The sequence below is a fragment of the Chiloscyllium punctatum genome, chromosome 52 (genome assembly GCF_047496795.1).
Source record: "Chiloscyllium punctatum isolate Juve2018m chromosome 52, sChiPun1.3, whole genome shotgun sequence".
Lineage (NCBI taxonomy): Eukaryota > Metazoa > Chordata > Chondrichthyes > Orectolobiformes > Hemiscylliidae > Chiloscyllium > Chiloscyllium punctatum.
The window spans coordinates 14498908-15652340 of NC_092790.1; the positions used below are offsets into that span (position 1 = coordinate 14498908).

Genomic DNA, 1153433 nt, shown 5'->3' on the forward strand with positions numbered 1-1153433 from the left:
CTACCAGACCAGTACTTGAACGCAAGCTGTCAATGTGACTGTACATTGGAAGCCTACTATAGAATCAATGGAGCTAACCAACCCCTGCATGGCCAGTGGCAAAAACATTGGGTGGCACAGTGGCTCAGTGGTTACCATTGCTGCCTCACAGCGCTTGGGACCCAGGAACAATTCCAGCCCTGGGTGACTGTTTATTGGGAGTTTGCACATTCTCCCCTTCTCTGCATGGGTTTTCTCCAGGTTCTCCGGTTTCCTCCCACAGTCCAAAGATGTGCAGTTTAGATGGATTGGCCTTACTAAGTTGCCCATAGTTTGAGAGTTATGCACGCTAAGAGGTATAGTCATGGGAAATGCAGGGTTACAGGGATTGGAGAGGTGGGGTGGGTCTGGGTCGGATGCTATTCAGAGGGTCAGTATATGGTCCTGTCAGGCAAAAGGCCTGCTTCCATGCTGTAGGATTCTATGATGTGCAGATAAGAGGGATTGGCGATGGTTAATGCAGGGTTACAGGGTAGGGTAGGGGTCTGGGTGGGATCCTCTTCACTGGCTTGGGACAGACTGGATAGGCTGAATGGTCCCTTTGCACACTGTATGGATTCTGTTGACATCAATGTTTAGCTCAGTGGTGTGGGGCAACTTGTTCTGGTCTCAATTTTGATGAGATTCACTTTCAGTTTCTGAAATAATAGGGAAGCAATTCAGCTCCCCAGGGTAGGCCCTGCAGATGTGAATTTGAATCTTGCTTTGGCAGGTGGTGGATTTGGAATGCGATTTTAAACAAAAAAAGATCTGGAGTTAAGACTCTAATGATGACTGTTGTCAGGAACAACCAACCATCTGGTTCAAAATTGAAGACTGGGGTGCAGAGGAGTTTCTTCTTTCAGAGGGTTGAGAGTCGTTGGAACTCCTTGTCACAGAGAGCTGTGTGTGGAGACAGGAGCAGGAGATTCTTGATCAATCAGGGTATTGAGGGTTACATGTTAAATTCAGAAAAGTGAACATGAGGAATGGTGCATTAGCCACAATGCTATTGAATGGCTGAGCAGGCTCGAGGGGCCGAATGGCCTTCTCCTGTTCCTGTCTGCGATGGTCCTTAAGGGAGTGAAATCTGACCTCCTTATCCGCTCTGCTCAGCACATGATTCCTAACCCTTTGCAAACTCTTCACTGCCTTCTGGCTGAGCAAGTTGATTGGTTCAAGGACATTTCGGAATTGCATCCACTTCCCACCTTGGCAGAGATGGCCACATCCTGTTCAGAGTACAGAGAAATAACATTTGTCAGGATCAGTTTTTGATTTGTTCCAATCATATGTTTTGCCAAGAGAAATTGGTCTGTATAATGACCCCACATAGTCACAGCTCCTCCTGTACATTCAGGCAAAGTTTGTTATTCTCATCCATTTTCATATGGAGTCATGCAGCACGGAAAAAGGCCCTTCAGCCCAACTCACCCATGCTGACAAGGTTGTCCAAACTCAACTAGCCCCTTTTATCTGCATTTGACGCATACTTCTCTGAACCTTTCTTATCCATGTACCTTAACAAATGTCTCTTCCATGTAATTGTACCTGCCTCTACCACTTCCTGATATACTCACTGCCCTCTGTGTGATAAATTTGTCTCTCAGGTCCCTTTTTAACCTTTCCACTCTCACCTTAAACCTATGCCCACTAGTTTGGGACACCCCTACATTGGGGAAAAGACAATACCTATTTACCTTTTCTGTGCCCCTCGTGATTTTATAACCTCTATAAAGGTCACCCCTCAGCCTCCAACGCTCCAGGGGAGAAAAGCTCCCAGCTTATGAAGCTTCTGCTTATAACTCAAACCCTGCAACCTTGGTAACATCTTTGTAAATCTTTTTTATAACCTTTCGAGCTTAACGACATCCTTTCTACAGCAGGTTGACCAGGACTGTAAACAGTATTTTAAAAGTGGCCTCACCAACATCCTGTACAGCTGTAACATGTTGCCCCAACCTCTGTCGTCAGTGCTCTGACCAGTGAAGGCAAGCATGCCAAACGCTTACTTCACCACAGTGTCAAGCTGCAATGTCACATTGAAGGAACTGTCTTCCTGCACCCCCTCGGTCTGTTTGTTTGGAAACACTCCCCAGACGATAGCATCAATAAAGATGTATCTAGACAGATGCATGAATATTCTGTAAGTTTCAATCAGGTTCTCTCTCATCTTTCTAAACTCCATCAAGTTAGGAACCAGACTCCTCAACCTCTCCTCATATGAGAAGTGTTCCATCCCTGGGATTTTTCTTGTAAACGCCCTCTGGACCCCCTGCAAGTTCAGCACATCCTTCCTGAGATAGGGGACACAAAACTGCTCACAATGATCCAAATGTGGTCTGACCAGAGCCTTATCCAGCCTCAGCAGTACATCTCTGCTCTTGTATTCTAACCCTCCCGAAATGAATGCTAACATTACATTTACCTTCCTAACTGCCAACTGAACCTGCCTGTTAACCTGAAGAGAATCCTGAACTCGGACTCCCAAGTCCCTCTGTGCTTCAGATTTCCGAAACCTTTCCCCATTTTAGGAAACAGTCTCGGTCTCTATTCTTCTAATCCCATTGCATACCCTCCCACACTGTCATCCATCTACCAACCGAACCTTAATAGGATCCTGAACTCGGACTCACCCCCGAGGACCTTGTTTGTGCTTCAGGTCTGGCAGCATCTGTCCAGAGACAGACAGAGAGAAAACGGAGTCAACGTTTCGAGTCCGGGGGCAGCCGTCCTTCGGGAGAGTGGCCTTTGGTCTTGATGTGCCGCCGCACAGTTTCTTGTTCACTCCCACCTCTGTCTGTGTGTGTATTTGTCATTATTATTGAGTTTGGTGAGTCCCGGAGCCGGCCCTGTTGTTTCTCTCTCCTGAAAGGGTTGTCCCTTTAAAGAGTCTTTCCCCTGAAGCAGCTGCTAACGGTCACTTGGGGCACGAGGCGGCCGTTAACCGCCATCTCGCGCGGGGCTTGAGGGGGCGGGGCCTGAAGCTAAAATGGCGCCGGGGCCACGCGGGAAGGAAAAGCGCCGAGGGAGAGCGGACTGTGTCAACATGTCCCGTTCCCGAGGGTCAGGATGGTGGTTATTGGGGGGTGGAGGGGGACAGGAGAGATCCCCCCTCCCAGTGAGGTATTTTGTACAAACCGCGAGGGTTCTATCTCTCTCTCCGTTGGACTGTCTGTGACTTGCTTTAACTCTATGTCGATTAATCTCGATGACGCTGTGATCTTGTGCTTCTTTCTGACTCTGACTATGTTTCTATGGAACTGTATATGCCTCTGTGTGTCTATATCTCTGTTTCTCCCTGACTGTCTGTGACCCACTGATTCTCTCTGACTCTAATTCTCTCTGACTGTGTGGTGGGAGTACTGTTTGTTGTTGAAAACAACAAATCCCGCCTTAGAAAAGTGTCTAACAGTTTGCTTTAATCACAGACATCCCTGTGTCAGTCCTAGAGCTGAGTGCCCACCTGGAAATGAGGTAGTGGAGGGAGACAGCACCTTGTTAAATTACCCTGTTTGACCCCAGTTGAATATATTTTCTGTAAGGATGGTGAGAAGATTTACTGGGAATACTCCAACCACTGCAGAACCGTACACACAATCATCAACATCAGCAAACGTCAAGAGGGCAATTAGCATTGTGCTGTTTCTAAACAGCAGGCAGAGTCTCTCCTGAGTAGCAAATATATCGCCATTTCAGTGAGTTTTTAAGCAACTCTATACATATCGACATCATCAGAGCAATGTGATAGCATTGGGGGAGCATGCAGTGGGTGATTTACCAGGATGTTGCCTTCGGGGCTGGAGAGTTTCAGTGATGGAGAGAGATTGGACAGACTGGGGTTGTTTTCCTTAGAGCAGATTGAGAGTGTGGGGACGTGATTGAGATGTATAAAATAATGAGGGGCATAGATAGGGTAGACAGGAAGAAACCTCCCCCGCCCCCTTGAAGGAGGGATCAATGACTGGGGGAGGGGCATAGATTTAAGGTAGGGGGGAAGAAGGTTTCAAGGGGGATGTGAGGGAAAACATTTTCACCCAAAGGGTGATGGAGTTCTGGAACTCACTGCCTAGAAGGGTGTGAGAGGCAGAAATCCTCATCATATTGAAGGATGATTTAGATGTGCACTTGCAATCCAAGGCTAGACTCACATTAAGTGGTCTTTGATGTTTCATATGTATATTGTTGCAGAAATAGGGGCTTGGATAAGGTGAATAGTCAAGGTCTTTTCTCCAGGACAGGGAGTCCAAAACTAGAGGACATTGGTTTAAGGTGAGAGGGGAAAGATTTTAAAGCAACCTGAGGGATAACTTTATCACACGGAGGCTGGTTTGTTTTTTGGAATGAGCTGCCAGAGGAAGTGGTAGAAGTGGGTACAATAACAACCTTTAAGAGACATTTGGAAAGATGCATGGATAGGAAAGGTTTTGACGGCTATGGGCCAAACACAAGCAAATGCAGCTAGTTCTGTTTGGAGACTTCGTTAGCATGGACAAGTTGGGCCAAAGGGCTTGTTTCAATTCTGTGACCTTACAAATGGGAGTCTGGTATTTGACTGGCATGGAAGATGTTCAAATTGGGGTGCGGGATGGGGACAGTGACAGTAACCCCAGGATGTTGACAGGAGGTAGGTGTGGGGACAGTGACAGTCCCCCCCGACTGTGAATAACCCCCAGGATTGACAATGGGGTGGGGGTTGGGACAGTGATGGTAACTCCCAGAATGTTGAATGTGGTTTGGGGGTGGGGACAGTGACAGTAACTCCCGAAATGTTGATACTGTGGGAGGGGGTGGGGTTAGTGATGGTAACCCCCAGGATTTGATACAGCAGGGGTTGGGGATAGTGATGGTCATACCATTAAACATCAAGAGGGCAATGGTTGGATTTGACCATCCATAGTTAACACAAATCTTTTGAAGTGTAGATTTTATAACAGATGGAAACTTTGCAACGATGTGAAATCTCAGTTGTTTTATTTCTCCTTTCTGTCAGTTATTATCCTGTCATAGAAGATAACATCTGCAAAAAGAAAGACAATTTCAACACCTGATCTTTTATTTCCTCTTTGTCTTATTTTGTTCGAGTTCCTTTTGCTGACGTTTTCCTCACACCCAGAGTCAATAAAATGGAAGTTCCGATTGGGAATCGTCTTGTTCGAGAGTGTGTATTGTGTCGAGGTACAGGACCGTACTTTCAATGGTACCTTCAAAGGTAAGCCTTAAACAATGCCAGCAGGAATTACAACTTCAGCTCAGACAGGAGAGCGCTGGCCATTGAATCCTTCCAGTCCCAGCACCAAGGCAGATACCTTGTTGTGATCACCAGGGATTGGAACAATATTTAATGTGACCACGAATTCCATCAACCTCACAGAGCTAGGTAATTCATTCTTCACCTTTGATCTGTGCTTGTTCTTCACTGGGGTCCAGCTGAAGTCTTGACAGGAACACTCTAAGAAGTTACTTCAGAAATTCAGCAGGTCAGCAGCATCTGTGGGGGGAAGGGAGAGAGAGAGTGAGAGAGAGTAATATCCTTTCTTAGATAAGGGAGGCTTTCATAGTGAGAGGATTCAAGTCCAAGTGCAGGGATGTCTCTTTACAATTGGACACTGAGACCACACCCTGGAGAACTGTGTGAGAAGTTTGAGGTTTCCTTATTTGAGGAAGGATACTGTGCCTATGGAGGGAGTGCAGTGAAGGTTTCCCAGAATGATTCCTGGGATGGCAGGACTGACAGATGGAGAGAGACAGGAATGGTTAGGATGATATTCACTGGAGTTTAGAAGAATTAAGGGGGAAATCTCACCTATAAATTTGAAGCATGAAACAGAGTAAACGCAGGGAGGGTGTTCTCGGTGACTGGGCGGAGAGTCCAGAACAAGATGGTCATGGTCAAAAGGAAATTGAGTGGGACTGAGATGGGGAGAAATGTCTTCACCCAGAGAGTGGGAGCCTGTGGAATTCTCTGTCACAGAAAGCAGTCAGGGCCAGAATACTGAATGTTGTTCAGGACGGAGTTGGATTGAGTTCTTAGGGGTAAAGGGAGAGTGCGGGGAGACAGGGGACTGTGTTGGGTGATCAGCCATGATCCCTTTGAATGGGCGGAGCAGACTAGAGGGGCCGAATGGCCCCTCCTGATGATATTTTCGATGTTTCTCTGTAAATGGCCAAGTTGCCGCTGACAGGTGGAGGACAAGAGAAGTTTTGCCTCGATATATGCAGGCGGTGAAAATGAAGGACAGTAATTTCTAGTTGACAATTTAGAGAGAGTGGGTGCAGAGCGATCTCTTGAGTTTAGCATGGAATAATTTGGGTTGGATTGGTGGGATATTGTTAATGAGAGAGGTTGCACAGAAACAATGATAATGCAATGGTGAGGGTTTGGAGAGAATTTTACAGACACGAGTATTGGCAGGGGGTCAGGGCAACAGGGAACAGGAAACACTGGGGTTGGTGTTTGCTGAAGCAATGATGTTATTGACAGGAAATCCCTCTCTGAATCCAGCACAGGCACACAGCACTGAGATGGCAGTACTCATTGTTCCACTGTTTCTGATCCTTTCTGTCCTCACATTTGAACATAGAACATAGAACAATACAGCACAGAACAGGCCCTTCGGCCCACGGTGTTGTGCCGAACTTCTATCCTAGATTAAGCAGCCATCCGTGTACCTATCCAAATGCCGCTTAAAAGTCGCCAATGATTCTGACTCGACCACTCCCATGGGCAGCGCATTCCGTGCCTCCACCACTCTCTGGGTAAAGAACCCACCCCTGACATCTCCCCTCTACCTTCCACCCTTCACCTTAAATTTATGTCCCCTTGTAACACTCTGTTGTACCTGGGGAAAAAGGTTCTGACTGTCTACTCTATCTATTCCTCTGATCATCTTATAAACCTCTATTAAGTCACCCCTCATCCTTCGCCGTTCCAACGAGAAAAGGCCAAGAACTCTCAACCTATCCTCGTATGACCTATTCTCCATTCCAGGCAACATCCTGGTAAATCTCCTCTGCACCCTCTCCAAAGCTTCCACATCTTTCCTAAAGTGCGGCGACCAGAACTGCACACAGTACTCCAAATGTGGCCTTACCAAGATCCTGTAAAGCTGCAACATCACTTCACGACTCTTGAATTCAATCCCTCTGCTAATGAACGATAATACACCATAGGCCTTCTTACAAACTCTATCCACCTGAGTGGCAACTTTCAAAGATCTATGTACATAGACCCCAAGATCCCTCTGTTCCTCCACCTGAGTAAGAACCCTACCATTAACCCTGTATTCCGCATTCTTATTTGTTCTTCCAAAATGGACAACCTCACAATTGGCAGGGTTGAACTCAATCTGCCACTCCTCAGCCCAGCTCTGCATCATATCTAAGTCCCTTTGCAAACGACAAATGCCCTCCTCACTGTCCACAACTCCACCTATCTTCGTATTATCTCTAAATTTACTGACCCACCCTTCGACTCCCTCATCCAAGTCATTAATAAAAATTACAAACAGCAGAGGACCCAGAACTGATCCCTGCGGAACTCCACTTGTAACTGGGCTCCAGGCTGAATACTTACCATCTACCACTACTCTCTGACTTCGACCGGTTAGCCAGTTTTCTATCCAATTGGCCAAATTTCCCTCTATCCCATGCCTCCTGACTTTCCGCATAAGCCTACCATGGGGAATCTTATCAAATGCCTTACTAAAATCCATGTACACTACATCCACTGCTCTACCCTCATCCACATGCTTGGTCACCTCCTCGAAGAATTCAATAAGACTTGTAAGGCAAGACCTACCCTTCACAAATCCGTGCTGGCTGTCCCTAATCAAGCAGTGTCTTTCCAGATACTCATAAATCCTATCCCTCAGTACCCTTTCCATTACTTTGCCTACCACAGAAGTAAGACTAACTGGCCTGTAATTCTCGGGGTTATCCCTATTCCCTTCTTTGAACAGGGGCACAACATTCGCTACTCTCCAGTCCCCTGGTACCATGCCCATTGACAGTGAAGACGAGAAGATCATTGCCAACGGTACTGCAATTTCCTCTCTTCCTTCCCACATAAGGAACTTGTGTCAGGCCCGGGGGACTTGTCTATCCTCAAGTTGTTCAAAATGTCCAACACATCATCCTTCCTAACAAGTATCTCTTCTAGCTTACCAGTCTGTTTCACCCTCTCCTCTTCAACAATACGGTCCCTCTCGTTCGTAAATACTGAAGAGAAGTACTTGTTCAAGACCTCTCCTATCTCTTCCGACTCAATGCACGATCTCCCACTACTGTCCTTGATCGGACCTACCCTCGTTCTCATCATTCTCAGGTTTCTCACATACGCATAAAATGCCTTGGGGTTATCCTTGATCCTATCCACCAAGGATTTTTCATGCCCTCTCTTAGCTCTCCTAATCCCTTTCTTCAGGTCCCTTCTGGCTATCCTGTATCCTTCCACTGCTCTGTCTGAACCCGGTTTCCTCAACCTTATGTAAGCCTCCTCCTTCCTCTTTACTAGACATTCAACCTCCCTTGTCAACCAAGGCTCCCTCACACGACTATTTCTTTCCTGCCTGATAGGTACATACATATCAAGGACACGTCGTATCTGCTCCTTGAAAAAGTTCCACATTTCCACCACATCCTTCCCTGACAGCCTATGCTCCCAACTTATGCTCCTCAAATCCTGTCTTACAGCGATGTAATTTCCCTTCCCCCAATTGTAAAATCTACCTTGTTGTGCGCACCTATCTCTCTCCATAACCAAGGTGAAAGTCACAGAATTGTGGTCACCATCACCAAAATGTTCACCCACTAACAAGCCCATCACTTGTCCTGGTTCATTACCCAGTACCAAATCCAATATGGCCTCCCCTCTGGTTGGACAATCTACATACTGAGTTAGAAAAGCTTCCTGGACACACTGCACAAACACCGCCCCATCCAATCTACTTGATCTAAAGAGCTTCCAATCAATATTTGGGAAGTTGAAGTCGCCCATGACTACGACCCTGTGGCTTCTGCACCTTTCCAAAATCTGTTTCCCAATCTGTTTCTCCACATCTCTGCTGCTATTGGGGGGCCTATAGTAAACACCCAACAAGGTGACTGCACCTTTCCTATTTCTGACTTCAGCCCATACTACCTCCAAAGGCAGATCCCCCTCAAACTTCCTTTCTGCAGCCGTTATACCATTTCTAATTAGCAATGCCACCCCCCCCCCTCCTTTTTTACCACCCTCCCTAATCTTACTGAAACATCTGTAACCAGGAACCTCCAACAGCCATTCCTGTCCCTCATCTATCCACGTTTCCATGATGGCCACAACATCGTAGTCCCAGGTACCAATCCACGCCTTAAGTTCACCCACCTTATTTCTGATACTCCTTGCGTTGAAGTATACGCACTTGAGCCCATTTCTGTATCCGCAAGTATTCCCTGTCAGTGCTACCTTCTCCACAGCTTCCCTACAGTCTTGGACATCCTGACACACAGCTAGCTTACTTGCTGGACTACAAGTCCGGATCCCATCCCCCTGCCAAATTAGTTTAAACCCACCTGAAGAGTGCTAGCAAACCTACCCCCCAGGATATTGGTGCCCTTCTGGTTCAGGTGCAACCCGTCCTGTTTGTACAGGTCTCACCTTCCCCAGAATGCAGTCCATTGCTTCCCATTAAACTCCGGGATTGGAAACAAGGTGGGTGAGACATTCCAGCAGGTAACCCCGGCAATCATTCTCCAGTCTGCACTCGATGTAGATTTCAAACTGATGTTGCTCACATAGTGTATGAGGGTGTGCGTGTGTAGTGCGTTTGAGTGAGAGTATGAATGTGTACATCTGTGTGTGTGAGAGAGAGACACACACACACGCACATTCTCATTGACACTTACTCACTCACTCACTTCTGCAGTGCACCTTGTAGACCACACTTGAGAAGCCAAACACCATCCAGGGACAATGCAGCCCCTGCTTAATTGACATCACATCCATTCCCTTCACCACCCGTGTTCAGTAGCAGCTATGAGATGCCCTTCAAAAATTCACCAAACATCCTCAGGCAGCACCTTCCAAACCCACAACCACGTCTATCTCCAAGGACAAGCACAGGAGATACATGAGAATACCACCTCCTGCAAGTTTCCCTCTGATCCACTCACTATCCCAACTTGGAAATATATCAGCATTTGTTTAGTGTCGCTGGGTCAAAATCCTGTAGTTCCCTCTCTAATGGTATTGTGTGTCTACCTACAACACAGGGATTGCAGTGGTTCAAGAAGGCAGCTCATTACCTCCTTCTCAAGGGGCCAACTAAAGATGGATATTAATTTCTAGGCCAAGCCAGTGATTTTCACATCCCACCAGTGAAATAAAAAAGAAATAAAGCACTATTTGGGAACGTGCTTTGTAAGGATGTGGGCAGATTGAACAAGTGGCAGATGAAATTACTTGGGGAGACATACAAAGAAATGTGCTGTGTTCAGAAGAATGGTCCGCACAGGTATAAACTAAAGCTTAAAATTGGAATAATGTTTGCTTGCTCATCAGTCAAAGAATCCAGATTCATTTAATAGCAGGAGAAGCTGAATATTTACAGTAAAACTTTCCTATGTTCTTTCTCTCTTATTTTCTCCGGCTGATTTTTTTCCTGACATATTCCCGGCAACACAGGTAAGTTAGTGAGGTGGTTAGCAACTTCGAACAACATTCAAACACTGTCCAGATGGGCTGAAAATCATTCTGGGGTGCAAACCCAGCAATTTTACATTAGTTAGACAAATTGGAGCAAATGAACCGTTGTCTGACTCGTTTGCAAATCTAAAGCACAACAGTTCAAATCGAGGACACACTCTCAATTTCCGTTAGACTGTGAACTGAGCGTTGGTCAGTCCCAATAGTGGTGAGGTTATTCATTGCAGTTGGAAGAATTGAAAAAGGCAACTTATCATCTGAATAGGAGAGAAAGTTCAAAATGTCAGTGCAAAGGCTACAGCAGGTCACAAGGAAGACATTTATTATGAACGGAATGGAGTATGGAAGTAGGTAATTGTTACTGCAACTGTACAAGGGATTGTGGTTTCCACATCCGGAATACTGCAGACAGTTTTGGTCCCATTCCTTGAGTAGGGATGTAGTTGTTAGTTAATTGCAAAACTGCTAGGAGGGAGAAAATGAAGTTTTATTTAACAAAATAGATTTTAATTCATGAACATTCAAAAATAAAGACAAACATGATTCAACACAAATTTGGTGAAGGGCGTTGGTTGAAAGAAATGGAAAGACAATACATTTAGGGGGGTGAAAAAAACTAGAGCAGGATTGGAGCAGAGGGAGCTGGGGGTATATGTCCACAGATCAGTGAAGGCGGCATAACAGGGAGACAGCAGTTAATAAAACACATAGCATTCTTTGTTTTATTAATAAGGGCATAGAGTCTGCGAACAAAGAGGTGATGTTGAAGTTATAAAAGACACTGGTGAACCTCAGCTGGTGTGTCAGAGAGGGAGAGAGTGATAACTGGTAGGTGGTGGTTTAATCTGAGGGTTACCATGCCTTACACAAGGGGAGAGATGGAGAAGGATAGTTCTTCATGGTAACCTCAGTCAGTGAGAGATTCAAACCCACGCGGTCGATGTTACTCCATATTTCAAACCAGCCATCCAGCCAACTGAGCTAACCCAACACAAACCAGAGGGCAGAAAAGAAATTAATTCCAGTGACAGCAAATATTGAATGGAGAATATTAGATCATGTTGGAGATGCACCTTTGATCTGTTGGATATTTCTTTGTGTGTAACACCTTACCTTCACAGGCAACAGAAGCTGAATTTAGAAATACATTTGACAAAGGGAGTTGACCTTCTATTACCCAGGCTGATTTTGTTCTGTTCTGGACACCTTACTAAAGGAAGGATGTTCAAACCCTGAACACAATGTGAGGGAGATTACAAGAATGATACCAATGATGAGGGATTTTAGATGCAGGGAAAAGTTCAGGAGATTGAGCTTATTCTCCTTCGAGCAGAGAAGATGAAGTGGTGACCTTATTGAGGTGTTGAAAGTTTGAACAATTCTGACGGGAGAGTAAGTTCTTGTTTTTCACTCATTGGTCTATTAGTAACTGGCTGGTAGAATTTTAAGATTGTCAGTGAGAGAGTGAGGTGAGGAGAAACTTATTTGGATTGTTGGGTTTTGAATGTGCTGCTTTAGGGTGTGGTGGAGGCAGATTTCATAGGAGGTTCGAAAAGAGAGCTGGATATAAATTTGGAAGGGATGATGTTAGAGGGCAACGGAGATAGGGCTGGAGAGTGGGACTGGCTGGGTAGCTCATTCAGGAGCTGGTACAGACACAAATGGCCTCCTTCCGTACAGCAAAACTTTATGATTCTATGAACGTAGAAGTTCTCAGCCACATTCTGGACAATTCTAGGAGGTCATTCCTTGGGACCTTGGCTCAGTGACCTTGTTGCCAGGAGTTTTCATACACGCACAGCAGCAAATTGTTGTCACGATTGGGAGTGGAACTCGGTTGGGTGATGATCTGGAAATAGTTCGTTCTAGGGGAGGTGATGGGAAATCGAGCTGAGGTCCCGAGTGAGGACAGACCTGCAAGAAATTTCAAACACGCAGAGATCTGGTCAAGTCAATTGAATGGTGAGTATGAATCTGTGAGCTGCTGATCCTACACCGTCACGTATTGGTCAGTGTTCATGCTGGTATTCGTCTGATTGGAAAGATCCACAAAAAACAAATCTCTTCCTGGAAGTGTTGGGGAGGGAAGTTTGGGTTGTTTTCTTTACAACAGAGAAGGTTGATGGATGAGGGGGACTTGATATCAGAGTGTAAGATTGGGAGTGTTGTAGAGCAGAGCCCAAGGGTTTCAGGTGCATAATTCTTTGAAGTTGTGTCATGTGTAGACAGGGTGTTTGAGAAGGTGTTTAGAACATTTGCCTTCATAATTTTTAAACTGAAGGGTAAGAGGTTTAGAGATGGGTTTGAGGATTGTTTCACCCAGAGGATGGTGGGGATCTGGAATGTGTGAAAATAAAGTATTTGGACTTTCAGTTTCCATTTGAAATCACTAATTGCTGCAGTGTGTGGAAATGCCACTTTGTAACTGCAGGGGGTTCCATGATATATTAATGTGGAATATTCATGTAAAGGAGCAGGAGGAGACCATTCAACCCATTCAGCTTGCTCCACCATTCAATGGCTGATGTGTGACCTGACTCCATAGACCTTCCTTTGACCCCTATTCCCCTTAATAACTTTGCTGAACAAAAATATTATCTCAGATTTAAAACTAACAACTGATCCAGCAATGCCTGCTGTTTGTGGAAGAGAATTCCAAACCTCTCCCAGCCTTTGTGCATAGGAGTACTTCCTAACATCTCTCCTGAACAGTCTGACCCTAATTCTCTAGCTATCCCCTCCCTAATTCTAGGATCCCCGACCAGTGGAAACACTTCCAATTTCCAGACCCTGTCTTTTCCTGTTAATATCTTTGATCAGATCATCCATGAACCGTGTAAATTCTGGACAGAACATGCTTAATTTGTGTAACCTCTCCTCATAACATAACCCCTGAAGTCAAGGTACCAATCTTGTAAACTCATGCTGTGCTCCCTCCCAGGCCACTCTATCCTTCCTCAGGTGTGGTGCCCAGATCTGCTCCAAGTGGTGTCAAACCAGGGTTTTGTATAACTGAGGGAGGCTGTGTGCGATGGGTATGACTCAGTTTGGAATTTGTAGCATAGACCCTGGGATCCATCTGAGGAAGACAGAACAATATCGATTTGTCGTGATTTCATTCCTTTTTACCTTGGAGGGATATATATGGTTAGAATCTTCCCTGATAGAGCCATTCCAACTATCTCAGTGTCCAGTCAGGAGTGTGATGGAATGCTCCCCCCTTGCCTGAATAGTTGCAACTCCAACAGCACTCGAGAAGCTAGACATCATTGAGGGACAAAGCAGCTCCACTTGGTTGGAACCGCATCCACTTCCTCTACTACCCATGCTCAGTAGCAGCAGTGTGTACCATCTACAAGATGTACTGCAGAAGTACACCAAAGATCCTCAGGCAGCACCTTCAAAACTCACAACCACTTCCATCTAGAAGGACAAGTACAGCAGATCCGTGGGAACACGTACCCTCTACAAGTTCCCCTTCCGGCCACTCAGTATCCTGACATGGAAATATAACACTGTTCCTTCAGTGTCATTGTGTCAAAATCCTGGAATTCCCTCCCTCAGGGCAATGTGTGTCTATCTACAGAACATGGACTGCAGCAGTTCAAGAGAGCAGCTCGTGCCTACCTTCTCAAGGGAGCAACTAGAGATGAGTTGGGCAATAAATGCTAGGTGTTCAAAGTTTGTAGAGAAGATTTGAAGCTCGGCTGCTCGTTGTTGTGGTTCTGTTCACCAAGCTGGGAATTTGTGTTGCAGACGTTTCGTCCCCTGTCTAGGTGACATCCTCAGTGCTTGGGAGCCTACTGTGAAGCGCTTCTGTGATCTTTCCTCCGGCATTTGTATTGATTTGTATCTGCCGCTTCGGTTGTCAGTTCCAGCTGTCCGCTGCAGTGGCCGGTATATTGGGTCCAGGTCAATGTGGTAAAAACAATGACTGCAGATGCTGGAAAATAAGATTCTGGATTAGTGGTGCTGGAAGAGCACAGCAGTTCAGGCAGCATCCAAGTAGCTTCGAAATCGACGTTTTGGGCAATGTGCTTGTTGATAGAATCTGTGGATGAGTGCCATGCCTCTCGGAATTCCCTGGCTGTTCTCTGTTTGGCTTGTCCTATAATAGTAGTGTTGTCCCAGTCAAACTCATGTTGCCTGTCATCCGCGTATGTGGCTACTAAGGATAGCTGGTCGTCATTTCATGGCTAGTTGGTGTTCATGGATACGGATCGTTAGCTGTTTTCCTGTTTGTCCTGTGTAGTGTTTTGTGCAGTCCTTGCATGGGATTTTGTACACTACGTTGGTTTTGCTCATGCTGGGTATCGGGTCCTTTGTCCTGGTGAGTTGTTGTCCGAGAGTGGCTGAAATTGCGGGGGTGTTCTTCTTCCTCTTTTTACAGTTCTGGTGTGCTGTAGTGTGTTGTGGCCCTTTTGAACAGTGTCTTGATGCAACTCTTTTGTGTGTATTGGGGTGGTTGCTTTCGTAGTTCAGGACTTGGTCTGTGTGTGTGGCTTTCCTGTATACCTTTGTGGTGAATTCTCCATTCGGTGTTCTCTGTACCATCACGTCTAGGAATGGGAGTTGGTTGTCCTTTTCTTCCTCTCCAGTGAATCTGATTTCTGTGAATGTGGCGTTGATGATCCGGTGTGTGTTCTCTATTTCTGTGTTTTTAATGATTACAAAGGTGTCATCTAAATATCTGACCCAGAGTTTGGGTTGCATTTGTGGTAAGACTGTTTGTTCTAATCTTTGCATTACAGCTTCTGCGATGAGTCCAGAGATGCGTGAGCCCATGGGTGTGCCATTGATTTGTTCATATATTTGGTTGTTGAATGTGAAGTGTGTTGTGAGGCACAGGTCCAGTGGTTTGAGTATGCAGTCTTTGTTGATAGGTTCAAGGTCTTGTTGTCCTGTATGTCCAGCAGGTTGGCTATTGTTTCTCTGGCTAGGGTTTTGTCGCTACAGGTGTACAGTGCCATTACATCGAATGAGACCATAATTTGTTTCTTGTCTAAATGTATATTTCTGATGTCCAAGAAATCCTATGTTGACTGTATGATGTCTGGATCAGCTGATTAGGTGTTTCTGTTGTAGTTCTTTAGCCAGTTTGGCATTGCAGCAAGACACTGTGGTGAAGGTGGCATTTGGCATGCTTCTCTTCACCGGTCAGAGCATTGACGACAGGAGTTGAGATCAGAATAAATTGCCCAACACCACTGAGCTAAACATTGATGTCCCCAGATTCCATAGTGTGTAAAGAGACCATTCAGTCTGTCCCAAACCAGTAAAGAGGATCCCACCCAGACCCCAACCCTACCCCTATAACCCTGCATTAACCATGACCAATCCCCCGAACCTGCACATCATAGAATCCTACAGCATGGAAGCAGGCCTTTCAGTCCATCAGTTCAATATACTGACCCTTTGAATAGCATCCAAACCCAGCCCAACACCCTCTCTAATCCCTGTAACCCTGCATTTCCCATGGCTAATCCTCCTAGCCTGCATAACTCTCACAATATGGGCAATTTAGTATAACCAATCCATCTAAACTCCACATCTTTGGACTGTGGGGGCGGGGGGGGGGGGGGGCAACTGGAGCACCCGGAGAAGACCCACGCAGAGAAGGGGAGAATGTGCAAACTCCTAATACTTACCAGAGGCTGGAATTATTCCTGGGTCCTTGGAGCTGTGAGGCAGCAATGCTAACAACTGAGCTACCGTGCCACTCAATGTTTTTGTCACTGGCCATGTAGGGGTTGGTTAGCTCAGTTGATTCTGTAGTTGGCTTACAATGTATAGTCACGCTGACAGCATGCGGTTCACTTGCTGCTCTGGTTGAGATTGCTATGAATGATCATTCCCTGTGCCTGAGATGTGGTGTCCCTCAGGTTAAACCATAAAACAGTTGTTGCTTTTTCTCGCTTTTTCTCCCCCTCTCTCTAATGAGACAATGGTGAACTTACATGAACCGTCTGCTAAAAACATAACTTTGCTGATTAAAAAATAACTGCCCTCTTTTTCACTGCAAAATAACTTGTGTGTTTCCTTCCTGCTGCACCATGAGTGACCTGTAAATGAAAGAAAAGACATTTTAGCAACGGTACGTGTAGAACATAGAAAAGTACAGCACAGAACAGGCCCTTTGGCCCATGATCTTGTGTCGAGATTTAAACCTAATGTAAAATATAGTAACTTACAAGAGTAAATTATAGTAAATATACGCATCCCTGAACTCACTGCTATCCATGTGCATGTCCAGCAGTCAATTAAATGTCCCTAATGATTCTGCTTCCACCACCACAGCTGGCAACGCATTCCATGCATTCACAACTCTCTGCGTAAAGAACCTACCTCTGACGTCTCCTTTATACCTTCCTCCTAATATCTTCAAATTATGACTTCTCATACCAGTCAATCCTGCCCTGGGGAAAAATCTCTGGCTATTGACTCAATCTATTCCTCTCAATATTTTGTACACCTCGATAAGGCCTCCTCTCTTCCTCCTCCTCTCCAGAGAGAAAATTCCAAGCTTATTCAACCTTTCTTCATAAGGCAAGCGGTCCAGTCCAGGCAGCATCCTGGTAAGCCTTCTTTGCACCCTCTCCAAAGACTCTGTATCTTTCCGAGAGTAGGGTGACCAGAACTGGACACAATATTTCAAGTGTGATCTCACCAGGGACTTGTGGAGCTGCAGCAAAACCTCACATCTCTTAAACTCGATCCCTCTGTTAATGAAAGCCAAAACACCATATGCTTTCTTGACAACCCTATCCATTGGGTGACAACTTTGAGGGATCTATGCACTTGCACACCCAGATCCCTCTGTTCCTCCACACTGCCAAGAATCCTGTCGTTAATCCTATATTCAGCATTCAAGTTTGACCTTCCAAAATGCATCACTTTGCATTTATCCAGGTTGAACTCCATTTGCCATTTCTCAGTCCAGCTCTGCATTCCTGTCTATGGCGCGGTGCAGCCTGCAGTAGTCCTCTATACTATTGACGACACCTCCAGCCTTTGTGTCATCTGCAAATTTACTAACCCATCCCTCAACCTCCTCATCCAAGTCATTTATAAAAACTAAAAGAGCAGAGGCCCAAGAACCAAGCCCTGCGGGACCCCACTCAGCACTGACCTCCAGGCAGATTACTTTCCATCCACAATCACTCTCCGCCTTCTGTCACCCAGCCAATTCTGAATCCAGATAGCCAAATCTCTCTGAATCCGATACTTCCTGACTTTATGAATGAGCTGACCATGGGGAACCCTATCAAATACCTTGCTGAAGTCCACTTACACCACATCCACTGCTCGACTGTCATCGACTTGTCTTGACACCTCCTCAAAGAACTCAATAAGATTTGAGGCATGACCTGCCCCTCACAAAGCCATACTGACTGCCTTTAATCACACTATGCTTTGCCAAATAGTCATAAATCCTATCCCTCAGAATTCTTTCCAAAGCTTTGCTGACCACAGACGTAAGACTGACTGGTCTGTAATTGCCAGCGATTTCCCTATTACCCTTCTTGAAAACAGGAACAACATTTGCCTCCTTCCAATCCTCCAGTACGACTTCCGTGGAGAGTGAGGAGGCAAATATCCTCACCAGCAGCTTAGCAACCCCCTTTTTCGCATCCCAGAGCAGCCTAGGGTAAATCTGGTCTGGCCCTGGGGACTCATCAATCTTAATGTTTTCCAAACTTTCTAGCATATCAATTTCATCAATCTTGATCGGGTCAAGACTGTGTCCCAGCTCCTAAGTTTTCATTTACAACAAGTTCCCTTTCCTTGGTGAAAACCGCGGCAAAAAACTCATTTAGGGCTTCCCCTATCTGCACAAGTTCCCTCCGCTATCCCTGATTGGCCCTACCTTCTCCCTGATCATTCTCTTATTCATCACGTGTGAGTAAAATGCCTTTGGGTTATCTCTAATCCTTCTTGCCAAATGTTTTTCGTGCCCCCTCCTGGCTCTCCTCAGTCCATTTCTGAGCTCCTTTCTCGCAAGCCTATAATCCTCTAAAGCTGTGCTAGATCCTTGCTTCCTCCACCTTATTTAAGCTGTCTTCTTCCTTTTGACAAGAAGTTCCTCTGTTCTCATCATCCAAGGTTTGTCAATCATATCCCTTCTTAACTGTCTCAGAGGAACAAATTTGTGCATCAATCGCAACAACTGCTCCTTCAATAGTATCCACATGTCTGCTGTGCCCTTTCTGTGGAAAAATTGCTCCCAGTCTGTACTTCCCAACTCCTGTCTGATAGCGTCATCATTTCCTTTTCCCTCGATAACTACTCCTTTCAGTCTCCAAGGCTATGCTAAATATGAGGCAGTTGTGATCACTTTCACCAAAGTGCTCTCCCACTGTGAGATGTGACACCTGCCCTGGCTCATTGCTGAGCACCAAATCCAAAATGGCCTCTCCCCTCGTCTGTCTGTCCACATACTGAGTAAGGAAATCTTCCTGACTACCGCTGATAAAAATGGCTCCATCCAAACCATCTGCACATAGGAGGTTCCAGTCGATATTGGGAAAGTTGAAATCACCAATCGCATTTCCAACACCCCTCCCCCAAGTCACACCTCCCTACCTTTTATCTTAGCCTGCTGGACACACTTTCCTCATTCCTGAAGAAGGGCTGATGCCCGAAACGTCAATTCTCCTGTTCCTTGGATGCTGCCTGACCTGCTGCGCTTTTCCAGAAACACATTTTCAGCATAACAACAACCCGGCTACTTTTGCATTTTTCCAGAATCTGCCCACCTATGAGATCTTCAATCTCTCTACTGCTATTAGGTGGTCTGTAGAAAACCCCCCAATGCAGTGGCTGTTCCCTTGCTGTTCCTAACTTCCCCCCCATACTGACTCAGTAGACAATCCTTCCTCAACAACCTTCGGTTCTGTAGCTGTGATGCACTCTCTGATTAGCAATGCTACACCCCCTCCTCTTTTTCCACCCTCCCTGTTCTTTTTAAATGTTCTAAACCCTGGAACATCAAGCAATCATTCCTGCCTCTGTGAAACCCATATCCCCATTATGGCCACAACATCATAGTCCCCAAGTACTGATCCATGCTCTAAGTTCATCACTCTTATTTCAGATGCTCCTTGCATAAAGAAGACACAGTTTAACCGATCCATTAGTTTCAGCACGTAAGAAACTTCCCGATAGATTCAATATATCCTGTCACTGTACTGTCTGCAACTGACCCCCTCTCAGACACGTGGCTCTGATTCCCACCCCATTGCCAAACTAGTTTAAACCCTCCCAAATCACACGAGCAAATCTCCCACCCAGGACATTTGTCCCCCTCCAGTTCAGGTGCAACCCGTCCTTCATGTACAGGTCCCGCCTTCTCCCCAGAAGGTATCCCAATGGTCTAGGTATCTGAAGCCCTCCCTCCTGCACCAGCCTCTCAGCCATGTGTTAAGCTGCATTCGCTGACTGTAGCTCATCTCACTATGTCATGGAATCTAAATTAAATGTGAGGATGCTCAGGGAGATTTACTAGCATATTGCCTTGGGGGCAGGAGAGTTTCAGTGATTGAGAGAGTTTAGACAGACTGGGGTTGTTGTCTTTACAGCAGAGTGGATTGAAAGAGAGGGATGTATAAAATGATGAGGGGTGAAGATAGGGGAGGCAGCAAGAAACTTTCCCCCCTTGATGGAGGTGGGAGAGAGGTATAGATTGACGGTAAGGGCCATTTCGAGGGGATGTGAGGAAAATCTTTTCACCCAGAGGGTGGTGGGGAATCTGGAAGTCACTGCCTGTAAGGGTGGGAGAGGCAGAAACCGTCATCAAGTGGATTTAGATGTGCACTCATGATGCCAAGGCTATGGGACTAAGCACTGAGGAAAAGGGATTAGAGAATAGTGAGGTGGTTGTTTCTCACAGACCAGCACAGACTCGATCGGCCTTTTTCTGGGCTGCAGACCTCTCAGAAACTATGACTAACTCACTTTGAGATGTGTATTCTATATCCAAGATAGCATCTAAAGTGATTTTGTACACTTCATGTTCAGAGGTGAGGGGTTTGTCTTCAAAAGAGAGATTGAGCAGTTAAGGCCAATATGCTCTGAAATTTACTGGAATGAGGGGAGTTCCAACTGAGGGACATATGGTCCTAAAGGGGGTGGAATTGACAAAGGAGACAGAAGAAGATGTTTCCTCACATGTGACAATTTAGGACGAGAGAGTCATTGTTTCACGAGAAGGAGGTGGGACAGACTGAAAAGTGAGATGTTGAGAAATGGCTTCTCTCTAAGGGACGGGGGTGTTTGTGTGTGTGTATTTTATATATATATGGAGGGGGGGACACGTCGGGACACTGAATAAATTGAAGGAAGGGACAGAGATTGTCAATCAGTGAAGGGTTAAAGGGAGTGGGAGCAGGAAATTGGAGTTGACGCTGGGATGAGATCAGTCACAGCCATAAAGGACGAGGGAAGCTGGCTCCCGAGTTCTCTGAGCCCGTATGTTCCATTGGTCATCCAGCTGCCTGCATGCTTTTTAGTGTGGGTGCCTCATAGCACATGCTCAGAAAGCTCTGAATCTGAGGGCCTAAACTGTGTGATGCATCACAGACCATTAGTCACTAAGTAGCCAAGACCACAAGATAGAGCAGCCATTCGGCCCATTAAGTCTGCTCCACCGTTCTGTCATGGCTGAGATGTTTGTTCGACCATAAGACATAGGAGTGGAAGTAAGGCCATTCGGCCCATCGAGTCCACTCTGACATTTAATCATGCCTGATGGGCATTTCAACTGCACTTACCCGCATTCTCCCCGTAGCCCTTAATTCCTTGTGACATCAAGAATTTATCAATCCCTGCCTTGAAGCCAATTAGCGTCCCGGCCTCCACTGCACTCCACGGCAATGAATTCCACAGGCCCACCACTCTCTGCTGAAGAAATGTCTCCGCATTTCTGTTCTGAATTTACCCCTCTAATTCTAAGGCTATGCCCACGGTTCCTAGTCTCCTCGTCTAACGGAAACAATTTCTTGACGTCCACCCTGTGTAAGCCATGTATTATCGTGCAAGTTTCTATTAGATCTCTCCTTAACCTTCTAAACTCCAATGAATACAATCCCAGGATCCTCAGCCGTTCCTCGTATGTTAGTCCTGCCATTCTAGGGATCATCCAGGTGAATCTCCGCTGGACACGCTCCAGTGCCAGTATGGTGCCCAAAACTGGACACAGTACACCAAATGGGCTCTAACCAGAGCTTTATAAAGGCTCAGTAGCACATCACTGCTTTTATATTCCAACCCTCTGGAGATAAATGACAACATTGCATTCGCTTTCTTAGTCAAGGATTCAACCTGCATGTTTACCTTTAGAGAATCCTCGACTAGCACTCCCCAATCCCTTTGTACTTTGGCTTTATGAATTTTCTCACCGTTTAGAAAGTAGTCCATGCTTGTATTCTTTTTTCCAAAGTGCAAGACCTCGCATTTGCTCACATTGAATTCCATCAGCCATTTCCTGGACCACTCTCCCAAACTGTCTAGATCCTTCTGCAGCCTCCCCACTTCCTCAGTACTACCTGCCTGTCCACTTAACTTCGTATCATCGGCAAACTTCACCAGAATGCCCCCAGTCCCTTCATCCAGATCATTAATATATAATGTGAACAGCTGCGGTCCCAACACTGAACCCTGTGGGACACCACTTGTCACCGGCTGCCATTCCGAAAAAGAACCTTTTATCCCAACTCTGCCTTCTGTCAGACAGCCAATCCTCAATCCATACTAGTAGTTCACCTCGAACACCTTACTCAGCAGCCTCCCGTGTGGCACCTTATCAAAGGCCTACTGAAAGTCTAGATAGACCACATCCACAGGGTTTCTCTGGTCTAACCTACTTGTCACCTCTTCAAAGAATTCTAACAGGTTTGTCATGCACGACCTCCCCTTACTAAATCCACGTTAACTTGTTCTAATCTGACCCTGCTCTTGCAAGAATTTCGAAACCTCATCCTTAACGATAGATTCTAGAATTTTACCAACAACTGAGGTTAGGCTAATTCGCCTACAATTTTCCATCTTTTGTCTTGATCCTTTCTTGAACAAGGGGGTTACAACAGCAATCCTCCAATCATCTGGGACTTTCCCTGACTCCAGTGACTTTTGAAAGATCTCAACCAACGCCTCTGCTATTTCCTTAGCCACCTGCCTCAGAACTCTAGGATGTAGCCCATCGGGGCCAGGAGATTTGTCAGTTTTAAGACCTTTTAGCACAATCTCTTTTGTAATGGCAACCAGACTCAACTCAGCCCCCTGACTCCCTTTAATTGTTGGGATATTACTCATGACTTCTACTGTGAAGACTGACGCAAAGTACTTATTAAATTCTCCAGCCATTTCCTTATCTCCCATCACTAGCCTTCCAGCATCAGTTTGAAGTGGCCCAATGTCTATTTTTGCCTGTCGTTTGTTTCTTATGTATTGAAAGAAACTTTTACTATCATTTCTAATATTACTGGCTAGCCTACCTTCATATTTGATCATCTCCTTCCTTATTTTTCTCTTTGTTATCCTCTGTTTGTTTTTGTAGTCTTCCCAATCTTCTGATTTCCCAGTGCTCTTGGCCACTTTATAGGATCTCTCTTTTTCTCTGATACATTTCCTGACTTCCTTTGTCAGCCATGGCTGTCTAATCCCTCGTAGGATATGTGGAACAGTCCATCTTCCACAGCTACACTGCACCACCCCCACCTTTTCTCCACTACATCGACGACTGTATTGGCGCTGCCTCATGCTCCCACGAGGAGGTTGAACAGTTCATCCACTTTACCAATACCTTCCACCCCGACCACAAATTCACCTGGACCGTCTCAGACTCCTCCCTCCCCTTCCTAGACCTTTCCATTTCTATCTCAGGCGACCAAATCAACACGGACATTTACTATAAACCGACCGACTTCCACAGCTACCTAGACTACACCTCCTCCCACCCAGCCCCCTGTAAAAACACTATCCTATATTCCCAATTCCTTCGTCTTCACCGCATCTGCTCCCAGGAGGACCAGTTCCAATACCGTACAACCCAGATGGCCTCCTTCTTCAAAGACCGCAATTTCCCCCCAGACGTGATCGACGATGCCCTCCACCGCATCTCCTCCACTTCCCGCTCCTCCTCTGCCGTTGAGCCCCACCCCTCCAATCGCCACCAGGACAGAACTCAACTGGTCCTCACCTACCACCCCATCAACCTCCATATACAGCGTATCATCCGTCTTCATTTCCGCCATCTCCAAACGGACCCCACCACCAGGGATATATTTCCCTCTCCTCCCCTATCAGCGTTCCGAAAAGACCACTCCCTCCGTGACTCCCTCGTCAGGTCCACACCCCCCCACCAACCCAACTTCCACTCCCGGCACCTTCCCCTGCAACTGCAAGAAATGCAAAACTTGCGCCCACACCTCCCCCCTTACTTCCCTCCAAGGCCCCAAGGGATACTTCCATATCTGCCACAAATTCACCTGCACCTCCACACACTTCATTTATTGCATCCGCTGCACCCGATGTGGCCTCCTCTATATTGGAGAGACAGGCCGCCTACTTGCGGAACGTTTCAGAGAACATCTCTGGGACACCTGGACCAACCAACCCAACCACCCTGTGGCTCAACACTTCAACTCCCCCACCCACTCCACCAAGGATATGCAGGTCCTTGGACTCCTCCATCGCTAGACCATTGCTACACGACGGTTGGAGGAAGAGTGCCTCATCTTCCGCCTAGGAACCCTCCAACCACAAGGGATGAACTCAGATTTCTCCAGTTTCCTCATTTCCCCTCCCCCCACCTTGTCTCAGTCAAATCCCTCAAACTCAGCACCGCCTTCCTAACCTTCAATCTTCTTTCTGACCTCTCCGCCTCCGCCCCCACCCCCACTCTGACCTATCACCCTCACCTTGACCTCCTTCCACCTATTGCATTTCCAACATCCCTCCCCCAAGTCCCTCCTCCCTCCCTTTTATCTTAGCCTGCTGGACACACTTTCCTCATTCCTGAAGAAGGGCTCATGCCTGAAACATCGATTCTCCTGTTCCTTGAATGCTGCCTGACCTGCTGTGCTTTTCCAGCAACACATTTTCAGCTCTGATCTCCAGCATCTGCAGTCCTCACTTTCTCCTGTCTAATCCATCCCCAGATAATCTTTCTTTCCTTGGGGATAAACCTCTGTACAGTGTCCTCAATTATACCTATAAACTCCTGCCATTTTTGTTCTACTGTCTTCCCCGCTAGGTGCTGCTTCCAGTCGATTTTCGTCAGTTCCTCTCACTTGCCCTCGTAATTACCTTTATTTAACTGTTACACCATTACATCCGATTTTCTCTTCTCTCTGTCAAACTGCAGACTGAACTCTACCATATTATGATCACTGCTTCCTAAGTGTTCCCTTACTTTAAGATCTTTTATAAAATCTGGTTCATTACATAGCACTAGGTCCAGAATAGCCTGCTCCCTTGTGGGCTCCATGTCAAGCTGTTCCAAAAAGCCATCCTGTAAGCATTCCATGAATTCCTTTTCTTTGGATCCACTGGCTACGTTATTTACCCAGTCCACCTGCATATTGAAGTCCCCCATAATCACCGTGACCTTGCCTTTCTGACATGCCTTTTCTATTTCCCAGTACATGTTGCGCCCCTGGTCCTGACCACTGTTAGGAGGTCTGTACATAACTCCCATTATGTTTTTTTTTGCCTTTGTGGTTCCTCAATTCCACCCACACAGACTCCACATCATCTGACCCTATGTCGTTTAGTGCCATAGATTTAGTTTTGTTCTTAACTAACAAGGCCACCCCGCCCCCTCTGCCCACTTCCCTGTCTTTTCGATAAGTTGTAAATCCTTGGATGTTTAACAGCCAGTCCTGAACCCTCTGCAGCCATGTGTCTGTGATGCCGACAACATCATAATCATTCACAATGATCTGTGCCGTTAGTTCATCTACTTTGTTACAAATGCTACGAGCATTCAGGTAAAGTTCCTTAATGCTAACTTTCTTATCATTACAGATATTGGAAGTCATAAGATGTCCGAAGTTATCCTTCTTTTTTGCTGTATTCCCAGTCTGCCTCAAGTTTAAATCCACCTGCATACATGTTATCCTTCTGCTTCTCTTTTCATTTAACTCCATACTCTGTCGCTTTTACTTTCCCTTCCCCCCCCACCCCGCCCAACTCAGAAGTTTAAACTCCTACTGACCACCCTATTTAATCCTCTTCACTAGAAGATTTGTACCTGATCGGTTCAGGTGGAGACCGTGCCAATGGTACAGATCCCCCTGGTTCCAAAACTGATGCTAATGCCCCATGAAGTGGAATACCTCTTTCCCACACCAATCCCTTAGCCACGTGTTTACTTCCCTAATTTTCTTATCCCTATGCCAATTGGCACGCAGCTCGGGCAGTAATCCGGAGATTATGACCCTTGAGGACCTGTACTTCAATTTCCTTCCTTGTGCTTGATAGTCCCCAAAATAGGTCCTCCACCCTACCTTTGCCTATGTTGTTAGTCCCAACGTGGACCACAACAACTGGGTTCATATCCAAGAATGTGTGGCTGGGGAACTGGTGCAGGAAGCAAGGATTTAAATTCTTGGATCACTGGGGTATGTTTAGCAGTAAGGATAAATTATACAAGAGGGACGGGTTGCACCTTAATAGGTGGGGGACTAGCATTCTGGCAGGTAGGTTTGCGACTGCAACACAGCTGCATTTAAACTAGATAGGGGGGGAGGGGACAAACTGGAAGTTTAAGGAGGAAGTTAAGGGAAAGTTAGAACAAGAGAAGTCAAGAAAGACAACGGAATCAATGGAGCAGAAAACTCAAAAAAGGATCATGCCGTAAGGTCAAGTGAAATAGGGATTGATAGGAAGGGTGAGGGGCGCAACAAATTAAAAATATTATATATCATTGCAAGAAGCATTAGACATAAGGTGGATGAGCTTGAGGCTCATAGAAAAGAAGATAAATCCTAAGTGGAGGCAGGGGTGGCCGTGGCTGATGAGGGAAGTTAAGGACCATGTAATGACAAAAGGGAAAAAGTATAACATAGCAAAGATGAGTGGGAAATTGGAGGATTGGGAAGCTTTTAAAGAACAACAGAGGATAACTAAAAAGATAATACGAGGATAGTAAAGGCTTTTTTAGGTATGTGAAAAGAAAACAAATGGTTAAGACTAGAATTGGGCCCATGAACACAGAAACTGGTGAATTTATTACAGGGAACAAAGAAATGGCAGAAGAGTTGAATTGGTACTTTAGATCTGTCTTCACGGGGGAAGACACGAGCAATCTCCCAGATGGAATAGTGGCTGAAGGACCTGAACTGAAGGGAATTTATATTAGGCAGGAAATGGTGTCAGAGAGACTGTTAGGTCTGAAGGCTAATAAGTCCCGGGACCTGATTGTTTGCATCCCAGAATACTGAAGGAGGTGGCTCTGGAAATCGTAGAGACATTGGTGATCATTTTCCAATGTTCTATTGATTCAGGATCAGTTCCTGCGGATTGGAGGGTGGCTAATGTTGTCCCACTTTTTAAGAAAGGAGGGGGAGAGAAAACAGAGAATTATAGACCAGTTAGTCTGACCTCAGTGGTGGGAAAAATGCTGGAGTCAATTATAAAAGATGAAATTACAACACATCTGGCTAGCAGTAACAGGAGAGGTCAGAGTCAGCAAGGATTTATGAAGGGGAAATCTTGCTTGACCACTATAAATGCCAGAGGAAACAATGCAGAAGCGCCAGGCACTGAGTAAATCACCTAAACAGGGGACAAAACGTCCGCAACACACATTTCCAGCTCGGCGAACAGAACCACAACAACGAGCACCCGAGCTACAAATCTTCTCACAAACTTTGATCTTACATGACTAATCTTCTCGAAATTTTTAAGGATGTAACTCTAAAGATGGATAAGAGAGATCCAGTGGATGTAGTAAACCTGGACTTTCAGAAAGCCTTTGAAGTCCCACACAGGAGGTTATGAGCAAAATTAGGGCACATGGTATTCGGGACTAAATACTGACATGGATTGAAAATTGGTTGGCTGACAGGAAACCAAGAGTAGTGATAAACAGCTCCCTTTTGGCAGGCAGTGACCAGTGGTGTGCCGCAGGGATCAGTGCTGGGACCGCAGCTTTTTAAGATGTACATTAATGATAGCGATGAAGGTATTAAAAGTAATACGAGCAAATTTGCTGATGACACAAAGCTGGGTGGCCGGGTGAAATGTGAAGAGGATGTTAGGAGAGTACAGGGTGGCCTGGACAGGCTAGGCGAGTGGACAGATGCATGGCAGATGCAGTTTAATGTGGATAAATGTGTGGTTATTCACTTTGGTGGCAAGAACAGAAAGGCAGATTACTACCTAAATGGAGTCAAGTTAGATAAAGGGGCAGTACAACGAGCTGTATGTGTTCTTGTACATCAGTCAATGAAAGCTAGCATGCAGGTTCACAGGTAGTGAAGAAAGCAAATAGCATGCTGGCCTTCATAACAAGAAGAATTGAGTTTAGAAGCAGAGGTCCGTCTGCAGCTGTACAGGGCCCTGGTGAGATCGCACCTGGAATATTGTCCGTAGCTTTGTTCTCCAAATTTAAGGAAAGACATTCTGGCTATTGAGGGAGTGTAGCATAGGTTCACAAGGTCAATTCCTGGAATGACGGGACTATCTTACGCTGAAAGATTGGAGCAACTGGGCTTGTATATACTTGAATTTAGAAGGCTGAGAGGGGATCTGATTGAGACGTATAAGATTATTAAAGAATTGGACACTGTGGAGGCAGGAAGCATGTTTCCACTGATGTGCGAGTCCCAAACCACAGGACACTGTTTAAAAATAAAGGGTAGGCCACTTAGAACAGAGTTGAGGATAAACTTCTTCACCCATAGAGTGGTGGGTGTGTGGAATGCACTGCCCCAGAAGGCTGTGGAGGCCAAGTCTCTGGATACTTTCAAGAAAGAGTTGGATGGAGCTCTTAAGGATAGTGGAATCAAGGGTTATGGGGATAAGGCAGGAACAGGATACTGATTGAGGATGATCAGCCATGATCATAATGAATGGTGGTGCTGGCCCGAAAGGCAGAATGGCCCACTCCTGCTCCTATTGTCTGTTGAAAGGAAGTTCTTCGCTCTGACAGCAGTAACATACCTGCTGTTTGTTTGAAGCAGCTGGTCACACTTGGCTCTGTACCGAGGGAATACAACATTATCTTGGTCCTTTGAGAACTTGCGTGGAGAAAAACAGAAGCGATACCTCCTGTAAATCAACATCAGTTGTGATTGGCAACATCAATGTAACATTCAGTTAATCATCACTAGGATTTTATTTTGTTGAAAGCCAGCAATTTAAACAGAACCACGGGTCTGATTCCACTCCTGCTGAGCTGCTCCTTGTCCATTTTATCTTAAAATTCTAATAACAGTTGAGTGAGATTCAGAAACGAAACAACAACCATACAGCTCCATGAATGGGGCCACCTGATGCAAGTGGGTATGTGGATATGTGAGTTTAGTTATTGATCTATGCCTGTCAGTTCCTGTTTGGTGAATATGTGGGTGTAGTTATCAAACTGTAACTTTCGGTATATGGTAAATATATTTACATATTCACACAGCATTGACTGGTCTGGTCTAATTGATAGCTGGAGAATCATAAAAATAATACAGCTTTGGGGTGGGGGGGTGGGGCATTCAGCCCATCTTGTCCATGCCTACATGCCCTTTCTCATCCCACCATCCTGGCACTGCCTGTAACTTTGCAGTTTACAACACTTGAGGCTCAGTTCCAGGGAATTTATGTTTAAAAATATGTAAGGTCTCTGCCTGCACTACCAAATCAGGCAACAAATTCCTGATACCCACCACTCTCTGCATAAAAAAACATTTTTTCTCATAAATTCTAATCCTACAGCCACTTAACTTGAATCCGTGATCCCTGGTTTTTGAACTCTCTGCTAAAGGAAATAGGTTCCTCCTGTCTAATGTCTCCCACTCTCTACTTAGTTAAAAATCACACAACACCAGATTATAGTTCAACAGGTTTATATGGAAGTGCACGCTTTCAGAGTGCTGCTCCTTCATCAGGTAGCTCACTATTTAGTACTGTAGACCCCATTACCCATGGGGTATATGTTCCAGGACCTACAGCGGAAACGCAAAACCGCAGATAGGTGCAAAACTATTAATTTAAATGGGAAATATACCTTCCGGCATTCTCCTGGTCCCTGGTTCTGGAATATTGCCTTTTATATGCTCAGACCACTGTAAACCACGGGTAACTGAAACCGCGATAACTGGACCCGCGGATATGAGTGTCGCCCTGTATTCCTTAATCATGGCACCACTGTTTCAAGGAATACAACCCCAAACTCTCCAATCTCTCCTGATAGTAAATCTCCACTGCACTGCAGGAAATCTGCTCTGCACTCTCTCCATAGCAATGACGTCCTTCGGGTAATGTGATGACCTGACTGCACACAATATTCCTGTTGTAGCCACCAATGCCTCACACAGTTTCATTGTTATTTCCTTATTTTTGTATTCAATCCTCTGCCAATGAAGGAGAGAATTCCATGTGCCTTCTTTACAGCCCTTTCTATCTTTAGGGACCTGAGCATTTGCACATAAGATCTCTCATCTAACCTGTCCCCCTCAGTATATTCCCATTTATTGTCAATTCCCATTACCCATCTGACTTCCCAAAATACATTCCCTAACACTTATCAGAGCTGAACTTCATATGCCATGTTCTTGCCCACTCTACCAAATCATCTGTCTAGTTTTGGAGCTTACAGCTATCCTCCACACTATCCACTACACGGCCATTTTTTGTGTCATCTGCAAATTTCACAAATTTGCCCAATCAACACATCTCCAAATCATTAATGGATAAAACAAACGGCAGAGGTCCCAACACTTAGTCATGCATAGCACCACTTGTAACAGCTTTCCATTCACAAGGGCCACCATTGACCATTATCCTTTCTTTCCTGTGACTGAGCCAACTTTGAATCCAATTCAATACCTTACCCTGTATCCCTCGGGGCATTACTTTTTGGAGCACTCTGCTGTGATGCTGCTGCTCCTTTAACAAAGCTTGTAAAAGACACAGGTTCCGAAAAGTCGGAGTTGATGGGTTTTAGGGCCATTTTCATTACAGCTAACAGGTAATGCCTCAGTCAAAAGGCTTCCACATTTTTAAGAAGAACACTTGTACAATGAAAGGGGAGTGGCCCAGTTTTCCCAGCTCAGCTTTTCTCTGGTTTGATTTGGTTTTTGGCTGTCTGGCTATTGACTGAAAGCAGTCAGGGAGTTGAAAAGGTTGCTGAACCCAAAGAAGCCAGTCTATGATGGTACTTTCTCTTTGACATCTCTCCTGAAAGATCCTGTGTTTGACTTTACCTTTTGTGCCCAGGGGTATTTATGGGGATTGTTGTAAATGTTGGGTACATCAGCATTAAGTTGGTATAGTCTGATGGGTTTTTGAATTTTTAGGTTATTGAGTATTCTGTTCTCTTTTGTTTGTGAATCATTCGGTAAATGTGTAAATCAAACTACTGATTTGACCAGCTGCATCCCTCCTAGAATATCTTCGTTACACCCACTTAAAACAATTAGCAAAGTTAGGGTGTGGGTTACTTTCTTGAAATGTTTGGAGAGTGTCTGGCCTTTTCCATAACAGATTGGGGACGTTTGCAGAATTTATTCTCTAGTTCTGATTTGGGATTTGATATGTTGGACTGGAAGGTAGCAAGTGGTAAGTCTTAGCGTCTTTTGTTCCAGGTGTTGAATTCAATTGGTTTAAACAGCGCTTGGAGAAAGTGACGACTGCGGATGCTGGAGATCAGAGACGAGTGTGTGTTACTGGAAAACCAAGCAGATCAGGCAGCATCTGAGGAGTAGGAGAATCAATGTTTTGGGCATCAGCCCTTCATCAGGAAACAGTGTTTGGGATAGCAATGGCTCTTTGAGTCATCAAGAGTTTTCTGGGATGGAAGAGGTGGCGTCAGTGTTTTTGCAAAAAGTGATTAATACCAAGCTGCTGGAATTAGCAGACAAGCTGGAGGTCAACTGCCTCCTTCCATGAGGAAAAGGGGGATAATTACAGTCATAGCTCACCATTTAAATTTGCTGAAAATGCCATCAGAATCTTTAGAGATGGCTAACATTCAATTGATAATGAAACAACTCGAATTAGAGGCAAAAGTCAAGGAAAGGGCAACAGAAACAAAACAGTTTGAATTACAATTAAAAGCAGAAGAGAGAGAAAAGGAGAGAGAGGAATGGAAGAAAGAAAGAGGGAGTTTGAACTTTGGTAATTGGCATTTAGACAGGAGTTCAAAAATTCCCTTCCTGATGTAATGACAACTCACATATAAGAGCAGACTGTTACAACAGTAAGACTGGCATCAGAAATGGTTGATAATTGAGTTGATCAATAAATTAAAATCAGTTTTAATCCATGAGGGGTAATAATTGTGGATAAGAGAAATTCTCACATGGAAAGTAAAAATTAGATCTCTGTGAAGATCATAAGGATAATTTACCACAGGGTAAAAAGGAAACCCTTGAATGGGAAAGACATGTGAAAAAGCTCTGGTGTTTTCAATAAAGTAGGCCACATGGAATCAGGATTAGCGGGTTCGGAAAAGCACTGAGAAGCCAGAAGAAGGAAAACAGGATAAGCCAGTGAATTTTGTTGGAGTGGTAACAGAGAGCACTGTGGAGACTAGAAAGCTGCACCCCAATGTACAAGCTGGTTGGAGGTTGTTCATGGAGGAAGTGCCAGATCTTCTTAAACCATTACCGTGAAGGTAAAGTTTACTTGCATAGGCCAGGAGCAGCAGGTAAAGAGGTAGCAATATTCAGAGATATAAGTATCCTCTCAATCTGTGATGCTAAAAGATGAAGATACATGTACCGCTAAAGGACTATTGCCAGAAAAGGTATGAGTAACTGGAATTCACATTGAAATAAGGAATGCTCATTTGTAAGAAGTGAGGTTAGAGTGTCGAGTGAAGAGGGGAGAAGTCATAGTAGGTGTACTGGACAAACTTTCAGCTCTGGGTATACCATTTGTCCTTGTTAATGATGTTGCTGATTCACTGGTGGGAGTCCTGATTTTGGCTGAAAAGCCAATGGAAATTCAGGCAACTGGACTACTGCAGGACACACATCCTGGGATATTTCCTGACTGTGTGGTAACAAGGTCACAAAGTCACCAGTTGAAACAGGAAAGTCAAAGAGTACAGATAAGAAAGTTGAAGGGAAATTAGCAGAGACCCTGTTTGATCAGATAGTTGAGACAAACCAGGAACAGAGATGACAAAGCAGACATCTTTAGCTCAGGTAAATTAACTGAGTTACAGCAAAAAGATGAAAATTTAAAGCAATTGTATCAAAAGGCATACACAAAATGAACCCAAATGTATCCCTGACTGTTATTATCTTAAAAATGATGTCTTCATGAGGAAATGGAGAACCTCACATTCAGGCAGATGAGAAATGGGCAGAAGTTTATCAAGTTGTATTGTTAGTGGGTTATAGAAAGGACATGTTGAGAGTATAGCACATGAGCTACCTGTATAGATTGTCTGTTTGAAATTCATGTTATTTAATTGTCATCTCGGTATGTGACAAGTATTCAGTAAAGGATTAATTCTGTCCTTTTCAGTCACACAAACTCCATGTAAATATGCTTCATCCCGGTTGGAGAATTTGAGCTGTGTGCAGAGGCTGAACAGGCTGGAACTGTTTTCCCTGGAGAGTGACCTTATAGAAGTTTATAAAATCATAAGGCGCATGGAGAAGTGGTGGAGCCTGGTACAATTATAACATTTAAATGGCATCTGAGTGAGTATAATTAGAAAGCCTTAAAACTTGCCCTTAAATACTTAGACTAAATGTAACGTTGAATTATAGAACACAAGAAACTAAACAGGGCAGACAGGGAGGCATCAAGCCACAAAAGGGGGAACCTAGGACGTGCAGAAGATAAAAAAAAATCTGTTCTCACCAAGTGATAATAGGATGCTCTAAAGCAATTAAGAATATTTGCCTTAACATCAATGGATCAATGTAAAAAAAAGACCCCGATTGATAACATTCACAGTTGTTAACTTATGAATTTAATGACATTGTTTGATTGTGATCTTGGAAACTTTTATATCATCTCAGAAGCATGTCAAAAGCCTTGTATTAGATGGCCAGGTCCTATGAATTATAATGGATTCTTATTGTGTGTGAGTGAGAGTGAGAGATGAATGTTTGGAATTTATTTGCATTTTGGGACTTCATGATGATTTTGAGTAGCCATTACTGATTATGAAATACAAACACTAAAATGTAATATTGAGAAGCACTTGTTGTGCCAAAGGGCCTGTTTCCACGCTGTAAATCATATAATCTAATCTTGAACTTGGTGTTCGTACACACCACGACTGACCCACTGTCAATTCTAACTCATCAGATTTGTGGGTGGCACGGTGGCACAGTGGTTGGTTCTGCTGCCTCACAGTGCCAGAGACCCGGGTTCAATTCCCACCTCAGGCAACTGTCTTTGTGGAGTTTGCATATTCTCCCGTGTCTGCGTGGGTTTCCTCTGGGTGCTCCAGTTTCCTCCCACAGTCCAAAAATGCGCAGGTCAGGTGAATTGGCCATGCTAAATTGCCCGTAGTGTTAGTTAAGGGATAAATGTACGGGTATGGGTGGGGTGCGCTTCGGCGGGTCGGTATGGACTTGTTGGGCCAAAGGGACTTTTTCCACACCGTAAGTAATCTAATCTAATCTTCTGTCATCTTTGAATTTGAAACACAACCCTGAAAAGAAAGCATGTTTAATTTGAGACTAATGAATCATTTAAAATTTCACCTTTCAGCCTCAGTCACAGAATGATTTTGTGCTTAAGATAAAAAGCAGGAGTCTGCTCCTAGCTTAAAAACTATTCTAAACCTAACATTGAAGAGATTCTGACACAATCTGTCAGGAAACCATTTTATCGTCAGTTTGCCCTCCTCGCTAAGATGCTATTTTGTAAAACAATGGTCTCTGACATGCAAGCTGTGCAAGGTTGCCTTATGACCTCTCCCACTTAGTTTAGACTGATACCTCTTTATGACAGGGACTTACCTCACCAAGAGGCAGTGGCTCGGCTGGATCTGTTTTTCCCACCTGACGGATGGCTAAGGGCCTACAGGAGTGATCAGTTAAGCGCGCACAGACCTGTTAATTAACTTCTCTTCCTTACGAATTGTTGCCTTTCCATTGTCTATCTAATTAAGAACATGCAGTGTTTTTTGTAAAGTTTAGTAAAAAGGAAGCCTGTTTGAGAAAGAAGAGTGGAGTAGTCTGCGAGGGCTCTTAAAGGAAGAGCTGGTACCCTACTTTTCTAAGGTTATAGAACCTCAGCTAGCCTGATTTATAGGTGTCAATGTTATGTTGTAACACTGATATTATTGGTAATTAAATGGGATGGCTAAAGTTAAACTAAACTGTTTGTAAGAAGTTTTTATTCCAGACTACCAAAGTGTATGATCTCCAGGACGAACCAAGAGAGGCTTATAGATCTGAGCCCCCAAGGGATTCCCTGGGCTGTCTCAAATCTGTACTTTAACAATATGAATAGGAAGGGTTGAGAGAGAGATGGGCTAATTGCTGCCAAATGGGACCAGATTAGGTTAGGATATCTGGTCGGCATGGACAAGTTAGACTGAAGGGTCTGTTTACATACTATACATTTCTATGACTCGACGACTCTCCGGTAACTCTTGCCCTTTCAGTGAGCACAGTTTCCCTCCATCTCTGGACTTAACCCCTCCTTCATGGATGGTTGTTGAAACAATGCAACAATGTGGCCTATTTGTCTATCTTCATTGTAACTGAAAATGCTCTTAATAATTGCAGATTTTAATGTTGTTCCTGAATGTCTATTTTGGATGAGGATTCAGTTTATCTATCTCCAACATTGGTGTGGAAACGTCAATGGGCTACATACCTTCAGTTTGTTACAGGCAGCTGGTCACTCTTTGCTTTGAACTGAGGAAGTATTAGAGTGTCTTAGTCCCTCAGGTGTTTTTCTGGAGGAAGACACAGGAACACCACCTGTAAATCAACATGAGGCTAGTCTGGCAATATTGAACCGATCATTGTCACATTCATTGCATCTTCATTAGGATGTGTGTTTTGTATTTTTTTAAATCCAACAACTTAACCAGAACCACGGATCTGATTCCAATGTTGCCTGAGCTGCTTTCTGTCTGGGGATTGTTTGTTTTTCATATGATTCGATACCAGTTGATTTGGAGATGTTGGTGTTGGACTGGAGTGCACAATGTTACACATCAAGTGCTTCCAAAAAAATTGTTGGACGAGAACCTGGTGTTGTGTGATTTTTAACTTGATATCACTTGATCCAGAAACTGAGCAACAATTGCGCAGCACCATGAATGGGAATACTCAACCACCAGGATGCTGACACAGTTCAATATCCAACTCCCCAACTATCTGTTAGAAATAGGAAAAACGGCGCTATTGCTCATGTTTTTCCCAAGACCCCAGTGTATGTCCTTTTACAAGAGTATCCCATTCCTACAGTTGGTCCACACTACCTCAAGAAAGAGCGGGAAACAGATTGAAAGTAGAACAGGGTTGAGAGGATTGTAAACAACAAGACCAACCCACAGCAGCTTCTTCCCGCTCTGTCTCCCTCAGCAGGCCCACACACAGCCCGAGAAAGGCCTCTCTCTTCCCCCCAGCCCGCTCACTCCAAGTTCCGGGACCAGTTCCTGCTCCGCTCGGCCTCTTACAAACAGCCCCCGGTTCTCCCTGAACTCACCCCCGAATCAATCCCGGTCTCGGAGCCCCCTCTGTGTCCCAGGCTCCCATCCCGATGTGCTGCTGGAAGGAGCCTGCTGTTCCCTCCCTTCCCTGGGCGCTGATCTCTCCATTGCGGTCTGTTTCAAACAAACCTCTTGCACTCACTGAGTAAATGCTCCTCAATGGCAGCGCTGGGGGAGGGCCTCACGCATGCGCTCCTCTGCTCAGGAAGAGTCAGCTTTGGGGAGAAAAGTGAAAAATCACACAACACCAGGTTATAGTCCAACAGGTTGAATTGGAAGCACACTAGCTTCCGGAGCGACGCTCCTTCATCAGATGGTAGTGGAGGGCTCAATCCTAACATAGACTTTATAGCAAAAACTTACAGTGTGATGTAACTGAAATTTTACAGTGAAAAATTAATTGTCTGTTATGCCTTTCATCCGTTAGAATATGATGATAGTTTCACTTCTTTCATGTGTAAATCACAAACCTTTTTTTAAAAAGTTGTATTCTCAGGTTAGCTGTTAACAATGGTGATAGCTACACAATATGTTGAAGGTGTTAGCCCCATATTCTCTGTCTATGCCATGACGTTTAGATTGATTCTAATCTAAAAAGTGAGATAACGGAGTTTTACAGGAATTCATGCAGTTTTTCAGCTCAGAATTCTACATGAATGCATGCAGTTTTTGAATAAAGTACAATTTAACCCTGAAAGTACAAATTCACCCCACAAAATATGTGTGTGCATGTTGGTCTTTGTCTGTGTGTGTGTGTCAGTCTGCGTTGGGGGTTGTGAGAGTGAGAAAGTGTATGTGTGTAGTGAGTGCAGAGTGTCTTAAGTCTGTGAGGGGGTGCATGTGTGAGTGTGGGAATGTATATGTCTGCAAGGGTGTGTGTGGGTGTCTGTGTGCACGTCTGTGTTTATGCGTGTCTGTGTGTATGTCTGTATAGGAGTGCCTGTGTGTGTGTGTGAGAGTGTGTGTGTGTGTGTGTAGGAGTATCTGTGTGTGCGTATAATACAATAGTGGTCACCTGTAATGTGACATGAACCCAGGGTCCTGGTTGAGGCCCTCCCTATGAAGGGGAAAGACAAGTGAAAAAGCTCTGGTGTTTTCAATAAAGTAGGCCACATGGAATCAGTATTAGTGGGTTCGGAAAAGCACTGAGACACCAGATGTAGGAAAGCAGGATAAGCCAGTGAATTTTGTTGCAGTGGTAACAGAGAGCACTGTAGAGACTAGAAAGCTGCACCAGAATGTACAATCTGGTTGGAGGTTGTTTATGGAGGAAGTGCCAGATCTTCTTAAACCATTACTGTGAAGGTAAAGTTTACTCGCATAGGCCAGGAGCAGCAGGTAAAGAGGTAGCAATATTCAGAGATATAAGTATCGTCTCAATCTGTGATGCTAAAAGATGAAGATATATGTAGCGCTCAAGGACTATTGCCAGAAAAGGTATGAGTAACTGGAATTCACATTGAAATAAGGAATGCTCATTTGTAAGAAGTGAGGTTAGAGTGTCAAGTGAAGAGGGGAGAGGGGAGAGGGGAGAAATCATAGTAGGTGTACTGGACAAACTTTCAGCTCTGGGAATACAGCTTGTCCTTTTTAATGATGTTGCTGATTCACTGGTGGAAGTGCTGATTTTGGTTGAAAAGGCAATGGAAATTCAGGCAACTGGACTACTGCAGGACACACATCCTGGGATGTTTCCTGACTGTGTGGTAACGAGGTCATAAAGTCACCAGTTGAAACAGGAAAGTCAAAGAGTACAGATAAGAAAGTTGAAGGGAAATTAGCAGAGACCCTGTTTGATCAGACAGTTGAGACAAACCAGGAACAGAGATGACAAAGCAGACATCTTTAGCTCAGGTCAATTAACTGAGTTACAGCAAAAAGATGAAAATTTAAAGCAATTGTATCAAAAGGCATACACAAAATGAACCCAAATGTATCCCTGACTGTTATTATCTTAAAAATGATGTCTTAATGAGGAAATGGAGAACCTCACATTCAGGCAGATGAGAAATGGGCAGACATTTATCAAGTTGTATTGTTAGTGGGTTATAGAAAGGACGTGTTGCGAGTATAGCACACGAACTACCTGTATAGATTGTATGTTTGAAATTCATGTTATTTAATTGTCATCTCGGTATGTGACAAGTATTCACTAAAGGATTAATTCTGTCCTTTTCAGTCACAGAAACTCCATGTAAATATGCTTCATCCTGGTTGGAGAATTTGAGCTGTGTGCAGAGGCTGAACAGGCTGGAACTGTTTTCCCTGGAGAGTGACTTTATAGAAGTTTATAAAATCATAAGGCGCATGGACAAGTGGTGGAACCTGATACAATTATAACATTTAAATGGCATCTGAGTGAGTATAATGAGAAAGCCTTAAAACTTGCCCTTAAATACTTAGACTAAATGTAATGTTGAATTATAGAACACAAGAAAATAAACAGGGCAGACAGGGAGGCATCAAGCCACAAAATGGGGAACCTAGGATGTGCAGAAGATAAAAAAAATCTGTTCTCACCAAGTGATAACAGGATGCTGTAAAGCAATTAAGAATATTTGCCTTAACATCAATGAATCTAAGTAAAAAAAAGACACCGAGTGATAACATTCACAGTTGTTAACTTATGAATTTAATGACATTGTTCAATTGTGATCTCGGAAACTTTGTGTCATGTCAGAAGCATGTCAAAAGCCTTGTAATAAATGGTCAGGTACTATCAATTATAATGGATTCTTTATGAATGATGATTTTGAGTAGCCATTACTGATTATGAAATACAAACTCTAAAATGTAATATTGAGAAGCACTTGTTGGGCCAAAGGGCCTGTTTCCATGCTGTAAATAATCTAATCTAATCTTGAATTTACTTGGTGTTCCTACACACCACGACTGACCCACTGTCAATTCTAACTCATCAGATTTGTGCGGCATGGTGGCACAGTGGTTAGCACTGCTGCCTCACTGTGCCAGAGACCCGGGTTCAGTTCCCACCTCAGGCGACTGTCTGTGTGGAGTTTGCACATTCTCCCCGTGTCTGCATGGGTTTCCTCTGGGTGCTCCAGTTTCCTCCCACAGTCCAAAAATGTGCAGGTCAGGTGAATTGGCCATGCGAAATTGCCCGTAGCTAAGGGGTAAATGTAGGGGTATGGTTGGGTTGCGCTTTGGCAGGTCAGTGTGGACTTGTTGGGCCGAAGGGCCCGTTTCCACACTGTAAGTAATCTAATCTTATCTTCTGTCATCTTTGAATTTGAAACACAACTGTGAAAAGAAAGCATGTTTAATTTGAGACTAATGAATCATTTAAAATTTCACCTTTCAGCCTCAGTCACAGAATGATTTTGTGCTTAAGATAAAAAGCAGGAGTCTGCTCCTAGCTTAAAAACTATTCTGAATCTAACATTGAAGAGATTCTGACACAATCTGTCAGGAAACCATTTTATCGTCAGTTTGCCCTCCTTGCTAAGATGCCATTTTGTAAAACAATGATCTCTGATATGCGAGCTGTGCAAGGTTGCCTTATGACCTCTCCCACTTAGTTTAGACTGATACCTCTTTATGACAGGGACTTACTGCCAGAGGCAGTGACTTCGCTGGATTTGTTTTTCCCACCTGATGGATGGCTCAGGGCCTACAGGAGTGATCAGTTAAGCGCGCACAGACCTGTTAATTAACTTCTCTTCCTTACGAATTGTTGCCTTTCCATTGTCTATCTAACTAAGAACATGCAGTGCTTTTTGTAAAGTTTTGTAAAAAGGAAGCCTGTTTGAGAAAGAAGAGTGGAGTAGTCTGCGAGGGCTCTTAAAGGAAGAGCTGGTACCCTACTTTTCTAAGGTTATAGAACCTCAGCTAGCCGGATTTATAGGTGTCAATGTTATGTTGTAACACTGATACTACTGGTAAATAAAGGAGAAGGCTAAAGTTAAACCAAACTGTTTGTAAGAGGTTTTTATTCCAGACTACCAAAGTGTATGATCTCCAGGACGAACCAAGAGAGGATTATAGATCTGAGTCCCCAAGGGATTCCCTGGACTGTCTCAAATCCGTACTTTAACAATATGAACACAAAGGGTTTAGAGAGAGATGGGCTAAGTGCTGCCAAATGGGACCAGATTAGGTTAGGATATCTGGTCGGCATGGACAAGTTGGACCGAAGGGTCTGTTTACATACTGTACATCTCTATGACTCGACGATTCTCCGGTAACTCTTGCCCTGTCAGTGAGCACAGTTTCCCTCCATCTCTGTCCTTCAACCTTTCTTCACGGATGGTTGTTGAAACAATGCAACAATGTGGCCTATTTGTCTATCTTCATTGTAACTTTGAAGATGCTCTTAATAATTGCAGATTTTAATGTAGTTCCTGAATGTCTATTTTGGATGAGGATTCAGTTTATCTATCTCCAACATTGGTGTGTAAACGTCAATGGGCTACATACCTTCTGTTTGTTAGAGGCAGCTGGTCACTCTTTGCTTTGAACTGAGGAAGTATTACAGTGTCTTCGTCCCTCAGGTGTTTTTCTGGAGGAAGACACAGGAACACCACCTGTAAATCAACATGAGGCTAGTCTGGCAATATTGAACTGATCATTGTCACATTCATTGCTGCTCTCTGTCTGGGGATTTTTTGTTTTTCATGTGATTCGATACCAGTTGATTTGGAGATGTTGGTGTTGGACTGGAGTGCACAACGTTACACATCAAGTGCTTCCAAACAAATTGTTGGACGAGAACCTGGTGTTGGGTGATTTTTATTTTGACATCAGTTGAGTGAAATCCAGAAACTGAGCAACAAATGCACAGCACCATGAATGGGAGTACTCAACCACCAGGATGCTTACACAGTTTAACATCCGACTCCCCAATTACCTGTTAGATATAGGAAAAACGGCGCTATAGCTAATGTTTTTACCAAGACCCCAGTGTATGTCCTTTTACAAGAGTATCCCATTCCTACAGTTGGTCCACACTACCGCAAGAAAGAGCGGGAAACAGATTGAAAGTAAAACAGTGTTGAGAGGATTGTAAACCACAAGACCAACCCACAGCAGCTTCTTCCCGCTCTCCCTCCCTCAGCAGGCCCACACACAGCCCGAGAAAGGCCTCTCTCTTCCCCCCCAGCCCGCTCACTCCAAGTTCCGGGACCAGTTCCTGCTCCGCTCGGCCTCTTACAAACAGCCCCCGATTCTCCCTGAACTCACCCCCGAATCAATCCCGGTCTCGGAGTCCCCTCTGTGTCCCAGGCTCCCATCCCGATGTGCTGCTGGAAGGAGCCTGCTGTTCCCTCCCTTCCCTGGGCGCTGATCTCTCCATTGCGGTCTGTTTCAAACAAACCTCTTGTACTCACTGAGTAAATGCTCCTCAATGGCAGCGCTGGGGGAGGGCCTTACGCATGCGCTCCTCTAGTCAGGAAGAGTCAGCTTTGGGGAGAAAAGTTAAAAATCACACAACACCAGGTTATAGTCCAACAGGTTGAATTGGAAGCACACTAGCTTCCGGAGCGACGCTCCTTCATCAGATGGTAGTGGAGGGCTCAATCCTAACACAGACTTTATAGCAAAAATTTACAGTGTGATGGAGCTGACATGATACAGTGAAAAATTAATTGTCTGTTATGCCTTTCATCTGTTAGAATATGATGATAGTTGCACTTCTTTCATGTGTAAATCACAAACCTTTTTTTAAAAAGTTGTATTCTCCGGTTAGCTGTTAACAATGGTGATAGCTACACAATATGTTGAAGGTGTTAGCCCCGTATTCTCTGTCTATGCCATGATATTTAGATTGATTCTAATCTAAAAAGTGAGATAACGGAGTTTTACAGGAATTCATGCAGTTTTAGAGCTCAGAATTCTACATGACTGCATGCAGTTTTTGAGTAAGGTACAATTTAACCCTGAAAGTACAAATTTACCCCACAAAATATGTGTGTGCATGTGGGTCTTTTTCTATGTGTGTGTCTGTCTGGGTTGGGGGTTGTGAGAGTGAGAAAGTGTATGTGTGTAGTGAGTGCAGAGTGTCTTAAATCTGTGAGGGGGTGCATGTGTGAGTGTGGGAGTGTATATGTCTGTCAGGGTGTGTGTCAGTGTCTGTGTGCACGTCTGTGTATATGTGTGTCTGTGTGTATGTCTGTATAGGAGTGCCTATGTGTGTGTGTGTGTGTGTAGGAGTATCTGTGTGCGTGTATAATAAAATGGTGGTCACCTGTAATGTGACATGAACCCAGGGTCGCAGTTGAGGCCCTCCCTATGGGTAGCGAACCTAGCTACCAGCCTCTGCTTAACCACGTTTCACTGCTGCCTGTCCCCAAGTTCACCTTGGAGGATGGTCACCCGAAGGTCCAAGGACGAATGTCCTTGGCCACTGAAGTGTTCTCCAACTGGGAGGGAACCCTCCTGTCTGTTGATTGTTGTGCGGTGCCCATTCACCCATTGTCGTAGCCTTTGCTCGGTTTCCCCAATGTACCACGCCTCCGGGCATCCTTGCCTGCAACGTATAAGATAGACTAATGTTGGCTGAGTCACATGAGTACCTGCCACTAACAAGGTGGGAGGTGTCCCCACGCGTAATGGTGGTATCTATGTCCACACTCTGACAGGTTTTGCAGCGTCTACCATGACACGGTTGTATGGACTTGTCCTGAGAGCCGGGCCACTTGTTACAAACAACAATCTGTTTAAGGTTTGGCGGTTGTTTAAAGGCACGTAGTGGAGGTGTGGTGAATGTCTTGGTGAGGTGCTCATCCTCATTGATAATTTGTTGCAGGTCACGCAGAACATGGCATAGTTTTTCAGTTCCTGGGAAATACTGAACAACGAAGGGTACCCTGTCGGTTGCAGCACGTGTCTGTCTCCTGAGGAGGTCATTACGGTTCCTTGCTCTGGCATGTCGAAACTGGCGGTTGATGAGTTGGGAATCGTACCCCGTTCTTGTGAGGGCATCCCTGAGTACTTCCAGGTGTCTGTCACGTTCCTCCTCATCTGAGCAGATTCAATGTACGCATAGGGCTTGTCCATACGGGATGGCTGTTTTAATATGTTTTGGGTGGAAGCTGGAGAAGTGTAGCATTGTGAGGTTGTCTGTGGGTTTGCGGTAGAGTGTGGTGCTGAGGTGTCCATCCTTGATGGAGATGCATGTGTCTAAGAATGAGACTGATAGCCGAGAGTAGTCCACGGTGAGTTTGATGGTGGGGATGAAACTTGTTGATATCACTGTGTAGTTTTATCAGTGATTCCTCGCCATGGGTCCAGAGGAAGAAAATGTTGTCAATGTACCTGGTGTACAATTTTGGTTGGAGATCCTGCATAGAGAAGAAGTCTTGTTCGAACCTGTGCATAAAAATGTTGTCATATTGGGGTACAAATTTGATCCCAATGGCTGTTCCATGTGTCTGGGTGAAGAATTGCTTGTCAAAGGTGAAGATGTTGTGATTGAGCATAAAGCGGATGAGTTGTAGGATGGTGTTTGGAGATTGGCAGTTGTTGGTGCTGAGTACTAAAGCTGTTGCCGCAATGCCATCATTGCGGGGGATGCTGGTGTAGAGTGCGGAAACGTCCATTGTTCCACTGGTCCATGGGTGCTGAGTTTCTGTAAGAAATCTGTAGTGTCATGACAGAAGCTGGAAATCCCATGTACAATAGGTTTCAAGATGCCTTCCACACAACTAGAGAGATTCTCACATAGAGTCCCATTGCCCGACACAATGGGACGTTCTGGTGTGTTGGCTTTGTGTACCTTTGGAAGTCGCCTACACGAGAAGTACGTGGGATGAGGGCGTGTAGGGAACTCTGAAGGATTGGATCCAAAGTTCTGATCAGTGTGTTTAATTCACGGGTGTGTTCTTTGGTCGGATCAGCTGGTAGTTGCCTGTAGTTTTCCTGGTTATTCAGTTGTCGGTACACTTCCTTGCAGTGATCTGTTCTATTCTGAAGGACAATGGCGCCTTCTTTATCCACTGGTTTGATGACAATGTTGTGATTGTTTTTGAGAGTCTGGATGACATTGTGTTGTGAAGCGGTGATGTTTTGCTCTACCTTGTGGGTACAGCTGATGAATCTGGCATTTATATATTTCCTGACGGTTTGAGCATACAAGCCCAGGACAAGCGGCCCTCTGGTTGGGTCCAAGTTGACACCTTCTTTGGTCGCTCCTCTCCAGATCCCTGTGATGACAGTTCGAGGTCATCAGTGGGCTCATTGATGATCACTGCTGGCACCTTGAAGGAATTCCCGGAGTCTCATTCGTCTGATGAACTCCTCTGGGTCTGCTGCCAGAACCAACGGGTCCATTTTGGCGGTGGGGCAGAATTTGAGACCCCGACTTAGGACTTCAATCTCTTCGGGTCTAAGGGTGTGGTCCGATTAGTTAATAATAGACTTCCCCGCAGTGATTATGTTGTCTACTGTGGTTCCAGAGTGGGCTTTGCTCTTCCTGGTGAGAATCCAGTTTTTTGCTCTTGGCGTGCATGTACGTCGTGTTATTTTGTCGCCTTGTCTGACAATGTTGGGGAGAAGAAGTTCAGTCCCAGATACAGTTGGGGCGGGACTGAGCTGGAGGCGGAGCTGGATTTCAAAGCCATTTCCCTGCTCTGTCTGTCACTCAGTTTCCTCTCCGGACCCGCCTCTCACTCTCTGTCAGCTTTTTCTCAGTCAGGTCGGGCCGGGCTGTATAAAAAAGGAAGTGGCGGCAGCTCGGCTCTTATTCGGCAGCGGTTGGAGTGAAGAAGCGTGATGTCTGGAAGAGGTAAAGGAGGCAAAGGCCTGGGAAAAGGCGGAGCGAAACGGCACCGCAAAGTGCTCCGTGATAACATCCAGGGCATCACCAAACCAGCCATCCGGCGCCTGGCTCGCCGTGGCGGGGTCAAGCGCATCTCGGGTTTGATCTACGAGGAGATCCGCGGGGTGCTGAAGGTTTTCCTGGAGAATGTGATCAGGGATGCGGTCACCTACACTGAGCACGCCAAGCGCAAGACGGTCACCGCCATGGATGTGGTGTACGCTCTGAAACGCCAGGGCCGCACTCTCTATGGATTCGGCGGCTGAGCATAAAGCGACCCTTTTCCAGCGAACCCAAAGGCTCTTTTCAGAGCCACCCAAACCCTCCGAGAGAGAGCGGAGACCTGAGGACGGTGAAGGCAGCGCACACGGAGAACTTAGTGTTATGTTGCTGGTTATTTCATATATTATGTAATTTTAAAATTACTTCATTTCCGAAAATTTACTAATACCGTGTTCTGCGGTACAGTAGAGAGCATTCGGAGTGGACGGTTCACTTTGTTGCTGTTTACCGTGGCGAATGATTTTAAAATTGCAAGTATTCCTACAGTGTAGATAAGAGGCTCTTCGGCCAGTCGAGACTCTACTGTTGTGCAATCTGGTTATTCCATGGAAAGAATCACATCGTAACTTGTAATTGTAAGATGTAGCAGCAGCATTAGGCCATTCCGCCCCTCCAGCTTGTTCTGCCATTCGATCATGGCTGATATTTCTCAAATTTCCCGTAACCTTCGATGCTCTTATTTTGGTGAATACCTGCCCATCTCAGTAATGATATCTGTGGTTCTTAGCTGTCCATGCCACGAATGATAATTTGTTTCTATTTATTGTGGAACCCAGACGTTCATGTTAGATATTACAGAATTTATATTTCCCAGGCATAACACTCAGCTCAGTTTTGTAACTGGGAGCCTGCAGATGTGTTATGTGGCGAGTTCTTTCCACCTGCCCGCTCACGCAGCGATTACAAATTGTCTTTGGGCAAGTAATAATTTGGATGATAAAGTGTGGTTCTGTAATTTTACCGGTGTACACTGTTTTAGCTTTTAAGATTGATTCACGGCCGATACAAGTTCGGTTGCTCATCCAGGGAGCGCAAGGAGCGATAGGTGACATTAGGACAAATTTCTCTTGGAATTCAGTTAAAAACAAAAGGCAGCGGCAGTGAATTTGCAACTAATGAGATCTTCATTCAGAGATAGCAGAAATACTGTAATTAGATGAGTGATGTCCACATCAAATTTTGGTATTGGGTTAGATATTTCAGGAAAAACCCCATCTCCTCATTGACCCCCTTTGCGTTAACATGGCTTGGTGAGGTGGAGGCAGGAGAGAAAAGGGGATAAATGGCGCCAAGAGACCAATTTGAAAATGCCCGCCATCACGTAGAAAAGAGCAGGAGGATGCACGACTACATACACGTTGATTGGTTTTTCGATGACGAAACTAAACTTCACACATTCTCACTTTACCACATTCCCTCCTTTTACAGCTGAAAACTGACTGACTGCTGTGGAACGCGCTCTCGGCAGAGGCTGGGGGGAAAAAAGAAGTGGATATGAACCGAGCAGAGAATAAATTGCAGAGGGATATGCTGCAGAGACAGTGGGAGGATTCAATTCTTACTGATACAGTTAAAGGAAATGTGAAGCCAAACCCGATCGGGAACACCCGTGACACTATTCTAGCCTCATAGAACATTGATCAAACAGAAAGGTCACTCAGGCAGTGACCGTGCAATGAGAAATAATGTATTTCCAGACACACTTACAATCGTATTCTATGATATAATCTTCCTCTGCTGCCACAGGAAGTAACAATATCCAATAGAAAGGAGACAGAAATGTCGCGATGTTAAGTATAACGGCCAGGGCCCGACAGTTTAAAAAGAAAATGTAATTCATTCAGACACAGAGGATTCAGCTCCTTTCATAGATGCTGTGAGTGGCTCTTAAAAGAGCCTTTGGGTTGTCAGATTCAAGAATATTCTCTTCACTTTTTAGCGGATCCAGCAGCGGCGGTTTTCTTGGGCAGCAGCACGGCCTGGATATTAGGCAGCACCCCGCCCTGAGCGATGGTCACCCCTCCCAGCAGCTTGTTGAGCTCCTCGTCGTTGCGCACGGCCAGCTGTAGGTGCCTGGGGATGATGCGGGTCTTCTTGTTGTCCCGGGCCGCGTTGCCGGCCAGCTCCAGGATTTCAGCCGTCAGATACTCCAGCACCGCAGCCAGATAGACCGGCGCTCCGGCACCCACACGCTCAGCATAGTTGCCCTTTCTCAGGAGCCTGTGAACACGGCCCACCGGGAACTGCAGGCCAGCCCGGGACGACCGAGACTTCGCCTTGGCGCGACCTTTCCCACCGCCCTTTCCTCTTCCAGACATCGCCACAATCTCACAAACACTTTCACAGAGAATGCTGCACTCCGCCCACATTGCGGCCTCTTATACCTTCGGGGAGAATGGTGGGGCGGCCGTTTCTGATTGGTCAACATCTCCTAATATTGTTTCACTTCTCAATCAGGATTCTGCTTCATTTCCCAATCGGGAGAGGGCAAACGATGGGCGCCAATTCATCAACAGCTTTCTTTCAAAATTGAAAAGCCCGCCAATTTCCAAACGAAGGAGTGTGTTTTACCTGAATAATGAAGTATAAAAAACTATGGAAATTCAAAAAACATTAACACTCATGTTAATTTACTTTTAGTTTCCAAACGTATAATTCACACGGTCTTACTCTCCCTCATTGGCCGATCTGTATCTGATCTTGAGAGTGGGTTATTTTCTTAACCTTGAGAAGAAGCTGAAACAAAACAGGCCAAACATTGCAGTCTGCAACCTGTCTTTTTTCACATTTCAGTACCACCCCGATATGCTGATAAAGCAGCACACAGCATTCTTCCGGCTCAGCATCGAGGGCGAACACGTTTTTTAAGACGATATTTTAAAGCTGTCCTCCCTTATCGCTCTCGATCAGATTCAGCAAAAGCTCCACGCTCCAGCCCGGTAGGTGTGTTCTCTCGGTTCGGTTAGAAAGTCTCTCACCGACAGCAGGAAGCTTTATTTTGCATTGCGAAAAATCGGATCAAACCCGTGCACTCGGAATGTAAAGCAAATCAGAAGGTAAACTGCATCAATCGTGGGAGTGAAAGACGTGGGCATTTGTCTGCCAGGGGTGAACAAGCAAGATGAAAAATGACTCACTGGCGCTTGATCTGCTCTCTCCAACCCCACTCGCGAATAATTTGCAAACCACATATCAACACAAAAACATATTATACTAGAAGTTGAAACGACTTATCAAAAATCACATGGAAACTAAAATAAAGAACTCTTAAAGAAATGGTTCAGCTGTCTCAGGGAAGTTGTGGGTGGCTCTTAAAAGAGCCTTTGGGCAGTGGATGTGTGTTTCAGTGCAGTGCGGTCCTTCACTTGGAGCTGGTGTACTTGGTCACCGCCTTTGTACCCTCCGACACGGCGTGCTTGGCCAGCTCCCCGGGCAGCAGCAGCCGCACGGCGGTCTGGATCTCCCGGGAGCTGATGGTGCTGCGCTTGTTGTAATGGGCCAGGCGGGAAGCCTCCCCCGCGATGCGCTCGAAAATATCGTTGACGAACGAGTTCATGATGCTCATGGCCTTGGAGGAGATGCCGGTGTCGGGGTGAACCTGCTTCATCACTTTGTAGATATAGATGGCGTAACTTTCTTTCCTAGTCCTTTTCCTCCTCTTGCCGCCCTTCGATGGCGCCTTCTTGATGATTTTCTTCGCGCCCTTCTTGGAGGTTTGCTGAGCTTTCTTCTCATCAGCCATAGCGCCACTCACTTTCAGTCACAGAATAAGGGAAAGCGGGCTCGGAGTTCCCTCTTTATAGACTGACGGCGTCATCAATGCTAATGAAGGATGGAGGATACCCTGGCCCCTGATTGGGTAGCTTCTCAGAGTCATGCCCAAACATTGAGTCTCTCCAATTGGTTAATGAGAGATCCCATGTGGATCCGTCAGGATCTGCAACGAAATGTGAAGTGAATGGTGATTCTGTTCCTGTCAGTCTGACTGAGGGAGATTTGTTTTGTGTCTGTGATACAGAAAGTGACTGGTATTAGCTCGGTTTCCTTTTGCTTGTTGTTGTGATGATATGTTTCTAGCTCCGCATGTCTGTTTCTGTTCCTCTGTATAGGCTGGAATTAACATAGAACTTGTCACTGTGTGAAAAAAACACTCTCATCCATTCGAAATTGCGATTACATTTGTTGTCAAGTTACACGTACCACTGGAACCTGACTGTGAATGTTTTCTACACTTGGGGTTAATCCATCTCGTTGTCAATTGCACGGAGTTGAAGAGAAATGATAAGAAAAAGTTTCTATGTAATACTTTTCTTGAGTCACGAGTTGAGTCACGTCTTGACTGTGGGATAAATATATTTCTGAGACCTTGACTGATAAATGTGGGCCCAGACACGTATCGATAACTGTGTGCTTTGAAAGTACGTGCAGTGTAACTGAACCACGTTGCGGTACTTTTCAATTAGGCGTCTTGCAGTTTCATGCTGGGATTTATAACATTTCTCAGTCTTACGCGAATGCCTGTTAACCAGCAACTGTCAGCACGCTATATATATGCGTCACTTTAACCTTTGTTTTTTTCTTCTTTTTGCACGTGCACACACACACACTGATCCAGGTCTCAAAAGGGAAAACACCCAAGTGGACAGTGACAAGCAGTGCCCTTAACATTGCTGTTTTTTAAATATATTTACCCTCACACTACCGCCTAACTGCGGTAGTGCTTATTACTTTAACTTTATATCTGTCATGTCCTAATTTACACATTTTGCATTAACTCAACATCTGTCCAATGAGGCTCTGGTCCTCCATCTAATAGTCAGTGTTATTTCAAGACAGGTTTTATTCTGTCACCATCAAACACTGATGTGAGCGGTAAAACGTTACACTATTTGCCAGCCACTTGGAAATATTCCTCCAATCTGTGCCCCCAGGAGAAAGTGAGAACTGCAGATGCTGGGGGTCAGAGGCTTATGCCCAAAACGTCGAGACGAAGGGCTTATGCTTCAAACAACCATTCTCCTGCTCCTCGGATGCTTCCTGACCTGCTGTGCTTTTCCAGCACCACACTCTCGACTCCAATCTGTGCCCGTGTTTCTGGGATGTATTTTTCTAAACTCTATTTCACAGTCTTAACATGTCAGTATGTCACTGGACTGTAACTTAATCCTTCTGAAGTGTATCTTGTTGCTTTACTCCGTCAGTGTCAATTTTGAAAGTACCAGGTACCATTTTGGACAGACTCAGGTAGGACTCACTAACCTCCACTCCCAAACCCTATGAATATTAGCTTGTGCAAAGTTAAGTAGGGATTGTATTTATAACTGCTGCATTTTGATAAAGGATAATACTTTGTACATTGTTGCTGACAATAGCTGCAATGTCACTGTGGATGTGATATTGTTTATGCCAGTTTCTAGCTAATGTATTATATCCTAACAATTTATTACTTTGCAACTGACTCAGTATTTCATTCTGTAAATGCCAATTTATTGTTTCTAATCTTGTATTTACTCAGTTTCAGTCAATCACTGGCATGACAGAGAGCAAATATCTCAACATCTCAAAGTTTCTGATGAAATGGGTAGTTAATCCCTTTTTTTCACTCCATCCTTGACACATCAGAGTAACTTATAACTGAATCGATCAGTATGCGATCTGTGAGCACACACATATCAGTAAAGTGTATGGTGAATGATGCTGCAGATACAGTGTATATGCTGTAGTTATTAATTTCTTTCAATCTTTTATCACTTTAAATATCTCAAAGCAGAAGACCATAAGAAGCATGAGAATTCTGTGACATTTCTATCTGCCTGTGTGTACCCTGTCATGAGAACAGATCACAAAGGCTTTAGTTATGGTCTTCAGCTCATTTTGATGTTTAGTGCCCATAACCAAGACTTCCTTGTGGATCAAAAAAGATATATGGCTACATTAGCATAAATTAAGCTGATAACTCCACCCTAACTGCTCTCTGTGGAACTGAACAAGGGGAGAATGTTCTGCATTGCTTTCTTAGATATAGGGCTTCCTGTTCAAAACTGTGTCCCTTACTCTGGATTCTCTATGAGCAGTGACATACTCCCAGCATCAACTCTGTCAACTGCATTCAGATTTTTTTTGCTCTAAAGGTCATACATTGTTCTTCAAAACTCCAATGAGAATATACCCAACCATTTTATACGTACAATGAGAGCTTATGTATCAATCTGCAGCTCTAAGCTTCTGTTATGTGAATATGTGAGTACAGGTATCACCCTCTCCCAGTAAGATTCTGCTATGTGCATACTTGAATGAAGTTCTCACCCTATACTTGTTGGTTTCTACTGTGTGAATATGACAGTGTCTAGTCTGGAAATGGGATAGTTTAATCAATCGTCTCTGTCAGTTTCTGTATTGTTAAAATGTGAACGTAGTTATCAATGACAACCTGCCATCTTCTATGAAGTGAACATGTGGGGGCCCATATTGAAATGTACCTGTTGCTTTCAGCGACAGGAATACATGAGTTTAGTTATCATTCTTTTCCTGTGAGTTTCTTCAATGTGAATGTTTTGGTGTAGTTATCCATCTGTACTGATGAAGGTTTTTAAACAAAACGTCAATTCTCCCGGCCCTTGGGTGCGTCCTGACCTGCTGTGCTTTTCCAGCACCACACCCAATGCTAATCTCCAGCATCTGCAGCCCTCACCTTTGCCTGTCAATTTGTACCTGTCAGTTTCTGATCTGCGAATATGGAAGTGTAGTTATAGATTTGTGCGTCAGTTTCTGTAATTTGAATATGACTGTCTAGTTATCTATCTCTCCCTGTCAGTTTCTGTGATGTGAAGATGACAGTCCAATTATCGATCTGCCCCTGTCAGATTCTGCTGTGTGAATATGAGAATGTCATTACCAGTCTCTACCTGTCAGCTTTTACTATGTCAATGTGATTTTGGTTATCAATCTACCTCATTAGGTTCTACATGAATGTAAGAACATAGTTATCAATATATACCTGTCAGACTTTCCTCTGGGATTATGTGAGTGTATTATCAAAATGTACCTGTCTGTTTCTGCAATGTGAATGTGTTTGTGCAATCATCAGTCTATCCCTGACAGCTTCAACTATATGAATGCATCTGTACCTGAAAGTATCTGCACCTGTCAGTTTGTGCTGTATGAATAAGTGAGTGTACTTATATATTTGTCTCTGTTTAACATGACACTTGCAGAAACTGTAGGAGCTCTTTTTACTTCAAATCTCTGTTGCTCAATATGAATAAGATTTCATCAATTGCCATCCATATCAGGATGGCATGGTGGCACAGTGGTACCAGGGACACAGATTCAATTCCAGACTTGGTTCATTACGTGTGTGCAGTTTGCATGTTCTGCCCGTGTCTCCATGAGTTTCCTCTGGGTGCTCTTGTTTTTCTGCATGGTCCAAACATGTGCAGGTTTGCTGGATTAGCCATGGTAAATTGTCCTGTAGTCTTCAAGGATGTGCAGTGTCAGTTGGTTAACTATGGTAAACGCGGAGTGATGAGGATAGGGTGGGGTCTACATCTAGGTGGGATTCGACTTGGAGAGTTGTTGTAGAGGGATGGGCCAAATGACCTCTATCTGCACTGGAGAAATTCTATGTACTGTAAATGAAAGTGAGACTTTTTAATACCATTGTCAGTCTTTGACAGTGTACAGCAGATTGGACAATTTCCACAACTTCTATTCTATGGTATGGTTTATGATTGTAAGTTATATTCTGAATGTGCATTTTGAATTTATTGTTCACATGTTTATAACAAGAACTTTTTATGAGAGCTTTTTCATTGTGTCCAATAATCTGGGGATCTGTGTGAATGCGTACTTTTTCAGGTCAATATTTCATTTCCCTTTGGGCCACTTGAAAACAAAGTATTTATTCAGTCATTTTGTAAGAGAGGTGTTCTGTTTTCACTTTGTGGAAACAAATTAAATTGCGACGTTTGTTTCAATCTGACATTTGGCCTGCTATCTAATTCCTCCAGTCTGGACAAACAGAACTGATACATGAATTACATACAGTCATAGAGTCAGACAGCAAGTTTAAACCATGGTGAGATAATTGGATGAATACTTAATCTGAATGTTTATTTACTCCTTTCCCTCCATAACTGGAATACATTGTGACCATGCAATGGGGGGCTCAGTATTTCTGAATAAATGAGTGGAGTTTACTTTTTGACCAATGCATTTAAATTTGATTAGAAGTTCACTTGTACTCTTACCCTGTCCTGTTTAACTTCATTAATAAAATGCTCGGTCTCCCAACCATGTGATCCTTGCAGGCATGATTTTTCTATTTTTGCCTGTGGACCTACTAACCTGACAATATTTATGTGCTTTGCAAGTTATTCTATACCCACTGTGTATTGGCACTATCTCATTCTTTGTTGCGTTCAGAAATCAGTTTCCTTCACACCCTTCATTACATGAATAAGGACAATAACTGGCGCAGTCAGCAACTATTTGCTCTGCTCTTCCATTCACTTGTACGGCTTGTGTACTTGGGAATTACTATCTACCTGTCAGTCTGTGCTATTCAATGGGACTGGTCCTTCAAAACTCTGCTCAGATGTGACAGGCCGCCACAGAGTAGAGCCACGTTGTCTAGTGAAGAACTTAGACACTAAACTTTAATGTTGACTACTCAGGCTGTTCTCCGTTGTGTGTATACACAGATTTTATATATAAAAAAAAGAGTTTTGAAAGGAATAGTTATGACACAGGGAGGATGCCCATACTCACTTGACCCTTCTTCAGTCTTCCTGCGTTGTGTTACTGAGCAGTTTAAATGTTTGCTGTAAAGTGGACAGCCAGTTAGTAGAGTGGGACAGGAGAGAGTTCTCAGTTCATGTTTCCTGAAGTGAATGGGAAAGATCTTATTTTCAGTAATTGTTTGTATCTGTAGGATTTATAGACAAGTAAAGCTGTAACACATTGTCACAGAAACGAGTCTGTGCTGTTCTTAAAAGTCAAGTAGGAAAAGCAATGGACTTTTCCAATTCTGATAATGTGGAATCTAACTGGGGGTAGTGATATCAAGGTCTGGCCTTCAGAGTGTCATACAGTTGTACAGCACAGAAACAGGTCCTTTTGTCAAGTTGTTAGTGCTGGCCAGAGATCCTAATCTGACCAAATCCCATTTGCCAGCATTTGGTCTGCCTCCCTCTCAACCCTTCCTATTCGTGTACCAATCCAGGTGCTTACATAGGGTTGTAATTGTACCCACCACCTCCACTTCCTCTGGTAGCTCATTCCATACAAGCACCACCCTCTGCGATGATAAAGTAACTCCACACATGCTTTTTAAATAGTTTCCCTCTCACCTTAAACCTATGCCCTCTATTTTTGGTCTTCCCAACAATAGAAAAAAAGACCTTGCTTATTCACCCTCTCAATGTCACTCATGATTTTCTTAACCTCAGTAAGTTCATACCTCAGCCTCAGACAGTCCAGGGGGAAAGAACAACTGCGTATTCGGCCTCTCTCCATAACTCAAATCCTCCAGTCCTGGCAACGAGATATAGTTGATGTCATTTACATGGACTACAGTAAGGCCTCTGTAGGAGCATAATCCCTGACCAGAGATGAAAGACTCAGGAGGCAGGCAGGATTCAGGCAAGTGGTAGGTGTTTATTCAAGAAGAAACTGGTTAATGCAAGGAGAGGGCCAAAGGATCTTCCCCTGAGACTGGCCTCAGAAGAGAGATCCATGGCACACTCTGCTTTTACAATAAGGAAAGCAGTATTTATTGTACACATTCTGTGAACAATGACAAACAGCGTGATTAATATGTTCCTCCCTCTTTCTTTGCATACCCTATCCTATGAGACACCTAATCAATGATGGGCATCCATTGGACAGCTCCAGGTTCACATGATCTCAAGGTGATTAGCAGATACCGTAATCCCTCTGCCTTGGGATATTTCTACGTATTCTATTTGTTCACATTCCAGAGTTACTTGCTATACTCCTTCGGGTTTCTGTCAGTCTAACTTATCTTGAGGGACATCTTGAATGCTGTTATTCATTGTATTTAATTTTAATCAAATTCTATTGTACCTCTTACATGCCCCAAAGTCCTTGTTATACATGGAAAAAAACCCAGTTAATTTTGCACTATTTGCTAAAAATTTGCAATTTTATTTTCGGTTATAAAGTTTGTTTCATAACTGTGTGACTTTACACATTTGAATTGAGTAGTATAAGATAACTTTAGCTGTTGCCCCCTCAGTTGTTATAGGGGTTTAATGGGCTGTATTGTACAGCTGGTGCCTGTTCATTTACTGGCATAACTCCCTTTCATTTAATGTGGCTGGAGTTACTTGTTTATCAGACCTTCGGTCTGCTGGTCAGGACTGTTTTGAATGGGAATAGGCTGGGTCCTTTTTACTGTCCTCTGAGTGGCTTGTTCAATGGTATCATTATGTCTTACTGTGTGAGAACAGGCTGATGTGCTTAGTTTCTGCCATTGTCTCGCATGTCCTACTGTTTAATTCTACTTTCCACTTATCGGCCAGTTTGTGTTAACAGATATGGGCCACTCTATTCTGGCAGGTACAGGCCACCCCGATAGCATTTGACAAAGTCCCATATAAAAGACTGGTCTAAGATTGGCTCTTGGAGTCTGAAGCAAACTGGATCTGAAATTAGCTTGCAGACAGGATGCAAAGTGTGATGGTGATGGGTTGTGTTTGTGATTGGAAGCCTGTGACCAGCGGTGTCCCACAGGGATCCTTGTTGTTTGTTCTGTACATTAACAACTTGGATGTGAATGCAGAAGGTACAATTACTATGTTTGTAGATGAGATTTTAGTGTGGAAGTGCAAAACGTGTTGGTGCAGGCTTGGAGGGCAAAGGGCATGTGACTGTGCTGTACTGTTCGCTCTTCTTCGACATGAAAATTGGCAGCACTTGTTGACAGTGAGGGGGATGGTCTCAGGCTACAGTACGAGTACAGCCGGCAGAACAATGGCTCTGATATTCCTGGTAAGTGTGAGATAATGTATTTTAGGAGGTCTAATAAGCGAAAGAATTACACAATGAAGGGTAAGTCCTGAGGGAGTACTGAGGAACAAAGGGACCTTGGTATACAAGTCTATAGATCCCAGAAGGAAACAGCACAGGTGGACAGGCTGCTGAAGAAGGCATACACAATGCTGGCCTTTATGACCTGAGCTGTACAATTTAAAAGCAAGGCATGCTTACGACAACTTTATAGAACATTGATTAGGCCACAGATGGAATACTGTGTGCAGGTCTGACTGCCACCCTATCAGAAGGATGTGAATGTACTGGAGAGGGTGCAGTGGGTTGGAAAGTCAACGTTATGAGGCAAGATTGGATAAGCTGAGTTTTGTTTTCTTGGAGCAGAGAAGACTCAGGGAGGATCTGACTGAAGAATACCAGATTATCAGAAATGTAGGCAGAGTAGATTGAGAGAATCTTTCTCCCCGTGACCGAAGTGTCTAAGTCCAGAGGGCACAAGTTGATGTTGAGGAGAAAACAGCTTAGAGGAAATGTGAGAAAAATATTTTGACCCAGAGGGTGGGTAAAGTTTGGAACGTTCTGCCTGAGAGGGTGGTTGGGTACTCGCACAGCATTTAAGCAGCATCTGGACGTGCCTTTAATAGGCCAGGGTATAGTCAGTTAGTGGCCAAGTGCAAGTAAATGGGACGAATGCAGTTTGGTGTTTGTTGAACATCATGGACATGGTGGGCCAAAGGGTTTGTTTCTTTGCTGTATGACTCTATATTTCTATAACATGCTTGTAAATCTTTACTGTACCACCTCAAGTTTAACAACATCCTTCCTGTAGCAGGTTGATGAGAATTATACACAATCTCCTAAAAATGGATTCACCAATATCCAGCACAGCTACCAGATGACCTCCCAACTCCGACAGTCAGTGTTCTGAACAATGAAGGCAAGCACGCCAAATGCCTTCTTCACCACCCTGTCTATCTGCAACTAATTTCATGGACTTGGAGGTACCAGTATTGGACTCAGGTAGACAAAGTGAAAAATGAGACAACACCAGGTTTTTGTCCAACAGGTTTATTTGGAAACACTATCTTTTGAAGCACTGCACCTTCATCAGGCGGTTGATGAAGGAAAAGTGCTTTGAAAGCTAGTGCTTCCAAATAAACCTGTTGGAGTACATTCAAGGAAATATTCACTGGCACACTGAGGTTTCTTCGTTCAGCAACACTCCCCAGTGCCCTACTATTAAGTGTGGAATTAGTGTCTTGGTTTGCCTTCTCAAAATGTATGTAAACTGAATGACAACTGCCACTCCTCAGCCCACTGACCCACCTGACAAGAGGTAGAGTTAGTAAGTATGCAGATGACACCAAAATTGGAGTGTAATGGACAGCAAAAAAGATTAGCACAGATTACAACAGGATCTTGATCAGATGGACCAGTGGGCTGAGAAGTGGCGGATGGAGTTTAATTTAGATAAATGTGAGGTGCTGCATTTTGGGAAAGCAAATCTTAGCAAGACTTATACACTTAATGATAAGGTCCTAGGGAGTGTTGCTGAACAAAGAGACCTTGGAGTGCAGGTTCATAGCTCCTTGAAAGTGGAGTTGCAGGTTGATAGGATAGTGAAGGCGGCGTTTGGTATGCTTTCCTTTATTGGTCAGTGAATTGATTACAAGAGTTGGGAGATCATGCTGCGGCTGTACAGGATATTGGTTAGGCCACTGTTGGAATATTGCATGCAATTGTAGTCTCCAACCTATCGGAAAGATATTGTGAAACTTGAAGCGGTTCAGAAAGAATTTACAAGGATGTTGCCAAGGTTGGAGTATTTGAGGTACCGGGAGATGTTGAATAGGCTTAAGGTTGTTTTTGGAGGGGTAACCTAATAGAGGTTTATAAAATCATGAGAGCTATGGATAGGATAAATACACAACATTTATTCCCTGGGGCAGGGGAGTCCAGAGTGAGAGGGCATAGACTTAGGGTTAGAGGGGAAGATTTAAAAGGGATCTGGAGGGCAATTTTTTCAATGTGACGTAGTGTGTGTTTAGAATGAGCTGCCAGAGAAATTGGTGGAGACTGGTACAATGACACCATTTAAAAGGCACTTGGATGGATACAATAATAAGAAGGTTTTAGAGGGATATGGGCCACATGCTGGCAAATGAGACTGGATTGGTTCAGGATTTTTTTTTTTACAGATTACTTAGTGTGGAAACAGGCCCTTCAGCCCAACAAGTCCACACCAACCCGCCGAAGCCCAACCCACCCAGACCCATTCCCCTATATTTACCTCTTCACCTAACACTACGGGCAACTTAGCATGGCCAAATGACCTAACCTGCACATTTTTGGACCGTGGGAGGAAACCGGAGCACCCGGAGGAAATCCACGCAGACACGGGGAGAGTGTGCAAACTCCACACAGTCAGTCGCCTGAGGCAGGAATTGAACCCGGGTCTCTGGCGCTGTGAGACCGCAGTGCTAACCACTGTGCCACCCACTATCTGGTTGGCATGGATGAGTACAGCTGAAGTGTCTGTTTCTGTACTGTATAAATCAATGACTATATGACTGTGAATAATAACATTTATTGGAAATGGGGTGACGTGCATGGAGAATGGAGAGAGATTTTTAAAAATTGCAATTCCTTGGTGGTATTTGACTCTGTTTCAAATTGAGCTGACTGTGCATTGAATTCAAACTGCTCTGTGACTGTGGAAAGGACATTCTTTAGTCTGACAACGGTAACATACCTGCTGTTTGTTAGAAGGAACTGATCACACTTGGCTTTGCCCCAAGGGAATATGTCTTGGTCCTTCAAGTATTTGTCTGGAGGAAGCAGAAGAGACATCTCCTGTAAATCAACATTAAGTTTGGCAGTATCAAACCTTCGAATGTAACAATCATTTAATAATCATAAGACTGTTTTTCTTTCAAACCGGCAAGTCCAACAGAACTACAGGCCTGATTCTATCCTTGGCCTGAGCTGCTCTTTGTCTGGTGATTGTAATAAAAATATCTATACCATTTCACCGAGAACCAGATACGAACCCACACCTCCACAGCTCCACAATAGGGCTACCCAACACAAGTGCATATCAGGATCTGAGAGTTTCCTTATTAATCCATATCTGTCAGTTCCTGCAAGCTGAATGTGGGAGTTCAACTGTCAACCTGTCCCTATCAGTATAAGCTGTGCAAATGTGTGCGTGAATGTAGTTATCAATCTGTCCCTGTCACAATCTGGTAAATATATTTACATTTTGGCATTGCAGACACTGACAGGGACAGATTAATAACTACACTCACACATTCACATAGTATTAACTGACAGGTATAGATTGATAACTACTCATATATCCAAGCAGAATAAACTTGCATGGACTGGTTGTTAAATATATTTTAAATAAATAAAATCAGTCCCTATGTGTTTCACTGATTGGGATGTGAGGGTTTAGTCATCAATATGTACCTCTCACTTTCAGCTATGAGAACGCGAGTGTCATTATCAGTATCTACCTGTCAGTTTTTGCTGTATAAATATTATATGCAGTCATCAAATTGTACCCATCAGTTTCTTCTGTGTGAATGTAGATATTGATCTCTATTTGTCTACTTTAGCTATACCAATGTGTGAATGCAGTTATCAAACAGTACCTGTCAGGTTTTGCTATTTGACACTAGAGTGTCTTTGTCAATCTGTTTCTACCACGTCAATTTGAGAGAGTCGATACCAACCTGTTCCTGTCAGTTTCTTCCCTGTCAATATGTGAATTCAGTTCTTGATCAGTAATCATCAGCTTCTGCTGTGAATATTGGTGTATTAATCAAACTGGAGTGGTCAGTTTCAGCGATGTGAATGTGGGAGTACAGTTATCTTCATTGTCAAAGTGAGTGTAACTCAATCTGTACCTTTCAGACTCTGCTGCGTGAATACATAAATATAGTTATCAATCTGCAGCTGTCAATTTCTGCTTGGTGAATACGTTTAAGTAATTGTCAATCTATCCCTACTATGTGAATGTGTGAGCTGAGTTTTCATCTGTTGCTATCAGCTTCTGATTAGTGATCAATAGAGTTTAGTGATCAATCTTTCCCCATCAGGCTCTGTAATTCCAGTGTTTTGAGTGTATTGATTCATCTTTTTCCTGTAAGTTTGTGTGACTGTAGTTATCAGCCTGTACCCTCAGATTCTGCTATATGAACATAAGACTGCAGTTATTCATTTAATTTGATCATTGTTCTCACATGTCCTGAGATAATTTGAAAAGTATTGTTTTGTGCACCTTACATGTAGATCATCTCATCCAAGGTCCATCAACGGAATAGAACAGAATCCAGAATACAGTGTTAAAGCTGCAGAGAAGGTGCAGACAGAGATTAGCATCAAAATTTAGAGGTCCATTCAAAAGTCTAACATTAGCGGAGAAGCTGTTCTTGAATCTGTTCGATGGTGTATTCAAACTTCTGTATTTTCTACCTGGCAGACCAGGGTGGAGGAGCGTATAACTGGGGTCGGATGGGTCTTTCATGTTGTTGGTTGCTTTCCCGAAACAGGGGGAAGTGGAAATGAAGCCTTTGAATGAAAGGCTGCTGTCAGTGATGGACTGGGCTGAGTCACAACTCTCTGTAGTTTCTTGTGGTCTTGGGCAGAACAGAAGCCATACGACACTGTGACACATCCAAACAGGATGCTTTTTGTGATGCATCTATAAAAATTTGCAAGTGTCTTTATGGACATGCTGAATTCCCTTAGCCATCTGAGGAAATCTGCTTGGTGAATGTCATAGAGTCATAATGATAGAGACGTACAGCACGGAAACAGACCCTTCAGTCCACCTTTTCCATGCCAGCTCGATATCACAACCCAATCTAGTCCCACCTGGCAGCACCCGGTCCATATCCCTCCAAATATTTCCTATTCATATACGCGCCTGGATGCCTTTTAAATGCTGCAATTGTACTAGCCTCCACCACTTCCTCCTGGCAGGTCATTCCATACAAGTACCACCCTCTGCATGAAAACATGCCCCTTAGGTTTCTTTTATATCTTTCCCCGCTCACCCTAAACCTATGCCCTCTAGTTCTGGACTCCCCCACCCCAGGGAAAAGACTTTGTTTATTTATCCTTTTCACACCCCTCATGATTTTATAAACCTCTATAATGTCACCCCTCAGCCTCTGATGCTCCAGGGAAATAGCCCTAGCCTATTCAACCTCTCCTGATAGCTTAAATCCTCCAAACCTGGCAACATCCTTGTAAATTGTTTCTGAACCCTTTCAAGATTCACAATATCATTCTTATCGGAAGGAGACCAGAATTGCATGCAATATTCCAAAAGTGGCCTAACCAATGTCCTGTACAGCTGCAAGGTGACCTCCCAACAACTGTACTCAATACTGAATGTGTTTGGGTAATTGTCAATCTAAGTCTGCCAGGCTCTGCTATGTGAATATGAGAATTTACTTTTTAACAGTCCCTGTCAGTTTTTGCTTCATGAATGTTTTGTTTAGTTAAGAACCCTTCCCGGTCAGGCTCTGTAATGTAAATCTGAGTGCATTTATCAATGTTTGCATGACAGATTTTCTTTTGTGAACATGTGAATGTGCTTATCAATTTTCCCTAGTAATTTCTGCTCTGTGAATATGAAAATGTAGTTATTAATCTCTAAATGAAAACCAAAAGAACTGCAGATGCTGGAAATCAGAAACTAAAACAAATTGCAAGAAAAGCTCAGCAGGTCTGACAGAGTCTGTGGACAGAAATCAGAGTTAAAATTTCCAGTCCAGTAACCCTTCCTGTGAAGAGATGGTAGCCAGGAAAATATTAGATTTTCTGCAGAAGATAGGGTGTGTTGGAGGGTTAGGGAGTAAATGGTGGGTGGATATAGAATCCAAAGAGAGGGAAGAACAGTTGAACAGATAAACTAGTGGATCACAGTCAGACGAGGACGGTAGTAGGTATTAAGAGAGATTGTTAGTGAGTTTTGGTGTACAATAGAAGAGCCTGTGATAACACTGCGTGGTGAGAGGGGTTTTGGGTAATGGTACGGGAAGAGCTCTAGCTCTAAAGATGTAGAATTCAATATTGAGTCCAGAAGGCTGTCGAGTTCCCAAGCAGAAAATGAAGTGCTGTTCTTCCAGCTTGCAATGAACTTTGCTGGAGCACTGCAGCAAGCCTGAGACAGAAATGTTGGCCAGGGAACTGGGTGGTATGTTGAAGCGGCACGCTACTAGAAGCTCAGGGACATTTTCTTTCTGGATTGAATGTAGATGTTCTGCACAGTGGACACCCAATCTACACTCAGTTTCTCCAGCATAGAGAAGACCAAATGGTAGCTAGGAATATATACACAATCAGTTCTGAGGAGGGGTCACTAGACCTCAAATGTTAAGTCTGATTTCCCTCTACAAATGCTGCCAAACCTGTGGATTTTCCAGCAATTTTTGTTATTAATTTCTACCTGTCAGTTTCTGTGCTGTAAACATGAGTGTCATTATCAAACTGTACATGTCAATTTATGCAATTTGAAACAGGGAGTGTTATTAATCTGTTCCAATGAGTTTTGATGATGAGGATGTAGTTATCAGTCTTCCTCTGAAATGTCATGCAGTGTGCACATGTGTATGATTGACCAATCTGTCCCTGTTATATTCTGCTCTGGGTATCTCAGGATGGAGTTATGAATCTGTATCTGTCAGCATCTTATTTATAAACGTGCAAATGCATTAAGCAGACTGTAGCTGCCAGTGTTTGCTGTGTGTGTGTGTGTATTTATGTATCATTCTCACCTTTTCAGTTTCTGCAGAATGAATCAGTGATAGCAGCTGTCAATCTCCACTGGTCAGTTTCTCTTCTGCCCATACGAGAGTTTTGGAATTGATCTATACTTGCCAGTTTCTGCTGTGTGACTGAGAGTCAAGTACTCAATCAGTACCAACTACTTTCAGCTCTTATGTATGAAAGTTGCTTAATTCTCTGGCAGCCAATAATATTCTAAGAGTCCAATCATCACCAGGAATCTATGGCTGATTGTCAGGAAAACCCATCTAGTTCACTAATGTCCTGTAAGGAAACTGCTATCCTTGTGTCTCCAGACTCGCAGCAATGTGGTTGACTCATAACTACCCCCTCAGCAGTTAGGGATGGGCAATAAATACTGGCCTAGCCAGTGATGCCCTCATCCCACAAATGAATTTAGGAAAAAGAATCCTCTGTGACTGAGATTCATACCGTGATAGTAGTTTTTAAGGGTGTTGTAGTTGGGCCTTAAACTCTTCTGCAATTTGTGATTTATGACAGAATCACAGAATTGATACAGCCATTCAGCCCATTGTGTCTGCACTGGGACAGTCTGTTGTTCATCTGTTCTCCATACTAATTTCCACTAATTGTTGGGTGTCTGAACTTCATCCACTCACTGCCAGTATCTCAAGGTAAATGCTAATGTGAGATTAGTTCTGCAGTAATCTACCATTGAATAACTATAGTGTCAGTTTGGTTTTGTATGCAACAGCATCAGGTGGAGTGTGTGAATCTCATTCTCTTTACATGTTGAGTTGTATTTGTTTGGTCTGAGTGTTGGATAAACTCGATCAATATTCACAAACAGTGTGTGTGAGAGATTAATGTTGGTTCAATGTTTACCTTTGCCATGAATCTGAATGTTATTGTTTTCAGACTTTTTTTTTAGGTTTTGCGTCTGCAAGAGTCTTTATCAGTTGCTGCTGGACACTGTAAAATGTAACATCTAACACTATCTGAAGTGATTAATGGTTTGGTGAGTCAATTTATAACTGTCCATACTTGGAAACACCTGGATGGAAATTTCATTCTTTTTACCCTTTCGCCATTAACTGGCTGAGTGTGAGTGTGCTGTGCTGCCAACCTGTATCACTTTGAAGGAGCAGTATTAGTCTATACCACACTGACATTTTCTGTCTGTCTATTGTTAATCAGTCAGTAGCTCTGTGGGAGATAGAATGGTGTGTGCGTGCACAAGCACACATATGGGGGTGGGATGCAGATGGTGGTTGCAGGTGTGTACAAACACGATGAGCACTCTCTCGACACGAGGCTTTGGCCCAGAGGTTCATTTGGAATTTACATAGTTTAATTGTTGTGTCTTTTCCAGGACAATGATTTGTCTATGTTTCTAGTTCTGCATGTCATGATCTGATACACGGAGGTAGGTTTAATGCCTTATAAATCAGTGTTTCATCCATTAAAATGTATGGAAATGCTTCTGCATTACTCAGGCCCTCAACCAGAATGGGAGTGTGGATAAAGTGTGTTTGCATCAGCACCAGGCTGAGAGTGAGAACTGAATTCAATCAATCAGTCGCTGATCCTTGATACCAATATGGTCCTTATTCTTGGTTATTGTATTTCACAATGGTTCAGTGTCATTTAAATTGAAACATGTCACTTTTAGTAACTGCAAGCACAATTAATTCTTTAAATTTCTGCTACCTGACATGAATGAGGTTTTATCCATTGCCAATGGAGTCAGTTCCCATTAGTGAAAATTGATGTGTTTCTATATCTGCTAATATTTGTCCTCGTACATAGAGTCATAGAGATATACAGCATGGAAACAGACCCTTCGGTCCAACCTGTCCACGCCGACCAGATAGCCCAACCCAATCTAGTCCCACCTGCCAGCACCCAGCCCATATCCCTCCAAACCCTTCCTATTCATATACCCATCCAAATGCCTCTTAGATGTTGCAATTGTACCAGCCTCTACCACTTCCTCTGCCTGCTCATTCCATACGTAGTTGGATAATGTCCAGAGCTTATGTGCTTTAGTTTTAGAGTCCATAGGATCCATGGACAGGTGAACATGCAACACATTACAGCAGAAAATCATCTGTAATTTTCTTCAGAATCAAGGGGAGAAAAGCAATAGACTTTTGTAATTCCTATAGTGCAGAGTCTAACCAGGAACAGTGGGGATATCAAGGTCTGGTTTTCAGGATGCTATCACTTTTTGCATTGTGACATACTTTAACCAATGAATTAATGATTGGTATTAACCGAATCAATTTGCAACTAAGTGAACACTTCAACTGCATTGCAGTGGACTGAAGACAGTGCTCCTTGTGCAGAAAAGAGAATTGGTCAATTCTATTTTCTTTACCAATCTGAACAGGACATGGTGCAAGCCATTAGCTTGTGTTGCAACACTTGTGTTGCTCTCTGGTAGGGCAGGGGAAAACAAAAGGTCTTTATTTTCAATTCGCAGTGAAGAATATTTAAACAGTCAAATTCAACTTATTGAACAATCAACTCTGGTGGTTAAAATAAAGGAACAGCTTGACAAACTTATCAATTTTAGCTTTCTCTTTCTTTCTGCACTAGTGTAAATAGTAATGATCTGATTCTATCGACTTCTTGGCAAAACTATATCCTGATTCCTTGTTTTTTTTTTGTAGGTTAATAAAGAGATAGTCAAGATGAATGCAGGATTCTTCATAGATTTCTTGAAACAAATTTTGAAAGACACACAGAAGAAGAAAAGCTCTCCTTCTGGACTGAAAAAACCTACAAAATGATGAAATGGAGAATGGTGTTATGACACAGATAGGGATGACAACTTCTCTGCTGCCATGAAAAATCTATGGAAATGGAATACTCATTGAATTAACAATTCTAATCCCTTTCAATCAGCTGTGTTATTATAGACTGTTTTCGATCATTACAGACTAAATTTGAACATATGTATTCTGTGCTGTGGATCTCTTTGATTAGAGATAGAGTAGAAATCGGTTTGATAAAATGTTTTGCGCTAGTTGTGGTGTATATGGATCTTCATCACTGTTAGATGTTGTAAAGTGTATTTCAGGTTGGTGTACAAATTTGCAACTATTGTTAAATCAGTCAGTAGCACTGTGGGTGATAGAATGGTGTGTGCGCACGCAAGCACACATGTGGCAGTGGGATGGAGATGGTGGGCGTGGGCGTGTACACACACGATGAGCACTCTCGCCACATCAGGCTTTGGCCCAGAGGTTCATTTGGAATTTACATAGTTTAATTGTTGTGTCTTTTCCAGGACAATGATTTACCAAAAATGTAATTTTGACTTTCTCAGTTACTGAAAATACCAAAGTTACTTCCTGCATCTGCACTCAATATCCTCTTCATATAGCCTTGTTGTAACAATGTAACAGCACGACTTGTTTGTTCACCTTGATTGTAACTTTAAAATTGCCTTTACTACATGTGGATTAATGTAATTCCTGAATGTATATTTCATGAGGTTACAGTCTATCCCTCTTCTGATGTTGCAAATGATAACTGGCTATGCATAATGGAATTTATTGGAACGGACATGTTGTGCATTAAGTATAAAGAGAATTTTTAAAAAATATTTCATTAGTTGTGTCTGACTCTTGGATTGAATGCATACTTCTGGAAATTGAGCTCAATATGTATCTGACTCAATCCACTCTGACTGTGGAAAGGAGGTTCTCCAATCTGACAACTGTAACATACCTGCTGGTTTGTAGAAGCAGATGGTCATACTTGGCTTTGTACTGAGGAAATATTACATTAACTTGGTCCATCAAATATTTGCCTGGAGGAAGAAGAGAGATATCATCATTTCTGAGTAGAAAGACATCAACCGATCAACACTACATTCAGGTCATGATCATGATAGTTCTGTATTTAAAAAGAGCAAGGTCTGGTTCCAAAGCAACATTGATCTGCTGCCAGTCCTTTTCTGTTTGCGAAATTCTGAAACAGTTTACTCAGATGGAAGAAAACTAACCAACACATGCACAGCTCCAAAAATAGATGATGATTACACAGTTCAATGTTCAGCTCCCAAAAAAGCCCTAAATGTTGAAGGAAGAACAGCTGGCACTACTATCACATTTAGATACACTGCCCTTTATTCCCCAACAATTCAACGTCTATTCGCAACAAACAGCCGGAAACAGAAGCCAAACCATGAATTTCCATCAGAGTTTAGGGGATTAAAAACCACAAGAATGTCCCACAGCAGCTTCTTCCCGCTCTGTCTCCCTCAGCAGGCCCACACACAGCCCGAGAAAGGCCTCTCTCTTCCCCCCAGCCCGCTCACTCCAAGTTCCGGGACCAGTTCCTGCTCCGCTCGGCCTCTTACAAACAGCCCCCGGTTCTCCCTGAACTCACCCCGAATCAATCCCGGTCTCGGAGCCCCCTCTGTGTCCCAGGCTCCGAACCCGATGTGCTGCTGGAAGGAGCCTGCTGTTCCCTCCCTTCCCTGGGCGCTGATCTCTCCATTGCGGTCTGTTTCAAACAAACCTCTTGTACTCACTGAGTAAATGCTCCTCAATGGCAGCGCTGAGGGAGGGCCTCACGCATGCGCTCCTCTACTCAGGAACAATCATCACGCATGCGCTGCTTTTCCCCATGCTTCCCAGAAACATCAATTGGTCATTTCCCCAATTCCCTTTTCTCTCAGTTGGAGCAAAGCAATTGGGGCAGTGAGAGAAAGGGTAGAGAAGGTTTCAAGCTGGGAATTATCCCTTTATAAAGCTCCAATGGAGCTCTTCCCCGGGTCATGTTAATAACTCCTCCCTCCGGCTCTCTCACAATCTGATCAGGGGGCGGAGGATCTGGCGGCCACTCAGCCCATCCCCTGTGCTCACCCATTCGATAACATCACGTCTGATAAGAAAAGAAACATCACGTCTGATCGAATGTTAACTGTGTTGTTCAATCCTACTGACCTTCATCCACAAATATTCATTCCTTGCCCAAAGTAACATACAGAGAGATGGAATAAATGGAACATTCTTACGCAGGCAGAAGATAACATTATCGACTTGAAGTTTGGTAAAGTCTTTTAAAAGATCCTGCGTGGTAGAGTAAATAGCAAGGTTCGATTACGTGGGATTCAGGTTGAGTGTGCCAATTGAATATAAAATTGGCATAACAACAGGAGATGGAGAGGAGATGGAAAGTTGCTAATTAGACTGGATGCAAGTTACCAATGATGTTCCACCCCAATCGGTACTGGGTCCACTTTTGTTTGTTTTTTTATGTAAATGATTTAGATGAAAATACAGAAGGCATGGTTAGTAATTTTGCAGATGTCATCAAAATCGGTGGGATAGTGGACAGTGAAGGCTCTCTCAGATTAGAAACAAATCTTGATTAAATCAGTCAATGGTGTGAGGAATGGCAGATGGAGTTACTGAGGCATTGCATATTTATAAAACAAACACGGGTAGGACTTATACAAGTAGGGCCTTGGGTAGTGCTGTTGAACAGAGAGACCTAGTTGGCTAGCTGCATATTTTTGAAGTTTGCTTTCCATGTAGACAATGTGTTGAAGAAATCATCTAGCATGCTTGCCTTCATTGCTCAGACCTTTGAGTACAGGAGTTGGAGGGTTGTATTGAGGTTGCATAGGATGGTGATGAGTCCTCTTCTGGATTACTGTATCAAGTTCTGGTCACCCTGTTATCCACCCTGAGCTGGAAAGGGTTCAGAAAAGATTTACTAGGATGCTGATGGGAATGGAAGATTCCATTGCAACAATAGGCTGGGACTTCTGTTCTCTGGAGCCTAAGATCTTGATGGGTGATAGAGTTTTGACAATCATGAGGTCTAAAGGTAAGGGGAATGGTAGGTATCTTTTTCTGTGGTAAGAGACTGCAAGACGATGAGGTACATTTTTAAGGTAAAAGGAAAAAGATTTTAAAACCGTGTGGATTATGTGAAATTAACTTCGAAAGGGGGTGATGCATATGGACACAGTCACAATGTTGAGAAGACATTTGGATAAGTATATCATTGTTAAGATTTTGGAGGGTTATGGGCCAAGAACAGACAGGTGAGACTTGTCTAGCTTGAGATTCTATTGGGTATGGACTGGTTGAACAGTAGGATCTGTTTCTGTGCTATTTGACTGACCGTTGCAGTGAGGCAACTGTTCTGGTTTGATCTTAGTTCATTTTGAAAGCTTCTAAACGACAGCAGAAAGTCTCATTCAGAGCATTGTGCAATCAAACAACAGCCTCGGTGTATGGAAATTTAACTGTAAAATGAATCGGTGGAATTCAAAGGTAGGGCACTTCTGTTTGTCAGAGGTGGGTATTGCAGATGCTGGAGATTAGAGGGGTGCTTGAAAAGTACAGCAGTTCAGGCAGCATCCGAGAAGCAGGAAAATCGATGTTTCAGGCAAAAGCCTTTCCTGCTGCGCTTTTCCAGCACCACTCTAATGTTGACTCACTTTTCTTCTGTTTGCCAGAGATCAAAATCAGGGTCATACCCCACAGGGGCGGCTAGCTCCCGAACTGGCCCAGTATTAAACAGCAACTTGACCAACTCGAAGCAGCTGAAAAATGACTGTTGCATCCATTATGCTCCCTGTCCATGGCCAGGGAAAGGACCCTAAACAGGAACTCATCCGAGAATAAAACACCGAAGGTCAGCGGCACTGGAGCAATTCAGCTCTTCCTAAATGCAGTTCAAGATATCGTGAAACTACCTGTGAGCGAGGAGTACAGGGACTAAGTGATTCATTGATACGACGATAATTAAAGACACAGGACCACAGACATCTACAAGGAATAAAAATAATGTACTCCGAGCACTGTTAAGATTGCGTTGTATCAAAATTACAAGATAAACTTTTTACGCTCCTTGAGCTACGGCTCAAACGGTGAACGGCCATGAGGAAAGGTTTCATTTCAGATCACACACACAGTGACAGTACAGTATCGAACAGGGACTGAAACCGATATCAGTAAAGGAAGGTAATTCAATCCGACAGACAGGAGTGTTCAGCTCCTTTCACAGATGCTGTGAGTGGCTCTTAAAAGAGCCTTTGGGTTGTCAGATTCAAGAATGGTCTCTTCACTTTTTAGCGGCGCCCCCAGCGGCGGTTTTCTTGGGCAGCAGCACGGCCTGGATGTTAGGCAGCACCCCGCCCTGAGCGATGGTCACCCCTCCCAGCAGCTTGTTGAGCTCCTCGTCGTTGCGCACGGCCAGCTGTAGGTGCCTGGGGATGATGCGGGTCTTCTTGTTGTCCCGGGCCGCGTTGCCGGCCAGCTCCAGGATTTCAGCCGTCAGATACTCCAGCACCGCAGCCAGATAGACCGGCGCTCCGGCACCCACACGCTCAGCATAGTTACCCTTTCTCAGGAGCCTGTGAACACGGCAGCATCCGATGAGCAGTAAAATCGACATTTCGGGAATACAGGCAGAGAGAGCCTGAAGGGTGGAGAGATAAGCTAGAGCAGGGTGGGGGTGGGGAGAGAGTAGCATAAAGTACAATAGGAGAGTGGGGGAGGGGATAAAGGTGATTGGTCAGGGCTGGGGGAGGGTGGAGGGAAAGGTAGAAAAGAAGATAGGCAGGTAGGACAAGTCATGGAGACAGTGCTGAGCTGGAAGTTTGGAGCTAGGGTGAGGTGGGGAAGGGGAAATTAGGAAAGAGTTGAAGTCCACATTGATGCCCTGGGGTTGAAGTGTTCCGAGGCGGAAGATGAGGTGTTCTTCCTCCAGGCGTCTGGTGGTGAGGGAGCAGCGGTGAAGGAGGCCCAGGACCTCCATGTCCTCGGCAGAGTGGGAGGGGGGGTTGAAATGTTAGGCCACGGTGTGGTGTGGTTGATTGGTGCGGGTGTCTTGGAGATGTTCCCTAAAGCGCTCTGCTAGGAGTCGTCCAGTCTACCCAATGTAGAGGAGACAGCATCGGGAGCAACGGATACAATAAATGATATTAGTGGATGTGCAGGTAAAACTTGGTAGGGTGGAAGGTGAGCACCAGGGGTGTTCTGTCCTTGTTACGGTTGGAGGGGTGGGGTCTGAGGGCAGAGGTGCGGGATGTGGATGAGATGCATCAAAGTTGTGACGGCACCTTGGCAATGAGGTTCTGTCATCCTGTCATGTATGTAATTTGCAAATTGAATGGCTGCAATAATAAGCTTCATCTAAACAGTCTGTAATTTTTGTTCTTAAATTTCTCCAAAAACAATAAATGCAAGGGCTCCTTCTCAAACATGAAATACTTCTGTTGATGAGTCTTCAGGTTTCCATAAAGATACTAAATAGGCCTCAAACTGTTTGTCTAGTGGCTCGGTGTCTCTGCCTTAAAATTGCTCTTCAAGAACAAAAGGACAAAATAAACCTCTTCAAGCCACAATATCATCACACAGTGTTGATCTCTCACTTCCTGCATTGCGAATATGAAAATTCATTTATCGACCTGTACCTGTCCATTCTTGCCAAATAAACATGTAAATGTTGTCATTAATTGTCCTTGTCAGTTATTGCAATTCAAGCGTTTGACTGTCATTATAAATCTACCCCCTCAGTTTCTGCTGTGTGAATCAACCTGTAGTTATCAACCTGTATCTGTCAGTTTCTGCAAGGTGTAAAAGTGTGAGTGTCAATATATGGCTGACAGACTTTGTTCTGTGAATAATTATCAAAATGTGCCTGTCAGTTCATGTTCTGTGAAATGGCAGTATTATCAAAGGAAGGACAGAAAGGGAGGCAAGAGAGGAGGGGGAGTGGCATTTTTGAGAAGTTAGACCAGGGAATCCCAGTGGATGTGGTCTATCTAGACTTCCAAAAGGCCTTTGATAAGGTGCCACACGGGAGGCTGCTGAGCAAGGTGAGGGCCCATGGTGTTCGAGGTGAGCTACTGGTATGGATTGAGGATTGGCTGTCTGACAGAAGGCAGAGAGTTGGGATAAAAGGTTCTTTTTCAGAATGGCAGTCTGTGACAAGCGGTGTCCCGCAGAGCTCAGTGTTGGGGCCGCAATTGTTCATGTTAAATATGATCTGGATGAAGGGACTGCAGGCATTCTAGCGAAGTTTGCCGATGATACAAAGTTAGGTGGACAGGCAGGTAGTACTGAGGAAGTGGGGAGGCTGCAGAAGGATCTAGACAGTTTGCGAGAGTGGTCCAGGAAATGGCTGATGGAATTCAATGTGAGCAAATGCGAGGTCTTGCACTTTGGAAAAAAGAATACAAGCATGGACTACTTTCTAAACGGTGAGAAAATTCATAAAGCCAAAGTACAAAGGGATTGGGGAGTGCTAGTCGAGGATTCTCTAAAGGTAAACATGCAGGTTGAGTCTGTGATTAAGAAAGCGAATGCAATCTTGTCATTTATCTCCAGAGGGTTGGAATATAAAAGCAGCAATGTGCTACTGAGACTTTATAAAGCTCTGGTTAGGCCCCATTTGGAGTACTGTGTCCAGTTTTGGTTCCCACACCTCAGGAAGGACTTACTGGCACATGAGTGTGTCCAGCGGAGATTCACATGGATGATCCCTGGAATGGGAGGTCTAACATAACAGTTGAGGATCCTGAGATTGTATTCATTGGAGTTTAGAAGATTAAGGGGAGATCTAATAGAAACTTACAAGGTAATACATGGCTTGGAAAGAGTGGATGCTAGGAAATTATTTCCATTAGGTGAGGAGACTAGGACCCATGGACACAGCCATAGAATTAGAGGGGGTAAATTCAGAACAGAAATGCGGAGACATTTCTTCAGCCAGAGAGTGGTGGGTCTGTGGAATTCATTGCCGCAGAGTAAAGTGGAGGCTGGGACGCTAAATATCTTCAAGGCAGAGATTGATAAATTCTTGATGTCACAAGGAATTAAGGACTATGGGGAGAATGCGGGTAAGTGGAGTTGAAATGCCCATCAGCCATGATTGAATGGCAGAGTGGACTCGATGGGCCGAATGGCCTTACTTCCACTCCTCTGTCTTATGGTCTTATGGGATAGCATTCCAGCAGTGCTGAGGGAGGATATTTCTGGAACTACATCCAGGGAAGTTATTTGGCTGGAACTGAGAAATAAGAAAGTGATGATCACCTTATTGGGGTTGTTTTATACACCATCTAAGAGTCAGAGGGAAATTCAGCAACAAACTTGTAAGGAGATCTCAGCTATCTGTAAGAATATTAGGGTGGTTATGGTAGGGGATTTTAACATTCCAAACATAGACTGGGAATGCCACAGTGTTAAGGGTTTAGATGGAGAGGAACTTGTGAAGTGTGTACAAGAAAATTTTCTGATTCAGTACGTGGATGTACCTACTACAGAAGGTGCAAAGCTTGACCTACTCTTGGGAAATAAGGCAGGGCAGGTGACTGAGGTGTCACTGAGAGAGCACTTTGGAGCCAGTGATCATAATTCCACTAGATTTAAAATAGTGATGGAAAAGGATAGACCAGATCTAAAAGTTGAAGTTCTAAATTGGAGAAAGGCAAGAACTTTCAAAAGCTGATTGGGCGCAGATGTTTGCAGGTAAAGGGAGAGCTGGAAAATGAGAAGCCTTCAGAAATGAGATAACGAGACTCCAGAGAAAGTATATTCCTGTTAGGGTGAAAGGATAGGCTGGTAGGTATAGGGGATGCTGGATGACAAAAGAAATTGAGGGTTTGGTTAAGAAAAAGGAGGAAGCATATGTCAGGTAACACAAGATAGATCAAGTGAATCCTTAGAAGAGTATAAAGGTAGTAGGAGTACACTTACGAGGGAAATCAGGAGGGCAAAAAGGGGACATGAGATAGCTTTAGGAAATATGAGTAAGGAGAATCCAAAGGGTTTTTACAAATATATTAAGGACAAAATGGTAATGAGGGAGAGAATAAGGTCCCTCAAAGATCTGCAAAGCAGCTTTTGTGTGGAGCTGCAGAAAATGGGGGAGGATACTAAATGAGTATTTTGCATCAGTATTTACTGTGGAAAAGGACATGGAAGATATAGAATGTAGGAAAATAGATGGTGACATCTTAAAAAATGTCCACATTACAGAAGAGCAAGTGCTGGATATCTTGAAATACATAAAGGTGGATTAATACCCAGGACCTGATCAGGTGTACCCTAGAACTTTGTGGGAAGCTAGAGAAGTGATTGCTGGGCCTCTTTGCTGAGATATTTGTATCATCAATAGTCACGGGTATGGTGCCAGAAGTCTGAAGGTTGGCAAACATGGTGCCACTGTTTAAGAAGGGTGGTAAGGACAAGCCAGGGAACTATAGACCAGTGAGCCTGATGTCAGTGGTGGGCAAGTTGTTGAAGGGAATCCTGAGGGACAGAGGTACATGTTTTTGGAGAGACAAGGACTGATTAGGGATAGTCAACATGGCTTTGTGTGTGGGAAATGATGTCTCACAAACTTGATTGAGTTTTTTGAAGTAACAAACAGGATTGATGAGGGCAGAGCAGTAGATGTGATCGATATGGACTTCAGTAAGGCGTTTGACAAGGTTCCCCATGGGAGATTGGTTAGCAAGGTTAGATCTCATGGAATACAGGGAAAACTAGCTGTGTGGATACAGAACTGCTCAAAGGTAGAAAACAGAGGGTGTTGGTGGAGAGTTGTTTTTCAGACTGGAGGCCTGTGACCAATGGAGTGCCACAAGGATCGGTGCTGGGTCCACTACTTTTTGTCATTTACATAAATGATTTGGATGTTAGCATAAGAGGTACAGTTAGTAAGTTTGCAGATGACACCAAAGTTGAAGGTGTAAGGGACAGTGAAGAATGTTACCTCAAATTACAACAGGATCTTGACCAGATGGGCTAATGGGCTGAGACGTTACAGGTGGCATTTAATTCATAATGGTAAGTTCCAAGGGAGTGTTGCTGAACCAAGAGACCTTGGATTGCAGGTTTACAGCTCCTTGATAGTGGAGTCGCAGGTAGATAGGATAGTGAAGGAGTTTGGTATGCTCTCTTTTATTTGTCAGAGTATTGAATACAGGAGTTGGGAGGTCATGTTGCAGCTGCACAGGACATTGGTTCGGCCATTGCTAGAATATTGTGTGCAATTGTGGTCTCCTTTCTATCGGAAAGATGTGAATCTTGGAAGTGTTCAGAAAAGATTTACAAGGATGTTGCCAGGGTTGGAGAATTTGAGCTATAGAGAGAGGCTAAACAGGCTGGGGCTGTTTTCCCTGGAGCATCATAGGTTGAGGGGTTTAGAGGTTTACAAAATCATGAGGGGCATGGATATGATATATAGACAAAGTTTTTTTTTTCCCTAGAGCCGGGAGTGCTGAACTAGAGGGCATAGATTAAGGGTGAGAGGGGAAAGATATAAAGACCTAAGGGGCGACTTTTTCACACAGAGGGTGGTATGTGTATGGAATGAGCAGCCAGAGGAAGTGATGGAGGCTGATACAATTGCAACATTTAAAAGGCATTTGGATGGGTATATCAGTAGGAAGAGTTTGGAGGGATATTGGCCGGTGCTGGCAGGTGGGTTGGGATATCTGGTCGGCATGGACGGGTTCTGACAGAAGGGTCTGTTTCCATGCTGTACATCTCTGTGACTCTACTTTGCTCCTGTCAGGTTCTGCATTGTGAACATGAGAGTGCACTTGTTAATCTTTCTGGGACAGTTCCTATTGTGTAAAAGTGAATGTGTGTTTACCAATCTGTCCGTGTCAATTTCTGACATCTGAATGTAATTTTAGTTATCATTATGTATCTGTCAGATTTTCTTTTATCTCTGCGAATGTAAGTGTCACCTTCGGTCTCTACCTGACAGTAGTTGAGTTTGATTATTGATCTGAAATATCGGTTTCTAACTGGATGAAAATTTGAGCACATTTATTCATCAGTGTCTGATACTTTTTGATATTTGAATATGGAAGTGTAGTTGTCAAACCATTCCTATTGGTATGTGCAATGAAAAGTGTCACTTTCTGTCACATGAATATCTGAGTGTCATGAATCTATCCATGACAGTGCCTGCTAGGTGGAGGGGATGTGTGTGTTTTTGTGTGTGTAGGTAACTGCCCTGTCAATTGTGTGTTGTCATCAATGTCATTTTGCCTGTCTCTGCAATGCTAACGGGTGAACAAACGTATCAATGTTTGCTTGTCAGTTTCTGTTTGTCAAAGGGACGCAACTCTCTGGCAGCTACTAATATTCTCTGTGAGGATGTGATTCGTTCTGAGATACTTGTTATGAGGGTGATTTTGAGAAAGTCCATAGCCTTCAAACTTGACTTTAAACATTTAGACTAAAATGTAATGCCGAATTATAGAATACATTTACTGCACTCGAAAATAGACAGGCAGGAAGGCTCAGAAAAAGGTGGGAACTTAAAGATAGGGAGACCTGAGCTCACCAAGTAATAAGACAATTAAGAACATTTGTCTTAGCATTAGTGAATCTGTGTGAACAGGACACCAAGTGATAACATTCACAGCCGATCCCTTGAAAAATTAATGACAGTGTTTGATTTGTTTTTAGATTACTTACAGTGTGGAAACAGGCCCTTTGGCCCAATAAGTCCACACCGTCCCGCGACCCACCCAGACCCATTCCCCTACACCTAACACTACGAGTAATTTAGCATAGTCAATTCACCTAACCTGCACATGTTTGGACTGTGGGAGGAAACCGGAGCACCCAGGGGAAACCTACGCAGACACAGGGAGAATGTACAAACTCCACAGTCAGTCGCCTGAGGTGGAAATTGAACCGGGGTCTCTGGCGCTGTGAAGCAGCAGTGCTAACCACTGTGCTGCCCATGATTCTGACCCTGAAACGAAACTCTGTACGATCAAAACTTTGTAATTAACAATTAGATGCTGCCAACTTTAATGGATTCTTCTTACCTCTTGCAAGCGGGGCAGACACAAAGAAAAAAAAAGCTTTGCTGACTTGAGAGTTCAAAATGACACTACAAAGAGAGACGATTTTAGTGCTGAGGCTGTTGGTGTCAGTAGAAAATTAACTCTTAGTGCTTATCTGCTATGGATTGATTTTAATTGCACTTTGGAACTTTAACATGGTATTGAATAGCCAATACCAGTTATTAAATACAAACTCTGTAAAAGGTAATATTGATGGAGCCCTAACTTACTTGCTGTTCTTGCAGACCACTCTACAGACCTTACAGACTGCCCCACTGTCAATTCTAACTAGTCAGATCTTATGTCTTATTTGAATTTGAATCACAATCTTGAAAAGAAGGCATGTTTAACTTGAGATTAATTAATCATTTTAGATACAACCTTGCAGTACCATTTCAGCCTCAGGTACAGAATGATTCTGTGTTCAAGATAAAAAGCAGGAATCTGCTCCCAGCTTAAAATTATTCTAAACCTAACATTGAAGAGACTCTGACAAAATCTGTCAGGAAGCCATTTTATGATCAATGGTTTGCCCTCCTTGTTAAGAAGCCATTTCGTAAAACAATTGTATCAGACATGTGAGCTGTGCAAGGTTACCTTCCGGACTCTCCAATTACTCGAAGTGGTATATTTTTATGATAGGAGCTTATCTCGCTAGCAGGCTGGGTATGTTTTTCCCACCTGATGAATGGCTTTGGGCCTATAAGAGTGATTAGTCAAGCGTACACAGACCTGTCAATTAACTTTTCGTCCTTACAAATTATTGTCTTTCACTGTTATCTGGATTAGTGGTGCTGGAAGAGCACAGCAGTTCAGGCAGCATCCGAGGAGAAGTAAAATCGACGTTTTGGGCAAAAGCCCTTCATCAGAAATACAGGCAGAGAGCCTGAAGTGTGGATACGTAAGTGAGAGGAGGGTGGGGTGGGGAGAAAGTAGCATCGAGTACAATAGGTGAGTGGGGGAGGGGAATGAAGGCGATAGGTCGGGGGGGGAGGGGGAAGGGTGGAGAGGATAGGTGGAAAAGATGATAGACAAGTCAGGACAAGTCTAGGGTCAGTGCTGAGCTGGGGGAAGGGGAAATGAGAAATGAGGAAACTGTTGAAGTCCACGTTGATTCCCTGGGGTTGAAGTGTTTTGAGGCAGAAGATGAGACATTCTTCCTCCAGGCATCGGGTGGTGAGGGAGCGGTGGTGAAGGAGGCCCAGAACCTCCATGTTCTCAGCGGAGTGGGAGGGGGAGTTGAAAATGTTGGGCCACAGGGCGGTGTGGTTGATTGGTGTGGGTGTCCCAGAGATGTTCCCTAAAGCGCTCTGCTAGAAGGCGTCCACTTGGGTGGCCATTTTAAGGGATCTATGTACCTGCACACCAACATCCCTCTGTTCCTCCACACTGCCAAGAATCCTATCCTTAATCCTGTACACAACTTTCAATTTCGACCTTCCAAAATGCATCACCTCGCATTTATCCAGGTTGAACTCCATCTGCCAGCACTCAGCCCATCTCTGCATCCTGTCAATGTCCCGCTGCATCCTACAACAGCCCTCTATACTGTGAATGACACCTCCAACCTTTGTGTTGTCTGCAAACTTGCTGGCCCATCCTTCAATCCCCTCATCCAAGTCATTAATAAAATGTGTGAAAAAGTTAACTCTCAAGTCACTTTTAAATCTTTCCCCTCTCACCCTAAACCACTGCCCTCTAGATTTGGACTCCCTGCCCTGGGGAAAAAAAGACCTTGGCTACTCACCTTATCCAAACCCCTATTTCTGCAACAATATACATATGAAACATCAAGGACCACTTAATCTGACTCTAGCCTTGGATTGGAAGTGCACATCTAAATCGTTCTTCAATGTGATGAGGGTTTCTGCCTCTCCCACCCTTACAGGCAGTAGGTTCCAAATTCTCTACCACCCTTTGAGTGAAAATGTTTTCCCTCACATCTCCCTCTGAACCTCCTGTCCCTTACCTTCAATCTATGCCCCTCCCCCAGTCATTGATCCCTCCTTCAAAGGGGTGGGGGCGGTTTCTTCCTGTCTACGCTCCTCATCATTTTATACATCTCAATCATGTCTCCACACTCTCAATCTGCTCTGTTCTAAGGAAAACAACCCCAGTCTATCCAATCTCTCTCCATCACTGAAACTCCCCAGCCTCCCAAAGCAACATCCTGGTAAGTCTCCCTCTGCATGCTTCCCTAGTGCCATCACATTGCTCTGATCATGTCAATTTGTGGAGAGATGCTTCAAAACTCACTGAAATGGCGATATATTTGCTGTTCAGGAGAGACTCTGCCTGCTGGTTAGAAACAGCACAATGCTAATTGCCCTCTTGACTTTTGCTGATGTTGATTGTGTGTACGGTTCTGCAGTGGTTGGAGTATTCCCACTAAATCTCTTCATCCTTACAGAAAATATATTCAACTGGGGTCAAACAGAGTAGTTTAACAAGGTGCTGTCTCCCTCCACTACCTTATTTCCAGGTGGGCACTCAGCTCTAGGCCTGACACAGGGATGTCTGTGATTAAAACAAACTGTTAGGCACTTTTCTAAGGCAGGAGTTGTTGTGTTCAGCAACAAACAGTACTCTCACCATACAGTCAGAGAGAGTCACAGAGTCACCGAGAGTCAGAGAGAGACAGAGGGTCACAGAGAGGCAGGGAGAAACAGAGAGAGACATAGACACACACAGGGACATAGAGTTTTAAAGAAACACAGTCAAACAGAGTCAGAAAGAGGCACAAAATCACAGTGTCATCGAGATTAATCGACAGAGTTAAAGCAAGTCATAGACAGTCAAACAGAGAGAGATAGAGACACATAAAGAAAGAGACCTCGCGGTTTGTACAAGAACAATCGACATAATCAGAGAATTAAAGCAAGCCATAAATAATCAAACAGTTACAGAGAGAGATAGATGTATAGAGAAGGGGAGAGACTTCGCGGTTTGTACAAGATACCTCACTGGGAGGGTGAATCTCTACTGTCCTCCTCCAACCCCCAATAACCACCATCCTGACCCTCGGGAACGGGACATGTTGACACAGTCCGCTCTCCCTCGGCGCTTTTCCTTCCCGCGTGGCCCCGGCGCCATTTTAGCTTCAGGCCCCGCCCCCTCAGGCCCCGCGCGAGATGGCGGTTAACGGCCGCCTCGTGCCCCAAGTGACCGTTAGCAGCTGCTTCAGGGGAAAGACTCTTTAAAGGGACAACCCTTTCAGGAGAGAGAAACAACAGGGCCGGCTCCGGGACTCACCAAACTCAATAATAATGACAAATACACACACAGACAGAGAGGTGGGAGTGAACAAGAAACTGTGCGGCGGCACATCAAGACCAAAGGCCACTCTCCCGAAGGACGGCTGCCCCCGGACTCGAAACATTGACTCCGCTTTCTCTCTGTCTGTCTCTGGACAGATGCTGCCAGACCTGAAGCACAAACAAGGTCCTCGGGGGTGAGTCCGAGTTCAGGATCCTATTAAGGTTCGGTTGGTAGATGGATGACAGTGTGGGAGGGTATACAATGGGATTAGAAGAATAGAGACAGAGACTGTTTCCTAAATGGGGAAAGGTTTCGGAAATCTGAAGCACAGAGGGACTTGGGAGTCCGAGTTCAGGATTCTCTTCAGGTTAACAGGCAGGTTCAGTTGGCGGTTAGGAAGATAAATGTAATAAAGAACAAAGAACGTTTACAGCCCAGGAACAGGCCCTTTGGCCCTCCAAGCATGAGCTGATCCAAATCCACTGTCTAAACCTGTCAGTCAATTCCACAGCATCTGTATCCCTCTGCTCCCCACCTACTCAGACATCTGTCCAGAGGCATCTTCAATGAAGCTACCTGCCTGCCTCTGCTGGCAGTGCGTTTTAGGCACCTACTACCCTCTGTGTTGAATAATTGTCGCGTATATCCACCTTAAACTTTTCATCTCTCACCTTGAACACATCACCCTGGGAAAAACGTATCTCAATCTTCCCTGTCTATACCCTTCATGATTTTGTAGACCTCAATCAGCCCCCCCCTCAATCTCCTTATGAAAACCCCCCTCAATCTTCTAATGAAAACGATCCTAACCTACTCAGCTTCCCTTCATAGCTAGCACCTTCCATATCAGGCAACATCCTCGTAAACTTTTTCTGCCCCCTATCCAATGCGTCCACATCCTTTTGGTAATGTGGTGACCAGAACTGGACACAGTATTCTAAATGTGGCCGAACCAATGTCTTGTAGATTTTTCACATGACCTGCCAGCTCTTATACTCAATACCCCATCCAATGAAGGCAAACATACCATATGCTGTCTTGACCACTCTACCCACCTGTGCAGCAACCTTCAGGGTACAATGAACCTGAACTCCCAGACCTCTCTGCTCATCAACTTTTCCCAAGACTCTTCCATTTACTGTATAATTCGCTCTAGAATTAGACTTCCCAAAATGCATCACCTCACATTTACCTGGATTGAACTCCATCTGCCACTTTGCCACCCAACTGTCCAGTTGATCTATATTCTCCTGTATTCTTTGACAGTCCCCTATGCTTTCAACTACTCCACCAATCTTTGTCGTCTGCAAGCTTGCTGATTAGTGGCTTCGGCACTGATACCTGTGGAACACCACTGGTCACCTTTCTCCTTTTCAAGAAACTCCCTTCCAGTACTACTCTGTCTTCTGCTCAAACAGTTCTTTTACCACCTGGCTAGAACACCCTGCACACCATGTGACTTCACTTTCTCCATTAATTTACCTTGGAACCTTATCAAACGCCTTACTAAAGTCCATGTGTATGACATGTACAGCTTTTCCTTCATCTAACAACTTGGTCACTTCCTCAAAGAACTCTATTAAGTTGGTAAGGCACGAACTCCCCTGCACAAAATCATGTTGCCTATCACTGATCAGCCCATTCTTTTCCAAATATAAATAGATTTTATCCTTCAGTACCTTCTTCAGCAACTTTCCCACCACTGACATCAGGCTCACTGGTGTGTAGTTACTCAAAATATCCCTACTACCCTTCTTGTACAGGGGGACAACATGAGCAACCCTGCAGTCCTCTGGCACCTCACCTGTGTTTAATTTTCCCAATATTGACTGGGATACACTTAGTACCAGAGGTCTGGATGGGACAGAATTTGTAAGAAGCATCCAGGACAGTTTTCTACAGCAGTATGTCAATAGTCCAATGAGGTAAGGGGCCATATTGAACCTGGTGATGGGGAATGAGCCAGACTAAGGAAGGAAGGCCGTGTATCAAAACTGAAAAAATGGGGGAAGATTCTGAATCATAACTTTGTAACAGTGTTCACTGAGGACAGGAACATGATGACTATTGAGATTAGAGGTAGAAGCTTGATTACTCTGGATCATGTTGAAATCAGTAGGAAGATATGTTGGGTAGACTACAGGTTATTAAGGTGGACAAATCCCCAGGACCGGATGGGATTTATCCCAGGTTGCTAGGGGAGGCAAGAGAGGAAAGAGCTGGGGCCCTGACAGATACCTCTGCACCGGGTGTTATTCCTCCAGGCTTTGGGTGGTTATGTTAATGTACAGATTTGAGACAGCCTAGGGAATCCCTTGTGGACTCAGACCTGTAAAGCCTGTCTCTTGGTTCATCCTGGAGATCGTACTCTTTGGAAGTCTGGAATAAAAACCTCTTATGTACAGTTTAGTTTAATTTTAGTCATCCCCTTTATTCACTAATAGCATCACTGTTACAACATAACACTGATACCTATAAGCTAAACTAATGAGTTCTAATAACCTAGGAGAGTGGGGTACCATCTCCAAGTGCCCCAGCAGGCTATTCCAATGTACTGTCACAAAGTCTGCTTTTATACAAAAGTTGACAAAAACATTGCATGTTCTTAATTAGACAGATAACAGTGAAAGACAATAATTCGTAAGAAAGTAAAATTAATTAACAGATCTGTGTGTGCTTGACTGATCACTCCTACAGGCCTTCAACTATCCATCAGATAGGAAAAACATATCTAGCTGAGTTAAACATCTGCTCGCGAAATAAGTTCCTATAAAGAAGTACCAGTCTAAATTAAGTAGGAGATGTCATAAGGTAACCTTGCACAGCTCGCATGTCTGATATCATTGTTTTACGAAATGGCTTCTTAGCAAAGAAGGCAAATTTTTGTCCATAAAATGGCTTTGTGACAGATTGTGTCAGAATCTCTTCAATGTTAGGTTTAGAATAATTTTAAGCTAGGAGCAGATTCCTGCTTTATATCTTAAGCACAGAATCATTCTGTACCTGAGGCTGAAATGTTACTGCAAGGTTGTATTTAAAATGAATAATTAGTCTCGAATTAAACACTGTTTGCAAGATTGTGATTCAAATTCAAATAAGACATAAGATCTGACTAGTTAAAATTGATATTTGTGGCAGTCTGTAAGGTCTGTAGAGTGGTCTGCAAGAACAGCAAGTTAGTTAAAGCTTCATTAATATTACCACTTGCAGAGTTTGTATTTAATAACTGGTAATGGCTACTCAATAGCATCATAGAGACCCAAAATGCAGTTAAATTCAATCCATAGCAGATAAGCACTAAGTGTTAATTTTCTACAGGCTCCAATAGCCTCAGCACTAAAATGGCCTCTCCCTCTAGTGTCCTTTTGAACTCTCAAGTCAGCAAAGATTTTTTTCTCTCTGTCTGCCCCGCTTGCAAGGGTTAATAAGAATCCATTCGAATTGGCAGCACCTGCCATTAATTACAAATCTTTTGATAGTACCGAGTTCCGTTTCAGGGTCAGAATCAAACACTCTCACTAATTTCACAAGGGAACGGCTGTGAATGTTATCACTTGGTGTCCTGTTCACACAGATTCACCGATGCTAAGGTAAATGTTCTTAATTGCCTTACAGCATCCTGTTATCATTTGGTGAGCCAAGATGTTGCTATCTTCTGCATTCCCTGAGACCCCCCCCCCACCTTTTTCTGAGCCTTCCTGCCTGTCTATTTTCTCGTGCAATAAATGTGTTCTATAATTCAGCATTATATTTTAGTCTAAATGTTTAAAGACAGGTATTAAGGCTATAGACTTTCTCATTCCCTTGTTTTGTTATTTCATGACAACTACTTGGCTTATACCAGTATACTTAGTCCATTCAGTCAATTTGTATTCTTAATAAGTCAAGTGCCTCCTCTGGCGAGTCATCGTATGGAGGAGCAGAGCTGAAAAATACTGGATTTCAGCATGGAAGTTTGGACATGGAGGTAGAGGGGGAGACATGGGTCGATTAATCAGATTCCTCTTTGGCTTAATTGAAAAGCAATGTACGGTCCATTTCATGCATAAGTGGACGATCATGTATATTCCTAGGATGAGATGAAGGATTATCAGTACATCCCACACGATATCCATCCGTACAGCAACCATAGCCAGCAAGTAAAACTCCATCCACGTAAATTGGATGACTGGGGGGCAGGTACCTTCCCTGCGTCTTGACCCGTTTTGTTGATAATATTTTGTATCATCCAAAATATTACACTGGGCCTCATCCTAAACCGCGCCTCATTCTACATTGGGTGTCAATCTAAATTGTGCCTCACTGGAGACTGGGCCCATCCTAAATTGGGACTCCCGAAAACCTTGCCACAACTTAACCTGGGCCTCATCCAAAAGTGGGTCTCATCACAAACCAAGCCTCATACTAAACTGGTCCTCACCCTAAACTGGACCTCATCACAAATTGGGCCTCACACTAAACTAAGCCACATCTCAAACTAGGTCTCACCCTCAGCTTAGCCACATGATAAACTATGCCTCAAACTAAATTGAGCTTCATCCCAAATTGGGTATGACACTACCGTAGGCCACATCACAAAGTGGGCCTCACCCGAAACTGGACTACATCCCAAACTGAGTCTCACCCTAAAATGTACCATATACAAAACTGGGCTTCAACCAAAACTGGACCAAATCCCAAACTAGGCCTTACCCTAAACTGGGCCACATCCAAATTGCACCTCTATAAACTGGGCCTCATCCTGAACTGGGACTCAGCCTAAAATGGGCCACATCCCAAACTAGGCTTCACCCTAAAATGGGTGAAATTGAGGACTTCAGATGCTGAAGATTAGAGTCTAGATTAGTGTTGCTGGAAAAACAGCAGGTCAGGCAGCATCCGAGGAGCGGGAAAATCGATGGTTGGGTAAAAGGCCTTCATCAGGAATGATGATGAAGGGCTTTCATCATCATGCCCCTCAGATGCTGTTTGACCTGTGCTTTTCCAGCATCACTCTAATCTAGACTCACCCTAAACTGGGCCATATACCAAATGAGGTCTTATCTTAAACTGGGCCACATTCAATCTGGGCCTCACCCTAAACTGGGCCATATCACAAACTGAGCTTCATTATAGACTGGGACACATTCTATGCTGGGCCTCACACGAAACTGAGCCTCATCCCAAACTGGGTCTCACCCGAGACTAGGTCTCACGCTAAACTAGGCCACATCCCAAATTCAGCATCGGCCTAAGCTAAGTCACATCCCAAACTGTATCTCACTCTTAACTGAGCCACATTCCAAACAGGGCCTCATCCTAAACTGGGCCATATACGAAACTGGGCCACATCCCAAACTGGGTCTCAAGCGAGACTAGGTCTCACACTAAACTAGGCCACATCCCAAATTCAGCATCGGCCTAAGCTAGGTCACATCCCAAACTGTATCTCACTCTAAACTGAGCCACATCCCAGACTGGGCCACATCAGAGACTGGGCCACACACTAAACTAGTCCACATCCCAAAGTTGGCCTCACCCTAAACTGGGTCACATCTCATACTGGATTCTCACTCTAAACTGAGCCACATTCCAAATGGGGCCGCACTCTAAACTGGGCTGCATTCCAAACTGGGGGTCAACCTAAACTGGGCCACAGCTCAAACTGGATCTCACCTTGAACTGGACCAGATACCAAACTGGGCTTCACCCTGAACTAGGCTAGATCCTAAATTGGGCATCAAAATAAATTGAGCCACATCCCAACCTGGGCCTGACTGTAAGGTGAGCCTCACAGAAATTTTTTGTTTCAGATTGTAATTTTGTCCCAAATGTAAAGTGCACCCATTCGTAAACTTGACCTCATCCTACATTGTGCCTAATTCTAAACAGGGCCAGATGTCACACTTGGCCTCATCCTAAATTGGGCCAGATATTACACTGGGCCTCATCCTAAATTGCACCTCATACGAAGCTGGGTATCATCCAAAATTGAGCCTCATCGGAGACTGGGCCCATCCTAAATTGGGACTCACTATAAACCATGCCACAACTTAAAGTGGGCCTCATGCAAGAGTGTGTCTCATCCCAAACCAGGCCTCATACTAAACTGGACCTCATCCTGAACTGGGACTCAGCCTAAACTGGGTCACATCCCAAATTGAGCCTCACTCTAAATTGGGCCACATCCAAAACTGGTCCTCAGCGTAAACTGAGTCACCTCACAAACTGGTCCTCACCCTAAACAGAGGCACATCACAAACTGTGCTTCAACCTATACTGGGCAACTTCCCAAATTGGGCTGCACACTAACAATTGGCCACATCCCAAACTGGGCCTCACCCTAAACTGTAAAACATCTAAAATTGGGCCTCAATCTAAACTGGGCCACATCCCAATTTGGGCCGCACCCTAACCTAGGCCACATTCCAAACAGGGCCTCATCCTAAACTGGGCCACATCCCAAATTGCGCCTCACCCTGAAGTCAGCAACATTCCAAACTGGGCCTCACCCTAAACTGGGCTACATCCCAAATTGGGCCACACACTTACAATTGGCCACATCCCAAAGTGGGTCTCATTCTAAACTGGGCCATATCCCAAACTGGGGCTCATCCTAAACTGTAACACATCTAAAATTGGGCCTCAATCTAAACTGGGCCACAGCCCCAACTGGACAGCACCCTAAACTGTGCCACGTCCCAAAGTGGGCTTCAGCCTAAGCTGGGCCACATCCTCAACTAGGCCTCACCCGACACTCGGCCACATCACAAATTGCATTAATTATAGATTGGACACATCCCATATTTAGATTCACTCGAAACTGGGCCACATTCCAAAGTGGGCGTCAACCTAAACTGAGTCACATCTGAGACTGGGCCTCATACTAAACTAGATCACATCGCAACGTGGGCCTCACGCTAAACTGGGCCAAATTCCAAACTGGGCCTCACCCTAAACTCAGCCACATCCCTAAGTGAGCCTCACTCTAAGCTGGGCCACATCCCAAACTAGGCAACACCCTAAACTGGGCCTCACTAAGGGGAACCTCCCACACATTTTGTTCAGATTGTAAACTTAGCCCAAATGTAAAGTGGGCCGCTTTGTAAATTTGGCCTCACCTAAACTGGACTTCATCCTTAGTTGGGCCTCATCCTAAACTAGGTTAGATGTCACACTGGGCCACATCCTAAATTGGGCCTGATATAGAACATAGAACAATATAGCGCAGAACAGGCCCTTCAGCTCTCAATGTTGCGCTGACCTGTGAACTATTCTCAGCTCATCCCCCTACACTATCATCTTACATGTGCTTATCCAAGGATTATTGAAATCTCCCTAATGTGGCTTAGTTACATTGACTGAGTTGACTACATCAGCAGGTAGGGCATTCCACACCCTTACCACTCTCTGAGTAAAGAACCTGCCTCTGATATCGGTCTTAAATTTATCGCCCTTATAGTTATGCCCCCTCGTACAAGCTGACATCATCATCCTCGTAAAAAGAATTTCACTGTCTATCTTATCTAATCCTCTGATCATTTGGTGTGTCTCTATCAATGCCCCTCTTAGCTTTCTTCTTGCCAACAAGAACAGACCCAAGCCTCTCAGCTGTTCCTCATAAGACCTTCCCTCCAGACCAGGCAGCATCCTGGTAAATCTCCTCAGCTCCTTTCCCAATGCTTCCACATCCTTCCCGAAATATGGCGACCAGAACTGTACACAATATTCCAAGTATGGTCGCATTAGCATTTTGTATGGTTGCAGCATGATATTGCGGCTCTGGAACTCAATCCCTCTACCAATGAAGTCTAAAATGCTGTATGTCTTCTTAACAGCACTATCAACCTGGGTGGCAACTTTCAGGAATCTATGTACATGGACTCCAAGATCCCTCTGTACATCCACACTACTGCGAATATTTCTATTGACCCAGTACTCTGCCTTCCTGTTATTCTTCCCAAAGTAAATCACCTCACATTTAGTTGCACTGAAATCCATTTGCCACCTCTCAGCCCAATTCTACAGTTTATGCAAGTGCACCTGCAATCTGTAACATTCTTCCAACTGTCCACTAATCTACCAACTTTAGTGCCATCTGCAAATTTACTAATCCATCCACCTATGCCTGCGTCTAAGTCATTTGTAAAAAATCACAAATGGCAGTGGTCCCAAAACAGATCCTTGTGGCACACCACTAGTAACCGGACTCCAGGCTGAATATTTTCCATCGACTTCCACTCACTGCCTTCTTTCAGAAAGCCAGTTTCTAATCCAAACTGCTAAATTGCCCTCAATCCCGTGTCTCTGCACTTTCTCCATCAGCGTACCATGTGGAACCTTATCAAAGGTTTTACTGAAGTCCATGAATATCACATCAACTGCCCCACCCTCATCTACATGCTTGGTCACCTTCTCAAAAAAAATCAATGAGGTTTGTGAGTCACAATCTGCCCTTGACGAAACCATGTTGACTATCTGAAATCAAATTGTTGCTTGATAGATGATTATAAATCCTATCTCTTATAATCCTATCCAAAACCTTTCTGACAACAGATACAAGGCTCATTGGTCTATAATTACCTGGGTCACCTCTACTGCCCTTCTTGAACAAGGGCACAACCTTTGCAATCCTCCAGTTCTCTGGTACTAAACCTGTAGACAATGATGACTCAAATATCAAAGCCAAAGGCTCTGCTATCTCCTCCCTAGCTTCCCAGAGAATCCTTTGATAAATCCCATCTATGCCAGGGGGCTTATCTACTTTCACTCCTTCTAGAATTGCTAACATCTGTTCGTAACTAACCTTGATCCTTTCTAGTCTAATATCTCGTACCTCATTCTTGACCTCTACAATAGTCTCGTTTTCCTGAGTGAACACCAATGAAAAATGTTCATTTAGCATCTCTCTGATCTTCACTCTATTTCACACTCAACTTCCCACTTCTGCCTTTGACTGGCCTTATTCCTACGCTAGTCATCCTTTTGTTCCTCATGTACCTGTAGAAAGCTTTAGGGTTCTCCTTTATTCTTTTTGCTAAAGACTGCTGATGTCCTTTCTTTGCTCTTCTTAACTCTCTCTTTAAATCCTTCCTAGTGGATCTGTAACTCCCCGTCACCTCATCTGAACTATCTTGCCTCATCAACACATCAGCATCCTTCTTCTGCTTAACAAGAAATGCAATTTCTGTAGTAAACCACAGTTCCCTTACCTTATCACTTCTTCCCTGCCTGACAGGGACATACCTATCAAGGACACGCAATATCTGTTCCTTAAGCCAGCTCCACATTTCCATTGTCTGCATCCCCTGCATTTTGCTACCCCATTCTATGCATCCTAATTCTTGCCTACTCGCATTATAATTGCCTATACCCCATCAATAACTCAGGACCTGTGGCATGTACCTATCCCTTTCCCTTTCCATCGCTAAACTAAACGTAACTGAATTATGGTCACTCTCTCCAAAACGTTCACCTACAACTAAACCAAACACCTGGCCTGGCTCATTACCAAGCCCCAGATCCAGTGTGGCCTACCCTCTTGTCGGCCCTTCGACATACTGTGTCAGGAAACCCTTCTGTACACATTGGATAAAAACTGATCCATCCGAATTACTCGAGTTATAGCATTTCCAGTCAACATTGGGGAACAATGATCCCAGAGATGAAGTACTTGTCAAATTAGGTGCAGTTGAGGATTCTGGGTCTGTACTTGATGAAGTTTAGAAGGATGTGGGGTGATCAATTAACTTACAGAATACTGAGAGGCCTGGATAGCGTGCACATGGAGATGTTTCCACGAGTCGGAGCGACAAGGACCTAACGGCACAGTCTGAATTGAACGGACGACCCTTTAGAACAGAAATGAGGAGGAATTTCTTTAGCCAGAAGGTGGTCAGTCTATGAAACCCACTGCAACAGAGGACTGTGGAGATCAAGTCATGAAGTGTCTTTAAGACAGAGATGAATAAGTTCTGATTAACAAGGGCATCAATGGTTATGGGTAGAAGGCAGGAAGATTGGATTGAGAAAGATATTATCCATGATCGAATGGCAGAGGAGACCTGATGGGCCTAATTCTGCTCCTTAATCTTATGATCGGGTCTCACCTGCTGAATTTAAACACCAGCTTTTCGTAATTCACGGATGAGGACTGTCAAATCCCTCAGACCCATAGCTTTCTGCAGTCTTTCTCTCTTTAAATAATCTTCAACTCCTCTGTTCTTCCTGCATCACCTTATATTTCTGCATGTTTTATTCAACTTTTTTTTGCCCATTCACTTAACTCCATTTTCATGGCATACTCACCACTTGCAATCCCATCTATTTTTGCATCACCCGCAAACCAAGCAATCACCTTACCAACATGATGTGGAAGTGCCAGTATTGGACTGGGATGGACAAAGTTAAAAATCTCATAATATCAGTGTATAATCCAACAGGTTTATTTGAAAGTAACATCTTTCAGAGTGCTGCTCCTTCATCAAGTGTCCCAAAGATTTTTTTAACTTTGTCTTACTAACAGTGAGCGTGAAAATGTGATATCATAAATTTAAAAAAAAACCATCTGGTTCACTGGTGTCCTTCAGAGAGAAAAATCCCCTTCCCTACCTAGTCTGGCCCTACATGTGACTCCAGAACCTCAACAATGTGGTTGACATTGAACTTTCCTCGGAAACAATTAGGGATGCGAGCAGTAAATGATGGGTCCAGTCCGTTGTTGTTTTACTGCACATAGACGCAGAATCTGGTCATTGGTCTGCAGTGCTGTTCAAAGTGATATGAGATTCCTTACCGAACTTCATAATTCCCTTAATCTGTGATGCATTCTTTCAGTGAGATAACATAGTCCAACACATCTCCACCTAACACCAAGGCTTTGTCAAGCATACCTGTACTCCCCAGGGATATCTGGAATTGAATGTATCATTCAGATAGTGTGGGTATGTTGGGACTGACTGAAACCAACTTCTTTCTTCACAGCTTGACATCAATGCAGCCCCTTGTGCCTTTCTTCCCAGACCCTTGTGCAGCCCATTTCTGTCCAACTCCCCTTCCCCATTGAACCTACCTCCAACACATATCCAGGCAGTGCACTCTACACCCAAACTACTCGCTGGGTGAAAAGTTTTATTCTTCATGTTTCGTCCCCAAATTGCTTTGTTTCTATAAATCTGAGTCCCCTACCCACTCACTCTCAGTTTTGTTCCTTTTGTCAACAGGAACAGCTTCTCCCTATAGACTCTGTCCAACCCCTGCTCGCGATTTTGAACACATCCCTCTCTCTCTGCTTCTCCAAGGGAGCATAGTCCAGGACATCTTTCAGTACCGTCATCGTTGGAGTTGATCGTCCCTGGTACCTGGTTCTTGTAAGTCTATCACACAAGCTAACTTTCCATCCACTGACTCCACCTACATTTCCCACTGCCTCAGGAAAGCAGTCAACATAATCATAGACTCCTCCCAACCTGGCTACACTCTATTACTTCTGAAGAAATTTGAATATAGATAACAACAGAAAAAGAATACAACCCCAACCTCTCCTGATAGCTGCAATTCACCAGCCCTGGCAACATTCTAGTAAATCTCCTCTACACTCTCCCCAGAGCAATGACAGTACTCTTATTGTAGCCACCAGTGCCTCATATAGTTTTATTAATATTTCCCTATTTTCGGATTTACCCCTCTGCCAATGAGGGACAGCATTACATGCAGTTACCTACTAAGACCTCTCACTTCACCTGTCCTCTAAGTATATTCCCATTTACTGTCTATTCCCATTTAGTGTCTGACTTCCTAAAATGCATTCCCTCATACTAATCAGAGCTAAACCCCGTCTGCCACTTTCCTGCCCACTACACCAACCAACCATCTGTATAGGTTAGGAGCTTACAGCTATTGTCCACACTATCCACTACATGGCCAATTTTTGTGTCGTCTGCAAATTTCACAAATTTGCCCAACATACGCAACTCCAAATCATTAATGTATGAAACAAACAGCAGAGGTCCCATCACCGAGTCATGCAGAGCACTGCTTGTAACAGCTTTCCATTCACAAGGGCCACCATTGACCATTATCCTTTCTTTCCTATTACTGAACCAACTTTGGATCCAATTCAACACATTACCCTGTATCCCTCAGGCTATTACTTCTTGGAGCAGTCTGCTGTGATGCTGTTGCTCCTTTAACAAGCCTGTAAAAGACACAGGCTCTGAAAAGTCTGTGATGATGTGTTTTAGGGCCATTTGGATTATAGCTAACAGGTAATGCCTCAGGCAAAAGGCTTCCCCATTTTTAAAAAGAACACTTGTACAGTGAAAGGGCAGTGGCCCAGTTTTCCCAGCTCAGCTTTTCTCTGGTTTGATTTGGTTTTTGGCTATCTGGCTATTGACTGAAAGCAGTCAGGCAGTTGAAAAAGCTGATGACCCCAAACAAGCCGGTCCATAATGGTACTCTCTCTCCTGTAAGACCCTGTGTTTGATTTTACCTCTTGTGCCCATGGGTATTTATAAGGATTGCTGTAAATGTTGGGAACACCATCAATAAGTTGGTCTAATCAGTTGCTTTTTTTGATTTTTAAGTTGTTTAGTATTCTGTTCTCTTTTGTTTGTGTATCATTCAGTAAGTTTGTAAGTTAAACTGTTTGGTTTAAAACTACATGGTTTGACCAACTGCATCCCTCCTGGAATATCTTTGTTACACCTGCTTAAAAAAAATTAGCAAAGTTAGGGTCCAAGTTATTTTCTTCAAATGTTTGGGGGTGGTCAGGCCTTTTCCATAACAGATTGGGGCTGTTTGCAGAATTTATTCTGTAGTTCTGATTTGGGATTTGGTTTGTTGGACTCAAAGGCAGCAAGTGGTAAGTCTTAGCGTCTTTTGTTCCGGGTGTTGAATTTAATTCGTTTAAACAGTGCTTGGAAAAAGTGAGGACTGCACATGCTGGAGATCAGAGATTAGAGTGTGGTGCTGGAAAAGCACTGCAGGTCAGGCAGCATCTGAGGAGGAGGAGAATCGATGTTTTGAGCATCAGCCCTTAATCAGGAAAGAATGCTTGGGATAGCAATGGGTCTTTGAGGTAGAAGTGACTTCTGGGGGTGGACTTCAGATTTTTGCAAAAAGTGATTAAGGCCAAGCTGCCGGAATTAGCAGACAAGCTGGAGCTCAACCTGCCTCCATCCAGGAGAAAAGGGGGATAATGAGAGTAATAGCTCAACGCTTAAATTTGCTGGAAACGCCATCAGAATCTTTAGGGATGGCTAACATTCAATTGAAAATGAAACAACTCAAGTTAGAGGCAAAAGTCAAGGAAAGGGCAACGGAAACAAAATAGTTTGAATGACGAAGAGAGGGAGAAGAGAGAGAAAAGGAAAGAGACGAAAAGAAGAAAGAGGGAGCTTGAACTTTGGAAATTCACTTCCTGAAGTAATGAGAACTCATGTGGAAGAGCAGAGAGTTAAACCAGCAAGACTGGCATCAGAAATGGCTGATGATTGAGTTGATCAATAAATCAAATTTGGGCTGCCAAAATCAATTTCAATCCATGACAGATAATAATTGTGGATAAGAGAAATTCTCACATGGAAAGGGAAAAGTAGATCTCTATAAAGATCATAAGGATGATTTACTACAGGGTAAAAAGGAAAACCTTGAAGGGGAAAGACAAGTGAAACATCTCTGGTGTTTTCAATAAAGTAGGCCACATGAAATCAGTGTTGATGGGTGAGGAAAAGCACCAAGAAGCCAGAAGTCAGGATAAGCCAGTGAATTTTGTTGGAGTGTTAACAGAGAGCACTGCGGAGATGAGAAAGCTGCACCAGAATGTACAAGTTGGTCGGAGGTTGTTTATGGAGGAAGTGCATAAGCCTGAAAAAGGGCTTATGCCCAAAATGTCGATTCTCCTGTTCCTTGGATGCTGCCTGACGTGCTGCACTTTTCCAGCAACACATTTTCAGCTCTGATCTCCAGCATCTGCAGTCCTCACTTTCTCCTCACTGGTGCCGACTGTGGTTGAAAAGCCAATGGAAATTCAGACAACTGGACTACTGCAGGACACACATCCTGGGATGTTGCCTGACTGTGTGGTAACGAGGTTACAAAGTCACCAGTTGAAGCAGGAAAGATCAAAGAGTACAGATAAGAAAGTTGAAGGGAAATTAGCAGAGAACCTGTTTGATCAGATAGTTGAGACAAACCAGAAACAGATGACAAAGCGGACACTTTAGCTCAGGGAAATTAACCGAGTTACAGCAGAAAGTTGAAAATTTGAAGCAATTGTATCAAAAGGCAAACACAAAACAAATCCAAATGTATCCCTGATTGTTATTATCTTAAAAATGATGTCTTCATGAGGAAATGGAGAACCTCACATTCAGACAGATGAGAAATGGGCAGACATTTATCAAGTTGTATTGCCAGTGGGTTATAGAAAGGACGTGTTGCAAGTAGTGCATGAGCTATCTGCACAGATGGCCTGTTTGAAATTCACATTATTTAAGTGTCATCTCTATATGTGACAACTATTCTGTAAAGGATTAATTCTGTCCTTATCAGTCACAGATAAACTCCATGTAAATATGCTTCATCCCGTTTGGAGAATTTGAGCTGTGTGCAGAGGCTGAACAGGCTGGAACTGTTTTCCCTGGAGAGTGACCTTATAGAAGTTTATAAGATCATAAGGCGCATGGAGAAGTAGTGGAACCTGGGAAAATTACAACATTTAAAAAGCATCTGAGTGGGTATAATGAGAAAGCCTTAAAACGTGTCATTTAATACTTAGACTAAATGTAATGTTGAATTATAGAACACAAGAAAATAAACAGGGCAGGCATGGATCTATCAGACCACAAAAGGTGGAACCTAGGATGTGCAGAAGATAAATAAACATCTGTTCTCACCAAGTGATAACAGGATGCTCTAAAGCAATTAAGAATATTTGCCTTAACATCAATGAATCTGTGTAAAAAGGATACAGTAATAACATGCACAGTTGTTAACTTATGAAATAAACGACAGTGTTTCATTGTGATATCAGAAACTTTGTGTCATCCCAGAAGCACGTCAAAAGCTTTTTAATACACGGTCAGTTCCTATCAATTATAATGGACTCTTATTACGTGTGTGTGTGTGTATATATAGAGGGAGAGAGAGATGAATGTTTTGAATTTATTTGCATTTTGGGACTTTATAATGATTTCGAGTAGCCATTGCCAATTATGAAATGCAAACTCTAAAATGTAATATTGATGAAGTTTTAACTTACTTGGTGTTCCTTCATGCCAGGACTGCCCCACTGTCAATTCAAACTCATCAGATAGTCTGTCTTCTTTGAATTTGAAACACAACCGTGAAAAGAAAGCATGTTTAATTTGAGACTAATGAATCATTTAAAATGTCACCATTCAGCCTCAGGTAGAATGATTTTGTATTTAAGATAAAAAGCAGGAGTCTGCTCCTAGCTTAAAAATTATTCTAAACCGATCATTGAAGAGATTCTGACACAATCCGTCAGAAAGCCATTTTATCGTCAGTTTGCCCTCCTCGCTAAGATGCCATTTTGTAAAACAATGATATCTGACATGCGAGCTATGCAAGGTTACCTTATGACCTTTTCCACTTAGTTTAGACTGGTACCTCTTTATGATAGGGATTTACCTCACCAACAGGCACTGACTCGGCTGGATCTGTTTTTCCCACCTGATGGATGGTTGAGGGCCTACAGGAATGATCAGTTAAGTGCATACAGACCTGTTAATTAACTCCTCTTCCTTACGAATTGTTGCCTTTCCACTGTCTGTCTAATTAAGAACATGCAGTGATTTTTGTTAACGTTTGGAAAAAGGAAGCCTGTTTCAGACAGAATTGTGGAGTCACCTGCAAGGGCTCTTAAAGGAAGAGCTGGTATCCTACTTTTCTAAGGTTTTAGAACCTCAGCTAGCCTGCCTTATAGGTGTTAATGTTGCATTTAGATTAGATTTTACATTACAGTGTGGAAACAGGCCCTTCGGCCCAACAAGTCCACACCGACCCGCCAAAGCGCAACCCACCCATACCCCTACATTTACTCCTTACCTAACACTAGGGCAATTCAGCATGGCCAATTCACCTGACCTGCACATATTTGGACTGGGGGAGGAAACCGGAGCACCCGGAGGAAACCCACACAGACACGGGGAGAATGTGCAATCTCCACACAGTCAGTCACCTGAGGTGGGAATTGAACCCAGGTCTCCGGCGCTGTGAGGCAGCAGTGCTAACCACTGTGCCGCCCAAGATTTGAACTCTCGACCCCTGGTTGACAAGACCAGTGCTCTAACCCCTGAGCTATGGAGTTGGCACGTTGTAACAGTGATGCTATTGGTAAATAAAGGGGAAGGCTAAAATTAAACTAAACTGTTTGTAAGAAGTTTTTATTCCAGACTACCAAAGAATATGAGCTCCAGGACGAACCAAGTGATGCTCATAGGTCTGAGTCCGTAAGGGATTCCCTGGGCTATCTCAAATCTGTACTTTAACAATATGAATAGGAAGGGTTTAGAGATAGATGGGCTAAGTGCTGCCAAAAGGGACTAGATTAGGTTAGGATATCTCGTTGGCATGGACAAGTTGGACCAAAGGGTCTGTTTCCATGTTATATGTCTCTATGACTCGACGACTCTTCGGTAACTCTTGCCCGGTCGGTGAACACAGTTTCCCTCCATCTCTGTACTTAACCCCTCCTTCACAGGTAGTTGTTGAAATGATGCAACAATGTGGCCTAATTGTCTATCTTCATTGTAACTTTGAAAATGCTCTTAATAATTGCAGATTTTAATGCTGTTCCTGAATGTCTATTTTGGATGAGGATTCAGTTTATCTATCTCCAACATTGGTGTGTAAACGTCAATGGGCTACATACCTTCTGTTTGTTAGAGGCAGCTGGTCACTCCTTGCTTTGAACTGAGGAAGTATTACAGTGTCTTAGTCCCTCAGGTGTTTTTCTAGAGAAAGACACAGGGACACCACCTGTAAATCAACATGAGGCTAGTCTGGCAAGATTGAAATGATCATTGTCACATTCATTGCACCTTCATTAGGATGTGTGTTGTTTTTTTTTCTTTAAACTTAGTCAGAACCGTAGATCTGATTCCATTATTCCCCTGAGCTCCTCCTTGTCTGGGGATTGTGTTTGTTTTTCATGTGATTCAATACCAATTGATTTAGAGATGCTGGTGTTGGACTGGGGTGTACAATGTTAAAATCACACAACATGAGGTGCTTCCAAATAAACCTGTTGCACTATAACCTGGTGCTGTGCGACTTTTAACTTGATACGAATTGAGTGGGATCCAGAAACTGAGCAACAACTGCCCAGCACCATGAATGGGAAGACTTAATGACCAGGATGCTTACACAGTTCAATATCCAACTACCTGTGGGAAAGAGGAAAAACAGCGCTATTTCTAATGTTTTTACCAAGACCCCAGTATATGTCTTTTTACTAGAGTATCACAGTTGGTCCACACAACCTCAAGGAACAGCGGGAAACAGAATTAAATTAAAACAGGGTTGAGAGGATTGCAAATCACAAGAATATCCCACAGCAGCTTCTTCCCGCTCTGCCTCCCTCAGCGGGCCCACACACAGCCCGAGAAAGGCCTCTCTCTTCCCCCAGCCCGCTCACTCCAAGTTCCGGGACCAGTTCCTGCTCCGCTCGGCCTCTTACAAACAGCCCCCGGTTCTCCCTGAACTCACCCCGAATCAATCCCGGTCTCGGAGCCCCCTCTGTGTCCCAGGCTCCGAACCCGATGTGCTGCTGGAAGAAGCCTGCTGTTCCCTCCCTTCCCTGGGCGCTGATCTCTCCATTGCGGTCTGTTTCAAACAAACCTCTTGTACTCACTGAGTAAATGCTCCTCAATGGCAGCGCTGGGGGAGGGCTCACGCATGCGCTTCTCTGCTCAGGAACAAGTCAGGTTTGGGGAGAAAAGGTTCATTCCCAGATACAGTTGGGGCTGGAGTGAGCTTTTCCAGCATCACTCTAATCCAGAAGTACGCTCTGAAACGTCAGGGCCGCACTCTCTGTGGATTCGGCGGCTGATCATAAAGCAACCCTTTTCCAGCGAACCCAAAGGCTCTTTTCAGAGTCACCCAAACTCCCCGACAGAGAGCGGAGACCTTACGACGGGGAAGGCTGCGCATAGGGAGAGCACTGATGTTGCCAGTTATTTCACATATATCGCGATTTTCAAATTATTTCGATTCCAAAAATGTACTAATACCGTGTTTTGCGGTACGGCAGCGAAGGTTCAGAGTGGTCGGTTCACTTTGTTGCTGTTTACCGTGGCTAATGATTTTACCGTACCAAGTATTCCTACAGTATAGATAAGCTATTCGGCCAATCGAGAATCTACTGTTCTGCAACCCGGTAAGTCCATGTAAAGAAGCGCGTCGTCATTTGTAATTGTAAGACATAGCAGCAGCATACGGCCATTCTGCCCATCTAGTTTGTTCTGCCATTCGATCATGGCTGATATTTCTCAAACTTACACTTGTGACTGCTCATCGTAAACTTCGTTCCTCTTTCTGGTGAAGACCTGTCTAGCTCAGTAATAACATCAATGCGTACTTGGCTGTCCATGCCATGAATAGTAATTTGTAAAAACTTATTTTGGAACCCATTGCAGTATTCATATTTCCGAGGCATGATCTTCGGCTCAGTTTTGTTTTTGGGAGGCTGAGGACATGTTATCTTGCTCGTTCATTCCATCTGCCCGTTCAGACAGCGTTTACAAATTGTCTTCGGCAAGTAATTCGGGATGAAATAGGAATGTACTGATAAAGTGTGGTTCTGTAATTTTATCCGTGTACACTTTATTAACTTTTAAGGTGTTTCAATCGGCGGGATTTCGATTGATTCATGGGGGATACGAGTTCGGTTGCTCAACCAGAGCAGGAAGCGAAAGGGGACATTCGTATTTATCAGAAGTTAGCATTTCTACTGGCACTGACTTTGCAACTAATGAATCTTCATTCAGGAATTGCGGAATGTATGAAAATGTAGTAATAAGAAATGTGATTTTAAACACCCAATCTTAGTATTGGGTTAGATATTTCTGGCAAATCCCCATCTCTTCATTGACTCCGTCTGCGTTAACATGGTTTGTGGTGAGGTGGAGGCAGGAGAGAAAGGGAAAAAGTGGCTCCAAGAGATCAACGGCTTATTTTCAAATTTGAAAATGCCCGCCTTCACGTATAAAAGAGCAGAACGTTTCAGAGGAGAATGCATGAGCACGCACACGTTGATTACGAAATTAAAGTTCAGACAATCTCATTTTACCCCATTCCCGCCTTTACAGCTGAAAAATGCCTCACTGGTGTTCAATCTGCTCGCTCTCTCTCTCTCCAGAGGCAGGGGACAAAAGACCGAATATGAAGCGAGCAGAGAATTAAGCGCAGAGGTGAGGGACCATTCCTTACTAGATACTATTAGTGCAGTACTGACTTGTTACTGCACTGAAAGGCAATATGAATGTAATGCGAAGTCAAACCCGATCGGGGATATTCGTGCCACCATTCTAAACTCAGGACATCCAAATAAATGGAGCATGGAATTCAGTGATGTGCGGTACAAAGGCGAGGGCTCTCCCCATTAAGACAAAAATAATCAATCTGACAGTGAGTTTAGCCCGTTTCACAGATGCTGTGAGTGGCTCTTAAAAGAGCCTTTGGGTTGTCAGATTCAAGAATACTCTACTTTTTAGCAGATCCAGCAGCGGAAGTTTTCTTAGGCAGCAGCACGGCCTGGATATTAGGCAGCACCCCGCCCTGAGCGATGGTCACCCCTCCCAGCAGCTTATTGAGCTCCTCGTCGTTGCGCACGGCCAGCTGTAGGTGCCTGGGGATGATGCGGGTCTTCTTGTTGTCCCGGGCCGCGTTGCCGGCCAGCTCCAGGATTTCAGCCGTCAGATACTCCAGCACCGCAGCCAGATAGACCGGCGCTCCGGCACCCACACGCTCAGCATAGTTACCCTTTCTCAGGAGCCTGTGAACACGGCCGACCGGGAACTGTAGGCCAGCCCGGGAAGACCGAGACTTCGCCTTGGCGCGACCTTTCCCACCGCCCTTTCCTCTTCCAGACATAACTACAATCTCATAAACACTTCCAGAAAGAATGCTACACTCCGCCCACATCGCGGCCTCTTATACCTTCGGGAGGGATGGTGGGGCGGACATATCTGATTGGGAATTGAAACAACATTAGGAGGGGCTGAACAATGGGACCAATCAGATATCTGCCTCATTCCCCAATCCGGAGAGGGCACGGGGAGGAGGGCGGAAAGTACCGGCGCCAAATCATCAACCGCCTTCTTTCCAATTTGAAAAGCCCGCCAATTTACAAACAAAGGTGTGTGTTCTATATTGAATAATGAAGTACAAAAAACTGAGTAAGTTTAAAAAAACATTAATACTCATGTTAATTTACTTTTAGTTTACAACTGTGTACTTCACACGGTCTTACTCTCGCAAATTTGCCCACCTGTATCTGTCCATTTTTGATCTTGAGAGTGGGTTGTTTTTTAAACCTTCAAAAGAGACTGAAACAAAACGGGCCGAACATTACAGTCTGCAACCTGTCTTTTCACTACACATTTTAATAACACCCCGGTCTGCTGATAAAGCAGCACACAGCATTCTTCCGGCTCAGTATCAATGTTTAGACGATGTTTTAAAGTCGTCCTCCTTTATCGGTCTCTGTCAGATTCAGCAAAAATCTCCAGATTTCACATTTCAGACCGGCAGCTTTTGTTTTGGTGTTCTCTCGGTTCACTTTGAAAGCCTCTCACCGATAGCAGAAAGTGCTTTGCCTTCTGTCTTCTGAAAAAAATCGGATTGAATCCGCGCATTGTCAATGTTTTAAAAAATAGGGTAAAATGTATCAATTCGTGGGACTGTAAGCTGGGGCCACTTCCGTTTGGTTAACCAGGGTTAAAAGAAGTGTTATCATTCCACCAAGGCCTTTCGCAGCTTGAACAATTAAGGTGAAAAATGACTCCATATTGTTTCATCTGCTCTCTCTCCAGAGTTTGACGTCCTCCCGCCCCCCAATCGTCAATTTGCACTCACTTATAAAAATGACTCACCGATGCTTAATCTGCTCTCTCTCTACTGACAGGGGAAGGGGCTGTTTATGATGTATTTACATCTCCACACCCCCTCATTCCTGTCTCTCAAAATTGGAAAGCAATTATAAAAGCGAATGCAGTACGAAAAGTTAAAATACCTTATCAATAATCATGCAAACTAAAACAAACAGTTCTTTAAAAAAATGGTTCAGCTGTCTCGCGGAAGTTGTAGGTGGCTCTTATAAGAGCCTTTGGGTTGTGGATGTGTGTATGCTTCAGAGCAGTGCGGTCCTTCACTTGGAGCTGGTGTACTTGGTCACCGCCTTTGTACCCTCCGACACGGCGTGCTTGGCCAGCTCCCCGGGCAGTAGCAGCCGCACGGCGGTCTGGATCTCCCGGGAGCTGATGGTGCTGCGCTTGTTGTAATGGGCCAGGCGGGAAGCCTCCCCCGCGATGCGCTCGAAAATATCGTTGACGAACGAGTTCATGATGCTCATGGCCTTGGAGGAGATGCCGGTGTCGGGGTGAACCTGCTTCATCACTTTGTAGATATAGATGCCATAACTTTCTTTCCTAGTCCTTTTCCTCTTCTTGCCGCCCTTCGATGGCGCCTTTTTGATGATTTTCTTCGCGCCCTTCTTGGAGGTTTGCTGTGATTTCTTCTCATCAGCCATAGCACCGCTCACTTTCAGACACAGAATAAAAGAAAGCAGCCTCGGAGCTCCCTCTTTATAGACTGACGGCGTCATCAATGCAAATGAAGGATGGGGTAAAACTTGATTCCCGATTGGGTAGTTCACACTGACATATTTAACTAAATCACAGTCTCTCTGATTGGTTTGTGTGGGACCTAATGTGGATCAGTCAGGATCTGCAACGAAATGTGAAGTGGATGCTGATCCTGTTCCTGTCAGTCTGACTGAGGGAGATTTGTTTTGTGTCTGTGACACAGCAAGTGACTGTGGTATTGGCTCGGTTTCCTTTTGCTCGTTGTTGTGATGATGTGGGAGTTGAAAGGTGTATTTACAGCTCCGCATGTCTGTTTGTGTTCCTCTGTATCGGCTTGAATTAACGCAGAACTTGTCACTTTGTGAAAAAAAACTTCAATCCATTTGAAATAATGATTACATTTGTTGTCAAGTTACACGATCAACTGGAACCTGACCGTGAGTGTTTTCTACCCTTGGGGTTGATGTAACTCGTTCTCAATTGCACGGAGTTGAAGAGAAATGAAAAGAAAAAGTTTCGATGTAATACTTTTCTTGAGTCACGTGTTGACTGTGGGATGAATATATTTCTGAGACCTTGACTGATACTGTGTGCTTTGCAAATACCTGCAGTGTAACTGAACCACGTCGCTGCACTTTTCATTTAGGCGTTTTGCAGTCTCATGTAGGGATTTATAGAATTTCTCAGTCTTACGCGAATACCTGTTAACCAGCAACTGTTAGCATGCTATATATGTGTCCCTTTAACTTTGTATCTGTCATATCCTCATTTACACATTTGATATTAACTCAACACCTGTCCACTGAGGCTCTGGTCCTCTGTGTAATAGTCAATTAGTGTTACTTCAAGAGAGGTTTTATTCAGTAACCATCAAACCCTGATGTAAGCTGTAAAACATTACACGATTTGCCAGACACTTAGAAATATTCCTCCAATTTGTGTCCCTAGGGGAAAGTGAGGATTGCAGATGCTGGGATCAGAGGCTTATGCCCAAAACGTCGAGATAAAAGACTCGAAACATCGATTCTCCTGGTCCTCAGATGCAGCCTGACCTGCTGTGCTTTTCCAGCACTACACTCTCGACACCAATCTGTGCCCGTCTATTTCTGGGATGTATTTTTGTAAACTCTATTTCACAGTCTTTCCATGTCAGTATGTTACTGGACTGTAACTCAAACCTTCTTAAGTGTAACTTGTTTTACCCTGTAGGTGTCATCCATTGACATAAATATGTGTTTCATGTCGTACCTACAATTTTGAATGTACCAGATACCACTTTCGACAGACTCAGGTAGGACTCACTACCCTCCACTCCCATACCCTATGAAAATCAAATTCTGCAAATTGAAGCTGAGTTTGTAATTCTAATTCCAGAATTTCAATAAGGATTAACTCTTTGTACATTGTTACTGACAATATCTGCAACGTCACTGCTGATGTGACATTGTTTGTGCCAGTTTCGAGCTAATCAATAGTTGCATTATATCCTAACAATTTATTATTTTGCAAGTGACTCAGTATTTCATTCTGTAACTGCCAGTTTGTTGTTTCTAATCTTATTTACTCAGTTTCAGTCAATCACAGGCATGTCAGAGAGCAAATATCTCAACATCTCAAAGTTTCTGATGAAATGGATGGTTAATCTTTTTTCACTCCATCCTTGGTATGTCTCGGTAACTTAAAACTGAATCGATTAGTATGTGATCTGTGACTACACATATCAGTAAGTTACAGATAAAGTGCATGGTGAATGATGCCTTCCAATTCCTGTCATGCAGATAGTGTCTTTGCTGTAGTTATTAATTTCTTTCAGGCTTGTGTCACTTTAAATATCTCAGAGCTGAAGACCATTAGAAGCATGAGAAGTCTGTGGCATTTTCATCTGTCTGTGTGTACTCTGTCATGAGAACAGATCACAAAGGCTTTAGTTATGATCTTCATCTCATTTTGATGTTTAGTGCCCATAACCAAAGACTGTTATGTATCAAAAAAAAATATGGCTACATTAGCATAAATTAAGCTAATAACCCAACCCTAACTGCTCTCTGTGGAACGGAACAAAAAGAGAATGTTCTACATTTCTTTTTGAGACAGAAAGCTTCCTGCTCAAAACTGTGTCCCTTGCTCTGGATTCTCTCATGTGCAGTGACAATCCCCCAGCATCAACTCTGTCAACTCCCTTCAGATCATTTTCTTTTGCCCTAAAAGTCATAAACTGTTCTTCAAATCACCAGTGAGAATATGCCCAACCATTTTATACTAACAATGAGAGCCTATATATCAATCTACGGCTCTAAGTTTCTGCAATGTGAATATGAGAGTGCAGGTATCACTCTGTCCCAGTAAGATTCTGCTATGCGCATACTTGAGTGGAGTTATCACCCTATACCTGTTGGTTTCTACTGTGTGAATATGTCAGTTTTTGCTCTGTGAATGTGATAGTTTAATTATCAATCTGTCCATGTCAGTTTCTGCATTGTTGAAATGTGAACATAGTTATCAATGTCTACCTGACATCTTCTGCTAAGTGAACATTTGGGGGTCCGTACTGAAATATACTTGTCGCTTTCAGTGACATGAATGCATGTGTGTCATTATCCATCTTTCCCTGTCAGTTTCTGCTTTGTGAATGTTTTGATGTAGTTATACATCTATACTAATGAAGGAGCTTTTAACCAAAACGTCAATTCTCCTGCTCCTTGAAAGTGTGATGCTGGAAAAGCACAGCAGGTCTGGGAGCATCCAAGTCTAATCTCCATCATCTACAGTCCTGACTTTTGCCCATCCATCTATACCTGTCAGTTTCTGATCTGTGAATATGGAAATGTCGTTATTGATCTGTCCATCAGTTTCTCCAATGTGAATATGACAACCTATTTATCTATTTCTCCCAGTGAGTTTCTGTGATGTGAAGATGACAGTCCAATTATCTATCTGCCCCTGTCAAATTCTGCTGTGAGAATATGAGCGTGTTATTACCAGTCTCTACCTGTCAGCTTTTGCTGTCAATGTGATTTTAGTTATCAACCTGCCTCATGAGGTTCTAGGTGAATATAAGAATGTAGTTATTGTATACCTGTGAGATTCTGCTCTGGGAATATGAGCGTATTATCAAAATGTACTTGTCAGTTTCTGCAATGTGAATGTATTTGTGCAATCATCAGTCTACCCCTGACAGCTTCAACTATATGAACGGATGAGTACATCTGTACCTGAAAGTATCTGTATCTGTCAGTTTGTGTTCTGTGAATAAGTGAGTGTACTTATATATTTGTCTCGGTTTAGCATGACACTTGCAGAAACTGAAGGAGCTCTTTTTTTCTTCAAATCTCTGTTGCTCAACATGAATAAGATTTCATCTATTGCCATCACCAGGGTGGCACAGTGGTACCAGGGATGCAGATTCAATTCCAGCCTTGGTTTATTAAGTGTGTGCAGTTTGCATGTTGTTCCCGTGTCCCCATGAGTTTCCTCTGAGTGCTCCAGTTTCTTTGCATGGTCCAAACATGTGCAGGTTTGCTGGATTAGCCATGGTAAATTGTCCAGTAGTATTCAAGGATGTGCAGTGTCAGTGGGTTAACTACAGCAAACGTGGAGTTATGGGGAATAGGGTGGGGTCTACATCTGCTGGGATCCACTTTGGTGAGTTGTTGCTGGGGGATGGGCCAAATGAACTCTATCTGCATTGGAGAAATTCTCTGTACTGTAATTGAAAGTAAGACTTTTTAAATACCATTTTCAGTCTCTGACAGCGTAAAGCAGTTTGGATAATTTCCACAACTTTTATTCTATGGTACAGGTTATGATTGTAAGTTATTCTGAATGTGCATTTTGAACTTATTGTTCACATTTATAACAAGACCACTTTATGAGGGCTTTTGCATTCTGTATACAATAATCTTTGGGGATCTGTCTAAATGTGTACCTTTTCATATTAATATTTAATTTTCCTTTGGACCACTTGAAACAAAGTATTCATTCAGTCAGAACAGATGTGTTCTGTTTTCACTTTGTGGAAACAAATTAAATTGCAATATTTGTTTCAATCTGATACTTGGCATGCTATCTAATTCCTCCAGTTTAGACAAACTGAATTGATACATGAATTACGTACAGTCAGAGTCAGACAGCAAGTTTAAACCATATGAGATAATTGGAGGAATAATTAGCCTGAATACTTATTTACTACTTTCCCTATTTAAGTGGAATACATTGTTAGCATGCAATAGGTTCAGTATTTCCAAATAAACAAGTGGAGTTTACTTTTTGATCAACGTTATACTATGCATTAAAATTCTTATAGGAAGTTCTCTTATACACTGGGACTGGCGTACTTCACTCTTACCTTTCCTGTTTAATTTAAGGAAACGGTAGCACTCCCAACCATGTGATCCTAAGAGGCTTGATTTTTCTATTTTTGCCTATGGATTATTAACCCGACAGTATTTCTGTACTTTGCAAATTATTCTGTACCCACTGTGTAAGGCACCATCTCACTCTTTGTTGCGTCCAGAAACCATCAGTTTCCTTTAAGTCCTTCATTACGTAAATAAGGTCAATAACAGGTGCAGTCTGCAACTGTTTGTTCTTCTCTGTGAATGCAGAACTAATCTAGTTTCTTCCATTCACTTGTACGGTTCACAGACTGTTGTCTCGTGATAAACTTGGAAACTAAAATTTAATGCTGACTACTCGGGCTGTTGTGTACATGCATTGATTTTATGTATAAAAATGATCTTTGAAAGAAACACTTGTTATGATACAGGAAGAATGCCCACACTCGATTGATCGTGCTTCATTCTTCCTGCATTGTGCTGCTGAGCAGTTTAAATGTTTACTGTTAAATGGACAGCCATTTAGCAAAGGAGAGAGTTTTCAGTTCATGTTTCCTGAAGTGAATGGGAAAAATCTTATTTTCTTTGACTGTATCTGTAGGATTCACAGACAAGTGAAACCACAGCAAGTTGTCACAGAACGGATCTGTGCTGTTCTTCAGAGTCAGGAAGGTAAAAGCAATGGACCTTTGCACCTCTGATAGTGCAGAGTCTAACTGGGAGTAGTGATACCAAGGTCTGGCCTTCAGAGAGTCACACAGTTATACAGCACAGAAACAGATCCTTTGGTCCAAGCTGTTCATGCTGACCACAGATCCTAATCTGACCCCGTCCCATTTAAATTAAAAATCTCAACACCAGGTTATAGTACAACAGGTTTACGTGGAAGCACTAGCTTTCAGAGTGATGAAGGAGCAGTGCAATGAAAGCTAGGGCTTCCAAATTAACCTGGTGTACGACAAATTGGAGTTGTGATTCTTAACTTTGTCCACCCCAATCCAACACTAGCACCTCCACATCATGGCTAGTCCCACTTACCAGCATTTGGCAAATATCCATCAAAACTGTTCCTATTCTTGTATATATTCAGGTGCCTATAAAAGGTTGTAATTGTACCCACCACCTCCACTTCCTCTTGTAACACATTCCATACAAGCACCACCCTCTATGTGATAAAGTAACCTCACAGGCCCTTTTAAAATCTATTTTCCACAATTCAAACCTGTGCCGTCTATTTTTGCAATCATCCACATTCGAAAAAAGACCTTGGCTATCACCATATCATGCCCCTCGTGATTTTCTCAACCTGTACAAAGGTCACACCTCATTCTCCAACAGTTCAGGGAACAAAGCAACAGCCTGTTCAGCTTCTCCCTATAACTCAAAACCTCCAGTCCTGGCAATGGAACGTCCTGATGAGAGCAGTGCAGTTGACGTGGTTTACATGGACTGCTGTAAGGCCTTTGTTGAAGCATAACCCCTGACCGGGGAGGAAAGACTCAGCAGGCAGGCAGGCAGCATTCAGGCAAGTGGTCGGTGCTTATTCAAGCAGAAACGGGTTAGTGCAGGGAGAGGGCCAAATGATCTTCCCCTGAGACTGGCCTCAGAAGAGAGGTCCATGACACTTTTTTTTTCACAATAAAAAGCAATATTGTTTATAAACATTCCTGATAACCATCACATACAACTTGATTATGAAGTTCCTCCCTCTTACTTTGCATACCCTATTCAATGAGACACCGAATCAATGATGGGCATTTTTATGGAGAACCTCAGGATCCCATGACCTCTGAGTTTAGAGGACACTGTAATCTCTAGGCCTTGCGATCTTTCTATGCATCCTATTCATTCACATTCCAAAGTTATTTTCCATACAGCCTTGGGTTTCTCTCAGTCTAGCTTATCTCTCTCAGGGCAGCTTGAATGTGGTTATTCATAGTATTCCATTTTATCAAGATCAATTGCTCCTCTGATATATTCCCCACTGTCCGAATTATATGAAGAAAAACAAAAGGACAGTTTGTTTTGACTTACTTGCCACAGACTTGTAATTTTAATTTCTGTTATAAAAACTCAGTTACAAAATGTAAAGTAATTTAGCTATCCCAACTATTAGCACTTTGTGATTAATGGGCTGTGAGCAATCTATTGTGTTCTGGGTGCAAGAGAAGTCATTATCTAAAGCCAACTAATCTTCACTTCCAGGTTTAAATGCTCCTTTCTCCTTTATGCTTTAGTATTATGCATCTATTTTTTATGCTGCAAACTACAGTCATGATGTTACGTCTCTTTACGAGAACCTAATTCTTAATATTCTAACTTATTTCAAGAAACTGAGTACTATAAGATAACTTCAGCTGTTGCACCCTCAGCTGCTTTAGGGGATTAATGGGCTGTAACTAGCACCTGGTATCTGTCCATTAACTGGGACAATTATCCTTTCATTTAATGTGGCTGGAGTTACTCATTTATTGGATCTTCGGTCTGTTTGTCAGAACTGTTTCGAATGGGAACAGGCTGGATTCTTTTTACTGTCCTCGGAGTGGCTTGTTCAATGGTATCATTCTGCTTTACTGTGCGAGTAGGCTGCTTGGTGTAGTTTCTGCCTGCCATTGCACTTCACATCCTGCTGTTTAATTCTTAAAGGCCAGTTTGTGTTAACAGACATGGGCCACTCTATTCTGGCCAGGTACAGACCACCCCTACAGCCTTTGACAAAGTCCCATATAAAAGATTGGTCCAAACTCAGCTCTTGGAGTCTCAAGCAAATTGGATCAGAAATGAGCTTGCAGCCATGGTACAATCTATAATGGTGGAGGGTTGTGTTTGTGATTGGTAGCCCGTGACCAGTGGTGTACCACAGGGATCAGTGCTGGGACCCTTGCTGCTTGTTACGAACATATTAACAATTGGATATGAATGTCGAACAGATTAATTTTTCATGCAGAAATATTATTTGTGTCAGTGCAGCCTTGGAATGCAATGGGCCTGTTACTGTGCTATATTGTTCTTTGCTCCATGACATGAAAGTTGGTGGTGGTGGTGTTGACAGTGAGGGGGAGGGTCTCAGGCTACAGCATGAGAACATTGGGCACTGCAATGACAGATGGAATTTAATCCTGATAAATGAGAGGTAATGCATTTTGGAAGGTCTAATAAGGCAAAGAATTACACAATGAAGGATTGGTCCCTCGACAGTAATGAGGAACAAAAGGGGCCTTGGTATACAAGTCTATAGATCACAGTAGGTGGAATGGGACGACTTGGCACCGCCCTTTTGGCACCGATCATTTGGCCCCGCCATTTTGGCTCTAAACTGTTTTGGCGCTGAGCTGATTTGGCATCAATTCAGAATTTAAAAAAAAGAATTGTAGAGCCCGTAAGAAATTTGTTTTTATTGCATTGTAAGAAAGAAATCTAATCCTTTTTTATTCATTATTTTAACCTATTCATTATAAAAAGGAATTTCTACATTTTGCTACATTTATCAAACCATTGTGTGAAAATTTTGGTTTGTCTTTTTTGCTTTGAATGTTTTCAGCCATTTCTGGTGTGGGGTCTACAAGAAAATTGTATTACAGCTTTCCAATGTGAAGACCAAAGGGCTTAAGTACCATCAAGGCAGTAGATGACTATTAACAATTGTTAAATGAGAAAATGTTTCCAAAACGAGATTTGAATCTACAGTGGGTCATTACAGCTTTGACTATCAACTCTTGCTAGTTGAGAAAATTACATTGGGTCGCTAGTCATCCCCTCTTCTTTCACCAAACAAGACTTTTATTTTTATTCTGAATTGGCGCCAAAACAGCTTAGCGCCAAAGTAATGAGCATCAAAATAGTTTCGAGCCAAAACGGCAGGGCCAAATGTTCGGCGCCAAAACGTACCTGACCCCACAGAAGGTGTCAGTGCAGGCAGACAGGCTGCTGAAGAAGGCATACAGAATGCTTTCTTTCAGTACCTGAGCTGTTGAATGTCAGAGCAAGGAAGTCTTATTTCACCTTTTATAAAACAGATCAAATACTGTGTGGAGTTCTGATTACCACACAATTAGAAGAATGGGATTGGCTGGAGAGGATGGAAAGTCTCTGTCAAAAGGGGAGACTGTATGAGCTGGGTTTGGTTTCCTCTGAGTAGAGGTGTTGAGGAAGGATCTGACTGAGATATATTAAATTGTGAAAGGTGCAGTCTGAGTAGATTGTGAGAATCTTTCTCCCCATGGCAGATGTGTCTGAGACCAGAGAATACAAGTTGAAGGTGTGGAGAAAGCAGTTTAGGGGATATCTGAGAAAAATATTTTGATCTAGAGGGTGGGTAAAGTTTGGATCGTGCTGCCTGTGTGTGTGGTGGAATACTCTCACAGCATAGAAAGAAGCATCTGGATATGCCCTTTTAAGAAACCAGGACATAGTCAGCTATGGGCCAAGTGCAGGTAAATGGGATGAATGCAGTTTGCTGTTTGTTGGACATCATGGGCTGAAGGATCTGTTTCTATGCTGTATGACTCCATATCTCTATAACATGCTTTTAAATCTTTTCTGCACCATCTCAAGTTTAACACCATCCTTCCTGGAGAAGGGAGATGAGCATTGCACACAATCTCCTAAAAGTGGCATCACTAATGTCCTGTACAGCCCAAGTCCTACACTCAATGTTCTGACCAATGAAGGCAAGCATGCCAAATGCTTTCTTCACCGCCCTGTCTACCTGTGACTTTACATTCAAGGAAACATGCAGCTGCACCCAGAGGTCTGTTTGTTCAGCAACACTCGCCAAGGCCCCGCCATTAAGTGTATAAGTCCTGCCCTGGTTTGTCTTACCAAAATCTAACACCTCACATGTGTCCAAAAGAAACTGAATCTGTCACTTCTTGGCTCACTGACCCACCTGATCAAGGTCAGAATTTGTTTATTTTTTCAGTGCACAGTGATATAATGATTTGGAGACTGTCGAAGTAAAGTTGAAGTAGTGGCACAGTGGCTCAGTTGTTACCACTGCTGCCTCATAGAACCAGGGTTCCAGCTTCGGGTAACTGTGTGTGGAGTTTGTATATTCTCCCTGTATCTGCGTGCATTTCCTCCGGGTGCTCCAGTTTCCTCCCACAGTCTAAAGGTCCAGTGAATTGGCCATGCTCGATTGCCCAAAGTGTAGGGTGCATTAGTCAGAGGGAACTGATTCTGGGTGGTTCCTCTTCGGAGGGTCAGTATGGACTGTTTGGGCTGAAGGGCCAGTTTCCAAACCGTAGGGAATCTAATCTAATCAAAAGGTAGGTATTAATTACCCTCCAATGTATTGTAATGGTGCTCACCATCATTCAGACACTTGTGTAGCTCTATGTTTCCACACTGTAAGTAATCTAATCTAATCTAATCTAATCTAATGGAGGGGAGGAGGAAGGCAGAAGAAATTTGATTTTCTCTCATGCAGTGGTGGAAATTGGAACAGCCAAATTACATTTTTTTTGAAGAATGTAACACTACATTAGATTACATTACATTACAGTGTGGAAACAGGCCCTTCGGCCCAACAAGTCCACACCGACTCGCCGAAGCACAACCCACCCATTACCCTACATTACCTAACACTAGGTTAATTTAGCATGGCCAATTCACCTGACCTGCACGTCTTTGGACTGTGGGAGGAAGCCGGAGTACGCGGACGAGACCCACGCAGACACAGGGAGAACGTGCAAACTCCACACAGTCAGTCGCCTGAGGCGGGAATTGAACCCGGGTCTCTGGCGCTGTGAGGCAACAGTGCTAACCACTGTGCCAAAATTAAACAGGCACTTTTGCACAAGTCATGAAGCGCGGGCTCATCCATAATGTTTGAACTCTTCTTGTAAAAAGATAAATCAGCAGCTTGAGGAATCTACGTTCTCTTGTGAGGCGTTACTGAGAGATTGTAACCCATTGGCCTGACGTGTGACTATCAGGGGACTGAAAGAGAACTAGCAGACACTGCAGGGATCCACTGTGGCTGTTCCCCTTAATAACAAATATACCATTTTGGATACCGCTGGGGGGCGGGGGGGGTTGAGTGGGGGAAACATGCCAGTGGTAAGCCACAGGGTCTCTGGCACAGAGTCTGTCGCTGTTGCTCAGAAGGGAGGGGGGGGGGGGGGGGGGGGAAGGGCGGGGTGGGGGGGGAGAAGAGGAAGAGTGCATGCATCATTGGGTTCTCCATTGTTAAAGGGACGTATAGGAGGTTATGTGGGAGCAACACAGACTCATGGTTGGTGTGTTCCCTCCTAGATGCCAGGGTTCATGATGTCTCACATAGTGTTTTCAGGATCCTTGAAAGAGGAGGGGGAGCTGCCCCAAGTCATGATCCACATACGCACTAACAACATAGGTAGGAAAAGAGATGGGGATTTAAGGCAGAAAGTCAGGGAGCTAGGGTGGAAGCTTGGAGCTAGAACAAACACAGAGTTGTTATCTCTGATTTGTTGCCCATGCCGCATGATAGCGAGAGGAGAGAGAGGAGTTGAACACGTGGCTAAAGGGATGGTGTGGGAGGGAGAGTTTTGGATACCTCGATAATTGGGGTAGGTGGGACTTCGACAAAAATTATGGTCTACACCTGAAGCAATGATACTAACATCCTGGGGGATGTTTGCTAATGCTCTTTGGGAGGGTTTAAACACATTCAGTAGGGGGATGGGAATCTAAATTGTAGTTCCTGTGTCCAGAGGTTGAGCGTAGTGAGGTCAGAAATATGGTTTCAATGTCACAAGTGTGCGCCGGCAAGCAGGAAGGTGGTTTGAAGTGTGTCTACCTCAACGCCAGGAGCATCCAGAATAAGTGTGTAAACTTGCAGCGTGGGTTGGTACCTCGGATCTTGCTATTGCAGTCATTTTGGAGACATGGATCGAGCAGGGACAGGGATGGCTGTCATAGATTCCAGGATTTCGATGTTTCAGTAAGAACAGAGAAGATGGTACAAAAAGAGGGGGAGGTGTGGCATTGTTAGTCAAGGACAGTATTATCATGGCCAAAAGGATGTTGAGGACTTTTCTAATGAGGTTGCATGGATTGAGGTTAGGAACCGGAAAGGAGAGGTCGCGCTGTTGGGAGTTTTCTATAGGCCTCAGAATAGTTCCAGAGATGTAGAGGAAAGGATTGTAAACATGATTCTGGATAGGAGCAGTGTAACAGGGTAGTTGTTACGGGGGACTTTAACTTTCAAAGTATTGATTGGAAATACTATATGTTGAGAACTTCAGATGGGTCAGTTTTTGTCCAATGTGTGTAGAAGGGTTTCCTGAAACAGTATGTAGACAGACCAACCAGGGTCGGGGCTATTAAGGATTTGGTACTGGGTAATGAACCCGGTCAGGTGTTAGATTTGGAGGTAGGTGAGTACTTTGGTGAGAGTGACCACAATTCGGTTATGTTTACTTTATGAAGGAAAGGGGGATCTGTTTATACTGCAGGGCAGGATTTATAACTGGGGGAAAAAGGCAATTATGATGCAATTGGACAAGATTTATGATGCATAGGATAGGGAAGGAAACTGCAGGGGATAGGCACAATTGAAATGTGGAGCTTATTCAAGGAACAGCTACTGTGTGTCCTTGATTGGCATATACCTGTCAGGCAGGGAGGAAGGGGGTGATTGAGGGAGCCATGGTTTACTAAGAAAGTTGATCTCTTGTCAAGAGGAAGGCGGAGGCTTCTGTTAGGATGAGACATGAAGGCACAGTTAGGGTGCTTGAGAACTACAAGCTAGCCAGGAAAGGCCTGAAGAGAGAATTAAAAGGAGCCAAGGAGGGTACAAGAGAAGTGTCCAGCAGAAAGGATCAAGGAAAACCATAAAACTTGAAAAAGACACTGTTGTCAAGGATAGTACTGAGATACAGGCTACTAGACTAGATGGGAGGAGGAGTTAGCATTTCTGGAAAATGTAAATATAGATAATCTCCCGGGCTAGATGTGACTTATCCTAGGATTCTCTGGGAAGCCAGGGAGGAGATTGCAGAGACTTTGTCTTTGATCATTAGGTCATCATTGTTTACAAGAATAGTGCCAGAAGATTGGAAGGTAACAAATGTTGTCCCCTTGTTCAAGAGGGAAGTAGAGATCACCCTGGTAATTATAGACCAGTGAGCCTTACTTTGGCTGTGGGTAACGTGATGGAAAGGCGAGAAGAGACTGGATTTATAATCATCTTGATAGGAATAAGGTGGTTAGGAACAGTCAATATGGCTTTGTGAAGGGTAGGTCGTGCCTCACAAATCTTATTGAGTTCTTTGAGAAGGTGACCAAACAGGTGAATGAGGGGAAAGCAGTTGATGCAGTGTATATGGATTTCAGTAAAGTATTAGATAAGGTGTTTTCAGTAATTTTTTCAATGGTAGGCTGCTGCACAAAATATGGAGGCATGGGATTGAGGGTGATTTAGCGGTTTGGTTCAGAAATTGGCGAGCTGAAAGCATGTTGCTGGAAAAGTGCAGCAGGTCAGACAGCATCCAAGGAGCAGGAGAATTGACGTTTTGGGCATGAGCCCTTCTTCAGGATGGTGATTGATGGGAAATATTCATCGTGGAGTTCAGTTACTAGTGGTGTACTGCAAGGATCTATTTTGGGTCCACTGCTGTTTATCAGTTTTATAAGTGACCTGGATGAGGGTGTAGAAGGACGGGTTAGTAAATGTGCAGATGACACAAAGGTTGGTAGAGTTGTGGACAGTGCCGAAGGATATTGCAATGCTAATCCTTATCAAAAATGACGCTTCCCTTCCTCTCTTGCATTCCTTTCTGTCCTGTAGCATTTACATCCTGGAACATTAAGCTGCCAATCCTGTCCATCCCTGAGCCATGTTTCTGTAATTGCTATGATATCACAGTCCTATGTTTTAACCATGTCCTGAATTCATCTGCCTTCCCTGTTAGGCCTTTTGCATTGAAAATAATGCAGTTTAATTTATCAGTCCTGCCTTGTTCTCCGTTTTTGTCCCTGCCTGCCTTAACTGTTTGACTGGCCTTTGTTCTCAACTGTACCAGTTTCAGACTGATCTCTTTCCTCACCAACTCCCTGGGTCCCACCCCCACCTTACTAGTTTAAATCCTCCCAAGCAGTTCTAGCAAATCTCCCTGCCAGTATATTAGCCCCCTTCCAACTTAGATGCAATCCATCCTTCTTGCACAGCTCTTTTATTTATTCAGAGTAATTGAGGCGTGGAATATTCTGCCTGCAACTGTAGTAGACTTGCCAACTTTAAGGGCTTTTAAATGGTCATTGGATAAACATATGGATGAAAATGCAATAGTGTACTGCGCTGTCATGTTCTAAGTTCTATTATCTCACTAAATCTTTTGTACTCTTGTTTCAAATTACGATTATGTGATCGCATTGAGTATTTGAGAAAACTGTATCGAGTTTTCTTGCATTTTTTTTCAGCTTTCATAGGAATGCAGGGCTATTTGGAGAAGATGAAAGCTAATTTGAAACAATGGCGCACAAGAAGCCTTTTTTAATGAAGATAAGAGTCATTAAAAAAAATCTGTTCCTGAAAGTTGGAGAAATGGAGAATGATGTTGTGCTAAAGGTGGGGGTGGCAGCTCCTCTGCCACCGTGATACATTTATGGAAATGGAATGCTGTCTGAATGGGAGTAGAATTGTTAGCTGGATGTTTCTGACTGCTGCAGACCACAATGACTTCATGAGAGAGTGATATTCATTTCGATTTTCTGTTGCCTACAGTGTATATGGAACTCCATAACTGTTAATCCTGCTCTGCAGTTATGATGTTTGTATTTTGAACTAATGCTCAATAGTCAGTTGCTGTGTCTGTGTCTGCATGTGTGTGCCGACAGTAATTATTCTCTATTGTCAGGAATAAAAACAGAAATTCCTGGAGAAACTCAGTTCTAAATAAGTTACTGGCCCCAAAACATTAACTCTGTTTTCTCTCCACACATGCTGCCAGACATGCTGAGTTTTTTTTTCCAGCACTTTCTCCTTTTGTTTGCAGCCTCTAGCATCTGCAGTTTTATTTGTCAGGCTTTGGCACAGAATGGGTGTTTCGAATTCACATTATTTAATTGTCATGTGACTATATGTGACAACTATTCATTAAAGGGTTAACTCTGTCCTGCCCAAACACTGAAACTTAATAACACTGTTTCATCCTGTAAATTGGTGACTTTTGTCTGGTTTCCTTCTATCTCTGTATTTAACACCTGTGTTCTATATGGTTTTTGAAATGATGTTAGTCTGATTTTCTTTTACATCTTGATTTTAACTTTAAAGATATCATATTAAATGTAGATTTAATGCCTTTGCTGGGCATCCATTTCAGGTAAGAATTCTGAAAAATGGTGTAAATATCAATGGACTTGACAATATTAGGAAGAACTTTCAAACTGTGATTGGCAGCAGATGCTCGCAGGTAAAGGAACACTGGAAAATGGGAAACTTTTAAAAATGAAATAACAAGAGTCCAGAGACAGTCTATTCCTGTTAGGGTGAACAGCAATCTGGAAAGTGTAGAGAATGCTGGATGACGGTGAAATTGAGGTTTTGGTCCAGAGAAAGGAGTAAACATATGTCAAGTACAGACAGCAGAGATCAAGTGAATCCTTAGAAGAGGAAAAGGCAGGAGGAGTATAATTAAAAGGGAAATCAGGAGGGCAAAAAGGGGACATGAGAACTTTGGCAAACAGGGTTAAGGAAAATGCCAAGGGATTTTATGAATACATTAAGGACAAAAGGGTAACTAGGGAGAGAATCAGGCCCCTCAAAGATCAGAAGGCGGCCTTTGTGTGTAGCCACAGAAGATGGGGGAGATACTAAAAGAGTATTTTGCATCACTGTTTACTGTGGAGAAGGACATGGAAGATATAGAATCTGGGGAAATAGATGGTGACATCTTGAAAGATGTCCATATTACAGAGGAAGAAGTACTGGATGTCTTGAAATGCATAAAGGTGGATAAATCCCCAGGATCTGACCAGGCATATCCTAGAACTCTGTGGGAAGTTACCAAAGTGATTGCTGTGTCCCTTGCCGGGATATTTTTATCAGGATAGTCACAGATGAGGCGTCGGTAGACTAGAGGTTGGCTAACGTGGTGATACTATTTAAGGAAGGTGGTAAGGAAAAGCCAGGGAACTTTAGGCTGGTAAGCCTGCCATTGGTGTTGAGCAAGATGTTGGAGGGAATCCTGAGGGACAGAATTTATACGTATGTTGAAAGGCAAGGACTGATTCGGGACAGTGAACATGGCTTTGTGTGTGGGAAACCATGATTCACGAACTAAAGTGAGTTTTCTGAAGAGGTAACGAAGAGGATTTCCCCATGGGAGACTGGTTAGCAAGTTTAGATCTCACTGAATACAGGGAGAACTCGCCTTTTGGATACAGAACAGGCTCAAAAGGTAGAAGACAGAGGGTGGTTGTGGAAGGTTGTTTTTCAAACTGGAAACCCATGACTAGTGGAGTGCTATAACGATCGGTGCTGTATCTACTACTTTTCGTTGTTATATAAATGATTTGGATGTGAGCATAGGAGGTACAGTTAGTAAGTTTGCAGGTGACACCAAACTTGGAAGTGTAGTGGACAGCGAAAAAGGTTACCTCAGATTACAATGGAATCTTGATCAGATGGGCCAATGGGCTGTGAAGTAGCAGATGGAGTTTAATTCAGATAAATGCGAAGTGCTGCATTCTGGGTAAACAGATCTTAGCAGGACTTATACACTTAATGGTAAGGGCCTAGGGAGTGTTGCTGAACAAAGAGACCCTGGAGTGCAGGTGCATAGTTCCTTGAAAGTGGAGTTGCAGGTAGATAGGACAGTGAAGGCGGCGTTTTGTATGCTTTCCTTTATTGGTCAGAGTATGGAGTACATTTTGCAGCTCTACAGGACATTGGTTCAGCCACTTTTGGGATATTGCATGCAATTCTGGTCTCCTTCCTATCAGAAGGATGCTGTTCAGAAAGGATTTACAAGGATATTGCCAGGGTTGGAGGATTTGAGCTAGAAGAAGTTGAATAGGCTGGGGCAGTTTTCCCTGGAGCATCAGAGGCTGACGAGTGACCTTATAGAGGTTTATAAAACCATGAGGGTCATGGATAGGAGAAATAGACAAGGTATGTTCCCTGGGATGGGGGAGTCCAGAACAAGAGGGCACAGGTTTAGGGCGAGATGGAAATGATATAAAAGAGACCTAAGTGGCAAGGTTTTCATGCAGAGGGTGGTAGGTGCATGGAATGAAATGCATGAGGAAGTGGCGGGGGCTAGTACAATTGCAAATTTTTTAAAAGTATCTTAATTTATATACAAATAGGAAAGCTATGGACTGGATGCTGGCAGGTGGACTAGATTGGGTTGGAATAGCTGGTCGGCATGGACAAGTTGGACCGAAGGGTCTGTTTCCGTGCTGTACGTCTCTTTGACTCGAAGATTGATGAGAGTAGAGCGATGGACGTGATCTATGTGGGCTTCAGTAAGACGTTTAACAAGTTTCCACATTGTAGACTGGTTAGCAAGGTCAGATCACATGAAAATCAGGGAGAACTAGCAATTTGGACACAGAATTGGCTTGAACGTGGAAGACAGAGGGTGGTGGTGGAGGGTTACCTTTCAGACTGGAGACCTGTGATCAGTGGTGTGCCTCAAGGATTGGTGCTGGGTTCACTGCTTTTCATCACTAACATGAATGATTTGAATGTGAACATAAAAGGTTTGCAGATGGCACGAAAATTGGTATAGTAGTGGACAGCAAAGAAGGTTCCCTCAGAGTACAACAGGATCATGATCTGATAAGCCTCTGGGCTGAGCAGTGGCAGATGAAGTTTCATTCAGATAAATTTGAGGTGCTTCATTTTGGAAAGGCAAATCAAGGCAGGAGTTATACACTTAATGGTAAGGTCCTGGGGAGTATTGCTGAACAAAAAGACCATGGAGTGCAGGTTCACAGTTCCTTGAAAGCAGAATCTCTGGTCGATAGGATAATGCAGAAGGCATTTAGTATGCTCTTCTTTATTGGTCCGAACATAGAATATAGGTGTTCTGGATTAGTGGTGCTGGAAGAGCACAGCAGTTCATGCAGCATCCATGGAGCAGTAAAATCGATGTTTCGGGCAAAAGCCCTTCATCGTTCCTGATGTCCATGAATCTATTGTTGATTGCCAGAAAAACTCATCTGGTTCAGTAATGCCCTTGAATGAAGGAAACTGCTTTCCTTCCCTTGTCTGGCCTGCATGTGACTCCAGACCCACATCAATGTGGCTGCATAGATAGTTAGGGATGGGCAATAAATGCTGGCCAAGTCAGTGATGCCCCCATCCCATGAATTAACTAGAAAAATATTCTGTGACTGTGATAATCGTGTATAGGGTGTTGAGATTGGGCCTGAATCTCTTATGCATTTTGTGATTAATGACTAAATTACAGAATTGGTACAGCCATTCAGCCTGTTGTGTCTGCACTGGGACATTCTATTCTTATTCTGTTCTCCATAAGAGTTTCCACTAATTGTTGGGATTCTAATCGTCTTTCACTCACTGCCAGTGTCTCAGTGTAAATGCCAATTTGAAATTAGTTCTGCAGTTATTGGCCTTTGAATACCTATAGTGCCAGTTTTGCTCGGTGTGCAGTGACAAGTCGAGTATATGGATGCCATTCTCTTTCTATGTTCAGTTGTGGTTTTCCAGCAGGGTGTAGGATAAACCAGTTCAACATTTGATAAATCTGTGTGATTGAGGGATTAATGTTGGTTCAATACTTATCTTTGCCAAGAATCTGAATTTTACTGTATTCAATCTCAGTTTTCTTTTTATATTTTGTGTGTGCAGTAGTCTTTGGCAGTTGCTGTTGGGCACTGCAATAATGTAACATCTAATACTAACATATTCTGAAGCGATTAATTATTTGGTCAGTCAATTTATGACTGCCCATATCTGGAAGTAATTGTGGGTCTAAATTGTACTTTTTTCCCTTTTTACCATTAACTGGCTGAGTGAGAGTGAGGTTTCTGTTGTGCTGCCAATCTGTATTACTTTGAAGAGTGGTACTGGTCTATATAACACCAACATTGTCTGTATGTCTCTGTGATTCCAGTTCGACATCTCATAACTTGATACTCTTTATAAGGTGAGTTTAATATCTTATCAATCAGTGTTTCATACATTTAAAAAGTCTGGAAATGCTTCTGCATTACTCAGGCCATCAACCAGAATGGGAGCATGCATAAAGTGTGTTTTCATCAACACCAGGCTGAGTGAGAACGAAAGAGTCAGAGACAGATGTGTATATACGTATGTGAATGAGCATTAAGCGTCCTCTCTAGAAGCATCCTCTGTAGATAAGGCTTGGCCAAGAGGTTCATTTGAAATTTACATTGTTTGATTGTCTTTATACAAGACAAATATTTATCAAAAGAATAAATTTGTTCTGCTCAGTTACTCATAAATGTCCAACTTTGCTTCTACATCTGAACTCAATATCTACTTCATATATATTATATATTTGTTATAACAATGTAACAGCATGATCAATTTGTTCATATTGACATAATTTAAAAATACCAAATCTATGTATGGATTTAATGCAGGTCATTAAGTGTATATTTATTATAAGCGTACAGTCTAAACTGCTTATAATCTTATGAATGATAATTGGCTTTGAATAATGGAATTTGCCATCACTGAGGTGGTATGCACTGAGAAGAGGGCAAAATAATATAGATTTATATATCGTCAGTTGTGTTTAACTCTTGGATTGAATGTGTACTTCTGGGAATGGAGCTCAATGCGTGTCTGACTCAATCCACTCAGACAGAGGAAAGGACATTCTCCTCTCTGACAGTGGTAACATACCTGCTGGGTGTGAGAAGCAGCTGGTCAAATTTGGATTGGTCCATCAAATATTTGGAGAAAAACAAAAGAGAGAGCTCCTGCATATCACTAGCAGCTGAGTAGGAAGATATCAAATAATCAATGCAATATTCAGGTCATGATCATTATAATTCTATGTTTTTGAACAGGGTGAGGTGAACAGAGCTGATCCTGGTTCCACTCGAGCCCGGAGGTCCTTCCAGTCATTTTCTGTTTCCCAAATTCTAAAATATTTTACTGAGATAAAAATAAACTAACCAACAAATGCACAGCTCCACAAACGTAATGATTCCCCAGTTCAATGTCCAATACACTAACTGTTGAAAAACAAAAACTGGGCACGACTTCACATACTTGGAGACATTTATCCGGTGTCTGCTACATTTATGCTTCACAGGATTATCACATTTGATTCTACTGTCCTTTATCTCAATGTCTATTCGCAACAAACAGCGTGAAACAGAAGCCAAACAATGAATTCCCATCCGTGTTTAGGGAATTAAAAACCACAAGAATATCCCAGCGCAGCTTCTTCCCGCTCTGTCTCCCTCAGCAGGCCCACACACAGCCCGAGAAACGCCTCTCTCTTCCCCCCAGCCCGCTCACTCCAAGTTCCGGGACCAGTTCCTGCTCCGCTCGGCCTCTTACAAACAGCCCCCGGTTCCCCCTGAACTCACCCCGAATCAGTCCCGGTCTCGGAGCCCCCTCTGTGTCCCAGGCTCCCATCCCGATGTGCTGCTGGAAGGAGCCCGCTGATCTCTCCATTGCGGTCTGTTTCAAACAAACCTCTTGTACTCACTGAGTAAATGCTCCTCAATGGCAGCGCTGGGGGAGGGCCTCACGCACGCGCTCCTCAACTCAGGAACAATCATCGCGCACGCGCTGCTTTCCCAATGCTTCCCAGAAACAAACATCAATTGGTCATTTCCCCAATTCCCTTTTCTCTCAGTTGGAGCAAAGCAATTGGGGCAGTGAGGGGAAAGGGTAGAGAAGGTTTCAAGCTAGGAATTATCCCTTTATAAAGCTCCAATGGAGCTCATCCCCGGGTCATGTTAATAACTCCTCCCTCCGGCTCTCTCACAATCTGATCAGGGGGCGGAGGATCTGGCGGCCACTCAGCCCATCCCCTGTGCTCCCCCATTCGAAAACATCACGTCTGATCGAATGTTAACTGTGTTGTTCAATCCTACTGACCTTCATCCACAAATATTCCTTTCTTGCCCAAAGTAACATACAGAGAGATGGAATAAGTGGAACATTCTTATGAAGGCAGAAAATAAGTGATGGAGGGAGTCTTGCATCACAGTGTCAGAGCTTAATGTTCCAGAATCAAACGATGGGGGGAGGCGGGCAACAAGAGAAAATGGGGAGTGACGTGTTTGGTAAGAGATAAGATTACAGATATACTTAGGGAGGATTTTCCTGGGAATTATTTGAGTGGAACTGAGAAATAAGAAAGGGTTTGATCACCTTATTGGGATTGGACTGTAGACACCCCAACAGTCATCAGGAAATGAGAAACAAATTTGTAAGGAGATCTTAGATCTGCAGGAATACTGGTGTGGTTATGGTGAGGGATTTTAACATTCCAAACATAGATTGGGACTGCCATTTTGTTAATGGTTTCAACAGAGAGGAATTCCTTAAATGTGCCCAAGAACATTTTCTGATTCAGTATGTGAATGTACCTTTCAGCCAAGGTGCAAAACTTGACCTACACTTGGGATATAATGATGTGGCAGTGGGGGAGCATTTTGGGGCCAGTGACCATAATTTAAAACTGTTATTGAAAAGGATAAACCAGATCTCAAAGTTAATTTTCTAATTTGGACAAGGCCAATTTTGAGAGTATTATGCAAGAACCTTCAAACATTGACTGAGGGCAGATGTTCACAGGCAAAGGGATGGCTGGAAAATGGTTTCAAAAATGTGAGAACGAGGGTCTAGGGACAGTATGTTCCTGTTTGAGTGAAAGGCATGACTGGTAAGTGTAGGAAATGCTCGTTGAGAAAAGAAGTTGAGGTTTTGGCCTGAATGAGAAGGAAACATATATTAGTTAAATACAGTAGAGGTTGACAGCAATAGGGAAAACTTGAGATGGAAATCAGGAGGGCAAAAAAGGGATATAGGATACCTTTGGCAAATATTGTTAAGGAGAATTTAAACAGATTTTATAAATACATGAAGGACAAGAGGGCTCAGTAAATATTAGCAGGGCAGCCTATGTGTGGAACCACAGGAAATGTGGAGATACTAAGCAAATTCTTACTGAGGAGAAGGAAATGGAAGATGTAGAATGTGGGAAATAGATGGTGACATTTTGAAAAATGTTCATAATACAGAGGAGGTGCTGCTGGATGTTTTTAAACATAAAAGGTGGATAACGCATGAGCACCTGATCAGGTGTACCCTGGAACATGGTGATAAGCGAGGGAAGTGATTGTTGGACCCCTTGCTGAGATATCTGTATCATCGATAGTCACAGTTGAGGTGCAAAAAGACTGGAGGTTGGCTAATGTAGTACCGCTGTTTAAGAAAGGTGATAAGGCAAAGCCAGGGAAATATTGAACAGTGAGCGTAACATCGACAGTAGGCACACAATTGAGGGGATTGTGAGAGACAGGGTTTACATATTTTTAAAAGGCCACTGGGACGTCATGTATCACTAACTCAACTGAGTTTTTTTTTTGAATTGGTAAGGAAGAGGACTGATGGGGGCAAAGTGGTGGATGTGATCTATATGGCCTTCAGTAAGACATTTGACAAGATTCCCCATGGGAAATTGATTAACAAGATTGGATCACATGGAATACAGGGAGAACTCGCCATTTGAAGACAGAACTTGTACGAAGGTAGAAGACAGAGGGTGGTGGAGGGATACTTTTCAGACTGGAGGCTTGTGACAAGTGATGTGCTACAAGAATCACTGCTGGGTCCACTGCTTTTCATCATTTATATAAATGATTTTAGTTAAAAACATGACAACACCAGGTTATAGTCCAACAGGTTTATTTGGAAGTACAAGCTTTCAGAGTGCTGCTCCTCTGTCAGGTGTCAATGCTCTGAAAGGGTGTACTTCCAAATAAATCTGTTGGAGTATAACCTGGCCTTGTGTCATTTTTAACTTTGCATACCTTGGTTCAACACCAGCCCCTCCACATTATTATGAATGATTTTGGATGTGAAGGTGCACCAATTTTAATAAGTTTGCAGATTACACAAAAATTGGAGTTGTAGTGGCCTGCAAAGAAGGCTACCTCAGAATACAGCAGGATCTTGATCGGATGGGCCACTGGACCCAGGAGTGACATAGTGAGTTCAATTTAAATCAATATGAGGTGCAGCAATTTGGAAAGACAAATCGGGGCAGGACTTACACACTTAATATTAAGGTTCTGTGGAATGTTGCTCTCCTATGGAAAGGATGTTGTGAAACTTGAAATGGCTATTCAATGTAGTTTTTAGTCCAAAGAAAAGGCCTAAAATTTGGGAAGATATATATTGAAAGATGTGAAGTCTGCAAACAGATCTAAATTCAGCCAATGGCAGGGAAAAGCGATTTGACTAACAAAGAGCAAATAAAGAAAACAGTAATGTTGTGGAGGCCATTAAAGAAAAACAAAACTGTTGAAGCACTAATAAATGTGTAAAGGGGGAAATAGGTTGGTAAAGAGGACCATATGTCACTGACAACATAAAAAAGGGGAGTTTAAAATGGGGAACAAAAACATCTCAAAAATCTCTAACATAATGTTGTTCTCTGTTCACAAATGTTCACACAACGAACACAGTTGGGGAGTTTACTGAGAGGGGAAAACTGAGCCAAATCAGTATTATTTGGGGAATGATGTTGGGACAGTGGGTAGGATTGAAGTTTGGGTATTGATCATCTACGTCACAGAGTATTTAATGTAGTGGGCTGAGTAGTACTGGATGCAGTGGTGATTCCTGATGAAGGGCTTTTGTCTGAAACATCGATTTTCCTGCTTCTCGGATGCTGCCTGACCTGCTCCAGCACCACTCTGACCTAAACTCTGGTTTGCAGCATCTGCAGTCCTCACTTTTGCCTGGATGCAGTGGTGGTCATGTTCCAAGATTCTATAAGCTCTGCAATAATTTACACAGATGGGGGGCTAGCTAGTGTAAGCAATCCAATGGAAAAGGGAGGTAGGTATAAAAATAGGGAACTCTCGACCAGTCAGCCTCAGGGAAAAATCAAAATGAAAGCTTCAATTGCGAAGGATTGACAAAACAGTATTGAGGATCCGATAGAGTCAGCATGAACATGAAGGGCCTGTTCCAGTGCATACTGTTCTGTATTCTAAGCTTGACAAACGGACTGGCCATCTTTGAGGATGTGAACAGTGGAGCTGATGAGAGTGTAACTGTTACTGAGGAGAAAAACTACAACTAACTCCCTGGACCCCGCAGCAAAAGCTGAAAGGAGGAGATATTCATTCCTTCCACACTTACATTTGGTGATATTTCTGGCATGTGACTGTGTGAATGTGAATACTGTGTCAGAGAGACTGTAGGAAAAGGGCGGACGGTTAGTCGAACGTAACTGTGTTTGTGTGTCCGCGAAAATTATGATATTTCTGGGTCTCTCTTGTGAAAATAAAAAACATTTTCAAGTCAACTTATTCCCCGGCTCTCCCACTAGATGTCAAAGGTAGAATCTAAGACAATATATTTGTTGATTTCAAAATTTCAATCGAACAGTAGCGACAATGTCACCGTTCAGCTGAAAGAGCACGATCTTTGCAGCAACAAAATGCGCTTAATTCGACAACGGAGCCGTCTATTCCAGTGAAAACTTTTCAGTCGCAAACCTTACCGTGTCAGGGTGAGGAGCAATCGAGCCTGGCTGTCTGGAGATGCGGAATTTCAGAGGAATCGGAGAGTTTAGGCTGTTAGAGAAACACAGAGAGGCAGCAGGAACAGGGAGCTGACAGCAGGTTGTCCCTGCGCCGTCCGCTCGCTGCCTTGAAGTTGCTCAGTGCCGCCACCAGCAGCTTCATTGCTGACCCAGTTCGGACTGACCCAGAGAGAAATTGAGCGCAGAGTTCTCAACATGAGCGACAGTGCAGCCGCCGAAACGGCTCCTCCAGCCTCCGCTCCCACTAAAGCCAAGGCTCCCAAGAAGAAGACGACGGCTCCCAGGAAAAAAACACCCGGTCCCGGATTGGGAGAGCTGATTCTGAAGGTTGTTGGGGATATCAAGGATCGCAAAGGGGTGTCTCTGTCCGCTGTAAAGAAGGGGCTGGAGAGAAGCGGGATCGATGTGGGAAAGCGAAATGCACAGATCAAGATGAGTATCAGGAGGTGCCTGGCGAATGGCTCCCTTGTTCTGGTCAAGGGTCAGGGCGTCTCCGGCTCCTTCAAACTCCCAAAGAATCCAGTCAAGGCAAAAGCGGGAAAGAAGGCGGGAACATCAGCGGCCGCCAAGAAACCGGCCGTGAAGAAATCACCGGCCAAGAAGGTGACAGCAAAGAAATCCCAGGCCAAGAAAGCGACAGTCAAGAAATCCCAGGCCAAGAAAGCGACAGTCAAGAAATCCCCAGCCAAGAAAGCGACAGTCAAGAAATCCCCAGCCAAGAAAGCGAGCGGCAAGAAGACGGCACCGCCAAAGAAAGCGGTGAGCAAAGCAGCGCCAAAGAAACGGACTCCCATGAAGAAGTTGAAAAAGACCAAGGGCCCTAAAGCCCCCAAACCCCTCAGCAAACCGGCTAAAGGCAAGGCCAAGCCCAAAGCGAAAGTGACCAAGACAGCAGCAAAGAAATGAACCAGTCAGTGTAACGTTTAACCATCTGAACCCAAAGGCTCTTTTCAGAGCCACCCACATCTCTCAGGAAATAGCTGAGCCCGGATCCAATGTTCCCCGTCCCTACCTTAGATATTACTTGATCTGAATCACTCAAATACACACTCGTGCCATGGTTTACGAGAGCGGAGACCTGTGAATCGGGAAGGTATCCTATAGGGGAGGTTTACTGATCTCCATCTGGTTATTTCACTTCGCGACTGATAACTCTACCGAGTCACGAATGTGACACATTGTAGTATTTGTATTTTATTGACCAGTTCAGGAATGTTACTTTGTTCAGTTTTGATTCTGAGACCCTGCGGATGTTTTCATGGCGTGTTCCTTCCATCTGCCTGTTACAGACAGTTCAGGCAGCAATTCCACATTGTCTTCGGGCTAATTACAATCTGGGGGTAATAAAAAATAACAGATAAAGTGAGATTCTGCCCTTTTATCGGTGTACACTGTATTAGCTTTTAAGATGTTTAAATTGGCGGGGTTGTTTAGATTGATTCACGGTGGGTAAACGATCGGTTGTTCAGTTTGTCTGGGCTGTTTTAAACCCCGCCTTTCCTCCTCCCTGTTACAGAGAGATCGGGCAATGATCCCGCCTCCTGTCCCCGCTGACAGCTAACTAGGTTTTAAAGAATTACTATAAAATATTAAATTTTATCTTAGTTGCAGACGGATGGTGTTTTGCGTTTTAATGGTTAATTTAATCACAAGGTTTGTGAGGGTGAATTCAGCGGGCATTTTGAAATTTACCAACTGTCATTTCACGTTACCCAATCAGCCTCCAACAATTCTTTTCCTGCCTTTTCTGTCCCTTCCGGAGCTGTTTCTCTGTGGGTTGAGGGACAGGGCTGTATCCAATCCCAGATCTAGGGCGGGCTCTCCATTCCCTTAAATAGGCAGCACCGCAGCAGCCTCAGCATTGACAGCAGCAGCCTGTGTGTGTGTTACAGAGAGTTGGAGAGAATGGCCCGAACCAAGCAGACAGCGCGCAAATCCACCGGAGGGAAAGCTCCCCGCAAGCAGCTGGCGACCAAAGCGGCCCGCAAGAGCGCTCCGGCCACGGGCGGAGTGAAGAAGCCTCATCGCTACAGGCCCGGCACGGTGGCTCTGCGGGAGATCCGCCGCTACCAGAAATCCACCGAGCTGCTGATCCGCAAACTGCCCTTCCAGCGGCTGGTGCGAGAGATCGCTCAGGACTTCAAGACCGACCTGCGCTTCCAGAGCTCGGCGGTGATGGCCCTGCAGGAGGCCAGCGAGGCTTACCTGGTGGGACTGTTTGAGGACACCAACCTGTGCGCCATCCACGCCAAGCGGGTCACCATCATGCCCAAAGACATCCAGCTGGCCCGCCGGATCCGCGGGGAGCGCGCCTAAACGGAGCCTGGCCGGCCCTGCACATTCACCCCGAGAGAGAGAGAGAAACACAACGGCTCTTTACAGAGCCACTAAACCATCCAGAGAGAGCGGGAAACGATCGCAGTCGTTGGAGCATCGCTGTGAACAATATTAAACAGTAATATATTTCAGGGGAGTTAGTTGAAGACACAGATCGCATAAGCGGCAGTGATTAGAATATACGTTGCTGTGAATGTTATGTAACTTTCACATGCTTCATTATAGCAGTTTAATGTTAAATCCGTACTAAATCCACTCTGTCCTCACTGTCTCCCTTAGTGTTCCCACCAGCTGTAACTATATGATCATTGCTGAGGAAGCTGGCGGGAAAACATGGCGCCAAATCATCAACCGTTTTCTTTCAAATTTGAAAATCCTGCCGAAATGTAGATCAGAGAAGGGAAAACAATGCATTCTGTATTTAGTCATTAATTTGCAATTTTTCATTCGGGTAATGAGTCTAGAATGTATTTGAAGGGTTCGAGATTGTCTTCGGAGGGAATGAAGACCCTCATTCAGTACTTCGGCGTGAGCGTGTATTAACGAACGCCGCCTTTAGGTATTATTTTAATACCGTGCTCCCTTATTGCAAAAGCTCCACATTTACAATTCCGATTGTTCTGATTTGATCTCTGTTCGTTTTGAAAGCTTCTAACCGACAGCAGAAAGCCTCATTTACACTATTCTGCAACACAACAGAACCCGCGCGGAGTTCTGTGTCATGTATGTACCTGTGGGCCTGTAAGAAAAGGAACTTTTCTTTTGTTTCCGAGAAGTGACACTCAGGGCTCACACCCCAACCGGTGCTTGTCGTTCCCGGAATAGTCAAATATTACAGAGTGACTCGAGCAAATAGCAGCAAACAGAAAGAAAAAAGATTCACTGGTGTTTAATATGCTCCCTAGAGGCAGGGAGGAGAGAGGGCACATTCTCTACTCTTGATGCCAGCGCCAAATTCTCAACTCTAGATGCCAACGCCAAATCAACAACACCTTTCCTTCCAATTTGAAAAGCCCGCCATTTCACAAATAAGGGAGTATGTTTTACATAGAAAAATGATGTATAAAAAAGGAGAAAGTTGTTCAGAGAGGAATTCACCAAAACTTGTTATTTAGGTTATAAATATATAATTCAGACGATCTCTCTCGCTCATTCATTTGCCTAACTGCATCTATTTCTTTCTACTTCTTTTTCTTTTCTGGACCTATAGAACTGGCAGAAACAAAAACAAGCGCCAAGAACTGAAATTAATCTTTTAATTTCACATTTCGAAAACACTCCGATATGTTGATTAAACATTACAGAACGTTCTTCCGGCTGAGCTCATTAATCGTCTTTAGACAATATTTTAATGTCGCCCAGCCTTTTTGCACTAGTTCTGATATCAGCAAAACTTCCATATTTGCCATCCCAGTCCTGCAGCTGCTCTGGTTTGATCTCGGTTCATTTTGACAATCTCTCACCGACAGCAGGAAGCCTCATTTACTGTAATCTGAAATCGGAGAAAACAGTGCCAGAGACCCAGGTTCGAAAAATCGAGGCATAGAACTAAAGGCATGGACCGCCAATCGTAAGATGTATTTGCTCCTAGTACTCAAAGACACGTTTCTTTTTGGTTTACCTGGGCAGATATTCACCGTTCATATCCCACCGTGAATGGTGGCTCCGGAACTGACATTTGAAGTGCTCATCCAAATACTTTTTAAAGGTTAAGGTTTCTGGCTTTCACTATCCTCGCATGTAGTGTCTTCCAGATTTCCACCACTTGCTGAGTGAGAAGGTTTTTCTGAAATTCCCTCAATATCTTTCCATCTAACCCTTCACTATAGCGACAATCCTTACGCTCACCATATCATTACCTCAGCACCACTTGTGATTGCTCGCTCAACCAGGGGAAACAGCTTCTCTCTATTCACCCTGTCCCACACGCCTCATAAATCGCTTATACTTCAATCATGTGTTCCCACCGCAGTCATCTCTGCTCTAGAGAAAACATTCCTTTTTTTGGAAGTAATATTTGTGCTTTAATCCCAATCCCTAATATTGCGTTGGATTTATCACCGATGCTGTCACAGTTTGATGTGAATAATTTAATCCTGCCTCTTTAGGCGCATGCGCGATGCTGCCCTTCCTCCAAAACAGAAATGTTCCTGAGCAGAGGAGCGCATGCGTGAGGCCCTCTCCGAGCGCTGCCATTGAGGAGCATTTACTCAGTGAGTACAAGAGGTTTGTTTGAAACAGACCGCAATGGAGAGATCAGCGCCCAGGGAAGGGAGGGAACAGCAGGCTCCTTCCAGCAGCACATCGGGATGGGAGCCTGGGACACAGAGGGGGCTCCGAGACCGGGATTGATTCGGGGTGAGTTCAGGGAGAACCGGGGGCTGTTTGTAAGAGGCCGAGCGGAGCAGGAACTGGTCCCGGAACTTGGAGTGAGCGGGCTGGGGGGAAGAGAGAGGCCTTTCTGTGTGGGCCCGCTGAGGGAGACAGTGGGAAGAAGTATACATTCAAGCCAACACTCAAACACAACTGATGCAATATATTTTTAAATTTCTCCCTATACTCAATGCACAACAGCTCAGTTCCAATAAATGCCATGATGCTTAGTCAATTGTCATTTGCAACATCAGAAGAGGGATAGATTGTACCCTCTTGTGAAATATACATTCAGGAACTGTATTAACTCCACATATAATGAAGGCAATTTTAAAGTTACAGTCACGATGAACAAACAGATCATTCTGTTACATTGTTACAACAAGGATTTCTGAAGATATAGAAAGAACTTTGGCATTATCAGTAACTGAGAAGGACAAAATTAATCTTTTGATAAATAGAAGTCCTATGTGAAAGGCACAACTAAACAGTGTAAATTCCGAATGAACCTCTGAGCCATAGCCTGACATACACACAACCATCATCTCCAACCCACCCTCTTCTGTGTGCTTGCATACATATGCACGCACACCATTCTCTCACACACAGCTACTGACTGATTTACAATTCTTGCCAATTTGTAAGCCATCCTGAAATACTCATTCCAACATCTAAAAGTAATGAAAATCCATATACACCGCAACTAGCAGAAAACATTTCATCAAACTAATTTCTACTCTCAGATCTCAAGTCAAAGACATTTACAGCACAGTCTCTTCAAATTATTAAGTCTGACTGATCAAAGATAGTCTATAACAACAGAACAGTTGACTGAGCTAACAATTCTAATTCCTTTTAACCAGCATTCCATTTTCATAAAACTATCATGGCAGCAGAGAAGCTGTCATCTCCATCTGTATCGTAACCTCATTCTCCACTTCGTAGTTATTTTATTTTTCTGTCCAGCAAGAAAGTTTTTTTTTATGATTCTATAAGTATCTCAAAATTCGTTTTGATTTTCTATGAAGAGCCTTGCATTCCTCTTGACCCTCCCATCATTATAGTACAAAAAAAAGCAAGGAATCAGGATATAGTTTTCTGAAGAAGTCATTGGAATCGGATCATTACTATTTACATAGAACATTACAGTGCAATACATGCCCTTCGGCCCTTGATGTTGCACTGCGCTGTCGTACTAATCTGAAGCCCATCCCACCTACACTATTCCAGGTACGTCCATTTGCCTGTCCAATGATGACTTAAATGCACTTAAACTTGGCAAATCTACTACAGTTGCAGGCAAAGCATTCCATACCTTACTCCTCTCTGAGTAAAGAAACTACCTCTGACACCTGTCTTATACCTATCTCCCCTCACTTTAAAGTTGTGTCCCCTCGTGTTTGCCGTCCCCATACTTGGAAAAAGGTTCTCCCTGTCCACCCTATCTAACCCTCTGATTATCTTGTATGTCTCTATTAAGTCACCTCTCAACCTTCTTCTCTCTAACGAGAACAGCCTCAAGGCACTCAGCCTTTCCATACCAGGCAACATTCTAGTAAATCTCCTCTGCACCCTTTCCAAAGCTTCCACATCCTGCTTATAATGTGGTGACCAGAACTGTACACAATACTCCAAGTGTGGCCATACCAGAGCTTTGTACAGCTGCAGCATAACCTCCTGATTCTAGAACTCAATCAGCTATTACTAAAGGCCAAACCACTGTATGCCTTCTTAACAACCCTGTCAATCTGGGTGGCAACTTTCAGGGATCTGTGTACATGGACACCGAGATCTCTCTGCTCATCTGCACTCCCAAGAATCTTACCATTAGCCCAGTACTTTGCATTCTGATTACTCTGGCCAAAGTGTATCATCTCACACTTGTCCACATTAAACTCAATTTGCTACCTCTCAGCCCAGCTCTGCATCCTATCTATGTCTCTCTGCAACCTACTACATCCTTCGTCACTATCCACAACTCCACTGATCTTAGTGTCATCCACAAATTTACTAACCCACCCTTCTAAGCCCTCATCCAGGTCATTTATAAAAATGATGAACAGCAGTGGACCCAACACCTACCCTTGCGGTATGCCGCTAGTAACTGGACACCAAGATGAACATGTTCCATCAACTACAACCCTCTGTTTTCTTTCAGCAAGCCAATTACTGATCCAAACTACTATGTCTCCCACAATCCCATTCCTCTGCATTTTGTATAATAGCCTACTGTGGGGAACCTTATCGAATGCCTTGCTGAAATCCATATACACCACATCAACCGGTTTACTCTCATCGACCTGTTTGGTCACTTTGTCAAAAAAGTCAATAAGATTCGTTAGGCACAACCTACCCTTCACAAAACCGTGCTGACTGTCCCTGATGAAATTATTCTTTCCTGGATGGTTAGAAATCCTATCTCTTCTAACCTTTTCCAACACTTTACCAACAACTGAAGTGAGACTCACTGGTCTGTAATTACCAGGGTTGTCTCGACTACCTTTTTTGAACAAGGGAACCACATTTGCTATCCTCCAGTCCTCAGGCACTATTCCTGTAGACAATGATGATTTGAAGATCAATGCCAAAGTCTCGGCAATCTTTTCCCTTGCTTCCCAGAGGATCCTAGGATAGATCCCATCTGGTCCAGGGGACTTGTCTATTTTCACACTCTGCAGTATTTCTAATACCTCTTCCTTGTGAAACTCAATCTCTTCTAGTCTAGATGCAAGTATCTCTGTATCTCCCTCGCCAAAATTTTCATTTTCTATCGTGAACACTGTCGAAAAATATTTATTTTGTGCTTCCCCTATCTCCTCGGACTCCGCTCACAACTTCCCACTATTATCCTTGATTGGCCCTAATTTAACTCTCATCATTCTTTTATTCTTTCCATAGGTATTATGGAAAGCCTTCGGATTAACCCTGATCATATCCACCAACAACTTCTCATGATCCCTCCTGGCTCTTCTGAGCTCTCTTTTTAGGTCTTTCCTGACTTCCGTGTCACCCTCAAGCACCCTAACTGAGTTTTCACATTTTGTCCTAACATAAGCCCCCTTCTTCTTGACCAGGGATTCCACTTCCTTAGTAAACCATGGCTCACGCGTTCTATATCTTCCTCCCTGCCTCTCAGGTACATACTTTTCTGCGACACACAGGAGCATTTCCTTGAATAAGCTCCACATTTTTAATGTGCTCATCCCCTGCAGTTTCCTTCCCCATTCTACGCAACCTAAATCTTTCCTAATTGCATCGTAATTTCCCTTCCCCCAGCTGTAACTCTTGCTCGGTGGAGTACACCTATCCCTTTCCATCACTAAAGTAAACCTGACAGAATTGTGATCGCTATCTCCAAAGTGCTCACCGACTTCCAAATCTAACACCTGGCCAGGCTCATTACCCAGTGCTAAATCTAAAGTGGCTTCGCCCCTTATAGGTCTGCCTACATACTGTGTCAGGAAGCCCTCCTGCACACACTGGACAAAAACTGACCCATCTATAGTACTTGTACTGTAGTGATCCCAGTCAATATTTGGATAGTTGAAGTCCCCTATGACAACTACACTGCCTCTCTCACTCCTATCACGAATCATCTTTGCTATCCTTTCGTCTACCTCTCTGGGACTATTCAGAGGCCTATAGAAAACTCCCAGCATGGTGACTTCTTTCCTATTTCTAACCTCAGCCCATACTACCTCAGTTAACGAGTTCCCAAACATTCTTCCTACAACTGTAATATTGTCCCTGATCAACGATGCCACACTTCCCCCTCTTTTACCATCTTCTCTGTTCTTACTGAAATATCTGAATCCCGGAACCTGCAACAGCCATTCCTGTCCCTGCTCTATCCATGTCTCCGTAATGGCCACAACATCGAAGTCCCAGGTACCAATCCATGCTGCCACTTTATTTCGGATGCTCCTCGCATTGAAGTACACACACTTCAAACCAGGTTCTCGCTTGCCAGTGTCAGATACTTGATTTGGGAACTCCCTACTCTCATCCTCTTCTGGACCTGTCCTACAATTTTGGTTCCCATCCCCCTGCTGTATTAGTTTAAATCCACCTTAATAGCTTTAGCGAATTTCCCACCCGGGATATTAGTACCCCTTTGGTTTAGATTAAGACCATCCTGCTTGTAGAGGTCCCACCTACACCAGAGAGAGGTCCAATTATCCAAAAACCCGAAACCCTTCCTCCTGCACCATCCCTGTAGCCACATGTTCAACTCCTTTCTCTCCCTTTTCCTCACCTCACTAGCACGTGGCATGTGCAGCAAACCAGAGAAAACAACTCTGTTTGTCCCAGCTCTAAGCTTCCATCCTAGCTCCCTGAATTTCTGCCTCAAGTCCCCATCTCTCCTCCGACCTATGTCGTTGGTGCCAATGTGGACCACGATTTGGGGGCTGCTCTCCCTGCCCCCGAAGGGCCCCAAAAACACAATCAGAGACATCACGGACCCTGGCACCCAGGAGGCAACACACCAACTGTGAGCCCCTCTTGTCCCCACAGAACCTCCTATCTGTCCCACTAACTATCAAGTCCCCAATGACGACTGCTCTGCTCCTCTTCTCCCTTCCCTTCTGAGCAGCAGTGCCCCACTGCTTTCCCCTGGTAAGTCATTCCCCCCAACTGTATCCAAAACGGTATACTTATTGTTAAGAGGAATGGCCACAGGGGATCCCTGCACTGCCTGCTGGTTCCCTTTCTGTCCCCTAACAATCACCCATCTGTCTTTTTCTTTTAGCTTGGGAGTGACTATCTCTCTGTAAGTCCTGTAAATAACCCCCTCTGCCTCCCGAATGATCCGAAGTTCATCCAACTCCAGCTCCAGTTCCCTAATGCGGTTTTCGAGGAGCTGGTGTTGGGTGCACTTCCCACAGATGTAGTCAGCAGGGACACTAGTGGTGACCCTTACTTCCCAGATTCTGCAGGAGGAACATTCCACTGCCCTACACTCCATTTCCACTGTTCGAACTCTCGAAGTGACTACTAAAAAAAAGAAATAAACTATTTACCTTACCTTGTCAATCTGGCTCCCACAACTTTTTTTTTAGTTAGAGGAGGAGGATGGGTGGGAGACACTACCCGAGTAGTGTCTCGGGTAATGCAACCACGCAAATATAACCTGATCTACTTATCCTTCTACTTAGTTTGCTCGCTCCTCCCTCGCTAACTCAAAGGTAAGAAGTTTAAATATACTTACCAGCCTTCCCCACAATCACCTCACACCAACGTCACCTCCTCCTGGCTCTCGCTGCTCCGAAGCCTTGCAGAATGAAAGAGAAAGCCAAAATTGCTCGGTTTGTCAAGCTGCTCATTTTTTTTTTCCCAACAGGAGTTGATATTTAAATTGTTAAATTCAATTTATTGAACTATTCTTCACAGAATGGTGGAAAATAAAAATCCTTTTCATTTCCCCTTCCCTACCATAGAGCAACACAAGAGTCTGCTCATGGCTTGCACCAGATCCTGTCCACATGGGTAAATAAAATAGAATTGGCCAATTCTCTTTCCTTTACAAGGAAAACTTTGGTCAGTCAGCTGCAATGCAGTTGAAGTGTTCACTTCGTTGGGGTACAATTTTGGTTGGAGATCCTGCATTGAGAAGAAGTCTTGTTCGAAACTGTGCATAAAAATGTTGTCATATTGGGGGTACATTTGGTCCCCATGGCTATTCCATGTGTCTGGATGAAGAATTGCTTGTCAAAGGTGAAGACATTGTGGTCAAGGATAAAGCGGATGAGGTGTAGGATGGTGTTTCGAGATTGGCAGTTGTTGGTGTTGAGTACTGAGGCTGTTGCTGCAATGCCATCATTGCGGGGAATGATGGTGTCAAGTGTGGAAACGTCCATTGTTCAACTGGTCCATGGGTGCTGAGTTTCTGTAAGAAATCTGTAGTGTCGTAACAGAAGCTGGAGATCCCCTGTACAATAGGTTTCAAGATGCCTTCCACGTAGCCGGACAGATTCTCACAGAGGGTCCCATTGCCCGACACAATGGGACGTCCTGGTATGTTGGCTTTGTGTACCTTTGCAAGGCAGTAGAAGTCACCTACACGAGAAGTACGTGGGATGAGGGCACATAGGGAACTCTGAAGGACTGGATCCAAAGTTCTGATCAGTGTGTTTAATTCACGGGTGTGTTCTTTGGTCGGATCAGCTGGTAGTTGCCTGTACTGTTCCTGGTTATTCAGTTGTCGGTACACTTCCTTGCAGTGATCTGTTCTATTCTGAATGACAATGGCGCCTCCTTTATCCACTGGTTTGATGACAATGTTGTGATTGGTTTTGAGAGTCTGGATGGCATGGCGTTGTGAAGCGGTGATGTTTTGATCTACCTTGTGGGAACAGCTGATGAATCTGGCATTTATATATTTCCTGACGGTTTGAGCATACATGTCAAGCCCAGGGCAAGCGGCCCTCTGGTGGGGTCCAAGTTGACACCTTCTTTGGTCGCTCCTCTACAGATCCCTGTGATGACAGTTCGAGTTCATCAGTGGGCTCATTGGGATCACTGCTGGCACCTTGAAGGAACTCCCAGAGTCTCATTCGTCTGATGAACTCCTCCGGGTCTGCTGCCAGAACCAACGGGTCCATTTTGGCGGTGGGGCAGAAGTTGAGATCCCTACTCAGGACTTCAATCTCTTCCGGTCTAAGGGTGTGGTCCGATTAGTTGATAATAGAGTTCCCCGCGGTGATTATGTTGTCTACTGTGGTTCCAGAGTGGGCTTTGCTCTTCCTGGTGAGAATCCAGTTATTTGCTCTTGGCGTTCATGTACGTCGTGTTGTTTTGTCGCCTTGTCTGACAATGTTGGGGAGAAGAGGTTCAGTCCCAGATACAGTTGGGGCCGGAGTGAGCTGGAGGCGGAGCTGGATGATCAAAGCCATTTCCCTGCTCTGTCAGTCACTCAGTTTCCTCTCCGGACCCGCCTCTCACTCTCTGTCAGCTCTTTCTCAGTCAGGTCGGGCCGGGCTCTATAAAAAAGGAAGGGGAGGCAGCTCGGCTCTCATTCAGCAGCGGTTGGAGTGAAGAAGCGTGATGTCTGGAAGAGGTAAAGGAGGCAAAGGCCTTGGAAAAGGCGGAGCGAAGCGGCACCGCAAAGTGCTCCGTGATAACATCCAGGGCATCACGAAACCAGCCATCCGGCGCCTGGCTCGCCGTGGCGGGGTGAAGCGCATCTCGGGCTTGATCTACGAGGAGACCCGCGGGGTGCTGAAGGTTTTCCTGGAGAATGTGATCAGGGATGCGGTCACCTACACTGAGCACGCCAAGCGCAAGACGGTCACCGCCATGGATGTGGTGTACGCTCTGAAACGTCAGGGCCGCACTCTCTATGGATTCGGCGGCTGAGCATAAAGCGACCCTTTTCCAGCGAACCCAAAGGCTCTTTTCAGAGCCACCCAAACCCTCCGAGAGAGAGCGGAGACCTGAGGACGGGGAAGGCAGCACATACTGAGGGGAATGTGACTCTCGCCGGTTATTTCGCGTTATTTACGTTCCGAAAATTTACTAATACCGTGTTCTGCGGTACAGTAGAGAGCATTCGCATTGGACGGTTCACTTTGTGGCTGTTTACCATGGCGAATGATTTTAAAATTGCAAGTATTCCTACAGAGTAGATAAGAGGCGATTCGGCCAATCAAGACCCGACTGTTGTACAACCTGGTTATTCCATGTAAAGAATCGCATCGTAACTTGTAATTGTAAGATGTAGCATTAGACCATTCTTCCCATCCAGTTTGTTCTGCCATTGGCTGATATTTCTCAAACTTACTCTTGTGCCTGCTCCCCGTAACCTTCGATCCTCTTTCTCGTGAATACCTGTTCCACCTCAGTAATGGTATCTGTGTGTATTTGGCTGTCCATGCCATGAATGATAATTTGTTTTTATTTATTGTGGAACCCAGACGTTAATGTTAGATATTACAGTATTTATATTTCCCAAGCATAACACTCAGCTCAGTTTTGTTACTGGGAGCCTGCAGCTGTGTTATGTGGCGCGTTCTTTCCACCTGCCCGCTCAGGCAGCGATTACAAATTGTCTTCGGGCAAGTAATAATTTGGATGAAATAAAAATTACTGATAAAGTGTGGTTCTGGAATTTTAGTACACTGTTTTAGTTTTACGATGTTTAAATCGGCGGTTTTTCGATTGATTCACGGCGGATAAAAGTTCATTTGCTCATCCAGGGAGCGCAGGAAGCGATAGGGGACATTAGGACTTGGAATTTAGTTAAAAACAAAAACGGAAGGTAGCGGCAGTGAATTTGCAACTAATGAGATCTTCATTCAGGGATTGCGAAAATATAGTAATTAGATGAGTGATGTTTACATCAAATTTTGGTATTGGGTTAGATATTTCAGGAAAAACCCAATCTCCTCATTGACTACCTTTGCGTTAACATGGCTTGGTGAGGTGGGGACAGGAGAGAAAATGGTGCCAAGAGACCAACGGCTTATTTTCAAATTTGAAAATGCCCACCATCACGTATAAAAGAGCAGGAGGTTATAGAGGAGAATTCACGACCACGTACACGTTGATTGTGTGAGGTTTAGTTTCGTAATTGAAAAACCAATCTCACTTTACCACATTCCCTCCTTTTACAGCTGAAAAATGACTGACTGCTGTAGAACGCGCTCTCGGCAGAGGCTGGGGGGGAAAATGAAGTGGATATAAACCGAGCAGAGAGTAAATTGCAGAGGTATATGCTGCAGAGACAGTGGGAGGATTCAATTCTTACTGATACAGTTCAAGGAAATGTGAAGCCAAACCCGATCGGGAACACCCGTGACACTATTCTAGACTCATAGAACATTGATCAAACATAAAGATCACTCAGGCAGTGAATGTGCAGTGAGAAATCATGTAGTTCCAGACACCCTTACAATCGTATTCTATGATATAATCTTCCTCTGCTGCCACAGGCAGTAACAGTATCCAATAAAAAGGAGACAGAAATGTAGCGATGTTAAGTATATCGGCCAGGGCCCTAAACTTTAAAAGGAAAGTAATTCAATCCGACAGAGTTCAGCTCCTTTCACAGGTGCTGTGAGTGGCTCTTAAAAGAGCGTTTGTGTTGTCAGATTCAAGAATATTCTCTTCACATTTTAGCGGATCCAGCAGCGGCGGTTTTCTTGGGCAGCAGCACGGCCTGAATATTAGGCAGCACCCCGCCCTGAGCGATGGTCACCCCTCCCAGCAGCTTGTTGAGCTCCTCGTCGTTGCGCATGGTCAGCTGTAGGTGCCTGGGGATGATGCGGGTCTTCTTGTTGTCCCGGGCCGCGTTGCCGGCCAGCTCCAGGATTTCAGCCGTCAGATACTCCAGCACCGCAGCCAGATAGACCGGCGCTCCGGCACCCACACGCTCAGCATAGTTGCCCTTTCTCAGGAGCCTGTGAACACGGCCAACCGGGAACTGCAGGCCAGCCCGGGAAGACCGAGACTTCGCCTTCGAGCGAGATTTGCCACCTTTTTTTTATTTCAAAAATATACTTTATTCATAAAATGATTTGATGGTCTGTACATTTGATCATGCCATACATTTGTCCACATTTACAAACACAGATTCGAATTTATCCTTGTCATATACAGGTCTGCGCATTTTTCAATCTTATACATATATTTGGCTGAGGCATCAGCAGAGCCCAAGTTTGCCACCACTCTTCCGTACATGGTCACAAGCACTTTCAGAAACTGCTGTAATCCCCCACATTGCGGCCTCTTGTACCTTCGGGAGGAATGGTGGGGCGGCCGTTTCTGATTGGTCCCATTGTTCAGCATCTCCTCATGTTGTTTCAATTCCCAATCAGGATTCTGCTTCATTTCCCAATCCGGAGAGGGCACGCGGAGGAGGACGGAAACGACGGGCGCCAATTCATCAACCGCTTTCTTTCAAAATTGAAAAGCCCCCCAATTTCCAAACAAAGGAGTATGTTTTACCTGAATAATGAAGTACAAAAAAGCTGTGGAAGTTCAAAAAACATTTATACTCATGTTAATTTACTTTTAGTTTACAAATGTATAATTCACACGGTCTTATTCTCATGCATTTGCCGATCTGTGTCCGATCTTGAAAGTGGGTCATTTTCTAAACCTTGAGAAGAAGCTGAAATCAAAACAAGCCAAACATTGCAGTCTGCAACCTATCTTTTCACATTTCAGTACCACCCCGATATGCTGATAAAGCAGCACACAGCATTCTTCAGACTCAGCATCGAGGGCGAACACGTTTTTTAAGACGATATTTTAAAGCTATCCTCCCTTATCGCTCTCGATCAGATTCAGCAAAAGCTCCACGCTCCAGCCCGGTAGGTGTGGTGGAGTTCGCTCGATTGTTTGAAAGTCTCTCACCGACAGCAGGAAGATTTATTTTGCATTGCGAAAAATTGGATTAAATCCGTGCACTGGAAATGAAAAGTAAATCAGAAGGTAAAATGCATCAATCGTGGGAGTGAAAGACGTGGGCATTTGTCTGCCAGGGGTGAACAAGCATGATGAAAAATGACTCACTGGCGATGGATCTGCACTCTCCAACCCCACTCGCGAATACTTTGCAAAGCATTCACTAACACAAAAACATAGCACTAGAAGCAAAAACGCCTTATCAAAAAGCACATGGAAACTAAAAATAAAGAACTCATTAAAAAATGGTTCCGCTGTCTCAGGGAAGTTGTGGGTGGCTCTTATAAGAGCCTTTGGGTTGTGGATGTGTGTATGCTTCAGAGCAGTGCGGTCCTTCACTTGGAGCTGGTGTACTTGGTCACCGCCTTTGTACCCTCCGACACGGCGTGCTTGGCCAGCTCCCCGGGCAGCAGCAGCCGCACGGCGGTCTGGATCTCCCGGGAGCTGATGGTGCTGCGCTTGTTGTAATGGGCCAGGCGGGAAGCCTCCCCCGCGATACGCTCGAAAATATCGTTGACGAACGAGTTCATGATGCTCATGGCCTTGGAGGAGATGCCGGTGTCGGGGTGAACCTGCTTCATCACTTTGTAGATATAGATGGAGTAACTTTCTTTCCTAGTCCTTTTCCTTCTCTTGCCGCCCTTCGCTGGCCCCTTCTTGATGATTTTCTTCGCGCCTTTCTTGGAGGTTTGCTGAGCTTTCTTCTCATCAGCCATATCGCCGCTCACGTCAGTCACAGAATAAAGGATAGCGGGCTCGGAGCTCCCTTTTTATAGACTGACGACGTCAGCAATGCTAATGAGGGATGGGGAAAAGCCTGGTTTCTAATTGGGTAGTTTACACAGTCATTCCCAAACATTGCGTCTCTCTGATTGGTTAGTGTCAGATCCAATGTGCATCTGCAACGTAATGTGAAGTGGATGGTGATTCTGTTCCTGTCAGTCTGACTGAGCGAGATTTGTTTTGTGTCTGTGATACAGAAAGTGACTGTGGTATTGGCTCGGTTTCCTTTTGCTTGTTGTTGTGATGATATGTTTCTAGCTCCGCATGTCTGTTTCTGTTCCTCTGTATAGGCTGGAATTAACACAGAACTTGTAACTGTGTGAAAACAAAAGCTCTCATCCATTCGAAATTGCGATTATATTTATTGTCAAGTTACACGTACCACTGGAACCTGACTGTGAATGTTTTCTACACTTGGGGTTGATGCATCTCGTTCTCAATTGCACGGAGTTGAAGAGAAATGATAAGAAAAAGTTTCTATGTAATACTTTCCTTGAGTCACGAGTTGAGTCACGTCTTGACTGTGGGATGAATATATTTCTGAGACCTTGACTGATAAATGTGGGCCCAGACACGTATCGATAACTGTGAGCTTTGAAAGTACGTGCAGTGTAACTGAACCACGTTGCTGCACTTTTCAATTAGGCGTCTTGCAGTTTCATGCAGGGATTTATAACACTTCTCAGTTTTACACGAATGCCTGTTCACCAGCAACTGTTAGCATGCCATACATATGTATCACTTTAACTTTATATCTGTCGTTTCCTAATTTACATTTTTTACATTAACTCAACATCTGTCCAATGAGGCTCTGGTCCTCCATCTAATAGTCAGAGTTATCTCAAGACAGGTTTAATTCCGTAACCATCAAACACTGATGTGAGCGGTAAAACGTTACACTATTTGCCAGTCACTTGGAAGTATTCCTCCAATCTGTACCCCCAGGAGAAAATGAGAACTGCAGATGCTGGGGATCAGAGACTTATGCCCAAAACGTCGAAGGGCTAATGCTTGAAACATCGATTCTCCTGCTCCTCGGATGCTGCCTGACCTGCTGTGCTTTTCCAGCACCACAGTCTCGACTTAATCTGTGCCCGTCTGTTTCTGGGATGTATTTTTTGTAAACTCTATTTCACAGTCTTAACATATTACTGGACTGTAACTCAAACCTTCTGAAGTGTACCTTGTTGTTTTACTCTGTCGGTGTTAATTTTGAAAGTACCAGGTACCATTTTGGACAGACTCAGGTAGGACTCACTATCCTCCACTCCCAAACCCTATGAATATCAGCTTCTGCAATTTGAAGTTGGGTTTGTATTTATAACTGCAGCATTTTGATAAAGGATAATACTTTGGACGTTGTTACTGACAATATCTGCAATGTCACTGCAGATGTTACATTGTTTGTGTCAATTCCTAGCTAATCAATAGTTGTATTATATCCTAACAATGTATTACTTTGCAAGTGACTCAGTATTTCATTCTGTAACTGCCAGTATTTCATTCTGTAACAGCCAGTTTATTGTTTCTAATCTTGTATTTACTCAGTTTCAGTCAATCACTGGCATGACAGAAAGCAAATAGCTCAACATCTCAAAGTTTCTGATGAAATGGATGGTTAATCTTTTGTTTTCACTCCATCCTTGACACATCAGGGTAACTTATAACTGAATCAATCAGTAAGTTAAAGATAAAGTGTATAGTGAATGATGCTGCAGTGTATATACTGTAGTTATTAATTTCTTTCAATCTTGTGTCACTTGAAATATCTCAAAGCAGAAGAACATAAGAAGCATGAGAATTCTGTGACATTTCTATCTGCCTGTGTGTACCCTGTCATGAGAACAGATCACAAAGGCTTTAGTTATGGTCTTCAGCTCATTTTGATGTTTAGTGCCCATAACCAAGACTTCCTTGTGGATCAAAAAAGATATATGGCTACATTAGCATAAATTAAGCTGATAACTCAACCCTAACTGCTCTCTGTGGAACAGAACAAAGGGAGAATGTTCTGCATTGCTTTCTTAGACAGAAGGCTTCCTGTTCAAAACTGTGTCCCTTACTTGGGATTCTCTCATGAACAGTGACATACTCCCAGCATCAACTCTGTCAACTCCCTTCAGATTTGTTTTTGCTCTAAAGGTCATACATTGTTCTTCAAAACTCAATGAGAATATACCCAACCATTTTATACATACAATGAGAGGCTATGTATCAATCTGCAGTTCTAAGCTTCTGCTATGTGAATATGTGAGTACAGGTATCACCCTCTCCAGTAAGATTCTGCTCTATGCATACTTGAGTCTACTGTGTGAATATGACAGCTTCTCGTCTGTAAATGGGATCGCTTAATCAATTGTCCATGTCAGTTTCTGCATTATTAAAATGTGAACGTAGTTATCAATGTCAACCTGCCATTTTCTGCGAAGTGAACATGTGGGGGTCCATATTGAAATGTACCTGTTGTCCACAGCGACAGGAATACATGAGTTTAGTTATCATTCTTTCCCTGTCAGTTTCTTCAATGTGAATGTATTGGTGTAGTTATCCATCTGTAATGATGAAGCGCTTTTAAACAAAACATCGATTCTCCTGCTCCTTGGATGCTTCCTGACCTGCTGTGCTTTTCCAGCACCACACTCCCAACTCTAATCTCCAACATCTGCAGTCCTCACCATTGCCTATCCATCTGTACCTGTAAGTTTCTGATCTGTGAATATGAAAGTATAGTTATTGATCTGTCCATTAGTTTCTGTAATTTGAGTATGACTGTCTAGTTTTGTAGCTCTCCCTGTCAGTTTCTGTGATGTAAAAATGATAGTTCAATTATCTATCTGCCCCTGCCAGATTCTGCTGTGTGAAATGAGTGTGTAATTTTCAGTCTTTACCTGTCAGCTTTTGCTGTGTCAATGCAATTTTAGTTATCAATCTGCCCCATTAGATTCTAGGTGAATGTAAAAATGTACTTATCAACATATACCTGAGAGATTCTGCTCTGGGAATGTGGGTGTGTTTTCAAAATGTACCTGTCTGTTTCTGCAATGTGAATGTGTTTGTGCAATCATCAGCCTATTCCTGACAGCTTCAAATATATGAATGGATGAGTACATCTGTACCTGAAAGTATCTGTACCTGTCAGTTTGTGTTCTGTTAATAAGTGAGTGTACTTGTCTCTGTTTATCATGACACTTGCAGAAACTGCAGGAGCTCTATTTACTTCAAATCTCTGTTGTTCAACATGAATAAGGTTTTATCGATTGCCATCCATGTCAGGGTGGCTTGGTGGCACAGATTCAATTCCAGCCTTGGTTCATTATCTGTGTGCAGTCTGTATGGGTTTCCTCTGAGTGCTGTAGTTTCTTTGCATTGTCAAACATGTGCAGGTTTGCTGGATTAGCCATGGTAAATTGTCCTGTAGTCTTCAAGGATGTGCAGTGTCAGTGGGTTAACTATGGTAAACGTGGAGTTATGGGGACTGGGTGGGGTCTACATCTGGGTGGGATCCACTTTGGAGAGTTGTTGCAGGGGGGATGGGCCAAATGACCTCTGTCTGCACTGGAGAAATTCGATGTACTGTAAATGAAAGGGAGACCTTTTCTATCATTGTCAGTCTCAACAGTGTAAAGCAGTTTGGATAATTTCCACAACTTTTATTCAATGGTATAGTTTTTGATTGTAAGTTATAATCTGCATCTGTATTTTCAATTTATTATTCACATGTTTATAAACACACCACTTTATGAGAGCTTTCGCACTGTGTCCAATAACATCTGGGTATCTGTCTGAATGTGTACCTCTTTATGTCAATATTTAATTTCCCTTTGGATAGGTATGGTGTTTTGGAAAGTGTAGGGAGGTGATGGCTGTTCATGCTACATTCCCCTGAGAATCCAAGTTTCTGGTACTGAGACTGGCTCTAATGCAACAAGGGGTACATCAGCTTCCAAGAGATCAATTGTGTGAGGGCATTCTGTAGTCTGAGGTACAGACAGACGTTTCTGTGGCCAGCAGCGATAAAGCAGAATGGTGTGTTGGTTCTCTGGTGCCAGGATCAAGGATGTCTCAGAGAGGGTGCAGAATGTTCTTACGGGGGAAGAGGGGACAGCAAGAGGTCATTGTCCACATTGGAACCAATGACATAGGAAGGGAAAAGCTTGAGATTCTGAAGGGAGATTACAGAGAGTTAGGCAGAAATTTAAAAAAGGTTACTCCCAGCGCTACAAGCTAGTGAAGGCAGGAATAGGAGGATAGAGCAGATTAATGCATGGCTGAGGAGCTGGTGTATGGGGAAAGATTCACATTTTTGGATCATTGGAATCTCTTTTGGGTCGAAGTGACCTGTACAAGAAGGACCGATTGTACCTAAATTGGAAGGGGACTAATATACTGGCAGGGAAATTTCCTAGATCTGCTCAGGAGGATTTAAACTAGTAAGGTGGGGTGATTGGGGGGGGCAGAAATGAGGGGTTGGGAACCATGGAATTAGGGAGGAAAGACATCAGTCTGCAACTGGTACAGTTGATGACAGAAGCGAGTCAAACAGTCGTGGCAAGCAGGGACAAAGTAGGAGTAATAAATTAAACTGCATTTACTTCAAAGCAAGGGGTCTAACAGGGAAAGCAGATGAACTCAGGGCATGGATAGGAATGTGGGACTGGGATATCATTGTAATTACAGAAACATGGCTCAGGGATGGGCAGGACTGGCAGCTTAATGTTCCAGGATACAAATGCTACAGGAAGGACAGAAAGGGAGGCAGGGAGAAGAGGGGTAGTGGCATTTATGATAAGGGATAGCATTACAGCTGTGCTGAGGGAGGATATTCCTGGAAATACATGCAGGGAAGTTATTTGCGGGAACTGAGAAATATGAAAAGGATAATCATCTTATTGGGATTCCATTATAGACCCCTGAATAGTCAAAGAGAAATTGAGAAACAAACTTGGAAGGAGATCTCAGCTATCTGTTAGAATAATAGGGTGGTTATGGTAGGGGATTTTAACTTTACTGGGACTGCCATAGTGTCAATGGTTTAGATGGAGAGCAATTTGTTGAGTGCATACAAGACAATTTTCTGATTCATTATGTGGATGTACCTACTAGAGAAGGTGCAAAACTTGACCTACTCTTGGGAAATAAGGCAGGGCAGGTGACTGAGGTGTCAGTGGGGGAGCACTTTGGGGCCAACGACCATAATTCTATTAGATTTAAAACAGTGATGGAAAAGGATAGACCAGATCTAAAAGTTGAAGTTCTAAATTGGAGAAAAGCCAATTTTGATGGTATTAGGCAAGAACTTTTGAAAGCTGATTGGAGGCAGATGTTCGCAGGTAAAGGGACGGCTGGAAAATGGGAAGCCTTCAGAAGTGAGATAACGAGAATCCAGAAAAAGTATATTCCTGTCAGGGTGAAAAGAAAGGTTGGTAGGCATAGGGAATGCTGGATGACTAAAGAAATTAAGGGTTTGGTTAAGAAAAAGAAGGAAGCATATGTCAGGTATAGACAGGATAGATCGAGTGAATCCTTAGAAGAGTATAAAGGAAGTAGGAGTATACTTAAGAGGGAAAGATTTAAAAGAGACCTAAGGAACAACTTTTTCACACAGAGTGTAGTGCGGGTATGGAATGAGCTGCCAGAGGAAATGGTGGAGGCTGGTACAATTGCAACATTTAAGAGACATTTGGATGGGTATATGAATAGGAATGGTTTGGAGGGACATGGGCCGCGTGCTGGCGGGTGGGACTGGATTGGGTTGGGATAGCTGGTTGGCGTGGACAGGTTGGAGGAAAGGGTTTGTTTCCATGCTGTATATCTCTATGACTCTATGAGAAGACATAAGGGGCAGTTTTATTCTTAAACAAAGAGTGGTAGCAGTGGAACGCACTGCCAGGGGTGGAGATGGAGGAAGATACAATAAGGGTATTGAAAGGACTTTTAGGTAAGCAAATGAATATGTAAGAAATGGAGGGTTATGGACCTCGGCCAGGCAGAAGGGATTAATTGTATTTTGGCAGCATGTTAGGCACAACATCGTGGGTTGAAGGACCCTTTCCTGTCCTGTACTATTCGATGTTCAGATTTTAATGCAGTGTATATTTTGGATGAGGATTAATTCAAGTTGATTGAAACTGGGTAGGATGCATTTAGAATATAGATTAAAAAATATAAACTTCCGTTTCCTCGGTGGTGTTTGACTCTTGTTTTGAACATATCTCTCTGGGAATGGAGCTCAATGTGAACCTGACTCAATCCACTCTGTGACTGTGGAAAGGATGTTCTTCGCTCTGACAGCAGTAACATACCTGCAATTTGTGCGAAGCAGCTGGTCACACTTGGCTCTGTACCGAGGGAATATTACATTATCTTGGTCCTTTGAGTACTTGCCTGGAGGAAGACAGAAGAGATACCTCCTGTAAATCAACATCAGCTGTGATTGGCAACATCAATGTAACATTCAGTTCCTTGTCTTTATGGATTTTTTTATTTAAAGCCAGCAATTTAAACAGAACCACGGGTCTGATTCCACTCCTGCCCTGAGCTGTTCCTTGTCCATTTTTTCTTATAGACAATAGACAATAGACGCAGGAGTAGGCCATTCAGCCCTTCGAGCCTGCACCGTCATTCACTATGATCATGGCTGAAAATTCCTAATCAGTATCCTCTACCTGCCTTATCTCCATAACCCTTGATTCCACTATCTTTGAGAGCTCTCTCCAACTCTTCCTTAAATGAATCCAGAGACTGGGCCTCCACTGCCCTCTGGGGCAGAGCATTCCACACAGCCACCACTCTCAGGGTGAAGAAGTTTCTCCTCATCTCTGTCCTAAATGGTCTACCCTGTATTTTTAAGCTGTGTCGTCTGGTTCGGCACTCACCCATCAGCGGAAACATGTTTCCTGCTGCCAGAGTGTCCAATTCTTTCATAATCTTATATATCTCAATCAGATCCCCTCTCAGTCTTCTAAACTCAAGGGTATACAAGCCCAGTCACTTCAGTCTTTCAGTGTAAGCCATTCTAGGAATTGACCGCTGAACTCCCTCAATCGCCAGAATGTCTTTCCTCAAATTTGGAGACCAGAACTGCACACAATATTCCAGGTGCAGTCTCACCAGGGCCCTGTACAGCTGAAGAAGCACCTCTTTGCTTCTATACTCAATCCCTTTTGTTATGAAGGCCAGCATGCTATTAGCCTTCTTCACTACCTGCTGTACCTGCATGCTTGCCTTCATTGACTGGTGTACAAGAACACCCAGATCTCTCTGTACTGCCCCTTTACCTAAATTGATTCCATTGAGGTAGTAATCTGTCTTCTTGTTCTTGCCACCAAAGTGGATAACCATACATTTATCCACATTAAACTGCATCTGCCATGCAACTACCCACTCACCTAACTTATCCAGGTCACCCTATAATCTCCTAACATCCTCCTCACATTTCACCCTGCCATTCAGCTTTGTATCATCAGCAAATTTGCTAATGTTATTGCTGATACCGTCTTCTATATCATTAACATATATTGTAAAAAGCTGCGGTTCCAGCACGGATCCCTGCAGTACCTCACTGATCACTGCCTGCCATTCCGAAATGGAGCCGTTTCTCACTATCCTTTGTTTCCTATCAGCCAACCAATTTTCAATCCAATCTAGTACTTTGCCCCCAATACCATGCACCATAATCTATTCACTAATCTCCTGTGTGGGACTTTATCAAAAGCTTTCTGAAAGTCCAGGTACACTACATCTACTGGATCGCCCTCGTCCATCTTCAGAGTTACATCCTCAAAAAATTTAAGAAGATTAGTCAAGCATGATTTTCCCTTCATAAATCCATGCTGACTCTGACCTATCCTGTTACTACCATCCAGATGTGCCGTAATTTCATCCTTTATAATTGACTCCAGCATCTTTCCCACCACTGAGGTCAGACTAACTGGTCTATAATTTCCTGCTTTCTCTCTCCCATCTTTCTTAAAAAGTGGTATAACATTAGCCACCCTCCAATCCTCAGGAACCGACCCCGAATCTATTGAACTCTGGAAAATAATCACCAAAGCATTCCATGATTTCCTGAGCCACCTCCTTCAGTACCCTGGGATGTAGACCATCAGGCCCCGGAGACTTATCAACCTTCAGACCTAACCGTCTCTCCAACACCAAATCCTGGCAACTATATCTTCCCTTAAGTTCAGGTCCTTCAGCCACTGTTACCTCAGGGAGATTGCTGGTGTCTTCCCCAGTGAACACAGATCTGAAGTACCCATTTAATTCCTCTGCCATTTCTTTGTTCCCCGTGATATATTCCCCTGTTTCTGTCTTCAAGGGCCCAATTTTAGTCCTAACCACTTTTTTGCCTTGCACATTCCTAAAAAAGCTTTTACTATCCTCCTTTATATTATTGCCCAGTTTACCTTCGTACCTAATTTTTCCTCTGCGTATTTCCTTCTTAGTAATCCTCTGTTGCTCTTTAAAAGATTCCCAGTCCTCAGTTTTCCCACTTATCTTTGCTATGTTATACTTTTTCTCTTTTAACTTTATATGTTTCTTAACTTCCCTCATCAGCCACGGCCGCCCATGCCTCCTCCTGGGATCTTTCTTCCTTTTAGGAATGAACTGATCCTGCATCTTCTGCATTATACACAGAAATATCCGCCATTGTTCCTCCACAGTCATCCCTGCACCATTGAACTTTGGCCAGCTCCTCCCTCACAGCTCCATAGTTCCCTTTATTCAACAGAAGTACTGTCACTTCCGACTGTAGCCTCCCCCTCTCAAATTGCAGATTGAAGCTTATTGTATTATGGTCACTACTTCCCAATGGCTCCTTCACTTCGAAGTCCCTGATCAATTCTGATTCATTGCAGAACACCAGATCCAGAATTGCCTTCTCCCTGGTCGGCTCCAGCACCATCTGCTCTAAGAATCCATCTCTGAGGCACTCCACAAAGTCTCTTTCTTGAGGTCCAATACCATCCTGATTCTCCCAGTCTAACTGCATGTTAAAATCCTCCATAACAACTGTAGTAACATCTTTGCGACAGGCCAATTTCAGCTCCTGATTTAACTTACATCCGACATCCAGACTACTGTTTGGGGGCCTGTAGATGACTCCCAAGAGGGTCTTTTTCCCTTAGTATTTTGCAGCTTTATCCATACTGACTCTACATCCCCTGACTCTCGGTCCCCCCACACAAGGGACTGAATATCCTCCCAAACCGACAAGGCCAGCCCACCCCCTCTGCCCATCAGTCTGTCCTTACGATAGCACATGTAGCCTTGAATATTCATTTCCCAGGCCCTGTCCACTTGAAGCCACGCCTGTTATCCCCACAATATCGTATCTGCCAATTTCCAAAAGAGCCTCAAGCTCATCCATCTTATTTCTAATGCTTCGTGCATTCATGTATTTTTAATTTGTTACTGCTCTCACCCTTCCCATCAACCCTTATTTCACTCAACCTTACAGCATGATCTCTTTCTGAGTTTCCTGCCTCATTGATACAGTTGTCTTTCTTGACTTCTCTTGTTCTAACTTTCCCTTCAATTTCCTTCTTAAACATCCAGTTTGTCCCCTCCCCCCCGCTACTTAGTTTAAATGTAGCGGTGTTGCATTAGAAAACCTGCCTGCCAGAATGCTGGTCCCTAACCTATTAAGGTGCAAACCGTCTCTCTTGTAGAATTTATGCTTACCACAAAATATACCCAATGATCCAAGAAATTAAATCCTTGCTTCCTGCACCAGTTCCCCAACCACACGTTCAAGTCCATTATCTCCCTGTTTCTGGCCACACCAGCCTGAGGAACTGGAAGCAAACCAGTGACAACCACCTTGGACATCCTGCTTTTCAGCCTTCTTCCTAGTTCTCCGAAGTCCCGCTGTAGTATGTTCCTCCTCTTCTTCCTGACATCATTTGTGCTGACATGTACCACCACCTCTGGCTCTTCACCCTCGTCCTTGAGGATTTCCTGCACTCTGTCCGCCATGTCTTTCACCCTGGCACCAGGAAGGCAACACACCATCCTTAAATCCCGCCTGCTGCCACAAAAACCCCGGTCAGTTCCTCTCACGATGGAGTCCCCTATTACCACGGCTCTGTGCAATGTCTGACTCTTCCGCTCTGCCTCTACGCCAACTTTTGATTGACAGACCTGGCCACCTTGCGAACTGGCAGTGTCATCATTCTCTACTGTTTCCAAAAGCTTCAACTTGTTCCTGACCGGTACTTCTCCCGGGGTCTCTTGCACCTGTCTTCTCTCTGCCTTCCTCATCGTCTGCTCTCTTCTGGCATGATTGGTGTAATAACCTCGCTGAAGGTCTTGTCCAGAAAGATCTCGTTCTCTCAGATGAGCCTTAGGTCCTCGAGTTCTTTCATCAGTGCTGCAATATGCTCTGTCAGTAGCTGAATGTGCACACACTTTCCACACATATACGAGCCAGACACACCAGAGTCATTGACCTCACACATCAAGCACGTAGCGCACTGAACCAGCAGGGCAGTCATGTCTTCACCCTCTTCAACTGTGGCGTAATCACTTCACTCAACCTCCTTGTCAAAGACTCCTAATAGCAATCACTTACCTTCCCGACCGGCTTTACGCTCCGCCTGAACTTCCACCCAGCTCCCGCCACTCTCTGGGCTTAAAATTCTAAGCCCAAAGGAATGAGATCCAGAAACGAAACAACACCCATACAGCTCGATAAATGGGGCCTACCTGATGCAAGTGGGTATGTGGATATGTGAGTTTAGTTATTGATCTATACCTGTCAGTTCCCGCTTGGAGAATGTGTGAGTGTAGTTATCAAACTGAAACATTCATTATATGGTCAATATATTTACATATTCATACTGCATAGATGGCAGGGTCCAATTGATAACGATTGAATCATAAAAGTAATACAACACAGAAGGGGCTATTCAGCCCATCTTATCCATGCCAACCCAAAGACCCCCAGAGGTCCTTCCTCATCTTCTTGCCGCAGCCTGTAGCCTTGCAGTTAACGGAACTTGAGGTGCAGTCCCAGAGATTTTTGTTTAAAAGAGTGTAGGGTCTCTGCCTGCACCACCAAATCAGGCAGTGAATTCCAGATACCCACTACTCTATGCATAAAATACATTTTCCTCACATATCATGTAATCCTACATCACTTTGTTTGAATCAATGATCCCTGGTGTTTGAACTCTCTGCCAAAGGAAACAGTTTCCTCCTGTGTACTCTAATCCCTCCCTCTCACTATTTTGTGAAAAATCACACAACACCAGGTTATAGTTCAACAGGTTTATTTGGAAGCACGAGCTTTCGGAGTTCTACTCATTCATTAGTAGCTCACTGTTTAGTATTCGCTATTTAATATTCCTTAATCATGGCACGTCTGTTACAAAGAATAAAACCCAACCTCTCCAATCCCTCCCGATAGCTACAATTCACCAGCCCTGGCAACATTCTCATAAATCTCCTCTGCACCTTCTCCAGAACAATGACGTCCTTCCTGTGATGTTGGTGACCCGACTGCACACAATACTCCAGTTGTAGCCTCACCAGTGCCTTATACGGTTTCATTGTTATATCCCTACTTTTGTATTCCATCCCTCTGCTCAAGGAGAGCATTCCATGTGCCTTCTTTACATCCCCATCTACCTTTAGGGACCCATGCACTTGCACACCAAGATCTCTCACTTACCCTGCCCCCTCAGTATATTCCCATTTATTGTCTATTCCCATTTATTGTCTGATTTCCCAAAATGTATTCCCTCACACTTGTCAGAGCTGAACTCCATCTGTCACTTTCCTGCCCACTCCACCAAACCATCTATAATACTTTTGGAGCTTACAGCTATCCACCACACTATCCACTAAATGGTCAATTTTTGTGTCATCTGCAAATTTCACAAATCTGCCCACCACATTCAAGTCCAAATCCTTAATGTATAAAACAAACAGCAGAGGTCCCAACACTGAGCCATGCAGAGCACCACTTGAAACAACTTTCCATTCACAAGAGCAGCCATCAACCATTACCATTTGTTTCCTGTTACTAAGCCAACTTTGCATCCAATTCACCACATTGCCCTGTATCCCACAGCTTTTACTTTTTGAACCAGTCTGCTGTGGTGATGTTGCTCCTTTAACAAGCTTGTAAAAGACACAGGCTCCGAAAAGTCTGACTTGTTGGGTTTTAGGGACATTTTGATTATAGCTAACAGATTATGCCTCAGGCAAAAGGCTTCCACATTTTTAAAAAGAATGCTTGTACAATGAAAGGGGAGTGGCCCAGTTTTCCCAGCTCAGCTTTTCTCTGGTTTGATTTGGTTTTTGACTGTCTGGCTATTGACTGAAAGCAGTCAGGCAGTTGAAAAAGCTGCTGAACCCAAAGAAGCAGGTCCATGATGGTACTCTCTCTCTCTGACATGTCCCCTGTAAGACCCTGTGTTTGATTTCAAGGGTGTTTGTGGGAATTGTTGCAAGTATTGGGAACAGCATCATTAAGTTGGTATAATTTGTAGGGTTTTCGGAGAGGTTAAGTTATTTAGTATTCTGTTCTCTTTTAAGGAATAGGAGCATTTGTTTTGTGTTTCATTTGATAGTCTTGTAAATCTATTCTGTTTTGTTTAAAACAACATGGTTTGACCAGCAACATCACTTCTGGAATATTCGTGTTACACCTGCTTAAAACAACTAGCAAAGTTAGGGTCCGGGCTACTTAAAACGTTTTGAGGGGGTCTGGCCTGGTCCAGTCCAGTTAGGGGGCTCTTTGCAGGATTTGTTCTGTAGTTCTGATTTGGGATTAGGGTTGTTGGAGTCGAAGGCAGCAAGTGGTAGGTGTTAGTATCTTTTGTTCCGGGTTTTGAATTCAGTTGGTTTAAACTATGCTTAGGAGAGCAATGACTCTTTCAGTCATCGAGAGTTTTCTGTGTGGGTGGAAGAAGTGATTTTGGGGCTTTTAAAAAAGGTGATTAAGGGTAAGCTGCTGGAAATAGCAGACAAGCTGGGATTGAGGCTGTGTCCTTCCATGAGGAAAGGAGAGATAATTACAGCAGTAGCTCAGCATTTACATTTGTTGGAAACACCATCAGAATCTTTAGAAATGGCTAACATTCAATGGAAAATGCAGCAACTTGAGTTAGAGGCAAAAGACAAGGAAAGGGCAACAGAAATGAAATGTTTTGAATTATGATTAAACACAGAAGAGAGAGGAGAGAGAGAGAAAAGGAGAGAAAGAAAAGGAAGAAAGAGAGGGAGTTTGAACTTTGGAAAATGGCACTTAGACAGGAGTTCAAAAATTCACTTCCTGAAGTAGTGAAAACCCATGTGAGTTCAAATGACAAGATTGGCAGCTGAAACAGCTGATGGTTATGAGTTGATCCATAAATCAAAGTTTGGCTTCGAAAACCAATTTCAATCCATGAGAGATAGAAGTTGAGGATAAGAGAAATCCTCACATGGAAAGGAAATGATAGATCTCAGTGAAGGTCGTAAGAATGACTTATCACAGGGTAAAAAAGGAAACCCCTGAAGGGGAAAGAGAAGTTAAAAAGCTCTGGTGTTTTCGCTACAATAAAGTAGGTTACATGAAATCACAGTGTTAGTGGGATAGGAAAGGCACTGGGAAGCCAGATTTAGGAAACAGAATAAGCCAGTGAATTTTGTTGGAATGGTAACAGAAAGCACAATGGAGGCTCGAAAGCTGCACCAGAATGTACAAGCTGGTTGAAGGTGCCAGATCTTCTTAAACCATCCACCTCTGAAGGTAACGTTTACTCGAATAGGCCAGGAGGAGCAGGTAAAGTGGTTACAATATTAAGAGATACAAAGATCCTCTAAATCGGTGATGCTGAAAGATGAGGTGACATGTACCTCTGAAGGACGATTGCTAGAAAAGGTACTAGTAACGGGAATTCATGTTGAGACAAGAAACACTGAATTGTGAGAAGTGTGTCCAGTGAAGAGTGGAGAAGTTGTGGTAGGAGTAGAGGACAAACTCTCAGCTCCAGGAATACAATGATATTGCTAATGATATTGCTGATTCACCAGTAGGAGTGCTGCCTACTGTAGTTGAAAAGCCAATGGAAAATCAGGCAACTGAATTATTGATGGACACATATCCTGGGATTTTTCCTGACTGTGTGGTGACAATGTCACAGTCACCAGTTGAAACAGGAGAGATCAAAGAGTACAGATAAAGTTGAAGTGAAATTAGCAGAGACCCTGTTTGATGAGATGGTTGAGACAAACTGGGAAGAGATAGCGGAGATAAATTAACCAAGTTACTGCAAAAAGATGAAAATCTACAGCAATTCTACCAAATGGCCAACACAGAAAAAGAATCTGAATATATCCCTGCATATTATTATCTTAAAAAATGAGGAACGAGGAAATTTCCTCCATTAATGAGGAAATGGAGACCAACACATATTCAGGCTAATGAGAAATGGGCAGAAATGTGTGAAGTTGTATTGTCAGTTGGTTATAGAGGGAGATGTTGTGAGTAGCGCATGAGCTACCACTAGGAGGTCATTTAGGAGTGAGAAAAACTCAGACTTTTGCAGACATTGTTTGGAAATCACATTATTTAATTGTTTTCTGTCTGGAATGATTATTCAGTAAAAGATTAATGCTGTCCTTCTCAGTCACAGATAAACTCCATGTAAATGTGCTTCATCTGGGTTGGAGGATTTGAGTTAGTGGTAGAAGCTGAATAGGCTGGAGCTGTTTCCCCTGGAGAGGGACCTTTATAGAGGTTCATAAAATCATGAACAGCATGGATAAGTGGTGGAGGCTGGTACAACTACAACATTTAAAAAGGCACCTGAATGGGTATGTGAATAGGAAGGGTTTAGAGGGACATGGGCCATGTGCTGGGAAATGGGACTAGATTGGGTTGGGATATCTGATCGGCATGGACGAATTGGACCGAAGGGTCTGTTTCCGTGCTGTACATCTCTATGACGTGATGGCTGTGAATAATAACACTGATTGGAAATGGGGTGATGTGCACTGAGAATGGAGAGAGAGAAAAACTGTTGATGAGCACAGTTTCCCTCCATCTCTGTAGTTAGCAGCTACCTCACAGATGGTTGTTGAAACTATGTAACAGTGTGATCTCTATTTGTTTATCTTCAATATAGAAAATGTTCTTATTAAATGCAGATTTTAATGCTGTTCCTGAGTGTCTATTTTGGATGAGAATTCAGTTTATCTACCTTCAAAACTGGCGTAAATGTCAATGGGCTACATACCTGCTGTTTGTTCGAGGCAGCTGGTCACACTTCGCTTTGAACTGAGGAAGTATTACAGTGTCTTAGTCCCTCAGGTATTTGTCTGGAGGGAGACAGAGACACCACCCGTTAATCAACGTGAAGCGAGTCTGGCAATATTGATCAATGTCACATTCATTGCATATTCGTTAGGATAAGCCAGCAACTTAACCAGAACCGCGGATCTGATTCCTTTGTTGCACTGAGCTGCTCTTTGTCTGCAGATTGTGTTTGTTTCTCATATGATTCGATACCAACTGAGTGAGATGGAGAAACTGAGCAACAACTACACAGCTCTATGAATGGGACTACTCACCACCGGAATGCTAACACAGTTCAATATCCAACTCCCAAAACACCACCTGTTGGGGAGAGAAAAAAATGGCGCTATATTTATTTTTTCCACCCAAGACCGACTCCTTTTACAGGAGTATCCCATTCCTACGTTCGGTCGTGATTCTGCTATTGACTGCACAAACTCAACAAACAGTGAGAAACAATAAAATCTCAACAGAGTTCAGAGGATGGTAAACCACAAGAATGATCCACAGCAGCTTCTTCCCGCTCTGCCTCCCTCAGCAGGCCCACACACAGCCCGAGAAAGGCCGCCCTCTTCCCCCAACCTGCTCACTCCAAGTTCCGGGACCAGTTCCTGCTCCGCTCGGCCTCTTACAAACAGCCCCCGGTTCTCCCTGAACTCACCCCGAATCAATCCCGGTCTCGGAGCCCCCTCTGTGTCCCAGGCTCCCATCCCGATGTACTGCTGGAAGGAGCCTGCTGTTCCCTCGCTTCCCTGGGCGCTGATCTCTCCATTGCGGTCTGTTTCAAACAAACCTCTTGTACTCCCTGAATAAGTGCTCCTCAATGGCAGCACTGGGGGAGGGCCTCATGCATGCGCTCCTCTACTCAGGAACAGTCAGCTTTGGGGAGAAAAGGAAGACCAGTTCCACCACAGAACACACTAGATGGCCTCCTTCTTTAGAGACCGCAATTTCCCTTCCCACGTGGTTAAAGATGCCCTCCAATGCATCTCGTCCACATCGCGCACCTCCGCCCTCAGACCCCACCCCTCCAACCGTAACAAGGACAGAACGCCCCTGGTGATCACCTTCCACCCTATCAACCTTCGCATAAACCAAATCATCCGTCGACATTTCCGCCACCTCCAAACAGACCCCACTACCAGGGATGTATTTCCCTCCCCACCCCTTTCCGCCTTCCGCAAAGACCGTTCCCTCCGTGACTACCTGGTCAGGTCCACACCCCCATATGACCCACCCTCCCATTCTGGCACCTTCCCCTGCCACCGCAGGAACTGTAAAACCTGCACCCACACCTCCTCCCTCATCTCTATCCAAGGCCCTAAAGGAGCCTTCCACATCTATCAAAGTTTTACCTACACATCCACTAATATCATTTATTGTATCCGTTGCTCCCGATGCGGTCTCCTCTACATTGGGGAGACTGGGCACCTCCTAGCAGAGTGCTTTAGGGATCACCTCCGGGACACCTGCACCAATCAACCACACTGCCCCATGGCCCAACATTTCAACTCCCCCTCCCACTCTGCCAAGGGCATGGAGGTCCTGGGCCTCCTTCACTGCCGCTCCCTCACCACCAGACACCTGGAGGAAGAACGCCTCATCTTCCGCCTCGGAACACTTCAACCCCAGAGCATCAACGTGGACTTCAACTGTTTCCTCATTTCCCCTTCCCCCACCTCACCCTAGTTCCAAACTTCTAGCTCAGCGCTGTCCCCATGACTTGTCCGGACTTGTCCTACCTGCCTATCTCCTTTTCCACCTATCCACTCCACCCTCCTTCCTGACCTATTACCTTCATCCCCTCCCTCACTCACCTATTGTACGCGATGCTACTTTCTCCCCACCCCCACCCTCCTCTAGCTTATCTCTCCATGCTTCAGGCTCTCTGCCTTTATTCCTGATGAAGGGCTTTTGCCCGAAACGTCGATTTCGCTGCTCCTTGGATGCTGCCTGAACTGCTGTGCTCTTCCAGCACCACTAATCCAGAAATAGGGTTACAGCATCTGCATTCATTGTTTTTATCTTTGGGGAGAAAAGGTTCAGTCCCAGATACAGTTGGGGCTGGAGTGAGCTGGAAGCGGAGCAGGATGATCAAAGACATTGCCCTGCTCTGTCTGTCACTCAGTTTCCTCTGAATTCTGAATTAATACAGAACTTACCACTGTGTGAAAAAAAACTGATCCATCTAAAATTGACTTTACATTTGTTGTCAAGCTACATGATCCGCTGGAACCTGACCGAGAGTGTTTTCTACGCTTGGGGTCAATGCAACTCATTCTCAATTGCACGGAGTTAAAGAGAAATGGAAAGAAAAGATTTCTATGTCATACTTTTCCTGAGTCAAGAGTTGAGTCACGTCGAGTGTGGGATTAATATATTTCTGAGAATTTGATTGATAACTGTGGGCCCAGAGACCTATCGATATCTGCTTAAGCATTGTGCAGCTTCATTTAGGGATTATAGCATTTCTCAGTATTATGCGAATGCCTGTTAATCAGCAACTGTTAGCATGATATGTATGTGTCACTTTAACTTTGTATCTGTCGCGTCCTTATTACACATTTTGCATTAACTCAACTGCTGTCCATTCTGATTCTGCTCTTCTCTGTAATAGTCAACTGTGTTACTTCAAGAGAGGTTTTATTCTGTATCCATCAAACACTGATGTAAGCAGTAAAATGTTATGCTATTTGCCAGCCACTTAAATATTCCTGCAATCTGTGCCCCTAGGAGAGGCGAGTTCTGCAGATGCTGAGAATCAGAGGGCTTATGCTTGAAACATCGAGATGAAGGGCTTATGCCCGATACATGGATTTTCCTGCTTCTCGGATGCAGCCTGACCTGCTGTACTTTTCCAGCACCACACTCTCAACATCAATCTGTGCCCGTCTGTTTCTGGGACGTAAACCATTTTTGTAAACCCTATTTCACAGTCTTTACATGCCAGTACGTTACTGGACTATAACTCAAACCTTCTGAAGTGTAACTTGTTTTACCCTGTAGGTGTCATCCATTGACCTAAGAATGTGTTTCATGTCGTACCTACAATTTTGAAAGTACCAGACACCACTTTGGACAGACTCACTACCCTCCACTCCCATACCCTATGAATATCAGCTTCTGCACACAGACAGTCACCCAAGGCTGGAATCGAAGCTGGGACCCTGTTGCTGTGAGGCAGCAGTGCTTACCACTGAGCCACCGTGCCACCCCAAGAGCAGGGGATGGGATCTCCAGGGAGAATATGCTCAACCATTTTATACTTACAATGAGAGCCTTTATATCAATCTGCAACTCGCAAATTCTGCCACGTGAATATGCGAGTACATTTGTCACTGTCTCCCTGTCAGTTCTGCGATGTGCATACTTGAGTGAAGTTATCTGCCTGTACCTGTGGGTTTACACTCACTGAATATACGAGTAGAGGTATTCCTCTCTCCCAATAAGATTCTCGTATATACATACTTGAGTGAAGTTATCACCCCATACCTGTTGGTTCCTGCTATGTGAATATGACAGTTTTTGCTCTGTGAATGTGATTGTTTAATGATCAATCTGTCTATGTCAGTTTCAGCATTGTTAAAATTTGAACATTGTTATCAATATCTTGGGTGGGGTCTACACCTGGGCGAGATCCGCTTTGGAGAGTTGTTGCAGGGGGTTGGGTCAAATGACCTCTCTCTGCACTGGAGAAATTCGATGTACTGTAAAAGAAAGTGAGACTTTTTATACCATTGTCAGTCTCTGACAGTACAGACCAGTTTGGACAATTACCACAACTTCTATTATATGGTACAGTTTATGGTTGTAAGCTATATTCTGAATGCGCATTTTGAATTTATTGTTCACAACACCACTGTCTGACAGCTTTTTCATTCTGTGTCCAATAATACCTGGGGATCTGTCTGAATGTGTACGTTTTCATGTCAATATTTCATTTCCCTTTGGACCACTTGAAAAGTGATATTCATAGGGTATGGGAGTGGAGGGTAGTCAGTCGTTTTGTAAGAGATGTATTCTGTTTTCACTTTGTGGAAACAAATTAAATTGCGATGTTTGTTTCAATCTGACATTTGGCCTGCTATCTAATTCCTCCAGTCTGGACAAACAGAATTGGTACATGAGTTACATACAGTCATAGAGTCAGACAGCAAGTTTAAAGCATGGTGAGATAATTGGATGAATACTTAATCTGAATGTTTATTTACTTCTTTCCCTACATAACTGGAATACATTGTGACCATGCAATGGGGGGCTCAGTATTTCTGAATAAACGAGTGGAGTTTGCTTTTTGACCAATGTGATATCATGTATTTAAATTTGATTAGACGTTCACTTGTACACTGGGACTGGCATATTTCACTCTTACCCTGTCCTGTTTAACTTCATTAATGAAATGCTAGCTCTCCCAACCATGTGATCCTTGTGGGCATGATTTTTCTATTTTTGACTATCACCTGATGAAGGAGCGTCGCTCCGAAAGCTCGTGCTTCCAATTAAACCTGTAGGACTATAAACTGGTGTTGTGTGATTTTTAACTTTGTACACCCCAGTCCAACACCAGCATCTTCAAATCATCAGAAATTTAGGTAGATTGAGATAATCTTTTTCCCCATGACCGATGCGTCTAAGTCCAGAAGGCACAAATTGAAGTTGAGGAGAAAACAGCTTAGAGGAAATGTGAGAAAAATATTTTGACTTAGAGGGTGGGTAAAGTTTGGAACGTTCTGCCTGAGAGGGTGATTGAGTACTCTCACAGCATTTAAGCAGCATCGGGATGTGCTTTTAAAAAGCAAAGATATAGTCAGCTATGGGCCAAGTGCAGGTAAATGGGACAAATGCAGTTTGAGGTTTGTTGAACATCATGGACATGGTGGGCCAAAAGGTCTGTTTCTATGCTGTATGACTCTATATCTCTATAACATCCTTGTAAATCTTTACTGTACCACCTCAAGTTTAACAACGTCCTTCCTGCAGCAGGTTGATGAGAATTGTACACAATCTCCTGAAAGCGGATTCACCAATATCCTGCACAGCCACCAGATGACCTCCCAACTCCTACACAATATCCTGAACAACGAAGGCAAGCATGCCAAATGCCTTTTTCACCGCCCAGTCTATCTGTGGCTACTTTCATAGATTTGGAGGTGCCAGTGTTGGACTCGGGTGGACAAAGTGAAAAATAACAATACCAGGCTTTCGTCCAACAGGTTTATTTGGAAACACTAGCTTTTGAAGCACTGCACCTTCATCAGGTGGTTGAAGGAACTGTGCTTTGACAGCTATTGCTTCCAAATAACCTGTTGGAGAACATTCAAGGAAATCTTCTGAGGTTTCTTCGTTCAGCAACACTCCCTAATGCCCTACCATTAAGTGTGGAATTAGTGTCTTGGTTTGCCTTCTCAAAATGTATGTAAACTAAACTACAACTGCCACTCCTCAGCCCACTGACCCACCTGACAAGAGGTAGAGTTAGTAAGTATGCAGAAGACACCAAATTGGAAGTGTAATGGACAGCAAAGAAGATTACCACAGATTACAACAGGATCTTGATCAGATGGGCCAATGGGCTGAGAAGTGGCAGATGGAGTTTAATTTAGATAAATGTGAGGTGCTGCATTTTGGGAAAGCAAATCTTAGCAGGACTTATACACTTAATGATAAGGTCCTAGGGAGTGTTGCTGAACAAAGAGACCTTGGGGTGCAGGTTCATAGCTCCTTGAAAGTGGAGTTGCAGGTTGATAGGATAGTGAAGGCGGTGTTTGGGATGCTTTCCTTTATTGGTCAGTGAATTGATTACAGGAGTTGGGAGGTAATGTTGTGGCTGTACAGGAAATTGGTTAGGCCACTGTTGGAATATTGCATGCAATTCTGGTCTATCAGAAAGAGATTGTGAAACCTGAAGGTGTTCAGGAAGGATTTACAAGGATGTTGCCAGGGTTGGAGTATTTGAGGTACTGGGAGATGCTGAATAGGCTAAAGGTTGTTTTTGGATGGGTAACCTAATAGAGGTTTATAATATCATGAGTGCGATGGATAGGATAAATACACAACATTGATTCCCTGGGGTAGGGGAGTCCAGAGCAAGAGGGCATAGGCTTAGGGTTAGAGGGGAAGATTAAAAAGGGATCTGGAGGGCAGTTTTTTCAATGTGACATAGTGTGTGTATAGAAGGAGCTGCCAGAGAAATTGGTGGAGACTGGTACAATTACACCATTTAAAAGGAACTTGGATGGATACATGAACAGGAAGGGTTTAGAGGGATATGGGCCATGTGCTGGCAAATGAGACTGGATTAGTTCAGGATATCTGGTTGGCATGGATGAGTCCAGCTGAAGTGTCTGTTTCTGTGCTGTATAAATCTGACTATATGGCTGTGAATAATAACATTTATTGGAAATGGGGCAACGTGCATGGAGAATGGAGAGAGATAAAAACATTGTAATTCCTTGGTGGTATTTGACTCTTTGTTTGAAATTGAGCTGACTGTGCATCGAATTCAAACTGCTCTGTGACTGTGGAAAGGACATTCTTTAGTCTGACAACGGTAACATACCTGCTGTTTGTTAGAAGGAACTGATCACACTTGGCTTTGCCCCAAGGGAATATGTCTTGGTCCTTCAAGTATTTGTCTGGAGGAAGACAGAAGAGACATCTCCTGTAAATCAACATTAAGTTTGGCAGTATCAAACCTTCGAATGTAACATTCATTTAATAATCATAAGACTGTTCTTCTTTCAAACCGGTAAGTCCAACAGAACTACAGATCTGATTCTATCCTTGGCCTGAGCTGCTCTTTGTCTGGTGATTGTAATAAAAATATCTATACCAATTCACTGAGAACCAGATACTAACCCACACCTCCACAGCTCCACAATAGGGCTACCCAACACAAGTGCATATCAGGATCTGAGAGTTTCCTTATTAATCCATATCTGTCAGTTCCTGTGAGGTGAATGTGGGAGTACAGCTGTCAACCTGTACCTGTCAATATAAGCTGTGCAAATGTGTGAGTGAATGTAGTTATCAATCTGTCCCTGTCACACTCTGGTAAATATAGTTACATTTTGGCATTGTAGAGACTGACAGGGACAGATTAATAACTACGCTCACACATTCACATAGCATAAACTGACAGGTATAATTTGATAACTAAATTCATATATCCACACAGAATAAACTTGCAGGGACTGGTTGTTAAATACATTTTATATAAATAAAATATGTTTCACTGATGCGGATGTGAGAATTTAATGATCAATATGTACCTGTCAGTTTCTGCCCTGTCAATGTGTGAGTTTACATATCAATCTGTCCTGAACAGTTTCTACTGTGTGTAGACTGTAGTTATCAACCTGAACCTGTCAGTTTCAGCTATGAGAACGCAAGTGTCATTAGCAGTATCTCCCGGTCAGTTTCTGCTGTATGAATATTAAATGCAGTCAAATTGGACCCATCAGTTTCTTCTGAGTGAATGTAGATATTGATCTCTATTTGTCTGCTTTAGCTATACCAATGTGTGAATGCAGTTATCAAACAGTACTGGTCAGGTTTTGCTAATTGACACCAGAGTGTCTTTGTCAATCTGTTTCTACTACGTCAATTTGAGAGAGTCAACACCAATCTGTCCCTGTCAGTTTATTTCCTGTCAATATGTGAATACAGTTATTGATCAGTACCCATCAGATTCTGCTGTGAATATTGGTGTATTAATCAAACTGTAATGGTCAGTTTCAGCGATGTGAATGTGGGAGTACAGTTATCATTCTCTACCTGTCAATTTCTTCTTTGTCAAAGTGAGTAACTCAATCTGTACCTTTCAGACTCTGCTGCGTGAATACATAAATATAGTTAACAATCTGCAGTTGTCAATTTCTGCTTGGTGAATATGTTTATGTAATTGTCAATCTATCCCTGCTATGTGAATGTGTGAGCTGAGTTTTCATCTGTGGCTATCAGCTTCTGCTTTGTGAATGTGAGAGTTTAGTGATCAATATTACCCTGTCAGGCTCTGTAATTCCAATGTTTTGAGTGTATTTATTCATCTTTTCCTGTCAGTTTGTGTGACTGTAGTTATCAGCCTGTATCCCTCAGATTCTGCGATATGAACATAAGACTGCAGTTATTCATTTAACTATATCATTGTTCTCACATGTCCTGAGATAAAGTATTGTTTTGTGCACCTTACAGCTAGATCATCTCATCCAAAGCCCATCAAGGTGATAGAACAGAATCCAGTGTTAAAGCTGCAGAGAAGGTGCAGACAGAGATTAGCATCACAATTTAGAGGTCCATTCAAAAGTCTAATAATAGCGGAGAAGCAGTTGTTCAACCTGTTGGATAATGTGTTCAAACTTCTGTATTTTCTACCTGGCAGACCAGGGGGGAGGAGCGTATAACTGGGGTCAGATGGGTCTTTCATGTTGTTGGTTGCTTTCCTGAGACAGGGGGAAGTGGAAGTGAAGCCTTTGGATGGAAGGCTGCTTTCAGTGATGGACTGGGCTGAGTCACAACTCTCTGTAGTTTCTTGTGGTCTTGGGCAGAACAGAAGCCATACTACGCTGTGACACATCCAAATAGGATGCTTTCTGTGGTGCATCTATAAAAATTTGCAAGAGTCTTTATGGACATGCTGAATTCCCTTAGCCATCTGAGGAAATCTGCTTGGTGAATGTCATAGAGATATACAGCACAAAAACAGACGCTTCGGTCCAACTTGTCCATGCCAACTAGATGTCCCAACCCAATCCAGTCCCACCTGCCAGCACCCAGCCCATATCCCTCCAAATACTTCCTATTCATATACTCAGCTGCATGTCTTTTAAATGCTGCAATTGTACCAGCCTCCACCACTTTCTCCTGGCAGGTCATTCCATACAAGTACCACCCTCTTCATGAAAATGTACCCTTTAGGTCTCTCTTCTATATCTTTTCCCTCTCACCCTAAACCTATGCCCTCTAGTTCTGGACTCACTCCACCCCAGGGAAAAGACTTTGTCTATTTATCCTATCCATGCCCCTCATGATTTTATAAACCTCTGTCATGTCACCCCTCAGCCTCTGATGCTCCAGGGAAAACAGCCCTAGCCTATTCAACCTCTCCCGAGAGCTCAAGTCCTCCAAACATGGCAACATCCTTGTAAATCCTTTCTGAAACCTTTTAAGATTCACAATATCATTCCTACAGGAAGGAGACCAGAATTGCATGCAATATTCGAACAGTGGCCTAACCAATGTCCTGTACAGCTGCAAGGTGACCTCCCAACAACTGTACTCAATACCGAATGTGTTTGGGTAATTGTCAATCTAAGTCTGCCAGGCTCTGCTATGTGAATATGAGAATTTACTTTTTAACAATCCCTGTCAGTTTTTGCTTCATGAATGTTTTGTTTCGTTAAGAACCCTTCCCGGTCAGGCTCTGTAATGTAAATGTGAGTGCATTTATCAATGTTTGCATGACAGAACTTCTTTTGTGAACATGGTTATCAATTTTCCCTAGTAATTTCTGCTCTGTGAATATGAAAATGTAGTTATTAATCTCTAATTGAAAACCAAAGAACTGCAGATACTGGAAATCAGAAGCTAAAACAAATTGCTAGAAAAGCTCAGCAGGTCTGACAGAGTCTGTGGACAGAAATCAGAGTTAAAATTTCCAGTCCAGTAACCCATCCTGTGAAGAGATGGTAGCCAGGAAAATATTAGATTTTCTGCAGAAGATAGGGTGTGTTGAAGGGTTAGGGAGTAAATGGTGGATGGATATAGAATCCAAAGAGAGGGAAGAACAGTTGGACAGATAAACTAGTGGATCACAGTCAGACAAGGATGGTAATAGCTGTTAATAGAGACTGTTAGTGAGTTGTGGTGTACAATAGAAGACTCTATGATAACACTGCGTGGTGTGAGGGGCTTTGGGTAATGATATGGGAAGCTCTAGCTCTAAAGATGTAGAATTTAATATTGACTCCAGAAGGCTGTCGAGTTCCCAAGCAGAAAATGAAGTGCTGTTCTTCCAGCTTGCACTGAATTTTGCTGGAGCACTGCAGCAAGCCTGAGACAGAGATGTTGGCCAGGGAACTGGGTGGTGTGTTGAAGTGGCACGCTACTAGAAGCTCAGGGACATTTTGTCTGGACAGAATGTAAGTGTTCTGCACAGTGGACACCCAATCTACACTCAGTTTCCCCAGCATAGAGAAGACCAAATGGTAGCTAGGAAAATGCACACAATCAGTTCTGAGGAGGGGTCACTAGACCTCAAATGTTAAGTCTGATTTCCCTCCACCAATGCTGTCAAACCTGTGGTTTTTCCAGCAATTTTTGTTATTAATTTCTACCTGTCATTTTCTGTGCTGTAAACATGATTGTTATTATCAAACTGTACATGTCATTGTATGCGATTTGAAACAGGGGGTGTTATTAATCTGTTCCAATAAGTTTTGATGATGAGAATGTGGCTATCTGTCTTCCTCTGAAATGTCTTGCCATGTGCACATGTGTACGATTGACCAATCTGTCCCTGTTATATTCGGCTCTGGGTATCTCAGGATGGAGTTACGAATCTGTATCTGTCAGCATCTTATTTATAAATGGGCAAGTGCATTAAGCAGACTGTAGCTGCCAGTGTTTGCTAAGTGAATGTGTTAGTTTAGTTGTCTGTGTGTGCGCGCGCGCGCGCGCGCACACGTGTATATTTATGTATCATTCTCTCCCTTGATACCAATGTGCTCCTTATTCTTGGTTATTGTATTTCACAGTGGTTCAGTGTTGTCTAAATTAAAACATGTCATTTTTAGTAAGTGCAAACACAATTAATTGTTTCAACTTCTGCTACTTGACATGAATGAGATTTTATTCATTGCCACTGGAGTCAGCTCCCGTCAGTGAAAGTGGATGTGTTTCTATATCTGCTAATATTTGGCCTCGTACATGTAGTTGGATAATGTCCACAGCCTATGTTCTTTAGTTTGAGAGCCGATAGGATCCATGGACAGGTGAACATGCAACACATTACAGCAGAAAAGCATCTGTAATTTTCTTCAGAATCAAGGGGAGAAAAGTAATAGACTTTTGTAATTCCTATAGTGCAGAGTCTAACCAGGAACAGTGGGGATATCAAGGTCTGGTTTTCAGAATGCTATCAATTTTGACAATGTGACACACTTTACCAATGAATTAATGATCAGTATTAACCAAATCAATTTGCAACTAAGTGAACATTTCAACTGCATTGCAGCTGACTGAAGACAATGCTCCTTGTGCAGAAAAGAGAATTGGCCAATTCTATTTTATTTACCCATCTGGACAAGATTAGCAGTATTCTTGTGTTGCTCTCTGGTAGGGTGGGGAAAAACAAAAGGTCTTTATTTTCCACTATCGGTGAAGAATATTTAAACAGTCAAATTCAATTTAATGAACAATCAACTCTTGTTGGTTAAAATAAAAGGAGAAGCTTTTTCTTTCTTTCTGCACTACTGTAAATAGTAATGATCTGATTCTATTGACTCCTTGGCAAAACGATATCCTGATACCTTGATTTATTTTTATAGTTTAATGAAGAGATAGTCAAGATGAACGCAGGGTTCTTCATAGATTTCTTGAAACAAATTTTGAAAGACACACAGAAGAATAAAAACGTTCTTCCTGGACTGAAAAAAAGAAACTCCTACAAAATGATGAAATGGAGAATGGCGTTATGATTCAGATGGGGATGACAACTTCTCTGCTGCCATGAAAAATCTATGGAAATGGAATACTCATTGAGTTAACAATTCTAATCCCTTTCAATCAACTGAGTTGTTATAGACTGTTCTTGATCAGTGCAGACTTAATAATTTGAATAGATGTATTCTGTGCTGTTGATCTCTTAGACTTGAGATCAGAGAGTAGAAGTCAGCTTGATGAAATGTTTTCTGCTAGGTGCGGTGTATATGGATCTTCATCACTGATAGATGTTGTAATGTGTATTTCAGGATGGTGTGTGAATTTGCAACTATTGTAAGTCAGTCAGTAGCTCTGTATGAGATAGAATGGTGTGTGTGCTTGCACGCGCAAGCACACATATGGGGGTGGGATGGAGATGGTGGTTGTGGGTGTGTACACACGCGATGAGCACTCCCTCCACACCAGGCTTTGGCCCAGAGATTCATTTGGAATTTACATAGCTTAATTGTTGTGTCTTTTCCAGGACAATGATTTATTAAAAATGTAATATTGACTTTCTCAGTTACTGAAAATATCAAAGTTTCCTTCTGCATATGCACTCAATATCTTCTTCATATATCCTCGTTGTAACAATGTAACAGCATGACTTGTTTGTTCACCTTGATTGTAACTTTAAAATTGCCTTTACTACATGTGGGTTAATGTAATTCCTGAATGTATGTTTCATGAGGATACAGTCTATCCCTCTTCAGATATTGCAAATGATAATTAGCTATGCAAAATGAAATTTATTAGAACTGAGCTTTTGAGCATTGAGTATTCATACAGTCATAGAGATGTACAGCTTGGAGACAGACTCTTCGGTCCAACCCATCCATGCCGACCAGATATGAGTTTAAAGAGAATTTTTTAAAAATATATTTCATCAGTTGTGTCCGACTCTTGGATTGAATGCATTCTTCTGGAAATTGAGCTCAATGTGTATCTGACTCAATCCACTCTGATAGAGGAAAGGATGTTCTCCAATCTGACAATTGTAACATACCTGTTAGTTGTTAGAAGCAGATGGTCATACTTGGCTTGTACTGAGGAAATATTACATTATCCTGGTCCATCAAACATTTGCCTGGGAGTAAGAAAAGAGAGATATCATCATTTCTGAGTAGGAAAAAAAAATCAACTGATCAACACAATATTCAGGTCATGATCATGATACTTCTGTTTTTAAAAAGAACAAGGTCTGGCTACAAAAGAACACTGAGCCCCTCCCAGTCTTTTTCTGTTTGCGAAATTCTGAAACAATTTACTCAGATGAAAAAACTAACCAACACATGCACAGCTCCAAAAATAGAATAATTACACAGTTCAATATTCAGCCCACCCCCCCCACCCCCCAAAAAATAACACTAACTGCTGAAGGAAGAACTGGCACTTTTATCACATTTAGATACACTGCCCTTTATTTCCCAACAATTCAACGTCTATTCGCAACAAACAGCGTGAAACAGAAGCCAAACAATCAATTCCCATCAGAGTTTAGGGAATTAAAAACCATAAGAATGTCCCACAGCAGCTTCTTCCCGCTCTGCCTCCCTCAGCAGGCCCACACACAGCCCGAGAAAGGCCTCTCTCTTCCCCACAGTCCGCTCACTCCAAGTTCCGGGACCAGTTCCTGCTCCGCTCGGCCTCTTACAAACAGCCCCCGGTTCTCCCTGAACTCACCCCGAATCAATCCCGGTCTCGGAGCCCCCTCTGTGTCCCAGGCTCCCATCCCGATGTGCTGCTGGAAGGAGCCTGCTGTTCCCTCCCTTCCCTGGGCGCTGATCTCTCCATTACGGTCTGTTTCAAACAAACCTCTTGTACTCACTGAGTAAATGCTCCTCAATGGCAGCGCTGGGGGAGGGCCTCACGCATGCGCTCCTCTACTCAGGAACAGCAGCACTGGAGGAGGGACGGCATCACGCACGCGCTGCTGTTCCCAATGCCTCCCAGAGACAAACATCAATTGGTCATTTCCCCCAGTTTGACCAAAGGAACTGGAACTGTGAGGGAAAGGGCAGAGAAGGTTTCAAGCTGGGACATTGTCCCTTTATAAAGCTCCAATGGAGCTCATCCCCGGGTCATGTTAATAACTCCTCCCTCCGGCTCTGTCACAATCTGATCAGGGGGCGGAGAAACTGGCGGCCACTCGGCCCATCCCTTGTGCTCCCCCATTTAATAATATCTCGAAAAGTGTGGTAATCCTGCTGACCCTCATCCACAAATATTAATTCCTTTAAGAAAGTAACATAAGTGAAAAATAGTAACACAAATGAAATAAGTGGAACACTCTTAATAAGGCAGAATGTAACTTGGAGAGAGTGTTAGTCCCTGTTTCTGGTTCAGGAGGCGTGTGTGCAATAACGTCTCTGGGCCTCGAATTAGTGTATCGCGGACAACAGAGGTTCGTGTCAGGTATGCTGCAGACAGAAACCTTGTGGTGTATTGTATGCCACAATGTTTATTCACTCTGGGGACGTGGACGTCGCCTTTATTCCCCTTTGAGCAGGCGGTGGTGAGCAACCTTCTGGAACAGGTGTTGTCCATGTGCTGCCAACAATGCCATGAACAGGGAATTCCAGAGTCTTGATCAAGCGACAGTGAAGGAAAGGGATGTATTTCCAAGTGATTATGGTGTGTGGCTTAGAGAGAAACTTGCCCTCTATTAAGCTGACGTTTCCCTACATCAACTGCATTTGACTTTTCTGATAGAGGTTGCCCTGAATTTGGAAAGTGTTACAATTTACAAGTTATTACTTCTGTAAATTTAACAAAACTTTAGGGTTCTGTGAGATAACATTTGATACCAAGAATAGGCATACAAATTGGGAAAAAAATAAACAGACAAACATAAAGCCTGGGAACAATTTAGAATTCAGTGCAGAGGAGATGACCTGAGGGTTGCAATGAGAGAGAAACTCATTGAGATCTTTGTAGAGAGAGGAGGAGAACTTCTTCAAGGTAGCATCCTTACAAGAGGATTCACAGTAGGCTTAGAATCAACTTCGTGGACTTCACCAGTTGCCACATTTCCCCTCCCCCCACCTTACACCAGTTCCAACCTGCCAGCTCAGCAGCATCGTCATGACCTGCCCTACCTGCCAATCTTCCTTCACATCTATCCGCTCCACCCTCCTCTCTGACTTATCACCTTCATCCCCACCTCCATCCACCTATTACACTCTTAGCTACCTTCTCCCCAGCGCCACCATGCTCCCATTTATCTCTCCACCCTGGAGTCTCCCAGCCTCATTCCTGATGAAAGGATTTTGCCCGAAATGTCTATTTCCTGCTCTCCAGATGCTGCCTGACCTTCTGTGTTTTTCCAGCACCACTCTAATGTTGACTCTGATCTCTACCATCTGCAGTCCTCACTTTCGCCATAATTTAGAATTCAGCAAGTGATGAGATAAAGGGCATTGATCAAGAAAGAGAGAATGAGGACTGGAGTAAGCTTGCAGATGTTTCGAAAAAGTAACTAACTGGTAAAGTATTGATAAATGTGTAAAGGGAAAATGGAAGAAAACATGGGTTGGTTAACACAAAGATCAAAAAGAGGCAGTCCATATTAGGGGAGCAAAAACGGCTATCCATCCAAATATCTAACTGTTGTTCTCTGATTACAAAGGACAACACAAATGATGCACCAGGAATGTTGGGGAACACAGAGTTCAGTGAGAGGGAAAAACTGAAACAAATCAGTATTGTTTGGAAAATTGTGTTGGGACAATGGATAAGATTGAAGCTGGGAAACAGCAGGGCCTGGTCATCCACATCCAGAGTAGTTAACATAGTGGTCACAGAAATAGAGAATGGTCATGTTCCAAGATTCCATAGACATTGTAATATTTTCCACAGATTATGAGTTAGCTAATGTAACCAATCTATTTGAAAAGCAAGTTAGAGATAATCTGGGAATTATAGGCCACTCAGCCTGCAGGGAAAAAAAATACTTGCAGAGTATCTGCGGAAAAAGAGAGATTGGGACCAAATAAAGTCAGCATGGATTCGAAATGCCTGTTCCTGTGTCATAATGTTCTATGTTCTCAGCTTAGCAAATCTGCTGGGATAGAGGTGATAAGCAGATGGCATCATTCAGATGTTTCTTTTGACAAAATCTCACATAAAACAAAACAAAAAACATGGTGCTGAGATGGATTTTAAAAACTGGTTGGCTGAAAGAAAACACATAGAGGGAATAAATGGATCATTTTTTCAATGGCAGGCAGTGACTAGGAGTCAATGCAAGAAATATGATTAGAATCCTACTCTTCACAATATAGTCACAATGATTTTGAAAAGGACATTAAATGTAATATTTCCAGATTGACAGATGACATAAAACTAGGTCGGATGGTGAGCTGTGAAAGAAAATGTATTGTGACTGTGTTGAGGAGAAGTCAATGGGCAAAAGCAAAGTCATATGGATAAATGTAAGGTTTTTAGTAAGGACAGTCAGAGTTGATAAAAATAAAATTGGAAAAGCACAGCATCAAAGGAGCAGCAAAGTCAATGTTTTATTTGCAAATACAAATGAATCGTATATTAGACATAGACAACTAGGGTGAAAAGCATCTCTTGAACATTATGCAAATAGTAAGGGCATTCTTGAGAGGGAGATTAGGAAATCAAAGAGGGGGATACCAAAGAGGGCGTGGCACGGTGGCAAGCACTGCTCCCATCACAGCGCCAAAGACTTGGGTTCAATTCCTACCTCAGGCGACTCTGTGTGGAGTTTGCACATTCATTTGTGTCTGCGTGGGTTTCCTCCCACACTCCAAAAATGTGCAGGTGAGGTGAATTGGCCATGCAAAATTGCCCGTAGTGTTAGGTCAAGGGGTAAACGTGGGGGAATGGGTCTGACTGGCTTGCGCTTCGGCAGATTGGCGTGGACTTGTTGGGCCAAAGGGCCTGTTTCCACAATGTGGGTAATCTAATCCAAAGGTAGTCTTGGCAGATAAGGTTAAGCATAATTCAATGAGATTCTACAAGATCATTCAAAGCAAGTTAACAATGAGGGAGAGAAAGAGAGTAGGGCACCTTAAAGATCAAGGAGGTAATTGCTGTTGTCAGAGCCATTTCTCCCAAAACAGAATGCAAACTCAGCAGGCAGGCAGAACTCAGGCAGTTGGAGGTTTATTCATGCAAAACCCAGTTAAAGCAGGGACAAAAGATCCTCCCCAGAGACCAGCCCTGAAAGGGAGATCATGATACACTCTGAATTTATAACATAAAGCAGTATTTTTATAAATTTGCTGATAACAATTGCAAAAGCCCTTCATCAGGAATAAAGGCAGTGAGCCTGAAGCATGGAGAAATAAGTTAGAGGAGGGTAGGGTGGGGAGAAAGTAGCATAGAGTACAATGGGTGAGTGGGGGAGGGGGGTATGAAGGTGATAGGTCAAGGAGGAGAGGGTGGAGTGGATAAGTGGAAAAGGAAATAGGCAGGTAGGACAAGTCCAGACAAGTCATGGGGACAGTTTCTCAGCTGGAAGTTTAGAACTAGGGTGAGGTGGGGGAAGGGGAAATGAGGAAACTGTTGAAGTCCACATTGATGCCCTGGGATTGAAGTGTTCCGAGGCAGAAGATGAGGCTTTCTTCCTCCAGGCATCTGGTGGTGAGGGAGTGGCGGTGAAGGAGGCCCAGGACCTCCATGTCCTCGGCAGAGTGGGAGGGGGAGTTGAAACGTTGGGCCACGGGGCGGTGTGGTTGATTGGTGCGGGTGTCCCGGAGATGTTCCCGAAAGCGCTCTGCTAGGATGCACCCAGTCTCCCTAATGTAGAGGAGACCGCATCGGGAGCAACGGATACAATAAATGATATTAGTGGATGTGCAAGTAAAACTTTGATGGATGTGGAAGGCTCCTTTAGGGCCTTGGATGGAGGTAAGGGAGGAGGTGTGGGCGCAGGTTTTACAGTTCCTGCGGTGGCAGGGGAAAGTGCCAGTATGGGAGGGTGGGTTGTAGGGGGGCGTGGACCTGACCAGGTAGTTGCGGAGGGAACGGTCTTTGCGGAAGGCGGAAAGGGGTGGGGAGGGAAATATATCCCTGGTAGTGGGGCCTCCAAACAGATATTTGTATCATCTGTAACTATGATGAGGTGTTGGATGATCGGATATTGGATAATAATTTGCCATTATTTTAAGAAGGGATGTAAGGAGAAGCCTGGGAAGTATAGACCTGTGAGTCTGACTTGTGCAATGGGTACATTGTTGGAGGGGATTCTGAAAGATAGGATTCAAATGTACGGTTTGGGAAGGAGTGGTAGGAGATGGCAAGGAATAATTAGGAATTGTCAGGATTGTTTTGTAGAAGAAAATTATTTTTCCCAAAATTGATTGAGATTGTTGAGTGACTATCCAAGAAGATTGAGGGCACTGTGGTAAACATTATTGACTTGAAGTTTGGTAAAGTCTTTTACAAGTTTATGCATGGTAGATTAAATAGCAAGGTTAGATTACATGGGATTTAGGTTGAGTGTGCCAATTGAATATAAAATTGGCATAACAGCAGGAGATGGAGAGGAGGTGGACAGTTGCTTATTAGACTGGATGCAAGATACCAATGATGTTCCATCCCAATCAGTGCTGGGTCTGCTTTTGTTTGTTTTTTTGTGTGTAAATGATTTAGATGAGAATACAGAAGATATGGTTAGTAATTTTCCAGATGTCATCAAAATCGGTGGGATAGTGAACAGTGAAGGCTATCACAGATTAGAAACAAATCTTGATTAAATCAGTCAATGGTGTGAGGAATGGCAGATGGAGTTATTGAGGCATTGCATATTTACAAAACAAGCAAGAGTAGGACTTATACAATTACAAATAGGGCCTTGGATAGTGCTGTTGAACAGAGAGACCTAGTTGGCCAGCTGCATATTTTTGAAGTTTGCTTCACAAGTATACAATTTGGTGAAGAAAACATCTAGTGTGCTTGCCTTCATTGCTCAGACCTTGGAGTACAGCTGTTGGAAGGTTGTATTGAGGTTGCATAGGATGTTGATGAGTCCTCTTCTGGATTACAGTATCAAGTTCTGGTCACCCTGTTATCAAAAGTATACTATTGAGCTGGAAAGAGTTCAGAAAAGATTTGCTAGGATGTTGATGGGAATGGAAAATTCCATTGCAAGAATAGGCTGGGACTTCTGTTCTCTGGAGCCTAAGATCTTGATGGGTGATAGAGTTTTGACAATTATGAGGGCTAAAGGTAAAGGGAATGGTAGGTATCTTTTTCAATGGTAAGAGACTGCAAGACTATGAGACACATTTTTAAGGTAAAAGGAAAAAGATTTTAAAAGTTAAGTTTTTTTTAACAGTATAGATTGTGTGGAATTAACTTAGAAAGGGGGTGATGCATATGGATACAGTCACAATGTTGAAAAGACATTTGGATAAGTATATCATTGTTAAGATATTGGAGGGTTATGGGCCAAGAACAAGCAGGTGAGACTTGTCTAGATGGAGATTATATTGGGTATGGACTGGTTGGACAGAAGGATCTATTTTTGAGCTATTTGACTGACCCTTGCAGTGAGGCAACTGTTCTGGTTTGATCTCAGTTCATTTTGAAAGCTTCTAAACGACAGCAGAAAGTCCCATTCAGAGCACTGTGCAATCAAGCAACAGCCTCGGTGTATGGAAATTTAACTGTAAAATGAATCGGTGGAATTCAAAGGTAGGGCACTTCTGTTCGGCAGAGGTGGGTATTGCAAATGCTGGAAATTAAGAGTGGTGCTTGAAAAGTACAGCAGTTCAGGCAGCATCTGAGAAGCAGGAAAATCGATGTTTCAGGCAAAAGCTTTTCCTGATGAACTTTAATCAGACAGACAGGAGTGTTTAACTCCTTTCACAGACGCTGTGAGTGGCTCTTAAAAGAGCCTTTGGGTAGTCACATTCAAGAATGCTCTCTTCACTTTTTAGCGGATCCAGCAGCAGCGGTTTTCTTGGGCAGCAGCACGGCCTGGATATTAGGCAGCACCCCGCCCTGAGCGATGGTCACCCCTCCCAGCAGCTTATTGAGCTCCTCGTCGTTGCGCACGGCCAGCTGTAGGTGCCTGGGGATGATGCGGGTCTTCTTGTTGTCCCGGGCCGCGTTGCCGGCCAGCTCCAGGATTTCAGCCGTCAGATACTCCAGCACCGCAGCCAGATAGACCGGCGCTCCGGCACCCACACGCTCAGCATAGTTACCCTTTCTCAGGAGCCTGTGAACACGGCCCACCGGGAACTGCAGGCCAGCCCGGGACGACCGAGACTTCGCCTTGGCGCGTCCTTTCCCACCGCCCTTTCCTCTTCCAGACATCATCACAATCTCACAAACACTTCCAAAGAGAATGCTGGACTCCGCCCACATTGCGGCCTCTTATACCTTCGGGAGGGATGGTGGGGCGGCCGTTTCTGATTGGTCCCATTGTCCAGCCCCTCCTAATGTTGTTTCAATTCCCAATCAGATATCTGCCTCATTCCCCAATCCGGAGAGGGCACGGGGAGGGGGGCGGAAAGTACCGGCGCCAAATCATCAACCGCCTTCTTTCCAGTTTGAAAAGCCCGCCAATTTCCAAACAAAGGAGTAGGTTTAACATGAAAATGAAGTACAAAAAAGTGAGTAAGTTTAAAAAACATTAATACTCATGATAATTTACTTTTAGTTTACAAATGTATACTTCACACCGTGTTACTCTCCCTCATTTGACGACCTCTATCTGTCCATTTCTGATTTTGAAAGTGGGTTATTTTCTAAACCTTGAGAAGAAGCTGAAACAAAACGGGCCAAACACTGCAGTCTGTAACCTGTCTTTTCACTTCACATTTCTTTAGCACACCCAACATGCTGAGAAAGCAGCACACAACATTCTTCCGGCTCAGGATCGATGGAGAACACGGTTTAGATTAGATTAGATTAGATTACTTACAGTGTGGAAACAGGCCCTTCGGCCCAACAAATCCACACCGCCCCGCCGAAGCGTAACCCACCCATACCCCTACATCTACATTTACCCCTTACCTAACACTATGGGCAATTTAGCATGGCCAATTCACCTGACCTGCACATCTTTGGACTGTGGGAGGAAACCGGAGCACCCGGAGGAAACCCACGCAGACACGGGGAGAATGTGCAAACTCCACACAGTCAGTCGCCTGAGGCGGGAATTGAACCCGGGTTATTAGACGATCTTTTACAGTCGTCCATCAATTGTTGCTCTCGATCAGATTCAGCAAAAGCTCCACATTTCAGTCCGGTAGCAGTGTTGGTGTTCTCTCGGTTCACTTTGAAAGTCTCTCTCCGACAATAGGAGGTGGGACTGAAAGACGTGGTCACTTTTTTGTCTGCCACGGGTGAATATACAAGATGAAAAATGACTCACTGGCGCTTAATCCGCTTTCTCCAACCCAACCCCCATTAATCGCAAAAAAACTTGTAAAATCAATTGCATATCGCACTAAAATTAAAAATACTACGTCAAGAATAAAAAAACAAAACAAAACAATCAAACCGTAAAGAATTGGTCCAGCTGTCTCAGGGATGTTGCAGGTGGCTCTTATAAGAGCCTTTGGGTTGTGGGTGTGTATGCTTCAGTGCAGTGCGGTCCTTCCCTTGGAGCTGGTGTACTTGGTCACCGCCTTTGTACCCTCCGACACGGCGTGCTTGGCCAGCTCCCCAGGCAGCAGCAGCCGCACGGCGGTCTGGATCTCCCGGGAGCTGATGGTGCTGCGCTTGTTGTAATGGGCCAGGCGGGAAGCCTCCCCCGCGATACGCTCGAAAATATCGTTGACGAACGAGTTCATGATGCTCATGGCCTTGGAGGAGATGCCGGTGTCGGGGTGAACCTGCTTCATCACTTTGTAGATATAGATGGAGTAACTTTCTTTCCTAGTCCTTTTCCTCCTCTTGCCGCCCTTCGCTGGCGCCTTCTTGATGATTTTCTTCGCGCCCTTCTTGGAGGCTTGCTGAGCTTTCTTCTCATCAGCCATAGCGCCGCTCACTGTTAGTAACAGAATAAGGGAAAGTGGGCTCGGAGCTCCCTTTTTATAGACGGACGGCGTCAGCCACGGTAATTTAGAAATTGGGACGTTGGGGGGGAGGTTGGGTCCTGATTGGCTACGTTGTAGGCATGGTAACTTTGCTCTGATTGGTTAGTGTGGGACTCAATGTGGATCTGTCTGGATCTGCAATACCATCGGAAACACAAACCGAAATTTTGTGAAGGGATCAAATTCCGAGCTCACTCTAAAATGTGAGATTCTAATTGTAATCCATTCTGCGTCTTTTGATAATGGTTTTCTTTTCTCTTCCATTTTAAAATGGCATCACATTTGTTGTCAAGTGAGAAAATGCACTACAATCTGACAGGGAGTGTGTTTTACTCCTGCAAATGATGGAACTACTTGACAAATGCATCGCGTTGGAGGAAAATGGGAGTTAAGGAATGTTCTCTTTTGCTTGTGTTTCTTGCTCTACACTCTCTAATGATAAAGGACATTATATCATCATCTACTCTGTAAACTCCCTTCAGTTATCTTTTCCCCTATTCTTCTTCAAATCTCCAGAGTATCAGCCAAAGTATTCACAAATTACTCAGGATAGCTACCAGCGTGTGTATCATTGTCAGTTCTACTCTGATTACCTCAATGATTAAAGGGAACTGACGTACTGTGACTGGTGTCCAGAAATGCACAGCAGTTCAGGCAGCATCTGAGGAGCAGTAAAATCGACGTTTTGGTACCTTTTGCTTTCTGCTGACAACATGAATTTTACTCCCTGACTGTTCAGCTCCTCAATCAGTGTCAGCAGCCTCCTGCCAATATTTCAGTTCCTGAAATCTTACTTTACACTACATTAGAATACATATTATTTGGTGCATTTCAGTTTCTAGCAGAAGTTTTTTTTTGCATTATGAACTTTGCGATATGGATTTTCTCTGAACTTTATTTGATCACAAGTCATTTGTACTCACTCTGAACTGGTCACTGTTATTTAAGGATTATTTTGAATATGATATCTGTGCGAATGTTAATTGTGATAATAGACGATAGATAATAGACAATAGATGCAGGAGTAGGCCATTCAGCCCTTCGAGCCTGCACCGCCATTCAATATGATCATGGCTGATCATTCCCAATCAGTATCCTGTTCCAGCCTTATCTCCATAACCCTTGACTCCACTATCTTTAAGAGCTCTATCCAATTCTTTCTTAAATGAATCCAGAGACTGGGCCTCCACTGCCCTCTGGGGCAGAGCATTCCACACAGCCACCACTCTCTGGGTGAAGTAGTTTCTCCTCATCTCTGTCCTAAATGGTCTACCCCGTATTTTTAAGTAGTGTCCTCTGGTTCGGCACTCCCCCATCAGCGGAAATATGTTTCCTCCTGCCAAAGTGTCCAATCCTTTCATAATCCTATACGTTTCAATCAGATCCCCTCTCAGTCTTCTAAACTCAAGGGTATACAAGCCCAGTCGCTTCAGTCTTTCCGTGTAAGGCAATCCTGCCATTCCAGGAATTGACCTCGTGAACCTATGCTGCACTCCCTCAATAGCCAGAATGTCTTTCCTCAAATTTGGAGACCAGAACTGTACACAGTACTCCAGGTGTGGTCTCACCAGGGCCCTGTACAGCTGCAGAAGCACCTCTTTGCTTCTATACACAATTCCTCTTGTTATGAAGGCCAGCATGCTATTAGCCTTCTTCACGACCTGCTGTACCTGCATGCTTGCCTTCATTGAATGGTGGACAAGAACACCCAGATCTCTCTGAACAGCCCCTTTACCTAATTTGATACCATTGAGGTAGTAATCTGCCTTCCTGTTCTTGCCACCAAAGTGGATACCCAGACATTTATCCACATTAAACTGCATCTGCCATGCATCTGCCCACTCACCTAACTTGTCCAGGTCACCCTGTAATCTCCTAACATCCTCATCACATTTCACCCTTCCACTCAGCTTTGTATCATCAGCAAATTTGCTAATGTTATTGCTGATACCATCTTCTATATCATTTACATATATTGTAAAAAGCTGCGGTCCCAGCACGGATCCCTGCGGTACCCCACTGGTCACTGCCTGCCATTCCGAAATGGAGCCGTTAATCACTACCCTTTGTTTCCTATTAGCCAACCAATTCTCTATCCAATCTAGTACTTTGCTCCCAATACCGTGCACCCTAATTTTACTCACTAACCTCTTGTGTGGGACTTTATCAAAAGCTTTCTGAAAGTCCAGGTACACTACATCGACTGGATCTCCCTTGTCCATCTTCCGAGTTAAATCCTCAAAATAATCTTGTGTTATTTGTTTTATCACTGTGATTCCCTGCTTACGCTGTGAAATAGTATTGTTCAGAATTTGAGTTTGGTTAAGGGTTAGTTTACCTCTCGTTATTGGCTGTGTAAAACTGAAGTAAAACGGGAGGTGAATGATTATTACTCTTTCACAATCTGTCCCTGTCAGTTTCTGCCATCTGAATGTGAGTGTAGTCATCAGTCTGTACCTGACCGTTCTTCCACAGTGATTACGTTAGTGTAATTATCACAATCCCAGAATGTCTCTGATGTGAGAATGTGTAAGGGTATTTATCATTGCAGTCTTTGCTATGAGACTGTTTGACTGGCCTTATCAATCTGTACCCGTTTCTTTCTGCTCAATGAATTTGTCTGTGTAATTTTCAGTCTCCCAATATCAGTTCAGCTATGTGGATGTGGGAGTGCTTTTATCAGAATTACCTTGTCCATTTCTCTGAATATGTTAATGTGGTTATCAACATTACCTGTCAGCTTCTGTTTTTTGTGAGTATCTCAATTTAGTTAAACTTTTCTACACAGGTTGTGATGTGTGAATATGGTGGTCTAGTCATCAATCTGTACCTGTCTGTTCTTCCACAGTCATTATGTTTGTGTAATTATCAGTCTACTCTTAAGGTCTCTGCTGTGAGAATGTGTAATTGTAGTTATCAATCTGTCCCTGTCAGTGTTTCCTCTGTGCATGTGAGAGTGTATTTACTAATTGGTCCCTGACAGTTTTTGCTATGTAAATGGGGGTTTTGCTATCCATGTCTTTATGTTCATTTCTGTTACGTGAATGTTTGACTAGCTTTATCAATCTGTACCTGTCAGTTTTTGCTCAGTGACTATGGCTGTGTAATAAAAAGTCTATCCCAATCAATCTCTGCTACATGTCTGTGTGAATGCTTTTATCAGTCTCACCTTGTCAGTTTCTGTGTTGTAAACATGGTCATCAATCTTTACCTGACATTTTCTGGTTTGTGAATATGGAGGTTAGTTATCAATCTGTACCTGTCAGCTTCTGCTTTATAAATATCTACATTTGGCTTAATCTGTTCCTGAATGTTTCTCTGGTGTACATATGGCAGTGTAGTTATCTATCTGTACCAGTCTGTTTCTGTTATGTGAGTACGAGGGCAGTTATCAGTTAGAATGATTGTGCAGCTTTAAAAGGTGCATTTTGTCCTGTGCACAGTAGTTAACATACAACGCAATAAAGAAGAAATTGGAATAACTTAACTCTACTGGAATACTTAACAGAATAATGGATACAGTATCACTTCCTAATTAACTGTTCCAATACAGTAATATCCCATAAACATCCTTGGCAAAAGACAAATTCAATAAAATATATAGTCTCACATCCAACTCCAGTAGCAGAAAGAGAATCTGCAGCTTCTGACTGTAACTGAGAGGAAAAAAACTAGCTTTGCTGTCTTCAAGATGATGACAGTTTTGCTGAAAGCCAAAACTAAAAATGTCATTCTGTGAGAGCTTGACCACACCCATTCAGGCTGCTTCTGTTGTTCCAACTTTAAAAGGAGCCTCAAACTGTTTACTCTAGTGCAGACTTCTTGACACTTCTGCCATAAAACCTCTCTTCAACAAGAAAGAAAGGACAAAATAAATATCTTCAAGCCATAATATCATCAAACCTTCCACCCTTCTTAAAAAGAACCGATCAATATACAGAAATGGCCTAATTTTTAAAAACTCCTTAGCCTTACATTGTTAGTAAACAATATGTACACATTTCCTTGACTCTAAGCATGCAAACACTCACTACGACAGTTCACTTTTTCCTGCTATGTAACGCTTCCATCTTTTATCATCAAAATCACAGCAACACCTTGGCAATTAGGTTCTCTCACCCTGCCATGTATATAGTTTGCAAATTGAATGGCTGCGATAGTAAACTTCATCTAAACAGTCTGTAATTTTTGTTCTTAAATTTCTCCAAAAATAATAAACTCAAGGTGTCCTTCTCAAACATGAAGTATTTCTGTTGATGAGTCTTCAGCTTTCTGTAAAGATGCCCAATAGGCCTTAAACTGTTTGCTCTCGTGGCTCGGTGTCTCTGCCTTAAATTTGCTCTTCAAGAACTAAAAGACAAAAACCTGTTAAAGCCACAGTCTCAATCTCTCATTTGCTGCATTGTGGATATGAAAAGTCATTTATCGACCTGTACCTGTCCATTCTTGTCACATGAACATGTAAATGTTGTCATTAATGGTCCCTGTCAGTTATTGCAATTCAAGTGCGTGACTATTGTTATAAATTTACCCTCTCAGTTTCTGCTGTGTGAATGTGAGTTTAGTTATCAAACTGTACCTGTCAGTTCATGTTCTGTGAAATGGGAGTGGTATCAACTTATTCCTGTCAGTTTCTGCATTGTGAATATGGGAGTGTACTTATTAATCTTTCTAGGACAGTTACTGTTGTGCAAAAGTGTGAGTGTGCTTACCTATCTGTCCGTGTCAATTTCCGACATCTGAATGTAATTATAGCTATCCTAACGTACCTGTCAGTTTGTCTTTTATCTCTGGGAATGAGAGTTTCACCCTCAGTCTCTGCCTGACAGCAGTTGAGTTTGGTTGTTGATCTATAATGCCACTTTCTGATAGGTGAACATTTGAGCAGTTATTCATCTGTACGTGATACTTTCTGATATCTTAAATGAAAATGTAGTTGTCAACCCATTCCTGTTGGTATGTGCAATGAAAATAAGAGTGTGTGTCACTTTGTCATGCGAACATCTGAGTGGTATGAATCTATCCATGACAGTGCCTGCAAAAGATTGTGTGTGTGTGTGTGTGTGTGTAAGTAACTGCCCTGTTAATACGTGTGTCGTCATCAATGCGTTTTTGCTTGTTTCTGCAAAGTGAAAAGAGTGAACAAAGGTATCAATGCATGCTTGTCAGTTTCTATTTGGTAAAGGGACGTATCTCTCTGGCAGCCACTAATATTCTCTGTGAGGGTGTGATTCGTTATGTGATACCTGTTATGAGGATGATTGTAGACAGATCTGTTTCAGTTCATGAGTGCATATTTTGGACAAGAATTCAGACATTCCAGTTTCAAATTGTGCAAATATCAATGAGCTGTGAATCGTGAATTTGTTCAAACTGGACACATGTGCATTGGGAACTGTGAGAAAGAAACAAACTGATAATTTTCTCAATTGTTTGAACACCTCTCTCAAACTGAGCTCAATGTGTAGCTGACTGAATTCACTCTGACAGTGGAAAGGATGTTCTTCGCTCTGAGTGGACTAACATACTTGCTGTTTGGTAGAAGCAGCTGGTCACACTTGGCTTCATGGCGAAGGAATCTTACATTATCTTAATCCTTCAAGTATTTGCCTGGAGGAAGACAGAAGTGAAATCCCCTGCAAATCACCATCAGCCAAGTTTGACAATCTTTAACTGATCAATGCAACATTCTGTTAATAAACATGAGGATATTGTTTTTAAAGACAGGAATTCAAACAGAACAACATGTCTGATTCTACTCTTCCTCCATGTCTGGTGATTTTTCTTTCTGTTAATTCAATACCAATTCAGTGAGGTCCAGAAACTAACCAAGAACTGTACAGCTCCATGAATGGGACTATCCAATGCAAGTGGGGCTGTGAATATGAGTTTAGTTATTAAACTATTCATGTCAATTCATACTTTGTGAATAACAACCACACTCTCACATTCTGTCCTTCTAAGCCTTGCTTAAATTAATTATGTATTCAAATAGCAGTGACTCACAGTGACAGATTGATATTGATCCATTGAAATGACATTGCACATAAGAGGGCCATTTGGCCTATCTTGTCCATTCCAACCCAAAGACACCAGATGGCCATTTAATTCCATCTTCCTGCTAACAGCCCATAACCTTGCAGCTGAGAGCACTGCCTATTTCTACAATCTGAATTTATTTTTCAATTTGTTCCTGCCAGTCTCTGATTCATGGATATGTCAATATAACTATCAATTTGGACCAGTCAATTTTTCCTGTATGAATATTTGAATGGAGTAATCCATCTCTACTTGTAAATGTCAAAATACAGTTATAAATACATATTTGTCAGTCTCTACAATGTGAATGTGTGAGTTTATTGAGCAGCCTATCCCTATCAGTTTCTGCTCTGTTAATCTGAGAGTGTCAGTAATAACCTGTAACTATCAGTTTCTGGTTTGCTAATAGATAAATGTAGTTATCAACATATACCTGCCAGTTTCAGTTAGTATGCATGTGGAAGTGCTGTTATCAATCTGTACCTGTCAGATTTTGCTGTGTGAATGTGACTGTCATTTTTAGTCTCTATCAATTCTGTCATGTGAACAAGAGATTGTAATCAATGTGTTGCTATCAGATGCTGCAATGAGAATGTGTGACTGTAGTTACCCATCTGTCCATGTCACTTACTGCTATATGCATACAGGCGTGTAGTTATCAATTTGTACCGAACAGTTTCTGCTGTCTCTGTGGGTGTATTTATCAATCTATTGCTGTCAGTGTTTGCAATGTGAAAGTAAATTGATCAATCTTTCCTCATTAGTTTCTGTTCTCTGAATCAGGGTGTTTAATTATCAATCAGTAACTGTCAGTTTTTGGCTTTGTGAATGTGTCAATGCATTTATCATTCTGTACCTATCAAAATCTGCTTTGAGTTTTTCTGAGAGCTTAGTTTAATCTGTCCCTGTCAGAATCTGTAAATGTTGTAACCAATCCATACCTGTCAGTTTTTCTGGCTGAATAATGTGTGTGAAATTGTCAGTCTATCCCCAACCAATTACACTGTGTGAATGAGAAATTTGGAAGCAATGCTTCCTGTCAGTCTCTGCAATGTGAATATGTGGGTGTATTTATCAATGTTTCCCTGACAGTTTCTGCTCGGTGAGACAGTGCTATGATCAATACATTCTGCCCTATGAATATGAGTGTCTTTATCAAATTATACTTGTCAGAAAATTTTCTCTGCATATACAGAAGTTTAGTCGTCAGTTTCATCAATGTGAATATGTGAGCACAGGTTTGAATCTATGCCTATCTGTCAATATGAGAGAGCAATTTTCAATCTCTACCTGTCAGATTCTGTGTGAAATTGAGTGTACTTATCAAACTGTATCTGAGAGTTTATGTTAAGTGAAAGTGGAAGTGTTGTTATCAAATTGTACCTGTGATTTTCTGTTATGTGACTAGAAGAGTATAATTTCCAATCTGTCCCTGTCAGTGTCTCCTCCATATATCTGAGGCAGTAATTAAATTATACCTGCCAGTTTTTGCTGTGTGAATGAGAGTGTACATCTCAACCAACATCTGGCAGTAATAGTTTATGAGAATGAGTGTTGCTATCGGTCTGTACCTTTCAGTTTCTGTTATTTCAACATGCGAGTTTAGTTATCAATCTGTACCAGTCAGTTTCTGCTTGGTGAATATGTGAGTGCATGTATCAATCAGTCCTTGTCAGTACCTGTGTTGTGAATATGTGAATGAGGTTATCAATTTGTAAATCTGTCAGTTTCAGACATGTACATATGGAAATATACCTGTCAGATTCTGCTCTGTGAATATGGTGCAATTATCAATCTGTCTTTGCTTTGTAAACATCCAAATATAGTCATTAATATGGACATATAATATTTACTGTATCCGTTGCACCCGATGTGGTCTCCTCTACATTGGGGAGACAGGTCGCCTACTTGCGGAACGTTTCAGGGAACACTTCTGGGACACCCGCACCAACCAACTCAACCGCCCCGTGGTTGAACACTTTAACTCCCCCTCCCACTCTGCCAAGGACATGCAGGGCCTTGGCCTCTTCCATCGCCAGATCCTGACCACACGACACCTGGAGGAAGAGCACTTCATCTTCCACCTAGGAACCCTCCAACCACACGGGATGAATGTAGATTTCTCCAGCTTCCTCATTTCCCCTCCCCCCATCTTATCTCAGTCCCAACCCCCGGATTCAGCACAACCCTCTTGACCTGTAATCTCCTTCCCGACCTCTCCGCCCCGACCCCCTCCCCGGCCTATCACCCTCACCCTCACCTCCTTCCACCGATCGTATTCCCAGCACCCCTCCCCCAAATACCCTCCCCCCTCCCCTTTATCTCAGCCCACTTGGCACACGAGCCTCATTCCTGAAGAAGAGCTGATGCCCGAAATGTCGATTCTCCTGCTCCTCGGATGCTGCCTGGCCTGCTGTGTTTTCCAGCATCACATTTTTCAACTCTGGTCTCCAGCATTTGCAGTCCTACTTTCTCCTAATTAATATGGACATGTCAGTTTCCATTATGTGAATATGTATATGCATTTCCTAACCTACCCCTGTGAGTTTCTGTGCACAGTCTATGAGAGTGTTGACATGAACATGTAGCTGTAAGTTTTTGTTTGGTAACGTTTGAATCAAAATGTATGTCAGTTTCTGTAATGTTAATGTGTCAGTCCAGTTATCAATTTATGACTGTAACTTTCTGTCCTGTGAATATGTAAATGGTGGTTATTATCTGTACCTGTTAGTTTCTGCTTCACAAATGAATGAGGGTAGTTGCCCACCTGTTCCTGTCAGTTTGTGCTGTGAATGTGTCGGTGTAGTTATCAGTCTGCATCTGTCAATTTCTGCGAGGTGAATGAGAGAGTGTAGTTCCTAATATGTACCTGTGAGAATCTGATCTGTTATGTTTGAGTATCGTTATCAAACTGTACATCACAGTGTGTTTATTCCTCTGTCAACTTGGAAGTGTAGTAATACATTTTTACCTGTTCGGTTATGCTATGGGAAAGTTCTTGTCAGTTTCCTCCAAGTGAGTTTAGTTATCCATCTGTGCTGGTCAGTTTCTGCTATTTAAATGTATGAGTGCAAGTATCAATCTGTGGGTCTCAGTTTCTGCTACGTCAATAAGCGAGTTAAATTTTTGATCTGTACCTGTCAGTTTCAGATATGTGAATGCATGAATGCAGTTATTAATATATCCCTCAATGTTTCTGCTTGTAAATATGCAAATATATTCATTAAATCATCCATCCCTGCCATTTTCTGCAAAGTGAATATGAAAATGTCATTACCAATCTGTAACTGTCAGTTTCTATTCTGTGAACATACAAGTGTTGTCATCAATTTGTACGAGTAAGTTTCTGCAGTATGAATATTCTTGTATAATGCAGCACATTATATGGCACAGTGGTTCAGTGGTTGGCTCTGTTGCCTCACAGCACCAGGGACTTGGATTCAATTCCAGTCTCGGGCAACTGTCTGCATGGAGTTTGCACATACTCCCCGTGTCTGTGTGGGTTTCTTCTGGGTGCCCTGGTTTCCTCCCACAGTCCAAAGAACAGATTAGGTGAATTGTCCATGCTCAATTGCCCATAGTGTTTAGGGATGTGTGGGTTGGTGCATTAGTCAGGGGTAGATGTAGAGTGATAAGGGAATGGCTCTGGTTGAGATAATCTTCAAAGGGTCGGTATGGACTTGCCAGGCTGAACGTCCTGCTTTAAACCTGTATGGATACTAATTCTAACTAAAAGACTATACCTGAAAGTTTCAGCGAGATGAATTATTAAATATAAATTGATTAGTTATTAATCTCTCCCCATCAGTTTCTGATTTGATAATGTATGAATGCATTTATCAATGTGAATCTGCTATTTTTTGTAATTATGATATGGGAATACAGTTACTGTTCTATGCCAGGAGACATAGGAACAGAGGCTAGGAAACTTGGGGAAATATATATTGATATCTTGAAAAATATTTGATATCAGTCCACATGCCAAAAGTGGTGTTAGAGATATTAAAAAATATATAAAGATGTATCAAACTCTCAGACCTGATCAAGTGTATCCCTTGATGTTGTGGGAAGCTGTATTGGTAATTTGAGTAAATGATATTGTTTTCTTACTTTTTTAAGAACATCTCATAGGTAGGGTCAATCTATCCCTGTCAGTTATTGCAATATGAATGTGTGACTGTGGTTATAAATCTGTACCTGTCAGTTTCTACGTGAATATGTGGGTGCAGTTACCCATCTCAGTATCTGCAATGTGAACGGGAGTATAATTATCAGTCTCTAGCTGTCAGCTTCTCCAACATCTATATGTGATGTTAGTTATGGAGCTGAACCTCTGTTAGTTTCTGTCATATGAATGTGAGTGTCATCATCAACCTGTCCCATATCAACAGCGTGAAACAGAAGCCAAACAATGAATTCCATCAGTGTTTAGGGGATTAAAAACCACTAGAATATCCCACAGCAGGCCCACACACAGCCCGAGAAAGGCCTCTCTCTTCCCCCCAGCCCGCTCACTCCAAGTTCCGGGACCAGTTCCTGCTCCGCTCGGCCTCTTACAAACAGCCCCCGGTTCTCCCTGAACTCACCCCGAATCAGTCCCGGTCTCGGAGCCCCCTCTGTGTCCCAGGCTCCCATCCCGATGTGCTGCTGGAAGGAGCCTGCTGTTCCCTCCCTTCCCTGGGCGCTGATCTCTCCATTGCGGTCTGTTTCAAACAAACCCCTTGCACTCACTGAGTAAATGCTCCTCAATGGCAGCGCTGGGGGAGGGCCTCACGCATGCGCTTCTCTCGTCAGGAACAGTCAGCTTTGGGGAAGGCGCAGCACCGCGCATGCGCTGCTTCAGGCTGCAAGAATACATCATTCACAATAAGCCGACAGTGACAGCAGCAGTGTTAAACCCAGACCCAGTATGGGGGATTAGGATCAAAACACAAATATTACTTCCAAATAAAGGAGAGATTAAATGAGCTTGGATTGTTGTTTTTCTAGAGCAGAGATGTCTGACGTGGTGGCACATGATTGTGGTGTTAAAAATTATGAGGAGTATGGAGAGGGTGAATGTAGAGAAGCTGTTTCCCTTGTTTAAGCGATCAGTCACAAGTAATGATTGATGTAGGGTAAGGGGTAAATATATTGAGAGAAAATCTCTTTCACTCAGCAAGTCATGGAAATCTGAAAGATACTGCCGGGAAGGCAGTGGAGCCCAGAAACCTTAACCTTGAAAAAGTATTTGGATGAACACTTGAAATGTCATACCATTTAAGGATATGGGACAAGTGCAGGGAATTAGCAAACCTTCAGTGGTAGTTATTGTGGGTGCAGACACGATGCCTGAAGGCCTTTTCTGTGCTGTATGAGTATATGCACGTCAGCTTTTGCTCAGGGTGCAGTTATTAATTTGTACCTGTCAGTCTTTGGTTTCTGTCTATGTAATTGCATTTATCATATGTCACCTGTCAAGTTTTTGCTGTGTATATATGAGAGTCTAGTTATCAACTTGTAACTTTCAGGTTGTAGAGACATACAGCCTTTGATCCAACGAGTGCACACTGACCAGATACCCTAAACTAATCAAATCTCATTTCCTAGCATGGAGTCATAGAGATATATAGCATAGAAACAGACCCTTCAGTCCAACCTGTCCATGCCGACCAGATATCCCAATCCAATCTAGTCCCACCTGCGAGCACGCAGCCCATATCCCTCCAAAACCTTCCTATTCATAAGTCCATCCAAATGCCTTTTAAGTGTTGCAATTGTACCAGCCTCCACCACTTCCTCTGACAGCTTATTACATAACTACACCACCCTCTGTGTGAAAACGTTGCCCTTTAGTTCTCTTTTATATCTTTCCCCTGTCGCCCTAAACTATGCCCTCTAGTTCTGGACACCCCAACACCAGGGAAAAGACTTTGCCTGTTTACCCTATCCATGCCCCTCATAATTTTGTAAACCTCTATCAGGTCACCGCTCCGCCTCTGATGCTCCAGGGAAAACAGCCCAAGCCTGTTCAGCCTCTCCCTGTAGCTCAAATCCTCCAACCCTGGCAACATCTTTGTAGATCTTTTCTGAACCCTTTCAAGTTTCACAACATCTTTCAGATAGGAAGGAGACCAGAATTGCATGCAATATTCCAACACTGGCCTAACCAATGTCTTGTGCAGCCACAACATGACCTCCCAACTCCTGTACTCAATACTCTGAACAATAAAAGAAAGCATACCAAATGCCTTCTTCACTATTCTATCTACCTGTGACTCCACTTTCAAGGAGCTATGAACCTACGCTCCAAGGTCTCTTTGTTCAGCAACACTCCCTAGGACCTCACCGTTAAGTGTATAAGTCCTGCTAAGATTTGCTTTCCCAAAATGCATCACGTTGTATTTATGTGAATTAAACTCCATCTGCCACTTCTCAGCCCATTGGCCCATCTGGTCCAGATCCTGTTGTAATCTGAGGTAAACCTCTTTGCTGTCCACTATACCTCCAATTTTGATGTCATCTGCAAACTTACTAACTGTACCTATTAAGCTCGCATCCAAATCATTTATGTAAATGACAAAAAGTAGAGGACCCAGCACCGATCCTTGTGGCACTCCACTGGTCACAGGTCTCCAGTCTGAAAAACAACCCTCCACCATCACGCTCAGTCCTTCACCTTTGAGCCAGTTCTGTATCCAACTGGCTTGTCCTCCCTGTATTCCATGAGATCTAACCTTGCTAATCAGTCTCCCATGGGGAACCTTGTCAAACGCCTTCCTGAAGTCCATATAGATCACACCTACCACTCTGCCCTCATCAATCCTCTTTGTTATTTCTTCAAAAAATTCAATCAAGTTTGTGAGACATGTTTTACCATGCACAAAGCCATGTTGACTATCCCTGATGAGTCCTTGCCTTTCCAACTACATGTACATACTATCCCTCAGGATTCCCTCCAATAACTTGCTCACCACCGGCATCAGGCTCACCAGTCTATAGTTCCCTGGCTTGTCCTTTCCACCCTTTTTAAACAGTGGCACCATGTTTGCCAACCTCCAGTCTTCCGGCACCTCACCTGTGACTATCGATGATACAAATATCTCAGCAAGTGACCCAGCAATAACTTCTCTAGATTCCCACAGAGTTCACGGGTACACCTGATCAGGCCCTGGGGATTTATCCACCTTTAAGTTTCAAGACATCCAGCACTTCCTCCTCCAAATGTAATATGGACATTTTGCAAGATGTCACCATCTATTTCCCTACAGTCTATATCTTCCATATCCTTTTCCACAGTAAATACTAATGCAAAATACTCATCCAGTATCTCCCACATTTTATGCGCCTCCACACTAAGGCCACCTTGCTGATCTTTGAGGTCTCCTATTCTCTCCGTAGTTACCCTTTTGTCCTAAATGTATTTGTAATAACCCTTTGGATTCTCCTTAATTCTATTTGCCAAAGCTATCTCACGTCCCCTTTTTGACCTCCTGATTTCCCTCTTAAGTATACTCCTACTTCCTTTATACTCTTCGAAGGATTCACTCAATTTATCCTGTCTATACCTGACATATGCTTTCTTCTTTTTCTTAACCAAACCCTCAATTTCTTTAGTGATCCAGCATTCCCTATACCTACCAGCCTTCCTTTCACCCTGACAGGAACATACCTTCTCTGGATTCTAAATTTGGCACATATCCCTTTAAATCCTTCCTGTTCATTTACCTATTCGGGCTCCTTTTAAATGTTGTAATTGTTCCCACCTTCATCACATCCTCTGGAAGCTCATTCCATATGCACATAACGCTCTGCATGAAAAGGTCGTTCCTCACGTTATTTTTTAAATCTTTACCCTCTCACCTTAAACCTATGCCCTCTCTGCTCCCTCACCCAAGGAAAAAGACCTTGGCTTTTCATCCTATCGATGCCTCTCATGATTTTATAAGCAGCTATATAAATCACCCCTCAGCTTCCGATACTCCAGGGAAAAAAGCTCCAGCCTATTCAGCCTCTCCCAATAATTTAAACCCTCTAATCCTGGTAACATCACTGTCAATTTTTTTGCACTCTCTTAAAATTAACAACATCCTTCCCATAGCAGCGTGACCCGAATTGTACACAGTCCTCTAAAAGTGCCCGAACCAATGTCCTATGCAGCCTGAACATAATGTCCCAGCTTCTAAACTCAGTGCACTTACCAAAGGAGACAAGCATGCCAAACACCTTTTCTACTACCTTTTCTAACCACCACTCCACTTTCAAGCAGCTGTTCATATGCACCTGGTGGTCTTATACAGTTAATGGTAGGACTATGGGGAGTGTTGCCAAACAATATGTCCTGCCCTGTTTTGAGCTATGAGAATGTATATGTAACTAGATTGTCTCTCTGTCAGCTTCTGCAATGTGAATATGTGGGAGCAGCTTAGTCAGTTTCTGCTGTGTGACTGTGAGAGTGAAGTTCTCAATCTGTACTAATCAGTTTCTACTCTTGCGTACCAATTTGGCTTAATTCCCTGGCAGCCACTAATATTTTCCGTGACTGTGATTTATTCCATTGGAGAAGTTATGAGGATGTTGAAATGGGGTCTTTATCTTTACCTCTAAGCATTTTGTGAATACTAAGTTTTTGCTTAGTCTGCGGGGTAAAGAAGAGCAGGGCAGATGGGTATATAGTTCAGAATCCCAACAATTACTGAAAACTTGTATACAGAACAGGAAAAGAATAGAATGGGATAAATGCCTGCGTCTGTGCTGTACCAATTCTGTGATTCAGATGAATAAAAGCCAATCCCATCACTTCTCGGCCATTTGGCTAAGATCAAGTGTCTGTTCTTATTAGGATAGGTTTCGAAATGCGAGTCATCAGAGCTACTGGACAATAGACAATAGGTGCAGGAGGAGGCCATTCTGCCCTTCGAGCCTGCACCACCATTCATTATGATCATGGCTGATCATCCTCAATCAGTATCCTGTTCCTGCCTTATCTCCATAACCTTTGATTCCACTATCCTTGAGAGCTCTATCCAACTCTTTCTTAAACGAATCCAGAGACTGAGCCTCCACTGCCTTCTGAGGCAGAGCATTCCATACACCCACCACTCTCAGGGTGAAGATGTTTCTCCTCATCTCTGTCCTCAATGGCCTACCCCTTATTTTTAAGCTGTGTCCTCTGGTTCGGGACTCACCCATCACCGGAAACATGTTTCCTGCCTCCAGAGTGTCCAATCCTTTAATAATCTTATATATCTCAATCAGATCCCCTTTCAGTCTTCTAAACTCAAGGGTATACAAGCCCAGTCGCTCCAATCTTTCAACATAAGATAGTCCCACCATTCCAGGAATTGACCTTGTCAACCTACACTGCACTCCCTCAGTAGCCAGAATGTCTTTCCTCAAATTTGAAGACCAGAACTGCACACAATATTCCAGGTGCGGTCTCACCAGGGCCCTGTACAGCTGCAGAAGAACCTCTTTGCTTCTATACTCAATCCCTCTTGTTATGAAGGCCAGCATGGTGTTAGCTTCCTTCACTACCTGCTGTACCTGCATGCTTGCCTTCATTGACTGGTGTACAAGAACACCCAGATCTCTTAGTACTGCCCCTTTACCTAACTTGACTCCATTTAAGTAGTAATCTGCCTTCCTGTTCTTGCCACCAAAGTGGATAACCATACATTTATCCACATTAAACTGCATCTGCCATGCATCTGTCCACTCACCTAACCTGTCCAGGTCACCCTGTAATCTCTAACATCTCCTCACATTTCACTCTGCCACCCAGCTTTGTATCATCAGCAAATGTGCTCATGTTTCTATTAATACCATCTTCTGTATCATTAATATATATTGCAAAAAAGCTGATCCCTGCGGTACTCCACTGGTCACCGTCTGCCATTCCGAAAGGGAGTCATTTATCACTACTCTTTGTTTCCTGTCAGCCAACCAATTTTCAATCCAAGTCAGTACTTTGCACCCAATACCATGTACCCTAATTTTGCTCACTAACCTCCTATGTGGGACATTATCAAAGGCTTTGTAAAAGTCCAGGTACACTACATCCACTGGATCTCCCTTGTCCATCTTCAGAGTTACATCCTCAAAAAATTACAAAAGATTAGTCAAGCATGATTTCCCCTTCATAAATCCATGCTGACTCTGACCTATTCTGTTACTACCATCCAGATGTGGTCGTAATTTTATCCTTTATAATCGACTCCAGCATCTTTCCCACCACTGAGGTCAGACTAACTGGTCTATAATTTCCTGCCTTCTGTCTCCCACCTTTCTTAAAAAGTGGTACAACATTAGCCACCCTCCAAGCTGCAGGAACTGACCCTGAATCTATCGAACTCTGGAAAATAATCACCAATGCATCCACAATTTCTAGAGCCACCTCCTTGAGTACCCTGGGATGTAGACCATCAGGGCCCGGGGACTTATCAACCTTCAGACCTAACAGTCTCTCCAACACCAATTCCTGGTAAATATAAATTCCCTTAAGTTCAGGTCCTTCAGCCACTGTTACCTCTGGGAGATTGCTTGTGTCTTCCCCAGTGAACACAGATCTGAAGTACCAATTCAACTCTTCTGCCATTTCTTTGTTCCCCGCAATATATTCCCCTGTTTCTGTCTTCAAGGGCCCAATTTTAGTCTTAACCATTTTTTCCCTTTCACATTCCTAAAAAAAACTTTTTACTATCCTCCTTTATATTTTTGGCCAGTTTACCTTTGTACCTCATTTTTTCTCTGCTCATTTCCTTCTTAGTAATCCTCTGTTGTTCTTCAAAAGCTTCCCAGGCCTCCGTTTTCCCACTCATCTTTGCTATGTTATACTTTTTCTCTTTTGACTTTATATGTTTCTTAACTTCCCTCATCAGCCACAGCCACCCCTGTCTCCTCATAGGATCTTTCTTCCTTTTTGGAATGAATTGATCCTGCATCTTCTGCATTATACCCAGAAATATCTGCCATTGTTCCTTCATTGTCATCCCTGCTAAGGTATTGCACCATTGAACTTTGGCTAGCACCTCCCTCATATCACCATAGTTCCCTTTATTCAACTGAAATATTGTCACTACTGATTGTACCCTCTCCCTTTCAAATTGCAGATTGAAGCTTATTGTATTATGGTCACTCCCTCCTAATGGCTCATTCACTTCAAGATCCCTAATCAATTCTGGTTCATTGCACAATACCAGATCCAGAATTGCCTTCTCCCTGGTAGGCTCCAGCACCAGCTGTTCTAACAATCCATCTTGGAGGCACTCCACAAAGTCTCTTTCTTGAGGTACAATACCATCCTGATTCTCGCAGTCTACCTGCATGTTGAAATCCCCCATAACAACTGTAGTAACATCTTTGCGACAGGCCAATTTCAGCTCCTTATTCAACTTACACCCTACATCCATACTACTGTTTGTGGGTCTGTAGATAACACCCAAGAGGGTCTTTCTACTCTTAGAATTTCTCACCTCTATCAATACTGACTCTACACCCCCTCTTTCTAGGTCCCCCTGCGCAAGGAGATTATCACTAGATCGTGATAGGACGTTGGAGGATAGTTTGGATGTTTTGACCTGCTCTTTGTGGATCTTCATGCTGGCTTTGGCCTAACGCCAAATCAGGGACCAACCGACCTCAGAGCTATGGTCTCAGCAGCTGCCCACACCCCAGGCCAGGGCATTCGTAACACAGTCAGGGTGACTGTCAAGAAGATGGAGGAGATCAGACAGTGTTCATCAATAAGCTTTTGCTCAAGTGCTGTGGGTTCACCACAGCGGACGTGTACTGGGATTAAAAATTGCCAGCATCAATGTGTGTAGCAACAAATCAGCTATGCGATGTGTTTCTATGATGGCCTTCCTGGCCAACGTTAAAGCCGATGTCCTGTTTCTGCAGGAGTGTGGGATACCGCACCTCAGCAGCTACAGGAGATGGTCGAGTTTGTGGGCACATGGGCCGTCAGTTTGGTCGGGGGAAAACGATAGCCGCGCCTCCGGCCTGGGTATCCTGTTGCGAGGAGGCAACTTCACCACGTCCGAGGTTAAGGAGGTGGTGGGCGGGCGCCTCCTCGTCACTGATGTCATGTACAGGAATGTTCCCCTGAGACTGATTAATGTGTACACCCCAGTGGGTAAAAGTGAACAGTTGGCCGTCCTGCAGCAGCTTCCACTGTTGCTGGCTACGTCCAGGTCGGTCATTCTGGCCGGAGACTTCAACTGTATCATTGATGCAGATGGACGATCCGGCGGGGGGCATGCGCCAAGAACTGGGAGGAGCGGATCAGGAAAATGAAGCAGAAACTAGGCAGATGGGAGCAATGTTCACTCTCCATTCCTGGGAAAAACCTGGTCATCAGGTGTGAGGGTCTGTCAGTATTGTTATATGTGGCACAGGTCGAGCCTATCCCCAGAATCTATGCAGTCACCTGGGCCATCTTCCACTTCATGTGAAGATCAAAGATGGACTGGGTCCGAAGGGACACAACACACAAAGACCTGGGCAATGGGGGATAAAACATGCCCAATGCCACCCTCACCTTGATGGCCTTTGTGTGTGGCTGCATCAAGCTGTGCGTGCATCCCTGGTACGTGAACGCCAAGTGTCAGTACGTACTGAGATCCTACCTGACCTGGTGTCAGCGAAGGATGGGCCTGCCCTTGCTGCTGCCGAACACTCCGAGTAATTGGTCCATTCCGTATCACCTTCCTTCATGGAGAAATTTATGAAGAAAAACACCTTTGACCACAAGTCCATCAGGAAGTGGTCAGCACATAGTGTCCTTGAGACCCTTCGGGAAAAGGAGAGGGTGGATCCTTTCGAGCGATTCCCTGAGCAGACTGTCAAAGCCATTTGGCAAAATGCCTCATCACCAGAACTTTCGAACAAGTACCAAGACATGGCTTGGCTGGTGGTGGTAAGGGCTCTGCCTGTGAGATCCGTTATGCATGCCTTGACATTCTGCCGCACGGCACGCTGCCCTCGAAGCAGCTGTAGAGGGGACAAGACTGTCACACACCTCTTTCTGGAATGTGCCTATGCAGAAGCAGTCTGGAGAGGAATGCAGTGATGTTTGTCGAGGTTCGGCCCGAGCAGCGCCGTGATGCGGGGCTCCGTGCTCTAAAGCCTGTTCCCCGGGATGCTGACCGAGATGAACATCAACTGTGCATGGAGGATCATCAACTTGCTGAAGAATGCTCTTTGGACAGTCCGAAACCTATTGATCTTCCAGCTGAAGGAGTTGACCCTGAGTGAGTGTTGCAGACTGGCACATTCCAAGGTCCAGGACTACGTGTTAAGGGACGCGCTGAAGCTTGGGGCAGCTGCCGCCAAGGTGCGGTGGGGAAAGACCACCGTGTAACATCTGCCTGCCTAAGTAGAACAGAGGGCCCATCCAATCATCTGGAGTCCGCTGACACTTCAGCAGAAGAGCTGGATAGTAAATGTACATACTTGGAGATCAGAAAAATAAATTTCGAAGTCTGTATGTAAAGCAATGTAATGTGTGCACAAGCATGGCATTGTAGAGATCCAAATAATTTTATGAATAAAGTATATTTTTGAAATAAAAAAGGCAATCACATCCTATTGTGCAGAGTATCAGTATAAAACTATCATGTAGCAATGGACAGATCAGCTTATTTAAAAAAAAAACAACTGATCCTGTCAATGTTTCCTTGTAAGGAAACCAATGTCGGATGTTTCCTTGCTTAGGGTTCTGTGGTACCACTGAGACATTTGGTTTCGACTTGAACGAAGACATTGTTGAAGTTTCATTTGTATGAAAATGAGATTTATTCTGCATTTGTCTAGTCATCTTGCATTCTTTTTATTGTTGCACATTATTTAGTTATTGTGTTTTCAGTCCCGTTTCCCCTTGCTGTGGAGCATATGAACCCTCGTGAGTCATTTTTCAGCTGTTTCTATTTCTTGGAGTTACACTTTAACACTTGATCAGTTCCGGAGCCATCATTCACGGTGGGATATGAACAGTGAATATTACCCCAGGCATATGAAAAAGAAACGTGCCCCCGTCTTTGAGTACGAGGAGTAGGTGCATCTCACGATTGGCGGTCCACGTCTTTCGTTCTATGCCTGGTTGACTCGAACCTGGGTCTCTGTCGCTGTTTTGTCTGATCTCAGATTGCAATAAATGAGACTTTCTGCTGTCGGTGAGAGATTTTCAAAATGAAGCGAGATCAAACCAGAGCAGCTGCAGGACTGGGATAGCAAATGGGGAGCTTTTGCTGATGTCAGAACTAGTGCACAAAAGGCTGGGGCGACAGTAAAATATTGTCTAAAGACGATTAATATGCTCACCCGGAAGAACGTTCTGTAATGTTTAATCAACATACCGGATTGTTTTTGAAATGTGAAATGAAGAGATTAATTGCATATTGCAGTTCTTGGCGCTTCTTTTGTGTTTCTGCCAGTTCTTCAGGTCCAGAAAAGAAACAAAAATGTAGAAAGAGATAAATGCGGTTAGACAAATGGATGAGCGAGAGAGATTGTCTGAAGAATGATTTGGAGATGCCGGTGTTGGACTGGGGTGTACAAAGTTAAAAATCACACAACAACACCAGGTTATAGTCCAACAGCTTTAATTGGAAGCACTCGCTTTCAGAGACATCCACCTGATGAAGGAGCGGCGCTCCGAAAGCTAGTGCTTCCAATTAAACCTGTTGGACTATAACCTGGTGTTGTGTGATTTTGAACTTTGTCTGAAGTATATATTTGTAACCGAATTAACAAGTATTGATGGATTCTCCTCTGAACAACGTCCTCTTTTTCAATGTAAAACATACGCCGTTGTTTGTAAATCGGCGGGCTTTTCAAATTGGAAAGAAAGTTGTTGATGATTTGGCGCTGACTTCAAGAGAAGGGAACGTGTCCTCTCTACTCCCTGCCTCTTGGGAACATATTAAACACCAGTGAATCTTTTTTTTCGTGTTTGCTGCTATTTGCTCAAGTTACTCTCTGACACTTGGTTATTCCAGGAGTGACAACGCCGGTTGGGATGTGAGCCCTGATTGTCAACCCCGGGAAACAGATCCACGGGTAGATACATTACACACTGATTTTTCAATTTCCAAAACTCCGCGCGGGTTCTGTTGGGTGATAATGATGATTGAATGATGGAAATGAGGTTTTCTGCTGTCAGCTAGAAACTTTCAAAATGAACGAGATCAAACCAGAACCAGAACAGTTGCCGGACTGGAATAGTTAAATTGGAACTTTTGCAATAAAGGAACACGATATTAAAATAATATCTAAGAGCGGTGTTCGTTATTAATGCGCTCATGGCGAAGAACGTTCATGAAATCCCGACAGGGCTTAATGAGGGCATTCGGCCCATCGAGTCTGAACCTTCCCTTCGAAGAGAATCTCGAATCCTTTAAATAGTTACTGGACTCAATACCCTAAAGAAAGATTGTGTGAATTGGACTTTTATAATCGAAAGGCAAATTAATGACTCAGTACGAATGCGTTGTTTTCTGAAAAACAGCCTTCTCTGATCTACATCGCGGCGGGATTTTCAAATGTGAAAGAAAACGATTGATGATTTGGCGCCATGTTTTCCCGCCTGCTTTCTCAGCAATGATCATAGAGTTACAGGGGGTAGGTACACCAAGGGAGACAGTGAGGGGAGAGGAGATTTCATCCGGAATAAACATTCCCCGACCTAATATATTGTGTGAAAATTACATAACATTTTTGTCAATGTCCTAATCACTGCTGCTGAAAGCCGTGTGTCTTCCAACTAACCCCCAACTAACCAACGCAAAACATCATCCCTCTGTAACTAAGATAAATTTTAACATTTTATAGTAATTATTTAAAACCTAGTTAGCTGTCAGAGCGGACAGGAGACAGGATCATTGCCCGATCTGTCTGTAACAGACAGGAGGAAAGGCTGGGTTTAAAACAGCCCAGATAAACTGAACAACCGAACTTGTACCGGCCGTGAATCAATCTAAACAACCCCGCCAATTTAAACATCTTAAAAGCTAATGCAGTGTACACCGATAAAAGGACAGAATCTCAGTTTATCTGTTATTTTTTATTACCCCCAGATTGTAATTAGGCCGAAGACAATGTGGAATTGCTGCCTGAACTCTCTGTAACAGGCAGATGGAAGGAACACGCCATGAAAACATCCGCAGGGTCTCAGAATTAAAACTGAACAAAGTAACAACCCTGAACTGGTCAGTGAAATACAAACACTACAATATGTCACATTCGTGACTCGGTAGTCGCGAAGTGAAATAACCAGATGGTGGATCAATAAACCCTCCTTATATGATACCTTCCCGATTCACAGGTCTCCGCTCTCGTAAACCATGGCATGAGTGTATTTTTGAGTGATTCAGATCAATATATATCTAAGGTTGGTCTGCGCTCGGCGCTGGACAGGGAACATTGGATCCGGGCTCAGCTCTTTCCTGAGAGATGTGGGTGGCTCTGATAAGAGCCTTTGGGTTCAGATGTTTATATATTACACCGACTGGTTCATTTCTTTGCTGCTGTCTTGGTCCCTTTCGCTTTGGGCTTGGCCTTGCCTTTAGCCGGTTTGCTGAGGGGTTTGGGGGCTTTAGGGCCCTTGGTCTTTTTCACCTTCTTCACGAGAGTCCGTTTCTTTGGCGCTGCTTTGCTCACCGCTTTCTTTGGCGATGCCGTCTTCTTGCCGCTCGCTTTCTTGGCTGGGGATTTCTTGACTGTCGCTTTCTTGGCTGGGGATTTCTTTGCTGTCACCTTCGTGGCCGGTGATTTCTTCACGGCCGGTTTCTTGGCGACCGCTGATGTTCCCGTCTTCTTTCCCGCTTTTGCCTTGACTGGATTCTTTGGGAGTTTGAAGGAGCCGGAGACGCCCTGGCCCTTGACCAGAACAAGGGAGCCGTTCGCCAGGCACCTCCTGATACTCATCTTGATCTGTGCATTTCGCTTTCCCACATCGATCCCGCTTCTCTCCAGCCCCTTCTTTACAGCGGACAGAGACGCCCCTTTGCGATCCTTGATGTCCCCAATAACATTCAGAATCAGCTCTCCCAACTCGGGATCGGATGTTTTTTGCCTCGGAGCCGTCGCCTTCTTTTTGGGAGCCTTGGCTTTAGTGGGAGCGGAGGCTGGAGGAGCCGTTTCGGCGGCTGCACTGTCGCTCATGTTGAGAACTCTGCGCTGAATCTCTCTCTGAGTCAGTCTGAACTGGGTCAGCAATGAAGCTGTTGGCGGCGGCACTGAGCAACTTCAAGGCAGCGAGCGGACGGCGCAGGGACAACCTGCCGTCAGCTCCCTGTTCCTGCTGCCTCTCTGTGTTTCTCTAACAGCCTAAACTCTCCGATTCCTCTGAAATTCCGCATCTCCAGAGAGCCAGGCTCGATTGCTCCTCACCCTGACACGGTAAGGTTTGCGACTGAAAAGCTTTCACTCGAATAGACGGCTCCGTTGTCGAGTTAAACGCATTTTGCTGCTGCACTGATGGCGCTGTCTGAGCTGAACGGTGACATTGTCGCTACTTTTGGACCGAAATCTTGAAAACAACAAATTAATTGCCTTGAATTCTACTTTTGAGGTTAGAAGGGGAGCAAGGGGATAACCTGAATTGAAAATATTTTTGAGTTTCGTAACAGAGACTTGGAAATATTATAATATTAGCGGACACACAAACACAGTTATGTTAGACTAACCGTCCGCCCTTTTCCTACAGTCTCTCTGACACAATAGTCACATTCACACAGTCACACGCCAGAAATATCACCCCAAATGTAAGTGTGGAAGGATAGAATTTCTCCACCTTTCAGCCTTTGCTGCGGGGTCCAGGGAGTTAGTTGTAGTTTTTCTCCTCAGTAACAGTTACACTCTCATCAGCTCCACTGTTTACATCCTCAAAGACGGCCAGTCGGTTTGTCAAGCTCAGAAGACAGAACAGTATGCACTGGAACAGGCCCTTCATGTTCATACTGACTCTATCGGAGCCTGAATACTGTTTTGTCAAATACTTCGCAATTGAAGCTTTCATTTTGATTTTTCCCTGAGGCTGACGGGTCTATAGTTCCCAATCTTATACCTATTTCCCTTTTCTATTGGATTGCTTACACTAGCTCGCCCCCAATCAGTGTAAGTTATTGCAGAGCCTATAGAATCTTGGAACATGAACACCACTGCATCCACTGTTACTCAATCCACTACATTAAATAGTCTGGGAGCTAGATGATCAAGGCCTGGTGTTTCACAACATTCAATCCTATCCATTGTCCCAACATCATTTCCCAAAGGAAGGCATTGGAAGTTTCAGTTTTGGTTTGGTTCAGTTTCTAACACTCACTAAACTTCCCATCATTACTACTGTGTTAGTCGTGTGATGTTCGCGAGTTTGGAGATTTTCGTCCTCCATTTTGAATCCCCATCTTTCATGATGTAAGTGACATGAGGTCCTTTTTACCAACCTATTCATGTTCATTTTTCTCTTTACACATTTATTGGTGTTTTAGCAGTTTTTAAAAATGGCTTCCACAACATTACTCTTTTCTTCATTTGTTCTTTATTAATCAAATTGCTTTTTGCTGTCATTTGGTGAATTTGGATCTGTTTGCAGCCTTCTCGTCTCTTGTTATATTTCTTCCCAAATAGTAGGCCTTTTCTTTGCACCAAAAAGTATCTTGAATAGCCGTTTCAAGATTCACAGCATCCTTTCTATAGGAGAGAGACCAGAATTGCACATAATATTCCAAAAGTGGCATAACCAATGTTCTGTACACCCACAACATGTTCTTCTAAGTCACATTTTCAAAACTCTGACCAGTAAAGGAAAACATATCAAATGCCTTCTTTGCTATTCTATCTAACTATAACTCCACTTTCAAGCAACAATGAACCTGCATCCCAACGTCATTTTGTTCAGCAATACTCCACGGGACATTAATATTAAGTGTGTAAGTCCTGCCTTGATTTGCCTTTTGAAACTGCTGCACCTCATATTGATATAAATTGAACTCAGTATGCCACTCCTGGGTCCAATGGCCCATCTAATCGAGATCCTGCTGTATTCTGAGGTAGCCTTCTTTGCTTTGTATTACACCTCCAATTTTTGTCTAATCTGCAAACTGACTAACAATACCTGCAACCTCACATCCAAATCATTCATAATAATGTAGACGTGCTGGTGCTGGACTGGGGTGTGCAAAGTTAAAAATGACACACACCAGGTTATAGTCCAACAAGTTTTCTAAATACAGACACCTGATGGAGGAGCAGCACTCTGAAAGCTTGTACTTCCAAATAAACCTGTTGGAATATAACCTGGAGTTGTGTAATTTTTTAATTAAAATCATTTATATAAATGATGAAAAGCAGTGGACTCAGCAGTGATCCTTGTAGCACATCACTTGTCACAGGCCTCCAGTCTGAAAAGCATCCTCCATCATCACCTTCTACCTTCGAACAAGTTCTACATCCAAATGGTTGGTTCTCCCTGTATTCCATGTGATCCAATCTTGCTAACCAACTTCCCATGGGAAACCTTGTGAAATGCCTTATTGAAGGCCATATAGATCACATCCACCACTTTTCCCTCATCAGTCCTCTTCCTTATCAATTCAAAAAAACTCAGTTGAGTTAGTGATACATGATTTCCCACGCAGAAAGATATGTTGACTACCCCTAATCAATCCAGGCCTTTCAAAAAGATGTAAATCCTGTTTCTCACAATCCCCTCAACTGTTTGCCTACTGCTGATGGTACGCTCATTGCTCAATAGTTCCCTGTCTTTTCCTTACCACCTTTCTTCAATCGTGGCACCATGTTAGCCAGCCTTCAGTCTTTTTGCACTTCACCTGTGACTATTGATGATACAAATATCTCAGCAAGGGGCCCAACAATCACTTCCCTAGTTTATCACTGTGTTCCAGGGTTCACCTGATCATGTGCTTGTGCTTTATCCACCTTTTCTATTTAAAAACATCCAGCAGCACCTCCTCTGTATTATGGACATTTTTCAAGATGTCACCATTTGTTTCCCCACATTCTATATATTCCATTTCCTTCCCCTCCATAAGCACTCACTTAGTATCTCCCACATTTCCTGTTGTTCCACACTTAGGCTGCCTTGTTAATCTTTGCTGGGCACTATTCTTTCCCTGGTTACCCTTTTGATCATCATGTGTTTATAAAGTCTATTTGAATTCGCCTTAACACTATTTGCCTAAGCTATGTTATGTCTCTTTTTTGCCCTCGTCATTTCCTTCTTAAGTATATCCCCACGCCTTTATACTCTTCGGAGGATTCACTCAAACTCTGCTGCATTTAACTAACATATGCTTCCTTCTTATTTGGACCAAAACCTCAAAATCGTTTCTCATGCAGCATTTCCCACACCTACCAGTCATGCTTTTCTTCCTAACCTGAAAGAAATTAATAACTACATCATATACACAGTATCTGCATGACAGGAATGGGAAGCATAATTCACCATACACTTTATCTTTAACTTACTGATATGTGTGTGCTCATAGATCACATACTGATCAGTTCAGTTATAAGTTACCGAGACATACCAAGGATGGCGTGAAAAAGGATTAGCCATCCATTTATTCAGAAACTTTGAAATGTTGAGATATTTGCTCTGTGACATGCCAGTGATTGATTGAAACTGAGTAAACACAAGATTAGAAACAACAAACTGGCAGTTACAGCATGAAATACTGAGTCACTTGCAAAGTAATAAATTGTTAGGATATAATATAACTTGATAAGCTTGAAACTGGCATAAATAATGTAACATCAGCAGTGACATTGCCGATATTGTCAGTAACAGTGTACAAAGAATTATTCCTTATCAAAATGCTGGAGTTATAATTACAAACCCAACTTCAATTTGCAAAAGTTGATTTTCATAGGGTATAGAAGTGGAGGGTGGTGAGTCCTACCTGAGTCTGTCCAAAGTCAATGGATGACACCTACCGAGTAAAACAACAATTTACATTTAAGAAGGTTTGAATTACAGTCTAGTAACATACTGACATGTAAAGACTGTGGAATAGAGTTTACAAAAATGCATCCCAGAACCAGACAGGCACAGATCGGAGACGAGAGTGTGGTGCTGGAAAAGCACAGTGGGTCAGGCAGCATCTGAGGAGCAGGAGAATCGATGTTTCGAGTCTTTCATCTCAACGTTTTGGGCATAAACCCTCTGACCCCCAACAGTTGCAATCCTCACTTTCGCCTAGGGGTACAGATTGGAGGAATATTTCTACATCAGTGTTTGATGGTTAGAGAATAAAACCTGTCTTGAAGTAACACTAATTGACTATTACACAGAGGACCAGAGCCTGAGTGGACAGGTGTTGAGTTAATGTCAAATGCGTAAATGAGGACACGACAGATACAAGGTTAAAGTGACACATATATAGCATGCTAACAGTTGCTGGTTAACAGGTATTCGCGCAAGACTGAGAAATGCTATAAATCTCTACATGAAACTGCAAAACGCCTAAATGAAAAGTGCAGCAACGTGGTTCAGTTACACTGCAGGTACTTGCAAAGCACACAGTTATCGATAGGTCTCTGGGCCCACAGTTATTAGTCAAGTGCTCAGAAATATATTCATCCCACAGTCAAGACGTCACTCAACTCGTGACTCAAGAGAAGTATTACATAGAAAAGTTTTCTTTTCATTTATCTTCAACTCCGTGCAACTGAGAACGATTTGCATCAACTCCAAGTGTAGAAAACACTCACGGTCATGTTCCAATGGATTGTGTAACTTGACAACAAATGCAATTTCAAACGGATGAGAGTTTTTTTTCACACAGTGATAAGTTCTGTGTTAGTTCCAACCCATACAGAGGAACAGAAACAGACATGCGGAGCTAGAAACACACCCTTCCACTCTCACGTCATCACAACAATGAGCAAAAGGAAACCGAGCCAATACCACAGTCGCTTTCTGTGTGACAGGGACAAAATAAATCTCCCTCAGTCAGACTGACAGGAACAGAATCACCATCCACTTCACATTTCATTGCAGATTATGACAGAATCACCTTGCAAATCATAGTAACCAATCGGAAACTGAGATTTTGTGAAAACCGTCAGTGTAAACTACCCAGTCAGGAACCAGGTGTTCACCCACCCTTCATTAGCATTGATGACGCCATCAGTCTATAAAGAGGGAGCTCCTAGGCCGCTTTCCTTTATTCTGTGTCTGACAGTGAGCGGTGCTATGGCTAATGAAAAGACGTGGCTTGGCTGGTGGTGAGAAGGGCTCTGCCTGTGAGATCCTTTATGCACGCCCGGACTCTCTGCCGCACCGCACGCTGCCCTCGAAGTGGCTGCGGGGGGGGACGAGACTGTCACACACCTCCTTCTGGAATGTGCCTATGCAGAGGAAGTCTGGAGAGGAATGCAGTGGTGCTTGTCGAGGTTCGTCCCGAGCAGCGCCGTGACGCGGGACTCCGTGCTCTACGGCCTGTTCCCCGGGACTCACACCGAGACGAACATTAACTGCGCCTGGAGGATCATCAACTCGGTGAAGGACGCTCTCTGGGCGGTCCGAAACCTGTTGATCTTCCAGCTGAAGGAGTTGACCCCGACCGAGTGTTGCAGACTGGCACATTCCAAGGTCCAAGACTACGTGTTGAGGGACGCGCTGAAGCTTGGGGCAGCTGCCGCCAAGGCGCGGTGGGGAAAGACCACCGTGTAAGATCGGCCTGCCGAAAGAAGAACAGGGGGCCCATACAGACGTTTTTTTTGGGCTCTGCTGATGCCTCAGCCAAATATATGTATATATACAAGATTGAAAAAATGCACAGGATTGTAAAGGACAAGAATAAAGTCGAATCTGTGTTTGTAAATATGGACATATGTATGGCATGATCCAATGTACAGACCATCAAATCATTTATGAATAAAGTATATTTTTTGAAATAAAAAAAAATAATGAAAAGAAATCCCAGCAAGCCTCTAAGAAGGGCGCGAAGAAAATCATTAAGAAGGCGCCAGCGAAGGGCGGTAAGAGGAGGAAAAGGACTAGGAAAGAAAGTTACTCCATCTACATCTACAAAGTGATGAAGCAGGTTCACCCCGACACCGGCATCTCCTCCAAGGCCATGAGCATCATGAACTCGTTCGTCAACGATATTTTCGAGCGTATCGCGGGGGAGGCTTCCCGCCTGGCCCATTACAACAAGCGCAGCACTATCAGCTCCCGGGAGATCCAGACCGCCGTGCGGCTGCTGCTGCCCGGGGAGCTGGCCAAGCACGCCGTGTCGGAGGGTACAAAGGCGGTGACCAAGTACACCAGCTCCAAGTGAAGGACCGCACTGCACTGAAACACACACAAATCCACAACCCAAAGGCTCTTATAAGAGCCACCCACAACTTCCCTGAGACAGCTGAATCAATTCTTTACGATTTGATTGTTTGCATATAATTTTTGAGGTATTTTTAATTTTAGTGCGATATGCAATTGCTTTTACAAGTTGTTGTGATTCTGTTCGCTGAGCTGGGAAGTTGTGTTGCAGATGTTTCGTCCCCTGTCTAGGTGATATTCTCAGTGGTTGGGCGCATCCTTTGAAGCGCTTCTGTGATCTTTCAAACCACGACAAATGCTAGAGGAATCTGCCGCTTCGGGTTGTCAGTTCCAGCTGTCCGCTGCAGCAGAACAACAACTCACCAGAACGAAGGACCCGATACCCAGCATGAGCAAAACCGATGTAGTTTACAAAATCCCTTGCAAGGACTGCACAAAACACTACACAGGACAAACAGGAAGACAGCTAACGATCCGTATCCATGAACACCAACTAGCCACGAAACGACACGACCATCTATCCTTAGTAGCCACACACGCAGATGACAAGCAACATGAGTTCGACTGGGACAACACGACTATTATAGGACAAGCCAAACACAGAAAATCCAGGGAATTCCTAGAGGCATGGCACTCATCCATAGATTCAATCAATAAGCACATCGACCTGGACCCAATAGACCGGCCACCGCAAAGGAACTGACAACCGGAAGCGGCAGGGACAAACCACGAAAAAAGCCGGAGGAAAGATCACAGAAGCGCTTCAAAGGAGGCTCCCAAACACTGAGGATGTCACCGAGACAGGGGACGAAACGTCTGCAACACAAATTCCCAGAAAATTACCCACTTTCAAAATCCGAAATGGACAGATAGAAGTCGGCAAATGAAGGAGAGTAACACGATGTGAAGTATACACTTGTAAACTAAAAGTAAATTAACAATTATATTAATGTTTTTGGAACTTCCTCTTTTTTTTGTTTGTAAATTGGCGGGCTTTTCAAATTGGAAAGAAAGCGGTTGATGATTTGGCGCCGGTACTTTCCGCCCCCCTTCCCGTGCCCTCTCCGGATTGGGGAATGAGGCAGATATCTGATTGGGAATTGGAACAACATTAGGAGGGGCTGAACAATGGGACCAATCAGAAGCGGCCGCCTCACCATCCCTCCCGAAGGTATAAGGGGCCGCAATGTGGAGACCGCAGAGTGCACCATTCTCCGTGAAAGTGACCATGTCACTTTTACCATGTCTGGAAGAGGAGGGAAAAGCAGTGGGAAATCTCGCTCCAAGGCGAAGTCTCGGTCGTCCCGGGCTGGCCTGCAGTTCCCGGTGGGCCGTGTTCACAGGCTCCTGAGAAAGGGTAACTATGCTGAGCGTGTGGGTGCCGGAGCGCCGGTCTATCTGGCTGCGGTGCTGGAGTATCTGACGGCTGAAATCCTGGAGCTGGCCGGCAACGCGGCCCGGGACAACAAGAAGACCCGCATCATCCCCAGGCACCTACAGCTGGCCGTGCGCAACGACGAGGAGCTCAACAAGCTGCTGGGAGGGGTGACCATCGCTCAAGGCGGGGTGCTGCCTAATATCCAGGCCGTGCTGCTGCCCAAGAAAACCGCCGCTAAAAAGTGAAGTGATCATTCTTGAATCTGAGCAGCCAAAGGCTCTTTTAAGAGCCACTCACAGCATCTGTGAAAGATGCTAAACTTCCTGTTGATTGATTATTATCCTTTTAATGTGGAGAGCGCTCACCTTTGTACTGGACATCGAATTAAATCCATTTAGTTGGATACTGTTACTGCCTATGGGAAAACAAGGACTACAGATGCTGGAAACCAGAGTCTAAATGAGTGTACTGCTGGAAAAGTACAGCAGTTCAGGCAGCATCCGAGAAGCAGGAAAATGGACGTTTCGGGCTAAATCCCTTCATCAGACTGTCTATGGGATCAGAGAAAGAATATATCATAAAATGCTATTGTAAGAGTGTCCTGGACTACAGGATTTCTTATTGAACGGTCACTGTCTGAGTGATCTGTCTTTAGTTGTAATATCCTATGAGTTTCGACTGTCCCCTATCGCGTTTGTCCTCACATTAGATTCCCATTTCCTTTAAGTACAGAGCTTTATTCTCTGCTCGGTTCCTATCCAGTCTTTTATCCCCTACCTCTGGAGAGAGAGAGCAAATTGAATAGCGGCGAGGCATTTTTCAGCTGTAAAGGCGGGAATGGGGTAAAGTGAAATTGTCTGAACTTGAATTTCGTAATCGAAAAAGAAATCCAACATGGACATACTCATGTGTTCTCCTGTGAAACTTGCTGCTCTTTTTCTACGTGATTTTCAAATTTGAAATTGAGCCGTTGGTCTTTTGGCGCCATTTTATCCCCTTTTCTCTCCTGCCTCCACCTCACCACAAGCCCATGTTATCGCAAAGGGAGTCAATGAGGAGATGGGGGATTTTCCACAAAGATCTAACCCAATACCAAAATTTTGATGTTAAGATCACATTCTTATTCCTATATTTTTTCATAAATTCCACAATCCCTGAATGAAGATCTCGTTAGTTGCAAGTTTCACCGCCGCTGCCTGCGGTTTTTGGTTTTTAACTAACTTTCGATAGAAATACTAATGACTCCTATCGCTTCCTGCTCTCTCTCTGGCTGAGCATACGAACTGTATCCGCCGTGAATCAATCGAAAGCCCACCCATTGAAACACCTTAAAAGCTAATACAGTGTACACCGATAAAATTAAAGAACCACACTTTATCAATACATTTTCATTTCATCATTATTACTTGCCCGAAGACAATTTGTAATCGCTGCCTGAACGGGCAGATGGAAGGTCGCGCCATTAAGGTATCCATAGGCTCCTACAAACAAAACTGAGCCGAATATTATGCTTCGGAAATAGGAATAGTGTAATTTGTAACATTAACGTCTGGGTTCCACCATAAATAAAACAATTCATGGCATGGACAGCCAAGTACACATTGACGTTATTACTGAGACAGACAGGTACTCACCAGAAAGAGGAACGAAGGTTACGGGGAGCAGGCACAAGAATACATTGGAGAAATATCAGCCATGATCGAATGGTAGAACAAACTGGATGGGCAGAATGGCCTAATACTGCTACTACATCTTCCAATTACAATTCACGATGCGATTGGTGACATGGAATAATCAGGTGGCAGAACAGTTGGCTCGATTCGCCGAATAGCCACTTACTTACACTGTAGGAATACTTATAATTAGAAAGGCATTGGGCATTTTAAACAGCACAAAACGTGAACTGTCCACTCTGAATGGTCTCTGACGCACCGCAGAACACGGTATTAGTACATTTTCGGAATGGAAATAATTTTAAAAGTACGGCATGTATGAAATAACCGGCAATACTAAACTCCGTTCTCCGTATGCGCTTCCTTCCCTGTCCTCAGGTCTCCGCTCTCTATCGGATGGTTTAGGTGGCTCTGAAAAGAGCCTTTGGGTTCGCTGGAAAAGGGTCGCTTTATGCTCAGCCGCCGAATCCATAGAGAGTGCGGCCCTGACGTTTCAGAGCGTACACCACATCCATGGCAGTGACCGTCTTGCGCTTGGCGTGCTCAGTGTAGGTGACCGCATCCCTGATCACATTCTCCAGGAAAACCTTCAGCACCCCGCGGGTCTCCTCGTAGATCAAGCCCGAGATGCGCTTGACCCCGCCACGGCGAGCCAGGCGCCGGATGGCTGGTTTGGTGATGCCCTGGATGTTATCACGGAGCACTTTGCGGTGCCGCTTCGCTCCGCCTTTTCCCAGGCCTTTGCCTCCTTTACCTCTTCCAGACATCACGATTCTTCACTCCAACCGCTACCGAATGAGAGTAGAGCGGCCTCCCCTTCCTTTTTTATACAACCCGGCCCGACCTGACTGAGAAAGAGCTGACAGAGAGTGAGAGGCGGGTCCAGAGAGGAAACTGAGTGACTGACAGAGCAGGGAAATGGCTTTGATCATCCAGCTCGGCCTCCAGCTCACTCCCGCCCCAACTGTATCTGGGACTGAACCTTTTCTCCCCAAAACTGACTGTTCCTGAGTAGAGAAGCGCATGCGTGAGGCCCTCCCCCAGCGCTGCCATTGAGGAGCATTTACTCAGTGAGTACAAGAGGTTTGTTTGAAACAGACCGTAATGGAGAGATCAGCGCCCAGGGAAGGGAGGGAACAGCAGGCTCCTTCCAGCAGCACATCGGGATGGGAGCCTGGGACACAGAGGGGGCTCCGAGACCGGGATTGATTCGGGGTGAGTTCAGGGAGAACCGGGGGCTGTTTGTAAGAGGCCGAGCGGAGCAGGAACTGGTCCCGGAACTTGGAGTGAGCGGGTTGGGGGGAAGAGAGAGGCCTTTCTCGGGCTGTGTGTGGGCCTGCTGAGGGAGACAGAGCGGGAAGAAGCTGCTGTGGGACATTCTTGTGGTTTACAATCCTCTGAACCCGGCTTTAATTTCAATCTGTTTCCCGCTGTTTCTTGAGGTTTGTGGACTAACTGTAGGAATGGGTTATTCTTGTAAAACGACATACACTGGGGTCTTCGTAAAAACATTAGAAATAGCACCGTTTTTCCTCTTTCCAACAGGTAGCTGGGGAGTTGGATGTTGAACTGTGTAAGCATCCTGGTGGTTGAGTATTCCCATTCATGGTGCTGGGAAGTTGTTGATCAGTTTCTGGGTCTCACTCAATTGGTATCAAGTTAAAAATCGCACAACACCAGGCTATAGTCCAACAGATTTTTTTTGGAAGAACCTGATGTGTGATTTTTAACATTGTACACCCCGGTCCAACACCAGCATCTCCGAATCAATTGGTATCGAATCACATGAGAAACAAACACAATCCCCAGACCGAGAGCAGCTCAGGGCATCAATGGAATCAGATCAGTGGTTCTGATTAAGTTGTTGGCTTTAAAGAAAATAAAGTATACATCCTAATGAAGATGCAATGAATGTGACAATGATCAGTTCAATATTGCCAGACTAGCCTCATGTTGATTTCCAGGTGGTGTCTTTCTCTGTCTTCCTCCAGAAAAACACCTGAGGGACTAAGATGCTGTAATACTTCCTCAGTTCAAAGCAAAGAGTGACCAGCTGCCTCTAACAAACACAAGGTATAGAGCCCATTGAAGTTTACACAGCAGTTTTGAAGATAGATAAACTGAATCCTCATCCAAAATAGACATTCAGGAACTGCATTAAAATTTGCAGTTTAAAAAGGACAGTTTCAAAGTTACAATGAAGATAGACAAATAGGCCACATTGTTGTATTGTTTCAACAACCATCAGTGAAGTCGGGGTTAAGTTCAGAGATGGAGGGAAACTGTGCTCACCGACAGGGCAAGAGTTACCAAAGAGTCGTCGAGTCTTTGAGATGTACAGTGTGGAAATAGACCCTTCGGTCCAACTTGTCCATGCTGACCAGATATCCTAATCTAATCTAGTCCCATTTGCCAGCACTTAGCCCATCTCTCTCTAAATCCTTCCTATTCAAATTGTTAAAGTAGAGATTTGAGACGGCCAGGAGAATTCCTTGTGGACTCAGACCTATAAGCCTCCCTTGGTTCATCATGGAGATCGTACTCCTTGGTAGTCTGGAATGAAAACCTCTTACAAACAGTTTAGTTTAATTTTAGCCTTCCCCTTAATTTACCAATAGCATCACTGTTACAATGTAACATTGACACCTAAGGGCCGGGCGAGCTAAGGTTCTAAACCTTTAGAAGAGGAGGATACCAGCTCTTCCTTTAATAGCCCTCACAGGCTACTCCACTCTTCTGTCTCAAACAGGCTTCCTTTTTACAAAATTTCACAAAAAAACACTGCATGTTCTTAATTAGATAGATAGTGGAAAGGCAATAATTCGTAAGAAAGGGAAGTAAATTAACAGGTCTGTGTGTGGTTAACTGATCACTCCTGTCGGCCCTTAGCCATCCATCAGATGAGAAAAACAGATCCAGCCGAGTCAGGTGCCTGTTGGTGAGGTAAGTCCCTATCACAAAGAGGTACCAGTCTAAACTAAGTGTAAGAGGTCATAAGGTAACCTTGCACAGCTCGCATGTCAGATATCATTGTTTTACAAAATGGCTTTTTAGCGAGCAGGGCAAACTGTGACCATAAAATGGCTTCCTAACAGATTGTGTCAGAATCTCTTCAATGTTAGGTTTAGAATAATTTTTAAACTGGGAGCAGACTCCTGCTTTTTATCTTAAACACAGCATCATTCTGTACCTGGGGCTGAAATGTTACCACAAGGTTGAATTTTAAATGATTCATTAGTCTTAAATTAAACATGCTTTCTTTTCATGGTTGTGATTCAAATTCAAAGAAGACAGAAGATCTGATGAGTTGGAACTGACAGTGGGGCAGTCATGGTCTGTAATACCACTAAGTTAACGCTTCATCAATATTATATTTTACAGAGTTTGCATTTCATAATCAGCGTTGGCTACTCAGAATTATCATAATGTTCAAAATGCAAATAAATTCAAAACATGCATCTCTCTCTCTCTCTCTCTCTCTCTCTCTCTCTGTTTATTACAAGGCTTTTGACCTGCTACTAAGATGATACAAAGTTTCTGAGATCACAGTCAAACACTGTCATTAATTTCACAATTTAACAACTGTGAATGTTATCACTCTGTGTCCTTTTTTACACAGATTCATTGATGTTAGGGCAAATGTTCTTAATTGCTTCAGAGCAACCTCTTATCACTTGGTGAGAACAGGTGTTTTGATCTTCTGCACAACTTGGGTTCCCCCTTTTTGTGACCTGATGCCTCCCTGTTACCCTGTTTATTTTCTCCTCTGCAGCAAGTGTGTTCTATAATTCAACAGTACATTTAGACTAAATGTTTCAGGACAAGTTTTAAGGCTTTCTCATTATACCCACCCAGATGCATTTTGACTGTTGTAATTGTACGAGCCTCCACCACTTCACCGTGCACCTTATGATTGTATAAACGTCTATAACGTCACTCTCCAGGGAAAACAGTTCCAGCCTACTCAGCCTCTGCTTATCGCTCAAATCGTCCAACCCAGATGAAGCATATTTATATGGAGTTTGTGAGTAACTGAGAAGGACAGAATTAATCCTTTGCTGAATAGTTGTCACATACAGAGATGACAACTAAATAATGTGAATTTCAAACAGACAATCATGCGCTACTCGCAAGATGTCCTTTCTATAACCCACTGGCACTACAACTTAATAAACTTCTGCCCATTTCTGATCTGCCTGAATTTGTGATGGTCTTCACTTCCTCATTAAGACATCATTTTTAAGATAATAACATTCAGGGATACATTCGGATTCATGATGTGAATGCCTTTTGATACAATTGCTTTAAATTTTCATCTTTCTGCTGTAATTCAGTTAATATACCTGAGCTAAACAAGTCTGCTTTGTCATCTGTTTGTCTCAGCCATCTGATCAAAGAGGATCTCTGCTAATTTCCCATCAACTTTTTTATAGAGTCATAGAGATGTACAGCATGGAAACAGACCCTTCTGTCCAACCTGTCCATGACGACGAGATATCCCAACCCAATCTAGTCCCACCTGCCAGCACCCGGCTCTTATCCCTCCAAACCCTTCCTATTCATATACCCATCCAAATACCTCTTAAACGTTGCAACTGTACCAGCCTCCACCACTTCCTCTGGCAGCTCATTCCATACACGTACTTCCTCTGCATGAACAAATTGCCACTTAGGTCTCTTTTTTATCTTTCCCCTCCCACCCTAAACCTATGCCCTCTAGTTCTGTACTCACCAACACCAGGGAAAAGACTTTGCCTATTTGTCCTATCCATGCCCCTCATAATTTTGTAAATCTCTATAAGGTCACTCCTCAGCCTCCGACGTTCCAGAGAAAACAGTCCCAGCCTGTTCAGCCGCTCCCTATAGCTCGGATCCTCCAACCTTGGCAACCCTGGCAAAATCTTTTCTGAACCGTTTCAAGTTTTACAACATCTTTCCGATATGAAGGAGACCAGAATTGCACGCAGCATTCCAACAGTGGCCGAACCAATGTCCTGTACAGCCGCAACATGACCTCCCAACTCCTGTACTCATTACTCTGTCCAATAATGAAAAGCATACCAAACACCTTCACGACCCTAAATACCTGCGACTCCACTTTCAAGGAGCTATGAACCTGCATTCCAAGGTCTCTTTGTTCAGCAACACTCCCTAGGACCTTACCATTTAGTGTGTAAGTCCTGCTAAGATTTGCTTTCACAAAATGCAGCACCTCGCGTTTATCTGAATTAAACTCCAGCCTATTGGCCCATCTGGTCCAGATCCTGTTGTAATCTGAGATAACTTTCTTTGCTGTCCACTACACCTCCAATTTTGGTGTCATCTGCAAACTTACTAACTGTACCTCTTACACTCGCACCCAAACCATTTATGTAAATGGCAAAAAGTAGAGGACCCAGCACCAATCCTTGTTGCACTCCATTGGTCACAGACCTTCAGTCTGAAAAACAACCCTCCACCACCACCCTCTGTCTTCTACCTTTGAGCCAGTTCGGTATCCAAATGGCTAGTTCTCCCTGTGTTCCATGAGATCTAACCTTGCTAATCAGTCTCCCATGGGGAACCTTGTCGAACGCCTTACTGAAGTCCATATGAATCACATCTACTGCTCTGCCCTCATCAATCCTCTTTGTTACTTCTTCAAAAAACTCAGTCAAGTTTCTGAGACATGATTTCCCACGCACAAAGCCATGTTCACTACCCCTAATCAGTCCTTGCCTTTCCAAATACATATACATCCTGTCCCTCAGGATTCCCTCCAACAACTTGCCCACCACCGAGGTCAGGCTCTCCGGTCTATAATTCCCTGGCTTGTCTTTACCGCCCTTCTTAAAGAATGGCACCATGTTTGCCAACCTCCAGTCTTCCGGCACCTCACCTTTGACTATCGATGATAAAAATATCTCAGCATGAGGCCCAGCAATCACTTCTCTGGCTTCCCACAGAGTTCTCGGGTACACCTGATCAGGTCCTGGGGATTTATTCACCTTTACGTTTCAAGACATCCAGCACTTCCTCCTCTGTAATCTGCATATTTTGCAAGATGTCACAATCTATTTCCCTACAGTCCATACCTTCCATATCCTTTTCCACATTAAGTACTGACGTAAAATATTCATTTAGTATCTCCCCCATTTTCTGTGGCTCCACACAAAGGCCACCTTGCTGATCTGTGAGGGGTCCTATTCTCTCCCTAGTTACCCTTTTGTCCTTAATATATTTGTAAAAACCCTTTGGATTCTCCTTAATTCTATTTGCCAAAACTATCTCATGTCCCCCTTTTGCCCTCCTGATTTCCCTCTTAAGTATACTCCTACTTCCTTTATACTCCTCTCAGGATTCACTCGATCTACCCTGTCTATACCTGAAATATGCTTCCTTCTTTTTCTTAACCAAAGCCTCAATTTCTTTATTCATCCAGCATTCTCTATACCTACCAGCCTTTCCTTTCACCCTGACAGGAATATACTTTCTCTGGATTCTTGTTATCTCATTTCTGAAGGCTTTGCATTTTCCAGTATTCCCTTTACCTGCGAACATCTGCCTCCAATCAGCTTTCGAAAGTTCTTGCCTAATACCGTCAAATTTGGCCTTTCTCCAATTGAGAACTTTCAGCTTTTAGATCTGGTCTATCCTTTTCCATCAAGATCTGAAAACAAATAGAATTATGGTCGCTGGCCCCAAAGTGCTCCCCCGCCCCGACACCTCAGTCACCTGCCCTTCCTTATTTCCCAAGCTTAGGTCAAAGTTTGCACCTTCTCTAGTAGGTACATCCACATACTGAATCAGAAAATTGTCTTGTATGCACGTAAGAAATTCCTCTCCATCTCAACCCTTAATACTATGGCAGTCCCGTTGATGTTTGGAAAGTTAAAATCCCGACTATAACTATCCTATTATTCTTACTGATAGCTGAGATCTCCCTACAAGTTTGTTTCTCAATTTCCCTCTGTCTGTTAAGGGGTCTATAATACAATCCCAATAAGGTGATCATCCCTTTCCTATTTCTCAGTTCCACCCAAATAACTTCCCTGGATGTATTTCTGGGAATATCCTCGCTCAGCACAGCTGTAATGCTATCCCTTATCAAAAATGCCACTCCCCCTCCTCTCTTGTCTCCCTTTCTATCCTTCTTGTAGCATTTGTATCCTGGAACATTAAGCTGCCAATCCTACCCATCCCTGAGCCATATTTCTGTAATTGCTATGCTATCCCAGTCCCATGTTCCGAACCATGCCCTGAGTTTATCTTCCTTCCTTGTTAGGCCCCTTGTATTGAAATAAATGCAGTTTAATTTATTAGTCCTACCTTGTCCCTGCCTGCCCTGACACACTTCTGTTCTCAAGTGTACCAGTCTCAGATTGATCTCATTCCTCACTATCTCCTTGGGTCTCCGCCTCCTCCCCCCCCCCCCCCCCCCCCCCCCCCCCCCCCAACCCCACTGGTCCAAGATTTAAAAGCCCATGGGATACAGGGTAATGTGTTGAATTGGTTTCCAATTTGGCTCAGTCACAGGAAAGAAAGGATAATGGTCGATGATGGCCCTTGTGAATGGAAAGCTGTTACAAGTGGTGCTCTGCATGACTCAGTGTTGGGACCTCTGCTGGTCGTTTTGTACATTAATGATTTGGAGTTGAATACGATGGGCAAATTTGTGAAATTTACAAACAGCACAAAAAATGGCCGTGTAGTGGATAGTGTGGAGGATAGCTGTAAGTTCCTAAACTATATAGATGGTTTGGTGGAGTGGGTAGGAAAATGGCAGATGGATTTCAGCTCTGAGAAGTGTGAGGGAATGATTTTGGGAGGTCAGACGGTAAATGGGAATAGACAATAAATGGGCATATACTGAAAGGGGCAGGTGAAGTGAGAGATCTTAGTGTGTAAATGAACAGGTCCCTAAAGATAGATGGGGTTGTAAAGACGGCACATGGAATACTCTCCCTCATAGGGAAATAACAATGAAATGATTTGAGGCAGTGGTTGCTACAATAGGAGTATTGTGTGCAGTCGGGTCACCACGTTACATGAAGGACGTCATTGCAGTGGAGAGAGTGCAGAGGAGATTTACTAGAATGTTGCCAGAATTGTAGCTATCAGGAGAGATTGGAGTTGTATTCCTTGGAACAAAGGTGCCACGACTAAGGAATAAAGGGCAACTCCGTATTTGCGAGTCCAGTTATAGCTGCTTACCGTGGTACGAGTATATCAAAGGGAATGTTCCAGGACCACGGAACAGGAGGTTGCAGGGAAGGCATATTTCCCATTTAAATTAATGGTTTTGCATCTATCTGCAGTTTTGCGTTTCCGCTGTAGGTCCTGGAATATATCCCCACTGGTACGGGGGTCTACAGTACTAAATAGTGAGCTAGCTGATGAAGGAGGAGCACTCCGAAAGTGTGCACTTCCATATAAACCTGTTGAATCATCACCTGATGTTGCGTGATTTTTAACTAACTTGTGAGACGGAGACATTAGGCAGGAGGAACATGTTTACGTTGGCAGAGAGTTCAAAAACCAGGGATCACTGGTTCAAGCTCAGTGGTTGTAGGATTAGATGCTATGGGGAAAAATGTTTTTTTTTAATGTAGACTGCGGTGGGTTTCTGTAATTCACTGCCTGGTTTGGTGGTGAGTGGACGGATGGACTGAATGTTTAAAAACAGAATGGTGTCTTCCAGGGAGGTGGCACTAAAGTTATATCCGACCGTGTGAGGCGGCTCAAGACATCCACAGCAGCCAGTTGGCTCCTGGAGGGTTCTGCAACTTGTAATCTGAGGCACTGAGAATAAGGACCCACAGGTGAGTTCGACCAGAAGCTAATGGGTGACACAGCTTTGTCTTCTTTACCTCGCACATCAGAAGTATGTGGTCCATTGCTATGCCAAGTCCAAGTCCATAACAATATTGTTGGAAATTTATTACCCCAAAGATGACAGCCAAACCTTCTCGATCTCAGCATATTTGCATGTAGCATCAGCCAAAGCCCAGGTAGCGATCGCTGTTGGGCGATCATCTCCATTGGGACACCTGCAGAATCCCACACCATCATGCTCACTCCTCCACACACTCCCACACTGTCACACTCAAACACCCACACATTCCTCACCTTCATGCTCACTTTCACACACACTTGCCCACCATCATGCTCACTCTCCCACAAACCCGCCCGCTGTCACATTCACACTCCCGCACACTTCCACACCGTGACACTTACTTGCCCACACATTCACACTCCATCACACTCACACTCCCATACACTCCCCCACCATCATGCTCACACCCCAGCACACTGTTCCATCGTCATCCTTACTCATCCATACGCTCCCACACCATCACACTCACTGTTCCTCATACACCCCAAACTCACCTTCACTCCCGTGCACGTTGCCCCACTCTCACCTTCACCCTCATGCACTCCTCCACTGTCACTCTCACTCCCCCCCACACACTCCACCAGCATTATGCTCTCTTCCCCACACAGTCCCCCACAGTCATGCTGACATCCCTGCACACTCACCCACCATCGTTCTCACTTACCCGCACACTTATCCAAAGTCAGGCTTACTTCCCCATACATGCCTACCCATCAAACATCGCTCTCCTCACTCTCGCCAACTGTCACATTCACTATGAGTTTAGAGAGAACAAAGGCGTTAAGATTAATTCTGCTGAGGGCAGGTCCGACTGGATGGAGCAGGTTTGAAAACAAGGGCAGAGTGACTTAAAAGGAAATCCTGAGCTCCATCCCAAAACCCTCCACTTCCCTGAGAACCAGAACTTAGATCTGTGTCTAGATTAGATTACCTACAGTGTAGAAACAGGCCTTTGGCCCAATATAGAACATTAAAGTAAATTACAGACCTTCGGCCCTCAATGTCACGGTGACCCGTGTAACCACTCTGAAGCTAATCCTACCTAAACTATTCCATTTTCATAAATGTATTTATCCAAACTCTACTTAAATGCCCTTAAATGTTGACGAGATCTCTGCTGACACAGACAGCGCATTGCACTATCCTTCTACCGTCTTGGTCTGCCTCTCTTCAGCTCAGATTCTTCAACACGAAGACAAACACCAATGTATTTAATTTTTGATTGACATTTTTATTGTTCACAAATTCAAGTGATAGATACATTCTTTGGGATGGTATCTTCTCTCACTGTGCCTTGTGTTGAGAGAAACATTAAAATCTGTCCCTGTTACGCCCTGTGGGATATTGTTGGACAAACCAGCAAAACTGTTTCTCCCTCTCTCACCACAGCCACTGCTGCTTCATTGCTGAAATGAGAAAAACATGGATGGATTGGTTAATGAGTGAATTTGATTGCTTGATTAATTTTGGTAAAGGGATGTGTCAGCACATGCTTCAGCTGCTCTCTGAACTTTGTCTGGGTCACGGCATATATCGTGGTGTTTGTGCAGCAACTGAGGAGCTGCAGCGTGAATCCCAATTTCCGCATAAAAGGATAGAGATACAGAGACTGATAGCCAATCCACTTCATCTCTATCCATATGGAATACACCATTAACGTTGACCATAACAGTATGAAATTGGCCGAGATCGCAAACAGTAAAATGATTGACATTCTTCGATTTCTCATTTCTGTGTCACACTGAGCACCCCCGTTGGTGTGAGCCCGGAGTCTCCTGCGTGCTCTGCTGGTCACTAAAATGTGTCTGACGGTGAAAACATTGAGCAGCAGAATCAGGAGAAATGGGAGGGCTGGGTTTAGAATGTGGTGGAGGAACCGGATTGCGGCCCAGGCACGAGATTCAAGAACACCAATTCTTCCCTCACAAAACCAGGGGGAGTTCCACCACCGATACAGACCTGAGACCATAAAGTACCAGAAAATATTCTTTAAACAGCTCAGCACAGTCAGTGTTCCCAGAACTACAGTCACCGTTCTCTCACTACAATATTTCATTTTCAGCTTCTGGCAACCAATGGCCACAAATCTATCAAAGGTGAAAGCGACGGTGAACCAGACAGAACAGTCAGCGGCTGCATAAAGCAGAACAGCGTGAATATTACACACGGGGATGGACTCCAGGAAATAAAACTGTTCCTTATAAACAATGGGAATGTGTCTCAAAATCAGGTCAAGGATAATGACCAACAGATCCGCCACTGCCATGGCCACCAGGTAACATCTAACACATGGAGACAATCCACAATCTTTATAAAGCAGGATGTAGATCGTCATTACGTTAGCTGTGAGGAAGGAAAATAAACAAATTATACATCAGCCTGGAGTCAAAATTCTCAATTTGATAAAGGGCAGGGATAGATTTTCAAACAGGTCACCGCATTCAGAGATGTGCTGAAATAATTTGAGCTGAAATTATAAGTGAGATTTTCTGTATTACCTAGGAAAATGTGATGTAGGACAAAATATACCTTCCTTCCCCAAGCACAGACAAACATGCATGAGAATAGATAGTTCCTAGAAAGTTCCCACACCCGCAATCACTCGAGCGCAGACACAGGCCACTCATTTACAGTTCCTAAGATGGAGATTGAAAACATAGCTACCCTTAAAGACTCGCTCTCAGCTCCTTGAAGACAAGTGCAATTTGGAAATTCCTTTTTTTAGTCTAAATTGTACTTGACCCTCTGACACGAAGATAGTTAAATGCAGGTAAAATGTATTCACCCCTTTAACTGCCTGAGTTGGCACGCCACGCTCGTTTCAAAACTACCCAACGGCATAATATTCTTGTTACAAAAAAGACCAGCATTGTGACATGCTCCACCTTAAAAAAATGAATCACCAATATTCAACTGGGCTTTCATTATAAAAATAAAATCCTCCCCCCCCCGCCCCCAAACAGAATTGGGTATGACGCTAAAACACATACATAATCACTGACTCGAAACATGTAAATATGCACAACTACATTGGGATTCAGTCTGTGGTTCTCCAACCACCGAACACCTCTGTTTCTCAGTCGAGCCTCGACAAAGCATTGGCACACACGTTTCCTCGACCTGCCACATGCATCGTTTTCAAACTGAATGGCTGGAACAACAGGCTCCATCTAAATGGTCAAGCATTTTTGTCCTTTTCTCTACAAATGCAATGGGTTATGATCAGCATCTCCGATTGTCTCAGATGCCATATTGTTAATATAAGCACTGAAACGATGTCGTACCAACACCAGCCCAAAGTCGCTTTCTCAACTGCCAAATATTCCTGTTGATGAATTTTCAACTTGCTGGAGAAATATCCGATAGATCTTCTATCCAGCTGGTCGTCTTCATGCAGCAGCACAGCATTGACAACCACATCACTCGCATCGATAGCCACTTTGAAATGCTTTGCATAGTCATGTGTGGCTAAAAACAGGGCAGTGGATAGCACTATTTTCAGGCTGTCAAACGCCTTTTGACACTTTGCTGTCCACTGAAACTTCTTGTCTTTCTTTAGCAATTCGGTGAGTCGAGTAGGCACACTGCTAAAATTTAGCACAAACATTCGATAAAATCCACCCAATCACAGGAAACGTTTTTGTCGATGGTATGAGATATTTCCTAATTATTTTCGCCTTCACATCCCATGGGGCCATCTGCCCGTGTCTAATAGCATGTCCCAGGAAGGTGATTTGGGCTTTGGCCACGTTTTTGCAGGTTTATCACTAGGCCTGCCTTCTGAATTCGATCGAACAAGTCCGATCAACGGTGAAAATATTCCTTCCATGAGTGACTAAAAATCACCAGTTCATCGATGTGCACATCGCAGTTGGGAATCCAGCAATGGCCGTATTGGGTAGTCTCTGAAATGTGGCCGGCCAGTTTTGCATACCAAATAGCATGACTTAAACTGATACAGTACATCTAGCGTTACAAAAGCCGAAATTGCCTTTATTCTTTCTGACAAAGGTATGTGCCTGTAGCCTCTGAGCATGTCCAACTCAGAAATGTAAGTTGCTTGTCCCACCTGTTGAACACAGTCTACCAACCACAGAATTGATTATGCATCAGTCTTCATAAATGCATTGACTTCCCAATAGTCTACGTATAACCATTGGACATCATCTGCCTTTTGTAGCATTACTATGGGCGAGTTATAGTCACTATAACGCACTCGATAATGTAATCTTGGATGATGTGTAAACTCTCCATCTGAAAATGTGCAAACTTTAGAGGGTCATGCCTATACGATATTGTTTAATCAGAATGACATCGACTATATCCGCACCTTGCACAATTAGCTTATTACTTCCCAGTTTAATGCTGTGTATCTCCCGTGTGACATGAATAACTGTTTCAGGTCGTTTCGATTGTTCACCAGGAGATAACTCAATAATTTATTCAAATTATTGATGACCTCCTCATTGTCGAATTTAATTTGAGGAACGTCCAATTCAGAATCCTTTGAAATTGGTTCTTCCTTCTGTATTGCAATCATTAATACATTCTCCGCTTGCTTTCCTTCCCTTTTGAGAAGATTCATGAGACCTCTTTCTGTCTGGAGTCCCTATCAAGTAGTTCACCTCATTAAATTTCCTTTCGGTTTGATAAGGTCGCCAAAACCTTGTTTTCAAATGTTCACCTATTGCTGTAAATAACACTAATATCTTCTCCACGATAGCAAAACTGTGAATTTTTGGTTTCTTTCCACTTCCTGTTTCATTGCTTGCTTTGATACTATTGAATGCTGTCTCGCCAACTCCCTCATCGATGCAATCACTCTCTAAAATTTGACATACAGTCTAAATGCGTAGTCCTTGAATTTTGACATACTAAGTTCTCCTTAATCAAATTTAATGGTCCTCTCACTTCATGCCCACAAACTAATTCAAATGGATTGAATTTGCTTGATTCATTTGTTACATCTCGGATCGCAAGAAGCACAGGTGAAGTCCCTTATGCCAATCATTTTCATTGCCCTGACTTTTAGCCCTCAACATGGTCTTTGGTATTTGATGCCATCTTTCCAGCGCTTCCTGCGATTCTGAATGGTACGCAGTAGATCTGATTTGTTTTATTCCTGAGCTGCCCAATAACTTCCTTGAATAGTTTGGATGTGAAGTTTTGACATTAATTTGACTGTATCCATATCGATAGTCTATATCTAGTAAAAAATAGAATAATCCCTGCACAATCCTTTTAGCTGTGATATTGTCAAATGGGATGCTCTCAGGAAACCTAGTAGACACATCCATTATTATTAACACATACTGATTCCCAATTTCTGAGATAGGGGACCCACACAATCAATTAAGACTCTTGTAAAATGTTCCCCATATGCTGGAATATGTATTAAAGGTGCATGCCTATTACTCGTTCCTGCAGTTTTCTGATACGTGTCATACAATGTATGAGGTGTATGGCAAAATTCATCAACATCCTTGAGAAATACAAAATGTATTTTTATATTAAACTGCGCTTTCCTCACTTCTAAACGACCTCCAAGTGGTAGTTCATGCGCCACTCTCAAAACATCCCTTTATACCCCACTGGTAAAACGATTTGATAGATTTCTACACATTTTTCAACTGTTAGAATATGTGATGGTCTCCATTTCCTAATAACACTGAGGGATACATTCAGAATGCGTTTTGGTGTTTGCCTTCTGATGGAACTGATTTCAACTTTCATCGTTCTCCAGTATTGCAGAGCTGAACAATTTCTGATCCAAACCGCTAGCCAATTTCAGCTTGGTAACTTCTGATCCAAACCGCTAAGTCACCCTCAATGCCATGTTTCCATATTTTGTGCAATGACCTACCGTGTAGAATCTTATCAAAAGCCTTATTGAAATTCATATACACCACATCAACAGCTTTACTTTCATCCACCTGTTTGGTCACCTTCTTAAAGAACTCAATAAGATTTCTGAGGCACGACTTATCCTTCACAAAACCGTGTTCACTATCCCCAAACCAACTTATTTCTTTCTCGATGATTATATATCCTATCTCTCATCACTGTTTCCAACCCTTTATCCACAACTGAAGTAAGTCTCACTGGTCTATAATTACCAGTGTTGCCTCTTCTCACTGTCTTGCACATTTGCTATCCTCCATCAACTAGCACTATTTATGTAGACAATGATGATATAAAGATCAAAGCCAAAGGCTCTACAATATCCTCGCTGGCTTCCCAAAGAATCCTAGGATAATAGCAATCCGGCCCAGGGGGCCTACTTATTTTTATACTTTTCAAAATTGCTAACACTTCCTTCTTGTGAACCTCAATTTCATTTGTGCTAGTATACTCCTCGACGCATTGTCTTTTTCTAGTGTGAATAGTGACGGAAAATATTCATTTGATGTTTCCCCTATGTCCTCTGACTCCATGTGCGACTTCCCACTATTAATCTTAATTGGCACTATATATACTTTAGTCATTCTTTTATTCATGATATACGATAAAAAAACCTGATGGTTTTCCTTGATCCTATGCGCTAAAGGCTGGGATTTATGAGGACGTTGCCTAGTATGGAGGAAAGGAGTTATGAGGAAAGGCTGAGAGACTTTAGGCTGTTTTCTTTCGAGAGAAAAAGGTTGAGAGGTGACCTAAGTGAGACATAAAACATAATCGGAGGGTTAGAGACTGTGGACAGTAAAAGCTTTTTCCTTGAATGATAATCTTTAGCAGGAGGGGACATATCTTTAAATTGAGGGGAAATAAATATAAGGCAGATTTCAGAAGTAGATTTTTTTAAAAATCAGACAATAGTCGGGGATTGGACCGACCTGCCTGCAACAGTAGTAGGAGAAAGTGAGGACTGCAGATGCTGGAGATCAGAGCAGAAGAAGGGCTTATGCCCGAAACGTCAATTCTCCTGCTCCTTGGATGCTGCCTGACCTGCAACAGTAGTAGAATTGTCAAGTTTAACGGCATTTAAATGGTCATTGAATAGACATTTGGATGAAAATTGAATAGTATAGATCGGATGGCTTTGGATTGGTTTCACAGGTTGGCGCAATATCGAGGGATGAAGGGCCTGTAAGGTTTTGTGATATGATATGTTCTCTGTTCTCTGTTCTAAATGTGTGTTCTAAATCTCTTCACGTTTCAAATCAAATTGGCTTCATATTTTCCATTTGGCATGAGTCCAGGGAGAGACAAGAATAAGTTCACTATTAATGTATATGTGACTCGAAGTGTGGCGAGAAGAGAACTGCAGCCGGATAGGTGTAAATAATGGTTTATTCAGAAACACCTTTGAGGCAGTAGTGAAGATTGGGGATATTGTGGAGGTGCTTGTGAGCAGGTTTATTGTATGAGGGGCTATTGAGATATAAATCAGCCAAAATTGGCCACGTTGGTTGTGGAAACGTTTGCCCCTCTTTTAATGATTCTAAGTTAAAGGTAAGAAATTCATCGAATAGCAATGGAGTTTTTGATTGGAAGTTGATAAAATAGTTTACATCTTCGTCAAATGTAGACGACAGAATTAGGTATGGCTTTCCGTTTGGTTTGCAGAATTATGAAATGGACAGTGATACACTTAGCAGGGGAACAATAATTAGCGAGAATGGGATCGTATCCTTCCTGTATAATCATCAGTACAAATACATTTCGCAATGTTAACAATCTTCAATCCTTACATAGACATTGAAGACCGCAGGATAAACTCCTGTCTATTTTTGTAACATTCCAGTGTATTTTTGTCAGATTCTGATCCGATGTTTGAACATTCCAGTCTAACGTTCTAAGATTCTAATCTTAACCTCCCTCTGGAGCTGCTGATCCCAATCATGTTGAGGATGATGCTGTCGTCGATCCAGTGATAACACATGAATGAAGCCCCTTAATAGAAAGGGAAACCATCCAGTGGCACAGTTCGATCTATGGAGACTGACATCAATCAAAGTAACTGAACAAACAGCTCCAGTAACCCCCTTTCACTACAGCACTCCAAATGCAACAACAATACCTTGTCTGGGTGGAATGTTGACATCGCCTGTTATTGGTCTTGTCGCCCATTTCCAATGAGAATAACAATGTTGCAAGTAAAGGAGAAAGATTATGGTTTCTCTTCACAAGCTCGATTATTCTGCTGTGTTATCTCCATGCAGTGATTTAAGTGACCACGTTTAGGAGCTAATCGAGAGATTGTTACTGCACTGAAATCTCCTCCCACCACAGCAACCAATATAAAAACTGTTTCTGGACACAACTGCTTGAACACACACAGGAAGTGAATATTTTTCTGAACTCCCTTCTTACTGCTTTAATAAGGCAAAATTGTATCTTGAACACAATACACGTCAATAATTGCTAAAGCTGCAAACATCTTTATTGCACGCATACATGCCTTTGCTTTTTCAGCTTTTCTGGCCTGGGCCCAAAAGTAACGGTGGAATTAACAATTGTCTGCTTTATTGAGATTAAAGACTCAGAGCCAGTATGTATCTGCCATTGGTTACAAACAGAAAAGAATCGGAAACAGTGCCTGTCGAGTCTGGTCTGGATTAAAGAGATATCCCCAGTCATCAATATCCTCTTGATAGACAGAATAAAGTAAAATATCGAGAAAGAAACGGAAATGCTTGAAATAAGGATTGGCGAGTGACGATGTCAACAAAACCGTAATTTCAAATGGAATGGAGGAAAATCATTTAATACACACTGTTTAATCAGTGTGTGTGAAGATAGATGGAATTGTGAATATGTGCACAAGGCCTTCAGAATGAGCAATGGAGACACAGTTACTAAAATATGATGCAAATAATGTACAAAATGTAGAAAATATTACAACATTATTTTATTCTCAGCTGTGCTCTTTAGTCCCCATTTTCTCGATGTTCTCCCAACCCTCACCCCCTCCGCTCGCAGGGATTCCCTGCTGCCGCCTGCCATTCTTATCAGGATGTGAGTTACAAATTCCTGAAGCTAGTGTCGCACTTTATTTCAATTAATCCACTTCCTACCGGGAAATCAATGTATTGGCCTGCTGGGTTCTGTCAACAACTAGTGCATGGTATTTTATTGGTGATAAAGTTTCTGTCATCAGGCCCAGCTGTTGAACATATTGCCCTGCGGTATACACTGTACGAAGTGTAACAGCACATGGGAATTGCCAAAACAAATAGGGAGTACATGTACTTCTATTGACAATCTAGGTTTTGCTTCTTTATGAGATTTTCTCATCATCTATATTCTCTCTCTCTTTCTTTCTTTGCATCTATTTAATAAATCTCTAATCATTCTCCGTGCCCCATCTCTGAAAACTTCCTCTTTCAGTTATAGCTAATGCTAACTTTTGGACGAGACACGATTAAAATTGAGTAATGTAAATATATGGACAGGAGGGAGCTGCTGAGCTGTCTGGAGTCAATTGGAAGGGGAGAAATTGAAGATTGCAAATGCTGGGCGTCAGAGTCGAAAAGCATGGCGCTGGAAAAGCACAGCATCTCAGGCAGCATCTGAGCAGCAGGGGAATTAACGTTTCGGCCATAAGCCTTTCATCAGGATTGTGGGGTTGCAAAGGAAGGGGGCTGAGAAATAAATAGAAATATGTGGGGCTGGAGCAAAGGTAACTGGGAAAGCGAAAGGTCGATTCAAGTGGGGAAAATGGTGATAGATCAGAGAGGAGGATGGCGCATGAAGGAAGATTGACAGGTAGGACAGATCAAGAGGGCAGTGCTGAGTTGGAAGGTTACATCTGGGTTGTGACGGGTGTAGGGGAGGTAAGGAAAATGGTGAAATCGACATGGGCGCTGTGTTGTTGTAAGGTCGCAAAGAAGAAGATGAGGCATCCTTGCTGCAGGTAAGGTGGTTGAACAGTTCATCAACATCGACAAACATCTTCCACCCTAATCCCAAGTTCCTCTGGACCATCTCAGACCCCTCTCTCCCTTTCTGGAACTTCCTGTCTTCATTTTCAGTGACCGATTCAACAAAAGCTATCTACTGCAAATGCACAGAGTTCCACGGATAACTGGATTACACCTCTTCCCAAACCAATTCTTCCCACCTCCAATCCTGTACAAAAACGCTATCCATTACTCCCAATTCCTCTGCCTCAGCCTCATCTCCTCCCAGGAGGAATAATTCCACTCCAGAGTGTTGCAGATGGCCTCTATTTCAAAGGCCACAATTTCACAACGCAGGTATTCAACAATGCCCTCCAGTGCATCTCCTCCACTTCCCACATCTCTGCCCTTGAACACCATCGCTCCAACTGCAACAAGTTAGAATCTACCTGGTTCTCACCTTCTACCCCGCTAATCTCCGAGCACAATGCATCATCCTCTGTCATTTCTGCTACCTAAAATTTGACCCCACCACCAGAGATACATTTTCTTCCCCACTCCCTTCAGCATTCCGGACATACCATTCCCTCCACCAATCCCTCCATCTGTCCACACTCCCCACCCCCTACTCCCAAAACCATCCCTTGCCACCGCAAGAGGTGTAAACCCTGCGCCTACACCTCCCCTCTCACCACCATCCACGGTCCCAAATGATTGTTTGACATCCGGCAGACATTTTCCTTCACATCCAAACACCTCATTGATTGTGTCCATTGCCGTCAATGTAGTCTCCTCTACATCGTAGAGACTGAATGACAAATTGCAGAACGTTTGAGGGAACATCACAACACACAACTCCATTGCCCTGTGGCCGACCACTTTAAATCCTCCTCCACTGCGCCAAGGATATTCAAGCCCTGCTCCGCCAGCACCGCCAAATTCAAGCCTGGAGGAAGAAAACCTCATCTTGCGCCTTGAGACCCTCGAACCACATGGCATCAGCATTAATTTCACCCATTTTCTCATCTCTCCTCCCGCCACTTTATCCCAAATCCAACCTTTCAACTTGGCACTGCCCTCTTCAACTGTGCTGCCTGTCCATCTTCCTTTCCTCCTATCCGCTCCACCCTCTGATCCAACCTACCACCATCACTGCCCATCTATCTACCGATTGCCTTCCAAGCTACCTTCACCCCGTCTCCACCCGCCATCTATTTGCCTCTCAGCTCCATCCCGAACTACTCCCTTAACATTCCTGATGATGGGTTTCTGCCTCATATGGTAATGGAAGGGAGGTTTGGCAGGGTAGACAATGAAGGATCAATTGCAGGAGTTTCTGGGGTTAATTCAGAAGCATAGTTGACATTCATCCCAAAGAAGAAGAAACATACTCAGGAGAGGACAAGGTAACAATGGTTGAAAAGTGAAGTAAGGGACAATATCAAAACAAAAGAGAAATCATACAATGTGGTGAACGTTATTGGGAATCCGCAGGATTAGGAAGGCTTCAACTATCAGTGGAAGAACACTAAGAGAAAAAAATAAGGAGAAGATGATAAACTTGTTAATACGATTAGATCATCCACAGTGTGGTAACAGGCCCTTCGGACCAACAAGTCCACACCGACCCACCAAAGAGAAACCCACCCAGACCTATTTCCCTCTGTCTAAAGCACCTAAAACGGTGGGCGATTTAGAATGGACAATGCAGCTGACCTGCACATGTTTGGACGGGGGGGAGGAAGCAGGAGCACCCAGAGGAAACCCACGCAGACACAGGGAGAATGTGTAAACTCCACACAGACAGTCACCCAAGCTTGGAATCGAACCTGGGTCCCTGGTGCTGTGAGGCAGCAATGCTAACCACTGAGCCACCGTGCAGCCCCATAAAATAATTGAAAACTGCATGAGGATTTTAGATACATAAAAGAGAGGTTAGGGAAGCAGGAGAAAATGTTAGACTGCTGGGAAATGTAGCTGGAGTACTAATAGGAAACAAATAAATATCAGTCGAGCTGAAGAGTTACTTTGCATCAATCTTTACGGTGGAAGACACCGGCAGCCTCTCAGAACTTCAAAAATGCCAGGGGACACAGGGGGGTATAGTGACCACCACGAATGAGAAGGTGCTGGGGGAGCTGAAAGTTCTGAAGGTACACAAGCCGCCCAAAACCAGATGGACTACACCCCATTTTTATAAGATGGTAACTGAGGAGATTGTGGAGGCCTTTATAGTGGTCTTTCAGGAATCATGGGAATCAGGGAGGGTCCAAGTGGGTTGCCAAATATAACATCCTCAGTTTAAGATGAGACGGATACAGACAACAGGAAGTTACAATGATCAGGCAAGTTGAAACTGTTGTTAAAAAGTCCTAATGGTTCGTTAAGTTTATATAAAGAGGTATAGTGTATAAAAGCTAGGCAGTTGTGGATTAGGCTGAAAATTGTGTGTTTAAGCGATAGCATAATAAGTATTAAATTTAAAGATGTTATTGCAAGGAGCAGACTGGCAGGTGCTGTTTAAACAAAGGAAACTGTTTCGAGCAGAAAGGTGCATATACAACAAATTGCAGCTTAGCCCTGTGTTTTAGGGTGTGGGGAAACAGCTTGTGAGTAAATAGACGAAAAGAACTCAATAACGCACGATTAACGCCAGGTATTTGACTCGTTTCCTTTATTGCTTCGCAACCCAAAACCCACTTTCGGGTTGAAGCAGCATTTCACTTGTACTCTTTCAATCCAATCTCCTTTCATTACGGCTCACACTGCCGTCTTCTTTACATTGATGAGAGCAAACAGAGACTGTTTTGAGAAACATTTCCACTCTATCCGTCGCGTTATTCTTTCCTTCTCAGTCCTGCCCATTCCAATAACCTGCCATGCTATCATGCTAACGTTGTTATCCTCGACTGCTGCAATGTTCAAACGAAGCATAACCAAAGTACAAATAACACTTTACAATTTGTTACAGCCTGTTGGGCAAAATATTCAATTCCACAATTTCACAGCCTGCCCGATTAAAATGACTGCTCTCCATGTTTATCATACGTTCTCCCACCGAACTCCAAATGACATCGTTTTGTTTGCATCTTCTTTCTCTTGCACTCAGTAGTGGCCATTCACATTTCCCCAAGTCCATTTTCCCCATTCACACCTGAATTTACATACATTTTACATCTGTTTCTCTTTCACCACAATTAAAGCCCATTTGTCTTTTGCACTGGGCCACAACACCCTCTGTTCCCATCACCTGCCCTTCACTTCGATGATGGGATTAAAGAGTCTATTTTCCAATTCTGATAAGTTCTGACGAAGTGTCACGTTGGATTTGAAATGTTAAGTCTGTTTCTTGCCTCCAAAGATGCTGCCAAACCTGCTGAGTTTCTCCAGAAATGGACAGGGAAGGAAATATTTTCAGTAAAGCAAAGTACTGTGGAGATTGGAAATCTGTAACGAAAACAAAAAGTTGCTGGAGAAACTGGGAGCTTTGAAAAAGGGTCACAGGTCTGGAAAAATTAACTCTACTTTCACTTAGCTGATGCTGTTTGACCTCTTAATTTCGCCAATTGCTTCTGTTTTGAAGAAGTTTTAATGGCACTTCCTGTGCCAAAGCTGCACCTATTCCATCGTCAACATGGAGCGCTCTACATGGGAAGTGAGCGATAATGTAAGGTGCACAAATTAACTGGTTCTGAAACAGCATGATGCTGACATCACTGACACTACAGAGCTCTTAAAAATGGTCAGGGTGAGAAAGAGAGAGAAACACATTCACTTTAAATGCAAGATGGCATCACTGAAGGGAAAAGATTGAAGTGAATATTTTAAAAAGTTTTGAGGAATGTGTTAAATTAGAAGATTGACAACATGGAGATAACACCCAGCAGATTGAAAATGTTAAAATGGAAGTTTTATGCCTCAGAAAACAGAGCAGGTCACGGAGTACAGGGCTGATGGGTGAATGGGTCTAGGTGCGAATTGGGGGACAGGCAGCAGAATTGTATTGCAGAAGTTCTACCTCAAAACTGAGCATTCACGTGGTGCTGTAGACCACAGCAGCAACGGAAACAACCACATTCAACCACAATCTTCAATTTTTCGCCCAGGATAATCCCTTACTCTATCATTATCGACAATCTGATCTAAGTTTCAGTGACGATTGTGGGTGAACATGCCAGGGTCAGAACCATGTGTACCTAAACCTGATATTAAACCATTAAAACTACCACAATCGACTGCTTCCATCCCAAACAGCAGGAATAATATCTGATACAGAGGACAAAATGTTCCACTTGTCAACAGATCAGATCGAAGTTCTGCAGTCCTGCCAAATGCAGTCATAAATGATGATGGACTATTAAGCAACACACTGGAGGAGAGGGCTCCACAAATTGACCAGCCTAATAAGTAGTTCTGAAGCTACATATGACTGGCATCACTGGTACTACACAGTTCTTAATTGTGGTCGGGGAGAGAAACAGAGGGAAACACAAACACTTTACACACAGAAGCTGGCGCAACTGTGTCAAAGACAAGGATGTAGTATCTGAAAAATCCTCAACCCGAAGTGTTGGGTGGATGATCCATCTCAATCTCATCATGATGCCTACAGAATCACAGATGGCTGTTTTTCAACCAATTCGATTCGCTGTGTGTGACATCAAGAAACAGCTGAACATAGCTGATACGACAAAGACAATGATCTGCCCCCTGCAATAGGACTCAGGACTAGTCCTGCACAACAAGCCATGTCCCTGCGGAAGCTGCTTCATTCCAGCTCCAACTCTGAAATCTAACTGGCCTGCTGAAAATTACACAACGATTTCCAGTCCCCTCAGAGGGGAATAATTACAATCTGACCGATAACACATTCTCAGTCAACAATAATCAAATTGGTGGAAGTTGTTTTATTGATAACAGCTGACGAGCAGCACAGAAATAACTCTGTTTCTGATAGGTCTCATGCGTAGCTGCTGCTGTTGTGGAAATGCCACTGGATTACTAATCCAGATCAGGCTAATGTTCTGGCAAGTGGTGGAAATTAAAAACAACTAATCAAATCTCGAGATCGAAAATCTTGTGTTAGTAATAGTGACCTTGAAGCCAATGTCGATTGTAAACACAAATTTGCTTCTCCAAAATATCTTCAGGAAGCAAATCTTCTCTGCGTTCCTGGTCTGGCCTAAAAGTGACTCCAGGAACAGAGAAATGTGATAAACACTTCAATGGTCTCTGAAATAGCCAAGCAAGACAGTCAATTGCATCAAACTGCTCCAAGGTCTTAAAGTATAAACCAGACAGTACATGCAGCACCAGCCTCGGTATCGGAAAAGGGAACCGGAAACACAGCCCTGTTGACCCTGCAGAGGCCATCTTCCTAACATATGAGAGCCTGTGGCAACACTTACAGAGCTTTCCCACAGACTACACAGAAACATCTGGTAAGGCGTAGGCCGTTCAACGCACTGAGCATTCCCCATTCGAGTTCATGGCCTAACATCTCCCAAATGTACTTTTCCCACAAATGTACACATTCCTTAATGTGATCAATAAACGGGGAAAAAAGGAACTGCTGTACTCTCTTCAGTTCATCATTTTTCTCTCCTTTCATTATAATGATGCCTGTCCTTCTTTCACCACTCCATAGTCCTGCTCTACCCCTATCCGCTCACTGTCTAAAAATCCTTATTTATATTCAGTGCCTTGGATTCCACAGACATATGTGGGAGAAAGTTCCCCAGGTTAACCAGTCTCTGAGAGCAGACATTCACTCTCATCTCAATGCAGAGTGGGATGTCTGTATTTAGTACTGTGGGCCATTGTTTTAGACGTCTTAGCCGGTGGATTTTCATCCCTGTTTCCAATATGTCTCACCCTCTGACAGGGTGTGACACATTGGAAGCAGGGATGAAAATATTTATGTATTTCACTGAGATTCCCATTCATATTCCTGAACCACATGTAATACAGGCCCAGTCGACCAATCTCTACTCTCACAACAAACCTGTCATTCCAGAGATCAGTCCATTCATCTTTCGCCACATTTCCTCAGTGTCAGGTTAGTTTTTCATTAAGTAAAGAGACCAAAACTGCATGCAATGCCTCACAATATTTGAGATAGTACAGCTACAGTAAGACTTCCTGACTCCTGTATTCAAATCCCCTCGAAATAAAGGTCAACATGCAATCTGTCTTCCTAACTGCTTTCTGCTCCTGCAATATTGCTTTCACTGTCTAGTGTCCCAGGAGATCCAGATCTTTTCAGTGTTACAGCTACCCACTTGGTAGGACTATGTACACTGGTCAGCGTGCTATTGCCATTCCCGGTATTGACTCCTGTCTTCAGAACTCACTGCCTGCGTGTACCTTGGAGGTCAGGTTTAAATTCTATCTGTCATTGATCTGCCCACCTGACTTTTCGAATTCTATAGAACATAGGACAAGAACAGTACGGAGGAGTATCGGCCCTCAGCACTTAATATTCTGCCGTCCCTTTATCCTCCTCTAAGATCAAACTAAGCGACATTGCCTTCATTTTACTTTCATCCATGTGCAGATCTAAGAGTTGCTTAAATATCCCTAACGTATCCGACTCGACTACGTATGCTGGCAATGCATTACAGGCACATATCACACCCCTCTGACATCTCCCCAGACCTTCCAACAATCATCTTAAAATTATGTCCCCTCGTGTTAGCCATTTTTACCCTGGGAAGATTTTTCTGGCTATTCGTTCTATCTGTTCCTCTTATCACCTTGCACACCTCCATCTACTCACCTCTCATCCTTGTTCACTCCAACAAGAAAATACCTAGCCTTCTTAACCACCTATTCAACTTGAGTGACAACTTTGAGGGATTTATACACGTTGACCCCAAGAACCCTCTACTCCTCCACACTGTCAGGAGTCCTGCCTTTAACCCCAAGAACCCTCCACACCATACACAACTCTCTCAAACTTTGTGTCATCGGCAAACTTTCTAAACCACCCTTCACATTCCTTATCTAAATAATTTATAACGATCAAAACGAACAGATGTCCCAGAGCAGGTCCTTGCAGAGCTGGTCACCGATCTCCAGGCTGATTACGTTCCACCGACTACCACGCTCTGTCTTCTATGGACCAACTAATGCTGTATTTAGTCATCTAAATGTCCCTGTGGCCATGCCTTCTTACTTTCTGAAAGACTCTACCATGTGGATTCTAATAAAATGCCTTGCTAAAATCCGTACACATAACTTTGTGTAACATTAGATCTTTGTCCTCACTGCCAGCCACTCAAACAATCTTTGTGTGAAACACAAGCTTACTTATCACACTCCCACTGCACCCCTCCTCCCCTTTCCACACTCACATTTACGTCATTTATGAATAGAACAAACAATATGGAAAACTGGACAGATCCAGCTGGTACACTGCCGAACACTCGCCTCCAGTCACACAAACAGTCTTCTACCACCACACTCTGTCTTCTGCAACAAAGTCAATTTTGGGTGTAACTTGTTAAGTTACCATTGATACCATCCGATTCTATTTTATTTATCAGCTTCGGTTCTGGGGCTTTGTCAACTGCCTTGTTGAAAATGTATATAAAAAAGCCTCCTCGTTAGGCATGATTTAAATGGGGATGAATTTTCGTTTTCCGTATTTACTCCAATAGTTTCCATAACACTAACCTGATGCTTTCTGGTTTACATTTTCCTGTTAAATGGCTCCACGTTAGCTGTTCTCCAATCCTCTCACATCTCATTTGTGGACAGAATCTACTGAAATGTTTGAGTCAGTGCCTTTACTCCTTTGTGTCAAAGAGTAGCATGAGATACAACTCATTCGGACCTGGTGATTGATCCAATTTTGGACCAGAAAAAGCCTCCAATCCCTGCTCTAATTATCCATCAATGTGTCCAAGAGCTTCAATGTCCAATTTCTCGAATTCTATACCTGCAATCTCCTTCTCCCAAATAAAACAGATGTGAAGCACTCATGTAACTATATGTCAATGTTCTCCAGATACACACGTCGATGCCCCCTTGATTTCCAGTCGGCCCTAATTGTTCCCAAGGTATCTGTTCTGCTTGATGCATTTTTAGAGTATCCTGGCATTCTCTCTTACCTTCCCTGCTTGTAATTCCACATGCCTTGTGTTAGTCAATCCCATCTGTGTGAATTTTCTAAGATTCTCAGAGATCACCTTGCATTTTCTGAATCACGAGTGTACAAAGACAGAGTTTCCACATCAAACAATCTTTCTTCTATGAAGATAGACATGAAAGTAACTGCTTAGTTGTTCTGTAATTTCTCAGTTCTCTGGAATAAATTATCCTGTCCGGATATTCACCACTCCACCGTTGAACTTGCCTTCACTTTTCTTTCCTTATGTTTCTTCTAAGTTTGCATTCTTATTCTTTTTGATTTCCATGTCAGTTTATTGGTGCACCGTTGCTGGGTCCTAAATGACGTTAAATCCATGGCCTCTGACTATATCAGGCATTTTTCTGAACCATTTCCTTAGATCCAGTTCAATCGCTAACTCATGTTGTTAACCATCATTGAGTCACCTTATCTTTCTGCTCTTCTCACTGTTGTGGGAATATGTACATTACATATCATGCGGTGTTTAATCAAACAACAGCTATTGCCTGTCTTCCATTAAATCTTTTTGTTTAATGTCCTTTTCTAATTCACTGAAGTAAACTTGGTCCTTATCATAGCTTGGACGCATCAGACGTCTTACCGTTATAAAAAACAGTTTTGCATTCAGAAGTCATACAAAATTTTTATCACTACTATTCCCAACAGTTCCTTTGCAACAAGGTTTAAATTAGCTCTTCTGATCACATGGCATCATTTCCAAACTTGCCCAATATCTACCTTGGTGCTCAAAATAATGTTAAAGCTAACCATCTCTTACATGCGAATAAATCCAATTTTCCCAGCAATAGCATTCAGTTGGGTTAAGATGGTTTAGATATAAGTTGAAGCTGTCCATTACAACTGCAATACGCACAAACCTGTATATCTAATTTCCTGTTTTACAGCATGCCCATTTTTGTTGCAGATTTCACTTTGACATCAATGTTGCTTCTCCTGGCTGCTTCTAACCTCTGCCTTAGAAGATTCTGTATAATATGAGCGACATGGCCACTGGACAGATTAATGACAGATACAGACGAGGTACTTGGTGAGGTCTGTCGAGACATTGAGATCATCTTATCATATCTTAATCATTCTTCTCATGTGTCATTGTGACATTTTCACCAGAAATTCAGTTATGCCTGTAGATTAGAGAAGGACATGCCCTTTCAACGATGCTGTGCATTCCCCCAGAGAAATGAGACCGTTCTAACCTAAATGGGAATCTCACAGCGGGCTGGCAAAGTGTTGCCCCGGCTATATATGGTCTTGGTGAGATCACATCTGCAGTATTGTGTTCAGAATTAGTTTCCTCAGTTCCAAAATTGTTGTTCTGGAACTAGCTCAGATATGGTTCCCTCAGTTGACCTCTGTAATGACAATGTTAACTTATACGGACAGGATAGTCACGTTGATCCAATATCCATTGGAGCTACAATAATGAAAGATGGTCTTATTTTTACAAAGAACACCAGAAGGAGTCAGCAACAGAAGGCTGACTCACACACAGTAAATGGAAGAATCCATTTCACTTCTCCAGCCTGGTTGGCAACTTTTGGGGTGCCACAGTGTTCAGACAACAGGCCCTTACTTTTTTCAATTATTGTATCATTTAAATGAGAGGATAGAAAACACTACAGCCAAACAGTTAGATGATACGAAAATTGGTAAAAATGTAGGTTTATGCAGTAAATATGTGAAAAGAAACCCAAAATGACTTGAAGAGTTTCGATGAATGAGCCAGGTTTTGGCAGACAAAATTTAACGCGAATAACTATGGGTCTGTCCTTTTTGATCAGAGTAACAGAATTGCAACGTATTATCTGAATGGAGAGAAACTTCAGCGTGCTTACATGGAGTAGCGTCTGGGTATCCTCATCCATATCACATAAAACTCACATGCAGGTACTGCAGGTCATGAGGAAGGCAAGTGGAATTTCAGTGTTTTTTGCAAAAGAATAGGCTATAAAACAAGGGAATAATGGCTGCAAATCTGCAAGGTATTAGTGAAACTGGAATTGGAATACTTTGTACAGTTTTGCTGCCCTGACAGCAGATGGAATGCAGTTGCATTAGAGGCAACTCAGAAGAGACTCACTAGATTGATTCCAGAGATGACAAGTTTATCTCGTGAAGAGAGATTGAGTCGCTCTGTCCTATATTCTCTGGAGTTTAGAAGAATGAGAGATCTCATTGAGGTCCGGAAGATACTGCAGGTGATTGACAATGTAGAAATGGAGTGGACGTTTTTTCATGTGGGGCGATCTAGAACAAGAGACGATAGTTTTAGGATAAGAGTGAGAAGGTTTAAAACAGAGATGAGGAGAACATTACTTCTCTCAATGGTTTGTGACTCTGCAATTTACTGCTACAGCATGCAGAGGATGCCAGGGCATTGAGTAATTGTAGGATTATGGAGAGCGAGCAGGAAAGTGGAACTGAGGCCGACATGGCATCAGCCTTAATCGTATTAAATGGTGGAGCAGGTTCGAGTGGCTGAATTGCCGACTGATGCTCCTACCTCTTATTGAGCCCATCGAACGTGCTACACAGGAATGGGGAAGAACTGGTTATCAAACATAAAGTAGGTATCAGGATAAATCAGAGTTAATCAGTTTGACAGAACGTAACCAGTGGAGTCACACAGTGACCAGTGCTCAGTCCTCAACAATTTATAATCCATATCAATGATCTTGAGGATTGTAACCATTGTATTCGAACTAAGTTTGGTGATGGCACGAAGCTGAGAAGAAAATTAAATGATCAAGAGAAGGTGGAGAATCCGCAAATAGATAGAGATAGGAAAAGTCAATGTATAAGATTTTGACAGGTGGACAAAACGTGAAATATTACCTGTCTTTTTTCAGGATGAATGGAAGGCAGTATGTTACTGAAATGGAGATAAGTTACAGAACTTAGTGATACAGTGTGTACTGTTGGCTTCAATCTGACATATTCAGACATCAGAAGTGTTGCTCCATCTTCCTGATGGTCTGCTCCTTGATGTTCCCAGTGACCCAAGTGTTCTCAGTACAAACGGGATATTTTGATGTGGTTGTTCAGTTGGGATGTGTATTGAAGGGGAGGTTTGGACATTATCAAATATACCAACCTTTCTTCCTACGTGTAGCTTCGAAGATGATGGGAATGCCTGTCTGTTTCTGAATGAAGAGACTGAGGCTGCTGCCAGGACAATATGTATTCACCAACATAATATAATGTACATGGTTCTACTGCAACATTAACGGTAAGAGAGTTCCTTCAGTTTCTCTATTCTCCCTATTGACAGTGGGATTCCGCAGAGCCATTTACAACACCGGGAATCCCGCTATTCTGGCAAAATAAGGATGTACCCGGCATGTCCCTGCTGAGGGAAAAAAACATTGTATTGACCTCATCCACCATCATATATCTACGGTCACCGAATGGAAACGGAGTGTGGAGAGCCCAGTATGGAGAGCTATATAGATCATGCTAGTACTGTATATTGTTCCATAAACTGGGCTCTCGGTCCAGCATAGGGAGCATTGCAAACATTTGTCAGAATATTAGTACTATGTTTATATAAGATAACAACATACCATGGGAAAATTCACAGCTCAAACTATGAGTGACAGCAAGTGGGGTCTCCAGTAATTTATGCTCTTCTATCTCCAGTTCACCACAATTAGGCACGGAAGTGTGTGTGTCTGTGTGCGGTTTTAGGTGGAAAAATCATTCTTTGAGATAGAACACTGATGCAGGAAATATGTTTCAAAATGAATAACTAACAAGGGGTTTGTGTAATTGACAGACAGACTGAGGGACATTTCATGGACAGATATGATGACGTCCTTGACAATATTAAAACAAAGGTGTTGCAGACCCAATAGCAATATCGATGGGAATAAAGATCAAACAACACCAGGTTGTAGTCCAACACGTTTATTTGAAGACTGCAAGCTTTCGGAGTTGAGCTCAATCCTCAGGGTTCGAGGAAGTATAAGGACTTCAAAAGCTCGAAATCAGGAATAAATCTGTTGGACCGTATCCTAGTACAGTTTGATTTTTAACCTTGTCTACATCAGTCAAACTCCAGCGTTTCTATAATACAGATCAGGGTGCACAGTGTGACAGATGGATGAGATTTAGGTTTTAGTTCAGATACGAGCCGTGGAGTATCGACTCAGATTTGCTTCTGCAGGTTTGAAGCTGGGAGAGTCAAAAACAGATTAGTGGTATCATTGAGGCTGTAGTTCATAGCTCAAGGTTCAAATAGCAAATGGGATGAGCCAGTGAAGCATATTCTGGAGGGGATGGTAGTTACAATTAGGAATGGTCAGGGGATTTTGTCAGGGATCAGCTCAAGGTCAAAGAAATCACCACAGTTGTGATTCGTCTGTCTCAGATATCGGCCAGGAATATTATGGAGTCAGAGCAAGGAAATGGAGATTGTAACCAGAATAGAAGGCAGTGATCCTGCTAACGATATTTAAATTACAAGGGCAGTGGTACAATGAATCATTGTATACAGCTAAAGCTGTGTAGGTCAGCAGAGAGACCCACGCAGGACACTGTCAGAAGCAGAGGGACAGAGCGAATGAATATATTCACTGTTGCAGTTTGTAGCAGTTTGTGAACTGAATATCTAGATTCAGAGTCCCTGCAGAAACAATGGTGGCAAAGGAAGTAAAAGGTAAGAACAGTAATATCGTGATACTTTTTTATACAAATACTTACTGGACATTAAGACTTTCCAGCAACACCAAGGATAGCCAGGATACATTTGTAAAACTATTAATCAATCAAAGATAGAAAATAGATCAACAATAATAATGACACCTAACAATATGCAGAAACTGCTCAAATATAATTGGATTAACCCCACCCATTGTTGTAACATTCCAGTCTAATGTTCTTAGATTCTGATATCTCCTCTCTATCTCTTTGGAGCTGTTGATCCCTGTTCGTGCTGTTGGTGATGCTCCCACACATATTATGGAATAACTCATTGAACGGAGCCAATTTATCATTAAAAGATGGAAACCCTCCACTGGCGTTAAAAAAAATCCACAGGGATTGATATCAATGATAGTCGCTGAAGAGGTTCAGTTAACCCCTTCCTTGCATCACTTATCATGTCAAAATGAAAGGTAACGTTTACTCTGTCTGGATGGAATGTGTAAGGCTTGCTGAGAGATGAAGCATAATTATTCCATTCCTTTTAACCTTTCCTCCTTCGGTGTTCCCGAGTAGATCCAGAACACTGTAGGAGTTCGTATTCCACTCTGTTTGTAAAAGGAGACAGGGATAAAATAACAGACAGCTGCATGCAACATCTTGACGAGACATTTCTGAAGACCATAAATAAGGGTAAAAATACGTACTGCTTTATCAGGAATTCCTGATGAAAGACTTATGCCCGCAACGTCGAATTTCCTGCTCCCCAGATGATGTCTGACCTGTTGTGCGTTTCCAGTGGCACACGTTTCTAATTCTCAGAAAAAAATAACTCGATCAAGTTAGTGAGATACGATTTTGCAAATACAACTCCATGTTCGGTGTCGCTTATCAGTTCCTTGACTTTACAAATACATGTAAATCCTGTGCCTCATAATCCCCTCCAATAACTTGCCCACCACAGACGTCAGGTTCACCAGGATATAATACCCATAATTTTCCTTACCACTTTCATAAATTCTTTAAATAACGGTTGCACGTTATCGAAACTCCTGTCTTCTGAGATCTCACCTGTGAGTATCGATCATACAATTATCTCAGCAAGGGTCTCAACAATCACTTCTCTAGCTTCCCACAGAGCTCTAGGATGCACACGATAGTTCACCGGGGATTTACCCAACATTATACATTTTAAGATCTCCAGCATCTCCTCTTCTCGAATACAGGCACTTTTCAGGATTTCATTATTTATTTATCAAGTTCTCAAGCTTCCATATTCTCCTGCACAGTAAACATGAATGCAAAACCCTTGCTAAGTATTTCCCCATGTCCTGTAGATTTGCACATCGGCCACGTTGCTGATCATGAAGGGAGGCTATTCTCTCCTGAGTTATTATTTTGTCTTTAATGTGTATGCAGAATTCCTTAGGTTTTTCCATAACCCTATTTGCCAAAGCTACTCATGTTCCATTTTGGAGTCCCGAGTTTCCTCATAAGTGCACTCCAAATGTCTTTAGATTCTTCTACGGTTTCACTTTCAATCAGGAATTAAGAGTCCAATGATGAGCATGATTCCATTTTCGAATTCAGAAAACCCATCTGTGAGGAAGCAAGCTGCCATCCTTCCCAGGACTGGCCTAGATGTGACTCCGGATCCAAAGCAATCCGACTCACCCTTAACTGGGCTGCTGGGGATGGGCAATGGGAAGGCTGGTCAAGCCAGCGCCACCTTCATCCCGTGAATGGATATTGATAAAAAAACTCGACTCTTACTCTCTCCCTGGATTAGTGGTGATGGAAGAGCACAGCAGTTCACTGACATATGCTTATTGGTGACTTGGACTTAAATATATCTAATCATCCAGCATTCCTTACACCAATCAGCATTACCTTTCAACCTAACAGGAACGTGCTGTCTCTTGGCACTTGACATCTTATTTTTTGAAGGCTTCGCACTTCTTATTTGGCCCCTTACTTGTGAATATTTGTCCCCATTGATTTGTGAAAGTTTTTGACCAATATCATCAAAATTAACCCTCATCCAATTTAGAACATTAACTTTTACATCTGGTTCATCTTTTTACATTTCTTTGCAAAACTAATGGAATTATGATTACTTTCCATAACATCGCTATGGAGAAGGAGAGGATTAGGCAAAATGAGAGGGCATTTAATTGGGGAAGAGGAAGCTATGATGCTATTAGACATGAGTTAGGAAGCATGGATTGGGAGCAATTGTTCCATGGTAAAGGCACTATAGACATGTGGAGACTGTTTAAGGAACGGTTGTTACAAGTGATGAATAAATATGTTCCTCTGAGACAGGCAAGAAGGGGTAAGAACCTTGGATGACGAAAGCGGTGGAGCTTCTTTTCAAAAGGAAAAAGGTAGCTTACATAAGGAAGGTAGGGTCAAGCTCAGCTCTAGAGGATTACAGGCAGGCGAGGATGGAGCTCAAAAATGGTCTGAGGAGAGCCAGAACGGGGCACGAGAAAAGTTTGGCAGAACGGATTAGCGACAACACAAAGGCATTTTACACTTATGTGAGGAATAAGAGAATGGTCAAAGAAAGAGTAGGGCCGATCAGGGATGGCATAGGGAATCTGTGTGTGGAGTCTGAGGAGGTAGGGGAAGCCCTAAATGAGTTTTTTGCTTCTGTCTTTACGAAAGAAACGAACTTTGTAGTGAATGAAACCTTTGAAGAGCAGATGTGCATGCTGAAATGGATAGAGATAGACGAAGCTGATGTGCTGAAAATGTTGTCAAACATTAAGATTGACAAGTCTCCAGGCCCGGACCAGATTTGTCCTCGGCTGCTTTGGGAAACTAGAAATGCAATTGCTTCGCCACTTGCGAAGATCTTTGCATACTCCCTCTCCACTGGATTCGTACCTGAGGACTGGAGAGAGTCAAATGTAATTCCTCTCTTCAAGAAAGGAAATAGGGAAATCCCCAGCATTTTACAGACCTGTAAGCCACACGTATGTCGTCTGCAAGGTGTTAGAAAGGATTCTGACAGACAGGATTTATGACCATCTGGAAGTGCATGGCTTGAATAAATGCAGTCAACACGTCCTTGTGATGGGCAGCTCATGCCTCACAAACCTTAGCGATTTCTTTGAGGATGTGACTAGAAAAGTTGATGAGGGTCGAGGTGTGGATGTGGTGTATGTGGACTTCAGCAAGGCATGGTAGGCTCATTCAGAAGGTCAGGATGAATGGGATACAGGGAAACTTAGCTGTCTGGATACAGAGTTGGCTGGCCAACAGAAGACAACGAGTGGTAGTAGAAGGAAAATATTCCGCCTGGAGGTCTGTGGTGAGTTGTGTTCCACAGGGCTCTGTCCTTGGGCCTCTACTGTTTGTAATTTTTATTAATGACTTGGATGAAGGGACTGAAGGATGAGTCAGCAAGTTTGCAGACAGCACAAAGGTTGGAGGTGTCGTTGACAGTTTTGAGGGCTGTTGTAGGCTGAAGCGGGACATTGACAAGATGCAGAGTTGGGCTCAGAGGTGGCAGATGGAGTTCAACCTGGATAAATGCGAGGTGATGGATTTTGGAAGGTCGAATTTGAAAGCTGAGTGCAGGATTAAGGATAGGATTCTTGGCAGTGTGGAGGAAGAGAGGGTTCTTGGTGTGAAGGCACATAGATCCCTTAAAATGGCCACCCAAGTGGGCAGGGTTGTTAAAAAAGCATATGGTGTTTTGGCTTTCATTAACAGGGGTATTGAGTTTAAGAATCATGAGATCTTGTTGCAGCTCTATAAAACTTTGGTTAGACCGCACTTGGAATACTGCGTCCAGTTCCGGTCGGCCTATTATAGGAAAGATGTGGATGCTTTGGAGAGGGTTCAGAGGAGGTTTACCAGGATGCTGCCTGGACTGGAGGGCTTATCTTATGAAGAGAGGTTGACTGAGCTCGGACTTTTTTCATTAGAGAAAAGAAGGAGGAGAGGGGACCTAATTGAGGTAGTCAAGATAATGAGAGGCATAGATAGAGTCGATAGCCAGAGACTATTTCCCACGGCAGAAATGACTAACACGAGGTGTCATAGTTTTAAGCTGGTTGGAGGAAAGTATAGAGGCGATGTTAGAGGCAGGTTCTTTACACAGAGAGTTGTGAGAGCATGGAATGCCAGCAGCAGTTGTGGAAGCAAGGCCATTGGGGAAACTTAAGAGACTACTGGACATGCATATGGTCACAGAAATGTGAGGGTGCATACATGAGGATTAGTGGTCGGCACAACATCGTGGGCTGAAGGGCCTGTTCTGTGCTGTACTGTTCTATGTTCTATGTTCTATTACGTGCTCCACTGCTGACAGCTCAGTCACCTATCCTGCCTTACTTCCCAAGTGTTGGTCAAGTTTAGCTCGTTCTCTGTAATGGAGAGTATTGACAAGCAGATGCAGCTTTGTCACTGGGAGTGGTTTCAACACAGTCTTGGATTCGTTGGGCTAAATCTAACAATAATTTGTCTCATTGTCATTTTCACTGAGTGTGGCAGAGAGATCATCTGCTTGAAGAAGAGCTAGTTTCCTAGTGTTACTTTATCGAAACCACCTCATTAACTACCTACCCCACCCCATGGAGTCCATCTCATTTAATGCCAGCTCGAACCTCCCAATAATCATTGCTGATTGTACTCGACACCTCCCAGACTCCTCTGCAGGTGCCATCAGTAAAAGGCCAATGGGCACGTAGTTAAGCTTTCTCTGTTCAGAGCTTCCCTGCACAGATTACCCCGAATATGGCAGATAAGCAACTATTGCATCACGATTTGTCGACAGGGTGACAGACGTCCAGGTGGATGCGCTAGTACAGAGGAGGACCATTCTGTTCCCAGAGGATGCCGCAACACCAAACCGACCAAGCATACTCTGAGCTCACCATCGAGTTCAGTGCAGGATGCGAGCATAAGAGGTACAGTTAGTAAGTTTGCAGATGACAGCAAAGTTTGAGGTGTAGTGGACAGCGAAGAGGGTTACCTCAGATTACAACAGGATCTGGACCAGATGGGCCAATGGACTGAGAAGAGACAGATGGGGAATTTAATTCAAATAAATGCGAGGTCCTGCATTATTGGGAAAGCAAATCTTAGCAGGACTTATACAGTTAATGGTAAGGTTTCTAGGGAGTGTTGCTGAACAAAGAGATCTTGGAATGCAGGTTCTCATCTCCTTGGAAGTGGAGTTGCAGGTAGATAGGATAGTGAAGAAGGCATTTGGTATGCCCACTAACTTGTCCACCACCGATGTCAGGATCACCAGGCTATTGTCCCCTGGTTTTTCCTTCTCAGTTTGTTTAATAACGGCCCAATGTTCATAAACCTAATGTCTTCTAGCACCTCAAATATGGTTATCGTTTGGTCAAAACATCTCAGGAAGGAACCCAGCAATCTGTTCCACAGCTTTCCACAGAGTTCTAGCCTATACCGATCAGTCTCCAAAGGCACATTTCTTTTTTTAACATAGCATGTGGTTCGTATATGGGATGAAATTCCTGAAGATGTGAAGGATGTGGGTAAAGTTACAATGTTTAAAAGACATTTGTTTAAGTACAAGAATAAGAGAAAGTTTGGATAAACATGGGCCAAATGTAGGCAGGTGTGTCTGGTTTAGAATCTAGATTAATGACTCAGAATAGGGTTTTGAATTGGAGCTCAATTTGCTCATACGCTAGAAAAGTATTTCAATACGATGTCAAGTTGTGACAAAAGCGCCTGCAATGGCCTGCAGACAGGGGAGTTTCGTGAGAAAACTTTCAGCAAAAAAAAATACAAACGTGGGTTGTTGGAAGTTTGTGTTTTGTCAAAAAAATAAAATGACAGTAAATTATATAACTGGAGAGAGATTGGGGAACTTGGTGGTAGAGAAGGTTTTGTGTGTCCTGGTACATGAATCACATCAAGTTAGTCTGAAGGAGGAGCAAGTGATTTGGAAAGTAAATGGAATGATGTTGTTTCTTGCAAAGGGTATCAGGTATGACCTTCGGGATGATTTTCTGTAACCATCCAGGGCGTTTCTGAGACCAAATCTGATGTATTGTATTTGGTTGTAATTTCATGAAGTGAAAATAAAACTTGCTTTTGAAACTTTTCAAAGATATTTATGTTTACTCATTTGTGGGTTGAAGACATTGTGCTCTGAAGGATTCACAGTTTAGCCCTGAGAATGAGAGACCATAAAAGATTTTGTGGAGATTATAACTGTTGACTACCTGATAGATATTTTTCTTCTACTGGAGAATAAAATTGGGGAAGTCATTCAAGAATGAGACACAATCGTTAAAAACAGATACTGTGAATATGTAAAACCTTTTTAATTTTAAAATTGCACAGGTACATATAAATGGACCTTTGAATCAAGTGGGGCCATTAGTTATGAAAGAAACAGCTCCGGTTCTGACAGCAGCAATGATGTAATTACATGGAGCAGGGGATGTGATAGAATAATACAAGTTGGACAATGTCCATGGAGACCTTACACGGAGCAGTTTGGCTTTGGATAACATTGAGTGATTCGACAGGGGAGGGAGACAATGTAATCCTCCCGAAAATGAACGGCCTATCGTTCCCTTTCTGTTTCCTTGTTCCTCCTCGCAGCAATATGTGTGAAATGAAAACTTCTCAGTCAGTTTTACCACTCATAGAGGGTTCCTGACGAGGATTTATTGGAATCTCCCCACTGCCTAAAGCAGAGCGAATTCAGGGGAATCCAACTGTTTCAGGAAGAAATCCCATCGCCAGCGGCTTGTAATAAAAGAATAACTAGATAAGCTGAATAGTGTTTGGGGCAATCTCTCATTTTTCCTTTGTCATGCTCTCAATTAATATTTGGTCACACTTTTAAAAATCAATGCTCTGCAGAGACTTTATTTTTCACTATACCATCAAACGTGTGCATGAGTCAGTATTTTTAGAAAGGGTAGCATTGGCGTACATATTTCCAATATCCAAACTGTTTGTCATTCTTCTTTCCACCACAGTTTGAGTAACTTTGTTTTGGTCATAACTTTGTTAATTTTAGCAGATTAAATAAACCTGCCTGACTTGCTCTTAACATTGACCGTGACCAGTCTGAGATCTATGTTATGGGCTCTATCACCAAACTGGTTCAATTAAACATTTGCTATGACCAGTGAAGGAGTGCAACGAGGAAAGAAAATTATGACGATAGACTGGTGATTCTGAGGAAAGTATTGGGTAAGTTGTTGGAGAGGATTTGATAGGATTAGTTTACACGTATGTACAAGGCAAAGACTGATTAGGCATCATCAGCACGACTTTGTACATGAGAAATCATGACTCAATATCTTGATTGTGCTTTTTTAAGAGGTGACAAAATAGTTTGATGAAGGCAGTGTGGCAGACTTTGTCCAAATAGACTTCAGCATGGCGTTCAACAAGGTTCCGGACAGCAAGCAAGTTAGTCAGGTTAGATCATAAATGTATCCAAGCTGAGCTAGCCAATTGACCACAAAATTGGATTGAAGCTAAGAGTCAGATTGTGAGGCTAGAGGATTGTGTTTCAGACTGAAGGCCTGTCAACAGCGGTGTGCTGCAAGTATTAGTGCTAAGGAATACTGCTTTTCATCATACATATGAATCCTTTGGATGCAAATATGTACTTGCAGGTTTGCAGATGTCATCAACATTCGTTGTGTAGAGCGGAAAATTATCTCAAAATACGACGGGACCTTCATCAGATGGGCCAATGGGCCGAGGAGTGGCAGATGAAACTTAGTTTTGATAAAAATGTAGTATTGCATTTTGATAAGGTAAAGCAGCGCAGAACTTATACTATGAATGGGGAGGGCAGGCTTGGGAATGCTGTTGATCAAAGGGGTGCAGGGCCGTCGTTCCTTGAAAGTGAAGTCGCAGGTGGACAGGACAGTGAAGAAGGCACTTGATATGCTTGCCTTTATTGGGCAGTGCATTGAGAATGGGAACAAGGAGGTCATGGTATGACTGCACGGGACGTTAGTGAGGATGCATTTAAAATACTGCGTTCAGCTCGGATCACTCTGCCACAGGAAGGGCGTTGTTAAATATTCGAGGGTGCAGAAAAGATTTGCAAGCATTTTGCCAGGACTGGAGAATTTGGACTATCGGGAGAGCCTGGACAACCTGGGACTTCTTTACTCTGGAGCATCGGAGGATGAGGGACGACATTATCGAGGTTTATAAAGTCATGAGAAGCATGGATAGTATGAATAACCAAGGATGGGGAATCCAAAACTGGAGTGCAAAGTTTTGAGGTGAGAGGGAAAAGATTTTAAAGTTAATTTAGGGGCAATATTTTCGTGCAGAGGGTATTGTGTGTATAGAATGAGCTGTCTGAGAAAATGAAGGATTCTGGCTAAAATATTTAAAAGACAGCTGGATGTTAATTTTAATAGTAAATACATGGATATGGCCCGATTGCTGCCAAGTGGTATTAGATCAAGTTTCTTGCAGTTTCTCATTGTTACCAGTCACCATGTACACTCACATTTCAGGAAGTTAATTTCTGTACTTTCCTCTGTGGAGATTGAACCAATGTATTCCTCACAGCAGGCAGACGGCTTCTGCCAGCTCGTCAATACATAAGAGGGCTGCACTTCGGAGATAATGGATATGCCACTAATTCCTGCCTGCAAAGTTCCAGAATCAATCCCGCTCACTTAAGATGAGTGTCCGCGCAGTCCTACCCCTGGTGTGAGGCTACAGGTTATACTTTATGAGGGAACACAGCTCAGTGACTCCCTCATGTTTGAAACAGGTCTCTGTACACCAATTCTCCCCAGGATTGTTTCCATTTAATGTATATTTCCCTCTTGAATTCCATCTTCCAAAATACATCACCTCACATTTGACCAGACTGAGATGCATCTCGCATTTCTCTACCGAACTCTCCAAACTATCTATACTTTGCTGTATTCTCTGACAATCCCCTTCACTGTCTAATACGTCATTAATCTAAGTATCATCTGCCAACTTGCTAATGAGGCAATCCACACCTTCCTCCAAATCATTTATGTATATCGCAAACAGCAGTGGTCCCAGCACGGATGCCTGTAGGACACTACTGGTCACAGGTCTTCTTTTTGAGAAGTTCCCTTCTACTGCTACTCTCTGTCTCCTGTTGCCCAACCAGTTCTCTATGCATCTAGCTGGAACACCCTGGACCTCATGCAACTTCACCTTCTTCATCAGCCTACCATGACGACCCTTATTAACCAGCTTGCGAAAGTCCATATATATGACATCTCCATCCCTTCACCCATCAATAAATCTTTTCGCCTGATTAAACAATTCTATTAAGTTTGTAAGACATGGCTTTGTCTGCACACACGCATGCTCTCTCACTGATAAGCCAATTTTCGTCCAAGTGAGTATATTTCCTATCACTTAGAATCTTCCCTAGTTGCTTGTGCACCACTGACGTCAGACTCACAGGTCCGTAATTACCTGGATTATCTCCTCTACCCTTCTGAAACAAGGGGACAATATTAGCAATTCTCCAGTCCTCTGGGATCTCCACCGTATTCAAGGCTGCTGGAAACATATTTGTTAAAGACCCAACTACATCCTCTCTCGCTTCCCTCAGTACCCTTGGATAGATTCCATACGGTCCTGGAACTTGTCCACCTTAATGCCTTTTAGAATATACAATACTTCCTACCTCATTATGTTGACTTGAAAAACAGTAACTAACGATCTATCCCTAACCGGAACATCCACCATGTCCCTCTCCTCCGTGAATAAAAACGCAAAGTACTCATTAAGACACTCACCACTTTTCTCTGACTCCACGTTTATCTTCCTTCCTTTGTCCTTGAGTGGACCAATCCTTTCCCTCCTTACCCTTTTGCTCTTTCTGTATGAATAAAATGCTTTGGCGTTTTCCTTAACTCTACTCGGTATGTCCACTGACTTTCCAATGACAGGACCAGATCAAATACCCACAAACACGGTGTTTGTATTCAGTGTTGAAAATTCTTGCCTCTCCTCAGTATCTCGTCTGGCTGAAAAAAAACGGCATTGCATCCCTACACTACCCCACAATTACAGTTCCTCTGTGCACAGATATAGTTGACATTGAAGTGTTACCTTTCTCTGTATTTCAGCAGCGAGAACGGCAGCACCAGTGTTGCTGGTGTAGTTGGATAGTACACTCAGAAAAGAGAGACAAAGGGAACATCACTCACTTTAAACAGGGAGATAACAAGACAGATCTTGTATTCGGGAACATGGGAAAAAAGGGAAATATTAGAATAAACTCCCATTTTATTGTTTTTCCAGTTCATTATCTGCAATGCCTTTGTTTGTTTGCTTCTCTCTCTCTCTCTCTCTCTCTCTCTCTCTTTCCTTCTCTCTCTCTCTCTCTGTTGCTTTCAGTTCTGACGACGGGTCACTGGGCTTGTAAATTTAAAGTTACTCTGCTTACAGAGGCTGCCATAGCTGCTGAGATTCTCACACACTTTCAGACGTTGGAGAATTTGGTTTCTGATCTCGAGCATTCTTTGTTTATTTCACTGTTAATGTTGTTGTTTCACGGGATATCAACTCCACTGGCAAAGGCAGCATTTGTTGTCCATCTCTAACTGCCCTTGACTGCGAGGCTTTTTTTCCCTCAATACACTAAGACAACCTGAGCAGGGATGGTACCTCAGGCAGTGCAATACTCTTCCTGTTGGATGTTTGAGGTGGACGACAACATGAGTCTCCCAGCCGAGTACACCTGCAGGAAGTGCACCCAAATCTAGCTCCGAGAAGACCGTGTTCGGGAACCGAAGCTGGAACTGGATTAACTCAGGAACATTCGGATGGCAGTGGCAGTTTGAGAAAGAAATACACCGAAGTAGTTACCCCGAGAAATGAAAATAGTTGGGTGACTGTTAGAACGGGGAAGAAGCAGTCAGTGCAGTGATCCCCTGTGGCCTATCCCCTGTATAACAAGTGTTCTTTTTGGATACTGTTGCTGATGACCTATGGTGAGTCATGATGTACACGGCTCTGGCACACGGTCTGTCCTGTTGCTCAGAAGGGGAGGGGAAAGAGGAGTAGGGCATTAATCACAGTGGAGTTCATAATTAGGGGACTTCTGGAGATTCTGTCAGAACAAGAACGATTTGCAGTTGGTGTGTTGCCTCCCAGGTGCCAGGGTACATGATGTCCCTGATCGTGCTTTTGGAATCCTTGAATTTGAGGAGAAGTAACCCCAAGTCACAGTCCACATGTGCAATAATGATATGGTAAGAAAATGGATTGGGATGTAAGGTAGAAATTCAGTGAGTTAGGGTGGAAGCTTAGAGCTAGAACAAAATGATTTGTTACCTCTTGTTTGTTACCCATGCCATGTACAAGCGAGAAATGGAAGAGGGAGAGAGAGAGAGAGCTGCTAAACACATGGCTACAGGGATGGTGCAGGAGGGAGGGATTCAGATACCTTGATAATTGGGGCACATTCTGGGGTAGATGGGACATCGAAACAAAAAGTGGTCTACTCCTGAATGAAAGGGGTACCAATATAATTGGGGAGGGACAGAGTAATTTGCTGTTGCTTGTCATCGGGTTAAAACTAATTCAGCAAGTGATGGGAACCTGAGTTGCAACTCCAGTGTGCAGGAAAGTGAGAGTTATGAAGTCAGGAATAATGTTTCAAGGTCGCAGGAGTGTACCAACAGGCAGGAAGTGGTTTGATGTGTGTCGACTTCAATGCCAGGAGCAATCATAATATAGTGGGAGAACTTGCAGCATGGAGAGTGTGTTGCTGGAAAAGCACAATAGGTAAGGCAGCATCCAAGGAGCAGGAAAATCGATGATTCGGGCCGGAACATTTCCTCAGGAATTCCTGGTGAAGGGGTCCGACCTGAAACATCAATTATCCTGCTCCTCGGATGTTGCCTGACCTGCTGTGCTTTTCCAGCAATACACTCTGAACTCTGATCTCTACCTTCTGCAGATCTCACTGTATTCAAACTTGCAACATGGGACCTCGAAGTTATCGTCATGTCAGAGACATGGGTAGAGCAGGGACAGGAATGGTTGTTGCAGGTTCCGGAATTTAGGTGTTCAGTAAGTTCAGGGAGGGTGGTAAAGGAAGGGGAGGTGTGGATTGTTGTAAAGGACAGTCTTAAGGTGGCAGAAAGAATGTTTGAATTGGAGTCATCTAATGAGGTAATATGGGCTGAGATTAGAAACAAGAAAGGAGAGGTCACCCTGTTGGGAATTTTCTGTAGACCTCCGAATAGTTGCAGAGATGTACAGGATTGGATTGCAAAAATGATTCTAGATCCGAGCGAAAGTAAGAGTGCAGTTGTTTTGAGGGATCTTAACTTTCCAAATATTGAGTGTAAACGCTGTAGTTCCAATCCTTTACCTGACACAGGTTTTGTGCAATGTGTGCAGGAGTGTTTTTTTGACACAATGTGTAAATGGTCCAACAAGAGGCGAGGTCACATTGGATGGGGTACTGGATAATGAACGAGGCCAGATGTTAGATTTGGAGATAAGTGAGCACTTTGATGTCAGTGACCACAATTCGGTTACAGTTACTTTGGCAATGGGAAGGGATAGGTATATATAGCAGAACAAGAATTATAGATTAGATGACTTACAGTGTGGAAACAGGCCCTTCGGTCGAAGAAGTCCACACTCACCCGCCAAAGCGCAACCCATCCAGACCCATTCCCCTACATTTACACTTTCACCTAACACTATCAGCAAGTTAGCAATGCCAATTCACCTGACCTGCACATTATTGGACTGTGGGAGGAAACTGGAGCACCCAGAGGAAATCCACGCAGACACGGGGAGAACGTGCAAACTCCACACAGAGAGTCGCCTGAGGCGGGAATTGAACGGGTCTCTAGCGCTGTGAAGCAGCAGTGCTAACTGCTGTCCCACCGTGCCACCCAATTATAGCTGGGGGAAAGGAAATTATGATGCGATTAGGCAAGACTTAGGTTGTAGAAGATAGGAAAGGAAACTGCAGGGAATGGGCACATAGGCAATGTGGAGTTTGTTCAAGGAACAGCTACTGCGTGTTCTTGATAAGCATGTACCTGTCAGACAAGAAGGAAGTGGTCGAACGAGGGAGCCATGGTTTACTGAAGAAGTTGATTCTCTTGTCAAGGAGGCTGACATAAAGATGAGACGTGAAGGCTCAGTTAGGGCACTGGATAGTTACAAATAACCAGGAAGGATCTAAAGAGAGAGAGCTAAAAGACCTAGGAGGGTACATTAAAAGTCTTTGGTAGATAGTATCAAGGAAAACTCTAAAGCTTTCAGATGTGTCAAGAATACAAGGGTTACGAGGGTAAGACTAGGGACATTCAAGGACAGTAGTGGGAAGTTGTGCGTGGAGACCGAAGTGAAGGACAGGTGCTCAATGAATATTTTTATCAGTATTAGACAGAATAAAGACAATGTTGTCGAGGAGATTACTGTGATAGAGGCTACTGGACTATACGGGATTGACGTTCATAAGGTGGAGGTGTTTGCAATCCTGGAAAGTGTGAAAATAGATACGTCCCCTGGGCCGGAAGGGATTTATCCTATGATTCTCTGGGAAGCTAGGGAGGGGATTTCAGAACCTTTGATTTTGATCATCATACCTTCATTGTCTGCAGGAATAGTGCCAGAAGACTAGAAGATAACAAATGCTCCCCCCTATTCAAGAAGGGCAGTAGAGACAACCCGGGTAATTATAGACCAGTCAGCCTTTCTTCTGTCACGGGCAAAGTTTTGAAAATGAGTATGAGAGATAGGATTTATAGTAATCGAGAAAGGAATAATTAGAATAAGCATAGTAAACACGGGTTTGTGAAGGGTTGGTCGTGCCTCACAAAACTTATTAAGTTCTTTGAGATGGTGACTAAACAGGTGGATGAGGGTAAAGCAGTTGATGTGGATTTCAGTAAAAAGCTTGATCAGGTTCCCAGGTTAGGATCTTACAGAAAATGTGGAGGCATGGTTTTTAATGGAGACTTATCCGTTTGGATCATAAATTGTTTACATGTAAAAAACCAGGGTGTCGTGGTTGGTGGTTATTGAAATTCAGTTACTAGTGATGTCCCGCAAGGATGTGTTTTCAGTCCACTGCTGTTTGTCATTTTTATAAAAGACCTGGACGAGGGCGTAGAAGGATGGACTTTTAAATTTGTAGATTACATTATATTTGGTAGAGGTGTGGACAGTATGAAATACATGTTACAGGTTATAGAGGGACACAGATAAACTGCAGAGCTGGGCTGAGAGGGTGCAAATTGACTTTAATGCAGTAGGATTGAGGTGATTCACTTCAGAAGAAGTAACAGGAATACAGAGTACTGGACTAATAGTAAGATTCTTGGTAGTGTGGATGAGCAGAGAGATTTCGGTGTTAATGTCCACAGATTCCTGAAAGTTGTCACGCACGAATAGGTTCGTGAAGAAGGCGTTTGGTGGGTTAGCTTGTGTTGGGAGCCGGATTGAGTTTTGGAACTATGAGGTCATGTTGCAGTTGGACAGAACTCTGCTGTGGCCTGCACTTGAAAGATTGAAATGTACAGCTCTGGTCGCCACATTCTGGGTAGCATGTCGAATCAATAGAAAGGATGCAGAAGAAATTTAGCAGGATGTTGCCTCGTTTGGAGAGAACATCTTATTAGGAAAGACTGCGGGTTTTTAGGCTGCTTCGTTTGGGAGAATAATGTTGAGAAAAGACGTAACAGAGGCATAAAAGATGTTCAGAGGATTAAATAGGGTGACAGTGTGAGCCTTTTTACTCAGACGGCGATGGCTACAAGAAGGGATATAACTTTAAATTGTGGGTGACAGAATTAGGAGAGATATCCGAGGTAGATTATTTTCTCAGGGAGTAATAATGGCGTGAAAGAGTCCGCCTGCAACATTTGTGGGCACGTCAACATTAAGGGTATTTAACTGGTAATTGGAAAAATATATGCATGGTATTGTAATAGTGTAGGTTAGATGGGCTTTAGATTGGTTTCACAGATCGGCATGACTTTGAGGGCCGAAAAACCTGTACTGCACTGTAAATTCTATGTTCCATGTTCTTTGTTCAACCACATTTTTGGAGGACCATAGATTTAACGTTTTGGAGTAGCAGAAAAGTCAACGATTTCGATGAGGACCCGTCGAGTTTCCTGCTCCTCCGATGCTCTCTGACCTGCTCTGCCTTCGAGCTCCACAATTTATTGACTCTGACCTTCAGCATCTGAAGGTCTTCCCATCTCCAGTAACGTTAAGTATCTTTACCAAAGGCCATGAGTGAATCGGCCTCAGTAAAATATTTCCTGATGCTTTCTGACTGCCACGAGGGAAATAAAGTTTCATTCCAATTTTTGTCATTCGAATTTAAGTTCTGTTATTGCCTGCATTAGAACCTGAAGCTATGTCTTTGGAGTCACAACATGTTTCTCTGAATTATCCGTCCAGAGACATTACTACTCTGATAAAGAGACCGTGTTGTGAAGTAGCTGTAGAAAAAAAGAATAAATTTGTGATTAAAAAAGCAAGATATCTCTGGAAGAATAGTTAGAGGAGAATTGGAGATGTAAATTGTGAAATTTACAAAGGGTCGATGATGATTAATTCAGCAACAGCATTGAGGCAGAGCTGTAGACTGGGGATATGATAGAAGTGGGTGCAGACTGTTTTGATGACCAAGACAACACAGAGACATAAAACGTTCCAGGATAAAATGTAGACTTGAGTTTCTGAACAGTCTTGTTCCTTCTTAGATGTTTGTGACTCAGGAGTTTGAAATTCTTGGAAAGGAAGTAGAGTTTGTGACTAAAAGTGAAGTTAATGTGTAATGTCCTTGCCCGGTGGTGGAATGCCCAATATCCATTCCCTCACCTACCTCCTCAGGTCATGTGGGAGGACCGGTATGACACGTGTGGAGATTTTGAAACATCGATGTCCCACCAGCGAGCAAGGAGCAATGTTCGGTGAAGGGCAATTCTCACTTTAAACTGACTGCCTAATCCGTTTCCAACTGGTACAATTTAAAAGCCGTAGACCTAAAGCCATTTCCCTGTTGTGATGAGTCAGTACGAATGGAATCCCCGTGGTCTTGGTGGGCAAGAGGATGGGCTCACAACACATCGTCTCGACCACCTCCCAGGAAGGACTCATGGAGCCACCCTGCTACACCTCCTCCTGTTGACAGATCCGACACTGAAACTCATCTGTGACATTTACTGCTGTCCCAATTTGTCCCGAATACGTCAATAATCTATACTATATTTGTCCAGGGCTGAAAAATATGCAGTTGGAAAAGCGCAGCAGGTCAGGCAGCATCAAAGGAGCAGGAGAATCGACCCTTCTGGGCTATGCCCAAAACGCCGATTCTCCTGCTCCTTTGATGCTTCCTGACCTGCTGCGCTTTTCCAGCAACACATTTTTCAGCTCTGATCTACAACATCTGCAGTCCTCACTTTCTCCTATATATGTCCAGGTCCCTCTTCACCTCATCTATAAAGGTATAGGCTATTTTATGTTGTCTATCAAGCAGGCAGAGGGACGTCGTGGGGCTCAGAATGACTGGATGTTGGGAGTGTGTTTACTTCACGGCAAAATGTAGACCAGGTAAGACAGATGAACCAAAGGCACAGATGACTGCATGAAATATGATGTTAATGCTGTTACGGAGACATTGTTAAATAGGAACAGGACTGGCAGTTGAATATTCCAGGTTTTCACTGATTTAAACGTTACAAAAAGACAAACAAAAAGTATTGTGTGAACTGCATTGCTGATTAGGAATCACATCAGAGCTGTTTTAGTGGAGGACACTTTGGAGGGATCTTATCGTGAGGCATTATGGGTGCATCTCAGGAATAAGAAGGGGGAAGTCACAATTTTGGGAGTTTTCTGTCGACCTCCCAAAAAGCCCATGGGAGATAAAGGGACAGATATCCTGACAGATACAGGACAGGTGTGAAAAAAGCAGTGGAATTATGATAGGTGATTTCAATTTTCCGATAATTGACTGGGATTCCCTCGGAGACAGGGACTCGGATGGAGAGCAATTTGATAGATATGTCCAGGAGGTCTTGTTTAGACAGTACATTGAAAATCCAAACAACGAGGTAGCAACACTAGACATGATATTAGGGAATGAGCCAGGACAGTTGATTGATGTTTCAGTAGGAGAGGAATTTGGGCTCAGTGACCATAACTCCATACGATTTCGAGTAGTCTTGGACAAAGGACAGACGTGGCTGTCGTGTGAGGATGCTTACATGGTCAAGTGTAAATTACACTCAATTTAGATTGGAACTTGGGAATGTGGATAGGAGGCAGTCATTTGAGGGTAAATCTGCATCTGGCATGTGGGATGTTTTTGAAGACCAGTTCATTAAAGTGCAGGGTAATAATGTCTCTGCAAAATTGAAGGATAGGAAAAGTAGGATCCGGGAACTGTGGATAACAAGGGAAATTGTAATCTTAGTCCAAAGGAAAGAAAAAGGTCGAGACAGCTACAAGCTGAGGAAGCTCTTGAGAAGTATGGGGAAATTAGGAAGGAAATTAAATGTGGAATTAGGAAGACTAAAAGGGACCGTGAACTATCTTTATCAGACAGGGTCAAAGAGAATCCGATGGTTTTTATGCATTATTAGAAGAAAGGGCGTAGCAAGGAAAGAACAGGCCCACTCAAGGACAAAGGAGAGAACCTCTGCTTGGAGCCACAGGAAATGTGATAAATCCTTAATGAGTACTTTGTATCGGTATTCACTAAGGAGAATGACGTGACTCATGTGAAGGTCAGGGATGACTGTGAATACTTTAAAGAATGTCAATACATTGAAGGAAGAATTTTCGGTATCCTAAATTGCATTAAGGTAGACAGGTCCCCAGGGCAAGATAAGATCTATCTCAGTTTACTGCAGGAGGCAATAGAAGAAATAGTTGGGGCAATAGCAGTATTTTTCGCATCCTTATTGATTACAGGTATGGTTCTAGAGGATTGGAGATTAACCAACGTTGTTTTCTTCTTTAAGAAAAGGAAGCAGGGATAATCTAGAAAATTATAGTCTGGCGATGCTGACGTCTGTGGTTGGGAAGCTCTTGGCGAAGATACAGCATCTGCAGTCATTGAAGATACAGAGGGACAAGGTACTTGCACTTTTGGAAGAAAATTGATATTTTTAGTGACAGGCAGCATGGTTTTGTAAAGGGAAGGTCATGTCTCACAAATCTATCGAATGTTTGAAGGGGTGACGAGGATTATTGATGAGGGCAGACATGCAAATGTGGTCAACTACGGATTTTATGCATAACTTCAAATTTTGCAACTGGATGAGCCTCCACGACTTCTTCTGGCAGCTCATTCCATACACAAACCACACTCACTGTGAAATGGTTGCCATTAGGTCCCTTTTTTATCTTAGCATCCAAACTTAAACATCAGCCCTCTGGTTTCATATTCGCCCACTGTGGGAAAAATGACCTTGTCTATTCACTATATTCTCTCGCTCATGATTTTATAAACCTCTACAAAGATGTACAACTTTAGATAAGTTAGCGTGGGTTCTTTATATTGAACATATAAGATCTTCAAAACAGTCAATCGAGAATAGAGCTGATGGACTTTTCCATGGGTATGGGAGACCAGAACTAAGGATTCAATTTTAAGAAAACAATGTTTTCCTTTTAACACAGACATTACGAAGTCAGGAATTTATTGGGCAAAAATTAGAATAACACAGATGAACATATTTTCAAATTATAAATTGCTCCGACATCGAGGAGGGAACCAGGATGGAGTAATACAATCCAAATGCTTTTCAAGGATAGCTCACATGGTCCAGTTTTGGGTCGAATTAAATAAATGTACGTTTCAGCTAAGAAAAGGAGAAAATATAAACTGCCTGAAAATGAACAGCCTATTCCTCACTCTATTTGCTTGTTTCTCCTGACAACAGCATATGCGAGGTGAAAACCCAACACTCATCTTTACCACGCGTGCAGGATTCCTGTGGACGATTCATTGGAATCTCCCCACTACCTTGAGCTAAATCAAACTGTCCCAAGGAAAAAAAATACCAATAGTTTGTGTGAGCAGAATAACCTTTGATGTGGAATAGCATTTGGGACAATCTCATTTCCCAGTTTTGCTATGAGTTTAACTATTAGTTGGACAACCATCTTTGCAGAGTTTACTCTTCCTTGTTTGTCTTCAAACGTCTGTATTTGTGTGCGTTTCTATCTGTGTTCATGACTTAATGTGTGTCTGTGTGCATGACTCTTTCTGTACGTGTATGCGTATGACTCCGTGTTTGTGTCTGTCTGTGTGACTCTGTGTGTGTGTGTCTGTGCACAAGGCTCTGTCTGCGTGGATCTTACTGTGTGTCTGTCTAAGAAACACTGTGTCTACGTGTATGTATGACTCTGTTAGTGTATCCATGTGTATCATCCTGTGCATCTGTTTGTATGTGTCACTGTGCATATGTATGTATCTGTTTGTATCGGAGTGTATGACTCTGGGTGTGTATCTGTGTGCGTAATTTTGTGAATGTCTTTGTGTACCTGTATATCTGACTTTGTGTGTGCATCCGAGACTTGTGCATGACTCTGTGTGTGCATCCATGTGCATGACTTTCTGAGTGACTATTTATGTGCATGACTATTTATCTGTCTGTGTGTGACCGTGTGTGTATCTGTGTGTGTGAATCTGTATGTGTGATTCTGTGCATGTCTGTGAGTGTGTCTGCGCGTGATCCTGATTGTGTATTTGTTTGTGTGGCCCTGTGCATGTCTGTATATCTGTGCATGACATTTTATGCTCATCTATGTGACTCAGTGTGTGTCTTTGTGTGTATCTATTGCGTGACTCTGTGTATATATTTGTGTGACTCAGTGTGTGTGTCTTTGTGTATAACTGTGCGTGCATCTCTGAATGTGAGTATCTGTGTGCGTGTCTCAGTGTATATATTCGTGTCTATTTGTGCTTAACTCCCTTCGTGTAACTCCATGCACGAGTCTGTGTTTGACTCTGTGTGCGTGACTCTGTGTTTGTGCCTATGTGTATCTGTGCATGACTCTGTGTGCCTGACTTTGTGTGCATATCTGAGTGTGCGTCTGCATGTGTGACTCTGTGCATCTGTGCATGTAAATCGACGTGCGTGTCTGTGTGTGACAGTGTATTTGTATTATGACTTTGTGTGTGTATCTGTGTGTGGCTCAATTTGTGTATCAGTGTGCGTGACAGTGTCTGTGTGCGACTTTGCATATTTCTGCCAGTGTCTGTGTGCATGACCCTGTGTGTGCATCTGTGTCACTTTGTGTGAGTCTGTGTGTGTATCTGTATGCAGACTCTGTGTAAGTATATGTTTGTGTGATTCGGTGTATTTCAGTGTGCATATCTGTGTGTGTGTCCCTGTGTGTATGTCTGTCTCCTTGACTCTGCACGTGTGTCTGTTTGCGACTCTGTGTGTGTGTGTTTCTGTGTGCGTGATTGTGTGTTTAATTCTGTGGGTATATTTGGGCGTATCTGTGCGTGACTCAGAATGTGTCTCTGTGTGCTTGGTGGTACGTCTGCATGTGTATTTGTATGTGATTTATTACGTGTGTCTGTGTGCGTAAATGTGTAAGTGTCTGTGTGTATCTGTGTGTTACCCTGTGCCTGTGTGTGTTTCAGTTCAATCACCCGATTCCTTAATATTTATGGAAGCTTGTCTGTTCCTTCCGCTGTAGAGACAGAACCAATGTGTTCACATCACTAGACAGAGATGGCCTGTGTCATTTTGTGAATACATTAGAGAACAGCACTCTAGCACATGATGGATATGTCACCGACTCCTTCTCGGGAAGTTCCAGAATGAAACGAGTTCCCATCATGGACTTTGTCAGCACAGCCCTGTCAATATTTAAATTTGAGGGATGAGGAGATATGTAATTTCGAAGAACTATTGGAAATAAAAACGTGGTAAGATATGGAATTCATGGTAAGACAGGAATTGGTTCACTGTTTAATGCGGGCTTGGAGCATTCACTGAAAAGTGGCGAAGTAATGACATGAGTATTGGAGAAACTCTCAGCCTTAGGAATGCAGTTTGTCCTTGGTAAAAATATAGCTTTGTCAAAGGTATACGTGCTTCTGTTCAGTGGAAAACCAAGCAACTCTCGTATGCCAGGAAGTATCCCCCAGTAATTTTCCTGACTGTGTGATGTCAAGATCACAAATCTACTCGTTGAAGCAGGAGGACAAATTCAAGTATACAGAAAAGAAAGCTAACGTGCAATTATCGGAGACCATATTAGATTAAATGGTTGAGAAAAAAAAAGGTGCAGGGCACCGTGGATATTTTGAGCTACGTGTCCATTTAGTTGGGGATGTTTGCCAAATTTTTGGGAGCGATTAAATAGAGTCAGGGAGTTGGTATTTTAAAGTTGCAAAGCACATGATGAAACAGGAAGAAGACTAAAAAAATTGCAACTTTGCCAATAGAGATAAAAATGTTGGTGTTACTTCCAGTGATAGGCGAACCATGAACAAAATAATTAAGTGGGCCCTTGAAAGTCGAAAGTAGATTAAATGAGGTGAATTATTTGATAAGAACACCAGATAGAAAAATAGTCACACAGAGTGTATCATGGAAATATGCTCCAAACTTACTTTGACAGGGAAGGAAAGCAACAGGAGACTGTGTTATTGGTTATACTATAGAGCGAAGAACCAAGTTCTGAGGATTCTTATCTGGACACTCCTCAATTTAAAGTGGACAATGAGGAAGTTCTCAAAAAATTGGATAAACTATTAAGTTACCTTTCATAGGAAAATCGAAATGAGCTGAAAGAGTTATAACTATTGCATCGGGAGGTATTTGGAATAAGCTAGGAAATACCAATCTAATTATGCATGATGCAGATATCAGTAATGGTTTTCCAGTTAGCAATATCCTGAGATACATGACCTACTAAAGGGCATCGGTACAAAAAGGATTTGAACACATGCTCCACAACAACATAATGGAAGCATGTTACAGTGATTAGAGCTCACTGGTAGTAATGATGACAAAACCACTTTGTTACCAACTGTAAATTGTGGACTATCACAAATTCAACGCACTTACAAAGTCTGATTCATGCCCGATTCCACGTTTGAAGACTGTATTGAGAAGGTGTAGCAAGGAAGTTATATTTCTAAGTTGGACTTACTACATTGCTACCGACACTTACCTTTATCTGAAAGAGTGAGAACATTTTTGGCTTTTGTGACACCGAATGGATTACCAATTTAAAATCATGCAATTTGGTATGGGGGAAAATGTGCCAGCTACATCATTCCAGACTACACAATTGCGTGATGGAAATCGACGACCTGATAACGTTTTGTCATACATGGAATGAATGTTTGCAACATTTATCAGAATTATTTGATTGACTATGCTAGTCATGCTTGGTTATAAACCTAGCAAAAAGTGAATTTGCCAAAGTGCATGCCACAGTCCTAGGCCACATTATCGGTCTGAAACATATGGCTCAACGGAATGTGAAAAAAAAGTTATTGGTAGATTCTACGCGCAGGCGACAAAGAGCATTACAACAATTCCTGAGATTAAATGGATTTCATTGCAAGTTCCTGTCGAATTTTAACAGTATGATTGCTTCACTGACTGACTGACAGAGGAAGTGCAGAAATTTCAGGGGATGACCGACTGTCAGAAGGCATTCGAAAGCGTGAAAGCTGTGTAATCCACTGCTCCAATGTTAGCCATATCAAATTATGCAAAACCATTCAAGGAGGCCATAGTTGAGAGTTGTGTGATTATCGGTGCTGTACTCATTAGGGAAGACAACAAGAAGATCAAAAGACCCACGTGATACTCCTCCAGAAAATTAAATATTCATTAGCAGAAATATTCCAGAACAGGGAAGGAAACATTAGGCTTGAATTTGGTGTAACACCATAGCAGCATTTATATAGTCAGTAAGGTAGTTGAAATAAATGTATATGCTCATCATAAAGGAGAAAGTGAGGACTGCAGATGCTGGAGATCAGAGCTGAAAATGTGTTGCTGGGAAAGCGCAGCAGGTCAGGCAGCATCCAATGAACAGGAGGATCGACGTTTCGGGCATCAGCCTGAAGAAGGGCTGATGTCCGAAACGTCGATTCTCCTGTTCCTTGGATGCTGCCTCACCTGCTGCGCTTTTCCAGCAACACATTTTCAGCTATGCTCATCATAACCCATTAAAATTCTTGGAGAAATTTAAGGTCAAAAATTCCTGACTCTTTCGATGGAGCTTATTATTTCAGTCTTTAAATTCGAAATTTGTACTTGTGGCAGGACAATAAAACATAATTGCTGATGCACTATTGAGAAATCGATGAAAAAAGATGGAAGTGTTTCGTGGCAAGAATAAACACATTGAAATAGAATGTAGTAGTGAATGTTTGCTCTTTTCGGGACAAACAAATAAATACATATTTTAGCAAACACTTCGAGTAAGACAGAAAGATTTAAAAACGAGGCTATCCCTACATTTGATGATTCAAGAGAAGTGATTGCTGGGCCTCTCGCTGAGATATTTGTATCATTGATAGTCACAGGTGAGGTGCCAGAAGACTGGAGTTTGGCAAACGTGGTACCACTTTGTAAGAAGGGCGGTAAAGACAAGCGAGGGAACTATAGACCGGTGAGCCTGACCTCAGTGGTGGGCAAGTTGTTGGAGGGAATCCTGAGGGACAGGATATACATGTATTTGGAAAGGCAAGAACTGATTAGGGATAGTCAACATGGCTTTGTGCGTGGGAAATCATGTCTCACAAACTTGGTAGAGTTTATTGAGCAAGTAACAAAGAATGTTGATGAGAGCAGAGCAGCAGATGTGATCTATGTGGACTTCAGTAAGGCGTTCGACAAGGTTCCCCATGGGAGACTGATTAGCAAGGTCAGATCTCATGGAATACAGGGAGAACTAGCCATTTGGATACAGAACTGGCTCAAAGGTAGAAGACAAAGAGTGGTGTTGAAAGGTTGTTTTTCAGACTGGAGGCTTGTGACTAGTGGAGTGCTACAAGGATCGGTGCTGGGTCCTCTACTTTTTGTAATTTACGTAAATGATTTGGATGCGAGCATAAGAGGTACAATTAGTCAGTTTACAGATGACGCCAAAATTGGAGGGGTAGTGGACAGCGAAGAGGGTTACCTCAGGTTACTACAGGATCTGGACCAGATGGGCCAATGGGCTGAGAAGTGGCAGATGGAGTTTAATTCAGATAAATGCGAGGTGCTGCATTTTGGGAAAGCAAATCTTAGCAGGACTTCTAAACTTAATGGCAAGGTCCTAGGGAGTATTGCTGAACAAAGAAATCATGGAGTGCAGGTTCATAGCTCCTTGAAAGTGGAGTCGCAGGTAGACAGGATAGTGAAGAGGGGGTTTGGTATGCTTTCCTTTATTGATCAAAGTATTAAGTACAGGAGTTGGGAGATCATGTTGCAGTTGTACAGGACATTGGTTAGGCCACTGTTGGAATATTGCATGCAATTCTGGTCTCCTTCCTATCGGAAAGATATTGTGATACTTGAAAGTGTTCAGAAAAGATTTACAAGGATGTTGCCAGGGTTGGATGATCTGTGCTACAGGGAGAGGCTGACCAGGCTGGGGCTGTTTTCCCTGGAGCGTCGGAGGCTGAGGGGTGACCTTATAGAGGTTTACAAAATTATGAGGGGCATGGATATGATACATAGACAAAGTCTTTTCATTGGGGTTGGGGAGTCCAGAACTAGTGGGCATAGGTTTAGGGTGAGAGAGGAAAGATATAAAAGAGACCTAAGGGGCAATTGTTTCACACAGAGGTGGTACGTGTATGGAATGAGCTGCCAGAAGAAGTGGTGGAGGCTGGTACAATTTCAACATGTAACCGGCATTTGGATTGGTATATGAATAGGAAGGGTTTGGAGGGATATGGGCCGGGTGCTGGCAGGTGGGACTAGATTGGGTTAGGATATCTGGTCAGCATGGACGGGTTGGACCGAAGGGTCTGTTTCCATGCTGTACATCTCTATGACTATGACTCTATGAGAGGCTGAACAGGCTGGGGTTGTTTTCCCTGGAGCGTCGGAGGCTGAGGGGTGACCTTATAGAGCTTTACACAATTATGAGAGGCATGGATAGGATCAATAGACAAAGTCTTTCCCCTGGGGTCGGTGAGTCCAGAACTGGAAGGCATAGATTTAGGGTGAGAGGGGAAAGATATAAAAGAGAACAAAGGGGCAACTTTTTTCACGCAGAGGGTGGTACGTGTATGGAATGAGCTGCCAGAGAATGTGGTGGAGACTGGTACAGTTGCAACTTTTAAGAGGCACTTGGATGGGTATATGATTAGGAAGGGTTTGGAGGGATATGGGCCGGGTGCTGGCTGGTGGGAGTAGATTGCGTTGGCATATCTTGTTGGCATGGACGGGTTGGACTGAAGGGTATGTTTCCATGCTGTACATCTCTATGACTCTATGACTCTATGTGATGATGTTGTCATTTGAAAAGGGCATTTTTGTCTTGGTTTTAACTGAAGAGAGATTTAAACAGAGGTGTAGAACTATCTACTTGAAGATGACTTCAGTGAACAGCTTGTAAGGCCTTCTTGCTGTTTTTGAAGTTGGAACAATTGAAGCAACCTGAATGGGTGTGCTGGCTCTCACAGCTACATATTTCTGGGTTTTGTTTCTTTTTTTCAGTAACGTCAGAAGTCTTTGTGGACTCAAAAGGGTTGGATGCATTTGAGTGAGATATTTCTTCCTCCCATATTGGAATACTGCACGTGAAAGTTTGTGTCTGAATTTAACTTTTTGCCAAAGAATGTTTTCTGGAATGTTGCTATGTTTGTACAGTTAATTCGTAATAGATACTGCATGATTTGTTCAGTTATTTTTTTTTCAATAGAAAAGTCATTCTAAATATTCTCTTTCCTTTGCTTGTATTTTAACTATAGTGTTTAAATAAGTTGCGTTTTGCTTAATGTCGGAAAGTTGGACCAGTCACATCTCATTGGGAACACGCATTTCACATCTACATTTAAAAAATTAAAACATTCTGTGATACTTTCTTAAATATTTTGAGGGGGTCTGGTCTAGTCCCTAAAACTGAGGGATAAAAAGTCGTGTGAAAACTATTCGGATTGAAGACAAATTATTTGAATCCATTATAAAGCAATTAATAACAAGATATTTGCAAAGACAAACCACAATCGATCAGAGTCAGCATGGTTTTATAAAGGATGAATCATGTTTGAATTATTTGTTCGAGTCCATTAAAGATGCTACATGCAAGTGAATAATGGGGGTCCTGCAGAAGTAATACATCTGGACTTCAAAAAAAAACATTGAATAATGTGCTGCACAAACGATTTATTCCCAATATGGGGTTAGAAGTAATTGATCAGCTTAGATAGAGGATTGGTGAGCCAACAAAATACAGAAAGATGGAATAGTTAGACAGTTTTTTGGTTAGCAACGTATGAGTGACAGAGTTTCAAGCCCAAATATTTGCAATGTATTGTATTACATGGATGAGGGGATAGAAAATACTGCAGCCAAAACTACAGATGACAGTAAAATAACTGGTAAAATCTATATCAATGACATGGAGTGATGGAACAGATGTATTGCAACTAATTTGGCGACGATTCTAAGTTAAGCAGGAATTTAAATCAAAAATAGAAGGTGCAGAACATGCAAATGGACATAGCCAGGTAAAGTCATAACATAGAACACAGAACATAGAACATACAGCACAGTACAAAGTATTAGACCCTCGATGTTGTGCTGACCTGAGAAACAAACCTGAAGCCCATCTAACACCACGATTATATTATCATCCCTATTTTTATCCAATGACCTCTGAAATGCCTTCAACTCTAGTGTGTCCACTACTTTTGCAGGTACGATATTCCACGCCCTTTGAGTAAAGAACCTACCTCTGACATGTGTCCTATATGTATCATGCCACAATTTAGAACTATGTACCTTCACACTCGCCATCACGATCTGCGGAAATTGGCTCTCACTCTGCACAGAGTTGAAAAATGTGGTGGTGGAAAAACACAGCAGACCAGGCAGCATCCGAGGAGCAGAGAATCGACGTTTCGGGCATAAGCCCTTCTTCAGGAATGCACTATGCACACCTTTGAATCCTCTGATCACCGTGGATGCGTCTGTTAAGTCAGCACTTAAACGTATTCTCTCCAAAGAAAACAGCATCAGGTCTCTCAACAATTCCTCATAAGACCTTCCTTCCATAATAGACATAAATTTAAGGTGAAGGGTGGAAGGTATAGGGGGGATGTCAGGGGTAGGTTCTTTACCGAGAGAGTGATGGGGGCATGGAATGCGCTGCCTGTGGGAGTGGCAGAGTCAAAATCATTGGTGGCCTTTAAGCAGCAATTGGGTAGGTACATGGATAGGTGCTTAACCTAGGTCAAATGTTCAGCACAATACCGTGGGCCGAAGGGCCTGTTCTTTGCTGTATTGTTCTATGTTCTATGTTCTATGTTCTAGGCAAATTCCTGGTCAATCTCCAGTACGCCCTTTCCAATGCTTCCACATTTGGATGTGAGCATAAGAAGTACAGTTAGTAAGTTTGCAGATGACACCAAAATTGGAGGTGTCGTGGACAGTGAAGAGAGTTACCTCAGATTACAACAGAATCTGGACAAGATGGGCCAATTGGCTGAGAAGTGGCAGATGGAGTTTAATTCAGAAAAATGTGAGGTGCTGCATTTTGGGAAAGCAAATCTTAGCAGGACTTGTACACTTAATGGTAAGGTCCAAGGGAGTGTTGCTGAACAAAGAGACCCTGGAGTGCAGGTTCATAGCTCCTTGAAAGTGGAGTCACAGGGAGATAGGATAGTGAAGGCGGCGTTTGGTATGCTTTCCTTTATTTTTCAGAGTATCAAGTATAGGAGTTGGGAGGTCATATTGCGGTTGTACAGGATATTGGTTAGTCCACTTTTGGAATATTGTGTGCAATTCTGGTCTTCTTCCAATCGGAAAGATGTTGTGATAATTGAAAGGGTTCACAAAAGATTTACAAGGAATGTTGTCAGGGTTGGAGGATCTGTGCTACAGGGAGAGGCTGACCAGGCTGGGGCTGTTTTCCCTGGAGCGTCGGAGGCTGAGGGGTGACCTTACAGAGGTTTACAAAATTATGAGGGGCATGGATAGGATAAATAGGCAGTCTTTTCCCTGGGGTCGGGGAGTCCAGAACTTCAGGGCATTGGTTTAGGGTGAGAGGGGAAAGATATGAAAGAGACCTAAGGGGCAACGTTTTCATGCAGAGGGTGGTACGTGTGTGGAATGAGTTGCCACAAGACGTGGTGGAGGCTAGTACAATTGCAACATTTAAGTGGCATTTGGATAGGTATATGAATAGGATGTGTTTGGAAGGATATGTGCCAGGTGCTGGGAGGTGGGACTAGATTGGGTTGGGATATCTGGTCAGCATGGACGGGTTGGACCGAAGGGTCTGTTTCCATGCTGTACATCTCTATGACTCTATTCTTCCCATAAAGCAGCGGCGAGAATTGTATGTAATGCGTTATGTGTGGCTGCATCTGAATTTTGTACAGTTGCAGCATGACCTCATAGCTCCGAAATTCAATACTTCTATTAATAAAAGCTAACACATCGTATGCCTTCTTAAAAACCCGACCAACCTGAGTGGCAACTTTCAGGGATAGACACCTCTCTTTGCTTCTCCATTTGCCCACTCTGCAGCTTATCTATGTGCCTGTGCAACCTGCAACATCGTTCGGCACTGTCCACCACTCCACTGAATTTGGCGTCATCTGCAAACTTACTAACCCAAGCTACATGCCCTCATCCAGGTCATTTGTAACAATGACAAACGGTAGTTGCCCCAGATAGCATCTTTGGGGTACACCACTGGTAACTAAACTCCAGGATGATCATTTCCTATCAACCGCCCACGAGCTGTCTTCTTACAGCAAGACAATGTCTGATCCAAACGACTAAAGCACCTTCAATATCATGCCTCCTTATTTTCTACAATAACCAAAGTGGGGAACCTCATCAAGCGCTTTCCTGAAATCCATATACACCACAGAAAATCGTTTACCTCATCCACCCTCTTGGTCACCTTTTCAAAGAACTCAATGAGATTTGTGAGGCAAACCCTGCCCTTCACAAAACCGTGTTGGCTCTCCCTATTCAAATTAATCATTTCTAGATCATTTTAAATCCTATCTCTTATAGCCCTTTCCAAAACTTTGCTCACAACAGAAGTAAGGCTCACTGGTTTCTAATTACCAGTGTTGTCATTACTCCCCATATGAACATTTGCTTTCCTCCAGTCTCCTGGCACTATTCCTGAAGGACATGACGACATAACGATCAAAGCTGAAGGGTCTGCAATCCACTCACGGACTTTCTACAGAATCGTAGGATGAATCGCATCCAGCCCAGGTGACTTATCTATTCCCACTCTTTCCAGAATTGATAACACCCCCTCCTTATGAACCTCATTCCTGCCTTGTCTAGTAGCCTGAATCCCAGTATACTCCTCGACAACATTGTCATTTTTCCTGTGAATACTGACGAAAAATATTCAGTCAATGCCTCGCCTACCTCTTCGGAAGTCAACTGGTAATAGTTTGGCAGGTAGATTATAACATAATATATAACCTGTCAATTTCTTTTCAGAAAGAAGTGAAGGCAGTATGTTACACAGCGTTTACTAGAGGGTTCAATCTGTATCGTCAAGACATCAGAAGTGTTGCTTCGTCTCTGTGATGGTCTGCTCCCTGATGTTCATAGCGGCCCATTGTCCTCAAAACACATGCAATACGTTGATGTGGTTGGTTGCCGGGAGAGAGTGCTGAGGGGAAGGATGTATCAAGACGACGGTCTTTATCCCAGGGGCCATATGTTTTCTCCATGGAGACCCGAAGTTGCAGGGAATGGTGGGCTGCTTCTAAATGTAGAGGCTTTGGCTGATGCCAGCAGAGTAGACATTCATTCATAACACAAGCACCTGCTTGTTCTTTTCCTTTTGCCACAAACTATTTCAAAGTATGCTAAAGTATATAAATCATCTTTAGCTCCAAACCAAAATTGATAAAAGAATAAATGCAAATAATGAATAATCAGGAAGAGTTCGAACACAATGTCATTTCACATCATTTCACTCCAATTAATTTCTCCAACACTGTTCCCTCTCATATTAGTGTCCTTCAATGCTTCCTTCCCTATATAGCCTTATCTCCCTAGCATTTCTTGGAAATTATCTTTGTATTCTTGGGTGAAAGCAGCACTAAGGTAGTTGGTGAACTGCTCTGTCATTTCCTTGTATCATTATCAGTTTAACTTATTTCAGACTGTTGTAATGAAAAGTCTTGAAAATAAATTTCATTACTTTTTTTTGCATACTTCTGGGAGATCCCATAGTCAAACTTCTATGTACCTTGCAAATTTACTTCTCGTACTTTATTTTTACCCTCTTAAACAACATTTTGTACCTTCTTTATTAAATTCTGTAATGCTCCTAAGTCTCACGCATGCTACTTTCTCTAGCATCTTTATATGGCTTCTCTTTGATGATAATAAAATTATCAATTTCTTTTATTAGCCATGGTTGAGCCAATATTCCTTTTATGCTATTTCTTCCAAAACTAATGTATTGCTCTTACAATGTATGCATGCATTCCTTAAATACTAACCATTGCTTATCCACTGTTGCGCATACTAATGAAGTTACATCGTCTATTTTAGCCAACTCACATGTTTGTGATTTCCTTTTCTTTGGAGTTAGATTTTGGTTTTGGATGGAAACACATAAGTTTCTACCCCAATGAACAATTATGTCATATCATGTCACCTTTCCCTAAGCATGTCTCATCACGAGATTTTTAATTAAACCCTCACCATTACAGAAACCCAATATAAGGTAATCTTTCCTGGTCTAAACCCCATCTTATGCACAGTCCAGAAATTAATTGCCGCAGTATTATTACGTTTGTGGATTGCCAGTCTTTATGTAAATTGAAATGATGATCACTGTGGCATCCTAGTTGTATGCATCTCTAATTTGGTAGTATCTCCTACGTCATTAGTACTGTTTGGAGATTATGAAGAACTTCACGATAGCATTTTGTCCCTCATCGCTTCTTATCCGCATGCAGACGGAGTCCATGTCGAGATTTCCTGCTCCAATACCTTTTTACACCATTGCATCAATTCCACCTTCACAACACTCCAGGCCACTCTCTGAAAAATTGTATACATCTTGATACGCTTATTTGCTCTGCCTTTCTTTGCTTTCTACTTTCCAATTTCATTTCCATCTGTGTTTCCCTGAATCCTGTCTCCCAGCTTTGTTTCCCATGAACTTTCCACTCCAGTGTAAATCCTCTCCCACAGTCCGTCCGAGTGTCCCTGCAAGCATGTTGGTACTGTTGCTGCTGTGCAAACTCTGTGGATTGCACACATCCACCCTTCACCTGAGTCAGTCCCAGTCCTGAAGAATCGAAACACCGACCTCTATTCAATCCCTCAGAGCAAACATGCAGCTGGTCTATTCTCCTACTCCTTGGCTCAGAGAGCAGGTATTTGTGCTGGACTAAATGGCCTATTTCCACGTGAAAAATAAAGTTCTTTCGAATTTTGTTTTCCTGCATGGTCTGCCGTGTCTGGCAACGACTTTAGGGATTGGATGTCAATGAATTATAGCAAGGCATTCAACAAGGCTCTTCAGGATAGACTGTCTAAAATAGTTAGATCACATGCAATACGTAGAAAACTGCCTATTTCGAAACAAAATTCGTTTGAAGATAGGAAACAGAGGGTGGTAATGGGTCTTGCTTTTCGGACTGGAGGCCTTTGACCAGCAGTGTAACACAGGAATCGAAGGTGGATTCTGTGGTATTTCTGTCATTTATAGAAATGAGTTTAATGAGAATACAGGAAGAGAGGTTATAAAGTTTACAGATGACACCAAAATTGGTGGAGTTTGGACAGTGAAGAATGTTATCACAGTAGAATGGGACCCTGATCAGATGGGCCAAATAGTGACAGTTTATACCAGAAGAAAGTGATGTGTCACATTTTGAAAAAAATAAATCAGGGCAGAACTTATACGTTTAATGGTTAGATCGTGGGAAGTTTTCCCCAACAAAGAGATCTTGGAGTGTAAGTTTATAGTTCCTTGGAGTTGGACAGGTTGTCCGGTAAACAGGGTAATGAAGAAGTCATTCAGTATGCCTGACTTTATTGGTCAGGGCAATGAATATAAAAGTTAGGAAGTGATGTTGTGTCTGGACAGGGCAACTTTTGGGGCACTTTTGTGCAATTGTATTCTCCCTGCCAAAGAAAGGATGTTGTGAAACTTGATATGGCTCAGAAAAGATAAGGACGTTGCCAGGTTCGGAGGGTATGAGCTAAATGGAGGCGCTGAACCAGCTGGGCCGATTTTCCCTCGAACGTCGGAAGCTAAGGGGTAACTTTATAGAGGTTTTTAAAATCATGATGGGCATGAATAGGGTAAAGAGACAACGGGCGTGGCAGACAAATGGTCACAAGTTAAACGGGAAAGATTTGAAAAGGAACTCTAGTTCTGTGGTCGCATGAACATTTATACGTCTCAACATTTATACGGGCATCACGGGAAATTATAGAAGCACATACCTTCGGGAATCACTCTAAACTAGGAATACAAGGATATGTCCGACCGCTCCCTTCAGAGGGAGAAAACATTGTACATAATCATCCATCAAATATATCTTCCACCAAAGAGTGGTCGACATTCTGACGAGCAAGGTTCGGATCATAGAAGCTGAATGAAACTGTGATCCTAACAGCCACTGGCAGCACCGACCTCCACATGGTGTGAAGCTGCAGGTCGTGTTGAAGGAGGTGACACCGCTCCGTGATCAGTTCCTTGTTTTTTTTTTCAGGGACCTTCGCACTCTGCTCCTGCGTTAAGTGCAGCTTGGAAAGCTGTTCTTGGAAAGCCTGTGGTGGTAATGGCAGATCGCTTTCTCCACATGCATTCACTCCCTGGTTTCAGAGCTTCCTCTCTCTGCAGCTTCTGCTGCATTTCTTGTTCGTGTTACAGACCCAGATGTTGTAACTACAATCGCTATGCTCCATCCCGAGTTGGGAACCATATCCTCCACTCGCCCAGGATGTCTCCGTCAGCTCACAGCACAACCTTCAACAAACCATCCACAACATCTCCACCAATCTTTTTAAAAACACGAGTCAGTCAGAAGCCCCTCAGCTTCAAGCTAGATGTCTGGTCCTTTACAATAGTACCCGAGGGTCTCTGCTGTTGTACTGACCACACGATCAGCTGAGAGGGACCAACACAGGCATTAATGGGCTGGCACAGACCAAGTTTCGCAGATGTGAACCAAATCTTTTGAAACCCACTGTCCAACTTGGAGGACCACTTATCACACGTCAAAAAGTGAACAGCTCGACACAAAACATTTCATTATTTCTGAGCTTCGCAGTGCCAACATTCGCCAAACTAGAAGCTGAAGAACCAAGTCCAGGGACAGACACAGAGGGACAGCGAGATTCACATTAAAGAGTCATTTAATTAGCTGAGACATGGTGTGTAAATATGGACAAACGTTCAGGGGTGTGGGACTACTTGGAGAACTGAGAACTTGGAGCGTCCAATCACAAGAAGGAGAAGATGAATAAAGGCATTGGCAGATCAGCAGATATGGTTGGTCAGACCAAATTCTGAATTTGCGTCGCAGAATCAGCCCAAACATATTACACGGAGACAAAATGACAGTCCATCCTGGGGAAGCATGCAAAATTTACTCGAGTATTGTTAAAAAAAAACTGGACTACCTGGCTAGCAAAAGTACAATTGTTAACCTTTGCTAGTTTGTTGGAACTATACTTGCAGTAGATAACTGTCTCAATCAGGGAAATTTGTAGACTATGCAATGGGGGACAGTAAATGATGATCACACAACATTTTGTCTCTGTATCTCCATTGCATGAGTAAAAGGCAAGGAGTGGTGCGTGTCTCTCACTGTGTGTTGGATGGGGGGCCGAGGGGTGGTGGGGGAAAGAATGAGAGAGAGAATGTGAAGAGAAAGGTGGAGAGAGAAGGAGAGGGAGAGATTTGGGGAAATGGGGCATGACGGTGGTTGACGTGGAAATTGGTGTTTGAGAGGGAACAGCTGAAAGCTGAACAACCAGCAGAGGTTTGGGTAATAGACAAAGCGAGATTGATGGAGTTTCATGGATCGATGTGATGTGGTGCTGAGAACATTAAAGTGAATGCGTTGCCAGACACAATAACAATATAGGTTAGTGCACAGAGAGATGGTGGATGGATGGGATTTGGGTTTGAGTTAGAATACGGGCCATGGAGTATTCAATCAGATTTGCTTCCGCACTTTTAAACTGGGAGTGTCAGAAGCAGATTACTGACAACATTAGGACTGCATTTCATAGCTTAAGGTTCAAATAGCAGATGGGGTAATCCACTGAAGTACATTCCGGAGGTGCCAGTCGTTAAAGTTAGGAATGGTCAGGTTATTGTGCCAGAAATCATTGTATGCCGAAAGGGACCACCACAGCTGTGATTCGTCTGTTTCAGCCTCAGATATTGGCCAAGAATGGGATCGAGTCAGATGAAGGAAATATAGATCGCAACCAGCATAGAAGACAGTGATCGCCCTTTTCACATACACTTAAATAATAAGGGAAGTTATCAAAGAATCGTGATTAACAGCTGAAACTTAATAGGACAACAGAAAGACCCACAAGGGACACTGCGAGAAGCAAAGACCCAGAGAGCTAATGAATAAGTGAACTGATGCAGATAGTACTGGTTTGTAGAGTGAATACTGGGGCTCAGCGCCTCATCTAGAACAATAACAGCAGCAAGGATTGTAGAGTTATGAAACGAACCATACTGCAGTTAAATATCGATTGTAGAAGTACTTTCTGGACAGTGAAACTTACCAGGGACACCAACAATAGCCAGGATCGGATAGTATAAAAAATGAATAACCGTTAGTGTGTAATAGATCCGCGATGCTAATGACAACCGGTCATAATATTTCACAATAATCCAAACAGCCCCAGAAAACTTCCTGTTCATTGTTATAACATTCCCGTCTGACGTTCTCAGATTCTGGTCCATTGTTGTAACATTCCAGTCTAGTTTTCTCAGATTATGATGTCTCTTCCCCCTCTGTCTGGAGCTGTTGATCCCTGTTAGTGCTGTCTGTGATGGTCCCGCTCATACAATTTTGATAACACATTGAACGGAGCTCAGTTATCATGATAGATGGAAACGCCCCTCCCATTGGATAAGTAGAATCCATGGAGAGAGAAATTAATCACAGTCACAAAACAAACAGGTTCTGTTAACCCCTCCCTTACAATACTTCTCATAACATAATAGAAGGTAAAATCTACTCAGTCTGGATAGAATGTATGAGGGTTGCTGAGGGATGAGTATATATCTTTCAATCTTTTTAATCTTTCTTCCTTGGATGTGGGAGAATATGTACGTACGCATGTGTCCCACTCTGCTCATAATCGGAGACAGGAATGAAATGACACACCAGCTACATAAAATGGCTTTGGGAAAATTTTCAGAGATCAAAAACCAGGGGTAACAATTTTTATTGCTAATGACTTTGGTTAATGTTGCTTCTTTTTTAAAAACATCAAATCATCATTGAGAGCATTAAGGTTGCGGGTCAGGAATACCGGTGGAGTAATTTTATCCCCTGTAAGTATCAGAGAGGGATAGTATGAGTCCATTCAACCCACACTAACCTATTACCACTTGAAGAGGTGGAAAATTTGAATGTTGGCACATTTTGCAAAGGGAATCATTCAAAACTTTGGAAATGGTTACTGCTTATGCACAAGTTATTACTGAGAGGACACTTGGAGTATATTGCATTGATTGTGCGAATGTAACTGAGAAGGGAGTGACCTCCGTCTGATACAGTTTACCGGCTGCTCATAATGCATGGGCTGCTGTGTCATTTATTGCCTCAGTCCTGTTACAGAGGGAGAGGAAGATGCCATTTGGCTCCTCAAGCCTATTACAGAGGGACAGGAGGTGCCCATTCAGCCTCTGGAGACTATTACAGAGGGATAGGAGTCGTCCATTCTGCCTCTTGAGCATCTAACGTAGGGAAAAGAGGAGGTATGTCAGCCTCTCGAGCCTGTTACAAAGGAACAGGATGAGGCCATTCAGCTCCTCAGATTTGCCATACAAAAGCACAACTCGTCAGTTTGTTGTCCAACTGCAGTGAGGGAAACAAAAAATACTAATATATCATTCAGATTTTGAGACTGGTTCACAGAAACAAGAGAAAGGATTTCAGTCAATAGAAGCTGTAACGCAAGTGAAGAGGCCATTCAGTCCCTCAGTCCCATTCCACAGGAGCAGCAGCAGACAAGACAACTATTGGAGCCTGTTACTCAGGAGCAAGAGGAGGACATCGACTTTCACAAACCTCGTACACGGGAACAGGAGGCAGTCATTCAACTTCTCGAGAGTGGGATACAGGAAAATCTGGAGTCTAGTGATCCCCCAGGATCCTGTAACCCAGGAACAGGAGGCGGTGACTCACTACCCACCAGTATAGTATATTTGGAGAGAAGGGCAACGGGCTTGTTACAAACTGAAATGTATGTTTAAGTTGCATGAGTGGGCCATTCAATCCTGATTTCCCATTCAATAACACCATGGCTAACCTAATTGTGACTCCTCATTCCAATATACACAGATTCCCCTCTCTGCAGCCTCTTCTCCATTTGCTGGTCATGTTGCCAACTTAGATGCTTTATCTACAGTTACCATGAGTGACTCACAGAGAGTGGGTAACCTAATTTTCTGCTCTTAGAACAAAGAACACTACAGCACAGGAACAGATTCTCTGGCCCTCCAAGCTGACAGCGATCCAGATCATGTGTCTCAAGCTGCCAACTATTTTCTAATGATCTGTATCCCTTTGCTGCCTGTCCACTCATGAATCTGTCTGGATATATCTTAAATGACGCTATCAATTCCACCCATACCACCTCCACTGGCAGCGCATTCTAGACACCCACAAATCTCTGCGTGCAGAACTTTCCACGTGTATCTCGACTAAATTTTTCCACTTTCAATTTGAAATCGGGACCCAGAGAAAGGGAATTCCCCCACTCTGAAAAATATTTCTTGCTAATCACCCTGTTATACTCTCTTGAGTTTGTAGGCCCTAATCGTGCCCCCACCACCTTTTTTTTCCAACGAAAATAATCGTAATCTACTCAACCTCGACTCATAACTATCACACCTACTCCGCACCTCCCCCCCCCCCCCCCCCCCCCCCACCCATACAAGGCAACATTCAGGCGAAATTCCTCTGCACTCTCTCCAAAACATCCACATGCTTTTGGTAATTTGGCAACCCCCAGAACTATACGCAGCATTCCAAATGTGGCCAAACCAACATTTTACCCAACTGCAACATGACCAGCCAACTGTTGTATGCAATACCCCATCTGATGAAGGAAGGCTTGCATTATGCCTTCTTGTCACTCTACTGCCATTCGTTGCTATATTCAGGGAATAGTGGTCCTGAATACCGAGATATCTCTGTACATTAATTTCCCATAACTTTTCCATTTACTACAGAGTTCGCTCTGAAATTGCATCTTCCAAACTGCATCACCCAGCTTTTGGCTGGATTGAACTGTATCCACTATTTCTCTGCCCAATTCTCCAATTTATCTATAATCAGCTGTATTCTCTGACAGTTCCTTCACTATGTGATACTCCACCAATTTTAGTGTCTGAAAACTTCTTAATGAGGCAACCTACACCTTTCTCCAAATCATTTATGCACATTACAAACAGCAGCGGTCTCAGCACGGATCCCTTTCGGACGCCACTGGTCACAGGTCTCCACTTCGAGAAGCTCCCTTCCATTACTACTCTCTGACTCTTGTTGCCCAACCAGTTCACAATCCATATAGCTAGAACACCCTGAACCCCATGCGACTTCACTTTCATCAGCCTTCCATGGTGAACATTATGAAACGCCGTCCTAAATGCAGGTATCTGACAGTTACACATCCCTTCCCTCATTAATCAACTTTGTCACCTCTTCATATAAATCTATTGGGCTTTTAGGACATGACCTTTCCTGCAACAAAACCATGCTGTCTTCCAACGGTAAGCCCATCTTCTTCCAAATAGGTACATATTCTATCCCATAGTATCTTCTCCAATAGCTTCCCTACCACTGACGTCAGGTCTGCAATTACCTGGATTATCCCTATTACCGTTCTAAAACCAGGGGAAATATTATCAATTCTCCTGTCCTCTGCTCCCCCCCCCCCCCCCCCCCCAGTTTTCAAGGATGTTGCAAAGATATCTGTTAAACCCTCAGCTATTTTCTCTCTTCTTTCAATCAGTAACCTGCGACAGATCCCATTCTGACCTGGGGACTTGTCCACCTTAATGCCTTTTTGAATACACATCACTTCCTCCCTCCTTATGTTAACTTTACCTCGAGTAATGACAGATCTATACATGACCTCAACTCTGCCATGTCCCTCTCCTCGAGGGAATACCGATGCAGAGTACTAATTATGAATTACACTCATTTTCTCTAACTCTGCTCATGTCTTTCCTCCTTTGTCCTTGAGTGGGCCAACTCTTTCCCTAGTTACCCTCTTGCTCCTTATATTTAATTAAAGGTTTTGGGGGTATTTCTTCAACTTGCGCACTAAGGATATCTCATGTATGTTCGCATCGGCTTTAACACAATCTCCAGGAAACCGTCCCCAACGTTTCCAATAACTTTCCAAATCCAGAATTAAGTCAAACGCCACTCAACTCCAAGTTAAAGCCCTTTCCTGAATTATTAATAGTCGTGTGGATTACTCATGTTCCCGAACACATGATCAGCAGGGAATGGCTAACTCTGGCGTTCAGTGTACAGGCACAGAACAAGTTTCAAAGACGTGTCTATTAGCTGCTGAAAAACCCGTCCCCAACATCCAGCACACCAGGGCACTGGGAAGTTAGCAAAAGCGTGGGCCTTTATTTTTCTTATCGCCTCTAAGCTCCTTAACAATGGATACCCAGTTCTCCAGGGAAAGATGCAGAACAATTATTCACATTACATCTGGGCAGCTATATAATGGACAACAAGTTGCAGAAACATCATTGTAAAGAGGTTTTGGACTAGTTGAAGGAGTCAGACTTTAGAGTTTCTAATCACAATAATGAAAACATAAAATAAAGCCAATTCCACAACAGCTGAAATGGGTAGTTGTATCACATTCTTAATCCACCTCACAAATCTAACCCAGACACCAAAAATCCAGATGAAATATATGTTCAGCATGGATAAATTTGCGAATGTAGTGTACTGCTCAATGCAACCTACCAAGCTTTCCAGAGGGGAACAATGTACAAACCCTCCTAAAGAGCATTACAAAATTTCCCCCATAGGATATTGGTTCATGTGTTGACCATCTTATTTGTTGATGTTCTACCTACTGCAGAATAAGCCCCAATTCTCTGGGTATCCAAATCCCTCCCTCATGCACCATCCCTGTAGTCACGTGTTCAACTCCTCTTCATCCGTTTTCCTCGCCTCATTAACATGTGGCACATTAACAAACCAGAGATAACAAATCTGTTTGATCTAGCTCTCAGCATCCACCCTAGCTACCTGAATTTCTGCTTTACGTTCCCATCCTTTTTCCTACCTATGCCGTTAGTGCCTACAACCACAATTTGAGGCTGCTTCCTCTCGGCCTTAAGTACCCTGCAAACAAGATCCAAAACACGACGAACCCTGGCACCTGGGAGGAAACACACCAACCACAAGTCTCTCTTATTCCCACAGAATCTCATATGAGTCTTCCAGCTATGTCGACTCCAACGACTAATGTTCGACTACTATCCAACCTTCCTTTCTGAACAACAGGGTCAGATTCTGTTTCAGAGACCTGTACCTCAAGGCTTACCCTTGGTAAGTCCCCGCCTCCAACAATACCCAGTTCAGTAAACATGTTACTGAGGGGATTGGCACAGGAGATCCCTGCACTGTTTGCTAGTTCCCTTTCCTGCACCTGACTGTAACCCATCTAACATTTTTCCTGTACCTAGTGTTAAACTACACATTATAACTCCTATCAATAATCCCCTCCGCCTCCCAAGACATCTGGAGTTCATCCTGCTCCAGCGCCAGTTCTCAAACATGGCTTCCAAGGAGCTGGAGTTGGTTGCACATACCGCAGATGAAGTCCTCAGGGACACTAGTGGTGATCCTGCTCGCACATTCCACAGGAGGAACATTCAGCTGCCTTACGTCTATTCCAGCTGTTCTAAATTCCTAAACGGACCATTTTAAAAGAACTACTGTTACCTTACTAATACAGCTTAAAGGCTCTTTTTTTGTGGATGGAGGAGGAGGAGGATAGGTGGGAGACACTGTGTCTGCACAGCTTCAGGTAATGCAACCGCCCAGATGAATTACCTTACATACTCAGCCGCATCGTGCCTGCTCCTGCTCAGCTTGCACTCCACCTATACATGAGGTAAGATTTTAAAGGACTAAGTTTACCTTCCCGACAGATCCCTGGTCAGCGCTGTCACTGCTCCATCTGCTAATACTGAGGAAAAATGAAGTCCACTGAAACAACGAGGCAAGATTTTATAGGATTAAGTTTTCTATCCCGGCAGGCCCCTCCTCCTCGCTGTCGCTACTGCTGCTGAAAAATGGAGCAAAACGATCGGGGATTGGACTTCTGTCAGTGACCGGAATCGAACATGAGACAATGACAGGGATTTAACCTCAGTCGGTGACAGGGTTTGAAACTCAGTCATGAACAGGAATTGAATCAACGTTACTAACAGACTGTTGAAACATAGTCAGTGACAGGAATCGAACATGAATTAGAGACAGGATTGAACCTAAATCAGTGAAAGACTGTAAAGCTCAGTGAGAGACAAGGATTGAACCTCAGTCAATGACAGAGAATGACCCTCAGTCATTGAAAGGGACTGGAACTCAGTCAGTGACAGGGAGTGAAACTCAGTCAGTGATAGAGTGCGAAAATCTGTCAACGATGGGGATTTAAGCTTAGTCAGTGACAGTGATTGAACCTGAGTCACTTACAAGAATCGAACTTGAGCCAGTGACAGGACTTCAAACTCAGACTGAGATGGAGGAATTGAACTCAGTCCGTGACAGGGACTGAACCTCTGTCAGAGACAGGAAGTAAACATCAAATCAGTGACAGGGAGTGATTTACAGTCAGTGACAGGAATTGAACGGTCCAAAGAGATTCCTTTAATTACCCAGCCATCCTGTGTCTGTTCCTGATCAGTGTGGACTGCGCATATACGCAAGGAAAATGTTTACTGGACTAAGTTTATCTTCCTGGCAGCCCCTGATCCTCGCTGTGGCTGCTCCCTCTCCTACTGCTGTTGAACAATTGACAACACAAGGTATGTTTCTATATGACTAATATTACCTTCCTGGCTGGCACCTTGTCCTCGCTATCGCTACTCCTGCTGAAAACGTACCAAAGTGAACCGGGATTGAGCATCATTCAGTGACCAGAATTGAACGTGAGTCAGTGACACGGATTAAATCTCAATCAGTGACAGGGACTGGAAATCAGTCAGTGACCGGGATTGAACCCCAGTCAGTCACAAGGAGCTAACCTCAGTCTATAACAGACCGTGAACGTCAGTCAGTGACAGGGATTAAAGTCAGTCAGTTAGAAAAATAAAACTTGAGTTGGTGACTGGGCTTAAATCTCAGACAGAGAGAGACACAGGGATTGAACCTCTGTGAACCTCAACTCAGTGACAGGGAGTGATTCTTAGATAGTGACAGAAATTGAACCGCCCAAATATATTCCATTGATTACCTAACCGTCCCATCTCCATTCATGCTCACAAACGAGTTAAGTTTATAAAGGATTAAGTTTACCTTCCCGACAGGCCCTGGTCCTTGCTGTTGCTGCACCCACTGCTACTGCTGCAGAAAATGGAGACCACTGAAATCAACAGGTATGTTTTTATAGGATTAAATTTTCCTTCCTGGCACGTCCTTGGTCCACTCTATCGCTACAGCTCCTGAAACATATGGCAAAATGGGCAGAGATTGAACCTCATTCAGTGACCAGAATTGAACAAGGGTCAGTGACAGGGAATGGAAACCAATCAGTAACCGAGATTAAACCTTAGTCAGTGACCAGAATTGAACAACGGTCGATGACAGGCACTGGAAATCAGTCAGTAAACGAGATTTTAAGCTCAATCAGTCACAAGAGTGAACCTTAGCCAGTGACAGTGAGCTAACATCAGTTAGGGACAGGTAGTGAACCTCCGTCAATGACAGGGACAGAAATTAGTCAGTGTCAGTGATTGTTCCTGAGTTAATTCGAAGAATTGAATCTCAGTCAGTGACAAGGATTGAACCTCAGTCAGTGACAGGGATGTGAAAATCAGGCAGTGACAGGATTTGAACCACCGTCAGTGACAGGGAGTGATTCTCAGTCAATGACGGAGAGTGAACCACAGTCAGTGGCAGGAATGGAATCACTGTCAGTAACTTGGAGTGAAACTCAGTCAGTTGCAGGAATTGAACCTCAGTCAGAGGCAAGGATACAACCTCAGTCTGTGATAGGATTTGAACCACATTTGGTGACAAGGAAAGGACCTCAATCTGTGTCCAGGAGTGATGGGACGAGCTGAGGCATATCACGATCCTTCTGCTGCCCCCTAACTGTACACTCTGCAGTTCACGAACAGACCCAACCACTCAACAGATTATGCTATTTCCATCAGCCTCTATCTGGCCTGCACCAACTTGAAGAAGACTGACATTTATATCAGACTCCTGTTCTTGACTTCAGTTAAGCATTTCATACTATCATTCCTCAGCACCGAATTGGAAAGCTGAGTTCACTGGGACTAGACATTTTTGTTAGCAGGGAGGCAAGAGGGAGAGAGGAGCAGCCCCCAGGTAAGTTTCCCATTTACATGGCCTGTCTCGAGAGTCAGGCCTCCATATGTTTTGGGTGCAGAGAGGATAGAAGGGCATGGGCTGCCGGAAGGTAAATGACTGCTTTAAAAACCTCGTGAAGAGGCGATGTGCACACTGAGCACGAGCAGAAACAGATCTGCTGAGGAAGTGAAGTATTATATTTGGGCAGTTGAGTTTCCTGAAACGCTATTGAGGTAGTGTCTCCCGCCCATCCTCCTCCTCGAACCAAAGAAAAGGTGCTGTGTGCCGGATTGGAAATGGAACTTTTTTTATGCTCTTCATTTTTGAGTTGTCTCGATAAGAATTTAGAACAGTGGGAATGGCAGTTTGGGCAGTTGAATGTTGCTCCTGCAGAATGTGGGAGTTAAGGGTCACCACTAGTGTCCATGCTGACTTCATAGGCGGTAAGTGCATACAACTCCAGCTCCTAGAACACCGTGTTAGGGAACTGGAGCTGGAGCTGGTTGAACTTCGGATCATTTGGGAGTCGGAGGGAGTTATTGAGAGGTGTATAGCGAGGTAGTCCCACTTCAGGTACAAGACTAAAGGCAGATGGATTACAGTCACAGGATGGAAAGGGACCATGAACTCAGTGCTGGCTGGCTGAGGGGAACAACCCTGTGGCTGTTCCCCTCAACAAGTATACCGTTGTGGCTACTGATGGATGGACACAATACGGGGTAAGCCATGGGTAAAGGTTTCTGGATGTAGGTTTGCTCGTTGAGCTGGAAGGTTGTTCATTTTCATAAGTTTCGTCGCTATACTAGTTAACATCATCAGTGAGCATCCAGATGAAGCGCTGGTGGCGTCGCCCGTTTTTTGTTGACGTGTTTAGATTTCTTTGTGTTGACGACGGCATTTCCTGTAACACAATTTCATGATGTCATTTCCTATTCTTTTTTTCTCAGAGGTTGGTAAATAGGATCCAAGTAAATGTGTTTATTGATACAGTTTTAGGTAGAATGCCATGTTTCTAGGAATTCTTGTGCGTGTCTCTGTTTGGCTTGTCCGAGAATGAATGTGTTGTCCCAGTTAAAGTGGTGTCCTTCCTCATCTGTATGTAAGAATACTAGTGAGAGTGGTTCATGTCTTTCTGTGACCAGTTGATGATCATGTATCCTGGTAGCTAGTTTTCTGCCTGATTGTCCAATGTAGTGTTTGTTACAGTTTTTGCAAGGCATTTTGTAAATTATATTAGTTTCGTTTGTTGTCTGTATAGGGTCTTCCATTTTCATTAGCTGCTGTTTTCGTGTGTGGGTGTGTTTGTGGTGTGGGCTACTATGATGCCAAGAGGCCTGAGTAGTCTGGCAGTTATTTCCGAGATTTCCATGATGTAGGGGAGAGTGGCTAAGATTTCTGGATATGTTTTCTCTGCTGGTTTGGGCTTGTTGCTTTCAATTGGCATACAGTAATCGTTGGGTACCTATTCTTTTTTAAAAGAGCATATAGGTGGTTTTCATCTGGTCTGTGTCGTTCCTCTGTGCGGCAGTGTGTGGTAGCTCGTTGAAATAATGTTCTAATGCAGCTTCGTTTCTGGGACAACACATCCCTTCTAGGACAAGCCAAACGGAGACACACACGAGAATTCCTAGAAAATTGGGCATTCCAACCAGAACTCGATGAACAAATATATTCACCACCCCCTTAGAAAAAAAGAGTATGATATGATGCCGCAACCAGAAATGACGTCACCGTATTAAATGACGTCACTAACCCAAGATAATTCTAACACATCAATAGAAAGTCGGCCAGGCCAACATCCCTTCATCTGGAGGATCAATGATGTTCTTACCTCGCATATTGATGGAATGCCTGAAAATGAACCTTCCACTTCAGCGAACAAACCTACATCCAGAACCTCAAACTGAGCTACAAATCTTCTCAAAGCCGGTTTCTGCACAGAGTCTGTTACTGTTGCTCAGAAGTGAAGGGGGGTGCAGAGCAAAGCATTAGTCATTGTGGACTCCATAGTTAGACAGAATAGATGCAAAGTTCTGTGGGACGAGAACGACTCACGATTGGTATGTTCCCTCCCAAGTGTCAGGGTTCATCATCTCTCAGATCATGTTTTCGGGATTCTTGGTGGTCAACATAGACACTATCGACATATGTAGGGAAAGGGATGGGGATTGACAGCAGAAATTCAGGGAGCTAAGGATGAAGCTCAGAGCGAGAACAAACAGAGCTGTTATCTCTGGTTTGATGCCAGTGCCACGTGCTAGCGAGGCGAGGAATAGGGAGACAGAGGAGTTGGACACGTGCCTATAGGGATGGTGGAGGAGGGAGAGTTTCTGAAACCTGGATAATTGGGGATCATTCTGGTTTGGACCTCTACAGACAGGATGGTCTACACCTGTACTAGAGGGGAACCAATATCTTGGGGGTGGGAGGAATTTGCTATTGCCCTTTGCGAGATTTTAAAACTCATCCAGCAAGGAGATGGGAACATAAATTGTAGTTCAAGTTTTCAGGAGATTGGAAGAGTGAGGCCAGAAATCTGATGTGAAGGTTGCAACAGTACACTGACAATCAGGAATGTGACCTGAAGTGTGTCTACTTTAATGCTAGGAGCATCCAGAATATGTTATGTAAACTTGCAGCATAGATTGGTCTGGGACTTCGATGTTGTGGTCATTTTAGAGACATTGATCGAGCAGGAACAGGAACGATTGTGCAGGTTCCGGTATTAGATGTTTTAATTAGACCAGAGATGATGGGAAAAGAGGGGGAGGTGTGGCATCGTAGGCAAGGGCAGTATATCGTTGGCAGAAAGGATGTGTGAGGACTGGTCTAATGAGGTATTGTGGGATGTGTTTAGAAACAGGAAAGGAAAGGTTGGAGTTTTGTATAGGCCTCCAAAATGTTCCAGAGATATAATGGAAAGGATCACAAAGATGATTCTGGATAGGAGCGAGTGGAACTGGGTATTGCCGTGGAGACTTTAACTTTCCAAATATTGACTGGAAATACTATAGTTCGAGGACTTCAGATTGGTCAGTTTTTGTCCAATATGTGCAGGAGGGTGTCCTGACACAGTATGTAGATAGACCAGAAGAAGCGAAGCCAGATTGGATTTGGAAGTGGGTAATGAAACTATTCCGGTGTTAGATTTGTTGTTAGGTGAACAGTTTGATGAAATTGTCCAGTATTCGTTTATGTTTAAATTAGTGATGGAAATGGATAGATATATATCACAGGGCAAGATTTATAACTGGGATAAAGGCATATATGATGCGATTAGGAATGTGTTCGAATACTTAGGATGGGGAGAAATGTGGAGCTTAACCAAGGAGCAGCTACGGCGTGTCCTTGATATGTATGCACCATCAGGCAGGGAGGAATTTGTAGAACAGGGGAGCGGTGGTTCATAAAGAAGTTGAATCTCTTGTCAAGAGGAAGAAGAGGCTTATTTTAGTATGAGACGAGAAGGCTTTGTCAGAGCGCATGAGAGTTACAAACCGGCAAGGAAAGACCTATAGAGAGAACTAAGAAGAGGCAGGAGGGGATATAAGAAGTCAATGCCACATAGAATCAATGAAAACTCTAAAGCTTTCCACAGGTATTTCAGGAATAAAAGAATGACTAGAGTAAGATTAGGGTCAGCTAAGGATAGTAGAGGGACTTTGTGCGTAAGAATTGGGAGATAGCAGCAGCGCTAAATGATTTTTTTTCGTTGGAATTGACAGTGGAACAAAATGTTGGCGAGGAGATAACTGAGATGCAGGCTCATAGACAAGGCAGGATTGAGGTTCATAACGAGGAGCTGTTCGCAATTCCGGAAAGTGTGAAAATAGGTAATTTCCTACGACCGGATGGGGTTTATCCTGGAATATTCCGGGAAACCAGGGAGGAGTTTGCAGACCATTCGGCTTTGATCTTTCCATCATCATGATCTCTAGGAATCGTGCCCGAAGACTTGCTGCCCGCTGGTTGAAGAGAGGGAATAGGGTCAATCCTGATAACCACAGAGCAGTGAGCCTTACTTAGGTTGTGAGTAAATTGTTCGGAAATATTATGAGAGATAAGATTTATAATCATCTATAAAGAAATAAGTTCATTTGGGGATAGTCAACACTGTTTGTGAAGGATAGGTTGTGCCTCAGAAAACGTTTTGACTTCTTTGAGGAGGTGACCAAACAGGTGGATGAGAATAGAGCGGTTGATGTGGTGTATTTGGATTTCAGTAAGGCGTTTGACAGTGTTCCTCAAGGTAGGCTATTACACAAAACATGGAGGCATGTGACTGTGGGTAATTTAGCGGTTCTGATCAGAAGTTGGCTTGCTGAAAGAAGACAGAGGGTGGTGGTTGATGGGCAATGTTCATCCTGGAGTTCAGTTACGAGTGTGGTACTGGAAGGATCTGTTTTGGGGACACTGCTATTTGTCATTTTTATAAATGACCTGGACGAGGGTGCAGAAGGATAGAGTAGGAAATTTGCGGATGATAGTTCGGTCATTGGAGCTGTGGACAGTGCCAAAGAATGCTGCAGTTTACAAACGTACATTGATAAGCTGCAGAGGTGGGCCAAGAGTTGGCAGATGGAGTTTAATGTGGAAAACTTGGAGGTGATTCATTTTGGAAGGAGGAACAGCAATAAAGAGTACTGGGATAATGCAAGATTCTTAGCAGTGTAGTTGAGCAGAGAGAACTCGATATTCATGTTCACAGATCGCTGAAAGTAAACACCCAGTTGATAGGTTGTTAAGAAGCCATATGGTGTATGTGCTTTTATTGGTAGGGGGATTGAGTTTCGAAACCATGTGGTCATGTTAAAGCTGCACAAAAGTCTGGTGCGGCTACACGTGGTAATTTGCCTCCATTTTGGTTGCTGCATTATACAAGGATGTGGAAGCTTTGCAAAGGGTTTAGTGGTGATTTACGAGAATGTTGACTGGTATGGACTGAAGGTCGTAGGAGGAAAAGCTGAGGGATATGAAGCTGTTTTCATTCGAGAGAATTAATCAGAGGATTAGATAGGGTGTTCACTGAGAGCCGTTCCCTCGAATGGTGTTGGCTAGTACGAGGGGACATAGCTTTAAGTTCAGGGAATATAGTTATATGACAAGTGTCAGAGGTATTTGCTTTAGTCAGAGTGTAGTAGGAACAACACTTGAAGGCCAAAGGGGCTGCACTGTTCTATAATGTTCTTTATTCTCTGTTCTAACTACCTCCCTTTTAACTGGATCCTGGATTCCTGACTGGGCGATCTCAGGCATTCTAAATTGACAACAACATCTCCAACACCATCATCCTGAGCACTGGGGATGCCCAGGGCTATGTGCTCAGTTCACTGTTGTTCACCCTGTTGAAACTCAACTGTGCAACGATGACCCGACTGTAGTGGGTCCCATCAGCAGAAACGATGAGACAGCATTCAGAGAGGAGATGCAGCGTTTAACAGACTTGTGCAGGGCCAATAACCTTTCTCTGAATGTGGACAAGAGAAAGGAGATAGTTGCTGACTTCATGATAGCATGGAGCGATCACTGTATTAACAATTTTAGAAGCCAATGATACAATCCGACGTTTTGGGGGGTATAAGACCAGTGAAAATTGAACAATTGAGAGGAGGACTGCAAGCCTAACATGTAAACAGACTGTTCACAAAGGGTTGAGTTGAAAGGTACTTCTCAATCAGTAACCTTTGACGTTGAAATCCCTAAGAAGTAGAAATTACGACACTGGAAGATCCAAATAGAAGAACCAAAAGCTCCCTGGTTTTGCAATTAGATGTGTTGTTTTGTAAATCTTAATTGGAAGTTTTATGGGACTAGTGTGATGGAAGGGGAGGTAAAATAGAGGTTAGAGTAAGGACTTATACATAATTGTTAAAATTATTCTCTGTTATACCGAAGGAAATAAAGTTGTTAATTTTTACTTGAAGTAGTTCTTGGTCACTCGAATTTTTACAGATTACAGCATGGGATAAATATGGTCTGTTTCGTTGGCTTTAAATTAAGCGTGTCGTGATAGTTGGGGGCTTGGATCCGTAATCTGAACTGGTTTGAATATATTTGGGGTACAAAAAATCCCAGCAGATTTAACTACTTGCACGAGATCTTTAAATGAAACATAGGTGAGACAACTTGTTTAATTTCAGAGACTTATGATTGATTAAATTAGAAGTGAGAGGTATGACTCTTAAAATTGCTAGATACGTTCTGGAATTTGAAGATGATTCGCAAATTTGCCAAAACGTTTTTAAAGAAAGGGATAAAAAAAGCCATACTTTCAGAATTAGCAAATAAGTTAGGTTTTGGGTTTGATCAAGAACAGTTAGAAAGCTGAAATTGTAAAAGACATACTCAAACACTTAAGTGCGTCGGAGAAACAGGCAGGTACTGGTGGAGAAACTTAAATTACAACTTAAGAAAATGGAGTTAGAAGATAAACAAAGACAGACAGAGTGAGAGAGAGGAAATAGAGAAGGAAAGAGAAAGAGACAGAGAGAAGAGAGAGAGAGGAAACCGAGTGTGCGAGAATTTTAGAGGGTGACGCTCATAAGGATGTAGCATAATTGGCAGAGTGTTTCAGATATCTACATCTTCCACAATTACAATTAGCTTTTCCCAGCCTATTCCCAATATATCTGCCAAAGTGATCTTCGTCTAGATGTTTATTGAACAATTTATTTCAAATTCTCATTGCTTCCGTGTTGTCCAATTTAATTTGAGCAATATCAAATTCAGAATTATCTCTGTGATTATGTGACTATCTGGATGCGATTCTTCACTTGAACCTGTAGTAAGTACTACATTGTCCATTTGATTTCCATCCCAAGCAAAATACTGCTTGAGCGTATTAACATGACACACTCTCTCAGTTTTCTGTCGTTCTGGTGTTCTAGTCAAATAATTGAAATCAATGAAATTCTTTTCTTCGGTTTGAGTAGTCCTTCACTTCTAAAAATGTATATCCTATGCGGAATGATACCGACAATGTATCCTCAACTTGCTACACTACTACTTGTTGAACGCTTTTCTGCTTGCCCTTTCATCATTCGGTTTGCTATTTTTAAATTCTGTTTTGCTAACTGACCGACACTATTTAGTGTCTCCATAAAATGCGACACCAAGTCCAATGACGTAGACTCTGAACTCTGACTCACTAATGTTTCGTCATTTGGTTTATGTGGTCCTTTCACCTAATGTCCAAAAAAAAAACTAAGTCAGTTGGACTGAATTAATTTGATTCATTATGTGCGTCCTGTTTTCAGTAAGTGTATTTGAATTTCTTTATCCCAAGCACTTGGTTACTCTTGTCTGTTGCCCGCCTATATGTGCTTTATATTTGCTGCCACTGTTCTATTGCTCCTTGTGATTCTGCAGTTAATTTCAATTATTTAATTCCTAAGCTATCCATAATAACCCTGAATCCGTTTATGGAATAATATGACCCTTGATTCATTTGTATCTCTGTGGGGAATCCTCGCACAGGAACAATAGAAATATGTTACTTTTTGACAATCGTTTTAGCTGTGGTATTGCGTGAAAAGCAAAGCCTATGGAAATCTAGTGGTCATATCTTTTATCGTTAATAACTATTGATTCACATTTTTTTCTGTTTTAAGGAAAGGTGCTAAACAATCAACAATGATTCTTTTAAAAGGTTCCTCAACTCCTGGAATCAGTATTAAGTGCATTCGTTTGATCAGTGTCGGAGTTTTTCCTATTATTTGACATCTGTGATGTGTTCATCAAAATTCAAACACACCGTTATGCAGTCCAAGCAACGAAATCGTTTTGTATCTTGAATACAGATTTTCATACTCCGAAGTAATGTCCTACTAGTAACTCATGCTGTACCAGCAATACCCCCTTTGTATAACCCACAGGTAATACAAATTTATGAGCTTCTGTTCATCCAACTAAAAATGTAATGGCCTGAAAATCAAAAATGCCATTTTAAGGCAGCAACATTTCGGGATACACTCAGATTCATTTTTTGTGTCTGCTTTTTGAAACTTCTGTTTTATCTTTCCATCTTTCTGTTGTAATCCATCGGCCTTTTCTGAGCTAGATTGCCCAATCTGGCTTTTGCTTGTTCTTCCGTCTTCTTCTCACTCACTTAATCAAAAAAGATCATGGAACTTCACCTACCCAAATTTGTTCTTGGAAATTCCTTCCCGTTTTAACCCAAGGCTTTCTGACCTTTTCCCACACAGGCAGGAAAACGCCCCGGAATTACTTCCTGTAACACTTGTGTTGCTCGATCTTATACAGGTTTTTCAATCACAGTAGTCATCACTCCTACTTCGAAACAGCTACTGGTACATCATTGATAAGGATAAACTGTAGTTCTGGAACAGAGAATTCCACAATTTTGCTACTGTCACTTCACTACTTTTCACCTAAATCTTCTTAACTCACCTTATGTAATGGAACACTGCTCTACTCAGCATAATTCTGCGTATTACCACCTTTTTCTGCCAATAATCTTCTGCATTACGATATCTCGCCGTCTCTCGCCATTAAAGGTTCCTTTACTCCATATCCGCTTGAACCATAATTTATTTAATTGTTTCCTGATTACACGTGATTAAAACTTACCCATACAAATCCATTCCTGAAGAGATCCAGGACTTTGTTACTAAATAACCTCGGAACAGGGTTTTTACTTTCCTTGCACTTCGTTTGCAAGTTTTTTACTTTCCTTGTGCTTTCTCTTCCCACTTTAAAAAACCTCACTGTCTTATTCTGTTTAAACACCAGTTCTCCCAGTGCCCTTTTAAAACCACGAAAACTGTGATGCATGGTTAAACTGTAACACAGAGAAAATACCCGTGATTTGTTTTTTCCAGTTGTAATACACGCGTCTATTTCTTTTTAAACCTGTGGTAAACTCTTCTTTCTACCTTTATAGATATTTCATTTCCCTTTACCTTTTGAGTTTTTTGTTTCTTTATACCAATTTCTGTCCATGACTGATTGAAATTCATGTCGGAGGTCAAACTTTAAGAAATGAACATCTCATTATCATTTGCAATCTCTGTCGAGAAACTTGCTGTCGTAATCCTCTGCATTTCCACAAGAGTTTTCACTGGTTCAGGGAATGAATATTTGAACATGTCCAGTGTAACAGTCTCGCTAAGTAGGTCATGCAATCTGAATTATTTTCAATGCCTTTATCCAGCTTTCAAAGTTACAATGTTTGAACTTTCCAAATTTTAGATATGTCAGAGCAGATTCCTTCTTTAGGTTCCAAAGACATTGCCTGTATGCTTCTGGAACGAATTTATAAACGCATAAAATCGGTTTTTTTTCCTTTAACCTCATCATGCTCCATAGCTACTTGCTGCGACAGTGAAGCAACTGCCTCACTTGCACTACCTCCCAAATTATGGTTGAATTAACAATATCCAAACATTCAGTGGACATGTGATTTATCAAGCCATTTTCTCAAACTAAATGTAAAACCACACTTCCCTCTCTTCAAACTTGATAACACTTCGTGTGGATTTAACCAGATCCCATGCAGGCCTTTGGTTCCAATACTTTTCCTGTTCATCGCTGCCCTCATCATTACTCCCAACTTCAAATTTTACCGAGCTCTTCGCTAAGTCGGTTTTGACTTTCCAGTCTGTCTTTCTCAATTTCTTCTTCGAACTTTATCTGTTTGTTTCTCTCTTTTTATGTTTGGGCTATTCATTCTTTTGCTTTTCCCTTGCTATCATCTGGAATTTAAGCAGTTTCATTTGCTGTTGAATTTTAACTATTTCTAATAACTCCGCATGCATTTCTGGCAATTGGAAACGCTAATCTGTTACAACAGTAACCTCCTCTTTCCATGTGAAGACAGGCAACTCCACCTCCAGCTTGTTTGCCAATTTTAAAAAGTCTGCCTTCATCACATTTGGGAGGGAAGCCGACGTTCCGCAAATTTTGTCAAGGCACTCATCATGTAAATCAGCCGAAATCTACACAAGAATAGAGAATTCCAACCCGGACCAATAAAATTCTTTAAATCCAAAAGTTCAAACTCCAATATTGAATTAGAGATTTTGATTCCAGACCAGATTTCCCATTAGTTATAGACCGGACTAAAACGCATATCCAAGCTGAAAATGTGTTGCTGGAAAAGCGCAGCAGGTCAGGCAGCATCCAAGGAACAGGAGAATCGACGTTTCGGGCATCAGCCCTTCTTCAGGAATGAGGAAAGTGTGTCCAGCAGGCTAAGGTAAAAGGTAGGGAGGCGGGACTTGGGGCAGGGGCGTTGGGAATGCGATAGGTGGAGGAAGGTCAAGGTGAGGGTGATAGGCCGGAGTGGGGTGGGGGCAGAGAGGTCAGGAAGAAGATTGCAGGTTAGGAAGGTGGTGCTGAGTTCGAGGGATTTGACTGAGACAAGATGGGGGGAGGGGAAATGAGGAAACTGGAGAAATCTGAGTTCATCCCTTGTGATTGGAGGGTTCCCAGGCGGAAGATGAGGCGCTCTTCCTCCAACCGTCATGTTGCTATGGTCTGGAGATGGAGGAGTCCAAGCACCTGCATGTCCTTGGTGGAGTGGGAGGGGGAGTTGAAGTGTTGGGCGACCGGGTGGTTGGGTTGGTTGGTCCAGGTGTCCCAATGGTATTCTCTGAAACATTCCGCAAGTAGGCAGCCTGTCTCCCCAATATAGAGGAGGCCATATCGGGTGCAGCGGATGCAATAGATGATGTGTGTGAAGGTCCAGGTGAATTTGTGGCAGATATGGAAGTGTCCCTTGGGGCCTTGGAGGGAAGTAGGGGGGCAGGTGTGGGCGCAAGTTTTGCATTTCTTGCGGTTGCAGGGGAAGGTGCCGGGAGTGGAAGTTGGGTTGGTGGGAGGTGTGGACCTGACGAGGGAGTCACAGAGGGAGTGATCTTTTCCGAACGCTGATAGGGGAGGGGAGGGAAGGGTGTCCCTGGTGGTGTGGTCCATTTGGAGATTGCAGAAATGACGGTGGATGATACGCTGGACATGGAGGTTGATGGGGTGGTGTCGGTGGAAGGGTACTGGTTGGTACGGCGGGAAAGGAAGAAGCGGAGGGCTTTAAGTCCTTCGTGATGGGGGATGGAGGGATACAGGGACTGGATGTCAATGGTGAAATTAAGGCGTTGGGGACCGGGGATATGAAAATCGTGGAGGACGTAGAGGGCGTGGGTGGTGTCCCGAACGTAGGTGAGGAATTCTTGGACTAAGGGGGGCGGACTGTGTCGAGGTATGCAGGGACGAGTTCGGTGGGGCAGGAGCAGGCTGAGACAATGGGTCAGACGGGGCAGTCAGGTTTGTGGATTTTGGGCAGGAGGTAGAAACGGGCGGTGCGGGGTTGTGGGACTATGAGGTTGGAGGTAAAACGCATATCCCCCAAATTGTTTTAATTACATAACCTAGACTGTAACTTTTACATTTATTTCAAGGTAGTAGCTTCCAGTAATGATTCAATCAGTCCACGACTAAATAAAAACACGTTCTATGCTGAGTGCACAGTTAATATACCAAAAAAATGACACAACTTTAAATCTGTTAAAGTACTTAACAATGTAATGCATTTTTAACAACTAATTATAAACTGTCCCATTATAGACAGTGTCCATCAAACACATCCTTTGGCAAAAATCCAACTTAGCAAGGCATTTTAGTTTTCCCTGAGTCCTTCCTAGTCTGGAGGAAAGAAACAATCTGATCCTTTTGATATTTAAGAGGAAGTCCCACTGTCTAAGGTTTCAGTCTCACAGCCAGAAAGTCACACCTTTGCTTCAGAAGTGAGCAGAAAACTCGCACTAACAGGAAGCAAAAATTGAGGATGATGGGCAAATGGTCGTAATGTCGATTCTCCTGCTACTTGGGTGCTGCCTGACCGGCTGTGCTTTTCCACCACCACACTCTTCCATTCTGATCCGGATCATCTGCAAACAAAGACACGCACGAGAATTCCTAGAAGCATGGCATTTCAACTGGAACTCTGTAAACAAACACATCGAGTTGAACTCCATCTACCAACCCCTGAGAAAAGGAACAGGAAGGGACTTCACCATAGGAAATTACATCACCACAGGAAATGACACCATCAACCCAAAGAAACCCAAACATATAACTAGAAAGCAGGAATTCTAAACATTGCTTCGCCTGAGGCCCACTGAATATGTTACCTAGTCGGGTAATGAAACGCCTGGAAATGAACTTTGCAGCTCAGCAAGCAAGCCTACATCCAAAACCTCAAACTGAGCGACACATCTTGTCAAAACTCACTAAGACCTATGGGCCCAATACGCTAAAACGGCCCTAAAATGGGAAACGAATGCCATTCGACAGAGTGGCACCTGCGAACAGCTGTACTTCCTGCACGAATGCCTCAGGAAACAGGTACTACCTAAATGTTTTCAATACGAACCTCCACTTAACACTCCATTAACCATAAGAATAGCAGAGCAAAACGGCAACAGAATGCTTAGAGAAATGACGAATGAAGCCCACAACAGACTCCGTAAATGCAACCGGTAAAATTTGCATCAAAGGTCCTTACTCAGTCATGCAACAGACCACGAATGGATAGATACAGTACAACAAACCATTGATGTTATACAGTGACAAGCACAGAAAATGAAAAAAAAACTAGACCTGCAGAAAAAAAAAATTAGACAAACTTAAACAAAGAAACAACACTGACAACACAGAAGTATGGATAAAAAACTTATCTGACCGACCCTTAACATACACTGAAAAAGCCGTCCTAGTAGTAAGAGGATTAAATTACAGCTGCCAGGATGCGGACAAGATTTCTAAGCAGCATTAGAAGCAACGGGAAAAGATTCCAACTCACAGATGAAACCCAGCAAACCATCAGACAGTTCGTCGCACCAACATTAAGCAGAAAAAAGGAAGGAAACACTCTCAATACACAAGAAAGGAAGGCACTAGAAAGACTAAAATAAAGATAAAAACATTGTTCTCCTCCATGCAGATAAAGGACGCTTGACAGTCATTCTAAATCGAAGAGACTACATTGAAAAAGCAAATGCACTACTTACAGATACCAAAACTTACCAACAAATGGCAATAGACCCGACCCCCCTACTAAAGAACCGAATCACAGCCCCACTCAAAAATCTTCAGAAATCTGGAGAAATAAATAAGACCAACTTCCAAAAAATGAAACCAGACGGATCCAACACACCATGCTTCTATGGATTACCCCAAATCACAAATCAGGAGCCCCCTTCAGACCCATGGTCTCACTACCTGGAACTCCAACTTACAGATTAGCCAAGGAGCTATACCAAAGTTTAAAATATGTAGTAGAAGACACACGCTACTCCATCCACTCCACCCAAGAATTCCTGAAGACCATCAAAGGCGCTTAGATAGAAGAGGATGAAATAATAGTCTCCTTTGATGTAACAGCCCTGCTTACATCAATCGACATTAATCTGGCCAAGGAAACAGTGACTACATTATCAGAAGATCCAAAGACATATACACCAACACCACTAACTTCATCAACAAGGACAGTATCATCAAGCAAGTGGACCTATGCCTTACCACACAGTTCACCTTCAACAACAACGGCTACAGACAACCCTACGGAACACCCATGAGACCTCCAATAACAGCGTTCTTAGCTGAGGCAGTAATGCAGAGAAATGGTTCTGCTAAACATCCAACCCAAACTTTAGGTCCGCTTCGTGGATGATACCTTCGTCATCACTAAACGAAACAAATTAGAGGAAACCTTCGAAACCATCAATAATACCGTTACTGGCATAACATTCACTAAAGTGGAGGAAAACAACAACAAACGGCCATTCCCAGATGTCACAGTAGAGCAAACGACCAATGGGAAACTTCAAACCAGCGTCAACAGTAAAACAACACACACAGACCAAATATTGAACTACAGAAGCAATCATCCAAAGACCCACAAACGAAGTTGCATCAGAACATTGTTTCTAGAGCCAACACCCGCTGCATCACAGAGGAACGACGCAGAGCAGAGAAAAAAAAACACTTATACCATGTATTCAAAAAGAATAGATACCCAATGAACACAGTCCTCTGATTTCTTAGCAATAATCCCAAATAAGAAGACAAAACACGTCCAGAAACCCTAGCCACTCTCCCCCTACATCATGGACATGTCTGAAGTGACTGCCAGACTACTCAGTTCCCTTGGCATCATGGTATCCCACAAACCCACCAACACACCAGAACAGCAGCTAATGAACTTGAAAGACCCTATACGGACAACGAACAAAACTAAAGTCATTTACAAAATACCGTGCAAGGAATGTAACAAACACTACATTGGATAAACAGTCAGAACACTAGCCACCAGGACAAATGAACACCAACTAGCCACAAAAAGACATGACCCTCTCTCACTAATATGCTCACATACAGATGAGGAAGGACACCACTTCGACTGGGACAGTACATCCATCCTAGGAAAGCCAAACAAAGAAACGCATGAGAATTCCTGGAAGCATGGCATTCCAACCAGAGGTCTAACAACAAACACATCGAGTTAGACTCCATCTACCACCCGCCCCCCCACCGAGAAAAGTAACAGGAAGTGACTTCACCACAGGAAATGGCATCACCACAGGAAATGACACCATCAACTCAAAGATGCCCAAACCTATAAGTAGAATGCAGGAATTTTCAGCATTGCTTCGCCTGATGCCCACTGAAGATGTTACCTCGTAGGGCACCGAAACGTCTGGAAATTAAGCTTGCAGCTCAGCGAGCAAATCTACAATCAAAACTTCAACCTAAGCCATAGATCTTCGCAAAACCCGTATCATTACAATGAAATGGTGAATTCCGGGTGTCTTGTGCTCTCGGTTCTGGTATTTCAAGACTAAGGGGCATATTTTAATGGTGAGAGTTGAAAGATTTATAAAAGAATACACGGGTCATTTTTCTTTAAACAGAGAATGTTCGTGATTGTAATGAACTTTCAGAAGAAGTAACGGATGCGAGTATAGTTACTACATTTAAAAAAACGTTTAGATAAGTGCATGAATAAGAAATGCGTACAAGATATGTCCCAAAGGCAGGCAGCTGAGATTAGTTTAGTTTGGGATTATAGTCGGCATCGAGTGGTTGTAAGGAAAGGCTCGTTTCTCTGCTGTATCACTCTGTGACTCTATAAGACAAGGGGCAGAACAGAACTCAAATGAAGGGTTCATCACAATAAATGTCTAATTAAGTCAGCCTTTACAATATATTCTAACATTCCCCTTACTGACATTAAAATAAACCAATTACACATCTCTGTCTGATCTGTACATTATGACGATGCTGTTCCTTTTACAAGGTCATGGTGTCCTTTTTTTTTTTCAAAAAGGGTCTCAAAGGCAGAGGTGACGAGTTGTCTGGGAAAGGTTACTTCGAACAATGGCAGTTCACTCACTTCCTTTTTTTACTTTGATTTGTTTTAGCAAGCAGTCAAAAATATGCTGAGGATATGGAGAAGCAATTACATGCTTCAACAAAGATTTTTCCTGAACTTTCCCTGTGAAAACTCAATTGCCTGTAAGAACCTGTGTTTAAATTTATCTTTTGCCAAGGGGTCTGGTTTTGGTATGTTGCAGGATTGGAACAACTTCGTTGAATTACGAAAGAACCAGTTGGGATATCAAATATGTCAAGTTTGCCAAAATTCTGTCTCATTCGTAGTGATTAAATAAATCTTGTTCTGTCTAAAACTGAATGGTTTGACCAGCTGCATCACTCCTGTACTATCCGTTCTACATTTGCCCGAAAAGGAATAACACTGAGCATCTGAGCTACATTCTTAAATTGCTTTGAGTATGTCTGACCTGTTCCATAGCAAAATACTTTTACCAGAAACTATATAATGTTGAAATAAATCTGCTAGGCATTCATTAAATCTGTGTTCACTTCCTTCCTCTGGGTGATGTTTGTAGTCAGTTAAAGATTTGACATCCCAACCAGGAACCGAGACATTATCAGTGGGCAGGACAGATTGGGAGTAAATGTTAGGCATTCAAATTCACTTTATCTTTCTGTGAGAGTACATAAAGTTTGAAGAGGCTGGTTTTACGTTAAGCATGTTGCACGATATAGTGAACCCCCTGTTCGTGCACATTTCCATTTTATTACGTATGAATTAACGAAGAAGAATAAATTTCCAGTGTGACAATCCTGAAGAAAATTTTCATAAATGCCAATTACCTTTAAAAAGACTGTGAAATATGAATGATCTCCAGTAGCACAAAGAATTCATTCCAAGCCGAAAATGTTAAAACGTACTTAATAAAAGATAAGTTGACATAGGAACTTTCATGAACATGGAAGAACAATGGGACACAACAGTAATTGGCAAATGCAACATTATTGCATAAAAAGGCACAATAAGTTCGATTGAAAAATGACGGAAGTGAAGACTGGAAATGCTGGAGGTCTGAGTCGAAGAGTATGGTGCTGCAAATGTACAGCTGGTCAGGTAGCATCTGAGGAGCAGGAGAGTCAAAGTTTCGAGCATACGTTTTTCAACAAGAAGGGGACTGATAGGTAAATAGGAGAGGGATGGGGCTTAGAGGAAGGTAGCTGGGAATTCGATAGGTAGATGAAGGTGGGGAAAAAGCGAGAGTTCGGAGAAGAGGGTGGAGCAGATAGGTGTGCAGGAAGATGGACAGTTAGGACAGATCAAGAGGGCTGTACTGAGTTGGGTCTAGATTAAGGTGGAGAGAGTGCAAATGAAGAAACTTGTGAAATCAAAAATTATCACGTGGGGTTGGAGGTTCCCAAGGCGGAAGATGAGGCGTTCTTACTCCAGGTGTCCAGTGGCTAGCGTTCGACGCTAGAGGTGGCCCAGGACTTGCACATCCTTGGCGAGTGGAGGGGGAATTCATGCTTTCAGCAACGGGCGGAGGGATTTTTTTTAATGTGGGTCTCCCACAGATGTAGTCTGAATGGACCTGCAAGTTTGTGAAATTCTTTGAATCCTCCCACTTCGTCCAGACCTAAGGGGTAGCCATGGGCACAAACGTGACGCCCAGCCATGGCTGACTCTTTAAGAGTCCATGTTCCGCAGCTACACCGGGACCATTCCCCACCTTTTGCTCTGCTACATTGATGACTGTATTGGCGCCATCTCGTTCTCCCATGAGAAGGTTGAGCAGTTCGTCAACTTCACAAAGAACCTTCCACCCCGAGATCAAGCTCATGTGGACCATCTCGAACACCTATTTCCCCTTTCTAGACTTCTCCATCTCAATTTTTGGTGAACGATTCAACACGGAAATATACTTCAAACCCAGCATCTCCCACAGCTACCACGACTACACCTCCTCCCACCCTACCTCCTGTAAATACGTTATCTTTCATTCCTAATTCCTCCACCACACTGCAGGAGGACCAAGTCCACAATAGAACATCCCAGAAGGCCTACCACTTCAAAGATTGCAATTTCCCCTCCCACCACAAGGACAGAAACCCCGCTCATCACCTTGCACACCAGCAACTGTCAGATACATTGCATCATCCTTCACCATTTCCGTCACATACAAGCAGCCCCCCCTCCACCCCCAGGAATATATTTCCCTCTCCATCCTGATATTCATTCCAGAGACACCATTCACTCTAAGACTCCATATTAGGTCCACATCCTCCACCACCATAGCCTCCACTTCAGGCACCTTCCCCTACCAATGCAAGAAGTTCAAACCCTGGGCCCACATCTCCTCCATCACCTCCAAAAGGATACATCCCCATCCGCCCGCGATTTACTGTACTTTCACATACGTCTGTTTTGCTCTTGATGTAGTCTCCTCTACATTGGGGATGCAGGACGTTGACTTGCAAACACTTCAGAGATGATATCTGGAACACCCACACTAAATAACCCTGGCCAAACACTTTAATGCCCTTTTCAACTCCGCAAAAGGACATGCTGGTCTTGGGCCTCCTCAACCACTATACACACGTCATCCAAGGGCTGGAGGAAGAACACCTCATCTTCCACCTTCAGACACTCCAACGACACAGCATCAATGTGGACTTTACCAGTTTCTTCATTTCAACTCCCCCACCTTCTCCCAGATTCAAACTTTCAACTTGGCACCACCCTCTTGAATTGTTGTACATGTCCATCTTCCTTCTCACCTATCCACTTCATCCTCCTCTCTGACCTGTCACCGTGAACCCCATCTTCATCCACCCATTGCCTTCCCTGCTACATTCCACCCAGCGGTACTCCATCCAATTTATCTCTCAACCTCCTTGGACCACACTGTCATTCCTGATGACGATTTCATGCTCAAAACGTCGACTCTCCTGCTCCTGGGATGCTGCCTGTGCTTTTCCAGAACCACACTCATCGACTTTGAAATGAAGAGTCTGAGACAATTAAATGCAGCAAGAACAGTGCTTAAGTTTAATTGCAGTGATGGAAATTCACATATGTATGTTTGATTATCATTTTGTGTCTTTAATAGCAGTTAGTCATTCCTAAAAATTGGATGTGCAGCACTCCTGGTAACACGTCAGTTGTATGATTGACTGAAGATGTCTGCATCTTTCCAATGAGAATCCAAATTTGTGTGCGATTCTGTGCAATTACAAACCATAACTAAGAATGTTTTCCTCTCACGTTGCTTCTTAGAATACGATTTCAACAGATATAGCTCCTGATGAAATGTTTCAATTACACGTGAGTAAAGAGATCTCGCTGAAGAAATAAGAGAGAAGCTGCTCTGACTTACCGAAATTTTGATTTTTAAATTTGGCAAGTTCTGTGTGCACGTCATAGTGTTGGAAATTTGATTGTATGCCAAGTATGGTATGCTTTGACTCACTGGTGCCAGAAATGATCAGTAATTCTAGCTAACTTCAAACAAACAAGCTTTTTCTGCAGCATTTAGCCCATTTATTTGTTTGCTTTGGCATTGTAAGTGAGCATCTAAATACTCGTTAACAGTTTTGTTTTCTGTCTTGACCACATGCACAAGCTTCCACGTTGTCACCACCCTCTGAGTAAATGATTTCCCTCACAATTTGTGTGAATCATATGCCTCTTACTAAAAATGTATATTCCCTGGTTCATAGTCACTCCATCAAGAGAGTATTTTCATCCAGTCTACTCTATCTAAAACTTTCCTAATTTCATTTCTCTCGATCATGTTTCCCCTTAACTTCTAATATCTGAGGATGAAAAGTTAAACCGTTCAAACGGTCTGTCTAAGATTCGTAAGTACATGCAAGACCCCATAAATCTTCTATGCATTCTCTCTTGTGCTATCACTTTCCTTCTTGTGTGACGATTTCAGAGGGATGCAACATATTTCAGTTATGAACAATGCTGTGCTTGCCCCATTTCTCCTTTCTGAAAATCTTTGCCTCGCCAATAAACATATGTATAAGGTATGCCTTCTCGATTACTTAATATGGCTGCTCGGATAACTTAAAGAACAAATGCTGATGAATATCCAGACCCTATGATCCTCTGTGCTTCTTGATCCCTACTATTCTTCATGAGTTCCCTTTCTTGTTTGTCCTAAGAGCCAACGGTCAGATCCGTCAATTGTCGAGAAATGCAATTTCTGTAACACAGGCTCTGCTTGTTTGTGGTCTACAGGTACAAATGGTAATTAGGAAGGCAATTTGAATTTTGTCCTTCATTGCTAAAGGGATTGAGTTTAACAGCAGAAAGGTGATGCTGCAGTTGTATTGGGTGCTGTTGAGGCCACACCTGGAGACTTGCGTGCAGTTTTGGTCTCCTTACTTGAGAAAGGAGGCAGAGGAGTTTCACTAGTTTACTTCCAGACTTGAGATGGTTGGCTTTTGCGGAGAGATTGAGTAGACTGGGGTTATATTCATTGGAATTTAGAAGAATGAGGGGAGATCTCATACAAACGGATAAAATCATGAAGGGAATAGATAAGAGAGACGTGGATAGGATGTTTCCACCGGCAGGTGAAACGAAGACAAGAAGGCTAGCCTGAAAATTAGGGGCAGCAGATTTAAGACTGAATTGAGAAATACCTTCTTCACCGAGAGGGTGTATACCTCTGCAATTCCCCGCCCAGTGAAGTGGTTGACACTACTTCAGTAAATGTTTTTAGTGCTAAGGTACATAGATTATTGAACAATAAAGTGTGACAGTGAGAGGGCTGGCAAGTGTGGCTGAGGCCCAATCTTATTATTGAATGTTGGAGCAGGCTCAAAGAGTCAGATGGCCTCGTTCTGTTCATAATGCGTCCGTTCTTCTGTTCTTTTTTTAGATCCAATGATTTCTGTTACTTTGTTTTCCTGAAGTAAGAAGGTAAGAAAGACAAGTGAAGACAACAAATTTGAGGGTGTCTCTTAGGGACGCAAAAATCTGTTTGGAAATCCATCGGCTGATCTTTCATTTTCACTGTGTCAACATTTTGATATCACTCACCAACAGCATCATAAATCCACAATCACCACAAGAGTGCACCGAGTCAAGCAGGTTGCTCCAGACCACTTCCTCAAGGTACAATTAGTGACAAGATAAAAAGAAAAACTTCACATTACGAGCAAAATCACACCTCCTTACTCAACCAAAAATCTTGTTTGCTGTGCCAACTGCCCAAGTACATCACATCAACCTCAAGTGTGGCACGGTGGCTCCGTGGTTAACACTGATGCCTCTCAGTGCCAGGGACCCGGGTTCAATTGCAGCCTTGGAGACTGTCTGTGTGGGATTTATGTCTGCCTGGGTTTCCTCAGGGTGCACTGGTTTCCTCCCAAAGCCTAAAGATGTGTAGATTACGAGAATTGGCAGTGATAAATTGTGCATTGTGTTCAGGGATGTGTTGCTCAGGTGCATTAGTCAGGCGTAAGTATAGAATAATTGCATTGGGTACTGGGTGTGTAGTGTGATTCGTTCGAGAGGGTTGGTGAAGACTTGTTGGGCCTCATGGCCTGTTTCCACACTGCAGTATCATTTTATGAATCTAACCATGTTAAAGCAGTAGTATCATCACAAAAGTGGTAATATAACGAAATTAACGCCCGAAGAACCATCTCATACAGGGACCACCACGAATTGAAATGACAAAGTGAGCAAGTGAACATATCCTGCAAATTCCTTTTAAATGCGCACCAGAAATCATGGCTTGATAAAATGTCGCCTTTCTTTCACTCTCCCTGTTTCCCCACTCATGACCAATCTTCAAACAACATCACATACAATTTGTAGCAGAAGGGACGACAGCGTTTAAGTAAAATGATCACCACGATCGTTCCTGGGGAATTTAGATGTCATAAAATCCCTACAGTGTGGAAACAGAACATTTAGTCCAACAAGTCCACACTGACCCTCCGAAGAGAAATACATTCTGTTAACATATTATTCCACATTTACCCGTGACTAAGGCACCTAACTCACACATCCCTGAACACCATGGGCAATTTAAAACGGCCAAATCTCCTGAACTGCGCATTTTTGGATTTTGGGAGGAAACCAGACGACCCACAGGAAACCCACACAGTCGTAGGGGTGGGGTGGGGAGTGTGGGTGATGTGCAAACAGTACGTAGACTGGCGCCCGAGGCTGGACTCGAACCTGATCTCTGACGCCGGTTCATGGGGAATATCAGGCAGCATAGCCAGAACTGTGCACACGCACTTTAAAGAATGCAAAAAAAAACAAACACACATAGATTATGTCTGCAGCAAGATAATCACCCAGCCACTAAAACCTCTAGCTGCATTTATAATTAGAATGACAAATCCGTTGTAACGGAACAAAGGGATTTTCCTCATCTGTATGGATCTATGGAACAAAGAAACTGAGCCAGCAACAAAGCAGCATTGAATTCCGAGGAATCTAAACATATAACGGACCAACAAACTGGCAAGAACATGAAACTAACAAATGCATTGACAAAGCAAGTCACAGCAATAATTGAATATAGCACAAAACAACGTGAAAAAAAGCAAACTGCTGAAATTTAGATTAGATTCCCTACAGTGTGGAAACAGGCAATTCAGCCCACCAAATTCTACACCGACCCTCTGAAGAGTCACCCCGCACTAATATGCCAAACACGATGGGCATTTTAGCTTGGCCAGTTCACCTAACCTGCACATCTTTGGACTGTAGGAGGAAACCGGACCTCCCAGAGGAAACCCATGCAGACACGGGGAGAATGTGCAAACTCCACACAAACTCACCAACAGCACCATAAGACCACAAACACAACCAGAGTGCATCGAGTCAAGAAGGACGCTCCAGACCACTTCCTCAAGGTACAATTAGTGATAAGATGAAAAAAAACTTCACATTACGAGCAAAATCACACCTCCTGACTCAACCAAAAATCTTGTTTGCTGTGCCAACTGCCCAAATACAGCACATCAACCTCAAGTGTGGCACGGTGGCTCCGTGGTTAACACTGATGACTCTCAGTGCCAGGGACGCGGGTTCAATTGCAGCCTTGGAGACTGTCTATGTGGGATTTATGTCTGCCTGGGTTTCCTCAGGGTGCATTGGTTTCCTCCCAAAGTCTAAAAATCTGTAGATTACGAGAATTGGCAGTGATAAATTGTGCATGGTGTTCAGGGATGTGTTGCTTAGGTGCATTTGCCAGGGGTAAGTGTAGAATAATTGCGTTGGGAACTGGTTCTGTAGTGTGATTCGTTCGAGAGGGTTAGTGAAGACTTGTTGGGCCTCACTGCCTGTCTCCACACTGCAGTATCATTGTATGAATCTAACTATGTTAAAGCAGTTTTATCATCACAATAGAGGCAATATAACGAAATTAACGAGGCTGAAATAGAACCTGACGCTGTGAGGCAGTAGTGCTAACCACTGAGGTACCGTGGCGCCTGCAAACGGTGTACAATATGTTATGGATTAGTACAGTTCTGAATGGCCTGGACAGAGTAGATGTTGGGAAAATGTTTCCATTGGGAGGAGAGACTAGGACCTGGGGGTGCAGTCCAAGAGTCAAGGGAAAACCTTTAAGAATGGAGATAAAGAGAAACGTCTTAAGCCAGAGAGTGATGTATCTTTGGAATTCAATTCCACGCAGTACACAACGGTGTTGCAGTAACATTGTACAGATATTGTGTAATGACTGAGCTTGCGGAAAGAAAACGAGATCATTCAATTTGATTCACATAACAGACAGAAATAAAAATGATATAAAAGCAAACAGGCCGAGCAGCCAGAAAGTACACGGCAGCATGCACTGCTGTTGCACTGAGAAACCATGTAGCGGTAATGCATTTAGAAGCTAAATCATCTGTAGAAAATAAAAAAGAAATTATTTGGTGCACTAGAAAGATGCCAGTGTGATTTACCAAAAACTCAGAAGGAAAATTAAAATCTGTTATCCATCTTTATATGAAACGTCTGACGTACGTTGGAGTAATCTCTGTCCTGCTTCATGAACACAATTACAATTATAGTCAAAGTCTCAAACTGAGCAAAATGAGTGCAAACTGCTTGATGGACTTACAACTGAGCACCAGAAATTATTAATCAATCGATCAGCGCCCAGTAACGGTAATGCAAACCAGCCATAAGATTCACAAAAGCAATTCTTGATAGGAATTTCCAAACCTTGGTCCTGGGTAAAACATCCAGAGCAAGGACATCAATGTAATGGGAATTCTGTGCTGCTCTTCAGAGTCAAGGTAGGAAACACAATGAACTTTTTGTATCTTGTATAGTGCAGAATCTAACAGGCAGTAATGAGATATAAAATGTTCGTATTCAGAATGCCATCAGTTTTTGTTTCAGTGCATATTGATGTAATTTTCCGAACACTGCTGAACTAACAATTAGTAAAAACTGAATCCATTTGCAACTAAGTGAAAGGGTGACAAACCATTCATCTGCATTGGAGCAGACTGACCACAATGTTCCTTGTACAGAAAAGACAATTGGCTAATTCATTTCTATTTTCTGATGTAGACACAGCATTACCCTGCCCTGTAGTGTGATAATGCACCATTAACAGTACTCTTGTGTTACTCTAAAGAAGAGAGGAGGAAAGGAAAAGAACTTGTATTTTTTGTCATGCAGTGCAGAATATGTAAACTGTCAAATTCAATTTATGTAACAATCAACACTGTTCAACTCTGCTTGAAAATAAAACAAGCAGTTCTACAAACCTACCAGTCTTGGTTCCACCACGCCCCCACCACCCCCCCCCCCCCCCCCCCCCCCCCCACCCACTTCTCCACTGCTTTGAAGAGGAGTTATTAGCTTCCATTGATGCATTGTGAAAATTGCAGCCAGATTTCACGCTTTTTTGTGATATATCCGAGGGAGGGGGAGGAGGAATGCAGAGCTCATTGTAGATAATTCCAACTAATTTTGAAAGAAGTACGTAATTTTCTTTAAAAAGTTTTCTGGTTTGTACTGAAACAGACAAAACAAAGTCTTCTATTACAATATGAAGAAATGGAGAATGATAAAGATGGGGATGGCAGCTCCTCTGCTACCGGGATACATTTATGTAAATGGACGCTGGCTGATCAGGATGAAAATTGTTAGCTGGTTGTTTCTGATCGGTGCAGACTCAAAAGTTTCAAAGGACCTGATTCTGTGCCGTCGGCCTCTCTCTCTCTGACAAAGGATCTGTGGGTAGAAAGCATTTTGAATGTAACATTGTTTTTGTTACGTACAATGGCAATGGAACTGTAAGGCGTTTAGACATTGTAATACGTGTCAGGATGGTGTATGTTTTTGAAACTCATCGTAAGTCAGAGAGAGAGAGACATAGACAGAGAGTTTGTGTGTTGGGTTGGGGGTGGGGGCAATGTTTGGTTATGTACCTACACAGTAATTATTCTATGTCAGGCTTTGACAGAGAATGTGCATTTGGAATTCATATTATTTGGTTGCTACGTCTATATACGTGACAAAAGTTTATTTCTGTCACTCTCAATTCCTGAGACTGAAATGTTTCTTCAATATAAATTTGTACTCTATATAGAGAGTTATGGAGATGTACAGCACAGAAACAGGCCTTTTGGTCCAACCCATCCATGCCGATTAGATATCCCAACCCAATCTAGTCCCACCTGCCAGCACCCCGCCCATATCCCTTCAAATCCTTCCTATTCATATAACCATACAAATACTTCTTAAATGTTGCAATTGTACCAGCCTCCACCACTTCCTCTGGCAGCTCATTCCATACCTGTATCACGCTCTTTGTGAAAAAGTTGCCCCTTAGGTCTCTTTTATATCTTTCCCCTCTCACCCTAAACCTATGCCCTCTAGTTCTGAACTCCCCAAACCCAGCAAAAAGACTTTGTCTACATATCCTATCCATGCCCCTCATAATTTTGTAAACCTCGATACAGTCACCCCTCAGCCTCCAACGCTCCTGGGAAAACAGCCCCTGCCTGTTCAGCCTCTCCCGATAGCTCAAATCCTCCAACCCTGGCAACATCCTTGTAGATCTTTTCTGAACCATTTCAAGTTTCACAACATCTTTCCGATAGGAAGGAGACCAGAATTGCATGCACTATTCCAACAGTGGCCTACCCAATGTCCTGTACAGCTGTAAAATGACCTCCCAACTCCTGTACTCAAAACTCTGACCAATAAAAGAAAGCATACCAAATGCCGCCTTCACTATTCTATCTACCTGCGGCTCCACTTTCAAGGAGTTATGAACCTGCACTTCAAAATCTCTTTGTTCAGCAACACTCCCTAGGACCTTACCATTAAGAGTATAAGTCCTGCTCAGATTTTCTTTCCCGAAACGCAGCACCTCGCATTTATCTAAATTAAACTCCATCTGCCATTTCTCAGCTCATTGGACCATCTGGTCAAGATCCTGTTGTAATCTGAGCTAACCTACTTCACTGTCCACTACACCTCAAATTTTGGTGTCAGCTGCAAACTTACTAACTGTACCTCTTATGCTCGCATCCAAATCATTTATGTAAGTGTCAAAAAGTAGAGGACCCAACACCGATCCTTGTGGCACACCACTGGTCACAGGAGTCCAGTCTGAAAAACAACCCTCCACCACGACCCTCTGTCGTCTACCTTTCAGCCAGTTCTGTATCGAAATGGCTAGTTTCCCTGAATTCCATGAGATCTAACATTGCTAATCATTCTTCCATGAGGAACCTTGCCTTACTGAAGTTCATATAGATCACATCTAACGCTCTGCTGCTTCCTCAAAAAACTCAGTCAAGTTTGTGGGACATGACTTCCCACTCACAAAGACATGTTGACTATCCCTAATCAGTTCTTGCCTTTCCAAATTCAGATACATCCTGTCCCTCAGGATTCGATCCAACTTGCTTACCACCGAGGTCAGGCTCACTGGTCTATAGTTCCCTTGCTTGTCCTTACCACCGTTCTTAAACAGTGGCACCACGTTTGCCAACCTCCAGTCTTCCGGCACCTCACCTGTGACTATCGATGATACAAATATCTCAGCAAGAAGCCCAGCAATCACATCTGTAGCTTCCCATAGAGTTCTCGGGTCCACCCGATCAGGTCCTGGGGATTTATCCACCTTCAAAACATCCAGCACTACCTCCTCTGTAATTTGGACATTTTGCAAGATGTCACTACCGATTTTTCTACAGTTTATATCTTCCATATCATTTTCCACAGTAAATACTGATGCAAAATACTCATTTAGTTGCTCCCCCATTTTCTGCACCTCCACACAAAGACCTCCTTGCTGATTTTTGAGGAGCCCTATTCTCTCCTTAGTTACCCTTTTGTCCTTTTCATATTTGTAAAAATCTTTTGGATTCTCCTTAATTCTATTTGCCAAAGCTATCTCATGTCCCCTTTTTGCCCTCCTGATTTCCCTCTTAAGTATATTCCTACTTCATTTATACACTAAGGATTCACTCGATCTATCCTGTGTATACCTTTACATATGCTTCCTTCTTTTTCTTAACAAAACCCTCAATTTCTTCAGTCATCCAGCATTCCCTATACCTACCAGCCTTTCCTTTCACCCTAGTAGGATATACTTTCTCTGGATTCTCGTTATCTCATTTCTGAAGGCTTCCCATTTTCCACCCGTACCTTTACCTGCGACCATCTGCCCCCAATCAGTTTTCAGTAGTTCTTGCCTTATACTATCAAAATTGGCCTTTCTCCAATTTGGAACATCCGCTTCTAGATCTGGTCTATCCTTTCCCATCACTACTTTAAAAATAATAGAATTATGGTCGCTGGCCTCAATGTGCTCCTCCACTGACACCTCAGTCACCTGTCCTGCCTTATTTCACAAGAGTAGGTCAAATTTTGCACTTTCAGTCTGTACATACACATATTGAATCAGAAAATTGTCTTGTAACTCTTCACAAATTCCTCCCCATCTAAACCCTTAACACGATGGCAGTCACAGTCTATGTTTGGAAAGTTAAAATCCCCTACCCTATTATTCAAACAGATAGCTGAGGTGTCCTTACAAGTTTGTTTCTCAATTTCCCTCTGACTATTAGGGGGTCTATAACACAATCCCAATAAGGTAATCGTCCCTTTCTTATTACTCAGTTCCACCCAAATAACTTCCCTGGATGTATTTCCGGGAATATCCTCCCTCAGCACAGCTGTAATGCTACCCTTTATCAGAAGTGCCAATCCCCCTCCTCTCTTGCCTCCCTTTCTATCCTTCCTGTTACATTTGTATCCTGGAATATTAAGCTGACAGTCCTGCCCATCCCTGAGCCATGTTTCTGTAATTGCTATGATATCCCAGTCCCATGTTCCTAACCATTCCCTGAGTTCATCTGCCTTCCCTGTTAGGACCCTTGCATTGAAATAAATGCAGTTTAATTTATTAGCCCTACCTTGTCACTGCCTGCCCTGACTGTTTGACTCGTTTCTGTTCTCCCCTGTACCAGTCTGAGATTGAGCTCTTTCCTCACTATCTCCCTGGATCCCACCTTACTAGTTTAAATCGTCCCGAGCAGCTCAAGCAAATTTCCCTGCCAGTACATTAATACCCTTCCAATTAAGGTGAAATCTGTCCTTCTTGTACAGGTCACTTCTACCCCAAAAGAGAATCCAATGATCCATAAATGTGAATCCTTCTCCCATACACCAGCTCCTCAGCCATGTATTCATCTGCTCTATCCTCCTATACCTGCCCTCACTAGCTCATAGCACTGGGAGTAATCCAGATATTACTACACTCGAGGACATCCTTTTTAAATTCCTGCCTAACTCTTTGTAATCTCCATTCAGAATCTTAACCTTTTCCCTTCCTATGTCATTGGTTCCAATGTGGACAATGACCTCTCTCTGGCTCCACTCTGCCGTGAGAACAATCTGCACCCTCTCTGGCACCAGGGAAGCATTATTCTTTTTCACCGTTGGCCACAGAAACATCTGTCTGTACCTCGGTCTACAGAATCCCCTAACACAATTGACCTCTTGGAAGCCGATGTACCCCTCGTTGCATTAGAGCCAGTCTCAATACCAGAAACTTGGCTGCTCGTGCTACTTTCCTCTGAGAGCCCATCACCCCTACATTTTCGAAAACAGTATACCTGTTTGAAATGAATATATCCACAAAAGACTCCTACCCTAGGTGCCTAACTCGCTTACCTTTCCTGGAGTTAACCCATCTATGTGACTGTATCTTAGACCCTCCCCACCCTTCCTATATCTGCCATCCATCACATACTGTTGCTGTTGCAAATTCCTCATCGCTTCTAACTTTCTTTCCAACCGATCCATTTGATCTGATAAGATTCACATCCAACAGCATTTATGGCAGATATAATCCGCAGTAACCCTTAAACTCTCTTTAAACTCCCACATCTGACAAGAAGTACATATCACTGGAGTAAAGGCCATTTTTGCTCCTTCACAATCTACAGACCCAGAAAATAACTCCGTCTTATTCCTCTACAAAACCGCAGGTTAAATTAATAGTTATGGTTTACATTTGAACTTTAATCAAGAGACATGTCTTCAAAAACATATAATCAAGAAATAACCCACTATAATCACTACTGCAGCCTTTCTATTGGACACAAATCAAACAACGATTAACCTATCTGATTCTGTGCTGTGAACTTTGCCCAAAAAGGTTCCTCCAAGATTAGTTGTGAAATTCACTGTTTGTTAATTTTCCCAGACGCACTCCGATGTCCAGCGATACATGAATTCAAAACAGCAAAAGCAGTAACTGTGCAGGTTCTCTCTATCTCTCTCTCTCTCCTTCACCGTCCTCACCATGTACTTCCTTTGTCTGCTCTTCTCCCTTTTAAAACTGCTGTTATTTTGACATTTTTTTCCCCCAAAGTTCCAAAACAATGCAACAGCACATCAAACAGTAATTGCTGCTCCTGGAATTCGAGGAAATCACCTCCAACACCTGAAATCCCTCAATAAAGGAATAGCTGTTACAGCCAGAAATTTTTCCCGTCCTCCGTCTTGGATTACTACTTTACATATGGTTGCTGAAAGTAATCACATCAGCTATTTGTTTACCTTGATTGTAACTTTAAATTATCGTTACTAAATGCAGACGATAGAAAGATTGGTGGACTTGGGTAGAAGCTTGTCAAAGGATACAGCAGGATATGGCTGGAAAAATACCAGATTGAGTTTAATCTGGCAAAGTGTAAAATGTTGGACTTTGGGAGATCAAATGTTAAGGAAAGGTATACAGTAAATGGCTGGACTCTGAAAGATGTTGATGTACAGAAGGATCTTGGGGTTCAAGTCTCTAGCCCCCTGAATGTGGCCAAATAGATAGGGTGGTAGCTAGAAGAAGGCGTATGGCATGCCTGCCTTATTGGTTGGCCTGCCTTATTGGTTGGGGCTTTGAGTACAAAAGTCAGGATGTCATATTGCAGCTTTATAAGACTTTGGTTAGGTCATACTTAGAGTATTGTGACAAAAGATTAATTCTGTCCTTCTCAGTTACTAATAGCTGAAATGATTCCTTCAATATTTGTACTCACGATCTACTTCATATATGGTTGTTCAAACTGACAGCATCGTCTATTTGTTCACCTCTATTGTAACGTGAAAAGTATCCTCACTAAAGTTGAGAACCCATGAGGACAGCCTCAAATTGGGTTCCTGTCACACTACACACACTCTCACTCAGACACACTCTCATGCAGACCCTCTCTCATCAACACACTTCCCTTCATACACACACATACACCCCCCACACTACATCTACCCTAAGACTAACGCCATCACACACATAACACAGTTTGTCAAGCATGCACACACAAACACACACATTTCCAAATGTACTCACACTCACATGCACACTCTCTCTTTCACACACACTCACATTCTGTCTCTCTCACTCACACGTCTCTGGGGTGAATTTGCAGTTGAAGAATTATATTTGCAGATACATTCTAGTTTGCTCAAAAAGACCACAATCTGCAGGCAGTCAATCCATGTAATGTTTTATATATTCCCTACTATGACAATAGAACCAGTCTGACTCAAAACTGGGACACAGACAGACTCTAACCTCATATCTTTAATATATTGTCTGAGCTGAGCTGAGATGTCACCTTTTTTTTAAATAAGACCGGAAGTCATCTTGAGAATGTGACATAAAAGAAGTTCTGGGATGAATATATTAATGGACTGAAAGCTGCAAGAATGGATAATATAGATAAAAACTATAAACTTCTATTTCCTCGGTGGTGTTTGACTCTTGGTTTGAACATATCTCTCTGGAAATGGAACTCAGTGTGAACCTGACTCAATCCACTCTGTGACTGTGACTGTGCTATCACTCTGATTACAATAACATACTTGCTGTTTGTTCAATGCAGCTGGTCAAACTTAGTTCTGTACCGAGGGAATATTACATTATCTTGCTCCTTTGAGAACTTGCCTGGAGGAAGACAGAAGAGATACCTCCTGTAAATCAACATCAGTTGTGATTGGTAACATCAATGTAACATTTGTGGGCGGCACGGTGGCACAGTGGTTAGCACTGCTGCCTCACAGCGCCGGAGACCCGGGTTCAATTCCCGCCTCAGGCGACTGACTGTGTGGAGTTTGCACGTTCTCCCCGTGTCTGCGTGGGTTTCCTCCGGGTGCTCCGGTTTCCTCCCACAGTCCAAAGATGTGCAGGTTAGGTGAATTGGCCAAGCTAAATTGCCCATAGTGTTAGGTAAGGGGTAGATCTAGATGTAGATGTAGGGGTATGGGTGGGTACGCTTCGGCGGGGCGGTGTGGTCTTGTTGGGCCGAAGGGCCTGTTTCCACACTGTAAGTAATCTAATCTAATTCAGTTAATAATGATCATTAGGAATTGTTGTTTAAAGCCAGCAAATTAAACAGAACCACAGGTCTGATTCCACTCCTGCTGAGCTGCTCCTTGCCCATTTTGTTCTTTAAATTCTATCACCAATTGAGTGAGATTCCAAAACTAAACATTACCCATACAGCTCCATGAATGGGGCTACCTGATGCAAGTGAGTATGTGGATATGTGAGTTTAGTTATTGATCTAAACCTGTCAGTTCCTGTTTGGTGAATGTGTGGGTATAGTTATCAAACTGTAACGTTCGGTATACGGTAAATATTATTTACATATTCACACAGCATTGACTGGTCTCATTGATAGCTAGAGAATCATAAAAATAATACAGCATCGGGGAGGGGGGGCGCATTCAGCCCACCTTATCCATGCCAATGCTATCACACCCAGGTGCCCTTTCTCATCCTACCTTCTTGCCACATTCCGTAACCTTCCTGTTTACAACACTTGAGGTGCAGTTCCAGGGAATTTTTGTTTTAAAAAAATGTCAGGTCTCTGCCTGCACCACCAAATTAGGCAGAGAATTCCAGATACCCACCACTCTCTGCATATATATAAAAAAACATTTTTCCACATATCATCTAATCCTCCAAACACTGAGCTTGAATCAGTGATCCCTGGTTTATGAACTCTCTGCCCAAGTAAACAGGTTCCTCCTGTCTAATATCTCCCTCTCACAAGTTAGTTAAAAATCACACAACATTACGTTATGATTCAATAGGTTTATATGGAAGTGCAAGCTTTCGGAGTGCTACTCCTTCATCAGAAACCTCACTATTTAGTACTGTAGACCCCCCCGTACCCGTTTGGATATATGCCAGAACCTACAGCAGAAACGCAAAACCGTAGATAGGTGCAAAACCATTAATTTAAATGGGAAATATGTCATCCTGGCAACCTCCTGGTCCGTGGGTCTGGAACATTTCCTTTTATATACTCAGATCATGGTAAACCGCAATAACCAGACCTGTGAATACTGGGCCGCCCTGTATTCCTTAATCATGGCACCTTTGTTCCAAGGAATACAATCCCAACCTCTCCTGATAGCTACAATTCAGGCAACATTCTAGTAAATTTCCTCTGCACTTTCTCCACAGCAATGATGTCCTTCCTGTAATATGGTGACCCGACTGCACACAATACTCCTGTTGTAGCCACCAGTGCCTTATACAGTTTCATTGTTATTTCCCTATTTTTGTATCCACCCCTCTACCATGTGCCTTCTTTACAACCCCATCTATCTTTTAGGGACCTGTGCATTTGCACACTAAGCTCTCTCACTTCACCTGCCCCTCTCAGTATATTCCCATTTATTGCCTAACTTCCCAAAATGCATTTCCTGACACTGATCAGAGCTGAACTCCATCTGCCACTTTCCTGCCCACTCCACCAAACCATCTATATAGTTCTGTAGCTTACAGCTATCCTCCACTCTAGCCACTTCATGGCCAATTTTTGTCATCTGCAAATTTCACAAATTTGCCCACCATATTCAACTCCAAATCATTCATGGATAAAACCAACAGCTCAGGTCCCAACACTGAGTCATGCAGAGCTCCACTTCAAACAGCTTTCCATTCACAATGGCCACCATTGAACATTATCCTTTCTTTCCTGTGACTAGCCAACTTTGCATCTAATTCAACACATTTACTCCTTGAACCAGTTTGCTGTGATGATGCTGCTCCTTTAACAAGCTTATAAACGACACAGGCTCCGAAAAGTCGGACTTGATGGGTTTTAGGGCCACTTTGATTGTAGCTAACAGGTAATGCCTCAGTCAAAAGGCTTCCACATTTAAAAGAAAACCTTGTTCAATAAAAGGGGAGTGTCCCAGTTTTATCCCAGCTCAGCTTATCTCTGGTTTGATTTGGTCTTTAACTGTCTGGCTATTGACTGAAAGCAGTCAGGCAGTTGAAAAAGTTGCTGAACCCAAAGAAGCAGGTCCATAATGGTACTGTCTCTGAGATCTCTCCTGTGAGACCCTGTGTTTGGTTTTACCTTTTGTGCCAAAGGGGTATTTATGGGGATTGTTGTAAATGTTGGGAACACCATCATTAATTGGTATAATCTGTTGGGTTTTCAGATTTTTAAATTATTTAGTATTCTGTTCTCTTTTGTTTGTGTATCATTCGGGAAATTTGTAAGTCAAGCTGTTTGGTTTAAACGCTTTGGTTTAACGAGCTGCATCCCTCCTGGAATATCTTTGTTATACACGCTTAAAAAAAATTAGCAAAGTTATGGTGTGGGTTACGTTCTTGAAATATTTGGAGAGGGTCTGGCCTTTTCGATAACAGATTGGGGCCTGTTTGCAGAACTTATTCTGTAGTTCTGATTTGGGATTCTGGTAGATGGACTCAAAGGCAGTGAGTGGTAAGTATTAGTGTCTTTTGTTCTGAGTGTTGAAGAAAGTGAGGACGGCAGATGCTGCAGATCAGATAGTTGAGACAAACCAGGAACAGATAGATAACAAAGCAGACATCTTTAGCTCAGGTAAATTAACTGAGTTACAGCAAAAAGATGAAAATTTAAAGCAAATCTATCAAAAGGCATATACAAAACGGATCCAAATGTTTCCCTGATTGTTATTATCTTAAAAATGATGTTTTAATGAGGAAATGGAGAACTTCACATTCAGGAAGATGAGAAATGGGCAGAAGCTTATCAACTAGGAGAAAGTGAGGACTGCAGATACTGGAGACCAGAGCTGAAAAATATGTTGCTGGAAAAGCACAGCAGGTCAGGCAGCATCCAAGGAACAGGAGAATCGACATTTCGGGCATAAACCCTTCTTCAGGAAGAGCCCTCGGTTCTCCCTGAACTCACCCCGAATCAATCCCGGTCTCGGAGCCCCCTCTGTGTCCCAGGCTCCCATCCCGATGTGCTGCTGGAAGGAGCCTGCTGTTCCCTCCCTTCCCTGGGCGCTGATCTCTCCATTGCGGTCTGTTTCAAACAAACCTCTTGTACTCACTGAGTAAATGCTCCCCAATGGCAGCGCTGGGGGAGGGCCTCACGCATGCGCTCCTCTGGTCAGGAACAATCGGCTTTGGGGAGAAAAGGTTCAGTCCCAGATACAGTTGGGGCGGGAGTGAGCTGGAGGCGGAGCTGGATGATCAAAGACATTTCCCTGCTCTGACTGTCACTTAGTTTCCTCTCCGGACCCGCCTCTCACTCTCTGTCAGCTCTTTCTCAGTCAGTTCGGGCAGCTTCCGAGGAGCAGTAAAATCTACGTTTCGGGCAAAAGCCCTTCATCAGGAATAAAGGCAGAGAGCCTGAGGGGTGGAAAGATAAACTAGAGGAGGGTGGGGTTGGGGAGAAAGTAGCATAGAGTACAATGGGTGAGTGGGGCTGGGATGAAGGTGACAGGTCAGGGAGGAGGGTGGAGTGGATAGGTGAAAAAGAAGATAGGCAGGTAGGACATGTCATGGGGACAGTGCTGAGGTGGAAGTTTGGAGCTAGGGTGAGGTGGGGGAAGGGGAAATGAGGAAACGTTTGAAGTCCACATTGATGCCCTGGGATTGAAGTGTTCCGAGGCAAGGGAGCGGCGATGAAGGAGGCCCAGGACCTCCATGTCCACGGCAGAGTGGGAGGGGGAGTTGAAATGTTGGGCCACGGGGCGGTTTGGTTGATTGGTGCAGGAGTCTCGGAGATGTAACCTAAAGTGCTCTGCTAGGAGGCGCCCAGTCTCCCCAATGTAGAGGAGACCGCATCGGGAGCAACGGATACAATAAATGATATTAGTCGATGTGCAGGTAAAACTTTGATGGATGTGGAAGGCTCCTTTAGGACCTTGGATAGAGGTGAGGGAGGAGGTGTGGGCACAGGTTTTACAGTTCCTGCGGTGGCAGGGGAAAGTGCCAGAATGGGAGGGTGGGTCGTAGGGGGGTGTGGACCTGACCAGGTAGTCACGGAGGGAACGGTCTTTGCGGAAGGCGGAAAGGGGTGGGGAGGGAAATATATCCCTGGTGGTGGGGTCTTTTTGGAGGTGGCGGAAATGTCGGCGGATGATTTGGTTTATGCGAAGGTTGGTAGGGTGGAAGGTGAACACCAGGGGCGTTCTGTCCTTGTTACGGTTGGAGGGGTGGGGTCTGAGGGCGGTAGCTGTGCTCTTGCAACACCACTAATCCAGAATCTGGTTTCCAGCATCTGCAGTCATTGTTTTTACCTCTTTCTCAGTCAGGTAGGGCGGGGCTGTATAAAAAAGGAAGGGGAGGCAACTCGTTTCTCATTCGGCAGCGATTGGAGCGAAGAAGCGTGATGTCTGGCAGAGGCAAATGAGTACCTGTCTGTCTCAGTAATAATATCAATGTGTACTTGGCTGTCCATGCCATGAATAATAATAATAATTTGTTTTTATTTACTGTGGAACCCAGACATTAATGTTCCATCTTACAGTATTTATATTTCCCAGGCATAACACTCTGGGAGCCTGCAGATGTGTTATGTGGCGCGATCTTTCCATCTGCCCGCTCAGGCAGCGATTACAAATTGTCTTCGGGCAAGTAATAATTTGGATCAAATAAAAATTACTGATAAAGTGTGGTTCTGGAATTTTATCGGTGTACACTGTTAAATTTTAAGATGTTTCAATCGGCGGTTTTTCGATTGATTCACAGCGGATACAAGTTGGGTTGCTCATCCAGAGAGAGCACGAAGCGACAGGGGACATTAGGACACTATGTCTATCGGAAGTTAGTTAGAAACAAAAACGGAAGGTAACGGCAGTGAATTTGCAACTAATGAGATCTTCATTCAGGGATTGCGGAAATATAGTAATTAGATGAGTGATGTTCACATCAAATTGTGGTATTGGGTTAGATATTTCAGGAAAGACCCCATCTCCTCATTGACGCCCTTTGCGATAACATGGCTTGGTGAGGTGGGGACAGGAGAGAAAAGGGGATAAATGGCGCCAAGAGACCAACGGCTTATTTTCAAATTTGAAAATGCCCGCCATCCCGTATAAAAGAACAGGAGATTATACAGAGGAGAATACATGTACACGTTGATTGGTTTTTCGATTACGAAACTAAACTTCACACAATCTCACTTTACCGCGTTCCCTCCTTTTACAGCTGAAAAATGACTGACCGCTGTGGAACACACACTCTCTCCAGAGGCGAGCGAAAATAAGAGTAGAAATGAACCGAGCAGAGAAGAAATTGCAGAGGTATATGTTGCAGAGACAGCGGGAGGATTCAGGTCTTACTGATGCAGTTAAAGGAAATGTGAAGCCAAAGCCGATTGGGAACATCCGTGACACTATTCTAAACTTATAACATTGATCACTCAGGCAGTTACCATGCAATGAGAAATAATGTAGTTCCAGACAATCTTACAATCGTATTCCATGATATAATCTTCCTCTGCTCCCACAGACTGTAACAGTATCCAATAAAAAAGGGATGGAAATTTAGCGATGTTAGGTATAACGGCCAGGGCCCTATACTTTAAAAGGAAAGTAATTCAGTCCGGCAGAGAGTTCAGCTCCTTTCACAGATGCTGTGAGTGGCTCTTAAAAGAGCCTTTGGTTTGTCAGATTCAAGAATGGTCTCTTCACTTTTTAGCGGATCCAGCAGCGGAAGTTTTCTTGGGCAGCAGCACGGCCTGGATATTAGGCAGCACCCCGCCCTGAGCGATGGTCACCCCTCCCAGCAGCTTGTTGAGCTCCTCGTCGTTGCGCACGGCCAGCTGTAGGTGCCTGGGGATGATGCGGGTCTTCTTGTTGTCCCGGGCCGCGTTGCCGGCCAGCTCCAGGATTTCAGCCGTCAGATACTCCAACACCGCAGCCAGATAGACCGGCGCTCCAGCACCCACACGCTCAGCATAGTTACCCTTCCTCAGGAGCCTGTGAACACGGCCCACCGGGAACTGCAGGCCAGCCCGGGACGACCGAGACTTCGCCTTGGCGCGTCCTTTCCCACCGCCCTTTCCTCTTCCAGACATAGCTACAATCTCACAAACACTTCCGGAGAGAATACTACACTCCGCCCACATTGCGGCCTCTTATACCTTCGGGAGGGATGGTGGGGCGGCCGTTTCTGATTGGTCCCATTGTTCAGCCCCTCCTAATGTTGTTCCAATTCCCAATCAGATATCTGCCTCATTCCCCAATCCGGAGAGGGCACGGGGAGGAGGGAGGAAAGAACCGGCGCTAAATCATCAACCGCTTTTTTACAATTTGAAAATCCCGCCAATTTCCAAACAAAGGAATATGTTTTACCTCAATAATGAAGTATAATAACTGAGCAAATTCAAAAAACATTAATACTCATGTTAATTTACTTTTAGTTTACAAATGTATAATTCACACGGTCTTACTCTCCCTCATTTGCCGAACTGTATCTGATTTTGAGAGTGGGTTATTTTCTAAACCTTGAGAAGAAGCTGAAACAAAACAGGCCAAACACTGCAGTCTGCAACCTGTCTTTTCACATTTCAGTACCACCCGGATATGCTGATAAAGCAGCACACAGCATTCTTCCGGCTCAGCATCGAGGGCGAACACGTTTTTTAAGACGATATTTTAAAGCTGTCCTCCCTTATCGCTCTCGATCAGATTCAGCAAAAGCTCCACGCTCCAGCCCGGTAGGTGTGTTCTCTCGGTTCGGTTAGAAAGTCTCTCACCGACAGCAGGAAGCTTTATTTTGCATTGCGAAAACTCGGATCAAACACGTGTCTGTTTCTGTTCCTCTGTATCGGCTGGAATTAATACAGAACTTGTCACTGTGTGAAAAAAACTCTCATCCATTCGAAATTGTGATTTGTTGTCAAGTTACACGTACCACTGGAACCTGACTGTGAGTGTTTTCTACACTTGGGGTTGATGCAACTCGTTCTCAATTGCCCGGAGTTGCAGAGAAATGAGAAGAAAAATTTTCTATGTAATACTTTTCTTGAGTCACGTCTTGACTGTGGGATGAATATATTTCTGAGACCTTGACTGATAACTGTGGGCTTTGCAAGTACCTGCAGTGTAACTGAACCACGTTGCTGCACTTTTCATTTCGGCGTCTTGCCCGGGCTTTTAATATTTCTCAAGTCATAGGCGAGTGCCTGTTAACCAGAGTGGGATATAGTGTTACTTCTGCAATTGTAATTACTTATGCAAGGTAAATGAACTCCCACCAGTGTGTAATTGTTTCAACTAAGAGCTGAGTCAACTAGAATGCAAGCTATGTGAAGGAAATACATACTTGTTTTTGTATTAGCTAAAATTGTATGCAAGAATGAAACGTGACTGCAAAACAATGGTAGATGTTACAGACAAATAGATAAGGTGCTGTGAGGATGGAGGTTAAGCCAGATATGTTTACACAAGCAGTAGTTATAAACATCTATTTCCCACTTTTACAGAAACACAGGAACAAACCCCAATTACAAGGTCATAAGGATCAGTATGGTTGGGGAAAGCACAGATGGAGGGAGTAGACAATACCTAACAATGGGCCACAGCAGGATGTGGTCAAACGGCCTTGTGAGGCCAGAAATAAGCATTTTGTCACAGATAAGGCCGGATAAGGCAAGAGATAAACAGGAGTAATGGGTGCCGGTCTTAGAGAAGTGGAAGATGTAAACGGGGAGGAGAAATGGGATAAAAAAAGGAACCAAATTACTTAAATATTGTTTACTCGTTGAATTCAGGGTGTGTGTGTCCCTGCCTTGGAGACAGTGGACATCACACCCTCTTGCAAGGGTAAAATAAATGACACTACTGATTCAGATCTTGTCTCAGACTGAAATTATTGAAGTGAGTGAGCTTTGTTTCTCACAATTGGGGGCTCATCCGGGATGTCCTTCCATCACCGGGGGGAGTGGCTGGTCCTGGACACTGGGAAGACGCGCCTGTTCCCAATTGGGGAGCGGTCTCATGTCCCAGTTTGGTCCGCTCCCTTGGGCGACTGGTACGAATCCTACAAGAGAGACATCTAAATCTAACAGTGAAAGGAGGTTGATAGAAAATATGTCAAAAAGGGGCCAGGCAACTCTGTGCATAGACCGGGGTAAGAAAATTGATTTTAAGTACTGCCTTGGTGGCCGGGATTGAGTTTTAGTAGTTAATAAGGGACTAACAAAGGAACTCAATATGGGTTGTGCCGTGGGTAAGGAAAAAGCCTCCGGGAGAACAAAAGAAGAAAAAGGCAATGGAAATGGAGGCAGGGTCCCTACAGAAAGTCCATTGGGCAGAATGTTGTGGAATTGGGAAAATAATACTTGTACAAGGGAAAAAGATGATTAAATATTGTTGCTTTGTATGGACTAAGGAATCCATTCTTCGTTCCGCTGTCTTCTGGCCAAAGTACGGGTCAGACGAAGACTGGGTTTGTAAATATTTGAATTGATATGTCAATGGAAAACAGCCTTACAGTCAGGAGGAATCAGATCATTCTTCAAGTTGGAAGGGCTAGTGGCTGAAGGGCTACTGAGCGTACACTTTGTAACTAAATCATGGCCAGACATCCAGAAAAATATTCAAAAGATCGAGGGCTGAAGCGAGGAGCACCCAGAGGTGTTGTTGCGAGAAGCTCAGAAAGTGTCTGTGAGATATGGTGTGTGAGAGAGAGAACGAAAAGAGCTGTACAGCTGGTAGAAAGTTTAACCCTTTGTGATTTGGTTTGAATGCACATTTGTTTGTTGGTGATTGAATGTTTGCGTGTTATTCCCTGGAGCTTGAGTTCCAGGACTGTTCTGAATCTGATTTGTATTATGGAAACTTAACATGATTTCTTTTAAGGTTAAAGATTCTATAGTGATTATGAGAGAAAAAAAGATAACTCCTGTTCTTCTTACAGGTCATGACTGCCTTACTATCAGTTTCTAACTAATCTCTTTTATCCTTACATAAAAGCGATTTATGGAGGGCAGTTGAAGTTTCAGTTCAACATTAGATTGTAGTAAAAACAAAATCCTATGATCTTGGATTTGGCCATTGTTCATGCATTAGAAGTTTTTTTTTAACTTGAACAGACAAATTCTTTTAAGGCAGCTCTGATTATTTCATGACCTATAGCATTGTAATTGTGCAATGATTGGTCAGGACTACTTAAGAAAACTAATTTTGGATTTAAATTAAGGGACTAAAACTGGGTAATTATGGTGGATTCAAAGTTGGGAACTGTATGCATTCTACATTTTAAATATTGAATACTGAATAAATGAATGTAAATATATAAATATATTTACAAGTTAGGAACAGGCTTTAAAGTTAGTCAAGCATGAATTGATGAATTGGTATTTGAAGTTATGGGGAGCAAGAAATATTGCAATATTTCTTTAAAAAAAATTCTCAAGGTCTAAATAAAACATTGGGTGGTGAAAAACGGCCATTGGGTGGCCCTGAGGCTGTTCAGTTGGTTAAATCGGGTCAGCAATTGATCTGGCAATGTAACATGAGAAGTGGAAACAAAAGGCAAAAATAATGATAGCCCACGGTTGATGAGATAATAAAGAAAAGGACAAAACTAAAAGGAGAAAGAAACCGGAATGGTCAGGGAGGAGATATTAAGGGGTCTGGTGGACAGGAACAAGGATCGAAGTGGAAATCCCCACAGGCGGGATGTTATTCCTGTGAAAGGACAGGTCACTTTAAGAGAGAGTGTCCAGATTTGAAAAAGGAAGTAAAGACAGTACCGTTTATGGACCTTGATGAAAAATGCTGCCACTAAATTGGGACGGAAGTAACTGCAAATGGTGCTATGAAATCTGTTGAGGTTCTTAAAAAATGAATGTGCTCAAGCAAAACAATTACAGAAACAGAATGAGAAAGCACAAGTGACTGGTAAACAAATAGAACTGCGCAATTACAGTTTTAAAAACGTTTTGGTCATTTGTTGCATTTCCACCCTGAATTACAGATAATGATTTTTATATTTATATAATATATAATATATAATTAATATTTACAATAAATCAATTGTTAGCCTGAATCAATATTAATTGGCAGGATCCCTTCACGCAGTCTCAGTGACCAGTCATATTGATTCCTGGTTAATTTAAAACATGACTGCATTAATTCATTGTTAGTTAAAGAATGGAAATCTACAATACTGGCTGATGAGGTAACGAAAGAAGCAGCTCTGAATCCACAGGAAGCGGTGGTTTATTCCCTAATACCTACTGTCCCAGGTCATCAGGAAGTTCCTATCACTGGCCACTGCCAATCCCAGAAACTAAAGATTTGTTCTTAAAGAATGATATACTGGGTTTGTCCTCCTCTTTGTCTTTACTCAGGAAACAGGCTTTATTGGCACAGACTCAACCCCTTGAATTTGCTGTTCATCCGATTGGACCGGGAGATTGCGTCTTGTTAAAATCATGGACAGGGACTAAATTGCAACCGGACTGGGAAGGGCCGTATCAGGCTCTTTTGACTACCAAAATGGACAAGGGAGGGAACTACTCAGCACAAAAGGTTCCCCGAGCGGATCTGTGGTGGGACTGTGGAGGCAAAATATTGAGATCCACACTACCTCCAGATTGGAGAGGGATCTGTGCAATTGTACAATTGGCAATTCCATTTACCCTGGCATTTGAGAAGGAAAAGATAGGAGGGAAAAAGGGAAGGGGTAAAAGATTACTGTTAGAAACTTCTTTCGATGACAGGATTTATCTCAATTCTATAGGAGTCCCTAGGGGGGTACCTGATGAGTTCAAGACTCGCAACCAGATTGCAGCAGGCTTTGAGTCAGCTCTCTTCTGGTGGGTAACAATTAATAAAAATGTAGATTGGATAAATTACATTTTCTATAATCAACAGTGATTTATAAATTATACAAGAGATGCGGTTAAAGGAATAACAGAACAGCTTGATGCGACAAGTTGGATGGCATGGGAAAACAGAATGGCCCTTGATATAATTTTAGCAGAAAAAGTGTGTGAGATGTTAGGAAGAAGCTGTTGTACCTTTATTCCTAATAACACTGTGCCTGATGGTTCAATTACTTGGACCTTAAGGGGATTGACTACCTTCGCAGAGGAACTGGCTGAGAATTCAGGAGTAGACACATCTCTCACGGGATGACTTGCATCATGGTTTGGAAAATGGAAGGGGGTGGTGGTTTCCATCCTTACTTCGCTGATAGTAGTAGTCGGGGTATTGGTGGCCATAGGCTGTTGTATCATACCCTGTATACGAGGGCTCACCCAAGTACTGATTGAGACAGCCTTAATGAAACAGATGCCCCTAAAAGAGAATCAGTCAGAGGAACTTTATCGACTAAATAATGAGGGGATGAGTGAGACCAAGATGGATGAAATCTCGGGAATGATGCTTGCGAATTTCGCGGACGATGCTTTAAAGAAAAATGCAGAAGGTAACAAATGTTAATTAAAGAAAAAGGGTAAATTGTGGGATATAGGTAAAGTAGTGTTACTTCTGCAATTATAATTACTTATACAAAGTAAATGAACTCCCACCAGTGCGTCATTGTTTCAACTAAGAGCTGAGTCAACAAGAATACAAACTCTGTGAAGGAAATACATACTTGTTTTTGTATTACCTAAATTTGTATGCAAGAATGAAACGTGACTGCAAAACAATGGTAGATGTTACAGACAAATAGATAAGGTGCTGTGAGGATGTAGGTTAAGGCAGATACGCTTGCACAAGCAGTAGTTATAAGCATCTGTTTCCCACTTTTACAGAAACACAGGAACAAACCCCAATTAAAAGGTCATAAGGATCAGTATGGTTGGGGAAAGCACAGATGGAGGGAGTAGACAATACCTAACAATGGGCCACAGCAGGATGTGGTCAAACGGCCTTGTGAGGCCAGAAATAAGCATTTTGTCACAGACAAGGCCAGATAAGGCAAGAGATAAACAGGAGTAATGGGTGCCGGTCTTAGAGAAGGGGAAGATGTAAACGGGGAGGAGCAATGGGATAAAAAAAGGAAACAAATTACATAAATATCGCGTACTTGTTGAATTTGGTGTGTGTCGACAGTGGACATCACATCCTCTTGCAAGGGTAAAATAAATGACACTACTGATTCAGATCCTGTCTCGGACTGAAATTATTGAAGTGAGTGAGCTTTGTTTCTCACAGCCAGCAACTGTTAGCATGCTATATGTGTCACTTTAACTTTGTATCTATCGTGTCGTAACTTACACATTTGGCATTAACTCAACATCTGTCCACTGTGGCTCTCATCCTCTGTGTAATAGTCAATTAGTGTTACTTCAAGACAGGTTTTATTCTGTAAACATCAATCACTGATGGTAAAACGTTACACTATTTGCCAGCCACTTAGAAGTATTCCTCCAATTTGTGCCCCCAGGAGGAAGTGAGGATTGAGGAAGTGAGGATTGCGGATGCTAGGCTTATGCCTAAAACATCGAGATAAAGGGCTTATGGTCGAAACATTGATTTTCTTGCTTCTCGGATGCTGCCTGACCTGTTGTGCTTTTCCAGCATCACACTCTTAACTCCAATCTGTGCCCATCTGTTTCTGGGATGTATTTTTGTAAGCTCTATTTCACAGTCTTGCCATGTCAGTATGTTACTGGACTGTAACTCAAACCTTCTGAAGTGTACCTTGTTGCTTTCCTCTGTCGATGTCAATATTGAAAGTACCGGATACCACTTTGGACAGACTCAGGCAGGACTCACTACACTCCACTCCCATACCTTATGAATGTCAGCTTCTGCAAATTGAAGCTGAGTTTGTATTTATAACTGTAGCATTTTGATAAAGGATAATACTTTGAACATTGCAGATATTGTTAGTAACAATTTCACTGCTGATATTACATTGTTTATGCCAGTTTCTAGCGAATCAATAGTTGCATTATATCTTAACAATTTATTGCTTTGCTAGTGGCTCAGTATTTCATTCTGTAACTGCTAGTTTGTTGTTTCTAATCTTATACTTACTCAGTTTCAGTCAATCGCTGGCATGACAGAAAGCAAATATCTCAACATCTCAAAGTTTCTGATGAAATGGATGGTTAATCTTTTTTTTCACTCCATCCCTGATATGTCAGGGTAACTTATAACTGAATCGATCAGTATGTGATCTGTAAACACACATAAGTTACAGATAAAGTGTATGGTGAATGATGCCTTCCAATCCTGTCATGCAGGTACAGTGTATATGCTGTAGTTATTAATTTCTTTCTATCTTGTGTCACTTTAAATATCTCAAAGCAGAACACTACAAGAAGCATGAGAAATCTGTGACATTTCTATCTGCCTGTGTGTACTCTGTCAGGCTTTAGTTATGGTCTTCATCTCATTTTGATGTTTAGTGCTCATAACCAAAGACTCCTTTATGTATCAAAAAAGATATATGACTGCATTAGCATAAATTAAGCTGATAACCCAATCCTAACTGCTCTCTGTGGAACAAAACAAGGGGAGAATATTCTGCATTGCTTTCTTAGACAGAAGCCTTCCTGTCCAAAACTGTGTCCCTTACTCCGGATTGTCTCATGAGCAGTGCCATCCTCCCAGCATCAACTCTGTCAACTCCCTTCAGATAAATTTTTTTTGCTCGAAAGGTCATACATTGTTCTTCAAAACTCCAATGAGAATATACCCAACCATTTTATACGTACAATGAGAGCTTATGTATCAATCTGCAGCTCTAAGCTTCTGCTATGTGAATATGTGAGAGTACAGGTATCACCCTCTCCCAGTAAGATTCTGCTATGTGCATACTTGAGTGAAGTTATCACCCTATACCTGTTGGTTTCTACTGTGTGAGTATGACAGTTTCTGGTCTGTAAATGTGATAGTTTAATCAATCGTCTCTGTCAGTTTCTGCATTGTTAAAATGTGAACGTAGTTATCAATGTCAACCTGCCATCTTCTGCTAAGTGAACATGTGGGGGTACATATTGAAATATACCTGTTGCTCTCAGCGACAGGAATGCATGAGCTTAGTTATCAATCTTTCCCTGACAGTTTCTTCGATGTAAATGTATTGGTGTAGTTATCCATCTGTACTCATGAAGGACTTTTAACCAAAACATCGATTCTCCTGCTCCTCGGATGCTTCCTAACCTGCTGTGCTTTTCCAGCACCACACTCCCGACTCTAATCTCCAGCATCTGCAGTCCTCACCTTTGCCTATCCATTGGTACCTGTCAGTATCTGATCTGTGGATATGGAAGTGTAGTTATTGATCTGTCCATCAGTCTGTCCAATTTGAATATGACTGTCTAGTTATCTGTCTCCCCCTGTCAGTTTCTGTGATGTGAAGACGACAGTCCAATTATCTATCTGCCCCTGTCAGATTCTGCTGTGTGAATATGAGAGTGTCATTACCAGTCTCTACCTGTCAGCTTTTGCTTTGTCAATGTGATTTTAGTTATCAATCTGCCCCATTAGGTTCCAGCTGAATGTAAAAATGTAGTTATCAATATATACCCGAGACTTCGCTCTGGGAATGTGAGTGTGTTATCAATATGTACCCGACAGTTTCTGCAATGTGAATGTGTTTGTGCAATCATCAATCTATCCCTGACAGCTTCAACTATATGAATGGATGAGTGCATCTGTACCTGAAAGTATCTGCACCTGTCAGTCTGTGCTCTGTGAATAAGTGAGTGTACTTGTCTCTGTTTAACATGACACTTGCAGAAACTGCAGGAGCTCTATTTACTTCAAATCTCTGTTGCTCAACATGAATAAGGTTTTATCAATTGCCATCCATTTCAGGGTGGCATGGTGGTACAGAATTGCCAGGGACACAGATTCAATTTCAGCCTTGGTTCATTACCTGTGTGCAGTTTGCACATTCTGCCCGTGTCTCCATGAGTTTCCTCTGGGTGCTCTTGTTTTTCTGCATGGTCCAAACATGTGCAGGTTTGCTGGATTAGCCATGGTAAATTGTCCTGTAGTCTTCAAGGATGTGCAGTGTCAGTGGGTTAACTATGGTAAACGTGGAGTTATGGGGATTGGGTGGGGTCTACATCTGGGTGGGATCCGCTTTGGAGAGTTGTTGCAGGGGAATGGGCCAAATGACCTCTGTCTGCACTGAAGAAATTCTATGTACTGTAAATGAAAGGGAGACTTTTTCTATCATTGTTAGTCTCGACAGTGTAAAGCAATTTGGATAATTTCCACAACTTTTATTCAATGGTACAGTTTATGATTGTAAGTTATATTCTGCATCTGTATTTTGAATTTATTGTTCACATGTTTATAACCAGACCACTTTCTGAGAGCTTTCTCATTCTGTGTCCAATACCCTCTGGGTATCTGTCTGAATGTGTACCTTTTCATGTCAATATTTGATTTCCCTTTGGACAGGTATGATGTTTTGGAAAGTGTAGGGGGGTGATGGCTACTCATGCTATGTTCCCCTGACAATCCAAGTTTCTGGTATTGAGACTGGCTCTAATGCAACGAGGGGTACGTCAACTTCCAAGAGATCAATTGTGTGAGGGGATTCTGTAGTCCGAGGTACAGACAGACGTTTCTGTGGCCAGAAGCAATAAAGCAGAATGATGTGTTGGTTTCCTGGTGCCAGGATCAAGGATGTCTCAGAGAGGGTACAGGATGTTCTCATGGGGGAAGAGGGGCCAGCAAGAGATCATTGTCCACATTGGAACCAATGAAATAGGAAGGGAAAAGGTTGAGATTCTGAAGGGAGATTACAGAGAATTAGGCAGAAATTTAAAAAGGAGGTTACTCCCAGTGCTCCAAGTGAGTGAGGGCAGGAATAGGAGGATAGAGCAGATAAATGCATGGTGGAGGAGCTGGTGTATGGGGAAGGATTCACATTTTTGGATCACTGGAATCTCTTTTGGGGTAGAAGTGACCTGTACAAGAAGGACAGATTGCACCTAAATTGGAAGGGCACTAATATACTCAGGGAAATTTCTCAGGGCTGCTCAGGAGGATTTAAATGAGTATGATGGAGGTGGGAGGTGGGGGGGGGGGGGGCGGTGGTGGGAATCATGGAATTAGTGAGGAAAGAGATCAGTCTGAGACTGGTACAGTTGAGAACAGAAGCGAGTCAAACAGTCAGGGCAAGCAGGGACAAGGTAGGACTAATAAATTAAACTGTATTTACTTCCAAGCAAGGGGCCTAACAGGGAAGGCAGATGAACTCAGGGCTTGGTTAGGAACATGGGACTGGAATATCATAGCAATTACTAAGAAACATGGCTCAGGGATGGGCAGGACTGGCAGCTTAATGTTCCAGGATACAAATGCTACAGGAAGATAGAAGGGGAGGCAAGAGTGGAGGGGTAGTGGCATTTATGATAAGGGATGGCATTACAGCTGTGCTGAGGGAGGATATTCCTGGAAATACATCCAGGGAACTTATTTGGGTGGAACTGAGAAATAAGAAAGGGATAATCACCTTATTGGGATTGTGTAATAGACCCCCTAATAGTCAGATGGAAATTGAGAAACAAACTTGTAAGGGGATCTCAGCCATCTGTTAGAATAATAGGGTGGTTATGGTAAGGGATTTTAACTTTCCAAACATAGACTGGGACTGCCATAGTGTTAAGGGTTTAGATGGGGAGGAATTTGTTAAGTGCGTACAAGAAAATCTTCTGATTCAGCATGCGGATGTACCTACTAGAGAAGGTGAAAAACCTGACCTACTCTTTGGAAATAAGGCAGGGCAGGCATGAGGTGTCAGTGGGGGAGCACTTTGGGCCAGTGACCATAATTCTATTAGTTTTAAAATAGTGATGGAAAAGGATAGACCAGATCTAAAAGTTGAAGTTCTAAATTGGAGAAAGGCCAATTTTGACAGTATTAGGCAAGAACTTTCGAAAGCTGATTGGAGGCAGGTAAAGGGATGGCTGGAAAATGGGAAGCCTTCAGAAATGAGAAAATGAGAATCCAGAGAAAGTATATTCCTGTCAGGGTGAAAGGGAAGGCTGGTAGGTATAGGGAATGCTGGATGACTAGTTAAATTGAGGGGTTGGTTAAGAAAAGAAAGGAAGCATATGTCAGGTATAGACAGGATAGATCGAATGAATCCTGAGAAGAGTATAAAGGAAGTGGGAGTATACTTAAGAGGGAAAGATTTAAAAGAGACTTAGGGAACAACTTTTTCACACAGAGTGTCGTGCGGGTATGGAATGAGCTGCCAGAGGAAGTGGTGGAGACTGGTACAATTGCAACATTTAAGAGGCGTTTGGATGGGTATATGAATAGGAAGGGTTTGGAGGGATATGGGCCGGGTGCTGGCAGGTGGGACTAGATTGGGTCGGGATATCTGGTTGGGATGGATGGGTTGGAGCAAAGGGTCTGTTTCCATGCTGTACACCTCTATGACTCTATGAGACATAAGGGGCAGTTTTATTCTTAAACAAAGAGAGTGGTAGCAGTGGACCACACTGCCAGGGGTGGAGATGGAGGAAAATGCAATAAGGGTATTGAAAGGACTTTTAGGTAAGCAAATGAATATGTGAGAAATGGAGGGTTATGGACCTAGGCCAGGCAGAAGAGATTAATTGCATTTTGGCAGCATGTTCGGCACAACATTGTGGGTTGAAGGACCCTTTCCTGTCCTGTACTGTTCGATGTTCAGATTTTAATGCAGTGTATATTTTGGATGAGGATTCATTCAAGTTGATTGAAACTGGGTAGGATGCATTTAGAATATAGATTAAAAAATATAAACTTCCCTTTCCTCGGTGGTGTTTGACTCTTGTTTTGAACATATCTCTCTGGGAATGGAGCTCAATTTGAACCTGACTCAATCCACTCCGTGACTGTGGAAAGGATGTTCTTTGCTCTGACAGCAGTAACATACCTGCTGTTTGTTCGAAGCAGCTGATCACACTTGGCTCTGTACCGAGGGAAGATTACATTGTCCTGGTCCTTTGAGTACTTGCCTGGAGGAAGACAGAAGAGATACCTCCTGTAATTCAACATCAGTTTTGATTGGCAACATCAATGTAACATTCAGTTCCTCATCATTCAGGGTTTTTTTATTTAAAGCCAGCAATTTAAACAGAACCACAGGTCTGATTCCACTCCTGCCCTGAGCTGCTCCTTGTCCATTTTTTAAAATTCTAAGCCCCCAAGGAATGACAACCAGAAACGAAACAACACCCATACAGCTCCATAAATGGGGCCTACCTGATGCAAGTGGATATGTAAGTTTAGTTATTGATCTATACCTGTCAGTTCCTGCTTGGTGAATGTGTGAGTGTAGTTATCAAACTGTAACATTCATTATATGGTCAATATATTTACATATTCACACAGCAGGGACTGACAGGGTCCGATTGGTAACTATTGAATCATAAGAATCAGAGGGGGCTATTCAGCCCATCTTGTCTGTGCCAACCCAAAGACCCCCAGAGGTCCTTTCTCATCCCATCTTCTTGCTGCAGCCTGTAGCCTTGCAATTAATGGAACTGGAGGTGCAGTTCCAGGGATTTTTGTTTAAAAGAGTTTATGGTCTCTGCCTGCACCACCAAATCAGGCAGCAAATTCCAGATACCCACTACTCTATGCATAAAAAACATTTTCCTCATATATCATGTAATCCTACACCACTTTGTTTGAATCAATGATCCCTGGTGTTTGAGCTCTCTGCCAAAGGAAACAATTTCCTCCTGTGTACTCTAATCTCTCCCTCTCACTATTTTGTGAAAAATCACACAACACCAGCTTATAGTTCAACAGGTTTATTTGGAAGCACGAGCTTTCGGAGTTCTACTCATTCATTAGTAGCTCACTATTTAGTATTCATTATTTAATATTCCTTAATCATGGCACCCCTGTTCCAAAGAATATAACCCCAACCTCTCCCGATAGCTACAATTCACCAGTTCTGGCAACATTCTCGTAAATCTCCTCTGCACTCTCTCCAGAACAATGATGTGGTGACCCGACTGCACACAATACTCCAGTTGTAGCCTCACCAGTGCCTTATCCAGTTTCATTGTTATATCACTATTTTGTATTCCATCCCTCTGCTCAAGGAGAGTATTCCACGTGCCTTCTTTACATCCCCATCTACCCTTAGGGACCCATGCACTTGGACACCAAGATCTCTCACTTACCCTGCCCCCTCAGTATATTCCCATTTATTGTCTATTCCCATTTCCTGTTTGATTTCCCAAAATGTATTCCCTGACACTTATCAGAGCTGAACTCCATCTGCCACTTTCCTGCCCACTCCACCAAACCATCTATAATACTTTTGGAGCTGACACCTATCCTCTACACAATCCACTAAATGGTCAATTTTTGTGTCACCTGCAAATTTCACAAATCTGCCCACCACATTCAACTCCAAATCCTTCATGTATAAAACAAACAGCAGAGGTCCCAACACTGAGCCATGCAGAGCACCACTTGAAACAACTTTCCATTCACAAGAGCAGCCATCAACCATTACCATTTGTTTCCTGTTACTAAGCCAACTTTGCATCCAATTCACCACATTACCCTGTATCCCACAGCTTTTACTTTTTGAACCAGTCTGCTGTGATGATGCTGCTCCTTTAACAAGCCTGTAAAAGACACAGGCTCCGAAAAGTCTGACTTGATGGGTTTTAGGGACATTTTGATTATAGCTAAGAGGTAATGCCTCAGGCAAAAGTCTTCCACATTTTTAAAAAGAACACTTGTACAATGAAAGGGGAGTGTCCCAGTTTTCCCAGCTCAGCTTTTCTCTGGTTTGATTTGGTTTTTGACTGTCTGGCTATTGACTGAAAGCAGTCAGGCAGTTGAAAAAGCTGCTGAACCCAAAGAAGCAGGTCCATGATGGTACTCCTCTCTCTGACATCTCTCCTGTAAGACCCTGTGTTTGATTTTATCTTTTTGTGCCAAAGGGTGTTTGTGGGGATTGTTGCAAGTATTGGGAACAGCATCATTAAGTTGGTATAATCTGTAGGGTTTTCGGATAGGTTAAAGTTATTTAGTATTCTGTTCTCTTTTAAGGCATAGGAGCATTTGTTGGTGTTTCATTTGAAAATCTTGTAAATCAGTTCTGTTTTGTTTAAAAGTATGTGGTTTGACCAGCTACATCACTCCTGGAATATCCGAGTTACACCTGTTTAAAACAACTTGTAAAGTTAGGGTCCGTGGTAATTGAAATGTTTTGAGTGGATCTGGCCTGATCCATACCAGTTAGGGGGCTCTTTGCAGGATTTGTTCTATAGTTCTGATTTGGGATTAGGGTTGTTGGACTCTCAGGCAGCGAGTGGTAGGTGTTAGTGTCTTTTGTTCCGGGTTTTGAATTCAGTTGGTTTAAACAATGCTTAGGAGAGTAATGGCTCTTTCAGTCATCAAGAGTTTTCTGCAGGTGGAAGAAGTGATTTTGAGCCTTTTACAAAAGGTGATTAAGGTTTAGCTGCTGGAAATAGCAACAGTCTGGGATTGAGTCTGTGTCCTTCCATAAGGAAAGGAGAGATAATTACAGCAGTATCTTAGCATTTACATCTGTTGGAAACACCAGCAGAATCTTCAGAGATGGCTAACATTCCATCAAAAATGCAGCAACTTGAGTTAGAGGCGAATGACAAGGACAGGGCATCAAAAATGAAATTTTTTGCATTATGATTAAATGCAGAAGAAAGAGCGAGGAGAGAAAGAAAAGGAGAGAAAGGAAAGGAAGAAAGAGAGGGAGTTTGAACTTTAGAAATTGGCATTTAGACAGGAGTTCAAAAATTCACTTCCTGAAGTAGTGAGAACTCATGTGGAAGAACAGAGTTAAAACAGCAAGATTGGCAGTTGAAACGGCTGATGGTTACGAGTTGATCAAAGTTTGGCTTCTCAAACCAATTTCAATCCATGAGAGATGGAAGTTGAGGATAAGAGAAATCCTCACACGGAAAGGAAATGATAGATCTCAGTGAAGGTCGTAAGGATGACTTATCACAGGGTAAAAAGGAAACCCTTGAAGGGGAAAGAGAAGTTAAAAGCTCTGGTGTTTTCCCTGCAATAAAGTAGCCTATGAGAAATCAGTGTTGGTGGGTTAGGAAAAACACTGGGAAACCAGATGTAGGAAACATGATAAGCCAGTGAGTTTCGTTGGGGTGGTAACAGAAACCACAATGGAGGCTCGTAAGCTGCACCAGAACATACAAGCTGGTCAGAGGTGCCAGGTCTTCTTAAACCATCCACGTCTAAAGGTAATGGTCACTCGCATCGTCAAGGAGGATCAGGTAAAGTGGTTATAATATTAAGAGATACAAAGATCCTCTCAATCTGTGATACTGAAAGATAAGGAGACATGTATTTCTGAAGGAATACTGCCAGAAAAGGTACTAGTAACGGGACTTCATGTTGAGACAAGAAATCCTGAATTGTGAGTGTCCAGTGAAGAGTGGAGAAGTTGTGGTCGGTGCTTTGGACAAACTCTCAGTTTTGGGAATACAATGTGTCCTTTCTAATGATATTGTTGATTCACCGGAAGGAGTGCTACCTACTGTTGTTGAAAAGCCAGTGAAAACTCAGGCAACTGAATTTTGCTGGAGATATATCCTGGGAATTTTCCTGACTGTGTGGTGACAAAGTCACCAGTTGAAACAGGAGAGACCAAAGAGTACAGATAAGAAAGTTGAAGTAAAATTAGCAGAGACCCTGTTTGATTAGATGGTTGAAACAAACTGGGAAGAAACAGCTGAGATAAATTAAGCAAGTTACAGCAGAAAGGTGAAAAATTAAAGCAATTGTACCAAAAGGCCAACACAGAAAAAGAATCTGAATATATCCCTGAGAAAATGGAGACCATCACTTATTCACGCTGATGAGAAATGGGCAGAAGCGTACGAAGTTGTATTGCCAGTGGGTTTTGGAGGGAGATGTTGTGAGTAGCGCATGAGCTACCACTAGGAGATCATTTAGGAGTGAGACATTGTTTGGAAATCACATTATATAATTGTCACCTCTGTCAGTGATGACTATTCAGTAAAAGATTAATGCTGTCCTTCTCAGTCACAGATAAACTCCATATAAATGTGCTTCATCTGGGTTGGAGGATTTGAGTTAGTGGCTGAATAGGCTGGAGCTGTTTTCCCTGGAGAGGGGCCTTTACAGAGGTTCATAAAATCATGAACAGCATGGATAAGTGGTGGAGGCTGGTACAACTACAACATTTAAAAAGGCACCTGAATGGGTATGTGAATAGGAAGGGTTTACAGGGACATGGGACATGTCCTGGCAAATGGGACTAGATTGGGTTGGGATATCTGATTGGCATGGACGAATTGGACTGAAGGATCTGTTTCCGTGCTGTACATCTCTATGATGCGATGGCTGTGAATAATAACACTGATTGGAAATGGGGGTGATGTGCACTGAGAATGGAGAGAGAGAAAAACTGTTGATGAGCACAGTTTCCCTCCATCTCTGTAGTTAGCAGCTACCTCACAGATGGTTGTTGAAACTATGTAACAGTGTGATCTATTTGTTTATCTTCAATGTAGAAAATGTTCTTATTAAATGCAGATTTTAATGTTGTTCCCGACTGTCTATTTCGGATGAGGATTCAGTTGAGTATCTTCAAAACTGGTGTAAATGTCACTGGGCTACATACCTGCTGTTTGCTCGAGGCAGCTGGTCACACTTCGCTATGAACTGAGGAAGTATCACAGTGTCTTAGTCCCTCAGGTATTTGTCTGGAGGAAAATAGAGAGACACCACCCGTTAATCACCGTGAAGCGAGTCTGGCAATATTGATCAATGTCACATTCATTGCATATTCGTTAGGATAAGCCAGCAACTTAACCAGAACCACGGATCGGATTCCATTGTTGTACTGAGCTGCTGTTTGTCTGGAGATTGTGTTTGTTTTTCATATGATTCGATACCAATTGAGTGAGATGGAGAAACTGAGCAACAACTGCACAGCTCCGTGAATGGGACGACTCACCACCGGAATGAGTTCAATATCCAACTCCCTTTTTTTTTATTTCAAAAATATACTTTATTCATAAATGATTTGATGGTCTGTACATTGGATCATGCCATACATATGTCCATATTTACAAACACAGATTCGACTTTATTCTTGTCCTTTACAATCCTGTGCATTTTTTCAATCTTGTATATATACATATATTTGGCTGAGGCATCAGCAGAGCCCAAAAAAACGTCTGTATGGGCCCCCTGTTCTTCTTTCGGCAGGCCGATCTTACACAGTGGTCTTTCCCCACCGCGCCTTGGCGGCAGCTGCCCCAAGCTTCAGCGCGTCCCTCAACACGTAGTCTTGGACCTTGGAATGTGCCAGTCTGCAACACTCGGTCGGGGTCAACTCCTTCAGCTGGAAGATCAACAGGTTTCGGACCGCCCAGAGAGCGTCCTTCACCGAGTTGATGATCCTCCAGGCGCAGTTAATGTTCGTCTCGGTGTGAGTCCCGGGGAACAAGCCGTAGAGCACGGAGTCCCGCGTCACGGCGCTGCTCGGGACGAACCTCGACAAGCACCACTGCATTCCTCTCCAGACTTCCTCTGCATAGGCACATTCCAGAAGGAGGTGTGTGACAGTCTCGTCCCCCCCGCAGCCACTTCGAGGGCAGCGTGCGGTGCGGCAGAGAGTCCGGGCGTGCATAAAGGATCTCACAGGCAGAGCCCTTCTCACCACCAGCCAAGCCACGTCTTGGTGCTTGTTGGAAAGTTCTGGCGATGAGGCATTCTGCCAAATGGCTTTGACAGTCTGCTCAGGGAACCGCTCGACAGGATCCGCCCTCTCCTTTTCCCGAAGGGTCTCAAGGACGCTACGTGCTGACCACTTCCTGATGGACTTGTGGTCAAAGGTGTTTTTCCTCATAAATTTCTCCACGAAGGACAGGTGATACGGAACGGACCAACTACTCGGAGCGTTCCGCGGCAGTGAGGCCAGGCCCATCCTTCGCAACACCGGGGACAGGTAGAACCTCAGTACGTAGTGACACTTGGTGTTTGCGTACCGGGGATCCACGCACAGCTTGATGCAGCCACACACAAAGGTGGCCATCAGGGTGAGGGTGGCATTGGGCGTGTTTTTTCCCCCATTGCACCGGTCTTTGTACATAGAGTCTCTTCGGACCCGGTCCATCTTTGATCTCCAAATGAATTGGAAGATGGCCCGGGTGACTGCGGCGGCACAGGTCCTGGGGATAGGCCAGACCTGTGCCACATATAGCAATACTGAGAGTACCTCACACCTGATGACCAGGTTTTTTCCCGCGATGGAGAGCGACCGTTGCCCCCATCTGCCTAGTTTCTGTCTCATCTTCCTGATCCGCTCCTCCCAGGTCTTGGCGCACGCCCCAGCCCCCCCGAACCAAATACCCAGCACCTTCAGGTGGTCAGTCCTGACGGTGAAGGGGATAGAGGATTGGTCGGCCCAGTTCCCGAAGAGCATGGCCTCGCTCTTGCCTCGGTTTACCTTGGCCCCCGAGGCCCGTTCGAACTGGTCGCAGATGCACACGAGTCTGTGCACGGACAGCGGATCCGAGCAGAAAACAGCGACGTCATCCATGTACAGGGAGGCCTTAACCTGCAGGCCCCCGCTGCCAGGAATAGTCACCCCTCTCAGGCTCGCATCCTTCCTGATGGATTCGGCAAATGGCTCTATGCAACACCTCCCAAAACACTACCAGTTGGAGAGAGGAAAAACGGCGCTATATCTTTTTTTCACCCCCCAAGACACACTCCTTTTACAGGAGTATCCCATTCCTACGTTCGGTCTGCGATTCCGCTAATGACTACACAACCTCAACAAACAGTGAGAAACAATGAAATCTCAACAGAGTTCAGAGGATTGTAAACCACCAGAATGTCCCACAGCAGCTTCTTCCCGCTCTGCCTCCCTCAGCAGGCCCACACACAGCCCGAGAAAGGCCTCTCTCTTCCCCCCAGCCCGCTCACTCCAAGTTCCGGGACCAGTTCCTGCTCCGCTCGGCCTCTTACAAACAGCCCCCGGTTCTCCCTGAACTCACCCCGAATCAATCCCGGTCTCGGAGCCCCCTCTGTGTCCCAGGCTCCCATCCCGATGTGCTGCTGGAAGGAGCCTGCTGTTCCCTCCCTTCCCTGGGCGCTGATCTCTCCATTGCGGTCTGTTTCAAACAAACCTCTTGTACTCACTGAGTAAATGCTCCTCAATGGCAGCGCTTTTGGTGGGGGGGGGGGGGGGGTCTCACGCATGCGCTCCTCTGGTCAGGAACAATCAGCTTTGGGGAGAAAAGGTAAAAACAATGACTGCAGATGCTGGAAACCAGATTCTGGATCGTGGTGCTGGAAGAGCACAGCAGTTCAGACAGCATCCAAGGAGCAGCGAAATGGACGTTTCGGTCAAAAGCCCTTCATCAGGAATACCTGATGAATACCCGTAGTGTTAGGTGAAGGGCTAAACGTAAGGGTGGTTGCTCATCGGAGGGTCGGTGTGGACTTGTTTCCACACTGTAAGTAATCTAATTTATCTTTTTTTGATTTTGTTCACTGTTCTGTACCTCTTATTTCTTGATTGTCTCGCTCCCCACTCTTTCATCACCTTTTTCCTCTCCTCTTCCCTCTTTGCTACCCTTCTGCCCGGTTTTCCAATTTGCTTCACCCATCCCCCACAAATTGTGTCACATGGAACTGGCTTCAGCTTTGGTCATTCACAGCTCCTAATCTCTCGATGCACTGACATTATCAGGTCTTTATTGCTACCTTTGCTTCTGGAGCCATGACTCACCTTCTCTCAGCCTAGTATAAATACCTCCCTATTTCTCCCTTTTTTCTTTAGCTTTGACAAAGGGTCAGTTCGACTCGAAACGTCAGCTCTTTTCTCTCCTTACAGATGCTGCCAGACCTGCGGAGATTTTCTAGCATTTTTCTTTTGGTTTCATTCTGAATTGCACGGAGTTGAAGAGAAATGAAAAGAAAAAAGTTTCTATGTCATATTTTTCTTGAGTCACGTCTTGAATGTGGGATTAATATATTTCTGAGAACTGGAGGCCTGTGAACCATGGCGTGCCACACGATCGGTGCTGGGTCCTCTACTTTTTGTCATTTTCATAACTGATTTGGATGTGAGCATAAGAGATACAGTTAGTAAGTTTGCAGATGACACCAAAATTGGAGGTATAGTTGACAGCGAAGAGGGTGACCTCAGAAATCCAACAGGATCTGGAGCAGATGGGCCAATGTGCTAAGAAGTGGCAGATGGAGTTTAATTCAGATAAATGCAAGGTGCTGCATTTTGGGAAAGCAAATCTTAGCAAGACTTATGCATTTAATGGTAAGGTCTTAGGGAGTGTTGCTGAGGGATAAGGATAGGATAAATAGACAAAGTCTTTTCCCTGGAGCTGGGCAGTCCAGAATTAGAGGGCATAGGTTTAGGGTGAGAGGGGAAAGATATAAAAGAGACCTAAGGGGCAACATTTTCAGGCAGAGGGCTGTACATGTATGGAATGAGCTGCTAGAGGAAGTGGTGGAAGCTAGTACAATTGCAACAGTTAAGAGATATTTGGATGGGTATACGAATAGGAAAGGTTTGGAGGGATATGGGCTGGGTGCTGGCAGGTGGGACTAGATTGGGTTGGGATATCTAGTTGGCATGGACAGGTTGGACCGAAGGATCTGTTTCCATGCTGGACATCTCTATGACTCTATGTAGGGACTTCTACCATTTCTCAGTGTTATGCGATTACCTGTTAACCAGCAACTGTTAGCATGCTTTATATATGTCACTTTAACATTGTATCTGTCATGTCCTTATTTACACATTTTGCATTAAATCAATATCTGTCCATTCAGACTCTGGTCCTCTGTGTAATAGTCAATTAGTGTTACTTCGAGAGGTTTTATTCTGTAACCATCAAGCACTGGTCTAAGCAGTAATAGGTTACGCTATTTGCCAGCCACTTAGAAATATTCCTGCAATCTGTGCCCCGAGGAGAGGTGAGGACTACAGATGCTGAGGATGAGAGGGTTTATGCCGGAAACGCCGAAATGAAGGGCTTATGCCCGATACATTGATTCTCCTGCTTCCTGGATGCTGCCTAACTGGCTGTGCTTTTCCAGCACCACACTCTCGACACCAATCTATGCCCGTCTGTTTCTGGAATGTAAAGCATTTTTGTAAACTCTATTTCACAGTCTTTACATGTCAGTATGTTACTGGACTATAACTCAAACCTTTTTAAGTGTGACTTGTTTTACTCTGTAGATGTCATCTATTGACATAAGAATGTGTTTAATGTATTACCTACAACTTTGAATGTACTGGATACCACTTTGGACAGACACAGGTAGGACTCAATGCCCTCCACTCCCTGAATATCAGCTTCTGCACACAGACAGTCACCCAAGGCTGGAATCAAACCTGGGACCCTGTTGCTGTGAGGCAGCAGTGCTAATCACTGAGCCACCGTGCCACCCCAATAGCAGGGGTGAGATCTCCAGTGAGAATATGGTCAACCATTTTATACTTACAATGAGAGCCTATATATCAATCTGCAACTCGCAGATTCTGCCACATGAATATGTGAGTACAGTTATCACTCTCTCCCTGTCAGCTTCTGCGATGTGCATACTTGAGTGAAGTTATCTGCCTGTACCTGTGGATTTCCACTCACTGAATATACGAGTAGAGGTATTGCTCTCTCCCAATAAGATTCTCATACATGCGTACTTGAGTGAAGTTATCACCCCATTCCTGTTGGTTTGTGCTATGTGAATACGACAGTTTTTGTTCTGTGAATGTGATTAATTATCAATCTGTCTATGTCAGTTTCAGCATTGTTAAAATGTGAACATTGTTATCAATTCCTACCTGCCATCTTCTGCCAAGTGAACATGTGTGGGTCTGTATTGAAGTGGACCTTTTGCTTTCTGCAGCATAAATGCATGAGTCTGGTTGTCAATCTTTTCCTGTCAGTTTCTGCTCTGTGAATGTATGGTTTAGTTATCCATTTGTACAGATGAAGGGCTTTTAGCCATTACCTCAATTCTTCTGCTCCTCGGATGCTTCCTGACCTGCTGTGCTTTTCCAGCACCACACTGCTCACTCTAATCTCCAGCATCTGCAATCCTCACTTTCACCTATCCATCTGTACCTGTCAGTTTTTGATCTGTGAATATGGAAGTGTAGTTATTGATCTGTCCATCAGTCTCTCCAATTTGAATATGACTGTCTAGTTATCTATCTCTCCCTGTCAGTTTCTGTGATGTGAAGATGACAATCCAATTATCTATCTGCCCCTGTCAGATTCTGCTATGTGAATATAAGTGTCATTATCAATTTCTACCTGTCAGCTTTTTTTATGTCAATGTGATGTTAGTTATCAATCTGCCTCATTAGGTTCTAGGTGAATGTAAGAATGTAGTTATCAATATATACCTGTCAGACTTTCCTCTGGGATTATGTGAGTGTATTATCAAAATGTACCTGTCTGTTTCTGCAATGTGAATGTGTTTGTGCGATCAATCTATCCCTGACAGCTTCAACCATATGAATGGATGAGTGCATCTGTACCTGAAAGTATCTTTACCTGTCAGTTTGTGTTCTGTGAATAAGTGAGTGTACTTACACATTTGTCTCTGTTTAACATGACACTTGCAGAAACTGCAGGAGCTCTTTTTACTTCAAATCTCTGTTGCTCAATATGAATAAGATTTCATCGATTGCCATCCATATCAGGATGGCATGGTGGCACATTGGTGCCAGGGACACAGATTCAATTCCAACCATGCTTCATTACCTGTGTGCAGTTTGCACATTCTGCCCGTGTGTCCATGAGTTTCCTCTGGGTGCTCTAGTTTCTCTGCATGGTCCAAACATGTGCAGGGTTGCTGGATTAGCCATGGTAAATTGTCCTGTAGTCTTCAAGGATGTGCAGTGTCAGTGGGTTAACTATGGTAAACGTGGAGTTATGGGGATAGGGTGGGGTTTACATCTGGGTGAGGTCCGCTTTGGAGAGTTGTTGCAGGGGGTTGGGCCTAATGACCTATATCTGCACTGGAGAAATTCTATGTACTGTAAATGAAAGTGAGACTTTTTATACCATTGTCAGTCTCTGACAGTATAGAGCAGTTTGGACAATTTCCACCACTTTTATTCTGTGGTACAGTTTATGATTGTAAGTTATATTCTGAATGTGCATTTTGAATTTATTGTTCACATGTTTATAACAAGACCACTTTATGAGAGCTTTTTCATTGTGTCCAATAATCTCTGGGCATCTGTCTGAATGTGTACCTTTTCATGTCAATATTTCATTTCCCTTTGGACCACTTGAAAACAAAGTATTTATTCAGTCATTTTGTAAGAGATGTGTTCTGTTTTCACTTTGTGGAAATGAATTAAATTGCAGTATTTGTTTCAATCTGACACTTGGCCTGCTATCTAATTCTTCCAGTTTGGACAAACTGGATTGATACATGAAAGACTCAGGAGACAGGCAGGCTTCAGGCAAGTGGTAGGTGTTTATTCAAGAAGAAACCAGTTAATGCAGGGAGAGGGCCAAAGGATCTTCCCCTGAGACTGGCCTCAGAAGAGAGATCCGTGGCACACTCTGATTTTACAATAAAAAAACAGTATCTTTTTTACACTTTCTGTGAACAATCACATACAACGTGATTAATATGCTCCTCCCTCTTACATTGCATACCCTATCCTATGAGACACCTAATCAATGATGGGCATCCATTGGACAGCTCCAGGTTCACATGATCTCAAGGTGATTAGCAGATACTGTAATCCCTCTGCCTTGGGATCTTTCTATGTATCCTAATTTGCTCACATTCCAGAGTTACTTGCTATACTCCTACAGGTTTCTGTTAGTCTAGCTTATCTTGAGGGATATCCTGAATGCTGTTATTCATTGTATTTAATTCGAATCAAATTCTATTGCTCTTCTTACATGCCCCAAAGTCCTTATTATATATGAAAAAAAAACAGAAAACAGTTAATTTTGATATAAATTTGTAATTTTAATTTCTTTGAGAAAAGTTAGTTAAAATGTGTAAAGTCACACAGTTAAGAAACTGAGTAGTATACGATAACTTTAGCTGTTGCCCCCTCAGTTGTCTTGGGGGATTAATGGGCTGTATCGAAGATCTGGTGCCTGTTCATTTACTGGCACAATTCCCTTTCATTTAATGTGGCTGAAGTTACTGGTTTATCAGACCTTAGGTCTGCTGGTTAGAACTGTTTCAAATGGGAACAGGTTGAGTTATTTTTACTGTCCTCTGAGTGGCTTGTTCAATGGTATCATTACATCTTATTGTGTGTGAACAGGCTGATGTGCTTAGTTTCTGCCATTGTCTCTCACGTCCTGCTGTTTAATTCTACTTTCCACTTATCGATCAGTTTGTGTTAACAGATATGGGCCAGTCTATTCTGACAGGTACAGGCCACCTCCTTTGACAAAGTCCCATATAAAAGACTGGTCTAAGATTGGCCCTTGGAGTCTTAAGCAAACTGGATCTGAAATTAGCTTGCTGACAGGATGCAAAGTGTGATGGTGATGGGTTGTGTTTGTGATTGGAAGCCTGAGACCAGCGGTGTCCCACAGGGATCAGTGCTGGGACACTTGCTGATCATTTTGTACATTAACGACTTGGATGTGAATGTAGAAGGTATAGTTACTACATTTATAGATGAGATTTGTGTGGAAGTGCAAAATGTGTTGGTGCAGGCTTGGAGGGCAAAGGGTCTGTGACTGTACTGTGCTGTACTGTTCTTTCTACTTTGACATGAAAATTGGCAGCACAGTTGACAGTGAGGGGGCTGGTCTCAGGCTACAGTGAGAGTATCACCGGCAGAACAGTGGCTCTGATATTCCTGATAAGTGTGAGATAATGCATTTTAGGAGGTCTAATAAGGGAAAGAATTACACAATGAAGGGTAAGTCCCTAGGGTGTACTGAGGAACAAAGGGACCTTGGTATACAACTCTATAGATTCCAGAAGGAAACAGCACAGGCAGACAGGCTGCTGAAGAAGGCATACACAATGCTGGCCTTTATTACCTGAGCTGTACAATTTCAAAGCAAGGCATGCTTACGACAACTTTATAGAACATTGATTAGGCCACAGATGGAATACTGTGTGCAGTTCTGGCTGCCACCCTATCAGAAGGATGTGAATGTACTGGAGAGGGTGCAGTGGGTTGGAAAGTCACCGTTATGAGACAAGACTGGATAAGCTGAGTTTTGTTTCCTTGGACCAGAGGAGGCTGAGGGAGGATCTGACTGAAGAATACCAAATTATCAGAAATGTAGGGAGAGTAGAGTGAGATAATCTTTCTCCCCGTGACCGATGCGTCTAAGTCCAGAGGGGACTAAGTTGAGGAGAAAACAGCTTAGAGGAAATGTGAGGAAAATATTTTGACCCAGAGGGTGGGTAAAGTTTGGAACGTTCTGTCTGAGAGGGTGGTTGGGTACTCGCACAGCATTTAAACAGCATCTAAAAAGCCAGGGTACAGTCAGCTAGGGGCCAAGTGCAGGTAAATGGGACCAATGCAGTTTGGTGTTTGTTGAACATCATGGACATGGTGGGCCAAAGGGTCTGTTTCTTTGCTGTATGACTGTATATCTCTATCCTTGTAAATCTTTACTGTACCACCTCAAGTTTAACAACATCCTTCCTGCAGCAGGTTGGTGACAATTGTACACAATCTCCTAAAAGTGGATTAACTAATTTCCTGCACAGCTACCAGGTGACCTCCCAACTCCTCCACTCAATATTCTGAACAATGAAGGCAAGCATGCCAAATGCCTTCTTCACCACCCTGTGTATCTGCAACTACTTTCATGGACTTTGAGGTGCCAGTATTGGACTCGGGTGGACAAAGTGAAAAATGACAACACCAGGCTTTCGTCCAACAGGTTTACTTGGAAACACTAGCTTTTGAAGCACTGCACCTTCATCAGGCGGTTGATGAAGGAACAGTGCTTTGAAAGCTAGTGCTTCCAAATAAACCTGTTGGAGTACATTCAAGGAAATCTTCACTGGCACACTGAGGTTTCTTCGTTCAGCAACACTCCCCAGTGCCCTACCATTAAGTGTGGAATTAGTGTCTTGGTTTGCCTTCTCAAAATGTATGTAAACTGAACTACAACTGCCACTCCTCAGCCCACTGACCCACCTGACACGAGGTGAAGTTAGTAAGTATGCAGATGACACCAAAATTGGAAGTGTAATGGACAGCGAAGAAGATTACCTAGGATTACAACAGGATCTTGATCAGATGGGCCAATGGGCTGAGAAGTGGCAGATGGAGTTTAATTTAGATAAATGTGATGTGCTGCATTTTGGGAAAGCAAATCTTAGCAAGACTTATACACTTAATAATAAGGTCCGAGGGAGTGTTGCTGAACAAAGAGACCTTGGAGTGTAGGTTCATAGCTCCTTGAAAGTGGAGTTGCAGGCAGATAGGATAATGATGGCGGCGTTTGGTATGCTTTCCTTTATTGGTCAGTGAATTGATTACAGGAGTTAGGAGATCATGTTGCGGCTTTACAGGAGATTGGTTAGGCCACTGTTGGAATATTGCATGCAATTCTGGTCTCCTACCTATCGGAAAGATATTGTAAAACTTGAAGGGTTTAGAAAGGATTTACAAGGATGGTACCATGGTTGGAGTATTTGAGGTATTGGGAAAGGTTGAATAGGCTTAAGGCTGTTTTCAGAGAGATAACCTAATAGAGGTTTATAAAATCATGAGCGCTATGGATAGGATAAATAGACAACATTTATTCCCTGGGGTAGGGGAGTCCAGAGTGAGAGGGTTAGAGTTTGAGGGGAAGATTTTAAAAGGGATCTGGAGGGCAATTTGAGCTGCCAGAGAAATTAGTGGAGACTGGTACAAGTACACCACTTAAAAGGCACCTGGATGGATACAAGAACAGGAAGGGTTGAGAGGGATATGGGCCATGTGCTGGCAAATGAGACTGGATTAGTTCAGGATATCTGGTTGGCATGGATGAGTCCAGCTGAAGTGTCTGTTTCAGTGCTGTATAAATCTATGACTATATGGCTGTGAATAATAATATTTATTGGAAATGGGGTGATGTGCATGGAGAATGGAGAGAGATAAAAAGTTTGTAATTCCTTGGTGGTATTTGACTCTGTCTGAAACGTTGCTTCTGGAAATTGAGCTCAATGTGTGTCTAATTCAAACAATTCTGTGACTGTGGAAAGGATGTTCTTTAGTGTCTGATACCTGCTGTTTGTTAGAAGGAACTGATCACACTTGGCTTTGCCCCAAGGGAATAGTCTTGGTCCTTCAAGTATTTGTCTGAAGGAAGACAGAAGAGTCATCTCCTGTAAATCAACATTAAGTTTGACAGTATCAAACCTTTGAATGTAACATTCATTTAATAATCATTAGGCTGTTTTTCTTTCAAACCGGCAAGTCCAACTATAGGTCTGATTCTATTCTTGGCCTGAGCTGCTCTTTGTCTGGTGATTGTAATAAAAATATCTATACCAATTCACTGAGAACCAGATACTAACCCACACTTCCACAATAGGGCAAATCAATACAAGTGCGTATCTGGATCTGAGAGTTTCCTTATCAATCCATACCTGTCAGTTCCTGCAAGGTGAATGTGGGAGTACAGCTGTCAACCTGTACCTGTCAACATAAGCTGCGCAAATGTGTGAGTGAATGTAGCTATCAATCTGTCCCTGTCACACTCTGGTAAATATATTTACATTTTGGCATTGCAGAGACTGACAGGGACAGATTAATAACTACACTCACACATTCACATAGCATAAACTGACAGGTATAGCTTGATAACTAAACTCGTATATCCACACAGATTAAACTTGCAGGGACTGGTTGTTAAATACATTTTATATAAAATAAAATCAGTCCCTATGTGTTTCACTGGAGATGTGAGAGTTTAGTCATCAATATGTACCTGTCAGTTTCTGCCCTGTGAATGTGTGAGTTTACAGACCAATCTGTCCTGAACAGTTTCTACGGTGTATCTGAGAATGTAGTTATCAACCTGAACGTGTCAGTTTCAGCTATGAGAACGCAAGTGTCATTATCAGTATCTACCTGTCAGTTTCTGCTGTATGATTATTATATGCAGTCAAATTGTACCCATCAGTTTCTTCTGTGTGAATGTAGATATTGATCTTTATTTGTCTGCTTTAGCTATACCAATGTGTGAATGCAGTTATCAAACAGTACCTGTCAGGTTTTGCTATTTGACACCAGAGTGTCTTTGTCAATCTGTTTCTACTACGTCAATTTGAGAGAGTCGATACCAATCTGTCCCTGTCAGTTTATTTCCTGTCAATATGTGAATACAGTTATTGATCAGTACCCATCAGATTCTGCTGTGAATATTGTTGTATTAATCAAACTGTAATGGTCAGTTTCAGCGATGTGAATGTGGGAGTACAGTTATCATTCTCTACCTGTCAATTTCTTCTTTGTCAAAGTGAATAACTCAATCTGTACCTTTCAGACTCTGCTGCGTGAATACATAAATATAGTTATCAATCTGCAGCTGTCAATTTGTGCTTGGTGAATATGTTTAAGTAATTGTCAATCTATCCCTGCTATGTGAATGTGTGAGCTGATTTTTCATCTGTTGCTATCAGCTCCTGTTTTGTGAATGTGAGAGTTGAGTGATCAATATTACCTTGTCAGGCTCTGTAATTCCAGTGTTTTGAGTGTATTTATTCATCTTTTCCTGTCAGTTTGTGTGACTGTAGTTATCCACCTGTATCCCTCAGATTATGCTATATGAACATAAGACTGCAGTTATTCATTTAATTATATCATTGTTATCACATGTACTGAGATAAATTGAATAGTATTGTTTTGTGCACCTTACAGATAGATCATCTCTTCCAACGTCCATCAAGGTGATAGAACAGAATACAGCGTTGAAGCTGCAGAAAAGGTGCAGACAGAGATTAGCATCAAAATTTAGAGGTCCGTTCAAAAGTCTAATAATAACGGAGAAGCTGTTCTTGAATCTGTTGGATGGTGTATTCAAACTTCTGTATTTTCTCCCTGACAGACCAGGGTGGAGGAGCGTATAACTGGGGTCGGATGGGTCTTTCATGTTGTTGGTTGCTTTCCCAAGACAGAGGGAAGTGGAATTGGAGCCTTTGGATGGAAGGCTGCTTTCAGTGATGGACTGGGCCGAGTCACAACTCCCTGTAGTATCTTGTGGTCTTGGGCAGAACAGAAGCCATATTACAAATAGGATGCTTTCTGTGGTGCATTAATAAAAGTTTGCAAGAGTATTTATGGACATGCTGAATTCCCTTAGCCATCTGAGGAAATCTGCTTAGTGAATGTCACAGAGATGTACAGCATGGAAACAGACCCTTCGGTCCAACCTGTCCATGCCAACTAGATATCCCAACCCAATCTAGTCCCACCTGCCAGCACCCGGCCCATATCCCTCCAAATACTTCCTACTTATATAACCATCTCAATGCCTTTTAAATGCTGCAATTATACTAGCCTCCACCACTTCCTCCTGGCAGGTCATTCCACACAAGTACCACCCTCTGCACGAAAAAGTGCCCCTTAGGTCTCTTATATCGTTCCCCTCACACCCTAAACCTCTGCCCTCTAGTTCTGGACTCCCCCACCCCAGGGAAAAGACTTTGTCTATTTATCTTATCCATGCCCCTTATGATTTTGTAAACCTCGATAATGTCAGCCTTATATAAGGCTCCAGGTAAAACAGCCCTAGCCTATTCAACCTCTCCCGATAGCTCAAATCCTCCAAACCTGGAAACATCCTTTACGTCTTTTCTGAACCCTTTCAAGATTCACAATATCATTTCTGTAGGAAGGAGACGAGAATTGCAAGCAATATTCCAACAGTGGCCTAACCAATGTCATGTACAGCTGCAAGGTGACCTCCCAACAACTGTACTCCATACTAAATGTGTTTGGGTAATTATCAATCTAAGTCTGCCAGGTTCTGCTATGTGAATATGAGAGTTTACTTTTTAACAGTCCCTGTCAATTTATGCTTTATGAATGTTTTGTTTCGTTAAGAACCCTTCCCGGTCAGGCTCTGTAATGTAAATCTGAGAGCGTTTATCAATGTCTGCATGACAGTTATTAATCTCTAAATGAAAACCAAAAGAACTGCAGATGCTGGAAATGAGAATCTAAAACAAATTGCTGGAAAAGCTCAGCAGGTCTGACAGAGTCTGTGGACAGAAATCAGAGTTCAAATTTCCAGGCTAGTAACCCTTCCTGTGAAGAGATGGTAGCCAGGAAAATATTAATTGTTCTGCACAAGATAGAGTGTGTTGAAGGGTAAGGGAGTAAATGGTGGATGGCTATAGTATCCAAAGAGAGGGAAGAACAGTCGGACAGATAAACTAGTGGATCAGTCAGACGAGGACGGTAGTAGGTATTAAGAGAGATTGTTAGTGAGTTTTGGTGTACAATAGAAGAGCCTGTGATAACACGGTGTGGTGAGAGGGGTTTTGGGTAATGGTACGGGAAGAGCTCTCGCTCTAAAGATGTAGAATTCAATATTGAGTCCAGAAGGCTGTCGAGTTCCCAAGCAGAAAATGAGGTGCTGTTCTTCTAGCTTGCACTGAGCTTCACTGGAGCACGGCAGCAAGTCTGAGACAGAGATGTTGGCCAGGGTACAGGGTGGTGTGTTGAACTGGCAGGCAACGAGAAGCTCAGGGACATTTTGTCTGGACAGAATGTAAGTGTTCTGCACAGTGGACACCCAATCTACACTCAGTTTCCCAGCATAGAGAAGACCAAATGGTAGCTAGGAAAATGCACACAATCAGTTCTGAGGAGGGGTCACTAGACCTCAAATGTTAAGTCCGATTTTCCAGCAACTTTTGTTATTAATTTCTACCTGTAAGTTTCTATGCTGTAAACATGTGTCATTATCAAACTGTACATGTCAATGTATGCAGTTTGAAACGGAGTGTTATTAATCTGTTCTAATAAGTTTCGATGAGGAGAATGTAGTTATCAGCCTTCCTCTAAAATGTCCTGCCATGTGCACATGTGTATGATTGACCAATCTGTCCCTGTTATATTCTGCTCTGGGTATCTCAGGATGGAGTTATGAATCTGTATCTGTCAACATCTAGTTTATAAATATGCAAATGCATTTAGCAGACTGTAGCTGCCAGTGTTTGCTCAGTGAATGTGTTAGTTTAGTTGTGTGTGTGTGTGCACGCACGCATGTATATTTATGAATCAATCGCACCCTTTCAGTTTCTACAGAGTGAACATGTGAGAGCAGCTATCAATCTACCCCCTGAGCAGTTAGGGATGGGCAATAAATACTGGCCTAGCGAGTGATGCCCTCATCCCATGAATGAATTTCGCAAACAAAACAATCCTCTGTGACTGAGATTCATTCTGTGATAGTAGTTTTTAAGGGTGTTGTGATTGGGCCTTAAACTCTTCTGCATTTTGTGATTTATGACAGAGTCACAGAATTGATACAGCCATTCAGCCCACTGTGTCTACACTGGGACATTCTGTTGTTCATCTGGTCTCCATACTAATTTCCACTAACTGTTGGGCATCTGAACTTCATCCACTCACTGCCAGTATCTCAAGGTAAATGCTAATGTGAGATTAGTTGTGCAGTATTATGCCTCTGAATAACTACAGTGCCAGTTTGGTTTTGTATGCAACAGCATCAGATGGAGTGTGTGAACCTTATTCACTTTACACATTGAGTTGTATTTGTTTGATCAATATTCACAAACACCTTGTGCTTTGAGGGATTAATGTTGGTTCAATGTTTACCTTTGCCATGAATCTGAATGTTATTGTTTTCAGACTTTTTTTTACATTTTGTGTATGCAGGAGTCTTTATCAGTTGCTGCTGGACACTGTAAAATGTAACATCTAACACTATCTGAAGTGATTAATGGTTTGGTGAGTCAATTTATAACTGTCCATATTTGGAAATACCTGGGCCTAAATTTCATTCTTTTTCCCCTTTCACCATTAACTGGCTGAGTGTGAGTGAGTTTTCTGTTGTGCTGCCAATCTGTACCACTTTAAAGTAGTGGTACTGGTCTATACCATACTGAAATTTTTTGTCTGTCTATCTCCTTTTGTTTCCAGTTCTGCATGTCATGATCTGATACACTTTGAGTTAGGTTTAATGCCTTATTAATCAGTGTTTCAGTCATTAAAATGTATGGAAATACTTCTGCATTGCTCAGGCCCTCAACCAGAATGTGAGTGTGGATAAAGTGTGTTTGCATCAGCACCAGGCCAAGACTGAGAACTGAATTCAATCGATCAGTCTCTGATACTTGATACCAATGTTGTCCTTATTCTTGGTTATTTATTTCACTGTCATCTAAATTGAAACATGTCACTTAGTAACTGCAAGCACAATTAATTGTTTAAATTTCTACTACTTGACATGAATGAGGTTTTATCCATTGCCACTGGAGTCAGCTCCCATCAGTGAAAGTGGATGGGTTTCTATATCTGTTAATATTTGTCCACAGCCTATGTTCTTTAGTTTTCGAGCCTATAGGATCCATGGACAGGTGAACATACAATACATTACAGTAGAAAAGCATCTGTGCCTTTCTTCGGAATCAAGAAGAGAAAAGCAATAGACTTTTGTAATTCCTATATTTCAGAATGTAACCAGGAACAGTGGGGATATCAAGGTCTGGTATTCAGGATGCTATCACTTTTTGCATTGTGACATACTTTACCAATGAATTAATGATCAGTATTAACTGAATCAATTTGCAACTAAGTGAACACTTCAACTGCATTGCAGCTGACTGAAGACAATGCCCCTTCTGCAGAAAAGAGAATTGGCCAATTCTATTTTACTTACCAATCTGGACAGGAACTGGTGCAAACCATTAGCAGTATTCTTGTGTTGCTCTCTGGTAAGGCGGGGGAAAACAAAAGGTCTTTTATTTTCCGCTATCGGTGAAGAATATTTAAACAGTCAAATTCAATTTTATGAACAATCCACTCATGTTGATTAAAATAAAAGGAGCAGCTTGACAAACCTATCAGTTTTAGCTTTTTCTTTCTTTCTGTACTGCTTTAAACAGTAATGATCTGATTCTATTAACAAAACTATATTCTGATTCCTTGAATTTTTTCATAGTTTAATGAAGAGATAGTCAAGATGAATGCAGGGTTCTTCATAGATTTCTTGAAACAAATTTTGAAAGACACACAGAATAAGCAAAACTTTCTTCCTGGACTAAAAAAAAACTCCTACAAAATGATGAAATGGAGAATGGCGTTATGATACAGATGGGGATGACAACTTCTCTGCTGCCATGACAAATCTATGGAAATGGAATACTCATTGAGTTAACAATTCTAATCCCTTTCAATCAACTGTGTTGTTATACTGTTTTTGATCAGTGCAGACTTAATAATTTGAATATACGTATTCTGTGCTGTCGATCTCTTTGACTTTTAATCTGAGAGTAGAAATCAGTTTGAAATTTTTTCTGCTAGTTGCGGTGTTAGATGTTGTAATGTGTATTTCAGGATTGTGTACAAATTTTCAACTATTGTTAATCAGTCAGTAGCTGTGTGTGAGATAGAATAGTGTGTGTGCGCACAAGCACACATATGGGGGTGGGATGGAGATGGTGGTTGTGGGTGTGTACACATGTGATGAGCACTCTCTCGACATCTGGCTTTGGCCCAGTTGTTCATTTGAAATTTACATAGTTTAATTGTTGTATCTTTTCCAGGTCAATGATTTATTGAAAATGTAATTTTGACTTTCTCAATTACTGAAAATATCAAAGTTTCCTTCTGCATCTGCACTCAATATCTTCTTCATATATTCCTGTTGTAACAATGTAACAGCATGACTGGTTTGTTCACCTTGATTGTAACTTTAAAATTGCCTTTACTACATGTGGATTAATGTAATTCCTGAATGTATATTTCATATGAGGATACAGTGTATCCCTCTTCTGATGTTGCAAATGATAACTGGCTATGCATAATGAAATTTATTGGAACTGAGCTGTTGTGCATGAAGTATAAAGATGAAATATTTTTAAAAAGTTATCAGTTGTGTCTGAATCTTGGATTGAATGCATTCTTCTGGAAATTGAGCTCAATGTGTATCTGACTCAATCCACTCTGTGACTGTGGAAAGGAGGTTCTCCAATCTGACAACTGTAACGTACCTGCTGGTTTGGAGAAGCAGATGGTCATACTGAGGAAATATTACATTATCTTGGCCCATCAAACATTTGCCTGGAGGAAGAAAAGAGAGATATCATCATTTCTGAGTAGAAAGACATCAACTGATCAACACAACATTCAGGTCATGATCATGATACTTCTGTATTTAATCAGAGCAAGTTCTGGTTACAAAGCAACACTGAGCTCCTCCTAGTCTTTTTCTGTTTGCGAAATTCTGAAACAATTTACTCAGATAAAAGAAAACTAACCAATATAAGCGCAGCTCCAAAAATAGAACGATTATACAGTTCAATAACCAGCTCCCAAAAAAACACTAACTGCTGAAGGAAGAACAACGGGCACTTTTATCACATGTAGATACACTCCCCTTTATTTCCCAACAATTCAATGTCTATTCGTAACAAACAGCGTGAAACAGAAGCCAAACAATCAATTCCCATCAGTGTTTAGGGGATAAAAAACCACAAGAATGTCCCACAGCAGCTTCTTCCCGCTCTGCCTCCCTCAGCAGGCCCACACACAGCCCGAGAAAGGCCTCTCTCTTCCCCCCAGCCCGCTCACTCCAAGTTCCGGGACCAGTTCCTGCTCCGCTCGGCCTCTTACAAACAGCCCCCGGTTCTCCCTGAACTCACCCCGAATCAATCCCGCTCTCGGAGCCCCCTCTGTGTCCCAGGCTCCCATCCCGATGTGCTGCTGGAAGGAGCCTGCTGTTCCCTCCCTTCCCTGGGCGCTGATCTCTCCATTGCGGTCTGTTTCAAACAAACCTCTTGCACTCACTGAGTAAATGCTCCTCAATGGCAGCGCTGGGGGAGGGCCTCACGCATGCGCTGCTCTACTCGGTCACAGTCAGAATTGGAGGAGGAACAGCAACGCACATGCGGTGCCTTTCCCAATGATTCCCAGAAACAAACATCAATTGGTCATTTCCCCCAATTCCCTTTTCTCCCAGTTTGGCCAAAGGAACTGGGGCTGTGGGGGAAAGGGCAGAGAAGGTTTCAAGCTGGGACATTGTCCCTTTATGAAGTTCCAATGGAGCCCATTCCCGGGTCATGTTAATAACTCCTCCCTACGGCTGTCTCACAATCTGATCAGGGGGCGGAGACACTGGCGGCCACTCGGCCCATCCCCTGTGCTCACCATTCAATAACATCACGTCTGATCTTATATTAACTGTGGTATTCAATCCTGCTGACCTTCAACCACAAATATTAATTCCTTTCCGAAAGTAACAGAAGTGGAATAAGTGGAACATTCTTAATAAGGCAGAATGTAACTGTTTGAGAGAGTCTTGCATCACAGTGTTAGTCCCTGTTTCTGGTTCAGGACGCGTGTGCAAAAATCCGACCTGGAGCAGCAGCAATAAAATCTCTAGGCCTCGATTCAGTTTACAGTGGACAACAGATGTTAGTATCAGGTATGCTGCAGACAGAAACCTCTCATTGTATGTCACACTGAGAGACCCCAGGTGTTTTTGTTTATTCATTCTGGGGACGTGGGACGTCGCTGGCTGAGCCGAGCATTTATTCCCCTTTGAGCAGGCGGTGGTGAGCCGTCTTCTGGAACAGCTATTGTCCATGTACTGCCCACAATGCCATGAACTGGGAATTACAGGGAATTTGAAAGTGAAGTTGAAATTGAAAATGAAACTGGAAAGGCACAGCATCGTAGAAGCAGCAAAGTCAATGTTTTATTTGCAAATACAAATAAATCATATATTAAACATAGACAACTGAGATGAAATGCATCCCTTGAACAGTATGAAAATAGTAGGGACATTCTTGAGAGGGAGATTAGGAAGGTAAAAAGGGGGATGTGAGATAGTCTTGGCAGTAAGGTTAAACATAGTTCAAAGAGATGCTGCAAGTTCATGCAGAGCAAGTTAGCAATTAGAGAGAGAGAAATAAAGCGAGAGAGAGAGAAAGATACCTTAAAGATCAAAGAAGTAGTTGTTGGCGTCAGAGCCTTTTCCCCTGAAAGAGAATGCAAACTCAGCAGGCAGGCAGAACTCAGGGTGTGTAGTCATGTGAAACCCAGTTAAAGCAGGAACAGGGGCAAAGGATTCTCTCCAGAGGCCAGCCTTTGAAGGGAAATCCATGACACACTCCGAATTTATAACAAAAAAATCAGTATTTTTATAAATTTACAATCACATACAACTTGATCACTTTGCTCCTCCCTCTTACTTTGTGAACCAAATCCTTTAAGACATCTAATCAATGATGGGCATTCCTTTAACAGACATCGGCTTCCCATGGCCTCATGGCGTTGAACAGACACCATAATGACTAGTCCTTGCCATCTTGCTATGCATCCTCTTCATCACATTACAAAGTTAATTGCTCCTTCAGGCTTCTCAGGCTGGCTTTATCTGCAGTCAGTTTGAATTCTGTTATTTATTGGATCTCATGTGCTTTCTTTATGAAATTCTGTTATTCCTCTTATATTATCATTATTTGCGTAAAAACTACCAAAAGCATTTAGTTTTAACTAGTTCCTATTGGATTTGTGATAATGCTTTCTGTTCTGGTTAGTTTAGGTATAAATATTTCTTAGTACATTTTGGTTAATGACTGTGAGTAATCTATTTTGTCCAGGGCAAATGAGTCTACTTCTGAAAACTTACTAACTTTCAAACGTAGGCATAAATGTTTTGGTTCCATGTCTCAACTCTAACTAAAATTATTGCTTAATATTGCAAATTAATTAAGAAACAACTGTTTAATATGAAATAGCATACTAAACTCCCTAAGTAGCTACAGGACCAACAGTTAGCTATGTCTCGCACCTGGAGCTTATTTGTTGGTTGGTATAATCACCCTTTTGTTACTGTGCTGAAAATATTGCCTTGTTTGTCTTGGTGGCATGCTCTGATCTGAGATGGTTGCTGCTCAAGGCAACTGTCTTTGGAGTAGTTTTGTTTAACGGTCTCATTGTTTTCTTTACTTTATGGCTGGGACAGATTGTTAGTCACATTCATCTCCTTCCAGCCATCTTGCATCTGAGTTCTAAAGCAGGTTGCCTTTTTATTTGTCAGCTTCTTTGTATGAGCAGACATGGACCATTTTTCTACCAGCAGATCCAGTTCACCTCTGCAGTTCTGTTTGAATTTCAGAAGATGGGAGGGGCAGAAAATGAATTGTTGCATCAGTTTTTTTACTGGGAAGCAGCAAACTCTGGGAAATATATATTGATGTTTTGAAAACAGTACACATTACAGATGACGAAACACTGGAGGTCTTTGAAAGCATATAGTTGGATAAATCTCAGAGATCTGATCTAGTGTATCCCAGGACATTATGGGAAGTTAAGGAGGATATAATGGTTCCCCTTGCAGAAACATTTGTATCATCTGTAACTACACTGAGGTGCTGGATGACTAGGTATTGGGTAATATTTTGCAGTTGTTTTAAGAAGGGAAATAAGGAGAATCAGGGAAGTATAGACCTGTTAGTCTCTCTTGCATGGTGGGTACATTTTTGGAAGTGCTTCTGAAAGATAGGATTCAAATATATGGTTTGGAGAGGGGTGGTGGGAGAAGGCAAGGAATGATTAGGAATTGTCAGAATGGTTTGGTAGTAGGAAATTATATTTCCCAAGGTTGATTGACATTGTTGAGGGAGTATCTAAGAAGGATGAGGACACAGTGGTAAACATTATTGATTTTGTCTTTGGTAAAGTCTTTGACAAGTTTCTGCATTGTAGACTAATTAGTGAGGTTAGATTACATGGGATTCAGGTTGAGCATGCCAAATGGATACTAAATTGGCTTAACAGCAGGAGGCTGAGAGGTGGTGGACAGTTGCTTTTCAGACTGGATGCCTGTTACCAATGGTGTACCACCCCAATCGGTGCTGGGTCCACTCTTGTTTGTTTTTTTTTTCATATGTAAATGATATTGATGAGAATATAGTACGCACGCTTAGTGAGTTTGCAGATGTCACCAAAATTGGTAGTATAATGGATAGTGAAGGCTATTTAAGCTTGGAAAGAAATCTTGATCAATTGAATCAATGGCCTGAGGAATGGCAGATGGAGTTATTGAGCCGTTGCATTTTTACAAAACAAACAAGGCTAGGGCTTATACAACTACAAGTAGGGCCCTGGATAGATCTGTGGAACAGAGAGACCTTGTGGATCAGCTGCATATTCTTGAAGTTTGCATCACATGTAGACAGTGTGGTGAAGAAAACATCGAGTGTGTTTGCCTTTATTGCTTAGCCCTTTGAGTACAGGAGCTGGAAGGTCATACTGAGGTCGTATAGGATGTTGTTGAGGCCTCTTCTGGATTACCATATCAAATTCTGGTCGGCCTGTTATTAAAAGGATACTATTGAACTGGAAATGGTTCAGAAAAGATCTATTAGGGTAATGCTAGGAATGTACGGTTTCCATTATTAGAATAGGCTGGAACTTTTCTTCTCTGGAGCCTAAGATCTTGATGGGTGATAAGAATTTTGACAATCATGAAGGCTATAGATAAGGTGAATGGTAGGTATGTATTTCATATGCTAAGGGATTGCAAGACTACGAGGCATACTTTTAACATAAAAGGAAGAAGATTTTAAAAAGCAATCTTTTTTTAGAACAATGTGGTTTGTGTGGAATTAGCTTCCAAAGGAAGTGATGCATGTGGGTACAGTCACAATATTTGAAAGACATTTCGATAAGTACAAGATCAGGAAGGGTTTGGAGAGTCATGGGCCAAGAACAGGCACATGGGACTAATCTAGTTTGAGGTTATAGTGGGTATGGATTGGTAGGACAGAAAGATCTGTTTCTGTGCTGTTTAACTGACTCTTGCTGTGAGGCAAATGTTCTAGTTTGTTCTCAGTTCACTTTGAAAGCATCAAAACGACAGCAGAAAGCCCCATTCAGAACATTCTTCAATCAGACAATACCCTCAAGTGTTTGGAAATTTAAGCATAAAATGAATCTGTGAAATTCAAAGATAGGGCACTTTTCCTATTTGCCAGAGATCAAAATCAAGTTCATACCCCACAGGAGCATGTTGCCCCCGAACTGGTCCAGTATTAAAGACCAACTTGAACAACTCGAAGAAGCTGAAGATGACTCTGCAGCCTCCATTATACTCCCTTTCTACAGACAGGGAGAAGGCCCTACACAGGAACACATCAGAGTTAAAAGCACAGACGGTCAGCGACCACTCATTATGAACTGTGGCACTGAACCAATTCAACTCTTATGACGTTTAAACTAAGATGCAGGGGGGGGTGGGGGGGGGGGGAGCAAACTGGATGTTTAAAAAGGAAATTGAAGGGAAAGTTAGAACAAGAGAAGTCAAGAAAGACAACTGTAGCAATGAAGCAGAAAACTCAAAAAGGGATCATGCTGTAAGGTTAAGTGAAATAGGAGTTGATGGGAAGGGTGAGGGCAGGAACAAATTAAAAATACTATACATGAACGCACGAAGCATTAGAAATAAGATGGATGAGCTTGAGGCTCTTTTGGAAATTGGCAGATACAATATTGTGGGGATAACTGAGACATGGCATCAAGTGGACAGGGCCTGGGAAATGAATATTCAAGTCTACATGTGCTATCGTAAGGACAGATTGATGGGCAGAGGGGGTGGGGTAGCCATGTTGGTAAGGGATGATATTCAGTCCCTTGCGCGGGGGGACCTAGAATCAGGGGATATAGATTCAGTATGGATAGAGCTGAGAAATTCTAAGGGTAAAAAGACCCTCTTGGGAGTTACCTACAAGCCCCCAAACAGTAGTCTGGATGTCGGATGTAAGTTGAATCAGGAGCTAAAATTAGCCTGTCGCAAAGATGTTACTACAGTTGTTACAGGGCATTTCAACATGCAGGTAGACTGGGAGAATCAGGATGGTATTGGACCTCAAGAAAGAGACTTTGTGGAGTGCCTCCAAGATGGATTCTTAGAACAGCTGGTGCTGGAGCCTACCAGGGAGAAGGCAATTCTGGATCTGGTATTGTGCAACGAACCAGAATTGATCAGGGACCTCGAAGTGAAGGAGCCATTGGGAAGTAGTGACCATAATACAATAAGCTTCCATCTGCAATTTGAGAGGGAGAGGGTACAAGAAGAAGTGACAATATTTTTGTTGAATAAAGGGAACTATGGAGCTATGAGGCAGGAGCTGACCAATGTTCAATGGTGCAATATCTTAGCAGGGATGATAGTGGAGAAACAATGGCAGATATTTCTGGGTATAATGCAGAAGATGCAGGATCAGTTCATTCCAAAAAGGAAGAAAGATCCTAGGAGGAATCATGGGTGGCCATGGCTGACGAGGGAAGTTAAGAAACATATAAAGTTAAAAGAGAAAAAGTATAACATAGCAAAGATAAGTGGGAAAATGGAGGACTTGGAAGCTTTTAAAGAACAACAGAGGATTACAAAGAAGGAAATATGCAGAGAAAAAATGAGTAACGAAGGTGAACTGGCCAAAAATATAAAGGAGGATAGTAAAGGCTTTTTTAGGTATGTGAAAGGCAAAAAAATGGTTAAGACTAAAATTGGGCCCTTGAAGACAGAAACAGGGGAATATATTCCAGGGAACAAAGAAATGGCAGAAGAATTGAATTGGTACTTCAGATCTGCGTTCACTGGGGGAGACACAAACAATCTCAGAGGTATAAGTGTCTGAAGGACCTGAACTTAAGGGAATTTATATTTGCCAGGAGAGACTGTTCGGCCTGAAGGTTGATAACTCCCCAGGGCCTGATGGTCTACATACCAGTGTACTGAAGGAGGTGGCTCAACAAATTGTGGATGTGTTGGTGATTATTTTCCAGAGTTCAATAGATTCTGGATCAGTTCCTGTGAATTGGAGGGTGGCTACAGTTGTACTATTCTTTAAGAAAGGTGGGAAGAGAGAAAGCAGGAAATTGTAGACCAGTTAGTCTGACATCAGTGGTGGGATAGATGCTGGAGTCTATTATAAAGGATGAAATTACAACATAGTAGTAGCAGGATAGCTCAGAGTCAGCATGGAGTTATGAAGGGGAAATCATGCTTGACTAATCTGCTGGAATTTTTTGTGGATGTAACTCTGAAGATGGACAAGGGAGATCCAGTAAATGTAGTGTACTTGGACTTTCAGAAAGCTTTTGATAAAGTCCCACATAGGAGGTTAGTGAGCAAAATTAGGGTTCATGGTATTGGGGCAAAGTACTAACTTGGATGGAAAGTTGGTTGGCTCATAGGAAACAAAGAGTAGTGATAAACGGCTCCATTTTGTAATGGCAGGTACTGACCAGTGGGGTATTGCAGGGATCAGTGCTGGGACCGCAGCTTTTTACAATATATGTTAATGATATAGAAGATGGTCTTAGTAATAAAAATAGCAATTAGTAATAAAAATAGCAAATTTGCTGATTATACGAAGCTGGTTAGCAGGGTGAAATGTGAGGAGATTACAGAGTGACGTGGACAGGTTAGGTGTGTGGTCAGATGCAGTTTAATGTGGATAAATGTATGGTTATCCACTTTGGTGGCAAGAACAGGAAGGCAGATTACTACCTAAATGGAATCAATTTAAGTAAAGGGGCAGTACAAAGAGATCTGGGTGTTCTTGTACACCAGTCAATGAAGGTAAGCATGCAGGTACAGCAGGTAGTGAAGAAGGCTAATAGCATGCTGGCCTTCATAACAAGAGGGATTGAGTATAGAAGCAAAGAGGTGCTTCTGCAGCTGTACAGGGCCTTGGTTAGACCACACCTGGAGTATTGAGTGTAGTTCTGGTCTCCAAATTTGAGGAAAGATATTCTGGCTATTGAGGGAGTGCAGCGTAGGTTCACGAGGTCAATTCCTGGAATGGCGGGACTACCTTACGCTGAAAGACTGGAGCGACTGGGCTTGTATACCCTTGAGTTTAGAAGACTGAGAGGGGATCTGATTGAGACATATAAGATGATTAAAGGATTGAACACTCTGCTTGCAGGAAACCGGTTTCCACTGATGGGTGAGTGCCGAACGAGAGGATACAGCTTAAAAATACAGGGTAGACCATTTAGGACAGAGATAAGGAGAAACTTCTTCACCCAGAGAGTGGTGACTGTGTGGAATGCATTGCCCCAGAGGGCAGTCTCTGGAAGAAAGAGTTGGAAAAAGCTCTCAAGGATAGTGGAATTAAGGGTTATGGAGATAAAGCAGGAACAGGATTCTGATTAAGGATGATCAGCCATGATCATATTGAATGGTGGTGCAGGCTCGCGGGGCCTATTATCTACTAAATGCAGTTCAAGGTAATGTGAAACTACCTGTGAGCGAGGAGTACAGGGAGTGAGTGATTCACTTATCGGACGATAATTAAAGACACAAGATGACAGACATTTATAAAGCAATAAAAAAGATACATGGGAGCCTTGTTAGAATTGTGCTGTATAATTTATCCACGAAAAACGTTTCACGCTCCTTGTGTCACAGCTCGAACGATGAACGGCCATGAGGAAAGGTTTCATATTAAGTCACACAAACAGCGACAGTACAGTATTGAACAAAGCAGGGACTGAAACGGATATCAATTAAAGAAAAGTAATTAAATTTGACAGAGGGGAGAGTTTAGCTCCTTTCACAGATGCTGTGAGTGGCTCTTAAAAGAGCCTTTGGCTTCTCAGATTCAAGAATACTCTCTTCACTTTTTAAGCGGCGGTTTTCTTGGGCAGCAGCACGGCCTGGATATTAGGCAGCACCCCACCCTGAGCGATGGTCACCCCTCCCAGCAGCTTATTGAGCTCCTCGTCGTTGCGCACGGCCAGCTGTAGGTGCCTGGGGATGATGCGGGTCTTCTTGTTGTCCCGGGCCGCGTTGCCGGCCAGCTCCAGGATTTCAGCCGTCAGATACTCCAGCACCGCAGCCAAATAGACCGGCGCTCCGGCACCCACACGCTCAGCATAGTTACCCTTTCTCAGGAGCCTGTGAACACGGCCCACCGGGAACTGCAGGCCAGCCCGGGACGACCGAGACTGCCCTTTCCTCCTCTTCCAGACATACTGCCAAGTATTTTTAGAGAGAACGCTGCACTCTGCCCACACTGCTATCCGAATATAGCTTCGGGAGGGATGGTGGGGCGGCCGTTTCTGATTGGTCCCTTTGTTCAGCCCCTCCTAATGTTGTTCCAATTCCCAATCAGATATCTGCCTCATTCCCCAATCCGGAGAGGGCCCGGGGAGGAGGGAGGAAAGTACCGGCGCCAAATCATCAACCGCTTTTTTTCACAATTTGAAAAGCCCGCTAATATTTCCCGACAAGTAGGGAGTTTAAACACAGAAGAATGCACGAAAACTCGAGATAGTTTACTTTTACATTAAAAGTGTACCCTTTATATTAACTCTGTACCTCATTCCCCGGCCTATTCGAACCTGCCCATTTCTGATCTTGAATTGGGATTTTGTAAACATTAAATACAAGCGGAAACAAAAAAGGCGCCAAACCCTGCACTCTGCAACTAATCATTTACTTCACATTTCAACAGCACCCCGATATACTGATACAACATGAGATTACGGTCTCCCGAGTAAGCGTATTAATAGTGAACACGATCATTCGAGGATATTTTAAAGTTGCCCTCCCTATTGCACACGATGATAGATCAGTAAAAGCTCCACATTTGCTCTGCTACTTCTGCAATTGTTTTAGTTTCAGTGCATTTTACAAGGTTCTGCATCCGGACAATACCCGTGCGGAGCTTTGGAAATTAAAAATAAACAAAGTAAAACCAGACACAGAGGGAAACCTTATGTTTTGCTTACCGGGGGCACTTTGCACGTTCGTGCCCCACCGGGGCTTGTAACTCCTGAACTGATCAAATAACAAAGAGTTAACACGGACACATACGAGCAGCTGAAAAATGACTCATGAGCGCTCAGCATGATATGTCTCCCTAGACAGGGACCACAGGATATACAAGACCCCATCCGTGAATAAGACGCACACCGTCTCAGCGAGCAGTCATGAATTTATAAAACACCAATACCGCAAATATTAATTGTACATACTCCAAAACAATTGGTTCAACAGTCTCAGGGAAGGTGTGAGTGGCTCTTAAAAGAGCCTTTGGGTTTTTTCAGTGCAGTGCGGTCCTTCACTTGGAGCTGGTGTACTTGGTCACCGCCTTTGTACCCTCCGACACGGCGTGCTTGGCCAGCTCCCCGGGCAGCAGCAGCCGCACGGCGGTCTGGATCTCCCGGGAGCTGATGGTGCTGCGCTTGTTGTAATGGGCCAGGCGGGAAGCCTCCCCCGCGATACGCTCGAAAATATCCTTGACGAACGAGTTCATGATGCTCATGGCCTTGGAGGAGATGCCGGTGTCGGGGTGAACCTGCTTCATCACTTTGTAGATGTAGATGGCATAACTTTCTTTCCTAGTCCTTTTCCTCCTCTTACCGCCCTTCGCTGGCGCCTTCTTGATGATTTTCTTCGCGCCCTTCTTGGAGGTTTGCTGAGCTTTCTTCTCATCAGCCATAGCGCCGCTCACTGTCAGTCACAGAATAAGGAAAAGTGGGCTCGGAGCTCCCTTTTTATAGCCTGACAGCGTCAGCAATGCTAATGAAGGATAGGGGAAAGCCTAACTCCTGATTGGCTACTTTGTCGGCATGGTAACTTTGCTCTGATTGGTTAGTGTGGGACTCAATGTTGATCTGCTTGGATCTGCAATACCATCGGAAACACAAACCGAAATTTTGTGAAGGGATCAAATTACGAGCTCACTCTAAAATGTGACATTCTAATTTTAATGTATTCTGTACCTTTTGATAATGGTTTTCTTTTCTCTTCCATTTTAAAATGGCATCACATTCGTTGTCAAGTGAGAAAATGCACTGCAATCTGACAGGGAGTGTGTTTTACTCCTGCAAGTTATGGAACTACTTGACAAATGCATCGTGTTGGAGGAAAATGGGAGTTAAGGAATGTTCTGTTTTGCCTGTGTATCTTGTTCTACACTCTCTGATGAAGGACATTCTCCCATCATCTATTCTGTAAACTCCCTTCAGTTATATTTTCCCCTATTCTTCTTCAAATCTCCAATGAGTATCAGCCAAAGTATTCACACATTACTCAGGATAGCTACCAGCGTGTTTATCATTGTCAGTTCTACTCTGATTGCCTCAATGACTAAAGGGAACTGACGTATTATGACCTGTGCCTTTTGCTTTCTGCTGACAACATGAATTTTACTCCCTGACTGTTTGGCTCCTCAATCAGTGTCAGCAGCCTCCTGCCATTATTTCAGTTCCTGAAATCTTACTTTGCACTACATTAGAATAGATATTATTTGGTGCATTTCAGTTTCTAGCAGAATTTGTTTTCATTATGGACTTTGCTATGTGGATTTTCTCTGCACTTTATTTGGTCACAAGTCATTTGTACTCAATCTCAACTGGTCACTGTTATTTAAGGATTATTTTGAACATGATACATGTGCGAATGTTAATTGCGACAATCTTGTGTTATTTGTTTTATCGCTGTGATTCCCTGCTTACACTGTGAGATAGTGTTGTTCAGAATTTCAGGTTGGTTAAGGGTTAGTTTACCTCTCGTTATTGGCTGTGTAAAACGGGAGTACGGTTTTTGATCTGCCCATGTGAGCTTTCAGGAAGTGAATGATTATTATTCTCTCATAATCTGTCCCTGCCAGTTTCTGCCATCTGAATGTGTGAGTGTAGTCGTATGTCTCTACCTGTCCATTCTTCCACAGTGATGATGTTAGTGTAGTGTAACTATCACAATTCCAGAATGTCTCTGATGTGAGAAAGTGTAAGGGTATTTACTGTTGCAGTGCTTATCAGTCTTTGCTATGAGACCGTTTGACTGGCTTTATCAATCTGTACCCGTTTCTTTCTACTCAATGAATTTGTCTGTGTAACTTTCAGTCTCCCACTATCAGTCTCTGCTATGTGAATGTGGGAGTGCTTTTATCAGTATTACCTTGTCTATTTCTCTGTTGGGAATATGTCAATGTGGTTATCAACATGTACCTGTCAGCTTCTGTTTTGTGAGTCTCTCAGTTTAGTTAAACTGTTCCACACAGGTTGTGATGTGTGAATATGGTGGTCTAGTCATCAACCTGCACCTGTCTGTTCTTCCACAGTCATTATGTTTGTGTAATTATTAGTCTATCCTTTAGGTCTCTGCTGTGAGAATGTGTAATTGTAGTTATCAATCTGTCCTTGTCAGTGTTTGCTCTGTGAATGTGACAGTGTATTTCCTAATTGGTCCCTGACAGTTTCTGCGATATAAATGGGGGTTTTGCTATCCATGTCTTTATGTTTATTTCTGTTATGTGAATGTTTGACTGGCATTATCAATCTGTACCTGTCAGTTTCTGCTCAGTGAATATGTCTGTGTAATGAACAGTCTATCCCTATCAGTCTCTGCTACATGTTCTGTGTGAATTCTTTTATCAGTCTCACCTTGTCAGTTTCTGTGTTGTAAATACGGTCATCAATCTTTACCTGACATTTTCTGGTTTGTGAATATGAGAGATTGGTAATCAATCTGTACCTGTCAGCTTCTTTTCAGCTTCTACATTTGGCTTAATCTCTTCCTGAATGTTTCTCTGGTGTGCATATGGCAGTGTAGTTATCTATCTGTTCCAGTCTGTTTCTGTTATGTGAGTACGAGGGCAGTTATCAGTTGGAATGATTGTGCGGCTTTAAAAGGTGCATTTTGTCCTGTTCACTGGAGTTAACATACAATGCAATAAAGAAGAAATTGGAATAACTTATCTCTACTGGAATACTTAACAGAATAATGGATACAGTATCACTTCCTAATTAACTGTTCCAATACAGTAACATCTCATAAACATCCTTGGCAAAAGAGAAATTCAATAAAACATATAGTCTCACATCTGACTCCAGTAGCAGAAAGAGAATTTGCAGCTTCTGACTATAACTGAGAGGAAAAAACTAGCTTTGCTGTCTTCGAGATGCCGACAGTTTTTCTGAAAGCCAAAACTAAAAATGTCATTCTGTGAGAGCTTGACCACACCCATTCAGGCTGCTTCTGTTGTTCCAACTTTAAAAGATTCCTGAAGAAGGGCTGATGCCTGAAACGTCGATTCTCCTGTTCCTTGGATGCTGCCTGACCTGCTGCGCTTTTCCAGCGACACATTTGCAGCTCTGATCTCCAGCATCTGCAGTCCTCACTTTCTCCCCAACTTTAAAAGGAGCCTCAAACTGTTTATTCTTGTGCGGACGTCTTGACACTTCTGCCATAAAACCTCTCTTCAACAAGATAGAAAGAACAAAATAAATATCTTCAAGCCACAATATCATCAAACCTTCCACCCCTCTTTAAAAAAACCGATCAGTATACAGAGATGGCCTAATTTTTAAAAACTCCTTAGCCTTACATTGTTAGTAAACAATACGTACACATTTCGTTGATTGTAAGCATGCAAACACTCACTACGACAGTCCACTTTTTCCTGCTATGTAACGCTTCCATCTTTTTTCATCAAAGTCGCAACAACACCTTGGCAATTAGGTTCTCTCGTCCTGCCATGTATGTAATTTGCAAACTGAATGGCTGCGATAGTAACTTCATTTAAACTTTGTTCTTAAATTTCTCCAAAAACAATAAACTCAAGGTGTCCTTCTCAAACATGAAGTATTTCTGTTGATGAGTCTTCAGCTGTCTGTAAAGATGCCTCAAACTGTTTGCTCGCATGGCTTATTGTTTCTGTCTTAAATTTGCTCTTCAAGAACAAAAAGACCTAAACCTGTTAAAGCCACAGTCTCAATCTCTCATTTCCTGCATTGTGGATATGCAAATTCATTTATCCACATATACCTGTCCATTCTTGTCACATGAACATGTAAATGATGTCATTAATGTGTCTCTGTCAGTTATTGCAATTCAAGCGCGTGACTGTTGTTATAAAACCACCCTCTCAATTTCTGCGTTGTATGTTAACTACAGTGGACAGGACAAAATGCACCTTTTAAAGCCGCACAATCATTCTAACTGAGAACTGCCCTCATATTCACATAACAGAAACAGACTGGTACAGATAGATAACTACACTGCCATATGCACACCAGAGAAACATTCAGGAACAGATTAAGCCAAATTTAGATTTTCAATGCGTTTAATTATCAAACTGTACCTGTTAGTTCATGTACTGTGAAATGGGAGTGTATTCAACCTATTCCTGTCAGTTTCTGCATTGTGAATATGGGAGTGCACTTATTAATCTTTCTAGGACAGTTACTATTGTGTAAAAGTGTGAGTGTACTTACCTATCTGTCTGTGTCAGTTTCCGACATCTGAATGTAATTTCAGCTATCCTAACGTACCTATCAGTTTTTCTTTTATCTCTGGGAATGAGAGTGTCACCTTCCGTCTCTACCTGACAGCAGTTGAGTTTGGTTATTGATCTGTAATGCCACTTTCTGATAGGTGAACATTTGAGCACAGTTATTCATCTGTACATGATACTTTCTGATATCTGAATATGAAAGTGTAGTTGTCAACCCATTCCTGTTGGTATGTGCAAAGAAAAGAAGAGTGTGTGTGTCACTTTCTGAAATGTGAATCTATCCATGACAGTGCCTGCAAAAGATTGTGTGTGTGTGTGTGTGTGTGAGAGAGAGAGAGAGAGAGAGAGAAAGAGACTGCCCTGTTAATACATGTGTCATCATCAATGTGTTTTTGCTTGTTTCTGCAAAGTGAATGAGTGAACAAAGGTATCAATGCATGCTTGTCAGTTTCTATTGGGTAAAGGGACGTATCTCTCTGGCAGCCACTAATATTCTCTGTGAGGGTTTGATTTGTTATGTGATACCTGTTATGAAGGTGATTGTAGGCAGATCTGTTTCAGTTCGGGAGTGCATATTTTGGACAAGAATTCAGACTTTCCAGTTTCAAAATTGTGCAAATATCAATGAGCTGTGAATGGTGAATTTGTTCAAACTGGACACATGTGCATTGTGAACTGTGAGAAAGAAACAAACTGATATTTTCTCAATTGTTTGAACATCTCTCTCAAACTGAGCTCAATGTGTAGCTGACTCAATTCACTGACAGTGAAAAGGATGTTCTTCGCTCTGAGTGCATGAACATACCTGAAGTGAAATCTCCTGTAAATTACCATCAGCCCAGTTTGACCATCTTTAACTGATCAATGCAACATTCTGTTAATAATCATTAGGATATTGTATTTAAAGCCAGGAATTCAACAGAACAACATGACTGATTATACTCTTGCTCCATGTCTGGTGATTTTTCTTTTTGTTAATTCAATACCAATTGACTGCGGTCCAGAAACTAACCAATAACTGTACAGCTCCATGAATGGGACTAACCAATGCAAGTGGGTCTGTGAATGAGTTTAGTTATTGAACTATTCATGTCAATTCCTACTTTGTGAATAACAACCACACTCTCACATTCTGTCCTTCTAAGCCTTGCTTAAATTAATTATGTATTCAAATAGCAGTGACTCACAGTGACAGATTGATATAGAACTATAGATCCACTGAAATGACATTGCACATAAGAGGGCCATTTGGCCTATCTTGTCCATTCCAACCCAAAGACACCAGATGGCCATTTAATCCCATCTTCCTGCTAACAGCCTTGCAGCTGAGAGCACTGCCTATTTCTACAATCTGAATTTATTTTTCAATTTGTTCCTGCCAGTTTCTGTTTCATGGATATATCATTATAGTTATCAATTTGGACCTGTCAATTTTTCCTGTATGAATATTTGAATGGAGTTATCCATCTCTACTTGTAAATGTCAAAATACTGTTATAAATACATATTTGTCAGTCTCCACAATGTGAATGTGTGAGTTTATTGAGCAGCCTATCCCTGTCAGTTTCTGCTCTGTTAATCTGAGAGTGTCAGTAATAACCTGTAACTGTCAGTTTCTGGTTTGCTAATAGATGAATGTAGTTATCAACATATACCTGCCAGTTTCAGTTAGTGTGCATGTGGAAGTGCTGTTATCAATCTGTACCTGTCAGATTTTGCTGTGTGAATGTGACTGTCATTTTCAGTCTCCGTCAATTCTGGCATGTGAACAAGAGATTGTCAATCAATATGTCGCTGTCAGATGCTGCAATGAGAATGTGACTGTAGTTATCAATCTGTCCATGTCACTTTCTGCTATATGCATACAGGCGTGTAGTTATCAATCTATACCTAAGTTTCTGTTCTGTGTCTGTGGGTGTACTTATCAATCTATTGCTGTCAGAGTTTACAATGTGAAAGTAAATTGATCAATCTTTCCTCATTAGTTTCTGTTCTCTGAATCAGAGTGTTTAATTATCAATCAGTAACTGTCAGTTTTTGGCTTTGTGAATGTGTAAATGCATTTATCATTCTGTACCTATCAAAATCTGCTTTGAGTTTTTCTGACAGTTTAGATTAATCTGTCCCGGTCAGAATCTGTAAATGTAGTTACCAATCCATACCTGTCAGTTTTTCTGGCTGAATATGTGTGTGTGAAATTGTCAGTCTATCCCTGACCAATTCCACTATGTGAATGAGAGAAATTCGGAAGCAACGCTTCCTGTCAGTCTCTGCAATGTGAATATGAGAGTGCATTTATCAATATTTCCCTGACAGTTTCTGCTCGGTGAGACAGTGCTATGATCAATACATTCTGCCCTATGAATATGAGTGTCTTTATCAAATTATACTTGTCAGAAAATTTTCTCTGCGTATACAGAAGTTTAGCAGTCAGTTTCGTCAATGCGAATAATGAGACCACAGGTTTGAATCTATGCCTATCTGTTTCTGCTAAGTCAATATGAGAGTGCAGTCTTCAATCTCTACCTGTCAGATTCTGTGTGAAATTGAGTGTACTTATCAAACTGTATCTGAGAGTTTATGTGAAGTGAAAGTGGAAGTGCTGTTATCAAATTGTACCTGTGATTTTCTGTTATGTGACTAGAAGGGGTGTAATTTCCAATCTGTCCCTGTCAGTGTCTCCTCCATATATCCGAGGAAATAATTAAATTATACCTGCCAGTTTTTGCTATGTGAATGAGAATGTACATCTCAACCAATACCTGGCAGTATGAGTTACGAGAGAGTGTTGCTATCGGTCTGTACCTTTCAGTTTCTGTTATTTCAACATGTGAGTTTAGTTATCAATCTGTACCAGTCAGTTTCTGCTTGGTGAATATGTGAGTGCGTATATCAATCATTCCTTGTCAGTATCTGTGTTGTGAATATGTGAATGAGGTTATCAATTTGTAAACTGTCAGTTTCAGACACGGACATATGGAAATATACCTGTCAGATTCTGTTGTGTGAATATGGTGCAGGTATCAATCGGTCTTTCTTTGTGAACATCCAAATATAGTTATTAATATGGACATGTTAGTTTCCACTATGTGAATGCGTATGTGTACTTCCTAACCTATCCCTGTGAGTTTCAGCTGTCTGTCTATGAGTGTGTTGACATGAACATATAGCTGTAAGTTTCTGGTTTGGTAACGTTCAAATGCCTTTATCAAAATGTATGTCAGTTTCTGTAATGTGAAAGTAAAAGTCCAGTTATCAATTTATGACTGTAACTTTCTGTCCTATGAATATGTAAATGGTGGTTATCATCTGTACCTGTTAGTTTCTGCTTCATAAATGAATGAGGGTAGTTGTCCACCTGTTCCTGTCAGTTTGTGCTGTGAATGTGTCGGTGTAATTATCAGTCTGCATCTGTCAATTTCTGCGAGGTGAATGAGAGAGTGTAGTTCCTAATACGTACCTGTGAGATTCTGATCTATTATGTTTGAGTATCATTATCAAACTGTACACAACAGTGTGTTTATCCCTCTGTGAACTTGGAAGTGTAGTAATAAATTTTTACCTGTTCGGTTATGCTATGGGAAAGTTCTTGTCAGTTTCCTCCAAGTGAGTTTAGTTATCCATCTGTGCCTGTCAGTTTCTGCTATCTGAATGTATGAGTGCAAGTATCAATCTGTGGGTCTCAGTTTCTGCTACATCAATAAGCCAGTTACATTTTTGATCTGTACCTGTCAGTTTCAGATATGTGAATGCATGAATGCAGTTATTAATATATCCCTCAATGTTTCTGCTTGTAAAAATGCAAATATATTTCTGTCATTTTCTGCAAAGTGAATATGAAAATGTAGTTATCAATCTGTTACTGTCAGTTCCCGTTCTGTGAACATACAAGTGTTGTAATCAATCTGTACCAGTCAGTTTCTGCAGTATGAATATTCTTGTATAATGCGGTACATGATACGGCACAGTGGCTTAGCAGTTGGCTCTGTTGCCTCACAGTGCCAGGAACTTGGATTCAATTCCAGCCTCGGGTGAGTGTCTGCGTGGAGTTTGCACATTCTCCCAGTGTCTGTGTGGGTTTCCTCTGGGTGCACCGGTTTCCTCCCAAGAACAGGTTAGGTGAATTGGCCATGCTAAATTGCCCATTGTTTTCAGGGATGTGTGGGTTAGTTGCATTAGTTGGGGGTAAATGTAGGAATAATAAAATAAGGGAATCATTCTGGTTGAGATAATCTTCAGAGGGTCAGTGTGGACTTGCCAGGCTGAACGTTTTGTTTTGAAACTGTATGGATTCTAATTCTAACTAAAAGACCATACTTGAAAGTTTCAGCTAGATGAATTATTAAATATAAATTGATTAGGTATTAATCTCTCCCCATCAGTTTCTGATTTGATAATGTATGAATGCATTTATCAAACTGAATCTATTTTTTTGTCATATGAATATGGGAGTACAGTTACTGTTCTATGCCTGGAGACATAGGAGTGGAGGCTAGGAAACTTGGGGAAATATATATTGATATCTTGAAAAATATTTGATATCAGTCCACATGCCAAAAGTGGAGGTGTTAGAGATGTTAAAAAAAACATAAAGGTGTATCAAACTCTCAGACCAGATCAAGTATATCCCTTGATGTTGTAGGGAGCTGTATTGGTAATTTGAATAAATGATATTGTTTTCTTACATTTTTCAGAATATCTCAAAGGGAGGGTTAATCTATCCCTGTCAGTTATTGCAATAGGAATGTATGACTGTGGTTATAAATCTGTACCTGTCAGTTACTATGTGAATATGTGGGTGCAGTTACCCATCTCAGTTTCTGCAATGTGAATAAGAGTATAATTATCAGTCTCGAGCTGTCAGCTTCTCCAACATCTATATGTGATGTTAGTTATGGAGCTGAACCTCTGTTAGTTTCTGTCAAACGAATGTGTGAGTGTCATCATCAATCTATCCCAGTCAGTTTCTGCAATGTGAATGGGTGAGAGTAGATATCAAGCTGTAACTGTTTCTGCCATGTGAATATGAGTTGAATATGAGAGTTGTCAGGCTTCATTTGTCAAACTGAGTATTGTTTTCGATCTATACTTGTCAGATTCTGCTGTGCTTTATGCAATATGAAACTGAGTGTTATTACTAATCTGTTCCTGTCAGTTTCTGCTTTGTGGATATGATACATTTGTTATCAAACTTTCTCTGTCAGTAACTACTATGTAAATGTCAGGGTGTATTTACTAATTTGTTCCTATCAGTTTCAGCTCTGTGTATTTGAGTGTGCAGTTATTAATCTGTCACTCTCAGTGTCTGCCATGTGAATGTGTGAGTACATTTATCCAATCGGCTTCTGTGTTGTGAATGTACTTATCAATTTGAACCTGCCAGTTCTGATATGTAAATATAGTCCTCAATTTCTCCTTGTTGATTTCTCCTATTTGTGTTACAGTGTGCAGTTAGTAGTCTGTACATGAACTTTTCTGCAATGTGAACATCAGAATATAGTTACCAATCTGACTGCTCTGTAAATGTATAAGTACAGTCATCAAACTGTACATGCCAGCTTCTGCTTTGTGACTCTGAATATAGATATTAATCTTTGGCTGTCAATTTCAGCTATGTGAATGTGTGAGTGCACTTATCAATATGCACCTGTTAGTTTCTGCTCAGCGCATTTGATTTGTGTCATGGATTGTGCAATGGGAAATTAAAGGGTTTTCCAAATCCTATAGTTCAGACTCAAACTGACAGGAATGATACCATGGGCTGTTCTTCAGGATGTCATCAGCTTTTCCTCAATGCATAGCTACATACTTTTGTGAATAATGTTGAGAAATGGATAGGTGTTACATTCCTTTGGTAGTGTCAAAAGGAAAGGGGAACAAACAAATACATTGTGCTCAGTCGGCTACAATACAATGTTCCTACTACAGGAAAGAGAATTGGCTAGTTCACTTCATTATTCCATTGTGAGTATTACATAATCCTGCTCTGTGGTGTGATGGTGCAAGCCATTAGCAGAACTCTCCTGATGCTCTATGGTAGCAATGAGGAAAGCAAAAACACTTGTATTTTTGTCATACAGTGGAGAAGATTTAAATCATTCAGGCAAATTTATTGAATGTGGTTGATCTCTTCTTGCAAAAAAAAGAGAATTTACAAATTACAAGATTGGCTAAATTTCTTTGTTGAATTAAAGGGTGATTACTTGATTATATTGTTAAATTGATGATATGACATTCGATTTTCTTGCTTTTTTGTGATATTTCATTGGGTGGGGAATTTGTAGAATTTGGAGACCAAGTTACACATTTTTAAATAAAAAAATTAATACTGGACAGTGTGAAAATTTAATTTCTATCCCTGCAAGGTGAATATGTTGAGAATGATGTTGAGATCAGGGTGGGGTTGGCAGCTCCTCTGCTGCCATGACACACTTATTGAAATGGAATGCTGGCTGAATGGGATTAGTTGCTTGCTTTGAGTAAACATTCCGTATATTATCATTTCTGTTTCCTACAGTTTAAATGTGTGTACATCGCTGTTAGTCTCTGTATCTTGGGTGTTGATATGGTGGTTCAATCTGAATCAGTCAGTACCTTTGTTTATGTGTGTGCTCAGTAATTATTCACTACTTGTCACATATGGCTGTTGACATCATACTTTTACATAATGTCATTATTTATCTGGTTTGTGACACATAAAATGCCCTTTTAAAATGTAAACTTGATTGAGTACACCAATTGCCTACTTCAAACAACCAGTCAGCTTCAAAAATGCTGTGAATGGTAGTGGTCTATGAATCATATTAATTGAAACTGGGAAGATGTCTATGGAGAATGCAGAGAAAAAACGAACTTGTCTTTCCGCAGTTGTGTCTGACTGTTTACTTGTTTGGATACATCTCTGGAAATTGAGCTCAAACTAAGTCTGATCCAGTCTGAACTGTACCTGTGGAAAGGTTGCTCTCTGCTTTCACATACCTGCTGTTTGCTTGAAGCAGCTGGTCACACTTGGCTTTGTACTGAGGAAATATGACATTGTCTTCATCATTCAAATACTTGCTTGGCGGAAGATTTTTCAGCTGTAAATCAACATAAGTCAAGTTAGGAAAGATTAAACTGATCAGTGTGGTAGTCAGTTAATAATCATTAACGGTATTTTTAAACCTAGCAATTCAATCAGAACCAGGTTTCAATTCCACACTTTACGAGTTTCTCCTGGTCTCCTTTTCTTTTATGTGCATCTTTGTAACAATTGGGTGAGATCCAGAAGTAACATCTGCACACATCCATGAATGGAAATTCCTGAAGCAGCTGCAATGCTGACATACATCAACAGCAAGCTGCCAATACACGAAATGTTGAAGGAAAGAACAAGGGACGCTATGTCTAATGTGTCCTTTATAGAATTGTCACAAAATTATGGTCTGTGCTTCCATTATTCACCGCCCCATATCAACAAACAGCGTGAAACAGAAGCCAAGCAGAATTCCCATCAGTGCTTAGGGGATTAAAAACCCCAAGAATGTCCCACAGCAGCTTCTTCCCGCTCTGCCTCCCTCAGCAGGCCCACACACAGCCCGAGAAAGGCCTCTCTCTTCCCCCCAGCCCGCTCACTCCAAGTTCCGGGACTAGTTCCTGCTCCGCTCGGCCTCTTACAAACAGCCCCCGGTTCTCCCTGAACTCACCCCGAATCAATCCCGGTCTCGAAGCCCCCTCTGTGTCCCAGGCTCCCATCCCGATGTGCTGCTGGAAGGAGCCTGCTGTTCCCTCCCTTCCCTGGGCGCTGATCTCTCCATTGCGGTCTGTTTCAAACAAACCTCTTGGACTCACTGAGTAAATGCTCCTCAATGGCAGCGCTGGGGGAGGTGGGGTCTCACGCATGCGCTTCTCTACTCAGGAACAGTCAGAATTGGAGGAGCGATAGCAACGCGCATGCGCTGCTTTACCTAATACTTCTCAGAAACAAACATCAATTGGTCATTTCCCCAATTCCCTTTTCTCCCAGTTTGACCAAAGGAACTGGGACTGTCGGGGAAAGGGCAGAGAAGGTTTCAAGCTGGGACATTGTCCTATTATGAAGTTCCAATGGAGCTCATTCCCGGGTCATGGTAATAACTCCTCCCTCCGGCTCTCTCACAATCTGATCAGGGGGCGGGAAAACTACTCAGGGACAGTCAGCATTGGGGAAGGGGCAGCATTGCGCATGCGCCGCTTCAGGCTGCAAGAATATATCATTGACAATAAGCCCGCAGTGACAGCAGCAGTTTTAAACCAAGACCCAGTATGGTGGATTAGGATCAAAACACAAATATTACTTCCAAAAAAAGGAGAGACTAAATGAGCTTGGATTGTTTTTTTCTCGAGTAGAGATGTCTGAGGTGGTGGCCCATGATTGTGGTGTGAAAATTTATGAGGCGTATGGAGAGCTTGAATGTAGAGAAGCTGTTTCCCTTGTTTGAGCGATCAATCACAAGTGATGACTGTGTTAGAATATGGTAAAGCATATGGATTCTCACTATGGTATAGGGTAAGGGGTAAATATATTGAGGGAAAATCTCTTTCACTCAGCAAGTCATGGAAATCTGGAAGATACTGCCTGGGAAGGCAGTGGAGCCCAGAAACCTTAACCTTGAAAAAGTATTTGGATGAGCGCTTGAAATGTCATACCATTTAAGGATATGGGACAAGTGCAGGGAATTAGCAAACCTTCAGTGGTCGTTATTGTGGGTGCAGACACGATGCCTGAAGGCCTTTTCTGTGCTGTATGAGTATATGCACGTCACCTTTTGCTCAGGGTGCAGTTATTAATTTGTACCTGTCAGTCTTTGGTTTCTGACTATGTAATTGCATTTATCATATGCCACCTGTCAAGTTTTTGCTGTGTATATATGAGAGTCTAGTTATCAACCTGTAACTTTCAGGTTGTAGACATCGGTTAGGCCTCTATTGGGGCCTAACCGATGTCCTGTACAGCCGCAAAATGACCTCCCAACTCCTGTACTCAATACTCTGACCAACAAAAGAAAGCATACTAAACGCCTTCTTCACTATCCTATCTACCTGTAACTCCACTTTCAAGGAGCTATGAACCTGCACTCCAAGGTCTCTTTGTTCAGCAACATTCCCTAGGACCTCACCATTAAGTGTATAAGTCCTGCTAAGACTTGCTTTCCCAAAATGCCGGACCTCGCATTTATTTGAATTAAACTCCATCTGCCACTTCTCTGCCCATTAGCCCATCTGGTCCAGATCCTGTTGTAATCTGAGGTAACCCTCTTCGCTGTCCACTACACCTCCAATTTTGATGTAATCTGCAAACTTACTAACTGTACCTCTTATGCGCATCCAAATCATTTACATAAATGACAAAAAGTAGAGGACCCAGCACTGATCCTTGTGGCAAACCACTGGTCACAGGCCTCCAGTCTGAAAACCAACCCTCCAGCCTCTGTCTTCTACCTTTGAGCCAGTTCTGTATCCAAATGGCTAGTTCTCCCTGTATTCCATGAGATCTAACCTTGCTAATCAGTCTCCCATGGGGATCCTTGTCAAACGCCTTACTGAAGCCCATATAGATCACATCTACCGCTCTGTGCTTATCAATCCTCTTTGTTACTTCTTCAAAAAATGTAATCAAGTTTGTGAGACATGATTTCCCACGCACAAAGCCATGTTGACTATCTCTAATCAGTCCTTGCCTTTCCAAATACATATACATTCTGTCCCTCAGGATTCCCTCCAACAACTTTCCCACCACCGACATCAGGCTCACTGGTCTATTGTTCCCCGGCTTGTCGTTACCACCCTTCTTAAACAGTGGCATCACTTTTGCCAACCTCCAGTCTTCCGGCACCTCACCTGTGACTATCGATGATACAAATATCTCAACAAGAGACCCAGCAATCACTTCTCTAGATTCCCACAGAGTTCTCAGGTATACCTGATCAGGTCCTGGGGATTTATCCACCTTTACGTTTCAAAACATCCAGCACTTCCTCCTCTGTAATATGGACATTTTGCAAGATGTCACCATCTATTTCCCTACAGTCTATATCTTCCATATCCTTTTCCAAAGTAAATACAGATGCAAAGTACTCATCAAAATATCTACCCCCACTTTCTGTATCTCCACACTAAGGCCACCTTGCTGATCTTTGAGGTGCCTTATTCTCTCCCTAGTTACCCTTTTGTCCTTAATGTATTTGTAAAAACCCTTTGGATTCTCCTTCATTCTATTTGCCAAAGCTACCTCACGTCCCCTTTTTGACCTCCTGATTTCCCTCTTAAGTATACTCATACTTCCTTTATACTCCTCTAAGGATTCACTCAATTTATCCTGTCTATACCTTACATATGCATCCTTCTTTTTCTTAACCAAACCCTCAATTTCTTTAGTCATCCAGCATTCCCTATATCTATCAGCCTATCCTTTCACCCTGAAGGAAATTACCTTCTCTGAATTCTAAATTTGGTACATATCCCTTTAAATCCTTCCTGTTCATTTACCCATTTGGGCTCCTTTTAAATGTTGTAATTGTTCCCACCTTCACAATTTCCACTGAAAGCTCATTCCATATGCACATCACCCGCTGCATGAAAAGGTTGTTCCTCAGGTTATTTTTTGAATCTTTGCCCTCTCACCTTAAACCTATGCCCTCTATGCTCCCTCACCCAAGGAAAAAGACCTTGGCTTTTCATCCTATCGCTGTCAGATATCGAAGCGGACTGCGCAGACCCTGGTCCTGTCCCGATGATGCTGGAGCAGGCAAATGGGCCCAGTGAGGAGCTGGACAGCTACCTCAGCCCCGCGAGGGTCCAGCAGTTCGTGTTCACCACAGGGATGCAGAAAGCTACCGCAGAGGGGCAGGACCAGTGGCAATTGGACATGGGTAACCTCACAACCTGTTAAAAATGGGGATAAGAATTGCAAGCATTAATGTGCACAGCATAAAATCTGCTGCGCGATGAGTTTCAACATTGGCCTTCCTCACCAACATCAAAGCGGATGTCCTGTTTCTGCAAGAGTGTCGGATACTGCACCTCAGCAGTTACAGGAGGTGGTCGAGCTTGTGGGCCCATGGACCACCAGTTTGGTCGCGGGGCAACGATAACCGCTTCTCAGGCCTGGGTACCCTGTTGTGAGGAGGCAACTTCACCATCTCCGAGGTTAAGGAAGTGGTGGGCAGGAGCCTCCTCATCGCTGATGTTACGTACAGAAAGGCTTCCTTGAGACTAATCAATTTGTACGCCCCAGTGGGTAAAAGTGAACGGTTGGCCGTCCTGCAACAGCTTCCACTGTTGCTGGCTATGTCCAGGCCGGTCACTCTGGCCGGAGACTTCAATTGTATCATTGATGCAGATGGATGATCCGGCAGGGAGGTCAGTAAACTGGACGCCATGTCCAGAGCCCTGATGCAAACGGTCAAAGATGCCAAGCTGCATGATGTCTTCAGCACCCCTGCAGATGGAGCGCAGCATAGATACACCTGCTCATGGGCAGACGGGTCTATCTGGTCAAGGATAGATTACCTGCTTGAGTCCCAAACTTTCTCGTTCAGATCCACTGACGTCAAGCCGGTGTTCTTCTCTGACCACTGCCTCCTGCTGGCTGATTGTCACCTACAGGATGAGCAGCGGGCTTGCAAGGGAACGTGGAAACTGAACACTAAGCTGTTGACCCTGGGAAACATTGAGGAGCTCAAGAGGGATTACGCAGGTTGGAGAACTGTGAAGCCCCTCTTTGAGACGCCAACAGACTGGTGGGAAACAGTAAAAGGGAACATTAAGTGGTTCTTCATCCTCAAAGGGTTTGGGAGGTGAGAGAGAGGTGGGGAGAACTGTACCAACTCCAGGAAAGTATGCAGAACCTACTCCTGCTGCAGACATTGGGGGGTCGATGTCACGGAGGACCTCCAGAAGGTGAAGGACCAGCAAGCCTCGCTCTTTGCCTCGAGGCCTCCAAGATAATCTTCAGGTCCAGAGTCTGCTCCGTCGAGCAGGACAAGACATGCTCACATTTCTTCTTCCAGAAGGTGTACAAAGAGAGCTCCGTGCCCAGCAGCTTGAAAGAAGAAGATGGCTCGGCAACATAGTCTTAGGCTGACATCATGAGGATTAGCAAATACTTCTATGCCAGTCTGTATGACTCGAAACCAACTGACAGCGCAGCCTTCCAGTCATTCCTGTCCTCTATCACGGAGGTCTTAGATGATGGAACACGAGAGAGGCTGAACCAGCCGCTATCTCTGGGTGAGCTGACCAAGGCCCTCGAGTCCTACAAAAAGAATAAAACTCCCGGAAGTGACAGCTTACCGGTCGAGATCTATTCTGCTCTTTGGGACTTGATTGGCCAGGACCTGCTGGAGGTGTATGTCAGTATGCTTCTGGCAGGTACCATGAGTGAATCCATGAGCGGAGGCATCATCACCCTCATCTACAAACAGAAGAGGGAGAGGGAGGAAATGAGAAATTGGAGACCAATCTCACTGTTAAGCACAGACTACAAAATCTTGTCAAAGGTTATCACCAACCGGGTCAGGTCTGCACTGAGACCGGTGATCCACCCTGACCAAACCTGTGCTGTACTGGGTAGGGAGATCACTGAGAGTCTCACACTCCTTAGAGGTATGATTACCTACATGCAGATCAGGGGGGTGGACATCTGCCTCATCAGCCTGGACCATGAGAAAGCCTTTGACAGGATATCACATATATATATGAGGGATGTACTCTCCAAAATGGGCTTTGGGGAGGGAATCTGTAATTGGATCATACTGCTCTACACCAACATTGTCAGTGCAGTCTCAATCAATGGGTGGGAATCCGATAGCTTCCCTTTAAGATCTGGAGTCAGGCTGCCCTGTCTCTCCTGCCTTGTTTTTGTGCTGCATAGAGCCATTTGCCGAATCCATCGGGAAGGATGAGACGGTGACTATTCCTGGCAGTGGGGGCCTGCAGGTTAAGGCTTCCCTGTACATGGGTGACGTCATCATTTTCTGCTCGGATCCACTGTCCGTGCGCAGACTCATGCGTATCTGTGACCAGTTCGAGCGGGCCTTGGGGGCCAAGGTAAACTGAGGCAAGAGCGAGGCCATGCTCTTTGGCAACTGGGCCGACCAATCAATCATCGATCTCCGTCACCGTCAGGACCGACCACCTGAAGGTGCTGGGTATTTGGTTCGGTGGGGCTGGGGGGTGCGCCAAGAACTGGGAAGAGTGGATCAGGAAAATGAGGCAGAAACTAGACAGATGTGAGCAACGGTCACTCTCCATTGCAGGAAAAACCTGGTCATCAGGTGTGAGGTTCTGTCAGTATTGTTATATGTGGCACAGGTCTGGCCTATCTCCAGAACCTATGCAGTCACCCAGGCCATCTTCCACTTCAGGTGGATATCAAAGATGGACCGGGTCCGAAGGGACACAATGTACAAAGACCTGGACAACACACCCAATGCCACCCTCACCCTGATGACCACCTTTGTGTGTGGCTGCATCAAGCTGTGCATGGATCCCCGGTACGCAAACAGCAAGTGTCACTACATACTGAGATTCTACCTGACCCGGTGTTGCGAAGGATGGGCCTGGCCTTGCTGCTGCAGAACGCTCTGAGTAGTTGGACCGTTCCATACCACCAATCCTTCGTGGAGAAATTTATGAAGAAAAACACCTTTGACCACAAGTCCATCAGGAAGTGCTCAGCATGTAGAGTCCTTGAGACCTTTCAAGAAAAGGAGAGGGCGGATCCTATTGAGTGGTTCCCTGAACAGAATGTCAGTCATTTGGTAGAATGCCTCATTGCCAGAACATTCCAACAAGCACCAAGACATGGCTTGGCTGGTGGTGATAAGGGCTCTGCTTGTGAGATCCTTTATGCACGCCTGGACACTTTGCCACACCGCACGCTGCCCTCGAAGCAGCTGCAGGGCGGACAAGACTGTCACACATCTCCTTCTGGAATGTGCCTATGTAGAAGAAGTCAAGAAATGCAGTGGTGTTTGTCGAGGTTCGTCCCGAGCAGGGCCGTGATGCAAGGCTCCGTGCTCTAAGGCCTCTTCACCGGGACGCACACCGAGACAAACATCAACTGTGCCTGGAGGATCATCAACTTGCTGAAGGATGCTCTTCGGACAGTCCGAAAACTGTTGATCTTCCAGCTGAAGGAGTTGACCCTGACTGAGTGTTGCAGACTGGCACATTCCAGGGTCCAGGACTACGTGTTAAGGGACGCGCTGAAGCTTGGGGCAGCTGCCGCCAAGGTGCGGTGGGGAAAGACCACCATGTAACATCTGCCTGCCTAAGTGGAACAGGGGGCCCATCCAATCATCTGGGGTCCGCTGACACTTCAGCAGAAGAGCTGGAGAGCAAAGTTACAGACATGTATATCAGAAAAATAAATTTCGAAGTCTGTACGTAAATCAATGTAATGTGTGCCCAAGAATGGCATTGTAGAGATCCAAATAATTTTATGAATAAAGTATATTTTTGAAATAACAAAAGGCAATCACATCCTATTGCGCAGTGTATCAGTATAAAACTATCATGTAGCAATGGACAGATCAGCTTATTAAAAAAAAACAACTGGTCCTGTCAACGTTTCCTTGTAACGAAACCAATGTAGGATGTTTCCTTGCTTAGGGTTCTGTGGTATCACTGAGACATTTGGTTTCGACTTGAACATAGACATTGTTGAAGTTTCTTTTGTTTGAAAATGAGATTTATTCTGCATTTGTCTAGTCATCCTGCATTTACTTTATTGTTGCACATTATTTAATTATTGTGTCTTCAGTCCCGTTTCCCCTTGCTGTGGAGCATATGAGCACTCGTGAGTCATTTTTCAGCTGTTTCTATTTCTTGAAGTTACACTTTAACACTTGATCAGTCCAGAGCCACCATTCACGGTGGGATATGAACAGTGAATATTACCCCGTGCAAACGAAAAAGAAACGTGCCCCCGTCTTTGAGTACGATTGGCGGTCTCCGTCTTTCGTTCTATGCCTGGTCACTCGAACCTGGGTCTCTGGCGCTGTTTTGTCTGATCTCAGATTGCAGTAATTGAGGCTTTCTGCTGTCGGTGAGAGATTTTCAAAATGAAGCGAGATCAAACCAGAGCAGCTGCAGGACTGGGATAGCAAATGGGGAGCTTTTGTTGATGTCAGAACTAGTGCACAAAAGGGCTGGGCGACATTAAAATATTGTCTAAAGACGATTAATATGCTCACCCGGAAGAACGTTCTGTAATGTTTAATCAACATACCGGAGTGTTTTTGAAATGTAAAATGAAGAGATTAATTGCATATTGCAGTTCTTGGCACTTCTTCTGTGTTTCTGCCAGTTCTTCAGGTCCAGAAAAGAAAAATAATGTAGAAAGAGATAAATGCAGTTAGGCAAATGGATGAGCGAGAGAGATTGTCTGAAGTATCATTTGGAGATGCCGATGTTGGACTGGGGTGTACAAAGTTAAAAATCACACAACAACACCAGGTTATAGTCGAACAGGTTTAATTGGAAGCACTCGCTTTCAGAGACATCCACCTGATGAAGGGGCGGCGCTCCGGAAGCTAGTGCTTCCAATTAAACCTGTTGGACGATAACCTGGTGTTGTGTGATTTTTAACTTTGTCTGAAGTATATATTTGTAACTGAATTAACAAGTATTGATGGATTCTCCTCTGAACAACGTCCTCTTTTTCAATGTAAAACATACTCCGTTGTTTGTAAATCGGCGGGCTTTTCAAATTGGAAAGAAAGTTGTTGATGATTTGGCGCTGGCTTCAAGAGAAGGGAACGTGTCCTCTCTCCTCCCTGCCTCTTGGGAGCATATTAAAAACCAGTAATTTTTTTTCCCCTGTTTGCTGCTATTTGCTCAAGTTAGTCTAACATTTGGTTATTCCAGGATCTACAAGCCCCGGTTGGGATGTGAGCCCTGATTGTCAACCCCGGGAAACAGATCCACGGGTAGATACATTACACACTGATTCTTCAATTTCCAAAACTCCGCGCGGGTTCTGTTGGGTGATAATGATGATTGAATGATGGAAATGAGGTTTTCTGCTGTCAGCGAGAAACTTTCAAAATGAACGAGATCAAACCAGAACCAGAACAGTTGCCGGACTGGAATAGTTAATGGGGAGCTTTTGCAATAAAGGAGCACAATATTAAAATAATATCTAAGAGCGGTGTTCGTTATTAATGCGCTCACGGCGAAGAACGTTCATGACATCCTGACAGGGCTGAATGAGGGCATTCGGCCCATCGAGTCTGAACCTTCCCTTCGAAGAGAATCTCGAATCCTTTAAATAGTTGCTGGACTCAGTACCCTAAAGAAAGATTAGGTGAATTGGACTTTTATAATCGAAAAACAAATTCATGACTCAGTACGAATGCGTTGTTTTCTGTAAAACAGCCTTCTCTGAGCGACATCGCGGCGGGATTTTCAAATTTGAAAGAAAACGGTTGATGATTTGGCGCCATGTTTTCCCGCCTGCTTTCTCAGCAATGACCATAGAGTTACAGGGGGTAGGTACACCAAGGGAGACAGTGAGGGGAGAGGAGATTTCATCCGGAATAAACATTCCCCGACCTAATATATTGTGTGAAAATTACATAACATTTTTGTCAATGTCCTAATCACTGCTGCTGAAAGCCGTGTGTCTACCACCTAACTCCCCCCGGCTTGGCTAGATTCAAAGTATATGTAATAACAACAGAATTGACTTACTGCGGCAAGAGCAAATTAATGCCATGCTCTCAGATCCACTATCGTTTCCCGCTCTCTCTGGATGGTTTAGTGGCTCTGAAAAGAGCCGTTGTTGTTTCTCTCTCTCTCTCTCTCTCTCTCTCGGGGTGAATGTGCAGGGCCGGCCAGGCTCCGTTTAGGCGCGCTCCCCGCGGATCCGGCGGGCCAGCTGGATGTCTTTGGGCATGATGGTGACCCGCTTGGCGTGGATGGCGCACAGGTTGGTGTCCTCAAACAGTCCCACCAGGTAAGCCTCGCTGGCCTCCTGCAGGGCCATCACCGCCGAGCTCTGGAAGCGCAGGTCGGTCTTGAAGTCCTGAGCGATCTCTCGCACCAGCCGCTGGAAGGGCAGTTTGCGGATCAGCAGCTCGGTGGATTTCTGGTAGCGGCGGATCTCCCGCAGAGCCACCGTGCCGGGCCTGTAGCGATGAGGCTTCTTCACTCCGCCCGTGGCCGGAGCGCTCTTGCGGGCCGCTTTGGTAGCCAGCTGCTTGCGGGGAGCTTTCCCTCCGGTGGATTTGCGCGCTGTCTGCTTGGTTCGGGCCATTCTCTCCAACTCTCTGTAACACACACACAGGCTGCTGCTGTCAATGCTGAGGCTGCTGCGGTGCTGCCTGTTTATGGGAATGGAGAGCCCGCCCTAGAGCTGGGATTGGATACAGCCCTGTCCCTCAACCCACAGAGAAACAGCTCCGGAAGGGACAGGAAAGGCAGGAAAAGGATTGTTGGAGGCTGATTGGATAACGTGAAATGACAGTTGGTCAGTTTGAAAATGCCCGCCGAATTCACCCTCACAAACCTTGAGATTAAATTAACCATTAAAACACAAAACACCATCCGTCTGCAACTAAGATAAAATTTAATATTTTTAAGTAAATATTTAAAACCTAGTTAGCTGTCAGCGTGGTCAGGAGGCGGGATCATTGTCTGATCTCTCTGTAACAGGCAGGAGGAAAGGCGGGGTTTAAAACAGCCCAGACAAACTGAACAACCGAACGTTTACCCACCGTGAATCAATCTAAACAACCCCGCCAATTTAAACATCTTAAAAGCTAATGCAGTGTACGATAAAAGGACAGAATCTCACTTTATCTGTTATTTTGTATTATCCCCAGATTGTAATTAGCCCGAAGACAATGTGGAATTGCTGCCTGAACTGTCTGAAACAGGCAGATGGAAGGAACACACCATGAAAACATCCGCAGGGTCTCAGAATCAAAACTGAACAAAATAACATTCCTGAACTGGTCAGTGAAATACAAACACTTCAAGTGTCACAAGTTATAAGTCGCGAAGTGAAATAAGCAGATGGAGATCAATAAACCTTCCCTATGTGATACCTTCCCCATTCACAGGTCTCCGCTTTCGTAAACCATGGCATGAGTGTGTATTTGAGTGATTCAGATCAATTAATATCTAAGGTAGGTCTGCGTTCAGCGCCGGGACGGGGATCATTGGATCCGGGCTCAGCTCTTTCCTGAGAGAGATGTGGGTGGCTCTGATCAGAGCCTTTGGGTTCAGATGGTCACGTTCGCTTTGGGCTTGGCCTTACTTTTAGCCGGTTTGATTAGATTAGATTACTTACAGTGTGGAAAGTGGCCCTTCGGCCCAACAAGTCCACGCCGCCCCGCCGAAGCGCAACCCACCCATACCCCTACATTTACCCCTTACCTAACACTATGGTCAATTTAGCATGGCCAATTCACCTGCCCTGCACAAAGCCGTGTTGACTACATTTAATCACGCCATGCTCTTCCAGATGGTCATAAATTCTATCCCTCAGAATCCTTTCTAACACCTTGCAGATGACAGACGTGAGACTTACTGGTCTGTAATTGCCGGGGATTTCCCTATTTCCTTTCTTGAAGAGAGGAATTACATTTGCCTCTCTCCAGTCCTCAGGTACGACTCCAGTGGAGAGCAAGGATGCAAAGATCTTCACAAGTGGCGAAGCAATTGCATTTCTCGTTTCCCAAAGCAGCCGAGGACAAATCTGGTCCGGGCCTGGCGACTTGTCAATCTTAATGTTTGACAAAATTTTCAGCACATCAGCTTCCTCTACCTGTATCCATTCCAGCATGCACATCTGCTCTTCAAAGGTTTCATTCACTACAAAGCTAATTTCTTTCATAAAGACAGAAGCAAAAAACTCATTTAGGGCTTCTCCTACCTACTCAGACTCCACATACAAATTCCCTATGCTACCCCTGATCGGCCGTACTCTTTCTTTGACCATTCTCTTATTCCTCACATAAGTGTAAAATGCCTTTGTGCTCTCCCTAATCCGTTCTGCCAAGCCTTTCTCGTGCCCCCTCCTGGCTCTCCTCAGACCATTTTTGAACTCCATCCTCGCCTGCCTGTAATCCTCTCGAACTGAGCTTGACCCTACCTTCCTCCACCTAATGTAAGCTACCTTTTTCCTTTTGACAAGAAGCTCCAACGCTCTCGTCATCCAAGGTTCCTTTATCTTACAACTTCTTGCATGTCTCAGAGGGACATATTTATTCATCACTTGCAACAACGGTTCCTTAAACAGTCTCCACATGTCTATAGTGCCTTTACCATGGAACAATTGCTCCTAATCCATGCTTCCTAACTCATGTCTAATCGCATCATAGTTTCCTCTTCCCCAATTAAATATCCTCCCATTTTGCCTGATCCTCTCCTTCTCCATAGCTATGTAATTTCTCCACCTTTCTGCCTTTGCTGCGGTGTCCAGGTACTTAATTGTAGTTTTTCAGTAACTGTTACAATCTCATCAGCCCTACTGTTTACATCCTTAAAGATGGCCAGTCGGTTTCTCACACTTAGAGGACAGAACAGTATGCACTGGAACAGGCCCTTCATGTTCATGCTGACTCTATCGGATCCTGAATACTGTTTTGTCAAATACTTCGCAATTGAAGCTTTCATTTTGATTTTTACCTGCAGGCTGACTGGTCTATAGTTCCCAATTTTATACCTACCTCCATTTTCCATTGGATTGCTCACACTGGCTAGCCCCCAATCTGTGTAAATTATTGCAGAGCCTATAGAATCTTGGAACATGACGACCACTGCATCCACTATTACTCAGTCCACTACATTAAATAGTCTGGGACATAGATGATCAAGGCCTGGTGTTTCACAACGTTCAATCCTATCCATTGGCCCAACATCATTTCCAAAATAATACTGATTTGGTTCAGTTTCTCCCTCTCACTAAACTCACCAACATTACTACTTGTTAGTAGTGTGAACATTTGTGAACAAAGAACAACAGTATGTTAGCGAGTTTGGAGACTTTTCGTTCCCCAATTTGAACCCCCCTCTTTCATGATGCAAGTGACACGAGGTCCTTTTTACCAAACTATTTATGTTCATTTCTCTCTTTACACATTTCTTGCTGTTTTAGCAGTTTTTTTTTAATGGCTTCCACAACGTTACTCTTTTCTTCATTTGTTCTTTATTGGTCAAATTCCTTTTTGCTGTCATTTGTTGAATTTGGATCTGTTTGCAGCCTTCCTGTCTTTTGCTATATTTCTTCCCAAATTGTAAGCCTTTTCTTTGCACCAAAAACTATCTTGAATAGCCGTTTCAAGTTTCACAGATCCTTCCTATAGAAGAGAGACCAGAATTGCACATAATATTCCAAAAGTGGCATAACCAAGGTTCTGTACACCCACAGCATGTTCTTCTGAGTCACATACTCAAAGCTCTGACCAGGAAAGGAAAACATATCAAATGCCTTCTTTGCTATTCTATCTAACTATAACTCCACTTTCAAGCAACAATGAACCTGCATTCCAATGTCACTTTGTTCAGCAACGCATCACAGGACATTAATATTAAGTGTGTAAGTCCTGCCTTGATTTGCCTTTCGAAACTGCAGCACCTCATATTGATATAAATTGAACTCAATATGCCACTCCTGGGTCCAATGGCCCATCTGATCGAGATGCTGCTGTATTCTGAGGTAGTCTTCTTTGCTGTTTACTACACCTCCAATTTTTGTCTAATCTGCAAACTTACTAACGATACCTGCAACCTCACATCCAAATCATTCATAATAATGTAGACATGCTGGTGCTGGACTGGGGTGTGCAAAGTTAAAAATGACACAACACCAGGTTATAGTCCAACAAGTTTTCTAAATACAGACACCTGATGGAGGAGCAGCACTCTGAAAGTTTGTACTTCCAAATAAACCTGTTGGACTATAACCTGGAGTTGTGTAATTTTTTAACTAAAATTATTTATATAAATGATGAAAAGCAGTGGACTCAGCACCGATCCTTGTAGCACATCACTTGTCACAGGCCTCCAGTCTGAAAAGCATCCCTCCACCACCACCCTCTGTCTTCTACCTTCAAAGAAGTTCTGTATCCAAATGGTTGGTTCTCCCTGTATTCCATGTGATCCAATCTTGCTAACCAATTTCCCATTGGAAACCTTGTCAAACACCTTATTGAAGGCCATATAGATCACATCCATCACTTTGCCCTCATCAGTCCTCTTCCTTACCAATTCAAAAAAAACTCAGTCGAGTTAGTGATACATGATTTCCCACGCAGAAAGCCATGTTGACTACCCCTAATCAATCCAGGCCTTTCAGAAAGATGTAAATCTTGTCTGTCACAATCCCCTCAACTGTTTGCCTACTGCTGATGTTACGCTCACTGTTCAATAGTTCCCTGGCTTTTCCTTACCACTTTTCTTCAATAGTGGCACCACGTTAGCCAGCCTTCAGTCTTTTTGCACTTCACCTGTGACTATGGATGATACAAATATCTCAGCAAGGGGGTCAACAATCACTTCCCTAGTTTATCACTGTGTTCCAGGGTACACCTAATCATGTGCTTGTGCTTTATCCACCTTTTCTGTTTAAAAACATTCAGCAGCACCTCCTCTGTATTATGGACATTTTTCAAGATGTCACCATCTGTTTCCCTACATTCTCTATCTTACATTTCCTTCTCCTCAGTCAGCACTTGCTTAGTATCTCCCACATTTCCTGTTGTTCCACACATAAGCTGCCATGTTAATCCTTGCTGTGTCCTATTCTTTCCCTGATTACCCTTTTGACCTTCATGTATTGATAAAATCTATTTGAATTCTCCTTAACACTATTTGCCAAAGCTATGTCCTGAAGAAGGGCTGATGCCCGAAACGTCGATTCTCCTGTTCCTTGGATGCTGCCTGACCTGCTGCGCTTTTCCAGCAACACATTTTCAGCTCTGATCTCCAGCATCTGCAGTCCTCACTTTCTCCTTAAAGCTATGTTATGTCCCTTTTTTACCCTCCTGATTTCCTTCTTAAGTATATCCCTACTGCCTTTATACTCTGCGGATGATTCACTCAAACCCTGCTGTATTTAACTAACATATGCTTCCTTCTTATCTGGACCAAAACCTCAAATTCTTTTCTCATGCAGCATTTCCCACACCTACCAGTCATGCTTTTATCCCTAACAGGAACATACTGTCTCCGGACCCTCCTTTTGTCATTTTTGAAGGCATTCCATTTTTCAGCCATCCCTTCGCAATTGAACATCTGCCCTCAGTCAACTTTTAAAAGTTTTTGCACAACACTCTCAAAATTGGCCTTCCTCCAAATTAGAAATTTAACTTTTAGATCTGGTCTATCCTTTTCTGTCAGAGTTTTACAACTAATAAAGTTATGGTCGGTGGCCCCAAGTGCTCCCCCACTGACACATCATTATATTCCAAGAGTAGGTCAAGGTTTGCACCTTGTCTAGAAGGTACAGTCACATACTGAATCAGAAAATTTTCTTGTACACACTTAAGAAATTCCTGTCTGTCTAAACCATTAACAATATGGCAGTCATAATCTATGTTTGGAATGTTAAACATGTTAAAATCCCTCACCATAACCATACCATTATTCCTGCAGATCTCAGATCGCCTGACAAATTTGTTTCTCAATTTCCTGCTGACTGTTGGGGTGTCTGCAGTCCAATCCCAATAAGATGATCAAACCCTTTCTTATTTCTCAGTTCCACCCAAATAATTTCCATGAATATAGGCCCAGGAATATTCTCCCTCAGGAAAGGTGTGATCTTACCAAACATGTCACTCCCCATTTTCTCTTACTGACCCCTCCTCCCATCCTTCCTTTAACATTTAATTCCTCGAACATTAAACTGCCAGTTGTGTCATCCCCAAACCATGTCTCTGTAGTTGCTATGATGTCCCAATTCCAATCCCTTTTTCCTAACCATATCCTGATTTCATCGTCCTTCCCTGTTAGGCCTCTTGCATTGAAATAAATGCAGTTTGAGTTTTCAATCCTATCTCATTCTCTGCTACGTTCCTGTCTGGCCTTGGTGTTTGACTTACCGACTACCAGCATCAGATTGATATCTTTGTTCCCTGGTTTCCACTGACCTCCCCCCACCCCCACACCTTACTAGTTTAACCCCGCCCCAGCAGCTCAAGGAAATGTCCCTACCAGCATATTAGATCCTGTCCAATTCAGGTACAATGCTTTTTTTTTATATCGGTCATTTCATCCCCATAGAGATTCCATGATCTAAAAATGGGAACACCTTTCCCCTGCACCAGCTCCTGAGTTGGGCATTCCTCTGCTCTGTCATCCTATTCCTACCCTCAGTCGCTCGTCGCAGCGGGAGTAATCTAGATATTACTACCGGAGCGGACCTCCTTTCTAAATTCTTGCCTCTCTTCCTTGTTCTTCGTCCGAAATCTCATCCCTTTCCCTTCCTGTGTAGTTAGTTCCAATGTATACTCCCCTGCATTTTCTCCGAGATATCCTTGATCCTGACACCAGGAAGGCAACACATTGTTCTGATTTCTCGCTGTCGGCCCGAGAGACGTCTGTCTGTGCCGCTGACAAAGAGATTCGAGTTTTGTAATTTGTAAAAGGAGGACCTTCCAAATCGCGACTACTTCCATCTAAAAGGATAAAGGCAGCTGATGTCAGGGCACAACGCCTTGATGTCGGACAAGTTCCCCTCCAAGGCACTCACCATGCTGACATGGAAATAAAACCGCTTTCTTTCACCCTCACTGGATCAAGACCCTGGAACTCCCTGCTCATGGCATTTTGGGCAGGACATAGACAACAGCTGTTCCAGAAGGTGGCTCAACACCGCTTTCTCAAAGGGATGGAGAAGAAATGCTAGGCTCAGCCAGCGACATCCACGTCCCAGGAATGAATAAACAAAAACAGCTGGGGTCTCTCATCGTGGCATAGAATACATCACAAGGTTTCTGTCTGCGGCATACTTGACACGAAACTCTGTCATCCACGAGAAATAAATCGAGTCCCAGAGATGTTATTGAACACCTGGTCTGACTTTTGCACGGGCCTCCTGACCCAGAAATAAGCTCTGACACTGTGACGCAAGATTGTCTCCATAAGTAATTTTCTGTCTTCGTAAGAATGCTCCACTTATTTCATCTCTCTGTATCTTACTTTGGGCAAGGAGTTAATATTTGTGGATGAGGGTTAGCAGGATTAAATACCACAGTTAACATTTCGATCTGACGTGATGTTATCGAATGGGGGAGCACAGGGGATGGGCCGAGTGGCTGCCAGTTTCCCCGCCCCCTGATCAGATTGTGACAGAGCCGGAGGGAGGAGTTATTAACATGACCCGGGGATGAGCTCCATTGGAGCTTCATAAAGGGACATTGTCCCAGCTTGAAACCTTCTCTACCCTTTCCCCTACAGTCCCAGTTCATTTGGTCAAACTGAGAGAAAAGCGAATTGGGGAAATGACCAATTGATGTTTGTTTCTGGGAAACGTTGGGAAAACAGCGCGTGCGTAATGCTGCCCCTTCCCCAAAGCTGATTGTTCCTGAGTAGAGCAGCGCATGCGTAAGGCCCTCCCCCAGCGCTGCCATTGAGGAGCATTTACTCAGTGAGTACAAGAGGTTTGTTTGAAACAGACCGCAATGGAGAGATCAGCGCCCAGGGAAGGGAGGGAACAGCAGGCTCCTTCCAGCAGCACATCGGGATGGGAGCCTGGGACACAGAGGGGGCTCCGAGAGCGGGATTGATTCGGGGTGAGTTCAGGGAGAACCGGGGGCTGTTTGTAAGAGGCCGAGCGGAGCAGGAACTGGTCCCGGAACTTGGAGTGAGCGGGCTGGGGGGAAGAGAGAGGCCTTTCTCGGGCTGTGTGTGGGCCTGCTGAGGGAGGCAGAGCGGGAAGAAGCTGCTGTGGGACATTCTTGTGGTTTATAATTCCCTAAACACTGATGGGAATTCATTGTTTGGCTTCTGTTTCACGCTGTTTGTTGCGAATTGATATTGAGATAAAGGACAGTAGAATCAGATGTGATAATCCTGTGAAGGGTAAATATGGCAGGCACCGGATAAATGTCTCCAAGTATGTGAAATCGTGCCCAGTATTTGTTTTTCAACAGTTAGTGTAATGGGAGCTGGAATTAAACTCTGGAATCATTACATTTGTGGAGCTGTGCATATGTTGGTTAGTTGATTTTTTTATCTAAGTAAAATGTTTTAGAATTTGGGAAACAGAAAAAGTCTGGAAGGAGATCAGGGCTCGAGTGGAACCAGGATCAGCTCTGTTTGCTTTTCAACAGGGTGAGGTAAAGAACTATAATGATCATGATCTGAATATTGCATTGATCATTTGATATCTTCCTACTCAGCTGCTCGTGATGTACAGGAGCACTCTCTTTTGTCTTTCTCCAGGCAAATATTTGATGGATCAATCCAAGTGTGACCAGCTGCTTCTCACACCCAGCAGGTATGTTACCACTGTCAGAGAGGAGAATGTCTTTTCCCCTGTCTGAGTGGATTGAGTCAGACACACATTGAGCTCCATTTCCAGAAATACACATTCAATCCAAGAGTTAAAAACAATGACGATATGTAAATCTATATTATTTTGCCCTGTTCTCAGTGCATACCACCTCAGTGACGGTAAATTCCATTATTCAAAGCCAATTATCATTCATAAGATTAGAAGCAGGTTAAACTGTATGCTTATAATAAATATACATTTATGAGCTGCATTAAATCCATACATAGATTTGGCATTGTTAAATTTACAATCAATCAATACGAATAAATCGATCATGCTGTTACATTGTTAAAACAAACATATATAATATGAAATTGATATTGGTTCTCTATCTGCACCCAAAATTGATCACTTATGAGTGAGCAGAACAAAATTATTCTTTTGATAAATAGTTGTCCTGTACAAAGACAATAATCGAACAATATAAATTTCAAATAAACCTCTTGGTCGAGCCTTATCTGCAGAGGATGTTTCTTGAGAGGATGCTTAATGCTTATTCACATACGTACATACACATCTGTGTCTGTCTCTGTTTCTGTCTCTCTCAGTCTGGTGTTGATGAAAACACACTTTATGCATGCTCCCATTCTGGTTGAGGGCTTGAGTAATGCAGATGCATTTCCAGACTTTTTAAATGTATGAAACCCACCTCATAAAGTGTATCAGATCATAGCGTACAGAACTGGAATCACACAGAGACATACAGACAATGTTGGTGTTATATAGACCAGTACCACTCTTCAAAGTGATACAGATTGGCAGCACAACAGAAAACTCACTTACACTCAGCCAGTTAATGGTAAAAGGGAAACAAAATTCAATTTAGGCCCACAACTACTACCAGATATGGACGGTCATAAATTGACTGACCTAATTATTCATCGCTTCAGAAGATGTTAGTATTAGATGTTACATTATTGCAGTGCCCAGCAGCAACTACCCAAGACGACTGCACACAGAAAATGTAAGAAGAAAACTGAGGTTAACTACAATAAAATTCAGTTTCTTAGCAAAGATAAGTATTGCACCAACATTAATGCCTCAATCATACAGGTTTATCAAATATTGAATGGATTTATCCTACACCCTGACTGAAAAAAATATCACTGAACATAGTAAAAGAATGGCATCCATATACTCGACTCGTCACTGCATACAGAGCAAAACTGGCAGAACTGCAGAACTAATCTCAAATTGGCATTTACACCGAGACACTGGCAGTGAGTGAATCCCAACAGTTAGTGGAAACTAGTATGGAGAACAGATAACGAATAGAATGTCCCAGTCTGTACCAATTCTGTGACTGTGTCATAAGATACAAAATGCATAAAAGATTAAGACCCAATCTCAACACCCTAAACACTATTATCACAGTCACAGAATTTTTTTTTGTTCTAATTCATTCATGGGATGGGGGCATCACTGACTTGGCCAGCATTTATTGCCCAGCCCTAACTACCCATGCAAGCAGCCCCATTAATGTGGGTCTGGAGTCACCTGCAGGCCAGACAAGTTAAGGATGGCAGTTTCCTTCATTCAAAGGCATTATTGAACCAGATGAGTTTTTCTGGCAATCAACAATAGATTCATGGACAACATTAGACTCTTTAGAATATTATTGGCTGCCAGAGAATTGAGCAACTTTGATATACAAGAGTTGAAAGTGACTGGAACTCATTGAGAACTTCAGTCACACAGCAGAAACTGGCATGTATAGATCAATTCCTAAATTCACACATGGACAACAGAAATTGACATGTATACATCAAATCCTAAACTCTCATATGGACACAACCAAAACTGACAGACATCAATTGATATCTGCTCTCACGTGTTCACATTGCAGCAGCTAACTCACATAAATTGATGTGTGCACTTTGATAACGACTCTCACATATTCACAGGGAAGAAACTGACAGGTAGAGATTGATAACAAAAAAAATTTAGTGGAAAATTCACAGGTCTGGCAGCATTTCAGATCTAGTGACCCGTCTTCAGAACTGATGGTGGCAAGGAAGATGCACACAATGTGGTCTCCTCAATGTTGGGGAAACTGAGTGTAGATTGGGTGTCCACTGTGCAGACAACATACATTCTGTCCAGACAAAAAGACCCTGAGCTTCCAGTTGCCTGCCACTTCAACACAACACCCTGTTCCCTGGCCAAGATCTCTGTCTCAGGCTCACTGCAGTCTCCAGTGAAACTCAGTGCAAGCTGGAAGAACAGCACCTCATTTTCTGCTTGGGATCTTGACAGCCTTCTGGACTCAATATGGAGTTCAACAACTACAGGGCTTGAGCTCTCCCATGTCATTACCCGGAACCCCACATATCCGGCCTTGTAAATATATAGTCTGCCATCATACACCACCAATTGTGAGCCACTAACGGGCCCTTTAGGCTATTCACCTACTTAGTCTGACAGTTATCCACTCCTTTGTGTCTGTCTTACTGTTCTTCTCTTTCTTTGAAATCTACCTCCACCTGTCTTTTACTCGTCACCCTTCCACCCGCCCTATCGTCTATAGAAAAACTAATATTTTCTTAGCTACCACCAGAAAATACAGAAGTTTGAAAACACCACATAACAATCTCAAGAACACCTTTTCTGCTGTTATCAGACTTTTGAATGAATTACTCAAATTTTAAGGCAGAAGTGGGTACTGCAGATGCTGGCAATTAGAGTGGTGCTGGAAAAGCACAGCAGGTCAGGCAGTATCCGAGGAGGAGGAAAATCGACATTTCGGGCAAAAGCTTTTCATCAGGAATGTCTGAAACGTCGATTTTCCTGCTCCTCTGATGCTGCCTGACCTGCTGTGCTTTTCTAGTACCACACTAATCTTGCTCCAAATTTAACGTTAATCTCTCTCTTTGCACCTTTAATACTGTATTGCGGATTCTGTTCTATTACCCTGATGCATACTGTATGATGTTATCTGCCTGTAAAGTACCCAAAACAATACTTTCCATTGTATCTCAGTGTGTGTGAGAATAATAAATCAGATCAAATCAAATGGATAACACTGTCAGAGAGCAAAATCTGAGAGGTACAGGTTGATAACTACAGTCACACAAACTGACAGGAAAAGATGAATAAACATACACAAATACTGACATTACAGAGGCTGACAGGGAAAGATTGATAACTAAACTCTAACATTCACAAAGCAGAAACTGATAGCGACAGTTGAAAACTCAGCTCACACATTCACATCGTAGAAACTGGAAGGATTGACAATTACACAAACATATTCACCAGGCAGAAACTGACAGCTACAGATTGACAACTATATTTATGTATTTACACCAGCAGAGTCAGAAAGATACAGATTGACAGTTACACTCACTTTGACAAAGAAGAAAATGACAGGTAGAGAATGATAACTGTACTCCCACATTCACATCGCTGAAACAGACAGCTGCAGTTTGATTAATACCCCCTCATTCACAGAGCAGAAGATGATGGGTACTGATCAATAACTGTATTCACATATTAACAAGGAAGAAACTGACAGGGATAGATTGGTATCTACACTCTCACATTGACATAGTAGAAACAGATTGACAATGACACTCTGGGGTCAAGTAGCAAAACCTGACAGATACTGTTTGATAATTGCTCTCCCATATTGCTATAACTTAAACTTGCAGGCAGAGATCAATATCTACATTCTCACAGAATAAACTGATGGGTACAAATTGATGACTGCATTTAATATTCATACGGCAGAAACTGATAGGTGGAGACTAACTTCATAACTCTGATTGTCAAAACAAACTGACAGGTTCAGATTGATAACTACACCCTCAGACACAGCAGAAACTGTTCAGGACAGATCGGTAAGTAAGCAAACAAACACACATTTGCAGGGAAGAAACTGACAGGTATATATAGATAACTAAACTCGCATATCCACATCGGAGAAACACATAGGGGCTGATCCTATTTATTTAAAATGTATGAAATGTATTTATTAACCAGTCCCTGGCAGTTTCCTCCATGTGAATACACGAGTTCAGTTATCAATCTGCACTTATCAGTTTATGCTATGTGAATGTATGAGTGTAGTTATCAGTCTGTCCCTATTTGTCTCTGAGATGAGAAAATGTAACTATATTTACCACAGAGTGACAGGGACAGATTGATAACTGCATTCACTCGCATATTTGTACAGATTATACGGATTGATAATTATAGTTTGGTAATTACACTCAGATATTCACATAACAGCACTTAACAGGTACATCTTGATAATTGTCCTCACACATTCACTGAGCAGGAACTGACAGCTATGGATAGATAAGGAAACTTTTATATCCAGAGATGCACTTGTATTAGATTATCCCATTTGTAGAGGTGTTGATTAGTATCTGGTTCTCAGTGAATTAGTACAAATTTTTTTGATACAGTCACCAAAGAGCAGTTCAGGCCAAGAATAGAATCAGCCCTGTGTCCTGTTGGAATTGCTGTCTTGAAGGAAGAACAGCTAAATGATTATTAAATTATTTAATTGACTTAATGTTGATTTACAGACGATGTCTCTTCTGTCTTCCTCCAGACAATTACTTGAAGGATCAAGACAGTGTAATATGTCCTCGGTACAAGTGTGATTAGTTCCTTCTAACAAACTGGAGGTATGTTACCACAGTCAGACTGAAGAACATCCTTTCCATAGTTATAGATCAGATTGAATTAGACACACATTGACTTGATTTCCAGAGAGAAATTTTCAAATCAAGAGTCAAATGTCACGGAGGAATTACAATTTTTTCTCTCTCGCCATTCTACCCCATTTTGAATAATTGTTATAGTTCACAGCCATATAGAGTTATAGAGATGTACAGCACAGAAACAGACCATTTGGTCTGACCCATCCATGCCAACCAGAAATCCGAAATTAATCACATCCCATTTGCCAACACTCGTGCCGTTTATTAACACTTGGCCCATATCCCTCAAATCCATTCCTATTCATGTATACATCCACATGCCTTTTAAATGTTGGAATTGTTCCAGCTTCCACCACTTCCTCTGGCACTTACTCCATACACACACCACCACCTGCATAAAAAAGTTTCCCCTTAGTTCCTTTTTAAATCTTGCTCCTCTCACCCGAAAACAATGCCATCTAGTTCTGGACACCCCTATCCCTGGGAAAATACCTTGTCTATTTAGCCTATCCATGACCCTCCTGATTTTATAAACCTCTATAAGGTCACCCCTCAGCCTCCAACACTTCAGGGAAAACAGGCCCAGCCTCTTCAGCCTGTCCCTTTCACTCAAACACTCCAACCCTGGTAACAATCTTCGAAATCTTTTCTGAATGTTTCACGTTTCACAACATCCTTCCAATAGGAAGGAGATCAGAGTTGCACATAATATTACAAAAGCAGCTGAACCAATTACTTGTACAGCCTCAACATGATGTCCGAATCCCTATACTCTACGCTCGGACCAAAAAAGGACAGCATACTAAATGCCTTCTTCACTATTCTATTGACCGGTGACTCCACTTTCAAGGAACGATGAACCTGCACTCCAAGGTCTTTTTGTTCAGCAATGCTCCCCAGGACCTTATCGTTAAGTGTATAACTCCTGCGTTGATTTGCCTTTCCAAAATGCATCACCTCAAATTTATCTGAATTAAACTCCATCTGCCACTGCTCAGCCCAGTGGCCCATCTGATCTTGATCCTGTTCTACTCTGAGGGAACCTTCTTTGCTGTCCACTACACCACCAATTTTGGTGTCATCTGCAAACCTTTTATGTTCACTTTCAAATCATTCTTATAAATGATGAAAAGCAGTGTACCCTGCACCGATCCTTGTGGCACACCACTGATCACAGGTCTCCAGTCTGAAAGGTAACCCTCTGTCTTCCATGTTCAAGTCAACTCTGTCCAAGTTGCTAGTTCTCCCAGATTTTCATGTGATCTAACCTTGCTAACCAGTATACAATGAGGAAACTTGTTAAACGTCTTACTGAAGTCCATATAGATCCCGTCTATGGTTCTACTCATCAATCATCGAGTCAAAGAGATGTACAGCATGGAAACAGACCCTTCGGTCCAACTTTCTATGCCGACCAGATATCCCAACCCAATCTAGTCCCATGTGCCAGCACCCGGCCCATATCCCTCCAAACCCTTCCTATTCATATACCCATTCAGATGCTTTTTAAAAGTTGCAATTGTACCAGCCTCCACCACTTCCTCTGACAGCTCATTCCATACATGTACCACCCTCTGCATGAAAACCTTGTCACTTAAGTCTCTTTTATATTTTTTCCATCTTTCCCTAAACCTATTCCCTTTAGTTCTGGACTTTCCCATCCCAGGGAACATACCTTCTGTATTTATCCTATCCATGCCCCTCTTGATTTTATAAACCTCTGAGGTCACTCCTCAGCCTCCAATGCTCCAGGGAAAACAGCCCCAGCCTATTCAACCTCTCTTTCTAACTCAAATCCTCCAACGCTGGCAACATCCTTGTCAATAGTTTCTGAACTCTTTCAAGTTTCACAGCATCCTTCTGATAGGAAGAAGACCAGAACTGTATGCAATATTCCAACAGTGGCCTAACCAATGTCCTGTACAGCTGCAACATGTACTCAAAACTCTGACCAATAAAGGAAAGCATACCAAATGCCGCCTTCAGTATCCTATCTACCTGCGACTCCACTTTCAAGGAACTATGCACCTGCACTCCAAAGTCTCTTTGTTCAGCAACACTCCCTAGGAGCTTAACATTAAGTTCGTAAGTCCTGCTAAGATTTGCTTTCCCAAAATGCGACACCTCACATTTATCTGAATTGAACTCCATCTGCCACTCCTCAGTCCATTGGCCCATCTGATCAAGATCCTGTTGTAATCTGAGGTAACCTTCATCTGCAAATTTACTTACTATACCTCCTATGCTCACATCCAAATCATTCATATAAACAATGAAAAGTAGGGGACCCAGCACCAATCCTAGTAGCATTCCACTGGTCACAGGCCTTCAGTCTTAAAAACAATGCTCCATTAACACCCTCTGTCTTCTATCTTTGAGCCAGTTCTGTATCCAAATGGTTAGTTCTCCCTGTATTCCATGAGATCTAACCTTCCTAACCAGTCTCCCATGGGGAAATCCTCTTCATTACTTCTTCAAAAACCTCAATTTAGTTTGTGTGTCATGGTTTCCCATGCACAAAGCCATGTTCACTGTCCTGAATCAGCCCTTGCCTGTCGAAATACGTAAGTTCTGTCCCTCAGGATTCCCTCCAACATCTTGCCAACACTGACGGCAGGCTCGCCAGCCTAAAGTTCTCTGGTTTTGCCTTACCACCTTCCTTAAATTCTAGCACCATGTTAGCCAACCTCTAGTCTTCTGGCACCTCACCTGTGACTATCAATGATAAAAATATCTTGGTAAGGGACTCCGTAATCACTTCCGTAACTTCCCACAGAGTTCTAAAGTACATCTGATCAGGCCCTGGGGATTTTCCCCCTTTATGCGTTTCAAGACATCCAGTACTACTACCTCTATAATATGGACATCTTTCAAGATGTCACCATCTATTTCCCCACATTCAATATTTTCCATGTCCTTCTCCACAGTAAACACTGATGCAAAATATAGTATCTTCTCCGACCTTCTGCAGCTCCACACAAAGGCTGCCGTGCTGATCTTTGAGAGATCCTAATCTCTCCCTAGTTACCCTTTTGTCCTTAATGTATTCATAAAATCCCTTGGGAATCTCCTTAAAACTATTTGCCAAAACTATCTCATGTCCCCTTTTTGCCATCTTAATTTCCTTCTTAAGTATACTTCTACTGCATTTTCCTCTAAGGATTCACTCGATCTCTGCTGTCTATACCTGACATATGTTTCCTTCTTTCTATTAACCAAAACATCAATTTTTCCATCATCCAGCATTCCCTACACTTTCCAGACTTGCCATTAACCCTAACAGGAAAAGACTGTCTCTGAACTGTTTTATCTCATTTTTGAAGGTTTCCCGTTTCAAGCCATCCATTTAACTGCGAACATCTTTTGAAAGTTCTTGCCTAATATTGTCAAGCCCATTCATATTTACATCATTTTTCAAGGGGTTTATACTGAATAGATGCCTGGGAAAGGCATGAAATCTACATTTAATGTGAAATTTTTAAAGTTAAAATCAAGATGGAAAGAAAATCAGACTGTAACATCATTTCAAAAACCATATATAACACAGACGTTAAATACAAAGATAGAAAGAAACCAGACAAAAGTCACCAATTTACAGGATGAAACATTGTTATTAATTTATTAATGATTGCGGAGGACAGAGTTAACACTTTAATGAATAGTTGTCACATGCAGTCGCATGTTTTTAAGCAAACAGTCCTAAACATAGAGCTCAGAAGAGCCAGGAGGAGAATTGAGAAGTTGTTGGCGGATAGGATCAGGGTAAATCCTAAGGCTTTCTATGGGTATTTAAAGAATAAAAGAATAACAAGAGTAAGACTAGGGCCAATCAAGGATAGTAGTGGGAAGTTGTGTGTGGAGTCAGAGGAGATAGGGGAAAACACTAAATGAATATTTTTCAACAGTATTCACTCTAGAAAACGATAATGTTGTCGAGGAGATTACTGAGATACAGGCTACTAGACTAGGTGTGATTGAGGTTCACAAGGAGGATGTATTAAAAATCCTGCAGAGTGTGAAAATAGATAAGTCCCCTGGGCCGGATGGGATTTATCCTAGGATCCTCTGGGAAGCCGGGGAGGAGATTGCCGAGCCTTTGCCATTGATCTTTAAATCGTCATTGTCTACAGGAATGGTGCCAGAAGACTGGAGGATAGCAAATGTGGTTCCCCTGTTCAAGAAGGGGAGTAGAAACAATCCTGGTAATTATAGACCAGTGAGCCTTACTTCAGTTGTTGGTAAAGTGTTGGAAAAGGTTATAAGAGATAGGATTTCTAACCATCTAGGAAAGAAAAATTTGATTAGGGATAGTCAGCAAGGTTTTGTGTAGGGTAGGTCGTGCCTCACAAACCTTATTGAGTTCTTTGTGAAGGTGACCAAACAGGTAGATGAGTGTAAACCGTGGTATATATGGATTTCAGCAAGGTGTTCAATAAAGTTCCCCACAGTAGGCTATTGTACAAAATTCAGAGGAATGGGATTGTGCGAGATATAGCAGTTTGGATCAGTAATTGTCTTGCTGAAAGAAGACAGAGGGTGGTGGTTGATGGGAAATGTTCATCCTGGAGTCCAGTTACCAGTGGTGTACCGCAAGGGTCGGTGTTGGGTCCACTGCTGTTCGTCATTTTTATAAATGACTTGGATGAGGGCATAGAAGGGTGGGTTAGTAAATTTGCAAATGACACCAAGGTCGATGAAGTTGTGGAAAGCTACGAAGGATGTTGTAGGTTACAGAGAGACATTGATAAGCTGCAGAGTTGGGCTGAGAGGTGGCAAATGGAATTTAATGCGGACAAGTGTGAGGTGATTCACATTGGTTGGAGTAACCGGAATGCAAATTACTGGGCTAATGGTAAGATTGTTGTTAGTGTAGATGAGCAGAGAGATCTCCGGTGTCCAGGTACACAGATCCTTGAAAGTTGCCACCCAGGTTGACAGGGTTGTTAAGGAAGCATAGTGTTTTACCTTTTATTAATAGAGGGATCGAGTTCTGGAACCATGAGGTTATGCTACAGCTGTACAAAACTCTGGTGCGGCCTCACTTGGAGTATTGTGTACAGTTCTGGTCACCGCACTATAAGAAGGATGTGGAAGCTTTGGAAAGGGTGCAGAGAAGATTTACTAGGATGTTGCCTGGTATGGAGGGAAGGTCTTACGAGGAAAGGCTGAGGGAGTTGAGGCTGTTTTAATTAGAGAGAAGAAGGTTGAGAGGTGACTTAATAGAGACATACAAGATAATCAGAGGGTTTGATAGGGTGGACAGGGAGAGCCTTTTTCCAAGAATGGTGATGGCGAGCACGAGGAGGCATAGCTTTACATTGAGGGGTGATACATATAGGACAGATGTCAGAGGTAGTTTCTTTACTCAGAGAGTAGTAAGGGTATGGAATGTATTGCCTGCATGGGTAATAGATTTGCCAAGTTTAAGTACATTTAAATCGTCATTGGACAAGCATATGGACGTACATGAAATAGTATAGGTTAGAGGGGCTTCAGATTGGTATGACAAGACAGCGCAACGTCAATGGCCGAAGGTCCTGTACTGCACGGTAATGTTCTATGTTCTATGACAATTAAATAATATGAATTCCAAACACCCATTCTCTGCCACATCCTGACAAATAAAACCGCCGATGCTAGAGGCTGGAAACAAAAACGAGAAAATGCTGAAAGAAAATTCAGCGCATCTGACAGCATCTGTTGACAGAAAGCAGAGTTAATGTTTTGGGGCCAGTGACTGTTATTCACAAGTGAGTTTCTCCAGAAATTTGTTTTTTTTCCTGACAATAGAGAAGAATTACTGTAGGCATACACATGCAGACACACACAGTAACTGTCTAATTCAGAATTAGTTCAAAATACAAACACCATAACTGCAGAGCAGGGCTAATAGTTATGGAGTTCCATATGTACTGCAGGCAACAGAAAATGATACAATCGAGATGAATATCACTCTCACGTGGAGATATTGTGATCTGCAGCAGTCAGAGACTTCCAGCTAACAATTCTACTCCCACTCAGACAGCATCCCATTTCCATCAGTGTCATGGTGGCAGGGGAGCTGCCATCCCCATCTTTATCACAGCATCATTCTCCATTTCTCCAACTTGCAGAAACAGATTTTTTTTTTATGACTCTAATCTTCATCAAAAAGGCTTCTTGTGCCATTGTTTCAAATTAGCTTTCATCTTCTCCAAATAGCCCTGCATTCCTATGAAAGCTGATATAAAATGCAAGAAAACTCAATACCATTCTCTCAAATCCTCAATGTGATCACATAATCGTAATTTGAAACAAGAGTACAAAAGATTTAATGAGATAATAGAACTTAGAACATGACAGCGCAGTACACTATTGCATTTTCATCCATATGTTTATCCAATGACCATTTAAAAGCCCTTAAAGTTGGCAAGTCTACTACAGTTGCAGGCAGAATATTCCACGTCTCAATTACTCTGAATAAATAAAAGAGCTGTGCAAGAAGGACGGATTGCACCTAAGTTGGAAGGGGGCTAATATACTGGCAGGTAGATTTGCTAGAACTGCTCGGGAGGATTCAAACTAGTAAGGTGGGGGTGGGACCCAGGGAGATGGTGAGGAAAGAGATCAGTCTGAAACTGGTACAGTTGAGAACAAAGGCCAGTCAAACAGTTAAGGCAGGCAGGGACAAAGCCAAGAACAAGGCAGGACTGATAAATTAAACTGCATTCATTTCAATGCAAGAGGCCTAATGGGGAAGACAGATGAATTCAGGGCATGGTTAGGAACATACGACTGTGATATTGTAGCAATTACATAAACATGGCTGAGGGATGGACAGGACTGGCAGCTTAATGTTCCAGGATGTAAATGCTACAGGACAGAAAGGGAGGGAAGAGAGGAAGGGGAGTGGCATTTTTGATAAGGAATAGTATTGCAATATCTTTCGGCACTGTCCACAACTCCACCAACCTCCGTGTCATCCGCAAATTTATTAACCCATCCTTCTACACCCTCATCCAGGTCATTTATAAAAATGATAAACAGCAGTGGACCCAAAACAGATCCTTGCGGTACACCACGAGTAACTTAACTCCAAGATGAGTATCTCCAATCAATCATCACCCTGTGTCATCTTTCAGCTAGCCAATTTCTGAAGCAAACCGCTAAATCACCCTCAATCCCATGCCTCCGTATTTTGTGCAGTAGCCTACCATTGGAAAAATTACTGAAAACACTTTATCTAATACTTTACTGAAATCCACATACACTGCATCAACTGCTTTCCCCTCATTCACCTGTTTGGTCACCTTCTCAAAGAACTCTAAGATTTGTGAGGCACGTATTGAAATCATTGTTACGTAAGGAACATTGTAAAATGAATACACAAAACATGATATCATGTTCTCTCAAGATTCCATTGAAGACAGAGAGGGAGGAGAATGGAGGATGAACATGCACAGAAGACTGCATTGTGAACAGCAAATACAGTATACCAAACTGAAAAAAGTTCAGGCCCTCAGAGTCATGGATGACATGTAACCACTCCAGGGAGGTGGATTCTGCTGAATAGTCAGTGAAACAATGTCATCTATCCCAACAGCCTTGAATGCACCTATACCCACAGTCATTGCCACAGACATTAGATTGGCTTTCTTGAGAGTAAACCCACAGAAAACAACTGACCCAAATAGAGTTCCTGGCTGTGCACTCAGATCCTGTGCTGACCAGTTGGCGAGAGTATTCGCGGACATCTTTAACCTCTCCTTACTACGATCTTACATCCCCACTTGCTTTAAGAAGACCGGCATCATCCAAGTGGAAAAGAAAAATCATGCAGCGTACCTCAATGACTCTCGCCCTGTGGCTCTGACCTCCATATTTATGAAGTGCTTCGAGAGATTAGTCATGGCTAATATCCACTCCAGCCTATCAAATTGCCTTGATCCTTTGCAATTTGCTGACCAGCGCAACAGGTCCACAGCAGATGCCATCTCCTTGACCCTATACTCATCTGTGGAACATCCGAATAGCAAGGATACCTATGTCAGGCTCCTAATTATTGACTACAGTTCCACTTTCAAATGCAATTCTGGTCTCCATCGGAAAGATGTTGTGAAACTTGAAAGGGTTCAGAAAAGATTTACAAGGATGTTGCCGGGGTTGGAGGATTTGAGCTACAGGGAGAGGCTGAACAGGTTGGGGCTGTTCTCCCTGGAGCGTCAGAGGCTGAGGGGTGACCTTATAGAGGTTTACAAAATTGTGAGGGGCATGGATAGGATAAATAGACAAAGTCTTTTCCCTGCTGTCGGGGAGTCCAGAGCTAGAGGGCATAGGTTTAGGGTGAGAGGGGAAAGATATAAAAGAGACCTAAGGGGCAACCTTTTCACGCAGAGAGTGGTATGTGTATGGAATGAGCTGCCAGAGGATGTGGTGGAGGCTGGTACAATTGCAACATTTAAAAAGCATCTGGATGGGTATATGAATAGGAAGGGTTTGGAGGGATATGGGCCGGGTGCTGGCAGGTGGGACTAGATTGGGTTGGGATATCTGGTCAGTATGGACAGGTTGGACCGAAGGGTCTGTTTCCATGCTGTACACCTCTGACTCTATGACCTACCCTTCAAAAAACCATATTGACTGTTCCTAATCACCTTATTCCTATCGAGATGATTATAAATCCTGTCTCTTCTAGCCTTTTCCAACACTTTACCCACAGCCAAAGTAAGGCTCACTGGTCTATAATTACCAGGGTGATCTCTACTCCCCTCTTGAACAAGGGGACAACATTTGTTACCTTCCAATCATCTGGCACTATTCTTGTAGACAATGATGACCTAATGATCAAAGACAAAGGCTGTGCCATCTCCTCCCTGGCTTCCCAGAGAATCCTAGGATAAATCACATCTAGCCCAGGAGATTATCTATATTCACATTTTTCAGAATTGCTAACACCTCCTCCTTGTGAACCTATATCCCATTTAGTCTAGTACCCTGTATCTCAGTATTATCCTTTTTCCAGTTTTATGGTTTTTCTTGATCCTTTCTGCCAAAGACTTCTCTTGTCCCCTCCTGGCTCCTCTTAATTCTCTCTTTAGGTCTTTCCTGGCTAGCTTGTAACTCTCCAGCGCTCTAACTGCACCTTCACGTCTCATCCTGACATAAGCCGCTGCCATCCTCTTGACAGGAGATCCACTTTCTTAGTAAACCATGGCTCCCTCAGTCACCCACTTCCTCCCGGCCTGACAAGTACATGCCAATCAAGGACACGCAGTAGCTGTTCCTTGAATAAGCTCCACATTTCAATTGTGCCTATCCCCTGCAGTTTTCTTCCCTATCCTATGCATCATAAATCTTGTCTAATTGCATCATAATTGCCTTTTCCCCCAGTTATAAATCTTGCCCCTGCAGTATAAACAGATCCCCCTTTCCTTCATAAAGTAAACATAACCAAATTGTGGTCACTCTCACCAAAGTACTCACCTACCTCCAAATCTAACACCTGGCCGGGTCCATTACCCAGTACCAAATCTGTTATGGCACTGACCCTGGTTGGTCTGTCTACACATTGTTACAGGAAACTCTTCTGCACACATTGGACAAAAAGTGACCCATCTGAAGTACTCAACATAAAGTATTTCCAGTCAATACTTTGAAAGTTAGAGTCCCCCATAACAACTACCCTGTTACACTGCTCCTATCCAGAATCATCTTTACAATCCTTTCCTCTACATCTCTGGAACTATTCTGGGGCCTATAAAAAACTCCCAACAGGGTGACCTCTCCTTTAATGTTTCTAACCTCAGTCCATGCTACCTCCTTAGAAAAGTCCTCAAATATCCTTTCTGCCACCGTAATACTGTCTTTGATAAAAATGCCACACCTCCCCCTCTTTTTTTACCATCTTCTCTGTTCTTACTGAAACATTGAAATCCTGGAATCTATGACAATCATTCCTGTCCCTGCTCGATCTATGTCTCCAAAATGGCCACAACAGCAAGATCCCAGCTCAGTGTCAAAGTAATGAGCGCCAAAACAGTTTAGAGCCAAAAGGGTGGTGCCAAATAGTCCCATTCCGCCTTCTGTGATCTGTAGACTTGTATACCAAGGCCACTTTGTTCCTCAGTACTGCCGAGGAACCAATCCTTCATTGTGTAATTCTTGCCTTATTAAGACCTTCCAAAATGCACTACCTCACATTTATCAGGATTAAATTCCATCTGCCATTGCAGAGCCTGAGACCATCCCCCTCACTGTCAACAATGCGACTGACTTTCATGTCATAGAACAAAAACAGTACAGCACAGGAACAGGCCCATTGCACTCCAAGGCTGCACTGAAACATATATTTCCACATGAAAAATTCATCTGCAGGCTTACTAATTATACATTCTGCATCCACATCCAATTGTTAATATGTACGTAACAAGCAGCAAGGGTCCCAGCAGTGATCCCTGTGGTACACCGTTGGTTACAGGCTTCCAATCACAAGCACAACCCTTCACCATTATAGCTCATTTCGGCTCCAGTTTGCTTGAGACTCCAAGAGCCGAATTTGGACCAGTCTTTTATATGGGACTTTGTCAAAGGCTGTAGGGGTGGCCCATGTCTGTTAACACAAACTGCCCTTTAAGAATTAAACAGCATGATGTGAAATGCAATGGCAGGCAGAAACTACACCAAGCAGCCTACTCCCACAGTAAGGCAGAATGATACCATTGAACAAGCCACTGCGGGGAAAGTAAAAAGGACCCAGCCTGTCGCCATTCTAAACAGTTCTGAGAAACAGACCTAAGGTCCAATAAGTGAGTAACTCCAGCCCCATTAAACGAAAGGGTAATTGTCCCAGTTAATGGACAGACACCAGGTGGTAGTTACAGCTCATTAATCCCCAAAACCTTTAGCTGTTGCGCCCTCAGCTGTTCTCTTATAGTACTCAGTTTCTTGAAATAAGTTAGAATATTAGGAATTAGGTTCTCATAAAGAGACGTAGCATCATGACTGTAGTTTGCAGCATAAAAAAAATGCAAGATACTGAAGCATTTAAACTTGGAAGTGAAGGTTAGCTAGCTTTAGGTAATGACTTCCCTTACACCCAGAACACAACAGATTGCTCACAGCCCACAAAGTGCTAATAGTTGGGATACCTAAATTACTTTACATTTTGTAACTAAGTTTTTATAACACAAATTAAAATTTCAAGTCTGTGGCAAGTAAGTCAAAACAAACTGTCCTTTTGTTTTTCTTCATATATTTCCCCACTGTCCGAATTGATCTTGATAAAATGGAATACAATGAATAACCGCATTCAAGCTGCCCTGAGAGAGATAAGCTAGACTGAGAGAAACCAGAGGCTGTATAGAAAATAACTTTGGAATGTGAATGAATAGGATGCATAGAAAGATCGCAAGGCCTAGAGATTACAGTGTCCTCTAAACTCAGAGGTCAGGGGATCCTGGGGCTGTCCATAGAAATGCCCATCATTGATTAGGTGTCTCATTGAATAGGGTATGCACAGTAAGAGGGAGGAACTTCATAATCAAGTTGTATGTGATGGTTATCAGAAAGTTGATAAGCAATATTGCATTTTATTGCAAAAAAAATCTGCGTCATGGACCTCTCTTCTGAGGCCATTCTCAGGGGAAGATAATTTGGCCCTTTCCCTGCACTAACCCGTTTCTGCTTGAATAAGCACCTACCACTTGCCTGAATGCTGCTTGCCTGCCTGCTGAGTCTTTCCTCCCCGGTCAGGGGTTATGCTTCGACAAAGGCCTTACAGCAGTCCATGTAAACCACGTCAACTGCACTACTCTCATCAGGACGTTCCATTGCCAGGACTGGAGGTTTTGAGTTAGGGGGCGAGGCTGAACAGGCTGTTGCTTTGTTCCATGGACTGTCGGAGAATGAGGTGTGACCTTTGTACAGGTTGAGAAAATCATGAGGGGCATGAAAGGATGAATAGCCCTGGTCATTTTCTGAATGTGGGTGAGTGCAAAAATAGAGGGCACAGATTTGAATTGTGGAAAAAATATTTTAAAAGGGCCTGTGTGGTTACACTGTCACAGAGGGTGGTGCTTGTATGGAATGAGCTACCAGAGGAAGTGGAGGTAGTGGGTACAATTACAACCTTTTATCGGCAGCTGGATGTATACAAGAATAGAAACAGTTTTGATGGATATGCGCCAAATGCTGGCAAATGTAACCAACCATGATGTGGAGGTGCCAGTGTTGGACTGGGGTGGACAATGTCAAGAATCACACCGCCAATTTGTCATACACCAGATTTATTTGGAAGCATTAGATTTCAGTGCACTGCTCCTTCATCGCTATAACCTGGTGTTGAGATTTTTAACTTAAATGGAACTAGGTCAGATTAGGATCTGTGGTCAGCATGAACAGCTTGGACCAAAGGATCTGTTTCTGTGCTGTATAACTGTGTGACTCTCTGAAGGCCGGACCTTGGTATCACTACTCCCAGTTAGACACTGCACTATCGGAGGTGCCAAGGTCCATTGCTTTTACCTCCTTGACTCTGAAGAACAGCACAGATCCTTTCTGTGACAACGTGCTGTGGTTTCACTTGTCTGTGAATCCTACAGATACAGTCAAAGAAAAGAAAATAAGCTCGTTCCCATTCACTTTAGAAACATGAACTGAAAACTCTGTTTTCAGTAACATAATGCAGGAAGATTGAAGCAGGATCAAAAGCGTGTGGGCATCCTTCCTGTATCATAACAACTGTTCCATTCAAAAAACATTTTTATATATAAAATCAGTGCGTGTACACAACAGCCCGAGTAGTCAGCATGAAATTTTAGTTTCAAGTTTTTCACTCGACAACATGGCTCTAATCTGTTGACCAGCTGTCACATCTGAGCAGAGTTTTGAAGGACAATAAACCCTATCACAGTCCGATCAAATAGCACAGACTGCCAGGGAGAGAGTACTTCCCAAGTACACAAACCGTACAAGTGAATGGAAGAAACAAAATTAGTTCTGCACTCGCAGAGAAGAACAAACAGTTGCAGACTGCACCTGTTAATGTCCTTATTTCCATAATGAAGGACTTAAAGGAAACTGATGGTTTCTGGACACAACAAAGAGTGAGATGGTGCCTTACACAGTGGGTACAGAATAATTTGCAAAGCACAGAAACACTGTCAGGTTAATAGGTCCGTAGGCAAAAATAGAAAAATCATGCCTACTAGGACCACGTGGGTGGGAGTGCTACCTTTTCCTTAAATTAATCAGGAAAGTTAAGAGTGAAGTATGTCAGTCCCAGTGTACAAGAGAACTTCCTATAGAATTTTAATGCATAGTATAACGTTGGTCAAAAAGTAAACTCCACTTGTCTATTTGGAAATACTGAACCTATTGCATGCTGACAATGTATTCCACTTAAATAGGGAAAGAAGAAAATAAGTATTCAGGCTAATTATTCCTCCAATTATCTCATATGGTTTAAACTTGCTGTCTGACTCTATGACTGTATGTAATTCATGCATCAAACTGGAGGAATTAGATAGCATGCCAAGTGCCAGATTGAAACAAATATTGCAATTTAATTTGTTACCACAATGTGAAAACTGAACACATCACATAAAAAATGACTGAATGAATACTTTGTTTTCAAGTGGTCTAAAGGGAAATTAAATATTAAAATAAAGTACACATTTAGACAGATCCCCAGAGATTACTGGATACAGAATGCAAAAGCTCTCATAGTGGTCTTGTTATAAACATGTGAACAATGAATTCAAAATGCACATTCAGAATATAACTTACAATCATAACCTGTACCATAGAATAAAAGTTGTGGAAATTATCCAAACTGCTTTATGCTGTCAGAGACTGAAAATGGTATTTAAAAAGTCTTACTTTCAATTACAGTAGATATAATTTCTCGGTGCAGATAGAGTTCATTTGGCCCATCCCCCAGCCGCAACTCACCAAAGTGGATCCCAGCCAGATATAGACCTCACCCTATCCCTAACTCCACATTTAGACAATAGGTGCAGGAGTAGGCCATTCTGCCCTTCGAGCCTACAGCACCATTCAATCTGATCATGGCTGATCATCCTAAATCAGTATCCTGTTCCTGCCTTATCTCTATAACCCTTGATTCCACTATCCTGGAGAGCTCTATCCAATTCTTTCTAAAATGAATCCAGAGACTGGGCCTCCACTGCCCTCTGGGGCAGAACATTCCACACAGCCACCACTCTCAGGGTGAAGAAGTTTCTCCTAATCTCTGTCCTAAATGGTCTACCCCATATTTTTAAGCTGTGTCCTCTGGTTCGGCACTCACCCATCAGCGATAACATGTTTCCTGCCTCCAGAGTGTCCAATCCTTTAATAATCTTATATGTCTCAATCAGATCCCCTCAGTCTCCTAAACTCAAAGGTATACAATCCCAGTCACTCCAAGTCTTTCAGTGTCAGGTAATCCCACCATTCCAGGAATTAACCTCGTGAACCTACGCTGCACTCCCTCAATAGCCAGAATGTCTTTCCTCAAATTTGGAGACCAGAACTGCACACAATACACCAGGTGTGGTCTCACCAGGGCCCTGTACAGCTGCAGAAGAACGTCTTTGCTTCTATACTCAATCCTTGTTGTTATGGAGGCCAACATGCTATTAGCCTTCTTCACTACCTGCTGTACCTGCATGCTTACCTTCATTGACTGGTGTAAAGAACACCCAGATTTATCATAGTTAACCCACTGACACTAGAGTGGTGCTGGAAACGCACAGCAGTTCAGGTAGCATCCGAGGAGCAGGAAAATTGATGTTTTGGGCAATCTGGTTTCCAGCATCTGCAGCCCTTGTTTTCACCCTGTTTTAACCCACTGACACTGCACATCTTTGCACACTACAGGACAATTTATCATGGCCTCATCCAGCAAACCTGCACATGTTTGGACCATGCAAAAAAACTTGAGCACCCAGAGGAAACCCATCCCGACATGGGCAGAACATGCAAATTGCACACAGGTAATGAACCAAGGCTGGAATTGAATTGCATCCCTAGCACCACTGTGCCACCAAGCCACTCTGACATGGATGGCAATAGATAAAATCTTATTCATGTTGATCATCAGAGATTTGAAGTAAAAAGAGCTCCTGCAGTTTCTGCAAGTGTCATGTTAAACAGAGACAAATATTTAAGTACACTCACTTATTCACAGAACACAAACTGAGAGGCACAGAAACTTTCAGGTGCAGATGCCCTCATCCATTCATATGGTTGAAGCTGTCAGGGATAGACTGATGATTGCACAAACACATTCACATTGCAGAACTGACAAGTACATTTTGATTATACACTTAGATATTCCCAGAGCAGAATCTCACAGGTATATAATAACTACATTCTTACATTCACCTAGAACCTCATGAGGCAGATTGACTGTGCAAAAGCTCAGGTAGATACTGATAATGACACTGCCATATTCATACAGCAGAATCTGACAGGGGCAGATAGATAATTGGACTGTCATCTTCGCATCACAGAAACTGAGAGAGATAGATAAGTAGATTGTTATATTCAAATTGGAGAAACTGATGGACAGATCAGTAACTCCACATCCATATTCACAGATCAGAAACTGACAGGTACAGATGGATGGGCAAAGGTAAGGACTGCAGATGCTGGAAATTAGAGTTGAGAGTGTGGTGCTGGTAAAGAACAGCAGCTCTAGAAGCATCCGAGGAGCAGAAGAATCAACGTTTTGGTTAAAAGCCCCTTCATCAATGCAGATGTATAACTACATCAATACATTCACATGGCAGAAACTGACAGGGAAAGATTGATAACTACACTCATACATTCGTGTCACAAAGCAACAAGTACATTTCAATACGGACCCCCACATGTTCACTTAGGAGAAGATGGCAGGTAGACATTGATAACTACGTTCACATTTCAACAATGCAGAAACGGACATGGACAGATTGATAATTAAATTATCACATTCACAGAGCAAAAACTGACATATTCACACAATAGAAACCAACAGGTTTAGGGTGATAACTTCACTCAAGTATACACAGCAGAATCTTACTGGGACAGATTGATCCCTGCACTCTCATATTCACATTGCAGAAACTTTGAGCTGTAGATTGATATGTAGGCTCTCATTGAAAGTATAAAATAGTTGGGCATATTCTCACTGGAGATTTGAAGAACAATTTATTATCTTCAAGGCAAAAGAAAATGATCTGAAGGGAGTTGACAGAGTTGATGCGGGGAGATTGTCACTGCTTATGAGACGGTCCAAAGTAAGAGACGCAGTTTTGAGCAGGAAGCTTTCTGTCTCAAAAAGAAATGTAGAACATTCTCCGCTTGTTCTGTTCCACAGAGAGCAGTTAGCGTTGGTTTATCGGCTCAATTTATGCTAATGTAGCCATATATCTTTTTTGATACATAAGAGTCTTTGGCTATGGGTGCTAAACATCAAAATGAGATGAAGATCATAACTAAAGCCTTTGTGATCTGTTCTCATGACAGAGTACACAGGCAGATAAAAATGCCACAGACCTCTCATGCTTCTTATGGTCTTCTGCTCTAAGGTATTTAAAGTGACACAAGCCTAAAAGAAATTAATAACTACAGCATATGCACTGTATCTGCATGACAGGAATGGGAGGCATCATTCACCATTACTGATATATGTGTGCTCATAGATCACATACTGATCGATTCAGCTACAAGTTACCGAGACGTACCAGGGATGGAGTGAAAAAGGATTAGCCATCCATTTCATCAGAAACTTTGAGATGTTGAGATATTTGCTCTCTGACATGCCTGTGATTGACTGAAATTGAGTAAACACAAAATTAGAAACAACAAACTGGCAGTTACAGCATGAAATACTGAGTCATTTGCAAAGTAATAAATTGTTAGGATATAATAACAACTATTGATTAGCTAGAAACTGGCATAAATAACGTAACATCAGCAGTGACATTGCAGATATTGTCAGTAACAATATACAAAGAATTATTCCTTATCGAAATGCTGGAGTTATAATTACAAACCCAACTTCAATTTGCAGAAGTTGATTTTCATAGGGTATGGGAGTGGAAGGTAGTGAGTCCGACATGGGTCTGTCCAAAGTCAATGGATGACATCGACGGAGTAAAACAACAATTTACGCTTAAGAAGGTTTGAATTACAGTCCAGGAACATACTGACATGGAAAGACTGTGGGATAGAGTTTACAAAAATACATCCCAGAAACAGACGGGCACAGATTGGAGTCGAGAGTGTGGAGCTAGAAACACATCCTTCCACTCCCATATCATCACAACAACGAGCAAAAGGAAACCGAGCCAATACCACAGTCGCTTTCTGTGTGACAGGGACAAAATAAATCTCCCTCAGTCAGACTGACAGGAACAGAATCACCATCCATTTCCCATTTCATTGCAGATTCTGACGGAATCACATTGCAAATCATAGTAACCATTCAGAAACTGAGATTTTGTGAATATCGTCATGTGTAAACTACCCAATCAGGAACCAGGCGTTCCCCCATCCTTCATTAGCATTGATGACGCCGTCAGTCTATAAAGAGGGAGCTCCGAGGCTGCTTTCTTTAATTCTGTGTCTGAAAGTGAGCGGCGCTATGGCTGATGAGAAAAAAGCTCAGCAAACCTCCAAGAAGGGCGCGAAGAAAATCATCAAGAAGGCGCCAGCGAAGGGTGGCAAGAGGAGGAAAAGAACTAGGAAAGAAAGTTATGGCATCTATATCTACAAAGTGATGAAGCAGGTTCACCCCGACACCGGCATCTCCTCCAAGGCCATGAGCATCATGAACTCGTTCGTCAACGATATTTTCGAGCGTATCGCGGGGGAGGCTTCCCGCCTGGCCCATTACAACAAGCGCAGCACCATCAGCTCCCGGGAGATCCAGACCGCCGTGCGGCTGCTGCTGCCCGGGGAGCTGGCCAAGCACGCCGTGTCGGAGGGTACAAAGGCGGTGACCAAGTACACCAGCTCCAAGTGAAGGGCCGCACTGCACTGAAACAAACACATCCACAACCCAAAGGCTCTTCTAAGAGCCACCCACAACTTCTCTGAGACAGCGGAACCAATTGTTTAAGATTTGATTGTTTTGTTTGCATATGATCCTTGAGGTATTTTTAATTTTAGTGCGATATGCATTTGTTTTTGCAAGTACTTCGTGAATTAATGGGGGTTAGGTTGGAGAAAGCGGATTAAGCGCCAGTGAGTCATTTTTCATCTTGTGGCAGACAAAAAGTGCCGACGTCTTTCAGTCCCACTTCCTGTGTCGAGGGACTTTCAAAGTGATCCGAGAGAACACCAACACAGCTACGGGACTGAAATGTGGAGCTTTTGCTGAATCTGATCGAGAGCGACAAGGGAGGACGACTTTAAAAGATTGTCTAAAATCCGTGTTCTCCATTGATCCTGAGCCGGAGGAACGTTGTGTGCCGCTTTCTCAGCATGTTGGGTGTGCTAAAGAAATGTCAAGTGAAAAGACAGGTTTCAGCTTTAGAAAATAACCCGCTTTCAAAATCAGAAGTGGACAGATAGAGGTCGGCAAATGAGGGCGAGCAAGATGGTGTGAAGTATATAGTACAGCACAGAACAGGCCCTTCAGCCCACTGATCCTCATGTATGCACCCTTAAATTTGTGATCATATGCATGTCCAGGAGTCTCAAATGTCCCCAAAGACCCTGCCTCCACAACTGCTGCTGGCAACACATTCGATCTCTCAACTCTCTGTCCAAAGAACCCGCCTCTGACATCCCCTCTATACTTTCCTCCAACCAGCTTAAAACTATGACCCCTTGTGTTAGTAATTTCAGCCCTGGGAAATAGTCTCTGGCTGTTGACCATCTATGCCTCATTGTCTTGTTTACCTCCAATTAGGTCCCCTCTCCTCCTCCTTTTCTGCAATGCAAAAAGTCCGAGCTCAGTCAACCTCTCTTCATAAGATAAGCCCTCCACTCCAGGCAGCATCCTGGTAAACCTCCTCTGAACCCTCTCCAAAGTATACACATCTTTCTTAAAAGAGGGCGACCAGAACTGGACACAGTATTCCAAGTGCGGTCTAACCAAAGTTTTATAGAGCTGCAACAAGATCTCACGACTCTTAAACTCAATCCCCCTGTTAATGAAAGCCAAGACACCATATGCTTTCTTAACAACCCTGTCCAATTTGGTGGCCATTTTAAGGGATCTGTGCATCTGCACACCAAGATCCCTCTGTTCCTCCACAATGCCAAGAATCCTATCCTTAATCCTTTACTCAGCTTTCAAATTCGACCTTCCAAAATGCATCACCTCGCATTTATCCAGGTTGAACTCCATCTGCCACCTCTCAGCCCATCTCTGCATCCTGTCAATGTCCCGCTGCAGCCTACAACAGCCCTGTATACTGTCAACGACACCTCCAACCTTTGTGTCATCTGCAAACAAGCTGCCCCTTCCTTCAATCCCCTCATCCAAGTCATTAATAAAAATTACCAACAATATAGGCCCAAGGACAGAGCCCTGTGGAACACCACTCACCACAGACTTCCAGGCAGAATATTTTCCTTCTCCTACCACTCGCTGTCTTCTGTTGGCCAGCCAATTCTGTATCCAGACAGCAATGTTCCCCTGAATCCCATTCAACCTGACCTTCTGAATTAGTCTACCATGGGGAACCTTATCAAATGCCTTGCTGAAGTCCACATACACCACATCCACATCTCAACCCTCATCAACTTTTCTAGTCACAACCTCAAAAGAACTATATATTTGTAAACTAAAAGTAAATTGACAATTGTATTAACGTTTTTAAACTTTCACATTTTTTGTACTTCATTTTTCCTGTAAAACATAGTCTTTCGTTTCGAAATTGGCGGGCTTTTCAAACTGGAAAGAAAGCGGTTGATGATTTGGCGCAGGGACTTTCCGCTTTACACCCCCTCCCCGTGCCCTCTCCGGATTGGGGAATGAGGCAGATATCTGATTGGGAATTGGAACAACATTAGGAGGGGCTGAACAATGGGTCCAATCAGAAACGGCCGCCCCACCATCCCTCCCGAAGGTATAAGAGGCCGCAATGTGGGCGGAGTGTAGTATTCTCTGTGAAAGTGTTTGTGAGATTGTGGCGATGTCTGGAAGAGGAAAGGGCGGTGGGAAAGGTCGCGCCAAGGCGAAGTCTCGGTCGTCCCGGGCTGGCCTGCAGTTCCCGGTGGGCCGTGTTCACAGGCTCCTGAGAAAGGGTAACTATGCTGAGCGTGTGGGTGCCGGAGCGCCGGTCTATCTGGCTGCGGTGCTGGAGTATCTGACGGCTGAAATCCTGGAGCTGGCCGGCAACGCGGCCCGGGACAACAAGAAGACCCGCATCATCCCCAGGCACCTACAGCTGGCCGTGCGCAACGACGAGGAGCTCAACAAGCTGCTGGGAGGGGTGACCATCGCTCAGGGCGGGGTGCTGCCTAATATCCAGGCCGTGCTGCTGCCCAAGAAAACCGCCGCTGGGGGCGCCTCTAAAAAGTGAAGAGAGTATTCTTGAATCTGACAACTCAAAGGCTCTTTTAAGAGCCACTCCCAGCATCTGTGAAAGGGGCTAAACTTTCTGTCGATTGATTCTTTTCCTTTTAATGTGGAGAGCGCTCGCCTATGTACCGGATATCAATAGAGTCTAGATGGGTGTAGTGATGGAAAAGCACAGCAGTTCAGGCAGCATCCAGTAAACAGCAAAAAAGTGATCGTCCACTCTGGTGTCTGCCGTACACGGTATTAGTATATTTTCGGAACTGAAATAATTTTTTAGAAATCGCGAAATAACCGCCCACAATAACAATCCCCTCAGTATGCGCTGCCTTCCCCGTCCTCAGGTCTCCGCTCCCTCCCGGACGGTTTGGGTGGCTCTGAAAAGAGCCTTTGGGTTCGCTGGAAAACGGTCGCTTTATGCTCAGCCGCCGAATCCATAGAGAGTGCGGCCCTGACGTTTCAGAGCGTACACCACATCCATGGCGGTGACCGTCTTGCGCTTGGCGTGCTCAGTGTAGGTGACCGCATCCCTGATCACATTCTCCAGGAAAACCTTCAGCACCCCGCGGGTCTCCTCGTAGATCAAGCCCGAGATGCGCTTGACCCCGCCACGGCGAGCCAGGCGCCGGATGGCTGGTTTGGTGATACCCTGGATGTTATCACGGAGCACTTTGCGGTGCCGCTTCGCTCCGCCTTTTCCCAGGCCTTTGCCTCCTTTACCTCTTCCAGACATCACGCTTCTTCACTCCAACCGCTGCCGAATGAGAGCCGAGAGGCCTCCCCTTCCTTTTTTATAGAGCCCGGCCCGACCTGACTGAGAAAGAGCTGACAGAGAGTGAGAGGCGGGTCCGGAGAGGAAACTGAGTGACAGACAGAGCAGGGAAATAGCTTTGATCATCCAGCTCCGCCTCCAGCTCACTCCCGCCCCAACTGTATCTGGGACTGAACCTTTTCTCCCCAGCACCACGAATCCAGAATCTGGTTTCCAGCATCTGCAGTCATTGTTTTTAGCTCCCCAAAGCTGATTGATCCTGAGTAGAGGAGCGCATGCGTGAGACCCTCCCCCAGCGCTGCCATTGAGGAGCATTTACTCAGTGAGTGCAAGAGGTTTGTTTGAAACAGACCGCAATGGAGAGATCAGCGCCCAGGGAAGGGAGGGAACAGCAGGCTCCTTCCAGCAGCACATCGGGATGGGAGCCTGGGACACAGAGGGGGCTCCGAGACCGGGATTGATTCGGGGTGAGTTCAGGGAGAACCGGGGGCTGTTTGTAAGAGGCCGAGCGGAGCAGGAACTGGTCCCGGAACTTGGAGTGAGCGGGCTGGGGGGAAGAGAGAGGCCTTTCTCGGGCTGTGTGTGGGCCTGCTGAGGGAGGGAGAGCGGGAAGAAGCTGCTGTGGGACATTCTTGTCGTTTGCAATGCTCTGAACTCTGTTTTAATTTCAATCTGTTTCCCGCTTTTTCTTGAGGTTGTTTGGACTAACTGTCGGAATGTGATACTCTTGTAAAGGGACATACACTGGGGTCTTGGTAAAAACATTAGAAATAGCGCCGTTTTTCCTATTTCCAACAGGTAGTTGGGGAGTTGGATATTGAACTGTGTAAGCATCCTGGTGGTTGAGTACTCCCATTCATGGTGCTGGGCAGTTGTTGCTCAGTTTCTAGGTCTGACTCAATTGATACCAAGTTAAAAATCACACAGCACCAGGTTATAGTCCAACAGATTTATTTTTTGGAAGAACCTCATGTGTGATTTTAACATTGTACACCCCAGTCCAACACCAGCATCTCCAAATCAATTGGTATCGAATCACCTGAAAAACAAACACAATCCCCAGACAAGGAGCAGCTCAGGGAAACAATGGAATCAGAGCCGTGGTTTTGGTGAAGTTGTTGGCTTTCAAGATAAAAAAAAATATACATCCTAATGAAGACGCAATGAATGTGACAATGATCAGTTCAATCTTGCCAGACTAGCCACAGGTGGTGTCCCTGTGTCTTCCTTCAGACAAACACCTGAGGGACGAAGATGCTGTAATACTTCCTCAGTTCTAAGCAAAGAGTGACCAGCTGCCTCTAACAAACACAAGGTATAGACCCCATTGAAGTTTACACACCAGCTTTGAAGATAGATAAACTGAATCCACATCCAAAATAGACATTCAGGAACAGCATTAAAATTTGCAGTTATTAAGGACAATTTCAAAGTTACAATGAAGATAGACAAATAGGCCACATTGTTGCATTGTTTCAACAACCATCAGTGAAGACAATAGATGCAGGAGGAGGCCATTTTGCCCTTTGAGCCTGCACCACCATTCAATATGATTAGATTAGATTACTTAGTGTGGAAACAGGCCCTTCGGCCCAACAAGTCCACACCGCCCTGCCGAAGCGTAACCCACCCATACCCCTACATCTACATCTACCCCTTACCTAACACTACGGGCAATTTAGCATGGCCAATTCACCTGACCTGCACATCTTTGGACTGTGGGAGGAAACCGGAGCACCCGGAGGAAACCCACGCAGCAAACTCCACACAGTCAGTCGCCTGAGGCGGGAATTGAACCCGGGTCTCTGGCGCTGTGAGGCAGCAGTGCTAACCACTGTGCCACCGTGCCGCCCACATGGCTGATCATCCTTAATCATTATCCTGTTTCTGCCTTATCTCCATAACCCTTGATTCCACAATCCTTGAGAGCTCTATCCAACTCTGTCTTACATGAATCCAGAGACTGGGCCTCAACTGCCCTCTGGGGCAGAGCATTCCACACAGCCACCACTCTCTGGGTGAAGAAGTTTCTCCTCATCTCTGTCCTAAACGGTCTATCTCGTACTTTTAAGCTGTGTCCTCTGGTTCGGCACTCAATCATCAGTGGAAACATGTATCCTGCCTCCAGAGTGTCCAATCCTTTAATAATCTTATATGTCTCAATCAGATCCCCTCTCAGTCTTCTAAAGTCAAGCATATACAAGCCCAGCCGCTCCAGTCTTTCAGTGTAAGGTAATCACACCATTCCAGGAATTGACCTTGTGAACCTATGCTGCACTCCCTCAGTAGCCAGAATATCTTTCCTCAAATTTGGAGACCAGAACTGCACACAATACTCCAGGTGTGGTCTCACCAGGGCCCTGTACAGCTGCAGAAGAATCTCTTTGCTTCTATACTCAATCCCTCTTGTTATGAAGGCCAACATGCTTTTAGCCTTCTTAACTAACTGCATGCTTACCTTCATTAACTGGTGTACAAGAACACCCAGATCTCTTTGTTCTATCCCTTTACCTAAATTGATTCCATTTAGGTAGTAATCTGCCTTCCTGTTCTTGCCACCAAAGTGGATAACCATACATTCATCCACATTAAACTGCGTCTGACCACTCACTTAACCTGTCTAGGTCACCCTGCAATCTCCTAACATCCTCCTCACATTTCACCCTGCCACCCAGATTAGTATCATCAGCAAATCTGCTAATGTTATTACTAATACCATCTTCTATATCATTAACATATTTTTTTTTAGATTAGATTAGATTACTTTACAGTGTGGAAACAGGCCCTTCGGACCAACAAGTCCACACCGACCCGCCGAAGCGCAACCCACCCATACCCCTACATTTACCCCTTACCTAACACTATGGGCAATTTAGCATGGCCAATTCACCTAACATGCACATCTTTGTGACTGTGGGAGGAAACCGGAGCACCCGGAGGAAACCCACGCAGACACGGGGAGAACGTGCAAACTACACACAGTCAGTCGCCTGAGGCGGGAATTGAACCCGGGTCTCCGGCGCTGTGAGGCAGCAGTGCTAACCACCGTGCCGCCCATTGTAAAAAGCTGCGGTCGCAGTACTGATCCCTGCGGTACCCCACTGGTTGCTGCCTGCCATTCCAAAATGGAGCTGTTTATCACTACTCTTTGTTTCCTGTCAGGCAACCAACTTTCAATCCAAGTTAGTACTTTGCCCCCAATACCATGCACCCCAATTTTGCTCACTAACCTCCTATGTGGGACTTTATCAAAAGCTTTCTGAAAGTCCATGTACACTACATCTACTGGATTTCCCTTGTCCATCTTCAGAGTTACATCCTCAAAAAGTTCCAGAAGATTAGTCAAGCATGATTTCCCCCTTCATAAATCCATGCTGAGTCTGACCTATCCTGTTACTGCTATCCAGATGTGTCGTACTTTCATCCTTTATAATAGACTCCAGCATCTTTCCCACCACTGAGGTCAGACTAACTGGTCTATAATTTCCTGCTTTCCCTCTCCCACCTTTCTTTAAAAGTGGTACAACATTAGCCACCCTCCAATCCACAGGAACTGATCCTGAATCTATCGAACTCTGGAAAATAATCACCAACGCATCCACGATTTCTCGAGCCACCTCCTTCAGTACCCTGGGATGTAGACCATCAGGCCCCGGGACTTATCAACCTTCAGACCCATCAGCCTCTCCAACACCAATTCCTGGAAAATATAAATTCCCTTAAGTTCAGGTCCTTCAGCCACTGTTACCATAGTGAGATTGCTTGTGTCTTCCCCAGTGAACACAGACCTGAAGTACCAATTCAATTCTTCTGTCATTTCTTTGTTCCCTGTAATATATTCCTCTGCTTCTGTCTTCAAGGGCCCAATTTTAGTCTTAACCATTTTTTTCCTTTTCACATTCCTAAAAAAGCTTTTACTATCCTCCTTTATATTTTTGGCCAGTTTACCTTTGTACCTCATTTTGTCTCTGCATATTTCCTTCTTAGTAATCCTCTGTTGCTCTTTAAAAGCTTCCCAGTCTTCCGTTTTCCCACTTATCTTTGCTATGTTATACTTTTTCTCTTTTAACTTTATATGTTTCTTAACTTCCCTCATCAGCCATGGCCACACATGCCTCCTCCGAGGATCTTTCTTCCTTTTTGGAATGAACTGATCCTGCATCTTCTGCATGATACCAAGAAATACCACTGTCATCCCTGCTAAGATATTGCACCATTGAACTTTGGCCAGCTCCTCCCTCATAGCTCCATAGTTCCACTTTTAGATTAGATTAGATTACTTACAGTGTGGAAAAAGGCCCTTCGGCCCAACAAGTCCACACCGCACCCGTCGAAGCGCAACCCACCCATACCCAAACATCCACCCCTTACCTAACACTACGGGCAATTTAGCATAGCCAATTCACCTGACCTGCACATCTATGGAGTGTGGGAGGAAACCGGACCACCTGGAGGAAACCCACGCAGACACGGGGAGAACGTGCAAACTCCGCACAGAGAGTCGCCTGAGGCGGGAATTTAACCCGGATCTCTGGCACTGTGAGGCAGCAGTGCTAACCACTGTGCCACCGTGCCGCCCACAAATATTTAACAGAAATATTGTCACTTCCGATTGTACCCTCTCCCTCTCAAATTGCAGATTGAAGCTTATTGTATTGTGGTCACTACTTCCCAACGGCTCCTTCACTTCAAAGTCCCTGATCAATTCTGGTTCGTTGCACAATACCAGATCCAGAATTGCCTTCTCCCTGGTCGGCTCCAGCACCAGCTGTTCTAAGAATCCATCTCGGAGGCACTCCACAAAGCCTCTTTCTTGGAGTCCAATACCATCCTGATTCTCCCAGTCTACCTGCATGTTGAAATCCCACATAACAACTGTAGTAACATCTTTGCGACAGGCCAATTTCAGCTCCTGATTCAACTTACATCCGACATCCAGACTACTGGTTGGGGACCTGTAGATAACTCCCAAGAGGGTCTTTTTACCTTTAGAATTTCTCAGCTCTATCCATACTGACTCTACATCCCCTGATTCTAGGTCCCCCTGCGCAAGGGATTGAATATCATTCCTTACCAACATGGCCACCCCTCCTCCTCTGCCCATCAGACTGTCCTTACGGTAGCACGTGTAGCCTTGAATATTCATTTCCCAGGCCCTGTCCACTTGAAGCCATGTCTCAGTTATCCCCACAATTTCGTATCTGCCAATTTCTAAAAGAGCCTCAAGCTCATCCATCTTATTTCTAATGCTTCGTGCGTTCATGTATAGTATTTTTAATTTGTTACTGCCTTCACCCTTCCCATCAACTCCTATTTCACTCAACCTTACAGCATGATCCCTTTTTTGAGTTTTCTGCTTCACTGATAGTTGTCTTTCTTGACTTCCCTTGTTCTAACTTTCCATTCAATTTCCTTCTTAAACATCCAGTTTGCCTCCCCCCCCCCCCCCCACCACTTAGTTTAAATGTAGCTGTGTTGCAGTAGCAAACCTGCCTGCAGAATGCTGGTCCCTAACCTATTAGGGTGCAAACTGTCTCTCTTGTATAATTTATGCTTACCACAAAACATACTCCAGCGATCCATGAATTTAAAACCGGAGATAACCACCCTGGACATTATGCTTTTTAGCCTTCTTCCTAGTTCTCCGAAGTCCCGCTGTACTATGTTCCTCCTCCTCCTTCCCCACATCATTTGTGCCGACATGTACCACCACCTCTGGCTCTTCACCTTCGTCCTTGAGGATTTCCTGCACTCTGTCTGCGATGTCTTTAACCCTAGAACCAGGAAGGCAACACACCATCCTTAAGTCCCGCCTGCTGCCACAAAAACCCCGGTCAGTTCCTCTCACTATGGAGTCCCCTATTACCACGGCTCTGTGCGATGTCAGAGTCTTCCGCTGTGCCTCCACGCCAACTATTGATTGACAGTCCTGGCCGCCTCGCGGACTGGCAGTTTCATCTGTCTCTGCTGTTTCCAAAAGATTCAACTTGTTCCTGACCGGTACTTCTCCCGGGGTCTTTACACCTGTCTCCTCTCTGCCTTCCTCATCGTCTGCTCTCTTCTGGTATGGTCAGTGTAATAACCTCGCTTGGTCTTGTCCAGAAAGATCTCGTTCTCTCAGATGAGCCTAAGGTCCTCGAGTTCTTTCATCAGCGCTGCAATATGCTCTGTCAGTAGCTGAACGTGCACACACTTTCCACACTTATACGAGCCAGACACAGCAGAGTTGTTGACCTCCCACATCAAGCACCTAGCACACTGAACCAGCTAGGCAGTCATGTCTTCACCCTCTTCAACTGTGGCATAATCACTTCACTCAACCTCCTTGTCAAAGACTCCTGAGCTAAAGCCTCACTCTTCAATCCACAGGAACGTCCTTAGACCCTCTTTTTAGGGCAAGTCTGTAGACTTTTAATTTAGGTTAGAGGAGGAGTGTGGGAGGGAGGCCCGACTTTGAAGGACCTGGGGTCTAGAACACACCCACTCAAATAACAATCACTTACCTTCCCGACCGGCTTTGCACTCCGACTTCACTTCTGCCCAGCTCCCGCCGCTCTCTGCTGCAAAAAGACCGTTGGCGTCGAGGTAAGTTCTTTAAAAAAAAAAGTCAGGGTTAAGTACAGAGATGGAGGGAAACTGTGCTCACCGACAGGGCAAGAGTTACCAAAAAGTCATCGAGACATAGAGATGTATAGCATGGAAACAGACCCTTCGGTGCAACTTGTCCATGCCGACCAGATATCCTAACCTAATCTGGTCCCATTTGCCAGCACTTAGCCCATCTCTCTCTAAACCTTTCCTATTCATATTGTTAAAGTACAGATTTGAGATGGCCCAGAGAATCCCTTGTGGACTCAGACCTATAAGCCTCTCTTGGTTCATCCTGGAGATCGTACTCCTTGGTAGTCTGGAATGAAAACCTCTTACAAACAGTTTAGTTTAATTTTAGCCTTCCCCTTAATTTACCAATAGCATCACTTTTACAATGTATAATTGACACCGAAGGGCCGGGCGAGCTAAGGTTCTAAACCTTTAGAAGAGTAGGATACCGGCTCTTCCTTTAAGAGCCCTCACAGGCTACTCCACTCTTCTGTCTCAAACAGGCTTCCATTTTACAAAATTTCACAAAAAAACACTGCATGTTCTTAATTAGATAGATAGTGGAAAGGCAATAATTCGTAAGAAAGGGAAATTAATTAACAGGTCAGTGTGCGCTTAACCGATCACTCCAGTAGGCCCTTAACCATCCATCAGATGAGAAAAACAGATCCAGCCGAGTCAGGTGCCTTTTGGTGAGGTAAGTCCCTATCACAAAGAGGTACCAGTCTAAACTAAGTGTAAGAGGTCATATGGTAACCTTGCACAGCTCGCATGTCAGATATCATTGTTTTACAAAATGGCTTCTTAGCGAGCAGGGCAAGCTTTGACCATAAAATGGCTTCCTAACAGATTGTGTCAGAATCTCTTCAACGTTAGATTTAGAATAATTTTTAAACTGGGAGCAGACTCCTGCTTTTTATCTTAAATACAGCATCATTCTGTATCTGGGGCTGAAAGGTTAAATTTTAAATGATTCATTAGTCTCAAATTAAACATGCTTTCTTTTCAGGGTTGTGATTCAAATTCAAAGAAGACAGAAGATCTGATGAGTTAGAATTGACAGTGGGGCAGTCATGGTCTGTAAGACCACTAAGTAAGTTAAAGCTTCATCAATATTATATTTTACAGAGTTTGCATTTCATAATCAACGATGGTTACTCAAAATCATCATAAAGTACAAAATGCAAATAAATTCAAAACATGCATCTCTCTCTCATAAGGGTAATAAGAACCCTTTATTATTGATTGGACCTGACTGTTTATTACAAGGCTTTTGACATGCTTCTAAGATGATTCAAAGTTTCTGAGATCACAATAAAACACTCATTAATTTCACAATTTAACAACTGTGAATGTTATCACTCTGTGTCCTTTTTTACACAGATTCATTGATGTTAGGGCAAATGTTCTTAATTGCTTTAGAGCATCCTGTTATCACTTGGTGAGAACTGACGTTTTTATCTGCTGCACATCTTGGGTTCCACCTTTTGTGACCTGATGCCTCCCTGCCTACCCTGTTTATTTTCTCCTGTGCAACAAGTGTGTTCTATAATTCAACATTACATTTAGACTAAATGTTTCAGGACAAGTTTTAAGGCGTTTCTCATTGTACCCACCCAGATGCATTTTAAATGTTGTAATTGTACTAGCCTCCTCCACTTCACCATGCGCCTTATGATTGTATAAACCTCCATAATGTCACTCTCCAGGGAAAACAGTTCCAGCCTATTCAGCCTCTGCTTTATAGCTCAAATTCTCCAACCCGGATGAAGCATATTTACATGGAGTTTGTGTGACTGAGAAGGACAGAATTAATCCTTTGCTGAATATTTTTCACATACGGAGATGACAATTGAATAATGAGAATTTCAAACAGACAATCGTATGTTACTTGCAAGACGTCCTTTCTATAACCCACTGGCACTACAACTTAATAAACTTCTGCCCATTTCTGATCTGCCTGAATTTGTGATGGTCTTCATTTCCTCATTAAGACATCATTTTTAAGATAATAACAGACAGGGATACATTTGGATTAGTTATGTGAATGCCTTTTGATAGAATTGTTTTAAATTTTCATCTTTCTGGGGTAACTCAGTTAATATACCTGAGCTAAACAAGTCTGCTTTGTCATCTGTTGGTCTCAGCCATCTGATCAAACAGGGTCTCTGCTAATTTCCCATCAACTTTCTTATAGAGTCATAGAGATGTACAGCATGGAAACAGACCCTTCGGTCTAACCCGTCCATGATGACGAGATATCCCAACCCAATCTAGTCCCGCCTGCCACCACCCGGTCCATATCCCTCCAAACCCTTCATATTCATATTCCCATCCCAATGCCTCTTAAATGTTGCAACTGTACCAGCCTCCACCACTTCCTCTGGCAGCTCATTCCATTCATGTACCAACTTCTGCATGAAAGAAATGACACTTAGGTCTCTTTTATATCTTTCCCTTCTCACCCTAAATCTATGCCCTCTAGTTCTGGACTCCCCAACACCAGGGAAAAGACTTTTGCCTATTTATCCTATCCATGCCCCTCATAATTTTGTAAACCTCTATAAGATCACCCCTCAGCCTCAGACGTTCCAACAGTGGCCTAACCAATGTCCTGTACAGCCGCAACATGACCTGCCAACTCCTCTACTCAATACACTGACCAATAAAGGAAACCATACCAAACGCCTTCTTCACTATCCTATCTACCTGCGACTCCACTTTCAAGGAGCTATGAACCTGCACTCCAAGGTCTCTTTGTTCACCAACACTCCCTAGGACCCTACCATGAAGTGCATAAGTCCTGCTAAGATTTGCTTTCCCAAAATGCAGCACCTCGCATTTATCTGAATTAAACTCCATCTGCCACTTCTCAGCCCATTGGCTCATCTGGTCCAGATCCTGTTGTAATCTGAAGTAACCCTCTTTGCTGTCCACTACACCTCCAATATTGGTGTAATCTGCAAACTTACTAACTGTACCTCTTATGCTCACATCCATATCATTTATGTAAATGACAAAAAGTAGAGGACCCAGCACTGATCCTTGTGGCACTCCACTGGTCACAGGCCTTCAGTCTGAAAAACAACCCTCCACCACCACACTCTGTCTTCTACCTTTGAGCCAGTTCTGTATTCCAAATGGCTAGTTCTCCCTTGTTCCATGAGATCTAACTTTGCTAATCAGGTCCCATGGGGAACCTTGTCGAACGCCTTACTGAAGTCCATATAGATCACATCTACTGCTCCGCCCTCATCAATCCTCTGTTACTTCTCCAAAAAACTCAATCAAGTTTGTGACACATGATTTCCCACGCACAAAGCCGTGCTGACTGCCCCTAATCGGTCCTTATCTTTCCAAATACATGTACATCCTGCCCCTCAGGATTCCCTCCAACAATTTGCCCACTACTGAAGTCAGGCTCACCAGTCTATAATTCCCTGGTTTGTCTTTACCCCCCTTGTTAAACAATGGCACCACGTTTGCCAACCTTCAGTCTTCCAGCACCTCACATTTGACTATCGATGATACAAATATCTCAGTAAGAGGCCCAGCAATCCCTTCTCTAGCTTCCCACAGAGTTCTCGGGTACACCTGATCAGGGATTTATCCACCTTTACCTGTTTCAAGACATCCAGCACTTCCTCCTCTGTGGTCTGCACATTTTGCAAGATGTCACCATCTATTTCCCTACAGTCTATATCTTTTTCCACAGTAAATACCGATGCAAAATATTCATTTAGTATCTCCCCCATTTTCTGTGGCTCCACACGAAGGCTGCCTTGCTGATCTTTGAGGGGCCCTATTCTCTCCCAAGTTACCCTTTTGTCCTTTAATATATTTGTAAAAACTTTTTGGATTCTCCTTAATTCTATTTGCCAAAGCTATTTCCTGTCCCCCTTTTGCCCTCCTGATTTCCCTCTTAAGTATACTACAACTTCCTTTATACTCTTCTAAGGATACACTAGATCTATCCTGTCTATACCTGACATATGCTTCCTTGTTTTTATTATTCAAACCCTCAATTTCTTCAGTCATCCAGCATTTCATATACCTACCAGCCTTTCCTTTCACCCTGACAGGAATATACTTTCCCTGGATTCTTGTTATCTCATTTCTGAAGGCTTCCCATTTTCCAGCCAGCCCTTTACCTGTGAACATCTGCCTCCAACCAGCTTTTGAAAGTTGATACCATTAAAATTGGCCTTTCTCCAATTTAGGACTTCAACTTTTGTATGCACTTAAGAAATTCCTCTCCATCTAAACCCTTAATACTATGGCAGTGCCAGTTGATGTTTGGAAAGTTAAAATCCCCGACCATAACCACCCTATTATTTTTACAGATAGCTGCAATCTCCCTACAAGTTTGTTTCTCAATTTCCCCCTGGCTATTAGGGGGTCTATAATACAATCCCAATAAGGTGATCATCCTATTCTTATTTCTCAGTTCCACCCAAATAACTTCTGCGGATGTATTTCCGGGAATATCCTCCCTAAGTACAGCTGTAATGCTATCCCTTATCAAAAATGCCACTCCCCTTCCTCTCTTGCCTCCCTTTCTATCCTTCATGTAGCATTTGTATCCTGGAACATTAAGCTGCCAATCCTGCCCATCCCTGAGCCATGTTTTTGTAATTGCTATGATATCCCAGTCCCATGTTCCGAACCATGCCCTGAGTTTATCTGTCTTCCCTGTTAGGCCCCAGCATTGAAATAATTGCAATTTAATTTCTTAGTCCTACCTGGTCCCTGCCTGCCCTGACACACTTCTGTTCTCAAGTGTACCAGTCTCAGATTGATCTCTTTCCTCACTCTCTCCCTGGGTCCCACCACCCTCCCCACCTGTACTCTTTGATCTTTCCTGTTTCAACTGGTGACTTTGTGACCTCGTTACCATACAATCAGGAAACATCCCAGGATATGTGTTCAGTTCAGTTCAGTTACCTGAATTTCCATTGGCTTTTCAACCACAGGTGGCAGCACTCCAACCGGTGAATTAGCAACATCATTAGCAAGGACAAATTGTATTCCTGGAGCTGAAAGTTTGTTCAGTACTCCTACTATGACCTCTCCCCTCTTCACTAGATACTCTAACCTCATGTCTTACAATTGAGCATTTCTTATTTCAATGTGAATTCCTGTTACTCGTACCTTTTCTGGCAATAGTCCTTAGGAGGTACATATATCCTCATATTTTAGCATTACAGATTGAGACGATCCTTGTATCTCTGAATATTGTTACCTCTTTACCTGCTGCTCCTGGCCTATACGAGTAAACTTTACCTTCACGGTAATGGTTTAAGAAGATCTGGCACTTCCTACGTAAACAACCCCCGACCAGCTTGTACATTCTGGTGCAGCTTTCTAGTCTGTACAGTGCTCTATGTTACCACTCCAACAAAATTCACTGGCTTATCCTGTTTTCCTACATCCGGCTTCTCAGTGCTTTTCCTAACCCATCAACACCGATTTCATGTGGCCTACTTTATTGCAGTGAAAACACCAGAGCTTTTTCACTTTTATTTCCCTTTCAAGGGCTTTCTTTTTACCCTGTTGTAAATCATTCTTACGATCTTCACCGAGATCTACTTTTCCCTTCTCAAGTGAGAATTTCTCTTCTGCACAATTATTATCCCTCGTGGATTGAAATTGATTTTGGCAGCCCAATTTTGACTTATTGATCAACTCAATCATCAGCCATTTCTGATGCCAGTCTTGCTGGTTTAACTCTCTGCTCTTCCTCATGAGTTCTTATTATTTCAGGAAGTGAATTTTTGAACTCCAGTCTAAGCACCAATTTCCAAAGTTCAAACTCCCTCTTTCTTCCTTTCCCCCCCCCGCCCCCCACTCCTTTTCTCTCTCTTCTCCCTCTCTTCTGCTTTTAATCGTAATTCAGACTCTTTCATTTCTGTTGCCCTTTCCTTGACTTTTGCCTCTAACTCGAGTTGCTTCATTTTCAATTGAATGTTAGCCATCTTTAATGATTCTGGTGGCACTTCCAGTGAGCTGGGAATTTGTGTTGCAGGCGTTTCGTCCCCTGTCTAGGTGACATCCTCAGTGCTTGGGAGCCTCCTGTGAAGCGCTTCTGTGATCTTTCCTCCGGCATTCTTCATGAAGGGCTGATGCCCAAAACATTGATTCTCCTACTCCTCAGATGCTGCCTGACCTGCTCGCTTTTCCAGAACCACATTCTCCTCTCTGATCTCCAGCATCTGCCGTCCTCACTTTCTCCAAGCGCTGTTTAAACCAATAACTTCAACACCTGGAACAAAAGACGCTCAGACTTACCACTTGCTGTCTTTGAGTCCAACAAACCAAATCCCAAATCAGAACTACAGAATAAAGTCTGCAAACAGCCCCCTATCTGTTATGGAAAAGGCCCGACCCCCTCCAAACTTTTCAAGAAAGTAATCTAGACCCTCACTTTGCTAGTTGTTTCAAGCGAGTGTAAAAAAGATATTCCAGGAGGAATGCAATTGGTCAAACCACCCAGTTTTAAACCAAACAGTTTGATTTACAAAATTACTGAATGATACACAAACAAAAGAGAACAAAATACTAAATAACTTAAAAATCTGAAAAAAAACAACAGATTTTACCAACTTAATGGTGTTTCCAACATTTACAACAATCCCCATAAATACCCCTTGGCACAAAAGGTAAAATCAAAAACATGGTCTTACGGGAGAAATGTCAGAGAGAGGAGTACCATCATGGACCTGCTTCTTTGGGCTCAGCAGCTTTTTCAACTGCCTGACTGCTTTCAGTCAATAGCCAGACAGTCAAAAACTAAATCAAACCAGAGAAAAGCTGAGCTGGGAAAACTGGGCCACTCCCCCCCCTTTAATTGTACGAGTGTTCTTTTTAAAAATGTGGCAGCCTTTTGCCTGAGGCATTATCTGTTAACTGTAATCAAAATGGCCCTAAAACCCATCAACTCTGACTTTTCAGAGCCTGTCTCTTTTACAGGCTTATTAAAGGAGCAGCAGCATCACAGTAGACTGGTCCAAGAAGTAAAAGCCCATGGGATACAGGGTAATGTGTTGAATTGGATCCCAAGTTGGCTCAGTCACAGGAAAGAAAGGATAATGGTCAATGGTGGCCCTTGTGAATGGAAAGCTGTTACAAGTGGTGCTCTGCATGACTCAGTGTTGGGACCGCTGCTGTTTGTTTTATCCATTAATGATTTGGAGTTGAATATGATTGGCAAATTTGTGAAATTTACAAACAACACAAAAATTGGCCGTGTAGTGGATAGTGTGGTGGATAGCTGTATGCTCCTAAACTATATAGATGGTTTGGTGGAGTGGGCAGGGAAGTGGCAGATGGAGTTCAGCTCTGATAAGTGTCAGGGAACGTATTTTGGGAAATCAGACGGTAAATGAGAATATACTGAGAGGGGTAGGTGAAGTGAGAGATCTTAGTGTGTAAATGAACAGGTCCCGAAAGATAGATGGGGTTGTAAAGAAGGCACATGGAATGCTCTCCCTCATTTTGGATACAGGGGTGAATACAAAAGTAGGGAAATAACAATGAAACTATATGAGGCACTGTTGGCTACAACAGGAGTTGTGTGCAGTCGGGTCACCACATTACAGGAAGGACATCATTGCTGTGGAGAAAATGCAGAGGAGATTTACTAGAATGTTGCCAGAATTGTAGCTATCAGGAGAGATTGGAGTTGTATTCCTTGGAACAAAGGTGCCACGGCTAAGGAATACAGGGAGACCCCATATTTGCGAGTCCGGTTATAGCTGCTTACCGTGGTCCAAATATATCAAAGGGAATGTTCCCGAACCACGGAACAGGAGGTTGCCGGGAAGGCATATTTCCCATTTAAATTAATGGTTTTGCACCTATCTGCGGTTTTGCGTTTCCGCTGTAGGTCTTGGAATATATCCCCACTGGTATGGGGGGCCTACAGTACTAAATAGTGAGCTAGCTGATGAAGGAGGAGCACTCTGAAAGTGTGCACTTCCATATAAACCTGTTGAATCATAACCTGATGTTGCATGATTTTTAACTAACTTGTGAGAGGGAGACATTAGACAGGAGGAACCTGTTTACTTCGGCAGAGAGTTCAAAAACCAGGGATCGCTGATTCAAGCTCAGTGGTGTAGGATTAGATGATATGTGGAAATTTTTTTTTTAATGTAGAGAGCAGTGGGTATCTGTAATTCACTGCCTGATTTGGTGGTGCAGGCCGAGAACTTACATTTTTTGAAACAGAAATTCCCTGGAACTGCACCAAGTGTTGTAAACAGCAAGGTTATGGGCTGTGGCAGGAAGGTGGGATGAGAAAGGACACCTGGGTGTGTTGGCATTGGCATGGACAAGATGGGCTGAATGCCACCCCCCAACCCCACTGATGCTGTATTATTTTTATGATTCTTTAGTTATCAATGAGACCAGACCAGTCCTGCTGGGTGAATATGTAAATATATTTATCATATACAGAAAGTTACAGTTTGATAACTACACCCACACATTCACCAAGCAGGAACTGACAGGTATAGATCAATAACTAAACTCACATATCCACATACCCACTTGCATCAGGTGGCCCCATTCATGGAGCTGTATGGGTGTTGTTTAGTTTCGGAATCTCACTCAACTGGTGATAGAATTTAAAGAAAAAAGTGGACAAGGAGCAGCTCGGAGCAGGAGTGGAATCAGACCCGTGGTTCTGTTTAAATTGCTGGCTATAAACAACAAATCCTAATGATCATTAACTGAATGATACATTGATGTTGCCAATCACAACTGATGTTGATTTACAGGAGGTATCTCTTCTGTCTTCCTCCAGGCAAATACTCAAAGGACCAAGACAATGTAATATTCCCTCGGTACAGAGCCAAGTGTGACCAGCTGCTTCGAACAAACAGCAGGTATGTTACTGCTGTCAGAGCGAAGAACATCCTTTCCATCTGCCTCCATCACCACCCCTGGCAGTGTGTTCCACTCCTACGTTAAAAGAAACTGCACCTTCTGTCTCCTTTTGAACTTTCCCTGTCTCACCTTGTATGCATGCCCCTTAGTTTTACACATTTCAACTCTTGGAAAAAGATTCTGACCATCAACATTAAGCATGCATCTCATAATTTTATAGTCTTCTGGATGTAGGTTTGCTCACTGAGATGGAAGGTGTGCTTTGAGACATTTTTTAGGTAACATCATCAGTGCTTTGAGACATTTTGTAGGTAACATCATCAGTGAGCCTCCGGATGAAGCACTGGTGGTATGGCCCACTTTCTGTTTATATGTTTAGGTTTCCTTGGGTTGGTGATGTCATCTCCTGTGGTGATGTCATTTAGTGTTCATTTTCTCTAGGGGTGGTAAATGGGATCCAAGTCAATCTGTTTGTTGGAGTTCCAGTTGGACTTCTATTGTATGTCTCAATTTGACTTGTCCAAGGATGTCTCAGCCGAAGTGGTGTCCTTCCTCCATCTGTATGTAAGGAAACTAGTGAGAGTGGGTCATGTCTTTTTGTGGCTAGTTGATGTTCATGTATCCTGTTGGCTAGTTTTCTGCCTGTTTGTCCAATATAGTGGACACAAATAGAAAGTGGGCCATACCACCAGTGCTTCATCTGGAGGCTCACTGATAATGTTACCTAGTATGGTGACAAAACATCTGAAAATGAACCTTCCAGCTTAGCGAGAAAACCTAGATCCAGAACCTCAACCTGAGCTACGACTCTTTTCAAAATTCTACAGACTTCCATTAAGTCTGCCTTCAGTCTCTCTGCTCAGAAGAAAACTATTTGGGTTTTTCTAGCTTCTCTTTATAGCTCATACCCGCTAGACAACATTCTGGCAAACCTCTTCTGCACCATCTCTGAATCCTTCATGTCCTTCTTGTAATGTGCCAACCACAATTGAAAAATCGCGCAACACCAGATTATAGTCCAGCAGGTTCATTTGGAAGTACTAGCTTTCAGAGCGCTGCTCCTTTATCAGGTAGCTGTGAAACAGGATCATGAAGCACAGAATCTATCGCAAAAGATTATAGTGTCATGCAACTGAAATGATATTTTGAAGAAACCTAGATTGCTGTTCAGTATTTCATCTTTTAGAAAAGGTTGCAGGTTTCAGTTCATTAAACTTTTAAATCACATTCACAAGATAACGTCAGATTTTATTTAAAAAAGGGTGACATCTCAACTCAGACAATGTATTAAAGGTGTGAGGTTAGAGTCTGTCTGTATCCCAGTCTTGAGTCAGACTGGTTCTATCGCCAAAGTAGGAATATATAAAACATTACATGGATTGACTGCCTGCAGATTGTGCTCTTTTTGAGCAAAATACAATGCATCTGCAAACATAATTCTATAAATGCAAATTCTCCCCAGAGACTTGCATGTGTGCACTTGCGTGTGAGAGAGAGAGAGACAGAGAGCATTTGAGTGAGAGTCGATATGCGAATGTGTGTGGGTATGCTTGGTAAAGTGTGTGTATGAGTGTAGTAGAATATAAGCCTGTGAGAGGTTGTGTGTATGAGTGAGAGTGTGGGAGGTGCATGTATGTATGTATGAGGGAAAACGTGTGGATAAGAGAGGGTGTGTGTGTGTGTGTGTGTGTGTGTGTGTGTAGTGTGTGCGGAACCCAAGGTCTCAATTTGAGGTTGTCCTCTCAGGTTCTGAACTTGAGTAAAGATACTTTTAATGTGACAATTGAGGTGGAGGGTTGGTTTTCAGACTGGAGGCCTGTGACCAGTGGAGTGTCACAAGGATCTGTGCTGGGTCCTCTACTTTTTGTCATTTACATAAATGATTTGGATGCGAGCATAAGAGGTACAGTTAGTAAGTTTGCAGATGACACCAAAATTGGAGGTATAGTGGACAGCGAAGAAGGTTACCTCCGATTACAACAGGATCTTGATCAGATGGGCCAATGGGCCAAGAAGTGGCAGATGGAGTTGAATTCAGATAAATGTGAGGTACTATATTTTGGGAAAGCAAATCTTAGCAGGACTTATACACTTCATGGTAAGGTCCTAGGGAGTGTTACTGAACAAAGAGACCTTAGAGTGCAGGTTCATAGCTCCTTGAAAGTGGAGTTGCAGGTAGATAGGATCATGGTTAGCACTGCTGCCTCACAGCGCCAGAGACCTGGGTTCAATTCCCACCTCAGGCGACTGTCTGTGTGGTGTTTGCACATTCTCCCCGTGTCTGCGTGGGTTTCCTCCGGGTGCTCCAGTTTCCTCCCACAGTCCAAAGAGGTGCAGGTCAGGTGAATTGGCCAATCTAAATTGCCCATAGTGTTAGGTAAGGGGTAAATGTAGGGGTATGGGTGGGTTGCGCTTCGGCGGGGCGGTGTGGATTTGTTGGGCTGAAGGGCCTGTTTCCACACTGTAAGTAATCTAATCTAATCTAATCTAATGAAGAAGGTGTTTGGTATGCTTTCCTTTATTGGTCAGAGTATTGAGTACAGGAGTTGACAGGTCATGTTGCGGTTGTACAGGATATTGGTTAGACCATTGTTGGAATATTGTGTATAATTCTTTTCTCCTTCCTATCGAAAAGATGTTGTGAAACTTGAATGGGTTCAGAAAAGATTTACAAGAATGTAGCCAGGGTTGAAGGATTTGAACTATAGGGAGAGGCTGGGGCTGTTTTCCCTGGAGCGTTGGAGGCTAAGGGGTGCCCTTATAAAGGTTTACAAAAAAAAAACTATGTGTACAGTGCCAGACTGTACAAACACATCCACTTTCACTCATAGGAGCTGACTCCAGTGGCAATGGATAATACCTGTCAAGTAGCAGAAGTTTGAACAATGTAGTACTCTAACAGTTACAACAGGTGACATGTTTTAATTTAGATGACACAGAAGCACTGTGAAATACAATAACCACGAATAAGGAGCACGTTGATATCTAGTATCCGAGACTGAATAAATTACATTCTCACTCTCAGCCTGGTGCTGATGAACACACACAACATACACTTACATTCTGGTTGGGAACCAGAGTAATGCAGAAGCATTTCCACACTTTCTCAACATATGAAACACTGATTTATAAGGCATTGAACAAACCTCAAAGTGTATCAGATCATGACCTACAGACCTGGAAACACAAGGAGACATATAGACAATGTCGCTTGGATATAGACCAGTACCACCTGTAATGCAGATTGACAGCACAACAGAAAACTCACTCACACTCAGCCAGTTGATGGTGAAAGGGAGCAAAATGCAATTTAGGCCCACAATTACTTCCAGATATGGACAGTTATAAATTGACTAACCAAATTATTAATTGCTTCAGAAGATCATAATATTAGATGTTACATTATTGAAGTGCCCAGCAGCAACTGACAAAGACTACTGCACACACAAAATGTACAAAAAACCCCAAAGATTGAATACAATAAAATTCAGATTCCTGGCAAAGAAAAGTATTGAACCAACATTAATTCCTCAATCACAGGTTTAGCAACTATTGAACAAGTTTATCCTACACCCTGACTGAAAAAACGCAACTGAATGTAGAAAGAGAATGGCATCCATATACTCGACTTATCACTGCCAGAGCAAAACTGGCACTACAGGTATTCAAAGGCAGATAACTACAGAACTAATTTCCAATTGGCCTTTACACCGCGACACTGGCAGTGAGTGGATGAAGCTCAGAATCCCAATGAATAGTGGAAACTAGTATGGAATACAGATAAAGAATAGTGTCCCAATGCAGACACAATGAGCTGAATGGTGGTACCAATTCAGTGATTGTGTCATAAATCACAAAATGTGAAGAGATTAAGGCCCAATCTCAACACTTAAAAACTGCCATCACAGATTGAATCACAGCCATAGAGAATTTTTTTTCTCTACTTCATTCATGGGATGGGGGCATCACTGGCTAGACCAGCATTTATTGTCCATCCAAACAACCCATGCAGTACTTATGAGTCAACCACATTGCTATGGGTCTGGAGTCGCACATAGGCCAGACAAGGTAAGGATGGCAGATTCCTTCTTTCAAGGACATTATTGAACCAAATGAGATTTTTTCTGACGATCAACAAGGTATTCATGGACATCATTAGACTCTTAGAATATTATTGACGGCCAGAGAATTGAGCAACTTTGATATATAAGAGTAGAAATGACTGGAACTCATTGAGAACTTCACTCTCCCAGTCACACAGCCGAAACTGACATGTAAAGATCATGTCCTAAACTCTAATCTGGACAACCGAAACTGACAGTCATAGATTTATATCTGCTTTCTCATATAAACTTTGCAACAATTGAAAGGGCGAGAACTATAATCTCTCTCTCAAACACACACTCATACACGACAGGTAATGTTTGATAACTAGACTAACACCTTTGCATCGCAAATCCTGACAGGTACAGTATGATAAATGAATTTGCGCAAATATGAACAAAAAGCTGACAGATAGACATTAATAACTGCACTCTCAAATGCACAGAGCAGAATCTGACAAGGACAGGTTGGTAAACAACTCACTTGCAGGTGGCAGTAAATTTCAGGAAAAGGTTGATAACTACACTCTCATATTCACAAAGCAAAAGATGATTGATTATGCTCCCAATTTCAAATCATGTAAATTGATATGTACACTTTGATAACGACAGTTACATATTCACAGAGCAGAAACTGACAGAGATTAATAACAAAACAAAAATTGATGGAAAATCCACAGGCCTGGCAGCATTTATGCAGAGAAATCAGAGTTAACATTTTTGGTCTAGTGACTGTTCCTCAGAACTGATGGTAGCTAGGAAAATGCACACAATGTGATCTCATCTATGTTGGGGAAACTGAGTATAGAGTGGGTGTCCACTTTGCAGAACGCCAACATTCTGTCCAGAAAAAGACCCTGAGCTTCCAGTTGCCTGCCACTTCAACACACCACCCTGTGCCCTGACCAACATCTCTGTCTCGGGCTTTCTGCAGTACTCCAGCAAAGCTCAGTGCTAGCTAGAAGAATAGTACCTCATTTTCTGCTTGGGAACTCTACAGCCTTCTGGACTCAATACTGAGTTCAACAACTTTAGGGCTAGAGTTCTCCCAAGTCATTACCTTAACCCCACCCACCCGGCCTTGTCTGCTATTCTTCACCACCAATTGTTAGCCAGTAACAGTCCCTATTAATAGCTACTCGCCCTCCCAATCTGACAGTCACCCACTCCTTTGTCTATCCAACTGTTCTTCTCTCTCTTCGGACCTATTATTTACTCCTTGCCCTTCCATCCAACCTATCTTCTGCATAAAAGCAAATATTTTCCTAGCTACTATCAGTTCTGAGGAAGGGTTACTGGCTCGAAAATTTTAATTGAGTTCTGTCCACAAATGCAGTTAGAGTTGCTGAGCTGTTTAAGCAACTTCTGTTTCTGTGTTACAGCATCTGCAGTTGTTTTGGTTTTTATTTAGAGATGAACTATACTTTCTTACTCTGAGCAGAAACTGCCAGGTACAATTGATAACTACATTCACATGTTCACAGAAGAAAAGGCATTAGGCAAACATTGATAAATGCACTCAGATTTACATTAGAGCCTGACTAGGAAAGATTCTTAAATAACATTCACAAAGGGAAAACTGACAGGGACTGTTAAATACTAAATTCTCTCATTCACAGAGCAGAAACTGGCAGGTTTAAATTGACAGTTTCCCAAATACATTCACCAAGCAGATTTCATCAGGAGGCTATGGAAATTTAGCATGTCCATAAAGACTCTTCCAAATTTTTATAGTTACACCATAGAAAGCATCCTATCTGGATGTGTGTCACAGCGTGGTGTGGCTACTGTGCTGCCCAAGACCACCACAAACTATAGAGAGTTGTGAACATGGCCCAGTCCATCACAGAAACCAACCATCCATCCAAAGTCTCCATTTACACTTCCCCTGTCTCAGGAAAGCAACCAACATAATCAAAGACCATCCGACCCTGGTTATACTCTCCTCCACCCTCGTCTGTCAGGTGGAAAATACAGAAGGTTGAATATACCGTCCAACAGATTCAAGAACTGATTCTCCGCTGTTATTCGACTTTTGAATGGACCTCTCAAATTTTAATGTTAATCACTCTCTCTGCACCTTCTCTGCAGCATTAACACTTTACTCCAGATTCTGTTCTATTGCCCCAGTGCACTTTGTATGATATGATCTGCCTGTAAAGCAAACAAAACAATACTTTTCATTGTATCTCTGTACATGTGACAATAATAAATTGGATCAAATCAAATGGATAATTAAACTCATGTTAATTTAGCAGAATCTGAGAGGTACAGGCTGATAACTACACAACCTGAGAGGAAAAGATTAATAAATACTTGAACACTGACATTCCAGAACCTGACAGGGAAAGTTTGATACCTAAACTCTCACATTTACAAAGCAGACACTGATAGTGACAGATGAAAACTCAGCTCACACATTCACATAGCAGAAACTGGCAGGGATTGGCAATTACACAAACATGTTCACCACGTAGAAGCTGACAGGTACAGATTGACAGCTATATTTATGTATTCACACCGCAGAGTCTAAAAGGTACAGATTGACAATTACACTCTGAATTTGACAAAGAAGGAATTGACAGGTAGAGAATGATAACTGTATTCCCACATTCACATCGCTGAAACTGACAGCTACAGTTTGATTTTAAACGCTCCTATTCACAGCAGAATGTGATGGGTACTATTCAGTAGCTGTATTCATATATTAACAGGGAATTATCTGACAGGGACAGATTAGTATCGACTCTGATATTGACATAGTAGAAACAGATTGACAATGACACTCTGGAATCAAATAGCAAAACCTGACAGGTACTGTTTGATAATTGCACTCACATATTGATATCGCTAAAACCGACGGGTAGAGGTCAATACCTACATTCTCACAGAAGAAACTGACCAGTACAAATTGATGACTACATGTAATATTCATAGAGCAGATAGTGACACTCCTGTTCTCATAGCTGAAACTGACAGGTCGATAACTACACTCTCCGATATATAGCAGAGACTGCTCTGGAAAGATTAGTTAGTAAACTCTCACATTCACACGGCAGAAACTGACAGGTATAGATTGATAACTGAACTCACACATCCCCATCACAGAAACACACAGGGACCAATTCTATTTATTTAAAATGTATTTATCAACCAGTCCCTGCCAGTTTCTACTATGTGCATATGAGTTCAGTTAGCAATCTATACTTGTCAGTTTATGCGATGTGAATACATGAATGTAGTTATCAATCTGTCCCTATCAGTCTTTGCAATGTCAAAATATATTGACCAGAGAGTGACAGGGACAGATTAATAACTACTTTCACTCATACATTCGCACAGCTTATACTGACAGGTACAGTTTGATAACTACACTCCGATATTCACAGACCAGAAATTAACAGGAACATGTTGAAAACTGTACTCACACATTCACCTAGCAGGAACTAACAGGTATGGATTGATAAGTAAACTCTCCTATCCAGACATGCACTTGCATTGAGTAGTCCCATTTGTGAAGCTGTAGTGGTGTTGGTTAGTATCTGTTTCTCAGTGAATTGGTGTAGATTTCTACTGCTACAATCACCAGACAAAGAGCAACTTGGGCCAAGAATGGAGTCAGACCTGCAGTTCTGTTTGAATTGCTGGCTTGAAAGAAACACAGCCTAATGATTATAAAATGAATGTTACATTAAGTGAGTTTGACAGTATCAAACCTTTCAATGTTGATTGGCAGGAGATGTCTCTTCTCTCTTCCTCCAGACAATTACTTGAAGGACCAAGACAATGTAACATCCCCTCGGGACGAAGCCAAGTGTGATCAGTTCCTTCTAACAAACAGCAGGTATGTTATCACAGTCAGACTGAAGAATATACTTTCCACTGTCACAAAGCGATCTGAATTAGACACACATTAAGCTCAATTTCCAGAGAGAATTTTTCAAAGCAAGGGTGAAATACCACCAAGCAATTATAATTTTTTTTTATCTCTCTCCAATCTCAATTTCTATAAATGTTATCATTCACAACCGTCGAGTCATAGTATCTTGAAAGTGGAGTCACATGTAAACCAAATAGTGAAGGTGGTGTTTGGTATGCTTGCCTTGATTGGTCAGTACATTTGATCCTGGTCTCCCTGCTATAGCTTTGGAAAGATGTTGTAAGACTTGGAAGTGTTCAGAAAAGAAAAAAGCTGAAAATCTGGCATGATGGTGAATAGCCATGCCAACTTTTATAGGTGCGCTATCGAGAGTGTTTTGTCTGGATGTATCACTCCCTGGTATGGAGAGGTGGGGGGGTGGGGGGGGGGGGGCAACTATACCATTCAAGATCTGAGACAGTTCCAGAGAATGGTGAACTCTACCTGGAAATCACAAAGGCCAACCTCCTATCTATGGAATCCATCTACTAGGCCCGCTGTCAAGGAAAGGCCACCAGCATTCTTAAATATCCATCCCATCCTGGCAGTGCTTTTCTACAATCTTTACCAATGGGGAGAAGGTACAGAAGCCTGAATGCACGCACCAATCGGTTGTGAAACAGTTTCTACTCTATTGTTTTTAGAATACTGAGTGAACTCAAACTCTTAGCATTCGCCTGTGCCTGTGTTTTTGTTTTGCTGCTGTTTATATATTATTTACTTATTTATGCTATTTAACTGTGGTTTGCCTGTATTGCTCGCAAGACAGCTTTTCACTGTGCCTGGGTACATGTGACAACAAACTCAATTCAGAAGATTTATCAGGATGTTGCCAGGGTTAGAGGATTTGACCTACAGGGAGAGGCTGAATACGCTGGTGCTGTTTTCCCTGGAGCAGAGGCTGAGGGGTGACCTTATAGGGGTTTATAAAATCCTGAGGGGCATGGATAGGATAAATAGGAAAGCTCTTTTTCCTCGGGGAGGGGGGAGTTGCGAAATCCAGAGGGCATCAGTTTAGGATGTCAGGGGAAAGATTTGGAAGGGACCTAAAGGTTAAATCTTTCACGCAGAGGATGGTGCGTGTATGGAATGAGCTGCCAGAGGAAGTGGTGGAGGCTGATACAATTACAACAGTATCCAGTGGGTAAATGAATAGGAGGGATATGGGCTAAATGCTGGTAAATGGAACTTATCGGATATCTTCTCAGCATGGATGTGTTGGATTGAGAAGTTTATTTCTGTGATGTACATCTGTATCTATTTGATAATAGACGCTTTATTTCTGTTGACTTTAAATATTGCTTTAAGTCAGAGCAAGGTACGAATATTTAGATGTAAGGGAAAGAGGGCACTATAAGAGACCCTGATTTCTGGTTTACTTTCTAATGAGCAAATATTAACCACAAGCACCAATTGTGCATTTATTCTGTTTAATTTTTCTTGTTTTATTCCCTGCTACGATGACACTGTGTCTGGATGGTTGACAGGCTGGGAGATTGTGGGTTGGGCCTTGATTGACTGATTTACTGTTTTGTTATTCTGCAAGGTGTAATGGGGGGTCAAAGCTTCAGCAGAAATCCAGCAGAGCTGAGAATAGACAACACCTTACTCTGTGGGCACAGGGAGATCAACAGAGGACAGAGAAAACTGGACCTGAATCTGGGCTGACACCAGACTACCATGTCATCAATGCTTTAATTAGCAGTGCCTACCCTCTACGTTAACTTAGCTTCCCATTCGACTTGAATGCCACATACCCCCTCGATATTCAGGATTCAATCCTTGTCATCCTGAAGCCATGACTCTGTAAGGAGTCTCAGAGCATAATTCTCTTTAATGTGTGCAGTCCAATTCATTCACTTTTGTTACGATGCAGTACATGTTCAGCCACCACAGCTTTTAGTTCCAATGTTTGTGATTTTTGAATCCAGCTTCGATCGCTAGCACATTTATTCTCCTTGCCTCTGTCTGTCATTCTCTGACATTTATTTTCCTCATCACTACTTGCTCACCTGCCTTGATTTGGATTGGCCATAACTAAATTGCCACACTGCCCAGGGATGTGCAGGTTAGGTGGGTTAGCCGTGGGAAATACAGGGTTATAGTTTCATAGTAATCGAAGCAGGAGTAAGCCATTTGGCCTCTTGAGCCTGCTCGGCCATTCATTAAGATTGTGGCTGACCTATCCATAATCTCAGCTCCTCCTACCTGCATTATCCCGACTATCCTTAATTCCCCTACCATGCAAAAACCCATCCAACTGTGTCTTGAATCGACTTAATGAAGCTGCCTCTATTGCTTACTTGGGCAGAGAATTCCATAGATTCACTGCTGTCTGGGAAAAGCAGTTCCTCCCATCTCTGTTCCAAATCTATTCCCCCTAATTTAGGCCAATGTCTCCTCGTCCAGCCTCACTCACCAGCAGAAACAACTGGATAAGGTGGGAGAAGGTGGGGTTGGGTCAGTGTGGACCTGATGGGCTGAATGGCCTGATCCCACACTGTCATGCTTCTATGATTTACCACAGTTGTGTTTGCTCTGGGTCACAACACCCAGAACCTCCCACAGTGTGCAAATCGAAAGACAAGTCCCAACTTGCCCTCCCCTTTTTGTGTTACCTAACTGTTTAAATCATTTCTAGTGAATACAGCCCACGTCTCCCGCTGCTGCCAGTAAACTTTACAATGCTGATGAAACAATACCTGTTGTATTGAAAGTCATAACGCTTCTAACGATACAAGTTACAATGTCAGAGGCTGAAACAAATGAGCAGTTTAAAACAAATACCCACCTAACACTTCACTTACTACCGACAAACCTTAATGCACATCATCCCTACAGTGCAATGAATTCCCACTTTTCACAAAAATCCCAGATCTACTCACGCACTCAGTTGCTGTCTCACAAATGAAATATTTCACTGTAACTTTTTTTGCTCCCAGTAAGGGCAAAGCATCTTTGAAAGCTGCTCTGAAAGTCCAATGTTTACCACAACACTTCTTTTACCAAACACAATTAGAGTCAGACAGCACAGATATAGACCCTTTAGTCCAACTCATCCATGCCAACCAGATAGTATCATTTGTCAGCATTTCGCCCAAATCCCTCTAATCCCTGCCTGCTCCTGTACTCATCCAGATGTCATTTAAAATGTTACAATTGTACCAGCCTCCACCACTTCCTCTGGCAGTTCGTTCCATATATGCACCACCTTCAGGTTCCTTTTAAATCTTTCTGCTCACACCTCAAACCTATGCCTTCTAGTTTTGGACTCCCCTCCTCTGATCTTGGTTATTCACCCTATCCCTGCCCCTTATGAACTTCAGTAAGGTGGCCCATTATGATCTTCAATAAGTTCACCCCTCAGCCATCGATGCTCCAAGGAAAACACTCCTAGCCTATTCAGCCTCTCCCTATAGCTTAAAGTTTCCAATGCTGGCAACAGCCTTGTACATCTTTTGTTGAACCCTTTCAATGTTTTGCAACATCTTTCCTGCAGCAGGAAGACCAGAATTGAATGCAGTACTCCAAAAGTGGCCCAATCAAAATCCTGTACAGCCGCAACATGACATCCCAACTCCTGTACTGAATGCACTGTCCAACAAAGGCAAGCATTCCAAACGCCTTCTCCACTATCCTGTCTAACTGCGACTCCACATTCAAGGAAATATGAAGCTGCACTGTAATGTCGCTTTATTTTACGACATTCCCCATTAACTGTGTAAACCCTGCCCTGATTTGCCTTACCAAACTGCAACACCTCATATTTATCTAAATGAAACTGCATCTGCCACTCCTCCACCCATCAGCCCATCCGATCAATTCTAATTTGTAATCAAACTTTCTTTCCTCTTGCATTTACTACAAGCTGAAAATCTCCATCCCCCACACACTCCCTCCATTCTCACTTTGCTGAACCTAATCCCTGCTGTACCTCATCCTGTAGGGTCTGTTCATGCTTATTAACAGGCCCATACTCAGGAGGGATCTAATTAAAACTTACAGAATAAAGAACGGCCTCGATAGAGTGGATCTTGGGAAGATGTTTCCATCGGTAGGAGAGACTAGGACCTGAGACCACAGCCTTAAAGTATAAGGAAGATCTTTTGGAATGGATATAAGGAGAATCTTCTTCAGCCAGAGGAGTGGGGAATCGATGGAATTCATTGCCACAAGAGGCTGTGGAGGCCAGGTCACTGAGTATATTTAAGACTGAGATAGATTGGTTCTTGAGTGTCAAGGGGAATGATGGTTATGGGGAGAACGGTGTTGAGAAACTCATCAGCTATGATTGAATGGTAAATCAAACATGATGGGCTGAAAGGCCTAATTTCTGCTCCGATGTCTTATGATCTATTGCTGTCCTGGACACAGACTATGAGAAATGGGAGCAGGTGGAGGCCATTTGGTCTTTTGAGCCTGCACCAGCATTGAATAGATCATTATTACATATGAATATACCTACATTTAGAGGAATAGGCTGGAACTTTATTTCATTGGAGCATAGGAGGTTGCGAGGTGACCTTATGGAGGATTACAAACTCAGGAGGAGTAGTGTTGAGGTTAACAGGGGTGTCCTTTTCCTGGGTTGGAAGTTTCAAGATTAGGGAGCAAATTTTAAAGGTGTGGGGAGAAAGATTTTTAAAAGATATGTGGAACGCCAGTTCTTTCTGTTTACAGAGTGATTTGTCATTGAATGAATGTCCAGATGAACTGGTGGATGTAGGTACAGTTACAATATTTAAAAGACAGTATATTAACAAGAGGAATTGAGTTCCGAAGTGGGGATGTCTTCCTGCAGTCATTGAATATATTCAAAGCTGAGTTTATCTGATTTTTGAACAACAAAGAATCGATGCTTCTGGGGGAAGGCAAGAAAATGGTTTGAAGTCCAGTACAGAACGGTTACAGAGTCACACAGCACAGAAACAGACCTTTCAGTCTAACGTGTCCATGCTGACTATATTCTCAGACTAAACTAATCCCACGTACCAGTGTTCTGCAGCTCCTGGTGAACTTCTGCATTTGTGCACTACAGGTTGTCTATGATTGGCAGGAGAATCAGATTCCTTCCGGTACTCCATTGGTCCATGGAAAGAAGGTCGCTGGATGTTTCAGTGAAGAATGAGGAGAATGAGGATTTCACTGACACCGGTGAACAAGCGCAATATGACATGTGAAGATGCTGGTGTTACCGACAGATTTTAAATGTCCAAATGCCAACAGCAGAAAAAAAAATGGCTGGACCCGGAATCCAACCCCCCCCACCCTCCCCCACAGGGAGTCGACATTTTATTCCTTTTGCATTTTGTCTGGCTGCTCAACTTCTGTATGTCTTTTTCCCAGGGTAGAGGAGGTCCAAAACTGAAGGGGCATTGGTTGAGAGTAAAAGGGGAAAAAATTAAAAGGAACCTAAGGGGTGATGTTTTCACACAGAGGGTGGTACGTTTTTGGACTGAGCTGCCAGTAGAAGTGGTGGAGGCTGGTACAGTTCCAACATTTAAAAGGCATCTGGATGGATATGTGAACAAGAAGGGTTTAGAGGGATACGGGCCAAACGGGACTAAATTAATTTAAGATAGCTGATCCGCACGGAACGAAATGTTGGTTTCCATTCTCCTCAACCTTATGACACTATTTCTACATAGCCGGAACCAATTTCACAAGACTAGGAATAGATCAATCACCCCTTCCAGCCTGTCCTCAACTGTGTGGCCTAACGGCATATTTCAATGCAAGTTTCAGAAAGATGCCTGCAGCTTCCTAAAATAATTGAAAACACTTTCAGACTTTAGTCATGTTACTGAAGGTATCTTAGGTATTCTGAGTTTTAAGTGTCAGCAACCTCTCATGCACCCGTCTCCCAGGTAGAGTCATCACCGTCCATTCTCTCTCTCTCTCACTCATACACACACACACACACACACACACACACACACACAAGACTTGATACACCAATCAAGAGGCCTCAAGGCATTAGAAAGGAGGGGAGGATGGTTATGGGGTACAGGAGAGAGAATGGATGGAGGTGGAGGCAGGGGGCGGGGAAGAGAGAGAGAGAGGCGGGTGGGGGTAGAGAAAGACTTGGGGGACAGAGGGTGGTGGGGAAGAGAAAGACTGGCGGTGCAAAAAGTGGTGGGAAAGAGAATGAGGGGACATACAATGAGGAGCAGAGAGAATTGGGGGATTGCAGATTGTGAGGAGAGAGAGAAAACGGGGGAGGGCAAGGGATGGGGGTAAGAGAGAGAAAATGGACAGGAGGACAGAGGATGGGGGCAAAGAGAAAAAGTGGGAGGGCAGATGGTAGGGGAAGAAAATGGGGGAGCAGAGAGCGAGAATGTGGGCAAAGGATTGGGGGTGCAGAGGGTAAGGAGAGAGAGAGAATGGATAGAAGGTGGGGGGAGAGACAGCACAAATTGCATCTTCCCCAAGCCTGGTGTCAATGTCCCATGAATTGGAATCCACTCGTCCCACAGCAGACTTGGGGCAATCATTTCTCAATATAGCATCATATAATCTATGTAGGCCATTTGGCCCATCAAATTCACAGCGACCTTCCAAACAGCATCCCACCAATACCCTACAGCTCTGCAATTCCCTATGGCTAATCCACACTAATCTGCTCATCACTGGGCACTTTAGCACAGCCAATCCCCCCGACACTGCACATCTTTGGATTGTGGGAGGAAACCAGAGCACCCAGAGGTAACCCATGCAGACACAATGGGGAGAACATGCCAAAGTGCACACAGACAGGTGCCTCAGGGTGGAATCAAACTCAGGTCCCTGGCACTGTCAGGCAGCAGTGCTAACCGCTGAGCCAACTGTGCCACCCAGAGCTTTGAGGCTCTGCTTTGTCTTTGTAGCTTCTAACTTCTCATGTGCCCTCAGCAGAGGCTCCCTCCTCCTGACATTGTTGGACCATACCACAGCAACCTCCCTTTTCCACTTTTCAAGCACTGAGCACATGGATTCCTGAATCTTGCACCAGACGGACACTGATGCCATCTGGCCTCCTGCCAACTGCAGAGAACAGAGACAATCTGTCCCTTACCAGCACTTTCCCCTGCCCAAAATTGTTCTTACTCCCACCACCAGCCAGTTACCTCTTCCACGCTGCAATTCTCTCTCCGATCTCCTCTACCTGCCTGACTCATACTCACACCCTCCTGATCCTGTCCACTGACCCAATCAAAAGGCTCTGTGCAGTGGGGAATGACCATCTCCCGGAATAAAGTGTCCGGTTAACTTTCCCCATTTCCCCACAACATGTCTGCAGCCTGGCTTCCAGCTCCATCTCTCTGAGCCGAAGGTCCTCCGGATCACAGCATCCAGAACCTCCCACCTTCTGCAAAATGAAAGTCCCACCCTGCCCTCTCTACTGTGTTATGTAACTGTTTAATCATTTCCAGTGGCTGACCTGAGGCTGATAGCCAAGTTCAAAACCCATGAGGATGGCTTCAACTGGGACCTTGGGTTCATGTCACATCACAGATGACCTCACTACACTATACACTTTCTCACACACACTCACGCAGATCCTCTGTCATACACATGCTCATTCTCAAATAGACACACATATACACCACCCACACACAGGTTTATACCCCATCATGCACACACTTTACCAAACATGCACAGACGCAAACCTACTCGCTCTCTCTCTCTCTCTCACACACACATGCATGCACACACACCTATAAGTCGGGATTAATTTGCATTTACTGAGTTGTATTTTGCTCAAAAAGCAAAATCTGCAGTCAGTCCATATAATATTTTTTTTAAATTCCTACTTTGGAAGTAGAACCAGTTTGACTCAAGATTGGGATACACACAGACTCAAACCTGACACCTTTACTGCATTGTCCGAGCTGAGATGTCACTTCTTAAAAATAAAGTCTTAAGTTATGTTGAGAATGTGACTTGACGGAAGTTCTGGGAATTACATATTAATGAACTGAAACCTGCAACCCATTCTAAAAGATGAAAGACTTAACAGCAGTCTAGGTTTGTTCAATATATCATTTCAGTTGCATGAAGCTTTTGCAATAAATTCTGTGTCTTATGATCCTGCTCCACAGCTAGTGCTGCCAAATAAACCTGTTGGACTATAACCTGGTTATGTTGTGTGATTTTTAACTTTATCCACCCCAGTCCAACACAAGCTCCTCCACTTCATTTCTAATGAACACAGCCTACACCTCCTGGTGCTGCCAGTAAACTTTACAATGCTGATGAAACGATGCAGTACCCGCACTCCTGAAACATTTCCAATTTCTAACGATACTAGCCACTCATTCACTGCTACTTCTGATACATGATGTTGGAAACTTACTGCTGGAGTCTGAAAGAAATGAGCAGCTTTAAAAGAAGTACCTGTTAGATCAGAGATTTCAATGTACGACAGGAAGTTCAGGTAACCTTTATTGTGACCCAACTTTGTTCCTGCTTCAGATCTCCTCAGCAAAAAGGTGTACAAAAAGTAGCTTTAATGTTTAAACAGCTCAAGATCAAAGTGCACACACTCCCCACCTCACTTCCTTTATGATTGGTCAGCTCAGCAATTTCAACTATACACTGTATCCAAGTAAGTTTCTCCCCTTCCCTCATTTTCTTGGGGTGGCGGATGGGAGGGTGCAGTCAAGAGTCAACCACACTGCTGTGGGCCTGGAGTCACGCAATGGCTAGACCGGGGAAAGGATGCAGCTGGGATGACTGAGTGAATGCAACCCGCAATCGCAGTTTCCTTCCCTAAAAAGGGCATGAGTGATTTAGACATTTTTTCTTCCCCAAATTTGTTTTCATCATTCGATTCAGAACTGCGGATTTCTGCCCGAATTCCAACTCTACCATCTTGCACTGTGGGATTTGAACCCGCAAGTCCCCAGAGCTGGGTCAATTGTCCACCTAATGAACGGCATGAGGCCGTTGCTCCTTCAATCCCCTGCAATGGCCCGTGAACTCACTGGTACCTCCGTAGGTGGGAGGAGTGGATAAATCCCTTCCCACTTAGAGCAGGTGAGAGGGCTGTCCCTGGTATGGACCCGCTGGTGCATCTACAGGTTGGCCACCTGACTGAAGCCCTTCCTGCACACGGAGCAGGTGAACAGCTGCTCCCCAGTGTGGACCCGCTGGTGGGTCAGCAGGGCGGAAGAATTGATGGATGCCTTTCTGCACTCGGGCAGGTGAAAGGCCTCATCGCAGTGTGGTGTATCCGCTGGTGTATCCGCAGGTTGCCCACCTGACTGAATCCTTTCCCACACACGGAGCAGCTGAATGGCCTTTCTCCGGCGCGGACCCGCTGGTGGGTCAGCAGGGTGGAGGAGCAGTTAAAGCTCTCGCTGCACTCGGGGCAGGAGAATGGCCTGCCCCTGGTGTGGGGCTCCTGGTGCCTCATCAGGTTGGAGTATCGGGTAAAGGCCTTCCCACACTCAGGGCAGGTCAACGGCCTCTCCCCAGTGTGACTGCGTCGATGACTTTCCAGGGCAGATGGGACACGAAAGCTTTTCCCGCAGTCTCCACACTTCCATGGTTTCCCCATGGGCTGGGATTCCTCAGGTTTCTCCATATCTGAAGCTTCAGCTGTACACAAACGCGTGTACAGCCCCTTGCTGCCCTGAACCCCTCTTTCCAGGCTGTATAAATATTTCAGGTTCCACACTCAGTGTGCTGCAACACTGGGCTCTCTCACCCAGCTCCACTGATTCTGAAAACGTACTGAAACAGGAAACAAAAAGCTTTGCTCCATCTCACAGGATCATAGTCTAAAATCGTTGCAGTCCCAATGGATTGGAGTGACTTGCAGACATTGAAGTGAAAGCGGGAACTGCAGATGCTGGAAGGTCAGAATCGAAAAGTGTGTTGCTGGAAAAGCACAGCAGTTCAGGCAGCATCCCACAGAGGAGGAGAATCAGGCATAAGGCTTTCATCTGTTAATTCTGAAACATCCACCTTTAGATCTTCAAATACTCTGTAAGAAGAGATTACAAAACTCATCACTATCAGTTCAAAGTAGAAATTCAGAAAAAGCAATTCCAATTTCTGTGGAACGTTTCTTTCTTTTTTTATTCTGAAACATTGAAAGCACCATCCCACGTTCTCTTTCTCCCGCTCTGTTCTCACTCCACTCTAATTCTCCTGAAGGTGCTGATTCAGGATCTTACAGGGGCAGAAAAGCAAAAACGTCAAGACTGGCATCTCTTTGAATTTTGGATAACTCCATCTGAAATGTTAACATCTTTCACAACATTGGGATACTGCTGAGATTAAGCGGGCCTGATTTTGGGAGGCAAAAACAAGTGTGTAAATTCAGGATGAATCTGCAATGCAGATTCTTGAGAAACAACCGTACACAAAATAGTTAACATCCCTGGGAAGGGGATTGAGGTGGGTGAATAAGACATCAATGCATTGACACTGACACCAGAGAGAAACTGAACATACAAACATGCCAAACGTTAGTGGCAAGCCAGAGCCATAGAGATATCCTAACCTAATCTTGTCCCATTGGCCCATATCCCCCTAAACCATTCCTTTTCGTATACCTATCCAGATGCCTTTTAAATGTCACAATTTTACCAGCATCCACGACTTCCTCTGGCAGCTGATACTTCACATAGACCACCCTCTGAATGAAAATGTTGCCCCTGAGGTCACTTTTAGAACTCCCACCCCCGCCATCACCCTAAATCTATTACCCTCTACTTCTGTACTCCACCACCAAGATGGAGGATTGAGTTATGGGGAGAGGTTGAATAGCTGGGGCTGTTTTCCCTGGAGAGTTGAAGACCCGAGGGGTGCTCTCATAGGCGTTTATAAAATCATGAGGGGCATGGATAGGATAAATAGACAAAGTATTTTTCCCTGAGGTGGGGGGAGTCCAGAACTAGAGAGCATAGAATGACGGTGAGCGGGGAAAGATACAAAAGGGACCTAAGGGTTGACATTTTCACACAGAGTGGTGAATGTATGGAATGAGCTGCCAGAGGAAGTGCTGGAGGATCATACAATTGCAACATTTAAAAGGCATCTGGATGGGTATATGAATCGGATAGATTTAGAGGGATATGGGCCAAGTGCTGGCAAATGGGACTAGATTATTTTGGGATAACTGTTCAGCATAGACTAGTTGGACTGAAGGGTCTGTTTACATGCTGTACATCTCTATGACTCTAAATGTCTCTCGGGTCACCCCTCAGCCTCCGGTGCCCTAGGGAAAACAGCCTCAGCATATTCACCTCAAATCCTCAAACCTTGTATATCTTTTCTGAACTCTTTCAAGTTACACGATATCCTGAACTGGAGCAATGGGAGACAGAGCGAAGGTGACATGAGACCAGGAGGGTGCAGGGAAGGTAAGGACACTGTTTAAATTCTTACTTTCGGAGCCCTCAGCCTTTTTCCTGTTCGGGAGCAGCAGGAGAAGGAGCGAAGGTGACATGAGACCAGGAGGGTGCAGGGAAGGTAAGGACACTGTTTAAATTCTTACTTTCGCAGCCCTCAGCCTTTTTCCTGTTCGGGAGCAGCGGGAGAAGGAGCGAAGGTGACGTGGAGACCAGGAGGGTGCTGGGAAGGTAAGGACTTAGTATGTATTTTGGGCAGCGGCTAAACCCGAGATACTACACATGTAGTATCTCCCTCCCGCACCATCCCTCCTCCGCTAACCAGAAGAAAAAGACTCTGTAAGATAAGGTTTTATTTTCCCCTTTCTTTTCTTTCATATATTTAAGTGCATTGTTTGGTTAGTTATTTGATTTAAAGCTAAGGTTTACAATGGCAGAGGACCTCAGACCCGTGGCATGTGCCTCTTGCTTGACGTGGGAGCTCAGGCAACTTGTGGACGTTCCTGACTTCTTCCAAGAAGTGTGTTCAGCTGTAGCTCTTGTTTGACCGCATGATGGCTCTGGAGCTGCGGATGGACTCACTTTGGAGCATCCACAATGCTGAGGAAAGCGTGGATAGCATGTTTAGTGAACTGGTCACACAGCAAGTTAGAATTGCTGAGGGAGACAGTGAATGGCAGAAAAAGAGTAGGAAGGCAGTGCATGTGTACCCTGCTGTCAGGATACTGGTGAAGGAGATGGCTCACCAGGAGAGGGCAGTAGTTGCCAAGATTATGGCACGTGGCGAGAAAACGACTCGTAAGGCCATAGTATTAGGGGATGCAATTGTAAGGGGAGTAGATAGGCGGTTCTGTGGCCGAAAATGGGACTCCTGGATGGTATGTTGCCTCGCAGGTGCATTGGGTTAGGGATGTCACGGATCGGCTGCAGAGCATTCTAAAAGGGGAGAGTGAACAGCCAGTTGTTTTGATGCATATAGGCACCAGCAATATACATGAAAAAAGAGATGAGGTCCTGAAAGTAGAATTCAAGGAGCTAGGAGAGAAGTTAAAAAGGAGGACCGCAATGGTAGTGATCTCGGGATTACCACCAGTGCCACTGTTAGCCAGCATAGAAAAGAAAGAATAGGCAGGATAAACACATGACTTGAGGGATGGTGTAGGAGGGAGGGGTTTAGATTTGTCGGACATCGGGAGCAGTTCTGGGAAAGGTGGGACTATTACAAATTGGACAGTCGACATCTGAATCAGACTGGAGCTAATGTCCTTGGGGGAACTAATGTCCTTGGGGGAGTTTTTGCTACTGCTGTTGGGGAGGTGTTAAAAAAATGTGGAAGGGGCAGGGAACCAGAAGAGAAGACAAGTAGGCAGCGAGGTGGAAACTGGAGACTGTAGGAATCATGAAGATAGAATCAATAAGGGGAAGAGTAGGCAGAGAGCAGATGAACGCAAAAGAACTGGTGGCCTGAAGTGCATATACTTCAATGCAAGGAGTATAGTGGATAAGGCAGATGAACTTCGGGCTTGGATTGGTGCCTGGGAGTATGGCGTTATTGCAATCACAGAGACTTGTTTGAGGGAGGGGCATGATTGGCAACTAAATGTTCCAGGACATAGATGCTTTGACAGGACAGGGAGGAAAGTAAAAGTTGGGGGGGGGGGGGGAGTGGGGGGAGGTGGGGGAGTTGCATTGCTGGTCAGGGATGATATCACGGCTGTGCTAAAGGAGGACACTATGGAGGGCTTGAGTAGTGAGGCATTATGGGTGGCGCTGAGAAATAAGAAGGGTGACGTTACATTGTTGGGGCTGTATTACAGGCCTCCCAACAGTTAGCGTGAGGTAGAAGAACAAAGAGGTAAACAGATTATGGAAAGATGCAAAGGCAACAGGGTGGTGGTGATGGGAGATTTTAATTTTCCCAACATTGACTGGGACACACTTTATGTCAGAAGTCTGGATGGGGCGGAATTTTTAAGAAGCATCCAGCAGAGTTTTCTGGAGCAATATGTCAACAATCCGACGTGGGAAGGGGCCATATTGGATTTGGTATTAGGGAATGAACCAGGCCAGGTGAGATAAGTTATGCTGGGGGGTTCCTTTGGGAATAGTGACCACAATTCTGTAAGTTTTTGAATACTGGTAGACGAAGATGAGAGTGGTCCTATGGGAAGATTACTAAACTGAGCAATGCCAATTATATCAAAATTAGGCAGAAGCTGGGAAATGGGGATTGAACACAGCTATTTGAAGAGAAGTCCACATTTTATATGTGGGAGGCGTTCACAGATAGGTTGAAGATCGTGCATGATAGGCATGTCCCATTGAAAGCAAAGGATAGGAAAGGCAAGATTCGTGAACCGTGGATGACAGGAGAAATCGTATGACTAGCCAAGAGGAAAAGGGAAGCATAGATAAAGTCCAGGCAGCTAAAAACAGAACGGGCCCTGGAGGAATATCGGGAGACTCTGACCAGTCTTAAGCGAGGAATCAAGCGGGATAAAAGGGGTCATGAAATAGCTATAGTGAGCAGGATTAAGGAGAGTCCCAAAGCCTTTAATTCTTATATAAGAAACAAGCTGGTAACTAGGGAAAGGATTGGTCCACTAAAGGATCATGAAGGAAGGCTGTGTGTCGAACCTGAGAGAATGGGTGAGATTCTGAATGATTACTTTGCACCAGTGTTCTCTGGGGAGGGGGACATGATGAGTGTTGAGATTAGACACAGGAGTTTGATTACTCAGGATCACGTTGACATAAATAAGGAAGACCTTCGGGTAGGCTAGACGTTTTTAAGGTGGACAAATCCCCAGGACCAGATTGGATTTTTCCATGTTGCTGAGGGAGGTGGGAGACAAAATAGCTGGGGCCTTGACAGTTATTTTTGTAGCACCCTTAAACACAAGTGAGGTGCCACAGGACTGGAAGGTTGCTCATGTTGTTCCCCCTGTACAAGAAGGGATATTCCGGGTAACTACAGATTAATGTGCCTGACGTCAGTGTGGGAAAGTTGTTGAAGAAGGTACCGAGGGATAAAATCTATTTATATTTGGAAAATAATGGGCTGATCAGTGATAAATAACATGGTTTTGTGTGGGAGAGATTGTGCCTTACCAACTTAATAGAGTTCTTTGAGGAAGTGACCAAGTTGTTAGATGAAGGAAGGGTTCTACATGTCATATACATGGACTTTAGTAAGGCGTTTGATGCATAAATCGAGAAAGTGAAGTCAATAGTGTGCAGGGTGTTCTTGCTAGGTGGATAAAGAACTGGTTGAGCAACTGGAGACAGAGAGAAGTAGTTGAAGGCAGTTTCTTGAAATGGAGAAAGGTGACCAGCAGTATTCCAGAGGGATCAGTGCTGGGGCCACTGTTGTTTGTGATACATAAATGATCTGTAAATGGGCACTGTTGGTATGATCAGCAAGTTTGTAGATGACATAAAGATTGGTGGAGTAACAGAAAGCAGAGGTGACTGTCAAAGAATACAGGAGAATATAGATAAACTGGAGAGTTATGTGGAGAAGTGGCAGATGGAGTTCAATCCAGGTAAATGTGAGGTGATGCATTTTGGGAAGTCTAATTCTAGAGCAAATTATACAGTAATTGGAAGAGCCTTGGGAAAAGTTGATGAGCAGAGAGGTCTGGGAGTTCAGGTCCACTGTACCCAGAATGTTGCTGCACAGGTGGGTAGAGTGGTCAAGAATGAATATGGTGTGCTTGCCTTTGTTGGTCAGGGTATTAAGTATAAGAGCTGGTAGGTCATGTTAAAATTGAACACGACATTGGTTCGGCCGCATTTAGAATGCTGTGCAGAGTTCTGGTCGCCACATTACCAAAAGGATGTGGATGCTTTGGAGAGGGTGCAGAGTAGTTTACGAGGATGTTGCCTGGTATGGAAGGTGCTAGCTATGAAGAGAGGTTGAGTAGGTTAGGTTTGTTTTCATTAGAAAAAAGGAGGTTGAGGGGGAACCTGATTGAGGTTGACAAAATCATGAAGGGTATAGGCAGGGTAGATAGAGATAGCTTTCAAGGTGAGAGGTGAAAAGTTTAAGTGGGATACATGCAGCAAGATCTTTACACAGAGGGTGGTAGATGCCTGGAACGCGTTGCCTGCAGAAGCAGTGGAGGCAGGCATGGTAGATTCATTTATGATGCTTCTGGACAGATGCATGAGTATGTGGGGAGCTAGGGATTCTTAGGAATTGGGCGACAGCTTTAGGCAGTGGATTTGGATCGGCTCAGGCTTGCAGGGCAGAAGGGCATGTTCCTGGGATGTAAATTTTCTTTGTTCTTTATCCTTCCGATGGGGAGGCAGACCAGAATTGCACACAATGTTCCAAGGGTGATCTAACCAATGTCCTGCACAGCCTCAACATAACCTTCCTTCTCCTCTATTCAGAGGATTGGGAAAGTTCTCAAAACTTAGAAAAGACAATCGCGAAAGAATGGAGGGAAAAACCGAAATTATGAGGATCAGATTGGAAGCATCAACGCCTCGGGGCGAGGGGGGGGGGGGGGGGGGGGTGGGGGGTGGAAATGGAGGAAGAAAACAGAATGTGGTGGAGACAAGGCGGAGGAAGAACAGAAGAAATACCGTTGCAGCCAGCTTGACGATGCAATGAGGGATATTGCATGCACTTTTAACCGTTGTATTTAGTTGTGGGGACCGTGTGCATTTTAAAAGTAAATAAAGAAAAGATCTCTCCCCCTCCCCTTCCCAATTTCTGTCCTTCTGTCCCTCCTCACCCCGGTAATTAACCTGAGTTTGCAGAGTCTGCACCCTCCCTGAGATTGTCCCCTTCTCTCTCTCTGCTTCCCACGTCGAGGATTTGCCCAGAGGAGGGAGCTTCACTCTGAAACTGACAAAGCTACTTCCGCGTTGTGACGTCATAACAGGGCGAGGTCGACGGCGGAACCCGCACTGCGTCTGCTCTGGACGGCCGGACGGCTGGTCCGCACTGCGCCTGCGTTGCACTGCTGTGTAGGAGGAGGGTAGAGTACAGTTTGCAAAAATCCCTTCCTTTCAGAGAAATCCAACAATGTAGAAGCAGGTCATTCGGCCCAACAAGTGCACACCGACCATCCGGAGGGTTACCCACAGAGACGCATTTCCCTACCCCTCTGCATTTATCCCTGACTAATGCACCCAACCGACACAGCCCTGGAAACTATCGGTAATTTAGCATGGCAAACCACAATAACCCGCACATGTGTTATTTCGCACAACCAATATATCATAACCAGCACATCCTTGGGCACTATGGGTAATTTAGCACGACCAATTCACTCTAACCCGCACATCCTGGTCAGTATTGATAGTCTCAGAGAGTAAAGTCAATCAAGAAAACGTCTGTTTGAGCATAGAACTTTGTTTCGTTGTAGCTGCTTCTCTAAGTACTCAGCGGTTATTTTTTATTCCGGGTACAGTGGACCTGAACTCCCAGACCTCTCTGCTCATCAACTTTTCCCAAGGCTCTTCCAATTACTGTATAATTTGCTCTAGAATTAGACTTCCCAAAATGCATCACCTCACATTTACCTAGATTGAACTCCATCTGCCACTTCTCCACATAACTCTCCAGTTTATCTATATTGTCGTGTATTCTTTGACAGTCACCTATGCTTTCTGTTACTCCACCAATCTTTATGTCATCTGCAAACTTGCTGATCATACCAACAGTGCCCATTTCCAGATCATTTATGTACCACAAACAACAGTGGCCCCAGCACTGATCCCTCTGGAATACCTTCCGCGAGGAGGTTGAGCAATTCATCAACTTCACCAACACATTCCACCCTGACCTTAAATTTACCTGGACCATCTCTGACACCTCCCTCCCCTTCCTGGACCTCTCCATCTCCATTAGTGACGCACGACTTGACACTGACATTTTTTACAAACCCACCGACTCCCACAGCTACCTGGATTACGCCTCTTCCCACCCTATCTCTTGCAAAAATGCCATCCCTTATTCCCAATTTTCCCGCCTCCGCCGTATCTGCTCCCAGGAGGACCAGTTCCCCCATAAAACACACCAGATGGCCTCCTTCTTTAAAGACCTCAATTTCCCTTCCCACGTGGTTAAAGATGCCCTCCAACGCATCTCGTCCACATCCCGCACCTCCACCCTCAGACCCCACCCCTCCAACCGTAACAAGGACAGAACGCCCCTGGTGCTCACCTTCTACCCTACAAACCTTCGCATAAACCAAATCATCCACCAACATTTCCGCCACCTCCAAAACGACCCCATCACCAGGGATATATTTCCCTCCCCACCCCTTTCCGTCTTCCGCAAAGACCATTCCCTCCGTGACTACCTGGTCAGGTCCACACTCCCCTACGACCCACCCTCCCATTCTGGCACTTTCCCCTGCCACCGCAGGAACTGTAAAACCTGTGTCCACACCTCCTCCCTCACCTTTATCCAAGGCCCTGAAGGAGCCTTCCACATGCATCAAAGTTTTACCTGCACATCCACTAATATCATTTATTGTATCCGTTGCTCCCGATGTGGTCTCCTCTACATTTGGGAGACTGGGCGCCTCCTAGCAGAGCGCTTTAGGGAACATCTCCGAGACACCCACACCAATCAACCAAACCGCCCCGTGGCCCAAAATTTCAACTCCCCCTCCCACTCTGTTGAGGACACGGAGGCCCTGGGCCTCCTTCACCGCCGCCCCCACACCACCAGACGTCTGGAGGAAGAATGACTCATCTTCCACTTCGGAACACTTCAACCCCAGGGCATCAATGTGGACTTCAACAGCTTCCTCATTTCCCCTTCCCCCACCTCATCCTAGTTTCAAACTTCCAGTTCAGCCCTTTCTCCTTGACTTGTCCGGACTTGTCCGACCTGCCTAGCTCCTTTTCCACCTATCCACTCCACCCTCCCCTCCCTGACCTATCACCTTCATCTCCTCCCCGACTCACCCATTGTACTCTATGCTACTTTCTCCCCACCCCCACCCTCCTCTAGCTTATCTCTCCACGCTTCAGGCTCACTGCCTTTATTCCTGATGAAGGGCTCTTGCCCGAAACGTCGATTTCGCTGCTCGTTGGATGCTGCCTGAACTGCTGTGGTCCTCCAGCACCACTAATCCAGTACTTGGTTTCCAGCATCTGCAGTTATTGTTTTTACCTTGTGTAATGGACTGGGCTGTGTTTGGAACTATCTGTAGTTTCTTATGGTCCTCGGCACAGCAGTTGCCATACTAAGCCACGATGCATCTGGATAGAATTCTTTCTTCCGTGCATCTTTTAAATTCATAAGAGTCTTTCCAGATATGCTGAGCCTCCTTAGCCCCCTGAGCTAGGATGTGAGTGATCGAAGGTCTGACAGTTGGAGTGCAATGTTAATAAATGTGAAGTCATCCATTTAAGTAGAAATAAGAGTAAAAAGGACAATTACTTGAATGGTAAAAAGTTGCAGCATGCTGGTATGTAGAGGGACCTCGGTGTCCTTGTACTTGAATCACAGAAGGTTAGTTTGTAGGTACAAAAGGTAATTAAGAAGGCAAATAGAATTTTGCCCTTCCTTGCTAAAGGGATAGAGTTTAGAAGCAGGAAGGGTATGTTGCAGCTGTATCGGGTGCTGGCCACCCCTGAGTACTGCCTGCAGTTTTAGTTTCTTTGCTTAAGAAAGCATGTACTGAAACTGGGGGGTGTGCAGAGGAGGTTCACTCGCTGATTCCAGGGTTGAGGTGGTTGGCTTATGAAGACAGTCTGAGTAGACAGTGATTATATTCATTGAAATTTAGAAGAGTGAGGTAGGATCTTATAGAAACATATAAACTTATGAAGGGAATAGATAAGACAGGCGTAGAGAGGATTTTGCCAATCGTGGGTGAAACTGGGACAAAAGGGCATTGTCTCAAAATTAGCGGGAGCAGATTTAGGACAGAATTGAGAAAACTTCTTCGTGCAGAGGGTTGTGAATCTGCGAAATTTCTTGCCCAGTGAAGAACTTGAGGCTTCCTCAGTAAATGTTTTAAAAGCTAAGATAGATAAGTTTTTAAACAATGATGGAATGAAGGGTTATGACGAGAGGGTTTGGCAGTGGAGCTGAGGCCATGACAGGATCACCCACGACAGTATTGAATAGTGGAAGTGGCTCGAAGGGCCAGACGGCCCACTCCTGCTCCTAGTTCTTATGAAGTAGAGGAGCCCATGGATGCCCTTTTAGTCCAGAAGTATTTTGGCTTGGTGCCACATTGATAGTCATTATTTCAAAGAAGAGCTCATCACGTTCAGGTCATTTAACAGTGTGGATAGAGCACTGTTGAATGAACAGGAAAGAAAGTCGTCAAAACGTTTAGGGTTGTCAAGAGGTGATGAATGGAATACAATGCAAGGGCTTCAGTTTATCCCCCCCAATGTCTGTTGCCAGCTTTGATGGAGGAAGCATATGCAAAGGTTTTAAATTTGGGGATGGCCCAAAACTGGGTAGGAAACGTAAGTACAAACAGGACATAAGGAATCTGTAAAGTGGGTCATTGACAGGTCAAGCGGGTTGGGAACATGCTCAGTAGGAGGTTAATGAAGGAAAAATCTGTCCAACCTAGCAGGAGCAATGGAAAAACAGCACGGAGAGAGGCTGCAAAATCCCAGAAGTACAGAAGGATTCGGACACGTGATTACGTTGGCATAAAGGCACCGGCAAGGGATTAAGGCCAAAAATAAATTACTGTTGTTTGTGGTAAGGGAGTGGAACATAAAGTCAAGATGTTTTCCTCCATCTGTCAGTGGTTTTGGGGAGACGAGCAGACTTGGTCTCTTCACTTAAGAAAGGATGAAAATACATTCAAACTGGTTCAGTGCGGATTTACTCAACTTACAACTGGGGACAAGCGAGTGCCGGGCTGGACTTGCATCCGTTAGAGCTTAGAAGAATCAAATGGTCTGATAGAGGTGTAAAACATCCCGAGAGGACTTAACAATGTGAATGTATAAATCCCTTTGTGCCTGACACGAGAAATGAGTGGACACAGTTAACAAATGGGTGTCCTCTCATTTAAGGGAGGAGAGTTTTGTTTTTCTCTCAGGGGTTCCGAGTCTTTGGAATTCACTTCTTCAGTGAATAGCGTGAGGTGGTGGCACTGTGGTTAACACTGCTGTCTCACAGCATCAGTGGCTTGGGTACGATTTCAGCCTCGGGCGACTGTCTATGTGGTGTTTGCGCATTCTGCTCCCCCTGTGTCTGCGTGGGTTTTCACCGGGGGCTGTGGCTTCCTCTCATATTCCAAAAAATATGGGGGTTGGGTAGATTGGCTCTCAGAGATGTCGGGTTACAGGGATGGGATATTGGGGTGGGGCGGTCAGTCAGTGTAAACTCGACAGGCTGAATGGCCTGCTTGCACTCTGTAGGGATTCGGGAACTGCCTGGTGTCTGTAACTGACCAGATGACACGTGGGCACTTTCTTCGTCCACTGCTTTTATTCAAGCTTGCAGAGCCATTTCCACAAGATGGCAACAAACTCCCCAAATAATAAAATATATCAGTTTTATATAAAGTTGTGTAAATTGAAGAGCAGTTTGCATATATCAATCAATGGTATGCACTTGTTTTAAGGTTATCAACATTCAGTTACAATTAATGGATTTGGTTATTTCATTTGTCTTAACTGATCATATTCAAACGACCACAGCATCTAGATACTTGCCTAATGACAGCATTCAATGTCTACATGGTACTTTTTTGTTCACTTGAACACTGACTTGTGACCACCTCATTGTTGTCGGTGTTCGTTATTTGTCTCACATCGTCAAGGTTTTGCTTTGTTGCATGTCTTCCTGGCGTTTTGCAGTCAGCATCTTATATTCTGACCTGGTCAACATTTTCCCTTAAGTCTGTACTGAGAATTTCATGAGAAATCTCAGCGTGTGGGGAATGTGTGGAACTCACGACCACAGTGAGTGGTCGGGGTGAAAGGCATTACAACCAAGGGGAAGCAAGCCAACAGAAACGAGTGTCACTCTCACCGAATTCACAACACAGTGAATTTAAAACATGCAATATCCCTCCAAATGTCTCAGCTCGTTCCTAACTAGACTTGATGAAGAACAGATATTGCACACAAAAATTGTCATTTGAAGAAAAAATAACAATTGTAAATACTGCAACTTTACTAGGGCAAGGTTAAACAAGATAACCGAATTAATAGCAACGATTTCAGCCTTTTGATCATGTCCCCCACTATCTCATACACAGAGACTTAAGGGGCAAATTAAAAGAAAAGGTAAAACAAAGAATTACACATTCAATGAAGCAGTTTTCAACAATGGATTGCCAAGTCTTTTGGCAATCCTTATTGGCAATCCTTAGATGATGAGTTGTTTGTAGGCACATAACACTATATCAAACTCCGACGTCTGCTGAATTTGAATGGACGCCCCGAAGTATTTATCTATTTCTTACAACCTGGACTCATTCCCAGAAAGAGACAAGAATTCTTTAACTGAACAGAAAAAATGCTAGAGTCAAACAAAATCGGAAGCAGCCGGTCAGCAGCGATTTTCCTCTCTTTGTTTAAAAAGAGAATTAACATTATCTGTGGCTGGCTGCTTAAAAACAGTCCTCTCTCGAATGACTAACTCAATAAGGCTGAAGTGGCGACTGCAGATGCTGGAGATTAGAGTGGTGCTGGAAAAGCACAGCAGGTCAAGAAACATCTGAGGTGCAGGAAAATCAGCATTTCAGGCAAAAGCCGAACAACCCACCAGCTGCCAGCCCTGGACAAGGCAAGACACATTGAGTGCATTGAAGATGGAGGCAGATAGGTTCCTGATTGCAGATCAAAGATTACAAGGAGAAAGCAGGAGTGTGGAGTTGAGAAACGTGTCAGTTATGCTGGGATGGTGGTAGAGTCATAGAGTCAGGGAGATGCTTAGCCCAGAAACAGACCCTTTGGTCCAACTCACCCATCCCAACCAGATATCCTAACCTAATCTAGTTCCATTTGCCAGCACTTGGCTCATATCCCTCACAACTCTTCCTATTCATATGCCCATCCAGATGCCTTTTAAACGTTGTAGTTATACCAGCATCCACCACTTCCTCTGGCAGCTCATTCCATACACCACCCTTTGCGTGAAAATGTTGCACCTTAAATCCCTTTTAAATCTCATCCCTCTCACCAGAAGCCTATTCTCTCTAGCTCTGGACGCCCCCTACCCTTGTCTATTTACACTATCCATGCCTCTCATGATTTTATAAACCTCCACAAGGTCAACCCTTAGCTTCTGACGCTCCATTGAAAAAACACCCAAACTATTCAACTTCTCCCTCTAGCTCAAACCCTCCAATCTCCGGCAACATTGTGGTGAATCTTTGCTGATAGAGAAGTCAACGTTTCGGGTAGAACCCTTCTTCAGTCCTGAAAAAGGGTTGATACTGGAAACTCTGAATTCTCCACCTGCTGCTACTGCCTGGCTTGCTGTGTTCTCCCAGCCTCCCACCTGCCTACTTTGGATTCCAACACCTGCAGTTTCCCTTTTGTCTCCAAATGCATAACAGAACAGACTCGATGGGCCGAATTTCCTAACGTCTGTTCTGATGGTCTTATGGTCTCAAGTTTTTACAGATCTTTTCAGTGGGGACATACAGTCCTGGGGTCGAAGAACAGCAGTGCCAACCGGAAGCAAAGGGCATAGAATCCTGACAGTGTGGAAACAGGCCCTTTGGCCCAACAAGTCCACACTGCCTCTCCGAAGATTAACCCACCCAGACCCATTCTGCTACTCCATTACTCTACTGTTACCCATGACTAATGTACGACACCTGAAAATCCCTGAATACCGTGAGCAACTTAGCTTGGCCAATTCACCCTAACCTGTGCATCTTTGGACTGTGCAAGAAAACCAGAGCACCTGAAGGAAAGGCACACAGACAAGGGGGAAGAACATGCAAACTCCACACAGACAGTTGGACTGAGAGTCGAATCGAACCTGTTTCTTGGTGCTGTGAGACTGCAGTGCCATCTACTGAGTCATTGTGCCAACCCGAGCCCCGTGGGATCAGAAAAAATGCCCACTAACTCTTGCACTGCAACCACTATCAGAAGGTTCAGTCCGAGGAGCAAGCCACAGGAGCATCACCAGTGGAATCCGATTGTTGGGAGCGGTGGTGCCCCTGTTGGTGCCTTTGCAAGTTGCAGGGCAATGTTAACAAGCGCCTGTACTCGGGGCAGGTGAACATTCTCTCGCCAGCTTGGACCCACCGGTGGGCCAGCAGGAGGTACGAGTGGGTGAAGCCCTTCCCATTCTGGGGACAGCTGAAGGACGTCCCCCCGCTATGGAATCACCGGTGGATCAGCAAATGGGAAGAGAGAGTGAAGCCCCTCCTGCACTCGGGGTACGACAACGGCCTCTCCCCCTTGTGGACCCATTGGTGTGTCTGGATGTGGGAGGCCTGGGTAAAACCCTTCCTGCATCTGGAGCAGGAGAAACGGCTTCTCCCCGGTGTGGGCCCGCTGGTGGGCCACGAGGTGGGAGGAGTGGTTCAGGCTATTGCCGCATATAGAGTGGTTGAGTGTCCGCTCAGCAGTGTGGACCCGCCAGTGGGCTAGCAGGTGGGAGGAGTGGGTAAAGCACTTCCTGCACATGGGGCAGGTGGACCACCAGTCCCTGTGTGGACCTGCTGGTGGGACAGCAGGTGGGATGAGAGGGTGAAGCCCTTCCCACTCATGGAGTATTGTGTACCGTCAGTCCCTGGTGCGGATCTGCCTGTGGGAAAGCAGATAGGAGGCTTGGGTAAAGCCCTTCCCACACTGGGTGCAGGGGAACAGCCTCTCCCTAGTGTGATTGTACCCATACATCTCCAGGGCAGACACGGCACGCAAGTTGCCACACTTCAACGGTTTGTCCATGGGCCGGAATTCCTCGGGTTTCTCCATGACAGCAGCTTCAGCCTCACACACACACACACGCGTGTGCAGGCCCTGCCGCCGTGAATTCCTCTTTCCAGGCCATATAACTGTTTCAGGCTCCACACTCAGTGCGCTGCAACATTACGCTCTCTCATCCAGTTCTACTGATGCTGAAAACGTATTAAACAGGAGCCAAAAGACTTTTCTCCGTCTCACAGAATCAGAGCCGAAAATTGTTGCGGTCCCGATGGATTGCCATCCAATGACTGTTAGTCATGACCGTGAAAGTGGGGACTGCAGACCAGCGAGACACGCAGCCCACAAATTAACAGTTTTTTTTCATGCAACTATTGGAGACAAAAGCAGTGTGCACTCCAGATCAACATGCAGTCTCTCCCGTGATAATTAAATCCAATGTCTCACCACACTGATGCAATCCAAGACAAGGTCACAATCTCCCATCTCATCTGTCTCTTTCAGACAGAAACAGGCATGGACATATTCCTTTGGACTCACTCCAGATTTTCAACACAATGTACAATCTTGCCCTTAGGTTAGAAAACATAACAACCTTATAGAACATATTGAGAAGTGTCAAAGGCGGTTTCTGTTATCCATTCAGATTACTCATTTGGGAATAAAAGTGGACCAGGTAATTGCGCGTCATCTAACTTCGCTGGCTGGGACGTAAAATGATGTAAACTGGATTCGCGGGAATGCCGTCATGGAAGGGACTAATTGCTTCCGAACATTCAACAAAATTAGAATCCTTAGCAGATATTAGCCGGATATTTTATTGTTTCTAATCCACAACTAATTAAGAATTTAAATGGCTGTTAAACAATTTATGCTCACTATCTCTGAATTAGTTGTTTCTGACTAAAATAAAGCACAAAGCACAATTTCTATGACGTTGGATTTTAAAAAAATCAACTTTCCCTCTAACTGTTAACCGTCATTTCCTCCTGGTATGTCGGTATCGCTGTTAAATTTAGGATTATTTCCCATATCTAATTGCCCATCGATTCAATGCCTTCCTAAGCCTTTTCACGTGTATATTTACCTTCAATTAGATTGACATTGGTCAGCAATCACTTGTACGCAGGATGGCAGGTTGCCTTGATTATAGACCATTCATGAACCAGAATTGTGTTTCGCAGTAATTGATGATAGCTTTTTTGTTCATATTTCAAAGGGGAATAACAAATTTTAATACTTATATGTAAGCCCCCATGTCTACTATGTAACCTTTCGAACATTTGTCTGTGCAATCTTTTTAACTAGGGGGGTGGGGTGGGGAATGTTTTTAACGTTACAGTGAGATGACAACAGGCCGCCTCATCATGTCAAAAGAAATGACAACTGATCCTTTTTTTCGTGCGGACCCCACGTCTGTAAGTTATTCTAATACACACACCTTTCCCTCTATCTTGATGCGTCATGTCCACTTCCTTGTGCCTTTTGAATTTTTATTTCCCCTGGAAATGGTGTGAGAATATCCAATCATGTGGACCCCCCTTTTCCGACCAGGTGCATACATAATCTTTTTATCGTCACGTACAGAAATTCTTTAACTGGAACAGGCATCAGCCATAATCCATTATTTGACACTTTGTACCATTCTTCGTAAGTTTCATTTTATGAAATATTTCGAATGTGGTATTTTTCTGGGAAGCTGTTTTTGTTTTCAAAACTAAACCTTGTTCTGCTTTACTGACTAGTTGGAGCAATTACTCTTTTATCTAATACATACGTAAAGTTATATGTTCTAAGTGTGACGATGCTGCTTTGTTAACAGTTTTAGGTTGTCCTTTTTTCAGAGGGGTCGTAAACGCTTAGATTCTGAAATGTCTGAGTTTGTTTACTTGAGGAAGCTTTTCAGTTTTAAAACAAACAATGAATGCTGAGTCTCCACTTCTCCAAGCTCAGCTTTTCTCTGGTTTGGATTGTTTTGATTTTGTTTTTGCAATCTGACTGTTCAGAACTGCTGGTCACTTGTTAGCTTTGGATCCAAAAGAAACTGCTACACGGAAGAAGGTGTTCCATGCTGAATCGCTCTGCCATCTCACTCTCCTGTAATAGTCTATGTTTGGTTTAACCTTCCTTGCCGAAGGGTGCTTATGGGATTGTTGCAGGAATTTGGAACAACATCAATAAATTGGGTTAGTGTGTTGAGTTTTTAAATAGTTGAGTTAGACTACATTCTGTTTTCTTGTGTCTATGTTTCTTTCGGTAAATGAACAAATAAATTCTGATTCATTTAAAAGTAAGTGGTTTGGCCAGCTGCATTACTCCTGGAACATTCACTCTATACCTGCTTAAAACAACGAGCAAAGTTAGACAATAGACAATAGGTGCAGGAGTAGGCTATTCTGCCCTTCGAACCTGCACCACCATTCAATATGATCATGGCTGATCATCCTTATTCAGTATCCTGTTCCTGCCGTATCTCCATAACGGTTGATTTCACTATCCTTGAGAGCTTTATCCAACTGTTTCTTCAATGAATCTAGAGACTGGGCCTCCGCTGCCCTTTGGGCAGAGCATTCCACACAGCCACAACTCTCTGGGTGAAGAAGTATCTCCTTATCTCTGTGCTAAATGGTCTACCCCTTATTTTTAAGCTGTGTCCTCTGGTTCGGCACTCACCCATCAGCGGAAACAAGTATCCTGCCTCCAGAGTGCCCAATCCTTTAATAATCTTAAATGTCTCAATCAGATCCCCTCTCAGTCTTCTAAACTCAAGGGTATACAAGCCCAGTCGCTCCAGTCTTTCAGCGTAAGGTAATCCTGCCATTCCCGGAATTGACCTCGTGAACCTACGCTGCACTCCCTCAGTAGCCAGAATGTCTTTCCTCAACTCTGGAGACCAGAACTGCACACAGTGCTCCAGGTGTGGTCTCACCAGGGCCCTGTACAGCTGCAGAAGAACCTCTTTGCTTCTATACTCACTCCCTCTTTTATGAAGGCCAGCATGCTATTAGCCCTCTTAACTACCTGCTGTACCTGCATGCTTACCTTCATTAACTGGTGTACAAGAAAACCCAGATCTCTCTGTTCTGCCCCTTTACCTAAATTAATTCCATTTAGGTAGTAATCTGCCTTCCTATTCTAACCATACATTTATCCACATTAAACTGCATCTGCCATACATCTGACCACTTGCCTAACTTGTCCAGGTCACCCTGTAATCTCCTAACATCCTCCTAACATCCTCCTCACATTTCACCCTGCCACCCAGCTTAGTATCATCAGCAAATCTGCTAATGTTATTGCTAATACCATCTTCTATATCATTAACATATATTGTAAAAAGCTGCGGTCCCAGTACTGATCCCTGCGGTACACCACTGGTCACTGCCTGCCATTCCAAAATGGAGCCGTTTATCACTACTCTTTGTTTCCTATCAGCCAACCAACTTTCCATCCAAGTTAGTCCTTTGACCCCAAGACCATGCGCCCTAAGTTTGCTCCCTAACCTCCTGAAAGTCCAGGTGCACTACATCTACTGGGTCTCCCTCGTCCATCTTCAGAGTTACATGCTCAAAACGTTAGGGCCTAAGTGACTTTCTTGAAATGTTTTGATGGGTTCTGGCCTGGCCGATAACATGAGTGAGTGATATGACTCATACGTTTTTCTGAACAGACTTCTATTCCAACTGAGTATTTCTGCCAAAACACTTTGCAATAGTGCCTTGAGACGTCTCGACTAGTAATTAAACTGAACCTACAATTTAATGAAACAATGGGGAAGAAAAAAAAACAAACAATAACTGAACCAAAAAACAACCGGTTTAATAATCTGAATTGGCTCTTACTGTCAGTGCCAAAAAGTACCGACGGTAGCAGGCAGTTTCCGGATTTTATTGTCGCCTCCCAAAAGATGCTTTTTTGCACGCAATTAAACTCAACCATCATTCTTTTCTGCAAATTCAACAAATTGTTTTGTCTGAAATACAAGAAATTAACGCAGTGCAATGTTATGCAAGTATTTGCTATCCTACATTTTTTTGAAAGAAAGATTTATTCGATCACCATTTGTGGAATGAATGATTTGAATATTGGTGGAGATCGTGGCAAGGAAGGGTGTACCACTCGCTGGTAAACTGGTGTTACACTATTACTTTATAAACAATGATAATCGAGGAAGAAAGAATGAGAAGTTACCGCGAGGACATTGCACCTTTCACAGCGATTGGCGTTACATAGATCTTTGCTATTAATGAGACAGTTTTGAAATTATGTCATTGTTATAATGCTGGAAATCGCGACAATCAGTTTGCAAACATTGAAGAAAAAAATCCATGTTGTTGATTGGATATTCTGATTTTACGCTGTTTATTGAAGATCAGTATCAACATTATACCAGACAGACTTTTCCTTGGAGGTGAAGAAGAAGTATAGGTCATGAGTTAACATTTCATCTAGATGGCCGACAAAGCAGTGGGAGTTATGGGTGCAAACCTCGATTACATCTTATTGCGTGTAAAAATCAATTTTCAGAACAAAAAAAAGCTTTCCTGGAAATACATGAGTGAATCAGATTTATTTAAAACAAACATTCTGCTGGCTTTCGATTTTGGATTTTTATTGAATTCAAATTTCACTACTTCTCATGCTGGCGTTTAGACACATGCCAGTACAGCATCATCAATTCAAGGGTTTGGATTACTTGCTCAGTGACATCACAACTTCTCGGCAGCTGTGTAGTGCCTCTCCTTGTGTGTCTTCATCGATATTACACGTCACAGAGCGGGAATAGAGCTCTGTTCATGGACATCCCTGAATGAGTGCGCACGCAGCGTTTCGGATGTCAGCAAAGACCGTCTTTCATTGAGCAACCAGATATCTCCGGTCAATTATGGATTAGGCTCAAACCACCTAACTCGGCAGGAAGGCCCTTATGTCAATAATTTTCTATTGAATAAATACCAGTTGAACCATTTTTTGTTCTTATATAATAAATATTAATGAAGCATATCTGATGTCATGGGATGGTCTATGGGCCTCCGTTGCAAGTGCATGTGCGACTTTTTAAAAGCTAAATACAATTTTTCAAAACAATAAACATGAGATTATCAGCAACTTCATAAATATGTTTGTTTCAAGTAGAATTCCTGTGTTTGGCATTAACTATATATGTTGGATTATTTCCACAAACTGCAGAGCTCACATTTCTGAAGAAATGCATGGAATACCAAAGGGACTTGTGTCTGCTATTTACTAACCTATGGTTGCAGCGATTGGAGTTCCAGGTAAATCAAAGCAGTTGATCACTGTTTGACGTAATCACGGTTTTACTGACTCACTGCCGCATATGTTTGTTCCATTTTAAAGGTACAGTTTATCTGTTAAAAGAAAAATAGTCACGTACTCGTCTTTGAGTTGATATGCTTCCCACTTTTATTGTACCAGTTTTTATTGCTTTAAATGTAGAGGTTTCCAGTTTAATTTTTTTCTTGTTAGTGTTATATGTTCTCCTTTACCAGTATGACGTCAACTCTTCTGTGCACGGTTTCTTCACAAAACTAAGGTGTTCACATTAATGGTATTATCTGGTCTTTCCTATCTACATTGAATTCCACAAATTGAACATTTGCTTATGAATTGCCAGCATATCTTTTTAAATTGTTTTATTGTTTATTGCCCATTTAGAATGAGGAATTTGTCACATATTAAAGTGGAAGTGAAGATCCACTGTTAGTTATGTGTCAACGGTTGTTTTGAAAGTATCTCCCTGTTTGAAAATATTTCATTTACGTGTTGCTCCATTATATTTACAATATAACCTTTTCAAAGCGATATTCTCATGCTTAGCGGCCGTGTTTCTGCTGTTAGTCAATACATGAGGAAATTATCTTCAGACTTCAAATTCTGCCACCTCCCGTGGTTCACCTCTGCGCCAAGTAGAGTACGTGACTTCCCAAGTCTGCTCCAGGAATAATCATGGAGAGTTATCAATCGTGACAGCCAACTTTTACAGAAGGCTAACAACCCATTCTTCTTTGTCTGTTTGAATACATTTCCGTGTGGAGAAGTCAAGGTTTCGGGTGCAATCCTTCTTCAGGATGGTTCTGAAGAAAGGTTTCAACCGAACGTCGACTTTTTCGCTCTCTGACGCTGTCTGGCCTGCAGTGTTCTTCCAGCCTCCTGCCTGCATTCCAAAATCTGCAGTTTTCTCCTAACCTCTGAGTACATTTTAGAACAGGTTTTTTGTCATATGTTCATAAGTTAATCATTTTGCCTTCCGGACAGGGAGCAGGGTGTTTCAACCCCTTTGCGGAATGCAATGGAAAAGGAATTCAAGTCTTCATTTAAAAAAAAATACAGTATGCTCACCATTCTTATTAAGTTCCATGTTATTAACTCATATCGGCATGCCAATGATTAATGAGCATGCATACTGCCAGCAAAGAAACCGTACAGGCTAGGAAAGTGTTAGTATTCAAATGAGTATTGGAGATTAATCTTAAGAAAACTACACAAAATCTGATTCTCTTTTGAATAGGTAGGTTTTTGTTTGCTATCCCAATCAACAGTTCTCCTGACCTCCCATCCCCATCTTTCCTACCCCCAAACAAAGCACCCAGATACACTTCCCCTCTTTTTCTGTGCACTCGCCCTTTTCACTCTACGTGTGTATGTTACCGCTGATATGGTGGCCATTGCGGTTCTGTCCCAAGAAAGATGCGGTCTCTCTAGATGTGTCACTCCATACCTGATATCGATGACAGTATCCGATCTTCTTGTCATTTTTGCCGCCGTGATATTAAACAGGATTTGTGGTATTTACTTCCCGGTCAGTTTCCTTTCTATTACACCGTTATGCAGTTTCCGGGCTGTCTTAAACATTGTAGCATTAGGCAGCTCCGCCTGGCTAACAGTGGCTTTCACTTTTGATCGATTTATAGCTATTTGTTGCCAGAAGATGAAAGAAAAGTATTGCAGAGAGAAAACCGCGGCATATGTAATTGGAGTGGTTTTTATACTGTGCTGTTTTATATGTTCTTTGCTGTATTTCATATATGAACCTTTATACATAATTAACAATACACCCTGGTTTTGCAGCGTTAAAATCATATTTTATACGTCAATCAGCTTGATTCTTCGTATTTTAACGCCTTGCCTCGCATTCACGCTGATTCTGCTGCTCAATGCTCGGACTGTCAGGCACATTCTAGCGGCCAGTCAAGCTCGCAGGAGACTACAGATCCAGAGCAATAGAGGTAAATGTGACCCTGAGATGGAGAACCGCAGAAAGTCTATTGTTTTACTCTTCGCCATCTCAGGGAGCTTCATTCTCTTATGGATTTGGGTTTTCATAACTTTCCTGTACGTCAGGATTGCGAGAGTCAGTTATTTTTCCGGAAACAATTCCAGCGAATCAAACTTTATTCTGGAATCATGCTTCAGCTTTTGAGTTCTTGTATCAACCTATTTATGTATGCTGGAACTCAGAGTAAATTCAGGACAGGGTTGAAGAGTGCCCTCAAATATCTAAAGAGCCTGACAGTAAACTTCAGAAAACAACAGAAGATATTCTCTTCTTAATATAACTTGCTCATGCATCATCTCAGTGGTCCGATTCTCTACTTTTAGTGCTGTGTGGGGACCTGATACGTTAGGGTCATGCGTTTTTTTTTTGATATCCATTGAAATGTAGTATCAGATAACAAATGTCAATGCCATTAAGCCCGCCCGGTCTGTTTTGTGGTTCATTTGTATCAGGTTTGATTTGTTTCTAAAAATATTCAGCCTGTGAAATTCAAGATTGCTTCAAACTCATACGCAATTAAAACATCTTACATTTCGAAATTCAGTCTGACCATCACAGATATTGCACCATCTCCTGTTGCTCAATAAATTCATGCCATGGTTCATACGATGGCCCACCTCATACTGTCTCATTCCCCTTCTCTGCCTTTCACTGTTTGTTTAACTCTCTCCCTCGCTCCCTGTCTCTCTCTCACAGACTCCCTCTTGCTGACTCTCTTTCTCTTTCTCTCTCACGCACACAAACACACATCTTCTCCCCAGTTTATCTACCTGACTATTGAAAATTATGGTTCTACTTCGCATTATATCTGTTTCTCTCAGAAATTTGTTTCACGTATCTGATTTACGGTTTCAGGCAGAGGGCAGTCGATGCCGCATTGTCAACACAAGATAGGATAGGAAGCACAGAAGGATATGGGCTAAGTGTAGTGAAATGGGGTTAGCGTGGGCGGACGTTGTGGCATGCATGGATTAGTTTGGGCCAAATGGCTTGTGTCCATGCTATAGGACTCTATGACAACAATCAAACTGTGACGTAATACAGGAGAAACTTGCTATTATGTTTTAAATTACTTCCGTTCGAGTCTGTGAAGCTGACAATGGGAGAAAAGCAATTAACTAGAATGGAAGGAAATTGGACCATCCTGTTGTGAATCAGGTAATGTCAGAAAATCTCGGTGTCTGTCCTCTCTCTGCCCTGTCGACTCCTTCAAATGCTTTGAAAAATAAAACCTTTTGTACAACAAAAAATAACAAAAGTTCACTGAAAAAACGTTTCAATCAATATTGTTATGAAATTAAAAGTTAACTAGTTTTGAGAACATTTATAGCTCAGGGTGAGGTTTTGGATGTAGGTTTGTTCACTGATCTGGAAGTTTCGCTCTCAGACATTTTGTCACCATACTAGGTAACTTATACAGTGAGTCTCCGAATGAAGCACTGCTGGTCTAGCCCACTTTGTATTTACATGGATATGTTTGAATTTCCTAGGTTTGGTGATATCATTTCCTGTGGTGACATCATTTCCTCTGGTGATGCCATTTCCAATTATTTTTCTCAGGGTGTGGTAAATGGGATCCAAGTCAATGTGTTTGTTGATAGGATGTATGAACATCAACTAGCCACAAAAAAACATGGCCAACTCTCACTGGTATCCTTACATATGGATGAGGAAGGACAACACTTCGACTGGGACAACACATCCATCCTAGGACAAGCCAAACAGAGACATGCACAAGAATTCCTAGAAGCATTGCATTCCAACCAGAGGATATGAGAAAAGGAAATGGGCTATTTAAAAACAAAATGGCTGGCACGGGCATTGTAAGTTGAATAATTAAGAACTGGCAGTGTCATATTAAAGATAAATCAGTTAGCATGCATGCAAAGACAGAGTGTAAAAATCAAATTCTGAAGGTTCTGTGGTGCACTGGTAGTGTCCTAGGACAGTAGGACAATCGCACTACTAGGACAACCTGGGTACTGGTCCTACCTATCTCTAAAGTGTAGTGTTATAACTGAACAGGTTGGTAAGAAATATAATTGAAGGTAGAAACGTCAATGACGGCTTTCTGGCCTGAAATGCCCAGATTTAAGCTTTTCAACTCTGTGTTCAGTTTCACCCAGTGCATTTGAAAGACCTGACTCTGGCGTCACAGTCTCCATTGCATGTGGTGCAGAACAAGGCAGTGAACTGACAAAATGCAGTATTATGTTGGTAATTAAGTTCGTAATTTCTGCATCCTCTTATATTACTCCAAATATGTATTTCTCCATAATTACAGAAATAGGTGAAACTCCAAATCGTTCATCTTATCTGTTCCTTTCATATCGTAATCGCAAATGCCCTTGTCAAAAAGAAAGAAAGAAAAAAGTTGCTCACAGGTCTTGAAACAATTAACGGCCCATCAGTCTACTCTCGATCATCGGTAAAATGATGGAAGTTGTTATCAACAGCGCTATCAAGTAGCACCTGCTCAACAATACCCTGCTCAGTGATGCCCAAATTGGGTTCAGGCCAGGGCCACTCAGCTTCTAGCATCATTACAGCCCTGGTCCAAACATGGAGTAAAGAGCTGACGACCACAGGTGAGATGAGAGCGATGCCTCTTGGCATCCAGGCTGCATTGAACCAATGGCCCTTCAATGAAGCCAAGCTAAAGTAGAAACAATGGTTATCATGAGGCAAACTCTCCAGTGTTTAGAGTCACAACTGCCACATCAGAAAGTGGTCATGTTTGTTAGAGGTCAGTCAACTCAGCTCCAGGATATCTCTGCAGGAGTTCCTCAGGTTAGGGTCCTTGGCCTAACCATCAGCTGCGCCATCAGTGACCTTCCATCCATCATAAGGTCACTGATGCTCATTGATGATTGAACAATGTTCCACATCATTCGAGATTCCTCAGACACTGAAGCAGTCCATGTCTAAATACAACAAGATCGAGGTAATATCAAGACTTGGATTGACAACTGGCAAGTAGCATTCGCGCTAAATATAGCCTCTTGACATTCAATGAAGTTATCATCAATGAATCCCCCATTCCGAACATCCTGGGAGTTATCATTGACAGAAACTCAACTGGACTCACCACATCAACAAGACCAGATCAGACGCCATGAATTTCTGCGGCCTAACTCACCTCCAGACTCCTCAAAACCTTTACACCATCTACAAGGTTCACGTCAGGAGTGTGGTGTCATACTTCCCATTTGTCTGGATGAGTGCAGACCCAACAATATTCAAGAAGTTTTAAACCAGCCAGGGCAAAGCAGTCTCCTTGATTGGCACTGCATCCGTAAGCAGCCACTCCCTCCATTTCCAGCACTCAGTAGAAGCAGTGTATACTATCTACAAGATGCACTGCAGAAGTTCACCTAACATCCTCAGACAGCACCTACCAAACCCACGACCACTTCCATCTAAAAGGACAAGAGTAGCAGATATTTGAGAACACAACCACCTTCAAATTTCCCTTCAAGTCACTCACCATTCTGAGTCGCAAATATATCGCCATTCCTTTACTGTCACTGGGACAAAATTCTCAAATTCCCTCCCTCTAACGCCATTGTGGGATAATCTTCAGCGGTTTAAGGAGGTAGCTCACACCCACCTTCTCATGGGTAACGAGGAATGGGCAATAAATGCTTGCCAGCCAGTGACCCCCATGTCATACAAATGATTAAATAAGAAAGGCTGATCATCAGGCAGTGAAAAAGAAACAGATATACAGTACAGAAGACTCCTGTGGCCCAACTCGCAAATCGGTTTTCTGTTCTGGAATTTAGGAGTGGGTTAGCACATCTAGAAAATGCAGTGAGGATTATCCTTCTGGCATCCAAAACAGGCTAGCCTTACTGGAGGAACGAAACAAGAAAGATTGAACAGTGGTGATACGTGATTCATCAGTTAAGGGAATAGATCGGCGCTTCTGTGGCCGCAGACAAGTTTCCAAGGTGGTATGTTGTCACCCTGATGCTACTGGCCGGTTGCATTGCATCTTGGAGAGAAACGATAATAAGGCAGAGGCCATGGCACACATTAGTATTAGTGATATCGTTAGTAATAGGGATAAGGCCTTCCATAACCAGTACGGGTAGCTACAATAACAATAAGTCAGACATTGAAGGTTATAATCTCAAGATAATGCACAATGCCATGGGCTAATGAGCACAGAAATAGGAGGATACAGCAGATGGACGATTGGCCAAAGAATTGGAAGGGTTTTGGTTCTGGACCACATGCATCATTTCTGGCGAAGGTGAGGCCTCTACACGCACACCAGAAAATCCGAATCAGAATGTGATCAATTTACAGGTAGGACATGTGCTGTTGCGAGGAGTTTCACGTGTTTCAACAGAGTTCAAACTGAATAAGCTCAATAAAAGCGCAACATAAATTAGTAAATGAACCAAGGCAAAGCAAGTCAATGATTGTCATGTCTCAATCGTGCAATCCGTGGTTGGATGTCAGAAAGATCAGAGCTAAAGCAGGTTGGTTAAGAGCATTGACTGACACAGGGAACTGCAATAGTTTCTGCCATCACAGAGACCTGCTTGAGGAAATGACGCCCCAGCCGCTTTATACTCCAGCTTACAGGGTCACCAGCCAAAACAGAGAAAGTACAAACACAGAGGTTGCATCGCATTATTAGTTATGGAAACAGATACTGCAGTAAGGAGGGATCTATTATGGAATTACCATAAAAAGTGGCAGTCACACGGGTAGGAGTATATTATAGGCCCATGACAGCCAGTGGCAGTTGAGGATCATAAATTCAGTCAATTTCTAAGATGTTTACAATTCAAAGTTCGGTAATTACATGGGAATCTTTTCTTTTTCCCCCAACATTAATTATGATCATAGCAGTAGAAAGGGTTTAGAGCGGCCAGCCGTACATAAATGAGAACCTTTCATGCAGGTGGTCCTACAAGGAACTATGCAGTTTGGCCGTAAATCTGGGGTATGGAGCTGTACAGACTTTGGACGTGACAGTAAGGGAGAACGTTATTTGTACTGATCACAATACTATGGCATGGAAAAGGATAAAGATGGTCTGCAAGCAAGAGTTTTGTATTGGAGTAAGCCAAATTTAAAAAGAAAGGCAAGTTCTGGCCAAAAGATAAGATAAGTTCAGAAAAGATAAGCTCAGAAATAGCTACTTGTGTTTACATATCAGTATGTTTGAGTGTGCGTTTACGGGTGTATGTGTGACTCTGTGTCTGCATGAGTCTCGGTGTGTTACTGATTGACTCATAAGAGAAATTGATTATGTCCATGTTATTGTTTTTGCAATTATTAACCACAGAACAGTCTGTGATATCGTATAAGGCATCTACTAGTGCGATAGGAAATCAGTAGACAATGAGAAATGTCCTGTTCTTAGTTCTTGGACTTTTGGTGATGGTGCAGCCAGGCACTGCCAATTAAAATGTAACACCGATTGTTGCATCTCAAGATGAGTTCATCTCTCCTCAAACAGCTTTTAAAACTTATAGAAGGGCAGATTGAGGTCATTCTTCCCTCTGAAGCCCGACTTACTTTTTATTAGTTTTAGGCTGGCAAGTGCCGAAACGTATCAATTGATAAGTACAATAATCGTTCATGGGACACAGGTGTCACTAGCAAAGACATCTTTTCTTGCCATCCCAGAGGGCATTGAGGTGTAAACCACATTATTTTGAGCCGAGAGTCACGTCTAAGTCAGACTAGGTAAGGACAGCAGAAATCTGTCCATAAGGAAGCAGATATTCCTTCCCTTCATTAGACGATTTGAATATGATTCAAATTGCATCATTTGCCATGGTGTAAATTGCTGGTGGCTTTTCTGAAACTAAGCTTGCTGGTACTGGATAGAGACTTCCAGTGATATTCCTACCATCCAGTCACTAAGCATTTGACGAACAATTGCAGACATTACCCACAACTAAGCAAACCCTGCTTTTTCCGCCTTTGCAATAAAAAAAACTTTATTTTAAAGACAGTCCTTTAAAATTATCCCACGTCAACTGATGTCCACAAATGGCCAATCCTTGATTACAGTGGACGCAGTTACTCACGTCAGAATGACTTGTATATATATATATATATATATATATATATATATAGTTTGGTCATCAGTACGTGAGGTATCATTTGCCTTTACAGGTCTTGGATAAATCTCATGAGGTTAGATGAAAGTTGCAGCACCAAAGCGTGGGCATCATTGATCTGCTTGTCTTTGTTTTCCAGTTATAGCTTTAGGCTGCCAAACATCCGGTGCAGTGTGCCAAATTGGAGGATGTAATGCCGGTGAAGTGGTGTTGGCTGAGAGCTACCTATTTCTTTTCCATTGCTGCGTACGTTACGTGCAATGAATTGTGAAAGAATAAATGTGCACCACAGCAAGGAATATCTCAGGCCATTTCTGAAACTAACTGCAGTTTCTGTACTCTGGGTCTGTCTTGGTTTCGTGTATCCCAATGAGCCCTAACTGATTGCTTTTGAATTGTGAATAAAGCTTTTCACTGCATTGCTCACATCCCGTTTTATGTAATCTGTTTACAGATAGCAACCAGTATGTACTGTTTCGTTATCAGAGGACAACGGTCAGAAATAGCAGATACACTGTCACCCCAATTGGTTTCAAACTAGCAAGCGTCACAGAATCACAGTTTGCAGCCAGCACTTCATGTCCGTCTACCATCTGTCTGAAGTATGAACAGGGGGATAACAGGCAGCACCTTCCAAGAACCACTGTCACTTCCATCTGGAATGACAAAGGTACATATATAAGAAGTGAATTGAAATAAATTGAATTAGTTTATTGTCACATTTACTCACGAGTTGAAAAGTTAAACATTATATTTCTCTTCATAAAATGTACAAAATCAAAGAGATTTCCAGCAGTTCCTTGCAAATCCCGCTCCAAGCTGCTTACCATCCTGAATTTGTCAGTATATTGGCCGTTCCGTCACTGAAGCCTGATCAAGGTCCTGGAATTCCCTCCCTGATAGTCTGTTGAGTGTCGCTCTGCAACGTACAGACTGCAGCAGCTTTTCCACCTTTTCAAGGACAATAAGTAGGGATGGGTAACAATGGGCCATCCACGTCTTTTGAATGAAAAGCAACGAAGGCTTAGTGAAGACAGTGATGCAGCGATTTCAGAGAAACTGATCTGTGGGATGTCCTTGTGTCTCCCTCTCCCCTGCCTCTGATCTCCTCCCTGTGTTCCTTCCCCCCGCCATGCCCTCACCACTGACGGATTTTCCATCCTTGTGCTCTGATTCACTCTCGCAACCTGACTGTTAAAATCTTTGGTTGTTGCAAGTGTTCAGGCATAGATGGAAGAAAAAAGAATCATGATAATGGGGGTGGGGAGGTGGGGAATGTGTGTGATGTACCATTCTCCAGCTGACGTTTACTGAACCACGTCCAAGGATTTTAAGCAGAAAACATTGCCATTAACGCTCACACTATCTCTCTGTGTCTCTCTCTGCAGTCCCATGACCTAATTACCCTCCAAACGTTATTGTTTTTTTACTCTCTTTTCACTTGTCTTTCTCTTTCACTTTATGTCTGTTTTTTTCCTAATGCTGACATCACACAAGTTCTTTTTTAAATTCACTTTTGTCGGATGTGAGCATTGCTGTGTGGCCAAAGTTTATCACACTCTCCTGGCTGCCCTTGAGATGGTGGTAATCATCTGTCTTCTTGAACCGCTGCAATTTACCTGTTGTGGATGGAGCACAATGTCATTAGTGAGGGAATTCCAGGATTCTAACAAATTGACAGTGAAGGAATGGTGGCATATTTAGTGATACGCTTGTAGGGTATATTCAGGAGGTGATGTTGCCATATATCTGGTGCCCTTGGCCTTCTCGATGAAAGTAGTCATGGAATTGAAAGGGCGAACATGAGGACTGCAGATGCTGGAGATCAGAGTCAAGATTAGAATCTTGTTGGAAAATGCACAACAGGCTAGGCAGCATCCAAGGAGCAGGAAATTCGACGTTTCGGGTAAAAGCCCCTCATCAGGAACGAGGCTGGGAGCTTCGGCGGTGGAGAGATAAATGGGAGTGTGTGGGGCTGCAGCGAAGGTAGCTGAGAGTGCAATAGGTGGATGGAGGTGGGGGTAAAGGTGATAGTTCAGAGAGGAGGGTGGAGTGTATCGGTGAGAAGGAAGATTAACAGGTGGGACAGGGCATGTGGGCAGTGCTGAACTGGACGTTTCGAACTGGGGTAAAGTGGGGGGGGGGGGAGAGGAAATGAGGAAACTGGTGAAGTCCAAATAGACGCCCTGGGGTTGAAGGATACTGAGGTGGAAGATAAGGCGGTCTTCTTCCAGGCGTCTGGTGGAGAGGGAGTGGTGATGGAGGAGGCCCAGGACCAGCATGTCCTCGGCACAGTGGGGGTGGGGGGGGGGGTGTGGGGAGTTGAAATGTACAGCCACAGGGTGGTGGATTTGTCTGGAGCGGGTTTCCTGGGTTAAAGGACTCTGGCCAGAAACATAGACTTACGTGCTCCTGGGATGCTGCCTGACCTGCTGTGTGTTTCCAGCAACACACTCTCAACTCTGTCAGCACAGAGTTGAGTCAGTTCAGAGGAACAAATGGACAGATGGGCAAGGCAGGGCAAAGAGAAATTATGGTGAACAATACAACACAGTTAATTGTCAAAAGAAAAAAAAAGTTAAGTGGCGCTAAAGGGCCAAGTGGAAGACAACAGGTAGACTGAGTGTACTGAAAACAAGTGCAGGGATGTGGAGGGTGGAAGAGGATTGTGGTTTAAAGGAATGGGCATAGAGGGGAATGTGATGGAAGAAGAGTTCAATATCATGTCATGCCCCAAATTCATTCCGTGGATAAGGTGAGTTGGGAGAGGGTAATATTGCTAAGAAATTTGCTCTGCATAAAACGATCCACATCACACAGAGACATTTAATGTTCAGTGATATGTGTTTACAGGCAACAGGCATTAGCAAGGGGAGAAAGAGTTAGTTGCTACTAGCAGAGGAATGGAGAGCAGTCGTACTACTGTCACCATTTTAACAGTCTGCGCTAGGGATAAACAAAAACATAGAACAGATAAGATAGAACAGCAAGTGCGAGAACAAGTAAGCATATACAGTATTAAGGTAAAGAGCAGCAATACAGGAAGTCGACCGGCTGGCATGGAGATAAAATTAAGCTGATCTAGGTATAAGAAAGGATCAAGAAGGTAAGCAGATATCAATGTATCATGTTTAGCAGATCTAGTACCGTGATTTCTATATTAAGCAGGTACATAAAAACTGAAGAGATCCATGAAGTAATACTTAAACAGTGAACCGGCAAGTAGAGAGAAATGCAAAGAACAGGTCATCAAATAGGATGGTACCATAAATGGCAACTTCAGTTAATCTGTTCAACGTGGCTTACAGAACGCTTTGTGAGGCACAGACTCACCAGGGACACCAAAAATGCCACGCATGGGATAGTAAATATAAGCAAAAACCCGACGTGTTTTTCCAGTCATGAACACTGTAAAGAAAGTGAAGTCAGCCAGAGATGCTCCTTCCCATCACTGGATTACTTCACTTCACTTTCATTAACTGCAGTGATTTTCTACTGTACTACTCTCAATACTCGCCCAATTCTATTAATGCTCTGATTTCTGATTGCTGCAAAAGTACTGATTCTGTGCCATACAATTGAAGGGAATCCGTTAATAAGTAGTCGGTGAAGCAGCTCACACCTCCCCCAGAGCCACAATTATTGTTAAATTGTCAGGCAATAATTCCAGTGAATGAATCCTTTGAAACAAACAAGTTTTTACACCACCAAACATTAGAACTTTGACATGCATGTTGTCGAGATTTTTGCAAACAAGTGTGGAGGAAATTATTCAATAGGAGTGAAGTATTTAAAGGAATTTTACAGAGGTAATTGCATCGGATAAAAGGGCTGCACATTTTGCCTGTTTAGGAAACATGAAGGCAAGATTTAAACCTGCACAGTTAAGCCACCTGACATCAATGATAATGGACGTTTGAAAGTATTTAATCATCATGGATAAGTCAACGGATAAATAAATATCGAAATAATGGATAAGTCATTGGAAAATGACATCTTGTTTGTATGATCTTATTCTCTATTATAAAAAGAATCAATCAGTCTTGAGCCAGCTCAGCATCAACAACATCTCTGCTGCTGTCCCTCCTTCACATAGTGCCAAACAGCGATCTATATTGGACCCAATCAACATCGAAGTTGCCACTTTTGTGGTGCCATCTTTTTCTGCTCGGCCGATTCTTCTGTGCCACCACCTGAGCGTCACCCATGCTAGACACGCCAATGTCATTTGACTCACCCCATCAATGTCACTGTGATGTTCATTGTACTCCCGTTTTGCTACCATTAGCACTGGACCCACAATTAGTCGCAAATAGTATTCATCACTGTACCTACCTTGAAGATGTCGCCTCTACCCCTGTATCCACCGCTGATTTTGATGCAACGTGTCCTGCTTAGCTGGAAATATAAAAAAGGCCACTACCACGAGTTCATTTCTGGGCTCACTCAAGTCGAAGCTGGAATCCCTCGCTGATAACGTCCATGCTGAAGACAGTAGGTAAGTAAATGAAAAGAGCAGAAGAAAATAAAAGAGAGAAAGAAAGAAAAGAAGAACTATTGGAGTGGATGAGCCTCGGCTGAGGAGCCCTACTCCACGATCATATTTTCCAAAACCGCCCCTCAGGATTTAATATATTTTAGTTATGTCACCTCTGATCCACCTAAACTCTAAGGAATACAGGGCTAATCTCTCCAACCTATTCTCATAAACCAATCTGCTCATTGCATTTGGACAGGGTTAGCTTGTTGTATTTCCTCGTGTGTGATGTGGCGAGGTTGGTGGTTATGAACAGAGCCTTATTTACGATGCCAGAGCATATTATTGCTATCAGTACTTTTCTCGTGATTGCCTAATACATAATATGCATAGTGTTACAAACAATTGCAGCTTTGGGTCCTGCTATGATCGCGTTTGGAGCTTAAATCCTGTTACTGTGCTTAGATTGAATGAAATCCCCTCTCTTCACGCTATTGTTAAACTTGTTGCTCCTCTTCTGACGCTGTGTTCAAATTGTTCCAACTACCTGTTGTCAATGGTCTCTTTATAATTACTCTCTGCTTTGCTGGTGTCCTGTTTAGAACGAAGCTATTCACCACACTGTGCACACCTTTTAAACTGGCTGTGACATCCAGGGAATGAAACCTCTCTAGTCAGGCTATCAGTCGAATACTGTAAATAGATGTAACTCAGGAAACGTAGTCTGCCATTGAACCTAAGCGAAAGAAGTTCCACTTGGCTGGTAGTTGATATTGAGGGAAGTTGAGAACAGGGTCTGAGCTCATTGAAATGTAAAAGAAAGGGATGTTACCTGATTGAAAATGCAAAATTGCTCAAAAATATAACGGGTAGATACAGAAAGGTTGTTTCCCCTTGTCAGATTATTAGGAGTGAAGGGGCAATTGGCAGAATTTGTGGTTGCACATATAAGACAGAGATTATATCTCAAAGGGTTCTGAATCCATGAAATTCTACGGTGCAGATGATGTTAAAGCTTGGTCATTCGGTAAGTTCAAGAAGTGTAATAATGTCCTTTTGGGTAATGAGGAATTTAAACATCAAGAGTAAAAATCAGTAAAGTGCAATTAAGGATTGTTAGAAAAAGCAGGATGTCAATTATTGAGAAGCAGACTTGTTGAGGTGATGAGATTCGTTTTTCTCATGTGGCTTTTTTTAAGGAACGGAACTTATGGTGTTCAAAAATGCCTGTTGTTTGGACTATTCCCATATGTGTCTGAATGCTGTAGAGCATGTAATCATTTCTGGAACTTAGATCGAGCAGGAGATCAAGGTGAAAGGGATCAGAAATGATTAGAATAATGTGGGAGAAATGGTTAGAATGATCAAAAATGATCAGAACAAGATCAGAAATGAGACAATGATGTGGGAGAAAAAGTATTCAGGTACAAGTCTTGAAAGTTCAAACTTAGGAAGAAGAAGGCTTTATTGGACTCAGCTGACCTTCGTTCACAGGAAGGGTCTGGCGATTGTAGGCCCTTCTGGCCGCCTGGTGCCGTCTGACCCGATTTCAGGTCCTTCTGGTGTCAACTCTCGTTTACCTATTCCCCCTTTGTCAGTCCGGTGCCTTCGGCCCATCACAATGGATGCCATGTTGGAGTGACGTCTCCATCATTTTATACTTTCCTCAAAATTCTAGATTGCCAAAATGAGGAAAGGACACTTCTGCAGAATGGGATGGACAATATGAGTAGACCAGAAGTAATAAACTCAAATGAAAGAAGATTGGATTGAACGGCAACGTTTGCTCATGTCACCTTTCCAGTGAGCATTGTGGCTTGCGTCTGGGATGCAGGACATGCATTGCCGCCTCGTATTGTCGGGGCAATGGCTGCCACTTCACCATCTGCTGAGAAACCCTGCAATTAAACATCGAAATAGTCACAAATATTGAGCTGTGAGACGTTAATTTTATAAAATTAAACATCACCCGTGAAGTGTATCGAAGTCCATTGAATGATTGTGTTTCTTTATCACTTGCATATCCCTCTATCATTATTAGAAGTCGTTGAGTGACACAGATTTACCTACAGACTGTCAAACACAGTGCTGTGACCCATTGCATACCCAGTGAGACCGTGACTTTCAGCAATCTGCTGGATTGTTTGGTGTGCCTCACACATGCAGTATCTCCTTTATCTCACTCTGTTGGGCACTGTTATAATGACACACATGTAAAATAAACCAGAAAAATCACAATCATGCATCCACATAAACATACAATCTCACCTTCATCTCCTGTTGTGGAACAGAGTTAATATCACATATTCACAGCCTCACCTCTATACTGAGAACTTGACATTGCAGAAATCTAAGGATCTGTCTCTGTGACTTGTTTTTTTTTCCTGCACTACTCACAATGATTGTCAGATTTCGGACTCACAAACCCTCATAACTCTCCGCCCTCTCCAACTCCTGGAGCCAATGCCATCTTATACCATCCTCAATCTAGAACTTTTTGCTACATCTGTAATATTCTTCATATATTACTATTACAGCTGCGTCTTCAATGTGCCATAATGTTTACATCCTTTCGTGTCTTTTTTGGCCTTCTCCAATTCTAACTTCACCTACATCGTTTGCTATTCTGCCATTGGCTTCATTGCCTCAATGATGCTCACTTTTTTCTTGACCAGTGTGTGCTTGACGTTTGTTCTATAAGAGCTATTTCTTACCTTTCAAAGTGCGTTCCTTCCTTTCAACAAAATAAAATATCATTCTTTCTTCAGACTTCTCTTCGCATAATACATTGCTATCAATATTGCAATGCATTATTGTTTAAATTAGACAATAGACAATAGACAATAGACAATAGATGCAGGAGTAGGCCATTCTGCCCTTCGAGCCTGCACCGCCATTCAATATGATCATGGCTGATCATTCCTAATCAGTATCCTGTTCCAGCCTTATCTCCATACCCCTTGACTCCACTATCTTTAAGAGCTCTATCCAATTCTTTCTTAAAAGAATCCAGAGACTGGGCCTCCACTGCCCTCTGGGGCAGAGCATTCCACACAGCCACCACTCTCTGGGTGAAGTAGTTTCTCCTCATCTCTGTCCTAAATGGTCTACCCCGTATTTTTAAGTTGTGTCCTCTGGTTCGGCACTCCCCCATCAACGGAAATATGTTCCCTCCTGCCAGAGTGTCCAGTCCTTTCATAAGCCTATACGTTTCAATCAGATCCCCTCTCAGTCTTCTAAACTCAAGGGTATACAAGCCCAGTCGCTTCAGTCTTTCCGTGTAAGGCAATCCTGCCATTCCAGGAATTGACCTCGTGAACCTACGCTGCACTCCCTCAATAGCCAGAATGTCTTTCCTCAAATTTGGAGACCAGAACTGTACACAGTACTCCAGGTGTGGTCTCACCAGGGCCCTGTACAGCTGCAGAAGCACCTCTTTGCTTCTATACTCAATCCCTCTTGTTATGAAGGCCAGCATGCTATTAGCCTTCTTCACGACCTGCTGTACCTGCATGCTTGCCTTCATTGACTGGTGGACAAGAACACCCAGATCTCTCTGAACAGCCCCTTTACCTAATTTGATACCATTGAGGTAGTAATCTGCCTTCCTGTTCTTGCCACCAAAGTGGATAACCAGACATTTATCCACATTAAACTGCATCTGCCATGCATCTGCCCACTCACCTAACTTGTCCAGGTCACCCTGTAATCCCCTAACATCCTCATCACATTTCACCCTACCACCTAGCTTTGTGTCATCAGCAAATTTGCTAATGTTATTGCTGATACCATCTTCTATATCATTTACATATATTGTAAAAAGCTGCGGTCCCAGCACGGATCCCTGCGGTACGCCACTGGTCACTGCCTGCCATTTCGAAATGGAGCCGTTAAATTGAATTGCTATTATATGCAATCGAATTGTTTTTATTCACATTTTGCTACATTATCTTCCTCATGCCAGTTTCGTTTTTACATAATATACTTGCAAATTTAAGTGAAAACTGTAGGGTTCTTAGAAGACAGTGGGCACGGCTGGTGTAGGGAATTAATGTCCCTAATGCGATACATATCATTTGGCCTGTTCTGGATAGTATCATGCTTCCGGAGCATTCTTGGAGCTGTGTTCATCCAGGCAAATGGTGCACTTCGGGCTTGTGCTTTATAGTTGGTGGCCTGGCTTTTGTGTGACTTTAGGAGCATGAGTTGCTTGACGCATGATTCCCTACTTCTGTATAGACTTGCAGACATGACAATCGTTGTTTCTGTTCTGTTCCTCGTCAAAGATAACACCAGGCTGTTAATAGCGTTGATTTTTTTTTATCATGCAATTTCCCTGAAAGGCAAAATATAATAAATCAATCCCCCCTTGTTCGAGATGACCATTCATTTGCAGCTATGTAGCACAAACATTGCTTTCGGTTTCTTAGGCCAAGCCTAGATATTGTCCAGATTGTATAACGTTTAGATTTGTTTAGGGTTATTGGATAAGTATTGTTAATATGGGTTTATTAAGGGAGGTCAACTGTTCACAGTATGCACTAATATGTTTCTGACATGGTAGCACAGAAGTCCACATCAACAAATATTTACCTTATTATTTGGAGATATTACGGTCAGCAGTGTGAAAAGAAGTGCAACGATAAGAGATATTGAAAGATGAAATGAATGGACAGCATAAATCGACAAAGGAGCTTCCATTTGCTCCAGCCTGTCTTAATTCATGGTAGCATGCTGCTGTTCTCCTGCATCTGCTTCCTGGTGCTCCAGGTGGATAGATCAATACCCAGAACTCATTGATGAGACAGTCCTCCAGAGGGAGTGGATCAGCCTCAGAACATGTTGATCACCCTGTTCCTCAAGGTGTGGGATCACGACCCGATCACATCAATGAGGAGATGCCAAAGTGGGGGAAAGGGATGATATGCAGAAGAAGATGAACTTCTTCCATACTTGTTATTCAGGGAAGTCCTATTTTGCTATGCTCCTTTGTACAGTTTCTGTTTGTGCAAAATAGTGGCATGTTCTGATTCTGAGACTCAGGCCAAGACATTTATCTCCATTAATTAAACAAAGATGAGCTGTTCAAAAACGGGCTATATCTGAAACGTTGACTTCTCCACCTAGTGGTGATGTCTGACTCGCTGTGTTTTTCCAGCCTCCTGCTTGTCTACAGGAGCCAGGAGCCGAGAATATTTATGTGTTTATTTCCTGGTATAAAGTGAATGGATTGAAACAAACTGAGAAACCAGAGGCAGGAATTTATAAACAGCAGACTCTCAATCTCAGTTTAATTATTGAATTCAAATGTCAACATCTGAATGGTGAGAATCGAACACCTGAGAGGTAATGTCCAAGGCCCAACAATTTTCAGTTGCTTCATCAATGACCTTCCCTGTCATGAGATCAGAAGTGGGTATGTTCGCCAATGATTGCACGATGTTCAGCACGCTGCGCAACTCCTCACATACTGAAGCAGTCCGTGCTCAAATACAACAAGATCTGGACAATATCCAAGCTTGAGTCGGCAAGTGGCGAGTAACATTCACGCCACATAAATTCCAGACAATGACCATCACCAATAAGAGACACTCTAACCATCGCTCCGCGACTTTCAACAGTGTTACTATTACGAAAACCCCCATTGTCAACATCCTTGGAGTTATCATTGACCAGAAACTCAACTGGATTCATCACATAAACACAGTGGCTACACGAGCAGGTCAGAGACCAGGGAGACAGCGGCAAGTAACTCACCTCCTGACACCCAACGTCTATACACTATCTGCGTAGGTCAGGAGTGTGATGAAATAACCCCACTCGCCTGGATGGGTGCGGCACCAACAAATCTCAGGAAGCTTGAAACCATCCAGGACAAAGCAACATGCTTAGCTGGCACCACATCCATAAAATATTTAATCTATTCACCACCACCGCTCAGTAGCAGCATTCCCTATTATTTACAAGTTGCAACCGGTCTCGAGAGGGGAGCAGGGCACAAAGATGGGAAATCCTTCAGTGATGGGGTGGGTGGGGACAATAAGACGGGGAGGCAGTCAGAGTGCAAGGGTTGACACAAGGGCATCACACAGATCAGCTTCTCTGAAACCACAGCTCTGCTCTCTTCAACAACCTTTCATTCCTATTCATACATGGTTCGTGGGTGGCTGTGGCTGGGATGGCATTTGTCGCCCATCACTCGTTTTTGCCCTTCAGAAATTTGGGTGGAGGAAGGGATTTGAACTCCTTCTTGAGTCGCTGCAGTCTGTGTATTGTGAAGTGGCACACTATAAACTCTCATCGGAGAAATTCTAGGATTTTGACTCCACTACAGTGAAGAATAGTCGATACACTTCCAAGTCAAGGTCGTGAGTGGCTCTTGGAGAGGGATTTGCAAGGAATTAGTTTGTGTTTCTTTCTTTTTTTGTACTTTTTAGAAAGAAGGAATATAATGTTTAAGTTTTTAACTCATAAGCGTATATGTGACAATATATCTAATTCAAATCATTTGCATGTATCTGCCACCCTTGCCCTTCTGGATGGAAGTTATTACCGTTTTGGAAGGTGTTGCCTGTTCACCCCTCATTCCTACTTCAGAGACATGGCAGAGGGGCATTGACTCGTAACTGTGACTCTAGGAAGCTAGTCAGTTTAAAGACGACAGGGGTGATTGGGTCTGTGCCACTTATGGCCATTGCAGCCTGATTCCAATATGCTGCACAACATTTGTCATTTGAAACCAATTAACAATTTAAGAAAAACACGGAATATGAACAATGTAGTGAACAGATTTATTCACAATTCAAAACTAGTGGGAAAGGGCTCATGAGGATGTGCAATATCAATAGAGACCCAGACTACAGAAACTGCAGTTAACTTCATGCATGCCCTGAATGCTCCGAGCTGTGGCACACATTTAGTCTTTCACAGTTCAATGGGTGTAACGTATGCAGCAATAGAAAAGAACTTCCAAAACTCCAATTCACCAGCATGACATCCTATAATTCTGCAGATCTCTCTGGCTCTTTTGGAAGCCAATGGATTTAACTGAAAAACAAAGGCAATGAGTTCATTGAGCGCCACAGTCATTAGCTGCAACTTTCACATAATCTCAGGACACTTATCCATGAACTGTAGAGACAAATGTTGTCTCAGCTACTGATGAGCAAACTGTATATAATGAACAGAGGACATCCCCAGGTGGATAAATCTGCCGATTGCAGCTATGACGCGAATATGTACAGGTGGTGACATGGGGTGTTTTAATGGAGACAATATGCTGATTATTTATTACGAAGGGAAAAGGTATTCACAAAACATTTAAGAACTGAAGTGGGGTCGTTCACTCATGGGAAATATCCGCAACTCTTTACCAAACACATTGTGGACATTTAGAACTATCAATGGACTCGCCATCCAGGACGACCCAGCTCATGTTCTGAGGAGCTTCCATTGAATCCCACCTTCGCAAATGGTGAAATTTGAATCATGTTCAAATGGTCTAATGAAGGAAAGAAATATGGACTTGACTAATGTCCGTAAGCAAAGGTGTACCTTTATCCTTACCTAGTCTGATTTATGTCTGACTCCAGACTCAAAGTAATGTGTTTCACTCCTAAATGCCAATGGGCAATAAGGTATGTCAATAAAAGTTGACTTTGCTGCGTCCCAAGAACGCTTACTATTCATTTCAAATGATGATTTGAGGTACTTGTCAGCCGAAAGCTAACAGAATGGAACTTGGTCTTCAGAAGAATAAATGACGTCAATCCGCCCTTCTGAAAGTTTAGAACGGTTACTTGAGGAGATATTGACTCACTTGGAGAGGCAAGAATTAATGTTATTCCTTCATCGACAGTGCCAGGCTGCATCATCATCAAGAGCTCAAGAATTAAGAACAGGACAGTTCTCATTCTTCCCTGATGTTCTGCTGCAATCGAAGCTACCTAGAGGATGAAAGCTCCTGAAATGATAACGCAGATGATCCTGTGATTAATAATTGCAAAATGCACAGCACAGGCAGAATCCACAATGCGCATGTGAAGGGGCCATTTCGCTTATGATTCAAGCAGGAACACACTCAGATTCTCACAGGTACAGAGTCTCACACACACACCCACAAACAAACACTCAAAGACACACTGACGTGCACATAAATAGAGACATTCGCACACAAAAACACATGACCATGCACATTCGCATGCACAAATATACACACACACACTAATGTGTAACAAAGAAGAAAGAAAAATACAGCCTTTCGGCCGTCTAAGCCTTCTCCGATCCATATCCTCTATTTAAACCTGTCACCTATTTTCTAAGGGTCGGTATCCCTTTACTCATTGCCTATCCAAGTAGCTGTCCAGATGCATCTTAAATGACGCTATCGTGTCTGCCTTTGTCACCTCCACTGACAACACGTTCCAAGCACCCACCACTCTCTGCGTTAAAATATTCCATCCATATATCCCCTAATCATTTCCCTGCTTACTTTGAACTCGTGACCCCTAGTAATTGAATGCCCCACTGTGGGGAAAAAAGTGCTTCTTGTTATCCACCCTGTCAATACTTCTCATGATATTCTAGACCTCAAATCGATCCCTCCTCAGCCATCGTCTTTCTAATGAAGATAATTTTAATGTACTCAACCTCTCTTCATGGCTAGCGTCTTCCATACCAGGCAACATTCCAGTGAACCGCATCTATAAAGTATCCACATCCTTTTGGGAATGTGGCGACCAGAACTGTGCGCAGTATTCCAAATGTGCCCGAACCAAAGTTTGATACAACTGTATCATGACCTATCAACTCTTGTACTCAATACCACGTCCAATGAAGGAAAGCATTCCGTATGCCTTCTTAACCACTCTGCATTGCCACATTCAGGGAACAATGGAACTGAACACCCAGATCTCTCTGTACATCAATCTTCTCCGGGGCTTTTCCATTTACTGTACAGTTCACTCTTGAATTGGATCGGCCAAAATGCATCAGCTCGCATTTGCCCCGATTGATCTCCACCTGCCATGTCTCCGCCTAATCTACAATCTGTCTATGTTCTTCACTATCTTCTATTCCACCAATCTTAGTGTCATCTGCAGACTTGCTAATCCGACCACCTATACACTCCTCCAGGTCATTTATGTATATCACAAACAACAGTGGTCCCATCAGTGATCCCTGTGGAACACCAATGATCACTGGCATTCATTTTGAGAAACTCTCTCCTACTACTACTCTCTGTCCCTTGTTGCCAGCCAGTTCTTTATCAGTCTAGCGAGTCCACCCTGGACCCAATGTGACTTCACCTTATCCATCAGCGTACCAAGGGAACCTTATCAAATACCCTACTAAAATCCATGTATAAGACAACTACAACCCTTCCGTCACCAATCAACGTTGTCACTTCCTTTAGTAATTCTATTAAGTTGACGAGACATGACCTTCATACATTTACATAGGCGAAATCTCAAATGTGCCGTAACACACGCAGACTCACTCAGCCAGTCAAACATGCACACACAGACACACACAGAATTTCATACTCACAAACACAAAGGCATACAGACTCAGTGTTGCACAAAAAGTAACATACACAGACTTACATAGGCACATAAATATCAGTTAAACGACCAGAAAGAAACATATAAACAGTCATAATTACACAAACACGCCCAAATACACGCCCACCCACGCAAACACAGACTTCCACACATCCACAATCGCAGACATATCTGCATAGGCACACACAAACACTCTCACGCATTCCTTTACAGGCACCATACATAAACACACAGAGTAAGACACAAACACATGCTGAAACTAATCTAAACTCATACACAAAGAGACGGTTTGACACAATGGAGACAGTGTTGGATAACTCATATTCGAGTTTTCCGCAGCATTCAGCTGCTGGGTTATCTGTAACAGTGCAATGGTTACCGTGTGGGATGGCTGATATTTGGATGCACAGTCGTGTTGTCTTCGGTAAAACAATATTGACAGTACTGTGAAATAAACAATATATGAAAACTCAGCAGTGTGAAAAGTGTTCTGTCAACAGTAATACACATCTGTATGGTGGAACAACGAAGATTTGGACGTTCGGTCTTGTGCAGCCTGTGTATTGAACATTCAAACACACAATGAGATATTCGATCTTTTCCAGTCTTTACGGTGAGGCAACACAGCCTTTGGTGATCTCTGAGAGACTGAATGGAGCATTGTGACCGGTGAGATCCGCGTTAGAGGCAAACATTTATCGGAGCAATCTACTGTCCACAATGATCAGACATTGTTTCCCCTCACTTCTCTGAAATGAAAGCATTTCTGTAAATTGTATACACTCCCAGCTTTTAGCACACTCTTCTTTCCCTGAGGCGAAATTGGTCGGTAGCTGATTCTCACCCACAAACAGCTAACAACAACAGGAACGTTACTAAGCGCTCTTGTGGTGTTGTGCAAAAGTTCCTATGTCTCATCTAGAAGGACTGGGTCCATATGCAACATCTCCTATTCATACGTGGAAAGCACAAAATCAACTTCAATATAGTAGCAATGTTTTGATCAGAATTAGGAATGGCTGCTGCTTGTTCAGGCCACAATTAGCATTCGGGAAAGCAGCAATACTCTTTGTTTTAATCCACTGCAATTCTGCAGAGAATGATCTGTTTAGATTTTTGAAAGAGATTGGGAGTTTATGCCTTTCTACAAATGTTCAGTGGTGTCTTTTCCTACCGATGACACATGCACTGCTAATTTTGCATTGCATGACCAAGTGAGTTTCCAGCTTCCCTTCATGCAGCAGGACACAGTTGACCAGCCTTGAAAGCAATTTTCCTCATTCTCATGCTCAACCGTCTCCCAGTTTCCATCACAATATCTAAACTGTATTTTAAGCTCCACCAACCTCAAACATTTCTTGGAAGCAGACCTTGACATTTACTCCCAGTGCGCTGGCATCAATAAATACCTTCCACCAGAACGGCGGATAACCTGTTGCTAACTTTGGGATTTGACTGTACACATATTGTCTACCTTCTATCTTCAATTAAAACAGTGGCCACGTTCGTTAGTCATTTCAGGCCTTTCGAATATTCTAAGAATTCTTGGCATCATAGCAAGGTTAGATCTCATAGAATGCCGGAGAATTGGCCATTTGGATACAGAACTGGCTCAACGGTAGAAGACAAATGGTGGTAGTGGGTGGTTGATTTTCAGCTTGGAGGGCTGTGACCATAGGAGTGCAACAAGGATCGTAGTGCTGGGTCCACTACAATTCGTCATTTATATAAATGATTTGGGTATGAGTATAAAAGATATAGCTATTTGTTTGTAAGTTTTCAGATGATACCAACATTGGAGGTGCAGTGGACAGAAAAGAAGGTTCCCTCAGATTATAACGGCATCTTGATCAGATTGGCAGGTAGGCTGAGAAGCGGCAGATGGGGTTTTATTTAGATAAATGCCACGTGTTGCATTTTGGGAAAGCAAACATTTGAAGGACTTATAAACTAAATGGTAAGGTCCTAGGAAGTGTTGCTGAACAAAGAGACCTTGCAGTGCAGCTTCATAGCTCCTTGAAAATGGAGTCCCAGGGAGATATGATCGTGAAGAAAGCATTTGGTATGATTTCCTTTTTTGGTCAGCGTATTGAGTACAGGAGTTGAGAAGTCATGTTGCAGCTGTACAAGACATTGGTTCAGCTACTGTTGGAATACTGCTTGCAAATATATTCTTCCCCCTATCGAAAAGATGGTGTGAAATCTGAAAGGATTCAGAAAAGATTTACAATAATGTTGCCAGGGCAGGAGGATTTGAGGTATAGGGAGAGTTGAATAGGCTGGGGCATTTTTTTACTCGTGTTGGAGGCTGAGGGGTGACCTTGTAGAGATTTATAAAATCATGAGGGCATGGTTAGGATAAATAGGCAAAGTCTTTTGCCCGAAGTGGGAGAATTCTGAACGAGAGGGCATAGGTTTAGGATGCGAGACTAAAGATCTAACAGAGATATAAGGGGCAACTTCTTCACGCAGAAGATGGTATGTACATGGAATGAGCTGCCTGAGAAAGTGATGGAGGCGAGTATGATTGCAGCATTTAAAATGCATCTGGATGGGTATGTGAAAAGGAAGGATTTGGAGGGATACGGGCCAGGTACTGACAGATGGGACTAGATTGGGTTGGGATATCTGGTCGGCATGGATGAGTTGAACCAAAAATCTGTTTGTGTGCTCTACATTGGTATGACTGTGTGACTCTATGATGCTGGAAGGTGCCAGTTATTTATTTTAATTCTTTACTTTTCATGTTTTGACCACTTTCCAGCTACTTAATCTGATCTGTCCTCTCTCGCTTCCTGTTTGTCTTTATTTGCCTATCTCTACCACACCGCCCCAGTTGGCAGGGTGGCAGGAATGTAATACAGATTGATGCCAACAAAGCGGGTTCAATTCCTGTTCCAACTGTGGGAAAGATCGTAAGTGATAAGACGAGAAATAAGCCATTTTGCCCATCAACCGTGCTCTGGTATTTAACAGGATCAGTGCTGTTGCAATATTCAGCACACTCACTTTTCTGCCCTTTCTCTGTAACCCTTTTATTCCCTGACTGATGAAGAATCAGTGTCAAACTTAAATATATGCAAGGATTTAACCCTCACCACCCCAACAACTCTGTGACAAGCAAGTGCTAATAGTCACAATCCGCTGAGAGGAAAGAGTCCTCTTCGTTTGAGGCTTAAATTGGTGCCCATAAATTTTTGACTATGCATCTTTGCACTCGTTTTCCACAAGAGATGTCCCATCAGGCAAAAACATGAGGTGGATGGAGATTCCTCTGAAAGAGGAAAAAATGTCCCGTCTTGCATTTTTTTCATCCTGACTTCTTTTTCGCTGTATCATTTCAACATGATGCCAGAGAACGGTTATGACAACCCTTTGAGATGCAAAAATGCTGTCCTTACATCTTCGGAAACAGAACTTCATTGACGGTTGCAGACAAAATACGGAAAGCAAAAAAAAATACTCAGTGACAAAGGCCTCAGGAAATTTGAGCACCCAAAATGCATGAAGCTTGGCACTCAGCGACTTACTTTTACATTCCTCACTGTGATTGTTCTGAATGCGGTGAAATTAAAGGAAATTATGGACGGGTTCTTCTTCCCTTTGCTAGAAAATGTTGTTAACAGGCACTTAGGAAAACTCTGACTTGTTGAGGAGGGAAGTAAGCAGGATTAAAGATAGATTTGTTCATCACATGGGGAAAAGGAGGGGTGGCATTGTTATTCAAGGACAGTATTACGGTGGCAGAAAATATTTTTAAGAACTCGTCTAATGAGGCAATGTGGGCTGAGGTTAGAAACAGGAAAGGAGCCATCACCCTGATGGGAGTTTTGTAATGGCTTCCGAAAGGTTCCAACGATGTAGAGGAAAAGATTGCAGACATGATTTTGGATAGGAGTGACAGTAACTGGGTAGTTGCTATGGGACTCTTTAACTGTCCAAATATTGACCGGAAATACTATAGCTCGAGTAATTTCGTTGAGTCGGTTTTTGTTCAATGTATGCAGATGGTTTCCTGACACAGTTCGTAGGCAGACCAACAAGGGCGACACCACATTGGATTTGGAATTGAGTATTGAAACTGGCCAGGTGTTAGGTTTGAAGATACGTGAGCTCTTTGCTGTTAATGACCACAAATCGATCGTGCTCACATTAGCGATGGAAATGAATAGGTAAATAATGCAGATAAAGAGGTACAGCTGGTGGAACGGCAATTGTCATGCAATTAGGCAAGATTTAGATTGCAGAAGACAGAGAAGGAAACTGTAGGGGATCGGCACAATTGAAATGTGGAGCTAATTCAAGGAACAGCAACTGCATGTTCTTGATAAGTATGTACCTCTCAGACAGAGAGGGAGTAGTCGACCGAGGTAGCCATGGTTTACCAAAGAAGTTGAATTTCTTATCAAGAGGAAGAAGAAGGCTTATGTCAGGATGATAGGTGAAGGCTCACTTACGGCATTTGAGTGCTACAATCTAGCTGCAAAAGACCGAAAGAGTGAGCTATGAAGAGTCAGGAGGGGACATGCGAAGTCGTTGGCAGAAAGGATCAAGTAAATCCCTGAAACGTTCTACAGCTATATCAGGAATTTTAATAAAAAGACTAGAGAGAGATTAGGGCCAAAAGATAGGGAAGTTATAAATGAATATTTTTCCTCAGGATTCACACTGAAAAAAAGAAAACTTTTTCGAGAAGAATACTGAGGCACAAGCTATTAGACGAGACGGGTTTCAAATTCACAAAGAGGCTGTGTTAGCAATTCTTAACAGTGTGGAAATAGATAAGTCCCGTGGGCCAGGTGGGATTTATCCTGTGATTCTCTGGGAAGCCGGAGTGAGATTGCAGAGCCTATAGCTTTGATCTTTATGTCGTCATTGTCTCCAGGAATGGTGTCAATGGACTGGAGGATACCACATGTGCCCCCCCACCCTTGTTCTAGAAGGGGAAGAGAGACAACGCTGGTAATTATAGACCAGTGAGCCTTACTTCGGTTGTGGGTAATGTGTTGGAAAAAGTTATAAGAGATAGGATTTAAAATAATCTCGACAGGAATAAGTGGATTAGAAATAGTTAACACAGTTTTGTGAAGGGTAGGTCGTGCCTCACAAACAGTATTGAGTTCTTTGAGTGGGTGACGAAACAGGTGGATGAGGGTAAATGGGTTTATGTGGTCTATATGGTTTTCTGTAAGGTGATAGATAAGGTTCCCCCACGGAACGCTGTTGTACAAAATACGTAGGCATAGGATTGAGGGTGATCTAGCAGTTTGGATCAGAAATTGGCTAGCTTAAAGAAGGTGGTGGTTGAGGGGAAATGTTCATCCTGGAAGTCGGTTACTATTGGTATGGCAAAGATCCGTTGTGGGGGCACTGCCGTTTGTCATTTTTATCAATGATCGAGATGATGGCGTAGAAGGGTGGGTTAGTAAGTTTGCGGGCGGCACTAAGGTCGGTGGGGTTGTGAATAGAGCTGAAGCATTTTGCAGGTTACAGAGGGTCATAGACAAGATGCAGAGCTGGGCTGAGAGGTGGCACATGAAAATTAATGTCTAAAAGTGTGAGGTGATTCACTTCAGAAGAAGTAACAGGAATAAAGAGTACTGGGTTAACGGTAAGATTCTTGGTAATGTACAAGAGCAGAGAGATCTCGGTGTTCGTGTACATAGATTCCTCAAAGTTGCCACCCCGGCGGATGGGGTTGCTAAGCAGGCATACAGTGTGTTATCTATTGCTGGTAGAGGTATTGAGTTTCAGAGCCACGAGGCAATGCTGCAGCTGTACAAAACTCTGGTCTGGCCACACTTGGAGTATTTTGTAAATTTCTGGTCACCACGTTATAGGAAAGATATCGAAGCTTTGGAAAGGATTTAGAATAGGTTTGCTAGGATGTTGCCTGGTATGGAGGGAAGGTCTTATGAGGAATGGCTGAGGGAATTGAGACTGTTTTCTTTAGAGAGAAGTTTGAAATGTGACTTAATTGAGACATATAACATAATCACAGAGTTAGATACGTTGGACAGTGAGAGCCCTTTTCCCCAATAGTGTTGGCTAGCAGAATGTGACATAATTTTAAATTGAGGGGTGATAGATACAGGGCAGATATCAGAGGTACTTCCTTTACTCAGAGAGTAGTATGGGCGTGGAACTCACTGCCTGCAACAGTATTTCACTCGCCAACTTTAAGGGCATTTAAATGGTCATTGGATAAAGGTATGGATGAAAATGGAATAGTGCCGGATAGTTAGGCTTCAGATTAGTTCCACAGGTCGGCAGAACATCGAGGGCTAAAGCGCCTGTATTGTGCTGTAATATTCTATGTTCAATGGAGAAGATACAGTTTGATTTTGAAGATTCAGTATAGATTTATAATTCAAAATCGAGATAAACTAACTTGGTTAAGTGTTTTGAATCGATACCATAGAGCTTTGATGAGAGGAAGGCAGTCGACATGGTGTAAGGGGGCTTTCAAAAAAGAAGCCAGACATCAGACCTGTGAGTAAAGTCAGAGGTTGTGGAACAAAATGGGTAGCTGTGATGCCGATGCCAAATTGTCAGAATTATAGGAAAGAAAGAAATGTTTACTTGGTATTTTGGGAGCTGCAGGACTGGAAGAATGTTTATAGTGGAGTTTCCTATTACGACAATGATGTGGCTTTAAGAGTTTTTTTCTAGTTTCTTTTTATTATAGAGAGGTTGTAAGGCAGATTGTGGAGTTCTCTAGGAAAACCAAAAGAATAAGGCTTGTGATGCCTTCGGGCCCTCTTTTTTTTAAGTTGGAACAATGGGACAATCCGAATGCATGTGCCCAGGTCCCTTTTCGGTTTACCTTTAAGCAGTTCTTGTTGTGAGCTTGGAGAATTACCGGCGGTACTTTCCCTCTCTCGGTTGCAGCTAGAAGCATGGGGTTTCTCTCTGCTGCTGGATTACCTCTGAGACTAATCTATTTTAATGAAGCTGACTATTTTTTTAACCAAATGTTTATGAGATGGTAGCGTATTGGAACAGGTAATTAGAAATGGTTAGTGTATCTATCAATTGGTCAAATTTTCCAATACAATTTAGTTATTTCCGAAGTTTCACTTTCCTTGGTTGTCCTTTAAGTACGTTGCTTAAATAAATTGCATTTTGCTTAATCTTGACTCATTTAACAAGTTACTTTACATATGGTACATGGAACTCCACATTTGCCTTTAAAATAGGAAGTTACGGTCTGGCCATCTTCTAAAATATTTTGAGGTGTCTGGCCTGATCCATAACACATTGAGGGATGTTCTCAGGATGAAAACCTACAATTCCAGGCTGGATTTAGGATTATCGGATGCAAAGACTGTAAGCAGAAGGTGTTAGTGTGTTTTGTTTCACGTTTTGAATTCAGTTAGTTCAAACAGGGTGCGCCTTGTGTAGTAGTAGCTTTCAGTTGCTCAGACTTTTCATGGTTTGGAAGAAGTGACTTCGGGAGTTTTCAGAGAAGTGAGCAAGGCAAAACTGCTGGAATTGACAGACCAGTTGGAATTGAGGTTGCGTTTGTCTGTGCAAAAGGGGAAGTTACCGCATCAATAACTTGATTTATGATTGTCGGAGATACTAAGGAATCTTTGGAAATGGCTAAAACTCAGTTGCAAATGAAGTAGCCCTTCACATAAAAACGAAATGAAGCAGTCTAATTTCACTTAAAAGCAGAGACAAAAGTAAAGGAAATACTAGACCTAGCAGTAGAAAAAGAAAAGAAGAGCAGAGCAGAAGAAAGAGAGAGAGAAGAAAAGCAGAGAGTCTGAAAGTTTAAGATTCAGATGCTGGCAATTAGAGATAAAAGTCGACTTAAAAGGTATTCACTTAATAGCTGAATGTAGGAGATTGCCTTATTGAGGAAGATAATGATGATGAGTAAGTCTATAATAGCCATACGCCTTGTGCTGATATGTTTTAGTATGTCCAATCAATGCGTACATTCGACAAGGAGGACACACAAGAATTTTTCACTTCATTTGCAAAAGTAGTTGGATAAATGAAATAACCAGTGACAATGTGGGTATTGTTGTGCCAATCAAAATTGGTAGGTAGAGCTAGTGAGATAATTGCATCCCTACCAGCGGAGATATCGAGGGAGTGAAAAACGCCACCTTAAGTTCATATGAGCTAGTACTGGAAGCCTGCGGAAAGAAAATTCCAGGAATCTTAGAAGGGGCCTTGATCAACACACATTGTGTTTGAAAGAATCAAGCAAAATAATTTTGAAAGATGGATAAGGACATCTAAAACAGGTCAAGTATATGACACTCCTAGAGAGATGATTACTAACAATAAATTCCTCAAGTAATGCGATCTCAAATGCAGAGAGTTAAAACTGCAAGGCTAGCAACTGAACTGCGTCATGATTTTGTGTTGGTTCATAAATCAATGCTTGGCTTCTGACATCAATTTCAACCTAGGAAGGATAGAAATTGAGAAAGAGAGAAATCCTCAGTTAGTAAGTGAAAAGGAGATCTCATTAAAAATAACAAAGTTAGTTTACCACAAGTTAAAAAGGATACCCGTGAGTGGAAAAGAAGCAAGAAGAAAATGCTGAAGTGTTATCACTGCAATAGGCCACATGATGTGCAGTTCTGGTGGTTCAGAAAAAGCACTGGGAAGATTGATGCGAAAAAAAAGCAGGATAAGGAAGTGAGTTTTCTTGAAATGGTAATGGAAAGCGCAGTGGAAGCTACAAAGCTGCATCACAATGTTTAATCTGATCCAAGGTTGATTAAAAAGAAAGCACCGGATATCGTGAAATCATTTACATATGTGGATAAGATTTCACTCGCATTTGTCAGGAGGAGCTCTATAAAGAAATTACAATTTTAAGAGGTGAAGAAAATATGTCAATCTCTGATGGTGAGATATGAGGAAATAACCAGTTCAGAAGAACTATTGCCAAACAAGTGCAAGTACATGGAATTCATGGTGAGATGAGAAGTTCCCCTTAGTGTGACGTGAAATTGCAGTGCAGTCAAAAGAGGGGGAATGGTAATAGGAGTGCTGGATAAACTTTTGACTCCAGAAATTCAATTGTCCTTGGTAACGATATAGTTGGATCAGAGGTATGTCTACTGTTGTTCAATCGAAAATCATGCAACTGAAGTTTACAGGAAATATACCCTGGGACATTTTCTGACTGGATGACGACAAGGTCACAATGCCCCCGATTGAATCGGGGAGAAATCAAAAGTATAAAGACATGGAAGTTGAAGTTAGTTTATCACAGACCAGGCTTGACCAAATGCTTGAGAAGAATTAACAAGACCATTTGGAGGACACATATCAGAGAAATTACATCAGAAATTTGAGAAACCAAAGTAGATGTATCAAAAAGCGTACACAGAAGAAGAATCAAAGTGTATACCACAATGTTACTCTCTAAAAAAAATTACATCTTGGTGAGCAGTTGGAGCCCATCACATACTCAGGTGGATGAGAAACTGGCAGAAGTTCTTCAATTATTATTACTGGTAGCTTATAGAAAGGAAACGTTGCAGGTAGGACTTGAATTACCATTTAGAGGTAATTCAGGAGTAAGGAAAACTCAAGCAAAAACACACAAAATCTATTGGTCTAGACTGAATGAGGACATGATTGAATGTTGCCAGATGTGTCACACATGTTAATTAATTGGAAAGCCTCAGGCAGCAATAAAGCTAGCACCCTTAATATCCTTTCTTGTATTTAAGGAACTTTATACAAGAGTTTCATATGGTTTTTTAGAACCCGTATATAAAACAAAAATTGTATTTGTTGACCATAAAAGATGTTGCCACTAGATTTCTAAAGACCTTCCACTACACAATATCACTCTAAAAAGGATCGTGAAAGAATTACTCAATTGTTTTGCTCGATGCAGACAGAGATACAATCAGATCAAGGGCCAAATTTCATATCAAAATTACCCACGGCAGTTATGGATTGCTTCAGAATAAAATAATTCAAACTCACCACGTACCAATGTCTTTAACATTCAATCCCATTCCTACTTTCTGTCTCTCTGTCGTTTGAGATCTGCCCTATGACGGAGTCATCGACAAAAATTATAAATTGGGTGAGAGTGGAACTTGGCCAACCAATTCTGAGTATATAATCAGGGGCTAAGTAAGCAGCCTTGTGGGGGACTGGTGTTGGGGTTTATGGTGGAGGAGGTATTGTCATCTATTCTAATTGATTGCAGTGTATGCAGAAAGTCGAGAAGCAACTTACAAAAGACAGGAGCCGAGAACTAGATCTTGGAATTAGAAATGAGTTTGTTCTGAATTATTGTGTTGACGTTGGAGGAACAGAACAAGAAAAGTTACAACACAAGGTGAAGAACCAAGTTCGAATGATGCTGAGTTGGACATTCTGTAAATTAAATTGAACAATGAGAAAGTTCTCAAAAATTGATGTGTTACTGAGTTACCTCACAGAGGAAAATCAAAATGACCGTAAAGAGATATTTCAATCAAAAGTAGGATTCAGCTGGGCAATACTAACCTAATAATGCACTATGTAGATATGGGAAATGCTGTTCTAACTAAACAACATCACTTTAGAATTAAGAAGTGGGAAAAGCAACATATATTTCAGATTTGGACGTACTCAGAGGATACTGGCGGGCAGATTCATCTGAAACCTTGAAGCCAATCTCATCTTACCTGATAGCAAATTGACTGAACAAGTTTAAAGCATGCCAGTTAGAATAAACATGTGCCAGACATATCTCAAAGACTACCCAATAAAGTAATTTTTGGATTATCCGACTGCGTGGTGTACATCGATGACGTGGCAAGTTTTAGTCACACACATATGGCACTTTGCAAAATCTATCAGAATTGTTCGATTGTCACCAGGAGGTGGACTTGGCAATAAAGCTGGCTAAGAGTGTGATGATGATGGTCCTCTGAAACTGCTATGTTATGTATTTTTAAGGAGTTCATAAAAAGACAGGCTCCGAAAAGTCCGCACTTAGATGGGTTTTAGAGAGAATTTGATTATAGCGAATGCATATTGCCTCCGGCCAAATGCTTTCAAGTTCTAAAAAAAACACTTTTATAATGAAAGGGGGACGGCCAGTTCTACCAGTTCACCTACTCGTGAGTTTGGTTTGGCTATATACTGAAGGTGGTCAGGCAGTTGAAAAATCTGCTGGACACATAAACGCAGGTCCAGGCTATTACTTCTCTCTCTCTCGCTCTCTCTGACATCTCTCCTGTAAGGACCTGTGTTTGTTTTCTTTTTTTTACTCCAAGGAGCGTTTCTGGGGATTTTTACAAATACTTGGAACTGCATCATTAAGTTGAGAAAACCTGTTGAGTTTTCACGTTCATTAATTTAGTCTGTATTCTGTTCTCTTTTGTACGAGTTTCATTTGGTCATCTTGTAAGCAAATTCAATTATGTTTAAAATAAAGGGTTTGATGAGCTGCATCTCTCCTCGAAATTGCGCATTACACCTATTTAACTAAGTCAGGGAATGGGTTACGTCCTTGAAATATTTTGAAAAGGTATGACATGGTCAATGACAGGTTGGCGGATCTTTACGGGATTGGTCCTGTAGTTATGTTTTAGGATTAGGGTTGTTGGACTCGAGGGCAATGAGTAGTAGGGGTTAGTGTCTTTTGTTCTAGGTGTTGAATTTAGTTGTTTTAAACAGTGTTTTTGACAGTAACGGCTCTTTCCGTCACCAAGAGTTTACTGAGGGTGGAGGAAGTGACTTTAGGATTTTGTAAAAGGTGACTAAATTCACGATGCTGGAATTAGCATACAAACTAGCATTGGAACTTCCTGATTCAATGAGGAAAGCAGAGATAATTATATGAATAGCCTGGCATTTAAATTTGCAGGAAACGCCATCAGACTCTTCAGGAATGGCTCAAATTAAATTTGAAATGAAGCAGCATGAGTTAGAGGCAAAAGACACGAAATTATGGTTAAAAGCAAATGGGAAAGAAAAAAAGAAATGAATCGCTTTAGACGAACTAAAAGAAAGAGAGATAGAGAGAAATTAGAAACGGAGAGAGAGAGAAAAGAAAGTCATATCCGCATCACTATTAGAGGAGGTAACATCGACGCATGAGCAAGTGGAGAAAGCCATCTTAAGTGCATAGGACCTTGTGCCAGAATCCTACAGACATCGTTTCAGGAAGTTAAAGAAGGACCTTGGTTAAATATGCATTCAGATTGAAAGATCAAACAAAGTAATTTCGACAGGTGGATAAGGCATTAAAATAGACCAAATGTATGACATTCTAAGATCGACAGTTATTTTAAAGGAGTTCAACATTTCACTTCCTGAAGTACTGAGATCTCATGTGGAAGATCAGAGGGTTCAAATGGCAAGATGAGCAGCGGAAATGGCTGATGATTATGATTTGGTCCATCAAGCAAAATTTGGCTTCGAAAATCAATTTCAACAAGTAAGGGATAGAAATGTGGGGAAAGAAAAATTCTCACTTGGAAAGGAATATGTGGATCTCTGAGAAAATCAGAAAGATAACTTACCACAGTGTAAAAAGGAAACACTTGAAAGGCAAAGAGAATTTGAATAGCTCCAATATTTTCACTCCAATAAAGTAGGCAACATGAAATCACAGTCTTGTACAGTTAGGAAAAACATTGGGAAACTAGATGTAGGAAAACAGGATAAGTCAGTGTATTTTATTGGAGTGGTAAGAAATACAATGGACACTAGAAAGCTGCACCAGAATGTAGAACCAGTTAGGAGATAGGTTAAGGAGCAAGTGTCAGACCTTCTCAAACCATATACCCGTGAAGATAACGTTTATTCACATAGACAAGGAGCAGCAGATAAAGAGGTTACAATATTACGACATACAGTTTCCTCTCAATCTGTTACAAGATGAGGAGATGTGTGCTTCTGAAAGACTGTTGCCAGAATAGATGATATTAACTGGAATTCACATTCAGACAATCAAACATTAATTCAAACACAAAATAAAACTCAAGCGACATCAAATAACTCCCAGGGCAGGTAGAGTACGGGGATCTATACAGAATAAAGCTGCATCTGCGCTGTCCCACAGTTAAGGCTGAAAGGCGGGCTAGGCAAGAGTTTGAAGGAGAATTAAGCTCCATCTATTATGCTGTAAATAAAAGGAGTCCAGCAGAGGTACAAGCATAGTAGAAAAGGTGCAACATGCGGTTAAATACAGAATTTTGATATGGAATAGCTGCCGAATAATTCCAGGACAGTAACAGAAATAGATACAGAACAATGCTTAAACCATACTGACCCCATCAAACACTCCCAAGACAGGTATAGCTTGGGTTAGATACAGAATAAAACATCCCCTCCAAAAGCCCTCTTCAAAAACACAGGCTGTGTTCAGCGTAATGTTAGATATTCTTCAAATCACACTATTTTCCTTTACACTGAAAGTAAATCTAAATCTAATCTTTCAAACTCTAAGTAAAACTGCCTTTACTCTTTTAATATAAAATTAAAGCTAACTCTATCTTGTATTAACTCTTCCAGAAGAGTTTTCTAAGAGTGGAAGAAGTGACTTTAAAGTCTCTATCAAGTCTTTAAACAAGGAAAAGCTACAGGAATTGGCAGTCAAGATGGAGATGGAGCCACCTTCATCCATTAGAAAAGGAGAGATAATTGCAGTAATACCTCAGCATTTCAACTTGCTTGAAATGCCACCGGAATCTTTGGTGATGGATGAAATTCAATTGAAATCGAAACAGCTTGATCTTGAGACAAAATAAAGAAAAGGAAAGAAAATGAAACTATGTGAATTACGATTAAAAGCAGAAGAGCAAAAGAACAAAAGGCCCTAGCAGAAAAAAAAGAAACAGTGTGAAAAAGAGAGAGAGAAGGAAGAGAATGAATGAGAGAGAAAGGAAAAAAAAGAGAGAATTTGAACTTCAGAAATTGGCACTTAAGCAGGAAAGTCGGCTTAAAAGTGTGAAGATGAAGGCTGAAGGTAAGATTAGTGAGCAAGAGAGTGACGATGAGAAAATCCACCGTTCTGGTGGGGATCGGTTTAAACATTTTCAAGAATTGCAAAAGTTTGATAAAAAGCAGGTGGAAGCCTTTTTCATACCTTTTCAATAGGTGACAAAAAGAATGCAGTAGCCACTGATTATGTTGGTTTTGTTGATCCAAACAGAACTTGAACGTAATGCTAGTGAGGTCTTCGGATCGTGATCAGATTTGGTATTTGGTGCGCATGAGGAGATGAAGAAAGCCATTTGAAGTGCACATGAGCTTGTGCCAGAAGTCAACAGAAAACTTTTCGGGAAACTAAGGTGTGACCCTGGTCTAACCTACATTGCGTTTGAAAGGATCAAACAACGTAATTTGGATATGTTTTTTTTTTAAAAAGAGTTAACCTATGAAGCTCTTGGAGAAGCAATAAGTTTGGGGTTCAAAAGTTTCCTTCCTGAGACAGTCAGAACTCATGTTGAAGACAAAGATTTAAAATGGGCAGATTAGTAGCTGCAATGGCTGATGATTATTAATTGGTTCATTAATTAAGGTTTGGCTTCAAACATCAGCTTCATTAATTGAGGGATAGAAATTCTGAAAAAGAGAAATCCTCATGTGGTAAAGGAAAGATAGATCGCGTTGAAGATCATAAAGATAACTTACAATATAAAAAGGAAACTCTTGAATTGGAAAGAGGAGTTTAAAATTGCCGGTGCTTTCAATGCAATAAAGTAGGCCACTAAGAAAAAAAAATGGATAAGCCAGTGAATTTTGTTGTTGTTGTAATGGAAAGCACACTGGAGGCTAACAGTCTGCACCAGAATGTACAACCTAGTTGGAAGTTGGTCAAGGACGAAGTGTCAGATCTCCTTAAACCGTATTCTTGCAAAGGAAAAGTTTAGTCGCACAGGCCATGACTAAAAAGGAAATGGTACAGCGTCCTCTCAAATATTGATGTTGAACGATGCAGAGATATACACCTCTGAAGGGCTATTGCCAGAAAAAGTTCCAGTGAGAGCATTTCAGGATGAGACAACAAGTGCTCAGAGTGAGGTTGGGGTGTTCTCTGAAGAGTGAAGACGTCGTGGTAAGAGTACTAAACTAACTCTTGGCTCCAGGAATACAATTTGTCCTTGCTAACGGTAGGAGTGCTGCCTACTGTGTTTGAAAACGCAGTGGAACATCAGGCAACTGGAAACATATCCTGGGATATATCCTGAATGTGTGGTAACGAGGTCACAAACTGACCAGTTGGAACAGGAAAGATCAAATAGTACAAATTAGAAAGTTGATTTGGAATTATCAGAGATCCTATTTGGTCAAATGGTCCAGACAAAGCAAGAGCAGATGCCTGACAAAGTAGACACCTTTAGCTCAGAGAGATTAACTGAGTTACAGAAGACTGATGAAAACTAAAGCAATGATATCAAAAGGCATACACAAAACAAAATCTGAATAAATCCCTGAATGCAACTTTCCAAATAATTATGTCTGAATGAGGATTTGGAGACCACCACATATTCAAGCAGATGAGAAATATGCGGAAATTCATCAAGTCATGTGGCCAGTGGATTATAGAAAGCATGTATTGCGGGTAGCACGTGAACTACCAATAACAGGTTAGTGTAAGAACGCTAACTACAGAAGCTAAGATACAAAAATATTTATTGGCCTAAACTGTACAAGGATGTACTTCTATTTTGCCAGACATGTCGTAACTGTCAGATAATTGCAAAGCCACAGACAGTAATAAAACGCGTACCTTTAATACCCATTCTTGTCGTTGAGTAACCTCTTACAAGACATCGAACTAATTGTTGTAATGGAACAATGGAACTTATCTAAAACAAAGAAAAAGTGGGAAAGAGTATTTGTTCACAAGAATGATTTCCAGAGTCATACCATTACGTAATATCAAAACTAAAATCTTTATAGAGGAGTTACTCAAATGTTTCCCCAGATATGGATTATCCACAGAGATACAATCTGATGAAGAGTCAATATTCAGTCAACGTAATTCAATGAGGATATGGACAGCTTTGGATGAAACAATTAAAATCCATTGCGCACTTTCCAGAATCGGAGAGAGTGTGAGAAAGTTTGAATCAGACATAAAATAATTTGTTGAGCTCTTATCATTAAACTAACCACGTGATTGGGATGCAGGAATTCCGTTTGACCTCTTTGCCATTCGAAATGGACCATGTGAATAGACGGAATTCAGTCCAGTTGAATTAGTTTTTCGGCGTGAACTGTGAGGACTGCTAAAATTGATTAAAGAGAAATTGGTAAATCAAAATTAGGAGACCACCTTTTAGGACTCATTGTCAAATTTTATGGATTGGTGAAATAGAGCGGGGGAGTTGTTGAGACAACATTTAATAGTACCATGGCACGCAATAAAATCGGAAGGGGGCAAGAAATCAACAACGTGCCATTTTGCTCTCAGAGATAAGGTGTTAGTGTTAGGTCCTGTAGTAAACGAACCTTTAAATTAATGTGCGGTGGACCCTATCAACTCGAAACGAGATTAATGGAGGTGAACTACTTGAAAACGACTGCAGGCAGAAAGAAATCTCACTGCGTGTGTCACATGAATATGCCCAAAAGACATTTGACAGGGAACAAAGCTAAAGGAGAATGTTTTATCAATTACAACACAGAGTGATGAACGAAGTTTAGAGGAATCGAAATTGGACATTGCTGAAATTAATTGAACAATGATGAGTTTGTCAAAAGTTAAGATAAATTATTGAGTTATCTTCCAGAGGAAAATCGAAATTACCTGTAAGAATTATTGCTATCACATGGGGAGACATGTGGAAATAAACTAAGAAATGCTAACCTAGTTATACATGATGTATACATCGGAAATGGTGTTCTGATTGAGAAGCATCCTTGTATGCGTAACTTCTAAAGTTGGTACAGGTTCAAAAGGAGATTGAAAGCATGTTCCAAGATGACGTATTAGAAGTGAGTTGCAGTGACTGGCGCTCACCCATAGTAATGGTGCCAAAGTCAGATGGTACCCAACAGTTATGTGTGGGTGATCGCAAAGTCAATGTATCCTATCCTGTTCCACGTTTGGAAGACTGTATCGAACAGATGAGACATGCAACTTGCATTTATAAGTTGGACTTGGTCAGAGGATACTGGTAGGTGTATTTGGCTGAAGGAGTGAAGGAAGTTTTTCCGCTTGGCCAATATTTTCACATCTTCACTGTCCACTGGAGTAGTGCCAGAGGATTAGAGGATGGGAAATGTTAGTAAATTTTTTTCCAAGGAAGTGAATATGAACAATCCGGGAATTACAGAGTATTCAGTCTATGGTGGGCAAATTATTGGAGAGGAATCTGAAAGAGACAGGAGATACAATTACTTGGAAAAACATAGTTTGATTAGAGATAGTCAGCAAAAGTAGATTATACTTCACAAGCCTTATTGAATTATTTGGAGATGCAACAAAAAAACATCCATTAAGGTAAAGTTTGTGGTGTAATTTAATTTAAGCAAGGAGTTTTATAAGTTTCCTCATGGTAGGCTCATTCAGAAAGTAACGAGGCATATGATACAGGGAAATCTGGATACAGAAGTGGCTGGCCAACAGAAAACAGAGGTTGTTCGTAGATGGAAGATAGAACATAGAAGAATACAGCGCAGTACAGGCCCTTTGGCCCTCGATGTTGCGCCGATCCAAGCCCACCTAACCTACACTAGCCCACTATCCTCCATATGCCTATCCAATGCCCGTTTAAATGCCCATAAAGAGGGAGAGTTCACCACTGCTACTGGCAGGGAATTCCACGAACTCACGACTCACTGAGTAAAGAATCTACCCCTAACACCTGTCATATACTTACCACCCCTTAATTTAAAACTATGCCCCCTCGTAATAGCTGACTCCATAGGTGGAAAAAGGTTCTCATGGTCAACCCTATCTAAACCCCTAATCATCTTGTTCACCTCTATCAAGTCACCCCAGACCTTATTTTCTCCAATGAAAACAGCCCCAAGTGCCTTAGCCTTTCCTCATATGATCTTCCTACCATACCAGGCAACATCCTGGTAAACCTCCTCTGCACCCGTTCCAGTGCCTCCACATCCTTCCTATAGTATGGCCCCCAAAACTGCACACAATACCCCAGATGCGGCCACACCAGAGTCTTATACAACTGCAACATGACTTCTGGACTCCGGAACTCAATTCCTCTACCAATAAAAGCCAGTACGCCATATGCCTTCTTCACTGCACTATTTACCTGGGTGGCAACTTTCAGAGCTCTGTGTACATGGACACCAAGATCCCTCTGCTCATCCACACTACCAAGTATCCGACCATTAGCCAAGTACCCTATCTTTTTGTTACTCATACCAAAGTGAATCACCTCACACTTACCTACATTGAACTCCATTTGCCACCTTTCTGCCCAGCTCTGCAGATTATCTATATCCCACTGTAACCTGACACATCCTTCCTCACTGTCAACAACTCCACCAACTTTGGTATCATCCACAAACTTGCTCACCCAACCTTCTAGCCCCTCCTCCAGGTCATTTATAAAAATGACAAACAACAATGGTCCCAAAACAGATCCTTGCGGAACACCGCTAGTCACTGAACTCCAAAATGAACCTTTACCATCAACTACTACCCTCTGTCTTCTTCGAGCCAGCCAATTCCTAATCCAAACCTCCAACTCACCCTCAATGCCATACCTCCGTATTTCTTGCAGTAGCCTACCATTGGGAACCTTATCAAACGCCTTACTAAAATCCATATACACCACATCTACCGCTTTACCCTCGTCGACTTCCTTAGTCACCTTCTCGAAGAGTTCAATAAGGTTTGTGAGGCACGATCTGCCCTTCACAAAACCATGCTGACTATGATTGATCACATTATTCCTATTCCAGATTTTCGGTGACGAGTGATTTTTCATAGGGATTTGTTCTGGAACCTTTGCTCTTGTAAGGTTTTTAAGTGGCTTGCATGAGAAAGTGAAAGCGAGTTTTAGTAAATTTTCCTGTGACACAAAGGTTGGTGGACTGGTGTATAGAGTCGAGGGCTGTTGTAGGGTGCAAAGGGACATTGGCAGGAGCAGAACTTGGCTGATAAATGGCAGATGGAGTTCAAAATGGAAAAGTGTTAAGTAATTCACTTTGGAAGGTTGCATTTGAATGTAGAATAGAGGGTTAAAGGTAGGATTCTTTACTGTATAGACCCCACAAGCTTGCTACTCAAGTTAAAAGGATTGTGAAGAAGGTGAATGATGTGTTAACTCTCATTAACAAGGATTGAGCTTAAGAGCCGTGAGGTTATGTTGCAATTCTATATATCCCTGCTAAGACCACTCTTTGGAACATTGTGTTCAGTTGTGTTCACCTCATTTTGTAGCATGTGGAATCTTTAGAGAGGATACAGAGGAGATTTACCAGGACTGGACTGGTGGGCATGTCTTATGGAGAAAGATTAAGGGAGCTAAGACTTTTCTCTTTGGAGTGAAGAAGCTGATGAGGGGCATAGACAGAGTGAATAGTCTGAGACTTTTCCAAGGAAAGTAAATGGCCATCACAAAGGGACATATTTTTAAGGTGATTGGGGAAAGATTTCAGGGAAATGTTAGAGGTAAGTTCTTTATACAGAGAGTGATGAGTACATGGAACGCATTGACAGCAGCGGTAGTAGAGTCAGAAAGAGTGGGATAAAAAGTTGGCAAATCATCAAGTTTTGAGGGGCCTCTCCTCTGCTGTACTGTTCTATGTTCAATGTTCTAAACGTGATCGGGGAGAGGGAAGGAAACACCAGAAACCAACGATCCACAGGGAGGGTTCGACAGAAAGGCAGATAAATTGTGAGTGAGAGCCTACAGAGAAAGGACAGAAAAGTAGGACGAGAAATCCCAGAAGAACAGCCCCTGAAAAGTCTCATTTAATATATTTCCTACGTGGCAAACTAACTCCATGTTACCCTGCCCCGTGCGACTTGTGTCATTTTGCTCTCTTTTTCTCTGTCTCCTTCCTGTCAAACTCTCCCTCTCTCTGTCCCAGTCACTCTCATACCTTCATGGTCAAATCTGTATCAGAACTTGCTTCCTCTTGAATATGACTCACTCTCCGATTGCCCTCACATATTCCGCTTCATTTCATCGGACTGCGTCCACTAACAGATTGCCCATTACCTTCCTACTGTGTTTAAATGCCCTCTCAATCTCCATCCGTGTACAATCCCGTTTGTGTACAATCTGTGGGAGGGCTGGATTTTCCCAGTCTGTCAATTAGAGGGGAGAAAGGTTGAGGTACAAATCCCAAGCTGTGAAAGAGCTGATATCTGATTTTCTGCCTGTCAGATGTCCCTGAACAGTCTTATAGATTATTCTTCATATGTGACTGCACAATCCATGATACCCTCTCCGGCCCCACACTTGCCATCCTCGCACTGTCTCCCTGTCGTCTGTGCGTCTTATATTATCCCGCTAAATCTCTCAGACCATCTCTCATACCTTCCCTGTCACTCTCGCTTCGCCTGTCTCATATCCTCCCCGACAATCTTTCTTAACCTCCCTCATATCCTTCCTGTCAATCTCTGTATTCTCTGTCATACCTTCCATGTCAATCTTAGTCAGCTTCTCCTGAAACGTCCTTGTGAACCTCTCTCATTCTGTCACTGCCAACTCTCAGTCAAACACTGTCTCATCTTGTCCTCAGAAATTAAGTAGGAAAATTTCCTCTGTGTATTTGCCCTCCACATTAAAACTTAATTCCCCTCCCCATCCTCCCGAACTGCCTCTCCTGCATTGTTCCTAATTACCCAAACACTATAAATGAAAAGCAATCTGTATCTCCATTCAATACAATGCCTTCTCTCTGTAAGTTCCACATTCTAATGTGGAAGTCACAGTGAGTGCCAGCAAAGATCAACAGGACAGCTCAATCCCCCGGAACAGAATCAAAACAGAGAGAGAGAGAGAGAGAGAGAGAGAGAGAGAGAGAAAGAGAGAGAGAATACAAGGCGATAAGAAAATGGCAGACATGGAAGGAGAAATACAGAGATTTTAAACACTGACGTAGTGATGCAGACAGAGCGAGAATGATGCTGCAATGCAAGTGGAAAGATCCAGCGACGTGAAGGAAACCTGCCCTCTCCACATTGCACACCAAAACTAAATACTTACTGGAAACATCTCTCTAACGCTATTGCACAAACGCTGTCTCTAATCAACTAAGTAGAAGCGAAGAGTGATAGTGATAACTCAGGAGAGAAATGAAAGCGGGGACAAGGAAAGAAAGAGAAAGAAATTGCCACTAAGTCAGAAGGGTAGAAATGTCAGGATAAATGTCAAGGAGAGACACAACGCATTTATTTGGCCCTGAAATCCCTCATTGAAATCATTTCCTATGGCGATGCCCACTACATAACATTCTGCACTATTCTAAACTCTATAAGTCCTGTGCTCTCTATCTATCTCTTCCAGCCTCCCCACATTCTCCCTACTACTCACTCCACTCCTTCTCTTCAGGGAATTTGTACCCAGAAACAGTCTTTACATCGATAGTTATTGTGTTGGATGATACTTCAATATCGTAACAAGCTTTTGATTAGTTCTTGGAAAGGTAGGTACATTGAACATTGCATGTGGACAACACAACAAAGTATTCAGAGAAAGAGAAAGCATCACCTTTCAATAACATCTCTAAACTTGGTAGAGGTTTTGGAGGTGGAGGGTAGGACCAATAGCTAGTGATGTCAATATCCCAAAAAGACCAGGTTTTGTTGTCCTACTAAATATGCTTATATGGAAAGGTAGAAGTTTGTTCAGTGTCTGCAGTTGAGTTCAAACTCCAAAGATCCTAATAGTGTTACTGGAGCGTTTCTCTCTTCTCTTAATAAAGTGTTGCCTCAAATGTCTTATCCAATTGTATCAAATACATCATTATCCATACCACTGGAATAGGCAGCTCCCAAAAAATGGGAGAGAAGAGATAAGAAAGTGAGAATAGTTTGAATGATCCAACAATGGATTAGGATTTAAGAACAGTAAACTGGAATGTTAAAACAAAGCATCAGGATCTGAGAACAATAAACTGGGATATTCATACAATGGATCAGAATCTGAGAACAACAAACTGGAATGGTACAATTGAAAGGAAATTAGTTTTGGCTTTTTCCTGGCTTTCCCATGATAGTTTATGGTTAATATTACAGATAGAAGCTGTACTGCTGATAATTCAGGCAAGTTACTGTCCCCTCCTCGCTATTGTTGATGTCCTTGGTACGTCTATCTCTGTCCAATTATTAATTCTGTAAATAATGTTGAATGCCATTGTATTTTTTAAATTCATTTTTGAGTCTTGAGTCTCTAAGCATTGATAGCCCATCCCTATTTGACCTTGAGAAGGTGTTGGTGAGCTGCCCTCTTGATTCGCTGAAGTCCACTTGCTGTGGGTGACCCACAAAGTTGATAGGAAGGGAATTACAGGAGTCTGACCCAACGACTGTGAGGTAATGGTGAGACTTATCTCCAAGTCAGGCTGGTGAGTGAAGTGGAGTGGAAATTGCAGATGTTGGTGTTCCCAAGGACCTGCTGTCCTTGTCCATCAAGATGGAAGTCGTAATGGGATTGGAAAGTGCTAAGGATCTTTGTCGAATTTCTGCAGTGCTTCTTGTAGATAATACACACATCTGCTACTGAGCGCTGGGGGCCGAGACACTAAATGTTTATGGATATGAGGCCAATCAAGCGGGTCGAATTGTCCTGGATGGTGTTAAGTTTCCTGAGTGTTGTTGGAGTGCACCAATCCAGGCAAGTGGGGAGTATTCCATCACACTGCTGACTTGAACCATATAGATTGTTGATAGATTTTGGAGTGTCAGGAGGACAGTTACTTGCTGCAATATCCCTAGAGTCTGATTGGCTCTTGCAGTCACTGTGCTTATGTGATGAGTCCAGTTTAGTTTTTGGTCAATCGTTACCACAAGGATGTTGACAGTCGAGGTATTGGTAATGGCAATACCGTAGAACGTCAAGGCATGGTGGTTAAAGTGTCTCTTACTAATGACGGTCATTGTGTGGCATTTGTGTGACGCGAATGTTACTTGTCACTTTTCTGACCAAGTTTGGATAGTGTCGAGATCTTGTTGCAATTGAGCACGGTGCACTTTTGAGTCTGAGGAGTTACGAATGGCGCTGAACACTGCAATCATCAGCAAACACCCTCACGTCCAACTTTATGGTGGAGGGAAGGTCGCTGAAGATTTTTGGCCTATGCCATTGGCCTGAGGGACTTCTGCAGAGATGCCCTGGAACTGAGATCACTGTCTAGATAAGAATGGTGCTGGAAAAGCCCAGCAGTTCAGGCAGCATCCGAGGAGCAGTAAAATCGAAGTTTCGGGCAAAAGCCCTTCATCAGGAATACAGGCAGAGAGCCTGAAGGAAATGAGATAAATGAGAGGAGGGTGGGGGTGGGTAGAAAGTGGCATAGAGTTATGCTCACATCCAAATCATTTATGTAAATGACGAAAAGTAGATCCTTGTGGCACTCCACAGGTTACAGGCCTCCAGTCTGAAAAACAACACTCCGCCACCACTCCGCCACCACTCTTACCTTTGAGCCAGTGCTGTATCCAAATGGCTAGTTATCCTCGTATTTCATGAGATCAAACCATACTCACCAGTCTCCCATAGGGTACCTTGTGGAACACCTTACTGAAGTCAATATAGATCACGTCCACCGCTCAAATCAATCTCCTGTTTCACGTCTTCAATAAAACTCAATCAAGTTTGTGAAACATGATTTCTCATGTGCAAAGCCATGTTGACTACCCTAGTCAGTCCTTGCCTTTACAAATACATGTACATCCTTTCCCTCAGCATTCCCTCCAACAACCTGCCTACCACGGACATCAGGCTCACTTGTCTATAGTTCCCTGACTTGTCCTTACCACTTTTCTTAAACAGTGGCACCACGTTAGCCAACCCCCAGTTTTCCTGTACCTCACCTGTGACAATCAATGATATAAATATGTCAGCAAGAGGTCCAGCAATCCCTTCGCCAACTTCCCACAGAGGTCTAAGGTGCATCTGATCAGGTCCTCGGGATTTATCCATTTTTATGTGTTTCATGACATCCAGCACTTCCTCCTGTGTTTTCTGGACATTTTACAGATGTCACCATCTATTTCCTTACATTCTATATCTTGCATGTCCTTTTCCACTGTAAACATTGAAGCAAATTACTCGTTTAGTATCTCCCCCATCTCCTGTGGCTCCACATTTCTGACTATCTTGCTGATCTTTGAGGGGCCCTATTGTCTTCCTGATAAACTTATTGTCCTGAATGTATTTGTGTAAACCCTTTGGATTCTCCTTAACTCTTTTTGCCTAAACTATCTCTTGTCCCTTTTTTGCCATCCTGACTTCCCTCTTAAATATACTCCTACTGCCTTTTTACTCTTCTAAGATTTCATTCGATCCATCTTTTCTATATCTGACATATATTTCCTTCCTTTTCTTAACCAATCCCTCAAATTCTTTAGTCATCCAGCATTCCCTTCACCTACCAGCCTTTCCTTTCATCCTAACAGGAATATATGTCTCTGGACTCTCGTTAGCTCACTTCTGAAGGCTTCCCATTTTCCAGCTGTCCCTTTACCTGCAAACGTCTGCCCGCAATCAGCTTTTCAAAACTCTTGCCTAATACCATTGAAATTAGCCTGCCTCTAATGTAGAACTTCAACTTTTAGTTCTGGTCTAACCTTTTCCTTCACTATTTTAAAACTAAGAGAATTATGGTCGCTGGCCCCAAAGTGCTCCCCCAGAGACACCTCAGTCACCTGCTCTATTTTATTTCTCAAGAGGAGGTCAAGTTTTGCATCTTCTCTACTAGGTGCATCCACATATTGAATCAGAACATTTACTTGCACACACTTAACAAATTCCTTAACACTGCCTATATACAAATCAAAGACGCTTCCCGCTCCATCACCTACCTGTATTTTTGGGAATTAGATCACAATGCTGTGCTGTTCTCCCGGTTTACAAGGAGAAGTTGAAGCAAGAGTACCCAGTGGAGACAGTCGTCCAGTGTTGATCTGAGACAATAGAAGGGCTTCAATGGGTCTGCTTCGAGTCGGTGGACTGGCTCATTTTCAAGAAATCAGTGGCCAAATTAACCGAACGCGCCACTAACATTACAGACTTCATTAGTGAGCGTGTAGTAGACTGTGTGCCCAAGGAATCAAACCAAATGTTCCCCAACTAGAAATCATGCATGAACTGGGAGATCAATTCCCTACTGAAGTCCAGGCCTGAGGCTTTCAATTCAGGTCACGCTGACCTATACAGGAAAACCAGTTACGACCTTTCTACGACCATCAGTGATGTCAAGAGGCAATACCAAACTAAGTGTGACACAGAGACCAACAGCACGGACCCCGTCATTTGTGGCAAGGGTTGCACAACGTAACGGTCTGCAAACCGAAATTGAACAGAATCATGGGCAATAGTACCTCCCAATGCGATGAGCTCAGTGCATTCTACGCTCGCTTTAATCACAAGTTCAATGAATCTATGTTACCTATCCCAATAGTCTCGGATGCACCTGGTAACCTCATTCATAGCCACAGGTGTTAGATCCGTCTGCTTCAGTGAATCCATGGATAGCTACTGACCCGGATGGTGTCCCCAGCCATGCATTCAAATCCTGTATGGACCAGCTGCTGAGAGTTTTCACAGGCATATTTAACCTCTCCTTACAGTGATGCCAATTCGCCATCTGCGTCAAGATGAACAGCACTATCCTGGTGTCAGCAAATCATGGAATGTGCCTCAATGACGTCTGCCTGGTGGCTGTGTCCTCCATACATATCAAGTGCTTCGAGGCGTTGGTCATGTTTTATATCAACTCCAGCCTACCAACTGCCTTGACTCATTACAATTCCCCAAATGATGCAAGAGGTCCACAGCAAAATATTATGCACGTTGTCGTACTATCTCTGCAATACAGAGGAGACCACATGGAGAGCAATGGACACAGTAGGTGACATTTCAGACAACATCTCTGGGACACATGCATTATACAACTCCACCGCCCTGTGGTCGAACACTTCAACTCCTCCTCCTACTCTGCAAAGGACATACAAGTCTTCGTCCTCCTCCACACCAAACTCTGGCCACTCGACGCCTGGAGGAAGAATGGTCCAGCTTCTGTCTTCGGACAGAAACAAATACACGGAATCAATTTGGATTTCATTAATTTCACATTTCCCCTCCCCTCACCTCATCTCAGATCAAACCAACTCGGCTGCCACTTTTGAACTGTCCTACCTGTTCACATTCCTTCCCACTTATCAACTCCACCCTCCTCTCCGGCCTTTCACCTTCACCTCCACCTTTATCTCCCTGTCACATTCCCAGCTACTTCCTGCTACTCGACTTCACCCTATTTCCTGACCTATTACCATCACCTACTACCTCTATCTACCAACATTGCCAGCTACCATACCCCACCCCCACGCCCACCCCTCTCAAATTTATCTCTCAGCCCCTTGGGCCACCCCCTCATTCATGCTGAAGAGCGGATGCTTAAAACACAGACTTCCCTGTTCCTCAGATGCTGCCTGACCGGCTGTTCTTTTACAGCACCACACATTTGGACTCAACATCATCCTGTACAACATGACGTAATAACTGCCATGTTTCATGCTCAATGCAATGAAGGAAAGCACGTTAAATGCCTTCTTCACCATCCTGTCCACCTGCGGTGCAACTTTTAAGACACTATGCACTTGCACTCTCAGATCTCTCTATTAGACCATACTCACCAAAGGCCCACCATTAATTGTCTAAGTCCTACCCTGGCTTGTTTTACTAAAATGTAATTCCTCATATGTAAAACATAGAACAGTACAGGCCCTTTGACTCTTGATGTTGTGTAGTCCTTCAATCCTACTCTAAGATCTGACTAACCTACATACTCTTCATCGTACTAACGTCCAACTGACTCTAATACTACTGCTGGCAGTGCATTACACGCACCCACCACCCGTTGTGTAAAGAATCTACCACTGACATCTCCTCTAATTCTTCCTCCAATTACCTTAAAATTATGGTCCCTCGTGAGAGGCATTTATGTTATGGGAAAAAATGTCTCTGGTTATCTGTTCTATTCATGCCTCTCATCATCTTCTGCACCTGTATCAAGTCACCTCTCATTCTTCTTCTCTCCAATGAAAAAAGCTCTAGCACCCTCAGCCTTTCTTCATAAGACATAGCTTCCATTCCAGGGAAGCATCCTGAAAAATCCTCTGCGAACCCTGTCTAAAGCTTCCACATCTTTCCTGTAACGAGAGGACCAGAACTGAGCACAATATTATAAGTGTGGTCTTGCCAGTACTCTATAGAGATGCAGGGAGAAAGTGAGAACTGCAGATGCTGCAGATCAAAGTCCAAAGGTGTTGTGCTGGAAAAGCACAACCAGTCGGGCAGCATCTGAGGAGCAAGAGAATCCACGTTTCGGGCAAAAGCCCATCATTAAATAAGGAATGCTGGGGTGGCCCAAGACGGCTGAGAGGTAAATGGGAGAGGGATGTGGCCGGTGGGTTCATAGCTGGGAAAGTGGTAAGTACATGGGCGTGGGGGTAATGGTGATAGGGCAGAAAGGAGAGTGGAGCGGAGAGGTGGGAAGGAAGATGGACAGGTAGGATAGCTCGAGTTTGGTGCTGAATTGGAAGGTTGGATCATGGATAAGGTGGGGGAGCGAAAATGAAGATGCTGGTGAAATCTACACTGATCCCGAGTGGTTGGACGGTCCCAAGACAGAGGATGAGGCACTCCTCCTCCAGGTTTCGGGTGGCTTGCATTTGGCAGTGGGGGAGACCCCGGACCTGCATGTTCTTGGCAGAGGGAGAGGGAGTTAAAACATTTGACCACAGGGTGGCCTGGCTGTTTATTGCACGTTAATCAAATATGATGGTGAGATCACCTTTAGAATAATGCATTCAACTCTGGTCGCCCTGCTATCATAGCATCCCTCCAGTGTGGAAACAGGTCATTTGGCCCAACAAGTCCACATAGATCCTCTGAAGAATAACCCACCCAGACACATTCCCCTACACAATTAATTTGCCCCTGAGTAATGCACCTAACCTATATATCACAGCATGATATGGGCAATTTAGTATGGCCAATTAATCTAAGCTACACATCTTTGGTTTGTAGGAATAAACCAGAGCACCCGGAGGAAACCCATTCAGTCAGGGGGAGAATTTGCAAACTCCGCACATACAGTCACCTGAGGCTGAAATCGAACCTGGGTCCCTGGGTACTGTGAGGCAGCAGCACTAGCCACTGAGCGATCGTAGGAAGGATATTATCAAATTGGAAAGGATGAACAAATGATATACAAGGGCGTTACCAGGACTGGAGGGCTTGAGTTATCGGGAGAGACTGGATAAGCTGCGGCGTTTTAATATCAAAAGAGGTTTAGGAGTGACTTTATGGAGGTTTATAAAATTTTGAGGAGCCTAAATAAGATGAATAGCCAAAGTCTTTCTCCAGAGTAGGGGATTTCAGCAGTAGAGTGCATAATTTTAAGGTAACAAGAGGAAGATTTAAAAAGTGACTTGAGATGCAACTTCTTCATATAAAAGGTAGTTCATATGTAGAATGAACTGCCAGAGGAAATGAAGACGTGGGTACAATTACCGTGATTAAATACATTTGGACAGCTACATAAACAGGGAAGGTTTGGAGGGCTGAGCCCAGGCAAATGACATTGGTTCAGTTTGGAAAAACGGACCAGCATAGATGAGTTGGACCGAAGGGCCTTATTCCTGCTCCATGACTCTGTGACTGTATGATCTGCGGCGGGATGTACATCCGCCTGAAAAACAGTCCCATCTGTTTTGCTGTGACCGTTGTAACCCTATCTCTAGCCATTTCCGTTGTGGTTGATCCACTTAAATCACAAGTTAACTGTTAGTACTCACGTGCCTTCTTTGTAAAAGTACCCTCCTGTTAGGAAGGAAAAGACAGTTTCCAGACCGAAGGTTGAAAGCAGTGAAAGGGCCTTTTCACATGTCTACAGAAAGAGAAATATGTTTGAATGTTTGCTGCTGATAGCTGAAAATCTAACTGTTACATTGTCCCGTGCAGCATACTGACATGCTCAGATCCCTGTGGAGGCCAGTTTTTTTTTAACCTCTCTCTCTCTCTCATTGAGAAGCTGCTGCATATCTGCCTGCTAGTTTTGCAGAGATGCTATGAGTTCCTTATTTGATTCTATGACTAAGATACACTGAAAATAGGAGTAGGTGCAGGCCATTCGTTTCTACTGGCCTGGGTTGCCAATTCAATAGGATCATCCAGCTCAGTCACCTGTTGCGCCCACTCCCCAATGCCAGGCTTCAGCCTCTCAGAACTCTCTCCAAGTCCAGAACATTCAATGTTCTGTACGCAATCGCTACCTGTGGCAAAGAATTCCATAGCTTCCCCACTCATTGGGTGAAGACATATCTTCTTGTTTCCGTTCTACCTCATTTCCCTTAGTTTGCGATCCCCTGGTTCTCGAACGCCGCCACCCTTCCCCACTGCATCCCTCTCAACACACCCATCCCCTCCTCTGATCATCTGGAGCATCCTTCCTGTGCTGATTCCTGTTTTGTCTTGTTAACATAGAACATAGAACAATACAGCACAGAACAGGCCCTTCGGCCCATGATGTTGTGCCGAACATTTGTCCTAGCTTAAGGACCTATCCATGTACCTATCCAATTGCCACTTAAAGGTCAGCAATGATTCTGACACTGCTACTCCCACAGGCAGGGCATTTCATGCCCCCACCACTCTCTGGGTAAAGAACCTACCCCTGACATCCACCCTATACTTTCCACCCTTCACCTTAAATCTATGACCCCTTACAGGTGTCTATGATATATCTCCTCATTCAAAAAAATCGATTGAAAGTAATTCTAATCTAACCAGTATCCCTTCATACGTTAGTCCTGCTATCCCAGGAATCAGATTGGAAAACCTCCGATGCACTACCTCCATAGCCAGAACATCCTTCCACAGCTAAGGAGATGGTAACGGCTCAAAGGATTGCACATTAAAAACAGAGATATATTCCCCAAGATAAAGCAAAGAACTGTGGCTGTTTAAGATCTGGAAAAAAAACAGAAATGACATGACGAACTTTGCAATTCTGGCAACATTGTGAGGTTGGGGTTTGGTGGTTGCTGGAGCAAGATAGTAAAAGAGAGAGAGAAAAAGATTTAATGTTGAATGCTATATATCAGGTTTTTCCTACCTCCCATTTTATTTCATAATTTTATACATCTCTATTATGTCCCTCAATCTCCTCTGCACTAAGACAAAAATGTCATTCTATACAATCGGACTTCATAAATGAAACTCTCCAGCCCCAGGACAACTTTCTGGTAAATCCTCCTTTGCAGACGGGTCACAGGAGCCCAAACATGAACTCTCTCCTTCTTTCTCTCTCTCTTCCTCTCTCTCTCTTTCTCATTCTCTCTCTCTCTCTCTCTCTCTCTCTCTCTCTCTCTCTCTCTCTCTCACTTACTCTCCCCATTACCCCACCCCCTCAGGATGCTGTCATACTTGTTCATTTCTTCCAGCACTTTCTGTGTTTGTTTCAGATTTATGGCATTGGCACTATTTCGTTTTTAGAAATCCACCCTTATCGTCTTGCAGCTGTTTATGCAAACTATGAAATGGTGTAATTTTGCCAAAGAAACCAAGATTTTGAGGAAACAGAAGTTTTGTCCCTAGTTGTATCACACTACAAAGAGTATTTTGATATGTGCTAAAACTCTGCCACATGCAAAGTTTAGCGTATTTTTAAAATCATATCACTAAACTTCATTTTGGCTAAGTGAAAATAATGCTTAGCATGTCTCAGAGGGGGTTACTTTTTAACGCAACCATGATAATAAAAGTCTCATATAAAATGTTATCAAGTTTACATTCATGTTAGAGGCACCATCGTCTGAGAGTCGCCCAACAGGTCACTTTTAAACTTTTCATCTCTCACCTTAAGCATGTCCTCTCTAGTTTTGGACTCCCCGTCCTGGGGAAATGACCTTAGGTGTTCATGATTTTATGAACTTCCATAAGCTGGCACGGTGGCACAGTGGTTAGCCCTGCTGCCTCACAGCACTAGAAATCTGGGTTCAATCCCCGCCTCAGGCTACTGACTGTGAGGAATTTGCAAACTCTCCCCATGTCTGCATGAGCTTCCTGCGGGTGCTCCGGTTACCTCCCACAGTCCAACGATGTGCAGGTCAGGAGAATTGGCCTTGCTGAATTGCCCGTTGTGTAAGGTGAAGGGGTAAATGTATGGCTGGGTTGCGCTTTGGCAAGTCAGTGTCGGCTTGTTGGGCCGAAGGGCCTGTTTCCACACTGTAAGTAATCTAAGATCGCCACTCAGTCTCCGATGCTCAAGAGAAAACTGTCCCAGCCTATCCAGACTCTTACTTTTACTCACATCGTCCAATCTGAGTTAAATCCCTGTGATTTTGTTTTTAAAGTAATACCATCCTTCCTATCTCACAGGAACCAGAACTGTGCACATTACTCCAAACGTGGTTACATGTCGACAATGACTACTGCACGACCTTCATTTATCTTCTTGGTCTCCTCCTGAAAACACACAAGTTTGTGAGACACAATTTCCAACACACAAAGGCATACTACATATTCCTCATCAGTCTTTGGATCCAAATACATGTAAATTCCAACCGAGATAACTTTTTCACTACATGATTTCAGACACTCCCAGGCTTCTCTTTTCCTAAATATTGGCACATTACACTTTAGTAACACCTTAGAAAATGTTTTACATGCGAGACTGGTTAGCAAAATAAATGTGAGGTGATGCACTTTGAAAGAAGGAATAGTAGAAGGGAGTTACTCAATGAATGGCAGGACATTAGGATGCTTAGAGAAACAGCGGGATCTTGGGGTACTTGCCCACAGAGCCCTGAAGGTGGCAGGACAGATTAATGGAGTGTAAAGAAGGACTACCAGACACTTGCCTTTACCAGTCAAGGCATCAGTTCAGTTCAATATGAATAACTTACAGCAATTTCCACCGAAGAGAATAAAACAAAGGTATTTGCTTAGGGGACTGCCCCTCCCATGCCCCAAACACTTGCACAATGTGGACAGGAAGTTCCGCAATTCAGTTCAACGGTATTGCTTCTGTAATTGTGGTCTTGTCACACTGCAGCCAATGAGACTGACTGAGGAGGGGAAGGTCCAACTAGCAATCCTTGGAGCATCGAGGCCTTCTGAAAGCTGCTTTTGTCAAAAGAGTTCTCTGCCATTTTGCGCATTACAAAAAACCCCAAAATAACCTCAGAGGTTTGAGACAACTGGCATGATTTAATATTCTTTTAATATCACAGCACTCAATATGACATTCACGTTGTCTGGGTGTCAATATCAATGTCATTTCTTTTGCTTCATTTGCAGATGTGAGTTTCAAAAGAAGAAATTCACATTATTCTATTGGCTGCCCAGTACCCCCATTGGGCATGGTTTATGTCTATTATTGTTTAGAGAGATGGCTACGGCTGTCTTTGAAGCACATGTAACAAAGGTTACATGTAACGAGGGGGCGGCACGGAGGCAGCAGTGCTAACCACTGTTAGCACTGCTGCCTCACAGCGCTAGAGACCCGGCTTCAATTCCTGACTCAGGTGACTGACTGTGTGGAGTTTGCACATTCTCCCCGTGTCTGCGTGGGTTTCCTCTGGGTGCTCCGGTTTCCTCCCCCTGTCCAAAGATGTGCAGGTTAGGTGAATTGGCCATGCTAAATTGCCCGTAGTGTTAGGTAAAAGGGGTATGGGTGGGTTGCGCTTCGGCGGGTCAGTGTGGACTTCTTGGGTCGAAGGGCCTGTTTCCACACTGTAAGTAATCTAATTGGAAAAAATCTAAGTTATATTAAAAACAAAGATCCTTTTTGCATGGTTGTGTTCAGAGAACAAATAGAGGAAAACGGAGTCCCAAAACATCAATAAGCCAATGATATTTTCTGAACTGACATGTTATACAGTTTTACCAATTCACAACAAGCATAAAGAAAAGCAGCAGATGCAGTGAACTTGGGACCTCGAACCTTCTCTACATAATAATTATGATGATTTTTGTTCTGATTGTTCATTATACAGAACGTTTCTGCCATGCAATAACAATTCGTATTGTTACAATGAAGTCATCAGGAATGTAAATGGAATGTTAGTCATTGCTTCAAGGTGATTGGAGTATTAGAGTAGAGAAGTCTTCCTGTAATTGTACAAGATGCTTCGGAAGACCTCATCTGGAGCACTGTGAGCAGTTTCGCTCCTCGTATGTAAGGGAAAAAGCGATTTCATTGGAGTGTGCTCATCTAATCCCCACATTGTGGAAACAGGCACTACGGCCCAACAAGTCTACAGTAAGCCTTCAACGAGTAACCCACCTGGACACATTCTTCCTACCTTGTATTTACCCCAAACTAATGCACCGAATATGCACATCACTGAATTGTTTGGGCTATTCAGCACAGAAAATTCCCCTAACCTGCACATCTTCGCATTGTTGGATTAACCTGCAGCACGCAGAGGAAACCATGCAGACATCAAGACAGAGTGCAAACTCCACTTGGACAGTTATTCGAGACTGGAATTGAACCAGTGATCCCTGGCACTGCGAGGCAGTAGCGCTAACCACTGAGTGGCCGTGCTGCATGGTTCACTATGCTGATCCCCGGTATGAAAGAATTGACTTATTAGCAAAGGTTAAACAATTTGGGACTCTAGTAACTGGAGTTTAGAAGAATGAGAGTTGATCTCATCGAAACATATAGGATGTAGACAGGGTCAATGCTGAGAAGATGGCTCCCCCTCGTGAGAGAGTCTAGAACAAGAGGGCACCGTCTCACAGTAAAGGGATATTAATTGAGAACTGAGATGAGGATGAATTTCTTCTCTCAAAGATTTTAGGGTTTTTGGAACTCCTTGCTAGAGATAGTTGTGTTTAGGGCAGAGTACTTGTGTATAGTTGACGCAGAGGCTGAGGCAGATAGATTCTTAATCTGTCGTGGAATCAAAGGGCAGGGAAATGGATCTGAACAATGTCGGATCAGCCATAGTCCTATTGGATGGCAGAGCAGGATCGAGGAGCCAAATGACCTACTCCTGTTCCTATGTCTTATGACATGAAAACTAGTTTCTTGTGACATACTCATCAGTGACAGAGCTTCCAATGCTTTCTGTGGTTAACAATTCCAAAGATTAGCAAATCTACCCACTCCACAACAACGAGTAAAAATTCCTTTCCATCCTCATCGTAAATGAGGGGCGACATGTTGTTCAGTGGATAGCACGGCTGCCTCACATCGCCAGGGACCTGGGTTCGATTCCCAGCTCGGGCACCTGTCTGTGTGGAGTTTGAACATTCTCCCTGTGTCTGCATGTGTGTCCTCCAGTGCTTCGGTTTCTTGCCCTACAGTCCACATATGTGCAGGTTAGGTGAATTGGCCTGCTAAGTAGCCCGTAGTGTGAGGCGAATTAGTCAAGGGTGTATATATAGGGGAATTGCCTGGGTGCGTTACGCTTCAGAGGGTCGGTGTAGACTTGTTGGGCTGAAGAGCCTGTTCCCACAATGTAGGGAATCTAATCTAAATTGACCCCATTCCTGCTCTCTAGCTCCATAGTTCTCAAATATATATTCTTTGATTAATAACCTGATGCATCTTAGCTACGTTGTGAATAGGCCCAATCTACAAAATGCAAAATCTGATATTCCAATCCAGCTTTTTGACAAAATTTAGCATTCAACTTGCTTCTTACAAATCATGCAGTGCTTTTTTTTTAAATACAGTGTTCCTTTCCACGTGTACTGCCAGATTCTTCTGTATCATAATGGTATTATATCTCGACAGAGTTAATATAGAGCCCTATGTCATTTCCTCAGGGTCTTGTGTTAAAATCCTTCCATGACAGATGGTGAAATTTGAACTCAGTAATAATCTGGAAATCAGAGCTAATGACATCCATGAAACCACTGTAGATTGCTGGGGAAAGACCCATCTGGCTCACTCATTAATGTCCTTCAGGGAGGGATATCTGCCTAACCTGGTCTGGGCCTATGTGTGACTCCAGGCCACTGTAATGCAGTTGACTCTTAAGAGCCGTCTTGGTAATTAGTGATGGGCAATAAATGCTGGAACAGACAGCGATACTCACATCCCATGAATGAATAAAAGAATCTCAATCTGTTCCCCACCCGAAACATACCCTGATTGTTACATCATACTAACGAATTCAATACAGGTCGTCCTTCTATAATACGATGCTTGCAATCTTGTGCAATGCCACCATATAGAAAAAATGCTGTTTAGAAACAGTGCTTAAAGTCTTGGAAATGTTATCACGTAACAGCGAATGCAGGTTTTAACAGTTTGTGCTTCAAAAGCCGTGTCCCTAATTTTTCAATTGCATCACAGCAAATTCGCATTGATGAAATGTGCATTATGCCAGAACGACCTTACTCCGATTTTCTCACGTTAAAATCTGTTTTTCTTCTTTGCCTTTTCAATTCATCTTTCATTAATTCAGTGAATCAACATTTAAAGCTTCCCACAACTTGTTATCCTCAGCTAAGTTATTAAAGAACAAAGCTTTTTGCTACAATACACGAAATCCATTTATCCAGCTCATGACATTAAGTGTACTCAGTACTGACCCTTGTGGCAGACCACTTGTTACAGCTTTTCAATCGGATAATGACCCAGTTCTCTGATCACACTTAAGAAAACAATTAAGAAAGCTGGCCTTTATATCGAGAGGATTGGAGTACAAGGACTCAGAAGTAATGCTGCTGTTATACAAAACCTTGGTCGAAGTCCACTTGTCGTAGATCTGGGCACCACACCTGAGTAAGAATAGATTGGCCTGGGAAGTATTACAATGCAGGTACATAAGAATGATACCTGGATTTCAGGGATTAGGGTATGAGGAGCGATTAAATAAATTAGGCTCAATCTCTCCAGACTCTGCAAAGTTAAAGTGTGATTTGATTGATAACTTCAAGATATTAGAAGGAAAAGACAGGCTGGATAAAGGGAAACTATTTTTCCCCAGGGGCGGCATGGTGCCTCAGTGATAAGCACTGCTACCTCACAGCAACAGGGATTTGGGCTCGATTCTGGCCTCGGACGATGATCTGTGAGGAGTTTTCACACTCTCCCCACGTCTGCGTGGGTTTTGTCCCACAGTGCGAAGATGTGCAAGTTCAGTGAACTGGCCGTGCTAAATTGCCCATAGTGTTCAGAGATGTATTGTTTAGGTGCATAGTGCAGGGATAAATGTTGGGGAATGCATTTGGCTGGGATACTCTTCGGAGTGGTTGGTATGGTCTTGTTGGGCTGAAGGGCCTGTTTCCACACACTGTTGGTGGGATTACAGAGCTAGGTAAGGCATAGTCTGAGAATGAGGGCCAGATCATTCAGGAGAGATGTTAGGAAGCACTTTGCGACACAAAGGGTGGTAAAGATTTGGAACACTCTTCCGCAAGCAGTAGTGGATCAGTTGTTAGCTTTCAGCCTGAGGGAGATATATTTTTGTTAGGCAGAGTTTCCATTTGGAGTTAGGCCACGGGTCAGCCACAATCTCATTAAATGGTTGAGAAGATTCAAGGGGCTGAGTGGGCTACTCCTGCCGTCCACCCCTTCCTGTTTCCTAAATAACAGTTTGATCACTGGCAGAGGGGGAAACTGACAGAGGGGTGGAGATGCCAAAATAAGACAAGGACCTGCGGGCGCTGCCAATCTGAAGCAAGAGCAGAAAGTGTTGGGGAAAGTCAACAGGCCCTGCAGTGATTGGTTTTAGAGAAAACAGAGTGAACATTGAGTCCAGCGACACTTTTTCAGAACCAGAGATGGGGATAATGCTAAGAGAAAAACAAGGGGAAATCAAAGAAATTGGTGACTGCTGTTAACAGGGAATGTCAACCTCACCCCAAGACCTAGATGGGTTACTTTCAACACTGCTAGCCATTGTATATTCCTCATCATCTCTGTCTTCTAGCTTGTCTTCCTCCTTGGCTTTCGATTGAGGAGCCCTTTCTCTGCCTACCTCTTTTCCCTCTCTCTGGATAACACCTCCATCTAGCTTTCATATTCCCCTTCCCTGAAAGCCTGACTACATTTTTGTAAAGGATTTTAAATCTGAGGAAGGGCCACAAACTCAAAATGTGGGCCACTAACTCGAAATGTTAACTCTTTATCTCTCTCTCTCTCTCTCTCTCTCTCTCTCTGTCACTCTCTCTCTCTATCCATCTATAGCACTCTCTCTCCACAGATGCGTCTAGACCTGTTATGATTCTCGAACACTTTACATTTAACACCTCTGATGGTAAGTCTTTTGACCTCTCTCCCCAAATGCTACCAGACCTGCTGAGTTTCACGTGTAAATCCAATTGTTCCAATATGTATCCAGTTAGATTTATCTTGACTGATGTTTTATGTCTGTGTCCCCTTTGATCATTTCTTTTCAACTGTTGTCACTTTTTTAAAATTTTAGTGTTTTTATTATCACTGCTGCCTCACAGTGTCAGTGATTGGAGTTTGATTCCTACCATGGGCGACTGGCTGTTTAGAGTTTCACATTCTCCCTGTGTATCCCCAGGTCAGATGAATCGCCTGTGCTAAATTTCTGATAGTGTTCACGGAAGTAGAGGGGAACCTCGATTATCTAAATGAGATGGGCGGGCACTATTTTCTTTGCTTAATCGATTAAATGCCTTTCCTATGGGTCTCTGAGTTTTTAAATTCTGCTCCCCATTCAGGAGAATGAAGTAGAACACAGCGCATAAGCTCCTGCCACCAACACCGCCTCCCACCCACCACTCCAGTCAACTCGCTCCAACACCATCCTCCGCCACCCAACACCGCCCCCTCAACCATCCAACACCACTCCCCGCCTCCGCCCGCAGCCCGGCCAACACCGCCCATTTCTTCCAGCCGTGTCCAACACCGCCCCCACGTCCCAGCCCCATCCAACAATGCCCGCCACCACCCAACCCCGTCCAACACCGCCCCCGCCCTCAACCCCATCAAAACTCTCCCCCCGCCCGCCCCCATTCCCGTCCAGCACTGCCTCCGCCCCATGCCCACACCCCATCCCCGTCCAAAACTGCCCCTGCCCCTCTCCGGGACAGCCAGGCTGGACACCAACAATAAGACTGCTGCTGCTGCCTTTGTGGGATATGTCTCCAAATAGCACTCACGCACAAAAACACACACACACACACACACAAAAGTTTACTGCAAATTTTTGACAGGTTCCACCTCTGCCCTGTACAGGACAATGTTGGTCAGATTATCTGGGGAAGTGGGGGGGGGGGGGTGGGGTTGGGTTAAACCCTTCGGTAGAACACCAGGGAAAGTGTGGGGAGACAGAGAGAATGGGATATCAAACATTTGGAGACGGTGCCTGCATAATCACTGTAAACAAAAGACGCCATCACTGTTGGAAGCGCATCTTTGGTTAATGTTTCTATTGGGACCTCGAGATCTCCATCAGATAATCTGACTTTTGGATAATTGGTATTCAGTTAATCGAGGTTCCTCTGTCTAGGCTAGTTGCATTACTCAGAAGTAAATATAGGGTAGGGGGAATGGGTCTGGGTGGCTTACTCTTCAGAGGACCGATGCGGACTTGTTGGGCTGCAGAGCCTGTTTCCACACTGTAGGAATTCAATTATGAAAAAGTCAATTTAATTTTTCTGTCACTAATTGCATCCTCGTGAATTCCATAGATTCTCACAAGAGGAAGCAAAGCCTAAAAATTAGAGACAGACTGTTCAGCCGAGATTATGGGAATTATTTTTTAAAAATTGTTTGTGGGATGTCGATACCACTGGCTGGGGCAGCATTTATTACCCAGAGAGCAGTTCACGATCAACTGCATGAACGGTCATCTGGAGTCACGTGTAGGCCATGCAAGTAAGGACAATAGATGTTTTTCCCTGGAGGATATTACTGAAACAGATCGATTTTTTTCCTGGCAGTCAGCATTAGTTTCATGATCATCATTATACTCTTAATTCCAGGTTATCACTGAATTCATTTTCAACCCTCTGCCATGGCAGGATTTAAATCCAGCTTCCAGATCATTACCTGGGTATCAGGATGAACAGTCTATCGAAAATGCACATCACACTATGTGTGGGTGAATTATGGAACTGCCTTCCACAAACCATTTTTGATGCTGGTTGATTTATTTTATTTATATCACAGAGACATAATTTTTTGTTAAGTAGAGGTATTAAAGAGTTAGGGACCAAAGGTAGCTCTATGGAGTTGGGTAACAGATTACTGGCAGAACTGGCTGGAGGGCCTGAATGGCCTACTCCTGTTCCTTTGATATTCTAACATCTGCTATTTGTTTTTATTTTAATTTTTTTTTTAGGAATTTATCAGTCTATTATTTTCTCTATATTTCTTGTGTATCTAAATGCTTTCGCATGTTTGGAAGCTTTTTGTCATACGTTGTAGTCCCCTAATTCTCTAGTGTACATAAATCTTTTCAGCACTGAACATCGTTGGCATCTACTTTTCCAAACATCCCTTGAACCAGAAATGAAAATGTTGCTGGCCTCACTCTCATACTGCAGCCTGACCTATCTTCTGAGTGCAGAATGAGGCCCCCGGGGGAAATCTTGCTGTATTTCAACTTCTGGCAATGCTCCAAAGTAACTTTGAGGATTAAGGGAACCAGGGGTGGATAACCGCTGTATCAGTGGATGGAGAGTGGGATGTGGGTTGAATTAATTCATAGGATGAGTTTCAGGAAGCAACATGACAGAAGTAGACTGCAACCGTGGAGGCGAGTGTACAATGGTTGTTATGTTTTCACGTCCATGTACACGCAGGGCTCTTCCCTGACGACTGAGGTTGATTCATTTTTATTCATATGGTCCATGTTCAAGACTGCATAAGTAACTCCTTCACATTTCTTGTCATTCACATCGGAATACTCGCCCTGCATTCAGCAAACATGCAAAATGGTGTTTGTAAAGTATACGGTGATATCTTGCACTTCTGTTACTCGTGAAAGTTTGTTTGTAAATTTGCCTATCGATTTGCTTCCTGTCAATCCCTTTCACACCAACCCTACACACTGTTCTTTATTTTTGTCTTTTCAGTCTCTCAATTTGCATGAGGATTCCAGAAGTTATTGTTGGTAAGTTTGCGGATGACGCCAAAATTAGGGCTATTTGTGAAGAAGGTTATCTAAGAGTACAATGATATCTAGATTAGATGGGACAATAGGCCAAGGAGTGGCAGATGAAGTTTAATTTGGAGAATTTTTCTAAGGTATTCCAGGGTAGGACTTACACAGTTAATGGTACGGTCCTAGGAGTGTTCCCGATCAGAGGATCTTCCGGGTGCAGGTACGTAGTTCCATGTAAGTGACGTCGCTAGTATACAGGGTGGTGAAGGTGTTATTTGATACAATTGCCTTCATTTGCCAGAATATAGGAATTAGGTCATCATGTTGCATCTGCACAAGATGTTGATGAGGTCATTTTTAGAATACTATGTATAATGTTGGCCGCCCTGTGATAGGAAAGATATTATTAAATTAGAAAGTGTAAAGAAAAAAGAAATCCAAGAATGTAACCAGAATTCGAGGGTTGAGTTATAGGGAGAGGCTGCATAGGCTGGGACGTTTTTCCCTGGAGCGTCGGAGATTGAGGGGCAACCTTATAGAGGTTTGTAAAATCGTGAGGGGCGGAGTTCATGAGAATAAACAAGGTCTTTTCCCCAGAACCGGGGAGTCCAAACCCAGAGGGCATAGCTTTAAGGTCAGATGGGAATGATGTAAAAGGGAGCTAAGGTGGTTTGTATATGTAATGAATTGTCAGAGGAAGTGGTAGAGATGGATAGAATGACAAAGGTTGAAAGACATTTAGACAGTTATATGAATAGGAATGCTTTAGAGTGATATGGGTCAAATACAGGCCAATGGAACTAGCTTGGTTTAGGCAATCTCGTTGACATGGACAAGTTGGGCAAAAGGGTCTGTGTACATGTTGTACAATTCTATGAATCACGCTTTTCAATGTGCTTCCTATGTTTATCTCTACCTCCATATTTCATTGCCATAGCCCTCATTCTCACGACCACTTGCCCAATTATCCCTCGATTCTGTGTTGAATTTGTGCATCCCTCTCTATTTCACTCTCTCTGTTAATCAATCTATACTTGTCCTAAACTTCCTCAAACCCCGAGTATAATTTTTTTTATCCCATGACTCTCTCTCGAAATCTAATCAGACTTTGTGTAGCAAGAAAATAAAAGTGATTTAAGTTTGATTAATAATTGAGTGCTTACCGTGGGATTGTAATAGATCAAATTGACGTTGCCACCTGTGATAAAGGAAGCACAGAAGTTGAGTTTTTCTCTGCCTGTATTAGGAGTGACACTCATTAGTTCATGTTGTCAACTGTTTGTGTGTGCTTATTCCTGATGCCCATTGAAATATAGGCCCAATTTTTTTTAATTGTAGCCCCAATCTTACTTTGTAGAGAGAGAGAGAGAGAGAGAGAGAGAGAGAGAGAGAGAGAGAGAGAGACTTCTGGTGTTTCAACCAGCTGGTTACCACACCGAAGAGGAGGGAAACATTGAGATGGATAGTTCTCAGGCAGCGTTGAAATTGAACCCACATTATTGGTGGCACCCACCAGTCATTACAGCGAATCTCCTTTGCATAGCCTTCGATCTATTAAATGATGATAATTTTTATTTATTGGATCTATAATCTCTCAACCAGGATGATTCCTGGGATGGCGTTATTGTCTTATGTGTTAAAAATATTGCGACTCTACTCACTGGAGTTTAGAATCGCATTAGATTAGATTACCTCCAGTTTGAAACAGGCCTTTCGGCCCAACAGGTCTACACCGACCCTGCGAAGAGCAATCCACTCAGACCCATTCCCCCTGACTGATGCACCCAACGCGACAGGCAATTTAGCATGGCCAAGTTACCCAACCTGCATATCTTTGGACTGTGGAAAGAAACCAGACCACACGGGGGAAGCCCGCAGAGACAGCTGACCACGGCTGGAATCTACCCTGGGTCCCTAGCGCTGTGAGGCAGCAGTGCTAACCATTGAGCCACCGTGCTGCTGGGAGAGCTTTGTATGTTGGGAGAATGTTTCCCCCTCATTGAAGCGTCACGGACCAGAAGGTACAGTCTCAGAATCAAAGGGTGTCAATGGATGACTGAGATGAGCAAGATTGTCTTCTCTCGGACGTTTTGGTGTCTTTGGAACTTCTTACCACAGAGAAATGCGTGAGTGGGCAGAGTCCTTGTGTATGTTTAAGGCTGAAACAGATACATTCTTGATTAATCAGTGAACGAAGTGGTTGTGAGAGATGTCGGATCAGCCATGGTTCTAGGAGCCGAATAGCTGACTACTGTTGTCCGTTCATATGTTCCTATGATCCAAATGAATATTCCCAATCTCACGGTTCCAGATAAATTCTGAACATGTTCTGTAAGTTGCATCTTGCCCTGTCTGTGCAAACCAGACTCCAGACGGAAACTGAAAAGCAACACAACTTGGATAGTTTTTCTTCATCCTTCACACAGAGGAAAACAAACCACACACTACTCATTGCAGGAGGGGATTAATGGTGATCAACAAGGCGAGGTCAATTTTGGCTTCGAAAGCCTATTAGAAGCTTTTAGTCAGTCGCATTTGTTTGGAATTCTTCTCACACTTCTTTTTATGGCTATTTCAGATATCCAGTGTTCATTCAGATTTTTTGTTTTGTTTTGTTTTGTTTTACTTTACGAGTTTAGAGAGTTTTCGAATGGAAACGACAGACAATAGTTTAATGGACAAAATGCCTCCGTTCAGATGGATGGATACGAGGGAATGGGATTCCCACTTTTGAAAAAATCCACTTCGACAGGATATTTGTGGGAGCTGATCAGTACCATAGCTGTTCAAGGAAAACATAGAGCGAGGTGCGCAAGTTTCCATTTGGGGAAGTTCCTAGAATCATGATTTCAAGCTGAATTCATGCATGTTATTTTGTTTCCCACACTGCAAGAGGTTAGGAGCTGGAATTGCTTCCATTTCTATAAACATAAGGTCCAATTGTGGATCTCAGGAGGGAAATGGACAAGGTACCAAAGACAATAATTGTGTGGAGATATCAGAAATTGTCATTGCGAATAGATCAAGGTATATTTACTGATAGAGACGACTGAAAAATCTTCCTGAATGATCATCATTTGTGCCTTAACTATTCTAAAGTCCCGCAAGGGCGATTATCATTTTCTTCAAATTGTTTGCCCTGTTCGATTTCCGCTGTATTCGCTATTTTCCTTTAGGAAAATATGTCTGTCTTCTTTACCTGGTCGAGCTGACATAAGGTCAAAATATAGAGAAATAGGTGATTCAACTAATTGAGTTTCATCTGCCATTCCATCATGATATATTTCTCAACTTCATTCTCCTGCCTTCTCCATTTAACCTTTGATCCTCATACCAATCAAGAAGCTATCTATCTCTATCTTAAAGACACTCAATGACATGACTTTCACAGGCGTCTGCGACAATGAGTTCCACAGATTCATCACTCTCTGGCTGAACAAAGTCTTTCTCATCTCAGTTGTAAAAGTTTATTCTTTAACACAACGTACAGGAGAAACTAAGCAAGTCTGGCAGCATCTGTGGACAGAGAGAACAGTGAACGTTAAACATTATAAAGACAGAAAGTTTTGGAGAAATTGAGTAGATGTGATAGCATCTGTGGAGAGAGATTATCAGTGCTTGTGATGTGAATGTGACTTGCCGCTTGTCAGCCCAAGCCCGGATGTTGTCCAGATCTTGTTGCATTTGAACATAGCCTGCTTCAGTAGCTTAGAAGTATCAAATGGTTCTGAAAATTTTACAGTCATGGGCGAGCGTCCTCAGTTCTGACCAGATAATGGAGAAAAGATTAGTAATGAAGCTAATAAATTAAATTCGTTGAACAAGTTTGTAGCACAAATAATTTCACCTGGGTTCTGTTCATTGAATTAAAAGGTGAAAGGGAGCTATTTTATTAAGGTGAAATATTACTAAAATATATTTCACCATTTATATAAAAAACCTGGATGTGAATATAGGAGGTACAGCCAGTAAGTTTGCCGATGACACCAAAATTGGAAGTGTAGGGAACAGCGAAGAAGGTTACCTCAGATTACAATGGGATCATGACGAGATGGGCAAATGGTCTGATGAGTGGCTGATGTATTTTCCATAAATGCGAGGTGTGCGTTTTGGAAAAGCAAATGTTAACAGGTCGTATACCCTTAATGGTAAGATCTTAGGAAGTGTTGCTGAACAAATGGACCTTGGAGTGCAGTTTCATAGTTCATTGACAGCCGAGTCCCAGGTAGATGGGATAGTGAAAGAGGCATTTATTATACTGTCCTTTATTGGCCAGTGTTGAGAATAAGAGTTGGAACGTCATGCTGTGGCATTACAGGACATTGGTTATGCCATTTCTTTGGGATATTGCGTGCAATTCTTGTCTCATTCCTGTCAGAAGGATATTGTGAAACTTGAAATGGTTCAACAAAGATTTAAAAGGATGTTGCCAGGGTTGGAAGATTTGTGTTGTAGGGAGAGGTTGAATCGACTGGGGCGACTTTCCCTGGAGCTTTGAAGGCTGAGGGGTGACCTAATAAATGATTTTAAAAATCAGGAGGAGCATGGATAGGATAAATAGGCAATATCTTTTCGCTGGGGTGGGGGAGTCCAGAACTTGAGCGCATAGGTGTATCGTGAAAGTGGAAAGATATAAAATGGACTAAAGGGGTGTGAGAAACGAACCCACTTAATCAATAATTTTCAGTCCGACCAAAGAATTCCAAAGCAGTACATTTATTTGAACATCTTTAAAGATGGGTGACTCTATGAGGAGAGTCACACCTGACAGTGAAATACAGAGTTTTTAAGTACTTTTCTGAGGGGTCTCTCGACACCCCTACACTAAGCAATAAACCTATCATAAGCATCTATTTCATTCTCTCCCCTTATTTTGTTATTCCCTGCACCCAAGCCTAATCTGATCATACTTATTAATTACCTAACTTGCTTTCCTTTTAAATCTGTCTCATTTGGCTGTCATTGTTCGTTACAGCCTTCCTGTTATTTTATCCAGTTCGTCTTTTCTAACCTTCTGACTTCTGATAGTCCAAAAAGCGGACCTACAAACTATGAGCTTATTGAGAAATGCCCCTCCTGCTTCTTTTGTGGTCAGTTGCAACACTCAAAGTTATTTCTTAGCTTAAAACTATTTCTTTAAAAGACTCTCTATATTCGTAAAAAAAAAACATGCACCTGGCAACCTGATATTTTTCTCTCTCAGGGGCAACGTTTCGACGTGGGGGTGGAGCATGCATGGAATGAACTGCCGGGGAAGTGGTGGAGGTTGATGCAATTTGAAGCGCATCTGGGTGGGAATATGAGTAAGAAGTGCTTCGAGGGATATGGGCTAAGTGCTGGAAAATGGGACTAGATTAAGTTAGGATATCTGGTCGGCATGGCCAAATTGGACTGAAGGGTCTGTTTCCATGCTGTACATCTTTATGACCCTATAATATCAATATGGTTGATATCTAATGAAATATGTGCAGGTTATAATTAACCTGCGTTAGAACAGGATGAATCTTCAACTATCTTGAAACCCCTTTTGCAATTGTGGTTCTACTTTATGTATTCCGCATTACTGGCCATTATCACCGAAATAATTATGATAATAACAAATTTGAATAGACACAGCATTGAGATCAAGACATGAGGATGAAATTCTCCAACATGCTTCACATTGTACATAACACCTTTACTGCAATCCAAGATGGCAGCTGTCTGCCACATGCTCAAGGGCAGGTCAGGATGGGTAATAATTGCTGGCCATGAGTAAATAAAAGTAAAGTTTATGCCTCCGGAACAAACTTATGAAATGCAAAATCATCTTTTCTTCTGCTGAGGAAACACATTGTTATAATGTCACAGCAAAGAAACAAATCCTTCAGTTGAACCAGTCCATGCCACACATGATGCTAAACTAACCGCCTCCTGGCCCATACCCTTCCAAATTCATGTAGTTATCCAAATGTATTTTAAATGTTGTAATTTTGCTCACAAGCATAAATTCGTCATTCTGCATGCGAATCAATATCTGTGTAAAAACAAACGTGCTGTTTTAAAATATCTCTCCTCTCTCCTTAAAAATATGCCCCCTTGTCTTGAAATTCCCTAATTTAGGGAAAAGACAACTACCATTAACCTGACTTGTGCCCTTGCGATTTTGCAACATTATTTCACAATCTCCTACGTGCCATTAAAAAAAAATCCCAGCCTACCTTAGAACTTAAACATTCCATACCTAGCAACATCCTGATTAAATCTCTTCTGAGACCTCTTCAGCTTAATAATATCCTTCCTATAACTGGTCCTCAAAGTTATACCTGCACATGATGCAGCAACTGATTTCATAAATTACAGTTGTGCATACAGAATATCTTCGTTTGAATAGAATTCAAATATATAAATTTTCTTTGACAGTCAATGCTTGCAATCTTCAGATAATGATGCAATTTGGCTTGTAACCGCTGGGTGATGGTAATATTGTCATAGTACCAGTCTCTCCTATTGAGAAAGAGATGACCTGGGGATGGGGGAGTTTAACCTGATGGTCAGTATGTCTGAAATGAGGGATAAGATGGTAGTAATGGCAGTTCGATGTGAGAACTGAACCCGTGCGCTTAGTGTGACTGCATCACATGCCAGCTGGCCAGCCAACTGAGATAAGTTTAGCCCCCTGTGTAATCTGGCTGAATGGCCTGAAGGCTCCTACTAATGCAGACTGCTTCTGCACTGACTGCTCAACATCATGTTTTTTCATGCTGAGCAATAGCGTGTGCAATAGAAATAGTTTTGTGAAACCACATGACAATTTGTCATCTCTGTTCCTGTTTCAAAATGCTCAATGCAGACTGTTGGCTTCAAACCAATAAGAAAACTTAAGCAGGAAAGAAAGCAAACTCAGATCTCAACGTCCAAAATATCAGGTGGAAATTTCGTTGGAAAATGTTCACATTTTCAATCTTTCTTACAACTGGTAAGTAGCCTGCCTTCGAAGATGATACAATAGCAGTATTAAGTTAACTTCTAATCGCCTCATTAAAGGAAGGATGTGGAAGCTTTAGACAGGGTACAGAGGAGATTTAACTGGATGCTGCCTGGACTGGACGGTACATCTTATGAAGAAAGTTTGAGGGCGCTCAGGATTTCTCATTGGAACGAAGAAGGATGAGAGGTGACTTGATAGGGGTGTACAAGATGATGACAGGCGCAGACACAGTGGATAGCCAGAGGTATTTTCCCAGGGTGAAAGGCTATCATGGGGGGAAGGGGTACGTAATTTTACGGTGTTTGGACGAAGGTTTACTGGAGAAATCCGAGGTAGGTACTTTACACAGAATGGTGTGAGTGTTTAATACGTTGCCAACAGTTCTATGAAGGCAGATGCATTAGGGTGTTTAGATAGGCACATGGATTGATAGTAAAATGATGGGTATGTAGGTTAGTTTGGGCTTAGTGGCAGATAATTGGTCCACACAACGTGGAGGGCCGAAGGGCCTGTCCTGTGCAGTACTATTCTATGTTCTACGTTTAAATATCCTCAAAAAGCTCCATCAGACTTCTGAAGCATGTTTAGTATTTAAAGCAGCCACATTGGCTCTGTCCAATTTTGCCATTTTGCCAAGCTGACAAAGAACTCCATTGACCCATTTTCTTCACTATTTAAAGGGCTATCGAGTCAGCATGACCATTTTCAATATCTATAGAATTATGAAAGATGGTCAACAATATAGCAATTATGTTTCTGGCACTCTTATAATCCACTTACTTTCAACTCTAGAAATTCAGATGTCTTTCATAAAACTGGCTAAGTCCAATGTTCCCATTAGATATTGTCCATTAAAGGAACTGGCTATTGCTGTGGAACCTGAAGTGTTTATTTATAAATTTGCGCATCTCCTATTAACCATTTTTTGTGTATTTTCAAAATTTATTCCAGTAAACCTGTTCCTTGGTTGTGCCGTATTTTCTATTGTTCAGCTTTAAGATGAATGATGTCAAAATCAAACTTAAAATAATCTCTGTAATATCATGGTCACAATTTCCAACAACTCTATGCTGTTATGGTCACTATTTCCCGAGAAAAAGAACAGGAAATGACATCACTACAGTAAATGATATCACCGTAGCAAATGACATCACCAACCCAAAGAAACCCAACATCGAAATGGAAAGCAGGAATTATCAACAGTGCTTCCCCGGAGACACACTGAGTAAGTAACTGATAGAGTGACGAAACGTCTGGAAATGAACCTTCCAGCTTCAGCGAGCAAACCTACATCCACATCTTCCAAAAACATTACAATCCCTTTTCGTGGTCCGACCATCCAAATGTGTCATTACAGAAATTTGCATATCTGTCTGTCTGTCTCCAGATTTTTAAGTAGTAACATATTAATATTCATCAATTCCTTTATTGCTTCCCAATAGTCCACTTCCATATTTTGGTCGAAATGCAGGACATATGTGAGTATGAGAATTTAAAATGCATTTAATTCTTTTACATGTACTTCACTGTCTAAATGTTTTTCTACTTGATTATAAGATTGATTGATGAGAAACAGTTTAAACTAAACTGTACGGCTAAAATTTGTATCCAGCTTTATTGACATCATTTTGAAAATTAAGGTTATCATGCGTCTTTTTATTGTCTGTCTATCATGGAGTTTCACCGACTGGTTGATTATATTTCCTGGCAGTGGACAGAAGAAATAGTGTGAGAATTATAATGTTTAATATGAACCTCATGGCACGATCAAGTTCTGTTGTTTGAAACTTTATAATCATATTATGACCATGACAAGATTGAACAAAATGTTATAAACATTAGTCGTACAGTCCCAGAGATATATGACACAGCCATCAGATCGATTCTAGTCAAAAGCAGCCACCTCACTATTCTCGAAACCAATTTTCCGAGAACTTGGTCAAAATCCTTGGTATCACAAGTGTACATCTAAAATCTTCTTCTGCCTCTCCCACCTTTACAGACAGTGAGTTTCAGATTCCCCACGGATGTGAAAACATTTTCCCTCACATCCCCTCTAATCCTACTTGCCCTTACCTTCAATCTTTGTCCCTCTCCCCTACTCATTGATCACTCCTTCAATGAGGAGAAAGTTCTTCCTGTCTACCTTATTAATGCCTCATCATTTTATGCATCCCAATAATGTACTCCCTCTAAATATCCTCTGCTGGAGCGAAAATAACCCTTGTTTGTTCATTCACTCTCTCATTGAAACTCTACAGTACCAAGGTAACATCCTGATAAATCTCCCTCTGCACCCTCTCCCAGTGCTGTCATTCCGTTCTAGAATGTGGATTCCAGATCTGGGCACATTACCCTCGTTCGGTGGCCGAACGAACACTTTATACAGTCCCTGCATCATCTCCCTGCTCTAAAACTCTATGCTGTAAAGGCAAGTATCCACGTACACTTTGATTAATTTCAAACAATAAGATTTATTTTATGAATTCAATCCTCCGTGGAACTATCAGCAAAAACAGTCAATTTCAGTCTGAAATCCTAATGCAGTCTTGGTTGTGAGTATGTTCGCCGAGATGGGAAATTGATTTGCAGATATTTCATCCTCTGTCACGGTGACATCTTCAGTGCTTTGTAGCCTCCTGTGAAGCCGTGCTGCACTGTGTCTTCTGGAATTTGGCTCCATTTCTGCTGCTTCCAGTTCTTCGTTGTAGTGACCGGTATATTGGGTCCAGGTCAAGGTGCTTGTTGATGGAGTCCGTGTCCATGCTTCGAAGAATTCACTGGCTGACCTCTGTTTAGCTTGTCCTGTGATCGTTGTCTTGGCCCAGTCAAATTTATTGTCCTTGTCTTCTGTGTGTATAGCTACTCGGGGTAGCTGGTCGTGGTGTTTATCTGCCAGTTGGTGTTCATGGTTGCAGATTGCTAGTTGTCTGCCTGTACATCCTCTACAGGATGTACAGGATTTTGTGCAGTCTTTGCATGGTATTTTGTAAATCATTTTAGTCTTGCACATGCTGGGTATAAGGGTGTTTTGTCCTTGTGAGTTGTCTGAGCATGGCTGTCGATTTATGGGCTGACATGAAACCTCATGGACGGAGAAGTCTGATGTCAACTCTGAGACTTTTTTTAAAAATCAGGTAGCGTAGCTAATTTGTTAGGTCGTGGCATGTCCTCGTCACGCTGGCTGTTAGGCATCTGCGAATGTAGTTGTGGTGATGTCCGTTCTTGGTGAAGACTCTGTGCAAGTGTTTTTTATTCTCTTTGTAGGCCGGGAGTGCTGCAGAATGTTGTATCCCTAATAGAGCTTGTCTCGTGAATGTTCGGGTAGTTGCTGTTGTAATTCAAGATCTGGTCAGGGTGTACTCCTTTGTGGTGCATTCACTGTTCTGTGTTGTTTGTACCATCACATCCAGGGATAGGAATTGATTGTTTCTTTCCTCCTCCTGTAAATGTGATTCCTGTGAATATGGTATTAATGATCCGGTGAATGTTATCAATTTCTGTTCTCTTCCTGATGACAAAAGTGGCATCGATGTATCTGATTCAGAGTTTGGGTTAGTTTTTTGCTAATGTTGCTTGTTCCAATCTTTGCATCACTGCTTCTGCTAAGAGCCCAGGGATGGGTAAGCCCATAGGTGTCCCATTGATGTGTTCATATATTTGAATGCGAAGTGTGTCGTCTAGCATAGGTCTAGTATTTTGAGTACACAGTCCTTGTTGGTAGGTTTCCACATCATGTTTTCTGTTCTGCCTGTTCAGGAGATTGGAAATAGTCTCTCTAGCCAGAGTTTTGTCAAATGACGTAAACAGTGCTGTTATATCAAATGAGACCATTGCTTCGTGCAAAGGCAGCCTGAAACACGAAAAAGGGCAAACAAGAAAAAGACTAACAATCCAGATGAACGAACATCAACTAGCCACTAAATGCCACGACCAGCTGCCCTGGTAGCCGTACACACAAGCGACAGGGACCACAAATTTGACTGGGACAATACAACGATCAAAGCACACGCTAAACAGAGGACAGTGAGAGATTTGATAGAAACATGGTACTCAGGCACGGACTCTATCAATAATCACATTGGCTTGGACTCAATATAACGGTCACTACAATGAACAACCATAACTGGCAACCACAAGCAGCAGAAACAGAACCAAATAAACGTCAGAAAACACAGTATATAACGTTTCACAGGAGTTTCCAATGCACTAAAGATGTCACCTGGAGAGGGCACGAAATATCTACAAATCAATTCGCAGCTGAAAACCCAGGCCACAAATCGATGCACAAACATTTTCAATAAAGTTCACATGAAGTCGGCTTATTGTAACAGTTCAGTCATTTTTATTAAACGTATTCTACAGATGAAATGTTTTAACTGAATTCCGCAGATGATTTCCCAAAGCCAGTATTATCCCTGAGTCCATCATATGGAGTGTTTTTGGAAGGAGAGGCAACATCAGTGAATTGTAGCTGCCAATGTCCAGTCACAAGGGTACAATTGTGTTACGATTCCAAATGTAGTCACAACGATCTTCTTGAAGGACAATGTGAAACATCTTTTCAGTTAAAACCCTTAAACAGAGGCAAAGCAAGTTACATGTGTGAATGTTTACTTCTGTTGGAGAATGGAATATGGAAAAGATCAGGATTCACTGATCCTGTTCAGATACATGTCGGAGGTATGTCATTAAACCTACGTTTACTTTGTATTTGATGCTTGATTTAATTTTGTCACATGCACTGAAATAAAGTGAAAAGTGTAGCTTCACAAGCTTTACACGCAGATCGTGCCTTACCATGTGCATCAGAGTAACTGAGTAGAGTGCAGTATACAGGGATACAGCTGCAGAGAAGGTGCAGAGAGAGACCAGGATTAATATTTGAGAGGTCTGTTCAAAAGTCTGGTAACAATGGGGAAGAAGTTGTTCTTGAATCTGTGCAATCGTGTATTCCAACCCTTGTATTGTCTACCTGACGAAAAAGAGTGGAATACAATAAAATTACGGTGGTGGGGAGTTCTTGATTATGTTGGTTGCTGTCCTGAGTATCGAAGAGATCAAAAGATGAAAGGTTGGCTAATATGTCATTCAGAACTCTCTGTGATTTCTTGAACACTTGCCATACTGTGCTGTGCCGCAGTCAAATATGGTGCAATTACATTAAAAAAAAAATAAGGGCAGCTTGTGGATATTCTGCCCTTTGTTAGCCTCCTGAAGAAGTAGAGAACCTGTTATACCTCCTTGACCATCGCGTTGACATGCGTGGTGCGTGACAGATTGTCTGCAATCATCACTGCCAGGAACTTGTCACCCTCGACCATCTCTACCTCACCACTATTAATGCATCTGGGGGCATGCCCTCCTCTCTGATTCTTGAAGTCAATGCTGAGCTCCTTGATTTTGCTGATTTTGGTGGATAAATTGTTGACTTTACAAAATGCTGCCAATCACACAGTTTCTTTCCTGTATTTCGTTTCATCATTGTTTCACATCTGACCGATAACGGTGGTGTCATCAGCAAACATGTGAATGGTTTTGAGTGAGAATTTGGCCCCGCAGTCATGAGTGTGTTATGAGCATAGACGTGTTCTGAAACCGCAGCTATGTGGGGAATCGGAATTGTTGATTATGATAGAAGAAGCATTGTTGCACATTCTGACTAATTGTGGTCTATGCGTCAGGAGTTCGGGATCCAGTTACAGGGGGAGGAGCCGACACCGAGGTCTCAGAATTTAGAAATGGGTTTGTTTGGAATTATGGTGTTGAACGCGGAGCTGTAGTCAGACACTGACGTAGGTGTCCTTGCTATCCAGGGCAGTTACGAAGTTATGAAGGTCCAGGGATGAGCATAGTGATGTCTGCTGCTGACAGTTAAAACACTGGCATTGATCCAACAATGTGTAAAATTGCCTAGGTACGTCTGGTACACAAAACGCAAGACGAATCCAACCGACCAATTACCGCCCAATTAGTTTACTCTCCATCATCAGTATAGTGATGGAAGGGGCCATTAAATGTGCTATCAAGCAGATCCTGCTCAGCCACAACCTGCGAAGTGCCGCCCAGTTTGGGATTCGCCAGAATCCATCAGATCCAGATCTCAATTCAGCCTTGGTTCAAACGTGGAAAAAAGAGTTGAATTCCATGGTTGAGGATAGAGTGACAGCCCTTGGCATCAAAGCCACATTTGACTGAGTATGCCATCAAGACGTCCTGGCATTCTGGAATCAGTGGGTAATGGGAATAAACATTCTGCTGGTTAGATTCATACCTCGCACAAAAGAAGATGGTTGTGGTTGTGAAGGGTCAGTCATCTGAGCTTCAGGACATCACTGCAGGAGTCCCTCAGGGTCGCGTCTTCCACGCAACAATCTTCATCAACGGCCTTTCCTCTGTCAGAATGTCATAAGTGATGATATTCGGCGATGATTGCACAGAGTTTAGAGTTATTTGTGACTCCTCAGGTACTGAAGCAGTTCATGTTCAAACGCAACAAGTTCTGGACAATATTCAGGCTTGGGCCAACAAGTGGCAAGGAACATTCGCGCCAAACAATGCCAGACAGTGGCCAAAGGAAACTGTGAGAAGTAACGGGAATACAGACTACTGAGATAATGGTAAGACTCTTGGCAGTATCAGTGAGGAAAGAGATCTCGGTGTCCGTGTGCATAGATCCTTGAAAATTGACACCCTGGTAGATAGTTTTGTTGAGAAGGCGTATGGTTTGTGGGAAGAGGGATTTAGTTTCGGAGCCATGAGGTCATGTTGCAGCTGGACAAAATTCTGGTGCAGCCGCACTTGGAGGAATGTGTACATGTTGGTCGCTGCATTATAGGAAAGTTGAGGAGGCATTTGAAAGAGTGCAAAGGAGATTTTGCAGGATGTTGCCTGGCATGGTGGGGAGGCCTTATGAGCAAAGGGTGAAGGACGTCAGGCTGCTTTCGTTCTAGAGACGAAAGTTGAGATGTGACTTAATCGAGACATAGAAGATAATCACATGATTGGATAGGGGGGAAAGTGAGGGCTTTTTCCTCGGGCAATGCTGGCTAGCACGAGGGGACACAACTTTAAATTGAAGGATGGGTGATTTCAGAGGTAGGTTCCTTGCTCAGAAAGTAGTAAGGGCGTAGAATGCCTTGCCTGCAAATGTAGTAGACTCACCAACTTTACTGGCATTTAAATAGTTATTATATAAACATATGTATAATAATGTTATAGTGTAGGTTAGATGGGCTTCAGATCAGTTTCACATGTCAATGCAACGTCGATGGCCGAGGGGCCTGTGCTTGACTGTATTGTTCTATGTTCTATGCTCCATCGCAAGTAAGAGGTGCTCTAACCACCTCTGTTTGACGGACAATGGTATTACCTTCACTGAATCTCCTACTGTCAACATCGTTGAGATTACCATTGGCAGGAAGGTCAGCTGGACTCACCACGTAAAACACAGTGGCTCTAACAGCCATTCAGGGATGAGGGATACTACGGTGAGTAACTCACCTCCTGACACCCTAAAATCGATCCACAAAGCACAAGACAGGAGTGTGATGGAAACGACCCCACTTGCGTGAATTGGGGCAGCTGCAACAACATTAAAACACTTGACATCATGCAGGACAAAGCGACCCGCTTGATTGGCACCACACCTACAAGCTTTCAATCTTTGTACCACTAGTGTTCAGTAACAGCAACATGTACTATTTACATGATGCACTGCAGAAATTTTCCAAATTTCCTTAGCACCTTCCAAACCCACGACCACTTCCATGTAGAAGGACGAGGGCAGGAGATACTTGGAAACATCACTACCTGCAAGTTCCCCTCCAAGCCACTCACCACCCTGACTTGGAAATATACCACCTTTCATTTTGCAGTCATTGGGCAAAATCCTGGATTTCCCTCTCGACCGGCATTGTGGGTAAACCGACAGCAAGTGGACAGCAACGATTCAATAAAGCAGTTCACCACCAGTTTCTTAAGGGCAAATAGGGACGGGCTATCAATGCTGGCCAGCTAACGACGCCCAAGTCCAATAAATGAAAAACATAAACTCAATACTAACATTATGTAGTGTTCTGTGTTACACTATTATATAGGATGATATCAGTTAAGTTTTTGTAAAATAACATTTATTTTGCAACATGTTTATGCATTTGATTTAAAAATTTAGCTATTAAGATGTCTCTCTCTGGACTTTGCCATTGCTTTCTTCCACACTTTCTCCTTTCGAGTGTTTTGATTTTTTAAAACCTACGATTTGTATATTGTTCTTTTTTGTAAAAGTCTACTTTAAAATTATGGGACAGATCAACTCTCAAAACCGAATATCAAAGCGCTGCCAGATTCCGATGCCAATGCAAGCAGGGACAATGTATTGATTTCCTGTCAAGGTGATATTCGGCCCAGTGGAGGAATATTCTACTTTTACAATAGTCGGAGGAAAGATTTTAGACAGATACATCATGTGACTGGTCTTGAAGATACTGCGGCCTTTACCATCAACATCCATGAACATTCCTCTGCAGGAAACTACAGTTGTCGATACGAAACAAAGGTAAACGGACGTGCCATCCTTTCCCCGTTGAGCCAATCTGTTTCAGTCACAGAGAAAAGAAAGGACGATCACAGATCAAAAGGTAATTATGATTTCTTGAATGTGAAATTCTTCCTCATTTTCATAAATGCATGCAGGTAAAAAACTTTACTGCTAGTTTTCTTATCCAATTTGATATTTGCAGAAATTCTGTTTAATGATTGGTAGTGCTTCAGGTTTTACGTCTGTCCTATGCCCTTGATGTAACTCGTTGCAATTTGATAAAAGGTCTGAGCGTGGGTTATAAGCCCTTTTTTCCTGTTAGGTGCCTCCCTAATTCTGAATTGGATGACGTCATCTTGACGCACAAACAATGCCAGATAATACTGCCATTGTTCAATGGGATATAACACTTGGGCATTGACAGAGAGCTGTCTGTGCATTGTCAGGCATAACCATTCGACAATCCAAGGCCCCAATGTTCGTAGGACGGTTAATTTTGAGTTGCACAGAAGGATGCATTTTTGTGAATTCAACAGAGCAGCTGAAACGCCTCCGAGGTTATCCCCCAGAGTAGGGGAAATAATCAAAATAACAAACAGTGGACATGCCCAGTGAATGCTTTTGTGCAAAAATGGATGAGTGGGAGATTTCAAATTTCATGTCCTACAGTCTCGGAACAGGCCCCTCCACTCATAAAATAAGTGCTAATGAAAAACAGCTTAATTATTCTCTAATCCCACTGGCCAACACATAGCCATGTTTGCCTTGGCATTGTGAATACGTATCCACATCCCCCTTCAATGTGATGAGAGTTTATGCCTCTCCTACCATTACAGGCAGTGAGTTCCAGATTTCCCACAACCCTTTGGGTCTTCACAAAATCCTCTCATCGCTTGCAAACTGTCTGCCCCTTATCTTCAATCCATTTCCCCGTCACCGTCTCCCCAGTCATTGATCCCTTCAAGTGGCAAAGTTTCTTCTGTCAAACCTATCCCAACCCGCATCATTTTATGGATGTCAATCATGTCACAATTTTTGACTATCATTTGTTCTAAGGCGAATAACGTAGTCTGTCCAATCTCTCTCCACAAAAACTCTCCAGGCTCCCCAGGCAACATTCTATTAAATCTTCCTCTACAGCCACACGTAGTGACTGTTATGGGACAGACCAGATATTCGCTCCTACTCAATTCTCAGGAACAGTAAGCTTTTAAATATCGATTAGCTATATTGCTTGATTAAGTTGGAATGTATATCGAAAAGAGGACTAGCTACTGTTTCAAAATGGATATTATTCTCAGTGGGATGTACTGATGTTTCTTTGCCGTTCATTAACGTGACTCATTCTTTTGCAATGCATAGCTGCCCAGAAGAGATTATATGTGTTCGTCGGACTGGGATGTGCTGCTGTGATCATTGTTTTACTTGTGGTGCTGTGCCTTCTTATTGTCAAGAAAGGTAACTTATTCAAAAGTACAATATAATTGGTTAGGAGCGATGCGATAGTATTGGGAGAGGGTGAAGAGGAAGACTTACTAAGGGATAGTGGGGAATCTTGAACTTACTGCCTGGAAAAGTGGGAGAAAACGGTTTAGATGTGCTGTTGCCATGCCAAGGCAATCGGTCACGTGCTGAGGACATGGGATTAGAAAAGTTTTTGACCAGCACAGTTCAGCATGGGACTGAAGTGTATTTTCCTGTGCTGTAGATTTGTATAACTGTGACAGTTGAGTGGGAAACTTGGAAACGTGAACAGATAGTTGTGATCAAGTTTTATGTCGTATTAATATTGTTTGAAAATATAGGTTCAATCAGGCCCTGGGAGTGGTTTGAACAGAGGTGCCTGAGAGTGTTTTGAACAGAGGTGCCTGGGGGTGGGGGTGTGTGTGGAGGCACATAATTCCTCTAAAGTGGCATCACAGGTAGACAGAGTGGTGAGTAAAGTGAATGGCACACTCCCCTGTATTGGTGAGAGCCTTGAGAACAGGATTTAGGACTTCTTATTGTGGCTGTAAAGGATATTGGTTCGGCCACTTTTGAAATACTACATAGAGTTCTGGTCATCCTGCTATAGGAAGGATGTTGTTAAACTAGAATAAATTTATTTAAACAATTACAAGGAAGTTGCTGGGACTGACTGGGATTTTTTTTCTCAGGAGTGTCGAAGGCTGAGGGGTGACCTTATGATGGTAAGATAATCTAAGGCATGGATAGGGTGAATAGATAAGGTCTTTTCCAAAGAGTATTGAAGTCTCGAAACTAGTGGGCATAGGCTTAAGGTGAGGGGAGAATGCTGCCAAAGGGACCTCAGGTTCAACTTTATTGAATAGAGGCTGGTGAGTATATGGAACGGATTTGAAGAGGAAGTGGTAGAGGTGAGCAAAATTACAACATTAAAAAGACATTTGTACATGGACAGGGATATGTGCGAAATGCAAGTAATTAGGACAAGTAGAGTTTGAGAAATCTGGTCAGCATCGACAAATAGGACTTAAGGACCTGTATGACTCTAAGGTTCTAAAGGTTTTAGTTTTGTGTGTTCAGATCAGCTAGACACAGAGTTTAATTTCATTTTGGTTTATTCAGTGAATGACACTGCCGCACCTGGAGATTTGTTCTGTTCATATACTTTGAAATGGGCTCTTTAAAATACTGATGTAAAACGTTCAGTTCATTAGACAGAAACGGTAGACGTGAGGATAAGTAGCAGTTGATAGGTACAAAAAGGAGTCCGAAAAGAATGTGTTCTTTTTTCAGAAAATGAAGGAGAGGTCAATTCACTTTTAGAGACGAGGTTCTGAAGAGCAGAGGTAATAGATCCTGGCCTGAACAGTGATGCCCACATTACATGAATGTATTTAAACAACAGCCAACAGACTTGAAAGACAATTAAGGATAAATCAATCACTAACTTTCAATTCTAACTCCAGAAATTAGGCATAGGTTGCAAGAGCTAGTACATGGGGCCATCAGGCATTTTGTCCTTAACACTGCAATAGTGCCCCAGTAACATTCAGATATAGAGAGGTGTTTTTGTGTTGGCAATGAGGGACTCATAGTAAACATTCAGTACATTTGTATTTTTTAGCCGTCTTGGCCTTTGATACATTCATAGGAGGTGTCCAATCGTGGTCGCTTTCCCTCCATACAGAGCCACAGCTTAACTCAAAAAGACAGAGGATGGTGTATTCTCAAATCTAAGAGAGAAGCATTTGTAAGTAAAGCTGTGAAGGGGGCAGGAGCCAGATGCAGGTATGTGGAGTTAGTCCACTGATCAGCTATGATGTTCTTGAATGGCACAACAGGCTTGAGGGACGAACAGCCTGCTGATGTCGCTACTTTCCTAAGTGCAAAAGCAATGGATGGCCAATAAACAAAACAAAATATTTGGCAATTGCACCATAATGTATTGGGTCAAAACTACAATCTCTTTACCTTGACTTCAACCAGAGTTATAATCCTAGTTAGAACCAGTCCAGCCTCTTCATCCACTCCAACCTCTCGCCCTCACAATGCACAGCCCTCCACTCCCTCTGCTCCAACCCCAACCTCACCATCAAACCTGTGGCCAAAGGGGATGTGGTGGTCATTTGGCGCAATGACCTCTACAGTGCTGAAGCCAGGCATCAACTCGAATGCACCTCCTCCTACCACCACCTCAAACATGACCTCACCAAGCCATCATCTCCCAGACCATACACAACCTCATCATCTCAGGGGATCTCCCACCTACATCGTCCAACACCATAGCTCTGGAACCTCACACTGTCAGATTCTACCTCCTACCCAATATTCACAACCCTGACTTACCCAGCTGACTTACCCAGCCTGGTCCTGCCCCACAGAATTGATCTCCACCTACGTTGACACTGACCTGTCTGTCTGTTTCAGGAACTCCCGACATTCGTTCGGGAGACCACCAGGCCTTCCGCTTCCTCCAAGACTTCCATTCCTCCGGCCACCAATGCTTCACCTTCACCATGGACATCCAATCTCTCTCCACCTGCATCGCCCATGGCCAGGACCTCCAAGCCCTGCATTTCTTCCTCTCCCGTTGTCCCCACCAGTACCCTTCCACTGATATACTTATTCATTTGGCTGAACTGGACCTCACACTCAATAATTTTTCCTTCCATTCCTCCCATTTACTCCTGACAAAAGGGGTAGCCATGGGCACCCGCATGGGCCCCAGCTATGCCTGTCTCTTTAGAACAGTCCATCTTCTAGAGAAGCACCAGCACCACTCCCCACCTCTTCCTCTGCTAAATTGATGACTGCATCAGTACCACATCGTGCTCCCATGAGAAGGTCGAACAATTCATAAACTTAGCCAACACATTCCACTCCAAACTTAAATTCACCCGGACCATTTCTGCCACTCCCCTTCCTAGACCTCTCCAACTCCATCCAGAAGGACCGACTTAATACAGACCCACCAACTCCCACAGCTACCTGGATTACACCTCCGCCCACCCAATCTCCTCCAAAAATGCTATCCCATATTCACAATTCCTCCACCTCCGCACCATCTGCTCCCAGGAGTACTAGTTCCACCACAGAACACACCAGAAGACCGAAATTCCCCTCCCACATGTTTGAAGTTGCCCTCCAATGCGTCTCATCCACGTCCCGCACCTCCGCCCTCATTTCCCCTCCAACTGCAACAAGTACAGAACCCCTCTGGTTCACACCTTCTATTGCACCAACATCCGCATAAATCGCATCATCTGCTGACATTTCCACCACCTACAAATGGACCGCACTGCCAGGGATATAGTTCCCTCCGAAACCCTATCTGCTTTCCAGAAAGGCTGTTCCCTCCATGACTACCTGGTCAGTTCCACGCCCATAACCAGTGATCATCCCCTCCTTGCACCTTCCTCTGCCACCGCAGTAATTGTAAAACCTGCACCCACACCTCCCCCCTCACATCCACCCAAGGCCTCATAAACCTTCCACATCCATCAAAGTTTCGCCGTAATTCGATATATGCTATTTATTGTATCTGTTGCTCGCGATGTGGTTTCCTCTACATTAGGGAGACTGGATTCCTTCTCACAGAGTACTTTAGACAACACCTCTAGGCGACTCACACCAAGCAATACCACCACCCAGTGGCCGAATATTTCAACTCCCCCTCCTGCTCTGCCGAGGGCATGCAGGCCCTGGGCCTAGAACAAAGTACAAAGAATATAGAAATTCTACAGCCTCCTCCATCACCACTCCCTCCCACCCGACGTGTTGAAGAAGAAACCATTACCTTCCACCTTGACACTCATAAAACACCAGGGCATTAATGTGGACTAAAACAGTTTCCTCATTTCCCTTACCTGCACTTGACCCCAGTTTCAACCTTCCAGCTCAATACCGCCCTCCTTAACTGTCCCACCTGTCAATCCTCCTTCCCACCTATCCACTCCACCCTCGGCCCTGACCTATCACCCTTACGCCCACCTCCATCCACCTATTGCACTCTCAGCTACCTTCTCGCCAATGCCACCTCCTCCCATTTATCTCTCCACCCCGATGGTCTCGGCCTCATTCCTGATGAAGGGCTCCAGTCCTAACCGTCAATTTATCTACTCCTTGTATGCTTTAAATATATTGTCAGTGCAGTCATTTCACAAACTTCGCTAGGGAGCACTATCACTGTCCTTAACAACATCCAGTCTCTACAGGGCAGGCCAGTTGCTCAGTGGTTAGCACTACCACCTCCCAGCACCAATGATTTGGATTCAATTCCATCCTTGGGTGACTTCTTTCACACTAGTTTTTGATGTTATAAAGCTGGAAAGGGTTCAGGACAGATTACCAGAGTGTTGCAAGCAAAGGAGAACTTGAGTTCTGAGAGGCTGGGACTTTTTTTTCAAGAGAATTCCTACACAGTGGAAACAGGCCACCGTTTGAAAAACATTTCACTGAGACCCATACTCCGACCAGTTCTCGATTACCCTGAATTCCACATAGCTAAAACGCCTAACCTACACATCCATGGATGCTGTGGGCAATTTAGCATCACTCTTGGACTCAGTGTTTAAAACTGCTGCCTCACAGCGGCAGGGACCCAAAATCTATTCCACCCGCTGGCGATTGTCTGTGTGGAGCTTGCACATTCTCCCCTTGTCTGCATGGGTGACTCCCGGTATTCCAGTTTCCTCCCACAGACCAAAGATGTGTAGGTTCGGTAAATTGGCCATGCTAAATTGTACATATAGTGCAGGCTAGGTGGATTAGCTAAGGGAAACGTACGGTTAGAGGGACAGGGTATGGAGTTGAGATCTTCTTTAGAAGGTCAATGCGGGTTTGGTGAGCTGAATGGCTTGTTTCTACACTGTACGATTTCTAAGTCGTTGATTTTTCACTGGAAAGCAGGAGGTTGAGAGGTGGCCTTATTGCGATTTATAGATAACTATAATCAAGGTGAAAAGCGGGTGTCATTTCGCTAAGGTGGGGCGGGGGGTGGGTGGGAGTTCAAGATTGCCGGGCGTATTCTTAAGGTTAGAGGACAACTATTTTAAAATGACTTGAGGGGTATTATCGTTATCACAGAGTGTCTTTTGTGTGGAATGAACTTCAAGAGGAAGTGGCCTATGTGGATATAGTTGCAATGTTTAAATGACACTTCCATAAGCACATGATAAAGAAATGTATGGAGATATATAGGCAGGCAGGTGGGACAAGTTTAGTTTGGGACTATGGTTTGGCCTTGAACTAGTTGGAGAGAAGGCCCTATTTCTGTGCTGTATGCCTCTATGACTATCTGAATGGCGTTTGTATGTTCTCCTAATTGACTGGTTGGATTTCTATCTACTGTCCAAAGTTGTGCAGGTTAGCCGGATTGGCTTTATTAAATTATCCCGAAGTATTCAGGGATGTGTGGTCTCGGTGGATTAGCTGTAGGAAAGTTGGGTATGCTGGCATAGGGTCAGGGTAGGTCTGGCTGGAATGTTCATAAGAAGGGGCAAATGGCCTGTATCTGCACAGCGGAGGGTACTAAGCTGTAACAGGAAAAGCATGACTGTTTTTCTTTGTCTTCTATTCTGCTCCTTATGTTTCCAATGTTCATATTCTTAATGTTTTTTTTTTCTTTTTGGGAGATTTCAGATTAAATGTTTGATTCTGTCCAGTTTGACACCAAATGTTCTGGATTCATTAAAAAAAAACGAAATTGCAGCAGAAACTGAAGAATTCTTGCAGCGTCTATGGAGAGTGAGAGAGAAACAGAGTTAACAGTTCAAGTCCATAGCGCTATAAGAAATGGGAACAGGAGCAGGCCCTTCACTCCATAGAGCCTAGTTCATCATTCAATAGAATTGTGGCTGATCGGACACTGCTCACATTCTCTTTCCTGCACCTCGCCTTGATTCCTTGAGTGATCAATAAAATGTCTTTTGCAGCCTTAAAAACACATGAGGGCTCTGCCTTACCCGTCCTTGTCCCCCAAAACGCGAAAGCGCACAGATCTCTTTGGCAAAGGCCACAAGACTGTAGGGTATACGAGCAGAACTAGGCCATTCAGTCCATCGAGCCTGCTCCTGTATTCGATCATGGCTGACATGCTCTTCAATCCCATGCTCCTGCCTTCTCCCAGTAAGCCTTGATCGACTTTCCAATCATGAAGCTATAGAAATAAAGTCATTAAAAAAAATATATTCCACGCCTTCTGCGGCAATGAGTTCCATAGATTCTCCATCGTCTAACTGAAGAAATCCTCAACTCAGTTCTAATGAGCCATCCCTTCACCATGAGGCTGTGCCATCCGGTACTTTTCTCTTTTGCTCGTGGTGATTCGACTCCTTGGCTGCAATATTCTGGCCTCTGAGTATTCTGTGACCTTCAATCTGGTCTCCAGCCTCATCCTTCTGAACTCCATGGAGTACAGACACAGAGTACTCAATCGCTTCCCAAACGAAAGGCACTTCATATCCAGGATCGCTCTTGGAGACCCCTTCCAAGGCCAACGCATATTTCCTTAGATACAGGGCCGAAAACTGCTCGCAATTTTCCAAATGTGGTTTGATCAGAACCTTGTACAGTCTCATCAGTACATTTCTGGTCTCACATTCTACCTCCTCAAAATGAAAACTATCGTTGCATTTGTTTTCCTAACTGCCAACTGAACCTCTCTGTTAACCTGAAGAGAATCCCGAACTCAGAGTCCCATGTCACTTTGTGCTTCAGATTTCTATTTGTTCTGGTATGCAGGTAATGTCAGACATGGCTGTGCTTCTTTACCATTCTCCGTTTGAACTCTATTATCTAACACCCTACAGGTCTTTGTTTTGTATTATTGAAATTGATCATCATGTTTGAGGCATTTCAACTTTGCATTATTGTTTCATATCTCACAGGTCAGCACAAACGTCAAAATATTCAGAGGTGAGGATGTTATGTGACTCGTGTTAATCTGACATTTGACATTATGCAACATACAGAGAAATGTTTATTAAAACATCGTTATATCGCGTATTTATTCCTTATTGATTTTTTTGACATTAATTCCCATTACATTTGGAGAACGTTTGAGTCAATATATGTCTTTATTTTACAGGGCTGCATCCATAGCAATTCAAATTGCAGACAGCAAAGACCAAGATGGCATTTGTAAGTATGTTGCAGAAGTTATTGACTGGTTGTAATGATTGCGATAAAAAAGTAACATCTTTATTTGTGATTATTAACGTGATAAATGTGTAAATGGTTTTAGTGGAGAATTCCTAAATCTCATTCCTGTTCATTGTATGATTATTCACTCTCAGTTAAGTGAGAGTCTCAACATCAGAAACAAGCATTGAAATAACTTGTTTCCTGTTGTAGTGGATACTGCAGAGGTCAAAAGGCTAAAGAAAACAACACCAGAAATGCAGGAGAATCTCAGTCGGTCTGGCAGAATCTGTAGAGAAAGATTGACAGCATGAATGTTTCTATTCAAGTAACCCTTCTTGAGTAGTGCTAGCTAACGGTCTTCCAGACAAAACACAAGCCTTTTAATTTGGAACACTGTGAATATCTTTTTGGAGACAAACTTCAAGTTAATTCAAGCATAGCATCGTAGAAACAAGCATTTGAGGTGATGCCATTGCGTTTGCGTTCACTCCAGTGAGTAGAATCCCAATCTGTTTAACTCATAAAGCAATCCCTCCATTCCAAGGAAAATCCTATTCAACAGAATATAAATTCGAAGATATTATTTGTTATCATTTAATAGACTACATGCTTGCTAAGAGTGTTTCTCTCGAATGGCTTGTGAGTGATGTCGACGATGTGGGTTCTATTCACCGGCTTCCTGAGGACTCTATCTCGACATCTCCCTGTTCTGAGCAATGGCCACCTTGAGTTTGAATCACCAGATATCTCTCTCCCACTCCAAGACAAGGGTGTGGCGAGAGATTTTAAAATATTTTGACACGTTTTATTTTGGGCGCCAGGTTTTAGCACACAAAAGCTATTGACAACGTAAATCACTAAGTCTCACTGCTGAAACAGGGAAAAATAAATCTAAATATCTGTGCTTCCTTTATACCAGATGACAACGCCAACTTGATCTATTTCAACTCCATGGTAAGCACACTGTTATTAGTCAAACTCAAAGCATTTTATTTTATTATTTTCTTGTTATGCAAAGTCTAATTAGTTTCTCCTGTAGACAGAGAGAGTCTTAGGATAAAGAATATACTTGGAGGTTGACGAAGGTTAGGACAAGTATGGATTAATTAACAGAGAATGGGAAACGGGGAGGGATGCAGAAAATCAACACAAACAGCGGAACAATGGGCAGACGGTGAAGAGAGTGGGACTAAAGTCAATGAAATATTGAGGTAGAGATAAACACAGGAAGCACATTGAAAAGCAAAAGAGTCATAGATTTGTACAGCATGGAAACAGACCCTTCGTCCCAAATCTTCCATGCCAGCCATGTTTCCTAAACTGAACTCGGTCCATTGGCTTGTATTTGTCCCATATCCCTCTAAATATTTCCTATTCATGTATCTGCCTAAATGCTTTGTAATTGTACCCACCTCGACCACTTCCTCTGGGAGCTCATTCCATACACAAATCATCCTCAGCTCCATCTTAAATCTTCCCCCGACCTTAAACCTATTCCTTCTAGTTTTGGACTCCCCCACAATGAGGAAAAGACCTTGACTATTCTCCGTTTCTATGCCCCTCATGACTTTACAAACCGTTATAAGATTACCCTTCAGCCTCCTATGCTCCAGGGAAAAATGTCCCAGCTTATCCCAATAAGTCAATCATTCAATCCCAGTAACATTATTGTATTCTTTACTGTACCCTCGTTGGTTTAATAACATCTCTCTTAACGCAGGGCGACCTGAATTGTACGCAGTATTCTAAAAATGGCCTTGAAATTGTCTTGTACAGCCGTGAGATGACGCCCCAAATCCTGGACTCAGTGTGCCAGTCATTGAAGCCAATTGTGGAAACACAACATTCATCACCCTGTCTGTCTGTGATAGCACTTACAGGGAACTATACACCTACATTCCTAGTGCCCTTTGGTTAACAACACTTCCCAGGACCCCACCATTAACTGTGTAAGTCCTACCCTGGTTTGTCTTACCAAAATACAATACTCTGCATTTATCCAAATTAAACTACACATGTCACTCCTTGGCTCATTGGCCCATCTCATCAAGATCCGATTGGATTCTTAGATAAACTTCTTCACGGATTCCATTAATTTTGATGACATTCGCAATCTTACTAACCACTGTGATCTCATCTAAATTGAGAGACTGCAAAAAAAAAGAGCAGAGTGTGGAGGTAGTGAGAAAGAAATTGACAGGAACCAAAAGGTTGTGATAGACAAATTATATTTAAAACGTCTTTCGAAAGGAGCAAAGGCACAAGATATCAACTTATACTTTACAAACACTACTTTCGATGTTGTTCAATGCAGGGCGAGTATTCCAAAGTGCACGACAACAATTGTGAGAGCGTTACTTATGCTGACTTGAACATAGAAGGATCGAATCAAAATACATCTACCTCGGTCGTCAGGGAAGAGCTGTGCGTGTATATGGACGTGAAAACATAACAACTTTTTCACCGCCCCCCACCCCTATATCGCCATTGCTTCCTTTCTCTGTCATGTTGTTTACTGAAGCTCAACCGGTGAACCAATTCAATACCCCATCCTCCTTTACATCAACTGACGCACCGAAAATCCGCTCCTGGTTCCCCGAGTTCTCAAAGTCTCTTTGCAACATTTCCTGGTTTGAAAATACAGCAAAACATTCCCCACTAAGTCCTTCCGCCTCCGCTCCCAGATGGACCAGACTTGACGACGAGACAGAGAGAGAGTAAGAGACAGTGATAGAAATGGATAGATAGAGAGAGAGAGATCACAAGGATTTGAATTTCTGCTTAAGAGTTGCTTCTGAAGGTTTCCATCTCAATAAGCAATATCGATGCCAAAGGGATCCAATGCTGCAAAGGTTCATGTCCGCCAGAACATTCGAGAATTAGTAGACAGCAGAAAAAAATTCAGAACACGTGAAAGCATACAGATACGCAAGAAAATTACAGCAAAACAAACGCATAACATTCTAAACAATTATGTAAAAATAGAAGTAGTTAGAATGTCACAAGAACAGGACTAGGCCATTCTGATATTCATTGCGATTGTGGCAAACCTGTAACCTAACTTCATAGACCTGCCTTTAGTCCGTAACTCCTTAATACCTCTGCTTAACAAGAAAACAACAATCTCTCTCAGATTTATTTCAAATAATTGATCTAAAATAAATGATTTGTGGAAGACAGTTCCACAACTATCCTACACTTCGTGTGATACGTATTTTCATTAGACTATCAATCCAGAGAATCAGATAATGTTCTGTGGAGTGGGTTCAAATCCGGCTATGGCAGGGGTTAGAAATTGAATGCGATGATAATCTGGAATTAAGCGTTTAATGATGATGATGAAACTAATTCCGATTGTGAGAGAAAAAATCAATCTGTTTCACGAATGTCCTTGAGGGCAGACAATCTATTGTCCTTACTTTTACAGGCTACACATGACTCCAGACCAACAGTGATGTCGTTGCCCTCTGGACAATTAGGCATGGGCAATAAATGCCGCCCCAGCCGGCGACACCAGCATGCCATAAACAATTATGTATAAAAAGGGCTCCCCATCATCTCTCCTGAATACACTGGTCCTAATGCCTAAACTCTGAACTCCAGTGTGAGAATCTGTCGAACTGTGAAGATGAAATTCGTGTCAGACAAACAAGATCTCTTTTGTCTGTCTTTATCATACACGACACTAAAATACCAAAATTCAGAGAACTGTTGAAAAGAAATTATAAAAACTGACAGAGACATTGAATATCAGTCAAAGTCAAACTAATTGAATGGACATTAGAGAAATTGGATGTAGACTTAAGAAATTGGGCGGGTCTGGTCACATTTGGAGAGATAGGCAAGAAGAATTAATATTCTACATCCAGTGATCTTTCCTCAGACCTAGAAACGTTTAGAAAAAGGTAGGAGGTGGTAAAGGAGTGTAAAACATTGAAAGAGATGTTATTTAGGGATAGAGAATAAGGTAGCCAGACAAAGGGTTGGTTAATCAGAAGCTAGGGAAGAAGGGAAGGTGAGGAATTGACAATGGGTTGGCAGTGCTGAAAGTAACGCATGTAGTTTTTGGAGTGTGGTTAACATTCACTATCAACAACTATAGATGCTTCCTTTGCTGTTCCCGTGTTTCTCTCTGGACGCTGCCTTCATCTAATCGGTTCTGAAGAAGGGTCACTGGACTGGAAATGTTATATCGGCTTTCTCTCTCCACAGACTGGAGTAGATCTGCTGAGTTTCCCCAGCACGTTCTGTTCTTGGGTTCAGATCGTCAACGTCTGCAGCTCCTTACCTTGTTTTAGCATCTCCGCATCCATCTCACTCTCCCAGCACCCAAACCGTTATATAGGAATCAGGAATGTAGAGTGTCCCATTCAGCCTCTTGAATCTCTTCCACCACTCCATGAGATCGTGGCTGACCTGCGTCCTAACTCCATATCTGAACTGCGTCCAACAAAACTGTATCTCTCTTAGACTGAAAATTAACAACTGGTCTAGCATCCAGTGTTGTACGTGGCAGAGAGTTCCAAACCTCTACCATCATTTATGTGGAGAAGTGCTTCCCTAACATCTCTCCTGAATGGTCTGTACCTCATTCTCAGACTGTGTCAACCTTAGTTGTCAAATCACCCTGACAGTGAAAATTATTCGTTATTGACCTTGCATTTTCCTGTTAATATCTTGAAGAATTCAATCATGTCATCCTTAACTTCTCCTAAATTCTAGAGAGAAGAGGTTCAGTTTGTCTAATCTCTCCTCATAATTTAACCGCAAAGTCCAGGTATCATTCTTGTGAGCTGACATTTTACTCCCTCGCAGAAGAAACTATTATTCCTCAGGTGTACTGCCCAGAGCTGCTCCAAGTCGGGCCTAACCAGGGTGTTGTTTAACTGCAGCATCACTTCTGCATCTTTGTACTCCAGTCCTCAAGATAGAAAGGCAAATAAACCATGAGTTTTCTTGATTATTATCCTCAGTGTGAATAAAGATTGTTTAACTTTTTTGATGAAGTAACAAAGAAGATTGATGAAGGCAGAGTAGTAGGTGATCTATATGGACTTCAGTAAGGCATTCGACAAGGTTCCCCATGGGAGACTGATTAGCAAGGTTAGATCTCATGGAATACAGGGAGAACTAGCCATTTGGATACATAACTGACTCAAAGGTAGAAGACAGAGGGTGGTGGTGGAGGGTCGTTTTACAGACTGGAGGCCTGTGACCAGTGGAGTGCCACAAGGATCAATGCTGGGCCCTCTACTTTTTGTCATTTACATAAATGATTTGGGTGCGAGCATAAGAGGTACAGTTAGTAAGTTTGCAGATGGCATCAAAATTGGAGGTGTAGTGGACAGCGAAGAGGGTTACCTCAGATTACAACAGGATCTTGACCAGATGGGCTAATGGGCTAAGAAGTGGCAAATGGAGTATAATTCAGATAAATACGAGGTGCTGCATTTTGGGAAAGCAAATCTTAGCAGGACTTATACACTTAATGGTAACGTCCTAGGGAGTGTTGCTGAACAAAGAGACCTTGGAATGCAGGTTCCTAGCTCCTTGAAAGTGGAATCGCAGGTAGATAGGATAGTGAAGAAGGCATTTGGTATGCTTTCCTTTAGGGTGTAGGTTTGCTCGCTGAGCTGTAGGTTTGATATCCAGACGTGGTCTGTGGTCTGTGGTGATGTCATTTCCTGTTCGTTTCCTGAGGGGTTGATAGATGGCATCTAGATCTATGTGTTCTGTTTATGGCGTTGTGGTTGGAGTGCCAGGCCTCTAGGAATTCTCTGGCATGCCTTTGCTTAGCCTGTCCCAGGATAGATGTGTTGTCCCAGTCGAAATGGTGGCTTTTTTCATCCGTGTGTAGGGCTACGAGGGAAAGAGGGTCGTATCTCTTTGTGGATAGCTGGTGTTCGTGTATCCTGGTGTCTGACTTTCTTACTGTTTGTTCTACGTAGTGTTTGTGGCAGTCCTTGCATGGAATTTTGTAGATGACGTTGGTTTTGTCCATGGGATGTACTGGGTCTAGATGCCATCTATCAACCCCTCAGAAAACGAACAAGAAATGACATCATCACAAACCACAGGAACCCCATCCAGGAGAAAGTTATAAATAGAAAGCAGGAGACAACAGCTTCGCTTCATTTGGTGGTCGCCACTGATGATGTTACCTCGCCAGGTAATGAAACGTCTGGAGATGAAACCTACAGCTCAGCGAACAAATCTACACCCTAAACCTCAACCTGATCTACAAAACTTCACAAACCTTGCAAAATGCTTTCCTTTATTGGTCAGAGTATTGAGTACAGGAGTTGGGAGGTCATGTTGTGGCTATACAGGACATTAGTTAGGCCACTGTTGGAATATTGCGTTCAAATCGGGTCTCATTCCTATCGGAAAGATGTTGGGAAACTTGAAAAGGTTCAGAAAAGATTTGCAAGGATGTTGCCAGGGTTGGAGGATCTGAGCTACAAGGAGAGGTTGAACAGGCTGGGGCTGTTTTCCCTGGAGCGTAGGAGGCTGAGGGGTGACGTTATAGAGATTTACAAAATTATGAGGGGCATGGATAGGATAAATAGGCTTTTTTTTCTTGTGGTCGGGGAGTCCAGAATTAGTGGGCATAGGTTTAGGGTGAGAGGGGAAAGATATAAAAGAGACCTAAGGGGCAACTTTTTCATGCAGAGGGTGGTACGTGTATGGAATGAGCTGCCAGAGGAAGTTGTGGAGACTGGTACAATTGCAACATTTAAGAGGCATTTGGATGGGTATATGAATAGGAAGGGTATGGAGGATATGGGCGGGGTGCTGGCGGGGGCGGGGGCGGGGGACTAGATTGGGTTGGGATATCTGGTCGGTATGGACGGGTCTGTTTCCATGATGTACATCTCTATGACTCTATGACTCCATACCCTTCATTTTACAGTCATCCATGTGCCTATCAAAGAGTCAGTTAAATGTCCAAAATGTGTCTAATTCTACCTACCGTTGCTGGCAGTGCATTCCACGTAACCACTACTCTCTATATTAAAAACAATGAACCTCTGTCTCACCTAGATGGACTGTTTGAGGCCCTGTTTGGAGGCCCGACTCACACATGCCAATCAACTTTCCTGAAATGAACTATTACCATATTCCTGCGTTTGACAGACATCCCACTCAAACTTTGCTTCCTAAGGATCTGTCCAAATGTCTTACTAATAATTGCACCCACCTCCACCACTGTCTCTGGAAACTAGTCCCATATGTGCACCACAATTTCTGTGAAGAAGTTGCCCCTCAGTTCCCTCTTAAATCTATCCTTCTCACATTCAAATATGCCCTCTAGGTTTGGAATCTGCTGCCCAGGGGAAGCAAACTTGGCTATTTACCTTACCTATGTCCCTTGTGAGTTTATATGGGGACCTCTGTATGTTCATCCGGTTAGCTTTTGACGCTCCAGGGGGATAAAAAAAAGCCCCAGATTATCCAGTCTCCCTTTACTACTAAAACCATCCAGTTTTGATAACACTATGGCATTTCTTTCAACCTTTCCTGTTTTTTATCGATCGGATTAGATTCCCTACACTGTGGAAACAGGCCTTTCGGCCCAACAAGTCCACACCGACCGCCGAAGCGCAACCCACCCAGACCTATTCCCCGACAGTTAACACTTCAGGCAATTTAGCATTGCCAATTCACCTAACCTGCACATTTTTGGACTGTGGGAGGAAACCGGAGCACCAGGAGGAAAACCATGCAGACACGGGGAGAATGTGCAAACTCCATAGTTCCTTCAACAAAGAGAACAGAATTGTACGCAGTATTCGAAACGTGGCCTGACCAATGTATTATACAGCTGCAGCCAGAAGTCCTGACTCCTGTATTTTGTGCTCTGACCGGTGAAGGCAAGCATACCAAATGCCTTCTTTACCATCCTGTCTACCCTGTACAAGAAACTGTGCAGCTGAACCTCTAACTCTATCTGTTCGACAACATTCCATCGTGTCCTACCATTAACAGTGTAAGCCCTGTCCTTGTTTGTCTTAAGAAAATGCCACACCTTGCGTTTATCTGAATTAAATTCCATCTGCCACTCCTCAGCCCATTGGCCCAGCTGATCAAGATCACATTGCACTCTTGTCCACTATAATTTGGATGCACATATTGAATGCATGAGCTCTGAACAATCTGGAGGTACGACAGCTATATCTTTCTTTGAGGCACGTCCAGTCCTCAGCAGTGACACACAATCTCATGTTCGTTACTCTCTACCCGTCACCCCTTCCAGTTCCAATTTCAAGCCCATCTAAATAGGAACAGAAATAAGGCACTTGGCCCCTGTGCCTGCTCCACCATCCAAAGGAATCGTGCCTGATCCGACACTGCTGGCAGTTTGTATCGAATGCACCTCGCACCATAACCATCCATTCACTCTTCCCTTTGGCACCTAACTTAGCACTCATCACTCTCTCGGCTCACCAGCAATCCTTTCCTTTATTTTCTATCTTTTTCTCACCTAGCACCGGCTCTGTCACGATTTCTATTTCTGGGAACTGTCTACAGCATCAGTGTCACTCTTTCACGATTGTTTTCAGACGAATGAATGGTCACAAAACTCAACATGCCTGTTTATTTCTCTCTCTCTCTTTGTCTTTTTACAGATGCCGCCAGATGGGCTGAGTTTCCCCAATACATTCTGTCATTGCAATCTGTAACTTTAACTGTTTTTTCCTCTCACTCCACAGATTCTGCCAGACATGCTGATTTTCTCAAGCACTTTCTTTTCTTTGGAATGATAATGTTAACTTTGTTTCTCTCAATAAATCAGATTTAATGCTTCAAGTACTGTCACCCTGCTTTACAACTGATAGTAATTTGGATAAGGTGATATTTATGCTGAAGACTGAGGATTGACTGGCATGGGCGGCACGGTGGCACAGTGGTTAGCACTGCTGCCTCACAGGGCCTGAGACCGGGGTTCAATTCCCGCCTCAGGCGACCTCTGTGTGGAGTTTGCACATTCTCCCCGTGTCTGCGTGGGTTTCCTCCCACAATCCAACGATGTGCAGGTCAGGTGAATTAGCCATGCTAAATTGCCCGTAGTGTTAGGTTAGGGATATGGGTGGGTTCCGCTTTGGCGGGTCAGTGTGGACTTGTTGTGAAGAAGGGCCTGTTTCCACACTGTAATGTAATCTAAAATGTATTAACCCAGTCATTATTCTGTCCATGAAGAGGGACAGCATTTTCTTTCCTGTAATACTTGACAGTTAGTTTACATAGTTGGCAGAGTGGCCAGTTTGCAATACAGGTTGTCAAAACTTTCTAGCCCTTGACTTCAACTTATGTGCCCCATTATCACTCCTTCCATCAAGGGTAAAAGTTTCTTCCTTTCTACACTGTCTGTGCACCTCATCACTTGATACATCTCAATCATCTCAATCATGTTCCCCACCGTCTCAATCTCCCCTATTCAAAGCAAAATAAACTCAGTCTACTCACACAGAGGGAGAGAGATCCATGTTATTTTGATTAGTGGGTTTTTTTATGGTGCAGTCATAATCGACTGAATACTCTTTTTTTCCTGTGGGACTGTCGATCTCACTACAATTAGACTTGTGGAAGTAGATTCTTTTGACTTGTTTAAATGTGTATGATGGAGCTATCTGTTGAATCCTTGTGCATCCTGACACTAAACCTTTGCTTGTGATGCAAAATCTAGTTGGATAACACTAAAATCGTTTGTCTACGTCGTGCATTTGTGCATTTACTTGTCATAGTCACACAGATCCACAGCACAGAAAAATAAGCAATGATCTACCTAACCTGATCACATTTTTCCGGCACTTGGCACATAACATCGTATGTCTTGGCATTGCAAATGTCCCACTAAATGCTTCTTTAATATTCAGTCTCTCAGGAAATTGCCAATTTCATTCTATGCGTCCGGCTTTGCTTTAAACTCGACTGATGATCTCTTTACACACTGCATCCTCTCACTTTCTGTCTGTAATCAGCCCGCTCTCTGTCTTTTTGTTACACTTGTACCCTTTTGCTACGTACCCTTGTTTTGTCTCTTATGCTCACAATACTTTATGTTGCATTATATTTAACTGAAGAAGGCTTATGTTAAATTTCTTTGCATCTGGAAGAAAGACACATTCTAACATCTGCAAGAAAATCAGAAAGACGTTTGCACTTGGTCTCCGATTTTGGGTATTTGTCAATAGAATAAATGGAACATAGGAATAAGAGTACGTCATTCAACCCCTCGAGCCTAATGGAGGGATTGATGTCTGGGCAAATAGAATGAAGGTGATGATCATAAAGTTTTGAGAGGATGCATTACAAACTAGCCATCCTCCCAAATGAGTTAACTAACTGGCAAGTGTTATAGGAAAGATGGTTTTGTGGACTGCATTAGGGACTATTTGATAATCTAACATGAAAGAGGTTATTTTTAAAATAGGCACATATAAAAAGGCTGGATTAATAATAGATCACATGGTTAACCGTTCTCTGGGGTTATTGATTAAAATATGCTGAGGGTTCAAATTAAGTTCCTCTTAGAACAACTCGACTCCTCAAAATGTTGTCCTCAAGATGAAACAACGTAAGGACAGAGGGGACAATGGAAAGAGAATAAAGGGAAGCTCCATGGATAACCAGTACCCAACGTGGAATCAATATTTCAAAGCCATCGTTGAGAATAAATGGTTCAGATCAAAATGCAGAACTCAACAAGAAAGCAGAATCACCTATTGTTAACAAAGGGGATTAAGGAAAGGTATTCAATATAAAAACATTAAGTGAACAAAGCAGCAAATTCTCGAGGTAGATCAGAGAATTGGGCATATTTCAGGAACACTGAGATGGTGATTAAACACAATTAAGTATGATGATGAAAGTAAAACATTAAGAAACATAAAAATACACAAAATTTTTTTGTTTTCGCGAAAGAAAAGAGAGTAGCAATCTGTAGAAAATGCTGCAGGGTCTGCAGAATTTTGGAAGATGCTCATCAATGCATCTAATGTTTCCTAGATCACTTCATTCCCCAGTCTCGGATGTTGATTATCAGGTCCTGGGGTGTGAAGTGTGGTGTTAGAAAACCACAGAGAGTCATGCTGCATCCGCGGACCAGCTAAATCAAAGTTCATCAGGATTCCTGATGAAGAGCTTTTGCCCAAAACGTAGATTTTCCTGCTCCTCAAATGCTGTCAGATTTGTTGGGGTTTTGCCAGCACTGCACTCTCGACTCTAATCTCCAGCATCTGCAGTCTTCAATTTTGCCTGGGTCCTAGTGTTTATGCACCATTAATGCCATTATTTACTCCAGCACCAAATCCTTCCTAATAATGATATTATTCACTTTTCCTGACCACTCCACCTTTAGTTCTTTAACATTTCCGGGAGCTGACTTCTTCTTTTATGAAAACAGAAGCAAAACATTTGATAAAATCTTCTGACATTTCTTTATTCCCAAGTATAATTTCACTTCACGTCTGACAGCACTGGACCTCCATTTATCATTATACGCTACTTCTTCTGACATATTTATGGGTGTTTTAAAAGGTAATTACTATGTTCAATGCAATTTGCTCTCCCATACTACTTTTCCTACTTCAGCATTTATTTTTGCTGCTTTCTAATATGAACTCGATCCTTAGACTTGCTGTTATCTTTGCTCTGACAATTTTACATCTCTCTGTTTGAAGCACTACTGTTCGTAATCTCTTTGGTAACACATAAGTGAACCACCTTTTTTTAAAAAATGTGTCAGATGGGAACAAGTAATTGTTGTAATTCATAGGGTGCTATCTTCAACATGAACCATTCCCTATCCGTCGTAATCCACTTTAGTAAGACTCCACAATCTATCCTTGCCAATTCATGTCTCTTACACTCATTGTTCCTTTCATTTAGGATTCTAGTTTCTAGTTCACTACTTAATTCTTCATCTTCATGAATAGTGTGTTATATAATTGCAACCCATCTCAAGTATCCGGCCATAACAAGCCTGTTAATGCATTGTTTCTCATCGCACATTGTACCATCTAGAACAGTCTGTTGGCTAGTTGGTTCTTCAAAGTTGTTTTGGAACAACCAGACGCCATCATCACATTTCAAGAAGGTAGCCCCGACCCCAACTTTGCTAGTTATTTTAAGCAGGTTTAGTGTGAATATTCCAGGAGTGATGCACTTATTTTTAAAAAAAACATCATTTATTTGCACGATTTCCGAATGAGACATAAGCAAAAGAGAATATAATGTAGAATATCGTAGTCATTCCAAAAATCTAACAGATGATCCCAAATTAATGATGTTATTGCAAATATTTCCAACCATCCCCATGCACATACACTTGCTAAAAAAGAAAATCACCACAGGTTCTTACATGAGACAGAGGGATGGTAGGCATATTCAGCATGGAGCACCTTCTTCCGTGGAGCTGTTTCTTTTACCAGCAGTCTCAAAACTAGCTGAGTAGCTGTTCTGAACCCAAAGCAAACCAGTGTTAAGCTAAGCTGAGAGAACTGGCCATACACCTTTCATTTCACAAGTATTGCTTTTAAAAATTGAAACCTTGCTAAAGTAGAACAAGGCAGCAAATTTGCAACCTCTGTGACCCCTGAAAAAAGGACAATGTAACCTTGTTAAGTGAGCATCATCATCACAAGTTATTCTTCAAAAGGAAAGCACTCACGCAGACGCACAGACACACAAACTTGGAAATACAACATCATTTCGTCTTTTTTTCTTATCCATATATGTTAGTCACCCAGAATTACGGTTACACCATTACTACAGAAATCTCTGTTGCCTTGTTTAATGACTGAATATTCTTGATTTGAAGTAAATTGGAATGCTACCATTCCTTTCAAGAAAATTTGAGTACAGGAGCAGTAACGTCTTGTTTCACATCGGACTTTGGTCAGGCTGTACCTGCAGAACTGTGTGCAGTTTGGTCTCCGTATCTCAGGAAAGATGTTATGCCTGTGCCTGTGAAAATTCACCAGACTTTGTGAATCACCAGCCTTGGGCAATATCCTATGAAGAGAGGTGGCCAAACTGGGCCTGTTTATCGAGGCATTTCATGGATGCGTGGCGATGTCATTGAAAATACCGTAACACAATCCTTAAAGTGAAGGACATGGTATATCGGTTTATTATTTACTAGCTGGGGGAGACGAGAACTAGTCAGATTGTTGAAACTAGTGGGACTTCTGTTCAAGATGAGGATTTACTTTGTTTTGCTCAATGGATTATAATCGTTTAGAAATCTGTACCTACAGGGGGATAGGGTTTCACACTGTGTATGTTTAAGGTAGAAGCTGATCGATTTCCAATTACCAATTATTAACTGCCTTTTGGGAATGGAGTGTGTAAAATGCAGTGAAGTGCTTGATTAGTTGTGATTATGTTCAATGTGATGGACGTTGAATGGGCTGAATGGCCCTTTCCTGTTTCTACCTTCCTCTCTTGTTGGAAGCAGCACTTCCTGTTTTTTTTCTCTCAGAAAAGAACTCAAATATTTTCCATCCCTAATTATAAAACTCTGCTGGGAAATGAAATAAAAATAGTCTTGTCAGCTCAAAGACTTGTTTTCTGAATTAATGCAATAGTTATGAAAAGAACTGTGTAAAAATAAAGCTGTCCTTGTGTCAGGAAGTGACTGAAGATTAGCAAAGTCTGAGTCAAGCCTCTTCGAAGCAAACATGCCCAGGAAAGGTATCTGAAAGATCTGTGTTTCTGTAAATGACAACTTTAACACATTTCGTGAAAATAAATTCAATTCAATTCAGCTTATTTAACCCCTGACCCGGAAAAGCAGCATCGGAAACTTTTATTTTTCGTAAAATGCAACTAAGGTGGAGTTCAACTGAACAAATGATGCATGTGAATACAGAAAGATAGATAAACATAATATTTGCTGCTTAAGTTTCAAACAGCATTTTTCAAATGAAGTGCATACCCATCAGTATTGCATCATTCCATTAACACTGTAACTCCTGAGCCCTGGTATAATGTACATGACTTAATTTATACCGTCATATATTGACCCACTGTGGTTAAAACATTAGTTAATAAATATTAAAAAAAATTGAACAACGTGAAAAGAATAGAGTTACCCTCAGCAAATTTAAAAGTTAAAAATGTTCGAATCACAAACGTTCAATTTTAACCTGTGTGTAAAAAAAAAGGCTCCAGTTAGATTACAGAATACCGCAAAGCTGTTGAAATGCTCATCAAGTAATGCACTGAAACGTTACACAATCTGGCAATGCTTCCCACTGAATTTGTGTCAGAATTCAGAGGCATAAAACTTATTTTCTCAATTTTTTAAACCGTTTTGATGGAACTAGAGAATCCTGCTAATGTTTGCATGTGACACCCGTGTCAAGAAGAGATAGGTTTGGATTCTTCGCAGAAAACAAAACAGTCGTGAAGCTAGCAGCCTCTTCAAGCGCCTCTTTCCCCTCAGAGTGAGTGAACCGCATTGCCAAATGATGCAAGAATCTGCACGTTATTTCTTAGTATCTTCCAATCACACATTGAAACCACAGACCTTTTTTCTTGAAATGTTTGAAAGTAGTGTTGCAATTTCCACAAAATAAGAGAAAATGTGAACCGAAATAAAACTGTATTGGTATTTCACGTGGTTGGGTATCAAAGCTGCTCGGAATTTCATCTCGTGCAATAGACAGAAATGTGTCTAGAAACATTTTTTAAAAATGTTTTTACACATGACCATGTTAAATCGCCCATAATGCTTCGGGATATGTAGGTTAAGTGAATTAGTCAGGGGTAAAGAGAGGACAATAAGGTAGGGAATGGTTCTGAGTGGGTTACCCTTTGGAGGGTTAGTGTGGACTTGTTGGGCCAAATGGCCTGTTCCACAGTCTAAGGATTCTATGAATCACGTCACATTTGGTTTTAATTTTCCAGCGGCATAGTGGCTCAGTGTCTAGAACTGCTGCCTCACAGCTCCAGGACCCGGCGCCAGGTTCAATTGCAGCCTCGGGCGAAAATCAGTGTGGAATTTGCACATTCTCCCCGTGTCTGTGTGGGTTTCCTCCGGGTGCTCCGGTTTCTCCCACAATCCAAAGATGTGCAGGTTAGGTGAATTGGCCATGCTGAATTCATGTTCCTAGGTGTTTAGGTTAGGTGCATTAGTCGGTGTAAATGTACAGTAAAAGGATAGGGAATTGGGTCTGAGTGTCACAGCGGACCTGTTGGGTTGAAGGTTCTGTTTGCCCACTTGTAGGCATTCTAATTCTGGAAGGAGGCAAAGTCAAAGAGCAATAAGCATTTAGTGATTCGGTAGCAAATAGAAGGGGGACGGAAGAAGGTGGATAGGGGTGTCAAAAAGAAAGTAACTGATAGAAAGGATATTGGCACATCCTGAATCTGATGTGAGAGAAAACTAGTAATGCTTTGATATTAAATATAATCTGTGCAGTTTTCATCTGCAGTGCCTGACCTACAGGACATTGTGTGTTTTGTGTTTTTACGATCATGGGACCACTATCACCAGCTTGATATAAGTGCACTCCCCTGTTGATTATATTTATCGTAGTCAAACATTACTTTATCGTGACTTATCCAAATGCTACATGAGAGTTTAAAGGAAATTGAATACAGCCAAGTTGCAAAACAGAGTCATATGACACATATGCAGCATTGGTTTCTTCATAAAATGTATTTCTGGGTTTTTCAGATAGCTGAACTAAGTCCAACAGAATTAAAGGACTTTTGGTAAAACTGAGTTTGGAACTGAATAGCAATGTCTTGCGTGCAACTTGAATTCAGGTGTTGAATGCTGCCTTAGAAGAGAGATTTATTCCATTTGAATAAGCCTCCTTCACTGGCTTCCTTCACCTCCACCTCCAATCGTAAATCATACAAGAACAGAGCCGAGCTTTTGGGGAGAACTTTTCAAGTTTTTAACACGATAAGCAATATATTTTCACAACTGCAGTTTCATTTCGCCTATTGTTAGTCCTTGCATTAACTCCATACATCATGGTATTAGATTAGATTACTTACAGTGTGGAAACAGGCCCTTCGGCCCAACAAGTCCACACCACCCCGCTGAAGCGCAACCCACACATACTCCTACATCTACCCCTTACCTAACACTACGGGCAATTTGGCATGGCCAATTCACCTGACCTGCACATCTTTGGACTGTGGGAGGAAACCGGAGCACCCGGAGGAAACCCACGCAGACACAGGGAGAATGTGCAAACTCCGCACAGTCAGTCGCCTGAGGCGGGAATTGAACCCGGGTCTCTGGCGCTGTGAGGCAGCAGTGCTAAACACTGCGTCCCTGGGTGGTCTCGAACCACCAACCTTTCGGTTAACAGCCGAACGCGCTGACCAATTGCACCACAGAGACAGGCCTAAATTGCTTCATGCTGAAGTCTCTCTCACTTTCTGCATTAAATACATTGTGAAGAACAAGACGATAAAGGGGGAAAATGCAGAGCTCAGGTTCCTCAAACTACTCCAAGTTAAAATGACAGCCTTGGCATCATAAAATCAATAGACTGGATTGGAAAAGAACTGAGCAGCATAGTGGACTTATACTGAACATTCCGACATTCTACCACAACATGCAGTGAAGGCTGAAGACGTCTGGTCGAATGCCTACAAGAAGCAAAAAATTCAGTTTATTTTTAATCCTTACAACAAAACATTCTACCATTTATGTGCAGCACACCTTCAAATTTTGATGGGTACAATGTACAGAATTGCGAAGGGGCAGCGCAGTGGCTCAGAGGTTAGTACAATTGCCTCACAGCGCCAGAGATAATGGATTAATATTTCTTCTCATGTGACTGTGTGGAGTTTGCACATTCTCTCCATGGCTGCATGGGTTTTCTCTGCGTGCTCCTCCCACAGTCCAAAGATGTGCAGATTAGATTGGTTGGCTATGCAAAATGTCGGGTTACAGGCAGAGAGTGAGACGTGAACTTAACGTATTGAATGGCCTGCGGGGGACTGTGGGGATTTTTTGTGTGCTGACACCGTGCAAAATTCCACATGATTTACCCCTGACAGAGATGTGTCTCACTGGAAGCAAAATCTCGACATTTATGGAATACTGTGGAGAGGCGATGCTGGACTGCAATGTACAAGGTCAGAAGTCACATGACACCAGATTAGAGTCAAACAAAATCATTTGAAATCACAAATTTTCGAAGCGTTGCACCTTCTTTATCTTTTACCTGCATTTCACCTGATGAACAAGCAGCAGTCTAAAAGTTTGTAATTTCAAATTAACCCATTGGACGATAACCAGATACCGTATGACTTCTGACTTTAAGGCCTGCCCACAATTAAGTGATTGCCTTGTTGCAATCGTCTCTTGCCTTGAGCTGGGGGAGAAAATCAACATTGAATTCCACTGGCACAAAGTCCAAGCGTTGAGCTTGCATTCTTTCTGAGAGATAAAAAAAGTTTGCTTTGTCTGGCAATGTGTGCATGCGTGCCACACACACATGCACACAGACAAACACACACACACACACACACACACACACATGCATCACGCACACAAGGATTCAAAGAGAGTGTGATTCCTTCATTCCTGCACCTTGAATGACGTTTCATTTCTTTCTCACTCGAATTTGTCTGCATCTAGTTCCCCGCTCAATAAGTAATCCATGTCAAGAACCTGCTAGCAAATGGTGCTTAAATTCTGGGTAGCTTCTAACAGCAAAATTCAAAGGTGGATTTTTGTCTGAATGGCTATGAATTGAGAGATGGGAATGTTACACATTACTTAGGTGTCCCTACTACACAAGCCACTGAAAGTGTGTATTGCAGATTCAGCAGACGATAAAGAAAGCAAACTGTATGCTGGAATTCATAGCAAGAAGATTAGAGTACAGGAGCAAGAATGTCCTTCTGCAAATGTACAGTTCACTGATGAGGCCACACATAAATATCATGTGTAGTTTTAGTCTCCTTATCTGAGGAAGGGTGTTCTTGCTATGGACGGAGGCACCAAAGATTTTCTCGACTGATTCCTGGAATAGTACGACTGATAGTTGAGGAGAGATCGTGTCAGATAAGATTATATTTACTGGTGTTTAGACGTATGAGAGTTGGGGGGACATGTCATGGAAAGCGACCAAATTGTGACTGCACGAGACTGGTTAGATACAGGAAACATATTCTTGATGACTGGAGGAGTCCAGAAGCAGGGGTCATAATTTAAGGATAAGAGATAAACGCTTTTGAACTGAAGTGAGGAAATATGTCTTCAATCAGAGATTGGAGAGCCTCTGGTATTCTCTACCACAGAAAATAGCCACGGCCAACTCACTGTACGTATACAAGAAGGAGATAGTTACAGCTGTTGTAGCTAAAGGAACGAAAGCATATGGGAGAAGGGCAGGATGAGGGGAAAAAGCTCGATGATCTGCCACAAACATTTTGAATGATAGAGGAGGCACAAGGGACGGAATGGCCTATTCCTGTACCTACTTTCTGTAATTATATGTTTTTTTCTTGTAAACGTAATTAAGGTATTAACACCTCCGACTTCCTTTAGCAGAAATGTCTCACAGTGCTCCAGAATAAATTTTGCTCATCCTCAAAGGTAATTCTCATGAACACTTGATGGCAATTCCGAAGAAGAACAATATTTTCCCTGCAGGAGAAGAACATGTTGATTGCTTAGCAAGTGGATTATGGTTTGCAGAGGTGTTGTAATGGTGAATACCACCACTAATATTAATTGACTTCTAAGTCCAGTAGTTCTAACACTGCCTGAACACGTTCAGTGTATATCCAGGCTGCCACACACCAAATTAAACCAGAGGAAAGCTGAGCTCGGACAACTGGTCATTCTTCTTTCATGGTACAAGTGTTTTACATTAACTCCAAAACCTTCTGCCTGAGGCATCATCTGTTGGGTTTAATCAAATTGTCCCTAAAATCGTTAAACTTAGACTTTTTGGAGTCTGGGTCTTTTGTGAACTCTCTGAAAAGAACACAAGGACAACATAAACTTGTCAAAGGAGCTGTATCGTCACAGTCTTTGTAACTGGCTACCACAGACAGCTGTGTGATGGGGTCGAGTCCTTGTGTATATTTAAGACTAAGATAAGTTTTTGATCAGCTGCTGAATCAAAGGAAAGGGCAGGACGGTGAACGTGAATAATATGGGATCAGCTATGATTCTGTTGAATGGCAGAGTAGGCTCAAGGGGCCGAATGGTCTTCTCCTCATCCTGTTTCATATGGGCTTACGGACTACAAGCGAGTCCTCCCCATTTTGTTGCGGTTGAAAGACACATCACGTGATAAGAAATGTTTTTTTTTGTCTCAACAGAACCAAGCTGTAGATAGTAATAACATTTTGATTGTTGTACATAAACATATTGTGGCAAGCTGTTTCTGAAGTTCTGAATTAGGTATTGGAATAATTACATTCACGCATTTACCAGTGTTTAAGTACATTGGAAACTAATTTGGAGCTACTCTTCAGGGTTGTAAAACAATACCATTCTGTTCATACACTGGCCATATGTCTAAAATACAGATTTTAAAAAGAAAATCCACTCAGGCCTATAGGTGTTATTGGCGAGGCCAGAATTTCCTGTCTATCCTTAAATGGGCAATTAAGAGTGAAATGTAAAGGGGCTCGTTGTGGCGTCCCTACCTCTGATCCACGAGGCCTGATTCCAAGTCCAATCTGCTCCAGTAGAATGTAATCTGTCAATAATTTGGTAGAAAACGCATAAGCATTGCACATCCTGAGGGATATGTAGGCCATACAAGGTAAGAATGGAATGAACCAAATGATTGGTTTTTACTCCTCCCCAACAATCAACAGCATCATCATTAAAAATTTAATGAAAGATTTTCTTCACAATTGAATTCAATTTCATCAAAAGTCATGCATATGATTCAAACGCAGCTCCCCAGAATAAAAGGTACATCTCTGGAAGAATAAACCAGCGATATTGGTATTAGACTGCTGTGTTATCATTTGGAATGCCTATTGTGAATCATTAATTAATCTCCTCATGGAAGTCACTGACTGCTGGTTTATTTGAAAACAGGCAATGATCTGCCCATTTGGAACTCAGCACCTGAGAAGGGCTGATGCCTGAAAGTTCGATTCGCCTGTTACTTGGATGCTGCCTGACCGGTTGCGCCTTCCCAGCACCACACTCTTCCCCCCTCCCCCCCCCCCCCCCCCCCCCCCCCCCCGCCTTATAAATCAGACTCGGTTTGTGACTGGGTAACTTTCCACCCTGGACTGCCACGAGCACATGTGCACCGCGAGTAGTGACTATATTATGATGTTCAACAACAAACAATGGTCCTTTTCCCGTAGTGCTTCATGGGGTATTCCAGCTATCAGTGCCACCATTGTTTCTCACACTGATGGGAAAATGATTATCACTGAAATGTATTCCGTCATTCGGAATTCCATCCCTCTTTGGTTTATTGTACATTTTAAGACTGTGTGTAGGTTTCACTTGTTGTTTCTGTCATTATCTTCAAAGCCCAGTTCATTGTAATGAACGAGCATAATGTATTAAAAAATAATCCTACTGACCGAATTTAAATTTGTGTGATGCGCATTATGTGTTATAAGCCTTTTAGTATGATGGGCTTTTGTTTCTGAAAAAAAATACAGATGTGATGAATGAGTGCCTTTGTTTGGTCTTGACCAAAGTGTTCTGTCCAATTCCGTTGGGTCATAGTGGGGATAATGTTTTTTGTCTCATAGTCATAGAGTTATACAGCACAGAATCAGATTTTTCTGTCGAACTGGTTGATGCCGACAAGGATTCACAAACTAAACTAATCCCACTGGCCTGCATTTGGTCCATATCCATCTTTAGATTCTATTCATGTAGCTATCCAAATTATCTTTAAACGTTGTAACTGTACCTACATCTGCCACTTCCTCAAGAAGTTAATTTCACTCATCATCTATCCGCTCTTTCAAAATGGTGCCCCACGCGTTCCTTTTAAATCTCTCTCCTCCTACCTTAAAATAAACTGCCCCCTAGTTTTGAACTCCCCAACGCTAAGGAAAAGACCTTACCTATGCACCTTATAATTTTATAATTCACAATAACGTCACCCTTCAAACTCCTAGGCTCCAGTTAAATAAAAGGCTCCCAGCCTTTCCTTATAACTCAAACCCTCCAGTCATAGTGGTTAGCATTGTTTCATCACAGAGCCAAGGACCTGGGTTCAATTCGAGCCTTCAGCAACTGTCTGGCTGAGTTTACACATTCTCCCTGTGTCTGCGTGGGTTTCCTCCGTGTGCCCTGCTTTCCTCCCACAGTCCAAAGATGTGCAGGTCAGTTGAATTAGCGTTAGGTGCATTAGTCAGAGGGAAATGGGTCTGGGTGGGTTACTCTTCGAGGGTCGGTGAGGACTTGTTGGGCCGAAGGGCCTGTTTCCACCCCGTAGGGAATCTAAAAGAAAAATAGAATTTAGAGTCATACAGATGTACAGCATGGAAACAGACCCTTCAGTCCAACTCGTCCATGCCGACCACATATCCCAAAGTAATTTGGTCCCACATGTCAGCACCTGACCCATTTCCCTCCAAACTCCTCCATGTTAATATACCCATCCAAATGCGTTTAAGGGTTGCAATTGTACCAGCCTCTACCACTTCGTCGTCTGGCAGCTCATTACATACACGTATGCATGAAAAAAAAGTTGTCTCTTAGGTATCTTCTTTATCATTGCCCTCCCACCATAAACCTAAGTCCTGAAGTTCTGGACTCGCCATCCCAGGAAAATACTTTGTATATTTATCCTATTCGTGCTCTTCATGATTTTATAAACCTTTATAAGGTCTTCCCTCGGCCTCCGATGCTCCAGGGAAAACAGCTCCAGCCTATGCAACCTCGCCCTACAGCTCATATCTTCTAATCCTGGCAACATCCTTTTAAATATTTGATGAACACTTCCAAGTTTCACAACATGCTTCCCAGAGGAAGAAGACCAGAATTGCACGCAATATTCTAAAATTGATCTAACCAATGTCCTGTCCAGCAGCAGCAGGACCTCCCAACTCCTGTGCTCAATGCTTTGTTCAATAAGTGAAAGCTTACCAAACCCCTTCTTTACTATCCTATCTACCACAGTCCAGGCAACACCTTCGTTTTTTTTTTCCGAACCATCTCTAATAGTATTCTTCCTATAACAGGGCGACCAGAGCTGTGGTCATTATACAAAAGTGGCTACAAGAACATCTGCAAAACCCCAACATGATATCGTACTCCTGTACGCAGTGTTGTGACCAATAAACGCCTTCCTAAACACCCAGTCTACCAGGGATGCAACTTACAAAGGACTTTGTACATAAACGCCGTCCCCCCAATGTCTCACTAATCTACAACACGACTGTGGGGTACTGCCATTAACTCTACAATTCCTGACATTTTTTGCTTTAGCAAAATGCAATCCCTCACTTTTATCCATACCTCTCTCATACACATGCTCGCTCTCAGAGACAAAAGCATCCAACCCCCACCACACTCACACCCTCTCACATTTTTATACTCCATTACACTCACTTTACAAAGCATGCAAACATGCAAGCATACATTCTCTATTGCGCACTCTCAAGCACAAACTCACATGGATCCACTTAGACTCTATCATGCATGCACACACATACATATACGTCAATGTATTTGTATTTGCAGAATTATATTGGTATATATATTGTGCTTTGAACACAACAATGAAGCTTGGAAAGGAACAGAACTTTTAAAAATGAGCTCTAATTATGATATGCATGAATACTGATATATATGATGGAAAAGATTGAACAGATACGTGGACACATGGCCCAAAGAGACTGAATGAAAGTTTGACTACCAAAGAAATAATGGTTATGATTTGGAGATGCCGGTGTTGGACCGGGGTGTACAAAGTTAAAAATCACACAACACAAAGTTATCGTCCAACAGGTTTAATTGGAAGCAGGTGATAGTGGAGGGCTCGATCGTAACACAGAATTTATAGCAAAAATTTGCAGTGTGATGTAACTGAAATTATACATTGAGAAATTGATTGTCTGTTAAGCCTTTCATCTGTTAGAATACAGTGATAGTTTCACTTCTTTCATGTGTAAATTACAAAAACGTTTTTTTAAAGTTGCATTCTCGGGTTAGCTGTTAACAATGGTGATAGCTAGACAATATGTTGAAGGTGTTAGCCCCCGTGTTCTCTGTCTATGACCTGATGTTTAGATTGATTCTAATCTAAAAAGCGAGATAACAGAGTTTTACATAATTTCATGCAGTTTTTGAGCTCAGAGTTCTGCATGATTGTATGCAGTTTTTGAGCATAGTGCAATGTAACTCTGCAAGTACAAATTCACCCCACAAAATATATGTGTGCATGTGGGTCTTTGTCTGAGTGTGTGTCTGTCTGGGGTGGCGGTTGTGAGTGTGAGAAAGTGTGTATGTGTGCGTGTGTGTAGTGTGCATGTAGTGAGTGTAGAGTGTTTAAGTCTGTGAGGGGGTACATGTGTGAGTGTGGGAGTGTGTGTGTCTATAAGGGTGTGTGTGGGTGTCTGTGTGCACGTCTGTGTGTATCTGTGACCCTGTGTATGTGAGAGTATGTGTGTGCAGGAATATCTGTGTGTGTGTGTGTGTAGTGCAATGGTGATAACCTGTAATGTGACATGAAACCAAAGTCGCAGTTGAGGCCCTCCCTATGGGTACCGAACTTAGCTATCAGCCTCTGTTCGGCCACTTTCCTCTGCTGCCTGTCCCGGAATCCACCTTGGAGGATGGTCACCCGAAGGTTCAAGGCTGAATATTCTGGACCACTGAAGTGTTCCCCAACTGGGAGGGAACCCTCCTGTCTGGTAATTGCTGTGTGGTGCCCATTCATCAGTTGTCGTAGCCTTTGCTCGGTTTCCCCAATGTACTATGCCTCCGGCATCCTTGCCTGCAATGTATAAGATAGACAACGTTGGCTGAGTCACATGCATACTGCCATGTACAAGATGGGAGGTGTTCCCACGCATAATAATGGTACCTATGTCCACAATCTGACACGTCTTGCAGCGTCCACCATGACAGGGTAGTATGGAGTTGTCCTGAGAGCCGGGCAGTTTGCTACGAACAATGATCTGTTTAAGGTTTGGTGGTTGTTTAAACACAAGTAGTGGAGGTGTGGAGAAGGTCTTGGTAAGGTGCTCATCCTCATTGATAATGTGTTGCAGGTCACGAAGAACATGGTGTAATTTTTCAGCCCCTGGGAAGTCCTGAGGAGGTCATTATGGTTCCTTGCTGTGGCACGTTGGAACTGGCGGTCGATGAGTTGAGCATCGTATCCCGTTCTTGTGAGGGCATCCTTGAGTACTTTCAGGAATCCGTCACGTTCCTCCTCATCTGAGCAGATCCGGTGTATGCGTAGGGCTTGTCCATAGGGAATGGCTGTTTTAATATGTTTTGGGTGGAAGCTGGAGAAGTGTAGCAATGTGAGGTTGTCTATGGGTTTGCGGTAGAGTGTGGTGCTGAGGTGTCCGTCCTTGATGGAGACACACGTGTCCAAGAATGAGACAGACAGGCGAGAGTAGTCCATGGTGAGTTTGATGGTGGGATGAAACTCGTTGATGTCACTGTGTAGTTTTATCAGTGACTCCTCGCCATGGTCCAGAGGAAGAAAGTGTCATCAATGTATCTGGTGTACAATGTTGGTTGAAGATCCTGCATAGAGAAGAAATCTTGTTCGAACCTGTGTATAAAAATGTTGGCATATTGGGGTGCAAATTTGGTCCCCATGGCTGTTCCATTTGTCTGGATGAAGAATTGGTTGTCAAAGGTGAAGACTTTATGATCGAGGATAAAGAGGATGAGTTGTAGGATGGTGTTTGGAGACTGGCAGTTGGTTTTGAGTACTGAGGCTGTTGCCGTGATGCCATTCCTGTGGGGGATGCTGGTGTAGAGTGCGGAAACGTCCATTGTGACGAGGAATGTTTCCAGTTTGACTGGTCTGTGGGTGCTGAGTTTCTGTAAGAAATCCTTAGTGTTGCGATCGAAGCTGAAGATCCCTCTACAATAGGTTTCAAGATGCCTTCCACATAGCCAGAGAGATTCTCACATAGGGTCCCATTGCCCGACACGATGGGAAGGCAGTAGAAGTCGCCTACACAAGAAGTACGTGGGATGAGGGCGCGTCGGGAACTCTGAAGGACTGGATCCAAAATTCTGATCACTGTGTTTAATTCACGGGTGTGTTCTTTGGTCGCATCAGCTGGTAGTTGCCTGTAGTGTTCCTGGTTGTGCAGTTGTCGGTACACTTCCTTGCAGTAATCTGTTCTATTCTGAATGAAAGAAATAATAAGTATTTTGCCTACGGACAGGGAAATGTTGATAGTGGGGTCAATGAGTAAGTGAAATAGGTCAATTCTTTTGAAAACACCCCATATCATTATAGGGTCTGGAATGTGTTAAATGAATAAAGGACATGGAAGGAGGAAATCAGGCTCTGAAATGATTGAGTTCGATATTGAGTACTGAAGATGTCAGAGTCTCCAAGCTAGAGATTAGATGCTGTTCTTCGAGCTTGCTCAGAGTATCACCGAGTCGCTGCAGCAAGACTCAAGATCGCAATGTTGGTCATAGTTTCATATACTCCAGAAACAGACCTGAGATCCAAAGCAAACCTAATCCCATTTGCTAGGACTTGGCCCATATCCCTCTAATTCCTTCCTACTCACGTACCCATCTAAATGTTGTGATTCCACCAGCCTCCTCCATTTCTTCTGGAAGCTTTCCCATACACACAGTACCCCCCCCCACTTTTAAATCTTTCCACTCTCACCCTAAATCTATGCACTCTAGTTCCGGATTCGCCCACCCCAGGAAAGTGCTTAGTCTATTTATCCTATCTATCCCCTTCATGATTTTACAAACCTCTATAAGGTCACCCCTCAGCCTCCGAAATCCAGGGAAAAGTGCTTCAGTCTATTCATTCACTCCCCATTACTCAAACTTTCCAATCCTGCCAACATGCTTGTAATTCTTTTCTGAACCCTTTGAAGTTTCACAATATCCTTCCAATAGGAGAAAGATCAGAATTGTACTGGAATATTCCACAAGTGGCAGACCAATGCCCTGTACAACCGCAATATGACTTCCCAATCCTATAAAGGAAAGCATGTTCAGAGTGGAAAATGGTGGGGTGTTGAAGTAGTGGGCTTTGTGAAGCTCGGAGTCACTTTTACAGACTTAACACAGGCACTCCGCAAAATGATGGCCCAGTCTATATTTTGTCTGCCTTGTGCAGAGGAGACCGTATTGTGCGTAATGAATACAGTTGGGTGAATTGCAGGTAGATTGCTGCTTCACCCAGAAGGTGAGTTTGGACATTTGGATAGTGTGGAGGTAGGTAGTAAGTGGGAAGAGGTTCCATTTTCTGCAGCTCGCATGATCTGACAATAGTTTAGTTTTATTTCTTGCCTTCTGGAGAGGTCAAACAGAGGAGCTGTACTCAATCACTGGACGGAGACAGTTCGTGGTTTTAGTGAGTCAGATGCTTTGTGACTTTCAAAAACAAGTCCGGTATATGCAGCCTTGCAAATACTAAAGCATCTTTTTTTTTGTCTTTCCAGCTCTATTTATCTTTCTCTCTATCTTCACAGGCATCATTTATTAAGTTGAACTCCAACGGACTTACACTTTCAGAGAAATAAAGAATTTGCAAATGCTCTTATTCCGGGCCAGGAGTTAAATAAAAACGTATTGAAACTGTCATTATAGAAACACATATTTGTCAGATATCTTCATGGACATATTTGCTTCGGTGAGACAGAACTCAGTCATTGCTCATTTTCAGTCCCATCCTGAGACAAAGGACTGCTGGGGTCTCATCTCACGCAGTTCATTTTCATAGCCATTTCATTCAATCAGTGTAAAAGTCTTAAAGACAACAAGTCTGTTTAGTTCCATTATTCTCTTCACACGATATCATTGCAAATATGTTTCCAATACATATCTTGGAAGTGAATCCTTCCTTCCTTGAAGTAACCATGCAATAGCAATCAGTTTGTCAAAAATGGCCAAATCGATAAACAAAACTTTGCGTTTAATGGAACTACAGTCTGTTTAATAACTGATCTGCAGAGAACATGAACATGCCTAATTTATCAGTTATTGTAATGGTACAATGCTGATTTTATTTTTAAAATCTGATTGACGACTTCCCTCTCTCGATATAGTTAAATACAAGAAGAAAAATGTTCACTTTCTACCGAATTGCAATTCGCCATCCAAAATTGTGTGTGATCTATGCGATGTGCCACCGAGGCAAACAGTACAGCATCTGGCCCTTCAGCCTACCACGTGTGCATCTGACAATGACATCATTCTATACTAATTCCGTCTGTCTGCACAATGTCTGTTTCTCTTTTCTCTGTCTGTTCGTGTGTCTGTCTAAATGTCCTGCAAACCTTGCAATCGTATCTGCTTCTACCATTTCCCTTGTCAGTTTGTTTCAGGCATTTACCACACTCTGTGTGAAAAAAAGTTGCCTCGCATATATCATATATTTTTTATCCTATTTCTCCTTAAATCTGTGCCCCACTCCGCCCCACCATTGTCTTTGACATTTCTATCCTGGGAAATAAACTCCAACTATCCACCTTCTCCTTGCTTCTGATAATTTTACATGGTTTTATGAGATATCACCTCAGCCTCCAACATTTGCTAATAAAAACAACCCACATTGTCCAACTTCTCTTCATAGTTAATGCACTCTCATCCAAGTACTCCCTGGTAAATCTCTTTTGAAACCTCCCAAAAGCCTCCACAAACTTCCTCCAGTGTGGCAACCAGAACTGCACACCATACTCCAATTGTGGGCAAAACAAGGTTTGACAAAATGTCATATTTTCAAATTCTAGCGATTTCCATTTAATTGGGAATGATTCCAACCCCAGTGTTTCCTGTTCACTGTTGCCCTGACCCCCTTCCCACACCAGTCCATTTGGAGGAAACTCTTGACTCTGTGAAATTCACTCCAAACTCTCACTGTCACAATGACATCATTGTTTCTGTGCAGTCACTCTCATTAACAATATCCCACCAATTCAACCCAGACTATTCGATGCTAAACTCAAAAGATCGCTCTGCATCCGCATTCTCTAAATTGTCGACTAGAAATTATTATCCCTCAATTTCACTGCCTGCATATATTGAAGCAAAACTTTCCTTTCTCATCCACCTGTCAGTGGAAACTGGACCATTCACAGAGAAACAGCGAAAATATCAGGAGGATATAATTCGGCCCATCCAGCCTGCCTGCCCATGGCTGATGCTCCAACTCACATCGATAAGTTGCTCTGTCTGAAATCTCGCCCTTGCTATTGTGTATTTTGGTTCATGTTTTTCTTCAATTAAGGAATTGTTTCGATGCCAAAGGAAGATGTAATTTCTTTCATATCCCCGGGAATGTCTGGTTTCACTAAATAGTAGAGTCCTTGAACTGACTTGCACAATCAATGTCACACCCAAAGCTGAAAGATGAAAGTACAACTTGTAAGGTCTATCAAGCCTTACTAGCCCATATTACAGTTTAAGGTTAGCGAAGTCTTATTGCAACTGCATTGTGTGTTTGGAGGCAGTTCATATAAAGTTTACTGGATGATCCTCGGGATGTAGGGTCCGTCTTATGAGCAAAGGCTACACAAGTTCGGATTCTACTCACAGGAATTTCGAAGAATGAGAGGAGATCTCATTGAAACATGTCAGGATACGATCAATGCTGAACGGATGTTTCGCCTCATGGGAGAGTCCAGGACCAGAGGGCGTAGTCTCAGAATAAAGGGGCACTGATTGAAGAATGAGACGGGGAGGGATTTCTTCTCTCACAGGGTTGGGAGACTTTGTAACTCTTTGTCGCACTGGACTGTGTGGGGGTAGACTCCTTGTGTAGGTTGAAGGCGAAGGCAGATGGATTCTTGATCAATTGGGAAATCAAGGGAAAAGGGCAGGAAAGGGAACATGAGGAATTTTGGATCAGCCACGATCCCGTTGGATGGCAGAGCAGGAGAGAGAGAAGCTTAGGAAATCTCGGGATGATCAGCACGTGAAGATCTATCATCTCAATTCTGATCCGAGAATGTCTTCCATCTGAGGTGGTAATGGCCTAGTGGTATTATTGACTATTCACTAATAATCCAGTGACTTGGGCTCAAAGTCCGCCATGGCAGATGCTCAAGTTTGAAATCAGTTAGTAAAAATCTGTAATTAAGAGCCTAATGATGACCTTAAATTAACAGCTGATTGTCAGGGGGAAAAAAATCTGGTTCACTAAGTTTCTTTAGGGAAGGAAATATGCCAGCAGTACCCAAGCTGACATACATGTGACTGCACACGCACACCATTGTGGTTGACTCTTAACTGCCCTCTGGGCAATTCGGGATAGGCGATAGGTGCCAGCCTATTGCAATCAACTATCATTGGCAAACGGCTAAAAAGGTATTGGGATGGAATATCAAGGCAACAAGTTAATCATTCATTGTAGTAACATGTAAACGATAATACATTTGGTATGAAGACTGCCGGATGGTTAACACTGAGAGGGAATTTGTTAGATTACAGTTGATTTGGTCAGATGGAAAGTTCAGTGACACATGGAGTTGAATTCTTGTTAATGGGAGCTGATGCGCTTTGGAAAAAGGGCGGACTCAATGAATGGCAGGACACAAGGAAGATCAGGAGAAACAAAGGGATCTCGGGGTATTTGTGCACCGAGTCCAGAAGGTGGAAGGACAGGTTAATAGCGTTTTTAAGAAGGCAGAAGGGACACTTTCCTCCATCTGTAAATGTTATAAGAGCGGAGAGGTGATGTTGGAGTGGGATAAGACTTTGATGAGGCCACAGCTGGAAAACTGTGCGCAGTTCAAGTCTCTGCACAATAGAAGGATGCGATTGCGTTGGACAGGTATGGGGGGAGATCACCCAGCACGTAACCTGGGATGGAACATTTCAGCGATGAAGAGTTTTTGGATAAGCTTGAGTTGTTTTATTTGGTGCAGAGAAGACTGCAGGGCGATCTGCTAGAGGTGTGTAAGATTAAGAGGAACATGTAGAGGGGGATAGGAAGCAGTTGTTTCCTTTAGTCAAAAGCTCTGTAACAAGGAGGGGAGGCATGATTTTAAAGTGAAAAGCAGGAGATTCAGAAAGGGATTTGAGGATTGTTTCACCCAGAGGGTCGGAGGATCTGGATTTCATTACCTGTGAGTATATTTGAGGTGGGGTACCTCCCAGCCATTAAAATGCTCTCGCTCACCGTTTTGTGATGTCACAACATTCTGGGCTGTGAGCCTAGTGCAGGAAAGTGGGGATAGTATATAGGTCAGTGCAGTGCTGATAGGCCGAAGTGTCTCTTCTGTGTTGTATGTGACCATGACTCTATGATTCACTCACTAAAGTAATTAAGAAGCTAAAGTAACTTGGAAATGAAAAGGCCTGGCTGTTTCAGATCAGCAGGAAATCCCTCGCTGTATTGTAACTGGGAACAGTGAGCAAACCGTGGGAGATGGTGAAGCTGGTTTGACACTGCTTCCAGAATCAGCTGGCCTCTCAGCAATATTTAGGTTGTGACAGAGTGTACGATGCAGCTATGTCAGGATAGAATGTTGACACAGTGTAGGGAGAAGGGGACATGCCAGTGTGCAGGATGATGCCCAGTTTATGATGCGGCTAAGTGAAGGGTGAGGCCAGTGCAGAGTGAGACACAGTTTAGGAATTGGCCCAGTACAATGTGAGGCCCAGTTTAAGATGTGACTCAATGTCGGATGCAGCGTAGTTTATGATGTGGCTAAGTTTCCATTGTGTCCGACTGTAGGATCTCATCTAATTTAGCATGTGGTCCAGTATAGGATGCTTCCCAGCTTAGATTCAGGCCTAGTTAAAATGAGGCCAAATTTAGGACTTGACCCGTTTATAATGACGAGGCTGGATTTCATTGAGGATGAGAATGAGGCCTAGATTGTGATGTGGCGTATGTAGAATATTTCCAGGTTTAGGATGTAATACAGATTGGAACAAGGTCCAAATTAGGATGTGGTATAGTTTATGATAATGCCCAGTTTAAGAGGAGGGCCAGATCAGGATGTCGTCCAGTTTAGGATGAGGCCCAGTTTCGGATGAGGCCCAGTTTAGGATGTAACACACGTCAGAATGAAGTTCAGTTTAAGATGTGGCCCAGTTTATGATGTGACCCAATTTGGGATTCAGCCCAGTTTGGAACGTGGACCAGTTTGGCATGTAGCCCAGTTTGGAAAGTAGCTCAGTTTGGAATTTGGCTCAGTATGGGACATGGTCCAGTTTGGAACTTGGCCCTATTTGAAATGTGGCCCATTTTGAATCTTAGATGAGATTAGGTTACATTAGATTACTTACAGTGTGGAAACAGGCCGTTCAGCCCAACAAGTCCACACCGACCTTCCGAAGAGCAACCCACCCAGACCCATCCCCCTACATTTACCCCTTCACCTAACACTATGGCAAACTTAGCATGGCCAATTCACCTAACCAGCATATTTTTGGACTGTGGGAGGGAACCGGAGCATCCCGAGGAAACCCACGCAAACACGGGGAGATTGTGCAAACTCCACACAGAGAGTCGCCTGAGGCAGGAATTGAACCCGGGTCTGTGGCGCTGTGAGTCAGCAGTGCTAATCACTGTGTCACCGTGCCGCCCGACTCTTGGTCCAGTTCAGAATTCGGCCAAGTTGGGAATGAGGCAAGGTTTACTCTTAGTCCCAAATTAGGATGTGACCCAATTTAGGTGAGGCACAGTTTGGAATGTGGCCCAGTTTTGGGTGAGGCCCATTTTAGGGTGAGGCCCAGTTTAGGATCATGCCACGTTTACTATGGGTCCTAGTTTACAATGAAGTCCAGACTCATCAACAATGTGGATAAATCTCTCAGGAGCAGGTGGGTCTTGAAACCAGTTCCCAGATCATTTGTTTTTCTATTTGAAAAGTGGATCATTGTCAAGGGACCAAGAGGCTTCCTTCTATTCTGATATTTTTTTCTGGTCCTGATGGTCAACATTAAAATCTGGAGAGCTCGAGAATTCCCTCCCTTGGGAAGTAGGATGGAAACACTCCATGCATCGCCATGTCCTTTGGGACTTGATGAATGGAACAGTGTGTAGTACGATATATTGCGTGGTCTCTCTGCAAAAAAAAAGGATTGTTGTTGTTCGACACAGAGTACGTATATGAACACTCAACGTTGACGTATTTATAGTCACCACTTGGAAAGGTTCACTTTGTGAAAACATGCTCACACTTAGACACTGGTAAGAGCTTCCAGTTTTACTGCAAACTCTTCCGCTGAAGTCATAAGATTTGAACTTGTAATAGTTTTTCTTATACCAGGAAGTCTTTATAAATCTCTTGTTGCATCGATACTTCCGAGTGATCTATTCCCTATCTTGATTACACCATCCATGGGATTAGTTATGACGACGTCTGAATATTGGCCTGCCGAAGAACAAAAACAATCATTTCTAATGAATAAAAGATCAAGCGAAACCTTTCACTCTTCACCCCAGTTCATGCCTTTGGTTTTTCTGCCAAATGCAAAATATGCAATTGGTCGATTAATCAACGTTTTGTCTCATCGACGCCTGTTCACCACCGACAAGGCACAAGTCCGGATTGTGAGGGAAAACTCCCCACTTGCCTTGACGGTTGCAGCTCCAGTAACAGTAGAGAAAATTAACACTATCTCGGGACAAATCAGCACCCACTTGATTTAAACTATACCGACAAACATCTACTGCCACTACCATCGATGCTCAGTAGCAGCAGTGTGTATCATCTACAAGATGCATTGCAGACATTCACCAAAGAATCTCAGACAGCACCTTCTAAACCCACAACCACTTCCATTTAGAAGGACACAGTATGCAAAAACATGGGAATACCACACCCTACAAGTTGCCCTCTGAGCCACTCACCTTCCATATTCGCAAATGTATCAGCCATTCCTTCAGAGTTGCAGCGTCAAAATCCCGAATTCCCTCGCTAAGGGCATGGTGGGTCTACCTATAGCATGTAGTCTGCAATGGGTCATGAGAGCAGCTCGCATCACCTTATCAAGGGGGCAACTAGGGACTGGGGCAATGAATGTTGGGCCCAGCCAGCAACAACAATATCCAATAAGCAGAAATGATCTTCAATGAGAGTCCATCTCCAAAAGGACTGTGCAGTGGTCAATCTTACTGATATGGTCAGGAATAGATGCATCTGCAATTGGCAGATGGGTAAGGATAATGTTAGGTTGTTTTTCCTTCTTGTTGGTTCCCACTCCACGTGCTGCAAATGCAGTCTAACAGCTAAGTCCTTTAGGACTCGGACAGCTCGATCGGTAATGCTGCTGCCATGCCACTCTTGGTGGTGAACACTGAAACCCCATTTATGTTAGATTTTGTGCCCTTGCCATCCCAAGTGCTTCCTCTAAATGTTGTTCAACATGGATGAATACTGATTCATCAGCTGAAGGAGGAGAGCACATGGTAATCTGCAGGAAGTTTCCTTGCCTATGTTTAACCTGAACTCACGAGACCTTACATTGTCCGGAGGCAATGTCGACGACTCGCAAGGTAACTCCCTGCAGACTGTATCCCACTGTGCAGCCACATCTGCTGTGTCTGCCCTGCTGAGGTTCAGGACATAACCAGAGATGGTGATGATGGTGTCTGGGACATTGTCTGTGAAATATGATTCTGTGAGTTTGACAATGACTCCCAATTTTAGGACTAGACTCCAGATGTTAGTCAGGGGGTTTCTGCATGGTCGGTAGGACTATTTCTGCCATTTCCTTTTCCGGTTTCTAATGTGATACCGGGTGATCCGTACAGATTTCTTTCATTGTTGAGACATCTTGGCAATGGATACAACTGAATGGCTTGCTCGGACAGTTCAAAGGCCAGTTATGAGTCAACCCTGATAAATGGTTACATGACTCGGCATGTGAACGCTGTTTCTCGCGCTCTCCACTGTCAGACCTACTGAGTTCCTCCAGAACTTTTTCTGTTTATAACCAATAATGTTAACTCTGTTTGTCTCTCTCCATAGGTTCCACTCGACCTGCTGAGCTTCTCCAGTACTTTCTTTGTTTATAACCTGTTATGTTAATTCTGTGCCTCTCTCATCATCAGCCACTCCAACCACACCGCACCACCCCCCACAGACCTGCTAAGATGTTGAAGTTAGGCCTTTTTGAGTTCCTGACCTGATTGATAGGAGGGTGAGAAACATCAAACAGAATCAATCAGTTTCCAGATGCAGTACTGCCAAGTGGTAATGGCAAAGGTTACCAACTTGTCAAGGTGATCTGGATCTATCAAATTAATTATTCAACTGGACCAACTGTCAACATCAAGGAGATCCATGTTCACAGTAACAGCTGATGCAAAATACAGCTTTCTGTCAATTTTGAACGTTTAAGAAGAACGACGTCATTGGAAGATTGTTGTCTGTTACAGATCATGGTAAATCCATTAGTCTTACAAGACCTTTGAGCGACTTTCTCATGACAGATGACTAGGTGGTGGTTTACCCTGAGGGTCACCACTCCTCAGGTGAGGGCAGAGGTTGAGAAGGAGAGGCCTCCATGATAACCTCAGCTACTGTTGGAACTGAACCCATGCTGTTGGTGTTCCAATGTATTACAATGCAACTATCCGAACTAGCCACCCCCATTCACACACACCCGCTGTCTCAGGCAGGAATGGGAGCTGATCTGGAGCAGGGTAATTACAATTCAAATACCATTAACCCCACCCCACCCCCAACATTACTGGAGACAAAGGGACTGATTTATCCCGGAGATTGAGCAGTTTTGGCTGATATTGTCTGGAGTTTAGAAGAATGAGAGGAGATCTAACTGAGGGATATAGGATGCTAAAGTGGAGGTTGACATAGGAGATGGAGAAAGGATGTTTCCTCATATGTAACAATCTAGAACGAGAGGTAATCGTTTCAGGAGAAGGGGCTGGGGCAGATTGAAATCAGAGACGGGGGGGGAGCGGGTTCACTCAATGCCGGGAAGCCGTGAATCTGTGGGAATATTTCCTTCACCACAAGAGTGTGTGGGGGACACTGAATAAACTGAAAAGGGAGACAGAGAGATTTTTAATCAGTGACAACTTAAAGGAAGCAAGGGCAGGAAAGTGGAGTTGAGGTCGGTATGGGATTCGTCATGATGAAATGAAAAGGGAGAGCAGGCTTCCAAGAGTCTGAATGGCCTGCTGCTACTAACTCTTATGCATTTATGACATGCAATGAACAACAGTGGAGAATTTCCACACTGTGGCAGTACCGAGTGACAATGCCAAGAGCAAGTACAAGCAATTCTTGACAGTGAGGATCCCAAGGAACTCATAATCCCTACAGTGGAGAAGCAAGTCATTCGGCCCATCAAGTCCACACCGACTCTCTGAAGGGCGTTCTACCCAAACCAATCTCTCTACCCCATCCTATAACTCTGCATTTCCCACGGCTAATCCACCTAAACTTCACATGCCTGGGCACAATAGGCAATTTCCTATGGCCAGTCCATTGCGCATCTTTTGATTATGGGAGGAAATCGGAGCACCCGGAAATAAACCCACTCAGACAAGGTGAGCATTTGCAAAGTCCACACAGGCCATCACCCAACGTAGGGATTGAACCCATGTCCCTGTGAGGGAGGAGTGCGAACCACTAAGCTCCCGTGTCATTCCCAGTATCTGATCTGGCATTCAATGGCTGATATGTGGCCTAAATCAATGGACCTTTCTTTGGCCCCAACCCGTTAATACCTTAGCAAATGCAAACTCTCTCAGATTGAAAACTAACATCTAATCCAGTTTTCACTGTGGTTTGTCGGCGAGATTTCCAATAGTCCCCCCGCCCCACTTCGTGTGTAAATCTTGTAATTAAATTTTTACAACGTACCATGTGCCTCCAGCTATATAACGTTTCTACTGTTGAAGGAAAAGAGAGAGAATTCGCCGTTACGTCTAAAAAAGTTCTTAGTTATGATTGTAAACTCTGTGAGATGACACACACGCCTATGTGATCACGTATCATTTGCTTAAAGAGGAATTGCTGTTTAAAATCTTGAACTGCAGGATTTGGGGAAGGATTTCTGTTTGTCAAAGGGATATGCCATTTGTTTTTACCCTGAGTTTGTACGTTTGTGTTAGAAGCACCTCAACCTGCGAGAAAACGATATGTTGTTTTTCAGGGAATCCACAGACTGATGTCCAAATGGAAAGCTAATTCTGGAACGTTAGAATGGAGCAGTGAAGAATTTTTCAATAGACAATTGAAAAAGAAGTTAGAGAGTTTAACGAGGAGGAGACAGGGAAGAGTGTTGGGCATATAGTTTCATTGAATGGAGATGTCTCTTCAATCTGTTTACATCCATAGCTCGGGGAAACACACAATAGTCATCCAGCACAAAAAAAGTCCCTTTGGATCAACTCATCCATGCTGACCAAGTTTCCTAAACTGAACTTGTCCCACTAGCCTGCAGATTGACCCATATCAGTCAAAATCTTTCTAATCCATCTACTATAAAAATGTATTTTAAATGTTTTTATTGCATCCGTCTCTACCACTTCTTCGAGCTGCTTGTTAGATATATGCACCACCGTCTGTCTAAGAAGGTTACCTTCAGGTACTGATTAAACCTTTGCCCTCTCACCCTAAACCTCTGCCCTGTTGTTATGGACAACACTACATGATAAGCAATGTGCACTTTGATACGAGAGACTCTCACAATACTGGCGAGGCCCTTTGACCCATCCAGACTGGACCTGTCAACACTAAATGATGTTCTCAATTAACGGGTGGGGGCGACCAGAACCAGGGTCACAGTCTAAATGTGACTGGGTAGGATTAATATGGGGAGAAATGGCTTCACCCAGAGAGTGGGGAGGCTGTGGAATGCTCTGACACTGAAAGCAGTCAGGGCCAAAACACTGAAGTACCCCCATCCCTGTGTCTCTCTGACCTGTCACCATCCTTTTCGCTCCCTCAACCTTGCTCCATCTCTCTTTCTCTAGCTCTCAACCCTGACCCCATATAGTCTCTCTCCCTCAATTCTACCCCCATCTCTCTCTCACACACACATTCAATCCTGTCTCCACTTCACCCCTCTCTTAATCCTGCCCTATAGCTCTCTTTCTCCCTCAATCTTGCCCCACCCTCTCTCTCTATCTATCTCATCCTACCTTCCTCTCTTCCAAAACAATTAATTGCAATCTAGAACATACAAACCAATTGGAATTATTTTAGCTCCTCCTAACAGCATGGCTCAGGCATCACATGAATCTGGAGACAAACACGCACAATATTTCAGTAAAATATAAATCTGTAACAACCACTTACAGAAAATACGCAGGCAAAACGAATTCATATGTAATATCACGTGGAATCCAAAATAAACTCAACCTCTCTCTCTTTGGGAGGGTAAATACTGCATGGAGACACTTAGTTTCTTCTCCGGTCTTCCTGAGGCTGAAAGCAAATGGATTTGTGGCTTCACTGTGCAGGGAATGAGGCCACTCGATCCATCTACCAGCGATAGACAATTGATTCTTGCAATCTGTGCGTTACAAATTGATTTCTACCCACCTCCCCCTTTTCAATTTTGTTTTCACTTTAACTGCGGCAAGTAAAGGGAGTTCTGCAAAAATAGAATCATACAGTCCGGAAATAGGTTTTTCAGCCCAACTCTTCCATGCTGACCCGTCTTCCCAAACAGAACTAGCCCCATTTGCTTGCGATTGGGCCCTATCCTGTGAAACCTTTGTAATCGAGAGCAATACAATTAATTACAAATGTCTTTTAAATGTTGTAATTTTATCTAACTCTATCACTTCGTCTGGCAGCTCTTTCCAAATATGCAGCACCAGTTGTGAAAAAAAGTACACCTCAGATCCCTTTTAAATCTTTCCCAGCTCACTTTAAACCAATGCCCTCTAGCTTTGGACTCCCCACCCGGGGTAAAGAGCTTGGTTATTCATCCTATCCATTTCCTTCATGATATTAGAAACATTTATATTCTTACAATCCAGGCTTAAGAAGTCCCATGCTATCCAGCCTCTACCTACAACTCAAATTCTCCAGTCCTTGTCCATCTTTTCGGCACCCATTCCAGTTTAATAATATATTTTCTGTAGCACCTCAGGCATTGTATTTCATTCACTGGAGGATTTCTCACCAGGATCAATCTTTCCAATCGATCTTCAGAGAGTGAGTTGCCTCCAGTTTTCCTTCCCCTTTCTCTCCCATCAGTAAACCAGACAAACAGGTCTGACCTATGCACGGCCTTTCCAAAGGGTACCTGACCCTGAAAGGATTAAGGTAAAAACAATGACTGCAGATGCTGAAAACCAAATACTGGATTAGTGGTGCTGGAAGAGCACAGCAGTTCAGGCAGCATCCAACGAGCAGCGAAATCGACGTTTTGGGCAAAAGCCCTTCATCAGGAATAAATGAAGGGCTTTTGCCCGAAACGTCGATTTCTCTGCTCTTTGGATGCTGCCTGAACTGCTGTGCTCTTCCAGCACCACTAATCCAGTACCTGAAAGGATTAAGCCCCACGCCTCCCACCCCAGGAACCAGGGATAAAATCTCAAGGAGGAGATCAGGATCTGGCTTCTGCACATTCGTCTGCAGCTCAGAATTATCGACTATGGGGTCACAAGGAAATTCTAGCAGCATCTGTGGGGTGCCCTTGGGTTAGAGGGAACAGGAAATGACACTAACCACACAAAGACAAGTCTGATGGACTACCTGTAACTGAAACACTAAGAAAAAGGAACTATGCATCACTGGTTGACACAACAAACTCCTTATCTGACCAGCAAGGCAACAGGATTGATTTGGAGTCAGCACACTCAAAATGTTAACTCTGTCTCTCTTACTCTCTCTCTCTTTCTCTGCACAGATGCTGCCAGACCTGATGGGTTTCTACAGCATTGTGCGTTTATAATTGATATTAAGTGTGTTTGCTTTAATGCAAGGAGTATCAGGAATAAAAGTAATGAGCTTAGAGCATGGATTTGTAACTGCTGATATGATGCAAATGCATAACAGAGAAGTGCCTGGAATTTAGGGCTTATCTTACCAAGAGTGGTTGACTGAGCTCGGACTTTTTTCACTGGAAAAAGAAGGAAGAGAGGGGACCTAATTGAGGTGTACAAGATAATGAGAGGTATAGATAGAGTTGATAGCTAGAGACTTTTTTCCATGGCAGAAATTGTTAACACGAGGGGTTTTAAGCTGTTTGGCGGAAAGTATAGAGGGGATGTCAGAGGTGGGTTCTTTACGCAGAGAATGGTGAGAGCATGGATTGCATTGCCAACAGCAGTTGTGGTAGCGAGGTCATTGGGGATATTTAAGAGACTGCTGGACATGCATATGGTCACAGAAAATTGAGGGTTCATACATTAGGATTACCTTGCATGAGGTTCTTTGGTCGGCACCACATCGTGGGCTGATGGGCCTGCTCTGTGCTGTACTGTTCTATATTCTATGTTCTAACTCTGTTTTCTCTCTCGCTCTTTTTGTCTTTCTCTCTCTTCAGGATGCCTCCAGACCTTTTGAGTTTACCCAGTGCTCTCTGTGTTGGTTTCAGATCTCCAGAATCCTGCGCTGCATTGGTTTTGGAACCTGACAAAATATATTCTTTGTATCAGACGCCAATGGCCCCGCTCCTAGTGAAAGTGTGCCCATGGCTGTTCAATCAAGAGGAATGACGGGGCTGTCACATGTTAATATAACTTTGCTTCGCTCTATCAGAAAGGATTATGTGGCTACATTTTATGGGAATGGGGTCCATACAAATATAGGACTAGGAGTAAGCAATTCGGCCCATCGAGTTTTCTCTCCCATCAAAGAATTTGTGGCTGATCTGATCATCCTCAAATCCACTTCACCACCTTTCCCTGATAACCCTCGATTCCCTTTCTGATTAAAAATCTCTCTATCTTTGTCTTCAATATGCAGAAAGACCAAGCCTTTCCAGCACTCTGTGGTAAAGAATTCCACAGATTCTATCCCCTCTGAAAGAATAAATTCCTCCACATCTCTGTCTTCAGTGGGTGACCCATCCTTTATTCTGTGAAGACGCTCCTCTGGTCCCATGTTCTCCCCCACAAGGGGAAACAACACCTCTCCACATCTCCCCCGTCAAATCCCTCTAAGAATTTTCAATAAGATCACATCTCATTCTTCTTAACTCCAATGACGACAGGCTCAACCTACCCAACCTCTCCCTCGTCAGACTGTCCGTCAATACCCACGATCACCTAAGTAAACTCTCTCTGGACTGTCTCCAATTCCCAGTCTATCTTTCAAATAAGGATCCCAAAAACGTTTCACAGTCTCCAAGCTGTGGTATAACATGTGCCTGGCATAGTGTTTAAGTAAAACGTCCAAACTTTTATCCACCAATCACTTTGAAATAGTAGTTGTTTCCTTGCCGAACTTTGATTTCTTTGTTATTCACTAACAATAACTTCCCGATGCCTCGGATAAGGAAATTATCCATCGGAATGTGTTTCAACTTTGTCAGAAGTTGCTTCAGCCTCTGGAATCCAAGCAACACCTGAATCGTAAGACTTGGTTTTCTTAACTGCTTGAGGACTTCAAAGAATCTCTGTACCTTTGCAAAGTGCAGTTAGTGTTTCTGAATGTGTTGGTCATATGCCACAACATCCAACTGCGTTGCCGAGTGTGCCGTTATGATTTGAGATCTCCAAAGGGCAGATTTTTTGCTAATCCTCTCAAGTAGGCGATATTTTCTCCCTGAGGAACAAGATAATCTCGTTCACGCCCTTCTTAAAAATCAGCATTCACCACAAATCTGCAATAGGTGCCACCTCTTTCTGTCCCTAATCTGTCCCAGATTTGATTTAATTCTCTTTTTCTATTTATGTTTAAAGCAAACATTTGCTCTTCCCCTTTCTTTTGACTTCTTTAAAAATTGATAATCGTTTCATTACACTCTCTTTGCAAATTATCCATATGGCTATTACTTTAGCACTCTGTTTTGTGTACTTGGGCGGTTTAACTGTTGACTGTACAGAAAGTCATTTTCTCACAGAATTCAGAGCTTTCCCCTCATTACAGTCATTGTATCTTCAGCTGGCTTGTTTCTGATATAAGGCACGGATGAATAGGACATGTGTGAGAGGGGGTGTGCAAGGAAGAGTGGAATAAAATGAGAAAGAGCACAGACATCTGAGAAAGCGTCTGTGTGCGTGCGTGTGAGTGTGCATGAGGGACAAAATGTGTGTGCGAGAGTGTGCATGCTAGAGAGTGTGTATGTGAGAGAGTCTGTGAGACAGAGTGTGTGAGAGCGAGACAGAGTGTGTCTGTGTGAGAGAGTGTGCCAGAGACAGACAGAGAGAGAAATTTCATAAGAATAAATATGCGAGTGTGCATGCATGTGAGGGTGAGGAGGAGAATGTGGCCGAGAATCAAGTTTGTGTGCCAGAGTGTTTGCGTGTTGTGTGTGTGTGTGTGTGAGAGAGAGAGAGAGAGAAAGACAGTATGTGTATGTGTGAGAGTGTGTGCATGACAGAGAGAAACTGTATGAGAGAGTGAGTGAGAAGGTATGTGTGTGACATTGTGTGCGTGACAGACTGTGTGTGATAAAGAGCACTTGTGTGCATGTGGGTGTGAAATACTGCATGAGACAGATTGTGTGTGAGAGAGAGATTGTGTGTGTGTGTGTGTGTGTGTGGGTGGTGCCAAACGGAGAATGAGAGTGCGTGACATGGTGTGTGTGTGTGAGAGAGAGAAAGATAGTCTGTGTATGTTTGGGAGTGTGAGCATGACAGCGAGAGAGAAAAACTGTGTGAGCGAGAGAGCATGCGACAGTATGTGTGTGTACATGTGTGAGAGAGTATGTGTGCGTGACTATGTGTGTCTATGTGTCTGAGAAAAAAAAGTATGAGTGACACTATGTGTGTAACATTCTCTCTGTGTGTATGTGTGTGTGTGTGAGAGAGAGAGAGAGTGAGAGAGTGTGTTTGAAACATTGTGAGAACGAGATTGTTTGTGCGAGAGAGAGCGTGTGTGTGAGACTGTATGTCAGAGAGTGTATGTGTGAGCGTGTGTGTGTGAGTTAGAAAGAGAGACCGTGTGTGTGACAATGTGTGTGGGTGAGAGAGAACCATTGTGGGTGTGTGAGAGACTTATGTGTGAGACTTCATGTGTGAGAGAGTGTGTTTGAGACATTGTGTGAGCGGGATTGTTTGTGAGAGAATGTGTGTGTGAGAGAGAGTGTGTGTGAGAGAGTCTATGTGTGAATGTGTGTGTATGTTTTAGAGAGAGAGACTGAGAGTGAGAGAGTGTGTGAGACACAGTGTGTGTCTGTGAGAGAGTGTGTGTAAAGCAAACAAAGATAGAGTTTGCTTTACACACTCTGAAGTGTGTGTGAGGCAGAGTGTGTCTGTGAGAGAGTGTGTGTAAAGCAAACAGAGATAGAGTTGATGAGAGTAAGCATGTGTATGTGTGCGTGTCAGGATGAGAGGGAAAGTGTGGGAGAGAGGAAAAAGTGTGTGTGAGAGAGAATCAGTCTGTATGTGAAGGATAACGTGTGTGACAGTGTGATTGCGTGAGAGAGTGTATGTGACAGTGTGTGTGAGAGAGAGCAATTGAGTGTGTGACAGACTGTGTGTGAGAGAGAGAGAGTGTGAGTGAGACAGTGTGTGTGTCAGTGACACTTTACGTGTGAGACAGAGTGAAAGAGTGTGTTTGGACATTGTGTGAACGGGATTGTTTGAGAGAGTGTGTGTCAGAGAGAGAGAGCGTGTGTGTGAGACAGTTTGTGTGTAAGATTGTGTGTGAGAGAGAAAGAAAGACTGTGAGTGTGACATTGTGTGTGTGTGTATGTGAGGGAGACAGAGAGAAATATAGTGTGTATATATGTGAGAGTGTCTGCGTGTCAGAGAGAGAGAAACTATGTGAGAGAGAGTGTGTGAGAAAGTAGATGTGTGTATGCATGTGAGAGAGCGTTTGTGTGTGTGCGTGTGTGTATGCATAAAAGAGAGACAGTGTGTGACAGACTAAGCGTGAGAGAGTGCATGTTTGCTTATCGGTGTGATAGAGTGTATGAGAGAGTGTGTGCCTGAGAGAATATGTGTGACACTGTGTATATGTGTGAGTGTGCGTGTCTGTGAGAGAGATAGAGAGTGTGTGTATGAGACATTGTGGGTGTGTGTGAGACTTTATTTGTGAGACAGAGTGAAAGAGTGTTTGAGTCATTGTGTGAACGTGATTGTTTGTGAGAGAGTATGTGAGAGAGTGTGTATGTGAGAGAATGTATTCGTGAACGTGTGTCTGTGTGAGAGAGAGAGAGAGAGACTATGTGTGTGAGAGAGAGAGATTGCGGCTCTGAGAGATTGTGTGCGAGACAAAGAGAGAGAGAGTTGCTGAAAGTAAGTATGTGTGTGTAAACGTGTGGGAGAGAAGAACAAGTGTGTGAGAGAGAGACAGAGACAGAGTGTGCGTGTGAGAGAGTGCATGCGAGACAGAGTGTGTTTGTGTGAGAGAGGGAGAGATTATGTGTGAGACAGAATGTGTGTGTTTAGTTGAGAGAGAGTGTGTGTGTATGTGTGAGAGAGGGAGTGTGTGGGAGACAGAGTGTGTGTTTTTGAGAGAATGCATGTGCGAGACAGAGTGTCTGTGTGTGATAGAGGGAGGGGTGTGAGACTGTGTGTGAGATAGAGAGAGTTTACAGAGTGTGTTTTTGGTTGAGAATGTGTGAAGCAGTGTGTGTGTGCGTGTATCAGAAAGTGACTGTGCATGTGTCTGTGTGTATCTGTGTGAGTGAGAGGGACAGATTATGATTATGCGAGAAGTTAGAGACATAGTGTCAGAGATTTTTACAACATGGAAACAGTTCCTCTGGGTCAAATTGTCAGTGGTGCCCAGTTTTCAGAATTTCAAGTAGTCCCATGTGCTTCTGTTTGGTCTATATTCTTCCATACATATCCTTTTCATGTACAGGTTTAAATGTTTCTGAAATGACAAAACTGGACTCGCTTCCACCACTATCTCTGGCAGCCTGTTCCTGACACTCGCCACAGTACTCTTTCTTATCGCTCCCCTATCACCTTGAAGAAACCCTCATCACATTGAAGAAGGATGTAGATGTTCACTAATGATGCCAAGGCGATGAACCAAGTGCTTGGGAAATGGGATTAGACAATAGTTAAGACACGCAGCCTCGATGGGCCAATGGGCCTTTTTTCCGTGCTGTAGACTTATGCAACTCCCTGCCGCTGGGGCAATTATGGATGTGAGGATAAACGTTAACCCAGTCAGTGACATACACTTCTCATGATCGAATGTAAAAAAAAAGTAATCTTTTTTCAAAGTGAAGTGAGTTGAGTGAATTACATTCCCGGGATTGGTAAGGATTTGACCTTTGGAGTGATGGAGACGGGAATGCACTGAAGGAGGGTCTTCAGCCCATTTCCCTTGTGCAGGACAGATTTGAATACCAATTGAATCTTCAGTGATTGATCTCTGCTTCAATCCATCTGGATGTGCTCGCCCACCTAATCCCCCAACAGTAACCTGCCTGCTGTGAAATATATGCCCAACAGCCGGGTGAAACTGAACTTTAAAGGCACTGTGTCATGTGAGGCAGCTCGGTGTGGAAATGACGGTGAGTAATGTCATCAATGTGCTCCCCAGCCACAGGTTAAGCCGGCGGTGTTGTGAAAGTGTGCACACTAACCAGTCTGTGGTGTATAGGGCGAGACAACACAAATCGAATATTCTGCCCATCACAGTCACAACGCCAAAGTGACAGGGAAGAGGAATGTTGCTTCTGTTTAAGGTTACCTCACGTGACCACAGCAAATCATAGACACATCACAAATAGAAGGCAGGAATAGGCCCTACCAGCCTGCTTCCACCCCACCCCCCAATCAACAAGATGGAATCCAGGTCTCTGGCTTTGTGAGACAACAGAGCTAACCACTGAGTGACCGTGTCACCCATAAATAAAGGATAAAGTGGGGGACAGAGGAAATAGGAGTGGATAAAGCAGAGCTCAACAGAAAAGAGATGGGGAAATAGGGGTGGAGAATAGAGTGGGGAAGCGAGGTTCAGAGGAGGGCTCATTGAGGGAAAATGGGGAAGGGGAAAAGAGTTGGGGGAGAATGAGGGGGCATGGTATGGAGACCGATGGAGTGGAAAGGGGGATCATTTGTCCCCCTTCCCTGCTTTCCCTGCACTCCACCATGGCACCCTCCTGTGTTGACTGTGCCTCCACTGTATCCCTCCACTGTTACCCTTGGCCCCTACTTTGTCCCACTTCCCTGCTGCCCCTGTCCCACATTTCTATCTACCTCCCCTGTTTCCCCGACCCGTCACTCTATCCCCCTGCCTTGTTTCCCCTGCCTACCACTCTATCCCCCTCTCGTGTTTCATGTGCTCCCCTCTCTATCGTTACCCCCGTTTCCCATGCCCCTACTCTATCCAACTCTCCTGCTTCCCCTGCCCCTCACTCTGTACTCCCCATGTTTCACCAGACCCTCACTCGTTCACCCTGCCAAGAATCCCCTTCCCCTTTTCTCCGTTGTCCCTTGCCCCGTCCTACCCTCGTGTTTCCCCTGCAACTCTCACGCTATCCCCCTCCCCTGTTTCCCCTGCCACCCTAAAGTCCAACGCCCTTCACTGTTTCCTCTGCCCCATTCTATCCCTTTCCCCTCTTTCTTCTGCCCCCATTCTATCCTTCTCCCGTTTCGCCTACAATCCCCCACTCTATCCTCCTGCTTGTTTGCCCTGCTCACAAACTATCCCCCTCCCCGTTTCTCGTACCCCCTCGACACAGTGCCACTCTCGTGTTTTTCCTGCCCCCCAACTCCATCCCAGCTCCTCTCATTTGATCTCTCTCCAAACTCTCCCCATTCTATCTCTCTTACACCCACACAGTTCTGAGGAAGGGTCACTTGGCCTGAAACTTTAACTCTGATTTCTCTCCACAAATGCGACCAAACCTTCTGAGCTTTTCTAGCAATTGCTGTTTTTGTTTCTGATTTACTGCATTCACAATTCATTTGGTTTTTCACTCTGTGATAGCTGTCTCACATCACATCAACATGGTTTCACTAGCTTACATCCACTTAATAAAAACAGTCCCAATATGTTATGAACTGGAATTTTGTTTATTACTGAATACATAATTAGTGTATACATAAGCAAAGACCTCCAAGAAATTGCGTTTAGACTAACTCAGAGATAGATCAGACCCATCCCATGTACACCATCCATGAAGGGAAGTTCCCATTACTTAATAAATACCGCATCCATCATGTTTTTAGTGTGTTTTCCATCTCAACACAGAGTGCGGAGGGAGCTATGAAAGAGGATGCAAAGATGCTTCAGTGTGCTTTGGACAAATTGAGTGAGTCGGAAAATGCGAGACCGAAGCAGTTTAATGTGGATCAACATTAGGTTAGCCAATGTGGGTGCGAGACCACGAAGGTGGATTATTCTCCGAAATGCGATGGAAAAGTGAATTGAGGACTGAAGTTGGGTTGTCAATTTATGGCTGTACAAGACATTGACAAGGCCATGTTTGGAGTATTGCATAAAATTCTGGTCGCTCTGCTGTAGGAAGGATGTTATTAAATTGGAAAGGGTGCAGGAAAGATCTACAAGAATGTTATCAAGGCTGGTGGGTTTTAATAATAGGGAGATGGTGGATAGGCTGGGGCAACTTTTTCCCTGGAGTGTCTGTGGTTGAGGGGTGGACCCTATAGAGTTTTATAAAATCATAAGGGGCATAGATAATGTGAATAGACAAGATTTTTAACCGCAGTTAGGAGAGTCCAAATGAGGGCGTAGTTTTTAGATGACAGTGGAGAGATTTAAAAGAGACATGAGGGGCAATTCTTCATGCAGCGGGTGGTGCGTATATGGATCAAGCTGCCACAGGGTATTATGGAAGCAGTTACAGTTACAACATTTTGAAGGCATTTGGACAGGTCCATAGATAGGAAAGGTTTAGAGAGACATGGGTCAAATGGGGCTGGTTCGGTTAAGGGAGCCTGGACAGCATGGATGAGTTGGGCTGAAGGATCTGTTTCCGTGCTCTATGGCTCTATGACTCTATGATTACAGGCACACATGCTGTTCTTGCCAGCAATGCTCTACATCATTTCCCTGAATGAGAGACCACGGTGTTTAAAAACCAATAACTCAGTCACTGTTCTTGCTCGCTCTAATGTTTAACAATTCATCGACCTAGTCTACTGTTCCATTGAAAGACGTATGGCATTGAAAGACGAGAACCTTTCTTGATGGAGAGCGGTTATCAGATCTGTACGAGGGCGGTGTTAAAATATTGACATCTTCAAAAAGCCTGTATTTACATCACGCCGAGCCCTTAAGTGGTGCCATGGTAGTGTCCCTAACTGTAGACTGAGATTCCAAATTTTCTTTTATTCATAAGAGGAGGGCACCACCGGATAGGTCAGCATTTATTACCAATCCCTAAAAGCCCACAGGGTAGTTAAGATTCAATCGAATCGCTGTGGGTGTGGTGTCACATGTAGGCCTGACCTGGTAAGGACTGGCAGTTTTCTTCCCTAAAGGACGTGAATGAATCAGATGGGTTTTACTGACCATCGGTAATTGGTCACAATCAGCCTCTTTAGTCCAGAATTTTGTTGATGTTAAAATCCACCATCTGGCATGGTGGCATTCATTCAGGTCCCTAGAATATCACAGAAATCTCTGGATGAACAGTCCATGGATAAAACCACCAGGCCATCGCACCCGATTCAAAGTTCAAGTCTGCTGCTCTGAAGGTTTGTGATAACCCCATCTCATCAGCATGGCGTTTGCAGAACACGTGCAGCGAATGAAATCCCATATATTACCACAATGGTGTTCGGAATCTCACAAAACCAAACCAAAGCGTCCAGCAGGGGTTTCGGATTGTTGAGAGATCTCTTCTCCATGAAGACTCCCAATCAGCTGTGCTCCCTCCATCTGGATCTTCAGTGGTTTGCGGCTCAGGTCCATTTTGGCCGTGGGGCCAGAAGTTGCAAGTTCATGACCCACACTCCAGGAGACATTCACCCTGAAAACTAACCACTAAAACTGCTTGTTTTCTCTTTTACTATTTCCCACCTGTCAGAACCGTCTGACAATTTCTGTTCTGAGTTGGTCAGAATGCGAGCGATTCCTAATCACTCATTCATAGAAGCGGACAGATGGTGCGTTCATCCCCTTAAACGTGGACCAAACGCAAAGCTTAATCCTCAGATATTTTCACGAGAGCAAAGAAGAGGCAGATATTAAATGTCCAAAGGTACCCAACGGCCAAAATAGCTTGTCAAATACAAAACCCAGTGAGGTCCAGAACAGATTGATGGTCACACTGGCGTAAAAGTAGCTTCCCGGAAGAAAATGAGTGGAGTCATAAACGTTGTGAAACACGGTTTCCATCATAAAGATCACAAGATTCTTTTATCTGTATACAGGAGTTACATTGTACCGCTTCACCAGATGGTGTATCGAAATGAACGAATACGCTTCCCCCACACAGTCTGTCTTCTTGCTTCTTATTTGCGTGGAATATTCGCGTAAATGTTTCCATCTGCTCCGTTTCTAACTTGTGGGAGCCCACTGAGGTTCAGTGTGGCGTATGTGATACAATAATCATCAGAGTCAGTCTTGGCATCCTGCAGTTGAATGTTATTGGAATGAAATGGGTACTGAGTGGGGGCAGGAAGCTGAAGGGGAGGGAGAGGTCAGTTGGGGTACAGGTCGAACTGAGTATCAGGGGAAAATCAGACTCACCAGCAGGCAGTTCAAGGACTGTGAGTTAGGAAGCTAGTTGCACAGTGGTAATGTCCCTGCCTCTGAATCAGGAGGACATGGTTCAAGTCCTACCTGCTCCTATGGTGTGCCATATAATTTATAGAAGTGGGAATATGACGTTGGAGTTGAACAGGACTTTGGTGATACCATAGCTGGAGAATTGTGTACTGTTAGAAGGATGTGATACACTGGAGGGGGTTCAGAGGAGATTCACGAAGATGTAGCCTGGGATGGAGCATTTCAGTGATGAAGAGAAGCTGGGTAAGCTCGGGTTGTTTTCTTTGGAGCAGAGAAAGCATAGGGGGTTAAAAATGTGTTTTCCATTCATTTATCCATAGGTCAGCGTGGTTGGACATTTTGGTCGGCATGAACAAGTTTGCTCAGAAGGGCCTGTTTTCATGCTGTAAGACTCTATGATTCTGAAATCTAGGTATATGCCGCTTTCGTGTCAAAAAGTGTGGTGCTGGAAAAGCACAGCGGGTCAGGCAGCATTTGAGCATTCCTGTGAAGAGCTTATGGTCGAAACGTCAACTCTCCTGCTCCATGGATGCTGTCTGACCGGCTGTGCTTTTCGAGTGCCACACTTTTTGATTTCCAGCATCTACAGTCCTCTCTCTCTCTGTCGCTTTAGTCAAAACTGTGGCCTTTCAGAACAAAGTACCAACCTTGAGCTGATCCCAGCAGCAGTCTGTGAGCTAATAATTCAGTTACTCTTTGGGAGAGAGTCCTTGTGAATCACCGTGATCGCGATGTCTTCACTGTGCTGAGGGCCTGTCACCTCATTTCTCACTGAGCAATGGTAAAGCCCTTCGTCCCTTCTGTTGATAACTCCAATGTTGTAAACCATCTCAGTGCTGTTGGAAACCTCCCAGTACAGTTCCACACTTGAGCTGTTGTAGAATTGGTAATAAATCGGCAGAGACCCATTGGAGACTGAACAGATTAAGGATCCCGTATCTCCTTCGATTAGCCCCTTTCCGGGTTGAATTATTAGTTCTGGTTTTGACACCGGAATTCCTGTAAATATAGACAAATGTTAGGTCCTTGTGTTTGGCAGAGTTAATTGCTATATCAATTATGAACATCATCACAGTCATATAAAAATTCAAATATTTTGTTTTCTTTGGATATATTCTTTGGATTTGAGTGTCACCGGGTAGTCCAGCATTGATTGCTCATTCCTAATTACACAGAGGGCAGTTAAGGTTTGTCAGGTTGTAATCATGTAGATTCCCTTTGCAATTGGAATCAAATTCTCCAATCTGCTAAGTGGGATTTGAACCCAGCATATGAGCCGACTCTCTGAATTCATAGGACATAGAACAGTACAGCACAGGGACAGGCCCTACAGCCCACCATGTCTGCGCATAACTGTGACGTCATTCTGTATGAATTCCATCTGCCTTCATATGGTCTGTATCCCTCTGTTCCCTATGAATTAATGTATCAGACTATATGGCTCTTAACTATTGTTATCGTATTTGTTTTTTCCAACTGCTCTGGCAGAGTGTGTGCCAGGCACCGATGACTCTGTGTGGAGTGATGGAGTCATAGAGATGCAGCACATGGAGACAGACACTTAGTCCAACTCGCCCATGCTGACCAGATGTCCTAAATTAATCTAGTTCCATTTGCCAGCACTTGGCCCATATGCCGCTAAACCATTCCAATTATATACCCAACCAGATACCTGTAAATTGGTTTTACATTAGTTTCCTTACAGAATAGAAACAGGCCCTTCAGCCCAACAAGTCACACCGACCCTCCTAAGAGTAACCACCCACCCCCCTTCATATTTATCCATGACTAATGTACCAAAGCTACAAGCAATTTAGCATGGTCAATTCACCTGACACGCACATCTTTGGATTGTAGGAGGAAATCGGAGTACCCGAAGAAAACACACACAGACAAGGGGAGAATGTGCAAACTCCAAATAGACAGTCGCCCGAGACTGGAATCGTTCCCGGATCCTTGGCGTTAGGAGGCAGTAGTGCTAACCACTGTGCCACCGTATTGCGATCTTCCCAGCCTCTACCAGTTCCTCAGACAGCTCATTCTATAGCCGCACCACTATTTGTATGAAACAGTTGCCCCTGAGCTTCCTTTTTAAATTTCTCCTTCTCACCCTCAACATATGCCCTCTAGTTCTGGATTCCCCCACCCCAGGGAAACATACCTCGTCCATTTAGCCTATATATTCACTTGATGATTTTATAAACCTCTATAAAGTCATCTCTCAGCCTCCGATGTTTCAAGGAAAACAGTCCCAGCCAATTCAGCCTCTTCCTCAAGCTCAAATCCTCCAACCCTGGCAAAATAATTCCACAGTCTTTTCTAAACCCTGTCAAGTTTCACAATATCCTTCCTTTAGAGGGGTGGCCAGAATTACACACAACGTTCCAAAAGTAGCCTAATCAATGTACTCTACAGCCGTATTGTGACATCCCAACTCGTATACTCAATGCTCCGACCAATAAAGGAAAGCATACCAAACGCCTTCTTCATTATCCTATGAGACTCCAGTTTCAAGAAACTATGAATCTGCACTCCAATTACTCTTTTCAAAGTAACCCATCAGTCCTGCTCTGATTTGCCTTTCCAAAATGCAGCACCTCACATTTACTAAACTAAACTCCATCTGCCACTCCTCGGCTTGTTGTCCGATCTGGATCAAGATCCTGTTGTACACTGAGTTAACATTTCCATGCACTTCTCCTTTAAACTCTCCTCCTCTCACTGTAAAGCGGTGTCCCCTAACCTAGTATCTGACATTTTCACCCTGGAAGAAAGACTCTGACTATCCACCCTGTCCATGCCCCTCTTAATTCTATCAGATCTCCCCACAGACTAAAATACTCTCGTGTAAACAATACAGGTGTGTCCAATCTCTCCTCATATCTCACATACTTCAATCAAGGCAACATCCCGGTTAACCCTTTTCTCACCCTCTTGAAATCCTCCACATCTTTCCTAAAGCGTGGGACCAGAACTGCACACAATCCTCCAAGTGTGGTGGAAGTAAATTCTTACACAGTTGCAGTATGAATTCCCAAATCTTATACGCATTGAGCCGACAGATAATGGCAAGAATGCCATATGCCTTCTTTCACAGCTTATCCGCTTCTGTTGCCACTTTCAGAGAATTATGGACTTGCACCCTGAAATTCCTCTGTATATCAATGTTCCCCAGGATCCTGACATTTACTGCACATTTCTCCTGTTAAAAATGCATCATCTCACCACATAACCACCCAACGCCTGGAGGAAGAACGCCTCATATTCCGCCATGGGACCCTGCAACCACACGGGATCAGTGTGGATTTCACCAACTTCCTCATTTTCCCCCTGCTCCTCCACATTAAACCAATCTCAAGCCTGCAATTTGGCAATGCCCTCATGACCTGGAAATCACCTTTCCCATCTAACCACTCCACACACACCCTCTGACCTATCGCCTTCTCCCTCAATTTCACCTATCTATCGCATTCTTCCCCCTAACTACATACCCCTCCCATTTATCTCTTAGCCTTCTGCCCCCAAAGCCTAATTCCTGATGAAGGGTTTATGCCCAAAAGTTGATTCCCCTGCTCCTGGGATGCTGCCTACGCTGCTGTGCATTTCCAGCACCACAGCATCGACGATTATACCCAGCATCTGCAGTCATCACTTACCCCTCAACTCACCTTAGTCCTGATTAAACTCCATTTACGATTTCTGGGCTCATCTTTCAGGATGATCTACATTCTTTTATTAACTTCCTCACTATCCACAACACCACCAATTTTCATGTTATCTGCAAACTTACCAATTAGACATGGTAAACGCAATAAAGATGCTCGTGATAATCAACAAACATCCAGGGCATAACAGTCGAAAGCGAAATAGGGCACGATTGAGACTGTGAGGAATATCTTCAGCCAGAGAGTGGGGACCCTGTGGAATTCTCTCCCACAGAAAATAAAAAGTGCCTGTACATTGAAAGTTGTTGGAAAAGGAGCTGGTTAGAGTACTTATGACCCAAAGGAATGGAGAAAGGGGACAGGAGACTGTAGTGGATGACCAGCCACAAACCTAGTGAATAGGCAGAGGAAGCTGGAAGGAATGATGGGTTATTCTCAATCACATATTTCCATAATTTTCTGGGACAGTGATTCCCACAGACTTCCCACTCTCTGGCTGAAGACAATTCTCCTCTTCTCAGTTATAAATGGCCAATCCATTATCCTCTGTTCTGTTTATCTCGCACATAGATTGTGAGATGTGGAACATGATTATAATCTGTTTCTGTTCAGAATCTTTAGCAGTTAAAAAAGGAGGACAATAAATGGGACACACGTCTGATGGACAAATCGAGCTGATTACTGCGTTTCCACACCTTCCCGTTTGTGACTTCACAGTCGTAAGTACCCGATTCTGCTGGATGAGCTGACTCAGAAATGTAATCGCTGTGGTCAGATGAAAACTGAAGAGGGACCCTATTTCTGTAAAAAGTGTACCACAAGGAAGCTCAGGAAGGATTTTGTTCAATGCAGCACAGCAATTCAATCTGGTAACCATAAAACAGCTGTCCCTCAGGACGCACAGTCAACTTAGGGATGGCTAATGACTCTGGAAATCAGAAGGACATGTTTCTGTTTCAACCTGTAGAATGCCTGGTCTTGGGAAAGCTCAGTGATTAGAATGAGAGTAAGAAAGTCCCGAGGCGGGGTGAGTACAGGAGACTCAGAGCAATATTTCAAGGCCAGTGAAGGCTGTCAGTATCGTGTCAACTCAAGGTCAGATTCTGAGATGATTGCGATTGTATTTGGAATGAATATGTACAACTACAGCGAGAGAATTGTACCCAGTTCTTGAATCCACTTTCTATTAGGGACGGGATAGCACTGGGGGAGGGTGCAGCGAGATTGGACAGACTGGGCTTTTTAATTCCTTAGAGCAGAGGAGACGAGAGTGGAGCTCATGATGGAGTTGTATGAGACTATGAGGCAGTATAAATAGGGTCGACAGGAGGAAAGCCTTCCCCTTTGATGAGACCAAAAGCAGAAGGGGATGGGTGTAGATTGACAGTAAATGATAGAAAGCTTCGAGAGAATATGAGGAAAACCATTTTCACTGATAGGATCTAGAGGCAAAAACGCTCATCACATTGAAGAAGTGTTTAGATATGTACTCGCGAGGACAAGGTTATGCTGCCGCATGCTGGGGAAGTAGGGATTAGAGAATAGTGAGGTGGCTGCTTCTCATTTGATTGCTCCAAGGGTCTTTTATTTATTCTGGGCACTCTGCAATAGTGACAGATAGTTACGCTTAATGGAAATGTGAATGTTATCGCTCCTCTTCCTCAGACAGTAAACTGCCTCAATCGCTTCACAGCTGTAATTCCCAGAATCGTTTGCAGCCGTTGCATTGATGGAGTACACGCTGTTATGATCAGGCACTGTCTGCAGGGCGTCGCTGTCTCTGTGAAACGAGTAATGAAACTGGACGGAGGGCCATGCCACCTGGACAGTGCATGTCAGCATGAGCTGGAGACCCTGGAATACTTCAGCAGCTGGCCCTACCCTCAGCACGGGCTTGGCAAAGCTTTCTGGAATGTAACACACAATTGGGATTCATGAACCGACTGTTATCACAGAGCGGAAGGCACAATGATGACATGGGGTGAAGAAGTTGAGCATTTACTGACAAAGGACAGTGGAGAGGGAGAAACTTTATTTTTCTCGTACATTCCAAAATTCAAATTCTGTTTTGATGCCACTAAATTCTTAGAATCGTAGATTCTTGCTGCATGGAAACATACCTCTCTGCCCAACCCGTCCATGCTGACCAGGTTTACTGATCCAGTCCCATTTGCCAGCATTCACCACTAATCCTCTGAACGTTCCATATCTAAGTAACTGTTGAAATGTCTTCTCAATACTGGAATTGTACCCGTCTCCACCATTTGCTTTGACGGTTCTTTTCATACACACACTGCTCACAGTGTAAAAACGTTGCCCGTTAGGGCTTTTTAAAAATCTTTCCCCTCTTACCTTGAAGCTATGCTGTCCAGTTTTTAAATCTCCTATCCTGGGGAAAAGACCTTGGCTATTCAGGATATCTAAACCCCTCCCAATTTTAAGAACCTCTGTAACGTCACCGCTCAGTCTCCTGTGCTCCAGACTTCATTGTTTTTCTGTGTTTTCACTTCTGTGTTTTTCAGACTTCATTGAATGGATCATCTTGCCTTTTTTATAAAAGGTAAATTCTCTCTCCAACCAAATATCTAATCTGGACCGACAATTCAGTTTCACTGTCTCTCCTTCCAAAGATGAAACTGGGACAACGTGAAAAGTCACATTTCCCTCTAAGATTGAGAGCAAAGTTGTATCATTGCAGCTTACCACAGGCTATCAATTCACTGGTAACTGTTCCGAAAACATTCACTTCCATATTGCTTCTGGAATGGGTTTATGAGTATCAGTCCAGCCAAACTATCCTCGATATTTTCTACAATCCATTCTGAATAAATATATAAATAACATTAATTTGATTTCAACTCATCTTCAGAATTGAGTACACTTTTGGTTCACCTTACCGAGAAAGGGATCTTAAGACCATAAGAAATCAGAACGGGGGAGGTCACTCAGCTCCATTACCCGTCGTAAAGAGTCAAATAATATCAGTCAGATCCCTTTCTTGTGTTAACTGGAAGCAAATGAGTGTAGAGATGAGGAGAAGAAGATGTACAGATACAATACGAGGAGTGAAGCAAACGTTTTTTCAAGAAGTTATGACTTGGAGGTGCCTGTGTTGGACTGGAGTGAACAAAGTTAAAAATCATACAACACCAGGTTATAGTACAACAGATTTATTTGGAAACACTAGCTTTTGCAGTGCTGCTCCTTCACAACCACCTGATGAAGGAACAGCGCTCTGAAATCCAGTGCTTCCAAATAAACCTATTGGACGATAATCTTATGTTGCATGATTTTTAACTTTAAAAAATGTTAAAAGAGTAAAAGGCAACGACTGGAAATATTACAGTAGCAGCAACAGGCACAATCAGCAAGATAAATAGACATAGGACTGTCAGTTCTTAATGATATTATATAACACTCTCAGATATCAGAGTAAAAGATTCTGTAGGCAGTAGTGATCGAAAATTATAGTTGACATCGATCAGTTCGTTGGATCAGAATCGGAATTAATAGAGCAAGGAAGCACACCACTCTCTCTGTAAAAACACTTCTCCTCATCTCACAGCTACCCGATTTACTTGAAACTGTAACGCCCTGGCTCTGAACAACCACACCCAGCCTCCAGCATCATCAGGACATATGTTCTGCATTTCCCTGTCTTTTCATAGAGTAAACAGCACAGAAGCAGACTCGTCTGTCCAATCAGTCCACGCTGACCCTGTTCCCAAAATAAACTAGTCCTCCCAACCTGCGTTTAGCCTATATTCTCCAAACCATTCCTATACATGAACGTATTCAAATGTCTTTTCAACATTACAACTCTGTCTGCATTCAGCACTTCCCCTGGCAGTTCATTTCACACACAAATCACTCTGCTTTAAAAATCACTCTGCCCTAAAGACCTTTCTTTAAATCTTTCTCTTCTCAACTTTAAAATATGCTCTCGAGTTTTGAAATTCCTCCATCAAAGGGAAAAGATGCTTATAATTCACCTTATCTATTCTCCTCATGATTTGAGAACCTCAAAATGGTCAACCATCAACCTCCTCTGCTCCAGTGAAAAATGCCCCAGATTTTCCAATCTGTTTTTGTGTCTCAAACCCTCCATTCCCAGAAACATTCTGCTAAATCATTCCAGTACCCTCTCGAGTTTAACAATATCCTTCCTATATCAGGGCAACTAGAATTGCACTCATTATTCTAGAAGAGGCCTCAGCAACAACCTGCACAACCTCAAAATAACATCCTAACGCTGATACTCAAAGGTTTGATCAAAGAAGGCAAGCATGCGAAATGCCTTTTTACACGCTCTGTGCACCTGTACGCCTAAATTTCTCTGTTGTACATCGCTGGCCAACGCCCTATCATTAATTACATCAAGAAATTTATTTGTATAACCAATATGCAATATCATACATTTATCCAAATTAAACTCTATCTGCTACTCCTCAGCCCATTGATGCACCTGATCAAGACTCTTTGTATTCTTAAGTAACCTTTTTCACTGTTCACTATACCTCCAATTTTTCATACTTGTCATTTGCATACTTCCTAACCATGCCTCCAATATTCTCATCCAAACCATTTAAATTAATCACAAATAACAGTGGACACTGCAACAAACCTTATTGAACAAGACATGCCCTATTCCTCAAATCTGAAAACAACCTTCCAACATTACTGTTTCCTGCCATTAAACCAATTTGTATCCAGTTCGCAAGCTCATCCTAAATTCCATGTGATGTAACCGTCCTAATTAGTCAATCATGCAGGACCTTATCAAAGGTTTTACTGAAGTCCAAGTAAACAACGTCTACCGCTCCCCAATCAACTTCTTTTTGGTCACTTCATGAACAAGTTCAATCAAGTTTGTTAGAATATATTTTCCATGCACCAAGCCATGCTAACTCTCTAATCAATCCTCTCCTCTCCAAATGCATGTAAATGCTATCTTTCATAATCACGTCCAACAACTTATCTATCACTGATATCAGACACACAAATCTCTAGCTTCCAGGCTTCTCATTACAGCCTTTCTTTAACAAAGGCTCAATATTATCCAACCTAGAATATCAGGTTGTGTGTGTGTGCGCGTGTACGCGTGTGTGGTGTATGCAGACATGAGACACAGTAAAATACAAATGGCGTGGAATTTTTTATTCAATGTTCACCACCAGGATGAAAGGAAACATCCGAGTGAGGATTGCTGAAGTGAAATTGTGTGTCTGAACGAAAGGGTAACTGGAAGTTCCGACTGATGGGTACTCATGTACAGGATACATAACAGCCTGGAGGCTTGACTGCTTCTCATGTCTGGTGTATGAGTGGAAGACAACGCAGGGACACAGGTCTGCTATAGTTCCTTGTTCAGTAGATTAGACTGGATAATGACAACTAAATGCACCAGCATTAACACCACCTCCGCTTGGAATAGGAAGTCAACTTATTGTCTCAGTGGAGAGAAACTTCACAGTGATTGAGTGCAGAGGGATTTGGATGTCCTTGTGTCGATTCTCGAAAACATAATGAAACAACTCCATGAGGATGCTATACCATCACCAAGTGCACCTTCATTTACATGTGCATAGTCCATCACACTAACCAATCTGGCTCAGAACCCGCTCCTACAACAAACAGAATCCCTTCTACCCCTGTTTTTTTTCTGTCAGCGATGGCTGCCTGATCGAACCAGGTTAGAAGCGCCAATCAGGGAACTTAGGTTCAATGAGGTTCAGTTAGCTGACCTCAATCCAAACACTACTTCCCACCTTCCGTCAGTCCTGGTACAAAGGGCTGTTCTTTTCCCCAGAGCTTCTTCTAGTGCATTTTAGCATAAGCTCCAGTCGTTGCAACTCTTCCTTGAATACTGATGGCTTTTACCAGTTAGTAGCCTGCCTCTTGCTCGCAAAGTGTGTGGGAAGAAAGTCATCACCTTCCTCAGTCGATAACGGCGTTAAGGCTGTGCCATCTGCAATGTCCATCTCATTTTGAGAGGTTTCTGCGAGGATCGGTGGAACGGGAGAACCCACAGTTTCTGACAGCCTTGCTGGATGGTCTGAGGGAGTGGAGTATGTTTTGCTCCTGCCCAGTTTGTGAGATTGCAGCTTTCATGTGGTCCATGCTTGTTGAGGATTGAATCTCCTCCCCAAAAGGACGGACTTTGCATCACACGACTCTTACCCAAGGAGAGCCATTCCCATAGTCTGAACATCAAGCTTCGTTCGCTAAAGTAAACCGTCTCATCAACTTAGAGGAGTCTTGGGTCCAGCAATGAGTGCCCAAGATGTCGTTTCCTTATCTCCCTCAGGTCAGGGAGGATCAGGTTTAACCTGGTGTGCAGACTTCTCCCCATTAGCAACTCTGCATTAGAGCTGTACTTGTGGCTACGTGAGGAGTGGCCCTATCACTGAACAGGAACCAGGACGGGTTGATATTGTGTGATTCCATAAACTGATACATTAAGGAGAAAGAGAGGACTTCAGGCTGCACAGGTCAGAGTCAAAAAATGTGGCACTGGAAAAGCACAGCAGGTCAGGTAACACTCAAGGAGCAGAGGAATCGAGGTTTCAGGCATTTCTCATGAAGGGCACATGTCCGAAATGTCGACTCTCCTGCTTTGCTTTTCCAGCACCACACATTTTGACGATGTTTCTTTAAGCCTTCCTTCAACGTTTGGTCTGCGCTTTCTGCAAGACCACTGGATGATGGATGATATTGAGCTATGGTTACATGCCAACTGCCATTCGCCTTTAGGAAATTGTAGTGATTGGACAAAGGGCCAGGTCAATCCCATTGAGTATAAGATCCGTGATTGGGGCTATTAATAATGACCAATTAGGGAGCTCTAGCTGACAGATACAAACAGGACTCTCAGATGATATCCCAGAAAGCAGTCTCCTGTATTGATACAAACCCCTGTGGACATTCATTTCAGCATACTTCTGGGAATTCGTATTCAATTACAATTGCAGACATGCATGGCTCAGGTCCAGCTTGGTGAAGAACAGCACCCCACCAGATTTGCGCATTAGTTTTGTATTTGAGGGATTGGGTAGTTATCCAGCTGCGAAAAGCAGTTTGTTACTCTAATATCCAACAAAGGAAAATGAACCCGTTGTGCCGCATAAGTACTACAACCAGTGTTGTCCATTCCACAAACTGGATAGGTTTGATTAATCTTTCGCTTTACAGCCTCCTGATATCTGCCTCTACATTTGCAAATAAAACTAATGGCACTGGACAGGCCTCGCAGATTTATGGAATTGCTTCTTGGCCTCTTTGATCATCCCTGCAGCCTAAAGCAATGGTTTACAGCACCAGGGAGCAGAGGTGATTCCACTTTCAGACAACTGTCTGTGTGGAGTTTTCATATTCGCCCCATGGTTCCACCGGTTTCCCCCTGGTACTCTGATATCCAGGCACATTCCAAGAATGCATAGGTTAGTTTGAATGGCCAGACTAAATAGCTCTGTGTGTGGATTCACATCGGAAAATGAAGGGTTCACAGGATGAGTCTGGGTTGGATAGATTTGGGATGATTGGTGTTGACTGAATAGGTTAAACGAATTTTTCCATGCGGTAGGAATTGTATTATATAAGCTTAGAGAAATACCCGACAATATTGAATTAGGACTTTACTCAGGCAGCTATTTTCCAATCTGAAAATATAAGGCCAATGAAATTTAATCTTTCTCAAACAATTTCATCATCAAGATTGGCCTTGATCCTTTTAGGCGGAAGTGGGTACTGCAGATGCTGGGGGTTAGTGTCAAGATTAGAGTGGTGCTCAAAAAGCACAGCAGGTCAGGCAGCATCCAAGGAGCTGGAAAATCAATGTTTCGGACAAAAGCCTTTCATCAGGAATGAGGCCGGGAGCCTCGAGGTTCCAACCTTCCAGCTCAGCACAGTCCTCATGACCTGTCCCACTTGTCAATCTTCCTTCCCAAATATCCGCTCCACACTCCTCTACGAACTATCACCTTCACTCCCACCTCCATCCACCTATTGCACTCTAAGCTACATTCACTCCAGCCCCACCCCCCTGCCACTTACCTCTCCACCCCCGAGGCTCCAGGCTCATTCCTGATGAAGGGTTTTTGCCCGAAACGTCGATTTTCCTGCTCCTCGGTTGCTACCTGACCTGCTGTGCTTTTCAACTCTAATATGATCCGAGTCTTTTAATACAATCAGTGATAACTGAACCACCCTGCTTTTCGTAAGCGACCAGAACAGAAGTTGCCCCCTTAATCTGTAACGATTAAAAGCAATTTAACTTTTCCAGATCAGCTGTAGGTGGAAATGCCCAGGTGTGCAACCTCCTGGACTCAAGCCTATGAGTTCTCTTATTCAATTCAGGCCGACTGGGCATCATGTGCTTTCATTTGTCCACATAATAACAGAAACTACAATCACCTGCTGACCAGCATGAATACAATTTTCAAACGTGAACCATCCCCAATCCACCATCAATTACTTTAGTATGGCTTTGTAATATATCACTGCCAATTCATGCCTCTCATATCATATGTCCCTTTCTTTAGCATCAGGATTCTAGCTGCTAATTCAACGACTTGGCTCTTCATCTTCATGAAGAATGCTGTCACATTATGGTCACTCTTCTCCAAAGGATCTTTCCATACCAAGACTATTTAATGCATCATTTCTAATTGCAAAGTATCCCATTTAGGATAGGCTGTTTTCCAGTTGGTGTTGCAAAGTCAAAGAACCATCTCTCACTCTGTCACACATACACATACTCATTCACGTTTCAAGAAGGTGGATCACTACCACCTTCTCACGGGAAACTAAGAACAGACAACAAATACTTATCCGCCAGTGATGCCAACGTCCCTCAAAGCAATTTTTAAAAATACACATGCACATACTAATGGAAATACTCCACCATTTTGTTTTGTCAAATATCTATGTCAATTAAAGACACCCAAGATTATAGTTGCACCGTTATAGCAAGACTCTCTGATGCCTTGCTACATGCCAGATTACACCTATAGAAAGGCTATTGGAATGATAACCGTTATTACAAGAGGATGTGGGTACTGGAGCAGTGAAGTCTTATTTCAAAACCACCGGACGTTGGTTAGACTGTAGCTGCAGGTCTAAGTGCAGTTTGGGTTTTCTTACCTCAGGAAAGGTGTTATTTCCATGCAGACAGAGAGCCATGAAGATTCAGTATATTTGTCTCTGGGATGGGAGGGCAATATCCAATGAAGAGACAGTGGACAAACTGGGCCTGTGTTATCCAGGCTTTGGACGGATGGGTGATGATATCATTGTAAATAAAGTAACATAATGTTTAATGAGACTTGTTAACTATAGATTGAATATTTGATCATTGAGGGAGACCAGAACCAGGCAAGATATTAAAATAAGTGGGACTTCGGACCAAGATGAGGATTTATTGTGTTTCGCTCGTTGGATTGTAATCCTTTAGAATTCCATACCTGCAGGGGGCTAGGATCACTCAATTACCGTATATTTTAAAGGTAGAGGCTGATAGATTTCTGATTACCAGTCTTCAACTAGATGGGGATGGAGTGTGCAAAATGTATTGTAGTGCTCGATCAGCCATGATCGTATTCTCTGGGACAACACGTTGATGGGGCTGAATGGCTCACACCTGCTTCTCTATTACGTAAACAGATCCTCTGTTTTTTTTCTTTCAGAAATATACTCAAGTTCTTCTCTTCCCTAACAATGAAACCCTGCTCTGAAATGCACAATTTATAGACATGTTGTCTCAAAGACTTGTTCGCTGAAGTAATGCAATGGCTATGAAAATGGTTCATAGAGATGTACAGCCCGGAAACAGATCCTTTGGTCGAAATTTTCCATGCACAACAGGTATCCCATATCAATGTCATCCCATTTGCTAGCGGTTGGCCCATCTCCCTCTAACCCTTCCTATTCACATACCCATCCAGATGCCTTTTAAATGTTGTAATTGTAGCAGCCTGCACGACATTTTTGGGCATCTAATTCCATACACACACCAGCCTTTGCGTGAAAGGGTTGCCCATTTACTTCCTTTTAAATTTTTCTACTCTCATCCTAAAACTATGCCTTCTAGTCCAGACCACTTCTCTCACACACACTCGCCCCCACCATATCTCCTTCGCCACCACCACCATCCCAGGGAAAAGATTTCTGTTTGTTTACCATGTCCATGCCGTTGATTACCTTCTAACTTTCATAAAGTCACTCCTCAGCCACTGATGTTTCAGGGAAAGAAGTCCTAGCCTACTCAGCCTCTCCCAGTAGCTCAAGCCTTCCACACCCTGGCTAAATCCTTGCAGATTATTTAGGAATATTTTCAAGTTTCAGAAATGTTTTCTTGTAGGAGGGAGGTCATAATTGTATGCAATATTCCGAATATGTGAAATTATACCCCAGCTGTCCTTTGATTAAAAATTATCAACGAATGAATCAAGCTTCATGAAAGCAAGTATTTCCAGTAAATCAATCTGAAAAATATGTGTTTCTGTTAATGACAGCTTCATCGTGTTTGAATGTAACACTAGGCCTGGAAAAGCAGCATTAGCAACGTTGTTTCTTTCTCGTATATTTCAAGTATGGTGGAGTCTAACTGTAGAAATAGTGCATGTAAAGATAGATAGATAGATAGATAGATAGATAGATAGATAGATAGATAGATAGATAGATAGATAGATAGATAGATAGATAGATAGATAGATAGATAGATAGATAGATAGATAGATAGATAGATAGATAGATATAATATCTGCTGCTTAAATTTCTAACGTAAGTTTTCACAATAGATTACATATCCATCAAAATTGCATAATTTCGTACGCACTGTAACTCCTGAGCCCTGCTTTAATGCGCATGACTTCCTTTCTTACCTTCATATCCTTAACCAGTTTTGAAGAAAGGATTTGTTATCGAACCTCACTCTGAGAATGGAATTTTCCCCAGTGATGTTAAAAAGTTAGCAATAAGATTAAATCACAAACTTAAAACCTTAACCCTTGTGGAAAAAATAATGCACCAATTCGACAACAACTCAAGGGAAATAACGAACAGTAATGCATGCAATTCTACAGCATCTGTCAATTTTCCCACGACATTTGTGTCAGAAATCAGACACATATAAATAATTTTCACAGTTACTTACACCGCTGTTTTCATGGTAGGGAAAATCCAGCTAATGTTTGCAAATGAGACGTCGTGTCAAGAAAGGAAAGGTGTGAAATATTCCAAGATAAGAAACAGTCCTGAAGTTAGCAGCCTCTCATAATGCTTCTTGTCCCACACAGCGTGTGAACCACACTGACAGACTCTGCAAGAATCTTTATGCTACTTCACTTTTTCATTATCTTTTAATCTCGTACTGTAGCCAGTGGGGTGTTTCATTTTTCCAAGATGTGTGAAATTGGTGTTGTAATTGTAAAACAATTTGAACTAAAAACATGCACTGAAACAAAACTGTATTGCAGTTTCAGCTGGGTGGAAATCAGTGTTTTTTGGAATTGCATCTCCCTCTACAGTCTGCATAAGACCGAACCAAGTCTGGAAACTTTTCTCTATAAAATAAAAGTGGTGGACATCGTACAACATTGCACATTTGTCACTCCTGACAGAGGGAATATCTCATTGAAGGCAACATCTCAACATTTATGGCATACCCACAATAAGTGGCCTTATTGCAATTGTCCCTTGCATTCAGCTGAGAGGAAAAGAAAAGATTAAAATCCATCAGCACAATTTCCAAGGTTTAAGCTCCTGTGTATTGCTGAGAGATAAAGAAGTTAGCTTTGTCTGACAATGAGAACCAGCACACACACACACACACACACACACACACACACACACACACACACACACACACACACACACACACACACACACACACACACACACACACACACACATAGCATATTGTCACAGCTCCTAGCGTTCAGAATGCGGAATCACAGATTTTAGCAGTGCTATCATATCATGTAGCAAGGAAATATTCTTTTATGGTCAAACATAGCCAACAGGGAGTGATCCCCTTAATCCTGAACTCAATAGTTCATTTATTTCCTCTCTTGAATTTTTCTACATCCAGTTTTCCATTTATTAAATAATCTGTGTCAAATATCTGCCATTAGATGTTATAAAGTTCTGGAAATGGTTGAGATGGGTAAAATACAAACTTTTATAAGATATTTGGACTATGTCATTGATACGAAGTTTTAGAAAGATGCAGGCCAAGCGCAGGGAGATGGGGGTAGAGTGGGTGGACATTTTTCTCGGCATGAACCAGTTTGTGCCAAAGGGCCTGTATCTATGCTGTAGGACTCTATGGCTGAACAGCCTTTACAGGTGAAGCAGTATCTCACCTGTACCTCCTCCAATATTATGTATTCAACTCGCTGCAACCAATGTGGCATACTGTACATTGGCAAAACCAAACATAGACAGGGTGGCGACTTTACAGAACACCTCCGGTGTGTGCACAAGCAGGACCCAACCTTTCTGCAGCTAGTAATTTTATCACAGCCTCCTGCTCTCATGTCCATTTGTCTGTCCGTGGCATTTTGCAGTGTTCCAGTGAATCACATTGCAAACTGAAGGAACAACATATCATCTTCAGACTCGTCACTTTACAGCCGTTTTGACGTGATATTGATCTTAACTTCTTTAAATTGTGAACCCATTCCTTCCTTTTTTTAACTTGGTATATTATGGCATTATGCTCATTCGAATGGGGACTGTCTATCCTTTTAAGTTTGGCAGGAATGTTAGGGACCAGGCGGGATTCCCTCAAAACATTTCAAGAAAGTAGTCCAGACCCGAACTTTGCTAAGTGCTTTAAGTAGGTGTACAGCAGATATTCCAGGGGTGATGCATCTAACCATATCACTTAGTTTTAAACAAATCATACTTCATTTGCAAGATTATCGAATGAAACACAAGACTCTCCCGAACATATTGACGCGGCTCCACTAATTATAACAATTTCTATAAACAGGCCTTGGCACAAATGGTAAAATCAAATCCAGGTTCTCACAGGAGAGATGTCGGAGAGAGGGAGCATCAACATGGACCTGCTTCTTTGGGTCCAACAACTGCACAATGACTGCTTCCTAAAACCGAACCAAACTGGACAGAAGCTGAGCTCGGAGAACAGGCCCCTTTCATTGTACAAATGCTTTTCTTTCTAATTATAATACTTGAAAACCTTTGTCTGAGGCAGTATCTGTTACCTGCATTCAACTTGGTCCTAAAAACCTTCAAACCTTGACTTTTTGGGATCATTGCTTTTACGATCTCTCTGAACAAAAAAGAAAGCAAGGACATCATCGTCACATGAGACATACCAATCCTGTTGAAGAGCTTATGCTTGAAACATTGACTGTCCTGCTGTTCTGATAATGCCTCACTGGCTGTTCTTTTCCAGCTCCACATTGTTTGACATACTATTATTCAGTCATTCTCACATTCCAATCACTTAATCTGAACTACCAACGTCATTTCTCCATCAGCACCCTATACCCAGTACCAACACAGCCCCCTTCCATACTGTAACATAAATGCTGACCCTCTCCACACTTCTTCAGCTGCGGTGAAGAGGCATCTAGACTCAAAGCTTAGCTTGCCATGTCTCAGTGATGGTGCCGGACCCGCTGTGATTTCTATCATTGACTGTTTTCAGTAAGAGATATTTTCCTCACTTTTACTTTGCATGTGAATCGGAGAAGGTGTGAGAAGATTTTAGTCCCAAAATTAAAAAAAAACGAAAATGCTAGGAATCAGAAACAAAATCCAAAATTGCTGGAGAAACCCAGCAGATCAGTCTACAGTTTTGGAGAGAAAGCTGAGTTAACACTTTGGGTCCAGTGACCTTTCTTCTGACCACTGTGTGTGGGGACTGGAATAAGGACACAGGGAGAATGTGCTCAGGAAGTAACATTTTTGAACTTGATATTGAGTCCGGACAGCTGCAGGGTGCCCAAGCAGAAAGTGAGATGCTGTTCTTCCAGTTTGTGCTGTCCTTCCAGCCTATGTTGTTCTTCCAGCCTGTCCTGAGCTTCCTGCTTGTGCCGTGATTCGCTTGTGAAACACTGCCGCAATGCCCCGAGATGTAATTGTTGGCCCTGTTCGAACATTGGGGTGCTGAAATGGCAGGCAATTGGAAGGTAGTCACTTTTGCCATTAGTATATATGTGTTCCTTACTCCAATGTCCTTCCCTCAACCCCTCACTCCAGGCCTTGTCATCACACAAAGCTGTTACCACAAATCTATTGTCAGCCACTGACTGTCCCCATGAGAAGCCATTTATTCCCCCAGGTTGATCTTCACCCACTGCTTTGTCCGCGCAAGTGCTTTGTCAAAATTTACACTGCTTTGTCCACTCTTTCTGGGCCCTCACTTCACATTTCATTTACTCCTTCCCCATCAAACCACCACCATCCCTCCCACAAATAGTTCTGCAGTGTATGTACTAAAACATTTCCTCAAAACTAGCAGTTCTGAGCAAGGGTGAGTGGATGGAAAACGTTAACTTTGCTTTACCTCCACATATGCTTCATGACCTTCTGAATATTTCAGGTTATTTCTAAGCTATCTTTAAAGTTGATTTTCTTTTCAAACATTCATGTGATGCAGGGTTCCCCGGCTTGGTCAGGCAGATTTTACTCACCATCCTTAATTAGCTACATGGCAATTAAGGGTCAGACACATTCCTGCGGGTTTGGAGTCAGTTGTGGGCCACGCCAAGTAGGAATGGCAGATTTCCTTCCCTGAAGGACAAGAGTGAATCAAACAGGATTTTACTACAATGATCGTCATTAAACTCTGAATTCCAGGTTTTATTTTAATTGAATATAACTTTTAAAATGTTCCTTTATTTATCTATGAAAGAACTGAAACCAACATGATCATTCTCAAAGATGCCATGGTAGGATTTGAAGGCGTGTCATGATTTATGTCCGGGATTAATAGCGAAGTGATAATGGCACTGGGACGTGACAACATCTGGAATAAGTCAGGAGTTTTCATTCAACTTTGGCTGCCCATCAGGCATGCTCAAAGACTTAACCATTGCACACAATACTGTAGTCATTAAGCCATTCACACTTCTTTCTGAAGGAAGATCCTGAGAACCACAGGAGAAAATATGAAATGAACATAAAGGAGATGACTAGGAAGAAACAGAATTCTATAAGAGAAATGTCGTGGTGAGTTAACCTGTCCATCCAATCATTCCGTGATCTATCATTTTTTCAGTCACCAATCAGCTGCACTATGGTCCATCGACCTGACAACGCTACGCTGTGCCTGGTTACCTTCGTTCCTAAAAAGGTTATTCGATTTTGTTAACCGTTTTCTGAATTCAGAAGGATAGCATTAGGTAAAAGCAAATTACTGCGATGCTGGAATCTGCAACCAAAAGAGAAAATGCTGGAAAATCTCAGCAGGTCTGGCAGCATCTGTAAGGAGAGAAAAGAGCTGACGTTTCGAGTCTAACTGACCCTTTGTCAAAGCTAAAAAAAAGGGAGAAATAGGGAGGTATTTATACTAAACTGAGAGAAGGTGAGGCATGGCTCCAAAAGCAAAGGTAGCAATAAAGAGGTGATAATAACAGTGCATAGAGAGATTTTAGGGAGATTAGGAGCGGTGAATGACCAAAGCTGAAGCCAGTGCGATGTGACAAAATATGTGGGGGAATGGGGGGGGTGGGGGGGGAAGATGGCAGAAGCCACATACTTTGTCACATAGCGCTGGCTTCAGCCTTTGTCATTCATAGCTCTTTTCTCTCCTTACAGATGCGCCAGGATAACAGGAGGTGATCTGTATATTCTGTCGAAAGAGCATCAACAGAAACAGAGCAGAAATATCCCACCGTTGTGAATGAAACATAACCACCATTTGGGTTCACACATTGTCCTCGAGTATTTCATGGCTTTGGATTCCAGGTCGAAACATGACAGAAACCATTTATCGATTTAAAAATAAACATTAACCCTGTCTAATGAAACCGGACTACTTGACTACAGTGTATATTCTCTGGACGTGTGGTTTCAGCTCATCTAACTACCAAAAGCAAAATCTGGCTGAGAAGGAAACTTTAATCCTCGTTGGCTCAAGAAGCTTGCAAGATAGCACCATATGTCGAAACATGGTGGACAGTGAAGAAGATTATCGAAGACTGCGAGATTTAGACAGAATGGGCCAATGATCTGAGACGTTGCAGATGGAAGTTCAAACCACATAAATGTGAGGTGGTTAAATGAACCAAAGCAGGACTCTCACAGTTAGTGGGAGAGGGGTTAGTTCAGTTGGGGAAACCAGGCCAGCATGGATGAGTTGGACTAAAATGTCTGTTTCCATGCTCTGTGACTGAGGAATCTGCGAAGGGATGTAAGTCCACCAAAACCAATCCCATCTGTTTCCGTGTGACCGTTGTAACCCTAGTTCCATCTATTTCCGTTGTTAATCATCCACTTCAACCACAAGTTAGTCCCCAGTGTTCACGTGCCTCCTTCACAAGAGTACGTTCTTGTTAGGAAGGAAAAACACAGATATTTTTCAGAGCAAAGGTTAAATGCAGTGAAAAGTGCCTTTTCCCGTGAGTGAAGAAAGAGAAATATTTCTCAGTGTGTACCACTGGCACCTGGACGTGGAACTGCTGCTTAGAGCACATTAAATCTCACTCTTATTGAGGAGTTGCTGTAGATCTGCCTGCTAGTGTTTCTGCTACAATGCTCCGCCAAGAGTTCTTCATTTGTCACTGTGTCTGAGAAACACAGAAAATAGGAGCAGGAGTAGGGCATTCGGCCCCACTGGTACGTTCTGCCCATTCAATAGGATTATCCAACTCAGTCCCCTGTACCCCGTTTCAGCCTCTAAGAACTCTATCTAACTCCTTCTCGAACAGCATTCAATGTTCTGGCCACCCACGCTTTCTTTGGCAAAGACTTCCACAGGCTTACTGCTCACGGGGTGATGATATTCTTATCCCAGTCCTATCCGATCTCCATCAGATTGTAAGACTTTGCTTCTGAAATCACCGCCCCCACCCCATACATACCCAAACCACCTTCTCTATGTTTATCCCTGTCTTCTGCTGTTGCAAAGTTTATATATTTCTATGAGAAGACCCCTCGTTAAAAACAATCTCGTGGATATAATTCCAATCGATTCAATGTCCCTTCATCCATCAGTCCTGTTATCCCAGGAATCAGCCTGGGAAAGTTTCGTTGCACTCTCTCCATAGCCAGAACATCGTTCCTCGGTTTAGAAGATCATAACTGAAAAAAGAGTTGCAAACGATAAACAAAATGTGTTCCCCAAGATAAAGCAAAAAACTATGGATGCTGAAAGTCTGAAACAAATGCAAATTTTACACGAAAAACTCAGAAGGTCTGCCAGCGTGGTGGTGGGTGGGGTGCGTGGTGTGTTGTGCACGCACACGCCCGTGAGAGAGAGAGAGAGAGAGAGAGAGAGAGAACAAGAAATACAGAGTTGACATTACAGGATATAAACACAAATTCCTGGGGAAACTCATCATGGCTGGTAGCTGGTGTGGGGCGAAAGAAATAGCAAAATAAAGTCAATGTTGCGTGTTATAAATAAAGGTTTCTGCTATCTGCACTGTCTTTGTCCTTCATAATTTTATAGGTCTCAAATATGTCGCTCAATCTGTCCTACTCCATGGTTAGCACTGCTGCCTCACATCACTCGGGACCTGGGTTCGATTCCAGCCCTGGGTGACTGCCTGCGTGGAGTTTGCACATTCTCCCTGTGCCTGCTTGGTTACGTCCAGGTATTCTGGTTTTCTCCCACAATCTAAAGAATTGCAGGTCAGTTGCATCCCCTCCCAATTAACGTTCTGTGGTTTATCATTGAGTGAGAACCTAACCATCGTCCCTGTGATGATAAATGATGTTACCATCACTGAATTGACGCCACACTCCCTCCTCCACTATCAACATCTGGGAGGTTACACTTGAGAGATAATCTAACCTTCATCCCCTTGACATTCAATGATATTACCATTGATGAATACCCCCACTACAAACACCTTGGGGGTTAGTGTTGACCAGAACCTGAACTGGACTCTCCATGCCAATACTGTGGCTACAACAGCAGGCCAGATGCTAGGAATACTGCAGCGAGTAACTCACCTCCTGATTACCCCCAAAGCATGTCCACCATCGAAAGGGCACAAGTCAGGAGCTTGATGGAATAGTGCCCACTTATCTGGATGCAGCTGCAACAACATTCGAGAAGCTCGACACTATCAGAACAAAGCACCTCGCACCTGATTTGCAACACATCCTCAAACACTGACTCCCTCCACCACTGATGCTCAAACGCAGCAGTGTGTACCATCGACAAGATTATTACAGAAACTCATCAAACCTCCTGAGAAGCACCTTCTAAACCCATGATTACTTCCATCTAGAAGGACAAGGGCAGTAGTTAAGTGGGAACATATTCACCTGCAAATCACCTCCAAGTCACTCACCATCCTGACTCGGAAATATATCGGCTGTCCCTTCAATGTCACTCGGTAATTCTCTCCCTCAGAGCAATTAGGGCGTAATTGCAGCACATGGACTGCAGCAGTTCAAGAACGCAGCTCAACATTAGCTTTACAAGGGGACAAATAAGAACAAGAGTGATTAATGTCCCATAAGTAGAAAATAAAGTAATGGTGGTAAGGGACAACGAATTCAAGTGAGGTACATTTGCAATCAATGAAGTAAGTTAACTGTTAGGTGGATTTTTAAGTCTTATTAAGGATGATCATCAGTTGCTAATTTTAATGTTGCAATGCCAATTTTTTCAAAAAAATGTTATTATAACATAACGCTTGCCGAAAAGGGAGGTTTGACACTGATATTCAGCAAATAAATGCAAATCATAGAGATATAGAGCACAGAAACAGACTCTTGTTAGCATGTCCAACTCGTCCATGCCAACCACATATCCTAACCCAATCTAGTTTTATTTCCCGGCAATTTGCCCATATGTCTCTCAGTCATTCCGATTCATAAAGCCATCCATATCCCATTTAAATGTCTTCAGTGCAACAGCCTGCAATACTTCCACTGGCAGCTTACTCCATACAAGCAATACCCTGTGTGTGAATGAATTGCCGCTTCAGTCCGTTTCAAATCTTTCTCCCCTCACCATAAACCTATGACCTCTATTTCTGACTCAGGGCAAATATCTTGTAAATTCTCTACATCTATGCCCCTCATGACTTTACAAACCTTTACAAGGTAACCCCTCAGCCTGCGAGGTTCCAGGGAGAACAGCGCCAGCCTATTCATTCTCTCCCTGCAGCTCAACTCCTCCAACTCTAGCAACATTCTTGCAAGCCTTTTCTGAACCCTTTCAGGGTTCCGAGCATCCTTCCGATAACAGGGAGACCTGAATTGCACACAATATTCCAAAAGTTGCGTAAACAATATCCTGTACAGGTGCAACATGATCTCCCAAGTACTATTACTCAATTATCTGACTGATAAAGGAAAGCATACCAAATCCTTCTTCACTATCCTATCTATCAGAAACTCAACTTTCAAGGAACTATGAATCTGCATTCCAAGATGTCTTTGTTCAGTAATAGTCTCCAGGAACTTACCATCAATTGTATATGTCCTGCCCTGATTAACGTTTCCAAAATGCAGCACCTCATACTTTCCTAAATTAAACTACATCTGCCACCCTTTGGCCCATTGACCCATCTTATCAAGATCCTGTTGTACTCTGAGATAACCTTTTTCGCTGTCCACTTAACCTCCAATTTTGGCGTCATCTACAAACTTACTAACTATACCTCCGATCTCCACATCCAAATTATTTATGTAAATGTCAAAAAGCAGTGGACGCAGCACCCATCCTTGTGGTAGACCACTGGTCACAGGCTTCCAGTCTGAAAAACAATCACCATTACCTTCTGTAGTCTACTTTGCGGCCAGGACTGTATCCAAATCGATAGTTCTCCCTGTATTCCTCTCTCAGCAGTCTACCACGAGGAAACTTCTCAAATGCCTTACTGAATCACATATCGATCATGTCCCTTGCTCTGCCTTCATCCATACTGTTTGTTACTTCTTCAAAAAAACTCAATCAAGTTAACGAGACATGATTTCTCATTCAAATAGCCATATTGACTTTCTCGAATCAGTTCTTTCCTTTCCTAAATCCTGTCCCTCAGAATTCTTTCCAACAACTTGCCCATCACTCATATCAGCAAATGAGTCTCTCATTTCCTGGCATTTCCTTACCATATTTCCTCAAGAATGGCCCCATGTTAGCCAACTTCCAGTCTTCCAGCACTTCACCTGCAATTATTGAAGATCCAAATATCTCAGCAACGGGCTTATCATCACTTGCCCAGCTTTCCACAGATTCCTATGGTTCACATGATCAGGTCCTCGGAATTTATAACCTTCATGCTTTTTAAGACATCCAATACCTCCACCCTCTGTAATATGGGCATTTTTCAAGATGCCACCATCTATTTCCCCACATTCTGTATCTTTCATATTCTTGTCCACAGTAAATTGTGATGCAAAGTATTTGTTTCCAATCTCCCCCATCTCCTCTGGCTCCACACATAAGATGCCGCGCTGATCTTTTTGGAGTCCTATTCACACCCTTCTTGGTCTTTTGCCCTCAATTTATTTATCAAATCCCTTTGGATTTTCCACTCCCTATTTGGCAAAGCTACCTCATGTCCCTTTTTTGCCCTCCTGATTCCCCTCTTAAGTATCCTCCTACTGCCTTCATACTCTTCTAATGATTCACTCGACATTTGCTCACCATATCTGACATATGCTTTCTTTTTTTTTAAATGAAAACCTCAATTTCTCTAGTCATCCAAAATTCCCTGCACCTACCATCCTTTCCTTTCACCCAAACAGCAACATACTGTCTCTGGAATCTCGTTGTGTCATTTTTGACGGCTTCCCATTTTCCAGCCATCCATTTAACTGCAAGCATCCGCTTCCAATCAACTTTTGAAATTTGTTGCCAAATACTGTTTGTGCCTCTGAATAGAGAGTCCCTTATCACAATCGATCACTTGAAACCCTATGTATTCCTCATTACATTAGAGCCTGTCTCGGTACCAGAAACTGAAATGTTTGAACTACATTCCTCTAAGAGTCCATCGCCCAGTACATTTTCCAATAACTTACTTCTTTGAGATAGGGATAGCCACAGGCGACTCCTGTACTGCACTGCCTGCCTCCCTCTCTTACCTTTCCTGTAGTTAACCCATCTACCTGACTATATCTATGGTTTTTCTCCCTTCTTTTGACTGGTTTCCATCACACCCCCTAGATCCTGTAAATTCCTCATTGCCTCTAAGTGCCTTTCAAACAGATATGATAGGATTCACAATTAAACACACGTACTGCAGACATAATCAATAATAATATTGGATCTCTCCTAAATCTCCCACCTTTGACAGGAGTAGCACATCACTCTACTAAAGGCCAGTTTTGCACTTTAACCATCTACAATCCCAAAAAATAGCATAGTCTCACAGCTCTCAAAACACTGCTGCAGGCTAATGTAGTACCAATGTCTAATCTTTTAACAATTTCAACAAGGAGACAGAACCCACTAAATTATATATTTTGAAAGAACCCACTCTACTCCCTGTCGTAGATTTACAAAAAAGTAACAGCAAGGTTACAGTTGAAAACTATGCACTTTCCTGTTCCTATGCTTTGAGCTCACCTACACAGGTTCCTCCAAGGTCAGCTGTGAATTTTCCTGACTGTTACTTTTGCTCAGATGCACTCCGATGTCCAGATGTACTTGAACTCAAACAGCAAAGGCAGTCGCTGTGCAGATTCACTGATGTGTCAGACAGCTGTGTCGGTTTCTTTCCCTGACCATGTGGTCACTGCCTTTGTCTCCCTTCGCCTTTTTCAAAGTTCTGTTGTTTTGATCTTCTCTTCGCCAAAGTTCCAAACAATGCAACAGCTTACAGAATAGTAATTATAGCTTCTGGAATTCAAGGAAATCCGCTCCAACAGCTAAACTACTTCAAAAAAGAGCAACTCATGCAGTTACATTTTCCCCTCTCTCCTCCTTGTATTACCCAGAATCCTTTTACTTTTCCAGCATCCACTTGTCAACAGTATCCTTTGCACATTCAGAACCGTTTAGTATGTATTGTCCAATAGAAGAATCTGTTCTGGTATGGCACACCATATTGCATGTTTATTTTCTGCAATGTAGCCCGCCCCTTTCTGCACCCTTTATGCATTATGCACTTGTAACTGAAGTGTGACTTACTGACTGGATACCAGCCCTTGTCGAGTTATTTCAGTGGTGATGACAGAAAAACACACTGTGAAGCGATTCGCTCACAACAGTAATCTGTGAATTGGCGTAAACATTTCTGGTATCATGGAATTATTTGGGAAGTTAGACTGGGTCCGGTATGTAGAAATAACGTTAAAAATCACACAACACAGAGTTATAGGTGATGGTGGAGTAGGACCATAAGACACAATTCCTGTGTCTTATGGTCCTACTTCACATCCTCATGAATAATGTGCAGTGCTCCGAAATCTAGTGCTTACAAATATACCTGTTGCACTATAACCTGATGTTGTCTGATTTTTAACTTTGTCCACACTAGTCCAACACGGGCTCCTCCACATCCTGGAAATAATGTGTTATTTCTTTTTGGGGAAGTGATATTGAGGCAGATAAAATGCAACAAATAATTCTCCTGACGGCCTGTGGACGAGCAGCTTTTGCAATTTTTAAAAGTTTAACATTCCCCGAGGCACCAGATGCTAAATCCTTTACAGAGTTCGTGGATTCAGTAATGGAACATTACAACTCCAAACCACCTTTAATGCTGTGATGCTAACACTTTTACTCGGCAGTTCGAGAAATAGGGGAATTTGTATTGGGATTTATGACAAGATTAAGATTACTGGCAGAGGCACGTAGTTTTGCTTTAACACTAAATGAGGTGCTGAGAAATTGTTTAGCATGTGAGATTAATAATGTGACCACGCAAAAGTCGCTACTAGTTGAAATCCTAATTTGATTTCAAACAGGCGCTACAACTGGCTTTCTCATTTGAAAATGCGGCAAATGGAGCTTATGAGTTAAAGGGTATTCTAATGGAAGTGGGCACGCTGACCAGGCCATCTGAGCTGGGGGGGCACCACTTCAGTGAGGACGTTTGCAAAGCCTTACTCAGGACATAATCTGAACAGAGGGACTCTATGTCAATCCACAGCGAAACACCAAAGCAAAGCCAAACTTTGGCAAAACAATTAAAGTTTTCTCAAGGATCCAGGCCACAGACCATTGTAGTCCTACTAGTATGTAGACTTGCGACAGCAGAAGAGTCCCACTCGGCCTGAACTGACGAAGAGAACTCATAAGCTGCTATCCTGGAGAGTAAACAGGCTGGAAAATCCCCCTGCAACTGGTTTGGAACAGTTAGATTGGTATGCAACATCAAATCCGAACTAATCAATTTAAAGGTTGGGTTAAATTGTCGCCTATTTAATGGAGGTTGATACCGCCGCTGATGTGGAACCAGTTTTTACCAAAATGCAATCTGGAGACCTACCCTTGAGTTTGTTAAAGACCTTAGCCTGGCTAAGAAAATACTTTTTGGCCGATACACTCGGGGTTCAAGAGGCAGGCTGCAGTGCATGCACACCACCACTGTCCAGGCACAGCCTGAGGAACCGGACCTGGTGCGAAAGTGCTCTGGGGATGCTATAGGAAGAAGAAAAGACCTGTGGATCAGCCATAGAATATGAATTTCCTAATTGTAGCCGTTCTCCTGGCATGATCAGGGAGTCCTGCTGCTAACTATAAACCGAAGTATCATTAGTTGTGCTCTCTGTAGGAACCAGTTCTATGCTAGCTGCGTCAGTCTCATGACTGTGCACATGTGAAAGAACGGTGTCTTGTTGACAGAATATTAGGTTCATGGAGTTGTTTTAAATATTATAGGTTTTCAACACGAAGTTCCGGGTGAAACTCAGTGGATCTGGCATCATCTGTGGAGAAAGCAAAACAGAATTAATAATCTGAGTCCAGTGACTCTTCGTCAGAAGTGGGTTCGATTCGATTACATACAGCGTGGAAACAGGCCCTTCAGCCCAACAAATCAACACCAACCCGCCACCCACCCATACATTTACCCCTTCACCTAACACTACGGGCAATTTGGCATGGCCAATCCACCTAACCTACACATCTTTGGACTGTGGGAGGAAACCGGCGAGAACACGGGGAGAATGTGCAAACTCCACACAGTCAGTCACCTGAGTTGGGAATTGAACCCGGGTCTATTGGCGCTGTGAGGCAGTAGTGCTAACCACTGTGCCACCGTGCCGCCCAATTTCCACTAGCTTCTGTTCTGTCACAGTCTCTCTCTGTACTCATATATAAAACTTCTCAGCTCACATGACACATCCTAGTAAATCTCCTTCTGCACCCTCTCCTAGTGCTATCGTACTCTTCCTATAATGTGGATTCCACATGTTCTTGCTTTGTGGTCTAATGGGCGTTTTATACACATCCAGCATAGCAGATGGAGAACGTGGTATTAATTGATAATGTTGCAGAAAACATTATCTCCTTCTGGTCAAGGAGTCAAAATGTGAACAGAGCAATATCCATTCAAACATATCAACTCAAAACAACAGCTATTGTCAATGCAGTTTACAAATGTTTTTGAAGCCTTCAGAGTGAGGTGGGCACTGCAAAGGAGGAAGCGATTTATTTCCTGCATTACCTACAGTCTAATATATTGACCTTCCTCACCCCCGGTCTCTCTCTTTTTTTCATGTCCGCATTGCCCTTAACAGGCGTAGCTTTATAATATATATTTAGCCACTTGGGTATTTTCGTTGTGATGCAAACATACATAAGTAATCCAGTCCATTCACAACAGTGTCTTTTCGCTTTGTCTCAGCATGTTTACAAAGTGAGAAAACAAATATAGACATTACCACGGGTGATTTGGGGGAAAAAGAAAATTAAAGAGTGCTATTCGGCCAAAAAGTTACAAAAGAACAAGAAATATAAGGCAACCCCTGCCCCGGGGACCTCTTGTGATGCAGTGGTACTGTCCCTTCCGCTGAAACAAGAGACCTGGGTCAAAGTCACATCTGATCCAGAGGTGTTCAATAGCAACGCTGAACAGGTTGTTTAGAAATAATGTTTTTAAAAAAAGATCCCTTGTCCCCTTCCATGCCTAGTTGTCATTGTAGAGAGAGAGAAACTGGTGTCTCCTCCTGCTCTGAATGTCTTTTGAGAGAGGTGGGCACTGCGAGGTATACAGTGCTTTATTCCCTCTCGAAGTCCATTTTGGTTTGGCCCCATTCCTTACATCTCCCACACTTTTAATGGTTTTCCTGATCATATAAATGGGAAATTGACGATTTACTGACGATGTCTCACAGTTCGAAAAGTGGGGAGAAGAGCAAAAAAGAAGTAGCTATTTTGGTGGCTAGCAAAACATGATAACATATCTTGTTGAAAGAAAATTAAAAATCAGACTGAGTTCTGGTAGTGGTTAATCGTTCAAAAAACTGAAAGGCAGGGTGATTTATTGATGGAAAAGTCATTAAGTCAATACAGTAGTACTTCTGGTTAAGGAAGAGGAAACAAAATCAGACACCGTATCCGCCTTTTGCAGTTACATTCATACGCGTGTGTCCTTCGTGAGGGTCCATCAATGCTCTCGACTTATTCACTTTCCTATCCCTCTCCCCCAACCCCCACCCCATATTTGGTGGTTTATATTGCCCAGAGTGGGTTTTGTTGTCAATATCTAATTAGCTGATTTACTGGTGGCAGTTAATTGATAAAGAATAAAGAAAACGTCATGGTGATTTGGTGGCAGAGGAAAACAAATTCTTTGATTGTGTTCAACTCGATCGCACTGGTCAGCCATCCCAATCTGACTCAGTCTCACTTGCCTACATTTGGCCCCCATCCCTCTAAACATTTTTAGTTATGTGTCTGTCAAAAGGTATTTTAAATATTATAATTGTACCCACCTCTACCACTGCGTCTGGCAGCTCATTTTATATACATTCATCACCATCTAAGTGGAACAACTGCCTATTGAGACCATTTCAAATCTTTCGCCCTTATATTAAACCTATGCCCTCGAGTTTGAGCCTCCACTATCCTGCTCCTCGGATACGGCCTGACCTGCTGTGCTTTTCCTCACTGTTAGACTCTGATCTCCAGCGTCTGCAGTTCTCACATTCTAATGGGAGAAAGACCTTGCCGATCCATCTTATCTATGACCTTCATGATTTTACAAACCTTCATAGGATCTCCCCTCAAGCTCCCAACATTCTATTGATAAAAGTTCCAGCCTCAACTATCACTGTGCTCAGTTGCAGTATCCGCACTATGGGAATGATGTGATTGCACTGGAGTGTGTGCAGAGGATATTCACCAGCATGTTACCTGGGATGGAGTATTTCAGCGATGAAGAGAGTCTGGGTTGTTTTCGTTGGAGCAGAGGTGGGAGGCCAGATAGAGGTGTGTAAGATTGAGGTTCATGGGCAGGGGGACAGGACGCAGCTGTTCACTTTAGTCAAAGGGCCAGTAAAAGGGGTAGTATCAATTTAATATGAAAGGCAAGAGTCTTAGAAGGGATTTAGGGATCTGCTTATCACCCAGAGCCTATGGATGTCTGAAATGCACTGTTTGGATTGCAGGTAACCTCACGATCTTTACGAAGTACACAGAAATCCATTTGATGTTTCTTAGCATTCAAGGACACAGGCCTAAAGCAGAAAAGTGGACAGTAGTAGGCTTTTTGTTGTACAGACTTGATGGGCTGAAGGCTTACATCGACCAATTCAAGCAAATCCTAACCCTCCCTTCCGTCAATTATGTGGACACCACAGTTATATTCTTACACTTCCCTTCTCACCTGAAGTCGTTGGCTTTTACTGCAACCGTTCCAAGTTGACCATATCTACAATAAGGAGTTTGGTGCTTCTCTGCTCCTCAATCATTTCTGTCAGCCTGCCGAGCTAAACTGGCTTCCTCTTCTTGTGCAAAACGAGACGACACTGATGTGATTTTGGTGCAAATCTACCTCAGTGTCTTCATGCTTATTGTGATGGTGGTCATCATTGTCGAAAATTTTACAAACGGCTTGAAACTGACAGGTAAAATTGCCAATACTGTTTTGGTTTTTAATCTTCGACATTCCTTAACACTTGTTTCTGTTTTCTGCCTTGGCATATTCCACATTACATTGGAGGCAAGTTAGCTGGGCAGAAAATTTGCTAATACAAAGTGATGTGAAGAGCATAGGTTCACTCACAGAACATAGGACAATAAAGCACAAAACAGGCCCTTCGGTGCACGATGTTGTGCCGAACATTTGTTCTAGCTTAAGTACCCATCCATGTACACATCAAATTGCTGCGTAAAGGTCACCACTGATTTTGACTCTGCCACTCCCACAGGCAGCGCATTCCATGCCCCCACCACTCTCTGGGTAAAGAACATCGCCCCTATACCTTCCACCCTTCAACTTAAATTTATGTCTCCGTGTAACACTCTGTTGTACTCGGGGAAAACGTATATGACTGTCTACTCTATCTATTCCCCTAATCATCTTATAAACCTCTTTCAAGTCACCCCTCATCCTTCGCCGTTCCAATGAGGAAAGGCCTAGCACTCTCAACGTATCCTCGTATGACCTATCTCCATCCCAGGCAACATCCTGGTAAATCTCCTCTGCACCCTCTTCAAAGCTTCCACATCTTTCCTAAAGTGAGGCGACCAGAAATGCACACAGTACTCCAAATATGGCCTTACCAAGATCCTGTACAGCTGCAACATCACCTCACGACTCTTGAATTCAATCCCTCTGCTAATGAACGCTAATACACCTTCTTACAAGCTCTATCCACCTGAGTGGCAAATTTCAAAGGGCTATGAATATAGACTCCAAGATCCCTCTGCTCCTACCTTACTAAGAACCCTACCGTTAACCCTGTATTCCGCATTCTTATTTGTCCTTCCAAAATTTGTCCTTCACTTGACAGGGTTGAACTCCATCTGCCACTCCTCAGCCCAGCTCTGCATCATATCTAATTCCCTTTGCAGACGACAACAGCCCTCCTCACTATCCACAACTTAACCAATCATCGTATCGTCTGCAAATTTACTGACCCACCCTTCGACTCCCTCTTCCAACTCATTAATAAAAATTACAAACAGCAGAGGACTCAGAATTGATCCCTGCGGAACTCCACTTGTAACTGGGTTCCAGGCTGAATATTTACCATCTACCACCACTCTCTGACTTCGACCGGTTAGCCAGGTCTCTATCCAACTGGACAAATTTCCCACTATCCCATGCCTCCTGACTTTCCACATACGCCTACCATGGGGATCCTAATCAAATGCCTTACTAAAATCCATGTACACTACATCCACTGCTCTATCCGCATCCACATGCGTGGTCACCTCCTCAAAGAATTCAATACGACTTGTAAGGCAAGACCTACTCCTCACAAATCCGTGCTGGCAGTCCCTAATCAAGCAGTGTCTTTTGAGATGCTCATAAATCCTATCCCTCAGTACCCTTTCCATTACTTTGCCTACAACTGAAGTAAGATTAACTGGCCTGTAATTCCCGGGGTTATCCCTATTCCATTTTTTGAACAGGGGCACAACATTCGCCACTCTCCAGTCCCCTGTTACCACCCCTGTGGAAAGTGAAGACGTAAAGATCATTCCCAACGGCTCTGCAACTTCCTCTCTTGCTTCCCACATAATCCTAGGATATATCTCATCAGGCCCGGGGGACCTGTCTATCCTCAAGTTTTTCAAAATGCCCAACACAGCTTCCTTCCGAACAAGTATCTCCTCTAGCTTACCAGTCCGTTTCATACTCTCCTCTTCAACAATACAGTCCCTCTCATTTGTAAATACTGAAGAAAAGTACTCATTCAAGACCTCTCCTATCTCTTCTGACTCAAGGCACAGTCTCCCACTACTGTCCTTGATCGGGCCTACCCTCGTTCTCGTCATTCTCATGTTTCTCACATACGCATAAAAGGCCTTGGGGTTATCCTTGATCCTACCCGCCAAAGATTTTTCATGCCCTCTCTTAGCTCTCCTAATCCCTTTCTTCAGCTCCCTCGTGGCTATCCTGTATCCCTCCAAAGCTTTGTCCGAAACGTGTTTCCTCAACCTTATGTCAGCCTCCTTCTTCCTCTTCACTAGACATTCAACCTCCCTCGTCAACCAAGGTTCCCTCACACGACCATCTCTTTCCTGCCTGACAGGTACATTCAAATCAAGGACACGTCGTATCTGTTCCTTGAAAAAGTTCCACATTTCAACGACATCCTTCCCTGACAGCCTATGTTTCCAACTTATGCTCTTCAGATCCTGTCTTGCAGCATCGTATTTACCCTTCCTCCAATTGTAAAACCTACCCTGTTGCACACACTTATCTCTCTCCATAACCAAGGTGAAAGTCACAGAATTGTGGTCAGCATCACCAAAATGCTCACCCACTAACAAGCCCATCACTTGTCCCGGTTCGTTATGAAGTACCAAATCTAATATGGCTTCCCCTCTGGTCGGACAATCTACATACTGAGTTAGAAAAGCTTCCTGGACACACTGCACAAACACCGCCCCATCCAATCTACTTGATCTAAAGAGCTTCCAATCAATATTTGGGAAGTTGAAATCGCCCATGACTATTACCCTGTGGTTTTGCACCTTTCCAAAATCTGTTTCCCAATCTGTTTCTCCACATCTCTGCTGCTATTGGGGGGCCTGTAGTAAACACCCAACAAGGTGACTGCTCCTTTCCTATTTCTGACTTCAGCCCATACTACCTCCAAAGGCAGATCCCCCTCGAACTGCCTTTCTGCAGCCGTTATACCATTTCTAATTAGCAACGCGACACCCCCCTCCTTTTTTACCACCCTCCCTAATCTTACTGAAACACCTGTAACCAGGAACCTGCAATAACCATTCCTTTCCGTCTGCTATCCATATTTCCGTGATGGCCACAACATCGTAGTCCCAGGTACCAATCCAGGCCTGAAGTCACCCACCTTATTTCTGATGCTCCTTGCATTGAAGTATACACACTTGAGCCCATCTCTGTGTCCGCAAGTATTCCCTGTCAGTGCTACCTTCTCCACAGCCTCCCTACATTCTTGGACATCCTGAAAAACATCTAACCTACTTGCTGGACTAAAAGTCTGGATCCCATCTCTCTGCCAAATTAGTTTAAACACCCCCCCCCCCCACCCCCGCAAGAGTGCTAGCAAACCTACCTCCCAGGATATTGGTGCCCTTCTGGTTCAGATGCAACCGGTCCTGCTTGTACAAGCCCCACCTTCCCCAGAATGCAGTCCAATGTCCAAATACCTGAAACCCTCCCTCTTAAACCATCCTTGCAGCCACGTGTCGAACTGCACTTTCTCCCTATGCCTTGCCTTACTGTCACGTGTTACCGGCAACAACCCAGTGATGATGACTCTGTCCGTCCTTTTAGTTTCCAGCCTAACTCCCTGAGCTCCTGAATGACCTCCCCACCCCTCTTCCTACCTATGTCGTTGGTGCCAATGTGCACCACGACTTCTAGCTGCACACCCTCCCTCTTAAGGATTCTGAAGACACGGTCCGAGACATCTCGGACCCTGGCACCTGGGAGGCAACAAACCAACCGAGAGTCTCGCCCATATCCACAGAACCATCCGTCTGTCCCTCTAACTAAAGAGTCTCCAATAACTAGCGATCTCCTCCTCTCCCCCTTTCCCTTCTGAGCCTCAGAGCCGGACCTTGTGCCAGAGACCCGGTCACTGCAGCTTTCCCCTGCTAGGCCGTCCCCCCAAAAGTATCCAAAGCAGTATACTTATTGTTGAGGGGAACGACCACAGGGATCCCTGCACTGCCTACTTCCTCCCACCTCTGACTGTTTCCCAGCTACCTCTGATCTCTGGCGTAACTATGGCCCCGTAGCTTCTATCAATCACCCTCTCAGCCTCTCTAATAATTCTCAGTTCATCCCACTCCAGATCCAGTTCCCTAACACGGGCTGTGAAGAGCTGGAGCTGGCTGCATTTCCTGTAGATGAAGTCGGCAGGAGTATCGGTGGTCACCCCTTCCTCAAACATCCTGCAGGAGGAACATTCCACTGCCTGCGCTGCCATAAGTCGACACTTAGTCTCCAAAACAAGAACAGTAAGTAGCTTAGAGGAGGAGGGAGGTGGGGAGAGACTACACGTGTAGTGTCTCGGGTTCCTTCTCGACTCAAATAGCAATCACTTTCCTTCCCGACAAGCTCTGCGCTCTGACTTCACTTCCGCCTGGCTCCCGCTGCGCTCTGCTGCAAAAGAAAATGATAAAAAAAACTAGTTGAGGGTACCATGAAGGACACCCTTCTCCTGCTCATCGCTCGACTGAGGCATAGTGACCCTCAAATGGAAATGCAAGCACGTCCCCTTTCTTTTTCTCCCTCTCCCTCCACCAAGACAAAAGCCCCATGATCCATTGGCACTACTGCCTCTCCAAATGATTTTTACATGTTGTAACTGTAACTGCATCTACCCTTTCCTCGAGCAGTTCCTACAAGATACTAAACACACTCTGTGTGAAAAAGTCGTCCTTCAAGTTCCTTTTAAATCTTGCACCTTTCTACTTACATGCTTGCTCCCTAGATTTGAATTCCCCTACCCTCGGGAAAAGATCGTGAATATTCACTTTATCAATGTCCGTCACTTCTATATGGTCACCACTCAACCTCCTCTGCTCAAGGGAAAGAGGCCCCAATCTATCAAACCTCTTGGTCTTACTCATACCTTTAAGTCCCGGTAGCATCTTTGTAAATCTTTTCTGCACTCACTGCAATTGAATTATATTTTTCCTATAGCCAGGCGAGCAGAACTATATACAATACTCTAAAAGTGGCAGTATCAACTATAAATATCAAATAAGACGCATTGCATTTTTCCCTATTGGAATTTTCGAGTGTCAGAGCTGCAATTGGAAATTGTGTAAATCTTAGGGAGGTAAAAACGAGGACTGCAGATGCTGGAAACCAGAGTCTAGATTAGAGTGGTGCTGGAAAAGCACAACAGTTCAGGCAGCATCTGAGGAGCAGTAAAATCGAAGTTTTGGGCTAAAGCCCTTCATCAGGAATACAGGCATAGAGCCTGAAGGGTGGAGTGATAAGTGAGAGGAGGATGGGGGTGGGGAGAATGTAGCATAGACTACAACAGGTGAGTGGGGGAGGGGATGAAGGTGATATGTTGGGGGAGGGGGGGAGGACGGGTAGAGTCGATAGGTGGAAAAGAAGATAGACAGGTAGGACAAGACTTGGGGATAGTGCTGAGCTGGAAGTTTGGAACTGGGGTAAGGTGGGGGAAGGGGAAATGAGGAAACTGTGCAAGTCCACATTGATGCCCTGGGTTTGAAGTGTTCTGAGGTCGAAGATGAGGCGTTCTTCCTCCAGGCGTCTGGTGGTGAGGGAGCAGTGGTGAAGCAGGCCCAGGATCTCCATGTCCTCTGCAGAGTGGGAGGGGGAGTTGAAATGTTAGGCCACAGGGTGATATGGTTGATTGGCACGGGTGCCCCAGATATGTTCCCTAAAGCACTCTGCTAGGAGGCGTCCAGTCTGCCTAATGTAGAGGAGACCGCATCGGGAGCAACGGCTGCAATAAATGATATTGGTGGATGTGCTGGTAAAACTTTGATAGATGTGGAAGGCTCCTTTAGGGCCTTGGATGGAGGTGAGGGAGGAGGTGTGGGCGCAGGTTTTGCAATTCTTGCGGTGGCAGGGGAAGGTGCCAGGATGGGAGGGTGCGTTGTAGGGGTGTGTGGACCTGACCAGGTAGTCACGAAGGGAAAGGTCTTTGCAGAAGGTGGAAAGGGGTGGGAAGGGAAATATATCACTGGTGGTGGGGTCTGTTTGGAGGTGGCGGAAATGTCGGCAGATGATTTGGTTTCTGCGAAGGATAGTAGAGTGGACGTTGAGCACGAGGGGTGTTCTGTACTTGTAACGGTTGGAGGGGTGGGGTCTGAGGGTAAAGGTTCGGGATGTGGACAAGATGCGTTGGAGGGCATCTTTAACCACGTGGGAAGGGAAATTGCAGTCTCTAAAGAAGGAGGCCATCTGGTGTGTTCTGTGGTGAAACTGGTCCTCCTGGGAGTAGATACGGCGGAGGCGGAGAAATTGGGAATACGGGATGGCATTTTTGCAAGAGGTAGGGTGAAAAGAGGTGTAATCCAGGTAGCTGTGGGAGTCGGTGGGTTTATAAAAAATGTCGGTGTCAAGTCGGTCGTCATTAATGGAGATGGAGAGGTCCAGGAAGGGGACGGAGGTGTCTGAGATGGTCCAGGTAAATTTAAAGTCAGGGTGGAATGTTTTGGTGAAGTTTGTGAATTGCTCAACCTCCTCGCAGGAGCACGAGGTGGCGCAGTCATCAATGTAGCGGAGGAAAAGGTGCTGGTGTAATTACAAAAGATGGAATGTTCTACGTAGCCAACAAAGAGACAGGAATAGCTTGGGCCCATACGGGTGCCCATGGCTACCCATTTGGTCTGGAGGAAGTGGGAGGATTGGAAGCAGAAATTGTTAAGGGTGAGGATCAGTTCAACCAAACGAATGAGAGTGTTGGTGGAAGGTTACTGTTGGGGACGTCGGGAGAGGAAGAAACGGAGGGCTTGGAGGCCCTGGTCATGGCGGATGGAGGTAGAGAGGGATTGGATATCCATGGTGAAGAAGAGGCGTTGGGGGCTGGGGAAACGGAAGTCTTGGAGGAGGTGGAGGGCGTTGGTGGTTTCTCGAATGTATCTGTGGAGTTTATGGACTAGGGGGGATAGGAGAGTGTCGAGGTGGGTAGAAATGAGTTTAGGGGGCAGGAGCATGCTGAGACAATGAGTCGGCCAGGGTGGTCAGGCTTGTGGATCTTGGAAAGGAGGTAGAACTGGGCAGTGCAGGGTTCCTGGACTATGAGATTGGAAGCTGTGGGTGGGAGATCTTCTGAGATGATGAGGTTCTGTATGGTCTGGGAGATGATGGTTTGGTAATGGGGGTGGAGTCATGGTCGAGGGGGCAGTATGAAGAGGTGTCCTCGAGTAGGCGTTTAGCTTTAGCGGTATAGAGGTCAGTGCGCCAGACTACCACTGCACCCCTTTTATCTGCTGGCTTGATGGTGACGTCGGGATTGGAGCAGAGGGATTGGAGGGCTGCGCGTTCTGAGGGTGAGGCGTTGGAGAGGGGGAGGGGATAGACAGTTTGAGGCAGTTAATGTCCCGGCGGCAGTTGGAAATGAAGAGGTCGAGGGCGGGTAATAGGCCTGCACGGGTTGTCCAGGTGGATGCAATATGTTGGAGGTGGGTGAAGTGGTCCTCAGAAGGTGGGTGGTGTCCTGATTGTGAAAGTAAGGTCAGAGGCAGAGGTGGCAGAAGAAGTGTTTGACCTCACGGCATATATTAAATTCATTGATGTGTGGGTGGAGGGGGATGAAGGTGAGTCCTTTGCTGAGGACTGATCGCTCGACCACAGTGAGGGGGAGGTCTGGCGGGATGGCGAAAACTCGGCAGGGCTGAGAGCTGGGATTTCGTGAAGGTGTGGGGCTGAGAGTGAGGTGGAGCCTGTAACTGGAATGGGTGTGGTGGTGGGGGAATTGGGGTGGAGTCATGAGCAGGGGTGGTGTTCCCCTCAGAATTCTGGGGGGCAAGGATGGTGACAGTGGGATCTGTGGGGGGGTGTCAGCAGAATGCAGCTGAGTGGTGTTGGTGGGGCAGACGTCATGGCAAGCATGGCAGTGGGGTGGGCAGAAGTCACTGAACGTGTGACATCAGCGATGATGTGAGGGGCAGAAGTGATGTCACCATGGTGCATGAGGATTTGTGAGGGGCGGAAGCGGCCATGATGGGGGTGGAAGTGACATCATCAATCAGTGTGGGGAAGTTGGCTGCACAAGCCGCATGGTTAACGGCGTTCGAGCAGTTCCAGAGGCCGGGGGAATCTACTGGAATGTTTGAGGAGTGCTGGTTATGGAGGTGGGTAGATAAAAGTTTATTGTACTTACAGTTTTTGATGTTTGAGATGGAGTTGAAATCCTGTTTGTTGAGAGTATGAATTCTCCTGAGGATGTAGTACAGAGTGGGTCCTTTGCAATTCTGAGAGAGTGTGGCCCCCAGCTGAGGCAGGGCTGACTGTAGAGATGTTAGGTGCTGGTGGATTGCTGCAAGTGTGGAGCAGAGGATCTTGAAGGAGAACCGTTGCTGTTGTTTTTGAATCTGTAGTCTGTACTGTTTGTCCTGTTTGGTTCCGAACTCTGTACTGGTGGTCCTGTAGTGTGAGATATTTTCTCCTTTAATCATATTCTACTCAATTATTTTCAGTGAGATAAGTCCATCCAAACCTTTGATTTCTCATTCCTTCCACCCATAAATTCAATATTTGTTAGCACTCCCTTCAAAGATTAGCTCATCAGTATATCACCGCATGGTTGAATATTGTTGCACAATGGACTGGAGTGCCCAAATATTGTATCAGGGCAAATGCATGAAATCCTCAAAACAGATGAAAATATGTTATGCATTTTAGCAACGCAGCAGATGGAAACAAAACCATTTACATTCTCTATCGAAGAGAATTCTACAGTGAAATTAATATCCAATTGCTAACTAACTGCACCAGGAGGTGATGGGCTAATTGCATTTTCGATAGAATTATTAATCCAAGAATTCAGCTAATGATCCGGGGAACCTGTGTTCAAATACCACCACAGAAAATAGTAGAAATTGAATTCAATAACATCAGAAAATTTGGAATTAAAATTTGGAACCGTTATCCGAAGAAAAAGCTATCTGTTTCATTCATTCCCTTCCAAACATTCAAACGAATTTCCAAACGTTCAGACGAAGCATCTTATCGATGTGAATTAGGAATAAGTTATAGAAAGTGGGTTTCGAACAATCTAACTATCACAGTATAAGGTCAGTCATTCCTTTGTTTAGTTTTTGCCAGTGAATGTTTTGATGATTCTATGTGGCATCCGAGTAAACTGATTTTAACAGGATACTCCCAGTAATGGAGATTCGAGGACAGGAGCAGGGATGCTTCATCAATGATCTTCCCTCCATCATTAGGTCAGAAGTGGGAATGTTCACTGATTGTGCAATGATCAGTGAACCAATGTTCAGCTCCATTCACCACCTCACAGTTGCTGAAACAGTTCGTGTTCAAATGCAGCAAGGTCTGGACAATATCCAGGCTTGTTATGACAAGTGGCATGTAACATCTGTGCCACACAAATGCCAGACAATGGCAACCAATAATAACAGACTCTCTAACCGTCATCTACTTGATATTCAATTATGTTTACATGGTGGTCTCCCCCATTATCACCATCCTAGGGTTTATCACTGACCAGAATCGAAATTGATATCACGACATAAACACAACAGCTCCAAGACCAGGTCAGCAGTTGGGAATTCTACAGAAAATAGCTTATTGCCTGACTTCCTGAAGCCTGTCCAACATCAACAAGGCACAAGTCGGGAGTATGATGGAATACTTCCCACTTGTCTGGATGTGTGCAATTTCAAGAAGACTCGAGAAGCTCGACACTATCCAGATAAGGCGTTTGATAAGGTCCCCCATTGTAGACTAATGGAGAAAGTGAAGTCACACGGTGTGCAGGGTGTTCTGGCTTGGTGGATAAAGAACTGGTTGAGCAACAGGTGACAGAGAGTAGTAGTTGAAGGAAGTTTCTCGAAATAGAGAAAGGTGACCAGTGGTGTTCCACGAGGTCACTGTTGTTTGTAATATACCTAAATGATCTAGAAGAGGGCACTGTTGGTATGATCTGCAAGTTTGCAGACGACACAAAGATTGGTGGAGTAGCAGAAAGCATAACGGACTGTCAGAGAATACAGGAGAATATAGATAGACTGGAGAGTGGGGCGGAAAAGTGCCAGATGCCTTTCAATCCGGACAAATGTGAGGTGATGCATTTAGGCAAGTTTAATTCTAGAGCGAATTATACAATGATTTGAAGAGCCTTGGGAACAGTTGATGGGCAGAGAGATCTGGGAGTGCAGGTCAATTGTATCCTGAAAGTTGCTGCACAGGTGGATAGAGTGGTCAAGAAGGCATACAGTATGCTTGCCTTCATTGGACGGGGTATTGAGTATAAGAGCTGGCAAGTCATGTTAAAATTTTACAAGACATTGGATGGGCCGCATTTAGAATACTGTGTCCAGTTCTGGTGGCCATATTACCAAAAGGATGTAGACGCTTTGGAGAGGGTGCAGAGAAGGTTTACGAGGATATTGCCTGGTATGGCAGGTGCTAGCTATGAAGAGAGGTTGAGTAGGTAGGGTTTATTTTCATTAGAAAAAAGGATATTGAGGGGGACCTAATTGAGGTTTACAAAATCATGAAGGGTATAGAAAGGGTAGATAGAGATACGCTTTTTCCCAGATTGAAGGATTCAATAACGAGAGGTCATGCTTTCAAGGTGAGAGGTGGAAAGTTAAAGGGGGATACTCACGGCAAGTACTTCACACAGAGGGTGGAGGCCGTTTGGAATGCGCTGCCAGCAGATGTGGTAGAGGCAGGCGTGGTAGATTCATTTACGATGTGTCTGGATAGATGCATGTATGGTGGGGAGCAGAGGCATACAAATGCTTCGGAATTGACCGACCGGTTTAGACAGCACATTTGGATTGGCTCAGGCTTGGAGGGCCGAGGGGCCTGTTCCTGGCTGTAAATTTTCTTTGTTCTTTGTTCAGTCTTGCTTGATTGGCAGCACATCCACAAGGATTTACTCCATTCACCACCGACGCTCATTCTCAGCAAGATGTACCATTCACATGTTGCACTGCAGAAATCGTCAGATAGCACTTTCCAAACACGTGACCCATTCCATCTAGTAGAACAAGAGCAGCAGATACATGGAAGCACCACCCCCTCCAAGTTGTCCCTTTGCGCCATTCACCATCGTGATTTGTAAATGAATCGATAGTTTCTTCAGTATCACTTTGTGAAAATCCTGGAATTCCCTCTCTAAAGACACTGTAGTTCTCTCTACAGCACATGGACTGCAGTGAATCAAGAAGGTGGTTCACCACCACCCACTCAAGGAGACTACTAGGGACAAAAGCTGACATATTAGCCAGTCTGCGATACTCATTTGCCTCCATTGAATTTGAAAAAAAGTTTTGCTGCAATTGTACAGAGTGAGACCATACCCAGGAGTATTATGTGTGCAGTTTGGGTCTCAGTATATAAGGTAGGCTGCAGAAGGAGGACAGCAAAGGGCTCCCAGGCTGATTCGTGTGATGGCAGGACTGACGGGTAAAGAGAGACTGGATTTATTCGGATAATGTTCACTGGAGTTCAGAAGAAAGAGGAGGGAATCTCTAAGAAAACTATGCAGTTCTACAATGAAATGTTAATTGACTATTTCATATCAACGTTCACCATTGAGAAAGAAATGTAGGCTTGAGAGCTCAAGGAAATCAATACTGGTGTTTTAAAAAAGAAGAGGTGTTGGAAGTCTTACAAAGCATAAACATTGATAAATTGCCAAGACCTTGTCAAATTACCAGAATGTTTTGGAACATTAGGGAGGAAATTGTGGTGCTTCGAGCAGAAACGTTTCTATCATCTATAAATATGGTGAAGTAGCAGAGGACTGGAGGGTGGCTCATGTTGTGCAGTTGTTAAAGACAGCCTGTAATGAGAAGCCTTGAAAATATAGACCGGTGAGGCTGTTGGAGGTCGTTATGAAAGATAGGATTCACGTGCATTTGGAGAAGCAAGGAATGATTATGAATTGTCAGCATGGTTTCGTACGAGGAAAATCGAATCTCTCAAGCTTGATTGAATTTTCTAATGAAGTAATACAAATATTGATGAGGGCAGAGTCCCAGACGTTATTTAATTGGGACTTAGTGAAATCTTTAACAAAGTTCCACATGGTAGACTAATTAGTAGAGCGGGTTTTGAGAAGATTTGTAGTTCAGGTTGAGATTCTGGATGTAAGTTTGCTCGCTGAGCTGGCAAGTTCAGTTTTAGACGTTTGGTCATCATACTAGGTAACCAGTGAGCCTTCAACCGGAGGCTCACTAAAGATGTTACCTCGTATGCTGTCGAAACGTCTGGAAATTAACCTTCCAGCTCAGCGAGAAAACCTACGTCCAGAACTAATTAGTACAGTTAAATCACATGGGATTCAGGGTGAGCTTGCCAATTGGATACAAAATTGGTTTAATGGCAGAAAACAGACTAATTAAAGAAGGTTATTTTTCAGATTAGAAACCTGCGACCAGTAGTGTTCCGCAGGGATTGGTGCTGGGCCCAATGAGAATATTGGAGGTATGGTTAGGAAGTTTGCAAATGACACCAAAAACTGTAGTCTCATGAATGGTGAAAAGGGTTATCGAAGACTACAAAGAGATCTTGATCAATTCCATCAATGGGCAGATGAGTGGCACGTGAAGTTTTATTTGGGTAAATATATAATATTGCATTTTTGCAATACGAACAAGGACAAGGTTTACACAATTAATGATAGGGCCTTGGGTAACGTGATAGAAAGGAGAGACACACGAGTTCAGTTGCATACTTCTTTGAAATTTGTGTCACATGATGGTTAAGAAGGTATTTAGCATGCTTTCCTTCATTTGTCAGACGTTTGATTTTAGAAGTTTTGATGTCAAATAGAGCTTGTACGGGATGTTTGTGAGGTCTCTTCTAGAATACTGAGTGCAGTTTTGGTCGCCTTGTTATAGGAAGGATATTGTTATAGGAAGGTACCGAATAGACTTACCAGAGTGTTGCTAGGAATGGAGGGTTTCAGACATGAAAATAGATTGGAAAACAGGGACATATTTCACTGTAGCGGAGGACATTGAGGTCTGACCTTATTGAGATTTATAAAATCATGAGGAGCATAGATAAAGTGAATTACAAGGGTCTTTGCAGTCGGGTGGGGAGATCAGACTTTGAAAAAGATATTAGGTGCAACTTTTTTTAAACACAGAGTGGTTGGTGTGTGTAATGAATTGCCAGAGGAAGTACTGGATACTGGTGAAGTTACAACATTTGGAAGACATTTGGACAAGATCACTTCAGGACATCTCAGAAAATCTCCAATTTAAAGACTGCAATTCCCCCTCCCACGTGTTCAACAATCTCTCCAATGCATCCGCTCCAGTTATCACTCCTCTCCCTTGAGCCCCACCCTTCCAACCGCAATAAGAATGGAAATCAGCTAATCCTCACCTTCCACCCCACCAATCGCCTGAAACAACGGATTGTCCTCTGTCATTTCTGGCACCTATAATCAGACCCCACCGCCAGATAGATTTCTCTCCCCACACATTCCTGTGTTCTGCAGAGACCATTCTCTCTGTGTTCTGCAGAGACCATACCCTATTCGGTTCACGCAAACCACTTCCACCTCCCCCCTCCCCCCCCGCCCCCCCCCCCCCACCACCACCACCACCAACCAATCCTTCACACCTGGCACCTTCCCTTCATGTCGTACGAGATGTAAAACCTGCGCCCATACCTCACCCTAACCTCCAGACAAGGTTCCAAAGGATCACTTAAAATCCGGAAGAGATTTTCCTGCACATCCACACACCTCATCTACAATCCATTCCGCTTGATGTGGTCTTTTCTACATCAGTGAGACAGGATGCCAACTTGTGCTACATTTCAGGGAACAACTCTGGGAACCGAACAACCCCACCAACCTGTGACCTACCAATTCAACTCTCCTCCCACTCCACGAAGAACATACAAGTCCTGGGCTGCTTTCGCCTCCAAACTCAAGCCACTTACGACTAGAGGACGAACGCCTCATCTTCCACTTTGGGACACTTCAGCCAGACGGCATCAACATCCACGAGTTTCCAAATATTCCCTCCCCACAACTGAACCCACTCCCTACCTTCCAACTTGGCATTATCTCTTAACCTGTCCTACCTGTCCATCTTCCTTCCCACCTATCTGCTCCACCCTCCCCAAGATCTAACACAATAACCCGCCACCTGCAGCTACCTATTGCCATCTCAAGTACTTTTCTATTCATCTCACAGTTTCCTTCGTGCCCACTCTCATATTCCTAATTACGGACTTATATCCGAAACTTTGAATGCCCCGCTCCTTGGAAGTAGCCTTACGTACAGTGCTTTTCCAGTAACACAGTTTTTTTTTTATCTCTGACTCTAGCATTTGCAGTCCTCACTTTCTCTTAAATTTATGAATAGGAAACGTTCGAAAAATATGGGTAAAACGCTGGTAAGTGGTCAGAGTTTATTTTTTGGGAACATAGACTAGTTGGAACAAAGGCTCCGTTTCGATGCTGTTTGGCACAATGACTAGACAGGGTCAATGCAGGAAGGACATTCCCGATAACGCTGGTAGTGAGAATAGATGTTGAGAATGGAGGCTCAGAACCGGGGTGGGGTGGGCGTGGGGTGGGGTTGGGGGTGGGGGTGGCACAGTCTCAAGGAGATGCTGTAGGACTGAGATAAAGAGATGTACTTTCACCCAGAGAATGGTGCTCTTTCTTTGTCTGTCAACACATCAATTGCTAATCTTACTCAATTAACTAATTTGTACCACGTATTATTTACGATCACCATTGCCTGCAGCACACTTTAATTTGATGTCTGAGAGTATCAAATGATATCAGTAAGAACTGTCAGTCCTATGTCCATATATCATGTTGACGGTGCTTCCTAATCTGCCTCATGCTGTTATTGGAATATTCTCTGTCCTGCCTTATACCCGTACAACATTTTTAAAATGTTGCGTCAATCCTCATGTTGTATTTGTATATCATCTGCTCCTCGTCTCGACTCGCATTTGACTTCAGCTGACACTGGAAAGTGTTCTGACCGATATTATTTGACACTTTAAAAATGGCAACGGGGCTGAATAGCCTCCTGCTGTTCTGATTTCTTATGGTCCTAAGATTCCTTCCTCGACATGGCGGCCTAAACTGTACTCAAATCTGAATGTGAGTTGAAAGCAGATTGATGTTATTCATTTATTTATTCACACCAGATTCTCGAAAATATTGGGGATAGGTTGACTGGAATGATACTTGTAACTCCATTCCCGAAAGTATGTGGAACTGAATGTTTTCGGAACAGTTACCAGTGTAATGAAAGCCTGTGGTGAGCTGTAATGATGCAACTCTGCTTTCAATCTTAGATGGAAATGTGGCTTTCCATGTTGTCCCAGTTTCACCTTTGGAAGGAGAAACAATGAAACTGAATTGTCGGTACAAGTACAATATTCAGTCGGAGAGAAAATTCGTCTTTTATTAAAAAAAAGCGAGATGATTCATTCAATGAAGTCTACAAATGGTGAAATTTTAAAATAAACAGCGCTGCTGACAGTGGATTGTACAACTGTAAAATTTCCTGGCACACATCACGGTCTGTTGATGTTCACGTTCAAGGTACATACATGGTGTTACATTCTGTGGAAGGCAATGGTTATATTTCACTGGGTTGTGAATTTAAACATCGGAGACATTCTGAATTATGCAGTATAGAAGAGTCTCTTCGCCCCATTATGTCTTTACTACCAAAGGAAAACTAAATCTAAACTAACCCCACTTTCCAGCAGTAGGTCCCACATCCTTAAATGTTATGACATTTTAAGTTGTCGTCCAAGTACTTTTTGAGGGTTGTGAGGTGTCCCTCTTCAACTACCCTCCCAGCCAGTGCATTCCATATACATACCACCTTCTGAGTGAAACAACCCTTAAATTTCCCCTCTGCTTTTCACTTTAAAATTATTCCCCCTTGTTATTGACCTTTACCAAGGGAACAGCTGCTGCCGATTCACCCATTCATGCTCCTCATAACTTTACACACCTTTATGATGTCCGCCCTCCGCAACCTTCTGCGCCCCAGAGAAGACAATCCAAGCTTATTCACTGTCTAGTTACCAACAGCCCTCCCCCTTACAGAGAAGCCATTCCTCGCCATCTCTAATTTTAATCTGCCTCACCCCTTCATCCTGAAACGATAACCTCTCGTTCTAGTCTGTTCTAAAGGAAGAAACTTCCTCTCCCTTTCTCATTTGTCAATCCCCCTCCCTTTAACGGTTTATGGGCAATGGGAAAGTTGGTAAAGTCAACACAGTCCCTCTCTCTCATTAGCGAGATAGGAGACTGGGTGGTGGTTTAATTTGAGGGTCATCACACATATGGGGAGAAATGAGATGGAAAGGACTTCATGGTGATCTAGGAGGAATTGTACCCACGCTGCAGTCTGCATCAGTCTGCATCACAAACCGACTGTTCAGCCGTCTGAACTAGCCAGAAACAGCCAAATTACCTCCTCTCAGCCTTCTAAAGTCTGACCAACCTGCTCATTCTCTCCTCATAATACAAGCCTTAGCTTCTGGTTGGATCTAGGGAAACTGCAAGCAGTTCATGTCTATGGTTGTGATACATCATCGCCAAATAGAGTCATAGAGGCATTCACCACAGAAGCATGCCCTTCAACCCAACTCATCCAAGCTGAACAGGTTTCCTAAACTACACTAGTCCCATTAATCTGTGTTTGGCTCATATCCTTCTAAACTGCTCCTCGCCATTTACCTGTTCAAATGTCTTTTAAATGTTGTTATTGTACCAGCCTCCTCCACTTCCTCCGGCAGTTCAGTTCATACACACACCATCCACTTTGTAAAAAGGATTCCTCTCAGCTTCTTTTTAAATTGTTCTCCGCTCAATTAACCCTACACTATCTAGTTTTGAAGTCTCCTACCTGGGGAAAAGACCTTAACTATTCATCTTATCTATACTGCTCATAATTTTAAAATCTCCATGAGGTCACCCTCAGCCTCCTGTGCTCTGGAGAAAAAAGTTCCGACCGAACAAAACTTTAGTCATAACTCTGACCGTCCAGTTTCTTTCAAATTGTTGCAAATATATTTCGCGTATTTTCCAGTTCTATAATATGGTACATCTTTCAGAGTGAAATCATCTCTCTCTCGTGTCCCCTATATTAAAAATATGCAGTGCCAATTGAGGAGGTGTTGAAAAGGTTCTTAAGACGTTGATCTGTAGGGGAAATAAAACCCGTGGCTGCTCTCTGTTTAATTGAGGCAAAGACCGTGATGTGGTTTGAGGCCAGTATTTTGCATCATAGCGAGTATGGTCTGAGGAAAAAGACGGGGAATCTGAACTCATTTGAGGAGGGTGAGCGAGTTAGACCACAAACGTTCAAGTGCATAGACTAGTGTAGCAAAAGAGATATAAACAATTTAGAAGGACTGACAATTATGGTTCAGATTATGAAGTCAAAACTTTAGTGTTTTATGTATGAAGGAATTGTAGAAAAAATCATAAGACAGGAGACATTGGAGTTGAGGCATCAGATGGCTGCGGATTCCAGCCACGCATCAGAAATATGATGGCATGGTGGAGTTACCAATGGGCTATTAATGCAGACACCCAAGGAACGTTCCTGGGATCTGTGTTGAAATCCCGCTGTGGAAGTTGACTTTGCAACGGTGCGAAAACGGCTTGTGGAGGATTTCAGTGATATAAGCAGGCTGGGACGTTTTTTTTTCCATGGAGCGCATGTGGTTGAGGAGTGACATTATGCAGGTTTATTAAATTGGCAGGGGCATAGATAATGTGAATAGCCAAGGTATTCACGTTAGGAATAGCGTTTGGAATCGGAGAGTTCAAAACTGGAGGGAATAGATTTAATGTGAGAGGGGAAAGATTTAAAAGGACCTAAGGGGCAACTTTTTCACACAACATGGTGTGTATATGAAACAGGTTGCCAGAGAAAGTAATGGAAACAGGCACAATTGCGACATTAAAAAAGAAGTTTGGATACGTGCATGGAAAGGAAAGATTAAGAGGGAGGGGGGAAACGGTAGCAAATGTGACTGGATCGGCTTAGGAAACCTAGTCAGCATGGACGAGTTGGGCAGAAGGGCCTGTTTCCATTCTGTACGACTCTGTGATTCGAAGAATCTATTGAAATCAAAATAGAATTTGAAATTTGGAACGCAAGAGAGATATACAGTTTTGTCTCTCCTCTGGCTTTTGACACTAAATTCTCACATTCTTCGCCCAGTGTTGTGCCTTTCACTCTGTTATGATAAGACCATAAGACCATAAGACATAGGAGTGGAAGTAAGGCCATTCGGCCCATCGAATCCACTCCGCCATTCAATCATGGCTGATACGCATTTCAGCTCCACTTACCAGCATTCTCCCCGTAGCCCTTAATTCCTCTAGACAACAAGAACCTATCAATCTCGGCCTTGAAGACATTTAGTGTCCCGGCTTCCACTGCACTCCGTGGCAATGAATTCCACAGGCCCACCACTCTCTGGCTGAAGAAATGTCTCCGCATTTCTGTTCTGAAATGACCCCCTCTAATTCTAAGGCTGTGTCCACGGGTCCTAGTCTCCTCGCCTAACAGAAACAATTTCCTAGCATCCACCTTTTCAAAGCCATGTATTATTTTGTACGTCTCTATTAGATCTCCCCTTAATCTTCTAAACTCCAATAAATACAATCCCAAGATCCTCAGCCGTTCCTCATATGCTAGACCTGTCATTCCAGGGATCATCCGTGTGAATCTCCGCTGGACACGTTCCAGTGCCAGTATGTCCTTCCTGAGGTGTGGGGACCAAAACTGGACACAGTACTCCAAATGGGGCCTAACCAGAGCTTTATAAAGTCTTAGTAGTCCATCTCTGCTTTTATATTCCAACCCTCTTGAGATAAGAGACAACATTGCATTCGCTTTCTTAATCACAGACTCAACCTGCATGTTTACCTTTAGAGAATCCTCGACTAGCACTCCCAGATCCCTTTGTGCTTTGGCTTTATAACAGTTGATTGATGAGCCCCCATTGTGTGTTACATTCCAGAACGCTTTGCTAAGCCCGTGCTGAGGGTGGGGTCGACGGCTGAAGTATTCAAGGGGTTCCCGTTTACACTGACGTGCATTGTCCGGGCGGCAAGGCCCTCCGTCCAGCTTCACTACTCATTTTACAGAGACAACGCTATCCTGGAGGCCGTGCGTCATCATGGTGCCGTGTACACCATCAATGCAGCCGCTGCAAACTTTTCTGGGAATTATGTGAAGTGATCGAGACAGTTTACAGTCTGAGGAAGAGGAGAAACAGCATTCACATTTCTGTTAAACGTAACTGTCTGTCATTATTGCAGAATCCCCTGCACAAATTAGAGGCTCTTCGAACCATTGAGTCAGAAGCCATCTCTATTCTCTAATCCTTATTTCCCCAGCACGTGGCACAGTAGATTTGGCTCTTGAGTGCAAATCTCAATAGTGTTCAATGTGATGAGGGTTTCTGCCTCTCCCACCATTAACGGCAGTGAGTTCTAGATCCTTTGAGTGAAAATGCATTTCCTCACATTCCCTCTAAACTTCCTACCTTCAATCTATCTCTTACACCCCCGTGATTTATGTCGTGAAAGGGTAAAAGTTTCTTCCTGTCTACCCTATTTATGCCCCCTCATCAATTTATACATCTTAATCATAACATCCACCCTCGTGTCAATCTCCCCTGCTCTGAGGAAAGCCCTGATTTGTCCAATCTGTCTCTATCACTGAAACTCTCCAGCCCCCAAGGTAACATCCTGGTAAATCTCGCTATGCACTTCCTCCAGGTTCTATCCCATCCTTCCTAGAACGTGGATTCCCGAACAAGGTGCAGTACTCTCACTGTTGTAGTACGAATTCATTCCAAAGCAGCTATGATCATCACCAAATCTGACATCGAGCTGACAATATGCATACAACCTTGACTGGCCTTGAAGATTGTTAGGAATCTCCCTCAATGCCACCGTCTCGGGATTTTCTTCCCCTCGTTTTAATTGCTGAGCTTTCCCAAGCCCAGAATCTCTGCAGGTTTGAAATCTCCATATATTGTAGACCCAGAGAAAAACAGGATTTCTACTCTCTGCGTGAAAACATTCCATCCTCATCTCATTCGGAGTCCATGTCCGGTAGACTGTGACCCCCTGGTTCTGTACCCCCCCTACCATCCTCACCATCACTGCAACCAGCAATCCCCCATTCATCATGAGCATCTTTCCTAACGGATACAAACCCATGACGAAACTGATATGTATCTATTCTTATGACCCAGCGCCAGGGATAAGTTTCAAAATGATCAATTGGTCTTCACATTTCCCTGGGTCTCACGCGCTTTTTCTAATTCTTGCTATTTTCTTGATTTCAAGTTCAGCATTTGGATAATCCCCCTCTCCATTTCTCCATATGTGTTGGGTTTGGCTTGCACTAACAAACAGCAAGGCTTATTGTGGCGGACCAGGCTAGACCCCTTCAAAACATTTCAAGAATTTTGCCCAGACCCGTCTTTGCTAGTTACTTTAAGCAGGTGTACAGTGGATATTCCAAGAGGGATGCAGTAGTTCATATCTGGTAGTTTTAAACAAAATAGAGTTTATTTAACGGAATACCAAAACAAACACAAATAAAAGAGAACTGAATACTGAATAACTTAACCTATACAAAAACCCAATAGATCAACTCAACTTAATGGTGCTGTTCCAAATCCGTGCAACCTTCTCCTTAAACACCCCTTGGCACAAAAGATAAAATCAAACACAGGCTCTTTCAGGAGAGATGTCATAGGGAGGGTGCTCGCATGGAGCTGCTTCTTTGGGTCCAGCAGCTTTCAAACTACCCGACTTCTTTTAGTGCAATAAGACAACACCAGATTATAGTCCAACAGACCATTTGGGATGTCCTAGCTGTCAGATCGCTTCTCCTTCATCAGGTACCTGGGAGCAGGATAATAAGACATTGAAGTTTTCGCAAAAGTTCACAGTGTTGTGCAACTGATACCATATATTGAACAACACCAGATTGCTGTTAAGTCTTTCATCTTTTAGAATGGGTTGCAGGTTTCGGTTCATTGATATCTGTGTTCTCTCCTGTCACATCTGTCAATCTGCTTTTAGCATCCTATGAGTAAAAGGAAATATGATAAAGTTACTGCCATCCCATGCTATCATTAACGTGTGAGGGGGTTGGTTGGTGGTTTAATTTGAGGGTCACCACAGCTTAGGCAAGTGGAAAGATTGGGAATGAGAATCTTTCATGGTCACTCCAGCTGGTGCAAAAATTGAACCCACACTGTTGCCATCACTGTGCGTCCATCCAATCAAGCTAACTATCAAATAGTGATGCATTCTTCTCTCATTCTTCTAACGTTTGAATAACCTCGACAGTCTCTCCTCATAAACCAAACCTTAACTTCTGTGGCATCTGTTTCAATCTGTAGATATGATCCATGTCAATGGTTGTGACACATCATCGCCAAATAGAGTCAGACAGCATGGAAATAGGCCCATTGTCCTCACTCATCCATGCTGACCAGATTTCCCAACGTAAACTTGTCCTATGTTCCTAGGTATGGCCTATATCCCTCTAAACCTCTCCTATCTATGTTCCTGTCCATATATCTTTTAACTGTTGTAATTTTACCTGCATCTACGACTTCCTCTGGAAGCTCATTCACCCCTCCACCCGCCTCCCGCCTCCGCACCCCCCCCCCCCCCCCCAACCACACACTCACACAGACACACAAGCCCTTTATGTGAAAAGGTTGCCCATCAGGTCCTTTTTACATCTTTCTCCACTCACGTTAAACTTATGTCCTTTAAGATTTGGACTCCCCACCTCGGGGGAAAGACTGGTTATTCACCCTATCCATGCTATTCATGAGTTTATAAGCCTCCAGCTCTGACGCTCTGAGGAAAAACATCCCAGGCTATCCAGCCCCTCCTTATAATTCAGACCACAGAGTCTTGGTGACATCTCTGTAAATCTGTTTTCGCACATTCGCCATTGAATGGCGCAATTCTTCATATCATAATGTACTCACGATACCCTTTCTCTCTTATTTTGTAATATAAGAACTGTGCAGAAAAAATTGTGGGGGTGCTGAAAAGATTCTCAAGACCCTGTTGATCTGTCTGGGAAAGTAAATAAAAAAAGTGGTTCTCTCTTTTTAGCGGAGGTAAAGTTCGAGAGGGGATGGGACAAATAGTGTGGGCTGAGGGCAATGGGGACGACATTGTCCTCATTCAAGGACAGTGAGCAAACCAGACCACAAACGTTCAAGATGGATTGACTAGTGCAGCAAAGGAGACACGAAGAATTTTAAATTTGTGGTTCAGATCTTGAATTCAAATTCTGAGTCTTGTACAGAGACATGATAGAAACTTTCCTAACAAAATAGAACATTGCAGATGACGCATCATAAGACTACAGACTCAAACCACAGACCAGCCGTGTGATGGCCTAGTACTGTAACCAAAACCCTATTAATCCAGGGAGTGATCTGGGTTCAGATGTCGTCATGGCAGATTGTGGAATTTGACTTTTAAAGGGTGAAAATAATGTTTACAAAGCTGTAAACGAAAATGGAGAGTTTGAGACATATTGGATAAACTGGAACATTTTTTACACCTTGGGTGAAGGAGGCTGAGGGCTGACTTTCTAGTGGTTTCCAAAATCACAAGGGCACAGGTAAGGTGAACAACAAAGTTCTTCTTCATAGAGAAGGGGAGTTAAAAACTAGAGGGCATAAGATTAAGGTGAGCCAAAGGATGTGTTGTGTGATAGCATGACATAATAATAAAAAAATTGTAATTTAAAGGGCTATTAATGACTGGTCAATCCCTATATGGGTCACTAATGTCCTTCTAGGAAGGAAATTTTCCTTTTCTGACATGGTCTGCCTTCTACGTGACTCCTGTTCCCCACAGGAATGCGGCTGACCATTAACTGCGCTCTGGAAATTGGTAAGCTGGCCAGCAATTGCAATGAATGATTAATACAAGGCAACCATGATTAGACAGCTGTGGGAATGCGGGATTAATATGATGGGCCGAAGGCATGGAACCTGTGACTTTCTATTTCTATATCGAAGCTAAGATATTACACGGAATAGCCAACAAAGTGTAGAGCTCGAAAATGCAGAGCAGGTCAAGCAGCATCAGAGGAGCAGGGGAGTCGAAGTTTCAGGCCAGGATCTTAATCAGCTCTACGTTTTTGGGAAGTTGGCTGAGTAATAAATAGAAGGAAGGATGTCAGGTTGGAGGAAGATAGGTACGATGGCGAAGCGTAGATGCACGTTGGAGGTTATCATGATGAGTCAGTGGACCCCGGGTGGACATGTCACTGGGGGAGTGGGAGGGAGAGTTGAAATGGCAGGGAACCCGAAGGCGGGGTTGATTGGAGCGTAGGGACCACAGATATTTCCAGAAAATGTCCCCGAGTTGTTGTTCGGTCTCTGATGTAGAGGAAACCACATTGGGAGCAATGGGTGCAATAAATCAGGTTAGAATAAATGAAGTTGAATCTCTGTCAGATTTAGAATGATTCTTTGGGGCCTTGGACAAAGGTAAGAGGAGACATGTGAGAGCAGATTTCCTACCTCCTGTAGACACAAGGAAAGATGCCAATATGGAAGAGAGATTGATTGGGAGTGTCAACCTCATGAGGGAGTCGAAGAGTGAATGGCCCCTGTGGAAAGCAGATGGGGTGGAGAGAGAAATATTGTATTGGTGATGGGATTTGACTATAGGTGGAGGAATTGGCGGACGATGATGCACTGGATTTGCAGATTGGGATGTGAGGGCCGGGGGAGTCTATCGTTGTTGTGGTAGAGGAGTGGGGTTTCAGGGCCAATGGTGTGAAAAATGGTGGAGATGCAGTTGAGGACGTTGTGGATCATGGCGCAAGGAAAACTATGGTCACCAGAGAAGGAGGCCATCTGGGATGTTGTGGAATGGAATTGCTCACCCTGGGAGCAGATACGCCTGAAGCAGAGGAATTGGGAGTAAGGAATCGCGTTTTGACAGGGGAGTTGGGTGGGAGGAGGTTTAGTTAAGATAGCTGTGTGAGTCATTCGATTCGAAACAGATGCTAGTGCTGAATCGTTTGTTGGAAATGGAGACAAAAACGTCCTGGAAGGCAGGGCGGAGGTGGGGGGGAGGTCTCAGAGATGGTCCAGGTGAATTTGATGTCATAGTTGAAGGTGTGTGTGAAGGAGATGAACTGAAATAACCTTGTTGTTGCAATGTTCCCACCAGCTATGCTTATTGCCAAACACTACCAGTCTGCTTCTCAAAAAGTAAATCAATACCTAAATTAATAGTTAGTTTTATACAGCCATAGAAACAAATGGAAACCAACTCTTCGCTCCAACTCATTCATGCCAACTAAGTTTCCTAAACTGATCTTGTCCAATTTGCTTGTTTATAGCCTATCCCTCCAAATCTTTCCGTTTCACATACCTTACCAAATGTTGTTTAAATGTTGTCATTGTACCCATTTCCACTGACAGCTTGACCAATGCATGCACCAGCTTACTTGGGAATAAGTGACCCTTGAGGTCCGTTTTAAATCTTTGCCCTTTCATCTTCAACCTATGCCATCTGCTTTCGGGTTGTCCAATCCTGGAACAGTGATTATTCACGTTATCTAGACCCCTCATGATTTTATAAACGTGGATGGTCACCCCTCTGCCGCAATGCTAGAGCCAGTTCAGCCTCTCCCTATAGCTCAAACCCCTTTTTGTTTTTCTGAATCCTATGCTGGGTGTGAGGCAAATGCCAAATGTTTCCCCTCCTTATGTCTCTGTATGACTTTGTCTAATGGTCTTTCTTTCTTTGTCTCTGTGAACTTGAATTGGATAGGTTTTGAGTGTGATGGGCCAAATTGTGGCAAATGGGAGTAGATCAGCATGGGAGATCTCACCAGCATGGACAAGTTGGGCACAAGAGTCTGTTTACATTCTGTGTCTCTACCATTCTACGGCACTAGTGGAAGCAAAATGGAATTTGAAATTTGAAAAGTAAGAAAAAGATAAAGTTTTGCCCTCTCCCCTGTACTTTGTCAGTAAATGCTCACATTCTTCATTGCGTGCCACTATAGTGCCTTCTTTTCTGTGATGATAACAGTTGCTTGTTAAGTCCAAATTGTATGTTCGATTCCAGAACGATTTGCCAAGCCCGTGCTGAGGGTGGAGCCAGCTGAAGTATTCGAGGGACTCCAGTTCACGCTGACGTGCACTGTCCTGGCAGCATGGCTCTCCGTCCAAATTCACTACTCGTTTGACAGAGATAGCGCCGCACTGCAGACTGCACCTGGTCGTGGAAGCGTGTACACCATTAACTCAGCAGCTGCAAACATTTCTGGGAATTACGCCTGTGAAGCGATCGATACGGTTTACAGACTGAGCAAGAGGAGCAACAGCATTCACATTCCTGTTAAACATAACTATCTATCATTATTACAGAGTCCGAAGAACATATTAAATACCCTTCGACCCATCAAGTCAGAAACAGCCACCTCACTATTCTCTAATCCCCATTTCCCCAGCACATGGCCCCGTAACCTTAGCATTGCGAAGTCATATCTAAACACTCTTCAAATGTGATGAAGGATTTTGCGTCTTCCAACCTTACAGACAGTAAGGTCCAGAGCCTCTGAGTGAAAATGCTTTCTGTCACATTTCCTCTAAACACTCCTGCCCCTTACTTTCAATCTATACTCCCAGCCTTGGCCATTGATCCCTCCATGAAGGGCATGATGTTTCTTCCTGTTTACCCTATCTACACACCTCATCATGTTATAAATCTCAATCATGACCCCACCCTCGTCTCAATCCCCTCTGCTCTAAGGAAACAAAAACACTCTGTCCAAACTCTCGCCATCACTGAAACTCTCCAGCTCCAAGGGCAACATCCTGGTAAATCTGCCTCTCCACCTTCTCCCAGTGCTATCCTGTCCCTCCTAGAATGTGGATTCCAGAACCAAATGCAATACTGTCGCTGAGGTGGTATTTATTCATTCCAAATTCGATCGCAATCTTCACCAAATCTAACCTCGAGCTGACATGGTGTTAACAGCCTTGATTGGCCTTGAAGGATTGTTGGAATCTCCTGCATTAACCCCGTCTCAGGATTTTCTTGCGCTCGTTTTGATCACTGAGCCTCCCCAAGCACAGACACTCTACAGGCTGAAACAGAAACATGTCCTTCTGCTTTCCAAAGTGTTCGCCATCCCGATACTGACCGTGCGTCCTGAGGGACAGCTGTTTGATGACCAATTTGTTAAACTGGTGTGCTGGATTGAAGAGTATACCTCCCAAGCTTCCTTGTGGTACAGCTTTTACAGAAATGGGGTCCCTCTCCAGTCTCCATCCGACCACAGGGATTACCTTTCTGTGTCAGCTCGTCTGACAGACTCGGGTACTTACCATTGTGAAGTTACAGACGGGAAAGTGTGGAAATGCAGTAATCAGCTCTATTCGTCCATCAGGCATGAGTATAATTTATTTTCGTCCGTTTCTTAACTGCTGAAGACTCAGAATAGAGACAATTTATCATCACTCTCCACATCTGATAGACATATATTGGAGACATATATTCACCTCATTGTTGAACAACATTTAAGGTTCCGGCTCCGACCATAGTCTGTGGCAGAGAATTCCACAGGATCCCCACTCCCTAGGTGAAGGCATTCCTCCCATCCCTGTCCTACTCCATCTCCTTTAGACTGTCACCCCGGATGTCTCTCAACTATCAATAACAGTTTTTTTTCTGCACTTACCATGTCGAATTAACGAGTTTGCAGATGACATGAAATTTGGTGGAGTTGCAGACAGTGAGCAAGGTTGTCAAAGAATATAGATCAACCCGAAAGTTGGGCACAGAAATCATAGATGGATTTTAATCCAGACTAATATAAGCTGTTCCATTTTTTATTAGGTGAAATGCAAGAGAAAAATATGCAGTGGATGGCAGGACTCTTGGGAGCATTGATATGCAGAGGGATCTTGCAGTGCAAGCTCATAGTTCCCTGAATGTGGCAACCCAAGTGAATAACGTGGTAAAGAAGTCATATGGCATGCTTGTCGTCATCAGTCGGGGCAATGATAGTAAACGTTGGCAAGTCATATTGCAACTGTATAAGACTTTAGTTCTGTCTCATTTGGAGGATATAGTATAACAAAGATGTGGAGTCTTCTGATATGGTGCAAAACAGGTTTACCGGGATGTAGCCTGGGTTGGAGTATGTGAGCTATGAGGACACGCTGGACAAACTTGAGTTGTTTTCAGTAGAGCATTGGACTCTGTAGGGGGACTTGTATTATATGTACAAAATTCTGAGAGTCATGGACAGAGTGGATAGTCAGAGTCTCTCTCCCCGGATGGAAATATCAAATACTAAGGTGGGAAGCACAGCTTTAAGGTGAAAGGAGGAAAGTTTAAGGGTGATACGCGAGTAAAGGTTACCTCAGAGTACAACGGGATCTTGATCAAAGGGGCCAATGGGCTGAGGAGAGGCAGATGGAGTGTAGTTTAAATAAGTGTGAGGTGCTGCATTTTGGAAAGGCAAATCAAGGCAGGACTTATGCAATCATTGGTAAGGTCCTGGGGAGTGCTGCTAAATAAAGAGATCTTGAAGTCTAGATTCGCAGTTTCTTGAAAGTGAAGTTTGGATGCCGATAGATTGGATGATGAAGAATCTAATTAGTATATTTTCCTTTATTGGCTGGAGTATAGGTGTTGGGAGGTCATGTTGGGCCTGTACAGCACATAGGTTAGGCCACTTCTGGAATATTGTGTACAAATCTGGTTTCCCTCCAAGAGGAAGGATGTCGTGAAACTTGAAAGAAGTTTGGAAAAAATTAGCAAGATATTGCTAGGGTTGGAGGATTTGAGCTATAGGGAGTTGACGAATAGGCTGGTGCTGTTTTCCCTGGAATATTGGAGGCTGAGAGGCGACCTCATAGAGGTTTATAAAGTCTTGAGGAGAATGGATAGGAAAAAGTAGGCAAAGTCCTTTCCCTTGGGTGGGGGCGTCGAAAACTTGAGGGCATAGGTTTAGGGTGCGAGGGGAATAAATTAAAAGGACCTAAGGGATAACAGTTTCACACAAAGGGTGGTGCGTCTGTGGAGTGAGTTGCCAGAGGAAGTGGGGGGAGGCCAGTAAGATTACAACATTTAAAAGACATCTGATTGGGTGCATGAATTGGAAGGGTTTGGAGATATAAGAGTCAAGTGCTGCCAAATGGGACTAGATTAATTTATGATATCTTGTCAGCATGGACGAGTTGGACTGAAGGTGCGCTCCATCTCTATGATTCTACACAGAGAGTGGTAGGTGTCTGGCACACACTGCCAGAGCAGTTGGTAGAAACAAATACGATAGCAATGTTTACGAGGCATATAGACAGACTATATGTAATGAATAAAGGAATCAAGACCACATGTAGTCAAATGGAATTCGCATAGAATGGCATCACAGCCATGCGCAGACATGGTGGGCTGAAGGGCATGTCCCGGTGCTGCTCTATGACATAAAAATTCAGAGAATCGGCCGTATTCTGGGCTCAAATCCCACCAGAGCAGATGGGAGAATCTGAATTCAATTCCAAAGGTTGATTGCAGCCCAACAACCTTGTCCTTGGTGTAATTAGGGATGAGCAGTAAGTACTGGAGTATCCAGTGGCACCCACATCCAACGAATGAACAAAAACAAAAGGATATGCGTTTTTGCATGTCTGTGGTGATGTTCATAGTTGAGTTTGCAATTAACTCCGCCAAATACAATGATCTAACATTTGTCTATGATTACAGGAATTCCAGTGTCAAAACCGGAACTGGTAATTCAACCCGGAAATGATCTAATCGAAGGAGACACAGGATCCTTAATTTGTTCAGTCTCCAATGGTTCTCTGCCGATTTATTACCAATTCTACAACTCAAGTGTGGAACTGTACAGGGAGCTTTCCAACAGCACTGAGATTGTTTACAACATTGGGCCTATCAGCAGAACTGATGAAGGGCTTTACCATTGTTCAGTGAGAAATGAGGTGACATGCCCTCAGCACAGTGATAGGTGAGTTCACAAGGACTCTCTCCCAAAGAGTAACTGAACCTTCAGCTCAGTGAAAACTGCTTCTGAGACCAACTCAAAGCTGGCACTTCATTCTTGAGCACCACACTTTAGACTAAAGCAACACAGAGACAGAGAGAGGACTGCAGATGTTGGAGATCAGAGTCAAAAGATATGGAGATGGAAAAGCACAGCTGGTTAGGCAGCATCCGTGCAGCAGGAGAGCCGATGTAGCGGGCATAATCTCTTTATCAGGAATGCGATAAAGAGCTTATGCTCGAAACGTCAACTATGCTTTTCCAGCATCACACTTTCTGAAACAAAAGCGGCACAGCCTTGCACATCAGAATCATAGAGTCCTATGGCAAGAATACAGGCCCTTCTGCTCAAATTGGTCCATTTAGACCAAAACGCCCATCCACGCGAACCCAATGCCCCTGCACTTGGTCCAATATCTGTCTAAACCACTCCTATCGAACTACTTGTCCAAACGACTTTTATATATTATTGATGTACCCTCTTCAACCACTTCCACTGGCAGTTCATTCCATATCTGTTACACCAGATGTGTAAAAGAATTGTTCTTCAGGTTTGCCTTTTAATCTTTCTTGTCGAATCTTAAACTGATGTCCTCTAGTCCTCCACTCCACAACACAGGGAAACAGACTGAGTTCATTCACCCCAAACAAGATCTTATATACTTCTTTGTGATCCCAGCTCAGTCTCCTATGTTTGAAAGCAAAAGGGCTTAGCTTATCCAGTCTCTCCCTAAAACTCAGAGTATTGAATCCTTTCAACATCCTTGTACATTTCTTCGGTATTTTCTCGAGTTTAATACTATCCATCCGTTACATTAGTTCTTTAATCTATCGAATTCCCTAACTCTCTTTTAAAACCGTTGTGTCAAACTGGTTCCTGCTGATGGCCTGAATCAATGGGTAAACTCTATGCATTTTGATCACGGTGTGTTTTCTGCTCAGTTCCTGTCACAGATGTTGTGCTAATTTCCTTCATTAATGGGACTGAGGTACAATCTGGGGACTGCCTTGTTCTCCAGTGCCGGGTGAGGGAAGGCAAAGAGCCCCAGTTCGTTTGGTACCATAACAACACGCCGCTAAGAAACGACAGTGCAAGCTACTATGTGACTGCTGATGGTGGTGAGCTGGTTATTCATTCATTCCAGAGAGAAGATGTCGGGAGGTATCACTGTGCAGCAATCAACAAAGGAACCAACGACATTATTTTTAACGTGACCAGCGACTACATAGAATTCACGCTGCGAAGTAACAATGACACTTGGATTGAACATAGACAGACCACAGAGAAAGGCCATTCGCTCCATCCAGTCTGTGCTAATCAGAAACTGTTAACCATCTCAGTTGGGGAGATGATAGCTGGGTGGTATTAACATAGGTTTTTGATCCAGAATGGTGTTGGGTGGTTTCTGGGTGGAATTCGAATGCAATAAAAAACTGGAACTGCACACCTCATGGAGAGGGCAGAGTGCAGAGCAGATTTACCAGGATTTTCCCTGGATTTTAGCTAAAAAGAGAAGGAGGCTGGATAATCTTGAAATCTTTTCTATGGAACAGGAAATGCTGAGAGGGGAACTCAATAGATATAGAGTCATAGAGTCATAGAGATATTCAGCATGGAAACAGACCCTTCGGTCCAACCCGTCCATGCCGACCAGATATCCCAACCCAATCTTGTCCCACCTGCCAGCACCTGGCCCATATCTCTCCAATTCCTTGCTATTCATATATCTATCCAAATGCCTTTTAAAAGTTGCAATCGTACTAGCCTCCACCACGTCCTCTGGCAGTTCATTCCACACATGTACCACCCTCTGTGTGAACAAGTTTCCCCTTAGGTCTCTTTTATATCTTTCCCCTCTCACCCTAAACCTTTGCCCTCTAGTTCTGGACTCCCCGACCCCAGGGAAAAGACTTTGCCTATTTATCCTATCCATGCCCCTCGTGATTTTTTAAACGTCTATAAGGGCACCTCCCAACCTCTGACGCTCCAGGGAAAACAGCCCCAGCCTGTTCAGCCTCTCCCTATAGCTCAAATCCTCCAACGCTGGCAAAACCTTGTAAATCTTTTCTGAACCCTTTCAAGTTTCACAACATCTTTCCGATAGGAAGGAGACCAGGGTTGCACGGAATATTCCAACATTGGCGTAAGCAATGTCCTGTACAGCCACAGCATGACAGGGAAGGGACTGGGGAAAGAGGAAACAGGTGTTCCGCATAGTCAAAGGGTTAATAACAATGTCAGGGATGGAAACGTCATTTTAAAGTGAAGGACGGGAGGTTTAAAGGGAGATTTGAGGATCGGTTCATCCAAAGTGTAGTGGGGGTTAGAACATACTGCCTAGCAGGGAAATTCCCAACCTTTACAAAGTACTTGGATTGGCACTTGAAATGTCATAACATTGAAGGCTGCGGAGGTTTAGTGTTGGAAAGTGGGATTTGTGTAGATAGCTCAGTGGGGCACATTCTGCCACACTGTGAAACTCTCGATACCTCTATGTCGGCAGGGAGTTACATTTCTGTAAGTGTTGGTCGGTCTGATATTAACTGTGTACCTCACGCAGGTGTGATATGGTAAAACTTCCTGGTGAATTTGTTAAAGTGAGCTGAATATTCTTGTTGGATTCCAGCTCAGGGTTATTCCAAGGAAATCGTGGCATCGCTCCTCCCAGTTCTGCTGTTGGCTAGCCTGGTTGTAAGAGATGTAAGACCAAGAGTGTTGGAAACAGGATGAGCACATTCAGCACCTCAGGATCTTGCTCTGTTATTTAATGCAATGCATCTGGATCAACTTCACTTTACTGATCACTCTCTTTAAACTATGACTCGTTAAAACATTGTCTATCACTTCCTTAAATTTATTCAGTATCCACTGGGCAGGCTGACCTAACCCTACACGTAAATTGAACACTAGCCCGAAGCTTAACCCTAAACTTAAACTTAGCTCAACCTTAATCCTTAGCCTAACACTAAACCTAACCATAGACTCAAACGCATCCTTAACGCAAAAACTCCGACTTTAAACTTAAATGTAACTCAACCATAACCTTAACCCTAACTCTAACTTTGGCCCTAACGAACCAGCTAATGCTAATCCTAAACCTAACTCTAGCCCTAGCTCTAACCCTAATCCTAACCTGCCTCTTACCCTATTCTTAATCTAAAACATACACCTCACCATAACGCAAACCTTAAACCTAACTCTTAACATAACACTAACCACGAACCTCAACAAAATACCCTAACGCTAACCTTAAACGTTATCAGAATCTTAGCCCTCACCCTAGCCCTACCCATCACCCTAAACCTATGCGTCTGATTGATGTTAAGCTGTTTAATGCATTAAGACAGGTTTGACAATTATCACCTCTTGATGTGCATGTTCCCTGTTTATGACTGAGATAACACTTCGGCAGCTCCTGTCTGTGACAGTGCAGAGCTACTGTAAATGATGCTGAGAATATTCTCTTTCCCAGCAGGTAATTCGTCAACTGTGCCGCAGCCCAGGAGGAAAGTGACTGAAACTACAGTTTTTATATTTGCCATCGTTTATCCCGATTCCTCTCAATCAAGGAGAGACGACAGAAACGAAGAAGTCACAGAAGGATCTTGGATATGACTGCATCCTTTTAACCTGTGTCTTATCGACAAACCAGGAAACCATTCGACAGGAAGGTCCCAGACAACATTTATTCATTAATAGGGATGATGCTGTCACTGGCTAGGACAACATTATTGTCGATCCCTAAATGCCCCAGAGGGTGGTAATATTTAACCAGGGTATGGAGTCGTATGTTGGCCCAGCCCAGGTAAGGACGGCGGATTACCTTCCACAAAGGATATGAGTGAAAACAAGATAGAGAACTGGGCAGCTCCTTGAGAGTGAGAAAACTCCATGTTTGGATGGAAACCAGAGACATGGGACCAGGGAATAGCAGGTCTCACTTAGATTTTTTTAAATTTTGTTTGACAGCTTTGCCGTTTTCTTAAAGTTAAACTTGGTTTTGAAAACATTGTGTTAGAAATGACGGCTTCCTTTCCTTCCCCTTTATACTGGAACTAGATCCCAAACTTCTGGTGAAGGGGAGCGAACAAAACAATACACAATATTCCAAATGCCGTAGTTGGAGCAGCATACACTGCTGGTGAGTGCCATTGTATCGGTGTGATTAAAGAGCCCCACATCTGATGGGCTCGAATGGGGCCGATTCCCCTGGAACTGCGGTGGCTGAAGTGTTATGCAGAAAGTAGTGAACAGGAGTAGGCCATTCAGTCCTTCTTGCCTGCCCCGCCGTTCATTATGATCATGGCTATCCATCCAACTTAAACTCTGGTTCCCATAGAAACAAGGAATAGGCCATTTGGCCCTTCTAGCCTCCTCTGCCCATTTGATAGAATCGTGGGTGAACATCCCAACTCAGCCCCTACTTCCCCACTTTCTCTGCCCAAACTTTCAATCCCTTCAATCCCCAAAGATGCTAACTGTTTCTTGTTTGAGGTGTAAAAAATGATGAGGAGCTGAGAAAAGTTAACAGGAAGAAACGTTTCCTTCTCGATGGAAGGTTCAAACGGGGCCAAGAAAAGAAAAATAAAGAACTAAAGAAAAGTACAGGACAGGAACTTGGCCTTGGGCACTCCAAGCCTGTGCCGATCATCATGTCCTAACCAAACTATAAAAAAAACCTCATGCCTTTATTTGGTCTCTACCCCACTATTCCCTCCCTGTTCATGTGACCACCCATAGGCCTGTTAAACATGCTTGCTTCCACAGTCATTTCTGGCTATGCTTTTCAGGCTCGAACCATTTACTATGTGAAAAACTTCCCTCGCACAATTCCCTTAAACCTTTCCCTCTCTCACCTTGAAATGTGTCCCCTTGTAATTTGAAATATCAAACCTGGGAAAAAGCCTCTGACTATCTTCCCTACATATGCTTCTCATAATGTCGTAGATATCGATCTGATCTCCTTTCAAAAGCTGTTTTTCCAGTAAAAACAATCCATGTTGATTTAACCTTTCCTCTTAGCCAACATCCTTGAGAGCTGGCAACATCCTAGTGAAAATTCTGTGCACTCTCTTTCTAAAACTTCCACATCCTCCGGTAGGTATCTTATATTCCCAATTCCTCCGCCTGCACCGTATCTGCTCCCAGGAGGATCAAGTTCCACCACAGAACACACCAGATGGACTCCATCTTTAGATATCGTAATTCCCTTCCCTTCCCACGTGGTTGAAGACGCCTTCCAATGCATCTCGTCCACGTCTTGCACCTCCGCCTTCAAAGACCACTCGTCCAACCGCAACAAGGACAGAAGCCTCCCCCCCCCCACCCCGGTCCTCACCATCCACCCTATCAAGCTCTGCATAAACCACACCATCCACCAACATTTACGGCATCTCCAAATGGACCCCACCACCAAAGATATATTTCCCTTCCCACCCCTTTCCACTTTCCACAAAGAGCGTTCCCTCCGTGAATACTTGGTCAGTTCCACGCTCACCAACAATCTACCCTCCTATCCTGGCACATTCCCCTGCCAACGCAGGAATTGCAAAACCTGCGCCCACACCTCCCCTCTCACGTCCATCCAAGGCCTCAAAGTAGCCTTCCACATTCATCAAAATTTCACCTGCATATCTACCAATGTCATTTATTGTACCATTGCACCCGATGTAGCCTTCCTTATATTGGGGAGACTGGATGCCGTCTTGCAGAGTGCTTTAGGAAACATCTCAAAGACACCCGCACCAACCAACCCCACCGCCCTATGGCTGAACATTTCAACTCCCCGTCCTACTCTGTCGAGGACATGCAGGTCCTGGTTTTCCTCCACCACCACACTCTCACCACCTGACACCTGGAGTAAGAATGCCGCGTCTTCCACCTCGGAGCACTTCAACCCCAGGGCATTAATGTGGACTTCACCAGTTTCCTCATTTCCCCTCCCCCCACCTTTCCCCAGTTCCAACCTGACAGCTCAGCCCATTCTCATGACCTACCCTACCTGCCAATCTTCCTTCCCACCTATCCGCTGCACCCTCCTCTCTGACTTATTACCTTCGTCCCGACCTCTATACATCTATTATACTCTTAGCTACCTTCTCCCCAGCTTCACCCCGCCCCATTTATCTCTCCATCCCGGAGGGTCCCTGCCACATTAATGATGAAGGGCTTTTGCCCGGAATGTCGATTTTCCTGCTCCTCGAATGCTCCCTGACTTGCTGTGCTTTTCCGGCACCACTCTAATCTTGACTCAGAACTCCAGCTTCAGCAGTCCTCACTTTCGCCTTGCGAACAAAACAATACACAATATTCCAAATGTGGTCCAAGCAAATGATAATGAAGAGGAGCACGTTTCCTGTACAGCAGTCTTTAGAGAGGTCTTGGCTAACATAATGATTTCTAATGAAATGTCTCTATATACATGTTTATCTATCTATCTATCTAGATACAATCATAGGAACATGAGATATGGGAGCAGAATTAGGCAATTCAGTCTATCGAGGCACCTCTCCCCCTCAATCGGGGTCGATATATTCCTCAACCTGACTCTCCTCCTTTCTCACTATTAACCTTCATCTCCCTTCCTAATCAAGCCCCAACTATCTCAGTCTAAAATGTATTTGCCCATCAATCTCTCTTACCTACGTATCTAAATACTCCATTTAATCTATGGATCATTTAACACTTTATAGTGAAGCTGTCAAATTGATGTGTGTTTCTTGTGACAGTTTATTTCTTTGTAGGAAACTCCACTGCGGATTTGATTTATTCAGAGTTCACCACCAAAAAGGGAACAGAGCCTGGTAAAGATCTCTTCTCTTCAATACTACGAATGTATGATTGGGATTGGGGGAGATCAATGGGGGTGAGCTTACTGAAGCTCCAACAATAGCACAATCCCAGTGGCTGAGATAGTGGAAGCTCCAGCCAATCAGAAACAATCTCCAATCTGATCTACTCTGTCCCTTTCTTCTCCTGTAGAGAGGGTGAAGGCAAAGAATTCAGAGATAGTTTAAATGTTGTCAGCGACCCAAAACAATTTCACAGAGCAATTAGAGAGGGATGTAGTTGTGTATGTCGGTAGGTGGGTTATGATAGTAGTTGCGTCAGAATCACGTCATGCATATGTATATACATTCTGTGTATGAGAATGGCAGTGGGACATGTACTTTATTCTTCACTGAGGCAGTTATAGATCATTTTCACATGAAGCTAATAACTGCAGATACTGCAAATCTAAAACAAATTCAGACATTTCTGGAGAGACTCAGCAGATCTGGCAGCGTCTGTGGAGAGAAAGAGAGAGAAACCGATTTAGCTTTGCAGCATATAAACACAGAAAGTGCTAGAGAAACTCAGCATCTGTGGAGAGACAGAAAGCAAGTCCTGTTTTTGTCACATAATGTTCAAAGCCGATTGGCTAAATATTGTCACTCACCGATTTGAAATGACAGACAAAATAAAAGCATCGCCCATTATGTTGTTGCTCAGAGAATTGAGCTTACAATTATCATGCAGATGCTTCTCAACACCCATAAGCTTAATTTCAACCGTAATTGGTCTTATCTATAATGAGATCTGTCTCTCATTTCAGTCACCATGTCAGGGGATAAGCTGTAAATGTCATGTTCGTCCAGGCCATTATCCTGTTCTCTCATTAGACAGGGAAAGACCGAGAGAGGGGGAGAGAGAGAGGAGTGGGAGGATTGTCAAAATTAATTTGCCAGTCATCATGCATCATGAGAGAGGAGAGGTTCATAAGGGGAGTTCTTCAGGGTAATTTCAGCTGGTGTGAGAATTGTAAACAGGCTGTTGACAAATGCTTTGCAAACAGCAGCCATTCAGCCAGGTGAACTACACTGAACTAACAACATACAGGAGTTAAAACCCAAATGTATGCAACCTGACTAGTTCACTCCAGTCTTTTCTGAACAATTGGCATGTGACACCAAGGCTGATGAGATTAGGATGGCCTGTTCAAGATGTTGCAGTGACCCGCATCCTAAAAACCGATAAACCGTTTTTTTTATCAGAAAAACAATTGCACGATTTAAACAGAGCCGAATTGATTGAGAAATTCGGAATCCAATTGGAAAGTGTTGCACTAATTCTTCTTTTCTTTTTTTCAAAGTTGACAAAAGCAGAGCTATGATTTCAACAGATGCAGCTCTGTATTTAGTATTGATCAGCCTTCGATGGGTCCAGATCCGTTTCATCTTGTTGAATTTTATTTTCAGGCAAGAGTATTGTTTTTCCTCCGATAGGAAGAAGGTATGTTAACTTTTAAGTCTAAATAGACCGCGGCTATTGCTACACAAATTACAGATTGATTTATCCCTGGCATCCACAATGTAAAACATCAACTGCTGATTATTAAGAGACCAACTGAAGCATACGTCATAAAAAGTAGGGGCAGGAGTAGCCACTCAGCCTTTGCAGACTACTCTCCCCATTCAATAAGATGATCCAACTCAGTCTCCTGTTTCCCCATTTTCTCTAGTTAGTCCTTAAAACCTCGATGCAACTCCTTCTGGAACAACATTCTGTGTTCTGGCCTGACTGCTTTTTGTGGCAGAGAATTCCACAGTCTCCCCACGCTCTGGGTGAAGATATTACTTCCCAACTTAGTCCTACTCCGTCTCTGTTAGACTGCAATCCCCAGGTTCTGTCCTCACTCCTGTTCATCGGGAACACACTTTCTGTGTTCACCATGTTTAGTCCTGTTACAATTCTATCAGATTCTCCGTCATTCTTCTGAACTCCTGTGAATATAATCCTAACTAATCCAATCTCTCTCCATCCGTCAGTCTTGCCATCCCAGGAATCACATTGGGAAATCTTCCCGGCAGACTCCCCTGACCCCATAGCTAGAACGTCCTTCCTCAGATAAGAAGACCCCAAACTGCACATACAGTACTACAGGATGTGGTCTCACTCGGTGCAAGTGCAGCAAGACATCACTGATCCTGGTCTCGAATCCTCTCACTATGAAGGCTAACATTCCATTTACCTGCTTCACAGCCTGCTGCTTCTGCAATGTTCACTTGCAGTGACTGGTGTATGAGGGGTACCCAGCCTTATTACACCTCACCCTTTCCCAATCCATCACTACTCAGACAATAATTCACCATCCTCCTTTTGCTCTCAATTGGATCATCTCACGCTTATCCACAATATCCTGCATCTGTCGTGCATTGGTCCACTCATTCAACTTGTCCAAATCACACTGACGCATATCTGCATCCTCTTTCTCTTCTCCCCCTTCCTCCTAAGTTTGTGTGTGCCTTTAAACACATGGAAAATAACCGGCAATGCTTTCTCAATGGAGTAGATTACTCACTGTTCTGCATTCCACTTCCAATGCCCAGACACAAGTGAGTTTCAAAATTGGGGCAATATTAGTGTTGATGTTCCAGTTCCCTTTCGTACATTATTACAACATCGCTGATATTGATGTTGAATGCTTGCCAGTCCGTTGTCATTTGGACCCAATTGGTAGCAGCAGTGTGTATCATCTACAAGATTCACTGTAGGGAGTCAGCAAGATCCTAGGACAGCACCGTTATAACCCACAGCCAATTCCACTTAGAAGGACAAGGGTAGCAGACGGGAACACCAACCCTAGTGAGCCACTCAACATCCTTTGGAAATACATCAGCCGTTCCTTCTGTGTCGCTGGGTCTAAATGCAGAAATTCCCTCCCGACGTGAATTGCAATATAACCTTCAGCAGGCGAGAGTACAGTTGCTCAGGAGACCAACTGGAGACTGGGCAACAAATTCTGGGCCTAGCCACGATGCTGCCATTCCATAAATAAATGGAATAAAAATCAAACCACCTCCGTCTACTCTATTCCAAAGAAAGCAAGCTGAGCTTATCTAGCCTCTTTTCATCACTGAAATGCTCCATCCCAGACAACATCCTGGTGAATCTCCTCTGCATCCCCTCCAGTGCATCACATCCTTATGATAGTGCAGACATTGAAACAGTACACAATGGCCTCACCAAAGTTCTGTCCCGCTCCCACATCATCTTCCAGCTTCTATATCTATATGGCACACCACAACAGTATTTGGGACTTGAACTTTGCCGTCCTGGCTCAGAGATAGGGACAGTATCACTTTCCCACCAGATTTCTAAGTTGCAGGCCCTGAACCGCCTGCTGGTGATTCCCATCTTCCTCTGAGATTCACTGCTACCTGTAACCCAACTGACCTCTCCTTCCCCTTCTGCTTCTTGCTCCCACTCAATTCCAATTTCCTTCCAATGTCATTCCATTGCAGGATTCAAAGACTGACCCCGATGATTATTGTATCAAATACGCCACACTGAACCTTAGCGAGCCCTCGCAGGACGAAGAGGGAGAATATGGACACGTTAACATGAATATTCCATGGAAGTAAGAAGCAAGAAGGCAGATGGGGTGGGGGGTGTTCATTCGATTCTATACAGTGGTTGATAAAGCAGTACAATGTAATTCCTGCATACAGATAACAAACTTCTTAACTTTATGATAGAAACCATTTTTCGCAATGCATTTTAACTCCACTCATTTTCTCCCAGGGAAGCTACTTTCACGTCAGTGTGACCATCAGTCTGTTCTGGTCACCACTGGGTTATAAATTTACCAAATTCTTTTGGCTGCTGGTTGTCTTTGGATATTTAATACCTGCATCTCCCTCGCTCTCATGTACATATCTGAGGATTAAGCTTTTGATTTGGTCGACGTTTAAGGGGAAGAATACATCTGGCCCCTTCAATGAATGAACGATCAGGAATCTGTCCCATACTGACTAGAACAGAATTTAAAACAGAAATTGTCAGACAGTTCTGACAGGAGGGAGATACTAAAACCCAAACCAGGCAGTTTTATTGGCTACTTTTCAGGGTGAGTGGATCCTGTGACGTGGGGTTCGAGCTCGCAAATCTTTGCCCCACGGACAGAACAGCCATTGAAGATCAGGACGGAGGAAGCATGGCAGATTGGGAGTCTCCATGGAGGAGAGATTTCTCAATAATCCGAAACTCCTGCCAGATGCTTTGACCTGGCTTTCTGAGATTCCGAACACTGTTGTGCGAATGTATGGGATTTCTCTCGCTGCAGATGTTCTGGGAACGCCGTGTTGATGGGTGTGGGGTTATCACACACCTCCAGAGCAGCAGACTTGAACTTTGAATGGGGAAGCGATGGCGTGGTGGTGTTATCTGTGGACTGTTAACCCAGAGACCCCAGTAATAATCTGCGGACCAGGGTTTGAATCCCAGTGTGGTAGATGTTGGATTTGAATTCAACAAAATTCTGGACTTAAGAGACTGATTTTCACCGTGAATCGATTGTCAATAAAACCCATCCGGTTAATGTCCTTTCACGAACAGAATTGCCATCCTTACCTCTTCAGGCCTACATGTGACACCAGGCCTACAGCAATGTGGTTGATTCTTAAATTCCCTCTAGCATTTAGCGATGCACACTGAATGCTGACCTATCCCGTGATGCCCTCATACCATGAATAAAAGAAAACTTAACCTTTCAGTCCAGAGGTAGGACACTGCCACGGCACCACATAAGGGCTCGGTTTGATGTTAATACAGGCTTTGTTGAAGATGTTAATATTTTAACACCGCCCTCGTAATGATCTGAAAACTGATTTCCATAAGGAAAGGAGCAGATCTGATGACAAACTGATAAATACCATCAGGGGCAACGAGAGTGTGAGAGTGGAAAGTTCTGGTCAATAGGTCACATGTGTCTTTCAAATGATCTGCAGGACTATGTCGATGAATTGTTAAGCATTAGACCGAGCAAAGGCAGTGACTGAGTTATCAGTTTTTAAACACCACAGCCCTCTTTTGCAGTGAAAAAGAGGGCAGTTAATTTGGAATCAGCAAAGTTATGTTTTTAGCAGGCAGTTAATGTAAAGTCATCATTGTCTCGTTAGAGAGAGGGAGAGAGAGGTGTGGGGGAGAAAGAGAGAGAAAAAGCAACAATTGCTTTATGTTTAACCTGAGGGTCACCACATCTAAAGGACAGGGAATGATCGTTCAGAACAATCTCAAACAGAGCAGCAATTGAACCACATGCTCTCAGTGTTACTATACATTGGAAGCCAACTGTAAAATCACTGATCTAACCAACCCCGACATGGCCAGAGGCAAAAGCATTGGGCACCACGGTGGCTCAGTGATTAGCATTGTCCCCTCACAGCGCCAGGGACTCACGTAAAATTCCAGCCTTGGGTGACTTTGTGGAGTTTGCATGTTCTCCCCTTCTCTGCGTGGGTTTCCTCCGCTGCTCAATTTCCTCCTGCAGTCCAAAGATGTGCAGTTCAGGTGGATTGGACATGCTAAGCTGTCCATATTGGGAGGGTTATGCAGGTGGGGAGGGTTAACCATGGGAAATGTAGTTTACAGGAATAGAGTAGGGCCAGAGGATCTGGTCTGATGCTACTCAGAGGGTCAGTGTGGACTCGACGGGCCGAAAGGGCTGCTTCCACACTGAAGGATTCTATGATGTTCAAGTTAGGGAGATTGGCCATGGTTAATGCAGAGTTATGGGGATCAGAACACGGTCCTGGTCGGGATCTGGGTGGGATCCTGTTCAAAAGATGTAGTGCAGGCAAGATGAGTGAATGGCCCCTTTCCACACTGTATGGATTCTGGCGACATCAATGTTTAGCTCAATGTTGTGCGACAATCTATTCTGATCTCAATTTTGATGAGATTCACTTTCCGTTTCTGAAATAATGTGGAAGCAAAATCCAATGTTTATTTCTCCCCAGGGTATACCCTGAGGACGTGAATTTGAGTCTTGCAGTGGCAGGTATGTTATTTGGAATTTGATTTTAAACAAAAACAGATCTGAAGTTAAGACTACAATGATGACTGTTGTCAGGAACAAGCAATCATTTGGTTCAAAACTGAAGACTGAGGTGAGGAGAAATTTCTTCTCTCAGAGAGTTGTGTGTCTTTGGAACGCGTTGCAATAGAGATCTGTGTATGGGGACAGGGAGCAGGTTTAAGGCTGGGATAGAGGATTTTTCATCAGTTGGGGAATTGAGGGTTACGGGTTAACAACAAGAAAGTGAGCATGACGAATGGGGCATCAGCCACGATGTTATTGAATGGCTGAACAGGCTCGAGGGCCAAATGGCCTTCTCATGATCCTGTCTGTGATGATCCTCAAGGGAATGAAATCTGTCCCCCTTATCTGGTCTGCTTTGCATGTGTCTCCTAACTCTTTGCAAACTCCTCACTGCCTGGCTGAACAAGTCGATTGGTTCAAAGACATTTTGGAATTGCATCCACTTGGCAAAGATGGCGATATCCTGTTCAGAGTACAGAGAAATAACATTTGTCAGGGTCAGTTTTTTGGCTTGTTCCAGTCCCGTGCTTTGCTAAGAGAAACTGGTCTGTATAATGACGGCAGATATTCGCAGCTCCTCCTGTACACTCGGATTGACTTAAAGATAAAGTTTGTTATTCTCATCTATTTGCATAGTCATTCACTGCGGAAACATGCCCTTCGGTCCAACACGTCCATGCTGACCACGTTTCCCAAACTCACCTCGAACCATTCGTCTGCATTTGGTCAATATCCATTTAAACCTTTCCTATCCACATACCATTCATACCATTCCAAATATCTTTTAAACGTTGTAATTGTACCTGCCTCTAAAACGTCCTTTGGCAGCTCATTTCATGTACACATTGCCATCTGTGTGAAAACGTTGTCTCTTTTTGATCCTTCCTCTCTCACCATCAACCTGTGCCCACGAGCTTTGGGCTCCGCTACCCTGGGGAAAACACGAGAGCTATTTACCTTATCTCGGACCCCCGTGATTTTATAAACCTCTGTAAGGTCACCCCTCAGCCTCCGATGCTCCGGGGAGAAAAGATCCCAGATTATGCACCCTCCCCTTATAACTTCAACCCTCCAGTCTTGGTAACATCTATGTAAATCTTTTCTGTACCCTTTCTAGCTGAACAACATCCTTTCCACAGTAGGCTAGCCAGAACGTACACAGTAATCTAAAAGTGGCCTCACCAACATCCTGTGCAGCTGTACGATGATGCCCCAACTCCTGTCGTCAATGCTTTGACTAATGAAGGTAAGAATGCCAAACGCCTTCTTCACCACTGTGACTCGCTGCAAGCCACATTTAAGGAAATATGAATGTGCACCCCTAAGTCTCTTTGTTTGGCAACACTCCCAGAGTTGTAATATTAACTGCATAAGTCCTGGATAAAACCACACATTCGTCTAAATTAAACTTCATGATCAAGTTCCCATTGCACTCTTAAATAACCTTCTTCTCTGTCCTCTATGCCAACAATGTTGGCCCTGCTTCTATTTACTGCGTTTCGGTTTTGACCTGCTTTCAGGCTGACCAGCGGAGCAGCAACCATTCTATATTGCATGCATAAGCTTGAAGCACACAGATACAGGAGGAGTTGAGGAACCAAGTCAAGACAAAGAGGGAAATGTTTACGCAAACCTTCTGCAGACATCGGGAACAGCACAGAATAGCACCTTCAAAGCAAAACAAATCAATCAGTAGCAATATCCTACGTTTCAACAAACAATGAGGACAAGGAAAATAAGGCTTTGTCTCAATTCACTCAGCAAATGTGAGTTTCAAAGATCTACTTGTCTTGGGATACAATTAGAATAATTGTCTCTCCCACAACCCTCAGTGGGTCAATTCATCCCGCTGTTGGGCGAACTAACCTTTGATGGCAGAAATTTGAGATTTTGTGGTGCCCATTCCTAACTTCAGTGTCCATTTGATCTCCTGGTCAATGGCTCAAGGCAGATGAGCCAGTGAATTGAAACAACTCTAGATTTTTTCTAAAATTATGGTGAGCTGTAATTAATTCAAGACAAGATCATTCTGCTGCCATACTTCATTGTCCTCAAACTTCATAACTTTCAATACATATCTAGCTCTCTTTTCATGCCTCACATGGAATCTATCTTCACCATGATCCCAAACTGCATATTCCAAATCCTACCAACTCTCTGAGTAAAAGAATTCCTCCTAATCTTGTTGATGATCTTGAAATTGTGACCTCTAGTTTCTGACATACCAGCTCGTGGAAACAAAATATTCTTCTTTCCCCTTATAAATTCTTCATAGTGTTGAATACCTCCTATAAGGTCATGATCATAATCTTCTCTGCTCCAAGAAGAATAAGTCTGTTGCCACTAATCTTTCCTTGCATGTAAAATTCTTCATGCCTGCTATCATTCTCGTAAATCTCTAATGAACCTGTCCAGAGCTTGAAGATCCTTACTTAAATAAGTTGCCTAGAACTGAATGAAAATGTGGTCTGACTAATGACTTGTGGAGGTGTAGCATCACTTCCTTGGTTTTATATTCTATGTCTCTATTTATAACCATAAGAAATCTTTGAGCCATCTGCAAAACTGTTTCAGATTTCCTTGTCACTTTCACAGAATGATACATGCTCCACAACTCTCTTCAAGTTGGACCATGGAACCTGCATTGTTGCCGTGTGTTACTGGTAGCAAAATGCAATACCTCACATTTCTCTGCATTGGAATTCATTTGCCAAGTTTCTGCCCATTTGGCCAACTTGTCAATCTCCCTGTGAAATTACTCAGCATCTTCCTCACAATTCACTCTTTTCCCTGGGTTAGTATCAATTGCAAATTTAGAGATTATATTATCTACATCTAACTCCTAATCATTGATATAACCAATGTAGTTATCAATTTGTACTTGTCAGTTTCTTTTATTTGGATGTAACTATTAATCTTCAACTGTCAGTTTTGGCTGTGTGAATATTCAAATCTAGTTATCAATATGCACTTGTCAGTTTCTCCTACGGTAATGTGTCACTGTATTTACCAGTATGTTCCTGCTCTTTGATGTGAGAGTGTCAATATTAATCTGTACTTGTCAATTTCTACAATGTGAATCTGTGAGTGCAGTTACCAATCTCTGCCTCTCAGTCTCTGTTTTGCCAATATGTGAATTTACTTATCGATTTCTACCTGTCAGTTACTGTTTGGTGAATGTGAACAGTTCAGGTATCAATATGTATCTGTGAAATTCTGCTCTGTGAATATGAGAGTGTCGTTATCACACTGTACTTGTCCGTTTGTGCTCTGTGAAATGGGCGTGTAGTTATCATTCTGTTCCTGTCAGCTTTAGCGTTGTGAATGAAAGTATTGTTATTAATCTGTCCTAGACAGTTACTGTAATGCGAATGTGTGACTTAAATTAACAGAAACAGACCGATGGCGGTGGACAGACACATATTTGCATCGCAGTAACTGGGTCGTCATCATTTGTTTGTCTGTTTTTGCAACATGAGTGTGTAGTTATCAGCCTGTACTTGTCAGTTTCTACTCTTGTGTATCAAAGAGGTAGACAGGAATACTCTCTGGCTGTGCGATGCATTCTGTGATAGTTGTTATGACGGTGGTCAGACTGGTTCTTAATCTCTTCAGCATTTTGTGATTTCTGAGTTGACTGTCTGTCTTTGCATGTGGGTAGGGGGAGAGGCGATCAGGGTAACTGCTTTACTTTGAGAACCATTCTAAATCATAATCATGCATTTCCTGTTTGTGTAGGCAGGCTGCGATCTGTGGTATTACTGACCATTGAGTTTCATTTTGAATACAGACTTTTTTTTGTGAAGGACAGGTTTATTCTGCATGTCAGATGATTTTTGCATTTTTATACTAATATGCAACACAATTTCATGTCATCTCCTTTCTCACAAAAATCAGTCTAATTGATATGGTCCATCACAGAACCATACCATTCAGCCCAATGCACTGGGACATTCTAGTATGCATCAGTTCTACAGTAATTGTTAGAAATATAACATAGAACATTGAACTTTACAACACAGCATAGGCTATTCGGTCCCTGATGTTGCATAAAACTGTGAAATTAGTCTGATGCCCAACAAACTTACACCAATCCATTATTCTACATAGGTATGTCCAAAGCCCATTTAAATGCTCTTATCGTTGGCGAATCTATTACAGTTGTAGGCAGGCCATTCCACGCCCCTACTCCTCCCTGAGTAAAGAAACTTCCCCTAATATCTCTCCTAAATCCATCACCCCTCAATGTAAAGCTTTGTCCCCTCGCGTTCGGCTTCACCATCCGAGGAAAACTATTCTCACTGTCTACCGTATCTAACCCTCTGATGATTTTATACATCTCTCTTAAGTCACCTCTCAACCTTCGTCTCTCCGACGAAAACAGACTCAGTTCTCTCACCCATTCATTGTAAGACTTTCCTTCCATTCCAGGCAACATTCTAGTAAATCTCCTCTGAACCCTTTCCAAAGTTTCCACATCCTTTCCAGAATGCAGTGACCAAAACTACACGCGGCCTGAGTAGTGTTTTGTACAGCTGAAGAATGATCTCGTGACTCGGAAACTCAATGCCTCTATCAAGAAACGCCAACGCACCATGTGCCTTCTTAACCACCTTATCAACATGGAGGGGGGCGGGGGGGGCAACTTTCAAGGATTAATGCACCTGGACACGGAGATCTCTCCTTTACCATTAGCCCAGGACTCTGCAATCCTGTTACTTCTTCCAAAGAGAACTACCTCACACTTTTCCACAAATAAACTCCAATGACCCCTTCTCAGCACAGCATTGCATCTTACCTATGGCTCCCTGTAACTCACAACATCCTTCAGCACTTTCCACAACTCTGCCGACCTTACTGTAAGCTGCAAATTTACTAATCCATCCTTCTACGCTCACGTGCATATCATTTATAAAACTGAAAACCAGCAGTGTCCCCAAACAGATGCTTGCGACACACCACTGGTAACTGAACGCCAGGGTGAATATTTTCCATCAACCACCACTCTCTGTATGCTTTCAGCTCGTCAATTTCTGACCTAACCGCTAAATCACCTTAAAATGCCAAAAATCCTTATTTTGTGCAATAGCCTCCAACGTGGAAACTTATCAAACGCCTTACTGAAGTCCATATGCACCACATCAACCGTCTTACCTCCATCCACTTGTTTTGTCACCGTCTCAAAGAAATGTGAACTTCATCCACAAATTGTCAGTATCGATATGGAAAGGTCAATTTGATGTCAATTCTGTAGTCATCTGAGTTTAAATAACTTTAGAAGCAGTTTTGAAGAAGTTTTCCTATGTTCCCCTATGTTCGGTTGTGGTTTTGTATCTGAGACTTACATTTGTCTGAGTATAAAGGGATTTTTAGGTCCACACAGGACATTAATAATTTAACCTCCTCAGCGGTGATCAGTGGCTTTGAGAGTCAATTCATATCTGCAGATAATTGAGAGGGCAAATTTTATTCTTTTCCTTTTAGCATCCAGTAGCTGAGTGAGAGTGAATTTGCTTTTGTGCTGCCAGTTTGTATCTCAGTTCATGTCTCCTGTAGTGAATGGGAAACAGCGGAAGTTCTTTAATTGTTAGTGCCTGTAGGAATCATGTGCAAGTGAAAGGGTAACACACTGCAACAGCAAGGATTTTGTGTTGTTCTTCAGAGACAAGGTAGGAAACACAATAGGCCTTTGTATCTTGTGTAATGCGGAATCTAACAGAGCCATTATATAAAAGTGTTGGTGTTCAGATTTCCATCAGTTTTTTGTTTCATTGCTAAGTGATGCACTTTTCTGAATACTGCTGAACTAACAATCAGTGCAAACTGAATCCATTTGTAACTAAGTGAAACGACGATGAATGATTCAACTGCATTACAGCTCACTGACCTCAATGGTCCTTGGACAGAAAATGCAACTGGTTAATTCGTTTCTATTTTCTGATGTAGACAGGACATTACCCTGCTCTGTAGTGTGATGATGCATTGTTAGCAAAACTCTTGTGTTGGGCTGTAGTAGGGAGGAGGAAGGCACAAGGACTTTTATTTTCTGTAATGCAGTGCAGAATATTTACCCTGTCAAATTCAATTTATTGAACAATCAACACTATTCAACTCTGCCTGAAAACAAAATATGCAGTCTTACAGAACTACTAATTTTGGCTTTTTTCCCCTTTCTCCACTGCATTGAAGGGTTGTCATTAAATTCCATTGATGCATTTTGAAAGTTGTAAGCAGATGTCTTTTTTTAATGCATTGCAGGGAGTATCAGGAGGAATGTGGGGCTTTTTGTAGAAAATTAAAACTAATTTTAAAGGGTACACAACGACCTAAAAACAATTCTTGTTGGACTGTAAAAGATAATACCAAGTCTGCTCTTTCAACATGAAGAAATACAGAATGATGTGGACATAAAGGTGGGGATGGCAGTCCCTCTGCCACCACAATACGTTTATGCAAGTGGAATCCTAACTGGATAGGATGAGACTTTTTATCTGGTTGTTTTTGCTTGGTTCAAATTCAAAAGTTGTGATTCTGTGCTGTTGGCCTTCCTGCCAAGGAATCTCTGAGTAGAAATCACTTTGATTGTAGAATTTTCTGTTACTTGCAATGTCTATGAAACTGCATGATTGTTTTAAAACATAAAACATTACAGAACAGTACAGGCCCTTCGGCCCTCGATGTTGCACCGACTTGTGAAACCAATCTGAAGCCCATCTAACGAACACTATTGTATTATCATGCATATGTTTATTCAATGAACAGTTAAATTCTCTTGCAGTTGGCGAGAATACTACTGTTGCAATGTTAAACATTTAGATTGTATCAGGATGGTGAATGCTTTTGAAACTCATTGTAAGTCAGAGTGTGTGCGTGTTGTTTATATACAAACATCCAAATTATTTATTCTTTCTGTGTCAGACTTTGACACCGATGTATATTTGTAATTCAAACTCTTTAATTGTTGTGTCGATGGATGTGACAAAAGATTAATTCTGTCCCTCCTAGTTCCTAACTGCTGAACAGTTTCCTTCAATATCTGTACTCAATATCTATTTCTCCTACTCTTGTTCACACTGACAACATAATTTATTTGTTGACCTTAATTGCAACATTCGATTTATCTTTATTAAATGCAGATGATACAAAGAATGGTGGAGCTGTGGGTAGTGTGGAGGATCCTCAAAGGATAAAGCAGGATATAGGTCAGTTGCAGAAATGGGCGGAGCAAAGGCAGATAGAGTTTAATCCGGGAAATTGTAAGGTGCTGCACTTTGGAAGATCAAATGTTAAGAAAAGTATACTGTTAATGGCAGGACTCTGAACATCGCTGGTCGACACAAGCGTCTTGGGATCCAAAACCAAAGTTCCCTGAAAGTGGCCGTGCAAGTAGATAGAGTGGTAGAGAGAAGAACGACTATGCCATGTTTGCCTTTATTTATTAGGGAATTGAGTACAAGAGTCAGGATGTGGTATTGAAGCTTTCTAAGTCTTTGGTTAGGTCATACTTAGACTACTGTGTCCAATTTTGGTCGGCACATTTCAGGAAGCATGTGGAGGTTTCAGAGAGGGTATATAAGAGGTTTACCAGGACGCTGCCTGGATTAGAGGGTAAGAGATATAAAGAGATCCTAGGAAATCTCAGGTTGCTTTCTCCTGAGCAGCGTAGGCTGAAGGGAGACTTGATAGAAGCCTGTAAAATTATGAGATAATCTCATGTTGATGGTCAAAATTCTTTATCCCAATGTTGAAATGTCTAAGGTGAGGGGGGCAAGTTCAAAGATGGGACGGGCAAGTTGTTTTTGCACGGAGTGTGCTAGGTCTCTGGAACACACTGCCAGGAAGTGTTGATGGAGGCACACCGTAAGGATACCTAAGGGACTTGTAGATAAGCAAGTCGATATGCCAGAAATGAAGGGATATGGATGAATGTCAAAAAAAGGGATTAATTTTATGTTCTGCACAGCATGATAAGTAGAAGTCCCCGTTCCTGCGCTGTACTCTTCTATGCAGAGAAGGTTCATAGAATCCCTACGGTGTAGAAACCATTCAGATGACAAACTCCACACCCATCTTCCGAAGAGTAACCCAACTAGAACCATTCCCCTCTCCTACTACTCTACATTTCCCCATGACTAATGCACCTCACATACATAAGCCTGAACACTATGAGCAATTTAACATGACCAATTCATTCTAACCTGTATATTTTTGGATTGTGGTAGGAAACCCACATAGACACCGAGAGAATGTGTAAACTCTGGACAGGCAGTCGCCCGAAGCTGGTATCGAACTCAGGTCCCTTGTTTTATAAGGTAGCATTGGAAATTACTGAGCCACCCCGTGCCAGCCATTTTAACAAGGCATCCAATGTTCTATGTTCAGCTTTAATGCAGTTCCCAAGTGTATATTTTGGGTGAGTATTCATTCAAATTTACTGGAACTGGATGGCATGTTTTGAGAAAATAGATTAAAAATATAAAATGTTATTTCCTCAGTGACGTTTGACTCTTGCTTTTAACACAGCTCTCTGGATATTGAGATCAATGTATCTCTGACACAATCCGCTCTGTGGATATGGAGAGAATGGTCTTCATTCTGACAGTGGTAACATACCTGCTGTTTGTTCGAAGCAGCTAGTCATAATTGGCTCTGTACTGAGAGAATATTACATTGTCTTGGTCCTTCAAATATTTACCTGGAGAAAGACAGATGAGGCATCCCCTGTAAATCAACATTAGCTCTGATTGGCAACATCAATGTAACATTCAGTTCCTCATTATTAAGTTTTTTTTTAAAGCCAGCAAATTAAACAGAACCACGGGTCTGATTCCACTCTTGCCCTGAGCTGCTCCTTGTCCATTTTGTTCCTCAAATTCTAATACCAATTGCATAAGCGTAATCAAGTGTGTATGTGGATAGGTCCGTTTAGTTATTGATTTATACCTGTCAGTTCCTGCTTAGGGAATGTGTGAGTATAGTTACCAAAAGTATAGAAATAAATATACATAGAACATAGAACATAGAAAAGTACAGCACAGAACAGACCCTTTGTCCCACGATGTTGTGCCGAGATTTAATCCTAATGTAAAATGTAGTAACTTAACCTAAGAACCCCTCAACTAATTGCTATCCATGTGCATGTCTAGCAGTCGCTTGAATATCCCCAATGACTTTGCTTCCACCACCACACCTGACAACGCATTCCATGCATGCACAACTCTCTGGATAAAAAAAACCTACCTCTGACGTCTCCTTTATACATTCCTGCTAATATCTTCAAACTTTGACTCCTCGTACCAATCAATCCTGCCCTGGGGAAAACTCTCTGGCTATTGACTCGATCTATTCCACTCATTGTTTTGTGCACCTTGATCAGGTCTCCTGTATTCCTCCTCTCCAGAGACAAAAGTCCGAGCTTATTCAACCTTTGTTCAGAAGGCAAGCCCTCCAGTCTAGGCAGCATCCTGGTAAACCTTCTTTGTACCGTCTCCAAAGCCTCTGTATCTTTCCTATAATAGGCCAACCAGACCTGGACACAATATTCCAAGTGTGGTCTCACCAGGGACTTGTAAAGCTGCAGCAAAACCTCGCAGTGCTTAAACTGTATCCTCCTGTTAATGAAAGCCAAAACACCAAATATGTTTTAAATATAAATATATTAACGTATTCGCACAGCAGAGACTGGCAGTGGCCCATAGATAATTATTGAATCATAAAAATAAGCCGCACGGGGATGGGGTCTGCATTTAGCCCATCTTGTCCATGCCAGTCAAAGTCAGCAGATTCCCTTTCTCATCCTATCTTCCTACCACAGCTCATATCCTTGCAGTTTGCAGTGCTTGAGGTACAGTTCCAGGGAACTTTTGTCTAAAGAAGTTTAGGATCTCTGCTTGCACCATCAAATCAGGCAACAAATTCCAGATATCCACCACTCTGCGTTAAAAAACGTCTTTCCTCTCATATTATCTAATCCTTCAGCCACTTAGCTTGAATCTATGATTCCGATGTTTGATCTCTCTGTCAAAGGAAATATATTCCTCCTTTCTACTCTAAATCTCTCCATCTCACCAGCTAGTTCAAAACCACACAGCACCAAATTATAGTCCAATAGGATTATTTGAAATTGCTAGCTTTCGGATTTCTGCTCCTTCATCATTTAGTATACACTATTTAGTATTCCTTAATCATGGCACCTGTGTTCCCTGGAACACAACGTCAGCCTTTCCTGATAGCTACAGATCTTCAGTAAATCTCCTGCGCACTCGCTCCACAGTAAATAAGTCCTTCCTGAGATGTGGTGACCGACAGCGCACAATACTCCTGTTGTTGCCTCACCAGTACCTTATGTAATTCCGTTGTTATATCCAGACTTTTTCTATTCCATTCCTCCGTCAAAGAAGGTGAGCATTCCATGTCACTTCTTTACACACCCATCAATCTGACTCTCTTTCTTTCCCTCAATTCAATTCCTGCTTCATCTCCCTCTCTTTATCCTTCTGTCTCACTGTCTCAGCCTAAATTGTTCTCTGTCTCTCAGTTCTGTCTCCATCCGTCTTTCTCTCTTTCTGTCTCTCAATGCTCTTTCAGTCCTGGCCTCATATCTCTCCCCTAATGAAGGGCTTTTGCCCGAAACGTTGATTTCGCTGCTCGTTGGATGCTGCCTGAACTGCTGTGTTCTACCAGCACCACTAATCCAGTATTTGGTTTTCAGCATCTGCAGTCATTGTTTTTACCTCATATCTCTCCCCATCAATCCTTCTCGCATCTCTCTTTGCTCTCTCTCTCTCGCCCTCAATCCTGCCCCATCTTTCGCTCTTTTTCTCCCCCAATCCTACCCCATTTCTCTCCCTATCCCTCAACGCTGTCCCATCTCTCTCTTTATCTCTATCTCACCCTCAATACTACCCCCATCTTTCTCCCACTCCCTCAATCATGCCACCATCTCTTTTTCTCAATCTTGCCCATTTTCCTTTCTCTCCCTCAATACTGTCCCATCTCTCTCTCTCAATCTTGCACGCACCTCTCTCTCCACCGAATCTGCTGCATTTATGTTTTTTCACCTGAATGCTACCCCACCTCTCTCCCTCAAATTTATCCTCATCTCTCTCCCTCTCCCTCAATCCTGCACCCATCTCACTACCTCAAACCTGCCCCATCTCTCCCTCAAGCCTGGTCCATCTCTCTCCATAAATCTTGTCCCATCTCTCTCTCTCAATCCTGCACCACATCTCACTCTCCATCAACCCTGCCCCATTTATGTCTTTTCACTGAATCCTCCCTCACCTCTCTCCCTCAAATCTGACCCCATCTCTCTCCCTCTCCCTCAATCCTGCATCCATTTCTCTCCCATATTCCTACCTCTTCTCTCGCCATCAATACTGTGTCGTCTCTCTTTCTTTCTCTCCCGCTTCCTCAATCCTGCACCATTCTTTGTTTCTTCCTCCCTCAGTCCTGCCCTATCTGTCTCTCTCCTTCAATCCTGCCCACATTTTTTTCTCTCTCTCAATTCTACTCACATTTCTCTCCCTCAATCTTGCGCCCATCTCTCACCCTCAATCCTGTCCCCATCTATCTTTTTTGTCTCCCTGCATCTTGCTTCATCTCTCTTCCTCAATCCTGCTTCCATCTCTTTCACTCAATTCTGCACCCATCTCCCTCCCTCAATCGTGCCCCCATCTCTCTCCCTCAATCCTGAACCCATCTCCATCCCTTCAATCCTGCCCCGTCTCTCTCAATCCTGCCCCATCTCACTCCTTCAATTCTTCCCCATCTCTCTCACTTTTTCACTGCCTGAATCACACCCCCAACCCTCTGCCTCTTCCTCATTCTTGCCCCCATATCTTCCTCCAGCTCTCCACCTCAATTCTGCCATTCATCCCTTTCTCTCTCTCAATCCACCCTCCTCACATTCATAAATTTTAATTGCATGTTCGGACACACAAATTCATTAGAATTATTTTAGCTGCTCCTAACAGCATGGCTCTGACATCTCATTGCCTTGGGATTAATCTGATAGACAAATGTACACAATGTTTAATTTAGGTATAAATCTAGAACAAACATTTAAAGTAAACAAGCAGGAAAATCGATATGCATCATTGTGCGGAATTCAAACGTTAAATCGACCTTTCTCTCTCTGGGAGGGCAATTAATTTCTCCTCTGACCTTCCTGAAAAACCAAATAAATGGTGTTTCTGGTGTTACTGAGCAGGGAAAGATCCCACTCGCTCCATTTCCAAGTAGAAACTTGCAATCTGAGATGATTCATCTCCCTGAGTGCATTGCAAGCTGGTTTCTCCCCACCTCCCCTTTTCCACAATTTCACCCATTAACTGCAGTAAACATAGAGTCATACAACACGGAAACAGGCCGTTCGGCCCACGTCATCCGTGCTGACCAGGTTTTCCATATTGAACTAGTCCGATTTACCTGCGATTGGTCCATATCCTGCTACACCTTTCCTATCCATGCATCTGTGCTAACGACTTTTAAATGTTGCAATTGTACATAACATTACTACTTCCTCTGTTAGCTTGCACCGGACATGCACCACCCTTTGTGTGAAAAACTTGCCTTTCACTCCCTTGCAAATCTTACCCTCCTCAACTTAAATCATTGCCCTCCAGTTTGGGACTCCTTTACTCTGGAGAAAAGACATTGGCTATTTTCCCTATCCGTGTTCCTCACGATCTTATAAATCTTTAGAAGGTCACCCCTCAGCCTCCAATGCTCCAGGGAAAGAAGTCCCAGCCTTTCCCTATAACTCAAACCTTTCAGTCCCTTTAACATGCTTTTCAATCCTTTCTGCACCCTTACGAGTTTAGCAAAATCACTCCCGTAGCATATCAGACATTACTATTGCGTCCATTAAAGGACTTGTCAGCAGGATCAACCTCTCTTATCGATTCTTGAAAGGGAGTCGATTGCCTTCAGTTTTCCCTCCCCTTTCTCTCCTATCAATTAGCCAGAAAAACACGTCCAACCTGTGCACAGGCTTTCCAAAGAGCACCACACCCTTGAGAGATTGACCCCAACAACCCTTCCCACCCCAGGAATCAGGGAGGCAATCAAAGGGGGAGATCAGAATCTGCCTTCTGCAGATCGGTCTGCAGCTCTGTAGGGTTAAAGGGAAACTGTGGCGATATCTGAGTGGCAACATTGGTGTCGAGACAGCAGGAAATGATACTAACCACGCAGAGACAATTCTAACGGACTGTCTACAAATGAAACAGAAATAAAAAGGAACTAAATTTTATCAGTTGGCACATCAAGCTTCTTAGCTGACAGAAGCATGTGCCCAGAGCACTGATATGGAGATAACACACTCAAAATGTTAACTCTGTTTCTGTCTCAATTCACAGACACTTCTAGATCTGCTGAATTTCTACCACGTTTTCTGTGTTTATACAGTGCAGCATTAACTGTCTCTCACTCTGTCTATCATACACATACACACACAGTATCTCTGTCTCTCTCTCTCTGCAAATGCGCTGCCAGCCAGGCTGAGTTTCTGCAGCACTTTCTGTGTTTATAGACTGTAACTTTAAACCTGCCCTTTTATCTCTCTCACTCTCGCTCTCCACAGATATTGCCAGACCTGCTGAGGTTCTCCAGCACTCTCTGTGTTGAGTTCGGATCTCCAGAGTCCTGCACGATGCTGCGTTTGGGACCTGACAAAGTGTATTCTTTGTATCAGATGCCAATGGCCCACTCCTGTTGTAACTGCGTTTGCTGCTGTTCAAGTGAAGAGGAATGTCGGGGACTGACACAATTCAAAATAACGTTGCATTGCTCAGTCAGAAAGGAAACACAAGATTATGTTGCGACATCATCTGAGAAAAGAGTCCATATAACTGTAGGACTAAAAGTACACCATTCAGCCCATCACGCCTGCTCTGCCTTTCAAAGGGATTGTGGCTGATCTGATCATCCTCAACTCCACTTTGCTACCTTTCCCCATAACCGACGATTCTGTCACCTGATTATAAGTCTCTCTGTCTCAGGTTTGAATATACTGAAAGATTCAGCCTTAACAGCCCTCAGTGGTAAAGAATTCCACAGATTCACTCCCGTTGGAAAGAAGAAATTCCTCATCTCCATCATCAATGAGCGCCCTCCCCTCCCCAATTATTCTGGGATGATGTCCCTCTGACCACGCACAAGGGGAAACATCCTCTCAACATCTCCCCTGTCAAATCCTTCTCAGAATCTTCAGTAAGGTCACGTCTCATTCTTCTAATCTCCAATGAGGTCAGGCCCACAACTAGCCAACCTTTCCCTCGCCAGACAGTGCCTTCATATCCGGGATCAACTGAGTGCACCTTCTCTGGACTGCCTCCGATCCCCAGTCTATCTGTTAGGTAAGGATCCCAAACCTATTCACAATCGTCCAGCTGTGGTCTGACCAGTGCCTTGTATACTTTTTAAAGCAGAATTCCCTTTTTTTTTATCCACCATTCCCTTTGAAATAAAGGATGTTTGCCTTCCGTATTAACTGCTGAACCTTGATGCAATTTTTGGAATGCACGGACGATGACATCCCAATCCCTCTGAGAAGGCAACTCTCCATGGGAGTGTGTTTCAACTTTTTCATAAGCTGCTTCAGCCTCTTTAATCCAAGGAACACCTGGATCGTAAGATTTAGATTTCTCAACGACTTGAGGACTTCAGAATATCTCTGTACCTTTGTGAAGTGCAGTTCGTGTTTTTGAAGGGGTTCCTCATGTACCACAACATCAGATAAAGTGCACAGTGTCATGGTGTGATTTCATATGGCCAATGGGCAGATCTTATGCTAATCCTACTCGGTGGGGAATATGTACTGCCTGGGGAACAAGACAATCTAGTTCGTACCCCTCTGTAAACTTAGCTTTCACTACAAATCTGCATCATTTGTCCTCTCCTTCTATGCCTAATCTGTTCCCAGTCTCGATTCAATTCTCTTTTTCTAATTGTGTTCAAAACAAACATATGCATTCGCCCTTTTATTAACTTTTTCCTTTGAAAAAAAAGGTCATCTGTTCGCCATACTTTCTTTGTAAATTATCCATTTGGCTGTTACTTTAACCCTCTGTTTTCAGTACTTGGACAGTTTGATTGTAACGGAACAGCACGTCAATTTTTTAACAGAATTACAAAGTTTCCACTTATTTTCGGGGCTGTATCTTCAGCTGGTTTGTTTCAGATAAAAGGCAGGCAATAGCCTCGTGAATGTACAGGACGTGTGTGATAGATAAAGTGGGTATGTGAGAGTGTGAGTGTGTGTATATGAAAGATTGTGTGATTGAGAGAGTGTGAGAGACTATGTATTTGAGAGCGGGTGACAAAGAGTGTATGTGTGTGTGAGAGAGTGCGTTTGAAAAAGACAGTGCGTGTGAGAGGGAGTGTGCATGTGTGAGAGTGCATGAGAGAGAGAGTGTGAGAGATGGAGTATGTGAGAGAGTAGAGACAGGGAGTCATAGATGTAGAGAGCATGTAACAGGCCCTCTGTACCCACTTTCCCTTGCCGCCCAGTTTTCATGATTTAAACTAATTCCATTTGCTTGTGATTGGTCCATATCCTTCCATACCTATCCCACCCATGTACTTGCGTAAATGTTTCTGACATGATAAAACTGTACTCGCTTCCACCACTCCCACAGGCACCCTGTTCCAGACACTTGCCATCCCCTGCATGAAAAAATGCACCACTGGACTCTTTCGATCTCTCCCCCTCACCTTTAAAGTAAAGAACTCTATTTTTAGATTACCCTGCCATGAGGAAAAGCTGTCAGCTATCTACCATCTTTATGCATTTCGTGATTTTGTAGACCTCTATAAGGTCATCCGCCAGTCTCTAACACTTTGGGGAATGAAATCCTAGCCTATCAAACGTATCCTGGTAACTGAATCCCCTGCACTCCTTCTAGTTTAATAATACTCTTTCTATTTCAGGGAAACACAAATTGCATGCAATTTTCCAAATGTGGCCTCATAAAAATGACCTGTACAGCTGCAACAAGACATCCCAACTCCTATATTCAACGTTCTGCCCGACCAAAACAAGCATACTGAGAATCTTCTTCACCACCCTGCCTATCGATGACTGCATTTTTAAGGAGATATGAACCTGTACCCCTAGATCTCTTTGTTTTCTAACCCTTCCCAATGCCCTACAATTAGCTGTGCCGGTGCTGTGCTGCTTTGCCGTACCAAAATGCAACACCGTACATTTATCTAAACTCCACCTGTCATTCCTCAGCCGACAGGTCCAATTGATCAAGATCTCGCTGTATGCCCAAGTAATCTTCATCGTCCACTATAGCAACAATCCAGTGTGTCAGAGAGAGAGAGTGTGACAAAGAGAATGCGCGAGAGAGAGAACGTATGTGTGTGAGAGATTGTGAGTAAGAGAGTATGTTTGAGAGAGTAAGTAAGAGAGTGTATGTTTGAGAGAGTGAGTAAGAGAGTGTGAGAGTGAGTGCGTGACAGACTGTGTGAGAGAGAGTATGTGAGAGAGAACATGGTAGTGAGACAGAATGCAAGAGTGTGTGAGAGAGAATGTGAGAGAATGTGTGTATGTGTGCAAGACACAAAGTGTCTGATTGAAGGTAAGAGGCAGAAGGTTAAGAGGGGAATGTGAGGAAAAATGTTTTCACCCAGAGGGTGGTGGAGAATCTGGAAGTCATTGCCTGTAAGGGTGGGAGAGGCAGAAACATTGAAGAAGGATCTTAGATGTGCACTTTTGATGCCAAGGCTCTGGGCTAAGTGCTGGGGAAATAGGATTAGAATAATGTGAGCTGGCTGTTCTTGACCAGCACAGCCTCAATGGGGCTATGGACCTTTTCTGTGCTGCAGACTTCTACAACGTCCATTCTTTGACTCTTAACTGCCCTCTTGGGCAATTAAGGGTCGGGAAGATAAGCGCTAAACCAGTCAATGATGCCCAGCTATGAAAGAATGTGAAAAATGGTCATGTTCTTTTAACATTAAGCAGGTTGAGTTGAATCCACATATTCTCTGGATTGCTAAGGATTGGACCTATGGAGTGATGGGGATAGGAGAGCATAGATGGAGGACCTTCAGCCTATTACCACTGTGCCATATAGCTTTGAGTGACAACTTAGTCTTGACTAATCGATCTCTGCTTCAATCCATCTGTGGAAGCTCCACCTTGACAGTAACTGGCCTGCTGTGAAGGACATGATTGACAGCCAGGCGAAACTGAATTCTAAAGGTACCATATGATGTGAGGCAGTTTGGTGTGGAAATGATGGTGGGTAACATCATCAATGCCATCCCCAAGCATAAATTAACCCGACGGTGTTCGGGTGTGTGCATGCTAGACAGTCTGTGATGTATGAGGTTATATAACTGAAATCCCAACTGCACTCCATCACAGCCACAAAGCTGAGGTGACAGGGAACAGGAATGCTGTTTCTGTGTATGGTTACCTCATCTGGAAGCAACAAATTACAGACACATCACAAATCGGAGTAGGAATAGGCCCTTCCAGTCTGCTTCCCCTCCATTCAACAGGATTATGCCAACTCAGTCCAATGTTCTAACACTATCTCACCCCATTCCATTTGATCCATTTAGCTCCAAGAACACGATGGGCTTAAGGGCCACTACATTGTGTAATTCTATGACTCAAACATTGTCTGTCAGTTCATAAGAAGTGTCACTGGACTGAAATATTTTCTCTCTCCCCCTCCACAGATGCAGCCCGAGTTTCTTCAGCACATTCAGTTTTTGTTTGAACTATATTCAACTTATTCCTGAACAGCATCCTTTGTTTCGGCCTCGACCCCTATCCGTGGTAGAGTATTCCTCTGTCTCACGTACTCTCTCTCACATGCATGCACTTTTTCAGAGAGGCTCTCGCTGTGGCAATACTATCCCTCCCCAGATTCGTTTAACGGTACACACACACACACACACACACACACACACACACACACACCTCTGCCACACTTAATCCCACACACACCATTTTCCTTCAATCCCCCAAACTCTACCCACTCCTCCCATTTCCTATTAGTCTCCCCGTTTCCCTTCCCTCCCACTCAATCCCCTTATTTTACTTCAATCTCCCAAGCACTCCATCCCCTTCTGTTGTTACCTTCCGTCTCCCCTATTCTATCCACTTTCCCCAACTTAATCCCACAGTTTCCCCTCAAAATCTCCCATACTCAATGCGCCTGTTTCCCCACAATCTCTCCTAAACTCTATCCCAATTACATTCATTTCTTCTGTCCTTTCTAACCCCTTCCCTGTTTCTCCCCAACTCCCTACTCTCTCCACTTTCTCCCCATTTCCCTTCTTGCCCACACAATCCACTCCCCATGACTCAATCTGCCTTCCCTGGTTATCCTCAATCTCTCCCTGCTCTAACCCCCTCACTCATTTATCTTAATCCCACCCAATTCCTATTAGCCACCTTCTATTCCCTTTCCCTGTTTCCCCTAAACCACCCCCCCAATCTGTCCCCTTCATTTCCAGTCAATCACCCCCCTACAGTTTATCTTCAATCACCCATCTCACTCTAACCCCTTTCTGCCTTCCCCAGCAATCACCCTCCCACTCTACACTCCTCTCCCCTTTTATTGTCAATCGCCCCTTTCTAACCCCCGACCCGATTTGTCTCAATCTCAATATTCTGTTCCCATCCCCATTCGCCTCAATCACCCTCATTCTATCCCAATTCCCCCGTTTCCCATCAACTACACCCCCATTCTATTCCTGTCCACTAACTCTATTGCATCCCTTTTGCCCTCAAACACCCACCATTCTATCCCCATCTCCCTGTCCCCCACAATTTCCCCCCAGCTCTATCACCCTCCAATTCACATCAAGCACCCCAATTTTCCTGCTCTCTAGTTTCCCTGAAATCCCACCCCACATTCACGCTTTCCCCACTTCCGCTCAATCACCCTCCCACTCTATCACCTTCTCCAATTTTCCTCTCAATCACTCCAATTTCTGTCCCCTTCCCTTGTTTTCCTCAATCACCCACTTCTCGTCCCCTTCCTGTTTTCCCTCAATCTCTCCCTATTCTAGCATCCGCCTCTACTCTAACCCACTCCATTATCCTCAAATATCAGTATTCAATTCTCACCCCGTTTCCCCTCAATCACCACACATTCTATACCCCCTCCCTTCTATCCCCGCAATCAGTCCCATTCTATCTTTCTTTCATGTTTGCCCTCAATCGCCCCACTTTCCACCCCCTCCCCCAATTTCCCCGCAAGTCTTGGGGATTGTTGGCAAACATAATGACCTTTGAGTGCTGATGCATAATTCTGTGAAGTGGTATCACAGGTAGCCATAGCGATGAACAAGGTATATGGCACGCCTGCCTTCATTGGTCAGAGTATTGAGTACATGAGTTGGGATGTCCAGTTGTAAAGGACATTGCTAAGGCCACGTTTGTCCTGCGAGAGGAAGGATGTTATTAAGGGTTAGAAAGATTTCAAAAATGCAAAGATATTAGTGAGACTGGATGTTTTGAATTACAGCAAGACTGGGGCAATTATCTCTGGGGGCATAGATGAGATGAATAGCCAAGTTCTTCTCCCTGAGTAAGGGTATAGACAATTAGAAAGGATAGGTTTAAGATGAAAAGGGAATGGAGGGTGTTGCGTATATGGAGCTGTAGAACAAATCGTAGATGTAGGTACAGTTGCAAAAGTTAAAAGACGTTTTGTTAGGGACATGAATAGACAACGTTTAAAGGGAAATGGACCAATCGCAACCAAATGGGACGCATTTAGTTTGGGAAACCCGTTTGCCATGGATGGGTTAGGCCTGATTGCACGCTGGATATCTCTATGACTTGAACATCCAAGCCTGTGTCACTTTAATCAAAAGTGTGGTCTTCAAGAACAAAGCACCAACTTTGAGCTGGTCCCACCAGCAGTAGTCCCTGAGCTGATTGTTCAGTCGTTTTGAACTCACCTGATGTCTATGTCTTCACTGTGAAGAGGACCTGCCAGCTCGCTTATCATTGAGCAATGGTAAAGCCCTTGATCACTTCTGCTGATGGATATAATGTTGTAAACAAGCTCAGTAGTGTTAGAAAGGTCCTAGTACAGTTCTCCGCTTGACCCCTGTAGAATAAGTAATAAATCGGCAGAGAACCATTGGAGACTGATTGGATTAAGGGTTCTAAATCTCCTTTGATTAGCTCCTTTACTTAGCTCCTTTACTTCGTAGCGATTTGTTCAATATAAACAAATGTTAGTTCACTTCGTTTGGTAGAGTTAATTGCAAACTCAACTATGACCTTCATCACAGTCACATCCACTCTCATTTCCATTTATAGCCTATTCATGCTTTGGATGTGGGTGTAACAGGGTAAGCCAGCATTTATTACCCATTCCTACCCATTATACAGAGGGTAGTTAAGGATCATGGGGTTTGAGTCACATAGATTCCTTTTGAATTGAATCCAGTTTTGTTCTTCAACTAATACTTAGCACTCCGCCAATTTTATACCAGCTGTGAACATAGTAATATCAGAATACTTTTGCTGGCAAAAGTATCACGTTGTCAATTATGAAATGTTTAGCATTAGTGCAGCTGAATATCTTGTGGAGGAGAGTGCTGATTCCCATGGATGAAAACATCGTATCTCCAGAACCTCTGAATTATTCTGCAGTACAATAAAACTGCCAAACCTCAACATTGGTGGGTTTCTTCCCCCCACCAGTTGCTGTGGGCTGCGGAGTTTAGTTATATATAAAACAAAAGACCTTCCTAGATGTGAACGGGTAAGACTGTGTCTTCTGAAAACAAGTCAATCTACCGAGATAAGGAAATTTGAGGGAAAAAAAACATGTGATTAGCTGAAGGATCATCTCAGTATGTCCAGTCAACAGGGATCAATGTACTACTTTCTCATGTTTCTTCCATCTGCCAGTAACATCCATATACTTTACCTGTTTGCTTCTGTGTGTGGTGGGCGGTTATTGTGCAATTGGTAGTGGCATATGTCGATTGTTCCTGACTGCTTGCCTGATGTATGAAGTTACCTATCTGTAATATTTGATGATTCTAGGCAAACACAGGCTGATTAGGCTGGCGACTTTGATGTATGAGGGGAGATTGACTAGTTAGAATCGTTTTCGCTGGAGTTCTGTCAAATGAGGGGGGGGGGGGGGGGTCTCATAGAGACTTATAAAACTCTCTTAGGACGATATAGGATTGCTGCTGGGAGGAAGTCCTCCATGGTGTGTTTGACCAGAACCAGGGATCACAGTCTGAGGATTCCCACTCAAACATTTAGAATGTAGATGAGGAGACAAACCTCTCCCAAACAGTGGTTAGCCAGTAGAATTAATGGCAAAACATTACATATTGTCAAGAGGCGGCTAGATTTTGAACTTGGAGTGAATGGGTTAAAAGTTTATGGGAAGAAAGAATTAGGCTATTGAGTTGGATGATCAGCCATGATCGTGATGAACGGCAGAGCAGTCTGGAAATGCTTTCTCTCATCGACCATGTTTTTGTGTTTCTATGTTTCTCCCTGCTTTCTCTAAAGTTTGGTCCAAATGTCTGGAAAATTTGGAAATCGTGTGTTCTTTCTAAAATGTTTAGTGGAACTGTCATGCAGTGTTATGATAAATACTGCCCTTGTGATGAGTACGCCTCAGTACTTTATGCAAGATTCTTGGCTTCTGTGGCTGACAGAGACTTTTGCCATGATTGACTCATTTCCTGTATTTCTGCTCTCACTCCTTGGCTCCTGGGCAGGTTATTTGGGAAATGTTGGTATACTTTGATAATATCATTAACTTTTGTGTTCACTCTGAGAATAATGGGGACTGAGGGCGCATGCATTGAAAATAGTGGAAATGATTGTGGACTTAACCTCCACACCTTTCGAGAAAGAAAGCTTGCCAAACGAATGAAGTCATTATTGGAAACAGAGTCAGTTGACAGGTGAGCATACAAAATTTCTCTTTCACTGTCAAATAATTTTGTTCTGGGCTATGACGGGACAAAATAATATAGAGGGATATACAATGATTACTGCACAAAGTTCAGGAACATTCAGCGCTCCTCAGATACTGAAGCAGTCTGTCCAAATGCTGTCAGCCCGGGTGAAAATTTAGCATTGGGCACAATAGGGTGAGTCATATTTGAGCTCATGTGCTCAACTTTTCGAGACTCCCCCCAGGCCACCCCCCGTAGATTCTGAAACACTCCTCCTCCTCCCAGGGACACACTGTAAATACTGACATACTACCCTCGGGACCCCCCTGTTAAGACTGATACACTCCCCCTCACCGGACCCCCTTATAATTACTGACACACTCCCCCCGTTGTCCCCATGTAAATACTCACACAGTCCCCCCCACCCCCCCCCCACCCCCGGGAACCCCCTGAAAATACTGACACATTGCCCTCAGGGACCCCCCCCTATCAATATTGATACACTCCCCGCATCGACCCCCGGAAAGTACTGACACTATCTCCTCGGGGAACCCGCTGTAAATACTGACACACTGCCCCCCAGAGACCCCCCTGTAAATAAGACCATAAGACCATAAGACATAGGAGTGGAAGTAAGGCCATTCGGCCCATCGAGTCCACTCCGCCATTCAATCATGGCTGATGCGCATTTCAGCTCCACTTGCCAGCGTTCTCCCCGTAGCCCTTAATTCCTCTAGACAACAAGAACCTATCAATCTCGGCCTTGAAGACATTTAGCGTCCCGGCTTCCACTGCACTCCATGGCAATGAATTCCACAGGCCCACCACTCTCTGGCTGAAGAAATGTCTCCGCATTTCCGTTCTGAAATGACCCCCTCTAATTCTAAGGCTGTGTCCACGGGTCCTAGTCTCCTCGCCTAACAGAAACAATTTTCTAGCATCCACCTTTTCAAAGCCATGTATTATTTTGTACGTCTCTATTAGATCTCCCCTTAATCTTCTAAACTCCAACGAATACAATCCCAGTATCCTCAGCCGTTCCTCATATGCTAGACCTGTCATTCCAGGGATCATCCGTGTGAATCTCCACTGGACACGTTCCAGTGCCAGTATGTCCTTCCTGAGGTGTGGGGACCAAAACTGGACACAGTACTCCAAATGGGGCCTAACCAGAGCTTTATAAAGTCTTAGTAGTACATCTCTGCTTTTATATTCCAACCCTCTTGAGATAAGAGACAACATTGCATTCGCTTTCTTAATCACAGACTCAACCTGCATGTTTACCTTTAGAGAATCCTCGACTAGCACTCCCAGATCCCTTTGTGCTTTGGCTTTATTAAGTTTCTCACCATTTAGAAAGTAGTCCATTCCTATATTCTTTTTGCCAAAGTGCAAGACCTCGCACTTGCTCACGTTAAATTCCATCAGCCATTTCCTGGACCACTCTCCCAACCTGTCTAGATCCTTCTGTAGCCTCCCCACTTCCTCAGTACTACCTGCCTGTCTACCTAACTTTGTATCATCGGCAAACTTCGCTAGAATGCCCCCGGTTCCCTCATCCAAATCATTAATATATAATGCGAACAGCTGTGGCCCCAGCACCGAACCCTGCGGGACACCGCTCGTCACCGGCTGCCATTCTGAAAAAGAACCTTTTATCCCAACTCTCTGCCTTCTGTTAGATAGCCAATCCTCAATCCATCCCAGCAGCTCACCTCGAACACCATGGGCCCTCACCTTGCTCAGCAGTCTCCCGTGTGGCACCTTATCAAAGGCCTTTTGAAAGTCCAGATAGACCACATCCACTGGGTTCCCCTGGTCTAACCTACTTGTTACCTCTTCAAAAAATTCCAACAGGTTTGTCAGGCATGACCTCCCTTTACTAAATCCATGTTGACTTGTTCTAATCAGACTCTGCTCTTCCAAGAATTTAGAAACCTCATCCTTAATGATGGATTCTAGAATTTTACCAACAACCGAGGTTAAGCTGATTGGCCTATAATTTTCCATCTTTTGCCTTGATCCTTTCTTGAACAAGGGGGTTACTACAGCCATCTTCCAATCATCCGGGACCTTTCCTGACTCCAGTGACTCTTGAAAGATCTCAACCAATGCCTCTGCTATTTCCTCAGCAACCTCTCTCAGAACTCTAGGGTGTATCCCATCGGGGCCAGGAGATTTATCAATTTTAAGACTTTTTAACTTTTCTAGCACTATCTCTTTCGTAATGGCAACCATACTCAACTCAGCCCCGTGACACCCTTTAATTTTTGGGATATTACTCATGTCTTCCACTGTGAAAACTGACGCAAAGTACTTGTTAAGTTCTCCTGCTATTTCCTTATCTCCCATCACTAGGCTCCCTGCATCAGTTTGAAGTGGCCCAATGTCTACTTTTGCCTGTCGTTTGTTTCTTATGTACTGAAAGAAACTTTTACTATTATTTCTAATATTACTGGCTAGCCTACCTTCATATTTGATCCTCTCATTTCTTATTACACTCTTTGTTATCCTCTGTTTGCTTTTGTATTCTTCCCAATCTTCTGATTTCCCACTGTTCTTAGCCACTTTATAGGATCTCTCTTTTTCTTTAATACATTTCCTGACTTCCTTTGTCAGCCAAGGTTGTCTAATCCCTCCCCGGTTAATCTTTCTTTTCTTGGGAATGAACCTCTGTACAGTGTCCTCAATTATACCTACAAACTCCTGCCATTTTTGCTCTAGTGTCTTCCCGGTTAGCCTCTGCTTCCAGTCTATTTTAGTCAGTTCCTCTCTCATGCCCTCATAATTACCTTTATTCAACTGTAACACCATTACATCAGATTTCGCCTTCTCCCTTTCAAACTCCAGACTGAACTCTACCATATTATGGTCGCTACTTCCTAAGGGTTCCCTTACTTTAAGATCTTTTATAGAGTCTGGTTCATTGCAAAGCACTAGGTCCAGAATAGCCTGCTCTCTTGTGGGCTCCATGACAAGCTGTTCCAAAAAGCCATCCTGTAAGCATTCCATGAATTCCCTTTCTTTAGATCCACTAGCAACATTATTTACCCAGTCCACCTGCATACTGACACTCTCACCCCCGGAGGCCCACCTGAAAATACTGACACATTCCCCCTGTAAATACTGACTCTCTCCCCCTTGGACCCCACTGTAAATACTGAAACACACCCCCCCGGGACTCCACTGTAAATACTGAAACACACCCCCATCAACCCCACTGAAAATACTGACACACTCCCCCCCCGGGACACCCAGGTAAATACTGACACACTCCCCTCCGCACCACCACCACCCCCCACCCACCCACCTCACCCCCGCCCCCCGCATCCCTGTTGTTTCTCAATCTCCATGTCTCCATGTTCCCTGTAATATGGTTTCAATCACGACACATGAATCTCCATGAGGCCTAACAACTGTCTTGTAACTGTTCAAACTAACCTCCCATACGCTATTACTAGACGCCTTTTTTAAAAAAATTGAAGATTAGAGTGGTGCTGGAAAAGCACAGCAAGTCAGACAGTACCAGAAGAGCAGGAAAATAGACGTTTCAGAAAAAAAAGGCGTTCATCAGGAAACCGGCTTTTGCCCAAAAATGTCGATTTTCCTGCTCCTCGGTTACTGTCCGACTTGCTGTGCTTTTCCGCCACTACTCCAATCTTGACTCTAATCTCCTGCATTTGCAGTACCCACTTTTGCCCTATTAACAAAGCTGAGGCAATGAGTGCTTCATTTACTGCTCTTTCCGCTTTCGCCAATGTCTGCAGATCTGCATACACATGCCACCAGGTCCTGTCTTCCTGCACCCAATTTCAGATTGTGTATCTTATCACATGTTATCTTTCGGTGTTCCTCTGAACAAAATATATCACCTCACGCGTCTGCGCATTAATAGCATCTGCCGCCTCTCTGTCCACTTCCCCAACTGCTCAATGTATATTTGGAGATCAATGCTGCCACCCCCCCCCCCCCCCCCCCCCCCACTGTTTACAAGTCCTCTGAGATGGTGCTATCTGCAAACTTTGAAAGTGTCCCTGCACGGTAACATTCACGTACTTGATATGCACCGGGGAGAAAAATGACCCCAATATTAAACCTCTGCTTCGCTCCACTACATCCCTCCTCCATTCACAAATTCCCAATGACCATTACTATGTGCTTCCTATTTCTGAGGCAATGTTTAAATCCACAAATGCCTCGGTGGCTCCTCCCAGTACCATTACAGACAGACAATTCACAACGCCACAGCTCCATGGATACAAAGTCTTCCAGCACACCACCTTTAAATCATCTGCTCCTTACTTTAAAGTGTGCCACTGGGGCATCAGGTCTGCTCCCTCTGCAATGTCCCCAACAAGTACTTCCAGGTAAGGTACAATTCAGGGTTAGATACCGAGAAAACGTCTTTCTACACAGTCCACCATCAAATACTCCTGGGACAGGACTGCACAGGGTTAGATTGAGTAAAACTAACTTTACACAGCCACAATTAAGCAATCCCATGACAGGTCTTAGATACAGTATTAGACTCCCTTACACTGTCCACGTTTAAGTATTCCCAAGGTCAGAGACGGCACCGGGTTAGATACAGAGTAATGCTCCCTCTATGCTCTCCGCTATTTAACATGCCCATGACAGGGACCGCATTTATTTTGACATAGAGTACAGCTCCCTCTTCACGGTATACATCATCGAATCCCAATTCAGAGTCAGCACGGCGCTAGTGACAGACACCAAGTACGTTTTGATTTGAATTTCTAAAATCATGAGGAATTCGTTTTCAACCTGTTTGTTGGAAAGGCTGACGAGGTCAGATCTCAGAAGATTAGCTATCCTGATGGTTAACACCTGTTATATTCCCAGTGAATTCACATGGTGATAAGTCACTAAAACAAATTTAAACGAGGCCACTGATGCAGTTGATAAGCAGAATATACGTTTATTGCATGAAAGAATGAAACTACAAACTGTAGAGAGAAGGCAATTTGGAACATAAGCATTGAATCAAGCCTTCAGCCTGTTTCCCAGCAAATGACAATTACTACCTCTCATGCCCAGAGGAACATCATTCCCATTTTAACTTCTGAAATCAATGCTCGAACGTCTCTTGCCAGCTTCTTCTACTTGGATTGCTCAGAGTGATGTTTTTGCCACGCATTTCCGATTTATCCTGCATGACCGCCCACAATGCTGCTGTCCTATACATTTTAAGCCAAGGCAATAGATAACGGGATGGAGAGATGGACAGATAGGTAAATTGATGATAGGAAGATGGGTGGATATCTAACCAGCTTGATCGACAGACTGACAAGTAGACAGATGGATGGGTAAATAGATTAACAGGTAGACAAACAGAAGGACACTTTGGTTTCAAGAGGCAGGGCATCCTGCACCAAATAAGTCCACTTTCAATCCTCAAGGCTGGTTACAATGTACGACATCCATAAATGTCGGAGTAGCAGCACCTCACAATGCTATTTCAGTATTAAGGGAAAAATATATCATGCAGTAGAATCGGTGTCATATCCATCACCCCTTCACCCTTCAACCCCAACAACCAGTGAGTACCATCTAGCCTCTGCACTGCAGAGATTCGCAGATCTGCCTGAGACGGGTTCACGTCGATACCCACTTCCAGCATCAATTCAATGTCCAATAACACCCCCGTTATGGATTGTAACAGTTCTGATTACTGCTGACCAGCATCACCAGATGACTGTCTATGACTGGCCACTGCATGACTCAGTCTACAACCAACTTGTAACCGGGCACCATCTATACCAGTGTACTGAAAGGGTCAGATTGCCAGTGGGTATGTATATGTCCCCATCATAGTTTATTTGTTTGTCATTAATTGATCCACTGTTTAGTTTTGATCTGTAAGAATTCATTGCTAGCACCTATTAATTAATTTTGCTATTTTACTGAAAGTATATGTCACCACACTTTTCAATTGCTCTCTGAACCTTGCCTGAGTGACGGCATAGATCCCAGTGTTTGTGCAGCAGCTCAGCAGCTGAAGGATGAATCCTAATTCTATGAAATATGCAGGTACATAGGTATAGGTACCCAGATCACCGATTCGCTCAATTAGAGAGGTCACTGTAAACACTGACCACAACAGAATGAAATTGACAGAAATAGCAAACAATAAAATAATTGATTTTCTTCGATTCTCCATCTCAGTGTCTCTGTAACTCTCCCTGTTGGTGTGTGCCCGGAGTCTCCTGCGTGCTCTGCTGCTCACTAAAATGTGTCTGACGGTGAAAATGTTGAGCAGCAGGATCAGGGCAAATGGGAGGCAGGGTGTGAGAATATAGTGACCAATTTCAATAGCAGCCCATAACCCCAAGTTAACATCAGCTGTATCAAGACCACAAAACACAGGATCATTCAGGAAACGATACTTGTTATTGTACATAAAATACCAGGTTATGTTTTTTAAACAGCTCAATGCAGTCATTATACCAAGAACTACAGCCGCCGTTTTCTTACTACAATAGGTAGTTTTCAGCTTCTGGTAACAAATGGCCAGAAATCGATCAAAGGTAAATGCGACAGTGAACCAGACAGAGCAGTCAGATGCTGCATAAAGCAGGGTGGCATGAACATTGCAGATGTTCCAATGGTTCAAGAAAATAAAGTCTTCTGGAAAAACTATAGGAATATGTCTCAATATCAGGTCGAGGATCACCACCAGAAGATCTGCCGTTGCCATGGCCACAAGGTACCGAGTGACACATCTGGAGAGACCACAATTACCACGGGACAGGATCACAATAGTCACTGCGTTAACTGTGATAGGAGATGTAGATATGATGCAAAAAAAGGATGTATGAGTCAGCTGACCCCAAAATCCTTCAGTATCAGAGGATTAAAATCCAGAAATGACTATATTAAATGTGACTGTGGAGGTCCCTAAAGTGCAGGGACTGCAGCAGTCGAGGAAGACTGTTGAAAAAGAAAAAATTAACACAACACCAGGTTGCAGTCCAACAGGTTTAATTGTTAGCACACTAGCTTTCGGAGCGACGCTCCTCCATCAGGTGATCGTGGACGGCTCAATCCTAACACAGAATTTAGAGCAAAAATTTACAGTGTGATTGATCTGAAATATTGATTGTCTGTTAAGCCTTTCATCTGTTAGAATACAGTGATTGATTCACTTCTTCCATGTGTAAACCACAAAAGCCTTTTTTAATAAAGTTGGATTGAGCCCTCCACTATCACCTGATGAGGGAGTATCGCTCCGAAAGCTAGTGTGCTTCCAATTAAACTTGTTGTACTATAACCTGGTGTTGTGTGATTTTTGTCTTTGTACACCCCAGTTCAACACTGGCATCTCCAAATCTTTTTTAAAAAGACACCCCTTTGATGGGACATTTATTGACAGATGACAAATACTGCATAAGCAGAGTGGCCGAGTGATCATGTGCATGTCTCCACAGAGGATGGCTATGAGAGTCAGCGTATAATTATATATGTGTGAGTGTGTGCTTGAATGGTTGCATGCACATGTGTGCACAAGTGCGCATGTGTGGCAGTGTACACATGAATATCTCTGTGACGACTTTTGTGCAGTCTGTATGTGTGGTAACAGGAAATGATGAGAGGGAATGTGAATTCATGAGAATGTGTGTGATAAAGTGAGTGTGGTCGGAAATGAGTGTTTGTCAGGATGAGGGTACGCGAGTGCAACTTTGTGAGAGAGATTGTGTGTGGGAATATGTGAAAAGTGAGTGCGTATTTCAGAGAGTTTGTGTGTGGGAATGTGTGAAATGTGAGTGCGTGAGAGTATGTGTAGGATTGAGTCAGCGGAGGTTTACGTAATACTTTGTGCGATGTGTGGGCTTGGCTGGGAAACAGAGACTGTGCATTTCCATGAAACTGAGCGGTATTGTGGAGAATTTGTGTTACAGACAAGGTGCATACGAGAGAGCGTATGTGTGAATGTCAGTGCGTGAGAGCGTGTCTGAGTGCAAGAATATATGTGACAAACTGAATCTGTGTTTCAGATGCTGTATATGTGAAAAAAATATGCTTGAGCGATGGTATATATGATGGTGACAGTATGCAAAAGAGAAAACCTGTGAGAGATGGTGCAAGAGCTTGCAATCTGACTGACAGTATCTCCTGTCTGAAATAAACATAAATAGCTGCAAAGGATTACGTACCAAGTCTAAGCAGTCTATCAAACCAAAAAAATCAAATTTCTTTGAAAGATATCACGTGGTCATACCACAGTTGCTAATCGGAACTATTACTTAATCTAGAAAAGATTAATGGCAATGAATCAATTCAAATCATCTCCAATCGTGACATGTAAGGTAGAACGTCCTAACATAGGGTTGATGTGGAGGAGCCGATTTTGAACTGGGATGGACAAGGTTAAAAATCACACAACACCAGGTTGTAGTCCAACAGGTTTATTTGGAAGCTCTAGATTTCAGAATTCTGCTCCTTCATCAGGTAGCTGTGGAGCAGGACAATAAGACACAAAATTTATAGAAAAAGACTGCAGTGTCATGCAACTGAAATGATATGCTGAACAAACCTAAATTGCTGTTAAGTCTTTCATCTTTTATGTTGGGTTGCAGGTTTCTGTTCATTAATATGTAAGTCCCAGAACTTCTTTTAAGTCACTTTCTCGAGATAACTTAAGTTTTCTGAAAAAAGCTGACATCTCTGCTCAGACAACAATGCAGAGTGGCCAAGTAGAGACTGATAGCCACGTTTGATGCCCATGACTATGGCCTCAACCGGTTCTTGCCACGCTACAAGTGAGCCCACTACACTATACACACTCCCCCACGCACAGACTCAAAAGCATACATGGACACACACATCCTTACGTACCCACACACTCACACAGACTCTCTCTCATGCACAAGCTGTCTCTCATACACACACACACACACACACACCCCCACAATCACACCCACGTGCACCCCCTCTCACAGGCTTATACTCCATTGCATTCACTCACGCAAATACACATTCTCACACACACTCTCACTCACATGCACACAGTCACATACAGACAGTCACACTTTCTCTCTCTCACACATGCACACATACACATAAGTCGAAGAGTTAAACTTGCACTTGCAGAATTAGTTTTGCAGATACATTCTCTTTTGCTCAAAAACGCACAATCTACAGGCAGTCAAGGGAGCCAGTCAATGCATGTAATATTTTATGAATTCCAGTTTGGAAATAGAACCAGTCTAACTCAAGATTGGGATACCGCTAAACTCTAACCACATACATTTAATACATTGTCTGTACTGAAATGTCTTTTTTCAAAAAAAACCTTAAGCTCTATCGAGAATGTGACTTGAAAGAAGTTCTAAGATCTGCATATTAATGAACCAAAACCTGAAACCTATTTGAAAATATGAAAGACTCAACAGTAGTCTCGATTTGTTCAATTTTGCATTTCAGTTCCATGACGCTGCAATCTTTTGTTATAAGTGCTGTGTCTTATGATCCTGGTCCACAGCAACCAGAGGGAAGAGCAGTGTTTCCAAATAAACCTGTTGGACTCTAAGCTGGTGTTGCGTGATTTAACTTTTACATTGGGTTTTAATTCACCATGTAAACCATAGTGCTGAGGAGGAAACCACCACGTATACATAAGAAAAAAGATGATCCAATTCGGAATGCAGAAGAAAGTAAACTGTTTATGAGAGTGAGACACAAGTGTAACATCACTTTAAAGAATTGTTAATGGAGATTATAACTTACGAGGGACACTGACAGCAGCAAGTAGCGGATAATATATCCTCTCGAAGTCCTGAAATATAAATTGGATTTCAAGAGCCACCACATGGATTGAAACTATTTGAGACAAAATCATAATGCTTCTCCAGTAGACGGGTGGCGGATAATTCTCTGGCGTGCAGACCGACAAGTCAACGGCAATGAACGGGAAACTTCATATAGAGCAGAAAGGGAACTCCCTCAGAGACATTGTTCTTCCTTTGCTCAGCTGACTTCAATCCACTGTGATCACCTGAGCTCTGTTAATTGTATTGTTCACTGCATTTACAGTCACTGGGGAAATGATTTCAGAAAACCACATTCAATCCAGAGATGTCTTCTTAAAAAATCACATCCAGTGTAAAAAAAAACAAATTAAACAGCGTGTAATACACACAGTCCTCTCCAACTCAACTGAGAATTTAACGGCAGATCTCCAGTTATAGATGCTTCTTTTAGAAATACTATCCTGCTTTTACACTGGGCACTGAAACTGCCAGAAAGGATTGGTTTGTCGCCATTAAGTATTGTTAAAGGCATTCCCACATATGTAACAAGCAAGTTGCATCATATCATTGTAAGCGTCAGTTAAACAGCTCTTGGCTCAAGCTAGGGGGAAACATTATGATAGAGGAGATAGAACCAAAGCGAGTGAGATGTATCAAAAACTGAAGCTGAGTCTGACAGGGTGCATGGTCATGTAGTTAAAGTCATAGGTACCGATGGCACAGAAAAGTTCCACGAACCCATAACTTCACAGATGACTAAAAAGAGCCAATGATCTCATTGAATGGAAATTGAAGTAATTCTCAAATACATTGAGGTTTTATTCGTGTAAGGCAGGGACTTCCATATTCCCATGACTGTCTCGCTGAAACATTTGAAATAAACCTTTTAACTCTGACCATAAATCTATGTGCCCTCATAATTTGGCACTGGGCCATGGGGAACAATCTGTCCTGTTTATGCCGCTAATATTTTTTCTTATATCGCAATCATATACCCTCGTAATCCCCTCTACACTAAGATCAACAACTCCAGTCTCTCCAATCTTTCTCCATAACTAAATCTATCGAAACCAAGCAGAATCTGGTTAATCTGTCCAGACTGGGCAACATCCTAATGAATCTCTCCACCCCTAGACAAATCTCTCCAGAGTGCGTGACATCCAGGAAAGTCTCCTCTGCCCCTTCTCCAATGCAATCATATCCTTCCAATGATATGGATTCCAGCCCTGCACATAGTACTCTAGCTGTGTCCTAAACAACATTTAATACAGTTCTGCCATCACACCCTGCGCTTTAATTCTATCCCTCGCACTACAGGTGAGTCCACTACACTATACACACTCCCCCACACAGACACGCAAGCACACATAGACACACACACTCTTACATACCCACACACTCACGCAGATCCTTTCTCATGCACACGCTGTCTCTCATACACACACATATATACACTCCATAATGTTGACCAAGACTAAAAGCAGAAGCTGTGGGAAAAGTCTCAACAAGTGTGGCAGCATCTGTGAAGAGAAAGCAGAGTTAACGTTTCGGGTCCAGTGACCCTTGCTCAGAACTGACGGTAGCTCAATAAATATCAGGTTAGATGCAGCAGATAGAATGGGTGAGGATGTAATGAGCAAATGATAGGTAGGGATAGAGCCCATACAGAAAGAAGATCAGTTGGACAGACAAAGAATTCTATAGTAATCTGGCTGGGAGGTTGAATACCTTATAATGGAGACTGGTAGTTTCGAAGAAAAGGTAATGTGCAGTTGCAGGTTGTGTGATAACAAGGGCAGGGTGTTATGTGGGGGTCTAGGACAGATCAAGCACTAAAATTATTGAATTTGATAACGATTCCAGAAGGCAACAGGGTACTTATGCGGAAAATGTGGTGTTGTTCTTCTAGCTTGCTGGAGCACTGTAGCAAGCCTGAGGCAAAGACGTTGGCCAGGGAACATAGTGGTGTGTTAAACTGGCAGGTAACTGGAAGCTCAGCATCTTTGCAAGCGCAACGTTAATCAATGCTTTGTTTCTCTGAGGAATTCCGTTCTCTGAAGAAGGAGCATTTGCAGCCGGTATTCCAAATCTTCCACTTGACTGAGAGAAAAGAAAGTTCTATCGCTACCACAGACTTCTTTGCCTCCTGGGAGAGGGGCAACATGTGCATGGGTCAGGTACCTTTTGCTTCTCATTGCTTTTAATATGACAGCCTTAAATCTGCTGTGACTGTCCACTCATGCTTTTTTCTTTTTGCAAAATAATTTACTATTCCTTTCAGATCCTTGCGATGTCAGATTGTTCAAAAATAGCAAAAGTGAGTAGTAACCACTTTGGCGGATGTCATAGTGAATTCGTTTCAAAATGCTCACTTCTGGAAGGGGGCGATGCCAGAATAGAAGAAAGACCAAAGAACAAAGGAAATGACAGCACAGGAACAAGCCCTTCAGCACTCCAAGCCTGCTCCAATCCAGATCCTCAATAGAAACTTGCCACCTATTTTCTGAATCCCTTTGCTCCCTACCCATTCATGTATCCGCCGAGATTAATCTTAAATGCCGCTATCATTCACGCCCCTACCATCTCCACTGGCAACACATTCCAAGCACCCAACACCCTCTGCGTGAAGAACTTTCCTTGTGTATCTCCCCAAAACATTTCCCCTGTCGCTTTGAACTCGTGACTCCGAGTAATTGAGTTCTCCACTCTGGGAAAATCGTTTTGGCTATTCACCCTTTCTACATCTCTCATGATTTTATGTGCGTCAATCAGGTCTCCCCTCAACCACCTTCTTTCCAATGAAATAATGCTAATCTACTCAGCCTCTCCTCATAGCTAGCACACCCCACACCAGGAATTATCCTCGTGAACCTCCTCTGCACCCTGTCCAAAGCATCCACATCCTTTTGGGAATGTGACGACCAGAAATGTATGCAGTATTCCAAATGTGGCCGAACCAAAATCTTATACAACTGTAACATGACCTGCCAACTCTCTACTCAATACCACGCCCAGTGAAAGAAATCATGCTGTATGCCTTCTTGACAACTCCATTCACCTGTGTTGCGACCTTCAGGGAACAATTGACCTGAAGACTGAGAATTCTTTGTACATCAAATTTCCCCAGGACTTTTCCATTTACTGAATAGTTCGTTCTTGATTTGGATGTTCCAAAATGCATTTGTGCAGACTGAACTTCAGCTGCCATTTCTCTGCCTAATGCTCGAATCTATCTATGTCCTACCGAATTCTCTGACAATCCCCTTCACTATTTGCTACTCCACCAATCTTAGTGCCATCTGCAAACTTGCTAATGAGGTAACCTGCAAATTCATCCAAATAGTCTGTGTATATCACAAACAACAGTGGTCCCAGTACAGATCCATGTGGAACAGTACTGCTCACATGTCTCCATTTTTAGAAGAATCCTTCCACTGCTACTCTCTGTCTCCTGTTACCCAACCACTTCTCTATCCATCAGGATAGAACACCCTGGACTTCATGCAACTTCACATTTTCCATCAGTCTACCATGGGGAATCTTATCAAAAGCCTTTCTAAAGTCCATGGATATGACATCTACATCCCTTCCCTCATCAATCAACATTTTCACCACTTCAAAAAATTCTATTACGATTGTAAGACATAAACTTCCCTGAATAAAACCATCCGGGATAGATGCCGTTTGGTTCATGCCCACCATTATGCCTTTTAGAATACCCAACCCTTCCTCCCTCTTCATGTCGACTTGACCTAGAGTAATCGAGGATTTATCCCTAACCTCAACATCCGCCACGTCCCTTTCCTCTGTCGATACGAATGCAAAGCACTCATTTTCTCTGACTCCAAGCGTATCTTTCCTCCTTTGTGTTTCAGTGGGCCAACCCTTTCGCTAATTACCCTCTTGCTCCTTATAAATGAATAAACGGCTTTGAGATTTTCCTTCACCATGCTCGCTTAGAATATCTCATGATCCCTTTTAGTCCTCTTAATTTCAGGTTGTTCCTACAATCCCAGTATTCTTCGAAAGCTTCACCTGTCTTTAGTCACCTGTACATTATGCAATGATCCTTTTTCTTCTTAGCAAGTCTCACCATTTCACTGGTCATCCATGGTTTCCCAATCTTACGATTTCTATCCCTCATTTTCACCGGAACTTATCTCTCCTCAACTCTAATCAACCTCTTTTGAAAAGCCTCCTACATATCAAATGTGGATTTCCTTTCAAACAGCTGATCCCAATTTACATTCTCCAGCTCCTGCCGAATTTTGGTGTAATTGGCGTTCCCCCAATTTTGTATTATTCCTTTAGGACCACTCTGCTCTTTGTCCATGAATATTCTGAGACATATGAAATTGTAATTACTATTCCCAATACTGACAAAAAAAAGAGAAGGGAAAGCAAAATGGTGTGTTTGGGAGGGCAATGACAGCGGCCAGCAGAAACCAAGAGGAGGAATCCGTGTGCATGCCAAAGATAAGAGTTGTGTTGTAAACAGATATAATGATTATATTCCTGACATAACTAAAATGATGCTCAGAGGTTGCAGAAGAGATTTGCAAGGCTTATTGCGTCACAAAGACATAAAGATCTAGACAACAGCAAGAAATGCCTTTGGCTCATTCATCTGGCATTACCAAATGCATCATTTTAATTGTTTACTTCAAATTCCCAGTACTTGATCCACAAATTGTCTGTCTCAGCATCTCAAATGCATATGTGAATACACCTGAAGTATCCTTTCGCGTTGCTGCCACTATCACCATTACAGGCATTCTTTACTCTCATCAGTATTCACTTTGAAGCTGTGTCCTAAAGAAAACATGCAGCCACGCACCTGCAGGTCTGTTTATCTGCCGTATTAATGTCTTGTTACTTTTATTATTCCTGATGACCTGTTCTGGACAACAATGCTTCACTAATGAGCCTACATCTAGACTCTGACGGTGGGGTCACCATTTTGTGATACTCAGCCACAGCAGAAAATGTCATGTCTTTCATTCATTCTACTTGTGTGATGAGTTATTTATTTATGATTACACAGCTGCAAAGTATTGCAGGGATCACAGACAGGACTGATTTGTGGAAACACACCATCCGATTAAACAACCATTTTTATAACATTAATATCTTCGAAGGAACAGAAAACTTAATTAAATTAAGAGAGAATTTATTTGGAGTTAAAGTTGTCCCATCTCTGGACAAAAAAAATGTCTTTTTGTCCGAAATTCCAAATCATCTAATTCGGCAAGTCACATTGTTGTCTTTTAAGATTCATTGTAACGAATGGTAAACAATGATAGTTTACCTCCCAGACGTCAATCCAAAAGCAGGGAGATTAGAACCCAATGATAAATCTACACAGCAACGGTTGCCATAGGTAATTTAACACTCCTCCCCTTCTGTGCTGTTAGATTCAACTCCTTCTGTGAAACGTGCTGAGAAAAATTAGAATTTGTGCATTGGAGGGTTCCTTGAAACAAATTCCAAATATGAACGAGTTTCATTAGTTATTGCTTCAGGTAGTGAGCCTAGCCAGGTGATCGAAATTTCAATGAGGAAGCTGTTTGGGAATAATATGCATATGTCTTAAGATTTTGCTGAATATGAAACAACTGCAGGTAAATACGATGCTGCAAGACAGGATCTGAGGAGCATAAGTTGGGAGCATAGGCTGTCAGGGAAGGATGTCATTGAAATGTGGAACTTTTTCAAGGAAGAGATACGGCGTGTCCTTGACATGTATGTACCTGTCAGGCAGGAAAGAGATGGTCGTGTGAGGGAACCTTGGTTGACGAGGGAGGCTGAATGCCTAGTAGAGAGGAAGGAGGAGGCTTACATAAGGTTGAGGAAGCAAGGTTCAGAAAGAGCGTTGGAGGGATACAGGATAGCCAAAAGGGAGCTGAAGAAAGGGATTAGGAGAGCTAAGAGATGGCATGAAAAATCTTTGGCGGGTAGGATCAAGGTTAACCCCAAGGCCTTTTATGCGTATGTGAGAAACATGAGAATGACGAGAACGAGGGTAGGTCCGATCAAGGACAGGAGTGAGAGACTGTGTATTGAGTCAGAAGAGATAGGAGAGGTCTTGAATGAGTACTTTTCTTCAGTATTTCCAATTGAGAGGGACCGTATTGTTGAAGAGGAGACTATGAAACGGACTGGTAAGCTCGAAGAGATACTTGTTAGGAAGGAAGATGTGTTGGGCATTCTGAAAAACTTGAGGATAGACAAGTCTCCCGGGCCTGACGGGATATATCCTAGGATTATGTCAGAAGCAAGAGAGGAAATTGCAGAACCGTTGGCAATGATCTTTTCATCTTCACTGTCAATGGGGGTGGTGCCAGGGGACTGCAGAGTGGCGAATGTTGTGCCCCTGTTCAAAAAAGGGAATAGGGATAACCCCGCGAATTACAGGCCAGTTAGTCTTACTGCGGTGGTACGCAAAGTAATGGAAAGGGTACTGAGGGATAGGATTTATGAGTATCTGGAAAGACACTGCTTGATTAGGGACAGACAGCACGGATTTGTGACGGGTATGTCTTCCCTTACAAGTCTTTTTGAATTCTTTGAGGAGGTGACCAAGCGTGTGGATGAGGGAAGAGCAGTGGATGTAGTGTACATGGATTTTAGTAAGGCATTTGATAAGGTTCCCCATGGTTGGCTTATGCGGAAAGTTAGGAGGCATGGAAAAGTGGGAGGTTTGGCCTGTTGGATAGAAATCTGGCTAACCGGTCAAAGTCAGAGAGTGGTGGAGATGGCAAATATTCAGCCTGGAGCCGAGTTACAAGTGGAGTTCCGCAGGGATCAGTTCTGGGTCTTCTGCTGTTTGTAATTATTATTAATGACTTGGAAGAGGAAGTCGAAGGGTGGGTCAGTAAATTTGCAGAAGATACGAAGATTGGTGGAGCTGTGGATAGTGAGAAGGGCTGTTGTCGGCTGCAAAGGGACTTAGATATGATGCAGAGCTGGGCTGAGGAGTGGCAGATGGATTTCAACCCTGTCAAGTGTGAGGTTGTCCATTTTGGAAGGACAAATAAGAATGCGGAATACAGTGTTAACGGTAGGGTTCTTAGTAAGGTGGAGGAGCAGAGGGATCTTGGAGTCAATATTCATAGATCATTGAAAGTTGCCACTCAGGTGGATAGAGCTTGTAAGAAGGCCAATGGTGTATTAGCGTTCATTAGCAGAGGGATTGAATTCAAGAGTCATGAGGTGATGCTGCAGCTGTATAGGACCTTGGTAAGGCCACATTTGGAGTACTGTGTGCAATTCTGGTTGCGTCATTTTAGGAAAGATGTGGAAGCTTTGGAGAGGGTGCAGAGGAGATTTACCAGGATGTAGCCTGGATTGGAGAATAGGTCGTACGAGGATAGGTTGAGAGTGCTAGGCCTTTTCTCATTGGAACGGCGAAGGATGAGGGGTGACTTGATAGAGGTTTATAAGATGATCAGGGGAATAGATAGAGTAGACAGTCAGAGCCTTTTTCCCCGGGTACAACAGAGTGTTACAAGGGGACATAAATTTAAGGTGAAGAGTGGAAGCTTTGGGGGGATGTCAGGGGTGGGTTCTTTACCCAGAGAGTGGTGGGGGCATGGAATGTGCTGCCTTTGGGAGTGGCAGAGTCAGAATCATTGGTGACCTTTAAGTGGCAATTGGATAGGTACATGGATAGGTGCTTCAGCTAGGACAAATGTTCGGCACAATATTGTGGTCCGAAGGGCCTGTTCTGTGCTTTATTGTTCTATGTCCTATATTCTATGACACGGGAACGCACGAAATTGGGAGAAGGCTAGCTGGAACAGTGTTTGTCAGAACTTGAGAAACTAAATCGGAGTGGCTGGTTCTGGGAAAATAAACATCTGAAATGTGGGAGACGTTTAAATGTCGTTTAATCACATTTCAGGACTAGCACGCTACCGTAAGGATGAAGAGCAGGAATTACAGAATTCGGGAACCTTGGTAGACATGAAACATTGGCAGTCTAAGATGTTGGAAACTAAAATTAAGCAAGGGTCTTCAGTATTATAAGGGAGCAGACAAGAATTTATACAAAACAATGTGTGTGTGTGTGGGGGGGGGGGGGGAGGAGGGGTAGATGCGGCAATTAAACAGGACAATAAAATTAAACAGGACAATGAAATTTCCTTAACATGTAAAAATAAGGAGTATGATTAGAGCTAGTGGAGTGGGTAAAGTCCTTAATGTGTACTTTGCATCGATATTCACGGAGGAAAAGGATAGTTATTATATTACTGTTATCGAGGGGTATGTTGATATTCTTAGGTTTGTCAATCCTAAGAAGTAGGAAGTAATGGGTTCTTTGAAAATCAGTAAGATGTGTCAAGCTGCGGATCATCATGCAACTACTCAATAATACTGAAGGAGCCAATAGAGCATATTAGTGGAATCTTGACAAAGTTCGTTCTGTCCCCTTTAGCGACATGTGAGGAACCACAAGACTGACTAAAAGTCGCTTAACTAGGGCAACAGGGATAATCAAGGAGACTTCAGGTTCATAGGCCTTTACATTTGTAGTAGAGAAATTACTGTGGACGCTTTTTATCATTCGGACTTACTCGTATTTGGAACAAAGAATGCAATTATGAGGGAGGATACACATGCCTTTATGCGAACGATGACTTCTTTCATCAATTACATTGTATTTTCATGAGGAAGAGGTGAAGATGACTGATGAGTGTAGGCAGTTGTTATTTTCTACATGGACTGTTCCAAAGCATTTGAAAAGTTCCCTCATCGTAGGCTGGTCCAGAAGTTAGTTTGCAAGGAATCCATGGTAAGTTAGCAAGTCGGAAATGATATATGCAGGCGATATGTAAGTTTTTGGCGTTGTGGATAATGACGACAGTTTTCAAAGGATAGGGCAGGATACAGATGATTTTGAATAGCTGTGTACTTTCCAGGGTAATATACCATATGGCATTAATAAGTGCTGGCCTACGTATTTTTAAAGGTTTCTCGCCTCTACTGCCTTCTAGGGCAGTGCATTCCAGATTTGGAAATCTCTAAATGTGAAAGGTATTTTTCACAAATGCCCTCCAAACATTTTCCCATTCGCCAGCTCTAGACTTCTTCTATTGCTAAATACTCAAAACACATATGAGTACTAATGTTCAAGAGTAAGGGAGAAACGTAAGTTCAATCATGTTTCGTGGGTGTCATGAACTATGCAACGCCTCTTATAATATCGAGATGCAGATACTTCAACAGAATTGCAGATTGGAAATTGTTGTCATGATGATTAAAAGAAGGCCGTGATTTCAAAAAAGTTAGACTGTTATGTAATGAAGAAAGTTTGTGGCAAGAATCCTGTTCATGATGTTCTAAAATCGGCCCATTAGTACGAAATCACAGTCGAGGAGAATTATAAAATTCTCTCTACCTTCAGAGATGATTGTGACTCCAATCACTATCAGCATCACCACAGTCTCTAAAACAAAGTAGTCTGCTCGTTGTTGCATGCATTCTCCAGTGTGACCATTGACCACATCCAACACCAATGTCGTGCATACATACATTGTTTTCCGTTTTCATAGCACACGAATGAATCTACCAAGCTTCCTCAAACGACCTTGTCGCATGAAGTTAAAAATACAAGGGACACAGTTGCATGACAACAGAAGCTGCAAATTTCCCTTCCAGTCCAAATGCACCCACATGTGCAACTTAGACAATCCCTACACTGTGGAAGCCAGCTACTTGGTCCAACAAGTACACACCAATCTTCTTAAGCGTATCCCACCCAGGTCCCTTACCCGATTACTCAACTAATACACCTAACTTACACTTCCCTGATCACTACTGACAGTTTAACATGGCTACTTCACCTAACCTGCACATCTTTGGACTGTGGGAGGAAACCGGAGCACCCGGAAGAAACCCAAACAGACACAGGGAGAACCCTACACAGACCAGGTGATTGTGTCAGTTTCAAAATAATTTGCCACAACGTTTTCATGCAGTATCTGCACAAATAGTGGCAGCATGTACAGAGCCTCTGACCAACAGGAGACCGTTTAAAACGGAATCATGGGGAGAGTGTTAGCTTTTACATGCTCTCTGGAGAGCATTTAATTATTTATTAAAGAATAACTTATTGTCTGCAGGTCTTCCAGGGAGCATAGCTCTTGTCGTAGGTGTCGCTAGAACGTTGTCATCATTTATTTAGTAAAAAATCACACACCAGGTTATCTTCCAACAGCGACGTCCAAACTTTAGTGTGTTTCCAATTACACCTGTTGGACTATAACCTGGTATTGTGTGATTTTTAACTTTGTACACCCCAGTCTAACACCGGCATCTCCAAATCATGATCATTATTTCAGGTTGGAATTCATGTTTTGTTATGTAAAGTGGATATCTATCCAGACTTTATTAAACTTGGGTGTCCTGTGAATTGTCACAATTTTACCGAAATGATGTGAGGAGAAAGGGCTTATGCTGTAGGAAGATATATGTATGGATATTAACAAGGCATTTGATACGTTTCCCCATGAAAGGATCATTTAGAAATTAAGTAGGAACGGGATATAGGAACATTTCGCTGTCCGGATACAGCATCAGCTGGTCCATAGAAGACACAACGCGATGGTAGGTGGACAGATTCAGCCTGGACCTCGTTGACCAGTGGTGTTCCGCAGGGATCTGTTCTGTTTGGATTAGAAGTGCAAAGCGGTGTTAGTAAGTTTGCCGGTGGCATGAAGTTTGAAGGAGTTGTGGATGGTATTGCAATGGACATTGACACGATACACAGTTGGGTGGAGAAGCGGCAGATGGATTTCAATATGGAAAAGTGTGAAGTGATTCATTTTTGTAGGTCGAATTTGAAAGCAGAAAACAGGGTTAAATGTAGGATTCTTCAGAGTGTTGAGAAGCAGAAGATCTTGGGGTCCACGTTTGTAGATTAGATTCTCTACAATATGGAAAAAGGCCCTACGGCCCAAAGAGTCCACACCGACCCTCGGAAGAGAAACACACTCAGACCCATTCCCCTACCCTGCATTTACACTGACTAATGCACCTAACACTATGTGAATTTAGCATGGTCGATTCACCTCACCTGCACATCTTTGGGTTATCAGCGGAAACCGGAGCACGCGGAGGAAACCCACAGAGAAGCGGAGAGAATGTGCAAACTCCACACAGATAGTCGCTCGAGGCAGGAATCGAACCAGGTCCCTGGTGCTGTGAGGCAGTAGTGTTAATCACTAAACCACCGTGCCATCCTCAAAGGTCCATCAAAGTTACCACCCAGGTATTTTTGGGCGGTTAAGAAGGCATTTGGTATGTTGGCTTTCATGAGCAATGGGGAATATGTTTAAGAATCACAAGGTTATGCTGAAGCTCTACACACTGAAGGGATAGAGATAGAGCAGGATTATGGAGTAGTGATGAGGATCAGACAGCATTATATTGAATGGAAAGAAAAAATAATGGATCAAAGAGACTACTCCATTTCCTACTTACATTTTTCCGATGGTCGATCCCATTAAGGGATCCGTATGTTGTGTGGAAAACGTACATTGAGGAGATGTTTTGCCATGAACTGGAATTGTGAAGGCTCAATGGACTGAATGGCCTACACCTTTCCTGATATTTCTGTGCAGTCTATGGAAAAGCTCTGGAAACGTTGCCACGACCTCTTAGATGTCAGAAAGGAGGCCTCTGCAGGGTCGACAGGACTGCGTTTCTGGTTCTCTTTTCGGACACCAAAGCTGGTGGTGCGTGTTCTGTGTGGCTTGACCCTTGAAGACGTCGGAGCGGTTTGATGCAATTGACAGTCTTGCTTGGCCACTTCAGAGACCATTGAAGAGTTTATCACATGTCGGTGTGCCGGCGTCATTTTTAGGCCAGACCAGAAAAGCACGGGACATTTGCTTCCTGAAAGTACATTGGGGAAGAAAATTGGTGTTTGCAATCGACAGTGACTTCAGGATATTTTTACTGACACAAGATTTTACAGCTCGATATTTTATTAATTATTTTAACTTCCACCAGTTGCCAGAGCATTAGCTTGATCTGGATTAGTAATCCAGTGACATTTTCACAACAACACCATCTTCACATGAGACGTATCATAAACAGAGCAGGGTATTTCTGTGCTGTTTGACATCAGTTGTCAAAAACATCTTCCACAAATTTGACTATTGTGATGAGACTGAGGGTGACCCGATAGTAATTATCAGGGGACTAGATACCTTTATGTACCTTTGCCAGATACCTTTGCCAGTTAAATGTGAGGCTTGCAGCTGAAATGAAACCGTTTCACCAGGGACACGGTTTGATGCGTAGCACAAGTCTTGAATCCTACCGCAGAAATAGCGTCAGGGCCCTTTGTCTTTATTGTATCAGCTGTGTTCAGCGGTTTCTTAATATCACTTGCAGAGAATCGAATTGGTTGAAGACAGGCATCTGTAATCCTGTGGGCATCTTGACGAGAGTGAGATAGATCATCCACTCAAAACTTCTGGATGAGAATGGTGCAGATACTACACCCTTGTCTTTGACATGTTTGTGCCAGCTTTTGTGTGTGAAGAGAATTTGAAAACCTTCTGTTTTGCACCCCGACCACGATTAAGAACTTTATAGTGTAAGCAATGCTAGTCATATGTAGATTAAGAACCACTTATTAGGAAGGGGCTATTTTTGGAGCCCTCTCCTCCAGTGTGTTGTTTAATAGTACATCACCAAATATGACTGATTGTGGCAGACCTGCAGAACTTCGATCTGATCTGTTGATCTTTGAATGATTTTGTCTTCTCTATCAGATATTGCACCTGCTCTTTGGAAGTAAGCAGCCAAGTGTGATAGTTTTAACGGATTGTCATCAGGTTTAGGTACATACGGTTCTGACCCTGGCGCATTCACCAACATTCGTAACTGAACCATAGATAAGCTTGATAGTAATGGTAGAATAAGGGATTACCCTGAGCAAAACGTTAAAGATTACGGTTGAATATAATTCTGCTTCTGCTGCTGCTGTGGTCGGTAGCACCACATCAGTGTTCAGGTTTGAGCTGAAATGTCTGCAATGCAATTCTGCTGCCTGGCCCTCATTTCATACCTAGACCAATTCTCCCATCACCCATATATTCAGTTACCTACTCTGGTTTCTGATGTGGTAACACTCCGACTTTAATATTCTCATTCTGCTGAGCGTCACTCCATGGTGAAAATGATCCAGTTTGCCACATTCCTCAAAATTCTTTAACCTATTCATCTCAAGCTTTTCCCTTTCGCCTGTCGTTGTCCGTGTTGAAAGTGAATGTGTTTCCCTGTCTTTTTTGCCCTGACCTTGATTCAGAGCTCTGTAGTGTCAGTGATGCCAGTCTTATGCAGTTTCAGAATGAATGAATTTGTGCACCTTGTGCTATCATTCACTTCCTGGTCTATGGCGCTTCCTGGTGTTGGAGAAGGCAGTTAAGCAGCTTTGACACGTATCATTGAAACTTGTTCAAAAACGGAAACTACTGGAGAAAGTAAGCAGGCCTGGCAGCGTCTGTTGAGTAAAAGCGGAGTTAACTTGTCGAGTCCTGCGACCCTTGTTCAAATCTCCCAGTTTCTCCAGCAACTTTTGTTTTTGGTACAGATTTCCAGTATCCACAGTTGTTTATGTTATTGAAAATGTTTCATTCCCTATTCATCTCTGGAGAGACTCTGCAGGTCTGGCAGCATTTGCGGAGCCAGGAAACAGTCTTAACATTTCAAAACCAGCGTGGCACTTCTTAATAACTGATAAAGATTGAAAATGGGTTCTTTAATCCCATCATAGAAATGAAGGAAGTGTAACGGGAAATAGAGAGTGTGGAGGCCCAGTGCAAAAGACAAATTGGCTTTAATTGTGGTGAAAGAGAAACAGATACGTGTAAATTAGGTGGGGAAAATGGGCATTGGAGGAAATACGAATGGATAGTATTGAGCGCAAGAGAAACAAGTCAAAAACAAAACAATGTCATCGGGAGACTCATGGGAAGATAAATGAAAAAGAGAGAATGGGCATAATGGGGTCCAGCTGCGAAGTTATAGAACTGAATATTATGTCCTACAGGCTGTAACATAACAAAACGTATAGTGAAGTGTTACTCGAGATTGAGTTGTGCTTCATTTGAATGTTGCAGCAGCCCAGGATCAAGATGTTAGCATGACAGCAATGTAGGTTACTGAAATCGGAAGCACTGAGAAGTTTGCAGAGTGGAAGCGCTCCTCAAAGCTGTCTGTTTGCTCTCGCCAATGAAAAGGAGCCGGCAGTGTGAGCATCAATGACAGGACACTGGATTGAAAGTGTAAGTGAAATGCTGCTTCAACTCGAAGGTGTATTTCGGATTGCTAAGCAATGATAAACATTCAAATATCTGGCCTTATTTCTTCTTCGATATAGAATATATCACTGCACGTTTGGACCTCCGCAGCAACAGCTTTAATCGTGTTTTCTTTCGTTCTTTTAGTCTATTTACTCAGAAGCTGTCCCCCACAATTTAACAACAGGAGGTAGGCAGCAGTTTGTTTGACACAAATACACCTGTCCGCTTTGAACCGATTTCCTAGTTGCTCCTTGCAATAACATTTGTAAAGTTAACTTTTATTATACGATAGTTGAATCACATAATTTTCAACATACTCCACAACTTCCTTGCTTTTATGCACCGGACCTCCTATTTGAAACCCAAAGATCCATTAAGACTTCTTAACAACAGTTTCAACTTGCCTGGTCACTATAACTTGCTGTCTTCTGCGTCCATCTCCACTTAAACTAGGAATGTTATACTCGGCAACTTGCTGGGACCCTCCTTGACTCCAGTGATTCCTGAAAGATCACTATCAATGCCTCCCACAATTTCCTCTTCCACCACCTTAGAACAATGGCGTGTAGTCTATCTGCTTAGGGGTGATTTATGTGCCTTCACACCTTTCTGCTTCCCCAGAACCTCCTCCTTATTGGTGGTCACTACATACACCTCTGTCCCCTGACTTTTTTGAAATTCTGGGAGACTGCTGGTGTCTCCCAAAGGGCAGACTGAGGAAAAGTAACTAGTCAACACCTTTGACTTCTTTGTTTCGTATAAATGCTCCAGCCTCATTTTCCAGCAGTTTAATATTTGGTGGTGCTTCCATCTCCTCCCGTCATTTATCGAAAATCCTCTTGCAATCTTGTATTACTTAATTAACAAGCTTACCGTCATATATCATCTTCTGCTCCCTATTGTTTTTGGAGTTACCTTCCGCTGGTATTTGAAGGCTACATAGTACTCTGGATTCCCAATAACCTTCACCACATTGTTTGCTTTCTCTTTTGTTTTTATGTTCTCCCTGATTTCCCGTATTAACCACAGTTATTTTGCCTTCTCCAGAGTATAATTGTTCTTCCTTGGAATGAATTCCAGCTGTGCATCTCTGTTAACACTAGAAACTCCTGACATCAATGCTTCATTGTTTTCCCTGCTAAACTTCCCTTCCAATTACCATTTCATGCATTAATAGGAATATCAGGGGGTAGGATTGGGGGAAGAGGGCTGAGAGATAAATCGGAGCTGGGGGGGAAGGTTGTTTGGAAGGCGATAGATAGATGCAGATTGGTGGTGATGGTGATAGGTCGTAGCAGAAGGTGGAATAGAGAGGTGGGAAGGACGATGGAGAGGTAACACAGTTCAAGAGTATGTACCAAGTTGGAAGGCTGGGTTTGGGATAGGGTGGAAGGAGGAGAGATAAGGAAACTGGTGAAATCAATATTGATGCTTTGTGGTTGGAGGATCCAAAGGCGCAAGATGAGGGGTTCTTCCTCCAGGCGTTCGAAGGCTAGAATTTGGTGGTGGAGGAGGAACAGGACTTGGATGTCCTTGGCGGAGTGGGAGGGGCAGTTGAAGTGGTCGGCTACAGGGCAGTGGGTTTATTTTGCGCGTGCATCACAAAGATGTTCCATCAAACATTCAGCGAGCTGGGGTCCTGTGTCCCCAACGTAGAGGAGATCGCATTGACTGCAACGGTCAGAGTAGATGAGGTGCTTGGATGTGAAGGGAAAACTTTGCCAGACGTGGAAGGATAATTTATGGCCTTGGATGCAGATGAGTGGAGAGGTGTAGGAGCAGGATGTACACCTCTTGCAGTGGCAAAAGATGGTGCTGGGAGTGGATGGTGTTTTGGTGGGGGCTGGATCTATTGAGAGAGTCGTAGCAGGATTATGGTCTGTGCAGGATACTGAAAGGTGTGGGGAGGGAAATATATCTCTGGTGGTGGGGTCTGACTGTAGCTGGCGGAAATGATGGAGGACAGTGCGCTGTATCCAGAGATTAGTGGGGTAGAAGGTAAGGACCAAGGGGGTCTAACCTTGTTGCGATTGGAGGAGTGGAGTTCATGGGCAAAAGTGCAGGCAGTGGAGGAGATGTGCTGGAGATCACTGTTGAATACTTGCATTGTGAAATTGTAGTTCTTGAAATAGAAGGCCATCTGTGATGCCCTGGAGTGGAATTGTTCCTCCTGGGAGGAGATGATGCTGAGGTGGAGTATTTGGGAGTGAGGGATAGCGTTTTTAAAAGATGTTGAGGGTAGGAATTAGTTTGGCATGATGTGTAGTGCAGTTAGCTGTGGGACTGGTTGGATTTGAATTAGTTATCCGTGTTGAATCGTTCCCTGAAAATGAAGACAGAATGATCCAGAAAGGGGACGGAGGTGTCCAAGATGAGGTCACAGTGGAGATGTTCGTGATTTTGATGAACTGTTCAATCTCATCAGCTGAAGGAAGAACGCCTCGTTTTTGCCTTGGAACTCTCCAACACCACGGCATCAACGTCGCTTTCACCAATTCCCTCATCTCCCCCAATCCTACCTCATGCCACATCCAACCTACCAACTCAGCACTGCCCACTTGACCTGTCCTGCCTGTCTATCTTCCATCCCAATTACCCTCTCCATCCTCCCCCCTCTGACCTATCACCATTATCCCCCACTGCATCTACCTATTGCCTTCCCAGCTATCTTTACTCCAGGTCTACACTGCTTCCTATTTATCTCTCACGTCCCTTGTCTCCCAACCCCACATTCCCGATGAAAGGTTTCTGCCCGAAATGTCGATTTCCCGCTGCTCAGATGCTGCCTGACCTGCTGCGCCTTGCCAGCGCCACACTTTTCACTTCTGATGCTCACCATATGCAATCCTCACATTCTCCCCTTACACATTACTCGGGCCAGTTGGCCAGTTCCTCCCTCATGTGCATGTAGTTACGTTACTTAATTATAATCTTGTCTCTTCCAAACGTTAGCAATAGTTGCAACTGAAAGAAGAAGGTTTTCGAGATGGGTCACGGAGAACAATTTATTAATTAGATGCAAAGAGAGAGGAAGAGAATATAGAAGAGAAAACTCATAAGATAGCCAAAGCTAGATGGTCAAGAGAAATAAATGTACTTTCGTATTTGTTTTGGCAATTCTCATGTGCTATGTTTCTTTTTAGTGTATACCACATAGTAACATGTTCAAATGCTGTGTCTGATGACAGAAATTTTATCTCCAATAACTCACAACAGTTTTTGACAGAACTCAGCCAGCCAGTATATTTATTTCCTGATATTAAGTGCATTAATTGAAATAAAATGGGATACTAGGAGCAGAAATTTGTAACTCACCTCGTGATAAAAATGAGACTAGAGTACTGAATCGCTGAAAACGGACCTTAAACAGTCTATGTTAAATCATTTTCCCCCATTCTATTTGAAATTACCATTTTTTTACGTTGTCACTCGCCATTCTTCATTTCAATATGTTCTGTTTCTTTCTCAATATTTTACTTTTTTTCTGTCTATCAAGAAGATATTGGTGACTGGAGATATCACTTTACTCCCCTCCAGTCTCCACAGCCACTGTCTCCGATTCCTTTCTGTTTCTTACCAATGGCTCGTACATCGTGTCTCTGATTGTTTAAACACAACCAAGAAGACAATTGTAACTACACCGTTTACTTTTGGGGTAAGACCAGAAAATCTGAAGAAAGAAAAGGCATATATGTGTGCAATTAGATGGTTGCAGTTTTGAAAACACATCACTGATCTGCATTGTTTTCATGTAAGAATGGTGCCTTATTAAAGCTGTGAGAGGGAAGTTCAGGAAAGAAATCCTCATTTCCTGTGTGTGTTCAGGGCAGTTGTGAAAAGAGACGTTTTTTTTTAGAATAGCAGTTGTTGTGGTGGACGAATTTCCAGTGTAACAACCTCTCTATTAGATCCTACGAACGCAGTTACTTAGATCATTATATGTGGATAATACAGCAAAATAATCGAGCCTGTGAAGAGAAAGCATCATCTTTTGCCTTTACCTCTAACATTGTTCGAATAATTGGAGATGCGCGATAAGACCAAAGCAGATGCTGTCAACATCCTAACCAGATCAGTTTTCGTGGATATATTAGAAGTGTTGTAGTGAAAGAGGTTTACTCGAGCTGTGTGTTCAATTTCTTTGATTGATGTCTGTCTCCATGGATCAGAACTGTGTTATTGGACGGTTTCCCTCTTCTCTTCATAACGGGCTTCCTTTAATGTGTTATGCCACTGTATCAGCGGCAGTATCGTCCTCAATATGATTGGGATGAGCGACTCCAGAGGGAGGGAAAGATTGGAATTTGAGTAGTTTAGATTGGAATATTCCAATAATGGATCCGAATCTGAGAACAATGGACTGGAATGTTACAAAAATAAACAGGAGTTTATCCTGCGGTCATCAGTATCTTTCTAAGACTTGGGCATCGTTTACATTGCAAATAAGATATGTACTGATGATTATTCATGCAGTTTACGGTCGCATCCTCGCTATTGATGGTGCCCTCTGCTAAGTGTTTCTCTGTCAATTTATTAATTCTGTAAAACATTCTGAATGCCATCCCTAATCCTGTCGTTTATATTTGACAAAGATGTAAACAGTTGCATTCACGTTCAATCAAAAACTCCATTTGTAGTCCATGAATTTCTTACCCTTCACTGACAAACATTAAAAAGGAACAAACGTTTCCACAACCACCGTGGCCAATTTTGTCTTGAACAGATTTGCATCTTACAATTCCTTTTGTCACCGAACCTGTCCACCACCACTACCACAATAGCCCCAGTCTTCACTTCTGACTCAATGCTGTTCCTGAATAAACCAAAATCTACATCTTTACGTTTGTAGATCTCTTCTGGTCATCTTTCGAGGTGCATATATTTTGATTCTAAAAATATTATTTTCTCTCGCTATGAAAGGGACCTATGCCAGGTGCAAAGTATGAAGCCAGTTTGATTCAAAATAAGGCATTCACAGCTTCAAAACATGGGACATTACAGCGCAGTATAGACTCTTAGGCCCTCGATGTTGTGTCGAGCTGTGAAACCAATTCAAAGCCCATCTAACCTTCATATTCAATTTTCATCCACATGTCTATGTAATGACCATTTAAATGCCATTAAAGGTGGCGAATTTGCTACTGTTGCAGGCAGACCATTCCACACGCTTAATACTCTCTGAGTAGAGACAATGTCTTACATCTACCCTATATCTATCAATCCTCAATTTAAAGCTATGACCCCTCGTGAAAGCCAACACCTTCTGAGGAAAATGGATCTAATTGTAAACCCTTTGTAACCCTCTGATTATATGTCTCAATTACGTCACCTCTCAATCTTGTTCTCTCTAACGAAAACAGCCTCAAGTCCCTCAGCCTTTCTTCATCAGACCTTCCCTCCATACCAGGCAGCATCCTAGTAAATTCCAGTCGTTGGCAGATCGGATTTAGGAAGTCCAGAAGGATTACTGCAGGTATATCAGGAATAAAAGAATGACTGGAGTAAGATTAGAGCCAATCAAGAATAGTAGTGGGAAGTTGTGTATGGAGTCAAAGGAGATAAGGTAAATGTTAAACACATATTTTTCTTGAGTATTAACACTACAAAAAGGTAACTTTTTCGAGAAGAATTCTGAGACAGAGGCTACTAGTCTAGATGGGATTGTGGTTCACAGCGAGGAGGTGGTAACAATATTGGCAAGTATAAAAATAGGTAAATCCCCAGGTTGGATGGAATTTATTCCAGATTTCTCTGAGAAGACAGGGAGATTGTTGAGCCTTTGGCTTTGATCTTTATGTCGTCATTGTCTGGAATAGTGCCAGATGTCTGAGTCTTTTCCCTGCGGTTGGGGAATCCAGAACTAGAAGCCATAGGTATAAAAGATATAAAAGAGACCTAAGGGGCAACTTGTTCACACAGAGGGTGGTACGTGTATGGAATAAGCTGCCAGAGGAAGTGGTGGAGACAGGTAAAATTGCAACATAAAAAGGGATTTGGATGGGTATATAAATGGGAAGGGTTTGGTGGGATATGGGCCGGTTGCTGGCAGGTGGGACTAGATTGAGTTGGGATATCTGGTTGGCATGGATGGGTTGGACCATAGGGTCTGTTTTCATGCTGTACATCTCTCTGACTCTATTGCTGCTCTTATGATCCTCAACTGCCACTGACTGTTAAGAGCCTATAATATACTCCTATCCGTATGACTGCTGCTTTTGAAAGTACTTCCATGGTAGACCGCTCCTTACTGCAGTATCGGTTTCCATAACTAATAATGCAATGCCACCTCTGCGTTTGTACTCTCCTCTGCCTCGGCTGGTGACCCCGTATGCAGGAGTGTAAACTTTCCAGGGGCGTCATTTCATCAAGCAGTTCCCTGTGTCAATCTATGCTCAACCAATCTGTTTTAGCTCTGCTATTTTTTCCATCCATCCCCGTCCTTGTCGCTTGAGACATGACACAGCTCAACTCCCTTTGCCTTGGTTCATTTACCAATTTATGTTGTGCTTCTATTAAGCTAATTCTATTTAAACTCTGCTGAAACAAGTGAAACTCCTGGCAGCAGCACATGTCCTACCTGTTAACTGATCATATGTGGGATTTCTGGTGTGCGTGGAGAGACCCCATGTTCGCCAGAAATAGAACATAGAACATAGAACATAGAAAAATACAGCGCAGTACAGACCCTTTGGCCCTCGATGTTGCGCCGATCCGAGCCCACCTAACCTACACTAGCCCACTATCCTCCATATGCCGATACAATGCCCGTTTAAATGCCCATAAAGAAGGAGAGTTCACCACTGCGACTGGCAGGGCATTCCATGAACTCACGACTCGCTGAAAAAAGAATCTACCCCTAACATCTGTCCTATACCTACCACCCCTTAATTTAAAGCTATGCCCCCTCGTAATAGCTGACTCCATGCGTGGAAAAAGGTCCTCATGGTCAACCCTATCTAAACCCCTAATCATCTTGTACACCTCTATCAAGTCACCCCTAAACCTTCTTTTCTCCAATTAAAACAGCCCCAAGTGCCTCAGCCTTTCCTCATACGATCTTCCTACCATACCAGGCAACATCCTGGTAGACCTCCTCTGTAGCCGTTCCAGTGCCACCACATCCTTGCTACAGTATGGCGACCAAAACTGTACACAATACTCCAGATGCGGCCGCACCAGAGGCTTATACAACTGCAACATGACCTCAGGACTCCGGAATTCAATTCCTCTACCAATAAAAGCCAGTACGCCATATGCCTTCTTCACTGCACTATTTACCTGGGTGGCAACTTTCAGAGATCTGTGTACATGGACACCAAGATCCCTCTGCTCATCCACACTACCAAGTATCCGACCATTAGCCCAGTACCCCATCTTTTTGTTAGTCATACCAAAGTGAATCACCTCACACTTACCCACATTGAACTCCATTTGCCACCTTTCTGCCCAGCTGTGCAGCTTATCTACATCCCACTGTAACCTGACACATCCTTCCTCACTGTCAACAACTCCACCGACTTTTGTATCATCTGCAAACTTACTCACCCAACCTTCTAGCCCCTCGTCCAGATCATTTATAAAAATGACAAACAGCAATGGTCCCAAAACAGATCCTTGCGGTACACCGCTAGTAACTGCACTCCAAGATGAACCTTTACCATCAACTACTACCCTCTGTCTTCTTCCAGCCAGCCAATTCCTAATCCAAACCTCCAACTCACCCTCAATACCGTACCTCCGTATGTTTTGCAGTAGCCTACCATGGGGAACCTTATCAAATGCCTTACTAAAATCCATATACACCACATCTACCGCTTTACCCACGTCCACCTCCTTAGTCACCTTCTCAAAGAATTCAATAAGGTTTCTGAGGCACGACCTGCCCTTTACAAAACCATGCTGACTATCGTTGATCACATTGTTCCTATCCAAATGTTCATAAATCCTATTCCTTACAATTCTCTCTAAGACTTTGCCCACAACAGAAGTGAGACTCACCGGCCTATAGTTACTCGGGTTATCCCTACTCCCCTTCTTGAACAAGGGAACCACATTTGCTATCCTCCAGTCTTGTGGCACTATTCCTGTAGACAATGAGGACATAAACATCAAGGCCAATTGCTCTGCAATCTCCTCCCTTGCTTCCCAGAGAATCCTAGGATAAATGCCATCAGGCCCAGGGGACTTATCTATTTTCACCCTTTCCAGAATTTCCAACACCTCTTCCCTATATACCTCAAAGCCATCCATTCTAATTAATTGTAACTCAGTATTCCCATCAGCAACAATGCCCTGTTCCGGAGTGAATACTGACAAAAAGTATTCATTCAGTGTCTCCCCAATCTCTTCAGCCTCCACACACAATTTCCCACTACTATCCTTGACTGGACCTATTCCTACCCTAGTCATTCTTTTATTCCTGACATACCTATAGAAAACCTTTGTGTTTTCCCTAATCCTACCAACTAAAGACTTTTCATGTCCCCTCCTTGCTGCTCTTAGCTCTCATGTCAGATCCTTCCTGGCTACCTTATAACTCTCAATCGCCCCAATTGAACTTTCATGCCTCATCGTTACATAGGCCGCCCTCTTCCCTTTAACAAGGGATTCCAATTCCTTATTAAACCACGGCTCCCTCACACGACCCTTTCCTCCTTGCCTGACAGGTACATATTTATCAAGGACCCTCAATAGTTGCTCCTTGAACAAGCTCCACATATCAATTGCGCCCTTGCCTTGAAGCCTAGTTTTCCAAGGCACGCATCCTAAGTCGTGCCTGACTGCATCATAATTTCCCTGCCCCCGGCTATAACTCTTGCCGTGCAGTGCACACTTATCCCTCTCCATCACTAGAGTAAAAGTCACCGAATTGTGGTCACTGTCCCCAAAGTGCTCACCTACCTCCAATTCTAACACCTGGCCTGGTTCGTTACCCAGAACCAAATCCAGTATGGCCTCACCTCTTGTTGGCCTGTCTACATATTGTGTCAGGAACCCCTCCTGCATACATTGGACAAACACTGATCCATCTAACGAACTCGAGCTATTGCTTTCCCAGTCAATATCAGGAAAGTTAAAGACCCCATAACAACCACCCTATTACTTTCACTCTTCTCCTGATCATCCTCGCAATCCTTTCTTCTACGTCTCTAGGACTACTAGGAGGCCTGTAGAAAACTCCTAACAGGGTGACCTCACCTTTCCTATTCCTAACCTCTATGATGCATGTGATTCAGAATCAAAACGCTCCCAATTCCTGGGCCAGTCGTCCATCTGCTGTATCCTCCTATTTCCGTGCTCATTATCCCATTGCATTCTGTATAAGCTTGAGATTATAACCTTCAAAATCTTACGTATTGATATTTTAGCTACTCGCATACTGGTTATACAAGGCCTTATCCCTCTTACTAGCTATGTCGCTAATACCAATGCGTGCCATGGCGTCTGCCTTATGACTGTTTCTCTTCAGGATGCAATGCAACCAGCCAGTAGCATCGGGGAGACAACTCATTACATTGGAAACGGCCACGGAAGCGCCGACCTATTCTTTCAAATTATGAATCATGTACCACTGTTTCATCTTTCATGTTTTCTTCCTCTAGTAAAACCCGCCCGTTTTGGATGCCAGAAGAAAAGTCCTCTCCGCATTTTCTAGACGTGCCAAACCACTCCCAAATTCCAGACAGAAAACCGACTTGTGAGTGGAGCCATAGGAGCCTTTTGCACTGTATGTCTGGTGATTAGCCTTTTTTATTTATTCATTTTGTATGAATTGGGGGGGTCACTGGCTGGCAAGCATTTATTGGCCGTCCCTCGTTACCCATGAGAAGGTGGTGGTGAGCTACCTTCTTAAACTGCTGTAGTCCACCTGCAGAGGATTATCCCAACAATGCCATTAGAGTGGGAGAATTCCAGGATTTTGTCCCAGTGACAGTAAAGGAACGTTGATATACTTGCAACTCAGAATGGTGAGTGATTGAAGTGAAAGTTAAAGGTGGTAGTGTTTGGAAATATTTGCTGCTCTTATCCTTCTAGGTGGAAGTGGCTGTGAGTTTGGAAGGTGCTGTCTGAGGATGTTAGGTGAATTTCTGCAGTGCATCTTGTAGATCATTTCTACTGCTTATACTGAGTACTGGATTTGGAGGGAGTGGCTACTTATGGATGCAGTGCCAATCAAGGAGGCTGCTTTGTCCTGGCTGGTTTCAAGCTTCTTGAATGTTGTTGGGGTGCACTCATCCAGGCAAGTGGGAAGTATGACATCACACTCCTGACGTGTGCCTTGCAGATGGTATAAATGTCGAGGAACTTGGAGGCGAGTTGGGCCGCAGTATTCATTGCCTCTGATCTGGTCTTGTAGCCACTGCGTTTATGTGGTGAGCCCAGTTGAGTTTCTGATCAATGATAACTCCAGGATGTTTGGAATGGGGGATTCATTGATGGCAGCACTATTGAGTGTCAAGAGGCTATATTTGGTGCAAATGCCAGTTGTCAATCCAGGTTTTGATATTGTCCAGATCTTGTTGCATTTGGAAACGGACTTCTTCAGTATCTGAGGAGTCTCGAATTGTGTGGGAGCATTGTGCAATCATCAATGAGCATCGCCACTTCTGACCTTAAAATGGATGGAAGGTCACTGATGACGTAGCTGATGGTTGGGCCGAGGACCCTAACCTAAGGAACCCCTGCAGAGAAGCTGAGTTGACTGACCTCCAGCAAATATGACGACCGTCTGATATGGCATGTATGACTCTAAACACTGGAAAGTTTGCCTCATGATAACCATTATTTCCAGCTTTGTTCGGCTTCATTGATGGGCCACTGGATTAAATGCAGCCTGGATGCCAAGGGACGTCACTCTCTTCTCACCTGTGGTCGTCAGTTCTTTCATCCATGTTTGGACCAAGTCTGTAATGATGCCAGAAGCTGAGTTGCCCTGGCCGAACCCAAACTGAGCAGGGTATTGCTGAGCGGGTGCTACTTGATAGCTCTGCTGATGACAACTTTCATCATTTAACTGATGATCGAGAGTGGACTGCTGAGGCATTAATTAGCCAGTTTTAAATACAGGACATAATTGGATAATTTCCCAAATTGTCCGGTAGATGGAAGAGTTTTCTTGGGAGACGGTCAGGTTCTGGAGCACAAATCTAACCGTCCCTTTATCTGTGGTGTGACAACTTAAGGTAATTTCAAACTTTATTTAACAGGCACATTCTTTCTTATAAGAGCATGCCACGAAGCGTCCCTACAACTTTCACATACAGGGCATTGGCATCAGTTGGATCTGATCAGCAACCGCACCACGGATGTGTCTTGTTGAACAGCAGTCTCTATACTTAATCTAAGTTGAAAATCACACAGCCCCAGGTTATTGTCCAACAGGTTTATTTGGAAGCACTAGCTTTCTGAGCATTGCTCCTTCATCAGGTACGAGCTGAAAATGTGTTGCTGGAAAAGCGCAGCAGGTCAGGCTTCATCCAAGGAACAGGAGAATCGACGTTTCGGGCATAAGCCCTTCTTCACCAACCCACTACCACCTGATGAAGGAGCAGCACTCAAGAAGCTAGTGCTTCCAAATAAACCTGTTGGACTATAACCTGGTGTTGTTTGATTTTTAACTTTGCACACCCCAGACTAATACCAGCACTTCCAATTCATGCTTAATTCCAGCAAACCATTGAATGCATTTCTAATCATGACCTGTGTGCAACAAGTTGAAAGTCCAAGCTTTATTTTGTCCTTTCAAAGAAGCAATCTTATTTATGATGCAACGTCAAGCATGATTCCAAAGCAAGAAACTGTTCTTCAACTCGATTTTTAAGATCCTGTCAGGCATTATTAAGTACAGTGCAGAACGAAATAGAAAATACTGAGAGACACTCATTCGAAAACCATATTCTCAAGAAATCCGGTTCAATCTTGAGTTAAAAAGTGAAAAAAAATCTCTTGTCCCATGGAGTAGCTACTGGCTGCTTATAAACCCCACAGTGCGTAATCTTAATAAAGCAATTGGCAAATACCTGCGCTTGCAATAGACAGGGCAAATGATTTTGACGGAATGGCTAAACACATCAAACAAAGAAAATGTCTTTCCTGCACTCACTGAACGTCTTTATGAAGGTTCTAATACATTACTATCACAAACAGACAGATGCTATTGTCAGGTCATTATCCCGCCATCTACCAGAATTAATAATGCATCTGGAAATTATTGGCAGCTTTATATGTACAAAGTCTTCCGAATCAGCGGCAAATTGATGCTGTAAACAGCGAACCAATTGCAAAAAGTTTTATTACTTAAGACTCCAACAAAACGCATGTGGAACAATATCTTGACTAAATATGCAAGAAAAGCTGCAAGTATATCCAAATTGCTGGCTCAGGGAACTATTTGATGTCATTGAGAGCTGGACAACATACACTAAACATGTTGTTCGTCGTCCGTCATAATAATACGCCACATATCTGGTTAAGACAGTGTCACCGTCTCAGAGTTCTAGTCGTGTGCTAGTTCATTCTCGGTGCAATTAGTCTAAGTCCACGAAGTATTTCTGCCTGCGGTCTATGCCCCAGATGAATAATTGCATTGTATGCAATCAATTTCTAATTGGTAAACTGGAAATTGTTTCGAGACCTTGAAAGCAACTTTTTTATTTTGACAAGGGCACCTGCGAGTACCATATGAAAAGATCAGGGATGATGAATAATTTGGAGTATCACTCATTTCTGCAATTATGGAGAAGAAGCTGTTTGGAGCAGCATAAGAGGGTGCAGAAATGACGAACTTAATCATCAAGATGATACTGTACCTTGTCGGTCCACTGCCTTCTTCTGCAAAACATGTGGCGCCAGAGTACTATGGGTGAAAGTGAACACAGAGTTGAAAAGCTTAAATCTTGGCATTTCCGGACAGAAAGCCGTCATTGAATAATTTTCTATCTTCAAACATATTTCCCATTGACGTGTTCAGTTATAACATCGCACTTCAGGACCAGGTGGGACCTGAACCCAGGCTGTCCTAGTACTTCGATAAAGACACTACCAGTGCAACACAAGAACCTACAGCATTTGATGTTTAGACTGGTCATGCTAACTGATTTATCTTTAATACGACACTGCCAGTTCTTAATTATCCAATTCACGATGTCCATGCCAGATTACATTACATTACAGTGTGGAAACAGGCCCTTCGGCCCAACAAGTCCACACCGACCTGCCGAAGCGTAACCCATCCATACCCCTACATTTACCCCTTACCTAACACTACGGGCAATTTAGCATGGCCAATTCACCTAACCTGCACATCTTTGGACTGTGGGAGGAAACCGGAGCACCCGGAGGAAACCCACGCAGACACGGGGAGAACGTGCAAACTCCACACAGTCAGTCGCCTGAAGCGGGAATTGAACCCGGGTCTCTAGCGCTGTGAGACAGCAGTGCTAACCACTGTGGCACTGTGCTGCCCACTATTTTATGTATTTGTTTGTTTTTAAGTAGCCTATTTCCTGTTCCTGTATCATCACTTTACCTGTTGTATTTTCTTCTTTGCATCGCTGTTCAGCCTCATTTATTTGACTGTTTAAACATTCAATAATACAACTTACATTTTAGCTTTTCTGCCGTTTTATAATTCTTTCTATACACATAATCATCAGTGGAATCTTTGTTTATCATCTCTTGTTGGAATGGCTCTGGCATCTGCGGAGATACTTCCTGTTTAATGCAGGTCATTAGTCTGCTCCAGTTTTAAAATCAAGTTTTTGTTCGACTTATCATGACCTAAATGCTTCTTGAATGTCAGCATCTTTAAGACGGGAAGTTGTAAGTGCTACATTAATATTTTCCTTCTTAATTTTACTGTACAATAAGTTTCACTCGCAGTACACACACACACACACACACACACACACAGAGAGAGAGAGAGAGAGAGAGAGAGAGAGAGAGACAGAGACTTCACATTACCGGTGCACGTCATTGAATAGGAATATTGGCAGCACTCCAACAGTTTTAATTGGACAGAACCTAATGGTCGAGGATGCGTTATTGACAAAATTTTACAATTGCGAACTCAGGACTACCGTTTATAATAATTCAACACAGTACAATAATTGAATACTTGAAACGTCCTGGTAAATCTACACGATATCTATCATGTATGTCTATGAATTCATTCCACATACCCATACATAGACTGGCCCTTTCCCTCTCTGACTCTTCACCTTTTCTTACTGTTATGGACCAGGTCCAGGCCCCCTCAAAATATGTTAAGAAGGTAGCGCAGACATTAACTTTATTTTTTTTTAAAGGCAGATGTAAAGTGGATATTCCAGAGCTGATATACACCTGATCAAACCAGTCAACTTTAAACAAAGCAGAACTTGTTTAAACACTACTGATGAAACAAGAACCAAAAGAAGATAATTTAGTATAACTTATTTGAAAACCCAACCGTCTGTGTTGCAACTGAATAAAACTTTTCCAATCTTTGCAACATCGTGCAAACACCTCCCTGGTCTAATGTAAATTCAAACACAGGTTATTACAGACAGGACCGTTTTCAGAGAAAAATGTGCAGGCAAAACCTATGTTGGAGCATGGAACTTCTGTTCATTGTAACCCATCTGCTATGTCAGCAGCAGTTTTCTGACTGCCTGCAATAACAAACCAAACTCGAAGTAACTGAACTTGGGAGAAATGGCCACTCCCGTGCCATTATTCAAAGTAACCATTCCCAGATAAATCTGCAACTCTGCCTTATGACCCCTCTTGAAACTAAAACAAGGACAACATAGCCTTTTTTGGAGAGGCAGTATCCTCACATCGCTCACTCGCAGGCAAATAAACACACCCATTTCAGAGCTCAAAATGTACAAATGTAGCATGATCTTTAAGATCTCATTTCTATATATTAACCAAAACAATTCACTTTTCCTCCACCCTCAAATATATTTAGTCCTGACACCAAAATATTTTCTCTGATTCGTACAGTAAACTCATGCTTTTTTTCCACCACAGCGAACATCGAAGGCTCATGTCGCTCTGAGCATTAATTGAGATGTTGTCACAATTTATAATAAACTGTTACAGTATTGTGACGAGATTAGTTTCCTCCATGCCTATCTGTCCTCGGTGTTCAGCTGCATTATTCTGTCAGTTTGCATGGATGACTGCTAAATAAGTTTTCTTTATCTTCTTCAGTGTTGTTACTTCTCTTTTCAAGCCAGGACTACTTTATTGCACTCTATTCCTTTTCTCCACTTCCATATGTTTCGTCCCAGCCACTTCTACAATCTATAAACAATTCCCAGTTACAGCTGTACATTCCCACAAGTCCTCCGGAGATGCAATCCATTCCTTTGAAAAGGTTGAGTCTGACCATGAATACAATACCACAACACTACAAGCATACAGTTCTCAACAAGTCTTAAGCCAACATGGAACCTCCCTATCACTTTATTAAATGTGCCACCAGGAACAAGCTGGAGATTCCGTGTCCTATATAGTAATTTCCTCACTAAGCAGGTTCTTATAACACTGCAATCTCTCAGGATGGTGTACACAATAATTTCAGAGATATATCTGTCAGTGATTTGTTAAAATTAATTTACTCCATAGTTAGATTTTTATTTCATATCTATATTTACTGAAACATTTTTTTCAGTGGACGTTTGACTACTGTCTGTTGGACACAAGGCGTTTTTAAACGCATTTGAAGGAGTCGATAGGGCAAAGATAGAGCAAACGCTGTGATTTCCCGCCATTACCTGACGTACAATAGGATGGTCCAATTTCCTTCTATTCTAGTTAATCGTTTTTCTCCCATTGTCAGCTTCACAGATCCGAACGGAAGTAGTTGAAAACATAACGGAAATTTAGTCCTGCATTACATCGCAGTTGCAAACTGAATTTGATTGTTGTCATAGAGTCCTATAGCATGGAGACAAACCTTTTGGCTCAAACTGGTCCATGCCGTCCACAATGTCCGCCCACACTAACCCCATTTCCCTGCACTTGACGCGTATCCTTCTGTTGCTTTCCTATCCTACCTTGCGTTGACAATGTAGCAGCAACTGCCCTCTGTCTGAAATTGTAAATCAGATACGTAAAGCAAGCTTCTGAGAGAAACAGACATAATGCGAAGTAGAACCATAATTTTCAATAATCAGATCGAGGAACAGGGGACAACATGTGTGTGTGCGTGTGTGTGTGTGAGAGAGAGAGTCAATGAGAGAGACAGTCTGTGAGAGGGAGAAAGACAGGGAGAGAGGGAGAGGATAGGAACCAAAGCAATGGAGGTAAATGTGACCCTGAGATAGAGAACCGCAGAAAGTATATTGTTTTACTCTTCGCCATCTCAGGGAGCTTCATACTCTTATGGATTTGGGTTCTCATAACTTTCCTGTGCGTCAGAATTGCGAGAGTCAGTTCAAGGTAAAGAAGGGGAATGAGACAGTGTGAGATTGGCCATAGCATGAACCATAGCACGAATTTATTGAGTAAGAGGAGATGGTGATTGCCAATATGAATTTCTAAATACAAGATTGACATTTTTTATTGCGTATGAGTTTGAAGCAATATTAAATTTCAACAGCTGAATATTTTTCGAAACAGATCAAACATGATACAAATGAACAACAAAACAGATCGGGCGGGCTTAATGCCACTGGCATTTGTTATCTGATACTACATTTAAATGGATATCCAAAAACGCATGACCCTAACGTAACAGGTCCCCACATAGCACTAACAGTAGAGATTCGGACCATTGAGATGATGCATGAGCAAGTTCTATAAAGAAGAGAATATCTTCAGTTGTTTTGTGAAGTTTAACATCAGGCTCCTTAGATATTTGATGGCACTCTTCAACTCTGCTCTGAATTTACTCTGAGTTCCAGGGTTGATAAAAGAACTCAAAAGCTGAAGCATGATTCCGATTTCTTCCAGAATAAAGTTTGATACGTTGGAATTGTTTCCGGAAAAATAACTGACTCTCGCAATCCTGACGAACAGGAAAATTATAAGAACCCAAATCGATGAGAGCATGAAGTTCCCTGAGATGGCGAAGAGTAGAACAGTAGACTTTCTGCGGTTCTCCATCTCAAGGTCACATTTACCTCCATTGCTCTGGATCCGTAGTCTTCTGCGAGCTTTACTGGTGCTTGAATGTGTCTGACAGTCCGAGCATTGAGCAACAGAATCAACGTGAATGCGAGACAAGGTGTTAAAATATGAAGAACCAGGTCATATGCTACCCAAGCTGATGACGTATAAAATATGATTTTAACGCTGCAAATCCAGGGTGTATTGTTACTTATGTACAAAGATTCATATATGAAATGCAGGAAAGAACTTATAAAACAGCACACTATGAAAATCACTCCAATTACATATGCCGCAGTTTTCTCTGCAATATTTTTTCTTTCATCTTCTGGCAACAAATAGCTATAAATCGGTCAAAAGTGAAAGCCACTATTAGCCAGGCGGAGCTGCCTAATGCTACAATGTTTAAGACAGCACGGAAACTGCATAACGGTGTAATAGAAAGGAAACTGACCGGGAAGTAAATACCACAAATCCTGTTTAATATCACGGCGGCAAAAATGACAAGAAGATCGGATACTGCCATCGATATCACATACCGAGTGACACATCGAGAGAGGCCGCATCTTCCTTGGAACAGAACCGCAATGGCCTCCATATTCACCCTAACATACACACAGAGAGTGAAAAGGGTGAGCATACAGAAAAAGTGGGAAAGTGCACCGTCGTGCTTTGCTGGGGATTGATGTGATGGGGTCAGGAGAACTGCTGGTTGGGATAGCAAATAAAAAGCTACCTATTCAAAAGACAATCCGACTTTATGTAGTTTTCTTAATATCAATCTCCAATACTCATTTGAAAACCATCACTTTCCTAAACTGTGCGGTTTCTTTGCTGACTCTATGCCTGCTCATTAATCCTTGGCATGCCGATCTGAGTTAGTGACATGAAACTTAATAAGAATGATGAATTACCATATTTTTGTAGAAATACAACAAAAAAACATGAGAATTCCTTTTCCATCGCATTCCGCAAAGAGACCGAAACACCCTGCTCCCAGTCCTGAAGGCAAACTTGTTCACCTTTGAACAGGTGGCAATGAACCTGTTCAAAATGTATTCAGAGATTTTTGTAAAAAATGCAGATGCTGGAATGTAAGGTAGACAAGCGGGAGCTGGAAGAACACTGCAGGCCAGACAGCATCAGGCGGGGGAGGAGTGACGTTCGGTTGAAACCCTTCTTCAGAAACAACCCGATGAAGGATTACACCCAAAAATGGGTTGACTTCTCCCCCGAAAATGTATTCACGCAGAGAAAAGCTTGATGTGGAATGTGGCTGTCACCATTGTTAAGTCTCCATGATTATTCCTGGAGCATAGTTGGGAAGTCACGTCCTCTACTTGGTGCAGAGCTGAACCGCAGGAGATGGCAGAATTTTAGGTCAGAATCGTGGAGAGTAATTTCCTCATCTACTGACAAGCAGCAGAAATACTGCCGCTAAGCACAATAATGTCGCTTTAAAAAGATTAAACTTTAAATTGCGTGGCGCAACACATGAATTCAATAATTTCAAATAGGGAGGTACGTTCAAAACAGCCGTTAACGCATAAATAACAAAGGTTCTTCACTTTTACGTTGATACCGAGTTTAAAAAAAAACTCCTCATTCTAAATGGGCAATAAACAATAAAACAGTAAAAAAAATATGCTGGCAATTCATAAGCAAATGTACAATTTGTGGAATTCAATGCGATTAAACAAAAGCAGACAATGCCATTAACGTAAACAACTTATTTATGTGAAGAAACCATGTACAGAAGAGTTGACGTCATTCTGGTAAAGGGGAGAACATGTAACACTAACAAGAAAAAAAAACTGGAAACCTACACATTTAAAGCAGTCAAACCTGATTCAAAAACAGTGGGATGTACGTCAACTTAAAGATGAGGACGTGACTGCTTTTCTTTTAACAGATAAGTTGTTGTTTTAACATGAAACAAGCTTATGCGGCAGTGAGTCAGTAAACATGTGATTACCGCAAAGTGGCCAACAGCTTTGATTTATCTGGAACACTAATCGCTGCAAGGATGAGATAGTAAATAGCAGGCACAAGGCCCTTTGGTATTCCGTGCATTTCTTCAGAAATGCGAGCTCTGCAGTTTATAGAAATATTGCAACATATATAGTTAATGCCAAACACAAGAGAGTTTTTTTTTCAGCATCAATGATTCTAATTGAAACAAACATATTTATGAATTTGCTAATAATCCCATGTTTATTGTTTTGAAAAATGACATTTTGCTTTTAAAATGTCGCACATGCATTTATGACGGAAGCCCATAGACCATCCCATGACATCAGATATGCTTCATTAATATTTAATATAAGAACAAAAAACTAGCATTTGTTCAGGAGAAAATAATTGACATCAACACCTTCGTAGTTTGAGCAAAACGCATAATTGACCAGAGATATCTGGTTCCTCAATGAAAGACGGTCTGTGTTGACATCCGGAACGCTGCGTGCGCACTCATTCAGGGATGTCCATGAACAGAGCTCTATTCCCGCTCTGTGACGTGAAATGTCGATGAAGACACACAAGGAGAGGCACTACACAGCTGCCGAGAAGTTGTGATGTCACTGAGCAAGTAATCCAAAACCTTGACTTGATGATACTGTACTGGCATGTGGCTAAATGCCATCATGAGACGTAGTGAAATTTGAATTCAATAAAAATCCAAATTCGAAACGTTGATTTTTAAAAAAAAATAAATCTGATTCACTCATGTATTTCCAGGAAAGAACTTCATGTTATTGTTGTTCAAACCGTCGATTTTTACATGCAAGAAGATGTAATCGAAGGTTGCACCCGTTACTCCCACTGTTTTGACGACGATCTCGATGAAATGCTCATTCATGACCAATACGTCTTGTTCACCTCCAATGAAAAGTGCGTCAGAATATCCAATCAACAACATGGATTTTGTCTTATTTGTTTGCAAACTGATTGTCACGGTTTCCAGCATCATAACAATGATATAATTTCAAAACTGTCTCATTTAATAGCAAAGATCTATGTAGAACCGATAGCTGTGAAAGGTGCAATGTCCTCGGGTAACTTCTCATTCTTTCTTCCTCGATTATCATTGCCTATAAAGTAATAGTGTAACACCAGTTTACCAGCGAGTGGTACATCCTTCCTTGCCACAATCTCCACCAATATTCAAATCATTCATTCCACAAATGCTGATGGAATAACTACACAATTACTTCAAAAAATTGTTAGAAAGCAAATACTTGCATAACATTGCACTGCGTTAATGTCAAGTACTTTTAACAAAACAGTTTGTTGAATTTGCAGAGAAGAATGATGAGCTTTGAGTTTAATTGCTTTCAAGAAACTCCGTTTGGGAGACAACAAAAAAATCCAGAATCTGCCTGCTACCGTCAGTACATTTTGGCCCTGACAATAAAAGCGAACTCAGATTATTAAACCCGTTGTTTTCTTGGTTCAGTTATTGTTTGTTTCCACCCCCCATTGTTTAAAGAAGTTGGGGGTTCTCAGTTTAATTACTGATCAAGACGTAAAAAGGCACTATTGCAAATTGTTGTTACAGAAATACTTAGTTGGAATAGAAGCCTGTTCAGAAAAAGGCATGAGCCATATCACTCACTCTTGTTATGGATTAGGCCAAAACACGTCAAAATATTTCAAGTAGTAGCTTAAGCCCTAACTTTGCTCGTTGTTTTAAGAAGGTGTAGAGTGGATAATCCAGGAGTGATGCAACTGGCCAAACCACTTAGTTTTAAATGAATCAGAATTTATTTGCACATTTACCGAAAGCAACACAGACACAAGAGAACAGAATATAAACTAACTCAACGATTTAAAATCTCAACAGACTATCCCAAGTTATTGATGTCCCAAATTCCTGCAACAATTGTCATACGCACCCCTTGGCAAGAAAGGTTAAACCAAACACAGGGTATTACAGGAGAGTGAGATGTCAAAGCGATTCAGCATGGAACACCTTCTTCCATGTAGCAGTTTCTTTTAGGTTCAAAGCTAACAAGTGGCCAGCAGTTCTGAACAGTCAGATTACCAAAAATAAAATCAAAACAATACAAATCAGAGAAAAGGTGAACAAGGAGAATTGGCGACACAACATTGATTGCTTTCTTTAAAACGGAAAAGCTTCTTCAAATAGACAAACCCAGACATTTCAGAATTTAGGCGTTTACGACCCCCCTTTGAAAAAGACAACCTAAAATTGTTTAAAAAGCAGCATCGTTACACATAGAACGTAGAGCATTGCATACTTACAAGATAAAAGAGTAATTGCTCCAGCTAGTCATCAAAGCAGAGCAACTTTAAGTTTCAAAACAAAACAGCTTCCTAGAAAAAGATCACATTCGAAACATTTCATAAAACGAAGCGCAAGGAAGAATGATACAAAAAGTGTAAAATAATGGATTATGGCTGATGCCTCTTCCAATTAAAGAATTTCTCTATGTGACAAAAAAAGAGTTATGTATGCTCCTGGTCGGATAGTGCGGTACACATGATTGGATATTATCACACAGTTTGCAGGGGAAATAAAAGTTCAACTGGCACGAGGAAGTGCATATGACGCATCAAGAAAGAGGAAAAAGTGTGCGTATTAGAGTAACTTACGTACGTGGGGTCCGCAAGACAAACAACTAAGGATCAGCTGTCATTTTATTTGATATGATGAGGTGGCCTATTGTCATCTCATTGTAACTCGTTGTAAAGATTTCCCCGCTACAAATGTGCAGGCAAACGTTCAAACCTTTACATTGTAGACATGAGTATTTATATTCAAGCAATAAAATGTGCTACTCCCTTCTGAAATACGAACTAAACGTTATCACCGATTACAGTGAAACTCAATTCTGGCTCATGAGTGCTCTATAATCAAGGCAACCCGCCATCCTTAAGTCTTCTGAGTACAAGTCATTGCTGACCAAAGTCAATCTAATTAAAGGTAATCATCCACATGAAAAGGCTCAGGAAGGCATTGAGTCGATGGACAATTAGACATGGGAAAAAAAATCTTAACTTTAACAGCGACACCGACATACTACCAGGAAGTGAGGATAAACAGTTGGAAGGAAAGTTGATAAGAAAATTTCCATCGTCACAGAAATCGTGCATTGTGCCTTATTTTAATCAGAAACAACTAATTCAGAGATAGTGACGTAAATTACTCAACAGCCGTTTGAATACTTAATTAATTGTGCATTTTTTAAAAAATGTAAAATATCCGGCTAATATCTGTTAAGGATACTAATTCTGTTGAGTTTTCAGAAGCAATTAGTCCCTTCTATGGCGGTATTCCCGCGAATCCAGTTTACATTATTTTACGTCCGACGCCAATGAAGTTAGATGACGCGCAATTACCTTGTCCACTTGTTTTTTCCAAACAGGTAATCTTAATGGGCAACAGAAACAGCCTTTAACAGTTTTGCTTGAGAAAGTGGAAACTGTGCAGAGGAGGTTCACTAGTTTGATTCCAGGGTTGAGGTGGTTGGCTTATGAAGACAGGCTGAGTAGACAGGGATTATAATCATTCGAATTGAGAAGAAAAAGGTCGGATCTTATAAACATATAAAGTTATGAAGTGAATAGATAAAACAGACGTAGAGAGGGTTACTCCCACTGGCGGGTGAAGCTGGCACCAAAGGGCATAGACTCAGAACTAAGGAGAGCAGATTTAGGACTGAATTGGGAAAGAACCTCTTTGCCCAGAGGGTTGTGAATCTGTGGAATCCCTTGCCCAGTGAAGTATTTGAGGCTTCCCCAGCAAATGTTTTTAAAGCTAAGATAGATAAGTTTTTGAACAGTGCAGGAATTAAGGGTTATGGTGGGAGGGTGGGTAAGTGGAGCTGAGGCCATAAAATGATCAGCCACGGCAATATTGAATGGAGGACCAGGCTCGAAGGACAAGACTGCCCAATCCTCCTCCTAGTAGTGGAACCCACGGATATACTTACATTCCAGAAGTCTTTTGGCATGGATTTCACATTAATAGTCATCGTTTTAAATAAGTGCTTATCAGGTTAAGTCATTTAACAGTGTGGATTGAGCATTGTTGAATGTATCGGGATGAAAGTCGTCAAAACGTTTAGGATTGTGAAGAGATGATGAATGGAATACAACGCAAGGGCTTCAGTTTTATTTTCCCAATGTCTATTCACAGCTTTGATGAAGAAAGCATATGCAAAGGTGTTACATTTCGTGATGGCCCAAAACTGGGTAAGAAACTCCAGTACAAACAGGACATAAGAAATCTATGAGGTGTTACTGAGAGGTTAAGCAAGTTGGGAACATGCTGGGTAAGAGCTTCATGAAGGAAAACCTGTTCAACGTAACAGGAGCAATGGAAAAGCAGCACGGAGAGAGGCTGCAAAATCCCAGAAGTACAGAAGGATTCAGGCACGTGATAAAGTTAGCATAAAGGGATTAAGACAGAAAATAAAATATGGTTGTTTGTGGTAAGGAAGTGGAACATAAAGTCAGGATGTTTTCCTCCATTTGTCAGTGGTTTTGGGGAGACCACCAGACTTGGTCTCTTCATTTTAGAAAGGATGCAAATACATTCAAAGCAGTTCAGAGTGGATTTACTCAATTTACAGGTGAGGACAAGGGAGTGTCGGGCTGGGCTTGCATCAGTTAGAGATCAGAAGAATCAAATGATCTGATGGAGGTGAACAACATCCCGAGAGGACTTAACAATGTGAATGTATGAATCCCTTTGCGTCAGAAACGAGAAATGAGTGGATACACTTAACAAATAGGTGTCCTCTCATATAAGGTAGGAGAGTTTTGTTTTTCTCTCAGGGGTTCCAGAGCCTTTGGAAATCACTTCGTCAGCGAGCAGCATGGGGTGGTGGCACTGTGGTTTGCATTGCTGTCTCACAGCATCAGCGACGCTGGTTCGATTTCAGCCTCCGGCGACTGTCTGTGGGGAGTTGGCGCACTCTGCTCCCCCTGTGTCTGCGTGGGTTTTTTCTCATAATCCAAAAAATGTGCGGATTAGGATGGATTGGCTGTCGGAAATATAGGGTAGCCGGGTGGGGCGTTCAGTCAGTGTTACCTCGACGGGCTGAATGGTCTGCTTTCACGCTGTAGGGGTTCTAGATCTGCCTGGAGTCTGTAACTGACCAGATGACACGTGGGTGCTTTCTTCTTACACAGCTTTTATTCAACCTTGCAGAGCCATTTCCACAAGAATGGCAACAAACTCCCCAAATAATAAAATACGTCAGTTTAATATACTGCTGAGTCAATTGAAGAGCAGTTTACATAAACTAAACAATAATATGCACTTGTTTTAAGATTACCAACATTCAATTACAATTAATGGTTCGGGTTATTTCATTTGTCTTCACTTATCATATTCAACCAACTACAGCATCTAGACACTTGACCAGTTACAACATTCAATGTCTACAGAATACTTTTTTTATTATCTTGAGCACTGACTTGTGACCTCTTCATTGTTGTCGACGTTCCTTATTCGTCCCACATTGTCAAGGTTTTGTTTTGTCACATGTCTTCCTGGCTTTTTTCAGTTGCATGCTATATTCTGACCTGGTCAACATTTTCCTTTCCAAGTCTGTACTGAGAATTTCGTGAGGAACCTCAACATGTAGTGAGTGTGCGGAACCATAGTAAGTGGTCGGGGTGAAAGGCATTGCAACCAAAGGGAAGCAAGCCAACAGAAACGAGTGTCACTGTCACAACACAGTGAAATTAAAACATGCAATGTCCCTCAAACTTTCTCAACTGTACCTAACCAGACTTGACGAAGAATAGATACTGGACTCAAAAGGTGTAATTTAAACAAAAATTAACAATTGTAAATACTGCAACTTTACTAGGGCAAACATAAATAAGACAACCGAATTAATGATTTCAGCCTTTTGATCATGTCCCTCACCGCCTCATAGACAGAAACTTAAGGGGTAAATTTTGAAAAGTAAATAAAAACAAAGAGTTATCCATTCAATGAATAAGTTTCCAATAATGGATTGCCAAGCCTTTCGGCAATCCTTGGGTGGTGAATTGTGTGCAGGAACAGAACTCTATATCCAACTCTGAAGTCATTGCTGAATGTGAATGGATGCTCCAAGGTATTTAGCCATATCTTACAGCCTGGCAATCTTCCCAGGAAGAGCAAATAATTCTTTAACTGGACAGAATAAAATACTAGAGTAAAACAGCCGGTCGCCAAAACTTCCAAAATCTGCAGCAGCCGGTCAGCAATGATTTTCTTCTATTTGTTTAAGAAGAGAAGTAACATTCTCTGATTGGCTGTTTAAAAACAGTCCTCCCTTGACTGACTAACTCAACAAGCAACCAGCTGCTAGTTCTGGACAAAGCAAGACACATTGAGATGGAGACAGATATGTTTTTGATTACGGATCAAGGGTTAGAAGGAGAAAGCAGAGAGTGGGTTGGAGAAACTCACCGGCTATGATTGAATGGTGGTAGGGTCATAGAGTCAGGGAGATGTCCAGCACAGAAACAGACCCTTGGGTCCAACTCGCCCATGTCAACCAGATATCTTAAACGTACCTAGTTCCATTTGCCAGCACTTGGCCCATATCTCTCTAATATTTTTCCTATTCATATACCCATCCAGATGCCTTTTAAACACTGTAATTTTACCAGCCTCCACCACTTCCTCTGGCAGCTGATTCCATACGTGCACCACCCTCTACATGAAAATATTGTCCTCTAAGTCCCTTTTAATTCTGTTCACTCTCACCGGAAGCCGATGCGCACCCCCAACCATTGTCTATTCTGGGCAACCCCAACCATTGTCTATTTACCCTATCCATGCCCCTCATGATTTTATAAGCTTCTACAAAAGCCAACCCTCAGCCTGTGATACTCCAGGGAAAACAGCCCCAGCCTACTCAACCTCTCCCTATCGCTCACACTCTCCAATCCCTGGCAACATCGTGGTAAGTCTTTTCTGATAGGGAAGTCAACGTTTTGGGTAAGAACCATTTTTCAGTCCTGATAAATGGGTAATACTCGAAAAGCTAACTTCTCCACCTGCAAATGCTGCCTGGCTTGCTGTATTTAGATTAGATTAGATTACTTACTGTGTGGAAACAGGCCCTTTGGCCCAACAAGTCCACACCGACTCGCCAAAGACCAACCCAACCAGACCCATTCCCCTACATTTACCCCTTCACCTTACACTACGGGCAATTTAGCATGGCCAATTCACCTAACCTGTGCATTTTTGGATTGTGGGAGGAAACCGGAGCACCCGGAGAAACCCACACAGACACGGGGAGAATGTCCAAACTCTACACAGAGAGTCGCCTGAGACGGGAATTGAACCCGGGTCTCTGGCGTTGTGAGGCAGCAATGTTCTCCCAGCCTCCTGTTTGCCTACTTTGAATTCCTACATCTGCAGTTTTCTTTTTGATTCAAACGAATGGCAGAGCAGACTCGATGGGCCGAATGTCATAACTTCTGCTCTGATGGTCTTGCTGTCTTAGGTTTCTGCAGATCATTTCAGTGAAAACATGGAGCCCTGGGGAAAACGAGCAGCAGCCCCAACTGGAAGCAAAGTGCATAGAATCCAGATAGTCTGGAAACAGGCCATTCGGCCCAACAAGTCCACACTGGCTCTCTGAAGATTAACCCACCCAGAACCATTCTCCTACCCTATTTCCCTACAGTTACCCCTTAATTACGCGTCACAACTGCACATCCTGAACACTATGGACAATTTAGCTTGATCAATTCACCCTAACCTGTACATCTTTGGACTGTGGGAGGAAACCATAACACCCAAGGAAAGCCACGCAGACACAGAGGGAGAGCATGCAAACTCCACACAGACATTCCGCCCGAGGGTGGAATCAAGCCCGCGTCCCTGTCACTGTGAGACAGCAGTGCCAATCACTGAGTCACTGTGCCACCCCTGAGCACCGTGGGGTCCTACAGAAAACAAACACAAAAAAAGTGCCCACCAACTCTCGCACTGCACCCACTGTCAGAATGGACAGGAGGTTCAGTCCTAGGAACAACCCACAGCAGCATCACCCGTGGAATCTGATTGTTGGGAGCGGTGGTGCCCCTGTTGGTGCCTCTGCAAGTTGCAGGGTGATATTAACATGCGTCTATATTCGGGGCAGGCAAACAGCCTGTCGCTGGAGTGGACCCGCCAGTGGGTCAGCAGGTAGCAGGAGTGGGTGAAACCTTTCCCACACTCAGGACAGCTGAAGAACCTCTCCCCAGTGTGGAGCCGATGGTGAATGAGCAAGTGTGAAGAGATTGTGAAGCCCCACTCACACTCAGGGCACTAAAACAGCCTCTCCCCCTTGTGGACTTACCAGTGCATCTGGAGATGGGAGGCCTGGGTGAAGCCCTTCCTTCATCTGGAGCAGGAGAAACAGCTTCTCCTCGGTGTGGGCCCGCTGGTGGGCCACCAGGTGGGTGGAATGGTTCCGGCTATTGCTGCACATAGAGTGGGTGAAGGGCCACTCACTAGTGTGGACCTGCCTGTGTACTAGCAGTTGGGAGGAGTGGAAAAACCCCTTCCTGTACATTGGGCAGGTGGACCACCAGTCCCAGTGGTGTCTGCTGGTGGGACAGCAGGTGGGAGGCTTGGGGAAAGCTCTTCCCACACTAGGTGCAGGAGAACGACCTCTCCCTCGTGTGATTGCAACAGTAAGTCTCCAGGGCAGATGGGGCATGCAAGTTGCCACACTTCCATGGTTTGTATGCGGGGCGGCATTCCTCGGGTTTCTCTATGGCAGTAGCTTCAGCCACAGGCAAACGCGTGTCAGGCCCTGCCCGCCATGAATTCCTGTTTCCAGGTCATATAACTGTTTCAGGTCCAAAATTAATGCGCTGCACCCTTAGGCTCTCTCATCCAGTCCTACTGATTCGGAAAACGTACTGAAGCAGGAACCAAAATACTTTGCTCCGTCTCACAAAATCAGAGCCGAAAGTTGTTGTGATCCTGATGGATTGACATCCAATCACTGTTAGACATTGACGTGAAAGTGTGGACGACAGACCAGCGATACCCGCATCCCACAAATTAACATTTATTTTAATGTATCTGTTGGAGACAAAAGCAGTGCACTCCAGATCAAGACACAGTCTCTCCCGCGATAATTAAATCCAATGTCTCACCACACTGACATAATGCAAGACAAGGTCACAATCTCCCATTTCATCTGTCTCTTTCAGAGAGAAACTCACACGGACATATTCCTTTGGTCTCACTCCAGATTTTCAACACAATGTACAATCTTGTCCTTAGTTTAGAAAACATAACAACCTTGCAGGATATACTTCAAAACTGCACGCAGTACGCAGTGGTGGCCTCACCAGCACCCTATATAGCTGCAATCTACTCTCCCTGCTTTTAAACGCGATGCTTTTAGCAATGAAGGTAAAATTCGATTTGCTTTTTAATTACTTTTTGTCCCTGCAAACCAACCTTCTGTGATTCATGCACGAGGACATCCAGGTCCCTCTAAACAACACCATACTGCAAATTTTTACCATTCAAATAATAGTCCTTTTTTTAGTCATATTCCTACGAAAATTGATGACTTCACATTTATTAACATTGTACTCCAAATGCGAGACTTTTGATCACTCAATTATCCTATCTCAGGATGCTAAGGACGTTAGTATATCTGTAAAGACTCTTACGAATTTAAAAGATGCACCATCGTGGCTTAGTATGACAACTGCTGTGCCGAGGACCATAATTTAAAAAAAGATAGTTCCAAACATAGCCCAGTCCATCACCCAAGCCATCCTGCCATCCATGGACTCAACGTGTACTTCCCTCGCACCCCGGTTATACTCTCTTCCATCAGGCAGAAGATACAGAAGCTTAAACAAATAGACCAACAGATTCAAGAACAGATTCTTCCCTGCTGTTATTGGACTTCTGAATGGACACTTCAAATTTCAAATTTAATGTCGACCTCACCTTTTCTGCGCCCTCTCTGCAACCTTAACATTTCATTCCTCATTCTGTTCTATTACCCTGATGCATCTTGTGTGACATAACCTGCCTGCACTTTCACTGTACTTAGGTACATACATCAATAGTAAAGCAAACCAAATGAAACTGAATGATCCACGTTACTTGTTTTTTTTTCTCAAAGTAAAACTCCCATTAAATTAGTCCCTTTCACAGAGCTATGTCAACTCTGCCTGATTGCAACTGGATTTCATAAATGTCACAATGTGTCTTCCTGCATAATTGATTGTAGCATTTTCCCTCGTGACTGATGTTGAACCAAGCAGTCTGTACATTCCTGCCTTGTGTATCCCTGCTTCCATGAGGAGAGGGATATCCTGCAGTCTGCTGTGGTCATTTCAGAACCTTGGACATTTTGAATGATTAAAACTAATGCTCTGGCACCTTCCTTTTTGAAGACACGAGGATGAAGTCTCTTGTAGCATTGCATGGATCACAGAAAGAACATTCACATTTTGGGCAGATGGATCAGCTCACAATGTGTGACATTCCACTGCAAAGGTTCTTCCTTCACCTCAGTAGTCACAGTACAATGTGTGGTCACTCAGTCAACCACTTTCATGTAATAGTCATGTGATACATCAGAAAGCGCAGAACCCATACTGTGTCTCAGCCTGAGGTCTTGCATCATTGTAAACACTGAGTGTTGTTAATAAAGATATTGGCCTCAACAACAACCCAGACTACATGGTATTCGAACGATTCTGCCCCTTTAACAGGGTTATGTTGTCCTTGTCTTTTTTTTCTAAAGAGTTTGTAAAGGCAGTGATGCTGAAATAGCGAATAGACACAGCCTGAATGAACAATCAGGGGAAGTATTTATGTGTTTTTTAAAACAGTTATACAATGAAAGGGGAGTGGCCAGTTCCCTCAGCTCAGGTTTAATTCCAGTTTGGTTTAATTTTACTAGACTCAGAAAAAAAGAACTGCTGGGGACCGAGAGAAGCAGCTACAGTGAAACAAAGTTCTGTGCTTTTGCAGACGTTTTCTCGATTGACTGTACTCTCTGAAATTACCCACACTGATCAGGGATGCGCAGGTCAGGAGAGATCGGCCAGGTTAAATTACCCACAGTGCCCATGAATGTGCTGGTTACGATATATTGGCTGTGCTAAATTACAGATGTGCAGGTTAGTATGTTTTGCCATGCTAAATTACCCATAGTGTTCAGGGCTTTGCAGATTATGGTGGATTGGCCATGATAAATTGCCGATAATGTCCAGGGATGTGCAGGTTAAGTGCATTACTCAGGGATAAATTCAGAGGGGTAGGGGAATGCGTCTGGGTGGATTACCCTCCAGAAGGTAAGTGTGCACTCGTTGGGCCGAGTGGCTTGCTTCACACTATAGGGTTTCTCTGAAATGAAGGGATTTTTGCAAACTGCGCCCTCCTCACCGACACCACAGGACAACGCAAGCGCAGTGCGGACCAGCTGGCTGGCCGTCCGGAGCAGGCGCAGTCGGCCTCGCCCCGCCCCCTCGCTCCGTTCATGACGTCAAAACGCGGAAATGGCTTTTTCAATTTCAGAGTGAATCGCCCTCCTCTGTGCTAATCCTTAGATCTGGGATGGAGAGAGAGAAGGGGGAAATCTGTTCACTCGTGGCAACTGGAGTGAATCCCGGGAGGCAACAGATTCTGCCAACTCAGGTCTTAATTACCCGGGTGACGAGGGACGGAAGAATAGAGATTAGGAAGGGAGAGGAATAGAGATCTATTTTGTATTTTTACTTTTAAAATGACCCGATTCCTACAAATAAATGCAACAGTTACAAGTACAGGGCATGCAACATCCCGTTTTGCATCTTTAAGCTGGCTGCAACGTGTTCTTCCTCCGCCTTGGCTCCAGCGCATTCTGCTTTCTTGACCCATCCCCACCCACCCCCATCCCCACCCCCCCCCCCCACCCCCCTGACCCCACCCCCGCACCCCCACCCCTCGCCGCGAGGCGTTGATGCTTCCAATCTGACCAGCAAAATTTCGGCTTGTCCCGCCATTCTTAACCGGTTGTCTTTTGTAAGTTCTGAACATTTTCCAATCCTCTCAGTACAGGAGTTAGGAGTTTGTACAGGACATTGGTTAGGCCACTTTTGGAATACAGTATTGTCTGCAATTCCGGTCTCCCCCCCCTACTCGAAAAATGGTGTGAAACTTGAAAGAGTTCAGAAAAGATATACAAGGATGTTGACAGGGTTTGAGTGTTTGAGTTGAATACGCTAAGGCTGTTTGCCTAATCGCACTGGAGACTGAGGGGTAACCCGAGAGACATTTAGAGTCATAGAGATGTACAGCACGGAAACAGGCCCTTCGGTCCAACTAGTCCATGCCGAACAGATATCCCAACCTAATCTCGTCCCATTTGCCAGCACTTTGCCCATATCCCTTTGAACTTTCGATTCATATATCCATCCAGATGCCTTTTAAATGTTGCAATTGTACCAGCCTCCAGCACTTCCTCTGGCTGCTCATTCCATACACGCACCACTCTCTGTGTGAAAATGTTGACTCTTAGGTCCCTTTTATATCTTTCCCCGCTCACCGTAAATCTAAGCTCTCTAGCTCTGGACTTCCCTACCTCAGTGAAAAAGACGTTGTCGGTTTATCCTATCCATGCCACTCATGATTTTATAAACGTCTATGAGGTCACTCCTCAGCCTTCGACTCTCGAGGGAAAAAAGCCACAGCCTATTCAGCCTCTCCCTTTAGCTCAATCCTCCATCCTGGTGGTGGAGTCCAGAAATGGATGGTAATAGGTTTAGGGTGTATGTGTGTGTGTGGGGGGGGGGGGGGGGTGCATTTTTAAATGTGACCTCAGGGCAACTTTTTCATTCAAGGGGTGGTCTGTGTGAAGAATCAGCTACCACAGGAAGTAGTGGATGCTGGTAGAATTATGACATTTAAATGGCATCTGGATGGGTATATGAAAAGGAATGGTTTAGAGGGATATGGGCCAATGGGACTAGACTAGGTTAGGATATCTCTATGACGACTCTCACTTGCCCCCAACATTTGGCATGTTTGTATGTTCAGTTTCTCTCTGATGTCAGTGTCAATGCACTGATGTCTTATTCACCCACCCCAACCCCCTTCTGGGGACATTAACTATTTCATGTACAGTTGTTTCTCAAGAATCTGCATTGCAGGTTCATCCTGAATTTAGGCACTTGTTTTTGCCTCCCAAAATCAGGTATGCTCAATCTCAGCAGTATCCCAATGTTGTGAAAGATATTAACTATTCAGGTGGAGTTATCTAAAATTCAAAGAGATGCAGTCCTGATGTTTTTGCTTTTCTGCCCATGTAAGATCCTGAATCAGCACCTTCAGGAGAATTAGTTGGAGCGGAGTGAGAACAGAGTGGGAGAAAGACAGTGTGGGATGGTGCTTTCAGTATTTCAGAAAAACAAAAGCAAAGAATGTTCCAGAGAAATTGGAATTGCTTTTTCTGAATTTCTACTTTGGACTGATAGTGATGAGTTTTGTAATCTCTTCTTGCAGAGTATTTGAAGATCTGAAGGTGGATGTTTCAGAATTAACAGATGAAAAGCTTATGCCTGACTCTCCTCCATCGCCAGAAAATGGCAACACGACACCTCGAGGAAGAGCGCCTCATCTTCCGACTAGGAACCCTCCAACCACAAGGGATGAATGCAGATTTCTTCAGCTTCCTCATTTCCCCTCCCCTCTCCTTTTCTCAGTCCAACCCTCGAACTCAGAACCGCCTTCTTGACCTGCAATCTTCTTCCCGACCTCTCCGCCCCCATCCCCTCTCTGGCCTATCACCCTCACCTTAACCTCCTTCCACCTATCGCATTCCCAACGCCCTTCCCCCAAGTCCCTCCTCCCTACCTTTTATCTTAGCCTGCTTGGCACACCCTCCTCATTCCTGAGGAAGGGCTTATGCCTGAAACGTCGATTACTCTGCTCCTTGGATGCTTCCTGACCTGCTGCGCTTTTCCAGCAACACATTTTCAGCACTCCTCCTCTGCGGATGCTGCCTGAACTGCTGTGCTTTTCCAACAATGCACATTTCGACCCTGACTCTCCAGCATCTGCAGTTCTCACTTTCACTGCATTGTCTGCAAGTCACTCCAATCCATTGGGACTGCAATGATTTTAGACTATGATCCTGAGAGATGGAGCAAAGCTTTGTGGTTCCTGTTTCAGTAAGTTTTCAGCATCAGTGGGACTGGGTGAGAAAGCCCAGTGTTACAGCACACTGAGTGTGGAACCTGAAACATTTATACAGCCTGGAAAGAGGAGTTCACGGCAGCAAGGGGCTGTACACAAGTTTGTGTACAGCTGAAGCTTCAGCCATGGAGAAACCCGAGGAATCCTGGCCCGTGGAGAAACGATGGAAGTGCGGCGACTGTGGGAAAGGCTTTCGTGTCCCATCTGCCCTGGAAAGTCATCGACGCAGTCACACCGGGGAGAGGCCGTTCTCCTGCCCTGAGTGTGGGAAGGGCTTTACACATGCGTCCAACCTCTGGGCCCACCGACGGGTCCACAACGGAGAAAGGCCATTCTCCTGCCCTGAGTGTGGGAAGGGGTTTACACGCTCCTCCCACCTGCTGCCCCACTGGTCGGTCCACACCGGGGAGAGGCCCTTCATCTGCCCAAATGCGGGAAAGCCTTCACCAATTCCTCCGCCCTGCTGAAGCATCAGCGGGTCCACACCGGGGAGAGGCCATTCTCCTGCCCCACGTGCGGTAAGGCCTTTATCCGTTAATCCACCCTGATGAGACACCAGGAGCTCCACTCCAGGGAGAGGCCGTTCTCCTGCCCAGAGTGTGGTAAGAGCTTTAACCGCTCCTCCAGCCTGCTGGCCTATCAGTCAGTCCACTCCGGGGAGAAGCCCTTCAGCTGCCCCGAGTGCGGGAAGACCCTCAGCAATTCCTCCAGCCTGCTGGCACACCAGCGGGTCCACACAGGGGAGAGGCAATTAACCTGCTCAGTGTGTTGGAAGGGATTCAGTCAGCTGGGCAATCTGCAGAGGCATGAGTGGGTCCACACAGGGGAGAGGCCCTTCAGGTGCCCCAAGTGTGGGAAAGGGTCCACTTGCTCGGCTAAGCTGATGACCCATTAGCGGGTACACATCGAGAGGCCGTTCACCTGCTCTCAGTGTGAGAAGGGATTCCTCGATTCTTCCACCCTGCTGACCCACCAGCGGGTCCGCACCGGAGAAAGGGCATTCACCTGCTCCGTGTGCGGGAAAGAATTCAGTCAGGTGGGCAACCTGCGGACACAGCGGGGAGAGACCGTTCACCTGTTCTCAGTGTGGGAAGGGATTAATTGATTCTTCCGCCCTGCTGACCCACCAGCGGGTCCACACTGGGGAGCAGCTGTTCACCTGCTCCGTGTGCAGGAAGGGCTTCAGTCAGGTGGCCAACCTGCAGATGCACCAGCGGGTCCATACCAGGGACAGCCCTCTCACCTGCTCTAAGTGGGAAGGGATTTATCCACTCCTCCCACCTGCGGAGGTACCAGTGAGTTCACGGGCCATTGCAGGGGGATTGAAGGAGCAACGGCCTCATGCCGTTCATGAGGTGGACAATTGACCCAGCTCTGGGGACTTCCGAGTTAAAATCCCACAGTGCAAGATGGTAGAGCTGGAATTCGGGCAGAAATCTGCAGTTCTGAATCGAATGATGAAAACAATTTTGGGGAAGAAAAAATGTCTAATTCACTCATGCCCTTTTTAGGGAAGGAAACTGTGATTGCGGATTGGATTGACTCAGTCATCCCAGTTGCATCCTTTACCGGTCTAGCCATTGCGTGACTCCAGACCCACAGCAGTGTGGTTGACTCTTGACTGCACCCTCCCATCCGCCACCCCAAGAAAATGAGGGATGGGGAGAAACTTACTTGGATACAGTGTATAGTTGAAATTGCTGAGCTGACCAATCGTAAAGGAAGTGAGGTGGGGAGTGTGTGCACTTTGATCTTGCGCTGTTTAAAAATTAAAACTACTTTTTGTACACCTTTTTGCTGTGGAGATCTGAAGCAGGAACAAAGTTGGGTCACAATAAAGGTTACCTGAACTTCACGTCGTAACTCAGACATTGAAATCTCTGAGATTTTAAAGCTGCTCATTTTTTTCAGCCTCCAGCAGTAAGTTTCCAATGTTGTGTATCAGAAGGAGCAGTGAATGAGTAGCTAGCATCGTTAGAAATTGTAAGTGTTTCAGGAGTGCGGGTACTGCATTGTTTCATCAGCATTGTAAAGTTTACTGGCAGCACCAGGAGGTGTAGGCTGTGTTCACTAGAAATGAAGTGGAGGAGCTTTTTTTGGACTGGGGTGGATAAAGTTAAAAATCACACAACATAACCAGGTTAATGTTCGACAGGTTGATTTGGGAGCACTAGCTTTCGGAGCACTGCTCCTTCATCGAGTAGCTGTGGAACAGGATCAGAAGACACAGAATTTAAAGCAAAAGATTATAGTTTCATGCAACTGAAATGATATATTGAACAAACCTAGATTGCTGTTAAGTCTTTCATCTTTTAGAATGGGTTGCAGGTTTTAGTTCATTAATATGTAATTCCCAGAACGTCCCTCAAGTCACATTCTCAACATAACTTAAGGTTTTATTAAAATAAAGTGCCATCTCAACTCGGACAATGCATTAAAGGTGTCAGGTTTGAGTCTGTGTGTATCCCAATCTTGAGTCAGACTGGCTCTACTTCAAAAGTAGGAATTTAAAAAATATTATATGGACTGACTGCATGCGTTGACTGCCTGCAGACTTTGCGTTTTGAGCAAAGTACAACTCAGTAAATGCAAATTAATCCCATCGACTTTCATGTATGTGCATGCATGTGTGTGTGTGAGAGAGAGAGAGAGAGTGCGTGCGAGAGCGAGTATGTATGCATCTGTGTATGCTTGGTAAAGTATGTGCATGATGGAGTATAAACCTGTGTGTGGGTGTGGGTGGTGTACATGTGTGTCTATCTGAGACAGAGCATATGTATGAGAGAGGATCTGTGTGTGTGTGTGTGTGAGGAAGTGTATAGTGTAGTGAGGTCATCTGTGATGTGACATGAACCCAAGGTCCCAGTTGAAGCCATCCTCATGGGTTCTGAACTTGGCTATCAGCCTCAGGTCAGCCACTGGAAATGATTAAGCAGTTACATAACACAGTGGAGAGGGCATGGTGGGATGTGTCTTTCAATTTGTAGAAGGTGGGAGGCTCTGGATGTTTTGATCCAGGACAAACACATGCTGGAGGAGCTTCGGCTCAGAAAGATGGAGCTGGAAGCCAGGCTGCAGACATGTTGTGGAGAAATGGAGAAAGTTAACCGGACGCTTTATTCGAGGTGATGGTCATTCCCCACTGCACAGAACCTTTTGATTGGTTTCAGTAGACAGTATCAGAAGGGTGTGAGTATGAGTCAGGCAGATAAACGGGATCTGTGAGCGAATTACAGGGTGGAAATGGTAACTGGCTGGTGGTGGGAGTAAGAACATAGTTGGGCAGGAGGAGGTGCTGGTAAGGGACAGAATCGTGACAGGGATTGTCTCTGTTCTCTGCAGTTAGCAGCAGGAGGCCAGATGGCATCAGTGTCTGTCTGGTGCAAGATTCAGGAAACCGTGTGCTTAAGTGCTTGAAAAGTTGAAAAGGGAGGTTGCTGTGGTATGGTCTAACAATATTAGGAGGAGGGAGCCTCTGCTGAGGGCACATGAGAAGTTAGAAGCTCCAAAGACAAAGCAGAGCCTCAAAGCTCTGGGCGGCATGTTGGCTCAGCGGTTAGCACTGCTGCCTGACAGTGCCAGGAATCTGAGTTTGATTCCATCCTGAGGCGCCGGTCTGTGTGCACTTTGGCATGTACTCCCCGCTGTGTCTGCACAGGTTACCTCAGGGTGCTTTGGTTTCCTCCCACAGTTCAAAGATGTGCAGTGTCGGGTGGATTGGCTGTGCTGAAGTGCCCAGGGATGAGCAGATTAGGGTGGATTAGCCATAGGGAATTGCAGGACTGTAGGGTATTGTTGGGATACTGTTCGGAAGGTCGCTGTGAATTTGATGGGCCAAATGGCCTACATGGATTATATGATGCTATATTGAGAAATGATTGCCCCAAGTCTGCTGTGGGACGAGTGGATACCAGTCCTGGGGAAGATGCGATTTGGGCTGTCTCTCCCCCCACCCTCTGTCCATTCTCTCTCTCTCCTTACACGCTGCACCCCGCCCCCCCCCCCCCCATCCTGTGCCCACATTCTCTCTCTCTGCTCCTCCATTTTCTTCCCCTACCATCTGTCCTCCCAGTGGTCTCTTTGCCCCCATCCTGTGTCCTCCTGTCCATTTTCTCTCTCTTCCCCTCCACCTTTTGCCCTCCCCCATTCTCTCTCTCCTCACACTCTGCAACCCCCCCAATTCTCTCTGCCCTTCATTTTGTTTCCCACCACTTTTTGCACCGCCAGTCTTTCTCTTCCCACCACCCTCTGTCCCCCCAGTGTTTCTCTTCCCCACCACCCTCTGTACCCCAAGTCTTTCTCTACCCCCACCCATCTCTCTCCCGCCCCCCCCCCCCCCAGCCTCCACCTCCGTCCATTCTCTCTCCCATATCCCATAACCGTCCTCCCCCCTTTCTCATGCCTCGAGGCCTCTTTGATTGGTGTAACAAGCCCTTCTAAGAAAAGAGAGAGAGAGAGAATGGATGGTGATGATTCTACCTGGGAGATAGGGGTGCATAAGAGGTTGCTGACACTTAAAACTGAGAATACCTATGATATCTTCCGGAACATGACTAAAGTCTGAAAGCATGTTCAGTTATTTTAGAAAGCTGCAGGCATCTTTCTGAAACTTGCATTGAAATATGCTGTTCGGCCACACAGTTGAGGACAGTCTGGAAGGGTGGTTGGTCTATTCCTAGTCTTGTGAAATTGGTTCTGGCTATGTAGAAACAGTGTCAGAGGGTTGAGAAGAATGGAAACCAACATTTCGTTCCGTGCGGATCAGCTATCTTAAATTAATTTAGTCCCATTTGCCTACGTTTGGCCCGTATCCCTCTAAACCCTTCTTATTCATCCTGATGCCTTTTAAATGTTGGAATTTTACCAGCCTCCACCACTTCTACTGGCAGCTCAGTCCAAAGACGTACCACCCTCCGTGAAAATGTCACCCCTTAGGTTCCTTTTAAATTTTTCCCCTTTCACTCTCAATCAATGCCCCTTCAGTTTTGGACCTCCTCTACCCTGGGAAAAAGACGGTACAAACGTTGAGCAGCCAGACACAAAATGCAAAAGGAATAAAATGTCGACTCCCTCCCTGTGTGTGTGTGTCGGGGGGTGGTGGGGTTGGGGGTGGGGGCAGGGGTGGTGGAGATGGTGGATTTCGGCTCCTGCCATTTTTTTCCTGCTATTGGCATTTGGACATTTAAAAACTGTCGGTAACACCAGCGTCTTCAATCGCATATTGTGCATATTCACCGGTGTCAGTGAAATCCTACGCATGCTCCTCATTCTCCACTGAAACATCCAGCGACCTTCTTTCCATGCACCAATGTAATACCGGAAGGAATCTGATTCTCCTGCCAGTCAGAGACACCGGGAACTGCAGAACACTGGTACGTGGGACTAATTTACTCTGAGACAATAATCAGCATGGACACGTTGGACTGAGAGGTCTGTTTCTGTGCTGAGTGACTCTGTAACTGAAGCATTGATTCTTTGTTGTGCAAAAATCAGATGAATTCATCTTTGAACATATTCAATGACGTCCTAACTTCAGGAAGACATCCCCACTTCTGAACTCAATTCCTCTTGTTAATATACCACTTGTCTTGCTTTTGTTTGCTCCACTTGTCCTTGCTGCTCCTCTCTGTCAATGAAGATTGAGTTTCACCCTGAACTACAACTTCCTTCCTTTGTACAAACACCTGTGAATACCGCACTCTCTTTTCTCACCCCCTTTTCCATTTCTTTTTATAATTCTGGGATTCAATTGTTAACTTGCAGGAACTGAAAGGAAAGCGAGTGAATCCAGGTAGGGGACAGACTCTGGGGAAGTGGTCCAGGTCTGTGTCTTAATTGGCAAACACATGGCAATTGCAATTTTACAATGTGATATTATAGCCTTTGCTGTGGAAAAAGAAGAGAGTAGAAATTAGGTGTTGTTTAAATGATGATACATTCGGATGTGGAGAAAGTGAGGGCTGCAGGTCAAAGTCAAAAAGTGTCATTCTGCAAAAGTACTGCAGGACAGGCAGCATCTGAGGAGCAAGAGAGTTGATGTTTTGAGCAGGAGCACTTCATCAGGAATGACGTGTGGATGTAAAAAAGGCTGTAAAAAAGTTAAAAGTCACACAACACCAGGTTATAGTCCAACGGGTTCAATTGGAAGCACACTAGCTTTCAGAGCGCCGCTCCTTCATCAGGTAGTTGAGTTTAAAGCGGAGTTCAGTTAATTTTTGAACAACAAAGAATCAATGCTTCTGGGGGGAAGGCAAGAAAATGGTTTTACTAAATGAATATTTTGCATCAGTATTTACTGTGGAAAAGGATATGGAATATATAGACTGTAGGGAAATAGATGGTGACATCTTGCAAAATGTCCAGATTACAGAGGAGGAAGTGCTGGATGTATGGAAATGGTTAAAAGTGGATAAATCCCCAGGACCACCCGAGAACTCTGTAGGAAGCTAGAGAAGTGATTGCTGGGCCTCTTGCTAAGATATTTGTATCATCAATAGTCGCAGGATATTTGCCGGAAGAATGGAGGTTGGCAAACGTTTTAAGAAAGGTGGTAAAGACAAGCCAGGGAATCCTGAGAGACAGGACGTACATGTATTTGGAAAGGCAAGGACTGATTCAGGATAGTCAACATGGCTTTGTGCGTGGGAAATCATGTCTCACAAACTTGATTGAGTTTTTTGAAGAAGTAACAAAGATTGATGAGGGCAGAGCAGTAGATGTGATCTGTATGGACTTCAGTAAGGCGTTCGACAAGGTTCCCCATGGGAGACTGATGAGCAAGGTTAGATCTCATGGAATACAGGGAGAACTAGCCATTTGGATATAGAACTGGCTCAAAAATAGAAGACAGAGGGTGGTGGTGGATGGTGGTTTTTCAGACTGTAGGCCTGTGACCAGTGGAGTGCCACAAAGATCGATGATGGGCCCTCGACTTTTTATCATTTACATAAATGATTTGGATACGAGCATAAGAGGTGCAGTTAGTACGTTTGGAGATGACATCAAAATTGGAGGTGTAGTGGACAGCGAAGAGGGTTCCCTCACATTACAACAGGATCTGGACCAGATGGGCCAATGGCCTGAGAAGTAGCAGATGGAGCTTAATTCAGATAAATGCGAGGTGCTGCATTTTGGGAAAGCAAATCTTAGCAGGACTTATATACTTAATGGTAAGTTCCTAGGGAGTGTTGCTGAACAAAGAGACCTTGGAGTGCAGGTTCATAGCTCCTTGAAAGTGGAGTCACAGGTAGATAGGATAGCGAAGAAGGCGCTTGGTATGCTTTCCTTTTTTGGTCAGAGCATTGAGTACAGGAGGTGTGAGATCATGTTGCGGCTGTACAGGACATTGGTTAGGCCACTGTTGGAATATTGCGTGCAATCTGGTCTCCTTCTTATTGGAAAGATGTTTTGAAACTTTTGAAAGGGTTCAGAAATGATTTAGAAGGATGTTGCCAGGGTTGGAGGATCTGAGGTACAGGGAGAGGCTGAACAGGCTGGGGCTGTTTTCCCTGGAGCGTCGGAGGCTGAGGAGTGACCTTATAGAGATTTACAAAATTATGAGGGGCATGGATAGGATAAATAGACAAAGTCTTTTCCCTGGGGTCGGGGAGTCCAGAACTAGAGGGCATAGGTTTAGGGTGAGAGGGGAAAGATATAAAAGAGACCTAAGGGCCAACTTTTTCACGCAGAGGATGGTACGTATATGGAATGGGCTGCCAGAGGAAGTGGTGGAGGCTGGTACAATTGCAACATTTAAGAGGCATTTGGATGGGTATATGAATAGGAAGGGTGTGGAGGGAAATGGGCAGGGTTTGGAGGGATATGGGCAGGGTGTTGGCAGGTGGGACTAGATTGGGATATCTGGTAAGCATGGAGAGGTTGTGCTGAAGGGTCTGTTTCCATGCTGTACATCTCTATGACTCAGTACAGAACAGTTACAGAGTCACACAGCACAGAAATAGACCTTTCAGTCCAACGTGTCCATGATGACTATATTCTCAGACTAAACTCTTCCTACTTACCAGTGTTTGGCCCATATCCCTCCAAACTGTTCTTGTACTTATCCAGATGTTTTTTAAATGTTGTAACTGTATCTATATCCACCACATCATCTGGACATTCATTCCATGACAAATCACTCTTTCTATAAAAATAAAGAACTGGTGCTCCTCATATCTTTTAAAAAATTTTTCTTCTTGCACCTTCAAAATTTGCTCCCTAATCTTGAAACCTCCAACCTAGGAAAAGGACACCCACTGTTAACCTTATCAATACCCCTCGTGAGTTTATAATCCTCCATAAGGTCACCTTGCAACCTCCTATGCTCCAGTGAAATAAAGTGCCAGCCTATTCACCTAAATGTAGGTATATTCATATGTAACTATGATCCGTTCAATGCTGGTGCAGGCCCAAAAAACCAAATGGCCTCCACCTGCTCCCATTTCTCATACTCTGTGTCCAGAACAGCAAGATACCATAGGACAGCGGAGCAGAAATTCGGACTTTCAGCCCATCAGGTTTGCTCTACTATTCAATCATAGCTGACATGTTTCTCAACCCCATTCTCCCCATAACCATCGATCCCTTTGACACTCAAGAACCTGTCAACCTCAGTCTTAAATATACTCAGTGACCTGGCCTCCACAGCCTCTTGTGGCAATGAATTCCATCCATTCACCGCTCTCTGGCTGAAGAAGATTCTCCTCATATCCGTTCTAAAAGGTCTTCCTTATACTCTAAGGCTTTGGTCTCGGGTCCCAGTCTCTCCTACCTATGGAAACATCTTCCCTATATCCACTCTATCAAGGCCGTTTTTTTTTATTCTGCAAGTTTCAATTAGATCCCTCCCGAATGTGGACCTCTTAATAAACATGAACCAGACCCCTCAGGATTAGGTACAGCAGGGATTAGGTTCAGCAAAGTGAGAATGGAGGGAATGTGTGGGTTATGGAGATTTTCAGCTTTCAGGGAATGCGAGAGGAAAAGAAAGTTTGATTATAAATTAGAATTGATCAGATGGGCTGATGGCCAGAGGAGTGGCAGATGGAGTTTCATTTAGATAAATATAAGGTTATGCATTTTGGTAAGGCAAATCAGGGCAGTTAATGGGGAATGTCACAGAACAAAGCAACATTGCAGTGCAGCTTCATTGTTCCTTGAAAGTGGAGTCGCGGTTAGACAGAATAGTGGAGAAGGCGTTTGGTATGCTTGCCTTTATTGGACAGTGTATTCAGTACAGGAGGTGGAAGGTCATGTTGCGGTTGTACAGGACATTGTTGGGCCACTTTTGGAGTACTGCATTCAGTTCTGGTCTCGCTGCTGCAGGAAAGATGTTGCAAAACATTGAAAGGGTTCAACAAAAGATGTACAAGGCTGTTGCCAGCATTGGAAACTTTAAGCTGTAGGGAAGAGGCTGAATAGGCTAGGAGTGTTTTCCTTGGAGCATCAATGGCTGAGGGGTGAACTTATTGAAGTTCATAATGGGCCACCTTATTGAAGTTCATAAGGGGCAGGTGAAATAACCAAGATCAGGGTAGCAGAGTCCAAAACTAGAAGGCATAGGTTTGAGGTGTGAGTAAAAAATTTAAAAGGAATGTGAGGGTGGTGCATGTATGGAATGAGCTGCCAGAGGATGTGGTGGAGACTGATACAATACGTTTTAAAAGACATCTGGATGAGTACAGGAGCAGGAAGGGATTAGAGGGATTTGGGCCAAATGCTGGCAAATGGGACTATCTGGTTGGCGTGGATGAGTTGGACGAAATGTGCTGTCTGACTCTAATTGTCTTTGGTGAAAGAAGTGTCATTGTGAACATTGGACTTTCAGAGAAGCTTTCAAAAATGCTTTGCTCTTACTGGGAACAGAAGAAGTTGCAGCGAAATCTTTCGTTTGTGAGACAGCAATTGAGTTGTGAGTAGATCTGGGATTTTTGTGAAAAGTGGGAATTCATTGCACTATAGGGATGAAGTGTTTTAAGGTTTACCGACAGTAAGTGAAATGTTAGGTGGGTATTTGTTTTAAACTGCTCATTTGTTTCAGCCTCTGACATTGTATTTTCAATGCTGTGCATCAGTAACTGGTATCGTTAGAAGCATTATGATTTTCAATACTGCAGGTACTGCATTGTTTCATCAGCATTGTAAAGTTTACAGGCAGCAGTGGGAGACATGGGCTGTATTCACTAGAAATGATTTAAACAGTTAGGTAACACAAAAAGGGGAGGGCAAGTTGGGACTTGTCTTTCAATTTGCAGACGGTAGGAGGTTCTGGGTGCTGTGACCCAGAGCAAACACAACTGCGGTAAATCATAGAAGCATGACAGTGTGGGATCAGGCCATTCAGCCCATCAAGTCCACACTGACCCTTACGAAGAACATGCCAATCTGAGCCAACGCCACCTTCTCCTACCCTATCCGGTTGAGTGAGACTGGACTAGGAGATATTGGCCTCAAGTTTAGGGGGAATAGATTTAGGATAGAGATGGAGAAGAACTGCTTTTCCCAAACAGCAGTGAATCTATGGAATTCTCTACCCAAGGAAGCAATGGAGGCAGCTTCATTAAGTATATTCAAGACACAGTTGGAAGGGTTTTTTGCATGGTAGGGGAATTAAGGGTAGTCAGGATAATGAAGATAGGAGGAGGTAAGATTATGGATAGATCAGCCATGATCTTACTGAATGGCTGAGCAGGCTCAACAGTCCAAATGGCTTCCTCCTGCTTTGAGAACTTCGATTATTAGCATTTCCCATGACTAACCCACCTAACCTGCACATCCCTGGACAGTATGGCAATTTAGTATGGCCAATCCAAATCAAGGCAGGTGAGCAAGTAGTAATGTGGGAAATAAATGTCAGAGAACAACAGACAGGAACAAGGAGAATAAATGTACTCGCAATCAAAGCTGGACTCAAAAATCACAAAAATTGGACTAAAAGCTGTGGTGGCTAAACGTGTACTGCATCGTAACAAAAGTCAATGAATTGGACTGCACACATTAAAGGAAATTATGATCTGAGACTCCTTACTGAGACATGGCTTCAGGATAACAAGGATTGAATCATGAATATCAAGGGGGTATGTGGCATTCAAGTCAAATGGGAAGCTAAGTTAAGGGAGAGGGTTGATACTGCTAATCAAAGCACTGATGACATGGTAGCCTGGTGTCAGCCCAGATTTCAAGTTCTGTTTTCTCTGTCCTCCGTTGATCTCCCTGTGCCCACAGAGTAAGATGTTGTCTATTCTCAGCTCTGCTGGATTTCTGCTGAAACTTTGACCCCCGTTACACCTCCTGGAAGAATAAAACAGTAAATCAGTCAACCAAGACCCAACCCGCGATCTCCCAGCCTGGCAACCATCGATGGAATTCATTGCCACAAGAGGCTGTGGAGGCCAGGTCACTGAGTACATTTACTGTGCCCAGCCTGGCACAGTGTCATCATAGCAGGGAATGAAACAAGAAAAATTAAACAGAATAAATGCACAATTGGTGCTTGTGGTTAATATTTGCTCATTAGAAAGTAAACCAGAAATCAGGGTCTCTTATAGTGCCCTCTTTCCCTTACATCTAAATATTCGTACCTTGCTCTGACTTTAAATATTGCTTTAAGTGAACAGAAATAAAGCATCTATTATCAAATAGATACAGATGTACAACACAGAAATAAACTTCTCAATCCAACACATCCATACTGACAAGATATCCGATGCAAATCAAGTTCCATTTGCCAGCATTTGGCCCATATCCCTCCTATTCATTTACTCATCCAGATACTGTTGTAATTGTATCAGCCTCCACCACTTCCTCTGGCAGATCATTTCATGCACGCACCATCCTCTGCATGAAAGATTTGACCCTTAGGTCCCTTCTAAATCTTTCCCCTGACACCCTAAACTGATGCCCTCTGGATTTCACCCCCCCGCCCCCCCCCCCCCCACACACACACACACACACACACACACACAGGGGAAAAGAGCTTTCCTATTTATCCTATCCATGCCCTCATGATTTTATAAACCCCTACAAGGTCACCCCTCAGCCTCCACTCCAGGGAAAACAGCACCAGCATATTCAGCCTCTCCCTGTAGGTCAAATCCTTGTAAATCTTCTGAATTGAATTGAAGTTATTGTCATGTGTACCGAGGCACAGTGAAAAGCTGTTGTGCGAGCAATACAAGCAGATCTCATAGTTAAACAGCATAGATAAGTAAATAATATCTAAACAGCAGCAAAACAAAAACACAGGTAGAGGCGAATGCTTAGAGTTTGAGTCCATTCAATATTCTGACAACAATAGAGTAGAAACTGTTTCGCAACCGACTGGTGCGTGCATTCAGGCTTCTGTACCTTCTCCCCATTGGTAGAGGTTGTAGAAAAGCATTGCCAGGGTGGGATGGATCTTCGAGAATGCTGGTGGCTTTTCTTTGACAGCAGGCCTGGTAGATGGATTCCATAGATGGGAGGTTGGCTTTTGTGATTGTCCAGGCAGAGTTCACCACTCTCTGTAACCGTCTCCGATCTTGGCAAGGGTATTTGCCATCATGCCAAATTTTCTCAGCTTTATTCTTTTCTGAACACTTTCAAGTTTTACAACATTTTTCCTATGTTAGAGCAGGGAGACCAGGATCAAATGCACTGACCAATAAAGACAAGCATACCAAACACCACCTTCACTATTTTGTTTACCTGTGACTCCACTTTCAAGGTACTAAGACTGTATGGTTGTGAATGATAACATTTATTGGAAATGGGGTGATATGAATTGAGATTGGAGAGAGATAAAAAAAATTGTTTAGCGGTATTTCACCCTTGCTTTGAAAAGTCCTCTCTGGAAATTGAGCTTAATGTGTGTCTAGTTCAGATCACTTTGTGACAGTGGAAAGTCTATTCTTCAGTCTGACTGCGATAACATACCTGCTGTTTGTTAGAAGGAACTGATCACACTTGGCTTCGTCCCAAGGGGATGTTACATTGTTTTGGTCCTTCAAGTAATTGTCTGGAGGAAGAGAGAAGAGACATCTCCTGCAAATCAACTTTAGGTGAGTTTGGCAGTATCAAACCTTTCAATATAACATTCATTTTATAATCATTAGGCTGTGTTTCTTTTAAGTCAGCAATTCAAACAGAACTGCAGGTCTGACTCAATTTTGGCCAGAGTTGCTCTTTGTCTGGTGATTGTAACAAAAGAAATCTATACCAAATCACTGAGAAACAGATACTAACCAACACCACTACAGCTTCACAATGCAAGTGCATGTTTGGATAGGAGAGTTTACTTATCTATCCATACCTGTTAGTTCCTGCTCGGTGAATGTGTGAGTACAGTCTTCAACATGTACCTGTTAGTTTCTGGTCTGTGAATATCTGAGTGTAGTTATCAAACTGTACCTGTCAGTATAAGCTGTGCGAATGTATGAGTGAAAGTAGTTATTAATCTGAGCCTGTCACTCTCTGGTCAATATATTTTGATATTGCAGAGACTGATAACTACACTAATGTATTCTCATCACATAAACTGACAGGTATAGATGGATAACTGAACTCATATCCACATAGTAGAAACTGGCAGGAACTGGTTGATAAATACATTTTATACATTTTAAATAAATAGAATCAGTCCCTATGTGTTTCTCTGATGGGGATGTGCAAGTTCTGTTATCAATCTATACCTGTCAGTTTATGTGATGAGAATACATGAGTGTAGTTATCAATCTGTAGTCCCTATCAGTCTCTGCTATATATTGGAGATTGTAGTTATCGACCTGAATCTGTCAGTTTCAGCTGTGAGAACAGGAGTGTCACTATCAGTATCTCCCTGCCAATTTCTGCTGTATGAATATTAAATGCAGTCATCAATTTGCACTTATCAGTTTCTTCTGTGTGAATGTAGATATTGACCTCTACCTGTCAGTTTTAGCTATATCAATATGTGAGTGCAATTATCAAACAATACCTGTCAGGTTTTGCTATTTGACTCCAGAATGTCATTGTCAATCTGTTTCTACTATACTAATACTATTCTGTCCCTGTCAGATTCTTCCCTGTCAATGTGAATACAGTTATTGATCAGTACCCATCACATTCTGCTCTGTGAATATTAATGTATTAATCAAATTGTAGCTGTCAGTTTCAGTGATGTGAATGTGGGAATACAGTTATCATTCTCTACCTGTCAATTTCTTCTTTGTCAAAGTGAGAGTGTAATTGTCAATCTGTACCTTTCAGACTCTGCAGTGTGAATACGTAAGTATAGTTGTCAATCTGTACCTGCCAAGTTTCTACTTGGTGAATATGCTTGTGTAATTGCCAATCCCTGCCAGTGTCTGCTATGTGAATGTGTGAGCTGAGTTTTCATCTGTCACTGTCAGTTTCTGCTTTGTGAATGTGAAATTTTAGTTGTCGACCTTTCCCTGTCAGGCTCTGGAATGTCAGTGTTTGAGTGTATTTATTAATCTTTTCCTCTCAGGTTGTGTGACTGCAGTTATCAGCCTGTACCTCTCAGATTCTGCTAAATTAACATGAGTTTAGTTATCCAATTCAGTTGATCTGATTTATTACTGTCACATGTACAGAGATACAATGAAAAGTATTGTTTTGTGTGCTTTACAGGCAGATCAAAGTGCATTAGGGCAGTAGAACAGAATCTGGAATAAAGTGTTAAAGCTACAGAGAAGGTGCATAGAGTGTGATTAACATTAAAATGTGGGAGGTCCATTCAAAAGTCTAATCACAGCGGAGAATTGGTTCTTGAATCTGTAGGATGGTGTACTTAACCTTCTGACAGATGAGGGTGGAGGAGAGCATAACTGGAGTTGGATGGTCTTTGATTATGCTGGTTGCTTTCCTGAGACAGGAGAAGTGTGAATGGAGACTTTGGATGGATGGTTGGTTTCTGTGATGGACTGGGCCGTGTTCACAACTCTCTGGAGTTTGTGGTGGTCTTGGGCAGCACAGTAGCCATACCACACTGTGACAAATCCAGATAGGATGTTTTCTATGGTTAATCCATAAAAACTTGGAAGAGTCTTTATGGACATGGTGAAATCTGCTTGGTGACTGTATTTGGGAAACTGTCAATCTAAACTGCCAGTTTCTTCTATGTGAATGAGAGAATTTAGTATTTAACAGTCCCTGTCAGTTTTCCCTTTGTGAATAGTTAGTTAAGTTTAGTTAAGAATCCTTCCCAATCAGGCTTTAATGTGAATCTGAGTGAATTTATCAATGTTTGTCTAACAGCTTTTCTTCTGTGAAGATGTGAATGTAGTTATCAATTGTTGCTGGCAGTTTCTGCTCAGAGTATGAAAATGTAGTTAATCTCTAAACAAAAACCAAACCTACCACAGATGCTGTAACACAGAAACAGAAATTGCTTGAACAGCTCAGCAGCTCTAACTGTGTTTGTGGACAGAAATCAGAATTAAAATTTCTGAGCCAGTAACCCTTCCTCACAAATGATAGTAGATAGGAAAATATTCACTGTTATGCAGAAGATAGGTTGGATGGAAGGGTAAGGAGTAAATAACAGGTCCAAAGAGAGAGAAGAACAGTTGGATAGACAAAGGAGTAGGTAACTGTCAGATTGGGAGGGCGAGTAGCTATTAATAGGGACTGTTACTGGCTAACAATTGGTGGTGTAGAATAGCAGACTATGTGTTAACAAGGGTGTTTGGGGTTTCAGGTAATGACTTGGGAGAACTCTGGCCTTAAAGTTGTTGAACTCAGTATTGAGTCCAGAAGGCTGTAGAGTTCCCAAGCAGAAAATGAGGTACTATTCTTCTAGCTTGCACTGAGCTTTGCTGGAGTACTGCAAAAAGCCTGAGACAGAGATGTTGGTCAGGGAACAGGATGGTGTGTTGAAGTGGCAGGCAACTGGAAGCTCAGGGTCTTTTTCTGGACAGAATGTTGGCGTTCTGCAAAGTGGGCACCCAATCTTTACTCAGTTTCCCCAACATAGACGAGACCACATTGTGTGCATTTTCCTAGCTCCCATCGGTTGAGGAACAGTCACTAGACCAAAAATGTTAACTCTGATTTCTCTGCACAAATGCTGCCAGGCCTGTGGATTTTCCATCAAATTTTGTATTGTTATTAATCTCTACCTGTCAGTTTCTGCTCTGTGAATATGTAACTGTTGTTATCAAAGTGTACATGTCAGTTTACGTGATTTGAAATTGGGAGCATAATCAATCAGTTTTTGCTTTGTGAATATGAGAGTGTAGTTATCAATCTTTCTCTGAAATTTACTGCCACCTGCAACTGAGTTATTTAGCAATCTGTTCTTGTCAGATTCTGCTCTGTGCATTTGAAAGTGCAGTTATTAATGTCTATCTGTCAGCTTCTTGTTCATATTTGCGCAAATTCATTTATCATACCGTACTTGTCAGATTTTGCATTGGGAATGTGTTAGTCTAGATTTCAACCGATATCTATCGTGTGAGTGAGTGAGAGAGAGATTATAGTTCTCTCCCTCTCAGTTATTGCAAAGTGAATATGAGAGAGCAGATATAAATCTATGACTGTCAGTTTTGGTTGTGTCCAGATGAGAGTTTAGGACATGATCTTTACATGTCAGTTCCTATTGTGTGACTGTGAGAGTAAAGTTCTCAATGAGTTCCAGTCACTTTCTACTCTTATATATCAAAGCTGCTCTGGCAGCGAATAATATTCCACGAGTCCAATGATGTCCATGAATATATTGTTGATTGTCAGAAAAAACTCATTTGGTTAAATAATGTCCTTGAAGGAAGGAATCTGCCATCCTTACCTTGTCTGGCCTACATGTGATTCCAGATCCACAGCAATGTGGTTGACTCATAAGTACTGCATGGGTTGTTTGGATGGGCAATAAATGCTGGCCTAGCCAGTGATACCCCCATCCAATGAATGAAGTAGAAAAAAAAAATTCTCTATGGCTGTGATTCAATCTGTGATAGCAGTTTTTAGTGTTGAGATTGGGCCTTAAACTCTTTGCACTTTGTGACTTATGACACAATCACAAAATTGGTACCACCATTCAGCTCATTGTGTCTGCATTGAGACATACTATTCTTTATCTGTTTTCCATACAGTTTCCACTAATTGTCAGGATTCTGAACTTCATCTACTCACTGCCAGTGTCTTGAAGTAAATGCCAATTTGAGATTAGTTCTGAAGTTATCTGCCTTTGAATGCCTGAAGTGCCAGTTTTGCTGTATGCAACAGTGACAAGTAGAGTATATGGATGCCATTCTCTTTCGACATTCAGTTGTGTTTTTTTCAGTCGGGGTGTAGGATAAACCTGTTCAATAGTCACTAAACCTGTGATTAAGGAATTAATGTTGGTTCAATACTTTTCTTTGCCAGGAATTAGAATTTTATTGTATTCAATCTTCGTTTTTTTTTACATTTTGTGTGTGCAGTAGTCTTTGTCAGTTGCTGCTGGGCACTGCAATAATGTAACATCTAATACTAAGATCTTCTGAAGCACTTAATAATTTGGTCAGTCAATTTATAACTGTCCATATCTGGAAGTAATTGTGGGCCTAAATTGCATTTTGCTCCCTTTCACCATCAACTGGCTGAGTGTGAGTGAGTTTTCTGTTGTGCTGTCAATCTGCATTACAGGTGGTACTGGTTTATGTCCAACCGACATTGCCTGTATGTCTCCTTGTGTTTCCAGGTCTGCATGTCATGATCTGATACACTTTGAAGTATGTTTAATGCCTTATAAATCAGTGCTTCGTACGTTGAGAAAGCGTGGAAATGCTTCTACATTACTCTGGTTCCCAACCAGAATGCAAGTGTATGTTGTGTGTGTTCATCAGCACCAGGCTGAGAGTGAGAATGTAATTTATTCAGTCTCGGATACTAGATATCAACGTGCTCCTTATTCGTGGTTATTGTATTTCACAGTGCTTCTGTGTCATCTAAATTAAAACATGTCACCTGTTGTAACTGTTAGAGTACTTCATTGTTCAAACTTCTGCTACTTGACAGGTATTATCCATTGCCACTGGAGTCAGCTCCTATGAGTGAAAGTGGATGTGGTTGTACAATCTGGCACTGAAAACACAGTTTTTTTTGTGAACCTCTATAAGGGCACCCCTCAGCTTCCGACGCTCCAAGGAAAACAGCCCCAGCCTGTTCAACCTCTCCCTATAGCTCAAATCCTCCAACCCTTGTAACATCCTTGTAAATCTTGTCTGAACCCTTTCAAGTTTCAAAACATCTTTCTGATAGGAAGGAGACCAGAATTGGATGCAATATTCCAACAGTGGTCTGACCAATGTCCTGGACAGCCACAACATGACTTCCCAACTCTTGTACTCAATTCTCTGACCAATAAAGGAAAACATACCAAACACCTTCTCTATCCTATCTATCTGCGACTCCACTTTCAAGGAACTGTGAACCTGCACTCTAAGGTCTTTTTGTTCACCAACACTCCCTAGGACCTTACCATTAAGTGTACAAGTCCTGCTAATATTTGCTTTCCCAAAATGCAGTACCTTGCATTTATCTGAATTCAACTCCATCAGCCACTTCTCGGCCATTGGCCTATCTGATCAAGATCTTGTTTTAATCTGAGGTAACCTTCTTCACGGTCCACTACACCTCCAATTTTGGTGTCATCTGCAAACTTACTAACTGTACCTCTTACACTCGTATCCAAATCATTTATATAAATTACAAAAAGTAGAGGACCTAGCACCGATCCTTGTGACACTCCACTGGTCACAGGCCTCCAGTCTTAAAAACAACCCTCCACCATCACCCTCTGTCTTCTATCTTTGAGCCAGTTCTGTATTCAAATGGCTAGTTCACCCTGTATTCTGAGATCTAATCTTGCTAACCTGCCTACCATGGGGAACCTTGTCAAACGCCTTACTGAACTCCATATAGATCACATCTACCGCTCTGCCCTCATCAATCCTCTTTGTTACTTCTTCAAAAAACTCAATCAAGCTTGTGAGACATGATTTCCCATGCACAAAGCCATGTTGACTATCCCTAATTAGTCCTTGCTTTTCCAAATACACGTACATCCTGTCCCTCAGGACTCCCTCCAACAACTTGCCACCACAGACGTCAGGCTCACTATAGTTCCCACACAGAGGGTGGTACATGTATGGAATGAGCTACCAGAGGAAGTGCTGGAGGCTGGTACATTTGCAACATTTAAAAGATATTTGGATGGGTATATGAATAGGAAGGGTTTGGAGGGATATGGGCCGGGTGCTGGCAGGTGGGATTAGATTGGGTTGGGATATCTGGTCGGCATGGACGAGTTGGACCAAAGGGTCTGTTTTCATGCTGTACATCTCAATGACTGTTTGTAGTTGGATAACTTCCACAGCCAATGTTCTTTAGTTTTACTGCCTGCAGAATCCATGGAAAGGTGCACAGGCAACACGTTGCAGCAGAAGAGCATCTGTGCTATTAATCAGAATCAAGGAGAGAAAATCAATGGACCTTTGCAACTCCTATTGTGCAGACTCTAACTGGGAGTTGTGGAATGCTATCAAGTTTTGCATAGAGACATACTTTACGATCAGTATTAAGTAAATCCATTTGTAACTCAGTGAAAGGGCAATGAACAATTCATCAGCATTGTAGCTGACTGACCGCAGTGTTCTTTGTGCAGGGAAGAGAATTGGCCAATTCTATTTTATTTACTGATCTGGACAGGATCTGGTGCAAGCCGTTAGCAGTACTCTTGTGTTGCTGTATGGTAGGAAGGTGGAAGGCTTAAGGACTTTTGTTTTATCATGCAGTGAAGAATATTTAAACTGTCAAATTCAATTCATTGAACAATCAACACTGTTCAACTCTTGTTAAAAAGAGTGGCCGGCTTGACAAACTTAGCAATTTTGGCTTTTCATTTCTTTCTGCACTACTTTAAATAGTAATTATCTGACTCCATTGACTCCTTGAGAAAACTGTATCTGGATCCTTTGCTTTTCTGTAATATATCAAAAGGAGCATCAAGAGGAATGCAGGGCTTGTCATGGAACATTGAAACAAATTTTGAAAGACACATAGAATTAGAAAGAAAATGTTTCTTGCTGGACTGATTGAAAAAAAAAACTCCTGCAAGATGGTGAAATGGAGAATGACAGATGGGGATGACAGCTTCTCTGATGCCATGATATTTATGGAAATGGAATACCAGTAGACTGGGGTTAGAATTGTTAGATTAGTCAATTGTTATGTTGTTATAGATTGTTTTTGATCAATGCAGACTTAATCATTCGAAGGGACTTATTCTGTGGTGTGGATCTCTTTGACTCGAGATCTGGAGTAGAAATCAGTTTGATGTAAAGTTTTGTGATAGTTGCAGTGTGTATGGATCTTCAGCACCGTTAATGTGTATGTCAGGATGGTGTCATCAATTTGCAATTCATTGTAAATCAATCAGTCAGTAGCTGTGTGTAAGAGAGAAAGAGAAAGAGGTGTGTGTACGTATGTGTCTGAATTAGCAGCAAGGATGCTCTCTAGATCAGGCTTGATGAAGAGGTTAATTTGGAATTTACATTGTTTAATTGTCATCTTTGTACAGGACAACTACTTATCAAAAGATTAATTTTGTCCTGCTCAGTTACTGAATGTCCAACTTTCCTTCTATATCTGCACTGAATATCTACTTCATATGCATTTGTTACAACAATGTAACAGCATGATTGATTTATTCACATTGATTGTAACTTTAAAAATGCCTTTACTACATATGGATTTATTGCAGCTCATAAATGTATATTTATTATAAGCATATAGTTTAACCTGCTTTTAATCTTATGATAATTGGCTATAAATAATGGAATTTGCTGTCACTGAGGTGGTATGCATTGAGAACAGAGCGAAATAATGTGGATTTATATTTCGTCAGTTGTGTTTGACTCTTGGATTGAATATGTATTTCTGGAAATTAAGGTCGATGAGTGTCTGACTCAATCAACTCTGACTGTGAAAAGTGACTCTGACTGTGACTTTTCCACTCTGATAGTGGTAACATACCTGCTGGTTGTGAGAAGCATCTGGTCACCCTTTGATTAGTCCATCAAATATTTGACTGGAGAAAGACAAAAGATAGAGCTCCTGTAAATTATTAGCAGCTGAATAGGAAGACATATAGAGTCATAGAGATGTACAACATGGAAACAGACCCTTTGGTATAACCCATCCATGCCGACCAGATATCTCAACCCAATCTAATCCCTCCTGACAGCACCCGGACTATATCCCTCCAACCCTTCCTATTCATATGCCCATCCAAATGCCTGTTAAATGTTGCAATTGTACCAGCCTCCATAACTTCTTCTGGCAGCTCACTCCATACACTTACCACCCTCTGTATGAAAAAGTTGCTCCTTAGGTCCTTTTTATATCTTTTCTCTCTCACCCTAAACCTGTGCCCACTAGGTCTGGACTCACCGAACCCAGGGAAAAGACTTTGACTATTTACCCTATCCATGCCCCTCATGATTTTGTGAACTTCTATAAGGTCACCTCTCAGCCTCTGACTCTCCAGGGAAAACAGCCCCAGCCTGTTCAGCCTCTCACTATAGCTCAAATCCTCCAACCCTGGCAACTTCTTGTAAATCTTTTCTGAACCCTTTCAAGTTTCACAGCAACTTTCGATTGGAAGGGGACCAGACTTGCATACAATATTCCAACAGTGGCGTAACCATTGTCCTGTGCAGCTGCAACATGACCTCACAACTCCTGTACTGAATATTCTGACCAATAAAGGAAAACATACCAAATGCCTGATTCACTGTCCTATCCACCTGCAACTCCACTTTCAAGGAGCTATGAACCTGCATTCCAAGGTCTCTTTGTTCAGCAACACTCCCTAGGACCTTACCATGAAGTGTATAAGTCCTGCTAAGATTTGCTTTCCCAAAATGCAGCACCTCGCATTCATCTGAATTAAACTCCATCTGTCAGCCACTTCTCAGCCCATTGTGTGGAACTGCAGAAAATGGGGGAGATACTAAATAAGTATTTTGCATCAGTATTTACTGTAGAAAAGGTAGGGAAATAGATGGTGACATCTTGCAAAATGTCCGTATTACAGAGGAGGAAGTGCTGGATGTCTTGAAATGGGTAAAGGTGGATAAATGTCCAAGACCTGATCAGCTGTACCCTAGAACTCTGTAGGAAGCTAGAGAAGTGATGACTGGGACCTCTTACTGAGAAACTTGTATCATCGATAGTCACAGGTGAAGTACCAGAAGACTGGAGGTTGGCAAACGTGGTGCCACTGTTTAAGAAGGGTGGTAAGGACAAGCCAGGGAACTATAGACCAGTGAGCCTGATGTCGGTGGTGGGCAAGTTGTTGGAGGGAATCCTGAGGGACAGGATGGACATGTATTTGGAAAGGCAAGGACTGATTTGAGATAGTCAACATGGCTTTGTGCATGGGAAATCATGTCTCACAAACTTGATTGAGTTTTTTGAGGAAGTAGCAAAGAGGATTGATGAGGGCAGAGCGGTAACATGGACTTCAGTAAGGCATTCGACAAGGTTCTCCATGAGAGACTGATGAGCAAGGTTAGATCTCACTGAATACAGGGAGAACTAGTCATTTGAATACAAAACTGGCACAAAGGTAGAAGACAGAGGGTAATGGTGGAGGGTTGTTTTTCAGACTGGACGCCTGTGACCAGTGGAGTGCCACAAGGATCGGTGCTGGGTCCTCTACTTTTTGTCATTTACATAAATGATTTGGATGCGAGCATAAGAGGTACAGTTAGTAAGTTTGCAGATGAAACTAAAATTGGAGGTGTAGTGAAGAGCGAAGAGGGTTACCTCAGATTACAACAGGATCTTGAACATTTCCCATCAACCACCATCCTCTGTTGTCTTTCAGCTCGCCAATTTCTGATTGAAACCACTAAATCGCTCTAAATCCCATGCCTCTGTATTTTGTGCACCAACCTACCATGGTAACCTTAGCAAACGCCTTTTCAAAAGCCACATACACCACATCAACTTCTTTCCACTCATCCACTCATATGGTCACCTTCTCAAGGAACTCAATAAGGTTTGTGAGGCACAACTTACCTTCACAAAACCGTGTTGACTATCACTAATCAACTTATTCCTTTTGAGATAATTATAAATCCTATCTCTTCTAGCCTTTTCCAACACTTTGCTCACAATCAAAGTAAGGCTCACTGGTCTGTAATTACCAGTGTGGTCTCTACTCTCCTTCTTGAACAAGAGAACAATATTTGCTATCTCCAGTCTTCTGGTGCTATTATTGTAGACAATGACGACATAAAGATCAAAGTCAAAGTCTCAGCAATCTCCTCCGTGGCTTCCAAGGGAATCCTACGATGAATCCCATCTGGCCCAAGGTATTTATCTATTTTCACACTTTCCAAAATTTCTAGTAAATCCTCTGTATGAAACTGGATCCCAACTCATCTTGTAACTGTTTCTCAGCATTCTCCTTGACAAAATTGTCTTTACCCAGTGTGAATACTGACAAAAAATTATTATTTAGCGTTTCCCTTATTTCCTCTGACTCCACACACAACTCCCACTACTGTTCTTGATTGGCCCTAAAGTGACTCGTGATTCTTTTATCCCTTATATGTCTATACAAGCCTTTAGGGCTTTCCCTGATCCTATCCACCAACAACTTCTCAGGCCCCCTCCTCACTCATCTTAGCTCTCTTTTTAGGTCTTTCCTCGTTACCTGGTAACACTCAATTGCCCTAACTGAGCCTTCACTTCTCATCGAACATAAGCCGCCTTTCTTCCTCTTGACAAGCAATTCAACTTCCTTAATAAACCAAGGTTAATGCACTCGACAACTTCATCCCTGCCGGACAGTTACATACTTATCAAGGACACAGTAGGTGTTCCTTGAAGAAGCTCCACATTTCTATTGTGCCCATCCCTTGCAGTTTCCTTCCCCATGCTATGCATCCTAAATCTTGTCTAATCACATTGTAAGTGACTTTCCCCCAACTGTAGCTCTTGCCCTCCGGTGTATACGTATCCCTTTCCACCACTAAAATAAACATAACCGAATTGTGATCACTATCACCAAAGTGCTCAACTACCTCCAAATCTAACAACTGGCCAGGTTCATTACCCAGTACCAAATCCAATGTGGCTTTGTTACCTGTTGACCTGTCTACATACTGTGTCAAAAGACCCTTTTGCACGCAACGGACAAAGACTAACCCATCTAAAGTACTTGAACGATAGTATTCCCAGTCAATATTTGGGAAATTGAAGTCCTCCATAACAAATACTGTCACTGTTGCTCTTTGCTATCCTTTCTACTAAATCTCTGGAACTAATGAGAGGCCTGTAGATAACTGCCAGCGTGTAGTCTCCTTTCCTGTTTCTAATCTCAACCCATACTACCTCAATTGACGAATCCTCAAATGTCGTTTCTTCAGCCATAATACTGTCCTTGACGAACAATGCCACACCCCCATCTCTTTTGCCATTTTCTCTGATCTTACTGAAACATCTAAATCACAGAACCTGCAACAATCATTCCTGTCCCTGCTCTACCCATGCCTCTGAAATGGCCACAACATCGAAATCTCAGGTATCTACCCATGCTGCAAGCTCACCTACCTTATTCCGGATGCTCGTGGCATTAAAATAGACACACTTCAAACCAACTACTGGCCTGAGAGTGTCCTCTTGAAACCCTGAAACCTTATATTCGGTCACCTTACTCTCAACTTCCTCTATACTTGAACTACAATTTAGGCTCCCATCCCCCTGATGAATTATTTTAAATCCATCCAAAGAGCATTAGCAAATTTCCCCTCCCAGGATATTGTTACCCCTGTGGTTTAAAAGACGAGCATCCTGTTTGAAGAGGTCCCACCTATCCCAGAAAGAGCTCCAGTTATCCAAAACCCTCCCTCCTGCACTATTCCTCTTGTTAAAGTACAGATTTGAGACCGCTTTTGAATTCGTTATGAACTCAACCTGTAAGCCTCTCTTATGGTTCGTACCAGAGATCATACTCTTTGGTGGTCTGGAATTAAGAAAAACCTCTTACAGACAGTTTAGTTTAATTTTAATCATCTCCTTCACTTACTAATACCATCACGGTTACATAACATTGATACCTATAAGTCAGGCTAAATGGATTTTGGCCAGCAACTCCGTCCTACTATCAAACACAGACTACTTTTATACACAGATTTACAAAGGTGTTACTGTCATGAACACAAAAATTAACAAAAGCTCTGCATATAGTGAACTAGACAGATAATAGCAAAGGACAATAATTTGGGAGATAAGTTAATTGATACAGAATTTCGTTCTGAGGTCAGAATTAAACATTGTGAAATTAATTTCACAAAGGAACAGCCGAGAATGTTATCATTCAGTGTCTTGTTTATACAGATTCGCTCCTACCATGCCATTTTCTAGTATGCAGCAAATGTGTTCCATAATTCAAAATTACATTTTAGTCTCAATAATTAAAGGACAACATTTAAGGCTATAAACTTTCTCACTCTTTCTCCCTCTTCCTAGCCTTGCTCACACGTGGCATGGGCAACAAACCTGAGATAACAACTCTGTTTGACCTAGCTCTAAGTTTCCATCCTAGTTCTTTGAATTTCTGCCTTAAATCCCCATCTCTCTTCCTAACAAAGTTGTTGGTGCCTATGTGGACTGCTCCGCCTCACCCGCAAAGATCCCCAAAACAAGATCAGAGACATCATGAACCCTGGCACCTGGGAGGCAACACACCAACCGTGAGTCTCTCTCGTTCCCACAGAACGTCCTGTCTGTCCCCCAACTATGGAGTCCCCAGTGACTAAAGCTCTGCTTCTCTTCCCACTTCCCTGCGGAACAACAGGGACAGAGACCTGTACCCCATTGCTTACCCCCAGTAAGTCGTTCCCCCAATAGTATTTCAGTTCTAAAGGGACGCCCCTTCACTCTGAAGCTGGGCCATCGAATCCTAGTCTGTCCTACTTGTCAAAACATCTTCATGTCCACTCTATCTGGGCCTCTCAATAATCTGCAAGTTTCAAGCAGATTCCCCCACACCTTTCTAAACTCCATCGATTTAAGTACCAGAGTCCTCCACCTCTCCTCATATGATAAGTTTTTTATCCCTGGGATCTTTCTTGTAAACTCCCTCTGGACCCCCTCCAAGTTCAGCACATCCTTCCTGAGATAGGGGACCCAAAACTGCTCACAATGATCCAAATGTAGTCTGACCAGAGCCTTATCCAGCCTCAGCAGTACATCCCTGCTCTTGTATTCTAACCCTCCCGAAATGAATGCTAACATTACATTTACCTTCCTAACCGCCAGCTGAACCTGCCTGTTAACCTGAAGAGAATCCTGAACTCGGACTCCCAAGTCCCTTCGTGCTTCAGATTTCCGAAACCTTTCCCCATTTTAGGAAACAGTCTCTGTCTCTATTTTTCTAAACCCATTGCATACCCTCCCACACTGTCATCCATCTGCTAAACGAACCTTAATAGGATCCTGAACTCGGACTCACCCCCGAGGACCTTGTTTGTGCTTCAGGTCTGGCAGCATCTGTCCAGAGACAGACAGAGAGAAAGCGGAGTCAACGTTTCGAGTCCGGGGCAGCCGTCCTTCAGGAGAGTGGCCTTTGGTCTTGATGTGCCGCCGCACAATTTCTTGTTCACTCCCACCTCTCTGTTTGTGTGTGTATTTGTCATTATTATTGAGTTTGGTGAGTCCCGGAGCCGGCCCTGTTGTTTCTCTCTCCTGAAAGGGTTGTCCCTTTAAAGAGTCTTTCCCCTGAAGCAGCTGCTAACGGTCACTTGGGGCACGAGGCGGCCGTTAACCGCCATCTCGCGCGGGGCCTGAGGGGGCGGGGCCTGAAGCTAAAATGGCGCCGGGGCCACGCGGGAAGGAAAAGCGCCGAGGGAGAGCGGACTGTGTCAACATGTCCCGTCCCCGAGGGTCAGGATGGTGGTTATTGGGGGGGTGGAGGGGGGCAGGAGAGTTTTTCACCCCCCCTCCCCCCGTGAGGCGTCTTGTACTTCTCACTTTATGTATCTCTGTGTCTCTATCTCTCTCTGTTTGCCTGTCAATGACTTGCTTTAACTCTGTCGATTAATCTCGATGAAGCTGTGATTTTGTGCCTCTTTCTGACTCTGTTTCTTTAAAACTCTATGTCCCTCTGTATGTCTAAGTCTCTCTCTGTTTCTCCCTGCCCCTCTGTCTCTCTTTGACTCAGTGACTCTAACTCTCTCTGACCATGGTGGGAGTACTGTTTGTTTCTGAACACAACAACAACTCCTGCCTTAGAAAAGTGCCTAACAGTTTGGTTTAATCACTGGCATCCTTGTGTCAGGCCTAGAGCTGACTGCAACCTGGGAATGACATAGTGGGGGGAGACAGCACCTTGTTAAACTGCTCTGTTCGACCCCCAATTGAATATATTTTCTGGAAGGATGTTGAAGTGGGAATACTCCAACCACTGCAGAACCATACACATAATCATCAACATCAGCAAAAGTCAAGATGACAGTTAGCACTGTGCTGTTTCTAACCAGCAGACAGAGTCTCTCCTGAATAGCAAATTTATCGCCATTTCAGTGAGTTTTTAAGCAACTCTATACAAATCGACATTATCAGAGCAATGTGATAGCACTGGGGGAGCATACAGAAGGAGATTTACCAGGATGTTGCCTTGGGGGCTGGAGAGGTTTAGGGATGGTGAGAGATTGGATAGACTGGCGTTGTTTTCCTTAGAGCAGATTGAGAGTGGGGACATGATTGAGATGTACAAAATGATGAGGGGCATAGATAGGGTAGACAGGAAGAAACCTCCTCCCATCCCCTTGATGGAGGGATCAATGACTGGGGGAGGGGCATAGATTTAAGGTAAGGGACAGGAGGTTCATAGAGGGATGTGAGGGAAAACATTGTCACTCAATGGGTGGTGGGGAATCTGGAACTCACTGCCTGGAAGGGTGGGAGAGGCAGAAACCCTCATCACATTGAAGAACGATTTAGATGTGTACTTGCAATTCAAGGCTAGACTCACATTAAGTGGTATTTGATTTTTCATATGTATATTGCTGCAGAAAATAGGGGCTTGGATAAGGTGAATAGTCAAGGTCTTTTTTCCCAGGGCAGGGAGTCCAAAACTAGAGGTTTAAGGTGAGAGGGGAAAGATTTAAAAGCGACATGAGGGATAACTTTTTCACACAGAGGGTGGTGTGTGTTATAGAATGAGCTTCCAGAGGAAGTGGTAGAAGTGGATACAATATCAACCTTTAAGAGACATTTGGAAAGATACATGGATAGGAAAGGTTTTGACGGATATTGGCGAAACATAAGCAAATGCAGCTAGTTCCGTTTGGAGACCTGGTCAGCATCATTGTGTTGGGCTGAAGGGCCTATTTCCGTTCTGTGACCTTACGAGTGGGAGTATAGTGTTAAGACAACAGAGGTGGTTGTTTTTGACTGGCATGGATGATGTTCAAAGTGGGGTGTGGGATGGGGACAGTGACGGTAATCCCAGGATGTTGACAGTGGGTGGGGTGTGGACAGTGATGGTAACCCCCAGGATGTTTAAAGTATATTGGGGGGGGGGGGAACTGTGACAGTAACCCCCAAGATTGTGACAGTGGGATGGGGGTGGGGACAGTGATGTTAACCCCCAGGATGTTGAATGTGGGGTGGGTGTGGGGACAGTGACAGTAACCCCTGGGATGTTGAATGTGGGTGAGGGTGGGGACCGTGACAGTAACCACCAGGATGTTGATACTGCGGGGTGGGGATAGTGACAGTAACCTCCAAGATTTCATAGTGCAGGGACTGGGGACAGCGATAGAAATAGCATTGAACATCAAGAGGGCAATGGTTGGATGGTGTACCATTTGGCCATCCATCGATAACAGAAATCTTTTGAAGTGTAGATTTTACAACAGATGGAGACTTTGCAATGATGTGAAATCTCAGTTGTTTTATTTCTCCTTTCTGTCATTTATTATCATGTCATAGAAGATAACGTCTGTGGAAAAAAAAGACAATTTCAACATCCATTCTTTTATTTCCTCTTTGTCTTGTTTTGTTCCAGTTCCTGTTGCTGGGGTTTTCCTCACCCCCAGAGTCAATAAAATGGAGGTTCCAATTGGGAATCATCTTGTTCGAGAGTGTGTATTGTGTCGAGGTACAGGACCGTACTTTCAATGCTACTTTCAAAGGTAAGCCTTAATGCCAGCAGGAATTACAACTTTAGCTCAGACAGGAGAGAGTTGGCCGTTGAATCCTTCCAGTCCCAGCACCAAGGCATATACCAGTGCGTCACGATCAACTGGGGTGGGAACAATATTTAATGTGACCAGGTATTCCATCAACCTCACAGAGCCTGGTAATTCATTCTTCATCTTTGATCTGTGTTCGTTCTTCACTGAGGTCCAGTTGAAGTCTTGACATGAACACTAAAGAATTGCTTTTGACACTCAGGGAGAGAGACAGAAAGAGAGAGAGAGAGAGAGTAATATCCTTTCTCAGATAAGGGAGGCCTTCATAGCAAGAGGATTCAAGTCCAAGTGCAGGGATGTCTCGTTACAATTGGACAGGGTGAGACCACACCCTGGAGAATTGTGTACGCAGTTTGGGGATTTCCTTATTTGAGGAAGGATATTGTGCCTATGGAGGGAGTGCAGTGAAGGTTTCCCAGAATGATTCCTGGCATAGCAGGACTGACAGGTGGAGATACACTGGATCGGTTAGGATGACATTCACTGGAGTTGAGAAGACTTAAGGGGGAATCTGATAGAAACCTATAAATTTGAACAAGGATGAGACAGAGTAAACAAGGGGAGGGTGTTCCAAGCAACTGGTCGGAGAGTTCAGAACCATGTGGTCACAGTCAAAAGGAAATGGAGTGGGACTGAGATGGGGAGAAATGTCTTCACCCAGAGAGTGGGGAGCCTGTACAGTTCTCTGCCACAGAAAGCAGTCAGGGGCCAGAACACTGAATGTTGTTCAGGAAGGAGGTGGATTGAGTTCTTTGGGGCTAAAGAGAGAGGGCAGGGAGACAAGTGTTGGGTCATCAGCCATGATCCCTTTGAATGGGCGGAGCAAGCTAGAGGGGCGGAATGGCCTCCTCCTGTTGACATTTTCGATATTTCTTTGTGAATGGCCCAGTTGCCGCTGACTGGTGGAGGTCAAGGCAAATTTTGCCTCGTTACATGCAGGCCGTGAAAATGAAGGACAGTAACTTCTAGTTGACAATTTAGAGGGGGTTGGTGCAGAGCGATTTTTTTTTTAGTTTAGCATCGAATAGTTTGGGTTGGATTGGTGGGATATTGTTTCTGTGCAGCCTCTCTCATTAACAATGATGTTACTGCAATGGTGAGGGTTTGGAGGGAATTTTACAGACACAAGGGTTTCCCTCCAAGTGGATGAGTGTTGGCAGGGGGTGGGGTGGTGGGCGGAGTGGGGGGGGGGGGGGTGACAGGAACACTGGGGTTGGTGTTTGCTGAAGGGATGATGTTATTGATAGGAAATGCCTCTCTGAATCCAGCACAGGAACACAGCACTGAGATGGCAGTACTCATTGTACCACTGTTTCTGACCCTTTCTCTCATCACATTGCTTCCCATTAAACTCCGGAATTGGTGGGTGAGACACTCCAGCAGGTAACCCCAGCGATCATTCTCCGTTCAGCACTCGATGTAGGTTTCAAACAGATGTTGGTCACATAGTGTATGAGGGTGTGTGTGTGAGAGGGTATGTGTGTGAGTGTGTTTGAGTGAGTGTATGAAAGTGTATATGTCTGTGTGTGTGTGTGTGAGAGAGAGAGAGAGAGAGAGACCCATATTCTCACTGACACTTACGCATATTTTTACATGTGCACACACATGCTTCCTCAGTCACTTCTGCTGTGCACCTTGTAGACCACACTTGAGAAGCTGAACACCATCCAGGGATAACACAGCCCCTGCTTGGTTGGCACCACATCCACTCCTTCCACCACCCGCGCTCAGTAGCAGCTACGAGATGCCCTTCAGAAATTCACCAAAGATCCTCAGACAGCACCTTCCAAACCCACAACCACGTCCATTTAGAAGGACAAGCACAGCAGATACATGAGAATATCACCTCCTGCAAGTTTCCCTCTGAGCCACTCACCATCCCAACTTGGAAATGTATCAGCCATTCATTTAGTGTCGCTGGGTCAAAGTCCTGTAGTTCCCTCTCTAATGGTATCGTGGAACTGTAGTGGTTCAAGAAGGCAGCTTACTACCCCCTTCTCAAGGGGCCACCTAGGGATGGATAATAGATTTTCAGCCCAGTCAATGATTTCCACGTTGCACAAGTGAATTATAAAAGAAATAAAGCACTATTTGGGATTGTGCTTTGTGAGGATGTGGGCAGGCTGAGCAAGTGGCAGATGAAATTACTTGGGGAGACAAACAAAGTAATGTGTTGTGTTCAGAGGAATGGTCAGCACAGATATAAACTAAAGGTTAAAATTGGAATAACTGTTGCTTGCGCATCAGTCAAAGAATCCAGATTAATTTACTAGCAGGAGAAGCTGAATATTTACAGTAAAACATTCCTATGTTCTTTCTCTCTTATTTTCTCCAGCTGCTTCTTCCAACAGTTCCCGGTGGCCCAGGTAAATTAGTGAGGCAGTTAGCAACTTCAAACAGTGTTCAAACACTGTCCAAATGGCCTGAAAATCACCCTGGGATGCAAACCCAGCAATTTTACGTTTGTTAGACAAATTGGAGCAAATGAACCATTGTGTCTGACTCGTTTGCAAATCTAAAGCACAACAGTTCAAATCGAGGACACACTCACAATTTCTGTTAGACAGTGAACTGAGCATTGGTCAGTCCCATTAGCAGTGAGACTATCCATTGCAGTTAGAAGAATTGAAAAAGGCAATTTATCATCTGAATAGGAGAAAAAGTTCAAAATGTCAGTGCAAAGTCTACAGCAGGTCACAAGGAAGATATTTATTGCAAAAGGAATGGATTTTGGAAGTAGTTAATTGTTACTGCAACTGTACAAGGGATTGGGGTTTCTACATCTGGAGTACTGTGGACAGTTTTGGTCCCCTTCTTTGAGAAGGGATGTAGTTGAATTGGAGGGAGTTCAAAGGAGATCACTGAATTGATTGCCAAGATGAAAGGTTAGTCTTATGAGAGGAGACTGGTACAATTTTGATTTCTTTACTTGAGGACAGATGCAGTTTATACTGGAGGTAGTTCAGAGGAGATTCACTCAATCATTTCCAGAGATGAAGGGATTGTCCTGGACGAGAGATTGAGTAGTTTCTCTGGAGTTTGGAAGAGAGGAGATCTAACTGAGGGCTATAAGATGCTGAAGGGGGTATTGACAAGGAGTTGGAGAGAGGATGTTTGCTCCTGTGGGAGAATCTAGAACAAGAGGTTATCATTTCAGGATAAGGGGCTGGACAGACTATAAACAGGGGGAATGAATTCTCTCGAATGAGGACAGGGTTGCAAATCTGTGAAATCACTCCCCCCGACCCCCACCACCCAGGACACTGCATAATTTGGAGGAGGAGACAGACAGATTGTTAATCAGTGATGGGTCAAAGGGAGTGTTTGCAGGAAAGTGGAGTTGAGGCTGAGATGGGATCAGCTGCGATTGTATGGAATAGCGGAACAGGTTCCTGATGGGCCAAATGGACTCAACCTGATCCTAGTCTGTATGTTCTTGTGGAGTTATATTATTAGTTAGTAGCAAAACTACTAGGAGGGAGAAAATGAAGTTTGATTTAACAAAATAGGTTTTAATTCATGAACATTAGAAAATAAAGACAAAAGTGACTCAGCACAAATTTGGTGAAGGATGTTGGTTGAACGAAACAAAAAGACAATACAAAGTAGGGGGTAAAATTCTAAAGGGGTGCAGGAGCAGAGAGAACTGGGGGTATATATCCACAGATCAGTGAAGGAGGCATAACAGGAGGAGAGCAGTTAATAAAACACACAGCATCCTCAGCTTTATTAATAGGGGCATAGAGTCTGAGAACAAGGAGGTGATGTTGAAATTGCAAAAGACACTGGTGGACCTCAGCTGGAGTGTCAGAGAGAGAGGGAGAGAGTGATAACTGGTAGGTTGTGGTTCAACCTGAGGGTTACCATGCCTCACACAAGGGGAGAGATGGAGAAGGACAGTCGTTTATGGTATCCTCAGCCAGAGAGAGATTCAAACCCACACTGTCGATGTTACTCCACATTCCAAATCAGCCATCCAGCCAACTGAGCTAACCTGACACCCGACACAAAGCAGAGAGCAGAAAATAAATTAATTCCAGTGACAGCACAAGTATTGAATGGTGAATATTAGATCATGTTGGAGACACACCTTTGACCGGTTGGGTATTTCTTTGTGTGTAACACCTTACCTTCACAGGCAACAGAAGCTGAATTTAGAAATACATTTGATAAAGGGAGTTGACCTTCTATTACCCAGGCTGGTTTTGTTTTGTTCTGGACACCTTACTTAAGGCAGGATGTTCAAACCCTGGAGACAGTGTGAAGGAGATTTACGAGAATGATCACAACGATGAGGGATTTTAGATACAGGGAAAGTTTCAAGAGATTGAGCTTGTTCTCGTTCAAGCAGAGATGAAGTAGTGACGTTATTGAGATGTTGAAAGTTCTGAACATTTCTGACAGGGTAAAGAAAGTTATTGTTTTCCCCTCTTTGGTCTACTATTATTATTATTATTATTTGGCTGGTCAGAATTTCAAGATTGTCAATGAGAAAGTGTGAGATGAGGAGAAACTTATTTGAATTTTTGGGTTTGGAATGTGCTGCTTGGGAGGATAAAAATAAAATAAAATATTTGGACTTTCAGTTTCTATTTGAAATCGCTAATTGCTCCGGTATGTGGAAGTGCCATTTTGTAACTTCAGGGGGTTCCATGATTTATTAATGTGGAATATTCGTATAAAGGAGCAGGAGGAGGCCATTCAGCCCCTTGAGCCTGTTCCACCATTTAGTGGCTGATCTGTGACCTGATTTCACAAACCTGCCTTTTGCCCCTTATCCCCTTAATAACTTTGCTAATCAAAAAATGTATCTCTCGGATTTAAAACTATCAACTGATCCAGCAATGCCTGCTGTTGGTGGAAGAGATTTTCAAACGTCTCCCAGCCTTTGTGTGCAGTAGTACTTCCTAACATCTCTCCTGAACAGTCTGGCTGTAATTCTCTGGATATGCCCTCCCTATTCCCAGTGGAAACACTTTCAATTTATACACCGTCTACTCCTGTTAATATCTTTGATCAGATCATCCATGAACCATATAAATTCTGGACAGAACAGGCTTAATTTGTGTAACCTCTCCTCATAACTTAACCCCTGAAACCCAGGTATCATTCTTGTAAACTCCCACTGTGCTCCCTCCCAGGCCAATCTATCCTTCCTCAGGTGTGGTGCCCAGATCTGCTCCAAGTGCAGTCTAACCAGGGTGTTGTATAACTACAGCAACCCTTCTGCATCCTTGTACACCAGATCTCTCAATATAAAGGCCAGAATTCCATTAGCTTTCTTCAGCAATGAATGATAGAAATAAAACGAAACACAGAAATTGTTGGAAAAAACTCAGCAGGGACAGATATTATTTGCCACCTGGGGACTGACAGTTTACTGTAAGACAACTTTCCAACTTTCCTTTTGATCCTTTATTTTTGCTGGAGCCATGTACTGTTCAGTAAAGAACACGGGCACACGATGGCAACAATTTGTTTTGTTTACAAACCTTGAGATTCTCGACCAAGGAGGGGTGTACTCTGAGAATTATTATTAAATGGTGGAAAATCAAAGGCTTTCCATATATCTGAGGGAGGCTGTGTGTGATGGGTATGACTCAATTTGGAATTTGTAGGGTAGACCCTGGAATCCATCTGAGGAAGACAGAACAATATTGATTTGTCATGATTTCATTCCATTATTCCTTAGAGGGATATATATGGTTAGAATCTTCCCTGATTGAGCCATTCCAACTACCTCAGTCTCAAGTCAGAAGTGAGATGGAATGCTCCCCCCTTGCCTGAATAGTTGCAGCTCCAACAACACTCGAGAAGCTCAACATCATCGAGGGACAAAGCAGCTCCGCTTGGTTGGAACCACATCCATAAGCAACCACTCCCTCGACTACCCATGCTCAGTAGCAGCAGTGTGTACCATCTACAAGATGTACTGTGGAAATACACCAAAGGTCCTCAGGCAGCACCTTCAAAACCCACAATCACTTCCATCTGGAAGAACAAGTACAGCAGATACGTGGGAACACCCACTCTCTACAAGTTCCCCTTCCGGCCACTCAGTGTCCTGACATGGAAATATAACACTGTTTCTTCAGTGTCATTGGGTCAAAATCCTGGTAGTCCCTCCCTCAGGGCAATGTGTGTCTATTTACAGCATATGGACTTCAGCAGTTCAAGAAAGCAGCTCATCCCTACCTTCTCAAGGAGACAACTAGGGATGAGTTGGGCAATAAATGCTGGGCCCAGCAGGTGATGCCCATGTGCCATGAGTGAATAATAGTAAAAAAAATTGTAAATTGATCCCAGGACCTCTACCTTCCTATGTGAGCTTGTTCTGGGAGGGTGGGCACAAACTTTGTAGTGAATGTTGATGCAAAATACACATTCGATGTTATTGAGTCACCTGGTTTGTGAACTCCTTTGAAAAGGTTGATATATAGCCAAGAGTTTTATATTCCTGCTGGGTTGCGGCTGTGACCTTAATTATCAGTTTGAGGCAGCGTTTCTGTTGGTTTAACATTCTGATCTCTAGACTTTCGGTTCACTTTGTTTATATTTTCTTGATTATAGATGATTCCAAAACGAATAGCAGTTTGGTGTGCTCAGTTTTCACCATCTCAAAAATAAGAAACGCTGGTAAAGGATACAGTACTTTCATAACATTTCTGGTTCAGTGAAACTAGTTTACCTTAACCCTCTAATACCCAGCCACTTTTAAACATCGCTAGTGAGAAAGGCCAATTTTGATGGCAATAGGCAAAAATTTTCAAAAGCTGATTGGGCGCAGATGTTCGCAAGTGAAGGGATGGCTGGAAAATGGGAAGCCTTCAGGAATGAGATAACAAGAGTCCAGAGAAAGTATATGCCTGTTAGGGTGAAAGGAAAGGTTGGTAGGTGTAGGGAATGCTGGATGACTAATGAAATTGAGGTTTTGGTTAAGGAAAAGAAGGAAGCATATGTCAGGTACAGACAGGATAGATCGAGTGAATCCTTAGAAGAGTATAAAGGCAGTAGGAGTATACTTAAGAGAGAAATCAGGAGGGGGAAAAAGGGGACATGAGATAGCTTTGGCAAATAGAGTTAAGGAGAATTCAAAGGGTTTTTACAAATACATTAAGGACAAAAGGGTAATTAGGGAGAGAATATGGCTCCTCAAAGCTCAGCAAGGTGGCCTTTGTGTGGAGCAGCAGGTGTTGGCGGGATACTAAAACTGTATTTTGCATCAGTATTTACGATAGAAAAGGACATGGAAGGTTTTGAATGTAGGGAAACAGATGGTGACATCTTGAAAAATGTCCATATTAGCCTGAAATGTCTTGAAATACATAAAAGTGAATAAATCCCCAGGACCTGATCAGGTGTACCCTAGAAGTCTGTGGGAAGCTAGAGAAGTGATTGCTGGGCCTCTTGCTGAGATATTTGGTCATTGATAGTCACAGATGAGGTGCCGGAAGACTGGAGGTTGTCTAATGTGGTGCCACTGTTTAAGAAGGATGGTAAGGACAAGCCAGGGAACTATAGACCAGTGAGCCTGATGTCGGTGGTGGGCAAGTTATTGGAGGGAATCCTGAGGGTCAGGATGGACATGTATTTGGAAAGGCAAGGACTGATTAGAGATAGTCAACATGGCTTTGTGCATGGGAAATCATATCTCGCAAACTTGATTGAGTTTTTTGAGGAAGTAACAAAGAGGATTGATGAAGGCAGAACGTAAGATGTGGTCCACATGGACTTCAGTCAGGCATTCGACAAAGTTCCCCATGGGACACTGATTAGCAAGGTTAGATTCCATGGAATGCAGGGAAAACAGAATTTGAATACAGAACTGGCTCAAAGTTAGGAGACGTAGGCTGATGGTGGAGGGTTTTTCCGACTGGAGACCTGTGACTGGTGGAGTGCCACAAGGATCGGTGCTAGGTTCATGACTTTTCATTATTTATATAAATGATTTGGATGTGAGCATAAGAGGTACAGTTAGTAAATTTGCAGGTGACACCAAAACTGAAGGTATAGTGGACAGCAAAGAAGGTTACCTCTGATTACAACAGGACCTTAATCAGATGGACCAATGGGCTGAGAAAGGTAAATGTGGGGTGTTGCATTTTGGGAAAGCATATCTTAGCAGGACTTATACACTTAATGGTAAGGTCCTAGGGAATGTTGCTGAACAAAGAGACCTTGGAGTGCAGGTTCATAGCTCCTTGAAAGTGAAGTTGCAGGTAGATAGGATAGTGGAAAAGGCATTTGGTATGCTTTCCTTTATTGGTAAGAAATTGAGTACAGGAGTTGGGAAGTCTTCTTGCGACTGTACAGGCCACTTTTGGAATTTTGCGTGCAATTCTTGTCTCCTTCCTATCAGAAAGATGTTGTTAAACTTGAAAGGATTCAGAAAAGATTTACAAGGATGTTGCCACGGTTGGAGGATTTGAGCTTTCGGGGGAGGTTGAATAGGCTGGGGCTGTTTTCTCTGGAGCGTCGGAGGCTGAGGGGTGACCTTATAGAGGTTTATAAAATCATGAGGGGCATGGACAGGATAAATAGACCAAGTCTTTTCCCTGGGGTCGAGGAGTCCAGAACTAGAGGGTACAGGTTTAGGGTGAGAGGCGAAAGATAGAAAAGAGGCCTAAGGGGCAATGTTTTCACGCAGAGGGTGGAAAGTGTATGGAATGAGCTGCCAGAGGAAGTGATGGAGGTGAGTACAGTTGCAACATTTAAGATGCATTTAGATGGCTATATGAATCGGAAGGGTTTGGAGGGATATGGGCCGGGTGCTGGCAGGTGGGACTAGATTGGGTTGGGATATCTGGTCGGCATGAACAAGTTGAACCGAAGGGTTCTTTTCCATGCTGTACATCTCTATGACTCTAATGTTTTCCTTTGCATAATTATAGCATGGAGTGTTGATCTGCCCAAGCTTTTTGAATTCTTTTTGCATTATTTGAATTTATTAATACTCGATAGTGTTTGCAATCATCTAAATCACAGACATGTTCCAAGTATGTCAACTAAATTAAAGTGAATTGGAAGAGGGAACGATACACTGATGGCTAATTGCTTTATCTTTCATCTTGTTTTGAGGGGATGCCTACATTTTAGGCCCTGGGACATCAATCTGTAGATTGCCTCAGTACAAGAGCTTAATGTCTGAGAGTGGCCCCTTCTGGCCTTAGTCTTTGGGGCAGTGAGCCATTCGCTTTGGGTCTAGCTTCATTCACATTAGGAGCATTGTCATTTCATTGTCTTGAGTGTTTCTTTGATGACACAAAGATAGGTGGAAGTCAGGTAGTATTGAGGAAGCGGGGAGGCTGCAGAAGGATTTGGACAGGCTAGGAGGGTGGGCAACGAAATGGCTAATGGAATACAATGTGGGAAAGTGGGTAGTACTTTGGTAGATAGAACAAAGACAGAGACTGTTTTCTAAATGGGGAAAGGTTTTGGAAATCTGAAGCACAAAGGGTCTTGGGAGTCCGAGTTCAGGATTCGCTTCAGGTTAACAGGCAGGTTCAGTTGGCAGTTAGGAAGGCAAATATAATGTCAGCATTCATTTTGGGAGGTGTAGAATACAAGAGCAGAGATGTACTGTTGAGGCTGTATAAGGCTCTGGTCAGATTACCTTTGGAACATTGTGAGCAGTTTTGGACCCCATATCTAAGAAAGGATGTGCTGAACTTGGAAGGAGTCCACTGGGGGTTTACAAGAAAACTCCCAGGGATGAAGAACTTATCATATGAGGAGAGGTTGAGGTCTCTGACTCTGGACTTGATCGAGTTTAGAAGATTGAGGGAGAACCTGGTTGAAATTTAAAGAATACTGAGAGGCCCGGATATAGTGGACATGGAGAAGATGTTTCCACAAGTAGCAGAGACCAGGACCAAAGGCACAGCCTCTGAGGGAAGGGAACTCCCTTTAGAACTGAGATGGGGAGGAATTTCTTGAGCCAGACAGTGGGGAATCTGTGGAACTCATTACGGCTGTCATTATGTCTGTAAGACAGAGATAAATAGGTTCTTGATCAACCTTTGCAGAGAGAAGGCAGGAGAATGGGGTTAACAAACATATCAGCCATGACAGAATGGTGGAGCAGACTTGATGGGCCAAATGACTGCTGTATCATATGGTCTTGGCTATTAAGTTACTAATGGCCTGTGATGCATCACACAGTTTAGGCCCTCAGATTCAGAGCTTTCTGAGCATGTGCTATGAGGCACCCACACTAAAAAGTGTGCAGGTAGCTGGATGACCAATAGAACACACTGGCTTGGAGCCTTCAGGATCTGCTTCCCTCGTTCTTTATGGCTGTGACTGATCTCATCCCAGCCTCAACTCCAATTTCCTGCCCCACTCTCTTTAACCCCTCACTGATTGACCATCCGCCTGTCCCTTCCTTCAATTTATTCAGTATCCCGAAATGCCCCCCCTCCATACACTGGGGGATGAATTCCCAGATATTCCCACCCCCTCTCCCTTGGAGAGAAGCCATTTCTCAACATCTCTCATTTCAATCTGCCCCACCCCCCTCTCCTGTAACTATGAGCCTGTCATTCTAAATAGTCACACATGAGGAAACATCCTCTCTCTGTCTCCTTTGTCAATCCCACCTCCTTTACCATCCTAAATCCCTCAGTTGGAACTCCCCTGATTCCTGTAAACTCCAGAGCATATTGGCCTTAACTGCTCAATCTCTCTTTCAACGACAAACCCCTCATCTCTGACCATGAAATGTACAAATCCCCTTAGTTGGTATCTTGGATGTAAAATACACATCTCAAAGTGAGTAAGTCATAGTTTCCAAGAGGTCTGTAGCCCAGAAAAAGGCCCACCGACCCTGTACTGGTCAGAAACAACCACCTCATATTCTCTAATCCCATTTCCCCAGTACTTGGCCCCATAGTCTTGACGTCACGAGTGCACATCTAAATCCTCCTTCAATATAATAACTATTTCTGCTTCTCCCATCCTTATAGGCAGTGGCTTCCAGATTGCACACCACCCTCTGGTTGAACAAGATTTTCCTCACATCCCCACAATCTCCTGGCCCTTACCTTCAATCTATACCCCTCCCCCCACCTCCGTCAAGGGGGGAATGTTTCTTCCTGCCTCCCCTATCTTCATCCCTCATCATTTAGTACATCCCTCTCTTTCAATCCACTCTGCTGTAAGGACAGCAACCCCAGTCTGTCCAACCTCTCTCAATCATTGAAACTCTCCTGCCCCCAAGCAATCTGCCGGTAAATCTCCCTGTGCATCCTCTCACAATTCATTTAGATTCCACAAGATAGTGAGATAAGAAACAGTCAGCAAATGCAGCTTAACATGTGGCTGCGAGGCTGGAGCAGGAGGGAGGGCTTCAGATACCTAGACCATTGGGATACCTTCTGGGGAAGGTGGGACCTGTACATGAAGGATGGGTGGGAGATTTGCTCATGTGATTCAGGAGGGTTTGACAGGGGGTTGGGAATCAGATCCACATGTCTGAGAGGGGGTCAGTTGCAGAATGGATAGTGACAGGATATATTGAATCTATCAGGAAGGTTTCTCATGCGATGGAACAAAGGGATCGGTTAAAGTGTGTCTACTTTAATGCCAGGAGTGTCTGAAATAAGAGTGACGAACTTAGAGCATGGATCAGTACTTGGGGCTACAATGTTGTGGTCATAATGGGGATATGGGTTTCACAGGGGCAGGAAGAATTGCTTGATGTTTCAGGGTTTAGAACGTTTAAAAAGAACAGGGAGGGTGGAAAAAGAGGAAGGGGTGTAGCATTGCTAATCAGAGAGTGCATCACAGCTACAGAAAGGAAGGTTGTTGAGGAAGGTCTTTCTACTGAGTCAATATGGGTTGAAGTTAAGAACAGCAAGGAAACAACCACCGCATTGGTGGTTTTCTACAGACCACCTAATAGCAGTAGAGGGATTTAAGATCTCATAGGCAGGCAGATTTTGGAAAAATGCAAAAGTAGCAGGGTTATTGTTATGGGTGATTTCGACTTTCCCAATATTGACTAGAACCTCCTAAGTGCAGATGGTTTGGATGGGGCCATTTTTGTCAGGTGTATTCAGGAGGGTTTCCTTACTCAGTATGTGGACAGGACGACAAGACGGGCAGCCATTTTGGATTTGGTGCTCAGCAATGAGCCAGGACCGGTGTCAGATCTTGCGGTGAGGGAGCACTTTGGTGAAAGTGATCACAACTACCTCACATTTAGCATAGCCTTGGAAAGTGAACAGAGTAGTTACCGAGGGAAGATATGCAATTGGGGACAAGGAAATTATGGCACTATCAGACAGGAGTTTGGAAGTACAGACTGGGAGCAATTGTTCCACAGAAGGGGCACAGCAGACATGTGGAGATTATTTAAGGAGCAGTTGTTGCGAGTGATGCACAAATTTGTTCCTCTGAGACTGGTAAGAAGGGGTAAGATTAAGGAACCTTGGATGATGAGAACAGAGGAACTTCTCGTCAAAAGGAAGAAGACACTTGCGTAAGGTGGAGGAAGCGAGGATCTAGCACAGCTTTAGAGGATTACAGGCTTGCTAGAAAGGAGCTCAGAAATAGACTGAGGAGAACCAGGAGGGGGCATGAAAAAGGCTTGGCAAGAAGGATTAGGGAGAACCCAAAGGCATTTGACTGATATGTAATGAATAAGAGAATGATCAGGGAGAAGGTAGGGCCGATCAGGGATAGCGGAGGGAACTTGTGCATGGAGTCTGAGCAGTTAGGGAAGCCCTACATGAGTTTTTTGCTTCAGTTTTCACCAAGGAAAGGGAACTTGTTGTAAATGAAAACTTAGGAGCTGGGACACAGTCCTGACCCAATCAAGGTTGATGATGTTGATGTGCTAGAAACTTTGGAAAACATTAAGATTGATAAGTCCCCAGGACCAGACCAGATTTACCCTCGGCTGTTCCGGGAAGTGAGAAAGGAGGGTGCTAAGCCTCTGGCGAGGATATTTGCCTCCTCAGTCTCCATGAGAGTTGTACCAGAGGATTGGAAGGAAGCGTATATAGTTTCTCTTTTCAAGAAGTTTAATACAGAAATCCCTGGCAATTACAGACCAGTCAGTCTTACGTCTGTGGTCAGCAAAGTTTTGGAAAGAATTCTGAGGGATAGGATTTATGACTATTTGGCAGAGCATAGTGTGATTTAAGACAGTCGGCATGGCTTTGTGAGGGGCAGGTCATACCTCACAAATCTTATTGAGTTCTTTGAGGAGGTGTCCAGACAGGTTGACGACAGTCGAGCAGTGGATGTGGTGTATATGGACTTCAGCAAGGCACTTGATAGGGTTTCCCATGGTAGGGGGGAGTTTAAGAGCCGCGAGGTTTTGCTGCAGCTCTACAAATCCCTGGTGAGACCACCCTTGCAATATTGTGTCCAGTTCTGGTCGCCTTACTATCGGAAAGATACAGAGGCTTTGAAGAGGGTGCAAAGAAGGTTCACCAGGATGCTGCCTAGATTGGAGGGTTTGCCTTATGCAGAAAGGTTGAATAAGCTTGGACTTTCTCTCTCTCTCTCTCTCTCTCTCTCTCTCTCTCGAGAGAGAGAGAGAGAGAGAGAGAGAGAGAGAGAGAGAGAGAGAGAGAGAGAGAGAGAGAAGGAGGAAGAGAGGAGACGTGATCGAGGTCTACAAAATAATGAGATGAATTGATAGAGTCAATAACTAGAGACTTCCCCAGGGCAGGATTGACTGGTACGAGGAGTCATGGTTTGAAGATATTAGGGGAAGGTATAAAGGAGACGCCAGAGGTAGGTTCTTTATACAGAAAGTTGTGAATGCATGGAATGCGTTGCCAGCTGTGGTGGTGGAAGCAGAGTCATTGGGGACATTTCAGCAACTGCTGGACATGCACATGGATAGCAGTGAGTTGAGGGGTGTGTAGGTTAAGTTACTATATTGTACATTAGTATCAAATCTTGGCACAACATTGTGGGCCAAAGGGCCTGCTCTGTGCTGTACTTTTCTATGTTCTATGCGAACCATTGGTAAAATGTCTTTTCTTTCATTTACAGGTCACTCTTATGGTGCAGCAGGAAGGAAGCACCTAAGTTATATTGCAGTGAAGAAGACAGCAGTTAATTTTTAATCAGCAAAGTTATTCTTTTAGCAGGTGCTTAATGTAAGTTCACCATTGTCTTATTACAGAGAGAGGGAGAGAGGTGTGGGGGGTAGAAAGAGAGAGAGAAAAAGCAACAACTGTTTATGGTTTAACCTGAGGGTCACCACATCTAAGGCACAGGGAATGATCATTCACAGCAATCTCAACCAGAGCAGCACTTGAACCGCATGCTGTCAGCGTGACTATACATTGTAAGCCAACGAGAGAATCAACTGAGCAAACCAACTCCTACATGGCCAGTGGTAAAAACATTGGGTGGCACAGTTGCTCAGTGGTTAGCATTGCTGTCTCACTGCGCCAGGGACTCAGGAATAATTCCAGCCTCAGGTGACTGTCTGTCTATTGGGAATTTGCATAGTCTCCCCTTCTCTGTGTGGGTATTCTCCGGGTGCTATGGTTTCCTCCCACAGTCCAAAGATATGCAGTTTAGATGGATTGGCCATGTTACGTTGCCCATAGTGTGAGGGTTATGCAGGCTAGGAACGTTAGCCAAGGTAAATGCAGGGTTACGGGGATTAGAGAGGATGGAGGGTCAGGGTGGGATGTTATTCAGAGGGTCAGTATATGGGCCGATGGGCTGAAAGGCCTGCTTCCATGCTGTAGGATTCTATGATGTGCAGATTAGGGGGATTAGCCATGGTTAATGCAGGGTTACAGGAGTAGGGTCGGGGTCTGGGTGGGATCCTCTTCACTGGCTTGGGACAGACTGGATAGGCTGAATGCTCTTTGCACACTATATGGATTCTGGGGACATCAATGTTTAACTCAGTAGTGTGGGGCAATTTATTCTGATCTCAATTTTGGTGAGATTCACTTTGAGTTTCTGAAATAACAGGGAAACAAAATCCTATGTTTTCAGCTCCCCAGGGTATGCCCTGCAGATGTGAATTTGAAACTTGCTGTGACAGGTGGTGGACTTGGAGTAAGATATTAAACAAAAGCAGATCTGGAGTTAAGACTTTAATGATGACAGTTGTCAGGAACAAATAACCATCTGGTTCAAAATTGAAGACTGAGGCGAGGAGGAATTTCTTCTCTCGGAGGGTTGAGTGTCTTTGGAGTTCCTTGCAACAGAGAGCTGTGTGTGGGGACAGTGAATAGGTTTAAGCCTGGGGTAGGTAGATTCCTGATCAGTCAGGGAATTGAGGGTTACGTGTTAAGTGCAGGAAAGTGAACGTGAGGAATGGGGCATCAGCCATGATGTGATTGAATAGCTGAGCAGGCTTGAGGGGCCGAATGGCCTTATCCTGTTCCTATCTGTGATTGTCCTTAAGGGAATGAAATCTGCCATCCTTACCTGGTCTTCTCTGCACTCCTAACCCTTTGCAAACTCTTCGCTGGCTCTGGCTGAGCCAGTTGATTAGTTCAAGGATATTTAGGAATTGTATTCACTTCCCACTTTGGCAGAGATGGCCATATCCTGTTCAGAGTACCAAGAAATAACATTTGTCAGGGTCAGTTTTAGGCTTGTTCCAGTCATGTGCTTTGCCAAGAGAAATTGGTCTGTATAATGACCCCAGATATTCACAGCTCCTCCTGTGCACTGATTGTCTTTCAGGCAAAGTTTGTTATTCTCATCTGTTTTCACTGAGTCATACAGCACGGAAACAGGCTCTTCAGCCCAACTCGCCCGTGCCGACCAGGTTTCCCAAACTCAACTAGTCCCACTTGTCTGCATTTGGCCCATATCTCTAAACCTTTCTTATCCATGTACCTTTCCAAATGTCTTTTAAATGTAATTTTACCTGCCTCTACCACTTCCTCTGGCAGCTCATTCCATATACACACTGCCTTCTGTGGGATAAATTTGCCTCTCCGGTCCTGTTTTAATCTTTCACTCTCACCTTAAACCTATGCCCACTAGCTTTGGACACCCCACCCTGGTAAAAACCATACCCATTTACCTTTTCTGTGCCCCTCGTGATTTTATAACCTGCCTCAGCCTCCAATGCTCCAGGGGAGAAAAGCTACCCAGCTTATGAAGCTTCTCCTTATAAGTCAAACCCTGCAATCTTGGTAACATTTTTGTAAATCTTTTCTGTAACCTTTCTAGCTTAACAACATCCTTTCTACAGTAGGTTGACCAGAACTGTACGCAGTATTCTAAAAGTGGCCTCACCAACATCCTGTACAGCTGCAACATGATGCCCCAACTCCTGTTGTCAATGCGCTGACCAATGAGGGGAAGCATGCCAAATGCCATCTTCACCACAGTGTCTTGCTGCAATGCCACATTTTAAGGAACTGCCTTCCTGTACCTCTAGGTCTGTTTGTTCAGAAACAGTCCCCAGGCTTGTACTATTAACAGTATAGGTCCTGCCCTGGTTTGCCTGAACAAAATGCAACACCTCGCATTTATCTAAATTAAACTTCATCTGCCGTTCCACTGGCCCAGTTGATCAAATTTCCATTGTTCTCTTAGAAAACCTTTTCCTCTGTCCAAAATGCCTCCAATTTTGCTCCTGCTCCTACTCCATTTCTTGTTGATCTGTTTTTAGGCTGACCAGGCAGAACAGCAACCACACTGCATCACATACACCACCCTGATGCACACAGATACAGGAGGGGATGAGGAACCATGTCAAGACTAAGAGGGAAATGTTTATGCCATCCTTCCACGGACATTGTGAGACAGCACAGAAGAAAGCCTGTGAAGCTTCACAAATCGACCAACAACAAATCTATCTTCCAGTAAATGAGGTCAAGGCATAGCAATGTCACGTTTCTGCAACTTGGCTAGACTTTGTCTCTATTCACTCAGCAAGATGTCAGTTCCAATAATGGACTTGTTTTGAGAAACCATCTGAATAGTGGTCTTTCCCAGAACTCTCGGTGGGTCAATTTATATCACTGTAGCACAATCTAACTGTTGATAGCAGAGATTTGAGATTTTATGATGTCCTTTCCTAACTTGAGCATCCATTTGATGTCCTGGTAAATGGGTCGAGGCAGACTAGACAATGAGTTTAATGTACTCTGCACATTGTTTACTTAAATTGTGGTGAGCTGGAAATAATTCAAGTCAGGATCATTCACCAGCCCTATTTTCATTGCCCTCCAACTTCATCACTTAATATACACATGCAGCTCTATTTTCATACCTCGCATGGATTCTTCCTCCACTACGATCCTAGGCTGCACAATCCAAAATCCTAACAACTCTGAGCAAAGACATTTTTCTTCATGTCACTCCTAGCTTTCTTACTGACAGTGTTGAAATTGTGACCCTAGTTACTAACATACCAAGTAATGGTAACAAAATATTCTTTTTTCCCCTGTCGTAATTCTTCATAATGTTGAATATCTCTATAAGGTCCTCCTCTTAATCTTCTCTGCTCCAAGGAGAAAAGCCTGATGTCACTAATCCTTCCTATTATGTAAAACCCTTCATTCTTGCTATCATTCTAGTAAGTCTCAAATGGACCTTCTCCAGAGCTTGAAGAACCTTCCTTAAATAGAACTGAACACAAACGTGGTCTGACCAATGATTTGTCGAGGTATAGCATCACTTCCTCAGTTTTATACTCAATGTCTTTATTTATAACCGCAAGGATCCTATAAACCTTCACAATGGTTTCAGCTCGCCTGGCCACCTTCAGAGAATGATACACGTGAACTCAGAGGTCCATTTGCTCCAGTGCTCCCCTCAAAGTTGTACCATTGACCCTGCATTGTTGCTCTGTGTTTCTGTTACCAAAATGCATTTCATTTCATTTGTCTGCATTGGAATTCATCTGCCAGATTTCTACCCATTTGGCCAACTTGTCAATCTCCCAGTGAAGTCACTCAGCATCATCCTCACAATTCACTTCTTTCCCTGGGTTAGTGTCAACTGCAATTTAGAGATTATGTCCTCAACACCCAACTCCGAATCATTTATAGAACCAATGTAGTTATCAATGTGTACGTGTCAGTTTCTTCTATGTACATGTAAATATCAATTCTACCTTCCGTTTCCCCTATGTGAATATGTGAATGTATTTACCAGTCTGCTCCTGCTCTGTGAATTGACACCATCAATGTTGACCTGTATTTGTCTGTTTCTTATGTGAATTTGTGAGTGTATTTACTGGTCTGTCCCTGCTGTGATTTGAGAATGTTGATATTAATCTGTATTTGTCATTTTCTCCTATGTCAATATGTGAATGATATTTTTATACCAATACGCAACACAACAGCCTTTCTCACCAATATCAGAATCACTGATATGGTACAGCACAGAAGCAGACCATTCAGCCCATTGTGCCTGTACTGGGACATTCTTTTATGCATCAGTTCTGCAGTAATTGGGAATGTAAATTTCATCCACACATTGTTAGTGTCTATATGGAAAGGACAATTTGACATCAGTTCTGTAGACAGCTGACTTTTAATAACTGTCTTTGCTTGGTCAGACACATTTGTGTTCAGTTCTGGGCAATTTACTTAAGGAAGGATCCTCAAGCTCTGGAGAGGGGTCATTGGAGATTTACTGGATCTCATTCACCTATGTTTAGTTGTGGTTTTGTCTGAATGTAGCACAAACTCTGTAAATAAACTCTTTTTGATGATGCTTAATTGTATTGCGTTTCAGTCTGTTTATTTTTACATTGTGTGTGAGTGCATGTATAGTAGACTTTATCAGGCGCTGCTGGGCACTGTCTATCCTCAGCTGTGATAAGTGACGTTGACAGTCAATTCAAATCTGGAAATAATTAAGGCCAAATTTTATTCTTTTCCTTTCAGCATTCAGTGGCTGAGTGAGAGTGAGTTTGCTCTTGTGCTGCCAGTCTGTATCTCAGTCCATGTCTCCTGTAGTGAATGGGAAACAGCCGAAGTTCTTTAATTGTTAGTGCCTGTAGGAATCATGTGCAAGTGAAAGTGTAACACACTGCAACAGAAAGGATTGTGTACTGTTTGTCAGTGTCAAGGTAGGAAACACAATGGACCTTTTTGTATCTTGTATAGTGTGGAATCTAATAGAGAGTAATTATATAAAATGTTGGTCTCAGAAAGCCATCAATTTTTGTTTCAGTGCATAGTGATGTTCTTTTATGAATACTGGTGAAGTAACAATCAGAGTAAACTGAATCCATTTGCAACTTTGTGACAAACAATTCAACTGCATTGGAACTGACTAACCTTGTACGGAAAAGACAATTGGCTAATTCACTTCTTTATTTTGATGCAAACAGGACGGAACCCTGCTGATGAGGCACCATTAGCAGTAGTCTTATGTTGCTCTATAGTAGGGAGGAGGAATAGAAAAGGGCTTGTATTTTTTTTGTCATGCAGTGCAGAATATGTAAACTGTTGTCGGACTTTAGCTCAATCTACTAACTTACTTCCTTCTTTGTGTGAGCCAAGTCCTGTGTGTTCTTTAAATGAAGCAATAGGAGAAGATCTTCGTTCTCACACTTTTAAGTTTATTTTAGCAGGAAGTGGATAAAGCACACAGAGCTCTGGATCTAGACCTTTCTGTCCCTGACAAACTATACAGTGTGTCAGTTCAGAAAAATACCACACCCTTGTCCCTGACCCAGTCTTTTTAGATAGTAAAAAACATCATGCAATCACTGAGGTGGGATTATCTTCTGACTGGTTGTTAGTGTGACTCCATTCTCCGCCTCCTTGCGTTCCTGGATGTTCGACCCCACGTGACCCCGTTTTGCCCGCGAAACGGAGGACTTCGTGACCACCTTGCATGCCTCCGGCACGTGAAACAGTGCATCACGTGACCTTGTTTTGGAACGGAGCAAAGCACCACGTGACCTTGATGTGCGCGCACATAACGGAGCATCCCCAAAGGCTTCCGAATGCTGAGTATATTTACAGTGGCAGTAAGCCATATATTTACACTGTCAAATTCAGTTTATGGAATAATCAACGCCGTTCAACTCTGTTGAAAATAAAATGTGCAATTCTACAAACCTACCAATTTTGGCTTATTTTCCCCCTTTTCTCCACTGCTTTGAAGGGTGGTTATTAGATTCCATTAATTCATTGTGAAAAGTGCAGCCAAACCTCATGCTTTTTTGGTGAGACATCCCAGGGAGGGGGAAGAGGAATGCAGAGCTCTGTAGAAAATTGCAACAATTTTGAAAGAAGTACATAATTATCCAAAAACAAAGTTTCTGGATGGACTGAAACAGACAAAACAAAGCCTAATGCAATCTGAAGAAATGCAGAATGGTGTTGTGAGAAAGATGGGGATGATAAACTCCTCTGCTACCATGATCTCTTTATGCAAATGGATGCTGGCTGATCAGGATGAAAATTGTTAGCTGGTTGTTTCTGATCAGTGCAGACTCAAAAGTTTCAAAGGGCCTGATTCTGTGCTATAGGCCTCTCTGACAAAGGATCTGTGGATAGAAATAATTTTGAACGTAACATTCTGTGTTACTTGCAATGTCAATGGAACTGCATGGCTGTTAGACATTGTACTGTGTGTCAGGATGGTGTATGTTTTTGAAACTCATCATAAGTCAGAGAACGAACGAGTGAGTGAGAGAGAGATCGAGATAGAGACTCTGTGTGTGTTGGGGAGGGAGTGGTGGGTGGAAACATATGGTTACGTACTTACACATTAATCATTCTATGTAAAGCTTTGACACAGATTGTGCATTTGGAATTCATATTATTTGATTGCTGTGTCTGTGTAAGTGACAAAAGTGTCCTTCACAGTTAAGGATAGCTGAAACATATCCTTCAATTCAATTTGTACTCAATATACATTTGCTCTAAGTAATCGCATCAGCTATTTGTTCGCCTTGATTGTAACATTAAATTTATTGTTAGTAAATGCAGACAATATAAAGATTGGTGGACTTGTGGGCAGTGGAGAATTTTGTCAAGGGATACAGCAGGATATAGATCACTTGCAGATTTGGGTGGAGAATTGACAGATTGAGTTTAATCTGGCAAGGTGTAAGATGCTGGACTTCGGGAGATTAAATGTTAAGGAAAGGTATACAGTTAATGGCTGGACTCTGAACAACATTGACATACAGAAGGATCTTGGGCCATTATTGTGACAAAATTGAGAGCTGAAATGTTTCCTTCAATGTGCTCACTATCTACCTCACATATGGTTGTTCAAACTAACCGCATTGTCCATTTGTTCACCTCGATTGTAATCCTTAATAAAGTTCAGAACCTGTGAGGACAACCTCAATCGGGACCTTGGGTTCCTGTCACACTACACACTCACACACACACACACTCATGCAGACCCTCTCTCATCCACACAATTTCCCTCATACACACATACATGCACCCCCACACTTACACCCATGCACACACCCTCTCACAAGCTTATACTCTATCACACTCATACACACACTTTACCAAGCATACACACAGACATTCGTATGTGTACTCACACTCAAATGCTGTCCCTCTCTCTCTCTCACACACACACACGTACGCATGCAAGTCTCTGGAGGTGAATTTGCATTTGAAGAATTATATTTGCAGATACATTCTATTTTGCTCAAAAAGAGTACAATCTGCAGGCAGTCAATCCATGTAATATTTTATAAATTCCGACTTTTGCAAAAGAACGAGTCTGACTCAAGATTGGGATACAGACAGACTCGAACCTCACCTTTTTTTAAATAAAACCTGAAGTTATCTTGAGAATGTGACTTAAAAGAAGTTCTGGGATGTATATATTAATGAACTGAAACCTGCAACCCATTCTAAAAGATGAAACACTGAACAGCAATCTAGGATTCTTCAAAATATAATTTCAGTTGCATGACACTAATAGTCTTTTGCGATAAATCCTGTGTCTCATGATCCTGTTTCACAGCTACCTGATGAAGGAGCAGTGCTGTGAAAGCTAGTACTTCCAAATGAACCTGCTGGACTATAATCTGGTGTTGTGTGATTTTTCAATTGTGGTTGCCACATTACAGGAAGGAAGTGGAAGATTAGAGAGGGTGCACAACAGGTTTGCCAGAATGTTGTCTAGCAGGTATGAGCTATAAAAAGAAGCTAGAAAAACTGGGTAGTTTTCTTCTGAGCAGCAGAGACTGAGAGCAGACTTAATAGGAGTCTATAAAAGTTTGAGAAGAGTTGTAGCTCAGGTTGAGGTCCTGAATCTAGGTTTTCTTGCTGACCTGGATGTTTTGTCACCATAGTAGGTACAATTATCAATGATCCTCTGGATGAAGCACTGGTGGTATGGCCCGCTTTGTATTTATGCATCCACTACATTGAATAAACAGGCAGAAAACTAGCCACCAGGACACATGAACATCAACTAGCCACAAAAAGACATGACCCACTCTCACTAGTATCCTTTCACACAGATGAGGATGGATACCACTTCGACTGGGACAACACATCCATCCTAGGAAAGGCCAAACAGAGACACGCATGAGAATTCCCAGAAGCATGGTATCCCAACCGGAACTCCATCAAAAAACACATTGACTTGGATCCAATTTACCACCCCCAGAGAAAATGAACAGGAAATGACATCACCACAGGAAATTCCATCACAAACCAAGGAAACTTAAACACATAAATAGAAAGTGGGCCATACCACCAGTGCTTCATCCGGAGACTCACTGATCATGTTACCTAGTATGGCAATGAAACCTCTGAAAACAAACCTTCCAGTTCAGCCAGTAAACCTATATCCAGAAAACTATAAAATTGAGATGCATGGTTAAGGTTGATGGTCAGAATCTTTTTCCAAAAGTTGAAATGTCTAAAACTAAGGGGCATGAATATAAGGTGAAAGTTCAAGGATACCTACGGTGCAGTTTCTTTTAATGTAAAGACTTTTAGCAGTGGAATGCACTGCCAGGGGTGGTGATGGAGGCAGATACAATAAAGGTATTGAAGGGACTTAAAAATAAGCAAATTAACATGCAAGAAATGGAGGGATATGGACCGAGGGCAGGCAGAAGGGATTCATTGCATTTGGCATCAATTTCGGCATAACACCATACACTGAAGAAGCTGTGCTGTACTGGTCGAGTTCAGTGTATATTTCAGATGCGGATTCATTCAAATTGATAAGAACTGGGTAGCAAGCATTGATAATAAAGATTAAAAAATATAAAATTCTATTTCCTTAGTGGTGACTGACTCTTGGTTTGAACATATCTCTCTGGAAACGGAGCTCAATGTGAGTCTGACTGTATCCACTCTGACTGTGGAAAGGATGTTCTTTGCTCTGACAGCAGTAATATACCTGCTGTTTGTTCGAAGTAGCTGGTCACACTTGGCTGTGTACCGAGGGAATATTACATTGTCTTAGTCCTTTGAGTACTTGCCTGGAGGAAGACAGAAGAGATACCTCCTGTAAATCAACATCAGCTGTGATCGGCAACATCAATGTAACATTCAGTTAATGATCATTATGGTTTTTTGTTTAAAGCCAGAAATTTAAACAGAACCACAGGTCTGATTCCACTCCTGCTCTGAGCTGCTCCTTGTCCATTTTTTCTTCAAATTCTAATGCCAGTTGAGTGAGATTTGGAAACTAAACAACACCCATATAGCTCCATGAATGGGGCCATCTAATGCAAGTGGGTATATGGATATGTGAGTTTAGTTATTGATCTATGCCTGTCAGTTCCTGCTTAGTGAATGTGTGGGTGTAGTTATCAAACTGTAACTTTCGGGAAATGGTAAATATTATTTACATATTTACACAGCATTGACTGGTCTGGTCTCATTGATAACTAGAGAATCATAAAAATAATACAGCTTTGGGGGGGGGGGGGGGGGGGTGGGCATTCAGCTCATCTTGTCAATGCCAACGCACCCAGGTGCCCTTTCTCATCCCACCATCCTGCCACAGCCGGTAACCTTGCAGTTTACAACACTTGAGGTGCAGTTCCAGGGAACTTTTGTTTAAAAAAATGTAAGGTCTCTGCCTGCACCACCAAATTCGGCAGCAAATTACAGATACCCCATTACTCTCTGCATAATAAAAAAAATTCCTCATATCATCTGATCCTAAAACCACTGAGCTTAAATCTGTGATCCCTGATTTTTGAACTCTCTGCCAAAGTAAACAGGTTCCTCCTGTCTAATGTCTCCCTCTAATGTCACTAGTTAGTTAAAAATCACACAACACCAGGTTATAGTTCAACAGGTTTAAAAGGAAGTGCACGCTTTCAGAGTGCTACTCCTTCATCGGGTTGCTCATTATTTAGTACTGCCCCCCCCCCCCGTAGCCGTGGAGGATATGTTCCAGAACCTACAGTGTAAACGCAAAACCATTAAATTAAATGGGAAATATGCCTTCCTGGCAGCCTCCTGGTCCCTGGTTCTGGAACATTCCCTTTTATATATTCGGACCACGGTAAACCACGATAACCAGACCCACGAATGGGGGGATCGCCCTGTATTCCTTAATCATGGCACCTCTATTCCAAGGAATACAACCCCAACCTCTCCTAATAGCTACAATTCACCATCCCTGACAACATTCTAGTAAATCTCCTCTGCACTCTCTCCACAGCAATGACGTCCTTCCTGTAACATGGCGACCCGACTGCACACAATATTCCTGTTGTAGCCACCAGTGCCTCATACAGTTTCATTGTTATTTCCCTACTTTTGCATTCACCCCTCTGCCAATGAAGGAGAGCATTCCATGTGCTTTCTTTACAACCCCATCTATCTTTAGGGACCTATTCATTTACACACTAAGATCTCTCACTTCACCTGTCCCCCTCAGTATATTCCCATTTATTGTCTATTCCCATTTACCGTCTGACTTCCCAAAATGCATTCCCTGACACTTATCAGAGCTGAACTTCATATGCCATGTTCTTGCCCACTCTACCAAACCATCTGTCTAGTTTTGGAGCTTACAGCTATCCTCCACACTATCCACTACACGGCCAATTTTTGTGTCATCTGCAAATTTCACAAATTTGCCCAACATACGCAACTCCAAATCATTAACGTATAAAACAAACAGCTCAGGTCCCAACACCGAGCCATGCATAGCACCACTTGTAACAGCTTTCCATTCACAATGTCCGCCAACGACCATTATCCTCTCTTTCCTGTGACTGAGCCAACTTTGGATCCAATCCAACACATTAACCTGTGTGCCATGGATTTTTAATTCTTCGACCAGTCTGCTGTGATGTGCTGCTCCTTTAACAAGCTTGTAAAAGACACAGGCTCTGAAAAGTCGGAGTTGATGGGTTTTAGGGCTATTTTGATTATAGCTAACAGGTAATGCCTCAGGCAAAAGGCTTCCACATTTTTAAGAAGAACATTTGTACAATGAACAGGGAGTGTCCCAGTTTTCCCAGCTCAGCTTTTCTCTGGTTTGATTTGGTTTTTGACTGTCTGGCTATTGACTGAAAGCAGTCAGGCAGTTGAAAAAGCTGCTGAACACAAAGAAGCAGGTCCATGATGGTACTCTCTCTCTTACATCTCTCCTGTAAGACCCTGTTGTTTGATTTTACCTTTTGTGCCAAGGGATATTTATGGGGATTGTTGTAAATGTAGGGCCCACCATCATTAAATTAATATAATCTGTTGGGTTTTCAGATTTTTAAGTTATTTAGTATTCTGTTCTCTTTTGTTTGTGTATCATTCAGTGAATTTGTAAATCAAACTGCTTTGTCTAAAACTACTGGTTTGACCAGCTGCATCCCTCCTGGAATATCTTCGTTATACTTGCTTAAAAACAACTAACAAAGTAAGGGTCCAGGTTACTTTCTTGAAATGTTTGGAGGGGTCTGGCCTTTTCCACAACAGATTGGGGGCTGTTTGCAGAATTTATTCTGCAGTTCTGATTTGGGATTCAGGTTGTTGGACTCAAAGACAGCAAGTGGTAAGTCTGAGCGTCTTTTGTTCCGGGTGTTGAATTCAATTGGTTTAAACAGCGCTTGAATAAAGTGAGGACGGCAGATGCTGGAGATCAGAGAGGAGAGTGTGGTACTGGAAAAGCACAGCAGGTCAGGCAGCATCTGGGGAGGAGGAGAATCAATGTTTTGGGCATCAGCCCTTCATCAGGAAACAGTGTTTGGGATAGAAATGGCTCTTTGAGTCATCAAGTGTTTTCTGGGGGTGGAAGAAGTGACTTCAGAATTTTGCAAAAAGTGATTAAAGGCCAAGCTGCTGGAATTAGCAGATCAGCTGGAGCTCAACCTGCCTCCGTCCACAAGGAAAAGGGCGATAATGACAGTCATAGCTCACCATTTAAATTTGCTGGAAATGCCATCAGAATCTTTAGGGATGGCTAACATTCAAGTGAAAATGAAGCAACTCGAGTTAGAGGCAAAAGTCAAGGGCAACAGAAACAAAACAGTTTGAATTATGATTAAAAGCAGAAGAGAGGGAGAAGAGAGAGGAAAAAGAGTGAGGGGAAAGGAAAAAAAGAGGGAGTTTGAACGTTGGAAATTGGCACTTAGACAGGAGTTCAAAAATTTGCTTCCTGAATTAATAAGCACTAATGTAGAAGAGTAGAGAGTTAAAACAGCAAGATGGCATCAGAAATGGCTGATGATTGAGTTGATCGATAAATCAAAATTGGGCTGCCAAAATCAATTTCAATCCATGAGGGATAATAATTGTGGATAACAGAAATTCTCGTGTGGAAAGGAAAAAGTAGATCTCGGTGAAGATCACAAAGATAATTTACTACAGGGTAAAAAGGAAACCCTTGAAGGGGAAAGAGAAGTGAAAAATCTCTGGTGTCTTCAATAAAGTAGGCCACGTGAAATCAGTGTTAGTGGATTAGGAAAAGCATTGCAAGCCAGATGTAGGAAAACAAAATAAGCCAGTGAATTTTGTTGGAGTGGTAACAGAGAGCACTGTGCAGACTAGAAAGCTGCACCAGAATGTACAAGCTGGTCGGAGGTTGTTTATGGAGGAAGTGCCAGATCTTCTTCAACCATACACCGTGAAGGCAAATAGGCCTTCATAGGCCAGGAGCAGCAAGTAAAGAGGTAACAATTTTCAGAGATACAAGGATCCTCTCAATCTGTGATGCTAAAAGATGAGAATATATGTACCTCTGAAGGACTATTGCCAGAAAAGGTAAGAGTAACGGGAATTCACATTGAAATAAGAAATACTCAGTTGTAAGAAGTGAGGTGAGAGTATCTAGTGAGAGGGGAGAAGTCAAAGTAAGAGTACTGAACAAACTTTCAGCTCCAGGAATATAATTTATCATTGCTAATGATGTTGCTAATTCACCGGTAGGAGTGCTGCCAACTGTGGTTGAAAAGCCAATGGAAATTTAGGCAACTGAACTATTGCAGGACACATATCCTGGGATGTTTCCTGACTGTGTGGTAACAAGGTCACAAAGTCATCAGTTGAAACAGGAAAGATCAAAGAGTACAGATAAGAAAGTTGAAGGGAAATTAGCAAAGACCCTGTTTGATCAGACAGTTGAGAAATGGAGAACCTCACATTCAGGCAGATGAGAAATGGGCAGATGTTTATCAAGTCGTATTGCCTGTGGGTTATAGAAAGGACGTGTTGCGTGTAGCGCATTAGCAACTTGCGTAAATTATCTGTTTGAAATTCACATTATTTAATTGTCATTTCTGTATGTGACAACTGTTTAGTAAATGATTAAGTCTGTCCTTGTCTGTCACAGAAACTCCATGTAAATATGCTTCATCCCGGTTGGAGAATTTGAGCTATAGACAGAGGCTGAACAGGCTGGAACTGTTTTCCCTGGAGAGTGACCTTATAGAAGTTTATAAAATCATAAGGCACATGGAGAAGTGGTGGAGCCTGGTACTATTATAACATTTAAAAGGTGGGTATAATGAGAAAGCCTTAAAACTTGTCCTTAAATACTTAGACTATTGTAATGTTGAATTGTAGAGCACAAGAAAATAAACAGGGCAGGCAGGGGGGGTATCAGGCCACAAAAGGGGGAACCTAGGATGTGCAGAAGATAAAGAACATCTGTTCTCACCAAGTGATAACAGGATGCTCTAAAGCAATTAAGAATATTTGCCTCAACATCAATGAATCTGTGTAAAAAGGACACAGTGATAACATTTCACAGTTGTTAACTTGTGAAATTAATGAGACAGTGTATGTGATCTCTGAAACTTTATATCATCTCAATAGCATGCCAAAAACCTTGTAATAAATGGTTGGGTCCTTTGGGTCCTATTAGTTATAAAGGAATCTTATTGTGTGTGTGTGTGTGTGTGTGTGTGTGTGTGTGTGTGTGTGTGTGTGTGTGTGTGTGTGTGTGTGTGTGATATGAATGTTTTGAAGTTATTTGCATTTTGGACTCAATGATGATTGAGTAGCCATTGCTGATTATGAAATGCAAACTCTGTAAAATGTAATATTGATGAAGCTTTAACTTACTTAGTGTTCTTACAGACCGTAACTGCTCCACTGTCAATTCTAACTCATCAGATCTTATGTCTTCTTTGAATTTGAATCACAACCCTGAAAAGAAAGCATGTTTAATTTGAGACTAAAATTCAACCTTGTGGTAACAGTTCAGCCCCAGATACAGAATGATGCTGTGTTTAAGAAAAAAAGCAGGAGTCTCCTCCCAGCTTAAAAATTATTCCGACACAATCTGTCAGGAAGCCATTTTATGGTCAAAGCTTACCCTCCTCACTAAGAAGCCTTTTTGAAAAATAATGATCTCTGACATGTGCAAGGTTCCCTTATGACCTCTCCCACTTAGTTTAGACTGATACCTCTTTATGACAGGGACTTACCTCACCAACAGGCAGTGACTCGGCTGGATCTGTTTTTTCCACCTGATGGATGGCTAAGGGCCTATGGGAGTGATCAGTTAAGTGCACACAGACCTGTTAATTAACCTTTCTTCCTTACGAATTACTGCCTTCCCACTGTCAGTCTAATTAAGAACATGCAGTGTTTTTTGTAAAACTTTGTAAACAGGAAGCCTGTTTGTGACAGAAGAGTGGAGTAGCCTGCGAGGGCTCTTAAAGGAAGAGTTGGTATCCTATTCTTCTCAGGTTGTAGAACCTTAGCTAACCTGGCCCTTAGGTGTCAATGTTACATTATAACAGTGATGCTATTGGTAAATAAAAGGGAAGGCTAAAATTAAACTGTTTGTCAGATCTCCATGACGAACCAAAAGAGACTAATAAGTCTGAGTCCATAAGGGATTCCCTGGGTGATCTCAACTTTAACAATATGAATAGAAAGGGTTTAGAGAGAGATGGGCTAAATACTGGCAAGTGGGACTAGATTAGGTTAGGATATCTGGAAGCATCGGACAAGTTGGACCGAAGGGTCTGTTTCCATGCTATATGTCTCTATGACTCGACAACTCTTCGGTAATTCTTGCCCTGTCAGTGAGCACAGTTTGCTGGTTACACTTTGCTTTGAACCGAAGAAGTATGACAGTGTCTTAGTCCCTCAGGTGTTCGTCTGGAGGAAGACAGAGACACCATCTGTAAATCAGCATGAGGCTAGTCTGGCAAGATTGAACTGATGATTGTTACATTTATTGCACCTTCATTAGGATGTTTGTTGTTTTTTTTCTTTAAAGACAACAACTTAACCAGAACCACGGATCTGATTCCATTTTTGCCCTAAGCTGCTCCTTGTCTGGAGATTTTGTTTGTTTTTCATGTGATTTGATACCAATTGATTTGGAGATGCTGGTGTTGGACTGGGGTGCACACTGTTAAACATCACACATCAGGTGCTTCCAAAAAAAAACTGTTGGATTATAACCTGGTGCTGTGAGATTTTTAACTTGATACCAATTGAGTGAGATCCAGAAACTGAACAACAACTACCCAGCACCATGAATGGGACTACTCAACCACCAGGATGCTTACACAGTTCAATATCCAACTCCCCAACTTCTTGTTGAAAAGAGGATAAAAAAATGCTATTTCTAATGTTTTTACCAAGGCCCCAGTGTATGTCCTTTTACAAGAGTATCACACTCCTACAGTTGATCCACACAACCTCAAGACAGAGCGGGAAACAAAATGAAAACAGGATTCAGAGGATTGCAAACCACAAGAAAGTCCCACAGCAGCTTTGTCCCGCTCTGCCTCCCTCAGTCCGAGAAAGGCCTCTCTCTTCCCCCCAGCCCACTCACTTCAAGTTCCGGGACCAGTTCCTGCTCCGCTCAGCCACTTACAAACAGCCCGTGGTTGTCCCTGAACTCATCCCGACTCAATCCCGGTCACGGAGCCCCCTCTGTGTCCCAGGCTCGCATCCCGATGTGCTGCTGGAAGGAGCCTGCTGTTCCCTTGCTTCCCTGGGTGCTGATCTCTCCATTGCGTTTTTTTTTCAAACAAATTTCTTGCACTCACTGAGTAAATGCTTCTCAATGGCAGCGCTGGGGGAGGGCCTCATGCATGAGATCCTCTGCTCAGGAAGAGTCAGCTTTGGGGAGAAAAGGTTCAGTCCCAGATACAGTTGGGCTGGAGTGAGTGGAGGCGGAGCTGGATGATCAAAGACATTGCCCTGCTCTGTCTGTCACTCAGTTTCCTCTGAATTCACACACAACTTATCACTGTATGAAAAAAACTCATCCATTTCAAATTGTGATAACATTTGTTGTCAAGTTACACAATCCGCTGGAACCTGACCGTGAGTATTTTCTACGCTTGGGGTCGATGCAACTCATTCTCAATTGCACAGAGTTAAAGAGAAATGGAAAGAAATAGTTTCTATGTCATACTTTTCTTGAGTCAAGAGTTGAGTCACGTCTTGAATGTGGGATTAATATATCTTTGAGAACTTGATTGATAACTGTGGGCCCAGAGACCTATCGATAACTGCTCAGGCGTTGTGCAGCTTCATATAGGAATTTACAGCATTTCTCAGTGTTATGCAAATGCGTGTTAACCAGCAACTGTTAGCATGCTATATATGTGTCACTTTAACGTTGTATCTGTTGTCCTTATTTACATGTTTTGCATTAACTCAGCATCTGTCCATTCAGACTCTGGTCCTCTATGTAATAGTCAATTAGTGTTACTTCAAGACAGGTTTTATTCTGTATCCATCAAACACTGATGTAAGCGGTAAAATGTTACGCTATTTGCCAGCCACTTAAATATTCCTGCAATCTGTGCCCCTAAGAGAGGCGAGTTCTGCAGATGCTGAGGATCAGAAGGCTTATGCCTGAAACATCTAGATGAAGGGCTTATGCCGAATACATAGATTTTCCTGCTCCTCGGATGCAGCCTGACCTGCTGTACTTTTCCAGCACCACACTCTCAACACCAATCTGTGCCTGTCTGTTTCTGGGATGTAAAGCACTTTTGTAAACCCTATTTCAGAGTCTTTACATATCAGTAGGTTACTGGACTGAAACTCAAACCTTCGGAAGTGTAACTTATTTTACTCTGAAGGTGTCACCCTTTGACATAAGAATGTGTTTCATGTAGTACCTACAATTTTGAATGTACCAGACACCACTTTGGACAGACTCAGGTAGGACTCACTACCCTCCACTCCCATACCCTATAAATATCAGCTTCTGCACACAGACAGTCACCCAAGGCTGGAATCGAACCAGGGACCCTGGTGCTGTGAGGCAGCAGTGCTAAACACTGAGCCACTGTGCCACCCCAATAGCAGGGGGGAGATCTCCAGTGAGAATATGCCCAAACATTTTATACTTACAATGAGAGCCTATATATCAATCTACAAATTGCAGATTCTGCAATGTGAATATGTGAGTACAGTTGTCACTCTCTCCCGGTCAGTTTTTGCGATGTGCATACTTGAGTGAAGTTATCTGCCTGTACGTGTTGGTTTCCAGTTACTGAATATGTGAGTAGTAATACCTCTACTCGCATATTCAGTAAGATTCTCATATATGCATACTTGAGTGAAGTTATGACCTGTTGGTTTCTGCTATGTGAATATGGACAGTTTTTGCTCTGTGAATGTGATTGTTTAATTATCAAACTGTCCATGTCAGTTTCAGCATTGTTAAAATTTGAACATTGTTATCAATATCTACCTGCCACTTTCTGCCAAGTGAACATGTGGGGGTCTGTATTGAAATGTACCTTTTGCTTTCTGCGGCGTGAATGTATGAGTGTGGTTGTCAATCTTTCCGTCAGTTTCTGCTATGCGAATGTATGTTATAGTTATCCATCTGTAGTGATGAAGGGCTTTCAGCCAAAACCTCAATTCTTCTGTTCCTTGGATGCTTCCTGACCTGCTGTGCTTTTCCAGTACCACACTCCTGACTCTAATCTCCAGCATCTGCGGTCCTCACTTTCACCTATCCATCTGTACCTGTCAGTTTCTGATCTGTGAATATGGAAGTGTAGTTATTGATCTCTCCAATTTGAATATGACTGTCTAGTTATCTATCTCTCCCTGTCAGTTTCTGTGATGTGAAGATGATGGTCCGATTATCTATCTGTCCATGTCAGATTCTGCTGTGTGATTAAGAGTGTCATTATCAGTCTCTACCTGTCAGCTTTTGCTGTGTCAATGCAATGTCAGTTATTAATCTGCCTCATTAGGTCCTAGGTGAGTGTAAGAATGTAGTTATCAATATATACCGGTCAGATTTTTCTCTGGGAATATGAGAATGTATTATCAAAATGTACCTGTCTGTTTCTGCAATGTGAATGTGTTTGTGCAATCATCAGTCTATCCCTGACAGCTTCAACTATATGAATGGATGAGTGCATCTGTACCTGAAAGTATCTTTACCTGTCAGTTTGTGTTCTGTGAATAAGTGAGTGTACTTATATATTTGTCTCTGTTTAACATGACACTTGCAGAAACTGCAGGAGCTCTTTTTACTTCAAATCTCTGTTCCTCAACATGATTTCATCGATTGCCATCCATATCAGGATGGCATGGTGGTACAGTGGTGCCAGGGACACAGATTCAATTCCAACCATGCTTCATTATCTGTGTGCAGTTTGCACATTCTGCCCGTGTCTCCATGAGTTTCCTCCGAGTGCTCTAGTTTCTCTGCATGGTCCAAACATGTGCAGGGTTGCTGGATGAGCCATGGTAAATTGTCCAGTATTATTCAAGGATGTGCAGTGTCAGTGGGTTAACTATGGTAAACGTGGAGTTATGGGGACTGGGTGGGGTCTACATCTGGGTGGGATCCACTTTGGAGAGTTGTTGCAGGGGGGGTGGGCTAAATGACCTCTATCTGCACTGGAGAAATTCTATGTGCTTAAATGAAGATTAGACTTTTTATACCATTGTCAGTCTCTGACAGTATAGAGCAATTTGGACAATTTCCACAACTTCTATTCTATGGTAGGGTTTATGATTGTAAGTTATATTCTGAATGTGCATTTTGAATTTATTGTTCACATGTTTATAACAAGACCACTTTGAGAGCTTTTTCATTCTGTGTCCAATAATCTCTAGGGATCTGTCTGAATGTGTACCTTTTCATGTCAATATTTCATTTCCTTTTGGACCACTTGAAAACAAAGTATTCATTCAGTCATTTTGTAAGAGACGTGTTCTGTTTTCATTTTGTGGAAATGAATTAAATTGCAATATTTGTTTCAATCTGACACTTGGCCTGCTATCTAATTCCTCCAGTCTGGACAAACAGAATTGATACATGAATTACATACAGTCATAGAGTCAGACAGCAAGTTTAAAACATAGTAAGATAATTGGATGAATACTTAGTCTGAATGTTTATTTACTTCTTTCCCTACTTAACTGGAATACATTGTGCATATGCAATAGGGGGTTCAGTATTTCTGAACAAACAAGTGGAGTTTACTTTTTGACCAATGTGATACCATCTATTTAAATTTGATTGGAAGTTCACTGGGACTGACATATTTCACTCTTACCCTGTCCTGTTTAACTTCATTAATGAAATGCTCGTTCTCCCAAACAGGTGACTCTTGTGGGCATGATTTTTCTATTTTTGCCTATGGACCTATTAACCTGGCAGTATTTCTGAATTTTGCAAGTTATTCTATACCCACTGTGTATTGACATAATCTCATTCTTTATTGCATTCAGAAATCAGTTTCCTTCACACCCTTCATTACATTAATAAGAACAATAACTGGCACAGTCAGCAACTATTTGCTCTGCTCTTCCATTCACTTGTACAGCTTGTGTACTTGGGAATTGCTATCTACCTGTCAGTCTGTGCTATTCAATGGGACTGGTCCTTCAAAACTCAGCTCCGATGTGATAGGCTGCCACAGAGTAGAGCCACATTGTCCAGTGAAGAACTTAGAAACTAAAATTTAATGTTGACTATTCAGGCTGTTCTCCATTGCGTATACACACTTATTTTATATATAAAAAAATTTTTTGAAAGGAACAGTTATGACACAGGGAGGATGCCCATACTCACTTGACCCTGCTTCAGTCTTCCTGCATTGTGTTGCTGAACAGTTTAAATGTTTGCTGTAAAGTGGACAGCCAGTTAGCAAAGTGGGAGTGGACAGAGTTCTCAGTTCATGTTTCCTGAAGTGAATGGGAAAGATCTTATTTTCTGTAATTGTTTGTATCTGTAGGATTCACAGACAAGTAAAGCTGTAACACATTGCCACAGAAATGAGCCTGTGCTGTTCTTAAAAGTCAAGGTGGGAAAAGCAATGGACGTTTGCAACTCTGATAATGTGGAATCTAACTGGGAGTAGTGATATCAAGGTCTGGCCTTCAGAGTGTCATACAGTCGTACAGCACAGAAACAGGTCCTTTGGTCCAAGTTGTTAGTGCTGACCAGAGATCCTAATCTGACCAAGTCCCATTTGCCAGCATATGGTCTGTCTCCCTCTAAACCCTTCCTATTCGTGTACCAATCCAGGTGCTTACATAGGGTTGTAATTGTACCCACCACCTCCACTTCCTCTGGTAGCTCATTCCATACAAGCACCACCCTCTGCAATGATAAAGTAATCCCACAAGTGCTTTTTAAATCTTTTCCTTCTCACCTTAAACCTATGCCCTCTATTTTTGGACTCCCCAACATTAGAAAAAAAAAGACCTTGCATATTCACCCCCTCAAATGTCACTCATGATTTTATTAACCTCAGTAAGGTCATACCTCAGCCTCAGACAGTCCAGGGGGAAAAGCAACAGCCTATTTTGCCTCTCCCCATAACTCAAATCCTCCAGTCCTGGCAACGAAACATACTGATCGGAGTAATGCTGTTGATGTGGTTTACATGGACAACAATAAGGCCTCTGTAGGAGCGTAACCCCCAACCAGAGATAAAAGGCTCAGGAGGCAGGCAGGATTCAGGCAAATGGTAGCTGTTTATTCAAGCAAAAACCAGTTAATGCAGGGAGAGGGCCAATGGATCTTCCCATGAGACTGGCGTCAGAAGAGAGATCAATAAAAAAAAGCTGTATTTATTGTACACATTCTGTGGACAGGCACAAACAACATGATTAATATGTTCCTCCCTCTAACTTTGCATACCCTATCCTATGAGACACCTAATCAATGATGGGCATTCATTGGATAGCTCCAGGTTAACATGATCTCAAGGTGATTAGCAGATAGTGTAATCGCTCGGCCTTGGGATCTTTCTATGTATCCTATTTGTTCATATTCCAGAGTTATTGCTATACTCCTTCAGGTTTCTGTCAGTCGCGCTTATCTTGCGGGATATCCTGGATGCTGTTATTCATTGTATTTAATTTTCATCAAATTCTATTGCTACTCTTACATGCCCCACAGTCCTTACTATATATGAAGAAAAAAAGAAAACCGTTAATTTTGCATTACTTGCTAAAAATTTGTAATTTTAATTTCTCTTATAAAGTTAGTTAAAATGTGTAAAGTCACACAGTTATGAAACTGAGTAGGATAAGATAACTTTAGCTGTTGCCCCCTCAGTTGTTTTAGGTGATTAGTGGGCTGTATATAACATCTGGTGCCTATTCATTTACTGGCACAATTTCCTTTCATTTAATGTGGCTGGAGTTACTGGTTTATCAGACCTTGGGTCTGCTGATCAGAACTGTTTCAAATGGGAACAGGCTGGGTCCTTTTTACTGTCCTGAGTGGCTTGTTCAATGGTATCATTATGTCTGACTGTTTGTGAACAGGCTGATGTGCTTAGGACGTGAGAGACAATGGCAGAAACTGTTGTTTAATTCTGTTTTCCACTTATCGGCCAGTTTGTGTTAACAGATGTGGGCCACTCTATTCTGGCAGGTACAGGCCACCCTGACAGCCTTTGACAAAGACCCATATAAAAGACTGGGTCTAAGACTGACTCTTGGAGTCTTAAGCAAACTGGATCTGAAATTAGCTTGCAGACAGAATGCAAAGTGTGATGGTGATGGGTTGTGTTTGTGATTGGAAGCCCGTGACCAGCGGTGTCCCACAGGGATCAGTGCTGGGACACTTGCTGATCATTATGTACATTAACGACTTGCATGTGAATGTAGAATGCATAATTACTATATTTATAGATGAGATTTTAGTGTGGAAGTGCAAAATGTGCTGGTGCAGGCTTGGAGGACAAAGAGCCTGTTACTGTGCTGTACTGTTCTTTCTTCTTCGACATGAAAATTGGCAGTACGATTGACAGAGGGGGCTGGTCTCAGGCTACAGTGAGAGTATCACCAGCAGAACAATGGCTCTGATATTCCTGATAAGTGTGAGATAATGCATTTTAGGAGGTCTAACAAGGGAAATAATTACACAATGAAGGGTAAGTCCCGAGGGAGTACTGAGGAACAAAGGCACCTTGGTATACAAGTCTATAGATCCCAGAAGGAAACAGCACAGGCAGACAGTCTGCTGAAGGCAGCATACAGAATGCTGGCCTTTATTACATAAGCTATACAATTTAAAAGAAAGGAAGTCTTACTACAATTTTATAGAACATTGATTAGGCCACAGATGGAATACTGTGTGCAGTTTTGGCTACCACCCTATCAGAAGGATGCAATTGTCCTGGAGAAGGTGCAGTGGGTTGGAAAGTCTCCTTTAATGAGGTAAGACTAGATGGTTGGGTTTGGTTTCCATGGAGCAGAGGAGGCTGAGGGAGGATCTGACTGAAGAATACCAGATGACCAGAAATGTAGGCAGAGTAGATTGAGAGAATCTTTCTCCCCGTGACCGATGTGTCTAAGTCCAGAGGGCACAAGTTGAAGTGGAAGAGAAAACAGCTTAGAGGAAATGTGAGAAAAATATTTTGACCCAGAGGGTGGGCAAAGTTTGGAACGTTGTTCCTGAGAGGGTGATTGAGTACTCTCACAGCATTTAAGCAGCATCGGGCATACTTTTAAAAAGCCAGGGTATAGTCAGCTATGGGCCAACTGCAGGTAAGTGGGACGAATGTAGTTTGGTGGTTGTTGAACATCATGGACACGGTGGGCCAAAAGGTCTGTTTCAATGCTGTACGACTATATCTCTATAACATCCTTGTTAAACTGGAGGTGGTACAGTAAAGATTTATAACATTCTTCTTGCAGCAGGTTGTACACAATCTCCTAAAAGTGGATTCACCAATACCCTGCACAGCCACCAGATGACCTCCCAACTCCTCCACTCAATATCCTGAACAATGAAGGCAAGCACGCCAAATGCCCCCTTCACCACCCTGTGTATCTGCAACTACTTTCATGGACTTGGAGGTGCCAGTATTGGACTCGGGTGGACAAAGTGAAAAATAACAACACCAGGCTTTCGTCCAACAGGTTTACTTGGAAACACTAGCTTTTGAAGCACTGCACCTTCATCAGGCAGTTGATGAAGGAACAGTGCTTTGACAGCTAGTGCTTCCAAATAAACCTGTTGGAGTACATTCAAGGAAATCTTCACTGGCACACTGAGGTTTCTTAGTTAAGCAACACTCCCCAGTGCCCTACCATTAAGTGTGGAATTCGTGCCTTGGTTTGCCTTCTCAAAATGTATGTAAACTGAACTACAACTGCCACTCCTCAGCCCAATGACCCACCTGACAAGAGGTATAGTTAGTAAGTATGCACATGACACCAAAATTGGAGGTGTAATGGACAGTGAAGATGATTACCTTGGATTACAACAGGACCTTGATCAGACGGGCCAATGGGCTGAGAAGTGGCAGATGGACTTTAATTCAGCTATATACGAGGTGCTGCATATTGGGAAAGCAAATCTTAGTCGGACTTATATACTTAATGACAAGGTCCTAGGGAGTGTTCCTGAACAAAGAGACCTTGGAGTGCAGGTTCATAGCTCCTTGAAAGTGGAGTTGCAGATTGATAGGATAGCAAAGAAGGCATTTGGCATGCTTTCCTTTATTGGTCAGTGAATTGATTACAGGAATTGGGAGATCATGTTGTGGCTGTACAGGATATTGGTTAGGCCACTGTTGAAATATTGCATGCAATTCTGGTCTCTTAATTATCGGAAAGATGTTGCCAAGTTTGGAGTATTTGAGGTCCCGGGAGATGTTGAATAGGCTTAAGGTTGTTTTTGGAGGGGTAACCTAATAGAGGTTTATAAAATCATGAGAGCTATGGATAGGATAAATAGACAACATTTATTCCCTGGGGCAGGGGAGTCCAGAGCGAGAGGGCATAGGTTTAGGGTTAGAGGGGAAGATTTAAAAGGAATCTGGAGAGCAATTTTTTTTCAATGTCACGTAGTGTATGTATAGAATGAGCAGCCAGAGAAATTGGTGGAGACTGGTACAATTACACCATTTAAAAGGCACCTGGATGGATACAAGAACAGGAAGGGTTTAGAGGGATATGGGCCATGTGCTGGCAAATGAGACTGGATTAGTTCAGGATATCTGATTGGCATGGATGAGTCCGGCGAAGTGTCTGTTTCGGTGCTGTATAAATCTATGACTATATGGCTGTGAATAATAACATTTATTCGAAATGGGGTGATGTGCATGGAGAATGGAGAGAGATAAAAAAAATTGAAATTCCTTGGTGGTATTTGACTCTTTGTTTGAAATTGAGCTGAACGTGTATCTAATTCAAACTGCTGTGACTGTGGAAAGGAAGTTCTTTAGTCTGACAACGGTATCATACCTGCTGTTTGTTAGAAGGAACTGATCAGACTTGGCTTTGCCCCGAGGGAACGTGTCTTGGTCCTTCAAGTATTTGTCTGGAGGAAGACAGAAGAGATATCTCCTGTAAATCAACCAACGTTTGAATGCAACATTCATTTAATAATCATTAGGCTGTTTTTCTTTCAAACCAGCAAGTCCAACAGAACTACAGATCTGATTCTATTCTTGGCCTGAGCTGCTCTTTGTCTGGTAATTGTAATAAAAGTATCTGTACCAACTCACTGAGAACCAGATACTAACCAACACCTCCACAATACAAGTGTGTGTCTGGATCTTAGAGTTCCCTTATCAATCCATACTCGTCAGTTCCAGTGAGGTGAATGTGGGAATACAGCTGTCAACCTGTACCTGTCAAAATAAGCTGTGCAAACGTGAGTGAATGTAGTTATCAATTGGTCCCTGTCACACTCTGGTTAATAAATTTACATTTTGGCATTGCAGAGACTGACAGGGGCAGATTAATAACTACACTCACACATTCACATAGCATAAATTGACAGATCTAGATCGATAACTAAACTCATACCCACACAATAAACTTGCAGGGACTGGTTGTTAAAAACATTTTAAGTAAATAAAATCAGTCCGTGTGTGTTTCACTGATGGGGATGTGAGGGTTTAGTCATCAATATGTACCTGTCAGTTTCTGCCCTGTGAATGTGAGAGTTTACAGACCAATCTGTCCTGAACAGTTTCTACTGTGTATCTGAGATTGTAGTTATCAACCTGAACCTGTCAGTTTCAGCTATGAGAAGGTGAGTGTCATTACCAGTATCTACCGGTCAGTTTCTGCTGTATGAATATTAAATGCAATCACCAAATTGTACCCATCAGTTTCTTCTGTGTGAATGTAGATATTGATCTCTATTTGTCTGCTTTAGCTATACCAATGTGTGAATGCAGTTATCAAACAGTACCTGTCAGGTTTTGCTATTTGACACCAGAGTGTCTTTGTCAATCTGTTTCTACTACGTCAATTTGAGAGAGTCGATACCAACCTGTCCCTGTCAATTTATTTCCTGTCAATATGTGAATACAGTTATTGATCAGTACCTATCAGATTCTGCTGTGAATATTGGTGTATTAATCAAACTGTAGCTGTCAGTTTCAGTGATGTGAATGTGGGAGTACAGTTATCATTCTCTACCTGTCAATTTCTTCCTTGTCAAAGTGAGTAACTCAATCTGTACCTTTCAGATTCTGCTGCGTGAATACATAAATATAGTTATCAATCTGCAGCTGTCAGTTTCTGCTTGGTGAATATGTAATGGTCAATCTATCCCTGTTATGTGAATGTGTGAGCTGAGTTTTCATCTGTTGCTATCAGCTTCTGCTTTGTGAATGTGAGTTTACTGATCAATATTACCCTCTCAGGCTCTGTAATTCCAGTGTTTTGAGTGTATTTATGCATCTTTTCCTATCAGTTTGTGTGACTGTAGTTATCAGCCTGTACCCTCAGATTCTGCTATACAAACATAAGACTGCAGTTATTCATTTAATTTGATCATTGTTATCACATGTCCTGAGATAAATGGAAAAGTATTGTTTTGTGCACCTTACAGGTAGATCATCTCACCCAAAGTCCATCAAGGTAATAGAACAGAATCCAGAATACAGTGTTAAAGCTGCGGAGAAGGTGCAGACAGAGATTAGCATCAAAATTTAGAGGTCCATTCAAAAGTCTAACAATAGCGGAGAAGCAGTTGTTGAATCTGTTGGATGGTGTATTCCAACTTCTGTATTTTCTTCCCGACAGACCAGGATGGAGGAGAGTATAACTGGGGTCGGATGGGTCTTTCATGTTGTTGGTTGCTTTCCTGAGACAGGGGGAAGTGGAAGTGAAGCCTTTGGATGGAAGGCTGCTTTCAGTGACGGACTGGGCTGAGTCACAACTCTCTGTAGTATCTTGTGGTCTTGGGCAGAACAGAAGCCATAGTACACTGTGACACATCCAAATGGGATGCTTTCTGTGGTGCACCTATAAAAGTTTGCAAGAGTCTTTATGGACATGCTGAATTCCCTTAGCCACCTGAGGAAATCTGCTTAGTGAATGTCATAGAGATGTACAGCACGGAAACAGACCCTTTGGTCCAACTTGTCCATGCCAACTAGATATACCAACCCAATCTAGTCTCACCAGCCAGCACCCAGCCCATATCCCTCCAAATACTTCCTACTCATATACCCATCTAGATGCCTTTTAAATGCTAGCCTCCACCACATCGTCCTGGCAGGTCATTCCATACAAATATCACCCTTTGCATGAAAATGTGCCCCTTAGGTCTCTTTTATATCTTTCCCCTCTCACCCTAAACCTATGCCCTCGAGTTCTGGACTCCCCCACCCCAGGGAAAAGATTTAGTCTATTTATCCTATCCATGCCCCTCATGATTTTATAAACTTCTATAGTGTTACCCCTCAGCCTCTGATGCTCCAGGGAAAACAGCCCTAGCCTATTCAACCTGTCCCAATAGCTTAAATCCTCCAAACCAGGCAACATCCTTGTAAATTTTTTCTGAACCCTTTCAAAATTCACAATATCATTCTTGTAGGAAGGAGACAGAATTGCATGCAATATTCCAACAGTGGCCTAACCAGTGTCTTGTACAGCTGCAAGGTGACCTCCCAACAACTGTACTCAACTGAATGTGTTTGGATAATTGTCAGTCTAAGTCTGCCATACGTGAATATGAGAATTTACTTTTTAACAATCCCTATCAGTTTATGCTTCATGTATGTTTTGTTTAGTTAAGAATCCTTCCCGGTCAGGATCTATAATGTAAATCTGAGTGCATTTATCAATGTTTGCATGACAGATTTCTTTTTGCGAACATGTGAATGTGGTTATCAATTCTCCCTGGTGGTTTATGCTCTGTGAGTATGAAAGTGTAGTTATTAATCTCTAAATGAAAACCAAAAGAACTGCAGATGCTGGAAATCAGAAACTAAAACAAATTGCTGGATAAGCTCAGCAGATCTGACAGAGTCTGTGGACAGAAATCAGAGTTAAAATTTCCAGGCTCTTAACCCTTCCTGTGAAGAGATGGTAGCCAGGAAAATATGAGTTGTTGTGCAGAAGATTGGGGGTGTTGAAGGGTAAGGGAGTAAATGGTGGATGGAGATAAAATCCAAAGAGAGGGAAGAACATTTGGACAGACAAACTAGTGGATCACAGTCAGACGAGGATGGTAATAGCTATTAATGGAGACTGTTAGGGTCTTCCAATGTACACCAAAACTCACTATGATAACACTGCGTGGTGTGTGAAGTTTTGGGTAATGAGCTCTAGCTCTAAAGTTGGAGAATTCAATATTGAGTCTAGAAGGCTGTCGAGTTCCCAAGCAGAAAATGAGGTGCTATTCTTCCAGCTTGCACTGAACTTTGCTGGAGCACTGCGGCAAGCCTGAGACAGAGATGTTGGCCAGGGAACTGGGTGGTATGTTGAAGTGGCAGGCAACTAGAAGCTCAGGGACATTTTTTTCTGGACAGAATGTAGGTGTTCTGCACAGTGGACACCCAATCTACACTCAGTTTCCCCAGCATAGAGAAGACCAAATGGTAGCTAGGAAAATGCACAGAGTTAGTTCTGAGGAGGGGTCACTAGACCTCAAATGTTAAGTCTGATTTCCCTCCACCAATGCTGCCAAACCTGTGGATTTTCCAGCAATTTTTGTTATTAATTTCTACCTGTCAGTTTCTGTGCTGTAAACATGAGTGTCATTATCAAACTGTACATGTCAATGTATGCGATTTGAAACAGGGGGTGTTATTAATCTGTTCCAATAAGTTTTGATGATGAGGATGTAGTTATCAGTCTTCCTCTGAAATGTCCTGCAGTGTGCACATGTGTACGATTGACCAATCTGTCCCTGTTATATTCTGCTCTGGGTATCTCAGGATGGAGTTATGAATCTGTATCTGTCAACATCTCGTTTATAAATGTGCAAATGCATTAAGCAGATTGTAGCTGCCAGTGTTTGCTAAATGAATGTGTTAGGTTAGTTTGTGCGTGTGCGCATGGATATTTATGTATCATTCTCTCCCTTTTCAGTTTCTGCAGAGTGAACATGAGAGAGCAGCTATCAATCTACCCCCGGGCAATAAATACTAGCCTAGCCAGTGATGCCCTCATCCCATGAATGAATTTAGCAAAAAAAAACCTCTGTGACTGAGATTCATTCTGTGATCGTAGTTTTTAAGGGTGTTGTGATTGGGCCTTAAACTCTTCTGCATTTTGTGATTTAGAGTCACAGAATTGATACAGCCATTCAGCCCATTGTGTCTGCACTGGGACATTCTGTTGTTCATCTGTTCTCCATACTAATTTCTACTAATTGTTGGGTGTCTGAACTTCATCCACTCATCACAAGTATCTCAAGGTAATTGCTAGTGTGAGATTAGTTCTGCAGTATTCTGCCTTTGAATAACTATAGTGCCAGTTTGGTTGCGTATGCAACAGCATCAGATGGAGTGTGTGAATCTCATTCTCTTTACACATTGAGTTGTATTTGTTTGACCAATATTCACTAACACTTTGAACCAACATTAATCCCCCAAACACAATGTTTACCTTTACCATGAATCTGGATGTTATTATTTTCAGACTTTTGTTTTTACATTTTGTGTTTGCAGGAGTCTTTATCAGTTGCTGCTGGACTCTGTAAAATGTAACATGTAACACTAACTGAAGCAATTAATGGTTTGGTGAGTCAATTTATAACTGTCCATATTTGGAAATACCTGGGCCTAAATTTCATTCTTTTTTTCCCTTTCTCCATCAACTGGCTGAGTGAGTGGGTTTTCTGTTGTGCTGCCAATCTGTAGCACTTTAAAGGAGTGGTACTGGTCTATACCACACTGACATTTTCTGTCTATCTCCTTATGTTTCCAGTTCTGCATGTCATGATCTGATACACTTCGAGGTAGGTTTAATGCCTTATTAATCAGTGTTTCATTCATTAAAATGTATGGAAATTCTTCTGTATTATTCAGGCCCTCAACAAGAATGTGAGTGTGGATAAAGTGTGTTTGCATCAGCACCAGGCCAAGAGTGAGAACTGAATTCAACCGATCAGTCTCTGATACTTGATACCAATGTTGTCCTTATTCTTGGTTATTGTATTTCACAGTGGTTCAGTGTTGTCTGAATTGAAACATGTCACTTTTAGTAACTGCAAGCATAATTAATTGTTTAAATTTCTACTACTGGACATGAATGAGGTTGTATCCATTGCCACTGGAGTCAGCTCCAGTCAGTGAAAGTGGATGTGTTTCTATATCTAATATTTGGCCTCATACATGTGGTTGGATAATGTCCACAGCCTATGTTCTTTAGTTTTAGAGCCTATAGGATCCATGGACAGGTGAACATGCAATACATTACAGTAGAAAAGCATCTGTGCCTTTCTTCGGAATCAAGGGGAGAAAAGCAATAGACTTTTGTAATTCCTATATTTCAGAGTCTAACCATGAACAGTGGGGATATCAAGGTCTGGTTTTCAGAATGCTATCAGTTTTTGCATTGTGACATACTTTACCAATGAATTAATGATCAGTATTAACCAAATCAATTTGCACCTAAGTGAACGCTTCAATTCCATTGCAGCTGACTGAAGACAATGCCCCTTCTGCAGAAAAGAGAATTGGCCAAGTCTATTTTATTTACCAATCTGGACAGGATCTGGTGCAAACCATTAGCAGTATTCCTGTGTTGCTCTCTGGTAGGGCGGGGGAAAACAAAAGGTCTTTTATTTTCCACTATCGGTGAAGAATATTTAAACAGTCAAATTCAATTTAATAAACAATCAACTCTTGTTGGTTAAAATAAAGGAGCAGCTTGACAAACCTATCAATTTTAGCTTTTTCTTTCTTTCTGCAATGTCTTAAATAGTAATGATCAGATTCCATTGACTCCTTGACAAAACTATATCCTGATTCCTTGATTTTTTTCGTAGTTTAATGAAGAGATAGTCAAGATGAATGCAGGGTTCTTCCTAGATTTCTTGAAACAAATTTTGAAAGACAAGAAAAAAAACTTTCTTCCTGGACTTAAAAAAAAAATCCTACAAAATGATGAAATGGAGAATGGCGTTATGATACAGATGGGGATGACAACTTCTCTGCTGCCATGAAAAATCTATGGAAATGGAATACTGATTGAGTTAATGATTCTAATCCCTTTCAATCAACTGTGTTGTTATAGACCGTTTTTGATCAGTGCAGACTTAATCATTTGAATATTCTGTGCTGTCGATCTCTTTGACTTGTGATCGAAGAGTTGAAATCAGTTTGGTGAAATGTTTTCTGCTAGTTGGGGTGTATATGGATTTTCATCACTGTTAGATGTTGTAATGTGTATTTCAGGATGGTCTACAAATTTGCAACTATTTGTCAGTCAGTAGCTGTGTGAGATGGAATAGTGTGTGCATGCGCAAGCACACATATGGGGGTGGGATGGAGATGGTGGTTGTGGGTGTATACACACGCAATGAGCACTCTCTCGACATCAGGTTTGGCTCAGAGGTTCATTTGGAATTTACATAGTTTAATTGTTGGGTCTTTTCCTGGACAATGATTTATCAAAAACGTAATTTTGACTTTCTCAGTTACTGAAAATATCAAAGTTTCCTTCTGCATCTGCACTCAATATCTTCATATATCCATGTTGTAACAATGTAACAGCATGACTTATTTGTTCACCTTGATTGTAACTTTAAAATTGCCTTCACTACATGTGGATTAATGTAATTCCTGAATGTATATTTCATATGAGGATACAGTGTATCCCTCTTCTGATGTTGCAAATGATAACTGGTTATGCTTAATGGAATTATTGGAACTGAGCTGTTGTGCCTTGAGTATAAAGAGATTTTTTAAAAAATATTTCATCAGTTGTGTGACTCTTGGATTGAATGCATACTTCTGGAAATTGAGCTCAATGTGTATCTGTGACTGGAAAGGATGTTCTCCAATCTGACAACTGTAACATACCTGCTGTTTGTTAAAAGCAGATGGTCATACTTTGGCTTTGTACCTGAAGAAATATTACATTATCTTGGTCCATCAAACATTTGCCCAGAGGAAAAAAAAGAGCGATATCATCATTTCCGAGTAGAAAGACATCAACTGATCAACGCAACATTCAGGTCATGATCATGATACTTCTGCTTTTAAACAGAGCAAGGTCTGGTTACAAACCAACACTGAGCTCCTTTTGCGAAATTCTGAAACAATTTACTCAGATGAAAGAAAACTAACCAACATATGCACAGCTTCAAAAATAGAATGATTACACAGTTCAATATCCAGTTCCCCCCAAAAAACTGAAGGAAGAACAACGGGCACTTTTATCACATGTAGATACACTGCCCTTTATTTCCGAACAATTCAATGTCTATTCGTAACAAACATCAGGAAACAGAAGCCAAACAATTAATTCCCAACAGTGTTTAGGGGATTAAAAACCCCAAGAATGTCCCACAGCAGCTTCTTCCCGCTCTGTCTCCCTCAGCAGGCCCACACACAGCCCGAGAAAGGCCTCTCTCTTCCCCACAGCCCGCTCACTCCAAGTTCCGGGACCAGTTCCTGCTCCGCTCGGCCTCTTACAAACAGCCCCCGGTTCTCCCTGAACTCACCCCGAATCAATCCCGGTCTCGGAGCCCCCTCTGTGTCCCAGGCTCCCATCCCGATGTGCTGCTGGAAGGAGCCTGCTGTTCCCTCCCTTCCCTGGGCGCTGATCTCTCCATTGCGGTCTGTTTCAAACAAACCTCTTGCACTCACTGAGTCAATGCTCCTCAATGGCAGCCCTGGGGGAGGGCCTCACGCATGCGCTGCTCTACTCAAGAACAATCAGAATTGGAGGAGGGACAGCAACGCGCATGCGCTATTGTTCCCGATGCTTCCCAGAAACAAACATCAATTGGTAATTTCCCCCAATTCCCTTTTCTCCCAGTTTGACCAAAGGAACTGGGACTGTCGGGGAAAGGGCAGAGAAGGTTTCAAGCTGGGACATTGTCCCTTTATGAAGCTCCAATGGAGCTCATTCCCGGGTCATGTTAATAACTCCTCCCTCCGGCTCTCTCACAATCTGACCAGGGAGCGGAGAAACTGGCGGCCACTCGGCCCAACCCCTGTGCTCACCATTCAATAACATCACGTCTGATCTTATATTAACTGTGGTATTCAATCCTGCTGACCTTCAACCACAAATATTAATTCCTTTCCGAAAGTAACATAAGTGGAACGCTCTTACTAAGGCAGAATGTAACTGTTTGAGAGAGTCTTGCATCACAGTGTTAGTCCCTATTTCTGGTTCAGGAAACGTGTGCAAAAATCAGACCTGGAGCAGCAGCAATAAAATCTCTAGGCCTCGATTCAGTTTACAGTGGACAACAGATGTTAGTGCTGAAAATGTGTTGCTGGAAAAGCGCAGCAGGTCAGGCAGCATCCAAGGAATAGGAGAATCGACGTTTCGGGCATCAGCCCTTCTTTAGGATGTTAGTATCAGGTATGCTGCAGACAGAAACCTTGTGATGTATTGTATGTCACAACGAGAGACCCCAGGTGTTTTTGTTTATTCATTCTGGGGACGTGGACGTTGCTGCTGAGCCGAGAATTTATTCCCCTTTGAGCAGGCGGTGGTGAGCCACCTTCTGGAACAGCTGTTGTCCATGTGCTGCCCACAATGCCACGAACTGGGAATTCCAGTGAAATTGAAAATGAAACTGGAAAGGCACTGCATTGGAGGAGCAGCAAAGTCAATGTTTTATTTGCGAATACAAATCAATCATATATTAAACATAGACAACTGGGGTGAAATGCATCTCTTGAACAGTATGAAAATAGTAGGGGCATTCTTGAGAGGAGATTAGGAAGGCAAAAGGGGGATATGAGATAGTCTTGGCAGATAAGGTTAAAATTAGTTCAAAGAGATGCTACAAATTCATGCAGAGCAAGTTAGCAATTAGAGAGAGAGCGAGAGAAAGCGACCGAGAGAGAAAGACACCTTAAAGATCAAAGAAGTAGTTGTTATTGTCGTCAGAGCCTTTTCGCTGACAGAGAATGCAAACTCAGCAGGCAGGCAGAACTCAGGCAATTGGGGGTGTACTCATGTGAAACCCAGTTAAAGCAGGAACAGGGGCAAAGGATCCTCTCCAGAGGTCAGCCTTTGAAGGGAAATCCGTGACACACTCTGAATTTATAACAAAAATCAGTATTTTTATAAATATGCTGTTAACAATCACATACAACTTGATCACTTTGCTCCTCCCTCTTACTTTGTAAACCAAATCCTATAAAACATCTAATCAATGATGAGCATTCCTTCAACAGATATCGGCTTCCCATGGCCTAATGGCGTTGAACAGGTACTATAATGACTAGTCCTTGCCATCTTGCTATGCATCCTCTTCATCACATTCCAAAGTTAATTGCTAGACTCCTTCAGGCCTCTCAGGCTGGCTTTATCTGCAGTCAGTTTGAATTCTGTTATTTATTTTATCTCATGTGCTTTCTTTATGAAATTCTGTTATTCCTCTTATATATCCACTGTTCTCATTGTTTGCGTTAAAAATACCAAAGGCATTTAATTTTAACAAGTTGCTATAGGATTTGTAATAATGTTTTCTGTTCTGGTTAGTTTAGGTATAAATCTTTCTTAGTACATTGTGATTAATGATTGTGAGTAATCTATTTTGTCCAGGGAGAATGAGCCTACTTCTGAAAACTTACTAACTTTCACACATAGGCATAAATGTTTTGTTTCCATGTATCTATATTTATGTTGTAGAAACTCTAACTAAAATTATTGCTTGATATTGCAAATTAATTAAGAAACAACTGTTTAATATGAAATAGCATACTAAACTCCCTAAGTAGCTATAGGACCAACAGTTAGCTATGTCTTGCACCTGGAGCTTATTTGTTGGATGGTATAATCACCCTTTTATTACTGAGCTGAGAATATTGCCTTGTTTGTCTTGGTGGCATGCTCTGATCTGGGATGGTTGCTGCCCAAGGCAACTGTCTTTGGAGTAGTTTTGTTCAAAGGTCTCATTGTTTTCTTTACTTTAAGGCTGGGACAGACTGTCAGTCAATTCATCTCCTTTCAGCCATCTTGCATCTTAGTTCTAAAGCAGGTTGCCTTTTTATTTGTCAGCCACTTTGTGTGAGCAGACATGGACCATTTTTCTACCAGCAGATCCAGTTCACTTCTACAGTTCTGTTTGAATTTCAGAAGATGGGAGACGCAGAAAATGAATTTTCACATCAGTTTTTTACTGGGAAGCAGCAAACTCAGGGAAATAAATATTGATGTTTTGAAAACACTGCACATTACTGAAGAGGAAATGCTGGAGGTCTTTGAAAGCATATGATTGGATAAATCTCAGAGATCTGATCTAGTGTATCCCAGGACATTATGGGAAGTTAAGGAGGATATAATGATTCCCCTTGCAGAAACATTTGCATCATCTGTAACTACGTTGAAGTGCTGGATGACTAGGTATTGGGTAAAATTTTGCCATTATTTTAAGAAGGGATATAAGGAGAATCTGGGAAGTACATACCTGTGAGTCTGACTTGTGTGGTGGGTGCATTGTTGGAAGTGCTTCTGAAAAGTAGGATTCAAATGTACGGTTTGGGGATGGGTGGTGGGAGAAGGCAAGGAATGATTAGGAATTGTCAGGATGGTTTGGTAGAAGGAAATTATATTTCCCAAGGCTGATTGAGATTGTTGAGGGAGTATCCAAGAAAGTTGAGGACACAGTGGTAAACATTATTGACTTTGTCTTTGGCAATGCCTTTGACAAGTTTCTGCATTGTAGACTAAATAGTAGGGTTAGATTACATGGGATTCTGGTTAAGCGTGCCAATTTGATACAAAATTGGCTTAACAGCAGGAGACTGAGGGGTGGTGGACAGTTGCTTTTCAGACTGGATGCCTGTTACCAATGGCGTTCCACTCCAATCGGTGCTGGGTCCACTCTTGTTTGTTTTTTTTCATATGCAAATGATATAGATGAGAATATAGTAGGCATGCTTAGTAAGTTTTCAGATGTCACCAAAATTATTGGTTTAATGGATAGTGAAGGCTATCTAAGCTTGGAAAGAAATCTTGATCAATTGAGTCAATGGCCTGAGGAATGGCAGTTGGAGTTATTGAGGCATTGCATTTTTACAAAGCAAACAAGGTTAGGGCTTATACAACTACAAGTAGGGCCCTGGATAGAGCTGTAGAACAGAGAGACCTTGTGGATCAGCTCATATTCTTGAAGTTTGCATCACATGTCGACAGTGTGGTGAAGAAAACATCTAGCATGTTTGCCTTCATTGCTTAGCCCTTTGAGTACAGGAGTTGAAAGGTCATATTGACGTCGTATAGGATGTTGACGAGGCCTCTTCTGGATTACCATATCAAATTCTGGTTAGCCTGTTATTAAAAGGATACTATTGAGCTGGAAATGGTTCAGAAAAGATCTACTAGAATGATGCTAGGAATGTATGGTTTCCATTATAAGAATAGGCTTGGACTTTTCTTCTCTGGAGCCTAAGATCTTGCTGGGTGATAAGAATTTTGACAATCATGAAGGCTATAGATAAGGTGAATGGTAGGTATGTATTTCATATGCTAAGGGATTGAAAGACTACGAGGCATATTTTTAACGTAAAAGGAAAAAGATTTTAAAAAGCAACCTTTTTTTAAACTACAATGTGTTTAGCATGGAATTAGCTTCCAAAGGAAGTGATGCATGTGGGTACAGTCATAATATTTGAAAGACATTTCGATAAGTACAAAATTAGGAAAGGTTTGGAGAGTTATGGGCCAAGAACAGGCACGTGGGACTAATCCAGTTTGAGGTTATAGTGGGTATGGATTAGTAGGACAGAAAGATCTGTTTCTGTGCTGTTTAACTGACTCTTGCTGTGAGGCAAATGTTCTAGTTTGTTCCCAGTTCACTTTGAAAGCCTTGAAACGACAGCAGAAAGCCCCATTCAGAGCATTCTGCAATCAGACAACACCCTGTGTTTGGAAATTTAAGTGTAAAATGACTCTATCTGTGGAATTAAAAGATAGGACATTTTTCCTGTTTGCCAGAGATCAAAATCAAGTTCATACCCCACAGGAGCATGTTGCTCCCGAACTGGTCCAGTATTAAAGAGCAACTTGAACAACTCGAAGATGCTGAAGATGACTCTGCGACCCCTAGTATATTCCCTCTCTACAGACAGGGAAAAGGCCCTACGCAGGAACGCAGAGTTAAAAGCACAGAGGGTCAGCGACCACTCATTATAAACTTTCTTGCGGCACTGAGCCAATTCAGCTCTTACTAAATGCACTTCAAGAAAACGTGAAACTGCCGGCAAGCGAGGAGTACAGGAACTGGGTGATTCATTTTTCGGATGATAATTAAAGACACGAGATGACAGACATATAAAGAGCAATAAAAATGATGCACTGGGACCCTTGTTAGAATTGGGGTGTATAATTTATCCATGAAAAACGTTTCACGCTCCTTGTGTCACAGCTCGAACGATGAACTGCCATGAGGTAAGGTTTCATATTAGATCACACACACAGCGACAGTACAGTATCGAACAAAGCAGGGACTGAAACCGATATCAATTAAAGAAAAGAAATTCAATCCGACAGAGGGGAGAGTTTCGCTCCTTTCACAGATGCTGTGAGTGGCTATTAAAAGAGCCTTTGGGTTGTCAGATTCAAGAATACTCTCTTCACTTTTTAGCGGCGCCCCCAGCGGCGGTTTGCTTGGGCAGCAGCACGGCCTGGATTTTTTTTTCTATTTTTCTCTTTTTTTTACTAAAAAAGGAGCCAAAACCAACTGTAACACCAGCCAACGAAGTCAGTCCCCAAAACTAGGGAAATGCTGAATCTCCTGTTTATATTTTTTTTTCTTTTTTTTCTCCTTAACCCCCACACTACCGCCTAAGTGCGGTAGTGCTTATTTTTTCCCCAGCACCCACGGTGTGTGTGCGCAGGTGTGAGACACAGTGAAAGGACACAAAGTGCATGAATCTTTATTCAATTTCCACCACCAGGAAGATAGGAAAAACACCCGAGTGGCCACGGCCTGGATATTAGACAGCACCCCGCCCTGAGCGATGGTCACCCCTCCCAGCAGCTTGTTGAGCTCCTCGTCGTTGCGCACGGCCAGCTGGAGGTGCCTGGGGATGATGCGGGTCTTCTTGTTGTCCCGGGCCGCGTTGCCGGCCAGCTCCAGCATTTCAGCCGTCAGATACTCCAGCACCGCAGCCAGATAGACCAGCGCACCGGCACCCACACGCTCAGCATAGTTACCCTTTCTCAGGAGCCTGTGAACACGGCCCACCGGGAACTGCAGGCCAGCCCGGGACGACCGAGACTTCGCCTTGGAACGAACTTTCCCCCCGCCCTTTCCTCCTCTTCCAGACATAGTCACAAATTCACACAAACACTTTCACAGAGAATGCTGCACTCCGCCCTCATTGCGGCCTCTTGTACGTTCGGGAGGGATGGTGGGGCGGCCGTTTCTGATTGGGAATTGAAACAATATTAGGAGGTGCTGAACAATGTGACCAATCAGATATCTGCTTCATTCCCCAATCCGGAGAGGGCACGGGGAGGGGGGCGGAAAGTACCGGAGCCAAATCATCAACTGCTTTTTTTCACAATTTGAAAAGCCCGCCAATATGTACCAACAAGTACGGAGTTTAAACACAAAAGAATGCACGACGACTCGAGATCATTTACTTTTACATTAAAAGTGTACCCTCTACATTAACTTTCTACCTCAGTCCCTAGCCTATTGGAACCTGCCCATTTCAGATCTTGAATTGGGATTTTCTAAACATTAAATACAAGCGGAAACAAAAAAGGCGCCAAACCCTGCAATCTGCAACGAATCATTTTCATCACATTTCAACAGCACCCAGACATACTGACAAAACGTGAGATTCCGTTCTCCCGAGTAAGTGCGTTAATAGTGAGCACGATCGTTCGAGAATATTTTAAAGTTGCCCTCCCTATTGCACACCATCATAGATCGGTAAAAGTTCCACATTCCCTCTGCCACTTCTGCAGCTGTTTTAGTTTTATTTCAGTGCATTTTGCAAGGTTCTGCATCCGGACAATACCCGTGCGGAGATTTGGAAATGAAAATAAACAAAGTAAAATCGGACTCAGAGGGAAGCATTTTGTTTTGCTTGCCGGGGGCGAAACCTCGGGTTCGTGCCCCACCGGGAATTGTAGCTCCTGAACTGATCAAATAACAAAAGACCAACAAGGACAGATACAAACAGCTGAAAAATGACTCACTGGCGTTTAAATGTATATCCCATAGTCCCTGCCTGGGGAGAGACATCAAGACCACATCCGTGAATAAGACGCGCACCGTGTCAGCGATCAATCATGAATTTACACATTTATAGAACACATACCGCAAAGATAATAATTGTACATACTCCAAAACATAATGGTTCAGCTGTCTCAGGGAAGTTGTAGGTGGCTTTTAAAAGAGCCTTTGGGTTGTGGATGTGTGTGTGTTTCAGTGCAGTACGGTCCTTCACTTGGAGCTGGTGTACTTGGTCACCGCCTTTGTACCCTCCGACACGGCGTGCTTGGCCAGCTCCCCGGGCAGCAGCAGCCGCACGGCGGTCTGGATCTCCCGGGAGCTGATGGTGCTGCGCTTGTTGTAATGGGCCAGGCGGGAAGCCTCCCCCGCGATACGCTCGAAGATATCGTTGACGAACGAGTTCATGATGCTCATGGCCTTGGAGGAGATGCCGGTGTCGGGGTGAACCTGCTTCATCACTTTGTAGGTGTAGAAACTTTCTTTCCTGGACCGCCTCCTCTTCTTACCGCCCTCTTCGCGCGCTTCTTAGCAACTTGACCCTTCTTTTCCTCAAGGTAAAAACAATGACTGCAGATGCTGGAAACCAGATTCTGGATTAGTGGTGCTGGAAGAGCACAGCAGTTCAGGCAGCATCCGAGGATCTTCGAAATCGACGTTTCTGGCAAAGTCACTGCCTTTATTCCTGATGAAGGGCTTTTGCCCGAAACGTCGATTTCGAAGCTCCTTGGATGCTGTCTGAACTGCTGTGCTCTTCCAGCACCACTAATCCAGAACCTTCTTTTCCTCAGCTCCAGCGCCGCTCATTGTCAGACACAGAAGAAAGGAAAGCGGGCTCGTCACGGACTGATGGCGTCATCAATGCTAATGAGGGATGGGGGGAAGCCTGGCTCGTGATTGGCTACTTTGTAGGAATGGTAGCTTCACTCTGATTGGTTAGTGTGGGACTCAATGTGGATCTGTGAAGATCTGCAATACCATCGGAAACACAAACCGAAATTTTGTGAAGGGACCAAATTCCGAGCTCACTCTAAAATGTGAGATTCTACTTGTAATGTATTCTGTATCTTTTGATAATGGTTTTCTTTTCTCTCCCATTTTAAAATCGGCATCACATTTGTTGTCAAGTGAGAAAATGCACTGCAATCTGACAGGGACTGTGTTTTACTCCTGCAAATGATGGAACTACTTGACAAATGCATCGCGTTGGAGAAAAATGGGAGTTAAGGAATGTTCTCTTTTGCTCGTATTTCTTGCTCTAGACTCTCTGAAGATGAAGGACATTCTACCATCATCTACTCTGTAAACTCCCTTCACTTATCTTTTCCCCTATTCTTCTTCAAATCTCCAATAGGAATCAGTGCAAAGTATTCATACATTACTCAGAATAGCTGCCAGTGTGTGTATCATTGTCAGTTCTACTCCAATTACCTCAATGACTAAAGGGAACTGATGTACTGTGACCGGTGCATTTTGCTTTCTGCTGACAACATGAATTTTACTCCCTGACTGTTTGGCTCCTCAATCAGTGTCAGCAGCCTCCTGCCGATTTTCCAGTTCCTGAAATCTTACTTTGCACTACATTAGAATACATATCATTCAGTGCGTTTCAGTTTCTAGCAGGACTTTTTTTTCCATTATAAACTTTGCTGTGTGGATTTTCTCTGAACGTCATTTGATGACAAGTCATTTGTACTCACTCTGAACTGGTCACGGTCATTTATGGATTATTTTGAACATGGTACTTGTGCAAATTTTAATTGTGTCAATTTCTTGTATCACTGTGATACCCTGATTACACTGTGAATGATGTGTTGTTCAGAATTTCAGGTTGGTTAAGGATTAGTTTACCACTCATTAGTGGCTGTGAAAAATGGGAGTGTGGTTTTTCATCTACCCATTTGAGCTTTCGGGAGGTGAATGATTATTACTCTCTCACAATCTGACCCTGTCAGTTTCTGCCATGTGATGCCATGTGCACTCAGTAATGATTCACTACTTGTCACATATGGCTGCTGAAATTATGTAAAAGCATGATGTCATTGTTTATCCGGTTTGTGACATTTAAAATGGTGTTTTAAAATGTAAACTGGATTTAGTACACCAATTGCCTACTTTAAACAACCAGTCAGCTTCAAAAATGCTGTGAATGGTAGTGGCCTATGAATCATATTAATTGAAACAGGGAAGATGTCTATGGAGAATGCAGAGAAAAAAGAAATTTGTCTTTCTGCAGTTGTGTCTAACTGTCCGTTTCTTTGGATATATCTCTGGAAATTGAACTCAAACCAAGTCTCATTCAATCTGCTCTGTGCCTGTGGAAAGGATGTTCTCTGTTTTGACCATGGTAACATACCTTCTGTTTGTTAGAAGCAGCTGGTCACACTTGGCTTTGTACCGAGGAAATATGACATTGCCTTCGTCATTCAAATATTTGCTTGAACGAACACAGAAGATTTTTCACCTGTAAATCAATATAAGCAACGTTCGGTAAGATTAAACTGATCAGTGTGGCAGTCAGTTAATAATCATTGGGGTATTTTTAAACCTAGCAATTCAAACAGAACCAGGTTTCAATTCCACTCTTTCCCTGAGTTGCTCCACGTCTCCTTTTGTTTTATTTGCATCTTTGTGACAATTGGGTGAGATCCAGAAATAACATCTGTTCACCTCCATGAATGGGAATTCCTGAAGCAGTTGCAATGCTGACATACACCAATAGCAAGCTGTCCATACACTAAATGTTGAAGGAAAGAACAAGGGACACTATGTCTAACGTTTTACTCGAAACTTCAACTCTGTTCACTCTAATAAGTATCCTTTATAAGATTGTCACAAAATTATGGTCTGTGCTTCCATTCTTCACTGCCCAGTATCAACAAACAGTATGAAACAGAAGCCAAACATTTAATTCCGTCAGAGTTTAGGGGATTAAAAACCCCAAGAATGTCCCATAGCAGCTTCTTCCCGCTCTGTCTCCACTACCTAAACACATGATGTACAAATTACATTGCACTATGTATTCTTTTCATTGCTGCTCAAGGGGAATAACTCCTCAGCAATGCATTACTCATTGGTGTTTAATATGCTCGCTTTCGCTCTCGGAATAAAAAAAAAAGAGTCGGTCTCGGAAAATTGACTCCAGTCATTTTTTTTTTGCAGATGCAAATTAGGAAAGGGAGTAAAGTATGATTGTTTTTGTAATGGCAAAAACAAATCACCGAATAAGAATTCACGCATTCTCCTCTGGCATGTTGGCGGGCTTTTCAATTCGAAATAAAAGCGGTTGGTCTCTTTGCGCCAAATCTTCTCCCGCGCCTTCTCCACAAGCACAAACCATGTTTACCACCATGATAAACAATGAGGAGAGATGGCTTTTGCTGGGGGAATTCCTAATTGTGTAGCAAAATTTCAAATCTCTAATGTCGTATTATAATAAATTCTGCGATCACCGAAGACCTCGGTCGCTGTATTTTCATTGTCGCTGACTCTGACGCGAAATCAATATTTCACTCAATCCCTATTTTACTTCATAGATTTAGAATTACAATACTTTCGCAACGCATCGTTTCCCGCTCTCTCTGGATGGTTTAGTGGCTCTGAAAAGAGCCGTTGTGTTTCTCTCTCTCGGGGTGAATGTGCCGGGCCGGCCAGGCTCCGTTTAGGCGCGCTCCCCGCGGATCCGGCGGGCCAGCTGGATGTCTTTGGGCATGATGGTGACCCGCTTGGCGTGGATGGCGCACAGGTTGGTGTCCTCAAACAGTCCCACCAGGTAAGCCTCGCTGGCCTCCTGCAGGGCCATCACCGCCGAGCTCTGGAAGCGCAGGTCGGTCTTGAAGTCCTGAGCGATCTCTCGCACCAGCCGCTGGAAGGGCAGTTTGCGGATCAGCAGCTCGGTGGATTTCTGGTAGCGGCGGATCTCCCGCAGAGCCACCGTGCCGGGCCTGTAGCGATGAGGCTTCTTCACTCCGCCCGTGGCCGGAGCGCTCTTGCGGGCCGCTTTGGTCGCCAGCTGCTTGCGGGGAGCTTTCCCTCCGGTGGATTTGCGCGCTGTCTGCTTGGTTCGGGCCATTCTCTCCAACTCTCTGTAACACACACACAGGCTGCTGCTGTCAATGCTGAGGCTGCTGCGGTGCTGCCTGTTTAAGGGAATGGAGAGCCCGCCCTAGAGCTGGGATTGGATACAGCCCTGTCCCTCAACCCACAGAGAAACAGCTCCGGAAGGGACAGGAAAGGCAGGAAAAGAATTGTTGGAGGCTGATTGGATAACGTGAAATGACAGTTGGTCAGTTTGAAAATGCCCGCCGAATTCACCCTCACAAACCTTGAGATTAAGTTAACCATTAAAACACAAAACACCATCCGTCTGCAACGAATATAACATTTAATATATTATAGTAATTCTTTAAAACCAAGTTAGGTGTCAGCGCAGACAGGAGGCGGGATCATTGCCTGGTCTGTCTGTAACAGGCAGGAGGAAAGGCTGGGTTTGAAACAGCCCAGACAAACTGAACAACCGAACGTTTACCCACCGTGAATCAATCTAAACAACCCCGCCAATTTAAACATCTTAAAGGCTAATGCAGTGAACACTGATAAAAGGACAAAATCTCACTTTATGTTTTTTTTATCACCTTCCACATTCTCATGTCTACCAATTTCGTAAACCATGGCAAGTGTTTATTTGATTTATTTAGATCAATTAATAGGTCGGTCTGCGCTCGGCGCCGGGACGGGGAACATTGGATCCGGACTCAGCTCTTTCCTGAGAGATGTGGGTGGCTCTGATAAGAGCCTTTGGGTTCAGATGGTTATATGTTACACCGACTGGTTCATTTCTTTGCTGCTGTCTTGGTCCCTTTCGCTTTGGGCTTGGCCTTGCCTTTAACCGGTTTGCTGAGGGGTTTGGGGGCTTTAGAGCCCTTGGTCTTTTTCACCTTCTTCACGGGAGTCCGTTTCTTTGGCGCTGCTTTGCTCACCGCTTTCTTTGGCGATGCCGTCTTCTTGCCGCTCGCTTTCTTCGCTGGGGATTTCTTTGCTGTCGCTTTCTTGGCCTGGGATTTCTTTGCTGTCACCTTCTTGGCCGCAGATTTCTTCACGGCCGGTTTCTTGGCGGCCGCTGATGTTCCCGCCTTCTTTCCCGCTTTTGCCTTGACTGGATTCTTTGGGAGTTTGAAGGAGCCGGAGACGCCCTGGCCCTTGACCAGAACAAGGGAGCCGTTCGCCAGGCACCTCCTGATACTCATCTTGATCTGTGCATTTCGCTTTCCCACATCGATCCCGCTTCTCTCCAGCGCCTTCTTTACAGCGGACAGAGACGCCCCTTTGCGATCCTTGATATCCCCGACAACCTTCAGAACCAGCTCTCCCAACCCGGGACCGGGTGTTTTTTTCCTGGGAGCCGCCGCCTTCTTCTTGGGAGCCTTGGCTTTGGTAGGAGCGGAGGCTGGAGGAGCCGTTTCGGCGGCTGCACTGTCGCTCATGTTGAGAACTCTGCGCTGAATCTCTCTCTGAGTCAGTCTGAACTGCTGGTGGCGGCACTGAGCAACTTCAAGGCAGCGAGCGGACGGCGCAGGGACAACCTGCCGTCAGCTCCCTGTTCCTGCTGCCTCTCTGTGTTTCTCTAACGGCCTAAACTCTTCGATTCCTCTGAAATTCCGCATCTCCAGACAGCCAGGCTCGATCGCTCCTCACCCTGACACTGGAAGGTTTACGGCGGAAAAGTTTTCACTCGAATAGACGGCTCCGTTGCCGAGTTAAACGCATTTTGCTGCTGCACTGATGGCGCTGTCTGAGGTGAACGGTGACATTGTCGCTACTTTTAGACCGAAATCTTGAAACTAACAAATGTATTGCCTTGAATTCTACCTTTGAGGTTTAGAAGGGGAGCAGGGGGATAACCTGAATTGTAAATATTTTTGAGTTACATAAGAGAGACTTGGAAATATCATAATATTAGCGGACACACAAACACAGTTACGTTTGACTAATCGCCCGCCCTTTCCCTACAGTCTCTTTGACACAATATTCACATTCACATAGTCACACGCCGAAATATCACCAAATGTAAGTGTGGAAAGAGAGGATTTCTCCTCCTTTCAGCCTTTGCTGCGGTGTCCAGGGAGTTAGTTGTAGTTTTTCTCCTCAGTAACTATCAGCTCCACTGTTTACTTCCTCAAAGATGGCCAGTCGGTTTCTCAAGCTTAGAAGACAGAACAGTATGCACTGGAACAGGGCCTTCATGTCCATACTGATTCGATCGGATCTTGAATAATGTGTTGTCAAATGCTTTACAATTGAAGCTTTCATTTTGATTTTTCCCTGTAGGCTGACTGGTCTATAGTTCCCAATTTTATACCTACCTCCCTTTTCCATTGGATTGCTTACACTAGCTCGCCACCAATGTGTAAATTATTGCAGAGCTTATAGAACATGACCACCACTGCATCCAGGCAAAAGTGAGGAGTACAGATGCTGGAAACCAGAGTTTAGATCAGAATGGTGCTGGAAAAGCAGAACAGGTCAGGCAGCATCCGAGGAGCAGGAAAACCGATGTTTCGGACAAAAGCCCTTCACCAGGAATCACCACTGCATCCAGTACTACTCAGTCCACGACATTAAATACTCTGTGACGTAGATGATCAAGGCCTGGTGTTTCCCAACCTTCAATCCTACCCACTGTCCCAACATCATTTCCCAAATAATACTGATTTGGTTCAGTTTTTCCCGCTCAGTAAACTCCCCGACTTTATTACTGTGTTAGTTGTGTGAACATTTGTGAACAGAGAACAACATTATGTTAGAGATTTTTGAGATGTTTTTGTTCCCCATTTTAAACTCCCCTTTTTTATGTTGTAAGTGACATATGGTCCTCTTTACCAACCTATTTCTCTCTTTACACATTTATTTTTGCTTCAACCGTTTTTTTCTTTCATGGCTTCTGCAACATTACTGTTTTCTTCATTTGCTCTTTGTTAGTCAAATCCCTTTTCCCTGCCATTGGCTGAATTTAGATCTGTTTGCAGCCTTCACATCTTTCACTATATATCTTCCCAAATTTTAGGCCTTTTCATTGGACCAAAAACGATCTTGAATAGCTGTTTCAAATTTCACAACATCCTTTCCATGGGAGACAAACCAGAAATTGCACATAATATTCCAGAAGTGGCATAAACAATGTTCTATACACCCACAATGTGTTCACCTAACTTACATACACAAAGCTCTGACCAGTAAAGGAAAACATACTTCTTTGCTATCCTATCTAACTGTAACTCTACTTTCAAGCAACAATGAATCTGCATTCCAACGTCTCTTAGTTCAGCAACATGCCACAGGACCTTAATATTAAGTGTATAAGTCCTGCCTTGATTTGCCTTTCAAAATTGTTGCACCTCATATTGATTTAAATTGAACTCAATATGCCAATCCTGGGTCTAATCGCCCAACTGATTGAGATCCTGCTGTATTCTGAGGTAGCCTTATTTGTAGGCCACTACACCTCGTGTTTTATCCAACCTTTATGTTTAAAACCATCCAGGAGCACCTCCTCTATATTATGAACATTTTTCAAGATGTCACCATCCAATTCCCAGATTCTACATCTTCCATTTCCTTCTCCTCAGTAAGAACTCACTTACTATCTCCCACATTTCCTGTTGTTCCACACAAAGGCTGCCCTGCTAATCTTTGCTGGGCCCTTTTGTCCTTCGTGTATTTATAAAATCTGTTTAAATTCTCCTTAACAATATTTGCCAAAGGTATCTTATGTTCCATTTTTGCCCTCCTGATTTCCATCTTAAGTTTTTCCCTATTGCCTTTATACTCTTCGAAGGATTCAGTCAACCTCTGCTGTATTTAACTAATATATGCTTCCTTCTCATTCGGACCAAAACCTCAACTTCTTTCCTCATCCAGCATTTCCTACACTTACCAGACATGCCTTTCATTCAAACAGGAACATACTGTCTCTGGACCCTCGTTTTCTCATTGTTGAAGGCTTCCCATTTTCCAGCCATCCCTTTGCCTGTGAATGTCTGCCGTCGCTCAACTTTTGAAGATTCTTGCATAATACTCTCAAAATTGGCCTTCCTCCAAATGAGAAATTTAACTTTGAGAGCTGCTGTATCCTTTTCAATAATAGTTTTAAATTACGGTCACTGGTCCCAAAATGCCCCCCCACTGACACATCATTATATCCCAAGTGTAGGTCAAGCTTTGCACCTTGCTAGAAGGTACATTCACATACTGAATCAGAAAATGTTCTTGGGCACACTTAAGGAATTCCTCTCTGTTGAAACCATTAACAAAATGGCAGTCCCAATCTATGTTTGGAATGTTAAAATCCCTCACCATAACCACACCAGTATTCCTGCAGATCTAAGATCTCCTTACAACTTTATTTCTCAATTTCCTCATGACTGTTGAGGTGTCTACAGTCCAATCCCAAGAAGATGACCAAACCCTTTCGTATTTCTCAATTCCACCCAAATAATTCCCAGGAAAATCCCTCCTAAGTATACCTGTAATCTTATCTCTTACCAAACACCTCACTCCCCATTTTCCCTTGCTGCCCGCCTCCCCCCATCCTTTGATACCTGGAACATTAAGCTGCAGTTGTGTCCATCACCGAACCATTTCTCAGTAACTGCTATGATATCCCAAAACCAATCCCATTTTATAACCACCATGTCTCTGTAATTGGTATGATATCCCAAGACCAATCCCATTTTCCTAACCATGTCCTGAGATCATCCTTCTTCCCTGTTAGGCCTCTTGAATTGAAATAAGCACAGCTTAATTGATGAATCCTAAGTCATTCTCTGCTATGTTTCTGCCTGCCCTGACTGTTTGACTTGCCAACTATACCAGTCTCAAATCGGTCTCTTTCCTCACAACCTCCCTGGTTCCCGCCCCCACACCCTACTAGTTTAATCCCTCCCCAGCAGCTCCAAGAAATGTCCCTGCCAGTATATTAGACCCCTTCCAATTCAGCTGCAATCCATCCTTTTTATATAAGTCACGTCTTCCCCAGAAGAGATTTCAACGATCCAAAAATGTGAACCCTTCTCCCCTGCACCAGCTCCTGACTTGGGCATTACCTTACTCTATCATCCTACTCCTACCCTCACTCGCTCGGAGCAGCGGGAGTAATCTACATGTTACTACCGGAGAGGACCTCCTTTCGAAATTCTTGCCTCTTCCTTATTCTTTCTTCGGAATCCAATCCTTTCCCCTTCCTATGGAGTTAGTTCCAGTGTTTACTCCGGCTGGTCCCTCTCGCTTTTGTGAATATCTTGCACTCTCTCCAAGATATCCTTGATCTTGGCACCAGGGAGGCAACACACTATTCTGATTTCTCGCTGTCGGCCGGAGAGACGTCTGTCTGACAAAGAAATTCGAGTTTTGTAATTTGTAAAAGGAGGACCTTCCAAATTGCGACTACTTCCATCTAAAACGAATTAGGGCAGCTGATGTAGGGGAACAACGCCTTGATATCGGACAAGTTCCCCTCCAAGGCACTCACGATCCTGACTTATAAATAAAACCCCTTTCTTTCACTGTCACTGGATCAAGACCCTGGAACTCCCTGTTCATGGCATTGTGGGCATAACATTGACAACGACTGTTCCAGAAGGTTGCTCACCACCACCTTCTTAAATAAATGCTTTGCTCAGTCAGCAACATCCACGTTCCAGGAGTGAATAAACAAAAACAGCTGGGGTTTCTTGTTGTGGCATACAATACATCACAAGGTTTCTGTCTGCAGCATACACGACACTAAAATCTGTCATCCACGAGAAACTAAATCGACTCCCAGAGATGTTGTTGCACACCTGGTCTGACTTTTGCACGGCCCTCCTGACCCAGAAATCAGCTCTGACACTGATTCAAGACTCTCTCCATCAGTTATTTTCTACCTGCGTAAGAATGTTCCACTTATTCCAGCTCTGTATGTTACTTTGGGCAAGGAATTAATATTTGTGCATGAGGGTCACCAGTATTAAATATCACAGTTAACGTGCGATCTGACCAAATGTTGTCGAATGGGGAAGCACAGGGGATGGGCCGAGTGGCCGCCAGATCCTCCGCCCCCTGATCAGATTGTGGGAGAGCAGGAGGGAGGAGTTATTAACATGACCCGGAGCTTCATAAAGGGACAGTGACCCAGCTTGAAACCTTCTCTGCCCTTTCCCCTACAGTCCCAGTCCCTTTGGTCAAATTCAGAGAAAAGAGAATTGGGGAAATGACCAATTGATGTTTGTTTCTGGGAAGCAGTGGGTAAAGCAGCGCATGCGCGATTATTGATCCTGAGCAGAGAAGCGCATGCGTGAGGCCCTCCCCCAGCCATTGAGGAGCATTTACTCAGTGAGTACAAGAGGTTTGTTTGAAACAGACCGCAATGGAGAGATCAGCGCCCAGGGAAGGGAGGGAACAGCAGGCTCCTTCCAGCAGCACATCGGGATGGGAGTCTGGGACACAGAGGGGGCTCCGAGACCGGGATTGATTCGGGGTGAGTTCAGGGAGAACCGGGGGCTGTTTGTAAGAGGCCGAGCGGAGCAGGAACTGGTCCCGGAACTTGGAGTGAGCGGGCTGGGGGGAAGAGAGAGGCCTTTCTCGGGCTGTGTGTGGGCCTGCTGAGGGAGGCAGAGCGGGAAGAAGCTGCTGTGGGATATTCTTGGGGTTTTTAATCCCCTAAACACTGATGGGAATTCATTGTTTGGCTTCTGTTTCCCGCTGTTTGTTGCGAACAGACGTTGAAATAAATGACAGTAGAATCAGATGTGATAATCCTGTGAAGCATAAATATAGCAGACACCGGATAAATGTCTCCAAGTATGTGAAATCGTGCCCAGTATTTGTTTTTCAACAGTTAGTGTGTTGGGAGGTGGGCATTGAACTGTGGAATCATTACATTTGTGGAATTGTGCATATGTTGGTTAGTTTATTTTTATCTCAGTAAAATGTTTTAGAATTTGGGAATCAAAAAAAGACTGGAAGGAGCTCAAAGCTCGAGAGGAACCAGGATCAGCTCTGTTCAGCTTACCCTGTTCAAAAACAAAGAATTATAATGATCATGACCTGAATATTGCATTGATCATTTGATGTCTTCCTACTCAGCTGCTAGTGATGTACAGGAGCTCTCTTTTGTCTTTCTCCAGGCAAATATTTGATGGATCAATCCAAGAGTGACCAGCTGCTTCTCACACCCAGCAGGTATGTTACCACTGTCAGAGAGAAGAATGTCCTTTCCTCTGTCTGAGTGGATTGAGTCAGATGCACATTAAGCTCCATTTCCAGAGGTACACATTCAATCCAAGACTATATATGACTATATATGACTAACTATGACTATATATAAATCGATATTATTTTGCCCTGTTCTCAGTGACAGTAAATTCCATTCTTCAAAGCCAATTATCATTCATAAGATTAGAAGTAGGTTAGACTGTATGCTTATAATAAATATACATTTGAGCTGCATTAAATTCTTATGTAGATTTGGCATTTTTAAAGTTACAATCAATTAGAACAAACTGATCATGGTGGAACATGGTTATAACAAATATATATGTGAAGTGTATACTTGAGTGCAGATATAGAAGCAATGTTGGACAACTGAGCAGGACAAAAGTATTCTTTAGATAAACAGTTGTCCTGTACCAAGACAAGAATCAAACAGTGTAAATATGAAATGAACCTCTTGGTCAAGCCTTATCTACAGAGGATGCTTCTTGAGAGGATCCTTAATACTCATTCAAATACGTATATACACATCTGTGTCTGTCTCTGTCTCACTCAGCCTGATGTTGATGAAAACACACTTTATCCACGCTCCCATTCTGGTTGAGGGCCTGAGTAATGCAGAAGCATTTTCAGACTTTTTTAATGTATGAAACACTGATTAATGAGACATTAAACCCACCTCAAAGTGTATCAGATCATGACATGCAGAACTAGAATCACGTAGAGACTACAGACAATATTGGTGTTATATAGACCAGTACCACTCTTCAAAGTGATACAGATTGGCAGCACAACAGAAAACTCACTCACAGTCAGCCAGTTAATGGTAAAAAGGAAAAAAAAAATGCAATTTAGGCCCACAACTACTACCAGATATGGATGGTCATAAATTGACTGACCTAATTATTAATTGCTTCAGAAGATGTTAGTATTAGATGTTACATTATTGCAGTGCCCAGCAGCAACTGCCAAAGACTACTGCACACACAAAATGCAAAAAGAAAACTGATTAAATATAATAAAATTAGATACTTGGCAAAGATAAATATTGAAACAACATTAATCCCTCAATCACACAGGTTTATTAAATATTGAATGGGTTTATCCTACACTCTGCTGAAAAAAAACACAACTGAACACAGAAAGAGAATGGCATCCATATACTCGACTTGTCACTGTTGCACACAGAGCAAAAGTGGCAGTCTAGGTATTCAAAGGCCAATAACTGCAGAACTAATCTCAAATTGGCATTTACACTGAGACACTGGCAGTGAGTGAATGAAGATTAGAATCCCACCAATTAGTGCAAACTAGCATGGAGAACAGATAAAGAATAGAATGACACAGCAGGCTGAATGGCTGTTCCAATTCTGTGATTGTGTCATAAATCACAAAATGCATAAGGGATTAATAACCAATTTCAACACCTTAAACACTATTATCACAGTCAGATTTTTTTTTCTCTAATTCATTCATGGGATGGGGGCACCACTGACTCGGCCAGCATTTGTTGCCCTTCCCTAACTACCCATGCAGCCACATTGATGTGGGTGTGGAGTCACATGCAGGCCAGTCAAGGGAAGGATGGCAGTTCCCTCCATTCAAGGACATTATTGAACTAGATTAATTTTTCTGGCAATCAACAATAGATTCATGGACATCATTATACTCTTAGAATATTATTGGCTGCCAGAGAATTGAGCAACTTTGGTATATAACAGTTGAAAGTGACTGGAACTCATTGAGAACTTCAATCTCTCAGTCACACAGCAGAAACTGGCATGTATAGATCAATTCCTAAATTCACACATGGACAGCAGACATCAAGTTCTAAACTCTTGTATGGACACAACCAAAACTGACAGACATCGATTGATTTCTGCTCACATATTCACATTGCAGAAACTGAAAGGGAGAGAACAATAATCATGGACACACATAAGACAGGTACATGTTGATAACGAGACTAACACATTCGCATAGCAAAACCTGACAGGTACAGTATGATAAATGAATTTGCACATTTATAAACAAGAAGCTGATAGATACAAACTAATAACTGCACTCTCAGATGCACAGAGCAGAATCTGACAGGGACAGGTTGATTAATAACTCACATACAGGTAGCAGTAAATTCCAGAGAAAGATTGATAACTACACACTCATATTCATAAAGTAGAAACTGACAGGAATAGATTGATTATGCTCCCAATTTCAAATCACATAAATTGACACGTACACTTTGATAACGACTCTCACATATTCACAGGGAAGAAACTAACAGGCAGAGATTGATAACAAAACAAACATTAGTGGAAAATTCACAGGTCTGGCAGCATTTCAGGTCTAGTAACCAGTCCTCAGAACTGATAGTGGCAAAGATATTGCACACAATGTGGTCTCCTCAATGTTGGGGAAACTGAGGGTAGATTGGGTATCCACTGTGCAGAGTACCGACATTCTGTCCAGACAAAAAGACCCTGAGCTTCCAGTTCTAGCTTATCTCTCCACGCTTCAGGCTCACTGCCTTTATTCCTGATGAAGGGCTTTTGCCCGAAACGACGATTTCGAAGCTACTTAGATGCTGCCTGAACTGCTGTGCTCTTCCAGCACCACTAATCCAGAATCTGGTTTCCAGCATCTGCAGTCATTGTTTTTAACTTCCAGTTGTCTGCCACTTCAACACAACACCCTGTTCCCTGGCCAAGATCTCTATCTCAGGCTCGCTTCAGTGCTCCAGTGAAGCTCAGTGCAAGCTGGAAGAACAGCACCACATTTTCTGCTTGGGATCTCAACAGCCTTCTGAAGTCAATATTGAGTTCAACAGCTACAGGGCTTGAGCTGTCCCATGTCATTCCCGAAAACCCCACATATCTGCTGTTATACACCACCAATTGTTAGCCACTAACAGGCCCTATTAATAGGCTATTCACCCACTTAGTCTGACAGTTATCCACTCCTTTGTCAGTCCTACTGTTCTTCTCTTTCTTTGGACTCTCTATCTCCATCTGTCTTTTACTCATCACCCTTCCGCCCACCCTATCTTCTGTAGAAAAACTAATATGTTCCTGGCTACCACCAGAAAATACAGATTTTTGAATACACCACCCAACAAACTGAAGAACAGTTTCTCTGCTGTTATCAGACTTTTGAATGAACTGGTCAAATTTTAAAGCAAAAGTGGGTACTATAGATGCTGGAGATTAGTCAAGATTAGAGTGGTGCTAGAAAAGCACAGCAGGTCAGGCAGTATTCAAGGAGCAGGAAAAATCAACATTTCGGACATTCCTGATGAAAGGCTTTTACCCGAAACGTCTTTTTTCCTGCTCCTCAGGTGCTGCCTGACCTACTGTGCTTTTCTAGCACCAATCTAATCTCGCTCAAGTTTTAATGTTAATCTCTCTCTCTTTGCACCTTTAATACTGTATTGCGGATTCTGTTCTATTACCCTGATGCATTTTGTATGATATTATCTGCCTGTAAAGTGCACAAAACAATAATTTCCATTGTATCTCAGTGCATGTTACAATAATAAATCAGATCAAATCAAATGGATAAGTACACTCTCAGAGAGCAGAATCTGAGAGGTACAGGTTGATAACTACAGTCACACAAACACTGACATTACAGAGCCTGTCATGGAAAGATTGATAACTAAACTCTCACATTCACAAAGCAGAAACTGATAGTGACAGATGAAAACTCAGCTCACACATTCACACAGCAGAAACTGGCAGGGATTGACAATTACACAAGCATATTCACCAAGCAGAAACTTGACAGCTACAGATTGACAACTATATTTATGTATTCACACAGCAGATTCTGAAAGATACAGATTGACAGTTACGCTCACTTTAACAAAGAAGAAAATGACAGGTAGAGAATGATAACTGTACTCCCACATTCACATCGCTGAAACTGACAGCTACAGTTTGATTAATACACCCACATTCACAGAGCAGAAGCTGATGGGTACTGATCAATAACTGTATTCACATATTAACAAGGAAGAAACTGACAGGGACAGATTAGTATCTGCACTGTCATATTGACATAGTAGAATCAGATTGACAATGACACTCTGGGGTCAAATAGCAAAACCTGACAGATACTGTTTGAGAATTGCTCTCCCATATTGATATAGCTTAAACTTACAGTTAGAGCTGAATATCTACATTCTCACAGAATAAACTGATGGGTAAAAATTGATGACTGCATTTCATAGTCATACAGCAGAAACTGACAGGTAGAGACTAATATCGAAACTCGCATGTTCATAGATGAAACTGACAGGTACACACAGACACACAGCAGAAACTGTTAGGGATGGATTGGTAAAGCAAACACGCACATTCGCAGGGCAGAAACTGACAGGTATATTTAGATAACTAAACTCGCATATCCACATCGGAGAAACACATAAGGACTGATCCTACTTATTTATAATGTATGAAATGTATTTATCAACCAGTCCCTGGCAGTTTCCACTATGTGGATACACGAGTTCAGTTATCCATCTGCACCTGTCGGTTTATGCTATGTGAATGCATGAGTGTAGTTATCAGACTGTCCCCACTGACAGCTATGGATAAGAAAACTTTCATATCTAGGAACGCATTTGCATTAGATTATCACATATGTAGATGTGCTGGTTGGTATCTGGTTCTCAGTGAATTGGTACAGATTTTTTTGATAGTCACCAAAAAGCAGGTCAGGCCAAGAATAGGATCAGTCTGTGGTCCTGTTGGAATTGCTACCTTAAAGGAAAAAAACAGCCTAATGATTATTAAATTATTACATTGACTTAATGTTGATTTACAAACGATGCTTCTTCTGTCTTCCTCCAGACAATTACTTGAAGGACCAAGACAATGTAATATGTCCTCAGTACAAAGCCAAGTGTGATCAGTTCCTTCTAACAATCAGCAGGTATGTTACTGCTGTCAGACTGAATAACATCCTTTCCATAGTTATAGAGCAGATTGAATTAGACACACATTGATTCAATTTCCAGAGAGAAATTTTCAAATCAAGAGTCAAATATCATGGAGGAATTACATTTTTTTTACCACTACAGTGACCCTCCTGATTTTATAAACCTCTATAAGGTCACCTCTCAGCCCCCAACACTCTAAGGCAAACAGGCCCAGCCTCTTCAACCTCTCCCTTTCACTCAAACACTCCAACCCTGGCAACAATCAAGTAAATCTTTTCTGAATGTTTCAAGTTTCACAACATCCTTCCAATAGGAAGGAGACCAGAATTGTACACAATATTCCAAAAGTGGCTCAACCAATTGCCTGTACAGCTGTAACGTTATCCTTCTTCATTATCCTATCGACCAGCGACTCCACTTTCAAGGAACTGTGAACCTGCACTCCGAGGTCTCTTTGTTCAGGAATACCCCCCAGGACCTTACCATTAAGTGTATAGCCCCTGCCTTGATGTGCCTTTCCAAAATGAAGCACCTCAAATTTATCTGAATTAAACTCCATCTGCCTCTGGTCAGCCCAGTGGCCCATCTGATCACGATCCTGTTGTAATCTGAGGGAACCTTCTTTGCTGTCCACTACATTGCCAATTTTTGTGTCATCTGCAAACCTTTAATGTTCACATTCAAATCATTTATAAAAATAAGGAAAAGCAGTGAACCCAGCACCGATCCTTGTGGCACACCACTGATCACAAGTCTCCAGTCTGAAAGGTAGCCCTCCACAACCACTCTCTGTCTTCCATGTTCAAGTCAATTCCGTGTCCAAATTGGTAGTTCTCCCTGCACCCCCCTGCCCCGCCCCCAATTTTCATGTGATCTAACTTTGCTAACCAGTCTACAATGAGGAAACTTGTCCAACATCTTACTGCAGTCCATATTGATCACATACACTATTCTACCCTCATCAATCTTCGAGTCAAAGAGATGTACAGCACAGAAACAGACCCTTCGGTCCAACTCATCCGAGCCAACCAGATATCCCAACCCAAACTAGTCCCACCTACTAGCATCCATCCCATATCCCTCCAAACCCTTGCTATTCATATACGCATTCAGGCGCTTTTTAAAAGTTGCAATTGTTCTAGCCTCCACCACTTCCTCTGGCAGCTCATTCCATACATGTACCACCGTCTGCATGAAAACCTTGCCACTTAGGTCTCTTTTATATATTTTCCATCTCCCCCTAAACCTATGACCACTAGTTCTGGACTCCCCTACCCCAGGGAACATAACTTGTCTATTTATTCTATCCATGTCCCTCATAATTTTATTAACCTCTATAAGGTCACCCCTCAGTTTCTGATGCTCCAGGGAAAACAGCCCCAGCCTATTCAACTTCTCCCTGTAGCGCAAATCCTCCAACCATGGCAACATCCTTGTAAATCCTTTATGAACCCGTTGATTAGATTACTTACAGTGTGGAAACAGGCCCTTTGGCCCAACAAGTCCACACCGACCCACCGAAGCATAACCCACCCAGACCCATTCTCCAAACACTATGGGCAATTTAGCATGGCCAGTTCACCTAACCTGCACATTTTTGGATTGTGGAAGGAAACCGGAGCACCCGGAGGAAACCCACGTAGACACGGGAAGAATGTGCAAACTCCACACAGAGAGTCGCCTGAGGCAGGAATTGAACCCGGGTCTTTGGCGCTGTGAGGCAGCAGTGCTAACCACTGTGCCACCGTGCCGCCCACAAACTTTGAAGTTTCACAACATCCTTCTGATGGGAAGGAGACCAGAATTGTATGCAATATTTCAACAGTGGTCTAACCAATGTCCTGTACAGCTGCAACATGTACTCAATACTCTGACCAATAAAGGAAAGCATATCGAATGCCTTCTTCAATATCCCATCTTTCACGGAACTATGCACGTGCACTCCGAAGTCTCTTTGTTCAACAACACTCCCTCGGACCTTACCATTAAGTGTATAAGTCCTACTAAGATTTGCTTTCCCAAAACGCAGCACTTCGCATTTATCTGAATTAAACTCCATCTGCCACTCCTCAGCCCATTGGCCCATCTGATCAAGATCCTGTTTGTAATCTGAGGTAACCTTCTTCGCTGTCCACTACACTTCCAATTTTGGTGTCTTACCTCCTTTGCTCACATCCAAATCATTTATGTAAATGATGAAAAGTAGTGGACCCAGCACCAATCCTTGTGGCACTCCACTGGTCCCATGCCTTGAGTCTTAAAAACAACCCTCCACTACCGTCCTCTGTCTTCTACCTTTGAGCCAGTTCTGTATCCAAAATGGCTAATTCTCCCAGTATTCCATGAGATCTAACCTTGCTAATCAGCCTCCGTTTTTGTTACTTCTTCAAAAAACTCAATGGAGTTTGAGAGTCATGGTTTCCCATGCACAAAACAGTGTTCACTGTCCCGAATCAGTCCTTGCCTTTCAAAATGCGTGTAAATTTTGACCCTCAGGATTCCCTCCACCATCTTACCCAACACCAATAGCAGGCTTACCAGCCTAAAGGTCCCTGACTTTTTATTGCCACCTTTCTTAAATAGTGGCACTACGTTAGCCATACTTTAGTCTTCCGGCGCCTCACCTGTAACTATCGATGATAAAAATATCTCGGCAAGGGACACAGCAATCACTTCTGTAACCTCCCACAAAGTTCTAGGGTACGCCTGATCAGGTCCTGAGGATATATCCACTTTTGTGCATTTCAAGACATCCAGGACTACTTTGTGTGTAATATGGACATCTTCCAGGATGGCACCATCTATTTCCCCACATTCTATAACCTCCATGTGCTTCTCCTTATTAAACAGTGAAGCAAAATACTCATTTAGTATCTCCCCCATCTTCTGTGACTCCATACAAAAGCCTTCTTGCCTATCTTTGAGGGACCCTAATCTCTCCCTAGTTACGCTTTTGTCCTTAAGTGTATTCATAAAATCCCTTGGGATTCTCCTTAACCGTATTTGCTAAACCTAACTCATGTCCCCTTTTTGCCCTCCTGATTTCCCTCTTAAGTATGCTCCTACTGCCGTTTCCTGTTCTAAGGACTCACTCGATCTCTGCGATCTATGCCTGACATTTGCTTCCTTCTTTCTCTGGACCAAAACCTCAATTTCTCCATCATCCAGCATTCCCTACACTTTCCAGACTTGCTGTTCACCCTAACAGGAACAGACTGACTCTGGACTCTTATTGTCTCATTTTTGAAGGTTTCCCATTTTCCATCCGTCCCTTTACCTGTGAACATCTGCTGCTAATTAGCTTTTGGAAGTTCTTACCTAATATTGTCGAGCCCATTGACATTTACATCATTTTTCAAGAGGTTTAGACTGAATTCTTATCTGAAATATATGCCCAGCGAGGCATTAAATTTACATTTGATGTGACTTTTTTAGAGTTAAAATCAAGATGGAAAAGAAAATCCGACAGTAGCATCATTTCAAAACCATATATAACATTGATGTTAAATACAGAGATAGAAAGAAACCAGACAAAAGTCACCTATTTATAGGATAAATCAGTGTTATTAAGTTTATTAGTGATTGGGCAGGACAGAGTTAACCCTTTAATGAATAGTTGGCACAAATAGTGACATGATAATTACATAATGTGAATGCCAAACACCCAGGACAAGCCTGACAAATAAAATCCAGATGCTTGAGGCTGGAAACAAAAGGAGAACATTGCTGAAAAAAAATACTCAGCGTATCTGGCAGCATGTGTGGAGAGAAAGTGGAGTTAATGTTTTGGGACCAGTAACTGTTATTCAGAACTGAGCTTCTCCAGGAATATGTTTTTATTCCTGACAATATAGAATAATTACTGCAGGCACACACATCAGACACATACACACACACAGCAACTGACTGAATTCCGAATTAGGTCAAAATACAAACACCATGACTGCAGAGCAGGACTAACAGTTATGGAGTTCCATATACACTGCAGGAAACAGAAAATGATCCAATCGAGATGAACATCACTGTCACATGAAGTCATTGTGGTCTGCAGCAGGCAGAAACATCCAGCTACTCCCACTCAGACAGCATTCCATTTCCATCAAGGGATCATGGTGGCAGAGGAGCTGCCACCCCCACCTTTAGCACAACATCATTCTCCATTTCTCCAACTTGCAGGAACAGATTTTCTATGACTCTATCTTCATCAAAAAGGCTTCTTGTGCCATTGTTTCGAAGTAACTTTCATTTTCTACAAATAGGCCTGCATTCCTGTGAAGTCTGATATAAGACACAAGAACACTCAATACCATTTTATCAAATACTCAATGTGGTCACATAATTGTAATTTGAAACAATGGAGTAGGAAAGATGTAGTGAGATAATAGAACATAGAAGATGACAGCTTTTATTCCTGATTAAGGGCTTTTGCCCGAAACATCGATTTCGAAGCTACTTGGATGCTGCCTAAACTGCTGTGCTCTTCCAGCACCACTAATCCAGAAGCGTAGTATAGTTGCATTTTCATCCATGTGTTTATCCAATGACCATTTAAATGCCCGTAAAATTGATGAGTTTACTACAGTTCCAGGCAGAACATTCCACGCCTCTACTACTCTGAGTAAAGAAACTACCTCTGACATCTATCTTATATTTATCATCCCTCAATTTAATGTGATGTCCACTGGTGCTCGCCATCACCGTCGGAGGAATAAGGCTCTCACTGCCCACACTATCTAACCCTCTGATTATTTTGTGTCTCTTTATTAAGTCACCTCTCAACCTTCTTCTCTCTAATGAAGCCTCATGTCCCTCAGCCTTTCCTCATAAGGCATTCCCTCCAGACCAGGCAACGGCCCAGTAAATTACCTATAAACCCTTTCCAAAGCTTCCACATCCTTACTGTGATGTGGGAACTAGAACTGGATGCAATTTTCCAAGTGCAGTCACACCAAAGTTTTGTAGAGCTGCAGCATGACCTCATGGTTCCAAAACTCTCCCAATAAAAGCCTTCTTAACAACCCTATCAATCTGGGTGGCAGCTTTCAGGGATCTGTGTACATGTACACAGAGATCTCTCTGCTCATCTACACTACCAAGAACATTACCAATAGACCAGTACTCCTTCCAAAGTGAATCATCTGACACTTTTCCACATTAAACTCCATTTGCCACCTCTCAGCCCAACTCTGCAGCTTACCTATGTACCTGTGTAAGCTGAAACATCCTTCAGCACTGTCCGCAACTCCACTGACCTTAGAATCATCCGCAAATTTGCAAATCCATCCATCTAAGCCCTCACCCAAAATAGATCGTTGCGGTACACCACTAGTAACTGACTCCCGGATGAACATTTCCCATCAACTACCATCCTCTGTCTTCTTTCAGCTAGCCAATTTCTGAGCCAAACCGCTAAATCACCCTCAATCCCATGCCTCCCATGCAACAGCCTACAGTTGGGAATCTTACTGAAAATACCTAATCAAACACTTTTCTGAAATCCATATACACCACATCAAGTGCTTTCCACTCATCCACCTGTTTGGTCACCTTCTCAAAGAACTCAATAAGGTTTGTGAGGCACGACCTACCCTTCACAAAACCATATTGGCTATTCCTATTCAACTTATTCCTATTGAGATGATTATAAATCCTGTCTATTCTAGCCTTTTCCAACATTTTACCCACAACCGAAGAAAGGCTCACTGATCTATAATTACCAGGTTGGTCTCTATTCCCCTTCTTGAACAAAGGGACAATGTTTGCTATCTTCCGGTCTTCTGGCACTATTCCTGTAGACAATGACGACATAAAGATCAAAGCCCAAGGCTCTGCAATCTACTCCCTGGCTTCCCAGAGAATCCTAGGATAAATCCCATCTGGCCCAGGGGGTTATCTATTTTCACACTTTCCAGAATTGCTAACATGTCCTCCTTGTGAACCAATATCCCATCTAGTCTAGTAGCCTGGAACTCAGTATTCTCGTCGACACCATTGTCTTTTTCCAGTGTGAATACCGATTTTAAAAATATTCATTTTGCACTTCTCCTATCTCCTCGGACTCCACGCACAACTTCCCACTCCTGTCCTTGACTGACCAAATCTAATTCTAGTCATTCATTTGCTCCTGATATAGCTATACAAAGCTTTCGGTTTTTCCTTGATCCTGTCTGCCAAAGACTTCTCTTGTCCCCTCCTGGCTCCTCTTAGTTCTCTGTGTAGGTCATTCCTGGCTAGCTTGTAACTCTCAAGCGTCCTAATGGTGCCTTCACATCTCATCGTAACATAAGCTGCCTTCTTTTTGACAAGAGATCAACTTCCTTAGTAAACCACGGCTCCCTCACTCATCCACTTCCTCCCTGCCTGACGCAGTAGCTGTCCTTGAATAAGCTCCGCATTTCAATTGTGCCAATCCCCTACAGTTTCCTACCCCATCCAATAAATCATAAATCTCACCGAATTGCATCATAATTGCCTTTTCCCCTCAGTTATAAATCTTGCCCTGCAGTACATACTTTCCTTTGCTAAAGTAAACATAACTGAATTGTGGTCACTCTCACCAAAGTGCTCACCTACCTCCAAATCTAACACCTGACCGGGTTCATTACCCAGTACCAAATCCATTGTGGCCTGTCTACATACTGTGTCAGGAAAGCCATCTGCACACACTGGACAAAAAAACTGATCCATCTGAAGTACTCAAATTATAGTATTTCCAGTCAATACTTTGAAAATTAAAGTCCCCCATAACAGCTACCCTGTTACACTCACTCCTATCCAGAATCATCCTTACAAGCCCTTCCTCTACAATTCTGGGACTATTCTGAGGCCTATAGAAAACTCCTAACAGGATGACCTCTCGTTTACTGTTTCTAACCTCATTACACGAGTCCTCAAACATCCTTTCTGCCACCATAATACTGTCCTTGACTGACAATGCCATACCTCCCCCTCTTCTACTGTCTTCTCTGTTCTTACTGAAACATCAACATTCGGGAACCTATGACATCCACTCCTGTCCCTGCTCGATCCATGTCTCCGAAATGGCACAACATTAAAGTCCCAGGTACAAACCCATGCTTCAGGTTCGCCAACCTTATTCCGGATTCTCCTGATGTTGGAAGTAGACACACTTCAAACCACCTTCCTGCTTGCCAGTGCACACTTGTGACATTGAAACCATATTTCTGACCTCACTACGCTCAACCTCTGGACACGGGAACCACAATTTAGGTTCCTATTCCCCTACTGAATTTGTTTAAACCTCCCGAAGAGCATTAGCAAACATCCCCCAGGATATTGGTACTACTTTGCTTCAGGTATAGACCACCATGTTTGTAGAAGTCTCACCTACCCCAATTATCCAGGTATCCGAAATGCTCCCTCCCACACTATCCCTTTCATCATGTGTTCAACTCCTCTCTCCCTCTCTCTGTATCCTCGCTAGCACATGGCACGGGCAACAAACCAGAGATAACTGTTTGTTCTAGCTCCAAGCTTCCACCCTAGATCCCTGACTTTCTGCCTTAAATCCCCATCCCTTTTCCTACTTCTGTTGTCAGTGTGTATGTGGGCCAGGACTTGGGATATTTCCCCCTCCCCCTCCATATCTGAGACATCTCGAACCCTTGCACCTGGGAGGCAACACGCCAATCATGAGTCTCTCTCATTCCCACAGAATTTCCTTTATGTCCCTTTTAACTATGGAGAACCCAATGACAAATGCACTCTTTCCCCTTTCCCCCACCCCCCCCACAGGACAACGGGGACAGACTCTGTGCCAGAGACCTGTACCCTGTGACTTACAGCTAGTAAGTTCTCTTCCCCCAACCCCCGCCCATCAACAGTATCCAAAACAGTATATTTGTTATTAAGGGGAATGGCCACAGGGGTTCCCTGCACTGTCTACTGATTCCCTTTCAGTCCCCTGACTGTAACCCATTGGCCATTTTTCTTGTACCTGAGGTGTGACTACGTCTTGGTAACTCCCCACAAGATAACGTAGATTATTAAAGCTGCTCATTTTCCTTCTTATGAGAAGAATTCAAAAATTTCATTCTTCAAAAAAATTTAGTTTGGTTCTTCCAATTTCCACCACTGAATGAGAGAAAATCATTACTTTCTCCTCCTCTCTGTAGAGCCACACAAGTGTCCCAATGATGGTGAGCACCATCACAATACAGTGCAGGGTAATTAACACCTACCTTTACTTCAAGTAATTATATCACTGTGCACTGACAAAAAAAAAACAATTCTAACCTTGATCAGGTGGGTCAATGGGCCAAGAAGTGACAGATTCAGTTTCATTTAGATACATGTCAATCATTAGTTAGATTAGATTAGATTACTTACAGTGTGGAAACAGGTTCCTCGGCCCAACAAGTCCACACCGCCCCGCCGAAGCGCAATCCACCCATACCCCTATATCTACCCCTTACCTAACACTACGGGCAATTTAGCATGGCCAGTTCATCTAACCTGCACATTTTTTAACTGTGGGAGGAAACCGGAGCACCCGGAGGAAACCCACGCAGACACTGGGAGAACGTGCAAACTCCACACAGTCAGTCGCCTGAGGCGGGAATTGAACCTGGGTCTCTGGCGCTGTGAGGCAGCAGTGCTAACCACTGTGCCACCATGCTGCCATGTGAGGTGTTAGATTTTGATTAAGACAAACCAGGGCAGGTCTTATACACTTAATGGTGGGGCCTTGGCAAGTGTTGCTGAACAAAGAAACCGAGGGTTGCAGCTGCAGATTTTCTTGAAAGTAGAGCCACAGGTAGACAGGACAGTGAAGAAAACGTTTGGCATGCTTTCCTTCATTGGTCAGAACATTGAGTGTAGGAGTTGGGATGTCATCTGGTGGCTGTACAGGACATTAGTGATGCCATTTTTGAGATTACATACAACGCTCATCACCCTTCTCCAGGAAGGATATTGTTAAACTTGAGATGCTGTAGAAAAGATTTACAAGGATGTTATAGCAATATAGAGTCAAACAGCACAGAAACAGACCCTTCAGCCCAACATGTCCATGATGTACAACAAACACCAAACTGCATTCATCCTATTTATCTGCACTTGGCCAGTAGCTGACTATGCCCTGGTTTCTTAAGGGCATATCCTGATGCTGCTTAAATGCTGTGAGAGTATTCCATCACACTCTCAGGCAGCACATTACAAACTTTACCCACCATCTAGGTCAAAATATTTTTCTCAGGTCTCCTCTAAACTGCTTTCCCCACAACTTCAACTTGTGCCCTCTGGTCTCAGACACATCTGCCAAGTGGAGAGAGATTCTCACAATCTACTCTGTCTGTATCTTTCACATTTTTGTATATCTCAGTCAGATCCTCCCTCAACCTCCTCTGCTCCAAGGAAACCAAACCCAGCTCATACGGTCTCCTCTTTTAACGGAGTCTTTCCAACCCACTGTATCCTCTCCAGTCAATCCCATCCTTCCAATTGTGTGGCAATCACAACTGCACACAGTATTTGATCTGTTTTATAAAGGTGGAATAAGACTTCCTTGCTCTTATATTCGACAGCTCCGGGAAGCATTCTGTATGCCGCCTTCAGCAGCCTGTCTGCCTGTGTTGACACCTTCTGGTATTCCCTCGGGACCAATCGTCCATTGTGTAATTCTTTCCCTTATTAGACCTCCCAGATTACCTCACATTTATTAGGATTAAATTCCATCTGCCATTGCTCTGCCCAATGTCCTCATACTGTAGCCTGAGACCATCCCCCTCACTGTCAACAACACCACCAACTTTCATGTCATAGAGCACAATACAGCACAGAAACAGGTCCTTTGCATACCAAGACTGCACTGAAACATTTAATACTTCCACACGAAAAAGTCATCTGCAGGCAGACTCGTTATACATTCTACATTCACATCCAATTGTTAATACGTACATAACAAGCAGCAAGGGTCCCAGCACTGATCCCTGTGATACACCACCAGTCACAGGCTTCCAATCACAAACACAACCCTCCACCATTATAGTTTGCATCCTGTCTGCAAGATAATTTCAGATCCAGTTTGCTTAAGACTCCAAGAGCCAATCTTAGACCAGTCTTTTATATGGGACTTTGTCTAAGGCTGTCAGGGTGGCCCATACCAGGCCAGAATAGAGTGGCCCACGTCTATTGACACAAACTGGTGTGTAAGTGTAAAGTAGAATTAAACAGCAGGATGTGAAACAGAATGGCAGGCAGAAACTAAGCCATACAGCCCACTCACACACAGTAAGGTAAAATGATACCATTGAACAAGCCACTCCAAGGACCCAGCCTGTTCCCATTCGAAACCGTTCTGACAAGCAGACCGAAGGTCCGGTAAATGAGTAACTCCAGCCACATTAAATGAAAGGGTAATTGTCCCAGTTAATGAACAATCACCAGGTGCTAGTTACAGCCCTTTAATCCCCGAAAACAGCTGAGGGTGCAACAGCTAAAGTTATCTTATAGTATTCAGTTTCTTGAAGTAAGTTTGAATATTAAGAAAAATTCTTGCAAAGAGTCTTAGCATCATCACAGTAGTTTTCAGCATGAAAAATAGGTGCATAATACCAAAGCATGAAGTGGAAAAGAAGCATTTAAACCTGGAAGTGAAGGTTAGTTACTTTAGGTAATGCCTTCTCTTATGGCCAGAACAGAATAGATTGCTCACAGCCCATTAATCACAAAGTGCTAACAGTTGGGGCAAATAAATTACTTCACACTTTGTAACTAACTTTTTATAACAAAAATTAAAATTACAAGTCTATGGCAAGTAAGTCAAAACAAGCTGCCCTTTGTTTTTTCTTCATATATTCCCCATTGCCCGAATTATATCAGAGGAACAATTGAACTTGATAAAATGGAATACAATGAATAACAGCATTCAAACTATCCTGAGAGAAACCTGAAGGTGTATTGCATATAATTTTGTAATATGAATGAATAGGATGCATAGAAAGATCACAAGACCAAGAGATTACAATGTCCGCTAAATTCTGAGAGGTCAGGGGATCCTGGGACAGTCCATAGAAATGCCCATCGTTGATTAGGTATCTCATTGAATAGGATATGCAAAGTAAGAGAGAGGAACATCGTAATAAAGTTGTATGTGATTGTTATCAGAAAGTTTATTAAAAATATTGCTTTTTATTATAAAATCAGAGTGTGTCATTTTGTCCTCTCGGAGGCCATCTGCCTGCACTAACCACCTACCACTTTCCTGAATACTGCCTGCCTGCTGAGACTTTCATCCCTGGTCTGGGGTTATGCTCCGACAACAGCCTGACTAAGTACATGTAAATCACGTCAACTGCTCTCCTCTCATCGGTATGCTTCATTGCCAGGACTGGGGGTTTTGAGTTATAGGGAAAGGCTGCACAGGCTGTTGCTTTGTTCCCTGGACTGTCCAAGAATGAGGTGTGACCTTTATGTAGGTTGTGAAAATCATGAGGGGCATGATAGGGTGAATAGCCAAGGTCTTTTTGTCTTTTTCAGAGTATGGGTGTGTGCAAAAATAGAGGGCACAGGTTTAATTTGTGTAGAAAGGATTTAAGAAGGACCTAAGGGATTACTTTATCACATAGAGGGTGGAGCTTGTATGGAATGAGCTACCAGAGGGAGTGGAGGTGGTGGGTACAATTATAACCTTTTATAGGCACCTGGATATGGACAAGAATAGGAACAGTTTAGAGAGATATGCACCAAGTGCTGGCAAATGGGACTAGCCATGATTTGGAGGTGCCAGCATTGCACTGGGGTGGACAATGTTACAAATCACACAACACCAGTTTCTCAGACAACAGGTTTATTTGAACGCACTAGCTTTCTGTGCACTACTCCTTCATCGCTCTGAAAGCTAGTGCTCCCATATAAACCTGGTGTTGTGAGATCTTAAGTTAAATGGGACAAGGTCAGATCAGGATCTCTGGTCAGCAATAACAGCTTGGACCAAAGGATCTGTTTCTGTGCTGTATAACTGTATGACTCTCTGAAGGCCACACCTTATATCATTATTCCCAGTTAGATTCCGCACTATTAGAGTTGCAAAAGTCCACTGCTTTTACCTCCTTGACTCTGAAGATCAGCACAGATCCTTTCTGTGATGATGTGTTGTGGTTTCACTTGTCTGTGAATCCTACAGATACAGTCAAAGAAAATAAGATCTTTCCCATTCACTTCAGGAAACATGAACTGAAAACTCTCTCCTTTGCTAACTGGCTGTTCACTTGACAGCAAACACTTAAACTGCTCAGTAACACAATGCAGGAAGATTGAAGCAGGATCAATCGAGTGTAGGCATCCTTGCTAGATCATAACAACTGTTTCTTTCAAAAATCTTTTGGCACAGTGGCTCAGTGGTTAACACTGTTGCCTCACAGCATCAGAGTCCCAGGTTCGATTGCAACTTCGGGTGACTGTGTGGAGTTTGCACATTCTCCCTGTGTCTGTGTGGATTTCCTCCGGGTGTTCCGGTTTCCTCCCACAGTCCAAAGATGTGTAGGTCAGGTGAATTGGCCATGCTTAAGTTGTCAATTAGGTGCATAATTCAGAAGGAAAAGGGGTTTGAGTGGGTTACTCTTTGGAAGGTCGGTGTGGACCTGTTGGGCTGAAGGGCCTGTTTCCACACTGTAGGGAATCTAATCTAATCTAAAAATCAATGCATGTTCACAACAGCACGCGTAGTCAACATTAAATTTTAGTTTCCAAGTTTTTCACTAGTCAATATGGCTGTAATCTGTTCACAGTCTGTCATGTCTGAGCAGAGTTTTGAAGGACAATAAGTTGTATCCACAGTCCCATTGAATAGCACAGACTGATAGGTAGAGAGTACTTCCCAAGTCCACAAACCTTACAAGTGAATGGAAGAAACAAGATGAGTTCTGCACTCACAGAAGAACAAACAGTTGCAGACTGCACTAGTTATTGTCCGTATTCATGTAAGGAAGGACTTGAAGGAAAATGATAATTTCTGGACATAACAAAGAGGGAGATGGTGCCAATACACAATGGGTACAGAATAACTTGCAAAGTACAGAAATACTGTCAGGTTAATCGTTCTATTGGCAAAAATGGAAAAGTCATGACCTCTAAGATCTCGCAGTTGGGAGAACTAGCATTTTATTAAACAAGTTATCCAGGACAGTGTGTGTGTGTGTGTCAGCCCCAGTGTACAAGTGAACTTCCTATAGATTTTAAATGCATGTTATCACCTTGGTCAAAAAGTAAGTTCTACTTGTTTATTAAAAATACTGAACCTATTGCATGTTCACAATGTACTCCACTTAAGTAGGGAAAGAAGTAAATAAAAATCCAGACTAATTATTCATCCAATTATCTCACCATGGGTTAAACATGCAGTCTGACTCTCTGACTGTATGTAATTCATGTATCAATTCTTTTTATCCAAACTGGAGGAATTAAATAGCAGGCCAAGTGCCAGATTGAAACAAATATTGCAATTTAATTTGTTTCCACAAGAAGAAAACCGAACACATCTCAGACAAAATGACTGAACACATACTTTGTTTTCAAATGGTCCAAAGGGAAATCAAACATTGACATGCAAAGGTAAACATTTAAACAGATACCCAGACATTATTATTGGACACAGAATGAAGAAACACTCATACTGGTTTTGTTATAAACAATAAATTCAAAGTACACATTCAGACCAGAGACTGACCAATCCAGAAAATACCTTACAATCATAAATTTACCATTGAATAAAAGTTGTGGAAATTATCCAAACTGCTTTAGAGTGACAGAGACTGCCAATGGTCTAAAAAGTCTCACTTTTATTTACAGTATGTAGAATTTCTCCAGTGCAGATAGAGGTCATTCGGTCCATCGGCCTGCAACAACTTGCCAAAGCACATCCCACCCAGATATAGACCCCACCCTACCCGTGCATCTTTACCATGGTTAACCCACCTAGTCTGAACATTGTTGAATATTGCAGGGCAATTTACCATGGCTAATCCAACTAACTTGCACATGTTTGGACTGTGAAAGGAAACTAGAGCACCAAGAGGGAACTGTTATGAAGATGTGAGTGTACTGTACCTTTAAGAAAGTTATCAGCCAGGAGAACTACCAGACATCACCAAGTGTTCCAAAAAAAACAAGGTAACATTTGGTCGAACAAGCCAAGTAGTAGTTTGGTTGAATTCAAATGTTTTTGTCTCCAGGCACTCAGTTGAAATTATAGCCCAAAAATATCAAATTCCAATCCAGTTTGAATTGAGTATATTGACAATTTTAAAAGCCAATGACACATCTGAAGCTCTGGAGATATAAGACTGGGGAAATTTGAACAGTTGGGAGGCAAATTGCCAAGCCACCAGCATGTAAAAACACTCCATGAAAATTAGCTCTCTTAAAGGTACCTTTATCGATCAGTGGCCTGTGAAGCACAATCCCCAAGAAGAACAAAAGACAACCCGAATACAGAAAAGAACCAAAAGCTGCCTGGTTTTGAGATAAGCAGTCTTGTTTTGTAAATCTTAATCAGAAGTTCTATCGGGCTAGTATTATAGAAGATAGGTTAGAGGAAGGAGTTGTAAATACTTGTTAGTTAATCACTCTCTGTTATACTTTAATAAATAAAGCTGTTAATCTTTACTTTAACTGGTTATAGGCCTGTCAAATTTTCACAGATTACTGCATGGGATAAATCTTTTCAGTGTTGCTGGTTTTAAATTCGCAAAGGGTTTACCCCATGTTGTATCCAAACCAAGCAGACATGGGGAGCATGTCTGTGCAATTTGCACAATGAGCCAAGGCTGGAATTGAAACTGGGTCCCTGGCACCAGTGTGCCACCATGTTACCCTGACTTGGATGGCAATAGATAAAATCTTATTGATGTTGAGCAACAGAGACTTGAAGTAAAAACTGCTCCTGCAGTTTCTGGCAAATGTCATGCTAAACAGAGCCAAATATTATAAGTACACTCATTTACTCACAGCACACACACTGAAAGATACTTTCAAATGCACTCCTCCATTCATTTAGTTGAAACTGTCAGGTACAGATTGAAAACTGCACTCAAACATTCATATTGGAGAAAGTAACGGGTATAGATTTAAAACAAAGTTCTCATGTTTTTTCAAAAAACATTTTGATAACACTCACGTATTCTCAGAGCTGAGTACACACAGGCAGATAAAAATGTCACTGACTTCTCCTTTTTCTTATTGCCTTCTGCCTTGAGACATTTAAACTGACACAAGCCTGAAAGAAATTAATAACTGTAGTGTATATACCCTGCAATTGCATGACAGAAATGAGAGGCATCATTCACCTTTCACTTTATCTCTATCTTACGGTGTGCTCACAGGTCACATACTGACAGATTCAATTACAAGTCACTGTGATATAACAGGGATGGAGTAAAAAAAAACATTTGATCTGAAAGTTAGAAATGTTGAGATATTTGCTCTCTCACATGCCAGTGAACTAAGAGAACGCCAAAACAGCTGCCGGATTGAAATGTGATGATTTTGCTGAATCTGAGAGCGACAGCAATAAGGGAGGACAGCTTTAAAATATCGTCTAAACATCGTGTTCACCATCGATACTGAGCCGGAAGAATGTTGTGTGCTGATTTATCAGGATGCAGGGGTGCTACTGAAATGTGAAGTGGGAAGTTAAGTGTAGACTGCAGAGTCTGGCCTGTTTCGTTTCATCTTCTTAAGGTTTAGAAAATTACCCACTCAAGATCAGAAATGGACGGATACAGGTCGGCAAATGAGGGAGAGACAGATCGAGTGAAGTATACATTTTGAAACTAAAATTAAAAGACACGAGTATTTTATAAAAACTTGCTCCTTTTTTTTGTACTTCATTTTTCAATATAAAAGACATTCCTTTGTTTGTAAATTGGCGGGCTTTTCAAATTGTAAAGAAGGCGATTGATGATTTGGCGCCGGTACTTTCCGCCCCCCTCCCCTGTGCCCTCTCCGGATTGGGGAATGAGGCAGATATCTGATTGGGAATTGGAACAACATTAGGAGGGGCTGAACAATGGGACCAATCAGAAATGGCCGCCCCACCATCCCTCCCGAAGGTATAAGAGGCCGCAATGTGGGCGGAGTGTAGTATTCTCTCTGGAAGTGTTTGTGAGATTGTGGTGATGTCTGGAAGAGGAAAGGGCGGTGGGAAAGGTCGCGCCAAGGCAAAGTCTCGGTCGTCCCGGGCTGGTCTGCAGTTCCCGGTGGGCCGTGTTCACAGGCTCCTGAGAAAGGGTAACTATGCTGAGCGTGTGGGTGCCGGAGCGCCGGTCTATCTGGCTGCGGTGCTGGAGTATCTGACGGCTGAAATCCTGGAGCTGGCCGGCAACGCGGCCCGGGACAACAAGAAGACCCGCATCATCCCCAGGCACCTACAGCTGGCCGTGCGCAACGACGAGGAGCTCAACAAGCTGCTGGGAGGGGTGACCATCGCTCAGGGCGGGGTGCTGCCTAATATCCAGGCCGTGCTGCTGCCCAAGAAAACTTCCGCTGCTGGATCTGCTAAAAAGTGAAGAGAGTATTCTTGAATCTGACAACCCAAAGGCTCTTTTAAGAGCCACTCACAGCATCTGTGAAAGGGGCTACACCGTCATCCCGGTTGGGTTTATTTTACTTTTAATATGGAGAAGCTTGAACTTTGAACTTGAGATCAGTTAATTACTATCGCCTTGTTATTGAACACTTATGGTTTGGAGATGCTGATGTTGGACTGGCGTGTATAAAGTTAAAAATCACGCAACACCAACTTGAAGCCCAACAAGTTTATTTGTATGCCCGAGCTTTCGGACCTTTCATCACGTGCTTGTAGAATATAAGATCGTAAGACAGAATTTTTCGCAAAAGTTTACAGTGTGATGTAACCGAAACTATATATTTAAAAAACCTGGATTGTTTGTTAGTCTCTAACCTTTTTAGAATGACCATGTTGGTTTCAGTTTTATCAAATATTAATCGCAGAACGTCTAATATTACATTCTCAAGTGAACTTGAACAACTGGTGTGACGTTGGCCCTGATAATGCCTGTAAGGTGTAAACTGTCCCGTGTGAGACTGTCTGTGCCACAATGAAATCACACAACACCAGGTTATAGTCCATCAGGTTGAACTGGAAGCACACTAGCTTTCGGAGCGTCGTTCCTTCAGGTGGTAGTGGAGGGCTCAATCCTAACACAGAATTTATAGCAAAAATTTAGTGTGATGTAACTGAAATTATACATTGATTGTCTGTTAAGCCTTTCATCTGTTAGAATACACTGATATTTTCAGTTCTTTCGTGTGTAAATCACAAAAAAGTTTTGTGATTTCGCGGTCTTTTCTACATGTTAGTGGGTTTTTCAAATTTGAAAATGAGCCGTTGATCTTTTGGCGCTAATTCTATCCCATCCCCCATTAGTTAAATTCTGGAATTTATTGTAACAAAATCTGCGATCACCGGAGAGCTCAGTATTTGGAAGTTGACTGCCGCTGTCTGTGATTTTCGTGTTTAACTGACTTCCCTATTAATGGATTAGTGGTGCTGGAAGAGCACAGCAGTTCAGGCAGCATCCAACGAGCAGCGAAATCAACGTTTCGGGCATTAGTACCACTAATCCAGTATTTGGTTTTCAGCATCTTGCTTTCATTGTTTTTACCATCCCTATTAATGCTTGAGTCAGCTCCTATGCACTTCCTAAAATATGATACCAATGTCCGCAAGTAAGTAGTCGATCTCTTGGCGACAAATCTTTCCCATCCCCCAACGACGAGGCTTATGAATACCGAGACAGAGGGAGATTCGCCGGGGGTGGTCTACTCCTCTACTCAGGAACAGTCAGCTTTAGGGAGAAAAGGTTCAGTCCCAGATACAGTTGGGGCTGGATGATCAAATTCCTGATAAAGGGCTTTTGCCCGAAACGTCGGTTTTCCTGCTCCTCAGATGCTGCCTGAACTGCTGTGCTTTTCCAGCAACACTCTAACCTAGAATGTTGCCAGTTCAGGTTAATTGTAGCTATCGGGACTGATTGGAGAGGTTGGGGTTATATTCTTTGGAACAGAGGTGCCATGATAAAGGAATACTAAATAGTGAGCTACTAATGAAGGAGCAGAACGCCAAAAGCTAGTACTTCCAAATAAACCTGTTGAACTACAACCTTGTTTTGTGCGATTTTTCACTAAATAGTGAGAGGGAGAGATTAGAGGAACCTGTTTCCTTTGGCAGAGTTCAAACACCAGGGATCATTGACTCAAACCAAGTCAGTCAATGAATTAGATGATATGTAAGGAAAAATGTGTTTTAGTCTAAGTCATGGATATCTGGAATTCGCTGCCTGATTTGTTGGTCATGATTCTTAAAGAGGAGAGACTTAACAAACAATTCGGGTCTTTTTCAATATATAATTTCAGTTACACCACACTGGAAATGTTTGCTTATAAATTCTGTGTCTTACAACCTTACACTCCACAATCACCTGATGAAAGAGCAGTGCTCTGAAAGCTAGTGCTTCCAAGTAAACCTGTTGGACTATAACCTGGTGTTGTGTGATTTCTAACTTTGATTTGGTGGTGCACGCAGAGACCCTAAATTCTTTTAAACAAAAATCCATGGAACTGCACCTCTATTATTTTTATGATTCGATAGTTATCATTTAGACCCTGCCAGTCTCTGCAGTGTGAATATGTAAACATATTGACCATATAATTAATATTACATTTTGATAACTCTTACATTCACCAAGCCGGAACTAAATCATTAACGAAACTCACATACCCATTCGCATCAGGTAGTCCCGTTCACGAAGCTGTGTGGATGTTTTGATTAGATTAGATTACTTACAGTATGGAAACAGGCCTTTCGGCCCAGCAAGTCCACACCGCCCCGCCGAAGCGCAACCCACCCATACCCCTACATTTACCCCTTACCTAACACTACGGGCAATTTAGCATGGCCAATTCACCTGACCTGCACATCTTTGGACTGTGGGAGGAAACCGGAGCACCCGGAGGAAACCCACGCAGACACGGGGAGAACGTGCAAAATCCACACAGTCGCCTGAGGTGGGAATTGAACCCGGGTCTCTGGCGCTGTGCTTACCACTGTGCCACCGTGCTGCCCGTTTAGTTCCTGGATCTCACTCAATTGGTCTTAGGATTTTAAGAAAAAACTGGACAAGGAGCAGCTCAGGGCAGGAGTGGAATCAGACCCGTGGTTCTGTTTAGTTTGCTGGCTTTGAATAAAAAAATCATAATGATCATTAACTGAATGTTACATTGATGTTGCCAATCACAGCTGATGTTGATTGACAGGAGGTATCTCTTCTGTCTTCCTCCAGGCAAGTACTCAAAGGACCAACACAATGTAATATTCCCTCAGTACAGAGCCAAGTGTGACCAGCTGCTTCGAACAAACAGCAAGTATGTTACTGCTGTCAGAGTAAAGAACATCCTTTCCACAGTCAGAGTAGATTGAGTCAGATCACAGAGGGATATGTTCAAACGAAGAGTCAAACGCCACCCAGGAAACGGAAGTTTATATTTTTTAATCTCTATTCTAAATGCATCCTACCCAGTTTCAATCAACTTGAATGAATCCTCATCCAAAATATACACTGTGTTAACATCTGAACATCGAACGGTACAGGACAGGAACAGGTCCTTCAACCCACGATATTGTGCCAAACATGCCGCCAAAATGCAATAATTCCTTCTGCCTTCCCTTGGTCCATTACCCTCCATTTCTTGCATATTAATTTGCTTACCTAAAAGTCCTTTCAATAACCTAATCGTATCTGCCTCCATCTCCACCCCTGGCAGTGCATTCCACTCCTACCACTCTCTATGTTTAAAAGAAACTGCCCCGTATGTCTCCTTTGAACTTTCCCCTTGTCACCTTATATGCATGCCTCTTAGCTTTAAACATTTCAACTCCTGGAAAAAGATTCTAAGCATCAAACTTAACTATGCATCTCAATTATAGAGACTTGTGGATATGAGTCCACTACACTGGACAAACAGGCAGAAAACTAGCCACCAGGATACATGTACATCAACTAGCCACAAAATGACCCACTCTCACTAGTATCCTTACATTCAGTTGAACAAAGACACCACTTTGACTGCGACAACACATCCATCCTCCGAAAAGCCAAACACCGACATGAATGAGAATTCCTACACGCATGGCGTTCCAACCGGAACTCCATCAACACATTGACTTGGATCCCATTTACCACCCCCGAGAAAAAGAACAGGAAATGACATCACCACAGGAAACTACAGTGACTCAGGAATGGCTGTTTAATGTTTCAGGATACAAATGCTACAGGAAGGACAGAAAGGGAGGTGAGAGAGGAGGGGGAGTGGCATTTTTGATAAGGGATAGCATTACAGCTGTACTTAGGGAGGATATTCCCGGAAATACATCCGGAGAAGTTATTTGGGATTAACTGAGAAATAAGAAAGGGTTGATCACCTTATTGGGATTGTAGAAAAAAAACCCATAATAGTCACAAGGAAATTGAGAAACAAACTTGTAAGGAGACCTCCGCTATCTGTAAGAATAATAGGGTGGTTATGGTAGGGGTTTTTAACTTTCCAAACATCGACTGGGACTGCCATGGTGTTAAGGGTTTAGATGGAGAGGAATTTAAGTGTGTGCAAGAAACATTTCTGATTCAGTATGTGGATGTACCTACTAGAGCCGTTAAAAAGTGAGGGGACCGTTCTTGAATCTGACAACCCAAAGGCTCTTTTAAGAGCCACTCACACAGTCTGTGAGAAGAGCGGAGCTCTGTCAGATTGCTTATTTTCTTTTTAATTGGAGAGCCCTGGCCTTTGTGCCTAACATCGAGGAATTCCCATCTCCTTTTTATTGGATACTGTTCTGTCTGTGGGAGCAGAGGAAGAATATATCGTAAAATACAATTGTAAAAGTGTTTGAGGCAACCTCTTTCTTGAGGTTGTTTGGACCAACTGTAGGAATGTGATACTGTTGTAAAAGAACATTCTTAGTAAAACCATTAGAAATAGCGCCGCTTTTCCTCTTTCCAACAGGTAGTTGGGGAGTTGGATATTGAACTGTGTATTGAACTGTATATTCAACTCTGGTGGTTGAGTAGTCCCATTCATGGTGCTGGCAGTTGTTGCTCAGTTTTTGGATCTCACTCAATTGGTATCAAGTTAAAAATCGCACAACACCAGGTTATAGTCCAACGGTTTTTTTGGAAGCACTTGATGTGTGATTTTTAACATTGTGCACCCCAATCCAACACCAGCATCTCCGAATCAATTGGTAATAAATCATATTAAAAACAAACACAATCCCCAGACAAGGAGCAGCTCAGGGCAACAATGGAATCAGATCCGTGATTCTGGTTAAGTTGTTGGCGTTAAAGAAAAAGACAACACACATCCTAATGAAGGTGCAATGAATGTGACAATGATCAGTTCAATCTTGCCAGACTAGCCTCATGTTGATTGAGAGGTGGTGTTCCTGTGTCTTCCTCCAGAAAAACACCCGAGGGACTAAGACACTGTAATACTTCCTCAGTTCAAAGCAAAGAGTGACCAGCTGCCTCTAACAAACAGAAGGTATGTAGCCCATTGACGTTTACACACCAATGTTGAAGATAGAACAACTGAATCCTCATCCAAAATACACGTTCAGGAACAGCATTAAAATCTGCAATTATTAAGGGCATTTTCAAAGTTACAATGAAGATAGGCAAACAGGCCACATTGTTGCATCGTTTCAACAATCATCCATGAAGAAGGGGGTAAGTATAGAGACGGAAGGAAACTGTGCTCACCGACAGGGCAAGAGTTACCGGAGAGTCATCGAGCCACAGAGACGTCTTGTGTGGAAACAGACCCTTCGGTGCAACTTGTCCATGCCGACCAGATATCCTAACCTAATCTGGTCCCATTTGCCAGCACTTAGCCCATCTCTCTCTAAACCCTTCCTATTCATATTGTTAAAGTACAGATTTGAGATGGTCCAAGGAATCCTTTGTGAACTCAGACCTATAAGCCTCTTTGGTTAGTCCTGGAGGTGAGTCTAGACTCTTTGGTAGTCTGGAATAAAAACCTCTTACAAACAGTTGAGTTTAATTTTAGCCTTCCCCTTTATTTACAAATAGCATCACTGTTACAATGTAACATTAACACCTATAAGCCAGGCTAGATGAGGTTCTAAAACCTTAGAAAAGAAGGATACCAGCTTTTCATTTAAGAGCCCTCACAGGCTTCTGTCTCAAACAGGTTTCTTTTTTAACAAAGTTTTATAAAAAATAAATGCATGTTCTTAATTAGACAGACAGTTGAAAGGCAATCATTTGTAAGGAAGAGAAGTTAATTAACAGGTATGTGTGCGCTAAACTGATCACTCCTGTAGGCCCTTAGCTATCCATCAGGTGGGAAAAACAGATCCAGGTGAGTCAGGCGCTTGTTGGTGAGGTAAGTCCCTATCATAAAGAGGTACCAGTTTAAACTAAGTGGGAGAGGTCATAAGGGAACCTTGCACAGCTCGCATGTCAGATATCATTGTTGTACAAAATGGCATCTTAGTGCAGAGGGCAAGCTTTGACCATAAATTGGCTTCCTGACAGATTGTGTCAGAATCTCTTCAATATTAGGTTTAGAATAATTTTTAAGCTAGGAGCAGACTCCTGCTTTTTATCTTCAACACAAAATCATTCTGTACCTGTGGCTGAAAGGTTACATTTCAAATGTTTCATTAGCCTTGAATTAACATGCTTTCTTTTCAGGGTTGTGATTGAAATTCAAAAAAGACATAAGATCTGAGAAGTTAGAATTGACAGTTGGGCAGTCATGGTGTATAAGAACACCAAGTAAGTTAAAGCTTCATCAATATTACATTATTGAGTTTGTGTTTCATAATTGGCTACTCAAAATGATCATAAACACACACACACACACTCCATTATAATTGATAGGACCTTATTACAAGGCTTTTGACATGATTCTGAGATGATACAAAGTTTCCGACAACACAATCAAACACAATCATTAATTTCACAAGTTAACAACAGTGAATGTTATCACTCTGTGTGCCTTTTACACAGATTCATTGATGTTAAGGCAAATGTTCTTAATTGCTTTAGAGCATCCTGTTATCACAGATGTTCTTTATCTTCTGCACATCTGAGGTCTCCACTTTTGTGACCTGATCCCACCCCCCCCCCCCCCACCGTGTTTAATTTCTTGTGTTCTATAATTCAACATTACATTTCGAAAAAGTATTTAAGGACAAATTTTAAGGCTTTCTCATTATACCCACTCAGATGCCTTTTAAATGTTATAATTGTATCAGGCTCCACCACTTCTCCATGTGCCTTATGATTTTATAAACTTCTATAAGGTCACTCTCCATGGAATACAGTTCGAGCCTATTCATCCTCTGCACACAGCTCAAATTCTCCAACCCGGATGAAGCATATTTCCATCGAGTTTATCTGTGACTGAGAAGGACAGGTTTCATCCTTTACTGAATAGTTGTCACACACAGAGATGAGAATTAAATAATGTGAATTTCAAACAAACAATCTATACAGGTAGCTCATGCCCTACTCGCAACATGTTTTTTCTATAACGCACTGGCAATACAACTTGATAAACATCTGCCCATTTCTCATCTGCCTGACTATGTGAAGTTCTCCATTTCCTCATTAAGACATCATTTTTAAGATAATAACAATCAGGGATACATTTGGATCCATTTTGTGTATGCCTTTTGATACAATTGCTTTAAATTTTCATCTTTCTGCTGTAATTCAGTTAATATATCTGAGCTAAAGATGTCTGCTTTGTCATCTATCTGTTCCCTTCAACTTTCTTATCTGTACTCTTTGATCTTTCCTGTTTCAACTGGTGACTTTGTGACCTCGTTACCACACAGTCAGGAAACATTTCAGGATATGTGTCCTGTAATAGATCAGGTGCTTGAATTTCCATTGGCTTTTCAACCACAGTCGGCAGGACTCTTACCGGTGAATTAACAACATCATTAGCAATGACAATTGTATTCCTGGAGCTGAGAGTTTGTCCAGTACTCCTACTATGACTTCTCCCAACTTCACTGGATACTCTAACCTCACTTCTGACAATTGAGCATTTCTTGTCTCGATGTGAATTCCCATTACTCGTACCTTTTCTGGCAATAGTTCTTCAGAGGTACATACATCCTCATCTTTTAGTATCACAGATTCAGAGGATCCTTGTATCTCTGAATATTGTTACCTCTTTACCTGCTGCTCCTGGCCTATGTGAGTAAACTTTACCTTCACGGTGTATGGTTTAAGAAGATCTGGCACTTCCTCCATAAACAACCTCGGACCAGCTTGTACATTCTCGTGCAGCTTTCTAGTCTCCAAAGTGTTACCACTCCAACAAAATTCACTGGCTTTTCCTGTTTTCCTATATCTGGCTTCTCAGTGCTTTTCCGAACCCACCAACACTGATTTCATGTGGCCTACCTTTTTGAAAACATCAGAGCTTTTTTACTTCTGTTTCCCCTTCAAGGTTTTCTTTTTTACCCTGTAGTAAATCATCCTTATGATCTTCACCGAGGTCTACTTTTTCCTTTCCATATGAGAATTTCTCTTATCCACAATTATTATCCCTCATGGATTGAAATTGATTTTGGCAGCCCAATTTTGATTTATTGATCAACTCAATCATCAGCCATTTCTGATGCCAGTCTTGCTGGTTTAACTCTCTGCTCTTACACATGAGTTCTCATTACTTCAGGAAGTGAATTTTTGAACTCCTGTCTAAGTGCCAATTACCAAAGTTCAAACTCCCTCTTCCTTTCCTCTCTCCTCTCCCTCTTTTCTGCTTTTAATCGTAACTCAAACTGTTTTGTTTCTGTTGTTCTTTCCTTGACTTTTGCCTCTAACTCGAGTTGTTTCATTTTCAATTGAATGTTAGCCATCTCTCAAGATTCTGATGGCGTTTCCAGCAAATTTAAATGGTGAGCTATTATTGTAATTATCACCCTTTTCCTCATGGAAGGAGGCAGGTCAAGCTCCAGCTTGCCTGCTCATTCCAGCAGCTTGGCCGTAATCACTTTTTGCAAAAATCTGAAGTCACCTCTTCCAGACCCAGAAAACTCTTGATGACTCAGAGAGCCATTGCTATCCCAAGCAGTGTTTCCTGATGAAGGGCTGATGCCCAAAACATTGATTCTCCTACTCCTCAGATGCTGCCTGACCCACTGTGCTTTTCCAGCACCACACTCTAGTCTCTGATCTCCAGCATCTGCAAGTCCTCACTTTCTCCAAGCACTGTTTAAACCTATTAAATTCAACACTCTGAACAAAAGACACTAAGACTTACTACTTGTTGCCTTGGAGTCCAACAAACCAAATCCCATATCGGAACTACAGAATAAATTCTGCAAACAGCCCCCAGTCTGTTATGGAAAAGGCCAGACACTCTCCAAGGATTTAAAGAAAGTAACCCAGACCCTAATTTTTAAAATTATTTTTAAACGGGTGTAACAAAGATATTCCTGGAGGGATGCAGCTGGTCAAACCAGTAGTTTTAAACAAAACAGTTTAATTTACGAAATTACTGAATGATACGCAAACAAAAGAGATCAGAATACTGCATAATTTAAAAATCTGGAAACCCAACAGATTATACCAATTAATGATGGTGTTTCCAACATTTACAACAATCCCCATAAAATCCTTTGGCACAAAAGGTAAAATCAAACACAGGGTCTTACAGGAGAGATGTCAGAGAGAGAGAGAGAGAGAGAGAGAGAGAGAGAGAGAGAGAGAGAGAGAGAGAACCAGCATGAGCCTGCTTCTTTGGGTTCAGCAGCTTTTTTAATTGCCTCACTACTTTCAGTCAATAGCAAGACAACCAAAAATCAAATCAAACCAGAGAAAAGCTGAGCTGGGAAAAACTTAGACACTCCCCTTTTATTATACAAGTTTTTTTTCAAATAAGGAAGCCTTTTGCCTGCAGCATTATCTGTTAGCTATAATCAAAATGGCCCTCAAACCCATCAACTTCGACTTTTCGGAGCCTTTTTTTTTCAGAAGCTTTTTAAAGGAGCAGCAGCATCACATCAGACTGGTCGAAGAAGTAAAAGCCCATGAGATACAGGGTAATGTATTGAATTGGCTAGTCACAGGAAAGAAAGGATAATGGTCAATGGCGGCAATTGTGAATGGAAAGTTGGTTCAAGTGGTGCTCTGCATTGCTCAGTGTTGGGACCTCTGCTGTTTGTTTTATACATTGAGGATTTGGAGTTGAATCTGGTTGGCAGATTTGTGAAATTTGCAGACGACACAAAAAATAGCTGTAAGCTCCAAAACTATATAGATGGTTTGGTGGAGTGGGCGGTAAAGTGGCAGATGGAGTTCAGCTCTGAGAAGTGTCAGGGAATGTATTTTGGGAAGTCAGTCAATAAATGGAAAAAGACAATAAATGGGAATATACTGAGGGGGGGCAGGTGAAGTGAGAGATCTTAGTGTGCAAATGCTCATGTCCCTAAAGATAGAAGGGCTGTAAAGAAGGCACGTGGAATGCTCTCCTTCATTGGCAGAGGGTTGAATACAAAAATAAGGAAATAACAATGAAACTGTATGAGGCACAGGTGGCTACAACAGGAGTATTGTGTGCAGTCGGGTCACCACATCACAGGAAGGATGTCATTGCTGTGGAGAGAGTGCAGAGGAGATTTACTACAATGTTGCTGGGCTGGTGAATTGAAGCTATCAGGAGAGATTGGAGAGTTTGGGGTTGTATTCCTTGGAACAGAGGTGCCATGATTAAGGAATACAGGGCGACCCTGTATCCGCAGGTCCAGTAATTACGATTTTACTTACCCACGGTTTACGGTGGTCCGAGTATATAAAAGGGAACAGTCCAGAACCAGGGATCAGGAGGCTGTCGGGAAGGTAGATTTCCCATTTAAATGAATGGTTTTGCAACTATCTACGGTTTTGCGTTTCCACTGTAGGTCTTGGAACATGTACCCCAAGGGTACTGGGGTCTGCAATATTAAATAGTGAGCTTCCAGATGAAGGAGCAGCAGTCTGAAATCGTTCACTTCCATATAAACCTGTTCAACTATAACCTGGCGTTGTGTGATTTTTTTAACTAACTAGTGGGAGAGAGACATGAGACAGGAGGAACCTGTTTACTTTGGCAGAGTTCAAAAACCAGCGATCATGGATTCAAGCTCAGTCGTTATAGGATTAGATGATATGAGGATTTTTTTTTGTGTAGAGAGTGGTGGGTATTTGGAATTTGCTGCCTGATTTGGTGGTGCAGGCAGAGACCTTACATTTTCTTTTAAACAAAGTTTCTCTGGAACTGCAACTCAAGTGTTGTAAACTGCAAGGTTACAGGCTGTGGCAGGAAGGTGGGATGAGAAAGGGCACCTGGGTGTGTTGGCATTGGCATGGACAGAATGCCGCACCCCCCCTCTCTACTGATGCTGTATTATTTTTATAATTGTCTAGTTATCAATGAGACCAGACCAGTCAATGCTGTGTAATATGTAAATATATTTACCATATACTGATAGTTACAGTTTGATAATTACACCCACACATTCACCAAACAGGAACTGACAGGCATAGATCAATAACTAAACTCACATGTCCACATACCCACTTGCATCAGGTGGCCCCATTCATGGTGCTGTTTGGGTGTTGATTAGTTTCTGAATTTCACTGAAATGGTATGAGAATTATAAGAAAAAATGGACAAGGACCACCTTAGAGCAGGAGTGGAATCAGACCTGTGGTTCTGTTTAAATTTCTGGCTTTTAACAAAAAATCCTAATGTTCATTAACTCAATGTTACATTGATGTTGCCAATCAAACTGATGTTGATTTACAGGAGGTATCTCTTCTGTCTTCCTCCAGGCAAGTACTCAAATGTAATATTCCCTCGGTACAGAGCCAAGTGTGACCAGCTGCTTCGAACAAACAGCAGGTATGTTACTGCTGTCAGAGCGAAGAACATCCTTTCCACGGTCACAGAGTGGATTGAGTCAGGTTCACATTGAGCTCCGTTTCCAGAGAGATATGTTCAAACCAAGAGTCAAACACCACCAAGGAAATAAAGTTTATATTTTTATCTATATTATCAATGCATGCTACCCATTTCCTATCAATTTGAATGAATCCTCATCCGAAATATACACTGCATTAAATCTGAACCTGACCAGTACAGCACAGGAACGGGTCCTTCGGCGTACGATGTTGTGCCGAACTTGACACCAAATGAAATTAGACCCTTCTGCCTGCCCTCGGTCCATATCCCTCCACTTCTTGCATGTTAATTTGCTTATTTTTAAGTCCCTTCAATACTGTCTCCATCACCACCCCTTGCAAAACATTCCACTCCTAACACTCCTTATGTTAAAAGAAACTGCACCTTCGGTCTTCTTTGAACTTTTATCATGTATGCATGCCGCTTAGTTTTAGACATTTCAACTCTTGGAAAAAGATTCTGACCATCAACCTTAACCATGCATCTCAATTTTATAGACTTCTGGAATAAGGTTTGCTGGCTGAACTGGAAGGTTTGCTTTCAGATGTTTCATCACCATACTAGGTAACATGATCAGTGAGCCTCTGGATGAAGCACTGGTGGTATGGCCCGCTTTCTTTTTATGTGTTTAGGTTTCTTTAGGTTGATGATGTCATTTCCTGTTCATTATCTGTGGGGGTGGTAAATTGGATCCAAGTCAATGTGTTTTTTTGATGGGAGTTCCGATTGGAATACCATGCTTTGGGAATTCTCGTGTGTGTCTCTGTTTGGCTTTTCCTCCGAGTGGTGTTCTTTCTCATCTGTATGAAAGGATAGTAGTGAGAGTGGGTCATATCCTTTTGTTGCTAGTTGATGTTCATGTATGCCAGTGGCTAGTTTTCTGCCTGTTTGTCCAAAGTAGTGTACACATAAATAGAAAGCGGGCCATACCACCAGTGCTTCATCTGGAGGCTCATTGATAATGGTACCTAGTATGGTGACAAAACATCTGAAAACGGAACTCCCAGCTCAGTGAAAAATCCTGGATCCAGAACCTCAACCTGAGCTACAACTCTTCTCAAAATGTTAGTCTTCTATTAAGTCAACCTTCAGCCTCTGCTGCTCAGAAGAAACCTACCCAGATTTTTCTAGCTTCTCTTTATAGCTCATACCCTCGAGACAACATGCTGACCAACCTCTTCTGCATCCTCTCTGAATCCTCCACGTCCTTCCTGCAATGTGGCAACCACAACTGAAAAATCACGCAACACGAGATTATAGTCCAGCAAGTTAATTTGGAAGTACTAGCTTTCAGAGCGCTGCTCCTTCATCAGGTAACTGTGAAACAGGATCATGAGACACAGAATTTTTAGCGAAACATTACAGTGTCCTGCAACGGGAATGATATATTGAACAAATCTGGATTGTAAAGTCTTTCATCCTTTAGAATGGGTTGCAGGTTTCAGTTCATTAATATATGCATCCCAGAACTTCTTTGAAGTCACAATCTCAAGATGACTTCAGGTTTTATCTAAAAAAGGGTGACATCTCAGATCAGATAATGTATTAATGGTGTGAGGTTAGAGTCTGTCTGTATCCCAAACTTGAGTCAGACTGGTTCTATTGCCGAATTAGGAATGTATAAAACATTACATGGATTGACTGCCTGCAGATTGTGCTCTTTTTGAACAAAATAGAATGTATCTGCAAATATAATTCTGCAAATGCAAATTCACCCTATAGAAGTGTGTGTGTAAATGTGCCTTTGTCTGTGTCTGTGAGAGTGAGTGAGAGAGAGAATGGAGTGTGTGTACATATGTGAATGTGTGTGTTTGGGTGTGTGTGCACGCTTGACAAAGTGTGTGTATATGAGTGTGATGGTGTCAGCCTGTGAGAGGGTGTGTGCATAAGTGTGAGTGGGGGGGGGTGTATGTCTGCATGTATGTATGTGTGGAAGTGTGTGGATGAGAGAAGGTCTGCATGAGTGTGTGCGTGTGTGTGAGTGAGAGTGTGTGAGTGAGAGTGTGTAGTATGACAGCAACCCAAAGTCCCGATTTGAGGCTGACCTCATGGATTCTGAACTTTAGTAAGGGTACTTTTCAAATTACAATAGAGGTTAACAAATAGACGATGCTGTTAGTTTGAACAACCATATATGAAGTAGATAGTGAGTACAAATATTGAAGGAAACATTTCAGCCATCAGTAACTGAGAATTAATGTTTTGTCACAAAACTAAGCATGACCCTAACCGAAGTCTTTTAAAGCTGCAATATGACATCCTGACTTTTGTACTCAATGCCCCAACCAATAAGGCAAGCATGCCAGACACCTTCTTCTAGATACCATCCTATCTACTTGCATGGCCACTTTCAGGAGCTATAGACTTGAACCCCAAGATCCTTCTGTATATCAATGACTTTCAGAGTCCAGCCATTTCCAGTATCCTTTCCTTAAAGTTTGATCTCCCAAACTCCAGTATCTTACATTTTGCCAGATTAAACTCAATCTGCCATATGTTCAGTCCATATCCTGCCGTATCCTTTGACAAGCTTCTACACTACCCACAAATCCACCAATCTTTATATTGTCTGCATTTGGTCACGATAATTTTAATGTTACAATCAAGGTGACAAATAGCTGATATGATTATTTTGGGCAACCATATGTAAAATTGAATTTGAGTACAAATTTATATTGAAGGAAACAATACAGCCCTCAGGAATTCAGAGCGACAGAATTAATCTTTTGTCATGTATATAGAGACGACAATCAAATAATATGAATTCCAAATGCACATTCCCTATCAAAGCCTGACATAGAATGACTAGTGTGTAGGTACGTACTCAAATGTTGCTCCCCGCCCCCCCCCCCCGAAACACACACACACACTGTCTCTATCTCTCTCTCTAACTTACGATGAGTTTCAAAACATGCACCATCCTGACACCTGTTATAACCGCCTTGCAGTTCCATTGACATTGCAAGTAACAGAAAATGTTATATTCAAAATGATTTCTACCCACAGATCATTTGTCAGGGAGGGGGAGGTCGACAGCACAGAATCAGGCCCTTCAAAATTTGAGTCTTCACTGACCAGAAACCAACCAGCTAACAATTTTCATCCTGATCAGCTAACATCCATTTGCATAAATGTATCATGGTAGCAGAGGAGCTGCCATCCCCATCTTGTGGGTGGCACAGTGGTTAGCACTACTGCCTCACAGCACCAGAGACCTGGGTTCAATTCCTGCCTCAGGCAACTGTCTGTGAGGATTTGCACATTCTCCCCGTGCCTGCGTGGGTTTCCTCCAGGTGCTCCCATTTCCACCCACAGTCCAAAAATGTGCAGGTCAGGTGAATTGGCCATGCTAAATTACCCGTAGTGTTAGGTGAATGGGTAAACGTAAAGAGTGGGTTTGGGTGGGTTGCTCTTCGGAGGGTCGGTGTGGACTTGTTGGGCTGAAGGGCCTGTTTCCACACTTTAAGTAATCTAATCTATATCATAACATCATTCTCCATTTCTTCATATTGTAGTAGAAGACTTTGTTTTGCCTGTTTCAGTCCAACCAGAAACATTTTTTTAAGATAATTGTGTACTTTTTTCAAAATTAGTTGCAAAAAGCTCTGCATTCCTCCTCCTCCTCCCGAGGATGTATCACAAAAAAGCGTGAAATTAGATTAGATTATTTACAGTGTGGAAACAGGCCCTTGCGTCCAACAAGCCAACACCGACCCACTGAAGCGCAAGCCACCCAGACCCATTCACCTACATTTACCCCTTCACCTTACCCTACGGGCAATTTAGCATGGCCAATTCACCTAATCTGCACATTTTTGGATTGTGGAAGGAAACCGGATCATTCGGGGGAAACCTACACAGACACGGGGAGAATGTGAAAACTCCACACAGAGAGTCACCTGAGGTGGGAATTGAACCTGGGTCTCTGGCGCTGTGAGGCAGCAGTGCTAACCACTGTGCCACCATGCCACCCATAACTTACTGCAATTTTCCCAATGCATTAAAGGAATCTAATAACCACCCTTCAAAGCAGTGGAAAAAAAAGCCAAAATTGGTAGGTTTGAGGAACTGCTTGTTTTATTTTGAAGCAGAGTTTAACAGTGTTGGTTATTCCATAAATTGAGTTTGGCAGTTTACATATTCCAAACACACCCCACCACCAAGGATGTATTTACCTCCCCTCCCCTATCAGCATTCTGGAAAGACCACTCCCTCCGCGACTCCCTCGTCAGGTCCACACCCCCCACCAACCCAAACTCCAGTCCCGGCACCTTCCCCTGCAACCGCGAGAAATGCAAAACTTGCGCCCACACCTCCCCCCTCAATTCCCTCCAAGGCCCCAAGGGATCCTTCCATATCCATCACAATTTCACCTGCACCTCCACACACATCATTTACTGCATCCACTGCACCCGATGTGGCCTCCTATACATTGGGGAGACAGGCCGCCTACTTGCGGTACGTTTCAGAGAACACCTCTGGGTCACCCGCACCAACCAACCCAACTGCCCTGTGGCTGAACACTTTAACTCCCCCTCCCACTCTGCCAAGGACATGCAGGTCATCCATCACCAGACCATGGCAACATGACACCTGGAGGAAGAGCGCCTCATCTTCTGCTACGGAACCCTCCAACCACAAGGAATGAATGCAGATTTCTTCACCTTCCTCATTTCCCCTCCCCACCTTTTCTCAGTCCTAACCCTCGGACTTAGCACCACCTTCTTGACCTGCAAACTTCTTCCCGACCTCTCCACCCCCAACCCCTCTCCGGCCTATCACCCTCACTTTAACCTCCTTCCACCTATCGCATTCCCAACGCCCCTCCCCCAAGTCCCTCCTCCCTACCTTTTATCTTAGCCTGCTTGGCACACCTTCCTCATTCCTGAAGAAGGGCTTATGCCCGAAACGTCGATTCTCCTGCTGCTTTGATGCTGCCTGATCTGCTGCGCTTTTCCAGCAACACATTTTTCAGCTACGATCTCCAGCATCTGCAGTCCTCACTTTCTCCTAGTTTACACATTCTGCACTGCATGGCAAAAAATAAAATTCCTTTTCCTTTCCTCCTCCCTACGACAGAGTAACACAAGAGTACTGTTAATGGTGCATCGTCACACTACAGAGCAGGGCAATGTTCTGTCTGCATCAGAAAATAGAAGTGAATTAGCCAATTGTCTTTTCTGTATAAAGAACATTATGATCAGTCAGCTCCAATGCCATTGAATGGTTTGTCACTTAGTTGCAAATGGATTCAGTTTACATTGATTGTACATCACTATGCACTGAAACAAAAACTAATGACATTCTGAAGAGGAACATTTTATATTGTTACTGCCTGTTAGATTCTGCATGATACAAGATTCCTCCCTTGACTCTGAATAACAGCACAGAATCCTCTCTGTTGCAGTGTGTTACACTTTCACTTGCACATAATTCCTACAGGCACTAACAATTAAAGAACTTCGGCTGTTTCCCATTCACTGCAGGAGATATGAACTGAGATACAGACTGGCAGCACAAGAGTAAACTCACTTGCTCTCAGTCACTGGATGCTGAAAGGAAAAGAATAAAATTTGGCCTCAATTATTTCCAGATACGAATTGACTCTCAACATCACTTATCACAGCATAAGCAGTGCCCAGTAACACCTGATAAAGTCTACTATACAGGCATGCACACACAAAGTAATAATAATCTGAGACTAAAATGTAATAGTTGAAAAGAGTTTTTTTTTTTTTACAGAGTTTATGCTACACTCAGACACAAACCCAGAACTGAACATAAATGAATGAGATCCAGTAAATGTCTAATGAACACTCTCTAGAGCTTGAAGATCCTCCCTTAAAAAAAGCACCCAGAACTGAACACAATTATGATCTGACCAATAATCTTAAATTGAATTGTGGGAAACATATCAAAATTACTACTATAGTTATGAAAAGTAAGATGACAGCAGAACTGATGTCCTTTCCATTTAGATGCTGACAATGAGTCAATGAAGTTTCCATTCCCAACAATTACTACAGAACTGATGTATAAGAAAATGTCCCAGTAGAGGCATAATAGGCTGAATGGTCTGCTTCTGAGCTGTACCATAACAGTGATTCTGATTTTAATGAGAAAGGAGAGGACATGCTGTTGTGTTACATATTGGTATGAAAAATATCAGACAGAAATGGACAGACATGCAGAATAAAGCTCTTCCATTAAAAAAACACCAATGTCTGGAGACAAATTGAAATTAAATGTCTCAGTGATACCACAGATCCCAGACTCTCTCCCCAAACTGGAAATGTGTGACCATAATTCAGAATGGTCCTCAGAATAAAGCAGTTTCCCTTCTGCCATCACCTTATCTCCTCTCTCCCCCACCCACCCCCACAGACTGACAGTCAACTCAGAAATCACAAAATGCAGAAAAGATTAAGATCCAGTCTCAACACCCTCATAACAACTACCACATAATATACCACACAGACACAGAGAATATTACTGGCTTCCACTTTGATACACAAGAGTAGAACCTGACAAATACATGCTGATAACTACACAGACATTTATGTCGTAGAAACAGACAAACGAATGATGACGACAGTTACTGTGATGCAAATGTGTGACTAAGCATCTCCATCAGTCAGTTTCTGTTAACATAAGTCATACATTCACATTGCAGTAACTGTCGGGGACAGATTAATAACTACACTCTCATTCACAAAGATAAAAGTGACAGAAACAGAATGATAACTCCACTCCCAGTTTCACACAGCAAAAAAACTGACAAGTAGAGTTTGATAACAACACGCTCATATTCACAGAGCAGAATCACAAAGGTACATATTGGTACCTGCACTGTTCACATTCACCAAGCGGGATCTGACAGGTAGAAATCGATATTTAAGTTCACATATTAACAGGGCAGAGATTGAGAGGCATAGATTGGTAACTGCATTCACATATTGATATAGGAGAAACTGACAAGTACAGATTAATATTGACAGTCTCAATTCATAGAGTAGGAACACATTGGTAAATACATTCACATCAGGGAACCTGACAAGAGAGATCGATAGTTAGATGTACATAGAAGAAACTGACGAGTACACATTGATAAATACATTGGTTATATAAATGATTAGGAGTTGGGCGTTGAGGATAAAATCTCTAAATTGCAGTTGATACTAACTCAGGGAGAAGAGTGAATTGTGAGGATGATGCTGAGTGACTTCACAGGGGGATTGACAAGTTGGCCAAATGGACAGAAACCTGGCAGATTAATTCCAATGCAGAGAAATGTGAGGTAATGCATTTCGCTAACAGAAACAAAGAGCAACAATGCAGGGTTAATAGTACATCTTTGGGGGGAGCACTGGAGCAGGGGGACCTCGGGGTTCAAGTGTATCATTCGCTGAAGTTGGCCAGGCAAGCTGAAACCTTTGTGAAGACGACTGATAGGATTGTTGCCGTTATAAATAGAGGCATTGAGTATAAAACTGAGGAAGTGATGCTACACCTCCAGAAATCATTGGTCAGACCACATTTGTGTTCAGTTCTGGGCACTTTATTTAAGGAAGGAACTTCAAGCTCTGGGGAGATTTCATTGAAGATTTACAAGAATGATAGCAGGAATGAAGGATTTTACATATAAGGAAAGATGAGTGACACCAGGCTCCTTCATGGAGCAGAGAAGATTAAGAGGGGACCTTATAGAGGTGTTCAAAATTATGAAAAATTTTGCCAGGAAAAAGAAAAATATTTTGTTACCACAAATTGGTATGCCAGTAACTAGGGGTCACAATTTCAAGATTGTCAGCAAGAGAGCGGGGAGTGAGATGAGGAGAAATGTCTTTGCTCAGAGTTGTTAGGATTTTGGATTGCTGGAGGTAGATTCCATATGAGGTATAAAAAGAGAGTTGGATGTGTATTGACAGTAATGAAGTTAGAGGGCAATGAAGATAGGGCTGGAAAACAAGTTATTTCCACCACAATTTCAACAAAACATGGAGAATACATTCAATTCATTCACTCGTCTGCCTGGACCCATTTGCCAGGAAATCAAATGGATGCTAAAGTTAAGAATGAACAACATAAAACTTCAAATCTCTGCCATCAACAGTTAGATTCTGCTACAATGAGATAAACTGACACACTCAGGGTTGGGAGAGACACAGTTATTCAGATGATTTCTCAAGACAAGTCCATCTTTGGAACTGATATCTTGCAAAGTGAATTGAGACAAAGCCTAGCCTAGTCACAGAAACGTGACATTTCTGTGCCTTCTCTTGCTTGTCCTCCTTATTTGCTGGAAGGGAGGATTGTTATTGTTCGATTTGTGAAGCTTCACAGGCTTTCTTCTGTGTTGTCTCATGATGTCAGTGGAAGGCTGGTATAAGCATTTCCCTCTTCCTCTTAAACTGATCCCTCATCCCCTCCTGTATCTGTGTGCCTCAGGGCAGCATATGTGATGCAAGATATGCTCCACTTGGTCAGCCTGAAAAAATGCCAACATAGAAACAAAGTAGATAGGAGCAGGACCAAAACTGGTGGCATTGTGGACACAGAAGGTTATCTAAGAGTACAATGGAAATTTGATCAACTGAGACAGTGGGTCAAGGAATAGCAGAAGAAGTTTAATTTAGATAAATATGATGTGTTGCATTTTGGTAAGGCAAATCAGGGCACGAGTTATACTGTTAATAGTACAAGTCTGGGCAGTGTTTCCAAACAAAAAGACCTCAGGGTGCAGGTGGATAGTTTCTTGAATGTGCATCGCAGCTCAACACTGTGGTGAAGGTGGCTTTTGGCATGTTTGCCTTCACTGGTCAGAGCACTGACGACAGGAGTTGGAACATCATGTTTAATTGTACAGGATTTAGTAAGGCCACTTTAGAATACTGTGCACAGTTCTGGTCAACTTACTGTGGAAAGGAGATTCTTAAACAAGAATGGGTACAGAAAAGATTTACAAAGATGTGACCACAACTATAGGATTTGAGTTATAAGAAGAAGCTGCATAAGCTGGGAGCTCTTCTCCCCTGGAGCGTTGGAGGCTGAGGGCTGACCTTATAGAGGTTATAAAATCACGAGGGGCAGAGAAAAGTAAATAGATATGGTCTTTTCCCCAAGGTAGGGGTGTTCAAAACTAGTGGGCATAGGTTTAAGGTGAGAGGTGAAAGATTCAAAAGGGATCTGAGAGGCAAACTCATCACACACAGAGCAGTGCGTATATGGAATGAGCTGCCAGAGGAAGTGGTAGAGGCAGGTACAGTTACAACATTTCAAAGACATTTGGAAAGGTACATGGATAAGAAACGTTTAGAGAGATATGCGCCAAATGCAGACAAATGGGATTGGTTGTATTTGGGAAACCTGGTCGCCATGGGCGAGGTGGCTGAAGGGCCTGTTTCTGTGCTGTATGGTTCTATGAAAATAGATGAGAATAACAAACTTTGTCTGAAAGACAGAGTGTACAGGAGGAGCTATGAATATCTGGGGTCATTATACAGACCAATTGCTCTTGGCAAATCACATGATTTAAACAAGCCAAAACCTGGCACTGATTTCTCTGTATTCTGAACAAGATGTGGCCATTCCTGCCAAGGTGGGAAGTAGATGCTATACCGAAATGACTGGTTAGCAAGGTTAGATCTCACTGAATACAGGGAGAACTAGCCATTTGGATACAGAACTGGCTCAAAGGTTGAAAACATAGGGTGGTGGTGGAGAGTTATTTTTCAGACTGGAGGCCTGTGACCAGTGGAGTGCTACAAGGATCGATATTGGGTCCTGTACTATTTGTCATTTACATAAGTGATTTGGATGCGAGCATAAGAGGTACAGTTAGTAAGTTTGCAGATGACACCAAAATTGGCGGTGTCATGGACAGTGAAGAAGGTTACCTCGGATTACAACAGGATCTTGACCAGATGGGCCAATGGGCTGAGAAGTGGCAGATGGAGTTTAATTCAGATAAATGCGAGGTGCTACATTTTGGGAACGTAAATCTTAACAGGGCTTATACACTTCATGGTAAGGTCCTAGGGAGTTGTTCTCTGTTCAGCAACAAAGAAACTTTGGATTGCAGGTTCATAGCTCCTTGAAAGTGGAGTCGTAGGTAGATAGGATAGTGAAGACGGCGTTTGGTATGCTTTCTTTTGTTGGCCAGAGCATTGAGTACAGGAGTTGGAAGGTCCTGTTGCAGCTGTACAGGACATTGATTATGCCACTGTTGGAATATTGCATGCAATTCTGGTCTCCTTCCTATCGGAAACATGTTGTGAAACTTGAAAGGGATCAGAAAAGATTTACAAGGATGTTGCCAGGATTGGAGGATTTAAGCTATAGGGAGAGGCTGAACAGGCTGGGGCTGTTTTCCCTAATGCGCCGGAGGCTGAGGGGTGACCGTATAGAGGGTTATAAAATTATGAGAGGCATGGATAGGATAAATAGACAAAGTGTTTTCCCTGGGGTGGGGGAGTCCAAAACTAGAGGGTATAGGTTTAGGGTGAAAGGGGAAAGATATAAAAGAGATTTGAGGGGCAACTTTTACACACACAGGGTGGTATGTGTATGGAATGAGCTGCCAGAGGATGTGGTGGATACTGGTACAATAGCAACATTTAAAAGGTATTTGGATGGGTATTTGAATAGGAAGGGTTTGGAGGGATATGGGCCGGGTGCTGGCAGTAGGACTAGATTGAGTTGGGATATCTGGTCGGCATGGGTGGGTTGGACCGAAGGGTCTGTTTCCATGCTATACATCTCTATGACTCAATCGACTTGCTCAGCTAGAAGGCAGTGAAGAGTTTGCACAGGGGTTGGAGTCAAGTGCAGAGCAGACTAAGAAGGGCAGATTTCATTCTCTGAAGGACCATCACAGACAGGAACAGGAGAAAGCCATTTGGCCCCTCGAGCCTGCTCAGCCATTCAATAGCAACATGGCTGATGCACCATTCCTCACGGTCACCTTCCTGCACTTAACATGTCATCCTCAATTCCTTGACTGATCAAGAATCTATTTGTCCGATCCTCAAACCTGCTCCCTGTCCCCACACACAGCTCTGTGTAGAAAAGAGTTCCAAAGACTCACAACAATCCGAGAAGAAATTCCTCCTCACCTCAGTTTTCAATTTTGAACTAATTAAAACTTAACTGCCCTCTTTTTCACTACAAATAACTTGTGTTTCCTTCCTGATATACGATTTCAGTAAGCAGTAAATAAAAGACATTTTCCCAATGGTGCATATCTAACTGAACTGGGAGAGGATGCACGGGGAGATTTACCACAGATTGCCTTGGGCAATGAGGAGTTTCTGTGATCGAGAGAGATTGGACAGACCGGGGTTGTTGATCTTATAGCAAAGTAGATTAGATTAGATTTCCTACAGTGTGGAAATAGGCCCTTTGGCCCTACAAGTCCACACCCACCCTCTGAAGAGTTACCCACCCAGACCCATTTCCCTCTGACTAATGCACCTAACACTATGGGCAATTTAGAATGGCCGATTCACCTGACCTGCACATCTTTGGAATGTGGGAGGAAATCGGAGCACCCGGAGGAAACCCACACAGACACGGGGATAATGTGCAAACTCCACACAGACAGTCGCCCAAGGCTTGAATCGAATCTGGGACCCTGGTGCTGTGTCCCAGCAGTGCTAACCACTGAGCCATCGTGCCACTTTTTGTTTCTTGATTATAGATGACTCCGAAACAGACAGCAGTTTAGTGGACTTAGTTTTCACCATCTCAAAACCAAGAAACTCTGGTACAGGATACTATATATACATATAATATACACACTTCTATAACATTTCTGGTTCAGCGAAAGTGGAGATTTTCTCTAGTTCAAACTAACCTTCAAACATCCAGCCACTTTTGAACATCATATAGAGTGAAGGTCTGTTTCCTGCACCCTGTTGCCCTGACCCCTGCCAATACCCGCCCATTTGGAGGGAAACCCTTGCGTGTCTGTGAAATTCGCTCCAAACCCTCACCATCGCAGTGACATCACTGTTTCTGTGCAGCCTCTCATTAACAACATCCCACCAATCCAACCCAGACTATTTGATGCTGAACTCAAAAAAAGCACTCTGCATCCACTCTCTCTAAATTGTTGACCGGAAATTATTGTCCCTCATTTTCACTGCCTACATATACCGAGGCAAAACTTCCCTGAGTCATCCACCTGTCAGCGGCAACTGGGCCATTCACAGAGAAACATCGAAAATATCATCGTGAGGAGGACATTCGGCCCCTCCAGCCTGCTCCGCCCATTCAGTGGGATCATGGCTGATCACCTAACTTCGTCCTGTGCCTCCCCGTGCTCTCCCTTTAGCCACTAAGGACTCTATCCAACTCCTTCCTGAACAACATTCAGTGATCTGGCCCTGACTGCTTTCTGTGGCAGAGAATTCCATAGGCTCCCCACTCTCTGGGTAAAGACATTTCTCCCCATCTCAGTCTTGTCACGTCTCCTTCAGACAGTGACCCACTGGTTCTGGATTCTCCGCCTAGTCACCGGGAACACCCTCCCTGTGTTTACTCTGTCTTGTCCTTGTTCAAATTTAATAGATTTCTATGAGATACCATCTTAATTCTTCTCAACTTCAGTGAATATCGTCCTAACCAATCCAGTCTGTCTCCGCCCGTCAGTCCTGCTATCCCAGGAATCACTCTGGGAAACTTTTGCTGCACTCCCTGCATAGGTACAATGTCCTTCCTCAGATAGTTAGGTGAATTGACAGGAGATTTTGTGGTCAGGATCGGGATTCCCAGAAGGTATGCTGCCTCCCTGGTGCCAGGGTCCAGGATGTCTCCGATCGGATGTATAAGGTTCTAAAAGGGGAGGGCGAACAGCCAGAAATCTTGTTATAAATTGGCACTAATGATATAGCCAGGAATAGGATTGAAGATATAAAAAGTGATTTCAGGGATTTAGGATGGAAGCTGCAAAGCAGGACGAACAGAGTAGTGTTCTCTAGTTTACTACCGGTACCATGAGATAGCGAGGTGAGGAACAGGGAGCGGGCGCAGCTTAATACATGGCTGCGCAGCTGGTGTAGGAGGGAGGGCTTCAGATATGTAGATAATTGGGATGCCCTCTGGGGAAGGTGGGACCTGTAAAAGAAGGACGGGTTACATCTGAACTGGAAGGGGACCAATGTCCTGGGTGGAAGGTTTGCTTGAGTAGTTCGAGAGGGTTTAAACTAGTATGGCAGGGGGGTGGGAACCTGAGCTGTATACTGGAGGTGAGAGTTGATGCAGATGAGGCAATAGCAAGAGATAGACCAGCTAGTGGGAAGGATTTTCCTGACAAGGAACCAAGGTATCAGTTAAAGTGTGTTTGCTTTAACGCAAGGAGTATCAGGAATAAAAGTGATGAACTTAGAGCATTGTACCTGGTGCTATGATGTTGTGGCCATAACAGAGACATGGGTTTCTTAGGGGCAAGAATGGTTGCTGGATGTTCCAGGGTTTAGAGCATTTAAAAAGAATGGGGGGGGGGAGGAGGAGAGGAGGGGTGTAGCACTACTAATCAGAGAGGGTATAACAGCTACAGAAGCTTATATTTTCAACGAAGATCTGCCTACCAAATCAGTATGGGTGGAAATTAGGAACAGCAAGGGAGCAGTCACCTCTTTAGGGGTTTACTACAGACCCCCCCAATAGCAGCAGGGAGGTGGAAGAAAGCATAGGTCAGCAGATTTTGGAAAAGTGTGGACGTAGTTGGGTTATTGTAATGGGTGACTTTAACTTTCCCAATATTGATTGGAACCTCTTTCAAGCAGAAGATTTGAATGGAGCTGTTTTTGTAAGGTGTGTTCAGAAGGGTTCCCTAACTCAGTACGTTGACAGGCCGATGAGGGGAGAGGCCATTCTAGACTTAGTGCTCAGAAACGAGCCAGGGCAGGTATCAGATCTTGTGGTGGGAGAGCATTTTGGTGATAGTGACCACAACTGCCTCACATTCTACATAGCTATGGAGAAGGAGAGAATTAGGCAAAATGGGAGGATATTTAATTGGGGAAGAGGAAGCGATGATGCGATTAGACATGAGTTAGGAAGCATGGATTGGGAGCAATTGTCCCATGGTAAAGGCACTATAGACATGTGGAGACTGTTTAAGGAACAGTTGTTGCAAGTGATGAATAAATATGTCCCTCTGAGACAGACAAGAAGTGGTAAGATAAAGGAACCTTGGATGACGAGAGCGGTGGAGCTTCTCGTCAAAAGGAAAATGGTAGCTTACATAAGGTGGAGGAAGGTAGGGTCAAGCTCAGCTCTACAGGAATACAGGCAGGTGAGGAAGGAGCTTAAAAATGGTCGGAGGAGAGCCAGGAGGGGGCACGAGAAAGGCTTGGTAGAACGGATTAGGGAGAACACAAAGGCATTTTACACTTATGTGAGGAATAAGAGAATGGTCAAAGAAAGAGTAGGGCCGATCACAGATAGCATAGGGAATTTGTGTGTGGAGTCTGAGGAGGGTAGGGGAAGCCCTAAATGAGTTTTTTGCTTCTGTCTTTACGAAAGAAACAAACTTTGTTGTGAATGAAACCTTTGAAGAGCAGGTGTGCATGCTGAAAAGGATAGAGATAGAGGAAGCTGATGTGCTGAGAAAATTGTCAAACATTAAGATTGACAAGTCACCAGGCCCGGAACACATTTGTCCTCGGCTGCTTTGGGAAACGAGAAATGTAATTGCTTCGTCACTTGCGAAGATCTTTTCATCCTCGCTCTCCACTGGAGTCATATCTGAGGACTGGAGAGATGCAAATGTAATTCCTCTCTTCAAGAAAGGAAATAGGGAAATCCCCAGCAATTACAGACCGGTAAGTCTCACATCTGTCATCTGCAAGGTGTTAGAAAGGATTCTGAGGGATAGGATTTATGACCATCTGGAAGAGCATGGCTTGATTAAATGCAGTTAATGCGGCTTTGTGAGGGGCAGGTCATGCCTCACAAACCTTCTCGAGTTCTTTGAGGATGTGAATAGAAAGTTGATGAGGGTCGAGCTGTGGATGTGGTGTATTTGGACTTCAGCAAGGCATTTGATAAGGTTCCCCATAGTAGGCTCATTCAGAAGGTCAGGAGGAATGGGATTCAGGGGAACATAGCTGTCTGGATATTGAATTGGCTGGCCAACAGAAGACAGCGAGTGGTAGTAGAAGGAAGATATTCTGCCTGGAAGTCTGTGGTGAGTGGTGTTCCACAGGGCTCTGTCCTTGGGCCTCTATTGTTTGTAATTTTTATTATTGACTTCGATGAGGGGATTGAAGGATGGGTCAGCATGTTTGCAGATGACACAAAGGTTGGAGGTGTCGTTGACAGTAGAGGTGTCGTTGACAGTATAGAGGGCTGTTGTAGGCTGCAGTGGGACATTGACAGGATGCAGAGATGGGCTGAGAGGTGGCAGATGGAGTTCAACCTGGATAAATGCGAGGTGTTGCATTTTGGAAGGTCGAATTTGAAAGCTGAGTACAGGATTAAGGGTAGGATTCTTGGCAGTGTGGACGAACAGAGGGATCTTGGGGTGCAGGTACATAGATCCCTTAAAATGGCCATCCAAGTGGACAGGGTTGTTAAGAAAGCATATGGTGTTTTGGTTTTCATTAACAGGGGTATTGAGTTTAAGAGTCGTGAGTGCTTGTTGCAGCTGTATAAAACTTTGGTTAGACCGCATTTGGAATACTGCGTCCAGTTCTGGTCGCCCTATTATAAGAAAGATGTGGATGCTTTGGAGAGGGTTCAGAGGAGGTTTACCAGGATGCTGCCTGGACTGGAGGACATATCTTATGAAGAGAGGTTGACTGAGCTTGGACTTTTTTCATTGGAGAAAAGGGGACCTAATTGAGGTAGACAAGATAATGAGAGGCATAGATAGAGTCGATAGCCAGAGACGATTTCCCAGGGCAGAAATGACTAACACGAGGGGTCATAGTTTTAAGCTGGTTGGAGGAAAGTATAGAAGGGGATGTTAGAGGCAGGTTCTTTACACAGAGTTGAGAGAGCATGGAATGCATTGCCAGCAGCAGTTGTGGAGGCAGGGTCATTGGGGGCATTTAAGAGACTCCTGGACATGCATATGGTCACAGAAATTTAAGGGTGCATACATGAGGATCAGTGGTCAGCACAACATCGTGGGCTGAAGGGCCTGTTCTGTGCTGTGCTGTTCTATGTTTTATAATAAGGAGACCCCAAACTGCACACACAGTTCTCCAGGGTGTGGTCGCACCCTGTCCAATTGTCGCAAGCCATTCCTGCTCCCGGACTTGAATTGTCTCACTGTGAAGGTCTCCCTTATTTGAGCAAGTATGTTACACACTCACTATCTCCCCACACAGCTGCTGCCAGACCTGCTGAGTTTTTCCAGCACTTTGTGTTTATAACCTGCAACATTAACTCTGTCTGTCTGCCTCTCTACCACCCCCCACAGATGCTGCCAGACCTGCTGAGTGTCTGAGGCAATATTTTAAGAGTGTTCATATCAAGTCTTCAGCTGCACCCCAGTGAAGAATGAGCACAGATCATGGATGAAGAATGGATTACCTGGCACAGTGAGGTCAATGGAATTACTGGCCACATTAAATATCATTGCACAGGGATCCCTGTTGATCAAGAGACACTTATCGGCCTTGGTGCTGGGACTGGAAAGATCCACTGGCCAGCTCTGTCCTGTCTGAGCTAGAGTTGTAATTCCCACGGGCATTGTTTAAGGCTTTCTGTTGAAAGTAGGGTCCAGTACCTTCGCTCATTACACACTCTGGAATGAGACAACTCCCAATCAGGATCTCCATTTTATTGGCTCTGGGGGTGAGGAAAACCCCAGCAACAGGAATTGGAATAAAACAAGGAGGAAATGAAAGATCGGATGCTGAATTTGTCTCTTTTTTTCACAGATGACAGGTTAATAATTGATGGAAAGGAGAAATAAAACAAGCGAGATTTCACACCATTGCAAAGTCTCCCTATGTTGTAAAACCTACATTTCAAAAGATTTGTGTTAAGTATGGATGGCCAAATCATCCAACCATTGCCTCTCGATGTTCAGTGGGGGTACCATCACTGTCCCCACCCCACTGCACTATCAACATCCTGATGGTTACCGTCATAATCCTCACTCTCTTCCCAATATCAACTTCCTGAGGGTTACCATCACTGTCCCCATCCCCAGTATCAACATCCCGAGGGTTACTGTTACTGTCCCCAGCACCACCTCACTGTCAACATCCTGTGGGTTACCATCACTGTCCGCAACCCTACACTACTATGAACATCTTTGGTGTTACCCTCAGTCTTCCCCAGCTCATATTGTCGATGCTTCTACCTTTCTCCAATGGATTGCTTAACAAGTAATTGTAGTATCAGAGGTCTACAACACAGATCTTCAGCCGACTGAATCCATACCAGTCAAAAGCAACCAACTCTCTATTCTCTTATACAATTTTCCCAGTAATAGGGTCTCTCGAAACTAGTCCCATTTCTTTGCCTTTGGCCCATATCCGTCTAAACTTTTCCTATCCATGTATCTTTCCGAATCTCTTTTAGAGGTTGTTATTGTACCCACTTGTACCACTTCCTCCGGCAGCTCATTCCAAATATGCACCACCATCTGTGTGAAGACGTACCCCCTCTGGTCGCTTATAAATCTTTCCCCCCTCACCTTAAACCGATGCCCTCTAGTTTGGACTCCCCTGCCCTGGGGAAAAGACCTTGGCTATTCATTTTACCCAAGCTCATATTTCTGCAGGAAATACAAGTGAATCTTCAAGGACCACTTAATCTGACTGTAGGCCTTGGCATCACAAGTGCACATCTAAGTCCTCCTTCAACGTGATGAGGATTTTTGCCTCTCTCACCCTTCCAGGCAGTGAGTTCCAGATTCCCCACCACCCTCTGGGTGAAAGTTTTGCCCCCACATCTCTCTCTAAGCCTCCTGCCCCTTACTTTCAGTGTATGCCCCTCCCCCAGTCATTGATCCCTCCATCAAAGGGGGAAAAGTTTCTTCCACTCTACCCTATCTTCACCCCTCTTCATTTTATACATCTCAATCATGTCACCACACTCTCAATCTCCTCTGCTCTTGGGAAAACAACTACAGTCTGTCCAATCTCTCTCTCCATCACTGAAACTCTCCAGTATCCAAGGAAACATCCTGGTAAACCTCCCTCTGCATGCTCCCCCAGTGCTATCACATTGCTCTGATAATGTCAATTTGTATAGAGTTGCTTAATAACTCACTGATCACTGGAATGGCGATAAATTTGCTGTTCAGGAGAGACCCTGCCTGTTTGTTAGAAACAGCACGGTGCTAATTGCCCTCTTGACTTTTGCTGATATTGATGATTGTGTACACGGTTCTGCAGTGGTTGGAGTATTCCCAGTAAATCTCCTCACCAACCTTGTAGAAAATATATTGAATTGGGGTTGAATGGAGCGGTTTAATGAGGTACTGTCTCCCTCCCCGACCTCATTCCCAGGTGGGCATTCAGCTCTAGGACTGACACAGGGATGCCTGTGATTCAACCAAACCGTTAGGCACTTTTCTAAGGCAGGAGTTGTTCTTGTGTTCAGCAATAAACACAACTCTCACCATACAGTCAGAGAGAGTTACAGAGTAACTGAGAGGGTCATAGAGAGGCAGGGAAAACAGAGAGAGAGACACAGACATACAGAGGGACATAGAGTTATAAAGAAACATAGTGATAGAGAGTCAAAGAGAAACACAAGATCACAGAGTTAATCAAAATAGAGAGTTAAAGCAAGTCATGGACAGTCAGTTACAGAGAGAGATAGATGTATAGAGACAGGGAGAGACCTCGCGGTTTGTACAAGATACCTCACTGGGAGGGGGGAATCTCTCCTGCCCCCCAATAACCACCATCCTGACCCTCGGGGACGGGACATGTTGACACAGTCCGCTCTCCCTCGGCGCTTTTCCTTCCCGCGTGGCCCCGGCGCCATTTTAGCTTCAGGCCCCGCCCCCTCAGGCCCCGCGCGAGATGGCGGTTAACGGCCGCCTCGTGCCCCAAGTGACCGTTAGCAGCTGCTTCAGGGGAAAGACTCTTTAAAGGGACGACCCTTTCAGGAGAGAGAAACAACAGGGCCGGCTCCGGGACTCACCAAACTCAATAATAATGACAAATACACACACAGACAGAGAGGTGGGAGTGAACAAGAAACTGTGCGGCGGCACATCAAGACCAAAGGCCACTCTCCCGAAGGACGGCTGCCCCCGGACTCGAACATTGACTCCGCTTTCTTTCTGTCTGTCTCTGGACAGATGCTGCCAGACCTGAAGCACAAACAAGGTCCTCGGGGGTGAGTCCGAGTTCAGGATCCTATTAAGGTTCGGTTGGTAGATGGATGACAGTGTGGGAGGGTATACAATGGGATTAGAAGAATAGAGACAGAGACTGTTTCCTAAATGGGGAAAGGTTTCGGAAATCTGAAGCACGAAGGGACTTGGGAGTCCGAGTTCAGGATTCTCTTCAGGTTAACAGGCAGGTTCAGTTGGCAGTTAGGAAGATAAATGTAATGTTAGCATTCATTTCGGGAGGGTTAGAATACAAGAGCAGAGATGTACTGCTGAGGCTGGATAAGGCTCTGGTCAGACAACATTGTAAAGACTGACCGCAATAGACACAGAGCAGAAACTGATAGGTACAGATTCATAACTACACACAGGTATGCACATCACAGAATGTGACATGAATAGATTGATAACTACAGTCACACATTCTCATTGCAGCATCTGACAGCAACACTGATTGACAATCTCTTGTTCACATGACAAAATTGACAAGTAGAGACTGAAAATTACAGTCACATTCACATAGCAGAATCTGACAGGCACAGATTGATAACAGCACTCTCACAAGCACATTGACAAAAACTGACAGGTGAATGAACTTAACATATACCTATCAACAAACCAGAAACTGACGGGGACAGGTTATTACTGACACTCTCTAATTAACAGAGTAGAACCTGACAAGGATAGGCTGCTCAATAAACTCACACAGATGTATTTGCGGGCCACGCGGGAAGGAAAAGACTGACAAATACATATTTATAACTGTATTTTGACATTTACAAGTAGAGGTGGATAACTCCATTCAAATATTCAAACAGAAGACATTTGACAGGTGCAAATTCATAACTACATTTACATATGCACGAAACAGACACAGACAGGAACAAACTGAGAAATACATTCAGATTGCAGAAATAGGCAGTGGTCTCAGCTGCAGGGTTATGGGCTGGTGCAGAAAGGTGGGATTAGAATGGTCATCTGGTGTCATTAGGTTGGAATGGACAAGATAGGCCAAATTACCCTCTTATGTGCAATGTCATTTCAATGGATCTATAGTTCTATATCAATTTCTTGCTGTGAGTCACTGCTACTTGAATACATAAATAATTTGAGCAAGGCTTAGAAGGACAGAATGAAAGAGTGTGGTTGGTATTGACAAAGTAGGAATTGACATGAATAGTTCAATCCCTAAACTCATATTCACAGACCCACTTACATTGGATAGTCCCATTCATGGAGCTGTACAGTTATTGGTTAGTTTCTGGACCTCAGTCAATTGGTATTGAATTAACAAAAAGAAAACTTACCAGACATGGAGCAAGAGTAGAATCAGACATGTAGTTCTGTTTGAATTCCTGGCTTTAAAAAAATATCTTAATGATTTTTAACAGAATGTTGCATTGATCAGTTAAAGATTGTCAAACTTGGCTGATGGTGATTTACAGGAGTTTTCTCTTCTGTTTGACAATATTATGTATTGTCAAATATTATGGCGTGGAGGAAAAGGCGGTGGAAGAATTGTTCGACGTCTCGCCGCTGAACTCATTCATCCGGGAACATGGTTCACAGCGGGCGCGTTGTTAATGGCGTCGCGAACCATAACGTCACTTCCGCCCCCACCGACCATGCAGTCTCCGCGATCGCTGCCCAGACAACTGCGTCCACGGTCCCCAGGAAGACCATTGTGCACAGATTCGCGGCCTCCGCGGAGTCCACAGCCACCGGGAACAACACCGTTTCTGCATTCACCGCAGCCACTTCCGCCCCCGGAGTTGCCGTCGCAGCATCTACTTCCGCCCCCATGACGTCACACGGCTACACAATGACCACGCCGAATGTGTCTTCGCCCCCTGCACCGATCTCCACCACCTCGCCTAACCCCGCCCCTGCGCCAATCTCCGCCCCCTACTCTGAACCCCACTCCCACACCTAACCCCGCCCCCACTCCCAGCTCCAGACGCTCATCAGGTCCTCGGTCCTGGCTCCCAGCCCTGCAGTTTTTTCACCATCCCTCCAGACCTCCCCCTCTCTGAGGATGAAAGATCAGTCCTCAGCAGAGGCCTCGCCTTCATCCCCCTACGTTCCCTGATTAATGAGTTCAACACGTAGCGAGACATCGAACAATTCTTCCGCCGCCGTCTCCAACCAGGACTCCCACGCACCCACTGACGACCCCTTCTCCCTCCTCCAACACACCCTATTCACCTGGACACCCCGTGATGGCCTCTTGCGCGCCCTTGATCTCTTCATAGCCAACTGCCACCGTGACATTGACCGCCTCAACTTCTCCACCCCTCTCACCCACTCCAACCTCTCACCCTCAGAAAGTGCAGCCCTCCACTCCCTCCGCTCCAACCCCAACCTCACCATCAAACCAGCAGACAAGGGAGGCGCGGTGGTAGTTTGGTGGTAGTTTATATTGCTGAGGCTAAACGCCAGCTCGCGGACACCTCCTCCTACTGCCCCCTTGACCATGACCCCACCTCCCAACACCAAACCATCATCTCCCAGACCATCCATAATGTCATCACTCAGGGGATCTCCTATCCACCGCCTCCAACCTCATAGTTCTACAACCCCGCACTGCCCGTTTCTACCTCCTGCCCAAAGTCCACAAACCTGACTGCCCCGGCCGACCCATTGTCTCAGCCTGCTCCTGCCCCACTGAACTCATTTCTGCGTACCTTGACACGGTCCTATCCCCCTTAGTCCAAGAACTCCCCACCTATGTTCAGGACACCACCCACGCCCTCCATTTCCTCCATGATTTTCGCTTCCCCGGCCCACAACGCCTTATCTTCACCATGGACATCCAGTCCCTATACACCTCCATCCCCCATCATGAAGGCCTCAAAGCCCTCCGCTTCTTCCTTTCCCGCTGAACCAACCAGTACCCTTCCACTGACACCCTCCTTCGACTGACTGAACTGGTCCTCACTCTTAACAACTTCTCCTTCCAATCCTACCACTTCCTCCAAACCAAAGGAGCATGGGCCCCAGCTATGCCTGCCTCTTCGTTGGATATGTGGAATAGTCCATCTTCCTCAGCTACACTGGTACCATCCCTCACCTTTTCCTCCGCTACATTGATGACTGTATCGGCACTACCTCGTGCTCCCACCAGGAGGTTGAACAGTTCATCCACTATACTAACACCTTCCACCCCGACCTCAAATTTACCTGGACCATCTCAGACTCCTTCCTCCCCTTCCTAGACCTCTCCATCTCTATCTCGAATGACCGACTCAACACGGACGTATACTATAAAATGACTGACTCCCACAGCTACCTAGATTACATCTCTTCCCATCCTGCCCCCTGTAAAAACGCCATCCCATATTCCCAATTCCTTCGCCTTCGCCGCATCTGCTCCCAGGAGGACCAATTCCAATACCGAACAACCCAGATGGCCTCCTTCTTCAAAGACCGCAATATCCCCTCAGACGCGATTGACGATGCTCTCCACTGCATCTCCTCCACTTCCTGCTCCTCCGCCTTTGAACCCCGCCCCTCCAATCGCCACCAGGACAGAACCCCACTAGTCCTCACCTACCAACCCACCAACCTCCAGACACTTCAGATCATCCTTCATCATTTCTGCCACCTCCAAGGATATATTTCTCTCCCCACCCCTATCAGCGTTCCAGAAAGACCAGTCCCTCCGCGACTCCCTTGTCAGGTCCACACCCACCACCAACCCAACCTCCACTCCCGGCACCTTCCCGTGCAACCGCAAAAAATCCAAAAATTGCGCTCACACCTCCCCCGTCACTTCCCTCCAAGGCCCTAAGGGATCGTTCAATATCCATCAGAAATTCACCTGCACCTCCACGCACATCATTTACTGCATCCGCTGTACCTGATGTGGCCTCCTATACATTGGGGAGACAGGTCGCCTACTTGCAGAACATTTCAGAGAACACCCCTGGGACACCTGCACCAACCAACCCAACCGCCCCGTGGCTGAACACTTGATGTCTCCCTCCCACTCTGCCAAGGACATGCAGGTCCTTGGTATCTCTATCACCAGACCATGGCAACATGACGCCTGGAGGAAGAGCGACTCATTTTCCGCCTAGGAACCCTCCAACCACAAGGGATGAATGCAGATTTCTCCAGCTTCCTCATTTCCCCTCCCCACACCTTTTCTCAGTCCCAACCCTCAAACTCAGCACCGTCTTCTTGACGTGCAATCTTCTTCCCGACCTCTCCGCCCCCACCCCCTCTCCGGCCTATCACCCTCACCTTAACCTCCTTCCACCTATCGCATTCCCAATGCCCCTTCCCAAGTTCCTCTTCCCTACCTTTTATCTTAGCCTGCTTGGCACACCTTCCTCATTCCTGAAGAAGGGCTTATGCCTGACACGTCACTTCTCCATCTCCTTTGCTGTCTGACCTGCTGCACTTTTCCAGTAACACATTTTTAAGCTCTTTCTAAACCTTTCCTATCAATGTAATAGTCCAAATATCTTTTAAAAGTTGTTATTGTACCCATCTCAACCACTTCCAGAATTTTATATAGAGTCATAGAGTCATAGAGATGTACAGCATGGAAACATTCGATCCAACCCGTCCATGCCGACCAGATATCCCAACCTAATGTAGTCCCACCTGCCAGCACCTGGACCATATCCTTCCAAACCCTTCCTATTCATATACCCATCCAAATGCCTCTTAAATGTTGCAATTATACCAGCCTCCACCACATGGTCTGGCAGCTCATTTAGCATCTCCCCCATTTTCTGTGGCTCCACACAAAGGCCGCCTTGCTCATCTTTGAGGGGCCCTATTCTCTCCCTAGTTACCCTTTTATCCTTAACATAATTCTAAAAACCCTTTGGATTCTCCTTAATTTTATTTGCCAAAGCTACCTCATCCCCGTTTTGCCCTCCTGATTTCCCTCTTAAGTATACCCCTACTTTCTTTATACTCTTCTAAGGATTCGCTAGATCTATCCTGTCTATACCTGACATATGCTTCCTTCTTTTTCTTAACCAAACCCTCAATTTCTTTAGTCATCCAGCATTCCCTATACCTACCAGCCTTCCCTTTCACCCTGACAGGAATATACTTTCTCTGGATTCTTGTTATCTCATTTCTGAAGGCTTCCCATTTTCCAGCCGTCCCTTTACCTGCAAACATCTGCCTCCAATCAGCTTTCGAAAGTTCTTGCCTAATGCTGTCAAAATTGGCCTTTCTCCAATTTAGAACTTCAACTTTTAGACCTGGTCTATCATTTTCCATCACTATTTTAAAACATATAGAATTATAGTCGCTGACCCCAAAGTGCTCCCGCACTGACACCTCAGTCACCTGCCCTGCCTTGTTTCCCAAGAGCAGGTCACGTTTTGCACATTCTTTTGTAGGTACATCCACATACTGAATCAGAAAATTATCTTGTACACACTTAAGAAATTCCTCTCCATCTAAACTTTTGACACAATGGCAGTCCCAGTCAATGTTTGGAAAGTTAAAAGTCCCCTACCGTAACTACCCTATTATTCTTACAGATAGCTGAGATCTCCTTACAAGTATGTTTCTCAATTTCCCTCTGACTATTGGGTGGGTCTATAAGTCAATCCCAATAAGGTTTCGTATTTCTCAGTTCCACCGAAATAACTTCCCTGGATGTATTTCCCAGAATATCCTCCCTCAGCACAGCTGTAATGCTATCCCTTATCAAAAATACCACTCCCCCTCCTTTCTTGCCTCCCTTTCTATCCTTCCTGTAGCATTTGTATCCTGGAACATTAAGCTGCCAGTCCTGCCCATCTCTGAGCCATGTTTCTGTAATAGCTAGGATATCCCAGTCCCATGTTCCTAACCATGCCCTGAGTTCATCTGCCTTCCCTGTTAGGCCCCTTGCATTGAAATAAATGCAGTTTAATTTATTAGTCCTACCTTGTCCTTGCCTGCCCTGACTGTTTGACTCACTTTTGTTTTCAGCTGTACCCATCTCTGATCGATCTCTTTCCTCACTATCGCCCTGGGTTCCCCCCCCCCCAACATATACACACACAACCTTATTAGTTTAAATCCTCCCAAGTAGTTCTAGCAAATTTCCCTGCCAGTATTTTAGTCCCCTTCCAATTTAGGTGCAATCCGTCCTTCTTGTACAGGTCACTTCTATCCCAAAAGAGATTCCAATAGTCCAAAAATGTGAATCCTTCTCACATACACCAGCTCCTCAGCCATGCATTCATCTGCTCTATCCTCCTATTCCTGCCCTCACTAGCATCATCTGATGGCAGATATTTGACACAGATTATTTAATGAATGGGAAACTGGATGTAGAAAAATTCAAGAGAAGAAAGAAATGGACTATTATCCAAGGTGTAGGATTGAGGGAATCACTCCCCGTTGGCTATGTTTGAACATAAAAGAATATTTCCTTGCTACATGATATGATAGCACTGCTAAAATCTGTGATTCCGCATTCTGAACACTAGGAGCAATATGGTGCGTGCGTGTGTGCGTGTGTGTGTGTTGGTTCTCATTGTCAGACAAAGCTAACTTCTTTATCTCTCAGCAATACACATGAGCCTAAACCTGGGAAATTGTGCTGAAGGATTTTAATCTTTTCTTTTCCTCTCAGCTGAAGGCAAGGGACAATTGCAATAAGGCCACTTATTGTGGGTATGCCATAAATGTTGATATGTTGCCTTCAATGAGAAATTCCCTCTGTCAGGAGTGACATATGTGCAATGTTGTACCATGTCCACCACTTTTATTTTATACAGAAAAGTTTCCAGACTTGGTTCGGTCTTATGCAGACTGTAGAGGGAGATGCAATTCCAAGAAACAAAGATTTCCACCCAGCTGAAACTGCAATACAGTTTTGTTTCAGTGCATGTTTTTAGTTCAAATTGTGTTACAATTACAACACCACTTTCACACATCTTGGAAAAATGAAACACCCCACTGGCTACAGTACGAGATTAAAAGATAATGAAAAAGTGAAGTAGCATAAAGATTCTTGCAGAGTTTGTCAGTGTGGTTCACACGCTGTGTGGGACAAGAAGCATTATGAGAGGCTGCTAACTTCAGGACTGTTTCTTTTCTTGGTATAATTCACCCCTTTCCTTTCTTGACATGAGGTCTTTATATGCAAACATTAGCTGAATTTTCCCTACCATGAAAACAGCGGTGTAAGTAACACTGAAAATTATTTATATGTGTCTGAATTCTGACACAAATTTCTTGGGAAAAATTGACAGACTTTTATGCATTACTGCTCATTATTTCATTTGAGTTGTTGTCGAATTAGTGCATTATTTTTTCCACAAGGGTTAAGAATTAAAGTTTGTGATTTAATCTTATTGCTAACTTTTTAACATCACTGGGGATAATTCCATTCTCAGCGTGTGGTTCGATAACAAATCCTTTCATTTAATTGATTTCTTCAAAAATGGTTGGGGATATGAAGGTAAGAAAGGAAGTCATGCACATTAAACCAGGGCTCAGGAGTTACAGTGCGTATGAAATTTTGAAATTTTGATGGATATGCAGTCTATTGTGCAAAATTATGTTAGAAATTTAAGCAGCAAATATTATATCTATCCATCTGTCTGTCTGTCTGTCTGTCTGTCTGTCTGTCTACCTTTACATGCACCATTTCTACAGTTAGACTCCACCTTACTTGTAATATACGAGATATAAACAAAGTTGCTAATGCTGCTTTTCCAGGCCTAGAGTTACAATAAAACATAATGAAATTGTCATTAACAGAAACACATATTTGCCAGATTTTTTTTGCTGGAAATACTTGCTTTCATGAAGCATGATTCAATCGTTGATCATTTTTAATCCATCCCTGATACAAAGGACAGCTGGGGTCTAATCTCACATATTGGAAATATTGCATGCAAATATTCCTTCCTACAAGAAAAACAAAATTCTGAAACTTGAAAGTATTCCCAAATGATTTGCAAGGATTTTGCCAGGATGTGGAAGGCTTGAGCTACTGGGAGAGGCTGACTAGGTTGGGACTGCTTTCCCTGAAATGTCAGTGGCTGAGGAGTGACTTTATGAAAGTTAGAAAGTAATCAGCGGTATGGACATAGTAAATAAACAGAAATCTTTTCCCTGGTGTGGTGGTGCCGGCGCGGGAGATATGGTGGGGGCGCGTGTGTGTGAGGGAGGTGGTCTAGACTAGAAGGCATAATTTTAGGATGCGAGTAGAAAAAGTTAGAAGGGACCAAATGGGCAATGTTTTCACGCAAAGGCTGGTGCGTGTATGGAATTCGATGCCCAAGAATATGGTGCAAGCTGGTACAATTGCAACATTTAAAAGGCATTTGGATGGGTATATGAATAGGAAGGGTTAGAGGGAGATGGGCCAACCGCTAGCAAATGGGATGACATTGATTTGGGATATCTGTTGTGCATGGAAAATTTCGACTAAAGGATCTGTTTCCATGCTGTACATCTCTATGAACCGATGATTACATTTTCATAGCCACTGCATTACTTCAGAGAACAAGTCTTTGAGACAACATGTCTATAGATTGTGCATTTCAGAGCAGGGTTTCATTGTTAGGGAATAGAAGTACTTGAGTATATGTCTGAGAGAAAAGAAACCAGAGGAGCAGTTTTCATAATAGAAAAGCAGGTATGGGCCATTCAGCCCCATCAACGTGTTGTCCCATTGAATACGATCATGGCTGATCGAGCACTACAATACATTTTGCACACTCCATCCCCATCTGGTAATTAGAAATCTATCAGCCTCTACCTTTAAAATATACGTTAATTGAGTGATCCTAGCCCCCTGCAGTTATGGAATTCTAAAGGATTACACTCCAAAGAGCAAAACGCAATAAACCCTCACCTTGGTCCGAAGTCTCACTTATTTTAATATCTTGCCGAGTTCTAGTCTCCCTCAATCAGCAAATATTCAATCTATAGTTAACATGTCTCTATAAAAATTACGTTACTTTATTTACAATGATATATCAACACCCATCCGTCCAAAGCTTGGATAACACAGGCCCAGTTTGCCCACTCTCTCTTCGTTGGATATTGCCCCCTACCCCCACCCCCACCCCATCCCACAGACAAATATGCTGAATCTTCATGGCTCTCTGTCTGCATGGAAATAACACCTTTCCTGAGGCAAGAAGACCCAAACTGCCCTTAGGCCTGCAGCTACAGTCTAACCAACCTTCGGTGTTTTTGAAACAAGACTTCACTGCTCCAGTACTCACATCCTCTTGTAATAACGGCTATCATTCCATTAGCCTTCCTCCAAATGTAATTTGGCATGTGGCACGGCATCAGAGAGTCTTGCAATAATGGTACAACTGTAATCTTCGGTGCCTTTAATTGACATAGATATTTGACAAAACAAAATGATGGAGCATTTCCATTAGTATGTGCATGTGTATTTTTAAAAATTGCTTTGAGGGACATGGGTGTCACTGGCAAATAAGTACTTGTTGTCTGTTCCTAGTTTCCCTTGAGAAGATGGTAGTGATCCACCTTCTTGAAACGTGAATGAGTATGTGTATGTGTGAGAGAGTGGGGGATGGTTCTTTAACCTTGCAGAACCAACTGGAAAACAGCCTATTCTAAATGGGATACTTTGCAATGAGAAATGATCCATTAAACAGTCTTGGTATGGAAAGATCCTTTGGAGAAGAGTGACCATAACGTGGCAGCATTCTTCATGAAGATGAAGAGTCAAGTAGTTGAAGTAGAAGCCAGAATCCTGAAGGTAAATGAAGGGACATATGATATAAGAGGCATGAATTGGCAATGATATATTGCAAAGCCATACTAAAGTAATTGATGGTGGATAGGGGATGGTTCACGTTTGAAAATTGTATTCATGCAGGCCAGCAGGTAATTGTAGTTTCTGTTGGTATGTGGACAACAGAAAGCACCTGATGCCCAGTCGGCCTGAATTCATAAGAGAACTCACAGGCTTGTATCCAGGAGGGTGCACACCTGGGCATGCCCGCCTACAGCTGATTTGGAAAAGTTAAATTGCTTTTAATCATTACAGATTAAGGGTGCAACTTCTGTTCTGGTCTCATACGCAAAGCAGCTTGTTCAATTACAACTGATTGTATTAAAAGACTTAGATCATATTAGAGTTGAAAAGCACAGCAGGTCAGGCAGCATCCAAGGAGCAGGAAAATCGACGTTTCGGGCAAAAGCCCTTCATCAGGAATGAGCCTGGAGCCTCGGGGTTGGAGAGATAAATGGCAGGGGTTTGGTCTGGGGACAATGTAGCTAAGAACGCAATAAGTGGATGGAGGTGGGAGTGAAGGTGATAGGTCATAGAGAAGTGTGGAGCGGATACTTGGGGAGGAAGATTAACAGTGCGACAGGTCATGGGGACCGTGCTGAGCTGGAATGTTGGAACTGGGATAAAGTGGGGTGAGGAGAAATAAAGAAACTGGTGAAGTCCACATTGATGCCATGGGTTTGAAGGGTTCCCAGGCGGATGATGAGGAATTCTTTTTCCAGGTGTCAGATGATGCGGGAGCAGCGGTGGAGGAGGCCCAGGACCTGCATGTCATCAGCAGAGTGGGAGGGGAAGTTGAAATGTTTGGGCACAGGCCAGTGGGGTTGATTTGCGCAAGTGTCCCGGAGATGTTCTCTGAAGTGCTCTGCAAGAAGGTGTCCGGTCTCCCCAACATAGAAGAGACCACATCAGGAGCACTGTCCTCGTAACCTGTCCCACCTGTCAATCTTCCTTTTCACCTATCCCCTCCACCTTCCTCTCCGACCTATCACCTTCACCCCACCTCCATCCATCTATTGCACTCTCAACTACGTTCTCCTCAGCCCCACCCATTCCCCTTTACCTCTCCACCCCGAGGCTCCCGGCCTCATTCCTGATGGAAAGCTTTTGTCCAAAACATTGATTTTCCTGCTCCTTGGATGCTGACTGACCTGCTGTGCTTTTTGAGCACCACTCTAATCTTGACACTAATCTCTAGCATCTGCAGTACCCACTTCCGTCTCTAAGGCTCGGGGCCAATCTTGAAGGTGAAATTGTTTGAGAAAGATTCAACTTCATTGGCCTTATATTTTCAGATTGGAAAATGGCTGCCTGAGTAAAGTCCTAATTAAATATTGTCGGGTATTTCAGTAAGCTTATATAATAGAATTCCTACTGTATGAAAAAAGCCATTTGACCCATTCAGTCTACACCAATCATCCCAAGTGTATCCAACCCAGATCCATCCTGTAACCCTTCATTTTCCAGTGTGAATCCACACACAGAGCAATTTAGTCTGGCCATTCAAACTAACCTCTGCATCCTTGGAATGTGCCAGAAAATCAGAGTACCAGGAGGAAATTGGTGGAGCCATGGGACGAATATGCATACTCCACACAGACAGTTGTCGGAAGGTGGAATCAAACCCTGCTCCCTGGTGCTGTGAACCACTGCTTTAGGCTGCAGGGATGATCAAAGATGCCAAGAAGCAATTCCATAATTCTACCAGGCCCGTCCAGTTCCATTAGTTTTATTTGCAAATGTAGAGGCAGATATCAGGAGGCTGTAAAGCAAAAGAGTCATCAAACCTATCCAGTTTGTGGAGTGGACAACACTGGTTGGACTAATTATGAGGCACAACAGGTTGATTTTCCTTTGTGGGATATTTCAGTAACAAACTGCTTTTCGCAGCTGGATAACTACCCAATCCCTCAAATAGACAATTAATACTCAAATCTGGTGGGGTGCTGTTCTTCACCAAGCTGGACCTGAGCCATGCATATCTGCAATTGTAATTGAATACAGATTCCCAGAAGTATGCAGAAATGAATGTCCACAGGGGTTTGTAACAATACAGGAGACTGCTTTCTGGGATATCATCTGAGAGTCCTGTTTGTATCTGTCAGCCAGAGCTCCCTATTTGTCATTATTAACAGCCCCAATCAGGAATCTTATACTCAATGGGGTCCACCTGGCCCTTTGTCCAATCATTACAATTTCCAAAAGGCGAATGGCATTTAGCATGTAAAGATAGCTCCATACCATCCAGCATCCAATGGTCTTGCAGAAAGAGCAGACCAAACGTTGAAGGAGGGCTTAAAGAAACATCATCAAAATGTGTGGCGCTGGAAAAGCAAAGCAGGAGAGTCGACATTTCGGACATGTGCCATTCATGAGAAATGCCTGAAACCTCGATTCCTCTGCTCCTTGAGTGTTACCTGACCTGCTGTGCTTTTCCAGTGCCACATGTTTTGACTCTGATCTCCTGCATCTGAAGTCCCCTCTTTCTCCTTAATGTATCAGCTTATGGATTCACACAATATCAACCAGTCCTGGTTCCTGTTCAGTGATAGGGCCACTCCTCACGCAGCTGCAAGGACAGCTCTAATGCAGAGTTGCTAATGGGGAGAAGTCTCCACACCGGGTTAAACCTGATCCTCCCTGACCTGAGGGAGACAAGGAAACGACATCATGGCCACTCAGTGCTGGACCCAAGACTCCTCTAAGTTGGAGAGATGGTTTGCTTTAGCGAACGAAGCTTGATGTTCAAACTATGGGAATGGCTCTACTTGGGTAAGAGATGTGCGGTGCAAAGTACGTCCCAACATACAGTTTTCGGGAGGAGACGCAATCCTGAACAAGCATGGACCACATGAAAGCTGCAACCTCACAAACTGGGCAGGAGCAAAACATACTCCACACCCTCAGAGAATCCAGCAAGGCTGTCAGAAACTGTGGGTTCTCCCATTCCACCGATCCTCGCAGAAACCTCTCAGAATGAGATGGACATGGCGGATGGCACAGCCTTAATGCCGTTACCAACTGAGGAGGATGATGACTTTCTTCCCACACACTTTGTGAGCAGGAGGCAGGCTACTGTCTGGTAAAAGCCATCCGTATTCAAGGCAGAGTTGCAAGGACTGGACCTTATGCTAAAATGTCCAAGAAGAAGCTCTGGGGAAATGAACAGACCTATTTACCAGGACTGACAGAAAGTGGGATGTGGTGTTTGGATTGAGGTCAGCTAACTGAACCTCATAGAACCTAAGTTCCCTGATTGGTACTTCTAACCTGGGTTCTGTACATTGTAGGAGCGGGTTCTGAGCCAGCTTGGGTAATGTGGTGGACTATGCACATGTAAATGAAGGGGTCTTATTGATGGTATAGCAGCCTCATGGAGTTGTTTCATTATCTTTCCGAGATTCATGCACAAGGACATCCAGATCCCTCCACACTCAATCACTGTGAAGTTTCTGTCCACTGAGATAATAAATTGACTTCCTATTCCAAGTGGAGGTGTTGTTAATGCTGGTGCATTTAGTTGTCAATATCCAGTCTAATCTACTGAGCAGACCAGGGTTCCTGCGTTGCCTTCCACTCATACACCAGACGTGAGAAGCAGCCAAGCCTCCAGGCTGTTATGTATCCTGTACATGAGTACCCATCAGTCGGCACTTCCAGTTACCCTTTCGTTCAGACACACAATTTCACTTCGGCAATCCTCCGCTCACTCGTTGAATTCCACTGAACATGACATTCACAGAATGGAAACCTATTGCCCCACCGAGGCCTCTGTTCAGAATGGTTCTAGCACTCGTGCTGTTTTCAGTGCCTACCAGGGAGCGGGGACTGACTGGAACATTGAGTGATAACAGCATCGAAAAAGCGATGCAGCTGTTCAATCTGTCACTGCAGTTCCTTTTTCTCTTTCAGAATGAAGCAACAAAAGCACTTTCTGAGAGACTCCCAGTTGGGAAATCAGCACATTCCAAGCAGTTGGAAGGATGGAAGGTTGGTGTGAAGCGACGTCAATCATTCAGGAAAGCTCGTAGTATGTTCTGGTTCATTGTGACGGGAATTGAATGTAAGAGTGCGGAGGGTATGCTTCAGTTACCTAGAAGATCGATGTTTCTGCATCTGCCGTTTCCTACAGATGTGTTCACCGACCTTTTCGTGGACGCAGAAGGTTGGTCACACACAACAGCTGCGATTTCTGTCTTTATAAACTGTAACGTTGTCTCTGTTCTGCCTCTATTCACACATGCAGACAGACCTGTTGAGGTTCTGCAGGTCTTCCTTTGTATATAGTCTGTCACATTAGCTCTGTAGTATCTCTATTCAGAAATGCTACCAGACCTACTGAATTTCTGCAGTACTTTCTGTATCTATAATTTGTAACGTTAACTCTGTTCTGCCTCTTCTCACACATGCTGCCAGACCTGCTGAGATTCTTTAACACCTTCTGTGTTTGCAATCTGTAACGTTAACTCGCTTTCTCCCTCTCTCTCTCTCTCTCTCTCTCCACAGATGCTGCCAGACCTACTGAGTTTCTCCAGTGCTTTATGTTTTTGTTTGCTTTCTCCAGCATCTCCCACGGTCTTTTTATTTTGTTAATGAATACTGCAATTCACGTCATCACATTCCTGGTCTCGTGTCAGGACTGATTGTCCGACCCCTTATAATGAAAAGTGCTCTGTGCTGTAAAATAAAACCAGATGGATCAGTAGCACAGTATAGAATCGAAAATATCAGATCGATACGTTTAGACTGTGTCTAATAATTGTTACCATCAAATTGGTGATGTCACAATGTTACTTTCTGAATAGCGAGTGTGAGTCTGAGCAATAGAATCAACAAAATAGAAGTTAGAGAGATAGAGAAACAGAGTTAATGTTAGACAGAACACAGAAAATGTTGCGGAAATGCAACAGGTCTCATTACAAACAGAGGATAATGAGGGAGAAGATAGGACCAATCAAGGAAAAAGGAGGGAACTTGTGTTTGGAGGCAGACTGTGTGGGTGAGATCCTAAATGAACATTGGTATTCAACCAGGTAAATGATATGTAGGATAGTGAGATTTGTGTGGAGCATACTAATATGCTACAGCATGTTGAGATCAAGAAAGAAGTGATGTGGGGTCTCTTGAAAGCATTAAGGTGGATTAGTCCTCAGGCCCCGATGGTATCTACCCCAGGTTATTGAGAGACGTAATAGAGGGAGTTTCCTGGTGCCTTGACTAAGATCTTTGTATCCTCGCTAGGCAATGGAGAGGTCTAGAGAACTGGCAATTACCTAATGTTGTTCCTTTGTTAAAGAAGGAAAATAGTGATAATGCAGGAAACCGTCGACCAGCGACTCTCACATCAGTGGTGGGGAAGCTATTATAGACAATTCTTATGAATAGGATTTGTGCATATTTGGAAAAGCGCAGTTTAATGTGGGGCAGTCAGTATGACTTTGTGTAGGGCAGCTCATGTCTTACCAACTTATTTGAATTTTTCAAGGAGGTGAGGAAGGTGATCGATGAGGGTAGACCTGTGGGTGTTATTTCCGTAGGTTTTAGTAAGGCTTCTGACAAGGCTTCTCTTGTTTGGCTCATCCAGAAGATTCAGATGCATGGAATCCACAGTGACTTGGCGGCTTGGATTCAAAATTGGCTTGCCCAAAGAAGACAGAGCGTAATGGTGGAAAGGTGGTTTTCAGGCTAGAGGTCCGTGATTAGTGGTGTTCCACAGGGATCTCTGCTGTTTGTGTCGGTGGAGTTATGGATAGTGTAGCAGGATGCCATAGCAGGATACAGACCGGTTGCAGATATGGGCAGAGAATTGGCAGATGAAGGACAATCCTTGTAAATATGAGGCTGTGCACTTTGGGAGATCAAAGGTTAAGAAAAAAAGCATCCACTTAACCAACCAGCTCTGATGTAAAGAAGGATCAAGTCCATTGGTCACTGAAAGTAGCCATGCAAGTAGATAAGGTGGTAAAGAAAGCGTACTACATGCTTGCCTTTATTGAATGGGGAAATGAGTATAAGAGTCAGGGTGCAATATGGCAGCTCCATAAGACATACTTAAGGTATTGTGTTCAAATCTGGTCACGACTTTACAGGAAGGATGTGGAGAATTTGGTAGAATACCGAATAGATTTACCAGGATTCTGCCTGGAATAGAGAGTGTGAACGATAGTGAGAGGCTAGAAAAACTTAAATTGTTTCGTCTTGTGCGGGGAGGCTGAGGGGGGAAATGATAGAAATCTATAAAATTAAGCTTTGCTTAGATAGCGTTGGACATTAGAATCTTTTTTCCTTAAAGTTAAAATTTCTAATACTGGGGTATACATTTAAGTTGAGAGGAGGGAAGTTAAAAGGAGATGTGAGGAGCAAGTTGTTTTTACACAGAAAGTGATAGGAATCTGAACCACCTTTCCAGGGATGGTATTTGATAAGAGCTGTTACGGGAATTTTAGGTCAGCATTTGAAAATTCACTGAATGGAGGGATATGCACCAAGGACATGCAGAATGGTTGTTTCCTTTGGTATGGTGTTTGAAAGGCCTGTTCCTGTGCGGTACTGTTCTATATTACTGGTTATAAACACAGAAAGTACTGAAGAAACTCAGAGACAAACAGAGATAACGTTTCGAATCCAGTGGCACTTCTTCATAACTGAAAGGTTGGGGAACAACAGTGCTTGTAATACTCTCGATAGTGGAACAGGTCAGTGCTGGTGCAAAGAACAAATCGGTTGTTAATTGTGGTGAAAGGGAAATAAAGATAAAGCAGATATGTATTAGGATTGGCGGGGGGATGGAGAGACACTGTGTCTTGGTGGGCTGCACGATTTTCTTTCGTTTCACTTTCATCGGTGAATTCTGTTTTAGTTGCAGATGTTGCTGGTTTAAAGGCCGAAAGATCCGTGACAATATATCAATGTCATGACAGCTGCAGAGGTGTATTCTGCCTCGGGATGCCTGCTGAATGCTGATAAAGCTCATTCTAAAGGCCTTGCAGAGCTGATGTGGGTTTCCTTCTCGGGGTGGCGGTGGTCTAGATGGGTGTCCATATGAGTGCCATGCAACGTGGGAAGCTTCCTGTGTCTCTCTGTTTTGAGGCCAACGGTCAGAGAGAATGTGTTAGCGTATTCTCTCTGGTCTCCTAAGCTGTGAAGACACTGGGCAAGGGAATCTGAAACAGACCCATTATCTCGGTCCTCAATCTGCTTCAATATTCCCAATGACCAGGTAAGACTCTGAGTCTGGAGAGCTACAGGAACTGCAGTCATAGAGTCCTACAGCACAGAAACAGATACTTGACCCCAGCTCAGCCATCCCAAACAAGTTTCCCGAACGATACGAGTATTTAGTCTCATTTGCTTGTATTCATCCCATAGTTGGTTCTCTCTCTCTCTCCAGATGCTGCCCAACCTACTGAGTTTTTCCAGCTCTTCCTGTGTTTATGAACTGTATCATTATCTGTTTCTCTCGCACACTTCCCACAAATGCTGCCAGACCGGCTGAGTTTCTCCAACACTTCCTGTGTTTATAAGCTGTAACCTTACCCCGCTTTCTCTCTCACTCCCTCCCCCCAAAATGATGCTAGATCTGTTGCGTTTCTCCAGTACTCCCTGTGTTTATAAACTATAAAATTAATTCTGTTTCTCTCTCCTCACAGATTGTGCTAGACCTGCTGAGTTTGTCCAGTACAGCCTGTGTTTATAAACCATAGCATTAACTTTGTTTCTCTCTCTCTCCCTGCCACACACACTCCCCACAAGTGCTGCCAGATCTACCGAATCTCCAACGATTTTTGGACAATGGGAGCACTGCTGTCTCAACTCAATGCTAGGAAGAATGGATTGGCCTTGGAGGGAGTACAACGTAGGTTGGCAAGAATGGGACCTGGACTTCAGGGGCTAAATTATTAGGAGATATTATGCAAATTAGACATGTTTTCTCCAGAATTTCAAGAGTTGAGGGCGATCCGATTGAAGATATTGATAGGAAAAGACAGGGTAGATTAAGAGAAACTGTCCACTGGTTGGCCTTACCAGAAATGGGGAGGACATATTCTGAGATTTAGGAATGGAACATTCAGGAGAGAGGTTAGGAAGTACTTCCCACAGAAAGGGTGGGAGATGTTTGAAACTGACTTCCATAAATGCTACTGGATGTTGCATCCGTCGTTATTTTCTAATCTGAGTTCGTCAGTGCTCAGTAGCAATATGAAGGGGATAGGGGCCATAGGCAGGTATATGGAGCTAGGCCACAGATCAGGCGTTGAATGGTAGAATAGGCTCCGAGGGGCTGAATGGCCTACTGCTGTTCCTGTAAGTGGCACTAATTAGTAGTAAATGTTAGCAGAGTATGGAGAGAGCTGCTTCCTTCAGATGTTTCTGAACCTATCGTCTTCTGTTACAGGTAAATGTGTGAGGGAGAAGGCATTGATGTAGCTGGCACTAGGTCACACTGCGGTACTACAAAACCGTGTCAGAAATGTCACAAATCTCCTTGCTTCTGACCCTCTGTAAGTGTGTGCGATAGAGTAACATTCCCCCTGACAAACTTTCCCTTTCTCCGGTCATGTTCGGTTACATTCTGCGGCAGATTATACTACACTTCCTTCTCAGTTCCCGGAAAGTAGGCGCTAATTGCTGTGGCTAACAGAAAAAAAAACAAACTTGGCAGAAATCGGGAATGAAAGGAGTTGGGAGCTTGGATGATAGCATTTCTGGAGAAAGCGAGAAAGAGGGGCAGAGGAAAATCTGATGTAAAGAGGAACCTCGATTATCCGAATACCAATTATCTGCAAATCAGATTATCCTAAGGAGTTCTCGAGGTCCCGAAAGAAACATTACATTAAAGGTGTGTTTCCAACAGTGATCATGTCTTTTTTTTAACAGTGATTAAATAGGCACTGTCTCAAATTGACTGACATCCCACCCTCTCACTCTCCTCACATTTTCCCTGGAGGTCTACAGAGGGGTGAACCCGCTGTGTGTGTGCTATTTGGAGACTTACCCCACAAAGGCAGTTGCAGTATCAGTGTTAATGTTAGTGTCCAGTTCGGCTGTCTTGGAGAGGGGGCGGGGGTAGAGAGGGGCTGCACGGTAATGTGGGCTAGGGGGCTGAGTCAGATGGGATTGGGGGCTAGCGGGGTGGACGGGCGGCGGGCGGAAGGCGGTGTTGCATGGGGTTGGGAGTGCGGGCGGGGGTGTACGGTGGGCGATGTTGGATGAGGTTGGGGTGGTCAGGGTGGACAGGGACAGGCGGGGGCGGTGTTGGGATGCGGGTGGGGGTGATGTTGGACGGGCGGGGTGGGCGGGGACTGGTGTTGGATCGAGGCCGGCGGGTGTGGAAGAGGGCGTGGGCAGGAGGCTATGTTAGACAGGGGCGGGGGTGGGAGGAGGTGTTGGATGGGGGCAGGGTACGGGCAGTGTTGGGCGGGGCAAGGAGCAGTGTTGGACGGGACAGAGAGGGAAGTGTTGGACGGGGCGGAGGGGGGCGATGTTGGACGAGGTTAGGGCGGGCAGGGGTCAGTGTTGGACGAGGTTGTGGGCGGGGCGGGGTCCGCTGTTGGGGGCGGGGTTCGTGCGCGGTATGCTGCTGCAGTCTCCTGAACCGGGAGCAGAGGAAAGGCACTTAGTCAACTAACCGAGTAATCAATTATCCAAACGAAATAGTGCCGCCCATTTCGTTCGGATAATTGAAGTTCCTGTGTCTGTGAGTGTGTGTGTATAATGATATACATGGGGGCATAATTAGGGTAGACAAGAGGAACCATTTCCCTCTTGACAGAGTGATTAATGACTGGGTTTGGGGAACATAGGTTGATGAGTGGCAGGAAGTTAAGAGGGTGACGGAAGGAAAACACTTTTTCAGTCAAAGTGTGGTGGGAATCTAGAACTCACTGTCAGGGAGGGAGAGGCAGAAACCCTCATCACGTTCAAGAAAAAATCAGATGCCAACTTGTGATTCCAAATCTGTGGACCAAATGCTGGGAAAGAATTGGGCTTAGAGAATAGTGAGGTGGCTGTTTTTGATAAGCGCAGACTTGAATGGTCAATAGGCCTTTTTCAGATTGAAGAAAATCCTAGTTCCTTTGTGAAGTGACTTAACATGCAGCAGAAGTTGCGGAAACATCTGGAATCGTTTCAGACATGTTCCAAGGGGAGCCCTGCTGTAACGCACCCTCTTGCCTCTGAATTAGAAACTTCAGTGTGGAGGTCATTGATAAGTCTTGGCTGACTTTGGGGATTTCTAAGAATCTCGCTGAGGCAAAAAAACGCAAAGCCACAGAAACTTGATTCCTTTTGCAATAATCTTCCCAAACGGGTTTTTTAAAGAACAATCTTCTTAACTAAGAAGAATGGCACAGGAAATGGCAAACAAAGCGAAGAGAAAACAGGAGGGGCAAACAAAGGGATAAATAGTAGGTTGAAAGTTACAAAGCAAAATCTGCAGTTGGAATGATACATGAATGAGAAACCAATCGGGCCATCACGCACGTCATATCAATTTATATTCTGCCTCCACTTCGATAGGATGGAACAGTCAACAGTTCCCATTGACTTACAGACAGGACACGTGCTGCTTCTCTGCTGTTTTTCCTTTTACATTGCTTTGCCGTTGTATCCACTTTGCAATTTCTAGGACACTGGCAAAAATAATGACATATTTATTTCCATTCCCCTTTGTTTTCCAGTGAATCTTGCTCTCTTTGGGATCATCCAAGGTAAGAGGGAACTGTAATTTTTGGATAAACATTTACAAGTCACAAGTCTTGCTATGCAGGTCCTTTCAGTGACCTTTTCCAAACATGCATCAAATTCGACTTGATCCCAGTCTTCCTGATCAGGAGTTAGGGATATCCTCTGAAAGATCGAGCACTGGAATTATTTTCAATCCTTCTCCCGTATGGGTGCCCCACCAATTATAATGAAGACTAATGGCCATTTTTTAACTTAGTCACATCCGACAGTGTCCATTCAGTAAATCTGTACCAGAGTTTAACTTCATCACAATACTTCAAATGAGCATGAGATTTAAAACAGGATGTTTGTGAAAATACGAAGTTATGATAATTTTGGAAGAGAGAATAGAATATTATTTAAATTACAGAGAGCTGCACCAGAAATGGACTTGCTGGGGGCCGGAATTTATGAATTAAAAACAGAAAATTAACACACAGCAGGGGCAGCAAGTAATCAGGAAGTGTAAAGGGAACATAGAACATAGAAAAATACAGCGCAGTACAGGCCCTTTGGCCCTCGATGTTGCGCCGATCCAAGCCCACCTAACCTACACTAGCCGACTATCCTCCATATGCATATCCAATGCCCATTTAAATGCCCATAAAGAAGGAGAGTTCACCACTGCTACTGGCAGGGCATTCCATGAACTCACGACTCGCTGAGTAAAGAATCTACCCCTAACATCTGTCCTATACCTACCACCCCTTAATTTAAAGCTATGCCCCCTTGAAATAGCTGACTCCATACGTGGAAAAAGGTTCTCATGGTCAACCCTATCTAAACCCCTAATCATCTTGTACACCTCTATCAAGTCACCCCTAAACCTTCTTTTCTCCAATTAAAACAGCCCCAAGTGCCTCAGACTTTCCTCATACGATCTTCCTACCATACCAGGCAACATCCTGGTAAAGCTCCTCTGTACCCATTCCAGTGCCACCACATCCTTCCTATAGTATGGCGACCAAAACTGCACACAATACTCCAGATGTGGCCGCACCAGAGTCTTATACAACTGCAACATGACCTCAGGACTCTGGAACGCAATTCCTCTACCAATAAAAGCCAGTACGCCATATGCCTTATTCACAGCACTATTTACCTGGGTGGCAACTTTCAGAGTTCTGTGTACATGGACACCAAGATCCCTCTGCTCATCCACACTACCAAGTACCCGACCATTAGCCCAGTACCCCATCTTCTTGTTACTCTTACCAAAGTGAATCACTTCACACTTACCTACATTCAACTCCATTTGCCACCTTTCTGCCCAGCTCTGCAGCTTATCTTTATCCCGCTGTGACCTGCCACATCCTTTCTCACTATCAACCACTCCACCAACTTTTGTATCATCTGCAAACTTGCTCACCCAACCTTCTAGCCCCTCCTCCAGGTCATTTATAAAAATGACAAACAGCATTGGTCCCAAAACAGATCTTTGCGGAACACCGCTAGTAACAGCACTCCAAGATGAACCTTTACCATCAACTGCTACCCTCTGCCTTCTTCCAGCCAGCCAATTCCTAATCCAAACCTCCAAAGCACCCTCAATGCCATACCTCTGTATTTTTTGCAGTAGCCTACCATGGGGAACCTTACCAAACGCCTTACTAAAATCCATATACACCACATCTACTGCTTTACCCTCATCCACCTCCTTAGTCATCTCCTCAAAGAATTCAATAAGGTTTGTGAGGCACGACCTGCCCTTCACAAAACCATGCTGACTATCCTTGATCACATTATTCCTATCCAGATGTTCATAAATCCTATCCCTTACAATTCTCTCCAAGACTTTTCCCATAACAGAAGTGAGACTCACCAGCCTATAGTTACTAGGGTTATCCCTACTCCCCTTCTTGAACAAGGGAACCACATTTGCTATCCTCCAGTCTTCTGACACTATTCCTGTAGACGAGGACATAAATATCAAGGCCAATGGCTTTGCAATCTCCTCCCTTGCTTCCCAGAGATTCCAAGATAAATGTCATCAGGCCCAGGGGACTTATCGATTTTCACCCTTTCCAGAATTTCCAACACCTCTTCCCTATATACCTCAAAGCCATCCATTCCAATTAATTGTGACTCAATATTCACTTCGGCAACAATGTCCTGTTCCTGAGTGAATACTGATGAAAAGTATTCATTCAGTGTCTCCCCAATCTCTTCAGCCTCGACACGCAACTTCCCACTACTATCCTTGACTGGACCTATTCCTACCCTGGTCATTCTTTTATTCCTGACATACCTATAGAAAGCCTTTGGGTTTTCCCTAATCCTACCAACTAAGGACTTTTCACGTCCCCTCCTTGCTGCTCTTAGCTCTCTCTTCAGATCCTTCCTGGCTACCTTATAACTCTCAATCGCTCCAATTCAACCTTCACGCCTCATCTTTACATAGGCCGCCCTCTTCCCTTGAACAAGGGATTCCAATTCCTTATTAAACCACGGCTCCCTCACACGTCCATTTCCTCCCTGCCTGACAGATATATACTTATCAAGGACACTCAATAGTTGTTCCTTGAACAAGCTCCACATATCGATTGCGCCCTTCCTTTGAAGCCTACTTTTCCAATCCATGGATCCTAAGTCATGCCTCACCGCATCATAATTTCCCTGCCTCTAGCTATAACTCTTGCTCTGCAGTGCACACTTATCCCTCTCCATCACTAGAGTAAAAGTCACTGAATTGTGGTCACTGTCCCCAAAGTGCTCACCTACGTCCAATTCGAATACCTGGCCTGGTTCATTACCTAGAACCAAATCCAGTATGGCCTCACCTCTTGTTGGCCAGCCTGCATATTGTGTCAGGAAACCCTCCTGCACACATTGGACAAACACCAACCCATCTAACGTACTTGAGCTATAGCTTTCCCAGTCAATATCAGGAAAGTTAAAGCCCCCATAACAACCACCCTATTACTTTCACTCTTCTCCTGAATCATCCTCGCAATCCTTTCTTCTACATCTCTAGGACTATTAGGAGGCCTGTAGAAAACTCCTAACAGAGTGACCTTACCTTTCCTATTTCTAACCTCAGCCCAAACTACCTCAGATGGCGAGTCTTCATCCATCGTCCTTTGCATCGCTGTAATACTATCTTTGACAAGCAATGCCACACCTCCCCCTCTTTTACCCCCACCTCTGACCCTACTAAAACATTTAAACCCTGGAACCTGCAATAGCCAATCCTGTCCCTGTTCTACCCATGTCTCCGTAATAGCCACAACATCAAAATCCCAGGTACCAACCCACGCTGCAAGTTCAACTACCTTATTTCGTATACTTCTTGCATTGAAGTATACACACTTCAAGCCACTTTCCTGTTTACAGGCACCCTCATTTTAGATTGATGCCATGTTCCTAACCTCCCTACACTCTAGGTCCTCCACCCTAAGGCTACAGTCTAGGTTCCCCCCCAACCCAGACGACATCTTCCCATTACAAATGCAATTTTGTGTTTCTGCACACCACCACCTCCCCCCCCCCCCCCCCCCCCCCCATCAAAAAAGGTATTTCTCGTCAATCCCTTTCACAACCCCAACAAGTCTTTGCAATTTAGAACAAAAGTGTGGTTACGAGAAAATGATTAGGAACACAGTTCTAACACACTTGCCAATAAAGAGGGAATGAAATATTTATGTAGATTCCATTTGTTCAATCTGATCCAAAAAGCATTTTTGGAATGAGGGGAGTTTATACACCCAACATACAAGCCTCTCACACATGCTAACTGGTCATGTGAATGAATGTTGACTATGGCAACTTATGTAGCAAACATACCTGATTCTCATGCTGAGCTGAGGGCTACTTAAGAGTTCCAGGCATTAATTTCTTCCAATAACACCAGTGGAGGATTCCAAAATTTGTTTGTAATAAATCATGTGATGGTAGCAAGGACATATTAAAATATAGCCATTAATGCACCTGGAACTATGTATTTAAACATATCAGAACATATGGTAGTGTGGGAGAGCACAAGGAAATTCTTTTCTGGTCACAACAGTTTAAAAAAGGTGTAACTCAGAATGACAGTGAAGGCAGCTCATCTGCCACCAGTAGAAATTTAGTAGTGATTCCGATTTACACATCAAAGCTGATTGAATAAAAGAATGATCTTACAGACGACATGTTTAATTGAATGGATAATCCTGGATATGAGCATTTCCAGCATAAAGCTTAAAAATTTCACTGTCCCATGTGAGTGGAGTAAAACCCCCGACACTATGAACAAACACTGTACAAGCCATAAAACATTTATAGCATTTAATTAAAAACTGTTAAAATTCACCAGATCAAACATTTAGTTTGTTTATACATTGTGGAAATATGCAAACATCATCTAATATTTCATATGGACAAAGACATGAATATATATAAAATGTATATTATGAAAACACAAGTGCAGGTAATGGAGGAGATCCATGTACAACATCCATACATTCTACACAGGATCAATCTAATGAAATAAAACTTCAGTTCGGCTCCACGTCCCCCCACCCATCCCACTCCCTACTCTGAAAATAACCTTCCCAATTATAATTTTATTATTTGATGTTGTTGAAATTTCATAACAGATCACTGCAACAACCTTTCAAGTAAATCTTCAACAAAATGCTAAACTAATTTGTGCAGTTTCGTCTAACCAAACAACACCTCATGTGCATATAGAGTACAAATTAAATGGCATTTTGAAAAAAAGAGGCTGGATTTTCCTAGAAGAGGCAGAAAAGGTAAGTCAGGAAACTTCCCAACCAGGCAGACCTGTATCATTTAAGAGAGAGGTGGCACCACCCACCATATTTTCACCTTAGGGAGGCAATGGGTCAGGCTCCTCAGCTCCAAAGGCAGGCTGGTGGGACTGGTAGGAACATTATCTCCATTTACTGGAACATCAATCCAGTTGTAATGATGCCAGGCCTACCAACTCTCAGCATCCCCACAATTCCTTTTCCCTTTCCAAATTCCCTCATCGCTCATAGCAGCACCTCCCCCCTCACCACCAAATTCACTCTCCAAGTATCCATGATGTACAGAATGAACCAGACACTGACAAGTCTTCAAAATAATCCTGAAACTATTAAAATTGAAAAGAACATTCTAAACAAAAAAATGCTGCTCATCTCACAACCTCTTAAATGTGTCAGTCAGCCACACAGTCATTTAAAGCATCAATGTCAAAAAGCTTTTATCCATTTTAGAACGCAATGTTGTGTAAACAACAGTGGCAGTGGAAATGCCTTTCAAAAGAAACAGCAAGCTGTTATAAGGTAACATATACACAATTCAAGCAAGCTTTCCCTCTATCCTGTAGCCATATAAACAATGCTGGCTGAGATTGAACTATCCATTCTTGAAACTCAGTCAAGCAACCATCTTGTAAGTGCATCACCAGAAGCTAAACAGACAGCCTCATTACAAATTGCTGATTGAGCTCGGAAAATGGCTTATGCACTTGCAGAGGGAAGAGAAAGCTTTGTTTGTTGGCTGCGTCTTTTACCATTTAATATTCTGTTGCCTTGAACATTTTTTTTCACAGCCTTTGGCAGTTTACATAAGGTTAAGAGATCTTAAATGGATTGAAGCATTTGGCACTAACATGATTGATTGACACATCAATAAGAGGGAAAGCTGAATGGCTTTTTTTTCTGGTCGCCAACTCAGTCTGTGGTTCCCTTGCAGATCTTCTCTTAAAGGTCATGAACCACAGCTACTTAGAGATAAGAGTCCAACTTCATGAAAGTTGAAGGACAGGGGAGTTAGGACTGTACATCCCTACAAGAGCTTGAAAGGACAGGAATACTGCAAATGGGCAGAAATCCTGGTGTCAGTTCCCAATGAGATCATTCGAGGGGTCCTGAGTCTGCCTCACCTGGGGAATATCCAGCTCCAAGGCTTTCCGACTATCCCTTGCCCCAGAAGAAACACGAAAGCAGAAAATATGTACACTATGGATGGCTCAATAATATTTTACTGAAAGTATTCAAGCATAAAGCCAAAATTAGGTTCTTCTGCATCCTGAGTTCCAATAGCCAATCTACAGTTTTTGTGAGTTTTGTTTTTTCCCCCCAAACCTAATTTATAAATCTAAAAATGAAAAACAAGCACACATCACACTTTGAAAAAAATGTTTTTTTCTTTATTTATGAACTCATCTGAACATCAGATATAGCTGATAATTGTTGGTTAGCGAGAACCGTTTGTACATTTGATATTGATGGCAAGAACCAAGACAGCGCCAACATGTGTACGAAACTGTTGGAAAACAAGTCAGGTCAAAAGCAGTGTGATGTCAGCCAGGTCCAGAGACAGCATGGGTCAACGGTCAACCAAAAACCTCTGGATATAACAAAGCGAGAGTTTGGTTAAAACCTCAATAGAATGAAGAGCAGGACAAAATATGACAAAAGATTTTTTAAAAATGTCATACCATCCCCTGATAACCTGCTGGATAAAGGCTACATCAAACTGGAGCAAACTTGTTCTGAACAGAATGAGTATGACGAGGGATTTAAAAACTTTCAGGCTGAAAGTAGCATTTCTCCAAGCTCTGGTGTCTTCTGTCACACAGTCCAACTTTCTGGAACACAGACTCTCTCTGTGGAAAGAGAAAACAAAATAGCTGAATAAGCATCAACCGAGCTGAAATAAAGCCACCCTGATAAAGTTAAACGAATTACTATACCAACTTCAATCCTACTTGAAGACAGAACAACTTTCAAACAGAAAAAGAAAAATTATCTTCACCACCACATAAAAATGGTCAACGTTGATACAATACAGAATGAGGCTGACATTTGGTTCATTAGCCATATGAACCACAGATATAACTGACGATCTGCTCTGTGAACATAGGCAGAGTATTGTACAACGTTACTCTTTCGGAACCTCAAAAAATACACTTCTTGAAAGGGATAAAGTGTAGGTTTACCAAATATACCTAGGATTAAAGAGGTTAAATTATAAAATATCACAAGCTTTGCTTGTATCCTTTTGAATTCAGAAGTCTGAGGGATGATAAGAATTGATAAATGAATTCAATGGAGGAGGTATAGAAACTACTTCTGCATGCAGAGTAATTCTGAACAGGAAAGCACAACCGTAAAACCTGGATTTGGGCTATTTCAGAGTCATAGAATAAAATCATAGAATCCCTACAGTGCGGAAAGAGACCATTCATTTCTCAATGAAGAGATAGTAGAAATCCGTCACGTGCACCTGGATGTGGATTTTATTTCAGTTTAAATTTTCAAGTTTGGGATTGACAGATTTTAGTTCAGCAACAGTCTTTGTAAACACTGAATAATTTTCAGGGGTGGGGGAATGCTGAAACAGATCAGCTTTGATCTAACAACCGCAAAATAAGCTCAACTTCAGTTTTCAACAACACCCGAATTCGACTAAATGAAAAGTCACTTGGAACGGAAACATTGGCATGATGCTCTATCTGTAGTTTGACCTGCCGACCTAATTTTAATGTGTTCATCAATTGTTCATGCTACTAAAAGCAAAAATTCTCAAAACATACCAAATTCTGTCATTAATAATTGTACACTGAAATGAAGAATAATTTCCACTGATTAAATATTCTACTGGAAAATAGCCTTTTTTTAAAAAAGAAGAATTCCTACAGTGTGGAAACAGCCATTTGGCCCAACAAGTTAGGATATATCAGAAAAATAATGTGAGCAACCTGCATTCTTTATTTTCCTTTCCTTGAATGTCAGCCACTTAGTGCTACCTTTGCTAACATTGGGTCTTGAACAAAATAGCTAACTTGCAGCCTACAGCTCATAGAAAAAGGCCTGTTCCACCATTTAATATGATCATGGCTGATCTTACTGCAACCTCAAATCCATATTCCAACCTGTCCCCAAAACCTTCAAATCCCTTGTTATTGAAGGGAACAGCTTAACTGTTGAAAATATTCAACAGGCTTCCACAAAGACTCTCAATCTTCAAAAAACAAAATACTCCCAATCTTTATCTTAAACTGGGGAGCTCATATTTTTAAACTAGGTTCTAAACCTAGGTTCTAGTCTCTCATAAAGGCCCCAAATGAATTTTATGACAAACTGAAATCTCATTAGCATCCAGCCTATCGTATTCTCACAGGAATTTATGTATTTCAATAATATTACCTCTCATTCTTCTAAAAGCCAATGGATACAGGTCCAACCTTTCCAACCTTTCCTCATAAGGTAACCCTCCCATCTCTCAATTGTTCCGAAGTAATTTCCATAGCTTTTTAAATTAAGAAAGGCTGTAAGCAGCAGCCTCGAAAGTACACATCTGAGAGTCTGACACTGGGGACAAGTAAGTTGTTGGAGGTGATTCTGAAAGATAGGATTGACATGGATTTGGAAAGGCAAAGAATGTTTAGGGATAGTCAGCATGATTTTGTGCACAGGAAATCAAGTCTCACAAACTTTACAGTTTTTTTTGAGGAATTAACAAAAAGATCAATGAGGGCAGAACTGTAGACATTGTTTACTTGGACTTAGTAAAGCTTTTGATAAGGTTCCATTCGGTAGACTAATTAGTAAAGTTAGATCACATGGGATTCGGGGTGAGCTTGCCAATTGGGTAAACAATTGGCTTGACAGAAAGAGAGGGGGTGGTGGTAGAGGGTTAGGTTTCATATTGGACGCTTGTGACCAGTAGTGTTCCATAGAAAACAGTCCTGGGTCCACTTTTGTGTCATTTCTATAAATGATTTGAATGAGAATATAGAAGGCATGGTTAGTAAGTTTGCAGATAATACTAAAATTAGTAGTACAGTGGACAGTGAGGAAGGTTTTTAAAGATTATGAAGAGATTGTCTTCAACTGGGTCAATAGGCTGAGAAGTGGCAGATGGAGTTCAATTTGGATAAATGTGAGATATTGCATTTTGGTAAAACAAACGAGCAGGACTTTTATAATTAGTGGCAGGGAACTGGGTAGTGTTGCAGAACAGAGACCGACCGTTTCAGGTACACAGTTCATAGAAATTTGATTCACAGTTACACTTGGTGATTAAGAAGGTATTTAGCGTGTTTGCCTTATTGCTCAGATCTTCGAGTTTAGGAGTTGGGACATTATCTTGTAGTTGTATATAATGGGTAAGAATTAAAACTGGGGGAAGGCAATTATGACGCAGTCAGGCAATATTTAGAATGTAGACGATGAGGAAGGAAACTGCAGGGGATGGGCACAATTGAAATGTGGAGCTTATTCAAGAAACAGCTACTGCATGTCCTTGATAAGTATGTATCTGTCAGGCAGGCAGGCTATGTTCGAGCAAGGGAGTCGTGGTTTACTAACGAAGTTGAATCTCTTGTCAAGAGGAAGACGACGGCTTATGTAAAGATGAGACGTGAAAGCTCAGTTCGGGCATTTGAGAGTTACAAGTAAGCCAGGAAAGACCTAAGAGAGAGCTAAGAGGAACCAGGAGGGAATACGAGAAGTCATTGGCAGGTAGGATCAAGGAAGGTTTCTACTGGTATATCAGGAATAAAAGAATGAATAGAGCAAGATTAGGGCCAATCAAGTAAAGTATTGGGAACTTGTCTGTGGAGTCCGAGGAGATAGGAGAAGCACTAAACAAATGTGTTGCGTCAGTATTCACATTGGAAAAAGACAATGTTGTCGAGGAGAACACTGAGATACAGGATACTAGTCTAGACAGGATTGAGGTTTACAAAAGTGGTGGTGTTAGCAATTCTGGAAAGCCTCTGAGCCAGATGGAACTTATCGTCGGATTCTTTGGGATTTATAAACGACCGGGATGAGAGCACAGAAGGATAGGTTAATAAGTCTGCAAATGACATTCAGGTCGGTGGAGTTGTGGGTAGTGCGGAAGGATGTTACAGGTTACAGAGGGACATAGATAAGCTGCAGAGCTGGGCTGACGGGTGGCAAATGTTGTTTAATGTGGAAAAGTGAGAGGTGATTCACTTTGGAAGGAGCAACAGGAGTACAGAGTACTGGGATCATGCTAAGATTCTTGGTAGTGTAGATGAGCTGAGAGACATCAGTGTCCATGCACATAGATCCCTGCAAGTTGCCACCCAGGTTGATAGGGTTGTTAAGAAGGTGTGTTAGCTCTTATTAGTAGAGGGATTGAGTTTTGGAGCCACGTGGCCATGTTGCAGCTGTACAAAACTCTGGTGCAGCCGCATTGGAGTATTATGTACAGTTCTGGTCACCATATTACAAGAAGGATGTGGAAGCCTTGGAAAATGTTGAGAGATTTACTAGAACGTTGCCTGGTATAGAGGGAAGGTCTTACGAGGAAAGGCTGAGAGACTGGAGGTTGTTTTAGTTAGAGAGGAGGTTGAGAGGTGACTTAATTAAGACTTTAGATAGTCAGAGGGTTAGATAAGATGGACAGTGAGAGCTTGAATGGCGATGGCTAGCTTGAGGGTACATAGCTTTAATTGAGGAGTGATAGATATTGGACAGATGTCAGAGGTAGTTTCTTTACTCAGTAGTAGGGGTTGCCCTGCCTGCAACAGATGTAGACTTGCCAACTTTAAGGGCATTTAATTGGTGACTGCATAAACATAATAGATGAAAATGGAATAGCATAGGATAGATGGGCTTCAGATGGGTTCCACAGGTTGGCGCAACATCAAGGGCCAAATGTTCTATAATGTTGGTGAGGCCTCTTCTGGAGAACGGTGTCCAGTTCTGGTCACCCTGTTGTAGGAACGATATTATTAAACTGGAAAGAGTTCAGAAAAGATTTGCCAAGATGTTGCTGGGAATGAAGGGATTGAGTTATAAAAATATGCTGGATAGTCTGGGACATTTCACTGAAGGGTAAAAGGTTGAGGAGTGAGCTTCCAGAGGATTGCAACATCAATATGGTGAATAGCAGAAGTCTTTTCTGTAAGGCAGGAGAGTTCAAAACTAGGAGACTTTTTTTTAAGGTGAGAGGGAAAATAATTTTAAAAAGGATATGGAAATTAACTTTTTTTAAAAAAGAAAAAAAAACAGAGTGGTTAGTGTGTGGAATGAACTGCCAAAGGAAATGGTGGTTGTGGGTACAGTTACAACATTTAAAAGACATTTGGATAAGTTCATGAATAGGAAAGGTTTGGAGGGATATGGACCAACTGCAGGCAGGTGGGACTAGTTCACTTTGGGAACATGATCAGCATGCATTGGTTGAACCAAGAGTCTGTATGACCATGACTATAAATAAAGAGACCAAAACTGCGCAAAGTACTCTAGGCACGATTTCACTAATGTCCTGTACAATCACAGCAAAGTATCATACCTTTTCTATTCCATACCCCTTGCAGCAAATAACGTTCTATTTCCATTCCTAATCACTTGCTGACACTTACGCCCAGCTTCTGCTTCCAAACAGCCAAGCAATTCTCAATTCATATTGATACATTATCCCAAATATAATGAGCTCTTATTGGAGTGTGTGATACCTTGTTAAATGCTTTCTTGACATCACATTTACAGGTTCGCCTTTAGCTACTCTTAAAGTAAAACTTCAATCAGGTTAAACAGTCCCTGATGAGGCACTGAAACAAAACCAAATAGTCAACAGAAACTTATGAACCCAAAACAACATTCTCCAGCATAATGAAATTTAATGTGAATGTAATATATATTGTCTTATATATTTGTACAAAGTTCCAACCAACCAAAAAAACACCAAATTTTAACGAAGAGTCTTTCACTGTACCATCTATTCATAAAATGGAGCAACAATACATGTACAAAGTTAACTGACTTTTATAATTTATTGTCCAACAAATACACAGATACTATTCCTCAATTTGCCCATCACAAATTATTCTCTCTCCTCTCCCCAAGGGAACATACCCATCTTGAGATGCACAGTCTCAATGAGCAATACAAAAAACATAAAAATACTTAGACACTTTAATATTCACTTATGGGACACAAGCATCGCTGACTGGGCAGCTTTTATTGCCTGCTTCTAGTCACCCTTAAGAACGTGGTGTCATCTTCCTGAATTTCTACAGTTCACATACTATAGATACCACCACAATGCCTTTTGGGAGTGAATTTCTGGATCCTGACACAACAAGTATTTCCAAGTAAGAGCGTAGAGTGACCTGGAGGGAAATCTGCAGGTGATGCTCCCACGTATCTCCTTTTGGATGGTATCGGGCATAGACTTGAAAGATGCTGTCCAAAGAGCACTGGCAAACCCCTACAGCACACTGTGTAGATAGCACACTGCTGTGAATGAACATTACTAGTAGAATGAATAGATGCCCATGGTGCAGTGCCAATCAAGCAGGCTGCCCCATCTAGATGGTATTGAATGTCCCTAGTGTTGTCAGAGTCGTACCCATCCACACTACTGAACTGCACCATGTAGATCGCAGGCACATTCCAGGGAATCAGGTGGCGAGTTACTCAATCTCTAACCTGTGCTTGCAGCCACTATATTCAATGGCAAGGCCAGTCCAGTTTCCACTCAATGGTAACCCCCAGAATGTTTGGAAGATTCAGTGATGTTAACCCTAAATGTCATGGGGCAGTGGCCAGATGTCTCCCACTGGTGATGGGCTCTGCCTGGCATTTCTGTGGTGCACACATTACTTTACCATTTTTCACCCTAAGTTTGCATATTGTCCGCATCTGGTTGTATTTGATCATGGATTGCTTCAGTAACTGAGGAACCATGAATGGTGCTGAACATTGTTCGGTCAACAGTGAACACCCCCACTTCTGACACTTAGGTCAATGTGAGGTGCTACATTTTGGTAGGGCAAATCAGGGCATGATTTACACACTTAACAGTAAGCTCCTGGGGTGTGTTGCTAAAGAAACTTTGAAGTGCAGGTACATAGTTCATTGAAAGGGGAGTCACAGGTAGACAGGATAGTGAATAAAGCCTTTGGTACGCTTGCCTTTATTGGTCAGTACATGGAGTATAGTAGTTAAGAGATCCTGTTGTAGCTATACAGGACACTGGTTAGGCCACTTTGTGAATACTGTGTGCACTTTTGGTTTCCTTGGTATAGGAAGGACGTTATGAAACTTGAAAGAGTTCAAAGAAGATTTACAAGAATGTTGCCAGAGCTGAAAGTTTGAGCAATAGGGAGAAGCTGAATAGACTGGGTCTATTTTCCCTGGAGTGTCAGAGGCTGACGGAGTGACCTTATAGAGGGTTATATTAGAAACCCTAGAGTGTGGAAACTGGCCCTTTGGCCCAACAAGTCCACACTGATACTCTGAAGAGTAATCCACCCATACCCATTTCCGTCTGACTAATGCACCTAACACTATGGGCCATTTAGCATGGCCAGTTCACCTGACCTGCACATCTTTGGATTGTGGGAGGAAACCGGAGCACCCAAAGGAAACCCACGCAGATGCACAGAGAATGTGCAAACCCCACGCAGACAGGTGCCCAAAGCTGGAATCGAACCCGGGTCCCTGGCGCTGTGAGGCAGCAATACTAACCATTAAGTCACCATGTTGCCAGTTTATAAAATCAAGAGGGTCACGGATAGGGTAAATAGCCAAGATCTTTTCTGCAGGGTAGTGGAGTTCAGAATAGACAACATAGTTTTAATACAAGAGGGGAAAGATTTAAAAGGGAACTAATCGGCAATATTTTCACACAGACTGTGGTGCATGTATGGAACAAGCTGCCAGAGGAAGTGGTGGTGGGCACAATTACAACATTTAAAAAGGGATCTGGATGGTTATATGAAAAATAAGGGTTTAGAGGGATATGGGCCTAGTGCTGGCAAACAGGACTAAATTAATGTAAGATTTCTGGTTGGCATGGATGACTTGGACTGAAGGGTCTGTTTCCATGCTGAAAAGCTGCAAAACTATGACTCTACAATGGAAGGCAAGTCACTGATGAAGCAGCTGAAGATAGCTGAGCTTAGGACACTACCTGAGGAACTCCTGCAGAGATGTCTTGGAATGGAGATGAATGATCTCCAAAAACCACAAATATTTACTTGTATGTAGGGTTTGACTCTAACCAGTGGAGAGTTTGCCCCTTTATTTCATCGATTCAAGTTTTGCTTGGATACCTTGATGCCATACTCAATCAAATAGAGCCCTGACATCAACAGCTGTCACTCTCACCTCCACATCTGGAAGTTAGCTCGTTTATCCATGCAGCAACCAAACCTATAATGAGGGCAAGAGCTGAGGGGCCCTGGCAAAACCAAATGGTGCTGTTTGAAAGCAATGTTGATGACAACTTCCAACATTTTACTGATGATCAAAAGCAGACAAATGGAGTAGTAATTGGCTGGGTAGATTGGTCCTGCTTTGTGTGTACAGGAGATACCTGGGCAATTTTTCACATTGTCAGGAAGATACCAGAGCTGTAGCTGTACTTGGCTAGTAGTGCATCAAGTTCTAGATGCCAAGTCTTCAGTACTATTCCTGGAATGTTGTCAGGAGCCATAATCTTTGCAGTGTCCAGTAGCTCCCAACCATTTCTTGAAATCAGGTATAGTGAATCAAATTGACTTAAGACTGGCATCTGTGATGCTGGGGACAACTAGTGGAGGCTGGCGCAAATGCTTCAGCCTTATTTTTACACTCATACTGGGCTCTTCCATCATGGAAGATGGGAATATTTGTGAAGCCTCCTTCTCCAGTAAGTAGTTTAATTGTCCACCGCCATTCACACCTTGACGTGGCACAACTTCAAAGTTTAGATAGGATCCTTTGGCTGCAAGATCACTTGGCTCAAGCAGCAAGTGACAATGCTATTTGGCATGCATATATCCTTGTTTGGTCACTTCACCAGGTACTACAGTCAGACACATGAAGGAGAGAGTCTCTTGCAATCTGAATGCCAGGGATGAACCATCAGAACAGTTTTTTCTGCTCATGGGATACTTACAAAGGATCAACAGAGGAGGAAGTTTATTTTTTCAAATTACTACCTATCCAAATAACAGCTAAGGAGATTTCCAACCCCTTGACAGCTTCCTTGAAAATTAAAGTTTTGATCAAATGTATTGAAATTCACACCTACAGAGCTAAATCTTGATAGGGACATAAAGGAATGGTGCTACGTGAAAATAGCTGCTCAAAATGCAATGTGGCTGAACTAGATCACATGAGAAACTGCATGCCAAGGAGAACACACCCAACAATTTAAGGCAAGTGCTGGTATATGCTGTTACAATGTTAACTTTATAAACTCCACCCTCTTGATCCTCAGTAACAGGCGAATCTTTGTTTCGGGCATAAGCCCTTCTTCAGGAATATTCCTGAAGAAGGGTTTATGCCCGAAACGTTGATTCTCCTGTTCCTTGGATGCACCTGATCTGCTGCGCTTTTCCAGCAACACATTTTCAGCTACTTTCTCCTGAATGGTGACAAACTTCTTGGAGCTGCACTCATCCAGGCAGGTTGGGTGTATTACATCACATTCCCAACTTGTGACTTAGAGGTGGTGGGCAATCTTTGGGGGAACGTGAGGAGTTTCTCACTACAGGATTCCTAGACTCTAATCTGCTCCTGTAGCAATTGCATTGACACGACTATTACAGAGTCCAATTTTTGCTCAATGGGGTAACTCAATGATGATATTGCCATTGAATGTCAAGGAGCGATAGTTAGATTTTTGTCTTGTTGGAGATAGTCATTACCTGGCACTTAGAGACATAGAGTTGTATAGCATGGGAACAGACACTTTGGTCCAACCCGTCCATGCCAATCAGATATCCCATCCCAATCTAGACTCACCTGCCAGCACCTGGTTCATATCCCTCCAAACCCTTCCTATTCATATACCCATCCAAATGCCTCTTAAATGTTGCAATTGTACGAGCCTCCACCACATCCTCTGGCAGCTCATTCCATACACGTACCACCCTCTGCGTGAAAAAGTTGCCCCTTGGATCTCTTTCATATCTTTCCCCCCTCACCCCAAACCTATGCCCTCTGGTTTTGGACTCCCCGACACCAGGTAAAAGACTTTGTCTATGTTCCTACCCATGCCCCTCATAATTTTTTAAACCTCTATAAGGTCACCCCTCAGCCTCCAACACTCCAGGAAAAAGAGCTCCAAACTGTTCAGCCCCTGCCTATAGCTCAAATCCTCCAACCCTGGCAACATCCTTGTAAATCTTTTCTGAATCCTTTCAAGTTTCACAACATCTTTCTGATGGGAAGGAGACCAAAATTTCACGCAATATTCCAACAGTGGCCTAACCAATGTCCTGTACAGCGGCAACATGACCTCCCAACTCCTGTACTCAATACTCTGACCGATGATGGAAAGCATACCAAACGCCTTCTTCACCATCCTATCTACCTGTGACTCCACTTTCAAGGTGCTATGAACCTGCACTTCAAGGTCTCTTTGTTCAGCAACACTCCCTAGGACCTTACCATTAAGTGAATAAGTCTTACTAAGATTTGCTTTCCCAAAATGCAGCACCTTACATTTATCTGAATTAAATTCCATCTGCCACTTCTCAGCCCATTGGCCCATCTGGTCCAGATCCTGTGTAATCCGAGGTAACCCTCTTCACTGTCCACTACACCTCCAATTTTGGTGTCATCTGCAAACTTACTAACTGTACCTCTTATGCTCGCGTCCAAATCATTTATGTAAATGACAAAAAGTAGAGGGGCCCAGCACCGATCCTTGTGGCACTTCACTGGTCACAGGCCTCCAGTCTGAAAAACAACCCTCCACCATCACCCTCTGTCTCCTACCTTTGAGCCAGTTATGTATCCAAATGGCTAGTTCTTCCTGTATTCCATGAGATCTAACCTTGCTAATCAGTCTCCGATGGGGAACATTGTTGAACACCTTACTGAAGTCCATAGAGATCACATCTAATACTCTGCCCTCATCAATCTTCTTTGTTATCCACCATGAGGTCAGGCTCACTGGTCTATCGTTCCTGGGCTTGGCTTTACCACCCTTCTTAAAATAGTGACACCACGTTTGCCAACCTCCAGTCTTCTGGCACCTCACCTGTGACTATCAATGATACAAATATCTCAGCAAGAGGCCCAGCAATCACTTCCCTAGCTTCCCACAGAGTTCTCTGATCAGGTCCTGGGGATTTATCCACCTTTAACCGTTTCAAGACATCCAGCTCTTTCTCCTCTGTAATCAGGACATTTTGCAAGATGTCACAATCTATTTCCCTACTGTCGATATCTTCCATATTCTTTTCCACAGTAAATACCGATGCAAACTATTCATTTCATATCTCCCCCATTTTGTGTGGGTCCACACAAAAGGCGCCTTGCTGATCTTTGAGGGGCCCGAGTCTCTCCCTAGTTACCCTTTTGTCCTTAGCATATTTGTAAAAACCCTTTGGATTCTCCTTAATTCTATTTGCCAAAGCTATCTCATGTCCCCTTTTTGCCCTCCTGATTTCCCTCTTAAATATACTCCTACTTCCTTTATACTCTAAGGATTCACTCGATCTATATCTGACGCATGCTTCCTTCTTTTTCTTAACCAAACCCTCAATTTCTTTAGTCATCCAGCATTCCCTATACCTACCAGCCTTCCCTTTCACTCCGAGAGGAATATACTTTCTCTGGATTCTGAAGGCTTCCCATTTTCCAGCTGTCCCTTTAGCTGCGAACATCTGCCTCCAATCAGCTTTCGAAAATTCTTGCCTAATACTGTCAAAATTAGCCTTTCTCCAACTTAGAATTTCAACTTTTAGATCTGGTCTATCCTTTTCGATTGCTATTTTAAAACCAAAAGAATTATGGTCGCTGGCCCCAAAGCGCTCCCCCACTGACACCTCCGTTAACTGCCCTGCCTTATTTCCCAAGACGAGGTCAAGTTTTGCACCTTCTCGAGTAGGTACATCCATATACTGAATCAGAAAATTGTCTTGTACACACTTAACAAATTCCTCACCATCTAAACCCTTAACAGTATGGCAGTCCCAGCTGATGTTTGGAAAGTTAAAATTCCCTACCGCAACCACCCTATTATTCTTACAGATAGCCGAGATCTCCTTACAAGTTTGTTTCTCAATTTCCCTCTGACTATTAGGGGATCTATAATACAATCCCAATAAGGTGATCATCCCTTTCTTATTTCTCAGTTCCACCCAAATAACTTCTCTGGATTTATTTCTGGGAATATCCTCCATCAGCACAACTGTAATGCTATCCCTTATCAAAAATGCCATTCCCCCTCCTCTCTTGCCTCCCTTTCTATCCTTCCTGTAGCATTTGTATCCTGGAACATTAAGCTGCCAGTCCTACCCATCCCTGAGGCATATTTCTGTAATTGCTATGATATCCCAGTCCCATGTTCCTAACCATGCCCTGAATTCATCTGCCTTCCCTGTTAGGCCCCTTGCATTGAAATAAATGCAGTTTAATTTATTAGTCCTACCTTGTCCCTGCCTGCCCTGACTGTTTGACTCAGTTCTGTTGTCAACTGTACCAGTCTCAGATTGATCTCTTTCTTCACTATCTCCCTGGGTCCCATGCCACCGCCCCCCCCCCACCTCATTGGTTCCATTGTGGACAATGACCTCTTGCTGGCCCCTCTCCCCCGTGAGAACATTCTGAACCCTCTCTGAGACGTACTTGATCCTGGCACCAGGGAAACAACACATCATTCTGCTTTTTCTCTGCTGGCCACAGAAACGTCTGTCTGTACCTCGACTACAGAATCCCTTAACACAATTGATCTCTTGGAAGCCAATGTACCCCTTGTTGCATTAGAGCCAGTCTCAATACCAGAAACTTGGGCATTCGTGTGATGTTCCCCTGAGAATCCATAACCCCCTACATTTTCCAAAACAGCATACCTGTTTGAAATGGGTATATCCACAAAAGACTCCTGCCCTAGGTGCCAACCTCTCTTACCCTTCCTAGAGTTAACCCATCTATGTGACTGTATCTGAGACTTGCCCCCCTTCCTATAACTGCCATCCATCACATACTATTGCTGTTGCAAATTCCTCATCGCTTCTATCCGTCTCTCCAACTGATCCACTCGGTCTGATAAGATTCGCATCCAACAGCATTTTTGGCAGATATAATCCGCAATAACCCTTAAACTCTCTTTAAATTCCCAAGTAATACATATCACTGCAAAGTCCATTTTTGCTCCTTCACAATCTACAGACCCAGAAAATAACACCATCTTATTCCTCTACAAAACACCGCACCAGGTTAAATTAATAGCTATGGCTTATATTTGAAGTTTAATCAAGAGATTTATCTCCAAAAACATATAATCAAACAAGAACCCACGTACTCACTAACACAGGCTCTCTCTTGGACAGACTTAAAACAACAATTAACTTATCTGATTCTGTGTTGTGAACTTCCCCCAAACTGGTTCCTCCAAGATTAGTTGTGAAATTCACTGTTTGTTAATTTTCCCAGATTCACTCCGATGTCCAGCGACACATGAATTCAAAAAAACAGCAAAGGCAATAACTGTGCAGGTTCTCTCTCTCTCTCCTGCACTGTCCTCACCATGTGCTTCCTTTGTCTGTTCTTCGCCCTTTTAAAACAGCTACTGTTTTGACTTCTTTTTTCAAAGTACCAAAACAATGCAACAACATATAAAACAGTAATCGCTGCTCCTGGAATTAGAGGAAATCACCTCCAACATCTAAAATACCTCAAAAAAAAGGAGCAGCTCTTACAGTCAGAATTTTTTCCCGTCCTCCATCTTGGATTACTTGTGTGGCACAAGTGTCACTTGCCATCACCCCTGGATATTGCCCAAGTCTTGTTGCATTTATCCTTCAGTGTCTGAAGGGTTGCAAATATTGCTAAACAATTTGCAATCATCTGTGTGCATCCTCAATTCTCACCTTACAATGGAGTAAAGGACATTGATGTCGTAGCTGAATATGATTGGGTCTGGGACACTACCCAGACGGATTTATTAAATATTGTTGGCAACTGTGTCTCTTACATTTTTCAAACCTGAAGTCTTACTTGTTTGTAAACACAAATGACAGGGAGAGCAGCATTCAAACACCCAAGAGTGGAGAATCACAGACCATTAGTGTCAGCATGGAGATATGGGGTTTGCACGAATGCTAAACTGCAAGTATTAATCTAGAGCCGGGACTCCACCCAAGTACAGCAAAGTAGAATAAGTCTCAAAGGAAGTAGTCTTCCATTCCACAACATTACATACAGTATTCTCATTTTTAACATTAATGACATAACAAATTATAGGAATAACACAGGTCATCTGGGGTGCTAACTACCTGCGTTCTGTATATTCAGTGACAAAGAAAATGAGTTGTCTCTGCTGGCAATAAGCTAAACTGTGAAAATTGAAGGCATTTATTACAAAATTGGTAAATTAGGCAATGGTCAAAGATAGATTAGGAAAATATCTAGACAGACAGAAAATATAATGATAGTTTCCAAAAAGGAAAATCCCATTTGAGAAATGTTACTCAATTTTGAGGTAGAATAGAAAAGGGTGAATATCTACACTTCCATAACCTTTTAACGTGGTGCATCGATGACACGCAAGTATGGTCACGGGACATAGAACAGAACAGAATCCTTAATGTGGAAGCAAGCCATTCAGCCCATAGAGTTCACACCCACCCTCCAAAGAACATCACACCCAGACCCACTCCCCTACTCGATCCCCGTAACCCTGCATTTCCCATGGCTACTCCACTTAGCCTGCACATCCCTGGTCACTGTGGACAATTTAGCACAGCCAATACATCTAATCTGCACATCTTTGGACTGTGGAAGGAAACTGGACTACCTGGAGGAAACACAGAGACTGGCAAAAATATGCAAACTTTACAGAGTCACCTGACGGTGGAACTGAACCCAGGTCCCTGGTGCTGTGAGGCAGTCATGCTAACTACTGAGCCATGTCACCATAAAAAAAGGTACAGAATGAATAATATGGCTGCAAAACAGCTAGGAAATATTCTGCAGAGACTGGAATTGGGACCATTGTTGCTCACCATTTACAAAATTTCAAAATGCACGAATGATACCAAATAAGAGATTCAGTTAACACTGTGGGGATGCAGGAAGATGCGGGGGATGCAGGAAGATCCTAATAAATGTAAAGAGTGATCATTAATTGGTAAATAATCTTCAATACAGATATATAGAAGATAGCATATTTTGCTTAGAAGTGCTGGGAAGTTATGTAGTCTTTAAAAAACGAGTGCCTTTTAGGTAAAAGGAGTAGATGCACAAGTTCCCAAATGTAGCAATGCAGATTAATAGAACAATATATTAAAGCAGAGTATTGTTTAATTCTTCAAGGGATACAGCAAAAAAAATCCACTGTGGTATTTTTATATCGGGTTGCAAAACAGATTGATGTGTAAAGAAAACATGTGACCTCGACTTAACTACAATGCAAATGCATGGATTGACTTTGAATTGCGATAGGGTTAGGGTTCTTCCGTCATTGGATGTATCGAGACACAGGATACTCAATCCGTTCTTTTTCAATTGAAGGCATGTGTGTTAAACAAAATACTTCAATCAAAATTTACTAGTCACCTCCGATCTTTGTGATTTCAAAATTTTAAGCACATGCTTAAAATTTACCTTTCACTGCGCTAGGATACAGCCTCATAGCAGTTTACAAGTGTGCGTACAAAACAGCCTCGATTATCTGAATGAATTGGGCAGGGAGTTTTTTTTTCGGTTAACTGAAATGGTCATAAACAAAGGAAGCGTTCTGAAGTAAAAGTGGAACCCCGTGACACACAGCCTCAGCCACAAGCACCGACTTGTGTATTACACCAGTCAGCCTGATCAAATCAAATTGAAAGACATTCTGGGACGGAGCAGGCTATTTTTGCTGTAGTTTTACGCGGGTTCTCATGTCTGCATGGGTTTCTGTCAGTAACTCTGCTCAGAGATGCGCTCTTTCACTCATTCGAATCATTGAACAAGTACCAGAGTCTAAAACAGATTGTCTAAAATAGTCAAACCCAAACTTCGGATTGTAATTAAAGCACAAGGGGAAAAAAAGCTGCATGTAAGTCTATAAATATACCTCCTGAAAAGAGCAGATGTCAGAAACTTTCTGCTATTTATGACAGATAGAGAATAAGAGGGAAAGAAGGAGACAGAGAGAAAGGGATCAGAGACAATGTGAGAGAGATAGATAGAGAAGGAGAGGAATAAGTGAGACAGAGCAGGAGATAAGTTGCTGAGCTCACTGGTAGACAATCTGTCTCGGAAACAGAATTTCTGCAGGTAGTGACTTTGAGATCTTTTTCGGATAATCTGAAATTTGGACAACTGATATTCAGATAACCAAGGTTGTTTTGTATTAAGGCAAAGACCCTTTTTGTTAGAGAGATTGGTCACAAAAAAAAATGATTTTAAAGATGCAGTCTATTTATAAGGTGACGAAAGAACTTTTAAATCAAGAATCATGATCAAAATGGTTGACAGTTAAGTACAAAATGTCCTTCTCATGTCTACGAAATGGCAGGGCAGTGTTGCAATAACTTATCAGTGAAGCAATAAGTATATATTTAAAGCTAACCCATTTTAAGATGTTACTATAGTTGATTTTCCCACAATAAAAAGATGTCACTTAGTGTTGCACCAAACTGGCATACGAATTCATGTTCAATTGTTTCAATGTTAGTAATTTATCCAATTTAACACAAGTCAGTTTGTGTAACATTGCCATGTTCTCCTGCCAAGGCAATAGAGAATTCCCTCACCTGTCAAGAGGAGCAAATTAAGCATTGTGCTAGAAATATATAACTCATTTCTTTCAAGGATCTGCTGAACACTAATGTGATTTGTGCACTGCAAGTCAGTTCAGGTGACCCATCAACTACTGCACAGGTCATTGCATTAAATCAGGCTATGGAAATCCGTGCTGCTTCAAAACTTTCATACAGGCTTTAAGCTCAAACGTTAGGTCATGGGATTAGACAGTAACTGGAATAGAGTCAGAGCTGTACAGCATGAAAACAGACCATTGATCCAATTCGTCCATGCTGACCAGTTATCCTAAATTAATCTAGTCCTATTTGCCAGTATTTGGTCCATATCCCTCTAAACCCTTCCCATTCATGTTGTAACTGTACCAGCCTCCACCACTTCCTATAGCAGCTCACTCCATACAAACACCACCCTCTGCGTGAAAAGAATGCCCTGTTTAGGTCCCTTTTAAATCATTCCCCTCTCACTTTAAATCTATGCCTACTAGTTTTTGACTTGCCCAACTTGGGGAAAAGACTATTCATCCTATCCATGACCCTCATGATTTCACTAAACCTTGATAAGGTTACCCCTTAACCTCTGGCACTCCAGGGAAAATAGCCCCAGCTTATTCAGTCTCTCCCTATGGCACAAACTCTGGCAATATCCATGTAAATCTTTTCTGAACCCTTTCAAGTTTCACAAGAACTTTCCTATAGCAGGGAGACCAGAATTGCACATAGTATTCTAAAAGTGGCCTAACCAACATCCTGTACAGCCACAACATTACTTTCCAACTCCTGTACTCAAAGCTTTGACCAAAGAAAAGCACACCAAACGCTTTCTTCACAATCCTGTCGACCTGAGACTCCAGGTAGAGACTATGAACCTGCACTCAAAGTGTCTTTATTCAGCAACACTTCCCAGGCTCTTACCATTTAGTGTGTAAGTTCTGCCCTGCTTTGCCTTTCCAAAATGCAGCACCCCACATTTATCTAAAATAAACTCCATCTGCCACTCCTCGGCCCATTGGCCCATTTAATTACTGTCCTGTTTTACTCTGCGGTAGCCTTTTTCAACGTCGACTATCCAGATGACACGTCCAATTTTGGTGTCATCTGCAAAACTTACATCCATACCTCCAATGCTCACATCTAATTCATTTATATAAATTATGAAAAGCAGTGGACCCAGCACCAATCCTGTTACACACCGCTGGTTACAGGCTCCAGTCTGAAAAGCAACCCTCCACCATCACCCTCTGTCTTCTAACTTCAAGCCAGTTTTGTATCCAAATCGCTAGTTCTCCCTGTATTTCGTGTGATGTAACCATGCTAACCAGTCTGCCATAAAGAACCTTTTTGAGTGCTTTACTGAAGTCCACATAGATCATGTTCACCGTCTGTCCTCAATCATTTTTGTTACTTCTTCAAATAGTGTCTCACCAACTTGATTGGAGCTAATTCCCATGCACAAAACCAACTGTTATCTAACTCACTGTTACATTCAGGAGATGGGGGTGGGTTTAGAGTTAGAGAAGCTTATCTGCCCCAGGATTTGAGTACCACCACTTCTTCAATCTTGACACTGCCATCTCTGCTTCGTTCAATACTACATTTCTCCTGCCAATCAAACACTGATAACTGCATTTCCTCAATTAAGTATTCTAGCCTTGCACTGCAACTCTAAGTATCCATCCCTGTCCTTTGTAGGATGCATTCAACCTCTTACATGTTGGCAAAAATTTATGTTCTCTTTTATATTGACTGTCATTATATTCTCAAGGAGAATATCACAAATAAATTTTAATTACAAAATTTGTTACAAATTAATGATGGAAAACCAATGAAAACATGGCAGTATTTTCTTTATGGGAACATGGAGCTTGAATATTTGCAAGATTAGATTTCACTTAATGAAAGAAAGCATTTCTTCAGAGACCTAAAACAGAGAGACTGGTCTTAAACAACTGATGGACAGAATAAAACAGCCATTTTAGAGTATGAAAAATTTCAGACAATGAATAAAGTAGTGAACAATCCACCTGGGAACCCCGTAAAAGACTGTCATCTTTTCATTGGCTGGAATCGAGAGCAGGGAGGAAGGCACGTATATGTGGAAGATTTACATCAGAAATGAAAATAAACAGATTTACAGCAGAACTAACTTCATTGGCATTGAAGCAAAAGGTGAAGTTGTGGAAGATCATTCATTCATTTTTGAAATTTGATTGGTCTTTGCTAGTCATATGACAACCCATGCAAGCCATATTTCAAAAATCAGTAATTATCCAGAAATTGCTGGCAAAACCCAGCAGTTCTGGCAGCATCTGGCAGAAGAAAGCTAACTTAAATGTTCAGTCCAGTGACGTTTCAGATTCAAAACATCAAATCTGCTTTCTTCCACAGATACTGCCAAACCTAAGTTTCACCAACAAATCGTTTTTTTCTCAGATCTTCAGCATCCATAGTTCTTAGTTTTATTTCAATCAGTAATGTTGGTAAAATTACAATCTAACTTTATCACCATACAGAACATAAGAAAACACTTGCTCCTACATGGCAGTTACTCCACCTTAGAATGGGAAAACGTTTGACTCTTGTCATCTTACCAATGGTAACTTCAAAGAAAAAACCCATGGGCTAATTTCCTCTCCCTGCTGCAAAGTTGCAAAGCTTGTATCCACAACCACAAGGCAAAAAAAAACTTTGATACCAAAAATGCTAAGTAATTAATAAAGGTACATAGTCAGTGAATGGGCTAATCCTGAACATTACCAGATTGCAAAGCCTTTAAAAGGAACTGTAATTGTACGTGCACTTCAGGGCATCTGTAAGTGTATCTGGATGGTGTTTTTTGATTTGTCAACTCCTGGAGGCTAACTAATTTTGAAAGCTCCAACAAGATATTAAAGGAAATTGAGGAGTCCTTACTCATGAAATTCTACAGACCATTTTAATATGCATTGTAATGAAGATGAAAAAATTAATGTAATCAATTGATTTAAAAATTAGAATCAGAAATCTTAACTTCTAAGAGGATAATGTAACCTAAATAAGCTTGCCACAATACATTTAAGTATCCAAATCTTGTTCGCACCTGTATGAAAGTGGTCTCTTGGTCAAGTAGTAATACTGCATCCCAGCAAAGCAGCCTGACTAGTCTCCAACCACCACTAACACCCTCAGCCTAGATGAACTTGTTCCGTCAATTTCTTTAACTTGTCTCACTTCCTCTCAACAAAAGGTATCGTTGTGAGGACCCGTGTAAGAGCAAGTGTATTTTATCTTTTTGTATCAGCTTTACTTGGACCCTCCACAAACTCAGTTTCTGGGACAATGATGACTGTACCTGTGCTGGAAAACTCCAACTCTGCTTCAATTTCCACCCCTTTTCATTTGAACTGTACATCACAGAACCTTCCATTTCCTTCTTCAACTTCTGCTTCCATTTCTGGGGATAGATTGTCAAGTAATACCCATAATAAGCCCCGGATTTCCACTGCACCCTGAGTATACTTCCTTTCACCCAGTCTCCTGTGAGAAGTAATTTTCTTCTCCCTATTTTTCAGTCTATTTCACCTCTTATCATGACCAAATCTTCTACAACAACACGTCTATTAAGTTGTCATTTCTTCTTAACCAGGAATTCACCTGCTCTGTTGTAGTTGACAAAGCCCTCAACGGTGTCTAGCTGGTTCCCACACTTCAGTTCATCTCTCCCCTCAGCTTCACGTTGCACCACACACAAATGATAGCGCTCTATATTTCCATCACTCCCAGCATGATGAAACTACCAAATACACCTTTCCTCCCCTTAGTATTCTGAAGGGACTGCCCACTCCAAGATACCTTGGTCCACTCATCCATCACCCCAACACCTTGGCCATTTCCTATTACCTTCACATGCCATTACATAAGGTGCAAAACCTGCTCTTATACAAAACCTGAGAGGCCACAGGCATTTCTTCCAGTCCTAGACTCTCCTATGATGAAGAAACATCCTCTCAGCATTGACCCTGTCAAATCCTGATAAGTTTCAATGAGATCACCACTCCCTCTTCTAAATTCCAATGAGTAGAGTACCAACAAACCCTCCATACCGGGAATCATTTTGGTGAACCTTCTCTGAATTGCCTCCAATGAAATGATATCTTTCATTTAATAAGAGAAGCAAAACAGCTCCCAGTGCTCAAAAAAAGTCTCACGAGAACCTTGTACATTTGCAGAAAGAGTTCCCTATTCCCCTTCAACCCCTTTGAAATAAGTACCAAGATTCTCTTTGCACTTTCTGATTACTTGCTGCCCCTGCTGTGTGTTAATTTTCTGTTTTTAATACACAAATTCCGGCCCCCACCAAGTTCATTTCTGGTGCAGCTCTCTATAGTTTAAATAATATTCTGTTCTCCCTTCCAAAATTATCGTAACTTTGTATTTTCACAAACATCTTGTTTTAAATCTCATGCTCATTTGAAGTATTGTGATTAAGTTAAATTCTGGTACAGATTTACTGAATGGACTGTGTCGAATGTGGTCCGAGCTTTGGAATGTACTGTCTAAGTACCTTTGATAAATTTCTGCAAGCATCTCGAGAGTTGGTGGTGGATGTTTGTCGTGCCAATGAAGTGGGGCTGCTGATGGTGTTGAGCTTACTTGGATGGTGATGGCTAGCATGAGGTTTCATAGCTATAAATTTAATGTTGATCCATATAGTACAGATGCCAGAGGTAGTTTCTTTAGTCAGAGAGTAGTAGAGCCTGTAATAGTCGTAGACTCACCAAATTTAAGGACAGATAAACAAATGGATGAAGATTGAATAGCGTAAGATAGACGGAGTTCAGATTGTTTTCACAGGTTGGAGCAACATCGAGGGCTGCAGGGCTTGTATTACACTGTAATGTTCTACATTCTTTGTTCTGTTCTTGGAGCTGCACACATCCAGGCAAGTCGGGAGTTCTCCATCACGCTACCAATTTATGCCTTGTCGATTGTGGACAGACTTTGTCGGGGTAATAAGGAGATGAGTTCCTCATTGCAGGATTCCCAGCTTCTGATCTGCTCTTGGAACAACTCTATTAACGTGGTGAATCCAGATGCGTCAATAGGAAACTCCAGGATGTTGACAGTAGTGGGATTCAGTGACGGTAGCACCATTTAAGGTCAAGGCCAATGGTTAAATGTTCTAGTATTGAGGAGGCCATTGTCTGTTAATATGCATAACACTTTGTTTGAGGCTGAGAACGTCTTCTACACAACACAGAGAAAAACTAATAACGTTTTTATTTCAGTTGAGGCCAACAGATCAAATCGAGGTGTGATTAAGGTGTTGTGTATCATAGAAAATGTTTCACATTCTTTTCCAGCTGACTATATTAAGACTAAATATAAACTGTGCGGTTAACTCTTCTGAACAGTAGATCTGCTGTTCCCTATCAGCTATGGGCCCTTTGGGAGTAAAGAAATATATATACCTACTTAAATGGTTGGTGTCACAGAAGCGATACTTGAAGCAAGCCAACGTCAGGTACCACCAACATTCATCCAGTTTAGATCTTATTGTCTGGACTGTACTGTTAGGTCAGTAGCCAACTCGAACTAGAGCTCTGTATACTGGGACATTGAGGCCGAACTGTGTATTGTGGTTATAGCAGTGAGAGATCATAAAAATGCAATTATTGGATTCACAAACTTACTCCTTTTTTTCAGCTATTCTAAGGCCTGTGCTTTACATATATCCCGCAAGTGGTTTCGTAAAAGAAGGAGGGATTTTAAAATTGGAATGTGCAACAGATAAAAGACGAGTTATTTATTGGTACAAAAATGAACAGTATTTCAATTACACACAGAGTAATATTTACGAAGTACCCGTCGACAGTGAAACTGGTGGGTCTTATCACTGCATGATATTCAATCAATAGCAAAAGAGTGAAACTGTTGAAGTTGTCACAGGTAAGTGAACTTTGACTCTCATCTATTTTACATGTAAGTGGAGCGAGCAGTGTTCAAAGAATAAAGAATAGTACAGCATAGGAACAGGTCCTTAAACTCACCAAGACTGTGCTGACACATGATGCCTTTGTCAACCTTTTACCTCGAGGCTGTTCATACCCCGTTATCCTCTGTCTGTTTGAATATCTGTCCTCAGGCCTCTTAAACGTAGCTATAGTTTCTACCTTCACCACCTTCTCTGAAAAGCCACTCTCGGCACTTACTATTTTCTATGTGGGGAAACACTTGCCTCTTACATTTCCTTTAAATTTCCCCCTTTACCTGAAAACCATGTCCCCCAGTAATTGACATTTTTACTCTGGAAAAAAGACTTCGACTGGTCATTCCATCCATGCCTCTCATAATTTTGTAAACTCCCATCAAGTTGTCACTCACTCACTATTTTTCAGATGAAAACAAACCAAGTTTGTCCAATTTCTCCTCATTGTTAATGCCTTCCCAACGAGGCAACAGCCTCATAACCCATTTCTGTACCCTCTGTAACGTCTCAAAATTCTTCTGGTAGGTGGTAATGAACGACACATGGTATTTTCTTTAACTACAAACCAATTTTCAGCCAAATACATGTTTCAGCATGATATACTGCTCAAACTTCATTTTTGTTTGGTCAGTAACTTACATAAGGTTAGGCTAGGAGTTAGTAATTTCGCATGAGGAGATTTTGAGTAGATTGAGTAGAGTTAGAAGAACAGAAGCTGATCTTGTTGAATATTTGTAGAGGCACTTGGACGGGAGATGCAGAACTTGTTTTGGAGAATCTGGACCAGAGGGGCATCCTGTCAAATAAAGGGGGTTGCCAATTGAAGATGGAGGTGAGGGGGAATTCCATCTCTGAGGGGAATGAATCTGTGGAATTATTTACTGTAGAGGGTTATTGAGGCTCTACCTATTAACCCTCTGAATGAAATAATCCTCAAATTCCCCCCCAAATCTCCTGCCTTTCAATTGAAGTGATAGCTCCCTTGTTATTGACTCTTCGACTAAGTAGAACAGCTGCTTCATATCCTCCCCCCATCCATGCTCCTCATAGACTTACACAGCTCTATCAGGACACCCCTCAACCTTCTCTATTCCAAAGAAAACAACCCGAGCTTATCAACCCTCTCTTCATCACTAAAGTTGTTCCTCGTAGGCAATATCCTGGGACTCTCCTCTATATCCCCCATTAGTGCAATAAAATCCTTCCTGTCGTGTGGAGACTGGAACTGTACACAGTGTTCCAGCTGTGGCCTCATCAATGTCCCGTGCAGCTCTAACATCCCCTTCCCGGTGTTAGAATCAACTATCAAATGTAATTTGTATCCCAAGCTGATTTAGTGTAATATTGCTTTTGCAGGTACTGATGAAGCGCTAACTCTGGAAGCCAATTCTGAACATGCTCTGAGAAATGAGAGGATTGTAATGAACTGCTGAACCCCAGCCCAGAACCTGAGAGGACGTAAGCACTTCGGATGGTATCGAAATAATGGGTTAATAAAACAATCTACATACGGGTCACTCACTGACCATAGAAAGTGCAACGTATTCAAATGAAGTATCTTATCGGTGTGAATTAAAAATTCATTAATAAAAGTGGGTTTTGAACGAACTAAACATCACGGTATCAAGTTGGTCATTCTTTTGTCTAGGTGGTGCTAAAAAATGTTTTGATGATTTTATGCCACGTCTGTGTAAGCTGTTTTTAACAGGACCCTCCTAGTGATGGGGACTCGAGGGCAGGAGCAGGGATGTTTCATCAATGATCTTCCCTCCATCAAAAGGTCAGAAGCGACGATGTTCACTGATAGTTGCGCAATATTTATCTCCATTCACCACTTCTCAGATACTGAAACAGTCCATGTCCAAATGCAAAAATGTGCGATTAATATCCACACTTGTGCTATCAAGTGGTAAGTAACATTTGCGCCACACAAGTGACAGACAAAGACCATTTCCAATAAGAGACAATCTAACCATTGCCCCTTGACATTCAATGGTGTTCACATCTCCCTAATTTTAGCATCCTGGGAGTTAACGTTGAGGGAGAATTTAACCATCACCCGTTGAGATTTTAAGGGTGTTACCAACACTGAGTTCCCGCTATCAACATCGTGGAGTTTCGTGGAGAAGCTGAACTGGAGTTGTCACATACCCACAGTGGCTGTTAGATCAGATCAGAGGCTGGGAATCCTGTTGTGATTCCCGAAAGCCTGTCCACCATTTATAAGGCGCAAATCAGGAGTGTGATGGAATACTCCTCGAAAATATCGACACCATCCAAGGACAAAGCAGCCCCCACTTGACTGACACCACATCCACAAGCATCCACTCCATCTACGACTGACGGTTAGTAACAGCAGAGTGTACTATCTACAAAATGCACTGCAGAAGTTCACGGAAGATCCTCAGACAGCACTTTCAAAACCCATGACCGCTTCCATCTAAGAGGCAGCGGATACATGGGAACCTTGTACCCTGCAGCTTTCCCTCCAAGCCACTCACTATCCTGACTTGGAAATATATCAGTAGTTTCTTCTGTGCAGCTGGGCCAAAATGCTGGAATTCGCTCCCTCAGGGCATTGTGAGTCTACCGACAGCACATGGACTGCAGTGGTTCAAGAAGGAAGCTCAATGGGCAATTCGGGGCAGACAATTAAATGGTGGTGATAAGAGACTGGATTGGTTAGGATTATATTCACTAGAGTTTAGAAGAATGAGGAAAGGATCTGGCAGAAAACTATAAAATTCTAATAGGAGATGTTAAAGTAATATTTTGCGTCTGTTTTTATTTTTGAGAAAGGAGTAGAGGCTAGAGAACTCTAGGAAATGAATATTAAAGTTTTGAAAACAAATGATATTACAGAAGAAGTAGTGCCGGTAGTCTCAGCAAACATAAAGGTAAACAAATCACCAGGACCTGATCAAATGTATTCCAAGACATTGTGGAAGTAATTGCGGAACTTTGAGTAATAATATTTGTATCATCTATGAGCTTGTGATTTAATCATTGCCCTCTCCTTCACTTTTTTGATCACGCAGCACTGCCGTTTCATGAGAAAGCCATTGCTTGTCACTGGCCACTTGGTTGTTTCCTTTCATACTGGTGGTGAAAATTGAATAAAAATTTCCACACCAGTTGTATTTTACTGTGTCTCATGTCTGCATGCACCACACACGCGTACACACCCACACACACACACACACATACACAACCTAATATTCTAGGATGGCTAATATTGAGCCTTTGTTAAAGAAAGGCTGTAATGAGAAGCCTGGAACCTAGAGATTTTTGTGTCTGATATCAGTGATGGGTAAGTTGTTGGATATGGTTATGAAAGATAGTATTTACATGCATTTGGAGAGGAGAGGATTGATTAGGGAGTTAGCATGGTTTTGTGCATGGAAAATATATTCTAACAAACTTGATTGAACTTGTTAATGAAGAGAACAAAAAAAAGTTGAGTGGGGAGTGGTAGACGTTGTTTACTTGGACTTCAGTAAAACCTTTGATAAGGTTCTGCATGATTGACTAATTAGGACAGTTACATCACATGGAATTTAGGATGAGCTTGCGAACTGGATACAAATTGGCTTAATGGCAGGAAACAGTAATTTTGGAAGGTTGTTTTCAGATTGGAGGAATACGGCATTCTTGTTCAAGGTTTGTTGCAGTGTCCACTGTTATTTGTGATTCAATTAAATGATTTGGATGAGAATATTGGAGGCATGGTTAGTAAGTATGCAAATGACAAGTGTGAAAAATTGGAGGTATAATGAACAGTGAAACAGGTTACTTAAGAATACAAAGAGTCTTGATCAGGTGCATTAATGGGCTTAGGAGTAGCAGATAGAGTTTAATTTGGATAAATGTTTGATATTGCATTCTGATTATACAAATAAGAACACTTGATGTAATTAATGATAGGGCCTTGGCCAACGTTGTAGAACAGAGGAATTTAGGCATACTGGCGCAAACCTATTGGACATTTGCATCACAGAACGTGTGAAAAAGCATTTAGCATGCTTGCCTTCTTTGATCAAACCTTTGAGTATCGGCGTTAGGATGTTATTTTGAGGTTGTGCTGAGACCTCTTCTAGAATACTGAGTGCAATTCTGGTTGCCCTGATATAGGAAGGATATTGCTAAACCAAAGAGGGTACTGAAATGATTTAACAGTATGTTTCTGGGAATGCAGGGTTTGAGACACAAAAAAAGATTGGAAAAACTGAGGCATTTTTCACTGGAGCAGAGGATGTTGATGGTTGACCATTTTGAGGTTCTCAAATCATGCAGAGCATAGATAAGGTGAATTACAAGCATCTTTTCCCTTTGATGGAGGAACTCAAAACTAGAGGGCATATTTTTAAGTTGAGAAGAGAAGGATATTAAGGAAGGTCTTTAGGGCAATTTTTTTTACACAGAGTGATTGGTGTGTGAAATGAATTGCCAGGGGAAGTGGTGAATGAAGCCACAGTTGTAATGTTGAAAAGACATTTGAATAAGTTCATGAATAGGAATGGTTTGTAGAATATAGGCTAAATGAAGGTTGGGAGGACTAGTTTATTTCGGGAACAAGGTCAGCGTGGACTGATTGGGCAGAAGACTCCTTTTCCGTGCTGTTTAATCTATGAATAGACAGGGAAAAAATAGGAAGAATGTCCCGATGACCCTGAAGGCTGGTTGTGGTGTTCAGAACCAGGGGGTCACAGTTTCAAGTAAATCGGGCAGCAGTGAGATAAGGAGAAGTGTTTTCACCCAGAGAGTGGTGCCCTTCCCTTCTGTATTAATTCCTATTCTGATCCAACCAACTGATCGATATCAACTATAATTTACGATCACTACTGCCGACAGAATTCTTTACTCTGATGTCTGAGGGTGTTATATAATATCATTAAGAACTGACAGTCCTATGTCTATTTATCTTGCTGATTGTGCCTCTTGCTGCTATTGTAATATTTCCAGTCGTTGCCTTTTACTGTTTTAACTTTTTTTTTAAAGTTAAAAATCATGCAACATAAGATTATCGTCCAATAGGTTTATTTGGAAGCACTGGATTTCAGAGCGCTGTTCCTTCATCAGGTGGTTGTGAAGGAGCAGCACTGCAAAAGCTAGTGTTTCCAAATAAACCTGTTGTACTATAACCTGGTGTTGTATGATTTTTAACTTTGTCCACCCCAGTCCAACACAGGCACCTCCAAGTCATAACATCTTGAAAACACTTTTGCTTCTATTCTCGTGTTGTATCTGTACATCTTCTTCTCATCTCTACACGCATTTGCATTCATCTAACACAAGAAAGTGTTCTGACTCTTTGACTCTTTACGACGGGGAATGGAGCTGAGTGACCTCCCCCGTTCTGATTTCTTATGGTCTTAAGATCCCTTTCTCGGTAAGGTGAACCAAAACTGTACTCAATTCTGAAGATGCGTTGAAATCAAATTAATGTTATTTATTTATTTATTCAGAATGGATTGTAGAAAATATGGAGGATAGTTTGGCTGGACTGATACTCATAAACCCATTCCAGAAACAATATGGTAGTGAATGTTTTCGGAACAGTTGCCAGTGAAGTGAGAGCCTGAGGTAAGCTGCAATGATACAACTTTGCTTTCAATCTTAGATGGACAAGTGGCTTTCCACGTTGTCCCAGTTTCACCTTTGGAAGGAGAGACAGTGAAACTGAATTGTCGGTCCAGATTAGATATTTGGTGGGAGAGAGAATTTACCTTTTATATAAAAGGCAAGATGATCCATTCAATGAAGTCTGAAAAACGTGAGACTTCGCACAGCATTAAAATAAACAGCACCGATGACAGTGGATTGTACAGCTGTAAAATGTAGCCGTACACATCACGGCCTGTTGGTGTTCAGGTACAAGGTAATTACCTGGAGTTACAAACTGTCGGAAATAATGTTTATATTTCTCTGGACGGCTGTTTTAAACACTGGACACATTCTGAATCATAGAATACAGAACAGTACATTCGGCCCATGACGTCTGCACTGTCAACGCAAAACTAAATCAAAACAACCCCACTTCCCTGCACTAGGCCCCACAGCCTTGAATATTATGACATTTCAAGCGCTCGTCCAAGTAACTTTTAAAGGTTGTGAAGTTTCCCTCCTCAGCTAACCTCCCAGGCAGTGCATTCCAGACCCTCATCACCTTTTAGGTGAAACTAGCCTGAAATCCCCCTCTTTTTCACTTTAACAGGATACCCTCCCCCCATGTTATTGACCTCTGACCAAGGGCAGCAACTGCATCCTATCCGCCACTTCCATGTTCTCCATAACCTTACACATCTCCATCAGGTCCCTTCCCGCGCGCCCCTCTAACCACTGTCTCTGCCTCAGAGTAAACAACACAATCTTATTCACTCTCTAGTCATCACGCCTGCCACCTTTAAGAGAATCCATTCTTGCTCATTCCGGTTTTCAGTCTGCCCCACCCCTTTATCCTGAAATGATAACCGATTATTCTAGATTATCCCACACGAGGAAACATTCTCTCTCTGTCTACTTTGTCAACCCCCATCTCTCTTTAACGCTTTATGAGTAATGGGAGCGATAGTAAAGTCCCCCTCTCATTAACGAGGTAGGAGATTGGTGGTTTAATCTGATGGTCACCATACATAGGCGTGGAGAGCCCTTCATGGTGAGCTTAGCCAGTACTGGCTGTTGGCATCGCCCTCCTCCCAGCAGGAAAACAAACTCAAGTGGCAGTGATGTACAGTGAAGAGGGTGCAATCCTGAGAGTCTTACACATTTTTCCGCCATGCAAGCAGGCCCTTCAGCCCTACTCGTCCGTGCCGACCAGGTTTCCTAAACTGAACTCGTCCCACTTGTCTGCGTTTGGCACTTACCCTTCCAAACTGTTATTATCCATGTCCCTGTCCAAACGTTTTTTTAAAAAATGTCATAATTGTACCAACCTTCACTACTTCCGCTGGTCGCTTGCTTAATGCAAGTACTACTCTCTGTGTGAAAAATTTGCCTCTCAGGACCCCTTTAAATCTTTCCCCTCTCAGTTTAAACCTGTGCCTTCTCGTTTTGGACTCTCCTACCTTGGGGAAAAGACCATGTGCATTCGTCTTATCTATGCCTTTTTGATGTTATGAACTGCTAAATGGTCATCCTTCATCTGTGAGGTTGCAGGGAAATAAGTTCCAGCCTAACCAGCCACTCCGTGTAACTCAGACCCTCCAATGTCGATAACATTCTTGTAAACCCTTTCCAGTTTTATGACACAATACATGTTATCATAATGCAATCACGGTGCCCGCTCTCTCTTGTATCCCTCATTTTAAGAAATGTGCAGCGACAATTGAGAAGGTGCTGAAAAGATTTCCAAGACACTGTGTTGATCTGTAGGGAAAATAAAAACTGTGGCAACTGTCTGTTTGATTGAGGCGAAGCTTGTGATAGGGTTTGAGGCTGGTATTTTACAACATAAGGAGTCTAGTCTGAGGAGAGTGAGTGAACCATAACACAAAGGTTCAAGATGGATTGACTAGCGTAGCAAAGGAGATACAAAGAATTTTAATTTTGTGGTTCAGGTCATGAAGACAAATACTCAATATTTTATGGATAAAGATATGATTGAAACATTCATTAGAAAAGAGAACATTGCAGTTGAGGCATTACATGGCTACAGGCTCAGCCACTTATAGACGACCCAGTGGTGTTACCAATGGACTATTAATCCAGAGACCAAGGGCACGTTCTTGGGATCTGGATTCAATTCTTGTTGTGGAAGTTGACTTTGAAAGGGTGCCAAAAAAGATTTACTGGGATGTTATCGAGAGTGGAGATTTATATTTATTTGATCGGTTGGAACACAGGAGACTGAGGGGTGACGTTATAGAGGTTCTTAAAATTGGGAGGGTTTTAGATATCCTGAATAGCCAAGGTCTCTTCCCCAGGGTAGTTGAGTTAAAAACTGGACAGCATAGCTATAAGGTGAGAGGGGAAAGATTTTAAAAAGCCCTAACGGGCAACATTTTAACACTGCGAGCAGTGTGTATATGAAACAAGCCGCCAAAGCAAATGGTGGAGACGGGTACAATTCCAGTATTGAGAAGATATTTCAACAGTTACTTAGATATGGAACGTTCAGAGGGTTAGTGGTGAATGCTGGCAAATGGGACTGGATCAGTAAATCTGATCAGCATGGACGGGTTGGACAGAGAGGTATGTTTCCATGCTGCAAGAATCTACGATTCTAAGAATTTAGTGGCATCAAAACAGAATTTGAATTTTGGAATGTACGAGAAAAATAAAGTTTCTCCCTCTCCACTGTCCTTTGTCAGTAAATGCTCAACTTCTTCACCCCATGTCATCATTGTGCCTTCCGCTCTGTGATAACAGTAGGTTCATGAATCCCAATTGTGTGTTACATTCCAGAAAGCTTTGCCAAGCCCGTGCTGAGGGTAGGGCCAGCTGCTGAAGTATTCCAGGGTCTCCAGCTCATGCTGACATGCACTGTCCAGGTGGCATGGCCCTCCGTCCAGTTTCATTACTCGTTTCACAGAGACAGCGACGCCCTGCAGACAGTGCCTGATCATAACAGCGTGTACTCCATCAATGCTACGGCTGCAAACGATTCTGGGAATTACAGCTGTGAAGCGATTGAGGCAGTTTACAGTCTGAGGAAGAGGAGCGACAACATTCACATTTCCATTAAGCGTAACTATCTGTCACTATTGCAGAGTGCCCAGAATAAATAAAAGACCCTTGGAGCAATCAAGTGAGAAGCAGCCACCTCACTATTCTCTAATCCCTACTTCCCCAGCATGCGGCAGCATAACCTTGTCCTCGCAAGTACATATCTAAACACTTCTTCACTGTGATGAGCGTTTTTGCCTCTCCCACCATTACAGGGGCAGTGAGCTCAAGATCCTCTTCGTGAAAGTGCTTTTCCTCATACTCCCTCGAAACTTTCTACCGTTTACCGTCAATGTATACGCATCCTCTTCTGCATTTGGTCTCATCAAGGGGGAAGGCTTTCCTCCTGTCTACCCCATTTATACTCCCTCATAGTATCACACAATACAATCATGAGCTCCACCCTCGTCTCCTCTGCTCTAAGGAATAAAAAGCCCAGTCTGTCCATTCTCGCTGCATCTCTGAAACTCTCCAGCCCTCAAGGCAATATCCTGGTAAATCTCTCTCTGCACCCTCCTCCAGTGCTAACCCGCCCCTACTAGAAAGTGGATTCCAGAACTGGGTACAATATTCTCGCTGTAGTTGTACGTATTCATTCCAAATACATTCACACTCATCACAAAATCTGTCCTGGAGTTGACACAACACTAACAGCCTTCACTGGCCTTGAAATATTGTTCTGAGTCTCGTGAACTCACCCCGCCTGGGGATTTTCTTACTCTCGTTCTAATCGCTGAGCTTTCTGAAGCCCAGGCATTCTACAGGTTGAAACAGAAACATGTCCCTCTGCTTTCCAGAGTCATTCGCCGTCCCTACGTTGACTGTGCGTCCTGAGAGACAGCTTATTGATGGTCAACGGGTTGAATTGCTGTGCTAGATTGAAGAGAATCCCTTCCAAGTTTCCTTGTGGTACACCGTTTACAGAAATAGGGTCCCTCTCCAGTCTTCATTCGACCACAGCGACTTCATCTCTGAGTCAGCTCAACCAGCAGACTCGGGTACTTACCACTGTGAAGTCACAAACGGGAAGGTGTGGAATTGCAGTAATCAGCTTGATTTGTCCATCAGACGTGAGTCCCATTTATTATCCTCTTTTTTTTTAACTGTTAAAGATTCAGAATAGAGACACAGTTGGGGAAGGGGAAATGAGGAAACTGGAGAAATCTGAGTTCATCCCTTGTGGTTGGAGGGTTCCTAGGTGGAAGATGAGGCGCTCTTCCTCCAACCGTCGTGTTGCTATGGTCTGGCGATGGAGGAGTCCAAGGACCTGCATGTCCTTGGTGGAGTGGGAGGGGGAGTTGAAGTGTTGAGCTACGGGGTGGTTGGGTTGGTTGGTCCGGGTGTCCCAGAGGTGTTCTCTGAAACGTTCCGCAAGTAGGTGGCCTGTCTCTCCAATGTAGAGGAGGCCACATCGGGTGCAGTGGATGCAAGAGATGATGTGTGTGGAGGTGCAGGTGAATTTGTGGCAGATATGGAAATATCCCTTGGGGCCTTGGAGGGAAGTAAGGGGGGAGGTGTGGGTGCAAGTTTTGCATTTCTTGCGGCTGCAGGGGAAGGTGCCAGGAGTGGAGGTTGGGTTGGTGGGGGGGGACCTGACGAGGGAGTAATGGAGGGAGTGGTCTTTTCAGAACACTGAAAGGGGAGGGAAGGGAAATATATCCATGGTGGTGGGGTCCGTTTGGAGGTGGCGGAAATGACGGCGGATGATACGCTGTACATGGAGGTTGGTGGGGTGGTAGGTGAGGACCAGTGGGGTTCTGTCCTGGTGGCAGTTGGAGGGGCGGGGCTCATTGGCGGAGGAGTGGGAAGTGGAAGAGATGTCGTGGAGGGCATCGTTGACCACGTCTGAGGGGAAGTTGCGGTCCTTGAAGAAGGAGGTAATCTGGGGTGTACGGTTTTGGAACTGGTCCTCCTGGGAGCAGGTGGGGTGGAGACGAAGGAATTGGGAATATGGGATTGCATTTTTACAGGGGGCAGGGTGGGAGGAGGTGTAGTCTAGGTAGCTGTGGGAGTCAGTCAGTTTATAGTAAATGTCCATATTGATTTGGTCACTAGAGATAGAAATGGAAAGGTCGAGGAAGGGGAGGGAGGAGTCTGAGACATTCCAGGTGAATTTGAGGTCTGGGTGGAAGGTGTTGGTAAAGTGGATGAACTGTTCAACCCCCTCATGTGAGCACGAGGCAGCCCCAATACAGTCATCGATGTAGCGGAGGAAAAGGTGGGGGGTGGTGCCAGTGTAGCTGTGGAAGATGGACTGTTCCACATATCCTACGAAGAGGCAAGCATAGCTTGGGCCCATGCGGGTGCCCATGGCTACTCCTTTGGTTTGGAGGAAGTAGGAAGATTGGAAAGAGAAGTTGTTCAGGGTGAGGACCAGTTCAGTCAGTCGAAGGAGGGTGTCAGTGGAAGGGTACTGGTTGGTTCGGCGGGAAAGGCAGAAGCGGAGGGCTTTGAGGCCTTCGTGATGGGTTGGAGGTGTACAGGGACTGGATGTCCATGGTGAAGATAAGGCGTTGGGGACCGGGGAAGTGAAAATCATGGACGAGGTGGAGGGCATGGGTGGTGTCCCGAATGTAGGTGGGGAGTTCTTGGACTAATGGGGACAGGACCGTGTCGAGGTATGCAGAGATGAGTTCGGTGGGGCAGGAGCAGGCTGAGACAATGGGTCGGCCGGGGCAGTCAGGTTTGTGAATTTTGGGCAGGAGGTAGAAACGGGTGGTGCAGGGTTGTGGGACTATGAGGTTGGAGGCGGTGGATGTGAGATCCCCTGAGGTGATGAGGTTATGGATGGTCTGGAGATGATGGTTTGGTGGTGGGAGGTGGGGTCATGGTCAAGGGGGCAGTTGGAGGAGGTGTCCGCGAGCTGGCGTTTAGCCTCTGCGGTGTAAAGGTCGGTGTGCCAAACTACTACCGCGCCTCCCTTGTCTGCTGGTTTGAACGGAGGGAGTGGAGGGCTGCACATTCCAAGGTTGAGAGTTTGGAGTGGGTGAGAGGGGTGGAGAAGTTGAGGCGGTTAATGTCGTGGCGGCAGTTGGCTATGAAGTGTTCGAGGGTGGGTAAGAGACCAGCACGGGGTGTCCAGGTGGATGGGGTGTGTTGGAGGCGGGAGAAGGGGTCGTGAGAGGGTGGGCGAGAGTCTTGGTTGAAGAAATAGGTGCGGAGGCGAAGGCGGCGGAAGAATTTTCCGATGTCACGCCGCGTGTTGAACTCATTAATCCTAGAGCATAGGGGAATGAAGGTGATGCCTCTGCTGAGGACTGACCTTTCATCCTCAGAGAGGGGTACTTCTGGAGGGATGGTGAAACTACGGCAGGGCTGGGAGCTAGGACCTGGTGTGGGGCTGGAGCTGGGCGTGGGGGCGGAGTTGGGTGTGGTGACGCAACTCGGCGTAGGGGCGGGGTTACGCATGGTGACGGAGTTCTGCGTGGGGGTGGAGACACATGCGGCGTTGTGGTCGTGCAGGTTAGTGTTGTCACTGGGGACTGGCGACGAGAGACAGTGTTATTCCCGATAGCCGCGGAGGCCGCGAATCTGTCGGCGATGGTCTTCCTGGCGATCGTGGAGGCGGTTGTCTGGGCGGCGAGCGCGGAAGTGACGTCATGGTCCGTGGCGGCGGTTGTTGCCGCGGGCGCTGGAGCGGCCGCGTGGTTAATGGCGCCGGACTGATTTCGGAGGCCGATGGAAGACTCTGGAACAGTTGAGGAATCCGGAGTGTGGGGGTAAGTACATGAAAGTTTTTGGTACTTACTGTCTTTAATTTCCGATATGGCTAGGAAGAAATGTTTGTCTTCAGCCGGAGAGTGGGGAGTCCATGGGATTCACTGTCCCAGAGAATTATGGAAATATATGAATGGGAATAGCCCATTCATTCCTTCCAGCTTGCTCTGCCTATTCATTAGATTCGTGGCTGGTCAATCACGCCAGTCTCCTATCCCCTTTCTCCATTACTTTGGGCCCTAAGAAATCTACCCAGCTCCTTTTCCAACAACCTTCAATGTACAGGCACTGATTATTTTTTGTGGCAGAGAACTCCACAGGGTGAAGACATTCCTCATAGTCTCAGTCCTGCCCTATTTCCCTTTCGACTGTGACGCCCTGGGTGTCTGTTGAAAATCATGAGCAACTTTCCTGTGTTTACCATATCTAATTAGAAAGTTTGCAGATGACATGAAAATTGGTGGTGTTGTGGATATTGAGGAAGTTAATAAAATAATATTGATCATCCTGAAGGATGAGCCCAGAAATCGTGAATGGAGTTTAATCAGGACTAAGGTGAGTTGAGGGGTAAGTGAGGACTGCAGATGGTGGATATATGGTGGACATTATAGTTGGATGCTGTGGTGCTGTAAAAGCACAGCAGCTGAGGCAGCATCCCAGGAGCAGGTGAATCAACTTTTGGGCATAAGCCCTTCATCAGGAATTGGCTTGGGGGCCAGACGGCTGAGAAATAAATGGGAGGGGGTGTGGTTCGGGGAAAGATACCTGAGAATGCGATAGGTAGGTGAAATTGAGGGAGAAGGCGAAAGGTCGGAGAGGGGGGTGGAGTGGTTAGATGGGAAAGGTGATTTCCAGGTTATGAGGGCGTTGCTGAGTTGAAGACTTGAGACTGGGATGAGGAAGCTGGTGAAATCCAAATTGATCCCGTGTGGTTGCAGGGTCCCATGGTGGAATATGAGGCGTTCTTCCTCCAGGCGTCGGGTGGTTATGTGGTGAGGTGATGCATTTTTGGGAGGAAAAATGTGCAGTAAATGTCAAGATCCTGGGGAGCATTGATATACAGAGGGATTTTAGGGTCCAAGCCCATAATTCTCTGGAAGTGGCAACAGAAGCAGATAAGAAGGCATATGGCATGCTTGCCATTATCAGTCCGATCAATGAGTATAAAATTTGGAAAGTTTATGTTGCAACTGTCTAAGAATTTACTTCCACCACACTTGGAGGATTGTGTGCAGTTCTGGTCACCACACTTTAGGAAAGATGTGGAGGCTTTCAAGAGGGTGAGAAAAGGGTTAACCGGGATGTTGCCTTGATTGAAGTATGTGAGATATGAGGAGAGATTGGACACACCTGTATTGTTTACACGAGAGTATTTGAGTCTGTGGGGAGATCTGATTGACAGATATAGAATTAAGAGGGGCATGGACAGGGTTGATTGTCAAAATCCTTTTTCTAAGGTGAAAATGTCAGATACTATGTTTGGGGACACGGCTTTTCGGTGAGAAGAGGAGAGTTTAAAGGAGAAGTGCGTGGAAATGTTAACTCAGTGTACAACAGGATCTTGATCCAGATCGGACAACAAGCCAAGGAGTGGCAGATGGGGTTTAGTTTAGTAAATGTGAGGTACTGCATTTTGGAAAGGCAAGTCAGAGCAGGACTTATAGAATTAATGGCAAGGTCCTAGGGAGTGTTGCTGTGCAAAGAGTAATTGGAGTGCAGATTCATAGTTTCTTGAAACTGGAGTCTCATAGGATAATGAAAAAGGCGTCTGGTATGCTTTCCTTTATTGGTCGGAGCATTGAGTATACGAGTTGGGATGTCATGATGCGGCTGTACAGTACATTGATTAGGCTACTTTTGGAACATTGTGTGTAATTCTGGCCACCCCTCTATAGGAAGGATATTGTGAAACTTGAAAGGGTTTAGGAAAGATTTACAAGTATTTTGCCAGGGTCGGAGGATTTGAGCTTTAGGAAGAGGCTGAATTGGCTGGGACTGTTTTCCTTGAAGCATCGGAGGCTGAGAGATGACTTTATAGAGGTTTATAAAATCATCAAGTGAATATATAGGCTAAATGGACAAGGTCTTTTTCCCTGGGGTGGGGGAATCGAGAACTAGAGGGCATATGTTGAGGGTGAGAAGGAGAAATTTTGAAATGAATCTCAGGCGCAACTCTTGCATACAAATAGTGGTGCGGCTATGGAATGAGCTGTCTGACGATCTGGTAGAGGGTGGGATGATTACAACACGGTGGCATAGTGCTTAGCACTGCTGCCTCACAGAGCTAGGGACCTGGGTTCGATCCCAGCGACTGTCTATGTGGAATTTGCACATTCTCCCCGTGTCTGCGTGTGTTTCCTCCGGATGCTCCGGTTTCGTCCCACAATCCAAAGATATGCGGGCCAGGTGAATTGACCATGCTAAATTGCCCATAGTGTTAGGTACATTAGTCAGGGATAAATATAGGATGGGGGGTGGGTTACTCTTCGGAGGGTCGATGTGGACTTGTTGGGCTGAAGGGCCTGTTTCTATATTGTAGGGAATCTAATCTAAAAAAATAATTACAGGTATCTGGTTGGGTACAAAATTGGAATGGGCGACGTACTGGCAAATGGAACTAGACCAATTTAGAACATCTGGTCAGCATGGGCGAGTTGGACTAAGTGTATGTGTCTGTGTGCTACATCTGTATGACTCTTATCACTCCACACAGAGAGTGATAAGTGCCTGGCACACACTCTGCCAGAGCAGTTGGTAGAAACAAATACGATAACAATGGTTAAGAGCCATATAGACAGATGCATTAATAAATAGGGAACAGAGGGATATGGACCACATGCAGGCAGATGGAATTCATACAGAATGACGTCACAGTTATGTGCAGACATGGTCGGCTGAAGGGCCTGTCCCTGTGCTGTACTGGTCTATGTCCTATGAATTCAGAGAATCGGCTCATATGCTGGGTTCAAATCCCACTTAGCAGATTGGAGAATTTGAATCCAATTCCAAAGGGAATCTATATGATTACAACCTGACAAACCTTAACTGCCCTCTGTGTAACTAGGAATGAGCAATAAATGCTGGACTACCCAGTGACACTCAAATCCAAAGAATGAACAGAAAACAAAATATATGCATTTTTATGTGACTGTGATGATGTTCTTAATTGAGTTTGCAATTAACTCCACCAAACACAAGGACCTAAACTTTGTCTATATTTACAGGAATGCCAGTGTCAAAACCAGAACTAATAATTCAAGCTAATCAAAGGAGACATGGGATCCTTAATCTGTTCAGTCTCCAATGGTTCTCTGCCGATTTATTACCAATTCTACAACAGCTCAAGTGTGGAGCTGTGCTGGGAGCTTTCCAACAGCACTGAGATGTTTTACAACATTGGAGATATCAACAGAAGGGATGAAGGGCTTTACCATTGCTCAGTGAGAAATGAGGTGACAGGCCCTCAGCACAGTGAAGACATCACGATCATGGTGATTCACAAGGACTCTCTCCCAAAGAGTAACTGAATTATCAGCTCACAGACTGCTGCTGGGATCAGCTCAAGGTTGGTACTTTGTTCTGAAAGGCCACAGTTTTGACTAAAGTGACAGAGAGAGAGAGGACTGTGGATGCTGGAAATTAAAAGGTGTGGCGCTCGAAAAGCACAGCCGGTCAGACAGCATCCATGGAGCAGGAGAGTTGACGTTTCGACCATAAGCTCTTCACAGGAATGCTCAAATGCTGCCTGACCGGCTGTGCTTTTCCCGCACCACACTTTTTGACACGAAAGCGGCACATCCTTAGATATCAGAATCATAGAGTCTTACAGCATGAAAACGGGCCCTTCTGTGCAAACTTGTTCATGCCGATCAAAATGTCCATCCACGCTGACCCCATGCCCCTGCACTTGCCCCATAGCCTTCTGAACCTTTCCCATCCATGTACTTGTCTAAATGTGTTTTAAATATTGTTGATGTGTCCGCCTCAATCACATCCCCTCACAGCTCATTCCAGATGCGTACCACCTTCGGTGTAATATTCTTTCCCCTCAGCCTTAAACTGATACGCTGTAGTCCTCGACTCCATAACCCTGGGATACAGACTGAGTGCATTCACCTCAACTGTGCCTCTTATGATCGTATACACTTCTTTCAGATCCTCCCTCAGTCTCCTACGCTGGAAAGGTTAAGGTCTTAACTTATCCAGCCTCTCCCTATAACTCAGACTGGTGAATCCTTGCAAACACGTTGTAAATTTCTTCGGTACTCTTTCCAGTATATTAACATCCCTTCCATTACATCAGTTTTTTGAACTTATTGCCTAACTTTATTATATATTCATTGTTTCATACTCCTTCCCATTGATGGTCTGTATCAATGGGTGAATGTCAATCTTTTTGATCTGGGGTGGGGTGGGTTTCCTGTCAAAGATGCTGTGCTGATTTCTTGCACCAACGGGATTGAGATACAGCCTGGGGAGGGCCTTGTTCTTCGATGTCTGGTGGGGGAAGGCACTCAGCCTCAGTTCCTTTGGTACCATAACAATGTTCCATTGAGAAACAGTCGTGTAAGCTACCATGTAACTGCTGATGGTTGTGAGCTGGTTATTCATTCATTCCAGAGAGACAATGTTGGGAAGTATCACTGTGCAGCAATCAACAAAGGAACCAAAGACATTTTTAACGTGACCAGCGACTACATCGAATTCACACTGCGAGGTAACCGTGACAGTCGGATTGAATATAGACAGAGCACAGAGAAAGACCATTCATTCCATCCAGTCTATGCCAGTCAGAAACTGTTACAAATCTCAGTTGGGGAGATGATGGCTGGTTGGTATCATCATGAGTTTATTGATCCAGCGACCTCAGTCATGCTTCTGGGATCCCGCCCACACCAGAAAGTGGAATTTGAACACAGTAACAATCTGAAATTGAAAGTCTCATGGAGAGGGTTTGTATGGAGACATTTCACCAGGATTTTGCCTGGGATGGAGCATTTCAACGATGAAGAGAGGGAGGCTGGATAAACTCAGGATATTTTCGACAGAGCAATACATGTTGAGAGGGGAACCTGATAGAAATGTGCAACATTATGAGGGGCAGGGACAGGGGAAGTAGGAAGCAGGTACTCCCCACAGTGAAATGAACGGGAATAAGGGCTGGGGTTCGGGGTGGTCATTTTTAATTGAAGGACAGGTAGTTTAAAGGGGGATTTGAGGCCTTTTTTCACCCAGAGGGTGGGTGAGTTGGAACATGCCACTTGGCAAGGAAACTCGAAATCTTTACAAAGTACTTGGATCAACAGTTGAAGAGTCAGAACACTGAAGGCTATGAGAGGGTGGGGGTGGAGCGTTGTGTGGGAAAATGTGATTTGTTAGGTAGCTCAATGGGCCGAATTGTCCTTTACTGTGATACTCTCGATACTTCCACGGTGGCAGGGAGTTACGTATGTCTGGTGGTTGGTCTGTCCGGTGTGAACTGTGTGCCTATCACAGGAGTGATGTGGTAAAACTTCCCAATGAATTTGTTAACGTGAGCTGGATATTCCTGTTGGATTATAGCTCGGAGTTATTCCAAGGAAATTGCGGCATTGGTCCTCTCAGTTCTGCTGTTTGCCGACCTGATCGTGTTGGTGTGCTTCAACCACCAGAGGAGGGACACAGGTCTGTAACATCCCATGGTAATGAGATTTGTTCCACATTCCCACACCATGACACTGCCATCCCGCCTCAATGTAACCTTCCTAATGAATGGGGGGACCTGGGGAAAGGAGAAGATATATTGGGAATTGGGGTTGACAGTAGGGATGGAGGGCACTCACAAATTTAGCCTGCTGGATCAGTTAACTGTAACCACACACCCCCACCACACAGTGTCAGAGCACCTCTGAGAGGTAGGGAGACGTAAGACCATGAGAAGTGGGAACAGGAGGACGAAATTCAGCCCCTCAGGATGCTGCTCCATTATTTAATACAATATATCTGGATCAACTTTATTTTCCTGCCTCACTCCTTAAATTTATACATTATCAACTGGGCATGCTGACCTAACCTTAATCATAAACTGAGCAATAGGCCAACAACTCCAACCTAACTCCACCTTAACCTTTATTGCCACCAAACACCTAACATTTTTTATGAACAAATATAGCACTAGGAGCAAAATTATCTGAAGACTCTTATGTAAACTAAAACGAACCATTCAGCTCTTTCCGGGAAGTTGTGAGTGGCTCTTAAAAGAGCCTTTGGGTTGTCGATGTTTGTTTCAGTGCAGTGCGGTCCTTCACTTGGAGCTGGTGTACTTGGTCACCGCCTTTGTACCCTCCGACACGGCGTGCTTGGCCAGCTCCCCGGGCAGCAGCAGCCGCACGGCGGTCTGGATCTCCCGGGAGCTGATGGTGCTGCGCTTGTTGTAATGGGCCAGGCGGGAAGCCTCTCCCGCGATACGCTCGAAAATATCGTTGACGAAGGAGTTCATGATGCTCATGGCCTTGGAGGAGATGCCGGTGTCGGGGTGAACCTGCTTCATCACTTTGTAGATGTAGATGGAGTAACTTTCTTTCCTGGTCCGCCTCCTCCTCTTGCCGCCCTTCACTGGCGCCTTCTTGATGATTTTCTTTGCACCCTTCTTGGAGGTTTGCTGTCCTTTCTTCTCATCAGCCATAGCGCCGCTCACTTTCAGACACAGAATAAGAGCAAGTGGGCTCGGAGCTCCCTTTTTATAGACTGACGGCGTCATCAATGCTAATGAAGAATGGAGGAAAGCTTGGCTCCTGATTGGGTACTTTACACGGAATCATTCCCAAACACTCAGTCTCTGTGATTGGTTTGTGTGGTTCTGTCAGAATCTTCAGCGACATGTGAAGTGGATGGTGATCCTGTTCCTATCAGTCGCTGACTGTGGGAGATTTGTTTTGTATCTGTGACACAGAGAGTGACTGAGGTATTGGCTGATTCCTTTTGACCGTTGTTGTGATGATGTGGGAGTGGTGGGGTGTGTTTTTAGATCCGCGTGCCAGTTTCTGGTCCTCCCTGTGGGCTGGAATTAACACTGAGCTTGCCACTTTTCTCAGTGGTTAGCACTGCTAACTCATCGCGCCAGGGTTCCTGGTTCGATTCCAGTTTTGGGCAACTGTCTATGTGGATTTTGCACATTTTCCCCATTTCTCAGTGGGGTTTCCTCCGGGTGCACAGTTTTCCTCCCACAGTTCAAAGATGTGCAGGACGTTGAATTGACCATGCTAACTGCCCATAATGTTCCGGGATGTGTAGTTTAGATGCATTCATCGGGGGTAAATGCTGAATAATGGGGAATAGGTCTGGGTGGATTACTCTTCCCGAGGCTCGGTGTGGACTTGTTGAGCCAAAGTGCCTAATTGTATACTAGGAATTCTAAGACTGAGTGTGTTTTCTAGGCTTGGGGTTGATGGAACTCGATCTCTGTTGCACGGAGTTGGAGAGAGATGAAAAAAAAACCGTTTAAAACTTTTCTTGAGGCACGGGTTGACAATGTCTGTCTTGACTGTGGGTTTAATATATTTGAGAACTTGATTGATAACTGTGGACCCAGAGACCGATCTGTAAATTTGCAAGTACCTACAGTGTATCAGAACCACGTTGCTGCACTTTTTATTTACGAGTATTGCAGTTTCACACAGGGATTTAGGGCATTTCTCTGTCTCATACGAATGCCTGTTAACCAGCAACTGTTAGCATGCTATATGTGTGGCACTTTAACTTTGTATCTGTCTAGTCTTCATTTACACATTTGCCATTAACTCAGCATCTGCCCATTGAGGCTCTGGTCCTCTGTGTAATAGTCAGTGTTACTTCAAGACAGGTTTTATTCTGTACCCACCAAACACTGATGGAAGCGGTAACACTTTACACCATTTGTCTGCCACTTGGAAATGTTCCTCCAATCTGTGCCTATCCATTTCTGGGAGGTAAAGCATTTTTGTTTCCTCTATTTCACAGTCCTCACATGTCAGTATGTTACTGGACTGTAACTCAAACCTTCTGAAGTGTAACCAGTTGTTTTTATTCCATAGGTGTCAGAAGCTACAGAGACATAGTTACGCCGGAGAACAGAGGTAGCTGGGTAACAGTTAGAGGTGGGAAGGGGAAGAAGCAGGCAGTGCAGGGTTCCCCTGTGGTCGTTCCCCTAAAAAATAAGTATACAGCTTTGAAAACTGTTGCGGGGGACAGCCTTGCAGGTGTAAGCTGCAGTGAAGGGGTCTGTGGCTCTGAGACTCAGAAGGGAAAGGGGGAGAGGAGGAGAGCGCTAGTTATAGGGGACTCTCTAGTTAGAGGGATGGACAGGCGGTTCTGTGGACATGGGCGAGACTCTCGGATGGTTTGTTGCCTCCCGGGTGCTAGGGTCCGAGACGTCTCGGACCGTGTCTTCAGAATCCTTAAGGGGGAGGATGTGCAGCCAGAAGTCGTGGTGCACATTGGCACCAATGACATAGGTAGGAAGAGGGGTGGGGAGGTCATTCAAGAGCTCAGGGAGTTAGGCTGGAAGCTAAAAGCTAGGACAGACAGAGTCGTCATCTCTGGGTTGTTGCCGGTGCCACGTGACAGTGAGGCAAAGAATAGGGAGAGAGTGCAGTTGAACACGTGGCTGTAAGGATGGTGTAGGAGGGAGGGCTTCAGATATTTGGACAATTGGACTGCATTCTGGGGAAGGTGGGACCTGTACAAACAGGACGGTTTGCACCTGAACCAGAAGGGCACCAATAACCTGGGGGGTAGGTTTGCTAGCACTCTTCGGTGGGGGGGTTAAACTAATTTGGCAGGGGGATGGGATCCGGACTTGTAGTCCAGCAAGTAAGCTAGCTGTGTGTCAGGATGCCCAAGACTGTAGGGAGGCTGTGGAGAAGGTAGCACTGACAGGGACTACTTGCGGACACAGAGATGGGCTCAAGTGCGTATACTTCAACGCAAGGAGTATCAGAAATAAGGTGGGTGAACTTAAGGCGTGGATCGGTACCTGGGACTACGATGTTGTGACCATCACGGAAACGTGGATAGATGAGGGACAGGAATGGCTGTTGGAGGTTCCTGGTTACAGATGTTTCAGTAAGATTCGGGAGGGTGGTAAAAAAGGAGGGGGGTGGCATTGCTAATTAGAAATGGTATAACGGCTGCAGAAAGGAAGTTTGAGGGGGATCTGCCTCTGGAGGTAGTATGGGCTGAATTCAGAAATAGGAAAGGTGCAGTCACCTTGTTGGGTGTTTACTATAGGCCCCCCAATAGCAGCAGAGATGTGGAGAAACAGATTGGGAAACAAATTTTGGAAAGGTGCAGAAGCCACAGGGTCGTAGTCATGGGCGACTTCAACTTCCCAAATATTGATTGGAAGCTCTTTAGATCAAGTAGATTGGAAGGGGCGGTGTTTGTGCAGTGTGTCTAGGAAGCTTTTCTAACGCAGTATGTAGATTGTCCAACCAGAGGGGAGGCCATATTGGATTTGGTACTCGGTAATGAACCGGGACAAGTGATGGGCTTGTTAGTGGGTGAACATTTTGGTGATGGTGACCACAATTCTGTGACTTTCACCTTGGTTATGGAGAGAGATAGGTGCGCACAACAAGGTAGATTTTACAATTGGGGGAAGGGAAATTACGATGCTGTAAGACAGGATTTGAGGAGCATACGTTGGGAGCATAGGCTGTCAGGGAAGGATGTGGTGGAAATGTGGAACTTTTTCAAAGAGCAGATACGACGTGTCCTTGATATGTATGTACCTATCAGGCAGGAAAGAAATGGTTGTGTGAGGGAGCCTTGGTTGACGAGGGAGGTTGAATGTCTAGTAAAGAGGAAGAAGGAGGCTTACATAAGGCTGAGGAAACAGGGTTCAGACAGAGCAGTGGAGGGATACAGGATAGCCAGAAGGGACCTGAAGAAAGGGATTAGGAGAGCTAAGAGAGGGCATGAAAAATCCTTGGCGGATAGGATCAAGGATAACCCCAAGGCATTTTATGCATATGTGAGAAACCTGAGAATGATGAGAACGAGGGTAGGTCCGATCAAGGACAGTGGTGGGAGACTGTGTATTGGGTCGGAAGAGATAGGAGAGGTCTTGAACAAGTACTTCTCTTCAGTATTTACGAACGAGAGGGACCATATTGTTGAAGAGAGTGTGAAACGGACTGTTAAGCTAGAAGAGATACCTGTTAGGAAGGAAGATGTGTTGGACATTTTGAACAATTTGAGGATAGACAAGTCCCCCGGGCCTGACGGGATATATCCTAGGATTATGTGGGAAGCAAGAGAGGAAATTGCAGTACCGTTGGAAATGATCTTCTCGTCTTCACTGGCAACGGGGGTGGTACCAGGGGACTGGAGAGTAGCGAATGTTGTGCCCCTGTTCAAAAAAGGGAATAGGGATAACCCTGGGAATTACAGGCCAGTTAGTCTTACTTCTGTGGTAGGCAAAGTAATGGAAATGGTACTGAGGGATAGGATTTATGAGTATCTGGAAAGACACTGCTTGATTAGGGACAGCCAGCACGGATTTGTGAAGGGTAGGTCTTGCCTTACAAGTCTTATTGAATTCTTTGAGGAGGTGACCAAGCATGTGGATGAGGGTAGAGCAGTGGATGTAGTGTACATGGATTTTAGTAAGGCATTTGATAAGTTTCCCCATGGTAGGCTTATGCGGAAAGTCAGGAGGCATGGGATAGAGGGAAATTTGGCCAATTGGATAGAAAACTGGCTAACTGGTCGAAGGCAGAGAGTGGTGGTAGATGGTAAATATTCAGCCTGGAGCCCAGTTACAAGTGATGTTCCGCAGGGATCAGTTCTGGGTCCTCTGCTGTTTGTAATTTTTATTAATGACTTGGATGAGGGAGTCGAAGGGTGGGTCAGTAAATTTGCAGATGATACGAAGATAGGTGGAGTTGTGGACTGTGAGGAGGGCATTTGTCGTTTGCAAAGGGACTTAGATATGATGCAGAGCTGGGCTGAGGAGTGGCAGATGGAGTTCAACCCTGCCAAGTGTGAGGTTGTCCATTTTGGAAGAAGAAATAAGAATGCAGAATACAGGGTTAATGGTCGGGTTCTTAGTCAGGTGGAGGAACAGAGGGAGCTTGGGGTCTATGTACATAGATCTTTGAAAGTTGCCACTCAGGTGGATAGAGTTTGTAAGAAGGCCTATGGAGTATTATCGTTCATTAGCAGAGGGATTGAATTCAAGAGTCGTGAAGTGGTGTTGCAGCTGTACAGGACTTTGGTTACGCCACAGTTGGAGTACTGTGTGCAGTTCTGGTCGCCTCACTTTAGGAAAGATGTGGAAGCTTTGGAGAGGGTGCAGAGAAGATTTACCAGAATGTTGCCTGGAATGGAGAGTAGGTCATACGAGGATAGGTTGAGAGTTCTCGGCCTTTTCTCGTTGGAACGGCGAAGGATGAGGGGTGACTTGATAGAGGTTTATAAGATGATCAGAGGAATAGATAGAGTAGACAGTCAGAAACTTTTTCCCCGGGTACAACAGAGTGTTACAAGGGGACATAAATTTAAGGTGAAGGGTGGAAGGTATAGGGGAGATGTCAGGGGTGGGTTCTTTACCCAGAGAGTGGTGGGGGCATGGAATGCGCTGTCCATGGGAGTGGTAGACTCAGAATCATTGGCGACCTTTAAGCGGCATTTGGATAGGTACATGGATAGGTGCTTAATCTAGGTTAGAAGTTCGGCACAACATCATGGGCCGAAGGGCCTGTTCTGTGCTGTATTGTTCTAGGTTCTATGTTCTAACAATTTAATGCTTTGCAACTGACTCCGTATTTCATTCTGTAACTGCTGGTTTGCTGTTTCTAACCTCGTTTTTACTCAGTTTCTGTCAATGAATGGCATGTGAGAGAGCAAATATCTCAACATTTCTAACTTTCAGATGAAATGAATGTTTTTTTTAACTCCATCCCTGTTATGTCACGGTGACTTGTAATTGAATCTGTCAGCATGTGACCTGTGAGCACACACAGCTAGTTAGAGATAAAGTGAAAGGTGAATGATGCCTTTCATTTGTCAAGCAATTGCAGGGTATATACACTACAGTTATTAAGTTCTTTCAGGCTTGTGTCAGTTTAAATTGTGTCAAAGCAGAAGGCAATAAGAAAAATGAGAAGTTTGACATTTTTATCTGCGCAGCTCTGAGAATATGTGAATGTTATCAAAATGTACCTGTCAGTTTTTTTAGTGAATGAGAACATTGTTTTAAATCTACATCTGTCAGTTTCTCCAATGTGAATGTTTGAGCACAGTTTTCAATCTGTACCTGACAGTTCCAACTACATGAATGGACGAGTGCATTTGAAAGTATCTGTACCTTTCAGTGTGTGCTCTGTGAATAAGTGAGTGTACTTATAATATTTGGCTGTCTTTGACATGACACTTGCCAGAAACTGCAGGAGCTCTTTTTACTTCAAATCTCTGTTGCTCAACATGAATAAGTTTTTATCTATTGCCATCCATGTCCGGGTAGCATGGTGGCACATTGGTGCCAGAGACCCAGTTTCAATACTAGCCTTCGCTCATTGTGCACATTGCACTTAGACATGCTCCCCGTGTCTGCATTGGTTTTGTTATGGCACAGGCTAAACCCCTTTGCTAATTAAAAACCAGCAACACAGAAAAGATTTATCCCATGCAGTAATCTGTGGAAGAATGATAGGCCAAGAACTAGTTAAAGTAAAGATTAACACTTTATTTATTAAAGTATAACAGAGCGTCATTAACTAACAACGATGTACCACTCCTTCCTCTAACTTATCTTCTATAATACTAGTCCAATAGAACTCCTGATTAAGATTTACAAAACAAAACTTCTTTTCTCAAAACCAGACAGCTTTTGGTTCTTTTCTGTATTCCTGTCTTATGTTCTTCTTGGAGATTGTGCTTCACAGCTCATTGATTGATAAAGGTATCTTAAGGAGAGCTATTTTTCAGGCAGTCTTTATACATGCTGGTGGCTCGGCAATTCTCCTCCCAACTGTTCAATTTTCCCCGGTCTTATACCTCCGGAGCATCGGACTGTGTCATTGGCTTTTAAGATTGTCAATATACTCAACTGAAACTGGATTGGAATTTGATATTTTCAGTATTTAATTTAAATTAATTGGTTGAATTCAAATGTTTTTGTCTCCAGGCAAACAGCTACTTGGACTGTTCGACCAAATGTTACCTTGTTTTTTGGAACACTTGTTGATGTCCAGTAGGTCGACTGGCTAGTAACTTTCTTAAAGGTACAGTACACCCACATCTTCAAAACAGTTTCCTCTGGGTGCTCTCGTTTCCTTCCACAGTCCAAACATGTGCAGGTTAGTTGGATTAGCGATGGTAAATTGCCCTGTAATATTTAGCAATGTTCAGACTAGGTGGGTTAACTATGGCAAAGATATGGTTATGGGGGGGGGGGAGGGTGTGGTCTATATCCAGGTGGGATGCACTTTGGCGAGTTGTTGCAGGCCGATGGGCCGAATGACCTCTATCTGCACTGGAGAAATTCTATGTACTGTAAATGAAATTGAGACTTTTTATACCATTGTCAGTCTCTGACACTCTAAAGCAGTTTGGATAATTTCCCCAACTTTTATTCGATGGCCCAGTTTATGATTGTAAGTTATTTTCTGGATTGTTCAGTTTCTGGTCTGAATGTGTACTTTGAATCTGAGAGTTTTTTCATTCTGTGTCCATTAATCTCTGGGTATCTGTCTGAAAGTGTACCTTTTCATGATAATGTTTGATTTTCCTTTGGACCATTTGAAAACAAAGTGTTATTCAGTCATTTTGTCTGAGATGTGTTCTGTTTTCTCCTTTTGGAAACAAATTAAATTGCAATATTTGTTTCAATCTGGCACTTGGCCTGCTATTTAATTCCTCCAGGTTGGACAAAAAGAATTGATAGATGAATTTCATCCAGTCAGAGAATCAGACAGCTAGTTTAAACCATGGTGAGATAATTGGATGAATAATTAGTCTGAATTTTCATTCTTTTTTTACTTAAGTGGAATTCATTGTGAACATGCAATAGGTTCAGTATTTTCTAATAAACAAGTAGAATTTACTTTTTCACCAAGTTGATACCATCATTTTAATTCTGTAAGAAGTTGACTTGTACACTGGGACTGACATACTTCACTCTCACACTGTGACATCTTTGAGGTCATGACTCTTCTATTTTTGCCTATAGACCTATTAACCTGACTGTATTCCTGTATGTTGCAAGTAATTCTGTACCCACCTGTGTACTGGCACCATCTCATTCTTTGTTCTGTCCATAAATTATCAGTTTCCTTCAAGTCCTTCATGATGTGAATAAGAACAATGACTGCTGCAGTCTGCAACTGTTTGTTCTTCTGCAAGTGCAGAACTCATCTAGTTTCTTCCATTCACTTGTACAGTTTGTGCACTTAGGAATTACTATCTACCTGTCAGTCTGTGCTATTTAATGGGACTTTGGATTTAACTTATTGTCCTTCAAAACTCTGCTCAGATGTCAACAAATTAGAGCCATGTTGCCTAGTGAAAAACTTGGAAATGAAGTACACACACTGATTTGATGTCGAAAAAACATTTTTGAAATAAACAGTTGTTATGATATAGGAAGTTTGCCCACACTAGATTGATCCTGCTTCAACCTTCCTGCATTGTGTTACTGAGCAGTTTAAATGCTTGCTATTAAGTGGACAGCCAGTTAGCAAAGGAGGGAGTTTTCAGTTCACGTTTCCTGAAGTGAATGGGAAACATTTTATTTTCTTTGACTGTATCTGTAGGATTCACAGACAAGTGAAACCACAGCACGTTGTCACAGAAAGGATCTGTGTTGTCCTTCAGAGTCAAGGAGCTAAAAGCAATGGACCTTTGCAACTCCAATAGTGCAGAGTCTAACTGGGAGTAGTGATACCAAGATGCGGCCTTCAGAGAGTCATACAGTTATACAGCACAGAAATAGATCCTTTAGTCCAAGTTGTTAGTGCTGAGCAGAGATCCTAATCCAACCTAGTCCCATTTAAGTTAAAAATCTCAACATCAGGTTATTCTACGACAGGTTTTCGTGGAAGCACCAGCTTTCAGAGCAATAAAGGAGCAGTGCACTGAAAGCTAGTGCTTCTAAATAAACCTGCTGTACGAGAAACTGGTGTTGTGTGATTCTTAAATTTGTCCACTCCAGTCCAACACTGGCACCTGCACATCATGGCGAGTCCCACTTTCCAGCATTTGGCACATATCCCTCTAAACTGTTCTTATTCTTGTACGTATCCAGGTGCCTATAAAATGTGATTGTACACACCACCTCCCCTTCCTCTGGTAGCTCATTCCCTACAAGCACCACCCTCTGTGATAAAGTAACCCCCCAAGGTACTTTTAAAATCTTTTTTCCACAATTTAAACCTGTGCCCTCTATTTTTGCACACACCCACATTCGGAAAAAGACCTTGGCTATCACCCTATCACGCCCCTCATGATTTTCTCAACCTGTACAAAGGTCACACCTCATTCTCCGACAGTCCAGGCAGCCAAGCAACAACCTGTTCAGCCTGTCCCTATAACTCGATAGGCTGAGAAGTGGCAGATGGAGTTTAATTCAGATAAATGCAAGGTGCTGCATTTTGGGAAAGCAAATCTTAGAGGACTTATAGACTTAATGGTAAGATCGTAGGGAGTGTTGCTGAACAAAGAGACCTTGGAGTGCAGGTTCATAGCTCCTTGAAAGTGGGGTCGCAGGGAGATAGGATAGTGAAGGCGGCGTTTGGTATGCTTTCTTTTATTGGTCAGAGTATTGAGTACAGGAGTTGGTAGGTCATGCTATGGCTGTACAGGACATTGGTTAGACCACTGTTGGAATACTGCATGCAATTCTGGTCTCTGCATTCTGATGTTGTGAAACTTGAAAGGGTTCAGAAAAGATTTACAAGGATGTTGCCAGGGTTGGAGGATTTGAGCCATAGGGAGAGGCTGATCAGGCTGGGACCTGCTAGCACCTGGGACATTAACTGGGACAATTATCCTTTCATTTAACGTGGCTGTTTTCCCTGCAGCGTCGGAGGCTGAAGGGTGACCTTACAGAGGTTTACAAAAGTATGAGGGGCACGGATAGGGTACATAGGCAAAGTCTTTTTCCTAGGATCAGGGATTCCAGAACTCGTAGGCATAGGTTTAGGATGAGAGGAAAAAGATATAAAAGAGACCTAAGGGGCAACTTTTTCACTCAGAGGGTGGTACGGGTATGGAATGAGATGCCAGAGGAAGTGGTGGAGGATGGTACAACTGCAACATTTAAGAGGCATTTGGATGGGTATATGAATAGGAAGGGTTTGGAGGGATATGGGCCAGGTGCTGGCAGGTGGAATTAGATTGGGTTGGGATATCTGGTTGGATCAAAGGGTCTGTTTCCACACTTTACATCTCTATGAGTCTGTAACTCAAACCCTCCAATCCTGGCAATGAAACATACTGATGACAGTAGTGCAGTTGATGTGGTTTACATGACTTCTGTAAGGCCTTTGTCGGAGCATAACCTCCGACTGGGGATGACTCAGCAGGCAGGCAGGCAGGATTCAGGCAAGTGGAAGGTGTTTATTCAACCAGAAACTGATTAGTGCAGGGAGAGGGCTAAAGGATTGTCCTCAGAGAGTGGCCTCAGAACAGAGGTCCATGACACACTGATTTTACAATAAAAAGTAATATTTTTTATACATTTTCTGATAACAATCAGAAATTTAGTTTCATGATCCTCCCTCTTACTTTGCATACCCTATTCAATGAGACACCTCATCAATGATGGGCATTCCTTTGGACAACCCCAGGATCCCTGACCTCTCAGTTCCATGGAAACTAATCTAGAGGTCTTGCAATCTTTCTATTCATCCCATTGATTCGCATTCCAAAGTTATTTGTGATACACCTTTGGGTTTCTCTCAGACTAGCTTGTCTCTCAGGACAGCTTGAATGTTGTTATTCATTGTATTCCATTTTATCAAGTTCAATTGCTCCTCTGATATAATTAGGGCAATGGGGAATATATGAAGAAAAATCAAAAGGACAGTTTGTTTTGACTTACTTGCCATCGACTTGTAATTTTCATTTTTGTTATACAAAGTTAGCTACAAAGTGTAAATTTATTTACCCCAATTGTTAGCATTCTGATTAATAGGCTGTGAGCAATCTATTTTGTACTGGGCATAAGAGAAGGCATTACTTTAAGCTCGCTAGCCTTCACTTTCATGTTTAAATGCTTCTTTTCCTCATTATGCTTTGGTATTATGCACCTTTTTTTATGCCGAAAACTACGGTGATGATGGTAAGACTCTTTATGAGAACCGCTTTCTTAATATTCAAACTTATTTCAAGAAACGGAGTACTAGAAGATAACTTTAGCTGTTGCACCCTCAGCTGTTTTAGGGCATTAATGGGCTGTAACTAGCACCTGGGACATTAACTGGGACAATTATCCTTTCATTGAATGTGGCTGCAGTTCCTCATTTACTGGACCTTAGGTCTTCTTGTCAGAACTGTTTTGAACGGGAACAGGCTGGGTCCTTGGAGTGGCTTGTTCAATGGTATCATTCTGCCTTACTGAGTGAGTAGGCTGTATGGCTTAGTTCCTGCCTGCCATTCTGTTTCACATCCTGCTGTTTAATTCTACTTTCCAATTCTCAGCCAGTTTGTGTTAACAGACAAGAGCCACTCACTTCTGACCAGATACAGGCCACCCCAATAGCCTTTGACAAGGCCAAAGTCCCATATAAAAGACTGGTCCAAGCTTAGGTCTTGGAGTCTTAAATGCACTGGAGCTAAAATTAGCTTGTAGACAGGATGCAAACTATCATGGAGGGTTGCATTTATGATTGGAAGCCTGTGACCAGCGGTGTATCACAGGGATCAGTGCTGGGACCCTTGCTGCTTGTCAAGTACATATTAACAATTGGATGTGAATATAGAAAATATAATTAGTAAGTCTGCAGATGACTTTTTCATGTGGAAGTTTCAGTGCAGTCTTGGTGTGCAAAGGGCCTGTTCCTGTACTGTATTGTTCTTTGCTCTGTGACATGAAAGTTGGTGGTGTTGTTGACAGTGAGGGGGATGGTCTCAGGCTACTGTATGAGGACATTGGGCACTGCAATGACAGATGGAATTTAATCCTGATAAATGTGAGGTAATGTATTTTGGGGGGTCTAATAAGGGAAAGAATTACACAATGAAGGATTGGTCCTGAGGGAGTGCGAAGGAACAAACGGACCTTGGTGTACAAGTCTATAGATCACAGAAGTGGTCACCACAGGCAGACAGGCTACTGAAGGCGGCATACAGAATGCTTTCCTGATCTGTCAAATATAAGAGCAAGGAAGTCTTATTCCAACTTTATAAAACAGATCAAATACTGTGTGCAGTTTGTGATTGCCACACAATTGGAAGGATGGGATTGGCTGGAGAGGATGCAGTGGGTTGGAAAGACTCCGTTAAAAGAGGAGACCGTATGAGCTGGGTTTGGTTTCCTTGGAGCAGAGGAGGTTGAGGGAGGATCTGACTGAGATATACAAAAATGTGAAAGATGCAGACAGAGTAGATTGTGAGAATCTCTCTCCACTTGGCAGATGTGCCTAAGACCAGAGGGCACAAGTTGAAGTTAAGGGGAAAGCAGTTTAGAGGAGACCTGAGAAAAATATTTTGACCTAGATGGTGGGTAAAGTTTGTAATGTGCTGCCTGAGAGTGTGATGGAATACTCTCACAGCATTTAAGCAGCATCAGGATATGCCCTTAAGAAACCAGGGCATAGTCAGTTATTGGCCAAGTGCAGATAAATAGGATGAATGCAGTTTGGTGTTTGATGGACATGTTGGGCTGAAGGATCTGTTTCTATGCTGTATGACTATATCTCTACAACATCCTTGTAAATCTTCTGCACCCATCTCAAGTTTAACAACATCCTTCCTGGAGAAGGGTGATGAGCATTGTACACAATCTCATAAAAGTAGCATCACTAATGTCCTGTACAGCCACCAGATGACATCCCAACTCCTCCACTCAATGTTCTGACCAATGAAGGAAAGCATGCCAAACGTTTTCTTCACCGTCCTGTCTACCTGTGGCTCTACTTTCAACAAAATCTACAGCTGCAACCCTCGGTCCTCTTTGTTCAGCAACACTTGCCAAGGGCCCCACCATTAAGTGTATAAGTCCTGCCCTGGTTTGTCTTAATCAAAATCTAACACCTCAAATGAAACTGAATCTGTCACTTCTTGGCCCACTGACCCACTTGATCAAGGTCAGAATTAGTATTTTTTTTTTCAGTGCACAATGATATAATTACATGAAGACTGTTGAAGTAAAGGTAGGTATTAAATACCCTGCACTGTATTGTGATGGTGCTCACCATCATTGGGACACTTGTGTGGCTCTACAGAGGGCAGAAGGAAGTAATGATTTTCTCTCACACAAATTAGAAATTGGAACAGCCAAATTAAATTTTTTAAAGAATGAAACTTTTGAAAGAAAAATGATCAGCTTTCATAATCTACGTTATCTTGTGGGGGTTACCAAGATATAGTCACACCTCAGGTACAAGAAAAATGGCCAATGGGTTACAGTCAGGGGACTGGAAGGGAACCAGCAGACAGTGCAGGGAGTCCCTGTGGCCATTCCCCTTAATAACAAATATTCCGTTTTGGATACTACTGATGGGCGGGGGAAGAGAACTTACCAGCGGTAAGCCACAGGGTACAGGTCTCTGGCACAGAGTCTGTCCCCGTTGCTCGGGGGGGGGGGGGGGGGTAAGAAGAAGAGTGCATTCATCATTGGGTTCTCCACAGTTAAAGGGACACATAGGAGGTTCTGTGGGAATGAGAGACACTCATGGTTGGCGTGTTGCATCTCAGGTGCAAGGGTTTCAAGATGTCTCAAATCTTGAGGGGAAGGGGGAGGGGGAACTGCTCCAAGTCATGGCCCACATAGACAACATAGGTAGGAAAAGAGATGGGGATTAAGGCAGAAAGTCAGGGAGCTAGGGTGGAAGCTTGGAGCTAGAACAAACAGAGTTGTTATCTCTGGCTAGTTGCCTGTGCCATTCCCACAGAACCTCCTATGTGTCCCTTTAACTGTGGAGAACCCAATGATGAATGCACTCTTCTTCTTACCCCCCCCCCCCCCCCCACCCCCCCCCCCCCCCCCCCCGAGCAACGGGGACAGACTCTGTGCCAGAGACCTGTACCCTGTGGCTTACCGCTGGTAAGTTCTCTTCCCCCCGCCCATCAGTAGTATCCAAAATGGAATATTTGTTATTCCGAGGCAAGGACTAGGGAGAGAGAGGAGTTGAACACGTGATGAAAGGGATAGTGTGGAAGGGAGTGTTTCGGATACCTGGATAATTGGGGTATGTGAGGCTTCTACAAACATGGTGGTCTATACCTGAAGCAAAGTAGTACCAATATCCTGGGGGATGTTTGCTAATGCTCTTTGGGAGGGTTTAAACGAATTCAGTAGGGGGATAGGAACCTAAATCGTGGTTACCATGTCCAGAGGTTGAGTGTAGTGAGGTCAGAAATATGGCTTCAATGTTGCATGTGTGCACTGGCAAGCAGGAAGGTTGTTTGAAGTGTGTCTACCTCAATGTCAGGAGCATCCTGAATAAGGTGGATGAACTTGAAGCATGGGTCTGTAACTAGGACTTTGATGTTGTGCCATTTCGGAGACATGGGTCGAGCAGGGACAGGAATAGTTGTTGTGGGTTCAGGGATTTTGATGTTTCAGAAAGAACAGAGAAAATGGTAGAAGAGGGGGAGGTGTGGCATTGTCAGTCAAGGACAGTATTATGGTGGCAGAAAGGATGTTTGAGGACTTATCTAATGAGGTAGTCTGGGCTGAGGTTAGAAACAGGAGGAGAGGTCACCCTTTTAGGAGTTTTATAGGCCTCAGAATAGTTCCAGAGATGTAGAGGAAAGGCTTGTAAAGATGGTTCTGGATAGGAGCGAGTGTAACAGGGTAGCTGTTATGGGGGACTTTAACTTTCAAAGTATTGACTGGAAATACTATAATTTGAGTACTTCAGATGGATCAGTTTATGTCCAATGTGTTCAGAAGGCTTTCCTGACACAGTAGGTAGACAGGCCAATCAGGGTTGAGGCCACAATGGATTTGGTACTGGATAATGAACCCGGCTAGGTGTTAGATTTGGAGGTCAGTGAGCACTTTGGTGAGAGTGATCATAATTCGGTTCTGTTTACTTTAGCGAAGGAAAGGGATAGGTCTGTACTGCAGGGCAAGATTTCTAACTGGGAGAAAAGGCAATTAGCTGAGATTTATGATGCATAGGATGGGGTAGCAAACTGCAGGGGATAGGCACAATTGAACTGTGGTGCTTATTCAAGGAACAGCTACTGCATATCATTGATTGGCATGTACCTGTCAGGCAGGGAGGAAGTGGACGAGTGAGGGAGCTGTGGTTTACTAAGGAAGTTGATCACTTGTCAAGAGGAATGTGGATTATATTACGATGAGACATAAAGGCACAGCTTGAGAGTTCCATGCTAGCCAGGAAAGACTAGACAGAACTAAGAGGAGCCAGGTGGGGACAAGAGAAGTCTTTGGCAGACAGGATCAAGGAAAACCCTCAAGCTTTCTATAACTATATCATAAACAAAAGAATGACTAGAATTAGATTCGGGTCAATCAAGGACAGGAGTGGAAAGTTGTGCGGAGTCCGAGGAGATAGGAGAAGTGCAAAATGAATATTTTTCGGCAGTATTCACATCGGAAAAAGACAATGTTGTCGACGAGAATACTGAGTTACAAGCTACTACACTAGATTGGATATAGGATCATAAGGAAGACAAGTTAGCAATTCTGGAAAGTGTGAAAATAAATAACCCCCTGGGCCAGATGGGATTTATCCTAGGATTCTCTGGGAAGCCAGGGAGGAGATTGCAGAGCCTTGGGCTTTGATCTTTATGTCGTCATTGTCTACAGGAATAGTGTCAGAAGACTGGAAGATAGCAAATGTTGCCCCTTGGTTCAAGAAGAGACCACCCAGGTATTTATAGATCAGTGAGCCTTTCTTCGGTTGTGGGGAAAATGTTGGAAAAGGCTAGAATAGACAGGATTTATAATCATCTCGATAGGAATAAGTTGATTAGGAATAGTCAATATGTGAAGGGTAGGCCGTGCCTCACAAACCTTATTGAGTTCTTTGAGAAGGTGACTAAGCAGGTGAATGAGCGGAAAGCACTTGATGTGGTGTATATGGATTTCAGTAAAGTGTTTGATTAGGTGTTTTCAGTAAGGTTCCTAATTGTAGGCTATTGCACAAAATATGGAGGCATGGGATTGAGGGTTTGGCTCAGAAATTGGCTAGCTGAAAGAAGACAGAGGGTGGTGGTTGATGGGAAATGTTCATCCTGGAGTCAGTTGCTAGTGGTGTACTGCAAGGATCTGTTTTGGGTGAGGGCATAGAAGGGTGGGCTTGCAAATTTGTGGATGATACTAAGGTCAGTGGCGTTGCGGACAGTGCTAAAGGACGTTGCAGGTTACACAGGTACATAGATAAGCTCAACGAGGTAAAAACAATGACTGCAGATGCTGGAAACCAGATTCTGGATTAGTGGTGCTGGAAGAGCACAGCAGTTCAGGCAGCATCCAAGTAGCTTTGAAATCAACGTTTCGGGCAAAAGCCCTTCATCAGGAATAAAGGCAGTGAGCCTGAAGCGTGGAGAGATAAGCTAGAGGAGGGTGGGTGTGGGGAGAAAGTAGCATAGAGTACAATGGGTGAGTGGGGGAGGGGATGAAGGTGCTTCAGTGCAGAGGAAATGACCTGGGAGTTGCAGTGGGAGAGGGACTCCCTGAGATTCTTGTAGAGAGAGGAGGAAAACTTCTTCAAGGCAGGCATCCTTGCAAGAGGAATCGCAGTAGGGTTAAAATCAACGAGGTAAAAACAATGACTGTAGATGCTGGAAACCAGATTCTGGATTAGTTGTGCTGGAAGAGCACAGCAGTTCAGGCAGCATAGCTGCAGAGTTGGGCTGAGAGGTGGCAAATGGAGTTTAATTTGGAAAAGTGTGAGATGATTCACTTTGGAAGGAGTACTGGTCTAATGGTAAGGTTCTTGGTCGTGTAAATGAGCAGAGATCTCTGTGTACATAGATCCCTGAAAGCTGCCACCCAGATTGATAGGGTTGTTAAGAAGGAACCATGAGGTCGTGCTGTAGTTCTCCAAAACTCTGGTGTGGCTGCACTTGGAAAATTGAATCCAGTTCTGGTCCCCACATCACAGTAAGGATGTGGAAGCTTTGGAAAGGGTACATAGGCAATTTACAGGGCTGTTGCCTGGTCTGGAGGGAATGTCTTATGAGGAAGAGCTGAGGGACTTTAGCCTTCATTAGAGAGAAGAAGGTTGAGAGGTGACTTAATAGAGACACATAAAATAATCAGAGGGTTAGATAGTGTGGGCAATGAGAGCCTTATTCCTCCGATGGTGATGGCGAGCACCAGTGGACATCGCTTTAAATTGAGGGATGATAAATAGAAGACAGATGTCAGAGGTAGTTTCTTTACTCAAAGTAGTAGAGGCGTGGAATGTTCTGCCTGGAACTGTAGTAAACTCATCAACTTTACGGGCATTTAAATGGTCATTGGATAAACATATGGATGAAAATGCAACAGTATACTACGCTGTCATGTTCTATGTTCTATTAGTTCATTAAATCTTTCCTACTCCATTGTTTCAAATTACGATTATGTGATCAGATTGAGTATTTGAGAAAATGGTATTGAGTTTTCTTCAGACTTCATCGGAATGCAGGGCTATTTGTAGAAAATGAAAGTTAATTTGAAACCATGGCACAAGAAGCTTTTTTGATGAAGATAGAGTCATAAAAAAATCCGTTCCTGCAAGTTGGAGAAATGGAGAATGATGTTGTGCTAAAGGTGGGGATGGCAGCTCCTCTGCCACCATGATACATTGATGGAAATGGAATGCTGTCTGAATGGGAGTAGAATTGTTAGCTGGATGTTTCTGACTGCTGCAGACCACAATGACTCCATGTGAGAGTGATGTTCATCGCGATTGGATCATTTTCTGTTTCCTGCAGTGTATATGGAACTCCGTAACTGATAGTCCTGCCCTTCAGTATTTTGAACTAATTCTGAATTAAGTCATTGGTTTTTGTGTGTATGTGCCTGATGTTTGTGCCTGCAGTAATCATTCTATATTGTCAGGAATAAAAACAGAAATTCCTGGAGAAGCTCAGTTCTGAATAACAGTTACTGGTCCCAAAACATTAACTCTGCTTTCTCTCCACACATGCTGCCAGACACGCTGAGTTTTTTTCCAGCAATTTCTCCTTTTGTTTCCAGCCTCTAGTTTTATTTGTCAGGCTTTGGCAAAGAATGGGTGTTTGGAATTCACATTATTTAATTGTCATGTGACTTTATGTGACAACTATTCATTAAAGGGTTAACTCTGTCCTGCCCAATCACTGATAAACTTAATAACACTGGTTCATCCTGTAAATTGGTGACTTTTGTCTGGTTTCCTTCTATCTTTGTATTTAACATCTATGTTATATATGGTTTTTGAAATGATCTTACAGTCTGATTTTCTTTTCCATCTTGATTTTAACTCTAAAAGAACTCACACCAAATGTAAATTTAATGCCTCCCTGGGCATATATTTCTGATAAGAATTCAGTCTAAACCTCTTGAAAAATGGTGTAAATGTTAATGGGCTAGACAATATTAGGTAAGAACTTCCAAAAGCAGATTAGGGGCAGATGTTCACAGGTAAAGGGACGGCTGGAAAATGGGAAACCTTCAAAAATTAGATAACGAGAGTCCAGAGTCAGTCTGTTCCTGTTAGGGGGAACAGCAAGTCTGGAAAGTGTAGGGAATGCTGGATGATGGAGAAATTGAGGTTTTGGTCCAGAGAAAGAAGGAAGAACATGTCAGGTATAGACAGCAGAGATCGAGTGAGTCCTTAGAACAGGAAACGGCAGTAGGAGTATACTGAAGAGGGAAATTAGGATGGCAAAAAGGGGACATGAGTTAGCTTTGGAAAATACGGTTAAGGAGAATCCCATGGGATTTTACGAATACACTTAAGGACAAAAACGTAACTAGGGAGAGATTACGGTCCCTCAAAGGTCAGCAAGAAGGCCTTTGTGTGGAGCCACAGAAGATGGGGGAGATACTAAATGAGTATTTTGCTTCACTGTTTAATAAGGAGAAGCACATGGAGGTTACAGAATGTGGGGAAATAGATGGTGCCATCCTGGAAGATGTCCATATTACACATAAAGTAGTCCTGGATGTCTTTAAATGCACAAAAGTGGATAATTCCCCAGGACCTGATCAGGCGTGCCCTAGAACTCTGTGGGAGGTTATGGAAGTGATTGCTGTGTCCCTTGCAGAGATATTTTTATCATCGATAGTTACAGGTGAGGCGTCGGAAGACGAGAGTTTGGCTAACATGGTGCTACTATTTAAGAAAGGTGGTAAGGAAAAGTCAGGGACCTTTAGGCTGGTAAGCCTGCTATCGGTGTTGGGCAAGATGGTGGAGGGAATCCTGAGGGTCAAAATTTACACGCATTTTGAAAGGCAAGGACTGATTCGGGACAGTGAACATCGTTGTGAGTCATGGTTGCCCACGCACAAAAAACTCCATTGAGTTTTTTGAAGAAGTAACAAAGAGGATTTCCCCATGGCAGACTGATTAGCAAAGTTAGATCTCATGGAATACAGGGAGAACTCGCCATTTGGATACAGAACTGGCTCAAAGGGAGAAGACAGAGGGCAGTAGTGGAGGGTTGTTTTAAGACTGGAGGAATGGGACCAGTGGAGTGCCACAAGGATTGGTGTTGGGTCCACTACTTGTCATCATTAACATAAATGATTTGGATGTGAGCAAAGGAGGGAAGACATCAAAATTGCAAGTGTACTGGACAGCGAAGAAGGTTACCTCAGATTACAAACAGAATCTTGATCAGATGGGCCAATGGGCAGATGGAGTTTAATTCAGATAAATGCGAGGTGCTGTGTTTTGGGAAAGGAAATCTTAGTAGGACTTATACACTTAATGGCAAGGTCCTAGGAACTGTTGTTGAACAAAGAGACTTTGGAGTGCACATGCATAGTTTCCTGAAAGTAGAGTCACAGGTAGATAGGATATTGAAGAAGGCGTTCGATATGCTTTCCTTTATTGGTCAGAGTATTGAGTACATGATGCAGCTGTTGGAATATTGCATACAATTCTGGTCTCCTTCCTTATCAGAAGGACGCTGTGAAACTTCAAAGGGTTCAGATAGGATTTACAAGGATGTTGCCATGATTGGAGGATTTGAACTACAGGGAGAAGTTAAATAAGCTGGGGCTGTTTTCCCTGGAGCATCAGAGACTGAAGGGTGACCTTATAGAGGTTTATAATATTATGAGGGGGATGGATAGGATAAATAGACAAGTTATGTTCCCTGGGGTGGGGGAATGCAGAACTAGTAGGCATAGGTTTAGGGTGAGATGGAAAATATATAAAAGAGACATAAGTCGCAAGGTTTTCATGCAGACGGTGGTACATGTATGGAATGAGCTGCCAGAGGAAGTGGTGGATGCTAGTACAATTGCAACTTTTAAAAAGCATCTGAATGCGTATCTGAATAGCAAGGGTTTAGCGGGATATGGGCCAGATGCTGGCAGGTGGGACTAGTTTGGGTTGGACGAGTTGGACCGAAGGATCTGTTTCTGTTTTGTACATCTCTTTGCCTCAAAGATTGATGAGGGTAGAGTGGTGTATGTGATCAATATGAACTTCAGTAAGATGTTGGACAAGTTTCCTCATTGTAGACTGGTTAGCAAAGTTAGATCACATGAAAATTGGGGGAAACGAACAATTTGGACACAGAATTGACTTGAACATGGAAGACAGGGTGGTCGTGGAGGGCTACCTTTCAGACTGGAGACCTGTGACCCATTGGAAGGATGTTGTGAAACTTGAAACATTCAGAAAAGATTTACCTGATTGTTGTCAGGGTTGGAGTGTTTGAGTGAAAGGGAGAGGTTGAAGAGGCTGGGCCTGTTTCCCATGGAGTGTTGGGGGCTGAGAGGTGACCTTATAGAGGTTTATAAAATCAGGAGGGTCACTGTAATGCTAAAATAAAATGTAATTCCTCCATGATATTTTACTTTTGATTTGAAAATTTCTCTCTGGAAATTGAGTCAATGTGTGTTTAATTCAATCTGCTCTATAACTATGGAAAGGATGTTCTTCAGTCTGACTGCAGTAACATACCTGCTGTTTGTTAGAAGGAACTGATCACACTTGGCTTTGTACTGAGGACATATCTGTCTTGGTCCTTCAAGTAATTGTCTGGAGGAAGACAGAAGAGACATCATCTGTAAATCAACATTAAGTCAATGAAATAATTTAATAATCATTAGGCTTTTTTTTCCTTCAAGACAGCAATTCCAACAGGACCACAGGGCTGATTCTATTCTTGGCCTGAGCTGCTCTTTGGTGACTGTATCAAAAAAATCTGTGTCAATTCACTGAGAACCAGATACTAACCAACACCTCCACAAATGGAATAATCTAATACAAGTGCATGTCTGGATATGAAAGTTTCCTTATCTATCCATAGCTGTCAGTTCCTGCTCAGTGAATGTGTGGGGACAATTATCAAGATGTACCTGTTAACTGTTGCTCTGTGAATGTCTGAGTGCAATTATCAAACTGTAAATATCAATCTGCACAATCTATGCAAATATGCGAGTGAATACAGTTATCAATCTGTCCCTTTCACTCTCTGGTAAATATAGTTACATTTTCTCACCACAGAGACAAATAGGACAGACTGATAACTACACTCATACATTCACATAGCATAAACCGACAGGTGCAGATGGATAACTGAACTCGTGTATCCACATAGAGGAAACTGCCAGGGATTGGTTGATAAATACATTTCATACATTATAAATAAGTAGGATCAGTCCCTAGGTGTTTCTCTGATGTGGATATGCGAGTTTAGTTATCTAAATATACATGTCAGTTTCTGCCGTGCGAATGTGTGTGTTTGCTTTACCAATCTATCTCTAACAGTTTCTGCTGTATGTCTGAGACTGTAGTTATCAATCTGAACCTGTCAGTTTCAGTTATGAGAATCTGAGTTTCGATATTAGTCTTTACCTGTCAGTTTCTGCTGTATGAATATGAAATGCAGTCATCAATTTATACCCATCAGTTTATTCTGAGAGATGAATATCTACATTCTCAAACTGTTAGTTTAAGCTATATCAATATGGGAGAGCAATTATCAAACAGTATCTGTCAGGTTTTGCTGTTTGACACCAGAGTGTCATTGTCATTTTGACATAATAGAAACAGATTTACAAAGTAAATACCAATCTGTCCCTGTCAGTTTCTTCCCTGTCAATATGTGAATACAGTTATTGATCAGTACCCAGCAGCTTCTGCTCTTTGAATGTGGGGGTATTAATCAAACTGTAGCTGTCGGTTTCAGCGATGTGAATGTGGGACTACAGTTATCATTCTCTACCTGTCATTTTCTTCTTTGTCAAAGTGAGTGTAACTGTCAATCTGTAGCTTTCAGACTCTGCTGTGTGAATACATAAATATAGTTGTCAATCTGTAGCTGTCAGTTTCTGCTTGGTGAATATGTTTGTGTAATTGCCAATCCTTCCAGTTTCTACGATGTGAATGTGTGAGCTGAGTTTTCACCTGTCGCTATCAGTTTCTGCTTTGTGAATGTTAGAGTTTAGTTATCAATCTTTCCCTGTCAGCCTCTGTAATGTCAGTGTTTGTGTGACTGTAGTTATCAACCTGTACCTCTCAGATTCTGCTCTCTGAGAGTGTACTTATCCATTTGATTTGATCTGATTAATTATTGTAACATGCACTGAGATACAATGGAAAGTATTGTTTTGTGCACTTTACAGGCAGATAATATCATACAAAATGCATCAGGGTAATAGAACGGAATCCGCAATACAATATTAAAGGTGCAAAGAGAAAGAGATTAACATTAAAACTTGAGCGAGATTAGATTGGTGCTAGAAAAGCACAGCAGGTCAGGCAGTATTCGAGGAGCAGGAAAAACGACGTTTCGGGCAAAAGCCTTTCATCAGGAATGTCCGAAATGTTGATTTTCCTTCTCCTTGAATACTGCCTGACCTGCTGTGCTTTTCCAGCACCACTCTAATCTTGACTAATCTCCAGCATCTATAGTACCCACTTTCGCCCTAAAATTTGAGCAGTACATTCAAAAGTCTGATAACAGCAGAGAAGCTGTTCTTGAGTTTGTTGGGTGGTGTATTCAAAAATCTGTATTTTCTGGTGGTAGCCAGGAAAATATTAGTTTTTCTACAGAAGATAGGATGGGTGGAAGGGTGATGAGTAAAAGACAGATGGAGATAGAGAGTCCAAAGAAAGAGAAGAACAGTAGGACAGACAAAGGAGTGGATAACTGTCAGACTAAGTGGGTGAATAGCCTATTAATAGGGCCTGTTAGTGGCTAACAATTGGTGGTGTATAACAGCAGACTATATGTTAACAAGACCGGATATGTGGGGTTTTGGGTAATGACATAGGAGAACTCAAGCCCTGTAGCTGTTGAACTCAATATTGAGTCCAGAAGGCTGTTGAGATCCCAAGCAGAAAATGAGGTGCTGTTCTTCCAACTTGCACTGAAGCGAGCCTGAGACAGAGACCTTGACCAGGGAACAGAGTGGTGTGTTGAAGTGGCAGACAACTGGAAGCTCAGGGTTTTTTTGTCTGGACAGAATGTAGTAACTCTGCACAATGGACACCCAATCTACACTCAGTTTCCCCAACATCGAGGAGACCACGTTGTGTGCAATATCTTTGCCACTATCAGTTCTGAGGACTGGTTACTAGACCTGAAATGCTGCCAGACCTGTGAATTTTCCACTAATGTTTGTTTTGTTATCAACCTTTGCCTGTCATTTTTGCCCTGTGAACATGAGAGAGTCGTTATCAAAGTGTACACATCAATTTATGTGATTTGAAATTGGGAGCATAATCAATCTATTCCTGTCAGTTTCCGCTTTATGAATATGAGTGTGTAGTTATCAATCTTTCTCTGGAATTTACTGCCACCTGTATGTGTGAGTTATTAACCAACCTGTCCCTATCAGATTCTGCTCTGTGCATCTGAGAGTGCAGTTATTAATTTGTATCTATCAGCTTCTTGTTTATAAATGTGCAAATTCATTTATCATACTGTACCTGTCAGGGTTTGTGATGCGAATGCGTTAGTCTAGTTATCAACCTGTACCTGTCGTATATGTGTTCATGATTATTCTTCTCTCTCTTTTAGTTGCTGCAAAGTGAGTCTGTGAGAGCAGATATCAATCGATGTCTGTCAGTTTTGGTTGTGTCCATACAAGAGATTATGACTTGATGTATACATGTCAATTTCTGCAGTCCATGTGTGAATTTAGGAATTGATCTATACAAGCCAGTTTCTGCTGTGTGACTGTGAGAGTGAAGTTCTCAATGAGTTCCAGTCACTTTCAACTCTTATATATCAAAGGTGATCAATTCTCTGGCAGCCAATAATATTCTAAGAGTCTAATGATGTCCATGAATCTCTTGTTGATTGCCAGAAAAACTCATCTGGTTCAGTAATGCCCTTGAATGAAGGAAACTGCCATCCTTCCCTTGTCTGGCCTGCACGTGACTCCAGACCCACATCAATGTGGCTGCATGGGTAGTTAGGGATGGGCAATAAATGCTGGCCAAGTCAGTGATGCCCCCATCCCATGAATGAACTAGAAAAAAAAATCTGTGACTGTGATTCAATCTGTGATAATAGTGTTTAGGGTGTTGAGATTTGACCTTAATCTCTTATGTATTTTGTAATTTATGACACAATTACAGAATTGGTACTACCATTAAGTCTGTTGCGTCTGCACTGGGCCATTGTAGTCTTTATCTGTTCTCCATATTAGTTTCCACTGATTGTTGGGATTCTAATCTTCATTCACTTACTGCCAGTGTCTCGGTGTAAATGCCAATTTGAAATTAGTTCTGTAGTTATCGGCTTTTGAATACCTATAGTGCCACTTTTGCTCTGTGTGCAACAGTGACAAATAGAGTATATGGATGCCATTCTCTTTCTATGTTCAGTTGTGTTTTTTCAGCAGGGTGTAGGATAAACTAGTTCAACATTTGATAAAGGTGTGTGATTGAGGGATTAATGTTGTTTCAATACTTGTCTTTGCCAAGACTCTGAATTTTATTGTATTTAATCTCAGTTTTCTTTTTACATCTTGTGTGTGCAGTAGTCTTTGGCAGTTGCTGCTTGGCACTGCAATAATGTAATATCTAATACTAACATCTTCTGAAGCAATTAATAATTAGGTCAGTCAATTTATGGCTGTCCATATCTGGAAGCAGCTGTGAGCCTAAATTGCATTTGTTTTTTTCCTTTTATCATTAACTGGCTGAGTGAGAGTGAGTTTTCTGTTGTGCTGCTAATCTGTATCACTTTGAAGAGTGGTACCGGTCTATATAACGAGGAGAAAGTGAGGACTGCAGATGCTGGAGATCAGAGCTGAAACTGGGTTGCTGGGAAAGCGCAGGTCAGGCAGCATCCAAGGAACAGGAGAATCGACGTTTCGGGCATCAGCCCTTCTTCAGGAATGAGGAAAGTGTGTCCAGCAGGCTAAGATAAAAGGTACTTCTTAGCCTGCTGGACACACTTTCCTCATTCCTGAAGAAGGGATGATGCCCGAAACGTCGATTCGCCTGTTCCTTGGATGCTGTCTGACCTGCTGCGCTTTTCCAGCAACACATTTTCAGCTCTGGTCTCTATAACACCAACATTGTATGTGATTCCAGTTCTACATCTCATGATCTGATACACTTTATGAGGTGGGTTTAATGTCTTATCAATCAGTTTTTCAGACACAGTTAAAAAGTCTGGAAATGCTTCTGCATTACTCAGGCCCTCAACCAGAATGGGAACGTGCATAAAGTGTGTTTTCATCAACACCAGGCTGAGAGTGAGAATGAGAGAGACAGAGATAGATGTGTATATACGTATGTGAATGAGCATTAAGTGTCCTCTCCAGAAGCATCCTCTGTAGATAAGGCTTGACCAAGAGGTTCATTTGAAATTTACATTGTTTTGATTATTGTCTTTGCACAGGACAACTGTTTATCAAAAGAATAATTTTGTCCTGCTCAGTTACTCATAAATGTCCAACATTGCTTTTATATCTGCACTCAAATATACACTTCACATATATATATTTGTTATAACCATGTTACACCATGATCAGTTTGTTCTAATTGATTGTAACTTTAAAAATGCCAAATCTACATAAGAATTTAATGCAGCTCATAAATGTATATTTATTATAAGCACACAGTCTAACCTGCTTCCAATCTTATGAATGATAATTGGCTTTGAATGATGGAATTTACTGTCACTGAGGTAGTAAGCACTGAGAACAGGGCAAAGTAATATAGACTTAGATACCGTCAGTTGTGTTTAACTCTTGGATTGAATGTGTACTTCTAGAAATGGAGCTCAATGTGTGTCTGACTCAATCCACTCAGACAGTGGAAAAGACCTTCTCCTCTCTGACAGTGGTAACATACCTGCTGGGTGTGAGAAGCAGCTGGTCACTCTTGGATTGATCCATCAAATATTAGCAGCTGAGTAGGAAGACATCAAATGATCCATGCAGTATTCAGGTCAGGATCACTATAATTCGTTGTTTTTGAACAGGGTAAGGTGAACTTTGCAGATCCTGGTTCCCTGAGCTCCTTCCAGTATTTTTCTGTTTCCCAAATTCTAAAACATTTTACTGAGATAAAAATAAACTAACCAACATATGCACACCTCCACAAATGTAATGATTCCACAGTTCAATGTCCAACTCCCAATACACTAACTGTTAAAAACAAATACTGGGCACGATTTCACATACTTGGAGACAGTTATCCGGTGCCTGCTCTATTTACCCTTCACAGGATTATCACATTTGTTTCTACTGTCCTTTATTTCAACGTCTATTCGCAACAAACAGCGTGAAACAGATGCCAAACAATGAATTCTCATCAGTGTTTAGGGGATTAAATGCCACAAGAATATCCCACAGCAGCTTCTTCCCGCTCTCCCTCCCTCAGCAGGCCCACACACAGCCCGAGAAAGGCCTCTCTCTTCCCCCCAGCCCCCTCACTCCAAGTTCCGGGACCAGTTCCTGCTCCGCTCGGCCTCTTACAAACAGTCCCCGGTTCTCCCTGAACTCACCCCGAATCAATCCAGGTCTCGGAGCCCCCTCTGTGTCCCAGGCTCCCATCCCGATGTGCTGCTGGAAGGAGCCTGCTGTTCCCTCCCTTCCCTGGGCGCTGATCTCTCCATTGCGGTCTGTTTCAAACAAACCTCTTGCACTCACTGAGTAAATGCTCCTCAATGGCAGCGCTGGGGGAGGGCCTTACGCTTGCGTTGCTCTACTCAGGACCAATCATCGCGCATGCACCGCTTTACCCAATGCTTCCCAGAAACAAACATCAATTGGTCATTTCCCCAATTCCCTTTTCTCCCAGTTTGACCAAAGGAACTGGGACTGTGGGGGAAAGGGCAGAGAAGGTTTCAAGCTGGGACATTGTCCCTTTATGAAGCTCCAATGGACCCCATTCCCGGCTCATGTTAATAACTCCTCCCTCCGGCTCTCTCACAATCTGATCGGGGGGCGGGGAAACTGGCGGCCCCTCGGCCCATCCTCTGTGCTCCCCCATTCGATAACATCACGTTAGATCGAATGTTAACTGTGGTATTTAATCCTGGTGACCCTCATTCACAAATATTAAATCCTTACTCAAAGTAACATGCAGAGCTGGAATAAGTGGAACATTCTTACGAAGGTAGAAAATAACTGATGGAGAGAGTCTTGAATCACAGTGTCAGAGCTGATTTCTGGGTCAGGAGGGCCGTGCAATAGTCAGACCAGGTGTGCAACAACATCTCTGGGAATCGATTTAGTTTGTCGTGGATGACAGATTTTAATGTCAGGTATGCTGTAGACAGAAACCTTGTGATGTATTTATGCCACAACGAGAGACCACAGCTGTTCTTGTTTATTCACTCCTGGAACGTGGATGTTGCTGGCTGAGCCTATCATTTATTCTCCATCCCTTTAAGAAGGCGGTGGTGAGCCACCTTCTGGAACAGCCGTTGTCCATGTGCTGCCCACAATGTCATGAACAGGGAGTTCCAGGGTCTTGATCGAGTGACAGTGAAAGAAAGGGGTTTTATTTATAAGTCAGGATCGTGAGTGCCTTGGAGGGGAACTTGTCCGATATCAAGGCGTTGTTCCCCTACATCAGCTGCCCTAATTCGTTTTAGATGGAAGTTGTCGCGATTTGGAAGGTCCTCCTTTTACAAATTACAAAATTCGAATCTCTTTGTCAGGCAGACATCACTCCGGCCGACAGAAATCAGAATAGTGTGTTGCCTCCCTAGTGCCAAGATCAAGGATATCTTGGAGAGAGTGCACGATATTCACAAAAGCGAGAGGGACCAGCCGGAGTAAACACTGGAACTAACTACATAGGAAGGGGAAAGGATTAGATTCCGAAGGAAGAATAAGGAAAAGGTCCTCTCCGGTAGTAATATCTAGATTACTCCCGCTGCTCCGAGCGAGTGAGGGTAGGAGTAGGATAATAGAGTAAGGTAATGCCCAAGTCAGGAGCTGGTGCAGGGGAGAAGGGTTCACATTTTTGGATCATTCGAATCTCTTCTGGGGAAGACGTGACTTGTATAAAAAGGATGGATTGCGGCTGAATTGGAAGGGGTCTAATATACTGGCAGGGACATTTCTTGGAGCTGCTGGGGAGGGATTAGACTAGTAAGGTGTGGGGGCGGGAACCAGGGAGATTGTGAGGAAAGAGATCGATCTGAGACTGGTATAGTTGGCAAGTTAGTCAGGGCAGGCAGGAACATAGCAGAGAATGGTTATTCCTGATGAAGGGCTTTTGCCCGAAACGTCGATTTCACTGCTCGTTGGATGCTGCCTGAACTGCTGTGCTCTTCCAGCACCACTTATCCAGAATTTGGTTTCCAGCATCTGCAGTCATTGTTTTTATCCTTTGAGTTTATTTCAATACAAGAGGCCTAGCAGGAAAGAAGGATGACCTCAGGACATGGTTAGGAAAATGGGATTGGTCTTGGGATATCATAGCAATTACAGAGACATGGTTCGGGGATGGACACAACTGGTCATGTTCCAGGACTAATGTTCCAGGAATCAAAGGATGGAGGGAGGCGGGCAGCAAGAGAAAATGGGGAGTGAGGTGTTTGGTAAGAGATAAGATTACAGGTATACTTAGGGAGGATTTTCCTGGGAATTAGTTGGGTGGAACTGAGAAATAAGAAAGGGTTTGATCACCTTATTGGGATTGGACTGTAGACACCCCAACAGTCATGAGGAAATTGAGAAATAAATTTGTAAGGATATCTTAGATCTGCAGGAATACAGGTGTAGTTATTGTGAGGGATTTCAACATTTCAAACATTGATTGGGACTGCCATTTTGTGAATGGTTTCAACAGAGAGGAATTCCTTAAGTGTGTACAAGAAAATTTTCTGATTCAGTATGTGAAGGTACCTTCCAGCCAAGGTAAAATTTGACTTATAATGATGTGTCAGTGGGGGAGCATTTTGGGGCCAGTGACCATAATTTTAAACTGTTATTGAAAAGGATATAGCAGATCTCAAGGTTAAATTTCTAATTTGGAGGAAGGCCAATTTTGAGAATATTACGCAAGAACCTTCTAAAGTTGAGTGACGGCAGATATTCACAGGCAAAGGGATGGCCGGAAAATGGGAAGCCTTCAACAATGAGAAAACGAGGGTCCGGAGACAGTATGTTCCTGTTAGAGTGAAAGGCATGTCTGGTAAGTGTAGGAAATGCTGGATGAGGAAAGAAGTTGAGGTTTTGGTCCGAATGAGAAGGAAACATATATTAGTTAAATACAGCGGAGGTTGACTGAATCCTTCGAAGAGTATAAAGGCAATAGGGAAAAACTTAAGATGGAAATCAGGAGGGCAAAAATGGGATATAAGATACCTTTGGCAAATATTGTTAAGGAGAATTTAAACAGATTTTATAAATACACGAAGGACAAAAGGGCCCAGCAAAGATTAGCAGGGCAGCCTTTGTGTGGAACAACAGGAAATGTGGGAGATACTAGGTGAGTTCTTACTGAGGAGAAGGAAATGGAAGATGTCGAATGTGGGAAATAGATGGATCTCAATCAGATGGGCCATTGGACCCAGGAGTGGCATATTGAGTTCAATTTAGATCAATATGAGGTGCAACAATTTTGAAAGACAAATCAGGGCAGGACTTACACACTTAATATTAAGGCTCTATGGAGTGTTGCTGAACTAAGACACGTTGGAATGCAGATTCATTGTTTCTTGAAAGTAGAGTTATAGTTAGATGGATAGTAAAGAAAGCATTTGATATGTTTTTCTTTACTGGTCAGAGCTTTGAGCATGTAACTTAGGAGAATACTTAGGAGCATGTAACTTAGGTCTTGCGTTGATTCGGCTGTCCAGACTTCTTCCTCAACTGGACAGTCCACTGGCCCTTTGATCCGATGTAGTGAGTCCAGCCTTTCCCCACCATCCTTATTGCAGTTTCGGTAGTCAAAAGAGCCTGGTATGGCCCTTCCCAGTCCGGCTGCAATTTAGTCTCTATCCATGATTTTACTAAGACCCAATCGCCCGGCCAGATGGGATGAACGGTGAATTCAAGGGGTGGAGTCTGTGCCAATGAACCCTGTTTCCTGAGGAAAGACAAAGAGGAGGACAAGCCCAGTATATACTTCTTTAAGAACAAATCTTTAGTTTCAGGAATTGGCAATTCTCCATTCGTTCCCAGATAAGGTAATCCAAATAAGATTTCATAGGGGGATAGTCCCAAATCTTTTCTTGGGGCTGTTCGTACTCGCAAGAGAGCTATAGGTAAACATTTGGTCCAAGGGAGTCTGGTTTCTAGTATCAATTTCGAGAGCTGTCGTTTGAGTGTTTGGTTCATTCTCTCAACCCTTCCCGATGACGGCGGGTGCCATGGAGTATGGAACTCCCAGGAAATTCCCAACCCTTTCATTACCCCCTGTCACACTTTAGAGGTAAAATGAGTTCCTTGGTCGGAATCTATACAGTTCACTTGCCCATATCGGGGAATTGTATGCTCCAATATTGTTTTAGACACCCCACTCACAGAGGCAGTAGCTAGGGGGTATGCCTCAACCCAACCGGATAAATGATCTACTCTGACCAACATATATTTTAGTCTGCCTACCCTGGGGAGTTCAGTATAATCTACTTGTATACTCTGGAAGGGTCTCAATCCCGGGTCTCTTCCTCCCGGGGTCTGTTTTCTCAAGACTTTCTTATTTACCTTTCTGTATATGATAGATCCCTCACATATTTGTTTAGCAATTGTATATATTCCTTTACATCCATATTCCCTAAGAACCAAATCACACATTGCTTGTACTCTCCAATGACTGCCTTGGTGTAGGACAGCCATAATCTCTCCCATCATCATTTTGTTTAACATTCTCCTTCCATCAAGTAACATCCAATGCCCATCTGCTGTTTTTGCAGCCCCTAAATCTTTCAATTCTTTTTCTTCTCTTTCAGTAAATATAGGAGTTTCCCGAGGACCTGGGACAGTAGGTATTAGGGAATGAATCACCACTTCTTGTGGGTTCAGGGTGGCTTCCTTAGCCACTTTATTGGTTAATCTATTCCCCCTCACCTCTGGTTCATTTCCTTTCTGATGACCATTTACATGCACTACTGCTATTTCTCGGGGGAGTAATAGGGACTCCAAGACCCGTTTAATCAAGTCTTCATTTACTAATTCCTTCCCCCGGCTATTGATCAGCCCTCTTTCCTGCCATATCTTTCCGAAAATGTGCACAACACCAAATGCATATATAGAGTCAGTGTATACTGTTCCTTCTTTACTTTCTAATGCCCTAAGGACTCTTTCCAATGCATAGAGTTTGCAGGTCTGAGCTGACCACCCATTTGGCAACCTTCCTGCCTCCACCACACTACCATTTGTCCCATCTACAACTCCATACCCATTATGTCTTTTCCCTTCAGTCACCCGGGATGATCCATCTGTAAAAACTCTAGCCCCTGCATGAAGTGGAACATCTCTCAGGTCCATGCAGACCTTAGTTTGGTATTCTATAATGTCAAGATAGTCGTGCCCTGGATTCTGAGGAGAGTCTCCTTCCCCTTTCCAAAGAAAGGCAGCTGGATTTCAACAATTGTCCGTGACCAACACTAGATCATCCTTTTCTATTAATATTGCCTCATATTTCAAAATCCGTGAGTCTGTCAACCATCGCCCAGCTTTTTGGTTTAGGATCGTTCTCACTTGGTGTGGGGTGCTTACTATTAGGGCTCCCCCAAATGTAAGCTTTCTGCTTTCCTCCACCAACAGTGCAGTGGCAGCCACAGCCTGCACACACTCAGGCTGCCCCAAGGATACTGGATCCAATAGCTTCGAAAGATATGCTACTGGCTGTTTCATTCCTCCCCACCTCTGGGTCAATACTCCCAAAGCCGCTCCCTTATCTACAGTAGCAAAGAGGTGGAAAGGTTTATCTAGGGAAGGTAAGGCTAACACGGGGGCATGGATCAGATCCTCAGTTCCTCAACTAGTTCTTTTTCCTCATCATCCCAACTTAGACATTTTGGTTCCTCCTCTAATAGTTTGAGATATAATTTCTTAGTCTTTTGAGCATAGGAATCAATCCACAATCTGCAATATCCCGTTAGACCCAAAAATGTACGTAACTCCCGTTTAGTCCTGGGCAGTGGGCATCCCCACTATTCCCTCTATCCGTTCTGGGCTTATCTTTCGCTTTCCCTCACTAACTAAATGTCCCAGGTATTTCACTTCTTGCTCCACATAATTTAGTTTGTTTTTAGATACTCGCAGTCCCTGCTGACCCAGGAAATTCAATAATTTGTTAGTGGCTTCAACTACTCTTTCTCTTCTTTTTCCTGTTACTAAGAGGTCATCTACATACTGCAACAGGGTAGTCCCCTTGGGGCTGCTAAATTTCTCCAATATTTGTTCTAACATCTGTCCAAATAAATCCGGAGATTCCGTAAACCCCTGGGGGAGCACAGTACACCGGTATTGCTGTTTTTGTCCTGTCTTAGGGTCTTCCCCTTCAAAGGTAAACAAATTCCTACCTTCCTCTGCCAAGGGACAAGCCCAAAAGGCATCCTTTAAATCTATCACACTAAACCATTTGTGGTCATGAGGGATCTTACTTAATAACGAATAGGGGTTTGGCACGACTGGGTGCCTGATCTGTACTATTCGATTTAATGTTCTCAAATCCTGCACCAATCGATAAGTTCCATCAGATTTCCGCACTGGTAGTATTGGGGTATTGTAAGGAGACATACATGGCTCCAACAGTCCATCTCTAATCAATCCTTCAATTACTGGCTGCAGTCTTCGTTTACCTTCTATGGAAATGGGATATTGTCGCTCACAGACAATGTCCCCTTTCCTTTTTAAACTTATATCAAGGAGAGGGATCTGTAATTTTCCACGATTCCCTTCTTTAGCCCATACAATAGGGTCTATCTCTCTCTCCACATCCTCTGTCAACATGGCCATTTGTACAACTAATTCTTTTTCCTGAATTCCAATCTCCATGCTGCCACCCACCGCTCCAGTTGCTCACTATTGGTTCCATTCTTTTCTTAACTACCTCATCAACCGTAGCTACCATCATTTTCACCTTCTGTTTTTGTCTCTCATCCTCTCTCTTTACAAACACTTTCTGTGCCTCTCTTAACTATTCATCTAATGGCTTTTCACTCCTCCCTTCTATCTTCTGTATCTTTCTCTGTAGTCTTGCCATGCCTTTGTCACAAAATGTGCTTTCAAAAGACCCTGTGCCACTGGGTCCTCAGGGTTCATTCCAGAATATTTCCGCATTGAGTCTCTTAATCTTTTCTCCTGTCTAACTTCAAAGGCTTTAGTCAAATTCTGCGACTTCGGAACTGCCTCTCTTATTCCTTTTAGAATCAGGTCTTTCAATTCCCTCATTTCTTCTCTATGCTCTGTGTTTTGATTTTCCCACTGGGGGTCTCTGAGGGGAAACTTAATCTCTCCCTGTCCAGCATCCCCATCTCCAATCGGATGTTCCCTGTCCCATATTTTAATGGCTGCTCCTCATATAAGTCCCCTTTCTTCCCCAGTAAATAGTATATTCAAAATAGACATTAACTCAGCCCAGATATACAGACTGGGCCCCAAAAATTGATCAATTTGTTCAGACAACCCTACCGGATCCTCAACCAGGACCTTCATTTCCTTTTTAAATGTTCAGACCTCCCCACTGGTGAGGGGGGCACTTACAAACCCAATCTCTGCCATGTATTGATACCTCCCGAAGGAGATAAGTCGTAACGTTCTTCCCTTTTTTTTTGTTTTTCCCCCTTAGGCTTTGATTTAGATCCTCCAGAGGCCTCCTCTACGTCTACTTTAGCTTTCCTTTCTTTTGCTGAGGATTGAGGGTCAGGAACAACAACATCCCCGTCCACTGCTCCTTCGTCCTCCTCTTGTGAGTCATCTGTTCCCTGTCCCTGTCTGTCTGTCTCTCCTCCTTCCCCATTTTCACCTAACTTGATTTTATGATACAGGGGTGGGGGGCAAACAGCCAAGACGATCCCAGGGACTGGGTGGGGCAGAGGGGGAATCCCTTGTCTTTACTACCATCATTCCCAAACTGCCCTTCCAACAGGACACATAGTCCGCCTCCTCTTGACTAAAAGGTTGTTTTTTATTCACATACAAACCTAAATACTGACAGACCCAATCTTCGTTTGAACCATACTTTGGCCAGAAGACAGCCAGATGAAGGATTGATTCTTTGGTCCATACTAAACAACAATATTTAGTCATTTTCTTTTTATCTTTTGCCCTTGCACAAGTATTGCTTGTCCATTCCTGCAACATCCTCCCCAACGGACTTTCAGGAGGAATGTTACCAGGGACTTTTTCTTCTTCCTTTACTCCGTGACAGCTACTCTGCCTACCCGCTATTTCCTGGGGCCCTCGCCAGTCCCTCACTGATTAAATACCCCTTTTCCCAGCTACCAAGGCAATACTTAAAAGTCAGGTTTCTTACCTTGGTCTGTGCCCAGAGTTGCCTGGCCCCTTTTCGCCATATTTTCTATCGACCTCCTGTCACTGTCTGATTCAGATGTCTCTCTTGTGGGATGCGTACCAGTCGCTCAAGGGAGCGGACCAAACCGGGACACAAGACCGCTCCTCAATTGGGAACGGGACGCGTCTTCTCACTGTCCAAGGCCAGCCACTCCCCCCGGCGATGGAAGAGAATCCCGGATGAGCCCCCAATTGTGAGAAACTAAGCTCACACACTTCAATAATTTCAGTCCGAGACAAAATCTCAATCAGTAGTGTCCTTTATTTTACTCTTGCAAGAGGGTGTGAAGTCCACTGTCTACAAGGCAAGGGGCACACACACTGAATTCAATTAATACACGATATTTATGTAATTTGGTTTCATTTTTTTATTTCATTGCTCCTCCCCTGTTTACATCTTCCACTTCCCTAAGACCGGCACCCATTACTCGTGTTTACCTCTTGCCTTATCCAGCCTTGTCTGTGACAAAATGTTTATTTCTGGCCTCACAAGGCCGTTTGACCTCATCCCGCTGTGGGTCATTGTTAGGCATATCCTTTCTTCACCATTATCTACTCCCTCCATCTGTGCTTTCCCCTACCATACTGATCCTTATGACCCTTTTAATTGGGGTTTGTTCCTGTGTTTCTGTAAAAGTGGGAAACAGATGTTTATACCTACTGTTTGTACAGGCGTATCTAGCTTAACTTCCTCCCCTCACAGCATCTTATCTATTCGCCTATAATATTGTTTCGCCATTGTTTTGCAGTCACGTTTCATTCTTGCATACAATTTTAGCTAATACAAAAATAATTATGTATTTCCTCCACATAGTTTCCATTCTTGTTGACTCAGCTCTTGGCTGAAACAATTACACACTGGTGTGAGTTCATTTTCTTTGTATAAGTAATTATAATTGCAGAAGTAACACTACTTTACCAATATCCCACAGTAGCATAGAGTACAATAGGTGAGTGGGGGAGGGGATGAAGGTGATAGGTCAGGGAGGAGGGTGGAGTGGATAGGTGGAAAAGAAGATAGGCAGGTAGGACAAGTCATGGGGACAGTGCTGAGCTGGAAGTTTGGAACTGGGGTGAGGTGGGGTAAGAGGAAATGAGGAAACTGTTGAAGTCCACATTAACACCCTGGGGTTGAAGTGTTCCGAGGCAGAAGATGAGGCGTTCTTCCTCCAGGCGTCGGGTGGTGAGGGAGTGGCAGTGAAGGAGGCCCAGGACCTCCATGTCCTCATCAGAGTGGGAGTTGAAATGTTGGGCCACAGGGCAGTGTGGTTGATTGGTGTGGGTGTCCCAGAGATGTTCCCTAAAGCACTCTGCTAGGAGGCGCCCAGTCTCCCCAATGTAGAGGAGACTGCATCAGGAGCAACGGATACAATAAATGATATTAGTGGATGTGCAGGTAAACCTTTGATGGATGTGAAAGGCTCCTTTAGGGCCTTGGATAGAGGTGAGGGAGGAGGTTTGGGCACAGGTTTTCCAATTCCTGCGGTGGCAGCGGAAGGTGCCAGGATGGGAGGGTGGGTTGTAGGGGGGCGTGGACCTGAACAGGTAGTCACAGAGGGAACGGTCTTTGCGGAAGGTGGAAAGGGGTGGTGAGGGAAATATATCCCTGGTGGTGGTGTCCGTTTGGAGGTGGCAGAAATGTCGGCAGATGATTTGGTTTATGCAAAGTTTGGTAGGGTGGAAGGTGAGCACCAGGGTCGTTCTGTCCTTGTTACGGTTGGAGGGGTGGGGTCTGAGGGCAGAGGTGTGGGATGTGGATGAGATGCCTTGGAGGGCATCTTTAACCACGTGGGAAGGGAAATTGCAGTCTCTAAAGAAGGAGGCCATCCAGTGTGTTCTGTGGTGGAACTGGTCCTCCTGGCAGCAGATATGGCGGAGGCGGAGGAATTGGGAATACGGGATGACATTTTTGCAGGAGGTAGGGTGGAAGATGTGTAATCCAGGTATCTGTGGGAGTCGGGTTTGTAAAAACTGTTGGTGTCAAGTCGGTTGTCATTAATGGAGATGGAGAGGTCCAGGAAGGGGAGCGAGGTGTCAGAGATGGTCCAGGTAAATTTAAGGTCAGGGTGGAATGTGTTAGTGAAGTTGATGAATTGCTCAAACTCCTCGCGGGAGCACGAGGTGGCGCCAATGCAGTCATCAGTGTAGCGGAGGCAGAGGTGGGGAATGGTGCCGGTGTAATTCCCGGATGGACTGTTTTACATAGCCAACAATGAGACAGGCATAGCTGGGGCCCATATGAGTGCCCATGGCTACCTATTTGGTCTGGAGGAAATGGGAGGATTCGAAGGAGAAATTGTTCAGGGTGAGGACCAGTTCAGCGAAATGAATGAGAGTGTCAGTGGAAGGGTACCATTGGAGACGTTGGGAGAGGAAGAAATGGAGGGCTTGGAGGCCCTGGTTATGGCGGATGGAGGTGTAGAGGGACTGGATATCCATGGTGAAGATAAGGCGTTGGAGGTCAGAGAACCTGAAGTCTTGGAGGACTTGGAGGGCATGGGTGGTGTCTTGAATGTATGTTGGGAGTTCCTTGACTAGGGGGGAATAGGACAGTGTTGAGGTAGGTAGAAATGAGTTCAGTGGGGCAGGAGCATGCTGAGACAATGGGTCGGCCAGGGTGGTCAGGCTTGTGAATCTTGGGAAGGAGGTAGAACTGGGCATTGTAGGGTTCCCGGACTATGAGATTGGAAGCTGTGGGTGGGAGATCTCCTGAGGTGATGAGGTTCTGTATGGTCTGATGATGGTTTGGTGATGGGGATGGGGTCATGGTCGAGAGGGCAGTAGGAAGAGGTGTCCTCGAGTTGACGTTTGGCTTCAGCGGTGTAGAGGTCAGTGTGCCAGAATACCACTGCGCCCCCTTTATCTGCTGGCTTGATGGTGAGGTCAGGATTGGAGCAGAGGGCTGTGCATTGTGAGGGTGAGAGGTTGGAGTGAGGGAGGGGGGTAGACAGATTGAGGCGGTTAATGTCCTGGCGACAGTTGGATATGAAGAGGTTGAGGGCGGATAATAGATCAGCACGAGGTGTCCAGGTGGATGCACTGTGTTGGAGGTGGGTGAAGGGGTCCTCAGAAGGTGGGCAGGAGTCCTGATTGTGAAAGTAAGCTCGGAGGTGGAGGCGGCAGAAGAAGTGTTCGACGTCACGGCGTGTATTAAATTCATTGATGTGTGGGCAGAAGGGGATGAAGGTGAGTCCTTTGATGAGGACTGATCGTTTGTCCTCAGTGAGGGGGAGGTCTGGAGGGATGATGAAAACTCGGCAGGGCTGGGAGCTAGGACCTTGTGTGGGTGTGGAGCTGGGAGTAGGGGGCGGAGCCTGTAACAGGAATGGGTGTGGTGGTGGGAGGAATGGGGGTGAAGCCATGAGCAGGGGTAGTGTTCTCCTCGGGGTTCTGGGGGGCAAGGATGGTGACAGTGGGATGTGTGGGGGGGGGCGTGTCAGTAGAATGCAAGTGAGTGGCATTGGTGGGGGCGGAAGTGGTGGCAAACACGGCACTTGGGAGGATGGACTTCACTGAGCGCATGACACCAGCGATGATGTGAGGGGTGGAAGTGATGTAACGTGTGGTGCATGAGGGATTGTGAGGGGCAGAAGTGGCTGTGGAAGCGGCCATGATGGGGGCGGAAGTGATGTCATCAATCAGCGTGGGGATGGTACCTGCAGCAGCTGCATGGCTAATGGCGTCCGAGCAGTTCCAGAGGGTGATAGGCCGGAGAGGGAGTGGGGGCGGAGAGGTCGGGAAGAAGATTGCAGGTCAAGAAGGCGGTGCTGAGTCCATGGGTTGGGACTGAGATAAGGTGGGGGGAGGGGAAATGAGGAAGCTGGAGAAATCTGTATTCATCCCTTGTGGTTGGAGGATTCCTAGGTGGAAGATGAGACGCTCTTCCTCCTCGTGTTGCCATGGTCTGGCGATGGAGGAAGCCAAGCACCTGCATGTCCTTGGCGCAGTGGGAGGGGGAGTTAAAGTGTTCCGCCAAGGGGCACTTGGGTTGGTTGGTGCGGGTGTCCCAGAGGTGTTCTCTGAAACGTTCCCCAAGTAGGCAGCCTGTCTCCCCAATGTAGAGGAGGCCACATCGGGTGCAGCGGATGCAGTAAATGATGTGTGTGGAGGTGCAGGTGAATTTGTGATGGATATGGAAGATCCCTTGGGGCCTTGGAGGGAAGTGAGGGGGAGGTGTGGGTGCAAGTTTTGCATTTCTTGCAGTTGCAGTGGAAGTTGCTGGGAGTGGAGGCTGGGTTGTTGGGGGGGTGTGGACCTGACGAGGGAGTCGCGGAGGGAGTGGTCTTTCCGGAATGCTGATAGGGGAGGGGAGTGAAATATATCCTTGGTGGTGGGGTCTGTTTGGAGGTAACGGAAATGACGAAGAGTGATATGATGTATCTGGAGGTTGGTGGAGTGGTAGGTGAAGACCAGTGGGGTTCGACCCTGGTGGCGATTGGAGGGGCAGGACTCGAGGGCGGAGGAGTGGGAAGTGGAGGAAGTGCGGTGGAGAGCATCGTCAACCACATCTGAGGGGAAATTGCGGTCTTTGAAGAAGGAGGCAATCTGGGTTGTTTGGTATTGGAATTGGTCCTCCTGGGAGCAGATGCGGCGGAGGCGAAGGAATTGGAAATATGGGATGGCATTTTTTCAGGGGGCAGGGTGGATGGACGTGTAGTCTATGTAGCTGTGGGAGTTCCTTTCCATACTTTCTGTCCTATTTCTTGTTGTGGAAACTTTAACCTGTGCTGAGCACTTCCCCATTTGGACTTTTCCATAACTTTCCACGCAGCTGAAAAACAACCCCCATGTTTTAGTTTAAAGTCCAATATATAGGCCCTGGTTATGCCATTCTCCAGGACTCTGACCCCAGCATTATTCACGTGTAGCCTGTCCCATCGGAACAGTTCCATCCTTCCCCAGTACTGTCTCCAATCTCCAGTGAATTCAAACCTCCTGTTTCTCCTATACCAGTCGTTCAGCCCCAAACATCTTACTGTTATAATCTTGCTGACATTATGGCTCAGTTAGTAATCCAGAGATTTTTATTCTGTTTTTTTAATTTATCCTTGAGCTGCCCATATTCCTTCAGTAGAACTTCTTCTCTCGATCTGTCTATATCGACAACTGGATCGTTTCTCTGCAGCCCAGATGACTATCGTGAAGCCAGGCACCAGACAGGCAAATCTGCCTTCGGGACTCTCGATTCTGGCAACAGGGAAGAGTCTCTATTCCCCTGACTACACTGTTTCTGATTACACTTGCATTTCTCTTTTCTCCTTCCTCTTGAATGGCTCCCTGTCCCACAGTGCTGTGGTCAGTTTGCTCATCCTCCCTACAGACCCCACTCCCATCCACACAGGGAGCAAGAATCTCAAACCTGTTTGACAAGCTGAAGGGCTGAGGCTCATTCAGCACGACCCTCTGGTTTCCTCTATTTGCATCACTCATAGTTACACCCTCCTATCCCTGACCACTGATCGATTTGAGATCGTTAATCTAAGGGGTGTGACTGCCTCCTGAAACAGAGCGTCCAGGTAACTCCTGCCCCTCCCTGATGTGTGGCAATGTTCGGAGCTCAGACTTCAGCTCAACGATCTGAGCTGGAATCCCTCAACCAACACTTGTTATGGTTGTATTAGCTATGAACCACAATGGGGTCCACAAGCCCTGATATCATGCAATTATGACACCTCGCCTGGTCTCGCCCCTCCATTTCAATGACTTGGTGCTTAATTTGATTTTTAAACATTTCATACTGAAGAACATCCACTGTTGTTGGGGAGATTAATTGACCACGCTCAAGAAGCCAAAATTAAGGAAGTGCAGATATCTTGAAAGATTGTGTGGCTGGTAGAGATTAGAGATGGGAATGATTGCTATCATAGAAGGTTTTCAAAAGAAGGACAATAAATTTTTTAAAATGTTGCTTTTCCTCAATTTGTGACCTCTTCAGGTCAGTGATCTCAGGGTGAGGAGAACAAAACCCAGTGTGAGTGAGTACACGGGCAGCAGGGTGTTGGATGAGCTGAAGGTTACAGGGAGGTTGAAAATGGGAGGTGGATCAGGAGTGTGTTAGATGATTCAGTCTCAAGGTTACAAAGGACTGGACAAGATTTTCAGCACCTGGAGCTGAGACTGTGTTGGAGTCAGGCCACGTTACTGAAATGGAAATAGAACATCACGGTGAGGGTGTGGCTCTGTGGCTGAAAGCTGGTCTCCAAGTGTGATGTTCCCTTAATGTAGGGAAGAGCCTGGTTCAGATAGTTACCTGAGGGGGTGATACAGTTGGGGTTAGGAAGTCTGTAACAGGGACTGAGGCCTGCAGCTTTCAGTGAACAAAGGATCAGGAGTAGGCCTTTCAGCTGTTTCACTATTGAATGAACTCATGGCTGCTGTGTGGAGTTCAGCCTTTGGCCCATATCCCTGAATACATTTGTTGAACAAAAGTTTATCTGTCTCAGACTGAAAACTAACAACCTTTTCCACCCTTTTCATATCAAAGTCATTCCTCACATCTCTCTCGAACAGACTCTGCTCCCAAGTTCTTGATTAAGTTGGAGGCAATTTCTATTCATCCAGCACTGGATGTTGGGACATTGTGTGAGTTGGAGGGATCTCCAAGGGAGTGCTGGTCACATACACATACTCCCTGGTCCTTTGTGTTGGTGGAAGTGTCTGGTTTGGGAGGTTATGCTCAAGATATGGTTGATAAAACCCCTCTCACTCTCGTCATCCTCCTTCCAGCACTGTGGAATATAATGTGGGGAAATATGTGCATTTTGGCAGGAAGACGAGGAGAGGTGAATATTATTTAACGAGGGAAAACCTCTGCAGCACAGAATTGTGGGTCCTTCTGCTTGAAAGATGAAAAACTAGCATCCAGGTTCAGTGGGTATTCGGGAAGGGAAATAGTCAGTTGGCTTTTATTTAAAGGGAATGGGGAGAAAAATGGAAGTTTTGCTAAAACTGTACAAGACACAAGTCCGATCACATTTGGAATCCCGTGAATAGCTTTTCTCCTTTGTTTTAGGAAAGGCAGTCCATAGAGTTTTCAGGAGAATAATCCCAGATATGGGAGGAATTTCTCAGGAGATGAGTTTGAGCAGACTGCTTCTGTACTCATTGGAGTTCAGAAGAATGAGACAAGACCTTATGGAAAGATTCTGAGGAGCTTGACATTGTAGATTCTGGGAGATTGTTATTACTTGTTTGAGAGTTGAGGACTTGAGGACATAATCTCAAAGTAAGGAATCACCTATTAAAAACAGATATGGAGGAATTCCTTCTCTTTGGGTACTGAATACTGCAGTGGCCTGTGGAGGCTGTGCTGCTCAGTGTGTCCAAGGCTGAGATAAATAGATTTTCAATTAGTAAGTGATTCAAGGGTGGGGGCATAAGGCAGGAAAATCGAGCTGAAGATGATTGGATCAGCTCTGATCTCACTGAATGGTGACAGCAGACTTGCTGGGTTGAGTTGCATCTGATGGTTTTAAACATCTTCTTTTTCTGGGTTCTCACTTGATTTGCCTTTTGTTTCACAGGATATTGGAAGAAGACAATTTGCAATGAGGAGACTTAAAACCAGGCATCACTTCCCAATCTGACCAAGCTGCCAAGTTTATTGTCATCTGAACATCATTGGGTTTTGCAGGAAAAAAAGCACCGTTCACAGTGGGGGAGAAACCGTACGTGTGTTGTACATGTGGACAAGTCTTCAGCAGATCATCTGCCCTGTTACAGTATAAATACAGCCACAATGGGGAAAGGCCATTCATCTGTTCCAAGGGTGGGAAAGGATTCACTCAAATCATCCATCCTGCTGAAACCCCAGCAAATTCACACAGAGAACAGACCTTTGAAATGCTCAGAATGTGGGAGGTGCTTTAAAAACTCTGGGGCCCTGATATCCCAACAACATCCTCACTGTGACGAGAGACCCTTCATGTGCTCTCACTGTGGGTGTGGGTTCAAGCCATCATCCAACCTCATTAAACACCAGCGGATCCACACTGGGGAGAGACCATTCACCTACTCACATGGCGGGAAAGAATTTTCTCATAAATTCAACCTGTTAAAACACCAGTGATCTCTCGGAAGGTAGAGGCTGTTCTGCTGCACTGACTGTGGGAAGAAATTTATTGTGAAATCCAACCTGCTGAAACACCAGCATATTAATGAGAAATGACAGTGCCTGGTTTTTACTGTGAACATCTCCCTGCTTCATAGTCTCAGCCAGAAGATTTTGTTTCAAGTCCCACCTGCTATGTCAAAGAACTTAATTATGTTTGTAATTGATAACTGAATGATATCCACTGGGGCAGGTTTCTACTGAAGTTAATGAACTCCAGCTCAGTTAAAGGGATGACTGTTTGGGATGACAGTGAAATAAACACACTGTATCAAACCTATTTCTAATTTCTAAGTGCTCATTGAAGTGATCTCCCTCTGACTGTGTTGTGAAAGAATCACTCAATGTTTTATAAAAAATTATCGGGAGATGCAGAAAATCCTTCAGAAAATTAAACATTAATCTTGCAAAATTAAAGCTGTGGGAACCAGTTAAATGTCTTCCCTGATTCTCCACAGGCTCTTTGTTCTCCTGCAATTTATACAGTTGTTCTTCCTGCGCTTATCGGATAATGTTAGCATAACCAATCATGCTGGCTCGCTTTATCTTTCTAAACTAATCACCGTCTGCCACACTGGTTCCCTCCATTATACTTAACCTATCACATTATAAAATCATCATCTTCAGCATTAGCTCATTTACCAGGGATTCGGCTAACCTATCACAGTGCATGATCATTATCTGTTACTGGAGCCCTGTAATATGATCCCAAGCATGTGTAAGTTAACTACATAACTGCCAGAGTAACTTCCATAAATGAAGGAGTTGGAATTTGCTGTTGATCACATCCAGCATCCAATTTGATTCATTGCAGTCTTTTTCAATTGACCTTGTGGAAATTCTAGCTTGGTTACAGATGTTTATTAAAGGTCAATTATATCAAATTTGTTGTGAACACCCAGCTTGCTAAAACTTTCTAATGTCCTTCGCACTTTTGAAAAGTTTCCCTTCCTCTCTCCTCCATCTTGTAAGGAGCTCATTGAGCTTCTTTGTCATTCAGATTGAGATAATCTGAGCAGCTGTGTCTTCCATGTCCCTCCTTTTCCTGAAACTGTCTCTGAAGTTCCACCTTGTCAGAGTCCTGAATATTCAACTTCCTCCAGCTCCTCTCCTACCTTGGGAGCTCCTCGTGTCCATGAGAACCTACTTCTCGTCTCTTGACCATTTTCCCACTTAATGGCCAAGCATCCAACCTCCTCCCATTCACTGATATTGGTAACAGTTCTTGCTCTTGTCTGGTAAGGTCCCTGTCACTTTAATTCCACCATTATCGTCCATCCAGTGAAAACCAACGTGGTCTCATTTCCAAACTCCCTTTCCTTTCGAAAAACCTAGATGTTGGTAACCCCCAAGGGAGGAGCCTATCCCTGGCTCCTGCTATTCTCAACCACACGACACCATGAGATGAGCTATCTAAAGCCACAACATTTGTTTTCACACCTCTGCTGACATTACCCAATGTCTCCGTTATTCCACTGTTGCTAAATTATCAGACAGTATATTCTACAGCACTGTTTTATTGACTTATTAAGTCACAGGATGTGGGCATCACTTGCTCATCCAGGGCAGTTAAGAGCCAACCACATTGCTGTGGATCTAGAATCACGTACAGCAGACTGGGTATGGACAGGGTTTCCTTCCTGTAAAGGACTTCAGTGTACCATGTGGGATTTTCCAACAATCAACCAGGCCATTGTTAGTCTTTTAATTCCAGATTTTCATTTAATTCAAATTCCACCATCTGTCATAGTGGATATCAAAACCAGATCCCCCCCAAAAATTACCTGGATCCCTAGTTTAATAGTGTGCTGATAATACCACCAAGCTACTGTCTCCATGAGCAGAAATTTGCTCTAGTTAAAAATTGCAAACATCCCTTTTGATCACTGTAATGTCCATTCTGTAACTCTGTTATATCTGCATATTGGGCTCTGTTGCTCCCTGCCTCTGTTACCTGCACTTCCTCACTCTGAGATACCTGCATTCCACTCATTCTGCCCTCTTTAGCATCTCTGATTGTCATAACTCCATTATAGCCTTGCCTGAGCAGGAAGTTCTGATATTCCATCCCTCAACCAGTCTGCCTCTCTCCTTGTGAATATTTGTTCAAAACTTGCCCTGCAATCAAAATTTTCATCATTCAAGAGAATGTCATTCAATGTGTCGGTGCCCAATGTTTATTTTGCAAACTCTCCTGAAGGATGTTGAGATGTTCTGTTACATAAAACGTGTTCCATGTGACTGATCTTTTACAGTGTTAGGCCAGAGATTGCTTGTGTGCTGGTGCTACATATTGTGTAATCAGAGTACCAACTTGGACTTTCATTCAAACGTAAAGTCATTGAGGCAGCTCAGAGCGATTGGGCCGAGCATACTAACCTGCGAATCTCCTGCAATAACGTTCTAGGTTTGAGATGATTGACCACTAAGAATTATAAACAAGAATCTGGACTAAGAGTTGGCCATTTAGCCCTTTGAGCCTGCTCCGCCATTCAATAAGATCACGGCTGATCTTTTCCCAGCCTCAGCTCCACTTACCCAGCCTCACACCATAACCCTGAATTCCTTTACTCTTTAAAAACATTATCTTAGCTTTAAAAACATTCAATGAGGAAACCTCAACTACTTCACTGGGCAGGGAATTCTACAAACTCACAACCCTCTGGGTGAAGAAATTCCTTCTCAGTTCAGTCCTAAATTTGCTCCCTCTAATTTTGAGGCAATACCCTCTTGTTCTAGTTCCACTCGCCAGTGGAAACATTCTCCCTGCTTCAATCTCATCTATTCCCTTTATGATTTTATATGTTACTGTAAGATTTCTCCCCTCTGCCCCTCCGCCCCCATTCTTCTAAATTCTAACAAATATGATCCCAGTCCACTCAGTCTCTCCTCAGAAAGCAATCCCCTTAACTCATCAACTCAGGAACCCAGTGAACCTCCTCTGCACCCCCTTTAGTGCCAGTACTTCCTTTCTCAAGTAAGGACACCAAACTGCCTGCAGTACTCTAGATGTGACCTCACCAGCACCCTACATAGCCGCAACTTTTAAACTTGATCCCTCTACCAATAAAGGACAATATACCATTTGTCTTAGTATTTAGCTGTTGCACTCGCAGACCAGCCTTCTGCAATTTATGCACAAGGACATCCACGTCCTTCTGCACAGCAGCTTACTGCAAATTTTTACCATTCAAGTAGTCCTTTTTACTATTATTGCTACTAAAATGGATGACTTCACATTTATCAACATTTTACTCCATCTGCCAGAACTTCACCCACTCACTTGAATGGTCTATATGCCTCTAAACATTTATCTGCAAAGGTCCTAAACTCCACACCATCTGTGCAAATTGCAAACAATTGTGGTCCCAACACTGGTCCAATAGGCTGAGGAGTGGAAGATGGGGTTTAATTTCGATAAATGCTGCATTTTGGGAAAGCAAATCTTAGCAGGATTTATACACTTAATGTTCAGATCCTAGGGAGTGCTGCTGAACAAAAGAGACCTTGGAGTGCAGGTTCATAGCTCCTTGAAAGCAGAGTTACAGGTAGATAGGACAGTGAAGAAGGCATTTGATATCCTTTCCTTTTTTGGTCAGAGTATTGAGTACAGGGGTTGGGAGGTCATATTGTGGCTGTACAGGACATTGGTGAGGCCACTTTTGGAATATGGCATGCAATTCTGGTCTCCTTCCTATCGGAAAGATGTTCTTTTTCTTTTACCTGAACCAATTTGAGAGGGTTCAGGAAAGATTTACAAGGATGTTGCCAGGACTGGAGGATTTGAGCTGTAGGGAGAAGATGAGTAGGCTAGGGCTATTTTCCCTAGAGTGTCGGAGGCTGAGGGGTGACCTTGTAGAGGTCTATAAAATCATGAGGGGCATGGATAGGGTAAATAGATAAGGTCTTTTTCCTGAGGTGGTGGAGTTCAGAACGAGAGGGCATAGGTTTAGGGTGAGAGTGGAAAGATATGAAAGAGACCTGAGGGGCAACCTTTTCATGCAGATGGTGGTGCATGTGTCGAATGGGCTGCCAGAGGAAGTGGTGGAGGCTAGTATACTTGCAACATTTAAAAGGCATCTGGATGGGTGCATGAATAGGAAGGGTTTGGAGGGATATGGGCTGGGTGCTGGTAAGTGGGACCAGTTTGGGTTGGGATATCTGGTCAACATGGATGAGTTGGACCAAAGGATCTGTTTCCTTGCTGTACATCTCTATACTCTATGATCCCTGAGGCACACCGCTAGTCATCTATTGCCAAACATACAAGCATTCAATTATCCCCATTCTTTGCTTTCTGTTAGTTAAGCAATCCTCTATCCATGCCACTGGATTGCCTGTAACATCTTTATCTCATGTAGCAGCCTTTTGCTTGACACCTTGTTGAATGCCTATTGGAAATCTAGATATATCATATCTACTGGGCCCACACTATTCAGTGCAATTATAATGGCTTCACGGAAGTCCAAGAGATTAATAAAGCATGACCTGTTGTGCCTGCCGAATGGGACAATTTCTGTTGAGATGCCTTGGTATTTCTTCTTGATAGTAGACTCGAGCATCTAGCCCACTACATATGTTAAGCTAACTGGCCTATAATTCCTCATTTTTTCTCTACCTCCCTTCTTAAACAGTGGCATCACATTTGCTGTTTTCCAATCTGCTGGAACTGCCCCAGAGTCCAGCTAAGTTTACAAAATTACCAAGAATGCCATTTCTTTTAGTCCCCTCGGATGCAATCCGTTAGGGCCAGGAGACTAGTCTGCCCTTATATCCGCTAGCTTGTCCAACATTGACCTTTTTGTGACAACTATTTCTAGGTCCTCACTGCAACAGGTTGGAGAAGAAATTGGGGGGGGTGCCTGACTGATATTTTTGCATAATGGTTAGCCACGGGTGAGGTCACAGAAGAGTGGAGGATGACAAATGTTATTGTGTTAGTGTTCACAGTACAGGATACCAGTAACATGCCAGTAATTGACAAGAAGACAAAGGGAGGTGTCATAGAGTCCTACAGCACAGGGGCAGGCCCTTTAGCCCAAACTGTTCCATGCCAACAAAAATGTCCATCCAATCCCATTTCCCTGTAAATGGCCCGTTATTATTCAAGAATGGCTGCAATGAAAACCTGGGAAATACAGATCAGTAAGCCTTAATCTATGGTGGGTAAACTACTTGGAGATTCTGAGAGATATGATTTACATGCATTTGGAAAGACAGGGTTTGATATGGAATAGACCTTTATGTGTACTTTGGTGGAGCACCTTGGAAAATTGCTTTGAAAGTCCTCCACTGTTCAGCAATTGTCCCACCATAAAGTCTGCTTCCAATCTACTTTAGCTAACTCCTCCATCATCCTATTGTAGTCTCCTTTGTTTGAGCACAGGACTTTGGTATTGGATTTGTATCTTTCTTTCCATTTGTATTCTAAATTCAACCATACTGTGATCACTCCTTCCAAGAGGATCTGTAACTATAACATCTTTAATTAATCTCGTCTTATTACACCGTACCAGATCTAGAGTAGTTTAGTCCCTCGTCAGTTCCATTCCGTACTGTTCAAGAAAGCTATTGTGGATAAATTCAATGAACTCCTCCTCAAGGCTTGATTCACCAACCCGGTTTCACCAATTGACATGTCGTTTGAAGACCCCATGATAATTACCATACCATTTTTACAGGAATTAGTTACACCTTCTTTTTGAATTCTACTAATTTCCACTAATATCTCCTGACTTGTACTTCCTTTTCACGTCTTTCATAGACTTGGATGTCTTTAAACCCTTCTGCACACATGCTAATCTGCTGCTTTCTTTTCTATTTAACATGATACTTCCTGTCGTTCCCCCCCCCCCCCCCCAATCACTAAAGCCCCAGTGATCACCTCATTTCTCCTTTTCGTTAGAACACTGGTTCCAGATCAGTTCAGGTGGAGACCGTCCCAATAGTACAGACCCTTCCTGTTCCAAAACTGATACCAATGCCCCTTGAAACAGAGCCCCTCGTTCCCATACCACTCTTTTAGGAACGTGTTTAATTCCCTAATTTTCTTTTACCTGAACCAATTTGCATATGGCTCATGTAGTAATCTGGAGATTGTAACCCTTGAGGAGCTCCTTAAGTTTGTTACCCGTGCTTAATAATCCCCAAACAGGTAATTCGTCCTCATCTTGCCTATGATGTTTATACCAACATGGACCAGACTAATTGGAGCCTTGTACTCCCACTTAAATATCCTTTCGCGGAGGCCAGAGATTTTCCTAACCCTGGCATGGGGAAGGCAATACACCGTGCAGGACTCTCAATCCTGCTTACAAAAGATGCTGTCAATACTTCCAGTTAAAGAGTCCCCTACAACTACCACTTCTCTTTTTACTCTCCCCTCTTGAATTACCTCCAGGAAAGTGGCTATTAAAATGCAGATCAGACTGAAGAGCTTTGAACTGAGGCATTCCTTGTGCACAAACAACTGCAGTAGGCAGATCGCATCAATTGCACATCTGACACAGGACTTCTGAAGCAGCTCAGTAATCTGAGCAAGCATCCTCACTGAAAAAGATTTCCAGGTTGGCAGATAACTGTGTTCAGTATGACTCCACGTTTTCTCTTAAAAACAAAAATGTAATGCCCCCAAACACTTGGGGGAATCTTTGTCAAAATACCATGCAATTTGGCAAAGAAGTATCATTGAAGAAGACAGCAATTGTGAGTATCTGAAATATCCCCAGATGGAAAACAAAGGTTATCACTGGAAGAAGCATGTGAAAATGTACCCATCACACCCACTCTTGCAAATGTCATCTGTCCCACATGAGCAGTACTTGCGGATTCAGCATTAAACAATTCAATCATTCCTGGACGCATGGAAAAAGAATCATCCTTGATGCACAGTCACTGCTCAAGAAGAATAATATGGTTTTATAAGTACAGGCTGGACATTCCAAACACATTATTCTCCATGATCTGAATCTACTTCCCAGTCTATAAATATTAATCACTATATCCTGCATATTCCCTCATTGTCTAATTTTGGACCGCTAATTCATCTGATGATCTCTTTGCTATTAGCCCAAATCTCCATCCCTGAAGATGCTTCTGGTATTCACTGTCAGAGTCACCTATTTCGCTGCTCCCCCAAAAGCTGCCACCCAGGTCTCTAAGTCCTTATAAAAACCGCCAAAAATGCGGCCGGTGTAAATGAGAAATAAAACAGGAATTGTTGGAAAAGCACAGCAAGTCTGGCAGCATCTGTGCAGGGAAAGCAGAATTAACGTTTCAGGATTACTGTTCCCGCCAGATTCCGACCCACACTTTTCATCCCCTTCCCGGAGACAGAACACCAATAGCTTCATGGGGACTACAATTCCCACAATCCGTGTCGCTGCTGCTCATGTGACAGGGTCACGATATGAACCTACTGCGCAAGTGTAAAAACGGCTTTGGAGCGAGGACAACTCCTTTAATGTCAATGGTCAGTTATCATAGCAGCCTCTTTGTCTACTGGCAAAAACTGTCAAACGTCATTTCGTCACGTCCGCTGCTGTCCCACGTGCTTCCGTCTTCCATCTCAGCTCCACCAAAAGCGGCAAAGTGCCCAGTAGAAAGCACTGGAGGACCGGAAGTAATCTGGACCTCCAACCAATCGGAGCGCCCTATTGTCTGAGCGCGAATGATCAACCATACGTTTGGAAAGCTGCTCAGTCTTCAGCAAAAGATGGTGCTGCTGTTCGTCTTTGTCTGAATGAAGATGGAGCTTTACTCAGACTGACACTTCCTCCTCTCTCCCATACCTGTGAGTAAACGTTTTCTTCCGGTTTCTTCTTTTTAAAATTCTGGTATGAAATTATTTATTTGCAGCAACTGAAAGAGAAAGGAAATGAAATGAACCCAGGGAGGGACAGAATCTGTCCAGACCAAGAAATAAGGATCACTTAGATTTGATTGTTCTGAATTTCAAACAGAATAATGGTGACTTTTATAACTTTTTTTTCAGGATGTTAGAAAGGGAAGATTTTCAGACAGCAATCTCAAAACAACCAACACTTGAAGAACTTATGCAGTCACTGAAATAACTGGCGCTTACATATCATTGGCTGTAAACCATAGATCAAGAATGTGTTTCTGGTTCAAAAGGTTTGAAACAACAATTTGGCTGGAAAAGAACTGAGACATACTTACCAACTGCGAGTCTTTCAGTGAATTGATAACCCTTCAAACAGTCTCATACCCAAAGAAACATCACACTATTCATAGTAGGAACTTACAGAGACACAATATGGAGAAACCATGGAAATGTGATGACTGTGGGAATGGATTCCATTCCCTGTCAACTCTGGAGTTTCATCGACGTGGTCACTACAGGGAAAGGCCGTTCACCTGCACGGAATGTGGGAAGGGATTCCCTGATTCATCTGCTCTGCGGGTACACCAGCGTGATGCCACTGCAGAGAGACCATTCACCTGCTCTGAGTGTGACAAGACGTTCTGTGAGTATTTCACCCTGTTGACACACCAGCAAGTTCACACAGGGAAGAGGCCACCTACCTGCTTGGAGTGTGGGAAGGTATTCACGCAGGTATCCAGCCTGCGCATGCACCAACGAGTTCACACTGGGGAGAGGCCATTTCCCTGCTCTGATTGTGGAAAAGAATTCACTGTGTCATCAGCCCTCGTGAGACACCAACGCATCCACACAGGGGAAAAGCCATTCAAATGCTCCAAGTGTGGGAAGCGATTCAGATATTCATCTGTCCTCCAGGCACACAAATTAAGTCATACTGGGAAGAAGTCATTCATATGTTCTGAGTGTGGGAAAGAATTCACTCAGTATTCCAGCCTGTGGAGGCATAAGAAAGTTCACAAATAATCAAAGGATTTGGACCTGCTATTAATCTGTATTATTAAATCTGCTTGACAGCACATTTCAAACCCACACCTTCATCATCTCGAAGAACAAGTGCAGCAGTTACCTGGGAACATGACCACCTGCAAGCTCCCCTCCATGTCACACGCCATTCTCATTAACAGGCTGTTAGAAAGGGAGGGTTTGCAGACAGAAATCTCAAAACAACCAGTACATGAAGATCTAATGGAGTCACTGAAATAACTGGGACTTGAACATCATAAATCTCCACATTGGCTGTTCCATCACTATCCTGGTCAAAATCCTGGAACTGCTCCCTATCAGCATTGTGGGTGAGCCAACACCACAAGGACTGCAGTCCCAGAAGGCAACTCACCGTCACTTTCTCAAATTGAACAACTCAGATGGGCAATGAATGCTGGCCCAGACATTGATATTATACCCCATGAATTGATATCAAAATGAGGGAAAATCCCGCTCAAGACTAAGCCATGTTGATTCTGACAGAAGGTGAATTGGGGATGACTAAAGGATTGCTTTCTCCTGGTCAGGCCACTCTTGCCACTTTGCTTCCAGTAAGTCTGATGTACTTTGAGCATGGAATTGCACATTCCCACGGAAATGATCCCCTGAGGAAGGACATTTAATTTATCCTGGATAGGAAATAATGTTTTCCTTACCACTCTAATGAGATGAAAAGTAAATATGTTTGTCTTTGTTCCATCAGGTTTGTACCCAGGGCCAGGCTAATTGACTCAATTGGTCTCAGTCAGTATATATGCTCACATGAACCTTCACCCTCCCCTCTTCAACTCCCCATCAGCAGATCCTTCTGTTCTGTAATGTGGAAAGATTAAATGGAATATCTCTCTGGGCATTAATGTAATATGAAGTGTTAAACTACACAGTGAATGTTCTGGAAGTGGGTGGGGATGACAGTCAGACAGGAATGCGAATGACTAATTCCAATTACACAGTCATTTGCTACTGAACTCCCTACTATCAAGTTTAAACTACTGTTTAATCTTTATCATACTTTCATAGCCATCCCCAGCCATTCAGATTCGCTTGCTTGATCATCCCCAATGCTGAGTCCTATCACACCTACGTTGTCTGAGGCAGAAGCAGGACCAGAACTCATTTTCAGGACCACTCCGAAGCTCGGATACATCACACCTACGTTGTCTTTGGGAATCACTGAGTCAGGAAATTTTCTGCGTAATGATTCCCAGGATTAGGGCATTAGCATTTGCATTATCTCCGAGGATGATCTCATCCTACCATAGTACCTGGGGAGTATGTGACTGTGAGGCTGGGGGTTGTCTTCAGTGGCATGTGACTATGGGGGAGTGGCCAGAGTATCTGTAAACATTGTCAACTGACCTGTAGAGAGGGAATGTATTTTCGTTGTTTGGGCTCTGCACAGTAAAAGGAAAATAAATCAATCTGACAGCAAGGGTAATTGTCAATTTATACCTTTTCAGATTCTGCTGTGTGAATACATAAACATAATTATCGATCTGTTCTTGTCAGTTTCTGCATGGTGAATGTTTTGTAAAATTGTCAATCTATCCCTGCTACGTGAATGTGTCTGCTGAGATTTCATCTGTTGCTATCTGTTGAGAATGTGAGAGTTTAGTTGTCAATCTTTCCCTGTCAGTCTCTGTAATGTCAGTGTTTGAGTGTATTTATTCATCCTTTCCTATCAATTTCTGTGACTGCAGTGATCAGCCTGTACCTCTCAGATTCTACTACATGAATATGAAAGTGTAGTTATCCATTTGCGTCTGATTTATTGTTATCACATGTACTGAGATACAATGAAAAGTATTGTTTTGTGAGCTTTACAGGCAGATCATATCATACAAAGTCCATCAGGGTAACAGAACTGAATTTGGAATACAGTATAAAAACTGCAGAGCAGTTGCAGAGAGAGCAAGATTAACATTAAAATTTGGGAGGTCCATTCAAAATTCTGATAACAGCGGAGAACCTTTTCTTGAATCTGTTGGAAAGTGTGTTCAAAAATCTATATTTTCTACCTGACAGACCAGATGGAGGAGGTATTACCAGGGTCGGATGGGTCTTTGATGTTGTTGATTGCTTTCCTGAGATGGGAAAGTGTAAATGGAGCCTTTGGATGGAAGGCTGGTTTCAGTGATAGACTGGGATGTACTCTCAACTCTCTGTAGTTTCTTGTGGTCTGGGGAAGAACAGTAGCCATACCATGCTGAACACATCCAGGTAGGATGCTTACTATGGTGCATCCATAAACATTAGCAAGAGTCTTTATGGACATGCTGGATTTACTTAGCATCCTGAGGAAATCTGCTTGGTGAATATGTTTGGGTAATTGCCAATATAAGCCTGCCAGTTTCTGCTGTGAGAATTTAAGTTTTAACAGTCTCTGTCAGTTTTTGCTTTGTGAATGTTTAGTTAAGAATCCTTCCCTGTCAGGCTCTGTAATGTGAATGTGAGTGTATTCATCACTGTTTGCCTGACAGATATTCTTTTGTGAACATGTGACTGTGATTCATTCTGTGATGGTAGTTTTCGGGTGTTGTAATTGGGCCTTAATCTCTTCTGCATTTTGTGATTTATGACTGAGTCACAGAATTGGTACAGCCATTCAGCCCATTGTGTCCACACTGGGACATTCTGTTCTTTGCCTCTTCTCCATACTAGTTTCCATTAACTGTTGGGATTCTGAACTTTATCCACTCACTGCCAGTATCTCTATGTAAATGCTAATTTGAGATTATTTCTGCAGTTATCTGTCTTTGAATAACTATGGAGCCAGTTTTGTTCTTTATGCAACAGCATCAGGTAGAGAATGTGGATCTCATTCTCTTTCCTTGTTCAGTTGTGTTTTCTTTTGGTCTAAGTATTGGATAAACTCAATCAATATTCACTAATCCTTTCTGATTGAGGGAGTAATATTGGTTAAATGTTTATCTTGGCCTAAATCTGAATTTTATTGCATTGAGACTCCTTTTTTTAAAAAACGTTTTGTGCATGCAGTAGTCTTTTCAGTTGCTGCTGGACACTGTAAGATGTAACATTTAACTGAAGTGATTAATAATGTGGTGAGTCAATTTATAACTGTCTATATTTGGAAATACTGGGCCTATATTGCAGTTTTTCTTTTCTTTCACCATTAACTGGCTGAGTATGTGAGAGTTTCCTGTTGTGCTGCCAATCTGTATCATTTTGAAGAGTGATACTGGTCTACATCACACTGACATTTTCTGTATGTCTCCTTATATTTCCAGTCCTGCATGTCATGATTGGATATACTTTGTGAGATGGGTTTAACATGGATGTAGGTTTGCTCGCTGAGCTGGAAAGTTCATTTCCAGACGTTTCGTTGCCCTACCAGATAATATTTTCAGTGGGCCTCCAAGTAAAGCACTGCCGATTTCTCGGCAACAAACCCAAACAAGAAGACAAAACACGTCCAGAAACCCTAGCCACTCTCCCCTATATCAAAGACATCTCAGACATAACTGCCAGATTACTCAGACCCCTGCCCACAAACTCACCAACACACTAAAACAGCAGCTAATGAACTTGAAAGATCCTATACACACAAGCAAAACTAATGTCATTTGCAAAATACCATGCAAGGAATGTAATAAGCACTACATTGGATAAACAGGCAAAAAACTAGGATACATGAACATCAAATAGTCACAAAATGACATTACCTTCTCTTACTAGTATCCGTACAGACAGATAAGGAAAGACACCACTTCGACTGGGACAACACATCCATCCTAGGACAAGCCAAAAAGAGACACTCATGAGAACTCCTAGAAGCATAGCATTCCAATCGGAATTCTATTAACAAACACATTGAGTTAGACCCCACCTACCACCCCCTGAGAAAAAGAACAGGAAATGACATCACCACAGGAAATGACAACACCAGCCCAAAGAAACCCAAACATTTAAACCAGAAGGCAGGAATCAGCAGCAGTGCTTCGCCTGGAGGCCCACTGAAGATGTTACCTAGTAGGCTGACGAAACGCCTGGAAATATACCTTCCAGCTCAGCGAGCAAACCTCAACCCGAGCTACAAATCTTCTCAAAACTTGCAAACGGGTTTAACATTTTATAAATCAGTATTCCATTTTTTTTCATGTACGGAAATGCTTCTGCATTACTCAGGCCCTCAACCAGAATGTGAGTTTGGTTGAGGTGCGTTTTCATTAGCACAAAGCTGAAAGTGAGAATGGGGTTCATTCACTCTCTGATTCTAGATATCAATGTGCTCCTTATTCTCTGTTAATGTGCTTCAGTGTCATCTAGATTGAAACATGTCACTTTTAGTAACTGCAAGTGTACTTCATTGTCAAACTTCTGCTACTTGACATGAATGAGGTATTATCCATTTCCACTGGAGTCAGCTCCTGTCAGTGAAAGTGGATGTGTTTGTATATCTACTAATCTCTGGTACTGTACGTGAAGTTGGATAACATCCACAGCCTATGTTCTTTAGTTTTAGTGCCTGTAGGATCCATGGACAGGTGAACATCCAACTCATTGCAGCAGAAAAGCATCTGTTTTTCTTTCGAAGCAAGGGGAGAAAGTCAATGGACTTTTGTAGCCCCTATAGTGCAGAGTCTAACCGGGAGCAATGGGGATATCAAGGTCTGGTTTTCAGGATGCTATCAATTTTTGCGTAGTGACCTATTTTACCAATGAATTAATTAATCAGTACTAACTGAACCCATTTGCAACTAAGTGAACACATCAACTGCATTGCAGTTGACTGATCATAGTGTTCCTTGTACAGGAAAGAGAATTGGCCAATTCTATTTTATTTACCAATTTGGACAGGATCTGGTGCAAGCCTCTTGTGTTGGTCTCTGGTAAGGAGGGGGAAAGCAAAAGGACTTCAATTTCCACCATTCAGTGAAGCATATTTAAGTTATCAAATTCAATTTATTGAACTATCCACTCTTGTTGGGGAAAAAAAAAATGAGGAACTTGACAAACCTACCAATTTTGGCTTTTTCTTTCATTCTGCACTGTTATGACAAACTATATCCTGATTCCTTCCTTTTCCGTATTGCAACGAAGGCAGGGTCAAGAGGCACACAAGGCTTTTTCTAGATTTTTGAAGCAAATTTCAAAAGCCATACAGAATAATTAAAAAAAAACTTTCTTGCTGAACAGAAAAAGAAATAAAACCTACAAAATGAAGAAGTGGGAAATGTCATTACAATACAGGATGGGGGTGGCAGCTTCTCTGCTACCGTGATTTTTTAAATAGAAATTGAATGCTGGTTGAAAGGGATGAGAGTTGTTAGCTCGGTCAACTATTATGATGTTATAAACTGTTTTTGATCAGTGCAGACTTAATAAATTGAAGAGACTTATTCTGTGCTGGAGATCTCTTTGACTTGAGATCTGAGATTAGAAATCAGTTTGATGTGATGTTTTGTGATAGTTGTAGGTTATATGGATTTTCTTTGTTGTCAGATGTTGTAATGGGTATTTCAGCATGATGTACAAATTTGCAACTATTGAAAATCAGTCAGTAGCTGTGTGAGAGCTGGAATGATTGTGTGTGTGTGTGTGGTGGGTGTGCGTGTGAATGCAGTAAGCATTCTCTCTACATCAGGTTTTGGCCCAAAGGTTCATTTGGAATTTGCATAGTTTAATTGTGTCTTTGCACAGGACAAATATATTTATCAAACGATTAATTTTGACCTTCTCAGTTAGTGCTAATGTCAAGGTTTTCTTACTTGTCTGTACTTCATATATCCTCGTTGTAACAATGTAACAGCAGGATCTGTTTATTCACCTTGATTGTAACTTTAAAATTGCCTTTACCACATCGCGTTCATACAGTTCCTGAACGTATATTTCTTATGAGAATAAAGTCTATCTCTCTTCTGATGTTGCAAATGATAATTGGCTATGCATAGTGGAATTTATTGGACCTGAGCTGTTGTGCATTGACCAGAGGGGGAAATAACTGATGACATTTTTTTCATGTTTGACTCTTCTACTTCTGGAAATTGAGCTCAATGTGTGTTTGACACAATCCATTCTATAATTATGGAAAAGATGTTCTCCACTGACAGCATTAGCATACCTGCTGGTTGTCACACTTGGCTTCGTACGGACAATATATTACATTTTCTTGGTCCTTGAGGAAGACAAGAGATATCTTGTCTATAATCACCAGGGTTGTTTCTACTCCCCTTCTTGAACAAGGGAACAACATTTGCTCCAGTCCATCCCTACCATTCCTGTAGACAATGATGACATAAAGATCAAAGCCAAGATCTCTGCAGTCTCCTCTGTGGCTTCCCAGAGAATTCTGGGATGAATCCCACCTGGCCAGGGGATTTATCTATTTTCACACTTACCAGAATATTTAACATCTCCTTGTAAACTTCAATCCCAACTAGTCTCGTAGTCTGTTTCTCAGTATTCTCCTTGACAACATTGTCTTTTTCCAGTGTGAATACTGATGAAAAATATTCATTTAGCATTTCTTCTATCTCTTCTGACTCCACACACAACTTCCCACTACTGTCCAAGCACAGAGTAGCTGTTATAAAGTCATAGAGATGTACAGTACGGAAATAGACCCATCAGTCCAACTTGTCTATGCCGGTCAGATATTGCAACCCAATCTGGTCCCACCTGCCGGCACCCGGCCCATATCCCTTCAAACTCTTCCTATTCATTTACCCATTCAGATGCCCTTTAAGTATTGCAATTGTACTAGCTTCCACCACTTCCTCTGGCAGCTCACTCCATACACGTACCACACTCTGAATGAAAAAATTGCCACTCAGGTCTCTTTTATATCTTTCCCTGTCCCCCGAAACTTATGCCCTCTTGTTCTGGACTCCCCCACCCCAGGGAGAAGACTTTGTCTGTTTATAAATCTATGCCCCTCATGATTTTATAAACCTCTATAAAGTCACCCCTCAGCCTCTGATGCTCCAGGGAAAACAGCCCCAGCCTATTCAACCTCTCCACAGAGCCCAAATACTCCAACCCTGCCAATATCCTTGTACAAGTTTGCTGAACCTTTTCAAATTCACAACATTCTTCCAATAGGAAGGAGACCAAAATTGTATGCAATATTCCAAAAGTGGTCTAACCAATGTCCTGTATAGCTGCAAAATGAACTCCCAACTCCTGTATTCAATACTCTGACCAATAAAGAAAAGCACACCAAACGCCTTCTTCACTATCCTATCTACCTGCGAATCCACTTTCATGGAGCAATGAACCTGCGCTCCAAATTCTTTTTGTTCAACAACTCTCCCTAGGACCTTATCATTAAGTGTACAAAGTCCTGCTAAGATTTGCTTTCCCAAAATGCAGCTCCTTGCATTTATCTAAATTCAACTCCATCTGCCACTTCTTAGCCCCTTGAAGACGCTCCACATTTCTATTGTGCCCATTGCCTGCATTTTCCTTCCCCATCCTATGCATCGTTAGTCTTGTGTAACCATGTCATAATTGCCTTTCCTCCAGTGTATACCTATCCCTTTCCAGAAGTAAAGTAAACATAACTGATTTGTGGTCACGATCACCAAAGTGCTCACCTACCTCCAAATCTAACACTTGACGAGGTTCATTACCCAGCACCAAATCCAGTGTGGCCTCGTCTCTTGTTTACCTATCTACATGCTGTGGCAGAAGACCATCCTGCACACAGTGGACAAAAACTGACCCATCTAAAGTATTTGAACTATAGTATTCCCAGTCAATATCTGGGAAGTCGAGTCCCCCTGTCACTCTCACACCCGTTGAAAATCATCTTTGCTATCCTTTTCCTCTAAATCTCTGGAACTATTCAGAGGTCTATAGAAAATTAGCAGAATGATCTCTCCTTTCCTATTTCTAATCTCAGCCCATACTACCTCAGTTGATGAGTCCTCAAACATCCTTTCTGCAGCTGTAATACTGTCCTTGACTAACAATGTCACATCTCCACCGCTTTTTCCATTTTCTCTGTTCTTCCTGAAACATCTAAATGGTGGAACCTGCAACAACTATTCCTGTCCCTGCTCCACCCAGGTCTCTGAAATGGCCAGAACATCAAAATTCCAGGTACCAATCCATGCTGCACGTTCACCCACCTTATTCCAGATGCTCATGGTATTGAATTTAGACACACTTCAAACCAACTGCTTGCCTGCCAGAGTGCTCTTCTGACCCTGAAACCTTATTTTGGACCTACCTAATCTCAACCTCATCTATACTCTAACTACAATGCAAGGATCCTGAAAACAGAGTCCTCACTGTTTCCTCATATGACAAGTTCGTCATCCCTGGGATCTTTCTTGTAAACCCCCTCTGGACCCTTTCCAAGTTCAGCGCATCCTTTCTTAGATAGGGGACCCAAAACTGTTCACAATGTTCCAAATATGGTCTGATCAGAGCCTTATATTTGGAATGAGCTGCCAGAGGAAGTGGGTACAATAACAACCTCTAAAAGAGATTTGGAAAGATTTTGACGGTTATGGGCCAAATGCAAACAAATGGGACTAGTTTCATGAGTGAGACCTGGTCAGCATGGACGCGTTGGGCCGACAGGGTCACACAGCATGGAAATAGGCCCATGACTGGGAAAGTGGTATTAGAGAATAGAGAGTTGGATGCTTTTGACTGACATGGATTCAGTCGGCTGAAGGTCCTGTTTCTGTGCTGTAGATCTCTGACACCACAATTCCTTGTTAAGTAATCCATCAGAGAATGGTAGAAGCTGAGACAATACGAGCTGGAGGAGGCTGAAGTTAACACCAAAGATGTTCATACTCTGGTGGCGTTGGCTACAGTGATGGTAACCCCCAGGATATTGATAGAGGGGTGGGATTGGGAACAGTGACCGTAACCCTAAGGATGTTGATAACGGGAGTGGGGACAGTGATGATAACCCCTAGTGTGTTGATAGTAGGCTGGGGTTTGGACAGTGACAGTAACCCCCAGGATGTGGATAGTGCAGCGGGGTGGGAACAGTGATGGTAACACCATTGAACATCAAGAGGCAATGATTGGACGATGTACCATTTGGCCATCCATAGTTAAAGTTTTTCAAAGTGTAGATTTTACAACACGGAGACTTTGCAATGATGTGAATTCTCGCTTGTTTTATGTCTCCTTTCCACCAATTATCATCTTGTTATCGAAGATAACACCCATGAAAAAAAAAGACAATTTCAACATTCAATCTTTTATTTCCTCTGTCTTATTTTATTCCAGTTCCTGTTGCTAGGGCTTTCCACATCCCCAACACCTCTAAAACGGAGGTTCTGATTGGGAGTTGTCTCATTCCAGAGTGTGTATTGCGCCCAGGGACAGAACCCTAGTTTTAACAGAAAGCCTTAAACAATGCCAGCAGGAATTACAACTCTAGCTCAGACAGGACAGAGCTGGCCACTGAATCCTTCCAGTCCCAGCACCAAGGCTGATACCAGTCTGTTGTGATCAATACTTGATTGTGGAACAATACTTAATGTGACCAGTAGTTCCGACCTCACAGTGCCAGGTAATCCATTCTTCATCTGTGCTCGTTCTTTGCTGGAGTCCGGCTGAAAACTTGGCATGAACACTCTTTAAAAACTTGCTTCAGAAACTCAGCAAGTTGGTAGCATCTTTGGGGAGAGAGAGAGAGAGAGAAAGAGAGTTAATGTTACAGGTTATAAACACAGTGCTGGAAAAACCCAATATGGCTAACAGTAGTTGTGTGGGTTGGGGGGTTGGGGGGGGGGGGGGTGCGGTGTGTGTGTGGAAGAGAGAGAGAAGAGAGAGAAAAACATCCTTTCTCACATAAGGGAGGCCTTCATAGCGAGAGGATTTAAATCCAGGAGCAGCAATTACACCACACCCTGGAGAACTATGTGTGCAGTTTGGGATCTCCTTATGAGGATGTACAAAGGTTTCCATGAGTGATTCCTGGGATGGCAGGTCTGACGGATGGAGAGAGACTGGATTGGTTATGATGATATTCACTGGAGTTCGGAAGAATTAAGGGGAAATCCCATAGAAATCTCTCAATTTTAACAAGGATGAGACAGAGTAAACACAGTAGGGGTGTTCCCGGTGACTAGGCAGAGAGTCCAGAACCAGGAGGTCACAGTCTAAAGGAAACTGGGCAGGATTGAGATGGGGAGAATTGTCTTCACGCAGAGAGTGGAGAGCTTGTGGAATTCTCTGCCACAGAAAACAGTCAGGGCCTGAACACTGAATGTTGTTCAGGAAGGAGTTGATAGAGTTCTTAGGGGCTAAAGGGATAGCGTAGGCAGACACAGGATCAAGTTGGGTGATCAGTCATGATCTCATTGAATGGGTGGAGCAGGCTAGAAGGGCCAAATGACCTCTTCCCGATGATATTTTCAATGTTTCTCTGTGAATGGCCCAATTACCACTGACAGGTGGAGGACAAAGGGAAGTTTTGCCTCGATATATGTAGGCTGTGAAAATGAGGGACAGTAATTTCTATTCGACGATTTTGAGAAAGTGCAGAGTGATCTTGTGAGTTTAGTATTGAATAGTCTGGGTTGGATTGCTGGGTTGCTGTTAATGGAAGTGGTTGCACAGAAACAGTGATGTCACTGCAATGGTGAGGATATGGAGTGAATTTCACAGATACAAGGGTTTCCCTCTAAATGGACGGGTGTTGGCAGGGGGTAAGGGGAACAGGGGACAGAAAACACTGAGGTTGGTGTTTGCTGAAGCAATGATGTTATTGACAGGAAATCCCTGTCTGAATCCAGCACCGGAACACAGTGCTGAGATGGCAGCACTCATTGTCCCACTGTTTCTGATCCTTTCTCTCATCACATTGTTTCCTGGTCTGGAGTTTAATGGGAAGCTATGTGGATGAGACACTCCAGCAGGGAACAATGGTGATCGTTCTCCAGTTGGAACTCAACGTGGGATTCAACTAATGTTGCTCACAGAGAGTGTATGAGGGTGTGTGCATGAGAGAGCATGAGTGCGAGTGTGTTTGAGTGAGAGTATGAAGGTGTGCATGTGTGTGAGAGAGAAACACAGACACATTCTCTTTGACACACACACACGCTTTCATGTGCATGCAGACACTCACTTACTTCTACAGTGTACCTTGTAGACAACACTTGAGAAGCCGAACACCATCCAGAGACAACATAGCCCCTACTTAATTGGCACCACGTCCACAAACATCCACTCTCTCCACCACCCATGCTCAGTAGCAGTGTGTACCATCTGTGAGATGTACTGCAGAAATTCACCAAAGTTCCTCAGGCAGCACCTTCCAAACCCACAACCACTTCCATCTAGAAGGGCAAGGACAGTAGGTTCATGAGAATACCACCTTCTGCAAGTTTCCCCCTGAGCCAATCACCATCCCAGCTTGGAAATATATCAGCTGTTCATTTAGTGTTGCTGGGTCAACATCCTGGACTTCCCTCTCTAATGGTATTGTGGGTCTACCTATAGCAAAGGGACTGCAATGGTTCAAGAAGGCAGCTCACGACCTCCTTCTCAAGGGGCCAATGAGGGATGGATAATACATTTGCAACCCAGCCAGTGATTTCCACAACCCACAATTCCACAGTGAATTTTTAAAAAATAAAACACTGTGGGAACATGCTTTGTGAGGATGTGGGCAGGCTGAACAAGTGGCAGATGAAATTACTTGAGGAGACATACAAAGTAATGTGTTGTGTTCAGAGGAATGTTCAGCACAGTTATAAACTAAAGATTAAAATTGGAATAATTGTTGCTTGCGCATCAGTCAAGGAATCCTGATTCATTTGATAGCAGGTGATGCTGAATATTTACAGTCAAAACATTTTCTTTCTCTGTCATTTTCTCCAGCTGATTCTTCCAGCTGTTCCCAGCGGCACAGGTAAGTTAGTGAGGTGGTTAGCAATTTGTAGCAGCATTTAAACACGGTCCGAATGGGCTTAAAATCATTCTGGGGTGCAAACCCAGGAATTTTACATTTGTTAGACAAATGGGAGCAAATGGACCATTGTGGCTGACTCGTTTGCAAATCTAAAGCACAACAGTTCAAATCAAGGACACTCTCTCAATTTCTGTTAGACACTGAACTGAGCGTTGGTCAGTCCCATCAGTGGTGAGGTTATCCATTGCAGTTGGAAGAATTGAAAAAGGCAAGTTATCATCTGAATAGGAAACAAAGTTCAAAATGTCAGTGTGCACGAATCTCAAAGTAGTGTACTGGCTACAGCAGGTCACAAGGAAGGCACTTGTTGTGAAAGGAGTGGAGTATGGAATTAGGTAATTGTTACTGCAACTGTACAAGGGATTGGGGTTTCCACATCCGGAGTCGATTAGATTTAGATTATTTACAGTGTGGAAACGGGCACTTCGTCCCAACAAGTCCATGCCGACCCTCCGAAGAGTAACCTATCCAGACCCATTCTCCTGAATGATGCACCTTACAGTATGGGCAATTTAGCATGACCAATTCACCTGACCTGCACATCTTTGGACTGTGGGAGGAAACCCACACAGCCACAAGGAGAATGTGCAAACTCCACACAGACAGTCGCCCGAGGTGGGAAGTGAACCCGAGATCCTGGTGCTGTGAGGCAGCAGTGCTAACCACTGAGCCACCGTGCCATCTCGCGGATGTTCGGGACGTGTGGGTGAAGAGCTGTCGAGTACTGCGGACAGTTTTGGTCATACTCCTTGAGGAGGGATGTAGTTGAGTTGGAGGGAGTTCAAAGGAGATCACTGAATTGATCGCCAAGATGAAAGGTCAGTCTTATGAGAACAGACTGGCACAATATTTACCTCTTTACTTGAGGACAGATGCAGTTCAGAAGAGATTCACCCAATCATTTCCAGCAATGAAGGGTTTGCCTTAGATGAGAGATTGAGCAGTTTCTCTGGAGTTTGGAAGAGAGGAAAACTAACTGAGGGCTATAAGATGCTAAAGGGGGTATTGACAAAGGAGATAGAGAGGATGTTTGCTCCTGTGGGAGAATCCAGAACGAGAGGTTATCGGGTCAGGATAAGGGGCTGGGCAGATTGAAAACAGAGATAAGGAGGAATGAATTCTCTCAAATGAAGAAGGGGTTGTAAATCGGTGGGATCATTCCCCTCACCCCCCCCCAGGACACTGCATAAATTGGAGGAGGAGACAGACAGATTGTTAATCAGTGATGGGTCAAAGGGAGTGTTTGCAGGAAAGTGGAGTAGAGGCAGAGAGACCCAAGGGTTCAGGTACATAATTCTTTGGAGTTTGGGTCACAGGTAGACTGGGTGTTTGAGAAAGTGTTTAGAACACTTGCCTTCATTGCTCAGCCCACTGAGTGTTGGAGTTCAGTCACCACGTTGTGGTTGTACAGGACACTGGTGAAGCCTGTTCTGGTGTATTGTGTCCAGTTCTACTTGCCCTGTTATGGGAAGGAAATTGTTAAGCTGGAGAGGGTTCAGAAAAGATATATCAGTATGTTGTTAGGAATGGAGCGATTGAGTTATAAAGAGAGACTGGATGGGCTGGGACTATTTTAACCGGACCATAGAAGTTTGGGGGGTATGGATGTTTATGAAATCATGATAGGCATAGATGAGGTGAATGGCAGGTATCTTTTCCCAAGGGTGGGGGACTTCAAAATCAATGGACATATTTTTCAGGTGAGAGGAGAAACATTTCTAAAAACAAAATGATGGGCAACTTTGTTTTTAATGGCTAGTGGTTCACGTGTAGATTTAACTTTCAGATTAAGTGGCTGATACAAGGACAGTTACAATGTTTAAAAGACATTTAGATAAATACAAGAATAGGAAAGGTTTGGAGAGGTATGGGCCAAGTGCAAACAAATGGCACTAGTTTAGGTTGAGATTATGGATGGCATGGACTAGTTGGACTGAAGGGTCTGTTTCCTTGCTGTATGACTCTACGATGCTATTATGAGGGACATGGACAGGGGGACAGGAAGTAGCTGTTTCCCTTAGTCAAAGCGTCATTAACAATGGGGGACATCATTTTAAAGTGAAGGGTAAAAGATTGAGAGATGGATTAAGGACTGTTTCACCCAGAGAATGGTGGGAATCTGGAACATGTGAAAATAAAATATTTGGACTTTCAGTTTCTATTTGAAATTACTAATTGCTCCGGTGTGTGGGAATGCCACTTTGTAACTGCAGGAGATTCCATGATTTATTAATGTGGAATATTTGTATAAAGGAGCAGGAGGAAGCCATTCAGCCCTTTTGATCCTGTTCTATTCAATGGCAGATCAGTGATCTGACTCCATAGATCTGCCTCTGGCCCCTATCCCCTTTAATAACTTTGTTGAACAACAAAAAATATCTCTGTCAGATTTAAAACTAACAACTGATCCAGCAATGCCTGCTGTTTGTGGAAGAGAGTTCCAAACCTCTCCCATTACTTCCTAACATCTCTCCTGAACAGTCTGGTCCTAATTCTCCAGCTATGCCCTCCCTAATTCAAGGATCCCCAACCAGTGGAAACACTTTCAATTTCTTTACCCTGTCATCTCCTGTTAATATCTTCAATCAGATCATCCCTAAACCATTAATTCTGGAGAGAACAGGCTTAATTTGTGTAATCTCTTCCCATAATTTAACCCCTGAAGCCCAGGTATCAATCATGTAAACTCACACTGTACTCCCAGGCCAATCTATCCTTCCTCTGGTGTGGTGCCCATATCTGCTCCAAGTGGCGTCTAACCAGGGTTCTGTATAACTGCAGCATCCCTTCTGCATCCCTGTACTCCAGTCCTCTCGATATAAAAGCCAGCATTCCATTAGCTTCCTTCAGGCAATGAATGTCAGAAATGAAAAGAAATACAGAAATTGTTGGAGAAACTCAGCAGGGACAGATATCATTTATCACCTGGGGACTGACTGACTGTTGTTGAAGACAACTTTCCATCTTTTCTTTTGACCCTTTAGTTTTGAGCTGTGCTGGAGCCATGTCCTCTTCAGTGAAGAACACAGGGATACAGGATGGCAACTATTCATTTTTTTAAAACCTCGAGATTCTCAAACAAGGAGGGGTTCTTTGAGAATTATTACTCAATGGCAGAAAATCAACGGCTTTCCTTTTTATCTGAGGGAGGCTGTGTGCAATGGGTGTGACTGAACTTGGAATTTGTAGGGTATACCCTGGGATCCATCTGAGGAAGATAGAACAATATTGATTCTTCGTGATTTTATTCCTTAGAGGGATATGTATGGTCAGAGTCTTCCCTGATTGAGCCATTCCAAGTATCTCAGTCTCAAGTCAGGAGTGTGATGGAATGCTCCCCACTTGCCTGGATGGTTGCAGCTCCAACAATATTCGAAAAGCTCAACATCATCAAGGGAAAAAGCAGTCCCCACTTAATTGGAACCACATCCACAAGCATCTACTCCCTCTACTACCCATGCTCAGTAGCAGCAACACCAAGATGTACTGCGAAAATACACCAAAGATCCTCAGGTAACACCTTCAAAACCCATGACCACTTCCATCTGGAAGGACAAGTGCAGCAGATACATGGGAACACCTAACCTCTACAAGTTCCCCTTTGGAGTACTCAGTGTTCTGACTTTGAAATGTAACACTGTTCCTTTGGTGTAATTGGATCAAAAAGGTAAAAACAATGACTGCAGATGCTAGAAACCAGATTCTGGATTAGTGGTGCTGGAAGAGCATAGCAGTTCAGGTAGCATCCAAGGAGCTTCGAAATCGACGTTTCGGGCAAAAGCCCTTCATCAAGTTTCCTATTCATCAGTTTGTGAACTGCTTTGAAAATGTTGCTATATAGCCAAGAGCTTAGGTTTATATTACTGTTGGGTTGGGGCTGTGACCTTAATTACCAGTCCATATTTAACTCTGAGGCATCGTTTGCTGTTATTTTAACATCCTGGTCTCTAATCTTCTGGTCACTTTGCTTTTTGATTTTTGATTATAGATGACTCAAACAGATAACAGTTTGGTGTACTCAGTTTTCACCATCTCAAAACCAAGAAAGGCTAGTAAAGAATATACTATATATACACTTTATAACATTTCTGGTTCAGTGAAAGTGGAGATTTTCTTTGGTTTATCTTAACCCTCAAAAACCCAGCCACTTTTAAACATTGCTAGTGTTTCTCTTGCTTTAGCTTGGAGCAAAGGTCTGCCCAAGGTTTTTGAATCTTTTTACATTTTAATTTATTAATCATAGATGGTGTTTGCAATCATCTAAATCATAGAGATGTTCCATCTATGTCAACTAAATTAACAATAGGGCAATGTGAATTGGAATAGGGAAGTTACACTGATGGCTAATTGCTTTAACTTGCATCTTGTTTTCAGGGGATTCGTACATTTTAGGCCTTGGGACATCAATCTGTTGATTGCCCCAGTACAACAGCTGATTGTTTGAGAATGTTCCCTTCTGGCCTTGGTCTTTGGGGGCAAGCAGCCATTCGCTTTGGGTCTAGCATCATTCACATGAGGACTGTTTCATTACATTGCTCTGTGTGTTTCTTTGATGACACAACAATAGGTGGAAGGACAGGTAGTATTGAGGAAGGGGTAAGGCTGCAGAAGGATTGACAAGAAAAATCCCAGGGATGAAGAGCTTGTCATATGAGGAGAGGTTGAGGAATATGAGTCTGGACTTGTTTAGAAGGGTGAGGGTGAATCTGGTTGAAACTGAGAGGCCCAGATAGAGTGGACATAGAGAAGATGTTTCCACGAATAAGAGACTAAGACCCAAAAGCACAGCCTCACAGTGAAGGGAACTCCCTTTAGAAAGGAGATGAGGAGGAATTTCTTCAGTCAGACAGTGGGGAATCTGTGGAACTCATTACTGCAGACGTCTGTCATTATGTCTTTAAGACAGAGATAGGTTCTTGATCAGATCAGATTAGATTAGATTAGATTACTTACAGTGTGGAAACAGGCCCTTCGGTCCAACGAGTCCACATCGACCCGCTGAAGCGCAACCCACCCATTCCCCTACATTTACCCGTTTACCTAACACTACGGGCAATTCAGCATGGCCAATTCACCTGACCTGCACATGTTTAGACTGTGGGAGGAAACCGGAGCAAACCCACGCAGACACGGGGAGAATGTGCAAACTCCACACAGTCGCCCGAGTCAGGAATTGAACATGGGTGTCTGGCGCTGTGAGGCAGCAGTGCTCACCACTGTGCCACCGTGCCGTGCCGATCAGTAGGAGGATCTGTTACAGATAGAAGCAGGCGAATGGGGTTAACAGACATATCAGCCATGATGGAATAGCAGAGCAGACTTGCTGGGCTGTATGCCTGCGATATTTTATGGTCTTGGTGACTAAGAGACTAATAGACTGTGATGCATCACACAGTTTAGGCCATCAGATTCAGAGCTTTCTGAGCATGTGCTATGAACCAGCCACACTAAAGAGTGTTCAGGCAGCTGGGCAATCAACACAACATATGGGCTGGGAGCGCATGGGACCCGGCTTCCCCCATTCTATACAGCTGCGGCTGATCTCATCCCAGCTTCACTGAGTTTCCTGCCCCCGCTCCCTTTAACTCCTCAATGATTAACAATCTGTCTCCCCCTCCTTTAATTTATTCAGTGTCCTGACATGCACCCGCATACTGGGAAGTGAATTCCCAGAGATTCCCACCCCCTCTGCCTTGGAGAAAAGCCATTTCTCAACATCTCTCATTTCAATCTGTCCCACCCCCTTCTCCTGAAACATTGACCCTCTCGTTCTAAATTGTCACACCTGAAGAAACATCCTCTCCGTCTCCTTTGTCAATCCCACCTCCTTTACCATCCTATAATCGCTCAGTTGGATCTCCCTTATTCCTCTAAACTCCAGAGCATAATTGGCCTTAACTGCTGAATCTCTCTTTCGACGACAAACACCCCATCTCTGAACATGAAATGTACAAAATCATGCTAGATGGTACCTTGGATGTAGTTTACACATCTCAAAGTCATAATTACTGAGAATTGAGGGAATTGAGAGTTACACGTTAAGTGCAGGAAAGTGAGCATGAGGAATGGGGCATCAGCCACAATGCTATTGAATGGATGAGCAGGCTCGAGGGGCCGAATGGCCTTCTCCTGTTCCTGTCTGTGATGGTCCTTAAGGGAATGAAATCTGATCTCCTTACCCGCTCTGCTCTGCACGTGATTCCTAACCCTTTGCAAACTCTTCACTGCCTTCTGGCTGAGCAAGTCGATTGGTTCAAGGACATTTTGGAATTGCATCCACTTCCCACCTTCGCAGAGTGACTTGTTCCAATCATGTGCTTTGCCATAACAAATAGGTCTGTATAATGACCCCACATATTCACAGCTCCTCCCGTACATTCCGATTGTCTTTCAGACAAAGTTTACTATCCTCATCCATTTTCATAGAGTCATGCAGCATGGAAACAGGCCCTTCAGCCCAACTTGCCTATGCTGACAAGGTTGCCCAAACTCAACTAATCCCATTTATTTGCATTTGGCGCACCTTTCTTATCCATGTACCTTTACAAATGTCTCTTACATGTAATTTTACCTGCCTCTACCACTTCCTCTGGCAGCTCATTCCATATACTCACGCTTTCTGTGTGATACATTTGCCTCTCAGGTCCCTTTTTAATCTTTCCCCTCTCACCTTAAACCAATGCCCACTAGTTTTAGACACCCCTACATTGAGGAAAAGAATATACCTATTTATCTTTTCTGTGCCCCTCGTGATTTTATAACCTCTATAATGTCACCCTCAGCCTCCAACACTCCAGGGGAGAAAAGCTCCCAGCTAATGAAGCTTCTGCTTATAACTCAAACCCTGCAACCTTGGTAACATCTTTGTAAATCTTTTCCATAACATTTCGAGCTTAACAACATCCTTTCTACAGCAGGTTGACCAGGACTGTACACAGTATTTTAAAAGTGGCCTCACCAACATCCGGTACAGCTGTAACATGATGCCCCAACTCTGTCGTCAGTGCTCTGACCAGTGAAGGCAAGCAAGCCAAACACTTACTTCACCACAGTGTCAAGCTGCAATGTCACATTGAAGGACCTGTCTTCCTGCGCCCCATACGTCTGTTTGTTTGGAACACTCCCCAGACGATAGCATCAATAAAGATGTATCTAGACAGATGCATGAATATTCTGTAAGTTTCAATCAGGTTCTCTCTCATCTTTCTAAACTCTATCAAGTTAAGAACCAGAGTCCTCAACCTCTCCTCATATGAGAAGTGTTCCATCCCTGGGATTTTTCTTGTAAACTCCCTCTGAACCCCCTCCAAGTTCAGCCCATCCTTCCTTAAATAGGGGATCCAAAACTGCTCACAATGATCCAAATGTGGTCTGACCAGAGCCTTATCCAGCCTCAGCAGTACATCCTTGCTCTTGTATTCTAACCCTCCCGAAATGAATGCTAACATTACATTTACCTTCCTAACCGCCAACTGAACCTGCCTGTTAACCTGAAGAGAATCCTGAACTCGGACTCCCAAGTCCCTTCGTGCTTCAGATTTCCGAAACCTTTCCCCATTTAGGAAACAGTTTCCGCCTCGATTTTTCTAAACCCATTGCATACCCTCCCACACTGTCATCCATCTGCCAACCGAACCTTAATAGGATCCTGAACTCGGACTCACCCCCGAGGACCTTGTTTGTGCTTCAGGTCTGGCAGCATCTGTCCAGAGACAGACAGAGAGAAAGCGGAGTCAACGTTTCGAGTCCGGGGCAGCCGTCCTTCGGGAGAGTGGCCTTTGGTCTTGATGTGCCGTCGCACAGTTTCTTGTTCACTCCCACCTCTCTGTCTGTGTGTGTATTTGTCATTATTATTGAGTTTGGTGAGTCCCGGAGCCGGCCCTGTTGTTTCTCTCTCCTGAAAGGGTTGTCCCTTTAAAGAGTCTTTCCCCTGAAGCAGCTGCTAACGGTCACTTGGGGCACGAGGCGGCCGTTAACCGCCATCTCGCGCGGGGCCTGAGGGGGCGGGGCCTGAAGCTAAAATGGCGCCGGGGCCACGCGGGAAGGAAAAGCGCCGAGGGAGAGCGGACTGTGTCAACATGTCCCGTCCCCGAGGGTCAGGATGGTGGGTATTGGGGGGTGGAGGGGGACAGGAGAGATTCCCCCTCACAGTGAGGTATCTTGTACAAACCGCGAGGTCTCTATCTCTCTCTCTGTTGGACTGTCTATGACTTGCTTTAACTCTATGTCGATTAATCTCGATGACGCTGTGATCTTGTGCCTCTTTCTGACTGAGTATGTTTCTATATAACTCTATATGCCTCTGTGTGTCTATGTCTCTCTCTGTTTGTCCCTGCCTCTCTGTGACCCTCTGATTCTCTCAGTGACTCTGTAACTCTCTCTGACTGTATAGTGGGACACAACAACAACAAATCCTGCCTTAGAAAAGTGTCTAAGTTTGGTTTAATCACAGGCATCCGTGTGTCAGTCCTAGAGCTGAGTGCCCACCTGGAAATGAGGTAGGGGAGGGAGACAGTACCTCATTAAACCACTCATTTCGACCCCCAATTCAATATATTTTCTGTAAGGATGGTGAGGAGATTTACTGGGAATACTCCAACCACTGCAGAACCGTAGACACAATCATCAACATCAGCAAACGTCAAGAGGGCAATTAGCATTGTGCTGTTTCCAACCAGCAGGCAGGGTCTCTCCTGAACAGCAAATTTATTGCCATTTCAGTGAGTTTTTAAGCAACTCTATACGAATCAACATTATCAGAGCAATGTGATAGCACTGGGGAAAGCGTGCAGAGGGAGATTTACCAGGATATTGTCTCGGGGGCTGGAGAGTTTCAGTGATGGAGAGAGATTGGACAGACTAGGGTTGTTTTCCTTAGAGCAGATTGAGAGTGTGGGACATGATTGAGATGTATAAAATGATGAGGGCGTAGATAGGCTGGACAGGAAGAAACCTCCCCCGCCCCCTTGAAGGAGGGATCAATGACTGGGGGAGGGGCATAGAATTAAGGTAGGAGGTAGGAGGTTTCAAGGGGGATGTGAGGGAAAACATGTTCACTCGAAGGGTGGTGGGGATCTGGAACTCACTGCCTGTAAGGGTGTGAGAGGCAGAAATCTTCATCACATTGAAGAACGATTTAGATGTGCACTTGCAATCCAAGGCTAGACTCACATTAAGTGGTCTTTGATGTTTCATATGTATATTGCTGCAGAAATAGGGGCTTGGATAAGGTGAATAGTCAAGGTCTTTTCCCCAGGGCAGGGAGTCCAAAACTAGAGGACATTGGTTTAAGGTGAGAGGGGAAATATTTAAAAGCGACCTGAGGGATAACTTTATCACACAGGGTAGTGCGTTTTTTGGAATGAGCTGCCAGAAGAAGTGGTAGAAGTGGGTACAATAACAACCTTTTAAGAGACATTTGGAAAGATACATAGATAGAAAAGGTTTTGACGGATATTGGCCAAACACAAGCAAATGCGGCTAGTTCTGTTTGGTGACATTGTTAGCATGGACGAGTTGGGCCAAAGGGCCTATTTCCGTTCTGAGACCTTACAAATGGGAGTCTGGTATTGGAGAACAGAGAGGTGGTTGCTTTCAACTAGCATGGAAGATGTTCAAAGTGGGGTGCAGGATGAGGACAGTGACAGTAACCCCAGGATGTTGACAGGAGGTGGGGTGGGGACAGTGAGGGTAACTCCCAGGATGTTGACAGTGTGGGTGTGGGGGGGACTGTATGTAACCCCCAGGATTGACAGTGCAGCGGGGGTTGGGACAGTGACAGTAACCCCCAGAATGTTGAATGTGGAGTGGGGGTGGGGACAGTGACAGTAACTCCCGGGATGTTGATACTGTGGGGGGTGGGGTCAGTGATGGTAACCCCCAAGACTTGATACTGCAGGAGTTGGGGACAGTGATGGTAATACCATTGAACATCAAGAGAGCAATGGTTGGATGGTGTACCATTTAACCATCCATAGTTAACACAAATCTTTCGAAGTTTAGATTTTGCAACGATGTGAAATCTCAATTGTTTTATTTCTCCTTTCTGTCAGTTATTATCCTGTCATAGAAGATAACATCTGCGAAAAGAAAGACAATTTCAACATCCAATCTTTTATTTCCTCTTTGTCTTGTTTTGCTCCAGTTCCTGTTGCTGGGCTTTCCCTCACCGCCAGAGTCAATAAAATGGAAGTTCCAATTGGGAATGGTCTTTGTTCGAGAGTGTATTGTGTCGAGGTACAGGACCATACTTTCAAAGGTAAGCCTTAAACAATGCCAGCGGGAATTACAACTTTAGCTCAGACAAGAGAGAGCTGGCCATTGAATCCTTCCAGTCCCAGCACCAAGGCAGATATCTTGTTGCGATCAACAGGGGTTGGAACAATAGTTAATGTGACCAGGAATTTCATCAACCTCACAGAGTTAGGTAATTCATTCTTCATCTTTGATTTGTGCTCGTTCTTCAGTGGGGTCCAGCTGAAGTCTTGTCGGGAACACTCATAAAAAATTATTTCAGAAACTCAGCAGGTGGGCAGCATCTGTGGGGGAAAGGGAGAGAGAGAGAGAGTAATATCCTTTCTCAGATAAGGGAGGCCTTCATAGCGGGAGGATTCAGGTCCAAGTGCAGGGATGTTTCATTACAATTGGACAGGGTGAGACCACACCCTGGAGAACTCTGTGTAGTTTGGGGTTTCCTTATTTGAGGAAGGATATTGTGCCTATGGAGGGAATGCAGTGAAGGTTTCCCAGAATGATTCCTGGGATGGCAGGACTGACAGATGGAGAGAGTCTGGAATGGTTAGGATGATATTCACTGGAATTTAGAAGAATTAAGGGGGAATCGCATAGAAACCTATAAATTTGAATAAGGACAAAACAGAGTAAATGCAGGGAGGGTGACCGGGTGGAGATTCCAGAACCAGGGGGTCACGGTCAAAAGGAAATGGAGTGGGACTGAGATGGGGAGAAATGTCTTCACGCAGAGAGTGTGGAGCCTGTGGAATTCTCTGTCACTGAAAGCAGTCAGGGCCAGAATACTGAATGTTGTTCAGGAAGAAGTTGGATTGAGTTCTTAGGAGCTAAAGGGAGAGTGTGGGGAGAGAGGGGACTGTGTTGGATGATCAGCCATGATCACTTTGAATGGGCGGAGCACAATAGAGGGGCCAATTGGCCTCCCTCCGATTATATTTTCAGTGTTTTTCTGTGAATGGCTCAGTTGCCGCTGACAGGTGGAGGACAAGGGAAGTTTTGCCTCGATATATGCAGGCTGTGAAAATGAGGGATAGTAATTTCTAGTCGACAATTTAGAGAGAGTGGGTGCAGAGCGATCTTTTGAGTTTAGCATTGAATAGTTTGGGTTGGATTGGTGGAATATTGTTAATGAGACAGGCTGCACAGAAACAATGATGTTAATGCAATGGTGAGGGTTTGGAGAGAATTTTACAGACACCAGTGTTGGCAGGGGGTCAGGATGACAAGGAACAGGAAACACTGGGGTTGGTGTTTGCTGAAGGGATGATGTTATTGACAGGAAATCCCTCTCTGAATCCAGCACAGGCAAACGGCACTCATTGTCCCACTGTTTCTGATCCTTTCTCTCCTCATATTTCTTCCCATTAAACTCCGGAATTGGAAGCAAGGTGGGTGAGACAATCCAGCAGGTAACCCCGGCGATCGCTCTCCAGTTGGCAATTGATGTGGGTTTCAAACTAAGGTTGCTGACATAGTGTATGAGGGTGTGCGTATGAGAGAGTATGTGTGAGTGCATTTGAGTGAGAGTAGGAAAGTGTACATGTCTGTGTGAGAGAAAGAGAGGCACACATATTCTCATTGACACTTACAGATACTTTCACATGTGCACACACACATTCACTCAGTCAATTCTGCAATGCACCTTGTAGACCACACTTGCGAAGCCAAACACCATCCTGGGACAACATAGCCCCTGCTTAATTGACACCACATCCATTCCCTCTACCACCCACGCTCAGTAGCAGCTACGAGATGCCCCTCAGAAATTCACCAAAGTTTCTCAGACAGCATCTTCCAAACCCACAACCATGTCCATCTAGAAGCCAAGCACAGCATATACATGAGAATACCACCAGCTGCAAGTTTCCCTCTGCGCCACTCACCATCCCAACTTGAAAATATATCAGCCATTCATTTAGTGTCGCTGGGTCAAAATCCTGTCGTTCCCTCTCTAATGGTATCATGTGTCTACCTGCAGCACAGGGACTGCAGTGGTTCAAGAAGGCAGCTCATTACCTCCTTCTCAAGGGGCCAACTCGGGATGGATAATAAATTCTTCGCCCAGCCAGTGATTTTCACAACCCACCAGTGAATTAAAAAAGAAATAAAGCACTATTTGGGAACGTGCTTTATGAGGATGTGGGCAGGCTAAACAAGTGGCAGATGAAATTACATGGGGAGACATACAAAGAAATGTGTTCAGAGGAATGGTCAGCACAGATATAAACTAAAGGTTAAAATTGGAATAATTGTTGCTTGCGCATCAGTCAAAGAATCCAGATTCATTTACTAGCAGGAGAAGCTGAATATTTACAGTAAACTTTCCTATGTTCTTTCTCCCTTATTTTCTCCAGCTGTTTCTTCCGGCATGTTCCCGGCAGCACAGGTAAGTTAGTGAGGTGGTTAGCAATTTCAAACAACATTCAAACACTGTCTGAATGGGCTGAAAATCACTGGGGTGCAAACCCAGCAATTTTAAATCCGTTAGACAAATTGGAGCAAATGAACCGTTGTGTCTGACTCGTTTGCAAATCTAAAGCACAACAGTTCAAATCAAGGACACTCTCTCAATTTTCGTTAGACACTGAACTGAGCGTTGGTCAGTCCCATTAGTGGTGAGGTTATCTGTTGCAGTTGGAAGAATTGAAAAAGACAAGTTATCATCTGAATAGAGAAAGTTCAAAATGTCAGTGCAAAGGCTACAGCAGGTCACAAGGAAGACATTTATTGCGAATGGAATGGAGTATGGAAATCGGTAATTGTTACTGCAACTGTACAAGGGATTGGGGTTTCCACATCTGGAATACTGCAGACAGTTTTGGTTCCATTCCTTGAGGAGGGATGTAATTGAATCGGAGGGAGTTCAAAGGAGATCACTGAATTGATTGCCTAGATGAAAGAGACTGGTACAATTTTGATCTCTTTACTTGAGGAAAGATGCAGTTTATGCTGGAGGTAGTTCAGAGGAAATTCACTTACTCATTTCCAGAGATGAAGGGTTTGTTTTAGAAGAGAGATTGAACAGCTTCTCTGGAGTTTGGAAGAGAGGAGATCTAACGGAAGGTTATAAGATGCTAAATGGGGTATTGACAAAGGGGTTGGAGAGAGGATGTTTGCTCATGTGGAAGAATCTAAAATAAAATGGTTATCATTTCATGATAAGGGGCTAGACAGACTGAAAACAGAGGTAAGGAGCAATGAATTCTCTCAAATGAGGAGGGGGTTGTATATCTGTGGGACTATCACCACCCTGCCCCCGCCCAACCGCCACCACGCCCAACCCCCACCACTGCATAAATTGGAGGAGACAAACAAATTGTTAATCAGTGATGGGTCAAAGGGAGTGTTTATCAGGCGCTGCATTTCCTCAGCTGTGATAAGTGATGTTGAGAGTCAATTCATATCTGGAAATAATTGAGACCAAATTTTATTATTTTCCTTTCAGCATCCAGTGGCTGAGTGAGAGTGAGTTTACTCTTGAACTGAGATACAGACTGACAGCACATGTCTCCTGTAGTGGATGGGAAACAGCCAAAGTTCTTTAATTTTTAGTGTGTGTAGGAATCATGTGCAAGTGAAAATGTAACACACTGCAACAGAAAGGATTCTGTGCTGTTCTTCAGAGTCAAGGTAGGAAACACAATGGACCGTTTGTATCTTGGATAGTGCAGAATCTAATCGAGAGTCATGATACAACATGTTGGTCTTCAGAATGCCATCAAGTTTGTTTCAGTACATAATGATATACTTTTCTGAATACTGCTGAAGTAACAATCAGTGTAAGTTGAATCCATTTGCAACTAAATGAAACGGTGGTGATAATTCAGCTGCATTGGAGCTGACTAACCATAATGTTCCTTGTACAGAAAAGATAATTGGCTAATTCACTTCTATTTTCTGATGTAGATAGAACATTCCCCTGCTCTGTAGTGTGAGCATGCACCATTAGCAGTACTTTTACATTGCTCTAGAGGTAGGGAGGAGGAAAGGAAAAGGACTTTTATTTTTTGTCATGCAATGCGGAATATGTAAACTGCCAAATTCAATTTATTGAACAAAAGTAGTGTTCAACTCTGCTTGAAGATAAAATGTGCAATTCTACAAACCTACCAATTTTGACTTTTTTATCCCTTTTCTCCACTGCTTTGAAAGTTGGTTATTAGATTCCACTTATAGATTATGAGGGGGAGGAGGAATGCAGAGCTCTTTGTAGAAAATTGCAACAATTTTGAAAGAAGGAAATAATTATCTGTAAAAAAAAGAGTTTTGGTTGGACTGAAACAGACAAAACAAAGTCTTCTACTGCAATATGAAGAAATGCAGAATGATGTTGTGATAAACATGGACATGATAAGCTCCTCTGCTGCCATGGTCCATTTATGCAATTGGATGCTGGCTGATCAGGATGAAAATTGTTAGCTGACTGTCTGTACCAATCAGAAACACAAGTTTTGAAGGGCCTGATTCTGTGCTATGGGCCTCTCTGACAAAGGATCTGTGGGTAGAAATCATTTTGAATGTAACATTTTGTGTTACTTGCAATATCAGTGTAACTGCATGGCTGTTAGACATTGTAATGTGTGTCAGGGTGGTGTATGTTTTTGAAACTCATCTTAAGTCTGAGAGCAAGCGAGAGAGAAAGACAGTGTGTGCGAGTGTGTTGGGGAGGGGGGTGTGGGAGGAAACGTTTGGTTACGTACCTACACATTCATCATTCTATGTAAGGCTTTGACACAGATTATGCATTTGGAATTCATATTATTTGGTTGCTGTGTCTATGTATGTGACAAAAGATTAATTGTACTTCTTAGTTACTGATAGCTGAAATGTATCCTTCAATTCAATTTGGACTCAATATCTGGGATGTATGTATTAATGAGCTGAAACCTGCAACCCATTCTAAAAGATGAAACACTGAACAGCAATCTAGGTTCCTTTAGATATCATTTCAATTGCATGACACTACAGTCTTTTGCGATAGATTCTGTGTCTCATGATCCTGTTTCATAGCTACCTGATGAAGGAGCAGCGCTCAAAAATAGTACTTCCAAATGAACCAGCTGGACTATAACCTGGTGTTGCGTGATTTTTCAATTGTGGTCAGCACATTACAGGAATGGCATGGAGGATTTGGAGAGGGTGCAGAGAGGTTTGCCAGAATGTTGTCTAGAGGGAATGAGCTATAAAGAGAAGCTAGAAGAACACAATTTTCTTCTGAGCAGCAGTGACTGAGGGCAGACTTAATACAAGTCTGTAAAATTTTGAAAAGAGTTGTAGCTCATGTTGAGGTTTTTGATCTAGGTTTTCTCGCTGACCTGGATGTATTGTCACCATGCTAGTTACCATTATCAGTGAGCCACTGGATGAAGGACTGGTGGTATAGCTCACTTTGTATTTATGTGTCTACTACATTAGACAAACAGGCAGAAAACTAGTCACCAGGATACATGAACATCAACTAGCCACAAAAAGACATGACCCACTCTTACTAGTATCCTTACATAGAGATGAGGAGGACACCACTTTGACTGGGACAACACATCCATCCTAGGGCAAGTCAAACAGAGACATGCACGAGAATTCCAAGAAGCATGGTATTCCAACTGGAACTCCATCAACAAACAGATTGACTTGGACCTCATTTACCACCCCCGAGAAAATGACCACAAAATGACATCACCACAGGAAACAATACTACACAGGAAATGACACCACCAACCCAAGGAAACCTAAAGCTATAAACAGAAAGTGGGTCATACCACCAGTGCTTCATCCGGAGGCTTGGTGATGTTACCTACAAAAAAGCTAAAAGCAAAACTTCCATCTCAGTGAGCAAACCTACATCCAGTCGTCTATAAAATTATGAGATGCATTTGAAGGTTGATGATCAGAGTCTTTTTCCAAGAGTTGAAATGTCTAAACCTAAGAGGCATGCATATAAGATGAGATGGGGAACGTTCAAAGGAGACCTAAGGACCTCTTTTAATGTAGAGAGAGTGGTAGGAGTGGAACGCATTGCCAGGGGTGGTGATGGAGGCAGATACGATAAAAGGTATTGAAGGGACTTTAAAATAAGCAAATTAACATGCAAGAAATGGAGGGATATGGACCATGGGCAGCAGAAGGGATTAAATTTCATTCGGTGTCATGATCGGCACAACATCGTGGGCTGAAGGAATATTACATTATCTTGGTCCTTTGAATACTTGCCTGGAGGAAGACAGAAGAGATACCTCCTGTAAATCAACATCAGTTGTGATTGGGAACATCAATGTAACATTCAGCCCGTCTTGTCCATGCCAACACCAACACACCCAGGTGCCCTTTCTAATGCCACCTTCCTGGCACAGCCTGTAACCTTGCAGTTTACAACACTTGAGGTGCAGTTCCAGGGAATCTTTGTTTTAAAAAATGTAAGGTCTCTGCCTGCAGCACTAAATCAGGCAACAAATTCCAGGTACCCAACAGTCTACATTTAAAAAACATTTTTCCTCATATCATCTAAACCTACAACCAGTGATCCCTGGTTTTTGAACTCTCTGCCAAAGTAAACAGGTTCCTCCTGTCTAATGTCTCCCACTCTCTAGTTAGTTAAAAATCACACAACATCAGATTATAATTAAACAGGTTTATTTGGAAGTGCAGACTTTCAGAGTGCTGCTCCTTTATCAGGTAGCTCACTATTTAGTACTGTAGGCCCTCCGTATCCTGGGGGGATATGTTCCAGGACCTACAGCGGAAACGCAAAACCACAGATATGTGCAAACCCATAGATAGGTGCACACCCATTAATTTAAATGGGGAATATGCCTTCCCAGCAGCCTCCTGGTCCCTGGATCTGGAACATTCCTTTTATGTACTCGGACCATGGTAAACCACGATAACCGGACCCACGAATGTATTCCTTTATCATGGCACCTCTGTTCCAAGGAATACAACCCCAACCTCTCCCATCTCTCCTGATCGCTACAATTCTGGCAACATTCCAGTAAATCTCCTCTGTACTCTCTCCACAGCAATGATGTCCTTCCTGTAATGTGGTGACCGGACTGCACACAATACTCCTGTTGTAGCCACTAGTACCTCATATAGGTTCATTGATATTTCCCTATTTTTGCATTCACCCCTCTGCCAATGAGGGAGAGCATTCCATCTGCCACCTTTACAACCCCATCTATCTTTAGGGACCTGTGCATTTGCACACTAAGATCTCTCACCTCACCTGCCCCTCTCAGTATATTCCCATTTATTGTCTATTTCCATTTATTGTCTGACTTCCCAAAATGTATCCCCTCACACTTATCAGAGCTGAACTCCATCTGCCACTTTCCTGCCCACTCCACCAAACCACCTATATAGTTTAGGAGCTTACAGCTATCCACCACACTATCCACTAAATGGCCAATTTTTGTGTTGTCTGCAAATTTCACAAATTTTCCCACCATATTCCACTGCAACTCATTAATATATAAAACAAACGGCAGAGGTCCCAACACTGAGCCATGCAGAGCACCACTTGAAACAACTTTCCATTCACAATGGCCACCATTGACCATTATCCTTTATTTCCTGTGACTAGCCAAATTTGGGTCCAATACAACACATTACCCTGTATCCCATGGGCTTTTACTTCTTTGACCAGTCCGCTGTGATGCTCCTTTAACAAGCTTGTAAAAGACACAGGCTCCAAAAAATTGGAGTTGATGGGTTTTAGGGCCATTTTGATGATAGCGAACAGGTAATACGTCAGGCAAAAGGCTTCCACATTTTAATAAAGAACACTTTGTGCAATGAAAGGGGAGTGTCCCAGTTTTCCCAGCTCAGCTTTTCTCTGGTTTAATGTGGTTTTTGGCTGTCTGGCTATTGAGTGAAAGCAGTCAGGCAGTTGAAAAAGCTGCTGAACCCAAAGAAGCAGGTCCATGATTGTACTCTCTATCTGAGATCTCTCCTGTCAGACCCAATAAATCAAACTTTGGCTGCCAAAATCAATTTTTCCACATATGGAGTCAGCTATTACGAGGGGGCATAGCTTTAAATTAAGGGGTGGTAGGTATAGGGGGACAGATGTTAGGGGTAGATTCTTTACTAAGCGAGTCGTGAGTTCATGAAATGCCCTGCCAGTAGCAGTGGTGGACTCTCCCTCTTTATGGGCATTTAAACAGGCATTGGATAGGCATATGGAGGATAGTGGGCTAGTATAGGTGAGGAGGGCTTGGATCGGCGCAACATCGAGGGCCAAAGGGCCTGTACTGCGCTGTATTCTTCTATGTTCTATGTAATTTCAGTCCACGAGGGATAATAATTGTGGATAAGAGAAATCCTCACATGGAAAGTAGAAAGTAGATCTCTGTGAAGATCATAAGGATAATTTACCACTGGGTAAAAAGGAAACCCTTGAAGGAGAAAGACAAGTGAAAAAGCTCTGGTGTTTTCAATAAAGTAGGCCACATGGAATCAGTATTAGTGGGTTAGGAAAAGCACTGAGACACCAGATGTAGGGAAACAGAATAAGCCAGTGAATGTAGGGTGTAGGTTTGATATCCAGACGTTTTATTACATGGCTAGGTAACACCCACGATGACCTCCAAGTGAAGCGAAGCTTTTGTCTCCTGCTTTCTATGTATATCTTTCTCCTGGATGGGGTTCCTGGGGTTTGTGATGTCATTTCCTGTTCATTTTCTGAGAGGTTGATAGATGGCATCTAGATCTATGTGTTTGTTTATGGCGTTGTGGTTGGAGAATTCCTCTAGGAATTCTCTGGCATGTCTTTGCTTAGCCTGTCCCAGGATAGATGTATTGTGCCAGTCAAAATTGCATGCAAGGACTGCCACAAACAATACGTAGGACAAACAGGAAGAAAGTTAGCCACTAGGATACGTAAACACCAGCTAGTCACAAAAAGACATGACCCTCTCTCTCCCTCGTAGCCCTACAGACGGATGAAAAAACCACCATTTCGACTGGGACAACACATCTATCCTGGGACAGGCTAAGCAAAGACATACCAGAGATTTCCTAGAGGCCTGGCACTCCAACCACAACACCATAAACAAACACATAGATCTAGATTCCTCAGAAAACAAACAGGAAATGACATCACCACAACCCCCAGGAACCCCATCCAGGAGAAAGATATAAATAGAAAGCAGGAGATAACAGCTTTGCTTCACTTGGAAGTCACCACTGATGATGTTACCTAGCCTGGTAATGAAATGTCTGGATATCAAACCTATAGCTCAGCGAGCAAACCTACACCCTAAACCTCAACCGGAGCTACAAACCTTGCACAAGCCAGTGAATTTTGTTGTAGTGGTAACAGAGAGCACTGTGGAGACTAGAAAGCTGCACCAGAATGTACAAGCTGCTTAGAGGTTGTTTATGGAGGAAGTGCCAGGTCTTCTTAAACCATACTCCGTGAAGGGGAAGTTTACTCACATAGGCCAGGAGCAGCAGATAAAGAGGTAACAATATTCAGAGATACAAGGATCCTCTCAATCTGTGATGCTAAAAGATGAGGATATATGTCCCTCTGAAGGGCTATTGCCAGAAAATGTATGAGTAACTGGAGTTCACATTGAAATAAGAAATGCTCAGTTGTAAGAAGTGAGGTTAGTGTCTAGTGAAGAGGGGAGAAGTCATAGGAGTACTGGACAAACTTTCAGCTCCAGGAATACAATGTGTCCTTGCTAATGATGTTGCTGATTCACTGGTGGGAGTGCTGCCGATTGTGGTTGAAAAGTCAATGGAAATTCAGGCAACTGAACTATTACAGGGCACATATCCTGGGATGTTTCCTGACTGTGTGGCAACGAGGTCACAAAGTCACCAGTTGAAACAGGAAAGATCAAACAGTACAGATAAGAAAGTTGAAGGGAAATCAGCGGAGAACCTGTTTGATCAGATAGTTGAGACAAACCAGGAACAGAGATGACAAAGCAGACATCTTTAGCTCAGGTAAATTAACTGAGTTACAGCAAAAAGATGAAAGTTTAAAGCAATTGTATCAAAAGGCATACACAAAACAAATCAAATGTATCCCTGATTGTTATTATCTTAAAAATGATGTCTTACTGAGGAAATGGAGAACATCACATAATCAGGCAGATGAGAAATGGGCAGAAGTTTATCAAGTTGTATTGCCAGTGGGTTATAGAAAGGACGTGTTGCGAGTAGTGCATGAGCTATCTGTATAGACTGTGTGTTTGAAATTCACATTATTTAATTGTCATCTCGGTATGTGACAACTATTTAGTCAAGGATTAATTCTGTCTTTCTCAGTCACACATAAACTTCATGTAAATATGCTTCGAGGGTCAAAGATAAAGTTAGGTTTGTGATGTTCCGTGCAAATGATTTGAATTTTGCAATCCCGAGGCCGGTCATCAATTCCGAATTCTTCTCATACCACTTCCCTCAGGCTCCCATCACAAACCCATAAAAAGATATTTTTCCTCTACCAGTGAGGTTCATTATCTCTTTATCCAAGTGTTTATATTTCTTTATCTTTTCCTCCACGCCGATTAGAGAGAGTTTATTTGAAGGTCTGTTCTCACGTTACATCTACCACCACGATCTGCTGTTCCTTCGTCAAGATTAAGTCTGGTATCCAAAGTTTCCAGACGCATCTTTAATTTGTGGTTCTACATATATAGTCCACCTGTTTTTCTTAACAAATTTAACTAATTCTTCTGCTATCCTATTGTCTCTTAACGCTCATTCTTCACATATGGACACCATCCAGAAACGTGCGTGACTGTTTCCGAGACATCATTACATCTTCTGCAATTTTTAACGTTAAACGGCCTGCCATTCGTAACTTTGGACGTCTTCATAAATTGTATCTTAGTATATCCAATAATTGGTTGACAATCATTTTTATAGTAATGGATACCTGTCCCTTGACAAGGGAGGGCCATCCATCTCTGTATCTCTATTAATCTCGAATTTGCATGGTTGGTATTGGCAAATTCCTCCATCCCGTCTTCACTATTTTCAATGGTATCCACTTCATCCAATCCTCGATTAATAGTTGGATTCCAGAATTTGAGCTGTAGGCAGAGGCTGAACAGGCTGGAAGTGTGACCTTCTAGAAGTTTATAAAATCATAAGGCATATGGAGAAGTGGTGGAGCCTGGTACAATTATAACATTTAAAAGGCATTTGATTGAGTATAATAAGAAAGCCTTAAAACTTGTCCTTAAATACTTAGACTAAATGTAATGTTGAATTACAGACCACGAGAAAATAAACAGGGCAGACAGGGAGACATCAGACCACAAAAAAAAGGGGAACCTAGGATGTGCAGAAGATAAACAAAAATCTGTTCTCACCAAGTGATAACAGGATGCTCTAAAGCAATTAAGAACATTTGCCTTAACATCAATGAATCTCTGTAAAAAAGGCACAGTGATAACATTCACAGTTGTTAACTTATTAATTTAATTACAGTGTTTGATTGTGATCTCGGAAACTTTGTATCATCTCAGAAGCTGTGTGTGTGTGATGAATGTTTTGAATTTATTTGCAATGTGGGACTTTATGATGATTTTTAGTAGCCATCGCTGATTAGGAAATGCAAACTCTAAAATGTAATATTGATAAAGCTTTAACTTACTTAGTGTTCTTACAGACCGTAACTGCCCCACTGTCAATTCTAACTCATCAGATCTTCTGTCTTCTTTGAATTTGAATCACAACCCTGAAAAGAAAGCATGTTTAATTTGAGACTAATGAATCATTTAAAATTTAACCTTTCAGCCTCAGATACAGAATGATTTTGTGCTTAAGATAAAAAAAGCAGGAGTGTGCTCCTAGCTTAAAAATTATTCTAAACCTAACATTGAAGAGATTCTGACACAATCTGTCAGGAAGCCATTTTATGGTCAAAGTTTGCCCTCCTCACTAAGATGCCATTTTGTAAAACAATGATATCTGACATTCAAGCTGTGCAAGGTTGCCTTATGACCTCTCCCACTTAGTTTAGACTGGTACCTCTTTATGACAGGGACCTACTCTCACCAACAAGCACTAACTGGGCTGGATCTGTTTTTCCCACCTGATGGATGGCTAAGGGCCTACAGGAGTGATCAGTTAAGCACACACAGACCTGTTAATTAACTTCTCTTCCTTACAAATTGTTGCCTTTCCACTGTCTGTCTAATTAAGAACATGCAGTGTTTTTTTTGTAAAGTTTTGTAAAAAGGAAGCCTGTTTGAGACAGAAGAGTAGTCTGCGAGGGCTCTTAAAGGAAGAGCTGGTACCCTACTTTTCTAGGGTTTTAGAACCTCTGCTAGCCTGGCTTATAGGTGTCAACGTAATGTTGTAACAGCGATACTATTGGTAAATAAAAGGGAAGGCTAAAATTAAACTAAACTGTTTGTAAGAGGTTTTTATTCCAGACCACCAAAGTGTATAATCTCCAGGACGAACCAAGAGAGGCTTATAGATCAGAGTCCCTGGGCTGTCTCAAATCTGTATCTATCTTCAACACTGGTGTGTAAACGTCAATGGGCTACATACTTTCTGTTTGTTAGAGGCAGCTGGTCACTCTTTGAACTGAGGAAGTATTAGTGTCTTAGTCCCTCAGGTGTTTTTCTGGAGGAAGACACAGGGACACCACCTGTAAATCAACAGATGCTAGTCTGGCAATATTGAACTGATCAATGTCACATTCGTTGCATCTTCATTAGGATGTGTGGTTTTTTTTCTTGAAAGCCAACAACTCAACCAGAACCACTGATCTGATTCCATTGTTGCCCTGAGCTGCTCCTTGTCTGGGGATTGTGTTTGTTTTTCATGTGATTCGATACCAATTGATTTGGAGATGCTGGTGTTGGACTGGGGTGCAGAAAGTTAAACATCACACATCAGGTGCTTCCAAAAAAACTGTTGGACTATAACCTGGTGCTGTGCGATTTTTAACTTGATACCAATTGAGTAAGACCCAGAAACTGAGCAACAACTGCCCAGCACCATGAATGGGACTACTCAACCACCAGGATGCTGACACAGGTCAATATTCAACTCCCCTGTTGGCAATCGGGAGAACAGCGCTATTTCTAATGTTTTTACCAAGACCCTAGTGTATGTCCTTTTACAAGAGTATCCCATTCCTACAGTTGGTCCCCACAACCTCAAAAAGAATGGGAAACAGAATGAAATTAAAACAGAGGGTTCAGAGGATTGCAAACCACAAGAATCATCCATAGCAGCTTCTTATCTTTGTCTCTGCCAGCAGGCCCCCACAGCCCGAGAAAGGCCTCTCTCTTCCCCCCAGCCCGCTCACTCCAAGTTCCAGGACCAGTTACTGCTCCGCTCGGCCTCTTACAAACATCCCCCGGTTCTCCCTTAAATTCCCGAATCAATCCCGGTCTCGGAGCCCCCCCTGAGTCCCAGGCTCCCATCCCGATGTGCTGCTGGAAGGAGCCATTGCGGTCTGTTTCAAACAAACCTCGGAGTAAATGCTCCTGAATGGCAGCGTTGGGAGAGGGTCTCACGCATGCACTCCTCTACTCAGGGGCAGTCAGATTTGGGGAGAAAATGATTGGAGATGGCTGGTGTTGGACTGTGGTGTATAAAGTTAAAAATCACACAACACCAGGTTATAGTCCAACAGATTTAATTGGAAGCACACAAGCTTTCGGAGCATAAACTCTTCCTCTGTTCAAAGACAGCAACAGTATCCAATTAAATGGAGCGTGGAATTCATTGATGTCCGGTACAAAGGCGAGAGCTCTCCACATTAAAGGGAAAATAATCAATCCGAAAGAGAGTTTAGCTCGTTTCACGGATGCTGTGAGTGGCTCTTAAAAGAGCCTTTGGGTTGTCAGATTCAAGAACACTATCCTCACTTTTTAGCAGATCCAGCAGCGGCGGTTTTCTTGGGCAGCAGCACGGCCTGGATATTAGGCAGCACCCCGCCCTGAGCGATGGTCACCCCTCCCAGCAGCTTGTTGAGCTCCTCGTCGTTGCGCACGGCCAGCTGGAGGTGCCTGGGGATGATGCGGGTCTTCTTGTTGTCCCGGGCCGCGTTGCCAGCCAGCTCCAGGATTTCAGCCGTCAGATACTCCAACACCGCAGCCAGATAGACCGGCGCTCCGGCACCCACACGCTCAGCATAGTTACCCTTTCTCAGGAGCCTGTGAACACGGCCCACCGGGAACTGCAGACCAGCCCGGGAAGATCGAGACTTTGCCTTGGCGCGACCTTTCCCCTTCCAGACATGACCACAATCTCACCAGCACTATCAGAGAGAATACTACACTCCGCCCACATCGCGGCCTCTTATCCCTTCGGGAGGAATGGTGGGGCGGCCGTTTCTGATTGGTCCCATTGTTCAGCCCCTCCTAATGTTGTTTCAATTCCCAATCAGATATCTGCCTCATTCCCCAATCCGGAGAGGGCACGGGGAGGAGGGAGGAAAGTACCGGCGCTAAATCATCAACCGTCTTCTTTCCAATTTGAAAAGCCCGCCAATTTACAAACAAAGGAGTATATTTTACACTAAAAAATGAAGTACAAAAAACTGAATAAGTTTAAAAAACATTAATACTTCATATTAATTTACTTTTAGTGTACAAATGTATACTTCACATGGTCTTACTCTCCCACATTTGCCCACCTGTATCTGTCCATTTTGATCTTGAGAGTGGGTTATTTTCTAAACCTTGAGAAGAGGCTGAAACAAAACTGGCCAAACACTACAGTCTGATAAAGCAACACACTACATTCTTCCGGCTCAGTATAAATAGCGAACACGGTTGTTTAGAAGATATTTTAAAGTTGGCCTCCCTTATCCGTCTCGATCAGATTCAGCAAAAATCACATTTCAGCCCGGCAGCTGTTTTGGTGTTCTCTCGGTTCACTTTGAAAGCCTGTGACCAACAACAGCCTTTTGCGTTCTGAAAAATCGGATTAAAAACAGCGCATTGTCAATGTAAAAAAACAGACTAAAATACCTCAATCCGTGGGACTGAAAGCTGTGGGCACTTCCGTTTGGTTTGCCAGGGTGAAAATAAGTGTTAACATTCCACCAAGGCTTTTAACAATTTGAACAAATAAGATGAAAAGACTCCATTTTTTTCATCTGCTCGCTCTCTCTACAGACAGGGAAGGGCCTGTTTATGAAGTCGCTCCCCTCGCCTCGTCAATTTGCAATGCACTTATACAATCAAGTATAGTATGTGACGAAAAATAACTGGCCAACAATCACATGCAGACCAGAACAAATCAATGTTAAAAATGACTCACCGGTGCTTAATCTGCTGTCTCTCTCCTGGCAGGGGAAGGGGCTGTTTGTGACGTGTTCTTACCCCACTCCCTTCATTCCCGCATCTCTCAAAATTGCAAACCAATTATAAAAGCGAATGTAGTACGAAACGTTAAAATACCTTATCAACATGCAAACTAAAACAAACAATTCTTAAAGAAATGGTTCTGCTGTCTCAAGAAGGTTGTGGGTGGCTCTTAAAAGAGCCTTTGGGTTGTGGATGTGTGTGTGTTTCAGTGCAGTGCGGTCCTTCACTTGGAGCTGGTGTACTTGGTCACCGCCTTTGTACCCTCCGACACGGCGTGCTTGGCCAGCTCCCCGGGCAGCAGCAGCCGCACGGCGGTCTGGATCTCCCGGGAGCTGATGGTGCTGCGCTTGTTGTAATGGGCCAGGCGGGAAGCCTCCCCCGCGATACGCTCGAAAATATCGTTGACGAACGAGTTCATGATGCTCATGGCCTTGGAGGAGATGCCGGTGTCGGGGTGAACCTGCTTCATCACTTTGTAGATATAGATGGCATAACTTTCTTTCCTAGTCCTTCTCCTCCTCTTACCGCCCTTCGCTGGCGCCTTCTTGATGATTTTCTTCGCGCCCTTCTTGGAGGTTTGCTGTGCTTTCTTCTCATCAGCCATAGCGCCGCTCACTATCTGACACAGACTAAGGGAAAGCGGGCTCGGAGTTCCCTTTTTATAGACTGACGACGTCATCAATGCTAATGAGGGATGGGGAAAAGCCTGGCTCCTGATTGTTTGAGAATGGTTCCGTGTAAACTACCCACTCAGTCTCTGTGCTTGGTTAGAGTGGAACGCAATGTGATTGTCAGACTCTGCAACGATATTTGAAGTGGATGGTGATTCTGTTCCTGTCAGTCTGACTGAGGAAAATTTATTTTGTGCCTGTCACACAAAAAGTGACTGTGGTATGAGCTCGGTTTCCTTTTGCTCGTTGTTGTGATGATGTGGGAGTGGAAGGGTGTGTTTCTAGCTCCGCATGTCTGTTTCTGGTCCTCTCTCTGCGCTGGAAATAACACTGAGCTTACCACTGTTCTCAGTGGTTAGCACTGCTGCCTCACCGCGCCAGGGACCCTGCTTCGATTCCAGTTTCAGGCGACTGTCTGTGTGGATTTTGCACATTCTCCCCGTATCTGAGTGGGTTTCCTCCGGGTGCTCAGTTTCCCTCTCACAATTCAAAGACATATAGAAAGGTGAATTGGCCATGCTAACTACCCGTAATGTTCCGGCATGTGTAGGTTAGGTGCATTAATCAGGGGTCAATACAGAAAAATAGGGAATGGGTCTGGGTGGATTACTCTTCCGAGAATCGGTGTGGACTTGTTGGGCCGAAGTGCCTAATTCTACACTAGGGCTTCTAAGAATGTGAGTGTTTTCTAGGTTTGGGGTTGATGGAACTCGTTCTCAACTGCACGGAGTTGGAGAGAGATGAAAAAAGTCCCTATTTAAAACGTTTTTTTTGAGGCATAGGTTGAAAAATTCTGTCTTGACATAGGATTGATAGATTTCTGAGAAATTGATTGCTAACTGTGGGCCCGGAGACCGTTCTGTAACTGTGTGCTTTGCAAGTAACTACAGTGTATCAGAACCACGTTGCTGCAGTTTTTATTTAGGAGTATTGAACTTTCACGCAGGGATTTAGAGCATACGAATGCCTGTTAACCAGCAACCGTTAGCATGTTATATATGTCTCACTTTAACTTTATATCTATCTAGTCCTTATTTCGACATTTTGCATGAATTCGACACCTGTCCGCTGAAGCTCTGGTCCTCTGTGTAATAGTCAGTGTTACTTCAAGACAGGTTTTATTCTGTATTCACGAAACACTGATGGAAGCGGTAACACTTTACACCATTTGCCAGTCACTTGGAAATGTTCCTCCAATCTGTGTCTATCTATTTCTGGGAGGTAAAGCATTTTTGTTTACTCTATTTCACAGTCTTTACGTGTCAAATCTTCTGTAAGTGTAACCTGTTGTTTTTATTCTGGAGGTGTCAGTCATTAACATAAGAATGTGTCTCATTTAGTATCTACAATTTTGTGTGTGACCAAACACCACTTTGGACAGTCTCAGGTAGGACTCTCTCCCCTCCAAACCATATCCTTTGAATATCAGCTTCTGCACATTAACAGTAAGTTTGTATTTATAACTGCAGCATTTGGTAAGGGATAATACATTGCACAAATTGGCAATAACAATGTTACCAGTGATGTTACACTATTTATGTCAGTTTCTCACCAGTGGTTAGTTGCATTGTATCCCAACGATTTATTGCTTTGCAACTGACTCTATATTTCACTCAGTAACTGCCAGTTTGTTGTTTCTAATCTTGTTTTTACTCGGTTTCTGTCAATCACTGGCATGTGAGAGAGCAAATATCTCAACATTTCTAATTTTCAGATGAAATGATTTTTTTTTCGTCCATCCCTGATATGTTACGGTGACTTGTGATTGAATCTGTCAGCATGTCACCTGTGAGCACACACAGTAAGTTAGAGATAAAGTGAAAGGTGAATGATGCCTCTCATTTCTGTCATGCAGTTGCAGGGTATATACACTACAGTTATTAAGTTCTTTCAGGCTTGTGTCAGTTTAAATGTCTCAACGCAGAAGACAATAAGAAAAATGAGAAGCCAGTAACACTTTTATCTGCCTGTGTGTACTCAACTCTGAGAATGTGAGTGTTATCAGAATGTACCTGTCAGGTTTTTTTTAATGAATGAGAACTTTGTCTTAAATCTATACCTGTCAGTTTCTCCAATGTGAATGTTTGAGTGCAGTTTTCAATCTGGACCTGACAGTTTCAACTAAATGAATGGATGAGTGCATTTGAAAGTATCTGTACCTTTCAGTGTGTGCTCTGTGAATAAGTGAGTGTACTTATAAAATTTGGCACTGTTTAACATGACACTTGTCAGAAACTGCAGGAGCTCTTTTTACTTCAAGTCCCTGTTGCTCAACATGAATAAGATTCTATCTATTGCCATCCATGTCAGGGTAGCATCGTGGCATACTGGTGCCAGGGACCCAGTTTCAATTCCAGCCTTGGCTCATTATGTGCAATTTGCTCCCCATGTCTGCATTGGTTTTGTTACGATACAGGATAAACTCCTTTACTAATTTAAAACCAGCAACACACAAAAGATTTATCTCATGCAGTAATCTGTGAAAATTTGATAGGCCTAGAACTAGTTGAAGAAATAAAGCTATTAGTCTTTACTTTAAGTATAACAGAGAGTGATTAACTCACAACTGGGTGGGATGCACTTTTGGCGAGTTGTTGTAGGTCGATGGGCCAAATGACCTCTATCTGCACTGGACAAATTCTATGTACTATAAATGAAAGTGAGACTTTTTATACCATTGTCAGTTTCTGACACTCTAAAGCAGTTTGGATAATTTCCATAACTTTTATTCAATCGTAAGTTTATGATTGTAAGGTGTTTTCTGGATTGGTCAGTCTCTGGTCTGAATGTGTACTTTGAATTTATTGTTCACATTTATAACAAGACCAGTATGAGAGTTATTTCATTCTGTGTCCAATAATCTCTAGGTATGTGTTTAAATGTGTACCTTTTCATGTCAACGTTTGATTTCCCTTTCGACCATTTGAAATTAAAGTATTTATTCAATCATTTTGTCTGAGATTTGTTTTGTTTTCTCCTTGTGGAAATAAATTAAATTACAATATTTGTTTCAATTTGGCACTTGACCTGCTAGTTAATTCCTCTAGTTTGGACAGAAAGAATTGATACACGAACTACATACAGTCAGGGAGTCAGACAGCCTGTTTAAGCCATGGTGAGATAATTTGATGAATAAGTAGTCTGGATTTTTATTTACTTCTTTCCCTACTTAAGTGGAATACATTGTGAACATGCAATAGGTTCAGTATTTCTAATAAACAAGTAGAATTTACTTTTTGACCAAGGTGATAACATGCATTTAAAATCTATAGGAAGTTCACTTGTACACTGGGGCTGACACACTCTCACACTGTCCTGGATAACTTGTTTAATGAAATGCTAGTTCTCCCAACTGCGAGATCTTAGAGGTCATGACTTTTCCATTTTTGCCAATAGAACGATTAACCTGACAGTATTTCTGTACTTTGCAAGTTATTCTGTACCCATTGTGTATTGGCACCATCTCCTTCTTTGTTATGTCCAGAAATGATCATTTTCCTTCAAGTCCTTCCTTACATGAATACGGACAATAACTAGTGCAGTCTGCAACTGTTTGTTCTTCTGTGAGTGCAGAGCTCATCTTGTTTCTTCCATTCACTTGTAAGGTTTGTGGTCTTGGGAAGTACTGTCTCCCCGTCAGTCTTTGATATTCAATGGGACTGTTGATAGGTTTTATTGTCCTTCAAAACTCTGCTCAGATGTGACAGACCGTGATCAGATTAGAGCCATGTTGCCTAGTGAAAAACTTGGAAACTAAAATTTAATGTTGACTACTTGGGCTGTTGTGTACATGCTCTGATTTTATATATAAAAAAGATTTTTGAAAGAAACAGTTGTTATGATACAGGAAGGATGCCCACACTTGATTGATCTTGCTTCAATCTTCCTGTGTTGTGTTACTGGACAGTTTAAGTGCTTGCTGTTGTTAAGTGGACAGCCAGTTATCAAAGGAAAGAGTTTTCAGTTCATGTTTCCTGAAGTGAATAAGAAGCACCTTATTTTCTTTGACTGTTTGCACCTGTAGAATTCACAGGCAAGTGAAACCCCAACACATTGTCACAGAACAGATCTGTGCTGATCTTCAGAGTCAAGGAGTTAAAGGCAATTAACCATTGCAACTCTGATAGTGCAGTGTCTAACTGGGAGTAGTGATATCAAGGTCTGGCCTTCAGAGAGTCACACAGTTATACAGCACGGAAACAGATCCTTTGGTCCATGCTGTTAGTGCTGACCAGAGATCCTAATCTGACCTCGTTCCATTTAAGTTAAAAATCTCTCAACACCAGTACAACAGGTTTATGTGGAAGCACTAGCTTTCAGAGCGATGAAGGAGCAGTGCACTGAAAGCTAGTGCTTCCAAATAAACCTGCTGTATGAGAAACTGGTGTTGTGTGATTCTTAAATTTGTCCACCACAGTCCAACACTGGCACCTCCATATCATGGCTAGTCCCACTTGTTAGCATTTGGTGCATATCCCTCTAAACTGTTCCTATTCTTGCATATATCCAGCTGCCTATAAAAGGTTGTAATTGCACCCATCACCTCCACTTCCTCTGGTAGCTCATTCCATACAAGCACCACCCTCTATGTGATAAAGTAACCCCACAGGCCCTTTGCAAATCTTTTTTCCACAATTCAAAGCTGTGCTGTCTGTTTTTGCACTCACCCACTCGGAAAAAGACCTTGGCTATTCACCCTATCATGCCCCTAAGAACTTTTCTCAACCTGTACAAAGGTCACATCTCATTCTCCGACAGTCCAGGGAACAAAACAACAGGCTGTTTAGCCTCTCCCTCTAACTCAAAACCTCCGGTCCTAGTAACAAAACATCCTGATGAGAGCAGTGCAGTTGACGTGGTTTACATGGACTGCTGTAAGGCCTTTGTCGAAGCATAACCCCTGACCGGGGAGGAAAGACTCAGCAGGCAGGCAGGCAGCATTCAGGCAAGTGGTAGGTGCTTATTCAAGCAGAAACGGGTTAGTGCAGGGAGAGGGCCAAATGATCTTCCCCTGAGACTGCCCTCAGAAGAGAGGTCCACAACACACTCTGATTTTACAATAAAAAGCAGCACTTTTTATAAACTTTCTGTTAGTAATCACATTGTATGTAATTGTCATGTTCCTCCCCTTACTTTGCATACTCTATTCTATGAGACACCTAACCAATGATTGGCATTTCTTTGGACACCCCAGGATTCCCTGACCTCTTAAGAGTTTAGCGGACATTGTAATCTCTCGGCAAAAGTGAGGACTGCAATTGCTGGAAACCAGAGTTTAGATCAGAGTGGTGCTGGAAAAGCACAGCAGGTTAGGCAGCATCCGAGGAGCAGGAAAATCGATGTTTCGGGCAAAAGCCCTTCATCAGGAATGGAGGCATGAAGCCTCTAGGGTGGAGAGGTAAATGGGGATAAATGGATATAAATGTAATCTCTAGGCCTTGCGATCTTTCTGTGCATCCTATTCATTCACATTCCAAAGTTATTTGCTGTACACCTTTGGGTTTCTGAGGCTAGCTCGTCTCTAGAGACAGCTTGAATGCTGTTATACACTGTATTCCATGTTATCAAATTCAATTGCTCCTCTTATATTTCCAACTGTCTGAATTATATATGAAGAAAAAACAAAGGACAGCCTGTTTTGACTTAATTGCTATCAACTTGTAATTTTAATTTCTGTTATAAAAACTTGGTTACAAACGTGTAATGTATTTGCCCCCAACTGTTAGCACTTAGTGATTAATGGGCTGTGAACAATCTATTGTGTTCTGGGTGTAAGAGAAGGCGTTACCTAAAGCTAACTAACCTTCACTTTCAGGTTTAAATGCTTCTTTTCCCCTTTATGCTTTGGTATTATGCACCTATGTTGAAAACTAATCTTTATGAGAATTTTTTTCTTAATATTCTAACATATTTCAAGAAACTGAGTACTATAAGTTAACTTTAGCTGTTGCATCCTCAGCTGTTTTAGGGCATTAATGGGCTGTAACTAGCATCTGATATCTGTTCATTAACTGGGACAATTACCCTTTCATTTATTTTTTTCCTTCTAACACTCCTGTTTATATTTTTTTTTGTTTTTTTTTAATCCATGTGTGCGTGCAGGTGTGAGACACACCCTTTCATTTAATGTGGCTGGAGTTACTCATTTATTGGACCTTAGGTCTTCTTGTCCTTTTTACTGTCCTTGCAGTGCCTTGTTCAATGGTATCATTATGCCCCACTGAGTGTAAGTAGGCAGTTTAGCTTAGTTTCTGCCTGCCGTTCTGTTTCACATCCTGCTGTTTAATTCTACTTTCCACTTACACACCAGTTTGTGTTAACACACATGGGCCACTCTATTCTGGCCAGATACAGGTCACCACTACAACCACCGGGATCAGTGCTGGGATCCTTGCTGTTTGTTATATAAATTAACGACTTGGATGTGAATGTAGAACATATGATTAGTCAGCCTGTAGATGAGATTTTCATGTGGAAGCGCAAAATGTTTCAGTGCAGGTTGGGAGGGTATTGGGCCTGTTCCTGTGCTGTACTATTCTTTGTTCCATGATATGAAAATTAGGGGTGTGATTGGCAGTAACAGGGATGGTCGCAGGCTACAGTATGAGTACATTGGGCAGAGCAATGGCAGATGGAATTTAATCCTGGTAAGTATGAGGTAATGCATTTTGGGAGGTCTAATGTGGGAAAGAATTACACAATGAAGGGCTGGTCCCTCGGGAATACTAAGAAAGAAGGGGACCATGGTGTACAAGTCTATAGATCCCAGAAGGTTTCAGCACAGGCAGACAGGCTGCTGAAGAAGGCATACGGAATGAGCTGAGCTGTACAATATAACAGCAAGAAAGTCTTCTAACAAATTTACAAAATATTGGCTCGGCAACAGATAGAATACTGAAGTGTGCAGTTTTGGTTACCACACTATCAGAAGGTGTGATTGTACTGGAGAGGGTGCAGTGGATTGGAAAGTCTCCGTCGTGAGGAGAGACTGGATAGGCCAGGTTTGGTTTCGTTGGAGCAGAGGAGGTGGAGGGAGGATCTGACTGAAGTATGCCAAACTATGAGAGATACAGACAGAGTAGATCGTGAGAATCATGGCTGATGTGTCCAAGACCAAAGGATACTAGTTGAAGGTGCGGAGAATGCAGTTTAGAAGATACCAGAGAAAGATATTTTGATCTAGAGAGTGGGCAAAGTTTGAAACATGCTGCCTGAGAGGGTGGTAGAGTACTCTCACAGCATTTCAGCAGCATCTGGATATGCCTTTAAAAAGCCAGGGTATAGTAGGCGATGGGCCAAGTGCAGGTAGATTGCAGTTTAGTGTTTGTTTGGACATCATGCACATGTGGGGCTGAAGGGCCTGTTTCTATGCTGTATGATTCTATATCACTATCACCTCCTTGTAAATCTTTTCTGCACCATCTCAAGTTTAACATCATCCTTCCTGGAGAAGGGTGATGAGCATTGTATGCAATCTCCTAAAAGTGGCCTCACCAACGTCCTGTACATCCACCAGATGACATCCCAACTCCTACACTCAATGTTCTGACCAATGAAGACCAGCATGCCAAATGCCTTATTCACTGCCCAGTCTACCTGTGACTACTTTCAAGGAAATATGCAGCTGCCCCCCGAGGTCTCTTTGTTCAGCAACACTCGCCAAGGCCCCACCACTGAGTCCTGCCCTGGTTTGCATTATCAAAATGTAAAACCTCACAGGTATCTAAACTAAACTCCATCTGCCACTCTTCAGCTCATTGTCCCTCCTAATCAAGGTCATAACCAGTAAGTGCACTCAGTGCACAGTGATATAACTATTTGAACACTGTTGCAGTAAAGATAGGTGTTCATTACCCTACTCTGTACTGTGATGGTGAGCACCATCATTGGGACACTTGTGTGGCTCTATCGGGGGAGGAGGAAGGCAGAAGGACTTTGATTTTCTCTCGTGCAGTGGAGGAAATTGGAATGGTCAAAGTAAATTTATTGAAGAATGAAACTCTTAAACCCCTGTCGCAAAAAGAAAATTGAGCAGCTTTACCTATCTGCCTTATCTCACTAAATCTTTCCTACTCCACTGTTTCAAAATAGGATTGTGATCACATTGAGTATTTTAGAAAATGGTACCAAGCTTTCTTGTGTTTTACATCAGACTTCAGAACGAGGGTCAATAGGAAGGCAGGGTTATATGTAGAAAATTTAATTTCATTTGAAACAAAGGCACGAGATGCATTTTTGATGAAGGTAGAGTGAAAAAGAAAATCTGTTCCTGCAAGTTGGAAAAATGGAGAATGATGTTGTGATAAAGGTGGGAATGGCAGCTCCTCTGTCACCATGATATATTTATGGAAATGGAATACTGTTGAAAGGGAGTAGAATTCCGACTGCTACAGACCACCATGTGAGAGTGGTATTCATCATTTTCTGTTGCCGGCAGTTTATATAGAACTCCATAACTGTTAGTCATTGTCTGTACTTAGGATATTAGTATTTTAAACCAATTCTGAATTTGCCAGTTGCTGGTTGAGTGCGTGCATGTGTGTGTGCGCGCCTGTAGTAATTATTCTCCATTTGTCAGGAGCAAAGACAGAAATTCCTGGAGAAACTCAGTTCTGAACAACAATCACTGGTCACAAAGCTTTTTAACTCTGCTTTCTCTCAACAGATGTTGCCAGATGTGCTGATTTTTTCCAGCAATTATTACTTTTGTTTCTGGTTTCTGTCATTTGCATTTTATTTGTCAGGCTTTGGCACAGAATGTGTTTGGAATTCACATTATTTAATTGTCATGTGTCTGTATGTGAGAGCTGTTCATCAAAAGATTAACTCTGTGCTGCCCAATCACTAATAAACTTAGTAACGGTGTTTCATCCTATAAATTGGTGACTTTTGTTTAGTTTCCTTCTATGTCTGCATTAGACATCGATGTTATGTATGGTTTTTGAAATTATGTTACAGCCTGATTTTTTTCCCCCACCTTGCTTTTAACTTTAAAAAATGTCATATTAAATATAGATTCAATGTCATTCCCAAGTGTGCATTTTGGACAAGAATTCAGAGTAACGCTCTTTGAAAATGGTGTCAATGTCAATGGGCTTGACAGTATTAGGCAAGAACTTTTAAATGTTGATGGCGGGGGGGGGGGGGCGGTGGTCGAATGTTCACACGTAAAGGGATGACTGGAAAATGGAGCTTTCAAAAGTGAGATAACGAGAATCCAGAGAGTATATTCCTTTTAGGATGAAAGGAAAGCCTGGTAGGCGTAGGCAATGCTGGATGATAAGAGAAGTTGAAGTTTTGGTCATGAAAATGAAGGGAGCATATGTCAGGTATAGACAGCAAAGATAGAGTGAATCCTTAGAAAAGTACAAAGGCAGTTGGCGTATCCTTAAGAGGGAAATCAAGAAGGCAAAAAGAGGACATGAGATATCTTTGGCAAATAGGGATAAGAAGAATCCAAAGGAATTCTAGAAATACATTAAGGACAAAAGGATAAGTAGGATGAAAATGGAGCCCCTCAAAGATTTGCAAGGTAGCCTTTCTGTGGAACTGCGGGAGATGAGAGAGATACAAATGACTATCTTGCATCAGTGTTTATTGTGGAGAAGCACATGGAGAATACAGAATGTAGGGAAATGATGGTGACATCTTAGAGAAATGTCCATATTACTGAGGTGTTGGTGTGGGATGTCTTAAAAGGCAAACGTGGTAACTCCCCAGGACCGGATCAGGTGCATCCGAGAACTCTGCGGAAAGCTAGGGAAGTGATTGCTGGGCCCCTTGCTGAGATATTTGTGTCATCAATACTCACAGGTGAGGTGCTGGAAGACTGGAGGGTGGCTAAGGGGCAACCTTTTCACATGTAAGCTGATGTGTGTATGGAATGAGCTGCGAGTGGAATTGGTGGAGGTTGGGTTAATTACAAAATTTAAAAGGTATCTGGATGGGTATTTGAATAGGATGGGTTTAGAGAGATATGGCCCAAGTGCTAGCAAATGGGACTAGATTAGTTTAGGATATCAAGTTGGCATAGATAATTCGGACCGAAGAGTCTGTTTCTGTGTTGTACATCTCTGTGACTCTATGGCTGTGAATGATAAAATTTATTGGAATTGGGGTGATGTGCATTGAGAATAGAGAGAGATTTTAAAAATTGTAATTGCTTGATAGTATTTGATTCTTGGTTTTAAAATTCCTCTCCGGAAATTGAGCTCAATTCAAACTGCTCTGTGACTAAGGAAAGACTGATCTTCAATTGGAGAGTGGTAACTTACCTGCTGTTTGTCAGAAGGAACTGATCACACTTGGCTTCGTATCAATATAACATGACATTCTCTTGGTCCTTCGAGTACTTGTCTGAAGGAAGAGAGAAGAGATTTCTCCTATAACTCAACATTACCTGAGTTTGAGAGTATCAAACCTGTCAATGTAATATTTATTTAATTATCATTAGGCTGTTTTTCTTTCAAGCCAGCAATTCCAACAGAACCACAGAGCTGATTCTATACTTGGCCTCGGCTGCTCTTTGTAACAAAAAAAATTGAAACCAATTCACTGAGACCCTAATCCTAACCAATACCTCTACAGTGCCACAATTGGCACCTGATGCAAGTGCAGGTCTGGATTTGAGAGTTTACTTATCTATCTATACTGTCAGTTCCGGCTGTCTGACTATAAAAATGCAGCCATCAATTTGGAACCTTCAGTTCCTTCAATGTGAATGTACAGTATGTATTGATCTGTACCTGTCAGTTTTAGCTATGAGAAAGTGAGGACTGCAGATGCTGGAGATTAGAGCTGAAAATGTGTTGCTGGAAAAGCACAGCAGGTAGCATCCAAGGCAGTTTTAGCTATATCAATATCAAGAGTGTAAATACCAAACACTGCTGCCAGGTTTTGCTGATCATGATACTCTGGTATCAAATAATCTGTTTCTATTGTTATGAAGTACCTTTAAGAGAGACTGAAAGCTGGCAAGCACCTACCATGTGACTGACTAGCAGTCAGAGTGTGCCGGAATATTGAAAGATGTAACATTTGGCTGTTACCAAGATACCTTAGTTTTCATAACAGTTCGTATTTAACCAATCCACTTAAATTATGCCTCAAGCTACTAAAATTGAATTGAATTTGTATTTTACTGTTTTGACATAATCAAACCAATTAAATGATCCAATGTTTCAGGTATTAGAGAAAATAAAAACAGGCATTTTGGACAATTGGCCAAAAAAAGCATGAACTGCCATTGAAAGACTGCTATTCCCAACACCCTCGATCAAAGGTGCCCTTTTCACATGAAGCATCTTTACAGCCGAAGACCGAAGATGACCCAGGGAGATCTACCAACAGAGGAAGATCGATACTGGGGATGACAGCCACTGTCTGGGTTTGAAAATTAAGTTGCTGTAAATTTAATAGGGGCTTTATTGGATCAGCATATTGTTAAAGAGTGGGAGGTAGATAACAAATCTTCAAGTGAAAAGAGGCTTAAAGTTGCAAATACTTGTTTTATGTTTACTTTCAGTGTGAAATAGTGTAATTTGGGTGGTTCTCTGTCACTAATATTTTAACAGATTATTAGGCGAGGTGAGCTTTTCCGTGTGTCTGGTTTAATTAGCAGAGGGATTTAGCAGAGTGGTCCATTCAAAAGTCTGATGACAGCAGGGAAGCTGTTCTTGAACCTGTTGGATGGTGTATTCAAACTTCTCCCTGACAGAAGAGGGTGGAGGAGACGGGGCAAGGTGTAAATGTGGTCATTGGATGGATGGTTGATTTCTGTGATGGACAGGGCTGTGTTCAAACTCTCTGCAGTTCCTGTACTCTTGGGCAGCACAGTAGCCATACCATGCTGTGACACATCCAGATATGATGCTTTCTGTGGTGCATCTATAAAAAGTTGGAAGTGTTTTTATGGACGTGCTGAATTTCCTTAGCCTCCTGAGGAAATCTGCTTGTTAAATGTTTTTAAGTAATTGTCAATCTAAACCTGCCAGTTTCTGTTATGTGAAAGTGAGAATTTAGTTCCTAACAGTCCCTGTCAGCTTTTGCTTTGTGAAGGTTTAGTTAAGTTTAGTTAAGAATCCTTCCCAGTTAGGCTCTGTAATGTAAATCTGAGTGTATTTATCAATGTTTAAATGACAGAATTTCTTTTGTGAGCTCGTGAATGTGGTTATCAATTATCCCTGGCAGTTTCTGCTCTCTGAATATGATAATATAGTAATTCATCTCTAAATAAAAACCAAAAGAACTGCAAATGCTGCAAGTCAAATACAAAAATAAATTGCTGGAAAATCTCAGCAGGTCTGACAGAGTCTGGAGTTTGATCAGAGTTAAAATTTCCAGTCCAATAACCCTTCCTGAGAACTGATGGTAGCCAGGAAATTATTCGTTTTTCTGCAGAAGATAGTGTGTGTTGAAGGGTAAGGAGTAAATGACATATGGAGATAGAATCCAAAGAGAGGGAAGAACAGTTGTACAGACAAACGAGTGGGTCACGGTCAGATGAGGAGGATGAATAGCTGATAATAGAGATTGTTTATGACTGTTGGTGTATAATAGCATACTAAGTGATAACAAGGGCTGGTGTGTGAGATTTCAGGTAATGACACGAGAGAGCTGTAGCCCTAAAGTTGTATGACTCAATATTGAGTCCAGAAGACTGTCAAGTTCCCAAGCAGAAAATGAGGTGCTGTTCTTCCAGCTTGCACTGAGCTTCACTGCAGCACTGCAGCAAGCCTGAGACAGAGCTGTTGGCCAGGGAACAGAGTGGTGTGTTGAAGTGGCAGGCAACTGGAAGCTCAGGTACTTTTTTCTGGACAGAATGTAAGTTTTCGGCAAAGTGGACACCCAGTTTCCTCAGGATCAAGAAGACCACATAGCAGCTAGGAAAATGCACACAACCAGTTTTGAGGAAGGGTCACTAGACCTCAAATGTAACTGTGATTTCTCTTGTTATTAATCTCTACCTGTCAGTTTCTCCTGTGAATATGTGTCATTTTCAAGCTGTACATGTCAATTTAAGTGATTTGAAACAGCGAATTTTATCAATTTGTTCCTGTCAGTTTCTGCTTTGTGAATGAGAATGTTGTTATCAGTTTTCCTCTGAAATGTCCTGTCATGTGCACATGTGTGATTGACCAATCTGTCGCTGTTACATTCTGCTCTGTGTATCTCAGGATATAGTTATGAATCTGTATCTGTCAGCATCTGGTTTCTAATTGTGCAAATGCATTTATCAGACTGTACCAGCCAGTGTTTAAGAAGTGTGTGGGGCGGTGGTTAGGGGTGTGTGTTTAAGTATCATGCTCTCCCTTTCAGCTTCTGCAGAGTGAATATGCGAGAGCAGCTAACAATCTACGCCTGTCAGTTTCTGTTGTGTCCACATGATAGTTCAGGAATTGATCTAACCTTGTCAGTTTCTGCTATGTGACTGCTCAGTACCAGTCACATTCAACTCTTATGTATCAAAGTTGCGTAATTTGCTGGCAGCCAATAATATTCTAATAGTTAAATAATGACAACGAATCTATTGTTGTTTGTCTGAAAACCCCATCTGGTTCACTAATGTCCTTTAAGGAAGGAAAATGCCATCCTTAACATGTCTGGCCTACATGTATCTCCAGACCCACAACAATGTGGCTGACACATAACTACCCCCTGGGCAGTTAGGGATGGGCAATAAATGCTGGCCTAGCCAGTGATGCCGTAATCCCGTGAATAAATTTCGGAAAAAGAGACTGTGATTGATTCTGTGATAGTAGATTTTCGGATGTGGTGATTGGGCCTGAATGTCTTCTACATTTTGTGATTTATGAAAGTCACAGAATTGGTACAGACATTCAGCCCATTGTGTCCACACTGGGACATTCTGTTCTTCACCTGTTCTCCATACTAGTTTCCACTAACTGTTGGGATTCTGAACTTTATCCACTCACTGCCAGTATCGCTATCTGAATGCTAATTTGAGATTATTTCTGCAGTTATCTGTCTTTGAATAACTATAGAGCCAGTTTTGTTCTGTGGGCAGCAGTGTCAGGTAGAGTATGTGGATCTCATTCTCTTTCCATGTTAAGTTGTATTTGTTTGGTCTGAGTGTCGGATAAACTCGATCAATATTCACTAACCATTTTTGAGGGAAGAATGTTGGTTCAATAGTGATCTTTGCCATGAATCTGAATTTTATTGCGTTCCGACTGTTTTTTAACATTTTGTGTACACGGTGGTCTTTATCAGTTGTTGCTGGACACTAAGATGTAACATCAAATACTAACTGAAGCGATGAATGGTTTGGTGAGCAACAGGGAACAGGAAACACTGGGGTTGGTGTTTGCTGAAGGGATACTGTTATTGACAGGAAATCCCTCTCTGAATCCAGCACAGGCAAACAGCATTGAGATGGCAGCACTCATTGTCCCAACGTTTCTGATCCTTTCTCTTGTCACATTGTTTCTTGTTCTGGAGTTTAATTGGAAGCAATGTGGGTGAGACACTCTTGCAAGTAATGCTGGCGATCGTTCTCCAGTCGGGACTCGACGTGGGTTTCAAATTAACGTTGCTCACAGTGGATGTATGAGGGTGTATGTATGAGAGAGTATGAGTGCTAGTGTGAGTGAGAGTATGAAGGTGTATGAGAGAGAGAAACACACGTTCTTGTTGGCACACACACATATACACTCACTTACTTCTGCATTGCACCTTGTAGACAACACTTGAGAAGCCAAACACCACATCCAGAGGTAACACAGCCCATGCTTGATTGGCACTGCATCCATAAACATCCACTCCCAACACCATTGGTGCTCAGTAGCAGCAATGTATACCATCTATGAGATGCACTGCAGAAATTCAAAGGTGCTCAGGCAATACCTTCCAAATCCACAACCACTTCCATCTCAAAGGGCAAGGACAGCAGATACATGAGAATATCACCTTCTGCAATTTCCCCCCCCTCAGCCAACTTGGAAATATATTCGCTGTTCATTTAATCTAGCTGGGTCAACATCCTGGAATTCCCTCTCTAATGGTATCGTGGGTCTACATACAGCACAAGGACTGCAGTGGTTCAAGAAGGCAGCTCACTACCTCCTTCTCAAGGGGCCAATAAGGGATGGATAATAAATTCTCGGACCAGCCAGTGATTTCCACAACCCACAAGTGAATTTAAAAACAAATAATAAAACAGTACGTGGGAATGTGCTTTGTGAGGATGTGGGCAGGCTGAACAAGTGGCAGATGAAATTACTTGGGGATGCATACAAAGTAATGTGTTGTGTTCAGAGGAGTGGTCAGCACAGATATAACCTAAAGGTTAAAATTGGAATAATTGTTGCTGGCACATCAGTCCGATTTATTTGCAAGCAAGTGAAGCTGAATATTTACAGTAAAACTTTCCCATGTTCTTTCTCTTTTATTTTCTCCAGCTGATTCTTCCAGCAGTTCCCGGTAGCACAGGTAAGTTAGTGAGGTGGTTAGCTGCTTCCAACAGCATTCAAACACTGTCCAAATGGGCTGAAAATCACTCTGGGGTGCAAACCCAGCAATTTTACTTTTGTTAGACAAACAGGAGCAAATGTGTCTGACTCGTTTGCAAATCTAAAGCACAACAGTTCAAATCGAGTATCAATTTCCGTTAGACAGTGAACTGAGCTTTGGACAGTCCGTCAGTGGTGAGGTTATCCATTGTACTCAGAAGAATTGAATGCGAGAGAAAGATCAAATTGTGTCAGTGCAAAGGGATCAGGATGTCCTTGTGCATGAATCTCAAAGTAGTGTACAGCTGCAGTGGGTCAAAAGGAAGGTAGTTATTGCTAAAGGAATGGAGTGTGAAATAAGGGAAGTGTAACTGCAACTGAACAAGGTATTGGGGTTTCCACATCCAGACTCCTGCGGACAGGTTTGGTCCCCTTACTTGAGGAGGGATGTAGTTGAATTGGAGGGAGTTCAGAGGAGATTCGCTGAATTGATTGCCAAGATGAAGTTATTCTTGTACAATTTTGATCTCTTGAGCTCAGATGCAGTTACACTGGAGGCAGTTCTGAAGAGATTCACTCAATTGTTTTCAGAAATGAAGGGTGTCTTAGATGAAAGATTGAGCAATAGCTCTGGAGTTTGGAAGAGAGGCGAACTAACTGAGGATTATAAAATGCTAAAGTGGGGATTGCAAAGGAGGTGGAGATGGATGTTTGCTCATTTGGGAGAATCCAGAAAGAGAGGGTATTGTTTCAGGATAAGGGGCTGGACAGAATGAAAACAGAGATAAGGAGGAATGAATTCTCTCAAATGAGGATGGGGTTGTACATCTGAGGGAACATCCCCCACCCCCACCACCATCACCATCCAAGACACTGCATAAATTGAAGGAGGAGACAGACAGATTGTTAGTCAGTGATGGGTTAAAGAGAGTGTGGGCAGGTAGGTGGATTTGATGCTGAAATAGGATCAACTACGACCGTATGGAATAGGGGAGCATGTTTCCTGAGGGGCCAAATGGACTCAACCTGATCCTAGCCTGTATGTTTTTGTGGAGTTATTTTGTTAGTTAGTAGCAAGGAAATGAAACAGAACTATGAGGAGGGAGAAAATGAAGTTTGACTTAACAAAATAGGTTTTAATTTGTGAACATTGGAAAATAAAGACAAAAATTATTTAATATAAATTTGGTGAAGGACGTTGGATGAAAGAACTGAAAAGACAATACAAAGTAGCGGGGTAAGATTCTAATGGGGATGCAGGAGCAGAAGGAGCTGGGAGTATATGTGCGCAGATCAGTGAAGGTGGCATATCAGGGGGAGAGGGGTTAATAAAACACACAGCATTCTTGGCTTTATTAATCAGGGCATAGAGTCAGAGAACAGGGAGGTAATATTGAACTTGTACAAGACACTTGTTAGACCTCACCTGGAGTGTCAGAGAGAGAGTGACAACTGATAGGTGGTAGTTTAACCTGAGGGTTACCATGTCTCAGACAAGGGGCGCAATGGAGAAGGAGACTCATTTATGGTAACCTCAGCCAGTGAGAGATTCAAACCCACATTGATGTTACTCTAAATTCTAAACTAGCTATCCAGCCAACTGAGCCAATCCCAACACCCAACACAAAGCAGAGAGCAGAAAATAAGCTAATTCCGGTGACAGCACAAGTATTGAATGAAGTATATTAGATCATATTGGAGATAAGCCTTTGATGTATTTCTTTGTATGTGTGCAACACCTTACCTTCACAGGCAACAGAAGCTGGATTTAGAAATACATTTGACAAAGGGAGGTTTTGTTCTGTTCTGGACACCTTACTTAAGGATATTTAAACCCCGGAGACAGTGTGAAGGAGATTTATGAGAATGATACCAGCGGTGAGGGATTTTGGATCCTCCCTCTGGTGTGGTGCCGAGATCTGCACTAAGTGGGATCTAACCAGGGCTTTTGTATAACTACAGCATCCCTACTGCATTCTTGTACACCAGGTCTCTCAATATAAAGGCCAGCATTCCATTAGCTTTCTTCAGGCAATGAATGACAGAAATAAAAGTAAACACAGAAATTGTTGGAGAAACTCAGCAGGGGCAGATATTATTTGCCACCTGGGGACTGACTGTTTACTGTAAGACACCTTTCCATCTTTTCTTTTGATCCTTTATTTTTGCTGGGGCCGTGTACTGTTCAGTAAAGAACACGGGCACACGATGGAAACTATTCGTTTTGTTTACAAACCTTGAGATTCTCAAACAAGGGCGTGTACTCTGAGAATTATTATTAAAGGGTGGAAAATCAAAGGCTTTCCATATATCTGAGGGAGGCTGTGTGCGATGGGTATGAGTCAACTTGGAATTTGTAGGGTAGACCCTGGGATCCATCTGAGGAAGACAGAACAATATTGATTCGTCATGATTTCATTATTTTATTCCTTACAGGGATATATATATATATATATATATATATATATAATCTGGTTCAATCAGGGAAGATATATATATAAATCTTCCCTGATTGAGCCATTCCAACTACTTCAGTCTCAAGTCAGAAGTGAGATGGAATGCTCCCACTTTGCCTGAATAGTTGCAGCTCCAACAACACTTGAGAAGCTTGACATCATCGAGGGACAAAGCAACTCCACTTGGTTGGAACAACATCCACAAGCATCCACTCCCTCGACTACCCATGCTCAGTAGCAGCAGTGTGTACCATCTACAAGATGTACTGCAGAAATACACCAAAGATCCTCAGGCAGCACCTTCAAAAGCACAATCACTTCCATCTAGAAGGACAAGGGCAGCAGATACATGGGAACACCCACCATCTACAAGTTCCCCTTCCGGCCACTCAGTGTCCTGACATGGAAATATAACACTGTTCTTTCAGGGTCATTGGATCAAAATCCTGGTATTCCCTCCCTCAGGGCAATGTGTGCCTATCTACAGCACATGGACTGCAGCAGTTCAAGAAAGCAACTCATCCCTATCTTCTCAAGGGGCAACTAGGGATGAGTTGGGCAATAAATGCTGGGCCCAGCGGGTGATGCCCATGTGACATGAGTGAGTAATAGTAACAAAATAAATTGTAAATTACCCTGGGCCCTCCACCTTCTCTATGTTGATTGTTCTGGGAGGGTAGGCACAAACTTTGTAGTGAATGTTGATGCAAAATACACATTCGATGTTATTGAGCCACCTGGTTTGTGAACTGCTTTGAAACGGTCGATATATATAGCTAAGAGCTTAGGCTTATATTCATGCTGGGTTGGGGCTGTGACCTTAATTGTCGCTCCGTATTTAAGTTTGAGGCCTTGTTTGCTGCTGGTTTAACATTCTGATCTCTTACCTTTTGGTTCCCTTTGCTTATTGTTTCTTGACTATAGATGACTCCAAAACGGATAGGAGTTTGGTGTACTCAGTTTTCACCATCTCAAAAATAAGAAACGCTGGTAAAGGATACAGTATGTAAACTTTCATAACATTTCTGGTTCAGTGAAAGTGGGAGATTTTCTCAAGTCTACCTTAACCCTCGAAAACCCAGCCACTTTTAAACATCACTAGTGAGGAAGGCCAATTTTGATGGTATTAGGCAAGAACTTACAAAAGCTGATTAGGTGCAGATGTTCGCAGGTAAAAGGACAGCTGGAAAATAGGAAGCCTTCAGAAATGAGATAATGAGAATCCAGAGAAAGTATATTCCTGTCAGGGTGAAAGGAAAGGCTGGTAGGTATAGGGAATGCTGGATGACTAAAGAAATTGAGGGTTTGGTTAAGAAAAGGAAGGAAGCATATGTAAGTTATAGACAGGATAGATCGAGAGAATCCTTAGGAGAGTATAAAGGAAGTAGAAATATACTTGAGAGAGAAATCAGGAGGGCAAAAAGGGGACATGAGGTAGCTTTGGCAAATAGAATTAAGGCGAATCCAAAGGGTTTTTACAAATACATTAAGGACAAAAAAGGGTTACTAGTGAGAGAATAGGGCCCCTCAAAGATCAGCAAGGTGGCCTTTGTGTGGAACTGCAGGAGATGGGGGAGATACTAAACGAGTATTTTGCATCAGTATTTACGATGGAAAAGGACATGGAAGGTATCCAATGTAGGGAAATAGATGATGACATCTTTAAAAATGTCCATCTTAGAGAGGAGGAAGTGCTGGATGACATGAAACGCATAAAAGAGGAGAAATCCCCAGGACCTGATCAGGTGTACCCTAGAATTCTGTGGGAAGCTCGGGAAGTGATTGCTAGGCCTCTTGCTGAGATATTTGAACATTGATAGTCACAGATGAGGTGCCGGAAGACTAGGAGGTTGGCTAAGGTAGTGACATATGCTTCCCTCTTTTTCTTAACCAAACTCTCAATTTCTTTAGACATCCAACATTCCTTATACCTACTGGCCTTCCCTTTCACCTGAACAGGAATATACTTTTTCTGGACTCTCATTATCTCATTTCTGAAGGCTTCCCATTTACCAGCCATCCGTTTACCTGCAAACATCTGCCCCCAGTCAGCTTTCGGAAGTTCTTGCCTAATATCATCAAAATTTGCTTTCCTCCAATTTAGAACTTCAACTTTTAGATCTATCCTTTTCCGTCACTACTTTAAAACTAATGGAGTTATGGTTACTGGCCCCAACTTGCTCCCCCATTGACACCTGAGTCACCTGTCCTGCCTTATTTCCCAAGAGTAAGTCAAGTTTTGCACCTTTTCCAGGAGGTACATCCACATACTGAATCAGAATTGTTTTTTTTTGCGTACACTTAAATTCCTCTCCATCTAAACCCTTAGCACTATGGCAGTCCCAGTCTATCTTTGGAAAGTTAAAATCCCCTACCATAACCATCCTATTATTCTTACAGATAACTGAGATCTCCTTACAAATTTGTTTCTCAATTTCCCTCTGACTATTAGGGGCTCTATAATACAATACAATAACGTTATCATCCCTTTCTAATTTCTCAGTTCCACCCAAATAACTTCCCCGGATGTATTTCCAGGAATATCCTCCCTAAGTACAGCTGTAATGCTATCCCTTATCAAAAATGCCACTCCCCCTCCTCTCTTGCCTGCCTTTCTGTCCTTCTTGTAGCATTTGTATCCTGGAACATTAAACTGTCAGTCCTGTCCATTCCTGAGTCACGTTTCTGTAGTTTCCTGTGGTGATGTCATTTCCAGTTCTTTTTCTCAGGGGGTGGTAAATGGGATCCAAGTCAATGTGTTTGTTGATGGATTTCCAGTTGGAATGCCATGCTTCTACGAATTCTCATTCATGTCTCTGTTTGGCTTGTCCTAGGACGGATATGTTGTCGCAGTCAAAGTTGTGTCCTTCCTCATCTGTATGTAAGGATACTAGTGAGATTGGGTCATGTCTTTTCGTGGCTAGTTGATGTACATGTATCCTAGTGGCTAGTTTTCTGCCTGTTTGTCCAATGTGGTGGACTCATATCTAGAAGTCTCTAAAATTGAGATGCATGGTTAAGGTTGATGCTCATAGTCTTTTTCCATTAGTTAAAATGTTGAAAACTAAGAGGCGTGCATATAATGTGAGATGGAGAAAGTTCAAAGAACACATATGGAGCAGTTTCTTTTAAACATAGAGAGTGGTAGGCGTGGAACGCACTTCAAGGGGTGGAGATGCAGATACGATAAGGACTTTTAGGTAAACAAATGAATATGCAAGAACTGGAGGGTTATGGACCAAGGACAGGCAGAAGGGATTAATTTCATTTGGCATCATGTTCGGCACAACTTCATGGGCTGAAGGACCCTTTCCTGTGCTGTACTGATCGATGTTCAGATTTAATGCAGTGTATATTTCGGATGAGGATTCATTCAAGTTGATTGAAACTGGGTAGAATGCATTTAGAATATAGATTAAATAGATAGAAACTTCCATTTCATCGGTGGTGTTTGACTTTGAACATGTCTGGAAATGGAGTTCAATTTGTCTCTGATTCAATCCACTCTGACTGTGGAAAGGATGTTCTTCGCTCTGACAGCAGTAACATACCTGCTATTTGTTCGAAGCAGCTGGTCACACTTGGCTCTGTACCGAGGGAATATTACATTGTCTTGGTCCTTTGAGTACTTGCCTGGAGGAAGACAGAAGAGATACCTCCTGTAAATCAACATCAGTTGTGATTGGCAACATCAATGTAACATTCAGTTAATGATCATTATGATTTTTTATTCAAAGCCAGCAAATTAAACAGAACCACGGGTCTGATTCCACTCCTGCCCTGAGCTGCTCCTTGTCCAGTTTTTCTTAAAATTCTAAGACCAATTGAGTGAGATCCAGAAACTAAACAACATCCATACAGCTCTGTGAATGGGACTACCGGATGCAAGTGGGTATGTGGATATGTGAGTTTAGTTATTGGTCTATACCTGTCAGTTGTGAATGTGATAATGTAGTTATTAAACTGTAACATACATTATATGGTCAATATGTTTACATATTCACAGAACAGAGACTGGCAGGGTCCGATTGATAGCTGTCGAATCATAAAAATAATACAGCACAGAGAGCGCTATTCAGCCCATCTCGTCCATATCAACCCAAAGATGCCCTTTCTCCTCCCACAGCCCATAGCCTTGTAAATTACAGAACTTGAGGTGCAATTCCGTGGATTTTTGTTTAAAAGAGTTTAGGGTCTCTGTATGCACCACCAAATCAAAGTTAAAAATCACTCAACACCAGGTTATATTCCAACAGGTTTATTTGGAGGCACTAGCTTTTGGAGCACTGCTTCTTCATCAGGTGATTGTGGAGAGTTAGATTGAAGACAGAATTTATAGCAAAAGTCTCCAATGTGATGTAACCGAAATTATATATTGAAAAAGTCCCGAATTGTTTGTTAAGTCTCTCCTCTTTTGGAATCATGACCACCAAATCAGGCAGCAAATTCCAGATACCCACCACTCTCTGCATAAAACACATTTTTCCTCACATATCATCTAATTCTACAGCCGCTTAGTTTGAATCAATGATCCCTGGTGTTTGAACTCTCTGCCAAAGGAAACAGGTTCCTCTAATTTCTCCCTCTCACTACTTAGAGAAAAAAATCACACAACACCAGGTTATAGTTCAACAGGTTTATTTGGAAGTACTAGCTTTTGGCGTTCTGCTCCTTCATTAGTAGCTCACTATTTAGTATTCCTTATCATGGTACCTCTGTTCCAAGGAATACAACCCCAACCTCTCCAATCTCTCCCAATAGTTACAATTCACCAGCCCTGGCAACATTCTCATAAATCTCCTCTGCACTCTCTCCAGAGCAATGACGTCCTTCCTGTGATGTGGGGACCTGACTGCACACAATACTCCAGTTGTAGCTTCACCAGTGCCTTATACGGTTTCATTGTTATATCACTACTTTTGTATTTCATCCCTCTGCCAATGAAGGACAGCATTCCACGTGCCTTCTTTACAACCCCATCTACCTTTAGGGACCTGTGTACTTGCACACCAAGATCTCTCGCTATATTCCCATTTATTGTCTATTCCCATTTACTATTTGACTTCCCAAAATACATACCCTCACACTTATCAGAGCTGAACTCCATCTGTCACTTTTGTCCCCACTCCTCCAAACGATATATGATTGTTTTGGAGCCTACAGCTATCCTCCACACATGATCAATTTTTGTGTCACCTGCAAATTTCACAAGTTTATCCACCACATTCAAGTCCAAATCCTTAATGTATAAAACAAACAGCAGAGGTCCCAACACTGAGCCATGCAGAGCACCACTTGAAACAACTTTCCATTCACAAGAGCAGCCATCAACCATTACCATTTGTTCCCTGTTACTAAGCCAACTTTGCATCCAATTCACTACATTACCCTGTATCCCATAGTTAAATTGCTATAATCTGTTGGATTTTCAGATAGGTTATTTAGTGTTCTGTTCTCCTTGTTTCATTTAGTAATCTTGTAAATCAGTTCTGTTATGTTTAAAACTACGTGGTTTGACCAGCTACATCACTCCTGGAATATCCGAGTTACACCTGTTTAAAACAACTAGCAAAGTTTGCAGGATTTGTTGTGAAGTTTCGATTTGGGATTAGGGTTGTTGGACTCGAAGGCAGCGAGTGGTAGGTGTTAGTGTCTTTTGTTCCGGGTTTTGAATTCAGTTGGTTTAAATGGTGCTTAGGATAGCAATGGCTCTTTTAGTCATCAAGAGTTTTGTGGGGGTGGAAGAATGATTCTGGGGCTTTTACAAAAGGTGATTAAGGGTAAACTGCTGGAAATAGCTGACAAGCTGGGGTTGAGTCTGTGTCCTTCCATGAGGAAAGGAGAGGTAATTATAGAGTAGCTCAGCATTAAATTTGTTGGAAACACCATTAGAATCTTCAGACATGGCTAACCTTCAATGTAAAATGAAGCAACTTGAGGTAGAGGCAAAAGACAAGCAAAGGGCCACTGAAATGAAACCATTTGAATTATGATTAAATGGAGAAGAGAGAGAAAAGGATAGGAAGGAAAGGAAGAGAGGGGGCTTGAACTTTAGAAATTGGCACTTAGACAGGAGTTCAAAGATTCACTTCCTGTAGTAGTGAAAGCTCATGTGGAAGAGCAGAGAGTTCAAACAATAAGATTGGCAGCTGAAATGGCTGATGGTTATGAGTTGGTCAATAAATCAAAGTTTGGCTTCCAAAACCAATTTCAATCCATGAGGGATAGAAATTGAAGATAAGAGAAATCCTCACATGGAAAGGAAACGATAGATCTCGGTGAAGATCGTAAGGATGACTTACCACAGGATAAAAAGGAAACTCTTGAAGGGGAAAGAAGTTAAAAAGCTCTGGTGTTTTCCCTGCAATAAAGTAGGCCATATTAAATCAGTGTTGGTGAGTCAGGAAAAGCATTGGAAAGCCAGATGTAGGAAACAGGATAAGGCAGTGAATTTTGTTGGAGTGGTAATAGAAAGCTCAGAGGAGGCTAGAAAGCTGCACCAGAATGTACAAGCTGGTCGGAGGTGCCAGATCTTCTTAAACCATCCACCTCTGAAGGTAAAGTTTACTTGCATAGGCCAGGAGGATAAGGTAAAGTGGTTGCAATATTAAGAGATACAAAGATCCTCTCCTCATCTTTCAGTATCATAGATTGGGATATGCACCTCTGAAGGACTATTGCCAGAAAAGGTACTAGTAACGGGAATTCTTGTTGACACAAGAAATGCTTAATTGTGAGAAGTGAGGTTAGAGTGTCCAGTGAAGAGTGAAGAAGTTTTCAGAGGAGTATTGGACAAACTCTCAGCTCCAGGAATACAATTTGTACTTGATAATGATATTGTTGATTCACCTGTAGGGGTGCTGCCTACTATGGTTGAATAGCCAATGGAAACTCAGGCAACTGAATTATTGCTGGACATGTATCCTGGGATTTGTCATGACTGTGTGGTGACAAAGTCACCAGTTGAAACAGGAGAGATCAAAGAGTACAGATAAGAACGTTGAAGTGAACTTAGCAGAGACCCTGTTGGACCTGATGGTTGAGACCAATGGGGAACAGATAGATGACAAAGCAGACATCTTTAGCTCAGATAAATTAACTGAGTTACAGCAGAAAGATGAAAATTTAAAGCAATTGTATCAAAAGGCATACAAAGAAAATAAATCAGATATATCCCTGCATGTTATTATCTTTAAAAATATTGTCTTAATGAGGAACTGGAGACCATACATATTCAGGCTAATGAGAAATGGGCAGAAGTTTATCAAGTTGTTTTGCCTGTGGGTTACAGAAAGCTGGTGTTGTGAGTAGTGCATCAGCTACCACTAGCAGGTCATTTGGGAGTGAGGAAAACTCAGACTTTTGCAGAGATTGTTTGGAATTCACATTATTGAATTATCACTTCTGTATGTGTCAACTATTCAGTAAAGGAGTAATTCTGTACTTCTCAGTCACAGACAAACTCCATGTAAATGTGCTTCATTCGGACTGAGGATTTGAGCTAGAGGGAGAGGCAGAATAGGCTGGAGCTGTTTTCTCTGGAGAGGGACCTTTTATGGAGGTTCATAAAAACATGAGGGGCATGGATAAGTTAGTAGAGATCTGGATGGGTATATAAATAGGAATGGTTTAGAGGGATATGGGCCAAGTGCTGGCAAGTGGGACTGGATTAGGTTAGGATCAGTTGAAACAAAAGGTCTGTTTTGATGCTGTACACCTCTATGATTCGATGACTCTTTTCTCACCAGCAGGATAGGAGTTACCACAGTTTCCTTCCACCTCTCTACTTAGCAGCTACCTCATAGATGGTTGTTGAAACTATGTAACAGTGTGATCTATTTGTTTATCTTCATTGTAACTTTGAAAATGCTCTTACTAAATTAAGAATTTAATGCTCTTCCTATTTTGGATAAGGATGAGGATCTATCTTAAAACTGGTGTAGCTGCTGTTTGCTCGAGGCAGCTGGTTACACTTCGCTTTGAACTGAGGAAGTATTACAGTGTCTTAGTCCTTCACGTATTTGTCTGAAGGAAGACAGAGAGACACCACCTATAAATCAACATGAAGTGATTCTGGCAATATTGAACTGATCAACGTCACATTCGTTGCATATTCATTAGGATGTATGTTTTTTTTCTTTAAACCCAGCAAGTTAAACAGAACAATTGATCTGATTGCATTATTTCACTGAGCTACTCCTTGTCTGGGGATTGTGTTTGTTTTTCATGTGATTCGATACCAATTGAGTGAGATCTAGAAACTGAGCAACAACTGCCCCGCTCCATGAATGGGACGACTCACCACCGGGATACTAACACAGTTCAATATCCAACTCCCAAGTCACTACCTGTTGGAGGGAGGAAAAACGGCGCTATAGCTAATGTTTTTACCAAGACCTCAGTGTATGTCTTTTTACAGGCGTATCACAGTCCTACAGTCGGTCTCCGATTCCGCTATTGACTACACAATTTCAACAAACAGCGGGAAACAATGAAATTTCAATAATGTTCAGAGAATTATAAACCACAAAAATGTCCCACAGCCGCGTCTTCCCGCTCTGCCTCCCTCAGCAGGCCCACACACAGCCCGAGAAAGACCTCTCTCTTCCCCCCCAGCCCGCTCACTCCAAGTTCCGGGACCAGTTCCTGCTCCGCTCGGCCTCTTACAAACAGCCCCCGGTTCTCCCTGAACTCACCCCGAATCAATCCCGGTCTCGGAGCCCCCTCTGTGTCCCAGGCTCCCATCCCGATGTGCTGCTGGAAGGAGCCTGCTCCTTCATTGCGGTCTGATTCAAACAAACCTCTTGTACTCACTGAGTAAATGCTCCTCAATGGCAGCGCTGGGGGAGGGCCTCACGCATGCGCTCCTCAGCTTTTGGGGAGAAAAGGTTCAGTCCCAGATACAGTTGGTGCTGGAGTGAGCTGGAGGCGGAGCTGGATGATCAAAGCCATTTCCCTGCTCTGTCTGACACTCAGTTTCCTCTCCGGCCCCGCCTCTCACTCTCTGTCAGCTCTTTCTCAGTCAGGTCGGGCCGGGCTGTATAAAAAAGGAAGGGGTGGCAGCTTGGCTCTCATTCGGCAGCGGTTGGAGTGAAGAAGCGTGATGTCTGGAAGAGGCAAAGGAGGCAAAGGCCTGGGAAAAGGCGGAGCGAAGCGGCACCGCAAAGTGCTCCGTGATAACATCCAGGGCATCACCAAACCAGCCATCCGGCGCCTGGCTCGCCGTGGCGGGGTGAAGCGCATCTCGGGCTTGATCTACGAGGAGACCCGCGGGGTGCTGAAGGTTTTCCTGGAGAATGTGATCCGGGATGCGGTCACCTACACTGAGCACGCCAAGCGCAAGACGGTCACCGCCATGGATGTGGTGTACGCTCTGAAACGTCAGGGCCGCACTCTCTATGGATTCGGCGGCTGAGCATAAAGCGACCCTTTTCCAGCGAACCCAAAGGCTCTTTTCAGAGCCACCCAAACTTTCCGATAGAGAGCCGAGACCTAAGGACGATGAAAACGCACACAACGAGGAGATTGCTACTGTAGCCGGTTATTTCGCGTTTATCGCGACTTTTACAATTATTTCCCCTCGAAAATGTACTAATACCGTGTTCTGCGGTACGGCAGAGAACATTAGGAGTGGACGGTTCACTTTGTTGCTGTTTACCGTAGCCAATGATTTTGACATTGTAAGTATCCCTACAGTGTCGATAAGAGGCTGTTCGGCCAATCGAGACTCTGATTCCTGAAGAAGGGCTTATGCCCGAAACGTTGATTCTCTTGTTCATTGGATGCTGCGCTTTTCCAGCAACACATTTTCAGCTCTGATCTCCAGCATCTGCAGTCCTCACTTTCTCCTCTATTGTTGTGCAACCTAGTTATTCCATGTAAAGAATCGCATCATAACTTGTAACATGTAGATGTAGGAGCAGCATTAGGCCATTCTACCCATCCAGCTTGTTCTGCCATTCGATCATGGCTGATTTTTCTCAAACGTATTCTTGTAACCTTCGGTCCTCTTTCTCGTAAATACCTGTCCACCTCAGTACTGATATCAATGTGTACTTGGCTGTCCGTGCCTTGAATAATGTTTTGTTTTTATTTATTGCGGAACCCAGCCATTTTTACACATTAAAGTATTTATATTTCCCAGTAATAATCTGGATGAAATAAAAATGTATTGATAAAGTGTGGTTCTGTAATTTTATCTCTGTACACTGTTTTAGCTTTTAAGATGTTTCAATCGGCGGGCTTTCGATTGATTCACGGCGGATACAAGTTCGGTTGCTCATCCAGAGAGAGCACGAAGCAATAGGAGACATTAGTACTGTATTTCTATCGGAAGTTAGTTAGAAACAAAAACGGAAGGCAGCGGCAGTGAATTTGCAACTGATGAGATCTTAATTCAGGGATTGCGGAAATATAGTAATTAGAACAGTGATTTTTCACATCAAATTTTGGTATTGGGTTCGATATTTCAGGAAAATCCCCATCTCCTCATTGACTCCCTTTGCGATAACATGGCTTGCGGTGAGGTGGAGGCAGGAGAGCAAAGGAAAAAATGGCGCCAAGAGATCAACGGCTTATTTTCAAATTTGAAAATGCCCGCCATCACGTATAAAAGAGCAGGAGATTATACAGAGGAGAATGCATGAGTACGTACACGTTGATTGTTTTTTGTATTGCGAAACTAAACTTCACACAATCTCACTTTACCACATTCCCTCCTTTTACAGCTGAAAAATGACTGACTACTGTTGAACACGCTCTCTCTCCAGAGGCTGGGGGAAAATAAGAGTGGGTATGAACCGAGCAGATAACAAATTGTAGAGGTATATGTTGCAGAGACAGTGGGAGGATTCAGCTCTCACTGATGCAGTTAAAGGAAATGTGATGCCAAACCCGATCGGGACTGATATAAACTTCCTCTGCTCCCACAGACAGTAACAGTATCCAATAATAATAATCCGACAGAGAGCTCAGCTCCTTTCACAGATACTGTGAGTGGCTCTTAAAAGAGCCTTTGGGTTGTCAGATTCAAGAACACTATCCTCACTTTTTAGCAGATCCAGCAGCGGCGGTTTTCTTGGGCAGCAGCACGGCCTGGATATTAGGCAGCACCCCGCCCTGAGCGATGGTCACCCCTCCCAGCAGCTTGTTGAGCTCCTCGTCGTTGCGCACGGCCAGCTGGAGGTGCCTGGGGATGATGCGGGTCTTCTTGTTGTCCCGGGCCGCGTTGCCGGCCAGCTCCAGGATTTCAGCCGTCAGATACTCCAGCACCGCAGCCAGATAGACCGGCGCTCCGGCACCCACACGCTCAGCATAGTTACCCTTTCTCAGGAGCCTGTGAACACGGCCCACCGGGAACTGCAGGCCAGCCCGGGACGGCCGAGACTTCGCCTTGGCGAGACCTTTCCTCTTCCAGACATGGTCAAAATCTCACAAGCACTTTTATAGAGAATGCTGTAATTCCCCTCACATTGCGGTCTCTTATACCTTCGGGAGGAATGGTGGGGCGGCCATTTCGGATCGGTCATCATCCACTAATGTTGTTCCAATTCCCAATCAGATATCTGCCTCATTCCCCAATCCGGAGACGGCACGGGGAGGAGGGAGGAAAGTACCGGCGCCAAATCATCAACAGCTTTTTTACAATTTGAAAAGCCCGCCAATTTAAAAACAAAGGAGAACCTGAAAAATGAAGTTAAAAAAACACGAATACACATGTGTACTTCACACGGTCTTACTCTCCCTCAGTTGCCGAACAGTCTCTGTCCATTAGCAGAAAGTGAGGACTGCAGATGTTGGAGATCAGAGCTGAAAAATATGTTGCTGGAAAAGCGCAGCAGGTCAGGCAGCATCCAAGGAACAGGAGAATCGACGTTTCGGGCATTAGCCCTTCTTCAGGAACCTGTATCTATCCATTTCTGATCTCGAGAGTGGGTTATGTTCTAAAGCTTGAGAAGGAGCTGGAACAAAACAGGCCAAACACTGCAGTCTGCAACCTGTCTTTTCTTTTCAAATTTCAGTACCACCCCGATATGCTGATAAAGCAGCACACAACATTCTTCCGGCTCAGCATCGAAGTCAAGCACGTTTTTTAAGACGATATTTTAAAGCTGTCCTCCCTTATCGCTCTCGATCAGATTCAGCAAAAGCTCCACGGTTCAGCCCGGTCGCTGTGTTGGAGTTCTCTCGTTTCGCTTAGAAAGTCTCTCACCGACAGCAGAAAGCTTTATTTTACATTCCGAAAAATCGGATCAAACCCGCGCACTGGAAATGTAAAGTAAATCAGAAGGTAAAATGCACCAATCGCGGGACGGTAAGATGTGGTCATTTGTCCGCCAGGAGTGAACAAGCAAGATGAAAAATGACTCACTGGCGCTTGATTTGCTCTCTCCACCCCACTCCCGAATAATTTGCAAACCACATATCAACACAAAAACATATGACACAACAAGATAAAACGGCTTATGAAGAATCACATGCAAGCTAGAACAAACAACTCTTAAAGAAACAGTTCAGCTGTCTCAGGGATGTTGTGGGTGGCTCTTAAAAGAGCCTTTGGGTTGTGGATGTGTATGTGTTTCAGTGCGGTCCTTCACTTGGAGCTTGTGTACTTGGTCACCGCCTTTGTGCCCTCCGACACGGCGTGCTTGGCCAGCTCCCCGGGCAGCAGCAGCCGCACGGCGGTCTGGATCTCCCGGGAGCTGATGGTGCTGCGCTTGTTGTAATGGGCCAGGCGGGAAGCCTCCCCCGCGATACGCTCGAAAATATCGTTGACGAACGAGTTCATGATGCTCATGGCCTTGGAGGAGATGCCGGTGTCGGGGTGAACCTGCTTCATCACTTTGTAGATGTAGATGGAGTAACTTTCTTTCCTGGTCCTTTTCCTCCTCTTACCGCCCTTCGTTGGCGCCTTCTTGATGATTTTCTTCGCGCCCTTCTTGGAGGTTTGCTGTGATTTCTTCTCATCAGCCATAGTACCGCTCACTGTCAGTCACAGAATATGGGAAAGTGGGCTCGGAGCTCCCTTTTTATAGACTGAAGACGTCATCAATGCTAATGAGGGATGGGGGAAGCCTGGTTCCTGATTGGGTAGTGTACACAGAGTCATTCCCAAACATTGAGTCTCTCCAATTGGTTAATGTGAGATCCCATGTGGATCTGTCAGGATCTGCAACGAAATGTAAAGTGGACAGTGATTCTGTTCCTGTCAGTCTGACTGTGGGAGATTTGTTTTGTGTCTGTGAAACAGAAAGTGACTGACTGTGGTATTGGCTCGGTTTCCTTTTTCTCGTTGTTGTGATGATGTGTTTCTAGCTCCGCATGTCTGTTTCTGTTCCTCTGTATAGGCTGGAATTAACACAGAACTTGTCACTGTGTGAAAAGAAAGCTCTCATCCATTCGAAATTGTGATTACATTTGTTGTCAAGTTACACAAACGACTGGAACCTGACTGTGACTGTTTTCGACACTTGGGGTTGATGCAACTCGTTCTCAATTGCACGGAGTTGCAGAGAAATGAGAAGAATAAGTTTCTATATAATACTTTTCTTGAGTCACAAGTTGAGTCATGTCTTGACTGTGGGATGAATATATTTCTGAGACCTTGACTGACAAATGTGGGCCCAGACACGTATCGATAACTGGGTGCTTTGAAAGTCCCCGCAGTGTAACTAAACCACGTTGCTGCACGTTTCATGTAGGGACTTACAACACTTCTCAGTCTTACGCGAATGCCTGTTAGCAAGCAACTGTCAGCATGCTATATATGTGCGTCACTTTAACTTTATATCTGTAGTGTCCTAATTTACACATTTTGCTCAACATCTGTCCATTCAGGCTCTGGTCCTCCATCTAATAGTCAGTGTTATTTCAAGACAGGTTTTATTCTGTCACCATCAAACACTGATGTGAGCGGTAAAACGTTACATTATTTGCCAGCCGCTTAGAAATATTCCTCCAATCTGTGCCCCGAGGAGAAAGTGAGAACTGCAGATGCTGGGGATCAGAAGCTTATGCCCAGAACGTCGAGATGAAGGGCTTCTGCTTGAAACATCGATTCTCCTGCTCCTCGGATGCTGCCTGACCTACTGTGCTTTTCCAGCACCACACTCTCAACTCCAATCTTGCCTGTCTGTTTCTGGGATGTATTTTTTGTAAACTCTATTTCACAGTCTTAACATGTCAGTATGTTACTGGACTGTAATTCAAACCTTCTGAAATGTACCTTGTTGCTTTGCTGTGTTGGTGTCAATTTTGAAAGTACCAGATACCACTTTGTACAGACTCAGGAAGGACTCACTACCCTCCACACCCATACCCTATGAATATCAGCCTCTGCAAATTGAAGTTGGGTTTGTATTTATATCTGCAGCGTTTTGATAAAGGATAATACTTTGTACATTGTTACTGACAATATCTGCAATGTCAGTGCAGATGTTACATCGTTTATGCCAGTTTCTAGCTAATCAATAGTTGTATTATATCCTAACAATTTATTGCTTTGCAAGTGACTCAGTATTTCATTCTGTAACTGTCAGTTTGTTATTTCTAATCTTGTATTTACTCAGTTTCAGTCAATCACTGGCATGACAGAGAGCAAATATCTCAACACCTCAAAATTTCTTATGAAATGGATGGTTAATTTTTTTTTCACTCCATCCCTGATACATCAGGATAACTTATAACTGAATCAATCAGTATGTGATCTGTGTGCACGCACATAAAAGTAAGTTAAAGAAAAAGTGTATGGTGAATGATGCCACTGATACAGTGTAGATGCTGTAGTTATTAACTTCTTTCAATCTTGTGTCACTTGAAATATCTCAAAGCAGAAGACCATAAGAAGCATGAGAATTCTGTGACATTTCTATCTGGCTGTGTGTACTCTGTCATAAGAACAGATCACAAAGGCTTTAGTTATGGTCTTCATCTCATTTTGATGTTTAGTGCCCATAACCAAAGACTCCCTTATGTATCAAAAAAGATATATGGCTACATTAGCATAAATTAAGCTGATAACCCAACCCTAACTGCTCTCTGTGGAACAGAACAAGGTGAGAATATTCTGCATTGCTTTCTTAGACAGAAGGCTTCCTATTCAAAACTGTGTCCCTTACTCGGGATTCTCTCATGAGCAGTGACATACTCACAGCATCAACTCTGTCAACTCCATTCAGATTTTTTCTTTGCTCTAACAGTCTTCAAAACTCCAATGAGAATATACCCAACCATTTTCTACTTACAATTAGAGCCTATGTGTCAATCTGCAGCTCTAAGCTTCTGCTATGTGAATATGTGAGTACAGGTATCACCCTCTCCCAAAAGATTCTGCTATGCGCATGATTGAATGAAGTTATCACCCTATACCTGTTGTGTGAATAGGACAGTTTCTGGTCTGTAAATGTGATAGTTTAATCAATTGTCCATGTCAGTTTCTGCATTGTTAAAATGTGAATGTAGTTATCAATGTCAACCTGCCATCTTCTGCAAAGTGAACATGTGGGGGCCCATATTGAAATGTACCTGTTGCTCTCAGGGACAGGAATGCATGAGTTTAGTTATCATTTTTTCTCTGTCAGTTTCTTCAATGTGAATGTATTGGTGTAGTTATCCATCTGTACTGATGGAGGGCTTTTAAACAAAACATCAATTCTCCTGCTCCTTGGGTGCTTCCTGACCTGCTGTGCTTTTCCAGCACCACACTCCCGACTCTAATCTCCAGCATCTGCAGTCCTCACCTTTGCCTGTCCATTTCTGATCTGTGATGGAAGTGTAGTTATATATCTGTCCATCAGTTTCTGTAATTTGAACATGACTGACTAGTTATCTATCTCTCTCTGTCAGTTTCTGTGATGTGAAGATGACAGTCCAATTATCTATCTGCCCCTGTCAGATTCTGCTGTGTGAATATGAGAGTGTCATTACCAGTCTCTACCTGTCAGCTTTTGCGATGTCAATGTGATGTTAGTTATCAATCTGCCCCATTAGGTTCTAGGTGAATGTAAGAATGTAGTTATCAATATGTACCTGTGAGATTCTGCTCTGGGAATGTGGGTGTGTTATCAAAATGTACCTGTCAGTTTCTGCAGTGTGAATGTTAGAGTGCAGATTTCAATCTGTACCTGACAGTTTCTGCAATGTGAATGTTTTTGTGCAATCATCAGTCTATCCCTGACAGCTTCAACTATGTGAATGGATGAGTGCATCTGTACCTGAAAGTATCTGTACCTGTCAGTTTGTTCTGTGAATGAGTGAGTGTACTTACATATTTGTCTCTGTTTAACATGACACTTGCAGAAACTGCAGGAGCTCTATTTACTACAAATCTCTGTTGCTCAACCTGAATAAGATTTTATCTATTGCCATCCATGTCAGGGTGGCATGGTGGCACAGTGGTGCCAGGGACACAGATTCAATTCTAGCCTTGGTTCATTATCTGTGTGCAGTTTGCACATTCTGCCCGTGTCTCCATGAGTTTCCTCTGAGTGCTCTAGTTTCTTTGCATCGTTCAAATATGTGCAGGTTTGCTGGATTAGCCATTGTAAATTGTCTTGTCGTCTTCAAGAATGTGCAGTGTCAGTGGGTTAACTGTGGTAAACGTGGAGTTATGGGGATAGGGTGGGGTCTACATCTGGGTGAGGTCCGCTTTGGAGAGTTGTTGCAGGGGGGATGGGCCAAATGACCTCGGTCTGCACTGGAGAAATTCTATGTACTGTAAATGAAAGGGAGACTTTTTCTATCATTGCTTTACACTGTTGAGACTGACAATTTGGATAATTTCCACAGCTTTTATTCAATGGAACCCTTTATGATTGTAAGTTATATTCTGCATCTGCATTTTGAATTTATTCTTCACATGTTTATAACCAGACCACTTTATGAGAGCTTTCTCATTCTGTGTCCAATAACCTCAGGGTATCTGTCTGAATGCGTACCTTTTCGTATCAATATTTGATTTCCCTTTGGACAGGCATTCTGCTTTGGAAAGTGTAGGGGGTGATGGCTATTCATGCTATGTTCCCCTGAGAATCCAAGTTTCTGGTACTGAGACTGGCTCTAATGCAACCATGAGTACGTTGGCTTCCAAGAGATCAATTATGTTAGGGGATTCTGTAGTCCGAGGTACAGACAGACGTTTCTGTGGCCAGCAGCGATAAAGCAGAATGGTGTGTTGGTTCCCTGCTGCCAGGATCAAGGATGTCTCAGAGAGGGTAGAGAATGTTCTCATGGGGGAAGAGGGGGCAGCAAGAGGTCATTGTCCACATTGGAACCAACGACATAGAAAGGGAAACGGTTGAGATTCTGACACGAAATTCCAGAGAGTTAGGCAGAAATTTAAAAAGGAGGTTACTCCCAGTGCTACAAGCTGGTGAGGGCAGGAATAGGAGGATAGAGCAGATGAATGCATGGCTGAGGAGCTGGTCTATGGGGGAAGGATTCACATTTTTGGATCATTGGAATCTCTTTTGGGGTAGAAGTGACCTGTACAAAAAGGATGAATTGCACCTAAATTGGAAGAGGACTAATATACTGGCTGTGAAATTTGCTAGAGCTGCTTGGGAGGATTTAAACTAGTAAGATCATGTCTTTTTGTGGCTAGTTGATGTTCATGTATCCTGGTGGCCAGTTTTCTGCCTGTAAGGTGGGGGGGGGGGGTGGGACCCAGGGAAATAGTGAGGAAAGAGATCAGACTGAGACTGGTCCAGTTGAGAACAGAAGTGAGTCAAGCAGTCAGGGCAAGCAGGGACAAGCCCGAGAAAGGCCTCTCTCTTCCCCCCCAGCCCGCTCACTCCAAGTTCCGGGACCAGTTCCTGCTCCGCTCGGCCTCTTATAAACAGCTACTGGATCCGCACTGCCCGGTTCTACCTCCTTCCCAAGATCCACAAGCCTGACCACCCTGGCCGACCCATTGTCTCAGCATGCTTCTGCCCCCCCTTCCTTTACCTACCTCCCCCCTAGTCCAGAAACTCCCCACATACGTTTGAGACACCACCCACGCCCTCCACCTCCTCCAAGACTTCCGTTTCCCTGGCCCCCAATGCCTTATCTTCACCATGGATATCCAATCCCTCTACACCTCCATCCGCCATGACTAGGACCTCCAAGCCCTCCGTTTTTTCCTCTCCAGACGTCCCCAGCAGTACCTTTCCACTGACACTCTCATTCGTTTGGCCGAACAGGTCCTCAAACTTAACAATTTCACCTTTGAATCCTCCCACTTCCTCCAGACCAAAGGCGTAGCCATGGGCACACGTATGGGCCCCAGCTATGCCTGTCTCTTTGTTGGCTATGTAGAACAGTTGATCTTCCATAATTACACCGGCACCACTCCCCACCTCTTCCTCCGCTACATTGATGACTGCATTGGCGCCACCTCGTGCTCCCACGAGGAGGTTGAGCAATTCATCAACTTCACCAACACATTCCACCCTGACCTTAAATTTACCTGGACCATCTCGGACACCTTGCTCCCCTTCCTGGACCTCTCCATCTCCATTAGTGACGACCGACTTGACACTGACATTTTTTACAAACCCACCGACTCCCACAGCTACCTGGATTACACCTCTTCCCACCCTATCTCTTGCAAAAATGCCATCCCGTATTCCCAATTTCTCCGCCTCCGCCGTATCTGCTCCCAGGAGGACCAGTTCCACCATAGAACACACCATTTGCCCTCCTTCTTTAGAGACCGCAATTTCCCTTCCCACGTGGTTAAAGATGCCCTCCAACGCATCTCATCCACATCCCACACCTCTGCCCTCAAACCCCACCTCTCCAACCGTAACAAGGACAGAACGCTCCTGGTGCTCACCTTCCACCCTACAAACCTTCACATAAACCAAATCATCCACCGACATTTCTGCCACCTCCAAAAAGACCCCACCACCAGGGATATATTTCCCTCCCCACCCCCTTCCGTTCCCTCCACGACTACCTGGTCAGGTCCACATCCCCCTAGGACCCACCCTCCCATTCTGGCACTTTCCCCTGCCACCGCAGGAACTGTAAAACCTGTGCCCACACCTCCTCCCTCACCTCTGTCCAAGGCCCTAAAGGAGCCTTCCACATCCATCAAAGTTTTACCTGCACATCCACTAATATCATTTATTGTATCCGTTGCTCCCGATGTGGTCTCCTCTACATTGGGCAGACTGGGCGCCTCCTAGTAGACCACTTTAGGGAACATCTCCGAGACACCCGCACCAATCAACCAAACCGCCCCGTGGCCCAACATTTCAACTCCCCCTCCCACTCTGCCGTGGACATGGAGGTCCTGGGCCTCCTTCACCACTGCTCCCTCACCACCAGACGCCTGGAGGAAGAACGCCTCATCTTCCACCTCAGAACACTTCAACCCCAGGGCATCAATGTGGACTTCAACAGCTTCCTCATTTCCCCTTCCCCCACCTCATCCTAGTTTCAAACTTCCAGCTCAACACTGTCTCCTTGACTTGTCCGGACTTGTCCTACCTGCCTATCTCCTTTTCCACCTATCCACTCCACCCTCTCCGCCTTGACCTATCACCTTCATCTCCTCACCCACTCACCCATTGTACTCTATGCTACTTTCTCCCCACCCCCACCCTCCTCTAGCTTATCTCTCCATGCTTCAGGCTCACTGCCTTTATTCCTGATGAAGGGCTTTTGCCCGAAACGTCGATTTCGCTGCTCGTTGGATGCTGCCTGAACTGCTGTGCTCTTCCAGCACCACTAATCCAGTATTTGATTTTCAGCATCTGCAGTTATTGTTTTTACCTCTTACAAACAGCCCCCGGTTCTCCCTGAACTCACCCCGAATCAATCCCGGTCTCGGAGCCCCCTCTGTGTCCCAGGCTCCCATCCCGATGTGCTGCTGGAAGGAGCCTGCTGTTCCCTCCCTTCCCTGGGCGCTGATCTCTCCATTGCGGTCTGTTTCAAACAAACCTCTTGTACTCACTGAGTAAATGCTCCTCAATGACAGCGCTGGGGGAGGGCCTCACGCTTGCGCTCCCCTCGTCAGGAACAATCAGCTTTGGAGGAGGGACTGCATCGCGCATGCGCTGTTTTCCCAATGATTCCCAGAAACAAACATCAATTGGTCATTTCCCCCAATTCCCTTTTCTCCCAGTTTGAGCAAAGGAGCTGGGACTGTAGGGGAAAGGACAGAGAAGGTTTCAAGCTGGGACAATGTCCCTTTATGAAGTTCCAATGGAGCTCATCCCCGGGTCATGTTAATAACTCCTCCCTCCGGCTCTCTCACAATCTGATCAGGGGGCGGGGAAGCTGGCGGCCACTCGGCCCATCCCCTGTGCTCCCCCATTCAATAACATCACGTCTGATCTTATTTAATCCTGCTGACCCTCATCCACAAATATTAATTCCTTTAAGAAAGTAATATAAGTGGAAAATAGTAACACAAATGAAATAAGTGGAACACTCTTATTAAAGCAGAACTTAATTGTGGAGAGAGTCTTACATCACAATGTTAGTCCCCATTTCTGGTTCAGGAGGCTTGTGCAAAAATCAGACGTGGAGCAGGGGTGTGCAAGAACGCCTCGATTGAGTGTATCGTGGACAACAGATGTTAGTGTCAGGTATGCTGCAGACAGAAACCTTGTAATGTATTGTATGGCACAACGAGAGACCCCAGGTGTTTTTGGTTATTCACTCTGGGGACATGGACATCGCTGGCTGAGCTTCGCCTTTATTCCCCTTTGAGCAGGTGGTGGTGAGCCACCTTCTGGAACAGCTGTTGTCCATGTCCTGCCCACAATACCATGAACAGGGAATTCCAGGGTCTTGATCAAGTGACAGTGAAGGAAATGGGATCTATTTTCAAGTGATTATGGTGTGTGGCTTAGAGAGAAACTTGCCCTCTATCAAGGTGATGTCTCCCGACATCAACTGCATTTAACTTTTCTGATGGAGGTTACCCTGAGTTTGGAAAATTTTACAATTTACAAATTATCACTTTTGTAATCTTAACAAAACTTTGGGGTTCTGTGAGATCATATTTGATCCCAAGAATAGGCATATAAATTTTGAAGAAAATAAACAGACAAACATAAAGCCTGGGAACAATTTAGAATCCAGGGCAGAGGAGATGACCTGGGGATTGCAGTGAGAGAGAAACTCATTGAGATCTTTGGAGAGAGAGGAGGAGAACTTCTTCAAGGTAGCATCCTTACAAGAGGATTCCCAGTAAGCTTAGAATCAACTTCGTGGACTTCACCAGTTTCCACATTTCCCCTCCCCCCACCTTACACCAGTTCCAACCTGCCAGCTCAGCAGCATCGTCATGACCTGTCCTACCTGCCAATCTTCCTTCACATCTATCCGCTCCACCCTCCTCTCTGACTTATACCTTCATCTCCACCTCCATCCACCTATTACACTCTTAGCTACCTTTTCCCCAGCCCCACCCCGCTCCCATTTATCTCTCCAGCCTGGAGGCTCCCAGCCTCATTCCTGATGAAAGGCGTTTGCCTGAAACATCGGTTTTCCTGCTCTCCGGATGCTGCCTGACCTGCTGTGCTTTTCCAGCACCACTCTAATCTTGACTCTGATCTCCACAATCTGCAGTCCTCACTTTCACCACAATTTAGAATTCAGCAAACGATGAGATAAAGGGCATTGATTAAGAAAGAGAAAGCGAGGACTGGAGCAAGCTTGCAGATGTTTTGAAAAAGAAACTAACTGTCAAAGTATTGATAAATGTATAAAGGGAAAAATGGAAAAACACATGGTTTAGTGAACACAAAGACAGGTCTCATACAGTCAAAAAGAGGCAGTCTATATTAGGGAGCAAAAATGGCTATCCATCCAAATATGTAACTGTTGTTCTCTGATCACAAAGGACGACACAAATGATGCACCAGGAATGTTGGGGAACACAGTTCAGTGAGAGGGAAAAACCTGAAACAAATCAGTATTGTTTGGAAAATTGTGTTGGGACAATGGATAAGATTGAAGATGGGAAACAGCAGGGCTTGGTCATCCACATCCCAGAGTATTTAACATAGTGGTCCCAGAAATAGAGAATGGTCATGTTCCAAAATTCCATAGACATTGTAATATTTTCCACAGATTGTGAGTTCGCTAATGTAACCAATCTATTTGAAAAGCAAGTTAGAGATAATCTGGGAATTATCAGCCACTCAGCCTGCGGGAAAAAAAATACTTGCAGAGTATCTGCGGAAAAAAAAGATCGGGACCAAACAATGTCAGCATGGATTTGAAATGCCTGTTCCTGTATCATAATGTTCTATGTTCTCAGCTTGGCAAATCTGCTGGAGTAGAGGTGATAAGCAGATGGCATCATTCGGATGTTTCTTTTGACAAAATCTCACATAAAACAAAATAAAGAACATGGTGTTGAGATGGATTTAAAAAACTGGTTGGCTGAAAGAAAACACAGAGGGAATAAATGGATCATTTTTTCGATGGCAGGCAGTGACTAGGAGTAATGGCAAGAATCATGATTAGAATCCTACCCTTGATAATATAGTCACAATGATTTAGAAGAGGAAACTAAATGTAATATCTCCAGATTGACAGATGACATAAAACTAGGTTGGATGGTGAGCTGTGAAAGAAAATGCATTGTGACTGTGTTGAGGAGAAGTAAATGAGCAAAAACAAAATAATATGGATAGATGTAAGGTTTTTAGTAAAGACAGTCAGAGTTGATAAAAATGAAACTGGAAAAGCACAGCATCAGAGGAGCAGCAAAGTCAATGTTTTATTTGCAAGTACAAATAAATCCTATATTACACATAGACAATTGGGTTGAAAAGCATCTCTTGAACGCTATGCAAATAGTAAGGGCATTCTTGAGAAGGATATTAGGAAATCAAAGAGGGAGATACCAGATAGTCTTGGCAGATAAGGTTAAGCATAATTCAATGAGATTCTACAAGATCATTCAAAGCAAGTTAACAATGAGGGAGAGAAAGAGAGTAGGGCACCTTAAAGATCAATGAGGTAGTTGTTGTTGTTATCAGAGTCTTTTCCCCCAAAAGGGAATGCAAACTCAGCAGGCAGGCAGAACTCAGGCAAGTGGAGGTTTATTCATGCAAAACCCAGTAAAAGCAGGGACAAAGGATCCTCTCCAGAGACCAGCCCTGAAAGGGAGATCATGACACACTCAATTTATAACATAAAGCAGTATTTTTGTAAATTTGCTGATAACATTCGCATACAACTTGACCACTTTGATCCTCCCTCATACTTCGTAAACCCAATCCTATAAGACACCGAATCAATGACAGGCATTCCTTTAACAGGCCTCAGCTTCCCATGACCTCATAGCATTGAACAGACACTACAATCCCTCATCCTTGCCATCTTTCTATGTATCCTCCTCATTCACATTCCAAAGTTAATTGCTAGATTCCTTCAGGCCTCTCAGGCTGGCTTTATCTGTGAGTCAGTTTGAATTCTGTTATTCATTGTATCTCATGTGCTTTCTTTCTCAAATTCTGTTTTTTCTCTTATATTTCCCATTGTCCTAATTAAGTGTTAAAAATACCAAAGACATTTAGTTTTAACTAGTTGCTATAAGATTTGTAAGAATGCTCTCTGTTCTGGTTAGTTAGGCTTAGGTCTGTTTTCAAAGACTTCCAGCGTAAATACATGGAATCAAAACAGCGTATGTGTGAAAGCTAGTAAGTTTTCAGAAGTACCCTGATTTGCCCGGGACAAAATAGATTACTCACAGCCATTCATGACAATGTACTAAGGTAGACATTTGTCAGCCATTTTGTGGGAGCGGACATGGGCCATTTTGTGGGAGCAGACCCAGTTCACCTCTGCAGTTCTGTTCGAATTTCAGAAGATGCGAGGCAGAAAATGAAATTTCACATCAGTTTTTACTGGGAAACAGGCAAACTCAGGAAAATGAATATTGATGTTTTGAAAAGAGTTCATATTACAGAAGAGGAAATGCTGGAGGTCTTTGAAAACAAAGTTGGATAATCTCAGAGACCTGATCTCGTGTATCCCAGGACATTGTGGGAAGTTAAGGAGGATATTGTGGTGCCCCTTGCAGAAATATTTGTATCATCTGTAACTATGGTGAGGTGCTGGATGATCAGATATTGGGTAATATTTTGCCATTATTTTAAGAAGGGATGTAAGGAGAAGCCTGGGAAGTATAGACCTGTGAGTCTGACTTGTGTGATGGGTACATTGTTGGAGGGGATTCTGAAAGATAGGATTCAAATGTATGGTTTTGGGGAGGAGTTGTAGGAGAGGGCAAGGATTAATTATGAATTATGAATAATCAGGATTGTTTTGTAGAAGGAAATTATATTTCCCAAAGTTGATTGAGATTGTTGAGGGAGTATCCAAGAAGATTGAGGGCACTGTGGTAAACATTATTGACTTGAAGTTTGGTAAAGCCTTTTACAAGTTTCTGCATAATAGACTAAATAGCAAGGTTAGATTACATAGGATTCAGGTTGAGCGTGCCAATTGAATGCAAAATTGGCATAACAGCAGGAGATGGAGAGTTGCTTATTAGACTGGATACAAGATACCAATGATGTTCCACCCCCATCAGTGCTGGGTTCGCTTTTGTTTGTCTTTTATGTAAATGATTTAGATGAGAATACAGAAGGCATGGTTAGTAATTTTGCAGATGTCATCACAATTGGTGGTATAGTGGACAGTGAAGGCTATCTCAGACTAGAAACAAATCTTGATTAAATCAGTAAATGGTGTGAGGAATGGCAGATGGAGTTACTGAGGCATTGCATATTTACAAAACAAACAAGGGTAGGACTTATACAATTATAAGTAGGGCCTTGGATAGTGCTGTTGAACAGAGAGACCTAGTTGGCCAGCTGCATATTTTTGAAATTTGCTTCGAACGTAGATAGTATGGTGAAGAAATCATCTAGCGTGCTTGCCTTCATTGCTCAGACCTTTGAGTACAGGAGTTGGAAGGTCATATTGAGGTTGTATAGGATGTTGATGAGTCCCCTTCTGGATTACTGTATCAAGTCCTGGTCACCCTGTTATCAAAAGTATGCAATTGAGCTGGAAAGGGTTGAGAAAAGATTTACAATGATGTTGATGGGAATGGAAAATTCCATTGTAAGAATAGGCTGGGACTTCTGTTCTCTGGAGCCTAAGATCTTGATGGGTGATAGAGTTTTGACAATCATGAGGGCTGAAGGGAAGGGGAATGGTAGGTATCTTTTTCTATGGTAAGAGACTGCAAGACTATGAGATATCTTTTTAAGGTAAAAGGAAAAAGATTTTAAAAGTAAGTTTTTTTTAAAAAAAACAGTATAGATTGTATGGAAGTAACTTCGAAAGGGGGTGATGCATATGGACACAGTCACAATGTTGAAAAGACATTTAGATAAGTATATCATTGTTAAGATTTTGAGGATTATGAGTCAAGAACAGGCAGGTGGGACTTATCTAGTTTGAGATTATATTGGGTATGGACTGGTTGGACAGAGGAATCTGTTTGTGCTATTTGACTGACCCTTGCAGTGAGGCAACTGTTCTGCTTTGATCTCAGTTCATTTGGAAAGCTTCTAAACGCCAGCAGAAAGTCCCATTCAGAGCACTGTGCAATCAAGCAACAGCCTCGGTGTGTGGAAATTTAACTGTAAAATGAAACGGTGCAATTCAAAATAGGGCACTTCTGTTTGGCAGAGGTGGGTATTGCAGATGCTGGAGATTAGAGTGGTGCTTGAAAAGTACAGCAGTTCAGGCAGCATCCGAGAAGCAGGAAAATCGATGTTTCACGCAAAACCCTTTCCTGCTGTGCTTTTCCAGCACCACTCTAATGTTGACTCACTTCTTCTGTTTGCTAGAGATCAAAATCAGGGTCATACCCCACAGGGGCGGGTAGCTCCCGAACTGGCCCAGTATTAAACAGCAACTTGACCAACTCGAAGCAGCTGAAAAATGACTATTGCCTCCATTATGCTCCCTGTCCATGGCCAGGGAAAGGACCTTACACAGGAACTCATCCGAGAATAAACACCGAGGGTCAGCGACCACTCATTATAAACTTACTCGCGGCACTGGAGCAATTCAGCTCTTCGTAAATGCAATTCAAGATAACGTGAAACTACCTGTGGGCGGGAAGTACAGGGACGGAATGATTCATTTATAAGACGGTAATTAAAGACACGGACTACACACATCTACACGCAATAAAAATAATGTACTCCGAGCACTGTTAAGGTTGCGTTGTATCACTATTCCATGATAAACTTTTCACGCTCCTTGTGCTACGGCTCAAACGGTTGACGGCCATGAGGAAAGGTTTCATATTAGATCACACACACAGTGAAGTACAGTATCGAACAAAGCAGGGACTGAAACCGATATCAATTAAATGAAGGTAATTCAATCAGACAGACGGGAGTGTTCAGCTCCTTTCACAGATGCTGTGAGTGGCTCTTAAAAGAGCCTTTGGTTTGTCAGATTCAAGAACGGTCTCTTCACTTCTTAGCAGATCCCCCAGCAGCGGTTTTCTTGGGCAGCAGCACGGCCTGGATATTAGGCAGCACCCCGCCCTGAGCGATGGTCACCCCTCCCAGCAGCTTGTTGAGCTCCTCGTCGTTGCGCACGGCCAGCTGGAGGTGATGCGGGTCTTCTTGTTGTCTCGGGCCGCGTTACCGGCCAGCTCCAGGATTTCAGCCGTCAGATACTCCAGCACCGCAGCCAGATAGACCGGCGCTCCGGCACCCACACGCTCAGCATAGTTACCCTTTCTCAGGAGCCTGTGAACACGGCCCACCGGGAACTGCAGGCCAGCCCGGGACGACCGAGACTTCGCTTTGGAGCGAGCTTTCCCACCGCCCTTTCCTCCTCTTCCAGACATTATCACAAACATTTTCACAGAGAATGCTGGAATCCGCCCACATCGCGGCCTCTTATACCTTCGGGAGGGATGGTGGGGCGGCCGTTTCTGATTGGTCCCATTGTTCAGCCCCTCCTAATGTTGTTCCAATTCCCAATCAGATATCTGCCTCATTCCCCAATCCGGAGAGGGCACGGGGAGGAGGGCGGAAAGTACCGGCGCTAAATCATCAACCGCCTTTTTCCAACTTTAAAAGCCCGCCAATATGTACCGAAAAGTAGAGAGTTTAAAGACAGAAGAATGCACGAATACTCTACGTTAAAAGTGTACCCTTTACCTCGCCTCCTGGAAACTGCCCATTTTTGATCCTGAATAGAATTTTCTGAACATTAAACACAAGCGGAAACAAAAAAGGCGCCAAACCCTGCACTCTGCAACTCATCATTTATTTCACATTTCAACAGCACCCCGATATACTGAGAAAACATGATTACGGCCTCCCGAATCATTAATAGTGAACCCGATCGTTCGAGAATATTTTAAGGTTACCCTCCCTATTGATCCCTCATAGATCGATAAAAAAACTGCTCATTTCAGGGAAATTGTAGGTAGCCTTTGGGTCGTGGATGTGTGTATGTTTCAGGGCAGTGCGGTCCTTCACTTGGAGCTGGTGTACTTGGTCACCGCCTTTGTACCCTCCGACACGGCGTGCTTGGCCAGCTCCCCGGGCAGCAGCAGCCGCACGGCGGTCTGGATCTCCCGGGAGCTGATGGTGCTGCGCTTGTTGTAATGGGCCAGGCGGGAAGCCTCCCCCGCGATACGCTCGAAAATATCTTTGACGAACGAGTTCATGATGCTCATGGCCTTGGAGGAGATGCCGGTGTCGGGGTGAACCTGCTTCATCACTTTGTAGATGTAGATGGAGTAACTTTCTTTCCTGGTCCGCTTCCTCCTCTTGCCGCCCTTCGCTGGCGCCCTCTTCACCGCTTTCTTCGCGCCCTTCTTGGCAACTTGACCCTTCTTTTCCTCAACCATAGCGCCGCTCACTGTCAGACACAGAATAAGGGAAGGCGGACTCGGAGCTCGCTCTTTGTAGGTAAAAACAATGACTGCAGATGCTGGAAACAAGATTTTGGATTCGTGGTGCTGGAAGAGCACAGCAGTTCAGGCAGCATCCAACGAGCAGCGAAATCGACGTTTCGGGCAAAAGCCCTTCATCAGGAATAAAAGCTAGACTGACGACGTCATTGGATGGTGGAAAGTCTGGTTGTAGCCATGGTAACTTCTCTCTGATTGGTTAGTCAGGATCTGCAGTATCATCGGAAACACAAACCGAAATTTTGTGAAGGGGTCAAATTCCGAGCTCACTCTAAAATGTGAGATTCTAATTGTAATGTATTCTGTATCTTTTGATAATGGTTTTCTTTTCTCTTCTATTTTAAAATGGCATCACATTTGTTCTCAAGTGAGAAAATGCACTGCAATCTGACAGGGAGTGTGTTTTACTCCTGCAAATGATGGAACTACTTGACAAATGCATCGTGTTGGAGGAAAATGGGAGTTAAGGAATGTTCTCTTTTGCCTGTGTATCTTGTTCTACACTCTCTGAAGATGAAGGACATTCTACCATCATGTATTCTGTAAACTCCTTTCGGTTATCTTTTCCCCTATTCTTCTTCAAATCTCCAATGAGTATTAGCTATGGTATTCATACATGACTCAGGATAGCTACCAGCGTGTTTATCATTGTCAGTTCTACTCTGATTACCTCAATGATTAAAGGGAACTGATGTATTATAACCTGTGCCTTTTGCTTTCTGCTGACAACATTGAATTTTACTCCCTGACTGTTTGGCTCCTCAATCAGTGTCAGCAGCCTCCTGCCAATATTTCAGTTCCTGAAATCTTACTTTGCACTACATTAGAATAGATATTATTTGGTGCATTTCAGTTTCTAGCAGATTTTTTTTTCATAATGAACTTTGCTGTGTGGATTTTCTCTGAACATTATTTGGACACAAGTCATTTGTATTCAATCTGAACTGGTCACTGTTACTTAAGGATTATTTTGAACATGATACTTGTGTGAATTTTAATCGTGACAGTTATTTGTTTTATGACTGTGATTCCCTGCTTACACTGTCAGATAGTGTTGTTCAGAATTTCAGGTTGGTTAAGGGTTAGTTTACCACTCTTTAGTGGCTGTGTAAAATGGGAGTGCGGTTTTTGATCTGCCCAAGTGAGCTTTCAGGAGGTGAATGATTATTATTCTCTCACAATCTGTCCCTGTCAGTTTCTGCCATCTGAATGTGAGTGTAGTCATCAGTCTGTACCTGTCCATTCTTCCACAGTGATTATGTTATTGTAATTATCACAATCCCAGAATGTCTCTGATGTGAGAATGTGTAAGGGTATTTACTATTGCAGTGACTATCAGTCTTTGGTATGAGACGACTTGACTGGCTTTATCAATCTGTACCCGTTTCTTTCTACTCAATGAATTTGTCTGTGTAATTTTCAGTCTCCCAATATCAGTCTCTGCTATGTGAATGTGGGAGTGCTTTTATCAGTATTACCTTATCCATTTCTCTGTTGGGAATATGTCAATGTGGTTATCAACATGTACCTGTCAGCTTCTGTTTTGTGAGTATCTCAGTTTAGTTAAACTTTTCCACACAGGTTGTGATGTGTGAATATGGTGGTCTAGTCATCAATCTGTACCTGTCTGTTCTTCCACAGTCATTATGTTTGTGTAATTATCAGTCTACCCTTAAGGTCTCTGCTGTGAGAATGTGTAATTGTAGTTCTCAATCTGTCCCTGTCAGTGTTTGCTCTGTGAATGTGAGAGTGTATTTACTAATTGGTCCCTGACAGTTTCTACTATGTAAACGGGGGTTTTGCTATCCATATCTTTATGTTCATTTCTGTTATGTGAATATTTGACTGGCATTATCAATCTGTACCTGTCAGTTTCTGCTCAGTGACTATGTCTGTGTAATGAACAGTCTATCCCTATCAATCTCTGCTACATGTCTGTGTGAATGCTTTTATTAGTCTCACCTTGTCAGTTTCTGTGTTGTAAACATGGTCATCAATCTTTACCTGACATATTCTGGTTTGTGAATATGAGAGTTTGGTCACAATCTGTACCTGTCAGCTTCTGCTTTATGAATATCTACATTTGGCTTAATCTCTTCCTGAATGTTTCTCTGGTGTGCATATGGCAGTGTAGTTATCTATCTGTACCAGTCTGTTTCTGTTATGTGAGTACGAGGGCAGTTATCAGTTGGAATGATTGTGCGGCTTTAAAAGGTGCATTTTGTCCTGTCCACTGTAGTTAACATACAACGCAATAAAGAAGAAATTGGAATAACTTAACTCTCCTGGAATACTTAACAGAATAATAGATACAGTATCACTTCCTAATTAACTATTCCAATACAGTAATATCCCATAAACATCCTTGGCAAAAGAGAAATTCAATAAAATATATAGTCTCACATCTGACTCCAGTAGCAAAAAGAGAATCTGCAGCTTCTGACTGTAACTAAGAGGAAAAAACTAGCTTTCCTGTCTCCAAGATGCTGAAAGTTTTGCTGAAAGACAAAACTAAAAATGTCATCCTGTGAGAGCTTGACCACACCCATTCAGGCTGCTTCTGTTGTTCCGACTTTAAAAGGAACCTCAAACTGTTTACGCTAGGGCAGACTTCTTTACACTTCTGCCATAAAACCCCTTTTCAACAATAAATAAAGAACAAAATAAATATCTTCAAGCCACAATATCATCAAACTTTCCACCCTTCTTAAAAAGAACCGATCAGTATACAGAGATGGCCTAATTTTTAAAAACTCCTTAGCCTTACATTGTTAGTAAACAATATGTACACATTTCGTTGACTGTAAGCATGCAAACACTCACTACGACAGTCCACTTTTTCCTGCTATGTAACGCTTCCATCTTTTTTCATCAAAGTCGCAACAACACCTTGGCAATTAGATTCTCTCACCCTGCCATGTATATAGTTTGCAAATTGAATGGCTGCGATAGTAAGCTTCATCTAAACAGTCTGTAACTTTTTTTCTTAAATTTCTCCAAAAATAATAAACTCAAGGTGTCCTTCTCAAACATGAAATATTTCTGTTGATGAGTCTTCAGCTTTCTGTAAAGATGCCCAAACTGTTTGCTCTCGTGGCTCGGTGTCTCTGCCTCAAATTTGTTCTTCAAGAACAAAAAGACAAAAACCTGTTAAAGCCACAGTCTCAATCTCTCATTTCCTGCATTGTGGATGTGAAAAGTCATTTATCGACCTGTACCTGTCCATTCTTGTCACATGAACATGTAAATGTTGTCATTAATGTGTCCCTGTCAGTTATTGCAATTCAAATGCATGACTATTGTTATAAATTTACCCTCTCAGTTTCTGCTGTGTGAATGTGAGTTTAGTTATCAAACTGTACCTGTCAGTTCATGTTCTGTGAAATGGGAGTGGTATCAACCTATTCCTGTCAGTTTCTGCATTGTGAATATGGGAGTGCACTTATTAATCTTTCTAATACAGTTACTGTTGTGCAAAAGAATGAGTGTACTTACCTATCTGCCCGTGTCAGTTTCCGACAACTGAATGTAATTTTAGCTATCCTCACGTACCTGTCAGTTTGTCTTTTATCTCTGGGAATGAGAGTGTCACCCTCAGTCTCTGCCTGACAGCAGTTGAGTTTGGTTATTGATCTGTAATGCCACTTTCTGATAGGTGAACATTTGAGCACAGTTATTCATCTGTACGTGATACTTTATGATATCTGAATATGATAGTATAGTTGTCAACCCATTCCTGTTGGTATGTGCAATGAAAATAAGAGAGTGTGTGTCACTTTCTGTCATGTGAACATCTGAGTGTTATGAATCTATCCATAACCGTGCCTGAAAAATATAGTGTGTGTATATATGTGTGTGTATGTGTGTGTGTGTGTAAAATTGCCCTGTCAATACGTGTGTCGTCATCAATGCGTTTTTGCCTGTTTCTGCTAAATGAACGAGTGAACAAAGGTATCAATGCATGCTTGTCAGTTTCTATTGGGTAAAGGGACGTATCTTTCTGGCAGCCACTAATATTCTCTGTGAGGGTGTGATTCGTTATGTGATACCTGTTATGAGAGTGATTGTAGGCAGATCTGTTTCAGTTCGTGAGTGCATATTTTGGACAAGAATTCAGACTTTCCAGTTTCAAAATTGTGCAAATATCAATGAGCTGTGAATGGGGAATTTGTTCAAACTGGACACATGTGCATTGTTAAATGTGAGAAAGAAACAAACTGATATTTTCTCAATTGTTTGAACATCTCTCTCTCAAACTGAAACATCGATTTTACTGCTCCTCGGATGCTGCCTGAAATGTTGTGCTTTTCCAGCACCATTTTAATATAGACTGTAATCAATACATTCTGCCCTATGAATATTTGAGTGTCTTTATCAAATTATGCTTGTCAGAAAATATTTTCTGCATATACAGAAGTTTAGCAGTCAGTTTTGTCAATGTGAATATGTGAGCACAGGTTTGAATCTATGCCTATCTGTTTCTGCCAAGTCAATATGAGAGTGCAGTTTTCAATCTCTACCTGTCAGATTCTGTGTGAAATTGAGTGTACTTATCAAGCTGTATCTGAGAATTTATGTGAAGTGAAAGTGGAAGTGTTGTTATTCAATTGTACCTGTGATTTTCTGTTATGTGACTAGAAGAGTGTAATTTCCAATCTGTCCCTATCAGTGTCTCCTCCATATATCCGAGGAAGTAATTAAATTATACCTGCCAGTTTTTGCTATGTGACTGAGAGTGTACATCTCAACCAATATCTGGCAGTATGAGTTATGAGAATGAGAGTGTTGTTATCAGTGTACCAGTCAGTTTCTGCTTGGTGAATATGTGAGTGCATAGATCAATCATTCCTTGTCAGAATCTGTGTTGTGAATATGTGAATGAGGTTATCAATTTGTAAACCTGTCAGTTTCTGACATGTACATATGGAAATATACCTGTCAGATTCTGCTCTGTGAGTATGGTGCAGTTATCAATCTGTCTTTGCTTTGTGAACATCCAAATATAGTTATTAATATAAACATGTCAGTTTCCACTCTGTGAATGCATATGTGTATTTCCTAACCTCCTCCTGTGAGTTTCTGCTCTGTCTATGAGAGTGTTGACATGAACATGTAGCTGTAAGTTTCTGGTTTGGTAACGTTTGAATGCCTTTATCAAAATGATGTCAGTTTCTGTGATGTGAATGTGTCAGTTCAGTAATAAACTTATGACAGTAACTTTCTGTTCTGGGAATATGTAAGTGGTGGTTATCATCTGTACCTGTTCGTTTCTGCTTCATAATTGAATGAGAGTAGTTGCCTACCTGTTCCTGTCAGTTTGTGCTGTGAATGTGTTGGTGTAATTATCAGTCTGCATCTGTCAATTTCTGCGAGGCGAATGAGAGAGTGTACTTCCTAGTATGTACCTGTGAGATTCTGATCTGTTATGTTTGAATATCATTATCAAACTGTACATGACAGTTTGTTTATCCCTCTATGAATTTGGAAGTGGAGTAATAAATCTTTACCTGTTCGGTTATGCTGTGGGAAAGTTCTTGTCAGTTTCCTCCAAGTGAGTGTAGTTATCCATCTGTGCCTGTCAGTTTCTGCTATCTGAATGTATGAGTGCAAGTATCAATCTGTGGGTCTCAGTTTCTGCTACGTCAATAAGCGAGTGTATATATTAGAGTCTAGTTATCAACCAGTAACGTTCAGGTTGTAGAGACATACAGCCTTTGATCCAACTAGTGCACACTGACCAGATACCCTAAACTAATCAAATGTTATTTGCTAGCATGGAGTCATAGAGATGTATAGCATAGAAACAGACCCTTCGGTCCAACCAGTCCATGCCGACCAGATATCCCAACCCAATCTAGTCCCACCTGCCAGCACCTGGCCCATATCCCACCAAAACCTTCCTATTCATATACCCATCCAAATTCCTTTTAAGTGTTGCAATTGTACCAGCCTCCACCACTTCCTCTGGCAGCTCATTACATACCCGCACCACCCTCTGTGAGAAAAAGTTGTCCCTTAGGTCTCTTTTATATCTTTCCCCTCTCATCCTAAACCTATGCCCTCTAGTTCTGGACTCGCCAACCCCAGCAAAAAGACTTTGCCTATTTATCCTATCCATGCCCCTCATAATTTTGTAAACCTCTATAAGGTCACCACTCAGCCTCCGACACTCCAGGGAAGACAGCCCCAGGCTGCTCATCCTCTCCCTATAGCTCAAATTCTCCAACCCTGGCATCATCCTAGTAAATCTTTTCTGAACCCTTTCAGGTTTCACAACATCTTTCCGATAGGAAGGAGACCAGAATTGCATGCAATAGTTCAACAGGGGCCTAACCAATGTCCTGTACAGCCGCAACATGATCTCCCAACTCCTGTATTCAATACTCTGAACAATAAAAGAAAGCAGGCATGGATGCTGCCTGAACTGCAGTGCTCTTCCAGCACCGCTAATCCAGAATCTGGTTTCCAGCATCTGCAGTTATTGTTTTTACCTTTTTCACTATCCTATCTACCTGTGAGTCCACTTTCAAGGAGCTATGAACCTGCACTCCAAGGTATCTTTATTCAGCAACACTCCCTAGGGCCTTACCATTAATTGTATAACTCCTGCTAAGACTTGTTTTCCCAAAATGCAGCACCTCGCATTTATCTGAATTAAACTCCATCTGCCACTTCTCAGCCCATTGGCCCATCTGGTCAAGATGCTGTTGTAATCTGAGGTAACCCTCTTCACTGCCCTCTACACCTCCAAGTTTGGTGTCATCTGCAAACTTACGAACTGTACCTCTTATGCTCGCATCTAAATCATTCATGTAAATGACAAGAAGTAGAGAACCCAGCACTGATCCTTGTGGCACTCCACTTGTCACAGGTCTCCAGTCTGAAAAACAACCCTCCACCACCACCCTCTGTCTTCTACCTTTGAGCCAGTTCGGTATCCAAATGGCTAGTTCTCCCTGTATTCCATGAGATCTAACCTTGCTAATCAGTCTCCCATGGGAACCTTATTGAACACCTTACTGAAGTCCATATAGATCACATCTACTGCTCTGCCCTCATCAATCCTATTTGTTACTTCTTCAAAACATTCAATCAAGTTTGTGAGACATGATTTCCCATGAACAAAGCCATGATAACTATCTCGAATCAGTCCTTGCCTTTCCAAATACATGTATATCCTATCTCTCAGGATTACCTCCAACAACTTGCCCACCACCGACATCAGGCTCACTGGTCTATAGTTCCCCAGCTTGTCCTTACCATCCTTCCTAACCAGTAGCATCATGTTTGCCAACCTCCAGTCTTCTGGCACCTCACCTGTGACTATTGATGATACAAGTATCTCAGCAAGAGACCCAGCAATCACTTCTCTAGATTCCCACAGAGTTCTCAGGTACACTTGATCAGGTCCTGGGGATTTATACACCTTTATGTTACAAGACATCCAGCACTTCCTCCTCTGTAATATGGACATTTTGCAAGATGTCACCATCTATTTCCCTACAGTCTATCTTCCATATCCTTTTCCACAGTAAATACTGATGCAAAATACTTATTTAGTAACCCCCCCATTTTCTGCGCTTCCACACAAAGGTCGCCTTGCTGATCTTTGAGGTGCCCTATTCTCTCCCTAGTTACCCTTTTATCCTTAATGTATTTGTAAAAATCCTCTGGATTCTCCTTAATTCTATTTGCCAAAAGCTATATCACATCCCCTTTTTGACCTCCTGATTTCCCTCTTACTAATCTAAGGATTCACTCAATTTATCCTGTCTATTCCTGACATATGCTTCCTTCTTTTTCTTTACCAAACCCTCAATTTTTTTAGTCATCTGCATTCCCTATATCTTCCAGCCTTTCCTTTCACCCTAACAGGAATGTACCTTCTCTGAGTTCTAAATTTGGCACATACCCCTTTAAATCCTTCCTATTCATTTACCCACTCGGGCTCCTTTTAAATGTTGTAATTGTTCCCACCTTCATCACATCCTCTGGAAGCTCATTCCATATGCACATCACCAGCTGCATGAAAAGGTTGTTCCTCAGGTTATTTTTTAAATCTTTATCCTCTCACCTTAAACCTATGCCCTCTCTGCTCCCTTACCCAAGGAAAAAAGACCTTGGCTTTTCATCCGATCGATGCCTCTCATGATTTTATAAGCAGCTATATAAATCACCCCTCAGCTTCCGATACTCCAGGGGGAAAAGCTCCAGCCTATTCAGCCTCTCCCGATAATTCAAATCGTCTAATCCTGGTAACATCGCTGTCAATTTTTTTGCACTCTCTTAAGATTAACAACATCCTTCCTATAGCAGCGTGACCCAAATTGTACACAGTCCTCTAAAAGTGCCCTAACCAATGTCCTATGCAGCCCTAACATAATGTCCCAGCTCCTAAACTCAGTGCGCTTACTAAAGGAGACAAGCATGCCAAACACCGTTTCTACAACCTTTTCTAACCGCCACTCCACTTTCAAGCAGCTGTTCATATGCACCTGGTGGTCTTAGACAGTTAATGGTAGGACCATGGGGAGTGTTGCCAAACAATATGTCCTGCCCTGTTTTGAGCTATGAGAATGTATATGTTACTACATTCTCTCTCTGTCAGCTTCTGCAATGTGAATATGTGGGAGCAGCTTAGTCAGTTTCTGCTGTGTGACTGTGAGAGTGAAGTTCTCAATCTGTACTAATCAGTTTCTACTCTTGCGTACCAATTTGGCTTAATTCCCTGGCAGCCACTAATATTTTCCGTGACTGTGATTTATTCCATTGGAGAAGTTATGAGGATATTGAAATGGGGTCTTTATCTTAACCTCTAAGCATTTTGTGAATTCTGAGTTTTTACTTAGTCTGTGGGTTAAGGAAGAGGAGAGCAGACGGGTATATAGTACAGAATCCCAACAATTACTGAAATCTTGTATGCAGAACAGTAAAAGAATAGAATGGGATAAATGGCCTGCGTCTGTGCTGTACCAATTTTGTGATTCAAATGAATAAAAGACAATCACATCCTATTGTATAGAGTATCAGTATAAAACTATCATCAACTATAAGGACAGATCACCTTTTTTAAAAAAAATCTCGTCCTGGCAATCAGTGTAGGAAGTTTCCTTGCTTACGGTTCTGTGTTATCACTGAGACATTTGGTTTCGACTTGAACGTAGACATTGTTGAAGTTTCTTTTGTTTGAAAGTGAGATTTATTCTGCATTTGTCTATTCATCCTGCATGTTTTTTTTTACTGTTGCACATTATTTAATTATTGTGTCTTCAGTCCCGTTTCCCCTTGCTGTGGAGCATATGAACACTCGTGAGTCATTTTTCAGCTGTTTCTATTTCTTGAAGTTACACTTTAACACTTGATCAGTTCCGGAGCCACCATTCACGGTGGGATATGAACAGTGAATATTACCCCAGGCAAATGGAAAAGAAACGTGCCCCCGTCTTTGAGTCCGAGGAGCAGATGCATCTCACGATTGGGCGGTCTCCGTCTTTAGTTCTATCCCTGGTCGACTCGAACCTGGGTCTCTGGCGCTGTTTTGTCTGATCTCAGATTGCAGTAATTGAGGCTTTCTGCTGTCGGTGAGAGATTTTCAAAATGAAGCGAGATCAAACCAGAGCAGCTGCAGGACTGGGATAGCAAATGTGGAGCTTTTGCGGATGTCTGAACTAGTGCACAAAAGGCTGGGCGACATTAAAATATTGTCTAAAGACGATTAATATGCTCACCCGGAAGAACGTTCTGTAATGTTTAATCAACATGCCGGAGTGTTTTTGAAATGTAAAATGAAGAGATTAATTGCATATTGCAGTTCTTGGCGCTTCTTTTGTGTTTCTGCAAGTTCTTCAGGACCAGAAAAGAGAAAGAAAATGTAGAAAGAGATAAATGCAGTTAGGCAAATGGATGAGCGAGAGAGATTGTCTGAAGTATCATTTGGAGATGCCGATGTTGGACTGGGGTGTACAAAGTTAAAAATCACACAACAACAGCAGGTTATAGTCCAATAGGTTTAATTGGAAGCACTCGCTTTCGGAGACATCCACTTGATGAAGGAGCGGCGCTCCGAAAGCTAGTGCTTCCAATTAAACCTGTTGGACTATAACCTGGTGTTGTGTGATTTTGAACTTTGTCTGAAGTATATATTTGTAACCGAATTAACAAGTATTGATGGATTCTCCTCTGAACAACGTCCTCTTTTTCAATGTAAAACATACTCCGTTGTTTGTAAATCGGCGGGCTTTTCAAATTGGAAAGAAAGTTGTTGATGATTTGGCGCTGGCTTCAAGAGAAGGGAACGTGCCCTCTCTCCTCCCTGCCTCTTGGGAACATATTAAACACCAGTGAATCTTTTTTTTTCTCTCTGTTGCTGCTATTTGCTCAAGTTACTCTCTAATATTTGATTTTTAGAGAGCACAAGCAGGACGGATTGCACCTGAACCAGAAGGGCACCAATATCCTGGGAGGTAGGTTTGCTACCACTCTTCGGGGGGAGGGGGGGGATAGGGTTTAAACTAATTTGGCAGGGGGATGGGATCTGGACTTGTAGTCCAGCAAGTAGGTTAGCTGTTTTTCAGGATGTCCAAGAATGTAGGGAGGCTGTGGAGAAGGTAGCACTGACAGGGAATACTTGCGGACACAGAGATGGGTTCAAGTGTGTATACTTCAACACAAGGAGTATCAGAAATAAGGTGGGTGAACTTAAGGCGTGGATCGGTACTTGGGACTACGATGTTGTGGCCATCACGGAAACGTGGATAGAAGAGGGTCAGGAATGGATGTCGGAGGTTCCTGGTTACAGATGTTTCAGTTAGATTAGAGGGAGTGGTAAAAAAAGAGGGAGGTGGCGTTGCTAATTAGAAATGGGTGGCACGGTGACACAGTGTCTGCATGGGTTTCCTCCCACAATCCAAAACGTGCAGATTAGGTGAATTGGCCATGCCAAATTGCCCGTAGTGTTAGGTGAAGGGGTAAATGTAGGGGAATGGGTCTGGGTGGGTTTCTCTTCGGAGGGTCGGTGTGGACTTGTTGGGCCGAAGGGCCTGTTTCCACACTGTAAGTAATCTAATCTAAACGGCTGCAGAAAGGCAGTTGGAGGGGGATCTGCCTTTGGAGGTAGTATGGGCTGAAGTCAGAAATAGGAAAGGAGCAGTCACCTTGTTGGGTGTTTACTACAGGCCCCCCAATAGCAGCAGAGATGTGGAGAAACAGATTGGGAAACAGATTTTGGAAAGGTGCAGAAGCCGCAGGGTAGTAGTCATGGGCAATTTCAACTGCCCAAATATTGATTGGAAGCTCTTTAGATCAAGTAGATTGGATGGGGCGGTGTTTGTGCAGTGTGTCCAGGAAGATTTTCTAACTCAGTATGTAGATTGTCCGACCAGAGTGGAGGCCATATTGGATTTGGTACTTGGTAACGAACCGGGACAAGTGATGGGCTTGTTAGTGGGTGAGCATTTTGGTGATGGTGACCACAACTCTGTGACTTTCACCTTGGTTATGGAGAGAGATAGGTGCGTGCAACAGGGCAGGTTTTACAATTGGGGAAGGGTAAATACGATGCTGCAAGACAGGATCTGAGGAGCATAAATTGGGAGCATAGGCTGCCAGGGAAGGATGTTGTTGAAATGTGAAACTTTTTCAAGGAACAGATACGACGTATCCTTGATATGTATGTACCTGTCAAGCAGGAAAGAGATGGTCGTGTGAGGGAACCTTGGTTGACAAGGGAGGTTGAATGTCTTGTAAGAAGGCTTACATAAGGTTGAGGAAACAAGGTTCAGACAGAGTGTTGGAGGGATACAGAATAGCCAGGAGGGAGCTGAAGAAAGGGATTAGGAGAGCTAAGAGAGGGCATGAAAAATCTTTGGCAGGTTGGATTAAGGATAACCCCAAGGCCTTTTACGCGTATCTGAGAAACATTAGAATGATGGGAACAAGGGTGGTCCGACCAAGGATCAAGTGGGAGACTGTGTATTGAGTCAGAAGAGATAGGAGAAGTCTTGAATGAGTACTTTTCTTCAGTATTTACAAATGAGAGGGACCGTATTGTTGAAGAGGAGAGTATGAAACGGACTGGTAAGCTCGAGGAAATACTTGTTAGGAAGGAAGACATGTTGGGCATTTTGAAAAACTTGAGGATAGACAAGTCCCCCGGGCCAGACGGGATATATCCTAGGATTATGTGGGAAGCAAGAGAGGAAATTGCAGAACCGTTGGCAATGTTCTTTTCGTTTTCACTGTCAATGGGGGTGGTGCCAGGGGACTGGAGAGTGGTGAATGTTGTGCCCCTGTTCAAAAAAGGGAATAGGGATAACCCCGGGAATTACAGGCCAGTTAGTCTTACTTCGGTGGTAGGCAAAGTAATGGAAAGGGTACTGAGGGATAGGATTTATGAGTATCTGGAAAGACACTGCTTGATTAGGGACAGCCAGCACGGATTTGTGAGGGTTAGGTCTTGCCTTACAAGTCTTATTGAATTCCTTGAGGAGGTGACCAAGCATGTGGATGAGGGAAGAGCAGTGGATGTAGTGTACATGGATTTTAGTAAGGCATTTGATAAGGTTCCCCATGGTAGGCTTATGTGAAAAGTCAGGAGGCATGGGAAAGTGGTAAGTTTGGCCAGTTGGATAGAGAACTGGCTAACCGGTCGAAGTCAGAGAGTGGTAGTAGATGGTAAATATTCAGCCTGGAACCCAGTTACAAGTGGAGTTCTGCAGGGTCCTCTGCTGTTTGTAATTTTTATTAATGACTTGGAAGAGGGAATCGAAGGGTGGGTCAGTAAATTTGCAGATGATACGAATATAGGTGGAGTTGTGGATAGTGAGGAGGGCTGTTGTTGGCTGCAAAGGGGCTTAGATATGATGCAGAGCTGGGCTGAGGAGTGGCAGATGGAGTTCAACCCTGTCAAGAGTGAGGTTGTCCATTTTGGAAGGACAAATAAGAATGCGAAATACAGGGTTAATGGTAGGTTTCTTAGTAAGGTGGAGGAGCAGAGGGACCTTGGGGTCTATATTCATAGATCTATGAAAGTTGCCACTCAGGTGGATAGAGCTTGTATGAAGGCCTATGGTGTATTAGCGTTCATTAGCAGAGGGATTGAATTCAAGAGTCATGAGGTGATGTTGCAGCTGTTTCGGACCTTGGTAAGGCCACATTTGGACTACTGTGTTTCAGTTCTGGTCGCCTCATTTTAGGAAAGATGTGGAAGCTTTGTGCAGAGAAGATTTACCAGGATGTTGCCTGGAATAGAGAATAGGCCATACGAGGATAGGTTGAGAGTGCAAGTCCTTTTCTCATTGGAACAGCAAAGGATGAGGGGTGACTTGATAGAGGTATATAAGATGATCAGGGGAATAGTTCGAGTAGACAGTCAGAGAGGTTTGAGGAGAAAGTGAGGACTGCAGATGCTGGAGATCAGAGCTGAAAATGTGTTGCTGGAAAAGCGCAGCAGGTCAGGCAGCATCCAAGGAACAGGAGGATCGACGTTTCGGGCATAAGCCCTTCTTCAGGAATCGTTCCAAAACGTCGATTCTCCTGTTCCTTGGATGCTGCCTGACCTGCTGCGCTTTTCCAGCAACACATTTTCAGTCAGAGACGTTTCCCCCGGGTACAACAGAGTGTTATAAGGGGACATAAATTTAAGGTGAAGGGTGGAAGGTATAGAGGGGTAGGTTCTTTACCCAGAGAATGGTGGGGACATGGAATGCGCTGCCTGTGGTAGTGGCAGAGTCAGAATCATTGGTGACCTTTAAGCGACAATTGGATAGGTACATGGATAGGTGCTTAAGCTAGGGTAATGTTCGGCACAACATCGTGGGCCGAAGGGCCTGTTCTGTGCTGTATTGTTCTATGTTCTATTCTATTCCATTCTGTTTTATTCCAGGAGTTACATGCTCCGGTTGGGATGTGAGCCCTGATTGTCAACCCCGGGAAACAGATCCACGGGTAGATACATTACACACTGATTCTTCAATTTCCAAAACTCCGCGCGGGTTCTGTTGGGTGATAATGATGATTGAATGATGGAAATGAGGTTTTCTGCTGTCAGCTAGAAACTTTCAAAATGAACGAGATCAAACCAAAACCAGAACAGTTGCCGGACTGGAATAGTTAATGGGGAGCTTTTGCAAAAAAGGAGCACGATCTTAAAATAATATCTAAGAGCGGTGTTCGTTATTAATGCGCTCATGGCGAAGAACGTTCATGAAATCCCGACAGGGCTGAATGAGGGCATTCGGCCCATCGAGTCTGAACCTTCCCTTCGAAGAGAATCTCGAATCCTTTAAATAGGTTCTAGACTCAATACCCTAAAGAAAGATTGTGTGAATTGGACTTTTATAATCGAAAAACAAATTCATGACTCAGCCGTTTTACAGAAAACAACGCATTCGTACTTTCTCTGATCTACATCGTGGCGGGATTTTCAAATTTGAAAGAAAACGGTTGATGATTTGGCGCCATGTTTTCCCGCCAGCTTTCTCAGCAATGACCATAGAGTTACAGGGGGTAGGAACACCAAGGGAGACAGTGAGGGGAGAAATTTCATTTGGAACGAACACTCCCGTACCGAATATATTCTGTAAAAATTACATAACATTCATGGCAACGTGGGAATCACTCGCTGAAAGCCGCGTGTCTTCCGACTAACTCCCCCCGGGCTCGGCTATATTCAAAGTATATGTAATAACAACAGAATTGACTTAATGCAGAGAGAACAAATCAATGTCATACTATCAGGTTTCCAACTCTCTCTGGATGGTTTAGTGGCTCTGAAAAGAGCCGTTGTGTTTCTCTCTCTCTTTCGGGGTGAATGTGCAGGGCCGGCCAGGCTCCGTTTAGGCGCGCTCCCCGCGGATCCGGCGGGCCAGCTGGATGTCTTTGGGCATGATGGTGACCCGCTTGGCGTGGATGGCGCACAGGTTGGTGTCCTCAAACAGTCCCACCAGGTAAGCCTCGCTGGCCTCCTGCAGGGCCATCACCGCCGAGCTCTGGAAGCGCAGGTCGGTCTTGAAGTCCTGAGCGATCTCTCGCACCAGCCGCTGGAAGGGCAGTTTGCGGATCAGCAGCTCGGTGGATTTCTGGTAGCGGCGGATCTCCCGCAGAGCCACCGTGCCGGGCCTGTAGCGATGAGGCTTCTTCACTCCGCCCGTGGCCGGAGCGCTCTTGCGGGCCGCTTTGGTCGCCAGCTGCTTGCGGGGAGCTTTCCCTCCGGTGGATTTGCGCGCTGTCTGCTTGGTTCGGGCCATTCTCTCCAACTCTCTGTAACACACACACAGGCTGCTGCTGTCAATGCTGAGGCTGCTGCGGTGCTGCCTGTTTAAGGGAACGGAGAGCCCGCCCTAGAGCTGGGATTGGATACAGCCCTGTCCCTCAACCCACAGAGAAACAGCTTCGGAAGGGACAGGAAAGGCAGGAAAAGAATTGTTGGAGTCTGATTGGATAACGTGAAATGACAGTTGGTCAGTTTGAAAATGCCCGCCGAATTTCACAAACACTGAATTTAAATTAAACATTCAAACGCAAAACACCATCCGTCTAAGATAAAATTTAATATTTTATAGTAATTCTTTAAAACCTAGTTAACTGTCATCTCGGACAGAGGCGGGATCATTGTCTGATCTGTCTGTCACAGGCAGGAGGATAGGCTGGGTTTAAAACAGCCCAGACAAACTGAACAACCGAACTTGTACCGGCCTTTAATCTAAACAACCCCGCCAATTAAAACAGCTTAAAAGCTAATATAGTGTACACCGATTAAAGGACAGAATTTTGGGTGCTTAATCTAGGATAGAAGTTCGGCACAACATCGTGGGCCGAAGGGCCTGTTCTGTGCTGTATTGTTCTAATCTCACTTTATTTTTTTTACTACCCCAGATTGTAATTAGCCCGAAGACAATGTGGAATTGCTGCCTGAACTGTCTGTAACAGGCAGATGGAAGGAACGTGCCATGAAAACATGCGCAGCGTCCCAGAATCAAAACTGAACAAAGTAACTTTCCTGAACGGGTCAGTGAAATACAAATACTACAATATGTCACATTCGTGACTCGGTAGAGTTTTCAGTCGCGAAGTGAAATAACCAAGTGGAGATCAAGAAACCTTCCCAATGTGATACCTTCCTCATTCACAGATCTCCACTTTCGTAAACCATGGCATGAGTGTATATTTGAGTGATTCAGATTAATTCATATCTAAGGTAGGGGACGGGGAACTGGGGATCCGGGCTCAGCTCTTTCCTGAGAGATGTGGGTGGCTCTGATAAGAGCCTTTGGGTTCAGATGGTTATATATTACACTGACTGGTTCATTTCTTTGCTGCTGTCTTGGTCACTTTCGCTTTGGGCTTGGCCTTGCCTTTAGCCGATTTGCTGAGAGGTTTGGGGGCTTTAGGGCCCTTGGTCTTTTTCACCTTCTTCTCGAGAGTCCGTTTCTTTGGCGCTGCTTTGCTCACCGCTTTCTTTGGCGGTGCCGTCTTCTTGCCGCTCGCTTTCTTGGCTGGGGATTTCTTGGCTATCGATTTCTTGCCTGTCGCTTTCTTGGATGGTGATTTCTTGACTGTCGCTTTCTTGGCCTGGGATTTCTTTCCTGTCACCTTCTTGACCAGTGATTTCTTCACGGCCGGTTTCTTGGCGGCCGCTGATGTTCCCGCCTTCTTTCCCGCTTTTGCCTTGACTGGATTCTTTGGGAGTTTGAAGGAGCCGGAGACGCCCTGGCCCTTGACCAGAACAAGGGAGCCGTTCGCCAGGCACCTCCTGATACTCATCTTGATCTGTGCATTTCGCTTTCCCACATCAATCCCGCTTCTCTCCAGCGCCTTCTTTATAGCGGATAGAGACGCCCCTTTGCGATCCTTGATATCCCCGACAACCTTCAGAATCAGCTCTCCCAACCCGGGACCGGGTGTTTTTTTCCTGGGAGCCGCCGCCTTCTTCTTGGGAGCCTTGGCTTTGGTGGGAGCGGAGGCTGGAGGAGCCGTTTCGGCGGCTGCACTGTCGGTCATGTTGAGAACTCCGCGCTGAATCTCTCTCTGGGTCAGTCTGAACTGGGTCAGCAATGAAGCTGCTGGCGGCGGCACTGAGCAACTTGAAGGCAGCGAGCGGACGGCGCAGGGACAACCTGCCGTCAGCTCCCTGTTCCTGCTGCCTCTCTGTGTTTCTCTAACGGACTAAACTCTTCGATTCCTCTGAAATTCCGCATCTCCAGAGAGCCAGGCTCGATCGCTCCTCACCCTGACAGGGGAAGCTTTACGGCCGAAAAGTTTTCACTCGAATAGACGGCTCCGTTGCCGAGTTAGAGGCATTTTGCTGCTGCACTGATGGCGCTGTCTGAGCTGAACGGTGACATTGTCACTACTTTTAGACCGAAATCTTGAAACTAACAAATGCATTGCCTTGAATTCTACCTTTGTGGTTTAGAAGGGGAGCAGGGGGATAACTTGAATTGAAAATATTTTTGAGTTTTGTAAGAGAGACTTGGAAATATCATAATATTAGCGGACACACAAACACAATTACAATAGACAATAGGTGCAGGAGTAGGCCATTCTGCCCTTCGAGCCTGCACCACCATTCAATATGATCATGGCTGATCATCCTTAATCAGAATCCTGTTCCTGCCTTATCTCCATAACCCTTGATTCCACTATCCTTGAGAGCTCTATCCAACTCTTTTTCAAAGAATCCAGAGACTGGGCCTTCACTGCCCTCTGGAGCAGAGCATTCCACACAGCCACCACTCTCTGAGTGAAGCAGTTACTCCTCATCTCTGTCCTAAATGGTCTACCCTGTATTTTTAAGCTGTGTCCTCTGGTTCGGCACTCACCCATCAGTGGAAACATGTTTCCTGCCTCCAGAGTTGGACTAACCGCCCGCCCTTTCCCTACAGTCTCTCTGACACAATAGTCACATTCACACAGTCACACGCCAGAAATATCACCAAATGTAAATGTGGAAGAATAGAATTTCTCCACCTTTCTGCCTTTGCTGCGGCGTCCCGGGAGTTAGTTGTAGTTTTTCTCCTCAGTAACTGTTACACTCTCATCAGCTCCACTGTTTATATCCTCAAAGATGGCCAGTCCGTTTGTCAAGCTTAGAAGACAGAACAGTATGCACTAGAACAGGCCTTTCATGCTGACTCTATCGGATTCTGATTATTGTTTTGTAAAATACTTCGCAATTGAAGCTTTCATTTTGATTTTTCCCAGCAGGCTGATTGGTCTATAGTTCCCAATTTTATGCCTACCTCCCTTTTCCATTGGATTGCTCACACTGGCTAGCCCCCAATCTGTGTAAATTATTGCAGAGCCTATAGAATCTTGGAACATGGCCACCACTGCATCCACTATTACTCAGTCCACTACATTAAATAGTCTGGGACATAGATGATCAAGGCCTGGTGTTTCACAATGTTCAATCCTATCCATTGTCCCAACATCATTTCCTTAATAATACTGATCTGGTTCAGTTTTTCCCGCTCACTAAACTCCCCAACATTACATTACAACAGTATGTTAGTGATTTTGGAGACTTTTCATTCCCCAATTTGAACCCCCCTCTTTCATGATGCAAGTGACATGAGGTCATTTTTACCAACCTATTTATGTTCATTTCTCTCTTTACACATTTCTTACTGTTTTAGCAGTTTTTTTTTAATGGCTTCCACAACATTACTCTTTTCTTCATTTGTTCTTTATTGGTCAAATTCCTTTTTGCTGTCATTTGCTGAATTTGGATCTGTTTGCAGCCTTCACGTCTTTTGTTATATTTCTTCCCAAATTGTAGGCCTTTTCTTTGCACCAAAAACTATCTTAAACAGCCGTTTCAAGTTTCACAGCATCCTTTCTATAGAAGAGAGACCAGAATTGAACATAATATTCCAAAAGTGGCATAACCAATGTTCTGTACACACACAGTATGTTCTTCTAAGTCACATACTCAAAGCTCTGACCAGTAAAGGAAAACATATCAAATGCCTTCTTTGCTATTCTATCTAACTATAACTCCACGTTCAGGCAACAATGAACATGCATTCCAACGTCACTTTGTTCAGCAACACTCCATAGGACCTTAATATTAAGTGTGTAAGTCCTGCCCTGATTTGCCTTTCGAAATTGCAGCACCTCATATTGATATAAATTGAACTCAGTATGCCACTCCTGGGTCCAATGGCCCATCTGATCGAGATGCTGCTGAATTCTGAAGTAGCCTTCTTTGTTGTTTACTACACCTCCAATTTTTGTCTAATCTGCAATCTTACTAACAATACCTGCAACCTCACATCCAAATCATTCAGAATAATGTAGACATGCTTGTGCTGGACTGGGGTGTGCAAAGTTAAAATTGACACAACACCAGGTTATAGTCCAACAAGTTTTCTAAATACAGACACCTGATGGAGGAGCAGCACTCTGAAAGCTTGTACTTCCAAACAAACCTGTTGGACTATAACCTGGTATTGTGTAATTTTTTATCTAAAATTATTTATAAAAATGATGAAAAACAGTGGACTCAGCAGTGATCCTTGTAGCACATCACTTGTCACAGGCCTCCAGTCTGAAAAGCATCCTCCACCATCACCTTCTACCTTCGAACAAGTTCTACATCCAAATGGTTGGTTCTCCCTGTATTCCATGTGATCCAATCTTGCTAACCAATTTCCCATGGGAAACCTTATCAAATGCCTTATTGAAGGCCATATAGATCACATCCACCACTTTTCCCTCATCAGTCCTCTTCCTTACCAATTAAAAAAAAAACTCAGTCGAGTTAGTGATACATGATTTCCCACGCAGAAAGCCATGTTGACTACCCCTAATCAATCCAGGCCTTTCAAAAAGATGTAAATCCTGTTTCTCACAATCCCCTCAACTGTTTGCCTCCTGCTGATGTTACGCTCATTGCTCAATAGTTCCCTGGCTTTTCCTTACCACCTTTCTTAAATAGTGACACCATGTTAGCCAGCCTTCAGTCTTTTTGCACTTCACCTGTGACTATTGATGATACAAATATCTCAGCAAGGGACTCAACAATCCCTAGTTTATCACTGTGTTCCAGGGTACACCTGATCATGTGCTTGTGCTTTATCCACCTTTTCTATTTAAAAACATTCAGCAGGACCTCCTCTGTATTATGGACATTTTTCAAGATGTCACCATCTTTTCCCCACATTCTACATCTTCCATTTCCTTCTCCTCAGTAAGCACTCACTTAGTATCTCCCACATTTCCTTTTATTCCACACACAGGCTGCCTTGTTAATCTTTGCTGGGCCCTATTCTTTCCCTGGTTACCCTTTTAACCTTCATATATTTATAAAATCTATTTGAATTCTCCTTAACACTATTTGTCAAAGCTATGTTATGTCTCTTTTTTGCCCTTCTGATTTCCTTCTTAAGTATATCCCAACTGCATTTATACTCTTTGGAGGATTCACTCAAACCCTGCTGTATTTAACTAACATATGCTTCCTTCTTATTTGGACCAAAACTTCAACTTCTTTTCTCATGCAGCACTTCCTACACCTACCAGACATGCTTTTCTCCCTAACAGGAACATACTGTCTCTGGACCCTCGTTTTTTTCATTTTTGAAGGCTTTCCATTTTTCAGCCATCCCTTCACAAGTGAACATCTGCCCTCGGTCAACTTTTGAAAGTTCTTGCACAATACTCTCAAAGTTGGCCTTCCTCCAAATTAGAAATTTAACTTTTAGATCTGGTCTATCCTTTCCCGTCATAGTTTTAAAACTAATAAAAATTATGGTCGCTGGCCCGAAAGTGCTCCCCCACTGACACACCATTATATCCTAAGAGTAGGTCAAGGTTTGCACCTTGTCTAGAAGGTACATTCACATACTGAATCAGAAAATTTTCTTGTACACACTTAAGAAATTCCTTTCTGTCTAAACCATTAACAATATGGCAGCCCTAATCTATGTTTGGAATGTTAAAATCCCTCACCATAATCACACCATTATTCCTGCAGATCTAAGATCTCCTGACAAATTTGTTTCTTAATTTCCTGCTGACTGTTGGGGGTGTCTGCAGTCCAATCCCAATAAGATGATCAAACCCTTTCTTATTTCTCAGTTCCACCCAAATAATTTCCATGGATAGAAGCCCAGGAATAACCTCCCTAAGTAAAGGTGTGATCTTATCGCTTACCAGACATGTCACTCCCCATTTTCTCTTGCTGACCCCCTCCTCCCATCCTTCCTATAATTTAATTCCTGGAACATTAAGCTGCCAGTTGTGTCATACCCAAACCATGTCTCTGTAATTGCTATGATATCCCAATCCCATTTTCCTAAGTTCATCCTCCTTCCCTGTTAGGCCTCTTGCATTGAAATTAACGCAGTTTAAGTTATCAATCCTATCTCATTCTCTTGGTCTTTGATTTACCGATTACCAGTCTCAGATTGATCTATTTGTTCACTATCTCCCTGGTTCCCACTGACCCCCACACCTTACCAGATTAGATTACTTACAGTGTGGAAACAGGCCCTTCGGCCCAACAAGTCCACACCGACACGCCGAAGCGCAACCCACCCAGACCCATTCCCCTACATTTACCCCTTCACCTAACACTACAGGCAATTTAGCATGGCCAATTCACCTAACCTGCACATTTTCGTGTTGTGGGAGGAAACCGGAACACCCGGAGGAAACCCACGCAGACACAGGGAGAATGTGCAAACTCGACAGTGAGTCGCCTGAGGCGGGAACTGAACCTGGGTCTCTGGCGCTGTGAGGTAGCAGTGCTAACCACTGTGCCACCCACCAGTTTAACCCCTCCCCAGCAGCTTAAGGAAATGTCCCTACCAGTATATTAGATCCCTTCCAATTCAGGTAGAATGCTTCCTTTTTAATACGGGTCATTTCTTCCCCAGAAGAGATTCCAATGGTCCGAATATGGGAGCACCTCTCCCCTGCACCAGTTACTGAGTTTGGCATTCCTCTGCTCTATCATCTTATTCCTTCCCTTTGTGAATATCCTGCATTCTTTCCGCGATATCCTTGATCCTGACACCAGGAAGGCAACACATTGTTCTGATTTCTCGCTGTCGGCCGTATAGTCGCCTGTTCTTGCCGTTGACAAAGAGATTCGAGTTTTGTAAGTTGTAAAAGGAGGACCTTCCAAATCGCGACGACTTCCATCTAAAACGATAAAGGCAGCTGATGTCAGGGAACACCGCCTTGAAATCGGACAAGTTCCCCTCCAAGGCACTCACCATGCTGACATGGAAATAAAACCACTTTCTTTCACTGTTCAAGACCCTGGAACTCCGTGTTCATGGCATTGTAGGCAGCACATTGGACAACGGCTGTTCCAGAAGGTGGCTCAACACCGCCTTCTCAAAGGGATGGAGAATAAATGGTAGGCTCAGCCAGCGACATCCACGTTCCAGGAGTGAATAAACAAAAACAGCTGGGGTCTCTCGTGGTGGCATAAATACATCACAAGGTTTCTGTCTGCAGCATACCTGACACTAAAATCTGTCATCCACGACAAACTAAATCGAGTCCCAGAGATGTTACTGCACACCTGGTCTGACTTTTGCACGGGCCTCCTGACCTTTCTGCCTTCGTAAGAATGTTCGACTATTCCATCTCTTTGTATGTTACTTTGGGCAAGGAGTTAATATTTGTGGATATGGGGTCAGCAGGATTAAATTCCACAGTTAACATTCGATCAGACGTGATGTTATCGAATGGGGGAGCACAGGGGAAGGGCCGAGTGGCCGCCAGTTTCCCCGCCCCCCGATCAGATTGTGAGAGAGCCGGAGGGAGGAGTTATTAACATGAGCCGGGAATGGGGTCCATTGGAGCTTCATAAAGGGACAATGTCCGAGCTTGAAACCTTCTCTGCCCTTTCCCCCACAGCCCCAGTTCCTTTGGTCAAACTGGGAGAAAAGGGAATTGGGGAAATGACCAATTGATGTTTGTTTCTGGGAAGCATCGGGAAAACAGCGCATGCGCAATGCCCCCAAGCTGATTGCCCATGAGCAGAGGAGCGCATGCGTGAGGCCCTCCCCCAGCGCTGCCATTGAGGAGCATTTACTCAGTGAGTCCAAGAGGTTTGTTTGAAACAGACCGCAATGGAGAGATCAGCGCCCAGGGAAGGGAGGGAACAGCAGGCTCCTTCCAGCAGCACATCGGGATGGGAGCCTGGGACACAGAGGGGGCTCCGAGACCGGGATTGATTCGGGGTGAGTTCAGGGAGAACCGGGGGCTGTTTGTAAGAGGCCGAGCGGAGCAGGAACTGGTCCCGGAACTTGGAGTGAGCGGGCTGGGGGAAGAGAGAGGCCTTTCTCGGGCTGTGTGTGGGCCTGCTGAGGGAGGCAGAGCGGGAAGAAGCTGCTGTGGGACATTCTTGTGGTTTATAATCCCCTAAACACTGATGGGAATTCATTGTTTGGCTTCTGTTTCACACATTTTTTGTTGCGAATAGACATTGAAATAAAGGACAGTAGAAACAAATGTAATAATCCTGTGAAGGGTAAATAGAGCAGGCACCGGGAAACGTCTCCAAGTATGTGAAATCGTGCCCAGTGTTCGTCTTTCAACAGGTGGTGTATTGGGAGTTGGATATTGAACTGTGTAATCATTACATTTGTGGAGATGTCCGTATATTGTTAGTTTATTTATATCAAAGTAAAATATTTTTGAATGTCGCAAATAGAAAAATACTCGAAGGCGCTCAGGGCTCGAGTGGAACCAGGATCTACACTAATCACCTAATCTTGTTCAAAACAAAGAATTATAATGATCATGACCTGAATATTGCATTGATCATTTGATGTCTTCCTACTCAGCTGCTAGTGATTTACAGGAGCTCTCTCTTTTTGTCTTTCTCCAGGCAAATATTTGTTGGATCAATCCAAGTGTGACCAACTGCTTCTCACAATCAGCAGGTATGTTACCACTGTCAGAGAGGAGAATGTCCTTTCTACTGTCTGAGTGGATTGAGTCAGATACACATTGAGCTCCATTTCCAGAAGTATACATGCAATCCAAGAGTTAAACACAACTGATGATATATAAATCTATATTATTTCACCCAGTTCTCAATGCATACCACCTCAGTGACGGTAAAGTCCATTATTTAAAGCCAATTATCATTCATAAGAATAGAAGCAGGTTAGACTGTATGCTTGTAATAAATATACATTTGAGCTGCATTAAATCCATATGTAGAATAGGCATTTTTAAAGTTATAATCAATAATCAATCATGCTGTTACATTTGTTATAACAAGTATATATGAAGTTGATATTGAGTGCAGATATAGAAGCAAAATTGGACATTGAGTAGCTGAGTAGGACAAATGTATTCTTTTGATAAATAGTTGTCCTGTACAAAGACAATAATCAAACAATGTAAATTCCAAATGAACCTCTTGGTCAAGCCTGATCTATAGAGGATGCTTAAAGGCCATTCACACACGTGCATACACATCTGTCTCTGTCTCTCAGCCTGGTGTTGATGAAAATACACTATATCCACACTCCCATTCTGGTTGAGGGCCTGAGTAATGCAGAAGCATTGCCATACTTTTTAAATGTATGAAACACTGATTGATAAGACATTAAACCCACCTCATAAAGTATATCAGATCATGACATGCAGGACTGGAAACAAGGAGACAAATAGACAATGTTGGTGTGATATAGACCAGTACCACTCTTCAAAGTGATACAGATCGGCAGCACAACAGAAAACTCACTCTCACTCAGCCAGTTAATGGTAAAAGGGAGAAAAATGCAATTTAGGCCCACAAGTACTTCCAGATGTGGACAGTCACCAATTGACTGACCAAATTATTAATTGTTTCAGAGGATGTTAGTGTTAGATATTACATTATTGCAGTGTCCAGCAGCAACTAACAAACATTAGTACACACACAAAATATAAAAATTAAACTGAGATTGAATACAGTAAAATTCAAATTCTTGGCAAAGATAAGTATTGAACCAACATTAATCCCTTAATCTCACAGGTTTACCAAACATTGAACTGGTTTATCCTACACCTTGACTGAAAATACACATCTGAACGTAGAAAGAGAATGGCATACATATACTCGACTCATCACTGTACACAGAGCAAAACTGGCATGATAGGTATTCAAAGGCTGATAACTGCATAACTAATCTCAAATTGGCATTTACACCAAGACACTGGCAGTGAGTGGATGAAGTTCAAAACAGTTATTTGAAACTAGTATGGAGAACAGATAAAGAGTAGAATGTCCCAGCACAGACACAACAGGCTCAATGGCTGTACCAATTCTGTGATTGAATCATAAATCACAAAATGCATCAGAGATTCAGGCCCAATCGCAACCCTAAAAAACTGCTATCACAGATTGAATCACAGTTACAGAGAATTTTTTTTTTCCCCAGTTCAGTCATGGGATGGGGGCATCAGTGGCTAGGCCAGCATTTATTGCACATCCCTAACTGCCCATGCAGTACTTAGGAGTCAAATACATTGATGTGTGTGCAGTCACATGCAGGCCAGACAAGGGAAGGATGGCAGTTTCCTTCATTCAAGGATGTTACTGAACCAGATGAGTTTTTCTGGCAATCAACAATAGATTCATGGACATCATTAGACTCTTAGACAATTGAGCAACTTTGGTATATAAGAGTTGAAAGTGACTGGAACTCATTGAGAACTTCACTCTCACAGTCACACAACAGAAACTGGCATATATAGATCAATTCCTAAATTCACACATGGACACAGCAGAAATTGACATGTATATATCAAGTCCTAAACTCTCGTATGGACACAACCGAAACTGACAGGCATCGATTGATATCTGCTCTCACATATTCACATTGTAGCAACTAAGAGGGAGAGAACAATAATCACGTGTACACACCCATATGACAGGTACAGGCTGATAACTAGACTAACACATTTGCATAGCAAAACCTGACAGGTACAGTATGATAAATGAATTTGCACATTTATAAACAAGAAGCTGAGATACAAATTAATAACTGCACTCTCAGATGCACAGAGCAGAATCTGACAGGGACAGGTTGGTTAATAACTCACACATGCAGGTGGCAGTAAATTTCAGAGAAAGATTGCTAACTACACTCTCATATTCATAAAACAGAAACTGACAGGAATAGATTGATTATGCTCCCAATTTCACATCACCTTTATTGACATGGACACTTTGGTAACAACACTCACATATTCACAAAGAAGAAACTGACAGATAGAGATTGATAACAAAACAAAAATTGGTGGAAAATTCACAGGTGTGGCAGGTCTAGTGACTGGTCCTCAGAAATGATAGTGGCAAGGAAAATGCACACAATGTGATCTCTATGTTGGAGAAACTGAATGCAGAGTGAGTGTGCATTTTGCAGAACGCCTACATTCTATCCACACAAAAAGACCCTGAGCTTCAAGTTGCCTGTCATTTCAACACACCACCCTGTTCCCTGGCCAGCATCTCTGTCTCAGGCTTGCTGTAGTGCTCTAGTGAAGATCAGTGCACTCTTGAAGAACAACACAGCTTGGGAACTCGACAGCCTTCTGGACTCAGTATTGTGTTCTACAACTTTAAGCCTTGAGCTCTCATTTCATTACCCAGAACCCCACATATCCGGCCTTGTTAACATATAGTCTGCTGTTATACACCACCAATTGTTAGTCACTAACAGGCCTTATTAATAGGCTATCCACCCACTTAGTCTGACAGTTATCCACTCCTTTGTCTGTCCGACTGTTCTTCTCTCTCTTTGAACTATATCTCAATCTGTCTTTTACTCGTCACCCTTCCACCCACCCTTTCTTCTGTATAAAAACTAATATTTTCCTAGCTACGACCAGAAAAATACACAAGTTTGAATACACCACCCAACAAACTCAAGAACAGCTTCTCTGCTGTTATCAGACTTTTGAATGGACTGCTCAAATTTTAAGGTAAAAGTGGGTACTGCAGATGCTGGAGATTAGAGTGGTGCTGGGGAAGCACAGCAGGACAGGCAGCATCTGAGGAGCAGGAAAGTTGACGTTTCAGGCATTCATGATGAAAGGCTTTTGCCCGAAACGTTGTTTTTCCTGCTCCTCAGATGCTGCCTGACCTGCTGTGCTTTCCCAGCACCATTCTAATCTCGCTCAAATTTTAACATTAATCTCTCTTCTCTTTGCAGCTTTAATACTGTATTGCGGATTCTGTTCTATTACCCTGATGCATTTTGTATGATATTATCTGCCTGTAAAGCACACAAAACAATCCTTTGTACTTCAGTGCACGTGAGAATAATAAATTAGATCAAATCAAAGGGATAACTACACTCAGAGAGCAGAATCTGAAAGGTACCAGTTGGTAAATACAGTCACACAAACTGACAGGAAAAGATTAATAAATACACACAAACACTGACATTCCAGAGCCTGACAGGGAAAGATTGATAATAAAACTCTCACATTCACAAAGCAGAAACTGATAGTGACAGGTGAAAACTCAGCTCACACATTCACATAGTAGAACCTGAAGGATTGACAATTACATAAACATATTCACCAAGCAGAAACTGACAGCTGCAGATTGATAACTATATTTATGTATTCACGCAGCAGAGTCTGAAAGATACAGATTGACAGTTACACTCACTTTGACAAAGAAGAAATTGACAGGTAGAGACTGATAACTGTATTCCCACATTCACATCACTGAAACTGACAGCTACAGTTTGATTAATACACCCACATTCACAGAGCAGAATGTGATCAATAACTGTATTCACATATTGACAGGGAAGAAGCTAACAGGATCAGATCAGTATCTACTCACTCATATTGACATAGTAGCAACAGATTGACAATGACACTCTGGGGTCAAATAGCAAAACCTGACAGATACTGTTTGATAATTGCACACTCATATTGATATAGAATAAACTAACAATATCTACATTCTGACAGAATAAACTGATGGATACAAATTGATGACTGCATTTAATATTTGTACAGCAGAAACTGACAGGTAGAGACTAATATCAAAACTCTCATTCTCATAGCTGAGACTGACAGGTTCAGGTTGATAACTACACTCTCAGATACAAAGCAGAAACTGTTCGGGACAGATTGGAAAGTAACACACATTTTCTCTGGGCAGAAACTAACAGGTATATATTGAGGGTGACATGATGGTTCAGTGGTTAGCACTGCTGCCTCACAGCACCAGGATCCCAGGTTCGATTTCAGCCTTGGGCGACTGTCTGTGTGTAGTTTCCAAATTCTCCCTGTGTCTGCGTGGGTTTCCTCCAGGTGCTCCAGTTTCCTTCCACAGTCCAAAGATGTGCAGGTCAGGTGAATTGGCCACGCTGAATTGCCCATAGTATTAGGTGCATTAGTCAGAGGAAAATGGGTCTGGATGTGTTACTCTTCAGAGAGTTGGTGTGGACTGGTTGGGCTGAAGGGCCTGTAGGAATCTAATTGGAAAAAAAAATTGAAATAACTAAACTCGCATATCTACATCCGAGAAACACATAGGGATTGATTCTATTTATTTAAAATGTATGAAATGTATTTATTAACCAGTCCCTGGTAGTTTCCTCCATTGAATACATGAGTTCAGTTACCAACCTGCACCTGTCGCTTTATGCTATGTGAATGTATGAGTGTAGTTATCAGTCTGTCCTATTTGTCTCTGTGGTGAGAAAATGTAAATATATTTACCAGATTGAGAACTGCATTCATTTGTATATTTGTACAGACTATGTGGATTAATAATTACACTCTGATATTTACAAAGCAGCATTTAACAGGTACATCTTGATAATTGTCCTCACACATTCACTGAACAGGAACTAACAGCTATGGATAGATAAGGAAACTTTCATATCCAGACACTTACTGGCATCAGATTATCCCATTTGTAGAGGTATTGTTCGTATCCGTTTCTCAGTAAAATGGTAAAGTTTCTTTGATACAATCACTAAAGAACAGCTCAGGCCAAGAAGAGAATCAGCCCTGTGGTTCTGTTGGAATTGCGTCTTGAAGGAAAAACAGCCTAATAATTATTAAATTGACTTAATGTTGATTTACAGATGATGTCTCTTCTGTCTTCCTCCAGACAATTACTTGAAGGACCAAGACAGTGTGATATGTGCTCAGTATGAAGCTAAGTGTGATCAGTTCCTTCTAACAAACAGCAGGTATGTTACTGCAGTCAGACTGAAGAACATCCTTTCCATAGTTACAGAGCAGATTGAATTAGACATACATTAACTCAATTTCCAGCGAGAAATTTTCAAATCAAGAGTCAACTACCTTGAAAGAATTACAATTTTTTTTTTCTCTCTCTCCATTCTTTATGTAAATCACCTCATTTGCCAATAATTGTTATAATTCACAGCCATAGAGTTATAAAGATGCAGAGCACAGAAACAGACCATTTGGTCTGACCTATCCATGCCAACCAGATATCCAAAACTAATCTCGTCCCATTTGGCAGCACTAGTGCCGTTTGCCAGCACTTGGCCCATATCCCTGTAAACTGTTCCTACTCATGTACGCATCCCGATGCCTTTTAAATGTTGGAATTGTTCCAGCCTCCACCACTTCCTCTAGCAGGTCATTCCATACACACACCACCACCCGCATAAACATGTTTCCCCTGAGGCTTTTTCAAAATCTTGCCCCTCTCACCCAAAACCTATGCCCTCTAGTTCTGGACTCCCCCACCCCAGGGAAAATACCTTGTCTATTTAGCCTCTCCATGACCCTCCTGATTTTATACTCTCCAAAATGTCACCCCCTCAGCCTCCAACACTCCAGGGAAAACAGGCCCAGCTTCTTCACCCTGTCCCTTTCGCACAAACACTCCAATCCTGGCAACAATCTTGTAAATCTTTTCTGAATGTTTCAAGTTTCACAGCATCCTTCTGATAGGAAGGAGATCAGAATTGCACACAATATTTCAAAAGCAGCTGAAGCAATTACCTGTACAGTTGCAACATGATGTCTGAACCCTTATGCTCTATGCTCGGACCAATAAAAACAGCATACTAAGTGCCTTCTTCATTATCCTATCGACCGGCAACTCCACTTTCAAGGAACTATGAAGCTGCACTCCATCATCTCCTTGTTCAGCAATACTCACCAGGACCTTACCATTAAGTGTAAAACTCCTGCCTTAATTTGCCTTTCCAAAATGAAGCACCTCAGATTTATCTGAATTAAATTCCATCTGCCACTGCTCAGCCCAGTGGCCCATCTGATCAGTATCCTGTTGTACTCTGAGGGAACCTTCTTTGCTGTCCACTACATTGCCACTTTTGGTGTCATCTGCAAACCTTTTATGTTCACATTCAAATCATTTATATAAATGATGAAAAGCAGTGAACCCAGCACCGATCCTTGTGGCACACCACTGATCACAGGTCTCCAGTCTGAAAGGTAACCCTCCACAACCACCCTCTGTCTTCCACTTTCAAGTAAATTCTGTGTCCAAATTGCTAGTTCTCCCCAATTTTCATATGGTCTAACCTTGCTAGCCAGTCTACAATGAGGAAACTTGTTAAACATCTTACTGAAGTCCATATAGATCACGTCCACCGCTCTACCCTCATCAATCATAGAGTCAAAGAGATGTACAGCACGGAAACAGACCCTTTGGTCCAACTTGTCCACACAGACCAATTAAACCAACCAATCTAGTTCCACCAGCCAACACCCGGCCCATATCCCTCTAAACCCTTCCTATTCATATCCGCATTCAGATGCTTTTTCAAAGTTGCAATTGTATTAGCCTCCACCACTTCCTCTGGCAGCTCAATCCATTCATGTACCACCCTCTGCATGAAAACCTTGCCACTTAGGTCTCTTTTATATCTTTTCCATCTCACAGTAAACATATACCCTCTAGTTCTGGACTCCTCCAATCCAGGGAACATACCTTGTCTATTTATCCTATCCATGCCCCTCATGATTTTACAAACCTCTATAAGTTCACCCCTCAACCTCCGATGCTGCAGGGAAAACAGCCCCAATCTATTCAATCTTTCCTTCTAGCTCAAATCCTCCAACCCTGGTAACATCCTTTTCAATCTTTTCTGAATCCTTTCAAGTTTCACAACATCCTTCTGATAGGAAGGAGACCAGAATTGTACGCAATATTCCAAAAGTGGCTTAACCAATGTACAGTACGGCCTCAACATGTACTCAATATTCTGACCAAGAAAGGAAAGCATATCAAACGTCGTCTTCGCTATCCTATCTACCTGCAACTCTATTTTGAAGGAACTATGCACCTGCACTCCATGGTCTCTTTGTTCAGCAACACTCCCAAGGACCTTACCATTAAGTGTTTAAGTCTTGGTAAGGTTTGCTTTCCCAAAATGCAGCTCCTCACATTCATCTGAATTAAACGCAATCTGCCACTCCTCAGCTCATTGGCCCATCAAGATCCCATTGTAATCTGAGGTAACCTCCTTCGTTGTCCACTACACTTCCAATTTTGGTGTCATCTGCAAACGTACTTACTATACCACCTATGCTCACATCCAAATCATTTATGTAAATGACAAAAAGTAGTGGATATAGCACTGATCCTTGTTGTACTCCACTGGTCACAGGCTTCCATTCGTAATAGCAACCCTGCACTACCATGTCTTGTCTTCTATTTTGAGCCAGTTCTGTTTCCAAATGGCAAGTTCTCCCTGTATTCCATGAGATCTAACTTTGCTAACCAGTCTCCCATGGGGAAATCCTCTTTGTTACTTCTTCAAAAAACTCTACCAAGTTTGTGTATCATGGTTTCCCATGCACAAAACCATGTCCACTCTCCCAAATCAGTGCTTGACTGTTGAAATACGTGTAAGTTCTGTCCCTCAAGATTCCCTCCAATATCTTGCCCAACACCAATGGCAGACTTACCAGTCTTTCGTTCCCTGACTTTTCCTTATCACCTTTCTTAAATAGTAGCACCACGTTAGCCAACCTCTAGTCTTCCGGCACCTCACCTGTGACTATTGATGTTAAAAATATCTCAGCAAGGGACACAACAAAAACTTTCATAACTTGCCGAAGAGTACTACGGTACACCTGATCAGGTCCTGGGGAATTATTCACCTTTATGCATTTCAAGACGTCCAGTAATACTAGTTCTGTAATATGGACATCTTTCAAGATGTCACCAACTATTTCCCGACATGGTATGTCTTCCGTGTCCTTCTCCACAGTAAACACTGATGCAAACTACTCACTTAGTACCTTCCCCCATAGAGTCATAGAGATGTACAGCTTGGAAACAGACCCTTTGGTCCAACCAGTCCATGCCGACCAGATATCCCAAGCCAATCTAGTCCCACCTGCCAGCACCCGGCCCATATCCCTCCAAACCCTTCCTATTCATGTACACATCCAAATGCCTCTTAAATGTTGCAATTGTACCAGCCTCTATGACATCCTCTGGCAGCTCATTCCATACATGTACCACCCTCTGCGTGAAACAATTGCCTCTTAGGTCACTTTTATATCTTTCCCCTCTCACCCGAAACCTATGCCCTCTAGTTCTGGACTCCCCAACCCCAGGGAAGACTTTGTCTATTTATCCTATCCATGCCCCTCATAATTTTGTAAATCTCTATAAGGTTACTCCTCAGCCTCCGACGCTCCAGGGAAAACAGCCCCAGCCTGTTCAGCCTCTCCCTGTAGCTCAGATCCTCCAACCCTGGCAACATCCTTTTCTGAACCCTTTCAAGTTTCACAACATCTTTCCAATAGGAAGGAGACCAGAATTGCACGGAATATTCCAACAGTGGCCTAACCAATGTCCTGTATAGCCACAACATGACCTCCCAACCCCTGTACTCAATACTCTGACAATAAAGGAAAGCATACAAAATGCCTTCTTCACTATCCTATCTACCTGTGACTCCACTTTCAAGGAGCTATGAACCTGCACTCTAAGGTCTCTTTGTTCACCAACACTCCCTAGGACCCTACCATGAAGTGTATAAGTCTAAGATTTGCTTTCCCAAAATGCAGCACCTCGCATTGATCTGAATTAAACTCCATCTGCCATCTCTCAGCCCATTGGCCCATCTGGTTCAGATCCTGTTGTAATCTGAGGTAACCCACTTCGCTGTCCACTACACCTCCAATTTTGGTGTCATCTGCAAACTTACTAACTGTACCTCTTATGCTCGCATCCAAACCATTTATGTAAATGACAAATAGTAGAGGGCCCAGCACTGATCCTTGTGGCACTTCACTGGTCACAGGCCTCCAGTCTGAAAAACAACCCTCCACCACTACCCTCTGTCTTCTACCTTTGAGCCGGTTCTGTATCAATGGCTAGTTCTCCCTGTATTCCATGAGATCTAACCTTGCTAATCAGTCTCCCATGGGGAACCTTGTCGAATGCCTTACTGAAGTCCATATAGATCACATCTACTGCTCTGCCCTCATCAAACTACTTTGTTACTACTTCAAAAAACTCAATCAAGTTTGTGAGACATGATTTCCCATGCACAAAGCCATGTTGACTATCCCGAATCAGTCCTTGCCTTTCTAAATACATGTACATCCTGTCCCTCAGGAATCCCTCCAACAACTTGCCCACCACCGCGGTCAGGCTCACTGGTCTATAGTTCCCTGGCTTGTCTTTACCGCCCATCTTGCCAACCTCCAGTCTTCCGGCACCTCACCTGTAACTGCTGATGATACAAATATCTAAGCAAGAGGTCCAGCAATCCCTTCTCTAGCTTCCCACAGAGTTCTTGGGTACACCTGATCAGGTCCTGGGGAGTTATCTACCTTTAACCGTTTCAAGACATCCAGCACTTCCTCCTCTGTAATCTGGACATTTTGCAAGATGTCACCATCTATTTCCCGACAGTCTATATCTTCTATATCCTTTTCCACAGTAAATACTGATGTAAAATATTCAATGAGTATCTCCCCCATATTTTGTGGATCCACAGAAAGGCCACCTTGCTGATCTTTGAGGGATCCTCTTCTCTCCCTAGTTACCCTTTTGTCCTTAATATATTTGTAAATACCCTTTGGATTCTCATTAATTCTATTTGCCAAAGCTATCTCATGTTCCAGTTTAGCCCTCCTGATTTCCCTTTTAAGTATACTCCTATTTTCTTTATACTCTTGTAAGGATTCACTCGATCTATCCTGTCTATACCTGACATATGCTTCCTCCTTTTTCTTAACCAAACCCTCAATTTCTTTAGTCATCCAGCATTCCCTATACTTACCAGCCTTCCCTTTCATCCTGACAGGAATATACTTTCTCTGGATTCTTGTTATCTCATTTCTGAAGGCTTCCCATTTTCCAGCTGTCCCTTTACCTGCGAACATCTGCCTTCAATCAGCTTTCAAAAGTTCTTGCCTAATACCGTTAAAATTGGCCTTTCTGCAGTTTAGAACTGCAACTTTTTGATCCAGTCTATCCTTTTCCATCACTATTTTAAAACTAATAGAATTATGGTCGCTGGCCCCAAAGTGCTCCTCCACTGACACCTCAGTCACCTGCCCTGCCTTATTTCCCAAGAGTAGGTCAAATTTTGCAACTTCTAGTAGGTACATCCACATACTGAATCAGAAAATTGTCTTGTACACACTTAACAATTCCTCTCCATCTAAACCTTTAACACTATGGCAGTCCCAGTCGATGTTTGGAAAGTTAAAATTCCCTACCATAACTACCCTATTATTCTGAGATCTCCTTGCAAGTTAGTTTCTCAATTTCCCTCTGACTATGGGGGGTCTATAATAGAATTCCAGTAAGGTGATCATCCTTTTCTTATTTCTCAGTTCCACCCAAATAACCTCCCTGGATGTATTTCTGGGAATATCTTCTCTCAACACCGCTGTAATGCTACCCCTTATCAAAAATGCCACTCTCCCTCATCTCTTGCCTCCCTTTCTATCTTTCCTGTAGTATTCTTATCCTTGGACATTTAGCAGCCAGTCCTGCCCATCCCTGAGCTATGTTTCCATTATTGCTATGATAGCCCAGACCCATGTTCCTAACCATACCCTGAGTTCACCTGCCTTCCCTGTTAGGCCCCTTGCATTGAAATAAATGCTCACTATCTCCCTGGGTCCCCCCCACCTTACAAGTTTAAATCCTCCCAAGCAGTTTCAGCAAATTTCCTTGCCAATATATTAGTCCCCTTCCAATTTAAATGCAATCCGTCCTTCTTGTACAGGTCACTTCTACCCCAAAAGAGATTCCAATGATCCAAAAATGTGAGTCCTTCTCCCACACACCAGCTACTCAGCCATGCATTCATCTGCTCTATCCTCCTATTCCTGCCCTCACTAGCTCATAGCACTGGGAGTAATCCAGATATGACTACCCTTGAGGACCTCTTTTTTTTTAAATTTCTGCCTAACTCTCTGTAATCTCTCTTCTGCGTCTCCACACAATATTTGAGAGGCTCTAATCTCTCCCTAGTTACCATTTTGTCCTTAATGTATTCATAAAGTTCCTTGGGAATCTCCTTAAAACTATTTGCCAAAATTATCTCATGTCCCCCTTTTGCCCTCCTGATTTCCCTCTTCAATATACTCCTACTGCCTTTTCCTCTTCTAAGGATTCACTCAATCTCTACTGTCTATACCTGACATATGTTTCCTTCTTTCTCTTAATCAAAACCTCAATTTCTCCATCATCCAGCATTCCCTCCACTTCCAGACTTGCCGGTCACCCTATCAGGTACAGACTGTCTCTGGACTCTTGTTATCTCATTTTAGAAGGTCTCCCATTTTCCAGCTGACCCATTACCTACGAACATCTGCTGCCAATCAGCTTTTCAAAGTTCTTGCCTAATATTGTCAAGCCCATTGATATTTTACGCCATTTTTCAAGGCGTTTAGACTGAATTGTTATCTGAAATAGATGCCTGGGAAAGGCGTTAAATCTACATTTAATATGACATTTTTAAAGTTAAAATCAAGATGGAAAAGAAAATCAGACCGTAACATCATTTCAAAAACCATATACAACATCGATGTTAAATACAGAGACAGAAGGAAACCAGACAAAGTCACCAATTTACAGGATGAAACAGTGTTATTATGTTTATTAGTGATTAGGCAGGATAGAGTTAAACCTTGAATGAATTTTTGTCACATACAGAGACATAGCAATTAAATAATGTGAATTCCAAGCACCCATTGTGTGCCAAAGCCTGACAAATAAAACTGAAGATGCTAGAGGCTGGAAACAAATGTAGAAATTGCTGGAAAAATTCAGCGCGTCTGGCAGCATCTGTTGTTAGAAAGCAGAATTAATGCATTGGGGCCAGTGGCTGCTATTCAGAACTGAGTTTCTTTAGGAATTTCTAAATGTTCTTCCTGACAATAGAAAATAATTACTGCAGACACACACAAACAGACACACAGCAACTGACTAATTCAGCATCAATTTAAAATACACACCTCATAACTATTAGTCTTGCTCTGCAGTTATGGAGTTCCATATATACTGCAGGCAACAGGAAATGATCCAATCGGGATGAAGTATCACTCTCACATGGAGTCATTGTGGTCTGCAGCAGGCAGAAACATCCAGCTAATAATTCTACTCCCACTCAGACAGCATTCCATTTCCATCAATGTATCATGGTGGCAGAGGCGCTGCCTTTAGCACATCATTCTCCATTTCTCCAACTTGCAGGAACAGATTTTTTTATGACTCTATCTTCACCAAAAAGGCTTCTTGTGCCATGGTTTCAAATTAACTTGCATTTGCTACAAGTAGCCCTGCATTCCTATGAAGTCTGATATTAAATACAAGAAATAATCTCAATTCTCAAATAATCAATGCGATCACATAATTGTAATTTGAAACAGTGGAGTAGGTTTAGTGAGATAATAGAACATAAAACATGACAGCGCAGTATACTACTCCATAGGTTTATCCAATGACCATTTAAATGCCAGTAAACTTGGCGAGTCCACTACAGTTTCAGGCAGAACATACCTGCAACTACTACTCTCTGAATAAAGAAACTACTCTCACATTTGTCTTATATTTATCATCCCTCAATTTAAAGCAATGTCCCCTTGTGCCAGCCATCACCATCGGAGGAATAAGGCTCGCACTGTCCACACTATCTAACCCTCTGATTATTTTATATGTCTCTATGAAGCCACCTCTCCACCTTCTTCTCTCTAATGAACCCTCATGTCCCTCCGCCTTTCCTCATAAGACATTCGCTCGAGACCAGGCGACATCCCAGTAAATCACCTCTGAACCCTTTCCAAAGCTTCCACATCCTTCCCGTGATGTGGTGACGAGAAGTGGATGCAATTTTCCAAGTGTGACCAGAATTTTGTAGAGCTGCAGCATGACCTCATGGTTCCAAAGCTCAATCCCTCTACCAATAAATGCTAACCACCGTATGCCTTCTTAACAAACCTGTCAACCAGGGTGGCAACTTTCGGGGATCTACCACATGTACACAGATGTCTCAATGCTCATCTACATTGCCAAGAACCTTACCATTAGCTCAGTACTCTTTACTCCTATTGCTCCTTCCAAAGTGAATCATCTCACACTTTTCCACATTAAACTCCATTGCCCAGCTCTGCAGCTTATCTGTGTAACCTGCAAAATTCATCGGCACCATCCACAACTCCACTCTGCAAATTGACAAACCCCTCTTTCTGCGCCCTCACCCAGGTCAGCAGTGGACCCAAAACAGATCCTTGCGGTACACTGCTAGTAACTGAACTCCAGGATGAACATTTCCCATCAACTACCACCTTCTGTCTTCTTTCAGCTCACCAACTTCTGAGCCAAACTGCTAAATCATCCTCAATCCCATGCCTCTATATTCTGTGTAATAACCTACAGTTGGGTTATCTTACTGAAAACACCTAATCAAGCACTTTACTGAAATCCATATACATCACATCAACTGCTTTACCCTCTTCCATCTGTCACTTTCTCAAATAACTTAATAAGGTTTGTGAGGCATGACTTGCACTTCACAAAACCATATTGACTATTCCTAATCAATTTATTCCTACTGAGATGATTATAAATCCTGTGTCTTCTAGCCTTTTCCAACACTTTACCCACAACTGAAGTAAGGCTCACTGATCTATTCCCCTTCTTGAACAAAGGGACAACATTTGCTATCTTCAAGTCTTCTGGCACTATTCCTGTAGACAATGACAACATAAAGATCAAAACCAAAGGCTCTGCAATCTCCTCCCTGGCTTCCTCGAGAATGCTAGGATAAATCCCATCTGGCCCAGGGGATTATCTATTTTCACACTTCCCAGAATTGCTAACACCTCCTCCTTGTGAACCTATATCCCATATAGTCTAGTAGCCTATAACTCAGTATTCTCCTCAACAACATTATCTTTTTCCCCGTGTGAATACTGATGAAAAATATTAATTTCACACTTGTCTGACTGCACACACAATTTCCCACTCCTGCCTTTGATTGGCCCGGAAGGTAATCTAGTCATTCTTTTATTCCTGATATAGCGATAGAAAGCTTTAGGGTTTTTCTTGTTCCTATCTGCCAAAGACTTCTCTTGTCCCCTCCTGGCTCTCCTTAGTTTGCTGTTCAGGTCTTTCCCGGCTAGCTTGTAAGTGCTGCGCCTTCACGTCTCATTGTAACATAAGCCGCCTTCTTCCTTTTGACAGGAGATCAACTTCCTTAGTAAACAATGGCTCCCTCACTTGTCCACTTCCTCCCTGCCTGACAGGTACGTGTTAATCAAGGATATGCAGTAGCTGTTTCAATTGTGCCATCCCTTGTGGTTTCCTTTCCTATCCTATGCGTCATAAATCTTGCCTAATCGCACCATAATTGCCTTTCCCCCAGTAAATCTTGCCCTGTGGTATAAACCTATCCCTTTCCTTCGCTAAAGTAAACCTAACCGAATTGTGGTCACTCTCACCAAAGTGCACACTTACCTCCAAATCTAACACCTGGTCGGGTTCATTACCCAGTACTAAATCCATTGTTGCCTCACCCCTGGTTGGCCTGTCTACATAATGTGCCAGGAAACATCGGACAAAAACTGATATCTGAAGTACTCCTAGTATAGTATTTCCAGTCAATATTTTTAAAAGTTAAAGTCTCCCATAACAACAACCCTGTTACACTCGCTTCTATGCAGAATCATCTTTACAATCCTTTTCTCTACGTCTCTGGAACTATTCTGAGGCCTATAGAAAACTCCCAACAGAGTGATCTCTCCTTTCCTGTTTCTAACGTCAGCCCTTCTGCCTTTCTCCTCCCCTCCGTTGAGCTACACAAGTGTCCAAATGATGCTGAGCACCATCACAATAAAGCGCAGGTTAATTAACACCTCCCTTTTGACACCTACCTCATTAGATGAGTCCTCAAACATCCTTTCTGCTACAGTAATACTGTCCTTGACTAATAATGCTACACTTCCTCCTTTTTTACCATCTTCTCTGATCTTACAGAAACATCGAAATCCCGGAACCTACGACAACTATTCCTGGTTCCTGCTCGATCGAAGTCTCTGAAATGGCCACAACATCAAGGTCCCAGGTACCATACAGTGCTGCAAGTTCACACACTTATTCTGGATGCTCCTGGCGTTGAAGTAGACACACTTCAAACCACCTTCCTGCTTGCCAGTGCACACTTGCGACACTGAAACCATATTTCTAACCTAACTATGCTCAACCTCTGGACACGGGAACTACAATTTAGATTCCCATGCCCCTACTGAATTTGTTTAAACCCTCCTGAAGAGCATTAGCAAACATCCCCCTAGGATATTGGTATCACTTTGCTTCAGGTGTAGACCATCATTTTTGTAGAAGTCCCACCTACCCCAATTATCCAGGTATACAAAACTCTCCCTCCAACACCATCCCTTTAGTCACGTGTTCAATCCCTCTCTCTCCTGTCACTATCGTGTGGCATGCGCAACAAACCAGAGATAACAACTCTGTTTGTTCTAGCTCCAAGCTTCCACCCTAGCTCCCTGACTTTCTGCCTTAAATCCGCATTCCTTTTCCTACCTACATTGTTAGTGCCTATGTGGACCACAACTTGGGGCAGCTCTCCCTCCCCTTCAAGGATCCTGAAAACACAATGTGCGACATCATGAATCCTAGCATCGAGAAAGCAACACACCACCCATGAGTCTCTATCGTTCCCATAGAACTTTCTATACGTCCCTTTAACTATGGAAAACCCAATGACGAATGCACTCTTCCTCTCCCCCCATCCCTTCTGAGCAACAGGGACAGACTCTGTGCCAGAGACCTGTACCCTGTGGCTTACCGCTGGTATGTTTCCCCCACCCCCCACTAACCGTATCCAAAACGGTATACTTGTTATTAAGGGAAATGGCCACAGGGGATCCCCGCACTGTTTGCTGGTTCCCTTTCAGTCCCCTGACTGTAACCCATTGGCCTTTGTTCTTCTCTCTGTGTGACTATCTCTCGGTAACTCCTCACAAGATA

General features: G+C 43.2%; 29 protein-coding genes, 10 long non-coding RNA genes, 1 other non-coding gene and 8 pseudogenes across 56 annotated transcripts in view; 18 read left to right on the top strand and 30 right to left on the bottom strand.

Annotated features, from left to right (window-relative positions):
• Window positions 1–45272: 45272 nt before the first annotated feature.
• Window positions 45273–45717, top strand: LOC140470559 (histone H4-like). Its single transcript, XM_072566638.1, has one exon. The coding sequence runs from the start codon at window positions 45285–45287 to the stop codon at window positions 45594–45596; it is 312 nt and encodes a 103-aa protein (XP_072422739.1). The 5' UTR covers window positions 45273–45284; the 3' UTR covers window positions 45597–45717.
• A 1531-nt stretch (window positions 45718–47248) lies between these two features.
• LOC140470676 (histone H2A-like) lies at window positions 47249–47777 on the bottom strand (annotated as a pseudogene).
• A 914-nt stretch (window positions 47778–48691) lies between these two features.
• Window positions 48692–49210, bottom strand: LOC140470928 (histone H2B 1/2-like; annotated as a pseudogene).
• A 46296-nt stretch (window positions 49211–95506) lies between these two features.
• Window positions 95507–98194, bottom strand: LOC140470797 (uncharacterized). Its single transcript, XR_011956715.1, has 3 exons — window positions 97994–98194; window positions 97158–97239; window positions 95507–95585 (listed from the first exon to the last, which is right to left on the bottom strand). It is a non-coding gene; the product is annotated as an uncharacterized lncRNA (long non-coding RNA).
• A 1782-nt stretch (window positions 98195–99976) lies between these two features.
• LOC140470887 (histone H2A-like) lies at window positions 99977–100429 on the bottom strand. The gene has a single exon (XM_072566835.1). It carries the CDS (start codon window positions 100427–100429, stop codon window positions 99989–99991), a length of 441 nt encoding a protein of 146 aa, XP_072422936.1. The 3' UTR covers window positions 99977–99988.
• A 1186-nt stretch (window positions 100430–101615) lies between these two features.
• Window positions 101616–102217, bottom strand: LOC140470983 (histone H2B 1/2-like). Its single transcript, XM_072566898.1, has one exon. It carries the CDS (start codon window positions 102108–102110, stop codon window positions 101655–101657), a length of 456 nt encoding a protein of 151 aa, XP_072422999.1. The 5' UTR covers window positions 102111–102217; the 3' UTR covers window positions 101616–101654.
• Window positions 102218–126303: 24086 nt separating this feature from the next.
• LOC140470900 (histone H1-like) lies at window positions 126304–127706 on the top strand. The gene has a single exon (XM_072566843.1). The coding sequence runs from the start codon at window positions 126341–126343 to the stop codon at window positions 127049–127051; it is 711 nt and encodes a 236-aa protein (XP_072422944.1). The 5' UTR covers window positions 126304–126340; the 3' UTR covers window positions 127052–127706.
• Window positions 127707–127991: 285 nt separating this feature from the next.
• LOC140470710 (histone H3) lies at window positions 127992–128574 on the top strand. The gene has a single exon (XM_072566746.1). The coding sequence runs from the start codon at window positions 128051–128053 to the stop codon at window positions 128459–128461; it is 411 nt and encodes a 136-aa protein (XP_072422847.1). The 5' UTR covers window positions 127992–128050; the 3' UTR covers window positions 128462–128574.
• A 9307-nt stretch (window positions 128575–137881) lies between these two features.
• Window positions 137882–138957, top strand: LOC140470541 (histone H4). The gene has a single exon (XM_072566627.1). The coding sequence runs from the start codon at window positions 137900–137902 to the stop codon at window positions 138209–138211; it is 312 nt and encodes a 103-aa protein (XP_072422728.1). The 5' UTR covers window positions 137882–137899; the 3' UTR covers window positions 138212–138957.
• A 1004-nt stretch (window positions 138958–139961) lies between these two features.
• On the bottom strand, window positions 139962–140683 carry LOC140470602 (histone H2A-like). Its single transcript, XM_072566651.1, has 2 exons — window positions 140572–140683; window positions 139962–140329 (listed from the first exon to the last, which is right to left on the bottom strand). The coding sequence occupies exons 1-2, from the start codon at window positions 140681–140683 to the stop codon at window positions 139962–139964; spliced, it is 480 nt and encodes a 159-aa protein (XP_072422752.1).
• Window positions 140381–839179, bottom strand: LOC140470724 (histone H2B 1/2-like). Of its 6 annotated transcripts, none has more exons than XM_072566758.1 (5): window positions 839027–839179; window positions 831352–831427; window positions 820753–820836; window positions 148348–148429; window positions 140381–142336 (listed from the first exon to the last, which is right to left on the bottom strand). In XM_072566758.1, exon 5 carries the CDS (start codon window positions 141976–141978, stop codon window positions 141598–141600), a length of 381 nt encoding a protein of 126 aa, XP_072422859.1. In that variant the 5' UTR covers window positions 141979–142336; window positions 148348–148429; window positions 820753–820836; window positions 831352–831427; window positions 839027–839179; the 3' UTR covers window positions 140381–141597. The 6 variants fall into 6 exon arrangements, 1 of the variants encoding a protein (XP_072422859.1); XR_011956634.1 differs by lacking the exon at window positions 140381–142336 and adding an exon at window positions 142386–144755; XR_011956633.1 differs by lacking the exon at window positions 140381–142336 and adding an exon at window positions 142386–145618.
• Window positions 175994–177398, bottom strand: LOC140470696 (histone H2A-like). Its single transcript, XM_072566717.1, has one exon. The coding sequence runs from the start codon at window positions 177381–177383 to the stop codon at window positions 176943–176945; it is 441 nt and encodes a 146-aa protein (XP_072422818.1). The 5' UTR covers window positions 177384–177398; the 3' UTR covers window positions 175994–176942.
• LOC140470874 (histone H2B 1/2-like) lies at window positions 178160–181345 on the bottom strand. The gene is made up of 2 exons (XM_072566823.1): window positions 181211–181345; window positions 178160–179013 (listed from the first exon to the last, which is right to left on the bottom strand). The coding sequence occupies exon 2, from the start codon at window positions 179000–179002 to the stop codon at window positions 178604–178606; it is 399 nt and encodes a 132-aa protein (XP_072422924.1). The 5' UTR covers window positions 179003–179013; window positions 181211–181345; the 3' UTR covers window positions 178160–178603.
• On the top strand, window positions 193876–194040 carry LOC140471016 (U2 spliceosomal RNA; annotated as a pseudogene).
• On the bottom strand, window positions 201050–202280 carry LOC140470995 (histone H1-like). Its single transcript, XM_072566905.1, has one exon. It carries the CDS (start codon window positions 202241–202243, stop codon window positions 201593–201595), a length of 651 nt encoding a protein of 216 aa, XP_072423006.1. The 5' UTR covers window positions 202244–202280; the 3' UTR covers window positions 201050–201592.
• Window positions 203629–212221, bottom strand: LOC140470746 (histone H4). The gene is made up of 3 exons (XM_072566779.1): window positions 211401–212221; window positions 206005–206034; window positions 203629–203773 (listed from the first exon to the last, which is right to left on the bottom strand). The coding sequence occupies exon 1, from the start codon at window positions 212204–212206 to the stop codon at window positions 211895–211897; it is 312 nt and encodes a 103-aa protein (XP_072422880.1). The 5' UTR covers window positions 212207–212221; the 3' UTR covers window positions 203629–203773; window positions 206005–206034; window positions 211401–211894.
• On the top strand, window positions 207225–208499 carry LOC140470925 (histone H2B 1/2-like). Its single transcript, XM_072566861.1, has 2 exons — window positions 207225–207304; window positions 208014–208499. The coding sequence occupies exons 1-2, from the start codon at window positions 207225–207227 to the stop codon at window positions 208387–208389; spliced, it is 456 nt and encodes a 151-aa protein (XP_072422962.1). The 3' UTR covers window positions 208390–208499.
• Window positions 209616–211149, top strand: LOC140470731 (histone H2A type 2-B-like). The gene has a single exon (XM_072566763.1). The coding sequence runs from the start codon at window positions 209631–209633 to the stop codon at window positions 210009–210011; it is 381 nt and encodes a 126-aa protein (XP_072422864.1). The 5' UTR covers window positions 209616–209630; the 3' UTR covers window positions 210012–211149.
• Window positions 212414–415438, top strand: LOC140470784 (uncharacterized). 3 transcript variants are annotated; one of them, XR_011956698.1, is made up of 4 exons: window positions 212414–212654; window positions 396887–396941; window positions 401531–401632; window positions 409062–415438. It is a non-coding gene; the product is annotated as an uncharacterized lncRNA (long non-coding RNA). The 3 variants fall into 3 exon arrangements; XR_011956697.1 differs by having other exon boundaries at window positions 401557–401632; XR_011956699.1 differs by having other exon boundaries at window positions 401557–401632; window positions 409448–415438.
• On the bottom strand, window positions 322550–323110 carry LOC140470883 (histone H2A-like; annotated as a pseudogene).
• On the top strand, window positions 323519–357075 carry LOC140470771 (uncharacterized). Of its 4 annotated transcripts, none has more exons than XR_011956672.1 (4): window positions 323519–323752; window positions 351874–351972; window positions 354476–354609; window positions 354862–357075. It is a non-coding gene; the product is annotated as an uncharacterized lncRNA (long non-coding RNA). The 4 variants fall into 4 exon arrangements; XR_011956671.1 differs by lacking the exon at window positions 323519–323752 and adding an exon at window positions 323759–324276; XR_011956673.1 differs by lacking the exon at window positions 323519–323752 and adding an exon at window positions 323759–323964.
• On the bottom strand, window positions 367146–367682 carry LOC140470910 (histone H2B 1/2-like). The gene has a single exon (XM_072566850.1). It carries the CDS (start codon window positions 367668–367670, stop codon window positions 367290–367292), a length of 381 nt encoding a protein of 126 aa, XP_072422951.1. The 5' UTR covers window positions 367671–367682; the 3' UTR covers window positions 367146–367289.
• Window positions 388290–388819, bottom strand: LOC140470897 (histone H3). Its single transcript, XM_072566841.1, has one exon. It carries the CDS (start codon window positions 388749–388751, stop codon window positions 388341–388343), a length of 411 nt encoding a protein of 136 aa, XP_072422942.1. The 5' UTR covers window positions 388752–388819; the 3' UTR covers window positions 388290–388340.
• On the top strand, window positions 419192–419853 carry LOC140470978 (histone H2B 1/2-like). The gene has a single exon (XM_072566893.1). It carries the CDS (start codon window positions 419205–419207, stop codon window positions 419658–419660), a length of 456 nt encoding a protein of 151 aa, XP_072422994.1. The 5' UTR covers window positions 419192–419204; the 3' UTR covers window positions 419661–419853.
• LOC140470667 (histone H2A-like) lies at window positions 421622–422233 on the top strand (annotated as a pseudogene).
• LOC140470753 (histone H4) lies at window positions 422401–422953 on the bottom strand. Its single transcript, XM_072566785.1, has one exon. The coding sequence runs from the start codon at window positions 422899–422901 to the stop codon at window positions 422590–422592; it is 312 nt and encodes a 103-aa protein (XP_072422886.1). The 5' UTR covers window positions 422902–422953; the 3' UTR covers window positions 422401–422589.
• Window positions 423102–451724, top strand: LOC140470774 (uncharacterized). 3 transcript variants are annotated; one of them, XR_011956680.1, is made up of 5 exons: window positions 423102–423407; window positions 430550–430633; window positions 438347–438428; window positions 446269–446376; window positions 451490–451724. It is a non-coding gene; the product is annotated as an uncharacterized lncRNA (long non-coding RNA). The 3 variants fall into 3 exon arrangements; XR_011956679.1 differs by having other exon boundaries at window positions 446295–446376; XR_011956681.1 differs by having other exon boundaries at window positions 423102–423262; window positions 446295–446376.
• Window positions 545098–565575, top strand: LOC140470886 (uncharacterized). Of its 5 annotated transcripts, XM_072566830.1 has the most exons (10): window positions 545106–545221; window positions 546185–546458; window positions 546676–546711; window positions 549626–549916; window positions 553543–553872; window positions 555135–555230; window positions 562124–562151; window positions 562324–562376; window positions 563299–563333; window positions 564694–565575. In XM_072566830.1, exons 2-10 carry the CDS (start codon window positions 546233–546235, stop codon window positions 564829–564831), a joined length of 1233 nt encoding a protein of 410 aa, XP_072422931.1. In that variant the 5' UTR covers window positions 545106–545221; window positions 546185–546232; the 3' UTR covers window positions 564832–565575. The 5 variants fall into 5 exon arrangements, with proteins under 5 accessions (XP_072422932.1, XP_072422934.1, XP_072422935.1 ...); XM_072566831.1 differs by lacking the exon at window positions 546185–546458 and having other exon boundaries at window positions 545098–545221; XM_072566833.1 differs by lacking the exon at window positions 549626–549916 and having other exon boundaries at window positions 545098–546458.
• trnan-guu (transfer RNA asparagine (anticodon GUU)) lies at window positions 578675–578748 on the bottom strand. The gene has a single exon. It is a non-coding gene; the product is annotated as a tRNA-Asn (tRNA).
• On the bottom strand, window positions 773519–808233 carry LOC140470914 (uncharacterized). Its single transcript, XR_011956788.1, has 3 exons — window positions 807740–808233; window positions 794202–794335; window positions 773519–774383 (listed from the first exon to the last, which is right to left on the bottom strand). It is a non-coding gene; the product is annotated as an uncharacterized lncRNA (long non-coding RNA).
• Window positions 839180–845929: 6750 nt separating the features above from the next.
• LOC140470858 (histone H2B 7) lies at window positions 845930–846198 on the bottom strand. Its single transcript, XM_072566820.1, has one exon. The coding sequence runs from the start codon at window positions 846194–846196 to the stop codon at window positions 845951–845953; it is 246 nt and encodes an 81-aa protein (XP_072422921.1). The 5' UTR covers window positions 846197–846198; the 3' UTR covers window positions 845930–845950.
• A 3126-nt stretch (window positions 846199–849324) lies between these two features.
• Window positions 849325–849899, bottom strand: LOC140470902 (histone H3). Its single transcript, XM_072566845.1, has one exon. It carries the CDS (start codon window positions 849807–849809, stop codon window positions 849399–849401), a length of 411 nt encoding a protein of 136 aa, XP_072422946.1. The 5' UTR covers window positions 849810–849899; the 3' UTR covers window positions 849325–849398.
• A 255-nt stretch (window positions 849900–850154) lies between these two features.
• Window positions 850155–851257, bottom strand: LOC140470923 (histone H1-like). The gene has a single exon (XM_072566859.1). The coding sequence runs from the start codon at window positions 851218–851220 to the stop codon at window positions 850570–850572; it is 651 nt and encodes a 216-aa protein (XP_072422960.1). The 5' UTR covers window positions 851221–851257; the 3' UTR covers window positions 850155–850569.
• A 4833-nt stretch (window positions 851258–856090) lies between these two features.
• Window positions 856091–863868, top strand: LOC140470927 (uncharacterized). The gene is made up of 3 exons (XR_011956799.1): window positions 856091–856250; window positions 856900–856954; window positions 861835–863868. It is a non-coding gene; the product is annotated as an uncharacterized lncRNA (long non-coding RNA).
• A 14183-nt stretch (window positions 863869–878051) lies between these two features.
• Window positions 878052–878958, top strand: LOC140470672 (histone H2A-like; annotated as a pseudogene).
• A 97961-nt stretch (window positions 878959–976919) lies between these two features.
• On the bottom strand, window positions 976920–977491 carry LOC140470553 (histone H2B 1/2-like). The gene has a single exon (XM_072566636.1). It carries the CDS (start codon window positions 977489–977491, stop codon window positions 977036–977038), a length of 456 nt encoding a protein of 151 aa, XP_072422737.1. The 3' UTR covers window positions 976920–977035.
• Window positions 977492–1027531: 50040 nt separating this feature from the next.
• On the top strand, window positions 1027532–1034904 carry LOC140470854 (uncharacterized). The gene is made up of 2 exons (XR_011956757.1): window positions 1027532–1027911; window positions 1028113–1034904. It is a non-coding gene; the product is annotated as an uncharacterized lncRNA (long non-coding RNA).
• Window positions 1034905–1038177: 3273 nt separating this feature from the next.
• Window positions 1038178–1048990, bottom strand: LOC140470853 (uncharacterized). Its single transcript, XR_011956756.1, has 2 exons — window positions 1048579–1048990; window positions 1038178–1038614 (listed from the first exon to the last, which is right to left on the bottom strand). It is a non-coding gene; the product is annotated as an uncharacterized lncRNA (long non-coding RNA).
• A 17554-nt stretch (window positions 1048991–1066544) lies between these two features.
• LOC140470912 (histone H2B-like) lies at window positions 1066545–1067140 on the bottom strand. The gene has a single exon (XM_072566852.1). It carries the CDS (start codon window positions 1067138–1067140, stop codon window positions 1066685–1066687), a length of 456 nt encoding a protein of 151 aa, XP_072422953.1. The 3' UTR covers window positions 1066545–1066684.
• A 17830-nt stretch (window positions 1067141–1084970) lies between these two features.
• On the bottom strand, window positions 1084971–1093825 carry LOC140470777 (uncharacterized). The gene is made up of 3 exons (XR_011956687.1): window positions 1093755–1093825; window positions 1088610–1088691; window positions 1084971–1084981 (listed from the first exon to the last, which is right to left on the bottom strand). It is a non-coding gene; the product is annotated as an uncharacterized lncRNA (long non-coding RNA).
• A 326-nt stretch (window positions 1093826–1094151) lies between these two features.
• LOC140470922 (histone H4) lies at window positions 1094152–1095118 on the top strand. Its single transcript, XM_072566858.1, has one exon. It carries the CDS (start codon window positions 1094162–1094164, stop codon window positions 1094471–1094473), a length of 312 nt encoding a protein of 103 aa, XP_072422959.1. The 5' UTR covers window positions 1094152–1094161; the 3' UTR covers window positions 1094474–1095118.
• Window positions 1095119–1096046: 928 nt separating this feature from the next.
• On the bottom strand, window positions 1096047–1097386 carry LOC140470596 (histone H2A-like). Its single transcript, XM_072566649.1, has 2 exons — window positions 1097294–1097386; window positions 1096047–1096467 (listed from the first exon to the last, which is right to left on the bottom strand). The coding sequence occupies exons 1-2, from the start codon at window positions 1097384–1097386 to the stop codon at window positions 1096102–1096104; spliced, it is 459 nt and encodes a 152-aa protein (XP_072422750.1). The 3' UTR covers window positions 1096047–1096101.
• A 198-nt stretch (window positions 1097387–1097584) lies between these two features.
• Window positions 1097585–1098106, bottom strand: LOC140470971 (histone H2B type 1-O-like; annotated as a pseudogene).
• Window positions 1098107–1111508: 13402 nt separating this feature from the next.
• On the bottom strand, window positions 1111509–1111891 carry LOC140470591 (histone H2A type 1-like; annotated as a pseudogene).
• A 451-nt stretch (window positions 1111892–1112342) lies between these two features.
• LOC140470984 (histone H2B 1/2-like) lies at window positions 1112343–1112991 on the bottom strand. The gene has a single exon (XM_072566899.1). The coding sequence runs from the start codon at window positions 1112903–1112905 to the stop codon at window positions 1112528–1112530; it is 378 nt and encodes a 125-aa protein (XP_072423000.1). The 5' UTR covers window positions 1112906–1112991; the 3' UTR covers window positions 1112343–1112527.
• Window positions 1112992–1127774: 14783 nt separating this feature from the next.
• LOC140470905 (histone H3) lies at window positions 1127775–1128282 on the bottom strand. The gene has a single exon (XM_072566847.1). The coding sequence runs from the start codon at window positions 1128211–1128213 to the stop codon at window positions 1127803–1127805; it is 411 nt and encodes a 136-aa protein (XP_072422948.1). The 5' UTR covers window positions 1128214–1128282; the 3' UTR covers window positions 1127775–1127802.
• A 908-nt stretch (window positions 1128283–1129190) lies between these two features.
• Window positions 1129191–1129966, bottom strand: LOC140470975 (histone H1-like). The gene has a single exon (XM_072566891.1). It carries the CDS (start codon window positions 1129964–1129966, stop codon window positions 1129271–1129273), a length of 696 nt encoding a protein of 231 aa, XP_072422992.1. The 3' UTR covers window positions 1129191–1129270.
• Window positions 1129967–1136841: 6875 nt separating this feature from the next.
• The window catches only part of LOC140470781 (uncharacterized), an 18315-nt gene continuing 1723 nt past the window's right edge, over window positions 1136842–1153433 (top strand). The window contains exons 1-3 of the long non-coding RNA XR_011956692.1: window positions 1136842–1136874; window positions 1142044–1142151; window positions 1152420–1153433. The exon at window positions 1152420–1153433 is cut by the window's right edge and continues 1723 nt beyond it. This is a non-coding gene — a long non-coding RNA (uncharacterized lncRNA). The remainder of the gene's footprint in view (window positions 1136875–1142043; window positions 1142152–1152419) is intronic.

What these genes read in the sequence shown, in the direction of transcription:
- LOC140470559 (XM_072566638.1), top strand. Translation starts at nt 45,285, where the DNA reads ATGTCTGGAAGAGGTAAAGGAGGCAAAGGCCTGGGAAAAGGCGGAGCG.
- LOC140470887 (XM_072566835.1), bottom strand. Translation starts at nt 100,429, where the DNA reads ATGTGGGCGGAGTGTAGCATTCTTTCTGGAAGTGTTTATGAGATTGTA.
- LOC140470983 (XM_072566898.1), bottom strand. Translation starts at nt 102,110, where the DNA reads ATGACGCCGTCAGTCTATAAAGAGGGAGCTCCGAGGCTGCTTTCTTTT.
- LOC140470900 (XM_072566843.1), top strand. Translation starts at nt 126,341, where the DNA reads ATGAGCGACAGTGCAGCCGCCGAAACGGCTCCTCCAGCCTCCGCTCCC.
- LOC140470710 (XM_072566746.1), top strand. Translation starts at nt 128,051, where the DNA reads ATGGCCCGAACCAAGCAGACAGCGCGCAAATCCACCGGAGGGAAAGCT.
- LOC140470541 (XM_072566627.1), top strand. Translation starts at nt 137,900, where the DNA reads ATGTCTGGAAGAGGTAAAGGAGGCAAAGGCCTTGGAAAAGGCGGAGCG.
- LOC140470602 (XM_072566651.1), bottom strand. Translation starts at nt 140,683, where the DNA reads ATGAAGCAGAATCCTGATTGGGAATTGAAACAACATGAGGAGATGCTG. An exon ending in AAGGTACAAGAGGCCGCAAT is followed by an intron (nt 140,330 to 140,571) that starts GTGGGGGATTAC and finishes AATAAAAAAAAG; the next exon opens with GTGGCAAATCTCGCTCGAAG.
- LOC140470724 (XM_072566758.1), bottom strand. Translation starts at nt 141,978, where the DNA reads ATGGCTGATGAGAAGAAAGCTCAGCAAACCTCCAAGAAAGGCGCGAAG.
- LOC140470696 (XM_072566717.1), bottom strand. Translation starts at nt 177,383, where the DNA reads ATGTGGGCGGAGTCCAGCATTCTCTTTGGAAGTGTTTGTGAGATTGTG.
- LOC140470874 (XM_072566823.1), bottom strand. Translation starts at nt 179,002, where the DNA reads ATGGCTGATGAGAAGAAAGCTCAGCAAGCCTCCAAGAAGGGCGCGAAG.
- LOC140470995 (XM_072566905.1), bottom strand. Translation starts at nt 202,243, where the DNA reads ATGAGCGACAGTGCAGCCGCCGAAACGGCTCCTCCAGCCTCCGCTCCC.
- LOC140470925 (XM_072566861.1), top strand. Translation starts at nt 207,225, where the DNA reads ATGACGCCATCAGTCTATAAAGAGGGAGCTCCTAGGCCGCTTTCCTTT. An exon ending in ACAGTGAGCGGTGCTATGGC is followed by an intron (nt 207,305 to 208,013) that starts TAATGAAAAGAC and finishes AATAAAAAAAAA; the next exon opens with TAATGAAAAGAAATCCCAGC.
- LOC140470731 (XM_072566763.1), top strand. Translation starts at nt 209,631, where the DNA reads ATGTCTGGAAGAGGAGGGAAAAGCAGTGGGAAATCTCGCTCCAAGGCG.
- LOC140470746 (XM_072566779.1), bottom strand. Translation starts at nt 212,206, where the DNA reads ATGTCTGGAAGAGGTAAAGGAGGCAAAGGCCTGGGAAAAGGCGGAGCG.
- LOC140470910 (XM_072566850.1), bottom strand. Translation starts at nt 367,670, where the DNA reads ATGGCTGATGAGAAGAAAGCTCAGCAAACCTCCAAGAAGGGCGCGAAG.
- LOC140470897 (XM_072566841.1), bottom strand. Translation starts at nt 388,751, where the DNA reads ATGGCCCGAACCAAGCAGACAGCGCGCAAATCCACCGGAGGGAAAGCT.
- LOC140470978 (XM_072566893.1), top strand. Translation starts at nt 419,205, where the DNA reads ATGACGCCGTCAGTCTATAAAGAGGGAGCTCCGAGGCTGCTTTCTTTA.
- LOC140470753 (XM_072566785.1), bottom strand. Translation starts at nt 422,901, where the DNA reads ATGTCTGGAAGAGGTAAAGGAGGCAAAGGCCTGGGAAAAGGCGGAGCG.
- LOC140470886 (XM_072566830.1), top strand. Translation starts at nt 546,233, where the DNA reads ATGAATGATGTCAAAATCAAACTTAAAATAATCTCTGTAATATCATGG. An exon ending in CCTTCTTATTGTCAAGAAAG is followed by an intron (nt 555,231 to 562,123) that starts GTAACTTATTCA and finishes CATATCTCACAG; the next exon opens with GTCAGCACAAACGTCAAAAT. An exon ending in CAAAGACCAAGATGGCATTT is followed by an intron (nt 562,377 to 563,298) that starts GTAAGTATGTTG and finishes CCTTTATACCAG; the next exon opens with ATGACAACGCCAACTTGATC.
- LOC140470858 (XM_072566820.1), bottom strand. Translation starts at nt 846,196, where the DNA reads ATGAAGCAGGTTCACCCCGACACCGGCATCTCCTCCAAGGCCATGAGC.
- LOC140470902 (XM_072566845.1), bottom strand. Translation starts at nt 849,809, where the DNA reads ATGGCCCGAACCAAGCAGACAGCGCGCAAATCCACCGGAGGGAAAGCT.
- LOC140470923 (XM_072566859.1), bottom strand. Translation starts at nt 851,220, where the DNA reads ATGAGCGACAGTGCAGCCGCCGAAACGGCTCCTCCAGCCTCCGCTCCT.
- LOC140470553 (XM_072566636.1), bottom strand. Translation starts at nt 977,491, where the DNA reads ATGACGCCGTCAGTCTATAAAAAGGGAGCTCCGAGCCCACTTGCTCTT.
- LOC140470912 (XM_072566852.1), bottom strand. Translation starts at nt 1,067,140, where the DNA reads ATGACGTCGTCAGTCTATAAAAAGGGAACTCCGAGCCCGCTTTCCCTT.
- LOC140470922 (XM_072566858.1), top strand. Translation starts at nt 1,094,162, where the DNA reads ATGTCTGGAAGAGGCAAAGGAGGCAAAGGCCTGGGAAAAGGCGGAGCG.
- LOC140470596 (XM_072566649.1), bottom strand. Translation starts at nt 1,097,386, where the DNA reads ATGACCACATCTTACCGTCCCGCGATTGGTGCATTTTACCTTCTGATT. An exon ending in TTGATCCGATTTTTCGGAAT is followed by an intron (nt 1,096,468 to 1,097,293) that starts GTAAAATAAAGC and finishes CATGTCTGGAAG; the next exon opens with AGGAAAGGTCTCGCCAAGGC.
- LOC140470984 (XM_072566899.1), bottom strand. Translation starts at nt 1,112,905, where the DNA reads ATGGTTGAGGAAAAGAAGGGTCAAGTTGCCAAGAAGGGCGCGAAGAAA.
- LOC140470905 (XM_072566847.1), bottom strand. Translation starts at nt 1,128,213, where the DNA reads ATGGCCCGAACCAAGCAGACAGCGCGCAAATCCACCGGAGGGAAAGCT.
- LOC140470975 (XM_072566891.1), bottom strand. Translation starts at nt 1,129,966, where the DNA reads ATGACCGACAGTGCAGCCGCCGAAACGGCTCCTCCAGCCTCCGCTCCC.